Genomic DNA, 1,142,089 nt, shown 5'->3' with positions numbered 1-1,142,089 from the left:
TTTGAGCAAATTTGAGCAGAGAAAGTCACATTTGTTGGTTATTGCATGATGCTGCATGAGGAATCTGATGGTGACATTTTATGCATTCTTAGAGCTGTAAAGAGACTTCTAATAACTTTAACTGTATTTTTGCAGAATCTTGAAGTTTTGTAGTGAGGCCCAGTGTCAAAATCTACTTTTAATGCATAAAAATCAAATATTATTACACATCTAATTAATAAAGTATATGATAAATAATCTGGGAGGTCTCTAACTGACTATATGTTCATCATGTTGTTGTTGGCATCTTTTCCTCTGCTGTACACACTGTGTGAAAAGCTTCTTTGTATTTTCACAAGTTTTAATCAGTTTTATGTTGATTTTATGCTAATATGGTGGAGACACTTAAATAAATGAACATTGAATCAACTTAAAGGTTGGGGAACAGTATGAGGGGGGATTGGGGCCAATATTGGACATTTTTGCACTGGGTCTCACTAGAAGTTTAATCCTGCCCTGTTCCAGTCCACTTTGGTAGGCAGTGACCAAGAATACACAGTCAACAACATTCCCCATGACCTTTGACCCCTAAAATCGAACGTGCATCCTTAGACAGAAAGAAAGCAGATTCTGCCAATAAATCTTCATTCTCTGTTGAGACCAAATCTACATAATCTATCTTGTTCCAGCATCTACTGTCTTTAATTCATATCTGAATACAACACAAAGAGTAGAATTACAATATGTCTCAACTGACATCAACAGCACATGCTCGGGACGGCAATTTTCTCTTTTAACCACAAGATTACACTTCCCATCATGCTTTTGGGAGCCTTATTCAGCAACATGGTCAGGCAGATTTTCCATGGCAAAATTATTGGTATTCCAAACATGTTCTCCCCTCAACCTCTCCATGTTTAATGCATGGACCCCACTGACATAGAGCCCGCTCTGTGAAGAGGATGTGCATTAGCATGGATTCACATGAGAGGTGTTTGTGGTTAAACAGACCGCAAAGTAGTATTGCTTTAGTCCCCAAAGTAATTTAACTGGCAGAACAAGCTGTGCTGGAGCAACTACCCTTGGGTGGTCGATATGACATGCTGCAATTGTTGCAACGCATGTTGACTGTTTTTGCATGATTTGCATAATGAGTTTTAAAGAGTTCTTCAGCAGACTTTAGCATCATTACGCCACATAGGCTGTTATTATCAGGCAGAAATATAAACATCCACTGTAGATATTACTGTACTAAGATGCCTAAATGTCACATAAATACTCGGAATATTTTATTATAATCAGGTTTTGTATTGATTGGAAATTAGGTCATATGCTGCTCTGAACACAACACTGACATATTATCAGCCTATAAAGTTGATATGGCTAATAAGTTAGCAAACAATTGTTTGTTTATACATCCAGTAGACACACAGCAACAATAGCATTCATTTGGAGTTATGTCTCTGTCTACCTGATGAATGTCAGTCCAATATTCATTCTCCTTTTTGCTCTATTTTGGTCTCCACACACTCCTGCTAGAAACATCTGGCTCACTAAATGCTCCACTATGTCCACCAGCTAGTCACTTACTTTGTATGCTGTTGCGGTGCTGCTGTGTTAGCAAACAGATGCTTATTTACACATCCAGAGTTGCATTTCTGGCCAAATGGCAAATGTTAAGAATGCCCCCTTTTTTTCTCTTTTGGTCTCCCTGAACTCCTGAAAAGATTATTTGGCTCTTCAGCTGCTAAATACTCCACTATGTTCCCCAGCCAGTGACTAACTTTGTCTGTCTGCCGTTTGGTGCTGGTCGGCAGGTAGTGTACAGTAGGTTTATCAGAGCTTTTTCACTGAAAACACACATACTACTATATTACACATACTACATACTACTAATACTGCTGAAACTAAGTTGATGAGAGCAGTCAGAATGAAAATTATGGGCTGTAAATCCAGAACAACGAGCTGAAAAACGCTAAAATGCTCTGTGGGGCTGAGGGGAACTGTAGAGCTGATAGTTTGTGAGTATGTCACTGCAGGTGACCCTTCTTACACTACAAATAGCCATTTGATCTGTTGTTGATATAAATATATTGATGTGATATTGAAGTGCAGCTTTAATTTACAGATGTTTGGTTTGAAATAAGTGTCGCTAATACAAACCTGGGAACATTTTGGAAAAAATTTGCAGCAGATGTGTTGATATAGGTTGGAATTCTCATTACTATCAGTAAAAACATTAATCTTTGCAGCTGGTAATCACTGCTAGTCCTGTAGCTTGATTATTGGTTGGCCCGAAGAGGAATGTTGCGAAAATGCTCCAGAGTTTGAACAGTGACTGAAGAATAATTGTACAAACCACAGCATTTGAACCACAGCTTAGACCATCTTTCTGAAATATAAAGTGAAATGAAAACACAAGCAAATTTCCTTTTGACATTTCAAGTAGTGAGTGTGTGTTGGCTTCTTTTTGGGGAAAACTAGCAGAGAGGTAGGTGAGTTTGCTGTCTATTTCCTGTATACCAGTTACAGTCCACATGCTCCTTTAGCCCAACTAAATGTTGCACTGGCAAGGGTTTAATACCCCTACACATACACATACACTGTATGTCATTCTGCTATTAGGTGGTTAACGTAAAAGCATATCTCAAATAACCCATTGGAGGGAAACACTCAGCTGGAAGATGTATGGAGGTTAATGGCACACGAGATTAACTCCTCCTGTGTATCATCATGTTGTCATTCATAAACTTTTTGGCCCCAGACAGTCAGCCTTCCATATTTTTATACGACTTCCATATTTACAACTTGGCACAGAGGGCCCAAGTGTGGCACTGTTGCTATGGTGACTGGTCTGTCTGTTGACCCGGCTGCCCAGCAGACTCGTAGTTGGCATGCAAACACACACACACACACACACACACACACACACACACACACAGACACACACAGCATCTCTAACACAAATGGCACATTCTGTCACCACGTTGGCAAGGTCGCCAGTGTTTTCCTTGTTTGTCTGTCTGGCTGTCTTTCCCTCACACTCTCTCACACACTTACTCACACATGTGTGAACACAAATAAACACAGAATGGGTTTCTCAATAAACAAACAGGCAGCTCTTTGGGATGTATGTACATTTTTCTAGATCGATCGATCGATCGATAGATAGATAGATAGATAAATAGATAGATAGATAAAGATGCATCTCTTTTTCTCTTTTTCATTACCTCCATCTTTCAGCTCAGTCTTAAGGACAAGTGGTCACAGGTGGAAGTGACTGATGCTCAAATGAAGACCCTCCCCCCCGCTCTATTTGCCTCTGTCACGTGGAGAGATATGTGTCATTGTAACCCGCTTTTTCATGCCTGTGGATATAATGACCCAGATGAGAGCCACACATTTTATTCACTCACACACACACATGTGCTGACACGCCGTGTCCCCTCCTCTTCAGTGGTAATGAATGCTGATGAGGTTGTCAAGGGAATCACTGTAGTCCGACACAAAGCCGTGCAGCTAAGTAATGAAGCCCAAGCTGAAGAAAGAACTCCTACCTTGGACAAGTTGTCCACAAATTCAGTTAAAAAAGACAGAAACATCATTCCTGCCATGGGAGTGATGTTTCTTTCTTTTTTACTGAATTTGTTACATTCAGTGGAGACCAGAGAAAGATATATGTTGTAGAATGGAAAACACAGTTGTTGTGTCTTGAGTGGTGACCAACATATTTAGCTTGAGCTGTTGTTCACTTTTAGAGAGCCTAAGTGACCTTGTAACATCCGCAGGTTTTTATTTAATAATTTGACATCCATCTACTGTTAGAATTAAAGAAATAGTTTCAGAGAGAAATATTGTACTTTCTACTCCACTACATTTGTTTGATAGCTTTAGTTACTTTTCAGATGATTTGACACAATTGATAATATAACAAGCATTTACAATACAACACATTGTTAAAGATGAAACCAGTGGTTTCCAACCTTTTTGGCTTTTGATGTCTTACAAAAAGCAGTGTGTAGTCGGGGTCACATTTCACATGTCTATGAGTTGTTAACAGCTCCACTAAATAGTGATTTTTCCCTCTAAACTTCTCACATGGTTCCATTTCAATAAATGTTCAAATGATCAAAAAGGTTTGTGTATCAGAACTTTATTTTTTTTCCTCTTTCATCTCCCATTAATCATCTCACAACCCCTCAGATTTATCTGGTGACCCTTTGAAGGATCCCAACCCATAGTTTGGGAAGCACTGGACTAACTATATGAAGTACAGTACCAGTAACATGCTGCTTACACACTGATGCTTCAGTATTAATAATCTTATGATGTCATATATAATAATATATCAGTCAGAGGGACCAAACCACTACTTAATATGTTTAAATAATACTTATACTTGCAGTTTTACTTAAGTAGGATTTTTCATGCAGGACTTTTACTTGTAATGGAGTATTTGTACATTGATGTATTGATACTTTTATTTAAGTAAAGGATCTGAATACTTCTTCCACCTCTGCAAACAACCACTGGACAGATGAATAAATTGTCCATCAAGAAACAGCTACACCATGCAACAGTTCCTGCTAAAACCACAAATTGTTGTGTTTACATTTCTGTATGCAAATATATTAAACCAAATAGATACAACATGTTAATTCGTGAGCTTTTTTTGGAAGTGTTGTTTGTGTCTTTGTATAGAGCCAAGCCAGCTGTTTCCTCTGCTTGCCGTCTTTATGCTAAGCTTCATGCAATAACATCAGAGTGGTATTGATCTTCTTATCTAGGACAGAAAGTAATAAATGTTGAAATATTCCTTTAAGTGCAGCAGCGCAGGTGAAAATCATCTTGTAAAAAAAGCTATTTCTCTCCACTCTGTCTAAATATCTCTGCTATCTCTTATTACTCGTTAAGCTAAAACTTGTTTACTTTCTATAAACATTGCATGAGCATCTCTTATCTCTCCTGCAAAACAGGATAAAGAAATTATTTACTCAATTTTTCATGAGAAACAACTTCTTAAATGTTGCCATGGGAGGTTTGGCTCATGATCAGTGAAACCAGCTTGTAGAGATTCTGAAGAATCTCATCTGCTCATCTTCAGCAGTCAATCTGCACACACACACACACACACACACACACACACACACACACACACACACACACATGCATGTCAATTTAATATCAAATATCAGAGACACACACACGCTCTTACACTCTAAAGCACATTCTGCTGTGAAGTCCTCTGATCAGAATCAAAGACCCACACCATGTGCACGCACATATTGCAACGTGTGTGTGTGTGTTGTATGTGTGCCTGCAGTGCCTCCTGCCTGTGTGTGTGCACCCCATCTGTCTCACAGAGCTCCCTGTTGTTTGGCCTGCCGTGGCAGACGGAGCCGGCGCTGTAAACTCTGCGGATCGATGCTCGTTTAGAGGATTTCTCCCTTTAATTCCACCTCAGTCAGCAGCACTGCATCCTCTTCTAAGTGTGTGTGTATGTGTGCGCACACACTCGGGTGCATGTATATGCGTCTTTGTGGGTGCACAGTTGCATCTCTATCTTCATATTGAGTTGTACGTGTGAGCATGTGCAGAGGAATGCTGCAGGAGGTCTTGGTGTGTGTGAACACTAAAATACTTGTGTGCACTTCTGTCGCCCACACACACACACACACACACACACACAAAGACAAAAAGACACACACCATCAGTCTGTCTAGCACCTCCCCCTTGCTTTGATTACACTCACAATGTTATTACTTGAGCACACCAACATCAGCATATTGATTTATATTCCCCACTATCTGCTTTCATTTAATATGCTAACACACGCACATACACACACATTTCATGCCAGCACACCACACACACACACACACACACATGCACGCACACACACACACACACACACGTCAGTGCATGCATGATAGCACACATACATATACATACTCTGACACCACAGCCACACACACATTAACACACTTATGTGCACCATCACAGCAGACCACCCACCCCAACAAACCAAAATGCAAGCTGTTAGCTTTTCTCCTCACCAGTTACCTCCCCCCTTCCCTCCCTCCCTCCCTCCTATTGTCACATCAGGGACTTCCAGTGTTCCCAACACGTTGCCGCCATCACGGCCCTGCAGATGTCACTTAGCTGCAGACACACCTCTTCATCTCTCCATCCATCCCTCAGCCTCTCGTGGGACACAGAGGAGGGACAGAGCAGGGAGCATTGAGTGCATGTGGGTGTGTGTGTGTCTGTGTATGTGTGTGTGGCTGCGGGAGGGGGAAGGGAGCCCGGCAGGTTAATGAATTAGTAATTAGGATTGACATTGCGTCTGCAGCGGGTTTCCCCCAAACTATTTTCACCACTCTCTCTTTCTCTGTCTCTCTCTGGTCATCTATGCATCGTCTTTGTCATCTTCAGCCACCCCCCCGCCCCTCCTCTCCATCTCTCTCCTTGCATAACCCCCTCTCTCCCTCCCTCCATCCCTCCCTCTCCTCCCCCCGCTGCCCCCTACCTGTCTCGCTGTGGGCCTCGCCTCTCTAACCTTCTCCTCCCCTTGTCTTCAAACACACACCAGGTTCTTTTGTTCTGTCCACGTCCTCACTATTGCTTTATACATCTCTCTCTTCTTCTTAATCCTATCTTTTTCAGCCACTCCCCTCTTCTTCTGTGTCCTTCTAATGTGCTATTGATCACTGGAGATCACTGGATTGGTAGGCTGAGGTTCTCAATCCATGCAGACGTTACATTAAGGCTTGGCACTGCTCTGCATTTGAAGGGCTATGTTCAAGATCCCAGAAGAAAACACTGTAAAATTTTGGCAGCAGACAACGCCGTGTGTTTGATTGTATACTGCTGCTGTGCTTCTGTTTATGACCTTGAGTTGCCCCTACAAGAAGATACTGTCAAAACACTGAATGTTATAAAGACAATGCAAATGGTTTGAGCTGGCTCTGGGGTTAATTTAACCATGCAGTTTTACATGTGGGAGATAAAGGAGAGTAAAAAGAGCAGGTTGAAAGGGGGTGAAATATGTGTGGTGGGCATATGTGGGTACAGTGGATGAAATGTCCTCTATGCTTTGTCAAGGGCAAAGTGGACAGAAGATCATTTACAATATGCGCCGGCTGTGAGTAAAGCCAAGAATTTTAACATTTTTGTTATGCCTCTAATGTCCGACAGACAGAATACGGCCACATCATCACAGGCTCAGAGCAGAAATCATTTGCCTGTTGACAGCACAATCTCACAGACTTCAAACACAGACTTCTATCATTTTCTCTAATGCATGGGTGAAAATCAGACACCCAATCAAGTCCTCAGCTTGACAGAGGCAAGTGGGCACAAACACATATACTGCATATAGAGAAGGACAAAAACATGTAGTCTATTAATAATAAATCAACATTTTTCCTGAAAGTGTCAGCTGGCACTGAAAGCTTATTCATCTTTGTTCTCCAGCCCACATAACCGATTGTCTTCTTTTGCAATGGTTTAATTAGTAGCATTTCTCTTTTGGGTAGGCTGTAATTACAGTCCCACCACAAAAGAAGGAGTTTTGACAGTCTTCAACAGAATAACTTGCACCTTTAGAAAACTTACAAAGATCAGCAGAAAATCCTGTAAATACCACAGGTAATGAGTGTCTTCTGTGGTCAGAGCAGCTGTATAGGGTATGTTTAAATGGCAAGAATTTCATTAAGAAGAATGTATTTTTTCAGTATGTGAAACCCTGCCAAGGGTGTATCCTCCCTCTTGTCCAATGTGTGCTGGAAAAGGCTCCCACCCTGCATGACCCTGCGGACAACTAGCATGTATAGATAATAGATAGATAGATGGATGGAGGAAAACTATATTGTAGATATATTGCTAATGAGGCTATTCTGACTGAATTGCTGTAGAGCATTTAATTCCTAGCAACATTGCAGGCTTCTATAGAAGGTCAAAGTAATAAAACATAGGATGACAAAATGCAAACGCAAACATTCTAAACTTTATAGGCACTTTCATCATGCCAAGTAGATGCCAAGTTTGTCACGTCAGGGATTATGTTGCTTATTCAGGGTGTAAATCTCAGTTTAAATTATAAATGAGTTGTTTTATTGAGTACCATAGTGAAATGAAAATCTATAAAAGCAGGCTATTGACTGTTTCATAGGTCATGTTTTTCCTTGCAGACAACAAATTCCTATCTAAACCAAACTACTCCATGACCAATATCCTGGATATGACAGCTGCAGGACTTTAGACCTTGGACAGCATTATTTGACCGTCTGTAAATCATCTGCATGCTATGTTTTTCTGGTCAGTTCCCAAACTTTTCCCCCAGTCGAGACTCTGCTCATGCTAATTTCCCATGAAATAAATACATGTACCGTTGAACAACTCATCCTTCAAAGGACATACTGGAACCCTCCCAATGTCCTGTGGGCGTCCCTGGACCTCAGTATTGGATCCATTTGCCCTCCCTACATCCAGTTCTTCTAATAAAATTAAAGTCCCCTTTCACTCAAAACATTTTTTTTTCTTCTTCTTCCTTCAGTTGCATGTTTGAACTTCATTATGCAGAATGATATATGTGCAGAGTTTGACACTAGAAGGCTGTTTTTACATTCCTCTGCTGTAAGTGAAAGTTTCTCTGTGCTCACTGAAAATTACAAGTTAAAGGGGTGGGCCCACCAACATGATTTGTTATATCACAACTAGTTTCGAAGCCAGTCCTGGTCCAATATTCAACTGACACAAGGGTGATGTGGAAACTTGAAGCCTCCAGTGCACAAACACTGAGAATGGACTTTACATTAAAGCAGGAGACATCTTGTGTCCAGCAGTTAAACTTCTGAAATGGAACATATTTTAATATTCATAGACTCTGGACTTTTTAATGAGGGAGAAGGAGTGGATGTAATTTTAAGGTTTTTAACAAGATAACTTTTTTTAATGGAAAAAACTATATCAGACACACATCATTATTCTAAGTAGAGTATATACATCTTAAAGCTTGTCTAGAGGGGATCTTTAATCTGATTTTAATGATATTTTATTACATTTCAGGTGTGAACCGTTATATCAGCAGTGGTCAGAGAGAAGGACTTGTGTCAATACGTGCTAATCTTCACTGCAGGCTACTGTGTCTGATATCAACAGGCCCTCGAGACACGTCCCGTTCACACCGCGCGCTACCTCGGGCAGTCGGAGGAGCGGAATTATTTCTCAGCTGCCATTCAAACACTCTGAGGCTCCACAGAGAGGAGGAGGAGACGGGGAGGACGCCTCCGTTCATCCGTCCATTCATCAGTCCGCTCAGTGATCGCTCTCCGCCGCTACCAGCCTGCGCGGAGGCGCGAGACTACACCTCGAGCTGCGGTCGGTCGGTCGGTGGCGGCAGTGAACGACGGTCTCGCGCACATACCGGTGAGAGGGGGGCAGCTGGGAAGGACGTGGAGAGAAAAAAAGAGCCCGTCTGTCAGTGTTATTCCCCGGTGTGGATGTACACAGACACGAGGGGGAGAGAGGACCACCGCCGCCGCTAAACTCTCCCTTTCAGGCTGTGACTGGACGCGTTTCTGCCGGTGAGTGAAGACATTATTCTGTAGGACACACGTTTAAAGTGTTTTCATTTTAAAGCTAGTCTGGCTGTGTTAGCGCTAAATGTCTCACACATATAACGGAGTCCGTGCTACATATCATGTATTTTAGTTCACTGAAGCATTTCTCATGGAGGCTGTAGATTTTTCTGGGTAATGTGTGACCAAAAAAAAAAAAAAAAAAAAAAAAAAATGCACACAGAGCCCATCGGCAGGCTTTCAGGACAGCAGTGTTTGTTGGGCTAATGTAGGCTGAAAGATATGCACCGTGCGGGCCGTGGGATCGTACAGAGGTGTGTTTTTATCCCCCCCCCCCCCTCTCTCTCTCTCTGTCCCCTGAGAAGAGGAAGAGAAAAGCGTTTCCTTTCCGCTTTTAAGAGGACAAGTCGGTCTTGAAACGCGACCAAGGTCTATTTTGGAGGAAAAGAAAGACACCGGCCTCAATTGAGCTTGAACCGTGTCTCCCAGCCATCCTGTTGTCATGGTTACTGGCTCGAGGAGGCTGGGAGAACATGGCTGTCTCTCTCTCTCTCTCTCTCTCTCTCTCTCTCTCTCTCTCCCTCACACACACACACACACACACACACACACACACACACACACACTGGGAGAGGGAGACAATAAGGCCTGTCTATCTGGTGTTTGTTTATGTCTTTTTAAGTGTATCTGGAGACACTTTGGATAAAGGAGCAGGCTCACAGTAACCATATTATATATATTTTAGGGGTATCCAATGCACATTTGAAGGCAAAACTATACTAAGCTCTAGTAGGAATACTATACTGATAACATATGAGATAAAAATACCACAAATAACATTAAGTGCACTATAAACTCACCATAGATTAGCATAGACAAAGCCGAAGCACGTACATAGAGGAGAAATAAAGAGATTTTTGGCAGTGTACGTCAGAGCTGCTGGCCTAGGACTATCTTTGCTCCTTCAGGATGTGGGTGGCTTCTTTAAAACAGGTGTTTGATAGCAGCTTATTCCTCATACCGAAAGCAAAGTCGCTATTATCTTAATTATAGACATTTACATGTCTAGTCTAAATCCATTGTAATTCATTCCCCTCCGACAAAACTGTTCGCTCTCTCAAGCAAGTGCAGCTTTCTCTCCAATGTATTCATCTTGAACTCAAGGTGTCAGACATCCAGACGCGCCAGCAGCAGCTCCAGACCAAACTGTTTATCTCTTCCTTTTCTATGGTCTCTCTCCTGTTGTCTCTTTTAATCCCTCCAGTGACTTTATTGACACGAGTGATGATCAGGATCGATACCAAAATCACCGCAACCAGGATGCAAAATCATTTCACACTTTCAAACCACACTGATAAAATATATCATTTGAACTGCAAGATTGTGAAATATATTATTTATTTTTTATTAACATGGAAATGACAAAATTGAGAACGTATGCACTTTTGCAAATCATTCAGAAACCAGTAATGTCATGTTGCCTGGTCTGCATGTATAAAAGAGAGGATTAGCATGACAAAATGGAAGTGCCTGGGGAATTAGCCCAAAAGAAGATAAATCACCACATTACTCTGAGTGTGTATTTAGATGTAAGCGTTTAGAGTGACAAAATGCGAGCGGACGGTTGACCTTGACGACACAGAAGTGACATATTGGGGTGATTTGGCGGAGCTGGCTGACTGTCACGCTCTACTGGGCTGGTGTGGCTAGTTGGAGGCTCTGTGGTCATGCTGGTGTGACTTGTAGGCAGGCAGGCAGGCGAGGAAACACCCCTGGACCACTTCCAACTCCGTATTTTCCTGCTTTCCTGTCCCAGGCTAACAACCAGGAAATGTTTTTTTTCCCTGTCTGTCTGCATCTGTGCATGTAACACAACAGCATTTTTAAAAGGTGACTGTATATCTCTGCACCTTGTGTGTGTGTGTGTGTGTGTGTGTGTGTGTGTGTGTGTGTGTGTGTGTGTGTGTGTGTGTGTGTGTGCTGCAGTGCCAGTGCTGCATCCAGCCTGCATATTATGATCAGGGTCAGTGGGTCACTTATACTATGAGACTGCAGCGTTTTTTCTGAGCATGTCTCTTTGAGAGGCGGAGGAAGAGAGGAAGAGAGGATGAGGAGAGGATATACTGTGTTTGGAAGGTTTCCCATCTGCATCCTCGCATTCAGATGTGATTATCATCCACTCAGCTGATAGCTTCATAAATTAATTCTGAATGCTAATTAGCATTTTATGGATGTATTTATGAGGATGTCCTGTAGGTCTAGTTTTCAAACAATGATCTCTGTTGTGTTTTATCTCTCTCTCTCTCTCTCTCTTCTGTCTTCCTCTGCTGTAAATTGCCTAATGAAAAGCTAAAATGATTATTTTCGAATTAGAAGCAGTCACTTGTAGTAGTTGGGTAACTCCATTACAGTAATGCTCTGCACTGTTTTCATATCTTTATATGGACTATTTTTCATCTTATAATATACAGTGTAGAAGATGATATAATTAACTCGATAACAGTGACTGCAGTGAAGCACCAACATTGTGTCCTTGACACCACTTGTCAATATTGTGGTGCTGCCCCTCAGTAAGAAACCCTCATGGTGACGCACAGCTCAAACAAAAGAGCTGCGCAAATGTTTTTGTGTAAAATGAATGCAGGCAGCGCTACAAAGGTAATGAGGTCAGACAAGTAAAAAATGGTCAATTGGCTGCTTGTTCCACCACTTAAACTCAGTAAAAAGTGCTGCAGTGATGCCCAACAGGAGAGTCTGCAGACAATCTACTGCTTAGTAATGCCGAGCTATAGATGGATAGATAGATAGATAGATAGATAGATAGATAGATAGATAGATAGATAGAGATTCGGGATTAAGGAGATTAAGGCTTTATAAAGCAGAATGTGAGTTCCTATAATATAATGTTATGGCTGCGATTTAATCAGTTCATATTGCAATACTGCAAGCTGAATCATGCACCTCCCTGCCATTTGTTAAACTCTCAGAGAATCCTGGGTATTCCTCTCCATTTCGCTCTGTTACATTCAGTCACTTGTCAGTAACATCTGCTCATGGTCCATTTGAGGAGCGGGTCGATAAGTGCCCTGCTTAAAGGCAGTTGTGATATTTTTATTAAATGTGTAAAGTGAAACCCCGCTGATTTTACACATAATGTTTACAAGTCGTGGGGAGGATTAGTCAGCCTGTGAAAACAGCTGGATAATGTCTTCTGTGATTCTGGAGGAGCTCTGTCTGAGAAAATAACCCTGATGATGTCATCATACACATGTTTAACAGAAAGCTCATGTTATAAACTGGAGGCATGGAGTTTGAAAGGCATTGGCAGGTAGGTAAAGTCTAATTCTGCATTCACGTAATGTTGGCAGACATCCTGTTATTCCGACTTGTGTTCTGACTAGCGCTCACGCATTATTCCAAGATGACTGCCTCCACTGATAACCTTGCAGTCACACAGTCTGAACAGCCTCGCTACCTCTGCTGTTGTTTATTCGGAGCAGTTGGCTAACAATTTGAACCAGATACAAACAAACTGTGTCTCCTTTCAAATGAGCTGAACTCGATTGTCGTGTTAATGTTGGATTTTATTTAAATGTTATTGCCAGGAATGGTGAATTTGCAGCTGTCTTGCCACTGGTTTGTTGACACTTCTGTGTAAACGATATCATCGCTGTCAGAAATTCCAAATTACAACCAGGAGTCTGACGTTAACGGCCTCAGCGACTTGGCTGCATTTAATTATAGTCTGACTGATAATGAATAGACACTACTGATTGCATTATTGGAAATGTAGGAGGAAGCCTTTTTTGAAGCTAACCAGAGACAAAAAGTCAGGATATCTCAGTCTATGTTGCTTTGATTTTGGTCATTCCTGTTTAAACCTGTCTCCCCAAACTCTGGCGTAGCAAAGTTACTTGTTTAGCTGCAGTTGATAGTTCAAACTAAGTCAAGAGTTCAACAGTATTTTTCATAAACACTCAAATAACTAAATCTGAAGTTGAATCATATTGAACTTGAGGATGTAAAGCAGCAGCAGCTTCAGCACCACCTCTGGCCGGAGCTCTTACTCCAGTAAGATCCACTCGCTGTAGAGAAGTGTGTCCCTTTAATTTCAAAGCCTCTAGTCTGATTACCTCAGTTGTGTTTTTTTGGCTTCTCTTTGCCTATAGAGACCAGTCATGCTTATCGCTGGAGACTCCCAGTGGACTGCGGCTCAGAGACTCTGTCTCAGTGATCAATAAATTACGCCATGGTCTGTGTCAACTGCGTACTTTGTTGCGTGTGTTTGTGTGTGCATCAGAGTGTGTGCGTCTGTGTCTGAGTGAGACAGAAAGACAGGCAGACAGATAGAGAGAGAGAGAGAGAGAGAGAGATAAATAAAAGACACAAGAGACAGCCTTTTATCTATCTATCGTCATCCTCACTGGAGTGGTGGCTGTTTGGTGTGTGTGTGTGTGTTTGTGTGTCGTTCACATGATTGGCAGATGGTCAGATCGCAATTAAAGGAAATTGATAAGGCTTAAGACTCCCAGTGTTCTGCTGACAAAAGTGGAATGCAATAAGTCTCTCCTGATAGCTATTGTATACGTAGAGACACAAAGACTCACACGCACACACACACACACACATAGACCCTTCCTCTATCATCGGCTGTGTTCTCTCCATCCATCCATGTTGGGTGTCTGAGCACATCTACTCTCTCTCCCTCTCCTCAGCAGCAGAATACATAGTGCTGCTCACTTCCACAGTCCTCTTTTTCTGCTGGCTAAGACCCATTTACCTCAATTACTGCAAAATGAGAGGCTGAGACAGAGAAAAAAGAGAGAGAGAGAGAGAGAGAGAGACTGAGAGTTAGACTGTGAGATAGCAGAAAACATAATGTGGAACAGATGAAGAGGAGAGAGTGGGAGAGAAACAGGACACTGGAGACGGAGAGAGAGAGAGAGAGCAAGAGAGAGAGAGAGGGAATTCACACTTTCCATGTCTGGTTTCATAACTGTTCACTGTTTCCATTTATGGAGATGTGTCACTGTTTTGGTGCGTGTGTGTGTGTGTGTGCGCATTTGACTGAGTGTTAATGTGTGCAAATGCATGTAATGTGTAATCGCATAAATGGATGCAAATCGTGCTTGTTTGCATATGGCTAGTACATGTGCATGAATATGAGCTCCGGTAGACTGAGTAGGAAATGTGTTTTAAATATTCGGTATCTGGCTTTTGGATTATTTGAGCTCATTCTAATAACCAGCAGTTACTAATGCATGAATGAGTCAGTCATGAAAATATTTCAGATTTATTACAGTTTTTTTATGTGCACCTTTCTCAGACATAATGCAGTTAATAAATCATATGTGATGCATGTTTTCTGCAGATTTAATACACTGAAACAGCTTGGTGACTAATGGATAATGCCAGTGATTCCCATGCTCCTTCTCGCCAAAAAAAATAAAGAACGAGTTGGCCAATCGCTGATCACGTATTCAGAAAGAATTTGTTGAGGGATCAGTCAGAGCGTCCTCTGAGATCATTGCGCACAGCAGTCAAGCGTGAGAAGAATTAGAAGACGCCAGCAGAGACACACAGCACAAATAAAAAACACATAAGCACCGAATGTGCATTTTCAAAACTTTTCCTGTGTTTCTCCGTGTGACAGATGTTTTCAGTTAATCAGACTGTAAAGTGATGAGGATGACAATCTAATAAAACCAAGGTGGTGGCTTATTCTTGGCTGAGTGTTTCCCACAGGGATTGGGGATTGAGAATTTGGCCGTTTAGGTGACAAGGTGAAGTTGAAAGAAGGAAACAGTCTGCTGTAATTAGGAGAGAAGGTTGAAATAAGGGAGAAATTTGCATGATTTTTTTTTGTGTTCTGCATAATTTGCATCATACTTTTGCAGCTTTGATGAAACATTTAGTGGGCCTGTGGTGTCCCCGTACTCAGGGGCTAAGCCAAAGCACTTGCAACATCACAGATACAAATTTGGCTCACATCCTAGCCTGCCACAAATCTTTCCTCTCTACCATGATTCCTGTATTTTTTTTTTTCAACACAGTTTGATATCAAAATAAAGCAGAAATGCTTGAAATTTCCTCCTGAGAAACCACAGAGGTTTGTTGGCAGGATTCAATATGTTCATTTCAGCCTAACTAGCTCTTTACCTGCATCTGCAAGCCATCAGAAATAGTTGAATCCCAGTAAATATTTTACTGCAGTTGTGCTGTAAGTCTCCTGCTGCGGATGATTCAGCAGAGCATCTAGTGTGTCTAAGGACTGTGTTTATGTCAGGCAGACAGAGCTGCTTCCTGGCTGCACTCTGCAACAAAATCACAATCCAAACGCTCAGCCAACGCAGGTTTGTGCTTAATAAAATGTGCGTCATTCGTTTTGGTAATCGCATTTAAGCTTGATTGATGCCGTAATAAAATGAACTGCAATAATAACTCATACACAGATTATTTACATGACTGTTGCATTATGGAAGACAGAAGTTTATTGTTTTTTTTTTTATTATTATCAAGGGGTAAAATAGCCTCTTACATCGTACCGTTATCCTGCACAGTTATGTCACACAAAAGCCAGTTGTGAAAAAGGAAACATGTAACAATAGAGCTGGGAAGTAATTCAAAACGGACTTCCAGTTAAATGTTATCATGATGATGTTATTGTTTATTGTTTTTCAGAATTCTGTTGTCCATACTGATACTTGCACAATCCACTGCGATCAACATCAACTTGAGATGTCAAAACAATCTTACTACAAGGTCCATTATTAGTGGTTCTGGAGCTTTCTCATCCCTTCTCATCTAATTTTAGACTGAGAGTTCATTATTGAATTTAAAGATCATATGATGTGATAGAAAGCTCCAGAATAGATACTAGTGGACCTCGTGTTGACATTGTTGCCAACTGCTGTTTTCAAGGTCAAGAATGAACTTTCAGTCTCAATCAGCTGAAATATTTTCTATTTGATTTTACATTTGCTATATTGTGCTATGTATCAATATCATAAAGCTATTCTTATCATATCATTAATAACATTGATTTAAATCATATCACCCAGTCCATGAAATGTAGGGCTGCAACTAACAATATTTTCAATGTCAACTTTTTTTATTCATTATTTTTTTGATAATTTGATTAAAAGTGTTGATCACAATTCACAAAGTCTCCAAATAGCTTTCCCTGTATCAACAGTCCAAAACCCAAATTTTTTTCACCGTACAATGATATAAAACAGAGAAAAGCAGTGAATCCTCATATTTGATAAGCTGGGAGAAGAACATGTTTTGTGGTTTTGCTCAACCATTAATCAGTAATCAAAATCAGTGATGATTCATTTTCAGTCAGTTTATTAATCGGCTGGCTAATCGTTTCATCACTAATACAGTTCCTTACACAATTCACAAGTATATCTAAAAAAAAAAAAAAAGACTGATTTCATTTTTTTTACACTCACAAATAAATCAATTATTTTTCAGCAAAAGAATAATATATCAAAAGCAGCATTAAGTCCCACATAACAAGCTCTGCACAGCTGTAATTAGTAGCTGCTCATTAGCATTTGCCCTTGAGCTTCAGTAATGATAGAAGAAGACCTACAGAGGTCTCGGCTGCTCAGCCAACAGTGCGAGCGAGAGTAACAGTAGACCATTAGGATACATGTTCAAATCTCAGGTTACTATCATGCATTTACACAGTGCACAGGCAAAGCAGAGATAGAAACAGATAGTCATTCAGCTGTGAAATCTCCACATAGACGGAGAGCGGATGAGCTTGCGGGATCATTTTGACAGGAATCAGCTGGGCTTTATTAAACAAATCTCTCTCTGTGCCAGGCTGCATGTCTGTCTGTATCCTTCTGCCTTCTACTTTTTCTACCTTTTCCTGCCCTCCTTTCAGAGCTGTTTTGGGATCATCTGGTGCAGAGGACAAAGTGTTCCAGACATATGCATCTCTCTCTCTAACACACACATACACACCTAAACACACACTGTAATACACGTATATACACAGCTGTTCCTTTTTTTGAAGGTGACCTCTGTGGTTAGCAATTAGGACTAGAAATAATCGAATGCCTGTAGATACTGTATTCATTTTCTGACACTGCCTTCTCCTCCTCCTCCTCATTTTCACTTGCTATTTCTGATTTTCTTCTTTCCTCTGTTCTCCTTTCTGTCTCTCTTTCTCTTCAGAGGGTCCTCCCTGGTTGCTGATCTGAAGCTCTGGTCCTCATCTCTGGCCTGAGTGGACAAACGCCCCCCTCAGTGAGGAGCACCATGACCCAGGAGGGGCAGGCTCTGCCCTCTCCCACCCCACCAGAGAGCCCAGTGGAGCCTAATGCAACCACCGCCTCCACCACTGACCCGCCCACAGAGAATCATAACCAGGCAGAGCAGGACAAACCGGGGGCCGGGACGAAGGACGAGATAGAGGAGGGGAAACAACAAGCAGAGATCAGAGAGGGCGAGGAGGAGGCGCAGGGGGAGACACATGGCGACATAGAGGGGAGGGCAGAAATAAAGGATGAGGGAGGAGAGAGTGAGTTGAAAGAGGAGAAGGTAGATAGCAGAGGCGATGAGGATCAACAGACAGACGGAGGGGCGGAGGGAGAGAGGGAGGGGAGAAGAGAGGAGGGATGTAGAGGTGTAGAGGTAAGCTCAACAGGGGAGGAGGAAGCACATGCAGCGGAGGAGATGAAAGAAGAAGAGGAGGGGAAACAGAATGAAGGGATGCAACCATGTACGGAGGAGGAGGCAACTCATCCTCAACCAGCTGGGCGGTTAGTTCACTAATTCATCACTCTGTTAGGATACAGTGTATACTTTCACTTCATCCTGTTTTATTGTGTGAATATTACACAATAATCATCAAAACTGGATCTGTTTTGGGAGAGCATCCAGTATCACATAAGCTGTTTATCAACTTTTTATCGGCTTTCGTGTCGATAAACAGACTGACTCAGTTAGGCTTACTTTTTATAGAAACCAAAGACTGTTTTTGTGGTTGGGCAGACCGTGTTTGTGTTTTCCAATATCACGATAGAGAACCACTGCAATGCTGAATATTTGTAATGGCAGATTGTTTTCTCAGTGTGGTTCTCTGGTACATAATTAGCCTAATGTGCTCCCCTTGCATTTTACGAAATGAATAAGCAAAAAGCCTCAACTAAATGAGCTGAAAGGAAAACAAGCAGAGAGTGAAAATTGTTTAATTTTCAAAGAGCAAGAGGACACATTTAACTAATTTTCTGTCTCTAAAAAATAGAAGAAAGTGGAGGGCGGTAGGTGAAAAGTTCAAAATGTGGCTGGTATTGAATATGGTGAAAAACACGTCTCTAATTAGTGTTTTTCTATTTGAGAAAAAGTGAAGAAAATAAATTTGATTAAAATGCTGAATTTTAGGAAAACTTTATGAACTGTGGCGTAGTGTGGTTCATTTAAATAAACCTAAATGCATCAAAAAAAGAAATAAAAGATTAAAATAGTGACCCATTGGTGGTTCTTATGTTATCAAATACACAGAAATACATAAAGGCACCAATACAAAAAATTCAGTTTATATACTTAAATGAAGCTGCTTTACATCAATCTGTGATGAAACTAATGAATGGCTTATTTCTGTCTATCAGCAGCAAACACAAAGCACTACAATAGATTTGTATTCTTTTAAATAAAAGGAATGAAATAGTGGAAGTTTGACAGCTGAGGGGAGATGTGCTTCCAGCTATTCACAAAGTAACAAATTGGATCTTTCATTTTGCTTCAATTGTCAGTGTGGCTATTCAAGCTGAAATATTTGCCCATTGAGTGTACTTCTCCTGAATGAAGAATGATTTCAACAATGAATATGAATGATCTGCTTTGTGTGTGTGTGCCAAACTCAACAAAGAAACTGCCATATGTTAAAGTCATATGCTAAAGATATTTTCACACTTTTCTGTCTTTTCTCCATATTGATACAGACTGGCGAACGGTATAGGTGGGAACGAAGACGATGATGAAGCCGGCGAGGAGGATGAGGGAGGGGATGAAGGGGGAACTCAAACACACTTGGACACTTTCAGCTCTAACTTTGAGACCACTGTAGAACAGGCCGACACAGAAGTGGAGGAAGAGGAGGAAGAAGTCCAGAAAGAGGGAGACGGGAGAGAAAACCAGGACAGTTTCAGCTCGGTGTTCGAACAGATTGTCGAGCAGGTTGACGTGCAGGAGGACGAAGATGAAGAAGAGGAGAGGGAGTTGGAGGAGGAGAGAGAGAAAGGTAGGGTCGACAACAAAGACGGCTTCAGCTCCACGTTTGAGCGCATCGTAGAGTCCGCCCTGCTGAGAGGCGGGACCTGCTACAGCAGCCTGGACTCTCTGGACGTGCTGTCACTCACAGATGAGACAGACAGCTGCGTCAGCTTTGAGGCACCACTGACGCCGCTCATCCAACAGAGGGCGCTGTTACAGGGCCCTGAACCTCTGGAGCTGGAGCTGGCAACTGTTGAGGAGCAAGAAGGGGCAGAGGCTGGACCAGACGCCCCAGGTGGTGATCTGGAGCGTGGAGCTGGAGCTGTGGCTGGAGTAGGAGGAAGCCCGCTGAGGACCACCATCCCAGGTAGCAGGTCAGAGTTTGTGCTGAGCCAGCCTGGACGCTGGGCCATCCCTAATGGATACCATACAGACTCCCAAGGAGCCATGGAGGGTTGTGGAGCCTTGCTCAACTCCGTCAGGTAAGGGAGAGGCCTGGTTTAGATTTTTTAATCCATTATGTTTGGATTCTTATGTAATTATATCAGTCTGGTGAAAACTGGTGCAGTTTATGTCTTTCCTTTCAGCCCTTTATTCTTTATCTCCCGGTCGGCTCTAACGGGGGAGAGCCTTTTTTAATATTACTACTAGCAAAGTCCAAAAACCTTTACACAGGGTCTTTAAATTATGCCTCCAAACATTTTGCAACTAGTGTTGAGATTGAAATAACATCAGTTGTTCTCGGTCACGTTGTGAAGCAACTGACAGGAGTTTGGGTTTGAATAAAAGTGATTAATAGTAGGATTGGGCAATGTAACCTATCACATCATCTGTTATTATGTTTTATTTTTTATACATATATTGTGAATCATGTTAGAGCTGAGAGCGATTAGCAAGACAGTTTGAACGGTGATTTTTTTAATAGTCCAAAGCAGAAAGAACTCATCAACATCAGTAACAGTCTAGGGGCATTTACATGTAATAACAATAATGTGGAAACAATGTGGAACACAAGGCTGTTGCCGTGGTGCATGCTAAACACATTTGGATGAAAACTTATCTCAGTGATGACAGATTCCAGCGTGCGTCCAGTAGCAGCCAGTCAGTGGGAGCTTTGTGTAGATATCCCACTGTAATCCTGAAATGTAATGAATACACTGTGACCTTGGCTTAACCAGCAGGTGGCGTGAGCCTGGTGAGACCCAGCTGTGAGCCCTTGAGAGGGGGCAGGGTGGTTGATTGGGGTGTGGATGGAGTAACTGGTTGGTCTAAAGGAAGTATTTTGTCCGTACACACACACACAGTTGATAAACAAATGCTTGTCAGTCTACCCTACCAACAAGCCAACCAACTAGCGTAAAGCACATGTAACAAATCTAGGTTTGTCTTCATATCTCTTGAAACGGAGAGAATGGAAACTATTGTGCACGGTTGGATAGATTTGTGCACTTCAGCGTGAATGCTACATTTCTCACAACAGAATTAAACAGCAACAAGCAAACAAAAAGGCAGTATTTTAAAAATCAAAGTTGCAGTAGGAGAGCTTTTACATTTTTATAGAGTCAGTGGGACTGTTTAAGCAGAAATTGTTGCATTTAAAATGAAATACCCCTTTTCCCTGTTGGTAGTGACTGAGAGCATGGCAAATCCAGACAGCAAGCGTGTGAAGCAGACCTGGAGCTTAATGTATGACAGTACTCAGAATTTGTAGGACTTGTGTCGTGGTTTCATATGGGAGATTAACACTTGAGATGTATGCAACAGTATGGAAATAAGGTATAAGGTGCTTGTCAGTATAATTACACACTTAGATGAACTGAATAGCAGTAGTGTAGCTCAGGAAAGCCAGATGATATTTATGACGATGCAGAGATTTACATTATTATCACTAATTCATCCACTCTTGCCATCATCTTCACAGACCACAACAGCTGACACTACTTTCTTACTTTTAATTACCTTAATAGCACTAAAGAGGGTTGAGGAAGACAGATGAGAGCCACTGAAGGGGGAGGTGGTAACAGGAACCATATGGGAAAAGCCATGTAACCTGAACTATGGCTATAGGCATGTTTGGTTTGCCAGTATACAATCCCAGTGACTTGTTCTCCAGCACCGCCCCCCCTCCACAGTTTCTACAGTTACAAACCGACTGGAATGCCAAATAGATGCACAGACCTCCGACATGATCTGCTCAGCTAACTGCTGGGATTTGTTCTCAGACTCTCCTGGTGCTTCCACAGCTCAGTATGAGTTATAGGATGAACTGAGGATTTTGGATGTCGGCTCTAGTTCTCTTTCCCTCTCTCTCTCTCTCTCTCTCTCTCCCACCCGTCTACAGATGTTGTCCTTCAAGCACGGACTCGCTTCCTGACCACCAGCGCCAAGCTGAATGAGCTATTGTTTATGTCATGACATCATCGTCTTCAGCTTTCCTCTACCCAGCAGGGTCTTAGCGTGTGTGTTTGTGTGGGTGTGTGTGCGTGTGGGTGTGTGTGTGTGTGTGTGTGTGGGTGTGTGTGTAAGTGAGTGATTATTGCTCTTCTATGCTAGCCAGCTTGCCAGACATTTGAGCACTTAAATCTAGAGTGGATACATCTGCTGCTAGGTTTTAAAGGGATAGTTTACATTTTAAAGACACTCACAGTATCTTATTTATCATCTACAAGTCCTTGATGTCCATTCAACTTTAGCTTTTGAAATATTAAAGGGAGGTGTCGCAAGCATTAGCAATTCTAAGTCAATGGAGGTAAATGCATTATTGTGACAAAATCACGGTTATAGCGCAGCCAAAGTTTGATTTGCTGTAACATTCTCTAAGGGAACATGCATAATTTTAAAAGTAGTGCTTTTCAGCTAAGTTGAGGTTGTAGTAGCTTGTAGCAAAATGGCTTAAAATGCTATCAATTATATTATTTGACCATGCCTGACAAAGATCTTTATTAGATGGAAATGTCAAATTGAAATGTCAAATTGTACTACACACACTACATTGTGTTGATCTTTTGTCTAACTTTTGCCTAAAACTACTATTAATGAAAGAATTTACCACTGGTGGAAGGTTTTTTTGTGTGTGAATGGACTCTTAAAGCTGATGATGAATAGGAGAACAGGCTTTTATGATTTGAAATTCTCATCTTAAAAGCTTTTTTTGATTCACAGCATCTTTAAAACAGGTGTGGGTCAAAGGAAAATAATATTAAGTTATAAACTGTCTACTGGGCTTTTATTCATCCAAATGTCTGCTATTAACATCCATTATCTCATTCATTTTACTGTTTCTCCCTTTTTCATCTCTTTTTCTTACTGTTACTCCATCTCTTTGTTTGCTCCATCTCCTGCCTCTCTATTCATTTCTCCACTTTATCCATCTTATCTCACTTTATCTCATCTCCTGTCGCCCCCCGCTGTGCTCCTCATTTCTTCTTTGCATCACCTCCTCTTCCATTTCCCCTGCAGTGCTGTCTTGCTGCTGCTTCTTATCTTCCATTCCTTTCCTCTCCTCTTCCTCCCTCCATTCTTCCCGGTGGGTAGCCACAGAATTGGCACAGTTATGCATTTTGGCACCCCGGGCGTCATGGACAACTAGTCTTTTTCACTGCAGGACAGAGCAGCTGCAAAGAAATGGATAAACATGGCAGTCAGTCAGTCAACTTGGCTGACATTTAATTGTTTTATGGGTCAGTCAGTCCATGAGATTTCCTGTCATCCAGAATTTAAAAATAATGGGGTTTTTTTGTTTTTTTTTGCTTCTATCTTTACTGCTATGCAATCATTTCTACGCTGCATTTCTTATGTATCACTTGTTGGCTTTGGTTGGCTATTACCTTTGCAAGCCATTCCTTTACTGGATATACTGATAAATGACAGTCGGTAGTTTACCTGCAAGACAGTGTTTGTAAGTGGTGATGGTACAGAGTACACATACAGTGAAGAGACAGAAAGTTTCTTTTCAAGTAAAAATTGGAAAGTGGTGTGAAGGAGTTGGATCACTATATGTGCCTAAAAATGCTGCAGAAATGTAGTTTTAGTGAGTCATGAACCAGTTGTACAGCACACATGTCTAACATGCCCTTCATGTATGCAAAATGAATCATAATGATTTACATCGATTCATAATTTTCAAATCAATTCAGATGGCTTTGACGACTTGCATCAGTGTCTTTTTACAGTCCTAGTGCACACATTGTCCAAAATTCGGGCTTCAACTCTCATAACCGGCAGAGCTTTGATAACGCCCCGGGCGGAGAGAAGAAACCTAATCTTACCTCAGCCAAACTCTCCCTGTAGATCGTCTTCCTGCTACTACTGATTACTCTGACATCATACATGAAGGAAATAAAGTAGACAGCTGGCTACAGGGATACACAAAACACTGGCAAGTATTGCAGATGTTGTAGACAGGCCATCCAACACGTGGAAATAAGAAGTGAAGGGTTCCTTTGAAACAGTCAGTGATGCTCTAGTGCCAGCGTTTTAGTCAGCAAAGCGGCTCGTTAGTTTTCAGGCATTTCAGTCAGTTCATCACATAGTTTATTTGTCAGTCAGTTGGCAGCTAGTGTTTTAGATTAGACTGTCAATCACATTGTCACATGCTTAGTTAGTCAGTCAGTGTGTTAATTTACATGAGTTGTGGCCCTTTGTGCCCTCCGGGAATCGTCACTGAGGTTGAAGCTTAACCTTAATCCACAGATGCTGCTAAAACAACTAGGAAAACACATTCTATCTGTCTGTCTAGCAGCTTACTACTACACAGCTAGATCTACACGATGGAGCCAACCAGTTGAATGCTTATGTGATAATGTGACTTGTGTAGTTTCTGTCCATGCACACAAACAAGTACACACACATACACACACACACACAGAGAGTGAAACGCTTAAGAGAAAGGAAACACGTGGTCATGGATACACCACTATAAACCATTATGCACAGAAACACATCAAAGCACAAACTAATATACAAATGTCATGGCATTGGAAGTATGTGTGTCTGTACTTTCATGCATGCATGCAGTATCTGTTTCTGCACATTTGCATGCATGTACCCGTGTGTGTGTACCCGTGTTAGGAAACATGCTGTGAGAGTGTCGCCCCCCCCCCCCCGCAGCTCGCGAGCCTACCAGATCTAAACCCAAGCAGAGCAGATAAAAGCCGGCGCAGTTGTTTCCATATCAGAGAAGCAGCTCTGCCTTGTGGTCTAATCTCTTTCATATACACTGTCAAACGCAGAAACCCACACATACATAAAAGGGACAGGGGCCAGCAGCATGCATGCGTAAACAAAAATGTGCACAATGCTCGTACATCCTAATGCTCACTCGGTGACACAGATATGGGAGCTCATCATATCTATCATTCACATTCTGAATCTACCTCTCTCTCTGTGTTTCTCTCTTACACACACACACACGCATCTTTCAGGATGTCACTTTGGGAATAAAACCCTTAGCGTAGTTCTATAGCGCTGCTGAAACATCCTGCAGATTATCCTTTCCTGGCTCTCAGTCAGCCAGTGATATGGACACACACACACACACAAATTCTCTTTTTCACCCTCTCACCACACTAACTGAATCATTTCAGCACCGACAGATTTATCCCCCGTCTATTTATAGCCCGACTCTATGTTTTATGACACATCTCACAGTCTTACTGTACCAATGACTGTTTTGGCGGAAGGAGGTTCTTCTCAGCACAGGCTTCTCTCCTCTGAGGCGTCTGTCAACACTTCCTATATGTGTTGAGTGGAAGTCGAGCCAGACTCTACAAAACATTTGTGACTGTTTTTTGGCATTTTCCGTTCCCCTGTTTGAATCTGTAGCTGATTTTAAGGCAGACGTTATTCTGTAGCTCAGTCTTTTACCAAACACAATCCCACACCTGACCACAATTAGTCTCACCCAGCCGAAAGAGGTCACCATTGTCCATTGTCTGCCACAAAGTATGTGTCTTGTGTTGGTGTGTGTGTGTGCGTGTGTGTGTGAGTGTGAGTGTGTGTGTGTGTGTGAGAGAGAGAGAAAGAAACCAAATTACAATATTGTTGCCAGTGCGGTGAAGTAAGAGATAACATTTAATGAGATTATTGTTATCTGGTTGAAAGTTATAGCCTTTAATAATACATAATAAAGTAATTAATAACAATGATGGCTGAATTCCATCTAGTGTCTTCAGTTTCAGGGTTCTCATATCATGCATGCTGGCTTACTGTCACATTGTCTGAATATAACGGACTATAATAGAATATAACATTATTCATGTTATTAGTAACACTTGTGCTTTTCCTGCTATGACAAGTCAAAATGTCTGCTGTGAAAAAGGCCTGTTGAGTATTTATTTTGGGGTTCGTGAGCTAAGTGATACTGGGTTTAGTAAGATTTTCTACATGTTATATGTTTCTTGTCTTAACATCTCAGGGTCATGTGGGAAATATGTTTGCTCATTTTAACATATAATCTCTTGGAATCTTCTTTCTTTCTTTAATGTTAAAGGGAAAAATTCAAGGTACAATAATTTGGTTAGCATTATGTAATCAAATTCACATTAAGTCTGTAGATTCTACAATAGACTCTATTGTACATTTAAAAATATGTTATAATGTAACATGTTTTACGTTTGTAGACATTCATTTTTGTCATCACTAGTGGATGGTAGTGGCTATAGATATTGCAGTAACAAGATTGCAATAATAAAATCACAAAACCAAACAATTTGAAATTTGAAGTTAATTCACTCCTTTCCTAAATTAGTTGAATTAATCATTAAAGAACCCCTCCCTCAATATCTCAATCAATTGCTCAATAACTTGTTAAAATCCTCAGACATCTCCTCCTTCTTCCTCATTTAAAAATACTAGTTGTGATGTCACAAATTGCGCTCGTAGGTTCACGCCTTAAACTCAGACTTTTTCACACATTCATCATTCTGCACATTGAGGCTCAAACACCCAAATGAATTAAGAAGAAGAAAAACACATTTTTGAGTAGAGGGGGACTTTAAGTTACTGGGTTTGAGTCTTCCGGTGGGTTAAACTACTGATCAAGCTCTAAAGAGGGACATTTTTTAACAGACTGCCTCTTGAAAACAACTTTACATTGATTAAGAAGAAACTAATGAACAGTCTGTCAACTTTTCCACTTTCACTCAATAAAAAGTAAGCTCAGCAATCATCTATCATATAGATTAGAAACATTTGGACTTAAAGGTGTAGTTGATTACATAATCACTATCAAGCACTTTTAACCTTTCCATTATGGATTGATGTAAATATGGTTGATGCTGTAATTAATTGTCTTGTTCGGCCTTTGGCCTTCTGTGATGAGTTTATTGGTGTCCAGGACACACCTAGATGAATCATATCTGTACAATGTCCTCTTCTGCTTTTTGACTTTAACTTTGGCGGCATGTCCTGTCTACGGGAAGGACTCATTCTAATAGGCTGCATATGTTACTGAGGGGCACTTACATCCTGCTCCTTCAAAGGCTGACTGTTCAAAACTCAGAATCAGTTGTTCCTCTGTGTTCGCTGCCATGAGAAGATCACATCTGTGTTGCAACAGGTTTATATAAACTGCTGTCTGTGAAAACTCCATGATGTGCAAATGACAAAGGATATCCATGAGTCACGGTAGTACGCTGCTCACAAACTGACGTGTGACCAGTGTTCAGCGGCGTCTGCTTGGTCCAAAAAAAGTATTCTTTTCCCAGAGCTGACTGAATTTCTGAGTAGTTGTCGTCTGCTGACCTCGGTTTAAACCAGGTAGCAGTGAATCTGTTCATGCTGGTCTGTGCAAATACCAGTCAAACTTCCACCAGGGTTTTGTCTCTATTCTCATCTTCCATCTCATCCCACAAATGTTGTACTTTTGACCTTACAGCTGCCTGTCTGTCATCTGCCTTTTCTATTGTTCTTTTTCCCCACCAAATTAGAAAGAGGAAGGAGGGATTTAGATGCTGAGGTTAACATGCAGGGATGTGTCAGCTTCATAAAAATCAATATATGTGTGTGTACTCTTAACTTACTGTACATTATTTACATAAGTACATAATAACCTCTAATCTAGTAGTCCTTAATAAGGAAATACTGTACATTTATACCTCTTTACATCTTTCTCTATCACACAACATCCTCATTTTACATTAAAAATAGATTATTTTTCCAAATCAGTGGTAAGCTCTTGCGAAATAGGGTTCACCACTTTAAAAAAAAAAGTTAAGTGGCTTTACTCTGCCTTGCATCTGTGGTTCTTGAGCCATATTGAAGCAATACACTGGAGGAATGTACAGAAATAACCACATGCAATGACTACACGCTGGAAAGCAGCCTGCTGAGTGAACTTTGAGAGTCCAAATACAGGACGTCCCGCTGGTATTGAACTGATCTGCTGGCTCACAGCCCTTCACTTTAATGCAGAGGAAGTTGTGTTGGCTGGGACACATAGAGCCATTGTAAAGCCACCACTAGGAACAGCCAATTCATCAGGAAAAGTCTCTCCAGTCAGTTTGCTCCGCCCCCAACATCCTCTCCTCTGTGGTGCGCTCAGACAGCCAAGAAACTTCAAGGAAAAACTCTAAACACGTTCACTGCCTGTTGACACCGCTGGAATAACGCAACAGGCTAATTGATCTTCTCAGAGCAGGCTATAATTAGAATATATGAGCTGACTTCCGCTGAGGTACACGAAGAATCTGATTTGGCTTGGAGTTAAATAACAAACCGGGCCGATGCAGATTTTACCGACTACTGGATGATGAGGCGGACGGACCGTAGCGCGCCTTTAACCGCTGATTACCAAGATCCGAGAGACGATGTGGAAAGAGGAATATGATGTTCACTTCGACTTTTTGCTGCAGCTCCTGTAAGTTTAATATTTTCCTCAGACCTGTGAGGTTTGGAGGGTTTTTTTTACGTGCGAATGGGTGGGAACATTAACATTATGCTGCGTGGCAAATGGAAATAGTGAGGTAGCTGTAGTGTAAGTTTACTGACGAAAAATCACTGTGGTACTAATATATTAATCCTTTAGGGATCAAACTATGGCTCTACAGTTGGAGAGAGGTTAACGGTATTTTTCAATCTCATGTTCATGTTGTACTGCTATAGGGGATCCAAGTGTCTGCCAATCAATAGAATGAGCTTATAGAGAATGAACAAAACATCTTTAACAATATTTCTACTTAAAATAAATAATAAAATAGATTACTCTAGTTATTTTTCATTGGTCTACCATCAGATAATAATATATTAAATGAGAACTTTTAGTTGTAGTGTATTTTATTGATGCCTAATTTCTCTAAACTGAATGACTTGTACTTTGAACTGTGACCAGCATTTTTGCAAAATGAATATGAGCCGACTCTTTACCCATCATGGCCTCAGCTGATGACCCACTGCTGTCAATAATGCTCAGAAAAACAAAATGTGTAGTAATGGCTGTAGGTGCTTTTGTTTCACATTCATACAGTGAGTCGAATATTGCAAGAGTCTGGTTTTTTTGCAGAGATTGTATCTACAAGCCCCGGCAGATGACCTGGCTGACACACAAACACACATAAAGAGCTTTTCTATGTGTCTTTCTCCTGTTTGTGTACGTCAGCTAACCATCGATGAATGTAAACAAAAATGAAAGAAAACTCACAGAATTTTATAATCCCATAATTGTTGATTACCTGCATAGAAGATGCCACTTAGACCCTTACCTGCCCCCCCCCCTCACACACACACATCCCCACCCACACACACAACTTGCATGCAGACACACCTTATAGGTGTGGGTACGGGAGCACAACCAAAGAGATTAACGTGAGTCACTGGCATGCACCATCATGCTTTTTTATCTCTCTCTGGCTGACACACACACATATACATACACACACACACACACACACACACACACACACACACACACGCCCAGAGTGGTGGTTACAGTGACTATGTGTGGCCTGAGGATACAGAACTGTGCCTTTTAGATAGACAAATAGGTTTACTGTGTGCCACTTGGCCCAGAGTAGCGCCAAATATCTTGGCACAAAGGGCCTGCACTAGATATCTGACACTTCGTATTGTCTCTCTCTCACTCTTATTCTGTGTTTGTGTGTGTATTGGTTCTATTATTGCCAGACGGCATTGCATCAGGGTAGCCCGGCATCATTTTAGCCCTATGACTGATATGAGCTGTGAATGATTTATGAGGTCTCTCTGAGTCGAGTGAAATAATATGGTCAGACAAGCGAAAGCAATTTCACTGCAAACACACAGCTAGATATTGTATTGATGGTTTACCACAGACGCATTTTATTGTGAGAGTCCATTTGTGTATGTGTGTGTGTGTCTGTCTGTCTATATGTGTGTATGTGTGTGTGTGTGTGTGTGTCTGTGTCTGTGTCTGTGTCTGTCTGTCTGTGTGTGTGTGTGTGTGGACATGTGTTTGCAGGCATTTGCATAATATGTATATACCCATCCATCCATTTTTCAATTTTAAAGCACTTGTCTGGGTCTCAAGGGAGATCTCAAGGTGATCCCAGGTTTTGGCGGGATATATAAGCGGGGTCTGCTGAGGGGTGTTGTCCCTATTGAACATGTTCAGAGTACCTCCAGAGAGAGCTGTACAGGAAGCATCTCAATCAGATCCCCAAACCACCTCAACTAGCTCCCTCTTAACACAACAACAGCGTTCCATTGGTTTCACTCCTCCCGGATATACAGGCTACCCACCCTGTCCCCGAGGACAAGCCCAGACACCCTGCAAACGAAACGAATTTCAGCCGATAGCATCTGCGATCTAATTCTGGGTGGTGATTCTCTGCCACAATTAGTTGGAGGACTTTGCTTGTCTCACCCCCTTGTGGTGGATGGGTTCATGTGTCCCCATGACCCTGGGAGCTGTGTTGTTGAAGGCAATAGCTCCTTGTAGGGTCTCCCAGTGCAAATTGGTCGAAGGTCAGGGGCATGATAAGGAGTAATCTAAAGAGCCTAATGAGTCAGTCAAGACAGGGAAGTGTAACCTTGCCTGTAGCAGGGAAATCAAGGCCATTTGTAGGGGTCATCTGACAGGGTGTAGTGTGTAGTCAGCTACTGTTGGCAGCATGTGATGGCAGGGGTTTGACCCCTGGCTATGGAAATTGTTTGTTGTGTCTGTATTTATCTGTACTTATATTGTATCAGCAATAGTCTGTACTTTATGATGGCAGTTTGTGCCTCACAGCAAAATTGTGATAGGCAGCCTCTACTACTTCTTCTTCTTCTAGCACAGGACACTTGGCTTCCGCTGTATCCATGGTAACCAGCAAATCCCTTACGACAACAGTGCGTAATGTATTGAATTTGTGAGGCTAATGCAATTGGGCTGATCAGATTATGCAAAAAAACTGAATCATCTGGCAAATGCTGACGGTGCCACACAGATGCGCACACAGACAGGAAATGAGGAAATGCCATTTAGCCTGATGGAGGTGAATGTGAACTCTATCTCGAGAAATGGCACGGAGACAGTATGGTGTTTAGGTTTGATTTGTTAATAAATACCACAACAATGTGCAGTTCATGTGTGTGTTCCTTTCTATTAAATGTTGTGCTATTTTGTATGCATGTTAGATGATTTATGTCCAGTGGTTTGGTGGGATGAATGTGTTACAGACATTGTAAATAAGATGTGCAGGATGATCTTTCATTAGAAATGTCAATAAAGTTTTAAAAAGAGGCATCACTAGTTGAAGTAACAAATCCAGTCTGAAACAATCCATCTGCACTGAGTATTTAAAGTCCAATAAAAAGGCTAATTAACTTGTCATTGATTAACTGTGCAGCAGTTTGCCATGTATACAGTGCAATACAGCTCAATATCTTACCTCAGTAAGTCATAAATAAATAAAGCAGGGCATTAATTAATACACTGCAATGATTTTTTTTCCATTGTCCTGATGACACTTGAACAGTTTTGGGAAGTGAAAGGCCTCGGCTTGATTAGACAGTTCATCAAATCCTTCAACCCTGTTGTTCAGCGACACACTGCAATTGTAGTCAGCAGTGTTGGCCTTATTCCTCTTTGTTAAGTCTCCATGTATTCTTTTCTTCTTAGTTTGAACTGAGATTTAAGCAGTTGTGTAAGCTGTTATTGATTCTGCAAACATTATTCTTACTCAAGAGCATTGCAAGTGGTTTGAAAATTCTTTCCGCTGGTGTTAAAAGAGGCTTGTAAATAACAATAGAGGGCAGTTAGTTGAAATCTAATGAAGAAGAAAAGAGCCTGGTTGGATGTTTGTTTCATAATGATCACCATAATTTATAAAGCAGTGTAGTTGAACAACTTTTCAAGACACTTCAGTTTGAGACAATGCATCAAATGTGTCAAAGTGAGAGATTATAACTTTAAAAAAGGGAATGTTGTGTTTGGGAACATCTGTCATTAATATGACAGTAATGACTATGCAAGTCATTACTGAGCAATGGAAGCTTGTGCGTGTTTGCTCTCGTGTCTTCAACTGCTTGGCAGCTGATTTGATGTTTTTCTTAACCTTAACTACTCCTGCAGGGGTATATGAGTACATTCAGTCCTCAGAAGAAACACCCTGCGTAATAGTCACGCAGTTACACCCATTCACAGCTGGGGTAGACAGCTCAGTGATAGACAAGTATGAGATAGACAGTTTACTGGTTGAGTTGCAGGTTGGCTGTTTTTTGCTTGAGGGCAGGTTGATGGGAGTTATTGAGGCCAAAGAGAACATTACTTGTTCACTACTACTTCAAGGACCTTTACAAAATGAAACTTTCCTAACTTTTATTTGCCTGAAATGGAAGAGGTGAAGAATAAACCTGAGGTATTAGTTTTTATATTACAGTACTTGAATTCAAATTATGTTAGTGGTCTGAGATTAGTGGAGCTTTTTGGAAGAGATTGGGGCAGGTGAAATCTGCTTCAGCTTTATAATCAGCCTTCAGAGCCACTGCATTAAAGTAGGACATTAAGTGACAGAGAAACTGGGTCAGTGTCAAAACAAGTCATTTAAACATCATTTGACTTTTGTTTGTGTGTATGTGAACATATGTTTATGTAATTGAGTTTTATGCTCAGCAGCTCATTTTCCCCCTGTCTTGTTTTAAGTGAGTGGGCATGTAGCGATGGACATGTGTTCCATTCATTAACCTGGGCACCTGCCTGTTTGTGTGTGTGTGTGTGTGTGTGTGTCTGTTTTTGTGTGTATGTTCTCCTCCCCAGCGATGCAAACCTCACAGACGTGCTGTCTGACTCAGAGGAGTGCGATTTGGGCAGTCTGGAGCGTTTGGAGCGCGGCAGCACCGACACTTTGGCCAATGGCTGTCGAGCCGACTGTGAGGCCGCCAAGAGGCTGGCCAAACGCCTCTATCACCTCGAGGGCTTCAAGCGCTGTGATGTAGCCAGACACCTGGGCAAGAAGTGAGCACGCAGACACACAGTCACACAGTCACACGCACTGGCTGATGGACTGATAAATCACCAGAAACCGAGGAAAACATGTTGACACAGCTACTTCATATTCTAACATGTACACTATTAAGATATAATGTACACACTGATCCACATAACACATAATCAGTCACATCAGCTCAAGATTACTTAAAGCTACAAAAAATATTATACAGTTGTCTAGAGGAGGCTTCTCTAATACAGTGGCATGAAGACAACATTTATATAACACATTCATTCCTCTTCAGTGCCACGTTGATGTGCTGATGCTCCGTCTTTCTGTCTCTCTGCAGTAATGAATTCAGCCAGTTGGTGGCATCAGAGTACCTGAGTTTTTTTGATTTCTCCGGCCTGTCGCTGGATCGAGCCCTGAGGTAATGCACAGTCAGCACTTTGAAGAGATGAGTGTGTGATGGTAGATGTTAGAACACGTGTGTGTGTGTGTGTGTGTGTGTGTGTGTGTGTGTGTGTATGTATATTCCTCACATTGCCTCTTCACAAGACATTAGCTTTGAGCTAATGAAGCTGTCATGTTGAGTACAGTTAGCCGGTGTAGCTGTCATGTTGCTGCCTTCAGCCCCTGGTCTTCAGCTAAGAGGCCTCATGAGTGCATTTCAGACTGGTGCTCGATTTGCATACTGTTGTTAAAAAGTAACATGTCACATATGTAAGGTCCTGTGTTACTTTGGATATTGTTTGGATCTTGGTGATTTAGATTGGATTACTGTATGTCAGTTCAATTTCTCACCAGGTCTTACTAAAGTCAGCCATGGTAGTAGTCCATGTCTGGAAGAAAGTGTTTCAACATAGTGTATAAATCTAAATTATTTAGTCACTGTAGTTGAAGTTGGAACAAGTGGATATTTAGTGCCTTTGCTGTAAAAAAAATGACTAAACTGATTAATTGATTATCAAAATATTTGCGTGTTATTTTTGTTGATTAATTAATGGATTCATAAACTAATTGTTTCAGCTGTACAACATAGTTTCACTGAAAATATACAGTATTAAAAGTAGAATGAAGCCTGTTGATTCTTCTTTCAGTTTGAAAATAAAATCCATTTATCTGCAGTTTAAAAATGTTCTCCACGTCAGAACATACACACCGAGACAGAAAGATGACACAGTCAGTCCTTATTGAGCTATACTACAGTATGCATCAATGCTTGGCCAAATTTTAAAAATCAAACTGTTCTATGTTTCACAAATATTTCAGAGTGTTTCCATGAAAGCTGTCAGCTGCATTCCCACGCAAATTCTATTTACTGCTGGGAGTGATGAAATCTCTGATGAAATTTTGCAGAGATGCATCACAAGGAAACATGTGACCTCCCGTTGACCTTGTCATTTATGTGTGACAGGAACTTTTTAAAGGCCTTTCCGCTTATGGGGGAAACTCAAGAGAGAGAAAGGGTGCTTGTACATTTCTCAAGACGCTTCTGCCACTGCAACCCACAAACGCCCACCTCTGAAGGTCAGAGCCATGACGATGATGATGCTGAAAAAGATGGTAAAGAGGAACCGAATTGTACAAAATAACTCACCGCAAAATATCTGAATAAACTATTGCTGATTTTCATATAGAGCCCAGTTGATCAAACATATCTACAGTAGTGCTAAAGCTGGAGCTATTTGCATAAACCTTAAAATATGAGCGTCATAAATGTAAATACAGGAGCAGCTAAGATTATTTTAGCATGTAGGCTTTCAGTGATAACAAGGACTTTGGATTGATTTTGGATTTGTGTCTATGTTTACAATAAGGAAACACAGAGGAGTGATATGACATTTAGCTGACCTCAGCCTTGTGTATTGTCCCGTTGCAGATGGAGCCCACACATTAACCTGCGCCCTTATGCTGCTCAACACTGATCTACATGGACATGTATGTACTCTCTATGACACCAGTACTGCTGGAGTCCCAGTCCTCTAATCTTCCTGCATAGTTGGAAAACAAACCATAAACACAGGCCTTTGCTAGGAATGGCACGTCTCCATTTTCATCCTATTTTCAATCTACAGTATTTCTTTTTCCTTTCTTTGTCTCTCTCTCCTCCCCAGCCTACTTTCTGACCTGTTTCTGTCTCGCCTCTCCTCGAATAGTCTCATCTGTTCACTTTTAAACTGGAGCACTGTGGTCTGGGTCACATAACACAATCAGTATCCTAGGCCCTGTGCTTTTGCCTTTTCCTTGACCCCGCTGCTCAACTCCACTCAGTCCCTGCTAAAAACACTTGTAGTGAATATCCCTCCTGTGACTAATATTCTTTCTCTCTTTTCAATTCCTTTTCCTCCCTTTCAAATCCTTCCCCCGCTAACCACATCTGGTCCTCTGGTCTCTCTCTGCCCCTGCAGGTGGTAAGTATACTTATAGGACTAAGATGAGAGCCCTGTTCCTCATTAACATCTGTTTCTTCTTTTGTCAACATAATTTCGGTCAGACTTTCAGAATTTATGTCATTTTAGACTCCTAATAAAGGATGCACCCACAGTGATATACTCATTTTTAATCATTGTTATTCAGTGACACAAAATTTGGCTGCTATATAATAATATTGTTTACTAAGAAGTGGTTGGTACATTATTTTGACTAGTATTTATTCTACTTCAAATAAGATGCAGTATTGGTTTTAGCAGTGAGAAAAAAATCTGCTCTTTTTTTTCCTGTGCAGTAATTTAGTGTATCTAAATTACAGTTCCAATTGAAACAAAGTGAACATCATATTCATTTTAGGGTAGGCTATACAATTCCTTCTTTAAAGAACTTTAACTTAATAACTGTCTGGCATTGCATAAAAGTGTAAATTAATTTGTTATCTAAATAGTGAATAACACCATGTTATGTTTTCATGATGACAAACTGGAAACTATCGATTTTTTTGTAACAGTGTTGAGTCAAATTAGTTATAGTTCCACATCTCAGGTTACAAGCTTCAATCAGGCAGAAATTGACACCATCACACCAATGTTTTCCTCCTCCAATGATGCTCAGGAGGTTAAACAGTGGGAAAGGTTCTGTAAGATGATACTTGATCAGCTCATATATGGAGACCCAGTATCTCTACCACTACCTGCACATCTTCAGCAGCATTACATTGCCACCCAGTGGACAGTTACACAAGGTTGGAGCTGATGAAAAGGGTCTGAAATCATCAGCTATTTTAGAGGTGTCAACTTGTATTGATACTGAGCTAAGCAAGACTCACAAATTTGGCTTCACACAAATACAGAAAAATAAATACAAAATATTTTAGAATGGTGAAATTTTCTGTTAAACTTGAGCTGATTGTTTTGTTGTTTTTTCCTGTGTGTGTCGGTTTGTTCTCCTCTCCTCAGAACATTGGAAAGAAGATGTCATGCCAACAGTTTATCAGTAATCTAGATGGCCTCAACAATGGCAAAGACTTCCCCAAAGACTTATTAAAGGTACAGATCTGCTCCTGAGAGAGTACAGCTACCACAAAATTCCTACTATTTTGCCGTTGTGCTCTTTATTTTGTCTTAATGTCAGAATGGAGTTTTGTCTTCACATTTCAACCCTATAGTCAAATGAAAATACCTTAAAAAAGATCTTTACAATTTCTTTTTTACTGCCCTGCCAACACAGGTCCTGTATAACTCAATCAAGAATGAGAAGCTCGAGTGGGCAGTGTGAGTATGCATTTTGTGTTGATCAATAGGAAAAGTATTTGGGGTATGCAAGTTTTTTAGAAGTAAGTACACTTGAATACGTGCTGCTCAGGTTAATCTGAATGTGTGTGTGTGTTTGTGTGTGCAGTGAGGAGGAGGAGCTGAGGAAGAGTCTGTCAGAGCTAGTGGAGGAGCAGTGTGAGGGCGGGAGTAAACGTGTTGCCAGGGTAACGGACGGCAGTAACCCTTTCATCGCCATCCCCATCCTCCTCAATGCCGTCACCTACAAACACGGAGTGCTGACCCGCAAGAGCCACGCCGACATGGACGGCAAACGCAGTGAGTGACACGTACACAAACTCACACGCAGGTTTATGTTTGACTGAAGTTACCAAAATCTTTATCAGTTATTGTTAATAAAAATGTGAAAGAAAAGTTTGTTTGTTTTTCTCTCTCTCTTCCAGCACCGAGGGGTCGCCGTGGTTGGAAGAAGTTCTATGCGGTTCTGAAGGGGATGATCTTGTATCTCCAGAAGGTACCGCATCTCGCCCTCTGCTCTGTTGCCATAGAAACACACATCCACCACGGCTGTCACTGCGGTGGTGGTGGTTGCTGCTAGCTGCTCTGCTCTGCTCTGCATGCGTGTGTGTGTGTGCTTGTGTGTATGTGTGTGCTTGAGACAGAGTGAGATAGAGAGAGCATTAAGAGAGGAAATGAGGCATTGCTGCTGTGGTGCATGTTTGTCTCCCCCTGCTGGGAGGAAGGCTGCACTGACCACATGTAAGGTTAATGTGTAATCTTAATGAAATGAATTAGCTTGTACTTCTGTCGTAAGCTATGTAATATTTTCACCTGATGATGTTAGTATTGATATTTGTATAAAAGAGTTATCTTTTTTTAATCTTTATATATCATTAAATCAGGACTGTACCTCAGGGTGAAGTTGCCCTTGAGTGTCCACCTTAATTTAGACATTTTCGAAATCATTAAACTGACTGAAACACGACAACTTCCAAACACATGACCTGCAATTCCTTTGTGCTTTTTCTTTCGTTACTCACCCAGGATGAGTACAAGCCTGACGCCGACATTTCAGAGGTGGACCTGAAGAACGCAGTGCGGATCCACCACGCTTTAGCCACTCGTGCCACCGACTACAGCAAGAGAGCCAATGTACTGAAGCTCAAAACCTCAGATTGGAGAGTCTTTCTGCTGCAGGCCCCGTGAGTCACCCTAGTCAATTTTCCATTACATTAGAAAAAAATTACACTCAAAAGTACAGAAATTAAGACTAATACAGTGGATTTTTTTCCCTTAATACAGATATGTTTTTAAATTTTATCACCCTTTTTCCTTTGTGGCATTTGTCAGCAGACGGTCTTGTAATATGTCCTGAACAAGATATGCAGGTGTTAAAACAGATACTGATGATAAATTGTTTCTATATTATGTGTCTCTTAACGTTAATAAAGTACTTTGTAATTTGGAAATAAATTTCGTTTAATGCAAAAAGTTAGCTAAATACTTTCCCCTAGACACTGATAATTAGACAATTAAATGGGCATTCGTGATTGTGATGCCTCATTTTAATTCTCACACAATTTATTTTGCATCAACAGGATAAATCTATCCTTGTGTTGATATCAAAAATGTTTCAGCGATGTGTAAAAGATTTGTCATTTTTGTATAAACTAACTTGTAAGTTGCAGAGTACGAGTCAAACTCCCTTTGAAGGTCATGCAACCTCCTCTCATCTGTTTGGAGGGTTCGTCATATTGAAGCAGTACTGTACTGCTGTGAACAGGCAACAACCAAAATAATAGTTTAAAAAACAGATTCTTCGCTAAAAAACCATGTAGATTTAAAACAATTAGACTGTCGCTCACAATGTCAAATGAATGGTTGATATGAGTCAGAAATTCTTAAATTAGCTTCTGTGAATTGGAACCATTTTCTATTGTTTTGCTATAATTTTCTGCAGCTAACTGAATGTATCCGGCCTTTTCGTTAAGACGAACCTGCGTGACTGTTGCTAAACTAGAATATACAACAAAATAAAGATAAATCAAGTAATTGTCATTCTCTGCACTCACCTGCTCTCCGTCTTTCTCTTCAGGAGTGAGGAAGAGATGATGTCTTGGATCTTCCGGATAAACCTGGTAGCAGCGCTGTTCTCCGCCCCGGCCTTCCCTGCTGCCATTGGCTCCATGAAGAAATTCTGTCGGCCCATCCTACCGTCCTCATCCACCAGACTCAAGCAGGTGAACACACACTGTTAGAAAACAGTGCAAATAAATGTCTATTTATGATTGAAATTCTAGCAGTAAGCATTTTCCCAGTACACCGTATAGTACAGCAGCACCCACAATTCTTCCTGGTTAAAAACCTTTACACAAAGTTTACATCTCACTACATTACATTTTTATATATTCTATTTGTGTCCGCTTGCATCTGATTGGTTGTCTTGGGGGTCTTCCGGTGTCTGTCTGGGCTGTGATTGGTGCAGGAGGAGCAGCTGCTGAGTCATGAGAGCAAGCTGAAGCAGATGAGCCTGGAGCTGGAGGAGCACCGGAAAAACCTGCCTTCATCCGACCCCAAAAGCCGCGACTGGGAGGAGTACCGCCTCAAAGAGCACTACCTCACGTATGAGGTACAGTCTTTGTGATCAAGAATATGACGAATGGCCAGTTTGTAATTATAAGATTTTTTATTAGAAGCATATAAAACTCAGAGGTGATCAGTTTGTTCTCTAAAATTGAAATACTGAAAATGATAATAATTTGCAGCCTCAAAATACATATTTTTAATGTTTTTTAAGGGTCTTAAACTGTCAATCTTTACATTAATGTGTCAGTAAAGTAAGTAAAACCTGCTGTGTGGTGACACTGTATCTAACATATCGGGCCATTACTCTTGATTCCTCTCCTTTTGGTCTCCTTGCCTTAACACACCCATCTCTCCCTCTTCCTCCTCCTCCTCCTCCTCCTCCCTTCTCTGTGAGCAGAAGACTCGTTATGAGACGTATATCAGCCTCCTGCAGGCCAAAATCCGTGCAGAGACGGACGATCTCGAGAAGATTGAGGCCAGCGTGATGGGTGGCCTGATCATGGAGGGAGGCCTGGCCGGCCGTGAGTGCCTCCTCCGCAAGACGCAGTCCTCCCCGTCCATCAGTCAGGCTCAAAGTGGGTTAAACGGGAGGGCCGCTGGAAGCACTGCCCCGGGACAGAGGAGCTGAGTGGGGGAAGGAGGACCAGAGACCACAGCCCACAGAACAACATCCCTCCAAGCCAAACTAGCGTAACCCTTCAACGTGTTTCCAAGTTTTTAGTTTGTTTTTGTGTTTTGGGCTCCTCCGTTCCTCCCGTTGTACTCACAATAAGAGAGTGTGCAGCAACAGAAGAAATGTGCATCTCTATATCCTTCCTAGAATTTATCAGCCCTGGTGATAAGTTTCTGTCCTTGAGCAATAGATGACGAAGATGAAGAGCCCGCCTTTGATACCTAGCAACTGACTGACCCTGCCAAACCTCAGTTCTTTGAACTTTTATTATTGCACATTAAAAATGATCATAACTGTGATCACTATTTATAACAACATCATCAGTATTATTTTGCAGATGTCTTTAGTTGAATTGTGTTTTTAGTTTCGAGAAGAATAATTTATAATGTGTTCGTTTAAGGCCGGACAGAGAACAAAGAAAGAGAGACAAAGAGACCTGACATGAGTGAGCGTTCAACAGCCGTCACCGCTCACATTCAACAGGTCTGGTTTCCTCTCTGTCCTGTCCTCATCAGGCAGGGATGGAGATGGAGATGGTGGACATGGTACTACTGTAGCATTTTGGCCTGTTTTTACCGCTCACTTTTACACACCCAGCCACTCACAGGTGTGTGTATGGACCTACAGTGTGAGTGGAGTGGGGAGATATCAACATATCTGTCCCAGGGTTACAAAAAACTCTCACAACTACAAACTCAAAAGAACTTCTCAGAAGGATCAAGTCCTTCCCATGTATAGCATATTTATTTATTTATTTGACTCTCCAACCTTTATTCACAGCAGGAAGGGTTTACACAAAGTGAGCTTGCTCGTTTTCAGTAATTACCTTCTTGACGTTCATACAGTTACATTCAAACGTGGATCCGCCCGGAGGAAACATGGTTTTAATTGTTCACCAGAGGAACTGCAGGTTGAGTGCCTTACTCAAGGGCACCTCAACACGAGCGAGTGTTAGTTGTCACTTGTCAGATTTTCCCCCAACAGGTGAAAGAAGGACTTGGATCAGAAAGATCACAAGTCTCTTTCTGTGATTTTTTTAAGATGCCGCTACCCTAAATACTGACATGTATTTAATAATTCTGTTTGTTTTTAACATTTCAAAGAAGATAACAGTATGTGACTGAATGAAAGCACTGTGCCATGTTCTGTTTTATCCTCCTTACTGCTCCTCTTATGTCATGACAGAGTGCACTGAGCTGATATATAACAATATACTGTATGGTTTGGTGTGAAGTTTCTGAAAACTGAAATGAAGGGAAGAACAGGAAAGTGTAGGTGGGTGGCATAAGAATGGGTCAGATAGTGTGTGTGTGTGTGTGTCTGTGTGTGTGTGTGCGTGCGTGTATGTGCATTGGCATGCTTTTTTAAGCAGTTCCAGTTGAGATGTTGGAAGCTGTACGCAACAGGAAGAATATAGCAGGGTCATGTTTTGTATGAAGATTTTCAAAGTGCTATTGGGCATGTTTGATGCTGAGAGACAATCCAATGGCCTTCTGCTGAATGAGACTGCCATCGCAATCAGGCCTGGATCTGTCAAAAGCATCTTCTGCACAAAGGCAGCCACCATCCTTGTGACAAAAGATGTACGTTTACCTCTTGAAAACAGAAAATGTAACCAATCTTTACTCTTTTTAACATGTTACATGGACCTATCATAGCTTGTTTGTTGTATTGGTGTATTCCTACCACTGCCATCATTCCCAACAGATGAAGATGTTTTTGGGAAAGCAGGTCCCTGGCTTATTTTAGACAGAGACTGGCTGATTGGAGAGTGTAGCAGCAGGACTGCTCCAGCTTAGCGTGCTAAAGTCAAGAAAACTGTCAGCAGCATACTGGAAACAGAGAGGGGAACAGCAGCAAAACAACTCCACCAGCAGAGTAGCCATCAAAACATCCTCCATGTGGGTGAGGACGAGCAGGAGGAAAGACTTGTTTTCTAAGAAGAGGCTGGTTTGGTCTTCTAAGTAAGACCGTCTCTGCCCGCCAAGAACAAGGCAAAACGGACACCCAGCACACATTTTTCAAAAACAACACATTAGCCTGTTTCTCTTGGAAGGATGACTTGTGTAATGGGGATGTAGTGCGAGGGGTAGCGGTACTGCTGTTTGTGAGCACCTTAATTGATCCCAACCCACCCAAACACACACACACCTTTCCTCTTTCTATGTAATTCGCTTATGACACAACTGTAGATCAGTGAGCGTAGTGCCCCCTCACTTAGCCTCAGCGTGGCACAGAAGCATGTTGACATCACCAGAGCTGTGGATATCTACAGTATGAACAATCATATCTGTGGCTCTGGACACAGCGCTTCTGCTGCTTCATATATCATATGAATTGTGACTGATGGGATCTGAGATCCTTTCGGGACTTGGCTGGAAACCTGGAATTACAGCTGGAATCCTGGACCCGGATCCTTGTACAGACCAAAATGAAATGAAATGGAGCTGAGTTTTCAGAGAGGAAGTACCATTTTATAAAGCTGTATTGTTAGGATAAATAACTGCTTTCTTACAGGGAGACTTCCCCTTATAGTCACTTTGGCTGTTGTGCTAACCATTGTTTCCCAATGTGCTAGGGTAGGCCTGTGCTGTAATATAGGATTGTGACAAAACATATTTGTTGATTGTTATGTTTTATTTAAAAAAAAATGACAACTTCGGCACTTTGATGTCAGCATTGGATCTGTCTTTTTGTTTGTTTTGTTTGTATATCTGAACTGTTTTTGACAGGATGCTCATACTATGTAAAGGACATATTTACTGAATATTTAGTCTGTGCTTCATAAAGTAAGCTTTTATACAGATGCTTGTAGTTGTGATTTATTAATATTTTTAATTATGCACCAAACAGATGTGCAGTAGTTTGCTAATTTGGGTGCCATTGACATCACTGATATCATGTAGATATCACTGTATAATATTTTGAACATGTTTTGTTTAGAGCCATAAAACTAGTAAAGACGCGCTGTATCAAATATCTTAAATCTGTAGGCAGTCTGAGTAAGGAAGCAAAATGGAAATATAATTATTATACAGTAAATATATTTCACAAGGGGATCGCAAGAGGCCTCAAACAGGCCTGGCATGATAGTTGACATGTTATGGCATATAATGTTTACAATGCTAGTTTGCACTATAGTAGCCTCTGGAAGCTCTGCAGTGACATCATACCACCAAACACACCTGGTGCATGAGCATCAAGCAGCATCCATTCACTTTTTAACTACAGCTAAGGCATCAAATCTAAACTTTTAACAGCACCACTATGTCAGCCACTTAAATCCTTCCCTCAGGTGTCTTGCAGTATTTCTCCTGCATCAGCAAATATTTTGGAGGAGCTGCAGAATCTGAGAAATTATGACTACATTTGTAAACTTCTGTCATGATGGGTAGACTGACTAGTGAAAATTGTCAGACAGATTGTGAGCCTGTTTTGACTGTAAAATGATGGATCATTTATGTATCCGTTCAAGTAGTGACCTACAATTACGTTAGCAACAAAACCAAAACCTGAAACACCTTTGGTTACAAAAAAACTGAGCTAAATGACTTCTCAGCTTATAGTTTTTTGAGTTGGTGCACAAGATAAACAAATTCCATTTCATTTTTAGCATGATGCCACTGTGGATCCACACTCATGTCTCCCCTCTCTCCTTGTGGCTCAGTTGTATTTTTAGCAACGTTTGTGTATATCTGCTGTGGTTAGAGCTTTCTGACAGACCTGCAAATCCTCCATTCAGAAAATAACACTGTAGCATGTTAATAAGATATAATGTTAGAATATACAGTCTTTTAACATTTTATCAAATGACTAGCATGTTCAACTGTTAGAAAAAAAATATCGGTATATCCCAAAACATAATAACTCAATACCCTTTTACATCTTCTGTTCTGAGGAAAAAAGAAAATCAATAGAATTTGTGCACATTAAAAAAATATATTTTTCTTTTTCAATCCTTTCCCTTTGTTAAAAGCACTATTAGTGTACTATTAAATACTGTTCAGCCTGACATTATTCACCCTGGACTTCTACTTTAATGTGACTTTCAGATAGAGTGGGTTTAATAATGAGCATTCTTTGAATTAGCATTGGTCACTATAATCATCACTATAATGAGATGACAATAATGTAGCTACTCGTGTGTGTGTGTGTGTGTGTAAAGAAAATATTTAAAAAAAAAAAAAAAACAAAAAAAAAAAAACCAAGAGTAGCATTCTATCACACTGGCCAGAATATAGCTGTAATGTTGTTTGGCTAGTGAGCTTCTACTTGTGTGAATGCTAAAGTATTTTAGCCTCAAAAATGACGCTCACTTTAACCCACAAAAGTGTTTAGCTCGCTTTTGTTATGAGTTTTGCTCTTATGGAGACATTTATAATGACTCTTCTAAAGTCCTTACCGAAACAAGCAGTTGCGTCGTCAAACAGCAACAAAATATGGTGTCACTGAATGTTATGGTAGAAGATGGCGAGCTCAAAAAGAAGGCCTGAAAGATGCTAACAGTCTGTGCTCCTGAAACTGCTGGCAGAGCTGTGAGTATGTGACTGAACCACAGGGATGCCACTCGAAGGTAAGGTTTATGTTTTATTCTATGCTTAACTTTGACAAAAAAAACTGAAGAGTTTGACAAGTGTATCTTGGGGTAAACTTCCCTAAACTCTGGAAAAGAGCAGGACAAAGTAGCAAGTTGTGAGGAAGGTAACGGAAGGCCTTTTCCACAGCAAACATTTACATTTTTCATGGCAGGAAAAGCACAGGTTTGACTAATAACACTAACAACGGTGCGGTTATATTTAAGTGTCCCAGTAAGCCCTGTGACATGTCAAAATGTCCGCCATGAAAAAGGCCTTAGGAGAGCTGTTATTCAACTTTAACAGATGCATCACATGGTTCCCGCCGGTCCTTTCACATGGCAAAAAGTGAAATAATTTTTAAAACACAATTGTTTTTGTTGAGTGTTTTGTTTTTATTTGAGCTATTCAGGTATTTTTAGCTAACGTATTTTGATTTAAATGTGATACACAATATGTTTAAACAGCCTAGCTTGTTTTACGTAAAGTCTATCCTCAAAAACTCTTTATCCAACAACAGGCATTGCAAAAGTGGTTTTGTGTTATAATTGGGGTTGTCATATATTCTTTTCGAATATATGACAACCCCTTAATTCACTGTAAACTAGTTTGCTAGCTTGCTAGTTTTACAGGATTATCAGTAAAGTTATGGAGTTACTCTGAACAAATAGCTGAAAGGAGGCCTACAGATTGTGTATTCAGCCACAGTAACGACACAAAAATGTGTTCTTAAAAGTTTGTAGTTGAAAAGCAAAGGTGAGTATTGTATGAATCTGCTCCTTCAAAATGTCTTCTGCTGGTTTATAACTTAAAAGCCAAACACTAAAACCAACACGTCTTAGACTGCACAAGAACTGCACTGAGTTGACATGGCATGGCCGCACATTTCAAAAAGGACGGACCATGTGTATCAAATTAAATAAATATCATCTGAGAAAGATTGAGCATTAAAGCTGCTGTATATTACTACTAAGCTATTGCCATATTAACGTAAGGGTCCAATTCAAATCAGTTGGTCAGGGTTAATGCCTCCATGTTTAAAATGATTCAGAAATAGATTCCTACAAGACACCTCTGTTCATTATTGAGCAGGGAGGTATCGTTAATAAAAGGAATAAAAAATAAAATTAAAATTTCACTGTATCTTCCTAAAAACCAAATTTGTTCCTTACATCACTGCCACAAAATTTTCTGGTTACAAGGTTTGGTTCGTATTAGCTGAGGATATAATGTGAGGTGCCTTCAGTTTCAGTGTTATTGCTTTTCTGTTCACTGACTTGTTGCCTATAGCAGTCTGAAAAATCCTCACCTGGCTGATGGTAGTTAATACTGTTCTGTCAACAGCGCGTCATCTTTCATACCGTGGCAGCAGTCTGGCTCTCAACCTTTCATTTCCATGTGGAAGTCAAAAGCAGATGTCTGGAGCACTGTATAAAATCTTTTTATGACTCCATTGTAGTTTCCTCCTCTTATGTTTGTGCATTATTTATTTATTAATGCATAAAAAAACCTTCCAAGGACAGCCAACAGAGGTACCTCCTCTACAGCTTTATATGAATCCACAGAGTTAGCAGTGCTCATAAATGAACCTTTATGTTAACATCCCATTTATACATATTGTCTTTCATTTATATATATGTATTGTGTTTATGTGTATCAGAATATGGTCAATATGCACTAAAACAGGAATAGCAGTTGCAACAGTATGTCACAGAGTCTCCATATAATGAAAATTTTAATGTTTTCCTTTCGTCTTTTTTAAATTTTTACCTACGGAGCCAGAGACAGGGACATGTGGAATGATTTTTTATTGCGCGATTAGTCATTTTTCAGACAACAAGGCTCCCCCCCCCCTCAACATTAAAACCAACAGCAATGTACAAAACAGCACACCTTTTTTTTTGCCATCAACGGAAATTTAATAAGGTAGTGAGAGTACATAACAGAAAGTAATGAAGTGTAAGGACGCGAGTTATGATGATGTTGAGATGTATAGGATGAGCTTGATGTCAAAGCCAAAGTAAGCACCATCGTCATGTGGTCAGGAAAGGCCATATTTCAGTAAGAAATAGTCTAGAAGGGGTGAGGAGAGGTTAAACATGATACAAGAGGGTTGTTATCACAGTTTTCAGACATTTTTACCAACTAAAAAAAAAGAAGAACAATATCGGTGTAGCACTACTTTATCATGCAATTTACTTTAGTAAACCTTCTGACACACAGACAAAATATACTTCAATAAGTAGAACTCAGTACATCTCTGTCCAGCAATAGTCACAAAGCCTGTAATTTATACTCTTTGAATGTGAGATCCCTATCAAAAATAATATGCAGATTTTTATCTTTCTTAATATATCTAAAGTGCAAGTATTTATCCATTTTTATTCAATGCTTTCTGTAAGTATAAAATACAAAGGAAAAAAAAACAGCAATGTGTTTTTCCTGTTTACATGTTATATTTTTCTGAAAGGAGGAGCATCATATATAACAAACCATATATATATATATATATATATATATATATATATATATATATATATATATATTTATATATTTATATATATATACACACACACGCCACAGATAAAATATTTTTGAAAGATACAACATATTATCTCATATGGGGATGGTAAAGGGATTTAGACCAAACGGTGACATGGGATATGTTCATTGTGCATTGACCCCACCCCTTAAAATCCAGGATCCATTTCCCAACATCTTCAAAACATTTGAAAGAATGTCTTTATAACTATACACAACAGTAGCCTATACAGTCTGCAAACATGATGGACCCTACTACTTGGTGCGTGTGCAAACAGAAGACGTGCTGAATGAGCTCCTCTGTCAGTGGTTTGTGGTGAGTCATTTAGTGCTTGGCTTTGACCAGAGGCTGCGATTGGCTGTGTGATTAACCAGGAACTCTGAATGGCCAATGAAAGACTACAACACTGAAACCAGATGCGGAGCAGATTTGGTTGTCTGGAACACCTTGTGGAAGTTCAGTCTGTTTTTATGTCAGTATTTGTACAGGTTGGTAGAGATGTGTAGCCTCCACCCACATTTCATCTGTGGAAGTTTGCTGTTTTAAGTCATGTACATGTGGCTGTTTGTATGCAGTCAGAAACATGAACAGTCTCCCTGTTCAAAACGGGAGGAATAAGCAGACGGAGCCACCTACAGCTGTAGCCATCATAGCAATCCCACTCTGAGTTACATGCAAGTAGCTACTGCTGCACTTTTATATTACATATACAAATATTTTTTTTCTATTTCCATCAGTTAAAATGTGTAAGGAATGATCCGGTCACCTGTTAGAGCAACAAATATAATTAAAATAGAGCTCTTTGAAACAAAATGTGACAAAATGAACACTGCGGTAATAACAGACAAAAGGCAGGATAATAATATGATCAGGGATTGCTACAATGGCTACCGCTGTATAATAAGCCAAAATATCGTCTCGTCAGCTTCAGTGCACCCTCGCCTCTGCACACTGAATGTAGCCAGAGCCACTGAGGACAGCACACAGCTTGACCACCGACACTTTACAGAAAACAAGACAAAAAACATCTTTATACCGTTTTGCAATTGAGTCCCAGAAATGGATGACCGTGTAATGTGGGCACAACATGGCTGCAAGGTCACTCCAGGTTTTGCTGTGACACTGGGTGAGCTCTCAGATTTGATCACACTGTTTTCAGTAAAATCACCAGTGCCTCCTTTCTCTCTAACTGCCATTGAGCTTGCACTAAAGACACAACTGACCCAGTAGCATTTGGAGATTACAGTCTGTAACAAAACAAGACAACGCGTCTTTTTAAAATAATGTGTGCGTTTCAAAGAGTGAGAGGTGTTCACAAAGAAGTGAACTCTATGAGCAGGTTCGAGCTCTCCTTATATTTGGCCATTAGAGAAAGAGAAAGAGAGAAAGGAAGTGTTATATTTCCAGTCTTCATGTAGCATGAGCCTCCTGGAGGCCTAAATTCAATCAAACTAAAGCTAGAACACTTTGGGGAATAAGTGCTGTATCACAACAGAGTCCGTACTCATGTTGAACTCACGTTGACCTCACATGTGCTTTGTTAGGCACATAGTCATAGGTGGCTTTTAAATATGTGGCTTGAGGAAATATGGTCATCTCTTCAAGAGGGGAAAGAGATTTCCTGTTCTTTTTCCAAAAGAGAGAGAAAAGTCCTAACTGGATCTGTCTGACAGCCGGGTCAGTAGGTCATGGTAGGCTGCTGCTGGTAAGCTCCTACAGTGCAGTGCCAGGCTTCATCGGGCCTTTCACCAACACTCGGAGACAAACTTGGGCCAAAACGTCCTGCGTGGAACAGATGGGATTTTTTGGAAAAACTTTTTCTTGGCTCTATTGCAACAGGCATGACCAATCAAACACAGATCAACATTTTAAAGCGAGGATTCAACAGGACTTCTGATACCTTTTCAGCCCAGGTGTGCTGTGGGGAATTCTGCTTCAGTCTAGCCGCAGCTATCCCACATGTCTGACAGGCCCGGGCTGTAACTACATTAGCAGCTTTTTATCCAGCTGAGGCCTGTAAAGCTGCAATCCATGCAGTCTGTGTTTCCCCTTCATGCCAGCTAGGTGGCACGCCGCACTGACAGGGCCTGTGACCAGGCTCAGTCATGTAAGCTCTTGAAGGCCGACCTGCTTTAAATAAAGCTGATGGGTGAACACTCGGAGCATATTGATTGTTAACTAGCACTTCAGTGTAAGCCTAGAGGTCGATCGGATCCAAAAGAAGGAATGGACTGTGAGTCTGAAAGAGCAGGTTTGGGCATTTGGACAATTTCGCTCCATGGACAATAAGCTGGGGCCTTTTTTATGCTTTGAATCCCGAGCAGGGAAAGAGGAGCAGACCTGAGATCAGTCTGCTCACATCAGAGAGGATTGTGATCCTCGCTGTAAAAACAACAACAAACTCCTCTGTCCTTTGGGTCTGCTGCGGCCGATCACTATCACCTAGCTCAAGTGAAACCGCAGACACGTCGAATCGTGGTTCACCTGTCCTGCGAACGGCAGTCCCAGGTGAGAGAGGGGACGCGCTCAGGCTCCAAACACACAGTTTCCTGGCTTCTAATGACAGGAGGCCTTGTGCAGTTCTAGACACCATTCAAAATACTTTAGAGGCCTCCCAACACTCAGAGGCCTCAACAGGGGGAGACTGTGTATGTGTGTGTGTGTGTGTGTGTGTGTGTGTGTGTGTGTGTGTGTGTGTGTGTGTGTGTGTGAGTGTGTTAGCCACCCCTGGACCAAAGCCCCAAGATACTATTCAACTTGAGTGTAGGACACTGCAGAGGGGCTGACATGGAGACAGTCAGAGGTTGTTGACTGTCTGTGTTGTGTGTGCGGAGAGGAACAAGCAGGGAAAGGGTTTTCTCTGGGGTGACTCTGTGGGGGGACGTAAAACACCTGGACTAGTCTACGCGCACTGATAGACGGACAAGGCAGCCTACTGGTTTACAGAACGTGACAGAAAAAATAGCTCACTACGAGTCTGACTTTTTTTTCACTTTGAGCAAGTGCTTGAGAAGAAAGACTTCACATTTTGGAAATATAATGCAGATTCAGTAACCTCATCATCATGCTTTCAAATATCTACTGATCACATAGCCTATACATTTTTTCGTCTTTTTATAGTCTATACACGTGATACAATGCCGCGATTGGCACGTACACAATATTGCACACTAATATGAAATGTCCTACACTAGTCAGTGGTTTCCTCTCTGTCTGGGAGGGAGAAACCTGACACGTTTTGGACAACATAGATGTGAAGAAAAGAACTTTGAAGAAAAAAAAAGAGCATCAGAATAACAATAATGCAAAAGTGACATATTCTGAGCGGCGAGGCTCCTAAGGAGCGATCAAGGGGCTGTAGCACCATAAAGAGATAGATACTGCCTTGGCCCTGCACTGATAGGCCTCTACATCCACTGGACTGCACTCAGAATGACTGCATGGGACCGGCCGGCTGGCCTGCCTGGCTGGCTGACTGCCTGGCTCTTTAACACCATCCACCTCAGCTCTGACGAATAGCCTTATCCAGCCGCTCCTGATTTTGTTTTTTGTTGCTGCTGTTTTTTTGTTTTTTTTTTAAACATCATGGTGCATATGGTGTGCAAAGCCACCCGTAACATCTCCAGATGAATCTCCATGCTGACACCCAGTGCTGCCACAGGCGGTACATCCTGGATCGTTTCCCTGTTCTAGGGAGACACATCTCTACTCTGTGAGAAGCCGCCCAGCCAGGGGTGCTGCTATGGACTCTGGGCTCCACGGTGCCGTGAGGCACTGAGGCCTCCCCTGTTTCCAACTCGTAAGCACGGCAGCACCTCATCTTTCTGAAGGGCCCGCTCCAGTTTCTGCCCACTATCACAGTTGGCCCCTCAGCTCCAAGTAGCCATTCAGCCTTCTTTTGGTGTTGCCACCCATGCTCCATGCACCGCAGGGGTGTGAATCCAGCAGTCCTGATGAGTATATATTTCTGCCTACATAACAGCACTCGTAAATGAAAACGTACAGCGGTCGAGGTCACAGACCATCCACGTGAGAACACGTAAACGAGTGGAGTGTATAAGGCACGGGTTGTAATGACGTCAGAGAGGATGTGTTGCCTCGCCGCGCGCTGGCGCGTCTTTTTTGTTTTATTTTTTTTGCGCCTTGCGCTCCCACAAGTGGACCTCATCCTTTTGCATCCCCCACCCCCCCCCCCCCAGAGGAAAAAACAACAAAGTAACAAAGAAAATTAACCCACAGAAAACGTGGGTATCTTAATAAGGATTTTTTTTTTTTACAGCTGATTCACAAAATCATAATTAGTACATCTAAGTTAGCACTTTTTTTTCATTTAAGTTTATATGGACATGGTGCAAGAGGGTTGATATTCAATATAGTAGCTTTGAGATAGATTTATCCCATTTGTTTGAGTCGCACAAAATAGGCTTTTATTTATTTTCGAGTCTCAACCTTTCCATAATGGCATGATAGAAATGCTTTCATTAGCCTACTACGTTTTAGGTCAAATTAAAGACTATAGCCTACTTTGCCAAACTTCTTTTCGAAACATGAGCCTACACGCATGCTGACAGGTGTTTACAGGCCTGTAGTGCTGCGTTCTGCAATTCATACACTTTTAGAGCGCTTTCATATTTATTCTGCGTACCTTTATAATAAACTATACATCTGGTATCAGATTTTGGTTTCATAAAGTCCATAATATATTCTCTTTGTGCTGATGTCAAATATTCGTTCTACATGAAGACTGTCATTTTATATAATAGACCTCAGGTTTTTATTTTTGATTAAATCTTAGTATATTACCAGTTTGAAAACATTTAAACATTTTTTTCGAAATAGCTTTGATGTGTGCAAAATCTGTCGTTTGATAGAGATATAAACACTCTGTTCATTGTCATTTAAATCAAGTAGGAAACAGTTCATATCTTACAGTTCAATCCTTGATAGCAGCGGCTTACTGTTACATGGGTGGTAAGTGGGGTGACATCCAGTAAAATGAGCGAGGAGACAGCAGAGGTGCTGCCATGTCTGTGGAGGTTGTGTGTGTGGGGTGATTCCCTTGGAAATTATCTTTCTATTTTACAGTTAAGTCTCGTTTTCTCTCAGAGTTCAGTCTTGTCTTGGTTGTTTCATTTCTGCTCTCCAAAAATCCGCGTCAGTCATCGTCGCCGTCATCTCCGCCGTGCGGGCCCTCAGGTAGCAGTTCGGAGGCCCGTTTCTCTCTACTCCTCTCCTGGATCTTCCTCATCTCCTCCGCGTATTTACAGAAGGTGTTGCCGAATTTGGACCACACTTTGCACGGAACCGTAATGGAGTTTCGGTAAGTGGGCTTCACCTCGCTGACCCGCATGAAGACCCCGTACTTATTGGAGCCCACGTCGAAGAAGAAGCGCTTGTTGTCGACCGTGAGCGAGGTGCCCTCCGGGAGCTCTGCCGGCTCCTCGTCCACGCCGTAGTCGTCGATGAGTTTGGCCAAAGCGTCGCGGAACTCGATGAGACCCTGCGCCGGCAGAGCGATGGTCTGGCCTTGCGCGCTTCCCAATCCGGGCCCCCGATTAACGGTCTGTCGGATCCTCAGGAACCGCCCCCTCTGGTTCTCTTTCAGATCCATGTAATATTTCCGATTCTCCCGCACTAGGAATTCGCTCTTGAGCGCCCGCCGGGGCTCATCCTGCACCATGTCCGGGTTGCTCGGGCCCAGCTGGGCGTAATGTTCGATAAAGTCCCCGAGATAATCGCGGAACTCCACGGCAACCGACATAGAGAGAGTGAGGCGGCTCTTGTTTCCCCCAGCTCCGACCTCGGCTATCTTTAGGAAGCGGCCTTTAACATTCTGCTTCACGTCAAGGTAGAAGCGCTTGTTCTGGATGTCGACGCGCTTGGAGGCGAGTTCCTCGGTGTCGTGCTGCAGCCGGGACATGGCGCCCATCGCACCCGGGGGCAGCGAGCCGGGGCCTGCGGTGGGCCCTCCGTGGTCACTGCCACTGTCTCTGTCCGCCATGATGCTGCCTCCCTGCTTTACCTTCCACCGTCTCCCTCTGCCTGCTGCAACCTCGACTGCCCGTCAAACCACTCCGCCGCTCTATCGCGAGACGAGAGAGGAGAAGAGGATGAAAAAATGAAAGTAACTGTAGTTTGGTTATACTGTAGTACTCCGAGCGGGCTGCGTTCAAGACACTCACAGTGTTTTTGCAACGTTTCACAGAAATTTCACTTCAGCCTTTAGTATAGCCCTATGTTGCAACAACTTGAAGTTAACCCCCACCCATGTGATCCTATAAAACATTGCAGTACTAAAATCAACCTAGATAGATAGATAGATAGATAGATAGATAGATAGATAGATAGATAGATAATCACACGTTTCTGCACACAGTCTAAAACCAATAACAGACAGAAGTGGAACAAAAGTCATACCAGAAGGGTATTTGGTTTTGGTGTTTCAGCACCACGGACAGTTGTTTGGGTTTTTCAGCACCACGGACAGTTGTTTGGGTTTTTCAGCACCACGGACAGCGAACCCGGACAGTCCCTCTGTAGGGAGAGAGACAGGGAGAACAGGGTTAGAGAAAAATTTCTGAATGAACTGTAGATGATGGCTGTGTGGGAGGCTGAAGGAGGGGGCTGACACACTGTGAAGCATCATGAATCATTACCCTGTGATTGGATTTACTTGTGTCACTGTTTCTCAATAAAAATGTTTCACTTCACATACACCTGTGTTAATCTTAGGACTTGTGGGTTAGGGCCATTGAATGTCCACAGGCAGTAGAAAATCATGCAAATTGTGATTTCAACTTTAGAAAGAAACTGTAATGTATTTGTAGTGTAATTATACAATTTACAATACCTGTGATATCAGTTTATATTGTGTATTACCTACTATGTATCGTCATGTCAGTTAAGATTTTTGTCATCGTTTTAGTACTTGATCATCCTGTTGACAGATTTTTTTGAACCCCACTGTTAAAGGTACAACAAATGTCCCTGGTGAAGTTATGAGGTTTTAGCAGCAGTGGCATTCATGGTCCCGGAGGGGCGGAGCAGACCTCACGAAGAGGAATGATGTGGGAGACTTGATGGATGCTGGATAGGATAAGGGCTTAATGGGATTGGACAGCTGCAGAATACTATTGATATCAAAAGACCAAATCTGGAAAATGCACACAGTGCCACCTATGCTTTAAGTGTAAACTTTAAACAATAAGCTTTTTAAGGAAATGTCCAATCCAAAGGCTGCAAAACAATAAAGTACAACAAACAGATGGGATTTGACTTTGCTCATGAGTATTGCCAATGATGTAGTAAAATAAGGGAAATAGGACTGTAAAATAATAAATCTGGGAGAGATTAACAGACACATTCTGTATAGTAACTTAAACAAAAAAGGACCACTTTGCCACGGAGACAAGGAAGAGAGCACTGCTCCGACATTGGAGCAGACTGGGCAGTAAGTGTATCATGAGAAGCCAGTTCAAGTGACCTCATCAACACCCTGCTGCCATGCCGATACTTTACCAAATACAGCCACTCTGACAATTCCCACTGGTTCAGCACGAGTGTCAGGGCAATCAGGGAGGTAATTGGTGGCAGTCCTCCTCGGGTCAGTCAGCAGGAATAGGTTTTTACTCCCCTTCATGATCTCAACAAATCATTTACTTTCAAGGCTAATTTGGAAATTCTTAAAGTCCCCCTCCACTCAAAAATCTGTTTTTCTTCTTACTCTTACATTTGAATGTTTGAGCTTCACTGTGCAGAATGATGTATGTGCAGAATTTAACACTAGAAGGCTGTTTTCACATTTATCTGCTGAAAGTGGAAAGTTTCTCTGAGCTTATTGAAAATCCAATTTTAAGGGGTGGGCCTATGAACATGATTTGTGACATCACAACTAGTTTGAAAGCCAATCCTGGTCCAATATTCAACTCAAGATAATTGAACTTTTTTATAGAAAAATTATATCAGACACAAATTATTATTCAAAGTAGAGTATTTTATATACATCTTAAAACAGGCCTGGGGGGATCTTTAAATTGTGTGTCAGGTCTCTGAGTGGGGGTTCTAATGAATGCATTAGTGGTTGAATGAATGAAGGAGAGCCAAATTGCTGAATGGGTGGGCAGTTGGGGGAAAGGGACAGGGGTGGGGGTGGGTCACTGGATGGATCACAGACTCTAGAGGTCTGTATCTTCCACTTGAAATGCAGGGATGATTACCCGGATTGGAGCAGCAATCAAAATAATGTGGAACTATCAGCATTTAACTTAAAAAGATAAAAACCTACACATCTGATAGCAATTAGGACCAAGGACAGCACTCAGGACTGAAACAAAACTTAAAGTGATTTACTATTTTGATCTTAGATTAATATGTTACAGTGAGGAAAGATGTACACAGAGTGAAGAGACAGACATTCATTGCACCAATCTTGCTGTGGCCTTCAGTCCTTTCGAAGCAGCATGTGATTGGCCTGTTGGGACAGAGCACTAAACCTGTCAAGCCTTTTCAGCACCATGGACAGAGACTGGTCCCTGATTTGACCCTGCTGATGGTGAAACAGGTGGATGAGGCAATGATGTGGGTGAACACTGATGAAATGGCCTCTCATACATTTTCTTTATCATGTCCCCTATATGACATTATATTTTATCCCTTTCTCAGGATGGACAATGAAAGGCTTTCTGACCTCTACCGAAGGGCGCACAGCTCCTGACAGAGAGGGAAAGGCAAATCTTATGAATGGCTTGATTGATGGATATAGAGATGGAGGCAGGGACTGGTGTGCTGGTGGAGGGAGGAGGGGATGCTTGTGGACACCATAAAAAGCCTGAACATATTGTGCAAAGCTCTTGCTTCATTGGTGGAGATGTATTCAGTGAAAATTTTATTAGCTGTAGCTGAGCAGGATTGGCAAGTATTTGGGTAGAATGTCTGTCCACCATAATACCAGCAGATTAGGGTAACTGATGCTTCCACGTCTTGCCATAGAGTCATTAAACTGTACAGCATCCCAAGATAATATTAGTAAACTGCAATGACTCGAATAATAGTTTGGAAAAAGTCAGCTTTTGGGGTGTGCTCTCCTATAGCGTGCATAGCGTGCATAGCGAGCGTATACAGCATATATGGGTGAAAAATTCAAGGAAAAACCAACATAAAGTGTCTTAGTAAGGTGTTGGGCCACCATGTGCCACCAGAACAGCTTCAATGCACCTTGACATTGATTCTACAAGTCTCTGAACTCTACTGGAAGGATGAACATCATTCTTCCAAAAGATATTCCCTCATTTGGTGTTTTGATGATGGTGGTGGAGAGCGATGTCTAACACGTCAGTCCAAAATCTCCCATAGGTGTTCAGTTGGGTTGAGATCTGGTGACTGTGAAGGTCATAGCATATCATTCACATCATTTTCATACTCATCAAACCATTCAGTGACCCCTCGTGTCCTGTGAATTGGGGAATTGTCATCCTGGAAGAGACCACTCCCATCAGGATAGAAATGTTTCATCATAGTATAAAGGTGATCACTCAGAACAACTGTATTGATTTGCAGTGACTCTTTCCTCTAAAGGGACAAGTGGAGCCAAACCATGCCAGCAAAATGTCCCCCAAAGCATAACAGAGCCACCAGATCCCCTCACTGTAGGGGTCAAGCATTCAGACCTGTACCGTTCTCTTGGTGAATGCCACACATGCCCACTTTTCAAGAATATGGTGAAGGATGAGTCGTATCGTATGACCATATCACTTTTTTCCACATCTCTGTAGACCAGGGCCTTTGGTTTTTGCACCACTGAACTCTCAAATGTGCATTCATCTTTGTAATGAGGGGTTTATGCACTGCAACCCTACTATAATATCCCTCAATATCTAATTGTTGATCACGTGCTGCATTGACATTCTCAGTCACCTGAGGAAGAGTTGTTCTTCTGTTTTTCCTTACATATCACATGCATGACCCTCACGGTCATCAAATGTGCACTGTGACCACAATACAATTTCTGACCCTTTTTACTGATGTCTTTCCCATAGATCTAAATGCAGATGTCACTTTAGTCACTGTTCCTATTGAAACACCAACCAGTTGAGCAGTCTTTGTGACTGAAGCTCCTGCCATTGGTGCCCCAACAATGAACCCTCTCTCAAAGTCATTTAGATCTTTTCCTCTTGCCATCAACTGGGCCTGCTCAGCATTGTTATACATGTACACAGAGCATGACTGGATGATAATTGCTTAATTGTACCATGCAGTGCACCTGTGTGGAAGCATCTGCATTCGTTATGTTTCTCCACTCATTTATTCAGGTTTTTCCTTTAATTTGTCACCCGTCTGTATGTCTGAGGGCATTAAAGCTGAAAGTCTCTAAACTCCCTGCTCGCCTCGCCATGCTGAGGAATCCATTGAGAGAATTTCGCAGCGTTAGTCATCGCAACAACTATCCGCAGTGTGTGTAGTAGTCGCCTATAGTCTCTCTTGCACCTCTTGCACTGGAGATCCACAGTGGGCGCCGTGCAGGGCTTGGCTACAGACGCACTCTGTGCTGTGTGTCTGTACACTGCGTGCGTGATTTCTATTGCACCCACCCGCAGAGGTTTAACACAGTCGACCGGCATGGTCACATGCGGTTGGGTCGGTGGCGGTGTGCTGGTGGTTGCCCGGGTCATTAGGGTGTTTGCGCAGGACGTGGCGAGCCGACGCCAGTGACCGGGCAGGTGATGTTTGCTCACGTAAGCCGCTCGCGTTTGATGAGGGGCGCAGGGGACGCGGCTGGAGGGTGCGCGCTACTGTTGCATCGCCTCACCGGATAACCGCTGCTATCTCATCCTGTCCGTCTGTTCGTCCCTGGTTTTCTTCACTCTTTTTTAAAATATTTTGCTTACAGACAAACGGATTTGCAGGAGTGGAACTCTTTTCACGATCGAAATAAGTGGATAAAGGACCCGACCTTGCGTGTGCGTGTGCGTGGAGTGCGTATCGTTTCTTGTGATTCCCCTTGTACGCGCAAGCTGCTTTTTTCCTACCAGAGAGGCAATGCGCCCACCCATGCGATGCTAGCCTATTAGCTGGAGAGAGAGAGAGAGAGAGAGAGAGAGAGAGAGAGAGAGAGAGAGAGAGAGAGAGAGAGAGAGAGAGAGAGAGGTTTCAGCCCTGGATTCGAGAGGAGGCTAATTTACGAGTCTTGTTTTGCCTTTCAGGAAAAGGGGAGATAAGAGGGGGAGGGTGGTTGGTGAAGGAGAATGCAGCAATCACATTTTTAAGCATGCAGAAACGGGCCGTTTCCGGTTCCTAGGCTGGTGTGTCCCCCCATCCGAGGCCAGCAGCCGTATGGGGAAAGCAGCGGCAGACACAGATGGCATGGACACTTCCACAAGGTCTGCCGCTCTGCCCTGCCTGCTCTGCCGGAGCCCGTTCGCCGCCGTCTCTCTCTTCCAGCTCGCTCCGCCGCCCAGCAGCACTGCAGCACAGCACAGGCTGACGGCATGAGGCTTGATCCAGTGCATTTCTCCATGCTGGTCATCGGGGTCTCCTTCGCCTGTTACGCCCCGAGTCTCAACTCCCTCCAGGACCAGGCGTACCGATCAGCCGTGGTCATCGAGGGCGAGGTGCGCTCCTCCCCGGAGAACGTCTCCTCCCGGGAGCCCTACAGTGTGAATGTCAAAGTGCTGGACGTGTGGCCCGTCAACAGCGGCGGCCTCGAGAGGGAGCAGCTCGTGACCGTCGGGGACTTCGGTTCCGAGGCCCCGTGCACCACGGTGGAGAAGGACCACAGATATATCTTTTTCATGGACCCGACCGCCGAGCCCTTGGTATTCAAGGCATCGTACGCCCCTGTGGACGCTAGCGAGCCGGAGCTGAAGAAGGATGTGGAGAGAGTGTTGTGCGAGGACTGCGGTAAGTTTAAGGCTTTTCCGTCATACCTGCCATACACTCACACCGCACTATAAGGGCCACTGGAGCTGCCATGGTGATGTAAGGAGACAGTCACCGCTCTCTGGCTGCGCGTGCACGTGTGTAGTCTATACAGTGTGTCAGCGTGCATACACATATGCATGCGCGCATTGGTGCGCGATCCGATTGACACTTCAATCCACCATAACCCGGTCACCCATAATGAAATGAGAAGCATGGCAGGAAATGTGTGTGTGTGTGTGTGTGTGTGTGTGTGTGTGTGTGTGTGTGTGTGTGTGTGTGTGTGTGTGCGTGTGTGTGCGCGCGCGCGCGTGTATGTGTGTATGTGTATGTGTGTGTGCATGTCATGTGGATCGGTGTGTGTGAGATAGTTGAATCTCTTAGTTAAACCTGGTGTTAAACCCACACAGCAGGATCCTCAGTGGATCTGACACTTCAGCACAGCCTGGATCTGCATCATCACATCATTTCAGTGAAGTTGCCTGCATGTGGAGTCTTAAGGTGGAACACAGGCAAGGAGCAAAGCCAGTGGCTGCAGCTCCTCTTTGTGTGTGTGTGTGTGTGTGTGTGTATGTGTGTGTGTGTGTGTCTCAGAGAGAAAGACACAGTTAGGCAGAGCATGTGATGGGAGTCAGGGACACCAACCTTGTCTTGAGGTAACCTCTTTTCCAAACTTTGTATCGTTGCTTACAGCTAGTATAAGATGTCAAATCTGATCCCGTCTTACATCAGCAACTGTGGCAAAATCCTAACAATGACAGTTTGTGGCTAGTGGTAATAATTCAAATCTCTCAACCTGTTGCTAGTTTTCACCATGGATATCTGACATTATGCTTTTGGTCTTGTAGTCCACCAAACAGAAACTCCTGTATCACTTCCTGGTTCTCAAATTAGAAATGTCTCTGAGAAGGAGCTAAAACTGTGTGTGTATGTTCAGCAGCAGCAGCAGCTGAGCAGCCCCGTTAGAAACTCTATTTAACATATGGCCACTAGAATGACTTTCACTTAAATGTAACAAACATGACACCAGAAAAAAAGACTATAGTACTAAAATGAGGATCGACACAATCTATTAACAAGTTGTGCACAGTTTTTTTCTCTCTCACACATCCTCCTATCATTTCTCTTAGACATTAAGAGAGAAAGAATCAGGGTCAACTCCTCAGCTCAGAAAACCCCATGAACTGACCTCTTAGTGTGACTTATGCACAGTACCACTCAAAAGTTTGGATGCACTTTCTCATTCAAGAGAAGGGTTTGACTGGTACTGTATATTATTCAATCTGCTAGTTGCAAATGCTCTCACTTTTAACCGTAATCTTTTTCTCTAGAAGACAACACTGACTGATCTCTCTGATCCCCTCCACCTGTGATTTCAGTATTTAAAGCGCTACACTGCTTTTGGGATGATGCTACTATGGTTTTTACCTTCTACTACTGTGTTAAAGCTTTCTGTAGTAAACCTGAGTGGGGGAGCGTACACAGGCAGGAAGTAGCAATCCCCCTACTGCACAAAAGAGAGAGGAAGTGTCACACATTTCTCTAATATAAGCTATAAGAGCACCACTTGAAAGCCTTCAGGGGTTCATCATCTTTGTTATGTGAATGTGAGGACAAAAACCTTTGAAACAACGTGATAAGGAAATAAAGAAACTCTTCATCCGTATAAAATCAAGAATCAACATCATTTCCGTGAATACGAGCCAGCAAGCGTTGTGTTAAGAAAGCGTTAAATCCTAATAGGAAGTAACTCAGATGTCTTAACAAAGGGTTCATCCAGCAGTTGAGCTAACAACGTGATGTTCTATTTTTTACCTCCGTGACATGCTAAAATTATCAAGTTCTTTATTGATGAAGGTGCTGTTATAATCAGGCTTTGGTCTAAAACACATTTTCCAGGCAGGGATAAGCTCAGGGGAGGACATACCCACTTATGAGCTGATTCACCCCCCAACAAACACACACACACACACACACTCTAAAAGCCAGAGATGCATGGAGAAACACAACCTACACAACCATTAGATACTCCAAAGTGTCAGGTGACACTATATAGAATGCACTATGGCAACCAGTAGCCTCTTTATGTCCGCAGCATCATAACATCAGCACTGTTTGTTACTTAAACGCAGCTTCTGTTTCTCTTTCGGGATTGATTGGATTCATCTGCTAAAACTAACGACCGAAGTGCAAAATCCATGTCCAGAAATAGCCATGAGAGCGCTTTATGGAAATGTTTGTGCTCCCTCTCTTCAGTCAGCCCTCCTATTTTGAAGTTGAGTGGGGATCCGGTTCAAAAATATCAACTTCAGGTGTCCACTTGTATTCTTAGTACATCCCAAACACATGTTTGTTAAAGTATTACAAAATAACCCCCCTTTTGTAAAATCCTCTTGTGCCTGTTTACAACAGTTTGTTGTTGTTTGTTGGCCAGGACTCCCGCTGAGTTGTAGCTCCCTCACTGGCTACACCGACGCTCACTCATTTGCAACACTTCTTCATTAGGTTGATGCAGTAATGTCAGTGAATGAGCTACGACTGAGCAGGGATCCTGGCCGGTGTTCAGGCTGGAGATGTGCATGAGAGGATAATGTAGAAGGGTTTCATTTCAGACAGAAGTAGCTCAACAGTGTGTTAGGGTGAGGGGTGTATCAGCAGACACACACCCTGAGCCTAACCAATCCAAAACCGTGTCTAAACCCAGCCAGCCAATCACATCCGACTTGATGGGACGCCCACTTCTGTCCACACCCGCCACTTTCTGTCAACTTGCTTATATTCCAGTTGTGCCTTTGGCCTCAGGTACAAATATCTGGTGCATTTTTCAATATTATAAAAAGATGCATTTGGAGCATACGAGTTTATAGCTGAGACTAGTATAGATTTTTACAAACAATTGTGTACTCTTTTTTGATGTTAAAAATATAATCTATAATTCAGAGGGATGGCAAACTCTATGTTGCTTTATGTTGTCGAGCTAAGGACCTTATTGTTGGAGTCACACTTGTCGCCTCCCTCCCAGTTTGATAACGGAGCACAAGAGGGAGCTTGGTGATGAATGGAGAGAGAGTCCACAAGACAGCATTTACATTTACTATATGTTCATTCTGGTCAAACATCAACACTGCATTACTGCCATGTTTCCAAATTGACAATTTTACCCTTTTCATAAAATTGTTCGCAAGCAACCGTTTAAATCAGTAAAACAATATTGAACCTCATTAGCTAGATTGCTTGCTATATTTCTGGACTCCTTTTGCTTTATTTGAGGGCTTGTTTTACCAAATTTGCAACATGCAAGTTTCAATTTGCAACATGAGATCATTTTCTCACCCATGTTTCACATAAGCGTGCAAGAGATGTGTAGGACCTGCCAGTATATCTGGTATCTGCCAGTCGCAAGTAGCAGTAATTTGTGCAACCTGATGCTGCCACCATTTTCAATCTGTGTGTAAGCAGTGCTCGTAAATTGCTTTTGTGAAACAGGCCCCTGTTCTTGATATTACCGGGCTCCTGAATACGTGGGAGCCATGATACCAGCATTAACAGATACACAGACAATGATATAAATGCTAAGCTAATATCTACTTTAGACAACCAGTTATTAGGTAATTGTCTGGAGGTTTTATTCCGACTTTCTGCCAATGAATGTTGACATTTACAGAAAGCTACAGTTGTGCAAAGTGAGAGGCACAGACCCCTCGCTGTGAGAGAAATTATGAGACAGTAAATCTTTTTTGCGCTATAAAAGACAGCAGAGCCATCTTCCAAAAGCAGAGCCAATGTTGATTAAATGGCGAGAGCGGGCAGGTTCTCTTTCACTGTTTATGTTATTGAGTCTGTCATAGCTACTCCAATAACCTCTCTCCATGCCAGCCCACACGTCTGACCAACACACAAAACACAGCTCTGGTGGGGCTGATTTACATGGAAGTCGCTGTATCCCAAAATTACAGATCAGACTTATAGAAACGGCTGCAATTGTTAGGAACAACATTTTCTGTTAGAAAATCGAGAACAAAGTTTGTTCTATCCAGCATTCAAGGCTACAAGAGTTGAGTAGTTGATAGAAATCGTGTCCTGAACAACTGAAACCTCATGTGTGTCTCCACTGTGAGCTCAACTGGCCTTCACTGCGCCCCCCCTGTTTTACTCTGTGAAAATAACTAGTGTGGACTGCTCGCACTCCCCTTTTAAAAAGTACAAAACCCATCCTATCTTACATCCCAGGCAGTCTAAAACGCAATGTAGGTCTTCTCTGATCATCGCTGTTGGCATGCCTTTTGAGATACATTGACAGTTTCCTCCTAAAATAGCTTTATCTGATGCCCAAACATGCTCCTGTCACTGATTCTCTGTCTAGTGCTGCACCCCCCTCCCCCCCCCTCTTCTTGCTGTAGCTGACTGTAGCTGGAGTGTGTGGTTCAGTTTATGCCTGCCCTCCTGTCAGTCAGCCTCACTGAGGAGGAGAGAAACAGAGAGAGAGGGGGGAGGGAAAGAGAGGGAGACATCTTTAGCTTTGACATTACAAATAGATGCCGCAATAATGCATACTGTAAAACTACTAATAATAGCCAGCGCCTCATGGAGAGTGAGCACACTAGGTCTGGAGATAGTTTTATTGTGCCTAGAATATCTAAAAATGAATTTACTGCTGTTCTATCATGCATTAGGGTTATCTCATATTAGCCTAAAATCATCTTGCTTTTAGTGCAGGTTTGTTTTACAGCATTAAAGGAATAGTTCAACATTTTGGGAAATACATTTCTTTGCTTTTTTCACAGATTCAATATCAGTCTTATGCATTTATTGTAGAGCCTAGCCTAGCTTAGCATGAAGACAGAGTGAGTGAAACAGCTAGCCTGGATCCAAAGTTGAAAAATAAGCCTACGGACACTTGTAAACCTGTATTTTGCTTGTTCAACCTCTACACAAACATGCTGGAGCAGTGACTGTGCAGCTTGCTGAAGTTTTGTCTTCACAGTGAGGTTGTGGTTGAGCTGTGGTACCATTGTGCCTTTACAGAGACCAAAACCGAAACCTGTGCTCACTGACGCTGTACAGAAGCACCGGGCAGAGTGGAATCAATCTTCTCGTCTCATTCTTGGAAAGAACGCAAATACGCGTAATTCCCCAAATGTTGAACTACTCCTTTAAAATCACCATTGCGACCATGCAGTCTATGATATAGATCTCAGAAACCGGGTATCAGTGTATCAAATGTGCGTACAGAGTGTAATTGTGGATAGTGCTCATGCATGTGAGACTATGTTGACTGCCTGACCTGCGCATGTAGGACTGTGTTTTTCCATATTAGCATCAGTGTAATTTCTTTGGGCTAACATGCGGCGCTGTCTCTCAGCTCAGGTTCACATCAGCGTGCACAGCAGCTGGAGGGCAGAACCACTCTGGCATTGATCTCCAAATCCCAGAATTAGGAGGTTTTTGCTCTGGGGCAGCACGTCAAAACAATCCTTGCAACAGGAAACATATCCAAGGCCGCACCCTTGAACAAGTCGTTAAACAAATCCCAGTGAATTTCAGCTTTCATTATGGCTTTCTTTGGTGCTAACACATTTAGGTGAACAATTGTCTCCAGTCAGCGGTGAGAGAAAGGTGTTGGTGGAGATTTTCTGGCTCCTTAGTGCATGAATCTCATGTTGACACTGCTCTTTGTACTGTTCAGGACAATGGGAACGATTCTTTATGAATTATTTAATTAAGAGGTGTTCCTCTTTAAGACAGTGTAAAGGTGGCGCTCAGACTGACGTACGTACATACTGTACATTTATGTGAATGCGCATCCAGGAAGATTCACTGGTTGAATCAGTGACTTGACAAGACTCTCTGTGTGTGTGTGTGTGTGTGTGTGTGTGTTGCAAGAGGTCTCTCACTTGTCTGTCTCATCCTTTTCCCCTCTTTGTTGCGTTATCTGTGTCTATTTCAGACACCCTCTGTGTGTCTCTTTCTCTTCTGTTTCTCTCTCCTTCTGTCTCTCTCACTGTCCTTGTCTCAACAGAGCATTATACCTCTGCACACACACACACACACACACACACACACATACACACACACACATACACACACACACACACACACACACAGAGCCATGCCAGTTAGCTGTTGCTGTTGCTGCTGTGCTGCAGATGCCCCAGTGTGCTGTCATTAGCAGGGAGATCTGGGGCTGCTATAAATTATGCACACTGAATAACAGAAGGCTGAGGATTTCTCCTCTCTGCTGCCTGCATGTATGTGTGTGTGTGTGTGTGCGCGTGCGAGCGACAGGATGTATAGACCACATCTTTGCTTACTTATGTTCTGCTGACATTATACTGATCAACTTTGCTCGTCGATGTGCTCGTCCGTATTAGCGCACTTCTCTGTAGCTCAGCTCACTCATGACCGCCTAACTCTTGTACATGTCCTTGGTTGTGTAGCGTGTGTGAGTGAATGTGTGTGTATACGTGTGTGTCCTTGCTTGTGAATAATGTATCAGCACTCATCTTTTCCAGCAGTCAGCCTTAGTAGAAAACTCTGACACATGCCTCTTAAAGGGACCAGCCCAGCGCCACATGGCTCAGTTTGTGAATGAGAGAGGTCTTTGTGTAAACCCCACTCACACACACACACACACATACACACACGCACACACACACACCTACACACACGCACACCTACGCACACACACACACACACACACACACACACTTAGAAACACACAAGCACACACATGCAGATTTACTGCACACACCACCCACACACTCATGCGGCTGGTGCTGCACACACCCTCCTCACTGCATCAGCAAAGTGCCTGTTTCAGACAGGATGGATTTGGCTGATGCTCTCTGCTTCTCAGTTAAGATTATTTTCCCACAGAATTAGATTAGACACCGAATTCAAAATGGTATAAATAGAAATGTATATGCAAAGGACTTGTCAGCTGGTATTCCAGATTAAACATTAAAAAAATTGCAAGTTCGCTACTGTTTCGATACATCTAAGGCGTCCTACTCTTTTCTTGGAAAGCCATTGTAATCTTTGGCATTCCTCTCCATAAGTAGCCCTGCTGTGCCAGACTGTAAGGGGTTGGCATGCAGTCAGTGAACGCCTGATATTCATGAAGTTGTAAAGTGGCATTTTCACCTGTCACTTTGGGTAACACTTCATGAGAAAAAAAACTGCTCTGTGTTACACCCGAGGTGCTCTTGAGCAAGGCGTTTAGCTCATGAAATCTGTTTGAGAGGTGATGCTCAGTGGCTGTTCTGGTCAGCTTTCATATGAACGTGAGGCGCAGCATCACTGAAACACAGAGTGCAAACAATTCTTGGAAAAGAAAAGGATTAAAACATCCCTTTCATGCTGTATCAGGCTATCTTTGGCTCAGAAAGGTGGGCTATCTTTATCTCTCTTTGTTGTGGTGATCTTTGATTGTGACAGGTAGAGTATCTTCATCTGTCTTCCAGATGTCGTCCTCTATCTCTCTAGATGTTATCTTGGACTATAGTAAGTTTGTGGTGGATTCTTTGTATACTATATGTTTGATCTGTTTATGCCTTATGTGAGCATGTCTTTGACCATACAGAAATAGTTGTATTTATCACTGAGAAGGAGTGGATCCTTATTTTCTTATGAAGGAACATTCTGCACATTAATTGAAAGGATGTTGGCAATACATCGCCTAATTCCAAGTTATGAAACGATATTTCAGCTTCTCTTGCCAGCTTGCTTCAGGATATTGAGTCTTTTTATTCTTGATTTGGTCAATTATGCTACAATTCCAACAACTCCCAAGATTGATTTTAGCTCATTTCTATCTGCACCAAGGTGAAAATAAATACTGTAGATTTGGTGCAGCGCATGAGGTGTATCACCATCATCTGCATCAGGAGCACTGAATCAAAAATAATTTGACCAAATAGTGACATAAGAGGAAGTTATGATAATATCTCTTAGCTAAGACACATTTGTGTATTATTTTAATCAAATCATATTATGTATGTAGATCTTGTTGAGTGTTTTGCTTTGTAGTAAAAGCAACTAGTATACAGTAAGACATAAAGAGACTGATTCCTCCATTATTAGATTTTTGTATTTCAATCCAGCAAGTGTTTTTTGGCTGATTAAATTAATATTTTTGCAAAATGTTTAAATATGTAAAGGTGCCCCTGTAATTCTTAACATTTGAACATGTATGATTAGAGAAAAAATAGCACAGACTGCATGTGATATTTATTCTGCTGTTTTCAGGGTTGTGGTCCTTCCCGGTGATCTAGGGTGTCAATACCATTATTAACCTCATTCACTAAGGTCTATTGTCTGTCTTCATTAGTGTCATTCATTTATCTACCATGTGTCACCTGGGTACCGGTGCATACATTTCAGCTTTGAAAATAGACGTGTGCAGATGCAGTTTGACTTTATGGATCATTTGTATTTATATTATCTGTAAGAATAATCATGTTGTAAAATAAGCCCGAGGTGTCTAAGATAGGCTGTGTTTGACTGTCCGTGTTCTTAAATAAGAAGACTGAGGCAAAGATAGCAGTCGTCCTCTCTCTTGTTCTGACTTTCATACGTTATTACTGAAAACTGATATGATTGAATTAATTTTACAGTGGCTAACAATTGAAAAACCCCCACCTTCTTCTCACCAGGGCAGAGAGGAGGTCAAAAGTCAAATAACTCCTTTTCCTCTGAGCTTTAAACACATTTTAAACCACAACCAGGCAAGATATTTAAGTGGAAATACAACATCTTATAATCCTAAATCCCATCCCTCTTTTTTTGATTTTTTATACATTGTATTCGTGGGGGGAAAAAAAACAACTTATTTTAAGAGTGAAATACAAACTGTTCCTTTAACAGCAGTAAATGAGTGCTCCTTCCAGAGAAAGTTGGACTCACCCACAATGAATCTTTAGTCTCTCTCGTCTCTTTGGTATAAAACATCACAGGCTGACCGGCTGATAAAGGAGCATGCTGTGATCAATTTACTGAGGTTACATTACAGGATTTCTGGGAATTGAACTTCAAACATTAAAAACTGGTTCCTCTCGGTGCTATTTGGAGCAGCCAACATGCAAAGTTGCCAAGTGCAGATTTAATCCTCAATAAACGTTTGTCAGTGCAGTGCAGTGCATTCATCTAAGTGGATATGGACATGCCAATGGGACTTCAATGGACAGTAGTGCCAGTCAAACGTTTTTGGGTTTTTTTCAGATTAGTTGGAGACATTTCTTTTCCATCAAACAAGGAAGAAAACTAGAAAAATTTCAAATACACTTGCTGTACATGAAGCATTTACACTGAGGTGAGCTTCTGAAACAACAGCTTGTTCTCTTTATTATTATTATTATCTATGTAGTGAACAGTCTGCACCCCAAAGGCTTTTAGGGTAACTTTTATAGATGTAAAATTGGCATATACAGTATGTAACTTAAATTATTGTTTTACTAATTTCCTACAGGAGCTTCTTATGAAGCACTTTGTATTTGTTCCAAAATGTCACAGATCATGGCGTGGAAAGCACACATCAACACATCAATTTAGATATTAGAGGACGTCTCATATGTGCATCTATATACTCTTTTCAAAGGTACCACACCAGCATGATTGATAACTTTTTCTAATTGTGGAATGTTGGATAGAAAAATGGAAACGTGAAACATAGAAAATCAGAGAGGTTTTATTTCTATTTGTATTATTTCTCTTGGGCTGCCTGAGAAGGCGGGATCTATATGCCCGACTCAACTTATGTCTGATTGGCTGGTAGGGGTATGGTGTTTAATTCGTCTCAAAACCCGTGCAGATAAAAACCAGGTGTGCACACGCGATACAAGCACACAGAACAGTATCCACAAGCGTAAAAACATCCTGTGAGAATGGGGCTGTGACAAACAATCTGTGTGCAGATTTGTGAAACCTTTATTCTATTTGTGAAAACTGAAAATACTGATTTCACTGCTTTTTTCCCATCCAGCCCATGTTAGACATATTATAAAATTTAGTCCATAAAGATATTGTATGACTGTATTTCAAAAAGATTAAAAAAAACCTTTTAAGTGAGAAAGAGGAGCCCTACATGGCCATAACCAATGAAATGGAATCGTGTTGTGAATTTCTAGCCGCAAGATCAGTGAAATCACCCTTTTTTCACAAATAGAATAAAGGTTTACAAATCTGAAATTGTGTTTTACGAGTCTCTGGAGTCTCCTTGTTAATCTTGTCCAGATTTGACAGGTCTAGTGGTTTTTGATCTGGACCTGGTCTATTGTGGTCTGAATGGAGAAATATCAGTGAAATCGCCCTTCTTTCTGTGCAGCGATAAGGTTTTTGCTATGATGTCAAACACTTTTTCATAAGTGTAAGTGGTAAAAAAACAGAGAATTAGTCACTAAATATCATTATGTTTCCCTTTGTTCTCTGATTGTCTTCAACTGTGTCAGTGATCAAATCAAACAGCCTATCAAACGTCATGGTCAGTATTCAAAGTAACCGATCAAATGGACGAACTGTCTATTCCATCCCCACCAAGTCTCAAAAGTCAACTTGACGAGCGACCTTTCCACTGTAAGGAAGGTCGAGTTAGCGCTCATCACAGTCCCTCGCTTGTGGGACCGCATTTGAGCAGAAATGCTTCCTCGCAAGGATGGTTTTCTGCTTGCGGATACTGTTCTGTGAGCTCGTATCATGTGCACGTGCCTGTTTTTTATGAGCGTGGGTTTTAAGACTAATTAAACGCCATAAAGGGGCAGCTTGTCTCACCTATTGTCACGCCTGCATTCAAGGATTACATCCGGTCATAGCCACGTGCAGATCCCGAGTCCCAGACCCCAAGCTGTTGCAGTTACTTGAATATGGTATTGAACGTACTGTTGAGTGTATTGTGTGGAAGCATATGTTGAGATGTTTAAGAGGATTATTGCCTCAGATTGTTTAGAATTAAACAAGTTTACTGCCCTTTGTTTGTGATACAAAATTATTTGCAACATTAATCCCCTCTAGACTGGGCTTCATTTCCCAAAATCATTTTCAGGCTAAAATGAACTTAGTCCAAGGAGTTACAATGGGACTAAGATTGTCTCAGCCTGGAGATGCTTTTAGGAAATGGGGTTTTAGTCTGCAACCACACTCTGAACCTTGCTAGTTACATTTACCAAGAAAGTAGGAATATCAGTCATACACGTTAGTGTAAACTGAATGTTATTAAAGGTGCAGTGTGTAGAATTTAGTGGCATCTAGTGGAACAGACTTGGCAGAACTGGAATATAATATTCATAAGTATGTTTTCATTTGTGTATAATCCCCTGAAAATAAGAACTGTTGTGTTTTCGTTGGCTTAGAATGAGCCCTTTATATCCTCATGGGGAGCAGATTCTCTTGAGGCTGCCATGTTGCACTGCCATGTTTCTACAGTAGCCCAGACTGGACAAACCAAACACCGGCTCTAGAGAGGGCCTTCAGAGAGTTTCACGGCCACCATAGGTTCTTCTACACACTTAGAAGGGGAGGGGTATTCAGTTGGTTGCAATCCGCAACCACTAGATGCTTAGTTTTTCTAATTTAACTTGTTACAATATGGATAAAAAACAGCAGCTTTTGAACTAGGCTCAGAACAGGATGAAAGAAAAGGCATGAGACTGGAGGCATCATTCCATTTGTTTTTTTTATTGGGCAAAAACCTGAACAAAATCAAAGACTGTGTCTGCCTAACACTGACAAAATTCAGACAAATCAAACATTTGGTCCGAAGTGTCTTACAGAGGCTGTAGCAACTATTTTCAGTCACTGCCTCATTAAAAGAAGTATAAAGAACAAAGGATGGGTCACCGTTGCAGCTATGTGTTACTACAAGACATCGGTTACCAGCTAAATGATGGACTAACATGTACTGAAACATATTTATAAAGAAAGATGAAGGAATGTCCTGAGTTGAGATGAGATGATCTGCAGGCAGCAGGATGACCACAGCATCACTACAGGACACATGTGAGGGAAAAGGAGAAAAGAGGGATTTTAATTCACAGCTCAGATCATACATCACTAAGCTGCTGGAGCATCTATACAGAAACATTTATAGCACCAGTTCCTCCTGACTCACAGTATGCATTTACCTGGGCTGAGGAGAGGACTTCTCAAATAATCAACTTTATAGTGATAGTCTAACTTCTACAATCTGACTTTGTTTCTTATTTCAATCTGTGGCAACAGCTGCATCTACTGCCACAGTGTTTATGAAGCATGGACACACTGCCTTACAAGGCTAACATTAGTTACATAGGCTAGCATATTTAGCTTTTTCGTCCTGGGCAATATGGTAAAATCAATATATATATATATATATATGGCTCTCAAGCTGTATGCTGTATATTTACATAAATATAGTCTTCCTCATGAGTTGGTGCCTCCGCCAAATGTGCATTTACAGGGAAAAACTGATGAGACTCACCTACAACAGTGGGATCTGTGCGCGGCCATAACCGGAAATAATCCTTGAATTCAGGTGTGATGATAGGAGAGACAAGAAGCCCCCGCCAGCCAATCAGACATAAGTTGAGTCAGGTGCTTAGACCCGACCTTCTCAGGCAGCTCAAGACATCAATAGAGGTTCTGTTTTTCAATTTTCCATTTTTCCATTTTTTTATCCAACATTCCACAAATAGACCATTGGAGAAACAAAACAAAATCTTAATTATACATTGATCTGATGAACAAAAAATACAACTTTATAAAATTTAATTCAATTTTCCAAATTTCTATTTTTCATTTTCTGTATGGAAAATGTAACTGATAAGTGTTACACTGACCTATTAACATATTATCATGAAAATAAACACCAAGCCAGAAAAATCAAAAGACAGTAGCTAGCACCAGAGAGGATTACAATTTAACATGCGAAATACTAGCAAATGAGTCAAATTAACTATAAAACACAAGGAACATGGGGCTCAAGAAAATGTACCCTCTGTTGGCAACAGAATGGATCAGGACACTGAAGTACCGAGTGAAACATAGGTAGAGGGTTTTATATTTCCAGGATCTGTAGATATTTTACACTTTCAATCACCTTCAAAACCTTCAAAGTTGTAAAAAGGGTGCACTCGCTCTAATCTACATGGAGGTTGTCACAAAGTCTTGGGTTGTATGAACTAAATGCAGAATCACTGTGGGCTTTAGTCCTGGAGCGAGGAACAGTGAGCTGTCACGCCCAACAGTGTACTGTATGTCTCTAGCAGCCGTAGTAACCTTAACCACATGGTTATTATTGTAACCATGACAAAGTTGTATATTAACAACATTTCTTAATGATAAAACCTAATGGCAGCACATACAGACAGAAAAGAATGGGACCAAGGACTGAACCCTGGGGCACACCACAAGAATTAAATCTCAGCATCTTTGTTTTGTCTTTCAAAGCTGCAGTAGGGCATCTTCTTCCATCAGCGTCTTTGTTTGGCCTCTCAAAGGGGCAGTGGGACATCTTTCTTCTATAGAATCTTTAGCTCCTCATGAAGGACGGATGTGATCAATGCTTCAATCCCCTTATCAGGAGAATTGTGTCTGTTAGTCTGCTTTATAAGCCTGCAGTTAATGGTGTGTGTGCGCATGTTGGGGGGAGGGGGGTGGTGATGGGTGAGATGAGAGGTGAGAAATGGTGGGGTGAGAGGTGGATAAGAGATGGAGGAGAGGGAGGCGAGAGAGCAGGATGGATGAAAACAGGAAAGGAGGCAGAGCTGAGAGAGAGGAGGGAAAATGGATGGATGAGAGGAGGGAAAATAGAATAGAAAGTGTATGGAGGGGGGTGGGGGGGCAGGAAGAGAGAGGGGATGAGAAAAGATAAATGGAAGACAGGTGGGGAGCAGGATGACTTGCACACGACTCCCAGCCCCGAGAAAGAAGAGGAGAAGGGAGAGACAGAGAGAATAGCTTTTCCCCACCGTTCTGCCCGCAAGCCCTTCATTAACTATTCATTACCAACTCTGCACATCCTCTCTATCTATCTATCTATCTATCTATCTATCTATCTATCTATCTATCTATCTATCTATCTATCTATCTATCTATCTATCACTATAACTTACTCTTTCTCTGTCCATATTTCCATACATGCCTAGTTTTCACTCTTTTTCTGTCCTTCCTCCATTTCTTCACTTCTCTCAGTCAAACCTTCCCCCTGAATCCTCCTCTCTCTCTCCCTGGCTTTCTCACACCCACTCCCTTCTCTCTCTCTCTCTCTCTCTCTCTCTCTCTCTCTCTCTCTCTCTCTCTCTCTCTCGCTCTCTCTCTCTATCTATCTATCTAGCTATCTATCTATCTCTACCTCTTACAAAAGGCTTGACTGTACATCTAAAGCACAAGACAGCCTCTGTGTGTGTCTTTGGAAAAAACCTGATTTCTGTTGAATCTGAAGGGGTGTATTTATACTTAAATAGATCTCACTGCAGCCAATAGAACAATGCACAACACCAGCGATGAGAGACAAGGTCAAGTCAGTGTGCGTGTGTTTGTGTGTGTCGATGTGTGTGTGTGTTTGTGTGGCTACGAAAAAACCGAGAGGGGAGGAAGGGAATGATTTATTGACAATCACTCTCGCAACTACGTACACACATCCACTCACGTTCACTTACACACACACACAAGTAGAATGATTGTCCTCATCAAATGTGGATGTGACAGGCAGACACACAAACATACATTGCTAAATATTCTCTGTTTACTAGACACACACACACACACAAGGAGGGTTGCCCTGGGCTTGTATTGCTGCTGTGCAGAGGTTAGCTGGGTGATACTGCATGCAGGCCTGTTGTGGCTGCTATCATTCAACAACCAATGCTCATCTCTCCCCCTCTTTCTCTCTCTCTCTCTCTCTCTCTCTCTCTCTCTCTCTCTCTCTCTCGCTCTCTCTCTCTCTCTCTCTCTCTCTCTCCTGCTCTTTCTCAATCTTATTTTCCCCTTTCTTTCTGCCTTACATCCTCTCTCTTTCTCTATCTCCTGCTCCCTCCCTGGTTTCCATGGTGACAGCTGTGCGCTGCAGAAATCACACTGATCGGAGAATGAGATAGAAGGAGCTTCTCTCTTTATATACATGAACACACACACACACACACACACAGGCACACTCACACACACAAACACACAGTATGTTTGCAGATTCTTCTATTATGGTTATACAGAGACACTGACACACACACACACACACATACAAACACACATCAGTTTCCTCTCCACGTCTTTGTACATTTTATGAATGTACTGTGCTTTTTCTCTCACTATCTCACTATTCTGTCAGCTGACTCACACACACATACACACATTCAGCCCATGTGTGCAGGCATGTTGCCGGCCATGCCTTCCCGGGGTGCCATACCTGTCTGTGAACACACCTAATTGGTTTGGCTTCCATATCACTCTCTGTTATTGGATCATGCTTAGCAAGAAATTAGATCAATTTTGTTGATGCCTGCCTCGCTGGGCAGAGAGAGAGTGAGAGAGAGAGAGAGAGAGGGAGAGAGAGAGAGAGAGAGGAGAGGAGAGGAGAGGAGGGAGGGAGCATCAGCTGACCTTGAAAGGAGAGGACCTCTTGATGGACGGCTGATGGGAGCGCTGGTCACGTGTGATTGGTTAGTGGAGCAGGCCGGTCACAGGCTATTGGCCAGACGCTGCTGTCCATTTGTGCCCCCCCCCCCACACACCCACCCCCACCCCCCACCCCTCCACCCATCTGTGCTCTCACTGAGGAATTCTCCCATCACTCAGTGATACAGAAGGCTTGGATCAGCAACTTACAGTGCACACACACACACACACACACATGCACACGCATGCACATTCAATGCACGTTGACACACACAGACAATCACACATATCCATCAGTGCAGACAATAAAATGCACACGTGCACATCTGTGCTTCACACATGTTCTCATGTGTGCACTCTTTCTCTCACACACACACGGTTTCCACAGCGCTGTGAATGTGTGTGTGTGTTTGTGTGAATCTACTCTAATTGTGTTCATGCACATGTATTTCAGAGTCTCTCTCACTCTGTCTTTTTAGAGATAACTGAAAACTGTTGTGCAGGCTTTGCGTTTTTAAATGTATTATCATGCTAAACCTCAACCTCACACACATTTCCCTCCATCTAAAAATTATTTCAGTTTTATCCACAATATTTTTTCTGTACTTGTTAGGAAGCAGCGGCACCAAGACAAGACGGTTTTGCAAGTCCTTAGAAGAGGTTCACAGGATTTATTAGCTTACTTTGAGGTTCTCCAGTCTATTTACTAATAATCTTACTAGTAAATATAGTTTCCCTTTTGGATTTCACAACCATTCAAAGGTTGACATCAGACAGTAATGAAAAATGACATTATTGTAGCAAAATGCTGCAATATAACAATATGGGCTCAGGTTAAATGGTCTCTTAAAGGATCGTGCTGGTTCTAATGTATTTTTACTGAAGTTGCTGATGTCTCTAAATGTCTATATTTCCATCTTACAAAGGTGTTTAGTGCTTCACCCTATAAATCCCTAAAAAAGTCTCACTGTTGGCCCACTCAGTCAATTTGATTTGTCAGTAGTTTCTTTTGTGCCTGTCTGTTTTTAAAGAATACCATTTTTAATATACAGCACCAGTCAAAAATTTGGACACACTCTCTCGTTCAAAGGAATGGGAAGGTGTGTCCAAACTTTTGACTGGTACTGTAAATCTAGTATGTGGAATAAAACTTGTATATTTCTATGTGTTCATTAAAGAAGGAGACACTCTGATGTTTATAACATTTATGCACAGTCAGAATCCAATTTTTTTGTCTTGTAGTGGGATCCTTGTGCTTTCTTACATGTGTTTTTGGTAGTTAATGCAGTAAAAATGAGGCTATGATGTCATATAGAAAGATCAATTGAACTACTTATTTAAAACATCATCTGTTCCAGATCCTAATGTACCCTATAGGTGCTAACAAGTTTCTGGCATTGACAGAGTGGTTTTAAGACCTTTACAATAAATTCCTCCTCAGCTTTTGTGATTTGGTTTTTGGAACATCCAGCAGTAGAAGCAGTGCATGCTGAAAGGTTGCAAATGTGTTGTACAGCTTTTTAAACCTAAGAGGATCTGTGATTAAAGATTCAACCATTAAGAATAAACCCATTTAAGAATTGTCATTTCTAAATTAATCATCACATCTAAAATTAGGTCAGTGAAAGTCTGCAATTGATCAATCATCTTTAAATATAATTTGGAATTAATACACTGGGATATTAGAGTAAAAGGTGTTTGATGATGATGAGTAGTCATTTTGATGTAAAATAACAATGCAATAACACACATATATGCACACAGGGGCAGCTACATTCTCCCCATTACTGCATTACTCATTTTGGAAGGACAAACTCATGAGGATGTTTGTACCCAAAGTCACATGAAAAATAAGGTCAGATGTTAAAAATGGGTTAAAAGCGGAGAGAGAATTTGTAGTGATTCAATCAATCTGACACTGTCACATCCATGAAATTTGGATGTCCTATCCATGAAGGGTAATTTCCTTCTGGTTCTCAGCTAACACTCCCAGGCCGACAAAACCTCCGTGTTGCCTGAGTAGAACGTCCCAGAGAGGAATGAGCTCATCGGGAACCTGGTTCACCACTCACAGCTGCTTCAGGCTGACTTTCACCACTCATTTCAACACTCACCACCATAAAAGCCCAACAGTCTCACCTCAGACTCACCAGGTGATCAGTCTCATCTGGATGATTGTTAAGTGGAGCTGCTGTGGTATCGGCCACAACGCAACATAGCCATCTTAAAAATATAATATAGAGCCTATGACTCACGTTCCTCTCAAGTTGTTAAAGGACAGTTCCACCCAAAAAGCTATTTTGGTTGGTGTAATTTGCCAATCCTAGATATCATGTTTATGGACTACTCATACGTGTTTAACAAGTGTTAGAGGAAAGGTAATTGGTACATTATGTTCACAGGCAACATTTTTTCCAGTCATGATGTGTCCTGTACATTCTTGTACCTCACAGAGGTCGTGGGGAGGTGCTGTGGTGGATGATGGCTGTACAGTGCACATGACTTTCACACCTGAGGCCGTGATGTCCCACATGTGGTTGGGTTTAAGTAACTGGCTGCTGTCTGTAGCCATATATTTAATGGACAGATAAAAGAGTGATATAGATTGTCTCGTCTAACTCTCAAGCTATTATTAGGGAGAGACAACTTAAATATAGACAAAGTGAACACACTCTTGTTATCATGCTTTTGTTGCTCTGAGTGGACATTAACAAGAAATAAAATACATTTGCATACAACAGCATTTGCAGATATGGTGGGTATGAACATTTAAGGATTTTGCAGATATGTTCATTAATAATGCTACTTTATGTTGATAAAAACTCTGGGCAACATTGCGTTTCTCTCAAAATGTATTTGCTGTTGCAGATTATTAGTGTATAAAGATAGTTTCTAGGAGAAATTTGCTGCATAATTAAAGCCACCTTCATGTAAAAATAGCAACTCAGTACGAGAAGTTTGGCAGTTTGTCTGGGAAGGAACTTAAAATGTTTGAAATCAGCTGAATCCATAGTACTGAAGGGCATTTAATCACATTTGAACACATAGAAAATGTGCTGATAATCACAGACTGGTGATTCATAAAGTTGAAGAAGATCTGAGGGAGGATTTTTTTCATTTAGGGTGGCCATCTTGCTCTGGCTACACGGTTAGAACAGCGCTGAGAGAAAAGCTGTGTCCTGACCACTAATCGCAAATGTGATTAAATTGACCACTTCAGGTAGTTTGGAGGGAATGATTAATAGAGTGACAGAAGGATTGCCTGTTATTTAACACTGGATGTATGGACAAACTGGCTGTCCTCTCCTTTTCCTCCCGTGTGTCTTAACCTCCTACTCGTGTGTGTGTTTTGCCAAGCTTTAGAAAAATATTCCAATCTGCAGAGACCTAAATTTCGTTTTAACACCTCACTCCCTTTCTCCCACACATTTTAAATGAACTCCTTGGTTTCGGAGAAGTCACAGCTATCATTCCTGTCTGGTTTTAACATCAGTTGTGCTTCATGTTTCGTGTGCTGCCTCGCCACAGTGACATGATATAAATATGTTAACAACTGCTTGTGTGTTTGTAGAGTAACACCTTGACTCATTCAGACTTTGAAAGGGAAGCAGAATCTCTATATTTGCAACACTTTCTATGTACATATTTGATTCCACTGTGTTGTTTGTTTCTCCTTGCTATATTTTCTTTCTTTTGTTTGCTGGCATTTCTAGGTTATTTACTGTTGATTATTTCTAATGTATTTACTGACTGTGAAGCACTCTGTAACTTGCTTTTGAAAAGTGCAATACAAACAAAGACAAAAGAAGATTATTCTCTGAGGTATTTTGTCATTGTGAGTCTAAATGTCAAGTCCATACTGCTGGAATTGGCCTAAAGTCGCCCCTCCCACAATGAAATCTCATCTCTTCTCCACATATGGTACATTGTTATTAGATTACAGTTCCCATGATTTCCTCGTTGTCTCCTGCAAAATATCCAAAGCAAAATGCAAGACGAGAAAAGCAGGCAGGCTGCTTATTGTCCTCTGAAAAACTATTTGTCACGACTGGAGTAAAGAGAGTAATCTCGGCAGAATAATAAAGATTCCCAGTAACTCATCCTTGTTTTATATGAGTTATACACACATTCTTTATTGGAATTACTTCCAGCGAGCACTATCCTGACGTAGGGCCTAGAAAAAGGTTAGCCTTATAGGGTTGTTGCTGCATTTATTTCATCTCAGAGTAGCTATATGGCCTACTGTATGTGATTAAAGATAAAATATGTAATTTTTTATTTGCATCTTGTGTAGCTTAAATCTAGTGATGCAGATTACATGTGTTTAACAGCAACAGGCATAGAAGACACAATCAACTCCACTCGCTGTAGAAAAACTCCACAATAGCTGCTCCAGTTTTTTATTTTAATTTTAAAGTGGCATTCATGTACTTTTTTGGCCACTTGGGGGCGGAAGAACAAGCTGTCCACACAACATTGACATATTATCACTGCATGAAGTTGATATGGTGAACATGTTTGCAAACACTTGCCTGTTTACTCATCCAACAGACACGGAGCAACATTAGCATTCTTTTCGAGTCGTGGCTACCTGATGAATATTCACTCTCCTAGCAGCTCCTTTTTGGTCTCCACTGACCCCTGAGAAAAATATCTGGCTCTTTAGCTGCTAAATGCATCACTATGTTCACCAGCTAGTTACTAACTTTGTCTGACTGTTGTTTGGGTACTGAACAGGTAGCGACAAGAGCTTTTCTGCTTAACACAGCTCACGACTGCTACTGGAATCAAGGCTGATGAAAGCAGTGAACAGTAAAGTAATGGGCCGTAAAACCAAAACAACAAGCTTAAAGACACTGAAACGCTGTGTGAAGCTTATTTGATTCTTTGTTAATATAAAAATATTGATTAGTGCAGCTTTAAAGTCATGAATGCAATTATTTTGTATGTGTGTACCAGCAAGTGAAACATGAATGTCTCAGAGAGATGTTATCTTGTTCTCAACTCAGCCCTCAGAAAAGAAGTGGTCTCATACTTTTTATTTGTTGGGTTTCATCAGTCAACAGTAGCACAAACCAAACCAGTCTAGTTGAGTTGAGTCAAGATTGGGAATCAAACAGTGGATCCAGTCCTAACTGAGACTGTAGCATCTGGAGCCTCATCTAAGAAAATACTAAAATAGCAGGTAAATTATTCCAAAAAAGATATGATGACAGTGACACTTAGTGCTATTCTTCAGTGTAACTCAGCACTAGCCAGGAGCCATGGAGAGAGAGACAGCATCTGGTGATGTTGAGATGATTTACTCTGGTGTGAGGTGGAATTATATATCAACAGTGTTTGTCGAGTCAGTGACAAGACTAAATCTCACAAAATGTGAGAACTGGATTTAAGGATGTGTTGTGCGTCTAAAAATCATACTTAAATCCTACTTACGTAACTGCAAGCTGCTTGGATGGTACTTCATGGAGGATCTATTTTTTTAGCTCCATTGAGAGTTTGTATTTTTTCCCCACATCGACTTCCACTTCTGTAATGTTCTGACTTTTCTGCACCGTTTGTGGCAACTCCAAGCCCATTGGCTCCTACTGAAGGTGTAAAACTTGTCACCAAACATAGTTTCACTTTTAAAAAAGGGTAACTAATGTTTTGAAAAAGCTGGTCACTGTAGTTTTTAGCAAATGTTACTCATACAGGAATAAAAAAAGCATTTTGTAGGGACTGTTTTCAGCAGCAGATTAATTCATATTTGGTGCTTTAGTGAGTATTTACGGCAGCCGGACGGTGTGTGTGTGTGTGATTCACTCAAAATAAACTACAGTGTGTGTGCTCAGGGTAATGAGGGAACATGTAACCCAGTGCAATGGTGTGGCTCACTGATGTGTTTCTAACATCAATGAAACTCTACGACACAGAGAAATAAGATACATCAGGCTGTGGATACAGAGGCAATACTTGTTACGAAGAATAATTCATTGTTGGTTTTGGTCTTTATTTTTGGATTTGTTGAAAATAAGTTTGTGCAAAATATAGAATATCAACATATCCTTAAACAAAACCCTGGGTTGTGTGGTGGCCCAGTAGCTTGATAACCAGACTGAATTGCCATTTAGTTTTTGCACTAACCAATAGTGAGTGACATATTGTCGTTTTCTGTCGTTATCATGGAAGAAGCAGTGTTTTTTCTTTTTGGCGGGGGGGGCAAGAGCAGTTACAGCAACATTTGTCCTGTCAATCAAAGACATATGTTGAATGCAGAGCTGTTATTCTATATATTATTAAGTTGACTTACAACAACATGTATAAATACATTAGGTGTATCAATCTCATTCATATTTTTCTGGTGCCATTTCTCTGGCTGTGTGTATACAGTACATATACATGTCATTCCCTTCTCTCACTTCAAATGTTTTCTGTTACTGTCTGCTGTCCAAAATATCCAATGAAAACAAAATGCCATAATAAGTTAATATAATATACTTAATTAATATAATTACTTGTTATGATAATATAACTTTAAAAAATTATGACACTTTTGCAAAAGCCAAACAACCTGGGATAGACTTTCATCATTAACACTTCTAGCTGTAAAATCACTATATCTTGTACGTTCTGTATGAGAGACAGACAGGACATCCTTCAACTTCAATTAAAATGTTTAGATTACACAGGATATTCAACATGAGATATGTATGTTGTATATAAATAAGAAGATTTACGAGACATACACAGACATACAGATCTACCTACAGAACATCTGCAGTGTCTACTGTATGTACAGTACAGTATATGAGGAGTAAGTGTTAGGATGCAGCAGTGCTGTGAGGAGCTGTGGACCTACAGTACATAACAGTTGCCTTGCAGCTGATCAAGCGTGTGGGTGTGTGTGTGTGTGTGTGTACGCCCTCGTGTGTTAGACCCATGTTTGTGCACACGGACGTGTATAAAATTGTGCACCATGTTCCGTATTGGCTGTGTGTTACCATATGGTGCTCAGTTGTCTCTGTGCTTTAGCTCCTTGTGCTTTTGTTGCCTGTGCTGGTGTCAGTGATGCAGTCTGTTGTAGTTTTTAGGGAGAGAAGAGAGAGAGTGAAACTCTCCTGAGACCGATGAAGCACACATGCGCACACACACACACACACACATACATAAACACACACACATTGCTCTATAGTGAAATTCTACCGCAGAGAGTTTCTGTAGAAAGATTTTTTCTCTATAAGCTTTCAGTTTGTGTTTGCTTTTCAGGATTCAGATCTTACTTAAGTGCTTTTACAGGGTGTGTGTGTGTGTGTGTGTGTGTGTATGTGTCAAATACCATTGATTTTCCTCTGTTCTTTAGCCGTCTCTCCTGTGACCTCTGACCTGCTGCCTTAGGTTTTGACCCTGACATCTGAACCCTCACTAACAGATTTTCATCGGCCACACACATAACCACACACGCAGATACACACTCACACAATTAAATAGATAGATTAATTGAATGTCTGTAGTTAATTTCAATAATGCAAGCTTTGGTTTTCTCTCGCTGCTTCCCCCTCCCTCCCTCTCTCTCTGTCTCTGTCCAGCCTCTGCTCCTAAGCTGCGGCCGATGCAAGACCAGTCTCTGATGGAAGGGGAAAAGCTGTACTTGAAGTGCGAGGCGTCGGGGAATCCCAGCCCTTCCTTCCGGTGGTACAAAGATGGACATGAGCTTCAGAAAAGCAGAGACCTCAAAATAAAGACCAACAAGTAAGTCTGTCAAATTGATATTTTCCTCAATTTTCCACTCCACACTCCTTTCCTGACCTCCATAAATATATAGTCAGTAAACAAGGCTGCAGCAACCATTCAAGACACCAAGGTCATGTCCATACTGTATTTTTTTTGGAATTTAAAGGTGCAGTATGTAGAATTTTGTGGCATCTAGCGGAACGGACTTGGCAGAAATTGAATATAATATTTATAAGTACGTTTTAATTAGTGTATAATCACCTGACAATAAGAACCGTTGTGTTTTCATTTCCTTAGAATGAGCCCTTTAAATCTACAGTAGCCCAGAACGGACAAACTTAACACTGGCTCGAGAGAGAGCCTTTTATGTTTTTGGAGTTTATATTCTACACATCTACATATTAGACATGTGGGGTTCCTAAAGGGGAACACTTCAAAGTCTTGAGGAGTACTACTGCATATGTGAATTAAATTGTAAAAAGCCTTTTGTATCTCCGGAAGCAGCTGTACAAAATCTGATCAGTTTCCTCAAGTGATGTCACACCGAAACATGTCAGCAGTTGATTCTGATTTTTTCAGACTTATTGTCTTCAAATTGGACTGTTTTGGGGCAAAATTATAATTCCACCACAATTACATGGAGTAAGCTTTTAAACAGTATTTAGACCATATTATTTGGAGATAACATTTACATAATTCTAAAGTTAAATGGGTAAATACAATGTGAAACTTTGAATTTTTTATTAAATTCTCTGAAAGTTTTTAAATGTAAAAATATGAGGTTTTTAAACTCTCAAGTTGTTTTGGTGGCTAGTAAAAAAATCCTGTTTAGTTAGGTTGAGTTTCTAGAATAACTGAACATTATTAGTTAGCTGATGCAATTTTAAATTGAAAAAAGTAGATTTCACCGCTATAAAGATGCAGTTTTCAAAAATTTACTTTGGTATTAAATATAGTAAGTTTAGATATTCACATATTTACATAAATACAGTCGAGTGATGAAATGATTAATTAATTAGTTGATCAAGATAAAATTGCACAACAGCAATTCTGACAATTAATTGTGAAGTAATTGATGAAGCAAATTCATGACACAAAATTGCTGGTTCTGACTACTGCTATTTTTTCTCTTATTTATTTAATTTGTGCAGTGCCTGTTCAAGACGTGCCTCTCTGGAATGGGCCGATTGCTTGGCCTCAAGCCACTGCTTCAATTAATGGTTGATGTGAGGTGTTATGGTGTTCATAAGTTAATAATAGTTAATAAGTACTCTAACAGTAAATACATGTTTTTTCTCATTTCAAGTAAAAAAAGAGCTGCATTTAAAAATAAAATAATGTGAATCCTAAAATAAAGTGGATCAATCATATTGGGCTCTTAGATCATTCCTATTTTCTGTGCCCTCAGTCAAGATTTGAATGTGTATGTTTGCTCCAAAGATTTATGCTTTGTCTGTAGTGGCTTCACAATCGCTATGTCTCGGAACATATGAGACAAACTGGTTTTAGAAGTATTTGCTCCATTTTACATGCATAACTACAGTCATTGTGTACTGGGCTCTGAGTGCTTCCAAAATGCGGGTGACCTATGCTCAACAATGTACCTGAACGCCTCCCATGTAGTCGCTTACTGTTGCTCCTGATCTGCTAAATGTGCTGCTAATGCTACGCTTTCTGTCTAGACATGGGGTAAGAGTGTCCATCCTTGATTAAAAGCTCTATTTTGCTGTCTATTTTTCTTTCTTTTTTTCTCTGACTTTTGTCACATCTCGTCTCTGGTCCCTCCCTGACATGCTGGAGTCATTTGGCAGAGCTCTTAAGCTCCGCCCTGCCCCTGCACAGAGCGGAGAGGCTCACTAATCGCTGGATTATTCAAAGTTTATTAATATTAAATGTATCGCATGTCCAAATTGCACCAAATTCGACACTGCACTCCTTTGGGTCCCCAGCCATACAACCACCAAGTGTGGAGTCAATCAGATGAACGGTTGAAGAGATACGTGAAGGACATTCATACAGACAGACAGAGATTCCTTACTTTAGTAGATAGATTGAAATTTGATTACCTTTGGTTTTCAGACTGCTGGTCGGACAAAACAGGAATAGGGATTTCCAGCACAACTTCACCTACATCCAGGTGCACAGGGAAGGAAAGAAATCTGAAGAAGTCAAAATTTCAGCATCATTTCTAGTTAACAACTTTATTATGAGACGAATGCATCTGACAAATGACAGTATGAGGGGCATTAGTGACTATTGTGACATGTTACACTATTAAACAGTTAATTAAAAAAATAATTGATAAAATAAGAGATATTGGAAATAATCATTAGTTTAAAATCAGCCTGACTACAGACACATTAAGAGCACAAAGTTAAAGATATGAGTGACGTCCTCTTATTTATTGTTGTATAGCAATATTAGGTTTGGGTTTCATTTTATGTTCTGATCAAATATAATTTTCCCCTAAAACAGATTTTTTGGTTACCTCCTACTTTAAAGTATCTGTTCTTTGGTTTGTGTTTTATCAGTTACTGCATTGTATTGTTTCTAACTGATTTCTGTAATCCTGTAAAGAGTAAGTCTAGTCTGTCTCTGGTTTTAATAAGTACTCTCCATTAGCTTTGCTGGTCTACCACTTACATTACATTTCTCATCCAGTTAGAGATGAGTCTGCTCCTTTTTTGAAACAACTGACACTGTCTTTTTATCTGCTCTGTATCACTCTGTCTCTTGCCCTCCTCTTCCTCTGCCTCTCTGCTCTTCACTGAAGAAAAAACTCTAAGGTGCAGATCAGTCGTGTCCGTGTGGAAGACTCTGGAAACTACACCTGCGTGGCTGAAAACTCACTAGGACAAGAAAACGTCACGAGTATAATCAGCGTGCAGATCTGTGAGCAACGACACATCCCTATCTATAACTGTATATATCTGTACAAATGTCATACTGTTCTGACAAGTAAAATCGGATTACCACATTATTATAATAAAGATTTTAGAGCTTTTTGTTAACATTCAGCAGTTACACCTGTCTGCAAAGATTTGACAGCACACCTATAGTATGTCTACACTCAATAGAGGTTTTTACTCACCAAAGAATAGAATCAAATGTGTTTATTATAAAGGCTATTTAATATCAAAGATGGAGAAATCTTAATTATGTTATCACAAATGTAAACTGAAAAGTAATCAGTGTAATGCAATGTAGTCTCTTGTTCTCAGTTGTACTCTTTTTTTCAACAGAGTATCAGACTATTTTAAAAAATGGAAATAAGAAGTCAGACAAGAGGAAGCAGTCATAGTTGTTACAAAACAAAAATAAGGAAAAACAGGATAATGGATAATAAACAGGACAATTATATGCAAATATACCCCAAAAAGTCATTGCAGTTTTTAAAAGAAGAAGACAAGAGTATGTTGGTGTATCTGACTGAACCTGGTTCTCTTTACTCACAAAACCAGCGGCTATGAGCCCAGAAGGTAGATTTGTCACACTGGTTTCTTTCAAAATTAATTTACTGAAGCAGACTGAAAGGTCTGTGGAAAGGTGTGGCATAGTATCCACAGTAGTACAAAACCTGCCAGTAAAATGTGAACACCTTGTAATGTTACAGTAGCAAAGAGATGACAGCATATTTTGCCGATCTATTTCTTGTCTGTCTGGCCTTTTCGTAGTGACCACCACCACCCCGTCTCCAGGTGTGAGTCACGCGAGGCGCTGCAATGATTCGGAAAAGGCCCACTGTGTCAACGGAGGAGACTGTTACTTCATACATGGTATTAACCAGCTGTCCTGCAAGTAAGTTGGTAGTTTAGTCGGCCCCCGTTCCCTCGATCATCACTGTGTAGTCGCTCCCCTGGTCTCTCCTCCCTCCCTCTCTCCCTCTCTCTTTCCGTCTGCCTCTCTTTGTCTCTCTCAGGTCTCAGACACTGTGTTTGTGTAGCTAGTCACTGCACTGCCTTGTCTTCAGTTCCCTGGTTACACCCTCCCCACATACACACACTTACAGCCACCTAGCCACAGGCTTGTTGTTTTCAGTTTTTACCAATAGTCATAAAAAAAGGACTTGTGCAAGGAGCTAAAATAGATTTTCACCTAGACATTATGTCCACATGCATTCAAAAATGTGTTGTATCTTACTCCAAAAAGATCAATTTACTGTGAGTGAGGTTAGCTTGTGACAAGCGCAGCACTGAAAATGCCTCTGGTAACATATATTCATGAAAATTTATTTTAAATTTTATTTATATACAGTACCAGTCAAAAGTCTGGACACACCTCTACATTCCCTTGAGTGAGAAAGTGTGTCTAAACTTTTGACTGTTACTGTATGTAGATCATATGCGTAGTATATGTCTTTTGTGGTAGTTATATTTTTCTCTTACTTTGTATAAGTATTTGTGTAGGGTGAAGATATAGTAGTAGCAGTGCACACACCTCCAAATCTTGAACACTGTATCACAGTTGTGGTAAGGAACACCGGCACTCTCAGATTTATAGTCTTTTAATTTATTGTAGCCAAAAACAAACGTATTTCAGTGTCACTTCATGACACTGATGATGGCTTCTAGGTGTAATGCATTTGTTTTTGCCTACAATATATAAGACTATTGATTTACTTGTGTAGGTTGATCATATTTTCAAACCCTCTAACCATGATCCTTAAGTGTACCGCACATTAATCCACACACACATATATGCACTTATGCACGCACCACAGGTGTTTTCAATTATTTCAGCACTTAGCACACTTACCGAGCGCACCTTTCAACACCATGGACAGCACCTCAGCAGACGAAAAATTTTATTTTCTTTCCCAAAATCCACCAAGGTATTTGTCAGTTTGCACAAGTGCAGGCTGCCGGCTAAATGGCCGACTGTGACACATTTTCTGCCAGCTTTTTTTTTTTTTTAAACAAAACAAGGTAAAAATCTTTTTGTGACCTATAAATAACTTTATAGGCTATAACATAAAAATAACTTCAATTTACATCTTCACAATGCTTATGCCACAAGCTGGTCGCGAGTTTAAGATTAAAACGTCAAGACATTAAACCATAATTCGACCTGGTTAATAACAAAAACCGAGGAAGAGCCTTTAAGGAAAGTTGCCTTTGCAGTCTTTCTTCTTCTCAGCACGTAAAGCACCGCTTATGTTTGGCCATCTTGAGATGATCTTTTATATCGGCATTTCCACCGTGTGCAACCAAAAATGTACTCTTGAAGTATGTGCAGAACACAGCATTTTCATTTCATTTCATTTCATTTCTTGTATTTATAAGGACAACACATATTAATCAACATTTCTGTAAATGTGCCAGTGTTTGCCAGCTGGCTAATTTTCAACGGTAGTCCTTTGGTGAAAAGTTTTGAAACCTATAAAATGATAAAATTTACAGAACGACAAGACAACAAGACGCCGTAAAGACAGTAACAGCACCAAAACAAACTCTCAAGACAACACAAGCCATGCAGGGCAACAAGGAACAACAAAACATCAATACTGCAATAACAAACACCATTTCGGCATATATAGCTATAAAAGGAACACAAAGCAGCAAAACACAGCCAATACTGACCACAACCATTAACAGTAGACAAATAAAATACAATGATCATTATGTTGATCTTGATAAAATGTTAAAAGATACAGTTATGGGTTAGTAAAATGGTAATATACACCTTACACACAAGCCATGTAACACAGGGATGTAAGACACAACTATAGAGGAACATACCACATTGATAATAAAATACTAGAAGATATTCCATACATACCCAAGATATGCAAAACTGGCTGCCTGGCAACGGGCACAGGACATGTGACAAATAAGCAGCAGGTTAGAAAGTGATAACAACAACAATAATAAAATGAGTACTATGTACTATGTAGATTGGAAAAGTTCATGTCTGACTTTTCAAAAGCCAGGCCTTGAGTCTTTGTGTGAAGGTGTGGTAGGTCATGCAGTTTCTTATTTCATTTGGTAGGTTGTTCTACGATTGAGGAGCTCTTACAGAAAAGCCTGATAGGCTGAAGGATCTGGACCTGAAAGGAATTACAGTCCCCTCTCAGAGGAGACTCTCATCTTGTAGATCTGTTTGAATTTTTCTGCTTAATAAAAGTACTAAGTGGTGGAGGAGGCTTGCCATTTAGGATCTTAAACATCAGGCAGGCATCAGTGTATTTCATTAGATTTTCCCAGCTAAGGATGTCATATTTTTCAAGAATATTGCAGTGATGGTAAGTATTGGGTTCTCTGTCTAACACTTTGAGAGCCTGCTTGTACAGAGAGAGGGAATGGGCTTCAGTGTTTTACCTTTTGCTTGAGTCCAGCTTGTCATGCAGTATGTTAAAGTGGGGGATGATCATTGCATTCATATATAGTTTTGCTGCTGTAGTTCTTCGGCAGTTTTTATATATGTTAGATAAGCGAGGTTGTACTTCATTATTTGCTTTACTTTCTTCAATTGTTTTTTGAAGGATAAGGTAGAGTCAAGGGTAATACCAAGATATTTAACATGAGAGACTACTTGTATGATCTCTCCAGACACATAGACTTTGGGATCAGTTAGATGCAGAGTGTGGGGCAGCAGTGGCTCAGAGGTAGAGGGGTCGTCCACTATTCAGAAGATTGGCGGTTTGATCCACACCTCCTCCAGTCCACATGTTGAAGTGTCCTTGGGCAAGATACTGAACCCCAAACTGCTCCCGAAGGCTATGCCATCGGTGTGTGAGTGTGTGTGAATGCATTAGATACTCCTCCTGATGAGCAGGTTGGCACCTTGCATGGTAGCCCCTGCCATCAGTGTATGAATATGTGTGTGAATGAGTGAATGTTGGCATGCAGTGTAAAGCGCTTGAGTGGTTGGAAGACAAAAAAGGCGCTTTATAAATGCAGTCCATTTACCTTACACACTGAACTCTGCCTGCAAGATAGGACTTCATCCAATTCAGTGTGTTTCAGGAGAAATTAACATTTAAAATGAGTTTACAGATTAGTATTGATGGTTGACAGTATCAAATGCCTTCTTTAAGTATAAAAATATGGCTCCAACAACACCTCCTTTGTCCAATTTTAGTTTGATGTTCTCCAAAAGGTTTGCTGTCTGAATGGTTGGAGTGGAACGGTTGGTGCAGTGTGTAAGGGCTACAGTTGAGATTAGTGGTCAACTGTTCAGCAACACATTTCTCTGCGATTTTGGAGATGACGGGTAAGATGCTGATAGGCCTGTAATTGCTCACATCAGTCGGGTCACGATGGCTGACTCCAGTACATCAGAAACTTCCCTTCTTTAATAGAGGTATTCTTTTTTTTTGTTGCTGGGCACTTTACGAAGGAAGGAGTAAACCTCCTGGAGCTCTTTAGAAAAGACTCTTTGGCATGATAGCTAACTGGTAGCATACTGACGGTTCTGTGAGAAAGAGCTGCAAGTGTCATAGGCTAGCAACAGCCTTGACAACGACACATTGATTGATTGACACACACAGAGACAAATCAGTGTTGAATTCAGATGCGTGGTGCTTTGTTAATGTTTTTATATTGGATTAGGTAATTATGAGTGGGACAGAGTTTTTAAATGTCATGTTGGGAGGTACATTCCTGCGCTGAGTGTTTGAATGCGCACCCAGAGACTTCCACCGACTGAGCTGGCTAACTTCCAGTTAGCTCTCTACTAACTTGAACGGGGATAAAAGAATTGAATTGTGCGGCTCTTCTAGACTTTCCGAATTTTATCAGACGTAATGGATTCAATTCTGATAGTGAAAGGAGTAATTTCGTGGGGGTTGTGTGGTGCGCAAAACAGTTTATCCACAGTTTTACAGCCACGGCAGTAGCGACGGAGTAGGCTACAACATAGCCTATGACGTAAGCATGTGTCAACAGTGTTTTCATAATTGCTCTCACTGCCAGAAGGGGGAGACAAAAGTCCCACACTCCAGATTTGATAGTTATGCCCCACAACACCAAGGCAAAATCCTTGTACGTGCAAACCTATTTGGCAATAAACCTGTTTCTGACTCTGGTGACTGTTGTTGGTCAGTCTGTTGGTACGTAACCATGAGACGCTTTGAATACTGAGGGCAGCCAGTAAAGCAAAGAGGACAGAGGAGTTCTAGAGGAGGTGAAGAGAGGCTTAAATAGTTCAAAAATGTACTGTGATATGATTGGTTATTATTTTTATTATTATTTTTATGTACACTTTAATGCTTTATTTGGAAGGTCCCAAGTTAATATTCATCTTGGTATCAACATCCATCCATTACATCAATGTTAGCATATCTTTAATACACTTGTTTACTGTGATGTTAAAGTAATATTCAACCGTATGCTCGTTACCTCACCACAGCATTGCCAACCCTTAACACCCAACATTACCTATCTGTAACACTCAGTTGATGATACTATGTTGAATATTACCTTTAGTGTAATGTTAATACAACTTGCATACATTAATGATAGAATGCCTTCAAAGTATACATAGGATTGTGCAAATTTAGCCTTTATTTGTAAAGAGAGACTTTTCTAGCTGGTTCAAGGAATTGAACCACCAACAAAGAACCTAATACTGGACATAAAGAACATAATGTTGCATTATATTGCATTTTTTCGAGATAGAATTTGTATCGAAACACTTCAAACCATTATCTGTTGACAAATAAGCACATAGCATTTTTTTTACTGAGGCACAATCACAAGTGAATATGATATTTGCATATTTAGTGCATTTTGCATCTGTTCTGAAGTAGTCTCCCCCTGATGCTGCTAAACACTGGAGTACAGAGCTGTAATTTTGTCATTCCTTCTTCATCACTTCTCCTGCAACAATTACAACATACTGATGTCAGGGAATCATACTTATCCTGCTCTTTACCTTTGGTATAAAAGTGTCTGTGATTGTGCAGCTGACACTTGATGTTGATGTGCTTTCAGTCCAAACATGTTTAGCAAGTGCTCAGTAAGACATAGACAGCCTGGCCCTGACAGCATATATCTTCTTCCCCTTTCATCCAAATATATTTTTCTTCTCTTTCTCCTCCTCCTTTTCTGTGTGACTGTTTGTGTCACCATGTTTTTTGTTGTCCCAGTAGAGGAGGAGACAGGATAAGCTGCTTGACAAACTAATGGTCACATTCATGGCAATTTGAATCTGAAATGTAGAAGCAGTGATGTGGTAACTATTTCTGCATTGATGCAGGCCAGGAGCGGCTAAAAGAGTTTGTTGCTCATGCTAACTATCCAGTTCTTCTTCTTATGTTGATTGAAATAATCTGTAAATATAAAATGCATCACTTCCTGTGAGTGGGAGGATTTTTGCCCAGGAAGGAACTACCAGACTGGTAGGTGTTTAGAACAACAACTGCAAAACCTCTTCATGATCTGGATATCGGATGAATCACTGTTGTTTTATACCAACTAATTACAGAGAAAAACAGAACATGTCACAAATTACAATTAAAGCAAAAAACAATTAGCATCATTACCACCATACCACAGCTGGAAGAAAATAAATGCAGATTTTAATAATAGGTCGATATTGCCAAACATATTGTAATAGACTCATCTTACACTAGCGTAGTAGAGGTGAAAAATAACATCAAAAACAGCTGTAAGCTCAGTGCAGTTTTTAAATTTGAACTGCATTTGCCACCAAGCTTTGTATTAACCTAAACTGTTGTTTTCAACTTATTGAAATGTATGCTTTCCTGCTTGGAGGTTTTAATCCTTCAGTTCCAACTTGCCATACATGCTGGGTCATTTTGTAGAGGTGTATCAAACGCTTCCCCTGACAGTGTGGATTACAGATGGCGTGTATAGTCGTGCATGTTCAAGAGCTTTGTTGTTATGCTTCCTGTACGATTGGTTGTATCTGCTAGAAATCCATGCTTAGATCCTTTGGTGTCTGTTCCAGATTTCTTTGTTTCTTCATTTCCCTCTGTCTCTCTCTGTCTCTCTCTCTCTTTCAGTATATCTATCCTTTGCTTCCCCCTTTCACTCACGCTCTCTCTCTGCCTTTCTCTCTATCTCTCATCTGATAAACCTTCCGGTCATTGCTGAAGGATAAATCAGGAATTTTTTTTTTTTACATGGTGCTGACAAGCAGAAAACTTTGTTCGAGAGGGTGCATATAGACATTACGAGCTGCGTATAGAGCAATTTCGGGGTACAAAATGTGCAAAGTGCAGGACTGCACAACCGTCTGTGTATGATTGTGCTACATACGATCATACTGCATATTTAAAGAGGCTACAGCGAGCTAGCAAGGAACCAGCAGACTAGCCAGCAGTTTCCAGAGAGTTACTGTAGCTTCTTCTCGCTTTGTCATCCTTTGTTGGCCTGTCTGTTTGAGCCAGTGGATAACAGGATGTAAATAAGACTGCTGTCTGTCGACTGTCTGTGCTGTCTGTTCACTTCAGAGATATATGGACCCCCACTCATACCCATGACACAACTCTGCACAACGGCTGCAAACCAGTGCACTGCACAGTACTGGCAGGCACTGATAATTGTTAATATCCTTAAATTTGAGGTGATACTTGCTAAACTCTTTTGTGCCAACCATGGAAACATATAATCTCCTCCTCCCTGAAGGGGAAAGTAATGCTGTGCTGCAAAATGGAGTCTGTAGGTGAAAGTGGAGGACAGCACATACAGAAAGGCACCCTGCTAAAACGTGGAGGTTAAATTGGACATACGAGCTGTTGGCAGGTTAGCGCTTGCTGTGTCTTGCTTACTGAATGTACCTTTCAGTCTATGTTGTAGTTTTCACTGTAGCATTTGAGATAGTTCTTATTAATCTGTGGTTTAGATATCATGTAAACTTTGTTGGTAAACTACAGTCTGTCAGCCACCAGAGCACATTAGCCCCTGTATTCCCAGCTATAGATTGAAAATGCCAAATTTCCCCTCATGGATCAATAAAGTTCATTTAATCTAATCTAATCTACAAATACCACGAGTTCAGGCTAGTATTGATGTCAGAACATAATGTCCATGGCTGCTGGCTGCTGTTTTTTTTTCTTTTAAATTTGATGACCCTTTGTATAATGAATGTAACAAAATGAATCACAGGCTTTGCTTTCATTCAGACGATTGGAACAAAAGGTGTGCTGGCTTTTTTCCCCTGTGCTCGTTCTCATGGCTGAAAGAACAGTGCAGTCGGGAAAAAAAGGGAAAGCAAGCATGGGCAGATAAAGGGTGGAGAGAGGAGGGGAAATGAGAAGCAAAAGAGAGAGAGAGAGAGAAAAAAAGATATACAGTAAAAGCTCTGTCGGCATAGGGCTGCTTCTGCTCCGAGTGTCTCCCACCTCTCTCTCTCTCTCTGCTCTATTTATAACTCTATGGGAAATTGCTGAGTGGGCTCTTCCGAGGGTTTTTGCTGTAATTGATTCAAAATGCAAGTTGTCTCTTTAGTGGTGAGAAAGAGGAGAAAAGGATACCCAGTCAGTTTTATGGACAGTATATGCATGAGGGTAAGATGAAGGTCTTTGCATTTTAAACTGGATGTATGTTGACCAGATTCTAAATCACTGTAATAAATACAGTGCGGTTATTACTCTGGGTGGCTGAAATTGCCATAGAGCTGCTGTTATGCTATAATGACTGTAATGAGGCCACACCCTTAATATCATAAAACTGTGGTTTATCAGTTGTAGTGATTTGTGTACAATGTGCATTACACTTTAATCAGATTTACTATAACATACATACTTTTCATTTGACTGCAGAAAAATGTGATTTACTATCAATTATAGCAATAAAAAGATGATATCAATTATGGCTGGGTAAAAGCCATGACACCCATTATAACACACTATTCAAGACATCTGAGGATCTTAAGCACTCTTTCAGAAAGATTACTTTTCTCAAGGACATCATTTGAAATGAGGTCATGTGTTGTCTTGATAAGAATGAATAGACTAGAAAAGAATGGAAGTATCAATACTTTGCATCAAAAATACCAATATTGTGGACTATGTATGTGTTATGTATATCAATTTTCTAGTTACTGTGATGCAGTGAAGAACCTGCTTGTTAGTTACAGTGTTGTGAGTTTGATGGCTGATGCCAGAATATGAATCATATTCAGCCCGTGGTATCGCTGACAGCTCACCACCCATCCAGAAACAAAACTCCACATTGCGCAGCTGCATGTAAACTGTTGCTGTTATTTATGCCCAAGAAATACCAAAACCTATTCCAAACATTTTCATACTCACACATTGTGGAGGGCTTTCTGTGTGTGCGTGTGTGTGAGCGTACGTGCGCTCTTGTATATCTGTCCTTGTGAAAACAAGTTAAATATGAGAGTTTTCCATTTTTGCATTTGTCAGAAGGTTGTTTTGGCAGGTCCTCATGTTTAAAAGCTTAGTATAGGGGGTTTGGGGTATATTTTGTGATGGGTTACCAGGTTTTCATATGAAACACACACACACACACAGCATTACACAGAGCCAGAATATTGTTTTCCATGGAGAATGCAGCTGCAGTCTGCTAAACTGCTGCATGTCTAAACAGGGCATACTGCATATACTGTATATCCTGCTGGGTTTTGCATCCCACATTTCTGCTTCATTAAAATTTGACCTCAAAATACAGTGACCTCTGTAAAGCACATCCAGCAACGTTCTGAATACCTGTGTGTTGTTAAAGCAATAACCGCAGCTATACCTCTACACTGCAACATGTTGGTAAAGTCAAAACTATAGCAGGAAATGTCCAGATGGTCAGTTATACAGCATTGTTGTTCACATATTCAACATATTCTGACTCAAAAGAAACCTGACAGCAGCATCTAGTTGAGTGATGCTGTTTGCACGTTAATAATAATAATAATAATTTAGTACATTGCTCATGTCAAGTATTTTAAAGCTGCAATAAAGCTGCTCTAATCAATATTTCCATATTAACAATGGATCAGTGTGATGTGAAAAGGGGTCGCTCATAGTGATGAACACACAGAGAATGATCACCTGACTGCAGCTCCCCTCCGATCTATGGACTGTTTTAGTGTCTTTCAGCTCATTGTTTTAGTTTTCGAGCACACACACAGCTGTTTCCAGTGAAAAAGCTCTGATAAACCAACTGTAAGCTACATGACCATCACCAAACAACAGAGAGATAAAGTTAGCAACTAGCTGGTGAACGTAGTGGAACATTTAGCAGCTAAGAAAACAAAACAGAGCTCAAAGGAGAGCGAATATTTGCCAGGTGGCCAGAATCATGACTCCTAATGAATGCTGTTTTGCTTCTTCTCTGTTGGATGTGTAAATAGGCAACAACTAGCTAGCATGTGAGCCATATTAACTTAATAAGTTGATATTATATTGATGTTGTGTTTAGAGCTTGTTCAGCTGCTCCCAAGTGACCAAAATGAATCAATTGATGCAGGTTGAAACATTTTTTTAACTCACAGAAACACAATCCTACCGATCTTTGTACATGGCTTAACAAATCCAGGCTAACATGTTAACCAGTTAAAATGATCTTGTTAACTGTCATTCAACTCAGTTGGATTGACTTGTATCTTGGGTAATGCATTTGCAGTATTAACAAGAACTAAATACGCTCATTCAAATGTAAACTGCTCACCCAGCATATACCAAAAATATAAGCAAAAAGTGCTCTAAAAGGTTTTTTAGAGATATTAAATCTTTATAGTTTTAACATTTTTAGTACAAAGAGTAATAATTGGCCTACAGTTTTATAATGAACATCAAAATACTGGATGTCAATTATAAATCAGTGTTCTTCAGTGTTTTGGGGAGGGGTTAAGAGATGTATGCAGTAAATGAGAGTCTTACCATCTAAAATAAGGCAATTGTTGGTGTGTATGTTTGTGCGTCTGTGCTTGTGCACATCTGTGTTTGCGTGTGTAAGGGGTTGGAGGCTTTATGAGTGCAAGTTTGACCCCCTCCTACTTCCTGCACCACCATCACATGACCTCCATGACTGTGATGATGTCTTAACTGTAGCAGTGATGTCATATTGATGGCGGTGATGTCACGGTATGCGGGTCATCTCTCTCTCTCTGTACTTGGTGGATTGTGCTGTTTCTAATCCCTCATTCTCTCTGCTCTCTTATGTCTCCTTCCTTCCCTTCCTCTCTCGTCCCCTCTTTTCTATCTCTGTCTTTGTGTATTTCTCCTCCTCTCTTTCCTCCTGTTTTATTCCCTCTCTTCCCTCTGTGTCCTTAACCCCACCCCCCATCCCCCCTTTCCCCCCCTCTGTGTCTTGTTTTCCCTCCATCAGGTGTCCCAATGACTATACGGGGGACCGCTGTCAAAACTCCGTCATGGCCGGTTTCTACAGTATGTCCATTTGCTCTTGTCTGTCTCCTTCCCACTGAGATGCTGCATGCTACATCGGAGGGGTTGGATGGAGGGAGCGCTGTGTGTGTGTGTGTGTGAATGTGTGTTTGAAAACCTGCTGTTATGTTTCATGTAAGATAATGTGTGTGTATGCGAGTGTGTGTTTGCATGTGTCCACCCCTTCCTCTCCCTGTCTCCCCTGGTTCCTCTGTGGTGCTCCTCTGGTCAAAAGAAACAACCAATCTATTTATTTTTTTACACATAAGATATTTTTCACACTAATTGATCTACTTGAAATTATTTTACAGTGCATTACATACTGGATACTTGACCCAGAAACCAGAATTAACAACAATAAGCACCAATGTTTTCCATTGTGTCTGACATTTTAGACGTCTAGGAAATTTCTCACATTATATTTTTGTCACAGCTTGATCCAGAGAAGTGCCCATACAGAAACAGAGGAGACAGAGAATGAACACAATAAGCAATACAGGAAGTTGAAGTTGTTTGCTTTTATTGGAACACTGTCACTTTTCTCTGTAGATGGTCCATTGGTGCTGCTTAGTTTAAACATCTGAAAGCGAACAAGGCAAAACTACCTGTGTAGAAAACATTAAATATGAGGCTGTATGTCCTTAGTCTTTGCTGTGCCCTTTCAAACAAAGAGAAAAATGTTTTATTGATTTAAATCACCAGTTTGTGGAGTAGGAGCAGGACTGACAATTGAACTCTTTAGATGGAGAACAATATAAGTCCTTCTGACATTATTTTGAACAGCCGCCAGTCATTACTGGAAGCTACATTATGTCCAAAATCCAAATAATTTGACAAGTGAATGAGAGTAAGATTGAGAATTAGAATATGTTCAACACATCAAAATAAAGTCAGGTAATGAGATTTGAAAATATCGCCCATAGTTATTTACCTGAGGGCCAGTTCCTTTGTGATACTGATGCCCGTATAAGTTGAATTTATATTTTGAATTTAGATTTGAGTCACTTTTAAACTGAGGGATCAGGGTAAAGCCTAATGTTGGGAATGTGATAACGTGTTGTTTTCACTCTGAGCATCCATGGGTCATCTGATGAATTATCTCATTATGGCATGTGGCTAAAAATGCTGCTTGAAATGTTTTAGGGTTGACTTCTTTATGTTGAGAAATGGTGTCACATGTTTTGCTTCTCATCACAGTGGTATTGAATTAAAGAAATAGTTTGATCTTTTGGGAATATTCACTTTCTTGATGAGAGAAGATCGATACCACCCTCATGTCTGCGCTCCAAATATGAAGCTGGAGTCAGGAGATGGTTAGCTTTGCATAAACAAGGAGAAACAGTTTCTTAGTGTTTCCACATCACACTTGTTTAAGTTGCATACTGGACCGTGATTGGGTCCAAACTAGTTGTGATGTCACAAATCATGCTTGTATGTAAACACCTTAAATTCCAATTTTTGGTGAACACAGAGACATTTTCTGTCTTTAGCAGATGAATTTGAAAACAGCCTTCTAGTTACATCATTCTGCACAGTGAAGCTCAAACATTGCAGTCAGATAACAATAAGAAAACACATTTATGAGTGGAGAGGGACTTTAAGTGTAAAAAGCAGACTTTTTCAAAACTTTGGACAGAGCCAGGCTAGCTGTTCCCCCTTGTCTTTGTGCTAAGCTAAGCTAACCATCATCTGACTCTGGCTTCATATTTAGCGCGCAGACATGAGTGGTATCGGCTAGAGAGGAAATAATTAAATTTCCCGAAATGTCAAACTATTCCTTTAAATCATTGGGATACAAAGGGGTCATGTTTTGTGGCTCTCCTGTGATTGCATGATCAGTGACACTGGATCACATGTGTATTGGAACCAATGCATCACATGACACGTACATAAAAATTAAGAACCATACAGGAGAGTCAATGAGTCCTGTAGATTTGGCCTTGCTACTTTTATCTCCATCTGACATGTGTGTTACTTTCCCAGCAATCACAGGGAGATACATTAGCAAATACAACACCCTCTTCTTCTTGTTTCCAGGGGTTAAATATTGTTGCAATGTTGTCTTGCTTTGCTGTTTCTCTGTTGTGAAAGTTTTGACACTGAATAATGTGATTTTTTTTAAAAACTGAGAGCAGGTTTACATCATGAAATATCATTACTAAATGGAATGTCTTGCTTATTTTTTGACCCCATCATCAAGCCTTGTCTACATGCTGAAATCTGTCTGTGTGACATTGTGCTTTTATTTTGCATTGTGGTGCTCTTTCAGTCAGTCGAAGGAAACACCTTCTTCTGCTTTAAGTCCGTGTTGATTTGTTACTGCCTGCTTTTCTAGTGCTGCGAACATAAAGCACTGTCAAAAATGTAGAGCAGTTAAGGTTAGGGTGGACAGGAGATTGGCTGACTTTTTGTATGAGCGTCTCTCTTTACGGCCAGTAATGCATGCAAAGCTGAGATGATTTCTCTGTAAATCATATGAAAGGTTATAATAGCTTCACGCAGCAGTAGTGGGATAAAGTGCTATACAAGAGGTACGCTGTAATCAATACAAAGGCACACAATTGACATTAGTCAAACGAGTTACAGCACCCACCCCCATTTGCTGTGCCAGCCTCATCGACTGTACTGTGTTTTTATGTTGGAGAGTAACTCACTGCTTTTTATCTTTTGTTTTTCTTGTTTTTTTTCCCTTTTGTCTTGTTTTTGTTTTGTTTTTGTATTTCTGTCCGATGTTGTTTACTCCAGAAATGAGGTCTAGTAAATATAGCAGTAAGTGATGTGGCTTCTTGTCTTGCTGTCTTTGTCCGTCTGTCTCTGTCTCTGCATGCCTTTTCCTGCCTGCTGGCTTCTCTTTCCTTCTGCCTTTGGTTCATTTTCTCCCTTCACTTTTGATTTCCGTTTGGTTAAGTTCTTTTTTTTTTTTCTTTTTTTTTCTGTCATTTCTGGGGGTCACAGAGCTGAGGCTGTCTGAGTTGTCTGTCTGTTACTGGACTGTACACATGTCAATCGCTATGACTGACAGAGATTCAACAGCATTAATTAACTTACATCCTGGTTCAAGCATATGCAGGACATGAAAATAATATACAGCAGATCTGCTCCAAAGTGGACATTACACCTGACCCTATCTGTCTCTTTCCTTTTACCACGACAACTTTCTGTGCTGGCAGAGCTTCTCAGAATTGAATTTATGGGTATGGAACATTATTATTCATTTTGCTGTGCTTAAAGGGTTTGCCAAGATCCTCTCACAGTCACACATTATTGTGCCATCTTCTTTCTAAAACCAACAACTGGGTCTCTCTCAACCTGTCCCTCTTTTTTTTTCCTGCCCACTAACCTGGTTTGAAGACATGTAACCTTCCCTTCTCTGCATGCACTCTTCTCACAATCTGCCAAATTTGGAAAAGTAGACATTAGAGAAAGAGACAAATTAATTGGAAAGGATACATTAAAGGAAAAAATAAAGTACAGAGGTGAATTAAAACACAATGTAATAGGCCTTGATACAAATCTGAGTTGTGTTTATCTGGACACCATATCAGAGTAAAAGCTACCTCCTTGTCCAAAAATCAGAGAATATTTCACATCAACAGTAAATACAAGTATCAGGCTCGTCCTCTGGGCTTTGGCAATGTGCATATTGGCTTCAGCAGCCTGTCGAATAAAAACATGCAAGCTGCAAGTACTTTTGCAAAGCGTTGCCAAAAGCCAGCAAAAGGCCTGACCACATAGTCTGTCCTTATTATTCTGCCCTTGATTGACTCAGTGACAGAGTCGAGAGCTCACCTGTCCTAAATCAGGATTGCTGTTGGCTCCACTGTGCCAGCGAGCTCGCCTTCCCATTTCCCTTCGCCTCTCTGTATCAGTACCCTGTGACACACACACAATGCCGGGCCAAGGCTCTCGTAGGCTTGTCAATCCCTACAGAGGCCCTTTATTTAGAAACTCTCCCCCTCCCTCGCCCCCCCCCCTTCCCTCCCCTTCAGTGGCGTGTCTAGAGCTTTTTGAGGGAGGGGAGAGGGGGAAAGCTGAGGTGATGAATTAGGTAAAAGGGACAATTTCTGATTCACCTGCTCCTATTCCCAACCAATCAGATTGCAGAAATCTTATCAATAAATTCAGCTTTCTGATGTGTTCTATCATATTTTCAACCAAGTTTAGCCCATAAGAACCACAGCTAGATACATAGAAAGATAGTTTAAAGATAGATAGGTGCCACTGCGGACAGTTTTGGCTCAAACTGAAAGGAAACATTGAAACATTTGTGTTTCAGACAGGAAATGACATTGAAAAGCTATTATTATCCTGCAGGGACTTCAATTTGGCTGTGACTAACAATCCAAGGGCTTTTATAATCCAGTTTTTGTTGATGGGAGGGGGGGACAAAGTGAGGCCAGTTTTTAGTTTCTGGGGACCAGTGTGTCCCGGGCCTGTGTCCTGGACACGCCCCTGCCCCCCCCCCCCCCAGCCCCTTCTACATGTCTACATGTTTCCCCTTGCTACTCCTTCCTCACCACTTTGCTTTTTCGCCTTTTAATCTCTCCCTCTTCCCCTCATGTTCTGTTGTGTTTGTCGCTCCCTCTGTCATTGTGTCGTTGCGCTTGCCGTTCTGACACAGAGTGTTATGCCACAGCAGGCCCAGAAATATGAATAAACCTAGATATACCAAGATTGGGTAGTATTCACTGTACCATCACCACAAACCTGTGAGAGCTTAATGTACTGAAGTGTAATGTGATCCAAATTTGTCAGAGATGTACTCAACAGGAAGTCCTTGCTATGACATAAGAGGGCTGTAACCAGCTCGACCCTGTCACCAACAAAGGCTTTAAAGTTGCGTCACAAATTTCCCAGAAATGTTGTGTGGAGAATTTAATGTGAGCAAACAGCAAAATGTTAAACAAAGGATAAAGGCTACTCAAAAATTATATCATGATGTAATTATAGGTTAGCTGTGTAACAAGGAAAAGTTTATTGTTTTTGATGGTCAATGATACAGTAGCTAATCTGTAGCCAAACAGACATTTTTTATTACATAAGATTAATGGTGAATTCTGGAACAACAGTTACACGTTATGGTCATTTTATGACAACTATCTCCAACAACACAAAAATAATGAATACCATGATACCATGGATACTAAAACACTGTTTCCACTTGTTTTTCAAGCAAATAACTTAGCTAATGGTTACATTCGTACAGGTGTAACAACTTTGATTTCAGTTAAAGTTCAAGGACAGGAAACTTCAGTAACATTAGGATTAGATTGTGATTTCTCAAATATTATTTAACTACTCAACAAACAAGAGGTCAGGATTAATGATGGGGTTGCACTGATTAGAGCAATGCTTCATTTTACAAAGAAGTAAAACTTTAATTTTATTTATACATCCCAAAATCATGAATCCCAAATTTGCCTTAAAGTGCTTTACAATCTGTGCAGCCAACAACACTGTCTACCCTGAGACAAACTCCACAAAAAACTTCTTTTAGCTGAGAATGAAAGGAAAAAACTTTAAGAAGAGGGATCCCTCTTCCAGTAGAAGTTAACCGGTTAAATCCTGTTAATAAAAAAAGCCAAGTCCCACCATTAAAAATGTAGCTGTTTGTACTGTAGTCCTTGTTACCAAAATCAGTGGACCTCCAGGCCTGAGAGCCGTATATAGGATTATATATATTGAACTTGTTAGCATGGCAAAAAAAATTCCAGATTTTAGATAAAATTTACTTTAAATGATTGCAGAAATGTATAAAAAGTAAAATATAGATAGTTGCAGCATATTTATTCCTCTAAGAATAATATCAAAACTACACCCTTTTATTCTGTTTTTTCTTTAATGTTATAACACAGTTAAGGAGAGCTTTGTGGATACCAAACGTTTAATCTTACCCCTCGGCCATTGTGGTGTTAACACTTTGAACAAACAATGCTTTTTTTTGTTTTTCATTGTGAGGACAATTTTTGTTTTTATTCCATTCATACAGGCATGCATTCAGATCCCCTCCAGTACCATCTGTGGCATTACATCCCCATGGCCATTGTAATACACTTGTATAGGGACAGCAGGAAGATTATGTCAGGCTGTAGACATTGTTTGCTTTTCATCATAATATTTACGATATTGTAGATTTACTCCTCTGTTGTAGTAGCACTGTTTGACTGTAGTACAGTTAAAACTGAAAGTCATGTGACATGATAGAGTTGTTTTACAGACAGCACAGGGGATAGGATGGCAGCAGATAATACTGATAAAACAGTTTCTGTAGTTATCATCAATGGAGTAGCGCTCATGCTGTGTGTGTGTGTGTGTGTCTGTGTGTGTGTGTGTATGTCTTGTGTGTCTGATTTGTATTTGTCTGTCTGCGATGCATGAATGTGTGTGTGCACGTGACCATGTGTGCATCTGTATGTGCATGTGTTTCCATCCACAGAGGCTGAGGAGCTCTACCAGAGGCGTGTGCTGACGATCACAGGCATCTGCGTGGCGTTGTTGGTGGTTGGCATCGTTTGTGTGGTGGCCTACTGCAAAACCAAGTATGTGTCTTTAAAGGAAAGATAAACGACTCCTCATTTATGAAAGGCTCTAAACATTCAAAGTAACCCACTGTAAGAAAAAAATAGTAATGAGCTGCTTATTCTCATGCTGTAGAGCAGTGGTGGTAGAAGGTGTCAGATCCTTTTCTTCAGGAAAAAACTAAAAATACTCCACGTTTCCACATCACACTTGTGTAAGTTGAATATTGGACTATGATTGGCTTCCTAACCAGTTGTGATGTCAGAAATCATGCTCGTAGGCTCGCCCCTTAAAATTGGACTTTCAATAAGCACTTTCAGCAGATGATTGTGAAAACATCCTTTTAGTGTCAAACTCTGCACATACATCATTCTGCACAGTGAAGCTCAGACATCCAACTGAAGGAACAAGAAGAAAGACACATTTTTGAGTGGAGGAGGACTTTAAGTAAAAGTACAGAAGTATTATGAGTGAAATGTACTAGTACTAGTATCAGAAGAAAAATACTCCCTGTGTCTGATATATTATTGTATATGACTTTATTATATGATTATTAGATTGTAAAAGATGAACCAGTGTGTACGTAGCATTTTACTATCGAGGTGAAGCTAGTTTTAACTATTTCATGCACAGTTAGGTAATTAAGTCCAGTGGTTCCCAACCTAGGGGTCATACCCCCTCCAAAGAGTCACCAGATAAATCTGAGGGGTCATGAGATGATTAATGGGGTAGGGAAAGAAGAAAAGACTACATTCTGTGACAAAAATGTATGTTCATTTTTTTGGACCACATTTTAATCTTTGCTTTTTTGTAAAATATTTGATAATTTGACCTCTTTGGTTTTGAACAGTAATGTAAAATGAGAAGTTTAGAGGAGAAATGTCTCTGGCACATAACTACACAGTTTTTTTGTAAGTGTTCACAAGCCAACAAGGTTTGAAACCACCACTAGAATAAAATGTAAATACTCATGTAAAGTACATGTACCTCATTATACTTAGTACAGTACTAAGTTACTATCTACTACTCATGTAGAGTGAAAAAACACTACCCCACATTCTCTTAGCTAAAAGACGTTTGTTTGTTCGTTGGTTGGTTTGTTGGCTTGCCACATTGGCAGCATAAATTCATGCCAAATTCCCAATCACAAAATGTTAATCAAGGCCTTCTCTTATTAATTAAACCCAGCTGCTGATCATGGTGTAAGTTTTTATAATCAGAAACTTTGCTGTAGCTCCAATAAAGAGGCCAGCAGTGCCTTAATAGCATTGCTGCAACTGTAAAACGATCATATGATGAATAGAGTGCTAGCAAAAGAAGTAATGAAAGCTATGGACAGAGATAGACTGGATTTGTTAAAGAGCAATAGTAGCAAAAGGATATTAGTCACTCTCTCTTAGGGTTTGAGTTCAGATCACTTATTGTTTCTTCATCATCACCAACTCTCCAGGAAGCAGAGGAAGAAGATGCAGAGTCACCTACACCAGAACCAAAATCAGTGTGTGGAGCAACCCAACCGCATGCTGGCAAATGGGCCCAACCACCCCGGTCCTGGTCCCGAGGAGATTCCCATGGTTGACGTGAGTCCAAACAGTAGAAACACACAGCAGAGGCAGGTACAGATAATCCTGATGTCAGTATGAACTAAGAGACATGTTGAGGTCACCTCCAGACAACCTTGCACCTCATGTTGCAAGAAGTTTCTGAGAGGCAGAGCTGCTCTCGAGGCAGAAATAAATAAGTAACCACAGTTTTTTTTTTTGAAATTTCAACAGTTAAGTGGCCTGACTGAATGTCAAAGCAGGTGAAAGTTATAGTTAATGGCAAGAGGGATATGTTTTATGATATTTCATAATATTAGCTTTTTAATTTTTTTTACTTTAGAAATAAATGAGGGAAATTAAGCATAAGCCATAAAGTCAAAAGCAGAAAGTTCTTAAGTTGGTGCCAAAGTGGGTGTGGTTGCCAATCTGTACCAGAGTCTCTAGGCATCAATGATTTTGTTTTAGCTCCTGATAGCCAACAAAAAAGTACAAGTCACATTATGAAACCTCCAGGCTGACTCCGCTTCCTGATCGAAGTGCACAGCCTCTGCTGAAATATAGCCTGATATATCAGAGCTTTAATTAAATATAACTGTCCTATAAATAGGATTTCGGTGTCAAAATGTTCAGAATACCCTCAGATATTCATTAATGCTAAAGTAGGGACAGAAAAAGAAAAAGACAGTAGAACTGGATGTCAACTTCACCAGAGCAAACCGCACAGGATGCCCGCAGAGCCTCTGTTGGTTCATGTGTCTTTATGTGAGGTGGCGTTACCCTGATGAAATCTGTTTATCTTTGGCACTCAGATTTAACTCCACCAAGGAGGTTCCTTTAGCCTCCCAAGAGTCTCTATGTAAATAAAACTCTGATCCAGCAACAACACAGGGGAATATGGTGGCACATAACTGACAGACCTGAAAAAGAGGGCAGAATACACCTACCATCCTCTTTGAAACACAATGGGCATGAGTCAGCACAATATTGGCTGTGAAAACTGTGAAAAGAGAGAAGTGATAAGGAGTTATAACACATATGTACAGAGGAATATCCTCAAAGCCGTTGTATATTAATGTAAAATGTATAATTTTGTTATGAAAGCATAGTAAAAGTATTAAAACGTGTGTGTGTATGTATGTATGTGTGTGTGTTTTGCAGTACATCTCCAAGAGTGTCCCTACGACAGAGTGTGTGATCAGCCACGGAGCTGAGGGTGCAGGCAACTACGCAGGCAGCCGAATGTCTACCCGCTCCCACCACTCTACCACTGCCTCACATGCTTCCAGGTAGAACTGACACACACATATCCCTGCAAATGGGCATGTACACATATGCTAACATTGGAAGTATAGTTCTATAGTTCTTATTATTCTTTATACAATATCTTACAGGTTTGGTTGTCAGCAGTTTTCACGGGGAGCAATACTTTGGTAGAAAGTAGTTCCAATAAATAACAGAGACAATGTTTCTGGAACAAAAATGAATTGTCAATTTCAGTCTTTTAAATGTAATTTTTCAATGCTTTCACACCACATACGACATTCTGTTTAATCCAATGGAAGCAGAGACGATCATATAAAATGAAAACTATCTGCGTGACTAAGTACCACTAGAGCTAAGTAAGAAAATGGGTTTTTGTTATTTGGGTAAACTAATCCTTTAAATACAAGTTTTCAAAATCTTCCAATTAGGTGAGGTGAGGTAGGTTAACGTAGTCCAACTTGTTTCAAAAATGTTCTCAATTTACAGAAGTGCATCATTCCACAAATATAAAGATAATATCAAATGAGTCAAGAAGAGAAAACGTCTGGCAATCACATCAGAAACTCACCACAGTGGCAGATTTGTCAGTCACATTACAAAATATAACATTTTAAAGATGTGTTACCAAAATTTTCACAACTGGAGGGCAGAATATTGACTTTACAAACTTACTGCAGTGAGCTTATCGGGTTTCAATAGCTGACATGTTAGCCAAACAGTTGCCCAACTTTAACACATTTAACACACACAGAACAACATGACCATTTCAAGTCCAATTGGGATGTCTAACTTCTACAGTTTGTCTTTGATTTTCTTCACTTTGTCTCCTCACCATTTACTGCTGGACAGGTAGTGTAGCAGAGTTGGTTGTTGATTGTGAGTGTGATTGGTAGTACTAACAGCTCTGACACATTACGTAGAGTAACTTGATTCAGTGGTTTATCAAAATGTAGTGATGTTATTGAGTTGCAATTGTGTTGTGCTCTTTTTACCACAAATTAAAAATCTGTATACCTCAGTGCTTGGAACTCACTGGGATCATTTTTATGTAAGGTAACATGAGGACAGGTATTGCTGTGGCACTAAATACATTGTTGATGGCCCACTGCGACTGAATGGTAGCGGAAACACTGAACTTTATAATGACATCGATGAAACTGTATTTAATGTGGATTGTGACATAATGGCTGGTACCCCAACCGGTTAGTATCAGTGCCAATACTGATCCAGCATATTGGATCAGTGTATCCCTATTAAAAGCAGTTGATTGTGCTTTAAGTACTTTAATATGTGTGCTTTAATAGACATTGACATAAAAGTGTTTTTGGCATTTTATTCTCTTTAGCCAGCCTCTGAATCCTCCTGCCTCCTCAGTGCTGTTGTAACCTTTTAAACTTGTTCTGCTAACACCCACACCTGCAGACACGAGGAGCAGACGTGGAGCATGGAGCGAACAGAGAGTATGAACTCAGACTGCCAGTCAGGTGGGCTGTCCAGCTCTGTGGGAACCAGTAAGTGCAGCAGCCCGGCATGTATGGCAAGGAGGGCTGCCCACTGGGGCTGTACGGACATGTCCGGACCGGGAATGCAGTACGGGGATTCCTACGACTCGCTAAGAGACTCACCTCACAGTGACAGGTAGGAAAGGTGGTAATGTGTGTCTGTGTGTGTGTGGTGATGCTGATGGTTTTGAGAGTTAACTCTCTGTCTTTATTCTTGACTCTACAACACTTTTGCTTTTTTTGTGTTTTTTGATGTTCTCTTTGGCGACCCCAAGTGGCAGAAAAAGTTTACTGTTACAAATTTTCTGAATGTTTGAAGGACTTCATTACCCAGATACCGTATATTATAATGTGACGTTATACAGTAAATCAGTGTTATCTAGGTACCTAAACTTATTCTTCACGTTTAGTGGTAGTGCAGGTAATAAAAAGATTTAAACATGATTTTTCTCTGTCTGAACAGTGCTCACTCATTTATATTGATATTTTGGATCTTGTTAGCAAAAGAAAATTCCACTCTTTGATACATATTTTGATAAAAATCAATCTGTGAAGGTCAGTAAGTAAACAAGAGAGTCTACAGCCATGCTAGGGGCTCTTTGAGGCTGACGCAGCTGTGCTTTGAGCTAATGGCTAATGAGATCTTAGCATGCTCACAATGACAAAACTAACATGCTGCTATTAAGCAGGTATAATGTTGAGCATCTTTGTTTAGCATGTTAACATTCTTACACTTTCTAATTAGCACAAAACACAAAGCACAGCTGAGGCTGATGGGCACATTAGTTTTGCAGGAATTTGGTCATAAATTAACATATTGGACAAATTGAAATTTTGACCTGAGGGTGGTACTAGGTAAAAAGTTGAGGGATCACCAACAGACGACAGACTTACATTGCCATCCCCTGAGCAATGCTGCTAGCATGGCTAAACAGTCATCTTTGAGTGTTGTAGATAGACCATTTTATTTAGAAAATGGACTAGAGTGGTCAGCTGCTTTGTGTCTCCCCACTCTGCTATTTACCTAGTTTCAAACAAATTTAGTTGCTAAAAGTAAGATAATTTGCCAAAAAAAAAAAAAAAAAGGTTTCGATAGAAAAGATTTTAATGCATCCAAGATGTAATTCATGATAAGCTACAAATATTTTGGTGCTAAGTAAATTCTATCAGGATTAGAATCTGGGATCTCTGCTGTGGCGAACCTGTGTTTTACCAACTTAGCTGGAGTGTGGTGCAGCAGTCGGACTCATACACTCTTCGTAGCAGTGGTGGCACATGTGCAGTGATGTGTTTTTGAAATTCTTGGGACCGACTGAGTGGGTGGTCGAGGTCGCTCAGCAGTTAGCCCTGTCAGCTCTTTTCAAAAAGGTCCTGCATGCCAACTCGAGACAACAGGCTTCAGTGTCTCTGTTTGGAGTTTGTTCTCTCTGTGGGGGCGGCTGTGGCTCAGGAGGTGGAGCGGGTCGTCCACTAATCAGAAGATCGGCGGGTTGATTCTGGGCTCCTCCAGTCCACATGTGGAAGAGTCCTTGGGAAGATACTGAACCCCAAATTACTCCCGATGGCTTTGCCATCGGTGTGTGAGTGTGTGTGTGAATGATTAGATCCTCCTGATGAGCAGGTTGGCACCTTGCATGGCAGCCTCTGCCATCAGCATATGAATGTGTGTGAATGGGTGAATGTGGCTTGTAGTGTAAAAGCGCTTTGAGTGGTCGGAAGACTAGAGAGGCACTATGCAAGTGCAGTCCATTTATCATTTACCATTCTCTGTGTTTGTGTGGTTTTCATTTGGGTGCCCTGGTTTCCTCCCACAGCTCATGCAGGTTTACCTTGCGAGGCAGCTGGATTCACATGATCACGACATCACAAGATCACACCAGACTCCATCTTGTCAGGCTTCAAGTTATGTGCTTGTGTCCGAACCACTGGTGGTTCAGACCAATCAGCATCCTATGAGGATTCTCGCGTGATCTCATGAATCCAGCTGCCTGGTAAGATGGTGATAGACGGTGATAGACAGATGGTTCATCCAATCACCTGCCAAGTATTTTTTGAAAGTGCCTGCCTTTTTCAGTTTCCAAGCATGACTTCTCAGATGGTTCTGTGTAACAAACCATCAGGTTACATGCAGGTCAGATGGACTGGAAACACTTAACTGACTGCAGATGTAAGTGTGGTTGTTAATGTGTATGTGTTACTCCTGTGATTGAATGGCGACCTGTCCAGGGTGTACCCTTCCTCTTTCCCAGTGCATGCTGGGATAGGCTTACGTAAGAGGATAGGTTGCTTAGAAAATGGATTGATGGGATTGATACTGACCAGCTACTGCTATCAGTCCAAATCACAAAGCATCAGAGAGGTGTGTCTCCACTTTTCTACCCCGCTGATTCATCTTGTCTACGTTTGATGATGTGTATCGTAAGGTCACTGGCAATAAAACTACTGTACCTTAGTGCCAAATCAAAATACATATGAAATGTAGTTGTCATTAAACAGTGACAAGTGAAATTTTCATCCAGAGAGCTTGTTGCTGCACTTGTAAAGTTAGTGTATTCTATCAACCAGATGTGATTCTCTGTTACATATGTGGGATAGCGTTGGTGGACTTTCTTACTTCAGTACATTTGTATGTCTTAAGTTTTGATTCATACAGTGTGATAATCTACTGTTATTTTTTCCATCCAGATATGTGTCTGCGCTGACCACGCCAGCGCGCCTGTCTCCGGTGGAGTTCCACTACCCCCCGCTGCCACCCCAGGTGCCCACCTTCCAGATCACTTCGCCCAACACAAGCCACGCCCTCTCCCTGCCCCCCGCCGCTGCCGCCTACCACAGAGATGACGACCAGCCACTGCTACGTTGCCCTGATGTACGTACACAAATTTAGTACATACATACCAGGAACTGTCATGTGATTAGAGCAGCATTGGGACAACATGACAACAGTTAAAGGATAAGGCTGGTGATGTTCTGTATTTTTTTTCACTGTCAACAAATCCCACCAAGGACATAAATCTTTCAAAGCTGGTTGTGAATATATACCAGTAAATAGTATATTTTTGGGAACTAATTTCAGCTGTGGATTTGGTGCTTTAGTAAATATTTTCTGAAGGGTGTGGGATTGAATCAAAATAAACTACAGTACCCATGTTCATGGTAATGAAGGAACATGTCACCCAGTGCAACAACATGGCACATTTTTGATTTGTTTTTGGACAACAGTGGAGGTCAATGGCACAGAGGAATAAGCTGTGTATATTTGGCTACACAGACAATACTATTAAGAAGGATCAGTTGATTGTTTGTTTTGGTCTTTTCATGGGATTTGTCACAATAAGAAAAGTATAGAATGTCACCAGACATATCCTTTAAACCTGATGGTCTACGTCCATGTATTGGCATCCACCCTGCTGACGAAACCCACTGACAAACACACACTTTCATCCAGTTTAGTGGAGTGATGTAGATTCTAAAAAATCCTGCTCTCTGTTTTACGTTTTTAGGATGGAAGTTTATACAGGCAGCCCCGGCGTCCGCGGCGACCCTACCTGACAGAGAGCACAGGAAGTCTACCATCCAGCCCCTACCGTCTCCCTGATGACGAGGCCTACGAGACCACCCAGGAGTACGCCTCTTCACGGGAACCCATCCGGAGTCGGCGCCGCCCGCGACGCAACCGCCTCAACGGACACATCTCTCAGCGGTCAGTGGGCCTACGGGACTACAGCTCGCAGAGCTTCAGCCAGTCAGAGGAGGAAGAGGAAGAGGAGGAGGAAGAGGACACTCACGGGGAGAGCACACCTTTCCTTAGTATGCAGAACATGAACGTGGACCTGCCCTTAACCGTCCCGGGTTTCCGTTCGTCATCGGGTGCGGACACACGGACTCACCGCGGGCTGAGTCGGCCGGGGACGCGCAGCAACGGGCAGAGTCGCGGCTCCCAGTCGCAACGCTCCAAGGCTGACAACATGCCCCTTTAAGACTTAAGACCTCCCCCCTACACCCACCCATACACCCCTGCCACCCCCCACCCCCTCCACCTCACATACTCCCCTTCCTCCTACACACAACCAGTGGACTAGAGACCTGCACCTAGGAGAAATATTTTTATTTTGTATAACAGACAGATATTCTAAACAAATGAAATATTTATTTTCATTTCAGCAAAAATTGTCTACTAGCTAACAGCAAAGACTTTTTTTATAACGGGGGGGAAATATTTATATGTAAAGTTTTTTGATTTACAGCATTATGAGAGATGAAAAAATAAGAGAATTACGTGCCAATTTTTTCACGAGTTAGATAAATAGAATAATATTGTGGTGCCTTTTGCTGTATGCTGAAGTCGGAGGTCCCATTGAGTTTTTGTAGCCTTTCTTATAAAGACTCCTCGTTTTTATAGAGACCAACCCTCTTCCTTCCTTTTGCTTTGGTTTTTTCTCTGATTTGGGATCTTCCTCTTTTTGAACTGTGATCTGATTATGTCATCATGCAATATTGATTCCTCCTGTGTAAAAGGTGTCTGTTTACATGAGTATGATCCACGCGATGCGCTCGTTTCACAGGGACATTTAGTCACTGACGCAACCGGATGTGTAGGGTAGTTTTCTTGGATGATTTTTGGATGAATCTTTCCAGATGAACACACATCGTTCATTTATGTCCTCGTACGCTGCCTGTCAGTCATTTGTTGTTATTTCTGTGAAGACAAGAGTGTTAGGGAGCTGTTGAGGGAAAGTGACCTCAGATTCCTGTGTAGGTGTTCAGGGTGCTGCCATGTGACTGGTGGTGTTTGCAATGTGTGTGTGTGTGTGTGTGTGTGTGTGTGTATGTATGTGTGTGCCTGTATGCAGTCTGTACACCTCATGAAGCCTCATTTGGTTGGCGCCTCCGTTCACCTTCGAGGGTGTGGTCTCTTGTTTGACTGACATGCTCCTCCCACCAATCCTCACGCTGCCAGAAGCTCCATTGCACTGTAAGAACCTCCCTCCGTGAGCAGTCATTGGCCAGGGAGCTGCCGATCCAAACCGACCTAACCAATCCAGTTGTAATCCAGCCTGACTCTGGCCTCCCGTGGACTGCCCAGCCCGCCCGTTTCCTATGCCAGCAGCTTAGAGCCGCACTGTGTCTCAGGACTTCCCCATCACATCACAGCCAAAAGACTCAAGCAGAGAGAGCACGTCATCTCAGTCACAGTTCAGTCCGCAGGCCAGATCCACATCCCCTCACTCTCCTTCCTGTCCGTCCGTCAGCTTTGTTGCGTTCACTCGTGGCCATGATTAAGGGAGTGTTGGTAAAAACTCTTGAAATCAGAAGGGAGATTCAGTTACTTTCTTTTTTTTACTTCAAAAGGTTGTGTGTACGTGTGTAAGTGGGCATGTGTGTAGTGTGTGGGTCACAATGATGACGATGATGATGATGATGATGATGATGATGACGAAAAAATGATGTTGAGACCACATCTGTTCGCTCTGATGCAGGGGCGTAGCTAGGAAATCTGGGCCCCCTGAGAGGAAAATGATCTGGGTTCCCCCCTTTCTTTTTTGTACTAATATAATCCTACTGGAAACTTTACGGGCCCTCTCCAGCTGTGGGGCCCTAGAATTGTCACCACCTTTCACCCCACTAGCGACGGCACTGCTCTGATGGGGGGGAAAAAAGTGCTTGCATTGAGGGTGCAGGTTCCCACTGCTAGAGAGTGAGTTGTTGAGTCTGATTCTACTTTTTATTTAGCTCACAGCCAAACAGTGGTATATGATAATACTGATTACTGCATCCTTGATTTGCATTCCTATACTTTTATTGATTGAACTTACTTTGCTTGGTCATATTGACTGAATGATCTGTTACATGTCTGTCTCTGTCTGCCCCCTTCACCTCGCATCGCCTCGTCCCCTCACCTTCATGTCTTTCTTACCCCCTTACCGACCTTCAGAAGCAACTAGCGTTGGATGAATCGAGGCCCCATCTCCTGACGAGTACATATTACTGAACAGCACACTAACAGTAGGCTGATCATGTCAGAAACTCTTCCACTTCAGATATATACATCGGGTTTAGAGACCCTTTCAAGTTCACTGAGGAAAATGTGTCAGATACAATATATGTCCCTGTTAGAGTTAATTTTCAATACGTAGAGTTGTTTTCGGTTTGTTTCCTTTTGTTCACACAGGAGATGCATGGATCACAGATGTAGAGAGTATCTTAAAAATGACGAGGAACCCCTCAGATTCAGGGGAATCATACTAGAATTATATAAAAACATTATTTGGGTTCATGGCCCAAAGGTCTGGTTAGTTTTGTCTTACTATCACTGTAATCAATCTGGGATTTGCAATGTGGAAATACTGCAAGTGAGGGTAGTGTGCTTCTAGAGCTAGTTGAATTGTTAACACCCCCCGCCCTCTTTCTCCTCACCCTGCACTCCCCCCTGCCCTGTACATACACATACATACTTATATTATACACACCCCATACATAATGAAGCACACACACATACACACACACACACACGCACACACACACACACACACACACACCAAGCCCTTCCATGTTTGTGTTTGTCAAGCAGTTTGCCTTTGTCTTTTTTACCTCCCGACTCCCTCTCTCCTCTTTCCCTCCCCCTCCCTTCCTTCCCCCCTTTTCCTCTTCCTCGTCCTCGTCCTCCTCCTCCTCCTCCTCCTCCTCCTCCTCCTCCTCCTCCTCCTCTCCTCTCCTCTCACTCCCAAACCCCCACCCCCTGCATGTCCTAGTGGTACTGGTAGTTGGGTGCATGGAAAAAGCAGCAAGCAAATCGTTTTTCCACTCGGTGAAAAAAATAAAAATGTGTCTTCATTTTAACATTCAGCAATAAATCCCCTTCTCTTCATGTCCATCATTCTTGGAATATGCTAGAAGATTTTTTGCAAGTTTTATCAAAAACATACTACTTGTAAAAGAAGAAAAATCCCAAACCACCCCTTCATATGAAAAATAAAACTTTATTCCTACCATTTTGAAACAGTCCTGTCATCTTTGTAGCAAATAAAACAGTTGTTTCTTGTTTTGTTTTTTGTTTTTTTCTGAGAGCTCCGACTCATTATCGGTGCCTTTTTTTTGGAAAGAAGTCGTGAAAATCAAGAAGGAAGTGCACCAGCTATACGGTAGGAGTCAGAGTTGCACAGATAGGAACACTAGATGGCAGCATTGACTTTATCTATAGTTTGATGTGTCTATAATTTGAATGATGGTAACTTGTGTGTGTGTGTTAGTTATGGAAAAGAAATTATGTTACACATAGAATATTACTTTTAATATTTCATGCTGCTTCAAAATGTTTTTTTTTATTTTATTATTATATGTTTTACAAAATGTTAAATAATGGCTAATTGTAGAGTATGATACCTTTGTTCAAACAGACCTATTTCACAACAGACATTTTGTCATAGCAGGAACAGCACAGGTGTGAATGATAATGTTAATTAAGGCTGCATTTTATTCAGCTTTACCACTTCCAGGGCACATCTGTGCTTTTCCTGCCCTGACAAGTCAAAATGTCTATACCTTTAATCAGTCTGTAGTCTGTGATAGTTTGTTTAAATCAATATTTTATAGATGTAAACGGAAAATGTTCAATCTAATGGATTATGTTGTGGGTTATTTTTCTTAAAAAGATACAAAGTGGTATGTGACGAAGTACATTTTTAAAGCTACTTTCACACACTAGCTGATGACAAACTTGGATGAGAACAACTGAGGAGTGTTTTAGTTCTCCACTGCTCTTTACCTCTCAACACCTCCTCCCCCCCACACACTATAATGCATTACCCCTTCAGACTGTAACGGCATCTGATATATCATACTCAAGTCACAGTTCGACATTTTTCAAGCATTTTTGCCTTTATTAGGTGGTAGACAGCTGGCTGGAAATGACTTGAAGAGAGACATGTAGGATGACATGCAACAAAAGTCTCTGGCCAGACTCAAACCAGGGATGTTACAATAATGTGGTCAACGTCTTAAACCGTTAGGCCACCAGGATTTTTCATTGTAATGTCCCCATCAGACCACTCAGAATCATTTTGAATGAAAAACACTGTAGCAGTATTGAGATGCATCATCCCTTTGGTTGGTCAAAACAAGAACAAAGATGTCTGAAACGAGTTTTTCTAAAAAGCACTTTTAAAGACACTGGAATTATTATGTCCACAGGAAGACATATTTGTTTACTTTTGTCCATCTTCACATAATCAAAGTGACCAAATCACAGTAATATAGCTAATCCACCATGTAAACGATATAAACCCAAATAGCTACAACCTGAGTTCAAATTATTTATAAAGTCTGCATATAGGTACAGACTTTCCCCCTCATATTTAATATACAGTACTGTGCAAAAGTTTTAGGCACCAAAATTAAAGTGAGGATGCTTTAAAAAATAATGCTATGTATAGTTTTTATTTATCACTTAGCTTCGAACAAAGTTCAGTAAAGAGAAAATAACTAAATCAAATCAGTATTTGGTGTGATCACACTTTGCCTTTAAAAATGGCACCAGTTCTCCTCGGTACGCTTGTGCACAATATTTCAAGTTTCTTGGCAGGTTGGTTGTTCCAAGCATCTTGGAGAACAAGTTTCTGTTCCTCTGTGGATTTAGGTTATTCAGTTGGTTCTATCTTTATGTAATCCCAGACTGACTCCATGATGTTGAGATCATGCCTCTGTAGGGGGGGGGACCCTAAAACTTTTGCACAGTGTATATATCATAGATGAGATTCAAAACAGTAGATATATGGAGCGAATTACACACTCATGATGAAAAAAAGGAACAAGAACACACACACACACACACACACACACACACACACACACACACACTATAGCTGTAACACAAATACCAAAGAAACTTGTACGACCAGTTGTCACCTCAAAGCCTGCTCATTTCTACAGTGGATTCCAAATAAAACGTCACCAACCTTTGTGCATGCACAGTTCACTATTGTGACTCACAGACTGGGACCTCCAACAAACTATACTATATATGATTATATATACTATATACAATAATTATATATAACTATACTATAGATGAGGTGGGATTGATGATTTGTGTGTGTGTGTTCTTGTGTGAGAGAGAATTTCACAATGGAATGAAACCAAATGGATTTAATAATGCATCCACCTGGTAGTTATGAAGAAATAATCAATAAAAACAGATCATATTTGTGTCACACTAACTCAACTACATGGCAAAGGTTATTGTTTGAAGAGTTCCTAAATGAAGAGTTGAATTTGAAAGTTTGCTCTTTGAATTCTGGGTTTACAGCTCTTTCCAGGTTTTTAACTGCATCAACCAGTTTAAAGCTTTGAACAGGCTTAAACCTCTAGAAAAAGCTAGTAACTGGACCTTGAGTTAAGGTTATTTTTCAGTATAAACATCAATAACCCTGGTTTAACATCAAGCTTTTTCAGGCACTTAACCCTCAGAGTGTTATGTGTCAGTATAATAACCCCCTGTCCAAAACTAACTATTCTAGCAATCAACAACTGATTTGTAATGTTTAGCAGTTCAGATACCCAGCACCAAAGACATTAATTAGTCACTCTATATTGCTGATTTTATTTGACTGTTTTTCTTTGTTCTGTCAAAAGTGAGCAGGAGGACAGAAAACACGCAGCGACACTAGAAGCTGCTGCTGCTGTTACTTTTCTTGCTGATCGTTTGCAGCAGATTGGACTGAAACTGCTGGCATCAAATGACAACTGGATGGTATAGATCACCAACGTCAGAAGTCTTACAACATCAAGGTTTCATGCACCAGACACACCCCAGGAATTTCATGCAGCCCCTCCTCACAAATCCAGTTTAACCTGACGACTGGAGGGCTTTGGGGTGACGAGTCTCTGTGATAACGTCACTTTGAATGTCTCTGGGGAGAGATCTATGCTCATCACCTCGGGCACCTCTTTATGTTTTAAAATGTGAGAGTAAACTTGGAAAGATACATAATTGGCAGGGAGATCTGGGGGGTAATTTAAGTAATTTTAAACAAATTTCCTACATTTCTACACAATCTAACCTCTTGGATTAAGTCAAGAAACAGCTACCTGCACTAGTCTAGATTAGTTAGATTGAGGATGCTATGAAAACCAGGAATGCATCTAGAACAGTTTATAATTGGGTGGATCAGGACATTAAATGATAATAAGAAGAACGGCTATTTCATATTTGAAATTATATTTATGAAAACATTATGTAGCCTAAAATGGTGGCAGGTTGCAGGCTACTAGGCCATCTTCAAGGTCAAACAAGGACAAACAATTTATATAAATGAAATAGTCTTACAACTCATCACAATATGATTTGGACAATTAAACCTGGTTAAACAATGTTAAATCTGAGGGTTGCTATTCTCAATACTTCTTTGGCCATCCTCAAAGTTTAACAATTGCAATTTGGATGAATGAAATGACCTTACAACTAACCTAAAAACCATTTATTGGGAATCATAAGACAGTTTCAGAGCGACAGAGACACACAGCGTCCCTGCAACCATAGTAACTCACTCTCTCTCCTGCCTGCCTGTGTGTGGCGTGAGAGGAGGGGGAGAAATGCTGACTGAAATTACTCTGAGCGGCATTCATGGGAATAAATTACAATATAATAGATTTGTAATAATACCACTTTGTACAGGAGGAAGCTGCTCACCTGCAGTTAATCTGTGTTTGAAAGATACAGGTGTTCATCAGCTGCTAGACCTCTTCTGTAGGGGTTTCACACAACTATTGTGTATAAGATGGGAGATGGATGTAATACAATAGGTTGACACTATAGAGTAACAGATGTATGACGAGAGAATCCTATTTCACTAAATGTGCAGCCACTAAGCTCACATTCATTGCAGAAAAAGCAGCGAGACTATCAAGAGTCGGTAACATATAGTTAAAGGTTGAGTGATAGGATCAGTTTGCTTTAGATTAGATCTCCCATTTGTGGCTGATTCTGCAGCCACTGATTACTAATGAAACGGCAACATATCCTTCCTATTTGCTCTCTTTCTGCAGTGGGAGTATCCCTTGTGCACACACACGCCTGTCTGAGTCTTCTATGTAAAGCTTCTCTGATGAACCTTTGTCGTTGTACGAGCAAATCCCCAGGAGCATCAACAGCCCAAGTAGTTTAAGCTCGGAAAAAAAAGAGCAGTGACTGACTTTCTGGACTATGTTTGGTTCTTGTTGAGGAGAGAACTTTCTTTTCTTTAATTCTTACTGAGAAATGAGGCAATAATGGAGATTACTAGCATGGGCCACCAACCTTGCTTTTCAATGCGTTTGAGTATTCAGTGAATGAAGAAACCTTCAATTAAACCAGGTGAGTCACGAAAATTGCTGAGTGTTTTTATATTTCATTTATATTTCAGCTCATAAAAAGAGGAGGATGTCATCTCGTTAAATGACTAAGCTGTAATAAACTGTATAATGACTATAATTATCAATATGATACAGTGAGGTTATTATTAACCTATGGTTACATCTGCTGATATAACTGTATTTGACTCATAGGCCAAACTCTCTGAAACTCTCTTCTCATCCTTTTAGACGTAGTTCTGGACCTTTTAGTTGTATTTCATGATATGTCTAAACCCAGTTGTCACTGAAGTCCTTAAAGTGCTCAGAAAACTTGAAATTTCAATATTTACAATTCCATTACAACTCAATCTGCTGATGAAGAATATGTGATACAATTGAAAGCTCCAGAACAGCTACTAAATGGATGTTTTGGTGACATTTTGTTATCTAGCCTTTTTCTCTGTCATTGCTTTCTTTTACCCTCTCGTCTCTTCCTCCCTCTCTGTCATGGCTTCTCTTGACTGTTTTTTCTGTCCGCATACAAACCAACGGAGCTTTCAGAAGATATGATAGATTTGATGTTTATATTACATATTTTATGTTTTGATATTCAAAAAACATCTCTGTTTAGACAGATTTAAGGTTTGTCAAAACTAACATAGTGTTTGTGCTTTTGCAGTTGAATGGCGCGGTGTTACTGTCGCTGGCGTAACCTGTTAATCTGTGTATGCGGTCCATGCATCTGCCTGGCCCTGCTGTTCATCTATGTCGCTGTCATGTTGTGTTTGAGCTTGAACAGCACAGGAATGCCAACAGTCTTGAATCCTCTTCACTTTGTGGCCTCAGGAACTTTTAGTAATGGGAGCTTTGCCCCACTGCCTAAAACTTTCTGGGAGTTCCACCTGCATGGAAATGCCTTTTGGAACCGACTACAGCTGGCCATCGACCGCCATTTCAACCCCATCCTGCGTTCCAAAAACACCAAAAAGGGATTTGAAAGCAGCATCGTTAATGATTCCCTACTGAGGCAAAGTTTCTCTGAAGTTACTAACTTGGACAGCACGAGGAGAGACTTTTACAAGCTGCCAGAGCTGATGCGAGACTTTGTGGTACACATGAACAGGAGGGACTACCCAGTCCTCCTTCACCCAGATGCAGTATGTGGAGCTGGGGCAAAAGATGAGAGGGAGCCCCCACTGCTTCTTCTAGCCATCAAGACAACAGAGCTGAACTTCAAGAACCGACAAGCCATCCGAAGGACCTGGGGTCAGGAGGGTTGGGTGGCAGGACAGAGGAGGAACAGCAGCAGAGGAAAAGCAGACGGAGGATACGTCCGCAGGGTGTTCCTGCTAGGAAAAGAGAACCCTCAGGAGCTGGGCGTGGATGTGTCTCATCTACTGCAGTTGGAGAGTAAGCGTTATGGAGACATTCTGCAGTGGGATTTCAGTGACACATTTTTCAACCTCACCTTGAAGGATGTGCTCTTCTGGAGCTGGTTCTCAGATGTTTGCGACCAGACTCGCTTCGTCTTTAAGGGGGATGACGACGTCTTCGTCAACACACCGAGAATGATATCCTTCCTCCAGGACCAGCTGAGGAAACCACAAGCTGACAAGGCTATGAACGACTTCATGGTCGGAGATGTCATAGGAGCGGCATTACCCAATCGAGTCGACAAGTCCAAGTACTTCGTCCCAGACAGCTTCTACAAGGGCATCTATCCTACATATGCAGGCGGGGGAGGGGTGGTGTACTCAGGCCTGCTGGCCAAACGCCTACACAACGTATCTAAAAGAATTCACCTGTTCCCCATTGACGATGTTTTTGTAGGGATGTGTATGGTTCGGCTTAACACACACCCCATCCACCACCCTGCCTTCCTTACGTTTGACTTTCCTGACAAGGATGAGGAGAAGCTGTGTGCGTACCACAGAATCTTACTGGTCCACAAACGAAGCCCCACCCAGATGGTTAAACTGTGGGCAGACATGAAAAAGAGACAGATACGGTGTTGGGGTGTGCCCCTGAGGGCGGCAAACAAGAAGGAAAACAAAAAAAAACTGTAGGAATATCTAACGTGATAGAAAAGTTTTTCTATTGTAGATTTATTGCCACGATAATGTGATGAACATCTCAATGAGCTTCTGTCAGATGTGAAAAGGTGTCAACTCGTGTATGTATTTATTTACTTAAGGTATCCATGTTCTGGGGTTCAATAAAAGAGCCTCAGCAATATTTAATTTTTTAAAGGATTACAGTGTAATTTTGCTTGTCCATTAATTACAAAGTCACACAATGATAACATCAGTAGCTATGACTATGATTTATTGTTTATTGTTTCTTTATTCTTATTTGTTATTTAGTTTTATATTAATTTATTTTGCTATTTTAAGTCTGTTCAGCACTTTGGTCAACTAGGGTTGTTTAAATGTGCTAAACAAATAAATATTGACTTGACTTGGCTTAACTTGACTATGACATGCTGCAGTGTATTCCCAAACTCATTAAGTTTCAAATCTGCAAGTTCCTTGTCATATAGGACTGAAATGAATGGAAATATGTGGAGGGAGAACAATATATTTAAAAAAATCTAAATTTGCTGTGTAACTGAAAAAGGTCAGCCGGAAAGTAAAATATACAGGATTGTAATTAAAACATCACTGTGTAACTTTTGCTTAACAACATGAGATAATGCTAAATGCTAACTACTGTTTAGTTAAACTGCCATTTAACATTTAGCTATTGTAATAGTAGCACAAGTGGAGAAGAGTCATAAAGTCAGCGAACTGACTCAGTAACGTGCGTTTTACAATATTTTTTTTTACCTAAAGTAGAGTGAGAATTGTTAAAGTGGGACACTTTCTGAAAATTTGCACTCTGGAACAATTTACTGAAACATCCCAAAGCCTTAACTCCCAACTTGATACAGTTCTATAAACATTAAACCGTTTATTACAATATACAGAAGAAAAAATAAAGAATAATCAAACACATAATCAATGACTCCATCTAGAGCACAATATGTCCTGAGACCACTTTTTTACAGGCACTACTGGCAAAGTGGGCCACCTTATATTACATGATATAAAGAAAAAACAACAGAGAAATTAAAGAAGTAATTTCAACATTTTAACGTCTTCAAATAACTGACTCTATGTACAGAAAGTATAGCTATATGATCAATGAAACTGCTAAACAAAGTCATTGTTGAGATGAGTTTGAATCTACACTGGTTGAACCAGTTTACAGTGTTGAAACTGGAAAGGTCACTGCTCCATATGTTTACATCATCTTGGTTAGATGAGCTGCTGTTTTCCAGCCAATCAGCTTCCAGTGTTTTTTTTTAAAGTGAGAAGTCTGGCTCCACTCCAGTTACGTTTGTTATGTAAAACTGTGAAAACCAGTTGTAAAATCTATGATTGTACATTGCTGTCAAGTATTCCTGGTTCTTTCATATGGCATTAAGATATCAGTATATCAGTACACTGTTTTATTTCTGTGAAAATAACTTTGTAATGACCTGCCTTTCCCTGACATGAGCCCGTTGGACTTTTCTGCATCCTGCTTTGCTTAAGCAACTATTAAAGACTCCCCAGTGACATGCTAGTGTGAAAACAAATGCAGAACCTTTAAACACATTTGTTTCTTCATAACTAATTTGTCATCACGAGGAAAAAATACTATGGGAATATGTTTCCTACATCCTTTCTGTTCCGTACATACTGTTTTTGTGGCAGACAAACAGCAAAAGAGAAACCTGCTCCACAAAGGCGTGTGGTCGGGAAGGGTGATGTGGTCTTCAGTATGTATTGACAGACAGAGGGTAGGATATTCAGCTTTAATGTGCGTCAGAAATGATGACTTCATAACTTGATAATTCAAACACTGGCTGGTGCCAAGCAGCAGCAGATGGAGTTTGCAGCTTTCTGAATCTCTGACAGATACTGATGTGGTTTCACCTGAGCCAGGAGAAAATGCCCTCTGGGAAGCAGAATGGGCTGTTGTTGTTCAAGAGCTTTTAACTACGAACAGTCTATTAACTCCATGAGCTGACTTAACTGTAAATGTTTTGCAAATGTTATTTTATATGAATATTTTTATGTAGAGCTTCTTGTTTTGAGTGTTTTAACTAAAATGTCCTACAGGTAGACTTTTTAAATATTAAAATACATCAATACAACCTCTATGTGCAATAGTTATGTTTTAAAGGAAGAATCTAATGTTATATACTGTATATGTTGGCTAAAAATATTAGTATGGAGAAATGAAAATATTTTCAAGACAGAACATCCCGTTCACATTGATATTCTTGGAAGACAGGAGGATTTAATGTCCAAATGATGACTTCACAGTTCAAAAATGTGCATAAGCATCAGCAACTGAGTATGGAATGTCACTAAATTATGAGGCATTTGAGAAATTTGAAAAGACCTTCACTTACTTATGACAAACTAAATCATCAATGGTGTCGGCAGCATTCATTTGAAAATAAAATCAATACAATCAGCAATACAAGGCATTGTGTGAAAGGGTGGTGCCAACTCACCAATTTGCAGCTCTGTTTATCAGAAGACTGGTAAAACTGGTACGGTGTTTAAATTCCAGCCACTCCCTGGACTACTATCTCAATACCAGAAACAACAATCAGATACAAACCTGTATTTTGTCAGTGTTGATAACAATTATTTAGTGATATATTTTATCTGACTTTAAAACATTTAGTTTGTTTTATAAAGGAGGAGGAATTGATCAATATTACCCAGCAAATGTTCTCTACTCTGTGATGTATATGCAAGGAAAATTGAGAGTTTGATTGTTATCAACTATGTTACATAGATAAGAAATGTTTGGTTATATAGTCATGGCTCCACTGAAGGTCAATATATAAACATGCTTTAGTTTGTCGTAGAAAATGGGGGAAAAAAAGTGGAAATTTTGCAGCAGAATTTAAATTTGACATGAAAATCACTAGTTACTTCTTCAATGTCAGTCAACATTACAGATTTTTGGAATCACTTTTACAAGAACGACTTATTTATTTCCATTAAGTTCAAGTCTGGTGTGGGAGTCACACACGCCCCCCTCCTTTTTAAAAAAACATCAAGAATGAGCTCGTTCAATGAGCCCAGTCGTTTCATGTCCCCGACTGGCTGCCATATAAGAACTTCAGAGGAAGCTGTTACATCACAGTGAACGTCTGTGAACATCATCACATCAGTCAGTGATAACAGCAGCTCAGACGAGCAAACTGTCAGATGATTTTCACAACTCTCTCTCTCTCTCTCTCTCTCTCTCTCTCTCTCTCTCGATTGTCTGTGCCTTCACAATCCCTCTATGAACCATTTTCTGTCCTTTCCTCTTCGTCCTCATCTTCACTGTCCTCCTCCTCGCTCTCGCTGTACTGGTAGTTACAGCGGTTGGTGTTCACAAACAGATCACTCTCATCGTCCTCAGAGTCGCTAACGTCCTCTGCCTCGTCTTTCTCCTCGTCTTGCTGTTTGTTTGTTTTGTCTTGCGCTGGCGGCTCCTCATTAAAACCTTCTGGCCTGAAGGGAGACAAGAGACAAAATCACAACAGGCTCAGTTACACTTCTCAAAAAAGATGCTGGCTGTATCATGTATTTTGGGTCCCTACTCACCAGAGCTGCTGTTTTTGCAGGTACTGAATGTGATCTTTATAGAGAATGAAGTTGATCTCTGCCTTCACCTTCTCACCTTCTTCAATAGGATCCACAATCACATAGTCACCTTGAGATGAGACAACAAATAATTTAAATGTGAATCAAAGAGAAGCTGGCTGAAGAGAAGCCTCACCAAATTTATCATCACACCACTGACTGATCTTGACCTCTCATACGGATATCATAATGATGTCTTACCTGCACCAAATGCTAAACTCTCAAAACAGCATTTTTTTTTAACAGATTAGTTTAACACTGAGTCAAAATCCCACATGTATATAAAACTGGCAAATGTTTTGTGCCCATGCTTGTAGTAGCGTACTGTACGTAAGCACATTGAATTTGGGGAAATACTTTTCTGGAGAAGATATCAGTAGGTCCATTAAAAAATATCCAACTAATTATACTTTTGCAGTGCATTTTAGCGCCTGTGTGAAATAAAAGAGCGCAACCTCAAGCTTCACACATCACTACAGAGAATGTTTCAGGGTTATATCATGATAAATATTGACTAAGTTTCTAATTGTAACAAAAACTAATATTGCAAATTCACATGGCATTTCTCTGAGTGAAATGCTGCCACTTGTTTCCTAATTCTCAGTCAGTTTTTAAGTCCTGTCTGCAGTATCTAAATGGTGCCATCTTGTGTGCAGCATAAATGTTGCAATTCCCCTGTGAAATCAAAGCAGTTCTCACTGCAACACCATACTGAGGCCATTGCTACTACAACCAGCTTGAGAAACAGGATTAGAACAAAAAACAGCGATTTATGCAAATGTTTAGACATACGAATTTCCATTTAATCAAGTCACCATCTATATTATTGTGCCATAAACAACTTTAATTAAGGTAAAAGTTATGAATTGTAGTTCTACACCTTATTACCATCATTCAGATCATGGTAGGAGTGATGGAAAGACACTGATAACTATGATGAAATGACTTGTTCTATGTATATGCAGTGTTTAAATTTTTAAGATGGTTGATTGATTCTGACTGCTCTCTGTAATGTTAACATCCACCACTTACCTCTCTTGATCCAGATGTTCTTGCGAAACTTGGTGGGCATGCTCACAAGGAAGGTCTCACCCTGAGCCGTGACAGTCTCATGGAGGTTGTTACCACGGCTACTGATAACCTACAAGCGCAGTGTTAGAGGATGGAGAGTAAGAAAAATATCTTGCTGGGTATTGCGATGTCACTAAGTAAGTAAGTAAGTGTGAGTAGCTGTTTGCTGTAAATATGTTAAATCCAGTGCAGTGTATTCATGGCTAACCTTCACAATCTGCTGGTTCTCTGTGGGCGTGACAAAGTCTCCAAGAACCTCCTTGACAACATGTTTGCGTTTGGTGGCCTGTGACATTATAAATGGTGAGCTTCAGTTTCCCTCGCCAGCTGAGGAAAGAAGAGGAGAGAAGAGGGGAGAAGGGGAATAGAGAAGAGGACAAGAGGACAAGAGGACAAGAGGAGGATAGATGATGTGTGAGGTGCTGTTGAACTGAAAATGTCAGGCTGTGGTCAACAAACGATACAACGAGGAGATAATAAAACAAAACAAGAGATTCATCAAACTACAAAAGTCGTGACAAACATGTTGAACTCATATAAGTTTTCAGATATGGCAACTTTTACAAAACCTTTGCTACTTGGCTGATTTCAGTCGTGGTAATTCACAACCGCTTCGCTTAGTTAGCTAGAAATGTTAGCAAATAGCAGTTTTCCTTCTATTTAACGCTAACACAGTAGTCCAATAATTTAGCTGACTTAGCTAACGTTAGCTATCTAAAAACGTATCTCTACGATCAGCCAGATTAGTAACGTATATAACTACCTTGAAGTAAAGAAGATAATTATTGTCTCTTCGATGTTTTAGTTTAAAGAAGCGTTGAGTTATATTATCAGTGAAGTGGAACCACATGCGCTCCTGTTTTCTGACAACAGCAACTGCTAGGTTACACTTCCTGTGTGACGTCATTTACCTTTTCTTTTTAAATCTGAGGGTTTAATAGACGGTGCGAGGGTTTAGCATCACACTTAACAATTCATATCATCCGCTACTTCAACATCTATTGCTATTTGTTGTCTGACAATATCAGTATCTCAATACTGTATAAAACAGATTTTTGTTGGTCTAGTTCTTCCGCTACAGCGCCTTGCATTATGGGATATAGAGTTTCTTTTCACTCAATCTGAGCGGCATTCAAGATCACTAGCATGACATGCAGTGCCTTTTCTGACGTACTACACCAGGTTACACAGATATATGAGGTAAATATGCTTCTTTATTCATGACAGTTTTAAATTTTCATTATTTATTTCTGAATTTCTGACTTATCAGGAAACTACCAATTGAAGGCCCAACCACCATAATAATGCATGTTCATTAAGTTAAATTTTTCAACTCACCTTTCATATAGGTCACTATGGAATTGTAGTTGTCCGCAGTGGTGGAAGGTAACTAAGTGCATTCACTGAAGTACTGGACTTAAGTGGTGGTGAGGTACTTGTACTTTACCTCAGTGTTTCCATTTGATGCTACTTTATACTTCCACACAACCACATTTCAGAGGGAAATATCGTACCTTCTACTCCACATTTATCTGTAGATGCAGAGTGAGGGTCTCTGGCACAACTTCACCTACTTCCAAGGTGCACGGAGAAGGTAAATAAGTCTAGAAAGATGAGAACTCCCGGAACACTTGAAGTATGAGGAACAACTTTATTAGTTGACCGATGCATTTCGGCTTGTGACCAGGATGACCCTGATGAAGGCCACAAGCCGAGATGACCCTGATGAAGGCCACAAGCCGAGATGAACCTGATGAAGGCCACAAGCTGAAACATGTGGGTCAACTAATAAAGTTTATGTATGTTGGCATTTAGTTACCTTGTTTACTTTTGCCACTACCAGCTGGCGGCTGCTTTGTAACATTATCCCGTACATACATAGGCTGTAGATGTTAACTTACCCATATCACACAAACGCAGCAAAAAAAAGCTGAAGTTAAACTGTTTTCACAGGGTCCAAAAGCTGAAGACACAACCTCAAAACCAAGGTCCAGCAAAAATAGCTGACAATACACGCTTGTTTTATACAAAACACAGCTGTTAATTGATAGCATCGTTTTCTACAGACAGAGAGCAGAAAATGAGTCAGCACGAGCAGCCAGTTACTCTCCAGGCTCTAAGTGCTGACAACGCAGCCTTGCTCAGAGACAACAGGGACCTCTGGAGAAGGAACAAGGTTCTCCAAAGAGAAAATGATTCCTTCCTTACATACATCAACAGCCAATCAAATTGGCACTCTAGGAACAAGAAAAAAAGGCCCTCCAAATAGAGAATGAGGTGTTTTATGCAGAGAACGAGGCTCTCCACAACAACATTGACACCCTGGGCAGTGAAAATGAGGCCATGTGCAAAGAAATTGAGGGTCTTAAAAAACAGAACAGTGAGGTGCAGATTAAATTAAATGACTTTGAAATTGAGAGGACGACCTTGCACCAAAAAATTGAGGAGCTGAACATAAATGTGGCAGAGAAAGAGACCATGAGGCAGCAAAATGACACTCTGCAAAAAGAAGTTCTGCAGCTAAAAGACTCACTATGGAACTATAATGTATTGAAACAAGAAAACTTGCTTTTGAGACAAGGACATGACATGCAGCACACCCTTCGGAAACTGAACACAACGTTCCAAACTGAAAAAAACAGCATGATACGGCAAATTTTCAGCCTACAAGAGGAAACGCAACAGCAGAAGAAAAAGTTTCTAAATGAGAATGATGCCATGAAAAAAAAAAAGTTTCTGCAACAACAGGTTCTGAAGGCAAACAAAATCCTGCAAGAGTTTAAAGTATTTGAGCATAATTATTACATAATGAAGCAGGAAAGTGAGTCTATGAGCGAACAAAACAAGGCCCTGGAACAGGAACTTCAAGAGGTCAAGACAAGGTTGTGTAATGGAGACCAAGCAATGAGACAAAAAAATGAGGCTCTTCGAGAAAAAGCTCAGGAGCTGAAAAATGTTCTGGTGGAAGAGCTCAGAGGCTTCGAACACAACTACAATGAAATGAGTCAAAAAAACACGTCTATGCGACAAAAAAATACAACCCTGGAACAAGAACTTCAGGAGGTCAAAAAAACTCTGCAAAAACTAAAAGTCTTTGAAGATCACTGTGATATAGTGAAGACAGAAAATGAGTCCCTGCAGCAACAAGTCCAGGAACTCACCAAAAACTTGCGTGATGCCCAAGAGGCCATGAGACAAAAAGACGGGGCCTTGCAACAACAAGTTCAGGAACTCACCAAAAACTTGCGTGATGCCCAAGAGGCCATGTGACAAAAAGCCGAGTTCTTGCAACAACAAGTCCAGGAACTCAAAAGTATTCTGCAACAACTCAAAGCCTTTGAATGCAACTGTAATGCAATGAAGCAAGAGAATGAGTCATTGAGTCAGGTAAATAAGGCCCGACAAGAAGAAGTTGATAACAGAAAAGGGCCCGTTTGCAGATGATCAGCCTAAAGCTGATCTACAGGAGGAAGAGCTCCAGCATAAAGTGAATGTACTCACCATTCAAGTGCGTCACGGGATGAAGATAATCAAGCTTTTCACCAAAGATATCAATGAACTCGATCCTGTGGCCAACCAGGTCACTCCAGCGCAGGACAACACCAACATGGGATACATGTGGGTGACACGTTGGCTTCGTCGCTGGTTTTCTTAACTGGACCCCTGCTGACTTCCGCCAGAGACCATGATGCTCTGCTCTTCATGAATATACCATGCTCTCCATAATCCTCCCCCCTGCTGTTTTTGATGGCCCAGAATGGGATACCTTTACCTTAAAAGACAAAAACATCAATACCACAGGAGTGTGATTCACACTATAGTCGACTGCCATGTTTACTTCAGATATGATATATATAGCCCAAACCCCATAACAAAGCTATGTAATTATTACAAAAATTGAATTAAACTATTAACTATCATGACAATTAAATATTTCAAACATGAATATATAGTACTGTGTAAAAGTCTTAGGCACTTTAGATGTTTAGATTCATATCCATAACACAATACCAGAGGTGTCTGAACAGTTCCAAATTTATTCTGCAGCATGAAAATGACCCCAAACATACAGCCAGAGACATAAAGAACTATTTTCAGTGATTCGAAGAACAAGGAATCCTGCAACAGATGGCTTGGCCCTCACAGAGCCCTGATCTCAACATCATGGAGTCAGTCTGGGATCACATTGAGAGAAAGAAGAAATGAGACAGCTTAAATTCACAGAAGAACTGTGGCAAATTCTCCAGAATGCTTGGAACAACCCACCTGCCAAAAAGCTTGGTCACAGCAAATATTGATTTAATTAAGGTTTTTTTTTTCTGTACTGAACTTTGTATGAATTTAATTGATAAAGAAAAACAATTTACAGCATTATTTTTGTGAGCATATTCACTTTACTTTTAGTGCCTAAAACTTTTGCACAGTACTGTAGATAATGACATTTTTTCATTTTCAAGTAAATTCCCCACAATGTGAGGTGGCAACCAAGTCTCACGGCAGTTTGTGAAATAGTCACAAAATGTAATCTATAGACTTGTGTACATGGACACGAAATTTACATTTTTTTCGTGACACTCAGCACGACTTTCGAACTAATGTATTTCATCTGGAAGTATCTTTCATGCCTACACCACATTTTTTTTCTGTCAGTAAGGACTCGGGAACACAGAAACTGTATTGTTTTTTCTCATTTGATATTCATTTTTTAATCATAATCACTAAATTACTCAACATTTATTCACAAGATTTTGTCCTTATTTTTATTTCTTTATTTTAATTTTATCAGTACAGTCAATGGTATGTGTTACTCTGGTGGGTGGACAGGAAGACCCGCTAACTTCTTGTGTGCAGAATCCAATTCTTGAAAAAAATGCTGAGATTTAATACTGCTGTCCTTTTCTGAAAGTGGACTGCTCACATAAAACACAATAAAACCTGACAGTTTGACTGACCCACTGAATGTGACAGTTTTTATGAACTGTTGAGTGTTGAGTGAATCGGGCTAGCTAACGTTAACAGCTTTATTTCCAGCCTGTCTACCATGATGCATCAGCAGGTTTTGTTCCATTTCTTAGAGAAGATCCATGATTAACTTTCACACAGCTCCATAGATACAGATTTAATAAGCTTATGAGCTTTTTTATGTATTTTTCATTGGCGTTAGCAGGTGCTAACAGGCTATGCTAACAGTGTGTTAGTGGTTTGCGTTAGCAGCATTCTGGACGCGAATTTACGCCCTACTCTTCCTCTAAATGGCTTGGCCTGACTTTTCTCACATAGCCCTCGCCTTGTGAAAGAACAGGAAGTTTTTGCTGTTCTGCTGTCTCCGGCAAATTCACTTGAAATTGTTAAGCTTTAATAATTTCTTCTAAATGCAGTCCAGTTGTTCACAGTATAGGTAACAACCTAGTTGCAAAGGATGAGAAAAAACAGTGATGTTAAGTTTTTTATTTGCTCAAAATTGTTAACCGTAACAAGATCTAGTGAAAGTGCCGGCCACTGAGATGTGCCAGCCACATTGGTGGATGAAAGAGATGCTAGCGCAGCTAGCAATAGTAGCTAGAAATAGTAGTAAGCCATGACTCCACATAACAATTACACCAGATCTCCTCCGTCAATGATCAATAGGGAGACTGTCATTGATTCATCAGACCTGTTCAGTCAAATGATGGATGCTGATGGTTATAAACACACAAAAATATTTATTCATGAATGAATGAGTGAGTGCACAGCATGAGCCATAGACCCTACAATAATGCATATAAGTTAAAAATATACAAAATGTACATTGGACCGTTGGGCCCTGGCACTTTCGTGCTCGGACCCTCATCAGGAAATCAATAGGACTGTACATTAGTGAGCTAGACAGCTTTTTCAAGTCACTCAGGTGAGGATTCATGATATCACGATAATGGAAATTTATCACGATTAAATTATCATGAGGGTTTTCATTTCCATACACAATAAAATCGTATATCTCCCATCCCTAATATACAAACACAGTATAATCTAATTACAGTATAATCAATCCAATATTGTGTTTGAGTTAAATTTTTACGTGATACTCCAGTGCCTGGAAAAAAGGACACAAAAAACAAAGAATGGGATTCCACACTTTTTTATTGAACCTTGATTTATTTCTCACTGTCTCACTGCTGTTATTACAGTTGCATTGTAGTTATGTAGTAATGTGCAGACCAATAAGGTAAAACCCCCATCTGTCAAAAGCCCCATCTCAAATACTACATAACATAACCACAAACACTGGTAACTAAACATTCAAGAGAACTAACAAGACAGCAGTTAAACTACTATTAGTGCATCCTTTTTATCAGACATGGGCTCAGTTACTGTGAGGAAAGATGAGCAAACTTAAAACCAATACCATCTAAAAAAAAAGGAATTCATTATGACCTGCAGGACTAACGGAATGAAATGCAAACACAAAATCTTTAAAATGACTAAAATTTCAGTAGTTTAGCAAAACTAGCTTTATAAGAGCTGGCAAGTTTTTGGTAAATTGTCATGAGGTGTGAGGTATGGAAGGTGAAACACTAGTCTGGCTGAATGGGAAAGTCAAGAGGACCTATGTTTGTGTCTGACTTTGATCTTCATGCATTCTGGATCAAATGTGTATGTAAGTAGTGTAAAAGTGTGGTCAGCTGTTGCATGTTGTGTGTGTGTGTGTGTGTGTGTGTGTGTGTGTGTGTGTGTGTGTGTGTGTGTGTGTGTGTGTGTAAATATGTGGTGTTAGTGGTTTAGTTGACTACAGCAGATGAGCACATCTTGTTGATCCCACATGCATTGGACCCCCTGTATAGGTAGTAGTAACCCTGCATGAGAAAGAGAGAGAGATAGTCAAAACACATACAGTGGCTTCACACTGTGGAACATTACAAATAAGTCTAGGACACACCTGAAGCTTTGAAGGGCTGTGATAGTGGATTAATTTAGACTGTATGGGTGTTATTTTCCAAACTCTCAAGGCATTGTTTCATCTTTCTCTAATCCACAAACTTTGAAGGATTTTTACACTCTGTGCGAAGTTAGTAGGTGGGGCTCTCTTACCTGCTCTCCATAATCCTCCCCCCAGCTGTTTTTGATGGCCCAGAATGGGATACCTTTACCTGAAAAGACAGAAACATCAATACCACAGCAGTGTGACTCACACTATAGTCTACTGCCATATTTATGTAAAATATGACATTCATATACAGTGAGAGATTCACAGTAAATAACTTTAATAAGCACTGCATCATATCACATGATGCATCTAGGCAATAGCCATCTGCAGTGAAGTACTCTTCTCAACACTTTGGTTTCTATATTTGTATGATCACACTGTACAAAGAAAATCACATTTTCCTGAGGTGCAGAGCGTTTTTTTCTCTCTTGCTTGCAACTGTTTAGTATTTTAGAGAAATGCTGGTATGGTGCACTAGGAGGATGGGCACTGTGAGGGCTGGTAATGATGCATGTAAGATGGATATTATGTATAAGAATGTATTCTTACTAATTCCACCCAATTTCAATACATAAAAGATGATTGTTTTTGTGAATCGAGAAGGACTTCTTGATTCACATAAACAATAATCTTTTATGTTGATATGCTACATATTTTGACGCATGACCACAAACAGGATAAACAAATCTATCTTTCTGTTGGCTTTGGTTCTCAGGTGTAAAAAAAGAACTCCAACAAGGGATAAAAATCACTTACGTTCTCCATATCCCACCATCAGCACAGCGTGGTCGATCATCCAGGGGTTGCAGAAGATCTTCATAGGATGAGACACACCCTTCCTGTAAAACTACAGAGAGGCAAAGCAAAATTAATTGAATGTGGTAATTAATATATGGTTATTTGCTAATAATTAAATTATAGTGAAAAATGAGTTGCACTGTGACAAAAAACTGTTATTTCTTGATGTATAAAGATGATGACAGGGATCAACTACTTACCTGCATGGCAAAGGCATTCAGAGCAACAGAGATTGGTCCGTTCTCAGCCAGCCAAGCTGCAATTTCTGAGGGAAAGGAAATTAAAATCAGTCACAGCCACTAGTTTCAAACTGACACACACAAAATTGGATTTTCTAATAGAAGTCCAAATGCTAGGAACACCAAGTGGATGCATGCATATGAGTAAGTGCATGTTCAGTATGTATACATCTCTAAAATTGAAACAAATATACTCATGACATCAACACCTATTAGCGTACTTATTTGTCTTTGAAATGGAAAAAGACACTTTGTTGGAGTTGTGTCATTGCTCTTTGTTCACAGGATCTAATTAGTGTCATGTCATTTTCAGATTTAAAAAAAACCTTGTATTTATTTTTGACATATTTATCAGCATTTTGTCTTTCTTTCTTCTTCATCTCCTCCTTGTTCACTGGGTCCACTCACCTCTCTCATCTTTAGAAAGCTCCACAGAGCTGTTGATGTAGGCGGCCACCTTCCCGCTGGTGAAGTCACACCTCTGCTTGTGCCCGGTGTACGAGTAGTCACTCTCTGACTCCAGACCACCTTAACCACACACGGAGGATGAAGATTAAAAGGTTACAACTTGCACTAAGCGCCATTTCCACCCCTTTTCTCAGCATAAATCACTGTAATAAATGCACATATATCATCCTCTCAGCACAGAGAAGCAAAACGGTTGCACACATCACTTGTCCTCCATCCATTTCTTTCTTACCCAGCTTCTCAATGGCTTCGTAAGCATTTGATGGCAGCCCGCCTCTGCACGCCTGGTCCAGCCCATCACAGTCAACCAGCTCTGCGAGGGACAAATCAATGGACCAATCACATCACTGCTTTTATCTTTAACTATCAACAATACAATTTCTTCTGAAGGAGAAAGTTACTGAATTATTGTATTACATGTGATAGTGTGTATGTTACCTTGTTCAGACAATGACAGTAATGTTCCATTTTTCAGAAACCACTGGCCTTCAATGTTGCCTGTGACAGAAAATGCCCAGCAAGATCCACACATACCCTGAAAGAAAGACACACACACACACACACACACACACACACACAGTGTAATCAGCATGAAGTAGGCAGAAGGTATCACTTATTCATTAGTGGCATGCTATTTAGGGTGACTGCCCTAAAATTAACTCTGCTTGTTGGCACCTGGTTCTTAACAGAACTGACAGCTCCATGTTCTCGCCAATCCCAGCTGTCAGGGGCGGGGCCTCGTGCAGGAGAGGCCGGTTTCATTGGCTGGTGAAGAGTCCACTGGCTCAGTAGTTGGTTCAGGTAAGTAGAGCGAAACTCTTCCTCTGGAGAAAAGCAGAAGGAGAAAGCAGTCATGCTGTTTGTGTTACTCAAGAAGATCTTTTTTGAAGAAACGCTGATGAAACACATGGAAAGCACAAGATGCATTTCCTCATGGGGGAAATATATACACACCGGTTAGGTCGCTGAACTTGGTGACACCATACTCTGCTGAGCCCTGATCCAAAGACTGGATCTTCTCTGCAGTCTTCAGGTTCTCATGGAAGATACGCAAACGACGGTCTGCCTCTACAGAGTCAAATCAACACATTTTTAAAAATTTAAAAATCGACACTTCACAATCAAAGACAAATTTAATTGCTCTGTTTATATTTTTTTACATTTTAGGTGACAGAACAAATTACAGTGAGTAAGTTGCTATTTCTTGTAGTTTTTTGCTCAAAAAGCTGAATGTAAACTAACCAGTGACGACCTCTCTTGTAGTGATATTTGGAATATATTAAACTCATTTTCTCTGTGATAAGAACAATGTTTTATTCCAATAGGCAATAAATCACTCAATTATTAAAGCTAGAAAGTCAGTATCACTCCAGCCTTCTGTTAATTAACCAGTCAGTCCTTATCTGATATTTTACTGATGATATATTCTTTCTGGCTGAAACATGAACAGTTTCTCTGTCTATGTCTGTTTATCTTTTAATTTTGATCTCTCAAATTGCATTCATTGCCGTGCTGAGATGTAGCGTAAACTGATTGCATTTTTATCAACAAATACTGGAGAAAACTAGTTAGACACTGAACCTAGTTTATTTATTGATTGATTTAAAAACAATCATGTCTATTTTCACGCATGTTTCTAATTAGTTCAAATATTTAAATGTAATTTTGCACAAACAAGCAAAGCTTTAAGAAACAAAATACTCTCCGGCTACATTGACAATGAACTTGAAAGAAAGAGAGAAGTCTTTTAGATTTGATGTTTAGTTGATGGGCATTGCCTGTTTTCCATCTGTTATGTCCCCAGTTTAGGGGAAACGTGGACACAACATGCTTAGAGCCCCCACTCTTCCCAATCCCAAGAATAGTCAGCCCAACAACCACCAAAGTTCACACTGTAGCAGTTAATTTTCAGAAGCTTCAGAGTTGAGCAATGCCCAAAACAACAAACAAAAATTAACAAGCCCCACCCTAAACTTCCCTAACGAAACATTGAGTAGAAACAGACAGATTAGAGGACTCTTGTTTCTTTAGTTGTTCCCAAATAAATCAGATTTATAGACTTTTTTTCAGTAGATATTTTGACTAATATCAGGAAAGGCACAGGTGCAGCTGGTAACATTAATTACGGCTTGCCTCCACTAATTATATCAATGCAATGCAGCAATTAGTGATGTAATTAGTTGCACCTGTGTTTGACAAGTAAAAATGCAGTGAAAATGTTGGTTTCTCTACACCCCCCCTCCCCTCCAGACAGCAGTATTTTGACATTAAACCACTAAACTAATCTAGAGTTAGTCATTTTCAGAATAACACAATGATTAGCTTTGAAGGCTACTTAGTCTTGTGTTTAGGATTTCATTTAGGATGAAGGGCTTTTATTGTTGCTGTGAGTAGTAGGTTTGACGGAAGCAGGCAGGAATGTGACACACAATGTAACTGCTATGTTTGGTATGTGCTGTATATACTGTACGTGTCAGACACTCACCCTCCTGGCTGCTGTAGACCTTATTGTATTTTACCATGAACTCTTTGAACTGGCCCAGCAGCTTGACAGACTCCTAACAGATAAAGAGCAGACAGACACACAGAATCAACAACACGAGCCTCATCCTCGGTTGATTATTGATGTTTGCTGTTTACTTAACAAATGGACTGTTGGAGTAAGAAAGAGGCAGTAAGATGAAAGTTAACATCAACATGTTTGTTGTCTGTACTGTTATTGATTTGAACATGACATTATTTTCACCTCCAGAGGCTCGCTGGTGGATGGATCCTCGACCTTGTTGGTCTCTTCGACTTGAGGTTCGGCTGATAAGAAAGAAATCCAGGAAAGTGTGTACTGTAAGCGTCAATGTAAAGAGGACTTATATTTATTTGTTCAAATGACCAGTGATGCCTCTCATATTAGAGAGAAATAAATAGAAACGTGTGTATATCACAAAGCAGGGCTACAACAGAGAGGTGCCTCAAATAAGCTGTCAGTTTTGGCAAAATTTACATGCATAGAGAGCAAAAAATATATATTTTTAGGATTTTCAGGTTAAACAGTGGACTGGGAGAGCTCTGTCCAGAGAAAGTTGAACTCACCAGTATTCAACCTTTCAACTTTTTTTTCCTTTTTGGTATAAAGCATCACTTATTGACCAGGTCGGTAAACATTAGCATTACATAATAACTGGGTAATGAAGGTCAAATCAAGCTGTTTTTTTTTCTGGAAACATGTAAATTTACTTGGTGTAACGTGATTCAAACCAAGGTTAAAACTGAAGGGAACATGAGCATCAAGTATGTTTTTACCTCCTGAGCTGTGTGTTCTCACGCTGCTTGGATGGATCAGTGCCAATGACTACTAACAAATCAATTATTCATTTTATTATCTGTGTGTTCGTCTTTATAATAATGATGTAAAATAGCATTTTAAAGACTATTTTCTGTATGGTCATTGTTTCAACTAGTTTTATAGGGCCAACGTGATCATGTAAGATAGTGCCACCGTTACAGAGAAAGCAAAGCATCATAGGATAACAATGAAAACACACAAACACTAAATTGAATACATTGAATACAATTATCCAATGGTCTATATTTTGACCAGAGGAAAAGCCGTGAACCTTAGATGTTGAATGATTGATCTATTTGTCTGCTGACAAGCTGCTGACTGACCTTTAGGTTGGCACTTTTGTTTAAGCAGAGTTGAAGTGCCCTGCCAGGGAACGTCCCACACTTCGAACAGACACACCTCCGTCTAACAAACAAACACACAGAGATCAGAGATATTTTATATCATTAACAGTGTATTACAATACATATTCAGTGTTGGAAATTGATTTAAAAGGAGGAATCATGTGTTTTAACACACTGCAGCCAGAGCAAACAACATCAGACACAAGTTATTTCTGTCTAAATGGAGCTGTAGGGGTCAAGCAGCTCCATTTAGAGCTTTTCCTTCTAGGATTAGGGTTAAGATGTTTTTAAAACCAGGAATAGGTTTCCACTATAAAGACTAAAAACAGGAAGACAACGAAACACAAAAAACACTCGTGCATGTGTCAGTACTGTGTATGCGTGACTGTGTTTGTGAGTGTGCTTAGGGTTGCTACAAGTCAGACTCAAGTCACAAGATCAGATGACTGGTGACATCCTGCTGAACAAACAGAACTATTTTGCTGCGATAATAAATCAATACAGTTAGATGCACACGCACGCACATTCCCATTTTGGTACATTGCATACTTCTTAGTGAACTCTGCAAACCATGACAATGACCTACTTTCTCTCTTTTACTTAATCTCTCTCTCTCTCTCTTACACACACACACACACAACCTACCTTGAGTTTGTGTGCTTCGGGATAGAAGTCACATGTCCTGAGCATGGTGCTTTTCTTACATTGAGTGTTACTCAGTTCCACTGTTATAGTGTAGCGGATCCCTTTAACCAGCTGCAAAACAGACAAACACACACACATGCATTGGTGAATTTCAATTGACAAACCAGAAATCTTGCTTTTACAAAGCATTCATTGTCTGCTGTTCTGCTGCAGTCTAGTACACAAGTGGCTATTTAATACGACTAAGAGTGTATTTGAATGACATTCAGCCAATCTAAGCTTTCAGAGAGTGTATATTGTCTGTGCTGTAGTATCTGGATGCTTCTTTTTGCTAGTGGCAGCAGGCCATATTGCACAGAAGGATGCGCTGATAAATGACAACAATGCAGTACAACTCTGACGAGGCCAGCTGGAAGCGGTGTCAAGTCAGTTAGAGTCAGTGAATTGACTTCCGTTCAGGATGAAACTATGAACATATCGAGAAAAATTTTACTGTGTAGGCTTTTTTCCACGTACCAAAAATAAATCACGTATTTAATAATGGATATGTGAAGAGTTTCATTTTATGCGCACGCGTGGATAATTACTGCAGAGAGCAATTTGTGCTATTAATCTGAAGGTAAATCGCTGTGTTTCCGGTGTGTGAGGCTAACTGTCGTGAACTTGACGCACTGTTTACAAAGAACTGAGCGCCTACTGCTCTATAACAACGTATTAAATCTACTAACCAGTGCTAACCATCACAAACCGTGTGTTACGACAACATAGTAAATAAATGAACATGACGTACGAAGCCACCGTCTTCATTAACTGTACCTGTTTGCTGGCGGAGACGATCCGGCTCACTCTGCGGAGGTGCATGGCGTTGGAGCCCCGGTTGTAGCGCTCCTCGGCGAACTGCAGAGCCTTCTGCAGGCCTGGGTCGGACTCTTGCAGTCGGATAGGAGAGCCGGGAGGCCCGAACAGAGGCCGGTCCAGGTCCTCACCTAGCCCCAGCACAGAGCTCAGACAGGCGGCCAAGGCCAGCAGCCCCAGGATTACCGGACGATATCTGAGCACCATGTTGTGCTTCACAAAGAAAAAGGGACCGGTGTCCTGTCTGCGCTCAGTTAAAAAGAGGGATGTTTGTTTTTCTCCCAGAAAAATCGATATCAAGTTACCTCTGCAATGGTTATACAAGAGGTAAACAGTGTTGTTGCCAAACAAAACTGGGATGAGCCTGTGGGAGGAGACTAATAATAAAGAGGGGTGTGTTCAAGAAGCATAGACAACACCCACACACTGTTGCACACACCCACATTCCCCATATTTAAACAATGCCCGTAATAACTGGTTAATAGATCATTATAATTATCAATATCAAGTTGGTGGCTGCTGAGCAACAACTAGAAAACCAAATATTTTTTTAAAAACTTTATTTGTATTGGTTGTACTGAGCAAAACAGAGGATATAATGTGTTTTACAGAAAGAAGACGGGAATAAGGGAGAGATACACTATAAACTACCCACACATTCAAGATGATCAGAGGCTTGATGGAACTTCTTGAGCTAAATAATTGAGACCCTATTCCTAGTGTGACACTGTCCCCCTGGCTATTCTGTTTTCTGAAGAGATATGGGAACCCTCTCATAGATGGCTGATAGGGAGAGAATAATCCCCAGATCAATATAATGCAATATATTAAAACTGTTTGTGGTTGTCACACCAGCAAGAACAAAATATAGACCACCGCACACAATAATAATGTATATTCCTCTGTAGGTATGCATTTGAAATACTGTAATACAGGCGTGTAGACAGTAGTCATTTTTAGCCTACTGTTTCACAAGACATGGGATCAACAAACTATTGAGTAACAAGCCAGAAGTTACTCTGGTTGGTGAGTTGATCAGTCAGTTCTCACAGGAACTGTAAATGACCAGTTTAGTGTGGGAGACGAGTATGTAGTTGTTATTAATTCTGCCATACAAAAGAATGTCTGATCACTAATCAATTTTCAAATACTAAATAGTTTTTTTAAAACTGTATTTCAACACTTATAAATCAATTGTCCCCTCTAAAGCTACACAGAAGTGTAATTAAAGCCAGTAACTGTATAATGTGGGTTGTTCTTGCTGACAAATGTCGATTGATGCAATGAACTGATGTGCGAGTGTCAATAGTATATTTATACTATGTATATAATCATTGCGTCATGGATAATAACAAGTTTTTATTATATAATATTTATATAATTACTGCACAATGTATAATAACAAACTTTTCTATTTTTCTATTTAACTATTTATTTTATTCTACTGCTGTGTGTGTATATCTTACTCTTAATTATAACCATATGAGGGAGACACATACTGTCTGTCCTGTGATCTTATATTTTGTACACACAGCTGAGTTTGACCTTCTGAGAGTCTGAATTATCTTTATTGGCCAAGTGTGTTTACACATACAAGGAATTTGACTGTGGTTTAGTGGCTCTCAGTGTAATTACACAAATATACCAACACAGCAGTCTACAGAAATATACACAAGGAATGACTATATACAGGTTAAACTGTTTCTGTGAACTGTAAACAGGATACAAATAGTGCAAAGAAGTGAAGAGTGCTGAAATAAATATTAAACGGCAAAAAAGTGACACGTTACTTTATATACACAGTCTCTAGTCAAAAATTCACTTACATGTTTCGACACAGAGTCTTCTTCAGAGCATTTGAAATATACAGGATCAATTCAGTCATATATACAAGGGCAGAGTTAATACACAGCTGGGAGTTGGACCCAATTATTCAGGAACTAATCACTTTTCATATTCCATGGTTCTAGATACAGGGACCAATCTCAAGCATATAGTTAAATCTGATTTAAACCTCATTACATACAATATGAAACTTCACAAAACACTGTTTCTGGCCATCATTGATTCACTGTTAAGAACCTACACTAGATGGCAATAAAGGGACACATAGATTACAAACAGTCCTAACTTACAAAGCATTTTAAACTGAAATCATCATTAAGTCCATTTGGTGTGATGGTGTTGAATGTGTATATCCAAAACATTTCTGTCTCTAGTGGGCATCACGACTTTCTCAGTCCCACAGAATTTTAATGAAGAAGGTGAACCGTGATTTGCCTCAGCATAATGTTTTGCAATTGCGTAATCCATATCGCCTGTATGGATTGCAGTTTTGTGCTCCGATATTCGTTGTTTAAGAGGTCATTTGGCTTGTCCAATGTAAGCTAGACCACAGGGACATAATAACATGTAAATCACATGAGTTGACTTACAGTTTATAAATTCCTGAACAGGAATTTTCGTCCCAGTATGGGGATGATTGAACCATTTTATATTTCTTGTATTGCTGAACCAGTGGTTTCCAACCTTTTTGGCTTTTGATGGCTTACAAAAAGCAGTATGTAGTCAGGGTCACATTTTTGTTTGGGTCACAACTTTGTTTTTTCTTCTTCCCTCTCCCATTAATCAGCTAATGACTCCTCAGATTTCGGAGGAACCTGGCCCCTAGGTTGGGAACCACTAGACTAAACTAGTTAACTGTATCTTAAGTAGTTGAAACTAGCTCCACCTCCAGCAGCTACAACAGTAACATGCTGCTCTAACACTGATGCTTCAGTATTAATAATCTAATGATGTCATATATAATAATATATCAGTCAGAAGGACCAAACCACTACTTTTACCGCAATACTTTAACTACATCAAGCTCACAGTACTTATGTACTTTTACAGTAGTAAGATTTTTCATGCAGGACTTTTGCTTGTAATTAAGCATTTTTACATTGCTGTATTAGTACTTTTACTTAAGTAAAGGATCTGAGTACTTCCTCCACCACTGCAGTATTATATAGTTTTCAGGGAGGAGGAAACTGTGCCTGTGCCTGGTGGTTTTGGTGTACAGTGTTCAGATGACAAAGAAAGCATGAGGATAGCGCACAGGTTATGGTCTGTATTCAGACTTGCAGCGTGAGCATGTTGAGCAGAGTTCAGCTCAGCTTCCAGTCAGTGAAGACTTTGTAGAGGTGTCAGTTTTAATCTGAAAGATCGGGTCCGGAAGTGTTGTTGCCCCTAGCAGCTCTAGCAGAACGGAACATTGTCCGCCAGCAAAACCAAAGAAGAAGAAAAAAAGAAGAAGAACGGAACATTTGTTGACAACTGCTAAGCTAACATTGTGAACTTGCTGCTAGATTGTCGAAACCGGCTTTTTTTGTCAATCTTGCCAGCTCCTCGGGGAAACAGTAACCTAACGCTAACCTTAGCTGCCAGTTTACCCACCGAATGACACAATTGTCGTCGTGAAACGTTATGACTAGTTTATTTTTAGGGAGTAGGTTGTTGTTGCAGTCATAGCACCGGCTGGCGGACATGGAGACTCGGGGGGTTGAAGACATGTTTGACTTTCGTCGGTAAGTCAGCTAACGGTGGCTAGATAATGTAAGCTACCCAGTTAACCTTTAGCCAACGCTCAGTAGCCACAGTTTTGTCCTGCAACGTTAGTTAGGTTCAGTAAACACAGTGAATAATATCAGTAGCATTTAACGTTAGCTAACCTCGCTAACAGGTTTCCGGACGAATAAGTGTTATTGGCTAAACGGCTTTAACGTTTCTGCTAACGTTCATTATGCAACCTTATGTAATGCTAATTTCAATGGACACGTCGCACTGTTATCAGATTTTAAAAAATGCTTCAACAGGCTCACCTGAGGTGGCTTTTGAACTTGACATCATACAATTTCAACATTGAAGTTTTCTAAAAGACTTTAGCTTCTGAAAACCATGCCTCCATTACTGCATCAATCACTTTCACAACAGTCAAATGTCTTGTGGCAGAAACTCATTGCTCTACCTCATGTTTAACTTTGCCGATATTACAAGACTTTTATACTTGTGTGTTTTTATATAATTCCTTTATGTTTCTGAAACGTTCTTACAATGTATTTTTTAGCAATCTTATACTTTTAGTAGTTAAGTTTGTTTAAGTCGTTTATTCTGCAAGTGCACAGATTTTGGTCTTTGATTTCAATGTAAGCGAGTTCTGAGAAATGATAATGAAGTGATCTTGAATCTTCTGCAATGTAGATACACTAGGCTGATATAGGGTAACATATGCACCTCTGTGTATGTGGTGTGAATAACTTCATCAAATAACGTCAGAAATAAATACGTGTCAGTACAGGTGGGACATAAAGCCTGTAGGTGCAGCAGTATTGATTATGTTGTTGGATTTTTGGACACAACACACACACACACAAAAAATCCCGAGTATCTCTAGCATGTAATTGCCGAGTTAATCACGTAGAGACACGTGTAATAAAGTGTCGAAAATGAAAGGAGGACACAGTGGTTGAATGTGAAACCTAAAATCACAGTAATGCTCAATCTATAATGAAGTAGATAGGTGATGTTTTCTTCATCAGCAGTGATGAATTATGATACTCATACTAATATATATTACATATTACACTAATGCATAGTGGCCAAGTGTGGAGATTTTATTGAATAAAAATAAATTGAATCCTGAGCTCTTGAGTGTGACAGATTTCATCTTATATCACTGGTCTTTTAAAAAGATAATCATTACTGTGGCATACTGTAGATTTTTTTTTTTTTTTTTGGCTAGCTAAGTTTGCAAAGTCTCAGTGTGATTCATGTGATTTGTCAAAATCTCACTAGCAATGAATTTGTCGTTTTCTTGCTGGATCCACTTCTATAATTTCCATGTGTATAACTTTTGACCCTTTTTATTGGCACAGGTTTCCCAAAGATGCACTTGTTCTCCTGCTGTTGCTGATTTACTTTCCAGTTGGCATTTGTTTGATGTTAATACGGATTTTTATCGGTGTTCACGTGTTCCTGGTCAGCTGTGCACTTCCAGAAAGTTTTGTTAGAAGGTAAGTTTATGCAGTATACTTTTTTTAATCTTTTACTTATCACATGAATCAAAAATCACTCTTTTAATCTACCCTGTGGAGCGATACAGTCCAACAGCACCACAAACTACAGCCTCCATAATAACCATAAAGTTGAATGGACACCTGTCTAAAACAGTTTCAACAGAAACTGAACTCCATTATTAAGATAGAGTTTGTTGCAGGACTGGTTAAGTGTTCCTAATAAACTGAGTGCATATGTTTTAGTAACAATTAGCCAAAACAGTATATTCATTTATGTCCAATGATGTAAAAATATACTCATTCTTCTACAAAGAAGAGTAAGGATAATCAAAGAAGTAAAAAGAAGGGAAATGGAGAGCATATTTATGTTTTAACACTTTCCTATCTGTAGGAAAAATAGAGACTGAAGGCTGCTTTTAAACACAGATCAGAGAGAAGGTTGAATATCTTCAATACTGAATTATAAACGATTACACATTTTATAAATTGTTCACTGATGTTAGCTTGAACAGCATTGACGACACTTTTTACATTAGCTGCAGTAAAAATAATTGCAGCATGGCTGCCTTTCAAAACTATAATGACTGCATTAAATCCAGCCACCCCATTAACTACCATAAAGGCAAATGGGTGCTCAATATGTTTGATATGGTATGTGTCTGTTACACTGTGGCCTCCTGTAAATAAGACCTTGTTCACAGTAATCTCCATGTTCAAATAAAGGGAATGACTGTTGCTGTAGTGCAGTGAGAGTATAAAGTCACTGTGGTCATCCTTCAAAGCTGTAAATCATTGAAAAGTCACTTGTCACTTCTCTTTCTCTCTTCTTCTGTTAGATTTATTGTGAGGGTGATGTGCTCAGTCCTGGGGATGCATGTGAGACAGAAAAACCCTCGCTCCAGAGACAAAAACACCAAGCTGTACATATGCAATCATGTGACAGAGTTTGATCACAACATAATCAACCTCCTGACCCCCTGCAATACAGTGAGTGTCCTACATTATTTTTTTCCTTGGTTAAAACATGTTATGCAGTGTATTTTGAACATTTTGAGCATTTGTCTATTGTAAGTCCTACATGCTTTCTGCACCAGTTAGCACTTGTCAGCATGCACCAACTATCATGTCTTCAATGATGTTACTGTGAACGTTGTATGTACATCTAAAACATTTAAACATATTTGCTGAAAACTGCAAATAAACTGTATTCATTTATTACGGTTTTCTTATTCATCGTTTAGCCCTACAAAAAACTTAGTTAATTTCTGTAGTTTTCTTTTTGCTTATAACCTGTGTTAATAAATGCACTCTCACACATAAATGCACCAACATTAAAAGAAAGGATCCTCATACCTTCATGTCAGTGTTACTTTTAAAGGAACTGTGACTGATCTCCCTCTGAAACAGCAGGGATGAAAGTGCATCTAGTTTTGTAGTTAAGCATCAAAGGCTGCAGATGGCACATGGACGTTTGCAGAGGAGACGGTGTGCACTGGTGCATGAAAGCATGTCAAAGTTTTACCTGCTCACTGTCTAGGCCATCTTGCTATCTCTCAGAGGTGAAAAGTGTTCTCATGTATGTCAGTTACTTTTGCCTTTTTTCTTCTTTCGTCAGTTCAACATGCAACTTCCTCTTAAATATGGTAAATGCAGTGTTCGGTGAACTTGCTCTGTCTTTCTGCTCATTAGCCTCAGTTAGAGGGCTCCACAGGCTTTGTGTGTTGGGCCAGAGGTTTCATGGAAATCCATTCAGCGTCTGGCCAGGGAGCGATAGGAGAGTCTCTTCAGAGGTACTGCTCCACTGAAGGCACCCCACCTTTGCTCCTGTTTCCTGAAGAGGACACCACAAACGGCCGTGCTGGCCTGCTCAAGTTCAGGTATGTCCAAACATGTGTTGTTGCAGGTTGTAACCAATCACTGTAAGAACTCTTTTTTGATCCCCGTCACTGAGGACAGCACAGTTATTATTTTTGAGCAGAGATGATCCATGCAACACTGGCAGAAAGTGTAACCCATTGAAGTCCACATTGAAAACATCAGATGAATACAAATGCCAATTTTCTTTAGCTTGTTTCTGGTTTTAGTCATCCACATGCACTTCCAATCATCATACCAGTCCTCCAGCACAGTTGTAACTAATTGGGATCAATTTATCTATCTTAGGACAAAGAAATGGTATTTTGGCTTTATACTCATGACTTAAGTTGTAAAAAGAAACAGTGATTTAATCAAGCCAGCCATAGATAATGATCCATCTTCCACAGCACTTTGAGATAGAGATGAATTATGTTGCCAGTTGATTCCCTTTACTAATTTCCCTCCAGAATTCTACGGGGAAATCAGTGTAGGCAAGTGAAAACAGCTGCAAAATGGAGTCATTTTTATTGTTAATTTGAGTATCTCAGAACCAAGAGCAGGTTATCTTCAGCTCAATTCTCCCGGAGATGCACTGAAACCTAAAAGACTGGAAGGTCTTCACAGATCTCCATAATGAGATCAAGAATACTGCAATGCTTTTGTTTGCAGAGTTTTGATATTCTGTTTATAATAGTTTTCACTGCACACTAAACATGACTAAATCATACCAAAACATCACAGAATGTTTTCTTCATGACTTGCAGTGTTTAATTAATAAATGTTTTCAAAGGACAGAAACCTGGCATGTGCACAGAATTTTATTTGTCTTCAGGAAACAAAGTTTTGAATGTCCAACATTATTTCTTCACAGCACACAGACTCACTAACTAATGAACTATATATATTTTTTTTCCCTCTCAGTTCCTGGCCTTTCTCTCTGACAGAGTCCATTCAACCTGTGGCCTTACGGGTGACCAGACCATTGATTGCTTTGGTAATGTCATTTGAATTTGCTTTTTAAGACAAAACAGAGTTTATTCTGTATTTACATCATTCTCTGTTTGCATCTTGTATTCTGTTTGGAATATTTGAGTGTTATGCAAGGAGAAGAGATTTCTAGGTACAAGAATTTCATCGTATACCTTCCTGTGGTTCCATTACAGATGACAATAAACAACTTGCTTAGTAATGACATTCAAACCATGTAACTATTGATCCCCAGCTATGAAAAATCATTACAAAATGAGTGAAGTTTCCTGGAAGCAGCAGGAAGCAGATTAGTGTTGGCTGCGTAAATCTGATTCAGCCATTTCAGTACTCGGATCAAAGAATAATGCAGTCTTGTGTTTGTGTGCAGCAGTGGATAATGTTGGGCTTTTACAATCAGAGAGGATATTTTTTAATTGTTGTGTGATTGTTTGGGTGACCAGGACAACCCACCAAAGCTAATATTGTCCATATCCCTGAGTACATACATGTAATATAACACTATCTTTGACTGTAATTGTGTTTTTGACATCCACAGAGCACACCAGATTCCAGTTGGCTGATGGAGCTTTTGTGGACATTTTTTGCTCCATGTACAGTGTATCATGTAAGGTACTAAATAATTTGTATCATTATTTCTATCAGCAACAGTTTTGTAAAGTCGAATCATGATATTCCACAGAGCTTCTCTTGTGAACTGAGGTGGTTTTGTGGGGATGACAGTTACATAAACTAGATTCTCAAAACTACCGAATGCTCCTGGAGCAGAAGAAAGAAAGCAAAGGCTGATAAAAATACTTTGCTTTTGAATCCCAAACAACGTCTGGCTCATCTTCTATATCTCTATCCAGTAATATTGATTTATCAGCATGACTTTGACCTCTTTCACTCATAAATAAGTAATTTTTTAATACTCTTGAGGCACAAATTCAGTCTCTGAAAAGTCTCCTGGTGATTTTAAACATTTCTCCTGCCATAATTGCTGTCAGAATTATTTCCTAACATCGCTTTTTTGTTTTTCCGTTTCACCCCAGTTGGCTCCCAACAGTATCCAGACAAGATGGAGAGTCCACGCAGGAGTTTGCCAACAAAGTCCAGGAGGTAAAATAATGTTTGCCAGTAGAGTAAAAGAGTATAAAGGCCAAATGCTTAAAGGTTAAACAAATATGAAGGAGTACATGTCATACAGTATTCACAATTCATGCAATTATCTGAGCTTGAAAACTGTATCTGTTTAGTAAACTTAAAAGATCTGACTGTAATTCCCAAAAAGCACATAATTAGATGTATAATCTCCCCCTATATTAAATCCACCCGTATCTCTTTTACTCCATTTGTGCTGCAGATTGTGATTATTGTGTGTTCTTGTTTTCAGCTGCTAGCCTGTGAACTTGGCTTGGTGTCTACAAAGATCACTAAAGCTGATAAAGCAGAGCACATCAAAAGGAAAAGACACATCGTACCACAAACAGCTACAAGTAAGAAAATCATATAATCACCCAACACATCTGATTCTGTGCCTGTAGAAGATTCAGCAGATTGTATTTGAGTTTTGTTCAGATTTCAGCTGTTGTATTTTTCACCTTAGGTGTCAGACCGGGCTCTATTGGCCTTGGCTTCATGGTCCAGAGTCTGGGAGCAGATGACCACAGGATTGCTAAGATGGCCCAACAGGTGAAGGACGTGCTGCCTCATGTCCCACTCAATGTCATCACAAAGGACTTAGGTAAGGCACAATGTCAGTGCAAGTTTACATGTCAGTGCAGCCTACTGAAGTATACTGTCGTCGTTGTTGTTTACTCTGCTCCACCATCTGTCCTGTTCATTCTTCCTGAAACGGGTCACTCCCTCCTTATTTGTAACACATCCATAACAACTTGAATATGGTCTTAATTGCTGTGCACTTAAGAGTTTCGTCTTGATTTTGTACAGCAAAAACCAATTGTGTTGACACCACCATAACAAATCTGCTGGAGAACAAGGAGGAAACACCAATGGAAGCAACTGGGACGTCAACATTTGGGCCTTCGAAGAACAGCTCCTATTCCTCTGGTTCTGCTCCTACCATAAAGGTTTCACTCTTTGATTATACAGTCTGAGCTCTCCAATTGGAGAATTTATGATTTAGGAGCCATTTGAGCATCCGTGAACACATGAGATTCATATTCTCTATTTGACTGCTGGGGAATTAAAAGTTGTATATAAGCATTTAAATGTTGGGAATTTTAGTACAGCTGCTGCATGAAGTCACACATTGACTGTTCATTCGTGTCCAAATGCTGAATCTATCAAGCTTTTTGTTTTTTATGAAATTTATGATTCCCTTTTCTGTCATCCACAGCCTGCTGCCAAATCTTTTGGGAGATCACCAGCTGACAGACATTTGTCTCTCCAAGAGAGAAAAGAAGCGCTGTATAATTTTGCAAGACGGTGAGATTTTCTTACCATTAGCAATATTGTGTCACAAAGAGATTGCTTGATCATTTATGTAGAAATAGCAAAAGGTTCAGCTACAGAATGGTGAAATTAACTTTTCCGTAAGTCTCTGCAATTTTTTTTTTATCAAATATTTCTGCACTAATTGAAAAGACTCCATGTCTGTTCAGTTCATGTTAATAAGACACCTCAAAGAAAAGCCAACTTTTACTTCATTTTGCACATTTTAGAATTGTGCAATATTCATTTGGATTGAGATTTACTTTGAATTCATTCCTAGTGTCGTGTCTGTCACTCAGTACTGATTCTACATACTGTTAAAGCTGCAGAAGGCACAAGTCTCATGAAAAATACACCTGTCTTCACTAATTTAGACCCTACAGATTTGTTCTGAAATCCAGGCTGTCTCTAAAACAGCAGTGAAAGAACAGTTCACTCAAAGAAAAGGGGGTTGACGAACATGAGATTTTTTAACTGTCTCAACTTGACTTTGGCAGAAAGCGTTGTGAACCAGGAAGACCGATGTCATCTGACAATACTGCACAGACGGGTGACAGATCTGAGTGACAGGTCTGAATGCTTGACCCCTACAGTGAGGGGATCTGGTGGCTCTGTTATGCTTTGGGGGGCATTTTGCTGGTATGGTTTGGGTCCACTTGTCCCCTTAGAGGGAAGGGTCTAAGTGTCTAAGAATGGTGTTAATCCCTCCAGTAGAGTTCAGAGACATGTAGAATCAATGCCAAGTCTGAGGAACACCATTCTTCCAAAAGATATTCCCTCATTTGGTGTTTTGATGATGGTGGTGGAGAGCGATGTCTAACACGTTAGTCCAAAATCTCCCATAGGTGTTCAGTTGGGTTGAGATCTGGTGACTGTGAAGGTCATAGCATATCATTCACATCATTTTCATACTCAACAAACCATTCAGTGACCCCTCGTGTCCTGTGAATTGGGGCATTGTCATCCTGGAAGAGACCACTCCCATCAGGATAGAAATATTTCATCATGGGATAAAGGTGATCACTCAGAACAACTTTGTATTGATTTGCAGTGACCCTTCCCTCTAAGGGGACAAGTGGACCCAAACCATGCCAGCAAAATGCCCCACAAAACATAACAGAGTCACCAGATCCCCTCACTGTAGGGGTCAAGCATTCAGACCTGGACCAGTTTTTCCTTTAAGTTGTCACCCGTCTGTCGTTCATGAAGGTTTTTGATCAGATACCTCATCACATCGGAGGCGACACAGCACACAAATACCCAGTGTAACTTTAAAGTTACACTGATCCAAATTTTTATACTAACAATGGTTTAACTGTTTAATGTGAAAGGACTTGTTTGTAGTGATAAAGAAAGGCACTGACATGACCATGTGGATTTCAACCACAATGAGGCCAGAAGCAGTTAGAAAGTTGTTACATACCCAGTCTGTAATGAAGTAGTGTTTGTCTCACATTAACCATCTATACAAGGTCAGTCTTTATAGATTAAAATAAATACTAAACTCTTCTTAAAATCTAGTTAACACTTGACTGTTGGTTTTATCTTTTTTTCTCTTCCAGGCGCTACATTGAAAAACACGGATTGGATCAAGAAGACAGTCAGTGAACATACTTTGGGTCAAGCCATCATCGAACACTTGTCAGAAAGAAGCATATTCAACTTGCATAGCTGTCTAATTTGAATGGTGATTTTATATTCTGTCAACAGGTTCTGTTGGAAAAACAGATTTTGTTAATTGCAAATAATGGAGACAAGTACTCTGAAAATGTACAGGTTGATGGAATGGTGATTATGCATGTGTTTAATTCTTCATTCTGGCTGATACATCATTTTGATAACAATTTGTATTACGATCCACTGACTGTGAATCATCTATTTATTTTTATAATGTCCAGAGTCGTTGATGAAAATAAAGTTCAGCTTGACCTTGCTTTCAGGAAATTATTCCAAATAAGAAATGTGTTGTCATTTTTGCTCTTTTGTTATTAAACTTTGATTTAGATATCCCAAGGATAACATATTAAGTCAGAATGTAAATTTTATATGATGTGTTTTTATATGTCATTTCATACTGTTACATTTCCAGTTTCTATTCTGGATAGATAGCACCAATAACCAAGATAGCAAAATCATGCCATAAGAGGGAGCCAAAGAGTAAATCTACTAGTGCTGCTGAACCTCTGTGGTCCCACAGCGGTGCTCAAGACAAGTATTGTGGAAGATTCCTGAGATTGTCCCCTCCAATTTGTGGAGAGATGTACACAAACACACAAAAAGAACCTAAAAGTGTGCGATATTGGTGAGAAATGCTTATTCGTGCACTGTTGGTGTATTAAATGGTGTGAATGTGAGATTACACAGTTGGTTCTTGAAACTCATAGGCAAGCTAAAAATCAAATGGATTTTGATTTTCATCTGGATGGATCAGATCCTATTGAAACCGATCGAAGTGTCAAGAAGCTGAGATCGGATTGAATTAGAATTAATATTTATATTTGCGGAGAAACCCTGAAAGAAAGCCCTCTCAATTATGGATGTCACTGTAAAAATGATTTGAAAAAGTTTAATAGTGACGTGTGTACTGTATATATAAGTCATGTCTCAAGGTACAGCTCGGCAGCTGCCGCGTTCACGTCATACGGGATAAACGGTAGAGGAAGATTAACATGTCGTGTGATGATTATAATACTGTGTATTCAAGATGTAACACAATATCCATTAAATTTAGTTACACCGAACAGTCTTTGGTTGGTGTGAGACATCCACATTCGTCTTTTGATTTCAGTACAATTAGGTGAAAAATTACGGTGACACTCATAATTACGATAACTTCGATATCACATGAACGTGGCGTCAGGTTTCAGCGAAAACGTCACTAGGAGGTGTCGGAAACCCTCGAAATGTAGACAAATGTGTTAAACACGGACACCTGTCGAGCCTCTGCGGATCTGTTCTGCGACCAGATTATATTTTTAATGATTCTCAAATACTGCTGTAGGTTGTAAGTGCAAAACTTCCCGCCGTACGTAAAGGAAACCTTTTCCGCCTCACCGGAAGTGACGTTCCCTTCTTTCCTCACGAAACACAGACGCGATTAAGCAGCTAGCAAGTTAGAGCAATGTCAGGTGTCGAGGATATTTCAAATCAATATGTAGACGTCAAAGAGGACACAGAATTTAATGTAGAGGCAGAGGACCACCTCGAGGATGACTTTGTTGTGGACCCGACTCGATATAAGTTTTACAGGTAACTTAGGGTTTGTTAACGTTTCTAGAAAGGTTTGGGTGGCTAGCTCGGATAGCTGCTTCCTAACGGTAACTTAACTACTATTTCTTTTATTAACACGTTAACGGAAGGTTTTTAAGTTTAATGTCAAAGATTAATTAACGTCTGCCATAATTACATTACCACATGTGTCACTGGAAGTAATAGAAAACGTCAAACAGACATTTATGGAAATAGTCTTGTGCTAATTGAATGGCTGAGTTTTGCAAGTCCGTCCCCACCCCTGCCAAGAATAATAATATCAGACATTAACTAAGATTTAAAATAAAATGTGTCAATGTAACGTCCTCAACAACGTTTATTCATTATTTTACTATCAATTGTCTTATTACATTTGATAAACTAAAGCAGCTGGAAGCGTAAAGAGCAGTAGCTACTACCTACATTAGCTGCCTTCAGGCGGTACTGTAGGTCAGCAGCCAGTAATCCGCCCCCGTGTTTGTGTGTTTCAGAGACAGAAAGGAGTGGGCAGACCTGGAGCCTGTTCCTCAGGATGATGGACCAAATCCTGTAGTGAAGATCGCCTACTCTGAAAAGTGTAAGATTGTTACAAAGAGACACATACAGTACTATGAGTCTCAGAGGGTGAAAGTGGGAAGCCGCTTGCAGATTCAATCAACATACTGTAGCTTGCAACATGACAAAAGAAATAACTGACATGTTTCAGCATGTTTTTCTGAGCATTACAGTGCTTCTTTTCAGATGGGGCAATTCAAACGAGTCAATACTATTTTTACTTTCACTCTCATTCTATGAAACTACAAGTAGAATATGCAGCACTGCATTACAATGTAGTATAAATAATGCAGGCTGTTCCTGATCTTTCTGAATTGATAGATGCAAACTTTTTTCTGCAAGCTGCACATCTAAACAACCAACCACTAGAAGCTAGAAGCCGCAGACAGTAGACAAAACAAATAATTAGTAGTAAAACCCTGTCAGTGACATTCACAGTTTAAAACTAATGTATATTCACTTCTTCCAACAGTCTCTGATGTTTATGACTATTTCCGTGCACTCCTGAAGAATGATGAAAGAAGCGAGCGAGCTTTCGCCTTGACAGCAGATGCCATTGAGCTAAATGCGGCAAATTACACAGTGTGGTGAGCATGCTGCATGTTTGGAATATGGAAAAAAAAAAGTTTACTTTTTAGCAATGTCTCATTTCACCTCAACATGGTGGGGAACAGAAACAACCAAAGAGATGATTTTCTTTTAAAAGTCTTAGTTTATAGATTTCTTTTCAAAAGATTTTGAGAATATTTGAACAAATTGGAAAGAGCCATTTCTCCTTTAGATGCTGGGCTGTGACTCATAAAAGCTGCACCTCCACAGCTAAGGTGTTTATTTTATCTTTGGCTCTCTGAGTATGTGATGCGTAGGGCTGTTAATGAACAACTTTTCAAATAGTTACTTCATTTACATATGATTTACTGTGTTTCAAAAAGACAATGGCGTCTGTGTGGCATAAATATAAACAGATCTTTCATTTGTGAAAATGTGCAGGCACTACAGGCGAGTATTACTGCAAGCGCTGACAAAAGACCTGAGGGAGGAGATGAGGTACATTACTGCCATCATTGAGGAGCAACCGAAAAACTACCAAGTCTGGTAAGTGCCGGCAGAGTAATCAGGTGTTGAATTATGTGACATTATTGGACAAAACATTTGTACTCATAAAGTGTTTGTTTGCAAAAGCTTATATGAGGAAATAGGTTTGAAAATAACTGGAGTTTTTCCTCAAAAATATTATTTCTAAAATTATTCGGTTGAATGAAAACATTTGAAAATAAGTTATCTGGACTCCTCTTCCAGGCATCACAGACGTATGGTAGTAGAGTGGTTGAACGACCCCTCAGAGGAGCTGGAGTTCATTGCGGACATTCTCAGCCAAGATGCAAAGAACTACCACGCCTGGCAGCACAGACAATGGGTCATCCAGGTAGGTGTTGGGAGCTCTGAGCAGAATTTGGCTTTATATCTGAGGGCTGAGATCCAGTTTTCTGCCCACAGCCAGCGTACTCTGCCAGACTAAATCCTCTACATATTTGTTTGTTTTTTGGTGTGTTGTTTGAGTCCTTCTTTGGTCAGTAATTGTTTCAGGCATTGCAGGGCCACCACTAAAAGCACTACATGATTACACAAACAAGTGCGCTGCCAACATTTGTCCTGTTCAATCCTCAGGAGTACAAACTGTGGGACAATGAGCTAGAGTTTGTGGAGAACCTCTTGGAAGAAGACGTGAGGAATAACTCCTCGTGGAACCAGAGGCATTTTGTAATTTCTCACACTACAGGCTTCTCTGATCCAGCCATACTGGAGAGGGAGATTCAGTAAGCACTTTTCTTAAAAATCTACAAGATTTGGTCACATGGTTAATTTGCACCTTTGAAGTTGGATGAAAGTTGATTATTTTTTCTGCATACAATTGACTAATTCCTTTTCCCCTTCTGTATTCCAGGTATTGTCTGACCCAGATCAAGAAAGCTCCCCACAATGAAAGCGCATGGAACTATTTGAAAGGGTAAGATGTAAAACGCATTTTGTATACCATATATCAAATTACCGAGGAAATCTGCATGGAGAAAAACATTGGTATATTTGTTTTATTATGAATTTATGCATCTGTTTCACCAGCTGAAATATTTCTTCAAATTAAACCTCAGATATATCAGAGAGCCATCCCCATTCAGACATTGACAATATATACACGCTACAGGGGTAAAAATCAAGTGGAGAATCAGTTATTAAAAACAGAAAAGCTCACTGACAGTATCCCCCTTTTTTTCATTTTTTTTTTTTTAAGGATGCTGCCAGACAGAGGTCTGTCGTCCCAGCCAGGCCTGCTGGAGAAAGTCCTAGAGCTGAAGGAGACGCATTGTTCACCTTACCTTCTAGCGTTTCTCTTCGATTGCTATGAGGACGCCTTGGAGAACGGCGATCAAAAAGAAAATGCGGAGGAACGAAAGGAAACCTTAAGAAGGGCTCTAGAAGTAAGAGATTTGTTAACAAAAAGATTTTTTTTATCACAGATAATCTCTGAGGCTGTTTTTGTAATCAGAATTTATAAAAACAGCCTTAGAAACTATTGCAACTTGGTAATTATGACTGTTGATTTCTGACATCTAGCACGTGTTTAATCTTTGCCATAAAGACTCCTGTTGCTTGCTGATAACTGTCTGTGGGAGATCAGCATTTTCTTGTTTTAGAAATAAAATTGAGCCCTAAAATGATGCCGTTCTTGTTGTTTTCTGACCCTTCCTGTGTTTGTTCTATCTATTCAAGATTTGTGAACTCCTGGCGCAGGAGAAGGACACGGTCCGTAAGGAGTACTGGCTGTTTTTGGGACGTTCATTAAAGAGCAAATATGGAACCCGTGAGCCTCTGGCAGATGACCCTGAACCTTCAGCCCCGACATCTGGGCAGTAGGACATGAACTAGACCCCTGGGAGACTTAACACCATTTCCACTCCTGTCATGCTTCGTTAATACCCTCAGCAGAGCCAACTGGCAGAGTCTTATATTACTGTAAATTGCTATAATGTACATCGCTGAAGAAGTTTCTTCAAGTAACCACTAACAAAAGGTCATTTAGGGAAGACAAGGAGACTGACATCAAACAGTTACAATGCAAATCATACATGGAAGTCCTTCTCTCACTAAAATCTTATTTACAAATGTTGCATAGAAAACTCAGTGTTGTCGATTATTTTTTACCTTTGCACACCCTAATCTAAAGTAAGAACAGGAACCATGAAACTACACATTAAGCTGTCGTACATCATGAATTGGAAATGATTCAGCCAGTTTATCATCACCTTTTGCATTTTTGTTTAATCTGGATATACCAGTCTGTCTTCTGAAGTTATGGGTCTGTTTGACAGCAGCCTCTGTGAGTGTGTTTGCATGCACACTTCATTCAATTTATAGTCTTTGTGAGTGATTGTAGGTTCACATCTGAAGTTATATATCTGATTAGAGAAAGAAATTCTATCAGTAGGAGAATATGACATGTATCTTATTCCGCAGTGGTATTTTTAAATGTAATTTATTAGTTGTTTGGTAACCTAAGACAGTTATACAGCAATATTTTGGAACAGACACACAGTAGTGACTAAACTCCAAATAAGACTTTAAATGGAGTATTGTGTGCATGTAAACCCACTCTTCACATCTGCTACATTTTTTGTTTGTTCAATGGTGTTGGTTGGAGAATACATGTAACTGTGTTTTAACGGAGGGAAAAAAGTATCATGAAACACAAGAATAAAACTGTTTGTAGTAATACTGAGAGTGGTTTGTGTTAGTATTTATCGGTAATGATAAAGCAGCTGAGAGATGAGATGCAGTGGTACGCTGCTGCATTCTGATCAATGACTCACATAACGTCACAGCTCTTCCTTTGTCCAAATCCATATCTTTAAATGAGCCACTTTCTTGCTCTTGGGCAGAGTTTAGTCCTCTGAGCTGTGCTGCCAGGAGAAAACTGAGCTAACCAAGGACACATACAGCACATGTATTGACACACAACCTCATGTCCTGGACTCCCTCGGAGCCAGGAAATGGATTAACTCCACTACATGCAGCTGTTTCTACTTCTGCTGACACTACAACACAATCCATCCCCTCCAGTTTCTAACCAAGCAGCCAGAGCGCCAGCAGTGTGTAATTACAGCTTCTCTAGATTCTTGATATTAGAGTTGCACTGCTTGCTTTTCTCTGCTTTTCCTCAGTGTGAGCGACACTGTGATGTGTTGTTCACAAGATCTTAAGCGAGTACACGTCATCAGCAGTTGTAACATGACAGAACATAAAGCTAGACGACATGGTGTCATCACAGAGTAAAAACTATATAGGTTATCTGCTGACATGCAATAAAACTACAGGTTAATGAATATGAGATTTCATAAATATTATATTCCAGCCAACCTGACAGATTTCTCCCCTTGTCCTTGGATAAAAATGTTGTAGTTATATGTGTTATTTGTGTCAGTCTAAATGAGTGTGAGGCAGCCACTTTGTTTAATAAGAGCTCATTAAACAAAACAGATCAGGTACCCTCTGCATCACTTCAAAAGCATTGTTTGGAGGACAGTGCTCCCTAGTGGTTAAAGCCAGAAAGAGAAAACAAAAAGGGGCCCAGACAGTCTGTAATTAAAATACTAATTAAACCCAGCACAAGTCAAAACAAACCACTCAGCTTTCCTTGCATCTGCAGGCTACGGAAGTTATTAGATACAGGTGAAGATGAGAGACTGCAGCCAAAAATCTGTCTCCTGTTCTGGTGTCCGTATGCGATGCCCGCTACAGCAGTTATTATGAGAGCTTGTGGTGCCACTGGCTACTTTTTTTTATAAAATGCATGCACAAACACAGTGGATCAACAGGAGACCAGTACAGACCTGGATGAGATCCGGCTTGCCTCTGAGGAATCTGTTTCTTATAAACGGTAGAAAAGGCTGCTTATCCTGTGTGGGATTCTGCAGCCTCCTGACAGCACATGTATGATTTTTGAGGGGGCACATATTTGCATAAATACTGTATTTCCACATTGTGATTCAATAAAGAAAACAGACAGTAGAAGCTCAGATGAAAGGAACCTGCTACCTCGGCAAAAACTTGTGACTCCATGTGACATGCCCATCACCTGTCTCGCTGTTTAATACCTTCAGACACTTGGAGGAGATGAGAGGATTCAGTGGGCTGATTATCTTCTCTGGCTGTTTCATCATCTAAAAGCTGTGTAAGATTAAAATCCTTTAATGTGACCAAACAATAACCAAATACACAAGACCCGAAAACAAAGGTTTTATTTATAATGAATTGAAATTTTAATAAATCCTCTTGGGAACACCAAAAAAAATGCTCAGTGGAAACACTGAAATTCAGGCCAAAAAATGGGTGCAGTAAACAATTACAATGAATAGGTGAATAAATTAATAACAGGAGGCAAGTTAATCAATGCAAATACACAAATTTAAAAGATCCTATTAAATTAAACGACCATTTCACACCTCAGCTGCTGTCTGTCAGGTGTCTTACAATACAGGAAGAAGGTCCAGGTGGGTTCAGCTTTTATAGACAGTTTTTATAGACTCTGCACTCTGTCTAAATGGGTCATAGACTCCCCACTACCTTCTCCTCCACTTTCTGGCAAATACTTAAACCAGATCACCAAGTTTTACCTGATCACCACATATTTAACTCCCTTGAAGGTGTGTCCAGGTGGGCAGGTGGTTTAGCCACATATCAACGCCCCATGTTTGATTCTGGGGATGTTTGTTGTTTGTCGTACCCCTCTCTGACTCCTCATGTTCTCTCCACTGTCACTATCTAATAAAAAGAAAAAATATTACTCAGAAAACTCCTTTGTAGACTGTTGGGATCATGCGATCATCATCATTAACCACCACGCTATTCTCTCTGATCTTCACCTCTTCTTTCTTACTAATGAACTGCTGTAATAGTCTGATCATCATCATTACCATCATCATCATCATCCCAGCACTGCTCTGGAGTGGAGAAGGGGGGAAAAAAATCTCATAATAAAAACTACATGGATATTCATTAAACAAATACTGCTATTAATCTTCTTTAAGGCGTAGCGGAGCAGCCACAGCGAGCTGAATGTGAAAAAAAAGGACTTTTAGGTATTACATAATCTAGTTTCATCTGTATCTGCTGCCTCCAGTCCAACCAGTGAGTGTCTGATTTATTGAAGATGATTTATTTTTTTTAAGCATAACAAAATGAAATGAGTGGGATGTTGAATGATCAGACTTTGCTCCAGCAGCATCTTTATGATTTAAACTGATTTCTTCAATTGAGTTAGTTGTAGAAACTGTCACTCTCCATTGATTGTTTGTTCCCTTTACTCTTACTTCCTTAAAAAAAATACCCACAAGTTCTTTTATTAAAAGTCGCTCCATGGAAACCAATTAAACATATTTATAGTTGGGTGATGTGAGTCTATTATTACATCAAGTAGTGCAAATTTAAATGAACAAGAACATAAGTATTAAATTGACTGATTTTGATTATGTGAAGGATTCATTTACTTTTAGACAATGGCTGATAATAGTGATGATAACACTTGTAAAAGTATTGATAATACAATAATGGTGGTTAGCTTCAGACTATTTAAGTGGCCACTATTGTTTTTTTTAAACCCAATACTATATTCCAGTATTCTGTCTTTTTTTCTGCTCTAAAGCTAGAAAGATTTAGTGTTTCATAGAGATTGTTATTCTCCTCAGGGTGGGACAGCTTTCAAAAAGGCTTTAAATATTAGTACACAAACAGTCCATCCAACTGAGTCTAATGAGCTTCTTTTCATTTTTTTTAAAGGCAGTTGTTTACAAGGAACTTCCATATGAAGCCATTAAATGAAGAAGTAGCCTAAAAAAACAATGTTATACCGCAATATTATCACCATGTCCCAATTAAAGCTGCATTAATTGATTTTTCAGATTCCACTTAGGTCAAGCAGATGAAAAGTTAATATGGCTAATGGGCTGGCAAACAGTTGTGTCTGTTTACACATCCAACAGACACAGAAGCATTCAGTTTGAGTTGTGTTTCTGGTGAATGTGAGTCCAATATTCATTCTTGTTTTAACTCTGTTTTGGTCTCCACCAACTCCTGGCAAAACTATCTGGCTAAATGTTCCATCGTGTTCACCAGCTAGTTTCTAACTTTGTTTGCCTGCTGTTTGGTGCTGGCAGGTAGTGTGCAGGTGATTTATTGGCGCTTTTTCGCTGACACAGCTCCCGGCTGTAGCTGAAAATGAGGTTGATGATAGTGGAGTTCGTGGTCCATAAAACCAAAATAACAAGCTAAAAGAGCCGTAAAATCTCTCTTGAGCTGAGGGGAACTGACGCTGGGTGATAATTCTCTGTGAGTCTTTCATTACCAGCAACACCTTTCACCTTACACATAACCATTTGATTCATTGTTGATATAAAAATATTGATTAGTGCAGCTTTAAATAATAGTGTATATAGTCATTTGACAGGCCCTGCTCCTTGTCTTAACCTGGCCAGGTGTAATCCTCTTCCTCCTCCATATCCACTCTACAATGTTTTGAGTGACTTCCTCTTTGGGGCAAACACTGTTTGAGTCCCTCCCACTTCCAGGCATCAACAGTGGAGACACTGCTTTAGACTCATTAATATTTATAGGCTAACACAGGATTTTACAGGCTGACCTGTCACTGCTCTTGTAACTGCTGCTGTAAAACTGCATCTCAGATGCCGAAGCGGTCCCCTCACAGCTGACTCTTGGCACAGCTGAAGGGGCACACAAACACACACTCACACACTGATTTAAGCTAAAAAGCTGCAGTGGTGGACAGTAACTAAGCACATTTACTCAGGTACTGTACTTAAGTACAATTTTTAGGTACATGGTACAGGACATGATGAGGTCTTTGAAATGATCCAATATTTCACCAAAAATCAGATCAATCAGATTTGTGTATCAGAACTTTGTTTTTTCTTCTTTCCCCTCCCATTAATCACCTCAGGACCCCTCAGATTTATCTGGTGACCCATTGGAGGGGCCTGACCCCTAGGTTGGGAACCACTGGACTAAACTATCTAACTGTATATAAAGCAGTACAAATATATGAACAGTTAAAAGCTGCTTAGACTTATTATTATTAAGTACTTATTTATTATTACTTAATAAGATTATTTCATGCAGGACTTTTACTTGTTATGGAGTATTTTTACATTGCTGCATTAGTGCTTTTACTTAAGTAAAGGATCTGAATACTTCTTCCACCACTGAAACACTGCTCTTTTAGGGGAAAGATGATTTTACCACAATGTGAATGATCTATCTGCTTTGTTCTGTGTTGCTAAATGACACTGAAGTCCATGTTTCAACTGGTCCTAATACTGCTGGGGTAAAGACAATGTAGTGTTAATGTTCTGATCCAAAGAATCTTCTCCACTTTGACATTAAAGCAAGATTTTAGTTCATTCTACAGAAGTATGCAGCCTTCTGCCTCATGCAGCCTTGTGTGCAGGCTGATCTCACTGATTAGGACGAGAATTACTTTTTCTCTTCAGTAACAGCATCTTCCAGGTTTGTGACCATGACTGGGAAATTATCTGTGTGATGGAGGTGAGCAGGACTCTTCTTGTGCCCTGAAGAAAGACATGCTGTTAACAACTTCTGCTTCATCAAATTTGTCGGACAATTGAATTCAGTAGCTTTCCCTGACATTAAAATGCGTGCTGCGTACCTGTGACTGCTCCTACTGTGAGTTAACTGAAGCCATTTTCTAAGCTGGCCTGGTCCAAGTTTATTTGTATAGCTCTTAATCACAGTTACAGTCTCTAAAGGTTTCACAACGCCCACATTATGGAACAACAAATGTGAAAATTGGTTTGAATCTGCTGATCAGCAGAGCGTGGACATTATACAATACTGGAACTGAAGGGTTGTGGATTTTCTTGCTGAAGCCTCGTCTACTCAGGTTAGAGATTGTGTGGTGATGTGTCCAGTCAGTCTCACTGTTGCTGTTGATGGTGTTGACATCCACAGCACTGCCAACAGACTGACCCACACTGGCAGAGACACCCACTGCCAGCAAGCAGGAATGCCAATCAATCAACCAATCAGCAGATCATCAACTCATCATTCACAGCACTCAAAGCACCTTCTCTTATCTGCAGATCTATGCAAAGTAATAATGACCTAATTAGACTCACACTCACACACACACTTACTGGCAGCTGTACTGGTACAGTCAATGAGGTGGCTCATTGTGATGAATGGATGGGCGAGGGTTTCCCCCAGTGTAATTCTCTCACCTGCACCCATCAAACGTTTGGTTCATTAAGTCAAAAACTCATGCTTGTCCTCTGAAAGTTTTCATATTCAGGGTAAATGAATTGGAAACAAATCCAACAATCTGCAACAGTCTGCCAGCAGGTCACATCACAGGATCATTTCACATATCCTTGAACTTCTCTCAGATGGTTGACTCTTAAGTTTGGGAACTAATTTTGTCATTTTTCTAATGTTTTTAGCTCTGGATTCCATGACATGTCTTTGTTTTTTGCCATGTTAGTTAGGTTCTGTAGGGATGACAGTATCAGTCTGTTGGTGTGGAGGTTCACATTTGTGGTTTTGAGTGACACAACTAGCCTTTTGAATGTTATGATATTTGGTGCAGACATTAATGTCACCCTCAGGATAAGTTGTAATCACTTTGGTTTAGACTAACTCATAATGTCATCACCAGGTCAAAATGATCATTTGTCCAATAGTCTGATAAATTTCCATCAGCCCACTTTGTGTCTAACGCTAATTAGCACTAAACTTCCACATGAAGTCAAAGCTGAAGACCAAATATGAACTTTGTAACAATATAAAATCTCTGTATGTCTGAAATGTTTTTTAAGAGGCTCTAATTACAGTGATTTATGGAATATCCCCTTCATCTGCCTGTATTTGTCTTTTAACAGGGAACATATTGGACTTCACACTCAAACATTTACTTTTAGACTGTGGGCTGTATGAGCTTCTGTTAGGCATTACAGCATTTTGATGACTCACTCGGCATGTCCTACATTGATTTTGGAACTAAAAAGAATTTCTCTGAACAATAATGAGCCTTTTGTGATACTTTTATTTCTTTTGTTTTCTCTCTAATTGCCTGTTGCCCCCAGAATCTTCATCATATCAAGGTCATTTTAATATTGAGCAAAAAAAAACGAAACCCCAAACAAAAACAAACAGACACCACTTATGTCTCCACCTACACAACAGGTTATTGATTCTGTGCTAAATAAAACGTGAGAAGTATAGTTTCTCCTGCAGTCATAAACACTCGATGTATTTTGGGGGGTTTTACTGAAAGGGAAGATGTTGAGGAGTCCAATCAGCTGCCATCTGGCCCGGGCTGGAGGTTTCAGCACCACGGACAGCGCACAGCCTCCACACACTCAACGCTACTGTTTCCTCCTCTATTATATGCTTTTGTTTATGGTTTCCAGAAAGATCCACCTGACAAACAACAACCCTTATGAGAAAATTATGCAAGGATGACGCAGACATATCATGGCAACTCATATCATATCTTCGTGTTATCGAAATTTGATTCCACCAAAACACAGGTTATCCACCTTTTTTATTGGCAGGAATGTTTACCACCAGTACAAATGACATGAGCTGCCTCACAGTCACTGGTACCAAAGTCACTGGTACCTGGGACGGCTAATGTCTTTAAGGGTGTGTGAAGAAATGAATGTTCCTGAAAGCCAATGAATTCTGTTTCTGTTGGCGGCTCTTTTCTTGATCACCAACCAGAAGTCGTTTCCCCACCTTTCCGTTTAACATAACATAAAGTTACAGCGGGGCGCATTAGAGACATTTAAAGTCCCTGTAGGAGTGCAGCAGTGATTTGAAGGCCTGTGGGTCATTGGTCATTGGTCCACAGGACCCTCAAGAATCTCGGGCTCTAGCAGCCGCCTCCTTCCCCTGCCACAAAACGCCACACACTATTCAATCTGGCGACTTGGCGGACTGCAAACGAGACTCTCTCTTCAGGAGGAGAGAGAGAGAAAAAAGGGGGAAAAAAAAAACTTTTGGTGCTTTTTGAGAGTGCTTCACGAGTCTGATGCTGCTGATGGGCAGTTAGGTGATCTGGGGGTAAAGTGATCATTGGTTGTGTATGGATTATCGATAAGTGCAAACAGGAACGCGTTCCAGGCATTAATTATTTATATATTCCTGGTAAAGCGGCGGGGATGCGAGAGAGACGCCACAGCGGCGCGGATCGCCCGCTCTGAACCGGAGGAGTCACCGGCAGATGATGTCCCAATGTGAGAGTGCTTCCAGAGGAGACGGAGGAGAGGACGAAGGAGGATGAAGAAGGGGGGAGAGGGATCGAGAGCGGCAGAGGTGGAATATAATGAAGTTGAGTGGGAAAGGACTGTGCACCGTCTTCTCCAGCACCCTCCTCTTCGTGTGCGCCCTGAGCGAAGTTGTCGTTGGATTAAGATGCGTCTCGCTGGGATCTACGGTGAAAGCGCATTTCCACCTCGGCGCCGCGGCCGGGGCTTTCTACTCCGGGCTATTTGTGGGAATCGGGCAGGTCCTGCTGGGCACCGCGCTGCTCTGTTGCATGGAGAAACCCGGCTGCAGGAATTTCTTTCTCCTCGGTGTTGTGGTCTTCTTGTTGGGAGTCCTCACCGCCTTCTCCGGCGCGGTAGTGGACGGGGACACGGCTTCTCTGGTGGAGAGGAAATATTCCCATTACTGCTTCCACTCTGTGGTTGTGAACCCTGCCTGCGAGCAGCTGAGGGATTACCAGCGGAGTCTGGTCATCTCCACTGTTCTCAGCACCTTGGAGTGCCTCCTCGGGCTCATCAACCTGGTGATCATCAAAAGGTACAAAACAGCGCAGTTTTCTAGGAGCAGACAGTCTCAGAGGCAGAGCACCGGGGCGATCATCTTCAGAGAGGAGCGGGACTGCTCCTTGGCGGATTTCCAGCCGGTGTCTTACATCAATTTGGGTGTTTTTAATATGTTTGACGAGACAGGTGCAGAAGTGCAGTGCGGGGGACACCCGTCAATCGAGCTGCCGGGATACTCGCCCACGGACCCGGAGCTCAATCATTGCTTCCCTTTCTCCTACCCGCTCCCCAGTGAACTGCCGCCTGCATACGAAGACATTTTCCCCGCTGAGGCATGCAACACATAGCCGCTCTGGAGCCCCAGCAGCGCTTTCCTCTGCTGTGACAATCAATGACTTTGTGCTTAAACAGTCCCCCCCTCCTCTTCTTCCTCCAACACCCCCAACAGAAACCAGTAAGTTACACAGGAGGACAGCAGCAGTGGATTTTAATTGACCTGATTGCTTTTCATTCTGATATTTTCTTACATCTGCCCGGTAGCTTATATATTGTACATCACCAGTCAGACTGATGTAGATGATCAACAGGCCCAGACAGCGCAGGCCCATAAACGCAACAGCTTGCTAGTATAACAAATGCAGAGTTTGTGTTTTGAATGTTTGCTGTTAATATTTTTACTTGTGAATAAAAAGTGTATTTAACCTCATCTGAAGTCATGAAGCTGCTGCCAGTATAGCTTTTGGAAATCCTGGTCATCGTGTGTTCAGTCTAAACTTAATTTCCACGGGTTCAACCAGCTTCTCCTGATTACTGAGTGTGATTGGTGCTGTGCATTTCACCAATTTACCATTTTTATTTTTTACAATATTCAAGAGCCATCCCTAGTCTGCTATATAAGCACTTATTCTCTAATCTATACCTGGAGCACATCACCGTCATGCCAGAATGTTGACTGCGTGTGGTGTCCACTTTAAAGGGGTACTCATTTCCCATGATGCAACTTAATAGCATCTTTCATTAGACCCTCTTCGCCTGGTAAACACCCATGTCTTTTAAACTCCACACCCTCAGTTTGTTATGCATGCTTTCTGTTATAGAATTTTATTTTTTTGTTGTAAGATTTTAAAAATCTCCAAACCAAAGCTGAGATAACCCCGATGACATCACCGGGGTTGTTTTCTCACACTTTGGAGCACTCAGTCCAGGGACACAGAAGACATTATACATCTGTTTTCCCAGGCTGTGCCCAGTACTTCTTGTGATGAATAAACTGAACTCAATGTGAAAAATTGGTGAAGTGCCCCTTTAAAGTTAGTTGGGTAATATCTTACAAAAGATCAAGCTGGTACAACCGGTCCTTTAAATTGGCATTTGCCTCTATTAATCATAATGGATGTTGGGGGTACTGGAGGAGCAGAGGGACAGTCTGAGCCTGTCTGAACATGTAACTTATTTGCTGTAAAGAAGTAGGTGGGGGATGATCCAAAACCCCCAATTTACGAGATCCTTTAATGCACCCCCAGATGGGCCAGGCTGTTCGGATATGATACTGACTGAAGGTGGTCCTGCACTGTTTCCAATTTAAAAGATTCAAACTGTGCGGCGCTGCTTCCCATATTGTTCCATTTGATGTGACCTGAAATAATTTATTAATGTCACCACACACTACTAACCACATTATCTCCCAGCCAGGATCCTCCTTATGTTTCCCCGGACTATCAAAATCTTGTCAACATCACTGTTACTAATTTCACTGAACAGTTAGAACAGTGACAGAAAAAAATATAGGTTTGGCTTCATCATTATCTGCCCACCTTAAGACATCACTGCTCTGCAGTAAATTAATTGAAATGGTCCTTTTCCCTCAAATTAAAGCCCTCAAATGAGCATCCGTGGCCAAATGTCTCTCTAAGGGCACTTTGACAGAAAAACTTTAAGAAGTGCTTTACTGGCTCAATGTAATAATCCTCCTTTTATCCTTTCCAAACCGTGTGATGATGCTTTCCACTTGCTCACTCTACTTAGGTAGAGGTTGGGCTTTGCGTGCCAGAGCTGAATACAGGATAAGGCAAAAAAAAAGACAAGAAAAAAACCCCTGTTCTCTTCCTCTAAAGGTTTGCTGCTTGTAAAAACACACAGCTACAACCTAAGATTAACTCAGCAGCCGACCAGAGAACAAAAGCGGTCTTTGGGGAGCTGCCGTCCTAAAAGTTTCACGGAGGGGTGTCCAAAGACACGTGCAAACAAAGCTAATAGTAAGAGCTCTGTAAAAGTCACCTGCTGAGGTGGTGCACCAGCAGTGTCCACTGAAAGAAACCAGAGCAGAAAACGTCAGGTTCAGACCCTTTCGGGAATGAAAGACCAAGATCCAAGAGCACAAATAAGGTGTGTGCACACGCCAGCAGCAACTCTTTAACCTGGAGCACAGACGCCTGGTCAGCAGTATCACATCGGGCTTAATGAGTTAGCTGGACTGGATATGTTTCAGGTGGTCTGTTGTGTCTGTTTTTATTTTTAATCTGCTTAAAAAGCCAATGTTTTTTTTTTTAGATTTTAAAGACCCCCTAGATTTATCCTGTGACCCACTGGAGGGGCCCTCCTGTATATAAAGTAAATAAATTAGCTCCACATTGACTGTCTACAACAGTAAAATGCTGCTTATACATGGATGCATAAGTGTTAAAAGCCTAATAATATGTGACAATATATCAGTTAGAGGGGCAATTTTGCTGCAGAACGAGTGCTTTTACTTTTGATACTTTAAGTATATGTTGCTGATAATACTTCTGTACTTGATATACTTAAGTAGGGATCTGAATGAAGGACGTCTACATGTAATGGAGTATTGCATTGTTTCACCAGTACTTTTACTTAAGTAAAGGATCTGAATACTTCTTTCACCACTGCTCCCTTTAGACCAAGCTCCTTGCACAAATGCTTGTGGCTCTACTTGGCCTCAGCAGACATCATGTACATGATTTTAAGGTCTATGATGGTCCAACTTTAAACTGTTGGGTAAAACCAAATGGGGCCAATTTGCCTTTAGAGAAAGTAGCTGAGAGTGTTTTCTGCCTTCTCGGTAAATGTCATGTTTTCAAAGATCAGTGCTCAGGGAGCTGGTCCAATGAAGCAATGCTGCTTTTATTAAATATTTTTATTATGCATGGTGCTTGTTACTTAGGGAGAAGTGGTCTGACATTCAATAACTGAAGTCAAAATGAGATCAAAATGGCTCAGGTGAATCAACATCATTCACTTTTACTTGACTGCTTTTAAATGGGATCTATACAAGACTTAATGTAATATAAATAAACCCATAACCCAGACGGTGAAATAGATGAAACTCCAATAAGGGGATGGTGCTATGATCCCTCCAATTAAACCACTGGAACTTCAGCACTGGCTTTGTTTGCACTGGGAGTTATTGGACTGAAGATATTCTCAAATTCCATTTTCCAGTTGGGTGTCTGGTTAAGCTCAGCATGGAGTTTTATATATTTTCAGGAAAGTCTCCTTACATATGAAATATTTGAAAAATCATCAAATACCCTCAGAATATTTTTTAGCTGCAAGTCAAACTCTGCATAAACATCAGCAAATGTAAAACGTCGATAAATTGCTGATTATATCTTCAAACTTAGGAGGCCTGTAGAGAAGACACAAACATGCAGATTCCTAGAATAACATTTTCTGACATCTACGGCAAAAAATCTATTACATTGATAACTTGGGAGTGTTATTCATTTATTTATGTATTTATTTAGCTGAATTGCCTCCAGAAGGCATGATTGTGAGGTGAAGCTTAAGAAAGTATTTTAGTTGGAATACTGAGTGACTCGGTGAAGGCTGAGCAGTGTTCATGCTGTTAGGATCACTGCTCACAGCACTATAAAATCAGCTCGTTGTATCAGCCCCAATTATAGATCTTTGCAACAACATACTGCAGTTATTGCCACGCGGATGTTATCTTGATAGTCTGTATCATGACAGACTGGGTCACACTGTCTGGAATTTGTCAATCTAAAAATAATCAAGCTTTCTATTGCGTTATATTTGTGCCTCAATCCTGAGTGTGCAATGGAGAAATGATTATCACAGTTTAATTTGAGCAAACAAAAATCTATTGTCTATTGTGCTCAACAATAATATCTTATTTTGTTGACATTTTGACAGTGTGTCCTAAAGCTTATTTTAAAAGGCAGTTAATAGTAATTAGTGGTGGAAAGTAACCAAGTACATTTACTTACATATCCAAGTAAAATTACTTTACTTGAGTATTTCTATTATATGTCACTTTATCCACTACAATTCAGAGGGAAATACTTGACTTTTTACTCCACTACATTGATTTAAATTAAATTCAATTTATTTATGTGGCGCCAAATCACAACAGAAGTCATCTCAGGGCACCTTTCACATAGAGCAGGTCTAAACTGTACTCTTTAATTTACAGAGACCAAACATTCCCCCCATGAGCAAGCATATGGCGACAGCGGTTAGAAAAAACTCCCCTTTAACAGGAAGAAACCTCAAGTAGAACCGGGTTCTAGGTGGGCGGCCATCTGCCTTGACCGGTTGGGTTGAGAGAGAAAGAAGCACAATAAGAACAATAAGAACAATAATAATAAGAAGGACAATAATGATGATTTGACAACTATAGTATCTGCTCCGTGGTGGTTAACAAATGTCACCTGTCTGTTCACTGGAAAGAAGATTATACAATAAATCTGATCTGTATTTATCCTGGGAGGTTGACTGAGCCTGGGTGCTGTTTTGTAGCAGCATCCTGCTTCACATTCATAACATTCACACTGAACCGTCCAGCGCAGCAATTGATCGAGTCGCTACATGGTAGGAGATGGGGGTTAAGTGCCTTGCTTAGTGGCACCTTTTCATAGGATTTGACCTGCTTCTATAAACCAAAATCTAACTTCAAACATCACAATTCTTCACAAGTGGATTCTAACAGAGCTGGGATTGCTGTTAAAAAAAAAGAAGACATTTCTAGTCTTAATCACTAATGCAATCCCAAAACTGCTGCAAAATGTAATCGACAAAGTGTATCTGCAAGTGATTCCTTTCCATTAATGTATGAACTGCGCCTTTGAAGATAGCTCATGATATCCTCTCCACCACATAAAAAAAAAAATCTGCTGTTTCAGGGGTATAATGATGAGTAATTGCATATTTTAAAAAAAGCAAATGCATGTCAGGTTGTAATGTAGGGCAGTCTATTATCCTAAGTTCTGTGTTCTTTGTGGTCTGGAGGATTTTTTTTTCCTGGTGGCAGATCCTTTGTTGGATAGCAGTGCTGCATTAGTGTAATGACAGCCTCCGGCTCTGGTCACACAAAATAAAAACCGCTGACTTGCACCTCAAAGTTCCTCACTCTGTGGAATATAAGGGAGGGTTTCTGCACAAGTGATTACACTGCAGATATTTGGATGAATGATGTACATGGACAGCTGCGTACAGCCGGGGCGAGCCCTGAGGCGAGGAAGTGAGATCAAAAGTCTTTGGCGTTACTTGAGACATGGTTAGACAAATAGCTCATTTACATGTGTAATAACTTTTTAAATGTTGTAATGCCACTTTTGTAAATTTTGAAAATAATAGCTGTGCCGCTGAGAGAAAGGCAGCACAAAGAATTCACATACATATATCTCACATTACATATTTCCTCCACCTACATACTTTTCTGAATGTATGTCAAGGACAAAACTTCCGGCCATACTTAAAGAAAAAAAAACAAAAAAACAATACCCCCTAAAAGCCTTTCATTAGACACATATCCATTTGTCTGTGTGCAGCTGCCAGAGAAAGTTTTGTTTGGAAAAGCTCCAGTGGCTTTTAAAAGCCAAGCTGGTCCGTTCCTGACAAAAATGTGGTTCATTACGTATGTGTGAGCTTCCAAGACATTAGACTCGCTTGTGCCAATTTCTCAAATGCTTGATACTTCTTTATAATCTCTTTGACGAATTTTGAAGTTTCATTTTCCCTCTCCAGGAGCAACGGTATTAGAGCTCTCATTATGACTGAATGCACAATGAGCAAAACAGCAAACACAGAAAGGCATTGCAGGGGCTTCAAAACATTTTATCAGCAGAACTACTGTATGTGTGTTCACATTATTTACAGATAATAATCTATTTATAGCTTAGAGCTTAATGTGCTGTAATCAAATTAAAGTGGCATCTATTGATCACACTGATCAATGTATTCGCAGAAGCTGGCCATTAGCATTTGTTATATTATTCCCTGCAATGCTGCATATGACAAATATTTAAACCGAATGATTGATGGAAATCAGCAGCATTAGAAAACTGACAACTGAAAATACAAACATTTATATTAAAATGTCAGAGATGTTAAAAACGTTTGACAAAACAATTCCAACTCAAGGTTCACTTACTTGCTTTGTTTGGAGCTTTCAGTCCTCATCAATGGAGATGGGATTGTTGACATCTGAGCTCAGTAGCTGATAGGATTTCAACCACAGCACTTTTAGAGCTTCTCATTCTTGTTCACTTAATGTGAAGCATAAATTATCACTCTTGCCCTTGGTAATAGTTTGACAAAAGAAGCTTGAATCTACAAAACCTGCTGCTTTTTTACATTTTGGGATGAGTGGAAAGCAGTTGTAAATACAACACTGACATTATTATCACCAATTAAGTTGATATGGCAACTTGTTTGCAAACTGCTAAAAAAAAAAAAAAAAAAAAAAATATATATATATATATATATATATATATATATATATATATATATATATATACACATATACATATGGCCAGCAGACACTATTATTGATCTGGGGTCGTGTTTCTGTCCAACTGGAAACCTAAGTTCAATATTCACTCTCCTTTTAGCTCTATTTTGGTCTCCATCAACTCCTGAGGGAAGTCTAGTTAGAGTTTTGGTTTGCTGTTTTGTGCTGGACAAGTAGCATAAAGTGGATTTTCAGTTTTTTCATTGAAAACAGCTGCATGCTATGAATGAAATTCGACTGTGAACCAAAACAGTAAAGTTGTGGGCCATACAACCAAAACAACAATTTTAAAGACATTAAAAAGCTCCATAAAACTGAGGGGAACTGCAGATAATAGCTGTTGTTGGGTGATGATTCTCTGTGGCTTCCTCACTATGAGCGACCCACTTTAGATGAAAGCTCCAGAAAAAGCTAATAAGGACATTGAGTGGGACTGTTTCAAATGATTATCTCCGAGGTCAAGAATGAACATGCCTCATGCTTATGTCAAAGATGGTTTCCCAGACTTGGACTTAGAGTTAAAGGGGCAGTTAGTGCAGTTTTACAACTTCAGTGTATAAATTGATACTGCAGGAGTTTGATCAGGTGATTAAATGTTAGCTTTGCCAGGTGCTGAGATTTCTGGCTATTTTGAATCCGGTAGTTTGTGTTGGAACAAAATCTCCCCATCTACAGAAATATCCTCTGTTTTAAAAATCGTGACTTCATGTTTTTTGTCAGTTACAGGCTGCTATAATTCAAGAGGATGGAAAGTCTTTGTTCAGTAGGAGAAACTGTTTTATTGACTTCATGCTGTAGCCCTAAAGAGGTCGATAAAGGTCATGGATGACTTAACAACTCTTTAATGGCCAGCGCCAACCTGCAACTGGATTTTGTGGATTCAAATTGACTCATCTCACATGGCGGCCTGCTGAACTAATACTTAGTGAATGCTTTTCCTCCTCATCTTTTGTACTCAATATAAACCAAACTTTTTGCACCAGATGTCTGTTTGTTCCATTTGTCTGCCAACTAATCAGCCCCATTTGCCGGCAAGGTATTTTATATTATAGCTAACTCCTGGCTGGTTTGTTCATCTGCGTTGTCATACTGACAAGATTATGCTGTTATTAGATTTGCGGAGTGCCACATTTCTCACCTAAAACTTTTCCAGGAGTGCCACTGTTATATTATTCAGAATATGGAGTTATTATACAAGCCCCAGAGAATATTCTCAACACATCTTGACATTTAAGGAGGAGGAAAAACACTTTAACTTTTCAGTTTTCAGTCAGAGTCGCTTCCATATTTTTTACTTGACTTCTGCACATGGTGAAAAAAACTGATTTCTTGTATTTATCAATGAAAAGATCTCAAAGGTTCATGAGAGGTTAGCAAGCAGCTTTTCCACTGCTATGTTAGAGAAGCCAGTAGTAATTTTATGCAAACAGCAAGTGTTTCCCTCCAGGCGTCTTTAACAACCGAGCAGAGTTTTAGTGAGCTGGATTCCTCTCAGTTGCTTGGAATGGAAAGTGTGGCAGAGATGCAGTGAAGGGAGAAGGGGAATCCTGGCAGAGTCAGCAGCCACAGAGTGAGTCGTGTGTCAATCAATAGCTCCTGCAGTGGCTGTGTTTTCAGAGGGAGCCAGCTCTAAAGTTCCAATAACCTCTTTGGCTCACTGCCATCTGCCACTTAGCAGACAACTCCTGGAGCATCAAAAGAGCGGTGCGGTACAGCTGAGGTAAGGTCGGTTTCACAGGGAAAGCTCAAACTCAAAGGCACAACTTCAATTTAGTTCTCCAGCTGCGCTGTTCCTGTAATTAGCTCTGTATTTTCTTCTGGACGGCCAGACATGCTTAGTAGTCCTTACTTCACATAAAAGAAAGATGAGGACCACACACAAATCAACATGCTAACAACTCCTATTCCAACAATATACATGCTGAAAAGGTGCTTACTGATTTATGACACGATTTACACCCTTTCACATGCACACAAACACAGGCACCAACTATAAGAAACAGTCATTTCAAAGTTTTTTTTCACAAGAACAAAAATTTATCACTTTTATATATTTTAATATTGTTAAAGATTTATATCAATTGCTTAGCTATTACTGAAACTCGCATAAACTGATTTTTAGGCAGCTAGCTGGTAGCTGAAAAACCAAAACAATGAGCTGAAGGATGCTAAAATGCTCCATAGGGCTGAAGCAGCTTTAAACCAAGTTTACCTGTAGATACTGTAATATTAACAAAGCAGTTTTAACATAGGGATCTGGAAACTTTAAAGTGGAGTAAGCAGTGGAGATTTGACAACAATTTACTATTTAAGGAGAGAGTGGATTTGATGGATAACACTGTAAGAGCTCTGTTGTGAAACCAACCAAAACATCTGCTAGCCTTTGTTTGTCTCACATCAGCTCTTCCAAATGTAATGGGATGTTAAGAAAAGACAGAATCTAAGAAACAGTTTTATAGACAAAGGGGCACAATGATTATTTACCATTAACCAACTGCCAAAAACACACAGCACCAAACCAAACCAGATAGGGACTAGACATTTTCCTTTCCAGAGTTGCCTGGGGAAGTCAGATGTGGGGATACTCATGAGCTTGTGTGTTGGAGTTTGTCCCAGAAAACAAGAGGGTAACCTCAATATGACTGAAGGACTCACAGAGGAAGGATCTGAATGCTGTTAGCAGATCAGAGTATCAGGCCTTCTTGGGGTCCAGGAGAGGGCACTGCCTGGGGACTCCATATTCTGTTCGGGGACTTCTGTTGTGACTTCTGCAGCTGTGAGCAGCTGTATTGGACCTCTGTGACAGCCTTGGACTGTGCATAACAAACAGTATGTTTCAGCAGCAAGTGATTCATTGGTATTCCTGGACCAGATCACCTTAGGCCAAAAAGAATCAGAGTGGGCCATGTTTAAAGCTTCCATTGCTGAGGCAGCTGCTAAGAGCTGTGGCCAAAAGGTCATCTGTGCCAGTTGTAATGGAAACCCAAAACCCCTCTGGTGTAGGAGGCTGTCAAGCTGAAGGAATAGGTCTTTTGGACATAGTTAGTCCATTAAACTCCCTTATTTGCTGACAGGTATTGGCAGGCCAAAAGGACTGCAGCCTAAACAGAAGCATAAACTCTAGAAGATTTTGGTGTGTACACGGAGACAGTTCTGGCATGTTTATACAAATTCATACTCTTTACGTTTATTTTTTACAATATTAGTTGTACTTGTTGTGAATAATGTTGGACAATGGTGACATATGACTATGAGAACTACAAGACTACAGGAAAAAAGTGGAACTACAATTCCAAGAGGGCAATCTCAGAAGTATGTGGCAAGGTCTAAGAACTAGGGGTGTGCCCGAATACAAATACGTTATTCAGCAAAGCACAAATAGTGTTTTTTTTTATGAACATTTGTTTCATACAAATAAGAAAAATTATTTGTTTTTCGAGAAATAAAAACCCAAAACAATTACCAGTGCGCATGTCAGTTACATCGCTATTTCAGTCTCTGTCCTCCGCTGTTACGTCTATCAGCAGGTCTCAACGAGGGGAGTCACATCCATCTGCTACATGATGCACATTTCCTAATATGGACATCACCCCTGGAGTTGGGGGTGTTCCCCAGAGATAAAGCTGAGCTACTGACACAAGCAAAGTGCTCCCAAGGGACTCTCCATAACCTGTTATTCCCTTTCTCCTTTCCACAAAGTTAGGTTGTAAAAAATAGGCAATAAATGAAAAGTGCAAAGCAAAAATCGCCTTTGAAGTTCTTCCCTACACATTACACAGTGTGCTGTCTCTGTGTTATGGGTGTATAAATAGGTAGAGGTCTGTCTGCAATGAGTGAAGCTTTAGCTCAGTAGTCAGCGCAGTCATCTATGATCTAGGAGACTCCAGTTTGAGACCTGGTGTGGGGGCCTCCTTCATAAGGTAGTTTATTCATGAACACTTATTGTAACACTTAAATTTTCTAAAATTAAAAGTGTAATAAAAACAAAAACAGGATTTTTAAGCCTCTTTCCACTTTTTATTTGAATACAAATACAAATAATTTTGCTGCCTAAACAAACATACAAATACAAATACTGGGCTCTCCACACATCCCTACTAAGAACTATGACAGAGTATATTATTATTATCTAGCAAATGAGCTAAACAACTTTTATGCTTGCTTTGAGGCCATCGGCAGCCAGCAAGCAAAAACAGCTGAAGCAGAGGTTAATGGATGGGTGGGTGCACCTTTCACACCTATCACCCTTTCTGAGCATGATGTCAGCGGGGCTTTCAAACATGTGAACACCAAGAAAGCAGCAGGACTTGGTGGTATCAGTGGGCAGGTCCTCAAACTATGTGCTGACCAACTAGCGCCAGTGTTCACAATGATATTCAACCTGTCCCTGCCTCAGTCTCTCATACCAACATGCTTCAAGAAGTCCACCATCATTCCTGTGCCCAAGAAAACAAGACCAGCCTGCCCGAATAACTACCACCCAGTGGCACAAACCTCTGTAGCGATGAAGTGATTTGAATGGCTGGTCATGGATTACATCTGCTCCTCACTACCCAGCACACCGGACCCACTACAGTTTGCCTACCGTCCCAACTGATCAACCGAAGACACCATAGCACACATCCTCCACACCACCCTATCTCACCTAGACAAGAAAGGGAGCTATGTGAGATCACTGTTCATTGACTACAGTTCAGTGTTCAACACCATTGATCCCACCAGGCTCGTCATCAAGCTCAAGGATCTGGGATTAAACACCTCACTGTGCATGTGGATCCTTGACTTCCTGACAGGCAGACCCCAGGTGGTGAGGGTAGGTGGATACATCTCTTCTTCCCTCATCCTTAACACTGGAGCACCACAGGGCTGTGTTTTGAGCCCACTGCTGTTCTCTCTGTACACACGACTGTGTAGTCACTTTCAACTCCAACACAATCATCAAGTTTTCTGACGACACAGCTGTGGTGGGCCTGATCACAGATAACAATGAAAAGGCCTACCTGAAGGACGTAGAGGACCTGACCTGCTGGTGTCAGGACAACAATCTACTCCTGAACGTCAGCAAGACTAACTGGGAACCCCTCAAACACCGAGGAATTTCTACTCCTGCAGCATTGAGTACGTCCTGACGGGGAACATCATTGCCTGGTGTGGAAATAGCTCTGAACAGGACTGCAAGGCCCTGCAAAGTGTGGTTTGTTCAGCTGAACATACACCAGGTGCTGCAAGAATAAGGCCAGGAGAATCATTAAGGATCCCAACCACCCGGAGAACAGCCTTTTCTCCCTGCTACGGGAAGAAGGTACCGGATACACCAAGCCAGCATTGAGAGGCTCAGGAAGAGCTTCTACCCTCAGGCCACCAGGGTCCAAACTTTTGACTGGTACTGTAAATGTAGATGTGTGGAACTGAATCAATATGGGAGGTTCATTCATTCATTCAACCTTTATTTATACTTGTGAGAATCATTAGGGGAGACCCTCATTTACAATGAATTCGAGTCAAATTACATAAACAAATAAAAGGAAAACAACAGCAAGGAGATAAAGCAAGAGAGAAAAGGCAATACCACAATTAACTAAAAAGAAGCCATTAAAATGTGCTGATTAGGAAAGATAGATAGATTAAGATAATTAAAATAAAATTAAGTTATGTAAAAAAAAAAAAACAACTCTAAAAAAACATTCAAAATAGATTAAAATAATTTAAAATGTAAAATGAAACACAATTGCAAATAGAGGTTGGGAGGTTTAAGATCAAGTTTCTTAAGTGTCCAGAAGGTATAAGTGTATTGATTTTGAGAAGGTGCTGTTATTTGTTCCAGTAATCAGGAGCACTAAAATTAAAAGCAGTCTTATCAAGTTCAGACGTGACTCGTGGAACATGAAGCAGGAGCCGGTCAGCGGAGCAGGTCTGACAGAGCTCATCTGAATAACAAAGTCATTCTGAAAGGTAAGATGATAGTTTTCCAATAAGGGCTTTATAAATAAAAAGATACCGGTAAGTATCACCTTTCTCCTGAAGAGAAGACCACCCATCCCTATCATAAAAAATACAATGATGTGTGCCATAAGCATCATCAGTAATAAATCTCCAGGCAGAGTGATAGACAGAGTCCAGAGGTTTAAGAGTGGAGGAGGATGTGTGTCTATAAATCACATCTCTGTAGTCCGAGACTGACATAGAAACTGCCTCTAAGTGGAAACATACACACCCCTGTCTGGTTTTGGGTGCTGGCTAATATCTGTCTGACGTTATTGGTTTTGAAAAAACATTTTCCATTAAAACTAATTGAATTCAGCTCTTTGTGCGTTAGCATTTCTGATATCAGGGCAATAATACATCTTCAGTGCATCATCACTTTTCCTGAGTGGGAGTTTTAAGAAAGACTCCCACTCAGAAGTGAGCACAGCATAAAATGTGTGGTTCCTTTAATGATGGCATTGAAGTCCAGCTCCTGAAGGCATAAAATAATCATTTAGTGGGTGGATAGCAGATAGGAGGATGATTACTAAATTATCATCCTCCTACTACTACACTGTATGTGAAGATACGCTAGGTGCACTTTCACAGATGGTTTCTTGTCCAGTTTTACTAAGTCAGTAGGAAACTTTGACAGGAGAAACTCCAGTGAAAGTGCATCATATGTCATCCATCCTCCAGAGCAGACTGGGCCTGTAGACAGATGGCCTCCACCCAGGCTGTAAGGAGCTGAAAGACAATTTAATGGGCAGCTAATCACTAATATTGCAGGGAGGCTGTTCATGAATTCTTATTAAAATGTCTGTTTTAAAGATGTAAATGATCAACCAATTTTTTCCTTAAGTTGTCACAGCCAAAAATAAAAATTAAAAAAAAAATCACAGAGAAACTAAACTAAGTATAGTAAATAATTTATTTCAGTATTAAGAACACAAATAATGAAAGTAGTCTTGATTTAAAAGAGTTTTGTCATCTGTCACTTTTCATCATTTCACATCCGTTTCAACTCCGCAACAAAAACAAAGAAGCCAAAAACCCCAAATCGGTCACAAAATACAGAAATAAGAAGTTGTTAAATTAACTTTTGGGATGTTTTCATCACATTCAACACTTCATAAAACAAAAGGGATCACAAACAAAGAGACACATACACATTAACAGGATGAATTGCATAGTTACCTTTAACTAAATAACCAGAATAAGCTGATATGCAAGTTTTAACCATGAAAAGGAAGCACAAATTTGAGATATTTGTGCTTTTTCTTACGATCCAAATTTTTCAACATGAAGAAATAAAGATAAAAAAAAAAACCCCATTGTCCTAAATGTTACCTTGAGTGAAATATTGAATCTCTCTATTGAAATAACAGGTGGAGTATATGAGCAACACTTGGAAAAGCCTGTAGTCAATGCAAATGTGGAGTATGTAAATTCAACATACATATAAAAGAAATACAAGATTAATTTCTACAAAGATGGAGTTGCAACAGTATACACAAAAAAGAAGTCCACTTTTATGTGAGAGCCCTGTATTGCTGACACGTACTGAAAGGCTTTCAACCATGTGCTTAGTACAATTATTCTGATCCATTTCATGGGTTGGTGGTTATTTGGATACAGGAGAATGCTTTCACACGGAAAATGTTGTCCCATCAGATTCGTGAGAAGCTGCTTTGAGGTCTCTTCTTGCACCGGTGCAGAAATGTTTTACAGAAAAGCCGTGAGGTTTTGGAAAAAAATAACATAAATAAACCTCTAGTATAAACATAACTATGCGACAGGATTTCCTTTTCTCTCTGAGCTGAACACTTTGTGAAGTGATGCTTTTTATCTGTTTGCGTTGTTTAGAATAAACAGACTAAGAAGTAGATGAATGAACAAAGAATAGGGGAAAAAAAAGGGAAGAACGCCCAATAAAGAAACCCAAACTTTATCCACAGAAAATGCAAGAAAAACTAATCACAGCGTTGGCTGCTGGTGGCAGATCTGCTGCCAACATCAAGAAAAACCATCACTTTAATGATATTATCAAACCTGGTGTCCCAAAGTACAACAAGAGTTTCTCATATTCCACAGAGCTGGCCGGAATAATGAAGTAGTCACAGGTTTTCATTTTAGTGCTGATGAGATGCAGAAGGATGCTGCCCAATCAAACATTATTCATCCTCAGCACTGTAGAAACACACACAGCAGTCAGCAACATTCATTTCTATCTCTCAGATAAGTATTATGGAAGTTTCTTCTATGCAACACATAGAAAAAAACATATATAGCACTGACAAAAAAAGCTGGACATAATCAGTCATACATGGTAGACAACTGCAACACTGTCGCTTATATCATGTGTTTTGCATCATCTTATATATCTTCCTACTTTACAGAGACATTAGAACAGCTGCTAGACAAGCACAGTGATGGTAAACATACCAAACACTGAATGAATAATTATGAGTGATAAAGATTATCTGGTTCATAAATTATTTCCATCAGGACTTTGTTTGGAGTCTGAAAAAGAGGAGGGGCACTTGACAGCAGCACACTGTCAATTTAAAAAGGGTCAATTCAGGTTTGAGCCCGACAAGCTCACAGCTAAATGTGTCCTTCTTCTGATGCAAACCACCCAACCCGCAGTGATACATATGCAGCGTGTGTCTGTCAGTGACCCTGTGTATTCAAATGTAAATCCTCTTGTTTGTCTGACTTTTCAATGATGTTCGGGACATTTAAATTCTGTTCTCTGCAGGTGTAGTCGGAGTCGAGGTTGTCCCTGTGAAGGTGAGGCTTAAAAGGAAGTCTCAGGAACAACCACGACGGCAGCAAAACAAAAGAATGAAGCTCGTCTTGCATCAGATATACTCAGACACAGCATTTGCTTTTTTCGCCCCCCTTTCTTGGTTTGGCGGTGCTTGGCATCTGCTTCTCCGACGCCTGTGGCGGCTTGGGGGATGTCAGTGATCTTAGCCTCGGGCGAGGTGCTGTTTCAAGGCAGACAGCTCATCAGGGTGAGTGACAAGTGTTGGGGCGGGAACTTAGGATTCACTTTTCTGCCTGGGGGTGAAAAATTGCACACTGTAGCTTTAACACAAAATCTTTCAACTGGCTTTTTCTGGACAAATCTCAAAGGGTAATGATGTAACAACTGCCAGGTTATAATCAGCAAGGAGCTTTGAAGCAGTCACAGCTGTTCATTGACAACACAGATGTCCATAATTCGACAAAATAACTGCTGGAATAAAACTTTTTGCATTTACTTTGTAATACGCTGTGACAATAAAAGACTCCTGTGTATTGGAAGTGTGAACATTTTTCTATGATACAAACTACATGAACAAAGATGATGAACCGATGGAGTTTATGAAAGACAGACTTCCTGACGAGACTTGGACACCAGAACTCACTGTGACTGCTGCTTAGATATTTACATTTTTCTTATTTTACTTTCAAAATGGAGTCCAAGCAGTCAGCGAGATACTGTAATAAGACAGTGTGCTCCATAAGAAGTTGGACAGCAACACATTGTTTGCTCCTTTGGCTCCATACTATTATTGCTTTGGATGATAGCCAGCCTACTTGCCAGCCTGACTTTGGTGGTATTTTCAGTGAGAGTGGGGGAACAGTTAGACAAGTCTATACAGTAAGTCTGCAGTGCACACACACCGCCAGACTCTGGAAGCTATACGACTTGTAATTTCCAAATGTTAATGTTTATATAGGAGGATTTAACTGGATGAACGAGAACAAGTAAAAGGGGGATTTATGTTTCTGCAATAGAACTTAAAGGTCACCCAGCAGGAATGATTTTAGCCATTTTTCCTTACAGTGTCTCCTATTGAACGATGTGGGAAACAAGAGGAGAGAAAACAGAGGGATGAGTGGTTCAATGGTTCACAACTCTCTTGAAGCTGTGTAGTAGATGAATGATGACGGTTTATGACACTGAGCTGAGCATTTGCATTTTGTGTGTATTTGCATTTTTCACCAATTGCCTCTCATATCCTGCTTCAACAGGATTAAGTAGAAAATGTAATGAGGAGAAATATATCCACGAAATGTATTTTTGGCTATGACCTGGCAAACCGATAACTGATTCTTGTGTATTTTTGCCAATTCGTGTTGCCAAGTGTTTCCTACATGCTGCCTTAGACTAATTTGGTGCCTAATTGAGCTACAGCTAAATCCTCATAGAGATACACTGAAATAAAACAAGTTGAATGTAAAAAATTTATAATATTCTTAATGGGCTGTAGTCCTCTAAACGTTTCTGTGCAGTACAAATGTTTACCTCCACACTAAACTGGCTACTGAATTAATGACTTTGTCTTAATTGGGACAAAATTCAGTAGCACAATAAATTCACCCTAACAATGAAACATCATGATAAAATTTTTTTATAACATAACAGTGTATATGCTATTTAATTTATCCTATTATCTCATTTCCCATATTTTTGTTCTGATTAATTACAGTCTGACCAGTTACAGATTCTGGACGATGGACTGTGTACTGGCTGTTTTTTAATCGCTATTTTTAGTTTAATGACATTGGATTTATACAATTTATTTATTGTAATATGATAAACTGTAATATCATGAAATGTAGGTCTGTGTTTCATAATGTTAGCAATTTTTATTTGAATCTCTAACCTCAGCGTATCTAAATAGGCACCTTAAAATGGGCAGATGATGATGAACATGACCCATACAGTTATTCTGAGTACTCGAGTCTCAAATGAAAGCCTTTAGTCTGCACTTTAAAGGAATAGCACACACAAACATGAAACTACTCATCTTCCTGTCAGCAGAAACACTGGTGAAGCTTAGAAATCCACTGACATAGCCTTTCATCTAGCACAGCTCTGTGTCAACCTTTACCAAAGTGTGAACAGAGGCTTAATTCTTTTGAGAATGAAAAAAGAGACAATATGAAATTTCTCCCAATGACATTGGCTTGTGCAGCATAATGGAAATGTTCTGAAGCCAATTGCACTTACAATTGCACTGAAGAAAAAAAAAACAATCCCCATACAGGTGTTTTCACTTATGTTGCCTGGTTAGATCTGTTTTCAGGACTGTGTGTGTGTGTATGTGTGTGTGTGTGTGTGTGTGTGTGTGTGTGTCCCTCACTGTGTTGGTTATGTTGCACCTTTTAGGCTGAGACAACATAAATGTGTCTGATTAGTCAACAGGCCGTTTTCACAGCAGACATTTTGACTTGTCACACCAGGAAAAGCAGAGGTGTTACTAATAACATTAACGACGGCGCCGCTCTGTTCAAGTGTCACAGTAAACCACAACGGTGTGACAGTGAGCCAGCGTGCGTGATACCACGACCCTGAAACTGAAGCAGCTAAATGGGATTCAGCGATAGTTCATCATTTTATTATTTAACTTCTAATCAGCCAGAATATCTGAAAACTTCTACTGAGCTCAAGTCTTCACTAAAACTACACCACACAGCGAGCATCCGAACATCACACTCTGTAAACACAAATAAAAACACAACGTTCGCCCTCTGTAACACCCAAGTCTTTAAATCATGTATGGAACCAAAACATCACACCGCGTATTGTTACCCTCGTACCTCTGCAGCTCATTGCACAACAGTCCCTGAGATCATTTACAGTATATGCAAAAGTTAAGTAAAAGTTATCCCTTTTCAAAAATCATCTTTACAGCATGTCACTTTTATTTCTCCTCAAACATTTTCCCCTGTGAAAGAATGGGATATTTAAATAGACTGCTCGAAAATACATTATAGGAGCATCCGCAAAGTATTTTTTGCAAACAAAATGTACAGACTTCAGAGGATGTACTTTTTCTGAAGCATCTATTCACATATTGTGAACAAGTAAGTATACTACATGAGACAGGGAGAGCATATTGTAGTGTACATTAGTCTGACAGAGCGTTGTCTGGTCTGATTTAAATAAACACCTTAAGGGAAGATCCTCAGTCTTTGGCTCGTCAAGACAAACTGGAACTGCGGCTCTGCTCCATCGTGTTGAAGAAGAGACAGACTCCAGCAGTCAGCAGCAGGTGCATGGACTCATACAGCAATTTGGGTGAAAAGACGCTCCAAATGAAGAGATGGTAACGCAGAACAGTTACCAGCACAATGTAGGCTGCAGCTGGCACAGACCTCAGCAGGGCCAAACAGTAGCAACCATGGCTGACTGCAACCGGGCTCCTGCAGAGAGGAAAAGGATTCATCAGAGAGGACGAACAACACTGCGGAGAGCAAAGTAGACGATTCTGTGCTGCGGATAATAGGCAAACTTCCTGTGAAGAAAACTTTATATGTGATCCGAGGGCTAATAGAGAGACAATAAAATTAGACAGTAAAAAGACAGCAGATGATAAAATATATAAGTGAAAGTAAAAACAGAGACCAGTAAGAATTATTAAAAATGAGAGAACTGGTAAAAAATTAATAAGAATGACATTAATTAAAAGCCAAATTAAATAAATAGGTTCACAGCTGTCGTTTTAAAAATGTTCACAGAGCCTGCATCTCTCAACATAGTTAAAAAAAGCTGCACTTCTTATTTTCTTGTGCGTATAATTGTGTGTAGTTAAAAACCCAGCAGTAGAAGATCTAAGAGCTTGTGAGGGTTTACTATCATACGTGATGATGTCAAACCAGTAAAGCTGCAGATTGTTTGATTCGTAGCAAAAGGCCACATTCTCACATTTTTACCGTCCGCATGCACCCAGAAGAAGAGTCTGATCCAATTATCTTCTCACAATAATACGGATTGCTGGCAAATTCTGATAAAGAAGTTAATGACTTTAAAACCTGCATGATGGGAGGAGGGATGCGGTGAGGAGATTAGGAGATGATGATGTAAAACTAAACACACACAGACACACAAAGACTTGTGTGTGTAGATTAAGACTTCATCTCCTGCCTTAGTCTCTGACGCATTGAAACACACGTAAATGAGTATAGAGATGTTGTTCATTCAAACAGGCAAAGTCCCAGCTGAGGGGGAGGAACTTCAAGCTTTTTTTCCCAAGAGAAGAGAAGGCACGCTGATGAAGTAGGAGACATGGGAAGTCGTCCAGTTTGGAGGTGGAAATTCAATCAGGGGGCCAGTAAACACACACACACACACACACACACAAGCAGAACAATGTTAATATCTATGGAAGACACACATACGCACAAATGTTGGTGAAGTATGTGTCAAACACTGACCAATAATCAATAATGAGTTTTTTTGAATACAACTATTCAATACTGTAAATGGACTGCATTTAACTGTATGGCGCCTTTCTATTTTCTGACCACTCAAAGCGCTTTACACTGCACGCCAACATTCACCCATTCACACACTCATTCACACACTCATTCACACACTGATGGCACAGCCTTCAGGAGCAATTTGGGGTTCGGTATCTTGCCCAAGGACACTTTGACATGCAGACTGGAGGAGCCGGGGATCGAAGTGCAGATTTTCCGATTAGTGGATGACCTGCTCTACCTCTACTGTGGCTCAAACAGTAGGTAACGGGAAAAATATACATTTGTTGCTATGCTGTCTTCAGTCTGGGAGGCAGAAGTGAGTCAGAGGCTCCCTATTAAAGGAAAATTCCACATTTTATAAACTTGTAGTGGTGGACATCATTCGTGTTGGTTATGATTACATTTTACCCACCGTTTGCATTGCTGAGATGTGGGGCAGTCCGTCAGAATGAGACAAGTGGTGAGATGATCAGACAGATTTAAAGTGACGCTCCAGTGATGAAATATTTCCATATAGTTGGGGGATTCGTAAGAGACAGATTTTTTTTTAAATGCTCAAAATTGACTCAGCAGAGGCCGAGATATCCTGAATTTTAGTCCCTGACCGATTCAAGCTCCACAAACTGTGCCCTACAATTCCCATAATGCATTTCAACAGGGTGTTTCATTGTTAATTCATCTGACTTTGGAGTGCAGCTTCCAGAAGCACAGAAGACATTAAAAACTGTGTTTACAGACTGAGTAGTATTTTCACATGAAGCCCAGACATCTAAACTACCTTTTTTTTCTAAGTGCAAACAATGGTGAACACATTTGAAATGCCCAAATATTTTCACATATGACTAAACTAAGAGCAGTACTGCAGCTCTGCAAGTTCTAATCGATGCTTCCAACACATTATGAATGTTAACATCCACCATTTTTTTTTTTTTTTTTTTTTACATCCAAAAAGGATGTTTAAGACGGGCACTTCTCTGGTCGCTTGTGTTGCTCTAATGGACTCATCTGTAAAATTGCGACAAATAGTGGAAAAGTTACCATGTCCTCAGATTTCACGAAGACAGATGAGTTTATGATGTCATAGTTACTGAGAGAAGAGACAATTTTAACTACATAAAATAATACCAAGCCAGATTGTATATAAACATTTAATCCCACTACATTGAGAATAAACATAAAGACTACTAATAGTTGCTTCCAAAGAATTCCCGGCTTCCAAGAGCTGTTTTTAAAAGAGCTGAAGTTTATTTCTGTGTTCTACCTCAAAGAGCTACTAAAACATTAATGTCCAACCTCTCAGGTCGGTTACCAGAGTAAACACTCAGTCTGTGTAAAATCCTGCCAGCAACTTACTGTCTCAGTGGAGAAAACATGAGACATCTACAACATCTCTAATTCACATTTTTATAAACTAATGAGTTGATAAAGTGTCTCAGCTCAACTTTAACTTGATGTCATTTATCTGAGGTATATTAGTACATCTCTGAGAAAAGTGAAAATCAAAACAAAATGACCGAGCTGAAGAAAAAAAAGAGACGGCCCGCACACATAATTCAAAGAAAAAAAACAAGAAGAGAAAAAAAGAAAATCTCTTTTTTGGTCTTAATAAATCCATGTTCTTCTAATAATGATAAAGAATAAAAAGCGTCACAATGAGTTTGAAGGAAGGCAACTTCTCTTTCAATACCTTTCACAAAGCGGCAGGCTGCACAAAAGATCAACTGTCTGTCACCATCACCACTTGTGCCCCCCCCACCCTCGTCTCTACAAAAGGTAATTTCAAAGAGCCGATGCAGCTGCTTGGAAATCAACCACACATTGAAAATAGTGCGACCTGAATATGCTTTTTGCTACTTGTATTTATGTCAGAATATCAGACTTAGTAGAGACAGTTCATGATGAAAGTAAAGCCGTGTTAATGCGTCTCTCTCTCTGCTTGAAGGCCTAACAGTGATTAAATGGACTAAAACAATGAAAACATTTCTCTTCAAATTATGGTGTTGCTTTCAGGAGAGTTTGACCGTGTCAGGGGAGACCTGATGAATAGCTATTGATCACAGTCCATTTCCAGTATTTGCCTTGTGGTTGAGCTGCTGATGGTGCAGAGTCAATACTAAATGAGCGACGCTGTATGAGACTATTTTAAAGTTTAATTTGTCGTAATGTCTCTGAGTGAATATTACAGTTCGGGTTTCTGTGGAAAGTTTAGTGGGGAAATCACTGCGTTATGAGTAATGACAACAAGGACAGATGGTCATGTGTTCTGCACTGCTGGACTTAATTGGATATTAGCTGAAAGGGGGTATTAAAACAAGACTAAAGTAACAGCAGTGGCCTCTAGAGGCTGCAGTGTTCATCACAATCAACAATATGAAGCTACATTAGACTACAAAGACCAAACAGCATTCTGGTGATTTGGCTATTCAGACCGTAAAACCACAGGGAATGTGGCGAGGCTGCCGGGCTCTGCCAACATCATAATCAGCTGTTTATGGGCAGATCAATTGTGCTGTCAGACTAAATGCAGTTTAATTTCTGCTTGCATTGTTGTTGCAGTTCAGGCTAACAAGTGAAAAAGACCAATGCAGGAGCCGCATCTGAATTTAGATTTTTCAGGAGTAACATTTAAGGCAGCAATTTGAATTTATATACATTAAATAATGCGGCGTATCCCCTTCTAGTTCACTTGAACTTTGCCCTCTGTGCTGTGTGAGAAAGTGTTTCTCACTAGTAATGTGTTAACTTCTTGTAGAAAATAAATGCTACGCTGCAGCGAGGTAGTAGCTTTAATCTCTGCGTGACTGCTTTTCATGTTTAACCCCTCTGCTCTCTAGTGGGGTTAAAAATTAAACGTTTTCCCTGAGTGAGATGCAACACCAAAAGATGGTGGGTTTTGCTAAAATCAAGAAGGACGTATCACCTTGGAAGCATGAATGCTAATTAAATTTTGATGTGGTCAGTGGAAACGTGGAAAATTTCATGATGGTGTTGAATATTTCATAGAAATCTGACCAGTGGTTTTTGTGATATCTTGTCATGGATCAAAGTTTTGGTCACAGGGGCATTTTTACCTGATGGGAGCGCTAAATGAAAGGTCATCATGATCATCACAGATCAGTCTCTGAGGACCTTTAATGTCCACATCAAATTTCATAGCATGCAGCCGCTCTGGACCAAAGTGGATAGAAGGGCGGACAAACTTCGTCATCCTTAGACTGGTTACACTGCTAGCAGCACAAAAATTTTAAGATGAGTAGAACTGTTTTAATCGGAGACCGTCTGGACTACTGAAATGTTAAACACATCATATTCAAGTGCGGGATCAAAGATGATAGAGGATATAAATCATGCATGAGCATATACACTCTCTGCAGTCTAATTTCTGTGGGACCTTTGTGCTAACAAAATCAAAACTTTTTCCACACGTAGAAGTGACTTTTTTATCACAGGACTGCAGCTTTAGAGGTTATCCTCACATTTCTGTTACTGGCTTTATGCGCATTTAAACAACAAAGGCAGGTTAAACTAACTGCTTTCGTACAAAAACCATCCTTTACATTGGTCTAAATTAAAAGTACATTTTAGTTTTGGCTCTATCTGCGGGGCAGCTGCTACCAGTCACAGACCTCATCACTCACCTCTGTGGCGAGGCCTCATGCTGAGGCGAAGCTCTAGTTATTGGCTGCATTCTTACACATACAACAACCTAGCTATTGGCCCCTCACCAGTTAAGGTCTTATGCAGGTTAAGCTGTTTACATGCATTTTTGATACCCTGCAAGTGGCTTCTCCCTGTTGCCATGAGTAAACCAATTAACAGAATATTTCTGTGCATCTGTACTGTCCCACCCACAGAGAGGATTCAGAACAAGAAAGTATAACACAGATGGTAAAAACTAAAGTAAAAGAAAGTAGTATATTTGAATGAAACTACACCGCAGAGCAGGTTCACTACCTTTTGTCTGATGTGTCCCCACAGTGCTATTAGATGAGCTCAAGTAATACTTTTAGCCATAGCCAGACAAACAAAAGCACATACAGCCTCTTACAACTTACTGGTTATTGTAAATATAGTAGTAAAGATCAGCATCACACCAATTTGAAACATTTTTTGGCTGCTGACACTTTAAAACTGCCACTTACCTTTCTCTCTCTGAGCTGAGGTAGCAGACGAGGTGACACGCCCAGAGTATGGGCCCTGCATAAGTGCTGAGCGCCGTTAAGAAGATGGCAGGTGCTTCTACGTAACTTTCCAGCCCAACGAAGCCGACTGAAATGTCAATGGTGGCAATGTTGTTGGAATTGCCCTGCGGGAGCACAAAGAGTACTTATTTTAGCACCGCCAAGAGCACAGGAATATCTTACCCTGTGTACAGACAAAAGCGGGAACACAAAGATCTGTGGGTGAAGCTTTGTAAGCATTTCACTGCTTTAAAGAACTGGTTGTTTGCTTTATCATCATTACTCTGAGCTTCTGGCGACTTCCCAGCGGCCTAGTTGTTTGTATTTTCAATCCTCAGACCACACCAGCTTAAACTGCATTCAGTCTGGAGCTGGACTCTGGTTAGAGCCACTCAGGCTTCTGTGTATCTGTGCATGTGCATACTGTATGTGCCTGTACAAACAGTTTGTTTTCTTTAAACACAGGCATACGTCTGGCTTATTCAGCTGTGTAACCAATTTCCAAATATGCCTGCAGTAAACTGAAAATATTAAACTTTTCTAACCTTGTTTTATTTTATTTTTTCTTGCTCTGAAATTTCATCTTCAAGCTTCAGAGGATTTTATCACTGCAATGCAATTAAGATTTATAGCTTCAGTCTAAAATGTTTTTTGGCTGTGTACGTTTTAGACATATTCACACAAGTGTTGAAATGTAATATCTAATACAGTGCAATGCAAAAGAAAGGCTAACAAACTGTACTAAAATCCAAACATTTCACAGCCTAAAATATGTGTGAAACATTTTTTCAGTCATTTCACCACAAGCTCAACAAGCATGTGAGAGAATTGTCATATTTTAAGAAAACAGAATATACATAAAGTTGTCTGCACTTGTGCTTACTTCATTTTTAAGCCAATGCATATCATAATTTTTTGGACCAGATAGGCTCCTTCAGTAAATTCCAACACATTAATGAACCCAAATACAATAGTTGCTTTGTACATGGACAGTATTTTTAACATTCATTTATTATTTAAAACTATTAAAATATATTTACTATTAAAAACTAACTTTGAAAAATAAAAGGAATTGAAAAAAAATCTATTCATCTCATTAAAGGTACCATGTGGAGTTTTTGCCTATTAGTAGCACTCAATGTTCTCATGAAGGTCCCTGTTTTGTCTGTATCATGCTCGCGCAGCAGGAAGCACACACACCCTCACAAGCATGTGGTGATGTCATACATTTTCCTGCCAATGCTTTCAAGCTATTCCACTGATCTTAAGGTGGCAGTAATACATCAAGAAATGCAGCAAAAGCAGTGAAGAAGAATACCGATAGCAAGTAAACATGAATGTAAACAATGCATGTAAACAATTCAAACTTTTAAGAAAAATTGGCTTTCCAAATGTTTGATGAGGAATGAAATGCATTCATCACATTTGTCAGAACTCAAGGATTCACACACTGAGTTCTGCACAGAAACACTGAATGTAAACAGACTTCTTTTGGTTTACAAAAAAACTACACAGGGTACCTTTAAGTTTGAGGGTTAAGTCAAAACACACAGGCAAAGAAATCTGTATTCAGACTTGTGCTGCACAGGTATCTAATCTGATTTCTGGGCAGCACATTTAGATGATTGAAATCATCTGCGTTCTGTTCACATCTCTGAGTCGCCGCCTCCAGAAAAATCAATCAACCTTTCACGTATGCTAACGTATGCTGGGTCATTTACGGTAGTGTGTTTTAGTTAACAAATTTCCTTGTGCATAAGAAGTGATAATTAAATTTGAAATTCATTGTGACTCTTAGGCTGTTGCATGTATCCCCCTATCCGACACACACACGCACACACACGGAAAAGCAGCAGCATAAGCAGCAACACGTCGAGTAAAGGTTTATTTCCCTTCTGCACACACATCTCTGATCACTGAGGGAGAGACATCAACAGCCGACTACAGTTTAAACAGAAGTCTGCATATATGAACATTTTCTACTTGCTTATAAACTACAATCCTGCTGTGATCTTGCAAATGTAGGGAGTGTCACTCTGCAACAACAATTACAGTCACTTAGGAATAAACAGAATTACAAGAAACGTTTTATGAATGAATTTTGGAGAAAACTGATTGTCATAACAACTGTCTAGAGAGTGCTGCTGGTTTAATACAGCTCATTCTTGGAGTGAATACTGTACAAGCAAGAAAGTCTGAATAACATATGACCCCAAACCTGCCTCTAGTTTGGGGAAAATCTGAATACTGATGTCTGCAATTTTGGTATGAACTCCTCATTGCACCCTCTTAGGTAACCCTCACGCTCTGATGGCCCACGAAGTGATGCTTATCAACCAGAATAGTGTTATGAGCCTCAAAGTGTAATACTAAACAGAATTTTTCTACTGTGACTTGCATGCTTATTCTAAGTCACTTTTGTCAAACTGTGCCCACCTTCTACTTCTGAGCTCTAACAACATCAGTGTGATGATTAATATTTTCTACAGAAGGTTGCTAAGTTGCATCTGAATTCATACCCATAGGGTGACTCGTCCCTACTCATGTTGCAACATTTGCACAAACTGGCTCATTTCTGAAGAATAAACACCTCCTTGCTGTCTTACTGACCATCTGGTTTTGGGACAGCGATAAATCCACAGAAAATCCACAGCAAAGTCTAACTCGTCCATCACTGCAAATGATAAAGACGGCTAAACGCAGACAGCCAAATATTCTCCTGTGAGACAGTTAATTCATCATGCAATGCGAATTTAACTTTTTTTGTGACACTAACGGTGTCTGCAGCTGAGGTTACCTGGAATATTTCCCATAACCCTCTTGTATTTTTGTGTGTTTTGGCTGCCAAACACAGAGGATGTTTGAAAAAAACAAGGACACTTTGAAAACCAGAGCTTTCTGCCAATATTTATAATAAAGCCTCTGAAAAAACAACAGACACAACAGCTATGTTTCTCTCTACAGCTTGTACAATTTTCACCCAGAGCTCACTGATCAACTAACTGCACTCGCTGATTAGATTTTAATTTGACATTATTTTGATTGTTCTGTGCAACATCGTTTTTTGTTTCAGAGCAGCAAGTTTGAATCACATATGTTGCTGCTTTACAGATCCATTATGGTTACAGCTTCGTTGAGAACGTTATTACTCAAAGCTCTGTAATTACATGCCTGGGCGACTAGACTGAAAATTGTCTAGTGGCGGTCTATTCCCGAGCCCATCACAGTATTAATGACCCTAGGGTGATGACGGTTATTAAATTGTTAGTGATGTGGAAGATCAGAGTTGTCAACAACACACAGTTGCTAACCAAATATCTGTCCAAGGTGGAGGTTCAATCAAATGCCAGGTATGATTTCTGCCTTTGAGGAACATTCAGAGCTCATAACACCATAACACATCTGAAGGAAACAACTTGTCCAGTTGGCCTTCATGCTGGTGCTGGATGGAAGTAATACAATTTATAACCAAACACTCCCTCTGCCCAGAACTGCACCTATTACAGTACATTCACTTTATCATTGGTGATAGCTTTCCTAAATGTTGCTACACTCTGTGTCAGAGCGTTAAATTAGATGTCTCATACAATCAGACAAGAAAAACATGGTTACTGTTCGGTTGTTCTCTGCACTTCATTCTGTAGATATGAGAGGTGGTGATTCTGGTTCACACAGCTTTATACATCTATCCTTTCGGCATTAGCTTCACTCGGTGTTTGTAAAAAATTGTAAACTGGTATTTGTTTGATAATTGTTTTTTGACTGCAAAACATATTTTCTAGATTTAGTCCAGTTGCAGTTTTTTGAAGTGTCAAAAATATACAGGTTCATTTTTTTTTTTTTTTTTAAAAGGCTGAATCATTTCCATAAAAAGCTGAGCGCTTTGGTTTTTATTGATCCTAACTTAACAGGAATAAATAGTGCATTTGAAGGGGACTATTTTTAGCCGCACATTAGAACACTTAAAGCGCACTAGTGAGTATTTCCGGCAGCAGGACGGTATATATAGAGTTGACTCATAAATAAACCACGGTGCCCATGTTCATGGTAATGAAGGTCACACAGTGCAACAGTAACAGTGAATGTCTACGGCACAAAGGAAGTAGCTATATAAGGCTTTGGCTACACAGGCAATACTTATTAGTAGGATCAGTTAATCACTGGTTGGCATTCATCATTTTCAATGGATTTGTTGATAATAAGAAAAATAGAGAATATTAACAGATTTATCCTTTAATTTGGGGATTTGGGTAGAGGGGTACTACTTTTACGACTGCACTCACAAACAAGCTTTTTGGGACCCACCGACTACGTTCACAGAAACAGGTGTTGTTCAGCCAGTGAACATAACATGAATCATGATGAGCCTGACGTTCCTGCTATAATACATTTTTTACCTTTATTCATTCATGTTTTATTTGTTCAGCCCTCTTTTTCAGGAATGCCTTATTCAATTATGCACATTCACACCTGGAGGTTGCCCAATATAACCACTGTCTCAGCTACTGGCCATTGAGTAGCTCCACCGGAGTAGTTGGGGGTTAAAGGCCTTGGAACCCCTTCCCTCCATTTCTGTTGAACTGACGATTCAACATTCACACCAACTTCACACTGTGTGGAAGTGAGAATGAGGCAAAGTTTGAACTTCTCCCTCTAGCTCTTTTTTATTCTTGACACAACTATTTCTGTCATTTTTCATGTGAACAACTGGGTGCAACACTATGATTGCCTTCCAAGAGAGACAATCTGAAAATATGCGCCATTCTTCCCGTGTTTGAACCAGATCATGTTTCCTCCTCTCTACGATGACTGACTTTTTAACTCTGTCTTTGAGTGCAGCTGTTATGAGCAACTATAAACACTTTTTGATTTCCGATGTGGTGCGACAACACGTTGTACAAACCAGGTCACACCAAAAAGTGGCACAGGAAATTAAATATGAGTATCTTTGTGAAATATGTGGTTTCTAGAAGATTGGTGACATAGGGACCATGTCACAGAGCTAGTAGGTGAACTACTGTAGCTGGAAAGCTAACTGCTAACAGGCTAGCAAGAACACGCTAGCATTAATCAGTCACAATAACTCCCTGAGAATCTTTCTATTTTCTCTGTACTGTGCAATTTACTCCCACCTGGCCTCCGGATCGTTCATCATTTCATTCAAAGTTGACAAACTTTTTGTGCAAACAGTCACAGCTCTTATCAATCAGATTTGTCTTTTTAATATCTTAATCTCTTAGTTACTGTGGAAAAAAGATCTCTGTGCTAACAAGGTTGCTAACTGCAAGTTAACACAATAGATTTCTCCATTTTCGACTCTCCCTCTCAGTTCCTCCAAAGGTGACCCTTGTCAAGACTATTGCTGTTGGTCAATGTCGCAAATTCATGTGTCAAAGTTCACCAAAATTGAACTTGAAAAATTCTATCATATTTACTGTGTCCTCATGGGTGAAACCCCTGGAATTAGTTGATATTTCTTTGAAATTTCAATTAGTTTTAAATGCTGATGGGAGGCGGCTTTTAAATTAGGGAGGGGCAAGCGTAGCTCGATCACGTTCCCCACTGAGGTTTATCCTGCCAGTGCAGGGATCATACTAGAAAACCAGCAACTTTCTGATCACAAGTCCACTTTACTGACATTTAGCTCTCCACTGACCCATATACAATAATTACTTATTCTGAATATATACAATAATTGGTAATATTCATTAGTAACATTTCTGGGAAATGTTACTTTGTGGTTTTGGTGTTTGGCAAATATCAAGAATGAATGAATGAAGATTTTGAGGATGTTATCACAATTCAAATACAGTCCATAAATTACTTAATACAAATTCCAATGCACAACAAGGTGGCTTTTAAAACTTGCCATCATCAACATCATTCTTGTTGCTTACCTGAAAGTAAAAGAAGGCCTGACCAAACCAGTAGTGCATGATAGTGGTTTGGGCTGCGTCGTAGTGGAGTTTCTTCCAGATAAACTGAGCCATGAGTGTCTGGATCAATAGGCAGCAGCAGAGCACTGGCAGGTTGTGAGCTCGAAACAAAAGGGAAACCAACAAAACCAAGCCGCTGTAAATCTCCCATAACCCCCTGCTCTTCAACTTGGCATCTGCTGTGATGATCTGGGATCTCAACAAGTCCTTGGTGCCCGTGAAGAGGATGCCCAAAACAAAGACGTAAACAAAGCGTGCCTCCACTGTGCCCCTGAAACAGAGAAAGATTACAGTCTGTGTCATTTTTGCATTTTGCAGTAAGCCAGTATTGATTTTTGTCCACAAAACGTCTCGGTCAATATTCAAGTAATTGTGGTAACAGACTCTGGGATGTGGATCCTAGCAGTCCTCTTGTACCTTTCCATGCATTGAACAATTAAATATCCAGAGACAGGTTTTGTGACATCAGGAAAATGACTTACTTCAGACTTTATATATTGAATAGTAAAAGAAAAAAATCACTTTCGTCAAATAAAGGCAACAGCAAAAGCTGTAAAACGATGGACAAGAGTAAAATCAAACTGCTTAACAGAACCCAAACAACAATGGAGCATAAAGCCCTCATTAAATTAAAGTCTGCACTAAAACTCTGATGTATAAGTATTTTTTGTAGATATTAAAAATTTTGTTAAATGAGATATCTTCAGATAAACTGGAATTATACCACAGCATCAGTAACAGCAGATATAGACAGTTCATATTTAATTAAAAAAAAATAAATAAAAAATTCTACTATGTCTGACAACACAGACGATGATCTACAGTCTAACTGTGGTTCCTGCATAATCAGACCCTTTGTTATAAGGTTTTCAAAGTTCACTGCTTTAATTAATTTCATATCCTGATCTCTTGTTACACAGGATTCCTTATATTTCTGTATTTCTGTAACTCATAACCCTTCTTTCATTCGGTGTAACATTAATAATTAAACGTATGAGACTAGAAGACAGAATGAATTGCCTGAGGAAAACAGACTTTCTCACAGCCATCACTCTGACTGTTGTGCTTTCTGCAGCGATAGAATTTGAGAAACACAGTATTAACATATTTTTAGTACATTTTAAGGTCATATGACATTTCACAGCTGCTGCTGATAAAAAATTCATTCTTTCTTGAATGGATCACCGCAGATTGTAAATAGTACGGCAGAGATGGTGACAGGAAAACAACACAAACTACAACATTACTTCTAAATTACAGCAGTCTTTTAGAGGTCACAGGTGTCATTTTCCTTCTACTGCCATTAATGACTTTAAACTGAAGTCTAAAGTCTAGTACGCATAGACTTAACTGTATGAGTACTGCATATTCCTCTGCAGGTTAGCTTTACATCGACATCCTGGAGATATACTACTGCATCAATAAAGATACAGTTTTACAACATGCTGATCATAAATCTCATTTTCTCACATAATATAACCTCATCAGGTCCTGTACAGAAGGTCACACAGGACTGCGCGGCTTGGAGAGAGATAGAACATGTACACTGCATTTAAGGTATTTCAGGGGATTATCTGCCTAAAAGGTTTGTTTACATCAGTGATGTCTGTGACTGCTAAAGTAAGGTGGGAAAAACATAAAATGCTTGTTTTTCACTAAAAACACTTGAGTTATTTATGTGCCAATTTATTAGGTACAACTAAAACTAAATCTGTATAATACTGAACATTATAATCTTCATGAAGGCAGGATTTATTACAGGGCTGTTATATTAGACTGCATTAGTTTTAGCTGGGTCTACCTAATAAACTGGAAATTGAGTGTACTTCCACTGTATTTGGTTTAAAAGGACTGGGCCTTTAATGCTGACTTCTTACAAAAAGATATTAATAATTAACAGTTTTTTTTCAGAAAGGCTGAAATGTTTATCATCAGCAAGGCAAAATTAAACTGCCAAGTTTTTAAGTTTTGCGATTTTCTGTCTGTACAACAAAGGGTTATTGTTTACTGGAGTTAAAAGTACATGAGTTATGAAGTTAATAAAACTCACTAAACTGGGGCCTGTTTGCCTTCTTTAGAGGATGTAACCCAAATCATAATCAAAACCATTTCAAAACAAATCAGTAATTAGACTGTACTGACAACCTGTATTCCTATTTTAACCTGCCAACTTTGAATCTCTCTGCGATGGTTTGTTCTGTTCAACACAGTTGATCACACAAAATATTCAAGGTGTCCTCAGTTTCTGTTGTCAGACGACTGTGCCCCCTCACTTTTGCCCTGATTGGTAAGATCCAATACTACGGTGGAGTTGACCCTCTCACAACTACATCCTAACAACTCCTCACAACAGACATTTGTCAAAGCAGGAAAAGCACAAGTGGAATTAATAACGTTAATGATGGCTGCATTGCATTTAGGTGAGGTAGTTTCAGGGCTCGGGTACTGTGCGTGCTCACTAACTGACATGACTTACTGGGACAATTAATGGAATGGAGCCATCGTTAATGTTATTAATTACACCTGTGCTTTTCCTGCTTTTACAAATCTAAATGTCTGCCGTGAAAAGAGTCCATTAACGTAACAGGTTTACAAAACAAGTCCTGCGGAGACCCAGTGCTTTCAATATAAATTCAGTAAATTAGACCTTATATAAAAAATGACAAAATATGTAATATGACCAAAAGAATTGTGAAATAATCTAATACTTACTTAGATAACTCAAAATGAATATATAAAATAACTACATGGTCAATTCAAACAAGTTATATCCAAACAATATTCCATATACAACATAATCCTGTCAACACATTATTAAAAAAATTACCCAACCACATGGCCACGTTTTAATGTTTCCAGTCAAGTACGCTACATAAAGTCTTCGTCTGTCAATCAAGACAAACAGGGCAGAACCACGAATATGATTGGTCTGTTGCTTCAATCTGAATGAACGGACAGCCAGTCACATAAATGGCCTGTTAGCTGTAACTAACATACTTTGGAAAAAACACAGCCTGCTGTAATTAAACAAAAATGACCCGCAAATAATAAGTTGAGTTTTAAAACTATTGAATTATTTCAGAGTTTCATAGTTATATCATGGTTCTATTTGTATTTTGCCTGTACTTTTATGATTTATTTATTAAATATTGAACACTATAAGTTTCCATAGGTTCCATCTTTAATGGGTCTTAGTACTTTCCCCTTGAATTAATGTCAGCAAGTTTTAATACAGCTTTAAAGAGGAACAGACCCCATACTGTTATGTCCTGTGGTGCACAACAGTAGGTGTGAGTCTAAAGTCTGAAGCTACTCCAAGGTGAATAAAAAGTTTCCATAGGCTCTTCTCCTTCTAAAAGGCTTACTCCACAAAAATCCTTTCTCATCTATCAATAATTTATATGCTCAAAAAGTCCCAAATTGAAGCTTTAAAGGAAAAGTGCTTTCGATTATGAAGGCAATTACATTTAGTCTAATTTCCATTTCAGACATTAAGCGTATGATCTTATCCTGAGCAACTTATATGAGAAGAACATTTCCCCACAAATCTGCTCTTTAATTAACTTACATTGATTTATATTTGTCAAAAAAGAAGTAAATTAGCCTTAATAAAAAAACAGACAACAAAACAGCTGAGACAATGATAAGTTGTTGTATTCTATTTCATAATGGATAGAGGCAACATATAGAGCATTTAGAGGTAATGAAGTTCAGGGAACCATTGAATTTATGAGGAGTTATTGCCTGAAGAAACTAAAGCTTTCAGTTGTATTCTCTGCAAACACGTGGACATTAACCCAGTCATTAAGATTACACTGCTTTTTATATGCTCATCTATTGACCATTGTACCCAAGATGTATAATTTAACGTTTTTATGGTAACATTTATTTTTTATGGTCACATTTACAAACCGTGAAAGCTCAAATGCTTTTTATACATTTAGAAATCTACCGCTCCTGAGCATGACATTAGAAACATGTCTGTTTCCAGTTGACGGCTATCACACAGTAAAAGGACATTTCTTCTCCAGCAGGATGCAGTCAAAGCTGCATGAAGTACTACAGGATAATAGCTGACCCTGAAGGAGTTGAGCAAGTATTGGACATGTATTATTAATCAGTGTGTTTTATGGAAACCTGTTCCAACAGTGGAAAGGAGCAGAGTAATATGCGCCATACAGCACTATTCTTTATTATTCACAACTCCCCTAACAATATGGTAGGGATTGTATTCATCATTATTTTATGCAAAGGAAAAGAGGAAAATCCTGGCCTGGATTTGATTTTATGTGAGGACAGTGATGGGTTTTAGCTGGCGGGCTTACTTGTTAACTAGTGTGCAGGGTGGAAAAATTGAGAGAATTACAAATTAATCTTCATCTGTCATACATGTTTGTGTTAACCAGTAGCGTACTGCGCACATAATCAGATCGTTATCTTTTTACCACACAGAGGAGGCAGGGTGGAAAAAACATGAAGTTTACCCTTTGTAACGTTCCCCTCTGAAATCTGCAGCTTTAACAAGCTCTCCTCCTCATCTGAGCGATAAAGGCTATTTGCTGTTTATGTCATTTCCCCAATTGCAGCTCCAAAAAAAGTGTCTGCAGTTACTTCCAGTGTCTCCTGATTACAGCGTATCACAGAGAACTTTCTCTACAGGTGTAAATGAGACGGCTTTGCAGTTCTCAGATTCCCCAACTTTTCCCAAACTTAAATTATACAAGTCATGTAGCTAAAGCAGCATCAAGTCATATGACTTCCTTCCAACACAACAAGAAACCCCGACACCACTAACAAGTCTCCTGCAAACCCAGCTCTCTCATCCCTCCTCTTTAAGTATGGTGGCCTGTAACAGACAAAAAAGTAATGTTTGTTTAGAGAGAAGTAAGCAAGCTAACTTTAAGATAGAAAACACTATCATGGTAAATGCTGTGTTAATAATGCTGGATTTTTATTTACTTCTGAAGTGTGTGTGTGGTGCCGGTATGTAAAGCATCTTGCAACTCCCGTCTACAGGGAGGTTTTGCTCTAATCAGACTGCAGCCTGTATAATTGTTAAGTCATTAGTATTGAACCAACCCTCCTCTGATAAACCGCATCATGTCATGTTGTCATTTCGAGGGGTTAGCAGCAGTCCTCCACTCGCCTCTTGTCAGGCTGTAGTTACTTAAGTGTGAAGGTGAGGAGGGTCCAAGTGAAGATCAAGGTCACAGCAGGTCCAGTCTTATTCCACAAAAATAACACTTTATTTACTGTGATAATGGTGTTCAGCTGTGCCGTGCAGAGGAGCACATTCATCATAAAGAACAATGCTATGAATGCATTTTTTCATCTTTGGCATCATTTGTTGAGATTGTTTGTGGATTTGAGAACTGCACTTTAAAACAGGAGAAATCTAAATCTTCCCAGAGATCAGATTAATAAAACAAGGCAGGTCTTTAAACACTGATTAAAGCAGCAGATACAGTGATACTGTAGCTTTAATGTATTAATTAATCATTGGATTAAAGTTTATTACCTTAAAATATGTCCAAACAGCATTACTCACACACTGATTGCCCTATGGGGTCACTTTCATGCCATTATCTCATCTTTATTAAAGGAATTATCAATATTTTTAAAGACACTCAACATATTTTCTCAATCAGCCTCTTTATATGAGTGACAAGACCCAACATGAACACACAATTTTCTGCCAAAGTTCGAACAGGTTGGAAAAAGATGATGATGATGTTGATCACAAGGGATATCAAAGGTCATTAATATTCTTTTATATACTTTTTATAGACACTCAGTGGGTTACTCTATAGTGAACAGTAATTTGAGATTTCAGACACTAATGAATAACAACTATTTTGGATCATCACTAACAGGTGTAATGATGCACGTGCAAGTGTAATTTCTGCATCTATAAAATGTAACTCGTTACATTGTGGGATATTAGCAGAGAGTATTGTTCATGCCGTAGACACAGACTTGTATTTCTGTGCACTAGTCACGATTTAGTGGGGTTGTTGCTTATATTGCCAGTCTACTGTCAGTCAAATCCAATCAAACCAAGAAGAGTTTTTGAATCTTTAAATCTTAATAAATACTACCTAAGGATGTTTTATCAAAACCTTTAACTTAGATCACTGCTTCTTTATTCATGAATATTTATTGTTATTGAGAAAAACTAAGTTAGAAACTAAGTTTTCAGGGACTTTAACGCCGTGAGGAATCCTCCACATTCCTCGGTGAGGACACTCAACCTGTCGAATCAATCTGATCTTATTTTCTGCATTTTGTAATGTTAATATTAGTAACAGTGGATAGAAAATAGTAGCCTGTCAAGCTGTGGAGCAGAAGAGCTGCCTGGATTTCATGTTACCTTGGAAACAAGCACTGGTGTTCCAGCAAGCGAGAAAGAAAGGTAAGACGGTGCCCAATCCCCTCAACATGTTTGGTATATCCCCTTCATCAATCACCTGCATCAAGCTAACACTTTCAGTAAATCAGCCAAAACAAGTGATTCACTGCCAGAGGAGAGCTTTAAAGCAGACGCCGGAGAATGAGGAGGGCCTGCCCACTTTGTCTGAGCCCTGGTCTTTCTGTGGGATAAAGCTGAACACGTTGAAGTCGCAACTATTGAAATGCCACTGGGACTAAGTGGCAGACTTTAAAACAGACAAAACATCTAATTATACAACAAACCACTAGATCAATAGCTGCTTTGCTGGCAGCGTGTATTGATGTTTTTTCCCCTCAGCTTTATGTTAAAAAAAAAATCTTTTTCCTGAAATAGTAGCATCATTTTGAAAGATGAAGTACAGACAAAAGCACTTTTATGAACAATGCTTTGAAGTCAGTGGAGGATAATAATTTTTAAAATGTTACCACTGATGTATTGTACCGATACAGAATTGCCTTTGAAACAGGGTTATAAAATGGTTTACCTCTTGGGTAATAAAATTGAAAACCGAATTCTGTGTGTGTGTGAGCCTGTCTGTGTGTGTGAGCGTATGTGTGTGTGGCAGGGGTTCACAGGTGTTTTGAGACGAGTTTGAATACATTTCCATTTTTAAGCGGGATCGGTATGCATGAATATTTTTAAATTGGGAACCAGCACAACAGCCCTGTCTAGATAAAGCAGTACATGATAAAATGGGTCACATTTTGTGCAGGTGTGAAGTGCGCACATACACACACAAACACACACACGCGCGCACGCATGCACACACACACACACACACACACACACACACACACACACACACAGATGAAGACATAAACATTGTAAATGCTTCTTATAGTTTTGTGTTTGGTAGGAAATGTGCCATTCCATGGTAATTTCTGAGAAGGAAGACGGAGAATGCAACAAACTTTGGCTATGATCTATACAGGCTTAGACAGGTTTGGCCCTGAGCCGGCTGCTTTGATGTTGAGCTACTTCCTATTGGAACATTTTTAATTTGCCTCATCTTTTATGTCTCCATGATAGTATACATTTCTTTATGTTGTTAATGCTCTGGCAATACTTAGTGATCTCTCAATATCCAGTTAAACAAAAATAAAAAAAATGCACAATCTTTCAAAGTAGTCTGGTTCAAAAGTAGACTGGTTGTCTATTTTTAGGTTCATTTGTGATGATGCCATAAGGAAGGGTGTGTGCCGGAGAGAGGAAAAGAAAAAGAGAGAGACAAACTGTATCCACAGTGACATCAATCCAAGTAATTCTTTGAACCGTTTAAAGTGAGCTGCGTTGGCTGTTCTCAACCCCATTAGACATTTTGAAAGATGCAACAGTGCAATTAGGCAGTTGGCACAAAGGGAAGGCGAGGAGGGAACCGGGGAGTTGTCAGGGGGCTTTACTTTGATAAAACATACAGAAAATGTAACCTAGGAAGAGCAGACTTAAAAAAGGGTCATTATACGAAGTCATTCCTTTTTACAGTCACATTATGGCATGGAGGCAAAAACACAGAGGAAAAAAATGTATTTTGTGTTGTTTTTTTCATTCAAGATAAACAGAAACTCTTTTATTTTATCTACGATAATCATAAACTGGACTACATGGTTGTTCAAAAAAACAAACCAAAAAAATCAGACCCGTGGGAAACTTTTCACACTATTGGATTCCAACAACTCAGCAGTTGGAAGCTGCACGATACTAAAATAGAAGCACTATTCTAGTTTATTTGTACTAATATGGCTTATCCTTGGCATTCAGATAAAATACCTGAAATGGACTGCATGTTATTGTCAAAAACCCCCAAAACAAAGTTTGCCTTAGCTATAAAGAGCTTTGGAACCACAGTCTTGACTAAATCTAAAACCAATCCTTGGGGCGGAGCACCATAATGATCCTCTTGTCAAGGTCTGATGAAAAAGCTGGAGGACTGGGTCGACCGTCAACCTTGTCAGTCATACAGTTCGTCAAAAGGAGCTGGGGTCCCTGCATGACTTTAGTCAGGTGTCTGTACAGGTAAGGGTGAAAGGTTGAGTTTTTAATTAGGTGAGCAAGTAGGAGAGACTGCCAAGGAGAACAGGAAAGGTTAGGGAAGGCCAGGTACTGGTGGTAGATGAAGGCAGGTCAGGAAAACTAGACAGGGGAACTGTGTGCAGCCCTGCACACTCATTATTTTCTGACAGGGGTTAGTAGATGATAACTCTGTGTCAGGCTACAGTCTGCAGAATGAAAAATTACCACACTTAGGAGCTGCAAGATTGTCGATATTCTCTCTTTTTGGACAATGCTAACAACAGCTATTACATATAAATTGTGCTAAAGGATTATAAGTATACAGCATAAAGTGGCATCAATCCATCAATCCTCTTGAATACCAATGTGTCTTTTTCATTGTTCAGTTTGAGTTAGAGGAAGCACAGGTGGTCCAAACACAATTGACACTGAAATGTTATGCATCAGATGAACTGTTTTCATGTGTATATACACACGAAGTAACATGAAGTAAATATAAACCTCTTGAGGTTTTAAGGTCAAGTAGAAGAGACCTACCTTCAGGAATAATACAGTACCACAAAGGTTTCAATGTATCTGCAGGTTTAAGAAATCCAAGCTCTTTTCATGATTTATCTTAAAACGATAGCAGGAGGGACTCAAGTGCAATTTAAGAATAGAGATAAGAAAACCAACAAGCTGAAAAAGCTGCCTCCTTATCATTAAGGAGTACAATATCTGGTCAATTTTCTTAATGTTGAAGCTTTAAATCTTGTATTATTCCTATTGGGCTCTGCAGCCACTTACCTTTCAGTACATATCTCCAAAAACACATCTAATCTCTCCAAGACCTCTAATACCAATATACAAAAGGTGCAAAAATGGCTGCTGTTAAGTCTAACAGGTGCTGAGATTTTCTGTCCTGTACTGCATTTTGCACATGTTGAGAGTTTCTACATCTACTCCCCCGACCTACTTGCAATTTTAACTGCACAACAATAGAGAACAATGCATGCTGTTGCATTCAAGTCATGAAAGCTAAAAACACCTCATTTTCAAGCCAAATGAAAAGCAAATTTACAAAACAGCATTATTATTCCAGTAGTCGGCACGGTGATATATTACCTCTTCACTCTCTGTTCAATCTCTGCTCTAATTAGCAAGCTTACTGCTCTCTGTTGTGAAAATGTGACTTTACTTTCATCAGTTACAGAGGATAAGAGGGGTGGGAGGGGTTGTGGCTGTGCCAGAGAATTGTGTTGGAGGAGAAAAGACCTGTCAAAGCTACTGCAACTCTTACTGGATGTCAGTTTAAGCCAACAGTTTGTTTGATGCAGCTTTGATGCAGTCAGGCTTTTTTAAGACTTAAAGGTGCACTGGGCTGGGGAGATTTACTGTAGGTTGATGTAAAGCTAAATAAATAAATAAATAAATAAAAATTGCACAGCAGTTCATCATCACAGTTAAAGTGATGTGGGTCTGAATCTTTGTCCCATACGACACATGCAGTACCGCAGACTGCACGCTCAGCTGCATCACAGCACAACTTGGCACTCCTGCACTTTAAATCAACTCACTAACAGGGGACAGCAATTTGTCAACCATTATGGTCAATGAGGACATGGTCACAGGGGGATCGCAAAAACTTACTTGGACATATTTCGACCGGAGTGATGCCAGGGAAACGAGACGTTGCCGACAGCTGCCCGGTAGTTGTAGACGCCCAAAAGTCCAAGGGCGAGGGCCACCTTGGACACCCATGAGCACCGTCTTTGAACCAGGAAGTAGATAAGAACCAAACAGAAAGCAGCCAGCAAGGAGAGTACCGTCTTGTGTTCGGAGCTGGACAGAGACAACAGACAGACCAACAGTCATGGGGTGAAGAAAACAATGCACTCTTAACATGAACGGGTTCCTTTGACTTTTCGGATTGAAATTCATCCATATTTAAAATGTTTGTGTGAAGAATTTTCAATATATTTCCTTATTTTAGCCTAAAATATAGGATGAGTAAAAATGCATTCAGTAACTTCAATTTAATTAATCAAAAAAAAAGAAAGTTGTAACTTTGAAGTAGACTATTTACTGAGCAACACAGAACATTTTGATGAGATCAAACACTGTCAGTCATATCCTCCAGCACAGATTTAAACTTTAAAAAGGCACGGATCTTCAATTGTTCACTGGATTTAAGGCTATACAGTTTGAAATTACAACGCCTGAGCACAGACAGGAAATAAGACCTCAAAGGACATATCAAAGTTGAGGAGAAGCCTTGTATTTAGCCGTTAGCTGGATCAGACAGCAGAGGAGTTGGGTACTTTGAGACAAGATGAGGCGGAACACTACCTAGATCTCATTATCCAAGCAACAGGCAGTGCAGGTAGGAGGAAAGGGCAACGTTGGACAGGGAAAAGGTCAGAATCCACATCTCTATTCCACAATGTGATGCATGTTAAAGAACGAACCATAATCCCCTGCCCTGTGCTGTTGACAGAATATTAATGGCTCTGAAACAGTCACAGCTTCACTGAGAAATCACCATTTTTCTACAGTCTGAGCAGAAGGCTATTTTCCTTTTTTGAATCTTTTTAAAAAATGCTAAGTGGAGGGTCCAGACAATTTCTCAGCCAGAAAAACACACTTAAAAATGTGTCAGGAAAGGAACCTTGTATACCTTCCCTTCAGTGTCTGTTATCACCCAGTAGGTAATTTCCTACATTTCCCATAATGGTTTTCAATAATTCCCAGAGAGCAGGAATGAACTTGTTACATTGATCTGTTACACTTATGTGTAGGTGGAGAGACAAATGGAGGTCGAACATCTTGTCACTGCATTGTAGTCCACCGAGGCTACCGTCTTAGCTATCTCTGCCTTTTTATAATGAATTTATTCCTGTGTGACTGCTGAGCATCAGTATCAAACAGTGAGAGTCGCCTATTCATTTTAATTCTGTCAAACTCACGGTGAAACCTCAAGATGTTTAGGATAACTGAGATTTTCCCCCTCTCAGCCTCGACTGTAGCTGTGCTGTAAATGACTTGATGTAATGTCCTGTCACCCACATGTTCCCGCATAAAAAAGAAAAATATCCAATACACTATAACACAAGACTAATAGCCCTCAGCTCTGCTAGCAGTCCCAGTGTTCATTACAGCCCACAATACAATACTGTTTGTCAGAACAAACAACATCCTGAAGAGTTTACAGTTATATTCAGTCTATGGGGGAGCCTTACCACTAGTGGAGTTTAAGTCAAAAAAAGTTTGTCTTGAGTAACAACAGAAAAAGGCATGCAGACACTCCCCTAAAACTGATTTATGCATGCATTTAACAGATTTCCTATCAAATTCTACTTCAGATTAACTTCTGAACTTCAATATAATCACTTCATATGTCCAACTCTCGTGTACTATAGGGAACGCCAAAATATTTAGAGAAATTTCCTTTTGCTTTTCAGAGTGGTCTGTCTCTTCCCTGGGGAACATCTTAGGAAATGTATGTGTAATTGACCAAATGATGATGTGTAATGTGAAAGGTATCACTTGTAGTGACAAACACAGATAAATATCACCCGATCATACAGTTCCTCTCAGCTCTACATAGCATATTTGTATCTTTAAGCTTATTTTTTTGCTTTTATGGCTGCACTCTTACCACTCTTATCCATCCCATTTCTAAGCAGGCAGGTTGTTTTCAGTGAAAAAGCAGTGATAAACACCTTCCCAGCACCTAGACAAAGTTAGCAACTAGCTGATGAACATACTAGAGTCTGGTATTCCAGGACTTGGTGGAATCAAAATAAAAAAGCTAAACAAGAGTAGTTATTGGACTTAAATTCCTCAGGTGGCAAGAAACAATATATTATAAAACGTGAAATATGTCAATTTAACATTGACATAGTTATTTATCTAATGTTGGTTGTCTCAGAGTTCCATAGTTTAAGAACTTTTTATGTTTGTTGGATTTAGCTCTGTTTACCACTTTATATCATATTTAAATTTAGAATATTGGTCAACCCAACCTGTTAAGCCAATGTCCCACATCAGGAAGATGAGCCCACTGGACGCCAGTCTGGTTGAGGGAGCGTAGCAGCCGGCAGCAGACCAGAGTGAAGGGCGGCGTGGCTAAAGCTAGCCACTTCTCTGAGCAAATCTCTGCCTTGGGGTAGGCAGGGGGATGGCAGTCTTTGGAAAGGAGGATATGCTCTTCTTCATCTCCAGACCCACTCTGCTCTCTGAAGTATTTGCGACAGACATCTTGGAAGACGGCGAGGCAGAGGGTATTGAGCAGAAAGTACCAGGTTTGATGCTCTTCCTCTACAAAGCTGCTGGCCGCCAAGCTGAGAGTGTGTCCGACCGTGCCAGCCAACAGCAAAACATCCAGCTCTGACAGCGACCACTCACTGCCACTGCTCCTCAATGGAGACTATGAAAGAGAACAGGAGTACATTAAAACAGGAACATTTACAGCAATGAGTATAATACACCCCAATGAGAGCTGCTTTAGCAACAGTCAATGAAGATCCAAATATATTTTTTGTGGCCCACATAGTTTTATTTAAATCATTATTTATTATCATTATATTTTATTTTAGCACAACTCTGTTTTTTTGTATCTTTACTTTTGGTTCCAAATTCTTGGCCAGCTTAATAATGACCAACCACACACTAGACACTAAACCTACTTTCACTTTGCTCAACTCTGTGGTGTGAATCCATCAACAGTTATTATTTCATTGTTCATCTCTGTAGGATAATTAGTTGGATCAGACTACAATTTTAGTGATTCATATCAGTCTACTTAAATATTGAAACCCTATTAGGGATGGGTATCAAGAACCGGTACTAAATTGGTTCCTAACTGGTAAGTACCGAATTATTGATAAGCTCCTGGACAAATGGTGCTGCTATCGGTATTTATGCAACATTAATTCATTCTAACATAGGTGGCAATTTCAAATTCCTAACCATCCCCTAATGATGACGAAGCTGCCGGTGTCAGGCAATTATGTTTGACATTGCGTAACTTCATGTTTACATTCTGTGCTCTCCAATAATGGCTGACAGGACAAAACGTTCAAAACTGTGGGCTCACTTTGCCCACAGTCTCTCATCTACTATCAGTAAGTTTTACACAACCACGGCATTCTGGTTACGCGAATAGTGAAGGGTTATGAACAAGCTAAAGCGAAAGTTTAGCTTAGTTTGTAACGTATATTACAACTAGTCAAATTCTTGTAAACTTAGCTGCTGGCTGAGACGGTGGCCCCCCTTCCACTCTCTGACAGCTGTACTTTTTATTTTATTTATTTTTTTATTTAACCTTCATCTAAACAGGCAAGTCATTTAGAACAAATTCTTATTCACAATGGCAGCCTGGCAAAAGGCAAAGCCTCGTAAGGGGTAGGGGCTGAAAGGAAATGTCAAAAGTTAAAAGGACAGAAGCACACATCCAAACATTTCCAACACATCCGCTACTTACACTTACATACAATCACAACAAGCATTACATAAATGACATGCAGTCTAGCACACAAGCATTGGGCAGGTAGCTAGTAGACAAAAGCATCAGGCAATACAACAACAGAACAAAAGCAGCACACAGAAGCAATAAGACAAACAGGCAAAGCACAACAGGAGTAGCAAGAGAGAAAGAATATGCATGGGACAACAATAAGCAGCAGACAGATAAGGGTTAGGGAATATTAGTGGGTTGGTAAACAGCTGCATGTATTGGTGAGGATGTCCATAGTAGAGTCCTTGAAAGGTGACTTGGGGATCAAATTTTCCAGTTTTAGTGTTTTTTGCAGATTGTTCTAGTCTTCGGATGCTGAAATGACAACAGACCTAATACGGTGTTTGTTTTGGAAACTTTCGACAGAATATGGTGAGCAGAACGGGTGTTGTAGGCAGCAGTTGTAGTTTGCAACAAGTGACACAGGTAGGGGGGGCAGATCAAGGAGGGTTTGTAGATAAGCATGAACCAATGAATATTACAACAGGTGTGTAAGGATGCCAGATGACAGAGGAATAAAGAGTGCAGAGGTGTGTTTTGAAAGGGGCATTTGTAGCAAACTGGATAGCAGAATGATAGAGAACATCAAGCTTCTGGAGTGCGCCCTTGCATGCCAACCCATATATAACGTCACCATAGTCTAACATGGGAAGGATGTTCATTTGAACGAGAGTTAGTTTAGCAGAGAGAGTGAAGGTTGAGCGCATTCTGTACAAGAGCTCAATGTTAGACTTGATCTTAGACTGTAACCTGCTGATATGGTGTGAGAAGGACAGAGTGCTGTCTAACCAGATACCAAAGTATTTGTATTCAGTGACCTGGTCTTAGATAGCCCCGTCAAGGGTGGAAGGGGCACAGAACCCTTCCTACCCTTTTGGTGGTGTTTAGCAGGAGGTTTAGGGTGGAGAAGGCCTGTTGGACCCTAAGGAAGCTATCCTGAAGTGATCTAAGTACATCATCTGAGAAAAAAAAGAAAAACACAAAGAAAAAAAGCAGTTTGGGGGTAGCCATGGTTAGTCCTAAAAAAAGAGATGGACCTACACAGTCATTGCTAGCTAGCAAGCTAGCAGGTAGAAGTGAGTGGGGGGGGGGGGGGGGGGGGGGGGGTATGTCAGACAAGACACCTTGCGCGGCAGAAAGAAAATGCCCCACCAGTCAGGGTTTAGATAGATAGCCAAAACATCCACAGAAGGCCGCTGTATGTGGAGGAGAACGCGGTCCAGACTGGGAGCACCAACATAACTGGAACAGCAGGAGCAGCGGGAGAAATCACTGGGAGCAGACACGGGACAGCCGTGTTCATTGTATTCACCTGCTCGTTATTTCAGCGGCTTATTCTTATAATATTTTTATTACTGAAAGGGAGGGCAAAAAATCTTTGGATAGACATCAGAGATGCTCCAATGGCCTTCAAGCCTCTCAGTGCTGTCTGTCTGTTATTCAGAGCCTACCTGCAGGCAGTGAATCACATCAGCAGCAGAGGGAGGAGGACAGAGGACAGGATGAATGACTGATACTGACTGATGTCTGTGTTCTTCATTCTTTCTAAACTTCACTCAGTATTTTGATGTCAGAAATATAATTTATTTTATTGACGTTAGACTTGTTTCCAGTGAGATATTATTGAGTTTATATAGTGACTTTCTGAGGTAAACATTACTGTTCCTGCTCTAAAAACAATATTTAATTATAAGTAAAATATAAATATTTTCTAACCATGTACTGAAGTTATTCTTCTTTAAAATAATATATTTTTTAAAAAGCAATTCTTGAGTAATGAAGGAGAACTGATAAAGAATTAGACCGATAAGGAATATCAATACAAGTTGTAGTATTGATAAAAAACGATACCCATCCCTAAACCCTATCCGCTCATTAAATGACCCATGTACAGTAGCTCACAATGAAAAAATTCAATTTACAACCACTTGTACCTACTCTATTATCTCACGCAGATCATTTCAAACTCAGAAATGTTTCAAAGAGAGAAAATATGCCTTTTACACTAAAATCTACTCAATGAAACAATATCCAGACTGTTGTTTACAGTATGAGGTATAGAACGATTTTTTGTTAATATGAGATTCAGTCATTATGTTATACTACTTTATGTATTGAGGCCATTGTTTGCCATGGCGCAGCAGATAGTGGCCATTGTAGTCAGTCACTGATGAATGCTTGACTTCTGTGCTTTAGTTTGGCGTTTGTCCAATCAAATACGTTTGTGCAAATTATTTTGTTAAGTGGTGACAGCATGTTGTCAACTTACGCTATAATGCAAAGCAAGTTTAAATGAGGTTCAGCCAACCTCTTTGTTGAGAAGCAATATTTTAGTCAGACGAACAACCACCAAATACAGTCATGCATCTTAGCCTGTGTTCACCTTGATGACAAAGGGAAGCTAAGCTTGCACATAAAGTACCTGCAGGCTACAGTATCAGTACACTGTGAGACTGTGGGACTGGGATGTTTCATACTTGTTTTCTCTCACAAAAGTACAGTCTATTACTGTGGCCAGCTTTTTACGCATATACTTTATAAAACATGCCGTTACATTAAATATTCTATTCTGTTGGTTCTGTTCCAAGAAAGAAGAAAGAGAAAAAATATCACTCAAGTGTGGCAAATTTAGGATAGACAGCTTCTAGGTTGCATATATTTTCATACATTATCAGTGTCTGGGTTGTTTTTATGAAACTCTCCTACAATCATAATTTTTTTCCCCAAGCTTTTATGAATGTCTCTCAGATAAAATATGCCGTGAATGGCTAAATATAGTTGTCTATTCTAAACACATTTCAGAGCTGAATCTGGTATTTGGTTGAGGAGGGACTCCTCGTTCATTCTATGCACAAAAATCAGAGTCACTCGTGCATTACTAAGAAGATGAATGTTGTCCTTTATGACCTAAACTTCTTTGTTATCGAGATAAAATGTCATGGCCCAAAGTGTGATTCTTCCAGCTCCATTAATTCCCACTTGAGTCTCTCCTACAGTGGACAGTGGTTGGCCATTTGTGAAATCTCAAAAGCAACAATTCCTCATGTTTTCATTCACTGAATACATTTTCTGCATCCTCAAATATGTTTGTTATCTTGTTTTAAAGCAGATGGAGCTGTATTACTGAAATAATTTAGGAAGCATTTGCATTTATACAGACTTAATGTCACCCATCTATTTTCAAACTTAGAATTTGCACGTCTTATAAATATACCACCGATATCTAATTTAAGTTGGCATTTATTGAATTAAAGAGAATAACCACCGCAAAAGACCTGAGAGCAACTTAAACTTAACTATATTTTATGAACAAGAAGTAACAAAGAAAAGTATCATCACGTAAACATTGACTCCCTCCCTCACTCACCTCTTATGGAGGTCCTAAATGACATTGTAATAAACGCTGACTCAGGCAAAATTTCTGGGATTATTAGATGTCACTGCTTGTGGCATAGTTGATCACACCCTTCTATTGGACAGGTTTGAAAACTTGGATGGGCCCCCTGGTACTGTTCTGAACTGGTTCAGGTCTTACGTTCAAGATAGGAATGATTTTCTTCACTGGCAATCTTACTTCCAAGCGTGACAGCATGACCTATGGAGTACCACAAGGATCAATACTCGGTCCCCTTTTTATTCAATCCATACATGCTGCCGTTAAGACACCAACTACATCAGGTACCATATGCTGATGATATTCAAATATTAATTTCTCTTTTGCCTGATGACTATGGCAACTAACCGGCTTCTCATCTGTAAAAACTATGAGTCATGGCACAAATCTTGGGGATGTCTTGGACTCAGATCTAAATATTAGCAGTAAGTTAAATCATTGAAGTTGTCACAACTCTACACATACTGGAACAACCTCCCCGATTATCTAAGGTAATGTCCAAATCTGACCCATGTTCAAATCTGAACTTAAAACCTACCTTCATTGCTGCCCATAATTGAACTTTTGTCCCCATTTTGGTTTTATCATTTGCTATTTATTGATCAACTCATTTTAATGATTTAATTGTTTTTTCCTGTCTTATTTTTTTTTATTATCCAATTTGTAAAGCACATTGAGCTGCCACTGTATATGAAATGGCCTATGTAATAAATAGCCTTGCCTTCTCTGTACTCAAATTCCAATTCTGATGATCAGAAATTCATTTTACCACTGAGACAGGATGCACTCTTGTGTCTGATTTGAAGAGCAAAAAAAGGGAGGAATATTCTCTAAGCTGCCCCAGGGCCATCATATACAGTAGATCATCAATCAATCAAAACCTGAAGCCTAATATGCTGAAAATTGTTAAAGTATGTTGCTCTTCTGTCCTGTCAAAGGCTTTCTCTACATCATGACAAAACACGGTGAAATGACAAAATGATGACCTCTCAATCTGAAATGCAATATTTTGCTTAAAATTATTGATGGCACTGTGTCTTTGCATTTATGCCAACTTCAATTATTTTAGGCAAAAGTACTATGAAACTGGCAAATCTGTTGCAATACCTCTGGAAATACTTCAGCCATTCTTGGGTCTAGTGCATGATTTATCTTATTCTACTGGCAGGCCACCGAACCTGACTTTCCATCATTGTAGTTCACCCCTCTGTAATGGGACTCTCCAGCTTTTGCTTTTGAAATATAGATATTTTCACTCAGGAAAAAAAAGAAAGCTTATTAAACTCTCGTGCTGTTCTCAGGCTTAAGTAGACTCCTTACAAGAGTCATGAGAGACATCTGTTAAGGGGGTCTTATTCTGCTTTTAATATTAGTGGTATTTTACATTTGGCATTTCTGTTTTCTTCAATTACTCTTTTTTAATATTTCCCTACTTGTCAACTTCTCCGTAGAAGCTACTTCAAATAAAGTATACTCACCTTTAGGTTATTAAAATTCATTCAACTGGAATTCTAATCACACTTTCATTCGAGTGGCAAGTTAGTAAGTGTGCTTAATCTTCCAGTTTTTTAACCTCAATCTAACACACTCGAAACTAATCAGGATACCTCTAATAAAAGTTTTGGATGCCTCCTATAATGCAGTAATTTGTCAAGGTAAACCAGGCGCAGTTTTGCACTCGGATCCAAACTGATTCAAGTGATTATATAATATAACAACACTGAACCTCTGACTCGAGATTTCCTTCTTCCATTTCAAAACCTTGTTGTGCAGTATTTTCCAAATTCCCCTTAACAGTAATTCAAATTATATATTTTGAAGCTTTTTAGTAGATTGAAATGTATCTAAAAATGTCCAGTAACATAACAAAAATAAAAACAAATCTGCTTTTGCCAATTTGGCAAATTGGCAAAAGCAGATTTGTTTTTTTTATCAAAAAAAAATCAAAAATGTCATGGGCAAATTCATTGGCAATACTAATATAGCATAACAACATCACAGGTTCATTATCTAATCTTGAGATCAAAATGAGTTTGTCAGTCATGACTTAGAGGATGCAGAGTCGACTAATTGTATTTCCTCTCACAGGTTATTACAGAGATAAAGATTTTGGCCATGATTGTAAATGCTTTATCACAATTTCTGGAAGTCATAAGATATAAATAAAACATGACATGCTATAACAGAACAAGGAGTTATGAGTCTAATAATGGCACAGGGGAAAAATCAATATATTGCTTTTAAAGTAATCAATATGATTTTAATAAAATTGATTTAAACTAGTAAGTAAGGAAGTAGAAAAGCCAGTTTTATATATGGTGCCTTCAAGTCTAGTTAAAGGTTTTAGTTAAAAATATATCTGCTGCTGCATTCTGAACTAAATGAACACAAGTTACAGCTTTTATAAGACAGACTACAGCAACAGAGTTTATTATCCATAACTATATACTGTTATGGGTTTTTATGGCATCTGTGTAAAAATCTAGCCTGTTCATGGCATTGTACAGAAAGAAACAGCATTTAATTCAAGCACTTTCTGCAAGTAAATGCTGAACATTTCTGTGATTACTTGAATTTTTGGGGGGCTGGAGCTGTCTGCCAATTATTATCGTTATTATTATTGTTATTATTATTATAATTATTGTTGTTGTTGTTGTTGTTGTTGTTGTTATTTACCTGCACTTAATCAATCAGGGGCCTGTACTATGAAGCAAGTTCAAACTACACAGGATATCTTTTCATCAGCTGGCTTCACTGAACCTAACACTGGCCGTCCAGATAACCAGTACTACGAAGCTGATTATCAACTAGCTCAGTCAACTCTATGTTTTCCAGCTACGAGTGCGTTCATGTGAAAGAGGCTAGGTTGTTAATTATGAGCGACATCATCAGAACCATGAATTAAGTATTTCATATGATATAAGATGAAACGTTTTAGGGACACCAAAAAGTCATATTCAACGACATGAAATGTAAACAAGCCTGTAATCATACAACAGAATAAGATGCAGAAACACTACAAATAATTTCCAAATATTAAAAGTAGACTAAGGCTTAAAATATATGTAGGTATTATTATATATGACTTAAGTATAGAGTGAGTATTTTTTGCTGTTTAGTTGGATGATGAAGAAACTAGTCTGAATATGTCACATAACAAACTTAGAAGTAATGCCAGACTGTTTCTGCTACCAAAGCAAAGAGTGTAAAAGTAGTTAATAGTTAAGTTGATGAGGTCTATCTGACAGAAATGTTGCATTTATAATCATGGGAGCTAATTAACAGTGTGTAGATTATTTTATAACAAAAGACAATCTTTCATTTTTATTTCCAGTTATCATCACACAGTTGTCTCACGTTATTCTGAGCAGCAGTGATGGAATCAGAGTGTAAAATCATCCACACTGTCAGCTGTCACTCTGGAGATAAAATTAACTTTGCACAATTAAAGTGCAGCTAAAATAATCTGTTTAGTGTCATAAATGATCTCTCCGTTTGTTAGAAGCTCTGTTTTAAACTAGAGTGGAAATAGAAAGCCTGAATCAATAAAATGTTTCCACTGACTTATAAAATATATATATTGTTTTACTTGTCACTCTATTGTAAACTCAGGACTGTTGTCCATGTCGGGATCCTGTAGGAATGATGACTCCTTTTTACAGTGATTTGATTGGTCAGTGGTCGGAGTGTTGACAGGTTGTGATCCAATCATCTGAAGTTAACCTGCTCCGGAGCAGGTTAGCTGTTCAACAAAAGTTACCATGGTGATGTATACCGGTAAGAAGTGAACCACTGCTGTAACCCTGAAAACTCAGAGTTGAACCTGAAGTTACCTCGTTAACCCCAAATCCTGCTTCATAGTACAGGCCTCTGGTTACTCAGAGAAACCAGGTTACACAGGTAATTAGACAACACGTTTGCATGCACTGTAACCTGTTTATTGTGAATCTACATTTACTGTAAATGCAGCAGGTCACTAATCAGTTTCTCTCCATACCGCTGACTTTACTTTATACTGTGTTCGTCCTGAGGTCCTGACTTTGTTTTGTTGGTGTGTGTGTGTGTGTGTGTGTGTGTGTGTGTTGGAGCAGACAGCGCACTGAGTTGAGGACAGCATGAATGTGTCTGAATTTCACAAATAGTCAGATGTTAAGCTGTGGACACAAACTTGGTTAGACCTCTAGAGGCTACTATGTGTTAGTTTCACTTTTTGTTTGGAATCATCTTAAGTACAAGTATGCATCGCTTTGTGTAATTATGTCTTCTTTCATCCACCTGGTCCGCTGTTACTTTCCCTGTTTGTAGTCTTTTGTTATGCAAATGTGTACTTACCCCAATTACCTGTATACATGGCAGCCAAACCAGGTTTCTCTAATCCCCTACCCCAATTACAGAAACCAGGTTTCTCATTTATATGACATTCATGCAATCAGCTACAGCCAACTGTAACCCGGTTACTTAAGTACATGAAACACTAACATGAAACTAATTGTGTCATTTTTGTCCAGACAAAAAAGCCAAACACCAACTGGTGTAGGCTAATTCTCTCTAAATACTTTGAGTTTATTGCACATATGTGTTCAATGTATTTATTTGTTAATTTTGTTTGTTTGCCATCATGCGTTGAGCCACAACTTTCTGGATGTTTTGGACTCTTTCAGTCAAAGTCTGGTTATGTTTCACAATGTACAACTGGATGAGGAGATACACTTTAGGTTACAACTCTGCCCATCACATGCAAAGTGAACTTTGTGCACATTTTTCTGACGCTTGTGTGACATTTAAACTCAATGAAAAAAATTCCAGGTTCTTTCAAGGAAGCCTGAGTCACAGAAACATCTACAGTATATTTCCTCCACCAACTCCAGTATGAAGATTTTAAAGTTTATTTCTTCACACAACCTTATGACCTAACTGGATTTTCTTCAGACTTTTTGCTATATCAGCACTTTCTCAAGTTCCAAGAAGAGAAATGAGATGTAACCTTTACAGATAAATTATAATGAGCAAAGAGGTGAAGCAGTAAAGAGGAGTCATCTTTTAGACCAATTTAAACTAAAGACGGAAGGCTTGCACCTTCAGAATAACTAGTCAACTGGATTGACTGGTCACATTTAGAGAAGAAACCTATATACTGGTGGCAATTACTCTTATGTCTTTTATGTGTTTTATGTGTTCTGTTCAGGTTGGTTGTATTTCTAGAGGTCATTAAGTCCCACTTTTTTCAAATCTACAGCTGGCAGAGTCTTGATGCTGCACTTGCACATGTAAAACTTCATGTTTTACAACATATTTATTACATTTCTTATTTTTTTTCCTAATACCACTTCATATTGAGGGTGATAGTCAACTATTTATATATATTACGACTATTTTAACTTTTTCCTTCAAGCCACAAGGTCGTAAAGCAATAAAGAGGTAAAACAAAACTTTTTATATTGCAGAGTTGAAAGCATCATCCAGCTCAAGACACATAATGATCTCTACAGATTCAATTCTGGTGAGATGGAAATGTTTTGGATATGAGTGCAATGATTGCAGGGTTATAAAGCCTAAAAAATAATTCAATACATATGCTATTTAAAATGATGAATCATATTCATCAATGTAGCATAGTGGTGCAGAAAAGTGAAAATCATGGCAGCCATTGACTTCTAGAGTAAACCTGCAGCAGAACAGACTGCAGTAGCTTCTGTGACAAAGTTTCCTTTGTTGTGCTGCTGGCATTAACAGTTCAGCTGTTTTAGATATATTGTCTGAGTTGCTTGACTATAACTCTCACTGTCATTGCACTGATTAACCAAAAACTCTATATCATATAAGTTACATAAACAATATCATTTTTAATGTTTTGATTTCTATAGTTTTATCACTGCATTAATAATGCAAAACTTTCCTGTGTGTTACTGTAATTAAGGGGTAATTAATGAGGCTTTTTGCAATCTTCTATTAAAAACAAATGACAAGGTGTGCATACAGCCAAGCACTGTTTGATTAATATAAATGATGCCCAAAGTCTCTTGCTGAAAAACTGACTTTCCAACTCTCACAGATCCAAGAAAATCTACTTAAACTTTTTCTCAGGCCTTTGTTCCACCGTACAGGAAGTGATTTAAAGCTGCATTGGTAAATATTTTGCTAACTTTGCTAAATCACAAAGTGGGTTTACAATAGAGAAGAGTGTGCCATCCCATCCTGAGCCTCAGTAGATTTAGTAGATGTTCTCTAAAATAAATTCTCATGTCTCATAGGTTCATTTCTCTACCTGCAGGAAGAGAACACTTAAAACGTAAGAGCGAAAATCTATCTTCTAAACTGCAGTGACTTAGTTTTCTATCTAAGCTGGATTCACAAACATTAATCATTTTCCTCTCTCGTACCTTTAATATTCTTTTGTATGAATCAATCAAGGATCAGCTGAACTATTGAACAAGTTAGGTTAAATATTTGGGCAATGTGAGGATAAACATCTGTTACAGTCTCTACCTGTGTTTGGGTGCACAACTAACAAAGTGCAAAACTCACCTTCCCATGAACCTTTGGTCCCAGGGGGAGTCGTCTTGTTGCCATAGAGACCAGAATACAAAACATCGCTGAGGAGAAGGCAACAGCAGCAAACACGAGACCCCAGGAGAGGCTGCAGAAGTAACAGGAGCTCTCAGCAGATGTGCACACCAAAACATGCACTGAGGCGAGCAGCAGGCACAAGAGGTAGAAAGGCAGGGAGAGCAGAGCTGAGAAGACTGGAAGATCCACTAGTGCTGCACCGCTGAGAGCTTCTGGCATCGCCAGCAGTAAGACCAACAGCAGCTTAAAGGACAACCAAGGGGGGGGGGGGGGGGGGGGGGGGAGAATGGAGAGACGAGACAAAAAGGTTTTTATTTAACTTTGATCAACTTTTTGTTCTGATACAACCACACATACCCAGCAGTATATGGACACAACAGAGGACGAGTTTGAAGTTATGCTGAAAGTTTGTGGTTTTAGTAAAAACTATATTTTACTTTTAGAGGTATTTACTCCATCAAAAAACAACATTTTCAAATGAGGACACTGCTCTTTCTGAGAGTATTTTTTATTTTGTCCCTACACAGCAGTGTCACTAATCTACCAACATTCAGAGTGTTTAGAATGAATTAAATTCCTCTACACTCACCTGAAACACGAACACCATGCCTGCGATCATGGAGTACATGTCGTACTTGCCCAGCTGTTTGCTGAGGGCTGAGCTCATGGCGGCCAGGGCATCCAGGTACTGCTTCAGGACCTTTTTGCCCATATTGCTCAGCACTTCTGAGGTGTTTCCCTCCAGATAGAGCTTCATCCAGCTCCCATGAGCCTTCTCTGCCACACGGTACTGCTCAAAGCCGGCCTCTGGATCAGAGAAAAGACATGAGGTATGTTTTATCGGGGTATGCTATTGATTTGGTGTTGTACATCCATAAAGTTGGGGAATTTGTGTGAGAAAGATTTTTTTTTAAAGGTAAAATCGAAGCAGCAGTGGCCAAAATATCCTAACTTTCAGCCACTAGTATTGGGTCACCACTTCCAACAATGCAATCTTTCACTAGTCCCTTCCTGCCCACATCTGTCACACTCCACATGCCCAGTTTGTAACACAGACTGTCTGATGTATATTTGAAGTCTCCAACACCAAGCTGAGTTGACCCTGATGACATCTGGGTTATTTTCTCACACTTTCAAAAGCTCCTCCAGAGCTACAGAAGACATTTTTCAACCCTTTTTACAGACTGAGAAGCACCATGAGTGGTCTTGTATAAAATTGGTGTACTGTTGTTTAGAGTGACAATTGTGAGAGAAAATTGAATAATAGTTATCGTTTTATGAATCTTTTGTATATATTTTTTACAAATGTTTTCAAACTAAGGGGTCAATATTTGTTTTCAACTGAATGTGATGTAATGACATTGTCATTCTAGTACACACGGTAGTGAAGAAATCCTATTCCTTGGCTAGTTGAACTCTTGAACTTGTTTCTGTCCGAGGGTTGTCTGCTGACCTCTGGGGTTAGGTAGAGGTATCTTTGTCTGAAGCCTACTGTTTTAGAGACTGTGTGGATAATGCAGTACCTTGACAAGCTGAAGTTGAAGGATGTCCATGTTTGAAGTTATTGATTGACCATGAGGTCTCTGTAAGATCGTATGACTACTTGTTAGTAAGAGGGACCAGGCTGTTTTTAGCTCTGCTTCTGGAGAGGTATAAAGCTGTCTGGTTTGTGTTCATAATCTTTAGAGGAAGGGCCAGCTGAACAACATGCTTTCCCTCAAAAAATACAAGATGATTGTATTTTTGTTTGTGTTTGGACATTTGTATAATTGTTACTGATGATGTGATGGATTGTACAGTGTCTACAACTGTTTCAACAAGTAATGTTTAATGCTTTCTTTATGTCTCTGTGTGGTTCTTGACCAACGATGAAAAATTTCCACGACACAATTAATCAAGATTTACTTGACATTAATGCTTTTTTGCCTATTATTCAAAGACTTGATGTTACTGTGATATAACCTTATTGGAACTGTGGCAGTAATCATATAGATTTGTCAAAATGAGGAGGACATTTCAGCATCTCATTTATTCAAGCCTTACAGGTTTCCTGATGCGGCATCACATCAATTTTGCACTATTTGTTTATCACACATTCTCTGCAGCCATTTGATACACCAGGACAATTTAACTTATTTATGAAACCACACAATCTGAGCTTTCCAATTATGTAACTTCAACCTCTGCTTCCAAAATGAATTAAATATTTCCAGTATAAAAAGAAAGCACGATTGTTAATTGGCAACATTATTTCCTTGCAGATCTCAACAATCTGTCACCATATCGTGACATATTTAAGAATCATTTTTAGATGCTAAAACAGACTTGCAGCCGTTGGAACAACTGCCAGAGATGCACTTTTTTGCTATCAGTTTATTCAAATACAAACTGAACCATCAGAAAATAAAGTAGGGAAAAGAGATGCCCATCTGGAGTGTTTGATCTCTTGCTTTTTAGACTGCTGCTGCAGCCTATACTACTATATTTCATCATATAGAAAATATAGATATTGCATAATAATTTGTTTCCTTATGAATGAGCATTCAGTAATTCTATTTATGACTCCATCAATCACTCTGCTGGTGTATGTTTGATGTTTTAAACTGGAAATCTATTAAATCTTATAATTTGCTTCATTTGTTTTCTGTGTCAAAATTGTTTCTTAAATTGAAAAGATAATATGCCTGTGGTAGAAAAAAACAAAACATTTAGTTCTGAAAAAAGCAAAGTATAATTTGTCAGGATCCTAACTATGACAAGCTATGACTCACTCGCATGTTTACTCAAAGCAAATGATGCCTGTTTTCATTTTACTTCAATGCTTTAGGAGCCTGTTCAAGGACAAAGCAATGTGGAGGTTTGATTTGTGGTATACTTCGGTGAAACACACACACACACACACAAAGCAATATTTTGCAGTATAACACCTATCTCAGCAGCATAGGCATAGAGATGATAAATAGTGACTATGGCTTTGCCAGACAGAGGGGTTGGTAGAAATATTAGAACCTTAAGCCACAGGCATGAATCATACAATATCGATGGCCCTGGCCTTGTTTCATCTGTCTAAAAGTACAGGGATTGGTTAATGGCCCTCCAAAATGCCTGAGGTTAGAAGCACAAGAAAAACACAATATGAAGATGGAAACATGGGAGACAGACGGAGATTGTGGCAGAGAGATGCGGAGAGAGAGAGTAAGGTTACCTAAATAGGAATAGTTGAAGAGTTGAACTTTAACAATGTTATTTTCATGTTTTGCAGGTTATTCTTACCCTGGGACAAAAACAAGTCATTGTCACTACTTTACAGAGATTGCACAACAAAGACAGAATCATAAAATATCCAATTTGGGCATCACACTCACACTCAGAGTGTCTCAGCATTACAAATCTTTACTTAGTGATTTTTTGACTGAAGAACTTTTTTGTAGAATATCATGTGAATACTGAAATCAAGAACATTTCTTTACAGTGACTTCTTTTAAGCAACTTCTTTCACACCCAGTCAGCGCTGACCCCAACAGGTGTCCAACTGTCATGCTATTTAAAATATCATCCTAGGCGTATTTCCCAGCAGTGAAAACTATTGCATTCTACTCCATAACAGCTTCATGATTACCCAAGTGGACAGATTCAAAAAAAAATCAACACATCCAAATGTAGGTCTGCTGAAATCATTTCCATTTCATCTCATCACTATGGAAACCAGAGACCAAAATAGAGAGGAAAATGTGCTGCCAGAGTGGTAAGTTTTTCATGTGAAAGGAAGTTGTTTGTTTCAAATCAAGTTTTGAGAATGCATTATTTGCATCTTACCAGACTCTTACACTCAACACATCTGGGTGTTCTTCAAGAAAACATGTTGCACATTTGTCTTTCACTGTCATACACTGATTTAATGTAATCAGTACCTTGTGTTAAAATTGGGACAAAATACAAATGAGTATGGGCACCAAAGATGTACTTAAAATGATGATGCTATAAGTAACATCTTATATTTAAGTGAGAAATCAAAGTTTTACTTTTAATCCTATTTGTAAACTTTTGAATTAAAACTATTAACCTAATTTCTTAAAAATACTCAATAGTGAAGTTTGAGAGGACTCAGGATGTCTCAGAGGTTGGTTCAGAGTAGATCTTGGATGACTGCAGCACAGAAACAGAGGTGAGCACACACCTTCTGAGACATGTTGTGTAACATCACTGGTCATGAATGAACAATATGTTCTCTGAAGCAATATGTACAGTATATTTCAGAAAAGTCTAGTTTTCTGTTGTTTTTTTGTTTGTTTGCATTTAACAGGAGTGAAAGTCAATATGATTCTAAATTCTCCTTAAGTGATTTTTCTGATGTACCTCATCTACCAGCAGCAGAATTTATTTCCCCCGGCTTTCTTTTTGTTTTGATTTCAATTTCTTATTACTTCCCAAATTATATATCATGAATATATTATTGTTTTTTTTTTATTGTTGTTAATTTCACATGTTAATTGCTACTGGAAAGATTAAGAATTTAACAACAATTTAATTAATTTAATAAAAAAATGCATACATTTTTGCAGAATAACATATTACTAAGTAAAATCTAACAACCTTTTCAAAGGATGAACAATAGGGCAGCTGTAGGTTAAATCCTTGTGTCTGATTGGCTATTCCTGCTCTCCACGTACATGTGATTAATCACATTGATCAGCTGAGAGTTGCCCTTAAAAGTTCTTCACAGTGAATAGGAGTAAGCTGCTTGATAAATGTGTCTTATTGCTCACACATGGCAAAGAACTTATTTTACTCCTCAGTTGACTCTTGGGAGCATTCTTAAGTTTAATTTTCATACGTCTGATAAATATGGGCCTAGATCAGTTTTCTTTTATATTGAAATACTGCTCAGTAATTGAAAAAACTACATTTTACATTTTTAACTACAGTATATTTAATTAATATCTAGTACATTCTTGTAAGAGGACTACTTCATACTAACCTTTTCATCCATCCAGTCTAATTACCATTTGAAAAACAAACAGTACCTTTTTCTTGGTTCAGAAAATTCTCATCAGGTAGGGTGGCACCAGGCCTGTAAACGTTCTTGGCACTACTAATTATTTCCTTGGTCATCATTTCAAAAGCAAAACTATTCCATTCCGATAAAAGAGATTCAGTGAAAAAGTAAATACATTTTCAGATTCAGATTCAGAAAAAGTGATCTGAAAGATTATGAAATCTTAAAGATCCCCTCCTGATGTTTTAAGATGTATATAAAATACTCTACTTTGAATTATAATTTGTGTCTGATATGGTTTTTCCACAAAAAAAGTTCTATTACAGTTCTATTATCTTGTTAAAATCCTTAAAATCACATCTCCTTCTTCTCCCTCATTAAAAAAATCCAAAGTCTATGAATATGCAAATATTTCTCAATTCAGAAGTTTAACTGTTGGACACAAGATGTCTCCTCCTTCACTATAAAGTCTATTCTCAGTGTTTGTGCACTGGAGGCTTCAAATTTCCACATTACACTTATATATGTATGTATGTTATGTATAAATTGAATATTGGACCAGGACTGGCTTCCAAACTAGTTGTGATGTCACAAATCCTGCTCATAGACCCGCCACTTATAATCTAATTTTCCAATGAGTATATGATTCAGCAGATGAATGTGAAAACAGCCTTCTAATGTCAAACTCTGCACATATATCATTCTGTACAGTGAAGCTCAAACATCCAACTGTAGGAACAAGAAGAAAAGCACATTTTTGAGTGGAGGGGAACTTTAAATTAAATGCCACATGTCTAACATATCTGCAAAACCAACCACTTTTCAAAGAGTTTTCCCTCAGCCTTCCCTTCCTTCTGTCTTGTTTAAAACGATAAGATAAATTACTGCAGACCGATCAAACATTAGCAATGGTAATTGCTGCCACTGGTGTATCAAATGTTTGTGAAAGTGAAGGACAGCAACAGAGAGACAGACGGAGAGGGAGACAGATAAGAGGCGTGAGGGAGAGGCTGCAAGATGGATAACTCTGACAAATAGTGTGACCCCGAGATATAAGCAGGGAGCAAAACACTGTGAGGATATGTGCATGCATTTGCACAAAGAGTGGGTAGCATTAATGTTCAAGAACAAACCAGAGTGTTTGTGAGTCTCCCATGTGGAGGTTTCACAGTTGTAAGGTCATTCATACAGGGACTTACAGAAATCAGTATACAGATTTGTAATACAGAGTTGACACTTAAACCCTGATGGAAGCAGAGTCTGCAGAGCAGCTTTGTTGAACTCATTCAGTTTCTGATGGTGCTGGTTTCAGTGAATTCCCCACTTCCTGTAAATGCATACTTAATTCATCTGCAACAACCCAAAACTACAAACATAATGCAAGCTGAAACATTTGGAAGGTTACTTACCGCAAGCAGATAAATACTTCTGTTTAGTCACCATGAGATAAAATATAACCTTGTGTTTGAATGGATTTATTCTCATCTGAGACAAGTTGAAATCTACATTTCTAAAATCCATATTTTTGCAAAGGACTGCTGTGTTAATGAGTGTATGATGAATCTTTCGAACTTGTAAGATGATTCTACCCTCATCTTAATAAGACTGCTGTAGGTTAAACGTTCCTAGAAGCTGCTTTGATGAAGCTGACAACATGGTGTGAATAATGAGGAGACTGACTTACTCTACTTACAGCACACCATCCTTAAGTCAACTTAAGCTTGTTCCATCTGTGCTTCTCCAATCACAACACTTACAGGTACAAATATGTCTTATTTATGTTATTGTTTTATTTGTATTACACTCACAGTGATCCTGTTAGTTTGACTTAGCATAATAAAGACCTGCCAGAGCATGTTTATACCTGTATTTTATTTCTTTAAGTATTAACTGATGTTTAGCCACTTTGACCAGAAGCTTTGAACACAATAGTGACATATGTTGTGTACCTTGTCAAATTTAACTCCTTTTAGCTCTGGTTTGGTCTCCACCAACTCCTAAGGGAAATATCTGGCTTTTAGGTGTTAAATGTTAAAAAATGTTCACTAGCAAGTCGCCAATTTTGCCTGTGTGTTACTGGACAGGTTTATCAAAGCTTTTTCTGTGAAAACAGCTGCTGTCAACAGTCTGAAACCAACATGGATGAGAGCACTAAGACTGAGCTGTATGGTATAGATTGCAGACGATAAAAAAAACAAAACAATAAGCTGAAAGACACTAAAATGCTCTGCAGTTCTGAGGGGATCTGGAGAGTCAGGTAATAATTCTCTGTACATTTGACACTTTGAGCAACCCCCTTTCACATTAGACATACTCATCTGATCTATTGCTAATAGAAAAATATTGATTAGTGCAGCTTTAAGAGTGATTAAGTTGAATGTGAGTATCAAGTGACAGACTTCTTGTTGCTCTGTTACAGTGCCAAGTACTGAGTAATAACCCTCTGTCACACATAGAACAAATTATTAGTGTCAGCTAATTAAATTTTGAAGCAAGGTGTGAAGGAAAAACATTTGGATTATGGAGCATGTGCTGGACATTATGTGTTAGTTTTGGCAGTTACAATTAGATGGCCCCATTAACTTCAATAGAGAAAAGGCTGGGGTTGAGTAATGTGGGCTGGCTCGCTTTGTATTGGGTGATCCTTCCAACTTCAATAGAGTTTGGACAGTCATTAGCCTGGGAATCGGATGAATCTGCTGAGCTCATGTTTTATTTGCTCTGGCAGATGCCTCTGGCCCCCCTCCCGTTTCCACCTGGCCTGGAACCGGACGGGCCAATCACAACCATTTACCTAATATGGGGCAGGTTTGATATGATGACTGACAGTCTGCAGGTCCAGGAGCTGTCTGTTGTTTGAGTTTGGCTGTTGTCAATAAAGGTAAGAAAAAAAAGTCTACAGAGCACAACGCACCAGACTCACAAGATCAAACTGTCAAACTAGGCAGTTCTGATCCAATATAAATCAAGATTCTGTTACTGCATTGCCTATTTCCCGCCTCAAATGTTTTCAGAAACATATTTTAGTGTACTGTTTAGCGGTAATTTGCTCTGATTGGTTGTAGGTGCGGTCTGGATTTGAAAAGTCACACGTCACACATTTTGTGGCTCTGATTGGTTGTAGGTCTATCCAATTGCATCCAGAGGCATTTTTCTCTGTGTCCGTTGATAACGCCCCTTAGAAATTGAAAATTAACTGAGAGGTTCAAGACTAATACGCATTTGTGAATTAGTCTGGCGATGCTAGGCTAGATGGTCGTAGGGACGAAGAGAAAATTGCAGATTTTCTTGTTAGGATGAATTATTCCTTAATCTGCACTCTTTTCTTACTTTTTCTTTCAACAGTCACATTTCTGTGTGCATGAAAATAAGTAGCCACTGATAATATCATCAGCCAGGAAACTATAAAGCATAATGATGATATCCCTGTCAGAGAAGGTCCTGGCTTTCTGGGCTTCTAACGAGTCCAGAGGTTTGACACAGTGAATTTGTAACCTACCTCTCTTGTAGTCCGGCATGCTGTCTTTGAGCAGGCAGCTGAGCTGGTGGCCATTGAGATGCAGAAAGCGCAGCTGGTCTCGCAGTGAGGTTTCCTCCAGGACACCCGGGATGACGCGGCCCACGTTGTTTTGAGATATGGGCAGGCCGAGTCCCAGGGCCAGGGTCGGAGTGAGGTCGACTTGCTCCACTACTCCAGGTTTCTCCATTCCCACTGACAGGGAAAACAAACACACATGAATAACAGTGAGGATGTGATGCACCTGCAATACAAGATGGTGAATCAATTAAGTGCATTTCTCTTATTTTGGCAGTATATTTGTTTTGCTGTGTGGTTTTCTAACCAGGGATCACTTGTCAATCAGTGTATCTAGTACTGTGTACATATTTTCTGTTTATTACTGTAAAGGAATCAGTTTATCCTCACTGTATCGACTATCAGGTTCTTCTGTTTGCTTCAAAATACTGCAAAGTTAAAATGCACCATGATTTTTCCCTTATAAAAAAAAGAAATAAATAAAAATAAAAAAAAAAATCCAGCAGTGTCAAGACACAGAAAATGAAAAAGCTTTCAAGATCTGGCCAAATGCTGAATCACGATTGTGTCACATCAATCAGTGATAGCAGGTAGCAAAAAAAGTCACATTTTATTACTTCAAACTCTAAAGTAATTCACAGACAAAACGATTTACATGATGGACACAAGGAAATAGATCAATTCTCATACTATCTGTTGTGGAAGATATCTCCTCTCACACAATAAGAGGTTGTCTCAAAGAATTTCGCCACACTCATCAAGACAAATTTGGAAAAGGACATCTTCCTCCTAGAGTCATAAACCTGACAACAGTGAAAAATCCCACGTCTTTCTGCCATTTGGAAGTCAGTGATTATGTCGAGTGTATTTTACTGGGGCATAGCACTCTAATCACAGCAGCTACAGCATCTCATTGCTCCCCTCTTTCTCTTTTCCCTCGGGACAGTCAAACTGCGGTCACAGGAACATTACAAGAGCGTGTGGAGGATCGTCACAACGTTTTAACAGAGTCTACAGCCTCTCTCTACATTTGACTCTTACTAGGGCAAAGTGGCTTTATTGACATCTTGTTTGTTGATTAGAATCCGTGCAATATTTATTCTGAATTCTAACATACAAAGCCTGAATCTCAGCAAAAAGCATCACAAATAACCCTCATAATTACTCTTGTATTAATGCCTGTGGGTATGACTGTGGGGAGGGCTGTCACAACATGCAAAACAACCAAAACTAACACAAAAAATGAATGAAATCATTATCATAAGAAATGTGGTTTTCATTTTTCAAAGCTTGCCTCTTGTCAAAAGTGAGCAGACATTTTTTATGTTAACGCTTGGCTTCCCGTAGAGAGCGTTCACAAACACAAACACAGTGTGGGAGTCATTTCCCAAATTGCCTGTCTGTGAGTGAATTTTTCAGGTTGCAATAATGAACTATACTAGTGTATAATATATCCCAAAATGAGTTGAAATGTGTCTTTTATCTGTTACAGATCAATACATGTGTGGGGAAGTGAGACAGCTGCAGACTAAAGGCTGGGACAAACCCCTGAGCTATGAGCTAATTTGGTAATTGGACACAATGAAATAAGCCGGGGAATTATCCATTTTATATTAAAAGGAGACGGATTTGCAACAAGACAAGAAGCTTTATGTATTAAGCCCATAGCTATTCAGGATAATGCCATAAATCTACAAAGTATATCAAGCTTGTTTAAATCTGTTACTCAGCAATAAATGTCTAAAAATGTTTACGTTGTGATTTTTGTTGCAGCAATTACACTAATAAGTAAAGTTGATGGAGCCTTCTTTTTAAAGTGGAATATTTTCACACCACCCTGGAGACAATCTGTGAGTTTTATCAAACATGAATCCCATATTAACTGTGTGTAAAATCACACATTATTATTTTATGATGTTGTTCCCTACAAGCCAAGAAGTGTCTTGCTTGCTAAACCACTGACCACATGCCTACACTGTTATATCCATCCAAACCTGTTTAGAACAACTAAATCTACTTTGTATCGTTTGGCTTACACAGAACAGAGCGACTCACATTCTGGGAGAACAGATGTGTCATAACTCAGTTAAAAGGTTACACACGCTGAATGCTGATTCATAGATGAGAGGGCTGCGCATTACAGTATCTAGCTCCCTAATGTTATCTCTGAACCATAAACAAGACTGATCGCTTTCACAGCCATTTTTAAACTCCTATAATGACTGTACAGAGTCACGTATTTTCAGCTTGGAGATTACGCTGGAGAGAAGCTGGCACAACAGAAATCTGCTAACATGTTCTCAACAGAAAATAGCACAGTTACCCCCGGTGTTTGTTGGGATGAGCTTTAAATTGATGCTGGCACATGAATGAAATGTATATAAGGTGCTTTACCTTGCTTCATTAATAACTCTCTCACGTCAGGAGGCCAAAATTGTGTCCATCAATGTATCAAAAACATTCTTGCATCAGTCACTGATATGGTTGCACCAGTGTTGCAGTGGTTTCTGAGGCTGGGAAGTTATCACCTTATCTATTCTCTGTTATTGGCTTTCCTTTGTTTTAACTGCAGCGCCTTATATCATGGGCTCTTAAATAAACCAAGAAAAGGAAAGGATATATAGTGAGGAAAACAACCACTGTATTGCTTCTTATGTCTTCACTGCCTAATTAAAGTGGCATTTCCTCTCAAGGTCCTCCCAGCAATGTCGACAAAATGTTGTGCCAATTTGCAGTAAGAGGGCTTTGAATGCATCGCTCTCCCAATGATGCATTCAGATTAAAGAGTAAAGCTCAGGTAGTGAGCCAGTAATGAACTCTGATCCAATTCACCTCAGCACTGCAGCACGTTCTAATGAAAACAACAGGCAGTGGAGCTTTCTAATGACCCGCCATTCTCACTATGTTAAAAATAACCAGTTATGCAGATGAGGCCACTGATTACACTCAGAATTGGATTCTGAGAGTGTGGTGTAAGGATGAAGTTTTTGTCATGTATTGTTGTTGTATGTGGACAAAATAAAACCTGGTGTTGGACTTAAAGACCTTTCATACACACTCTTTCAACTGGCTTCTTAACATGAGTCATCCAACATAAACACACAAATTAGAAGTTAGTTTTGGTTGAATCACATTCAAATTTTCTGTTTATCTTTTTTTCTCCGTGCTTTTGTCACTGCATTGAATTGGGCGGGGCTCAGTTGCAAAAAGGTGATGTCATGTACTGCCATGCACCAATTAGGATGTAGCAATATAGGTGGAGATTGCAGGCCGCTGTTCAATCAAACCTGATCAAACCATGACTACATAATCCTGATGAAGCACATGACCTGAGTTTTTGATTTGATTGTTGCTTATTTTGTCATTGATATTTATTCCAGGCAAATGTTAAGAGTTGAAACATGATTTTTAGGGGCTTTAATAATGGCCTAGTGTTCCTAATATTTTGCCCTCCTCATGTATGTTAATGGAGTGGACAAAACATTAGGAACACCACTCAATATAATGCACTCCAGTACACCACAACCACCACCCACTATGACCTCAATAATAAACATAAAGTGGAATTATCACCTTTCTGAAAATGTCAGCAAAGACTGAAAATGTATGAGCTTCGTAAATGTAGAATTTATGGCAGAGCTGTTGTATTGGATTGCACAGAGAGTATATTTCATTGAGGAGAACACAAAATTTTGCATGTATCTCCTCCTTCTTCTGTGATCTCTCAAACTTTAGAAGTTAAGAGGATAAAGTCCAACTGGTAGGCAAGTCATCCAAGCTGTTGTAACCACAGGAGGCACAGAGTGCTAGCAAAACCATGAATTCTGTAGCAACAACTCAACTGAACTGTAAATGATTAATTAACATGAATGGTCTATAAATAAAAAATCTATGCAAGAAAAGATCTCAAAAATAGACTTGGCTGAGAAAGAAGCAATTATCACGATCACACTTTCGCACTCCACCACATTCATCACTGCAATATAAAGTTCTGCTCAGGAGTTTCTATTTGCACTCTTTGAAGATGAAACTGTTCGTCACACTGAAACTAATATATACATGTATGAGCATGGAAGAAAATGTCTATTTACAAGTTTAGTTTGTCTGATTCATAATTTTTAGTCATGAACAAACCACATCCTCTGTAGCAGGGTGGGTAACCGGAAGGTCTAATAAAAATACAACATGACTACACACTTGTTTGTTGGTCCATATGTGAACAGAGTGCAGTTGTGAAGGCCCTAAGCCTCCTTAAACAACAGCAACGACTAAGTAATCAGTTTACCTTTCCTCTTAAAGGCCGGGCTTATGAGCACCAGGGGTGTATTGACTTCTGGCTCTGAGGAGCCTCCGTGGCTGCCGGTCTCTGACATGCCGTGGTCTCCACACAGCACCAGCAGGTAGGGCAAGGATCCCTCTGCCTCCTGAGAGATGCAAACACCAAGGTTAATGGACTCCCACTGTATGTGCTGATCCAAGAGGGCGAACCTCAAAGCTCTGAGCTGTGAATAATTCAAGCCTTGCACCAAATGCTCCCCGTGTCAGCAGCCATAATGAAGAAAAAACACAAACAAATCCAGTTTGGAGAAACAGACTAATAGCATAAAGTGACAGCTGCTGCGGGTAATAGATTCCTTCACCAGATATTTTTGATGTTATTATGCAGAAGACATTTTAATAGATGCAGAAAAGGAAGGTATTGAATTATTACTTTTGAAAAGGAAGTCATGACAAACACTTCCTGGCATAGTTTCACTCCTAGACTTGAAAAAAAGTAGTGTAAAGGCAGCAAACAAACACAGGATGAATCGTTTGTTGACAGACTTTGATCAAGCTCGGTCTCTTCTCTAAGTGATTCCCTTTCAACTAGACTCACGAGAACCTGCCACTGATGGTAAATTCGACAGGGATGCCTTTTGAGTAATGGCAGTGTGCTGATCTAAATACACGAATACAGATGTTAACAAAACAAAAGCCAAATCATACCGCACATTATAATACTCTCAAAAGACTCTTCAGTTTCAGAGTTGTACGTAAAGCAAAAAAAAAAAAATCAAAGACCAAAGACTAAGTCATTCATTCATTTATTATTAAAGATTGAAAATTGTACTCAATCAGATTAATAGAAAGCCTGAAAGACAGAAAAGGCGACGATTGCTGAACTGCTGAGATAAATTCTGTCTTTGTGTTTGAGAAGTCAGATAAAATATTTCATTTAAGATGACTTTATCCAAACAGACATGTGGAAAAGGCCACTGTCAGCGTAAATGTTTATTTTTCAGCTGGAGCTACAGTAATGCATCAGACTTCTTTTCAAAACTGTGTCATTGTGCTCAGCTGACCCATTATATTTGTCACTCACTCGGCACAGAAGGAGCAAAAGACTACTACTCTGTCCCAGATTTTACCTCTTGGATGCTTGTTATAAATGGCACTGGACACAAGGGACCCAGAAAACACCTCGAGACCAATACTAAAAACCAATGAGCCCCACACTGAGTGAGCCTCTTTTCTGTTTAGGATGAGTCAGAGTTTACTCATGTTCGTCAGGATGAAAGCACTGAGCGAGCCTCTTCTGACAGATTTTTTTTCCACACTTCATAAGAAGCCTTTTTTTTTTTTTTTTTCAAATGAATACACAAGGTACCATGTTGAATCAGATGGTAGTTCATGTTCTCCATGAGCAAGCCAGAAAAAACCCCCCCAAAAAAACAGCTAAATGGAGTATTTTTACTCTGCAACCGCTATTCTATAAATCAGAGTCTCTCACCCCGGGGTACAGTACTTCTGTGGTTGCCAGGGGATTTAGGTTTATTGACAACACTCTGACATATTATAAAATACAACATATCAGACTTTGTCGGGGATAGAACAATAAAGTCCTGGACTTATTTCCCGTGTTGTCTCTGGTCTTTTCACAGTGGAATGTGGAAAGTTCAACTAATTAACTCTAAACTCAACAATAACTATACACATTTTAATTTGAGAAAAACACAATCCACATATTTGTGTTAAGGAGGAAAATAAACAGCCAAATAGGATTACAAATTGGTGTGATGTTAATCTTTAAAGTTAGAATAACCATAAACTGCCCATCAACCTAATTCCACCTGACTTAGTATGAATCCTCCATTCAATGGAAAGACACTGCATAAACATTTTACAGTGGTACAATCCTCTAACCCAGGTCCTAGAGGTTGCAAAACAAGCCCATTCAATGGAGCGCATCTGCCAAAGCTTGCCAAAGAGAAATCAGCCTTAAAAAATGGCTGACATTCCTTTCATTCTCAGTGGAAAATACAATATTTTAAGACAGTTTCGGCATTAAAATGCATTTTGATAACAATTCTAGCGAGAAATGTGCATTTAACTTTCATCGTTCAGCGAATGTATATGATGATTTAGTTCATCAGTTATTATGAAGATATTTTCAGGCCTTCTATCGTTGCTATGGTGGTTGCTATGAATGCTGCTATTGCTGAAACCACGTATTTGCATATTGATTGAATCATTGTCTTTGTGTTGTGTAGTTATCTGAGTTGTTATGGTATTTGTGTTATTTTATGTAACTGTTTGATGATATGAACAAAAAAAAAAATGTAGATTTTAGAGCATCGCAGGGATGAATTGAATTTGAAATCCAGAATTTGAAGCTTTGTGATTGGCTGACCAGAGGACCTGTCGGGAAGAATTTTCCTCACTGTCACTGTGTTAACGTTTTCTTTTAATGATATCTTTAACATTTCTCCACACAAAGACATGAAAGTGTCCCTGATAACTCAACGATACGATAGGTTAATGTTAAAGCCAACAGTTTTAATTATTTCTACTTCGATTCTGAGAAATAAACTTTCTTGGCAGTGGGGGCACGTCAAGACAACAAAGGTAGGGAACATTAAGGTAACATAACAACATAAGTACTTTCAGCTCTTCTGTTAGAACAGAATAATATATGAAAGAAGCAAAAATGAAAATTGAAATAGAGATATAACAATACAAACATATGCAACAATGAATCTCCATTCCATTTCACTCTTTTATGAAATAAACGGCTCAGATTATACGTTTGCTCTGCAGGTCAAGTTTAAGAAGTTTTGCACTTCAAACAGTGAAAGCAGTGGCCCAACCTTCAAATCTGAAATATCCAGAAGAGAAGATTGAGGCCATGCACTCTGCATTAACATAAAGGTCTGACAGAGGTCTTAATGACCAAGAGGTCCTGCTTTCCAATCATGTTTTAATGGAGAGTGTTGCGTCTGTCCGTTCCGCAGGTAGAGCATGTCTCTGCCCCTAATATCAGCTTGCTGAAATAAGCTACTCGCATCACATTACAAAGAGAACTTTGAAGGCTGTCATTTGGATGCTACCCTGCTTTTCTCCTCTGCCGTGCTTCAGAAGGAGCCGTCATTCCTTTTAGTACTCCGAGATGCAGCGGCGAACAACAGCCAGCTTACGCGAGCAGTCAAACACCCCTGAAATGATGAGATTACACCCCGACATGTTAAGAGAACGTGCTGATCAGAGAAAACACGGTTGTTTTTGTGGAAGCTTCTAAGATATCCTGCGGGACCTCTCCAGGCTGTGTCTATATTTAGGTCACACCGCTGACGTCGAAAAGAACAGCCGAAGCTTTCATTAATGTGACTGAAGTGAGACTTTCAAACACATTTCATTCAAAGAACTCACTGACGCCGCCACTGCCCACAACACACAGATGTCGCCATGAGCCTGGAGAGACGGGATGTAACAAGACAGGATTAACAAGTTTGGGGATGTGGTGAAATGTTGCATCAACATTTCCAGAAATGCCCTTTACTCTATCTTTTGCAAAGAGCGTGTCAAGTTTACAAGGATACGCGCACGTGGCTTCTGTTCTCTCTCGGCCATTTCAGAGATGCAGAGGGATGAGGAGGAAGGGGATTGTGGGCTCGTGTAGACATGACTTGACAATCTAAATGCGAGCTATACAGCTGAATAACAGCGAGACATTGCCCATTAACAACACACACACGGCGCAAAGACAATATGCATGCACAGCTGTCAGAGAGCAGAGAGAAAACAAGGCCACGAGACCCGCACACTGATCACAGACAAAATTAAAGATAACAGAAAAGCTTAACAGTTTATTAAATCTCTGGGGCTGCTGCAACAGATAACATAATAACTGCTGGAAACTAACAGTTTATCTGTGTAATTAAATGACCGCCCAAAAACCTGCTAATGCTAAATAATTCCCAGATAACATCACATTACTATATTAACCATTGATCATTACTTCATAAGGGACATGGCCCATTTCATTCATGTTGTTACTATGGTATATAATGACATTTACAGCTATTATAGTACCCTTTAAGACCCTTAAAAATGAAAAAAAAAAAGATGTTTAAATACAGCTATTCAAAATCCAAAGTGTAATGCTGGGCTTAATGAATTTCAATAAAGAGAAACAGATGTTGACAAGCAACAATTAAATCACGCAGCTGCCCAGCTACTGAGAGCAAATCAGTCCAATTAACCTGAATTGAAAATCAGAAGCCAAGACAGTATCTCCAAATACTGTGAAAGCTGTATGTGTTTCATTTGAATTTCATGTATTTCCAATGGAGACAATTCAGGAATTATTTTGAGTAGACACCAACTTTTGAGAATATCTGCCTGTTGTATTTTGTAAATATTATGTTAATGATATTAACATAATATTACATACATACATAATAATTAATAAAACATGTTAATGTGATGTTAAAGCTGCATTTACCGTTTTTTGGTAACTTGGGGACTCAAGAATCTGAACATCTCACATATTTCAGATATTACAACCATATAATGTTGATATGTAGAGTTGCAACTACTAATTGACAATTACACATTATTAGTTAATGTGCTCATTTACTTCTTCATTAATTTTCATCATTTGGTCAATTAAATGTCAGGAAATAGTGTAAGACAAAGAAAGCAATAAACACTCACATTTAAGAAGCTGGGACTAAAAAACATTTGGCATTTTGCTTGAAATATGACTCAGTACGATTATTCAGTTATCAAAATAGTTGCCATGATTTTTCTGTCAATCAAATAAGAGATTAAGCTGTTGATGTGGCTAACATAACATGTTAGCAAACAGTTGCCTATTTACACATCCAGCAGACACAGAATAACATTAACATTCATTTAGACTCGTGTTTCTGGCTACTTGACGACTCTAAGTCCAATATTTACTGTCCTTCAAGCTCTCTTTTGATCTTCACCAACTCTGCAGGGAAATATCTGGCTCTTTAGCTGCTAAATGCTCCATGATAATAACAGCTAGTTGCCAACTTTGTCTGTCTGCTGCTTGATGCTGGGAAGGTAGTGTACAGTGGGATTATTAAGAGCTTTTTTGCTCTCTTTCAAAAAAAAAACTGTCTGCAACTGCTGATGACGAGGTTAGTGAGAATAGTGAGAACACTGAAAATGAAACAAAACAGTTATGTTGCAGTGTGTAAAACCAAAACAATGAGCTGAAAGACACTAAAATGCTTCACATAGCTGAGGAGAAAAGCAGAGTCGGGTGATAATCTGTGGGTTTGTCACTACAAGAAACCTCTTTCCTTGCCACTTTTGCAAGATAAACTTTCGCAAAAGATTTCACACCATAAAAAAAAATCTAAGAAAATAAATGATGAAATTCTATAATAAATAAATATGCAGATGATGTGAGTTTTTAAGCAACATCATGTGTACGAACAGATTAAGAAATTACCTTTGGAATAAGGGCACTGTGGATCTTCTTCAGGATGTCGTCCATCTCCAGCAGTTTGGGCTGGATGAGTGAACTGTGGGGTCCACTGATATGACCGATGTGGTCGAGGCCCAGGTAGTGGAGGATCAGAATGTCCCAGTCATCTCTCTTAAGGGTGCTGTCCAAGTGACGGGTCACGTTGTTGTCAACCTGGATGAGACAGGATGCATTCAAGTTACACATTTAAGTGATGTACAGGATTTCAACTGGCAATCAGTTCAGATTAGGACTGATGTGAAATAAACTTTACCCAAAGCTGAGTCGACTGATTGACTGATTATCATCAAGCAAATGTATTTGGCAGATATTTACCTTCATCTCACATTTCAGGTAAACAGCTTTGAGATCAGTACCAGCAATAGTCTAGTGTACAGAGGAACAGATTGCAAAGTGTCCCACAGTGTATTTGTAGCTACGGCATACAGAGCTAATTGATGAGCATTTTTTCTGTGATCTCAGTTCTGTGCCTTCCTGGTTAATCAGCCGCCTTCATTTCTTAAATTGCAGATGGCCTTGTAGATAATGCAGCAACTGAATCATTTCCAGACATGCATGTATAGCATATTACACAGAGTAGAGACATATAACCACTCCTATATTAATAATTACTACATTATGTTCAGTATTTTCCTCTCTTTTCAACACTTCATACCTGTACAATGTCCAGAAATTACTTATTCAGTTTTTATATATATGTATATTTATTTATAGAGCTCTCTTTTTTATATATACTGTTTTTTATCTGTGTTTTTAACGGTACCATGTTCGTAATTTCGTTCTGCTTTACATCACTGATGTTTTTGCTGAATGACAATAAAAGGATCTTGAATCTTGTATTTGCTGTATGTGTTTGGTTAGTTTACTACACTTTAATGCATAACAACAGCAGTCTACACAAACTTGAGGAACCTGAATGCTTTAATCCTTCAGGCTTTTAGACTCATACATACCTCAGTGTAGTCAGATACGAAGAAGGAGGTTGTACCATCGTACTCCATGAAATGTTTGGGGAATAGGCGAACCCAGGTATCATCTCCGTAGAAGACTATCTTCTTCCCTGCTGTTTTGGCCTGCCAAATGAGGTTGTCTTCCAGCAGTGCAGGAGAATTTAGGTTCATTACCACATCAATGAAGCCTGGGATACTGCCAGTGGTAAGAGCCTGGGGAGGGATATGTTTCTGTCATTGTCCTTTGAACAATAATTGTCTTTTAATGGTGTTATACAACCTTACAGTTTCATCATATTAATCCAGCTAATTAAGACTTGTCCTACAGTGCAGCTTCTAAAAGAAACTGTTTTTATGTATCATGTATTGTGGAAAAACAAAAAGATAGAAAATTCATCAATGGCTTTTTCATCAGATGAGGCGCTTCACTGATCTTGCATCGGAAACCGAACTAATTCCCACGTCCCTAAATCATTCTTCCTGCTACAAATGAAAACCGAGAGCTAAATCAGGTAGATAGATGATATTTATGAAGTACAGTTTCTACTGATTTCATCATGGAATCCGAAATAAAAACAACACTGGCCTCCATTTGACTGACAAGGAAAACACAGCCTATTTTGGCAGTCAGGAGAGAGTCTGGTGCATCGTCGAGGGGGAAGTACAAAGGCCTTGTCTTCATGCACTGAAGGAGACATGAGATTGCAGATGCTGGCAGGAAACACTGTTATTTAAACCCACTATGAGCTGCCTGGAGCACAGCCTGAGATCCTTTGGGATGTTCAGAAATCCAAGCTAACATCAAAAGTGACCAGCCTTTCTGGTCTGAGGGTCCAGGTGTTGGAGAAACCTGCCCAGGGAGCTGAGCTGGCAAATTCAAAGTAATCTTTTAAACCACTTGTTAAAACACTGTAATATTTATGTTACTGTTGATATACCTGTCCTCAAAGAATCCTGTTTTTCAGTTCACATTCGGGTGTTTTGTTCATTTTATTGGTTTTTATATATTAAGTGTTCTTTGTGTTTGTAAAGCACTTTGTGGCAGTCTGTGCGTGGTTACTGTGTGAGCAGCACTTGAGCTGTTCTATAGTGACTCTCTGGCTACTTCCACAGACACAAGAGAAAAACAGCAATAAACTTAAGATGCCATACACCCACAAAGAAGGTAGAAAAGCTTCAAGAACTGTCACAAGGCACAAACATTTCATTATTCGCTATCACATCTTCAATATACCTAGACCCATTATGTTTTTATCAACTTGATACACGGGAACAAAGCTCTCTTCTGCCGCTTTGATATTTGTGTCTCCCAGTTAACAATGACAATCTAATAAAAATACTCTCCGACAGAATAAAGTCTGAAGCGTTTCAGTTTTGTCAATTGATTCGCAGGTACTGAAATATTTAAAAAAAAAAAATGCTCCAACTAGAATGTGAAGTTGAAATTTTGAGCTCCATCTTGTGAGCTTTGTTCCTGAGCTCAATTATTTACCACTTCCTTCCTTGCAATTGTTTTGCTCCTGCCGCTGCAGATGCCTGTTTTCAGGAAGAGATGGATAGTTCTGCATCAAAAGCAGTCGTCTCTTTCTGCCAGATCAGTCTCACTGAGGTCTCCAGTCTATTAATAGAGAAAATCTGACTAATGAAATCAACTGGTTCAAAGGGAAATGAGAGAAAATTTTAAAGATACGGACTAAAATAAACTGAAAGATAAAGAGGTGATGATAAAAATTACTGTAAAGGAAAACATCAGCTCTCTGAGAAAAAAGTTCACAAAAAAGGAAAATCTTAAAATCTCTCCAGATGCCCAAAAAAAAAAAAAAACAAAAAAAAAACTATTGAGATGCTGCCCGAATGAATCAGTGACTCATCAACATACTAATTACTGGCCCACAGTATGTGTCTAGGCTCGCAATGTGCCACTGCTTAAATGTCAAATACAATATCAGTGGGGTACACAGACACTCTCTGGCTCAGTGATGAAAACTTGTAAAGGTGCCAAAACCCAGACGGAAGAGGCTGTGAATTGGAGCCTGGCAAAAGATTCCCCAGCTTCCTTTTCAGTACTTATTTTGGATGACTATTGAATTAAAAAAAAAAAGACTTTTAAATCTGCTCCGGCTTCATTACCAGATAATACCTATGGAGGAAAAACAGTGGACCAATTATGCACGTGGTTTACGTCACATGACCTGGGTAGATACTCGTCTTTCAGACACCCACAGTGTGTTGCTGCTGCTGCTATGATGAACTGAATTCATTGTCCGAATCCAGCACCTCAGTAATGTCTCCTGACTGCTGCGCCAGTCCGACAGTGAGGCTCAACTGCCCACATGTGAATACAGGACTGGGGAGGAAAATCAACTACTTTTCTCATCCTGACGTGTTTAGAAAGACCAGCTAAATTGTAGCCATTAACTTTAGAGGGGGGAGACTCTGGGGTAGCATTTCTGGTATAACAACTGTTTGCTGCTTGGCGCACAATAATGAAAAATAATACACACAGGTGCGATACTAAAACCTGACTACCGGCATGCATGTATCTAATAAGATATCCAGCTGTGCTGCATACTTGTAACTTTATTAGATTCAGTGGAAGGAGTGCTGGGTCTAATGTGTGTGTAAATGAATGGCCGTGCCACTGAGAGATTATGATTTAGGTTAGTTGGCTGTGTCATACCAGTTAATTGGGTGCAATGCAGTGATAGTGGGCAGTAAATGGCAATTGGTGTATACTGCCACCTACTGGCGTATCACCAAATCCCAATGCTGTGATAAAACACTTTAACCTCAATACCTCTGATATTGTTAAAGCTCTGTGGATAACACAATGTCACAACAACTTCACACAAGAACTTAATAACTTATGTATGGTTACCTCAGGTGAAACAACGCGTCGTCTCAAAGCCACGATGGTACTGTATGCTTGTTTTTGTGATGCACCAGCTGCAGTGTGACAGTGTGCCAAAAACTGAGAGGATGTCTTGGGATTTCATTACAGTGAGCTCTCATGTGCAGTCTCTAAAAAAATAATTCTCTACAGTACTTCAAAAAATAATTACCACTCATCCAATATTTTATTTTGAGGTTTGTCAACAGATGAGGAAAAATAGAAAGCAGTGTGGTCACGACATCAGGGCTGAATCTACTGGAAGTGCTCGGCCCTCTCAAATGTGATTAACTGTCCTTTTTGAAGGGCTTACAGATGTACTTGTATGTTCCCATCAGCTCTGTAAATCCAACATATACATTTCTGGACAGTTGAGGAAGTGTCATTTTCAATTTCTCCTCTACTCCTTTTTGTCCTTATACTGTACTGTTCATGTCTGCTGCAACATAAACTCTCTGCTCCTGTGCCTCTAAATTATAAGATTTAATTTTGATTCTCTTCTCTTATCAATTTCATTCTGCACACTCCTGCCTTCTCTGCTCCCATCAGCAAATCTTTCACATCCAGGGCTGTTTTTTTTTTTTCTCCCCCCAAGATGCCTTGAAGCCTTTTCTCTCCACTCACTGCATCCTTCTCTAAACCCTCGGATTATAACGGAACATCTGTCTCCCTGCAAGTCCACCTCAATCCCTCTCAGCTCATCCCTCCTCCAGATCACTGATGTGCTCTGTTTCATGACAACCAACATCAACTTTTCACTGACGTGACAGTTCATTCTGTTCAGGAAAGATTTCCTCCGTCCATTTACAGCTACAACAAGTTTGTTTCTTATGACTTTTAATGTACACACATCTACAGTAATTCTCATTATGCACCACATTTTATATTACAGTCATTTGGATGCTTTTGTCCAAAGTGTATTCAAACTCTGTAGGAGCAAAGGCTAGAAAAAAGTGTTTTTTTGTAAAATAATTATTTGTAGAAAATCAACTTGATGAGTTGATCAACAGTAAATCAATCATTAGATGTTAGTTGTATATTGTGCAGAAACAATTTGTCAATTAATTGATTTGTCAGTGGGCTTCAAATTACTTGGCAACTATTTATTATTTTAATAATTTTTCAGGCAAAAATGCCAAACATTTGTTTGTTCCAGCTCCATCAAAAGTGAGGATTGATGCTTTTCTTTGTCATATATGATGGTAAACAGAATATATTTGTCTTTTGGATAGTTGGTTGGATTAAAAAAAAACAATTTAATACATCATCATATTAGCATTTGTCAATATTTTCTGATATTTTATAGACCAAACAATTAATTGAGAAAATAATCTGCAGATTAAAACATAGTGAAGATAATCATTAACTGAAGCCGTAGTTGTGGTCTGATAATGGGAATTTGTCATTACTGTTGACATTTTATAGGTTAAATCATTAACACATTAATTTTAGAAAATCAATACACTTCACACCAACACAGTTTCCTCACCACTCATCCTGTCCACTGTCTTTGACACCATCAACCAACTCATGCTCTTTGCTGCCCTCGCTGACCTGAGCACTGCTGAGTTTGCAGTCTCACAGCTGCTACACTCCTACACTACCTGTCTGAGCACATTTATCAGACATCACTGAGCAGGATTCTGTCCACACTGTCTATCCTCAGCAGCTGGGTTCTCCAGAGCTGAGTTTTGGCTCTAGTCTTCTTCCGTCTTTACAGTGTCAGCACATCCCTGTTCCTCCCACCACTGCTAAAGCATAAATGCTGGCTTTTGTTCTGCTCTCTGACACTCAGACTCCATATTCTGCTTTACCTGACAACTTCAGTTAGATGCCCTCCAACTGCCTCAGCACTGCACAGCACCCACATGGCCAAGACTGAGCTGCTCTTTGTTCTGGAAGATCATTAACTTTGCAAAATCTCTCCAACACCATTGACAACAGCGTGCTGATTCTTTCCTGGTCTGCCCACAAACTTTCTGTGTTTCAGCACAACCAACTGTCATGCAATGCGCACATGACATGACTGCAGTTCTCTGCTGGCTCTGCTCCCAAAATACTCTCATAAGCACGTCACACCATCCAAATGTGACAACTCACCGTGTTTTCACCCTTTCCTAATTCTGCCATGACACCCTATTTTCACTTACAAGCTGATAACTTAGCAGCTATTTCATATAGGGATGGACCGTTCCGACTTTTTCAGTCTCGATACTGATACCTGGGCTTTGGGTATTGGCCGATACCGAGCACTGATCACATACCATTGTTTAATTAATAAGCTGTTTGCCTCACTGTGAGGAAGAGACTGGGATCATTCTTTTAGGTGTAAAGCAACATCAGGCTTGACTTAAACATTGCTCTCCTATCTTTGTAAAACAAAATGTAACAAATAAATACACAGATGTGACAATATGTGTCATATTAATGACTAAAATATACACTAAAAGTGTGAATGATAAAATAAGAAACACAATAAATATGGATCTGTTTGACATATGGCTGCAACTAACTAATATTAACATTATTGATTTACAGTATCTGTCATATATTTTTCTGATTTTAGAAAATAGTTTAAAATGTCCTTCAAAGCTTCCCATACACAGAGGAGAGGAATGTGGGAAAGCTATTGCTGGTTTTGTCTGACTAACAGTGTAAAACTCAAAGATATTCAATTTGCAGTAACAGAGAAAAGCAGCAAATCTTCACTTTTGAGAAGCTGAAAGCAGTGAATGTTTAGCATTTTTGCTTTATAATTAACTTAATGATTGATGGATAATTTTGTCAATTAATTTTCTGTCGATTGACTAAAGAATTAACTGAACAATCGTTTTAGCAGTAGTTCCAAATACCAATAATTGCTGAAAAACACATTTTTTAGGGTAATAATACCATCTAGGTTTTTAGTTGAGTATGAATCTGTATATTTAGATTTGTTCACATGTTAATCTAGAGTTTATTCCAGTCCAGTTAAATAAATCAGTTCAATTTGAATTTTTATTACCCAAAAGGTGAAATTTGTCTTGCAGCCAGGCACTGAACACCACTAGCAGTGGTTTCAGCCCTGAGAGTGCTTTGAATTAAACAACACATCAGCAGTCGATGTCTTCAACCTTCAGTTTGATAGAGGTTCCTCCCTGACCAAAGCAAGGTTTCAAAGTTAATCGTTCAATTAAGGATGAAATATATATCAAGGTTCCCCAAACCCTAACCATTCACAGTTTGAGACGATCAGTTTACCTTCCCTTAGAGAGCTGCAAACTCCCCCTAAAAAGTTAAATAGCATTGTGTCCATTTTAATCTACAGAGCTGATTCAGATGTGTGTGTAACATTTAATCAGTGTATTTTAGGCATTAAAATTATATTTAAAGATACTTATTAGAACAAAATACTGGTCATTCACATCTTTTTTAATCTAAAAACAATAACTGGTACAATGTTGTTTATTTGGATCTTAAGTGGTTGGCTCACTGAAAGGGTTTATCCAGCTCACCAGCCCAAAACAAGGACTTCTGGTGGACTGATGCTATGAGTCGGATGATACATTACACATTATATTAATGTAAAATCTATAATTTTATATTTGCACATCTGTGATCTTTGATCTAACAAGGTGTGTTACATTAACACAAATTTTACTATTATTTTTATTAATTGCACACTGCATATAGGAAAGTTTAATCTAAATAAACTCTGTGTTTAAACCACTGTGAAGAGTGTGTGTATTTCAATCTGTGGGGTGAATTTGTGGAATGGTCTGGATGTGGAGCTAAAGCAAAGTACGAACATAAATCAGTTCAAGAACATATTCAAAAAATATATTTTTAAGAGGTAAACGGATGAGGAAGGTTTGTGTTGACTGTTTAAGTTTTATTTTATTGACACCAGGTGGATATTTGACTATTTTATGATGCTTTTATGCACCACAACATCACCAAGGCAAATTCCTGGTTTATGGAAACCTATTTGGCAATAAACCTGATTCTGACTCTGATACATGGTGGGACAGGCTTGACAGCTCAGGTCATCTCACCTTGATCCGGGGCATGGTGACTGTGGGAGCTCTTGCCTTTGCCACAAAGCTCAGCGATGAGCTTCTTTCCACCAGATGTCTGGTGTAGGGCATATACATGCGACCATTGGGTCCAAACACAAAGTCCTCCCGCAGGGCATCCACTAACATGATCACCACTCTTTTAAAGAGGGGCTGGGGGAGGCGCGAGGAGTTGTGGGAGCCCCCTGTAACATAAGCAAGTATTTAATGAGCTGTAATAGATGTCAGTAAACAGATACTCGCACAGAAACGCAGGTGAGAGCCGGGTGATGCTGTGAACTCACCTGTCAGAGGCTCCGCTGGCAGGTCGGACAGCTTGCTCTGGGATGACAGAGAAGACTTGACAGGAACAGGGAAAAATCCCCGCAGGAAGAGGCTTATCCCAATAACTTCAAATATTAAAATAAACGAGGCAAACACAGACGAGCGTACTTTCATTTTGCTGGTTGACGGACACTTTAAGGAGCGAATAACTTAGTAATATAACTTGCTACCGTAGCTAGCGACAGACACAACGCTTCCTACATAGTTTACCCAAATACAGGAGAATATAGAAAACCAAAACATCCCATTTCAGATGGGAGCACTGCCAGATAACACATTACAAAGCCCCATGTCACAGTGTTTCATTTGCTGCCTTTATGATATGAATTCGTAGCCGCAATTAAGAATAAAAACACTAATACTAGTTAGCGATGTAACCGCTTCCGCATTAAGAACACTGAACTACGGGTATAACGTAGAATCAAACATAACCAAAACGCGTTTCCCCCCCACAATGTTGTGTTATAAGATCCCCTCCAGACATGTTTTAAAACGTAAATATGGAATACTCTACCATGAATATAATGTGTCTGATATGGTTATTCCAGGAAAAAACAAAACAGTTATGTTGTTAAAATCATCAAAATGGCATCTCCTCCTTCTCAATTCAATTCAATGGACTTTATTGCCAAATATTTTGACAATCAAATAATCATTTTAGTCATTTTTAAAGCAAAAAATGTAAAATATTTACTGGTTGTAGCTTCTCATATGTGAGGATATGAAGCTTTTCTGGGTCATACATGATAGTAAACAGAACATCTTTGGATTCTGGACTGTTGATCAGACTAAACAAGACATTTGAATACATCGCAATTAGTTTTTACTGTTTTCTCACATTTCATAGACAAAATGATTAATTTATTAATCGATAAAATAAGCTTACTTGATAATAAAAAATAATCGTTACTAGTAGCAGGTAATCCAAAGACAGCTGATTAACTCTGTGTGCAGGGGTCTTGAAGTGAGGGGAAGAGTGGAACTAAGTACCCAGGGCTCCAACTTAGGGGTTCCCGAAGTTCTCTCCCCCAACCTGAATAAACCTTTGCAGAGTAAACCTTCAGCATCATCAACTCAAGTCAAACTTTATCATAGCCCAATATCACAAAGTGTGCCTCAAAGAGCTGTACATATAATAAAACAGTAATGGGCAACATTAGCAAAATATATAAAAATGTATAAAAGTGAGATAAACTACAAAATAAAACACTTTATAAACAGAATATCTGATAAAAATGTGAAGTAAAAAGACAAACATAAAAAGAACAATTCACAATATGCACAAAAGACTCCTGAACATTCATACCTGGATACAGATGAAAACACACACATATATATAAATACAAAAATGTGTAACATACAGTACATATATGTAACCACGTGCACATAGACTGAGTATAAGCTGGATAACTGTAGTTGTAGTACTTAGGGCAGACTAAGTGAGGTTGAAGGCTGATGTGAAAAGATGCATTTTGAGTTTGCTTTTAAATGAGTCAACTCAGCTAACCTCTCGAATTTGGATAGGACAATTCCAGAGAAGAGGGGCTTGATAAGAGAAGACCCTACTGATGCTTTATGTATTTTTTGGAATAGTCAGGAGATCAGCATTTTGTGATCATAGAGTCCTTACAGGTATATGAGGAGTGACTAGAGGTGATAAGTAGGATGGTACAAGTCCATGTAATATTCTATAGGTTAAAAGTAGAATCTTGAAGTCAGATCTAACATGTGCAGGGAGCCAATGTAATGAAATAAGAACAGGGGTAATATGATTCAATTTTCTAGTCTTGGTTAATATCCTAGCAACAGTATTTTGTACAAGTTGTAATTTGCTAATAGTTGATTTTGGCAAGCAGCCAGAGAAAAGTGTATTACAGTAGTCAAGCCTGGATGAGACAAATGCATGAACAAGTGTTTCAGCATCAGCCATAGAAAGAATGGGATGAATCTTGGCAATATTTCATAAGTTGAAATATGCAGTCTTTGTAATATTGTTGATATGTTCTTCATCAGAAAAGTGATAAAACATTGAGACCAGTCAATCAGTTTGACGGGGACAGCAGGTTCCCGTGTTTTCAGTTTTAATACTGGGGATACCTTTTATTGTACATATTTGGATTGAGCCTCTTAGTTTCTAATGTTTCATTGTGGTACTTCTATGTTGCAAAAGACTGGGCTAGAGCTTGTTGAAAACTAATTTGCAGTTTTATTTGAAAAATCATATTTTATGCTGCAAATAAAACATGATTCCAGTAAAGTCTTACTCAGTTGTCTTTTATCATGAAATACTGTCATACAGTAATCCTTGTTCAGTGTAGGGGCCACAATAAGATGGCTTTTGTCCAGGCTGTAAAAACCTCATAGTGAAAGCTCCACACAGTTATTACAGTGCGCTGAGAAAACAGGGCTGAAATATGTTGAGATTTTAAATTGTGCAGACTCTCTTAAACGTGTTATAAACACTTACAAACTCATTACGGATTACCCTACAATAACCTCTGATGACTCTAATAACCACTATGTTTTTACACTGCATGTTTTTACTTGCTGATTCAGTTATTTGTACAGACATGTTTTACAGGCTCCACAAGGGTTTTGCAAGTCTTTAGACAGAGAAAGCCTTCCTAAACTCCTTTACAATTGAGTCCTAAAGCTGTAACCTGTTGTGAATCTCAGAAAGTTGGTATATAATGCAGTGTAGAGCTCCTTGACGTGTAATTTGAAAGTAGGTTTATCATCTACCCTCCAAGGCCCGACGATAACAACTGTCAAAGAGAGACCCTGACATATACACAATTATCTACTTATTGTTTGTTTGGGGGGTTTTTTGCATTTAGGTCAATGAGAGCCAGTTGTAGAACCTGAATTTTTACTTGCTGATACTAAACATTGCCAGGGATTGAGAGGAGGAAACACTATGTTTCACCAATGGAAAAACATTATTAATATTTACAGAGAACAAACAATGGAAACCCCTGTCATCAAATATAACTTAGTTTAAAAAGGTAAGTACTCACCCAGGACAGGACACAGCATTGTTATTAGTATGAGGACTTTCATTGGTCAGAGCAAAAAATGTTTCACTATGAAATTATCTGCTCAAAACAATCTCAGTCTAACAGTACAAATGACTAAAATCTTATTTATTCCCCTGATAGAAAAAACAAGTCTTGTTAAAGCTCAGACAGTTTGACATGAAGCAGGCAAAGCACAGGTGTAATTAATTACATTAATAATGTCTCACTGGAATGATTACTGGGACTGAGCAATCATCAGTGTTAATAGTTAGACCTGTGCTTTTCCTGCTGTGACGGGTCAAAATATCTGCTGTGAAAAATGATCCTAAACGTGTAGCTGACAGTTTATGCATGTACACCGAACTAAATACTGAGATGTTCTGAACAGTAAAGTACAACTTGTCAGATTGTGTCCTACTCTCCTCCCTTTCAGCTAAATAGCAATTAGTCCCTAAATTAGACTTGCTTTCATTGAGCAACTACCACTACTACACAAAAGATAAGTGGACTGTCTAGAGTTTTACATGATTTAAAGTTGACATTTATGAGGCCTGAGGCTGATTGGAAATTATCTCAGGATGGAATTATCTTGCTTTCAGGTCTGTTGTGGGTTTGAGCCGCTGCTGCCATCTACTGGGAACATAAAAGACAATGTTGGAGTAATTTTCCTACACACAGGACAGAGTGTGTATTTTAATAATAAGGTGATACTTCTCTGCATGAGATCAAGAACTGGCAGGGATTTAGTGTCCCATTTAAGGCCAGAAAATGTTTGGTATTTTCACTTGAGAAATGATTTAAATGTCTAGACATGTCTCCAATCTCTTGTCCATTTAAAATACTGTCTTCTCATTCATATCATCATTTTCTGCACATGAAATGAAGCTCAAATCTCTTTTAACAACTTTTAACTGTTTGTGAAGACTGCCAGAAAATCAGATGATACATGGACCACCATGAGCAGACGTGTTAATAAAGCATCAGAATCACTGTAGATAAACAGATAACAAACATTGATTTTTAACAATACAGAACCTTTTAACTCCTTTCCTGACAAATTATCTGTTAACTGTCAGAGACAAATGAAGCACTGACGCATATTATTAAAATTAGCACAATTAGTGCAGCACTAACGACCACTTTATTCAGAGAGCCTTTCAATAAGAAAGACCTGTTGAATACAATAATAATAATATCTAATAATATATTAACAGTATTGCATTTATTTGTCTTTCCTCTTCAGAACATTAATGAAGGCATCTTTGGGGACGTCCACATTGCCGATACGCCTCATCTTCTTTTTGCCCTCTGCCTGTTTCTTCAGTAACTTCATCTTCCGTGTTATGTCACCTCCGTACTATCAAGAGAGAAATAAATAATTCATTTAGGCTTCAGTGGGAATTCAGAGGGTCTGTGGTATATTTTTAGATTTAAAACATTTGAGAGGAAAAAGAAAATTACTTACACATTTTGCAAGAACATTTTTTCTGTACGCCTTGATCCTGTAAAAGCCACACATGTCACTTATTTACACTGAACTGTATTTATTTAGCACATTTCACACATAAAGACAATACTAAGTGCTTTATGTATTCATTGTGTTTTTCATCTCATCACATTCTAACAAAGCCTTTAGCTCGGTGAAGATCTTGTACTTACGTCTCTCTTGCGATGACTTTACTTCCAATAGCTGCCTGTACGGCAATCTCAAACATCTGCCTTGGTATGGAATCTTTGAGTCGTTCACACATGGCTTTCCCTGAACTGTATGCACGGTCTCTGCAATGAAAACACGCCTATCAGAACCAAACACAACTTTTAAACCACCACTGACTGAGTGGTGGGCACAAACTGCTCTTCTGTACCGTGAAGGAAAAAGACTGTTATCCATTAAATTACAGTACTCACATCACCTCAAAATACAGAAGTTAATGACATGTATATGTTTCATCCCCAAAAGATGCAGGTACCAATTCAGACAGTCAGTAACGAATACAAGTTTCCTCAAAGTGAGGTTGGAGGTGGAGTAAATATTGCTTTTTAAAGTAGTGTTAATTGATTTTTCGCTACTTGCGGACAGCACAACAAGCTGTAAACGCAACACTGTATTATAAACTTTATCAGGTGATGATATATCAAACATATTAGCAAACAGTTTGTATTTACACATTATTCATTTGGAGTCATGTTTCTGGCCCTCTGTCAAATCTAAGTCCCATATCCACTATCAGCTCTGTTTTGGTCTCCACTAACTCCTGAAAGCTAGTCGCTAACTTTGTCTGTTGTTTGGTGCCAGTCAGGTAGCTAACAGTGGTTTTTTTCAGAGTTTTTTGGCTAAAAACAACTGCCTGCTGCAGCTGGAAATGAGCTTGGTGAGAACAGTAAGGTTGTGGGCCGTAAAACCATAACAATGAGCTTAAAGATGCTAAAACGCTCCATAGAGCTGAGGGGAAATGCAGAGTGTGATGATAATTTCTCTGTGTGTTCATCAATCTTGATGACACCTTTCACATTACACATTGTTTATGTACATTGACCATGGTAGGTTCATGTTTGAAGGTCAGTAGAGGGCCACATTTTCCACTGAAGAAGACCTTTGCATGTTAACCAGTAGAACAACACACTAACACCAGATTTCTGGTCTCATTTCCTGCTGTGGACACCCACCACACGCACTGTAAGCCACTCTGGGTAAAATCCTTCATATCAACCAGGTGTAAGTGGCTTCTCTGCTTGACATGACATCCTTGTTTCATTTACCTCCGGTCACATACCATCAATTTCTGTCGCTCTGTATTGTATCTCTCGTTCAAGATATTCTGCTCTGTGATTGGCGTGTTGCCTTTAAAGAATAGCAGACTAAAGCCACACTCGACTCAGCTCCAAGGCGTACAGTATGAATGGTCAGAGAGTGGCCATCGTTGGTGAAGCGTAGCGCCCTTCAATTACCAAGGCCTGTACTGACTCCTACACCGGCTTTGGTAAGTACATTAAACACATATCCGCCGTCCGTCATCACTTTTGGCCTGCGAAGTTAATCTATTGTCCTTGTCACAACTGAAATGAAGTCCTTGACCGGTGTGTAAAGTCATCGTAATAGATAATGTTAACACTGGCTGTCAAGAAGCCATTTTTTAATATTATCCTGGATGTTGAATATATTTCATGCTCCATAGGCTCAGAAGAATGACGCTGAGTAATAAAGGACCATGTAACCTTGAAATTATGTAAACTCATAAAAATCTGCAAATTCTTTTCAGTAACAGTCATCATTTAGCTGTGGGAGACTGTAGTGACAAATAAGAAGCCTCTTAATTTCTTATCCAAAAAAAAAAAAGGAAAATTAAAAATCAATTACTTTTACTTTACAGCATCTAAACTCAGCTATTATTTGAAACATACCTGTGCACAATTGTGGTGAGTTCTTCCACAGGGCGTCCATTCAGGAGAATGTCCATCTTTATCAAATCAGCAGCCTGGTAGCCCGCATTCTCATAATCAAAACTATGGAAGTGAAGCAGTGAAAAGTGACAGAGTGTTTCATTTAAGACATTTCTCCAATACTGTTAAATGTAAGAGAAGGTGGATGTTTTCATTTACTAGATTCATTGACATTTTTTTCCTAAGAATGTCTTTCATCCATTGACGGAGTAAACAAATACATCTAACAACGAAAGTCAGTAGTTTCAAATCTACTTTAAAGCTGTGAGAATTCCCCTTTTGGCATTTTCAATGTAGTTCATGTAACTTTATTTTAATATGCTGCATATAAAGCTGCAAGGAGATCATTTCCACCAAAGTAATTAAGTATTTATGACTGACAGTGGACTATGATCTCACATGGTACCTGCTTAATTTTACCTGGCGTATCCAGAAGACAGCGATTTGAGGAGGTCGTAGAAATCCACAACAATTTCATTTAGAGGGAAGAGATACTTCATCATGACTCGCTGGTCATCTATGTACACCATGTTCTTCTGGATGGCTCTGCGATTCTTTAAGAACACAAACAGCATGATATTATTTCTGCTTCCACCAGTTTTGCATGTATTAACTATACTAACTATTGAAGAAGGGCTCCTTTGGTTAGCTTCAGTTAATCAATGAATTGAAACTGAGGGGGACTTCTTGGAGATCTTGAGAAACATTTGGATGCCAAGGCACACTTCTGTTGTGTGAAAAAAGCCTGAACATGTAAAGTAGCTTTAGAAAAATAAAGACATTTACCAAACAAAAAAGATAATTTTCCAAGTTTTTTTTTAAATGTTTTGGCTCCAGACCAGTTTAGAAAAGGATGGATGGATGCACTCTAGTATCTCCTGTCAAACTCCATTTGCTGATAGGCTTGAGAATAAGGCCAACTCAAGTATTCAGAGACAGCGTCCCTCTCCGACGTACAAAAAAACTTTTTAAACACAATGTTTCAAAGCCAGATATACACGTCAAATGTATACAAGCAAATGAAAATAAAGTGCATATGGTGCAGAAAGTACAAATGCAATATAGACAAGATATACCAAGAAATTCTGTCCCTTCGTTTCCATTTTCCTCAGCTGTCAAAAACGTTGCTGAAACGAATCAATCAATCTTGTGATATAAGAGACAGTCTTACCAAGCAGAGACTCATAATCTTGCCAATGTAAGTGTCTGGGGCAAGAATGGTCCCCAGCACCATAGGCTCCAAATACTCTGACACAACTGATCTGTCAGGGAACTGAGCCGGGTTCACGATGGTTATCTCTTCACTGCCGTGCGCCTGTAAGAAGAACCGGTGAGATTTCAATCTGCACATGAAAAGTTAAGACTTTTATGAATTTAAAGGGATTCTCAGTTCTAGTCTTAACTGAGAAATAATGTACATCTTAATGATCCATCATAAAATAAATCACCTAAAATCTTCACGTACAGATAGTCGCTGCCAGGAGTTGGGATGAGAAAGTGTTGTTTCCAAGAGAAACTCAACTTACGTCCATCATGCACTCAAATTGGCTGTGATTTTGCCTTTGCAACAGAACATTCTGATTGTCATTTCACAGGGAAGCACGCCAGCGATACCAGAGAGCCTCCATTTATCTTCAATTTCAGAGTCAGAAATTTGCTTTTTTTTTTGCTGAAATTACAGTGTGAGCACGGCTCTACTGTAAGAACAGGACAATATATGAGCAGAAAAATGGCTCTTACTTTGATGAGTTTGGCTGAAGACAGAACAGCCTTGTAGGGCACGGTGGGCGCTGTTACAATAACAGAGGCATTATACTCCTGCTCCAGCCTCTGATTGAACACCTCCATATGAAGAAGTCCCAGGAAGCCAAGTCTGCAGAGGGGGGGGGGGGGGGGGGGGGGGGGTCAAGAAGGTTCACTTAAGTCTCACAATTGCTACTCAAGCTTCTAATTACAAAGAGCCTGTTTGGAAAGAGTTCAACAGTGAGTGAAACTCATTTATATTCCAGTGTCATCTCATACATCCATTTGATATGAGTAACTGCCACTAATAAAATAAAATTTACATCCGCTGGACTCATAATATGACCTGCAACTCTTACTTGGCTCCCGATTTTGGCGCCATACATTATTGTCAAGAGAGTTGTTTATTCACCTATCAATCATAAAATATGATGTCGAACGAGAGAACATGCACCTTGGAAAAAGAGGGTAACCGATCAACAACAGAAAATTAGTTGAAAAATGTCCAAACATTTTAAACTCCTGAAGGGGGTCTAAGTTTTGAGGTTGCACTGCTCAGTATCTTTAAAATCTTTAGTTTTTATTCGTTGCTACAGTGTTTGCAATGACGCCCTCCTCTGTTGGGGATTGTAAAGCCAGTTTTTTTATTCTAATTTAAAGCAGTTTCCTGACCTCCAGCCTGCTCCCAGGGCCAGACTGCTGTCTCTCTGCACTGTGACACTTGAGTCATTCAGGGTCAGCCTCTCAATGGCGCTGCGAAGGCCTGGGTATTCTGACTGGTCCATTGGATACATGCCTGGGGGACGGAAACAAACAAACCAAAAAAAGCCAGAGTGCACATCAACAATCAGCAAACAGGATTCTTGAGCACTGACTGCAACTGACTGAGATTCAGCACACTGCGCTTACTGTACCAGTGAGTGGAACAAGGCATACACTGTAGGGCTTTTATGTTCGACTACATGTCCAGTAATGCTGGAATATTCAAGGTCGGTGCTCTGTTATGTGCTGAGTAATTTATGTATGTATGTATTTATTGGGACCATGTACAGTGTTAAACATAAATGTCAGCATTTGATGTACTGCACCAGACTTTCATCTGCAGTCCCTTCAGCACGTCACAATTAAAACATATAACAGCATAACAACAAACAGCACAAAGCAAAAAACAAAGTTTTGAATTAAGAGCAAGATAATAAACAATAAGTGACAGCAGAGGAGGGTAGTTCTTACCAGCAAAGACCATGGCTTTGGCAGGTTTAAACCCTGGGAGAGCCTCCACCGGCTGCTCCAGGAGGTGAAGTGTGTCACCGATCTGGGCCTCCTTCACATCCTTCATGCCGGCTATGACGTAGCCCACCTGGCCTGCAAACCTACACAAACAGTCCATCTCAGAGAGTCACACTAATATAATGTAAACAAGCATCTCAATGGACAGTTGGACAAATGTTGACAGGATTCTGGTATTTATCTACTGTGTGGACCAGCGCTTATTAAAAGGAGGCCACACAACAACACTTACAGACAAACAGAAGGCAGCTTATTGTGCAAACATGGCTGATGTCAGAATCTGATTGTTAATATATTTTACAAGTTCATTATAGTGCTGAAAATATCTATTATTGTCATTATCAAAGACAACCCAATTTTCAATAAATCAATTATTAAATTAAATGTTCAGTCTAGAAAATGTCTGAAAATGGTGAAAAATGTCATCATCACTTGCTAAAGCCCGAGGTGGCTTCTTCAAAAAGCAGCAAATCTTCATGTTTGGCATTTTGCTTTAAAGATAAACTATTAAGTTATTATTACTATTAAGATCAAATTAAGTGACTACTAATTTTTGGTCAGTTAAAAAATGTATTTTAATTTGTATGATTCTTGTTCATACACCTGATTAAGATTGCATAAAATAAACCAGAATGCAAGAAAGCAAGACAGCTTTTTCTCAAAAAACAGTAAACGTAAAATTTCGTAGAACACTTTCGGTGTGTCCAAACTTTTGACTGGTACTATATATGTATATATGTATATATGTATATATATATATATATATATATATATATATATATATATATGTATATATGTGTGTGTGTATATATATATATATATATATATATATATATATAGGCTATTATTAGGCCTCAACTAATTTTCATATAAAGCTGATGATTTTTCTCTATTTATCTAATTAAATTGCCAGTCCAATTTTCCAAAAGCCAAAGGTGATGTCATTAAATGGCTTGTTTGTCTGACAAACTTAAACAAACCTAAAGATATTCAGTTTATTATTACATAATATATTTGCCATTTTTGCTTAAAAAAACAATTAATTAGTTGCAGAAAATGTATCTGTGGATTTACAAATTAATTGATTGACTAATTGTTTCATATAATATTAAGTGGACAAGATACCAAATAGGAGAAATGACATGAGATGATGACGAGTGCAGCGTACAGTTTCTGTGTTGGATGCTCATCTGGCCGCAGGAGCCCCAGCTCGTTGACCTCGTAGGTTTTGCCGAGATGCGCTGACACGATCTTGTCCCCCTTTTTGACCTGACCTCCAAACACAGCGATGTTGGCCACCACTCCTCTGTAGTGGTCGAAATTGGAGTCAAACACCAGGGCTTTAAATGGGTCGTCTACACTTGCCGCAGGCCTGAAAATACAAGTACGGAAAAAAACAGCTTCAGTTTTGTGCCTCAAACATTGTCTCGTGTGAGAAATGAGACCAAATGTGCCTTCTTACGATGGAATTCTGTTCACAACAGCTTGGAGAACACTTTCAACATTTGTTCCAAGTTTAGCCGAAATCTGAAAAAGATGAGATCAGAAAATAAGACACATCTCTCAGAAATACAGAGCTTCTGTGGATCACAAGATACAGCTCACAAACGCTCCAACTCACCTTGATGCATTCCTCGCGTGGAATATCAAACACCTTTTCAATCTGTAGCTCCACTCTCTCTGGATCAGCATTTTTCAAATCGATCTGAGGGAGGAAATGTCAGAATAGAATTACCTGCCACGTCGCAGTCAAGTGGAAAAATAATGCATATGATTAAACCAAACACTGGCAGGTCTGAGTGTACCTTGTTGATGACAGGGATGATTGTCAGCTGAGCTTCAAAAGCCAGGTAGAAGTTAGCAACCGTCTGCGCCTGAACCCCCTTCACATGTCAAGAAAATATTAACGGTTGCAGTGCATGCTGCATCTGCAGCCACATTCACAAAGAACAGCAAGAATTCTGGTTTTCTACCTGGTTGGCATCGACAATCAACAGTACACCTTGGCATGCAGAGATCGATCGAGACACCTCATAACTGAAGTCAACATGACCCTGAGAGACAGATGAAACAAAAGGTTAAAAAAGGTTGAGACACATGAGTAATGCAACATGTAAACAAATGCAAGTATTTAAAAAAAAAAACAACCTAAAAAGCATATTTAATTTTTCCCTTCACATAACAAGTCAGCTATTTTTTGCTTTGAAGATTTTGGTCTGATTTTTATTGCAATTATGAATTTAGACAAGAGAGCTGATGCTGTGCTAGAATCAGCACATATTTCACATTATCAGTCTGTGTTTAAAGGATTCCTTCACATTTTTTCAAGTATGTCTTGAAACAATCCTCTCATGTTCAAGTGTTCTTATGCTCCTTCTGTCCGTCCCTGATACAAAAAGATTACGTCTTAAAGCAGTTACTAATAACACATGTACATACGAGCATGTGGGTGTTGCTTTAAGACAGATTTTAGGCCTGAATTAATTAATCTGCTTGCATTAGACTGTGTAAATAATCTAATGGAAGTAGTAGTGACAACCAGGAGATGAGAAAACAAATGAGAACAGAAGAGGGCAGGATTAACTTACCTCATCATCAAGTCAGATACACTTTACAAGGCACATGCTTCCACCTAGTGATCCAGAAGCACGTTGCACCAAACTAAAGTAGTACCTTTTCATAATTCATGTTTAAAAACAAAACATTGGATGCCTCTCCTTTCAGACATCTCACCCAGCTGAGGACTTACTGGTGTGTCGATGAGGTTCAGGAGGTACTGCTGGCCCTGGTGGTTGTAAAACAATGAGGCTGTCTGGGCCTTCACTGTTATCCCTCTCTCTCGCTCCACCTGGAGTTTGTCCAGCACCTGTTTGTTCTTCTCCGTCTTTGCTATGGCACCTGTTTGTTAAGCAACACCTCGTGTCAGGCATTTTATCAACAGCTGATTCAGGTATAATACAGTTTACTCAGTCAGGACTATGTCTGAACTTCAGTTGTGACCCAATCGTTGACATTATACGTGTATGTGTGTGTGAAAGGCAGAGAAAGATGTACTCATTTTGGTAGTAACAATGCTCCTGATTAATGCAGGAAGCATACAATCCAACTGCAGTGTTTCCCCTATAATTGTACAGACCTGGTGGGTCACCAGGCCAACAAGGAGCCCCACTGCGCCAAAAAAATCTTTTCTTTAATGCCAAAAATATCGCCAAATATCCATTCATTTAGAAATCAATAATCATTTGCGTTTGGGAGCCTCTGTGCGGCGCTGTTCTGAAACATGAATCAACCTCTGTGTTGTTGCCTGGGAAACTCTTGGCACGATGTGAGTGCCACAGCTGTCAGAGAGCCTTTAAATTACTGCAGAGTAAGAGCGCGAGTGTATGGGATGCAGGTTAGCTGATGGCGCCACCTAAAGAGAAAAAGCTCTAACACAGGGGACAAATATAACCAAATATATTAAAGTTTTTCTCCAAAACTCTGGAGCCGAGCAAAAATACTAATACTAATGAAGGGAAAGTGACAGAAGGGGGAGAAGTGAGAGGGGCAGATGGTGGGGGGGGAGCTCAAGCTTATTTTTATGCAATGAATGCAGCTTATTAAGTGATCCTCTCTTTGTGATCTGACCGCACGAATACGCCATCCTGCACACCTCGTCTTTTGTTTTGGTGCGTACCACCAGGCCTGAAAAAAATTCTAAGGGAAACACTGAACTGTATTTCATTATCAGTCCTTAACAGCAAAAGAAAGACTAGGACAGCACTCCAAATGGACTTTTTTAATTGACACATGGACGTTTCAGGCAAGATATCCTTCTTCAGCGTGTGTACTGGCAGTTTCACAATCAATAGACACAGGTGCGGTTAATTATAGATGTCAACAACTGACACAACAGGTCTGTCACAGCAGGGGGAGCCACAATCATATGATGTAGGTTACTAACATAAAACAATTGATAGAAAATAATGAATTAAAGATAAAGAACAAACAAAAAACAACACAAATTGCATTCACTTTATAAGAAACATGCAAATGAAATCTCCTCATTCAACCTATAGGGAATGAGATTATCAAGAGAGTGTACCCAACACGCCTCCCTCAGATTATCTTTTGTTTTTTTTTATCTTTAATTAATTATTTTCTATCAATTGTTTTATGTTAGTAACCTACATCATATGATTGTGGCTCCCCCTGCTGTGACAGACCTGTTGTGTCAGTTGTTGACATCTATAATTAACCGCACCTGTGTCTATTGATTGTGAAATTGCCAGTACACACGCTGAAGAAGGGCGTCTTGCCCGAAACGACCATATGGCAATTAAAACAGTCAGTTTGTGGATCTGTCCTAGTCATTCTTTTTCTATTTAGGCCTGATAATGAAATACAACTGGTTTGTATGCTTCCTGAATTAATCCAGAGCATTGTTACTGTGTCTTATTTTTCAGGCCTAATTGGAACCATTAAAATCAAACAACTTTTTTTTTTTCACACACAAATACACATATGGAAAAAGAACACTGATATAAACGAATTGTTACAAATAAAAGCAAAGTAAAATAAAATAAAATATACATAGAAAAGCTGGAGAGATAAAACAAAAATTAAACAGACAATACAGAGGGTTCGCCGCCACCAAATTGGATCTCTGGGTACGTTTACACGCACACTAATATAACATTCCGCTTGGATATTCTGAAATAGGCCTTACTCCGAATGTAGCATTTTCCAATTAAGATGTGGGACATGCTGATATTATTCTGGTTTTAGGAGCATTCTTTGAACGTGTATACAGCACGTTCAGAATATGTGTCTCAGTTGGGGTTTTTACTGCAGTTTGCACACAGCCCTCTTGCCTGTTTACCCCTATGCAGCCAAAATGACATGTGCAAGAGCAGGAAGGCAGACATAGGAGAGGAACGAGAGGAGAGTGGAGAGCTGTTCAGGGCGGGCTGGAAAAGCAGAGCACTTCTTCTCCACGATGGGGACGGAGCAGATCTGTTATTATCCTGGCTGATGGTGACGACTCAATGTGATGCACCAAAAACACTCAGAAGTGTAGTAAACATCATGGGACAACCTTGGTACTGGATGTGCCTGGAACCTTAAATTTATAATATCAGTCATATCAATATAACTTATAAATATCAGGCAGCTGCTCACTAATGTTTACTTCACTGCCTGCAGAGATCTTGTGATTCTCGTTCCCACTGGAGCAGAAGGAAACCCTGTAAACCCTCTGCTTGTAAACGGAAATATTAGTGCAATATTCATTTTCATTAGCCATGTAAACAGCTTGGTAGGAATGTTGTCTTTTTCGGAATAAAGAAGGACGAAAACAATATTTTGTGCATGTCAACGTAGTCATTGAGCTACGGAGCAGTGGGACTCCATGAAGACAGAAACACCAAAGCAATACACCAAAAACAAACAGATCAATTAACATTCACAAGATACAGTTCTGGCATGACTCTGTAAACCTGTTTAAGATTATGAAAATTCTATATAAATACATGTAAACCATAAAAAAGGAAAAATCCAGCATGAGGAACAAATATACCTGTCATCTCCAGCAGCCTGTCAGCCAAAGTGCTTTTTCCATGGTCAATGTGAGCAATGATGCAAAAATTCCTGATTCTGTCCACAGGAAACTTGGCCAGGTCGATGGCGTCCTAAGAAAAGGAAAGGAGTTGTTATGTCTGTTTCTGAAGTACAGGACCAGAATTTTGAGCTTAATGAACTTGACATCTCATCCCTTTAATTGACAGTTTAGCTTTCAGGCTCCCAATCACAACAAATCAAGTGCATTCAGCCTTTACTTGTATCTGTTTTTGACTGAATCAAGCACTTTGACAATTGAAGGAAATATTACAGAGTTATGAACGAGGAGCAGCACACACAGTGACAATAACTTGTCCTGACAGTGCAGCTAACATACCTTTCTGTTTTCAAACATGTTTCCTACCTTGTCTGTTTGTGTGCTCATCATGTTGACGCTGCAGGACAGAGCAGGCAGCCTCTTCATCCAGTGGTGTCTCAACATTGAGTAAGTCATGTTATAGTTTTGGATTTTCCTTCTGTGCATTTTGAACTGCAAAACATGCCTTAACCAAGGCGTTTCACAACACCGTCTGACTAAAGAAAACCACATGTTTTCGCAGGTAACCTCACAGCATGGTGGGAAGAGGATGAATCGCTAATATAGTGCAGGCTATTGTCACATTGGCAGACTATTGGTGGACTGTCAGGACGATCAAAAACTCACGAATCTTTAGAGTAAATGGTCTTAACCCCCGGTAACTGAGTTCCTAGGGTGCAGACATTTTGGGTGACAGGTCATTGGCAATGACTTCTGGGAAATGTGGTTGATTTTTTTTTTTCGAAGCAGAGGTGATGTAAAAAAAAACAAAACAAACAAGATAAGTCCCTGTAATGACTTCCGTTTTCGTTTACGCCAGCAGGCGAAAAACATGCATGTATAATAAGAGCATACCATGGATGTATTATAAGAGCATACATGGCGAAAAAGCGATAATAATGGACGTAGCCACCGTGACGTCACCCATTGCTGGGAGACGGTGGAGCTAACTCTAGCACTAGCGTTAGCTGCTAGCTTGGTTAGGACGGTGCATTTACACTCTATGGTTAACTGTGATATTGCTAATGCTAATGCTAATTTTGGCTAGCGAAAAACAGGCTAAAAAAAAAAGTACTCACTTTTACTTTTAATGCTAATGAGATATGCAAAGCTAAATGCATTACTGTACGCAGCCTAATTTATTTCCAGGGATTTTAAACTGAGAGTCATTGCAGCACAGGAGCCTCATGTCTACTGATAGTGTAGAAGGTAATTCAGTAAAGGACCAGCCAAATAGCACATAAGGGACAACAATTAGATTAATAGAATAATATACAGAATTTAAAAAATCAAAAAACATGAAAGGGAGATAACTATCTTGTCAATAGTCATCTTTGGAAATACAGCCGGAAGTCCCGCCTACTCAAGCTGTCAGATCAATGATAAAAATGGATATCAGTTGCTATGACAACGAAGCTGCCTCCTGCACAAGAATAGATGACTGCTTCTCCTCTTTGTACAACCAGAGATAATAAGCCTCTATTAGCCCCGGTTTCTGCCTGTCATGTAATCATCTGTTTTTTTCATTTGAGACTTTTTGCACTGAGGATTACAATCGAGTCACAGAGCTGCCATCTGTTTTCTTACAGATAATACACCCCTCACAGGTCTGTCTATTTAGGATTATTAATCAGTATATAAGCGTTTATAAATGGTTTATAACACACTATAATGTACTGTAGCTGACATATGCGTCTGTTAATGCATTTGTCAACAGCTATAACTCCTCCTGCATGTGGGCAGCCACAGGTGGATGCTGGTGTGTAAACATTATGTATGACAGTTATAATAATATAAAATATGTCTTTGTAGGAGAATGTATAATTGCTGACAAATAGGCTACTAATAATAAACACTTACAAGGTTGTTATATATGCTTACAATTACATTATAGTGTGTTATAAACCATTTATTAAATATGTGTACTGCTTGTAAATGCTAAATAGGGGGACTTAAAGTGTTACCAACATTTTTACTAAATTTTCCAAGTCGTAATTTATTTTTTAAACCAAAGATGGCAGCTGGACATCTGTTTGTTTTATTCTATGCATAAAAATATGACTGTATTATAGTATACCTTGAGAAAATATTAAATAGTGAAAATTATCATTAATATAGATTAATGCTTCTAATCATGAAACTATGGATTTGGGAGATTCTGGTGTACAACATGAGCAAGAAGATGATCTGTCACTTCTGCATCTCTGTTCAGCTGAAAAAAAGAAATGAGAAACTTCAGAAATAGGTTAAAAAGTCAGGAAGTCTGGAGGAATCAGGAAATGTCTTAAAAATCCGGCTTATGTTTCAGAAAAATACGTGCTCAGCCCTGTGACAACAAAAGTCTTGATTGTAAAACAGTGAGAGGCACAAACTGTGCGTATGCCTCTATTATCTCAAGTAGCTATTAAAATGATTCATTTTCACCTAAGAAACAGTGATTTATATTTGAATCCTTTAAACTTGCAGGGAACTCAAGATTTCTTTGCACTTCTTGCCATCAGGTCCTAGAAATGTCATCAACTGTTTATTACATCACTGTTTCAACACCAGTTTTGTAAAATCTTGATTTACTAGTTCAAAAGCTGAAGTCTGAATAATTGTAAATAGTTTCGTCACATAAAGCTTCCAAATATGCTCTTTCCTTGGCACCTTCTTCACATATTTACTTGTCATTGCAGGAACAGCATAGGTGTAAATAACAACAAGGGCTCTGCTACATTAACAGTCTCAGTTAGCCAAAAGCAGCTATCAGTTAATGTTATTAATTACACCTGTGCTGTTCCTGCTACTGTATGCTAAAGGTCTAGTCATTAGACTTGATAGGATGGCCCTTGTCAACCTGAACATCAGACTAGTCATTGAACAGTTACCATGCTGAACACTGTTTGTTAGTTTTTTACTGTATTGCAAGTGACAGTGAAGGGGGTATTTTTTATGTATTGAACATTTCATGCAGGAATCAATACAAAACCAACTTGTCTTGACAGTGCACAGGCATTTCCTGCATTACTGCAAATAAATCTCATTTAGACAAAGACCTTTAAGTCACTGTCCAATTTAAACCAGTATAGCTTGAAGCATCGCAGATTAGATTTAAGGAAATTCTTGTAGTTTTGTTTAAAAGTTGTCTGTGGTCACAGTTTTGAGTGCTGCAGTCTGACATTCTGAATAATTTTTAAATGATCCTCAATTATGACGATTTCTTGACATGTAAGCAGCTCTGCTGTGATGCTGCCAGGCCATCTACTGTAGATCCCTCACATCCATCAGTATTGATTTCTGTCAGCCGGGAGTGTTTGAGCGCATGAACGGGGTCGGCTGTGGATGGAGGAGATAGGGCTCAACGAGGAGAGGAGACCTCACACTGCACTGTATAGCGTGTGAGTGCTGGAGAGATCAGGCCAGAAAATGAAACTTCAGCGAGCTGTGCATCATAGCTCAGTGCCACAGGGCTTTTTGTGGGTTTAACCAACACGCTCATAAAGATAGTCCCTGGCAGCACTGGAGCATTGGTTGATAGCATCCTCCTTCGCTGAAGAAAACTATTGAGCTGCCTCAGTTATAGTCTGTACAGTAGTTCTGTTAACAGGTCTTGGAGTCAAAGATGTCCTTGAAAAAGTAATATTATTGTTTTAGCTGGCAAGCTAACTATCTTATTTGATGGAAATATAAAACAGAGCCAAAAACCTGCCCGACTTGCTGGATAGCTTCGTTTCCACCAGCTTCTCCATCCTCCATGTAAACTGACAGTAGCTCCCATGTGTCCAATGTCATGGAAGCTCTTACTTCTGCAAATGTTAAAGTAATCATTTTATCCTGGCTTTATGACGTGTAACTGTGCAGTAGAGATACCAATTTAACTCCAGTGTCTTGTTTCAGATTTTTAAAAAGACAGAAGGGAAATCCTTCATGGTGATAAACACTCACAGAGCGCTTTATTAGGAACACCTGTGCAGTCTAATACAATCCAATACAACAACTCTGCTATAAATTCTACTTTTACGAAGCTTATACATTTTCAGTTTTTGTTGACATTGTCAGAAAGGTGATAATTTTACTTTATGTAGAATGTTTTGAAAAGTGTTCCTAATGTTTTGCCCACCTCGTGCACATTATTGGGGTGGACAAAATATTAGGAACACTTTTCGACGTAATGCCTTCCAGTACACCACCACCACCTACTATGACATCAATAATAAACATAAACTGGATTGGATTGCATTAGATTGCACAAGTGTTACTAATGGAGATCTATTACTTATGATTAAATAATAAAGTTGAGTTGTTTATGTATCTGCTGTGGCAGCTAGATGAACAGTTGATGAAACAAGCCTGGAAACAGTGTACTTTTTTATCTTAAAGCCTAAATAGCTGATTAAACAAACAGCAGTTGTCAGAACCACCAACACACAGATTAGAGGTGGTGAAATAACTTCTTGTTAGGTGTCTGATTATTTGTATTTCAAGAGAGAAGTTGGGACTTTTTGAACAGTGAATACAGTCATGTTTTCAGTACAGCATTTTCTTGGGTCTTTGCTATACAACTGATAACTCTAAACAAGAGCCTGACCATTACACCACCACCTGATAATACTGGCTGATTTAAGTTTATAACAGATTAATAGATGTTGGCATATATGCCAGCTGATAGGTAACAAGGAACTGCTATACAGAAATGTTTATGTGAAAGAGAGAATATCTCCTAATATATCATTATATGATTTTTAAAACTCACAACTATCGATATCAGTGTCAGCTTCAATACTTCCGGGTCAGTTGGTCTCTACTTCAAAAACATGGCACAAACTAGATATAAAGAATTGAGATGATATGTGTTTTATTAGAAACTGTGCACTGAACCTCGTGAACAATCATTTTATCTGGAATGTTTAAGATCATGATGTCGGAGAAAAACTGAATGAAAAATTATAGTATATTTGACAACATAATTTGTAAAAAATAAATTAATAAATAAAAAAAAATGCTAGATTTCTACTTCATGCAAAGTTTGATTGAACAATCTAAATCAAAGTTTAAAATGTTGATGTAAAGAAAAAAAACATATCAAAATTAACATGTGGCTACTGATATGGGGCTGATTTGTCTCCTCAACATACAGCATCCATGGCAGAGATTGTGATATAACAACTTTATCTCGTATAAATAAGTTTACATACCAATAATTTGCTTTTCTAAATGTGTTTCATAAAAGAAGCTACTACATTCCTGTACTGATGTTTGTTGTTTTACCACAATATCGCATGCTCATAAAGTATAATCATTGGTTGTCCCTGTTGTTTAACTGAGCAATGTATATGGCTTTTGAGTTAGTCCAAAGTTTTAGTGGATACAACAAAATTCCAAAAATCTGTGATCACATGACACAATAAGTAAGCCTATGACAAAAAATACACTGTATGCTAGCAAAACAATAACGTCCACATCCGATTCATGTAATTCATATCAGCACAATACAGATCTATGTTTACAATCCTATGGCTTTTATATCTGTAATTATAAAAAAAAAAAAAAGCTTTTGGGACGTTGGCTATACTGTTTATAATCAGCTAAGATTGTAATGACAGACATGCTGATTGGTGCCACAGTGCTTCACACTAATGAATTATTACCACTGTTGGTAAGGCAATAAAAAGCTGTGATATACACATTTTAAACAAGTTTAGACCTGTTGTCACATTAAAGACTGGATTTTGTGAGCATTTAAACCACAGCATTTATAGCAGTTAGGACAAAGTTAAACCTTGACAAAAAAAATAAATAAATACAGATATACAAAATAGCTCATTAGTGTGCAGCTTTCCTTTGCTTCTTCCTACATTACTTTTTCTTTCTGTAATTCTTCTGTTAAAGCCGTATTGATCCGTTTTTTTAGTTAACACTGAATCAAATGACTGTGTTAATGTAAAAAGTGTAATGCTAGCTGGTAATGACAAACCCAGAGAGCATTAACACCCAACTCTACAGCTTTTCATAGCTTTTTAGCCTCTCTTAGCTCATTGTTTTAATATTATGAACATATATTTAGTCTCTAGTCTTTAGCACTCATGAAATTGTTTTCAGTGAAAAACCACTGACAAAAAGACTGTACACTATATGCTCAGCACCAAATAGCAGGCAGAAAAAGTTGAGAAAACTGAGGAAGGTCGAACAGCTAACAGCTAAAGTCCCAGATATATTTGTCAGGAGTAGTTATAACTCAAATCAGAGCTAAAAGGAGAATGAATATTGGATTTATATTTGTAAGGTGGCCTGAAACACGACTCCAAAGGCATGATAATGTTTCTTGGTGTCTACTGGACGTGTACATAGGTCTACTGTTTGCTAATAAAAAATGTATATCAAGCATTGACTAAACCTAATTGCTTGAGTTTTAGCTTTTAACACTTTTGAGTTTCTGTCTTTCTCAATATAATGTGTTCTTGTTAATTTTTGGGAGCCCCATACCAATAGTCACATATAATAAAACAACTGCTGCACCGTAACAATATTATACAAGTGTGTTTTTGCATTGGCTTGGACAGAAAAAAAAATCAGGCCACTTTTAGATGGCAAAAAGAATATTTGATATGGTGTAATCTTTCACTCAAAAGAAAAAGATATATTGTAATATTAAGAGAGTGGGCATTACCAGCAAAATTTAACACATTTAGAAGTAACTCTTAAATCAAACGTATGTGTTCATGTTCATGTGTTTACTCTTCATTTGAATTGTATGTACAGTGGCCACATACTGTAACTGGAAACATACTTTCAAGGAAATATGCACTCTAATTGAAGTAATCACACAATATGTCACCATGAAACCATGAATATAAATATACATACACATTTACAAAAGCCGGGATTTTCAAAAGTGCTGCAGACGGTGTAGAAAACAGGCGGAGATAGAGGATCACACTGCAATCCAGGACTTCACTCTGCAAAGGTATGTATACACAGTTGCTGGAGGTATTTGGTTCGTCTCTTAGTCCCCAGACTAGAACCCATTAAAACTGGCCTCTAAGTAGAGGGGACCATGTCCTTTATAACAGGTTCTCTGTTTAAGTAGGTGGCCCAGTAGACAAGGTTGAAGCTGCCAAAGAGAACCGGAAACAAAATCCGTGACATCCTGTCAATTTTGCTGACGCTGTTGAATGTCTTCTTGCTGTCTTGGGCTTTGCCGTCTCCTTTGGGCTTGTTGGGATCTGATGCTCCACCTTTGGCAATAGTTGGAAGTGTGCTGGAGTCCTTGGTAATATTAGGCGCATAGTTGGCCACTGCTACAGCATAGGCGTTATTCTTCTTGACGACAGACGCCCTCTCTTTTTTCTGTTGAAAGACCCAAAAGATTAGGTGCGGCAGAGACAACCCTGAGACATGTCACTTGTCATCTATCCATGAATTTCAAATACATGTAAATGATGATGTGCTGTGGCAATGAATAGCTTCTGGTGATGGATCAGGAACATTTTGCAATGTCAGAATGAGGGCCAGCATAGCCCTAATATATATAAGGATGCACTGTAAATTTACAAAGTTTTGTTTTTTAAACGTTCCAACACTTTCAAGGATGTCAGAAACTTACAGCATAAGTAGACTGATACTCATACACCTCCACTGACCAGGAGGAGGAAATACAGTCAGTCAAATAGCACATAATATTTGTGAGAACATTTAATAAAACACCATACTGGTGTGTTTAAATTAAGTGTAGTATTTCTCTCAGTGTGGAGATCCCTTTTTGGCTTGTCAAAGATAATCTGTCTGCATCTGTGATTTATACATAGATTCTGCTTGGTTTCTACAGTATAAATATGTCTGACAGCTACATTATTAGACACAGAGTCACTCCACTGGAGCAGTTAAAGGGTTTTAAATAGTTAAAGTGCATTGATGTCACTTCCTCAGCTACTTTTAGGTTTGAAACAATTTTTTTTTATGACAAATAACACAGAAACACTGTTGGACAAATTGAAGTTAAAGCTGAAAACATTTCTTCTATTGTGGAGCCGGAAAATCTCATTTGTCAAGTTAAACCTCCGTTGTCTGACATGTGACATGTTCTATCTCGGTAAGCTAGATATTATTTCTGCTGCCTTATCAACGCTATGAACGATGGGATGAAAAATGAAGTCACTGATAGTTTGACCAGAGTTTGTCATATACATTTGCCAGTTTGCTAACAAGTTCAAAAATAGTTGTAGCGCTTTGGCTCCACCTGTGGAGAAGTAAACATTATCACTGCTTCAACAACCTTCTGCCTCCAACAAATGTTTTTAGCTCTGAACAGCGAGCGCTGCCTTCTTCAACATTATAGCACAGCACTAATGAGTTCTCTTTGAAAATGGATCTTATCAAAGGACATATTCTTCTCCTCATTACCTTGTCAGTCACAACACTCTTCCCATCCCAAGCCCAGCCGCGCTTTGTGAAGTAATTGACAGTGGCAAACTCAATCAGAGCGGAGAAGACGAAGGCATAGCAGACGGCGATGAACCAGTCCATGGCAGTGGCGTAGGCCACCTTGGGAAGGGAGTTCCGCGCACTTATGCTCAGTGTTGTCATCGTGAGAACAGTCGTCACACCTGGAAACACACAAAAAGATAATAACATTTAATTTGACAGTCAGTTCTTATGAGATTCATAAGGAAAGGGTTGTTTTATTACACACACATATTACATATAATATACATAATACTGCAGAGAAGCAGGCAGAAGTGTTTTATGAATGATAATCAAATAAAAGCCATATAATAATTCAGTTTTAGTCATTTTACAAACTGTGTCTTGTTACTTTTGTTCTTATGAAAGAATGTGACCTGCTGTTTTGCCCATTAGGAATAAGTGTAAGTCATTACTGTCCTTTGTGTCTTTAAAGTCTAAGGTTACTGTTACTACACAACTGCTGACCTCCAGTAATGCTTTAACTGTTAAGCAGAGTTGTTTGCCCAGTGGACACAGTTTATTCTTGACTTCTGTGCCTGTTTTTTTTCCCTTGAGCTAACCACTCTTAGGCCACTCTTATTAGTTCCACTTGGCTTACAAACAAGTCCAACTGGATTGAAAAAGCACTGAAGCATCTAAGACATGTCTCCTCTTTTCTCTTTATCCTCTCTCCGGCGCTGCCCATTTGTCATCAACTTTCAGCCATTTGTTGTGTTCCTCCTCCCACGCTGTCAGAGGTGATTTTGAGTGAGTCCCACATGCGTGTTGAGATCCAACATTCATAACACTGGACCCAAATTACATCAGTTCCGTTGGGAATTTCAATAAGATACAATTTTGTTGCCTATTTGAAATTTAGTTTTGTATGAAAGAATGAGAATCAGAAGAAGGTTGTCCGTAACAAAGGCAGACACTCACCAAATACAGTCCTAGCTGGCACTGATTCTCTATTCAACCAGAAAGACACTTGGGAAAGAATGACTGTCATGATACACGGGAGGTACGTCTGGATGACAAAATAGCCAATCTTCCTCTTCAGATGGAAATGAGCTGTCATCACCGTGTATTCACCTGTGGAGACAAGAATCAGGGTCAGTTTAAAGCCTCACGACTGCTGCTACTCCTGGTACCATTAATAATTTGACATTTAACTATTTTAAATGAACTAATGCATTTATTTTAATGCACGGATATATAATCTCTGTACATAAAGTTAATAGTTTACATCATATCACTCAGATCTCTCTTATATAACCTTTACTTGAAATCTAATTTGTAACCAATTCATAATGCTTGAAGAGGACATGATCAACAAACATTTAAAATGGACTTCTATTTCTTCTCATCTTTCTGTCATGAATTAATGCAAATCTACTTTTAGAGTTCTACTTAAAAGGTCATGACTGTGGTTTAATTTGAATGAAAATAAAATATTTTTTTCTACATTTGTCACCCCAGTTTAGTACAGCCAATAACTCTGTACTGTGGTCCATGTCACTCCTACACTACTACATTATAAAAAATGTGCAGTCAATATTTGAACAAGCCATTAAGCCATTTTCCTCATCTACACTACACACACACACACACATATTTACTGCTCCACTGCTGTCACAAATTATATTTTATCACAGGAAGAGTACAAATTGGTTTTCTTGGTTTAGTATTCATAAAATCAATGAGTTGTTGCTAATTTAAGTCTTTTATAAGCCTGAATTACTCATATTTTACTTAAAATGAATGGCAACACTGTTGTCGTTAGTGGAAACTCTACTTCCCTCAAACTTGCTTGTACTAAAAACAACCTAAAACAGGCTGAATACACAAGTATGTGTTTACTCTGCATTTCTGATTTCAACATGTACATATGATTCATGATTTATTTAAAATGATCAAGAACAAATGTGATGGCTGTGTGCTGCGTCCTTCTGTCTACCAGTCCTAGCTAACTATGCTAGTGTGACGTCACTCCTCCCTTTGTGCTGCTCACTTATGCGATTGCCACCAGTAGAACATTATAATTTTATATGAGGAGAGAATGTAGCTTTACGATGCCAAAGCAGTCTTAGACATATATTAGACAGCCTACATCGGCTGTTGAGAGAGCACATTTGATATAATAATCCATCCATACATAGAAAAGTAGGCTGTATGATTTCCTAGCCACCGAGCAAAGCCCTAATAGCTGACAAGGCCGTGAAACACTGCCAATGCTGCAGTAGCAGGCAGGCCTTCCAAATGGAAGATATCTCAAAGAGAAGCCAAGATTAGACATGAGAAGAAAAAGATGTGTTACCCATGGCAACAGAACAGAGAAACATAGCTCATTTGCTGCGATTCTGAAATGAAGGCCTTGATACACACTGCCACTTGGCAAGAGGAAAGTCCTTTTCAGCAGTGGGAAGGGGGGAGGGGGTGTCAATTCCAAGGACTAATCCCAAAAGATTTTTTATTCTCTCTCTCTTTTTTTTTTTATAGGACTGTTGTTGTATTGCCTGCGTTTCTAGCAGTTATGTGAGGACTAATTCTCTCTCTGTCACCATACACACAAACACACAAACACACACACACACACACACACACACACACACACACTCAGACACTGGAATTTAGAGGAGCTGAGTGTACTCTCAGTACCCTATGGAGCTCTATATCTTCTGTAATTTAATTTGCATGCCAGCCCCGATGCCTGTGTTGTGGTTGGGGGAGGAGGGTGTACATGCAAGGAATCCACTGGATGTGGCAGAATGTTTCTCTCCAGAGAAGCCTGTGATTGCTTCACTGAGAGGGAAGACAGTAATTATAGCATGAAGATGATAATCGCGTCATGTTTCCAACAGATGACAGAAACAAGGTCCCCTGCAAACACCACTGGAAGACCTCACTCATACAGAACACACTGTCGGACAGAGGGCACAGACCACCAGACACCAGACAACAAGCTGACAATGAGACTTCATGTGGATTATCTCTCAGAGATGCCACCAACAATGGCTGCTTAATCCTGTTCTATGTTTTTACATGTGTTTTTGACATAAACTGCTGTAATTGTCTATATCATATGAGGAACAGAGTGAACCCTGTGGGTTGACTTTCAAATACATATATTTGAAAGGTTACGAGTCCCAACTATTGGTAAATATCCCAAAACTCTTCAACTTAATAGTATCTTTTGTTAGACCATCCCTGCCTGGAAAAAACAACTATGTCTTTCAAAGTCAGCGCCCCCAGTTTGTAACTCAGACTTTCTGTTAAAAATCTGAAGTCTCAAGCCCAAGCAGCAACAACCCTGATGACATCATCAAGGGTTTTTTTCTCAAACCTGACAAAGCTCCTCCAGACCCACAGAAGACATTAAACATCTGTTTTCACTGGTTGAGTATTGCTCAGTATTGTGTAAAATTGGTGGCGCTTCCCTTTAACAGACCATTATTTAAAGCTGCATGTATAAATTTTTGGCCACTAGGGGGCCAAAACACCAACAAAACAACCTGACATTGCTAGCTTATAATGTTGGTGTGGCTAACATGTTAGCAAACAATTGCCTATTTGCACATGTAGCAGATACAAAGCAACATAATCCATTATCCAAAGACCTGATGCCGGCCACACCAGCTGTTCATAAGTTCAAACTTAAACTAATTATAACATCAGTGTACTAACCAGAGATTTATGCATCATTAAGTTCAAATCGGTTGTACCACACAAACTAGTTCTTACATAGAGATTATTTATTTACTCCTACTTTAGATCAACTGACAAAGCTAATGTTAGCATGCTAATATCTGACCTGACACTTTAAATATCTCAGAAAAAACACACTAAACCTCAAATTACAAAATTTATGCCAATTTACACTAAATATCAGTTAGCTTAGCATAATCAGATATTTGCCTCTCACTGTAAACAGCATGAATATTACTAATTATATAACACGCATATTTCTGCAGATAGAAATAAAACGTCAGACCTACATTCATAAAGGGTTGGCAGTTAAGTTTATTTTATCTTTTGGCTCCAATAACTTATTTTTGGAAGTTATGTTACAGCTTGTGATTCTCAGTTTTTAATGCTGCAACCTCATTTAGTAAATCACTAGTTTGACAACTTAGGAAGGACTTTACGCACAAACTTAGACAGATTTAGCAAGAGCTGGTGCAACCCAGTCCAACTCCTTGTAATTCCAGCACAGTAATTTGATTCAATACTGATAAAAACAACATTGGTTAATACAGGTTAAACTTGTAATGTAGACCTTTATAGAACATTCTTAGCCTCCAAAAAACAATTTCTGTCAAAAAATGATGTTTAAATGTAAAATTATCTGAGTTTAACTACTTAATGTGTAAATTGATATGTAAATACTACATCACCTTTTTCACAGCAGACATTTGGACTTGTCATAGTAGGAAACACACAGGTGTTACTAATAACATTAATGATTGCTTTCAAGTGCCCCAGTAAGCCAGCATGTGCAATACCAGGACTCTGAGACAGAAGCAGCTAAATGGAATTCAGCCATCATTAATTTTATTATTTTCACCAGGGCTGCAACTAATAATTATTCTCATTGTTGATTAAGCCTGTTATTTTTAATTGTTTAGTTTATGAAATATTAAAAAATAGTGACCCCGTTTCTCAGAGGCCATACTGATGTCTTCAGTTTTCTTGTTTTGTCTGACTAACAGTCTCAAATGTTAAGATATCAAATTAATTGTCATATATGAAAAGGAAAAACAGCAAATATTAACATTTAAGAAGCTCAACTATTTGGTATTTTTGCTAAAAAAAAATTACTAAAATAATAAAACGATTAATTTTCTGACAAATGACTCATCGATTAATCAAGTTATCATTGCAGCTCTAATTTACACCTGTGTTTTTCCCACTGAGGCTTATGTTACAAAAAAGCTGCATGAACCAGTAAAGATGCAGTGACGTTACTAGATTCATACATACATACATACACATAGACACATACATTAGTTCTGTTCAGATGCAGATTTTTGCGTGTAATATATGCTGCTGCACAAAAACAAACGACATGTAACTGCTTTAAAGTAACAAGCCCAACATGACTGTGTGACAAACAAATGTATGGCTGAATTGGGGGATTTTTGTAGCAGTGTGTTGATATGTTCATGGGCTTATGCAAGATGTCCGTCCCAGTGAAGCCTGAGAGCACATTCATTCGTGCCAAATGACCTAGTTTGCAAGTACGCTACACCAAACACTGACACACTAGTAATGAATGATTAATCTAAAGTCAGCCAATCAGATAATGTGGAGTGACTAGTTAAACAAGAGAAACAGTCACTGGCAGGCATTCTGCCTCCTATTGAAGCATCATACACCACTTAACCTAGATAGGAGCATTTAGTGCATGAAAGGATATTCTTGCTCAATGAAACTGAAGCAGAGATTCCCTTGATAGTGGCATGCAGTCACTGGGGAAATACTCTATACTGGTAACTGATACCTATAGGGAGTAGTGGTGGAGCACTTGGCTCAGGGACACAGTTATAAAGTCTGTTTTTTTCTGTGTTAGATGCATTTTCAATCTGTAACACAAAGTTGCTGTTATAATTTCAACCTATTTACATGGTATAGAGATTTCAGATCTAATGGTTAAAATTCTGGTGAATGTTATTATCAGGATAAGGATCCTATTTATGCTACTTGGCAGTCACACATGATTTAACTGGTAATTGTCTTTGATTGTGATATAAGAAAACAACTCTAGATTTGACACATAGTGTTTCACACCATGTTTTATGCTTTCACCCACACTACCCTGAAATACCTTGCAAAAAAAGTTCCAAGAATGAAAATTGGAGCAGCTTGTGAGAAAAACTGGACTCACTGTACATGCTCAGGCACATAGGGAAGGCAGCTAACTCCACAGCGATGCTTTGCAAACCACCCACTCCTCCCTCTACTTTACAGTCAAAGTCTGGAGGCAACATAACCCCGAGGTCAATATCCTCCACCAGGAACAAACTTCTCAAACTCTTTCACGATCATCAAATGCGACTCATTCTTTGGAGCCTCATAAACCGTGATGCTCTTAATTCACATTTCCACCCTGGATCTGCCCCTCTTAAAGGTCTTAAAGGCCCAAAGCAAGTTTCTAAAAGTTGATTTTCATACTGTACTAACTGACAAATCTTCCTGCCGCATTTATCAATCTAAAAAGATGGAGTGAGCGTTGAAGATGGTTTTGCCATTTAGACAAAATAGACTAAAACATGCAAAATCACTGGTCTCCCACTAATTACACATTTCTCACCATTATCATCATCACTGTTATCATAGTCCTGCAAGAATTGTATTTCAAAAGCTCCTTCCATCATGTTTTCCTCAACTAAGTAGTATTGCTAAAATTAGATCAGTGCTGTCTCTCAGTGACACAGAAAATCGTACATGCTTTCAGATCTCTCACCTGCCACAACACCAACAATAGCATTGTTGCAGGCAGTGTAAGATGCTGAAAGAAGGAGTTTTGCCATTATTGTTATTCGTTTTTTTGGGTGTTCTTTGAATCAGAGGTTCCCAAACAGTTAAAATGGAGCAGTGCCTTGCTACCCCTCGTCACAAGTCACGTATGTCCATGTGCTGTTTGTTTCGGCTCTGTTTGTACACACCCTGGAGGGCGTTTATTTCTAAGTTAATGACCATTGGGGGATTATTTGCAATGCTCCCTGCATGTTATTTATTACTGTGCTGTGTATTTGATTCTGCTATGCCATATTGCCTCAGCAGGGAGCCTTACAGCGAGGAGAACCATACTGCTGCATCAATTTGTACATCCGTTTTTAATTGCTACGTGACATGGTTGTTCCTGACAAAATTAAACTTAGTGACAAAAGACAAGGTGGATTTGAAATACAGTACGGTGTCTCCTCACTGTAAGTTTTGTGTGTATCACCTCAATAAATAGTCCCGAAATCAGGTATTTCCTTTCCTTCCCTGTCCTCACATGTGCATCATTCTATAGTCTGGTCTGACTCCCTCTCCAGTGGCAAAAGTATGTATTGATTACAATGACTGATTTCTAACTTACAACATACTATACATATTGCAAACATCAGTGATTTGCCTACTGCCATTATATAGTTTCCAGTCACTGGGTGTAAGTGTACTTGTCAGTCCCAGCATGTGAAAGAAAACAGCTGTCAACCCTCTCTTGCCCTACTAGAAGATGCCTGCTGGCCTCCCAGCTTCTCAGTATTCAAATCTAGACTCAAGGCTCATTTCTGTGCTGCAGCTCAGTTTTTCCTTTTATCTCAAATCATTCCAGCTATTTCTCTGCACTCTCTACTTCCTGGACAGTAATCATGTCTCTCAGCCTTCTCATCTTCACACGCACAGAAACACTTATAAATTTGTGTATGCACACTCAAGTTCTGGCCCCGTTTCTTGTCGTCTGTGTTATCATGTTTGCATGAAATGTAAAAGTTCTATTTTTAGTCCTCATTATCTCCATCTTTTATACTATAGCCTATTTTTCTATGTATTTGTGCTCTTTGTTTTCTCCATGTTGGTAAACAATACGCTTGTTTAAAGTGTTTTATAAATAACTTAAACTTGACAACTGATTGTCTTAGATAGAGCATATTTCTATTTCTGTACAGGCCCCTGACAGGGCAGGCATCACGCCGGTCCTATGGAATTTGTGTCTGCAACATTTCTCACAGCTTTAAAAACAAGCCTAAATATCTTCCACTCACATGATTTCTAATAATTATAAGAACAATTTGACATTTCTGGAAATACACTTTCTTTCTGGTGCTTAGTTGAGAAGATCAATACCACACTCTTCTCTGTATATTAAAAATTATGAAGCTTTAATCAGGAGATACGTAGCTTAGCATAAAGGCTAAAAGACTGAAAGCGTGGCTCTGTTCAGGGGTTAAAGCTCACTAATTAACATGTTAGAGGATCTGGTAGGCAGATTTGCTTTATCTTTGGACAGAGACAGGCTAGTTGTTTGTCCCTTTATGCTATGCTAAGCTAACCATCTCATGGCAGCAGCTTCTCATTTAAAGGACCAGTGTGTAAGATTTAGGAGGATATATTGGCAGAAATGGAATATAATATTCATAAGTATGTTTTAATTAGTGTATAATCACCTGAAAATAAGAATTGTTGTGTTTCTGTGACCTTAGAACGAGCCCTTTATATCTAGAGAGGGAGAGGGTCCTCTTCCACGGAGCCCACCATGTTGCACCGCCATGTTCCTACAGTAGCCCAGAACAGACAAACCAAACACTGGCTCTAGAGAGGGCCTTTCATGTTTTTCGTGAGTTTTGCGACCACCATAGGTTCTTCTACACACTTGGAAGGTTGGTTGCAATCTGCTAGATGCCACTAAATCTTACACACTGATCCTTTAACAGACAGATGTGAGAGGTGTATTAACCATTTAATTTAACTCTTGGCAAGAAAGTGAATAAGCACATTGCTCAAAATGTTGGATTTTTTTAATGAGGGAGAAAGAAAATTTAATTTTAAGAACTTTTAACAAGGTGATTTTTGTGGAAAAAACATATCAGACACAAATTATTATTCAAAGTAGTATATTTTTATATGTTTTAAAACATGTCAGGAGGGGGTCTTTATACTAGGAAAAATTTAAGTAAATTTAAGAAAAATCTGACTTCAAAATATTTTTGACTAGCTTCATTTTATGTACTTTGTATTTCCTCCTTTTTGCTTTATTTTTTTTTTAAACTCTGGACTTAACCTGACTTAATTATCCTGTCCACTAATGAGTTTTTCACTGTTGGATTCACTTGCTAATGTCCCCTGCAGCCCTATTTGAGTGAAATGCCCCATTTTATATGCACACCGAGTTATTCACTTTCTGGGCCCAGAACATAGATTTTCTTTGTCATTTCATGCATGGTTGCACTTTTGTGAGACATCCTTGTGTCTTTGGGCACCGACATAAGACACTAAAATCACTGAAGTACACAGCAGCCGTTCTTTTCTCCCAGAGCAACCTCTGTTAGTGTCCCGACAGCTACAACAGACAGATGTGCTCCCCTTTTTGTCCAGTTCTGCATCAGCATCTCTCATCTGTTTTTACTGACATCCAAAAAAAACTTAACTGCATCTAAATGTCTGCCCCCATTGTTCCAAAGGGAGCTTTATTAAGAGAAAAGGTTTGTCGCAGCAGCAGCTCACCTGTCATGCTGCTTTTGGGTCTCCAGGCCATGCTAAATGCAGATTAACAAAATACAGAACAAAGTAGGGAATTCAAGATGCATGAATTCCAAATCCCTGTTTTGTCCAATCTTTGTCATGCAGAGGATGCCAGAACAAATGTTTCTCTACATTTTTAAAGCCAAATAAAGTGAGTACCAAAAAGACAAAACTTAGTAAGCGTTTCACAGCAAGCTACGGCCGCCTCCTGCAACATGTAGGAGGTGGACAAGTTCAACATCCACCCAAACAAGCACAAAATCTTCACAGTTAGATATTCACACTGAAACTGTTTGGAACTGATATAATAAAGATATTTAGATTCCTTTTGCCACAAAACAAAGTAGGTGGAAGTGATAGGTCATCACAGCTTTCAGTTTAATGCTGCGTTTGCAGGTTTTGTCACCAAAAGGTTTATTAGAAACAGCTACTACTGTAAGAATCCACATTTTACTGCACAAAAGCTGAAAAAAGACACAAGAGCTGCATCATTTTGCAGGCATTCTTTCCTTTTCTCTGAGGCAGTTTTAAGGTGGGGGAACATTCACTGCAGAGGACAGCGGTCAGTAGGAGGTGAGGGAGTCATGAGGTGGATTTAATTCCCTCTAGACTTCGCCTCATCTCCGCAACAGCTCACCTGTACTTGATTTGATAGTTTCTTGTCCGACTGTTTGCCCAAGCAGGTCATACTGGTTCAGGCGGGAGCTTTCTCCTTCCACCACCACAGAGTCTGAGGCGTTCCGAGTCCAAGCGTAAGTCACTTCTGAGATTGTGTAGGCATCTGAAAAAAAAACGAGAGGATAAACCCACAGGGAATAAATCTGGGGCAGCCCTGGCTATTGATGATTTTCGAGAAATAATTTCAGTGACCCAAATGAAAAACCCCACTATAAATTGTGTTTGATGCAGGAAAAATGTCAACAGTAGAGAGAGAAAAAAAAAACCTCATTGGTTGAAGATGTCATTTGTAAAACACCAACAAGCAATCGATGCACGGTGACATTTGCCCTTTTCAATCAGTCACAGCATACATTGACTATGGAATTTGAAAGCTCATCTACTAACCCAGGAATGAAATAGAAAAACAGTTTTTTCTTCATGTTTCCCTCAATATATGCAATAAATGAAATATTTTCTGCCTATTGTTATAACAGTATGGCAAATGAGCAAACAAGATTAATTTGAAATACTCTAAACCATCACATGAATGCATTTAAAGTAAGTGGGACATTAGTTTAGTGAGAAGTCAAGGCATTTCAGACATGACCATCATGACCTGATGCTCTGATACTTAATCCCTTGTTTTTAAACCAATATCTTAAAAGCAGCAAAAAGCAAAACATCTTCATCCAAATATAAAGAAGCCATGGCAATAAAATAGCAATTAAAACTGATTTTAATTCAGAAAATAAAATATTTGGATGAGTTTATTTTCCCCATATTTCCTAGTGACATTCCCACTCAGTCATATATCTACATGTCATTCTGTATCTGTTTAATTGCTGATACATATTTCTGTTAAAATTTGTAGGTCCACTGCCAGAAAACTAAGCCATGCATTCCAACTTCACTCGGTTCTTTAGATTGCTCTCTTGCCAAAGAACCAGTGAGGAGAAAAAAAAAAGAAAAAGAAAATAGCATTTAACTTAAAGTTCCCTCAGGCGCTATCATCATCAGAGTTACTCACAGCTGCCAAATTTTAGCGGACAGGAATGAAAGTCCATGGGGAAATCCTCCAGATGCATTGGGCACTCTGCATGCACAGTTAACCTGCATCCAATTCACAGAAAATTAAGAAGACTTTGCAAATGCAGGAAAAGTAAACAGCACAGATTAGGCATAGTCTCAAAAAAAACCCAAAACAAAACCAAAACAACTCACAAGCCTCATGCACTATTCAAGACACTTCCCATCTGTAATGCCTTGAAACAAAAATAATTCATCTTCACTGTAATCAGCAGAGCAAAGTAAACAAGGTAGTGCAGAGACCAGCAGAAATCAAAAGGCTGTATTATGAGTGAGACTGTAGGTTAGTTATTTGATAAGGAACTGCATTGTATGCAACTGTACTATTATAAAACGTTCTTGCAATATTTTATCATATAAATTGATTTTCTTGAAATGCATGGTGACAAAAGGATATTAAGTTGCATAAAATACGATGCATGAAGGAAACCTTTTGGACAGATGAGATTCTGTGTCACCACTGGATGTATTTCTGTAAGGTTATCACATGCTTTAGCAAGGTGTTACATTCAAGTCAATCCTCTTAAAGGAATGGCTCTACATTTTGAAAAATCTATTGGCTTTCTTGCCAAGCATTAGTTGAGAAGATTGATATCAGTTTAGCTCAGCACAAAGACTGGAAACAGGGAGAAAAAGGTCACCTGGCTCTGTTAGCAGTCCAAAGTTAGCAAAGAAAAATGATTTAACATGTTAGCTATGAAGATCGACACTGTTGTCATGTCTGTATAGTAAATATGATGAATACTTAATGTAAAACCACAACGTGTCATTTTTACACCTGATAGGTGGATTTTGTAACCGTTGGACAGTGGCAGGCCTGCTGTTTCCCCGTTTCCAGTCTTTATGCTACGATAAGCTGCTAAACTGGCCATCATATTTATAGACATGAAAGTGTTATTAAAGCAAATAAGTGTATTTTCCAAAATGTTCATCTATCTCAGGACATTAAGCGTAAATACAACTTTGTGCCTTTTTCTTTAGACGTGTTTCCGCGACTTGAATTACCTCATGGTGTACAGCAATGTCCCGTCATCTTTGATCCTCAACAGTTTATTAGGCATGGTCATATTATGAGCCACAGATTTTTTCCCGTTGTGGAAGAAGGTGTCCGGGGTCCAGATTTTACTTGCCATCAGGTTGTTGAGTGGCAGAATATTCATTGGTCCATGAAATTTCAACCTCTCGTCCTTCCAGCTTTGCCGGAAGAAAACATCTATGGTGTATTCCTGAGGGCAGAGAAGATGGATCAAACTTTACAGTCAAACTGTTTTTATTTATGACTCTTTTTAAGTTGTAATGTACGAAACTGACTCCCATTTTTGGTCAAAAAATGTCAAATAAAACACTGCAATTTCAACTGCTGTGTTTTATTGGAGCATACAAGCAGCAGTTCTTCACTGACTTCACCTGCCACTTTAAAACCTGGACACTGTATGTCCACTGTATGGCTTTTTCTATTTGTCAAAGCTCCATCAAGGTGAGGCTCACACTCTCCGTGTTCCTCGTAGCTCTCTAAGCCGGTGTTTTCCTAAGCTGGCTCTGGGGCAAAGACAACCCCTTGACCTACAATCCTCTGTTGTCAAAAGAAACCACACACAAGAAAGGATTTAGGGCAGAAAGCGCTGCACTGTGAAATGTGTGTTTGTGTGTGTGTGTGTGTGTGTGTGTTTGTGTGTGTGTGTGTGTATGTGTGTGATTCACACACAGGGAGTAAGAGATAATATCCTCCAGAGCTTTTTTTTCCCTTGTTACAGTTGAAAAGCCTTTGACATTTAGATCTTGGGACCCTGAAACTGTCCACTGAAACCAAGACTCATTAAATTATTTTAGGGTATAGCAGCTATTTAAAGGATCATTTCAGATTATTAAAAATGTGGTCTTGTTATTGTGGTTTTGGCTGTCATTTCTACTGATTATGATAAAATTGTAATCGCTGGGATCTGGGAACGCAGCAACATCACCACGACAACGTCTGCCGGGGCAAGAAACACGAGCAGTCAGAGGATGAGTTTTGTCAAGACGATGTAAATCACTTCATTTTGAGATAAAAAGATGAAAATGAGAACTGTGCACACACAACTATGGCAAGCACAATAGGTCAATGTTGAACCTAGAAACTGGCCTGTAACCTATGATAAATGTGTAAAATAGACAGTCTGGATTATAACTTTACCAATTTCCTTTGGTTTCTCTTCCAAACTAATTTGGCTAACCTGGAGCTTTGTTTAAAGGATGAAGCTGCCAATATTCTATATTTTTCTTACTGACAACAAATGGCATGAAAATACAAAACAGAAAACCAATAAAAATCATCCTACTAAAACATATTGTCTGTGTTTCTTGTTGTTACCAACCAAAACTACAAAAAAAAAAGAAAAAAAAGACCCAAGTTGTGATAATACCAGAATGATCTTTGAAGGCATGATGTCGCCACACACACCACAACTGGGCCCATTCATAAAACTGCAGCCAAACTGAGTGAACCTTTCTGGGTTTAAATATACCTCTGGCCTCTTTGTTAATGACTAATACTTTGGCTAATTCTCTTTCAAAGGTAAATATGTTTGCACATTATGTGTTTTTCCTTCTTCTTCTTCTCCTAATTATTTTCTTTCATTGGCCAGCTTTGGCTCTCAGTAGACCTCCCATAAATCTTAGAAAGCAGCCACCTCAGTAATCAGTCGAATTGCTTTACAGTATCTGAATAAATCAATCAGGTCAGAGGAGAATATTCCAGGCTGTTGCTCATTTTTATGAGACATCGGTCCATGCAGGAGCAGCTCCTGAAATAAATCATATATTTTCATTCCAGTGCCAGATTTTGCTATACCATATGCTCATTTTACTCATGAGTAAATTATAATTTTCTAAACCTGATTTATACATTGAGATGATTTTACCCTATGGGTATTCTGACATATTGGAGGCTTACTTCTCAGGTTGTACACTCTACTGCCTCTTGCTGAACTACTCAGTGATGACCTCTGATGTTTTCATCCCTGTCAGCTGTTTGTCTGTGTGTCCATCTGTTTATTTGCAAAATATTTTGAAAAAGGAACATCAGGAATGATTTGGCTGAAATTTAGTGGACAGATCTCCCTCGGGCTAGTTAGTTGATCAGATGTGGGCGGTGATCTGAATCTTGGATTTCTGCCATAAAGCGCTTTTTATTTTTGAACCTTAGCGATTTATCATCTCAGTGTCTGAGATGTGTTCCCCATATGTGGCGGTTTATGTTCCATTGAGTGCTTTCTAGTTTACATATCATTCAGAGGCCACTGCATTGAACTCCAGCGTCATAGCTGTTATATCAATGGATCAATCACTTGGAAAATGGGTCTTCAACAATAGAAGGGACGCTGATGATATGATGTGAAGGTGGGCGCATGTTTCAGAATGATAAACAGGAAAGCCCAGGATAAACAAAGGAGTGACTTGAATAACAAGAGGACTTTCAATAATTTATAAGATGAAAATTGTCAGATGAATAGACATCGTGTTGTAGTGAGGAACACTCGTCCCACTTCAGTATGTGTGTGAAGAGAGAGAGATGATTATAAAAGGAAGGGAAGCCGGTAAAAAAAAAAAAACTAAAAATAAAGCAGAAAAAAAAAAAAGCATTTCTTCCTTAAAGTATGAGCAGTGAGTACAAGGCCGACCTCTGGAGTGTTCATACAACAGCAAAGATCTGGGTGAATAATGAAGCACAACGAATAAATGTCTAATATCTCACCATGTCTGTGTCTGAAACTGGTCCAAAGCTGGTGACATAGATGTTTGTCTTCACCTCAGTTACCCTGTCTGAATAAGAGACAACAATTAGCGGCTTCAAATGACAGCAAAAAGTGTAAAACAAAGTGAAATTGCTGTAAAAAGAAGAGAGTTAAAAAGTCTTCAATATGGGATTCTTCCATATTATTTTTCTCTGAACTGTCATCAATTTTTATTACTCAAACTTAGTACAGGCCAGTTAAAGGAATAGTTTGACAATTTTGGAAATGCACTTATTAGCTTTCTTGCCAAGAATTAGAAAAGAAAATCTGTATCACTCTCATATCTGTCTATTTAATATAACACTGGAGCAAGTGAGCTTAGCTTAGCACCAACAGGAAACAGGAGAAAAAAGCTAGCTTGGCCCTGTCTGACATACCTGCCAACACTCCTGATTTTCGCGGGAGTCTCCCTATTTTTAACCCTTTCTCTCACTGTGCTCCCGATTGGTAATTTCTCCTGTTAATCTCCCAATTTCAAATTGATACAAATCAAATGAGTGTTTCTCAGTTTCTGTTCGGGGTATGTGTTGTGGTACGGCTGTGGTTGTATAAAAAATAGCAGTGGTGGATGAGACACTACGGGCAAAGCAGTTGAAAATATCGCTTTTCTACATGTTTATGCTTGTTGAACAGGTGGTTTGATGAAGTATTTATTGGCTTTTTACTTGCAACAGTTTTGTTGCTCTTGCTGAGTGTAATTGTCATCAACTCAAGTAAAATGTTATCTTTCACTTCATCAACCACCCCCAACCCCCGCCGAAAAAACCTCCAACATTTTGAAACCTAAATGGTGGCAGGTATGATTTCAAGATAACAAAATCCACCTCCCAGCTCCTCTTAGACTCAATAATTATCACTTTATATCTCATTTGTTTTTCTGCACAAAAATCGTAGTGTAAAAACAACAAGTTGTGGTTTTTCAAGGTTGTTTTTATGCTGGACCTTTTCTTAGCAGTGACTTCCTGGAACGTCTGCTGGTTTGCAGTGGCAACAAGACTCTTTGTTTTTTTGTGCAGATTAAACAAAAAGATGTGAATGATTTTAATTAGTAAGCTTTAGAGGTGCTGGTAGGCAGATTTTGTCACCTTTGAATAGAGTCAGGCTAGCTGCTTCCGCCTGTTTCCAGTCTTTATGCTAAGCTAAGGTAACTAGCTAACTGGCTTCAACCTCATACTAAACAGACAGATATGAGAGTGGTAACAATCCTCTCATCTAACTCTCATCAAGAAAACGAAAAAAATGTATTTCCCAAAAAGTAGACTTACTCCTTTAAGCTGCCAGGACATGTAGTGTGAAAAAGCTTTATTTTTATTGTTTAATTTAGAGAGAAAACAAAGGCATTCGGGGTCTGCTAATGCTATGGGTTGTAATGGACTTAAACAAAATGCCCCTGTAAATTCCCCTGTAAATTCAATGGAATTGATAAATGTACATTAATACATGTTGTGCTTTGAATATCCACCTAGCCTTTAAACATATTCAAAGATGTCATATTTTATTAAAACTAATCACTTTCCAATACAATGATACATAAAGATCCAATTCAACTGTTGCTGACCTCATAAATCCATGTTATTGTTTCCACTACTCAGATGAAGCTAAATTGTGTACAAACTCGGTTCACCTGTATGTGACCCCTACAAACCAATTTAAAAAGCGACTCTAACAGGACTAAATTTAGTGAGCCGGCGACATGCAAGCTATGATTTTAAGCGTACAAAATTTGTCCTAAATGTTCACACTGATGTGACAGATAGGAAGAGCAAAGCCTCATATGCTTCCTATTCAAGTGATAATGTGCTACTGCATCTGCGCCGCTGCATCAGGTCCATTTGCTTTCTCTACACTCTGTCTCTTTCAATAATTACTGAAGCTCGATCTCTCATGCTCGGTCAATTCAAAAAGCTTTCACTTTTTACTCTACACTCAGCAAACAGCATCTCACGTACAATCTAACAAGATCATTACTCCTGAGTAAAGTGCTCTCATGCATGGCAAGGCAAGCCGCCATCCATGTCCCTCTAACAAGACATATTATGGAAATGCTTTCTTATTTATAAGGTAATGTAAATCAAGAGGAATTGGCAGGTTGCAGAGTAATAGGTGCGATCCATTTAGCAAGACATACGATGGGGCGCATTTATTTATGTAAAGCAGGCTTTTGTGTGTAAATCAGGCTGATTTAAAATGATCAGATTTTTACTGCGGCTCACAGAGGCCTCCATTAGTTGGATTTATTTAAAGAGAAATCTGCTTTATGGAGACACACATGAAACACCATCTCAGTAAAATCCATGTTTGAAGCATTAAACGCAGCTGTATTGCACTACTTCCTCTTGTAAAAAGACACAATGTGGTGCATTTAATTATTGGGGTGTACTGTACCTTAATGCTCTGAACGTCTCAGTGGCTGTGTCTGAAGTCGTTCAGAGTCAAGTCTGCCATTTTGTTGTATTGTCCGAATGTTTTGTCATAATTATCTAAAATAATGAACTCAAATTATCCCACAATATAATCTAAAAAGTAGTGTACAATCGATGGTCACCAACCAAGAGCTAACTATCACCGTTCATCGCAAAGACAGATAAAACCTGAGTACTGTGTGAAATCTGTTTACCACTGACATATATGACTCTATGTAGACATATACATATATATCCATATATTCCCTATATACTGAGTGACTACTTGCACAATTTCAGACATGGCCAAAGATTTATGCCTTGACACAGGAATGAAAAGATCAGCTATTGTTTTTGCACTTTTTCTCTTCATGATCAATGTTGTATTAAACCACAACATACAGAAAACGTCCTTTGCACACTTGTCACTCTATTGATCGTTAGTATTTGCTAGAAGTCTGGTTATCGTGAGCTTTTTGTGTAAATTTTTGTTGGGGGCATTTTATGGCCTTTTTAGATAGCATCAGTGGAGAGATGACAGGAAATGAGGGAGACAGATCCAATAAAGGTCCCCAGCTGGACTTGGGGGGGATGTTAACCCCTAAGCCACAGGGGCAAAAAATAATGATGATAATAATAATATGATAATTTAAAAATATATTATTTAGTGCCTTGTGGTTTGCTTTGTCAGATCCAGACAGATTTTCTTTTTTCTTCACTGGATTATTGACCTACTTATTATCATTATGAGAATTAAGGTTTTCTATATTGTGTTGTTTCCAGTGCATTACTTCACTTTTTTAAAATACATTTTTGATGTTATTCTTGTGCTGTTTTCTATTTATTCTGCTTATTTAAACCCCATTCACTTGTATGAGGTGTCTTTTGCTGTTTTTGGATGTTTACTGTTAGGGTTGTTGATCATATTTTGTTCTTGTTTGGGGTTTGTTGACATTACCTACGGATAATTATCTCTAAAATTCTCTTGGGTATGTTATAGGGAATAAACCTGTATAGGCCTCAGGGTCTGTTGTATTCTGTGCAGATTGTAAAGACCCCTGAGGCAAATTTGTGATTGTGATATTGAGCTATATAAATAAAGATAGACTTATATTGCTCAAGACTTGCTCCCTGCTCCTTCCCAGGTGTTATTTTTTTATGGTTGGCTGATTTACCATCAGTTCTCACAGTGTGCAAGAGTTGATTTTTGTTAGTATTATATTACATCATTAAAAAACTAAATCTCAACTCTATACCAATATAGAGAGAAACCAAATCCACCACCAAATGACAACTCTAGTGTATTTACATTGCATGAGTGGAGCAAATTCACAAGCAAAACTAATCATATTTGTACAAACGACGCTTCCTTGCAGTAGCAAACCTAGTAGAGCACAGCCCTTGGGGAAAATACGAGTTTACTATTTAAAAATATCCAGAGTGCATTTAATGCCTGAGGACGTCAGGACACTTATTTATAGGAACAAGGACAATACCTAAAGTCGATTCATTCAGAACAGTCATAAACACGTATAATTTGAGTCATTTGGTACAGATGGGGCTGATGAACCATGTTTAACTGGTCAGACAAAACCTGCCTGTGTTAAGGGACTGTGCATCCTGCTGTGCAACTATCCAAATGTCAACTTAACTCTTGCCAGTTGAATTAAAGAGCATCAGCAAAAACCCAATATTGCTCTTTATGATGGGTCAGAGGAGGGAGTAACATCAGCTCAGGAAGATGCCATCTTCATAAGTCAAGCCCGATTTGATTGTATTGATCAAATTGCCATAGATTTTGATTGAAACACTTAAATTAACAATCAGTAAAACTGCCGCCTTGTTCTCTGTACTGCTGATTAATCCAACACAACAGTGATTAAAGAAAGTTCAGTACAGCTTTTCAATTCATTGTTTTTAACACCTGATGTCTGGTACTATAATTAAAGTGGTTTGTTTAATGTTTCTAGTTAACATCAGCAGCTACTCAAGCTAAGAAGACATTATTGCTTTTGCAGTTAGCATGAGCAGCAATATTCACCTTGGCACTAAGATCACCAGTTACAGAATCAACTAGAATCCAACCAGAAGACGTCATAGTATCACCCCACAGTGCAAGCAGGGCACAAATGTTCAACAATATCCATTTCAAAAAGGGAAATATGTCTTTTTAGCTGGAGGTCAGATCAGAGCGCCATGGTGAATATTAGAGGTGCTTTCAACACTTCCATGAAAACAGCGTAGTTTTAAAGCTGCATTAATCAATTTTCAGGTCACTTTGGGGCAGACCTTTACAATAAACTACACATCATGTTCTTAACGTATTATGGCCGTCAAAAGTTAATAACGTTAGCCATTTGGATTTAGACCCTTTTCACATTACACATATACATGTGACCCATTGTTCTATTACTATTACTACTATTAAATAGTACAGCTGTGGGCATGGAGTCGTAGTTAGATGACTAATTTTGGGTGGAAAACAAATTAGTAGCAGAAGTGTGAATATGAACAGAAGTGAGCTGCCTCGCAGTCACACTAATGATGATGTGGGAGCAACTGTGCTTTCTGCATTCACTCTCTGCAGCCTGGCTTGATTTCAGTGAAAGAAACCAATTGCTGCATTTTAAAAGAGCTTGGTATTGCTTCAACACTTGAAACAGATGGCAAGTATGGAAAATAAATTCAGGATTTAAGCAGTTAGGATTACAATTTAGTCCACAGTAGTTACACTATATGCTATATATTAGAGAAAAAATAGCTGTTTTCGCTTCTGAAAGCAATAGTCTCGTTTAGCCATCAAACAGCTGTGGTTATATTGCATTAGCTATAAATAAATTCAAGAGAAATGTGTGCAGCCTAAACCCACAATTCAGTCATTGTTGAAACGATTACAGTTGGGTTTTTTTTCTCTCCCCTGAAACCCTCTAGTAGCCCCAAGGGGACATGTGGGTTCATCTTGAAAACCTCTGTCCTAGATTCCTCTTTTCCATCTTTATCGTTTGATTATCAGTGGAAACTGTAAAATGTTTCAATTCACATCTCCTGTTCACCGCAATAAGACACAGGAGAGCGTTTATTGGGATAGATTTAACTGCTCCACAGTTTAGTAAAAACATCTGAACAATAACTCTGAGAGTGCCGTTCTTAACTCATGTTGTCCATGAAGGGATTTGAAAAATATTTTAAACCTATTGATATTGAAGAGTAAAATACAGTAAAATACAGACACATGGGACAGGAAATCTAGCAGGGAAAGTAATATGTCATGTATGTATGTGATGATGCTGTAAATAAATGATTGATTGATGATTGAGAAAGAGAGCACACACACACACACACACAGACATATGTATATATATATATATATATATATATATATACATATATATATGCATACTGCATGTATGAATGAACACACTCATGCAGCTGTGATGAGGCTCTTGTTAAGACATTATAAATGTGTTATAAACCAAAGTCCATTGAAGTGTTAACATATTTTTCCCACAGATGAGACATACAGATTTAATGTGTCTACAATGTGGAAAATTCCATCTGATGTCATTTTTCTCCTTTCAGACTGAATCCTGCTTCATGATGTCAGCTCTGTGTACATTACTGGCTACAGTACTCTACTACACTTTAAGCATTGGGGGTTTGGCTCCCAAATGGGCCGAAACTGATAAAAATGTATGTGCTCAGGGTGCTGTGAGACACTTCGGATGAAAGCATCTAAATTAAGTGTGAATGTTTTGTTGAAATGTTTTATCACAGATCAAGTTTGTCTTTAACAGGATCAATTCTTCATCATGATGTAATATCAGTCAGATTAGGTTTCTTTGCACTTATTAATTGGTAGTTAATGTAATTTTTCAGTCAAAATCAATATAGTGATATATGAGTCAAACCCAATGTCAAGAAATGTAGCGTTTACATCTTTCTATTTTCTAGGGAGCATAAAGTAGAAATGTTGGTGCATAAATCATATACTATATAACAGAACATGTCATGAAATATGATCATTAAGATTATATAAGTAATATACATGTGGTAATAGGCCATACATTTGTTCTCCTCATAAACAATAAATAAGCTCGCAGCACTATTACTGTAGGTCCAGTTGTACAGGCTGAGCGCTGCCTAGCTAAAGGAGGTCTGTTCCCCATATGGCAGCTCCTGGGCTGGGCTGATGGCCCCAGGAATTTGAATTTCAAATGGCACCAAATCCTGAGGGAGGAGCTCAGCTTTGGGGTGAGGGGCCAGCTGGAAATGAGATGCCAGACATGGAGGATGATGGGAGAGGTGAGGATAGAGAGAGAAGCACTGTAGCACACTGAGGCTACAGGAGAACTAACAAAATGTATTGTCTTTTGCTTCCTCTGCGGATTGGGAGGTGAAAAATAATATTGAAGCCTGTCATGAAGTTCAAGAAATTCTCTTTTTAAAGGCAGATAGAAAAAAAAAATCTTTATACTATATATGATTGTATCATATTATGAATACTTCATGGTAAAGCATAAACAATGCATTATTTAAGAAGAAATGTATCAATCAATGAAAACATCACTGAGTACAATATAGACTTTCCGAGTCACAAGCCATATTACTTTGTGTCACATCTGTCAACACAGTGTACTTTTGTGCACTGTACAGTCCTTCATTATCTGATGAATTCAGCAGGCAATTTCAAGAGAAACTCTAGTGAGAATAAAGCCCTCTGCAAGGTTAAATGTGGCCAGTTTGGCTGCTGTTACTTTCCAGGAAGTGGAGTGTTATATAACCTAAAAGTTGTGTGCACAGAGAGTGTTTGTCAGTTTATTCTTGAGGGGACTGCTGCCAAAGGTTATCGGTACTACAAAAGCTGATGTTAAATGAAGTGTTTTCACTCCAAATGAGCCATCAACCGCTTAAAGAAAGAGAGCCGTGCTGTTTTATAACAAACGGGAGCACGAAACATTTAAACGAGTTACTAATATTGTATCATCTCAAATATACAGATACATCCAATGATAGTACATTATTTTCTTACCCCCAAGACCAGGCCGTAGACGGTTATCATATCCATCCAGCAGTCTGTCAAGGATCCGTGTGAAAAGGGTGATGTTGGTTTTAAAGGCATCAGATGTGGCGTCAGCATTCACTGATCTGGTCAACACACACACACACAATAACAACATGACCAGCTGAGGGGACACTTCAAAAACAAGAATCTGATGAAATTAGAAATGTATTTACACTCTGTTTTCCTCAGAGGCCTGATTTTTGAAAAGAAAAGGGGTCATTATTATCTGGCAGAGACTCCATACATGCCCACACAGACACACGCACACATATACACATTGTTCCTCATCCACATGGATGACCCAGTTCAAGGCAGAACATTTGTGAGCCATCTGATCTTGGAGCCAAAACACAACTGAATATGCAAATGTAATCAGAGCCAGAGATTCATGGTAAATAAATTCAGATAAGGTCCTACATTAAAGCTCAACATAATCACCACTGTCAGCAGCTTTGGTGTAACAGCCTCAGGTTATGGGCATATTTTACTTTATGCAGGCAATGAGAATGTATACAATATTAATCATTTTCACATCTGGGTATTTTCTGTTTGGACCACATTCCTCTAATTACCATCAGAACGTGTTGGATTAATGTAGCCTAGTTACTGACGTTATAACCTAATAGACTGGGAATATTCTGTCTCTTGTTTCTGGTCTTCTCCATTATAGCAACAACATTTTGCCACATTTTAAATCACACCTGCATTAGATCAGCATTAAATCGTCAACAAACCTGTATTATGGTATTAACAGTAACTTAAACTTAGAAACATAAATTAATTAACATCTATTCATTTAACTAGGCCTACATTTTTAATGTTTTATTTGCTTGTTAACTAACTAGCTAGCTAGTTTTCAAGGGTTGCTAGGTAACTAGACAGCTAGTATGTAGCTAAAAAATGTATTGTTTTTATGGTTTTCTGACACCAAAAGCAATATGAGATATTTTCACATTAATATCAACTTGTTTAAAATGATTGCAGATATGAAATGCAGTTTAAAGTCTAAAGTCTACTGTAAAGTGTTCACACTGCCATCTAAACTATTCACGCTACTCCCTTAGCTGTAATGTTAGCTAACTCAAGTTAGAGATATCATGAATTTCTGACAACTACAATTTACAATTTATAGTTTTACAATTTACAATATCATTTAGCAGATGCTTTTATCCAAAGTAATGTACATCTGAGAGCTCATACAACACAACACAATGTTTCCCATTTGGTGAAAAGAACTGTGGAGGAGTCAAAAGGGGTGAAAAGCCACCATAGCTGGTGGTTACAGCTTAATAAAATCCAATTTTAATACTGATACAGTCAATTCAGCCAATTAAAAAATAGCAATACACTGTTTAAATCTGGTGTCACTACAAATATGTAATACTATAAAATGGCTGCTTTTAGTTTACATGTATCTGTTGTGGCTAGAGCTTGATAGGTAACCATCTTGGAATAATGCTCTCAAGTCGGAATAACAGGCGGTTTTCCAGTTCTTCCCATTCTGCCAACATGCCACAAATACAGGCACTCAGTAGATGATGGTACGGACAATTTGGTCTTCCAAGACAAGCTTTCACAATCTGTATGTCACTGGCATCATAATGGAGCCTGGAGAGGAATTCAATGGCCTTATTTAAATGGCCTCTTGTGCTTCTGATACTGGTTGTTTTTTTTCTTTTGTCAGCTGTCCTCCAGTGTGAGCAGTCAAATGACCTGAACTGTCATTCTATCCGATATCAAAAAGCACCTTCACACATGATAATATGAGATGTCTAGTGGTCGCCTTGCCTTAGTAAAAATGAAAGTGTAAAACAGGTTAGACGTGTCAGACATTAATTTAAAGTAATAAGGCTTAGTTGTTTGCTGCATTCTTCTTGAAAAAAGAACAGTTTCACCACAATTTTGCTTTTCAAAGTATTGACACAATAATACTGGCTGTATTATTCTAAATTTAAAAAGGCTATTAAAACACCAACTAATGGCTTGATGTTGTGGAATAATGCAAATAGGTATTTTTATTGTGTTTTTCTATCACAGATGGAAAAATTAATTGCATTTCTGAGTAGTTAAAACCACTATAATTAGTCTTTGAATTTTTATAACACCAAATAACCTTGGAAACAAGAATTATGTAGGCCTTCAACTACAATACATTTTCCACAAGGCATCACTACCTCCCAGCTGGCTAATTACCAGCATGCCCTCCAGGTTATTTTTATGGTCAGACTGAGGATGCTGAAGGCGGTAAACTGTCTCTCCTCCTGCGCATTGTGTGTGTGTGTGTGTGTGTGTGTGTGTGTGTGTGTGTGTGTGTGTGTGTGTGTGTGTGTGTCCGGTGTGATAAAGAGAAGATAAATAGAGAGCCTGCGGTCCGTCCCCAGAGACACAGTGAGTGATCCTCGGCCCCACAGCTCATATCATCGCTTCAATGCGTCTCCCATTCAAAAGACTCACCTGGTTTTCCAGAGAGCTGTGAGCGCCAGGCAGATGAGAAGTAGAGAAGCGCTCTCCCTGCTCCACATGGCTGCTTCAACACCTACACACAGACAACAGGACAGCCACTGTAATGAATGGAGGGCTGCCTTTAACCGGCTTGACATGCCACTGGATTTATATGTGACCTATACAGTCATTATATCCATCACTTATTTCTGGGGATTCCCTTTAGGGAGCGAAAAAAAGACGAAGAAGCAACTGACAGTAATTAGTATTCACTGACACGTCCCACGCCTCCACTCACTGAACATTACTGTTGCCAAAAATATAAGATCAAGTCAATCCATCGAGCCCAATATAGACGATAAAAAAACATGAACATCCAATATTAACAGAAAATGTGGAAGAGAGGCTTCTCTCCCACGCTTTCCAGCATCTCCTTAAATAATAATAATACATAATATTGAAATGTCCATTGTGTCTGAAAGTGGGCTGAAAAACAGACTCACCTCAAGTGCAGAAAGTACCTGCTGCAGCTGGAATCGTCGAAGATGCAAGAAAGTTAAGGACAATTCACGGCTCTGTCCTGTTTTGATGAGACTGGATGAGTGCAAGTCTGTCATGAGAACAAAGCTGCGAGCATTGATAAATCATAGTCCCAGCCAGCAGGAATGCACCCGGAATGCATTGGCTTTCATTGTGTCCCCAAAATAAAAAAATAAAAAATAAAATAAAAATAAAAACAATGAAATTAAATTTTAAAAACAAAAAAAATTAAAAACAAGCAGTTTGTGGGGCTGCTCCTGGCTTCAAATTGCCCTGTTCAGCATCCTCCTCAGCTGGTAGAAGCTCGATGTGAATCGTGATAAGCAAGAAGCACATCTCAGTCTCCCTCATCTCCACACAAAAACTACAAAGGCTGAGGAGGAGACGCACTGGGTCCTAGAGGTAGTTTGGTATTCACTTCCTGCAGCCTGCAGCCGAGACCTTGGAATGTGAAGGTGTTAATGAAAGATGTTTCCACTCCCAGTCAATATATGGTGACATATTGATTATGCAGAACAGTCCAGCTTGGTTGCACTGGTGTGACATGTTGGGAAATAGAGTATATGGGTTTAACCAGTGTGGATAATTTAGATAGTACTCACAAAGTCTTGGTTTTCTTTGAATTTTACAGGCTAACACACTAAAAACGAAGTATTTAAGCTGGACCTGTATACTTACTGGAATGGAAAAGCCTTCAACACAGCAATTAGACAAAGGGAAAAATCTGCCCACTGAAAGGCTGATTAATGACTTTGTTTACATGGATAAGCAGCTCTTGAAAGCAGGGTGAGCCATCACTTCTTGTCAATAGTAAGGAGTACATGACTTTATGTTAAGGATTTATTAATTGATTGATTAAGAACATCACTGATTCTTTATGTATATTCATGGTTACTCCGGACGCTGCTTTACCAATATATAACATTTAAAGAAATGACCAATATTGAACTGTATCACAAAACAAAGATATCGGTCTAACCATAAATTGGATTTCTTTGTTGTGTGCGTATGTGTGTGTGTGTGTGTGCATGTGTGTGTGTGTGTGTGTGTGTGTGTGTGGGAGACAGAGAGAATGAATGGCCCTCTTGACACTTTGTTGTTGCTAGGACTGAGTATTGTGGTAGAAATTATTGCCAACCTTTTCACAGCATCTATTGTAGTTCCAATGCTTTTTCCCCCCTCTGGTTTACCTCAAATCAGAAACCTACTGCTAAAATAAATAAATAAATAATATTGAATAAATAAAACAAAATAAAAAACATTTAGAAGAGCAAAAATAATATTTGTGCAATTTGAGTCCTTAATACTGTTTTGAATTGTGCCACACAGTCTATCGGGCTTTGGGAGCTGTTCTTTCAGCACCACACTGTACACAGATGAGCATGTTTCTACTGACCAAATGTAACTGTTCAGTGTCTGTACTCACTTATCTTTCACAGGGTCACAGGGGGCTGGAGCCTCTCTCAGCTGGAACTGGGTGAGAACATGTAAGTACATACTTCTGAAGCCAGTGTCCAAGTCATTTTGCTGCACTCAAGTGTGTTTGAAATGATGTGTAATTTGTATTTTCGTGTACATTGATGAAAGGAGGAAATCTGAGGAAATCAGAAACATGTTTATTGCCAAGTAGTAAAGTAAATACAACTACCAGAAAAGACAGGTGAACATAAATAATATGAATAAAAATGTACAATAAAAAATAAGTAAACAATATATTCTAAGTGAAAAGAACTGTTAAGTGTTTTAAACCTGTTTAACCTGTTGTTTTCTCAGAATTACTGTAATAAAGAGTTACATTTAAGACAAGTTCAAGTTGACTGTTCATTTCAGCAATATTATGCTTATTATGACAGAATCATCTTTGTTGCTTAATGAATCAGTAGCTTTTAGCAGTGGAGGACCTCTCACTGGTGACTGAAAACATCGCTGTCAGCTCAACTGTTTTCCTGGTTAAAAGTTTAATGAAAGACTGAAAAAGTCACAGAAACAATCATGATGAGATAATTCTGTTGCAAATAGTCGTCTGCTGAGCTTTTATCCTTATGAACAGTACTTATTGGCCTTGTTTTGTACTGAAGTTGAACCAGGAACAGAGTGAACGTGCAACTGAAGTGAAGACACAATGATGCGTTCACTCACTGATGTTCGTATTGGAGTCTATTTGAATGGTGATGTCATTGCTTTGAAAAAAACAGAACAAACTACTCAGTATCTGAATGTGAATCTTTGAACTGAATTGAACAAAATGATTCAAATCAGCAAAGTGATTGGTAATAACTCACCTCTAGTTTCAGGCCTGGTTTGAAGTCGTTATAAGTAATGAAATAATCTGTTGTAAATCAAATAACTGTGGCTGATACCTGCACAGGTTGACAATGAAAACAGCACAAAGGAGCATTAAGGAGACCTGGTGATTGATAACCCAGCACATACCCTGCTTCAAGAAGCAGCACAGAAACTGAGCACTCATACTCTCACATGGATCAAAACAAACCGCTGGACCTCAGGGGTCGGACAATTATCAAGCACAGTCGCTGCCTCCCTTTGCTATACTTCAGACTAGAGGGCTGTTCCATTGATCTTTGCTCTAATCCATACCTGTGACAGGTGATCGATGAGGCAGGTCATCTCAATAAAGGTGACCCTCTGGCCTGTCATCCGTCCAACAAAGCAGGTAGGAAGGAAGCAGCCAGCCGAGAGAAAAAGCAAAAGCATTTAGAAAAGAAACAAACCTTCATTCAGAACGTATTAAACCGTGTTTGCGTGTGTTTCTTTTTTCTCTAAACTTGAGTTTTATTTGCGCTGGTAGCCTCTGGGTTACATACTCTTACAGCACATTATTTATTGCAAGATGTTGCATCATACTCAGCCTACTGCCAGGCTTGAGTGTGTCCTAGTTGGGCACAATGAGTGACAATGCATATTGATCAAGTCTATGTTTGGAAGAAGGTGAGCAAATCTTTTCAGGTTGAAAGGTAGCCGCAGATGTTTTATTAAAACAATCATTTACATTCACATGACTGTCATGCACAGTTTCAGGTGTCTCAGGAGCAGCTGTGTTGTTGGCGTCTGGAGAATCCTTACATATGATGAGATGGGAAATGGCAGATGGTAAATGTTAAAACACACATTTGTCCTGACAATACTGTGGTTTATGTCACTATGATTAAAGTCACATACTAAATATGAATGATGCAATCAAAATATGCAAAGTTATTTGTTATCAGTATGATTAACGGAGAGCAGAGTAACTTCAATCTGTCTTTCTGCTCATAACCCAGGCTTGTCCATTAACCCTTTGTTACATGTTACAGCTTCTAGTTTCCAATAGAAGGATTACCTATAAACAGCAGTAACACCAAGGGAGCAATACAAATGCAGATTCAGACAGGCAGAGCATTGACTGATGTGCTTTCAGTCTGTGGGGCAGCAGCTCAATAATGATCTGGTCAATCAGAAGAAAAAAAACAGATAATTGAATTATTTTCCTTATCAAATGACTATGAAACAAATAGATGCATCTAAAAATAGTCACTAATTCTTGTTTACACACACACATACACACATGCACACACACACTGTCCTCTGCTGGAGAAACACAGTTACTCACTCCACAGAGATTTGGAAAGAGATGTAAAAAAAAAAGTGTGGCAGCATACAAGAGCATTTCCATCACCAGGGTTGATTTTCTGCTCCGACAGCTCAAAGCAGTGCTGTCACACACAGCTCAGTTTGCTGCGTTCGTCATCATGACGAGCAGCTTAACATAATATCAAGTATGCTACCTTTGATATGATCCCCGCATGAGAGTATAGCACCAGGTGGTTCTAGGTTTGTATGACATTTTTGGGGAAGAAAATACCTGAGCCAGACATACAGTGTGTTGTTGTCAGTTGCATGTCAGCGTGAGTTGATTCACCAGGCAATGCTGGAAATGCTAAACCATTCTCAGGCCTGTTACCTCGGCAACAAGCCATGCATGGCAGAAGAAAGATGTTGTGAGAGAAAAAAAGATGAGGAGCCCATCGAGGGGCTCTGACACTCTTAAAGTGATATGTCACCCTCAAAAATCCTTTGTTGAACTGCGCTGGCTTCATACACGTTACACACTCAGAGCTACATGGTAATATAGAACCAGCTGCTCTCCTGCACAGCTGACATGAAGCACTGTGTTCACGCTGCGTTCATGATGGCAAATATATGTTCATAAACCACCATCAGGTCACTGAGATGCTGCTGTGCTCCATTTAAGGTTCAACATGCCAAATAAATATTAATATTTTGAGTGTAACGGTACTGCGCCTGTGCCTGAAACAGGAAATCATTTACTAATACGCCTCTCTCAGTGTCTTCAAATTTTATTAGACTGGGTGGATCAAACTCTGAAAACACAATGATTTACTTCAGGCATTTACACTCAGAATTTTTTTATTAATTTTTTAAAATATACAGCATCACATGATCTTGCAGTACCTATTGTGGCCACTACACCAAAATTGCCTCACAAAACCAGAAGTGAAACAACTAAATGGTATGCAGCCATTATTGATGTGATTAGTTACACCTGTGTGTGACAAGTCAGAATGACATATATTCATTTATAAATGGTTAAGGAGGTTTTTATATAACATTGTCTATATAGCTGGCACTATAGAGTGTAATGTTTTCCTTTGGAATACAGCTTTTACAGTAAGTTATACATGTTTACTGTACTTCTGTGTTTAGAGTAAAGATTTCTTGCTATAGACCCTCTTCACAGCAGACGTTTGACTTGTGAGAGCAGAAAAAGACACAGGTGGAATTAATAACATTCATGATGGCTGTGTTGCATTTAGATGAGCCAGTTCCACTCACTGACATGTCTTACTAAGACAATTAATTGACTGATTAACACCTGTGTTTTTCCTGCTTTGATAAGTCAAATTGTTGAAGGAAAAGTACATCACATTCAGTTAAAGACACAAATAGAAATGGAGTGCATATTTTGAGTGTGAAAACTCTTTTTGAAGAATATATTGAGGAATCGGCAAGAAAAACATTGTGTAGCTGAATCAGTTTATGGAGAAACTCCATCACAGAATAATCTGTGTAAGCATCAAATGAGTATTAAAACAAATGTGCAGTAAAAATAAGTTTGTAGGTTAGATAAAGACTGTAAAACTTGGAAAAACAAAAACAAGTTATATTCATTTGTCATAACAACGATAAAAAACCTTTCAGAACCAGGGTGTAAAATTAACAAAATGTGAGACAGAATATAAAAACAGCAAGACAAAAAACAAAACACCTAAAGTGTAATGAGTTCTGCATCTAGCAGAGAAAAAGAATAAAACAAATGTGAGATAACTGGCTTTATATGTGTGTCCTTACATGAACTAGCTGTGTGTTGAATGCTGTGTGAGAAGCTGTTGTTCATTCTGTGAGTGTCGGACTTTTGCTTTTACTTTAAATGACAACAGCCAAGAGGACATTTAATTTCAAATCCATAATCACAGCTGATATAACAATGAAATCAAAATTAATTTTGTTGCGTGTACCTATAATTAGGATTTTGTTCTAACCCAAACATTCCCAGCACATTAAAGGAAACGATGTATTTTCCATTTTGTTCCATTTTGAACATGATAAAAGGAGGACTGGGGTCACAGCCACAGCTACCGTGCATCAGCAGACCACAACAGTGCCACCTACAGAAACTTCATCAGCAGAAATGTGAGCACGCTTCAGTGTTTGATTGACAGGTGCGGTGCAGAAACACCTCTGAGCCCCAAGCAACACAGATGGAGACAAATAAGTTCATGTGGAGTTCATGTTATCGGCTGCCAGATGATCTCACAGATAAAAAATGCTACGGCTATATTCTCTGCATCCTATTGTTTCTGCCTCTTCTTGTATCTTATATAACTTAATAGATGAATCACAGGCACACTATCTTATAAAAATTAAAAAGGTCACTTTCATGACCTTGCCAATGCTATTTATGTATCAGGAGTTTTCTGCACTCACTGTTGCTAATTTCCCTCAGGTTACCAAGGAAACTAAAACGAGTGCAGTTCAACAGTCCTCCGTGTTTTGCTGGTCATACTGCATCTGCCATCTTCAGCTCCAGAGTTTCTACAATAATTCCCTTTTTATCCATGGCTAAATTTAACCGCTGAGTGTGTGTACAAACAGCAGAGAGATAAACCAAGAGCTCTACAGCCTGCTGGGAAACATCTCAGTATCACATAAAAACAGGAATAATTCCTTTATAAGGAAAACTGATGTTTTAGATTTGGGACCAATATGTAGGAGGGCAGTTTTATATTTGTCATCAGTCATTAAATAATACAAAGCTGATAGAGCAGTATTGTTTGGTTTGAATGAAAGAATAATGTGTGTACTGCACTTTACTTGATGAATAGTATGAAAATAGAGGGTGGCCCGTATGTCTTGTAGTCTATATCACAGTACAGTACAGAGAAACTGATTGACATAAAGTATACTGAAGAAAAAATCCTGAAATTCATGAATTAATTTCTGAAAATGGTTCAATTTCTCTTCCTCTGATTTTAACATCCTGATTCAGAAGCTTTCAGTAAATTTTACTAACTTAATTTTTACTAAATCTAGGACTAACATCACTAACACTGAGGACACTGAAGTCATCTCCTGTATTTTTTTCTGTGAATGTTGTTGTTTGTTGTGGAATTTATATTCCACAGTAATAATCTCAGACATGGTGAGTATTTTACAGGTTGATCCCAGTTTTTTTTTCTTTATATATATATATACTCAATATACTTAACCATACCTATATAAAATAAGAAAGATTATTTGTGTCTTATATGTCATTATTGTTGTTGTTGTTTTGTTTTGTTTTTACAAAAAAAAGTTCAAATCCTGCTACTATGTACACGACTTAAATATGTTTTGAGGTGAGCACAGAGAAACTTTCCACTTTCAGCAGATAAATGTGAAAACAGCCTTCTAGTGTCAAACTGCACAGACATCATTCTGCATAGTGAAGCTCAAACATCCAACTGAAGGAACAAGAAGAAAAACACATGTTTTGAGTGGAGGAGGACTTTAATTTTGATTACTTAACAGAAAATAAATCAGAAAAGAACTACAGGCCTTGGTATTGGTGCCTATATGATGTCTTATTTTAGGGGAATATAAACATGTTTTCACTCTTTTCATCATTTACCAAAATAAATCAAACTGCCCGATGGACTGAACAGAGTGTAATGTGCTGTTTACTGTTACTGCTGTACATTACAAACAGCCACTAGGTGGCACTGAAAGTTTAAATAATTTGTTATCTGCTCCTGTGTCAGTGAGTACAGAGAGTTCCTTGAGATATATTTTGTGAGCATCTTAAAGATCCCCTCCAGACATGTTTTAAGATGCATATAAAATATTCTACTTTGAATAATAATTTGTGTCAGATATAGTTTGTCCACAAAAAAGTTAAAATCCTTAAAATGACATTGCCTCCTTCTTCCTCATTAAAAAGTCCAGAATCTATAAATATGCAAATAGGTTTCATTTCAGAAGTTTAACAGCTGGACAAGACGTCTCCTACTTTAATGTAAAGAAGAACATATTTTTGAGTGGAGGAGGACTTTAAATGTTTTCTTTAAACTCTTCCTCTCACCTCTGACCAAATGGTCACAAGGATTCTTGTTGGATGAGATTGATGTTTCACCAGATGCCACTAATATAATTTATAATTCACTCATATGTTTTTTCTTACAGAAATGGAGCAGTGATTAAACTTCTGACATGTTATATAATCCAGATGGACCGATGACATCCTGTTATTTACATTTTTTCCTCCTCTGTGTAACTTTTCACAGCGCTCTCTGTGTGCTGTATTATTGTTTTACTCTCACTGGTACAATGAAAACAATTATTACTGCCTTGTAAATGTAAATGTGCATTTGTTGTTCCTTCATCATAATAAAATATTCAAGCAAAACAGTATAAAATGGAAGCATTTGTTATATTTTATATATATTTTAGACTTTACTGTATAATGCAGATTTACTGTCTTTTTAGAATAGTAAAAGAAAACAATAACCATGAATATTTTTAATTAAAGTCTGTTTTTTGACAGTGAGTGATATCTCCATTATTTCACAATTGCATCTTAGGGGGCTTAATCAGTTATTGTCTTTATGAGCAGCATCAGTTCCTCTCAACTGCAAACACATGTGTATCTGCATAAAGACTTTTTGTTATTGTTTAGTTAACGGTGTTAAAGTTAGTCACATGAGGAAAGTTTAGTTTCTATCAGTTTAGTTTCTATACGTGTGATGGAGGAGACAACAGCTGCATATTTTATTATGTATATGTGCTCCGATTAAAATCACTTGACTTACAAACTACAAACAAAAAACACTTAATAAATCAAAACCAAAATTGTCTATTTGGTTTTCTCATGTAGATAAAATTTAAAACTGCAGAAGTTATAGACCCTCTGGTATTTGAGATGGACAGATGAGGACTTTAAATTGAATCTAATAATTAAAATGATCACAGGAGGCATATATTAAAGCTAGGAAGGATTCATTTCTCGACATTTTTTTCTTTTTTTTTGTTAGCAGATTGCCAACAGTAGTCACCAGCCATGGCCTGTGACACAAAACTGGCAACCTAACTTTTTCCAGCCTTTACATGGGGGAAAGGGTAAGTGGAGCGTTAAGTTTAATATACATAATGTCTTTCCATATTTACATGTTGTTCAGTCCTGCTGATATTGTTTGCTGAGCTCATATGTTATCTGTGTCGTAGTGATTAGCTGTCAGTTGATTTAGAAGTTATTAGAAGGTTATGCTTTCAATGATGCTGAAGTTGGCTTGTATTCAGAAGTTACAGCGGAAATTAGTTGAAGTAAATGACTCTGAATCTCTGTCATTGTAATAGTAGTAGCAGTTTAGAGGGAAAAATCACTATTTGGTGGAGCTGTTAACAACTCAAAGACATCTGAAATGTGACCCTGACTACACACTGCTTTTTGTAAGATGTCAGAAAGGTTGGAAACCACTGGTTTCATCTTGCTTGTTGTTGCTTGTAAAGCATGCACATTATCCATTGTGTCAAATCTTCATCTGAAAAGTAACTAAAGCTGTCAAATAAATGTGGTGGAGTAGAAAGTACAATATTTCCCTCTGAAATGTAGTGGAGTGGAAGTATAAAGTAGCATCAAATGGAAATACTCAAGTAAACTACAAGTACCTCAAAATTGTACTAGTACTTGAGTAACTGTACTTAGTTACTTTTCATCACTGATGCCTTTCACACTAAGACCACTTGAGTCAGGCAATCATTTTAAAAAAATGTTTCTTCCTGTCAACTCAGTCAACATCTGCACTTGTTGCTCCCTATGTGAGCTTATCAGATTAGTTCTCTATCTAGCCAGTAATGCTTTTAGCTAAATGCAGCAAGCATCTTATGTGACGGTTGTTCTTGGCAAGCGAATAGTTTAATGTAATCATTATATCATGACATGGAGCTTCCAGCAGTCAACCCACCATCACCAGCACATTTACAGACATTAGAGCTAAGACAGTTCTGCTGAGACAGTTTTGAATAATGGAGGTTGAAGATTTATATTGTTGAAATTCACCTGCTTCATTTTTGTCAGGCCAATTCATTTCTTCAGTTTTCAATTTTGATGTGATATTATCTAAGGTGTCAACTTCAAAGCTGCATTAATTAATATCTTATATAAACAATGAGTCAAATGACTGTGCGTAATGTGACCAAGGTCACTTGTAGTGATAAACTTACAGAAAATTATTACTCGACTTGATAGTTCGCCTCAGCTCTATGGATTGTTTTTTCAGCTCATTGTCTTGGTTTGGCAGCTTTACTGTTTTGGTTCAGTCTCACTGCTCTCATCAGTCTCATTTCATACAGGAGGTAATTGTTTTAATCACTGAAAGCTCTGATAATCTCACCCTGATAATCAGACTGAATTGCCATTTTGTTTCACTTAATTCATTATTCCAATTTGAATTGCTGAATATGAATGCTAATGTTATTCTCTGTCTGCTGGATGTGTAAATAGGAGACTGTTTGCTAACATGTTTCTTTATAAGGTGATGGTATCTCAATGCTGTATTTACAGGTTGTTCCACTGCCCTCCAGTGGCACAAAATAATAATAAACTGGTTAGTCTTTAAGAGCAAATAAGCTTGTTGCTCACCTGGTAAATGTCCACCAGTATAACTGTGCTCTTGGCTAATTACCAACTTTAATACAAGTGGAAACCTTTCTCATCTTGCTTGTGTCACATGTATCTCACACAGTACTTTTGTTGCCAGTTTACTAAACAAAGTCATGTACACCAAGCAGCAGGAATGTGTCTAACATGTTTAATGTTGTTTCTTCAAAACAGTGCATTGGGTAAGGACTAACAAAGGAAACATTAGTTCAAAAAATATGTTTTTTTATCAGCATAGTGACTGTAACAACTTGAGATGACAAACAAGTTAAAGTTGGGATAATATACAGTACCATAGTTTGTCACTGCGGCATCAATACTAAGTACACAAGTCCATTTCATTCAGGCAATGCTGCAGAAAATCATCTGCAAACTGGTGCATTTAAAGGAGCAAAATGGTTCCTTCCTTTTGTTAAAATATTACAACTGGAGGGTGTGTTACTTTTTGATTATGAGTTGAATTAATTAAAATATTTATCTTAAGCTCTTACATAATGGAAAAGCACTGTAATGAGTCCTTTGGTGCAGCATTAGTTTATGTAAAGAAGCAATTTAAAGTTGTGTACACATGTCATGTTCTATGCTTTCATTAACATTATTGCTGTCTGTGTGTGGCTTATCTAATAGTCTAAATATTGCTTCAAGTGGTGCTCCTACTATTGAGTATTATTGTTATTATCATAGAGGGTTTCATCAAGATCATGTCTGTAGAAATCATTGTTCCATATCATCGGTGCACAAAAGGTGACGACTTTTAGGCTCTTCAGTTTCTGTAAATGTTGTGACACAACAAACAGTGGGTGGCATCCCTTCCTTCTTCACCAGGAAGATTAATAACCCCCAAAATGACTTGCACTTGTGCTAGAAAGTATAATACAAATTAGAATGTATTATCCTCTTAACTACCAAGGGCCTACACACTAATTATCTTGGCCTATGGCATTCCAAAAACTGGGTTAAGTGAGGTCTTATTACACATGAAACCACTCGCATACACAGGCTGCATGAGAAATGTGCTATTGAAAAAAGACTGTGGTGAATTTAAATCTTTTCACATGTGACAAATAGTGTCAGACAAAAATGAGCATTGATAAAACAATGGGAAAATATCAGTCATTACACAATCTGTAAGCAAAATGTATGATCAAGATATACCCGAGCTGCCATGGAGATACTCCTAGCAGGTTTTCAGACACCAGCGATGGGAGCTCAGGGTTCAGTGTCTAGCAAGCAATAACCAAATTCCAGAAATAAAGTTGAGGCCCATTTATGTGAGTTTTTGTTGCTAAAGCATCCCTATAATCCCTGAAGGAAACCCATCTATGAAGATAGATGAGTGATAATAATACCTACGTTGTCACTGTGCTAACCTCTAGAGAGTGACATGCTCATAAAATTAAACTGTTCCTCATTTTGCTGGACCCTGGATCCCCCACTCTCAGAGCATGAACATTTTTTAACACACAAAAAAGCCATTGATACATATTTTAATGTAGAATCAAAAAAATATAACATAAAATTAGCAGCAGAACCATGTCTGAAGAAAATAACACAAGTTTACTCCCTCTAGTGGTTCATCTAACCCAAGATGTAATAAATCAAAAATCAAAAGACCTGAATTTATTGGTAGCTGCATAAATTTCGTCTCTCAGGTTGTTACATTCTTCTGTGGTCATGAAAAAAGCTTATTTTATTTGCAGGTAGTTAATGTTTTCTAATTCTACTGGATTAGTACTATTACTATTGGGCTACTAATTAACCCAGTTTATATTACAGCTCGCCACTATGTTAATTGTACTGAACAGTTATCACTTACAGTGCAGGATTTCAGGATATATGCCACTGTATATAAAATACACGTTTCAAAGTCACCCTGTTATAAGGGTGAGGTTTTATTCTTTGCTTGTGAAACAAGATGATTCAGAACACTTTTCTTTCTTGTCCTTAAATCCCATATAAAGATAATTTAAATTGGCTTTGCTTTGTCAGCAGGAAAACAAGCCTTTGAATCTCCATTAAATGTCGTTTCAGTGGTCTGTTTTGAAATGTTGTAATTTAGTTCATACAAAGCAAAGGAGGTCAGGTCTCCTACTGGCAGTTAGAATCCTCAAATTTTATGTTTCATTTCTTTTTTCACTGTTATATATATTTGTTTGCTTTCCAGTGGACTCAACCATATGCAAAAGTGTCTTGAGTTTACACTCTACATTGTACATATTAATCTTGTAATTACTGTAAATCTAATTTCTAACTCCGACCTGACTTTAATAGTTCTGGTAGCCAGTCAACTTTACAAGAAAAGCAGATGCAAAGTGAAATTCACATCATTCTGTTAAATAATAAACCTGAATGGCTACCAGCAGGAAGCTGTCCTTGCTCCAACATTCAACTCCTGCCAGTTCAAAATGAATGGAAGAACACATCCTCATGATAAAAAGAGCGGTCAGTTGAGCCACTAGAGGGAGCATTACGCCATGTTTTACATCAAAAGTGCTCTAAACCCACAATGAATGCCCCATTTTACCCAGCCATCTGCACTTTCTGGTGTTTGAAAAAGCTATTTTGATGCTGCTTGAACTATTTAAACAGCTGAAGTGACAATGATTAATGAGCGCTTGATCTCAGGATGCTGGTGAACTTTCCACAAACCTGCACTGTGTCAGCTTTCAAAATGGCAAAGTGAGCGTGTGGAGCATCTTTAACTATCTGTCTGTCATCTAGAACAACATGTTTGGAAAAAAAAAAGAAAAAGAAAACCCACAACCTGGCGTTGGCAGCTCCATCAATCATGCACACATTTAGAGCAGGAAAAGCATCACATAAACACTGAACATCAATCTGTTGTTGACAAGGTTCTCATTAGTACATGGATGTTCTGTGTTTTTATGATGAGATCTATTTTGTACAATGTTGTGAGAGACAGACAGAGCAGGAGAAAGTGAGAGAGGAGAGACCAACAGGGAGGTAATAAGGGCAAAATCAATTTCACACATGACTGCGTTTAGGAGAGGTGAGTGGCGGCGGGCATCTTGATCTGTCCATCAGCCTGCGTGCCTCTTGCTGCTGTGGCAGCATCATAACTCCTGTTAGACTAACCGATCAACAAGGGCCATAAGTACATGGATGATATGGCTATTAGACCGAGAAACTAGGCACCCACTACATCATGAATCTCCACCGTATCCGTATGACATCTCTGTCTGCAGAGGCACACAGAGGGGCTGAACTCATCCACTGACTGTTTAACCTTCAACTTCTAAACAGTCTCCACTGGATAAAGCAGATGGAAATAAGACCATGAGGAAATATATTCTATTAGTCGAGCATGATTAAATGAGTCCACTATCAAAATATAGTCTTGTATATATCTTGTAAATTAGGAGTCTAAATATTTGCAAAAACTGTAATTTTGTGATGGTCCTCTTTGTACTTACATACAGCAAGTAATTACTGAAAATCTTACTCTGTCCAGATAAAGCTTGACTCAATGACAACCGTTTAACATCTACAGGCAGTAAGAAGACAGAACAGTAAGAGAGCAACAAGAGACAGTACATTATGTCGTATGATATCTTGGCAATGACATTCTTCACAGATTCACAGATTAAAAGTTACTACAAGGAACATTCATTTTGTGTTTTTTGACAGCCCCTGTGGACAAAAGTGGTACTTTCCCGGCATGAAGACTGCATTTCCCATGAGCACCACTGCCGTGTGTAGTAAAGATCTTGATCTGGCTAGTGCGTTTTGGAAGTGAATGAAAGAAAAACGCAACTTATTTTTAATACTATTTTTATTTTTAAACACAGCTGTTTGCAGGATGTATAGCAATGAGGTAATGTGTCTATTTGTGGCTATGTAAGATTAATAATTGTAATATGACGATAATGAAACAACGTAAACTTTGTGTTAGTACCGTTCATACACCCTGGTTACATGTAAGGCTTAAAATCTGGCAATGCATTACCTTCCTGCAGGGTTGTGCGGAGGTGTGGGCGTCTTTATTTGTGTATTAGAATGTAACTGCTGTGAAACAATCAGAAAATAACGTCTTATTTCTCTGATTCACTGCTTTGTTCTCACTACACCACCGCTCGCTCACTTCGTTCACTCTCTAGCTTGCTCGACCACCACCGCTCTCTCTCTCATGCTCTCAGCTCACTCGTACTCTCTCTCTTTTTCTCTCGTCTTTTTTTAAATGAATTGGGAAACCGACAAAGTCTAACTTTACTGTTAACGTTATCAAACAAAGAGAAATGTCCTCCCTTGTCCAAACTTTATACTCCCTCATTTACAGTGCTACATGTAATGTAAATGTAAGCTTGTCTGGTCTGTGTGCCGTAGATCGTTTCGTCTGATTTCGCAGGGAATCTGATCCAGCAGCAGGCATTTAGAATAACTATATAGAAATAGCCAGTCTTCTTGCTGATGGTCTTGTTTGTTTATGTCGGTCAAATAGAGGCATCAGTATTAAATTGAGACTGTTTCAAAACCAGTTAAAAGTTCCTTGTAGTTGCTTTAAATGATCAGATATGTCTTTCTCTCTGGGGGTCACCAGAGTGCGAAAACACACAAGATCCTGATCCTGATCATCAGTGTTGTGACTGAAATCTTTTCTGGGCTGTTTTTGCATTAGTATGAAGAAAAAACTGAAAGTTGGACTCACAGCAGAAAGGCGTCTGACTATATGTTACGGTTGATATTTATTTGTTTTTTGTGGCCACGGACATCACGGGATTTCAATCAAGGAATAGTTTGACATTTTGGGTAAAACAGTTATTCACTTTCAAGCCAAGAGTTAGCTAGGAAGACTGATACCACTCTCATGTTTGTATGCTAAATTTAAAGCTACAGACAGCAGCTGGTTAGCGTAGCTTAGCATAAAGACCGGAAACAAAGAAATAGCTTGCTATACCATAACCGTCACCGTTAAACAAATAATATATAACTTGTTAATGAGTGAGCTTTACAGGAACTGGTGCACTGATTTTGTTACCTTCGGACAGAGCCAGGCTAGCTGTTTCCCCATGTTTACTGTCTTTATGCTAAGCTTGCTAAGGTAAGCTTACAGTCTCCTTGCTGTAGCTTATCGTACAGACATGAGAGTAACATTGATTTTCTTATCTAACTCTTGGCAAATAAGTAAATACATGTATTTCCCAACATGTTGAATTATCAATTTAACATGACCTAAACAGAAGCAGGGCTGGACACAGTGCTGCACTCAGGAAGTTTTCTTGCTGGTAACACGGTGTAGCTACAATAAATCACATTAATTATAGCTGCTGATTGAGTGACTGACAGCTGAGTATAAGCTAACTCTGGGGTTACCTGACAAAAGAAAGAAAACAGTTGGCGGGGTGTTCTACTTTCTTCTTTCTTAGGCTTTGACAAAACTTTTCTTCGTTCAACCTTCATATGTGTCCAGTGTGATCGGGCTCTCTGCAGCTTTAAAGGTATACTATGCAGGATTTGTTGGTTGGTTTTTGTAAATACGCAGTATTCAAAGTTGGCCCCTCCTCCCCAGCTCAACGAGTGAGAGAGAGAGACAGAGAAAGAGAGAGAGTGCAGAGGTGGTCAACGGAGCCAGAGAGTGAATGAAGAGAGTGAGCAGTGCTGGCGAGAACAAAACCATGAATCAGAGAATTAAAACATTATTTTCTGATTGTTTCATGGTGGTTACATTCTAATGCACAAATAAATACGCCTGCACCTCCTTACAACCCTGCAGGAAGGTGTCACATTGTCGGATTTTGTGTGAATGAAGCTTCATCCTGTCTGCTGTGGCCTCTCTGCTCTGCGTGTGTGTAGCTCAGCCTTCGGTCAAGCAGACACACAGACCTGCAGCTCTTTATACATCCATGACACAGAGACAGAGAGCAGAGTGGAGCAGAGGAGAGAGACGGCGACAGCGATGTAACCTGGTCACTACGCTACGAGTCCCAACCTCACACCCTGCACACTATTATTGGTTGGGGGCTACACACCCACTGCACAAAGGTTGACGCCCAGAAGCATCCCAAACATAGCAAAATAATAAGAAAAGAAAATACAGGCAGAGGGCAGAGTGTCTGTAGATACATACACCACCACACACTTCTAGTGGGTCATAAGTGATGATTGAGAAGGATTACTTTTGTATGAGACTATACATTGTTTTTTTTTTTAGGAAAATCCTGCATAGTACATCTTTAATATACAACTTTGTTCAGGCTCTGCTCCATAAACCTCACCCAGTCACACATGAGAGATGATTTCCCAGGTCCATCACCATGAAATGCTGTGAAATAATGTATAATGTGTTAAAACTGAAATGGTAGAGAAACACCTAAAGCAGGTTTATTCTCAGTCACATCTGCTAGAGAGACATAGACATAAAAAGGTGGATGACAGCCGTTCGCTTCTTTCATTGTACATGCCACAATGTCCCTAAACAAACAACCAAGTCACTATTGTATTGCTGCAGTGGTCTACTGACAAATAGCTTTCTTGCTGTTGCCTCTATTTGTTCATGCTATGACTGTGTTTTAATCACTTTTACAATCTTTGTCTACTATTTGGCAACCCATTATGTCAGGAAAGAAGCTTAAATCCTACTGTTACATGAATTAATAACTTGTCTTTACTACTTTCTGCCCGACTGATCCCCAAATTTTATCTTCAGTGTTAGTATTTCCAGATTTAGTTAATCCATCCAAAGAAAGATGCTTTGCTAGTAGGTACTGTACATGAGAGGCTTTTCAGCGCTGATCAAGTCCTGGCCAAAGCTCCACTCAGCCCGATTTGGGGACTTTCATTCTAATCAAAATTTATCTATTCCATTTTAATTTGACCATCTTTTGGCCAGTATTCAGGGTTATTTGAAACAAATGGCTGTTTCTAAACTGAAAGTCCCTGGAAACCATAACCAGAGTCCCTTTTTATTATCAGATAATTTAACTTTGCATCATCTAGCCTTCGTGGAGCCCAGCAGGCACCAAAGCAACAAGTCTGGATATTAAAATGGAAGTACACTGTAATCATTAAATATAAATCTGTTAATCCTAATAAATGTATATATTTACATAGCGTTAATACAGTTCATTTCAGGATGGTGGTACACACATCCGAACATCTTGCCAGGTGCTGGGTACAAAAATAGGAAAATGAAAAAATCTCATGCTTCATCTTGACTGTAGGCCAAAAGGGACCATGAGGCAGTTGAAGCCAATGAAGACCTTTACAGTCTGTCGTAGCATGATAGAAAGAGGACAGTAGCATATTCCAGTGTGCAGGTGTTTTCTTTCTTATGTTGAGTCAGATATTTCTAATTTGGTTGATTGGTTCCCATGCTTGTTGTTCGAGGACCTCAAGAAAAAAATAAATGTATTCTGAGTGTGTTCTCCGGGATATGGAAGTGCTTTGCAGTCACAGTTTGTTTATTTGCTTGGCAAGAACAGTTTCCTTATATTGTTTGCAAAGTCCCATAATCCTCGTTTGCTTCCCATCTGTTAAAAGAAATGATTCATCCCTCTTGTTGTCAATGCAAAGTCTAGCCACCTTTAGCCACCATTGTGTCCTTTGATAAGTAAACTACCCAGTAGACCATGTTAAATGCCCCGAAGGACACTGGGAACAGGATCCGTGCGTATTTGTCAATTTTACTGGTTCCACCCATACCAGCAGTGGTGGGCTGGGAGCACGGCGTCTGCTTTAGCTCCAGTTTGTTCCCCATCATCTGGATGCGCTCCAGCTTGGGCCCCAGCAGATGCTGCAGAGACGAGGAGTTGGTGTTCTGCTTGCACGGCGTCCCTGCCATCACGTCTGGCGTGGAAGCTGCAGCCTGGGGCGTGCTTTTCACCAGCTGCGCAGAGGAAGAGGCCACGCTGAGCAGGCTCTCAGACTTGGGGCTGGAGCGTGAGAGTGTGGAGGAGCTGCCGTTGGCTCCGCTGGCTAAAGGTCGCAGCGGTCTCGCTCTTCCTACTCCTGAAATGTTGGTGGTGGACTGGGCTCTCTGGTGACTACTCGACTCTTGGTGGGGAATATAATTCATCCGTTTTCTCAGGTTGCCATTGCTATCAGGATTTTGCTATGAAACAGAAAAAAACAATAATGACATATCTATAAGAGCTGCACTGATATAGAAGTTAACCAATATTGGTATTTTCTGAAAAACATTAAGGAGGTGCTTTAGCTCAGCATGAATGTTGTATAGTATAGCGTGATCAATAAAGGGACCAACACATATTATTGGCCATGTTAGCAACTCAAAGTCATATTGGTTGTTGGCTCCAGGGTCTGACGATAGAGGTATCCTGTAGCTTGTAAGAACCCTTTGAGGGAAATTTGTGATTTTGACTGAATAAATTTGACTTAATTTGACTATGTGGGCTGATAAGTAACAAGAAACTGACCATTTGCTGTTGGGGATAGAAGTTTGTACAAAGAGTTTGGAGGGTCAAGTCTGTTTTTAGCCTTTCCAAAATGTCAAATGTGAAAAATAAAAAGACAAGAGTGAAAGTGTATGGAATGGATTATAATGTTGTGCTTGTCTGCTCCAACATAAGCTGGAAATGTTAACTGCGTAATTAGCTAACTACGTAAGTATTAACCTGACCCAGCATTACCCTCAAGGCCAAGTAATAGCATATCATTGGCTAACAACATTTTGTGAGGTTATAAGTCAAGTCACGTTTTTTTGAAAAATTCTTGTTCAGTAGGAGTATTTCCCAGCGGTGTGGAAGCTGGTCCTAGATGCTATACCATATTAGAATTTAAGCTAACGTTTGTGGCTCTCTCGTGCTTTTTCTTGGACCCATCAAGGACCCGTTGTTCCAAAAAAATTACAAATTACAAAAGGTAAAGCTGCCACCATTATCATTGTAAATGTGCTGTTTGAGAATGTAAAGGTTGACAGGTGTATCAACAGTAAGTAAGGCGGGCGGGGGGTTAGAAAACTGTCAGTTGCAGTACAGGAATGCCAAATATATGTTTCAGGTCATTTAGAAACTGTGTCACCATTACATAGTTACTGTAATCCACCAGAGAGCACTGACAAGGTTATTCAATGTGAAATCCGATGCAGTATATCTTCACAACTCTTTAATGACCAAATCTGAAGAATTCTTATCATAAATAGTTGGTTTTTATTATGTGTTTAGGTTTTTTAAATGGTCTATATCAGATTTTCAAACTCTAAAATATTGATATTGATATCAGCCTCAAATCTCCAATATCACACTGGCTCTATTTTATAATGATGCCATTTTACTCTGTCATAATGAGCTGCCGACCGGACTGAGAAAGTTTAATTACTACATGTTTCAGTGGAGGGTTTAAGGGTCACTGTTTTGTTAAATATGTGTCTCAAAAAACCCACATTTGGGAAAAAACAATATGGGAATCTACAGATGAGTGGTGTGAATATAAAGTTCTTATTCCTCCTGTGTGCTCCCTTTTCAAGCCATTTGCAGGCGAGGTAGAGCTCACTTGCTTTTCCTCTCTGAGAAGCGGGCCGGGCAACATAAACCTTGTCATATTGATCTGATTACAGTCCCCCTGACACAGATGGCCTTCATCTGGAAGCAGACGATAGAGTGTGTGCAATACAGATGTCACTTACCAAGGATTTCACTCATTGCACACAAGCTTAAGACAGAAAGTAGGTAGCACTGCATCGGGGCGGTAATGCAGTGTAGCGTCAAAGGAGCTTATCCTTTGAGAGTTGATGTTTTCAAGCAGGGAGAGTGTGATGCTGGTACTAAGGCATTTGCAGGAATAATCCACCCCCCCTGAAACTGAAAGGATCCAGTGTTATTGTGTCCCATGTGCAGCAGAGGAGGTGTGTGCATGCGTGTGTGTGGATAGCGGAGTTTGTTTTTTATCATGGAAGAGGTAAAAGGCAAGAAGTTGGAACCATCAACACACCCTGACCCTCGTGCCAAAGCCCTTTGGTAGCGCCAACAGGACCTGCTCTCGAGGAAAAGAGTATTAATTTTTTCCCCCAGTACCAGAGCCTTTCTGAAACCTATACAGATGTACCCGGGCTGCGTTGCCTTGGCAACCTACTAATCCACTGAAGTGCCGTTGTCACCATACTGCATTCAGGCATGATTACGCCACACTGGGATTTGGACTGGAGGGGACAACTTAAAGTAGTTAGTGTAAAACTGACATATGCATTGCTGGGTTATGTCAGCTTCAATGATGAGTTAACAGTAGACCTATCTATTTAATTTGATGTCCTTAGAAGAAGATATAGTTGGGGAAATATGCACGTCTCCCATTTTATCACAGCCATCCCGTGAGAAGTGTTTATACAGTTCCATAAATACCTCCATATTCCTTCAATCACATGAGCAGCGGCTTGTAACACATTCATCTTATCTGACTAAGAGCTCTAAAATAGCTTCATGGCATATTCATGAATACTGATTCAATCCATATGTCAGCTTCCATGGTGTTAATGTAATTTGTTTCAACTGCTGATACAGAAATAGGAGATCATTTTAAAACAGTTTCCACAGCAAACACCACAACTGAGAAAAACACCTCGTGATGAGCTCTATGTGTAGTGAAGCTGGTTTTAAACCTTTTTTTGTCTCACTTTCACATTTTCTTTTACTTCTGTGAACCAGAGTCAATGAATTTGCTGAACAAACGTAGATTTTGTCTGGGCTAATCCGGTGGTAACATGTACGGAATATTTTAAGTGTCTAAATTTATTCGCCACTTCATTTACCACATTTAACAAGTAGTTGTTTCAACATGCCAAACTGTGGTTGACGGAGCAATCATCTGTGTAATCAGGTGAAAGCAAGAGTTAGATTCCTTGTTATAAACTTTCATACAGGTAGTGGCTGAACCAGTACAATTGACAGATGACAAGCTAAATACATTATATGTGGGTAAAATAAAAAAGCTAAAACATTCTGAATGATCATAAGCATTTGACTATATCACTGTATCATTTATTATAGTCTGATGCCTTGTTGGTGTGGAACCACCTAAGCTACGTATTCTGATTTAAGTCTGGGCTTTATGTGTAACAATATAGTATTTCCTGATCAGGAAGCATTTGTTGTGCTAAAAATTATTTAATTTTAATTATTATTATTTTATAATGTCAACATGTTCATGTCAGACATAAGCAGGTTCTAGTATAATATGGGAGTCCAAACTCACATCCTGGGATCAGATTACTCCTGTTTTCCCTACATTTCAGGTCCTCTCAGCTCTTATGAACAAGAACACAGCTGACAATCCTCAGGCAGGCGCACTCCTGGTCCTGGACATTCAAAAGTTTAGGCTAAAGGCCAGATACAGTAAGCACATAATAAGGGACATGCTGTGTAAGTCCTTGAAGTAAGGTACTATCAGATTATTTGCCACGGCCACTTTGAGGGAAAGAAAAATCACCTGCAGCACTTCTTCAGCGTCCTTGACCTTGACAGGTGTAGTTTGGGGCACAGGGGGACATTTGGCTGGCTTCTTTTTGGCCCGCTCGATCTGTGCGTTAGTGAAGTAGTTAACAGCAGCGAACTCGATGAGGGCGGAGAAGACGAAGGCGAAGCAGACAGCAATGAACCAGTCCATCGCAGTGGCATATGAGACCTTGGGAAGGGAGTGGCGAGCACTGATACTGAGTGTTGTCATGGTCAGGACAGTGGTGATGCCTTCAATGGATAAAAAAAGAACAATATTAACCAAAGTGAGAGCAAAGACAAGATTTTTCATATCTGTGTTAGAGGTCAATGGAGTTCTCCTTGAGTCAAAATTCTAATGAGATGATTTACAATTAAGACAGAGTCATCATTTCTAAAACTGAACTCACCTGGATTTGACTGACAGTAAATCTGCTCTATAAATATTTTGTCTGTCTGTGGAAACTGCAGTTTTCCCCAGAGATCTGCAGTTATTGCATCTATCATCATCTCATTGTAGATGAGAATAAAAAATCATGAACAGGATTTTCTTCATGTCATTGCTAAACAAATGGTGATGAAGATCATTTGCACAGTGTTCAATAGTCCATGTACATTATGTTGCTCTCGTCAGCATATTTCATTAACTGAATGCAGAGGAATAATGATCCAGATATATTTGGCTCTCTGAAACTGAAACACCTGATTTAATTGATTTTTTTGGGCCACGTGGGACAGTGCAACAAGCTGTCAAGTCCAACAGTTGGATAACAGTTAGTTGGATTTCCATCCACATGTTTTTTATGTGCATTTTCAATATGCACATAAAAAACCTGGGTGGAAAAAAGTTTTTATGCTTGACTGAGGTGGAAAAGTTAGGGTAATGATAAAAGCAAAATCTGACAAAGTGCAATGGAAATAGACTTGGCGAATAAATCATGACGTGCATGAAGGATGTGACTTCAACGACCACTGAAGTTTCCACTCCTCTGAAGAGACTAAAAATAGTGGCAGAGGAAAACATCAGATCTGTGTGGAGCGATGAGGAGACTGTAATACTCTGCAAATTAACACATGAAACAAACATAGATGCCATTTTTTCATCATTTTTTCTACACTGTCTTTAAGAACTTGAGGTTTGACTGGCACCAGTAGGTGATTTGAGGGGGATGAGGGTCGATGCCATCCCCCTTGTTAGCAAAATGACCAAAAAGCACCCCCCTTAACCTGCCATCCCCCCTCTCCATCCTCTAGTAGCAGAGAGAGTGCAGGGGCAGAGGGGTTGTTTAGTTGAATATTAGTCTGGTCTGCCTGACTCATTGATCCTTTATCTGACTGAGGTTTGTGCAAGTTAGAATCTATGGCTCCAACCATGGCTCTGAAATATCAGTAGCTTAACTGTGCTGTGTACTGATAAATCCATGGCACTGTCCGTAGTGCTGAAGTAGCAGACACATTGGTAATTGCCTTTTTGTCTCAGTCCTGCCCTTGTGTCAGTTTCATCTTGGATTTATAATATTCTCTAAACTATGTACTATAAATACTCAATTCTATACTATATTATAGACAGGTGAAAAATTCAAGGAAAAACCAACATAAAGTGTCTTAGTAAGGTGTTGGGCCACCATGTGCCACCAGAACAGCTTCAGTGCACCTTGACATTGATTCTACAAGTCTCTGAACTCTACTGGAAGGATGAACACCATTCTTCCAAAAGATATTCCCTCATTAGGTGTTTTGATGATGGTGGTGGAGTGCGCTGTGTAACAAATTGGTCCAAAATCTCCCATAGGTGTTCAGTTGGGTTGAGAGCTGGTGATTGCAAAGGTCATAACCTATGATTCACATCATTTTCATACTCGTCAAACCATTGTGACCCCTTGTCATCCTGGAAGAGACCACTCCCATCAGGATAGAAATGATTCATCATAGGATAAAGGTGATCACTCAGAACAGCTTTGTATTGATTTGCTGTGATGCTGTGATGCTTCCCTCTAAGGGGACAAGTGGACCCAAACTATGCCAGCAAAATGCTCCCCACAGTATAACAGAGCCACCAGGTCCCCTCACTGTAGGGGTCAAGCATTCAGAACTGTACTGGTTTTCCTTTAATTTATCACCCCTCTGTAGCTTATATACTCTATATAATAGTGTCACCTTCATAATTAAAGTGACAAGTAGCTACATGTAGTCACGGAGGAGCGAGGGGATCATAGAGACACACTGCTGTCTGTAGCATTCCTATAATATTCCTATAACATATCTTTGATCATTCAGTAGCATTTGTGCTGCTGAAAAAACACCCCCAGACCAAGCAACCTTGTAACAAATTATTTCAGGGGAGACATGACAACAGATATAGTTTTTACTATAGATGTTTGGTGTAACCTGGGAGTGGAGCAGGTAATGTGACTGAGGAAATTAACCTGCACTGACCGCACCGCACTCAGCTGCACAGTTATATAATTCAAAGTAAAGTTTATACTGTCAAAATTACGGTGTGTTTTGAAAAATAAGCATTATTAAAATGCTTAATGTCCTCCAGTAAAAAAATAGGCCTACACAAAATATGTATTTAGCCTAATGGCATTTTAATTGAAATTATAATCGCAATTATAATATCAAGAATTAAACTAGGCCTATATGATAACTCTGGAGTCCTAGGGTTAGGGTAACCTCAAAACTAAGCCTCCCCCCGTTAAAAATTATCAAATCATCTACTGACTGGCACTCTTTAAATTACATCATCTTGTTGCACCTACTTCTTCTGCAATAGTTTAATGGCACAAGACAAGATTAGCGCCACAAGCTGTTCGACAAACCAACTCCTATAACAGTAGTGGATTGAAACACGTATTAATTTGCATTTTCTTTTGCTGATTTTCTGGAAATGTGGTTAAATTTTGTTCTACATTTGGATGGACACTTGGCTATTGTCATGTTATCCCTTTATAAAATTGTTATGGCTAATGTGGTAGCAAACAGTCACCTATTTACACATCCAGAAGTGATGGATTAACATTAGAATTTATTTGGAGTTGGGCTTTTTGCCACTTGGCAAATATAAGTCAAATATTCACTCTCCTTTTGGTCTCCACCAACACAGTAGACAAATATCTGGTTCTTAAGCAACTAAATGTTCCACTATGTTCATCAGCTAGTAACTTTGTCTGTCACTGTTTGGTTCTGGGCATGTAGTTTACAGAAAAATAGCTGCTGGGTGCAGCTGGTACAAGATCTTGATGAGAGCAGTGAGAGTCAATCAAAACAGTAAAGCTGCAGACCGTAAAACCAAAACAGTGAGCTGAAAGATGCTATAAAGCTCTGTGGTGCTGCGGGTAACTCAATTTTTGATGATAATCACTATGAGGTAACCTTTCACATCATACATCATGTCTATGTAATTTTTCCAATTGTTGATACAAAATATGAATTGGTGCAGCTTCAAATCATTCTATCCGTCTGTCTATGAACAAAAATCTTCCTCATGATAAAAAAATAAGGGTCAACTAGGCTAATTAGCTAACTTGTACCAGTCATTGTTATATTTACTTTTTATGCAGTGCAAGATTGTTAGGTTCATAACATTACTGCAGCTACCTTCCATTTTTCTTCTTGCCTTTTCTACTGGGATTCACTCAAGCATACTTTAGTGAGGAAAAAATACTCCTCCCATTTAGTTTTATGTGTTTAATTCAACCAATGGGATTATTTCTGCCTGCAGGCAAACTCTACCTCCAAATAATGTTTGTATAACTAAAAGTCTGATCTGTATCAAAAGATGTTATGCCACTCAGAGCATACAGTAGCCAACAGTATATGTCCTGCTCCACAGCAGCAACAAAAGAGACTGTGTAACACAAACCTAAAGGACACAATGAATGGGTCTATCCCTGGACTGAATGTCACATGTTCCTCCTTCACTCTCACTGCACCAAGAGAGCTACCATAAAAATAAAACAAGACACCAATGTGGCCTGTACGCAAGGTGATGCATGGCTCCTACAATAACAGAAGGTTACATTATAAGCCTGTAGCTTTTGTCCTTGGTATTATTAACCAATAGCAATAATGTGATTTGGAGAAAATCCCCTTTACGTTGGAGATCTGGAACAATGTGTCCTGCAGAGTCCTTGCCCAACATAAATTTATCCCCTGCGCCTGGACGTGACCGCCATATAATTACCTGTCAATCAAAAGCCACTGGGTGACATTGATAGGTGAAGTGTGGCTTGAGGCCACAGACTGAGGATATTAACCTCTAATATCAGGCCGTTCTGAAAATAAGCAGAAACCGAAATGGTTGATGGATATACTGCATATGTGAAAGCTTTTGTTTTGTTTTTCCAACTATCTGTAACTAGTGGTGGTGTATGTGTTTAAAGAGTGCTGTGCAATACATATCAATATCAATCAATCAGAGAAATACCAGAATAATAAATAATTAAATACTAAAATAATTGAATACCAGAATTTTTAACCAGACATGAACATGAACCAGACAACATTTCTCCTAATGTTTGTTGGTTAAAGGACCAGTGTAGAATTTGGCATCTAGCGGTGAGGTTGCAGATTGCAACAAACTGAATACCCCTCCCCTCATCCTCCTCTTCCAAGCGTATAGGAGAACCTACAGTGGCTGCTAAACTCACAAAAAACATGAAAAGCCCTCTCTAGAGCCAGTGGGTGGTTTGTCCATTCTGGGCTACTGTAGAAACATGGTGGTACAACATGGCGGCCTCTGTGGAAGGAGACCCGCTCCCTATGTAGATATAAAGGGCTCATTCTAAGGTAACAAAAACACAACAATACTTATTTTAAGGTGATTATACACTAATGAAAAAATATACTTATGAATATCATAGTCAATTTCTGCCATGTCTGTTCTGTTAGATGCCATTAAATTCTACAAACTGCACCTTTAAGTATGGCGATGCAGCCAGAAGGCGATAAGCCAAGCTTAGCATAAAGACAGGAAGTAGGGGGTAGAAGCTAGTTTGTCTCTCTCAAAAATGAGAAAATATACCTATCAGCACCTCAAGACAACAGTTTATTAGCATGCTTACTCTGTTCAGAGTGTATCAGGCTACAGTGCTAGCTGCTTGGCAACATCACTGTGATGACAAGACTCCAGGAAGTCACTGGGTTTAGCTCATTGGTGTATTGTTTCAGTCACAGGTTGTCATTTCTAATTTTCGATTGGTTGCTAAGTTTCAAGAAGGTGGGTCTTATCTAATTTTAGCCGGTCAGGGTCTATTCGTTGTTGATTTAAATGAAGAGGACACTGGGCCCGGCCACAACCACCCAGTCGAGTAAGTGACACTGCCAGGGATGAGTGGAGTAATTGGCAAAAGGCTAGTTGAGCTCACTGGGGTTCCTACATCCTTTCTTGTTATTGGCAATCAAGGTATTCAGTATATGTTGTGGTGTGTTAGCAGCTGGTACAGCCGAAAGGCTTAATGGTAATTAAATTCCCTAGACCTAACAACAAAATATGCTCACCGGCCACTTTAGGAACACCTGTGCAATATAATGCAATCCAATACAACAGTTCTGCCATAAATTCTACTTCTATGAAGCTTAAACGTTTTTGTTACCATTGTCAGAAAGGTGATAATTCTACTTTATGTTCATTATTGAGGTTGTAGTGGGTGGTGGTGGTGTGCTTGAGTGCATTATATTGAAAAGTGATGCTAATATTTTACCCCCCTCAGGTATGTTAATGGAGTGGACAAAATATTAGGAACACCATTCAATATAATGCACTCCAGTACACCACCCCCACCCACTAGAACCCCAATAATGAACATAAAGCAGAATTATCACCTTTCTGACAATGGTAACAAAAACTGAAAATGTATAAACTTCGTAAATGTACAATGGCAGAGCTGTTGTATTGGATTAATTAGATTGCACAGGTGAGTGTATTTTGCTAATACTACCTGTGCTGAGACAGCACTGCCACTCAGCCTTGCTGCCAATTGCCAAAGCTATTCTTATGAGTGTGATGTCATCGCAATGTAAAGTCTGTGGGTAAGTGTTAGTAGTAAGAAGTGTACATGCTGTGGACATTACTTTTTCATTCCTTTGTAAGAATTTTTTTGGAGACTATTTAGTCCAGTATCCACTTCTTGTAACATATCCATGACCCAGCTGTGCGTTAACGTCATGTAAAACCACACACTGCCGTTTTCGTATGAATTAAACAAACAGAAACAGCATGTTAATAAGTGAGCTTCAAATGTGGATTTATTTATAGTCTTTATGCTAAACTCAGCTTATCACCTCCTGGCTCTAGCACTGTAGAGGTATTGATCTTCTAATCTCACTCTCGGAAGACTGCAAATGAGAGGATTTCCCAAAATGTCAAACTATTCCTTTAAAGTGCTGTCATGCGTCTGTTCTACGGGCAACCCATGTGGGAATCAAACCCCCAACCCTCTCTCACTCCAGTCAAGTAAACAACAATTGTGTTAAATGTTACAGGCATAATGAATCACTCACACTTAAAAGTGGACTTTTTACTCTGACCCTTCTTTCTGAAGCCAAGCCAAGCTCCAACTCCTGATCCTCCCTACGCTCCTGTTTGTCTTCCTGACAAACTGCGTCTTCCACGCTCATAACAGGAAGCTGTGGTTGAGTCACCGAGGCAGGAAGTCAAAACAGAGTGTAGTTGCAGGGCAGAAGAGGAGAAATCTAAACGCCAACCACCCCATCCTCACCCACCACAGCCACGCACGCACATTGAAACGCGGCGGATTCAAACAGCAGAAATTCTCTGCCTCAGAGGACTGGTACAACAATAGTTGTGCTGCTGTGACGCCTGTGCCGTGCTGGACAGGTCGGGGCAGGGAGGCGAGGGCAGTGCAGCTGGCCTGTCATTGCAGAAGAGCAGCAATGATCCTCAGATGCTTTATTACATGTGCAGCATGGAGCAGCATTTCTACTGAGGGTCAAACTGTGTTTTTCAGCTCAGCGAAGAGTCAACACTCAGGCATGCAGCCTGTGTCATCAACAGCAAAACCACAAGATACATTAGTTGTTTGGTCACCATTACATGATTCAGTATGTTGTCCCAGTTTGACTGAAAGCTACTGCCAGACAACAACATGACTGTTATTATAATCAAGCACCATCATGAAAAAAGTCAACTTATTTTGTCATCGCTGATACTTATATTATTTTGAATATTCTTCAAGGTACCACTTTTTAATAAGGACAAGTTCATAAACAGTTTATAAGTTGTAACTAATAATTTTTGAATGTTTAATAAATTATTTACTATGATTTATAGATCAGTTATAGGCCATCAGTAAGAACACATTTTGGGTTGCTTTATTGTGAAAATAACCCTCTGGCTGGTGTTTATCCTTTCTTTTTGTAAAATGCTGTTATAAATGTTAGTAAGCTATAGTTAAATGTTTAATAAGTTGTTAATAGAGTTGTATTTTGATCCTCTGCAGCCTTTTTCCAGAAAGTACAGTAAGTGATTATATCCAATGAGTCAAAGATATTTTTCACAGCCTGGCAACCCAAAAGTTCTTATTGGCTTATTACTCTTTTATAAAGTATAAGTACATAATCATTAACCATTAAAAAGCCACAAGTTACAATTTATAAACGCTTTATAAAGGATGCTTTATAAAAAGTGGTACATTTTCACTAAACTAAGTATGTCAGAAGATAAATGTTCTATGATGCAGCGATAGTGAGCCCGAGAAGAATTTCCTTAAGGGGACAATAAAGTATATCTTATCTTATCTGATCTTAACCAGAAACTAATTTAAAAGCTACAAGCAAAACTAATAATATTAAATAAATGATACTTTCATTTTGCAACACAACAGAATTCTGGCATCATGAGTGGTCAAAATGTCACTTTAGCTGTTATTGGACTCATTAATCACTGCTGACACTTGTGTTTTTGTGTTCACTCTCATCACTCATGGCGATAAGGGAGAATTACCTCTTGAAAATGATGCTCCACAATAACATAATCAGAACTACTTTCAAAATGGAGGACAAGTATCAGTGCCATTACCAGTGAATGACTTTCCACCAACACAAGTGGAGGCATCTGGCTGACAAACCACCAGAGTGAGACTTCATGTTTCATAATAAAACAACAAAGCCCAGCGACTGGTCTAGTTTTAGCAGCTGTCTGTCTCATATCGACAGACACTAATAAGTTTATTTTAAGACCCCAAACATCGTACCAGGAGAGGCGAGAGCGCAAGTGGGTCACAGGCCAAAAACTAAAAGTAACTGTAAAGTAGAATTATGAATAATGGAACAATTTGTCAAAATGTGATAAAATGGCACCAAAAAAACATACAGTGACAGAAAAAAATCCACATCCTTCATAAGTGATGTAACATTTGCTGCTGATTTTAACTGTAATTAACAATGTAACAACTACACATAAAGATGGATATTTTGGATTTTTGAAGCAAAAATAAAGAAGTAATGGAATAATATTAAAAGGTATTTATTACATTTTCAACCCATGTAAAGAGACAATTGTATTTTTTTGAGATTTTGTATCATTTAACAGTGAAAAACAGTTGTGGAGCAAAATTTATGGACTTTGCTTTAGTCAAATCTGCTCAGGAGATGCATCACAATGACTTTTACCATTGCTGTCCAGTCTTGCCTTTCAAACCAAACAAATGCTGTAACAGTGAATTTTCATTTTATGTAGAAATATTAAAGTTAAAAAAAACAGCAGCTTTATACATCACCAACTACTGTGACATCACCTCGTTGTATAGAGAGGGGAACACTGCAGCTCTGATTACTCTGTTGGCATGCAGGCATCAAATAAATTAACAAAGAGCAGAAAGGCTGTACATGATGAGGGATGTGTGAGGTCTACATACCAAAGACTGTGCGTGCCGGAACTGATTCTTTATTTATCCAGAAGGACACTTGGGAGAGGATTACTGTCATTATGCAGGGGATATAAGTCTGAATCATGAAGTAGCCCATTTTACGTTTCAAGTGGAAGTAGACCGTCATCACCACATATTCACCTGCAGGATCAACAGAAATGAATTAGTTTGATTAACAAAGAATTTTAAGTTGCATGCTGACAGATTGCAGTTAATACAGCTTCAGACAGATGTCACATTTGATTTTATTTGGTCTCTTTTACGTACGCAACATCCATTTTCACCCAAGAGGACATATGCCACCATCCCAACTTTCTGCTGCTAAAATCTTTCTTTTTTTTTTTGAATCTTTCAATATATATGTGAACAGAAAAGCCCTCTGAAATGCCTCAACTCATGATGTTTATAATGTTTGATTTCTAGAGGCTGGTACTGTCGTGTCTGTGCTCCTGATCCACTCAATATAAACCACCAAAGCTACATTTTTACAATATTTGTCTCATCACTCATGTCACATGTGGAATATACAGTGTAGATCTCACAAAACTACCAGGTTTGACGTAACATGACACAGCTTAACATGTTTTCTTTAAATAAGAGAGCAGATTTTACATTATACAAAAGAAAGAAATAAACAAGTGAGATGGTCACATCAACCCTGCAGCCATTTTGCTTGGCAGCATTCAGTATAATTTAGCTGCTAACTAAACTAAAATGGTGCAAGGACGAGCAGCAAGTCTCACCTGTGATTGATTTGATCGTTTCACTGGAGACCGTCTGGCCGATGAGATCATACTGAACCAGGCTGGAGGACTCAGGAGGGACCTCCACCGAATGCTGAGGTCCTTTGGTCCAAGTATAGATCATCTCTGTTTTAGGATAGGCATCTGTGGGCAGACAGCAAAGCCACACCACTGTGAGTCATTACTGTAAGTTGTTAACAGCGCAGAATAAAAGAAATACGATTTTCAGTATAGATTCTGTGTGTGTATAATCTGTTTACTTTCCAGAAAGGAAGATTTTAGACTGTAAACTTTTAGATAGACAGGTGTGTACATGTGTTGCCTAAATATTCATTCAGATACATTCTTTACCTAACCCAACTAATGGATATCACCTCCTACCTTTTACCACCTTGCTCCTGATTGGCCATTACAGTTTGTCTGATAGTCTGTTTAAGTCTCTATAACTGTATGTCTATCAGTTGTGATGATGATGGTCCTGTGACTGAAATATTCATTTTTATTTTGCATTTTTTCATTTCATTACATTTTGTATATGAAATAAATTCATCACTTTTTGCATCAGAACAGCCTCATTTAGTTATATTAGACAGTTCTAAGATGGACAGATTCATTTATGTTCATCAAGTCAAATCAAGCATTTAAATGCTGACTGTTAATATACTTGGTATGAATGTTGAATGAAAGTATTTTAAGTATATTAACTAAAGTACTGTGCTTTTTACAGTTTTCAGGTACTTTTATGTTTTTCCATTTATGATAATCATGATACTTTATACTTCAACTTCACTGGATTTCAGAGGAAAATATTGCACTTTTTCTACAATTATTTGGCAGCTTTAGTTACTAGCTACTTTGCTGATCAATATTTAACATATTAAATATGCCACTGGTGTATAATATATATATATATATATATGTATGTATGTATGTATGTATGATGCATTCTTATTTAATTAAATACCCAACACTATATAAAATAGTTCAAAACAGCTACACCCAGACCACCTGCAACATTAAAACACTGCTTACATTACTGCATTAGTAACAATAATATAATATATGATAATATAACACTCACAGCAGCTGTTTCCCAGCATTAAAAGTAGTTTTAGTTTTGATACTTTAAGTACATTTTACTGATAAAACTTCAAGATCCCCTCCAGACATGTATTAAGACGTATAAAAATACTCTGCTTGGAACAATAATGTGTGTCTGATATGGTTTTTCCACAAATGAAGTATAATTATCACGTTAAAATCTTTAAAATGACATCTTCTCCCTCATTAAAAAAATCAGAATCATTCTGTGAATGTGCAAATATTCAGAGGTCATTTCAGAAGTTTAACTGTTAAACACAAGACATTTCCTACTTCACTGTAAAGTGTTTGTGCACTGGAGGCTTCAAGCATCCACATCACATTTGTGGAAGGTCAATATTGGATTGTCATTGGCTCCAAACCAGTTGTGATCATGACAAATCATGCTTGTAGACCCCTTAAAATCAGATTTTTTTATGAGCACAGAGAAACTTTCCACTTTGAACAGTTGAATGTGAATACAGGGGGACTTTAAATTTTTTACTTGTAATAGAATATTTTTACACTGTGTGTTGATAATTTTACTTAAGTAAAGGATCTGAATGTATGCTTACAAGTCAAAATGATATCTGTTAAGTGTTTCTCAGAGAATGATATTCTTGACAGGGTGAAAAGCCTCTGAAGCAACATCATGGGACACTAAAACTCTCCACTGACTAATATTTTAAGGCTTCCAGCTTTTTGAGGCAGCTTGACCCATCACCTCTATTCAAACAGATAGAAACTTAAGTAGTTGATTTACTTTTCTACAAGAAGACTAAAATTGCAGCGCAGGTTTATAGAGTTTTTGTTGTCATCATATGGCATTGGATTGGCGTTTCCTGGCTAATATCTGATATTTTTCAGATTTAAATCCCCTGAAACCAACACAATGTGGCAGAGTCAAAGTTCACAGAGCTCCATGCTGTTATACTTCACTCCCTGATGTGTCATGTCGACATCTCCATCAAAAGTTGCAATATTCCGACGCACTCTCCATTGTTTCTGACTTGGGGATACTTTCAGCTAAAATCGTAAGAAGTCATTTTATTTCCTGCTGTTGCTTCCTCGGAGTGTTTTGCTGTGCGTATGCTGACGAGGTTGGCCACTCGGAGGATGCACAACAAAATGCCAGTTGTCTTTGCCTGCCACTCCCTATGGGACTCCACATCGGCAGGATACCAACTGTGCTGCCAAAATGAAATGACTCCGGTGTGTCATGGAGTGGAACGCAATGCCTGCGCACACAAGTCCAGATGGAGAAACAGAAAAAGAGAGAGAGACAGAGACAGAGACAGAGACAGAGAGAGAGAGAGAGAGAAAGGGTGATGGAGGAAGAATCAAGGCAGAGCAGACAGAGAGAAAATTAGCACACACACACACACACACACACACACACCAGCTATGGAAAATAGCTGCATAGGTCTGTGCTATCCTGAGGCAGAGGAAGGGATTCTGACCTTTCCTTCGCTTCAGGCCACATCAGATCCATGGTCGCTTCCTCCTGACTGGAGGCGAGCAGCAGCAGAGCAGGATGGTAAAAAAAAAAAAGAGGAGGACGAGGAGGGGGGCGGGGGGCGGGGGGGATGACAATGACTGAGAAATGTGAATTTGTCCTCCGCAATGTCACCATGCTGGGTAATTGACGGCAGATTGGGCGGGTGTAAAGACAAACTCGTTGTCTTTTCCTCTCCTTTCTCTCGCAGATGTAATCTTCAAATCGCTGCTCTTCTCTGATAAGACGGAGCAGCTCCGTTTGAGAAACTCCTTTATTTCTAGATAAGTCATTTCTGCTGACCAGTAGGATCACTTATAAACACTGATGCTGAGTTAGGGCTTCATTGTTCACTGCAGAGTGCAAGAATGAAATACTTCATTATTTAGTATTAGCATTCAGTCACTTTGTGTCTCTCCTCAGCAGTCCTTTTCAGCAAAGAATCCATTTCAGTGCCAAGCAGAGAAGAGTCATGTGACCAAGCTTTTTTTTTCTTTTTTTTTTTTGATTTTTCAGACCAAGCAGGGACAAACTTGTAATTTGTGACTTTCCTAAACCCTTAAAAACTTTTTGAAAGGCAATACGTGTAGCATTTGTGAATATGTTTTTTCCAAATTAGTCATAAAACTTTGCTTAGCTTCATATTTACCACACAGACATGAAAGTTGTATCAATCTTCTCATCTAACTCACGGCAAGTAAGCAAAGAAGCATATTTCCCAAAATAACAAACTATTCCTTTAAGACTCCTGGATGGACAAGAGCTGATTAACTAAACAAAATGAATAATAAATATGTAATGACACAACTTTAAAGATTCAATATGATAATGATTCATACATGTAGCACCTTTAAAAAGCTTCCTACAACAAGATCATTCATATTATTTTACACTTACTAAATGATATCTTGTGCATGTTTCTCCTGTATATGAATGACTATGGCTACGTGATTCTGGAGAGAGGTCAGAGGTCAGGCTACGACAAAATCATGTGGTCTTGGAGCAATTCAGGCTTCACTTCCTTCTTCAGAGGCATTGTAGCAGCACTGGAGCTCAACACAGACCTATAATTAACAACCAGCTAGTTGCAAACGAATGGTTGTCAAAGCAAATCAGCAAATATCTGGTTGTTGGTTACCTTCTTCACCTGCAGTCTAACGAGCCAGTGCACAATAAAAGGAAACTGACTCTTTACTTTCTGCCATGATACTATTTATCTGTCTATCTCACTCACGCACACACTTAAAACTTACAGCTTCCAAACTTGAGGGGGCATGCATGTCCATCCATGGGGAAGTCCACAAGCTTCATGGGACATTCAGCACTAATAGTCAACCTGTTGCAGTACAGAAAAGAGGAGCTCAGTAAAGGACCAAATAAATACACACACACACACACGGGTTATTGATTTCCTCATACCAAACCCTTTTCATAAAAAAGGCAAACACACAGTTATTTGACTTCTATATTGAATTTAAGATTTGAAAGTTTGGCAGCTTCGGCGCTGTCTCAACACAGCTCGACACTGTTTACACTGGAAGCTTGGTTTGATATCACAAGAAATCTGCTCCATTGCCTTATATACAACAAAGTCTGTCTTCTCCCGTTGTTTGAAACAAGCACAAACACTGAAATATATGATAATAGCAGGAATTACACAGATAATTTCCAAAACAAAACTATTTAATCAAAGTTAGGCTACAGTTTAGGCTTTCTTCATCAGGTGTTTAATGTAAACGTATTGTATAGAGGGATGGAGGTAAGTGCAGTACCTCATGGTGTAGAGAATGGTGCCATTCTTCATGATGCGGAAGAGTTTGTTGGGGGCCGTCATGTTGTGAGCCACTGACTTCTTGCCATTCCTGAAGAAAGTGTCTGGTGTCCAAACTTTAGTCACCATCAAGTTGTTCAGCCTCAAAATCTCTATCGGACCCTCGTACATCAACCTCCGGTCCACCCATGTCTGTCGAAAGAACACGTCCATTGTGTACTCCTAAGAGAGGAAAAGTAACAGAAAATACAGAGGTGATAAGATACTACTAGTCTTTTAAATGTCTGATAAGCAAAACATCTTGTTTTCCACACACAAATATAAAGTAGCAAGAGTGAGCTTCAGTCGATTTAGCTTCTTCTGCATTGATGAAATTTGGTACAAAGTTGTGTAAACTTAGCTGACATGTAAGTAACAGTATCAATACAACAACTGTATAAATTTAACTACATTCAGAGTGTTAATGGTTTGGGTACATACCATTTCAACATCTGAGACTGGCCCAAAACTTGTCACATAAATGTCTGTCTTGACCTCAGTCACAGGACCTGATGAGTCAATGAAACAGATAACAAGTGTCACATTTAATGGCTGCTTCCTGTTTCAAATCCCTCAGTGTCACACAGTCCAGCCTCAGAGACACCAGTCTTACTCACACTTGATGTTTCACAGAGTGTAAACACTCTCTCTGCAGGCCTACAGCCCATCCGGATCAACCCCAAAACACATGCAATAGCTTATCTCATGCAGAGCTCTACTGCCTTTGCATAATGGAAGTAGAAAATAGCTTAAAAGATGTAAAACATAATCCTGTTTGATTTTTCCCCCCTCTCAGTGAATGAATGTCGAGGCAAACTGCAAAGGCGTTGTTTATAAGAGCAAGGGTAAGCACTGCTATGGTATGTCTGCCTGCATGGCTATCTGGACATTTCTGTTGACAGGCTGCTTTGCACTGAGGCATCTCTTTTGGTTTCAGACATGTAGACTTTGAAAAACCAAATCCGCACTTTTAGCACTTGAACTGTGCATTAAGCGTTTTGTCCCGCAACATACACACGGTTATATAACTACATTCGCTTAAACATGCGAGCTTAGAGGCCCCTCTTCGCACAGGCAAAACTACCAGGCTTACAGGATAAAGTCTGAAACACGATGTAACATCGCGTGTGTGCTGAAAACACTGAAGCAACATGTTCCGTATCATGCGAGTCGCTCACACACACACACAGCTCAAGAAATATCATGAAGATGTTGCAATAATGTTGCCACTTGTCAAACGTGAAAGAATGATCCCTCTTCTGCTGAGCTTTCTTCCTTTTTCCCCCTCTCTGTTAACGGTGTTTTTGGAGAGTTTTCCTTCCACGAACAAAGGATGTAAGGATGTGATTTGTGATTTTGATTTATAGGGTGTATTTGGTGCTAAATAACTCAGTTACTGTATTGCACATTATGGCATGTTTTGACCTTCTAAGCCATAAAAAAAAGAAAATTTTAAAATGACGTTTGCTCTTCCCTCTTTTTATTTTCGGACATTTAAAGTGTTTCAGAGGTGCCTTATTATAACTATAAGTAAAATTGACTTTACTTGACTGACAAGTTGTGTTCAATGAGTTCACAGCTGCCTTATTGTACTTTATGGTATGTTTAAACCTCCTACGGCATTAAAAAGTTGCATTTAAGACAAAGTTGCCTCTTCCCTCTTTTCATTTTTATATGGGAAAAAGCTTCATACTGCTCATAAACACTCTTAAATCGCAGGTATCTACTGTACATACCCCCGAATCCAGGTCGCAGCCTGTTGTCATAACCGTCCAGAAGTCGGTCTAAAATGCGAGTGAAATTCTCCGGATAGATCCTTTCATCCTTCCTTGTCTGTCCAGTGGTTTTCTTTAAACTAGAAAGAAAAAAAAGGAATCAGGATACCTTAACTTCAGTGCTAAAAAAAAAAGATGCTCATTAGTGGAGAACTGATCCGAGCAGGAGGTTTCAGCACCATGGACAGAGACACTGTGGGACTCACCAAGTCGCCAAACAGAAAAAGTAGAAGAGGATCCGAATGTAAGCGGGGCGCATCGCTGTCACCATCTCCTTCTTCTTGGCAGAAACCATCTTTGCATGCCATACTTCAAGCCTCTTCACATCTCACCACGCCAGATGTCTTGTCCCGGGGAAAGGAGGAGAGGGACGCCGCGGCACAGAGGACAGAGCGGCGCAGAGAGGGGAGCAAGTTGAGCCTTTCTCTCTTCTCCCGCAGTCTCTCCGCCAGACGCGCAACACACACATACACCTTCACCCCCCAAACCCCGGTCACCTCTCGTCCGGATCCGAGCCGCTGTTGCTGCTGCTGCTGCTGCTGCTGTTGCTGCTGCTGGCATCCAGAGAAAGAAGCAATCCTCCCTGTCCTTCACTCTATCTGTCTCTGTTTGCTTCCCTGTCTCACCCTCTTTCTCACCCTCCCTCTCTCTGTGTTTTCTCCCCTCCTCTCTCCCTCTGTCTCTGTTTGCTTCTCTTTCTCCTTCTCCCTCCCTCTCTCTCATACACACACACCTGCCTTGGTCAGGATACAGATTAAACGTGCACTGCTTTGAAATGACTCAAACAGAGTCACATCTCTGGCTTTCACCGTTTCACCCTCTGTCAAAACAGGAAAAGGACGCAGCAGCAGCAGCTAAGTTGAGCAGAATTTGTAGGCCTGTTCCTCAACACCCATCTCAGCATTTCGGTGCTGCCTGACAGCATGACCTCCCAACAACACTTTTTTTATTTTCTCATCTCAAAAGCACAAAACTAGATGTGCTCCCAGCATGCCCTTTGACCCCAGCATCCGTCACCTCAGAGCAGTCGCTCACACTGCTTTGTGACAAAACGCAGCCTACAGCCTACATGTTGAACTAGTTTCAGGAATGCATTGGTGCCTGTATTAAGATTCAAATGGGTCAGTCTTGTCGCAATATGCAATCACACACACACACACACACACACACACACACACAGGTACTGTAGAGGAACTGGGACAAGCCACATGCTGCTTCACAGATTTCTCTGCACCTGGGACAAGCACAAGACCTTCACTCTGTGCGTGTGTGTGTGTGTGTGTGTGTGCGCGCGTGTGTGTGTACAGTAAGTGTGTGTGTGTGGCTCTGAAGGTGAAGTGCGGGTAAATCTCGCAGGATAAACAAGATGTCTGGGTTCCACCACACTGGCTTTCCTGATTAGTTTTGAAGTGCATACAGTACACACACACACACACACACTGGGCTGAAACAGGAGCCACTTAGTGTGAAGGGAAGGTGAGGAAACATTATGTAGATACGTTACATGTGAGCTGAAATCATGTAGTGTAGAGAGCATCTCCCAATCCCCTGCACAGCCGCCCACCCTGGTCCACCCACAATACACTAGAGCAAGGCGGCTCTGTGGGGGATGAGTAATACGCGTGCTCTTTGTGGAGGCAGGCTTTCGTCCAAGTGATTTTTTTTTTTCTCTTTTCTTTTTTAGACATTTGATTACAATTTGCTCTTTTAATGGAAGCACTTTAGGCATACTGTACAAAAAGGTTGTAATAATATTCATTCAACAGCAGTCAAATGACTTGAAATGTCAGAAGTACAGTTTTAGGAAAAAGTCACGTCGGCCTAATTATGCCACATTGACCTTTCCCTGTTAGTCTGTCCTGTGTTTAAATTACAGTACATAATGTATCAGTGTGTTAACATTGGTGGCCTAAAGATACATGCTGTGCATTTAGCAGGAAGTCAGATTCATTGTTAAAGGTTTCTAATTTCATTTCTGTTTCTTTTTAGGTTTTTTTTTTTCTTTTTTGTTTGTTTTTCTGTGGCTTTGGTGTTTTTCTCAGATACAGTTTGTCCTGAGGTTCCTTGAAACAAGTTCTTCTTGCTTTGTAAGCTATATGCCCTGCAGCAGAAATAACTGCTATGATAACCTAGTTTTTTATCAGTGTGAGCGCATGTGTGTGTGTGTGTGTGTGTGTGTGTGTGAAGGAGGACGGCAGAAGAGGTGAGGCATGGCTCTGTGATGGCAGGTGTGTGTGTGTGTGTGTGTGATGTAAGGGGTGGAGGGGCATGGCAGAAGAGGGTCATTACATTACCTCCTGTAGGATCGACGCGGGGCCCTGATGACAGCCTTCAGAGAGCCCCAACCTGATGACACACACACCTACAGCTGCTGCAGCACAGCTTGTTAGCCGGAGCTCAACACACATGAAACACTGCTGTCTTTACAGCGTGGCAGTTACAGCGAGGGCTCATTAACATCGCAGGAGCTGATTTTTGGACTGACAGTTAAATGAACCTTGTTGTCAGGCTTTTTTAGCAGTAAACAGAAGTGGAAAGTGACATTTACTCAAGTATTCTACTTCAGTTGAAGCTCTCTATGTATTTGATTCATCTTTAATGTAGTATTTATTTATTTCTATATTAACTTCAGTTAAAAAACTGTAATTACCAGTTATTTTACACCTAAAGGTTTTGCATTCAAAACATGTAATGACACAAAATATGATCAATTTCTTCATTTTTGTAACTATTCAACATTATATGCAGTTACTGTAGATGTACAGTAGCACCACCTGTACCAGCTGCTGTGGTAAAATATCATGCATATTTATGCATCAATAAACGTTCTGCTGAAAAGTGACATTTTTAGAATAAAAATGTCCTTTTGTTTAACTCTTAATACATTTTCCATTTTCAGTATTTTGGATGCAAGTACTAGTGGTATTACTGACACTTTTTGAGCAAGTATTTGGCATTTTTCACTTCTGTAATTAAGTAAAGTTAATTAAACTACACTCAAGAATGTGTTTTGTTTATTGTTCTTTCAGTCAACTGTGCAGAATGATGCATGTGCAAAGTTTGACAAACAAATGCTTTTTTTACAAGAAGGAAAATTAAAGGCGTGAACATACGAGCATCATTTGGGACATCACAACTAGTTTGGAGCTAATTGTTATACAACTTACACAAGTGTGATGTGGGAACTTGAAGCCTCCAGTGCACAAACACTGAGAATGGACTTTACAATGAAGTATGAGCGATGTTGTGTCCAACAGTTAAAGGGACAGTTCACCCCAAAATAAAAACTACATATTTTTCCTCTTACCCATCTAGATCTCTCAAATACAATGGAACTATATGGCCTGCCAACCATGAGTAGATACATGCTTCCTTCTGTGCAGTGAAATAATCTATATGGATAAATAGCACTACAGGTAAGAGGAAAAATATGTATTTTGGATTTTGGGGTGAACTGTCCCTTTAAACTTCTGAAATGAGCAGTATTTGCATATCCATGCATTCTGGATTTTTTTAATGAGGGAGAAGTAATAGATTTCATTTTAACCATTTTTAACAAGGTCTTTTTTTTTTTGAAAAACCATATCAGATACAAATTATTATTCAAACCAAAGTAATGTCATGTCTTAAAACATGTATGGGTGAGATCTTTAAGTTAGGTTAAAGCTGCATTGATTGTTTTTTGGCCACTTGGGAACAGCAGAACAAGCTGTAAACACAATATTAACACATTGTCACCCCCTAAAGTTGTCAGGTTGAGCATGTTAGCAAACAGCTGAGCATTTACTAGCAGGCACAGAGCAACATCAGCATCCATTTTGAGTGACAAATGTATATAAGTCCAACATTCTTCATTTATCTCTATTTTGGTCTCCAGCAACTCATGTAGGAAATATCTGGCTGCTTAGCTGCTAAGTGATCAACTATGTTCATCAGTGGGTCGATAACTTTGTCTTTCTGATGTTTGGTACTGTTTCTTTAAAAAAATGAATATATTTCATACAATCAAATCCATGTCCTTCCTGCTGGAGGTATTGTTACTATGACTATAAGTTAGAACAGGCCCATTTCCTACTTGTTCAGTATCACAATAAAAGCCCGTAGCCATTGCTCAGCTGATCAATGCATCTCATGTGTTGGATCTTTTACACCTGCAAACCACACAGTATATGGTCCAATGCAACATGTGCCCCGTAAAACTAAATGACATAGCAAAATGTGTTTTCCATTTCATTACAGCCTGAATGACATAAATGCATGAATCACTGTCAGAATGCTCTCTGTTTTGACAGCATTAGGAAAAATGTTTGTGAGTGTTATTTATTTCCCTGCAGCGAGCAATGCCACGCTGTTTCTAGGTTGCGTTACTGAGCAAAGAGAGCCACAATGGCCAGGTAGGGGGAAGGCAGCTTTTTTGCACTGGGGGTTACGATTGATGAGGCTCATTGTGGCAGTGCAAGAAGCTAATGAGTCAGAACCACAAGTCAAGCTGTCGGGAAATCACACCGCCCCCCCCAAAAAACACCCAACATGACATCTTCAACTCCAAACAAATGCAGAGGGAGAGACACACAGACTAACTGAAAATGAGACACCAGAGAGCAGAGCTTATGCCACTGCTTTACTCCAACATTAATTCATTTCTTGAACATGCATTTCAGCTTAACCACACACAAATTACAGTGTCAGCACATATACACATTTACAATAGGAATATGTAGCTTGTAAAAACAGAACGGTTGCATCAGGAATGAAAATATAATTGTAAACAAAAGCACAAAAATATTCAAATGTTTCCTAATGTGCTTTACAGATTAAGGTAGAAAGATTTCTCCTCATTTTTAACAGTACCTGTGAATAGCACATCAGGTGCCAGACTAATGGACCTCCCCTTTCAATGCCACATTAGACCACATTTTGCCCTGATAATAGCTACCACACAACATGGCACTGACTCAAAAATTGATTTATACATTAGTGCTTCATGCAAACTCCCAAGGCTGAGTGGTAGATGCTCCAAGTTTAAAGCAGCATTAATTTTTTGGGAGGCGGGGGAGGAAGAGATGGTTTTCAAGGTCAATGAGAGTGGTGAGATCGAACCAAAACAACTAAGCTGCATAAGCTAAAACAATAAGCCGAAAGATGCTTAAACGCTCTTAGTCACTAACAGGAACTGCAGAGTCAGGCATTGATTCTCAGTGGGTTTGATAATATACACATCCTCTTCCACATCGTTATGTGACTGACTGTAAAGAGAAAATATTGATAAGTGCAGCTTTATCCCACATTTCTTATGTTTCCTTGAATTATTCCTGGTTGATTCTTGCACTGTTGACAGGCAACATGATCTTCATTACAATAATGACTCACTTGGGGATACATTAATGAATTTAGTCTGATTTGTAGCTGCTGTAAACTCATGTGGTTATTTATTACTTACCCTAATTTTACCCTTCGGGTGATGATGTGGTGAACATTTTCCAGTCATCAGAAGTCCAGTACAAATGTTAATAGCCCACTGCAAATGACTTTGGTGGTTTACCATGAAAAGGAAAGGTACCCTACATAGCTGTCTGCTCTTCTACCCCTAACAAAGTTTCTGACTTGCCAGTAATAAAGCTAATAACATTTTCAGGTTATTCATTTTTTCACATTTCATTAATTCATTGAACTATTCAATGACATATTTTTGTAAAATCTCTCCTACTGTAAATGTAATATATCTAAATGCTGTTTCAAAGATTTCCCTTACAGGTACAACTAGTACAGTATAGTATACAGTATATTCATACAGGGTTTCAATAATACTAATGCTGTATTGTGGAATGGCACGTATAATGCTTTTTCTCTGCCCACTGCAGTTTCACTCAACCAATAAGATAATTTCTGCCACCAAAGGAGCCTCATAGAAATATTTGTCAGACTGAACCTCCAAACTGCTAGTTAATCCTTTTCCCCTCATTTTAAACTTTGGCTCACATTCATCAAGGGTGCATTTCTCCACCGAGGCTGCACTTTCATGCCTCCCTCAGCACTCGGAATAGACTTTGATTTTATACAGAAAGTCGAACATGAGCAGGAAGTCTGTCCTTCAACTGGAAGACAGGGATGATGTTTTGTAGCTGACCATGACCTCTGATCTCCCTGTAGAGGCGGAGGTGGAACTAAAAGGAGATTTTCCCCTCAGGGTTCAAACAGCAATATGAAAAACACCTTTACTGATCCACCAGTCTATAAAAATAACAATAAATTCCACTCATCTATGTTCAGAAGAAAAAATATTGACATAAATCCTTTCCTTCAGGGTTGTAGTTACCACCTTGCAGCCCACATTGCTGTTGGCCAATTCCTACCTTTATTAAGACTTTATGGAAACAACTGGGAATCTGTGACCACAACAGAGGAAAGCTTTGACACAGAGGCTGTAACCAGAGCTCTTATTACAAAACTGTCCCCTGTCTGAAAGGCTCCCCATTTCCCCAACAGGAATAAAGTGTGATCCCTAGGCACCGAAGAGTCCTCCAAGAACATGATATCATTCAGAGAAGCATTCATAAAACAGTGGCTTAATTTGTCGCATGAAGCACCTTTTTGTCATTGCTATTGCTGTCCATGATCATGGAAACAAAGTCATCCATGCAAAGGCAAAGGGAGCTTCATCCTGAACCATTAACCACTTTTGAACCACTTGTGAATCTGAGTGATTGGGAGTCATTTATGCGCCACTGTGGCCTAGTGCCCTCTCATCTACTTCAGTAAGCCGGCCCACCCATTACATGCAAGTACTCGACAACACTTGAGTGCCCTATGAGGTGGCAGATGGCGAATTTCCCTCTTGCGAGACAATTTTCGCTCTGTCACACCTTCATGAAGTTTAGGTCTGGGCTATTGAGCCAACCAATGAGGTGGGCGCTGAGCTAATCTTCATTTTCAAGTGTGCTGCATTGATCACTTCAGAACGGCCTCATGAAAAGCAGGATTTGGATTTATACACTTTCTATGGTCTCTTTCTGTCTTCACTTTGTTCCATCAGCCTGAAACTCAGACGCAGACCCACTATACCACACAAACATTGAGTTATTCCATTGAGTATATTATTTCCCACAAAGTTGTCACCTCATTGCTATAAAGGACAAATCAAATTATTACAAAGGATGCAACAAGGATAACTATGGATGCTTTTCAAAGTTTTGTTTTTGCTTGGAATCAGTAAAGTGTCCATAATAAGAGGTGTCCACTTGATTACCCTGATGTCTCACAGCTCTGTTTTGTCTGACATCCGGGCTTCTAAGTATAGATGTTTGCCCTCATTTAGAGGGATAGTTTGGTTTTGGGGGAATTGTGCTATTTTTTTCTACTTTCCTGGTGTGAGACAAACTCACGGATGTCTCTTTGATGTTTCTGTGAAGGTATGCTGAAGAGTACAGTTAGCCCATCTCAGCTCAGTTACTGGATGTCTATGGGATCTTTTCTCACTAATCTCACAATTCTCAAGGTAGAGCAATTGTATTCACTACTGCTATAACAGTAGTATTATCATATGTAAACAGAATATTTGTAGATAGATATATTTAGATTTTATTGTTAATGGTGAAACTAACAGCTCCATAAATATTCAAATGAACACATGTACTGTTAGTTAGTTCAACCAGCTGTACATTTCTCAAAAGTAAAATAAGTGTGTTTGAGTGATGCTGCTAATAATCCCATAAAGAGATCACAAGATTACATGAGAATCCATCTTGTCAGGCTTCAAATTATGCGCTTATGTCAGAACCACAGATGCTTCGGACCAATCAGCGTCCTATGAAGATTCTTGCGTGATCTTGTGAATCCAGCTGCCTCACAAGGTTAGACAGTGATAAACAGATGGTTCATCCAATCGCCTGCCAGGTATTTTTTGAAAGTGCCTGCCCTTTTCCAAACAGTTTCCAAAGACGACTTCTCAGATGGTTCTGTTTAACAAACCATCTGACGTGTCAGGTTATAATAGTTCAACATTTGGGAAAAAATTTTATTGGCTTATTGGAGTGAGATGAGAAGATTCATACCACTCTCATGTCTGGGTGTTGAGTACAAAGCTGGAGCCAGGAGGCAACAGTAACAGCATGATAATAATATCTGCTTATCCACTTTAGCTTTCTCTTTATGTCCAATTTAAAAAAAAAAAAAAAAAAGATATCTGACTATATTGTGTATCAGTGTGGAGATTCTACAAATCAACATAAACTTTAAAGAGATCTAATTTCTCATAGACAACTGTTTAGATGAAAGTGAAGTAAAATACTCATGAAACCATCATATGTTTTCTAATCAATCTTTTTTTTCTGAATTAACTTGTAATTTTAAGAAAATTATTCATTTAATCTTTGCACATGAGCATACAGTTTCCAGCATGCAGAGGAGCCCAGCTGTTGTGGGCGGTAGCCTTGTTTTTTTTCATAAACACAGGCGGAAATGAGGCGTTCACACATTTATAGATCATTTCTGGTGATGATTTTGAATCCGTCTGTAGGGGACGTGGCCTGTGGGAGATGCAAGAGGAGGCGTAAATGTTGGTGGGAGAATGTTTCCCCTGCAGCAAATGGTGTGTGAGTGTGTTTCTGTGCACGTGTGCACATATGCAAGTGTGGTTTTCATGAATAAATTATTTGTACCACATAGAAAACCATCTTTGCTTCAAGTTTTTAAAACACAAAGCTAAAAGTAAAGGTTATAACAACTATGATCAGATGTGAGGAGGAAAAATATTCTAAACTTAATTATCACCCACTTTGAATCCATGTAAATCTGTGCAGATAATAGTGAGTCAACTCAGAGTAAACTAACTATACTGTTGAAATCACCTGAATATATAATTTTTGACAGGAGGATAAAACTCAAATTACTACATCTGTGACTGTTCCATGGATCTGTTGTTGTTTTATGCCAAAAACCACCTAATTACTGGTTTGAATCCCCTTAATGACATTTTATTCTCTGTGCAGCCAAAAATGAACAAATCCCAGTCCTTCAGATGGGGCACTCAGTGTTTCCTGGCGGAGGACATGATGGAAACAATCCCAGTTTGTTCCTGCTCCGCTTCCTCAGTCTTCTCCACAGCAGCCCGGACCCCCCAACAGTCGCAGCAGATGTAGCCACAACACTTTACTGAGCCGTTTTGCTGAGCCATGACAATTGCAACAGAATCAGGGTGTCACCAGATAACCTTGGCATCATTGACACACAAAAGGCACACACACCCGCGCACACAAGGACAAACCTGGGATGTCACTATGGCAACTGTGTCATCATTTTTATCTCTGCAGGCAACATGAAGACATTGAGTCGAGTTTCGATGCCAATTTTGGGGTCTATTTTCATGAGCTTGATTATGGGCTCTTACAAAAGTTAAAAAAAAACACACAGTACATACTGTAAGCAGGTCAGATTTTAAACAATTGTAGCAAATGACGTTTTGGTGTGAATGATGTATGCAATAAATAGTATTGTTCACCCTTACACATTACAAATATATAATTACACAATTTGGTATGCTCTTGCAGAGAGTCCCTGTTAAAGGACATTTATACCTTAGTAGATCTTGTGAATAGAAACACAAAGCAGGCTGTTCCAGCACCCTCGTGGCATTTTACTATCAGTAGCTTGGAGCAGACATATCATCCAACCATTAGAGACTTCAGCAGGGGGAAAAAACACTGTATCCAACCCAGAAGATTGGGCTAATGAATTCGGTTGCTATGAAAGGATCCTTCCTCTAATGTGCAAGCCAGCACCTGTTTCTTAAGTCATGTAAGTACATGACTTAAGTCATTTACTTACACCTGAGCAACTTCCATTCACTGAAGAAGGCTGTGGGATATTGAAAGCTCTGGAGAAACTAATAAGTGAACCTTGAGTTTCGCACATTTTATCACAGATAATAAAGTCATTTATTTAATATTTGGATTTTCTTTGGCCTTTAACAAACAACATTTCCCACAAGTCCAAGACTGTCGCAGGCCAAGTGTCACTAGTCTGACTGGGTGGCAGTGAGGACCAAATGGCGAGACAGCAGAGATTACAGCTAAATTGAAAAGAAGAAATTGTTGTGATGTTTTGATGTGAAAGTTACGATGACATATGATGTGCAGTGTAGGGCAGCAACACATTACTGTATCGTGTTACAGTAATATGTCATTACTTTTTTCTGTAACAAGTAGTGTAAGATATTACAGTTTGAAATTCAGTAATTACATTACAGTTACAAATCCCACTAATGCTCTGTTACTTCAACAATATGAAGGCAGTCTTAGTGGTAGTTTGATGGAGGATTGATATCAGTTTGTGCATTCAGTGTACCAACAATGTACGTGCTTGATGCGCGGGCTGAAGGTGTGGGGACACGGTTAGCCACCACCAAAAGACGAGATATGTAACTCCAGGTAACTCCAAAGTCGTCTTATTCATATGTTGTGGCTTCTTAGTGGCTGGGTAACGTTAGCCACTGGTAAGGCTACATCCAGGAATCAGCTGGTTTAGTTCAGAGATGGAGGCTGTGAGAACAATCCAGCTTCACTGAGAGGGCCGGATTTAATGCAGTCACTGAAGGTAACATTCACTACCTCTAAACCACAATGTCTCCTTTTTGTTGTTTTTTTTAAAACATAGGTGTGCCGTAGATACTCATTCATCTTGTGAGAGTGACATGTTTAATTTTTTCAGAAAGGGAGATGAAAGAAACTTTCAATAAAAGATTGCAGTGAGTTACAGAAGCTTGTGGAACAGCAGCGAGTCCAAGAGGGACGCCAGGACAACAGCTCTTATATGGGACACTTCTGTGCTTTATTGTTGCCCTAATGTTCCACCAGAGGGGTACTTAAGCAGCGCAAGTGCTGCTCTGGTGAAGTTTTAGGGTAAAAATGAACCTTTATAACATAGAATAATCAGGATATTATTAAATGTTCTTGCTCAGGAGAAATGACTTATGATCTGATTTCTCAAAACATTTATCCTGGTTATAATGAACAATCTTTAAAATTAACCTTTACCAGATAAAATATGGAATACCTGAGGATCCCTACTATTACCATGGTGTGCATGTTAATAAGTGTAGTTACTGTAGGAAGAATCATTAACAATAATACCACTCGTGACCAGATGTTAAGCCTGGGTTTTAATAGAAACAATATTTCCTCCACTGCACACTTCCTTGGAAATCATGTTTCATTGATTGTATTGATTTTGTGAACTGTTGCAATGCTGGGGTAAGTTCACGTCTAACATTAAAAATGAGATTTTGATCCATCAAAGTCCTCAGTTTCCTGGCCTGATTGCTGGGAAGATCTTGCTTCATTTCGCCTCTCTATTGAGGCAGGCGCTGTATAAATAGGCACACTGGAAATAGCCTTTCACTCTCAGAGGAGCCTCTCAGGAGAGAGCCTGGACCAATGGCCAGGTTTCCAACACTGAGATGTAGGCCAGAACATTACAGACATCTGGACTGTAATGAGGGTTTTGTGGAATCCCTTCACATTTTGAAAAGAGGTAGTCATAAGGAGTAGGAAAAAAATCTTTTGAATCAGCATGTCTGCCACATTTTACTGTAGTCTCTCATACAGGAAACTTTTTTACTGTTAAATTTAATGCACTGAATTTGTTTCAAAATGACTTTTTCCTCCTGCAGCCAAAACATTTATTCATTTACTATCCATTTACTCCTTTATGCCTCATTTACTGTGTGCCATGACATCCAGAGCAATTACCCTCAACTGTCTGAGCAGGTCTGTTTACTTGTTCTTCTCCATCCCTGCTCTGAATAACGTCACAATTATGTTGTACATGAACAGACATGTTTTCCCCAAAGACTTTCATGTTCCTTACAAGGCACTAATGAATCATGATCCATCCCACAATATCTTTCCATATCCGTCAGATATGTGATGACAGTGCAACTTGTTAAAAATGAAACTTGACACTTATTTTTGATGGCTTTAACCCTTAGAGACCCACCATAAACCCATTTCTGTCTTTTTTAGGGGGGGGACAGGGTATCTTTAGGGGGAGCTAGCTGGTCAACATTTTATGCTACATAGAAGTGGTCATCTGAAAGCTGGGCACCTTAATTTGAGATGCAGCTCAGCACTGTGTGTCATTTTTTTCTAGTTATAAATCTGTACTAAGCATTGTGTTTTGGTTAGGCACCTATTCAAATTTTAAAGTTTAGAGCGTATGAGGGCTTGGAACATTATGATGGAAATATATGATGGCCATTCATATGCTCAATTATGTATCATATGTTGTTGCAGCATATCTACAATATAGTGTTTGATTCAGAGTTATTGGGGAACTACCTGTTGTTGCTGTTCATTTATTAGCAAGTAGTGTAGTAGAGAAACAACGTCACCCAACCAACCGAAGTCCAATACTCTTCTGATAGTTCTGCTTTGGTGTCCACCAACTCCAGAGGTAAATATTTGTCTCTTTAGCTGCTACATGCTCCACTATGGTTGATAGCTAGTTGCTAACATTGTCTGCTGTTTGCTGGGCAGGTAGTGTACAGCGGGTTTATCAGCATTTTTTCACAGAAAACAGCTGCCTTCTGCAACTGGCAACAATGCTTTGAGAGTAGTAAGAGTAATCCAGGACAGTAAAGTTGGGGGCCGCAAAACCAAAACAATGAGAGAAGCTAACACTACATAGAGCCGAGGAGAACTGCATTTCAATCAGGGAAGACACAAGTTGACATGAATTCAAAAGCTTTATTTAGTAGTCTTTGGTGTTGACCCTCTGTTGATTAAATGGATATATAGGGATGGAGCCCTATAAATAGCAACCAACCGGAGATCCCCCAGAAGAGCCATAGATGAGGCCTTGAGGCTAGTGGTTGTGGAGGGATGAAGCAGTGATGAAACTGGCACTTTGGCAACATCACATATTTTATGGATCTAGAGGAAAAATGCTGGCCCAAATTAGATCCCCAATAGTCACAACAAGATATCTTCTTCACTGTGAGGTCTGTGATTATTTTTGGTTAATCATGTTCTTCTTGGGGCTTATTAATATTTTGAATTCAACAATGAATTGGAAGATTGGATTAGAACTAGTTAAATATGGTCATGTTTCCAGTAGTTCACAATAAAGGTCCCTATTTGTGTCCAACACCTAATGAGTCTGAGAGGTAATCAAGCAGTGACAGTGTGTGACCACATGTATTATGTCATTTACTCCAGTATCTTTGCCACCGTGAGCTCATGGCATCAGAGATGATAACTAAGTCAAATTCATTTACAATGGGCCACTAACATTGCCCACACAAAGAAGCGTCACCTTCCCAAGAACTGATACTGGTGCCGATACTGGTTCACCTAACAGAGTGCCTTTGACTTTTTTTGTCTGATTGGTGGGCAGTTGCATTTAAGTAATGAAATTGTTAAACAATGAATGGGGTAGTTTTCAGCAGTGAATGGAGTGGCTATGTTGTAATGCTTGCAGAGAGAGAGAGAGAGAAAAAAACCAGGGAAATCTCAGAGGAGTAAAATGGCTGCCGAAAGGAATCTAACCCAAATCTCCTTCATTTTCAGTCCCTTGAGTGGCACAGCACTTCAAGGGAAACTGATTTGCATGCAATTGTCTTCTGATTAAATCCTAATCTATTTTTACACCTCCATGATGAGACAGTCTTTGTTATAGGTCCTTTTTTAAATAGAGGACTTTCAGCACCAGTCCATACAGCTGGGGGAAGACAGCCAGCAGAATGCCATTTGATGCAACCTTAGACGCTGGTGTACCAGTCAAGATATTACAAACTGGACAAGTTCTTTGATGCATTGATAGGGTCGGTGGTTTGATCCCCAGTTCCTGTCTATGTCCTGTACATTCTCAAAGTCATTCAGGTCATGTTATATCCAAAAGACTTGAGTCAAGAGCAACTGGACTTGTAGATTCTTGAAGATGTTTCGCTTCTCATCCATCATTGTCTTCTTCAGAAATCAAAAAGCCTTTTGACAAACTTTTGACTCTTGTCCACAAGTTAAAGTGTCCTTGATCTGCACTCCACTGAACCCCAAATTGCTCCCCAAATGTAAGTTACATGGACTATTACTCTGCTTTCCTGTTTTTGTCCTGTAGCAACCACATGTGACTCCGGACACATAAGGAATGGAGACAGTGGGTGGTAAATTAAGTGAAATGTCCTGATGACCACAATTTACAACACCACATTATCAAAATCAATCACATTTTTCTTTTAATCCCACTGGAAGAAAAACAAATATAAAGTGTTGATGGAAGCATTAAAGACTATTATTATCCTTGCAGAGTAAATCATTCCAGATTTGGGGTGATTACTGGGTTTAAATTAAGTAAATTTGTGGGCCAAGGTGAAAGAGCTCATTATCCTTTGTCATTAGTGGTTTAGTGCAAGAGGTGGATCCCATAATTCTCAGCAGTCTCAATGGCAATTAACTTTCATCGGGTAGAGCACTAAACTATCCATGTACTCATGTGCAACCTTTATAGTTAAGGTTCTTCCATATACTTTTACTCATGCCTCAGGAATAGTTCCCACAATACTGCTAGATGACATACAAAAACTTTCAGGCCTACCAGTCTTCACCAGTTAAGCTTTTCCCTTTAAGATGTCCTTTTGCTGCCAAATTGTCACCAGAGTATCCAGATACAGACAGCATTTTCTCCAGACAAGACCAGGCGTCTGTCTGCTAACGAGTTTTTAATTATATGAGGATTAATTCTGCTGGGATCAAAGCCGTCAGGCATGGACGGATCCCCCAAATATTCAGAAGTACAGTTCCACTGACAGATGAAGACATCATTCACAAGTTCCTAAATTTGCAAATGGGAATGTAAACAAAAAAGTATTAATTCATTATGGTTTGGAGTGCTAACAAGAAATCCATTCATAGATAGACTGAAATAAGCTGAGGGCATAGTATGTGTTTCTCAGGTCTCCTCAGCAGCAAGAGATAATCTGTGAGGTTATGATCAACTAACAGCCAGTTTATGAAAGTTTTGCCTTTGCTACATATCTCTGGAATGACTTCCTGGCACTCAGGAAACAATTTGATTTTTGGTGTTTTTTAAGGCCACATTTATCGTTTTTTGCCACTAGGGGGCAACAAACTGACAGAGACACAGTTCTGACCTTATATAGCTGTTATTGCTAATGTGTGAACAAACAGTTGTCCATTTACCCAACCAACAGACATGGAGCTACATTAGTGTTCATTTGGTGTCGTGATTCTGACAAACTGACAAAGTTAAATCTAATGATCAGTCTTATTTTAGCCCTATGTTTGGTCTCCACCTACTGCTAAGAAAGATGTCTGGGTCTTTAGCTTCTACATGCTCACCTTTCTTCACCAGCTAGTCACTAACTTTGGTTCTTGGTCATTTGTTTCAGAGGAAGTAACATACTGTTGGTTTATCCGAACTTTTGCTGAACACATGTGTCTGCTGCTGCTAGAAATGAGGTTGATGTAAGACTGAATGAAAGACTGAATCATATCATAAATGTTGGGGCGTTAAAAACCAAAACAATGAGCTAAAAGAGGCTAAAAAGCTTTTGAAGACCCACATGGCTGATAATTCTCTGTGGGTTTGTTACTGTGAGTGACCTCTTTGACATACAGATTTTCATTCATTCAGATTAATTTTAATGTGAAAATATTGATTAATGGAGCTTTAGTAAACACAAGAACATCTGGCTAATAAGGATGAGCTATAATGGCCACCATGGCTGAACAGAGATGCTGTAGGTGGTTAAACAAACTTTAAATCCACTGACAGAATTCAAAGAAAAAGGTGTCGCCTAAGTGGCCACACAGTTGAATGGACACACGATCAAGTTCATCAAAGAAATGAAGACCTACTGCAAAGTAGGATTTCAAACAAGGATTTCGAATGCTGTAAAAATGGCCTGACTGGAGGCAACTGTTGTCTTGGCAAGATTTCAATTTAATTCCCCTTCCAGATTTGTTGCACTGAGTATGTGTGTAAAAATGAATGTTGCTCACATTAATCTATATTTGGACCATGTCTCCTTTAAAGACCGCTAATCAATTTTTTTATGAGTACAGGAAAATTAAAATGTTAATTCTCTCAGACCTTTCATAGGACCTTCTTTGCATGAAAAACAAAAATAAACTGAGCTGGCTCTGTTGATAGACAGATATTTGGGGGATTTGAATAATGTCTCAATTTCTGTCAAGCTGAAGATTCACTCATTTCCCAGTAAATAATTATTCAGTGTAAACTGGCATTAGACATGCTTCTGAGTGTGCTATATTTAGAAAATGTCTTTCCAAATTCCCAATTCACAGTGCAATAATTCATTCAATTAAGTAGATTGTCTGTGAGCACAGGAAAGGATAATCATAATACCAAATATAATCAATTGAGCATATTCATTACATTTTGAGGCTTTGACAATCACGCCCCTCCAGCATTTATTAAATATGTATAAGTGATGTGATGATTATTTGACATACTTACAAAAATACATGGACAAGTGAAAAAGTGAAGAGACAGACTTGTACTTAGACGTCAGAAACCTTTTTTTACCAATGAAATAATTTTTTCAGTTGGGAAAAGGCGATGAAACAAATGCAGAGGTCAGAGTTGGAAATGCACTTGTCAAACTGAGGTCTTGAGTTTTTGTTGACATGTTGATGGTGGCATTGGTGCTATGCCAAACACTGGTCAAACAGGGTAGTAATGTACTGTAAGTGGCTGTTACATGTTATTAGAGTTGTGATATGGCTGACAAAATCAAATGAGAGCCGTGGAATAGATGTGCCTTTACTGGCTGCTGGAGAAATAGCAGGTTGTCAGAAGACACGGGGCAAATCATTTCAACAATATTTTATAGATCAGTTATTATTTAATATGAGGACATCTTGGCACTCATAACCACAGAGCAAGACACGTCTTCATATCTACATTTAGTAGCTACATTCTCATTACATGATTCTGAGCTTATGTCTGGGTTTATGTTTGACCCTTTGACACTTATTAGACCTACAATAATTCAACTACAGTACAACGGGACATATTACGGTGTGTCCCAAAATCCAACCTGATCCCTTTCTCTGCCTCCCTCTTATCACCTCCCACGGAGGCGATTTCTAAAGCCACTGCAAAAACTATCAAGTACAACACAAAGAGCTGCAGTGAGGTCAGTAAAGCCTTCCATGTGGTCACAAAATGAAAAACTGAAGGAGAACTGACTGCTTGTCTACAGCTGGTGCTCAATGAGGAGAGAAATTTGCTTGATTAAAAGTGTTTTAATATAATAGGGGTGAACATGGCATAGTTCACTTTTAGCTGTCAGATTTTCTGTTTGCCAAGTTTGTCATTTAGAAACTGTCATTACACCAATAAAAGGACAAACAAAGCCAAAAGTACACCTTTATACCTTTAGTACCCTTAATCCTGTGGGAGAAAATAGAGCTTTTCTGCTTCATTATTCATGTATGAGCATGTGTCGTTGTTTATCTGTGGAACTCCTATTACTGTGAGTTTTATTTGATATTTGAACTGATATCATGTCATAGCCCTTTGTGCTTAGTGAAGTTATCATGGTCAGATTTACTAAGGCTAAGCTTACAATAATACATGTTTGGTTGACAATCTGTGTTAAAATATTCTGAACTCAAAGTTCACTAACAATGTTTTCTTTCCCAGAACTTTCAACTGTATCCCTTGGCCTCCTTCAGCCAATAGAAATTGCTTGGGTGTCATCACTTAACCTAATGTACTGTAAGTGGTCGCATACTGTTATAACCTGACTGAAGGTCCGTACATAGGTCATATGATGACATCTGAGCAAGCTCTCAGAAGAATGTCATATGATATGGCCAAAAGTTCTGGGGGAAAAGCTAGGAGGTGAACCTTGAGATTATAATATTTTAACACATATACTGTATGTGTTTCCAAATTTGAGAATAAATCCCCAAAAACTGTCAATTATCAATCTAATATAATTAACATATTTGCATTTGCAGGTCCTCATCACATCGACAACATGCATATAATCACTTCTTCAATAGATCTTTAATAGAACAAAGTAAAGTAGTAGCGTCACTTAATAATTAGAAAGCGATTGAAATTGAATTAGAATTTATAATTTAGGAAGATTCTTTAAATGTGTATATCTCATCAATTAATAACAAATACATATTCATCCTTCGTGCTTGCATATGCTATTTTGCAAACTTCTGTGACTGTTGCTTATTGACTCTGGACAGAAATTATGACTTTTTTGTTTAATTATACAGTTGATGACTTTTAGTATGTGGTTTGGTGAACTTTAGTGAAGTTCCAGCAGCTGTGTGAAACAGCAAATGCTGTCTCAGTTTGGAGCCCTGCAGCTCAGTCTGCATCTCACAGCCGCCTCAACAGCTGCCTGACAGTGTGGCAGCTCCCACTCTGCTCTAATGTTAGTTTCATGACAGGAGGTCAGTGCTGTTTTTTGACTCAGCCACCTAAAGTCACTGCAAGACACGAGGGAGAGAATTTACTCTTAAGAACCTGTCTATCTTATATTTATTCTTAGACAGACTTTAAATCAAAATGTTGCTCACTAACCGAGAAATGCTTTCTTTTCTGACTTTTTTTCTATGTATTTTCAATTGTCTGGTAATAGGCTATGTGTGCACTTATGTCCTTATTTAAAATGCATTTGTGTTTATTGAAGGTGTCGATGTTAATTATGTTTAAAGAAAAGCTGCTGATCTCATTATGCACAGTGGGCTGAATGTTCACCTCTTATATAATACCAAATATCCACTGTCTTTGGGCTACAAAAAGGAGGAGGTGGAGGCAATCTGTAATGTTCAAAAAACCCATGCAAAGCTGGAAGAAACCTTCACAGCATCTTCATACTACAGCAACCACTACTATCCACGGTGAAAGGCAGCAACATGCAGGAGGTGTAAACTATACTTTTTGCTTGTTCACATGACACATTATGTTAAATTCTTAGTCTAAAAACACTCTATAACAGTTCCTTCAAATGCGAATAAAACACAGTTCCTCTCTCCTTACACAGCGTGCCCTTTTCTGTTGTGAGAGCCAACACTCCCCCATGTGTTTGCATTACTTTAACCTGACACTGGGATTTCCTACAAGCGAGTGTAGTGTGTGGGCTGCTTTGTTGAAGCTGAGATGTGCAGGGTCATGTGTGGATGCGTGGGAGGGATTGTACAGTATCGGCTTCTAAGTATATTCACTTGCACACTCAATGAACTAAAAGAAGCGTCGGCAATCAAGTCAACTTAACTTCAGGAGAAATCATCACTAAAAGATGCACCAGTCAACTTGTAAAATACAAACAGCAGGATCCCTTATAGTCTTGAAATCTGGGTTTCTCCTTTCAAAAAGATAATCCAAGACAGTAAGGACATACAGAGGTCTGCCTGCAACAGAAGTGATCTGTCTGTGCCATCTAGTGGAGGATGAATCGGATTGACCCACAGAATCGATGAGCAAGCTCAATCTCTTCCTGTATCTCTGCCAAATGTTAGCTGGGTAGCCATGAAATGAAAAGTAACATTTATTTTTAATCATTTATTTTTTCAGTCATCAAATAACCAATAAAACTCTTACAATATACAAGACGTAAAATCTCTCAGCAAAAACACAAGACACCTTCAGATGGTATCAAAGACAATAGTGACAGCAGTGTCAGATGTTATATATTATAGTAAACATAATACAAAGACTAAATAAATACATACAGACATTTAGGCTGGAGGCCCACAGTGTATACAAGCCATGACAACCAAAGGGGATTACTAGAAGACCGTGAAGGCAACAGTTACCATGACAACAGTACACAGAGGAGCAGCCCAGCTTGAAGATCAGTGTTGGGAGCTGATTTGCTCAAGTTTTTATGTGTATTAACTGCATTATCAGACGGTAGGTTGATTTTATTCTTAACATAAAATTGAAGAAGTGTTTAATAGTTTGTTGTGTGCTAACTTGTAGCGAGGCCCAAAGTGTTTATCACCAGAGGCACTAAAAGGGCTTCCTGTACCTGCAGCTTTATTGTGGCAGCCAACAGTACAGCCTACTGCAATTCTAAGGAGTGATTCACTCTTATCTTAAAGTACACAAAGTTCATTTGAAAATGAAGAAAACATTCAACTGCTCTATCCAGATCTTATCATAACTAGCCTACCTATCTTTTCTCAACAACAAAACTTTGTACTTTTCAAAACAAACTAGTTTAGCTACTTCAAAGGAGCTATAAAAACTACTATAGAGGTAAGCAAGCTAATTCCCTCTGACTGAAATATACTGCTGACTGCTGTTCCCTCCCCTTAAACTACATGCAAACTAAACTAAAAACAAAACTGAAGAAACTTAAACACTTGTGTGAGTGTGCAGGGCCTTTAATAATAATAATAATGAATATAATTTAAACAAGAAAATGCCAGTCTGCATATAACAAATTGAGAGTTGTTAACAATATGACATGCTCTCTGTAAAAATATGTCTGAAGAGGGAACTTAAAAATTGGCACTGAAGTAGAAAGTCTAAAGTTTCTCTGGCAGGCAGGTGAGATGCCTTAACATCAAGAATCAGTCCCTGGTGTGAGGAATAGCTAGGTGGCCTCTGCTAGACATCCTCAGGCTGCGATCTGGCTCATATGGGGGTAAACGTTCAGAAATGCAGTTGTGTGTCAAACCCAGTTTTCCCAGTTTAATAACCACACAACTTTTAAAATTGATTCTACAGGCTCTGTTTTGAATCCTACAGGGCAGTCAGTCTAACTAGTCTTTCCTATTTGGGTGAATAGAGAGATACAGCAGCATATCAACCACAGGTAGGCTTACATGTGTATTCTCTGTGCAACCAGCAGCCAAATTAAACACTGAACCAGTGCAGCGCCAAATGTCATAAGCAACCTCAGAGATGTCTTCACCACAACCAAGTAAGCATCTGTTATAATGCCATGCTTCACACATAAAAAGCAATAATATACAGTAAATACAATCAATTTGAATACTTCATCTGTACCATTATTAACAAATGTTTCATTACAGAAGGACCAGAGATTTCTTCAGGCAGCCTTGTTGTTTCAGAGAATGATAGTGCTGCCAAATCACATAAACCAGGTACAGCAGACAAGTCTGTAAAGAGAGGAAACTGTAAAACTATAGAAAAATTGTATGTGGTGTTTTTTCAAACACATTTTCTGCTCTCTATTCTGTGTAGACATGAGAAGGAGGAGGGAGACACGACAGAGTCCATTCAAAGTGCCAGATGATAATAGCATCTTTCTACTGAGCGTAAATGAAAAAGGGGACCGAAAAGAGGTTTGTGTGTTTATTTGAACTCAATCATGTCTGCAAAAAAGGGGAAAAAAATCATCTTTGTTATGTTCAAGTCATGCTGCTGTTCTCCTCTATGTTCAGGAGATGCGTAAATTCCTGGCTCTGCCAATTGATCAGAAGACAGCCAACAATGTTCGAATGATGGCCAAGCTGAGGAAAGAGCTTTCAGGACAGCCAGAGGCGGAGGAGGAGGAAAAGGAGAAGATGAAGAGTCTAAAACAAACCAAGAGTAAGACAGCTCTCCCTAAACAAACACCCGGGAGACATGAGCTGAAGATGGCCATGATGAAACGAGGTAAGTGGAGAGATAGTACAGAGTCAAAGCACTTCAAATTTTGTAAAATCCTACTTACTATAGATTCTAGACACTGGAGACACTAAGACTAGACTGAGACACTAGGAGGCAGGCCATGCACCCTGTAGCTAATTTAAATGTCAACTATTGTCTGTCCTCTGTCCTCAGAAAACATTATCAAAGACAGCAAACATGACTTAATCTCTATGGAACGACAGAAGGCAGTGTTGGAGGTAAATGACTTCAGATCTTAATAAAGGTGGAGTCATGTCAAAAACCTGGATTGTTCTCAGTTTCTCAGTCAGCTGTGACAGATTCTTTTTGAATGTTTGCTGTGGTGAACTGTTGGTCGGGATAAAAGAAGACATTTGAGGATGGCACTTTGGGCTCTTTCATTATTTTCTTACATTTTATAGACCAAACAACTAATTGAGAAAATAATCAGTTGTTGCAGCCCTAATAAAGACAATTAGTTGAAAGATTAAAGATGCCCTGTGGAGTGTTCTTTTTAACCAATAAAAGTCAAATTGTGTTTATCCTTGATGTCTAACAAACATGTTGAATGCATTTCCTTCCTTGTAAAACATTTGCAAAGCCAAACTTTTACCAGCTCTGTTTTCTCGTGTTACAACTGAAGTGATTTTGTTGACCTTGTGTAGCTCAAACAGTGGATAACACCTAAAGAAATAGGGAGAGTAGAGCAGCATCGTCATGTGGAGTCAAAAGGCTCCAAGTGGTGAGAATCAGGTACGATACATTTTTATTTACCAAAACAAAACAAATGGGAGTTAAAAAAAAAAAAAAAAAGATTGGCAATGAATGAAGCAAATTAAAGGATTTATATTCTTTAAAATAAAATCACTCTAGGGTCGTTAAAAAGGAGACTAACTGAACTTGATAACTCAGTATCTTCTTTTTCTACTACCGGTAGTTACTCGTTTGACTGACTTTGCCCTCCTCTCCAGTCATCTCCAATGCTCATCCTCTCTTCCTCAGTTATCTCTCATGACAAAGAGGTCCGAGATTTTGAAGATGGACAAGGCCATGGCAAAAGAGGAGAGACAGCTGAAACAGCTCGAAAAGATCATTGACAGAGACAACCTTCACTTCGAACAATTCCTCAAGGAGAACGAAAAGAAATCTGTGGAGGCCAGAACATTGTAAGAAGAATCTAGATATAAGGTGTTGTCTTGCCTTATCATTGTGACTAAAGATAGAAGTATGGTTCTTAAGATTGTGTTTTCCTGTTAAATGACTATTGAAGGTAGGCTGTGTATTCATACGCAGCTTGAAAATGCACAGTAAACATGGTTGTCTCTGTTGTCAGTTTTGAACAGGAGGCCAAGTCCAAACAGGAGAAGAATGCTGAGATCAAGAAACTGACAGCCGAAATAGGAATAATAGAAAGGTAGCACTTTGATAATGTTTTACAATTAATATACTGGTACTGTATAGTTACAAAGTTACAAAGAGAAGAATTATAGTAAAAATGAATCATTTGGAATTATGAATTTGCAGTGACTACTTGGTTACTGAATGCGGTGGCACATTATGTGGATCTAAATCTACTCTTTCATCTCCACAGTGAGCTCGCCAATTTTGAAGAAATCCTACAAGACTACAAGAGATACAAGGAGCTTCTGTTCAAGTTGTCTCCTCCAGAGTGGCAGGAGGCCCAGAGGGACAAGGCTTGGCAAGCTAACGTCCTGTCTGATGGAAATGCTCCGAATGAGCAGAGCATGGAGCCTGAGGAGTCAGCACTGAGGCAGGGCAAGTACTTTAGAATAATGATGAGGTAGATTGTTAGGAACAATACTGGTGACACAATACCTTGATATTGTTTTTTAAATCAATTAACATGCACACAGATTTGGAGAGCAAGGCATCCAGTCCAGGTCGAGAGCTGCCTTCTATCAGAGAGTCCAGGCTGTCCTCTGCACAGAGCAGCAGGTCCTCAGCCCACACGGACACACAGTAAACACCGGCACACCTCAGTCACAACACTGGTGGCCGCTATGCACCACATTGAGTATTTGCCTTTGAAATTCATACACACTGATGCAGTAACATATATGGTGGCTCATTTGTGACTTATTTTTTGTGTTCAGGGCAATAGAAATAAAAAGATTATTTTTTGCATATATACAGTATCTTTATATATTGATTTGAGCATACATTTTCATGTCATTTTTTATGTTCTAGTATCATTTCTTGCAGAAAATTCGAAATCCTGTATTTGTAGCTGCCTTAAAGCAGTGCATAAAAACATTTGGTACATGCTTCTTAAAAACTCTCTCCTGATCTTAAACTCTTTTTTTGGCATTTCAGGGTCATACATTCCAAACTGGACAGTGACTCCGAATATGAGGTCAGTTTTTCTGAGCTGAAAATCTTAAATTCACTGCAGCTACAGTATATCTTTTATTTGCGCTGCTCACAGTGGCCTATATCTTTCTCGCCTTGTGTTGTCACCTCTGTGCAGGATGAGCCAGAGCTGTACTTCACTGATCCCCAGCAGCTTCTAGATCTGGTGACGGAGCTGACGGAGCAGAACTTGTCCCTGATTCAGAACTCCACAAGGGTGGAAGAGAAACTGGAGGAGCTCCGACAGTCCATGGAGATAACCAAGAAGAAGATGTAAGTATCATGATTTTGGCGGCTTGCCTTCATTTTAAAAATATACTACTACCTGCCATCTGCCATAAAGACAAGACAGCCCAGTCCTCTCTGCATCTTGCTATTGGTTATTTGAATGTTTTGCATTCCTTCTGGGTCACTGGGTCGCAGCATTCCTTGCACTACCCTTGCACATTTGCACATCTGCACTCTTGCACATTTGTATTTATGTACTACTGTATTTATAAATTTCCATTTCCCTGCACTAGTTCTGTGATTCATTGTGTTGATGTTGATGATGATTTGTATTCTGTCTTCATGTGAACCCTGGCTGCAAAACAAACTTCCCCTAGTGGGACAATAAAGATAACTTAACTTAACTTAACTTAACTTAACTTAACTTAACTTAACTTAACCTAGTCTAACTGTGGATGAGAGCTTCAGCTAAATAATTATGCATGACAGCGACGTCCATCAGGTCCATTTTTTCTGCTTGCTGAAACTTTTTTGCTCTGAATTTCAGACCCACAGTATATTTCAGTGTTTTATATTTAATTTTTTTCCCATACACTATTCATTTCTTCAACCTCTCCTTTGTCGAACATTAAATGAATGCTTGCCCCTCTCTGTCTGAAGTGAAAAGGATGAAGAGCAGCTAACACTGCAGATAAACGACGTGATCCAGAGAATTGACAAGGAGAAGGCAAGAGCTGCAAAGCTGGAGCAGAGAGTTCAGCTCCATGTTTCGTTGAACATAGAAGACCAGGTACAGAAGCAGCATTTTAATGCAAGATCTGTGTAGTAACAACACTCAGAAATCATGTAAGGTGGCTTTAGTAGATCTGAGCTGCAGAGATCTGGCTCTTATTTTCTCCTCCCCTCTCATCTCCTCCTCTTGCTTGCAGGACGTAATGTTGGATGCTCTTGGGGAGAAGGTGGCCGAGGTGCATCGCTGCTGCGTGGATGACAGGGTGACCAACCTCAGCACATTAGAAAAGCTGGCCAGTATTGAGAACCATATGTCTTTGCTGCTGCAGAGCCTTGACAGCATCCCTGAAGAAAGCTTGGAGATGATGAAGAAGGTCAAGGACAGCGAGAGGAGGAGCAGGTACGTCTCAGTGACTAGGCTTTGCTTACTTTCTTTTGACTATAAAAAAGACAGAGATGTTTACCCAAAGAGCTTGTTACTGTATGAAAAACCCTCTCTCTTCATGTTGCAGGCAGCGTGAAGAGAAGCTGAAAGAGCAGAGAGAGAAACAGAAAGAAAGGATGAAGAGATACTTGGAGAGATCCATGGCTGATTCCAAGAAAACAGTAAGTCATCTACTAAATCATTTCTTTATAGCATTTCATACTATTCTCTGTTTTTTTGTATTAGCACTGTTGGACAGTATATCAAAATGTAATAACAGTAAGTCATTATCACATTTATTTAGATGATATCCTCCACTGTGCTGTGTTCTTTCACAGTAGTCAGCATTAAAGCCTTCAACAGTGGAAAACTGCATTTTTTTTGTTCCTTTTTGAAAGGGGATGTATGAAACAGGGTTTATGGGCTGTGTAGTGCTAATTTGGAGAAACACTAACTATATAACAAAGGAACCAAACATCCCCTTTGTGATCTTATGATATAATTTCCCTCATGAGATCACAAATGTTCCCCTTTAATGAATAAAACATTAACAGAATCTCACAGTGTTTTGTGATGGAACTACAAAAAACAAATACATGGGCGAGGCTAAAAAACTCCAGTCATTTCTCTTTCAGAGTGGAAAAAAGCTGATGCCCAGATGCATCCCTGTCGCCCAGAAGGTCAGAGTCAGCAATGTGGACAACATTCCTGCTGAGGATGAGATCCATGCCTACCTCTTCACCTCTGAGGACATAGATTAAAGAAAATAGCGGAGAGAAAAAAATAATAAATCATGCAATCATGCCATGTGAAAATGAATCAACATTGTGCATCTGGTACATCACACTCATGACAAAACATGACATCAGACAGATTTATTGTACAATAAAGTAGATTGATTGAATAACTGAGTCCCTGATTGGATTACTGTTGAATATTAGAACTTTAAATAGTGTGTTTAAAGCCCCCCTCCACTCAAAAATGTGTTTTTCTTCTTGTTAATTCAGTTGGATGTTTGAGCTTCACTTAGCAGAATGATGTATCTGCAGAGTTTGACACTAGAAGACTGTTTTCACATTCATCTGACAGTGGAATGTTTCTCTGTGCTCATTGAAAATCTGATCTGGTATCCAGCTCTTATAATAATAATAATAATAATAATAATAATAATAATAATAATAATAATAATAATAATAATAATAATAACAATAACAATAACAATAATAATGTTCCTACAGCTGTGCAAAAGTGAGGCCAAAATATCTCCTTTCCTTGGAGCTGCCATCTTGCTTATGTGACGTCATTTGGAGCCGGCGTCTGCTCAGTAGATTTCTCAGTGTCCGCGGGACACACCCATGGACGCGCCCCCTCAGCCGTCCCGCCGGCAGACGGGGGTTTGAGAGCGGCTGTGACAGCTGTCGATCATGACGTCATATCCCCTTTTTATATCGTCAAATAATTAATTAAAAACAAACTTATCAGAACAATGAGCACTTGAACATACATCAGAGTGACAAGAACTACCTAAAACGACAGAAATCATCTCTAGGAAAAATGTATTTGACGTGTACTTTTATTTTTTAGTTTGGCTCATGTCCCATCCGCTAACATGGAGGGGGCGGGACTTATGAGCTATTTTGTAGCTAGCCACCAGGGGGCGATCGAGATGTTTTGGTTTCACGTTTAAGGAGCTGTCAGTCCATATTTATATACAGTCATAGTCAGAACCTGGTCACATTTGTCAGAAACTACTAGAAAAAGACAGCAGGTGGTGGTGTTGAACATTTCTGTCCGGTGTGTCACCGTCACCGGGAGCGGAAGGAGGATGAGGAAGTGGCTGGTGAAGGGAAGAGGAAGAGGAGGACTGGAGATGTAGCTGCCCACACCAATGCACCAGCATCTGGCAGGAGACTACTAGCGACGCAGCTAGATTATAGCAATATTTGACAATGCGATGGGTAACTGCTGTGCATACTGTGTCGGGCTCTTCAGGAGGGAAGCCAACAGGATCCAGAGAGGAGGCGGGTGAGTGAAACATGGCTTTAGCTCGGTGAGCTAACTAGCATGAAGGCATCATCTGAACTGAACCAGCTTATCTGGTTACTGTTGATGTCTGATACCACAGTGAGCCTGTTCAGACTGTCTGATAGCTGCGTGTGTTAACTGGTACACAGAGGCCTGTCAGTAGACTGCTGACCGTCTGTGGGGTCTGAACCAACCTGCAGTCAGCCAGCAACAGACACCAAGACCCCACCCCTATTGTCAACAGGCTGAGGACACCAGCATTGTCCGTTTCTGGCATCATTTACTGGTCATTACGTCACTAAATTGGAGGTTAATTGAGGGTTAGTTAACTTTACATGTGAAGCTTCAGTCCTGGAGCTGACAGATGTTCATCTGTCATGTCAGTGATTGGCAAATTGGAAACCTCACTTTAATCTTGTACATGGTCATGTTTTTATACATAATATTTCCTAATAGCAGCTGTTTTTATTATAATGCTCTGGGCTTTGTGTCATGCTCAATAAAGAGATATAATAATACATTTTATTTGTACAGCACTTTTCATTCATCGTTAAACTATAAGTGCTACAGTATTAATAAAGTAGAACATACAACATGAAGATAATAATGAGCCTTAAGATGTAAAGTCTTCCTGAATAGAAAGGTTTTTAGGCCAGGAAGTTTACCACGAGGCAGCATATCTCTAACAGTTATCAAAGCAATAACCATAATCAGCAATGACAAGTTAATTATTCAATGATGTCATAAAAAGTGTTTCCCCATCACCTCATTTTCCCTCCTCCAACTTTATTGGCCAAATATTGAAATACACAATACACACAAATAATACACAAATACAGGAAAACCATCATAAAAAAACAAACAGACAAATCCAACAAGGACGTAGAACAACATAAAAGGCACCAGACCCAAATTTTTTTTTTAAAAAGAATCATATATTTTTTTAAAAACATAGAAATAAGAGAACTGAGGAAAATAAATAACAGATACAGAAAGATTACAGGTTTACATAAGTGAGTTCTAAGTATGGAGACAGCAGTAAGGCAGTAAGACTTTGAATTTCTGATAGGAAGGGAAGCAAACCAGACGGGGATTTAGAACATTTGCGTTAGTGTTTCCCATCACCTGTCAAAGGCCAGACACCTGCTGTGACGGCACTTATTTGGATGTAGCTAAAGCGCAACATGCTTTAAAGTTTCAGCCAAAAGAGAGCAACAGATCCTTTTCACAGCAGTCATTTTGACATGTCATAGCAGGAACATCACAGGTGTAATCAATATCATTAATTATAGATCTATTAGATTCAGCGGAGCCTGTTCTAAGGTGCTGATATTGTCACACTGGCATCACTTAATGAGCCGTCGTTAATGTTATTAGTTACACCTGTGCTTCTCCTAATGTAACGTGTCTATTCAGCCACAGTTTTCTGCAGTATACGATTCAATATTGATGAACTTTTTAAGGAACAAACCGTGTTTTGATAGAATGACACATGTGTAAACTTGAGTTGTCACATGTCAGTAATGTGACGTAGACAGACTGCTAGAACTAAACATTTCCTTTGTCATATAAAACACATCATACATAGTCAACCAGGTTTGATAACTCAAACATCTGCAGCAGCGTGATTGGTGAACGCACCATTTCTTCCTAAAGTTGCTCATCCACTATCATCTCTACTAGAGCTATGCTAAAGAAGGAAACGTATTTCAGCCCGTCAGAAAAGCATTTCCAAGAGTTTGTATTTGAATTCAAAGTTCAGAGCCAATGAAACGACTGCTTCTGTTCGTTTTAATCCTCCGACATTTTCTGAACTCCAGTCCCCATGATCTTGAGACACTTAACACTGTTTAAACACTTAAACATACGTCGCAGAAAGACTCTTGAATTATTTACAGCAAGAAGATCATTGTAAACAAAATTGTTTGGTTTCTGGAAGTGAGACACAACCAGAGCCGATGATCTACCGGGAACACGCTGCTGATTTTAATGTCCTTGTCCTCATCACAGCTGCTACATTTTGACCAGCATGTCTTTCTCTCAAACACTGTCTGTCTTCCTTCACCAGTAGCTGCTTAATGAATCCCTTCCCTTAGACTTCCTCTCCTGTCATAAGTCTATTTCTGTTATCATCTTGATGTCTGTCATTGACTGAAATGAACATGGCTTTAACATGTTTTTAGAGTATTGTGTGTTCATTTTCTCTTAATTATTCATACAGGTCAAAATATTTCCGCAGCAGTACCACAGGGGAGCATTATACAATCGAGGTATGAGTCATACGTTTACTGGTATTGCTCTCTTCTTGTGAAGATGATTTGATCATGATGATATCATTATATCTGTCTAATTGTGACTTTTAACTTTGCAGTTTGAAAACCTGGTAGAAAGCGATGAGGTGAGTGTGATCGTCCTTCTGATCATGTTTTGATTATTTATATTAAAGAGCATTCAGTTGCTAATGAAGGTTAAAGGAAAATACCAGTGTTAGAGGGTTTCCCTCTCTTGTCTGTTATTGCTCTACTACTTAGGACCCAGTTGCATTGTATAAGTCTGAGTAAAGTGTTTCGTGAGGCGTACATCCTAATTAAAAGCCACATTATACTGGTACTCCCAGGATACTTTTTACTTTGAGACTCTCAGACTTCCCTCTGATAGCCGTCCTCCTCCCATGATGGATAGAAAATGATGGGTGCACCCGCTACACACCCATCTCTGCGATATGGCAGTCTTCCATTTTTCCTTGCGGGGAGTAACTTGATTACTGTCTGCAGAGTCCCAGACGAGTAGCACTTGAAACAGTGCAGTAGTGGAGATGCATCTCACGCTGGAATTCAGTGCTGTCTGGTAAAATGTGTTTTGTTTCATTGCAGGCTGAGAGTCCGCAGCCCTGCCCGAGGTACGTTGACGTTTGAGTGGACTGTAAATAAATAATTATTAACTTACAATTGAAAAAAAATCTTCTGTTTTAAGTAATTTTTTTTTGCCGTTATTTTTTCAGGCCCATCAGTGAAGATGAGCTCAAGAACCTCAGAGAACACCGCTACGCTGCTATCTCAGACACGCAGATCCTAATAGACCAGAAGCTACAAGCGGAGGTAAGACGCAGTTTAAAAGAGCATCTTTAGAGCGATCTGTCTTTGTTAGATGAACATGTTGTCATCGGGTATCAGCCCCCCCCTCCCCATTATTTTTGTTTTATGTTTAAACCTATTTTTGCTTATCTTTAATTTGCTGCATTGTTTTTTCTGTTCTTGTAATTTTCTGTTCTGTGTTTTTGTTTCATTTTTGTTATTTCTGCTCAGTTAGAGGCACAAGAGGAGAAGTTGAGGCTAGAAGAGGAGGCTAGAAATGCCGCCCAGCGTGAGGCCGCCAGGCTGGCACGTGAACGCAAATTGAAGGAGGTGAGGCGGCACTGAGCGCTCCCTTCTGCCAGTTTACCTTACTGCTTGACTAAACAACTTCTCCTCTAACCCGCTGAGCCTGTGCAGAGGCTACCCAGCAAGTCCTCTGTATCCTCTGTGTCTTACAGGGACATGGATATTTTTCTGTTCGGTCTTCCTTTTGTTCTCATTAACTTGTTATCCAGTAAGGAAAATTGTTGCTGTCTCAGTGCTTCAGACCACCATAGCTGTAATTTAATGTAATTTATTTGCCAAGTAGCCTTCTGTAAACAGGGAGGATTCTTTTTTTTTTTTGGTTTAACTCATATAGTGATGTAAGTAATGTAAGATATGTAAAGTATATACTAGCACACATGGTAGAGAGTTAAAACAATGTCATTCATTTGAGGTGGGCAGTTCAGGATGTAATAATAGCTAATAGATGATGCATAATATACAGTAAGCTAATATGTGGAGGAATTAACTGCCAGTTGATATAAAACTGAGCTTTTTTTCTAAGCACAAGCAGCGAAATAAAAACTACAAGTCCCATTTGAAGAAAAAAAGAGTGCAGCTGTATAATAAAATGCTGCCGTCCCCACAAGTCACATCAGCTATAATAAATAGAGATATCTGGACTATTAGAATCTAATAACATTGTAGCAGAGGTTTTTGGTCAATATCATGGTTTCATACTTCCTGTAAAGTTTCAAGGAAAAGCCAGATGCAGGAAAAATGACTTCTTATTTGATCAAATGAAAATGGGAGTGGTATAAAAATAAAAAAATCTAGTATTGAGATTTCCTTATTGGTTTTCATGCCACATTCCACTGCTTCTCTGGTGTTGCTTTGTTTGTTAGAGTTATTTGCTCACATGTTTCCTATATAGCACCAGAAAGTGCTTATTTTATTAATATAGTCTATTATTTTTTATGCTCCAAAATTCTTGACTGTCTTTGTACTTGATCTGTGGTGCTTTTGTTAGCAGCTGTCTGCCCAGAGGACACGGGGGAAAGCAGATGGCTCCGGCGGTGAAACTCAACAAAGAAAGTGAGTCACTTAAGTTCATTAGACAACAGGATAATTGTGGAGCTGAGGTCATGAGGTTTTGCACTTTTTTTTTTCTTTTTTTTTTTTTTTTATAGTAATATGTTTGATCCACATCACTCGGTGGCAGTCGTAAAGAGAGATTCGCAAATCATTACTTTATTTCAACAACTCTATCAGGCCCTCAGAGATGTATTATAACTGCCATTAGACGATATGTTCCCAACAGAAACATTAATTCAGTAATTTGTGCTTTAAAGAGCTCCCTGTTTGACCGTGCAGTGTGTAGGCTGCAGAACAGATATGAAAGCACTGCGAGGTATCCAGTCTCAAAATTCAATGCTTAACTAATTTTCACTGTGCCAGAAGGGATCTGTAAGCTCATAAATGCTCAGACTTTGCAGCGGTAATGAAAGGAAGCGGCTTTAAACAAAGCTGAGCACAGTATCAGCTTTCATCTTTTCCAAATGTAAAGAAGCGACTCAGGATGACTGAGTTTTTGTCCTGATGATTTTTGTACAACCAGTATTGTTATTTATGCGTCTTCAGTGCAGTTAGTGAACGGTCTTATAGTTGATTGTCATCCTGACCTGTTTCAGGCAAACCTCTGGGGAAAGTTTCGACGTCTACCTCCAGCATGTAAAAGCCCAGTCTGAGGCTTTCAGGAGCAACAGTGAGTGAACCGTCTAGCCTTAATCACATTACCTCTAACAAAGTGCAGGTGCATAACATCTAATAATAAACCATAGCTTTATGGTTTGACAGTTAAGAGCAGTGTTTTTCAATCCTGGTCCTGGGGCACCCCTGTTCCAACACACTGGATCCAAATGAACGGGTCGTTATCAGGCGCTTGCAGAGCTTGGTGACGAGCTGATGAAGCATCTTAAACATGCAGGGCAGGGGTGCCCCGGGACCAGGATTGAAAAACACTGGTTAAGAGTATTTTTAAAGTGTCGGAGTGACATATATTCTGTTTTAATGATTTTATATTCGTCTCCAGGACTTCCCTCTGACACAAACGTGGTGACTCCCAACACGGAGTACAGCTGGGATTTCACCACAAAGACCCGCTCCACCAATGACGACGGGACCTCGCTGGATCTAGAGTGGGAGGATGAGGAAGGTAAGGGTCTCCAGTCGATAACTTAAAACAATAATTGGCTGGTCACAAATCATTGATCCGTCAAACATTCATGTAACAGGCTTTTTGTGAACAAAGCAAACACTGCGCTGCATATGAAATATCTAAGTTTGGTGCTCTGAAAGGCATAAACACAGTTAAATGTGAGCCACCACAATAGTCCCTGTGGCAGTTTTTGACTCCAGTGACTTTGCTAGCGCTCTGCTGTCAGAACTAAAGCTTGCACACTTGCGTCGTAGGGATCAACCGAGCGCTTCCAGCCTGGGAGAGGTCTCGGACAGAGGAGGACATCCTACGCGCGGCCCTGAGGCCCGGCGGCAAGCAGACGACCAGCGGCCCGACCTCTGCCTCCGAGGACTCCAACGCACTGGAGTGGGAGAATGATTTTGTGAGTACCCACCCAGAGGACAATGCAGACACTGAATTTGAAGGGTTTGTCAATCCTGTCCTCGACACTCCCTCTGAGGACGCCTCGGACTGTGGCCTCAGGTTGGACAGCCAGGACAGATAGTGTCCAGCACCAAAGGAGACGTTTCTTGTGCCCTCTTCATGTCAAAGCTCACCAGCTTTTTTTTTTGCCTCATGAAATGGAAATTTACTCACTTGCTCTTCATATTCTGTAATCTGAGACTGTGGGAATGTGTGTTGTGGATCTCTACACTTCAGTACAGTGTAGTGATGTTTTTAACAAATACTCATTTTTTCAGTGCCTTCATTTGCTAAATTTGCTGACCATTTTATGCATCATAACTGACCAGTTACCATCCACTACCACTCGACACAATGCTCAGTAAGTGCTTATGTTCAGTGCACAGCGTCCAGGTGATCATACAGAAACTTTATTGCAAAAGTCTGAGGAAGCTTCAGACAAAACAATGTTCTGTATTAAATGATAAACCCTAGAAAGGAAAGTCGTCCTCAGTGTTTGATCCATCAGAGGCCAGTGCCTTGCTCAGTGGCAATGGCAGGATTGTTCCTGCATCTGTTTAGAGGTCAGAAGAAAACACGCGAACCCTTTCAACCCTCCCTTCAATGTTGCTGCATGATGGAAAAGAAGGAACTAAATGCCATGTAAAGGTTGCTGATACATTAGAGCAGACTGTTTAGGTGAATTAGCACAAGGATAGGGTCACTAGTGATACACAATGGTTATGGGACACATATGAAAAACACTAGTAACTATAATGTAACTATAATCTGTGATTCTCTGATATTAATAGATTGACAAATATGAAATGAACCCCATCCAGACTCAAAGTAGCTTTCATGGTTAATTAAATGTATCATGAACAGTCCAAGCATGAAAACACCTTCACTGCTCTGTTTTCCTCAGTAGTATCTTATTAATATTCACATTTCCATCTGACAACAAAAAACCTTTTACAAAACAACATAATTAAGCACATATGGTGTCTCAGGCCACGTCCTTCATTTAACCATCAACCTGTTGTAGGACGTCTGAGTTCTCAACTGGCCTTTTTCGTAGATCTAATCTGCATATGTTGAAAAATCACATCATATGCATATATGTTGAAATATCAGTCATTTCTTCATCTGATTCTCTGGTTCATCATAATTGTGAGTCAGGGTTTTCACAACAGCCTGGAAAGTACGGAATGATATGGAAAAAAATGAAAATAGTCACATTTGCAATCTTTTGTTGTTTTTTTTTATCTTGATCATCAATTATGTTTTATCATTAATTAACTGATAATTATTGTTAATATCTAATTGAATACTAATCTTTTCAACACAAATTCTTGCCATGCAGAGGCGAACTGAATGTATTGGCCACTAATCTGGATGTAAGTTTCTGCTGTGTCACCAGTTCAAACAACCAGTGTGAAGCAAAATTAGCAAGCAGTCAATATGAGTAGCTGCATTGCAGTCCAGTGGAATAACGGTAGAATATCTGACATAGGTGGAAATGTAACAGGAGACAATCTTCACCTAAACTATAACATATGTTTACCACCTTTAAACGGTACGTGTGTGTGTGTGTTGACACTTTTTTGTTTGTTTGGCATTTTTGCCTTTTATTGGACAGTAGAGCTAGACAGGAAATCAACTTCACATTATTATTAGGTTACCGTGACACCCTGACACAACTCATTTTGATTGGTTGCTAGCACTTGGTGGTACTTCAAGAGACAAATCTTTTCGTATGTGTGTTTATGAAATCCAAACCAGATAGTATGAACTAAAAACATTCATAAGTTTGAAAATCACTGCTGATTTCTGTGTACTGCAAATACTGAAAGCAATGTTTGTGGAAATTATGTGAGATCGGCTTGAATCAGACCCTTTGGTTTCTACTTTGTCATGTTCCTATGTTTGATCGAATGCTGCTCTCCGAAGGAATCTGCTGTTCACACTTTGCTTGTGCATTGATTTTTTTTTTTGTTTTTTTAAATCCTGATATTTGACACATCTGACATGGTTGAGCATGAGTCAGTTATATAATCTCTGAATCAAAAGTAGCTTGCTGGTTGCACTCCCAACGTGTGGATTTTGAATTTAGATGAATGAATTAGAGTGTTATCATTCACTGAGATATGTTTCCTTCATTACTTGTGAGAAGGAAACAGATGTGCACTGTTGTTGAAGTATGTAGACGAGACACAGGTTCACTCGCAGAGATTCAACATCACTGTTTAATAGCTTCTTAATATTTGAGTGTGTAATTTTTTTAAAAAAGAGAATCAATCGAACACATTTCAATATCATGTTTTGCTGTGATGACATGATGTCTTGATTAATCACTGGAATTTTCTGTAAAAACAAAAAACAAACTGTATCTTAACATTCCTTGTCACAATGAGCCTAAGGAAAAAAAAATAAAATACAGAAAAATGTTTTTGGCATCACATAGATTCACTTTAGTGAACATAGTGTACATGAGGTGTTAAGTACAGCTGGGACTGGTACATTTACAAGTGTCATTATTCAACAGAAGCATCATCGCCTTCATTTTTAACAGTCTTGTTAGCTGTTGCCAAAAGTGAATAGTTTCTGTGCATCTTGTCATTTGTAATGTGATATTTTACGCTGGCAGAATGTTTGATTTTTCTTTTTCTGTGTATATATTGAAAGTACAAGACGCTAAGAGAGACAAACCAAAGTAAATCATCATTTCACAGTCATACTTAGACCACGATACAAATTGAAAAGTAATTAAGAGATTGGGAAAAGTCTGAAAGACATTTTTGCCTTTTCATGAGTAAAAATGTTCTACCGAGTTGAAATATCACTTTAAGCAGATGTAAGGCCTTTGTGATTGTGATCTGTCTTCGCTCAGTTTGTAGACCACTACACCAGTCCGTTTACAGGTATCCATACTCATAATGGACAAATTGTCAGCTTATCCACCAAAGTGATGTATTTACATTGTACAGCTTTTTGTGAAAGATGGTACATGTAACTCATTTATGTCTGCTCATTCATGTGATTTCTAAATTAATCGAGGACAAACAACCACTGAAACCTCCTTAAATCATGTTGAATGTATAAATCTCCTTAAAGGCAAACTGCACAATTGAATTTCAGCTTTAGAGAACATGCATGATGTTTATTGCTGTCAAGAAAGTTAAAAAAAGGAAACTGATAAAATGATGCAAAAGGTCTCACCAGCATTACACATACAGTACAGTTCAAAAATTCAAGAGTTGGTTGAAGAAACTGACTAATTGATTTAAAATATCTCAACAACACACAGGAGCGCAGACACATTTAAAAGCTGAAGCAGGATTTTTTTTTGTGTGTGTGTGTGCTTAAACCAGAAACACAAGCCAGCAGCAGGCAGCATTAAAACAGGCTTTTCTTCTTAAAACACTTTTCGCTCCCAGAATGTCATCCATAATGGCCCTCTGTCTGACGTGAGTGGATTTTTCTAGTTTCTTTGAGGAAAGGGTTGTTATTAATCGTGACATTTCATGAAAGTGTCCCTTTAGCAGCCTTGTTTAAAATACAGTAGTGACTCAACCTCAAGCCAGTTCATAAAAGTGTTACTCATTTGTTCTCAGTGAACAGGAAGTGATAAATTTCATATTTCTGTTTTTTGAAGTGAATAGAAACAGAAAAGACGATACTGAAGATATTTTTAGCACTTGATTAATGCTAGCGACACTAGCATGAACGTGATTGACTGGAATGTGCAGTGAGTAAATGTCACACTGATTATGACACGACGTAGCACCAAAAATGGAGACAAAGTTTAATATAGTCAAACCTTTCAAATTGATCCTATATTGGATAATCCAGTAACATCACATAATTAATTATCAAAGGGTTGCAAATCCAGATGTTTAATGCATAAGTTAAATGTCTCAGCCCTTCTGAAGTAGCAATGACCAATAAATAGAACAATGTAATGTAGTTTAATACTAAACCCTTACATTACATTTTTAATCATATTCACACTACATTATTATACCAACAGTTCCTACAAGCTTCATTTAATTCATTAGATAAGAACAAAATGAATCCATTAAAGTGTTACCACTGCACTGTCCCTTGATGATGGTTTCCATCTTAAAAAGAGAGTTAACGGGACATTTGAATTACATAAACATGGTGGGTGGACTGTGTGTGAAATGTTTTGGAAGGTTGATCTGTCTTTTAAAAGTTTGCGACTATAGACAGTGAATAGCTTTACAAGATGATGTGTCTCATTTGCAGCTTGGACTTCTCTGTAAATAAAAGTTGTCTTTGCATATTTGCATCGTCATGGCATATTTTCCTGTTACAAGAGGGAATGTTGTAGGAATTATCATTTATTTTTGTACATCAGAGGACAAAACATTTGATTTCTTGATACCAGGGTTTGAGTTTATATGATTTTGACATGAGTGTGTATATATATATATACATACATATACACGAGTGCAATTTCCAGATTTGGCTATGAGTCACTACGTCTGTTCATTGTGAATATTTAATCAAGGTCAGTGTAAACCGTAAACTGCACTGCAGTAATTGTGGCACTGGGGTTGTCACAACCTCTTGTGTTGTATTTCTTTAGCATCTAATCAATTCCTCTGCTGGCTATTATATTTGAAAACATGATTTCTGTCTTCATTCAGATTTTTTTTGATGGAGACAGTAAAGAAAACCTGAAAGAAAATAGAGCACAAAATGTAAACATTTTCTTTTCCTCATGTCAAGGACCAAATCCTGACCTGCTATAATTGTGATTATAGGGTAAATACAACAGGATGTAATGTTTTTCAGCATGCAGCACTGTGGGTTTTGTTTGATGGCAATGAATCCAACCTCAAAATAAACTGGTACTTATGTCATGTTGTGTAATCTTTCCTGTAATTTTTATAGTGCATATTATATAGTCAACCTAGGAAAGGTCCCACACACTCAGTATGTATAATTATGATCAATTCCATAAAGTTCTTCCCATTAAATCTCAGACTAAACAGTAAATCCACCTCATCATGAACTAAGGGTAGGTTTTACTGGTAATGTTTATCCACTGTTTAACAATGAGAGGTTCCTACACAAGGAAAGTTGTGAGAATAAAATTTCAGTTCTTTAAAGTTTGGAAATTGCTCAGAAAATTCTTGAAAGGTATCTAGAAAATGTTCACTGTTGTATTAAACAGGAATACATTCATGTGTGGTTTTATGGGCATCTTACATGTAACAAGCAATCATTTGTTCTATAGTGATTAAAAATCAACAATACTTTTTTACTGTTAACTAAGAGTGACTCTCAAGACAGGAAACACACTACCTTGCTGAAAATTGAGTTACTTTTCTTAATGATGAGCTTGTCATCTATAAATAAATATGTGGTTTAGTCACTTTACCACCAATGTTGCAAGCAAACACTTCAAGGAAGGAACGAAAGAATACAGTTTTATCAACCTTAAAGATCCCCTCCAGACATGTTTTAAGATCTTGTTATTTCCTTAAAATGACGTCTACTCCTCCCTCATTAAAAATACAGAATCTATGAATATGTAAATATTGATCATTTCAGAGGCTCACCTGCTGGGCTCAAGATGTCTCCTACTTCACTGTAAAGTCTATTCTCAGTGTTTGTGCACTGGAGGGTTCAAGTTTCCACATCACAATGATATAAGTTGAATATTGGACCGGGATTGGCTTCAAACCAGGTGTGATGTCACAAATCCTGCTCATAGACCCGCCCTTTAAAATCAGATTTTCAATGAGCTCAGAGAAATTTTCCACTAACAGCATATAAATGTGGAAACAGGCTTCTAGTTTCAAATTGCACAGACATCATTCTGCACAGTGAAGCTCAAACATTCAACTGAAGGAACAAAAAGAGAAAGATTTTTTTTGAATGAAGAGAGGGACTTTAACTAGCCCTAACCCCACCAGTGAAATTATGATGTGCCATTAAAAGCCATTAAAAAGATAAAACATGTAAATTTACACAGTCCTCCACTGAGTGCAGGTTGCCCACTAGCGGCTGAACATGGACCCTGCTGTATGTGGACTCTGAGGACTGAATGAAGAATCCGCTCTCCGGCCACTATCTGCGGGAGAGTAGCGGCTCGTCCACGGAAATGGGTGTGGAATAGCGATTAGCAGATTAATTAATTAAAGTTAAATGAATTAACAACGCGGGCACTGTGGGAGCACCGAACAACGGACGACAAAGGACAACAATACAGAACAAACCGCAGAGCTCCAGACTGAGTGGAGCCAGCAACTAGTGAGACGTCCCAGAGCCGCAGCACGACCACCGTAAGAATTCAAACTTCACACACGGAAACATCACACACTTTAAAAACACACCAGCAGTGATGCTTACTTTGATACATGCTGCTTTTAGATGTGGCGTTAATGATTGTGATAATCTAGATGTAACTGATAAAGATAGAAAAAAGTTTGTTCACTCGGAGCTGTGCGCAAGGAAAGTGCATAACTGTTCTGGAGAATTTGGATTTTTTAAGCATATAGCTTATTTTTGAACTGCATATAAAAACATATATTATATTTAGCGTGATGGAAGTATTTTGGGGCATCGTGTCATAAAATCCTCCCCAGCTGCAACGCCAAAGCGAGCACTAGTTTGTCAGTACAGCGGAGTGATATGCACTCCGCCTCTCCAGTGTACTTGTCTCCGGGATCTGTAGGACATGGCATGGGGAGAAGCGGCGGAAAACCGAGAGAAAATCCTTAAGAAAGTGGGAAGTAAATCTTTGACGGCCTCAAGAAAAACTGACTGCAATGTCTTATGACTATTGCTAAAAAGGTATGTGACTTAACGATGGCTTATTCGACAGAAGGGAGGCTGTTTTAAAAGCGTAGAGTTGTGAACTACAGCGAGCTTCATCCGCAGGATCCTGGGCTGGGGCTAACGGCTAGCTTAGCTTAGCTTCAGTTGTGAGAAGTTCAAAAAGTTTCGGGAATGGAGGAAGAAGAGGAGGAGGAAGAAGGGTGAAGTAGCTGAGACTAGCTGTTCAGAGGTAGAACACTTGTAAGTTATATTTAAAAGAGGAATTGTCGTGTTAAAACGTTAGACTGTGTGGTGGAAGTTGTTATGAGGCGTCCGACAGTTAAGTTTTAAGCTGAGCAAGTTGTGTTCTGGTAGCTACGCTAGTTAGCAAAATCTCGAGGTTACTTACATGAGCTTACATACCGACGTTAGCCAAACCACTGACATGATGTATTATATTATGACAGCGCGTATTGTCACGGTGTATTTAAGTATTTTTTTACAGCTGTTTGGGGATTTGTGTAATGTTAGACGCGTCTTTCTTGAATCCCTGACTCTTTCTCTGGGTGGGGGGTGCTTACTAGTCACCGACTCGTTCTTCCATATTGTCTGTTCCCTGTACTTCACATTTGTCAAGCATTTCAGACAGATTTCACACACAGTAAAGTAAATGCTATTCTTGTGTTTTCCGGTGTTACTTCTTAGAGCAAGAACGTCGGTAACGTTATTAGACTAGTTAGTTTATCTCAGGAGCCAAACTGGCATAAACTGATGTCTGTGAAGGCCAATGTGAAAGTGATTTTGAGATGATTTTCATTGTTTATAATTTGAAGTTTCCCTTTCCTTTACATTTGTGTAACAGCTAGGCTTTAGAACGAGTGTCAAAGTGTTACATCTTAAGGGCTGCGAAACTGTTTTTTAGTATGTTATCATCTGTTGGATGTATCCTGTGACTTTAACTGTTTAAATATATCAAATCTGTGCATGAGAAATGCAACAAATGGTCTCTCTGTTGGATAAGAGCCATGTGTTAGTAGCAAGACTGTGATCATACAATATGTTAATTTGAAGAATGCATTTTACTCTGTTTTGTACAAAATATGTTGGTCATCCTCACACTCAGGAATTCAGAGGATGTCACTGGTAATTGTTGTAAGACAGACCACAGATCTTCTTTAATCACGGCTAAGGTTAATTTTCTTATTGATCTGTAAGTGGGGTACCTCAGGTCCCCCCCTCCCAACCCCCATTCAAAGGAGACTTTGTAAAATGTAAATTCGGTGAAGATTTATTTGAGTGGTAGCCTTTGATGGTGAAAACACAAAGAGCTATCAGTGTGAAGTGTTATCAGTTTGTAGAGATGATCGGCTTTATCTGAAGGGTTAGTCATCCAGATGCAAATCAGCTTTTGTAGTCGTCCATTCAGGCAAGTTATATCTAAAACATGTTCATCAAACAATATGTTTCTGCTTGTCTCAGCCGGATTGGAAATGTCCTGATGTTGAAATCTGTTACTTGTCGTTGCTCACCCTGTACAATAAACTGATGAATCACTGCTGATCTAGTCTAAAAGAGGCCTAGCAGTGTCTGGGTCTCTGACTGATCAGGCTTTGTGGAAACAAATGCTGAAACAGTCTGGTGAATGTCAGAAAAACTCTTTTCAAAACTCATTTATTGGCTGATAATGTCATGTATATATGTCTACATGTCCTACTTTTGGAGGTTTCCCTCCGCTTTCATGTGCATGTAGAACAATGAACCATGGAAGTGGGTGCAGTGCTGTTGGACAGCTGTGTGCTGGAAGGGAGGGATCGGGCCAGAGATGGGATGAGGGAGGAAGCAGCTCTTTGTGGTCACATCCTTTTCTACTAGGGCCGGTTTCACAAGCCCCCAAACAGCTGCTGCTGCTTCAGGCTACATATGTTTGACTGTCTGGTTGTTGGAGCTGCATGATATGGATAAAGTCTCATATGCTGCTGTTTGGTCCAGTTCATAAGTGTAGTTGTATGTCAGGAAGACTGGAAGTGTCTCCACACTAGTAAGTTAAAACAGGAGCATGTAGGGACAGAAATAATTGGAAACATACTTTAATATTAATTTTTAAGGTGACAAGCTGGACAATTCTGAAATGGTTGAAAGTAAGAAATAAAAGAAGCAGACCACCCACTTTTATTTAACAATTTTTTCTGATTAATTTTATTTGCCTGTGTGGCAGCAGGTTAACCAATATGTCACCTTGTTCGTTCTTAATCGCTGTGTACCTACAGATGGTGTCAAGCCAGATGTTCCTTCGTGTTTGTATCTTATACATCCTATGATGCATATTCTTAATAGAAGTAAGCCTTAATTTTTTTTAAAAGGGTTAGGTGCTGCTCACATATCTGCTGGCATCCTCACTTTTTTTACTATTTTCCCCCCAGTGCACATGCTCAAACAAAGGAAGTGAATATGTTGTTTCAGCCCAGACTTAAGCATCATTTTGCCCGCTTTAAGCATACCCTGAATATGCAGACTGAAAATATGGTTTCTGGAATCATTATGAAAATAGTCACAGTTTATGAATTGATGGATGCTTTCTTTACTAGGAGCTCGAGGAAAGGTATTTTGCTTCTTACTTAATTTTACTACTTAGTGGCATTTTAACTATGTTTAAAGTATCAATTCCACAGTTTGATACTGATGAACATATGTTTGCATGTTGGTCAGGCCACACGGCTGATGCTCTTTGTGGAAATTAAGTGTGAGTAAAGGGACAACTAGTTTTTTAATCATCCTGTTCAATAATAAAAGTGTTTGTCACATATGGTGCTAAGGTTCAGGATTGTAAATATTTGAATTGTGATATTATTTATGAATGTTTTTGATTGATATAAATATCAGAAAAAAAATGTGTTGCTGATCTTAACATCGCTCTGCTCTCTTTTCTGTGTTGCAGAAGGCTGGTGGACTAAAACACAGATTGCACCAGTTAGTTGGAGATCCAAGTCAAGGCGGAGAGGAGCTGGGAGTTATTGAGGAGAAGAGGTCACTTCTTGATTTCTTAGCCTGTCAGCTTGCTCCAGTGAGATCTGCTACAGACTGTCTGTTGGACAGAAGTCCTGATCTCAGCTCCTGCAGACTGCACCCCCTCCCTCCATCAGTGGTGGTGACCCTACTCCGGACAGCTTGCTGCAGGGCCCTTCCTGAGCAGCAGCAGCTGCGTCCTGCTTGCTGACTCCCCTCCCTCCCCTGCTTCCTGTCCTTGGTCAGACAAGGCCAAAGCCTCCTCTCCTCTCCCCTACCCCACCCCTGATCTCCCACACACACTTGCATTCACACACTCAAGTGGTTTCTCTTGTTGACCACACGCTCGCACACCTTTTTAAGCTACTAACGCTAGTTGGAAATCATCAGTAAGGGACTTGCAGACCTCCTGATCCCTCTGGAGTGACCAGCAACCACAGAGTTTGTCTGTTTGTTTTAACCTATACTACAGCCTCCAGCATGACCTCCATGTCCAGTCTCTTCTCCTTCACAAGCCCGGCAGTCAAACGCCTGCTCGGCTGGAAGCAGGGAGATGAGGAGGAGAAATGGGCAGAAAAGGCAGTGGATGCTCTTGTGAAAAAGCTGAAGAAGAAGAAAGGTGCCATGGAGGACCTGGAGAAAGCCCTGAGCTGCCCCGGGCAGCCCAGCAAGTGTGTTACCATTCCAAGATCACTGGACGGCCGGCTACAGGTTTCCCACAGGAAAGGTCTTCCTCATGTAATCTACTGCAGAGTGTGGCGCTGGCCAGACCTCCAGTCCCACCACGAGCTCAAGCCCCTGGAGGTGTGCGAATATCCATTTGGCTCCAAACAGAAGGAGGTCTGCATCAACCCATATCACTACAAGCGAGTGGAGAGTCCTGGTAGGTACTCATGCTGTCTTCAAACAGGGTTGTAAAGAATAGTGACTATACCACATGTGTTTTTTTCGTGCTGTAAGCTTGACATTTGACAGATACTCTTAGCTACATTATAGCTCTTTGAAATATGGAACAGGTAGCTATTTAAACAAATTATATTTAAATGAAGATCTCCAGATAAGTGGAACAGTTTCTCATTCATGCTACCTTTCCAATTTTGCTTCCAAACTCTAAAAGCATCTCCTGAAAGATGCACTCATTACAAAATCTGTTAATTTGAAATGTATGTAACACACAGAATTGAAAAACTGTGACAGTGTTTGTTTTTATTACTGGATAGCAACATGGGACTGATTAGACCACTGTAGAGCTGTATACATCCCTAAGCTAGAGCTCTGAGTAAACTGTGGAGCTGGTAAACAAATCCACAAAGGTCAGGAGGCTGTCATCACACAGGCCTGTTCCACCCGCCCCCTCCATTTCACAGAAAATCAATATCACTAGCTCTTTTGGAGTCTTATTAGATTATATGCCTCAGGCACTCCAGATGGGGTGTGGCATCAGAGAGTGGCTTACTAAATGCATAAACCACTCAGACTAAACTCCCAGCACTTTCTCATCACCACCCTCTCTGACTCTCTCTTTCTGTCACTCTCATCCACATCCCATACACTCATGGATGACCCTGAAGGGACAGTCTCTCTGACACTAGGCCAGTTTGGGATTGCAAGCTCTGTATTGACCGGCTCAAGGATGTGGATCACATGTCGGTCAGGAGAGAGGGCACGTTATATCGTTTAAAGCAAAGCTCGCTGGGTAGTTTTGGAAGGACAGCCTTGGAGCCATGATGGTTAACATCAGTTAGTGGAAGAAAATCAAGGCTGGGGAAAAGCGCTCTATCCTTTTGACAATGTTGAAAATAAAAATAAATAAAGATGACCTCTGTGGCTTTATCTTAATCAAGGTCTGAAGAGGCTTTTGAGGAATGCTGGATTCTTGGTGTTGGACAGTGCTTTGTATTTTATGTTTAACTGTTCCAAGACATACATTGCAGTGGTATTTTTTTGTTTAAACAGTTTACAGTCCTTTGTTAAAGATATTGGCTGTATATAAAAATCGATTTGAAATTGGATAATTGTAAACATTCCGTGAAAGAAACAACATGTCACCGCTATCTAATTGGTGACAAGATAGCCATCATATTAAATTTATTTTTATTTATAAAATTAATAAAAATAAATCTAATTGGTTCAGGAAAGCCATCACATTAAATAAGCTTCAAAAATAAACAAGTCAGATTTTTCAAATAAATATGTTGGCCCTTCAGTGATTTCTTTGTGCACATATTCTTGTGTTCAGTGCACCAAAGTGAGCTTTCAAAGAGTGAGCTCATCTAAGGCTTCTCTTTCTGACATTGGCTGCATTTCCTTGTTAATAATGGAAAGAATAAATTATTAACAGGAAAAGCATTTAAGCCATTGAAGGCTATACAGGATTTCTGCAGAAAGGTGTGAGCTGAACATGTGTCACATATAATGGATTGGTTAGTGTTCTGAACAACAAATTTTCTTTGTCTTTTTTAAATGGTTCATGTTGATTCATTTTCCTCTCCTTCCTTGATTGTTCTGCCGTCCAGTGCTCCCTCCTGTCCTGGTACCACGGCACAGCGAGTTCAACCCACAGCACAGCTTGCTGGTACAGTTCCGCAACCTCACCCACAACGAGCCGCACATGCCCCTGAACGCCACCTTTCCAGAGTCCTTCCAGCAGCCACACAGTGGGGGCAGCTGCACTGGTGGAGGTGGAGGAGGTGGCTCTTTTCCAATTTCTCCCAACTCTCCTTATCCTCCCTCTCCAGCCAGCAGTGGTACTTATCCAAACTCTCCTGCCAGCTCGGGGCCCTCCAGTCCATTCCAGCTCCCAGGTACGCCATACACTCATGTACCTGACCCTGGGCAGGAAGCCAAACTATTGTGTTTCTCTGGATTGTCGCTGTCATGTTGCCAACAAGAAGCGTACTGACAGTTAATGAGCAGTGGTCTCTGGTGATTTGTGTTTTTCAAGTTGTGTAATATAAGGAAATGTGTTTTTAAAATGCTGTTTACAAATAAGGAACAATGGTCTTTAGCCAAAGTCCTAGGGGAATCCACTTTCATTGGTATTATTTACAACACTGTCAGTCAAGGGACATTTTGAGTGCAATAAATTGAAGCCTTAGTGAATTTTCTACTAAAATACTATCATAAAATTTCATCTTGAAACCCAGTTGTGGTTGAAACTCATGCAAGTGCCTTGTGGCATCTGATGAAAACTGTTTTCAAGCTTCTTAACAGTACTTTAACCAGGTCAACTTATTATATTCATCCAAATCAAGCTACACCCCTAAATGAGAACAAAGGAAATGCCAGCTAAGCAGTGTCCACCAGAGCCAGGGCTGCTGGCTGCTGTCAAGGCACTAACTCAGTGCACCAGACAGCCTCCCTCCCTCACTGGTACTAACAGGACACAGAACAGATACATCTAACATGAATAAATATCAATTAATAGAGACAGTGCTTTCTGTCCTGTTCAACAGTCTGTGGTGAAATACCTTTGACCATCCAGATCATGCCTGTGTTTGAATGTGTGAGGATGTGACTGCTGCTGTGTGTGTGTGTTTGTGTGTGTGTGTGTGTCTAATGCTCTGTTCTGCTCCAGTCTAGATCTGCTGACACATCCGGTGGCTGTAGGCAGTCAGGCAGAAATAGTTTTTAATGGCAATTTAGGATTTTAGGATTTGCGCATTTGTGCAGAAAAGCCCTGATCGCCATTGTCTAACCTCAAAGGCATCATAATCGTCAACATTGTCCCGCTGCCACCTAAGTGTGCATTTTCTGCATTGTTTTTTCCCGTGTGCCACAATACAGACTTGAAAAGCTCATATTGCATCTCTGTCGGGAATGGGTCAGCATGTGGCTCAGCATGCATGTGAAATCTGACACCGTTTCAGTGGTACAGATCCTCTGATGATTGCTCAAATCTAGAGAGACTTGCGTATGTGTGTGCGTGCAAGACCATTTACCAGCAGCAACAACTGGTCTCATCCTCACTAACTGCTCTCTTAATGTCTCAGCTGACACCCCACCCCCAGCCTACATGCCCCCTGATGAGCAGCTGGGCCAGGAGAGCCAGTCAATGGAAACGAGCAGCAGCCTGGTGCCGCAGAACGTGGCCAGAGGAGGTGAGGAGTGCATGGGTGTGGGTGTGATAATATAAACACTGATGAAAGGATGAAACACCAGCCAATAGTCCAGTTTAAAGGTTTATCAAAAGTCAACACTCTGAACAGCAGTTAAACTCATTATATCATTAAATCCTAACTCATTCGAGGTAGGATTTTACTGATATAGAAAGTTCATGCAGCAATAATGATGCTTATTTGGGTGTGCGAGCCAATGCTGTTCACTGCCGGATGGTTGCCACAAAAGTAGAGCCAAAACCAGCTTATTGACTGGCCTGCACTAGTTTGTTCTTTAGACGCAGCCCTCTGTGGACGCACTCCTGCTGCCCCAACACAGTGGTTTCATTGAAATGAATGAGAAAGCAGCATTTTTTTATGATACATATCCCATTGTTGTTGTTGTAAACATTGTCTAATGGTTGAAAAAATGCACAAAATTGGAAAATTGTAGAATTTCATTACATAGTTACCTTTTTTTTTAAATTTGTCACTTCAGATGCTGTCATGTGTTTTTCTGTTAGTTGAGAAGTATTTTGTGTATAGAAATAATGAGCATAGTTTGTAGGAACGGCACAGATACAATGTTTACTGTATTTTAGTTGTTTTTGTTTTTTTCTACATAATATAGCTGCACAGTGCTTGCACATGTAGCCCACAATAGGTCTACACACTAAAATCAGCAAAGCTATCTATGTGTTTGACAGCTAAAAGGCACTGCAGTAATAACATAACGTGTATAATAGCTTTCTATGAATTGTTTTCTACATTATTTTCTATTGGCATGATATCTGTTGAGCGAGGATGTCATTGTCGAGTACAGTGACTGTATAAAGATGGTAATTAATCATAAAATAGATCAATAAAAGGGACAAAAATGACTACCTGATAGGAATCCATCAACACCAACACGTTGTCCTTATTGGAAGTCTTTATGTATAAAGAGAAGGGACTGAAAAGGTATTTGGAGGTGCAGACTGTTGTAATGTGAGATAGTAGATTTCTGTCCACCGGGCCGCCTGCATATATCTGATGATTTGTAACAACCTGGGAAATGTGTTGTTAATTAGAATCAACTGCTATCATATTTCACTGTATAAGGAACATCTGTAATGATGAGTGATGTTAGAGACCACGGCTCTCGTTAACTATAGGTTGACTCTTTCAGGCTTTCCATACGGTTCTGCATCAGTCACATTGTTTGTCTACTAACTCTTAACTATATGAATGAATTTAACATGTAATGTTCAGTTTTATCGTTAGATGTATTTCTGTTTAGTTGATTTGGAGCTGTAGATGTGTGTAGTATGATAGTAACATACAGCTGTATGTTCACAGGTCTACTCTGCCTAAAATATTCTCTGAAGCTAAAACCATATTAACCTATAAGACACATCTTAAACAGTGTCTTCTGACCTCAGAGGAGTTTTTGTAAATGTCATGGCAAACTCTTCTGTTCTTGTCTGACCTGTTTCCCAGATGTGCAACCAGTGGAGTATGAGGAGCCAAGCCACTGGTGCTCTATTGTCTACTATGAACTCAACAATCGCGTAGGTGAGGCTTACCATGCTTCGTCAACCAGTGTGCTTGTGGATGGCTTCACTGACCCTTCAAACAACAAGAACCGCTTCTGCCTCGGACTGCTGTCCAACGTCAACCGCAACTCCACAATTGAGAACACCCGCCGACACATTGGCAAAGGTATGACTAACAGTCACACAGCAGGAGTGGTGAATTGATGAAGTCTACTTTTTTTTTGTGCTTTCACAAGTCAGTAACTGAGGTTTGAATATGCTGACTGTCCGTTGTCTGTGTTTACCAGGAGTGCACCTGTACTACGTGGGAGGGGAGGTGTACGCAGAGTGCCTCAGTGACACCAGCATTTTTGTCCAGAGCCGTAACTGTAATTACCACCACGGCTTCCACCCCACCACTGTCTGCAAGATCCCCAGCGGCTGTAGCCTCAAGATATTCAACAACCAGGAGTTTGCTCAGCTTCTGGCCCAGTCAGTCAACCACGGCTTTGAGGCCGTTTATGAGCTCACTAAGATGTGCACCATCAGAATGAGTTTTGTCAAGGTAAGAGCCTCGTGGTGTAATAAACTAGAGAGTGGACAGAGGAAGCCTGAACAGTTCAACATGTAATAGGCAAATATCATCATTATTAATGTCATTGTTCTGTAACTTGCTCTGCCTCTTTACAGGGCTGGGGAGCCGAGTACCACCGACAGGACGTCACGAGCACCCCCTGCTGGATCGAGGTGCACCTGCACGGGCCCCTCCAGTGGCTGGACAAGGTGCTAACACAAATGGGTTCGCCTCTCAACCCAATCTCCTCTGTGTCCTAATGATGGACTTGTGGGAGCTTGGGAGATCCTTTTTTTCTTTCTTTTTTCTTTTTTTTTTTTTTTTTTTCCATTTTTTCCCCCCTCAGTGATTTTATAATTTAAGGTGGTCTTAATGGCTGAACTGTTTACACTTACTTTGGGAAGGGATATTGAAATCTGGCCGGAAATGCAACAGCTGCAGCCAGAATCCAGTAACAGTAACGTTACAAGCGAATACCTGGAGAAAGAGAGGAAACAGGAACGCCCAAGTAGCAGTAACGACACGGACACACTACTGCTTGACAATACTACAACACCTGCAACTAGAGAGGGCTCCATTGTCAAGCTTGAATCTGTCAAATGTTAATTTTTTGCATCAAATTTTATTGTTTTCTCAAATGATTTTATTTCTCTATATGTGTAGTTTTTAATGAAGCAGAACTGTCACTACTCTGCCTTATGTCTGACAGATAAATTGGAATTTTACTGAACACTTTTCTTACAATGTTGTCTCAATGTCAGATATTTACAATTATGATATAGACACGATTATGTTTACCATTAGGCTCAGATATAACAAATGCTTTTTTATAGTCTCTACTGCTAGAAATGAACACTGAGCTACTGCCTTTTTGATAAAGTTATGTATGCCGACCTGATAGTTTTTGATATGGGAGATCAATCACTGAACAAGTTTAACACGCCATAAGCTAACAACATTGTGAATGTTACATCTATTGCAATAGAAGTAGTCATTTATGATATAATCAGACAATGGACATCATCATTATTGATTCTTGTTTGTACTCTCGAGTTCAAGTAAGAATGACTGTATTTTCCATACTCACTGTATTAACAATATTGTGCACTCATGGATTTTGTGGAGGCATATTAAATTTTGGCGTGGGTACCAAGGCATTATGTTGATAGATAATTGACTTCATTAGCTCAGTGAAATAAACAAGTTATTTGGTAACAATGATTGTTTATTCTCTGCATCTGTCGGTGCTTTCACCTGGCAAGATGCAAACAAGCAGAAAACGTATTTTATTATACGTGAATGGTGTATACATCTGTTGAATTTACTTAAAGGTTTTCCGAGTCTTCATAATTCCTTCTACTTGAGATTTCACGGTTCTTCCAGTCAGCTCTGCTTCTGTTTTTTTCTTGACTGTGATGCGGAACAATATTTTTGTTGTATTTCAGGCTTTCTTAAACCATCATGGTGTGTCACTGATACATGGCTCTCTTTTAACACCTTGATGTTTCCTGAATAGATTTTCTAATCAACATAATGCTATTAACTCATGGTTATGTGCTAGTCTAATGTCAAACTTTATATTCCAGTTAAAAATGCCCTGGCCGACTCATAAAAACACACACAGACAAGTATAACAATAATGAATTTTAATAACTTAAAGATTGAGGACATGAAGCCTACAGCTTGCTTAATTAAAGCTTAGAGAATCACTAAATATACTGTGGCTCACAAAATTGATGCTTATGATACTCAAATGAGCATTTAATTCAAAACACTGATCAATTGCATTAGAAAATTAATCTTTTAGTCAAATGAGTCAAACTATTTCAGGTGCAAAAGGCAAATATTAAAGGTAAAATGTCTGTTTACATTATTCTGTAAACAAAGGCATAAAAATCATACAGGTACAACACATGATACAGTTGAGTACTTTTTTATATAGTGTTATGAGTTTGGGTTTATTACACATTGATGTCTATACACTTTAGTGAATTTCACAGCAGATGCATTGTTTTGTTTCTGTCTTGATGTCTGAAACTCTTCAACACTGTTTTTCATATTCACTAAACTGTATTTTGAATTATTTATTTTTCTGCTTCTATTGATTTGTTGGATAAGTTTAAATTGTAAATACATTTTAACCTCCAAGCCTAAGAGGTGAATAATCCAAATATAGTACAGAATGTTTCTAAAAGCCACATCTGGAGCAAGGATGAACTATGCCAGACCCAGGCTTACTCATGGTCTATTAATATAAATATCTAAATAAACAATCTTGAAACTTTATTTACATTATTGATGACAAACTGCTCCCAGACCCTTACCAAATAGATATTAAATTAAAAACTCATTCCAGTATTTAGCAGCAGTAGAAACAGATCTCATATCTCCATCCTTCAAACATTTCATTGATTTTACTTATTCTGAATTTTGTCTTTGGATAAAAGAATTTTTTCAAACAATATTTTCTTAACCTACTTTTGTAAACTGATTTGCGGCCATATTTGCCAAATGCATATTTTAATATATTCCACTTTCTACTGCCATTATTATTTTATCTGAAAATTGTTCCCAAAGTCTCTATTGCAGTCACTTTATTTATAGAAAGTGTCACTTACAGCATGTGCGACATTAAGACAGTAACAGAAAACAATTAGACATCATAATGAAATAAAGATAACATAAAGGACATGACTTCACTTTCAGTTTGTTGATACAGTCAACATGGTAACAGGACAAAGGGTCAAAGTAATAATGAACAAATAAATAGAAACATAATTTAGCAGAGGTAAGGTAGGCAATAAAACCAGGTTTCTTTCAAAAAAATCTTGCAGCATATTAACTGTATTTGCGCGTCTTATTGTGTATAAGTTGTATAGATCTAAGCAGCATTAGAATCAGCCTGACTGCTTCCTATTGGTCCACGTTGGTGTTTACCGTAAACATCGTAAAATGTGGGCAACAAATACAATACATCAACACACACTTACAAATACAACACAGAAAATTGCTCTGTAAAAATTAAATATTTAGTAATGATGCGTATATCTTAATAAAAGTAACCCTCTGACTGTTTTTTTTACACCAAACCAAATGACAGGTAAAACAGATAACATGTCACATGATGCGTGAAATTGCTCTTGCGTAAAAATTACCTTAAGAGCCGGAAGTGATGTGGCTCCCCACATAGCAAGCCAAAGATAAACACGTAGCCAGACGAGCAGGGGCGAGGATAAGAAGATATCTCAGAAAGTGCTGCTTTAAACGGCCCAAATGGAGTAGCTGGTAAGAATACAAAGATTTTAGCACGCAAGGAAACACCCGTGAAATCAACCAAGGAGCGAGTCTTCCAGCGGACATCGAGTCGGTAAGTTGACAGCTGTAACGATAGCTAACACAAGCTAACACAAGCTAACTAACCTAATTAGCTACCTGTTTTAATGCAGGGAGGTCGTCCCTGGACTATATATTTTAGTTATTTAGTAATGTGTTGCTAGCTTATATTTGCAGTGCTGGCTTCGTGGAAAGCTGTCACGGTTAGTTGCTTATCTTGAACTTAATTTGAACAGATTAGCTTTAAGGTTAGCGAGCTAAGGGAGCTAAAAGAGCTGCATCTTCACCAGGGAAGCAAGTGTTGGTATTTACTCAGATTTAAACGTTAGATAATTTATTATATTGCTTAGGAGGCAATGATGGGGTAGCTGCAGTAGTAGGGTTGCACTTTACTGCTTAGCATCTATGCAGGAGGGAAGTAAAGTCAAGCAAGAAACAGTCACATCTTGAACATTTTAGGTACATTGATGCGTTGTAACAAGATTATATTGCTCATTGTATATAGATACATTTTATTTCAATGTGTGTTGCCTAACAAACGATAGATAGCCATATGCATTGAAATGTAATAGTGTATCAGCTGTAGCATTTCATACATGAGTACAACATTATATCTTGCCTTGAAAACAAGGCCACAGACCCATTCAAAGGTGCTGATCAGTATGTCATTCATAAAAGCTCAAACTCAACACTTCGGATCACCTGGCAGCTTGACGGCTCAGTGTTTTTTTTCTCACCAGATCTTACTCAAACAGTCCCAAAGGCTTTCTGTTAGCAAACCAGTGTGCAGTTGACACTGGAGAACAAGTGTGGATAATGTATAACCCTGGAGGAAATCTTCACTCTCTTATTTATCTGAAACACAAGTTAACCTTAAACATGTTGATTCCCACCAGTGATGCTGTCCCGCTCACCGCCAGTATCACTTTGTTTAGACCTATGATTGTAGTGCCTCCACGTGGGCCAATCAGAGTCTTGAAAATGCTGCTTTGCACTTGAGAGATTACCACAAGTCAAATCAAAATGACATCAGTCTGTGTTGTCTGAGACATGGGACATTATAAATAGACTAAATGTAAATCTAATCTAAATGTAGAGCTGATGAGTGTAATCTTTGAAAGTGCCAAATGAGATTGGTGAGATGCTTCATTTCCCTAAAATCCAACATTTAGTGTCTGAAACATCTTCTGATTAAGTAAAATATGAAGAGACCTATCATTTGTCTTCACCTGGATTTTATTCTGAGGGACAAATGGCACAATATAAAGGATTGTTCTAATAATTAATATTTAACCATTTTAGTTTCTAGTTTATTGTGCTAATGTGTGCAAAAAGACCTGTAGCTGCTTCTTATTTATTAAAAAAAAATGAAATGCTGGTAATTTACATCTGTATATCTGTAAATAATTTTGTACTTGTATAATCTTGAGTGTTGCTGTTTGTCCTGGTTGGATGCCTTTATCACAGTTCACACATAACCTACCATTCAGAACAGAGCAACACGGACAGCAAGATAAAGAAACTTTCAGCCGTTGCGCTGCGGCTGAAACCTATTTTTCAGTTCCTTAAAGGATGGACTTTCTACTCTTTTCACCCAAATCTGAGGGAGACACAAGTGCTGTCATGCCTGCAGCAAACAGACACTCCTCATTGAAAAACAAGTAAAACAAACATAGAGGCTCAGATACAACAGATCAGCGTTACTGCATCCTAATGCTCCTGAAATCCCAAACTATCTTATAATTTAATGCTTCATGGTTGTAGGAAGGGAGGTGGACGGTTTGGTGATTTCCCTGGCTGTTGGTGAGCTCAGTGTGGTATTTTCCTGCCATGGAAAAGCTTGTATATGTTGGTAGATAAATTAAAAATATAAACCTGTTTGACTGCACATGTCTAAATGATACATAGTAGAGAGATGTCTGACCAAAATGATCACATTCCAACAAAGTGTTACCCTTTTATTTGCATGTTGTTCTGCTTGATTTGTCAGCTTTCACACTCCACAACCTGTTGTTCTTTTTCCCCCTCTATCATCTGTTTCCTCTCCACAGTATCTGTAGCTGAGTCCAAGATGGTGCGAGCAGCCTTGGTGACCGCCACCAGTCTGGCACTGACTGGAGCCGTGGTGGCACACGCTTACTTCCTCAAACACCAGTTCTACCCGACTGTGGTCTACCTCACCAAGAGCAGCCCCAGCATGGCGGTAAACATCAAAGCTTTAGTTTGGTTTAAATGATTGTACCAATATTAAAATCTTCCAACTTTCAAATCTGCTTTTCCAATTCTGCTTTCAGGTGTTGTACATTCAAGCCTTTGTGTTGGTGTTTCTGCTGGGAAAGTTCATGAGGAAGGTCTTTTTTGGACAGTTAAGGGCTGCAGAAATGGAGGTATTTTCCATTTTTATTTTTCACATTGTAACACTTAATATTCGATGCATGGCCTCAGCTGTAAATGACAACAGTGTATCTGATCAGCCTTTTGTCATATGTGTGCATTAACACGTCACCTGCCTCTACCATCAGCACCTCATCGAGCGCTCCTGGTACGCGGTGACCGAGACGTGCCTGGCATTCACTGTGTTCAGGGATGATTTCTCCCCCCGCTTCGTCGCCCTCTTCACTCTTCTGCTCTTCCTTAAGTGCTTCCATTGGCTGGCTGAGGATCGGGTGGACTTTGTGAGTGATGACGCATTATCCTTTCTCCACTGTATCCGTGTACAGGATGTTGTTTAAAGGTAGAGAGGGAACTTTGGACAAAGGATGAGACAGATGGCGTGTGACTAAAGGTTGCAGAGTTGAACGTTGTTATTAGACATTTTGCAACCGATAATTCCAGTTTTAAATCGGGTATAAAGATCCTGTAACGGTGTTGTAGGGTTGTGTAGTGCTTGAATACACTTATGTGATTGTCCATGCTTCTGTTTACATGTTAACAATGTTTATTTCTGTCAGATGGAACGAAGTCCAAACATATCCTGGATTTTTCACTTCAGAGTATTATGTAAGTGCACGCTATCAGCCAAGACACAAATCATTCTTACCACAATTCTGCGTTGGCATTTTTTTCTTTATCTTTCACTTCTCTTGGTCTCCCTCATCTCTCTTCTACTTCTCTTTCTTATCCATTGATTGTATCTTTTTGAAAGTAAGTCTTTTGGTTAAATGAAACTGTATGCAAATCATAGTCTGTGCTTATGGGGCCAGGTGCTCCACACTTAAATGGAGCCCCATAACAGACTAAAAGACTACTAAAAGACTAATTCAGCCTTTTCTTTCCTTACTTCCTCCAGCTCTCATGGCTCTGCTGGGTGTCTTGGACTTTCTGTTCGTCAACCATGCCTGTCACAGCATCATTACCAGAGGAGCCTCAGTCCAGCTTGTTTTTGGATTTGAGGTTTGTCATACCCAATTAAAGCTGAATATGAGCAGGGTGTTTTAACTGTAAACAAAAGGCTTATTTGACACGTCTGTGGTCATTTCAACAGTCTAATTTCTGTTTGTTGTCATTCTTTTATAGTCATTTTTGCTGTATTGTAGTTTGAAATGTTTGTTGTTTGGCCAAGACTAATTGGCCGTCAGTATCAGTTAATGTCTGTCGTGTTTTGATGTTTTTGTTGTGATTATTATGATAAGGTGTCAGTGGGATGTCGTACTACATCAGGAATAAACTAAAGAGGACAACTGTAAAAAGGGAGGGATTTTTCTTCTTAGGGTTGAGCACATTTTTTTATACCACACTTGATTCCTTTTAATTCACAATTAAGTACATTTTTGTGTAAAATGTCAAGAAACACATTAATCAGTTCCACTCCCGTTTTCCTTTCATGGGTTCCAAATTTCTTTTTCTTTTCCAGCCTTTGATAAGAGTTGTTAACATTTTATAGTTCACAGGTGAATATTCACTTAACTGAGGCCACAAGAATAATAAACTGACCAATGAAACATCAATCTGACTATCATTCACATTAAAATTTTCAAGACCGCAGAAATAACAAACCTGCCTTAAATCTACATCCATTATAGAGATAAAAGACAAATTAGGAGATGATTAAGTGGGTGTTTAACAGTAGAACAGCGCTGTCTACCTAAATAATTGGTGAACTATTTTGCATCCCCAGACTGCTTCACCTATTTCATACTTTTTTTTTTTAATGTCCCTACATGGTCTCACTTTCTAATCCTCTTGATATACCGCTTCAGTACGCCATCCTGCTGACCATGGTGCTGACAACCTTCATCAAGTACGTCCTGCACACTATTGACCTGCAGAGTGAAAACCCCTGGGACAACAAGGCTGTCTACATGCTCTATACTGAGCTCTTCACAGGTACTGTAGTCAGCTCCAGCTGAACATGTGGAAAGAGGAAATACTTCTTTTTCCTGCTGTTTTCCTCAAGACGACCATGTGTACAACATGTGTGTGTAGCATATTCAAACAATGAGTGTTGTTTTTATTCCAGGTTTCATCAAAGTGCTCCTGTACATTGCTTTTATGACGATCATGATAAAGGTCCACACCTTCCCCTTGTTTGCTATCCGCCCCATGTATCTGGCTATGAGGTGAGCATGTTGAGTTAACATGTTACTCTACTTTCTGTCAAGGTCTAAATAGTCTTACAACTTATGGAATAGCAGTTTGGGTATTTAGTTTCATATTTCAAGCTATATTTCAGTACTTGATAAGTTTTACACAAAGATTGAATTCATATATAAGGTTTGTTTTGAGTGTTGTATTGCTTGTCTTTCCTCTCAGGCAGTTTAAGAAAGCTGTAACAGATGCTATAATGTCTCGAAGAGCCATCCGCAACATGAATACACTGTGAGTAATTTTAACAATTTCCTGATTCCTGATTTTGTATTTGTAAAGATTTGACATCACATTCTATATTCACTCATTCATTTCATTCATTTATATCTAGATTCATATCTCTAGATTTATAGATTATATGCAAACTGATGCCATTTTCGAATTTGTTGTTGTTGGGAATTGAAGTAACTTTAACAAGTCTTTATTCTGGTTAATAAGAAAACATTTGTCTGACATAAACTAACATATCTGAGGTGTTAAGCTGTGTGCAAACATTTAGTTTAGTTAGTTTTTACTGTCTGTAAGCTGAGAATAAACTAGTGCTGTGCTAGTCTTTATTCAGGGATGTTGGCAGGCAGATAATACATGTATAGTAAAACAAGCCTGAATAAAAGCTTAGCTGGTAAGTTCTCTGGCTGGAGTCGCTGTTTATTTGTTGTGTCAATGTTGTGCTCAGATACCCCGATGCTACTCCTGAAGATCTGCAGGCCTCTGACAACGTCTGCATCATCTGTCGGGAGGAAATGGTCACAGGAGCCAAGAAACTACCTTGTAATCACATTTTCCACTCCAGGTAAACAAACAGTGCATTACGTCATTAGTTGCTCTATTTCAAATCTACAAAGGTGACTTGTGATTGTGGTGTGTTTGAAATGCTCTTTAGTGTCTCAGCTAATGTTGCGTTGCCCTCCACCTCCCGACAGTTGCTTGCGCTCCTGGTTCCAGAGGCAGCAGACCTGTCCCACCTGTCGCATGGACGTCCTCCGGGCGTCTAATAATAACAATCAGACTCCAGCCCCAGCACAGGCTCCGCCCCCTGCTCCAGCAGCCCCCGCCAACGCTCCAGCAGCCCCGCCTGCCAACGGTGAGAGTCAAAACCAGTCAAAACCAGTGCACATGTTCATGTTCCTGCTTCTGTCAGCACCACATGAAGACACTTAAATTAAAAGCAAAGAGGAAAATTTTCAGTCATTATGAACTAATCCAGAAATCTTTCATACGATCAAAAAAATAAAATGAAGTTAGTCTGCTTTTTCTTGCTTTCTTGCATGTATTAATTCATGTTTTGAAGCGCCTGCTGGTAAATGCATAGTTTGAACCGTTTCCAGTGTTGGTAAGGATCTGTTTTGCTCTGTCTCCTGTCCAGTGGCTCCAGGCATGTTACCTGGCTTTCCTCCTGGTATTTTCCCCTTCTGGGGTCCCTTTCCCGCAGTGCCTCCTCCTGCTGCAGCAGTCGCAGCTCCTGGTGCTACTGACGCTCCACAAAGCAGCACAGAGGCTACACAGGCAGCTGGTAAAGATACCTCTCACTATTCTGCTGCCAGCTGTGTCGTCTGCACTCTGGAAGTGTATCCAGGTAGTCAAAATGTTGTGTGTTTCTTCCCATCAGGTACCAGCCAGCCCACCTCGTCTACTGCAGACACCGCTGCTGCAGCAGCTGCTGCTCCAGGGTCAACAATCCCAGGATTCCCCTTCTCCTTCCCCCCTCCTCCCTTCCCCACTGCACCATGGCTGCCCATGCCGCCACCTCCTCCCTTTGGTAAGCACTAGTGGTATTTCTGTTCACACTAAATTTTAATTCACAATTGTCTCTTGAGAAAAGATGACCTTTTACAATTCACCACACATTCTTATCTTAGCAGCTATAAGTATAAAAACAATAATAAAGCGAAGTTATCATCCAGTCAACCTCCTCCATCCTGCCTAAGAGTAAATGAATAAAATAAAATAACACAAGCAAGATTTCCAACTCCATTGCTTTACTCTTAATAGCTTGTTATACATAAATTCCTCATCCTCATTCTCTACTGAGTATGTAATGTCTCATTCTTGTCACCTAGTCTATACAAGAGTGACAAGGCTCAGCAAGCATTTACACAAACCCATTTGTTGAGTCAACATGTCAGCCGAGTTTATTTTATCTGGACCGGTCAGTGTGAACTCCTCTCTCCTCTCCTTCAGTGTCATCGATGCCTCCTCCTCCTCCGTCTCTGTCCCGTCTGTCAGAGGAGGAGCTGAGGGAGCTGGAGGCAGAGGGCCGACGGGGCCTCGAGGCCAGACTCCAGTGTCTCCAAAACATCCACACCCTGCTGGACGCCGCCATGCTCAACATCCACCACTACCTCAGCACCGTCGCCACACTCACGTAACTGAACCTTCTCTAAGACCCCCACACTGTTGCACTATTATCAAATGTTTTCTATGACATAAGCCTTTTCATATATATTTTTCCCTCCATAAATTGTCACGTTCAGTTGAATACTCTTTTGTCTCTCTGCTGCTGTTTTCTCCACAGTCCTCCGCGGGCTGAGGGCGGCGCTGGAGAAGCCAGCGGGACGACCCACTCTGCTTCATCCCCCTCAGCTGATAGTAGCACAGAGAGTCCCAGACAGGAGAAGGACTCTACCAGCTGTAAGTAACTGTCGAGTCACATGAACTGAAACACGTGAAATGAAATTTTCTCACCCAAAAACAGACAATTTCAGTCCTATTTATGTACAAATGTTTAAAATGATGTAAACATGTCAAACAGAAAGCCAAATTAAAACACATTTATTTGTCTTAACTAACCAAGACGATCATTTTTTGTTTCCAGCTGATCAAGTGAGTGAAGCTACAGTCTCTCAGCCTGCCGACTCGACTTCCGCCGGCTCGGACAATGACAGAAAAGAAACGATGGAGGAGGGAGCGGAGGACGAGGACGGAGAGCCGAACGCCGCTGAGCTGAGGCGTCGTCGCCTTCGTAAGCTAGAGACATCGTCGTCGTCGTCGTCACCCCCTCCTGACAATTGATCCATGACTCGGACATATCGCTCTGGACCAACAGGAACTGTGGACATGGATCATCTGTTGCTTTGGTTCGTCGTTGCCTCTCTTATTTGTGGCTCTTGCCTTCCACAGGCTCAGGTTTCTGACTGCGTCCAGTTGGACTCTGGTTGCCGGGAGACGCGGTGGTCTTTACAGCTTATCTGGACTGTTTCTGTGTCAGAAAGCAATAGCACAACTTTTTTTTTCTCCCACTGCTTATTCCCCCCCACCCTACCCCCCCACAGAATGACTACTGCAATAAGTGTACTGCAGATGTTTGTAAGTTGAATCAGGTGGAAGAGGAAGTCTCGTTTCATTTATCTGGTCAGCGTGAGAGAAAGAGAGAGAGAGACGTGTCTGGGTTTATGTTTGGTAGTTTTACTGTCGTTGAGGTCCTTGCCTGCACTGTGATTTTTGTTTAATTCAGCTGTCTCCAGTATAAAGGTGGTCACACTCGCTACATCAACGTTGTTACACAGCACACGGATCACTGTCCGACCCGGTGAATTCAAATCGAGGGAGGTTGATCAACTACTTTTGGCTTTCGCTTCATTTTGTTTTTCTTTACCATTCATCTTCTGTTTCTTTGTTTCTCAACATGTTGCCACTGCAGATGTTGTAACATACTGATTTATTTGAATGTGTACATACTGTATAAAGAGTTTTAATAGGATGATCTGTACATAATGCAGAATAAACCGTTTGACTGAAAAGGCAGTGGAACAACAAAGATAATGGTTTGTATGTTTAACAAAACCGATGCCACAAACACTTTCCTGACACCAATTTCACGCTGTTCTGCTGATCAGTTGGTGGAGGAAACACACCAACAAAGGCAGTGAAAAGGAAGCTGTTTAGCAAGCAAACATGGATGAAAACAGTGAAAGATTTTTAATATTTTCAAAATCTGCTTTGCAAATGCTTTGCATGGAAAGAAATGCACTCAACACATTTTAGACCTCAGGGATACACACCATGAGTTTCAGTGAGAAACACTGAATGTTAACAAAAATTTTGTTAACAGGAAAACTCCACAGAGCAGCTTTTAAGTTGTTCTGTTGCCAGGAAAACTAAGAAACTATCCAAGTCAGCAGCCAGACTCTAAATCCAACATGACTGGATAGTGCTCAGATTTTGTTGTAGCGGACTTTTTATGACTTTGACCTAATTAAATGGTGGTTTCCAACCTGCAGGCAGGCAGGAGTATCATGAATCGTAGTGGTCACTAGATTATAAGGGGAAAGAAAGACAAAGTAACAAATCTGTTACTAAATCATGTTTATTTTTCCTCTTTTTGTCATTGTAAGTTTTTATTCATTTTAACATTTTTACTGTGTACAACATTCACAAGTACACATTTATATTATATAATTTTACCTCTTTAGTCCTCTAAAAGTCTTTCACATAAAACAATCTGAGAGGGTAAAGTCCCTCATTGGTTGAACTGCTCACAGCTCAGGTTCACACTGAGGCCTCAACCTGTGATGAAGGTTCACAAGTCGACACTCACGAGCCAAAAAGTTGGAAACCACTGCCTAACAGCAGGATGTAGTTAACACCTATTTGACCCCGTGAACAAGTTACAGCAACAGATCAAATCGTACAATGTGCAGTACAGTGGAATGCAAACATCTGGACACCCCTGGACAAACTGTGTTTTGTTGAATTCCTGTGAGAAGAGTTATCAAAAGCCCTACAGAGAACAAATCTTCAAACTCTTGTAAAATTACAACCAAGCACCAAATTACACGCTTCTTTCCAGGAAATTTACCAGGAATTTTTAGGAAAAGAGTAAACAGATTTTAAAAAATTTGCATAGAAGTTCATACAATAACATAAAAAACAAAAATAAAAGCAGACATGATGTTCACCAACGTATTACCTATCTGTCTGTTGATTGGACACGCAGGTATAACTTTAATCTGGTTGACTGGAAGGTTGTAAAAATATAATCCGAACCACTCTGGCATGCTTTGGAAAACATTTGGCTCTAATGAAGTAAACATGGTTTGTGGTAAACGTGTAAAAACAGTTGTAGTGTTTTAACTGTAGTTTAACATTGAAAATCAACAAAACATTCAAATTATCCAGGGTTGCTGTATCGAGTTCTACAACCGCAGCAGCTTGTTTGATCCATACGTCTTCTGCTTAGCAACAGGCTGAACAAGCTCATTTTTGTTTTTATAGGTTTGCTCTTTACACAGTAAATGTCAGTCACGCGGTAAAGTCAAACCCACAGGTTAGTGACTCACTATGAGGAAGCCTCATTCCAATAAAGACATAAAGCAGAAAAACATTTGATTTTTAGCTACAGTTAAGCGCAGAACCGTAATTATAAAATAAATTAAACTTCCATCAAAATATAATTACACAGGAAGGGAGTAATAAGAATCAAAATCAACTCGGAAAAAATTAAAATGAAACAAATGGGATGTACAAATCAAAAGAATAGACACTGGTCCAAAAGAAAACTTACAACAAAAAAAAACATTGCAGCAATGCGAATACCTACAGCGACTGATGGATCTGTGATTAGACTAAAGAGAAGCTGCTGGAATTATTTATTAGAGATGTTCAAACATTTTAGGAACTATCCTGTTCTGTAAATACCAAATGTCACTTGATCATTTGGATTTGAGTGTTTTCTATACACTTGTAACAGTGTAAGAAAAGTTACCCTCCTTGGATGTGGATGTTTGTTACCAGGGGTTATCACATGCTGCGAGCTTATCAACTTATTTATTCAATAAGGAATGCTAATGAAGCTAAATGTGCCGTTTTAAGGAATAATAAGAGGTATTATCTTGTTTATCCACATTCTTGGGACAATAACTATTTTTGAATCTCAGCTTAACCTTTATAAGGAGATCACTGAGCACAATATTTGGCCATTCATATCTGGCAGGGATTGTCCCGCCGAGTTTGTTCCCTTTGAGCTACAAAACGTCAGCTCATTTTATTTTAAATATAGTATTCTCTCTTTGAAAACTAGAAGGTGCATATCTGCTGTTTGGTGAGGATTTCCTGAGGTTTTCAGTGCAAACAACTGCTCGCAGATGGAGGTGCCATACTACTGGCTGGTTGCTGTGTTTAGTTTGTCCTTGAGATCATCAAGGACGTCGCGAGCTTGATTGCTTGGGTCAGTTCTGGGGGGTGGAGTAGAAAGAGTGGTGCTGGTGGCTCTGGTCTGGAGGATTGCTGGCGAACAGGAGAGGAGCGGTCTCTGATCCGTACCAGCTGAAACAGAGCGAGAACAAGAGGAAGCGACAGATGACAGCTGTACCTTCTGGTGATGATTTGATTTTAAGACATACATGTTGCAGACACCGAGCAACAAAGGGAGATCAAATGTGTGTCTGAGGTGTTGGCTGTGACAGTACCTCGAGGGTGGGTGTGAACCACGTGCCCAGGGAACAGGTACATCCTCATCCCCGGCTTGAGGGTCATCAAAGAAATATGGATGAGGTAGGGCCCTGTTGTTGATGCTGCTGACCTGCAGGGATCAGAGACAACATGGAATCTGTGCCGATCATTCATTTCTAAATAGGGTTTCTACAGACCTTTTTAATACAACATAGAATGCAATTATATACCCTTTTTCACAGTCATACCAATCAAAGGATGACAGAACACCAGTAGGGACAACATGGGTACAACTTCCCAGCTGTATATGAAAATAATGCTTAATATGATGAATTCATTAACGTGACCTGGGCCCAGATAAGTGGCAGAAAAAATGGATGGCTGGAAAAACCAATTACAAAATATTTAATGAATTTGATTTAATTGAAGTTTTTGCTAAAATCAACACTTGCTTATTGTGAATTGATGAGCTTCCTAACTACTGTAGCTAGCAGTGGTGACAATGTTTGCTACATGACTGATGGTGACTCAAACTCCACAAAGCAGAATTAAACAGCACAATCCTACGTCGCACCAGTCTCAATTGTAGTTTATAGATGTAGAACATCTCCCGAGAGACCGCGACAACGTACAAAACAAGGTTAGAACTGCTCTATTTAGTTGACATTCACTCCAGCGCCTGTCTGACAGTCTCTTGAGTACCTCCTGGGTAGGCTGGCGAACTCTTAAGATGAGGATGAGCAGACTGGTTGGTAGCAGCTCCCATATGAAGAGGATGGCACCGAAGGCCAAGTAGCCCCTGTCGCCCAGTTCATTACGCAGGTCAGCCTGTAAACAAACAAACAAAAAGGGGTTATCGAGTAGGTTATTGGTATTTTCACTGGTCACTGCTAGTAATACTTGTACCCAAGAACAACTCATAATTAGCATTACAACCACCAACTTGAACAGTTCTTTAAATGTGGTTTAACTAATCCAGGCTTGAATAACAGTTCGCTTGTACTTTGAGAGAAAGGCAACATGAGTAGAGAGTCAAAACCACAATCAGCACTCATATCATTGGCTGACTAAATTTGGATTGGTGAAAGTGTGAAAATGAAATTCTAATAATTACACCAACATATAATGATTTCTCAATAACCTGCAACTTCTAAAATTATGATTATATCCACAATTAGTATCAGAAATGGGCTTCACTCAAACCGTTACAGACACATTTTAAACCAGCTCAGAAGAACAAAAAATACAGACTTCTGTCAAAACATTCTACTCTGGATAACTTGGTTACCCACAGATGAAGAATGGGGCCCAAAACACTGGATGATTACCTGGTCAGATACGTTGTACCAGTCGAAGTCGAACGACTCCACGTGGTAGTTCTGGGACAGCATGAGGACGGTCAGGTTGTAGCAGGCTCGGCTGGCATATAAAAAGATAACTGCTGCTCCGAGCGCTGCTGTGCGGCACACTGTGGTCCCCTGCTCAGGTACAAAGAACACTGTTAGCCTGGACTGTCATAAGGAAGTACTGAGGATGGTAACAAGTGTCTGAGCTATGATTTCTCTGTTGATCTGACACTGAAATGCTTATTGCTGCATTTTAATATTTTAAAATCATTGCATCATCAGGACATATTCATGTCACATTAGCTCACCTTGCTGATCAGGTAAGGGCTGGTGGAGCGAGAGTGTCGTGTCAGGAGCAACAGCACGGCGGCCAGTAAGATTGCATCCAGGATGAAGAGCAAGTCGTTGACTAGAACTCGAAACAAGACCAGATCCCAGGTTCGCTCCCCCAAACTCCCGCCGCCGCCTCGGTCCCCGAGAGCTGCGCAAACCACGTTGACGCAGAGGAAGATGGCACTCAACACACCGTACATGCACCGTGCCCGCCAGCTTAGGAACACATGCAAGCCAGAGTGATGAATGGATTAGCAATAATACGTTATATGTAAGAGGTATCAAGGTACAAATAAGGGAAACATTATTCCACACTACACATTACAATTCCATATAATTGCACTGAAGTTTGATACAGTGTGAAACTTACAGTCCTCTGTCCACTTCTGAGCTGTAAGTCTCTCTCACTTTGAGTAACACCTGTGATACAAGAGACAAATAAACAACAGAACATTAAAAATGAAAGTGAAAGGAACAGTGCGTCCTTAGATAAGTGTTTGATATTGATTTCAACCCTTCCAGCTTTCTGTTTGGCAGCCAGCTATGAAGAGGAATTCCCCTGCTCACAGACTAAGACCAGGATTTCCTGTCAGCTGATTATGATACGCATTGATTTTGTCATTGGTTGTGTCAGATAAATACTTTTTAGAATTATTCTGTCTGTCCTCCTCTTTTCCCTTTTAAGCAATCTTACCTGAGTAAAATACAGGTTAATAAGGCTGAGAGTGAAGAACTGCAGACAGACGGGGAAGCAGTAGAGCAGCCAGTAGACTACCACAGGTAGGTGGTTGGCTTCCAGAGCATTACGGAAGTAAAAGGAGAAAAGGGTGGTGCGGAGGGCAGCCCACAGCAGGCAGAGGAACAAAAACACGCTCTGGTAGCTCCATCGTTTGTGTTTGTAGAGGTAGAGAAGCCAGAGCTGGGTGTACACCACCAGGAATAGTCCAGCATACAGAGTGGTGTAGAGGATAGTGAAGCCAAGCTGGACAGTGGGGGCAACAGCCGGATGCAGGGGGACCAGGGGTGACAGGGTGGAGGAGTTGGGAGGAGGGGAAGCGGTGACTGGAGCTTCCATCGGGGTGCTGACAAGACTAACTGTCCATCATCACAGAGAAACAGCCTGACCTTCTCCTTGGAAAGGTTTACATAAGAGACCTGAGGGCAGAGACAGATAAACAAGTCAGTAGGTCATGAACAGAACCTGCTGAGCTGGAGCTGGGCTTTATGGGGAAAATAACACAACAACTAGAGCTGAAATCATTAGTTTAGTGCTGTAACAATTAAATGATTGATAGAAAATCAATCACAAGCTATTTTGATAATCAATTAATCATTCATGAAATAAACATGGCATATAACAGTCACTGGTTGCAGCTTCTCAGATGTGAGGATTTGCAGATTTTCTCTATTTTACATATTTAAAAATTGAATATATTTGGGCTTTGGATTGTTCAGCAGACAAAACAAGATATTTGCAGAAGTCACCAGGGGAAACTGTGACAGGCATTCATTACTGTTTTCTGAGCTCTAAGATTAGCCATTCAGCAGGAAATTAATCACCAACAATTTTGATAACAGATCAGAATAAGTCATCTATTATTTTAAGCATAAATACCAAAAATGAACTGTTTTGAGCTTCTCAAATGTAAATATTTGCTATTGTTCTAGTTGTCTATGATAGTAAACTGAATATCTTTAGGTTTTGGACTATCAAGACATCAACTCAGGCTTTGAGTAATAGCGATGGGTTTTTTCTCTATTTTCTGACATTTTATAGACCAAACAACTGATAATCTGCAGATTGCAGAAATGCATAATAATAAAGATGAACATTAACTGCAGCCCTAAAAACAACCTTAGGTATCATCCTCTTGTGTTTTAATTGCTTCTGAGATCACCAGGAGTCATTGTAAAAACACTGTTGTGTCACAAATCATAAATATCAAAATCAGGCGACATGGTCAAAAATATCTGATTTTGCCAATATTGCCCAACTCAGCAATAACTAGAGGACCTTCCTCCAGTATCACATGAAGCTGTCAGGCTATTTTTTGAAGGGAAGTCAAATTAAAACTGTCATTCTCAATGTACTCCTGAGTATTTAAGAGAATATGCAGAAGAAATGCGAGTCTGGAAGTAGTTTACCGTTAATGACAATGTAACTACAATATCACCTTATTAATAACAAAGTCAGATGATACACATACATTGCCCAGCTGTGTTTACATAGATTTAAAGTAAACAATCACATTATGGTGGTTAGCTTATAGGACTGGATACAACAATTCAATACAACAGCACACACATTTTCAGTCATTCACAGCACAAAAATAACATTTTAAACTTCATTAACATATTGTTCGACGGACTATTTTATTGTATTATTTTAACTGTAGCTACAGGCGTTTGTTTTGGTATTCTTAGCGGCCTTTTAAGCTTCTGACGATTAGCCTGGATGTCTTCACTGCGCTCTTTGGAACATAAACAGCCGGTGTTGCGTTCAAGCTAATTTACAACAGCTAACATTAAGCTAGCCGTTACCAACTCTGTTAATTAACCTGAACGTCAATTATTTCTTACTGTCCCAAGAAACCTCTGACGTTGAAGCTGTCAGTGATTATTTGACGATAATAACAGACCTTCTTTTAGGTGGACAACAAGCTTCGGGATACGCAGCAGACGACTGTATAATCCGTGTGTTTCCGTGTGTGTGACCTAACGTCTGCAAGGCGGAGCTACTGATTTGATTCCAACCGCCAATCAGAAATGACAGGAAATCGCGGTTTCTTCAATTTGTTGTTTACTTATCCTGAGACGCAAGGCGCTTTTATAAACAGATTAAACACGCAGTTTGAATGCAGGTTAATGGAAGAGGTGTTTTGATAACTCTAGCAGCTGTTCAATGCGAGTTTTGTTGGCCACAGCAGTAGCGTTAGCCGTTTGCCCCAGTAGACACACTTCAGCATTGCAGACGCTCCGGGTCGTCCGTTAATCTCGCGTCACGAAGCTGCCGCATTGTTAATTTAAAGCGGACGAAGATGCCGATGGTCCTGCGCTCCAGGAAATCCTACCACCACGGTCAGGCGAGTGAGGAGGAGTTACGGGATACCGCACCGGCTACACCGCGCCGGTCGACCCGCCTGGTCGACAGACTTACGTACGAGGTGGGTCTTTTTTTATTACTCAGCTTTTCCGCCTCCTCTTCCTCCACCACCGCGGAAAACTTCACAGTTGGCCACGTAGCTTGCTCGCTAACGGTAGCAACGTTAGCCGACTAACCCGAGAAAAACGACTCAAGAAAAAGGTTATATAGGAACCAACGTGCTTTAAATTGCAGTATATTTACAGCTATAACCAATTTAACTTGTATATAATTCGCATAGCTGGTTAGCTTAACCACTAAGAGCTAAAATTGCATCAGTCGTGAGTGTGAATCCCTGCTTCCAGCCAAAACTTATTACCGAGCAAGTTAACTGAACTTGCTGCATCATGGTAAGTTTTGCTTAACACTGACTGTGCTTTTTATGTGAACAAGTGACAAATTGTATGCCTTTTTAATATTATTTTTGCTTTACTTCTGCCGTTCAACCAACACTGTCCTGACGCCCCACATTGCACTGTACAATTCAATGTTATATTACAATGCTTGTTGGGCGACGATGTAACCGTGTAACGTGATGTTGTCAGGACACTGATGAGTCAGACTCTGAGTCTGTCCAGAGCCGAGTGATGGAGATACACCAGAGTGCCCCGTTTGAGCTGGAGGAGGAAGCTGCTGAGGAGGCAGATGTAACGGTAAGCTAAAATTCACCTTCCAGAAAACACACACACGCCTCCTCGCTGTTAGATGTTATTTTGTAAAGGTAGTTAAAGTATAGCCACAGAAGATGCCTGGGTGTGGTAGAGCTCTTGTTTACAGAGCCCTGTGGTGAAAGAAATAATGCTTTGTGTCTGTGCAGCACCATGTAATCATGAGCAGGAAATATTGGCAAGCTACTGCGGAAGTGTCCTGATCTCCTTTATCCTGTCTGCAGAGAAGTAAAGTTGACTCCTATATTAAGATACAGAGAAATGAGTTTAGTTATTTACCTATAAATAATAGAGTTTAACTGATACTGGAGTACTGTGGCCAATGTGGATATCAGTATATGTGAGTCTATTGACTGATAAACCATTTTAACATAAACAAACATTTTTTTTGGCAAGATTCCTCAAATTTGGTCATTTTGATTGACCAAAAAATGATACGCAACCAATTTGACATGCTTGTCATGCACCCAGCCAAAACTTACTTTTGAGCAAGTTAACTGAACATGCTGCATCATGATAAGTTTTATTTCACACTTTCACAAGTGACTAATTGTATGCTTCTTTATATTATTTTTGCTTTACTTCACTGTACAACCAACACTGTGTCCTGACGCCCCACATCACATACAGTATATGTGTATTATTTATATATATATATATATTCTGCAGTACACAACTTTTGTCTCCCCCTTCTGGCAGTGAGAGTCATTACACAAACACTGTTGACGTCATCACCGCAGGCCCTTGGCACTTTTTATGTGAGCCAGTCCCCACCCTGGCAACGCAACATAGTTGGGGCGCACTGTGGACAGTCCGCCCCGGTTGACAGTTGCAAACCAATCATTGCTAGTTGACGTAAAACACATCACTACCGGTGCACCAGGGCGGGAATGTCGCCACAGACACAGGATTTAAAAACTTTGGTATACTGCGAAATACAGAGAGATTTACCTGGCGGTGATAGGCTTAATTAGCATTGTGTGAAGTTGTTTGGCAAGAGCTTGAATGTAACAGACATTCATTTATATGTAAAAGTCCCACATTCCAGCTTAAAGTCATATGTCAAGCAAGAAAACAGGCAAACTCAAATTTGAGTTGCTTTTCTCTGCTTAGTTTAACTTAACTATCATCTTTGGGCTCTGGACTGTTGGTCAGACAAAACAAGCAATTTTTAGACAACATCTTGGGCTATGAGAAACTTTAAAGGGCATTTTTCACTTTTTTTGATATTTTATAGACTAATCCATTAAAAAGTTAATTCAAAAAAATGTTAATAGATTAATCAATGATGAAAATAATAATCATTAAAGATGACAGTAACAGTAGAAACAGAGACTCAGAGACAAACTCAAAATACATGTATTTTAAAAACATACAATAAAAAAGATATCATGATTAAAAGTAACATAAAATAAGTGTCATATGGATAAAAATTCAAAAAATTAATGTAATGCAATTTACATTTTGCATATCTGCACACATACATTCAGCACTGATACATCTGTGATAATATCAGCATGTGAAAATATTAGTTACAAGTAAGTTTATATATACATGTAGCCACTTTCAAAAGCTTACAAGTGTGTCACAATTATAAAATGTGAAATCATTCACAAAAATTAGGGAAACAGTGATGCACTAAAAACCGACATAAACTACAGACATAATACAAACATGGGAGAGAAAAAAGCTAGGAAAGAAGCTTTAAACAACACAATTTGAAAGTGGAGTTTTGGCCAAACAACATGTTTGTAGGAAGATTCATGCAGCATTGAGAGAAATACAATCTGTGGAGAGACCACGCCCTGATCTCATACTCATCTTGAGTATTTGCTTAGGAAAAATTACAGATGGTTGCTATGGAATACATGGCAACCATCATTATGTAGTTATGGAAATTAGAATTGTGGACAGAGCTTGAAGCAGAGCAAGTTGAACTTTGACTGCCATCAAAATATTAAGTTAAATGATGCGGTAGCCATGGCAACACCAATGTCATGTCCATAAACAAATACTGACATCCACACCAGTCTGCAGTGGCCACTCTGAGGTGTACCAGTCAGGAGTGCTTATTTGAATAGGTGTGGCTATTTTAGCCATTGCAGTGCTACGGAAGCCTCTCGAGGTAATGGACAGTGTTATAGTATTCATCATACACATGTGAGATGCATGTTTGTTTTCTAATAAAGTTCTGTCTTCTGCAGGATCTGAAGCATTGTAGTGTGGTGCTGGACCGTCTCAGAGTTGACGACAAGGCTGCAAAAAAAGAGCTTGAGGAGAGAGAAGACATGAACCGCAAAGGTGGGAAACCTGTGTCTCGAATCCCTACTTTTCATAATCGGCGCAGCAATGCAAGCCAGAACAACGAGCTGCCCATCTCCAAAAAAGATACTCCATCCACCCATGTTGTTCAGCCTCCTGAGAAAGCTGGAAGCGTGGAAGCTACAAAGTCCAAACTACCCGATGTCAGAGAAAAAGCACTTCCCCAGCCAACGGTCCGCGTCCCCAAAATCGGCTTTGAAGCCCCCACTTTGTTCAGCAGCACAGAACAAGCCGCTGCGACAGCTCCTAGCTCCCAAATTACTACACCTAAGAGCTGGAGTTTGTCTGAGTCTGTACAGCAACCTCATATGACTGTAAGCCCCAGGCCTGCCCTCAGATCAGAGCATGGGTCGGAGCAACATCTACCAGAGCAAGACAAGAGCAAAAACTCTGAAAAAGAAGCCGACATGTTCGATGCCCCCATAAGACACCTTCCATGTGAGGACTTTCTCAGCCAGAAACCACAGGAAGATGCAGCAGAGAGATACAACGTTGAGGTTAAAAGCAAGATTGACTTCACTGCCTCTGGAGACACTGTAGAGTTGGAGTCTGCAGAGGTCGCTCACACAGCTGTGGTTGGCCGAGTGGAGGCTATCATGGACGAAGAACCACCCTGGGAGACAGAACCGACGAACACACTTGAATTTAAGGACAGTAGATCCTCATCAGACGTTGAATGTGAAGAGGATATAGCAGTTGAACCGTCCAAGGGCCATGATTCAGGGGAGGTGAAGGAACATTATGAGCCACATGTAAGCCAGTCTGAGCTCAAAGATGCTGCAGGGATACAAGCCAACATTCATGAATCAACTTCTGCAGCTAAAGAGGAGCCTGCTAAAGCTAGATCAACCAAGTCAACAAAGGTGAGTTTAGCTGTCTGTCATACTAGTTTCTATGATGGTCTCACCTGAGTCACTCATATATATATAGAGAGAGAGAGAGTAATTTGACCACACCTTGCAGTAATGGCTTTAGAGCACAGCACAATCCTAAGCTGTCTCCCACTTTCTGAAGTCCTTTTTTACACTTGTCATTATGCAGAGCTCAGGATGCTCCAGTTTTTCCCTCTTCTGCTTCCTGCCTACCGCCTTGCTGCTTCTCGGGGGGTTTGGTCAGCATGTTTGGCACTATGGGCTGCCTATGTCTGTGGTCCAGCTCACTGCTCAGCTGGAGCTGCACTGGCTGGAAGGCTTTGGCTTAACACCAGAGCCTTGTAGCGTTGATTGTCGGTAAGAAAATCTATCCAATCGAGTTTGTTCTCAGCAAAGATGAGAATTTGTGAAATTCACCTCATTGTATTTTTAATAAAATCATCATCAAAAATCATATGCAAATTATTTCTAATATTTCAATTATCAGGTAGGAAGGTGACATATGAGAGACTAAAAGTGTCATGCAAGCTCTACTAAATCATTATAAACCGATCAAACTTGAGAGTTTAACAAACGATTTTTCATTTGAAATGCTGTCTGTCTGGATTGAATGTGGTGTGTAAGTGGTTGTAGTTTGAGTCTCATTGTCCCTGTTCAGAGTGCATCTGGTGGAGAGCATCCCCGTGGGTCTCTACACATCTAACCCCTCATCCCGACGGAGCATCGCAGACAGCTGGCTCAGTCTTCTGGACAAGGCCAACAACTCAGTCCACATCGCTGCTTTCTACTTGACACTACGGGGCAACGATGTGGAGTTTGCAGATCCTACAGACTCTCAGGTAGTGGCACACCTCAGTCTCACCGTGTAGAGTGTTTAGTAATTCTAACTAAATCTTTTCACTTGTGATGTGTGTGATATCATTACTCCATGTTATGTAGGGAAGAAAGGTCTTTGAGCAGTTGAAGCAGCTTGAATCCAAAGGTGTGAATCTTGAGGTCGCCGTTAACGCCCCCCAGACCTCAACTCAAGACACGGCTGAACTGGCTGCAGCAGGTACAACATCATCTGACAATATGGAGCACATTGTGTTGTGCATTTTTGTAAAATATTTTTAAAGAGCGATATTTTTGATCAAACAACTGTACTTAAACACAGTATATTAGTATACAAACTATGATACAGAGAAGTAAATTTTGCTGGTGGTTGAAACAGTCTGGATGGATGTCTCCTGTTTTTAGGTGCAGAGGTCAGAGAGGTGGACCTGAAGGCTCTGACTGGAGGCATCGTCCACACCAAGCTGTGGGTGGTTGATCAAAAGCACCTCTACTTGGGTAGCGCTAACATGGACTGGCGTTCTTTGAGTCAGGTAAAATGGAAAGAAAGGAAAAATGTGCATTTTCAAATGTATCTGCGTGAGTGTGGACGTGGCATAAGGCTGCAGTCATGTAGATTTAAGGCTCAAAGAAACTGAGCAGTAACACACTTTTATTTGGAATGACTAAACTTTCAAACATGTTTCAAGACACATAAAACTAACTGGGCTGCAACGAGAAAGCATTTTTGAGATGAGCTTTAGACTGAAACAAACTTTCAAGGAGAGCTGCACAATTGATCCTTGAATTGATTCAACTTTATGAGCTGTGATATTGATGTTTAGACTATACAGTGCTGCCTATTATTGATGTGTATATTTAGAGCAAGTTATGCTGTAGACTACATCTTCTGCTTTGTTGATCCAAGGTGAAGGAGGTCGGCCTGTCAGTGGAGGACTGCAGCTGCTTGGCTCAGGACGCCTTTCGGATCTTTGGGGTGTACTGGAGCATCAGTGGCGCAAACAACGGTTCCCTGCCTCTGTACTGGCCTGCTCGCCTCTCTGCCCTGTCCAGCTCCCAGAATCCTCTGCATCTTAAGTTCAACGGAGTTCCCGCCAAAGTCTACCTGTCTGTAAGTTCTGCAGACTCTATGAGCTTCCGTCAAGCTTAAAAAATCTGATTCTCTGCTTTTTTTTATGAGTGTAATTCTTTCTGAACAATATGGGTTGTAAAGGCTGATGCTGATATTTTTAGACAGCAGGTGTTGTCAATAACAGCCTTTTTGTGTTTTTAATTAAACCATTTAGTGTTTAAACTGGAATCGCACCTCCGTTAGAGTGGAAGAGATTAAAGAAAACTATTTAGATAATCAATTACGAGTAAATCCTGATTAATTTAATTAAGTTAATTTAATTAACTAATTTGAAGGGAAATCATACTCTCCCTGGTTGCTCCCATGATCCTCATTGCCTGTGTATTATCTGTCTCCTGCAGAGTGCCCCTCCACAGATCTCAGCCCGCGGCCGCTCGGACGATCTTACCACCATCCTGTCAGTTATCGACGACGCCCAGAAATTCATTTACATCTCTGTCATGGACTATCTTCCTCTGTCTGAGTTCACCAAGCCCCTCAGGTGCCAAACCACACTCAACTCACACAGAAGCACCACTATTTAAATCAATCAAATTCCTCAGACGCAATATATTAAAGTTTTATGTGATGACTTATATTAGTCAAGTCATTTACCATATACAGGCTACTGTGTTAATGTAAGTACCAATGTAATATTGATTAATTAAATGGTATGTATTGAATTAACAGTCACAATACTGGATCCTGATTGGCTGATAAAGCAGTTTCTTTAATTAAGATAATGTATATCTGCTGACTGCAGGCTTTCTAATTCAAATGCTGGAAACTTGCCTGACTGGATGAAAGCCAATCAGGTTCAAGTCCAGTTGTGATGTCATTTACTGATATCCAAAGAAATGACTTTTGATAATGCCTTCATAAAGTGTAGATAACACTCTACACTGAAATACAAATGAAGGAAAATGTTCTGTTATCTTTTTCCATCAGTAGCAGATACATCTTTTTCTTTGCCTTTCTGTGTCACAGTCATTCAGCTACTGACTGTATCAATGTGTGTTCTGGAGAGAGTTTCTGTGTTAAAACTGTGTGTTGGTCTCCTGCTCTCAGGTTCTGGCCCGCCATCGACTCGGCCCTGCGTGGCGCTGCCTGTACCAGAGGGGTGCAGGTCAGACTGCTGGTCAGCTGCTGGGAGCACTCCCCCGCCCCCATGTTCACCTTCCTGCAGTCCCTGCTGGTGCTCAACAGACCTCCAATGAAATGTGACATTGAAGTGGTATGTTTTGAGATTTTATTCGTGATTGGCTGAGACATACGGTAGTGTCCCTAACTGAATAGTGATGGATCCTAAACTCTTTTTTGTTTCTGTTCAGAATATCTTTACTGTGCCTTCAACACCGGAGCAGATGAAGATCCCCTTTGCACGAGTCAATCATGCCAAGTACATGGTTACAGACAGAGTGCTCTATATCGGTATGCTATCACTGTTTTTACTGCAACCCTCCAAACATTAATATCCACTATCACAGGCTCAGAGCTTGAATACAACTAAGTATATCTACTTAAATACTATACCTAAGTGCAGTTTCGATGTACTTAGTTTGCGTTCCAGTTTATTACAAACATACAGTATAATCAACTTCTAAAATATGATTTGTTCAGGGATGAAAAAAATCTTCCTCTTATCAAGTCATTTTAGTCTGAGTTTGAGTCCTTAAAGTTTTATTCTCATAAAAAGTCAAAAGAATTGCCAGTGTTGTGCGAATATTTCAGTTTACTCTGTCACATTTTTTTGATTTAAATTACAAAATGGTTAAAATATTTTTAATAGACTGCAAAACAAAGTTTATATGACTTAATTACAGACATAAATGACTTTATAAGATGGTGGTTTGTGCATATTAACTGCTCAGCAGTTTATTACACAGTTAAAGTCAGCTGCACCTCGGTTAACTACAACAAATGCATCAGTGCAAATAATCCTTTAATAGACATAACACTGTAAAAGGTAGCATTTATAGACCTTAATACTTCTGTTCTTTTACCCAAATAAGACTTCATGCAAGACTTTTGTACAAATTGGAGTAAAAGAGTAATATAAAGGATCTGAACAGGCTGTAACAATGTTTTGCTTTTGACAAACAAACTTTAGCTGCAGATAATACCAAAATGTTATTCGTCATATCAGTTCCTGTTTCTGTGTCCACAGGGACGTCCAACTGGTCAGAGAACTACTTCACCCAGACTGCTGGAGTGGGCCTGGTGGTGAACCAGACGGGCTCTGTGGTTGGACAAGGCCAGCAGACTCTGCAGAGTCAAGCAGAGGAGCTCTTCCTCAGAGACTGGAGGTCCAGTTACGCCAAAGCACTCACCATCAACGACGTGGATATCTGCCCTCGTGGCCCACACTGAGGTTGTTTAATAAAGCATTTGCATTGTAGATGAGCATCTTGCTTGCTCTTGCCATTTTAACTTAATTTCACTTATGCAAAATCTGCTTGCTGTACTGTGTGAACGAACACATCTTATTTTATTGCGGTTTCCTGACTGCTGCTGCAAATCTTCTGTATATAATTGCGTTTTTATATTTAGTTTCAAAACATGTTATTTTTTATACTCTGTATTGTTCAACTTTCTTACATGAAGGTTGAAGCGCAAGGGAACTCGCTTTGTACAATTAATTTTATGCCTGGAGCATTTTGTATATTTTCCCTTAAAACGTTGGTGCTGAGCTTTACCTATCTCATGCAGGAAATTCAATATTTCCAAAGAGGTGTTTACACCATGGCCATGTTTACACTGCTGAAGCTATCAGCTCTTAATGTTCATGTGTAATGAAGCCATTTAATGTAATGTCAGTCCATCAGCACTAGATTCTTGTAAATACTCTGAATTTTCCGTTCATAATTGATGGCTGACTGATAAATCAAATTTGAGTGTGTACCACTTAATACAAAAAAAGAACTCATTGTGTCCTCGCTCAGTTGATAGTGTGAGCGTGCTTTGTTTTGTTGATTGAAGTGGTTATTCTTTTCCCAGTGTGGCATCTCTTACTGTTTCACTGTTCTGATAATTACTGAATGTGCCTGTGGTGTCGCCTCAATCATTCCATTACCAGGGTTATCTATTGTATGCTTGATATTTCTGTTTAAACTGTTGGACTGTTGAACGAAGGGACCTCCTGGCTCTGGATGAAACAGGGAATATTTCGGTTTATCTCTGATAAACAGAACGGTTTACTGTATGTTTCACCATGAATAAAATCTGCTCCCCAGTTTGTGATATTTGTGCTTCATGAGTACTATGAAAGGAGTGAGGAGGAGTAATGGTTATAAGAGTCGTTTAAAGGGATGGTTCACACAAAGTTTTCACACTAAACACTAAGCTTTTTCTTACTTTCTTGCTTGGGGGTGAATGGGATTTAGTTTGCAGTACTCAAAACTTTTTAACATGACTAAGAGTCTACAGTGCAGCGATGCTTTAAGCTAAACACTCAAATCATCATGCTAATATATTCACAATGATAATGTGAACATGCTCATGTTAAGTAAGTAAAATGTTTACCATGTTCACCATCTTAGTTTATTGTTAATATGTTTACACTTGCTAATTAGCACTAAATACAAAGTTCTTTTTTTGTTTGTTTGTAAAGTCGGGATCACCAAAGCGATTATTACAATTTATCCTAAGTGAGGCATTCATATCGGTACCAAATTTAATGAAAATTCACCCAATAGTTGAGAATGAATGTCAGCCTCATGGTAGTGCCACTGGAAATGTCAGGGGATCACCAAAGTCATTAGGGTTCATCCTCTGGGAACCATGAATGTCTGAACAAAATTTCCCTAGAATCCATCCAAAAGTTGTTGAGATATTTCAGTCTGGACCAGAGTGGCGGACAGACTGACAGACACGGCCATCTCTAGAGTCACACCGCTAGCGTGGCTTCGACAGCTACATCACTTTTTCACCAGAACTAAACCTATCTGCACAGCTGGGTACCACTAGAAGTAAGTGAGAAAATGTTTTTTTGTAATTTGGGTTAACTGACCCTTTAAAGTTTCTGAACTTTATTTCTAAGGAACATGGGATGAAACTGATTTGACACACAGCCAAATAAAACCCAGATGAAGCGTCATTATGGTGAACTCAGGTCATCAAATCATCCACTGACTCAGTTGCTCTAGTTTGTGTGCCTTTATTTTCACATTTAAGACATTTAATTTTACTACTTAAAACATATCTAACAGACAAGTAAAAAACATCTGGTTTGATTTGAAAGGTACTCTTTGTGGTGGACTTTTTCCCCCCACATGTCACTGAAAAAACCTCAGTGATCTGCTGCAGTTACAGGTTTATAATACCTCTCACAAAGTTCATGTCGCTGCTGTGCGTCACACAGCGAACCTGTAAGATGCCAGACTCCCCCGAGCCTTCCTGGCTTCTCCATCGGTCCAGCTGTATCTGGTCCATGAGTACAGACGAAGAAGAGACAAACAGAAGTTTAACAGCAACAACCAGTACAGGAGTAGCCTCTTTCTCTGGGCTCTAGTCAGTCTCGACAGCCATCCCATGTGGCTTCCTATCTGTGTGCAGAGGGGGCTTGAAGATGAGGGAGTGTTGACTCAGACAGAAAGGGATGAACGCCCTTGTGCTCTCATTCCATGGAGAGCTGCACACTGTCCGTCTGGCCCTGTTGCTGCTGCTGTTCAAACTTCCTGGCTAGAAGACAAGATGGTAGACATTTACCTCGAGATCATCCAGAATAGCAATATAGATACAGTTGCTACAGATACATTAGTCTGAACTGTGAGGAAAGATGGATTTAGGAAATATAAACAACTTTTGGTGAATAAAATATCACATACATATTTAAAACTGTCAGTATTATGAAGTATGTATGAAGTATCAGTGATACTCACCCAGAGAGTACATCTCCAGCTGCTGTCGCAGGCGGACCTTCTGCAGGCTGTCGTAGAAGTTGGGCTCCGGGTTGCTTCCAGCGGTTGGAGGCAAAGTGAAGATACGCATGATCTTCCTCTTGTTTCTAAATTATACGTGGATATTAAGAGATTCGACGTGAGACAAAGATACCGTATAGGCCCCAGTGGGTTTTAACCATATCCTACAGAGAGAACATCACCATTTATTTCTGACAGTAGTTGAGAGACTATTATTAAAATTGACTTATAATACGGTATGGGGAATTATATGAATGCCGAATTACTTAGAAAACCCTGACGAATCTGTTAATAAATAAAGTAATGCCTCATGAGATACGCCCATTTCCCTGTGACCAAGTAAACATTCAAATGGGCGATTTAATAATGGAGTATGAAGTGAATTTGTATATGTTGAGAGAAGGCGAGAAGGGTCTGCGACTGCACCACACCTGTATGGTATCTCTGTATTGTATAAACCAAGCGGTGCAGTGAATGGTTGACTATAAATGCAGACTGTGCTTACTTTCTGGCGTACATCAGCAGGCCGAAGCTGACCAGGATAACCAGCAGGTAGACATTGGTGGCCTCATTCCAGGCTTCGTGCACCGAGTAGTCTATAGACTCGGGCTCGTTGCCCAAAACCCCGTGTGCACCCATTGAAATACGATAACGGCGACCAAACTCAGCGGATAAATATGTGAACACAAAGAGATATTCTGTGAAATCGCTCAGCTGCGTGATGTAAACACCACTGCGTCACTTCCATCTATCGATGTACGGTCACTTCCTGATCTTCTTCCGCTCCTTCTTCTTCTTTTTCTTCGTCTTTTCTGTTTCCGTGTTGGCAGCCTGCACACTGGCGCCTCCCACAGTCTGAGCTTAACGTCCCAAAATAATCGTGTCTATAGTGGTTCTCAAATTATTTCACATCAAGGACTTCTAAACTGACAGAAATTAGACCACGGACCCCCATTTGATAAGATTTTGTCCAGGATCCCCCATCTGCTTTTAGAATTTTTATCACAGAAACATGACCAAATAATCACACACTCTGTTATTTGTGTACTTATAAATGGAATTATAGTGAAAATAAATTATTCTCCGTTTTGCCAGGGACCCCCTGAACCTCCCTCAAGGACCCCTGGAGGTCCCCAGACCCCACTTAAAATAGGGGAAAGAGGAGATAACCAGATGTTAAACACATATATTTTAACAATGCGTTTATCTCTCTTGCATATTTTTACACGTCAACAATAAATGGAATACTGTTAAAACCAGAGTCACACTACCATCAGGTTGTTTTCCTCTCAGTTTCAGTCTATTATCAGTTACAACACAGTATAAAATAGTGTATTACGTTTGGATACCATAAAGTAATCATAGTATAACATTTTCCCAAAGCCTCTTTTGTTATCTCAACTGTGAAATACACTTTACCATAATTAATTTATAGGCTCCACAGAATATCATTGTTCACACTGTTTTTCCCAAACTTCAGTTTTGTTTCCCAGTAATGTCTCCCTGAGATACCCATTATTTACAACAAAATACTTGAATACAGACTTACCTACCTACTTAACACACTGTAAATAAGACAGTGAACATTTTGGTTTGTGTAAACAGACTATTCACAGTAATTACTGCAGAGTCTAACTTAAGGCTGCAACCAACAATTACTCTGGAAATAATTGTCTTGATTCATCTATTAATCATTTTGGCTATAAAATGTCAGAAAATATTGAAAAATGTCCATCACAACTTTCCAAGACCCAAGTTGATGTTTACAAATTGCTTCTTTTGTCTGATCAATGCTTCAAAACTCAGATATATTTACTATAAAGTACTGAGAAACACAGACTATTCACCTTTGAGATGATTTTTGTTGTGACATTTTGTGATTGATTAATCAACAAATGGCTTCACTTCTAGTCAAATTATCAAGGAAAGTATAGCAGTCCGTATTCCGCTCCAATAGTCCTAAAGAAGCGTCTGTACATAGACTACAGACAATTCAATGTAGGACAAGAACAAACTTTTTTCTTTATTTCTTTATTGACAATTACTAGTTTTTCTTCCATAAAATGATCATATAAAAAATATTCATCTCACAGTTTGCAGATGAAAAGTTAAAACAAAAATGTTAAATCAATATTTCGAGTGATAAAGTTACTCCAAAGGAGTCTCACAGAACAAACTTATGTGGTTTCCAGTGGTTTCAACTTTACACCTAACCGTGGCTTCATGGTCAGAAATGGCTAAAAGTAAAACAAAAACAGACTCTGACAGGACTGTTAATGAGAAACTGTCGTTCCTTTTTTGTCTTTAGTTGGATCACTAATAGACTTTGAGGGGAAATGATGTTACACATGACTTTTCTCACAGAAGATGCTGGATTCATTCTTGAACGAGAGGGAGTCTGTAGTGTTTGTAGGTTTAGGACTGGGGTCAGCAATTAGGTTCAACCAAGGGCCAGTTTGTTCAGGATTTTTCATTGCAGGGCCGTTAACTGGTGCAGTGGAAATGCTGGCTTGTATGTTTTGTTTATTTCTATTAATTTCATTTAAGAATAATGAGAAGAACTCCTGCATACTGTGTTGTTTACTGCTTGAATATTTATTAGATCACAACTTTCAGTCCATCTGACCTTCATTAGGTTATACAGGCAGCATCACAATACAATATATAGTATCAATCATCCAATCAGACTACAGAGATTATTAGTTTGACTGATGAGCACCTTGAACTAACACAGAGCATGTGTCACCAGTCAGAAAAAAGCATTAAAAAGATTAGAAAGATACAAAATGACTCAATATAAAAATGTCAATAAATCTTAAGCAGCATACATAAACCCCAAAACTCTCCAAAGGTCAAAAATAGAAAACAACAAGTGCAAAATACTGATATATCATAAATCTTACAGTTATCAGACATATTAAACCCATTCTCTCAAAAAGTCAAAAAGGAAAGGTAAATTAAGGACAAAAGTCTCAATTTGTCAGAAAACTTTTGCAATATTATCATACATTAAACATTATATCTACCTCTAAATGACACTAAATTGTCACAGGTCAATGATGTACAATGGCATAAACATATAGCATAAATAAATAGCATTAATAAATGAATAAATGCCAATTCACTAGTAATCTACAAAGTAACATCCATATAATTTAAATAGTAAAATAAATATTATAGAGGCTATCAATGAGGAGTCAATGCATATATGTTTTGCAAAAAACACTGTAAGGAATACGTTTGTTTTGTTTTGTTTTTTTCAAAAACAATTTTCCGGGCCGCTGTTTGCCCTCCATTGGAGTTGATTGCGTCACGAATGTACATAAATTCGAACGGATGCGTTCCATTCATGACGCATGAAAGTCTTGAGTGGTTATGACGTGTTGCAGAAAGCTGGGAGTTAGACAGTTGATTCATTTCACCTGTGAGAAAGCAGCTGATTGAAATCAGTGCAGAAATACATTCAGAGAGAGTTACTGACGGCGAGATTAACCTCTACAGCCCCGAACTGAACACTGAGACAACGACCAAGGTACACCTGAGCTCTATAGCTAGCTAAACAATACCAATTACATTATTATTAACAGTAGTTTTTAGAGTAACCTTTAATTTATTAAAGTAATTTTGTATAAAACAGAAAAATAACTCAACTTCATGTTAAGTTTAGCTAGAATAGCAACACATGTTCTCACAACACAAGTTTTTGGTTGTTTTACGTTATTTCAACGTTAAGGGAGTTCAGCTAGAGTCACTTACAGCATGTGTGACATTAAGACAATAACAGACAACAATCATGTATCTTAATGAAGTAAAGATAACAGGACAAAGGGTAGAAGTAATAACAAATAAATAGAAAAATAACAGAAAAAGTACGCAATAGAGTCAGATTTCTTTCAAAAAAATTCTTGGAGCTTACTAACTGTATGTGCACATTTTGTATTGTTTTTAAGTTGTATATACTCAAAATACTTTCTAAATATAAATCTAAAAAATAATCATGAAAAGTTGAAACGATGGGCAAGACCTGGAAAACTTGGATTTATGGATGTGAAATTTTCCCAGTAAAATTAATAAATGGATAGTATGTGGAACTTTCTGGTTTTTGTTTTCATAGTATAGTATTAAATCATTGGCTTCCAGCTTAACTGAATGGTTGGTTTGTATGTAAAAATAATCCTAATTTTTTCCAGAATCCTGATGTGTACTGACATTCATGAAATAAATGTTGTGTCTTCTTCATTTTTGTAAAAATCACATTTGTTATCGATATCCACAAATCTTGAGACAAATTGGTTGGTGGGATATATATTACACACAATTTTGTAATGTAGGAAGTTGAGCTTGTTGGGTTAATACATGAGCACTCATGACCACTAATCTGCAGAGCCCTGATGTCCTAAAGGATAATTAGTTTTTTCACATGTACAAAAGATTAAAACAATATATCGTCATTTTTTACATTATGGAGCTCCGTCCTACACTATTTATCTATAATTTAGTGTTAGTGAGTCATATTTGTGAGCAGAGTTGTAAACAGCTTCCTTTGAAAGTGTCTCAAAACCAGTTTCCCGTCAATCTGTGTCACAGGAACTCAGTGATAGACCCATCAGACCTTGACCCAGTTACAGTAGATCCAGGTCCAGCAGATCGTTCCTCATCAGTCCGGTCACATAAAGCGCCATGGAGATAATGCCTGATGCACTGGATACAATATTGTCTATTCAAAACTGGGAATATCAGGACTCCAGTCTTGAGACACTAATGCTGGAGTTGTTTCCTGACATTTTCATTCCCAGCAACAGTGATGAGAATCAAACTGTGCCGACCCCTCAACCTGTGGTAAAGCAGCAGGTAAGACAGCAGAGATTTGACCACAGGAGTATCTTGATTTGACCAGATTTGCCAAAAACAGACATGTTTATGTAATCTATCAATAGTTTTAGTGTGTATATTACTATACTGTATATCACCAGCACTGTATAAGATGACATACATGATTATTTCCCTCACCTACATGTATGGATCAGTGTGTGTTCACTTTTAATGATTACCAGACGGAGACACAGCAGCCTCCTCTACCTCGAACACCTCCTCCACTTCCATTATCTCCTCCACCTTCAACACCTTCTCCACCTCCACTTCCATTATCTCCTCCGCCTCCAACACCTTCTCCACCTCCGCCTCCATTATCTCCTCTGCCTCCAACACCTTCTCCACTTCCACTTCCATTATCTCCTCTGCCTCCAACACCTTCTCCACCTCCTCCACTTCCAATACCTTCTCCACCTCCAACACCTCTTCTACCTGCCGAGCATGACATCCCTAGCCAAACTGAGCCAGAGGCAGGTCTTAGTATGTCCGCCCCAGGGGGTGCATATTCTCAAACCTGTGAGCTGCCTGGAGAACCTGTGATGCCGTATCAACTGATGCCAGCTAATGGACTCACTGGTGCTGCTGCTTACAACATAAATCCTGCTCCACAGGTTCCTCTTTGTCAGGACTTTGTTCAGCCAACACAGCTGCACACCAATGCAGGTGCTTATGTCCAGGGCCAGGTAAGTGTGTCCTAACTTGAGCTCGATGAGACTTGATCAGAGTTGATACCATTTATTAAAACTCAGAGGTCACTGCATGTATACTTTACAATATTACAAATCAAATTTGCACTGAAATTAAGACTTGGAAGCTGCTTCTTCCAGTCAAACAACTGTGCCAGAGTAAAAATTAGAATAAAAATTGTGTGGTTACATAAGCGTTGGCTTTTGAAATGATAAATGGAGTGTGTGTAATATGGCTGACTAACCCTCCCTCTCTCTCTCCACAGTACCTGGCGAATCAGCAGCCTGTGTATAATGTCCCAAGGATAGCAGCCAGCACTCTGCCTGCTGCTCCTCCACAAATGGTAAGACCCTGATTCACTTTCTGGTTGTGGATGTAGTTCAGTTAGATAGTATCTGTAGGGCTCATTGCAGTGGTAGAATGAGATCATTGATAGAGCAGTCAAAACTTACCTGCCTGGGTCGTATCTAGATGGTAAACCTAAATTTGCAAAACTGTCGTGAGATTCTTACTTGTTTTTGCTTCATTGTGCACGTTGTTTGTCATTGTAAAAAATAATGATGTTTTATGATTTGACAATGCTGTGGTTAATATCTGGTTAGGTTTAGACACAAAAAAACATTTGGTATGGGTTAGGGAAAGATCATGGTTTGGGTTAAAACGATCACTGTCGCAAGAGCTTTTGCAAATCTAGGATTACCATCTAGACACGCCTGTATGTGCATCATAGGGTCTCCCTAGATGTCACAGGGTTAGGGTTAGGGTTAGGTTATTGAGGCACTTATTATGACAAAAAAGAGAGGGGATTATCTGCCACCTGCTGGGTAAATGACATCTTTGCAGCTTCTGTAATCAATTTGTGTTTTTGTTTGTGTCTGCAGTATAACGTGCCAGCAAACCAGTTCCCTGGAGTGTTTCCGCAGAACCTACGTCCTGTTGGATATGTGTAAGTAACACAAATGTGACTTTGTACACAACTTTAAGCTGTTCAGCAATGTTCACACACACTTTCTGTTATCTAATGTGTGTTTTGCTTTCTCTCTTTATCTGTGTAGGAATGGAGAGATTGTGTATGAGCTTCCTAACTACTTAAGTCCTCATATCATAAACGTGCCTGTTGTCACCAAGCACGAGAAAGAGGATAAGTCCTACGTCAAGAAGCCGCCCAACGCCTTTATGCTCTATAGGCGGGAGCAAAGGTTTAATGTTGTGACACAATATAACATAACTGACAGTGCGATGATCAACAAAATCCTGGGAGAGAAGGTAAGTATGTTTACTCCTCTCTTTACATCTTCATGGTAATTTTATTTAGGTGTGTGTGCTAACTGATTGTGTGTCATCGTCTGTCCACAGTGGAAGTCTCTGTCGAAGGAGGAGCAGAGCAAATATTACAATGAGGCAGAAATAGAGAAACAGCAACACCTCCTGCAGCACCCTGAGTGGTCAGCCAAGGACAACTATGTAAGTACACCCTGCTCACACACAACATCATACACACATGTTTACATCACAATATCAGAGCTCCAGGAAATCAGTCACTGCCAAGAATCTAGTTTGTTTTTATAAACTGATGTAAGAAGAGTAGAAAAGTCTAATGTGTTTGTTTTTGTGCAGGGCAAAAAGAAGAAGAGGAATACGGCTTTCAATGAGGTGCAAGTGGAAGTGAGTGCAGAGGAACCAGCAGCAGACTCATGTGCTGTCCACATGTCAGAACATAGCAACTGCTGTCGTGCCACAGTCTTACATGACACAGTCTTATATGACACAGTCTATTCCACAGACTGGAATGACACAGTCTTACATGGCACAGTTTTACATGACACAGTCTATTCCACAGACTGGCAGGACACAGTCTTACATGACACAGCCTATTCCACAGACTGGCACAGCACGGTCTTACATGAACCAGTCTACATCATCATACACACATGTTTACATCACAATATCAGAGCTCCTGGCACTCAGTCACGGCCAAGAATCTTGTTTTTTTATAAACTGATGTAAGATAGAAAGTCTAATGTGTTTGTTTTTGTGCAGGGCAAAAAGAGGAAGAGGAATACGGCTTTCAATGAGGTGCAAGTGGCAGTGAGTGCAGAAGAACCAGCAGCAGACTCACAGCAAGCCAGGGAGCCCTATGTGCTGTCCACATGTCAGAACATAGCAACTGCTGTCGCGCCACGGTGTTACATGACACAGCCTTACATGACACAGTCTAACGGGATGCAGTCTATTCCACAGACTGGCATGACACAGTCTTACATGACACAGTCTAACAGGATGCAGTCTATTCCACAGACTGGCATGACACAGTCTTACATGACACAGTCTAACAGGATGCAGTCTATTCCACAGACTGGAATGACACAGTCTTACATGGCACAGTTGATTCCACAGACTGGCATAACACAGTCTAACATGACACAGTCTAACAGGATGCAGTCTATTCCACAGTCTTACATGACACAGTGTATTCCACAGACTGGCATGGCACAGTCTTACATGACACAGTGTATTCCACAGACTGGCACGACACAGTCTTACATGAACCAGTCTATTCCACAGACTGGCACGACACAGTCCTACATGAACCAGTCTATTCCACAGATTGACATGACACAGCTTCAATGGTGCTCCAGCCCCACCCGGCCTACAACGGTTGACTTGGTGCAGTATTTCTGAATGCAGTACACACCCTAAATATTGATGTCACAACCTTCACTACGTAATGAATTCACCCTTACTTGTAGCTTTTTAACAGTGTAAACACTTGTTCTCTTTAAAAAACACTTTATAGATGATATATTTTTTATATTACCATAAACAGGATAAAAAAGAGAAAAAGAAAAATCATAAATCATTGACTCAATAATAGACTTTTAAAGGTTTGTGTTTCACCCAAATTACAACCTCTGCATCTCTACTGCTTCAAGTGTTCTCTCCTCCATCCTCTCCAGGTCTCCATGGCACAGGGGAGGTTTTGTGGTTGATGTCCTGCCAGCTCTTGCTCCACTTCCTCTCATTGATCCACAGTCTTCACTTTAAACCCTTTTACACTCTACCGGAAACTTGTTAATTAAGTAAAATGTATAATGTTAAGTACATTATACATTATACAAGTAAAATGTATAATGTAAGTACATTATACATTTTACTTAATTTCCTTAATATTGTAATTCATCTACTGCTATTTCTGTCCACTCTGTACATATGACATCCATTGCACATCTGTCCATCCTGGAAGAGGGATCCCTCCTCTGTTGCTCTTCCTGAGGTTTCTTCCTTTTTGTCCCATTAAAGGGATTCTGAGGGAGTTTTTCCTCATCCGAGTTGAGGGTCTAAGGATAGAGGGTGTCCTATGTTCAGATTTTAAACCTCTCTAAGGAAATGTTTGCACATTTGCACAAGTGACAGTATGTCAAATCAAGTCAATTTTATTCATAAAGCTCAAAATCCCAAAGTATAGCCGGCTGAGTGATTGGGTTCCATAAACAACATCAGTTAGAAATTTTAATATCAGAAAAAAAAACATGAATAAACATCCAGAAGCAACTCTGCTGTCCCAAATATGATGTTCCTTCTTCTCTACTTCTGTTCATTTCCAGTTCATTATATGAACAAACCAGAAAGAAATACACCCAGACACTTTTATGTTTAGGTATTTTAATTTATTTAAATACGACCAAAGGTATTCAGCTCCTTTTTCTGATCAGTATGTTGAAAATCTGATCAAATTATCTTCAGCCCTTCCTGAGATATTGATGGTTTTGCGTCTGTACAGCCGAATATCAAACTGAGAATTCAGCACAGAGCAGAAACGGGTGATGACATCACTTCATGGGCACTTCTCAAAGCACGACAATACCAGTACTCACGTTTATGATACATCAGAGTCAAATACTATTGATTTAGACCTTTCCTATTGCCTTTCTGCATTTGGCTTTGAATAGAGTGAATCAGAAGGTCCTCTGGATGTCAGATCCACCAGTTTGAGTTGTATTTGTCCTCTGACAACGAGGTTTCTTCAAAAACCATGACAACAAACAAGTTAGTCTGTTAGCTCACAAGTTAACAGGCTGCGAATACAGAATGGCATTAGTAAGTAACGCTTTTTCAATAGATTTAATTATATTTAGATTTCAGTGTTTTGGTATAATTTTGACAATAGTTTTTACATAGGGCAAGAAATGTATGGATTCATTTAGGCTTTGGTAACATGGTAACACTAACTCCATGAGTGCTATTTAAATTGTATTTATTTTTTTGTGTATGTTAACATAATTTCTCAATACCTAGAGAGAATTGTGCCCGTCCCTTAAACGCCTATCATGCAGACTATCGGTAGACGCTACATTTTACCACTGTTCCCTCAACGCCTCACATGCAGCCTATCGGTAGATGGTACAATATACTGATACTCCCTAAATGCCTCAAATGCAGAATATCCGGAGACTACAATTTTGAGTTTGAAGTTGATCGGATGAACTGTAGTGCCCATTCAAAAGTTCCAAAGACATCCCTCACTATGTCTTTAACCCTTAGGAGTCTTGGGCTATTTTGGCCGTTTTTGCATATGTTTGAATTTGCCTTTATATATCACTTTAAAAAATGTTAAACAAGCCAATGTTTGGTATCTTTTTTTTCAGCACAACATCACCTATCTGACCAGACAATTATTTTTTCACTTTGACATACTATATCATCATATTGGACCAAAAAACACACAAAATACATAAAATCTGATCAGGAAAATTGTAGTATTTTCACTATAAGAAACACAAACATGTTCAACAAAGCATTTTAAAGGTTGCAAATGTAAACACAGGTTGCAAATGTGAACATATAATGGTAACACTGAGATAAAATCAATCTATATACATCTATTTACAACAAAAAGCAGATGTAACAATAGGCGTTTTTTACTTTTTAGTTATGCCACTCTTCAAAAAAGTTGATGTAAACTATTAGACACAGAACTATATTACAGGCCTTGCATTCCCAGAGTTTAGTGAGGTTCCCAAATAGTGCAAATATAATATGTAAAGGTAACACTGAGATAAAATCAAACTATAGAGAGCTATTTACAACAAAAAGCAGGTGTAGCCATAGGCGTTTTTTTCTTTTTCAGCTGTGCCACTCTTCAAAACAGTTGTGGGTGTCCTGCCTTGACACCTTCTCTGGTTACTATTGCTATTATTATTATTATTATTATTATTATTATTATTATTATTATTATATCATATATCTATTATTATTATCACTGTTATTGTTATTATTGTTGTTATTATGCTTCTCTGTGTCTCTCTCCTAACTCCCCCCTCTCTCAAACGGTTGGGTTGAAAAAGCTCAACCCAACTGGTCGTTGCTCTCTGATTCCGACAATGAGCTGTCATCAGCGTCTTCCTCTTGAAAAAACAACTTTAAGGCTTGGCTTACGTTAAGCGTTCACTTCATTTTTCCGACTCAAAAACTTTAAATCTTCCGAAAATTATCTCAATATCTCCTCACGTGTCTCTGTTGTTCTCTCTCTCTCCCGCTTCTCTCTCTCTCTCCCGCTTCTCTCTCCCGCTTCTTTCTCTCTCTCCCGCTTCTCTCGCCCGCTTCCCTCTCTCGCCCGCATTTCTCCTCCGTAGGTGCTCTTCACAGTTGGCAATCCTCTATTCCTGAAATGTCGAATCTGTGGAGCACGATCAGCAGATTCGAGCATTTTTTTTCCGTTTCGTCACATGACAAAAAATGACGAAGATATAAAATAAATGCGACGTCTGCCCCGTCCCATCTCGCACGCTTTTACACTTGAGTAAACATGATTTTTATATCAACGTATCTCCGTTTTTACTTGGTTTATCAACACCAAACAAAAACTGGCATAGAGTTTCAAGCCAGCGCTTTTGACAGAAGTTGACAGCAACACTTAATTTGACTTTGTTTTTATGCTACGATGTCCTGAAACAGACACGTCATTTGATCACGCCGGCATGATCGGCGACTCCTAAGGGTTACGGGAATAGAGCTTGACTCTCTAAACTTTTTAAATTTATTCTCTATGGTAGTTCTTGATGTGGGTTGTAATGGCAGGGTGGCGCTGTCTGTATTTCCGCTTGTTGAATCCACGTGCAGAAGAAGCAGAAGCAACGTTGTTTATGAGGTATTTTTAATATATATCCGAACGTGCCTGAGACATCCAGCACTAAGTCTTGAATGTTCATGCCAAGTCTCGTTCACAGTAACCTTACACAGTTCAATAGTAGAGCTTTTCAAGTCATTAACACTATGGATGTAATCCCACCTCCGACCACAGTGTGGGTTACAATGGCACGGCACAGTCTTACATGAACCAGTCTATTCCACAGACTGGCATGACACAGTCTTACATGACACAGTTGATTCCACAGACCGGCATAACAGTCTTACATGACACAGTCTAACAGGATGCACTCTATTCCACAGACTGGCACGGCACAGTCTTACATGACACAGTGTATTCCACAGACTGGCACGACACAGTCTTACATGAACCAGTCTATTCCACAGATTGGCACGACACAGTCTTACATGAACCAGTCTATTCCACAGACTGGCACGGCACAGTCTTACATGACACAGTGTATTCCACAGACTGGCACGGCACAGTCTTACATGGCACAGTTGATTCCACAGACCGGCATAACACAGTCTTACATGACACAGTCTAACAGGATGCAGTCTATTCCACAGACTGGCACGGCACAGTCTTACATGACACAGTGTATTCCACAGATTGGCACGACACAGTCTTACATGAACCAGTGTATTCCACAGACTGGCACGACACAGTCTTACATGAACCAGTCTATTCCAAAGACTGGCACGGTACAGTCTTACATGACACAGTGTATTCCACAGACTGGCACGGCACAGTCTTACATGACGCAGTGTATTCCACAGACTGGCACGGCACAGTCTTACATGACACAGTGTATTCCAGACTGGCACGGCACAGTCTTACATGACACAGTGTATTCCACAGATTGGCACGACACAGTCTTACATGAACCAGTCTATTCCACAGACTGGCATGACACAGTCTTACATGACACAGTTGATTCCACAGACCGGCATAACAGTCTTACATGACACAGTCTAACAGGATGCAGTCTATTCCACAGACTGGCAAGGCACAGTCTTACATGACACAGTGTATTCCACAGACTGGCACGACACAGTCTTACATGAACCAGTCTATTCCACAGATTGGCACGACACAGTCTTACATGAACCAGTCTATTCCACAGACTGGCACGGCACAGTCTTACATGACACAGTGTATTCCACAGACTGGCACGGCACAGTCTTACATGGCACAGTTGATTCCACAGACCGGCATAACACAGTCTTACATGACACAGTCTAACAGGATGCAGTCTATTCCACAGACTGGCACGGCACAGTCTTACATGACACAGTGTATTCCACAGATTGGCTAGACACAGTCTTACATGAACCAGTGTATTCCACAGACTGGCACGACACAGTCTTACATGAACCAGTCTATTCCACAGACTGGCACGGTACAGTCTTACATGACACAGTGTATTCCACAGACTGGCACGGCACAGTCTTACATGACGCAGTGTATTCCACAGACTGGCACGGCACAGTCTTACATGACACAGTGTATTCCAGACTGGCACGGCACAGTCTTACATGACACAGTGTATTCCACAGACTGGCACGACACAGTCTTACATGAACCAGTCTATTCCACAGACTGGCACGGCACAGTCTTACATGGACCAGTCTACATCATCATACACACATGTTTACATCACAATATCAGAGCTCCTGGCACTCAGTCACGGCCAAGAATCTTGTTTTTTTATAAACTGATGTAAGATAAAAAGTCTATATCTCCTCACGTGTCTCTGTTGTTCTCTCTCTCTCCCGCTTCTCTCTCTCTCTCCCGCTTCTCTCTCTCTCTCCCGCTTCTTTCTCTCTCTCCCGCTTCTCTCTCCCGCTTCTCTCGCCCGCTTCCCTCTCTCGCCCGCATTTCTCCTCCGTAGGTGCTCTTCACAGTTGGCAATCTATTCCTGAAATGTCGAATCTGTGGAGCACGATCAGCAGATTCGAGCATTTTTTTTCCGTTTCGTCATATGACAAAAAATGACGAAGATATAAAATAAATGCGACGTCTGCCCCGTCCCATCTCGCACGCTTTTACACTTGAGTAAACATGATTTTTATATCAACGTATCTCCGTTTTTACTTGGTTTATCAACACCAAACAAAAACTGGCATAGAGTTTCAAGCCAGCGCTTTTGACAGAAGTTGACAGCAACACTTAATTAGGGCCTGAGCCCAAAGGGCGAAGACCCTATTGTTTTTCGTGTGTTTCTTTCTTTCTTGCTACGCCACTTTAACTCTAAATTTGACCCCCTAAACATGCTCAAAAACTCACCAAATCTGGCATGCACATCAGGTCTGGTGAAAAATTTGATAAAATGTAAAAATTAACCCCTGAAGTGCCAAAATGTGCTTGAGAGCGCCACCTATGTATCTAAAATGGCCGCCACGGCCCATAGGAATGTCGTAGAGAGATCGAACCAAAACTCAATTATTCGTCTCATCAAGCCCTACAAATCATACGCTGACACCCCTGACCTAAATCCAACAGGAAGTCTGCAATCTCAATTTCAAAATACGATTTTGTGCCAATTTTGGACCTTGAATAAACGCTATCTCCTCCTAGGGCGTTAATGGTATCGGCTTCAAACTTTAATACATGACTTATCACACTGTGCTGAGCAAAAGTTATTAAAAACTTTGTAATAACTCGATTACGCCAATCGCACCAAAATTAATGTTGAGTCGGTGTGTACATTTGCAAAAACAATGTCGGACTCCGTAATTTTCTCTGGACCGCTGCCTAATCTGACCAGTGATGACATGTATAGCCGCATGTCACAATTCAACCGCTGGTTGTCGAGGTGGTGTCCAGCAAACGATGTGGGCTTCATAGATAATTGGCAGACTTTCTGGGAAAGACCTGGTCTGATTAGAAGAGACGGCATACATCCCACTTTGGATGGGGCTGCTCTCATATCCAGAAATATGGCCAAGTTTATTAGTAGACCAAAACCATGACAACCCAGAGTTGAGACCAGGAGGCAGAGCTGCAGTCCTACACGCTTCTCTGCGCTTCCATTAGAACAGATACCCACCCAAAACTACATAGAGACTGTGTCTGTCCCCCGACCACATAAATCAATTAAATCCAAAGTAAACAAAAGAAGAGTCCTTCATGAAAATCTAGTAAAAATTAAAACCACTACTGCAATAGTACAACAAAATAAGATAATTAAATGTGGACTCTTGAACATTAGATCTCTATCATCTAAAGCTGTTTTAGTAAACGATTTAATTTCAGATCATCATATTGATTTATTTTTTCTCACTGAAACCTGGCTGTGTCAGGAAGAATATGTCAGCCTAAATGAATCCACTCCCCCCAGTCATATTAATACTCATATTCCTCGAGACACTGGCCGAGGATGAGGAGTTGCAGCCATTTTCAACTCAAGCCTAATCATCAACCCTAGACCTAAATTTAATTATAACTCATTCGAAAGCCTTGTTCTTAGTCTCTCTCAGCCAACCTGGAAAACTTTACAGCCAGTTCTATTTGTTATAGTGTATCGTCCTCCTGGCCCGTACTCTGAATTCCTATCTGAATTCTCAGAGTTTTTGTCCTATTTAGTCCTTAGTACAGATAAAGTAATTATAGTAGGTGACTTTAATATTCATGTGGACGTTGATAGTGACAGTCTCAGCACCGCATTTATCTCATTATTAGACTCAATTGGCTTCTCTCAGTGTGTAAATAATCCCACTCACTGTTTTAACCACACCCTAGACCTTGTTCTGATTTATGGGATTGAAATTGAACATTTAATAATTTTTCCACAAAATCCTATTTTATCAGATCATTTTTTAATAACTTTTGAATTCCTATTACTGGATTACACACCATTAGACAAAAATGTCCTCACTAGATGTCTCTCTGATAGTGTTGTAGATAAATTTAAGGAAGCAATTCCATCAGTACTGAATTCACTGCCATGTCTCAATACTACAGAGGACTCGTATGTTAACTTTAGTCCCTCCCAAATTGATAATCTTGTTGATAGTGCTGCAGGCTCACTAAGACAAACACTCGACTCCATCGCCCCCTTAAAAAAGAAGATAATAAAACATAAGAGGTTAGCTCCATGGTATAACTCCCAAACCCACAAATTAAAGCAAACATCGCGAAAATTGGAAAGGATTTGGCGTTCCACCAAAGTAGAAGAGTCTCGCTTAGTCTGGCAAGATAGCCGTAAAACATATAGGAAGGCCCTCTGTAATGCCAGAGCCGCCTATTACTCAGCATTAATAGAAGAGAATAAAAACTGCCCTAGGTTCCTTTTCAGCACTTTGGCCAGGCTGACAAAGAGTCATAACTCTATTGATCCATGTATTCCTATAGCTCTCAGTAGTAATGACTTTATGAGCTTCTTTAATGATAAAATTCTAACTATTACAGACAAAATTAACCACCCCCTGCCCTCAACAGGCACAGTTCTCTCCCCAAACACAGGCACCTTAGAAACAGCAGTAAATCCTGACATATATTTGGACTGTTTTTCTCCAGTAGACTTGTCTGAACTAATTTCAATGATTTGTTCAGCTAAACCATCAACCTGTCTCTTAGATCCCATCCCAACTAGGCTGCTTAAGGAAGCCTTACCCTTAGTGAGCACTTCTTTACTAGATATGATCAATCTGTCTTTAGTAACAGGCTATGTACCACAGCCCTTTAAAGTAGCTGTAATTAAACCTCTTCTTAAGAAGCCTACTCTTAATTCAGGTGTTTTAGCCAATTATAGACCTATATCTAACCTTCCATTTCTATCTAAGATCCTTGAGAAAGCAGTCTCTAATCAGTTATGTGACTTTCTACATAATAATAGTTTATTTGAGGATTTTCAGTCAGGATTTAGAGCGCATCATAGCACAGAGACAGCACTGGTGAAAGTCACAAATGACCTCCTAACTGCATCGGACAAAGGATTTGTCTCTATACTTGTCCTGTTAGATCTTAGTGCTGCATTCGACACAATTGACCATCAAATCCTTTTGCAGAGACTGGAACATTTAATTGGCATTAAAGGAACTGCATTAAGCTGGTTTAAGTCCTATTTATCAGACCGATTTCAGTTTGTACATGTTAATGATGAATCCTCCGTGAAGGCAAAAGTTAGACATGGAGTTCCACAAGGTTCTGTACTTGGACCAATTCTATTCACCTTATATATGCTTCCTTTAGGTAATATTATTAGGAAACACTCCATAAATTTTCATTGTTACGCAGATGACACCCAATTATATTTATCAATGAAGCCAGATGAACCCAATCAGTTAAACAAACTCCAAGCATGCCTTAACGACATAAAGACCTGGATGACCTGCAATTTTCTACTACTAAATTCAGATAAAACTGAAGTTATTGTGCTTGGCCCTAAACACCTTAGAAACACATTATCTAATGATATAGCTACTCTGGATGGCATTACCCTGGCCTCCAGCACCACTGTAAGGAATCTGGGAGTTATCTTTGATCAGGATATGTCCTTTAACTCCCACATAAATCAAATCTCAAGGACTGCCTTTTTTCACTTACGTAATATCACAAAAATCAGGCACATCCTGTCCCTAAAAGATGCAGAAAAGCTAGTTCACGCATTTGTTACTTCTAGGCTGGATTATTGCAATTCCTTATTATCAGGCTGCCCTAACAAGTCTCTAAAAACTCTCCAGCTAGTCCAGAATGCAGCTGCACGTGTTCTGACTAAAGCTAGAAAAAGAGACCACATTTCTCCCATTTTAGCTTCGCTACATTGGCTTCCTGTAAAATCTAGAATAGAATTTAAAATCCTTCTCCTAACTTACATACCCCTTAATGGTCAGGCACCATCATATCTTGAAGAGCTCATAATACCGTATTATCCCACTAGAACACTGCGCTCCCAGTATGCAGGCTTACTGGTGGTCCCTACAGTCTTTAAAAGTAGAATGGGAGGCAGAGCCTTCAGCTATCAGGCTCCTCTTCTATGGAACCATCTACCAGATTCAGTCCGGGGTGCAGACACCCTCTCTATGTTTAAGAGTAGGCTTAAAACTTTCCTTTTTGATAAAGCTTATAGTTAGGGCTGGCCAGGCTCACCTTGGATCAGCCCTTAGTTATGCTGCTATAGGCCTAGACTGCTGGGGGACTTCCCATGATGCACTGAGCTCCTCTCTCCTCCTCCTCCTCTCCATCTGTATGCATTCATGTAACATCAATGCATGTCACTAACTTTGCTTCTTCCCCGGAGTTTTTTGTGCTTTCTCATCTCACAGGAAAACCTGAGTCCCGGGCCGAGCCTTCGCAGTCCTTCACAGTCCTGATGGCATCCTTCCCTGTCTATTGATGCTTATGCTTGTTGTTGTTGTTGTGATTGTTGCTCTCCTGTCCCCCCCTCCCCCTTTCCCTCTCTCTTTCTCTCTCTCAACCCAACCGGTCAAAGCAGATGGCCGCCCACCAAGAGCTGGGGTCTATCCGTTAAAGGGGAGTTTTTCCTTACCGCTGTCGCCAAGTGCTTGCTCATGGGGGAATTGTTGGGTCTCTGTAAATTAAAGAGTACGGTCTTGACCTGCTCTATGTGAAAAGTGCCTTGAGATGACTTCTGTTGTGATATGGCGCTATATAAATAAAAATTGATTGATTGATTGATTGAACGGTTTAGATTTAGTAAGCCCTGAAAGTTGGAGTGCGACATCACACCTTACAATGTAAACCAATGGGGAGGCAATCTCTGGGCATGGACTTTGTGCCAAACTGGGTCGTCTTACGTCTAAACTATAAGTCCGACCACTTTCAAACCTGTATCAATGGATTCGCAACGAAAATTCCTACAAAAAATGTGATTTTTATGTAGGATTTGGCCCAAGTTATGGGATTTATGAGGATATTTCACAAGAAGATCACTCTGAAATCCTTCCTTCCAGCTGAGAGGGAGAGAGAGAATGGGGGGGGATGGGTAAAGTTAACATCTACTGCCTGTGACAGAAGCCCTTGGACTGGCTACACTCCAGTTACTTAGTGTTTCTACACATCTGACAGCAGTGTTCAATCCTTACTCTTTTTCAAGTAGTACATGTGCTCCTAAATGAAAGAATTTAGGAGCATACATATAACTTTAGGAGCACACTGAAAAATGTTCAAGTAACAGTTTCTTAAAGAAAACAATTCATTACATACATATTCACAATTTATCTCATACATATTTAAACTCTGTGTGTGTGTGTGTGTATGTAAATCACAATTTGTGTTTTTAGGGGTGCTCAATTATGGCAAAAATCATAATCACAATTATCTCGTTCAATATTGGATCACAATTATTTAACATGATCACTTTTTAACTGTCATTTTTGCCAGTTGCCGATGATGATATATGCACATATTTTTTCCACTTGGCTGAGGAGACTATTATACATGCAATCATATATTGCACTAATGATCAAGAAAGACTATAGCCAATATGAGGGAAGAACTTTAATGCTGAGCTACTGAGCTCCAGTCTTCCTAAATTCTTCCTTCATATATTGTCTTTCTTGATCATAGTATAATCTATGCTTGCATGCACAATAGCCTCCTCAGCCAGCTGGTAAAAATATGTGCATATATCTGCATCGGCAATCGGCCACAATGAGTTGGAAATATCAGCATATCGGATATCGGCAAAAATTTAATGTCGTGCATTCCATGTTAAAAGTGTTTACATTACTAAAAATAGACTTGACGAAAATTAGGAAATTAATTTGTTTTACACACAAACTCATCAAGGGTTTTCAGTTTACTAATTGAAATTCAAGTGAATGGGCACAAAACTTGCATGATTCTTATGACACAGGTGTGAGCAAGGCAGCCATGTCTCACCCTGCAGAAAATTCTCATCCTCACACAATTGAGATTTGATGTTTCGCCATGACAGAGGAAGTTGCTATAACTTTATTGTAAATGCTCCAATCTGCACCAAACTTTACATGGTTGATAAGACTCCCGGCCTGAATGTGTGTACATGACAATATTCCATCAGTGATGCAAACTGGCTGAATAGCACCCCTGCGAAATTTCAGTAAAGCAGCCCCAGCAGCGGGCAAAATAGTGGACAAAGGAAGTGATGTTTATCTCCTTCTTGCACTGTCTGAAAACAGCCCGGGTCTGAAGACATCTACATGCCCGTCACGGAAGCCCTTCGATTGCGCCGCGGCCTGACGTGTGCAAGGGTGCGAAGGCCCGTTCAACGCTGCTTGCAGCTTTAATTTGACTTTGTTTTTATGCTACGACGTCCTGAAACAGACACGTCATTTGATCACGCCGGCGTGATCGGCGACTCCTAAGGGTTATCTTACCGTACATACAAAGTTCTCACGTGTGAGGAACGGGAATAGAGCTTGACTCTCTAAACTTTTTTAATTTATTCTCTATGGTAGTTCTTGATGTGGGTTGTAATGGCAGGGTGGCGCTGTCTGTATTTCCGCTTGTTGAATCCGCGTGCAGAAGAAGCAGAAGCAACGTTGTTTATGAGGTATTTTTAATATATTTCCGAACGTGCCTGAGACATCCAGCACTAAGTCTTGAATGTATATGCCAAGTCTCGTTCACAGTAACCTTACACAGTTCAATAGTAGAGCTTTTCAAGTCATTAACACTATGGATGTAATCCCACCTCTGACTACAGTGTGGGTTACAATGGCAGAGTGGCGCTGTCCGTATTTCTGTTTGTTGACTCCACAGGCAGAAGAAGACGCAAATCAACGTTGTTTATGAGGTATTTGTATATATTTCTCGAGAACCACTCATCCGAACAACTTTACACATTGACATTGCACTTCCTCATTTCCCCAGCAATCCACCTGCCAGGTATGAAGTAGATCGGATGAACGGTTCTCGAGATATGCGAAGGACAAACTTACATACATACAGATTCCTTGCTTTACATAGAGAGATGTATGCCTTTTGAGAAAGCACATTGACTTTACTTGTAATAAAGTTAAGCTTGTTAGCTAGACCAAATACATCAATGTTGCCAGGTTCTGAAATACTTGCTGAGGATAGCGATAACAGGAAACGTGTGACACTTTCATAGTAACAAACAGAAAATCCGGAACATGTTCTAAGGGCCTCAATCAGTAATACAATATTGTCTAAATATAATTTTCTCAGATTATTGGTGCTGGTTTGGAGGAGCTGCACACACACATTTCTTTCCAGTTGGGCTGACACCCGCACCTTTGTTCACTATGGTTTATATGCTGTTGTTTTGTCATGTGAGAAAATAACACATTCACACTTGAAGAATTCAAAAGACAACAACAATAGGATGCAACAATGTAAGTTTATTTGTCAAGTTTTCAATGTCTCAGAACCACTGAGTGGACTATACACAGTCCTTCCTGCAGCACTAACATGGCATCTGTGGTATTCAATGTTTCAGCCAGTGATAAGACAATCAACATTTACACTGGTCAGGCAACACCAGCTGCAACAACTGTGTGAATTGCACCTGGGACTACAAATACAGATTCCACAGGGGTTTATATGTTTGAACTAATACATGGAGAAACAGTGTTGGTTATTGTTGCTGAGGGTAAAAATGTTTTTACCTCAACAGGTGACTTGCGTAAATTAATTCTAACAATGACACTGAGGGAAGTAAAGTAAATTTACCCAAACAAAATTAATTTAATTAAACTTCTTTAAAACCATGTTTTATCAGTTCAATGCCTTTAATTTTCAGCAAATACATGGTACCTTATTTACACAAATAACTTTGTGTTGCATCACACTGTGGCTTGTTTTTAATTTTTTTTTTTTCAAAATTATCTTATTTTTCAAAATAGAGTTTTACTACTTATTACTACATAATACATAAAGCTGCTTTCAACACAATTGCTGTAATTAATAACTTTATACAGGAGACAGAGACAAGAGTCAAAGCTCAGTACATAAAGTATTTAAAAGGATTGCAAGTGGTTCATCATGTTACAGCTGAGAAGCTGTGGAAAAGTGTTTCTTACAAGGTAGACAGAAAAAAAAAGGAAAACAATATCTCAGGTTGCTACTTCTAGCAAATCTGAAAACGACATGGTAGCTACAACTCCACAAAAGGCTGTTTTCGGGGTGTTAGTGCTTCATCAACACTTAGATGCAGATTTTAAAACAGAGCAAAATGAACACACATCTGAAAGTTAATGGCTCAACCCCTAACCCTACCCGTGCAAGTTTAGCACCAAAACCAAACCAGCCATACAGTACATGGACAGACACAATATGATCTGTAAAAACCTCTAATAAGACTTAATGCTTGAATGCTTAAAACTGGCGGTCATTTCACTCAGAAACTTCCTCAGAAGTGAATGACAGAGATCTGTCATTTAAAATGACAGTGTGATTATTTGAGTCGTCTCAAGCAGAAATGCAGTCGGAGTGCTATCAGAGAAAAACAAAGACTTGACAAAGGATCATGGTCGATATCGAGACGTTCAAAAGATGTCTGACACGACGACCAAACTCAAAGTACATGTAACAAAAAAACAACTAAATGCGTCAAAAAGACTCAAAAGAACAGTGGCAATTTACAGCATTTAAGCTTTGATGACCAATTAATTCACTACCTTGTCATAATATATAAACACATAAAGGGAAAAAAAAACCTTTAAATTAAACCTTTATCACCAAGGAAAACTTGAAAGCAAGCAGTAAATATGCTGTTATTTATCATGTATTTACAACACAGATAAGCTATTTTAACAGGTGGATGCAAATAATGATGCAAGTTGTTAGTTATTGAACCACACAGAGACTCAGTGTGGGTGACAGTTTAAACATGCAGTGTTTCAGTGCTCCCTCTAAGCCTTGAGAGTGAAATGGGACCACAACACTCAGCAGATAGAAAGACAGACCAGCTCACTTCAGCTTCCGCTTCAGAAATGTTTTAACTGTGCATTATTTGTTACCACATTTTGTGCGATTTGTCGCATTTCTCTGCATAGACAAAGAAACCAGCATCTGCACCTGGAATGGTTATCAGATCAAGCTTAAATCATTCACCATTTGAAGAAATTGCTTATCATTCAAGTTCAGAATTTTGTATGTTTTCCCCATATTTTGTCATGTTAAAACTGCTGATACTGATACTTTAAACTCTAGCCACGTTGTCTGTTAGCCTTGAGGTATCTGCTCCCGTCTGTAGTAACCTAACCTGCAGCAGTTTAAAGTAGAGCTACAGATGAGCAGAGTTTGGCCAGTGCAGATGCAGCCCTGCAGAGGATGCATGTATTTGGAGGCAGATGGGTGAAAACTACTACCGAGCTAAAAAAAAACTAAGCTTACTTTGAAACAACAGATACAGGAAGTGGCGACCAAGCCTCCAGGAAGTACGTCAGGATTTAACTGAATTTGACAGTATGCCAAGTTCAGACTTGCGTACTTGCTAGTTTGGATTTAGCAAGTTTGACTCAGGAGGACGCAGTATGATGATTCTGCCTGCTGACAGCAGCAGCTCAGCTTCAACATAACTACCTGACTGTAATGTGACAAAATAATCTCAACTCAAAGCTCCACTCACACTTTTTTTCCTCACAAAAAAATAACCTGATTGACAGAGAGATGCAGTAAATTATATTATTCAGTCTGTAGTGTATGTTAAGACTGATCTGTTCATTTTAATACATTTATATTTATGTAAATGTGGTGATATCTGTACATATACAGCCCCTCAGCGCTGTTGTTCTCACCAGTAAAAACATGATGCTTCACTTTACATTCAGACAAACTAATGTGGCAGCTACAATTATTAAGATTTCATCTGTGAGACCAACAAGGAATTACTGTATATCTTCCTCACATCTCTGAAAGCAAATTTCCAAATAGGCTGACCACATATTGGGAAATGTAAATGGTTACTTTCTCGCCTGAAAAAATATTAAAACTTAATAAAGTGACATTAACAGTGAGCAGTGAAAATTACAACAGCTTTTAGCCTGGCTCAAAATCTCCACCATCGCTGCCGATGCTGCCCTGTGATGGTATGAAGAAATACACTTTTTGCTATTTGCAGCTGTATAATTTGGCCAAACTCTGCTTTCTGATGCCTGATCTGTCTCTCTGCCAGTGGTGGCTGTATTAGTAGCAGTGGATATATGCTGTTACAGCATCTATAAGCAATCCTCATGTTGATTATATTCAGCTGAAATAACTGTAAGTGGTTTATAATTATGTGCATCTGCAGGCTTCTAGGCTGTTGCAGCAGCAGGTTAGACAGAGGTCAGGATCTATCAAAGCGTTAGCAGTATTTTAGCACTATTACTGTCGGTAGCTTAGCAGTGATTCATTTTTAGCACTAGCAGTGTTACACTAGTATTAGCAAGCAATATGTCGAGCTATGTTAGAAGCTACTACTGTACTGCCTATCAGACTTTTGTCTTACAAAATGCATTATGAGCTTGTTAGCCAAAGCTAAAGCATACAGTGGTCTGTTTTGGCCTATGGATTAACGCGATCTATAAGCTCTATGGTAGCGCCTGGGTGGTGAGAGAGCAGACGTAGAGGGAGCACTGATTGATTCACTGGTGTCACATCAGTATGTCCAGGTCGTCACCGTGGTCGTCTTCCTCCGTCACCCGCAGTGACAGCACCTCCTCGTTCAGAAACAGACCACTCAGACGCTCCTTGCGGGCCTGACGCTGCTCTTTCAGCTGCCGTTTCCGGAGAGCTTTCTGCTGAAGCTTACGCTGCTTCGAACGTTTCTGAAAAGAGATATGGTAATAATAAAAATACACAGGTATTAGTTACTTTTTTCCAGACAAAACAACAAAAAAGGTTGTCATGTGACATCAGAAAATTGGCCCTGTTGTTTTTTTTCCCCCACCAAAATTCCTGCATTGTACAGTAAAGAAAAAATGCAAGAGTGTAACAGCTTTTTCATGTTTACAAACATACTTATGCAATTAGAAGTTATGTTAGTCACATTTCTGAACATACAGCATATAAGAACATAGTTGCAAATCTATAAGTTTAAACACATACACACAGTTAAGTGTTGCTTACTTTAGAGTCTCGTATACGCTCTGCAGCACTGGAAAGGTTGCCATCACTGTGAGCTCTGCTAATGTTGGCAACACTGCTTCCACTACAGGCTGAAGCTGTACCACCTGGAATACAAGATAATAGAAACAGTTACAACCAAGAGGAGCTAAAATACTTTACATTGAACTGAAGCGTAACACCATACTTCAATATTACTTTTCTCCGTCTGTCACTGCTCTGTCAAGTAAACTGAGCTGTAAATGCTCAAAGCACTGCGGCTGCTCTGGTGGTTGGACTACTGGCTGTAACCTAACTGCTAGTCAACTACGTGGCATTCTTACCTGCTACAGAGTTGGAGGCTGTAGAGCCAGTGGAGGAGCTAGCAGAGCTAACCATGCTGGCGTTACTGCTGCTGGCTCCACTGACACCACCAGTGCTGGCACTGCTGTGGCTGCTCCTCTTCCAGCCTTCTCTGGTGCTGCTGGCTCGCTGCCTGGGGCTGTGCTCTCTGATGTAGTTACGCACCTGGTGACAGTGCACAAGACAAAACATGAACGTTTTCACATGCTGTACTACTCTGGGTTACTATCTTTGTCACCCTGGTTTACTGATGCAATAGCAGGGAGCGCTCCTGTCCAATACACAGCCAATACTGAGAAAGCACAGATCCGAGTAATTTTATACCCGGAAGTTGAACTGTTTTTACTTCATGGCCACTGAGCAACTTTCATAGGATTGAACATCCATGTATTGGACATGTTATTTTAACTAACACAAACTAATTACCAAGTGGACCTGCTGTAATCACATAAAAAGTGCATTTATTATGTTTACCTAAAGCATTTAAGGCATCAAATGGGCTTATGGTCAATACCTATGATGTACAATATTTAAGTTTAAATACCTTAAAATTAAATCAGACTTTGACTGGTGATCTGTTAAAACTTCACAGGAAGCGAAATTACTTCATACATTTTTAGGACTCCTCAGGTGGTGGCAAACAAGCAGCTATTTTAAAATCAGGTTCTCACACCTATTTTGTGTCGGGCTGTTCACAGTTTGGTAAAGGTGTGAGGTTCTGTGCAAAAGAAAATTAGACTTGTTTACTGGTGTATCGGTCCTGTAATGTGAAAGTGATGTGTTTCAGAGTTACTACCCACCTGTTTGAGTTTCTCATCGGTGAGACAGTTGAGCTCTATGATGAACTCGCTGTCGGTGGGAGAGATCTGAGCACACGGGTCGATGATCTTAATGATGTCCAGCTGCTCTCTCAGACCCATCTCTGTGCTGACCTTCCGACTCAAGTACTCGATGTACTCCACCTGGAAGAGGAAACACACACAAGGAGATTTGAGTTTTGTTCCTTTTGTCCAAGTGTCTTTACTTGCCTAATGATGCATAGCAGGTAAATATCTGGCAAAAACAATACTAGCAGTTTGACAGTTTTTCAGCTTTATTGATGCTAATTCTGAGCACCCTAACAGCACAGAAAGGTGTGTTTGGCTTTGTTTACTTGTTCATCGTTGGTCATGGCACTCCAAGGCAGCTCATCTAGGTTGCGATGAGGGTGGGGCTTGGGCTTCCTCTTGGAAAACAAACAGGGTGAACTTGGCACACTCGGGATGATGTCAGACAGGACATCGCTGCCACTGGCAATGTCACTTCCCGGCAACTGGAAAACAAACCAACAATGTGATGTGTGGGGAGTTTGATTGAATCAGAATCTCATGACAGAAACAGAAAGTACTTAAGCTGGAAAAAATCAGTCTTTAAAAATATAACTTGGCTAACTGACCAGCTAACAACCAACCTGCCACTCAAACTCGCTGTCAGACCAGTCCCAGTAGGTGCTGATAGAAGAGGAGACGTCACTGCAAACACTGCCCTCTGGAAACAGGTCCAGAGATGTTAGTTCTTGGTCATCTAGGAGGGAGTAACAGTCGTCCTGATCACCCACGGACACAGAGGAGAAGAGCTCCTCGCTGCACTCCGAACTGGCAACACTGGTCCCACAGGAAGTAAGGTTCCATCTGAGGAGAACAATGAGTGGGCATCAAAGTATATGATGAGTCATTTTCTTTACTTTTGCTGAAATTGTTCAGAAGTACTGTCCATGCAAAATACAGATGTATGTTTCAGTTGTGTGTAAAAGCCTTTTATACAAGTGAATCTCTGAAAACAATAGTTTGTCTTAAGAAGAGGACATATATTGAATATATAGATAAAAACATTGGGGATATTGTTCTACGTAGCACTTTAAATTAAGAGAACAATATGCTGCTCTTTCACACATTTGAAAGGCAACAATTTCCAGTGACAGAGCTATGAATAATTATGTGCGGCTTCAGGTTGTAATGTGTAGCTTTCTGCATACTGTTGCCTCTCTTTCAGTGCCAAGAGATAATTGAAATGTCAGAACAGCAGAAAAGATGGTTTTATCAGAGTATATGTGGAAGCCTTTGTTTTTAGTTAATTTTATTTCATCAGCAACTCCATAACTTGTAAATTACACCGACTTGTTAAGTGCGTTACAGTGGGCTTGACAATGCAAGCATATAAACATGGTGTGAGATGTAGAGATGATATAGCTTTAGGTTTTGGACTTTTGGTCAGACAAAACCTGCCAAGCCTATGAACATTTCTCAATGGCAGAGTACAGTGAGTGCCTCCAACTGCAGGATCTGTCAGCTTTGTGCTAAAGATACTCCACAATACAGATGGATATATTAAATATATGATACTTCCTATCAAATATATGATACAATCATAGCAATATCTTACTTTCAAAGTATCTTTTGAAATTCAGTTTACCTCACAGACAGATGACACACAGTAGGGTCCAAAAGTCAGACTTTTGGACCCTACTGTGTATATACTGCATGTGTGAACCCACATTTTACTTGCCTGTTACTGTGGAAGCGGTGTAGAGGATCTGTCCTGTGACAAGAGGAGAGTTGACAGCCAAAGTCACTGACGTCCAGAGTTCCCACATCACTGAGGTTGGCCCTCTGGGAGAGGAGAGGGAAAGGCTCCTCTGGGGCCAAAAACTTCTCATATAGAGAATCAGACATGGCTATATGTACCTGCAACAGAAACAACATATTACAATACAACTACAACAGCCTGAATTATTACCACTGTGTTGAATACACACAGCGGTCACAGTCTTAACAAGGGCTTCAAAATAGTTAGTATGTATTGTTAGATAGATAACATGAGACTGTGATGGGTTGCACAGGTGTTTGTCCACACACTCAGTTATTATCTTTCACACAGTTTGTTTGTGGCAAAATTACTGATGCTACGTCTACTGAAACACTGCTTATATTTTGACTTTTCAGCTAATACCCCAATGGCGACTAACATTAGCTAACTAGCTACTGTAGTTTTAATTTATTGTTGTATTTGGACACATTACAATATTAATGATAATGTATAATGTGTAGGGCTGCTGTTAACGATTATTTTTTTTTCTCAGATAATTAATTAGCTGTTTGGTCTATAAACTGTCAGAAAACAGTGAAAAATGTTGGGCAATGTTTTCCAAAGCCCAAGATGACGTCCTCAAATGTCTTGTTTTGTCCCGACCAACAGTCCACAACCCAAAGATACTCAGTTTGTGGTCATAGAGGACTAAAGGAACCACAAAGTATTCACATTTGAGAAGCTGATACAAGAGAATTTTGACATTTTTTGTTTTAAAAAATGACTCAAACGATTAAGTGATTATCAAAATAGCAATGGCAATTGATCAATTAATAGACTAATTGTTGCAGCTCTAATAATGTGCAGATTGATGTATTTGATGTTGTATGTTGTATCTTAAGTGTTATTCTACATATTCCACTTGCTGATAACTTTTTGGCACATTTCACACCTAGAAATCAAAACGGACTCAAAGCTCTGCCTTCAACGCTACTGATGTAACCACTGTCATTAATCCTTGTATATTTAAACTCTTTCAAACATTGTCATGTTTGTAATGTTTTTCTTTTTTATAGGTGTTAATGAATTGTATATGTGTACTTGTTTGCAAACTAGCTTGCCTCAAATTGCCACTTGAGGGACGAATAAAGTCTTTTTGAATTGAATATAATTATGTTATCAAACTCCCAACGGTATAACACCTTCATTAAAGATGCGAAGAACCAAAAAAGCAAAGACAACTTTCTATAATTTAGAGGAATTTGCTTGCTTGTAAAAGGATTTCACTGTATTTTTTTAGAGAGGCTGTCGTTATGCCTCTTTGTGCTAAACAATGACAGAAAAAAAATACTACAAAAATATCACACAGTCACTGACCAAAGCAAAACTTTCATTCAAGCAATAACATGACCTGAGCTATAGAAATATAATAAGAATAAGAATATGAAATAAGCTATAAGGATAAGAAATACTTCATTGATCCCGAGAGACATTGAAGTGTCACAACAGCACACATCGCACACAATAGAATACAACAAATTGTTATTTTACATTGTGCAGTAATTATATACCTAGTATATAATAAAATGAGAGTAGTGATACAGATCAAATTTGCATTTAAGGCTAATTTTGTTTTTGGTAGTATAGTGAAGTTAGTGGGCAAAACTAGCTTAGTTAGTTACCCACTAATTATACAGTATCTATATGTTTTATACTAATTATACTGTATCTATGTTTTATATTAATTATACTGTATATATGCTTTATATTTATTATAATGTATCTATGTTTTATACTAATTATACTGTATCTACACATTTTATACTAATTATACGGTATCTATATTATACTAATGCTGTGTCTATACGTTTTATATGAATTATTCTGTGTGTATGTGTATTAATCATACTGTATCTATGTTTTATACTAATTGTACTGTATCTATATATTTTCACTTGCTAAGTTAATGCTCTCTAAGAGACTACTGTAGTTAACGTTAATTACTCGCACTAAGGTTAACTGTTAGATGTCTCCTATTCTAAACACACACTTGTTGTTTTTCTTAACAATTGTCACTAAAGCTACGCTACAATCCTGTCATCGTACAAAAAATGCTATACATTAATCTAGCTTAAAACGAGATATAACAGATTGGATATACTTTATGTAAGTTACAACGTTTGGTAAACAGATTATGTTTTTGTAACACAGCGCTAGCTAATATCGTTAGCTGCGTGCTAATGCTCCAAGTGTCCACGTAGCGTTTACAAAACCACATAACAACACAGAAATAAAATTTTTCTTCCCCACAATACTGACTCTGGACACATCAGACACCTTTTAAGTGTTATATATGAGAGCTGTCCAAACAGAAACACCCACCTTTTGTCGTTCAAAGACTAACCGTTTCTGCCACCTCCATTTGCAAATCCTTTCTTTTCCACACCAATGATCTTAGTTGTCATCGCGAGACTATCGGGGACGAGACCAGTGTCACGTGACGTGAGGCGGAAGCTGTCACATAAACAGAAAACGAACATTAAAAAAACCTCAAAGTCCCGTACTTCCATTTACAGTTTCTCTATCTTTTTATTCGTGCATATCGCATATTATTGAATGATAAGTCATGTCTTCGAGCCACGCAAAAGACTCCAGCTTTTTGGGAAGCAGGATACCACCAGAAGTCGAATCGATGTCGAAAAACCTCAAGGATGTGGACCAAGAGATGTTCAGGAAAATACTGAAAGGTACATGAAAGGTGTTACTGTGTCTCTAAAACAGATAGCATAAGATTTAAATGTTTCTAATATCACTTATTACGGACCTGTGCCGTCTAAATGCATCTTATAACAAGACGCAGAAGTTAGCTTCAAATCTTCTGACCTGTCAAATCTTAATAATAATAATGTAGTCCAGATTGGACAAGTCTAAGTACAGTGGTTTTCGATCTAGATCTAGTCTAATGTGGACTGGATAGAAAAAAGCAGTGGAATCGCCCTTTTTCATGAGCAAAATAAATATTTCACAAATCTGAAACTGTGTTTTAATGAGTCTCTGGAGTCTCCTTGATAATCTAGTCCAGATTTGATGAGTCTAAGAATAGTGGTTTTTGATCTGGACCTAGTCTAATGTGGTCTGGATGAGGAAAAAAGTGGTGAAATCACCCTTTTTTCAGTTTTCATAAGCAAAAGGCATTTGCTATGATGTCTGACACTTTTTCACAAGTGTAAGTGGTGAAAAAACTGAGAATCAGCCGCTAAATATTATTATTTATGTTTCCCATAACTTTCCCCTCAACTTTTCTCTTAACCCTGAATCAGAGGATAACTTCACGTCATTGTTACAACCCAACAATATATGAAAGAAATAAAAAATAAAATACTCAATAACTAATATTGTCCTTCTGACAACCAGACTTGTGATCTGCCCAGTGTCCTTGTCTCTGTCCAGTGCATGCTGTGATAAGATCCAGCTCCTGTGACTTTGAACAAGGATAAGCAAGTGAAGACATTCTATAAGTTCATAAATGTGCCTGTGAATTATTCTCTCTACAGCTGTAGTCAGCGCCCTGGAGGGGAAGGACTGCAGAGAGGTGATGAAGTCAATAGCAGAGAGCAGTGTCATCCCTCAGGAGAGGCTCAGTCACATCGTAGCTGGGATGTACAGAGTGCTGTCTGAGGCCATCCGCATCCCCATGTCATCACTTAAACAGGAGGTGAGCTGCTGTTAATCACTGGATGTTATAAGCTGGAACATGTTTACACAAAATTCATATTTTTCACTTTTCTTTTGGAAGATTTCAGCCTTTGTCAGTAACTCAGCAGCTGAATTGTCCATATCTGGCGCCCTTATGCGGCTTACAGACCAACAACCTATTCCACAACAGAAACTTTGATGTCTCAGCAGGATAATCACTAGTGTGATCAATAACAGTATTAATTGGGGCATTTCATTCAGGTTTTTCATTCCCAGGACTCACTGTCATGGGACCTCTAAATGGAAAGCAAAGTTATCATTTAGCTATGTTATTAGTTTCACTTGTGCTTTTTTTTGTTACTACAACATGACATGAGTTGCGTCCCAACAACACAAATTCTAACCAGGTCTGAGCGAGTACAGTAGTGTGTTCACAATGGAAAAGTGATAAAAGATATACTCAAAAACTCAGTGTGTAATAAAAAAACACTTTAGTGACTTTTTTATTTATTTGCTTAATTTCACAGAAGTTGTTTTTACATTTCACAGTAGGAAAAGCACAAGTGTAAATAATGAAAAATAATGATGACTGATTTCCATTTAGCAGCTTCAGTCTCAGGATCCTGGCATTGTGCATGTTGGCTCACTGTCACAGGCTGTGTTTGAAATCATTCCCTAATTACTTTTCCAGAGTTATGCATCTCCATACCTGTCAACGATGATGCAAAATAATGACTCATAAATGTCCAAAATTTAAATTTACTGCTCACAACAGAGTAAACTACTGAGTGTCTATTATATAGGGAGTAGTGTGTGAGCGAGTGAACAAGTTAATGATTTTGGACACAGCCACAAAGTCATGTCTTACTGGGATACTTGAGTAGAACAGAGACAATGTTAATGTTATTAGTAACAAGTGTGTATTTCCTACTATGACATGTTAAAATGTCTGCTGTGAAAAAGACTTTTTGTTCACTGATGCTGTTCACAGCTGGAAAAAGTTTTAAAAATTGCAGGATGTGGTGAGACAGCTACAGAAAAACATAAAAGTCCATCTGTTTTATCATTTTTCATCATGTTAGTACAAAACAGTTAGTATGTTTATTTTTGGGGGAGGATAATAACAAAAAACAGTATATTATAGCAGAAGTATATAGTACATATTATAAGTATTCACTATGGATATGGAAAACCTCTTAAACATGTAGTAACAAAGGTCTATTAAAGGTCTATTATTTTTAACATCATTTTTAATGGTGTGTTGTGTTTTAAGACCTCACGCAAATCACAGAATTCTCTGCCCAACTTCAACATGAGCATATTGATTGTTTGCTCTTCATAAACATGAAATTAAACATTTTGAAATATAGAAAAAATCAAAATCTTAAGTAAAATTATATCTAATAACGTTTTGTTTGTGTTTCTGTTTAGGCCTTCAAAGAAGATCTTAGAGAACTGAGGTAAAGGTTTTCATCTTATCACACTCCTTACTGTGTTGATTAATACTTCAACAACGTCAGCCCCTCCAATATTACATTTGTGGTTTCTGTTTTTTCTTTAGGATACCAGAAGACTTTATCACAGATTTCTCCAGTGTGGTTTTTGGAAATCGGTACGTTGAATTCTTTAGAACCTGTTTAGTCTCAGTGGCATGTCTTTTATTACATTCCTGTGTTGCATCTCTTTGTATTTGCAGTCGTGCAGTTCTAGACGCAGCGACATCCCAGAATGATCCCCACCTGCCCACGATAGACGATCTGAAATGGAGAGTGGATGTTGCCATTTCTACAAGGTAAGATATGTAGGGAGAGAAAAAGTGTTTTTGTTTTTTCAACTGCTCACCACTTCACCGAAGCTGTTCTGTTTGTTGTTGGTTTGTTGTCTGCTAGGTGCAGAGATGCCAAAGAACTGAGGATTAAGCATCAAAGATTTTTGTTTTTAAAAGCAAGAATCACACAACTCACCTCTGAAGAATCTAGTGCTTTCTTCTCTAAAGAATGTTAAGCACATAAGATTAAGAAATCTCTAACTGGATGGTAATATAATGAAACCAGCATGTGTGTTTCCCCTGTCTCCTCAGCTCTTTAGCCAGGGCCCTGCAGCCTTCTGTGCTGATGCAGATGAAACTATCAGATGGAAGTTTTCACCGGTTTGAGGTATTTAAACAATTTACTTGTTTCTGGTTGTACACGCAGTTTTACATTCTAATCCAAAGAAGCTGTTTTCAGAGTAAAATTATTTACCCAATTCATAGCAGTATGTCCAAAGCTTCCACTCTCACATCAGTACTGACGGCTCGCAAATGAATGAGCCAAACGCCTTAAGTCTTAATCATCATCAACAATCGTGAGTGTCACAGTTCACGTAAGACTCTCAGTATCTGACGTAATCTTCCAGCTAGTGGCTTAATTGTCTTGGAGTAAAGTGACTTGTTGAAAGCACATCTACTCCAGCGGAGGTTGACAGAGAGGAGGTGTTTTCTTTCCCGCTCCTCACCCAGAGACAGGTGTGAGAGAATACTTATAAGTCTCATACTGTCTATATTTATGGCATTTATTAAAATAATTAAAATGACTTCTATACTGTACTTACAAGTTTCTTCATACTGCATATCTACGTAAAACTACTCCAACACATTTGTGTATATATTTATCAAACACTTGGATTTCATCTCTTTTCTTAAACTGTTCAATTAAAGTTTGAGAACTTTATCAACTACAGTACATTCAGGCTTTGCAAGCTTTGGCTGTTCTGGGTTCATGTTTATAAGAAATGGGATTTAATTTACTCCCAGTAGTATTATATAACTTAAAAAGCACTGTGGTGTATATATTCTCAGTTTATGATCAGTCTGTGAGCCTGAAAGAACTTGGCTGTCTGCCAGTAGGCTAATGTAGGTTTGTTTTAGTTGTTACGTAATAGCATTACAGTGAAATCAAGTAACATTTATTAATTACAACCTGACCTACATTCAGTTCTGAACTGAGTTACACGTACGTTTGGATAGTATATTTCTCATTGTCCATATGGTATCTGCATGGTGAGTTGTAACACACGTTGTATATGAGAATATTGTTTACAATACAAAAAATAAAAGCTAACCGAAAAAAATAGATAGTGTAGAACTGTTTCACTGCTAAAATGATGACTTCCCTTTTACCCTTTTAGTTGATATTGCACTAGATTTTTCTTTTAAATGAGCAAAATACAAAGTCATGTCAGTTTGAATAAAACATAAGATTGTAGTTTAACTGTACCAACAATAAAGCAACATTGCTGGCTGCACAACATAGAAACAACAATTACAATATTATTATAACATTTATAACTTAAAGGTTACGATGCAGGATTGTTGGCCCCTCTTCCCTTGCTCAATGAGCGAGTGTGAGAGAGAGAGAGAGAGCGGTGGTGGAGCGAGCTAGAGAGTTAATGAAGAGAGCGAGTGGTACTGGCGAGAACAAAGCTGTGAATCAGATCAATTAAACATAATTTCTGATCGTTTCACTGCCATTCTGTTCTAAAGGACAAATAAACATGCCCACACCTCCACACAACTCTGTGAGAAGGTTCTGCATTACTGGATTTTGTGTGAATGCAGAGCTTCATCCTGTCTGCTGTGGCCTCTCTGCTCTGCGTGTGTGTAGCTCAGCCCCGCCCTTCGTCAAGCAGACACACAGACCTGCTGCTCTTTATCCATCCATGATGCAGAGACAGAGAGCAGAGCGGAGCAAACACAGCAAAATAATGAGAAAATACAGGCAGAAGGCAGAATCTCTGCAGATAAATACACCAGCACACAGTGTGGATAATAGTGTAGGTAATAGGTGATGATTGAGAGGGATTACTTTTTTATGAGTCTATACATTGTTTTTTAGGAAAAACCTGCATAGTATACCTTTTAATAATACAAATGTACCCATAAGGAATAAAAGCAGTTATTGATAAATGATCAAGAAAGTTCTTGATAGAAAGAGAAAGAAAGAAAGATATGACCAAATAATGGAAACTGAATACTAAATTACAGTAGTAAGATGTTTTACTCAACAGGGGGCGCCATACTCCACACCTGCCTGATCATTTCAGGATGGGTGCTGCACTTCAAAGTAGCCTACTAATGTGGAGCGAAGCATGATGGTCTACTATGGCTGCACCTAGCCCAGTGGTTACATAAACAGCTTACAGCAGAATTACAGGATTAGTAGCAACAACATCCGATGTGCAGATTCTATTGACGAGTGTACCTTATCTCTACCTGATAGGTGCTTCTCGGGGTTTATCTCACGAGTGCGACTGAAGGATATCTGCTGCTGTAAACACCAAAAAAACATTAGATGATAGCACAAGAGAGTCACATAAATTATAGGAGCTATAAAAGAAACCCGTACGTATGTGCATTAGAGGGGGCAGAGGTCTCAGCTGTGAATCATTCACAGTGAAATTCAAAGCCTTTCAGACCTTCAGGAACCACCTTTCAGTGACCATTTAAACATCAGATACACACCCAGTAGACTGTCAGCACTAAGTTTATTGAAAATGCAACATTTCTGCTTCAAAGTGATGCTAACAATGTAATTATTTTACAGTTTTTAACAATTTTCTAAATACCCGTTCCTTTTTTTTTTAAACAAACATCTGTCTCAGCCATGATCCTATATTATATCACTATAATGTTTTGTGCGTCATCATTGTGATGTTATTCTGTATCAACACTGAAGCTGCACAATGGCTCTGCAGCTGATTTCAGACTTAATAATCCATCTTCATCGTCAGTGAATTGTTGTTGTTTCCCTGTTCAGGTGCCCGTGTCCAAATTCCAGGAGCTGCGCTACAACGTGGCTCTGATCCTAAAAGAGATGAACGATCTGGAGAAGAGGAGCATTCTCAAGATCCAAGACTGATGCACCATGCAGGGCTGTTAGTGAATTCAACTGTCCCCTCTGCTTAGTTTGTGACATCCGGTGGAGTTTGTAAATTTATACAACAAACAGAAAACCACGAAATTTAAGAACTTCAAATATGATGTTATATAAATGATGATGCTAATAATCAAAATGTCATGATGTTATGCTTTGATGGTGTTGGCATCCAACATACTCGACTGCTAACAGAGTGTGAAATGATAAGACGAGTACAACCAGAGTACCTGAATGCTGAAAATAGTTTCCTGTGTCACAGCCTTTATTTAAAAACAAATCTTAATATCAGACTGTTGTTCTTTACCCTGTAATACTGTATATATTAGCATTATTCAATTCAATGGTTGCCAGGAGCTTTGAGACCGGTGCAAAGTCTCTATTGTGCCAAAATACACATGCAGTCAGGTGAGCTCTCAGAAACTCTCTGGCTAAGCGGCCACTTTAACTGGTGTCATGTGATCCAGTCTGTTGTTGAGACTGAACAATGTCTGAACATGAAAATATGTTAGTCAATGAATGAACAGGGTGATTTCCTTTTCTATTCATGTGTTAATGGACTGAATTCAAACCAGTGATAAATAAATGTGATAAAACAATGTTTTTGTTTGTTGTTGTAAAAACAGTAAAAAATAGTTTTTTTTCTGTTATTTTGTATGTTTTTCTTTTCACAATACTGAATTACTAATAAAATCTGTTGATCACTACATGTGCCAAAAATAGATGATTTCTTCATATTTTAACAAAAGAGGTAGGATAAGTAAGATATTTTACACTAAATGACAAGAAAAATAGAAAACTGATGATTTGTATGGATGTTTTAGGTGCTGTAGTTTTTATATTTCATTATAGTGTAAGTAATATTTCTGCTTTCAGTGTAATGCAGTCCTGCAACAACACAAAGTACAGCCTCAAGATGTACCATAGTCGTCCTTGTACCTAAAGGTTTAAGGTTCTGACCATGTGCTTGCAATGTCCTTAGTTCCTCTTAGGAACTGAACATTTTGAGTTAGGTAAATGGTGTCTTGCATTGCATAACATTGTGCAGGTGTTTCCATTTATCAGGTAGGGACACTTAAAGCACAGCTGATTATATAATGTCAAATAATGTCACTATTTTACAGCCTTAGAATACATGACAAACCTGATGCTTAGATGCCACACAACACCACAGAGCTTGTATCCAAAGCACTGTGAATGAACGGCGTCTTCGATCATAAAGTGTAACTGGATTACATATATGGGAGTCATGCGTCCTGATTGAGCATCTCAAGGAGCAGCCCAGCAAGATCCAGGTTTAAAGACAGAAGTTCAATAGTTCTCCATGAGTCAATTGTACCAAAAGAAGCAGGATTCAGAGGCTTTCACAGAGACTGACACATAACTTACTTTGTTAACGAAAAATGTATATATTTTTATTAAACTTCATTAACTCAATTGATTAAACTTATGGTAACTTTTAAAAACGGTTACATATTAAATATATTCTGGTTCCCCAAAATTGGGAAAGACAGGATGCTCACAAAAACTGAATTTAATACAGCATCTGGTTATTTGTGTGTTGACAGTGAATTGAGGCTTAGTTATAAAATCCTGACTTCTAACATTAAAATATAATATTCTAATAAGTAAAAGCTGTTGCCAACATTTGCTCCTTAATGATCAACATTGATCAAATTTGATTAACCTCCATAAGCTATTATCTATTGTTATATCAATACAAGGCTTTATTTTACACCAAACATCTGTTCTTCACATTGATCATTAACAGAACTGATCCTGCTCTTACTTTTCCAAACAGAGACCAACATAAATCAGTTTAGAAAAACTCATCTGTGCCATGAAGTGATGAAAATATAATTGTCATGCTCACACAAGTTGTCAGGCACACATAGTGAAATCTGATTTCAGAGCTTTGTCACGTTACCTCGATTCTCTCACACTTTTCATTCCTGTATGTTTATGTGTTTTTGAAGGAACGCACTTAAAATATGAGAACACAACACAAAAAAACAAAGCACAAGTGCAGCCTTGGCATCGGTCACATGAATATCCAGAGCATTGTTTTTTCCGGCTAAGTACCACCTTGTATAATAGTCTGTTAGGTGACATTGAGGATAACTGCTGGTCTCAACCCAGTATACAATGTCCAGACAATCTGCACTAGAAGAGCTGGCTAGACTGCCTTACTGGCCTATTTAGACACACAAACAAGCATATTCAAGGTGTAAAGCTAGACAATCTCATTGTGTGTGTGAGTGTGTATCTGACTGGCCACATGTGTGGTCAATCTGTTTGTTTGCATAATGCTCCTCTAGTGTCCTCATTTGCATACACTGTATGTCAGTCAGTCTGTACATATGTGTCAGTCTGTCTGTGTCTGCTGCGGTGTACATGTCAAGCAGCGATTGTGTCTGTGTGTGGGATTGAGTTCACAGGCTAGACTGGCCGACCTATATTACCAGCACTACTACAACTGACATGGACACTGATCGACTGACCAGCCTATAATCCCCGCTTACACACACACACACACACACACTCACCCGTGTAGCAAACAGGTTTTATTGTGAGCCAGCAGGAAATGCTATTCACGGGCTTCAGGTGATGCTAATAATACCATGTGATCTATCAGAGCAAATTTGGAGGACAATCTCTTTGCCAGTCATTAAACTCTGACCACAACCTACTTCTAATTCTAGCTTCAACTGTGAACTTAGTTAATGCACTTTTAAAATGCATACAGTAACATGTAATGACACTAGAACTGCAACAACCAGTCGATTAATCGATTAGTCAACTGGAAGATAATTAATCTACAGCTATTTTGATAATCAATTTATCGTTTCAGTCATTTTTCAGAATAAAAATACCAAACATTCTCTGGTTCCAGCTTCTTAAATGTGAGTGTTTGCTGTTTTTCTTCTACATATATAACAGTCAATTGAATATATTTAGGTTCTGGACAGAAAAAGCTAACTGAAGACATAAATTATCAATAAAAACATTAATAAAAATGGAAAATAAATGACAAAAATAATACTAAAAGAAAATAATGAAAATAATAGTTAGTTGCAGCTCTAGGTGACATTAATATCGTTATAACACATTCTCCCTTTAACAATAGTCTTGATGATTTTTTTGTCATTATGCAAACACATTTATACAACAATGTCTGGTTAAACTTCAGAGTTCGGGTGAGTGACTGTTGCCTGCCACAGTTATCAAACACACATGCGGTGTCACAGTTTGATAAAGTTATATATATATATATATCTGGCCCGGCTTTGTCTCGTCTGACACCCTGGAAAATGATCTGAAGGGCAGTGATGGAGGGGTGACATCCTCTGTTGTCGGCACAAATGATTAAATGCTCAGTTTGTGTAAGAGCTGAACTGGTTTACCTGCCTCATAACACTCAAACTGCTGCCTGTGTGTCGTAACAACAAGCTTTGTAAAATTAAGTGCATAAAAAATTCAACTTGATCCATAAAAGAAGGAATGATTTCATTTCCTGATAAATAGTAACTTGCAAATGTTTTTCATAGCATCTTTTCACAACTATTTGCAGATCGTATATTTTTATTGTGTAAGTAAATAAACTGACACAGAAAGGGAGTTCCTCCATAGACCTGCACCCATGAGTTAATTATTCTGTCATATAACTTTCAAACAGTTGCCCCAGATCAGTTTTATGACTGAACCAGCAACAGTTTAATCTGTGACTCTACACCAGAAATATCGTCCCTCAAAAAAAAAAAACATTCACCACTTGAAAACTGTCTGTGAAGATGATGGAAAATTCACTTAGTAAATCTACTTTGTAACTCATGGGACTGACTTAACATGTTTTACCTGATGAAAACCTTGATGGGGTTGGATGTGCACACTATTGACCTTTTTAACTGCCCTAAAATATACCTCAAAACACTCTGAATAGTTCTAACAGCTGTTTATGGTGTTTATTATAAGGGATCCTAAATGAAACAGATCACTGATGGACTACACCCAAAGAAACCTTATTTAAGTTTTTCTTTTGGAATATATAAGTTGTTTCATAAATGAAACTGATCTGTCTCATCTCTAGATAAGAGATACTACAGACCAGACTATAAACTGTAGAAACTCATGATGTAAGAGGACTTTATTACACATTTATTACTGTGAATAAGGTAACACCAGTAAAAGTCATTGTTTGGTGGTGACCTCGGGACCACATGGGGTCCCGCACTGACCCGCCAGTGTTTACTGGTGTCTTGCTTGCAGGTCAGACACCCCCCACACCCCCCACACTCCAAGTGTTACATGGCAGATTGTTTTGTAACAGTTTTTCTACGCTCGCCCAATCAGAACAGCTGGTCTGCATCACATGACACAACTTTTACATAACTGTTTTTTTTTTTTCCTTGGCTGCTCCATTGAGAATAATATGGGTGCTTCCTGGACTGGAGCATGAAGGTGCAGTGTGGTCAGTCCTTCCCGGCAGACACAAACATGAATGGCAGAGGTGCTGTTCAGCAGACACGCAGCACATACAGCAGGTGAGGGGAAAGACTTCACACAAGCTGCTGGACATGGGGACAGAGAGTGAGAGCATGCTGCAGCTCGCAGCGGAGGCTTTCCAGTCGAAAAACTTTGACCTGGCTGCGGATATCTACGAGTGCCAGCTAGCGGGTCTCGGAGATCCAGGGAGCCGGCAGGAGCTGATGGTGAAACGGGCTGACGCGCTCGCCTTCGGGGGCAAATTCACGGACGCTTTCGACTTGTACCGGCAAGCCTCGGAGATAGACAGACTGCGACCTAGTCACCTGGCCAACCTCATAGAGTACCTGACGGGTAGTATCAAGAGGCAAGACGGGGGGGAGAGTCAACACAGCATCCCGAGAAAGGGAGAGGAGGCAGGGGCGGCAGCGGGATGCCCCGGTACGGGTGCCACAGGTTGCGGCTACGGAGATTTCTCGTGCCGGATCTGTCTGAGCTCCCTGTTCGAGCCTGTGACTTTGCCGTGCGGACACTGCTTCTGTAAGAAGTGTCTGGAGAGGGAGAGGAAGGAGAAGGAGCGGTCGGTGGTGTGTAAGGAGTGCGGGGACACATCCAGGGTGGCTGACGGCCAGAGTTACAGGGTCAATGTGGTCCTCAGCAACCTGCTGGCCAAGTGGTTCCCGGCCCTACACCAGGCCGGCCGGCTGAGGCGAGAGGGCAACGGGCTCTACGCAGAGAAGAAGATGCAAGCTGCGCTGGAGAAATACAACCAAGCCATACTGATAGGTAGGACACTAAACTTACTGGTGTTTTTATGAGAAACTTTAGTGGTTTCTGGAGCTGCTATGTGTGTTTGTTACATGACCAGCCTACATATGTCTGCTGCTTTAACTTCATGTTTTCTGTTTCTTACTCTTCAGTGTAATAAGAGTGTTGGTACCAGATGACTTATCATGATGCCATAATAAAATAACGCACTTATATGACTTGTTTCATAAGTGTGAGGCAGCTGCGGCATTCTGCAGTAGATGCCTTTCTGCTGGCATCTGAGAGTCTCAGCAGCATGTGTTGGATAACAGGGTTATGTAGGCTGGGCCAGTGGACCAAACATTGCGTAAGCACGTAACCCGCCTCCCTCAGCTCCCTCATTGTATAACGTCAAACAATGATTCAGGCAAATGTGGGTCAAGGGTATTATTGCAGGTCACCACTAGGCTCACAAGTGCTCAAAACAGTTTTATGTAGGCAGGCAGAGGTGCTGTGGTGGTGAAACAGGTGAACTGTGACCTCTAGACAGGGATTATGAGGGGTGAAATAACCCCCAGTATATGCACAGTTAAACTATGCTTTCAGGCAGTTGTTAATTAGGATCATCAGTGGTATGGAATAAAGTTTACTTACATTTCTATACTGCTTTTTATGATCAATGCAGTGTATGTTAGTGATGATAAAGTGGTTGAATTCTATTTGGGAAAAAAAGTAGTGTAAAGTGAATTTAAGTGAATTTTGGGCGTGTGTGTGTGTAACAAACTGTGTGGCACTGGATCACACAAGGCCCTACTTTGATAATTTAGTTTGCTACTGAAATAGAGAATGTCCTCTGACACAGTCAGAAGTCTTTTATGACCGGGACACTTTGACTTTACTGTGTCATACTGGTTACAGCTCAGCCATTTTACAAGCTGCTTATATAAGTTTAAAGTTGTTTCATCTTCCGAGAAGCAGACCATAGTTTCAATGGCTGATCAGTCGACCGCTGACAGAAGCACCACTTTGAATGAATTGCTCAAGGACCGATCAACAACACCGACATTACTGTACAATAAGGCGTCCTTCAGTAGAGCATCTATCTCCCTGCTACTGCAGTGGAGCCACTCAGAGGTCAACACTTGACTGTTGTTGTGCTCCGTCAGTATAGATCAGGATGGTCCTGGACTGTTTCCAGGCCTGAGTGTGTATCAGGATGTTGTTCTCAGTAATGTTACACGTCCAGCAAAGGTCTTTTATAAAAAATGATGAAAGAATATCATAACAGTCGTATTTTGGAGGGGCTAGTGTCAAACTATTGCACAATGATCTGCAGAAAAAATGTTGATCTTTGGCCAAAGTAGAGAGGAGAATGATACTGTTTGTATTATATTGATACCTTTAGAGCTGTAACGATTAGTCGATCAATTGATTGGTCGATTGATCGACCATTTTGAGTAACTTTTAAGAAAAAGATGCTTAAGTTTTTTCAGTAAAGTGAATAATTTTAGCAGTAAGGTTCTTTAGTGAGCTGCATATCTTTGGGTTGTGGACAAAAGGAGACATTTTAAGTTGCGTCTTGGTCTTTGGGAAACACTGATCAACATTTTTCACTATTTGTTGACATTTTCATGAGTGAGAAAATACTTGAAAGACCAGTAATGAAAATAATCGCTAGTTGCAGCCTTAGATACATTTTTGGTTATTAAGTAATGACACAAAATCCCATATGGAGCACTTACTTAACTAAAGAATGTGTGTAAATTAGTTTGTGGTCTGGATCTCTAGAAGAACTAAAAGAATCTTTTGTGCGTTTATTTAGGGCAATGCAGTCAATGTTTCTGCATTTAGTGAAGCATTTTATGGAAATATGTTTCTGGCCTCAGACATGCGGACTTGCCTCAAGAATGAAAAACAGGGTTGACCACTTGTTTTGGGGTTAAGACTAAGTTTAAGAGTTGGATCTAGGTCAATAGTTGGATAAGGGTTCTGTTGGGTCATGTAGCTGTTATGGATAAAATTGGGGTAAGCCTCCATTGAGTTAATGCAAGTCAGTCTTATAATTAGCACAGGTCTATGTGTGTGAGTGTGTTTGTGTGTATGCATGTGCGTGTGTAACAAGGCAGCTTAGTTGTGCTGTGCAGTATGTGTGTCAAACAATGGCACTTGTGTTTTATTTATATAAATATAGTGCGAGACATTTACATCCGCAACCTGCGGGTCAGCTTAGATTTCTTCCATCTCTTTTCGCTTGTCGTCTCTTCTTTACTGCTGCTTCTGTTTTTATTTCTCTCAGTGATTTACTACCTATGTCTGTACAAAATCCAGAGAAAGGTTTCCCTCTGATTCCCATATGTCTAACTGCGACATTTGCATAAGTTCTTATAGTTATGAAACCTGGTATGTGGGTGACCTTGATAGTGCTGCATGGTTTTATAAGGCTGCATTTTTTTTTCATAGCACGTTTTGTAATGTGGAAACGGATGCATGTTAAATAGTTCTCCGTTCATGTAACTCGAGACCTTATATCACCAATAAATTCAGCTTTTTAGGACATAAGAAAAACAGTATTATTTTCACATTAATGGCGCCATGTTTTTTTAACAGTCTGCAGTAGGTTGTGAAACAGCTGCTGTGGTTTAGGGGTCATGAATCCTAGTGAGCATGTAAACTGAGCAGGTTTCAAGCTGAAGGAAATAAATTTCAAACAGGTGGTCAAATAATCGACAGAATACTAATTAACAACTATTAATAACATTAATATCTATTAATACTAAGCAAAAATGCCAAACATTTGCTGGTTCCAGCTTCTCAAATTAGAGAATTTGCTGCTTTTCTCTATTTATGGGCTGAAATGAGCTGTAGATAATCTGCAGACTATTTTCTCAATTAATTGATGATAATTAGTTTTTTTTAAATGTCAGTATAATTTGCCAGAGCACAAGGGGACATCATCAAATGTCTTGTTTTGTCTGATCAACAGTCCGAAATACAAAGATGTTTAGTTTACAATTACATTAAACAGAGGAAGGTGGCAAATCTTCACATTTGAAGAGCTGAAATCAGAGTGTTTGCCTTTTTTGCTTAAAAAATGATTGATTATCAAACAGGTTACCAATAAATTGTCTGCCTAATGACTAATTGACTAATTGTTTCAGCTCTACTCTGTTTTATATCAGTATGAATTCAATATTGTTGGGTTTTGGACTTTTGGTCTGGGAAATTGTGAGAGATTTTTTAAAACTTTTTTCTGATTCATCGATTCATCGAAGAAAAAAAAAAGACAGATTAATTTATAATGAAAAAAAATGCAGGGCTGTTCTAATCTAACACTAATTAACTAACAAACTGTCTTCTTAATCATCCCTCCTGTTCTCCTCAGCACCCACGGACCACATACTGTTCAGCAACCGCTCCCAGATCCACTCTAGTCTGAAACACTATGAAAAGGCTCTGAGAGACGCTGAGATGGCCTGCAGACTCATGCCTCTCTGGTCGAAGGTAAGGCAGAGTGACAGATTTATTTGTTCGGCATTATAATAAACCGATAGCTCCCACGTGGATGTTGGATGTATATGAGGTCATATGTCTTCTGAATGCCAACAGGGTCATGTTCGAAAGGCTCAGGCCCTGGTGTCGCTGGGCAGGACTGAGGAGGCACTGAGAGAGTACCTGGTGTGTCTGTCCATAGAGCCTGACTGTAGACTGGCTAAGACTGAGGCTCATAAGGTACCCAGAGTTAGTTTAATATATATTTTTAATATATTTATGAAGTCAAAGATCTCTATTGCTATTTACAGAAAGTAATCACATCCTTGTTTTCTGTCCTCTCTCAGCTCCTTAGTGATCTCCTGGCCCCAGTCACAGATCAGGTCCCTGAACACATCTCAGACTACTCCAACATACTGTCTTCTAGAGCACACATCAAAAACAGCATCATCGCTCCCTCCCAGGTAAGAGATGGTCTCACTTCTTATTATCATCACTGTCTAAAAACAGAATAACATGTAGGGAACATGAGGTTTTATTATCCTTCTCTCAGACCCTCAGTCCTGCCCAGTGGTCATCAGAGTCCAGTCTTGCGTCTGCCCCTCCTGCGCCTGAGAGGTCAGACAGCAGTGAGGTCAGAGGTCAGGGACGCCTAGAAGCCAGGAAGCTGGACCACTGTTTCCTCCTCAAACGAAAACAAAGGAGCACAGAGGACGAGACGGACGAGGGAGGACTGGAGAGGAGGGGCGATCACAAGAGATTCAAGTCTGGTGAGCTTTTGGAGGGTGACACACACACACAAACACACACGCATACATGGTTTAATGATTTTAAAGATATAAAAAGTGTTCATGCTATTATCTCCTATCACACTTCAATTGCAACATATGTGAGGTTCATCAAATTTTGCACTTAAAAAAGAAGCTTTTTAAACTAACTACACTTTCATTTATTTTTATCAGATTGTATGCAATAAGTTAGAATAGAAATGATTAAACTAGATTTGTTTTGAGAGTTCCAAACCACATATATGAGGGCCGTCTCTTTGTAAACCAAAACCTCTGATATGATTCACAGGACTAGTCAGTACAATGCTTTTCTTTGTTCCTCATCAGGAAAATAACAAGAAAACTCAAACTGAAGCTGATTCTGTGTCTCATGTTTCTGATAATCTCTCCACATGTAGAGCCAGCAGAGGGGACTGATTCATTGGGGTGTGTCGCTGGTGGCCTCTTGGACCCGACTGATCTGGAATGTTCTCTTTGTATGAGGTGAGATTTGCCTTTCAGCTTAATGTAGAGCTAAAACCGATCACTCAACCTGACTCTGTACTGTCTAACACCCAAACCAGTTAAAAGAAAGACTATCCAGTCTGATTTAAGTAAAAAATATGTATATTTTAATAAAAAAAAATCAATCAGTAATAATGTAATGTGAAGTAAATTGCTGTATATAGTTATATAGCCCATAATGATAACTGGGATTTTAGAAAAACGTACAAACATATATACAGACATACATAAATATAATGAATTTATATAAATTTGAAAATACCAGTGTCTAACAATGAATAAATTGGTGAAATCTTACATCACAAGCCCTCTGTGTAATTGATCGTGTGTATCTTGCACTCTTGTGTCGCTGGTTTTGCAATGTTTGTGTGTTTCTCACCCAGACTGTTCTATGAGCCAGTGACGATGCCGTGCGGACACACCTTCTGTCTGCGGTGTCTGGAGAGATGTCTGGACCACAACCCAAAGTGTCCACTCTGTAAAGAAGAGCTGTCTGAGGTATGTGCAGTAATACTCCTACTATTCTGTGATCTAGGAAGAATAATAATCCGTTTTTAATTAGGGGAAGATATATGTCAGGTTTATGTGGCCATCACTGAAAACTGCAAGAGTCAAAGTCAGCACGCTCATGCTTCTGTTACTTTACTATTAAAGTATCCTTATACATATCTCTTATCTCTTTGCAGTACCTAGTCCAGAGGCAGTACTGCAAGACAGTATTAATGGAGAACCTGATATCTAAGTATCTTCCCTCCGAGCTCATGGAAAGACAGAAAATCCACCAGGACGAGATGGCTGAGTTTTCCAAGTAAGTTTCTCCTCTCCGCCTCTCTTCTTCGCTATCTTATTTTCGGGTTTTACTGTTTTTTTTTCGCTCTGTTTCGTTTGTTGTTCCCTCATCTTCTGCTGTCAAACCTTATCTTCTCATAGATTATGGCTTGTGTTTAAGTATCTTTGTGACTGATAAAACACGTGATTATCCCCTTCTGCTGTTTGACCTACTGACCTACAGTCGATAACGCACACTTCTGTCTAACTGACACACTGACCTCTATTAGACTGCGTCATGTCGGGTATCAAGTTTCACTTTCCTGCAGGCTGGAGCAAACAAGTTTACGCAATAAATAACTTTGCTTTAACTGGAACAAAACTGATCCACTTCCACAGTATCCAATGTTTTTTTGGCCTTTGGCCCAAACTGTAGGTCAGTTGTAGGAAAAAACGTCACAGGAGTCACACAGACATATATAGAACCATAAGTGGCCAAATATTAATATCATAATTATAATATTAATAAATGATAATAATCTTTTTTGCATATAATTTAAATTTCATTTCATTAATTCAGGCTATACAATTATTTTCATTATCAAATAATCTGCTGATAATTTAATAATGATAATTAGTCGATTAATCATTTAGTATATGAAATGTTAAAAAATAGTGACACAATTTCTAGGAAACATATCTTCACAATAAAGAAGCTGGACCCATCAAATGTTTGGCATTTTTGCCTGAAAATGACTCAAAGAATTCATCAATAATCAAAATATTTGTAGATTAATTTTCTGACAATCAACTAATCGTTAAATTGTTGCAGTGCCAACAGTGATACTACAGGCTACAAGTAATACATGCATCACTGCAAAAATGTTGTCTGCCATTATTTTTGTCATGTTTGTTCCTCCATATTTCTCAGAAGTCACATAGTTGAAGTCTTGGCAGGAACAATATCTCCTTGTATTATGATCATTCTGCTCTTTACATTCAACATGTTCCTCTCTCTTGTTGTTTCTCTTCAGTCTTAACAAGAATGTGCCTATATTCGTGTGCACCATGGCCTTCCCCACTGTGCCGTGTCCTCTCCATATCTTCGAGCCCTGCTACAGACTGATGATTCGCCGGTGCATGGAGACAGGAACCAACTGCTTCGGCATGTGTCTGGGAGACAACCTCAAAGGGTTTGTATCTGTGCATCACTATCTTTTGTATAAATCATGTGATTGTTATTGAGTATGTGTCCAGGAAGTATAATATTTGTGTCCTCCTCCTCCTCCACCTCTTCCCGTCTTTAGGTTTGCAGACTATGGGTGCTTGTTGGAGATTCGCGATGTGAAGTTCTTCTCTGACGGCCGCTCAGTTGTGGACACCATTGGCAGACGGAGGTTTAAAGTCATTCAGCACAGCGAGAGGGATGGATACAATACAGCTGATATAGAGTACCTGGAGGACATTAAGGTATGACGGGGTGGAGGTGTGTGGGTGGACAGGCGGAGATGGACAGCTTGGAGAAGCAGAGTTTAGCCAGAGAGGGAGGGTCGGCTAGTTCAAGGGTTGGCTGAATGAACTGTGGTTGATAAGATTTTATAGCTCACATGTGTGTGTGTTTAGGTGGAGGGCGTGGCGGAGCGTGAGCTGCAGTCCCTGCATGATGCAGTGTATGACCAAGCCCTGGTATGGGTCAACTCCCTGAAGGCAGAGCAGAAGGAACGTATTGAAGGACACTTTGGACCCATGCCTGAGAAAGACTCTGTACTTCAGGTACACACACACACACACACACACACACACACAGAACTTACAAAATCAGTTTGTTTTTTTTGCTTTAATTTATAATTATGTTTTTCTTTAAAATCTCTCTAATATTTATCTGTAGGTTGCATTATGTTATGGGAAATTTTTCAGAAGAAAATTATGATCTTATTAGTTGAAATATTAGTAAATACTCACTGGTGTATCTGCTGTTGTGATGCAATATCCACTTAAACATGGCTTTTTTTTTACATGTGTTTTTCAGTATAAATCCATCAGAACATTAAGAATACATCATTTTAAAGGAAAATTATGGTATTTTTTATCCTGGGTTTTGTTCTCTTAATTGTGTCCATTCTTACCGGGGTTCGCGGTAACTTTGCTTTTGCTACCCCCGTAACAGAGATTCAAGAAACACAACTGAGGCAAAACAACACAACCTCCTAAATCTTTCCAAATAAACTTCGGTTTTACACAAATCATTTAGAAACTTCTCTCTCTCTGAATTTAATCAAAAGTAAATATGGAAATTGTTGTTACGTGCATAGGGATCTACTTCTGGAACATCCTGCAAGTTAACCAAACTCGCTGTGTTAGAAATGATAAAACTGAAGTTTATTTGGAGAGCTTCTCCAAATAAGAGAAGAGAGGTTCCTCAATCTCTTTAATGGAGGTGGTGAGTGCAAAGTTACTGTAGCATGACCCACAGTCAAAATAGTCACAACTGTGATACTAAGACCCAAGCTTGGAAAAAAAGTTGTTTCCTCTTGATTTTGTCTTTAAACCCTCTTCCCTTCACTTTCTTTCTCCAGGCCAGTCCTAACGGCCCGTCATGGTGTTGGTGGTTACTAGCCGTTCTTCCATTAGAGGGCCGAGCTCAGCTACCATTCCTGGCCATCACCTCTCTGAAAGATCGCCTCAGTGGGATCCGCAAAGTGCTGCTCTTCATGGCCCACAGCCGACACCGGTGACATGCTCTCAGCAAGCGTTCACCCACCTTGAAAATGCAGTAACCACCTGCCCCACAGCACCCTCCCCTCCTCCAGGCAGCAGTTGACCTGCTGTTCTTCCTTTTGATGCACAAAGAACTGATGTTGATGTGGTTGCACCTTCCCTGTTGTAGCTCCGTCCATCTACACATCAACGACGAACTTGAACTGAAAAAACAAAGATAGTATAGATCTGAATAAATAGATAACTTCCATGAACAATAGTCTTTTGACACCATGCAGAGCAACATGTCCCTCTTACTTCAACTAGCACCTTCAGCTACCTTTGAACAGGAGGGACTGTCTCAATACGATTTACATTAGTCTAGATGTGTGTTTTAACAGGATCATCATCTTCCTTTGCAACATCTGGTGTTATTGTAACTATGCTATGCTAACGCGCACACGCTGTTTGTCCGACAACTCCTCGACTGCAGAAGTTGTTCTGCTGAAATGTCTTCATCTTTCCACCGTTGCCTCTCTGGCATGCCTCCATTTTTGTAGTTCTCTGTTCTTCCTGTTGCATTGCGTGTAATGTCAAGTACATGTCGTGTGTGGAATGACACACCAAAAAAAACAAAAACAAAACAGTACTGTGCAGTCTGACCTGAATGGTGAGACTGCATTCTCAAAAACTACAGTAATTTACAACTCCCCAAAACAAGTGAGCTGCTTGTCTGAATCTTTAAAGCAAAGACGAAGCAGATTTTTCACTTTAGAAACAAGTTAATCTACTGCAAGTGGCAACTGCCATCAACCCATCACTGTCCACTTACTGTATGTCTTTTGATGACTTTTTGTGTAACTGCACTCATTACAATTGAGTGACTGATAATAATATTGATTAGAAGTTTACTCACTGACTCACTGAAATCCCAGTAAATGGTTTACTCATTACTGAGTTTAGACTTTTACAGATGAACATGTGTGTTTACTATTTTACCACCTTCACCGTAACTTTACCAGTAATCATTTTTGACAGCTACTTTGTCTTCCTACCTTCCTTCATGCTTCCTTTCATTTCTGTCTCCGTGTGATCCTGCAGCTGAATAACAATGGACTGAACCTTTTACATTGCTGTGCTTTAAGGCTCTTGTTCTTGTGTTTTATTCATTCATTTTTTTAAAAATTGTTTTATTTATTGTTTTCATTATTTATGCATGCAGTGACATTGTTTACATTTCACAGAAAGAGATGCTGAGCTGCTCACTTTCCAAAGGCATATTTTTTTTAATTTGATATTTGACCCCCAAACATCAGCAATGATACCCTGGTCAGAATTAGCCAATCGATAAGGAGCAACAGCTTGGAGCTCTCATGGATGCTGCGGAGGGCAAACTCTGGAAACTCAAGTTGAGGGCAGATTCCCTCCCAGAACACCTATTTTTAGTCCACTGGTGACCCAAATCTGTGTAGTATTTTTTATTGGCCCGTCATAATCTGAGCTATGTTGACTTCAACATATTTGGAGATATTTGTAATGCTTACAGGCTTAAAGCGAGCCTGTCAACAATGTGGCAAGCAGTCACATCATTCCAGCCAATATCTGGATTTCTGATACCATTATCTCCTAAGTGTATTTATTTCAGTATTTATTCTGACTTATTTTGCACTTTCACTTTAAGTAAGGGAAAGTAACGACGCAGACAGGCCTCAGGATATTTAAGTCCGACAACCACAGAATAAAGTTAAATCCTCTGGTGGATTGAATTAACATGTTAAAGATATTCCCAAAGTGTTAGGAGGGACATTGCATCTCCTAGCAGGCCGACACAACTGCTAAAATATCCTTTAATTAGAGTTGATTGCTATTAGTAAAGGCCAGTGCCTTGTATGTATCCACAGAAAAATATGATGTGGAACTATTTTACACTTAAATTATCAGCATACCGGGTTCATTTTTCACTTTTTGATGAAAATGTGTTCATTCAAAACATAATTTTCACAGAAAGGAAATAAGCACAAATTGAAATAAAACAGTACTATTTGAGAATACCTACAAACATATTTTTAAGAACAATTTCAGACTATCTGAGGCCTTGCTGATGTCTGTGACTGTTTTTTGTGACTGGGCAAAAGCGAATCTCTGGCTTCTGCAAGACATTGTTGAGCTTTGCCTTCAAATTATTTTATATATGTGTGTTTGATTTTACATGTTTCTGTGTCAATTGGGTTCTTTGTATTTTATAATTCTCTTCACTCACTGGTGTATTTGTCTCTCCGTATTTCATGTGTAAAGGTACAGGGAGTGTCATGTCAAATCATTACATTTATTATTTTGTATTTGAAGGGCCAAAGCCATTTAATGTTGTGAAAATGGAGAAACTGAGAGTGTAAAACCAGAGTAAAATTTTTTACTTTTGATATTTTCCCCACAATAATTTGTTGATATTGTACTGATGCATTATTTCTACTTTTCACCACAGTCAGATGGTCGCAATATGACAGAATGAAACAGCAATACTGTACAAAGTACTGTATGCATGCATTTTTAAATTTATCATGTAGTAGCCCAAGTGTTGAATTACATTGGAAGATGTTTGTCTAAAGAGGCATTTAAAGTACTGAAAGTTAATGTTAGGATTTGAGGAAGCCAGGGGGAAACCAAAATAACTAGTTTCAACTATCTCTCCACTATGTATAAAATAATTGATCCTGTAATGTTTGCTAATGTTAGAAATGGTAACTACTAAAAAGATATAATTAGTTAGCTCAAACTGGGCAGGAAAGGGAAAAGCCATCAGTCAAATGTAATCACAACAACAGTGTAAAAGCATATCAAGAAGATATTTCAGATTCAGAGACAAATCTTGCTCCAGACAGATGTAGAGAGATAAAGGTAAAGGGAACTTTACTATTAAACTACTTTTTTTTACAATTTGTAGCAGTGAGTAAAGTGACAGAGGAGCCAGTCTTTTTCTTTTTACTTAATCTGGAAGAGTTGAAACAAAAGTTGAATCATGACGCTAACATGGATTTTGGCTCAAAACTGATATGTGTGCATTATTGTTCATCTGTGACAGCAGTCCTAGTGCCTTAAGTTGGACTTCTTCCATTTTCATGTTGATGTATAAACTGCAGTAGCTACTAATTTAGTGTGAGTCAACCTGGGGTTTCCTAAATAACATCTTAAGATAGTGATTCAAGATTTGTTTGTCACGTTCATTTGAAATAGATCCTACTCTACCCACTAGATACCACTAAAGTGATACTCCATCCTAATGTTCTGTAGCAGCAGCTGTTGTCCGCTTGAATCCATGTTATCCACTGTAACTTTGATTTTCTTCCCATCTTACCATATAGAATACATTGTTCTGTTTGAAAGGTGAAACTACAAACCTTTTAACAGCCACCGCTCAAACTTAAAAGTGTAACCCAAAACCCCTTTTTATTAGCACTTGAATTTGTGTTATACAGTTGTCAAAATCCTGTAAAGTCAGTCAGTCAAAAAAAAATCCAGCAAAAGATCCTTACTCCTTACTATTCATGGAATAGTTTGACATTTTCGTAAATATACTAGCTTGTTTTTTTGCCGAGTTAGACAAGAAGATCGATACCAATCTGTCTGTACAGTAAATATGAGGCCACAGCCGGTTAGCTCAGCTTAGGAAGTCACTGCACCCCGGCAAGAACTAATCCAGTACATGACCCCTTGTAAAACCAAAATGTATTGTTTTTGCACTTTGTTTTTTATATGGATTAAACAAATAAGATATGACATATTAACTAGTGAGATGTTTAGGTGTTGGTGAGTGGATTTTCCTTACAGAGCCAGGCTAGCTGCTTTCTCACGTTTTCAGTTTTTATGCTAAGCTAAGCTAATCGGCTGCTGGCTGTAACCTTATATTTAACAGACAGAGATGAGAGTTTATTAATCAAAAAAATCACAGCAACTCTAATTGCTACACATTTTGTTCTTTCCAACATATGAGAAGGTTGAATATTTTTGACACCAATGAGTTTCCGTATATTGGATTAACACAAATACAACTACAGAAGAGAAGGTGTTACTTAGGAAACAGCACAGGTAATAAGCTATGACCCAGTTGGAATATGAATATAGTGGTATTTGTCTTGGTGTGAAGTATTGAATCCTTAAAGGTCAGGATGGATTTAAGCTGCTTTTTAAGCCTGATGGTATCATTTTGATATTCTGTAGCACTCCAAACTCATAACTGTGATCATCCTTACCCACAAACACTTCCTGTGAGCTGCAGGTTTGTGCTCGGTAAAGGCTGAAGATTTCAAAGCTTCCAGTTTGTTAAGCACAGTCCTTTGCAAACAACAATGACACAAATATAGAAGTTGGATCTTTTTGATTTTTTGTCATCCAGCTATGCAAAAACAGTAGGATCATTGACATCTTGACCTTTCAGGATTCAACTACTGACCTTTTAAAGAAGTGTAACTACCTCTGGCATCCTGCTCCAGCACTTCCACAAAGAGACAGAAAGACAAATAATGCTTCCCAATTTTGTTGTTTCTCTGTTACTGTTGTTTTGTCTGTGTTTAAAGTGGAATTTGAGTTTAAACAAATATTTAATATCATCAGTGTCCCGTCAGTGCTCTAAAATGTTTTTTTTTCTTACTTGTGCCCATTTAAAAATGCATCATATTAATCAACATTTCACACTTATGAGAGATTATGTGACTTTTCAACTAAAACTGCAAAGCTGTAAAACCAGTGGTTTCTGTGTGATATATTCAACACTCATCCCAAATATTTGAACTCTTTGAAGGAGTGCTTGATTTATCCTCCCTGGTAAATTGAACACCTTCTTGGGAACAAAGTGTACGATCTTTTGAAGCTTCTGTTTAAGTTATTTAACTAACTCTGATTCACAGCACCGGTTTGTGGGAATGACTGCAGAAACAATGAGCATCACCCTCACACTTACATATATCTATTCACATCTGGAACAGCTTGTGCTCTGTGCTGTGTTCAAGAACGCTAATTAGTTGTTAGAAGAAACAATTTCTTGTTCTCTCGCTGTGTGTAAATTTCCCCACTCACAGCTCTGGGACTTGAACTGGCAACTCTTACATAACATTCCTGCTCTGCTAACTATTTGGCCTTTAAATATCCTCACATATGACAACAGGCTACACCAAGCGCTCCTCACATTTTCAAATATTTGAGTTGACTTAAGTTAGTACATTGCCTGCTTCTTTCAAAGGCTCCATGGCCTCTAAATGTGTCCAGGTGCATTCGCACAAGATGAATGTATGCCTTGACATCTCTCTGATGTTTTCTGTATATGTCTGTTTTTGATAGTAAAACTTTAGTATGCATTCTGTTTGCAACAGTTCAGTCTGAAGCTCCAGCTTGTTAATAAACCAAAAGGTTTGTGTTCTTTCTCCTGCGAGGGATAAAGACCACACTGGACTGGACTCGAGTCTGACTTCTCCTTTGTTTGTGTTCTGTGGGGTTGGCTGGTCTTCTTAGAAAGTAACAGTTCAGATTACAGGTTACATCATTGGGTTTGAATCAATTATTCACAAGATGAATCAAATCCTTCATTGTGATCTGATTACTTTCAAAACACAACAACCTATGCAGTGAGTGAAGTAGGTCGAATCAGCATTTCCAATGACAATTTTGTTGTTAAAACCGGAAGAAGATGCAATTGTGGTGATTTTCATGTAAAATCCATATTTTTCAATACCAAATCTAATTTTAAGACCTGAATTATTTGAGTCTATGTTGAGCTCATTTGTTGTAAAGTTCAAATCAAAATGCACAAACAAAATTGAGGGCATGTTAATATTATTCTGGGAGTGTGGGAGGACTGTAAGACTGCTACCAACAGCTATGTTCATGATCAATAGGTCTGACAATTATTTTCTTTAATAATCGATAAATTGTACAGTGTATAAAATGTCAGAAAATCGAGAAAAAGGCCCATCACGATTCGCGAAAGCCTAAGATAACATATTCAGAATACTTGTTTCATCTGACCAACAGTCAAAAACCCAAACATGTTTAATTTACTATCATGGAAAACAGGAAAATTAGTAAATATCCACTTCTGAGAAGCTGGTAGTGAATTTTGGGCATTTTTGCAAATGATGATGAAAAATCATTCAGTTATTAAAATTGATACCAATGAATTTTCCACCAGCCGACTAATGATTGATCATATAATCATTTCAGTATTACCATGTATAGTGAGGGTCAATTGAAGCTCCATAGATGGTTAATCTGACCAGGTGGAAACAGCAAGTCTGAAGGTAACAAGATCTGCCCACCAGCAAATCCCCAAAACCCACTTACTAACATGCTGTATTTTATCTGTTTCATCCACACAAAAAGCAGCCTCTATGCTAAACTAAATTAACCGTATGCTGGCATTAACTTCACATTTAGCGAATCAATCTTCTCATCTGTATTGTTAATATTATTTTCTCATTTGTTTAAATTGACAACTGATTTGAAGTTTTTACTGCTAACTGTGGCTATTTAGGCAAATATATTAGTCTGATCTCTTAAATTTCATTCTCTTACTCTTGGCCAATTTTCAGAGATATGTTAACTTGGTTAGTTTAGTTTTTTGGAAAAATAATCTTATTGTGCTCTTTCATGACATCATCATGTTTCAGCCCCTCATTGAAGCTGTATAAAACAGAGTGAAATACTTTTTTATGGTTTCATTGAATGTTTTTTATCAAATGTGCTTTGTTATACACACTGTTCCATAAAACATTAGCCTGCTGTATTAAAAACTGTATCTTCACTTTAATTTAAAATAAAGATTTGTGTGTTTCAACAATGAAGAATGAGGTCTGAAGAGGTTAAAAAACAAGGAAAGAGGAATGAAGTAGGGTAACATTTCATGTTGAGTGAGGTTAAGTGTCGACAATGTGACCAGAGTTGTTGCATTATATAATACGTCATTCCTATAACAGTATAAAACAGTTAGCTGGAAGGGAATGACTCTTCAACAACATTTAGTACAGATTATGTCAGCAGTCAGTGGAAGCTGAATAAAACTCTATTGCTTGAACCTATGGTTGATACAGTAACTGCACTACTGCCAGTAAATCTATTTAGGTCACGAAAAACTTTCTTCTGAGGAAATCTCTGGAGAAAAGTCTGAAAATCACGATGGACACAGATTCAAGCAGAGCAATTTGACAAAGAGGAAGAAGAGGGTGGTGGCTTGTGTGTGGGTGTGTGTGTGTGTTAGTGTGTAGGGGGATAAACAAGGAAGAATAAACAAGTATGAAAAGCCAAGAAAAGACTGTTGAAGAAAACAAAACTGATACTTTGGAGGAGAGAACAAGTTTATTATAGAGAAAGAGAGAATGTGTGAGAGAAATGTTGCATGTGGATGAAGAGAGAGAGAATATAACATTTTTAGAGTCAGAGCTTTTTAAATTTGGCATCAACACCAGATAAAGTGACACACATACATATGTCTCCGATATGGTGGAGCCTACAAACTCACAGGAAAAATACACAGACTGTTAAAGTGCAGCTGACTGACAGAAATATACAGAGAGAGAGAGAGGGGAAGCCGCACAGACAGGAAGACAGACAGTTTATGCAAGCAATGCAAATGTAGGTCGGTCAGTCAGTGAGGGTTAGAAACTGAGAAAGAGACAGAAAACATGACAAAAAATATTAGCTAAAGAGACACGGAGGGCAAATGTGACAGTCTAGTTTCGCTCTTTATTTGTTGCTCTTCACTATAATTACTCGGCAGATTATCAAGTTTGGTTGCTGCAGTCACATAAGGGCTGTCAGAGGTTTGAAGGCCTACTTATGCAGATCCCAGTGCTTCTAAATATAGAGGCGTAGAGGCGTTAATGAGACCAGCATATTGCATACTGTAGATGTTTAGGTCTTTAGGTTCTGTCGTGTTTATGCAAATGAGTGTTAAAATGAGTCAGCGACAAAGCAGTTAGATGTTTGTTACATTTAAAGCATCATAGGACAGAAACAACTCCCTTTGGATTATTTTATTCCAGATTTCTCCATGAAGCGCAGATTTAAGTCCACAATCTGTTATTTTTTACAGCAGTAATAATAAAAGGTAAGTTGTAACTTATTAAAGGTTAATAAATCATTTAGTAACACTTTATAGATCAGTTATATGACATTTTGAAGAGCAATGTTATCAACCAGGTTCCTACTGGTGTTATTCATCCTTTTTACTTGATAATAAAGCAGTCATAAATGTTTGTAATATATTAACAGATAGGAATAGGGTTTCAGCTTGCAATAAATTCAACAAGTGTGTATTATTGTATTGTTGTTGGATTTTGGTCCAGATGTGCTGCTCTTTTGATGCTATGCTCTTTTCCAGATGGTCAGAGATCAAACAGTTAATGGGAGGGTGTTCCTGATTAAACAGCTGAAACAAAGGATTTTTTTACAACCTGCCAACTCAAATGTTGCCAGGTCAGGTTGATCTGTAAATGATTAGTAAATGCTTTATTTAACATTAATAAATCCATTAGTTATAGCTTAAAACATGCCTCATTAGAAAGTGGTGCCCAGTTTGTGAGTGGTGATAAGCTTCTAACACAATAGCTTTGACTTTAAGGGTATGAATATGCAGAAATGTTATTCCCTTTTAATATAAAAATATTATATGATATATATTTGATCATTCTGACTAAACTAGAGGATTACAATTCTAAGATGACAGTAAAGCAGGTTACTTGTTTAAACAATAACTTCTGAACACAAATCACATTATGGTCTGTCTGCAGGGAACCCTGAGACTCATGTTTCATCCTTGAGGTTATTTTCAGTTACAGCTAATTGTTTCCTGCTAATTAGCAGCACAGAAGATTTGAAATCATTCCAACATCTTCAATAAACTATCTTTATTCATCTAACAATTTTACTTTCCCACTTTTAGCCTGTAAAATGTATATTTCTGTGAAACAACCACCTCTGATGAAAACAACACAGAAGAAGCACATACAAAGATATAAATTGTGTCTGATGTAAAATCATATTGGTCATATAAGCTATGATTATTACTTATTATTTATCTCAAGATAATCAATGTATGTATGTGTCAAACTGTGTATGCAGCTTACCTCTCGTAAGAGACTTTCTGAAACAGTTTGAGCACTTTTAGTGGAAATGAATAACACATCAGTTCCATTTCTATAGCAGAGCCAAGTCCCTCATAATCTTTAACAAGTGTTGTCTGTTTCCAATATCAGCCTTCAGCCCCAATTAAGAGCAACTGCTAACAAACAGAAGACACAACATGAGAATGTTTTTTTACCTTCTTACTGATAAAGTAAACAGCCTTAACAAGACATTAAGACTGTCATTACTTCATATATAAACTATTTATCACAGTCAGTCATTCAGAATATGTGGCAGGGTGTCTGTTATAGTTTCATGTGTGTGATGAAATGAGGAGGAAAAACGATGACGTGTAAATTAGAGAACGGGAAGATTGAATCAGGACTTGTCATCTGTCTTTCTGCAGATGACATGCAGACCCCTGTTTAAACATGCCAGTGTTGTCATTGTTGTGTTAATTGATATTTAGCATTGCAGTGCTGGCTCCTTTGGATGAGATGGTCAGCTGTGATGTCTTTGGAAACAATGACAGTGGGAGACTCAGACCTCACCAGTTCAGAGTCACTCCAGTTCATACACGACGGTCAGTGAGGTCAGGTCAGTCTGACTAAACCTCACAGCCAGCATAAGCCCAGGAAGTCCAGCTTGTTCTCTGCTGCCTGAGGGAGATGTTATCTTGTCTCATGTCTAAAAAACACAAGGATAGCACCCTGAATGTTTACCACACATCCTACATAACAGCAAAGTCCCTGGTTTGACTCCAGCTAGGGATCCTTGCTGCACGTCATGCTCCCTCTCTTGTTTCCTGTCTGCTCATCTACTGTCAGCTGTCCAGTAAAGGCATCTTATATCACAGTTTTATCATCATTATTCAACATTATTACAGAGCTTTGCCAAATTTCAGACATGGGACTAGTGTAAAATTTGAATATCTTCAACATATATTTATGGGAATTGTTATGAGTTTAGTATCGTGTTTTTGGTGTGTGAAAGTCTGTCTCATAAGTTTCTGTGATAACTTACTTATTGAGATGCCTTAAAAGTCGACATCAATACCCCCCCTCTTACCCCCTCCTTTCTCCATCTCCTCACCTCTGTGATTCTTGCCAAGTTGGTTGGTTATATAACCTGTAAATGAGAAGGTCAGCACCCAGCAGTCATCGCTATGGATACTTGGCACGGACACACACACATTGTACATCTTGGCTGGTCCACTTTGTAGCGGCATGTGTGTGTGATAGTGTGTGTATCAGAAGTAGGGCAACAGCAACGTTACCTAACTCACCCAGAAAAGACATCTGGGGAGTTCAAGCAGCCCTCTCACTGATTACAGCTTCCTGTACGCACACACACACACACACACACACACACACACACACTGTAGACCATCAATCATAGACATGCAAACATTCTCTCATGTTGTACACACACTGGAGCACACAGGCAAACATTTTGCTCAAATTCTGGCCACACACAGGCAGATAGTAACATACAGACACACACACACACACACACAGACACACACACACACACACACACACACACACACACACACACACACACACACACACACACACACACACGTGTGTGCAGGAATGTGTGATGACAGGATGGTATCAGTATTTGATGATGTTCAGAGAAGTATGGGGGCCCAAAAGTGACAAGAAATAGATAAATAAACAGATGGCTACGATTAAATTAAAATATATATAAATAAATCTTAAAATTTGCCATCCACATAATTAAATATCTGTGATTGGTATATGTTTTTAATAAGTTAGTATCATATATTGCATTTTAAAAGAAGCTTTAGCAGGAGTGCTCAGTATCAGAAATTCTAAACAGAAAAATTAAAAATGAAATTGAAACACTAGTTAAAATTCAAAAAAAGTCAAACTCAGAAGGTTAGTTAGATTATGATCAACATATTGGTTTGAAACTGGAGTGGCAAAATTTTAAACCAGTTTTACTTGAACTCATTCTGTTTGTTCAGTGATTTTTCCATCCCACATACAATCTGATCACAGCCTCGTCTTGATGTTGGAGCTTCTAGTTACACAGCGAAACCTACTATCGTCACAAAAACATCATTATCTCTTTATGGTGAGACATAATGTATCCAAGTGTAATAATACTGTCACACACCTCATCAGTTTGCCTTTTTGTTTGGACGTCAAAAGAATAGTTTGACATTTTGGGAAATATGCTTATTCATTTTCTTGCTGAGGGTTAGATGAGAAGATCAAACCAGTCTTTTGTCTGTCTGTTAAATATGAAGCTGTAGGAAACTGTTAGCTTAGCTAGCTCAGAATGTGTTAATTAATCACCTTAAGAGGTGCTGTTTGGCATTTCTTAAAAACTTTTTACAAGCCAGGCTAGCTGTTTCCTGCTACTTCCTGTCTTCCTTCCAAGATCAGTTCCTAAACTTCCAGCTCTGTAGTCAATGCCCAGACATGAAAGCAGTATCAATCTTCTTACCTAACTCTCCACAAGAAAGCAAACAAAGTCTATATCCAAAATGTTGACCTATTTCTTTGATATAGTGGTAAAGCTGTGAGAAACTGTTGCTCCACTTAAATACAACTAATTTATTCACCGATGTTTTGTGTAGATAGAGGAGCTGGTTTTTTTCTGGTTTTCTGGGGCTTCCTCAGACTCATTCCTGTCTAACCGTTCATTTGCATTTTAGACATGTAGGTCAAACTTCACTGACTGTATATAAAGATTATATAATATACAGTCTAAGGTCAGGCTTCATTGAAAGTAACTTTAAATGAGCACTTTAATAGGAATTTAGTATGTTGCTTAAAGGGAAACTACACAGATTTCTACTCATCACTGGGGGTACAGCTCAGCCTGTGAAAACAGTTGTATAACAGTTGTATAATGAAAACTGTTGTATAATGTCTTCTGTGACTCATTAGGCTGCTTCTGGGATTGAAACAGAGACCCTCTATCTACATGACAGCCTCTCAGGTTCCCCTGCCGCCCTTTCTTCACTACTGATTTTGTTATGAACACATTTCATTAAAAAAAATCCATTTATTATTCTAGGAATAAAAGCCTTGTGTTGTGATGTGGATGTTTTCTGCTTCAGGTATACTCTACAGTTTTGAGTCCTTTCAGGAACAAAGAAATTCGAAGCTAATCAAGTATTCTCACCCTGACACAGATGCTCCAAAAAGGCCAAAAACCTTTCTGGTGGCATAAAAAAATCAGGCCCTCTGGGTTAAAAATGAATTAAATTTTATTAATAAAATGCTTTATACAAGAATATGCATGCTGAGTTTTCATCTGAGCACTTTCATTTTCAAATCCAAATGGCTTCTTGTTTTCTGCAACATGAATATGAATATTATATTTTTATGATTCCTCTGCCAAAACTGTGAATGGATGCACAGTGAGATGAGAAATAAAAACACGGAAGAAGTGATTTCATTTGTTATTTACTGCACATTTTATGTACAAGACAAATTCTCAAAAGGCAATACAAAATAAAACAAATGCATAAAACATATATAGTTACTGTGAGATAGATAAGATTTAATTGATACAAAGACAACTTTCAACTGTGAAACTCATTTTCCTTTAGTGATGCTTTGCATCCTGCAGCAAACCAATCTCCAAATGACTGATTACTGTAGCTGTATATTGATTTCTGTCTCCTTTACATGTTTGGTTGTAACTGGAAAATGTTTCATAACAACCAGGACCAGGCTGCCAACATGATGATGCAGTAAAAAAAATATTAAAAAGAGACTAACGTCGGTGTGATGATAGTTTGGAGATCATAGATTTCTGTAGGACGCTGGCAGATAATCTGTTATGTATTCAAAATATCAAGAGAAAATTAAAAATGTAATTTACATTGACAACCTGAAAGATGCTCGATACACTCAGCACTCGCAAACACATTAAACATCATTAGTTTAGTGTCTGTGGATCATGTAACAAGAAATATATTTGTCTAAAGAACTTGATACACAGACAGCACTTTGAAGAAAAGTGGATCAGCAAATTTTCAGCAAAACTCCAGCACATTTCTCTTCAGCTTAACTTGGATGTTGTCCCATTTTACTCTCCAGTCATGGAGAGACAATATTTTCCTCATACCTCAAATTGTGAGCGTGCGTCACTGCCATAAAATAAACACACATACACACTGAGACTGACTGACAGACAACGCTCATTCTTAAGACAAAACAAAGAATCTCTAACCCCAAGATTTACTTTGCATCTGTATCCTCATTCTTAACCAATTTACTGTGAATAAAGTATCTTTATAAAATAATGTCTCCTTCCTTTTACTGTGTGAAATGTTAAGTGATATCACATGTGTTACTTAAACCTTTTCAGGCACCTCATACTAAAACTGTAGAAATGTGTGGATCCACCTTCAAGTAAGACATTAAGTTTTGGGGTCCTGATCTGTTGATTAGAAAACATGACAAACTTTTCAACATAAGGACATAAAGAAGGAGGGGGTTAAACTGGGCCTGACTTTGGCTGTTTGATTGGTGAGTTTGCACCAATCTGACGCCTGAAGCCAGAATAGAAACCAGGAAGTAAGAAAACAACAAAAACAACATCTCTTTGTGTGCAAATGCATTCTGGTCCATCCAGACTTTTGGCCCACTTGGGCATCACTCCAACCTCTTTTCAGATCTGACCCCATTGGGCCTTTTTTGAGCCACCTTGGGCCAGTGTACTAGACCTTCCTCAACACTTTGCGCCCATCACTGGACTATCTGAGGCATCTCACTCCAGGCTTTGGCCTTCTTCTTGGCCAGAGCCATCCAGGGTGGCTCATCCTGGGGTGAATCTGGGGGAGGTAGGCCTCGCTGGGTGGACGGTGTCTGGCCCGAAAGCGCTGGAGCTCTTGAACCAGACTGTGGCGAGGCGGTTCTCGATGAGAAAGGAGGGGAGGTGAGTGTTGTGCTCTGGGCCTGTGGTGTCTTGGATGAGGTGGCAGTTTTGGCGAGAGATGTTGGACTTGTGCAAGACGGAGGTTTTTGGGGAACAGGAACAGGAGTAGGAGGGGAGAGGGATCGTTGGGCTGGGGTAGGTGGGGGTGGGTGTTTTGCAGGGGCAGGTGGAAGCTGAGGTTTTGGAGCGACAGGGCAGGGGAGAGACTGGGATTTTGGAGGTTGGGGTGGCACTGGAGTTGGAGGTGAGAGAGCCCTCCTGGTCTCCTTTTCTACAGACACTGAAGGTTTACTGATCTCCAGCGGACTCACTAGAGGAAAAAAATAGAAACATACACACATACACACGACTTTTAGAGGACTTAATAATCATATGAAAACTCACTGATCTTACTGTATTGGAGTTTTTACTGTGTAATAATAATAGTAATAGTAATAATAAACTGCACAGGTAATGAGCTCATACACAGTTAATCAGTGTGCAATACTGGGCATTTTGAAATATGAGGGGAATTTGTACTTTGTATTTACTGATATTGTGGTCTGTTGTCTAGAATAGTTGGTTTGTTTTCCTCTTTTAAGATCCATCATTTACATTTTTGTCTAATTACCTTTGCCATCTTTCTCATCCATTAAAATAACTCACAATTGTATTTCTTACAACTAGTCACACTGATCAGTCATGTTTTTGAGCCAGTTGTCGTGTGTAACTAATGTAAACATCAGCTACCTGAAAGAACCTGCAGTTTGGTAGTTAAAACATGAGGTGAACATTGTTGGGTCAGTTGTAGTAGCAGATTTATTCCACACGAGGTCAGCATTACATCAGTCAAAATCATCTTCTATGCAACAAGTTAACACGCTCAACAAATAGCAGGCAGGAAGAGTTAACTTTTAAAAGGTATTTTGTGTATTAAGCTCAAAGATCATCGTGGTTATGCAGCATGTCAAATATGAAACACATTTTTAAATCAAATAGAAGAAACATTAAATTTTATGAAATGTTCCCATGCTGATGTCTTTTGAACAAGAAGAAAAAAAAGAAAATAAATAAAATATATATTTTTTAAATGTTCTATTTCAAACGACCTGTGCGTGTGTTTATATGTGTGTATGTGTTCTGACCTTTGCTGGTGGATTCAGGAGTTTTGTTGCTCTGCTCCCTACTTGCAGCTGAGCTGACATACATTGGCAGCGACGACTTCCTCTCTTGTTCCTCCTGATGACAGAGAGCAGCACGCACCATTAAAATACAGATTCTTGACACAGCCTTCAAATGTGTGGTGATGTGCTGTACGCATATATAGTCCTCTCACAGGAAGTGGGCATCTAAGTTTTTGTGTTTCTTGACTTCAGAGGTGACTTCATTACGGTCCATGTCACATTTAATATTGCGCACAGTCATTTAAGGCTTTATTCAATGTCACCTCACAGTTTTGTGGGAAATGTGTTTTACACAAAAGACATTCATGACAGCACAGACAGACAGACAGACACACACACACACACACACACACACACAGATTACCTTCTTAACAGTAATCTCCTCCAGCGAGTTTTCTTTATAGATCTTCTGTTTCTGTTTGGCCACAGAGATCCAGCTGGGAGAACCAGATCCACCAGAAACACCACGAACTGCAGCTGAGTCTGAATCAACAACACAGCATGAGAAACTCTCTAAGCCTCGTACAATTTGTAACAAACCTCTCCAACAGTCAGTATTTGAGTGTGTATGTGTGCGTGAGAGAATGTGTATACACACCTGAGACATGTTTGGGTTTCACTCCACTGTCTCCATGTACCTCTGGTTTCTTAGGGAGGGCAGGCTTGTTGCTGATTGGCTGACTTATGGAGGGCTTAACACTGACTGGCTGCGGTGACTCAACTTTACAGCTGGTTGGCTGAGCTGGTGGCTCGACGGGAGGCTGAATGAGAGTAAATCAGATGATGAATACAAAATTGAAAGTTCCTTAAACCTGCATTTACTGATGTTTTTTGCCACATGTGGGCAGCAGATACAAACTGTAAACAAAACAAATTTACACATCCAGCACACACAAAGCAACATAACTGATTTGAAGTCTTTTGCCACCAGATGAACGTAAGTCCAATATTAACTCTACTTTATCTCTCTTTTGGTGTCCACCAACTCCTGAGGAAAATATCTGGCTCTTTAGCTGCTAAATGTTGCACTAACTTTTTTATCTGTCTGCTGTTTGGTGCTAAGCAGGTAGTGCAGAGTTGATATTTAGAGCTTTTTTGTGGAAAACATCTGCTTGCTGCATCTGGAAACAATGAGAGCAGTGAGACTGAACCAAAACAGTAAAATTGTGGGCCCTAAAACCAAAACAATGAGTTTAAAGATGCTAAAACGCTCAATAGGGGTGAGAGGGCTACAGTGTTTGGTGATAATTCTTTGTGTGTTCGACACTATGAGCTACTCCTTTCACATACACAATCATTTGATCCACTGTTAATATAAAATATTGATAATAGCAGCTTTAATGAGTTTCATTTCTATTCCAAAGGAAGGAGAACTTCAGATTCTGCAAGAACAGTAAAACATGAAACATTCACACAACACATTACCAACAGTAAGAGTCAGTATTATCACCTCTGTGTTTTCCTCCTCAGAGCTGAAGCGGTGCAGAGCCACTGTCTTCCTCAGCCGAACTCCAAACGGGCTGTCGGGGTTTCCCTCCACTACCACAGAGCTCTCTGTAGGTGAGAGGGTGAATAAAAGTTGGTCTGTGGTTGAACTTTAGTTTAAGTCAGACAGCCTGTTCACCTCATGTGACTTAGATTAGAAAACTTTCATTGCATGTGGAAAATGTGAGTCAGACTGAAAAATATGTGTACAATCAAAGCTCAGGAACTCCGAAACAGGCCGAGACACAGACAACGAGACACAATCAAAGCACTGATTGTGTTTACTCACCTTCTGTGGCTGCAGCAGCTGAGGCTGGAGGTTTGACGGGGGCCTGTGATGCAGTGCTCTGTGGTTTGGCAGTGGTGCTTCCTGCATTCCTCGCTCTACCGGGGCTCAACACCAATTCAACCTTAGCCGAACTCGCTGGCTCTGTTTCCACTTGTGGGTCTTTCTTGGCTGTAGCCACCACATCCACACCTCCAGCTCCTGCGATGGTAGATGATGAAGAGGAGACGCAGGCGGTTGGGGAGGAGGTAGGGGCCACATTGTCTTCAGCATCTTCGATAGAGAGTGATCTCTGCCAGGCGGAGTTGATGGTAAAGCGGACTTTGCTTTGATCTGAACCGCCAGATGACTGGTTGACCGTTTCCTCCACAGATGTAGGAGGTGTAGCGTCTTCTTCAGACTGTTCTTCTTCGTCTTCCACTTTGTTAGCTGATTCTTCATCTGCGGATGCTGTGATTTGCTCTGTTGCTGCTGCAGCATGAGAAGGTGATTCAGCGACTTCGGGATCAGCAGCAGTTGGGGACTGCTGAAAGGAAAACGCGGCTTTCTCTGAGCTGGGAGAGACCAGGTTTATGTGGATGGTGGTGGTAGCGGTGTTGGGGCTGGTCATACTCTCCTCTGACTGAGTTTCAAAATGTGACTCCTGAAGAGACAAAGAAGAAGGCTTTGAGGAAACTTGTTCTGGGGCTGACTGGTTCACTTCACTTTGATCTTTCTCCACATGCTTCGAGTCTGGTTCTTCTACACTTTCCTGCTCTAGATCTGGTTCAGTTTCATTGACATCAGCTTGGTTTGCTTCCACATCTTCCTCTTGGTCTGATTTTTGTTCCATGTGGTCGATCTCTACGCCCTCCTCTGCTCTCTCTTCATCATTCCTCTCATCTTCAGAGTTTTGGTTGGAAGCTGCTTGGCTCTCATGCACTGTGGCAGACTCCTGATCATCCAGCTCTGCAGGGATTTCATCATCGTCTGTGTGTTGCACGACACAGACAGCATCATCTCCAACAGCAACATCCGCACCTTCATCTGCCTCCTGCGATGGTGCAACACTGTGAACCTCTCCGCCTGCTGCATCAGGAAACATCTCCATCATCTCTTCTGCGTCATCCCTCTCCTCTTCTTCTGCCTCTTCAACTCTCTCCTTCTCTTCCTCCACCTCCACCTTTGCCTCCTCCTCCTCCTCCACCACCACCGCATCATCCTCTTCTCTCTTCTCCAGCCCCTCCTCCTCCACCTCTGGCTCTTTCTCCAGCTCCATTGTTTCCTCCTCTCCCTCACTCTGGTCTTCTTCTTCTACCTCCACCTGTTGGTCCATTTTTCTCTGAAGCAAGTCATTTTCTTCCTCAGGTTTGACTTCCTCAGCCTCCTCTTTTTCTCCTTTGTCCTCCTGCTGGAGGAAAAATAAGTGAGGGGAAAAAAGAGGAAAAGTGAATTTTTTTTAAACAGCACACACATTGTCTTCTATACAAAATACATGCCAGAGGTTACAAAATACAGATGATTGTACTGGTTGTTAACGCTTTGAATCTTAGTTTTTGTTTTTTTTGCTTGGTTTTTATTAAATTTATTCACAGGCTTTTGGCAAAGCAACTACACATCTCAGCTTGGAATGACATACAAGGTTATTTTCAGAAAAGTGTGGCTGCTCAGAAATACTATCATCCTGCATGTGAGTAATACCATACATGTTCTAGTTTTTATGATGTTTTAATGCTATTCAAATTATAGTGTTTTCCCTGTATGTCCACAGGTTCTCAACACAGGTCAAATATTTCTATCCATTCATGTCAGTATATGAATGATATTTGGAGCTTTAGTAATGGCAAAAAACATAATATAGCTAACATTAATGGATTTTGTCACTCTTTTTGTTATTCATTTTCTTGCTTACATGTACTTGGGTGATAATCATGTTCTAAATTTTGGAGCTGCAGCTCATATCATGCTTTACAGGATGCAAGCAGGAAGTATAATGTTGCCACGGAGACAGCAGCACCTCTGCTCCCACTGATAAAACTGGAAAGTGTTGAGGGCTCTCTGGTTGACTTTTTGAGCCCTTTCTGCACACTTTTCCTAAGTAGGTCTGCAACTCTACACACTTTACTTATAGGAATAACCCATAATGCACAGTGCTGTGACGTTTAAACAGCAATGACAGTCGAATTGTGCATTATAAAAAAACAAAAACACAACATGGAAGGAGATGACAAGATATTTTCCTTTGAGGTATAAACAAACATGTTGTTAACCAGCTCTATGTACAGTATGTGTGGTTGTTTAACTTATGATGGCATGATAGGGACTTCCTATAAGTTGAGCAACAAATAATCCAGTTCATTAACTACAAACAGTCTGAAATATAAGACTCACACTCTGTTGTCCACAGAAATGTCTCTGTCAAGGTAGAATGATTTCACAGTGCTGTCCCACATCAGTGATGTCACAGAAGACATTGAAACTGAACCAGTGATTTAGCTACATATTGAGCCCTGTGTTTTCTCTTTTGGCTTATATCTGTTCACATTTTGGTTCATTTGGATCACGGGAAGGGCGATCCTGTTTTCATTGTAACCATGGATTTACATGTGATGATTATCAGGAAAGTTCTGAAGTTATAAGTAGTGATATTATAAAATGATTCAAAAATACATACACTGTGTTTAATGAACCGTTCCACTTCTTGTTGTTCTTCCTCTGCCTCCAATTCTTCCTCATCTTTATTCTCTTCTTCATCATCTTGACAGGAAGTAGTGGCAGCCTCCTCCTCCTCTTCCTCGGTGCTCTGACCCAACAGGAGTGAGCCAGAGGGAGCCGCTTGATAACCGACAGGCTCTTCCACCTCTGTGTCCTCTTCCTTCACCTCTTCTCTTTCTTCTCCCTCCGCTTCTTCTTTGTCCTTCTCCTCCTTGATCTCCAGGACAGCCTCGGTCTCTGCGCCTAATGAGCAAGGTGCAAGGGGCGTCTTCAAGGAGCTCAGTACCTCCTGTAAGAAGGAGCCCCCCTCCTCCCCAGTCTCCTGGACGACTTCTCCTCCTTTTTCCAGTGTTGGGTTTTCATCATCCCTGGTCTCCTCTGTTTCATAGGTAATACCCGGAGGGTCTTGCAGGTACTCTCTCTGATCAGCAGGGGGCTCTGGCGTGGCTCTAGAGGCAGAGATCATGGGGTTAGATTGATAGGAGGAGAAAACTGAAACATAGAGTGTGAGAAGGAGAAAACAAGGAGGAAATGATGTCTAATCACCTGGGACTGTCCAGAGAGGAGGCTCTTGAGCCGAGCTTGGAGGAGAGCTGGGCGTCTGCGGCTTCCTCCTCTGAGGGACACGGCTCTGGAGGAGAGGAAGTGTCCGGGCCATGAGAAACATCCTGTTCAGCTTCCGACTCATCCTCTCCCTCCTCCCTCTCCTCCTTATCTCTCAACAGGGTTTCTCGGGAATGCTGTGGTTGCTCTTTCTCCTCCTCCTCTTCTTGTTTTTCTACTTCTTCTTCTTCCTTCTCCACCTTCAGTTTCAGCTCATCCCCACTTGCATCTGGATCACAGGCAGAAACAGATATCAGAGATTATAGTGGGGAAAATGCAGAATCACAGTTTAGAAGTGGGAAAACAAAGAGCAGCCTAACCTCTTGTCTTCTGTTCCTCTCGCTCCTCCAAAGAGTCTGGAAAGGAGGTGTTGAGAATCTCCTTCACCACAGAGTCTCTCTCTGCTTTGAGCTCCAGCCTCTGCATGAACAGGAGACATTAGCAGTGACATCAGTGTTATCACACTTTGGTCTCTAGTTTCACAGTGATAAATTATTGGTAACGGTGCAGAGGTGTGTGCTCTCCTGTTTGCGCCGCCGCCCACTGCCTGGCGGGGTGTGTTGATTCTGACGTTGGTGTGATATGAATATTCCTGCTGCAGTTTCAAATGTGACAAATCTCTTCCCCATCATCTGGAGAGACTGTGGACTAACAGTTCCAACAATACTTATGTCATCTACCAGAGAGGTATTCATTATTCCTGTTTCAATTCAATTCACTGTTAAATATATACAAAATGAATTCAGTTTTACATACTACATATATTGACACTAATGCAGAGTTGGATAAAGTCACAAATATAATACTCATAACGTTACTTTAGGAATATTTCAGAAATATTCTATTGATGTTAAAAATCATATATAGTTTCTATGTAGGTATACAGGAATATTATGAATGGTTAAATAAGTGAATAAGAATAAGCTTGTCGATAGCATTTTCCCGCCCGCATACTCTCATGTTTTCATGCAGTCCTGCTGAACAATACAACAAATCTCCTGCTGTCTTAATGAAATACATTTGGCATTAACCAATAACAAATTTCACTTTAAATCTAGTTTTTTATGCACATGGAACTAGGTTAAATAAACCGCTTAATGAAATTAGACACTAAGATGGTGTAGTGCACTAATCATATTTATTTTAAGATGATGGAGCGAGTGCTTCTCATCAGATTTCTGTCAACAGCTGGAGGTAAATATTACTTTTTCTGGAGGTTGATGCATCTTAGTGGTAAACCCACATAGCTCATTTATTTTAATCTGCTCCACCTTTTCAAACTTGTTATCATCTACTCTGCACATATCACTGATGGACTTTCCACCAGCTGATACTGTTGTAAAATCAGGGACGTTTGTCTCAGGGCAAATCAAATCTTTGACCCCAGTGTTTCTAATTATAAGAAAGCTTTAAATTTAAATGAAAATGTTATGACCTTTGAGGGGAAATTAACCTGTTGCAGCAGTTATTACTAACACGGCAATGACAGGACATGTAAAATACCAACAGTATCATTGTAGCAGCAACTTGCAGAGGGGATATGAATCTGAGAAAAAGGCTATTTGAATAATATTACAGCATAAATTTGGGGTGCAGGAGCTTATGTGCTCATTTTGTATGTGTTTTTGTATGTGCCTTACATTTGCAGGTTTCCTCTTGTTGCAGGCTTTCTGTCTCAGGCCCATCTTGTGTTTGGCGGCCGAGTTGTCCAGACAGCCAAAGGGACTGGCCGGCTGACTGAAGTCCCCTGGAACCACCACCAGAGGGCTCACTGCTCTGCTGGAGGCAGCACAGGACAGCTGGGAAGAGAAGGAGACAGAGGGGGTCACTAAAAAGTTACACAAATAACGTCTTAACAGAGTAAATATTCGTCATGCATTGTAAATACAGGTAACGCCCTGCACTCAATGCTGTGATGTCATCTGGAGACACCTCTGGAGGAGGTCCACTGACAAACACTGGGATTTGTCCACCCATGTCCAGGGGAAATTGTATCCACATGCCACTGTATCCACAAACTCTGTCTCCCATTGTTTCCCAGTGCATCAGCTCCAGACAGAGCTGCTCACGTCACAGATTTGAGTCATCGCTCACCGTCTTGTTCCCAGCTTTAAGAAACTAAACAGCCCGACATAGAGGCTGGAAAGAATAAAGTGTGTTGATTATGATAAAAGGTGGATTTTCACTTTAGATGATGAAGGCAGCAGATAAGGAAACCAACGGAAACAGAGCAAGAACAGCAGAGAAGGGGCAAAAGAGAAAGAAAGAGAGGTAGTCCAGCTGTATAAATATTAGCCGTCCTTATCTGCAAGACCAACACTTACTCTGTCATCACAGCAGAAGTGTCTCTCTTCACTAGGACAAATTCACATTTTTGACTTTTTTCAGCATAAAATCACAGAGATGTTGTCTGTCCAACCAGGACTTTGTTTATAGAAGGGTATGCTGCTTTTGAGTTTTTCAAATATTATTGTTTGACACATTGAGCAACTCCTTTTTAGTTAAATCAGTTCTGTTGTGTTGGGGTTGGTGGCAGAAGTCTCTAATTAAAATAAATAAACCTCTGCAAGTAAAACCAAAACTATTTACATGACTAGATACCACTCGAGGTCAACGAGTGGATATTAAATGTTCATTTAAATGTTTTTGTGATTTGGATGAACTGACCCTTTAAGACTTGTTGTCTCATGCCTGGACTGTGAGTTCATGTAACAGTTAGGGGAATATGATCAGAGTTCTTGTCTGTTGATATCTAGATTTATTTATTTATGTTTTTGGGTCTCTAAAAGCTATAACTACAAGTAGACACACTGACTGATAGTGTAACCACTGGAATGCACAATGAACACACACACACACACACACACACACGCGCACACACACACACAGTAGGTCAGTGTAATAACATGTACGCTACTGTGACCAGACTGACCAAAAAACAGAGACAAGGAATGAGAGAAAGTCGCATAAAGAGGAAGAAGAGGTCAAGCAGCAGACTTCCATTTAAGGTTTGAAGAGCAGCTTGAGGGTTGGTTATGACCACACCCACCAACACACACACACACACACACACACACACACACACACACACAGCCCGCGGTTCATCTTTAAGCATCACACACGAGGCACATGACCGCTATTTACTGTGCTACAGATACAGAACAGTATGTATTTGTGTTTGTGAATTTACTGTATGGATCAGAGCTGAAGATCTTCTGAGTTAAGAGGCCTCTAAATTACACTATTCTTATCCAGACATAGTAATAAAAAAAATATACCAAAATATACCAAAAGAAAACTTAAGCTTCATTCCCACAGGAAGAAATGAAGTTAATGGTAGTAATGTTGTGTGTGACTGCTTCTTTCTGATACTCAGTTTTTTTCACAAATTGACTCTAAACCTCTAAAACCTGCAGTGTGGAACTTTTACATATAAATGAATGTCCGTTACAGTCAAGCCCTTGCCAAATGAGTTCACACAACGCTGATTAAGCCTATCACTGACAGATAAATCTCTCTGTATTTCACAGTATATGGAGTTTTTAGATCTCATGTTGGGCGCAACATTCTTGTGCTGGCTGTTTGGCTGTTAATTGTGCGGCTCTTCTAGACTTTCCAAATGTTATCGGACTGAATGGATCAAATTCTGATAGTGAAATGAGTCATTTTGTGGGGGTTGTGTGACACCCAAAACTATTTATCCACCCTTTTACAGCAGCAACAGCAGGTTATAGCCAGTACTTGCTATCGGGCATACTGGGACAAATCCCGATGGGCCAGTGGGCCGTCAAAAAATATGTTTCTGGGCCGGTGGGTGGTCAAAACATATCCGTTTTTACTAGCTCTCTCTGTGTGTCTCTCATTTGGGGTGCACATGAGAGCGTGCTGCATGCCTGTGTCAGGCAATCAGAGCTGAGCGGCCCCCTTTACTTTCACTGCCAGAAGGGGGAGACAAAAGTCCTGCACTCCAGCTTTAATTGCCTCCTTAAACCTCTTAAACTTGCATGAGTTGATTATTTTGGCCTCTTGGGGGCAGCACAACAAGCTGAAACACACAACATTAACATATTATCACCTTCTAAAGTCTCTATTGCTAACTTGTTAGTGAACAGTTGTTTCTTTACACATCTGACAGACACAGAGCTACATTAGCATTCATATAACATCATGTTTCTGGCCATCTGGTGAAAGTAACACCACATTCACTCTCTTTTATCTCTGTTTTGTTCTCCACCAGCTCCTGAAGGAAATATCTGGCTTTTTATCTGCTAAATTCTCCACTATGATTACTAGCTAATCGCTGACTTTGTCTGTTTGTCATTTGATGCTGGGCAGGTAGTGTTAATCAGATCCTTCTGCGGCTGGAAACAAGGTTGATGAGAGAAAATCAACACAGTGGTGTTGGGGGCTGTAAAACCAAAACTAAATATTGATTAGTTCAGCTTTAACCCGATAAATATCTTTTGTGGAGAAAACCCAGAGTCAAAATGTTATTCTCAAAGCCACAAACTGAGGAGCCAAGCTCTAAACTACATGTAGACAAATGACAAAGCCTGCATTCTTTCTTATTCACAGTAAATATAAAGACAGACTGACTCCGACCCAAGTATCCAGAGTGTTTTTACACTGATATGGACACATAGTGGAGCTCAGAACTACTACATTAGTCCTGAGATTAAATCTAGGCATACAATTAAAAAAAACATTCTATGTCTCCATGAAGTCTGTCCTCTGTTCTCAGTGGATGGAAAAGCTCCAGAAAGTGCCATTGCCACTCCAGTTCATGCCACTGCAGTCCTCCTTGATGGCATTCCTGTGTGTGGAATGCACTTTAAAATGGATATTTTCAAGTTTTTGTGTGCATTTCTTTGTAGCTGGCCATTTGTGGTTTTTCTCAGTGGGAAAATGACTGGCCAAAACCGGCTAAAATTGCTAAAACTGCTCTATCATTAAATGCTCATTTGTCATACTTTGCTGACTGTGCGTTTAGCCCACATTATAGCCAGTGAGGCTAAATGGATAGCTGGAGTTTTTAGGACAACTGTCTTATCACGAATTGGCACTCCTTTCTGTCCATCTGAAAAGTAGTTATTTCAGTGAATTGTTTTAACTGACAGCCTCGTTAGGGAGCATATGGGACATTTAAGTCACATGGGCTGAACAACAAACACTCCTACAGTAGGTCAGGAGGCCGACAATCAGAGGATACAGAGGGAGAAAGACAGTAAGAAAGAATGGGCATTAAGAGATAAAAGGTGGAGAGAGGAGGAAGAATAGAGTAGGAGGTCAATCAGCATGAAGGGAGCTTTTATTTAGAGCCAAGAGTAGTGTTTCAGTGATTAGATTGGATCATGAGATGTTTTTACCATCGTAGTCACATGAGGAGAAATGTCACAATCACACAAAGCGACACACTCACACAGCCAGAAGGTTCCTCCTGGCCTTCAAAAGTCACATATCTTGACTTTACTTTAGTGGCTGTTTGGCCGGTGATGGGGGATCCACACACATCACACACTACGTGATGTTACTGATTTTATAATCGCATCACATTTTTTGTGTTTCTAATCCTAATGCATTGTGTGTATCCTTGAGGCCTCACAAACTTGGTGAATGAATTCTCTCCCTCATAGAAGAAAAACTGATTTTTTAAAAATAGTTTGAAATAATCCTTCACTGCTCACATCCGTGTTTGCTTGCTGACATGCTAACAGTCGTCTTCCTCCCTGCCTCTTGTTGCTGCAGTGCTACTCTTCTTGGCACTTTACTGCCACAAACTGTAAATCTGTGAAATAGCATGAAACCATCGGAGTGCGTTGCCACCTGTTTCTCAGCATACGTGTGTCAAACGGGGCTCCATAGCTGTACTAGTGGTCAAAAACTCCACAGGGCACTTTTAATAAGGCGATAATATGTCAAGCTTTAAGTGTTTACCTGGTCTTCTTCACTGTCTGTTCCCTCCAGACTGATGGAGCTGTTCCTCTGAGCCTGATTATAAGAGACAGAGATGGAGAGAGAAGAAATAATACTGTAAGTAAAGTGTTTGCGAGTGTGTTAGCAGTGCTGTTTGTAGCAAATAATTCTCAGGTGGTCCAGATGGTGGGACATTATTTAGTACTGTATGTGGGGTTACCAGCGTTGTGTTAGGCGTTGTGTATTCAGGTGGACTGCAAGGTAGACCATCATCCTCTGACATGGTTCCAGCATCATCTGTCTTCTTCACACACATCAGGGATGGAGGAGACCCCAGTCTGATGGCCTGCTTCAGCTGGAGCTGAAAAATAAAAAAAAAATAGAAATGCCAAACAAAATTAGGTACTTAGTGTTTCTGTCAGTGTGTTGGTTCTCACCCATTTCGGGGGATCAAAACATGTGAATAACATATAAAACTTGTAAACGTAGCCACACTTACAGTAGGAAGTTTTTACAGTAGGAAGTGAAGTTGTTTTTAAGGTTTTGTGTGAGTACTCAGAGATGAAGAGGAACCAAATCTGACAGGCTGTTTAATAAACTACAGCTTTGTAAAAAGGTAACAAAGGTGTATTTGAGTAAGCATTTCTATGTTCAGCAAGTTTAAATGCTTTTACAGTCCACAAATTCCCACTAGTGTAGAGTATGATTAACAGAGAAAGATTGTGAGGACAGTCAGTTGGCACTCGAGAGAGAGAGTGTTTATTTTAGGCCTTGTGTGTGTGTGTATATGACTGTATGAGTAGGGGTTAGGTATCACAGAAACTCAAACTAACAGACTTGTTATCTTCCTGTTACGTGTTACCCGGTGACAGTCTCTCAAGGACTCATTTACTGGTGTAAAGTAAACACAGGACAATACAGCTTTTCTTTAGCCAGGCTTGAAACACACCTGACAAAAAGTCCTTGATTAAAAATACACAAGCTGCTGCAGTTTTTAGTGTTAAAATTTCAATATTATTGCTCATCTCATGTTCTAGCTCTCTGTTAGGAAGCTCAGAATCAAGATGCAATTACATGAAATTCAGTTTATTGCAAACTTTGAGTTTAAATGATAACAGCACATAGAATATAACATGTGCCATAAAAAGATTTATGTTTCTCTTGTGAAATAACTGCACATGAATATAACTTGATTTAAGAGTTTAAAAATGCTACTAAGCAGGTGAAGTTAGCATCCAGTCATATTCAGCTCCTTTAAATCATTTTTCCATATGAGCTAGCATTTCCTGTTTCATTTTTTCTTTTCCAATGTTTAACTACTGTTTAAATACAATATATTATGTGAAATGTTTTTTAGGGAATATTTCAACTGTGATTCGAGTCAACATTCTTAAATGAGACTGTTTTTAAAGCCAACAAAATAATTTCTTCATCAGAATTATAACCTGGCTCTGTGGAGAGGACTTTGAAACAACATTTAGACCGTTGTGTAGATAAGACTGACAAAAGACAATTTAACGGTTAAATCTATGTTTAAAAGGTGAAGACATGAAAATTAATTAATTAGATGTTTTTGGTAGCAAGTCAAACATTTCTTATTCTTGTGTTGGTGTGTTTTGACTTGTGACCTCTATGATCAGGGCTACGGCCCTTTATGCATTATAACACATGATCTGTAGTGACAGTGTTGCACTGTGCATTATATTTTAATAAGTATGCACCTTGTAAGACATTGATCCTTACATAATGTGTTTATATTTGGCTCTGGAACAACCTCATACTGCGTATCAAACAGGCAGGCCAGCTCAGAGTGAGGATTAAGGTCAGGAAATCTCCATCAGATTGTTTTCCTGAGTGAATTCAGTTCATGCAAATCAATGTGTTAAAGTTTAATTTCTGTTGAGTTTACATATTTGTGCAGTTTTTCTTGTCAAACCATGTTATATTTGCTCTGATTATTAATAAATGTCACTGTCTCTTACACACTATATGCTTGTTCTCTTATCCGCAAACAGGCCCATAACTAAACACTTTCTCTGTATTTTAACTACAGGAGAAAGTTTTCCTTTTTAGCAAATCTCCTTAAGATGTTTAACTCTCACTCCCTGTAGGTAGCTTAGTTGAGCAGTTCAGCTGGAGGTCAGTTCATCTGTCTGAGTCTCATGTCTTCCCGTTTTAGCCTGCTGTTGTGACAGACATTTGTTCTGTCTGTCTGCTTTTCTTATCGTCATCAAGTACTTTCATTTTGCTTTGATAGACGCTTCCGTTTTAACCTCTCTGTGCTACACATCAGCTCTATCAGAACCGTCTTCACCACGTTAAATGACTTAAATAATTAAGTATGTTTCTGCATACATCCCTGAGGCATAATCACACTAACTAAATATACAAAAAAAATCAGCTGGTACTGCTCTGGCCGCTCATATATTGATAAATACTGATTATGACAGCTGAGAGCCGCACAGCGTCACACATTCTCACTCGCTAACACACTAAAAATAGTGTCAGATTCTGATTCTTCATTTGTTTGTTAATCCCTGAGGTGAAATCCTCTTTTCTCTTTCCTGCGTCCACAGACGTGTCAGAGGTCAGGGTCACTATGGTAACTTGGACCTGGAGGAGATTAAGCATCATTCTTGAGGACAGACACTTAGATAGTTAGATACTTGTTGACACAGGAGATTAACCTTGGCTGCTCTGGTCGAAGAGTACCATATGTATGTACCTGAAGTGATTTCACTTTCCCATGAATGCTGTCCTGAGACGCCCCCAGAGCCTCGTTGGCCTCCGATGAGTCAGAAACAAAGACAGAGTCATGTGACAAGGCCTTGCTGCCCAGGCTGATCTTTGACCTGCAGGAAATAGGAAAAGGAAAAAATAAACACAGCACAAAGTGAGGTTTCACAGCTTCTAAAACAAAATAAACAAAATAAAGAGTAATGGATTGTCGGAATGCCAAATAAATACCGTAAACTAACGATGGTGAGGGTTTGAAATGTGTTCATCATCCTGTGTCTTTCTTTCTTTCTTTCTTTCTTTTTTTAATCTTTATTCATCCAACAAAAGTATATTATCTCTTAGTACAATTGTAAAAGAGAAGAGTGAAATTGGAGTAAATACATCTGTGACAGCAACGATGAGGAAGGAGTAGACCACAGGAAGTGGCACAGCTTAGAAAAACAAAAGGAAATCAGGACTGTCCACAGGAAGAGACCCTCCAGTACTTGAAACAAAAACAGGAAGCCACAAGCCTCCACTGAGGTGAGATTGGAAGATCAGGAGATGGATGTTAAAACATGATTCTTCCTTTCTCAAATTATCTCTGTCCTTTTCACACAAGAGCAGATGTTTATCCTGGCCTGCCGCAAAATGAAAAGTCTGTCCAAAACTCTGCCGTCAGTGGTCATGTTATGTTGACTAACCCCTTAAAGACTCTTAGTACTCACAGCAGCTCAATAGTTTGTGCTGCAAAGGCATTGTTTTTTGCTGTATTGCAGTTTTTGCACTTATGCTAACACCACTTTCTAATTTTCTTGTACTTGTATAAGCACTTCAGGTTGGTTGTGTATAGTATTGTGTGCTGCTTATTGCTGAATTATTATTCTTTCTGCCTGTGTTGTATGTTAGCATGTATATTGTGACTGGTATTGGGTGTCTGTCATGTTTATGTCTGAATGTTTTTACTGTGTATATTCAATTTTGTGTCCACACTGCAACCTGATTTCCCTCTGGGATGATAAAGTTAATCACATTATTGATATCAGTATTTCCAACCCACCTGGGTTTCAGTTTTAGTGTCGCATGATGGACTAATTGTCATTTTAGGTGCTTTTACACCCAGACAGGAATACAGTTATGAAGAAAAGACTAACATATGTGCACAGAGGCCAAAAGACTGCAAGAATCTTTGAAAATGTTGAATTTAAGATGATGTATGGACAATTAAACTAACTGAAAAGTGCAATGTCATGGAAGTCAATCAAATCCATTAAAATGAGTTGTTTGGAGAAAATGTGACGGCTTTGGTTCAGTTTGGATGAGTCATTCTGTAAAACCTTTTTCATAAATATAATGTGGATGTGAAGAAAGATGGTTGAGATTGCTGAAAAAAATAATATATAATGAAATGAACTTTTCAGCTCATCCAAAGTGCATTCACTGTGGTGTTTAGCTTATGAGATGCAGAGTACATCAATTTCCCTAATAAACCACATAAAAGTACTTGAAGCTTTTTTACAAAAAGTCAACTGGCACTTATGTTTCTGCAACTGCGTGAAAATTTGAATAAGAGTGACGCAGTCATAGTTTACCTGTATGGATTTGTATATGCGTGTGCGTCTGATCTTACCCAGAGCCCTTATCCTTCTCCGATCGAGTGAGTGTGTTATTTTCTGATGTTTTGCTGACATTGTCGCTTGATTGGCTTGCTTTGAGACCCGCATCAGCTCCGGAGGATGATGGTTCCTTTCTCTTCTTCCTGGCGAAGAATTTTTTAAACGTCTGGAACTTGGACTTCTTCTTTCCTGGTAGGACAAATGAGAAAAGAAGAAAATATAATTGAAACTGTTGTGTTCTCCTGCCAGTGCTATGGTAAATCATAACAACTAACAGTACAAGGATATACTAATGAGAAAATTACACACACAGCATCTTTACACACTGCCCTCATATGAACTGCAGTTTGAGCAATAAGTCCTGTGTTGGCTGTAAAGGCCCAGGTAGGCACCTCAGGAGAAACCACACACATAGAGTGATATGTGTACACATAAACACAAATACACACACACACACTCATGCTTGTAAAGCCTCCCTCCCAGAGAGTGCACATCCATTAGCACCGCAGTGGAAAAACTCAACAGCTCTTTTATAACTCCTTAAACAGCTACAAACTGCTTTCACTGCTTTCAGTCAGCACAGCACTTATCCAGAACTTGAAATGCCCACTGCTCCTCTATCTGTGTCCCACATTCACCAGCTGTGAGCTGTCTCAACCATCATATAATGCATACTGTAGGTTTCTGTTAAAATCAAATACTCAGTAAAGAAAAGTCTGTTTTCGCGCGTCTTAAAAAGACATGACTGGTGATTTTCTTTCCTACTGTCAGCAAATCTCATGTGTAGAGCTAAATGAAATCATCCTACCTACATGTATTGTATGTGTGTCCAAAGCACGTGTTCCCGCACATGTGCAGTGGCGTCTGCCTTACACAGAACTATTCTCCAGGAGACTGAAAACGTGATCACTGTTATCAGTCTGTGGAACTATTTCTAAAGAAACTACTGTGGCCATAATCTTTGCGGTGAAGGAACTTGTCAACCAGCACAACTGTGTGGCTCACTGATGTGTTTTTAATAGTTTTGGGGAAATATTGGGTTAAACAAACAATACTAGTAAGTGGGATGAGTTCATTGTTGGTCTGTCTCTGCACAGCAGATTTGTTGAATAAGTAAAATATAGAAAATCACCAGCCTTATCCTTTGATGAAAACATGCCACAACTGGTCTTTGGTGCTTATGGATGGTTATAGACTACTCTGAATGCTCGGCATCTGCATTGATCTGATAGTGTGTGTATTAAGTGGATCAGGTATGGGCCATGAGATGAGCAAACCCCATTAAATACTGTTTCTTTGTCAATGTCATTATAAAATCAATTGTTTCCGCTATCAATTAGATCCGTTCAGTCAAGGGGGCCATGGACTCACTTTCTATTGCCGCATCAATCCCTGGTCACATGTTACTTTGCATTAAAACTATTCTAATGAGCTCCACACAATGAAGTATACAGATTTAAGAATTTGGGGGGAAAGGAGCAGTGGACAGACCTAGACAGTGTTAAAACACAAAACAGATCACTGATGACTAGTTTGAAAAAACGTTTTGATCTGTTAGTAGTTATTTTTTATATTACTGTTGGATTATCTATTCAAACTAATAATACCCCATGGTTGCAAACTGTTTTCTATCTGTAATCTACTCTAGCTGTTTCAAACTCACATGCTACTATTTGTTATCGATTACTGTTAATAATAAGTGTATCTTTTGCAGTTTTTAATGTCATATGGACATCATCTTGTACAACTAACAATACGTTTGTGACAGTTTTAAAATAAAACTTGAGCTTGTTGAGTCAAACACTGGCTCAAAATAACCATATTTTAGTTTAAGTACATAATGTGTAGGAATAAAAGAATAGCGTGTAGGAAAAATGAAATGTGACCAAAATATTAGCTAGGAGAAAAACAAAACAAGAGTGATCCATAACTATTTGGAGAATTCACTTCCCTGGGCCATGAAATGCTTTAGAAGAGGGTTTTAAAACAGACACATTCTTTTTATACTGGCTTTGTCATGTCTGTCCTTCTCCCTGTGGGGAATCCTTCAGCATTCCCTCCTTTCTCTAAAAATATGCTTTCTGGTTGGAGCTAAATCACAGCTGAAAAATGTCTGGAATCTAAACCCAGTACTGGAGCCAAGATGCTTAACATTTCTGGGTCACTTGCTGGAGAACACATAAAAGATGATTAAGGTAATTCATTTGGTTATTTTATAATATTTAAAATATTATATTTCATACATACATGTAAACAGTTTGTTAACTTTGATCTATTGTGTGTTTAAAAAAAAAAAATCATAAAATTATCTGCAAGTCACAACTTTTCTGCATGGAGTGGTAAATATAGCACCTGCTACACTATTTTAATGAGCTGCCATCAGTCCACACATGGAAGACAATGTCAGTTTTCCTCCAATTTTTATGTAGAAATGTTGGCTACAAATGTACCTGTCCTTTGTTTGGCACCACAAAGCGAACAACATTACTGCTGTATTTACTTGAGGAGCTTCCAATGTGCTTCTGATGATGCATCAGAGGAATCTGTGCGCTGCCAAGATGAAAATCAGGGGGAAACACCAGCCGACAGTGCCATTTATTGTGCTATTTTAGGTACAATACACCATTAAGCTAAAGGTCTACACTCATAAAGAGTTGAATAAGGCCACTGCTTCAATGGAAGGTCAGTGTACGTCTATAGGCATTGTAGGCCTAACATTAGAAATCCACTTAATAATTTCCCAAAGTATAGTCTTTAAATCACAATCACGACTCTGTGCACATACTCAAAATAGCATCATGGCAATTTCAAGGCAGTCTAAGGTCAATATTAACTTACACAATGAGAAAATGGTGGCCTTTGACAGGGAGACAATGTTGTTGTGAAATAGAAGATGAGAAGAAGAGGCGAAGGGACCTGAAACAGTTTCTACACTGTAGGTAGATCAGCACATGGAGTGAAGCTCACTGTGGTACTTGTGATATTTGTGAGGTGTTTGCCCATGAACACAAACTCTAAGAGTGACATCTGTCGTTTGGCAAGTTCAGAAAGTCGCTAAAGGTGATGCATCTAATTATCTTTTCTCTGCAGGGGGAGGAGGATTATGGAGGAGTAGAAGAAAAAGATGAGGAGCAAGCACAAGGATGAAGAGATATTTTAACTCTCAACTCTGATTATTTATTTGTGATTTATGAGTTCTGACAACTTTAGTGGCCATAGCTATTATAGTGTCCCTTTAAAGACCCTGAAAACCTATTTTTTCCAGTCAGCCTCCTGCTATTAGGTATGAAGTTCTCCATAAACACACTTTTTTCCTCAAAGTTTGAAAAGTTTTGGTTATTTCAAAAGAGATATTTCTTGTGTTTTTCTCTGCACTTTTTTACTGGTTTGATATGGGTGGAGCTCAGTCGCAAAAAGGTGATGTCATGTACCTCTGAGCAACAATCAAAATTTAGCATCAAAATCTGATGACAGTAGTGGGGTTGTATGTCCATGCTGACAGGCCACTGTCAGTCAAATCTAACCAAACCACATCCACAGTCCTGATGAAGATTGGCAGAGTTTTTGACTGATAAAATGTTTAAGTCAATGAGCAATTTGAAATTATCTTTACTTTTTGTGTTCAGCTATTGCACTGATTTTCAAAAGAGGATAAAACAGTTTTTGGACATACAGTATATGTGGCAGAGCATGGAGTATTTGAGAGGACATTTCCAATGACGTGCAGACTGATAACTGGGAGCTGGCTTTGCTGGAGACACATTGTCAATATCTGTGGTGCACTGCTGACTGCAGAAACATCATACTGATTTTTTCCTTCTTTTTAAGTCTAAGAAGTCTCATCTACCATTAGTGATTTAAGCTGTCTGTCTCACAAAAACATTATATCAACATTTGGCAGGACATGTCATATTGTTAAGTCAAGCTAGGTAGCTTGCTATCTTGCTAACGTTAGCACTGATTCCCACTAAACGTTACTTTTTGTTCATGTTATTTCAACACCTGCAGAATGCTACTAACAGGCTCCTGCATACTTCTTTCTGTACTTTCCCTGCATTACAGAAAGAACAGGGGGGCCTATATTGTTAGCTCAAACTCAAGTCAAAAGTCAAATTGATTTTTTTTTTTTAGCAAAAGATTGTTTTTATTTCAGTTTGATTTTAATCAATAATACCTACGGATGTGTTTTTCTTTAACTTTAGTATTTGCTCATTTGTATGACATATTAATGTCAATATTTAATGTCAATGAGAAATACTACACGTTTTCAGCGGCTCTAAAATAACAATGACTTAAAGAAAGAAGAAAACAGGCTCAAACTTGCATACTTTCTATTTAAAGACTCCAATCGCTCTCATGCTGCAGATCCAATTAACACATAGCACATTCTACCAAGCTCCAATCAGAGATAAGCTGTCTTTCTGGCACCGTCACTGGGTTAATGCCAGCAGATTGAGATGTACATGACTGGCAGACACCATGATCTGTGGAGTCATGCCTTCAACTCCATCATGTGAGGTCTGTTTCCTGCGACAAACTACACACAATCAGTTTTCACTAGTTTATGACTAAAGCTCAGACATGAAAGGCTTTTTTCATTTTGTTTTAGATCTTGTGCTCAAACTGTGTTTACAATAAGCCCAGCAGCACTTCAGCTGATATTCCCACTGTGGCCTCACCCACACAGGCATCTGTCTGACCTCCTGACGCACTTCTTCCTTGTTCCCATCATATCAGCAGCGTATGTGCTATCCATCTGTATAGACGGTGTGCGTGTTTGTGTGTATGAGAGGAAGATGATGATGATAATTTTCTCTTTCTTCATTTCCTGCCAGCGCCAGTAAGGAGATCTCAATTGTTAAAGTCGGACTGATCTTCTCTGCTGTCACCCTCTACTGATGCTGATATTGTTTGTTATTTTCATCCTTGGCAGAAATTGCAATTCCTGAGACACCATTCTGTGGGTCCTCAACAAAAAAGACCATCTCATTCCCACTAAGAGAGCCAAGACATTTGCAGAACTGACACCAATTATGACCTGGTATGGGTATGGAGAAAGTGACCCATCAAAACCTTTGGAAAAAATGATAAGTGTCTGCAGTCTGTGCAGAGTGCTTCTCAATTTCTCAACACAGAGGATTTCTGCTTACTGAAGTTTAAGGTTTCAAGTTTCTTGCTGCTCTTTGGAGCTGCCAGAATAAAACCAAAAATACACAGTAGATACATACACTTGTATGTTGTGTTTTTGAATGCAAAACACTTCCAAATGACTTATACTAATATACTGTGGCTATATGATACTGAAAAAAATATTTCCCTTTTTAAATGAATACACAATAAGCAGATCTGTCCATGTCATTGGAGATACTAGTTAATAAGTTACTGTCAAAGGATTTTAGTCTTTGAAATGTTCTAAGCTGTCCCACCTTCAAAAGTATGAATAAACTACTGAATTTACACTTCATGTGTGGTCACATTGGAATATCATAATCAACAGATGGGAAGTGTAAATGTGACTGATGTTCTAACCCACATCCAAGGTTTCAGCATTGCAGAATAATACAATTTATTAAATATGGAAACTGAAATTAGAAGAAAACTACAGTATATACACTTAGCGATGGCATTTTCACTTTCAGCGCACACTAGATGACTTTAAAGTTTTGATTTGAACAAAAAGGAAAAAGGCAAAAAACTTCAAATTGCAGACAAAAACTTTGCATGCAATGTCAGTAAAGAAAGACACCTTGGACGTATAATAATGAGTAAATACGAATCATTATTATTACACCATCCACTCTAAATGTTACCTGAGCACTCTTCCCCCACCTCAGCAGGCTCCATCACATCTGGGGGTCCTGATGCCATGGCAGCACTGTCACTGCTGTGATGGAGAGACAGAGACTGATGAGCATGATGTTCTTCAAAAAAGTGCAATAATTAAATGATAAAATAGTCAACACATGACTAGTTGGATTGATTTATGTTGTTTGTACAGAACAGCAGTAAACTGATAAATGCCAGAAAAGGTCAAAGCAAAGCAGGATAAGCATGAACTTCCAACAATGACACAGATAATTAATTTTCCTATAAAAATGTTTTTATAAACTTAAAATTCCCAACCCTACAGTTATCTTGGATGAATATGGAAAACAAATTTGGGTATAACAATAACACAATATTATCTCATAACAACATGACACTGCAACTGATAATACTTAATTAATGGCCTGTTTTATGTGTTGAAAATGTCTATTTTGTGTCTCCTGTGGCTGTATTTATCTTAATCTGTCTCTATCTCCTTATATCGCTCATATGCCAGCCTGACCACTTGCAATGTGATCAGGCTCGCCGGATTACAATGTGATTAAAGTCCCATTTGGGAGTGTCGTGACTGCTAGTAGAAGTGGCTTGGCAGAGGACATAAAATGAAATCACAAAGGGCTGCCCAGAGAGCTTCATCTGAAGGATGAGACAATAGTCTGCAACAAACCAGCACCTCATAAAATCATTTCCAAATCTGTTAATCTGAATGTGTTAAAATGGGTCTGTTTCTTGTGTCCTTAAAAGCTGATCATGGGTAGTGTGTTTTAAATTGTTGTGATGAACTTCAATTTTCTATTTAAACTCATGTTCCAACTCAAGCTGTTATGTTACACTTCAGTCTGATCCCAAGCCAGTCTCCAGTCCAATCCTTCACTCTAATCCAAACAATCTCAACAGAGGCATCTCAGCTATGTTTCCACTGTTCTGCTCTGCTCTGCTCTGCCATCCACTCCTGTCAGCTGAAATGGTAGCACCACCGGCGAATGCCCTGCAACCTCTACAAACTACAGGAATTCACATGTCAAACTGATAACTTGTTATTGCTCTCATCCTGCAGCAACATGGAGTTCAATATATTCTGACTGCTGAGTGAGCCTTGACTATATAGACAACATGTTAACTTCAGATATATACATTTAAAAAATATTAGAAATATGTAAATGATCATCTGCAACCCCCTTGTACATTTTTGAATTTGTAATCACTCACTTCACTTTATTTTACAGGACTATCATTGAGCCCTCTCCAGCAGCCAGAGCAGACAGGAAGTTTGAGGCCATGTGAGAGTTCAGCTCCAGCATGCAGAACCAGTTAGCTGCTCTCTCATACAGAGGGACCATTAATCCACCAAGTTTTACATGAATCCCTATTCTAGTCTCAAATCTAATTAGCTATGCACTGGATTTCCTGTGCAATTTGGCAGTAAGCTGAGGCATTATTGATATGTTTGTCAGTAAATTGACATCTCAGAATAATTATAGCAATGTGCTACCTGGCTGTACTACCCGGGTAAGGCCTGGAAACATCATTTCATTTCCCATTTCTTTTCTAAGAGGAAAAAAACTTTGGATCAAATACTGTCCGTTATGTATATAAAGCCATCAGTTGCCTTTCCTTTCATTTTTTTATGGTAACAAAGTGACATGTCCAGTTGATGGAAATCATACACTGTATATAACAAGGTAGACACTGGTAAAGATTTGTGGAAATCTATGTAATAAAACACAATTTTTGACAACAAAATTAAAAACATATTTGATTTCAAGGTTAAACTGATGTTTAAAAATCTGCTAGGCCATGGTGAATCTATATCTATATCTATATCATTAAAACACTATGATCAGTAATTAAATATACTATGGGGAAAATGAATACATGTAATGGTTTACATGTTTTGTAGGTGAGTTATCGGATGATGTCTTATATTGTATATTTTTGATGTTTGATATGTAGCGGTATCTTGTAATCACACGTGTGGACCAAATATTTGGAATACAAGGAGATAAAAATGAACTAACATCCAGAATCTCTTGAATCACTTCTACCGTATGTGCAAAACCTCAGATTGATTCACAATACATTTAATTAAATGCAACCATTTAATGAAAATTAATAGATAACCTTCAACAGAAACGTGAAATTAACCTCTCATAAAATGTGAGAAATTAAATGTGGCTAATACAAGATTTAAGAATGTATAAAGGATAAAATGATTACATCATATGTATATAACTGATAACACTGGGATCAAGTCAAACCACTACTTGACTTATTAGTCAAGACGGACTAAAGGTCCTAAAATGCAATGAAGCTTCTGAGCTTGCACATCAACAGATGACAACTAAGCATACTGTACATTGATGACTGTTGAAAGCTCTGGGAAAAGCTACTAAGTTGAGATTGTTTTTGCAAAACACTACAATGTGTTTTAATATGGAAGAAAAATGATTGTCTGCTCTTCAATTCCTTTTTAGAAGGTTTATGGACAGCCATGATTTCCATGTTTGCCGTTATTGTGAACAGGCTTGTTTCTTTCCATTAGGGAAGTGGCTGGAGAGCTTCTTGTCAACTGTGTTTACAATAAGTTTGTATTATAGAAACAGATGGAACATTCCACAACGTTTGTTTACATGCTGAGGGCTTTTCATCAGTATTACCATTACCTAATCATTAGCTATTAATCATCATATAAACCATCGTTAAATACTATGCTCATTTACAGCTCTATTTTTTTTAATGTTGACCCCACTAGAGTAGCTTTGCATGATTAACAGTTAAAAAAACTCCTTATTTATCTTATATTGGCCCTTTATGCAGCCTCTCAGTTCAACCTCTGTCTCTTAACAGGCAGTTTTAGCTCCTGTCTCTTTAAGGCCCCCCTCCCAATGAGCCCACTCTGTTGGCCACACTTCTGGAAGTGGCCGAGGGGCAGCTGTACCAGGGTTGTGTTAAGTTGCTGCTAATGAAAACCCAACATTTCCTGCTTTACAGTAAAAGCTTTTAGATGACTAAATAATGGGACTTTTATTTTTGAAGAATTTACAGGAAGTGACATGTGTTCCTCACCAAATTAGCAGAGCTTCATTAGTGGTGCTAAAAACTGGTCGAAACAACAACATATTGAGATATTTGGAGCTATTTGTTCAGTTAGAAATAATGCAGGGAGTAATAGTACAAGCAGAAACAGCCACAGTGATGATGATGTTTGATGAAGAGCTGCAGACGACCAGCACACCTCCTACAGGTAAACAACTTATTTTACTCTGCCTTGCTGTGTAATGGAAAAACATTCACAGCGTGCCAGCTCAACTTGAGTCATGGCTCAGCGTGACTACCCCCAGAACAATGGAAAAATGCCATAATGTTAGCAGAGCAGAGCAGTGAACTCATGTGCTGTGTGTGGAGCAGATGACCATATAAAGAAATCTGTCACAAGCCAACGTCAGCTTGAGCTGAAAGTAGAAAAAAAACCTCAGAAACTGAGCATTCAGAGCAGTCTGAAGCAAGTGCTTTTTGTCACACGGATAACTTCTACATACATTTACCTCATTATTTGACACTCTAGCCATGTTTAATATGAACATCTGACAGTGTAACATTATATATATGACTGAAAACAAGGAAAAGCATAATAGGTCCCCTTTAAAGTTATAATTATCACTATCTTTGTCACGTGCCATAGCCTTTCCCATCATCCCTCATCATTATCTTCTACAGCAGAGACAAAAATCTTATAACACCATGTTTTTACACTTCTTCAAAAAATTGTAATTTATGATATTTACATTATTTTAATATTGGCACAATTAGATACATGCCTATAAACACAGACACATGCTGCTAGTGTTGTTGTTCTTGATGTTGTTTCTGTTATGAGCTGATGGCTCAACTGATCCATTTCCTGTGTCTGATGCCACAGGAAGACACTACAGCCAACAGTTCACCACATACACACACACTGGTTCAAGAGTCTTAATATCATCTATAGGAAGCAGATACAGATACACAGACAGAAACAAACCACCACAGACACTCATACAGGAAACAATGAAGCACTAGGGAGGGAAGGGAAACTGGTCTGAACACCCAACAACACACACTGGTTGGGAAAAATGAACATATAGACTAGCAATAGGTGAAGTTGAAAATATTTTAAAATGTAGGGAGCTAAATAAATTCAATGTGTACTGTACACAAATGTATAATAATGAAATGTTTGTTGAGATGTGTTTTGGTGAAACACTACAATATTACTGCCTGGTAAAGAAAGTTTTTGAAATTGGAAACATTAGGCTAGCTGATACATACAGTGTACAAAATGTACTACACAGCAAAAGTAGACTAACTACTTTAAAAAGAATCATGTATAATAATTGTATATCCCAATAACTGTGCGTTAAGTATGGTGCTGGTTAACTTAACTTTATTAGCATAAAGACTTAAGGTGGGGGAAAACAGCTAGCCTGGCTGTGTCCAAAGTTAAAAAATATGCCCACCAGCACCTCTATAGCTCATTAATTAACACATTCTACCACATTTATTTATTCTACACATAAACAGAAATGTAAAAATATATGAGTTATGCATTGTACCCATTTAGTTAAACTAAGCTAATCTACTCTAGCTGCACACTTAATACACAGATATGAATGTGGTATCTATCGTCTCACCTAACTCGCAACAAGAAAGTACATTAGCATATTTCCTAAAATTATTCCTTTGAGTCAAGCTGAAGGACAGTTTGTACGTTATTTCATAGAGAGTGCAACTAAGTCTCAGAGGCTACTTGGTGCAGTCAATGGTTCAAGGTCAAGGGGTCAGGGGTCAAAATGACTGACCTTCGCCCACTTCCAAAGCTGGCTCCCCATGGTGACATCCTCCGCTTCATCTATGAGAAGGATGGAGGGATGACAGGGGAAGACAGGGATGAAGAGGGACAGAGGAGGAGTAAAAACAGAAAGACAGGAAGAAATATAGATGTGCAAAGAGAAGAGAAACAGCAGAACAGAAGAAGAGGATTGTAGACGAGAGGATGAGTAAGGGGCATGTAAGTAAAGAGCAAGGGGGAGTGAGAGAAAGTAAAGGGAGATAGTGAGAAAACAGAAGAACGAGGGACAAATAAGACAGAGGGAGGACAGGGGTCAGAGACAGGGGTTGTGGGAAAGAGCAGCATGAAAAGAAAGAAGAGTCAGTTAGATAAACAGACGAATATTAGGAAGAGGAGAGAGACAGGAGGGAAACAGACTTACAGTAAACACAGAAGCCTTTCAGTGTAGAGCAGTGGTGTGGTTTTATACCAAAGATGGTCAGAAGCCCTTTGTAAAATGATTTTCTCCCTCAGACACAAAGGCTACCAAAAACAAACAACCAAATGGCTTGAAAAAAGGCTCAGCAACAGCAAACTGATAAAAAATAAATCCAGTAAAGCTTGATTCTTACTAATGAGATTACCTTCATATTTTCCAACCTAATTCTGCATAATTTGGGGTATTTTTTCCCCAACCACATTTAAATATCGAGAGACAAACTGTGCTCGCAGCAGGGCTGATTAGGTAGTTCTGCTACAGTAGCTCATACATGATTTCAGATTTTGCAATCAGTCAATTTAATCATCAAAACATTAAAACACAGATGTGCAATGGTAAACAGTTTCTGACACATCAAGCCTATTTATGTGTTGTTCATGTAACCGTCATCAGGTTTGTTTTTTTTATAATGGTTGATTAGCAATTTAGCTTACATACATCTGTTAAACTATTATTGGACAGGCTGTTTATTAGACCACATTATATTGAGGGCAGCGTTTCCAGGTAGTGAAAACAAAATAATCATATGAAGACTCCAGTATCATTTTCAGTGCAAACTATTGTTTATTAAAATCAAAGATGTAGCACATCTAGAACTGAGCTCCAGCTACAGGCCAGTGCTAATTATGCAGCTACAGGACGCTCTGTGCATCCATAGCATGGAAGCATATGGAAGCATTTTTGTGCCATAAACTATACTCAACAAAACTGTTTAAAAGCTAAACCACACCAAAACGTAAGTTGTGAAATACAGTCACAAAAAGTCTATAAATGATTTGTGAATGGTGTTGGCGGCTCACAGTCTCACAAGACCTCAGTTTGTGATGTGACCTGGGTCAGTTTTCCATCATAAATTTAGACAACATGCAACGAACTTTGAGGCTGGTTCCAAATCAGCTCATTACTATTTCACAAATATGGTGAAAAAAATATTTACATGTAAAAATTATGATGTATTTGGATTTTTTTTTTATAATTATTGATTATGCATCTTACAAAGAGCTAAACTATCTTGCAAATACAATATTTAATGTACACCTAAAAATGCTGAAAGAGAGATGTTTCTAATACTCTGCCATCCTCATAAATGTAAATGAGGGTTACAACATATAAAAACACCCTTTTAGGCAAAACATAACATTTAACAAGCTGCAGCTCCATCTTTACTTTGTATTCTCATATACAAAATAGAAGTTACATCATTTTGTAGATCTGATCTTGTTATTCTATAAAAATGCAAAACCACAACAGCCGTTCTGGGGCCGTAATTGCTTATTTTCACCTTGCAATGTTACGGTTGTTTTCTTTCAGACCACTTTTACATTTTGGACTTGCATTGTTCCATGACAGCTTTTTAGCTGCTGTTTATTAACTTTGTGTTATTTAAGACACTAATCCTTCTGCATTACATGCAGTGTAAACACTCTCATGCACATCATTAGCTTTATTGGGAAGCTACGAATTGTGTGTGTGTGTGTGTGTGTGCGTGTGTGTGTGTGTGTCAACCTCATTACATAACAACGGATTAGTGTACGAAGAGGTAATCAGACCAGGAGGGGGTCTGCTTTTATTAGACAGATGAAATAACCTCATTAACACCCACATACATCAGCCACACACACACACACACACACACACACACACACACACACCTCAGTACCATGACATCTGCTGTAAGTTAAAGGACCAGTGTGTAAACTTTAGTGGCATCTAGTGGAATGGGCTTGGAAGAAATGGAATATAATATTCATAATTATGTTTTCATTAATGTATAATCACCTGAAAATAAGAATCGTGTTTTCGTTACCTTAGAATGAGCCCTTTATATCTACAACATGGCGGGTCCTCCTCCACGGAACCCGCCATGTTGCACAGCCATGTTTCTACAGTAGCCCAGAACGGACGAACTAAACACTGGCTCTAGAGAGGGCCTTTTGCATTTTTTGGGTGTTTCATGGCCACCGTAGGTTCTCCTACATGCTTAAAAGGGGAGGGGAAGGGGTACTTAGTTGGTTGCAATCTGCAACCTCACCACTAGATGCCACTAAATCCTACACACTGGTCCTTTAAGTCTCGTCCAGCTGATGTAGACAGAACACTGTCCAAATACAGACTCCACAAATCCATCATGACTGGACTGAACAGTGACATTGTCACCTACAGTATATGTGCATGTGTGTGTATATATATATATATATATATATATATATATATATATATATATATATATATACACACACACATATATACACACACACACATACATAAAGGAGGTGAAGGACAGCTATAAACAAAGACTGAGCTCTTCTGTCATAGATAACTATAACTTGACTTTGTGCACGGGGCTCCTGGCTCCTGTCCTTCTGACGTAAAACAAATCCAATCTAGTTGAGCCTTAATCTCTGAATGGAGCCAGCATTACCAGACCCTTTGCACCACAGGCTTATGGTACTGACTAATTATCTACTGTCAACACTGACAGGCAGATGTCTGACATAATGTCTGACTGTGACGACTCAAGATTCCCCAATAAAAGAAATTCTCAAATCAAAAATAAAATAAGCTTTTAATAACCCATTCAGGATTTTAAAATAATTTCCCTCTATACAGAAGTGTGTGTCTTCTAATCTAATCTAGTAACATAAAGGCTTCAATGGTAGGTCCCATTGGACCCACCAATTACAACACAAATCCACTCCACTCCAGTACTAATCCTTCTGTACCAGCAGCACTAAACTAGGCTAATATGGACCTGATTACATTACTACAGCAATTAGGGACCACAGAGTAAAGAAGGACTTACAATAAATCAGCGGCAGACACAGAAGCTAAGAGCCTAGCAAAGGACAAATGAACTGTGTACAGCTGCTTTTAACTGACATATTTTGCTTTTGTTAAAAGAGTTCTCCACACAGTCCTATAACATTGTCGGACTCACAATGGACAGTTTTTAAAAAAGGATGAAAATCGATACAACAGAACTAGAGATATTGTCTTTTTTTTAATCCCATGCATTCTTCTTCCTTGTCAAAACCTGGTGCCTGCATTACCCACAATGCAGCTCAACCACAGACTTCTTTCTAACTCCACAGGTCCAGATTTCTATCATTTTCAAACTTGCAGTCTTCAACCACAGCCAACATTGTGACATCACTAAAGGCAATTGATCAGATTTCGCACAGCTCCCTCTGGAGCCACAAAACTTTTTTCTTTACAACTTTTCACAAATACAGTAGCACTCCCCAAAACCTGTAAACAGACTTTGATATATACAATTGATGGAGTTCCCCTTTAAAATATCAAAGATACTGTACATATATTTCGCTAAAAAGTAGAGCCAGGAAGGTAAATGTGTCCCCAGTTCCCATACTATATGTGTACATTCATAATGGGTGGAGCTCCCTTTCAAGTAAAACACCATCCTTTTTCCATTGCTGCAGATTTTCTGAAAGCTTTCTCCCTTAGATAATATGATTAAATTGCAGTAAAGATTTTCCAACAGGCTCACACAGAACAAACCCCTGAGCTGTGTGGTAGTACACAGTAAAAGCAGTGCTTAACCCAAGTCATGTGAGAGCTGTTAGTACAAAATGAGCCAACACAGTTTATGAATGAAATTCTGTTTTCTAAGGTACACAGTCCGTCCCCTGAAGTAGGTTTACTCAGTCACAGACTATTAGTGTGAGTTTTAGATGCTCTGCAGAATTTAACTTCTCAGAGTATTTGCCATCATACTTGGGGAACACCACAAACAAAATGATAACTGCGATTGTTCTTCAGTGTTTTCATACATAGGATGGACTGATAGCAACTATTAAAAATAAAGTCTCTTATTTCGGCAGCAAGGCTCACAATCAACATATCAACACAGAGTCCATGTGGGAAACCTAAAAGTCAAAGATCTATTTTTAGGTGCTTGGCCATGAAAACAAACTTGGGTCTCTGCATAGTGAGAGGAGATGAGAGGCCGATGAGAGGAAGTGCAGATGAATTGGCCTCGGTAATGTGATGTTACTGGGTCTATGACGAGCCGCAGGCCTTCAATTTCCAGAGAGAGAGGGAGAGAGAGATGCCAAAATGAATCAAGAAAGAATAGCGAGGCAGGAGAAGGATTTTTCCAGGCAGCTTAAATGATAAACTTGGCTGACTGGTATGAACCACTGAGTACAGTTATAGACATTGGCATGTTGTATATACAGACATAAGCAGCACGCATGTCAACTTCAAACTGTGTGCATAACATAGTGTACATCCAGTTTGAGGAGGTCTATATTTACACACTTTTGGCACATTTTTATCACAAAACAACCTGATATTCTGTTGATTTGGTATAATAACAGATAAATTGATACATTACAATTATGATATTTCAGGTTCAAATCAAGCTAACCTTTGCTGAATCTCATATCTTATCTCTGCTTGTCACTCTCTTCTTTATCCTTCATTTTTCTCCACTGTGCACTAGGGTTACCATACTGACCGCATCCACTTCAAGTAATATATTCAAGTTCAAGTAAATGAAGCACAGTTATCGGTTCACATCAGAGATGGACCAAAGCGTTCTTTTTAAATGTTGTTAGCTGGTAGTTAAAATATTTTATGCAAACAGAGCACACTCTCCAGTGAGCTGAAAATATATTTTAGCTTGTGGGAAGAAATATGACAGCGAGAGAAAATGTGGAGAAAATGCATTTGTTTTACATAAAAGTAGGGACTCATAATCAAAAGATGATGGTTTGTTAGTTATGGTTTGGTTAGAACATTTTGTAATCTGATATCGACGTTGGGCGAGTCACCAACCAAGCACACAAAATAAAAGAGTTTAACTCTGTTTTCGAAGAAAAAACATCGACTTCCAGAAGACGTCAAATTCAACGAAGAGGGGGAAATAAATACCGACCCTAAAGGGAAATGCTGCCTATTTTCTACAGTAAAATATGTCTTTTTTTGGTCATAAGCAAAGACGTTGAATCAGATCAAGAACTGTCATACTGAGATCAGGTAACATGAGTTATTGTGCACCTCAGATGCTAATTTGGCATCTTTGTTTAACGCAAATATGGATTTTGAACTGTGAAAATCTAATATCAAATTTTATTCAAGTGTATCCACCTGGATCAGACACACACTTTTGAAAAAAGTGATTAGAAAAAGCAAAGTGTTCACAAAGACCAATCAGCCTTACGTACAGCAGGTAACACTGCTGGAATTTTCACTTAAGAAGAGAACAGTTTGACGTTTTGGAAAATATTTTTATTTGCTTTCTTGCCCAGAATTAGACAAGAAGATGTGAGAAATTAGATTGAGAGAAGAGTCATCTTACTTGTATTCTCAAATATGCAGTATTTCTTTACGGACCAGACATATCAGGACTTCAGACTTGGTCATTGATTTACACCACTGATCAAAGAAAAAGAAGCGTTTCCTGGATCTGGTTCAGTTTGTGGTGGATTATTGAATACTGCACAAGGTCCAGTCTGCCATCTTGTCACATGTCTCTCTGCATGTTATCTAATAAAACATTAATGGGGAACGGCATGTAAAAAAGGCAGAGTCCTTCCAGGATAAACATCTTTCTCTCTCCCCCCAGATGTTAAAAAGCTTTTACACAAGCTGTGTTATTGTCAAACCCATCTCCATTACTTGAAGGAGCTCAGTTTGAGCCATACAGCCATAAAAGGATATGAGAAATATATGAAGAATGTGTCCAGATAACACAGCTCCACACCAACATTTCTTTATTCCTTCCCCTGTTCATCTTTTCATTCTTTTTATTCCTCGTCTCATTATCTCACCATCCCTCCTCTGTCTTTGCTTGCTCCTCTGTCTCTCATCCAAGTCACACATACCTAACTGGGAACATGGCCATTAGGACCACAGTACTTCCTCTTGAGCCATTCAACCCCTGCATGGTCAGCAGGAGACGGTGACTAAGAGGGAAATTATTCATTCAATTTCACTCCTGAACTCTGAAGAATTCCACTGTTACTTTGACCTACCCAGAGCTTTCAATGCAAAATAAGGTTTGAGAAAGTAGCAAAACTAATTGGTATTAGTTGGTTTTCTCTCAGAGTGCGGCACTGTGGGAGGGATCATTTGTAATGAGCTATGCAGTTGTCATTTTTTTCTTTTTCTTTTTTTTTTACATCCTCTTTTTTTTAAAAACTTTATTTGGAAAGTTAAACTGGAGAGCTGACAGGAAATGAGGTGAGAAAAAGAGCAGGGATGATATGCAACAAAGGTCCCCAGCTGGAAAAGTTGTGATTTCAAGGGCAGCGTCCTAAACCCCAAGGTCACCACAATGTCCCAAGTGTGTTATTTTTAATAACTGCATGGATCAGACAGATTATACTACCACTTAACAAAGATCAAAATTCAACATATATTTATTGATATTTTGGGTATGCACACTTCTAATGAAAATTTGTGCATTTTAACACCACCTTTGTCAACCCTGGAATAAAAGTTCCTATAACAACTGACTTCCATGAATAAATGTTTTCTGCAACACACAATAAATGCATTGTTACTTTCTTATCTGTAATGTCGTCTTTACAAATTCCCATAAAATCTCACTATTTCAACAACTTGCCAACAGGCAAAACATCCAAGTAAAATTACCCTGACACTTGAACCTTGAGAATACCAGCATTGTGTGCAGAGTTCAAACATGATTTCATCCCATCAAGCATTTTAACGTGCCAGTGAACTACAATGACCTCTAACATACTGTATGATGCAGTACACCAGTGCTTGTTCACAACACAGTGCGTAGTTACCGACCAAAACCTTGCCTTGATAATCACAGGCAGGAGTAGCCTCCTACTATTACAACACCTTTAGTTTACATTTTACTTCATATCATTGATGATATCTCATCCCACTGCAGGTAAAGTAAACTGTAGACGCTGAGATAAGAAACTGTTGTAAAGAACTTAAGAGTCTCCAGATAAGCTAAAAAAGGGAGCTTAGTGTTTTAGTCCAGCATGCCTGGCTGTATTAATCTGGACTGGTACTGTAGTAATCCAGTAGGAAGAAGGTAAAACAACAGTGTGAAATTGGCTACAAGCAGAGACTTATAACTAAAAGGGTTGTGACACAGTCAGAGTAAAGTAGTCGAGGCCTGACTAATGTGGAGGGAAATAACAAAGGAATTAACCTTGTCATGCCTTAAATTTTCATTTCCTGCTGAAACAGCTGTATGTGCTTGATTGGTAGATGTATATCTAGAGTGTTTCCCAGTCAGTATTTTCTCAAATGCATTTTGCGTCAGTGTCCCTCAAATCACATCTCTGATACTTAATCAATTTCATTAAGAGCCTGAATGAAAATGTGTTAGACTTGTCCAGCTGTAATTCCCTCCTTGTTGCCTGAGCTCAATCAGGTTCAAATTTTAAATTTTTGTTGTAAATACCATTACTGTCCAAATGGACAGTAATGGTATTTGAAAAAAGCTTTTTATCCCTGAGGTTTGGTCACAATTTTGAAACCATTCTTTTAGGTTTGGGGTTTCTCTCGTCTTCCAGCTCTCCTTCTGCCACATTATCTCCTCCATCCCTCCTGTTTGAAATGGGGCTGTGCTCTTAGCAACAAGCCTTACATGGACTCAAGACAGAAACTGACCAAACACTCTCATCAGTCACTCTGCAGTCTACATTCATTTACAGCTGCATCACCATTCCTGCTGAACAAATGCAAACTACCAAGGTTACATAATGACTGCTAGACCAGGGAAACACAGGAATTGATGGGGCCTGATGGGAAGGAGAACACATCCTCCACTACAAGTTTCCCATCTACTTAGACCATAAAATTCAGGTGGGCTCAAACTGAACCTGCCTGATTTGTGCTAAACCAAGACTGAGATAGGAAAGGGTAACAACTGTTTCTTCTCCAAGGATTTTAGCTGATTTTGTCAGCTATTTTTATCAGCTAGGTTATTGAGCTAACATTAACTGAAAAGTCTCTGTCTCAAGCTGACTGTGTTGCTTATAGGTTTCTCATTTTAAATCCAAAGGTCAGCATTTAATTTAGGCTTTCTTGTCCATTCAAATACTACATTTCACTTATGTATTTTACTTAGGTAACTTTACAAAAGAAAAAGCTTTCAGGATGTGTTGTGTTTAGCACATCACATAACAAAGACAAGGACAAAACTGCTAATGTTACCCTACATTTTGATAGAGTTGTGGGGAAATACTACACAGTATTTATCATGTCACCTGTAACACTACAAATAAACTGTTAGCTAATGACATCCACTTTGGTCTTAGTAGTGTTACAAACACTAACACAACAGTAGTGTTACTGTAACTAGGTAGTTAAGCTAGTTAGCGAGGCATGCTGACATTTGCAGCTTACGTTAGGACAAATAACCACAACATTTAATCCATTCTTTACATTTTTGCTCTCATATTTTTGGTTTTGGAAAGGCTAATAAAAGACACCACCCTCCAAGCTTTTTGTATACCATGTATACAATGTGCTCTTTGTGCCCTGTGAGATTCCTTAAACGACTTGAATGCAAAGTATATCAAGAACTTGACTTCACTGTAGAAAATACGACCTTATGATTTGAATTTAAAGGCAGTATCAGTCTTAATTTTGCCTGTTTGTAGTAACAAGTCCTAGTTTCTATGAGTCAGTTCTGAGATAACACAATAGTGGTTCTTTAAATGTATCTGTGTGTAACTTTCTTACAGCTCATCCCCATCTCCTTCGTATTCACTTTCTCTCTGTGTGTCACATACACAAACAAAATGTTTGTCTAAGTCAACTCTGCTGAGTGGGCCATAAAAGCTTGTATTGTTGTCACGTCGTGAGACTGAAAAGACAAAGACAAAGTAAGTGGAAGGGGGTATCAGTGCACCCTACACCACATCTACACAGCTCTGCTACAGAAAAAGATACTTTACTGTAGTTAAAAAGCTAAAGGCCCTCATTATCCTAACCCTCTGTGGTCCAATCACACTGCCAAGCGCAGTGTGCTATATATAGCCAATTCAAAGGATTAAAATCACTGACGACTTCTATCAACAAGAACAGAAAGCATGCACTCAAATGCAAATCTGAAAAAAATCCATTTATCCACACCTGTCAAGTATAACAATATGACTTGATCCTGAGTCAGAGAGAATTACAGGAAATAATGTTCATCCACCTGATTTCTCTGCATAAAAACCAAAACATAAGCTAGTTTAGTTCTGGGATTTTCTAAATAATCATTCTCTCCCAGTGTAAAAAAACACATCTTCAGTCAATCAGCTCTGAGTCATACAGTTTACTGTTAGTGCCAACCACAAGCCATCAATTGTCTCAGTAAACAAAGAGAAACAATAGTTCGATTAAACAGCTGAAACAAAAGAGTGTCGACTCTGGGAAAAATCCCAACGTACCAAATAAAATCACTGCTCTCTAAGAAAAGATAAATAATTTCTCTTGTTGTGGTCAACATGTTTTATGTTGCTTTTAAGTACACAACATGACAAACTGTGAAATAAGTAGTTCCAGTATCAGAGTGTATCACTGTTGACACATTTATACCACATACAGTGTTGTAAAGTATTATGAGTAATCCATTTCCTCTATTAAGATAGTTATGCGTTGAAAATGACAAATCCCTTCAAAAAGCCATAAAACGTCTGCATCCTGTGACACAGATCTGATAATCTTGTACCGGCTGATATGAGGGAAGATTGATGAAGCAATATTGATGAGCAATATTACGTTGTTAGGTGTGACACTGAAACAAGATGTTGAAATCTTCAGGGAATATTCTTTGTGAGACATTGTGAGTAGATTGTGAAAGCGTTCAATTCAGTATCACAACATCAGTTAATAAATGTAATTCAAATTCAATGGCATTACAAAAGAAACTTACTTCCTGCCCTTGAAGCATCCCAACCCAGCCATGGTGTAACGCTAAAGTGAAGCAGTTTTTCTCCCTCTTTGTTCAATTAAAGATGGTTTCTCCTGGTCTGTCCAACAGCAGAATATGAAACCCTCAAATCCAACACCTGGTGGTTTTGCTCCACATCAGACTCCTCTTTACTCCAGAAAACCGATGACTTCTCTCTTTCCAACAGAGAAGATGCCGCTCCACAAGAGAAGATCGCTCTGTCTTCCAAGTCAAACCATCCTCTGAGATTCCTCCCACTTTTGAGCTCCACTAAAGTCAAATTTCATACAGAACTCCCTTTTCAAAAAATTTGGCAACAGGGGCAGGAGAGCAAGCCAATGTTGACCGCTCCAGTATTCACATGCAGCCAAAGTGGGATTATAACAGGAGCAGTATATCACACAAGCACAAAATTATAGGAAGAAAGTTTAAAAAAAGAAAAACTTTGGGATTTCTTGCGTCTTCAAAAACAGGAAGAAAGGCTTTTCCTGAAGAAACAGAGAAGAAGTGTCCTGGGAGAGCTACAATACATCTAGAGGGAAAACAATGGACTAAATGACTGACTGACTGGCTGCTGCATGCCTCGCTCCTCTCCTTCTGGTCACCATGACTGGTAATGCTGTGAGGGGAGGGCTGGAGGAGGGAAGGAGATAAAGAGGGAGGAGTGAGGGAGGAGGCGAGTGTGAACAAGAGACTGCCCCCCATGACCTTATCCTCCACTCTTCTCGCCTGTTTTCTCTCACTCTCCACTGTTAAAGCTGTGTATAATGGCAAGTTTTTATTTCCAGGATGAATACTTGGGTTTAAAAAGATGTGTCAATTATTCTACAGCTGCTTTTAAGTTGTGTAACTCTATAACCATCCTGGAGGAACACAACTCTTTATTGTTTCCTACTGGGAGATGATTATTTTGACTGATGCAATAGGTCTTCAGCAACTTGTAGCAACCACTGTCTTGCCAAGCAGCAAATATGATGTGCCCATGAATGTTAACATGTTAACATTAGCTTCAGTCAGTGTGACAATTTAAAGCAGCTTTGATCAATATTTTATATTACAATGGATTACATGACCACATGTGATCTACCTGCCTAGCATCTAACATTACACAGTCAAAGTTAGCGGCTAACTGGTGAACACAGTGGAGCATTTAGCAGCTAAAGAGCCAGATATTTTCTTCATTGGTGGAGACCAAAAGAGAGCTAAAAGGAGAGTGAATACTGGACTTGCATTTGTCACGCGGACACAAACATAACTGCAAATTAATTCCTGCTTGACATGTACATAAGCTAACAGGATATTGACTTTATGAGATGATAATATAAGTACATAATACAATATAAAACAAAAGCAACTGAACCACAAACTGCTACGGTCTACAGTCTAATGCCACGGCAGGCTGCCAAATCCACTTTATCAGTCAGGTTATTAGTGGACCTTCACCTACACCAGGACCTTTCTTTTAATGTTTTGCTAACTTGGCTGATATAATGTATATTTACACATCTGGTAAACTAATTTACTAGAGCACTGAAGCAGGATTTAAACAGCATTCACCTTGTATACAGTATGTCGGGTTCTATTGTTTTGTTAGCAAGTATGCTATGCTAAGCTAAACTAATCGTCTCCAGGCTCTAGCTTTGTATTTAAAGCATTGACATGAGAATGGCATCAATCGTCTCATTTAACCCCTTGCAAGAAAGCAACTAAGCGTATTTCCCAAAATGACAAACTATTCATTTAAATGGCTTCCATACAGGCAAACTGTATATTGGTTTTGATGTGCAGTGTACTTCCCTGGTGCACTGTCGTGTTCTACTTTCATAAAAATGGGATAAATTAATCAATATAGAGCACTTAGTGATGACAGGCTGCTTGTGATGGGACCTCCATGATGGAAATGGTTATTTGATTTCTAATGCAATCACAGAGCATGTATGTGTCACCACTACCAGCAAATATTGACATTGAATAAAAGTGGAAATTATGTATATCAATATCTCTCCGACATCAGCTCTGGCCATGGCATACTAAAAATGTCTAGCTTGTTTGAGTTAACAATGAACAAGCCTGCATGTCACTGTCTATCTAATATGCACAAAAACAGAGAGCCTCATGTTAATCATTCAGTCTATCTCAGGAGGGGGCCTGGCGGTCGTGAAACAGCCTGTCGCAGCTAATCACCATAAGGAGGGAGCTTAACTACCTACAGCAACTACAGCTCCGGGTACTTATGTGTGTGTGAGGCTGTGAGGGGACATAAGGGTTGATCCTGAGATTCCCTGCTGCTAGATCCTCTCAGAAACACCATCAAGAGATAAAGACTATTTTAGCTAAAAGGCTAGTTCATTGAAATGATCAATGTAGTATCATTACACTTAAGAACAACCAGATATTTTACATGATCGTCTATGACAGGACACAAGCTTACATGTTTCAATAGTCCAAGAGTAGTGAGATTTCAAGTGAAAGTTTGAAAATTTACTTGAAAAAATGCTTTGTCTCCCAATAGCACCTCTGACCTCAACCTTAATACACAAATACAGAGCTGCATGGGAATTATACTAGGAAAGTAACAAAAAACACCCGAATCACATCAATCATCTAACCGTTCACACAAGAGTTGTGTTTACTGTAGTGAATTTCTCAATCTCAACATGCCCAGACTGAATGTAGTCTGTGTGATTCATTTTTTATTGCAAACATGCTGAAATTCATCTAAGCTATCCAAGTCACTAGAGCGTGTGTGTGTGTATGTGTGTGTGTGTATAAACAGAGTCAGTCTGTATCAGTTCCAGAGCTCAGCAGCTCCATTTCAACAGCATAATACACAAACACGGTCACTAAAATGAGTTTTGGCACGCTGGGATTGAGAAATTTCTATACAAACACACCTTCAGACACACACACACACACACACACACACACACACACAAACAGTCCATACACGAGTCCTTATGACAGAGGCGTCCACATGACATTGCCAATAATCCTTCAGGAAGGACCCTCTCAGACTGAAGTAGACCTGACAGAGGGTTTCCTCCATTTTAATGTATGTGTGAATCAGTGTTTCCACCAATATGTTCAGTGTTGGCTCAGCTTTCCGTGAGATTAATACCAGGAACCAGGATCTTGGGATCTCCCATCCTGATTCTCTGCTCCAGGAGGGATGTCGGACATTCAGGAAATTTAATAAATCAGTCACATAAATCTAAATTGTGTACATGTTGTCTTTTTTCATTTCAGAGTGAAACAAGTTTCATTTGTTATGATACTGTCTCTTGATGCTTCAATAGGGAGGATTTTTATGTGTATTGAATTTTATTTATTTATTAATTTTATTATTTCTGCTCTAAGCTAGATAATTTATGATTAAATTACTATGACTATTCCTTACTTTGTTGAATTCCCTCTACAGGAGACCCTAGGGCTCCTGGATGATTTATTTTTACAGACGCTAATATATTTAAATGCTTTTCTGAAAAAGAAAAAAAAACAAAGAAATGTAAAACATATACAGTCTGGTTCCTCTCACATGAAACTAGGTCAAACCAATTAGATAGGTTAAGTTGGTGCTCTGCTGCCAGACAGCGTAGACGGCAGTGACGCACAGGTTAGACTGAGCAATACACCTCAGACTGATGTTCACGTGGACTAGTTTTACTGTGATAATGAGAAGTAATAATGAAAGTTTTGCATTCTGTGTTTAACTCCAGAAAACCACTTGGATGAGGAATGTGTGACGCTCTCAAATTATAGCATGTAGGTGTAAAACATCAGCATCTGAGCTTTCTCTTATATTAAAAATAGTAACAATCTGATGTTACTATAATCAGAAACCAAAACCTAAAAGTATCTTGCCACATTTTTTAACCAGACAGATACTAAACTGCTAATCTTCACAACACACTGAGATTACTGATGCAAGTATATTGAATAATAATCATCCCTTCCAAATAAAGCAGACAACTATTGCTAGAACGATTTGCGGATTAATTTATCGGGAAACTGACAGAAACATAGCCAATGATTTAAATGAGGAAAAATCCAAAACATTCTTGGGTTTCAGTTTTTCAAATGAGAGGATTTTCTTTTTTCCCTCTTTTTATATGACTGTGAATTTAACACCTTTGGGATTTGGACTGTTGGTTGGACAGAACTACGATTTTACAAAAGTTTTAGATTAAATGAAAACTTGATTAGATAAAGACAAGAATCATTAGCTGCAGAGCTATAGACACGTGTTTGAAATGAGTAACGAGTAACAATGACGTAACAATATGCATGCATCATTTGTCCATGTTTATATAGAAAAGTTCAATATTTTGACCTCTACGTTGCCTCCATTAGAACAATCAATACAATGCTTTCAGCACCAGACAACAATGCCATCATGCATCATGCTATCAAGTCTCATCAAGCAGCATTAATACATTTTTGGCCACTGGGAGGCAGCGCAACAAGCAGTAAAAACAATACTCTCATCATGCCAAAGCTATTATTATTATTATGGTGAACATAGCAAACAGTTGCCTATTAACAAATCCAGAAGACACAGGGAAATTGATGGATTAAAGGCCAATGTTCACTTCTTTTAACTCAGTTTTTGATCTCCACCAACTCCTGAGACAAATATCTGGTTCTTTAGTAGCTTAACGATCCACCACATTCACCAGATAGTTGCTAACTTTGTCTGTCAGTAGGTTGCGTTTATCAGTTGTATTTTTTTACTGAAAACAGCTGCCAGAAATCCAAAACGCTGAGCTGAAAGATGCTAAAACAGAGTTGAAGCTGACCTGAAAGGAAATGCAGAATTGGGTAATAATTGTGCGTTCGTCACTACGAGTCACTCCTTTCACATTACACACAGTCATTTGATTTATTGTTACTAGGAAAATATTGGTGAGAGCAGCTTTAATTATGCAATTGGAATTAGTCTTTCAAGTATCATTCACAGTGCACCCAACCTCCGCTCTGTGGGAAAATGAACTCGGCTCCAAGTCTTTTGCAAAGGAATCTAAATACACCCCTGTGGATGGCGATTTATGACCTCTATTTCAGTATATGAAACACCTGGCCCCTGACTCACTTTACCTCCCAAAAAAACAACAGCAGGAGTTTTTCAAAACACAGCTATCCAATGTCTCCACATGTGCGTATTAGTATGAATTTCTCAACACTGACATGTCAAAACGAATCCAAAAGCGTGGCGCAATCCTCCATAACATATGTAAATGTGCATGAGTGTGTGTGTATATGTATTTATCAATCATACGTCTTTCTGTTTATAGAGCCAAGAGGAATGTCGGTCAGTTTCCCTTCGAGGAAAAAAAAAAAGTGGATGTTGGTATTTCCTGAAACGGGCTCGAGTCTGGAATCACTGAAAACTAGAGAGAGAGTGAGAGAGCGGGAGAGAGAGAGGAAACTGATTGTGAGTACAGAAGATCAAGAGGTTGACAGTTTCTAACTCTGAGAACACACACATAGCAAGGTGCACTGTGGTCCACCAAGATTTAATGCATCACCATTCCTTTTCAAAACACCACATCTGAACATTTTTGGCTATCTTGCCTTCACCAGGGTGGTATCTAAGGTTGTTTCTGGCTTTTTAAAAAGGGTCAAATACAACATTTAATCTAAAACCATCAGTGGGTACTAACATAGTAAATTCTAGATTCACTTAACCTCTTTTTCAAAACACAGTAAATGAAAATCTACAGGGGCACCTCCGTGGCTTACAAGTTGAGATGCCGTAGCCATTACCGATTAATCTGTTGATTATTTGCGCGATTTATCGATTAGTTGTTTGGTCTATAAAATGTCAGAAAATGGTGGAAAATGTCAATCACTGTTTCTCAAAGCCCAAGATCACCTTCTCAAATGTCTTCTTTTGTCACGACCAACAATCCACAACCCAAAGATATTCAGTTTACTGTCATAGAAGGCTTAAGAAACGAAGAACAAAGAAATCAGAAAGAATGATTCAAAACGATCCATCGATTACCAAAATAGTTGGCGATTAATTAAATAGTTGACAAATATTCAATTAACTGTACTATACATAATATTGACACCAGATCACAACCTCAGAGAAGACCCTGATGAAAGCAACATTGATAAAAAATGTTCAGAGAATAAAGCATGCTATAGTGGAAAAGAGTTCTGCAAAGTTATTAATTTTGGTGGATTTGTTGCTAAAAAAAAATAATAAACCAGCTTCCACCGAGCTGAATTTCTCTCAGTTACAATCTCTGGAATTGTGGTTGACGAAGAGGCCCTGCTTTTCTTCCCTCTCTCTCTCTCTCTCTCTTTCTCCTTTTCTCTTTGTTCTTTCCATCCCCTTCCTCATCTCCATCACTTCTTTCCCCCTCTGCCGGCTCACGTTCCTCTCACTCATTCCTGCAGTACAACGCCTTCTCCTTCTCCTCTGTTTTGTGGTTTCCCTGTCTCCTATTCTCTCCATTAACAACACACACAGGAGGAGGGGAGTCGCTCTGTAGCGCTCTGAATTCCACCTCACATCTGGAAACCATCTTCTCTCTCTCTCTCCCTCTCTCTCTTTCTGGCAATCTCTCACCCCCTTTCTCTGTCGCTCTACGTTGTAATGTAAATAGCCCTGTAATCATACTCCTGCCTAAGCCTGCCGCACTGGGTGGTGTATGTGTGTATCTGTGTGTGTGTGTGTGTGTGTGTGTGTGTGTGTGTGTGTGTGTGTGTGTGTATATGAGAGAGATCTTACACAAAACACACTCCTTCAACAAGCTGCCATCTCTTTTTTTTCTCTCCAGCTCAGGTCCCAGCTGAGGTTTATGGGCCGATAAAAACAAAACAGCCTTCTTCAACTCTACTTGTTGCATTACACCTATTGTGTGTGTGTGTGTGTGTGTGTGTGTGCATGTTTGTGTGTGTTTGTGTTGAAGCAACAGGAGGCACTAGAGCAATTGATTCAAAAGGTTTAAGTGAATCACAACCTAATAACCTGAAACAGAGGCTTTTATAGAGCGTCAATCCCTTAAATTATGCATCCCATTGCTCCATTCTCGCTTTTCCAAGATTGCACTAAATGTCTTAAGGGAAATGCTACAACATTTCTTTTTTCATTGCATCATAAGTTCAGTATTTCTGCTATCAATTACATTCATTCAGTTAAAGCAGTTAAGTCAGTTTTTAGTGCCGTAGCAGTCCATGGCCTCATTTTTGCCCAACATAAAAATGATTCCAACGAGTTGCACGAAGTACAAAGAATTTTAATTGCTGGTGCATATTTCTTGGTACATTCCTATCTTGTGACATCATGTTCACTGTTTCCTTGTTTTGTATTGATGTGAGCGAACAGGTAAATTTGGCTCATTTACGGATGGTCATTGAGCCTGTCGTCAGGTTGAATTTTCACAGTGAGGTAAGTTCAACCTGGAAAATTCATCAAGAAACAGTATTTTGTTTGGAAAGGTGCAGGATTTCCAATTGCAGCATGTTGTATGGTCAATTACTGGATCACCTGTTCCTCTTGCACCACTGCACTCTGCCTATTCTGTATTGTACAGCATAAGCCATATATATATATATATATATATATATATATACACACACACATATTACACATACACATATACATATTTCAGATATTGTACGTAAAAGGATACAGAGACTGACAGGGTGATATGGAAGAAGACAGATTTGTGTTTCGCCTCCTCTGGGATCCCACTGATCCTCGGTCAGGCTGCTCTGATGTGTTTGGGCAGAAAAGCTGCATCTTATTCTCACTTCTAAACAAGTGAACTACAGCAACCTTCATCTGTTGAGTCACAGTATCCTCTATTCCTTACACTTGACTAGGTCTGCAAATAATGATTATTTTCATCATTTTGGCAGTTATTTTCTTGATTAATCAATCAGTTGTTTTGTATTTAAAATGTCAGACATGAAAAACACCAGTTATAATTTCAAACAACCCAAGGCTTCATTTTCAAATTGTTTTCTTTTATTCAAACAACCACACAAAAACCCAAAGAAGTTCAGTTTACTGTCACATATGACAAAGAAAAGCATCAAATCATCACATTTTTATCCTGGTGTTTCATCATCTTGTTTAGTACGACATTACACCATCACACTACAAACTGTGGCATCACTCTTTCACAATGTTTACAGTTTGTGATCACTCTGATCAATATTCATTATTCCCTCATCATCCTGTTTTGTGCCTGAATGCAAAGAAACTTTGTTGAATTGGGGACTAATGTGATTATATGACTTTACAAGATTCCCAGTTAGTGAAGTCATCCAAAACCACTGACTCTCATAGCTCTGCTGGACCACCAATGCCTAAATTGGCATGTGCAGCACAGCTTTTGTTTACAAACACAGTTATTATTAAAGTGGTATTCAAGAAATTCAGAATAAAGTTGAGGAACTCACAAGAGACCAAAAAAAAAAAAAAGAGAAAAAAATCAAAGCAGCAGTGGCCAAGATATCCTGACTGTTAGTCTCTAGTTTGTGTTATGCTCCAAAAACACTGGATCCTACATTTCCCATAATGCAACCATTTCTGTTGACATTTCTATTGGGATATGCCCTCCAGAGCCAGCGATTATGCGACTGTTTTCACATGCTGAGTAGGACTAACCATGATGAGTATATTGACCTTTGAGAGATGAAACAGTTGATCAATTAACTGATTAGTCGATTGACAAAAGTCATCTGCAACTATTTGGATAATTGGATAATTTTTCCAAAAATGCCAAAATTTCACTGATTTCAGCTCTTTAAATATGACCATTTGCTGCTTTTGTTTGTCATATATGGCAATAAATGGAATATTTTGGGGATTTAGACTTTTGGTCAAATAATAATAAACACTTTTGAATATTTTAACTTAGGTTTTGAGGAAGTTACAGACAATTTCCACTTTTTTGTGACATTTTAAGAACAAAATGATTAATCCAAGAAAATCATCGTTAGTTGCAGCCCAACTGATCTTTAGATGTAAAGTCAGTGGAGTCCTCCTTTAATAATGCAGCTCTAAGTACAGGACTGAATAACCAGCGGCAACAATCATAGTTTCAAGTTTGTGGCAGGCGAGAGTCTCAATCTCAGGAGAATCTACTGATGTGAGTTTGTAGAAATTGGTTTCTGATGCATTTTGATTTGTGAAAAATCGGCAAACTCAAACAAAGCAAAGTGAATCAGCAGGTGGCTGCTTCACCGTCTCCCACTCAGGTTAATCAATGACAAGATGCAATTTTCCATCTGGGTCCCATTGGATGCAAGAAACAAGGAATGTCACATTCATGTAGCCGAGGCCGTCCCCTGAGCAGGACGCATTAATAGCAACATGTCTAATTGTGTATTATGAATGATCATGATAGGATTTCCTCACAGCGAGGAACAGTAAACAGGACATCACTGTAAAACCTCAGAGGATTTGTCTAATGAGCCAGTGACATATGAACTGATCAGCCCTCTAATCAGGATGGCTGTGACAGTTGACACACACACACACACACACACACACACACAAAAGCATTATTATCAAGCTTCTCAGTCAGATTACCAGCATTGATGCCCTTAAGCTCATGTATCCTCATCCACTGTGATAAAGCTAACTCCATTTAGTGCCAGTGACTGGTCCAACATCATGATTTATCAGGGTTTTGAGGGCTTGTTAGTCCACGCTCCGTTATCAGCACTAAGAAACACTGCAATCAGACGTCTACATTGTTTTACAGCGCTTCGTCATGAGGATCAGATCAGCAGAGTCTGGATCAATAGCGTCTTTCATCCTCGCACGCTGACAGACAACATGAGTGTATCTGAATCAGTCAGTGTCTGTGTTCAGGATTACAGAGGTTCCCACACAAAAGATAGATAACTGTTTAATCTGGACTGTCCTTGACCCGCCTCTGCCAAACACACACACACACACACGTGTGCACACACACACACACACACACACACACACACACACACACACACGTTGTGTTCATAATGTTCTTATGAGCTCACAGATCTGACAGCAGTACAGTGCAGTGGAGAGCAATTGATCCTAAAGGAAAAGGTGGAATACAGCTTCAAATTTAGGTTCATGATTAAAAAGTATAAATATGGAAGACCTGAATGAAAGCAGGAACACAGAATACACTTTTTTATCAGGGAATAACAGTAACATAACAGTGAGCTTTGACTGGGGAACATGATACATTTAAGAGCAGCTATGGATTACAACTAGAGTCCTGTTTGCCAATTAAGACAATCCCCCCCCCAAACCCTACTTGTGGGTAGATTTTTACACAGAAATGCAGCTTAATGACCCAAACTCATACACAATGAATCATAATAAGTAAAAACCTCTAAACTGATCTAAAAAGAAATTATGTTGGGGTTGAGTCATGTCATGGAAAAATCAATGTTTGTGTAAGAGTAGAGTGGATTATTTTGCTGCCAAACTTTTGTCTGATGACCAAAATGAGACTTCCAGTTTACCAAAGATTTTAACACATACAAATATAGAAAATGCATTTTCAGGTTGAAAATCATCATCAAAACCCTTAAAAAACTCACAACTGGACTTCAATGACACTTAAGAATAATTAGAGCCAAGAAACAGCCCACCTACATCGCCCCAACATGTTGCCAGTGAGTCATAATCCAAACTGAAAAGACACTTTTCCTCCCTCAACTGCTTCACTCGATGCACAAACAAAAAGCAAAAGCAGCGCAGGGCACTGTATCGACCACATGTATCGATCACCAATCAAACATCATAAATCCCCCGCAGCCCAATAAGTCATCTCTCCGCGCATAACAAAGCCACAGTTGCCCCTGACACAGATGAAGTGCAGTCGGTGTGTAAAGCTCGTAAACACGGCGGGGACAGTTTACTTACTGTGTCTGTTCAGTCTCAAACGGCCTCAGAGTGAAGTCATCCCTCAGAGACTGGAACCAAGACATCAGCGCTGTTAGTGGACTAATGATTGGATTATTTGTCTCAGTCCTGCCCTGGCTGGCGTCCTCAGCTCTCTGGTGCTGCGTTTAAGCGCAGCTCGGAAACGTCCATATCCTCAACTGAAGCTGAAGTTATCCCACCACATAGCAGAAAAAAACCCATTTTACATTCAGAAAAGAGACTTTTCTTCACACTCTTGCAACTTTCAGAAATTTGATGCCACTTAGTTTGATAGATTCATTCATACTGACATACACAGAGCAAACATACAAATAAACGAAAAAATCATACTCCACATCCATATTCCTAACACAACTTTCTGTGAACTACATACTTAGTAAGTATAAGATTTTGTGACGTGATTGCACCACATAGTATGTATGTATCATCAGGTTTGTCTTAAGTAATATTATTTGGCTGAATGAGCTTTTAAGGCAGGTTTATTAAATATTGATTACATTTTTTATGATTTCTTTTTACTCAAAAATGATCTTGTTTCTTGTGCAACTTGTAAAATCATAATGTTTTATATCTTATTGTTAAGTAATTTACAAGATGTAACGTCTTAAGGTTCAAAAGAGGTACAAGAATATAGTGATTAATAGGATACAGTTTATTAATCTTATGCCTTTAAAGGAGAGGTTCACAGTTTTTCAAGTCAGTCTTGAAACAGCAGTCAGGTGTCCATATAAACAGTGAAAGATGTTTTCCCTGCTGTAATCATTCCTCCTGTTCATACTGGCTGTTTAAAGATCCCCTTCAGATGTGCTTTCAATGTAAGTGATGGGGGTCAAAACATACAGTGTGTCCACACAGTCACTTTGTGCAAAAATGCATTTAAAGTTGATCTGAGGTTTGTATGAGGCTTCATCAGTCTGAGTTAGTCATATCAAGTGGATATCTGCCACATTTACAGTCTTTTTAGCATCAAATTCCCTCTTTGTGTTTCCTCGGGCAGTGTTTCTCTGTTGAGCTGCGGTGGAAGTATAGTAACAAAGAGGGACTTTGGCACTAAAAAGACTGTAATGTTGAAAGATATCTACTTGATTTGACTCATTTGGATGACTGAAGCTTTATATTAGCTTCAGATAAACTTTAAAATACATTTTTGCACAGGAAGAGGACTGTGGATTTTGTCCCCCATCACTTATATTGAAAGTGCATTGTGAAGGAATCTTCTCTTGGTCAGTATGAACAAGAGGAACGATTACAGCAAGAAAAAGATGCTTCAATGTTCATTTGAGGACCTGACAGTTGTTTTAAGACAGACTTGAAAAAATTGTGAACCCATCATTTAAAGGTCCGTGTCCTGTTCAGGCGATTAGTTTCCATTTTTACGAGAAACACCTGAAGGCACCGTATGCACAAAGCAGAGCACCGCCCAGCTGCATTTAGCAAGAAAATGATGTCCGCTGTGAGAAATGTCCCTCATAACAAACAATTTAATCACGTACCAACTGTTAGCATCTCAAGCAGTGACGTCACATCTCCTCTGTTTCTCAGACTGTGTGTCAACTTTACTGCAGCACTGTCCAGGCATATATCTGTAAACCTCTGGCACTGAAGGCATCAATCTAACTAAACATGGTACTTGAGCACCAGAGGCATGTAAACTGAGTCGGGTGAACTATGGTTTAGTGGACATTTATAGCTTTGTGTTTACATGACCTGCAAAACTTCAGCATGCAACATACTATTTGCTCTTTTTGTAAATAAAAGAGACTGACAGAAACCCGGCATATTATCTAAAGAGTTTTTGTTTTTTTCATTAAAGGAGTTTCACAGTTAAAGAAGTTTAGGATGAACACTGCCATCTAGTGTTGAGGCTGAGTTAATGTGAGAAACTTGGTAGTTAAGTCATGAATTTACTTCACCACCATCTCCTGATGTAACATTGGCTTATAAGGTCAAAGGTGCCTCCACATTGTCTACTTTAGAAACTACACCAACACAGTAAAGGTTTCATCTTGTCCTGCGCATTTTCCTTGTTTTGGCAACATCCTCCCCTCCAAGATATTAACATATCACTTAATTCAGCAATATTCTTTGAACAAGCTGATTTGAATATGAGAAAAAAGTGAAATTATGTCACACCACACAAACCTAATATCAGGAGATTTGGAGACTTGATGACATGTTAAACATGATATATGTTAGAGCTTTAACTGGTTTACCAAGATTTAGAAATCATTTCTATCTATGAGTTTTCAGATGTTTTAATTTTCCCTTCAAACCAGAGAGACTCATTAGAAAAAAATGACTCTTTAATTTAGTCAACGTTTAGAAAACACATTAAAAACAGATTAAACAGAGAATTCATTTATCCACTTGTGTCACATCCACTCCTAATTATAATGAAAACTGAAGTATACAAAATGATTATTAAAACACCTTGGTGAGGAACCAGACTGAAAAATGTGCAATTGATACATCCAAACATGTATAAAATAAGCAGAGGAATTTGCTGATTACTTATCAGTTACAGTGTGAAACAGCATTTAATGAAATTGTTTGTTCTGGATTATTATAATTTAAGTTATGAATCGACACCAATAGAAAAATCTCTTGCAGAGAGATAATGTTTGTAGCTAAACCAGAGGAAACTAAAACCCAAAAAAAGATGCTTGGATTGAGTCTCAGTTTCCACAGTTTGGACGGGAGTCTACAAACGGGGAACGAGTGTGAACTGCACAGTACGTCACAGCCTCCCCGCCTCCTTGAACTTGCTGAGCAATCCGTCGTCCGCCCTCAGGGGGAAGTAGAGGGTTCTGGTTTTGTAGTACTGCGGGTCAGCCTGGAGGTTTTGGATAACGTCTGCGAGGAGATGGGCACGCTCCACGCCGCAGCCCGGCGCCTCGTAGCCCAGCTTGGTGAAGTGGATGTGGAGGTGGTAGTAAGAGGGCTGGTAGTGCAGGTAGACTCTCAGCTTACTGGCTGGCAGGTTGAAGCGCTGCAGGATGGTCTCCTACGTCATAGTGAGACAGATATTATCATTCAGTCTGTATTATTTAACGTTATTGATGCGTCCAGGGCCCTTTCTACTTTTAAACAGTTGTAAAATGCTTCTGTAACAGTAGCTGCAGAAAAGAGGGGACATTTCTGTCATTTTTATTCTTCAACAAAAATGACACCTTCAACAAAACCAGTGTAACCTCACCTTTCCTTTCTGGAAGATGTTTTGAAGCAGTGGCAGATGCTCTGACGTCAGATCTCTGAGACTCTTGATGTTCCTCTGATGTACTATGGCAATCAGGTATAAATCATCCACCTAAAAGAGAAGACACATCATTAAACACTTTACACTTGAAGCTAAGTTCTGTGCTTTTTTCTCTTAGTGTGCATAGAAAATCAATCAATGAATCAATTTTTCATCTCAGGGCACTTTTCACATAGAGCAGGTCATTGTTTTGGACATGAGCTGTAAATGTTACTCAGCAAGTTCAAGCATTTTTACACTTTTAACATGCTGTGAAATCTTTTAACTAGATCTGAAAGATCGAATAATTGAGTGACAGAAAATTAACCAGTAACACTTCAGGCGATTGATAAAATCACTGAAGTCAATTATCCGGCAAAATGCCAAAGATTCTCTTGTTTCAGTTTCTCTGTAAATTGAATATTTTGGGGTTTTTAACTGTTGGTTGCACACAACGAGCATCCTGAAGACGTCACCTTGGCTCTGGGAAAGTGAGATATATTTTTTTACCATTTCCCATAACAAAATCATCAATTAAATGAAAAAGAAAGAGTTGACAGATTGATCAATAAATAAAATAATAAAGTGCAACAGCTGAGTTTGCAGGTCCTATCTCCATTTTTAAACAGATGGTGTCTGTGGGCTGCCAGGCCGAGTGAGTGTGTGTTACAGGAAGTCTGTCATCTCAGATATACCAATAGCATGATATTGGGTCCCCCTAAGAGATTTTTTTTTCTACAGAAAAATGGCACATGGCATCAAGTTTTATGACAGCAAAAACACACTTTAGCAGCTGTAATATCCAGCTGTGCTACCAGTTAGTTTGCTTTAGACTGTACCAGAAGCTGGCTGCACAAAGGCATTACCTCTGATTAGGGAATGGCACAGCTGTTTAATAAAGGAAAGTGAAGAAATGTTGCCCAGAGAAAACCTGCACAAAACAGTAAAAACTTGACTTTATTAAAATCATGCATGTGCCAAACTTGTTAGTGGTCCCTTACAACACTTATAAAGTCATGTTCTGTTCACTCATTAATAAGGAAACAGTTACTTGGTTGAATTCAAAGTTGAGTCTGTTGTCGTCCTCAGAGTATAAAAGTCTGAAATAACAAGGCTAAAGTGAAGTAATGCATACTTTGTGTTGAACTGCGTCTTTCCTGTCTCCCCTCAGTTTCTACCGTGTTGTATATCCCGTCTCTCACCTGTTTCTGGTCCCATTTGAAATCCGGCAGGAGGACAAAGCCAACCTTCTGATCTGGATCTTCAAAAACTATCCGATCAGCCTCTGCTTTCTTCTCCAGGATGTTGTGTACCCACTGGGGGGGGTGAAAGTGATGTCAAAAACACATTTAATGTTGATCATTCACACATTCACATACGCATGAGTTAATATTGTATTAGAGGAGGTGAACTGACCTGCACGCTAAAACTCTGCTTCTGAATGTAGGGCAGAGTGATGGCCTGATAGTCCTCGCCCGTCTCCTCCACCAGGAAACTCTCCTGACGCTGGTATTTCTTTATATGCTTCTCTGTGGCCGGACACACCACTGTAGTCTTGACCTCTGCAAATCAAAAAAAACACACACAGGCTAGCCAACTTTCCACTGCTGCCTACTGTAACCAGTCAGTTTTGTTTTGCCTGGCTGTACCATTGAGATGAGTGGGAGGCTGGAGGCGGTATGTGCTGTAGATGTCGTTCTTCATCTCCAGCTTCAGCCTGGAGCCACTGAAGATCTCAGCCAGGCTGTCCTCTCTGATGGGAGTCTTCTCCAGGATAACCACAGCATCCTGATCAGCAAGCTGGTAATGAGACATTCAACAGTTTCATTCAAGCAATCCAAATGGCTCAGGGTATATTAATAATGAAATTACTAACTAATCATCCCGTGGCCAATGCAATACCAGCAGATTTATAATTACTCAGCTCTAATTACGAGCAAAAAGTACACTGCAGCATCTGCCTTCACAGAAATGCAGAAAAAGACATTGTGGGTAAATTTCTGGGCTACTTAATATGTTCTGGATTGTTTTTATCCAACTATAACATGAAGACAGAACCGCACAGCTGCTCTCAGCTACATAACTTAAGCCTATGTTAGTTAAATACCTCCTAGCACAAAGGCTAGGTTAGCTAACTGTACACTAGCCGTTAGTTAGCTACCTTTCCCCGGATAAAGATGTTTTTCTCCCGGGCAGAGTCACTCAGCACGGCGGAGGTTTGGAAGCCAGACAGAACATTTGTTTCAGATTCCTCTCCAACTTCTCCTCCTCCGTTCTCGGAGTCCGTTTTCGCCCTCTTTACTTTGAGAGTTAAGTCATCAGGTCCAACACCGTCAGGTTCACGTTTAGTTGTTGTGTCTGCCATGTTTAATGTCGCAAAGATCGTCTATGTTTGAAATGAGCGCTTACTCTGTCAGGAAGTACTCCCCACCCCCCCGCTAAACTGTAAATTGATTTTCTTTTAATGTTAATCTTTTTCCTTTTTTATTGACTCACAAAATACAAACAGAAAAACAAAAATACAACATTCTGAAAATGAATCAATAAACAAATGAGACTATTTCTGACCTCCTCCAAACCTATTTACAAATCTGAACCGACCCTTTATCTATGCACCCGTCGAACAACATCAGTCATAAACATTATCAATATCCTTCAATTCTCACTGTACTTTCATTTTACAGCACAGGTAACATGTGATTTGAATACTAGAAAGAGAAAACAACAATTATTAACTTATATCAGAAAAGGGAAACAATAAAATAAAATAAGAATGATGGTCTTGGATTTTTTGGATTTTTATAGTGACATTAAATACTTTTCCACTGGCGTCCATGCTTCAGTGTAGTCTGTCTCATTATTTTGCGGTCTAAAAGCTACCTTTTCCAACTTAATCATTTTTATTGCTTCAGTGAGCCATTCTTTCTGAGTTGGTGCATTTAAAGCAGTCCAGATGTTCATGATTTCTTCTTTGTGACCATACATAATGAGAAAAAGATATTTTTATTCTTTGAAGATGCTCTGCTGAAGTTATGCAAATCTCCCAGTATACATGGCTGTGGTGTGAGTGGTATGGCTATATTAGTGTGGATCATTGTTTGTGTTGTTATGCCAAACCAAAGATCTTTAATTTTATTAAAGATCCCACAAAAGATAGAGTGGAGTTCCTTCAGCAGCACCACATTTTATACATTTACTGTCATCCCTTAAGCCCATTTTATATAGCTGTGATAAGGTGTAATATATCTGTTAAGTACCAAAAATAAACCATTCAATCTCCATTCAGAAAAAAGCTATAAATCAGAACCAGAAACAGGTTTTCACATACAAGGAATTTGCTTTGGTCTGGTGATGCATAACAATGAACAAAGTGCGAAGACAAAAACAGGCAAGTAGTGTGAAAAAAAAGAAACATAAGTGACAAGTTAACAATAGAAGATATGAAAAAGTGTTATAAGAATAAGCATATGACTGTTTTTTAAAATAAAAGAGCTGTGTAGTTTTGTACAGGGATGTGCACAATATTGTCAGGGAATGTGCAAGTTCAGAGTGTGAAGTATAAGGACGTGCAGCACAGAATATGTGCAAGATGTACGTTAATGTAATGCATAAATCAGATGTGGACACATGCGTTAATGTACGTGTGTTGTCAGTGTATCATGCTCATACGTTTACACCTTAAACTGTGATTTAAACCTGCACTGTGGGTTTGCTGATTAAGCCTATCACCGCAAGATAAACCTCACAGTATATGGAGTTTTTAAATCTCATGTTGAGGGTGATATTCCCATGCTCACCGTTTGGCCGTTACCTGTTTAGCTTCTCTAGACTTTGCAAATGTTATAGGACCAAATGAATCAAATTCTGATTTTGAAATGAGTCAATTCGCGGGGGTTGTGTGACGCTCAAAAAAATGTATCCACCATTTTACATCCACAAAAGTAGGTTATATTAGAATGAAAGAAAAGTTGATCCAGCCACTGTGCAAATTTGTGGAAATACAAAAGGCTTTGCTAACCCGGCCAGTTGCATGGGGTACCTGAAGCTGTTTTCCCTGCTAGTCACAAAGGGTTAAAAAAGGTCAATCTAATGACCTGCCAACATGAGGAAATAGTGGAGATTAGCCCCAGTACAAGACGCTACCCCACCAGACGTAAAGTCTACTTTAGGAATGACTGGTCCTACCAGATGCAAAGGCCAGTTGTCAGTGGAAAAAGGGTCACTGCAGTCATTGTAGAGCATTGTAGAGTCAATCTGAGTCGCTCTCATCGTCAGACCACCTCGGCCTCTTAGCAGCAGCCTGCTCCTCTTTGTGGAGAAGCTGAGGCCTGAAGTTGAGGGATATACGGGGGCGTCTTCCAAGCATCTGTCACAGCTACAACAACTGAGTTGGTCAAAAGAGTCTTCTGAGGAGAGTGGCCCAATGTTTTCAACTAACTCAAGTTCAGGGATCCTATCCCCGTCATCTACACCAACAGCATCAATTTCAGGGTCTTCATCCTGTTGTGGTGGCTCTTGTTGGTGCCTGGGAATCGGCTGCTCAGGAACACCACAAGGATCAGCATTAGGAAAAGCCTGGGGGGAAGTGAAAGGATCAGTGAAAGGAAAAGCAAAAGGTTCAGAAAGAGGAAAAGCAAAAGGATCAGCTGGGGGAAAAGCAGGAGCAGCTCCTAAGAGGTCAGAAGTGTTCATGTTTGGTCTGTCAAGACAGTCTCGACCACCATCCCTCTCACAGTCTCTATTACCTCCATAAGGCCCAGCCTCCTGAATTCCATCCTCATCATCCACACCAGCGACATCAATCTCTTCCTCCTCTTCCTGGTCATCTGGGGGGACTGGCAGATGGTAGGTGATCCTGTTCTCCTCAGAAGGCCTCTGAGCATCAGGGCGCTCAGTGAAACCGTTGTTGAAAGGTCAAAAAAACCCACTGGAAAAGTATAAAAAGTCATATTCTGTACTTTCATTAAACAGGCTTAAACAGGAGGCTTTAAGGCCTAATTAATTTTTTTGCTATTTAAATTTCAGGTATATTCCCAAACACCTACATTAACTGTTAATACAATACAGCACCGTATGTATCACAAGCACCTTGAAGAAAAGCCACCAACACACATGGTGCAACCACCTTTAAAAGTAATATCATAATATTTGTACTTCTACAAATATTGATATTAAAAGCCCTTTAATACAAAAATGCAAGCAATGAGAAAACTGGACATCCATGACACCATTTGTGAAAATGGGAAGACGGACACTGTGTTCTCATGGTGGAGACACAGTGCTTGAGAAAATGTGATTGGTCATTATATTACTTTTGTGTACTGTATGTGCACTGGACAAAGGCTTCTCTCCCATGTCAACATTGAAAAGACTTAAATCCTTATGTTCTTCCTTAAGTTAGATGAAACAGGTCAGCAGGGTCTTGACTAGTTATTTTGGATATAATCCATATATGAGGATATCTGGACTGCAGCAGCAGAAAGAGTTAACAACATTATTCAGAAAGTGTTGCATTCTTTGTGCGTAATAATAATACAGACATGCAAGTAATGTACCTTTCATTGCTCTTCTCTGGCATACGATATGGAAAACGTAACTCACAAGCACTGGAATATAATCAGTTGAGAAAACGTGCTCAAAACTATTTCTCTCTCCTTCATAGTTTACATGATGTACACGATCGGTTCAATTTTACAGAAAAATCCGTTCTGATATCATATCATCAACATGAACTGTGCAGACATTTAGACATAGGTATTATCTACAGCACTTGTTAAATTGTAATGAAATTGATCCAAACCATATTAATGTGTATCTTACTCTTGTTTTTAACACGGTGTGTCAGTAATGCTGGACTGAAAACTAAAATGATTAAGGTTGTATTCAGTCAGATTTAGTTTTGTGATATTCAATACTACTGTCTCTGCTGCCAAAAGTGAGGAAGGAATTGGCTCTTTAAGCCATGTTTTCATAACACAGTTCCACATAACATCCCTGCTCACATTCCTGTTTCTGCAAATATATTTTTTTCTTGACTAACCACAATAAAATTTTGTCAAAACAACAAGTCATAAATCCAGCTGAAATTACAATAAATTGCATTAGAATAGACCGGGAACAGTCGGTTCTGAAGCATTCAGTGATGTAGAGAACTGATGAAATCTCGTGTGAGAACTGTGTATTTCATCGTCTCCATGTGCGCAGCACTGCGTGCGCCATTACACACGATTATTAAATTTGATTCCCAAAAACCAAAATAACAGTGTTTTCAAATCTTTACACCGTTGTTTATGTATTCCACACCTGTCCCGGAGCATTTAGTACATTACCGTGTAATAATTATTTTACACAGAGAAAACATCGTGTGTGGTTGTTTCAACCAAAACTGTGTATTCCAAACTTTCTGACTGAAGTTGTGTTAATTGTTCCTCTTTTAATGTATTAATTCAGTGCAAGTTTTGGTTTGAAAACTGTTTTAAACGTTTTCAATAAGATTGCTTGATAAATTAGTGATGGAGTGATATTGAAAGGTGTTTTACCTGCATAGTAATTGAGCCACCGTCTGACTGTGGCCAGCAGATGCTGCTCCACGGGGGACCATTCATGTAGCTTAGATCAGGTTAACATAACCTTTTTTTCCCTCTCGGTTTTCTTTTTGTTGAGTCATCTAACGATCCGTTACTCAACAGTAGTTTTCAGACAGGTCAACTCGTGTCAAGCCCAAGTGCAAATGACAGTCTGGGACCTGCAGCTGTAACATCACCTCTGTTCACGTTACATTTCTGTTACCATGACTTTTACGCACGCGTGTGCACGATGCACGAGCAAGTGTGTGAAAGAGGATACATGTAAACAGGGTGCGAACTAAGCCATGACATAACTGTATGCTGACTACAAAACAGAGAAATGAGTAATTGCGATTAAGAGAAATGTGGAGTAATGCGCAGACTGAATGGAGCTAAGAAAGTTTGTTTTTTTCTGATCTTTGAGTTAAAGTGAGTTAAGTTTATGATATTGCACCGCTTTCTTTATTGTCTTTATTAAAGTGAATTAGTGATGAACCACCCTCATGCATGAATCATACATCAATAATAGCCTAATTTTACGCATGATCCTTGATGATGAAGATACAGAAAAATAGAAATGCATGGCAAAAATGGCATATTGTCAATATTTTACAGACCCCCCAAAATTTCACAAATCATGTTTTCAGAGGAGCTCATGTCTTATTAAGAGGAGCCAAGCCCAGCCTGGCTCTCCTATAGTTCACACCCTGTATGTAAATGGTCGATATAAATTGTTGGACACTGTGTACACTAGGTATTGTCATAGATTAAGGATGCATATGATTATTTTTCTCCAAACTGTCAAAAACCAGCACCTCTTGACATGTATAAAGATGAACACACTCACAGCCAGGCTGCTGCAGTTCACATCATGTTGACTCAGAGGACAATTAGGCTACAAGTTTAAACTTAAAATAAACCATGTCACCCAGTGGCTCTCTCTCTGATGTCCATCACCCATGGCAAGTCTGAACCACTTTTCTCCTGTTATCTCTCCCTTAAACTCTTAAAAACTGTTGAAACACGAGTGTCCTCTTAATGTAAAAGACTGTATGAAAATTATTTGGAGGGAGGGATATGTAGGTTTTTTTTTTAGCTGACAGGAGTGTCAGGGGGCCTGTTGGTCCCCTGTATGTAGATCTGTGAATATTAATTATGTACTGAGGTATTTAAAAGTTGTAATTTATTTGAAGCCCCAATCACATAAACCAGGAAAAATGGAAATGAACAGAGGGAAGAAGGAACATCATATTTGAGGCAGCACTGTTGCTACTGGTTGTTTATTCATCCTTCTGTATCATCATGTTTTTTTTTTCTAATAGAGACTGAAAGTTAACTGGCATTTGTTATTTGTGCAACCCTGTCTCTCAATCTAACTATACACATTTGCACAAACTCTTCTGGTAAATTTGTGCAACACAAGCAGCATGGCAGACCTCAGAAAACTAACAGTACATCCACTCAAGTCAATTTTATTTATAAAGCCAAAAATCTTTCTTTTTTTCCAGAGAGCTTTATAATATGAACATATTCTATCCTACTCTATCCTTAGACCCCTGACTCGGATAAGGAAAAACTCTGGTTTCATCAAAAAATGATGAAACCGCAGGAAGAGCAACAGAGGAGGAACAGGCATGTAGTAAGTAAAGGGCAGCTGAACTAGACTTGTTTTAGATTCTTGAAGACACTTTGCCTCTCATCCAAAAGGCTTCTTCAGGTCTGGAAGTCTACTCTGCTTCCCCTGTGGACATAATTTCCCTAATCATGTTGATAAAACAGAAGAGAGGCAGTGTTAAGACCAATATAAATACAAAACTTAGATGGAAATTAAAAGTTGTGCTACTTTTACGATGATTGGTTGGGTTCTAGCCTTTCATTCAGCTACTTTCTGTCAGTCCCATCTGGCAACACTGTCTGGTGATTGCTATGGTCAACCTATGCAGCCATTTGAGTGACAGTGTGTGTCTTCGTTTTGACCTGTTGTACTAATTAAGCTCAAAATACAACAACAATAAGATACAGAATGATATAACATTAACACAGCTGTTTCAGGTGCTTTCTGCTTTCCTTTATAACCAGACAGAGTTTCCCCAGGACCACCAGCAGTAATTAGACTAGACCCTGGTACTGACTGTGCTATTAAAATGATTGACACATCATTTAGCTAATATGATTAACGCTTTGGGGCGGGGCGACTGCTGAGTGGACCAATGAAAACGTAGCAGTCTGGTGACGCGCTAATCAGGAAGTTATTTAACAGCGACAACAGCACGCTGAGTTGTTTTGACTGTGTGAAGACAGCTGAGACTGGAAGGAGATGCGAGCTGCACTTTTACATTAACTTTAGTTGGGGGTTATCGTGTCTCTTTTATTTTGCGCCCAACCAAAATGTACATATCTGCCCAGATATGTCTTCTGCTGCTGGTTCTTCACACACTGACACTTGCTGCTGCGAGAAGAGGTGAGTTAGAGTTTGTACTAATTGTAGGAAATGTTGAACAAATAGGAAGCGAAACTTGTGAAAACGTCATTATATGTGGAGTCTTTAGCGTTTTAATACATTTCTTACAGGTTGTCTTATCATACTTTTGACTTTTAGATGTATTACACCGGTTTGTGTTGACAGATTGAACCGTTAATCTAATAAATTAGCTCGCATTAGTAGCTAATGAGTGCTCGTTACTCAGTTTATTTAGTGGCTGTCGCTAGTATTTGCTAATTTTGAGATGTTGTTTTGTTATAGTTCAATTCACTCCGTTAATGGTGCCTGTCCATACGTTTTATTTGTAGCACAACTATGTTGAAACTGGAAAAAGTTGGAAGTGAAACCTGCTAGTTTCTGTTGACCTCTTATGTCCAGTGTTACTCTACTGTCACCCAACCTTACATTTAGTATGCACTGTGTTTATTCAATCCGTGTGTTTAACAGAGCCTATTGTTTGTGTTGTGCTGATACCCCCACTTTCTTTCAATCTTTTTCTTAGCAGCTATCTGAAAACGATCGTTGAACTAATTTCTCTTCATGCAGTGAGAATCATGAATTACCCCGCTGTGATTATCTTTGCTTTCAGAGAGAAGAAATGTGCTTTTGATCATGGCAGATGATCTGCGGACATCGTTGGGCTGCTATGGGGACTCAATGGTCAAATCACCAAACATTGATCAACTGGCGTCCAAAAGCCAAGTTTTTCTCAATGCATATGCGCAGGTCAGTCAGTGTTTTGAGTGTTTTTAATGTGTGAAATTCTGAAAGCAGTTCTCAGACTGTGTGTGGTAATTGGATTATGAAAACTCAGCTACATCTTTGTATGCGTTTTTTCCTTCTTTCTGTTTCAGCAAGCTGTGTGTGCTCCCAGTCGTATATCCATGTTAACTAGCCGCAGACCTGACACGACCAGGCTCTATGATTTCAACTCCTACTGGAGAGTTCACTCTGGAAACTACACGACTCTGCCACAGTACTTTAAATCTAGAGGGTACTTCACCATGTCTGTGGGCAAGGTGTTTCACCCGGGTAAGATTATTAATATGACATTTAAATAAAAATGTAGAGCATACTTTTTACAAACAGGTGCAAATTTAGGAAGTGATACTGAAAGTGGAATTAAACTGCAGCAAGAACCACAGATTCACTGCTGGTGAAGGATTAGACTTATTATGTGAAAGTTATTCTCAAGTGCAGCATTTTTTGAAGACAGCCCAATCTGCAGGAATGTGCTGTGTCTACTTAGAAAATGTCTTGACATGTTTGCGTCAGTCAAATTGTTTCTTGGTAACAATGGTTGTACTGTTTTTGTCTTTAGGCATCGCCTCTAACCACACTGATGACTACCCTTACAGCTGGTCCATCCCTGCCTACCACCCTGCTTCATTCAGATTTGAGAAACAAAAGGTACAAGATAGAAATGCCTCTTCTTATCCACTTCTCTTAATAAAATAGCACTAGATGTGTTTGACTTCAAATACCCAAAAAAAGCAGATTTTTCCATCAATGGTGATACTCCACACCCCCAACCCACCCCGCTCTGCCAGTAGTGACTGTAAGATCTTTTGGTACTAATCACTTCCCCAGTTTGCCAGCATGTGCCAGCAACTGTTCTCATTCCTCTCAACTTCCCAGTACAGAAAATCCTCTCGTCAATTAGCAGTTTTGTCACTGTGCCTCTTAAGTCTAATGCTGTAGCGGCACATCTTGCCTTACTGTATTTATATAAAAAAATGTTTTAAAAAGTAAAAAAAGAAAACTACTGCAAGATTACAACCTTTCTCCAACCCAAACCACAACATTTTTTTAAACAAAATAAGTAAATGTATGTTTTGTAAATCTTTTCTTTTTTTTTTCTCTGTCTTCATTTAAACCTTAATGGCTTTTTATGTCTTGGCCATTGAGGACTGTAAACTGGTCAAGAAATTGTAGCTTTGTAATGCCAACAGGAATCCAGAGACACTAATGGAAATTAAAGCCAGTTAGCAAAACTCTGCAAGTGCCAGGGTATATATCTACTTTGCTTCAGGTAGCTTTGTTTCTGCATATTTTGTTAGTGAAAGTAAGAGACAGTGACCATTAACTCAATAAAATAGTGATAGTCTCCACTAGAAACCTTGAAGTGTGGAACACTCCAGAAACTGTGCATAAACTACTAAACACAACTGTTTTGATTTTATTTGTATAAAAACTTTGTTTCCAGATGTGTAAAGGAGAGGACGGTAAACTGCACGCCAACTTACTGTGTGCGGTGAACGTAACTGAGCAGCCTGGGGGAACCCTCCCTGACATGGAGAGTACAGACGAAGCAGTGAGCTTAATGAAGAGTCGCGCCAACGATGACACTCCTTTCTTTCTTGCTGTTGGCTTTCACAAACCACACATACCCTTCAGGATACCACAGGTACATGACTTAATGTACATGCATGTGACCCCTTGAGATGTAATGTACATAATGGTTAGATATAGGTAAAGGTGCAGTAAATGACACTGAGCCTCACTGGATGTCAGCAAACGACTATTTGCTATGTAAAGATATAGTGGAGTAATGGCGACCTGAGCAGTGAATGAAGTCACACTTCCTCCGTGTGTGTTGTTATCTGAGCTTCTCTGTTCTTTGTTTTGTTAGCCGCACTGACTATGTGCATTTTAGTTCATGTGAGCATGCAGAAACGGACCCGGAGGGACTCACATGCACTAAGCATGTGAGTCCCTCCGGGTCCGTTTCAAAAACTCTCAAATTACAGCTTAACAGTACATTAAAATATGTTTCTGAAAACATTTGAGAAATAGACAATGCACTAACAGAATCTTGATCCATATTTGATCAGCACTGCCTAGTTTGACAGTTTGATCTGAGTTTCGTGAATTGTCAGCTTTTTTTTTTCCAACTTTTTTTCAACTTGAGTAAACGACACATTTGTTTTGGTCTGAGATATTGGTGCTATAGTGTGAGATCTAGTGGCTGAATGTTGTGTATTGCAACTTTAAATCAACGAAGTTAGGTTGTGAAAACCTGCAAGTGGCTGTCTCAGGCTTCAGTCCAGGCACAAACTTAAAACAGGCAGGCCTCAGGAGGTTCAGGAGGTTTTGATTTGCACAGTAGGTGTCATACTGACTACTTAATCTACAGACAACATATGGCTTGATTACATCACCCATTCATGCTACTGTGTAAAATAAGTGTCAATTTGACAGATTTGACAGATTTTTTTTTTTTGATTGGTGTGTTTAAATGTGTGAAAGGTATAGATTATTATGTTATAATCTAACAAAAAGCAACATTCATGACACAAGGTTATGTTTGGCAGTACTTGGCCCATAAGCTTTTGGATTAAATCTCATTCAAACTGATTCAGAGATGTTAACTGAATTGATTTGTTCCCTCCTCAAATGCACTAGTTCCAACACATTTGCTTGCTGTTATGTAATATTCATTTTGATTATGTTTTAGTGTTTGGAGAAACCTTTGTTCTTATTATAGACTGATTCCTGCCTCAGCCCAGTGTTCATGTCTGAGCCATAGTGCTGAACAGAAGTCATTTGCACAGCTCTTTACAATGCAGTATAAAAGAGAAATGCATGGCGAACCATAGTCCTGTGAGATGATCACATGCTGCATATGTGTAAACAGCTATCTGCATGCTTTCTGTGCATAGACAGCCCACCTCAGTGCATTTAGAAGACAATCTGTTCACTGTCTCTTAGATGCCCACACTGTATGTTACACTTCAGTTCACTTACAGTAATGTTACCTTTCTGTGTCTCTGACACTGACTTGATGACTTGGTGCTGTGAAATGCACTTGTGTGACTGATGGGTTGCAGAGCCTTGGATTGAACATCTTAGCTATACAAACTCTAAACTCATTGGCTTGCACTTAACAAGACATAACTTGTGGAACTTGTGGAATTTCAGTAATGCTCATTCATGTAGACAGACGGGAAGACTTTGTTGTTCTCTCACTGGTATACATCGAACTCTCAAGTCCCTAAATGAGTTGTTACTTACAGGCATTGATATGGCTGAGTATGTAGGGCAGAAAAGAGAAGGTCACAACGCAAGAGGCAGTTCTGCTATAACAGTGTTGTTGTAGACAAAGAGCCAGAAATCTTGGACAAAAACAGAACCATCATTTTCAGAAGACCAAGGACTGCACAAATAATGCCCCAGAATGAGATGAGTGATTGTCCCCACACTGTAGCTCCCTTAGATGCAGTTTATAGAGACATCCACCAGTGACGTTTCGAGCTACATGCTCTTCAGGCTCTTTTGGATGAGTGATGGTGTTAACATGGAGGGGGGAGAGAGAGTATGTGGAGACCAGAACAGAAGAGATAGCTCCCTTAGAATTCACTAGCCTCTCAGTAAGTAGATACTGGTAGTGTTGAATTTTTTTTAATGAAGGAGAAGCCCAAAGTTGCACCCATCAAGGAACTAGTTGTAGTGATGTAAGGCTGCATGTGTGAAAACCTGGGAATATTATAAAGAAAGGGAACCTCTGGAAGCCAGTATCGGGAGGTACATACTTTATGTGAAGTGAATTTAATGCGGACTGATCTAGATGTATTGGGAAGTCAAATTGGCATGGAGGAGGAGAGCATGATGAAGTGGAAACTGAATGAGAGCAGAAGGTGATGAAGCAGAGACGAACGTCTGAGGTTTTCCACAAAGTATAAGTTGAGAGATGAAAAGAGGGAAAAGGTCAAGCCAGCTCTCTTCTGTCAGCATGTGATGTATGCAACACACGATTTCCCCATATCATGTGGACACATACAGAGAGAGAACAGAGCCAAATTAAATACCAAAGTGAAAAAAGATTTCAGAAATGATGAAGGTACACTGATCTGAAAACATCTAAGGACATCTGCAGGGGGCCAGAGGACTCGTCTCCTTTGAAAAGCCATCAATTTACCATTTTGTTGGTCAAAAGAAGGTGATTCCTGTGTACTGTTTCTTAATTCTTAATAATCATTATTTACTAAATTGTACCTGGCAGACACAATTTGGTATTAACCAGGTAATGTCTTAGTAATAAAAATAAGTATATCTTTGCAATTACAGAGTAATCCTTGAGGAATATGCTAGAATAATATTTTGACAAAAGAAGGTAATAATGTGGTAATAGGCGAATATGCTTGCAATAATGAAGTAATGTTTTCACAGTATTGATATGAGGGTAATACTGTTGTAATCTCAACAAAATTGCAGAAACTGTCATCTGGAGTTATGGAAAATAAATTCCTGAAATTCCTCTAACTTTATCAAAATTCCTTCCAAACTAAATCTTTGTTTTAATGTATTATCTTAAAAATTGTATTTCAAATGCATGGTAATTTCAGTATAATCTAAATTGCAATGTCATAATAATAATATTGCACTCTTCAAAATAGAAGTTACAAGGTGCTTTACAGAGAAAAGAACAGGGGAAAGAGAGAGATGAAAAAGACAGAAGATAAGACATAAAGGAGAATCAACTGTTTCCAACAAAATAAAGAGTTTAAAATCCAGAGAAAACAGGTTTTGAGATGTTGAGGCTGTTTCTAGAGGTCAGAGGGCACAACTGCATTTTGAAGTCCTGTAGAATCTGACCAAATAATTATCAGTCCTGAAAGCGATGAAGCTATTGGAGAGAAACCTAAACAGTTTTTTGTTAGAAGCCTCCAGTTCTGGAGTCGAGCTAGAGAAGATTTGCAGGGGCAAGGGGTAACAATAGTCAAGCTCAAAATTTAGGTTGGATCAAAGATAATCTCCATGATTTTCTTTACATTAGGTTTAACATTTTGAGCAAGCAGGCCAAAAAAATATGCATTAAGTTAATAGAAACAATCTATTCAGTCATAATTCAAATCCACCTGTTATTTATATTGTGTAATTGCTTTGTTTAACATCTATTTAAAACATATTGTTTTTATATTACAGGAGTACCTGAGCCTATATCCTATAGATCAAATGACTCTGGCCCCTGATCCCGATGTTCCCAAACTCCTTCCTCCTGTCGCCTACAACCCCTGGGCAGATGTGAGGAGGAGAGACGATGTCCAAAAACTCAACATTAGCTTCCCCTATGGGCCAATCCCTAAAGACTTCCAAGTATGAAGTGGCTGCTCATCATTTATAATTTGGTCACCATGTTGCTACTCCTTGAAACAAATACTAATAGTACTGTGTGTCATCTTCCAGCTGCGTATCCGTCAGCACTACTACGCTGCTGTGTCTTATATGGACGCTCAGGTTGGACGGCTGCTCAGTGCTCTTGATGAGCTGGGGCTGGCTGACAGCACCATGGTGGTGTTCGCCTCAGATCACGGTTAGTAGTCACATGCTTTGAAAAAACTGGAAATGGCTCTTGACTTTATTCTGCTGGTGCCTGATTTTCTAGTTGAAACACTGACATAATTATTTTTCTTTACAGTATTTAGTAAAATAAAAAGCTCAACTGTCAGTGATCATCTTTTTAATACACATAGTTTAGGAAGTTGAGTGTTAATGAAGGAATCTTGAGTAGATATTACAGACATGTGGTTGTTTTGCCTGTGTTTGTGGTTCACCACCAGATGGCAGTGTTGTAACAGCGTAATATGATACAAACTTCCTCCACAATTTTGCTCCAGTCTTAAAAACCCAGCTCTTTTTCTGCACTTCCTCCTTTTTTAAACTTTGTGACTTGGAAACTCAATTTCCTTTAATGTCTCCTTCAGTAGAGGATGATTGAGTAAATCCTTTTCACGATATATATACTCAGTAAAGCTCAATCAAACACCATCATTTTCAAATTTAAGATGGCTGGTAAAACATCAAGAAAACGCATTGGCTCTGCATCTACAACATCATCTTGGTAATGTTCATTCTGTCTTTTGTCTCATCTGGCTCAGTCAATGGAGTACATACTCTCCAACACAGTGACTGACATCCTCGTTAATCTCTCTTTCTCTGTCTCGGTGTATGTTGCAGGTTGGTCGTTGGGTGAGCACGGCGAATGGGCAAAATATTCAAATTTTGATGTGACTACACGGGTCCCTCTTATCTTCTACGTTCCTGGTGTCACTGCAGTCCGTGGTTGGATGGAAGGGTCTACCTTTCCCTTTATTGATGTCTTAAGTCAATCAGAACTCAACTTTAAGAGTAAGGCCCCCACCACTGACAACATTTCATCTCTAGTGATAACATGAAATGTGCAATTCTTTTCTCCATATAAAAACACAATGTTTATCAAGCCACAAAGGGGAATTCAAGTTTGATTTAAATTTTTTTGGTCATAATTGCTCATATGAACCTTGTTAAAACATTTATTAATATGCCATCTTGACTTTAATGAAGTCTTTGATATACACTTCAGCTTCAAAAGTGTTTAGACAGGGATACACTTTGATTTTTTGCCTCTGGACAGTTTTTACTTCAAATGCAAATGGTGCAATGATGATGAAATGTAAGTGCAGGGTGTCTAGTCATATTTAGTAGATATCTTGACTGTTTTGCTCTGTGTCTGTGTAAGAATTAGTCTAACTGGCTGACCGCTCTCTTTCTTTTCTTTCTTTTTTTTTTTTTTCTTTTTAGATGAAAAAGTAATAAGAAACGTGGTGGAACTGGTGGATGTTTTTCCCACCATCTCCTACATGGCTGGCCTGAGAGCACCTGAACCATGTCCTGATGTTTCTTTCCAGGTATCATGGGATAATAATTAAGCCATTTTTTGAATCTTAGTAGTTTTCAGGGAAAATCAATTCATAAGTGATGGTTCTACTTAATACTTGATTTTTGTCTCAACCATGGTGGCAAAGTTTACTCTGTTGCATTTTTTGTTAGCCACACTAGCAGCATGGCTCTAAGGATGGCAGCGTAGGTTGGTCCAATACTTTGGCCTAAACTAAAATATCTTCAACTATTGGGTGGATTGCCATTAAACTTTGAACAGAGATGCATGTTCCCCAGAGGATAAATCCTATTGACTTTGATCCTTTGACTTTTCATCTGGCACCACCAGCAGGTTGACGTTTGTGGTTTTGAGTGAAATGCCTCCACAACTATTGGATGAATTGCCATGAACTTTTCTACAGACATTAGTGTTCCCCTCAAATTGTAATAACTTTTATAATCACTTAACTTTTCATGCAGCACCATCATCAAATCAAAATCTGAATTTGTCTAATACTTAGTTTTTTGAACAAATACCTCGCTAATTAGCAAAAACATGCTAACAGGCTAAACTATGATAGCAAACATTGTAAACATTATACAGTAGCTGCTAAACATCAGCATGTCAGCATTGTCGTTGTAGGCATGTTAGCATGCTGATGTTAGCATTAAGTGCTAAGCCTCACAGTGCTGCTAGCATGCCTGTAGACTTAGTCTTGCATTTAGTTCAGCCAGTGTAGGTAATAAACAACTGCACCAGATGTTAATAAAAACACTGGATTCAAAACCAAGCTCAAACTTGAATGAATCGAGAAGTAAACACTCGATAAACTGGTCCAAACATGCCTGACGTGAATGTGATCTAATTGACTCTGACATTTATTTCCTTTGTTTCTTTCCTGTCTTTTCTTGCTTTCAGGAGGAGTTGTGTACAGAAGGAGACAACCTGGCCTACACCTTCAGACACAGAGAAAGAGGAGAGAACGAGGAGGCCATATCCTTTAGCCAGTACCCTCGACCTGCTGATACACCACAGGTACTAGAGTGTTCAGTGTTTGGAAAAGCAAAGTAAAAAGCTTTCATGAGCTGGCTAAAGGTTAAATCATTATGTTGTATCAATCAGCAAGCAGGCATATTTTCTAATACAAACATGTCACACTGTTACTTTTTTTTTTTTTTTGAAGATTTTGAAGTTGCATTTTAATTGTCTAAATTAGTGAAGGTCATGAAAACTGAGCTCATGTTGAACGATTAACACATCCGTCGTTACACTGTCGCTCTTTGACCCTTCTGCATTGAGCGCTTCCTTCCAGAGCTGCCAGCTATAAGATCTTTGAATTAAAATATCCCGATGAGCGCTGCACCCGCTGTAGGTTAATCTCTGTACGGAACCGCTTGGCAGCCTGACATTAGCGCATCGGCTGGCTCGCAGGATGAGTTGGCAGATGCAGATTTGACAGCACTGCAGAAAGGTTTTCAAAGTGTTTAAGATGTTAAAGCTTAATGTCCTTCTATTAGGTGAACTCTGACCTCCCTGACCTTAAAGACATAAAGGTCATGGGTTACTCTCTACGCTCCTGGGACTATAGATACACTCTGTGGCTGGGCTTCAACCCCAAAACATTCCAGGTACGAATTCACCCTGTAAACATACAATATCACCTACACAGCATGAAAATCATCTCTTTTATCTGTCTCTTTTTATTATACTCGTCTCTCTGAATGTATCTGGTTCGGGCTGGGGAGTTGTGTATGATGGATCCATCCATCTTGTCTGGTACAATATGTTGGAGACATTTGCAGTGACAGTAACAGATTATGTTTGTCTATCATCCATCTGTCTCTTCATATAGGTGAATGTAACCGATGTCCATGCTGGAGAGTTATACATGTTAGCAGATGATCCGGGTCAGGACAAGAATGTCTATGATGACTCTGACCACAGTGTGATAATGAGGAAAATGACCAACTTGCCCCATGTAAGTAGAAACATAACCTAACCATTTAAGTTGTGGTTATTTTATTATCTGCTAATGTGGATTCATAATTTTCTATTTTCCACTCATTCATTCTGTTACTTGTTTACTTCTCGTGTGATTGTGGATGCTGTCCAGACTGTGAGTGTGCAGATGAGAATGAAGCTGCAGCTCCTCTACCTCACAGCAGGGATGAAAAGCAGTCGAAAGAAGGCGTGATGATGAGAATGAAACACAACAGATGGACGGAAAGGGACAAGCACAAAGGGAAGATGGATGGATTAAACACATCTCCCACAGAAAGGGAGAAAAAAAATTCTTTTAATATAATCTATACTTGATTCAGGAAGATGTGGTATCACTATTAATCTTTGAGGCTCAGTTCTTCAGGTTATGGTTCTTGTTAAGAAGTAATTGGCAGGCAGACGAGGGGTTGCAACAAGTAAAGTGAATTTAAAAAAAAAACACTCATACAGTTTCTTACAAAATATTTCACCCATGAGGTGAGTTCATGTTTGGGCTGCTGGGAAACATTTATATCAGTGTAGAAATTAGTGATTGGTTTCCTTTTTTTCAGGGACTGGCCTCTTCACACCTGCCATTTACCTTCATGTAATCATTGAGTGGAGGACGTTTCGTTCTAGTTTGGAATGACTCCAATTATAGCTGTCAGACAGATTTCTCATTATCTACAGTAGTGAAAAGAAATAGTTTGACATTTTGGGAAATGTTTTGTTTATTCACTTTATTTCCAAGAGTTACATGAGAAGATTGAGTCCACGCTGATGTCTGTACACAAAATATGAAGCTAGAGCGAGCAGGCAATTAGCTTAACAAAGACTGTAAGCAGGGGGAAACAGCTAGCCTTGCTCTGTCCAAAGTTTAAAATATGTGCCTGCCAGCACCTCTTAATTCAACTAATTAACATGTTTTATCTTGTTTGCCTAATGTGTACAAAAGCAAAAATGTAAAATGACATGTTGAGTTTCTAGAAAATCGCCTCGTCTAGTCAAGAAATGGATTCAGCACGCGTCTCCCTGTGGAGCCACAACATGTAGTTTTTACTTTTCTCCTTGTGAAGTTTTATCAGTTGTGACAAAATGTGTTAAGTAAAATTTTGAGATGCTGGTAGATGGATCTTTTTTCAAATTTGCCTAGCTGTTTCTCCCTGCTTCCCCTCCTTATGCTAAGCTAATCACCAGCTAGCTCATATCGTATTTAGTGCACAGACATGAGAGTGGCATATTTTTGAATCTTTCTCACAGCAAAGAAATATCAAATTGTTTTTTTTCCCATAAACATTTAATTGCCACACAGATGTCTGGCCAGCTGAACCAAGTAACCTTTATTTCGGCATGAACTCCTGAAGGACAGCTCTGATTAGCTGTGACTTTACTGCTGTCTCAGTAAAAAATATTACATCATATTTTACAAGCTGTTATTTCCCAAAAAGGCTTTTCATCTGAAGGAATATTGAAAAAAACCTGAAGAATGCCTCACTTGATTAATAGCGACACAAATTTCTCTTTTTGGAACAAGAGCTCTTCAGTGTACTATTGATCATCCAGTCTGCTTTAGGGAGCGTTTCCAGGTGTAGTCTCCACTTTGAAGTCAGACAGCTAAAAGGGACTTGCATATTTTTGTACTGTAGCGCTAAACAATATGACATTTCTATTTGCACTTGATGTCACTTGCAGCTATTTGTCTCCCTCATTGTAAACAGTTCAGTTCAGATCAATTTGTGGACCCAAAATGAAGTGAGTAAAAGCCCACCCATAATAATTCAATGCAAATGAAACAGAGTGCAGCTACGTTTTACTGCTTGTTCCAATGCGTGAACATTTTGTACTGTGGTAATTTAGAAGAAAGCAATTTCAGCTTGAATTTCAGGTCCAACAGTAAATTGAGGGATTTGGTCTGTCGACTTTTATTGTAGGCCGCACTGGCTTCATGTTAATGGGAGGCAGCTGAATCATGTAATCAGCGGGGTGCTATCATACGCCAGTATGTTGAAGCATTCTTGAGAAATTGAATCTGCTCGTTTTTGCCAAGTTCAAAATAGGAAAACTGACCAACCACATCATCACCTTAAAAGGTATTCAGAGAACTGTACGTCTTCCCCTGTTGACCTCATTGCATTTGTGACAGTTGATTTTGTTTTTCCAGTGGTTTGCTGATGTCCTGGGGTCCTGTAATATATTTAATATCTCTGGAACAGTGGATGTAATCAGTAATAAAGTGTCCATACAGACACTGACAGTGGAAAATAAGCTCAGTTGCATCAGAGCAGTTTTCAAGCCTGAGCTCCAAATTTCTGAAGGGAAAATAAAAAATAAATGCTGTAGAAATAATTCAAATCTCAAGCTTGGCAAGGACACACTGTTAATATATTTATGTCTTGGTTTCGATTGGTTTGTAAAAAAAAAAATAAACATTTTTTGTGGAATGTTCAGCAGCAGAAGTTGACTTTGTGCTTTTTAGTAACTTAAGATCACAACCTCCTCCAGTGTTTGTGTGTATTCCTGTGTGTCCTGCAGAAACGGTGCACACTTTGCTGTCTGTTCACACAGACACACACACACAACCCACCGTTCTGTTGTAATGCATTTTGTGCTCACCCACAGCAGAAGTGTTAAGCTGCAGTGTGGTGAGGGGGCTGGTGGGCTCCTCAGGGACCTCGCCAGTCTATTTGGTGTTTTCTCTCTTCCTTCTCCTCTGGAGCAGAGAATGCAGACACTTGCTCTCTGTCACTGGAAGAATTTGGACCGACCTGAACACTTGCTAATTTGTGCATGATTCCAGAGTCTGTTTGTCTGGGCAACACAAACCGTTAAAAGCCTTGTAATTGCATTTTGAAATATAGTATGAATTCAGTCTCACGCCTTTTGAGTTTTTTACCATTTTCAATTCCCAAGCAATCATGCAGAACCATGTGTAGAACTAGGCTTGGAGTGAAGTCTGTATGCTATAAATGAAAAGTCAAAAATCGTCCAAAGACCAGGGAAGCACTTGACATGTCTCCCCTGCCAATTTCACCTCTTTCAATAATTTCTTCTCCGCTTTTTATTCCATTTAGCTCTCCTTCTCTGAACACATCAATATTCAGTTTGAACTCAGTGGGCTCAGTTGTACATTTCCTTATGATCTGTTTGTGACTGCATCAGTATGACAGATCGTTTTATGATAAATACATATTTGCAAAACATGAAGACAAGCAGCATTTGATTTTGTTGGCCAACTTAAACCTGCAGTAATTGATTTCTTTTTTGGTCTTTGGGGACAGTGGAAACAAACTGAACACAACACTAACAAATAATCACCTTTTTAAAGGTATCCTGAATAGTTATTGAACACAAGTAGTACAATGGAGTAATGTTGTTAGGAATTGGTCCCTGATTTGTTTGTATGATGAAGATGCACATGGACAACACAACATATTCCTGCCTCTGGGATCTGACAACAAGGTTCACTAGCTTGTGCTACATATCCTCTTGACTTTCTACTAAAGTTCTTTGAGAAATTTACGATGTATAAAGTCAAGAGGCTGTGATATGTAGCACAAGCTGGTGAAGCTCCGTCGTAAACAGAAATGAATTCCTGCACAAGTGCGATGGCATCTGCAAACTACATGTATGTGACCGTCATCAGGCGAAGGAACATGTCACCCAGTTCAACAGTGTGGCTCACTGACGTGTTTTCAATAGTTTTGGTATTCAGTGGTTTTGATGTATCAGGCATTGGGTGCACACTCAATATTTGTAAGTAGAATGAGTTCATTGTTGGTTTGGCTCTGCACATGAGATTTGAAAATCGCCCGTCTTATTCTCTAAGATCTGATTAGGTTTAGGCACAAAACAGACTTGGTTAGGTTTAGTGAAAGATCATGGTTTAGGTTAAAATTATAGCCCAAGGCTGATATCAATATTGATATTTGAGGGTTTAAAAAAATCTGCCAATGATATATCAGCCAATATTAACTTTCTTTTCACAACACAATAACAAATATATAATATAATATATAATATAGAAAAATAAACTCGTCACTACTCTCTAGTGAACAAACTATAGAATGATAACACTGTCAAAACGTATCTTTGGCATTTCTGTACTTCAATGTCATTTACCAGCTAACTGATACCAATAGTGAGCTAATATTGCCTGATACATCAGCCTGGCTGATTTAGTGGTCGGGCTCCAGTTATAACCACTTCGTCAAGGTTAGGGGACACTTTGTTTTCATGGTTACAATAATAACCACTTGGTTAAAATTGGGGAACAATTGTGGTCATTGTCAAAAGAAACCAATGTAAACAGAGGAGCTTTTTGGGCATTTGCTTCAACGACTTACAATGTCATTAGCTGAACGCTCCACTATGTCCACCTGCTAGGTGTTAACTCTGCCTTCAGCTTGTAGAGTGAGGTTTTAGGGGTTTTTTTCACTGAACTGCTGCGACCAAAAACCTCACTTTGAGAGCTGTGAGAGTCAACCACACTAGTAAAGTTTGGGCAGTAAAACCAAGACAATAAGTAAAAACATTACAAAGCTTTGTGGAGTTGTGTGATAATTCTTTGTAGGTTCATCACGACAAGCAACCCCTTTTAGGCTAAACATTATTATTTCATTCATTGTTAATATAAAAATATTGATTATAGCTGCTTTAAGTAAAATAGCTCAGTTTAGTTTCAGCACTCCTGGAGCATTTTGTGGGTTGGTGTTCTCACTGGCAGCTCACCAGACGCCCTTCAGCCTGAGTTTCATGTTCATGTTTTGAAATGGAAGTAAAAGTCTGAGTCAGTGCAGCTGTAACCGCACTCCTCTACTCTGCCTGTATTCATGTCAGCCCATATATCTGCCTCAGTGGTTTTATCCGATCAATATTTATTATTGCAAGCAGTGATCTCTGACCACGATCAAATTGATCTAATGGCAATTACATTACTGTTTACCTGCTGGTTTTTTTCCTCTGTTCCTCTGTTACTACCTTCTCTTTTTTTTCCCTCACTCCATCTCACCTGCTCTTTCTCGCCAATCCACTCAGTCTTTGTCTCACTCTCATCGTCTATCATTATGTTTCATACAGTGGTAATCGCATTACTGCTATGGGTTCATATTCTGGCAGGTCACACTGCCTTTCTGTTAACGCTGGCGACATACACAATTACATTAGAGACAGAGAGTGTGTGTATGTGTGTAAAAACAGCTTAGCTCAGCTGCATCATGACTGAGGTTCATCTCAAGGGTGTGTGTGAGAGTGTGTGTGTGTTTACTGTGTGTGAATGAATCCAGGAATAGTAAACAAACTGTACTGCACTCTGCCCCCCAAAGACTTGAAGAAGTGGTTTCAGAGCCTTTTCTCAGAGGAGCTGTTTTTCACCAGAACGCTTCTTTAACACCCAAATTAATTCTCTACACGTGGTCGTCTTCTAATTTTGAGGCTACTTGGCTGCTTACAGTATTTTCTTCAGCCATTTTAGCTTGTAGAGAGACACACGGAGGGGAAGTTATAGTATGCTATAACAGGAAGCTTCACCAGAAATTTTACAGTCAAGAAGCTTTTTTTCCACAGTAATGGACTGAGGTCAAAGAATAAATCATGGTTTGCATGTTAATGTGAATGTAATGTACTAATTGGAACATGAATATCCATTGAGACCATAATGTCACAGCTGATACAGAAGTCTTTCAATAAGCATAAAGTAGCCACTGCATTTTTGACATGATGTCTGATGGAATAATTAATGACATAAAACCTACGTTTCCTTTAACATGATTTTAGCCGTATGCAAAATCTGAGCTTTAAAAACGGATCTGCTTTAATTAGCTATCATGTTAGCTTGACATTTTCATTGATAAATGTATTCTCATCAGTGCTGCTCTAAATGGACACGATGGACCTTTGGCATGTTTATTTTGTTGCATGTAAAAGGTGGAGGCTATAGACCATGTGACTTGTCATATAAGCACAGGTGTAACCAGTGACATTAATTATGGTTACATTCCATACAGGTGTGTCAGTAAACCATGTTAGTGAACCAGGATGCACAACAGCAAGGCCCTGACACCCCAACACCTAATGAAGCTATAATTAATGTTATTAGTTACACCTGTGATTGACAAGACAACACGCCTGCTGTTGGTAAAACTCTTTAACAGCAGCTGTAATTATGAAGACTGTCCAGTAACTGAATAAACTTCTGCTGTTTTTCTTTGAGTGAACAAATGTGAAAACACCAACACAAGCTAAACTTTGACTTTTGCAACAAATATGCAGTGAGAAAAAAATAATCAGTTTACTTAAACTGATTATCTTGATTCTTTCTGGTAAACCTTTCAAGATGAAGGAGAACGGACCAAATGTATGTTACAAATCTCACTATTAATTATTATTTTAATGAGAGATTAGCCAAAGATTAAAAGTATAACATCAAGTATGTTTATTTTCTTTCTTTCTGAGTTACATGAGAAGCTGGTCAACTAGCCTACATTATTATAAAGACTGGAAGCAGCTAGAAAGAGCTGGCCTGACTCTCTCCAAAGTTAAAAAAGAAAAAGTGCAGACAAATGTTCTGCAAAACACTTGGCAGGTTGACTAGAGGCAGATACGTCATATATTCATGGTGATGTTTTATATCACAAAAATAAGGAAAGACAGAAGAACAGTAAAACTGAACTGAACACACCCATGTTACACCCATATGTTGCCTGATTAGACTTAGAACACTGTGTGCATTTGCAGACCGTGCTTTATTGACATTACCCCGACTCTCCCTCCATTCTACATGGAGTCTGCTTACCTTATATAAACTTACCCAGCAATCACCACCCAGCGTCAACCTGAGTAGTGGTCTAATCAGTCAGAGTTATTACAAACACCTGTGTGGGTGCACAGCACCTTTAACTCAACTTATATAATTACTGACACTTGACAGGGGAAAATGTCCACAGAATACAAGATGTCATCACCTTTATTAGCAGGATAATGTGTGTTTTAATCCTCTAATGAAAACCAATGTGTTTCCATCTCTTCAAACACGCCTTTGTCTCTATGCTCCACCGTCTCTTCTGACCCAGAATGTAGATGTCTGTATCTCCAGAGCACGTGAAGCACCAAGGAAGCAGCCAATTAGAAGTAAGACAAGATGTGATATGTTGGCTGCCAGTGTGAAACCAGTTTAATCAGGAGTCATTCAATTAGAGCTGACGAGCTCTTCCCTCGTTAGCGCCTCTGGAGCTGTGAACCGCAGAGTGGAATAGAAAACTCTGTTTTAACAAAATCACGTTTAAACACATTTTAAAGAATGAGGGGAGGGGCAGTCTATTAATATTGCCTCTCTGTACGTTGAGACGGAAGGAATGGATTGTTCTGAGTGGGTTTCTTTTAATGAAGTTGAATGGTTGTAATCAGCTCTTTGGTGGTTACTGGTGAGGGAGACCTGTGGTGTTGAAAATTAGGTAAAATGCAGTTTCTGTGAAATGTCAATTATAGCAATAGCAAGTGACTGTTTGGAGAATGAGATGAAAAAAATATAATCCAAAAAAAAAAAAGACATTGAATAGAGAAATTATCCCCCTCCCGCATGTTAAGAATTTAATGTTAAAATGTTTCCTCCATTGTGATTTTGCACCAGTTTTCTATATCATATAATCATGTACAATTTAAGCTGCAAAATTAGAACATAAAAATAAAAATTTGCTTTTTTTTCACATCTAACATTTAGCAAGTTGAACCTAAAGGCGCCTATACTGTTGTGTGATAAAAACAATCTCACCAGGTCTTAGTTACAATATGTGTCAGACTGTACAATACCAATTTTAAACCAGATGGTGTGACGAACGTCTGGTGAATCATCACCCTATGGTGTAAAACAAACAAACAAACAAAGTAATATACTTTAACTCATTAGTTAATAAATAACAATAAACAACCTTTGGCCAATGCACTGACACTTCTATGAATCAAAAAACCTTAAAGATCCCCTCCACACATGTTTTATGATATATGAAAAATATAAAATGCTTTGAATAATAATAACAGCTGGACACAAGATGTCTCCTCCTTCACTGTAAAGTCCATTCTCAGTGTTTGTGCACTGGAGGCTTCAAGTTTCCACATTACACTTGTGTAAGTTGAATATTAGACCAGGATTGGCTCCAAAGTAGTTGTGATGTCACAAATCATGATCGTAGGTTCACGCCTTAAACTCAGATTTAAGGAAGAAGAGAAACTTTTCCACTTCCAGCAGATGAATGTAAAAACAGCCTTCTAGTGTCAAACTCTACACATACATCATTCCGCACAGCGAAGCTCAAACATCCAACTGAAGGAACAAAAAGAAAATCACATTTTTGAGTGGACAGAGACTCTAAAAGAGGAGCAGAGTGTGCACCATGGTGTGATCAGGGAAAAAAGGGTTAAGATGAAATGGCATTTCTGCAAAGTGAGTTTGAGGTAAACATGCATGTTAGCAATAGCATTAGGCTAGCTCACCAGTGTATCCCTGCGTCATTTCATGTCATATTTTGACATGGCCTGACTTTGGTTGCCAAAGCTCAAAATCTCAAAATCGGCAGTTAGTGGACTTGTCTCACAGTGTGATCTAAGACCAGCGTTTCTGATTGACAACCAAAGATTTCCCGTTTCTCTCACAATTGTCAACTTTGGTCTTTGGCAGCTCAAAATCAGTCACCACGGTGTTCTCATGACCTGAGTGTTTCTAATTTACTGTGGAGCACCTGGACGACAGACAACTACAAGACAGGTGGACAATTGATTGATTGATTGGGAGTTTAAAATGCACCTGATTCTAATCCGCAAGAAGAAAGCTGCCTTTCCCCAGGAGTACAATCTCACAGATTACTGTTGTATGCAGGGCTGTATGACAACAGAGAGCTCGACTTCAGTCCAGTGTAGGATTGAAATGTATTATTGATAAAAATAAAGTCTTTAGTTTTCTTGCAGAATGTTGAGGCGGCTCCTCTGAGAGAGAACAGCTTGAAAATGAAGCTTATCTCAAGAGTCAGCAGGTCCTGAGTTAATATAAGGTCAGAGCTATACTGCTAACATAGCTACATTGTGGCTTTGCAGGACATCACTAACCAATGGCAACTTTCAATTAATTACGGTATATTAATATGTTTTCATTTTAATCTTAAAATGTTGTTGTCATTGATCTGTTTCTGTTTATAATGAATTTATTTGAAGCCCCTCAGGCTCCTGACATCTTCGGGGAAAAGCTGTTTAAGTAGGTTTATTTGATATAAATAGACTTTGTGTAACTCAGTATTTTGATTTATTCTGTGTGTAAAGTTAATATACTGTTAAAGTAGATTCATCTTTGCTTGCATTTGATAAAATGTATGTAGCCAGGTTGAATAAAAAAACCCCTGCCTGTTCACATTCACAGTCAGCCTATTTATTTTAAAAACTGATAGCTTTGGTTTACTTATCCGCCTCCTCTCATTAGTCCGTGTTATACTTCCAAAGAGCTGCAGCCACAATTCTGACTCCACACTATCTAAAAAAACCTCCTTTTGATTTAAATATATATCCATTTAAAATCAACTCTCTGCTTCTAAATCAAAGCACAAGATGTTTTTTTTATGGAAGAGACCAAAGCAGAAGTTTTTTATTCAGATAGTCTGTAAGAATATAACATGGGGCTGAATAATGAGCTTTTTACAACTTTAAAAATGTGTCGGCGTGGTGGGACCGCTCAGCCGGAGTCTCGCAGGGGAACTCTCTCTCACACATCGCTCGTCTTGATCACAGTGCCAGTCCACATGTAAAAGTCAATACCAGCAGTATGCATGAGGCTCTGGTCCGCATGCTACATTAGCTGTGTTTCCATCCAGCTGTCTAAACACACTTTTGAAACGTCACAAAGGATAAATGGTGGTGTGTTTTAGCTGAGCTGTTGAGTGGATACTTACTTACAGCAATTTAAATAATGGACAATAGTAATATGTTAAAGTCATCATGATCTTCATCTATAATTGCGTGTGTGTGTGTATGTGTGTGTATTCATGGAGTCAGGTCAGATTTCCCATTGGGGCTAATGGACACTTATTGCTGCAATGTATATGTGTGTGTGTCCACATTTTGGGCTCTTTGCATGTGTACATGTGTGTTTTTGTGTGTGTGTGTGTGTGTGTGTGATGCTGAACCATATCTCTGAGAGCTTATTTGACTGCATGGTTACCTATGGCAATTAAACCTATAAATCTAAGCTGTCAGTGTGTTGGCTCTACACCAAGGACACACACACACACACACACACACACACACACACACACAGCCTAATATGTCTCAGGGTCTGCAAATAGGCTTTCCACCTCCTTACTCATTTAGGGAAATAATTAGAGGGGATTTATGTCTCCCAGAAAATGCACACTTCAGTTTCAACTTCAACACAAAACGTCTCATCTGTCCTCTGTCTTCATTCTTCTCTCACACACTCTGATGTCCAACTCTGTCTCTCTCATAGTCTTCTTCTTCTTCTCTCTTGAATTCTAATGTGCGGCCATATTCAATGAATTAATCATGCATGGTGAAGTAGGCTAATAGTTGCTATGATGTAGAAATAAGAGTCCATTAGCGCTAATAAGAAGACTTGCTTGCCTGTTATAATGTAATACATCAAGGCCACTCAAAGGCGAGGGTTTTATTTATAAAAGAATCTTGTTGATTGTATTCATTAAAGAAATCATGCTCTAATTCTTAGAGTGCATATTATGGTGTTTATATTATGATTTTAATACACTGCTTTTTTCTTTTTGCTCTACGAAACTCCATAATACAATATGAGCAGAGGGTTTAATGTGTCTAATGAACATTAAAAGATGTCAGGCTTGCAAAGCCATATTGTGGGTGCAAATTTATAAAAAGGGGGAAAAAACATGCATTACTGTGGATACTATATAATACTATATATATATACTCCTATATGAACCTGCTGCTTGCAACCTGTCAGATATTTAATTGTGTATGAAGTATATGACAAGATGTCTGTCTTCCCAAGAAAAAGCAAGATTCAACATAATTAACAATTAAAAATTAGCAACATTTTGCTTATTTTCACATTATGGCAAAACTTACTGAAGCACAATGCTGTTTGATAGGAGAATAATGGAATAATGCTGTACAATGCTGTGTAATGTACAATTGCAGGGATTGGACCAAAATATAATCTTGCCCACTTTTATGTAAAAATATGATGCATTCTGAAAAATAGAAGTTAATCCAACACCTACACAGATTTTTTTCCCTTTAAACCTGAATTAACTTTATTGGCCACTTGTGGGCAGCTGTAAAACCAACACTGACATATTATCACCATTTAAACAGATATAGTTTATGTTTTAGCAAAAAGTTGCACATCAACACAACTGCAGTTACGGAGAAGCATAAACATTAACTTGGAGTCTTGTGTCTGGAGAACTGATAAATTTAAGTCCAACATTCACTCTAATAGCTCTACTCCACTGACCCCTGAGGGTAATATCTAACTATATGCTCCACTTTGTTCACCAGCTAGTTACCAACTTTCTCTGTCTGGGCAGGTAATCTACTGTCAGTTTTTTTAGCCTCTTCACCGCAAACAGCCGCCTGACGTGTTTGGACACAACACAGATGAGAGCAGTGAGGCTGAATCAAAACTGTAAAGCTGCATACTGTGAAACCAAAACAATTAGCTGAAAGATGCTAAAATGCTGCATAGGGCTGAAGGGAGCTAAAGAGTCGCCCTACTGTCTCTGTGGGTTTGTCACTATGAGCAGCTCCTCTCCCATACACATAGTCATCTGATCTATTATTAATGTAAAAATATTAATTAAAACCACTTTAATGCCATAAAATTCCCAGTAAAATACTGTATCTTGTATTTTAAGTTGATATAAATAAAACCATGAGAACAGCAGGACCACTGGTTCAAACAGATTTTAATCCATATCTTTAGAGACATTAAATATTTAAAAACAATGGAACTGCATCACAACTTCTGATCATCACATAGAACAACTTCATTATAAAAAGAACCATATAAAAGGCCAAAAGATAGCACTGATAGAAACAGAAAAAAAACAGCTGAAATTGTGCAACACATTTAAAAATACAATGCAATCCATGTTGGACAGATATGTTCTCAGATGTCATTTTGTATAAATCTTTACAATGTTTATGTTAAGCCAGTGATGTACATCAGAGCCATAGACAGAGATCTGTCAGGCTGAATCAGAGGCACCGTGTTGCTGCTCTCTAAATATATGAATTACACTATTGTGGGATGCCAAACACTTTAAAGTTGCTGTGTAGCTTTTAATATCAGTGGATGCTTTAACATCAATAAATGCCACATTCTCATTTTCATTCTGTTGAAGCTTCCTGCTTTATGGGCTGGTTTCACTTGGGCCATTTTAATCCCCACATGAAATAACACTGTTGTGTCCCAAGAGGGATGCAAAATAGCAATTACAAAATTGCTGCACATGAGGGAATGAAACCATTAACGTAACCTTGGTTAAGGTGAACATGGTGTCTAAGGGAATATTACTGGCGGACTGGTTGAAATTATAATCCTGTTTCCTGAGTGTTCTGGTTTACTGTAACATTAATAAGGAACAGGTTGTGTTATGAATACACAGTGACCTGACAAATAAACTTTCTGATCAACTTACTGAGGCTACTGGTTAACTATTAGTAATGTCACTTCTGGAGGCTGTTTTATGTTTATGACTACAGCATCCTAATACATAAACTGTAAATCATCTATAATACAAAGTGTCATTTTAAAGGACTAGTTCAATATTTTGAGAAAATTCTCATTTGCTTTCTTTCCAAGAGTGAAATGAGATACCACTCAGGAACTAAGAAATAACATGTTCATTCTTTTACAAATTTAGTTTAATTCAAAAACAAGTTAAATTCATAAGCGATGAAACACTTCCTGTTCAGCTCAACACACTTGTTGGTTTTGTTGCCACAGCCTTACTTAGTTTTGTATAACAAGTAGTTTATTGTGGCTAATATTAGTTTTACAGCTGTGTATCTGATATTACTGTGTCAGTCTGCTGGCTTCATCACATTTACCATTTCTAATAATAATGGCCAATGGTACTAAAAAATCCCACTTACTCAAAAAGGGTACATGTGCTCATTTTAAGTATGGAGCTCCACGTCAGAAATCCACCTACTAACACCTCTAAAATTTACTAATTAACACATTGTATCTGTTTTGTTTAATCTGTACTCTAACAGGGAGTAATGTGCTTATATATCGACAACAGCTGAGTGCTTGGACTTCATTGTTTTTATCATAGTGAGTTTAACAGAAAACCAGCAGAGACCCTGCACAGAAGCACTGGGCAGATGGATAAGAGTGGACATGAGAGTGGTATCAAGGTTCTCATCTAACTCTCGGAAATAAAGCAAATACGTGTATTTCCCAAAATTTCAAACTATACTAAATAATAAAGAAACGCAGACATATACTGTACAGTAAGTTGGTTGCAAAGCTTACTTGTCAAAGTTGTGTACTCTGTTAAAGCTGAAGACATAAATTCTCCCACAACAGCACTAGTTGTGTTAGTCATGTGTCTAATGTGATGCTGATATCTATCTATGTTTGATGTTATTGACACCGTTGAATTGAGCTCACCCTCCATGCTGTGCTGAAAGCAAATTCCACTGACTTGTGTGGTCATTAATAAATGACTGATTGATTGTTTTACTAAGAAATCATTTGTAGGGACTTACATAATGGTTTGAGAGAGCTTATTTATATATCAGTGACTTCAACAAATGATCATTGATGGGACTTATTGAGACTTTAATCCTTTTAAATACTTGTTTCTGACACTGTTGCATGACTCTGACAGCACAACTGAGGACAATCAACTGAAACAAATGTAAGAAAAGAGCAGCTCTCTGGTAGATTACAGGGAGTTGTGAAGAAAAACCCTCTCTTACCCTTATTAATACTGCTAGTTCATTTAGTGCATGAGGCAGTTTTGGCAATTTCCTAAGCTGTCAAAGTGTATCTGTGATTTTGTGAAATGCAAAAAAATACTACAGACACTCATCACTGCTGGAAAGATTATCTATGTATTATCGGCTTGTAACCATCTGTTGTCAAAAAATAAATCAGTCTGGTTAGCTCTGTATTGTAATCACAGCAGGAGCGACGTTTCTCTGTCACCGCTGCCTTTGATAAACAAGATGACTACTGTAATAATGTAACAGGAGCTAATGGTATATTTAATAAGATGTCATCAGAATAAGAGGCCATGCGTCTCAGCTGAGGCAGACTGTCTCCAAAATGTTTCAGAATATACTGACATACTGACATTGCATATAGTCAAAAATGAACTGTTGCATGAATTCAACATTTACCATAGCCATCATGTGACATGTAGCATAGTGGGATGAAAACAATGTTTCCCATGATGTCACCAATGCAATGTTTCGACATTTTACAGCATATTATTGTATAAGTATATTGTACCGCTGCATATAATCAAAATAAGGACTATTGTGTGAAATTAACGATAACCATATAATAACATCACTGTTTCACCATAAAACAAAACAACATCGAACATCATTGAATTGGACTGAGCAACACTGTGGTTCAACTATTGACTTGGAACGACTGAGGTCTAACAGAAACAGTTTTGTTGGCTGTTGTAGTTGTTCATTGGCTCATTGTGGCACTCTAAAACGCCTCATTTGGCGTCATGACCTCAAATCATTAAGAAAAAACAACTTTAAAAGGCATTTTTGTTAAACAACAGGAATTGAAGTTTGGACTGTTGTCTATAATGTTTAATAGTAAACATTTTTAGGCTTTCAGATGAAGAACCATTAGTCCATTTTAAAGGAATAGTTTTGCATTTTGGGAAATATTTTTGGAAAATAATATATTATCTCTTTCTTGCTGAGAGTTAGTTGAGAAGATTGATACCATGCTCATGTTTTTACTGTAAATATGTACAATAGCTAACATCAGCAGCTGGTTAGCTTAGCATAAAGACTAGGAACAAGGGGAAACAGCTAGCTTAACTTTGTCCAACAGTAACAAAATCAGCTGACCAGCACTTCAAAATTCCACTAATTAACACATTATACATCATTTGTTTAATTTAAAAACTGAAATCATTGCACCAAGTAGAAATAATGTAGCACATAACCTCCTGTATAATCATAGCATGTTGCTTTAACACTGTTTTTGTATGGATTAAACACATGAGACACAACGTGTTAATTAATGAACTTTAGAGATGCTGGTAGGTGGATTTTGTTACCTTTGCATAGAGCCAGGCTAGCTGTTTCCCCTTGTTTCAAGTATTTATGCTAAGCTAAGCTAACTGGCTGCTGGTTCTAGCTTCATATTTAGCGTACGGACATACAGGTGGTATCGATCCTGTTGTTCAGCTCTTGGCGAGAAAGTGAATAATTGTATTTCCAAAAATGGTGCACTATTACTTTAATGTTTTAAGTTACTTGCTGTTAGCCCCTTCAGACTGTAAGCTTTAGTGTTGTGCATTCAAAGTGGCTCTGTATTTTCAGGTGATGTAGAACATTCACACTGCAAATGATTATGCGACAAGAAATACATTGACTGTTTTTTTTTTTCTTTTTCAAAATGGACACAAGTAGTTCTTGGTCTGAAGCTATCATTTATTGCATGCGATGGTTAAAAGTTTTCAGGTCATATCAGACATTTCAGACAAAACTCAAACTTGCTCAAATCATCAAGAAAAAAAACAACCAACAACTGATGCAAATTTGACATGTTAAATCACTCATTTTTCTTAAAGCCAAACCCTGGTGTCGTCATAAACGCCAGTAAAAAGCTTATGGAAACATTTGATTTTACGAAAAACAATCTCATATTTATACCAATATGGTATGGAAAATCATTTAGATTCATTCTTTGTTCTTAAATAAATAGAGCAATTCCCACTGGACACGAATAGAGGCACTTGAGTTTTCTTTTTTTGTCAAAGTGAAAATTACTTTTCACATACGCATTGTCTTCCCATACACATTCAGCGATGGTCAAATGATCCAAAACTTAAAAACTCACGCTTGATAAGCTGGATTTACAGAGACCATGAAAAAAAACAACTCTAAATTTAAGACTTTATAGCACAGGAAGAAACCTTTTGTTTCCATGTGCCATAAAGGGTTAAAAATCTGATGATGTTTGGTGCTGTGTAAATGCAGCCATAGCCTGTGCATGGACACACACACACACACACACACACACACACACACACACACACACACACACACACGCACACGCACACACACACACACCCTCTTTTAACTTGTTTCACTTCATCATTCATTCACATTGAATCATTCACAAGACACAAACATACAAACAAAAAAACACTGTTTCAGGAGTCACAGTCTCTACATTATGGTACACAAACATCATTATTGTCCAGTCAGGTAATGATTTAAATAGACTTGACAATCATCTGTACACATATACACACAATAACACAACACAACAAATGCTGGGAAATGACTACAAGATATCCTGCAGATGATTTGATCTCATTAAGTGCTGTACAAAGTCGCCGTTGTTGCACAGATTTTGACATCAGGGCAGAAAAGCAGACGTGAGATTTTCACCCTGTTTACTTGATCTGCACATGGGTGGGGGCTTAATTAGAGCCAAATCATACTGAATCTTGTAGTTTTTTCCCCCCGTAAGTGTTTGACACTTTATTGGGTGGGTTACTGTGGGAATTAGAACTGAGGGAAAGTTCACAAAAGCCTGTAACCAGTAAGAGAAGAACCAGACAATTGCTTTACTTGATGGAAGAAAGCCCTCATTTGTAGGACTAGTAGAATTGAGTGCTTGTTCTGCTGAGCTGTTAACTCCCTGCACTGCTACTTGACCAGGTCTTGTAATCCTCACTCTTGTTGAACACATCTTAAAGTTAAGGTTATCTTGAGCCAATTTTACTGAGAGGCTCCACATCAGAGATCTGTTTAAACAAACTATTGATCCAGGGAACATATGAATTGCTTGATAGCAAGGGGATAAACTGAAGAGATCCTGACTCAGAGATCTCTAAACTGAACCTCAATATGTCTTTGGATGGAAATATCTCTGCATTGAAAACTGGCATCGAATGTCTGGTTAAACACACACACATATATATATATATATAGTACCAGTCGAAAGTTTGGATGCATTTTCCTATTCACTTGAATGAGAAAGTGTGTCCAAACTTTTGACTGGTATTGTATATATTGTCATATATTGTTTTAATATTGGTACCAAAACTCAAATATCATATTGTATGATTTCTTGTGGTAAACCAGAAAAAAATCCATTGTTAAAAAGCAAATCCAGATTTAAAATGGTAATACTTAAAATTTCCATCCTGGTTCATTTACTGGTGGTTTGGTTAAGTTGAATTCTGGTGTGTTTGCCCAGTTAATGCGGTTCATTCATTGTGGTTTGAAAGTTGTCTATCAAACTCTGGTGTGGATCAAACGACCAGACTGAAACCTCAGCTTCAGACTATCTTGGTTCATTTCCAAGTGGACTCTGGTTCAGTTTGTTTGTGGTATGAAAGCAAAGCAGACCAACCACAGAATTTCGTGATAGTAGATATGTGATTTTCACATTAATTCAAAAGCTAGACTATTATTAAATTCATCTGCTTTGAGCAGCTACTCTGTCGGAAATACACAGAAGTCAAGCAACTTGTGTGTCTGTTCACATTGCAAATGTGATGTCTTCTTTATAAATCACTGTAGGTGTATATGTCCTGACAGACACATGCTTCCTCTTCAGAATACCCAGGACCAGTCTACTCTTCTGGGTTGAGTTGTTAGATGCTCATGTGCACATATTACATGAAATATCAGCTTTTGCCTTCCAAATTTTGTCCAAATGTCCAATGTATCATTGTTTCCTGTGAATCTCTTGTGCATATGCACGCTATTTTAATCCTGCAAGGGAATGGCAGACTCCGCCACTGACTAATGACTAATGACTAATGAGTGTAAATACATTTAATAGCTATAGATAAATGAATGTCACCCATTAATGGCATAAAGATTGTTTGATATGATGAAAATCTTAAGGATTATAACTTTAAATTTGACTGACTTGTCAGCTACAAAGGATGGCGTTTCAGCAGGCATTCTTCAGATGCTATTTTGCATCCGTGTGACTAATTATGTTATGAAATATTACGTTGTGGAAAGGGATGCACAACACAGGCAGGTTCTAGGTTCTGTTTGCCAGAGTTTGTCTTGGAGGATTCATCTCTAAAGATGGGCTGAAAGACAAGCAGAGGACTAGCTTCAGCCTCCATTAATTCAGCTCTGGTGATTGTAGCTAAGCCTCTTTCCTTTACCAGCATGGTCCTTATCTAATGGATTGGACCAGTACTTTTCCACTTGGATCAATATCAGCCTGAGGCATTAATTCGAGTCCCAATCACAGACACGTTTCTAGGCCACTGCTGGAGCAGATGAGCCTCTGTTGGGCTCCTTTCCTGCCTTAATCACATCAGCCTCTCACATATCTTTTTGAAAATTATCCTATCTTAGTAAAAACACATTTGCCGTTCCTCTCTAATTCTTATTTCTATTCGGGGAAACAGGGAGGATTGCAGCCAGCTATTGTCCTTTTAGGAATTTAAGCTACCTGTACTGATTGTAGTCTCTCCAAACAGCAGCATCAGCCAAATTTATAATATGCTAATTTGTACTCCGTGAATCACAGTTGAAATTCCCAAACTTAGTTACTGTTCATTCCTAATTGCAGATGAATTTCAGCCCAATTAATCCACCCAGTCTGTGCCATTATTTTACCGTGGGTGGTGTCGGGTCATTTGAAGGATCCCAGTGGGAACTGAAGCATCGTCCTGAGTCTCATCTCACTTGTTATCTTGTTATCCCAGTTCTAGCTCCCAGGCCCATTTCTTTCTTGTTTTTTTTATTTTTTTTTTAAGTTTGGCTCTGGTCCAGTCCCTACAGCAGGTGAGCCTCTATGCGGAGCCAGTGCAGTCCCTGCCTGATGTATCGGACCAGCTCGGTCATGCTGCTCTGCTGACTCAACGCCTCCATCACTGAGTCCAGCTCCTGGAAGAACTCTACAGGAGGGTGAGGGAGAGACACAGTTACTAACAGCTGCTGCTTGTGCTGAAATCAAACACACAACAACAGTTTAGATGCTTCTCTGATGGTGCTGTGGGAGGCAAAGTCAAGTCAGTCATCCATACCTCCACAACATCAACCCTTCATTTACAGCACTTCACAAACTATGTTAATGTCTGAAAAGTAATAAAATGTAGTAAAACTTATTATACTGTGGAAATCCAACTTTAACCATGGATCTTTAGCTTTATTTACTTTTTTTTTAACCACATTCCCCTTATAATATGTATTAAGAGCTAAGTACTGTCTGACTCTTGTCAACTGTTTCTTGTATTTTTTTTCTTACTTGGTGGTATAAGTTTCATTTTTATAGACATAAATATTCCTCTGGCTACTCAATGTCACTGGGCTAGTAACCAATTCATAAAAGATTTTACATTTGCTTTTCTAAGAGCCTACTGTCAGGTGGGTGTTAAAAAACCTCTGGAGCACAGGTTTTTACCATTACTGAAGAAGAAGCAGCAGTATACTGGGGATTACATTGAAAACTGACAGGGGTTAGCATGAGCAGAGACTCTATGACTAAATGGACAAAGAACACAGCACCACTTCCTGAACCTTATATTTCATCCACAGATGTCTGGGGAGTGTAGTGTAAAAACACCACAGCACTGAAAATGTACTAAAATTTAAAAAGATCAACACATGGGTTTTTACTTGAAGTAATATTTCATGGTCAGTAGAGTATACTGAAGGCATAGTTTCATTTTTTTGGCCCAAACATAATTGTTTTGTAGTCCTACCTTGGCTATCAGTGGCCAGTCTGTCGGCCGTCTCCCAGTGCTCATAGCTCCGCAGGATGTTGTTGGTGATGTTAACGTGACTGGCAGCCATGTGGTGAATCCGCTGGGGAATAGCCACACTGCCCGACGAGCCCGGGGCACCTCCGGATCCTCCTCCTGCTCCTCCTCCACCTCCGCTGCTGGCTGGGGAGGGGCTGAGTGAGAGGGGAGATGGAGTCCCGTTGACCCTGGAACACACAAGAGAGTCCCTGTAACTCCATATGAAAATAAACAGGAACTTACTGTATGCTGGGAGGGCTGGGAGTTACTTGATAACATCCAAAGTGGAAGGTGTGCACCTAAAGTCTGTCAACAAAGTGCCAAGTGGGAACAGATTTTCCAAACAGACTCACTGGTGTCAAATGTGTTTCTGCTAAATACTGTCTTCAATAGTTTGTTATTTTTAAAGCTGCTCCAATCTTTTTTGAAATAATAAAAATAGTTGGAATGACTGTGTGTAATGTGAAAGTGGTCACTCATGGTGATGAACCCACAGAGAATTATCACTCGCCTCTTTAGCGCAACACTATGGAGTCTTTTAGCATTTTTCAGCTCATTATTTTGGTCTAAATCTCATGTCTTTACTGTTTTGGTTCACTCTCACTGCTGACTGCTGCAGCTGGTTTCAAAAATACTCTAATAAACCCATTGCTACCTGCCCAGCACCAAGCAGACAGACAAATTTAGTGACTAGCTGGTGAAAAATAGTAGAGGATTGAGCAGCAAAAGAGCCAGAGTTATTAGAGACCAAAACAGAGATAGAAGAACAGTGAATATCGGATAGAAACACTCTGAATGAATTCTCATGTTGCCTGTTCATGTTGTCTGCTTGATGCATAATAAGCAACTGTTTGCTTTAAACACACAATGCTATAAAAAGGTTTGCAGATTCTCCCTGACTCTAAATTACATTTCAAATTATGCATCACAAGTTGGATCAGTTGAGAAAACTATTGATTGGAAGACACAGTGCTCTAAGTATGAGCAAGAGATAAGCTGTTAAAGGGAAAAAAACACATATTAATCCTCTTCAGGAGAGTAAAAGTTGCCATAAAAGGAGAAAAGGGATGAGAAGCAACATATTTGTGACAGAAACAACATGATTCATGGAACATGTGATCCTAAAGCTGGTTTAATATGTTTTTTTGAACATTATAAAAAAATACTACTATGAGAAACAAAAAATATGAACATTATACTGACATATTGTCACGTAATAAAGTTGTTATAGCATGTTAGCAAACTGTTGCCTATTTACACATCCAGTAGACACAAACAAACATTAGCTTTCATTTGGAGTTGTGTTTCTGTTCACCTGTAAGTCAAATACTCACTCTCCTTTTAGCTCTGCTTTGGTCTCCACCAACTCCTGAGAAAAACACCTGGCTCTTTAGCTGCTAGTTGCTAATTTTGTCTGTTGTTTGTTTGGTGCTGGGCAGGTAGTGTACAGTGAGTTTATCAGAGCTTTTTCACTGGCAACAGCTGCCTTATGTGGCTGAAAAAGAAACACTTAGGAGTGTGGTTACAGTGAGCCAAAACTGCAGACCCCAAAAAGAAAACAATAAGACACTAAAAGGCTCCGTAGAGCTGAGGGGAACCACAGAGTGGGGTGATAAAATAGTAGGAGAAACTAATAGTCTTTGATTTGAAAAGTGTTGAATGTGAGAGGGTGTGTAGCCTTTCTGGTGTTCACTGTGTGGTAACATTAGTCATGCTAGTACAAACTACTCCCCCTGCCTTGCACAGCTGGGTGTGTGGCTCTGGCAGTGATGTAATGTCTGTGATGTGGCCTTGACCCTCGCTGACCCAACGACTTGTGCCTTATTCAGTGCGGCTCTCACACACCACACACACACAGAGCTCCAGTCCTGCTGTTGTGCAGCGTCAGAGCTGTCCAAACTCATTAGCTTCACATCCACAGCTCCTCCACGCCTCTCCTCCTCCATCTATCATCACTCCCTCCATCACTCCTTCTCACCCGGCACTCAGCAGCCCCTCCAGTCTTCTCCTGCTCACATCTACAACAAATCAATCCCTTTATTTGCTTCCTGAGGGGTTTGTTTGAGCAAGTGGCTGTCAGGGACGGCATGGTATTTTGCAGCAGAGCTCCGGTGAATTATAAATTCTCAATTATCTGCAGTATGTGAATGAAGGGGGTGATACTGTGTGTGTGTGTGTGTGTGTGTGTGTATGTACTCACTTCCCATTGGTCCTCCAAGGAGAAGGTGCTTGGTGGGAACTCTTGGCTGAATTCTGGCCCACAAAAAGACACATTTATTAAAACATGTTTTTTTTAAAGTCTTATAGTATTATAAAGGTCAGATACTTTTAGAGAGACAACAGAATGAAGAAAGGGAAGAGAAGAGTGTTTTGTGCTGTTTTGTACATATTTTCTTGCTGAGTTTAGTGTATTTGTATAAAGGCCCATCTAGGGATGGACATGACATATTAGCTTAAGCTATACATGCTGTGGTATGTGGCATCGGTCCATGCTACATACTTGACCCTATCAAAAATACACGTTAAATTAAAGAAAAACATACACCAGAAGTCTTACTTTACATTGATTCATTCATTTTCAGGCTTTCAGCTATGTTATATAACAAGGTACAAAATGTCATAAAAATTATTTTGAAGCGATCATGTATTTGCTTTAAATTACATTCAAAATGAATGGTGATTAATATCTTTTTTCTTTTTTCATTAAATACTGTATAGTTGTATATGCCATCAGTAAGAATAACTTTTTGGTTGCCAGGTTTTCAAAAATTCCTTTTGCTGGTGTTTATGTTGCTCCAGCAGGACATTTGATGCATCTTTTTAGATAGTTATTATAGTTAACTATAATTAATAAGGATAATAATTACTACTTATAAACCCTTTATAAAGGATGCCTTGTTATAAAGTGCTACCAACTCATATATTCAACTGAAACCCTTCATTTAGTCATCAGTGTTATGACAAACCATGAAACGCAAGAGCATCAGCTAAATGGTTAAAATATTAGTTTATATAATGTGAGCTTTAGCCTACTGAGCCACAAAGTTGCCCTTTGTGTGTAACTTCACTAAACATTATAAAGGATGAAATGTTATTCAGTGACATGCACTTAAAATGCACATTAATGTGTCATGTGGATAAGTATGTTACAGAACTGGTTAGACTGTTGTTGTTGTTTTTGGTGCTTCTCTTTTAAAATGAACTGCTCCGACTGATTTCAGTGATTTCTTTTCTTCCTGTCAACACTTGCTGTATGTACACAGCCTGCACACACATACACAGCTAAACCCCCCACTCAGCCACTTCCCAGAAATCCAATCCCATCAATGCAAATGCTGCACTGTGATAATGACATCCTCAGTAATTAATTAAACTAAACATAATTAATCAAAACAAGCACATTAAACCCTAACAATCCACTGTGATGATTGATGGAGCTAATTAATACATTAATATTAAAAGAGAAAGAGTGGATTTTAATAACGCCATGCAAAATTAATGCACAGGCACCATGAAAATGAATATGAAATGTATTTGAGGGATTGTAATTGGCTTTGTGTGTTTTTCAACCATAGAGAGAGCAAATGAGAGAGGAAGGAAATAAAGTCCATGTGTGCGTAATGTGTGTGTGTGTGTGTGTGTGTGTGTGTGTGTGTGCGTTACCTTGAAGTACTCCATGAGCGACCGTGAGTACTTGACAGCGTGGTCTTTCTTCAGATGGAACATCCTCAGATACAGCAGAGACAGACAGCGGTTACTATGGAAACAAAACAATTAAAAGACAGATGAAGCCTCTGTACAAATTCCCTGTAAAGCTCCATCCTCAATATTATTTTCATGTCATCCACACAAAATGTGCCCGGACTTCAAACATGCCCCACAAGTCCTGGTGGATTAAGGAGAACTTCAGTGAAGTAAAGAATGTGGGAAATCTATAACACTATTATGTGAACATATAAAAACCCACATCTTCACACAGAGGTATATAAAAAACTGGTGGAGTTAAGAAAGAAATTCGCTCACTTATTATTGATTGTAAAGTCAAACAAATACAGTCATGAGAGACAAATTTTGCTGTGATGTCACATCATAAACAGCAGGAAGGAACAGCAGGAAGAAGCAGAGGAAAATTAAAAGAAACGAGAAAATGATGTGTTAATTTTGCTCATGTTGTTTCATGTGCTGCCTCTTTTATTTTTACAGTTTTGTATCCCACCTACTCAGGGCCGTAACTAACATTAAAGACAGTGAGGTTATGTCCTCTGTCATGTTTTTTGGAATTGACTGTTCATTAAAAGTTTTCCCTTACAGCGTGTCTAATCATAACTAGCAACCGTACGGGATGACAGACCTGTCAAGTTTTTGTTCCTGCTGTGTGCACAGGGCCATAGTAAGAGCGTTAGCCAACATTTAGAGAGATTGAAGGAGGGTGACCTTTTTCCTAGCACTTCCAAAACCACAACAACAAGAGCCAAAGTATGAAGAACGGATTAAACAGCGTGTTTAGTCCTAACACTGTAAACTGTATATGTGCTGTGCAAAAACGAAAAACTAAACAGGCATTGTAGCAACGGGTTGACGGGGTTTAGCTAACAGTCATTTGGGGGTGTTGGCAGCCCTGAGGGGAAGCGTTACTTTCTGCAATTTAAAACTTGCACAAGATGAATATTTTGCTCATTAGCTTAATAGCTTTATTTCTGTATTTTCAGGTTCAATATGTATCAATTTGACTACTTTTAGTAAATAAAGGATTTCTCCACCAGAATGTGGCTGGTAGTGTGGAGGCAGCACTAATATACTGTAGGGAAAAGACACAGTATATTAAATTATACAGTATTTTTGCCTTTTTTTAATATTTAAAAGTTGCCAGAATTACTAAAGGACCGCCAAGGACACTGGCACGCTCCACCAAAATGTGATTCAAGAGATACTAATTAGTAATAGGTAATTTTTAAATTAAACACATGAGATCTTTTTTGACGAAAACAAACACAGCACAGTACAACATCGGTGACAGGCATGATGATATCCACAACATCCAAATAACAAACATTATATATTATGGATTATGGACAGGGGTTCTTTAAACAGCACTACATAATTTGCATGTAAGTTTCCTTGATTGGCGTGCAGCAGAAGGAAGGTAAATGACATTTTAAGCAGTGAGGATGACGGGGGGGAAAAGCCATCAACCACGTTCCTTATTCCAACAGATGTATCGTCCATTTTGTCCATCTTGCGGTGTAGTCAGAAAAAATTTGGCATTCAGTCAAAATTTTCACAGAGGGGTATGGGGGATACGGCCTTGCACATATTGTATTTTGTACACACACACACACACACACACACACACATGTATGCACATAAAAAGAGAATCGTACCACAGCACAGCTAGTTTCTTCTCAGCGATGGTGGCTGAATGGCTGGTGAAGTTCTTCAACCTCATGGCATACCTGGAGAGGAGAGATGCTCATCACTCATCTTCTGACATTTCCAGCCAAGTGTAAACACACCTGATTTTTCACGGTGGTGAATACATGTATACTGACAGTTCTTTTTAATTATAAAATCAAGGTTAAAATTATTCTGCGCTACTCTTTCTGAACATAGAGACTATAAATCAGTGACATAGCAGTTGGCAATTAATTCCTTCAGCTCAGTGACAGCGAGCATTCACCATGCTGAAGTGCCCTTAGGCAAGACAAGCTACAGATTAGCTTAATCTGACACTGTGAAGGATGAATGTCTCCTTTGGTTATTGATTAGGTATTTAAAAAATGCTGTAGGGGGTCAGCTGTTGCCTCCTGCCCCCAGTGACCTAATCAGCCCTGTCTGATTGCTTAGCGAGGTGGTTAATCAGTCAAAATGAAATTCAGCAGTGACAGGTGAATCAAGGGAGAGGAGTTACACCTTTATACTTTATTGATCTCTGTAGGAAAAATTCTTGTCCTTCCTCCTGCTCCCTCCACAGGGAGGTCAAAGGCCAGAGCTCAGGATCAGCAGCCCTGCAGCTGGTAAAGATTCAGTGTCTTGCTCGAGGACACCTCAGCAGGATTGATGACTGCAAACAAGTAGAGCTTGAACCTGAGTCCTTCAGTTAAAAGACTCTCTCCCACTACACCACCCTGCTGTCAACCTGTCTGCTTTCAGAGGTAGCAGTCATTTGTTATTCTCGGTTTGCTCTCTTAAAGTTGCACTTAACTACTTCACACATTGGCAGCTTTGAAAAGGCTGAAACACAGCAGCAATCCTGTAATGCGACACTACTAAACTGTGCTTATTAGAAACCTGTGGGTCTGTAAGGAGCCGTACTATCATTTAAGCTTCAGGTGACAATGTCACTCTTATATATCCATCCATACCTGATTAGCTCGACAGTTTCAGAGTACATTGTATATGGTGATTTGGCCTCGAGTGGATCTCGCTCCATAGCATTTCCACACTCTATGAAGGAGAGGGCGCCGTCTGCGTAGTTCACTGCTTTACCAAATTTATCCATCTGCAGACGGAGAGGAAGAAAAGACAGACAAATCAGAGGCAAAGAGAAGAGAAGAAATGCAATATTGAAGAAAATGAAAAGAAATGTAACAGAAGAAAGAAGATGAGAGAAGACATGAATAAGACAGAGATGGAATAAGCAGCATTGTGGCAGACGCACAGTCTTCTCTTTGAATAATCTCCTGCTAAGATGCAAATTCCCAGATAAATCGGAGGAAACAACACGTAAACATAAGACAAATAACAAGTTAAATAAATCTCATTTCATTGTTCGGGAGGGGATCAGATAATTCTTTTGATATTGTGTAATCTTGCAGACATCCTCAGTCCTTGAATGTAATGTTCCCTTGGAGACAAATGGTGCAATAAATAACACAAATTATACAGTACAGTCCTTGATATGAAATAGAATTTCATTCTACCGAGACTCACAGTGCACGCACACACACACACACACACACACACACACAAGCAATGACACACATCTAAACAAGTACACACATAATTACAGTCTGGACTGTAGATGTTAATATTGTGTGTTTTCAAATGATTTCCTTGCTATCTTTGTGCATCTAACTGTCTGCCATCTCTTTGCTTCCTACATGTGTTTCAGCGTGGAGGTAAAAATGTGTGTGTGTAACCTGTGTCTTACAGTAATAGCAGGAAAACGTACCAATGCATCAGCCTTGTGCTTCAGTCTCTTGGCCTCCTGCATGTAGTAGTCTGCACTGTGGACTCTGGAAACAGCACAGACACACAAACAAACTTAAACAGCATGTTTGCACAGACACAAAATCTAAAAAAAAACAATATCCTGCATGTGAGAGTGATTTACATAATCACTGGTTACACGAATCTTGCGGTGAGTTATATACTGTAGCCTACTTAGGTATACATACAGTACCTCAGGCTTAGTGTAACCTTAGTATAACAACAAAACATGTTGTTTCATGAATAATGCAGAAACCCTTTGGGACAAATAAGTAACAACATGCATCATCTTTCCAGGTTTCAACAAAACTGGACCGGTGGTGATGTAGTACCACCAAAATACAGCGAGAAGAGGTATTATCGCTCAAATTAGATGAGGTGTGTAAAAATAAGACAAACTGTGTTAAGACAGACAGATGAGATTGCATTAGGGGTCTTCGTGGGGGCACTCAGTTCCCAGTATTCCAGGAAATAGTGGGCTGGGTCCAAATTATATTCAGTAGTAGGTGGGTCCCGCATCATAATCATTGCAGATAACAGAGTGTGATCTGTGATTCATAAAGTTAATGGAAAATGAATGTACTGCTTCTCTTTTTTTGACTGCAGCTGCTCATATTTTGACCATTTATTAAACCCCGCCCCCGAACAGTTATTGTCCAATCATAGCTTAATCTGCTAAGTAGCGACAGCTGATAAAATCTCTTACTGTTGGCAGCAAAATTGATGGTTGTCAGCTGTTTCAAATATTACTATGAATTTAGGGTGGTAAATCTGCCTCTGTTATCATTGTAGATTGCATATGTTTCTTATAAGAATGGACAGTTTGACAGTCGTAGCAACAGTATCTAAGGTTTGGCGCATCATGCTGCTACCAGTGTTTATGTTCTCTTTTTTATTTGTGTCTGTCTGGTTCGGACGACTATCTTCATGTCTGTTTTTGGATGTTTGTGTACATTATTCTAAACATAAGATCATGGAGAATATATTTATTTATTAGTGACATCATTAGTGATCTCATGTTATCGGTGGCGCTACAGCTGTCATGCCTTTCACTCACCTCACCATCTGCCACAAACTCTGCAAATGTTAAGTGTATAAACTGGAAAGCAGTGCACTCCTCCTATTTTGTACCATAAAACAATTTCCCTTTGTTCCATTTGCCAAATTCAATGTAATGTAATATTAATGAACTGCAATGTAGAAACTGAGTTTACAGTAATTATACTCATGTTGAATAAAGAAATCACCACTCTGTCTTACATGACTCTATTGGGGAGAAGACTCATGCAGTGTAATTAAATAAATCTATAAATGAATCATCTCATCATCACATGTATGCAGTGGAATGAACAAAACACACTCCAATGTAAAGAAGAGACAACTGCTGTCTTCTAACAATGGAAATGGAGAAAATCAAGGGAGTTATGTACAATCTTATGAATAACAATGATGGTTAAGGATGAAAACATATCTATAAATCATGTTGCTGAACACACTTCATGAGGAGATCAGGCATTAAGATGAACCCATTGCAGTAAATATCCACCACAAATAACGTGTAATGATTTATCAGTGTTATGATGCTGTTATAACCTTTAAAATGAATGTATGATAAACTTGGAGCGCATGTTTATTACTGTATCTCTACATACGTGTCGCTGAATGACAGTCGCGGCCTGCGAGGTTCCGCAGGTTCCATCAGCGGTTCTGACCACACCTCCGAGTCTGACTGTCCGTTGGCATGGTAACTGTCTCCGCAGGGCTTCTCGCCATGAGGATCCATTTCCTGTAGAAGGGACGCCATTGAAATCCATGGTTTTAATCATGTTAATTAGTATTACAATGTATTGGTTTCATTAACGGCTTCCTGCAGAAAACATGTAGCTGATATTAGTGTGCTGGTGCCACTGTGCAAAACTTTATTGGCGGCTTCTTATTGACACTCATGACGGTTTCCCAGCTGAATTAGTGTCATTGTTTTGAATGGACTGTGAAGTGGTTTGAACCATGTGTAGATATGATGTAGATCCATATGATAAATGTACATTTTTTGCTGTTTACACTTTCCTTGAAAGGAAGCAAAAACATAAAGTAATCCATGCATTAATATTTTTATAATATTTTATATATTCAATAATTACTGCTACATTTTGTAAGTTACCAGAGCTTTATGTATCTGCTCTGTTATTTTTAATGTTTTACTTTGTGTTGTACTACAAAACACTATTTTAGTGACTTCTGCTCCTGAAACTCAAACTGCAGGTAAGGAAGCATGACTCACATCATTGGAGATCTGTCATGCTGTAAATTCATACATTTTAAGAATGGCATGTCATTAACTTGAGAGTTATTTTTGGAACAGTGTCAGGCGAGAAACTCAATTTTGCACTGAGAAGATAATGCCACTAGCCAGCTATCACTCAAACATAGTGTATATTAAAGTGTGGACAGTGAGACATCAAAGCTAATGATCTACCTGGGAGACATGCATTATTTTTAGGTCCAAGCAGGCCTATCGTGTGAATACTTCATTTATTATATGAAAAAGAAAAAATCTGCACGTTAATGGTGAGATGCAAAAGGCACTTACGCTGCCATTTCTTGTGTGTGATGACGCCTTGCTTTCACCTCTCCTGTGTCTGTGTGAGGAAGAGGAGGAGGAGGAGGAGGTGGAAGTGGAGGAGGTGGAGCAGGGCAGCATCCCGGCGGCGCCACCCTCCTGGCTGAGAGAGGAACCGCTGTCGCAGGTCCGCTTCCGAGGGGGGTCGTCAGAGAGGGGGGACAGGAGGGGAGGGAGCAGCTTCTCATCGCGCCGTCGAGACTGCTTCCTGTTCAGAGAGCTGCTGAACACACACACAGGCACAAAAATAACAGCAGTGATTATTTAGCATAACGGTACTGGATATTACCTTTGTTCTTCAGGTTTATTGAGAATCTTTGCTCTAATTATGTGAATTATTTGTGCCGATTGCTGAAGTGTGATTTACTTTCTTTCATTTCAATTATCACCTCCCATACATAGCCTAGTAGCACAGTTGGGGTGAGAGGGGTGAGGCAGGGTGTTTGTTCCATCAACACTGCTGCAGCTCACTTTGGTTGCTAATAGTGGTTGTTTTACAGCTCATTCATGTATATTAATTAAATCCCTTTTAATGAACAATATGATTTATCTGACAGCTGTGATATTAAAAATTGTTATGTTTTAAGATAAAACATTTTCAAGATAAACACTTTGCAAAACAAAAGATCAAGGATCATTTTGAAAATAAGAAGCAACGATGATACAACAAACGGTAACTGAAGTTACTGTGACGTATCTTAACATACACACAGAAGACTGCTACGTCTTAAATTACAAAAAATCCGCCAAAGCTGTTGCAACCTCAAAGTGTGTATCTTAGCACAGACAGGTGAATACATTATAAATAAAAACAAAACAAAAACAAAACGTAGATCTCTCTTAGTAAACAGAAAAACATGTACTTTGGGAAATCTGTTGTTATATTTTACATGCTGTCAGTCTCTAAAAGGTTCTACAGCTTAAGTGGTTTTTAAATTTTGTGCAAGGTCACTTCTGTATTACAGGATCCATTGAGCACATGTAGAAAATGTTTCATGACAACAAATGACTCTATGTGTACCACTGCTACACACTGTACACACTGGTGTTAAAGGTTAGAGGCTTTAGTAGAATCCTGATCATATGATTGGTACAGTATGGTATTCTTTACATGTGTTTTACCTCTTCTTGAGATACCGATATACTGGTCCCCTCTCCCCTTTCTCATGCAAGAGTCCTGATGTCCGACCAATCGCCCTGCTGCTCTTGCTGTCCACATGGACTCTTTTGAAGAGATGGCCCTTCTCTATCTCTCAAGCTCTCCTCAAGCTGCATGCTACTCCAAAACACATCTTGAAGCTGTTCTTCCGCTTGCCCTATTTTTGCCTATTATTGCCCAACTGCTTTAACAGCCCGTTTCCTGAGACTTATAATGGTCCCATTGGACTATTATTGTTGTTCTTACTTTGTGTTCATTTCATTCCACCTATAAAACCCCAGCCATCTGAGGATGGAGGCTTGCTTTTTAAAATGTCTCCCTCAATGTGTTTCCCAAACTTTTTTGGCTTTATATGCTATTTGTGGGGTGTAGTGGGTCAGGAACATGTGTTAATGTTTGCGTGTAAAACGTAATGAGATTTTCTGGACTGATTTTGGGTAATATATAAATAAACTGGCTTGATTTGACATTTTCTAACTTTGTCATCACTATATTTTATCAAAAAATATACATAGAAAATAATCTAAACGGATACCCTAACAACACAACTCCCTGGAAACTCTGGGGGTTTGATGCAGCGGGAAAGTTGCTGAGCTCGCAGAACAACGCCCCAGGCCCCCGACATTAGTAATAATATACAAAACCAGGGAGACAAAGACTAATTAGTTGCTGCAGAGTGCGTGTGTGTGCATGAGTGTGTGTGTGTGTGTGTGTGTGTGTGCTTTCGGTGTCTGTGTACAGCATAATTGATGTGTGCAAGTGTGTATGACTATGCTAATTTGCGTGCATTTGTGTGTGTCTATCCTTAAGTGGATGCCGGTGTGTGTGCAGGGGAGCATGTGAGAGCTCTCATACTTCTTTTAAAGGGATAATAAGTTAAGAATTTTACAGCCCTGTAGCACAAAATGACCACAGTATATCTGCCAGATATTCTTCTGTAATACATTTACAATGACTAAACAGTTGCTTGTCCCAGTGGGAAGATTTCTGCTTTTCAAAGAGGACACCACGGATATAAAACCTGGGGTAAAACTGTTGTCAAATGAGACATAACTGATTAAAACAACATGATAATATCTGTCAAAAGTCACAGGTTAGAAATTGCTGAATGCTACTGAGGAGGGTGATCACATCATCCAGTTTACAGCTTCCATAAAAAGCCTCTCGGGTGATAAACAGACACTCTGCAGACTGAGGCGTCTGCTGTACAATGTCAGTGGTTCATCTCCAGGTCAAACCTCTTTCCTTTCCACCTTTCCCTCTTTGATAATGCCGCGATGCTATAAAAATATTCCCTCTGTAGCTGTCACTTTGAGGCTTATTTATGAAGACAGCCAGCTTAGTCTGTTTTTAATAATCCACACGGAAAGCTTAAATTCACGGTTTGTCATTCCTGTGTCACAGTGTGAATTGCACTCGCCTCTCCAGTGACTTCATCACCACATCAAAATTTGGAAGAAAATTCTAAAAATATGCTTTCACTCCAGTAAAGTTGCCTGATTACCTCTACCAGTGTCTGTACCAGTCACATGAGGTTGTGGTGTTCAGTAAGTGAAAGAGGGGAAGAATGGAGAAGGCAAAGCTGACCGTTTGCTAGAGCCGGTTAGTTCTCACATTGTGTCATTTTTCTTAGAAGGTAAGGGGACTTTGAAATCTTGATTCACATTGACCATCCATACCTGTCCTCTCTATTTCCTAACATATTTGGACATAGTATCACTGACATTCTCCATGTCCCCTTGTAGGGAAAGACAGCAAGGAAGCAATGAGAGAACTTTGAGATTGCAAAGAATGAGCTGATGCCAAAAGTAAAATGAAAGTAAAATTCCAGCCATTGTGATCTTCAGTGGATTCCAGGAGTCTTTGTGTGTGAAGTGTTGGAAGAAACATCAACTGAGAACTGAATTGGGCTTGTTTCGTTTGGCTGCTGATAATATTCTCATACTCATATTGTCATTTTGACTTCGAACAACATAGATCGTCATGCGTTTGTTTAGCTCTAGAATAAAATACTACTCATCCAAAGCTTTCCCAAAGAGCTGATGTTTGCCATAGAAGGATACATCTATCTGATCATGTCTAAGATTTATTTGTACACTTTATAGGTTATTAATACATATTGATTAACATGTTGATTGGCCATTTTATGCTTTTATTGATAGTAGACAGTAGAGAGATGGAGACTGACATGTCTCAATGGACCATTTTCACAACAGGCAATGTGACTTGTAAAAGCAGGAAAAGTACAGGTGGAATTAATAACATTAATGAAGGCTGCATTCTATTTAGTTGAGCCACTATCAGTATCTGGTTTTGTGCATGCTCGCTCACATGACTTACTGGGACAATTGATGGATTAATATCTACAGCTGTGCTTCTCCTGCTTTGACAAGTCAAAGTCTGAACTTATGATTCTTGAGCTTGGACACAACAGGAATAAAATGCAATGCAGACTGTCTTTACATCCTTCAAAACAAGCATTACTTGAATTTCTGACAGCCGATAGACATTTTCCAGATGAATTAAAATGTAGTGCAGCATATGTACATACAGTGCTGCATTGCATTCTGGTCTGTTGAGTCTGCTGTTAGTGAATTAGTATTGATACAGTATCTGCCTCCTCTGATAGATTTTCTCCTGTAAGTCTGAATCGGGTTTGTTAATTCTGACGGACTGACATCAAACCTGGGTGCGTCGTGCACACTGTTAATACTTACTCTGTGGAGCTGTTCTTGTGGTTGTGTATTGGAGAGATGCAGGGTGGGAGGAGCTGACAGTCTTTGTCCAATCGCAGCTTCTTGTTGCCGTTGACTGATGGCTCGCTGTGGTCCAACTGGGAATACAGAAGACAGAACACACACTTGAGTCAGACAGGGAGAAAACTAGTAAAAGCAGATGACAGGGATTTATTTAAATTATAGTTACTGAGTAAATAAAATGAATAGAGACTTAAAAATACAGCATATGAAGAGATTTTCAGGAAAAATGTTATAAAATTGTAAGCAACAATCACACCTTGTGTTTCCTCTTGCTCTTGCTGGTGTGTTTCTCTGTTGGGACCACTATGCTGCCAGCTGCTTGCCTCCTGTGTTTGCCTCCACTCTCTCCTCTCTCCGTCCTCCCTGGCAGCCTGGGATTACTCTGCTCTTGGACAGGAGGGTTGTCCAGGACCCCCAGACCTTGGCATACCTTCTCTCTTCTCTCCGTCGTCCTTTCTCTCTCCCCGAGCCCGAACCTCTCTCTGTCTTCTCTATCCGCCTGCTTCTCTCTCTCTGTTAATCTGTCTCTGTCACCTTGCCTCTCTCTGTCCTGCGCTAATCGCTCATTTTCTTCTTCCTGTCTCTCCCCTTTCGGTAACTTCTGTCTTTCTCTCAGCCCGGGCCACTCTCTGTCTTCCTGCTTCTGTCTTTCTCTCTCTGCCGCCCCTACCCTCTCCCTCTCCCCCTGTCTCTCCCTGTCTCTGCCTTCACTCCCGTCCCTTTCTACCATTCCCACCCGGGATCTTTCCCCTAAACCTTGCCCGGGCACCCTGCTGAGCAAACTCAGGTCAATTTTCACCCACAGACTCTGGATCTCTGGGTACTCCCTCAGGGGGGAAAGAGGCACATCATGCCCCATGTTGGAAGGTGGTGACATGGACTCAAGGTCCTTGCACTGACCTCCTAACCCTCCAGGATCGGGAACAGAAGTACCAAATGAAGCGGTAATGTTGCTAATGCTTAGGGAGTTACAGCTGCTACCGCTGCCATTAGTGCCGCTGCTGATGCTACTATTACTACTGCTGCTACCATTAGTGGTCACACTGCTACCATCTTTGACACGCAGTCCCTTCCCTCCGAATGTTCCAAGATTTCCCAGACTGTTAGCAGAGCCGAGGCATGGGAGTAGAGGGGTGTGTACGTGCGTGTTGGACAGAGTCTGTGTGTTAATCACAGAGCGTGTCGTCTGAGGTGGCAGAGCGGGGATTTTGATGGCTTCCTCTGAATCCGAGTGGCATTCTGAGGAGGAGGAGGAGGAATCTGTTTCGATGAATTCTCGGGACTTGGGTGTGATTTTGCTGTTCGGACCACGATGCTTCCTCTTATCCTGTTTTATACGAAAGACAAATGGGAGAGCTGTTTAAATAATCTACTGACAATTACTGACAAAATATTCTATTCATATGCATGAAAAACTAAATGTAAACTAAAGTCGTCTGCTAGTGACATTTTTCAGCCCCACAAAAAACGCCAGCAGTTGACAGAAAGTATAATCAGTAAAGCCACATATATACGTTACTGCGTTTGATAATATCATGCAAATTAGGCAGCACAAGTTGTCGGCATGTTCTGCTAATCTGTGAAGTGAAATGAAACATGTTCGACTCTCCAATTTTCTAATGTCAGTAATAATTCACTGCACACAAGTCACACAATTGAGCACAGGCAGTCTGATGTCTGTCACATGCAAATTAAAAGATGTGATTTTTACACAGGATAACTTGAGTGCTGGTTTTGATCTTTTCATGGAATTTCTTGACAATAAGAATAATACAGGATATCGCCAGCTTCATCATTCCGGTGAGAAACCTGTCTTATAGCTGTTTGTGCATTATCACTAATCCTACATCCTGACACTTATTCTGCTTGTGTGAAGAATGTGAGAAAGCGTGCAGGACCAGCCTCAGCCTGCTGAGTTTATTTTCTTGGTTTCTCTGCAGATACACCTGTAAGTCTGTCCCTCTCTTGTTTTTTTTTTCAATCACAATTGTCTCTAAGATGTCGAATGATGGATTTTAGAAGTGAAATAACCAGTGATTCTTGTTTGAAACAAAAGCAAGCGAGGAACAGTGATGTGTGTGTGTGTTACACCAACATGAGAAAACAACAACAGAGGCAGACATAGCAAAGAAAACATTGCAAAATGTTCCCAGTCCTGAGCAAAACCCACCCACTTGACAGACGTTGGGTCACAGTTTTCTTAAACATCTAAGAATTGTTCCAATGCATGTTGCCATCTGCAAAATCCATTCTCAATAAATGCCATGTTGTGTATTGTTGATCTACTGTTCTGCTGTGTTTTCTGGAAAGTTCTTTTAGCTTCCCTGCCAGCTGTTCTGCGCAGCTAAAGCTGGCAGCACATCAAGTGTTCTGACAGCAACCACAGCAGAGGTTGCTGATGTTAGCACTGATCTTAATTTCCCGGTTATTCAGGTTAATTTTATGTCGGGAAAAAAGGAGAATTTTTCAGATGTTGCAAGTGTGGCCTTAGGTTTTGTTATGTAACGCATTTAGATGATGTAGAATGATAGAAATGTGTTAAATGTGGGTGTAATATGACAGTCAACAGCTAATTTTAGAACCATTCAGATTAAATTCTACATTACACCTCGTCTTATTATTACAACGGTTAATACTATATCTTATCTGCTTTCTAACCTCAAATAACGTACATTTAAAGCTATGCTCATTGGTTAGAGTCAAGCCTTTAATGGAAGTAAAATGAACTTTTGTCTTGTGTTTTGTTCCCCTGAAGTTATTACAGTTATTGCTGGAAAGAAAAAGAAAACATAAAGAAGACATGACATAATGAAACAGTATGTACAGTTGGAATGAATTCAAGTTTGAACTTCTGACTGACTGTCAAGCTGACTGAACCTCAAACTGCTGTTGGAGACGTGGCAGATGTCAGGGTCAGGTACGTCAGTCTCACGTCAGATTTGTAAGTCTTGTCTTATGGTTTGATGGATTAGCTGCTGTTTGCTGGTTGTTGATCTCCAAATGCAGTCTTTGATGTTTGAGTAATGCTGACGACTGCCGTTGTTTACCTTTTCTTCATAAAAAGTTGAGATATTTTTGGGTTTTTTTTTTTCTTTGCCATCAAGTATAATTATGAGACACTGGTGCTATAAAGATCAACAGAGCTCAAAACATGTACTTACTTTGTAAGTCTGTATTCTTTTAAGGATGATGTACATTCATCTTTCACGTGTCAAACTCACTTCAGTGGTTTTACAAGATTTACAGGCTGCTGTTGAATGTCATGTTGATTTTGATATCAAACAATCGTGACAATGATATTCAGACCTTTTGATGTTTTGATATAAATTTGGATAATAAATAAAGAAGATGGATAGTATCATACTCTGTAGTCATTTTATGGGTATAATTGTAATATGATATTCCTTCCTGTCCTTCTCTATGCATGTCTTTGTTACATAAAGCTGGTTTCTTCCATTCTTTCTTCTCTCCTTGAAACTACCTAATCTTCATAAAACCACAGAGTGTAGGATTATAGGTTAAGACGATGGACGATGATTACAGTTCTACCTATTTGTCGGTTTGACTCTCTCTCACATTTTCCATCTTTCGATAAAAGCAGTCAGTGTTGAGCCAGAGTAGTCGTGTAATAATACATTTTTTATGCTGAAGAGTTTTATGACTTTGACAAATCATCCAGATACTGTGAGGATGAAGTGATTATTACGGGATACATGGGACATGTTACATGTGTCTTCACACATTCCAGATGTGGGTAAGTGGGGGGGGGGACTGTTCTAAGGTGCTTGAGTCATGTACTCCAATTGTATAAAATATAATTTCTCCCTTTAGAAAGTAATTTGCATGAATAGGGGATTCTTGAAAAACTGTGTGTTCTCTCTCATTTAACCTGCCTCTTATCTCAGTCAGATGTAAACTGTAGACTGGAAGCTGTTGGAAAATCACCCTACCCTTGTTATCTTGCCGTTTTTGATGATCGCCCCCCCCCCCCCCCCTAAGAAACACACACATGTACCCCACTCCTAAAAACTGACCTGGTTTACACTGACAGCAGGTATTGGCACAGGGGTTTGCTGTAGCGCTGCTGGTGGTACAACTGTGTTGTTGTTTGAGTTGGTAGCGCTGCGAGGTTCTTTCCTGGGGGCTGTTTTCCCACTGGGAGGTTTGTTTCGTGGCCTGGGGGGGTTCTGATGCTCCAGGGAGGGGGGTGGCAACAGGTCCTTTTCCCTCACTGCAGGGCTGGCGGGAGAAAACACGAGAAGAGGAAGAATTACAATCAGAATTAGGATCGCCCACTGCTGTTCCAGCTACTGTTGTGCAGTTTTACACTGGCAAACAGTGGAAGATAATATTTGCCATGGCCAGCTCCAGGGGGCGAATGTGTGTTAAAATGAAAAACTATAAGACAGCATGAAATAATTGGAAACAGCATGCATTCAGCTGAACTTGTTTGGATGTGGAAAGCTTAAAAAATAGAAAGAGGGAAGGGAAGAAATGATTGAGGGAGAAAAGAATAGAGAAAGGAAGCTAGAAGTCAATTATTTTTCTAATTAGCCTAATGTCAAGCTGAGTACTCAGTTTGGCATGGCTTCTAGTCAGTCTGGGCATTTTTATAACAGATGAGGGAGTGACAGCGTTCAGTGACTAGCTGCCAAGAAGCTCAGTGATCCACCGTTAGCCCTCAAGTGACAGGTAGTGTTGGGTAGTATAGTGTTAACTGTAATTGTAATAATTGTAGCAATATCAAGTAACATGTCAGTTATAATATACAGTTACCCATCATTAAGTAATCTAAATGTTAGACTGAAGTTGAAACAATGAGTTTGCACTGTCTGCATTGTCCAGGTGGAAATATTCCCTCCACTGTACATCAACATTACTTGATTTGTCTGCTAATTCACTCACATGAATGCAAGCACAACAGAGATCTTCCAAGATTTTGCTGCATACATTAAGAGCCACTAGTGTTTGTGAAGCAACTATCCAAAGTTCATAATTTAATATTCTGGGCCCATTATTCTTTTTATTATATATTATAAATTCATGATTTGAAGTTTTTCTTTATTATTTATACACAGTTCTGCGTGGACAATGTCACACAAAGATAAAACTATATTAGACTTTATCTTGAGCGTTGCAGAATATTTGGCTCTCTGGTGATAAACTTTTCCTTTGTTTAGAGAAAGCTGAGGTCATTCTTACAGGATCAAATCGAATCAAACTGAGAAAATACAATTTTTGGGATGGTCAGATAATAACTGCAGCAAAAACCCCATAATTATAGGTTGAATTAAAGTAATCAGGTCTAAGAAGAGGCCTCAGTGCTAAAACCCCATTTGCTGAAAGACTAGTGCAACATAAACAAGTCTTGTTGGGGCTTTAGTTCAGTGCTTTTTAACTATACTGATAATTCCTGGTCAAAACCAAGCATCGGATGGCTTTAAACAAGCTTATTATGGTTATGTTATTGTTGTTGTTATTAGTCAAATTAGCTAATTTGGTCAATTATTCAATTTAAGGATAATAAATACTGGCATTCACCAGTTTTGTGGACCAACAATTAATACTGCAAGAAACTCCAAAACAGCAATCACTAATAATTTTACATTTGAAATAAAATAAGTGAGTCATACTTTTGGGAAGCAAATATGAACTGATGGCAAAAACATGCAGCTTTGCCAGAATGGTCTTGTCCTTTCTTCCTTACCTTTGCTGGTTTGCTCTGCTCCATGTCTGGCTCTGATTATCCTCCACGCTGTTCGACCTCTCTGTCCGTCTGGGCTGTTTCTTCCCTGTGGTGTTCCTCCTCGGGGTCGTGACCTCTGGCCCTGACAACAGGCCCGGCGACAGCCTCATCTTTGACCTCTGACCTTCCCCTGAGGCCTTCTGGCTGAGCTTGGCCTTGGCCTTCTCTCTGCTCGGGCTGCGGGCAGCAGAGGAATACAGCCACATTTTTTTGTCAGCTGTTCACTTCATGTATTTCATCCATGAATTATTGGGTCTCATACAAGAACCACTCCTATGAACAGATTAGTTTTTAAGAGGCACGTACAAGTTTATGGCATTCCTCAGTTCCAATTGCACAGTAACATTCCTTAACCGCCTCCCATCATGAGCGCTTTGCTTTAGAGAGATGTTTTTTTTGCCTCTAACTTCACGTCGAAGCATTCCCTCTTTATTTCTGTCACAGCAGGCTACAATGCTGCTCTACGTCTTTGTGTTAAATTTTTTTAATATGTTTTTTCTTTGCTGATTTCTAAAAATAGGACATGAAACTACTTGGTGTGAAATTTGAAATTTACACTTTGGTAACATTTTTGTGAATAAAACTTGCCCACTAATAATGAGCAGATCTCACAAACGTGCTCCTCCTCATGAACAGGTGACATTCATCAGGCTGAAACAAGTGATTTATGACATGTTTGGGCAGTTAAGAGAGTCTGCTGAATCTGACTTGAAACACTTGTATGAGTAAACCTCTCAGAAAAAGGTCTGAGAGTTTTAGGATAAGAATATAAAAATGTTCTTGCATGAGGCCCATTGATCCATAATCAATTTGTTGATTCACTCTCTCATCCATTTATCACTGAAGATGTAATTTAAGGGTATTGCTCAAAATGCCAACCTCTCCCTCTGAATTTCTGTCTTTAAGTCTTGTAAAACTGATAAAATCGTACACTAACTTTTCAAACGATAATTTCCATTAAATGTACAGTACATATTGAGTAAGTAAGTAACTTAAAATCTAAATATTTGGTGTTGTAGATTTTGAAACAAATATACATGTGGTTCGTACCAGAAGGCTCCCCTAGTATCTTTGTGTTCCACTGTTGGTGCAGCTGGAACGGGGGTGCTGTTGGATCCGCAGGGCTTGGTCTTGGCAGCTGCACCCGCTGCTGGTGCATCATTCCCTGGAGAGAAAGTTTCCCGACCCTGGGTGATGGAGCCTGGGCAGTGGACCATTAAACCAGAATAAGTTTTCTTTCTTTTACTCTTTAGCTGCTTTACCTCACACACTGTCTCTACCAACCTGTGCCATGATGTTCTTGCTGTGGGGGAACCAGGGGTTTGGTTTGAGCTTGGACCTTGTTCAACCAGCTGTCCAGCTGCCACTTGTTGGTGGAGGGGGGCTCAGGCTAGAGGGGAAAAAAACAGCTTTTAGATTATCAAATATTTCAGGTATTAATACACTGTGTGACACCACTCTGTGACAGTTATAAACCACTGAAAAACACAGGGGAAGTTAGATGTGATTTCCTTTGATGCTTTAAAAGCGGATTTCGTCTTGAAATCATTTAAATGTTTATTTTCTGCAGACAGAAATGAAAACCTTTTTCATTGAGATCTGAAAATAGCTCACTTTAGTCTGTTTTTATTCTGCGCTGTGAGTTGTTTTAACACAGCTGCGTATTTGTTGGTGATACTCTTTGCATGTTTGGACTGAAGCTGGTCCACCACTTCATTTTCATTCTCTTTCTGTGCATTTTACTCTCTTTTTCTCAGCGTGTATGTCTGCATAAGCCCATGAAACCAGGCAGCGTTGAGCCATTAAAATAATGTGATAAATAATGTTATAATTCAGTTTTCTGCAGTTGGAGTTTTATGACTTTCAGTGCAGCACCCAGAGACTGTGGGAAGAGACCATTTAATATACAGGCAGTCAGAGACACACACACACACACACACACACACACACACACACACACACACACACACACACACACACACACACACACACACAGAGGTGAATAGCGCTGAATCAGGGAGAATAAAAAAGGCTCTTTAGGAAATATAAACAAAATTGGAGACACTTGTCACAGCAGAGACATCCATGTCATTATCAGTATTTTTTATTGCTGAATTGTTGAAAGATTGCTTTAACAAGGATTTCTATAACAAAACTACTGCTACTGTAGCTCTGCCTTTCATAAAACAGGGAACCAGAAAAAAATATATTTTGACAGTTGGCATAAATAAAACTTTCCATGACTCTTGTAATGATTGGTTGTCTTTAAACTGAATTTAGAAATATGCATGAGAAAATCAACTAAATGTCTCTATTGAACAAGAGAATAATTCATAAATTAAGGTTAATAATAATAAAATATCACTTTCTGATTCATATTGTGATTGCATTACACTTACTGTGAGTCCCTATGGCCAAAAATGTTATACTTAATGAAATATAATGTAACACTGAGGCACTCCATATATTACAGAATTATTCATCATCATCTTCAGAACTTATTTTTCAGTTTTTCCCAAGTACATGCAATATAATATTCAAACTTGTAACAAAGTAACAAGTTGTAGTATCACCCCTCAACAGTTTTAATTAGCTTGTTTGTTCATATGAAAATTACATTATCATTATTATTAATTAAATTATGCTTATTTAAACTATACATACATTTTACCCTCACATTCATGTTATACACACACATGCACACACACTTGTCATCCTACCTCTGGAGTATTGGTGCGGGAGGCCCGGTTATACTCGCTGTCACTGGAGCTGCTCTCTGATTCATCTGTGTCCGACTCTGAGCTGCTCTCTGATTCACTGCTGCTCCCTGATGCCCCGCTACAGAGGAAAGAAAGAAAGGGGAAAAAAAGACTTTGGATTTAATCGACATGTCACAATGTACCAAAACAAAGACGGTAATAGTTTCACTAGATGCTGACAAAGCACATCCGTGGCCACTAACAGGGTTACATCACACTTCACAGGGGGACCAACAGGGATGCCCACTCTCTCCCTTGCTTTTTGCTGTTTTCAATGAACCACTTGCTAGCTGTGTCTACAGTTAACCCCAGTCATAACACCAGTTCAATCTGTATGCAGATGATGTTTTACATTATCTTTGTCAAGTCAAATACCTTCTGTGTTGATTGCACACATTCTACAGCCAAGTGGACTAATTTCAATCATTTATCTTTGTAGTGGAACAAGAAAAGTGTCTGCAACAGCCATGCTAGCTGCTCTGTGAGGCTGTACTTTGACACAGCAATGCTTTGAAGTAAATGCTAATGTCAACATGCTAACATCAGCATGTAGCTTTAGTATAAGTACAGTCAGGAAGACTATCTTTTGCATGCTTAGGCCTGTAGTTTTATTACTCATACCATCATGCCATTCACATCTCTCACACATGCTCACTCATAATTTCCTTGCTGTCATTGCCTGGCTGTCAACTGAGATATCAGCTGTTCACATCAGCTGGTCACATCTGTCCAATAGCACAGCAACACACCTCCATTGTTAGCCTATCATCTTGCTGCCGTCTTTTTAAATATGTTTCTCTCTCTCTGTTTTAGTGTGTTTATGCTGGTGTTATGCATGCCCCTCCACCTACCCATCACCACCCTGTCTTCACAGATTCATTAGCTTCATCACTTCGTCAGCCTCATCAGCCTATCATACTCAGCAGAGTCACAGCCACCGTGACCATCAGTGTCTGGACTCTACAGGGGGATTTATCTTGCTGCTGTTCAGGGATGCCCCTCGATTACAAAATCTCCCTGTAGAGTCTAGGAGCCAAAAACCTTCTTGACAAGACTTAATTATCACTATATCATTTGTTATAATAAACAAATATCTTTACTTCATTCACTTCGTCTCTCCTGATTGAAATGATAACGTACTCACAATGACAATACTAGCATGTTGATGTTTAGCAGATATGATGTTTACCAAATTCACCATCTTAGTTCAGTAAATTAATATGCTAAAATTTGCTAATTAGCACTAAATACAAAGTACAGCTGAGGCTGGCAGGAATGCTTTGTTGCATTTGTTTTGTAGGTCTTTGGTCATAAACCAAAGTATTGGACATACTTTGATCTAATGATGGCTGTAGATGAAAGGATAGGGGATCAAAGTTACTACAGTTCATCCACTGGGGACCAAGTTTCACGGCAATCCATCCAATAGTTAACAAGATATATTTCACTCTGAACCACAAATGTCAACAGCATGCAGGAAAAGTCAGGGCATCACCAAAGTTGTTGGGATCCATGCTCTGGGAACATCAACCTCTGTCGTGGTTGACCGTCCGACCCACATTGCCATGCTGATAGCATGGCTAAAAAACATAAACCCCAAACCAGTCTGTCCACTCTACACTCCACAGCTTTCTCCACAATTAATTCAGGAAACCAGATACAGAATCTCAGAGCTACACTTCATACATGCGTGTAAAATATGAAATACCACAACTGCTTTAAAACCCTTCTGATTTCCTCAACAGCCTGATAGTTAGCTCTCAGAATTAACAATTTACAAATGACTTTGGCAACATGCTCACCATGTGCGGTAGGGAACACACTTTCTTCCTACACTTACATGAAGCCCTGCTGTCTTTACTGAGTCATCCTGCCAGTTAGTCTCAATCAGTGTCAGGATTATTTTAGGCACCTGCTGAGACTTGAATTTCTTTTTTTGCTCTTGCTTGGTCCTGTGACTTTGGTTTACATGTGAGCTTTTTGAGGCAGGTAGTGTTCTTACACTACACTTCTCTACCTGTCTACTTTAAGTGAGCTGACCTTGTTGTTTGCCATTCCCATCTGAAGGTGGTAAGAAGGGTGGTGGACAACATTTATTGACTTTTTCACAGTGTATGCTAATACAGCACAGCAGGTGTCCACCTGCTGCTGTTCTGCTGGTTAAGTTTTACAATAATATATCTTGCTATATTTTGTGTAGCAGTCTCAAGTTGTTTTCCAAAGTTGCTTTTTTTTCATAGCTTCATCAATTTGTACCAACTGGTTGAGAAGCTGAGTGCCTGCCTGTTGGGGAGGCTAGTCATCCAGGGTGAGGTACCTTCACTGCATGCTTTGTTATTTTTATAATAGACGATTTATTTACTGCCCCAAATATACAGTAACTTCACTAGACTGACTTTCAACTACTTACCAATTTGCTTTTCCCGTAGCAGCTATATCCAGTTAATTTCTAATAAAACCTGAAGCTATTGAGTGTTCATGATATGTAGAATCTCATTCTTTACTGTTAAGCAATGGTCCTGACATTCACTCCTCCACGCGCAATACAATAGGCAAGGCCGGAAGCTTGTTGACATAGTGACTACAAGGCTAGTTGGTGGACAGCTGTAGTTGGTGAACTGCTGTAGCCTGCGAGCTAACCGCTAACTCACTAGCTAGCCCAGCTAAGCTGGTGCTAGTCAGTCAAAATAGCTCCCATTCTCTCTGTTTTCTCTCAACTGTTCTGTTTACTTCCCCCTGGCACTTTGTTAACCTTTGAACACTATTATGTTCAATAAAAAGTTATTGAAAAGGGAAAATAAATCTCTTGGAGCTAACAAGCTTGCTAACGGTCAATTAGAAAACTTGTTAGCTCATTAACATAACTGGATTGCTGAAGGGACAATAACAGTTTATACAGAAGATGTACTTGTGCCATGGACTCCTGTCTGATAACTGTCTGCACACCACTGTTTTTGTAGAACAGTTTTTACTGCAACAGAGGAGGTTAATTAAAAGTGAATGGTGCAACACTACTAATGAGCTATGATCTTCCTCCCTTTTGGACTCTTGGCTGTATGTCAGCTTGCTATTGGTCAAAAATTCACAGGCCAAAGTTAACCATAGTCAAACTTGACGCACAAAATACACACAGATTTACTTTGCCCCCTGAATGAATCCACTGATCATGCCAATTCCGTTGGACTGAATAGAATTGGCCACAAAATTTGGTTGTTTTAAATCCTGGTGTGACCAGGCCTCTACTTCCTTGGGTGATATGCCCCAGGTGAAGTAGTTGGATGATCTCATTATTCCAAATCCTTGCCACACATCTAGTTATGCTTGTTGGTACAACCCTCAACTTTCAATCCAATAAATCTCATCCTCCCTTAAGCGTATAGCAATAAAAACACACATCTTCACCACCTCTTTCAACACATTCATCTCATTTAACAACTTGACTCAGAGGATGGCAAGTTATCCCCATTATGCATCTTAGTGAAACACATAATCAAACTCTTAAGTAAAACAGATATCATAAACTATGAATTCATATTTCTTTATACATTCTGTTTTCTAATGTCACCAATTTAAAAAGAAAAAGGTAATGAGAAGCCAGCCACCTTGTAACTTATTAAGTAACAATGAAGCATCTAACACAGAATATAATAAATGGCTATTAATAAATACATAAACACAGCATTTTGAACCACTTCAATTGCCCTCTCATCCTCTCTGGTGCTTTGGTTGGCCTTGTGTTCATCCATCCTTCCACAAAGCTTTGAAATGGCCTCCTAGAGGCAACATACATCGTCACAACTTAAGTACACACACAAACACACTTGCACACAGAAATCGCAATTATGTGTAGTTCTCTTTGGATGTGTGTGTGTGTGTGTGTGTGTGTGTGTGTGTGTGTGTGTGTGTGTGTGAGTGTGCACGTAATTTCAGTTCAAGGCTGCCATCACAGCAGGCACCAATCTGTGTGAGCAGTCAAGCAGCAAATCCATCAACTGTTCCTCAGGCAACACACACACACACACATACACACACACACAGTGACAGATACTGTATGAATACGGTCTGTGCCCTGTTTTTCTTCTTCTATCATTACTCATCTCTTCTCTTTGTCTCTCCCTCCCTGTCTCTTTCAATTTCAATTAAATTTTCACCTCAGTTTGCTCTATTAGCATCACAGTTGAAACAATATTTGCAAACGTCGAGTCGAGCTCCATACATACATGTTTATGTGTGTGTGTTTTCAGTTTTCTCTGTGCAGACCCTCCGCCATGCAATCAGTGATAGTACTTGGGTGTTTGGAAGATATATTAAAGCAGTTTTTGAAAGAATTTTGAACCAGAATAAGGATGATAGGTGGGTTGGGGTTTCACTAAGCGCAGGTAGTTACAGAGAATGGCAAGAAGTCATCTCAACTTTCATTTTGGTTTTCACTGCTTGTGCCAGCTGTTAAATCGGCATTGCAATAAAACAGGAAATATAACCAGAGATGTGATTTTTCTCATTACATTCATTTACTTTTTCTCTTAGCAAGATAATTTCTTTCATCCATATAATTTAAATAACCCTAGTGTGGTGACAGTTTATTCATAGTGTTGGTCTGACATCTAGTAGATAACTTTTATTATGCCCTGGGGAAATTATTGATTAGGCCAAGTGCGTACAAACAAAAATTGGCAGTATATCACTTTAGGCAGGAGGAGGAAATACAACAGGAGTGCTAAAGACAAGGCTGTATGAGTAACTTCTACTACAATAAGTACAGATTGTAAAACAGTTTAAAATATCTATACAGTTTCAAAACAGCCAACTATGTCTAGGAATTTCACTAATATTGGAAGAGACTGCACGAAACAATTTCCATTTATTGCCAGCAGTGTTAATGCAGGAAGGAGTATGCCCTTCAAGTAGCAAATCAAACAGTGGATGGTGTGTAGATGGACATGCAGTGTGTCCAAGGTCAGCGCTGGAGACTTGAGTTTGTGTCCTGTTAAAGACCTGCGCTTAATGTTCACATCTTTCCCAAACCTTACACCTGCATTAATTGATGTTTTAGTCCACAAGATGTAAATACAAAACATATTATTGACATATTATCACCTTATAAAGTTGATATGGCTAAAGTCTTACAGACCAGTTGCTTATTTACTCACCCAGGACATACTATGCAACATTAGCACTCATTTGAAGTGTTTCTGTCCACCCAACAGATGTATGTTGAATATTCACTCTCTTTTTAGCTCTGTTTTGGTCTCCACCATCTCCTGAGAAAAATATTTGGCTATATAGCTTCTAAATGCTCCACTAAGTTCAGCAGCTAGTATCTCATTTTGTCTGTGTGCTGCTTGGTGCTGGGCAGGTAGCTTACAGTGGGTTTAGTAGAGCCTGTTTTTCTGAAAACAGCTTCCTGCTGCAGCTGGAAACAAGGCTGATGAGAGCAGTGGGAGTGAACCAAAATGAACTGAATGATTCTTTTGCACTTTGTCTCGATGCTTTTAATGTTTTATGCAAAGCACTTTGAATTGCCTTGTTGCTGAAATGTGCTATATAAATAAACTTGACTTGCTAACACTGTGGGAAACTTCAGAGTTGGGTGATAATTCTCTCCAGGGTAGTCACTACGAGCAGCAACATTCACATTACACATTCACTTAATCTAATATAAAAACACTGAGCAGAGCTACTTTAAACAGATATTGTAGAAGGGAAGAATTTTCAAAATTTTGGCACTGAACTTAATCTGGGGGAATGATCCAATATGAAGTTTCTTGTCTGGTGATAGGATTGTTGTAAAAATATAAAATATATTTATATTGGACTGTCATCTACTGTATGTGTTGTGTCTATCAACTCCTATCACTGCCTGATGAGACGATGGGAATTTGGCAAATTATGTGTTAAAGTCACTGAGATGTTTTCTTGGATCAGGCTTGTCAAACACTGTTTCGGTTTTTCATAGTGAACAGCCTGTTCATACGTGGATTACTGGAGGACTGAGACAGAGATGCCAGACAGATGGTGATAACAGACATATCCTGGACTTTTTTCTGGGTCTGTTAAGTTCCCTTACTGCCTTTAAAGAATTAGAGAACCAAGAGTCCTGTGTATCAGCAGCAGCTCTCTGTTGCAGGGGAGACTAATTACTCTTCTTGATTCAAACCCAAAAGAAGATACTGACCAGACTGTGGTACAACTACAATATGTTACATTTTTATTCTGTTGTCAAAACAGCAGCAACCAGTGTTTCATCAGGATGCCACCTACTGTGCCTTCAAATGGCTTCATTTTGACCTAAAAAGGGCAGATTTTTAGGAAAACTGTGGTCATAACATATCTCAGGAAACTTCCTCAGTCATTATTTGAAAATTAGGTACCCAGCTGCAGAATAAAACAGTACAGTCGAAGGTCCAACTGCTGTTTTAAATCCTTCTCCATGCCATCAGGAAAGAGAACTACTGAATCCTGGTTATAAAAAACCTCTTAAAACCAAAAAATGTCCATGTTTTTAACATTAGAAAATCCCACAAGGTTTGCTAAAACATCCAAAGTCTTGGAAAAAAGACAAAGAACATGACTTCAGTGTCCACAATGGTAGCTATGGCCCTGCACAGAAACATTCAACTGTAAGACTGAAGACTTATTTTTGAGACAAAAGCATGTTATATAACAATAACTTGCACTTACTTTTACTGAGAATAATGATTTTCTAGGACTCCCCTGCACTAAATCCAGATTGATTGGGGATGGATGTGCAGCCATCTAGACAGTGTTTCACAGATATAGTCCAACTGCGTCTCATTGTGCCACAGAAGTAATACCATTTGGTGGATGCTTTCATCCAAAGCACCTTGTTGTTTGATGAGCTCTTACATTTTAACTCTGGGAAACAAATAACCGCCCCTGGTGGGCTAGCCCACATTGTCGATCAGACATTTGGCAAGAAATCAAGGTGAGAAAAAACATCAACCGAGTGTCTGCCTTTTAAAGCTGTGCTGTTCTCACTTGTCATTAGTGCTGGAAATTCTGGATATGATCCTGGGAATTCTGGGCTCACTTAAGTCTCTCTGAAGCCTGAAGCCCTGAGCCTGGAGCAAACATAGGAGAACACATGATTTAAGCCTGCCTGAATCCATTTCTTTATTCACTGTCTCATTACTGGATGTTTGCGACACAGAATGCCTCTTTTACTCCACGAGTGAAACTCTCCAATGCATTGTAAACAACATACAAAATTGTGCAAGGCACATTTAATAAATGTGGCGGTAGTCTTTTTCTTATAGTTTTTCATATAATTCCTTAATTTGCCAAAAGATAAAATTGACTCAAAGCGTGAGACCAGTCTATATTTACACCACTGATATATTTGTGTTTTTGTATTGTGTGAAGTTAAAGGAAAGCAGGAGTGTCTTTTCCCCTCAATGGGATTTTCAGTTGAGTGCTCTAGCCTATTTTATTCTGGCAACATAAACAGTATGTGTCGGAGGAACAAGATGAAAGGAGATGAGTACGTGTGTGAAAGCATTACATCTGGCTCGCTTTCCTCCTCTTTTCTCAGGAATCAGCCATCAGCCGTCGGAAATAATTTAATGCCGTGGTCGGTGCCAAATTAAAATGTGACGCCAGCTGGTGCAGACTGACAGACGAGCATTTTGCTGGACATTTTAGATACATTTCTATGAAGTTTTGTTGAAGTTAAGGCACATTAACTTCATCCAGGAGGGAATTTGTTCACACTTTAGCATAAAATCATATCTGATCTGACGAATGACTCATTTGATGGACATCCAATTACCACTTTCATCTCTATGTGAAATAGTTCTTCATCCATTTGTTAAAAGGTATCGTTGTATCTTTTATTCATGTGTATTTCTGTAAAGTCTTGTTTCCACTTCAGCTCTAATTACCAACTAGATACTCTTATCTTTTGTTTCCCATAATATCTGATGTTTCCTCTTTCATACATTTATAATCTTTTTCAGCTCTTTGTAACAATACGGAGCATGAAGAGAACATAGAAAATAACATGGCATAAACAGTATAAACACCAAATTAAAGACAATTCCATCTTCAATGTCTCAAACATGTGTCTTTCTGGTCTCAATACAAGAGCTTTCATTTTCTCTAGGTTTTTTTGTGTATGCCTGTGTCGATGTTGCATAACACAGATAAGACTAAAAAAATAGCTTGTGTCAGAGTTTCAGGCTCCAGCGGAGGCTTTGGTGTCTGTTTATTTGTGTGATAAAATCACAAGCACATCAGGGGAAATGAAAGCCTTACAGCCTTGACAAAATGATCTGTTGGTTTGATATGTCCAGTGGGCCTCACAAGATCCACATGACACCCACATACTTAAAGGCTGCAGCAGCTAAGCTAGAAGATACACTGGCTTTCAGGTTGACTTACAAATCTGCCAGTATTCATGGTTGGCACCATCGACAAAGTCAAGAGGAGAACTGGCTGTAAGCAAATCATGTCTTTTTATATTACACCGGAGAGATACCAGAAAAAGACTGTTGAATGCAGTTCAGCTCAGTCATGTAAGCAGTAAAAGGCAATGGCCTGAAAGTAAAGTAGATTGCTTCCAACTCTGGGTCACTGAAACACTTTAGACTGTATTGTTTTTAGCATTTGCCACTTTGGTCTTTAAGGTCGCTGATTTAAAGTTGTGTTCAGACAGACGGCACTGCGTTAAAAAATGCAGAAAGCAAAAAACTTGCACCAACAATACATTTGATTTAGATGTATTCTAGACTTAGTCTGTATGTCTGTGTCAGTCCATTTGGTACAGGAGTCATAGCAGGTTCCAATAGTGAAAAAGTTCAGTGGTAGGGTGACCTTTTTGTTGTACCTTTACCTGTATCTTTACTTTAATGTCAATTTGATTTGAGGTGTTGTTTTCTGTCAGGTTGAAGTCCAAACATGACGTGAGAGCTCCAGTATTACAGTATGCTCATGGCCTGCCGCTGGTTTATCAGGATACTGGATGTGGTAGCAGATCATGGTTGGAGTTTACCATCCTCTCTGCTCCTCTCGCCCCAGACTTCAGGCTACTGTTTAGTCACGTGAGTGGGCATCTGAGGAGAATTTTCTGTCTTTCGACTGAGACTTTTCATGTTTAACCTTGACTTGAGTGAGTAGCTTATCTACCACCTGTTTGTATTGATTGCACCCTGAAGGCTCTTGCCTCCTTCATGAACTCCTCAACCTCCACTGGGCTTCAAGAGAGTATCTCTTGAAGAACAAGAGGGCTCTGATTTAATATTTCATTTTAGGTTTTTGGAAATATATTAAGAGGGTAGTGAAAATCTGTACATTTTACACATGGGTGGATTTTATATTTTATATTACACTGACTTGACCCAAACAACAACAGTAATACAACCAAACAGAGAAAAGGAAATTGCACTAAGATTACAGAAAACAACAACTTATGTCTTCAATGTTGTCTGTGTTTTTTCAGAGCATTTTAAATATAGAACTTTTAATATAAAGGCTGTAGCAACCACTGAAGACTCACTAATGTCATGTCCTCAGCTATGTTCCTGTTTCTTTCTGTTTACATTCTACAATTACAGAAATATACATAACACATGTTGTTTTTTTAAGGTTGACTGATGTTTTTAAGACTAAATATTTTTTTTTAATTTTTTTTTTTTGCAGTTTTAGGCATAAACTAAACCAGAATAACATACAGTACCTGACTGTGGGGAGATACATTTTGCAGATAATATACTAGAACAGTTAATTAAAAAAACAAAGTAGGAAATGTTGCACTGGGGGAATTCATGACCTCAGTGTTTCTAAAATCCTGGCTACAGCCCTGCATATATAAATGTTTGATTAAAGTCTTCTGTCAGAGCAGTCAGTGATAATTATGTTTGCTGGTTATGTAGTTAAAACATATTGACTTGTATTGTGTTAAAGTGTTATAAAATATTGGCCACATATTGATTACCTGGATCTATTATTATTTATATATAAAGTTCTGTCTCATTCTTCATGATTTCAGAGGAATCTGATATTAACATCCCGTATAATCATTATGCTTTTCACCATGTGGTCTCTTAAAGCCTTCAGGGTCCATCTGTGTTACACTGTACTGCTCAGTTTGGATTGTGTCACCATGAATTAACCAGCACGAATTGAACACAAGGAGGACAATCAACAAACAATAGACAGTTAAAGCTTTTTTTTTTTTTTTTCCTCCTCTTCCAATCGCCTCTGCTGGAAAACTGAATTGATCAGCCTCTGAAGACAATGGAGCGGGTGGCTTTGAGCCAGACAGGCTCAGATAAACAGCAGCCAGTTGAGACAAGATGTAACTGAGTTTGAGGCAGGAGGATCCTGCTGAAAAACAGCAGTTGCAGTCAAGCTTCCATAGGTATATATGACCAAAGAGCGCAGTGAAAATATGCAGAATTATAACGGTATTGACTGTGAAGTGAAGATGTGGAGGCCATCTGGGCTCAGTTCATCTGTCATCTTATCATCTGCCTTCAGCTCGCTGGTTCTGCCCTCCACTTGGCAGGGCTTCCCACCGCACAGCTGGCTTTACAATCTCTCTCTCTCTCTGCCTCTCTCTCAATCACTCACACTCTTTTCCGTGTGTGTGGACACTCCAGCATGTGTGTGCGTGTGCATACTTGTATGTGTGCTTGTTTATCTCACTTAGCAGTGTGTGTAAACCTATGATATGTAGATATTTATGACATTATTGTAGTTATTCTATTCCAGTCTACACATATACACAACAATTTGACCCACTAACAAGGCATTAGTACATAATTGTACCAGAAGTGGAGGAATAGCATTCATACGTACATCGATAAACAGCGTGATAGTGTAATTAATCCGGCTAAAAATACAGTATTGACAAACACACACAGCACATTTATTGTAGAAAGCTGTGTGTGTGTTTGTGTGTGTGTGTTTATGAATTGTGAATTTCAAGTCTGGAAAATAAAAAAACTTTTTCACCTTTTGACAAGCACAGTGGTAGATGGATTCCAGTGTTCAGCAAAATGTGTGTGTGTGTGTGTGTGTGTGTGTGTTTGCCCGGGGCAGTACTGTGGGGAAGGCTATAATAGGTTTCCATTCCTACATATGTAGTGTAATGCTCCCCGGCAGCAGTAGGAGTGACAGTGTTTGAAGAAGTGTTTCACATTAGAACTCATGTCACACTTGATGCACCTGACTGGCATGTACACACACACACACTGCTTAACCTGTGTTTTTAACCTGCCGACATGTTTGTATTATTGATCATGAATGTGAGCGTATTCATCTCCGATGTGTTACATTAAAGAAAAGCTGAAGTGAGACTATTGATTTCTCTTTCAGTAGGTTTGCATTCCAGCAGTTTAATCATTGTGGCTAAATAACTAATTAACAAATTATTCTCTGGTGTTTATACCAGGTAAGCTTGAAGTACTAAGAACTGAAAACCACAATTCGTTGACATTTTATCTGTAAACCCTTGTCACCAGCACCTCAGAGGTCTCTGTGCTGCTGATTTGGTGCTATGAGACTTCAAAAGCTCCAATCTGACCTGGCAAAACAAACTGAATTACAGATGTTAACAACCCAGTGTTCAGATATACTGCTCCAAACATGCTACAAGTAAATTTAAGCTTAAAAGCCGGCGTGCAACAACAAATCATCGTGATGCACATTCTGGTGGATCTGATAATGTATTACTTCTATTTGGATAGACCTGAGAGACTAAAGTGGGGAGTGTCGGATGATGGGAGTGACTCGGTGAGGAGCATAGATCTTTCTTATCCTGAGTTTTGAAGAAAAATATGTATAACATCTGGAGTGTAGTGGGTCAATTTACCACAAATAATTCTCATTATATTATGAACAAAAGTAAGCACTACTAAAATACATGGCAGGAACCGATGGTATAAATACGTCTCCAGAATAACTTGGAAATTTTAGTGGCTGAACTAACTAGCTAGCTTGGTGAGCTGTTATGTCTGACTAACATGTTCCCAGACAGTGTATTAGTGGTTAGCAGTGGTGGAAGTGGTGAAACAGTGAAACTTGAGTGTTTCTATTTTATGCTACTTTATACCTCTGCTCACCACATTCAGTGGGAATGTTTGTACATTTTATTCCACTGCATTTATTTAAAAAATATTACTTTTTTAAATAAATGCAAATAAATGTTACTTGTTACTTTACAAATTAAATGAATATGACCCATAGTAAAAGGTCTTAAAACTATGACGGTAAAATGCTACAGTACTTAAACATTAATGCCTCAGTAATAATAACACAGCATCGATGCATCTGCATTTTAAGGTGTTTTATTTTAAGTTTTGATATCCATAAGAGGATATTTTTGTGGTTTTAAGTACCAAAAATCATCTCAATATAGTTTTACATCTCTTCTCTTAAGCTTCTCTCTGGAGCTCTAGAAAGAACAAGTTGTTTTGTGTCTGTCTCATGACCCTTTCTTCTGATTGGCTGACTGTTTTCTGAGTGACACACACCCAGGCCAACAGGAAGCAGATCATAGCCTACTGTAGCTATTGTAGGTAAAACTCATCGGGGAGGATTATGGCAATGACAAATTTGCTTCCTGACATCAAACAACTGTACATTGTTTCCTCCACTGTCTATCCCTCCTCTGTTCCGCTCTGTGTGTGTCGAGGGGTTAAGCCCCGCCCCCAGTGAAACACAGACAGCCGATGAGAGGAGAGAAACCAGTGCGACTATAAACGACAGCAAAACGCAGTAGAGATTCTCACACTGAGATGAAATGAAACTAGTGCATATAAATGAGGTAAATAACATCAATAAACATATTTTGTGTCTTTCAGGATACAAACGCTGAGCATATGGTTGTGACATCACAACCTTACGGAAGTCCAAACGACTCATTTAAAGGCACAGTTTCTGATTATGGGCTGTGTGCATTTCTCTGTGGACTGAGTGTTTTGATTAACTTAATGTTGTGACCAGACTTCAGGTAGTTCAGACTGAATGTCATCTGTGTGACTTCAACTGCTGAAGTGTTTCTACAGTCTGTGTTTATATCAGCCAATTTACCTTAATTTATAGACATTAGCTGTAAAAAGTGTAATTTTTTCTCAAGATGAGCACGACGAGTTACTCTGAACACACTTGTCAGAGTGCTACAGAGCTGAGAACGATGGTAAAGCAGCTACTGGTGGAGTTATCCAAAAACATTTCAGTATGTTTACTCCAAAAACGTTCTATTAAGCCTCCAGACTGCACTGACTTGGCAACATACAGTATATAAGAAAAAAGTTATATTATTGACCATGAATACAAGCACATTCATCTCTTTTGAGTTATACTGTATTGTTGGAGTCGGTCTATTGATTTCAGACTTTCATGTCACATACCGAATTTTTGAAATTTGAAGCCAGTGCTCATCCCAGTCATGAATATAATGAACCTGTAAATCAAGTGGAACTTATTCAAAAATCATCTGTATTCAACAGTAACGACGGCACTAACTAAATTTACATTATTATTAGTGCTCCAGTACCACTCCTACTTACCACTCCTACTTTAATCAGTGAGTACCTCCCTTACTAGTGCTAGTACTACTAAAATAATTAGAATGAAAAGACAAATCCATATAACTCCAGGCAGTGTTCTTCACCAGGGTATAGCCCACATGATGAAATATGCACGTAGGACATAATGAAGAAAACACAGGGAGGCAGATAGTGCAAAGATTTTAAAGATTAGAGAGCAGAAATGTTATAAAAATGAATGTACACTGTGGTGGGGTGCATCGGGTGGGTGGCTGTATGTGTGTGTGGTAGCAGAATAACGATTGGCATGTGGGTGAGGTTGTTAGAGCAAGATTTTTTTTTTTTTAAACGTGTGTGTGTGTCTGTATGGATGGTGTGAGGAGTGTGGGTGAGAGAGAGACAGTGTGTGTGTGAATGTGTGTGTTGCTTTCCATGGGGGATATAGCCAGTGGAGCGCTTGCAGCATCTCTAGTCCCAGCGTCCCTGCGGATATGCGCGTGTATGTGTGTGTGTGTGTGTGTGTATATGTGTGTGTGGTGTTCAGTAGATTGGGCTGCAGAGTGAATGGGCTCATTAGCGGTAGCAGAGTAACACATGGCCTGGGGCACACACAGACACACGGCACACTCTCTCTCTCTCTCTTGCTGTCTGTCTCTCTCTCTCTCTCTCACACACACACACATACACACAGTCACACTCCAGACTTGCATACTAATGCCCTCAGACTGTGAACACAACGAGCCTCATTTATAAAAGATTTTTATATTCTTATGCTCCAGTCTGGGCTTTACAACGAATTCCAAGCAAAAGATGAACTTATGAAAATTTGATCTTGGTGCCAAAAATCAGCTGTTTACATGAATTCTCTCCAATGTTCTGTGATGTTACAAATGCAACTAACATTTTTCTAATGATTAATTAGGCGACATGTTTCTCTAAGATGTTACAAGAAGACAATAATATATCAAAGTGTGTAGGCCACACATCGTGTAACTGTGCGGAAAACCGGAGACATAATCACCTTCAGAAGTGACAGAGATGAGAAATGTTATTATTAACAGTTCATCTACATTGTCTCCTGCCTGTAAGATTTACTTTTGATTTATATTTTAAAACAAGGGCAGCAAGAGAGGATAATGTCTCGCTCCATAAAAGATGTTGAAGATTAAACCTATCTGCTTAAATCTGGTGTCATATGGACAATAATATGGAGTAAAACACAAGACTCTTAACAAACAAGCACTAATTTATTTTTTAGAAACGGTTGAACAATCTCTAAAAATCTTTTCTATCATGCCCAAAGCCTGTATTGAGATGAAATCTAATTACAATTGTACTGAGATCTTGCTGTATATGTTCTAGTTAAAGAAGTCGATTCAGATGTTGCAACATTCAGAGTGCTATCCTTCACTACTTCTCTGGGTTTCTTAATTTTCCAGAAACTGACACTAATACAATCAAAGAAACTCTTCCAGCAGTAGATCCGGCCCCCTGCTGCATGATGATTGACAAGGACAGTCTTCCGCCTCACATTCACTCACTTTGAAATGAGAAAAGCAGAGGAACGTTGCTTCCACTGATCCTGCAACCACTGAAATACTTTTTTTTCTTCTCTGTCACTGACCTCCAGATTTTTGTGATTTATTTTAATTTCCTCTAAATAAAGTTGAGCAGCTGGACAACAGCAGTTTCTTAAAAGTTTGCCATCAAATTTGGCGTGGATAATGGCATATTGATTTTAATTTTCAGAAATAATACACCACAGATGTGCCTCTTTTATCTTTCTCTCTGCTTTTGCTGAGGACAGTCAAACTTTAAGAAACAGCAGTTTGTTATTGACCCTGATTTAGACCTTGTGAATCGAACTGCAAACAAAACATAATGAGTGTTGAGGAGTCAGATCCTTTACTTCAGTAAACATACTGATGCCTCAGTTTTAAAATACTGCTTTCACATTTCACTGAAGTAAAAGTCTAGCTGTATCATCAGCAAAATGTACTTAAAGTACTGCATGTACACTGGCTTCTTTCAGAGTATTATTATATATTATATTATTGCTGATACACTGACATATAGTGTGAGCATAATTGTATTTATTTTTAATTAATTTATTGCTGTTAATAGTTTTATTATTTATCATTTTGTGTTTCTACATGTTATTTTAACTTTATATACTATTCTATAACAATGCATCATATTCTATGAAATAATAATATGCATGTTAAAGTCCCCCTCAAAAAACTGTGTTTTTCTTATTGTTACCTGACCGTGATGTTTGAGCTTCACTGTGCAGAATGATGTCTGTGCAGTTTGACACTAGAAGGCTGTTTTCATATTCATCAGCTGAAAGTTCCTCTGTGCTCTGAAAATCTGATTTTAAGGCGTGTACGAGCAGGATTTGTGACATCACAGCTAGTTTGGAGCCAACTGTGGTTCAGTATACAACTTACACAAGTGTGATGTGGAAACTTGAAGCCTCCAGCGCACAAACACTGAGAATAGACTTTACAGTGAAGCAGGAGACGTCTTGTCCATAATTGTCCATAATTTATGGAGTAGATCTTTAAGTATTAATCTGTAAGATAACTATTGACTACAGTTGTCAAATTAATGTAATGGAGCAAAAAGTACAATACTTTTCACTGAAATGTAGTGCAGCAGTAGTATAAAGTAGCATAGAATGGAAACACTCAAGTAAAAGTACTTTAATAGCATACTTAAGTACTCTGTTTTTTCCAATTGTGAATTAAAGTCTTAAAACTATACAAATCTACTTACAGTATGTCCATAAACCAAGATATAAACAATGATTAAGGAAAACAAACAACATTTAGTGCAAAATGTTTGAAATATCTTCAAGCAATATTGAGGAAGAAGTATTTGCTCACTTCCAAGTGAGTTTAATAAAAAGCCAATATTACAGCCAGAGCAGAGCTTTTAATTTCAACGACATTTCAACAGCCTCCTTGATATTCACCCATATGTTCACCATATGCTCTCTGTTTTTGAACTAACCTCAAAATATTATATTTGTGTAAAGCCATAATGAGACTTCAATTAGTAAAAAAAGAGGCTTATGAAAATCTTAGTCAGTGATCTTTACGCATGTATTTACAGTGTGATCATGTTTTTATGTTTCATCCTTTGAGCTCAGTGAAGCTCAAGGTGATCAGGCACTGTTTCATTTGGATGTGAAAAGGTTTAACCTTACAATAGTAAGTATGGGGGACATCTGCTGCCTATTTTTAAATGTTACAGAGTTGAATGTTGTGTGTGTGAGTGCAGGCTGGTGACTGAGGTCAAGTGGGCACCTGCCATCACAGATGTTTCAGTGAATTAGAGCCACTACACCAACCAGAAGGCTTAATAGCGACTGTATTTGCAATAACCTTCAAACAAAACAAAAAAATCTTTGATGTACACAGAAACATTTCAACAGCACACAGTAACTTTAGTCTTTTCACCTTTTCAATTTTAGCTGATTTAGTCCAAAGATTGCACCCTACTGATACGGTAAAATAATACATCTGGATACTAGAGAGTTTGTCACTGGCTCTGGACTTCAACAGTCGCAGTGAGGTCTCTGACCTTTCAACAACAACAACAACAAGAGGAAAAGAGCAGAGAACCATCCAACGCTGACCACAACCGCCTCAAGTGTATGTTTCAGGGCAAAGAACATTTATTTATAGCTTGTCGTTGGGTTGAGATTGAAAGTCACATGCTGTGTTGACTTTATATACTCTGCAAAAGACATATTATCCACCAGGTAATATAGAAGGATGATGCTTTAGCTAATGGTCCTAATGTAGACTTATAACATTTCTCTAAGCCAAAACAACAAGTAACAAACCACATCTTACAAGACAACAGATGACATAAAACACAAACAGCATGGCTATTTGTCTTACCTTAGAGCTGTGCCTCTGGCTTTGGGCTTGTCAGACACCTGTCGATACACATACACACAGACACCCCGTGAGTTATGTTAACATATTCACTTTCAATATTGAGTACAGTTTTACTATTGCTTTTTGTAATGTCATTCATTTGTCTGTGACACAAGAGCATGTGTGAGCGACGTACGATGAGTGTCAGCGGGTGCGCTTCTTGTCTGACATGTTGAGTTGCAAATGTGAGGCTGTTTGATAAATTCATGATCTGGAAAGATGAAGGACGAAACACGGCTTTTATTAATCCTATATAATCAATTTATTATCTCTCTTGACAGATTAGAGTATTAAGTAATTGATACATTTATTAATAATGTTCATTAAATAACCAATGTGGCAAATGTGGGTAATATTAAAACCTATTCTCTGTCAATACCTAATCATCATATACTAATTATGAAAATATGTAAAAAATGTATAGATTCAGCTGTACAAACACACAGCAGGATGAGTGTGAAGAACATTAGAACTTGTGAAAAGGTGCTGCATTAATAAATATTCATGCTCTATGTGCACTATTTTCTACTGTAGATATTTAATCACATTGCAGATGAGACACATATTACTAATTCTGTATGTTCATAAGTTTGCACCATTTTTGGCCAAGAGTGCTGATATGGGATGTGAACACTGAAAAGATCTTTAACTGGGACATTTTGCACGGACGTCTTTAAATTAGTGATGTGAAATTTTTTATTTTGTACGATTGATTTATTTTTTATTTTTCAAAACAGATTACAGAGTAATATTCATGATTCTCAGGGCAAATTATTCCTCAGAGGAGAAAATGTTTGGCCTGTTGATGTTTCGTACAAACCCAAACTATGAACGTGTTGTCTGATGAAAAACAACTACAGACTACAAAAGATCTCAGGTGTATGACAAGTATCTATATTTAGGATTTAGGTGTACTTGAAGATGAAGTAAATTTCATGTTTTATAACTCATTATATGGTGATTTTAGGGCTACACTTTTTAATAAAACATCCTACATTTCTGATGATGTCTTCTAAACAAACAAATAATAATAGTAATATACTATATTCTTTATTTATATAACCTTTTCTTAATAAGGTTAGTTAAGTGCTTTACAGGGAAGAAAAACTACATGGAAAATGACAATTTTAACTGTAAATCGATACAACTTGAAGACACTATCTACTTCTTTCCTCTTAAAAATCCACTCCTCTGACCCTCACTTTTCTTCCCTCTGTCATCTCTCTTCCTCTCTCCCTCCTCTATGAGAGGGACCGGGGTGATTAAAATGACAAAAAACCTCTCTATTTTCTCTTTATCTTCTTCCTTTATCCCCTCCCTCCCTTGTTTCCTCCCTGCCCTCTCTCCTCACCTCAGCCTCTGTTCACTCCTTTTTCTTTCTATTCATACTTTCCCTCCCTTTCAGTAAAAGAATGAGGTGATTAAGTGTTTCAGTGAAGCTTTTCCTCCGCCCCCCCACTCTCCCTTCTTCTCCTCTCATCCTCTTTTCCTCCCTCTGTCAACTATGAGTCAATTTTGTGCATGACTACATCAATTACAATAACAAAACAAAAACAGCAAACTCAATTCTGCAAAAATCATCCATTAATTCATCTTCAAGCACTGAAACGCGACAATTAAAATGAATTACTCCAACAAAAACAAAAAAAAAATAAAAAAACGCTATCTTTCTGGCCTCTGGCTTGTTGTTTCGCCCTCTCTCTCTATCTCTCTAGGAATAAGGTGATTAACTGGACCAGTGAAGTTTCTGATAGATCGATGAGTAGCTGCAGGCTACAACAACAAACTTCTTTAGATCTTTGGCTTTGGGAGACTTGCGAGGCTCATGGAGAGGATCTATGTGTGAATATATTTAGCTAGCTGGTGGCTTTACTCGGATTTAAATGAAGAACAACCCAAGCAGTATTTATTCACACAATCTCCTCTGGTACAGCGCGGCTGTAACACGGACCATTGTTCCTGACAAAGACGACGAGCTGTTTTACCAAAAGCAAGACAATCTCGATCTTAAAGCATGTGAGACATAAAGCGCTCAGTATATGATTTATGTTTATTTGTCAAATCTCCATATCCTCTTCTCTCGTCTTTTCCACTTACTCGTGGGTGCAAGACATCACAGTGTTTCATATCAGGCCTGGCGATACAGTTTTAACAAGGCTTTAAACACCCCCACACCATCTTGAACAGTCACTGAACAATGAATTCTTCGCTTGTCTGTACGGTGTCGCTTTACTTTGCGTGAGAGACTTTATAAAGCATTTCTAACACCTGAACGCCGAGGTTCAAAATCCTCAATTTCTGATGCAATTCTTGCGCACAGCTTGCATTGCTGAAAATGCAGCAGGATTTTTAACTAGTGCAAAAAAATAAAGAGACTCTATATCCCAAATGTTAGCATTTTTCCATCAGCTGCCAGTTGGATTTAACACAACTAGTCCGCAAAAGACTTTTATATTTGACATCTGACGGCACATATCTTTTAGAGCCAAATGATATTTTCATGCAACATTGATTATTTCCCGAATTAGTCGAGCAGTAGGGGAACAGACAAATGAACAAATGTTTTGCTTTCCCTCATGTTTACCAAGATATGAGATTTCTCTGTTTACTCACCTGCCTTTAAGCCCATGCAGTCACTTTCACTCCCTCCATTTACTCGCTAACCCTAAGAACTTATTGATCGAGGCCTTTCCATACCTCGCGCACGCTTGTTTGCTGTAGTTTGTGCTGACCGCCCAGTTTGCTTTGACCATCTGTTACAAGTTATCTCTGTTTCAAGGTCGATTAGTGAGGCGCTGCTCACTGCTTGTGTCTCTGGATGCATCCTGCTGCAGAAGACTGTCTACAAGCTTCTGTACTCTGAGCTACAGTATGCCCTGATATGCAAGAGCTAAACCTCAACAATAGTCAAATAAACGTGATATTTTAAGATGCATTTACTGCATCATAGCAGCTACCTATCAAAGCTGGTGATTATACAGACAATAAAGCACATGTGAAATAGGAGACATAAGTATAATTATCTCCAAATCCCAGCTTTGAGCTTCTTTAATTAAAGTTGTGCTTCATGCAGTGTTTTGACCATTTTCCTAGTATCCCTGTCTTCTTTGTCTCTGTTCCTTGTCTGTGCACATTTAAACCAACCCAAGCTGTCATTTGAGGTCACACGATAACTACATGCTTCATAAACTAGTGGTAAGAAGTGTTGAAAAGTAAGACTTGCTCACTTTATGAGCTTCTCAGTAGATGCACATTCTTCATGCTTAATGAGATTGTTAGATTTTTTGAACCCACACTGAGAAAACAGATGCTACTATATGTATTTCTTCTTTATCCATAAATTTGTCTCAAAGGATCAGTCTGGCGATATTTTTTATTTTTCTTACTGTCAACAAATCCCATGAAGAGATCAAAACCATCATTGAATTAATCCTACTAACATGCAATGTCTGTGTAGTCAAAGCCTGATGTAGATTATTCCCATTGCTGTCTCAAAACTATTAAACACACATCAACGCCTCACTGTTACACTGGGTGACATGTTCCTTACCTACAATGAACATGAGCACTGTAGTTTGTTTTGTATTGATCCCACACACACCATCATGCCGCTGTAAATACTCACCAGTGCACCATTGTATATTGATCTGCAGCCCAAAAAATGCACTGCTGTTTAAGTAACATCTGCTAAACACTACAGTGAAATTATGGTATTTAAACATGTATCACCAGTGTTAACAAGCTTTAAACACCACACCTACACAGAGTGTTGATATGGCAACTAGCTCATTATTTTCATATCCAGGAGACACAGAGAAACATTGACATTCATTTGGAGTCGTGTGTCTGTTGACCTTATAAACAAAAGTCCGAAATTCACTCTCCTTTTAGCTCTGTTTTGGTCTCTACCAACTCCTGAGATAAACATCTGGCTCTTTAGCTGCTAAATACTCCAGTATGTTCACCAGCTAGTCGCTAACATTGTCTGTTTGCTGTTTGGTGCCAGACAGGAAGTGTACAGTACGTTCTTTGAAAGTTTTTTTTTTGAAAACTGCTTTTGGAAAAAGGTTTGTGAGAGCAGTGAGATTGAACTAAAATATTCAAATTGCGTGTCGCACAAGCAAAACAAGTAACTAAAAGATGCTAAAAACACTCCTTATGCTTCTTCCTTTTGTGACCCCTTTAACATCAAACACAGTCATTTCATCCTTTGTTAATATAAACATATTGATTATAGCAGCTTTAACAGTTTTCCAAAAATGAAACTATACATTTATACATTGTTGATTCTGGTCTTTTCATGGAAGTTGTTGAAAATAAGACACATATAGAACACTGCAGTACCAGCCTCATGCTTTAAAGCATTACAGCTAAAACAGACCTCCTGTAACAGTGTCTCATGTTTAACGTATTACATATGTCTCACACTGTAAACACCACATATACCGTACTTGTGTGGAAAAGCTGTCTAAATATTTTTGCAGCGAGCCCAGCTGTAGTAGACATGACCGTATTCCCCAGAGTGCTGGACGTTTTTACCAGCTGCAACTGTACTTTTATAAAAAGACAAAGCTTTTAAAGCCTGACTTTGCTCTGACCAAGGTGATCTGTCATCACAAGCTTCCAGAGAGAAATGCAGGGAGATAGAGAGACAAAGGAAAGTCCTGCAGTGGTAATTGGGTTGCTGTTTTTCTGTCAGTTTCTAAAGTCATTAGGAACATCTCTCTCTTTCTCTCGCTTCCTCTCCTCTTTTTTCCCCTCTCATCCATCCCTCTTTTCTCTGCTCTTTTCTTTCAATTCCCTCCTCTCCTTCGTCTCTTTGCTCTGTGCCAAAAACATATTCATCATACTCTTCTGCTGCCCTCACAGCGCAGTGCCACAGCATACTAATGACAGTGTGTGTCTGTGTGTGTCTGGTGTGTGTGTGTGTGAGACACTGTCAGCATGTGTTTATATTTATGTGTTTGTTGGCGTAAATGCTTGTGAGCATAAGTCTGCATGACTACACTGTATGTGCTTGTATGTGTGTAATACATGCACGTCTGTGTATTTGATTATGAATGTATGTGTGTGTGTTGTGTTTTACTTCAGGCTATAAAAGCTTGATAATACACCGTGCACTCATTTGCTATAAGCCTGTTAACAGCGTGCACAGAAAAATGCCACTGGATTCATCTCAGCCTCTCTCTCTCCAACTCTCTCCCTCTCTCTCTCTCTTTGTCTCTCGCCTGCTCTTCTCATTTTTCGTTCCATCTCTCCCTCTCTTTATCCTCTCCTCTTGTCTGCGTTGTTATCAGTCTGTCTCGTCTGTCTTTGTCTTTCTTATACATTTCTTTCTCCTTCTCTGTCCCACTAACTTATTCACTTGTTTTCCTCTTTCTCGCTTTCTTCTCTGTTCATTTCAATCACTCTACATATCCGTCTGGCACAGTCATCCAAGGAGAACGAGACTGATAATAACACAGAAAGAATGTATGGTGGAGACTTAAAGGAATAGTTCGACATCTTGGGAAATACTTGTGTTTGCTTTATTTCTATGAAATCTCATGTGTGTGTGTGTGTGAAGTATAGAGTTGCGAAGTGAAAGATGCTCCTTTCAACGGCAGAGATTTTCAACTTTCAAAGCAGGAAAAGCACAGTTGTAAATAATAACATTAACGATGGCTCCATCCTATCAATTGTCCCAGTAAGTCATGTCAGTGAGTAAGCACGCATGATACCGGAGCCTGGAACTGGCTCACTTAAATGTAATGCAGCCATCATTAATGTTATTATTTCCACCTGTGCTTTTCCTGCTTTGACAAGTCAAACTGTCTGCTGTGGAAAGGGTCTGTTCCAGACACCCCTGATTCTGAATGTAAAAATCCCATTCATTTTTCCCATAAACAATGTTAGCTAACTCACAGTTGAAGCACTTCTATGGATTGCATCAACCTGAAACTCTCCTGACTGAACCAGTAAAAACACTAATTTGAGGTTTTAGACAGAGTAATGTGCTCTGTTTCTATTTCTTCAGCCAACCGACCAGACACCAGACAGTTACTACACAGTTACGCACAGCACGAGTTAATAAGTGGAGTGATAAACTGTTCTGAGACTCTGCTTGAAACCACACATTGTCATTTTTACATTTCTGTCCGTATACCGGTTAAACAAATGAGATACGATGTGTAAATGAGTAAGTTTTAGAGGTGTTATTAGGCATGTTATTGATCTTTGAACAGAGCAGGCTCAAGGCCAGGTTATGCTAGAAAAGTGCTGGTTCGTACAAAGTCTTATCTGACCACATCAGAAGAGAAAAGTATTAATATTTGTTCTGAACAGCCACACTGGAAGGCAGTGTGAAAAGCTGGCTGCCATAGAGGGGAGTAGGATGGAATAATTTTTTTAAATACAAGGATAATAATACTTTCAGAAGGTCTCTCCTGGAAGACATTCACAGCGCTGCGCTCTGTTGTACACACAAAAAGTGAGTAATAATTCTGCATATGAAATCAAGAGCTGGAGAGAGGAGTTGAAACTCTGTGTACTTTCTCACCTCCACACACTTGGCCAATTGTTGTGTGAAGTGGGCGTGAATGTCAGATAGTCGCTTTCAGAAAGTTGCAGACATCGTCGGTTATAGCCCCCATTTCCATGAGAAATAAAACGAAGGGAAATGAAGTAAGACAGACAAAGAAGAAGAATAAATTGTATCCCATTTCAACCTGCCTACTCATGCTAATATTAAGAGTAATCATATATAAACCCTATGATTAAGGAAGCCACTTGCCACAATTCTGAATGCACACTAACTATCTGTAATTATCAGATCTACTTTCAGCATAATTATAATAACTAAAACCACTATAAATGACCTGCCATCATTTATAATTATAATATCTACCATCATGGTAATTATACAATCAGAAGACCAGTTAAAAGGGGGGATGAGAGGAATTGGTACCTTTTCATTAACAGAAAATATCTCATGGACTCTTTGATGAGCACTGATATGAGTCTGCGCAGTGGGGGAGGGGGCAGCAGCACGACCCCCACTGACTGCTTTGAACTCATCTCTGGCATCATTAGTGCATGATGATAGTGATTAGAGGCGAGGGGGCCACCGTGCCAATTTTCATACTAAAAAACAAGGAAAGAAGAGCAGGATAACTGCATCACTCGTATGCCAAGTGACCCAGCGTGACAAACCCGATCTCTTCAGTTAATGGACACTGAAGTGAAGTTGTTGAGACACCCTTTGGATAAAGTCAACAGGATGCATCATCCCTCCAAGGTCTGTCAATATCAGACCTGAGATAGAGCAAGTATGGTCTTTAAAGGGTTGAAATTGTGACTTTAGTTAAAATTATTGGCATTTTTAGCCATAAATTATGGACCCCAGAGTTATTCATGGATAAATCAATTCATTTGTAAAATCTTTTGTTAAATCCAGTTTTTGTTGTTAATTAGATATCAATTCATGGAATGATCTGTGAACATTTTCATGGTAGTCGACCACAGGAGCGTGCCAACAGAGTAATTACAGACATGTCCAGTGTTATATTATAATCAATTAATACCTTTATCAGTTTCAAAAAGCTATTATAACTTGATGAATTTAATTTGTATTTAAGTTATGCATTGTAAAACTAAAAGTGACAAAATAAGAATGAAAAAGATAATTAACTGAGCCAGTTAGAAAATGTATTTCCTCATTCTGCCTTTAAACGATTCATTAATAATTGAGTAATAAAATGAAATTACAAACTTACTTTAAAAACTTTTTGTGGTTCTATTCACTAAGGAGTCTCACATCCCATCTCGTTTTCTGCTTTAACATTAACAGGTTTCATTTTGTGGTTGCTTTACCTGGCAAATTCACTGAAGTGATCTTTTGAATTGAAAAAACAATCTCACCATGAGGTCCATTTAGTAGCTGTTGTGGAGCTTTTGATCATATCACATGATCTTAATCACCTTATCGAGTTAACTCAGATTTTAAGCAAGAAGTCTTTGAACTTCTCAGATAAAATGTGAATTTGAACATCTATAATTCCCTATCTGGACACCTCCATCTACTGAGGATGACCATGTGATATGATCAAACGCTCCAAAACAGATACTAAATGGATCTTGTGGTGAGATTGTTGTCTGGGCTGCTAAGGTCAAGAACCTCATCATGCTCAGAGGTCCGCTTCCCTTACAAGTATAACATGTATAAGAATAATCTGCTCTTTTCAACACCAACGACACTATTTTTTAAAACTCACAACTGGAAGTCCTGTTTTCATTACCTGAAGCTTGTGTGACAGTTGTCATTGGTATACTGAAGGAACGTAAACAGGACAAAAACACTTCTACAGCCCAGCTAAGTTTATAAGGTTAAGTTTATAGAACTCTTTCCAAGTGGGTACAGTCATGTACAATTATTGTGTAAGAAAAGCTAATTTATGGGAATGCATTACAAAGTTTACAATTCAACCTGCTGGTGTAAACTCCCAGCCATTCAAGGCAGTTCCTTGAACTTATGGGTAGTAGGAGAGGTATTTGTGTAGCAATTTATCCTTTTTTAGCCAGAATTTCAAGGTAGTTTTAAGCTACATTCTTAGCCGCTTTTGATATACCTAGTTAGTAACTATAATGATTTGGTAACTTGCTATTTATCACAAAAAAAAAAGACAGCACTCGCACACTATCTTGTTCCTAATCCTATCATTAGACATGACATGTAGTTGGCATGACAACGACAACAACACGTCCCTGTAAATGACCCGAGAGAGACCAGCTGTGGATGAAATGTTGTCATTGCCATGTGGAATAAAAATACTTTGGAACTAAATAACAGTGAGTGTGTATTTTTTCACCTTTTTGGGCAGGTCACTTGCTATTCTCTCCATACTGTATATTTACCTATTAAACACCTAAATAAAAGCTACTTGAGGGTGGTGAATGCATTAATCAACTGGTGAAATAATAAATGAGAAGAGGGGTGAATTGTGAATGGTTGTTTTCAGAGACATGGATTAAACTGATTTCTGGACTGATGAATGAATCAGGTAATGTCCCATACTGTACACAAACAAGGATTCTGTGCGACGCATTTGAATTAATCATTGAAGGACAGATGGGGGGGTAAAAGCCTGAGCGATGGATGATTACACATAGATAAATGAATGGATGGACTGCAGAGGGAGCTCACCTGTTGTTCGGCCTCTTCCTCATCGCTGCTGATCTTCAGGTCATCCTCCAACATTCTGCACAGAGACAAAAGGGACGCGTGTTATTGCAGCCGTGACCTCCCGTCTGCTTGCATTAGGTTGAATGTGGCACGTTGTGATCTGCAATTCTCTTTGAAGAACCTTTCTGGCAAACTGATTAATTACACAGCAAAAGCAGCACCGGCTCATGTTGGGGAATGAGGAAGTGGACAGTGGATGCTAAAAACCTACCAGATGTTCAGCTTTGAGAGCTCAGAGAAGAAAGCCAGATTGTTTTTTCACCTGGAAACTTTCTGTCTGACAACTGCTGACCTACAGCCAAGAATTCCTTGGAAACAAAGAGGACGTGCTCAGCCGAGATCGGTCCCTCAGTCAGGATTGTACATGGATATTTTGGGGGTCTTCCAATTAGAAAAATGACCTGCTTGTTGCTCCATTTGCTCTATTAGTTGTGTTCGGTTTGTTCTCCCAATGCGAGAGGCAGAATTCCAACATATAGACATATGCAGGCTATGAGAAAACAAAGAAATCTCTCAAGCCACATTCAATGATGTTTGAGTGCAAATGTACCTGTACTTGTGTGAGCTTGCATAACCAGATATACAAGACACAGTCAATAACATGACCTGTCTCATAGCATCCCCTGCTCCTAACCACACAAATTATTCAGTATTTATGTGCTATGCATTGGCAAGTTCCCGTGTTTTATTGCTTCATATAAACCCTCCACACAAACTACTGTTATTTTAAGCTGGCACTGCTATTGTTATGACAGGAGAATCCCCTAAAGGGATTTTTACTGCCTCACGAACCACTCTTGTCAGTGCTTGCACCGCTAAAAAACACTCCCCAGTGTTGTGGTGTTTTCAGATGGGACCGTGCGAGTCGTGAATAACTGAAGCACAATAAGGAAAGCTTTGCAGATAAGGGCACAGTGCGGCACGCGGCGATGATAGATATGTTTGAATGAATGAATAATGGATTCATATTTTATTTCATAAGAAGGGACAGATGGAGTAAGGGAGATAGTGAGCGAGATGGAGGTGATAATGACGCGGGAGAGAAGGGGGAATGACAGTGGAGGAGATGGAGACTGAATAGAGAGACAGAGAGAGGAAAGAGAGGCGAAATGTAAGAGAGAATAAGCATCTATGAGGACAGACGCAGTCGGATATAAATGAGTTATGTACTAAAACGTCCATGACATGCAGAGCTTAGAAAGCAGGCCGTCACATTTCTACAAGGTGCAGATGCTCTTAAATTGCCTTTATAAAATGGGATCTTTTTATTTCTGCTTGTAAAGCACAGCTCCATTACTTGCAGAAGTTTGTTTGAGAGGATGTTAATATTTTTTAAAAGCCAAATCAAAGCTAAGCTCAGCTAATGACTTATTACTCCACTGTAGAGAATTTTAGATACACACAAACTCATACATAAATCTGTCTCTCAGTTGGCTGGCTTTCATGACAAACTCATGCTGAACAACTTTCCTGCCAGTGTGTGTGTATCCTTGTCCACAATCAAGACTCATTTAAATCTGCTTAGAGTTTAATTGTGCCCATTCCTGCATTCTTTCCTGATGTGCTTAACATGCTCTAAAGTATCCTCATTTTTCATCTTCAGGGTTAAGCACTCACTGCACTTTCTATTGAAGACATACGAGTTTCTGTAGGTGGTCATAGCGTCTATCACTGCTCATGCAAACTGCCCAGCTCCTTCTCTGCTTATTCCAAACAATACTTCGCCTTGCTGTGTACAACAGAGTGTTTCTGAGAATAAAGGCACCATACAAATGCAAATGCTTAAAGGAACTGGATAGAGGTTGGATGCTACTACTGATACTCACACTTTATTATCATCACAGATGAAGATGATTTTTATATTGTAAAAAAGAAAAAATTATCCTTAGTTGCACCTGAATGAATGACAATATGAAAATGCACATAGTCCATCAGATGTGTTAATTGAGTAATTGATTCACTGATTTATGTATTTCACTTAAAGATGTCTGATTTTAAAGCTGCACTAATTAATATTTTTATGTTGACTATGGATTATATGGCATGGTGTGATGTGAAAGATACCACTTGTAGTGACAAACCTACAAATAATTATCATCCAACGCTGCAGTTCTTCTTAGCACTACACAGCGTTTTAGCATTTTTCAGCTCATTGTTTCGGTTTTACAGCCCCCAATTTTACCATTTCGTTTAGTCTCGCTGCTCTCATCAAACTCATCTCAAAACAATTGTAAATAGGCAACTGTTTGCTAACATATTCACCATATCAACTTTTCAAGTCAATCATGAGTTTACAGCTTGTTGTGCTGTCCCTGTGGCCAAAAAATGGGGTTAGTAATACAATACAAAACAGTACTTTGGCTTCCAATCTACAGTTTTCTTCTGAACTGTTATCTCTCTCTTGGTACAGTCACAAGTCATTAGAGTTGGCTTCAGTATATGCTTTAAAAGTATTTCTTACACAACACAGGGAACTTAACCCATAACCCTGGCAGTTTTAGTCTATTGCTTTATCTTTAGTGTTAAACCAGGCCCTGTTTCTAAAGTGTTTCTACACAGTGTGATAATATCTGCAGCTACAGTCTGACCAACATGTGAACTAAGTCCAGTGCTACTATTGAGACACCTCAGTGATAATAAAAGGAAGAACTCAGGAGTTCTCTGGGTTTCTGCTCCTACAAGCAGGTCAGACAAACACACTGCAGAGTGAGCACACTCAAAAGCTGGCTTCACTGGAAGATAATACTTACTCACTTCTTCCGCTCTGTTACATACATGCTGTTGTCTGAACATCATGCGATTGGATTAGAGCATAATGAATCTCCTCAAGCAGGAAGGTACAGTGCAGTATGCTCTCTATTCTCTAAATTTAAATGCCACAAATTCTCACTTTTCTTCCTAATGCACCATTACAGAGTCTATCTGAGAGGGATTACTGTTGGATGAGTTTTCTGTAATGCTCTGACATTGTAAACATTCAGCAAAGAATATAGCAATTAGCCTCAACAGCACAATTACTCTTGAATAAGACGAGGTAGTCCTATTCATTATCCTGAGTATTTTACGCCGTTGAGCATCACAGTAAAAAAGAATAGGCTAATAGCTGCAGTAAACCAGGCGTTGTTTTTAACCAATAACAATTATTTCACCCCAATAAAAAAAGCAGCGTTTATGCTTGAATACAAGATGGGAAAAATTACACCTCAGGGCATACAATAGTAATCAAAAGAAATAGGCTTATCGGCTTTGGAAGCAAAATACTGTAATAAGCCACTACAGCTCCAGCACACATCATCCTAATGGAGATATAATTAACTATTTAACTACATACCCAAAGGAAGAGTTTACATGCTGACCTGGAACTTTAATTCAACCATCAAGCTGAATTACTGCTAACTAAAGATTGCCTTGACTTTTTCTTAACTTGCAGGATTTTTGCATCATCTTTTGGTCAAGTCTTTCATTTTCAAAAGCTTGTTTTTGACACCGTGCTTGCCACATTTTCTTCCCTTGTTTTAATTAGCTTTCATCAAATGTATAAATAATGCTGGTAACACAGGAGGTGTCACATTGAACACATTTTTAAGAGACAATATGAACAGAGCAGAAATGCTCTTCTCCAAATGCAGAAAGAAATGCATTTGAGAAATCCTGAAATCCTATAACGTTAATTCAAAATGCATAACTGACAGTTCACTAAACCCTGCCAACCTAAGCAGCTGCTAGTAGGCCTGTCAAACTTTCCATTCTTGCACAACATGTATGAAGTTGACAGTGGTGGATTTACCAATCAAAGTTTTTAATAATCTTTGAAACAAAGGGTCCTTGACTCAGATAGAGGGAGATAAAAAACAGGGTTCTTGTTTCAGACAATTTTGCAGGCTGAAAAGACAAATTTTATCAGCTGTACCTAGCTAGCTGATAAGCTAAAGAGCTAGTTAGCTAAAAAGTTAACATTACTGCCTCCTGCTGACTTTGCAATGTTTCCTGCTGACTCAGTCCAAAATGACAAACCTGTAAAAGGTTCTTAAATATGTACTTGAGAGCTACAAACATGATATTGTGCTTATAGACTGAGGCTAGCTGCATATATACATATAGAAGACATGGAGATAAAGAAACAGGCTTCTTGTATTGCAGTATACAGCTAGTTAGTTATATGTATGAAAAGGAGAAATGTAAGATCATTGTTTATTGATGTACATTACTACTGTAGGTAGTAAGCTAGGTAGCAGGACATGCTAAGGTTTGCACTCACATTAGAGCAGATAAATACATAGTTTAATCCATTCCTTACACTATTGCTCTTGTGTTTTTGATTTTAGAAAGGCCGAAGAAAAGACACCACCCTCCAAACTATATCCAAACAATAGAGTATCTCTCTTACTACAGCCCCATGAACGCCGCTCCAACATGTGGACAAATCCAAAGTTTGACAGGCTCGCCATGCTTAGTTACAGTTGCAGAGCTATGATTGGACAGTTGCTGTTTGGTGGAGAGGTTTAGCAAACGGTCAATTTGTAAAACAAAATCATTAGGCTTGTTATGGTCAAACACAGAATAAGTCAGTGTTGCGAGGTGCATTCACAAGCCAAGATTTCTGCCTTTCCAATCTCCCCCTGCCATGAATCCTGCTGTACAGCTCTGTGAGTGAAGTGGAGTGGGCTGCAGCCAGAGATGTTGCAATACGCTCCTGGCTCACGTTAAATTAATGTAGCTGCACTTTCCCGCTCTGATCCACACAATCTTTTTTCCTCCTACCAGCAGTGAATTTCATCCAAGAGTCAAGCTTAATTTTACCTTGAGGCTAACGCAGCAGCAGCAGCCGGTCAGAGATTCTCTGTTTGTGTGTGTGTGTGTGTATATGTGTGTGTGTGTATGTGTGTGTGTGTGTGTGTGTGTGTGTCAGAGAGACAGAGATACTCACGACTTCTGCGGTGCAGTTGGTGGTTTAGCAGCAGGCTTGTTAGCTGACACAGTACATCGCTCTGCAACACAACAGAGGACATTTAAACATGACTGTTTTGAATGAGTGTGTATGTGTGTTGATTAGTGTTTGACAAGGAGCCAGACTCATATCACTGTAGATGCTTATTACTATCGTCACACTCGAAAACATGTCACTCCTCTCTAGTGCTATTAAATTAGTGTGTGTGTGCTTGCTTTGCTTTGGTATCAGGATTTTGGATAAAAACACAAAGCAAATTTCAGTTTACAATAAAATTCAAAGTGAAATGTACTGCCTGACTATAACATGAGGTGACGATTTTGTTTCCAAGACAAATATACAGATATTCAAATATTTTTTCCCTCCACTTCAGAACAGAACACTTTTCAGTCTGTTATATTATTCTGGTTCTTCTTTTAAAGCCAGAGAGAAAAACCTGCCAGCGGGGAAATATTTGAGCTTTATATACATCACAAACATTTCACAACACTACAAGATGATGATCAACAGTAGAGCAACATCTTCAGAGGAGGTTTTGATGATCTGACAGTAACACTGGTAGTCACAAATATGTACTGAATGCTCTATATATAGGGAGATATGATGACATATACCATGAGAGGATAGAAATTTATCAACCTTTAGATATAGTGAGTGTGTGTAATCCTGTACATACTGCAAATAAGCATTTTTGCATCTGTGTAGTGAATTATCTTAATTTGCCAGGTATTTAAAGCGGCACTTCATGAACTTTACACATGAAGATCAGTTTACTGTCAATGGGGAGAAATACTCAACCTGTGAAAACAGTCGTATTATGTCTTCAGTGGCTCTGAACGAGCTTTGTCATGTCTGAGAAAATGACCCTGATGATGTCATCTGTGGTTATTTGGATTTATAACAGAAAGCGTATGTTATAAATCTGGGCTGAGTGGCTTTTTACCAACCAAGGAGGGTCTAACAGTTAGAAGTTATGGATTCAAACACTAGATGACTCAAGAGTGAAACGTCGCCCAGCGGTGCAATCTGGAAAATTGAGAAAAGTTCAACTTTATGGAGATGTCCTCTGGCACACCAGAGTGTCACTCTGAAGACAATCAATCACGCTCATTTTGATTCACTGAGGTAATGGAAGCACATGGTTCTCTACTCCAACTCAACTACATAAAAGTACTTAGTCCAAAATTGAATCAGTAAAACAATGCATTGAAACACAGCTCAGTAAAGTGACTACTTTGCTGTGTGCTGGTACAGTGGCAACGTGAGACAAAACCCCCCCCCAAAAAACTGCCCAGTTGGAGATGACTATGTAAATTACATATTCAATGCTAAACCTGCCTGCTTGTTTAAGCTTGTGTGAACAGGGGGTAACATTCTTGATATATAGGCCTCTGCTACATTTGACCATTTTTCACAAATCTCCAAACTTTATGTAAGTGCAATACCAACTGTAAAAACCATATTTTGTTAAATGATGTAATCAGACTGCGCCAAAGGCTTAATTTGATCAACACAGGTGTGTGCATGGGTCCATTTGGTATTGAAAAAAAAGAAAGGAAAAGGAAAAGGACATGTTATTAAACTACTGACTGCAGGTTAATTTTGTTCCGATACTGATACTGATACTGATGCGGCCATTTGTATCGAATAGACTGCACACAAACCATTCCAAGCCTTTTTGAGCATTCATTAGTATTTCGCCAGTTGTAGAACATGTGTTTTTTTTGTACCAAGTAGGTAGATGTAACTAACGAGACAGCATGTTGTAAAGTTTGTTCCAATCTGTTGTTTGGACTTAACGCTAACTGTTTCTCATTGAATTTTCAGAAAATCTACTATGTCATGATAAATATATTGATATTGTTGTGTAAAATCACATGTACTATGATGGAAGACTTTATCCATATCGACAGCTTCTGATAAACGGTCTGTACTCCACTCACGTCTTCAGTGTGAGCTTGGTAATACATGATCTAAATGTGCAATTGTCCACAAATTCTTGTTGTTTTTGATAATCAAAAACATGGAGTCCACAATCAATCGGACCAACAGCTGCGTGTGTAAAATCATGTTTGTGTGATTACTTGCTCAGATGAACACAAAGATAAAAGCAGAGGTTTTCTGACTATTTGTTCATTTGAAATTCATTTGAAATTCATTTGAACATCAGCTGCTTTCTTGTGGGTGGTACTGCCTTTCTGGCCTCACCAGTGTTAATTACCCGAGAGCTTGCATGTGAGTGTTGATGCTGGGAAACTTACTCTGGGTGTTGTAGCCTGAGGTCACATGCTGTGGCTCCTAGAGAGAGAGAGAGAGGGAGAGAGAAAGCGAGAGCGAGATGTGTTGAATGAATAAACCAACAGATGTCATTATTGATTTCACAGCAGTACAACGATGCCATTACACAGAATTCAGATCTTCTCATCTCCCCGCGTAGACGCTCCACCTCATTCTTAAAACTCACTGGCAGGATTAGTGTGAAGCTGGGGGCTGAAAGCACCGCAGCACTCTTTCCTAATTCATTAACTAGTGGGTCAGATTCACTGCCTGTGTGTTTACATTACTTTTTCATTTGACACACCACCAATAAGGTGTTTTGCATATTAAAGTTGATTTATGAAAGTACTCCGCAGCGTAAAAAATACCACCTGCTGTTTCAATCAGAATATTACTACAATTTCTAAGATAAATGTTGAATATAACATTTATGTGACACACATTCTCACATTACAAGGTGTCATAAAGCATTTTTTGTCGGAGCAGATGAAACTTTTCCACCATCTCTCTACTAAACCGGCAGTTCTTGAGTCCCTGCTTTTATTACAGTTGCTTACTGTATCATGCCGATGAACTTCACTTTTCAGAGATCACGTGTCCATCAAACCGAGAGGCTGGTAATACAATGTCATTGCCATGAATTTATCTTGATGAAGTTTGACTTTCTGTAAGTGACATTCTTTCTTTGAGTGTTTAGCCATGGTTGTTCATGTTCATGATTAATACCCACTTACTCTTCTGTTTGCTGGGAAATCATTTGTTGCATGCCATGGGTCTTTTCTCAGGAAGCATACCAAGTGTTTAATACAGAAAATGGAAACACACGCTTTCATGAACTCGAAGTAGGTTGATAATGTTTTTTTGTAATGATACAGAGGAGGCAAACAAACATTGGTACAACTTTGTGTGGGCCTAGTCACACGAGCATTTACAATGGTGAAATATTGCCTCAAAAACAATTTGTTCCAATCCAATCACAGCTATCAGTGGATTTGTATAAATAAATCTAAGCAAATGTTTTGCTTTAATTTTGGTAAACTTTGGCGCGCGTATTTGCTGTTGACCAATAGCAATCCATCTTGACAGTACTGATCTTTGAGAGAACACCGGAGTTCAAACTGGAGGAAGCCACCATAGTTTATTAGCTGTGTTACACCAGTCACCTTTATTTAACCCTCCTCTGTCAGCTCCACAAAAGAGTAATGACAATTATTCCACAGGAGTCAATGGTACAGCTACCTTTTTTGAATATACTGTGAACATATGGTCCTGTTAGCTAACTGTCAGTTAGCAAACTTGTTAGCTTGGGGAGTTTTTTTTCTCTCATTAATAAAACTTATTATTGAATGAAATGAGGTATAAAATGCCACAAATGAATGAACAAAATGCCAGAGAGGAGTAAATGATACACTACAAAGAAAATAGAAAGATGCCTGGAGAGCATGACTAACTAGCGCTAGCATGTTCACGTTGGTTAGCGTGTTTGCTGTTAGCTCACCAGCTAGTTCATCAACAGCCTAGCATATTTTGTGAAGGATGGATGAATTTCACTGTGCCACTTTCTGGTCTGCCTTATAAAAGGTTTTTTAAGTTGTAACTAATGCTTTATTAATGATCAGTAAATCATTTTCACTGGCTTTACTTGCATTTGCTTTATAGATCACTTAAACCATTCATTAGAACAATGTTTGCATTGCCAGGTTATGAGAAATCCCTCTGGCTGTTGAATCATTAATAGTATAGTCATTAACAAGTGTATACATTTGTAATAAACCATCAGATCTGCAGTTATTCATGTTAATAAGTCATTAATAATAAGAGAAATGTGTTCCTTACTATGCAATGTGTAGTTTTTACAATACAATTTAAATAGTTAAATGTTAATAAGTTATTAATAAATGGATTATGGAGCAGTCTATAGTACCTAAAGAACCAAAAAGACAAAAATCTACACAAAAAGTGTCCTGATGGAAAAGAGGAGATTTTTCACAACTTAGCACCCAAAAGTTTTTTCTTAATAATGTCTTATAACTGATCTATAAGGAATTAGTAAATTCATTATTAATCATTAATAAAGTCATTATTTAAAACTTTAAAGCATTTATAAAATGTGCCTAGATAGAAAGTGGTACCCAATCATTTAGTTTTGGGTACTAAAGTTAAAGGTTGTTAGTCTTGGTTCCCAATGATGGTACAAATGATGGTACAAATGATGGTACAAATGATGAGTACAGCTGCTGACAAAAAGTGTCTTTCTTCAACAGGATGTCCACCTCCACACAGCTCTGGACAATCATTAGTGGAGTGAATTAAACATGCAATACTTAATTAAAATTGTAATTTCATTTGCTGTCACTTGCGCCACTGAGCAGAATAAAGCAGCAGTAATCTGATTCTATCACAGCTGCAGTGAATTTATGAATCAGATCTAATTAGCAGACTCAAGATTTCCAGTGACAGAAAGCAGTCACTACCAATAAGTGTAGGAGTTTAAGTGACGGTTTCTGAACTGTGTCACATCTTTTTCTACCACTCACTGACTCTTGCACAAATAGATGAAAAGGATAGATCACTACTAGAGAACATGATGACAACATTTAAGACAGCATGTACTTTACCAGACGTGTAATCAAAAATACATTTGCTCCATTGAGCCTTAATGTGACTGGATTCTCAGCTGTTACTTTGGTGAAGTAAAGGTGAGAAAAAGTAGCCATACTAACCTTGTTTGGGATGGGGAACTTGGTCTGATCAGCCTTTCCAGGAGTGTGTATGGCTGTGAGAGGAGGAGGCCAGGAATGGGTCATCTCCTAAATACACACACACATATGACATTAATACAAATAATTAATAATACATTCATATTCACGTCACAGTTTTGGCATGAGCCCAAGCTAAAAAAGTGTATAGCTCACAATCTGTGTAAGTTTGTCCTCATGTTGAAACTACCTAGTGAATAACAATGATGACTTAAGTTGAGCAAATTTGAGAAAAGAGATTGCTTATACAACAACTTTGATGCAGAGGACTGGAGTCAGCATTCAATCAAGGTTGTGCTGAACCGTCCCCATCAGACTGGACTTTAAAATAACTTATAGTATACACTGAGAGGTGCACTGGGAGTTGGTGGCACACCAGGGATCAGTGAACTAAGCGTGAACTAAGTGCAGAGTTGTTGAATTACCATAATAAAAGCTGACTCCAGTTGGTTGCATTAGAGCTAAGCGGCGGTACAGCAGCAACATCCCGTTTCAATTATTCTAATCACACAGTCTTCTCAGTTGAATTCCAGTCTCAATATGTAGGAGCTTCAATTAGTTAACAAGATAAACATGTGGTGTTTGTGTGTGTGTTCCACAGCTATATAATCTATGAGGTATTGGCTGTTTGTACTGCACATTCTGAAAAATCTGCTCACAAAGCAAAGTGAGGCCACCAGCTAATTGCTCATACAAACACATACTCAGTTTTTTCTGTCACACGCAAACACACACACACACACACACACACATTGTCCTAGGTCACTTTTGGAGACATTACATAGACTTGCATTCATTTCCTGGAGACTTGCCCTAACCCTAACCATAACCCTAACCCTAACCATAACCACTGACCCAAAAATCAGCTTTTTCCCAAATGGGGACACAGCTTTTATCCCCAATTGGACAAGCTGTCCCCAATTAACAGGTCTTTAGTCTGAAATTTGTCCCCAAAGGTAGCCTATGACAGACCCACACACACACACACCCTTGGTCACTGTCTTCACTATAGTCAAGTCAAATTCTTTGTCATTGTTATTAAAATTCTGATATCTTATTTACCTACAACAAAATTCCAACAAACAGCAATATTAGCAGGCTCAGGGAGTAACGGAATACATGGAAGGACGTTACATAATTAGGATACCGAAAAAGGTAACTGTATTCCGTTAAAGTTACAGAAAAAAAAGAGAGATTACGGATACATTTAGTGAAAATGCACTGTAAAAGTCCCAAACGTAAGCACTAATTCACAATGGTGTGAGTAGAGTATGATACCACATGGTGCGTGCAGGTGCACACAGCGGGCACACGTACACACACTTCGTACACAGTGAACTTATGTTGGGAGAGTAGGCAGGGACAGTCATTATGCATTGTGGCAGTCCCAAAGATTTGTACAAATAAGTTAAAAGAGAGCTTGAGTATATGACAGCTTGTAGCGCACATAACGGCTCTCCACCGAGATGACTGTGTGCGTGTAACGTGCCCAGAGCTGACAGTGTGTCACTGGTTGCCATGCATGTTTAATACTAAATGAGTTCAACTCAGATGTATCACATAGATAGAACCAAATAAAGGGACACGGTGAAGCCCATGATGCTGATGCACATATGTCTGCCACTGCCATTCCTCTGAGAAGAGCTGTGGAGGAGGACAAAGCTCTTGTAGAGTGGACACGAATACCCGGCAGGGGGTCTTCCCCCGCTGTGACATACAGTATGCCTGTGTGACAGCTTCACACAGCCAGTGGGCCAATGCTTTCCCTGAGAATGTTCTCCGTAATGCACATCATGTGTTGTGCACTTTCATTGTAGGTCTATAGGCTACTGCCTGAATTGGCTAAATGAAAAGCAAGTTTTTCTTGAAAATACACAGAGGAAACATTTTTGATGCTAAAAATCTTGGTTTCCCCATTTTCTTTTCTAAGGTTACATTGTTCTGTTGTCTTACAGAATACACTTAAAAGTCATCTTACTGATATTTCTTTCTTTTCTCTTGACTTTATCTGCATATTTGGTATTGAGGTAATCTAAAAGTAACAGAAAGTAATCAAGTTCTGTTACTTTAATATTGTGATACTTGGATTATGTTTTTAACATAATTAGTAACTGTATCAGAATACATTTTTAAAGTACCTGTCCCAACCCTGAATATTAGTCATTAGTGCGTCATTTAATAAATTACACACACACACATACTTTCTCCCTTACACAACTGCCACATAGCAGGTCACCAGGTCAAAGGGCTGGAAAGGTCACTCACATCACAATTTCCCATCATGCGTCTCTTCACCCCCTCTGGAGTGGATGACTCATAGTCATCAGATGACTCATGTTTTGGTGTGTGGGTGAGTGTGTATATGAGCTGTGTAGCTCAACATTGTAGAAGACTCCTGAGTATGACTCTAGTCTACGTGTGTGTGTTTTCCCTCTCTGCAATGGTAAAGTACTTGCCCTGACGACATACGGTGCGTTGCTAGGCAACACTTCTTTGACATCATCACATCCCTCTTAGAAGAGTTCCTGTGTTTTGACAGACGGCACTCCTGATGGACTGTGTGTATCTGTGTATATATTTAAATATATATGTGTGTTACTACTATCTTTAAGCATTGGGTCTATTTTTGTAGGAGCAGCTTACATCTCTGAGGGGGGAAATTTACTTGTTTGTATAAAAATGTATTCAGAAGTGCTAACTTAAGTGCAGCTGGACTTGGTTTAGGTCCTGTTTACACCTGGCATTAACATGTGTCTCCCCGCTCTATATGTAAATAAACATGTACATCATTTCCGTTTGCGAAGACCAAATTGTTTTTAACCATTTAACCGGCGGGAAGACTGGGGCTCCGCTCTGTCCAAAGCTGTGTTCAACTTGTTTGATAACAGGATAAACAAATATGTGTGCCCCTTCACAAAAATCAAATATATATAACAAATAAAGAGTTATAAGCAGTGATCTCCCTGCAGCTGTGTCTCCCCATTGAAAGATGCTGTGCGCTTTTACGCTTGAGGCACAGCAGCGTAACTCCATTGATTATTTAAATCTCCCCACATACAGACAGGATAGGTCAGGATCTGATGTTAATTAATGTTCTGTGTTCTTACACACATCCAATAGATCAGCTGTTACACACACGGTCCAGGTTCATGCTGTTTGGAGTAAAGCAGCCGTCCTCCTGATAAATCCTGAGCTCATCATGTCCAGCAGCACAGCGAAACTAAAAACTGTGGTTATCAACTTCACAGGACAGAGGAAACTATCCAAGGGACACAGAATTAAACATTTAAATATATTTTTTAAACGGACAAGCGAAAAACAAGTTATTTTCTGGTTTTGGTTTAATTTCTATTCAAATTGCCCATTTGAAGACAAAAAAGGGTTAGGGGAACAGGAAAAAACGAAAGACGTGGATTTGTTTTTTTTAAATCACATGCATTTCTTTATCCTGCTATCAAACAAGTTGAACACAGCTTTGGACGGAGGGTTGAGTAGGTGGTTCTTCAGTGTGGCTGAGGACACATTGCGTTCACATTGCTAAAAGAATGTGGCCACATGCAGCCCAGACCAGCCCCCGATATGGTCTGAGCGATCAGAGCTCAATGTGTCCTCAATGCGTCTTGGGTGCGTTCACACCTATACTTAGAGCCGCTGTCCACTTGTGATCGGATCACCCAAGACGTATTTTAATGCCAGGTGTAAACAGGGCCTTAAATTATTGAATTCTTCACGTTGCTCCGCTCATCCAAATGGTTTCTTCAGTTCTCATTGACTCAAGTGGAGTCCCAGACATTTAGGGATCATTTACACCTTGGGAGTCTTTTAGGTGACATCTTGGCTGTTAGTCCACCTGGATGTGAGAGTTGTTAAGAGTCACATGAGTCCAGGTGTGAATATGTGTTAAACTGCCTTGTAAGGGATGTCAGGACCACATTGTAAGTGGCTGATAAGAGGTGTTATACACCACCTCCTCTGTTAAGTGATGGTCGTTCCAGTTTGACATAGGCAGCCTCCTTCTCTCTTCCTTCAGGATGTTTTCAAACCAAATAGTTTGTTTGCTCTGGTCCACTACATTGCTTTGCTTATGTTTGGGGTCTGTGGTCTTTTGGGCAGACTGTGTGTTGCTGAGCTTGAAAAACACAAATGCTGTGTTTGTTAAAGATCCTCCTGAGTTTCTCAGACACTCCAGCCATGTATGGAATGACAGTGTTGTTGCATTTGTTCTTTTCATTTCCGCCTGTCATTGTGGTGGCGTAAACAGATCTGGTTGCTGTTTTGATGAAGGCCCAGATGGATGGTCAAATAGCTTCAGAAACTCCCACACGTTTCCAATGTCTGATTGGGAAGGCTGTGTCTGACAATTTCTGGAACTTTCTGTAACCGACAATTTGACATTCACACTCACTTTTCATGCCATGATTGGTCAGGCGTGCAGAGGTGGGAAAGGAGCCAGGGTCTGAACTTCTCTCAAGCTCTCTTTTTTCTTTCTTGACACAACTATTTCTTTAGTTGCAACACTCTGAATACCTTCCAGGAGAGACAGTCTGAAAATGTGCAGCATTATCCCTTGCATGTATCGCGTCTTCCCTCTCTATGATGGTCGCTTTTAACTTCACCTTTGAATGTGGGCATTTGGAACAATTATAAACACATTTGGTTTCAGACGAGGTTGGATAACATGTCATATAAGTATAACCTGGCCCTTACAATGTGGTCCTGAAAGCCTTCCTAGAAAGTCTCACTGCCATTCACACCTGGACGCATGTGACTCTAATGGCTCTCACATGACAGCCAGGTGGACTAAAAACCCACATGTGACATCAGTGACTCCAAAGGTGTTAATGACCCTATGGAGGTTAAATGCTAGGGACTCCCCACCAAACTGAGGAAGCCTTTTGGATGAGAGGCAAAACTCTGATGGAATTGTGACTGAGCCACGGCACAACTGGAATGTGGTGCATCCTGTGGACATCGGGGGTAATGTGGGAAAAAATGGATCTGTAGATCTAACATATCTAAGGTCATTATATATTTAGCTTTTTCTTGGTGCTGCTGTTTTTAGGCATTATTAACAAGGATTGCCATCAGTAAGAGAAAATCTCACAAAATCATTAAATAAAATGTAATCATGAGATTTGCAAAGACATGACATAGTCTAAGACATTTTCTAAGAGAAGTCTAAAGGCTATGGAGTAAAGACTTTTACACCTTACAGTAGTTATAAATACTAATTTCTGATTGGCTGGAGGGTGTGTTAAAATACTTAAAGCTCAAATATAGTTACATTAACAGTTTGTTTTTCAAAATCACCGTGCAAAGTTAATGAAACAGTAGGTAGCCATAACAGCAATAATACAATGACCACGAGTAAACCTTAAACATTTAAAGGTTTGCTTAACCCAAACGACAAAAAACCAAAACCAAGAGAGAAACAAAAATTATTATTTTCTGATTTACCTCTACTATCTATGTAGATAGTTTTGGTTGTCGTGCCTCCAGGCTTTGAGAAAACTGTCTCTTACATTTCTGTTTGCCACCCCAGTAAAATTGATGTAAATGGAACTTAATTTGTGATGCTCACAGCATTGAAAAATGACATTTAAAAATTTAAAAGCATTGTATCTTTCCAGAAATATTGTCCTGGTTACTCAGAATAATCCACAGACCTCGATGTAAATTGTCTACAACAAGGCCTGTGATCACCCAGAGTAACTGGGACACTTCAGTGCTGTCTCTGGTGTTGTGTGAAAACCATTCACCTTTACTGTATCAGGCTGCAGGCAGAAGTCTCAAAAGCCCCTTTTACACATGCAATACAACCCTGAAATTTTCCGGACATTACCCATAGGAGCTGTATGTGTGAACGCAAATGTCCGAAGCAGTTGGACCAGACATTAACCAGACTTTAGCCTGCCAGTGCCCAAAGTCTGTGTAATGTCCGATTGAGCCCATGTATCAATACAGCAGTGGATTCTCCGGAGAATTCACAGCGAGCGAGTGGGCTACAACCACAGACTGTAAAAAATATGGACGTACTGCCGTGACATCACCCATTGGTTTCTGAAGAGCGGTTTTGAAGCTCAAAGTGGGTGGCTCTGGCCACCTTGGCAGTGCCTGACTCAGCCTAACACCCGGCTAATAAACATAAAAAACGAAACTGCCTTCATGATTAGATACCACTAGAGGTAAGTCAGACATTATGTCTTTGAGCTGGTGAGCTGACCCTTTGAACAAAGAATTGTTTTTTGTCTCCTGACCTGTCAAAATGTAGAAAATAATAGACTACAGGGAGGCAAAAGGGGAAGGTGTTTCACTGATTTCATCTTTGTATTTATGAATATATTTTTGTAGATTTGGATAATGCTATACATCCCATAGGCTAAAATATAAATGTATATATGGGAGTCAGAGAGATGGCTTCTTTTATCACATCAGAGGGTGGTCCAAACACTGTAAGAAAATTAGACTAGTCTTTTGAAGCTTTGAAGTCAGTTTGAGCAGCTCTCCCTCTGTACACAATATCTCTGATACACACTGTTACCTATAATTGTGAAAACATCCAAAACAACAATGTTTCTGTGACAACCAACTTGTAGCTGTGCCGTCACAGAAAGGGAAAAATGAGCCACAGGCCTCCGCTCCGATTCACCTCACCTCACATTTTGAACGCCCTGATCTTTCCACTTGACACGGCTAAAAACCACAGACTGAATTCAATAGCGCACCAATATTATTGACAAAGGCTTTTCATGCAGCTCACAGCACACTATCTGTCACACAGCCTGTTGGCCAGCATATTGATTTGTGAAAGGGAGAGAGAGAGAGGGGAATGACAGAGGGCACAGAGGGATGAAGAGAGGAAGACAGACAGAGAAAGAGAGAGATAGCACTGTGAGTGATACAACAAAGGAGAAAGAGGAGATAGAGACAAATACAGCGAAGAAGACAGAGAGTGAGGAAGGAGAGAGATAACTTGACATAAAGCACTCGGAGAAGGTCCTCGTCTTTATAGCGGCAAATCTTCTGACTGGCGAGAAGATTAGTGGGAAAACATTTCTTTTTGACATCACTGTGAAGAAACACAGTAACAAAACAAAAAGACAAGAAAGGAAAAAGAGGGGGAATTGTGGAAAAAATGTGTTGCTTGATGTAATTTTGATGACATGCAGATAGGAAAAGAGTGAGATAGAAAGAGAGAGATGAAAGGAGGGCAGAGGAGAGGAGAACATTGTGGAAAAGATTTCTGCATGATGTCATTCTACAAAAACAAAAACTTGTTTAATCATTGACCAAGCCAACAGATCTCCCTCTTTCTCTCCCTCTGCCTTTCATTCCCTCTGCATCTCTTTTTCTCTCTCCCCTGTCTTTCCTTCCTAAAATCAGACTGTCTCAAAGGTCTTTGTGAGCAAACAGAAAACAGCTGATAATCAGTGCAACGTGTGTGTGTGTGTGTGTACCCATTACCCAAGCAACATACCCGCAGAATCTCTTCAACACAGCTGGAGTCGTTTGGTAGGCTGACCTGAGAAAACAAAGAAGAGACAGAGAGACTTGACTTCAATCCTATTTAAAGCACCATTACATTACATGTGAAGCAGGAACAGAGAGTTATAAGCAATGAAAAAGTGAAACAGACTCATCCACACCACAATCATAATTGACCATTTGTGAAGCCCCATTCCCCGCCTGTCAAGCTTTCCATCCTCGCACGGTACATATGCAGTTTCCAACAATACCCGTGACAGATTCACTCGAAATTCTTAGTAATTTTTTGAAACAATGGGTCCTGATTTCAGACAGAGGTAGACAAAAGCAGATTTCTCATTTCTAGCTGAAGACCATCGATTTATAGCGTGAAATGACAACTGTTGCTAGCAAATTTTACCAGCTGTAGCTAGCTAGCTCTTTAAGCTAACGTTAGCTCCATGAGTTGGTTGAAAACTCCTTCTTAGGCTTAATTTTTAAAGTTTCCAACGAGAGCGTCATAAAAGTCCCTTTTTACGGCACTTTTTAAAGGGTTTTAAAAAAGGAATCATAGGGTTGCCAACTCTCACACTTCTAGCGTTTGATGCACGCTTTCACCTTCAGTCTCACACTCTCACACTGCCCAAACAATTCTCACGCCAAAACACTGCGACAGCAACAGAGACGAACAGGAAAATGTATTATGGTCGAAGTCTTTCTGGCATTTGAAAACCGGCTGTTTCATCTGGGTGTTACCATGGAGCTGCATCTTAAATTACTGATTGATGCGTGATATTTATCTCTGTGTTGATTGGACAGTTGCTTAAATTCACAGCCAGGAGCCCAGAGGGTGTTCAAGCAAATCAACCACACTCCAACTAACCTGGTATGAACCGAGGTAAATGACTAGGACAGCTATAAATCATGCATTATTTAATTAACAATCCCAGAGTGTTTGTTATAAAGACTCGCACTAGATGGGACACTGTCGTACATTAAGGGCATTGTACCATGCTGCTACAAACATGAACCGCGGTAGAAATGATAATCAAGTGTAAGTCTGCTGCCTATGGTAGTACTAGGCCAAAATAGGCCCCTGTGTGTGTGTTAATGTGTATGTGTGTGTGTAAGTAAACTTGGCCGGATTATCCATATATCGCATCAGGTGAGTGCCGGAGGGCACCAGCCAATTGGCTGTGCTGGGAGGCACCAATGTGGAAAAAAAAGAAAAACATAAATAGTTTTTGTGGTCTGAAAAAGTAGATACAACATTTATAAAGCATTCGATTTAGTTATTACTCATTATCATCCTTATTAATAAGTATATGAATAATAAGAATTTGAAAACAGTTGAAAATAGCCGCTGCGCATCTTTCAGCACCACGGAGGCGTGGAGAGCAGCGAGGAGAGAGAGAAACGCTGTTTATTTCAGTAATAACAGTGGTACACTTTATTGCTGATAGACAATATCTTCAAATACTATTTTACTAAGTACACCTTCATATTCCTGAGTGCTACTGTTCAAACATTAGTTTTATTTTCTGTTTTACAGAGAAAGAAAATCAAGTCTTTTATAAATGTTGTATCTGCTGTTTCTGACCAGGAAAATGAAAAATGTCTCTTTGTTTATGGGTTTTGAAATGAAAATCAAATCAATATTCTGTTTTCATTCCTTTAATTTCTGTCTCTGAAAACAACAGATCAACAAAACAAACATAATTTCTAATAGACAACGCAATGTGATACATTGTCTCTATGTGCTATTCCTGATACCTTCACATCACCTCACATGGCGCTCTATGATCATTCAACTGTTGAAATGGTTGCTTGCCTTATTTGGTATATGTGTGTGATGATTTTTTTAGACACTACTCATGTCACTTCTCTGGGAAAGATTGGCGTATCACTTGCATGCAAAATTTGCCTTTGACGTATGCACTACACGCAATTTGAAAGTGTAAATGTTATTTGTACACAGATTGACGAGACCGGGCTGGTAGAAGATATGGAAATACAAGGGAACATTACCCTCGTATTGCAGTGTAGATCTAGTTAATCCAAGTATTGTAATTATGATAAATAAGGGCAGACTGTTATTTGACTGTTAAGTGTTTAGCAAAAGTAACAATATCTTGGGTAATGTTGACCAGATTTGTTGAAGTATAAATTTCCCCAAATCCAATAACAAGTAGACATAGCCGCTAACTAAACTCTCACAACTTCCTAGAATGGCTTCCTGACAGCGCGTGAATGAGGCTTTTTGTAATGTAACCTGTAAACATACATAACAGCAGGCTACACCTGTAGGTCATAAGCTAGTTAGCCAGGCATCCTAACAATTGTATCTTAAACATACTACGTGATCCATTCCTTACACTTTTCTCATTTGGTTTTGGAAAGGTTAAAAAATAGACACCACCATCCAAATCTTAGATGCCAAAAACCTCAGTGCAATCACCGTTAGGAGCAGGGGTCAACTCCAAAACATTCATTTAAAGTAGTCTATTTGTTGCTCATGTTGTAAATCTATTTTTACAATTTTTACAAGGAAGAAACAAGATGTGCATTTTGGGTGTCTAAGACAATGTAATATAGTAAGAATTATATTTACCCTCCTCCTATATATTTGTGTGATTTAAGAATACTGGTTTGTACATGTGGGCAGGGGAAAGTATTGGAGGAACATTTTGAAAGCTCAGTTTTAAAATTCAAAAAAGCCATAAAATGCCTGTGGTTTGGCCTGTGCTGCGTTAACCGCTGGGCCATTTCAGCTCAACAATTCATGGGACTGACTGGAGTTTCATTTAAAGAGGAAGAAAGAGGCAGTTGGAGTTAAGTCATATGGAACTACTCAGATTGAATTTAACAGTTCAATGGCTGCACACTGCAAATCTGTGTTAACATGCACCCTTGTCAATAAAGTTGTTCTTATTAAACTGATCAAAGTGATCTGGACTGACGTGGCATTACACCAGGTGACTGGCTTGTCGATTCAGAAAGGGGTGGAACTCCAACAAAAAAGGTAAAACATAAAAATACTGCAAAATATCATGGCAAACAATGAAAACTCAACCATTAAACAACAAATTTAAAACACAAGCCAAATAATGAAGTTTCTGGAGCTGCAACTCTTTGTTTTGCCAGTTCAGCCAAAGTGTGTATTGCTGTTCATGCAAACAACAGAGTAGTTCTTCTATTTATTCCAAACAAACCATTACTGCTGCTGCTGGAAACACATGAGTTTGTTAGCTAAAACCTACAAGACACAAGAATAACTATCCATTGCCGGATTATCGCTTCCAAAAAGTAATTGAAAACAAAATAAAGCAGTTCCCTGGGCTAGTTCTTGGCGTGGATCATTCCAACAAACAGGCTCATTAAAGAAGGACAAAGAGATGGAGGAACAGCTGCAGGAAGAGAGAAAGGCTGAAAGACTGAGAGCAATTCACAGTAGAACTCATGTCTGACATATTACAGCACCATAACCTCTGTCACACACCATTACTAATAGCACCAACATGAACAGAGGAACAATTTAGTAACCACGATGAGGAGGATGACATCATCTTCAGCCTTAAAGCACTGACCGTTAAAACAACAAAACAATAAAAGTGATCCGAGCTGGTGTGTGTGTGTGTGTGTGTGTGTGGTAGAATGTGGAGTAAAAACTGCTTGAGCTCACCAACGAGACATGAGTTGTGCTTCCACAATTGCATGTTACTCTACATCAGCATTAGATTAATTGGACGGTGAGTCAACAGGAAACCAGAGTGGGCGAACGAAGACGTGTGCTTTCCAACAAAACAAAGATCTGAGGCTACCTTCACCCTTAGGTTATAACAATATCAAACAGACATGCTACATTTGTATTGTGTAATAGTGAACCAACATGTGGTTCGATATTACTTGATAACGATATTCTTTCATGAACCACATGTTTCATTATTATTATACACTCAATACATGAGGCGTACTTTAATTTAGTATAATTTAAGACAGCTTCTTCAAATTTTAGTCTGATGGTAAATGTCCACAACTTCTCTGTTGTCACTCTGTTAATCCAGTTGAGAGCATGTGTGTTAGAGACAGCTAAACCAGCTGACTTCCCTTTGGGTCCCCACACACATCGATGGCATCAAATAATTTACTGATACAGATCCACCAGACTGCAAATTTTACTGGACCTAATGGATCAAATTCTGACAATACAGAGTCATTTCAGGGTATTTGTGATGCTGAGAAAAAGCTGTTTTATGGCTGTTTTTGTAATGATTGTTTAAGTCTTTTTGGTCAAGTGTTTAACATATGATCCTGCAGTACCGATTGTGGCCACCGCACCAAAATCACCTCACTGTCCAGCGCTGCTCCAGGGGGTAAATGTGCACAAGCTACAAGTCTTTGTCAGTTTTTTTGGAAAATTCCAAAGCCAAATTTTCCCCTCATTTTTCATAAAGTTAAACATTTTCTACTTTGAGTATTCCCTTTTTCTGCATCGTTGTTTGCTTCTCATTGCACCATATTCAATGGGTCTACAACGTAAGACTATTTTAATTGTGGCATTTGAATCAAAAATGTTACAATAATATTATGTAATAGTCACACAGTTTGGTTAGAAATCTGTTTTATGGCACAACAACAAATTGTTTTACAGCTTAAAACAGGAAGTTGGCAGTGTTCTTCCAGAAGAAAGAAGGAAAGCTTTGAATTTTTCTAATACTTAATATGTGTAGATGGTGGAAAGAAAGGAAAGGAGCAATACATCTGATATGTTAATAATCTTAAGGAAAATACAAAGAAAGCTAACTTGATGACAGCCAACTAACTTGATGACAGCCTTACTATATGTTTTGGGTTCAAACCCCAAAGCGGTAGAACCCAGTTGTTTTTGTTCCGATTCTTATTTTTCTCTGCTAAAATTGTCTGAAGCTCAGCAACCATAAGTCTAAAACCAACCAAATTTGGTAGATGGGCTCTTATGACTCCCACCACTGATTATCACCCATGTCAGCCATATGGTGGTGTTTTAACAAATAACTTTACGTTTTGGACTATAACTTTTGAACCATAAGCCTCATAAACAAAATTTACTTTCTGTTTTTTCCTGGATTCTGTGGGTCCAGGTGAATTTATCCATATAAGACGCGCCCATTTGTGCCTAAATAGATTTTCCGCCACTGGGAATTTTGTCCATATCTGTTTTTTTGTTACTCCTTCTACAATTTTTGAGCAATCACCAAATTTAGCATACGGCCTTGAGGGACTGCACAACATTTCCTTTTTGCTCAGTGTTGGAACAGACGGTACCAAAATCTTTGACAATACACCTGATCAGCAGAATGTTGTGAGATTTTTCAGACCAACATTTTGACTTGTAAGCACTTTAAGTTTTTCTGTATGTTAGTTCTCATCACTACAGGTGTAAAACCCCCTCCTTCCAACCACAATGTGGGTTACAATGGCAGAGTGGTGCTGTCCGTATTTCTGCTTGTTGACTCCACAGGAAGTGAAGACTGCAGAAGCAGCAATTCAAAGACTAACTTTGCTGAAACTTAAGCCAAAATATGAGATCGTGTCTTTTTATGTTTGTAATGAATGAAACTCACAGGACTTTTCTTTGTTCAAGCTTATATTAATCTGCTGGCCTTCAGTAAGTTTGTTCCTGATATTTATTCAACTGTTTCTCTACTGCGGAACCGGATGAACAGTAAGAGACAATGTTGTTTTTATCTCTGAATTTATTCAGATTCATAACGTAATGTCATTGATAATCTCTCCACATGATAACATTTATAATATGAATTGGTAATAACAACAATGAATAACAACAAATGACTGTACTGCGCTGTCTCCTGTATTTGTGACTGGCAGTAAACCATTGTAGCGTTATTGTCTCTGATGTAGTCAGACTGATGACTGATTCAGATAAACAAAGCCACGCCAGCCTTTGTCAGATAAACAGGAGATACAGTTGTGCACGATGTAACTAAATAAATGATAATGTGACTCAGTAATATTTGAAGTGTGAGTTATAAAAATGACTTGTGTGGGAATTCTCCCTCTTGTTGTCTGAGCTGTCAGAAACTGATCTGGACTCTTTCCAGACTGATACTGACACGAGACAGAAGAGTTAGTTTGTATTTCCTTTTTTGGAATACACATGCACACTTTGATTTCATTAAGTTATTGACCTTTTACATTGAAATGTGTTATTTTCATTTGATTTCTCTCACGAAATAGATTTTTTTCATCAATGAGCTCCCCAATGCATTTAATAAGCGGTAGACACGATAAGATGTTATTTACTATCTGGACATCTTTGTTGAATTTAGAATGTTTTTCCTGCATACATTGTACTGATGAAACACATGTGTGATTGGTCTCACTTCTTCTTTACACAGAATCAAACTAGCTGAAGTGACTTTGCTCGGCTTTGTGAAGCCTGAAACCCACTCCTTGCTGCTCGCGGCTATAATTCTGGCCGATTGAGCTGCTTCCTTCTGTTGAGCGCAAAAATGTTTGAACCCGCAAATTGCCGCTTGCGGCTATATTTATAATTGATGTTGTAGCACTTGCTTTGATAGCATCTAAATTACATGGATGCATATCCTGCTAATGCTTACACACAGAAAATTCTAAATTGAAAATTGTATTTTAAAATAAAACAATGTTCTCTAGGTTATCAAGGTATCATCCATTAATCTGACAGTGATATATTCAAATAAAGACACTGCATATGACACTTTCAGTATAATAAAGACACTTTTGTCCCAAACTGACAAGAAGTGGGCAAAATAAGACACTTCCTGTGTCATTATCATCATTGTTTCACACCATAAGGTGCCATATTTGATGGATGTAAAAATGAACATTTAAATGTGATTTCCCGCCTCAGTATAAAACACGGCTGACAGACAAAAATGGAAACACTCATATGATTTCAGGCTCACAGAGTCTGTCTATTTCTGTCTCTATCCATCCGTCTATACATCTGTCTCTCCCTGCCTCACTTTAACCATCCCTGTCCATCACACTTGTGTTTAGTTCACTGGAGCGTGGCGCTGACACTACCAGTGTTTGGTGTTTGTTTCCTATTTGCAGTATGGACCTCTAAACCAGATGGCACACTGTATGTATTATAATAAACATCACATCACTTAGTCATTTAAAAGATAGACGTCTATTCTTAGCGCAGTGACTAGAAACTGGCTTTAATGGATTTTAATGGACATGTGTGTGCATGTGTGAGTGTGTTTCCCTAATTGATCTTATTGTGAGATCACGGTTAATGTCAAGGACTAAGAGATGAAGTGAATATAAAAGAGAAATGAAAGATGAGCGAGAGCCAGAGAGGAAGTCTGCAGGAAGAGAAAGGACAAAATTCAGAGAGAAAATAGATACCAAAGAAAAATGAGAGACAGAGAGAGAGAGAGGGAGGGAGAGAGATTCGGGGGGAAAATATAGCCGAGGCAATTACTGAGGCAGAAATCCTTTCTGTCTGAAATAGCTGCTCAGATAGATAGACGTCTACACACACGAACACACCGATTCTCTCTCTCACACTCACACACACACACACACACAACCACCAACCCAAAGGCAGACTCACTCATAGACAGGTACATAAGGATACAAAAGCTTACATTCATATACAGTCACAGCCACCAACAATTAATTTCATTATTGATTTATTTGCTGATTATTTTCTCAATTAACTGTTCGGTCTATAAAATGTCAGAATATAGTAAATAAATGCAACAAATCCTCATAAATGCCATTTTGCTTGAAATGTATTTTTGCACATTTTTCGTTAAATATATTTTCATCATCATCATCATCATCATTTGGAAAAAAAACAATTTAATTCGACCAATACTTTGGTTCATGACTAAATACCTGCAAAACTATTGACATTCCCATCAGCCTCAGCTGTACTTTGTTTTGTGGTCATTAGCAAACGTTAGCATGCAAACATGCTAATCTACAGTGAACATTGTACCTGCTTAACATCAGGACGTTAGCATGAACTGCTAATAGCAGAATTCTTTCAGTCCTTGGTTTATGAACATTCATGTACAGTGAAGAGCAGACAGCAGCACTGCGACACTGAAGTAAATCTGAATGATTAATCATTTACAATGTAATCTCTGTATTAAATGTTATAACCGTCAACAGACTGGGTGATATTAATGAATGCAACGGTTGAATATATTGATGGAAACATATTCATTTGTCAGTCTCTATAAATAGCTCGGTTTATTCTTTAATTTGGATTGTTTCTCAGTTGAAACACGTACACATATAACATGAATTATGGCCTGACACTCCATTCTGATTGGCTTAAAGGTGCTCATTACATTAATTTGTAATATTAGCGAGGAGCCAGTTTACACTCCACAAGCAGTTACCTATAAAACTGCATAACTAACACATTTAATGTGATTCCACTCAAATGATTTCTTTTTATATTTTTATATGCCTGTGTCTTTTCATGTTTCAAATCCACCAGAGTGTCTTGTTTCTTTTGTACTGGAATTAAAAATCATTAAGAGGTAATTATAGTAATTGGTTTAAGACTGAAGAAACAGGCTCCCCTCTCTCTGTGTGTGTCTGTGCGAGAGAGAAATGAATGACTCAGTGAAAGCATGTGGAATGACAAAATATGAATTAATAAAAAACACCCCAAAAGACATTGTCTATTCATATCTAATAACAGAGAGAGAGAGAGAGAGTCAAATTTGACTTGGAGATTGGCAGACAGAGAAGATGAAGGAGAGAAAAGAGAAACAAAGAGAAATGAAAAGGGATGAGGATTAAAGAAACGGAAAGATTTAAAGACAAAGTCAAACAGAATCAAATCTGGAGCTTGATGAATGTAAACACTTTCTGCAGAGCTGTCCTCCGAGAGCCGTTAACTCATCTTCTCCAATTTCTGTTTTATTTTCAAACTGTTTTCTCAGGATATTCTCTCAGAAGCCGACTAGGAAGAGGCTTAGATTGTCGGCTGAATTACACAAAGTAAGTGAACTTCATCTTTTAACGTGGTCCTCTTCAACACCAGAGAGGCCCAAATGTGCCACAGAGAAAAACTGTTGCTTTGCTGTCATAAAAAATGTCAAAGTCAAATGAAAACTGTCAATCATCCAGTTGGTGTGATTGAAGTTTTGAGTCGTATACGGTTCAGTCTGAGGTCCAACAGGGTTTGGAAAATCTTCAAGGATTTTTTTGTCCACAGGCTTCTCGTTTATTCAGTTTCATCTTCTCCTTTTATCATCCATATTTCAGCTGTTTACAGAGCTGGAGTGACCGCCATCACTGGGATTACCAGCATGCTAGATAGATCACAAGCATTGCCCTCAGAGGAAACTCTGCATGTGTGAGTGTGTGTAAACAGTTGTGTGTGTGTGTGTGTGTGTGCGCGGGAGAGAGCATGTCTGTGTGATTCAGTGTGTACACTGATATGTGTGCATGTTTGTGCATGAGTCAGCCTGCCTAATAATCTACAGATTGTTTGTTTCAGACATAAAAAGAGAGAGTATCGCCTCATGTGTTCTCCGACTTAAACTCTTAAAAATTAAAGTGATGTTATATGCATATTTTAATTAACTGCAAAAAAAATAGGTTTCACTAAAGTAGTTTTCATCCTATAGCTATCATTGAAATGTTGATGATATGAGGCAAAACTACAATGGTTTGGAACATACTGAGCAAATAGATGAACAGTGGGAAAGTCTATTGTGCTGCAGGATTGGTTAGAGACGTTTCTATACATTTAAGATGAACACAGTCATGTTTCTTTATAAAGGAGAAAACAACAAACTTATTGCAGCCACTCCTTAAGCCTGCAGGTGTGAGTGTTTGATATTGAATGATACTGGATTTTTGGAGGTAATACCAATATTGATATTTCAGAGTATAAAAATCTGATAGTGATGTATCAGCTGATATTTGGTTGTAGCGACAAACTGAGAACTTAATTCACAATCTGTCCAAAGAGTTGTGTCAAATATAAGGGATATTTTACAATTGAACAATGAAGTTAAAGATCCCCTCCAGACATGTTTTAAGATATATATATATATATATATATATATATATATATAAGAAAACCCTGCTTGGAATAATAATTTGTGTCTGATATGGTTTTTCCACCAAAAAAGTTTAATTATCTTGTTAAAAACTAAAATGACATCTTCTTCTTCTCCCTCATTAAAAAGCCCAGAAACCGTGAATATGCAAATACTGTTCATCTAAAAAGTTTTAACTGCTGGACACAAGACACTTCACTGTGAAGTCCACTCTGAGTGTATGTTCACTGTAGGCTTCATATTTTCACATCACACCTTGTTAATTTGCATACTGGACTGTGATTGGCTCCAAACTAGATGCAATGTCACAAATCACGCTCGTAGGTACACGCCTTAAACGTTTCGACTAGCGCAGAGAAACTTCAGCAGATGAGTGTGAAAACAGCCTTCTAGTGTCAAACTCTGCCAAACAAATTATTAAAGATAACTGATGCTGGAATTTCTTTTTGGATATTTCTGGAATATATGAGAATATATCACCAGTAAAATGATGTGTCACAGGTGATAAATGTTAGATATTGACAGATATATTGGTGGTAAGCCAAAGTAAACCTTTTTTCGTGACAGCAAGAAACATGCAGGTGTAATAAATAACATTCATAATAGTTGCATTCCGTTTAGGTGAACATGTTACAGGATCCTGCTGTTGTGCATACTTGCCTTCTGGCACGGTTTTATGGGACACTTAAATAGAACTGAGCCATCATTATTTTAATTAGTTACACCTGTGATAGGCTGCTGAAAGTGTATGAGAAAACTGACTTCTTCTTTTAGTATTTATTCTGGTTTCCATGACGTAGATCCATCATTGTGTCATGGTAGTCTTCCTCTGTTGTTGTCTTCTGCTCTAATGCTTCCTATCACTATAAAGTTCCACAGCTGCCACTCTGGCGTTACAGCCAGGTAAGGTTATATTATACTACTGTACACACAAACACATTAACATGCACCACTTTTCCCTCTTCCTCTCTACACCTCTCTCTCATCTCATTTCATTTGTTTCTGTCTTGCTCTCTCTCTGTCCCCCTCTTCCTCACAATCCCCCTTTTTTCTTCACCCCTTCTCTCTCTTTCCCTCTCCTTCTTCATCTCGTTCTCCCCACACCAAGCTGCTGAGAAGCAGATAAGGAGTTGATTTACCATCCAATTAAATGTCGTCATTTAAGCATTGCTTCAAATAAGCCTGTCGTTTTCACCCAGCGCTAATTGGCCTTCCACTAGCATGTGCATGTGTTAGGATGTGTGTCTGTGCTCGTGTGCGGGTTAGTCTCTTTGTGTATCTAATGCTTTACTTATGACCAGAAGATTCAGATTGTGGTTGTTCCCGCACTATAAAAGAGGGTCATTTTAAGTTCAAAATAAGTTGTACGAGCGAGTCTCTTTCCCCTATTCTGGCACAGTATGGTGCTTTAGTTTTCTCTCTGATGACTCAACCAGCCACCTTATGAATTTTGATTTTAAAAAATTCTCAAAGCTCCACTGATGAATATTTTTTATAATAACATTGAATCAAATGACTACTTGTAATGTGAAAGGGGTCGCCCCATGGATGTATTAAGAAGAACTGGATACCGGGTTCAAAGATGGCGTCCCATTCATTCCTATGAAAGTTGCTCAGTGGCACATGAAGCCAAAAAATCAATCAGCTTTCTGCTTTACCCAGATGTTGCTCACACTTCCTGATTTTTGGGCCAATAGATCATGCACACTAGAGACTTCTGCTGGACTAGCCGGCTAACTTCTGGTTGGCTCTCTGCTCACTTGAATGGGGATAAGATAATTTAATCATGCAGCTCTTCCAGACTTTCCAAATGTTATCGGACCAAATGGATCAAAGTCTGATAATAAAACTTGCAATGTCGAGGGAGTTGTGATGCTCAAAAAAATTTACTATTCACCGTTTTACAGCCACTGCTTTTCCAATGATTGTGTGTGGGAAAAATGCTTTTTGGGCTGGTGTGCATCATGTGCACCTGAAAGTTGTAATTACACGGTTTGGCCACTATGTCAAATTGGCTTCACAGCCCGGCACACTTCCTGGGAGCTTTGATCGCCTGCAGTCACAAACTCACAGAGAACTGTCACCCAATGCTGCAGCTAAAAGCTCTTGCTAAAAGCACATATAATACTCAGTCTTACTCCTACTTCACTCTTACCTCTCACATAAGACTTTGTTTCAAGCAGCAGCAGCTATTTTCAGCCAAAAATCTCTGATTAACTCACTGTACGCTGTTTAGCACCAAATGGCACCCTTTCTTCAGCCTTCCTCACGAGCTAGCAAGACAAACACCTAGCTTAACAGCTTAACAGCCAGATAAAGGCTATTTCCAAGGAGTTAGTGCAGACCAAAATAGACCTAAAAGGAGAGAGAATATTGAACTAACATTTGTCACATGTCTATGAACGCTTTAAGTGAATGCTAATGTTGTTCTGAGACTGCTGAATTTGTAAATCATGGACGTATAAAGAGAACTGGATACCAAGATGCAGGAGTTGTAATTACACGGTTTGACCACTATGTTCAATTGGCTTTAAAGCCTGGCGCTGTTCCTGGGGGCTTGGTGTAAATAGGCAAGTGTTCGTTAGCGCATTAGCAATACAACAGTGAAGTGTCAGGGCTGTGTGCCTTTTTCTGGCGTTCTTCTGACTCCAAGTGGCCGAAAAAAGAAAAAAAAAACTGATGCAGCCAAGTCTATTCACAAATCAGAGTAAATGATATCCACAAACACACACACGCACACACACACACACACAGTATAATACTCCACCTTTCTTTGTCACTTTCCCTCTCTCTAGCACACATGCACACCCACTCAAGAGAGGATTTTTATAGAATTTTAATAAATCCATGGGAAGCGGTCTCAAAACTCATTTATCAAACATTTAACACTGACTTAGCCATTAAAGGGGGGCGAGAGAGGGAGCGAGGAGGATAGATTGAAGAAGAGGAGCTATGATCAATGCCAGTGGACCATATAATTGCACCAGGAGTGGGTTAGCTGAAAACATTAGCCTTGTTTTCTGATGGATCACATCCTGGAGCCAGCTAGCCAAGCTAAACGCTTCAATCTGTATTATGACCCAGAGTCATCCATCTGAAGGAGCTGTGCCACTAAAATTAGTAAGAGTTTTCTACACAATTGATAAGTTGATAGCTAAAATGCAGTGTTCCATTTTAAGAGAGAATGGTTATTATTAACTTTTCAAAGTAGTGAAAAGCTTGTCTTTGCTTTGTTCTTTTGTTAAGTCTTTTCCTGGCTAGATTCCACACATTGCTTGCAGAGAGAGGCTTTTTTTTCCACTTACAGTCTGTACAAAGGCACACATACAGGCACATATGAAAAGAAGTACAGCACATGATCTTCTGAGCAGTAACAATCACTGGCACTGACCTTCCATTGAATCTCTTTTTTCACCTAGTACACCATCAAGCATGCCAAGACGAGAAATTCCTGCTCACTTTCACCCCATGACAGTATCTTTTCTAGTTGCTCTTCAGGTCTGTGACAAGCGAAACTTCCGACTTCAAGAATCATTTCCCTGCGGTTATGTGGCTATTCCACAAAAATGTCATGAAACAACTGGCTGTCTCCAAGTTCAAAATATACCACGTTCAACGTATTGTACTTCACTGTTACACTTAGTCTGTGTTGTGTCTCTATTTATTGGATTCAGTTTGCATTGCATGCTTATCCTTTACTGTTACAAATATTTCTAAGATACAGAGCTGCTGTGTTCATGCAACCTGCGGTTACCCATAACACCCCTCTCTATGTATGTTCGCAGAGATCTTTATGTGTATTTGGGGAGCTATAATTCCAGTTTAAGGTGTTACAAAATTAACAGGAAAGTGGGGGGGAATGTCTGTCAAGAACACACACACAGTCCTAAGAGGTGGTGTAATCAAGCAACAAATTGAAAACACCTGAGTGGGTGGAGAAAAAGAACCAAAGATTTACAAATGTTGACAAACTGTGTCCAAAAAATAATGAAAAGATAGCAGAAATGTCCATGTTTACTGGTTAATTAGCTTATTTTTTGGCTGGACCGGCCACAGACCAGCCTTGTAACCCCGAATGTGTGTCCGGCACTGACTGACTGACTCACTCATTGACTCACTGAGTAATGAAGTTCACTATTGGTGGACTGGCCCAGTGTTGGAGTTTCCCCATTAGCTGTTGCACTTTCAAAATGAATCAACACAGTTTCTATTACGTCTTCAGAGGGTGTTTACAATGGAGCCCCATGAGTGCAGTCCCAAAATAAGTCTTAAAAACACACATTTACCAACCAAAGCTTCTCACACGGAGGCTCCGGCACAGACAGGATAGCATGGCTAGCATCTTTAGCATAGCCAGTGCTGTGCTGTGTGTAGCCCATAGACTGTATACAAATAAGGCATAGCAGTGGTGTTTCTGGTTTAACAGCACTGTGCTGGGCTGGTGACAGATGTGTTAATGGTGTTTGTCTCTGAAAGACGTTACGGCGCGGATATAAAGTCACACAGCTTACGTACTGTTAGCCTAGCATGTTAATCCTACGTAAACATATGGATGAGACCATATGTTTACAGACATCCGCAGATAAAAAAAGATGAAAGAGCAGGAGGAATTAGCAGATAATTAGAATAGTTATAATTAAAATTACAATAAATTCTCTTTTAAATCAAACATCCCAAGATATGAGTGGAAAGTATTGTTCTTACAACTGTGTTTACATCCTTTTTTTTTTTTTTGACTCAAACATTGCTTCATCATGTCATGTGACGTCCTACTTCAGTACACTTTAACAATAAATATTACAGGGGCCACTAATGAAAATTGCGGATGAACATTTACTATCCAGGAATTCATATTATATTAGACACTACCACTGACTATCCCATCCACAGTCCAGCCATATATTAGGTTTTGACACAGTCTTGTTTAACCTCTTACCAGGCACCCCATTTTCATGCATGAGCCTGAAAATAACGTACCCAAAATAAGAAGGCTACTGTTCCTCAACCCTTTTGATTACAGTAACAACCCTGGACTTATTTAAAAGGTACATTTACATTTACATTTTACAACCAGAAAGTCAGAATGAGTATGAGTGATCCTGAAAATAATGCCATCAAGGCTGAAGTGTCCCACAGTGGGACAGTACCACTTAACAGGTTAAGCTAATATAGGATATATGCAGTGAAAAAAACAGGAGATTGAGGAGGAGTTGACAAATGATGATTAAGAGTGAGGCAGGCTTTGAATAGTCAAGGGTAGGAGTTCATACTCCACATGAGATTGGCACTATGTTAATATTAGCTTTGTGAGGCTTATGGGCTAGAATCTAATTGTTAGTGCTGCAATCCTGTGTGGCTGAGACATAAAAAGACAAATCGCTAGACTTGCTGCAGTTCCACTAGCGTCTGTAACACAGTGCAAGTATTAAGTACTAATAGCGTCTACTAAATCCATTAGAAGTTGAAACCTTTGTGATTTTAACAAGTTAGAATACAAAAAAGGAAAATCAAACTTTACCAATACATATGTAAGTTATCATAACTTGGTTTCTTCCATATCCATGATATCCACCAACAATCTCCTCTAATGTCGTTTTCCCAACTTTTTAGCTGTAATCTCTGCTGTCGGTAAACTTCTACATCTTTCGTCCCTCTCTGTTCTGATATAATTACAGCCATGTCTGAACAGCTGTGGCCACTCAAATCACCCATGGACTTGCCGCTTCTATCTATCTGATGTTGTTATGCTGCATTCATGTCATATCTCAGTAAAAACAGAAATATCAAATAAACAACAATTCCAGATCTCTATGCAACCTAAGTGTTCAAATGTATTATAGTATACTACAATGATATAATAGCAACCTTTAACAAATGTAATTAAATGCTATTAAGATAAACAATAATGCTCGAACCTCATATGTAGCAGCAGCCTAGTAACAGCACTGTGGATTTACTGCTGTGGATGACATCTATATTATATGACAAAGGGAGGGAGATTCACTACTGTGATTAATTGCGAACAGAACACCTCCTACATACACCCACACACAGACTCCATCTCTTTCTCTCTCATATACACACATTCAGTGGCAAAGAAAACCCCTTTTATAAATATACACAACACATGCACACACAGCAATATTAATGGAACGAAAAAGGCTTTATATAGTTTCACACGCATCTCTGTTTTAATTAGTATAAAAGAGAAACACACACACACACATGCACTTCTATGCCTACTGCAGCGTAGTTCACTGAGCAGGGAAAAGAGGATGATTGACAGGTGTGTGCGTGTGAGTGTGTGTGTGTGTGCAGAGGCAAAATTCAAGCTGAGTATATTTGATTTGTTCTGTTGGCAGGATGTGTTTGAGTGTGTGTGTTTGTGCTCGCTGTGTGTGTGGTCTGTCTGTGTGTGGTTCTCAGCATGACGCCTGTGTACCAACTAAATAAGTGCCTCTTGAGAGGGGGGGATGATGGGTGGGAGGTGGAGGGGTTCTCAGCAGTACAATAGGGCATCAATTGTGTGTGTGTGTGTGTGTGTGTGTGTGTGTGTGTGTGTGTGTGTGTGTGTGTGTGTGTGTGTGTGTATGTGTGTATCCTTCTATATATTTGTATGTTTATTCACGCACACACATACTCCCAGAGGACTAAATAAATCCCCTGTATCCACAAAATCAATGGCATCATTTCAACCAAATGTTTTTTTCTTACTTTGATGGGACATTTCATGTAGATTACATGTAGCTTACACACACATTTCTAATTAAATATTATGAAGCAGAGTTTAGGGGAATTGGTCTGTAATGGAAACAGTTTCCTTGAGCAACACACAATACCAATACCAATTATGGTCAAACAACATTGTCTTTGATGATGTTAATTCATATTGTATTTTATTTGAGTTCCACTAGCATTTTACTAATGTGGTACTTTTGCAACCAGTATTGCTGGAAGTTCTGTCTTTTCAAACATAATGCATGTGATACAGCAGTAAAAGACAAATAATTCCAGTTAAAGTAGTAATTCATCCTCTTTCTGAAATTATACTCCTCGTTAACAAGTGGCTAACGAGCAGCCAGTCAACAGCTGGCTCGTTAGTCTTACCCAACTAAACTAACAAGCCACTTGCTCAACTTGTCAGCATTCAACTGCAATATTTCTGTGCAACAAGCATGAATTGAAATTAACAGTGCTTACAGAATAACGATATACATCTGTAATAAAAATGCCAGCAAGAAAATGTATTAAATACAACATTCTTTACGATTTATATATCTTTAGGTGAGACTATGACCAATGTTGACACAAGTGGAAAGGCAAAATGTCTCAAATGACACATTGAACTTCTCTTCATTTCTTACAGCTTTCTTAAGTCAGACGCTTAAAAAACATATTTATAAGACAACTTGAAATATGACCACAAGCAACATTTCTCCCGGGGCCTGGGCCATTAAGCAAGATATCTTTGTGCTCAACTTGAGTAGATCACTGTGGTAACCTACGCTGAATAGCTAACCAGGATAACCCAAAGAGAGCTAGACTGTTTTGCTTTTGTGATAAAATCATCAAAATTTTTATCTGTGACATGCTAAAACATAGTGTAACAGTGGCACAAGTAAAGATGAGTTATAAAGTTAGCAAACTCGCTCAGTAATGTACACTTTAAGCTAAGCTAACATTAGCAAACATTAGCCACCGTAAGCTACTGGTCATACCAGACTAACTAAGTAGGCTTTGCACTGTAGAAGCGAAACTTTTCAGTGTATTGGAATAAGGAAATATGTTTTATTGCTTATCAGTTCAACTTTTTATTTGTAAGGGGAAGAATGTGTTATTTTGTCTTTCAAAAGTTATGTGGTCTCAGTTTACGGAGCAACACTTGAACATGCACAATGTTGAGTAATAGGCATAGACTGTAAAAAAAAGTAATGGACGTAGCCACTGTGACGTCATCTATTGGTTTGTGGACTCTCATTTTGAAGCCTTGAGTTTAGTATTTTGACCAAGTCGCCATCTTGGTTTTTTGAAGCCAGAAGTGACCATATTTGGACAAGAGGGTGGAGCTGACCCTAATCCTAGCTGCTAGCTGCTAGCAGCTGCAAAATGAACACCATGCTGTATTGTAGAAGACTTGAAACTAGTGATTGAGACCGTAAATAAATCAGGAAAATGTTTACTGAGGTAGTAAATCAAGTGAGAAGTAGAGTCATTTTCTCATAGGCTTCTATATAATCGATGGCCATTAGACAGAATGCAGGTTTAAGCTATGCTAACATAGAAGACCAGCAGCTTTACTTTAATTAATTTAATTAGGAAAATGAGAATCTAACTGTACAACAGTTGTGGCCTACTATCACTCACCATGGTAGTTTGTAGTGTTAATGTATTAGAGCATTAAAAACAGTGGAACACATGGAGGGTTTTGGAAGATGTTCTCATGTCATTTAAAAGATACTTTGACAAGGGGGACAATCTGCAAATCAGCTGAATTGCTTTTGAAATATGCATAATGCTGATTTAAAGTACACATGATTGAAAGTTATGAGCTGCTTGTTCATCAGTCTTTAATTCCATTTTAAAACTTCAAGGTGGGGTTATCCAGTGTCTTCTGATTACCACTTGAAAAAATATATGTCAACTGTTTAATATTCTGGGTGTCTTTGTCACACTGTAATCTCTCTCTCCGCTGTCTGGTAGAAATACAGTAAAATGTTTTGAAGAATAAGCTACATCTGTGCAGGTTACCCTGCAGAGACGTCTCAGCAATGGTCCCCAGCCTGGACGCTGACAACCACAGAGCTGTAAAATGAGGTGAGACATATGTGACTTCACAGGTAAAGCTGTGTGTTTACACCACAGCCAAAAGCAGTGCTGCAGTATTTCACACCACAGTGGCACAGACACACTCACAGGATGACAAGCAAGCCTGTGACACACAAACACACGACACACTTTTGTCACTCTGAGACCTTAGCTATTTCCTTAATCAGTGGGAAATAGCACCTAGAAGTCTGGTATATTTATCTGCTACTCAATTTGTGAACATCCCTCTTTCACCTATTTGTGTAGTTACACTTTTTCTTTGCATATTTCTTTTGTTTATTCCAAACAACAACAAAATAAACATTTTTCCTACGCACTAACAAATGTGTGATTAGTTAAACAGTGTAAACTGTAAATTAACATCTCGTTCTCTTAATCTCCCCTCTTGACTCGTCATCTGTTATTCTTTCCTTCCTTCTCCTCACCTCTTTTTCATCTCTCTTGTCTTGCTCTCTCCCACCTTCTTTTCTTTTCTCTCTCTTCCTCATCCTCCCTTTTCTCCACTCCTCCCTCTCTATGCACTTTAAGTCTAAATCAGGGGATTTGGGGTGTTAAGAGCTGAGGTGTAAAACACCGACTGGTTCTCTGTAAGCTCCTAAGAGGAGAAAATAATCCAACACAAAGTCTTTTTCTCAACAGCAGCTCTCCTCCCCCCTAATCACCCTATTAGCCGCCTCTCCTCTCCTCTCCTCTCTTCTCCTCTCCTCTCCTCCAAACATCTTGCAAATGTGAATTAAGTGTCCGAGACCAAACTGAGTCCTGATATTTCACAAATATGACCACTGTGTTTTTCTAAGTGGATGATGCGGTGCCTGGCGTCTACTAATTTCTCACGCCATCCACCAAATGACACTGTCTTGTTAGTCATCAGCCATGGTTGTAATTGTTTGGAAACATGACTGAGTTTGGAAGAGTCTGTTTCTTTCTATATTAATGTTCATTTAGATCATCTGGCTGCACAGAGTAAAGAGCTGACATTTATTCTGATTGCTGAATGCCTTTTGTTCAATCAACCAATCACGGTTCATGTTTATTGATACTGAGCATTTCCATAAATCTCAGGCTTTGTGCTGAATGTCTCATCATCTCTCACCACCAGACTCCTCTGCAAGCCAGCGGTAGTTATAATATCTAGGAACAATATACAAAGCATCATGGCAGAGAGGGAAAGAAGGAGCCATTTAATCGACTATCTTCTATGTAATCTCTCGGATGCATTCTTGTGTTCAGTCTCCCCTAGAACTAAATAATAAACTGTTGCATACAGCACAGAAAAGAACAGAAAATGTTGTCTCCTCTCACTTTCCTACCCGGTTATATTGCTCTCTTTCTCCGATGCTCTCTCGCCCATCTCTCTCATCTTCCTCCTCTCACTTCCATCCTTCTCCCTCGCTCTCTTTTTTATATTCATAGGATTTTAAAATGTCTGTAATGGCCCTGGTAGATCAAAACACTCCTTCTCACACTGTGTGTGTGCGCCCGTGCTTCTGTGTGTGTGTTTATGTCGGTGTGTATGTGTGTGTGTGTGTGCGTGTGTGCATGTGTGATTTGCATATCGTGGCTATGCTCTGATTGGCAAACTGGCAACGCAGAGCCCAGCGGGGCATTTTTTATTAAAAGGCCCTACCACACACCCACTCACACATACACACACACACACAAACACATGCACAAAGTTAGAAACAGCCACTGGCCTGTATCAGAACCTAATGAATAATACTAAAGAGCTAGCAGCAGGGCTTCTCCCTGTATTGTTCTGTAAAGCCAAGAGTAATAAAGATTTTTATAACCATATTTTTATGGGCACCAGACATAAGCTGTTATGGAATAGTTGGATATTTTATTGGCTGTTCGGTCCAGTTTTTTATTGTGTAAAATGAAGTTGCCTTGTAATCTATCATATTTTACCAGTCAAGATGTATAAGTATTAACTAGGATGTTTTACTACTGTAACATCCTGGGGAATTAATATTTTTGCATTAAAACAGTGGAGCGTGCCATTATCAATCACTTATCAGCAATGTGTTCAACACAACATAAAATACATTCTAATTTAAAAATCAGGAAGAAGGATGATCCTAAAAAATTATAACCCTCTTTTATTAAATGGGATAAAGACTTCCACTTATATATTACCTAAGACTAAGGTCAGTAATGTATTACAGCATCCTGAGGCAACACATTCTCACTCCCAACTCATCACATATGGACCCTTGGTCAGGACCCCTTGGCGTCACGTTTTAATGCACTGGATACCCCTCTAGTGCCATTTTTCAATCTGCAGTGTCACAGAAGTCACTGTTAAAAAACTAATTATGTTTTCTAGTGTGGCAACGCTGTGGTTAAGGTCTGGTTAGGTTTAGCAAAGTCTACTCTTTGTTAACTATTTATCTACTCATCCACCCAACCCACCACCTCCGAATATGGACATTTTTCACCTCGTATAGATGTCATGGGTCTCAAGGTGTCTATTTCAGACGTTGTAGGAGTTCTGTAGAAGTTCTGTAGACTACCCTACATGTTGAAAAATGATGCTAAAGGGGTATCCAGTGCATTAAAAAGTAACACCAAGGAGTCCTGACCAAGCGTCCCTATGTGACGACTTGAGAATGAGAATAGGTTGCCTGAGGGCATGATACATGGACTAGTACTGGTACAATATAAAATAGCTACTGTATTTTTTTTAAAGGAGAATGGGTCATCCACTTCATTTGGCACCATGGTGGGAACTTAAAAGGAATAAATGTACCTCCAGAACTGGCAGCTACAGCTACATGAGAAGAGATAATATCAAGGGATATGATAAATACAAAGTAAGGAAAAAAATACTGAAAATGTGGATTTACATTTCCTCAAAGCCCAACTGTGTATCATGAGTGTAAGTCATATAAAACCATCTTCTCTGGCCATAATGAAACACATCAATAATAACAATAATAACAATAATAATAATGTTACATTTAATTTGTACCACACCTTTCATTCGTAGTGAAACTCAAAGCGCTATAGTATTAATAACCCAGAACACACAGCATAAAGACAATAGTAATAAAAGTTAAGATGAAAAAGCCTTCCTGGATAGAAAGGTTTTTAGGCCTTTTTTAAAAGAGACTAGTGTCTGTGCTGCCCTCAGATGGTTAGGAAGGCTGTTCCAACAGCATGGTGCAGCAGAGCAGAGCAATCCCCCATGGTGTGGAGCTTAGTACTGGGGGCCCGGAGGAGCAAGCTGGCAGATCTGAGGGTGCGGATAGAGGTTTGTGGTATGATCAATTCCTGTAAGTAGGGAGGTGCATGTCTGTTGATGGATTTGAATGTGAGAAGCAGGACTTTTTAGTCAACCCTGAAGGAGACAGGGAGCCAATGAATGAATGCAATGAAAACAGAATCGGTGTTATATGTTCATGTTTTTGCGCTCTCATCAGGATCCTGGCAGTGCTGTTCTGAATGTGCTGGAGCTTCTGGATGCTCCTGACATGGATCCCTGTAAAAAGCACATTGTAGTCCAGTCTTGAGGAGATAAAGGCATGAACAAGTTTGCATGTGACAGGATTAGAGACGGGCACAGTTTAGAGATGTTTTTGAGATGGTAGAAAGAGGTTTTGCACAGATGTTTTATATGGTCATCAAAAGTCAGCTGAGGGTCAAACCTAACACCCAGATTAGTGACTGAGGAGTAAAAGGGGATGTCCTGGCTGTCAAAGGTGAAATGAGGTATGTGGGTTGACTGAATCTAGTGTGGAGTGCCAAGAAGGAGAGCTTCAGTTTTGCTGCTGTTTAACTGGAAGAAATGTGTGCTCATCCAGTCCTTTATCTCCTTAAGACAGGGGTTGAGGTGTGACATGGCTGCAGAAGGGCTTAGGGCAGTTTTGATGTACAGCTGGGTATCATCAGCATATCAATGAGCAGACATCCCAAGTCTGTTGATAACACGTCAAAAAGTGAGCATGTAGAGGGTAAACAGGATGGGGCCAAGATTCGATCCTTGAGGAACAACACAGGTGACAGGGAGCGATCTAGACCTGCATCCTCCAAGTGAGATACACACAGTCCTACTGGAAAGGTATGACTGAAACCACTTAATCTGCACTTAAGTCTGACAGTCCAGTGGAGGTGTGGAGGTGCTCTAAGAGGATAGTGTGATCCATGATGTCAAATGCAATGCTCAGGTCAAGGAGAATCAGGAGAGAAGGGGACCCTGCATAAGCTGCCATCAGCAGGTCATTCACAACTCTAAGCAAAGCTTTTTCAGTGCTGTGTGCTGAAAGAAAACCTAACTGAAATTTTTCAAATAGGTTGTTGTCTTTAAGGTGGTCCTGAAGCTCAGAAGCAACCACCTTCTCCAACACCTTGAACAGGAAAGGGAGGTTGGAGATAGGTCTGTAGCTGGCAAGAATTTCTGGGTCCAGGGGGTGCTTCTTGAGGAGGGGGCAGATGACTGCAATCTTGATGGTAGATGGAACGTGATCAGGGGGTCTGAGAGTCGGGATGTATGATTTGAGCAGAGCTGTGGAAATGGGGTTCAGGGCACAAGTAAAGAGTTTCATCTTCCTGAGGATTTCCTCAATGTGGCTCTGACTGACACCAGTAAAATGGAGTAGAGATGGTGAGCTCCCAGACAGAAGGTCAATGACAGGAGGAGGCAGAGAGGAAGAGCTGGACATCAGAGAGCGAATGTTGTTGACCTTGGCTCTGAAAAAGTTAATGAAGCTGTTACATCGCTCTTCTGTAGCCTCAATTGGGAAAGATGATTGTGGCTTCAGGAGATGATTTATGGTGGAAAAAAGATGCTTAGGGTTGCCAGAATTGTTATTAATTAGGTTGGAGTAGAACTGTGACCGAACATCTTTAAGGGACTTTGAGTAAGTCCTTTGATGTTCACAGAAGGCCATCAGTGCTGTAGCAGATACAGCTGCTCTCTTAAAGCCTCAGCCAACTATTTACCCACAATCAGTGGTGGAAAGTAACTGAGTATGATTACTCAAGTACTATACTTAGGTTTTGAGGTACTTTTACTTCACTGGAATATTTATATTTGATGCTTGATGTATGCCTTTATTCCACAACATTTCAAGGCAGAGACTTTTTACCCTAGACTACATTTATTTGACAGCTATAGTTACAGATGTTTTTGTCATACAACACATATCATCATCTTCAAGGCTGGATTACAAACTGGGAAATGTGAGGAACTGCCTCAGGACTCAAGACCCCAAGAGGCCCCCAAAAGCCTCATGTTCACTGCATGTCAATTGATTTTGGTGATTAGATTCATTGCAAATTTATGCTGGAATTAGCCCCACTAAACTACAATATTAACTATGATGGGTCCTACATTATGACTCAATTTTGTGGCCCTGTCTTGTAGAGGGAGCTTTATTAATTTAGTTTTTTCTGTCTCTGTTATAAATGAATTAAGCTCAACGATTAAAATGCTGCTTACATGTTCATGTGTATATACTAATAATCCAGTAATATAATATATACAATAATTCTAATCCGTGAAATATTTCTGCACTTTTGAATGCAAGACTTTTACTTGTAATGGTGTATTTTTACATTAAGGTATTGCTACTTTTACTTAAGTAAAGGATTCCTCTTCTTCCTTTGCTGCCCATAATTCTTTTATTAAAATGTCACAGACTCAGGCTTTTAACTATAAATTAAAGTCTTGACTGTGTGAACCCATGGCATCGGGAACATGGTACTGCTAGCACACTAAGCCCCCAAAATCACTCCAGTAGATGATTTGGAAGCTGCAGTGAAAGTGCAGAGATTGACTGCTGCAACCCCTGGTCAGTGATAACTGGGCGTTGAGCGCTCTGCCCTGCCCCGACTTGAACCACCAACCTCAGACACACCAGCATGCCATGGCCAGAAATTTTTAAATAACAGCAGTTTTATCTGACCAGCCTCTTGAAAAATGTCCAAATCAGATGATGTGAAGGGGGCGATTTACTTAGGCATGAGATGACAGCACTCTGAGGAGCAATAATACACACTATCAGCCTCTTATAGTGACAGCAGAGATCAATGCTGATCATTACAGCTAATCCAGTAAACTGTTCTGTAATGTTAATCCCCAGTGTAAACAGTTCATCTGAAATCACATTCTGTCTGTTATAAACAGCATTGCTAAATAACTAACTGTGCTCTATGTCAACTGCATTCATAAAATCACCCTTATGTGTGTGTATGCTCTCTTAGGAAAAAAAGCAATCTGTAAGATGTAAAGAGAAATGTATCCATGTACATTTGACTTTGTCAGCAATGTCTCAGCTGCTGACATGCTATTTGCTTTCTTGCTGCTTGTCTATCACCACAGTACATGACATAACATCACTGCATTGTTATCTAACAGCGCATCATCCACATGAGCTCATTACTACAGAGCAGAGCCCTCTCTAGATGATCTTTTAACAAACCTGAAAATGATCTGAGCTGTTAAAATACTGAACTTCAAACCCCACAGAGACTGGCCCAGTCTGTTGCCCTCTCTCCTCTGTGATCTCTCTTATCAGGGGCAGCTATTGCTGTGATAACACCCCAGCAGCACCTGATGGGTGATGGAAAACCTCCCCTATGCTCTTTGGCTAAAGTATATTTCTCTCCAAGCACCCTCTTCTCTGCCTTACTACAGCCACTCAAGGGTAGGTTGATTCATTGGAGTGAATTCTTTGTTTCTAGAGGATGATTTTATGATCATTTTATTATCAGCATAAAAGCTGAAACATTTCATCCCCCTCTCTCTGCAGAGGCAATTAGTCAGCTTTATGAAAATCAAATAAGTAAATAATTCGATTACAAAAGAGCCGATACAGCATCACTAATCAAAGTTACTTGAGGATGCACAGACGTGGTGCCTATATAAGCATATAGGAACTGATGTAGTGAACGGTGGTGTCATTTATTCGTGTATGTGTGTATGCCTTGGTCGTGAGTTGACAGGCAGCCTGAGGGAAAGAGAGACCTGATGGGTATTATGCAAATGAAGCCAGCTGTTTGCTGCATTGGCAGACTCCTCATAACTCTCTTCTAGTTCTGCTAGAAGTGAGAAAATATTTTATCCCCATTTTCCCTCGTTGCCTCAATCTCTCGCCTCTTCTTTATTTCCTCAGAGAAGGTATTTCTATACACTGTAATTTTATACACACCCTTCTCTCCACATTTTACTGTTACTCCCCCATGTCTGCCTGACTATCCATCTGCACTGTTACGGTAATGAATGTACAAACAGGGAAAGCTTCCTTAAGCATTTGTTGACTTCTGCAGTGTGGAGTAAATCATACTGAGGCTCTGAATCCATAATTTACTGAAAAACAAACAAACAATGAACAGTTTTCCATGGATGGGTCTCATGTTAATTCAGATATTTTACCACTGCAGCCACTGGGGACTTATTTGCAGTCAGATTGCGGAAACCATCTTTCCTCAAAGTAGCATCTCCTATCTTTGGTTCCCTTTTCACTTAAATATCTCCCTCCCCTCTTCAGTTTGTTCTCTCCACTCACTTCAAATCAAAGAGGCTTCACTGGCACGGTAAAATAAATTTACATTCAACTCTCTGTCCTTTTCTCACTACTTCTGATGCTCCCTCATCCCTGTCCTCCCTTAAACTGACTAAACATGACCATTTCACTGTGGTTGTAGACATTGATGCCAGTGTGCCTTCCCTTGTTAAGTTAAAGGGGCAAGCAGCCAATGAGTTTCTTTTTTCAAGCTATTTGTATATATTTTGTGTTTCAGCATTGCGTTTATTTGATCTTTTGGACACTGGGACACACTGTTAACTCAACATTGACATGTTAAACCTGGTTGATAGTTGATATGCTGTTTGTGTTAGCAAGCAGTTGCCTATTCATACTGTATATCTAGCAGACATGGAGCAACATTAGCAGTCATTTGTGTTTCTAGCTACCTGGCATACACTGAAAAAGATATGTGCCTCACTCCTTCATCAGCTAGTCACCAACTTTGTCTGTCTACTGTTTGGTACTGGGAAGGTAGTGTACAATGAGTTTACAGTGAGTTCTGAGTTTTTTCGCCAAAAGCAGCTGCCTACTGCTGCTGACAGCAAGGTTGATGAGAACAGTGAGAGTCACCCAAAACAGTGAAGTTGCAGGCCACGAATTAGTCATTTGAAAGGGGAACTTTAGAGTCGAATAATTCTCGATGGGTTTGCTACTACAAGCAGCGTCTTTCCCATTACACATAGTCATTTGATCCATTGTTAATATAAAAATATCAATTGGTGCAGTTTTAAAATTACAGTGGGCAAAGCGCTATTTGGGTAGGTAAGAAGGTTGTAAACTGTTATGTCCATAGCTCACCGTTTATCTAACCATAGCGAGCGGAAACATCATTACTCCGTAAACATTTGCACTGGCTTATCTAACTCAAAAATGATTGGCATAGTAAATTAAAGGGTACCTATTATACTTTTTGTGGATTTCTGTTACTTACATACTGTTATGATGTCAGATATCTCTGTTAAACATTGTCAATGTTCCAAAACTTGAGAAGTTTTTCCATGTGTCGTTTGTGTTTTTCACACGCATATTTTGGATCATATTCAGGCTCAAACATGTACAGATCTATTTGAGAAGTTGACCTTTTGAGTAAAGAACGAGAAAAAGAAGAATTCCCAATACTGTAGTTAGTTTCATGTTTTGTTTACGGAGCCTCCCGGGCGGCTGGAAGTCGGCTGTGACATGGCCTCTGGAAGATAACCAATCAGAACAGAATGGGCTCATCAGAGGGAGGGGTCTTAAACCCTAACCCAGATGCTTTGCTGTTGTTCTTGCTCTGCTTGCTCTCGCATCTGCTTGCATGTTTCTGCTGATATTCTTGTTTTTCTTCTGTGAGAAACTATGAGCAGTGGCTCCTGGATACTTGTAAATCACTGGGACTGTAATTTTTTGTAGATATAGTGGGCTATTGCCATATTTCAATATTTTTATGACCTCCTGAGTACAAACTGAGCGTGGCCCACCAACAGCACAAGCCTGCACTGCAGTGGCTGGAAACATGGTACTTAGCTAAAGCTAATTAGCTGCAAGATGCCCCCCTTTTCCACTGACGACTACCACAAACTCCTACAAAAGATTGAAGCGCTGGAAACCAAAATTCACTGGTTTGAAATGAACATGGTAGTGAATGGACTATGTGGGAACAACACCACTTTACCATGGACTCAAAACAGTGGACAAGAGCATGTTAAACACGGCTAATTAGCACCAACGAGAATACCAAGAAACAGGAGGGCTGTGTACTGGCTAATAAATCTACAATTGGTAGTCCTCCTTGGAATTCTCTTGGTGCAAAGCCTAAGAGTAAATATTTTCGCCGGGAAATGGGAGGACAGATAACATGCAGAGCCCAGTGTCCTGAGATTTGTGATGCAACTGGCTGGCCTGCATTATCACCCAGGCAGAGCGCTTCTTCAACCCCTGTTCTTAGTGGGACACAGCCGTGGACAGCTGTGAAAGGGAGAATTAGCAACAAACCTCCCTAACGACCAAGTGTTGCAGGGCCCTGGATCTCCGTCTGATGACCTGGATAACCTCTCATCTTCACACAGCAGGGTAAGGACTGAGAGTAACTCAGAAAGTAAAAGGCTACAGGGAAAGCTAACGACTGGGCTTGAAACTCTGATTGTGGGCGACTTTGCTGTAAAAGATGTAAAAGGCATGTGCAGTAAGACCGCCAAAATACTCTGCTTTCCCAAGGATATGGTCTCTGACTTGGCAGAAAGAATCCTGCATATCGTGGCTGCACATTCAACTGTGAAAACCATCTTAGTGCACATAGGGACCAATGATGTTGTGAAACAACAGTCTGAAGTACTGAAACAAGACTTTATTGATCTGTTGAACACAGTCAGCTCTTTGGATGCTGAGGTGTTTATCAGTGGCCCCCTGCTGCCAGTCAGAAGAGGAGTTGAGAGATTCAGCAGATTGTTGGCTCTGAACACATTACTTTCATCTGCATTTTATTTACAATTTCAACTTTTTCTGGGACTGCAGACATATTTTTAAGGCAGAGGGACTTTGCCATAACAACTCAGGAGTAAAATTGTTCACCTCTAACCTATTATACTTCCTGCGTCACCCATCTGCTCCCTCTGCCAAGGACAAGAGACAACAGGAATCAAAACAGGAGGAAGACATATGAGCCACCTCAACCCCCGCCTGAGGAAAGCTTTGGTCATGGAAGACATCCGAGCTGAGAGGAGGAGTCTCCACCCCCCTCACCGACAACTGCCTCTGAGGATCCACCTCCTTCACCCCCCCAGGCCCCATCCAGGTCACCCTCCTCTCCAGTCACCCTTTCTCCTTTCTCCCCCCACTTGGAGTTCACTGTCTAGATGAAAGAGCTGGTCACTGCTGGGACCAAACTTACCCCCCACCCAACTCCCATTTTCTCTCCCCTAAATCCCCCTCGGCATCCACCTCCACCAGAATCATCCTGTCTCCCCAGCCTGATAAAAGCACAGCACGTCCAGCTGTCTGTGTGCAAAATACAGCAAGCTCTAATTGATATCTGCTGGGTCCAGGCTACAACGCTGATGGCACTCATGAATATTCCCAGGACAAGATGGGGCCCGGTGTTCCAGTAGCTTCCTCCATTCCTGTGTTGATAGCTAATAGAAAAAGAATGGTGAATCTGCTAAGAAACAAGAACACCCAACCGATTCTGAAAATGTATCAAATTTAGCATCCATTCTTCGTCAGCCACATCCTGTCCCAAAAAACTGGGCAGATAATGCTTTTAACACACTAAATTTAGCTTTATTAAACGTCAGGTCTCTGGCAGGAAAACATTTTAAATCAATGATTTTATTGTCAAGCACGATCTTGATTTTTTGTTTTTCACTGAAACTTGGTTAGACCTAGATAACAGTGCAGCTGTTCTTACCGAGTCAACTCCTCACAACTTCAGTTTTATGAGTGAAGCAAGAGTGCATAAGAAGGGAGGTGGAGTTGCCATTTTGTTTGATGAGTCCCTCAAATGCAAGCACATATCTTATGGAAATTTTGCCTCTTTTGAACATGTGGCTTTTCAGCTGAATTACTGCTCTCGAGCTATGTTCCTAAATATCTAACTGTGCAATCTTTTTTGATGACTTTGCTGAACTGCTGTCTATAATCTGTATTGACTTTGACAGTGTAGTTATTAGTAGTTACAGAGGGACTAAAGAACTGTACTGTGTTCTTGATAACTATGGACTGACTATGGACATTTCTATGGTTGTGGTGACTGATGTTGCTCTCTCTGATCATTCCTCTGTTTTCTTTGAGAGTGCACACAAATGTTCAAACAGAAGTAATCACAAAATGGTATATCACTGAAAACACTAGTGAAATATTTATTCAGGTTTTCTCTTCCACACCCGCCCTCGCTTGGGTCTCAGTCAATGGACTTGTAGATCATTTCAATTCTAAAATTACAACTGTTATTGATGCAATTGCACCCACTAAGGTCAAGGTTGTCTCTGGTAAGAAAAGATCTCCAAGGAGAAATGCAACACTGGTCAGAATAGAAAAAAAGAGAGTGTCGAAAAGCTGAACTGAGGTGGCAAAAAAAAAAATCTCCAGCTTCATTATGACATCTATAAAAAGAGACTTCACATTTATAATTTGGAACCGAGAAATGCAAGGCAGTCCTTCTTCTCTGACAAATAATAGACAAAAATAATAATAATAATAATACTAATGCACATGCCTTGTTTGCTACTGTTGAGAGACTAACAAACCCTCCTGTGTCAGTAGCCTCTGAATCTTCTATCCACCAGGGCCTGCAATGATTTTGCCTCCTTCTTTACTGACAAAATTCAGAAAATTAGACAAGTAGTCAGTGCCTCCGTATCAGACACAGGGTATGTGTTGTCCCTGTGTCCACTTAAAATCAATTCAAATACCATGACACAATTTTATCCGATCAACCATAAAAACCTGGAGGACATTTTACAACATCTGAAATCCTCCTCCTGCTGACTTGATATTCTGGCCACAGGCTTTTTCAAAAATATTTCAAATTGCAGGGCCTCAGATCTTCTACAAATTGTAAACACGTCTCTTCTCTCAGGTTTCTTCCCACAGGCCCTGAAAACTGCTGTCATCAAGCAACTCTTAAAAAACACAATCTAGACACTTCACTAATGAACAATTAGAGGCCCATGTCAAACCTCCTGTTTTAGTTTAGTTAAATCATTGAAAAAGTTGTTTTTCAACAGCTGAACTTCTGGGCACTAAACAACTGTTTTGATGTCTTCCAGTCAGGATTTCGACCACACCACAGCACTGAGACTGCTCTTGTTAAGGTCTTCAATGACATACACCTTAACACTGACAGTGGCAAAATTACAGTCTTAGTATTACTGGATCTCAGTGCTGCATTTGGCACGGTCAACCACAACATATTGCTAGACCGATTGGAAGACTGGGTGAGACTCTCTGGCACAGTACTAGTTGGTTTGAATCCTACTTAAAGGACAGGGACTTCTTTGTGTCTGTAGGTAATTACACATCTGAGTAGACAAGAATGACCTGTGGAGTTCCCCAAGGCTCCATTCTGGGGCCTCTTCTGTTCAACATCTACATGTTTCCACTGGCTAAGATTATGGAAAACAACAAAATATGTTACCATAATTATGCAGACGACACACAAATTTACATAACCTTATCACATGGGGACTATGGTCCAATACAAGCACTGAGTAAGCGCATTGAACAAATCAATGATTGGATGTTCCAGAATTTACTTCAATTAAACAAAGACAAAACTGAAGTAATTGTTTTTGGAGCCCAGGAAGAACAATTAAAAGTCAGCACTCAGCTTCAGTCAGTAATGTTAAAAACCACAAACCAAGCCAGAAATCTTGGTGTAGTCATGGGCTCAGACCTGAATTTCAACAGCCACATATAATTACAGATAATTACAAAGACAACCTAGTATCACCTTTAGAGTATATCAAGGATTAAAGGACTTATGTCTCAGCAATATTTAGAAAACTTGTTCCTTGGATTTATCTTCAGTAGACTTGACTACTGTAACAGTGTCTTTACAGGTCTCTCTAAAAAATCAATCAGACAGCTGCAGCTGATTCAGAACGCTGCTGCTCGAGTCCTCACTAAGACTAAGAAAGTGGATCATATCGTTCTAGTTCTCAGATCTTTACACTAGCTTCCGATCTGTCAAAGAATTGATTTTAAAATACTGCTGTTGGCTTACAAAGCACTGAATGGTTTAGGACCAAAATACATTTCTGATCTGCTGTTACGTTGTAAAACATCCAGACCTGACAGGTTGTCTGGGAAAGTTTTCTGTTCCCAGTCAAATCTAAACATTGAGAAGTAGCATTCAGTTTTTATGCACCATATATCTGAACAAACACCCAGAAAACTGCTGGTCTGCTGCAACTCTCAGTTCTTTTAAATCAAGGCTGAAAACTTTTCTGTTTGCTGCTACCTTTTATTAAGTCAAATAATTATTCATGTCTTACAAAGAACTCTAACTTTTACTCTTGTATTTTATACCTGTCTTAGCTTGTTTTGTTTTCTATTCTCTTCGCTCTTTAATAACTATTTTTAATTGTATTTAAATATCCTTATATAGTGTGTTTCTTTTGCACTTTGTCTCGATGCTTTTAATGTTTTATGTCGAGCACTTTGAATTGCCTTGTTGCTGAAATGTGCTGTATGAATAAACTTGCCTTGCCTTAAAGAGACAGGAGCTAAAACGGCCTATTTCAGACAGAGGCTGAACTTGGGGGCTGCATAAAGAGCCAGTATAAGATAAATACGGATTTTTTTGAACTGTGAATCATGCAAAGCTACTCTAGTGGAGTCCCAGAACAAAAATATAGAGTCGAAATAAGCATAATAAGTCCCCTTTAATATGCAAATTAGCATACAGTATGACATCATCTGGTGCCTTACAGCAACAGTATTGCTGCTTCCAATGTCAGCCGCACAGATGTCAGCATTACTTGTTTAATCTACCAGAACTAAAGTCAGTGGCTAAAACATTCCAGGCTACCTCAGGTGACATCTGCATGATTTGAACTTTTCTGAATGTCTCATTTTGTTCAAGATGTTTTAAAGCTGAAAGCGATGCAGATTGATTTGTTATTTCCTGGCACATATCCACGTCTTTAATATAAAAGGTACATTTTAGAATATGCATTTTGTCTAAATGTGATGGGCTTTTGTGCTTGACATTTGTGATTTTTTAGCACAATTTTATGTTTGGTGTGCATCACAACCTCAATCACTGAGATGTTTCAAACTGTGCCTCCTAAATGAATGTCCAGCTGTCCCAACATAACCTGTTCAGCAGTATATCCCTGCTAACTGCTGACTGCTGCTTAGAAACAGAAACCAGCTTCTGCTGAATCATAAAGAACTTTGACAGACCACAGGATAGAGGGCATAAAGCAAGGATGTAGTGAAGAGTCTGTCTAAATTCATTCCAGCTTTTAAGACTGCTGTCAATGTATATTCCTATGGTCACTTTTACCAGACCAGTGTGTTATATAAAGGCAGGATCTTTTCATGTAAAAAGGCATAAATGAATGCTCTCTGAGAGCAGAATTGATTTTGTTGGTGTTAGCCTCATGGTGATAGCTGACTGGAGGTCTTAGTCTACCCTGCTTCTTATTTACCGCTACATTAGTGGTGAGGCGCTGTGTGCACCTCTACCACACACCTGACGGAAACACCACAGCAGGCCTCCAAATCAGTGTGAAATTACATCAGCTCTATACTTTGAACTACATGTAAATTAAACTTGTCACAGTACTGTTGGAAATGTCACCTGTCACCTCCATGTTTACCTTCATGCAGCCTCACAAATATACTTGTATATCCACTTGACATGAGTGTTGTTTACCAGAATGACAGTGTAGTGGAAACAGTAAGCAATCAAGTGTCACTAAAAGCATAGTGACAGCTTGACCTCATTTGAAGTATAAATGCTTCTCTGAAGTGTCTTCTGCTTCTTTTTCAGTTTAAGATAAGAAATGTCTTTTTTCTTTTTAGAAAAACATTTCTGAAATGGCCTATTTAATTAATTAAAAGGAGTTAGTGAATCATATGAGGATTTTTTTTGTGTTTTTTACGCAATGCTATGTAAATGGTCTCATTCATTTTTAATCAACTTAGTACAATATAAATTAAAAGAATGTTTTCTTAAGAAGAATGTCTGATCTATTAGTTAAGTTGCAAATTAAAGCCACACTAATTAATATTTATATCATAACAATAAGTCAGATGTAATGTGAAAGGCATTGCTCATAGTGAAGAACCCACAGAGAACTAACACTTGATATTTCCTCTCAGCTTTACAGAGTTGTTTAGCATCTTTCAGCTCGTTGTTTTGGTTTTACAGCCTACAACCTTACTGTTTTGTTTCAGTCTCACTGTTCTCAGCAGATTAGCTTCGGGTAGCAGGCAGCAGTTTTTAAGTGAAAAAGCTCTAAATCCAGTGTGCATTACCTGCCCAACACCGAACAGCAGACAAAGTTAGTTACTAGCTTGTAATGGAAGTTAGCTGCTGAAGAGTCAGATATTTCCCTCAGGAGTTCAGGAGCTGGTGGAAAGCAAAACAGCTAAAAGGAGAGTGATAATTGGATCCACATTCACCAGGTAGACAGAAACATAACTTCATATGAGTACTATTTTGCTCTATGTCCACTGGATGTGTAAATAAGCAACTGTTTGCTGAAACATTTGCTTTATGTGTACAGCTTGTTCTGCTCCCCCCCAAGTGGCCAAAAAATAAATTAATACTGCTTTAACGGCCATGCGAGTGTATTTTCTGAATCAGCTTCTTATTATGAGCACTTGGACCAGACACTTTCCTTTTTTTAATTATTTTTGTGGCATTTTATGCCTTCATTAGATAGTGTCAATACAGGGTTGACAAGAACTGGGATACAACAGAGATCCCCAGCCTGACTTAACCAGGGGACATTGCAGTCCATGGTCTAAATGTCTTAACCCCTGAGCCACCATGAACATAATTTTCTGCCCAAGTTCACATTTAAGATTTATCCTCTTTTCTGTGATTTTCTCAGTGGTTTGATGTGGGCAAGACTCAGTTGGAAAAAGGATGACGCAACATACTTCAGTGCACCAATCGGGATTTAGAAACATTTAAAACAGAATCTGATCTGATGAGAGTTGGTAGATTTTTGGTCAGTTTCAATCAAATTTGATCAAACCAAACCCACAAAGTGCCAATGAAACAGATTAGTTGAGTTCTTGAGCGCTAAACCCAAAATAAATAATTCCTTAGGCAGTTTCGATTTTCCTTTACTTTGACTGTTGTTTATTTAGTAATGTGATATTTAATGCTACAGATAATTACTTAGGATTTGAAGCAAAGTTTTCAGGGGGTTTTAGTGTTTAACATGTATACTGAATTTAATCTTTTGTTTTTGTTCTTTTTTCTACAACACTAAATGTTTGAGTGTGTGTGTTTGTGTCCATAAATAGATTTAAGTCTACTGTAACTGTGAGGAAAAGATCAATAGTGTTAAGACTCTCTCTCTCTCTCTCTCTCTCTCTCTCTCTCTCTCACACACACACACACACTTGGGAATAAAGGGTTCTAATCAATAATTCTATAGTGCTAACAGAAGGCTTCCACAGCAGTTTAAAGGCTTATTGCACACACACACAAACACACACACACACATACACACACATACACACACACACACACAGACACACACACATACACACACACACCCTCACCCATACCAACTGAGCAATCAACAACAGCACTGTAAGCCAAATATTGAGTATTTTGAACACATTCATGGCACCTGAACTAATTTGAAAACAGTTACATGGAAATTCAATCATGTTGATTCACTCCTTAGGGATTCTTTTATTGGTTTTGCATTCATGTGACACATTAGGATTACCACTGCTGCTATGTTGCTTAACTCTCAGTTCACAGAGCCATTAATCGAAGGGTAAAAGGTGGCCATTTTACCCTTGTTTTGCCTGCATAAAATGAGCAACAGGATTCGCAAAGTCTTTCATTTGCTGTCTGGTTCAATCCTCTGATTTGCTGCTGCTTGCTGTTTAAGCTGCAGAACACATCCAATAACTCATCTAACCAGAACAAATACAGCGATGATAAGGTGCTGTAATCAGTCAGTCATTGTCTTCCTCTATCCCTCCTTCCCTTCCCTGCCCGGTCTTCTCCACCTCCCCACTTAGTTTTTTTTCATCATCAATCTCCCCCTTTCCTCTTATATCCATCTCTTCCTCCCCCTCATCCATGTTGAGTTTACATTTTCCTTTCAGTGAACTCTCGCTGGAATAAAATTGAGAAGAGTGAAAACTAAATGGTGAGCAGGCGATAACAGAGTATCGATGGATGTGTGGGTGAAACAAAGTGAAAGAAACCACTCATGGCCATGAATGTACTTGCTCTCTTTCTTACCCTCCATAAGAAAGTGTTGAAAGTAAAATATATTTTAATTCCCTCCCTCTCCCCCGTCTCTCTTGCTTTTCTCCTTCTCAGTGCCATATGCTCAAAGCTCCATCTCAGGCTCATTTGGAGTGCAACACACACACACACACACACACACACTGACACACACACGAGCTCTATCAAAGCAAGGGAACAGCTGGCTTGCTCGATATGGATGACTACTCGCCTGTCAACTTGTTTCACACACAGACACACACACACACACACACACAAACACACACATCATCATCATCATCAAGTCTGGTGTTTCTTGCTTGTTTGAAAAGGAAAGTGAGTGAGAGACAGAGCGAGCAGGTTGGAGATTTAAGTGAGTGAGTCAAAGGGAGCAAGTGAGAGACTTGTGTCAGATTAATTTGACATTACAATTACTCAAATGTGTCAGTATTCACCGTGATATTACTCAAACAAAGTAATGCAGAGTACTTGATTCGAACAAGAGAGAGAGTTGCTGTTATCCGAAGATGCAAACATGCACTCAAAGCCACAAAATCAGAAGCACACCGTCAGTATGTATCATTGCTCACCACCACAACCACATGCTCTTGAATACATTTTGAATTCTATTTTAAGGTGTGATATATACCTTTAGAATAATGGTAGATGCCTCTAAGTTTTAAGAGGGGTCTATTTCAGCGTAAATTTCTCCAGCATAGGTAAGTACTAATAATAGTTTAAGTTAAATTGAAATTATACATTTAAAGAACAACTGTAGTCACATGTGGTCGTCCCTTTTTGCAGTCAAAAGTAGTTTTTTATTGATTGTTAAAAGTTTTTTTATTATTACTTTAAAAGGAAGAAAAAGTTATTTGGGGAAATATCAGAAATGCTCGGCGTGTCGGTGTCTGTGTTTGATTGACAGCAGCTGGCAGACTGAGTGAAAACAAGAGACAGAGTAGACAAACTTACAGGTCCTGGGCAGACTGGTTGTTAGCAGTGGTACTGAACAGCAATGACCACATTAGCATCTAACACGTCCGAAGTGACATTTTCAGGTATGCTTACATGCATTAATGTGCTGCAGCTGAGCACTTAATTAGCTATCTCGCCTGCTAACTGACAATAGCGGTGCACTTTTCCCTGGTGACTGTTTGGTGGCTCATTCAACAAGCTAAGGTGCAGGACAAGACGTGTGTATATGTTTGTAAGTCAGTTAAGAAGGAGACTTTAGCAGGAAAGCTAATGTGGGTTATTGTTCAGAGTCTGTAGCTTGTGTGTCGTGTAACAGGATACTAACAGGTTCAGTGTGACCGTCTGCTCTGCCTGTGATATCATGCCATGTTATCAATTTATTCAAGATTTGATTTGTTGTATCGAAATACTTACTTCATTTTGGTTTCTGATTTTTTTCTCAAAGGAGAACACAGGACAAGTGATTTACAGAGCAGATATTTATGTAGCAGAACAAAAACAACATGCAGTTTAATTTCAGTTGGACTTTCAATTATTCATGATTAAATGCAACTATTTAAATGTAATTTTATCAAAATAATGATTCATCTTATATCTAGTAACCCTGGCTAGTTACTAACCTAAGCATTATTACTAATAGCAAAGGTTTTGTAAAATATTTGTGGATTATAAAACAATAATTAACACTTGGGTGATAATGAAAACTTTTTTAAAAAGTATTATATGAAATACATCAAAATTATTGAGTATTACTTTGCAAAAATACTTTACATTATTACTTACTACATTATTTGGGTCAAGGTTGTAAATAATATGTGATCTGTTACTATTGCTATTTTGACTGCTTTTGAGTTAGTGTTAAATGTTAATTTGAGAGAAATCAGTGCACCAGTCAGTACTCAACAGTTTCATATGGATAATGAGTCACAGTGGTTGTTCTCTTACCTCCCCTGTGTGGCTTAGACTCAGTTTTGGCAGTTTATTCTTCACGTTCCCAGAGTTTCCTCCAAAAGCTTGACTATTGTTGAATCCCTCTGTGGCCACCAACGGGGGTTTTAGCTGGGGAGAGTCACTGGGTGCCTGGTCCTGGCCGTCCATTGGTCGAACATACGCTGTGGGCTTCTGCTGCACTGCGACTGGCTTCCCTGATAGGCTACCAGGTGGGAATGTGGGCGTGGTCAGTCCTGATGTGGGAGTGGTTAGACCAGGAGTAGGCGTCGTCAAAACTGACGTAGAAGCAAGCGGGGAAGAGGATGTAGAGAGGTGAGAGCTTTCATTTTCAAATGGGGAGGATTTAAAATGTCCACCATTTTCTGTGTTAGTGGAAGACTTAAAATGGCCACCGTCTATGGTAGAAGATCTAAAATTGCCACCATCTGTGAACGAGAAGGAAAAAACCAAAACAAAAAAGTGAGTTGTCTCTGTACAAAAAAATCACCAAAGCAACACCTGTTTTTGTAGAATATTGCTGTGCTCTATTCTGTCAAAATCTAATGAAGTTCGAACACCAAAAATTCACTCTCCCAGATGGATGGAGCCAATCACAATCAAAGCAAATTATGTGTTGCCTGGTGGTTTAGAAATCATCCGGAAGACAGGGTTACCATCAGATGCAGATGTTAATTTTCATAAATCCCAACCAAAAGGTAATACAGTCTGTTTTTCACTGAAATTATTCATCAGCACATGGGGCTCCAGGAAATACAAAGAAAGTGATTGTTCATGAATATCAAAATGTGTTCATATACACATGTCGTGTGAATGACTTTAAACCAACCACATTCATCATTCAGATGTTGCCCACTATTTTTCAAGGCATAATTCAATTTAGTATGTATTTGCTTTCTTATTTAGAGTTAGATGAGACGATACTAATCTCATATCTGTCCGCTAAATATGAAGCTAAAGCCAGCAGTTTAATAGCTTAGCTTAGCATAAAAACTGGAAGCCAGGGGAAACAGCGAGCCTGGCTCTGTTAGCACCATTTTGAGATATAATATGTTAATCAGTAATATCAAGTGGTGCTGTCAAGGTTTGTTTTTTATTTAAATTTTGGACAGAGCTAAGCTAGCTGTTTCCCCCTGTTTCCAGTCTTTATGCTAAGCTAAGCTATTCATCTCTAGCTTCATATTTAGTGTCCAAACATGAGAGTGATATCGATCTTCTCATCTAACTTCCAGAAAAAAAGTGAATACGAATATTTCCTAAAATGTCAACGTATTCTTTTAAGGCCTTTTCATATAGGACTCACCTGGGAGAGGAAGGGTTTTGGAGGGATGGGTAGAATGTCTCCTCCCAGAAGAGGAGGATGAAGAAGAGGATGAAGAGGAGGAGGAAGGACTTGAGTCTCCCTTTAGACCTAGTTCATCTTTCAGTGAGCTGAACAGCTCCTCATGCCTTTGCATTTGCTGTTCCTCTAATAAAGACATTTTCCCTCTTCCACTTGTTGTTCCTGCAGCCTGCCCCTGCCCTTGTCCTAACCCCAGAACAAGGCCTGTTCCCTGGGCGCTCTGTCCATGGCCTCCCCTTGACCAATCCATGGAGCTCCGGGACTTTTTTGAATTCTGATGTGGCACTGATTGGGCGCTTGATGAGGATGCTGTTGAAGCAGGGGGTTGCATGGAAGTCGAAGATGAGGAGGGTGCATTTCCCATCCTCTTCTCCCCACCTCCCTCCACGCCTCCTCCTCCACCTCCTCCTCCTCCTCCCGTTCCTCCTCTAAGGGTTTCGTTGAAAAGCTGGGACTCCATGGCGGATCTCTCTGTAGCTGAAGTGGTTGGGGTTTGCAGGTTGTTGTTGGCACTGCTGCCTTTGGGGATTCCTACTAAGTGGCTCTGGTTTGAATGGCTGGTTAACAGGTCTTTCATCTCTTCGTAGGAGCCCAGTGTGTTCTGGACGCGATTGGCCAACGCATCACCTTTATTAGTCTGAAAGGAGAAAAGAAAGAAGAAAAAGACAGGAGGGAGGAAGAGAAGGAGTATTAATTAAGTCTTCCATTTTTCCATTTCTCCAGACTTGATGAAAAGCCCTCTTTACTCATCCAGAGAGTAACAGTGAGAGATGAATTGGGTGACCACTGACCAGACATCAGGATGAGATGATTAATTAAACACATGCCACCCTTAAGAGGGTCCAGTCCAGGCTGGAGCAGTAAAATTAATGGGGCAGGAATCATTATTAGCCTGACCCCAGATTCTCAGGCAATCAGCGCTTGGAGGACAGTGCGGGTTATACTGATATATGATGGTATGGCACCTTCAGCTGCTATGTGGTAATGCTGAGATGTTCCTCAGAATGGCTCAAGAGTACCTTTTGTGTCAGTCATTGATGGTTCCTTTAATGATGAAACTACATGATTTGATCATCTGGCATTTTTTGAAAGGACAAGGGCAATCAGCAGGTCTATATTAGGCTTCAGATTCTTGTAAAAAAGCCACAGAAGAGGAGGAAAAAGTGAAGACCAGTAGATTTTTATCCCATCCTCTGACATTTCTTTTCTACCTTGTGTAGCAAATATTAATCATGAGCAAAGTGTGAATTATGCAAGATCTACAGCCTATAATTTAATCGTGACATTTCATCACGAGTTACAGACAAATGATGAACACTGAAAACAGAGAATGAGATCAATGTGAAATGTGGTTCTGTCATTTTATTGGACATCAGTTTTGTGGTTTGGTCAATAGATTTTCTCAGTCATATGAGGTGAATGCTTCACTCTGCTAATCGCCCCTGTGCTGACATGGAGTGATGTGAAATGAAGAAGGTTTAAAGGTTGAAATGCATAAGAAGGAGTGAATAAAAACCCTTTATCTAATTTTCAAGACAAGGTGAAACTGCCTGCATTTAGAGAGGTTAATGAAATCATGAATAACGAATTTATGTTCAGGGAGTTAGCAGCTTAACTAATATAGGTCATTTTTCTTGAAGGAGCATCAAGTTACTTGTAATAATGATGTAGATCTACATGAGACTTTGAGCATCAATTTTCAAAGTACTGCACATTCATTTTTTCAGTGACCAGCGAGGAAAGAAATCAGGCATCTTTCACACCACAAAAAATGTACAAACATTAAAAAAAAACATGATTTTTATGTTTCATTTTTTTATTATGATTGACTTGAATCATGAATCTTCTTTGTTTGTGTGTGTGTGTAGATTTGTTTTTCCTATGCAAACAGCTTCAGTCAATAACCAAATAATACTGTAATAACAGGCAATGATCTATGCAGAGGTCTTATTGCTGAGGAGGGAATTCTGCGTGTGTGTGTGTGTGCTAGACACCTCACAACCTTACAAATGAGTATAACACCACCCTTGTATTTGCTCTAATAGAGGGCAATGTAAGCATCATTTGATGATAATTGCTATATTGCAATACCCATTTTCATAATCAGACTGGTGTGACAGCAGTTTAAGAAGCAGGTAAAAATGAAATGGATGGTTTGGTTTCTGGTAAAAGTCACACAACCATCAGGAACATTAAAGCACCAGTAATCTCACAATTATTTCATTAGTCTTCCAATTATTTTCTTGATTAATTGATTGATTGAAATTTTATTTCACAGAGGTCAAGGTGAAGTCTTCAAATTGCTTATTTTGTCCAACCAACAGTCTTAAACCCCAATGGTTTAATTTACTATCATATAACACAAAGAAAAGCTGCAACTTGTAGTTTTTCTTGAAAAAATACTGATACAATTAATCGATTATCAAAATAGTTTCCAGTTGATTGATGAATTGACTAATCATTTCATTTTAAAATTAGAGCCTTCCTTGCAGATCTCATGTCAGCTACAGTAAGTGATCTATGTGTTATGTTCAGTGCATTTCATGCAAGATAAGTGCAAGAAAGTTGTGTTTCACTCAAATGTACAGACATTTGAGTGAAATCAATGCCAATAAAGAGTATAAGTATAAAATAGAATTTAAAAATCAATAAGCAGATGAACCTCCTAAATTTGCAACTTAAATGCCTTCAGAGCTAATTCCAATATTTTCTGATGCAACCTTAATGGAAGAGGAAGAAAGTAAATGTGAAAATATCTCAAATTACTGAGATGCCTATTCAGGGCGGATCAATGTCATCATGTTCAACAGAATTAAGTATGGTACGTAATTTGTGGTGCAATTTTTACGTTATCGTTTAGGGACAGGAATGCACAGGAATAAGAACACAGACTTAAGACGACAGATTCTTGTGGTTGTGCGGTCCACAAAAAACCTCAGCTCAAATCTAAGTGACTGGAAGCAGCATTCATCTCTTGTATCACGTCTCTCTGCACTTCACTGTATCCTTCATTTTAACACTCTAATAAAGCAGGAAAACCATGAAAATACCAAAAGTGAGACATGCAGGGCAAAAACTCAAGCCTTATTTACAAAAGAATCATACAAGAAAGGAGAGGACTGCATTCAAATAATCTTAACAGATGTAATTTCTGTGTGTATACACACACACACACACACAAACACTACACACCATAGCGAGCCAAAGTTAGCTGTGAATAAATTAGCCCATCTCTTCTCCATCTCCAGCTCATGAATAAAAGATCTGGTGGCTGAAGAGGAACAGAAAACACATTTACAGAGAGGCAAAATGGAAAACAGAGAAGGAGAGGATGAATACCTGTGTATGTGTGTGTGTGTGTGCGTGTGCATGTATGTGTGTATGTGTATATAGATCATCCCAAGTAGCTGCTAACAGCATAACACTCTTTAACAGGATTAGAAGAGGGATTAGCTAATAGCTGACAGAGAGAATGAACACTGGAGAACGAGAGTGAGAAAGACAGACAGAAAGTGACGGACACGCGACAGATATACAGGTAGAGAGAGAGGAAGACAGAGAGTGACGGTGAAATAAATGAAAAAGTGGCGAAGAAGAGAGAGACCGGGAATGATGGAAGTTCTATAAATCCTATGTGATAATGAAAAAGGGCTGATATAGATCTCTAAAGGAGCAGTTCAGTAAATTCAGTCAGCACTTAAACACAGAGAGAGTGCAGTGAGGTTGTGGTGGTCTTGGTAAATCCACTGAATTCTATGAAGTAAAGCAACACTCTCAGAAAAAAAAAAAAACAACTGAAATTGTTAGTGTGGCAAATAAATCAGCAGAAGAAAGCAGCAAGGTGTGCCAGAGCCGTTTTTCAAGTTTAGCAGCAGCGAGAGATAAAGTGGGGAAGTGTATGGAGGGAAAAGATTAGTGGGAAGGAGCTGGAATATGAAACAAGTAAACATGTTATCCCCTGAATGATGCAGTCACCCCTTTGGGCCCGTCACTTACAAGATGCATCATCGCTCCAAGTTTTATCTGAATTATAGTTACCTCCAATGATGTTTTCTCTGTTAAGCCAATCACTGTAATTAATGAGAAATCCTCGGCACAGCAGCGGCGTTCAGTCAGGTGCTGGTGTGTGAAAGAATCCGAAATGAGGAATACATAAACTCACTCTCTCAATTGATTTTTTCTTTTTTTTTTTTTCATTTATTTCAGCATTTTTGAAAGCTCTGGTAGTTAATTGTTGTCAGTGATCATTTATTATATGTGATTATGTGAATCTAAATTGTATACTTATTGTAACTCAAGATAAACTATCTTAAAGCTGCTCTAATCAATATTTTTATGTTAACAACGGATCAAATGCAAGTATGTGATGTATAAGGTGTTGCTCGTAGCTATGCGGTGTGGTCCAAGTGTTTTAGCATCACAGCTCATTGTGTTCTAGTTTTGTAGCTTGAAACTTTATATAAGTTCAGTTTCCAGATGCAGCAGGAAACTGTTTTTGAGCAAAAAAAAAAAGCTTTTCAATTAGCTGGTGAAAATAGTGGAGCAATTAACAGATTAAGAGCCAGATACTGTATTTCATTCAGCAGTTGTTGGAGGCCAGAAACACGACTCCAAATGAATGATAATGGTGCTCCGTGTCTGCTGGGTGTGTAAATGAGCAACTGTTTGCTAACACATTCACAGTATCGACTTTATAAGGAGAAATTATAGAAATTATATTTGGGTATTAACTGAGGTGGAGATGAGCATTAAACCTTAATATTTCCATAGCATCAAGTACTGAAAAGTGTCAGTGTTGAACAGTTTGGATTAAATATTTAACAGATTCTTTGGCTTGTTTATTTCATCTTTGATCAGAAACTTTAGGTTATAATTTATTTAGGTTAAGTTTGTTATTTCTTTATCTAACAACTGATGCATTGAGCAGCAAAAACTAAGAAGTTCCAGTACTTGTAAAAATGCAAAAAAAAGTAGGTCCAATGCAAGCAAACCAATTTCTTATTTTGATCCAATTACTTTCAATTTTTAAGGCACTTAACATAGTTTCAAATTTAATCAAAATAGCAGTCGAGGCTTCTGAGATATCCTCGCTCTCCTCTCACACACATACACTCACACACACACATACGCATCCTGACCTCACCTCAGCACCATTAATTAGTTGAAAACAATTAGTTGGAGTATGGAGGCATTCAGGATTAGATTCATTATCAGAACAACCTCTTGCGTGCTGCCTTCACCCCCTGAACCCTTGACCAGCGTCTTAGTGAGAAGCCCTCGTGTCCTCTGTGTTCAGACACAGCAGCAGTTAAACACATTCTGTCAAGATTCAAAGCCAGTCTGTCCCAAGGTCGATACACTTGGCAGCATAACCAAGTGTTGAAGTGTCTGGCGGTGGCAAATGAGAGTTAACAGTCCAAAAACAATTTTATACACAAGGGCAGGAGAATGGCCATGAACTTCATGCATGGCTAGTGCACTTTCTGCTAAAGACAAACCCAAATCATGGCGCCTCAAGTATCTTAGAACAGAACAAACTAAAAGCATATGCTCGAGGGTATTGCAGCATTGGCCTCAGGGGGAGAACATGAGGAAAAAAATGAAGAGAATAGCCTATAATGATCTCCTGTATAGGCCATCATTGGCTTTATCCTCCATGAAAGTAGCATTAAAGTGCATTGTGGTGAAAAAATATGTTAGGATAATTGTTGTTTAACAATAACAATTCCTTTCAGTTGATTGCTGTGAATCTGCACAAGGCGAAATTGTTTCATATGAGCCTAAATCACAGAGCGGGGCTGCTTTTTAGAAGAGAGAGGCTCATCCTCACTGATTAAGATGTTGTAAATTCACCCCATTTCCCCAAATGAAATTCTGGCGTCAGGTGCGTCCACTTCTCTTCCTGCGGATATCAATCAAAACTTAACAGCGAAACATAAAACTGTCTCCTAAACAGCGATGAGAGAGCACACTGTGTAGAGAGAGTGTAAAGAATCACCGCCCAGCCAGGTTGTAAAGATGAGAGTGTGCTATGTACAGCTGACGTTAGCTTACAGCATTTTTTTGTGTTTCAGCCCTTTTTTCAAACAGTTACCTTTTGCTTGACATTGTGAAATTGGTTGTTTCAGATTTAAAGTGTCGAAAAAAAAGTTTTTGGGAAATAAACACTTTCTTTCTGAGAGTTAAATGAGAAGATTGATACCAATTTCATGCCGTTATGTACGGAGCTGGAGCTAAGAGGCAAATAGACAACGTTAGCATGGAAGCAGGAGGCACCTCAAAGCTGACTAATTAACATGTTATACATAATATGTTATATTGTCATACAAAAATGACAATTTGTGGCTTTAGGTGGAGTTACATGCTGTAACTATTTATTGACAAACTTGACAAACTTCCTTTATTCTATGCTAGGCTAATCACCAACTAGCTCCAGCTCGGTACTTCATGCACAGGTATGAAGTACTTACTCTCAGAAAGAAAGAAAATAAGCCTATTTCCCCAATATACTGAATTATGTTTAAATCGCATAATGGTTGGGTTATATTTTATCTATATTACTAAAAATTAGGAACATTTTTAGAGATGGATAGATAATCAATTGTTCCTACTTTATAAGGTTCTCCAAACAGGTTGAATCCAGTAGAGAACAGGTCTTCATCCTGTTGGACCTCCTGGTTCCTCCTCTCCCACTCTCTCCTCTTCAGGGCGCTGCGCTCCGACTCCAGATGACTGAAAGGGCACAAAGAGAAAAAAGCTTGTTAGCATCCCCCACTGAGGCCGACACATACTCTGCCACCAAAGAGAGCCACCAGTTTTTAATGAGATTCACTAACAAGTCATTTTTGGATCTGCAAAGAGCACTGAATAAAATTCTTTTCCTGCAGTGTGATTAGAGTAGCTGGGTCGCTGGTAAAGGAAAATAACAGGGTAAATTATGTCAATCCGCTGTCTGAAAATTACTTAAATTCTACAGCAACACAAAGACATAAACCAGAAAGGGAAAAGTGAGAGAAAAACAGAATTCTGGTTTAAGCAAGAAAGAGAGGAGGCTTTCTATAAAATAAGAAGTCAAGAGAGGGATAAGTAATGACAAAAATATCCAACCTGATTAATGAAGCTGAATGGTTTTAGGTTACTAATAATATTTAGACATGCCTACTAAATAAACCTGACTCTATTTACATCACTATTTATCTGACTTCCAACACAGGCCTGCTGTCTTCCGCTGAAGCTAATATCCTGATAATAACTTCTCTACTGAACACACAAACCATGAGCGAAGTGTGTGTACTGACATTTACAAAGAATATATGTAATGTTTTCTATCACTTTGAATTCCTTTACACAATGTCTCTGACTGAGTTTAAGTATTTGTTTCACTCAGGTCTTGAATAAATTCCAGCAGCCTTAAGTTTGCTTTGCAAAGGGTGCTTGATCTTCACACACCAATAAAATACTTATCTCATGCTATTACTGACCTTTATCATCCAGAACTTTTTTGAAAGCTCCTATATAGTTCTGCTATGTGTATCTGTATCTGCAGGAAACAGAATATTTTTGTCTACAGCTGAAAGTAAATAAACCTAAAAATTCATGAGGAATATTACTGAGAAGGTTGTTTCTCTTTGAGTCTTCTTGTTTTGCAAAAAATGTGACTTGTGTGATTTGTCCACATACTATTTTCAAAAAAATGTATTTATGCTGAATTTATTGATTCTTTTGGCTACTTGGGGCAGTGTAAAAAACTATAAACACAACAATGACATATTAGCATGTTACAAATCTGGTATGTTAAATGTATTAGCAAACAATTACCTAGCTCAGTTACCTAGCACTGTTTTGGTCTCCATCAACTCCTGAAGGAAATATCTGCTTCTTCTATCTGCTGAATGCTCCACTATGTTCACCGGATAGTCACTAACTTTGTCTGTCTGTTGTTTTCTGCTCTTTAGGTAGTGGTAGTGTTTTTTTCTAAACCAGAAAACCCTGCCTACTGTGTCTGGAAACAAAATTGATGAAAGCAGTAAGACTGAATCAGAACAGTAAAGCTGCAGGCCGTAAAACTAAAACAATGAGCTGGAAGACGCTAAAATGCTCCGTAGAGCTAAGAGGAGCTGCAAAGCTAGGTGATAATTATCTTGGGTTCATCACTGCATGCCACACCTTTTAAATTATACAGTCACATGATCCATTGTTAATATATAAATACTGATTAGTGCAGCTTTGGTGGGTGTTCCAGTACAGGCGGTGTTGTGAAAGGATTTAAGAACAACAATCATTCAAACTTTATTTGTATGGCACCTTTCATACAGGTTAGTGCCATTCAAAGTGCCTCACAGATGACTGACGAGCCAATAATAAGACAGAGCAAATGTAACAGTAAAACAATGTGAGACGAGAAATAAAAAATATGAAAATGTAATAGAATAAAAATAGATTTAAAAACTATAATAAGAAAATAGAATGAAATTTGATTAAAAACTAGATAAAATAGATAAAACAAAGACAAATAAATTGCTAAGAAAAAAAATAAAATAAAACATAGTAATAAAAAATTTACAACATGAACACTATAGAATTTATTAATAAAATGAGGTAAATAATGTCTATAAATCATTCTTAATCAAAAGCCAGTCTGAAGAAGTTTTAACGTTTAAAGATTTCAACACTTCCAGCTGCTCTCAGATCCTCATCAGACTGTTCCGGCGGCTTGGAGCATAAAAGCTAAAAGCTGCCTCACCAAAGGATTTAGTCCTGCACTTTGGAACAACTAAAAGACTCCAGAGGGCTTGAGGGGCCACACTGGTTCATACATTGTAAGCATATGAGACATGAGGGCTGGCACAAGACCATGAAGAGCTTTAAAAACAAGTAAAAGATTTTTGAAATCAATAGGGAACCAATGTAAGGACTTTAAAACAGGTGTAATGTCTTCTCTCCTTCTGCTCCCGGTCAGCACTCAGGCTGCAGTTGTAGCTGATTTATAACTATATTGGGTAGACCAGATAGAAGAGCATTACAGCAGTCCAGCCTGTTTGATATAAAAGCATGCATTAGTCTCTCTGTATCACTCAGAGAGAGAAGTGGTTGCTCTTTGGCAATATTTTTTAGATGATAAAAAGCAGATTTGGTGACAAGCCCCATATGAGCCATAAAGTTCAGCTCTGAGTCAAAGACCACACCAAGGTTTCTTGCTTGTTGGCTCGCTGTCAAAGTCAAAGGGAATCTAATTTTGTGAGCAGTTTCTCTCTCTGAGCTTTAGAACCTAAACCTGAAATTCAGTTTTATCCTTTTTATCCTTGAGCTGAAAAAAAGCTTTGTGACATCCAGACATTAATATCTAAAATCAATTAGCCCTGTGTCATCAGGAGGCACGGCCACATAAAGCTGTGTGTCATCGTCATAACTATGGAAAGAGATGCTGTGTCTCCCGATGACATCACCAACAGAGGCAAACATGCCAACCAGTCAGTAATAAAATGAAATATAATAACGAATGAACATATTTATGGTCAATCTGAACCAACTCAATAAAGTTGAACAGAAGGAACAAAGTGTCTGTTCCAATTACATTATTAGCCAGAGCTCCCAAGGCCAACCCAGTTTAAGTTTTCTATTTATAGTAAGGTTAATATGATGCAACATATGCCATTAGCTGGGTACTTTCATTCATGAGTGCATTCATTTTTAACGTAGGTGGGCCCAGTGGGAATTGAACTCCTAATCCAGGCACTGTTTATGACATGCTGTACCCACCGAACCACACACACACACTGCAAAGGACAGATGCATTTATGTCCTGTCACAGTGTCATTGGATGGGTCCCAATAAAATGTGCTTTTAATCTTTCAACATTCCTACACTCCTGCTATAAACTATGATTTCCAGGCCTGAAAGCCAGAAATGATTGCTTGTGGATATGATTCATGATTGTTTCTTGTGGCGTTTAAAATACGAGACAGCTGACAGTAAACAATCATCGGAATGATCGGAAGCAAAGGAGACTGGTCTGTGGGGAATAAAGAGTGTGGTGAACCCCAGGTTTTTAGAGCATTTACCTTACATAACTGTATATTTTTAGCAAAAACCCCTTTTACTGCACAGTTACCGAGCCTCCGCTGAGAAATCTACAAGCTGCCAGCCAAACTCGCATCTCAGAAGTACAAAGTAGTGTGTGTGCGCCAATGTGTGAGTGTGTGTGAGTACAAGTTATGCATGAGGCTGTGGCCTGCTGACCCAGGAAAGGGCATCCTGTTTTACCACATCCACTGCAGAGAGATGAGACAGGCCGGCTAATTAGCGATCAACACAATTAAAAGAGACTTTCTCTTTTTCTCTACCAGACCTCGCCTTCAACATTTAATCTATCAGCAAGATGTGAGTGGGAGGGAGAAAGAAGAGGAGAGGCAATGAGAGGGAAGGAGGAGGGTGAGGGGGGGGGGTTGGGAGGGGGTGATCACAGAGACCCATGGGAGGGAAAAAAAAGACCCAGTTTCAGGGCAACAGACAGTTTCTTAAAAAGGAAAGAAAAATAAGAGAATGATGAAAGACGGAGTGGAGGGATGGGGAGAGGAAGGTAGAATGAGAAGAAGGGAGGAGCAAAAGGCGAGAGAGAGAGAGAGAGCGAGCAGTGGGAATTCTAGGCAAGATGATTGACAGGTTAGGTGTTTGTGTGTGTATGTTACAGCTGTACATGTAGATGTGATCACCGTGCACGCTGGAACTACTGGCTGACATGTGCATTGTCTGTCAGTGCAGAAAGATAAGTGACAGAGCTGTCACTACGACAAACACACATATACAGTACACACACACACACACACACACACACATGTACACAGTGCTGCAGTCCCCTGCCACAGATCACTGTCTCTGTCTCCGTCTGTCACACACCAGACATTCACACAGAGGGAATCAGGTCAGACGAGGTAATTAACACATCCAGGATTTATTTCCCAGCGTGAGGTAGGAACAGAGTGCAGCGCTACCTGTCACATACAGGTTAGCCTGCTGCCACTAGATCTTTTTTCACTTCACTGAAATTAAATCTTTTTCACAGGTTTTTGAACCATAGTGCTGCTGTCAGCCAGGTCAGTGAGAAACTTTACTGCTATGTGCTGTGAAATGGACTAAAGTCACTTTGTCCAAATCAAAGTTTTTGAAATGTACAAAACTGAAGCACAAAGTCAAAGTTTTATTATGGTGAATTTGCAAAGGAATCTAAATGTATATCCTAGGTGGTTTTTTTTGACTTGTGCATTTTTTTGATTTAAATTGTCCTCACTAAAAACAAGAAACTTAATGTCCCCCTACACTCAAAAATATGTTTTGCTTCTTGTTTCTTCAGTTGGATATTTGAGCTTCTCTGGAAAGTGGAAAGTTTCTCTGTGCTCATTGAAAATGTGAGTTTAAGGGGCCTACAAGCATTATTTGTGACATCACAACTAGTTTGGAAGGTAATTCTATGCAACTTACACAAGTGTGATATGGAAACCTGAAGCCTCCAGTGCACAAACACTGAGAATGGACTCTATAGTGAAGTAGGAGACATCTATCCGACAGTTCAACTTTTGAAATTAGTATCTTTATGAGCAGGTAAATAACAATAGCTCAAAATATCACTTTAGTTACAACAGCCAAACAGGCAGTTAAACAGCTCTTAACTGGCGTCGTTAGCCGTAGCTGTACTGTAGTCCCAACTACCGAAACTAACCTATGTCAGTCAGTAACACCATTGCTGAATGTGACACTGTGCAGGAGCAGGTGCAGGTGTTGATATAACATGACCAAATCAGTGCTAACATCAACATTAGGCATCCGCTGCCTGAGTGGACGCTAGTTTGCCGAGCTTGCAAGCTTCCACTTTCCGAATGAAATGGTACATTAGCAACACAACGTGTGCTTGTTGAAAAAAGGAGGAAACACAACCTGTATCAACATTCATAGGCTACACAGGGCTATGACATAGAGTTGCAACGATTAGTCAATTAATAATCAAGAGGAAATTAACTATTTTGATCATTTATTCATCATTTTGAGCACTTTTCTTAAGAAAAAATGCCACATTCCTCTGGTTCCAGCTTCTTAAATGTGAATATTTTCTTGTTTGTTTAGTCTTCTATGACAGTAAACTTACAATCTTTAGGTTGTGGACTGTTGGTCAGGACAAAACAAGACATTTTAGGTTGCATTTTGGGCTTTGGGAAAAGGTGATCAACATATTTCACTATTTTCTGACATTTTATAAACCAAATCACAAATTGATTAATTGTTAAAATAATCAACAGATTAATTGATAAAGAAAATAACTGTTAGTTGCAGCCTGAATAAATATTTAAATTTTAGCTGGGTTTGAATCTCCATCTTCCAGATTTGTGATGATATCACATGTTGAAAGAACAGAGATGGCAGCTGGGTGTGTTAGTTTTTCTGCACTGCTGCCATGGAGTAATGTGATAGATAGACAGTAAAACACTCTATTTTAAAGAAAAAAAGAAAGAGAGAAAGAAAGAAAGAAAGAAAGAGGCGAGAAAAGAGGCAGATGATGGACAGACGGATGGACAGATGGATGGATTGCTGGGGATTAATAGCAGTGGTGATATCAGCAGTGGGCATACTGTCGATGCTGATATTTTCTGTGAATGAAAATGTAGCGATGGCAGCTTTCTTTCCTACCACTCTGCTTTCCTTCTGTGTGTGTTAATGTGTGTGTGCGTGTGTGTGTGTGTGTGTGTGCGGGTGCGTGTGTGTGTGTCCTGAAGTAATGCTGATAGCCAGAGTAAGCTCTGGGAATTTAATCTCAGCAGAGCTATGCTGTGCTCCCCTGATAACTAAACGCACACACACACACAAACACACACTCGTAAATGTTTCTAACACAGACTCATCACCCTCTCATTCACTTTCACTGCAGAGTTTCAGTAACACTCTCTTCCCCTCCTCAGCTACTGCTACTGAGGTACCCTTCAGCAAGGCACTGAACCACCAGACACCAGCTCAGTGAATAACCACAGGGGTTATAACAAAGAATATATAATAAATTAAACAGTTTATAATATGTTCTTATGGTAAAAATGTGCACGGATAAACACGCAGTATTTTGTTTTATTTCTTCTTATATTTATTCATATTATATAACTACATTTGATGCCAGTAAAAAGGAAAACCGGAGCCGCACAGCAGCCAGATGTTGAAGCCGGTCAGTGGATTGAGTTGAACATGTTGAAGTTTCTGTGTTCTGTCGTCAGTGGGAAGAAAGGCTGCGTATGTCATCAAGAGAGTTTCTGGAGTTGCTTCATTGAAAATCAACTGGAGCCTGACTTTGTGGACTCATGCTGCATTTGTGTCTTATGGGAATAACTGTCAGAACCGTTCAAGGCAACCACGTGGAAATATATTTTAACTCATTTGAAGCCATTTTGAGCAAAAGCTTTTTGAACGTTTTGGTCATTTACAATCAGCTTTTACACACTAAATACACACGCGACTGTGGCATTTTACAGATCATATTCTTCCTCAGGAGATGAAAAGCATTTGTTTTAACTGAAGTGAATGCGTCATTCATCATTTATCTCATATCCAAAATGAGGTTTTATAAATGGCACAGTGTGTAGCTAAAAGAGCACAATTATTGGATTAATTTGGAGCATAACAGTCACAATACTGGACACTGATTGGCTGACAGCATGCACATACACATGCACATTAGAAAACATGCTAAATGGAGGCTTTTATGTTTAAATGCTGCAAACTGTCCAGATAAGCCCTTTTCACAGCAGATATTTTAGCTTGTCATAGTAGGAAAGGCACAGGTGTTACTAATAACATTAACGATGCCTCTGCTCTATTCAAGTGTCCCAGTAAGCCATGACAGTATGACAAGTGAGCCAGCATGCTCAGTACCAGGACCCTGTTTTCACAGCAAATATACATCTTTTTTTTATATGAAATCAAGCCGGTACAGTAGTTAAATCCTTCTGTTTCTTCTGGAATTACACTTTCTGAAATGAGCATCAGACCAATAAAATCGATGACAGCTTAATAGGAGATTGATGGCTGGGAAATAGCTTGAGTTTGGCAGTATTTCTCAACCTTCAGCCCACGTTGTGTTTTGTAGACTCGTGGCCCTGTAAACAAATAAATGCCAATCCTATCATCGGGCAAGAATATCAATATCAGATTATTATGCAAATTCTGAATTATGTTCCATTTTTTTTTAAACTTTCAATGTCAACATTTTGAAAATTCTGGCTCATATGTCCGCATGGCAACCTCAGCGGGTTAGAGAAAGATGGCGGTTAGGCTAGGCAACTTCAAACACTTGCTTAAATCGTGATAACAGTTAATAAAAAGCAGAACACTATTTACAGATCTGAATTCAGACGCCAACTCCCGCCTCCTGCATGAAAATCAGACAAACCCATCCACCACTCCGACCTCCACACCCTCACTTTCCACTTCACTACATGAAGAGTACACTTCTTCCCTGCACTGCCATTGATGACTGGAATCATCCATTATGAACGTAATTCCAACAGAAGGACACTGAGCTGATAAAACATTATGATCCTTCATCAAAACTCTGTGCAAGTCAGTGAAACTCATTCTAGTACAAAATAGAACAATAAGAAGTTTACAATTTCATCCCAAATGCAGATAATTTTGTCACGTTATTGCTTTGGAATATCTGACACTGTTAGGAAAAACTAAGGACTACTTAATGTAAAAAAAAAAAACCTTTAAATGAAGCCAATCAGTGTAAATAATGTGTTTATTAAACAGATCTTGTGTTAAATAAGGTCTGTTTGAATTCTACAACGGGACCCCTTTAATTGCTGGAGTTTTTATTCCAGAAAGTGTGAAACTTCCTGTCAGTGAACACGACGGAGCTCTGTTCACATTCCCAAAACGGTCCATGAAGGCAAAAACGACGAGAGGTTCTGTTTTTATTTTACTTCAAAGTTTCACCCACGCTTTTATTAGTGACACCTCCGCCAGTAATGAAGTCATTATGACAATTTGCTTTAAAATAAATCTTATTAATCTATTGCTTCTAGAAATGAATCACCGCTGATTATTATACCTCTGGCTCAAGTGGTGTTATAACAAGCCCTTCATATTTTCAATCTTTGTGTTTTATTTAACCTGCATTTAACCAGGCAGCTCAATTAGGAATAAACCCTTGAATGCATTCGTAGCGTGCATGTGTGTGTGTGTGTGTGTGAAAGAGAGAGAGAGAAAGAGCGTGGGGGTGAGGGGGTAGAACGAGTGTTTTGGAATGACAGGGAGATGTGAGGGGGATAATGAGAGGAGGAGGAGAGGGGGAAGGAGAGAGGAATAGCTGTCAGGCAGCAGACAAAAGCTTTGTTTGAAGTGTCAGTTCAACGACGCATTTTGTGTGTGTGCGCACGTGTGTGTGTGTGTGTGTATGTGTTTTCAGGTTTGTGTGCTCATTCAGACAGCATTAGACATCAGAGACATATCAGCAGGCATTCCTGGATAGACAGAGAAGAAGAAGAAGAAGAAGATCCAGAATGCCGCCAGTATGAAAATATACAGCTTTTAGGTTTCTGTATGCTACTGTAAGACGGAGGATATCAGAAATCACTGCTTTGTGTCTTTGTGTGTGTTTGACATGAGAGCAGGTATTATAATGAGACACAGGCTTCAAACACATTGTTACCTTCCGGCTTTGTTTTCATGCACATCACACAAGCCCATGTGTTTGACACTGATGGATAGATAAATAGGCCGAGAGCGAGGACAGAGCAGGAATGAGAGAGGACTCTGCTGCTTTGTGTTTTTTATGTTTGTGTCACATCACAGAGGAGATAGCAGTGATGCACAGACATACTGTAGAAATCACTGTATGTAAAGGAGTCCTCTCATTTACATATGTACATATTTTCTTAGTGTTTATTTCTTGTCTTTTGTTTGCACGTAGAAAACAATGATCGCAATATCAAAAATGTTGTAATCCTTTTGTTTATTTCAGAAATCGCACAAAAACCATCAGAGGTTTAGAGAAAGTACTACTACAACTAATACTGTGTACAGTTCTTAAAGGAGCATGCGAGGTTCAGTATTTACTGCAAACCATGTGCACTAACAATTCAACAAACACTGTTGAGTTTTAGATTTTCTGTCTCATTGATTTCCATTTCTTTCCAAACAATATGAAAATCAAACAGCAAACTATGAAAACTTGCTGGAGTTTAGTAAAGATAATGCAACAAAACAACTGAAGCTAATTGATTTTCATACTTATATCATCATACATATTGATATTCACTAAAATGAATGGAAACCAATGGTTGCTTGGAACACCAAGAAACACACATTCAAATGTCTAAAACATCTGAAAATGTTTGTCAAGAATATAAACATGATTTGTAGTTAAGAAGCTAAAACATGCAAAAACTCTGTACTTTGAGTCCTTGTGCTTTATTTGCTTTTTTAGCAACTCTAATTACTTCGTGGGGTTTTTTTTTTCTTTATTGCAAAACAAGACAAAACACAGAACACCACAAAAAAAGACAAGAACAATGGATACAGGACAAATAAACACATACAAATTTTGTATGGGAACAAGGAGAACAACGTGATGTTAGTTGTTGCTTGTGTTGATATGATGTCGGTGTATGCGCATGAGTATGTGTGTGTGTGTGTTCCACACTGGTCAGTATGGGATGAAGTCTGTAGGGTAGATGGGTGAAAGAGGGGCGAAATGGCGTACTGAGTGAAAGTATAGGGGAGAAGAAAAAAAACCCTAATAAATATATGTATACTAATGCTAATCCTAACCGCCATAACAATAATAACAACCAAGTCAGGGGAGTGCTGCAGTACGTCCGTCCTGGCCACTGGCAGTGAGGTGGGATCGGAGCACCGTCAGGGAGGTCCAGAGAGGGTCAGCAGGGTCAGGCTGGCAGGGTCAACAAGATGATTGTTTCCTTTTGTAATTATCGGTATGAATTTAAACATTTTTGCCATTACTACCATATTTTTAATATTATTTCCTTGGTGATTTGTGTTTTACTTGTGTTTATTTTGACTGATGTTAGTCCAACTTTGGATCACCGCCAGACCCTTGCAGGAAGGAGCTGACCCATTATGGTTTTGATCCCTTACCAAGGAGGAGGGGGCCTGTTTGTTAAGGACTGACAGTCACATTTAGTTGTGGTACTGGTTGAGAGGAGGAATAAGGTGACCCAGTGTTCCTTCCCCATGCTGCCCATACGCTCTAGAGACAACCGCCAGCATGCTCCGGATACTTTGCAGGTTTTCCATGCAGTACAAAATGAGCTCATAAAATATGATACACTGTTACAGTGTCAGGGATGGTCTCAAAGAAAATGTTAAAACTAATATTTCTATAATTCCAGTAACTGTAGCAGTAACTAATTCCAAGACTTATGAGGCCAATACCAATATTTGAGAGTTAAAAAGAAGCTGATAATGATGTACCTGCTGATGGACCAGTTGACACTGACATCTGATCACCTCATTACATTGTTATGAAGAACATGTTAGCAAACATTACATTACTGTTATTTTGGAGTGGTGTTTTTGGCCAACTGAGGAAGTAAGGTAAGTAGAGTCGGTGCATTGGAGTAATTATAGTTTCTTTTAAAAGTTTAAAGCTGAGGCAACTTTTTATAATCACTAATCCCCTTAGTTAATGTCTGATCATCACATTTCAAAACAGCTGGCCACAACTGGTGATATCAGAAGGATTATTAGTCAGAAAAACACTAGAAATAAACATGTGTACATAGACGAGTAAATGACAGTGAAAGCTGACTCAGACACTCCTCATTGCCCCCCTTCCTCTCATCGATTGTCTTATTTCTGCTGCAGTGTTTACTCTCAGTCACTGTGGTTCACTCTATCATTAAAGATGGCATGTATGCAATATGTTGACATAAACAGTAGTTGGAAAATACTTTCCTACATTGTATAGACAGAAATAGAAAAAAGCACTGGTAAATGGATCAACTGGATAAATTAATGCAGGAATATGAAATAGTCATTGGAGACACTGAAAATTCATTTAGATGAATACCTGTCTTTATAATTTGTGTATCTATAGAGGAACCTTTGCTTACTTGCCACTAATTAATAATAATAATTCCAGTTAAAGTTGTATTTGCTGTTAAAGTTCTTCAATAGCAAAATGTATGTTGATGTTATGCGTCTCTGTTAAGAAATTAACTTCCTTGATATTATGTTTTCAGATTTTTGTTTTTTTTTGGAACCGTCAGATATCGAAATCAGCCTTTAAAATCTAGTATCTGTCCGGCTCGACTAAAAAGGTGTGTGAGTGTTTAAGTACAGTATGTGTGCATGTATTAAATGATGTGCCTCTGTCGTTGTAGGTACTCCAACATAATGGCTTTTAGAGCTTGGTGAAACAAAGGATTAAAGAGAGAGAGAGACTGTAACAATAGGAGAGACTGAGCGAGAGACCAGGAGAGAGCGAGATGTTGAAGTGCGTCTGATACAATGAAAACAGGCCACTCAGGCACATTTCAGAGTGCAAACACTTTTGAGCAGAGTCATTGTCAGAGCAAACACGGACCCTAGTGACTCTAGAGACCCTTCTCACGCCACGTCTCTGAATTCATTGTGAATGCCTCTCAGCGCTTTTTATACGATTCATGATAACACGGCTTTTATAAAATGTATCAGCTGTTTCAGTCATTTGTAGTCAAAACCAAATTTAGAGGCTTTGATATGTTCATGGTTGCAGGTAATCCAGTTTGACAGATATTTTTTATAGTGATAGTAGCAGAAAGTAATATTTTTTTAAAACTTTTGATTCTCTCTGAAGAGTCTTTTCAGCTCCGTCCAATTGCACATCAGTGATGGTGACCTATTCCTCTTCCAGAATAGAAGAAGAGGATTGTGAAAGATGTGTGATGATTCACAGCTAAGGTGTGAAGAGTCATACTGTTTTCATTAATAATGGAACATGTACTTCCTTTTATTAATTATACAAGGTACTGCTGAATAATGACCAGATGAAATGAAGAAAAGGATTTTCACACATTTTGCAAAAATGCAGTAAATTGAGGTGGAGTGAAGCATCTTTCAGCATGATTGACTAACCTGAGTTTATCTCTGGATGATTGTGGTACTGATGATAAAATACAACATGTGGGAAGGCTGAGAACCACTTCTAGTTATCATCAGTCACTCAGGAAAACAGAGTGAACTTGTCAAAGTTTTATTCAGGTAACAAAAATGAACTAACAGGCATAATTTTGGATTTGAACACCATTTTCAAACATTACAGTTCAGTGGATGAACATAATTATCACCCTTTTCGATGTCCATGCTTTTGCAGCTACAAATTCTTAAGTCGTCTCTGGAGAATATACCTGTGACCATCTGTGTGTTTGTCCTTGAAAGCTCTAGTGAGATTATTGGGTTTTAAACAGGCTTGTGCAGTTTGTGCAGCAGATCAGTATTAAATATGTTCACATCTTGTACTTCGATTACACTACTGATCCACTATCTCCTCAAAGCAATATTCTGTTCAGTTGCTAACTCAAGCAGAAACTAAACGGCTCTGTTTTTGATTAAGGACTTTTATGACGATCGTAGGACCTATCACTGAAACGATTACGTAATCAACAACTATGTTGATGATTTTGATCATTTAAGCCATTTATCAAACAACAAATGCTATGGGACTGTATAAAAATGATTTGGGTGGGGAGATGGGCTGAACCTTTGGATCTCTTTGGGTGTTTGGACTTTGGATGTCAGAATAATATAGCAGAATTTAGTTGGTACAGTTCATCACATTAATGACAAAACAGCTACAGCAATCATTAGAATTTCAAGGTAATGTGTGGAGTTTTCTTGTAAACAAACTAAATTTATGTTTACACTGAGCGTTTCTCAAACAAATCACATTGTCTGTATCCTTGAGGTCTAACAAATGTGTTTGCATGAATGCATTTCCTCCTTTATAAAGCATTTGCAAAGCAATTCGAAAAAAAACAAACATTTAAAACTTTCATTATTTACATCCATGTTTGTTAACTTGCAGTCTTCTTCTTCACTGTCTTTGCAGGCCCACTGTTATGTTCTTGGCAGCTGAATAGCATAAAACCTGTATAACGTGTTGCTTGCAACCTTGTGCATGTGCACAATACAAACAAAACAGGAACTCATTCTTAAAAACATTGCTCCATATGGCTATTAGTGGTTAATATTTAAAGTAAGTGTACCTGAATTTAAACATATCTCCCCTGATTCTCTCCTGCTTCCTGTAAAAAAAAAAAAAAAAAAAAAACACATGCAAAGAGAAATAGACATACTCTCCTCTTCCTCTGCTCCCTCTTGCCCCACTAATAATTTTCATACAGTCCCCAAAGATTCACTGGTTCCAGCTTCTCGATTGTGAGGTTTGTTGCTCATCTTGTTTTCATTAATTATAAATGTAATGTATTTAGGGTTTGGACTATTACTTTGATATTTTGCTGACTAAATAATTACTCTGGAGATTAATTGATAATAAATATAATTGTTAGTTGCAGCCCCAACAGCTACAAATTAAATTGTGGTTAGTGGGGTTTTAAATCTGACGCTGCTGTGTTTTTTGGATTCATGATCAGTGTGCAGAACACATATTTTTAGACATCATAAACAGATGTTTTACTTATTTATTTAATGAAATTACTAATAGTTATCAGTAAATTACCATCATTGCTAAAATGTTCTGTGGACTCCTTCTATTCTGCCTTCACCCTGATTTCCTCATAGGCTCTCAATGAACTCTGATTACACCCAGCAGTGCTAATGTTTTAACTCTACAGAGGGCTGCTCCCCATCATCTGATTTCAAGATAGCTTTCCGCTCTGCCTTTGATGTGTAACTCCCGAGTCAGTCAGAAGGGCGTTTTCATGTGGCAGCAGGCCCAGTGACATCCAAACTGCACCGAAAAATAAAAGCACAACGTGAATCACTGGGGAAAATGAGTGCGCAGTGGCAACAATGACACTATTCCTAACATGAAAATGTGTCATTGCAATTATTTCACAGGAATACGTTGACGCTGAAAGGCTACAGGTCGTTTCTCCAGCTGCCAGCACAACAAATACTACATAATCATGAATGATGGTGCTAAGAAAATCCTGATTGCTCACTGTTGCTTTTTGAAAAGAAAACTGATTATTCCCTGATTAGCCAGATCAGTGATAAGGGCTTTCTTTATTTCCTGACTTTCACCTGATAATGAGGGGTTAATAATTTAACACACACTCAAAAAGCAACACCCCCTCCTCCTCAAGACACACATACATACACACACGTCCATACTTAATCTGCAGACTATTAGCTGATGAGGAAGAATTAGTGCTTGGTAAATTAGTTAATTAGATAATGAATGAACACACTTAACTACATCCTGTATTCTGTGAAATCAGAGCGGGAGAGAGAGAGAGAGAGAGACACAGCAAATTATCAGATAACAGGTTAGAGAGAGAAGGACAAAAGATGGAGAGAGAGTGGGTGAGGAGGGGGAGAGAGAAAAGGAAAAAACAGAGAGAGAGTCAGAGCGAGGCATCTGGTGACGTTAATGTTTGCCTCAGAATGCTCAGAGAGCCGAGCTCTGGAGACGTAGTCTGGCTAAAACAAATACACACACGCGCACACACACACACACACACACACACACACACACACACACACACAGAGTATCCCTCACTCTCCCTCTCAAAAACACTCATTAGGAGGTGTTCATGCACTTACACACACTTGGCGCACAGTTGCACAAAACCACACGCACCCATGCTACAAGTCCCAATGCGTAGACACACGCGCGCATGCACACACACACACACACACACACAGCGATAAGAAAACAATGTTAGACAGGCAGTTTATCATAAGGGCAGGAAGAGACAGAGAAAGATTAGAGACCATCCCCATATTCACAGGAACATAAACACTGTGTGTGTGTGTGTATGTGTGTGTGTGTGTGTGTCTGCACAATTTCCAGAAAATGACTCAGAGGGAAAAAGGGTAGTTTTGGGAGAATTAAATTTAGTTTTAGATTAGGTTAACATGAACTTTCTGTGTGTGTGTGTGCGTGTGTGTGTACATGTGCAGTATTATACTACATGTGTGTTGCTTTTTACTGTGTCCACATCTAATGACATTATGTTTGTTAATATCTGTATCATATAATCCTTGTGGTTTAATCTCCTTCACTTATATCCCAGCATGTATACATTTTTGCCTGTGTGTGTGTGTGTGTGTGTGTGGGCCTGTTAATTTCCACGGTGAATGCAGTGTTTAAGGCTGTTTATATGTTAATGAGATCTGTCATCTAGAACATAATAGCTTTACTAATGTAATCACAGCCATTATCACGCTTATGATCTCTGTCTCAGACATTATCGCTGATGTCACATGCTTGTCAATGCTGCTGGCATCCGAGGACAGTGTCCCTGTCATTTCTATAATGCACCAGCCGTTCGCGCGCCGTTGACATTTCCTGTGCTTCCTGTGCTGTTCACAGTCAAGGAATTATGTGATTCTGAAAACGTAATTGAAAAGACAGCCATGTAATCCTCACGCTTTAATCTCGCTCATTTACATGTGTGTACATGGCCACATGCGTTTGTGTGTGCTTGCTTGATGGATGTGTGATATTGCTTGTGGCTTGGGCTAACTGTAGGTAGGTAGGTTCATCCAAAAGTTTTGTTTGTGGGTCAAAGAAAAACATGGTGCGCTACAAAATTCAACGGTGTACCCCACAGCAGAGATGGAACCAGAAATTTCGTTATTTACCCTTTATTGATGATCTACAAGCCCGAAAAATTAACTAAAGGAGTCGCTCTTAGTGATGAACCCGCAGATGTCACTTGACTTTGTAGTTCTCCTCAGTTCTATGAAGTATTTTAGCATCTTTCAGCTCACTGTTTTGGTTTTACGTCCTGCAACTTTACTGTTTTGGTTCACTCTCGCTGCTCTCATCAACCTTCTGTTCCAGTCGCAGCAGTCAGCTGTTTTCAGTGAAAAAGTTCAGAAAACCCACAGAACACTACCTGCCCCATACGAAACAGCACACTCACAAAGTTAGCAGCTATCTGGTGAACACAGTTGAGCATTTAGCAGCTATAGAGCCACATATTTACCCTCAGGAGTTGGAGGAGACCAAAACAGAGCTAAAAGTAGAGGGAAATTGCCAGGTGGACATAAACATAACTCCAATGCCAATGTTGCTATGTGTCTGCTAGTTGCATAAATAGGCTACATTTTGCTGACACATTAGCCAAAACGACTTTATAAGGAGATAATATATCATTATTGCATTTACAGCTTCTTCCGCTGAAAAAAAAGGATGAAGGTGCATTGAAGTTTTGAGTCATATCATCGCTCTTCTTCATAGTTTGCTGAGGGGTTCAACACATAATTTCACAATCAATAAATTATCAGTGAACTTTTTTAACTCTTAAAGTAGCTCAGAGTCAATATTTGCACTCTCATGTCTTTGCGTTAAGTATGGAGCTGGAGCCGGGGGTACAGCTAGCCTCAATCTGTCCATAATTAAAAATGACTGCCTAACAAAACAATACAAGTGAGCTTGCCTTGTAACTTATTAAAATAACATAAATAAAACTGAAAGCTGTGACTACTATCACTTCAAATTCCTTTGGATATCTTTCAGTTTTAGAGCTAGAAATCTGAGTAAAAAGTGCAAAACTGTAAACCAACCATTATGCTACATCTTTTTTTTTGTTGTTATTTTCTGTGCTTAGTTCACATATCATTAGATTCACTAGTTTTCTTTATGAAACGACACTAGTCTTAATGTGTAGCCTTTCCTTGCTAGTCTGTTTACCTAGCTTAGTGCTTCGCCTACTCACTGGTAGCTCAAACAATGCTTTGTGGTAGGAAATGGTCATGTACTTTGATGTGCAAGCCAAAAACTGCAGACTGACTGGCTGTTGCCATGTTTATTTCTGCTGTGCAGTGTGATAGGCTGTTAGATCTATCCATATCAAGTTAAAATTGTCCAAACTTTATCATCGTTATCGTCATCACTTTTATTGTGATCCTGCCTAAAGATCGTTTTATCGCCCAGCCCTAGCACCACATCATGTACTACTACAAAACAAAGTACTCCAAAGTAAAGCCACAGAGTGCTTTGTGGTAGTTTATGGTACTCTCTGCAGCTGTTGTAAGCCAGCTAACCATGCTTTATGGCACCTTGCTGAGCCAAAACAACCTGTTGTACGATAGGGTGACAACTATAGAAAACAGAAGAAATAATGAATGAGCAAAAGCAAATTATCCTCCTTCAGTGGCATAAATAAACTATCCTGCTGTTCTTACATGACCTTGTCTACTCTGCTGCAACGCTCCGCCTGTCCTGCTTTTCCTTCAACCGATCTCTCTCTCTCTGTGTGCATGTGTCTGTGCGTGTGTCTGTATGCTTTTGCCTGCCAGCATGAACAAGCTGTACTGGGCACACACAGATAAACACGCGCACGCACACACACACACTACTGCCTGCCAGTTTGTATATGTGCAAGATAGACGAAGGAGCAGCATGTGTGTGAGCTTGTGTGTGTGTGTGTGTGTGTGTGTGTGTGTGTGTGTGTGTGTGTGTGTCTGAAAAAGATAATACAATTTTTGGGACTCCGGCAGCATTACCTCTTCTTCTATGTTGCTATGGTAACAAGCTCCGGACCAGAGAGTGAGAGCGAGAAAAGATGGATAGAGAGACCCCCAAGGACACACACACACACACACATACGCACACTGCAAACATGCCTCCACACCACCTTCTCTCTCTCTCTCTCTCTCTCTCTCTCTCTCTCTCTCTCTCTCTCTCTCTCCCTCTCTCTCTCTCTCTCCCTCTCTCTCTCAGACAAAGGCTTTTCCAGCCAATTATCCGGCCCCGGCACATGAAGGGTTAACAGCTGCTTGGTGTCTGTACCACAGAGATTTTACCTCGAGCCATTTGGTCTTGGCTGTAATTGCTGCACACTATTCTGTAGCGTTACATGTATGCCAACTATGTGAAATAGCATTCTCTCATTGTGGGAAATTGCTATACCACCACACCACACACACACACACACACACACACACACATGCACACACGCACACATTACGTGCCAGCAGTGTGACATATTCTGACTAACCACGTACCGGCTGTGGCTTTGTTCTGTGGTTCTTACTGTCATTGGACTTACTGTGACTCTAAATCGATAGCTGTGTGTCTGCTAATATCATTTCATTAACTTAATTTGTGTATCTTTGGTAAGCCAGAATCAATATACCAGTGTGTGTTATATTCCAGCGTCGCAAAATAAATTAATGTACATTTATTTATGCTACTAAAATTAAGCACAATCAATATTTTTTTCATCTATTGATCATTACAGTAAATCTGAATCAATTAACCTCTAAGTTTCCTCTGTAATCATACAAAATTAATCAAATATATACTGGTCTTTGAAGATAAACAGAGGTGGAGGAAGTACTAGTGTTATTTTTTACTAGTACTAGTACTAGTAATGATACCAACACAACAATCTAAACATACTCCCATTATAAGTAAAAGTCCTGAAGTCAAAGTCCCACTTACGGTAAGGGGAAGTCAAAAGGAGTCATTCTGTAAAAGATTGTCCTCTGTGACTGATATAATATTGTACATTACAATATTATATTCTTAGTGATGTTCCACTATTTTCACTAGTTGCTAACTGTCTACAGGTAGCATACAGTGGGTTTATCAGATATTTTTTGGCTGAAAGCAGCTGCCCGCTGGGGCTAGAAAAGTAGCTGCTGAGAGCAGTGAGAGTTAACCGAATGAGTAAAGTTGCGGGGCGTAAAACCAAAACAATGAGCTGAAAGATGCTAAAAAAAGAAGCATCGTGGGGAAGGGAACTGCAGAGTCAGGTGATAATTCTCTGGGTTCATCAGTACAAGCCATACCTTTCACAGCTTGTTTTATTTTTAGCTGTCACTGTCCTTTGAATGTGGTCTCACTTTTGGTAATTGCTATTTCCAGCCATAGAAAGTAGTTGGTTGTATCATTAATTGCATATTTATATTTAATAATAATATAAATGCATATTATACTATATGTTTAGTAGTATCTCAACAGTATATACTAAAAACTAAACAGCAGGACACAATCAATGCTTTTTCGCTGTTATCTAAGACCTTTATGTCTAATTTTGTCAACCCAAGAGACAATGCAGCATCCTGTTTCCAGGTGAGTAAACTTTATGCAAAATAGCATGTATGATAGCTTTGGGAAAAGGTAGAGCGGCTCTTTCAAAGTGGCAGCTCTCCTTTCGATCAGACAAATAGAAAGAAATGACCTTTTCTGTGAACTTTTAGCTTTGTGATCCACAACTACACCTACTGTCATTCATACTGAGACTGTGCAGAGACTTTTAAAACACGTAAACCTCAATAAAGCAGCCACACAACATACAGTGCATTGACCAGCCGGCTGTTGAAAACCTTTTACAGACAGCTGTCAGGGATCTTCTGTGAGCAATTTAATCGCTCACTGCAGGTGTATGGAAATCCTCAGTCCTTTATCTTATCCCTGAGAAGAGCAATCTGGCCTGATGGCGTTAACATTGGCAGTGATGAACTTCTTCAAGAGGCTGCAACACAAAGCCAGAGGCTTTGTGAACTCACTTCAGCATACTTGCAGGTAAGACAGGTGTGGGTGATATAGGTATATCACCCTGCTTACTCACACAAATAACAGCTCGGTCAGGCTTTTATTTGTTGACTCCTGAAGTGCACTCAGAATGTGGTAGTCCATTTTATGGGCCACAAGCTGCTTAGGCTGAATGTAAACCCTCAGCTGATCCAGTGGATTCTCTTTTCCCTAACAGCAGGTCAGATTCAATGGACACTACACACTGTATCACTATCAGATCTATCTCTACAGAAAAGCCCTCAGGGCTCTGTATTATCACCAGAGTTGTTTACTTTGCATACAGATGACTGCAGGAGTACAGACTCTGATATGTTCTCTCTGAAATACTCTGATGACAGTGTAATCCTGGATGCATTTAAGAGGCTCCTGAGTGCTGCCGGTGCTTTTGCTTCCTGGAGGAAAAGCAATCACCTAGATCTGAAAGCATCCAAAACAAAAGAAATGGTTATAGACCTCCTGTGTAACTTAACACCCGAATCAAATTTGACAGTGGATAGCCAGACCACTGAGCAGGTGGATGAGTGTAAGCACTTGAGCATTATAACTGGCCATGGGCTTCACTTTTAAGAACAACGCTGAACAGATACACTCAAAATGCCAGAGGCCTCTCTTGAGAAAATGCAGTTGTCTAGCTATGCAAACGTCTGTGCCACAGACCTTTTACAGATGTTTTACTGAATTAATTTTCAGGTTTGACATCTCAGCCTGGTTTGGATCTCTGTCTGAGCCCCAAACAAGAGTGTTGGTGGAAAATTCATTGGCCAAGATGTGTCCGACCTCACAGCAAGTTACAAAAATGGGGCATAGGAAACACTGAATACCTGTGGACTAAACCCATACTTCACACTGAATATAAACTACTGCCATTGGGGCATAGACTCAGCTCCATGGCTTTTACTACTAATGATGGGAACTACTACTAGACTACTTTATATTTTAGTGTGTATTTTCTTCTCATGATTTGGCCAAGACACACAGCAGACAACATAATGGGCCCTGACCACCTGGCAACACCAACAAAATCAGTATTCTTTCAGAAGATCTGTGATTTGTCTACATCACAGAACACATGGTGTCAAACTAAGCAGGAGGTAAGGCTGTCACTTCTCAAAAAATCACGATTGAACACTTTTAACTAACACGTAATTGTAGACAGATGATGTAGACAGCCTTATGCTAAACTTTTAGAAGTAATGTTCCAATCGTGGCTCCCTTCAGAAACAAGCAAACGTCAGCAAACAGCCTTACCTTCACCCAACATATTTCCATCTATGGTGTCTAATCCAAAATGTTTCCACACATTACTTCTGAGGTGGGATTATCCACTCAGCACTACTCGCTAGTTTTCTCCATTAGCGTTAGCGAAGAGATCAACAATAGCCTAATTTATTGCTGGAACAAGATGGCATGCAGAGGGTCAGACAGGAAGTGCATTTCAGAATGGCCCTAAAAGTATGCCTGGTGCACTTACACTATTTTAAATTCACACAAATTACAGATTGCGTGTTGAAATGTTTTCTGACATTCAAATGTTATTTCAGATAAAATTGACAGCACATAAAGCTCGTCTTTTTGTCAGGATGTCTTGAGGTATCCCAGATTCTGTGTTGGTTGTCTTCCACTATGGCACCCGGCACGCATTTTTGTTCCAGGTGCCCGACGTCTGTTGAAATATCCAATATCAGGCTGTTATTGTGTAGTCTGATCCCACCATACTGGAGGAGAGCTACTCTGTATCCGCCTTTGTCCTCACATCCTTAAGACTATCACGGCTCCATCGATGAGCCCATAGGAGCAAAACACATTACATAAAGATGAGCAGTTAAGTCTATAGAGCTCTCTTAGAGATCTAGTGCTATAATAAAGGACTACTACAATCTCTTCAATCAATTACCTCTACAACTTAAGATATAAGGAGTACAAATAAAGTAGCAATCCCGCATGTGTGCAACATTATGTGGGAAAATAACTATAACAATAAAACTATTGTACAAGAGGATCTTTCTGCATTTAGACTTTCCCACGCAATCGAGGTTTAGCAGAAAAGCACCTCAGAGCACCGCTCAAAATGTTTATTTTAGTGGCATGAAGAAAAAGACTTCAATGGGAATGAAATAAGCCGAGGTGAAAACATTAAATTGACGAGTCTCAGAGGAGTAAACATCTATTCTTTTCTTTTTCTTTCATGCTTTTCATTTCTTTCTTGGTCTGTGTGTCTGTCTGTCTTGGAGGAGCTGTACCTGGGGGCTCCTGGAAAGGGCCTGACAGGACAGCCGTTGATTTCTAGGTCAGTTCTTCCTGCATGGCAGACCATCAAGGCCACCCACGTACCCGGTCGCCACACCGGGGATATGATGTTTTGAGAAGCCTCGTTCTTCAGCAGATTCAGACAGACAAGGACTTGGTGTCCTGTCAGTGCGAAAATGTCAGACGGGACCTGGAATCTGTTTTCTGTTGTTATCCCTTCACAGGCACAGACTGGCTCATGGCGATGTGGCGATACACACTGACACAGGCAGCTCCAGGAGGAAGTAACCCCACTAGTATAGAGTCAGACTGAAGGATCAGTTTGTCAATACACCGGGCGGACACTGGCCTCCTATTACAAGTGGGATATCTCCCAGTCAGTGTGTACTGACAAGAGGGAATCTGTCAAATTGATCCGTACTAATACAGGAGGCCCTTTAACTATCTTTAAGGAATAGTTCAACATTTTGGGAAACACGGTTTCTATCTGAGAGTCAGGTGAGAAGATTGATATCGCTCTCATGTTTCTAAGCTAAATACCAAGCTAGAGCCAGGAGATTGTTAGCTTAGCTTAGCATAAAGACTGGGGGAAACAGCAAGCCTGCCTCTGTCCAAAGGTTAAGAGAGCTGCCTACCAGCGCCTCCAAAGCTCACTAATTAACACTTAGTATCTTGGCCAAGAAATAGCGGGGTTTTGAGCCATCCAACAAATGAGATATATAAAGTGTTAATTAGTAAGATTTCAAGGTCAGATTTTGTTACTTCGCCAATAAGCCAGGCTTTCCATCCCATGTCTCTAGCTTCATATTGAGCATAGAGATGTGACAGTGGTATCAATCAAAATGTTAAAGAAATCAATTTTCATTTCACAATCATTTCTTAAACTGATTCTCAAATATCACTGGATTCCAAACGAGCATGAATAAATAGATACTGTATTTCTTATGATTTTATTTCTATGATCCTGGAAACATTTAGTATATCTTGGTCTAATTGCAGCTTCAGAAGCTGATGAATTGCTTGAAATTTCTGAGCATGAAAACATGTAAAGATATTGAACATTGCCACAAATTATTATTTATCTACAACTTCGCACCTGAGATTATCAGTGTAAAAATCACCCAAACTCGACAAGCCACTCAACAAGTGAGGATGCAAGTAGGAAAATATTGCACACATCCCAAAGGTTACTGAAAGGCTACAAAGCGGCAGTGAATCAGGCAGCTGCTAAATAACAGCCCTGGCCTTTTCAACAGACCAGCCACGGGTCACGGTTTCTCTCAGTGATGGAGTGTAAAAGGAACCGGAGAAGACAAAATGGGACTGATGGCATTCTCAATTCAGATTTTTTCAGATACAAACACAAGGAAGACTGAAACATTATGATTTATTAGTTACAATCCAAACATGACAAATAAAGCACCCATTGCACAAAATCTCCCTTAGTCGACCATTTGTGTGAAAGTGAGTTAATCTGAAAAAACCATATGTGTAACAACATCTAAAAAAGGGTTCTTTGACTTTGACTGAAAATTCACTAAGATGAGGAAAAAAAATCATCAGAAAGTAATTACAGCTGGAGTCTCGGCACAGCGCTGTGTAACATTATATAGATCTCCTCTTAGTCTCTAGAAAAAGGAAAGTCGAACATTATCTCTAACTAAAATAACTAAAGCATGATATTATAAAATAAATTAGGAAAATATTACAAATCCCAATGAAGCCAAAAGACTTCAGTTTGAAGGATTTACTCTGATAACATGGTGATTATCCTGAGAGAACAAGAAAGATAGAAGAAGAAACCTAAGAGAAAAAGCATGATGCAGAGAAATAAAGGGTGAAGAGAGGAGCAGAGGATGGAGAGGAGGAGGAAGGACTGAATTAACAGCACATGGAGAGACGGTGGGAATTATGTGTTTACGTGTGAGCTTGTGGGGGGCGGTATATATATGTATGTTCAGCTTTGTGTTAATGCATTGTCAGTAGCATTAACAATTTGACCTGGTTTCCTTCTTTCTTTCTTTTGAGGTTCAAGCCCTGCAGTGTCTGAGACTCGATTGTTTTTACTCAGGTTTATTATCCTTATTATTTTCCTCCTGCTGTTCGACAATTTTCCCCTGAGAGCCTGGAGACTACTGTGTAGTTACATATCTAATGATGTGCAAAGGCTTCAAAACAAATGCTACTCATATATGTATGTGTGTGTATATATATATGTGTATATATATATATAATTTTTGTGTGATTATTTTTTGTAATTTATTCAGTATATTCACAGGTAGATGCATAACAGCCAACTTCAGTATACCCTATAAGTATATGTTTAGTGTGTGGCATGGAACTGGGTTACATTTTGTTAGAAATGTAACAGCAGATCACCGCTTCCTCCTAAACATGTATGTGTGCATGTACACCTGGAGCCTTGGAAGAAAGGAAAAACAACAGTGGATTATTATTCTAATGTTTTCTTACAAAATACATTTTACCATTTAACTTGGAGTTTAGTACATTATGATATGCACTACAATGAAAATTCAAACCTATTAGGCTAATTTTTGACCTGTGTGTCCAATTAGATTGACGTATTGGGTTGATATTGATAGGTTAACAAAAACATTCTAGTTAGAGAATTAAATCAATCAGCCCCAAACGCATCTCCGTCATCTCCAGAGACTGAGTCAGACATCATGGATAACAGAGCTCAGTTATTAAGAGGAGCCTGGACATGAGTGCAAAAGAATAATAACAAAAAATCATTACATAAAAAATATATTTATATTTTTTTCTTTCTTCTTGAATACATGCTACATGAGAGGGAAATAATGATGAGAACACATCAAAGAGATGATTTGAAAGAAATAATAAGAAAAACCAGTGAAAAGATGTGGGATTATGGACAACAGTAAACACAAAAGGCAGGACCAACTCAGCACACAAATATGTGTGTGTGTGTTTAGAGTGTGTGTGTGTGTGTGTCCTCGAGGATAAAGCAATCGAATCTCTGTTGAATGCGAGCCTCTCAGTGCATGTACTTGTATTGACACAGACCCATCTCTGTCTGTCTCTCATCTCTTGCCGTCCTGTTGCGTGAGTACTTAAAGCTCAGAGAAGACTCAAAGTGGGGATCAGGAGTTGTCCACACACTACCCAAAATGCATCAGGTGTACAGTAATTCCCGACAGCTGAAAAATGTCCCGAGACACCTTTTAAAAATCACGCTGATGAATCACGCTTCAGTTGACTTCATCTGTCATCATTTGTGTACGCGAGCCAAACTTAATGAAACTAAAACACAGCAGACCATCAGATACACAAAACAACACCTCAAGATCGATACACATCTAGACAGACTCTGCATGGTTACACACACATGCAAAGACACACATAACGCAAATGCACACTTGCAGTCGAACAAGAGCCGCACTCACACACACACACACACACACACACACTTAGCGTATTGATTGAGCTCCCTGTTAGCCATTTTCTCCACTAGCTGTATGGGCAGAGTGAAGGCTGTCCTCACCAAACCACTGCCATCTATTTACAGGTTAATGAGGCTCAACTACGGTTTTTTTAAAACTGTGCTTGGCAGTTGTGTGGCCAAGATTACAATTATAAAGAATATATATAGTGTGTAATATATCAATCAATCAATATCAATCACTAAACAACAGAAAATGGAGGAATAAGCAGATATAAAAAGAGATTGTTCAGCATTAACATGTTTTAGATGATTTTAAAAATAATGTTCAAATGCAACAATTTTACCACAACAAAAGAATATGTAAAGGGTTCAGTGGTTGTGAAAAAACAAGGTCTCATGTCTCATCTGACTAGCAAAAGTGTACACCTATTCTGAATGGTCACAATCAAAGGCGGGTTAAATGAAACAAAACGTTATGGCCATCTCTCAAAAACTGTCCTATTCGTATCTTGGAGGTCTCAATGCAATAAATCGTATAAATGGAGATAAGGGTGCACACTTTTGGATAGTCTCCTCTAAAAGGCATTTGTGACATTGCACTGTTCACAGTTAAAGTGATGAATGTGCTGCAGTTATATGACAATTTTTTAAAAAAGGGCTGACTTTCATACTTCTGAACACCTGACCAGTTGCTGTTACTGTGGGAGTAATTGTTGAACTGTCTGTTTCAGAAAGTTATGTGAATTGTCGGCTGCTGACCCCTCTGTGCCCTTGGCAATGGTTGGGGTCTGACGAGCACTTAGGTTAGAGCATACTGAGGCCTTAATGCTGCCCAGAATGTCATCATATCAGATGGAATTATGCTCACTTTCAATGACTCTGCAGTGCAAAAGTAATGGTCAGGGCCAACATCCACCGTCAGTGCAAGTACTGTGCTTCTTACGTAGCGAGTGACGTGTTCTAGTTGCCCAATCTTAACCAAACCCTAGTTGTCTTGCAAGGAAATTATAGAAATATATTGTTTCAAAAAATGTATGTCCAAAAACTTTACATACAAATTTATGTTGTGGTTAATGCAACATTAAGGCTTCTCAGTGATATTGGAGTATGAACCTGGTACACCAAAACTGAAGGAATACGCTTCCTGTTCACCATCCTGACCTTCACACCCTTACTTTACTATATCATATACTACTTTCTGCAGTGGCAGTAAACACTGACACTGAATATAAACTGCTACTGCAGATAAGTCTGTGCTATTACTACCTTGATCTATTGTCTACAACATTTATTTACTTTATTTAGCTTTGTAAATTTAACTGACCTGACCGACTTATGCTGACACAGTACAAAAGAGTTGTACATTGCAGTAGCAGCAAGTCCAGAGCAGAGCATGACAGCAGTACACACTCAAGTCTGCACTCACAGCTGAACTATAGCTCCATTGTAACAGTACTTGCATTGGAAGAAATGTCAAGGCTGAAACCTGTGTAAATGACAGATTCAAACATGTCTTAGGTGATATACTGATTAAATTGTATTTACAGTACACCTACAATTCCCCTGCTTATCCAGTAGGAATTTTCTCTTGAGGGCATGTGTGTGTTTGTATGTGCGGCTGTGGGCATGTTTGGTGTAGACTGGATCAAGGGAGTTTTGGGGGATGGAGAGCAAAAAATCATAGCATTGTTAGCAATAGTGGTACAACTAAAAGGTTGTATGAAATAATTCCTCTACATGAAATGCTACATGTAATACGCTGCAAGCTGTTTCCTAGTGTCAAGTGTACAACACAAATGAGGTTTTCATTTCTTTTTGAGGGTAGATACAAGACCTGAAGTGCAATTCCACTGAGGGGGAGATGTTACAGGGCATTATTTAAAGCGAATAATAATGGCTATCATACATATGCTCTATAAACCCAGCATGGGAGCCTGCCAAGGACTACTAGACAAAGACCACAGCTTGGTAACCACTAGGTTGTTATACACACAATAACGCAGCACAGACATACCGAGACACTGCAAAGCATGCACATTAACACAGAAAATGGATCTCGGTGTCCTGGTAGCTTTCAGACAGACAAATTGTCTGTCTGTAGATAATAGAGCCTCAAAAGTGAGGATGAGGAGTCGTCCTGAAATTCATAAAAATGAGAAGGACAGAAAGAGAAGATGCAAAAGGAGGAAAAAGTCAGGAGAGAGTGAAGAAGACATCTAAACAGAGTATTAGAGATAGGAGGAACTCAGACAGAGAGCTGGGGGCATGTTAATTAGGGAGCAGGTTGATAACAAATGTATTAGCAGGCCTCTGAAAGAAGGCAGGGGAGAGGAAGAGGGGTGAGAGCGATAGGAAAAGGTTAACAGAAAGAGGAAAGGGAGGGGAGACACTGAAGAACAATGCAGAGAGAGACACAGGATAATTATGAATTAGTTGATAAAGAGGTAATAAATGTCCTGAAGGGGAGCAGCAGTGACAGAGACAGAGGACACAGAGGAGCACTGGAGGAGAAAATGAGGATCCTTTTGATAATAAACTTTGAGTGTCATAGTAAATAGTTATTACCACTTTTACTTATTAACTGTCAGCTGGGGAAAAAGCCCTTTTAAAACAGAGGTTAACATTAACAAGATGCTGCTATGTAGCATTACATCAACATTTCTAACGTTACATACACAGGTAAGAGACTATTATTGTATCTTAATTTTATCTTTACTTGAGCTGAAATGTATTAAATTAACTACTGCAACATGTACATTTGAAAAGTCGCGTTTAAAGTGAGCAAGCTAAGCTTTAAGCTAACTAGCCAGCTATTATAGTTAAAAGCTAGCTGTTGCCTTTGGACAAAAACCAACCAGCCTCAGCTTCATGAGGGTCTCTTTCTCCTCAATTTTTTCCCCAAACTGAGCACGGTAAAATGATTTCTCCATGTAAACTGTGACTACAACCTACCAGCTGGATTTTTTACATTTTAACTACAAATGTAACAAAGATTTGGAGGTATGGGATTGTTACATAACAGAGGTTAAGTTTCCTTTTTTGTCTGTTGGAGAACACTAACACTGTGAGGGCCTTCATTTTGTCACAATTTTTTTTTCCATTTTGATATCCATCAGTGTTTAAAATTTTACAATTCATTGTCAATACTCAACTGTCTGCTAGGAGATATTATTATTATTACAATGTTAGTTTATATACCACAACAACTGTGAGTTTGACAATATTATTTTACGATTTCTTATTAAAATAGGAAAATTATTAATAATAAAGGTATTGTTGTATTTTTTTAGTACTATAGCAGTAAGCTGTGACCTCTTCCTTATCTGATATTTCTCCAGACAGACATGAACAGAGCTGGTGGAAGTCTATGTGTGTAATACAGAGACAGAAATTGTTAAGTAACTTATACTGAGGGAACTTTTTACCATTAAAAAGTTACTCGAGCACAGTGGTAATGTGGCAGGTTGGTTAACAAGTTTCATCACATTTTGTCCCTTTGCTGCAGGGAAGATAAAAAATGTTTGTATGCTTCTCCAGTGACTGAAGAGTTGCCTGCTATTGCCTCCAGCTCTTTCAAGAAAGAGCAAGGGGCTGAGCTGAAAGATACTAACATGCTCCATAGAGCCGAGGACGGCTGCAGAGTTCGGTTCATCACTATTTTTTTCCTTTGTTAATATAAATATATTGATTGGTGCATCTTTAAAGGCCAGAAGAAAGGTGCTGAATCTGCATCAAAATAAGGAGTTAAATACACCTTCTAATGCATTTTTAACATACAATGTAGAAAATAGAAAATATAGTCGTTACTCTACTTTTTTGAGGTACACAATTGAAATGAGTGGGAACTCCAAGCATTACAAAACATTTTTCACCAATAAAAGACACTATGTATTGCCATATATAATGACTGATACAAGATTGATATAAAAAGTTTCTTTTAAAAGTACATTTTACATTCATTTTTTGTGCGAGGAACCGACAAGAGAATGTTAATAAAATAATATACTTTATTCATTTAAGACATTTCCTTTAAGACATTAAATCTAAATATTAATATTTCTGTTCATTCTCAAATCCCAAACCATTTAACTACTAATCCCTTTGGCTCTTCCCTTCTCTGGATAGCCCAAGGGACACACAGACACACGCACACACTAAGTCGGTCTTTGGGGAGCCAGGTCCTCTCCTTCAGGGGAAATGAAATGTCTCTATTTTACGTCTTAGTGGTTGAACTTTAACCAAAGCTGTGTAATGTTGTGAAAATAATAAGCCAAAATAAGTTATCATTTTGCAATGCAAGATAATATATTACCTCATCATCTTGCACCACATAATGATACAATAAAACACACAAACATCACGGCATCTTGCAAATTTGTGGGTTTACAGTGGTAACCATCTTTTGGCTGTTCTCACCTGTCAGTCAAACCGTCGCTGCACTGCACTTTCCAGAGATCATGTGTCAATCAAACGGTGTGTGTGACGTCTTTTTATTTATTTTTTCTGTACGTAGAGTTTGAGTTTCTGGGGGATGGCACTCTTTTCTTTATCTGTCCAGCCATGCTGCTCATGCTAATAACACACTTCTTCTTCTTCTTTTCTCTAATCCAAATTAATGGGAAACATCAAACACTCCACTTCCACAGCTTCACATTGGTTTTCACTGAAAAGACTTACCTGCATGACACCCCAAGTGTTTAAAGCAGTAAATAAAACACCTTAATAAACTGGCAGCTAGTTCTGTCATAGAAATCAGTGAGAAAGAATAGCAAACAGATACATGATTATGCAGAAATGTTGCAGATTATAACAAGAATAAATCATTTCCCTTTTTAAAATGAGTATTTTAATGCCCCACACAGCAGCCAGTTGATTGGCTGACAGTGCAGTGCTGAGCCTTGTATACAGTCCTTCCTGCACTCAAAAATTAAAACATCAAATTGTTGCAGTGAAACATCTTTATGGCATGTAGTACATAGCAGTCCCATGTCAAAAATGCAGGTGTTGTACTTTGATAACAGCATCATTAGGGGAGGTGTTAGCAAATGTCTTCAGGGTTCTTGTGTAGTGTCGCCCAATTACAGTCAAACACACTCTCTCTCTGCTCCCTCTCTCTTCTTTTACTCTCTGTCTTTCTCTGGGTCTCGCTGCCTCTTTCTACCCGGTGTAAATAATGTAATTTGTCACAGACAGGCCTCCATGTAGGAGATGACCTTTCGAAACCTCACAGTAAATTGGCCTCGGCTAGAAAAGCTACGTCATTAGCCCTCTCTGTCTCTGTCTCGCTCTCGCTTCTTCTATGTCTCCCTGCTTTCAAATTCACTTTTATTATTTCTGTTTAATTTTATATTCAGTGTTTAGTCTACTGTCCTTTGAGGCTAACTAGCTCTCTGTCTGTCTCTGTCTTTCTCTCAAATGTACCGCAGTCAAACACGCATTACAAAACCAAATCGTAAAACCCAGCTGGTAGTGATTGAAAGTTTTTTTTTTGATTAGCTGATGTGTCTGATGCATTTTCACTGACACACTCTTAACTGCTTTGTGGTCCTTGTTATGTCTTAATATGTTTGATCCCTCTCTTGTTTTGTATGTATTGTAAGTCCAGTTAGTAGTGAAACATATCATGTATCGTATTGTTACAAACGTATCTCTATTGTATTTGTATCGGCTCATTGAATGTTTATATACTGTAGATACATATCAAATTGTCCGAGAAGCAGAGATACAATCTCCTAGCTAAAATCCTGCTATGTAGCATCACATCGACATGCCTACACACACACACACACACACACACACACACACACACACAGGTAACTTACTTTAAAGAGAATATTATCTTTAATACAGTTGTTATTAGCTCTATATTGGTTGGAATTTACTTGAGTTGGTCCAGAAAGCAGCCAGCCTCTGCATCTGTTTTTTTCCAGACTGAACTTGGTAAAATTTAATTCTTTGTGCAAATTGTAACTACAAACTATCAGAAGTATTTTTAACCATTAACCTAAAGTAACAAATGTCTCTATGAAAGAACACTGACCTCTTTTGACATTTCAAAAGGGACTTTATTTAGTTGCTAATCAAATATTTTAGATTTTTATCTGTACCCACAATATGGAATTTGCAGCAGCCTTTTTATTTTCATCTTTACCAACGTTAATTTCCTCGATCTTAATAGTCAGTAAGAAAAGCTATTGTGTTTGGCTTGAAATAAAAGTGTCACTCTTTTCTAAATCATCTCATTGTGTAAACTTGGAGTTTTACCAGTGTATTAAAAACAGCAACAGGAGGTTAATTACCATTAGACTGTCATGTCAAGTCAGAAGCTGTAAACAAGAGCCGATGCCAAGATTTTTCAAAATCCTGAGGCCATGAATTCAAGTTTCCCCCCACGTGCCTGATCCTGTGCCTCAGAAAAACCTGACCACACACAAAGAGGAAAGTCTCTCAACTGTTTTACTTATTGGATTTTTTTCTTTAAGTATTTATTTTATTTGTTTGTTTTTTTTGTTTTGTTTTTTTTGATAGTGGATATTAAGAGATAAAAACAGAAGAAGGGGAGAGAGAGGAGGGATGGTATGTAACATGGCATGATGTTCAGTCATCATCTTTAACTTCTAGACCATATTCTTCTAATAAAGTATCTTTCATATTTTATTTAGTCTACTGTTAGTTTATAGTTTTGTGTGACTTTTATTTCCTAACATGTCAGTCTAAATTCAGTTTTGTAACCTTCTCTCCAGGGCCAGAAACACACTTATGCTGCTGAAATTGTGAATGCCTTATTAATTTTGTTGGAGGCGGCTTTTTTCCCCTCTGCAATCTGCATTTATTCATTTAGAAATGATATAATAATGACTGCAGATGCAGGAAACATCACAACATCTTGGTGTCTTCACCATAATGATGTTGAACAGAATGAACCTGCTAAAACATTTAAGTTCAGAGGGCCAAATCCCACCAACAGACAACTACACGGGTTAGAGCAAGAATCAAATACTCTCATACACACAGATACATACACAAACGGATACACAGTCACAAAGTATCAGCAATATCACAAGTGCCAACACTACAGCAGAGAAGAGAGAACTACTAGAGCACTGGGTTCAAGGCAGGATGTTTGTGTGCGTGCGTGTTTTTGTGTGCATGCGTTATCATTCCTCAGCACCATGCTCCTCTTGGCAGATGGCTCTGCCAACCTCGGGACCTAGGGTGTGTGTGTGTATGAATGTGTGTGTGTGTGTGTATTGTCTTGGTATCTTGGGGGCACAAGGGCAGAAGCTACCTGGTGTTGACTGCCAAGTCTCTCGCTCTCTTGTGCTCTCTTTCTCTAAACCCCTCCAACACACACACACACACACACACACAAACTGCTTTGCCCAGTCACGACTTTTATTGTGTAAGCGATTGAATTTAGCTTTTTAACAACGCACCGCATTGAAAACAGCTTTGGACAGATACTGTAGTGAAGACGATCACTATTCTTATTGTTCTTTGGATTACAGAGATGATTATATTTACTAGTAGCAGCTGTAAGAGTAACAGAAGTATGTGTGTGTCGATCAGTGTGCATCTCCCACAGCTAGAAACTGAACTTCAGTTAGATCATCAGAAGGTTTAAGATGTCATTTGCTCCCGGTTACAGCTAATCAATAACTCAGCGTTATCATACAGAATCAGAACATAATGAAATAACATCATCATGACACAAACACTGCAACTAATTACTAATTAAAATTTCACAACAAATTAGGGAGCACTACTTAAAGCAAATACTTAATTAACTAATTCAAGTAATTCTTAATTAGTTCTAACAACAAATTAGGGAATGTAATTTCAAGCAAGCTCTCCATTAACTAATTTGACCCTTTTCTAATTTAATTCTCACAGCATAATGAATGAATATTATTTGAAGCAGATAGTTTGCTAATTAAATAAATCTATTACTAAATAACCAAAATATTTCATATTAGCAAGGACTTCAGAATCAATTTAGTCAGTATTTTTCAGATACTTTATGTTGGCAGACATCTTGTGGGTGTTGAATTTTGTCCTTCTGCCCCTGTGGTGGGTTTGAATGTGGTTTCTTAAAAACTCTCTCACCCTCCCCTTATCTCTCCTCTGTGTATTCTCTGATAAAGAAAACCACTTCAAACATAATCTTTAAAAAAGACAGAAAGCTGGAGCAATAAGTACACAGATAAACATGAGTATTAAAAGGTGGGAAACCTCTGAAGACAATGACCCTGCCAACATTAGAACAGCAGCTACAACAGGAGCTTGGTGATCCGGTCTCATGGGGAGGATCTGGTACAGTTATGTATTCAGCTTTATGGTCTAATTAATAGTTACAAGGCTTTTAGTCACATCTATCGACAAGGCAGTTGCATTTTCTGCATAACATTCATAATAAATATCTCAGCACAGAGATACTTTTTGGTTATTTTGCTAACAATAAAGCTGCAGCAGCTTCCATGTGAAACAGTAAGTGTTTTAAACCACTTTTGATCCGAGGAACATTCAAGTCTTTTTTAATAAAGGTATTGCAGCTCAGAGAGACAAACCTCAGTATAGACGCTGCAGCTGCACTGATGACTGACTTTTTACTGCACCTCATTGAGCCACTGAGTGCCTGAGGGGGCTTATCATCTGAGGTTTGTCTATGACAGCTATTAGAGTGATTTGTTGTGTATGAATTCATGTATCTTTGCCTAACTTTAGCTTCCTAATGTACACATTTAACTGTTAAATGTTACACTTAACTTTAAATGGATGAAGACGGTTTTAATAGATAACAACGCAAGCAACATCTTGTGTGGTGCTCAAGCCAGAGATTTAATGTTTTTAGTTGACAACAATAACATGATAACTAGATTTATGTTATAATTTAATGTCAATTCTTATCCAAGTCAATAAATAAAGTAAAAGCTTGTCTTCCTGGGATTAAGGCATCAAGCGCCTTGTCACTAATTGTTCCTGACATGATCCAACGAACAAAACGTATTGTTCAACAATTATTATGAGTCTTGAAATTTATGTTGGAAAAGCAACATCATCAAGAAAGATAATGAAACATGATCACTGCATATAAGGAAGAAGTAAAGGGTAGGATACCTTCAGTTCATTGCCAGCGTGAATGTGCTAGCATGAAAATTTGGGGGAGCTTTTTGAAACTTTGAATATCTGCAGTCTTAATAACTGCACTACTGGGATTCCTGAAGGGGCAGTGAGTGCCCTTGGCCAGTAATTTCATAATTTTTCTAACAAACAGCATGTAACGTTTGACAAGGTGAAGTCAAAGCTCTGGGAACACGACATATAACAAGAACATATGCGATACTGTTTCCTGCTGAGGTGCAAATTATGGCTGATGAAGCCTCCCAAGACCTTTAACACCCTTGAAGAAACCGCAGCACTCAACCTACTCTGGACTAGACAGATGGCAGACTGCATGTTCAGATATTGTGGAAATTTGATAAATCTTCAGTCATTTATTCCTTCATACTTGAACCTTACAGACTAAGGTCTAATATTGTAATGGTGAATGTTTGTGTTAGAAGGATGAGTCTAATTAAATTTTAGTTATAATTATGGTTTTTAATTAAGTCCAATTCATTCTAAAACATGTTTGTTTGGATGAGATTGATGCTGCTGTTGGTTGATGTTTTCTTAAAGCTTTAATTTTATATTATTTCTATGTTGTCAGGTTGGGTTTTTTTTTGGTTGCTTACCTTTAAAATTACATTGATTGTCCATGACTGCTATTCATGTTAATATTTATGTCATAATATAGTAACACCTGAGGACAAGAACATTACTTAAATGTATCACCTCAGGAAACATGATGTCTACAAGGTGAGTCTACTGTACATCTGTTGAGGAAACACAGAGAGTCTATGAACATGACAATAAATCAGGGAATTATATGGTATATATATATATCAGCTTCTCAAAGCGTTGTATCAGTTGTAAATGCATCAGGTAACACTTATTTGAAATTAAGATATTAGTGATTTTTTTTTTTATTTCCTTTCTACCTCTTTTACCTCCTTAATTTTCCTTTTGAACAAAGGAATAATGCCTCTGAGTTAATGGTGAGCTTGTCTGCTGGGATATCTTCCATCCCTCTTTAAAGACCAATTTTCTGTTTTAAATGGCAAAATTACTGCTGATGAAGTTTAAGGAAAGTTGAATTTCTTCCCATCTTTAAGTTAGGCCAATTTTTCATTTTCCTCCTTTTTCCAACTGTCAAAAATGATGTTCTTTTTCAGGCCAACTGCATGAGCATATGTGAACTGAAATTTCATGGATAAAGATAAATGTTCTGCTGAGGATTTTATATCCCATCCAGATGGTTAGTATTTTATTTTCTTATAATACACTTAAGAAAATGAACAGATGGTGTAGCTCTTTATATGGAGCAAATGCAAACCTTAAAATGTTCGGACTCCAACTTGCACCCAGAGATAGAGGACTTACCTGCTGATAAACCTGGTAAACAGCTGATCTCTATACCAGTGCACTGGTATAGAGATCAGCTGTTTACCAGGTACCTGATACCTGATACCTGAACTATCAAACAATTACAGATAGTACGGTAAAGATATTGGGAATTTGAGTGATCTGATTATATAAGTGGATTATCTCATAACACACTTTACATTTGAACAATGAGTTCAGAGGATCCATCTCCTTAACTATAATAACACTCCTCCAATTGAGGCATTTTATAACATCTTCCACTACTTTGATGACTGACAGCTCTGCTTCATATATTTTACTTTTAGTGAAAATGTTCCCATAGATAGATTCTGCAATTTTCTGAGAGCTCGATCTAAATGAAAAAGCTTATGATACTAAAAAGATTTGGGGAAAGGACGTGTCAGCAGTAAGTGATGATGGCATGAGAGAAAGAAATCTAAGAATGTAGAAACTGTAGGTAATCCTGCTGTAGCAGTACAGTTGAGAAAAGTTCACCCCTGTACACCTTCCCTTCATATGTAGTAGACACATTTTTGATCCTAATATCTCACAGATGTGGTACTTTGATTGTCAATGTTCTTAAGTCGTATTTCAGTGGTCTTGGACTTGAATCCAAAAAGAAACTGGAGAAATACTTTAATTGATTTGAAGATTCTTGAAAATCCCTCTAACAGCTGGAAATACACATCTGTATGTTACATCAATTGCAGCTAAGGAGAGATTAATTGTACTTCTGCAGTGGATGAGTGACCCCAGAACTACGGGACTACTTGGCACAGAATAAATACTACAGGATGCATATTAATTACTCTGGTGATCCCTTAACTTTTCATCTAGTGTCACCATCAAGTCACAATTTTAATTCAATTCAATACATTAGTTTATGAAATGCAAATTAGCTAGCGTGGCTGTCAGCTCGCTGATTTTCTTCTTAAAAGTGGCCCCAACATTGCATTGTATTTTTTATCCTTTCTTGTCAAATTAATCAATGAAATTTCAAAAGGTTTCAACTATTTTGTGTCTTCCTGTAATTTTGTGAGTCTTTATCTCCATTTTTCATGTCATGGACTGGTTTTTATTGTGAATATTATATTTTTGCACAACAATACATCAAAAGTCAAATATGGATTTGATGGCTGCATTGTGTTTTTTTTGTTATTTCCTCATGAAAGAACCACGGACAGTGACTGTTTCCTCCCAGATGGACTCCAGGTGATCTGACCAGTTCAACCAGCTTCTTCATTCTGGTTCGCACCTGCTGACAGACCCCCACTCTCCAGCGCAACCAGTATAGGATATGTTTGATTTCTTCCTTCAGTGTGATCTGCAGTTAGTTTTCATTTTTGGGCATTTGCTTGTGAATTTTTGGCAGTTTTGGACAAGACACAGCTTCTTTTCGCAGCCTCTGAGTCGCTGACGATGTTGGTGTGAAGTATCATCAAGTGGTGCTGGTTTGGCAAGCCGAACCCCATCACATAGCAAGAGTGGAAATTTCAGTGTGATGAATGATTTTGTACGTATTGAGCTTGCACGTGTGACTGAGCTGATTGAGAGCTTGGGAGGATTGACGGGCAGATTGAATATTGGACTGTGAGACTGAACATTGAACGCATTGACTATAAATTGACTCTGTCACCACTTCTCCCTGTTGATCCCATCTATTGCAAGCTTATTCCCAGATTCATTTTTACTCTGGTCTGGAAACTGCATTAGATCTTTTTTCACTGCAACTCTGAACTTAGTTTTTTAGAGGTTAAAGCAGCTTAAGCACAGAAATCTTTCAGACTATTTAGGCTCCATCAAGATCCAGTAATAACAACAATAATAATCAGATTCCCTTCCTGCAGAACTTTTTAGATCCAAAACGCGCAGCTAGGATCTTATAATTCCATGCTGACATTATGTGTAATCAATTCCCTAATTAACTACTTAAATTGTTCAACCAATCACCATCAGTGTCAATTAACATTCAAAGCGATCTCCCCCAGATTCCACTGCCATGATTAACCAGCTACATGATGGGCAATTACAGTGCGGAGTATGCAACATTCAATGCAAGCCCTATTACAATCATACAAAGCCTTCAGATCTCCGTGCAAGAGAATGAAACAAGGAGCGAGATGGGAGGAGGAGGAGGAGGAGGAGGAGGGAGAAAAAGCAACAAAGAAGAGAAGAGATGAAAGGGTATTTCTTCAGGAGGAGGAGGAGGAGGGGACCTACAGTGTTGGTGGGTTCGTTCAGATTTAACAAAGGCGTGGGGAGCTTCAAGATTGTTTTCTCTCTCATTTTTTTTTTTTTTCCCTTAAAGGGAAAATCCACTGTCAAACACGAGCCGCACATCAATGGCAAGTGACAGACTTTTAACTCCAATCTGAGTGATTTCCATGGTTTCTACTGAGAGGTGTGCGTCATTTTTTATGCCAGTGAAATGCATTGTAAAATTTGAGAAAAATGGGTCCATTTGAAAATAACTCTTTCTCTCTGTTCTGGTTTTCATCCTCCAGTGGTGGCGTTATCCTCCTTATAATCTTGGACAGTTCAGTCCATTTCAACATGTATTAGCACTGAGTCACCAGCTACATCAAAGGTGTAGGAGCCTCCAGCTTTTGGTAAAAGACACTGGTTAAGAGCAGACTGTCAGCATTATGGACTGCACTGTCTCCATTTCCAATTAAATACATTTAATCATGTTTTATGTGGCCTGGATCATGGTCAAAAAGTTAATTTTGTTGAATTGTTTGTATTTGGTTGTTTTACTTTAAAGGTGACATACTATACTCCTTTCCCACAAGTTAACACAGTTCACTGGGGTCTTAATAAAATGTCTCTGACATGCTTTGGTCATAATACCTCAAAGATAAAGCACCACAGCAGCCTTCTCATCCTATCTAATCAGCCCTGTTCAGAATGACCGGTTTGAGTGCCTGTTCCTTTAAATGACAATGAGCTGCTGCTCACCTCACCCCCCTCTTCTGCGGGGTGTGCCAACACAAGTATGGCTTCACACTACCATGGCAACTGTTGAGCGTGAACCCTGGAAGAAACATGGCTGCCAAAGAAAACAGCGCTGCCGCCATATATGCTTGAACCAGAGTCAGACCCTGAGCAAGAAGAGGCTCCCGAACAAGTTTGAGCATCAAAGATAAAACAGGATGTTTCTGAATGGTTAGTTATTAACTTTATGTCACTTGGACGTTTCTTTTTGTATGTGGTTACGTTAGCTAAAGTCATACAGTGTTGCTGGCTGCGGTGGCCGATATTAGATATAAAAAGACGGTGTGTTTAAAATGTGGAAAAATGAAAATAAGGCCATAAACACTATCGATAATTTATCTTCATTTATCAAAAGTTAGGTTTCTGGCATGTAAATAAATATAAGTAACGTAAACAACATTAAGCTATTCCCATTACACCAGTAAAGTTCAAGCTCAAACGTTGCAGCCATGTTTTCTCAACAGCAGTACCTGCCAAATTTCCAAGCAAGGGATGTAGGATTGTCTGCCAATTCCTCATAACTCATAGTAATATATGTTTACCAATTATTACAGCATTTAAACATTATGTACTTATTAACATTAACAACCTTATTAGATTGTTGCATTTGGTCACTTACTGTATGTCCTTATTAGTAACAAGACATTCAAAGAAACTACACCTGCAACGTTGTCACTTTTTTAATCTCTTTCCTGGCACAAGTGTATTTGTGGGAATTGTGCAACAAAGCCTACAGAGGCTGAGAATGTCTGCTGCAGGGAGATACCGCAGGCAGTATGAATGCTTGATGAATGAAACTGTAATAATGCAGTCATTATCTTTTCTACATTGCATGTCACTTACTCTTTCAAATTTACCAGGTTACAAGAAGACTACAGAAGCTTCAAAACCAACCATCATGCATGATGGATCATTGTGGCCTCAAACTGTGTGTTTGAATGTGTTCTCACTACAGAATATATTCAACATTTATAGAGTGGACTATGAGCCTTTACGTCTTAAGGGGAATAGAGCTTTAAGTATTTTTTATGCATATAAATTGCCAATTATTATTGTGATATAAATATGAGTAAGGAAGAAAATAGAATACATATTGTTTCCTCTATCTTACATTGATTACTGTTCATCTTTCATGTTTGTCACTTGTTAACACTTAATATATCAAACACTGCAAGCACACAAAACAGTTTATATAGACTTAGCTTTTATTGTCATAAAGATCATTACAGCAAATACCACACAACTTTTGAAACAAAGTTATTCAATGTACCACCTTGTACAGCAGTCCTGAGTGTTTAAAAATAGGGAAAAATGCTAATAAAAAGTATTGTTTACAAAAACAACCAAATTTGTTTTATCAGTCAGGTTTCACATAAGCCATAGTAGGATGGACACACTATAAATGGGTGTCACCATTTACTGTTGACTAAATATCACGTAACCTTTGCTCAGCCATTACAGATACTCGGCCTACAGAAGCTTTGTAAGCTGGTGTTGGGGCTTTCTGGGCTGGAGAATCCGAGCTGCCTGCCTTCCTGGTGCTACGGATATGGACTGAATTCCCTGACGCTCAAGGAAGGTATGCGTCATTCAGACCTGAACCTCTACATGTAGCTGGCTATTGCTTCCTGCCTCTCTGGTCTTTCAAACTGGGCAGAGAGATCCTCAGGGATGGGGATCTTCAGCACCTCAACCATATGGGGCAGAGTCCTGGAAAAACAGTTCATCCACGTAATCTGTAATACAAAAAAAGAAAAAGATTATTTATACTTTGGGAAATTCTCCAATAACCCAGTAGCCCTGTTGCAGGGTTGCACATTTATTTTTTTTAGGTTTATTAATCATGAAGGTCATTTGAAGACGATTACTTTATATGTAATTCATTTTTCACTTGTTGTATAGTGGCTGTTTGCCCATTTTTTGACTTTGTGGGATTTTCAATAAAAGCTTGTAAAACTTACAGAAGGTTGGCTCTGCTTTCACTGGCTTTTCTGTGCATTCTTCCTTCTTGGACTTTGGGAAATTGACTTTAAATAGCTGCTCGCCAGCTGATGTTGCTGCTTGGGGACACCCAGTATTTTCATTAACGTGCAGGGCTGCCAGGTAGAGTCCTGGAAGGAGAAATAATAGATGGTGGAGAGCACATGTAAATATACACTGTACACATTCCCTTAGGTATTAAGAAATACAGATGGTCGTAAAACACATTTTACCCTAGCACAACATGCTAACGTCGCTAACCCCTGGCTACCTGAGTGGAACACATCTGTAACTTAATCTGCAGACCGTCTACATGTGGGACGGGGCCGGAGGTGAAATGGCCTCCATGATTCACAGCAAGTCATAAACTTCTTGTGAATCTCTATAAAATCAGCAGCAAGAAACAAAGTGGACATCACCATCCATTCTCTCATTTTACTCTCTTGTTATTATGAGTGTTGATAAGACAGTTCATCTTATAGACATTTAACTAACAAACTAATATCAATAATGTTATTGTGGATCCTGCAAGTAACGTCAGTAACTTTCAAGAAAATTACATCTATTACCTCAGCGTTAGCGTTAGCTAGTGCTTAACACAAATATTTTTTAAATACTTACATTTTCCTCGTTGGCAGTTCTGTCACGGATAGTTGGTATTGATCCCTCTTCCAGAAAAGTTTCGTGGCCAGTCCTGCGTTGTACTGACCCAGGTCGGTAAAGCAGTCAGACACAAAGTGGTTAACACACACATACAGGTTTTTACCAGCTGTAACTGGAACGTTGCCATAAAAAATAAACTTTATCCACTCAGTTCTTCTGTCCGCTGTGGGTAGAGATACTCAGATGGGGGGGCGATACAATTCCAATGAGCCCCTACTTGATGTATGAGGAGGCAAATCTGAATGGCTCACAGTCACACATTTTGGGACCTAGCTAGCCCACAAAAAACTGACTGGGTTGTCTAATATCACAGTTTGTGTTGGTAAGCACATCAGAGACCCAAACGTATGTGCCCAAACACTGACAAAGTGAGTTTTTCATGATATGTGACGTTTAACACTGTCCAATTAAAAGGCGAATCACAACTTTCAAACAAAAGTCACATATACTCCCAGCTGCTCATTTACTGTACAGAAATTTGGCAGCAGATCCTCCAAACTAAACAACAAATAGGGGCATTTTCTGTTCTGTGGTGGCTTTCATCAGGATAATATCGTTTGTCATTGTTTAGCCAAGAGTTACAGTTATAGTTCTCAAGATTTCATTCCTGGTTGATTTGGTGACACCTGTGGTTAATTTGTCAGAAACACAACAGAAGAGCAACTACTCTGTCTGTTTACAGCCCAACTAAACAAAATCATGCTGTTTTATTACGGAAGTCAGTCAAATATAAAGAAACAGTGATTTCATGCTGTACACGGCACGAGTAGTTTTCCACACAACAGCGGGGCAAAGTGGAATTGTTACCTTGCTGACAGGGGTTAAATTGGGATTTGTTATGTGGGAGGGGGGACTTTGTGGTTTTCAGGGTTGCTATGGGTGCACATGGGTGTGTGCATGGACTACAAGATCTGATTGATATCATTTGACAAACTGTAAATAAAATATAACAAGGTGAGACAACCCTCTGCTCTGAGCACTAAAACACTAAACAAAGTCATTCTAGATAAAAACAAACCAGAGCTGTGCCCATTTTAAGCTAATTGTATTGTATTGTTTTTTATTTTTTCTTTTAAACTGTAAATCACAATCAATGTATTTGAGTGTGTGTTTTATTGTTCTTCCATATCTGTAGTGTACAGTGGTTTTATGATAATGAAAGCTGTATGTTTTAATTGCACAGTACATGTAAAGCCCAACTAGGGACAAGAGTTGAAAATTAGCAATAGCTATAAACTCTCTGTGCAGCACATCAGTTTCATGCTCTGTACTGGAACTATGTTAAATTGCATCGTCCCTATCAAATAAAATAAAAATTTAAATTCATACTTTCTTTAATACCAAAGTCAAGTTTGGACGAATACAACAGACAGTTCTGGTTGTACGATTAAAATAATAGCTTTGACTTTTAAAGAGATGTATGTACCAAAGCAAAAATACACACATATTACATTACATAAGAGAAAAACACCATATAATCAAGTAAAAAACAATATATAGACATTAAATTATGTTTTGAATATGTATTTTTGCTTATATAATACCGTTTTATTTTGAATACAAAATCTAATTTTTGGTTTTCTTCTTGCTTCACACCTTCTTTTTTTCCCCACCCGCATTTTGTGAAGACCCGCCCTACTCTGCCTCTGATTGGCTTGAACTTGTTGCCCTTGTTGGTTCAGTTGGTTAGGTTTGGGCAGGAAAAGTGAGATGTTTGGGTAAGAGTAGAATATCAGAGACAGAGCCAATCAGAGGCAGAGTAGGAAATAATGCTTGTTTCATCGCTAACATGAAGCTGTTAGCTAGCTTAAACTGAAACTGAGCTGTGTTGCGTTCAGAGAAACAGACTTATTAACTGAGCACAACCGGGTAGGTCCATGTTTTATTTCTGTCCTTGTTTGTAAAACTAAACATTTATTAACAGATATTCTCAGTAAATGAGACAGTCTGCTGCATTTGACTGAGCCATGTTTAGCCGTTTTTTTTGTTTGCTAGCTTGATGCACCTCAACATTGTGCAAAGAACACGTTTGTTTTGTTTTATTTTGTATGTCAGTGTGCACATTGTGTATGTACATACATGTGCATATATACATGCAGATATATATATATATATATAGCTAAGAAGAAAATGTGTTTTAGACATTGTTTGAATTATAAAGACTGAGAAAAGTATGAAAATATATACATTGTTGAAGAAAGTGTCCCCTGATGACAGAACAGCGTAGTGCTGGCCAGTGCCGCGGCTGAGCCCTGGCCAGCCCCGGCACAATTTAACCCCTGCTTGCTGAGAAGTTGGAGCTGTGCAGCCTGTCACCTGCAGCTCACTGTTGGCTGTTCCTTCTTGTTTCATTCCTCTCTGCACTATTTAAAATTAATCCACAGTCAAAAATGCCAAAAATGACCGTGTCTCGTTTAGTTCACTTTTGATGAACAGTCGCTGTCAGCACTAATCGTGGTCACAAATACACTGTTTCCTGAGGCTGCTTCACGATAAAAGCCACCTCGTGTAGGAGGAGTAGTTCACTGATGTTTCCCACTGCAGCAGCAGTAGGAAACATTCACATTAGCAGTAACTTAATACAGCTCTGACATGCGTAGGGAATGGCGGACTCCACCACTGATAATTGATTTGCTTAGGGTTATGCACAAAAACTACACGGTCAAGGTTAGGGGACTACTGTGATCATGATTAAAAGAAACAAATCTCGTCTCTGTCTGCCACGCTGCGATGAACTTGTTGGAATTATTTTTATGTAAGGCAACATGAGACGAGTGATTGCTCTGGTAGCCTGCCATGACTTAATCAATGTAACTGATAGAGGAGACACTGAATGCCAAAGTATTTTCCTTTAATCTGAAGTGGTCACATCTTGCCAATACCTGATCCACTTAGGTCAGTATCAGCTCCTGATACTGATCCAGCGGATCAGTTCGGTGTAATCCCTAATCGTGGTGGGAAATGGGAAACAAAATTCAGGCTCCCATGTTAAGATCACAAGCTTATGAGGATCTGGATGTCTTTTTTTTTTCTTTACTTAGTTAAGGCTGGGAATGATCATGGTCATGGTTAAAAGAATCCAGCATTGGAAACGACAAATGAAAAGTGGTCACCTATAACAACGTCACACTCTTTGTTGACCCAATCATCCACCTTTCCTAATTCCTCCCTAAGACATCCACCTGTACTTCTGATAGACAACAATAGCTCCTTGTCAGCTAACCCTTAACATTTGATAAATTGTCCTCCCTTCATCTTATTACACCAGACCATGAACATACAATCACACAGTGTCAAGAAGAGTCTTCTAGGGACTGGCACACCTTCACCTACAAGACCTAATCAAGGTTCATCATACAACCTGGTCAACTGATCGGCAGCTCTGCTAATTGTTCTTCATTTTAATCTACAGTTTCTTCGTTTCTGTATTTTTTTCCCCTCTAATAAAGCCTGTTTCTGTGCAAGCCCAGTTTCCCATCAGGACCAAGTGACAGCAGCGGCGTGATGGACTGGTGGCACGGGGAGGGTTACACGTTTAGACACCCTGAGCTTGTTGTTCAGCCCTGAGCAGCTCCTCTCCAGCAGCGGGGGGTTAAGTACCTTGCTCCAGGGCCCATCCGTGGTGGCTGCTGGGGGACAGCACTGTGTGTCACTTTAACAGCTCAGTTTTCCAGCTGGAATAAGAAGGATTCAAAACAGCAACGTGGTTGCCAAGTTATTGTGCTCCCACTACGATACATGGTTGACCTGGAGAGGCTGTTATACAGTATATGATCAACCTCCTAACATCCTCCTGACTATTTTAGCACTATGTGAGACAGATACATATTTGGACAGCACAACACTGCATGGACCACAGCATACATAAAAATATATCCAGTAAAATATTTATCCAGCATGTAAAAGCTGTAGTGAAACATGTCTGATACTGTTTCTCATCATGCAGCTTGTTTGTAGTTACAGGTTTCTGGAACATGCACATCAACTTCAATCACATTCATACAAACTGAAGCCTAAACTGGGAGCTACCCAGTACCTGTAAAGCTGAACTGAATTGTAGAATTATTCTTTAATTACTTTTCTTTTGTCTAATTTCTGCAAAAACCAACGTTGCAATATTTTCAAAAATAATTCAGAGTAACAGTATTCCTTGTTATATTTAACCCTTTCTTGGGATTTTTGGATGACAGGCTAATTTGATATCAGAGAACCTATTTCATTCTCAGGGACTGATATTTTAAGCATCCTTTAGTTGGACTGACACAGTTGTAAAGCAATTGCAAGACACAGCACAGACAAGTCCAGCACAATTTTTATCCCACATGTAAAAACTGTAATGACACACGTCTGATAACATCTTTGATTTTCACGCATGGGTTTATTTTATTCCTCAAATTTTCCTGAGCATGCACGGAGTTTCTCCACATCACCTCATCTTGCATTCATCATACACCGAAGCCAAAACTGTGAGCTGCCCAATCCAAGCTGGCAGACAGACTGTTACTTTCCTTATGTTCAATTTTTGTATAAACCAGTGTGCTGTAATGTTTTCCAAAGCAGACAGCCTCATGGCGTTCTTTTACACCACCAACATCTTTTGGCCTCTCTGGTGATGACACTGCGGGTCTTTGTTCTTACAGTATGTCCTCTGTTGCATCTAAAAAAATCCTCGCTGAGGAATGTATGTAAAGGCAATGCAATATTGCACAGTATGGATTAGGGCTGCAACAAATATTTTCTATATTGATTAATCATCGCTTAATTTAATCTATAAAATATCAGAAAAAAAGTGAAAAATGCTGATCACATGTTCCCAGAGCCCAAGGCGACATCTTCAAATGTCTTATTTAGTCTGACTGACAGTCTGAAACCTGAAGATATTCTTATACAATCACATAAAACAGAGAAAAAGGTGCAAATCACACAAGAGAAGCTGGAACCAGAGAATATTTTGTGTTTTCTGCTCTTTTTTTTTGCAGAAAACACACATTACAATTGGTTATGAAAATAGCTGCAGATTAATTTTCGGTCATCCAGCTATTTGATTAATTAACAAGACAGCAGCATGAAAGACTAAAGTACAAACCACAAGCCCGGTGCTGTTGATTCTTTCCATGAAATGATCATTGTGTGCACAAGAGGAAGAAAATCTAGTTTTAGCAGCTATGAACTGTGAACTGCTTGACTCACAGTGATCAGTGCATGAAGGACTTGATCTGTCTTGCAGCACTTCCTAAAATCACCACAACCCAACTTCACTCCTTCATTATGTGCCCATGACTGTGTGTGTGTGTGTGTGTGTGTGTGTGTGAGACTGTGGATGTCACCTGTACTGACAGCAGGCAGACAAAGGTGGAGGGTGAACTCACCTAAACTCTGTTTACCAACCTTTTTTTTTTTTTTAGCCAAAAAAAAGATGAGATTTTCAGGACTGAACTGAAATAAATAATGTAGTATCAAACTTATGTGTTACCTGTGTCACATCCACCTTTCTCTCATGTCACCGCTCTGTCACATCACCCGGTGCGGTCTCACATTCAAATCAAACATTCCTTAATATATCACAATGAGACAGTAAAAGCCGGCGTTGTGCTGTGTGTGTCTGTGTGTGTGTGTGTGTGTGTGTGTGTGTGTGTGTGTGTGTGTGTGTGTGTGTGTGTGCAGGCTACGTATGCATGCTGAGCCTCCCGGTTCGTCTCAAGCAACAACGGCAGCTTACGGTGACAAAGAAACACGGTTTGCACGATTTCTCCGGGACTCACTTTGGCTTCCTCTCCATCCCCCCCAAAAACGCAACGCAAGCCTTGATTTTGCCTCAAAAAGCGGGGATGTCATGTCCGCTCATCCCCCTAAATCCTGCACATATATTTAGTTACAAAAAATAAAAATAAAAATAAAAAAAAACATACAGAAAATAACAAACCTGTGTGCGCAGGACTTACCATGGTTGTTCAAGCTCCCAGTCTCTGAAAAAGTCGAATTCAAAGAGATCCATGGCCGCTTCGGCTGGTGCTGTTGGTGGTTAAAATCCAAAGCTGGTGCTACGTGGTTCTACATAGGCTACTGATACTGAGTGTGTGTGTGTGTGTGTGTGTGTGTGTGTGAGTGTGTGTGTCAGAGAGGGAGAGAGAGAGAGAGAGTAGACACAAGCGGCTGCCTGCCAGGAAGCTGCTACGTGGTCAAGGCAAGCTGACAGCCAGGCAGAGGTGGAGGGAGGGAGAGAGAGCACACACACACACACACATACACACACACACACTGAAGAAGGCTGTACAAGACAAGTAACAGTGAGATATTCACTGCAAAAATTTCCCTTCATAACAAGTAGAGCTATTTTTGTTGCACGGATCTCACAAAAATAAACCTTGCATCCCAAGAAATGTGAAACATTGACTGCAACAGCTGGAAAATGATTTGAATGCTTTAAAAAAAAAAAAAAAAAAAAAAAAAAAAAAAAGCTGCACTTGTATTTGTGCTTCATGTTACAGATGATACATGTTATCGGTTTAATCTTCATCTTGCAGGAAACCACAAGACAAGTCATTTCAGTTCTGATCTGTGTGTTCTCATGAGTCCGGTTAAAACTTAAGAATCTCACGGTTGATTTTTGTTATCTCATCATACTCTGTGAAATGGGAAATGGCATTAGATTCAAAGGTGTGACAGTAAAGTATAATGAGTGCACCAGCTCACTCAGCGAGCCATGAGGAGTCTTTGTTCAGCTACAGGGTGTGTATTAATGCATGGTGCGTGGCAGGGCTGTAGCCAACATTTTAAATAGACTACCGAGGCCCAGATTCCAAAATACAACCCCACAAAGACAGCTTTGACTCTAGCCACCATAAACAGTCTGAAACATGTTCAACTTTCTTTTCTTTCTTTTTTGGAAAACACATTTTAATAATTCACTTATCTATTCACATAGATTTTTTTCTGTCAATTTTATCTCGCTACCTGATTTTTTCCCCACAGATATCAGCGTATAATACTAAAATACTAAAGATCTTTATCATAATTTAAATTAATGTAATGATCTTTTTCAAATTTAAAGATATTTAGTCTAAAAAATCCATCATGTATAAATGTGTAAATGTGTCAAATTTCCAGTAATACAGAGGACATGGCCTCCGTGTTCTCCTGGTGTAGGGGGTGTAGTATGACCTCTGTTGTTTTTTGAGGTCAATCTGAATGCAAAGTGTAGGGCTTTAATCATGAAATTTAGCAGTATTGGAAAGTTTTTTTTTGCAAAAATACACCACAAAGTAGGGCTACAGTACAGAGAAAGTACCAATTCTCAAGATCTGACGTCCTGCTCAGACGCACTTGTGGACAGAAATGGAAGAAAGCAGAGTATCCACACACTGGATTATAGCTCATAAACCGTACTGAACTGAACCGGATCAGCATTTTCATGTGATTTTGATGTGGCTGGTCATTCTGTAACTGTAATTTCAGGGTTACTCATTTCTTTCCTTTGCCATTATTTTCTCGTCTGTGGGGTCTATTGAGTCTTGTGCATAGTAGCCACATTATGCTGTATTTCACTTTCAAAATATTTTAAATATAAAAATAAAAGTAGCTTTTTTTCTTCTTCGACAACCAGACAAACTCCATCTGCTGAGAACCATGCAATGCAATTTAAAGCTCTAAAGCGATCTATCACGCACCTGTCCTAAATACAGGATTGGATGTACACACCATTACCCTTCTGTATCACCCAAACTTTATCCCAAAATCCAAATTATCACCTGAAAATAGCAAATAGTCAGGTGAAGTGTGTTCATGAGCCTGGTGTCTACACTGATTGGTTACAGGATTCCAGACGGTCGCTGCTGCAATTAGGATGGAAAGTTGTCTTGTTCAGCTTCAGTGAAGTAACTTGGGTGCAGAGAGGTGGCAAAGCAGCAAGCTAGTAGTGACAAATGTACTCAAAAGTACTGCACTGTCTTTGAACCTCACAAGCTGTCACCTGCTTTTATGTCTTCATCCGACCACTTCACCTTTGTTTCCGATCAGTCGTGCTACAAGCGTGTTAATAACAGTTTAGCAGCCCACCATCCTCGCTCTCCATCACGCAACACATGCCCAGCAGCACGTTTTTACTGTTTACGCCTTGCTATGAATAATGATCGAGCAGATGGTTGAAACTTCTCACTCAGCATGTGTTGTAGCAATGGTTCCTTTGTGACATCACTGTCCTCTCCTTTTAAAAAAAATAAAAAAACAAAAAAAAAAAGCCCTCCTACGCAAAAGCTTGCATGTTTTTTCACCCGTGATCGCAGCAGAGGGAACACGAGGAGTCGAACTGTATCGGAAATAACATTTGAAGATATACTGTGAACTGTGTGTGTGTGTGTGTGTGTGTGTGTGTGTGTTGTTTTGGATAGCGTGTCACAGAGTTTGTGTGCGTGAGTATTTTGGTCTGGTCCGGGGCAACATGCCAGCACTACTCTGCATCACGCTCTGCAAGTACAAACAGCAGCCACAGAGAGAAGAGAAAAAACTCACGATACTTGTCCTCGGCTCTTCAGTGGAAGTGTGTGAGTTAACCATAGAGCATGATGGGAATAAAATACTGCTGGCTGCTGTCTGAAAGTGCTGTTTCACGACCTTGATCAATTCCAGCCATTTCAACCCCACAAATCAAAATTCCAGACATCTCCGGACGTTAAAAACACCACATCAAAATTCAACAAATATTCAAGGATTTTAAGCACCTGCGGGAACATTGGGTGCATTCGGGGTGCGTGTGTGTGTGTGTGTGTGTGTGTGTGTGTGTGTGTGTGTGTGTGTGTGTGTGGAAGAAAGGCTGTCCAAAACTAGGTCAGACACTGAGAGACAGAGAGTGACTGAAGAGAGAGAGAGGAACGGATACAAAGATATAGCAGAAATGAAAAAGAAATTGCAGGATGAGTTAGTGGAGAATTAAATGACAAAAAGAGATAGACAGACATTCAGAAAAAATGTGATTATAGCGAGAAGGGCAAATATACATAGAGCTACACACATAAATTCATGATTACTCTCCTCAATTCAATTTGAAGTCATTACACAGTCTTTACTACGACCAGAGTGGCTGTTTGTTTAGAGGTTTCCTTTTTTTTGGCAGTGTTGTTAAGGCCACAGCTGTGCCAGTAATTTATATTTAAATGGTGATATGGAGAGTTAGAGTCTCACTCACAGACACACTGAGCTGAAAAGAAAAATACAAACTGATAAAATAGTCAAGAAGGACCAAGTTCTCAGCTTTGAGCTCATTATACTTGCTGTGTATCCTGCAGAAGTTGAGAAGTGCATGTCATGAATTTTCAATATGTTCATCTCTCTCTCTCCCTCTGTCTCTCTCCCTCTCTCTCGCTCTCTCTCTCTCTGGTGCATGTATTAGCAGTAGTGAATCAACACAGCACCACACCTCCACCATGTGGTTCATCATAAGTATTACACTATGAAGAAAATGGATGAACATTGAGTTAAATGTTGCACTGAATCATATTTTTCATCACACAATTACAAAAATCTTCCTCTGCCTTTATTCTTACCTGCAGTTTATCTTTTGTGCTGTAAGAAACTTGCTGAAAACCACCAGTGTGACTCTGATGAACTCCACAGTTCATTCCACAGCAAAACGCTTGTTTGCAGAAATAAGTGATAAGCTGATTAGTTGCATACTTTCCACCACAGATTCTTGAGCACAAAGACTTTATTCTTTAAATCAAATGCTATTACAAGAAAAATAAGCTATACAGTATATCAAAAGGAGTATACCTCATTCAAATCTGTCCTGACTCTAAATATACACATTAGTTTACATGTCTTCTTATTAAGGTAGATATTGTTTGTGGTGCACACAGTACTTCATTTGTATTCTACATCCCACAGCATGCCTTCTATAAGATCACAGTTTTCTATTTGATTTGACTGTAAAAATGAGTCTGTGTGTCTTTTTAAGTATCACCACACAAGTTTACTCAAAGAAATACATGTTCATAGGATAAAGATGTTGTTATTCTATTTTTTTCTCCTTCATTTCGTCAACAAATTCCATGAAAAAAAAACAGCAGTGTGTTAGTCCATTTCTGAAATACATTTTGATTTACTGACAAGTAAGAAAAAATAGAGAATATCACCAGATTCATCCAGCCAGCTAGCGGAGGGATTGAATCCTGGTGTGTGTAACTAGGTTCAGCAGCTTGTTATCAGCTACACTTCAAGCTTCCACCATGTTAGCAATCTATCAGGGGATAAGAGAGAGTAGAGAATGGTTATTACATGTTGAAGTCTGGATGGAAGTAAAATAGCTTCCCTATTTTATTCTTCAAAGCAAAGTGCACACTATTATAAAAAAAATACAACTATATAGTATTACTGTGTCTAAAAAAATTAAACATTAATAAATATTTCTTATTGGCCCAAAAGGCATAACTACGGAATCTTACCTGTGTGAAAAATAGTGATCACCTCGTCACTTCTCAAAGACAAAAAATAAAAAAGTAAAAGTAGTTTAATTCGGTTCTATGAACTTATAATGTTAAATCTCCATCTGCTACTGGGTGTTCACTAGTGTGACTGTAGATTTGTTGTATGTTGATTAACTGTGCATGGTGTGTTAACTTGTTAGATATTTATAATGAACTATATATTTATAACACCTTAATAAACAGCAGAGAACTGTCTGTACCTCTTTATACATGTATAATCATCATCTGTACCAATATATCAGCAGTATAAAGCAGCAGCTGAGTTTTTTTCTTATTTCTTTTCAATGGACTGTAATTTGAAAACATTTATTCATAAAAGGACTGAGGTAGTCCTTGATATTTCTCAAGTTCCTTTTTTACTTGATTTTTCAATATCAAGTCATTTAGGACATTTACTATACTTTCCACTAGAGTTGTGTTGAAATGATTTTCAAGAGTTTTCCACATTTAGAGGCAGTGCTACTGGGAGGCAGGATGGTTTGGCCTTGGTACTTGACTGTCACTGTGCTCAATAGCCCCACAAGGGAGCCTTGTATAATAATCTTCTTTCATCGCGAGTGTTCTCATGTGGTCATTTCACTAATGGACCAAACATACTGATCCTGTTCAAGGCTACAATGTTTTATCAAACAGTTGTGATGTATGGTACAGGGGTGTATCCTTGCAATTACCATGGAAGACAAGGGCCTCTGAGGTCCAACTAGCCGCCCCCCGTAGCACAAGAAAATCTTTAGTTGGCCTATGGCAAACGATGACATCACTTTTTGTCTTCCTTGCAGTGTTGAAGAGAAATTAGGGCTCTTTTAATCTGATTGACAATTAGTCAGTGAAGTGAATAAATGACAGTGATAAAACCAGCACACGATGCACATATTGAAGCTGCACTAATACATATTTTTATATTAACAATGGATCAATTAACATGTAACGTGAAAGGTGTCGCTTGTATTGATAAACTCACAGAAAATGATAACAGTTCTCCTCAGCTCTAAAGAGCATTTTAGTGTCTTTCAGCTCAATGTTTTGGTCATATGGCTCTCAACTTTAATGTTTTGGTTCACTCTCACTAACTTCCTATTAGCTAATTTTCAGCCAAAAAAAAAGAAAGAAAATTTGCTTGAAGCACTGTTCAATAACTGCTCGGCACCAAACAGCAGACAGACATAATGATGAGCAAGTGAAAGGATCATTTAGCAGCTAATGAGCCAGACATCTTTTCCAGGAGTCTGTGGAGACCAAAATAGAGCTAAAAGGAGAGTGAATACTTGACATTTGTCAGGTGGCAAGAAACACGACTCAGAATGAATGCTAATGTTGTCCCTTGTCTGCTGGTTGAGTAAATATGCAACTGTTTGTTAGTCTAAACAACTTAATAAGGTGAATAGTTGTCAGTGTTGTATTTTCAGCTTGTTCAGCTGCCTGCAAGTTACATTAAAAAAATGCTGCTTCAAATTCTTGTAATAATATACAAGACTTCTGTTTTTTCTTTATAAGTAATTGCATGGCCACGTGATTAAACTAATACTTAATATATTAGCACAACGGGCTATTTAAATGTTAACTTCTTTTGATATCTTTCTCAACCTTGGAATTGATGTTGCTTTAAAACACCAAATTTAAAAGCAATCCTTTAATTACTTTACAGTACATTTGACATTTTCACAAAGCAAGATCCTGAAACTCATAAAATTCAAAGACCAGCCGGAGCTAACAGAGGAAGATCAACCTTTATTTATTGAAACTGCTTGCATACAAAATATATTGCACTATAACCAGACATGTAAACCCAAACATCTTAAATGCTATTATTAGTATGTACAAAAAGAAAAAATGCCCAAAAGTGCACACAAGGTTTACAGCTTTTTTTGACTACCCTGGTTTAAGTATCAACAGATTCTCTGTGTGTCTTCACTTTCTGGGACTCTACTGTTGAACAGCCCACAATGTGTCTACTTAGTGTTTGTTGCTATTTACATTCTGCAAAGCAATGATGAGGACACATCTGCTGCAGATTGGTGAGTGATGAACAAGACTTTTTGCGACCTGAACCATGTTGTAACCCCAGCTAGAGCACATGCTTAGTGAGGGATGCCAAATGGTCATATTTGACTGAGTCGTATTATAGTCAGAAAGACTGAGAGTGTCTGAACTGAATTGTGACTCCCAAATTCAGATTCTTGTGCTCTCTGTATTATCTCATCACTTTGTGATGTAAAGTCAAAATCAAGGTTTGTGGATGAGGTCAGGTTTATTCTTTAGTCACATGACCATATCTGAGGCAACACAACAGTGTTGTAGCTCTAAGAGTAAGGATCTGTTTAATTAGTCCAAAGCCTCTTTTAAATTTGAACAAACAATTGGACTGATGAAGACAGGAAGTTAACATTCACCTTGCAACCCAATGGATCATCGGTAAAAAAATACCTACTCTGTACACCCAGAGCATTAGAACAGCACTCTCTCAAAGACAAACATGACTGTTCAGCTACCACTTCCAAATAGACTTCACTACTTTTGTGACAGTTTGCAGGAAAACACTATCAACATACATACATTATAACTCACTTCTTAAAAGGTGACTATCTGTATTGTTATCAACTGTGGTGATAATATTTCATGTTAACATTTCATTTCATGATGGAAACAGCTGCCAAAACTTTTAAAGCAGAGATTCCAAATTGAAATGGATCTTTTTCTCACATACAGTTATTTCAACAGTCGATTGTCACTTTACAAAATGTCCATCATCTGTTGGTCTGGACTGCAGATGGCCACAACAGACTTCTAATCCAGTCCTTCTGGCTGGCAAATTTAGCTGGAAGAAGACCCATTTTGGAACTAAATGAGAAAAAACACAGCATGTGTTCAAGAAATAAGTTAACAGACTATACCAGCCATCAATTTTTAATATGAAAAGTTTTATGAGAGTTAACAGTGATTCTCAATTTTTTATAAAACGTTCAAAATCCATCTTTAAGGTTCATACAGTTTTGGTAGCGCCATTCTCCTCGCATGTTCTAGTACTGTTCTCATGTACTGGGGACAGAAGATTGCATTGAGGACAGTGTCATGCCAAAACAGCAAACAAAGAGTACAAGTGAGTTGAACCTTAAGGATGAACATCAGTATATCTGCAAAACCTGGATGTTCTCACTAGTGTTCCTCATTGCTGCCATTTGGGATCCTCTCTCAGTTGTTTCTAGTAGGTATCCCCTATGACATCTTACACAATTATGAGTCCCAGGATGAATCAAAATGAATGTACACAGCTTGATCCTGGGAAGAAAAAGTACGCATGCTGTTCAGTGTCATAATTATTGGTTTGGGATCCCAAATGGTTCACTCTTTTTTTCCACATTATTTTTTCTGCAGTTCACCATGATCTCAACTGTACTCATGTTAAGCTATTTGTTTCCATTGCAGGCGACTAGAAAACAGCAGGATTGGAAAATGATGTCATCAGTCGGTTATAGGACACTTATCAGTAAAATCTCCATTGTAGAAATTTTTCCTTAGCACCAATTCTTCGGTGACCACAACTGGTCAACATACAACAGTTCTCCCACATCTTTTTTCATTCACATTTCCCACTATAGTGCAAGCCTTGGTTTTAGCACTACTATTTGTTAGTAATACCCCTAAAATCAAACCAAAGCATGAAAAAGCCATTAAACCACTTTTGTCGGTTCAATTCCAAATTTCGTTCCAGCAGTTAAAAAGTCTAACGTACATATACTGTGAACCTGGTGTTTGGAGGCACAATAAAATACACCAACAAGCAGTTTGAAGCACAGCCACAGATGCAAAGAATTTCATTGCCCCCCAATTGTCTCTGGGGTGACACAAAAGAGCTGATGTGAAGGTTGGACCTTTGTAGGCTCAGTAGCCCCAAGGTCTGCAACATCTTCAATATGCATCAAACTTGCATGTGATTCTTTCCATCAGATCAACAGGAACCTGCCTTTGGGAGATAAGTCTCTTCACCAGCATCTTGCTGTCTTAATGTTATGAGAACTGTACACTGGTCAAAAAGAAAAGCATATTACAAAGTTAAGGGAATATAAACTAAACACTTGGCATTATCCATTGCTGTGGTATGACTGGAAAAAAAGTCACAATTCCAAAATTATTTGGGTTTCCACACATGAAAGTCCATTTAGGGAATGACTCATATACACGATGCTTTTATCAATTTAACATTAAAAGGAAAATCCACCATAAAACATTATTCTCATTGGTTACTTCAGTTACCTCGAAAACCTCTCCCAAAGCTACACTACAGTACATGCTACAAAGTAAACCAATATGTGCTTTCTTGACAAAGTTAATGAAATAGTTTAACATTTTGGGAAATAAACTTAAACTCTTAAGACTGATACCACTCTCATGTTGGTGCACTAAGTATTGAGCTGGAGGCGATTAGCTCAGCCTAGCATAAACACTGGAGGCAGGAGGAAACTGCTAGCCTGGCGCTGTCCAAAGCTCAAACATATACCTTCCAACATCCCTAGTGTACAAATTGACATGTATCTTATTCATTGAAGCTGTACTCAAATGTAAAAAAGTTGTGGGTATATGGGGAGTTATGTGCTAGGATTACCAGAATTTGTCATTTTACTTACTAGCTTTTTCCAGAGGTTTCACATCTTCCTCATTGAGTGGAGTTTGCTCAGTTGTTATGGAGGTAGCTCAGTCATTATGTTTACTAAATACGTCAGTCATGTGACAACAGGTGGTCATTTTCAGTGTGACACCTGAGCAAACTCCACGAACTCCAGAAAAAGCGAGTCAATGGATTTTTTGATAATTCTTGTTTTTTTTTTTCTTTGGTGAAACTGCAGTTTTCAAGGTCAAGAATGAAATTAACTGCTCACTCACCCAAAATCTTTTCAGCATCAAATACTCACCCACTGTAGGCTTTGGATGGATGGATTCAAATATTAATGTTTTCACAGAGGGAATGAAAGTACCCAAATATATTTAGAAATTGCTCTAACCACTACTGCCACATAATCCACCTCTCCGCTGTTCATCTGTATGCTAACAGTCATACTTTCACCCAAATATGGCTAAATGACAGGTTCTCTTTGTAGCTAGTAAATGGGGGTATTTAAGTTTGGCACAACATATACAAATGTTTGTAACATACTGAGCCTTTGTTTGGTCAGCAGAGAAGTGGATTATGCTGCAAGAGTGAGTTGAAAAGTTAGCATGGACGTTGCTGGAAAACCCTTACAACCAACTTCACAAACTTGAATCCAAGCTGGTTACAGCCACTATGACAGCAAACACGACCAATTTTAAACCGCCACTAAGCCTACAGGTGTGGATGGAGTATTACTTTAAGCTTTGATGCACATCTGATACATTTCATTTTTAGAGAAAACTAAATAAACCCAAACCTTCCCTAAAAATACTGTTGCCATGCCAGCTAAACCTGTCTCATATGCAGTGCCAATGAATCAATATTACATTTTAAAGGATAATTAATCTAGAAGTAATAATCAGTCATTATATCAGTGTCATAATTTCTTGTGTGCCTTCCACCATGAATTCTGTTTTAGGGTGGATTTCTCCTCTCAGGTCAAAAACTCCTCATCTTTCTCTGATGTAACACTAGTTTTCAACTTCTGCAGCACTATGGACATTTCATTATTAAAGACAGCTGGGTGTGACTCAACCCTGCTATGGAGGATACTATTTTTTCACACATCATTAAGTTTATTATCAAGAGCTCTAGCATTTAACTGATATTAAACAGCAAAAAAAGAAAATATCAGGATAAGTGCACATTTGAAACAATAGTACAAATCTTTTCTCAGACAAATAATGACATCATTATATACAGTATGTCACCCTCCCTTCTTTTTTCTCCCAACTTTTTTTTTTTTTTTTTTTTTTTTTACAATACAAAGCAACTCCATACTGTTGATGCTCTATTGACAATATAGAGGTCACTTTCACTTGAGCCATTTTTTGATGCAGTGCAGAGAATGTTTCCAGGAAAAATGCAACATGGCTGCAGTGTGAACGACAGCGTAAAGTGAAAGCAAAGGTCCTAACAGATTAGTGATAGAGAAATTGACACCAATAATACTTTTGAAAAAGAAAAATGAACTCTGGAATAAAAGCCTGTTTCATGATTCATTACTCATAGCCATTTCTTGTGACATTTCCTAAAGGTGAAAGTTCCCCATGTGTCGTTGACTCTAAGTTGATGGTTGTCACATCAAATGTTACTCATCACTGGCTATCCAGCCGGACTCAGGTCAAGGAAAAATGAGACAAAGTAACACTGACTGAAAAACTTTTTTTAACATGTGTCCAAACCTACTGAATGTCTCCAAAATATCATAATAAAGATGTACATGCATTGCAAGACTAGAAAGGTACACTGATGTCTGGTGAAAAAAAGACCTGGCTCAACCTATGAAACTTTTTCATTTCCTTTCAGTTCCTTTCCTACATAGAGAGATAAGGATTGAACTATGGGTTACAGAGTCACCATTTTCATCTCTGATAAAATGAAAGAAAGAGGGTTTGTATTGAGAAATGGCTGCCACTTTGGCACAGAACCGAAAGCGCCAAAGAACTTGTCTACAAAAGTAACTGAATCCATTTCATAGGTTAACTGAACCAGGTCATATGCTACAGGATTACATCTGTACGACTGTACAAGCATACAACACCTTCAGTATTAAAAATGGATCAGGTGGTTAAAGCAGTTTCCTGCGATTCCAAAGTCACCCTTTCATAAAACTTTACACAAACACCTGCCCTTTGAGTTTAGAGGAAGCTCAGAAATGCTCAGTGTTGCCAGTGATGACCCAGGGTGAGTCAATGATGTCACAACAGGAAGTTGCCTTCTTTACACACCTGGTCCATTGTCAACATCTAATCATCCCTGATTTACATGTCTAGGTTGTGATACTAGCCACAATTAAAGGCACATGTCACACAAAAATTATGGTGGGGTTTCCCTGAGCATTCGCAGCTTTCTACGTATGTCTTTCGACTGTTTTTGAGTCCGGCAGCTGGAAATGGGACCAATAGCTTAACTATGGGTTGACATTAAGATGATGAATGATAAATTTGAACTGTGTACTGTAACAGTTTTGAGTCTAACAGGCTAAAAGTTGATACCTACTGTAAAATAATTTAATGCTCACTGATGATGCTCTTAATGAAAACTTTTTTTTTTTAAAGAATAATTTAATATTTTGGGAAATATGCTTATTCGCTTTCTTGTTTAGTTTTAAACGAGAAGATTGACACCACTATCAAGTCTGTCTGTAAAGTACAACGCTAGAGTCAGCAGGCACTTAGCTTAGATTAGCATAAAAACTAGAGGCGGTGGGAAACAGCTAGCATGGAAGTCCCTGTGCCAAGTAAGAAATGGTTTTTGCACAGACTTCCCCCCAAAATAATAAACACAGACAGAATTAACAAACAAGATATAACATGTTCATTAGTGAGCTTCTAGCTTCTGAACTAGCTGTTTCCTCCTTGCTTCCTACCTGCTTCTAGTCTTTATGCTAAGCTAACCGTTTGCTGGCTTCACATTTACCGCACAGACATGAGAGTGGTATCGATCTACTCATCAAGCTCTTGGCAAAAAAACCCTCTGAAGCTTACTAATTGACAAATAACAATAATTATAAACAAATATGCATATTTCCCAAAACTATTTTAAGAGTGCCACAAAAAGGAATGCAAAAAATTTTGGGAAATATGCTTATTGTTATTTAGAGTTTTTTTTTTTGCACATAGCAACACTATAACTGAAGCTGTCTGCTAGTCTACCCCTGATATACTGATAGGTATTGCGTTTGTTGAGAAATATTATATATACAGTATTTTGATGCATTACTACACTTTCACACAAGGTTGTTACGACTACGAATGCTCAGAGAAACCCTGAGAAACATTGTTTTTGCTTTGCTTTTTTATTTTACACTATCTTACTTACATTTGAAGTTTTTTTTATTCAAACAAATGCTAATATTAATCTCCTTTTCAATCATAAATCCACAGATACTCTCTACACTAGCCCATCTAAGTTACTGCGGTCTGTTTAAGTTTAGGACAATTTGGAACAGCTGAGGATGTACATGATCTGTAAGAATCATCATGTACGTTATTTATTTTGATGATGATGACACTGACGATCTTTCCATGCAGAATATGTATGAAGTCAGTAACTCACTAAGGTGTCAAATGAACAGCAGGGTGGAACACACAAGTGGCTCAAGGTGGAAGCTTGAAGTCAGCTTATGTTGTTTGTTCCCCTGATGTCTGACAACCTACCCTGGTTAGAAAAAATAGTCTCTTTCAGCTACTTGATGACGATTGTCTAGTCCTCTTTTTGTTTAAGTCCTTATCAGTGTGTCACACAGCTTTAGAGGCAGACAAGTTTAGAGCGAGGCCAGAAGACTGGACCCGTTCTGTCAACAGAATCTGTTTAGTCACCATTTTGCCTATCCAAAAGAATGAAACCAAACGCACACAGGGTCACATAATCACCAGCTATGATGCAGTTATGAGGAATGACATCAAGTTATAGTAAAGGAGAGACTGAATCTGGTGTTTTTAACTATAAGGTTGGATCTAGAAAAGGACACGGAAATGCAAAGAAATGTGACATGCTGGCTCAGGAAACCAGCTTTTTAAGTATTTGAAAGTACATTTTGTTATGTAACAAAACACAAACATATATCCCAAACAAGTAGGTAAAGCAACAGAAAAGAGCGGTGCATGGGCCAAAAGGTTTTAACCAACAGTATTAAAAGCAGTCAGGTGCTCTTAAGAATGGGCCACATTTACAGCAATGGAGAAGCTTAAATCCAAGGCACAGATATAAATGTGACCTGTTAAAAAGCCTCTTTAAGGAGCGGCAGAGGACTCACAGGCTGCAGCTCCATGACTGTGGTGAACACAGGGGAGATCAAAATCTTGCTCCATTAAACTTGATTTTATATTCTGGTTTAGAGCAGTTTCACTACACTTAACTGTGACTTAGTCAAGTGATAAACGCACTACAAAAAAATTTATTGCACCCTTCATGGTCACAGAACAGGACCTGATACTGTGGTATTAACATGTGATGAAATGTTAGAAAGCCAGGGAGGTAGTATTGCAGCCAACTTCAATGATGCAGAAGTATGACAATCAACTTAAGAGTACTGAAATTGTTGTAACTGAAAGAAAATCTGTTTGGATTTGTTACAAGCCAGACTCCTTCATCCACCCTACTACCATTTACAATATGAAACTGACAAAATTAACTAAATAGAGTAAGATTACAAAAAACGTTGAAGAGGGACAGGCCAGGAATACGCTGGAAATCCAAGAACAATGAAATTTACACCAATATTTTATTTTATCAAGGTATAACTCAATGAATTTGTTACTTCTACTGTAATATAACAAAACAAAATATACTTATCAGGTGTTCTAAATACAGACAAAAAGGTTTTTTTTAATCACTCTCTTGAACGTTTATTCATTCACTATTCTCTTTTTTTTTTCAGAAATTCAAGAAAAACTCATGTGACTCATCAGGCTGGTTGTAGATTCGAGATGTTGTGCTGCAGTAACAGTAATCAGTTGTGGTCAGCCATCGTAAACTGGCCCTTCATCAGGTTTGACTGGAAGCTGAGATACTGTATGAATTTAACTGACCGATTTGGTAAATTGAACTAATTCAAAAAGGAGTCTAGCTTACAGTCTCCTATTGGTCTAGTACAAGATGTTTTACACCTGTTGACTGGTATTTACCAATGAGATCAATGAGTATTGAGATAATGGTACCTCACTGTAAAAAAACCAAGAAGATCCACTGCTGCTGACTGCACCACTGAAAATGAAACTCCATGAAACTGTTACAGTGCTGAATGTGTCTGGATAGGTTGGATTCTGTGACGCAGAACTTTGATTCATCACTGTATTACAGTATGGGCTTTGGTTATGTGACTTCACAGGTTTTACCTGTGTTTCTGGCCCTTGTATTTATAATCCTTTGACCACTGCCACATTTTTATAGGTTTTATGGTTTACTGCAGGTACTGTGGCTTTAGAGGTTTTGTGTGATTTCCTGAAGTGTCAGTGTTTGCCACTGGACAGCAGTTCATGACATTTTGTACCCTGATGAAGACTTATTGTAATTTATACTTTGTTCAACCTTGTGCTAGTAAAAGCGTTTTAACAGTTTATTTGCATCAGAGTGCCTTGGATTTATGTTTCTCCTACACATTGTTGAATTCATGTGTGGTCTGACAGTCAGAGACTAAAGGAATTTAACATTACGTAGGCAACAGGAAAGAAAACACAGATGACTTCAATTAGATAAGTGTGTGTAGGCTCATGTGGACTGCCACAGGAAAAAAAAACAAACAAAAAAAAACACCCATGCATACTTGTTCATATTTCATCCTGAAACATGGACACTGTGAAATCCTCTCCACTTCGCTGACACCAAAAGCAGGTTTGATTTGCTCAAGTGTCTACATGGTGATCAGGGCTCAAATTAAACAAAAGAAAAAAATCATGAGTGCCCTCTACAAACTTCCAGTCTGAATTCCCAAAGCTACACGGTTCTCATATGTAGAAGTTACTTGGGTGCCCCTTCTAAAAAAAAGATTTTGTATTCTGCAATTTATTTATTCTGAAGTTCATACATCTCTGGAAATGCAGATGAAAGATGCAAAAGGACTTGTCTACCCTGTTGTTAACTTGTGAAAACAATGCAGTTTTGCAGCTCACTCTCATGAGCTGGATTTAGACCACCACAAACAAATTCTCCACTTATGGGAAACACTGACGCTACTTAAACTGTGTGCTGTCAGATCTTCTCCACATTTCCCCATTTTCAGTAAAAATAAGGTTACGGTGTGCAGCAAGGAGAACAGGGAAGGAACATGTTTTCCTGCCTTCTGGAATTCCTTGTTTCCTCTGTTCTGCTTGTCAAGAAATTATTTCCTTGATTTATTTGACTTGTTTCTTTTTTCTCATGTCAGCTTGCCCAAACAGGATAGTGGAATAAAAAAAAAATCTTCCAATTGAGTTGATTTTTTAAAAAAAAAGCTAATATTTGCATTTGATGGGGAGAGAGTATGTTTGGGGTTAATGCCTCTGTAAGAGATCAGCTTTTGTCAAAACCCCTCCTCTTCCTGTCCATTTGTCCAAAAAGTGCGGTTTCTTTTACTCCAGACAGGACCAGGAGATGCCAGACCAGACCAGTACACTGAAACCAGAGCGGACCTCAGCAGAGCAGACCAGCAGATTCCAGATCACCTCTGGTCTGCTTCACTACGGCAAACTCTTCCATGCTGATGGAAATATGTGTATTGTGTATGTGTCTGACAAAGACAGAGAAAGAAAAAGCGAGAGAGACTCTACGATGTTTTATGACGAGTTGCCTGTGTATGTATGTATGTGTGTGTGTGTGTATTTTTGAATGTGTGTGTGTCTAAGTGAGCAGGTCCTCCAGTGGTGTATCTACGACACTCCGTTCACCAGCGGAGGAGCGTCCTGTTTGTCCTTCTTCATCCCTCGTTCTCTGATGGGTCGGTGATGATGGCGGGATGGGCCCTCACCGCCGGCACTGATGCCACCCTGGGATGAAGAAGGCCCTCCTCCTCCTCCTCCTCCTCCTCGCCCCGAGGAGTGCTGCACGCTACGCTCGTTGTTCCCGTCCACACGGATCTGTGGGAAAGAGGAAACAAGTCCCACAGCTTTAAATAAAAGTTAAAAAAAAAAAAAAAAAAGATCAAAGCTACACCTGTTAAGCTTTCTCTCTTTCACATGGCTCATAACGCAGTTTACAGTTTGAAACAACAGGTTTGTGATTTCAGAGGTCGACATAGACAACTTCTCATTTCTAGCCAGAAATGTAAAATAAGATTGTTAATTTATCCCAGCATAATACTGTTCAACTGAAAGCATGTTTCACTTTTAATGGAACAAGAGAAAACGTCTTTAGGATGAGGACTAACAGATGTGTTTGGTGAAGGCATCGTCATTTCAGGTAACGTAGTTGCTTGAGTATAAACATTCCCAAATCCAGCAAAAAGCAGGGCAGAGATCTAACGTTAGCCTAAACTCTTTATATAATAACATCCAGGACTAGTTAATTATGGGGTTCTTGGCCTTTGATGTAACACACTGTTACTACTGCAGTGTTTCCCTGGCAGGCTGCCAGGCTAACAAGAGCCCCCGCCAGACCAAAAAAAATATTTTTTTAATGCCAGAAATAACACCAAATATCTATTAATTCGGAAATCAATAGCATTTGGGAGCCTCTGCGCAGCGCTGTTCCAAAACGTGAGTCAACCTGTGTCGTTGCCTGGGAAACTCTTGGTAGCGTAGCTCCTTTAAGGAACAGGACAGCGTGTAATGTGTGTGCGTAGCGATTGTGTGGTTGAGTGAGTGCGAGCGGCAGAAAAGTGAGGTAAATGCGAGCGGAGCAGAGGAAAAGGTTAGCAGAACGTTAAGTTAAGTTAAAAACCAACATTCGGCTTGGGAAAAAGGGGTCATGGCTTTGCAGATATCCTTTATTAGCATTAAGCAGGTGACTTTCAGGGGAACGTGACTGTATTCAAATAAAAGTTTTATTCAGTTCTCATTATGCACTGTTGAGTCGTGTGTAACATCTGAGGCACTGTGATCTCCTCTGAATCCTGCACACAGTTAATAGTCTCTCCTCACACGGATCGTGTCTGTCTGAACACTTTTCCCTTGTTGACTCCTAACAGGTTAGGACCCCTCTGGAGCTCTCCTTAATATCAAGTGAAATAGAGCTAATTTCCTTGGTTAATAAGTTAATAAAATGCTTTTACTCCTAGTCCTGAAAGTAGGACCAAATATGCATCACAGTTAGGATTAAGACACTTAAACCAGGACCTGATCAGACAAAAAGCTTTTTATCCCATTTTTGGTTTCCAACAGGTTCATTGTAGAATAGGAAGCTCCTGATAATTGGTGAATTTTCAAGATAATTTTAGGAATAAAACCCGACAGAAATGTTTTTTTTTGTTTTTAAAGAACGAATGTGTGTGTTACCTGTAGTGTGTCTTCCTGCCCTCTCGTCTTGGGGTCTCTGATATGACGAGGTCTTGGCTCGCTCCACTGCAAGTCATCACCTAAACCAGGACAGACAAAGCCCACGTCTCAACTTATAAGTATCACAACTGTTCCAAAAGCACCACGGGAAAATAAAACTATGTACTGAACTTGTTCTGGGACAAAGTGGAATCAAAAAACACTGACTACCAAAACCTTCACAAGTCGCTGCAACGTTAAGGTGAGCAGATTGTTTGCAGCTAGTAGGTTAAAAATGGGGTTAAATTTATGTGCGTCATAATTAGATTCATGTCAAGGGTAAGCTCTTTTTCAATATAAATGTGGATCTCCTTGAAAAGCAAACACTCATAATGAGAATGTATTAGGGGAGGGGAGTCTGCAGAGATCTCATTATATGATTCATTTCTATTCTTCAGGCTATAATTTGATGAAAAGCATCGCAAACTGTTATTTATTTCGATTCACTACACACTAATTTCTTTCTCTTTCTTCTCCTACCACTTGAATAAAAATAATCTCCATTCATTATCTTCAAAGTTAACTTCATCACCAGTTAAGTGGTAGAAAAATAATGGGAAAAAAGTTGTGTAACTTATTGAGAAAATGTTTTTTCGCTGCTAATATTGACTCTCCAACAACACCCATTGATCCTGACTGACATGAGATCTCTGCAAAAAAGAACAATGATAGTTACTATCCACCTTTATATCCTCCCCCTCCTCTTCCTCTCCCCCCTCGTCCTCGCAGTCCTCCGCCGCCTGCTCTCTTCCTCCCATCTGTCCGTCTGGGCAGGGTCCCGCCTCCTGTCATCAGCTCCTCGGTGGGGGCCAGCGACCAATCGCTGAGCTCGTCTTTGTGGTCTGACTCTGTCTCTGAAGCGTTGGACGCCTCGGAGTTGGTGCCTGAGGAACGGAGTACACAAGTCAAACCTTGTTTAAACTACTGAGGAAAAGCAACGTAGAATTAACCTCTGAATAATTGTTTTTTTTATTTTTATGATAGGAAGAGGCTCTCTCATCAGATATGGCTGAAAATAACCTCAAATTATGCCAAACCATCCAAACCAATGAGAGCACTTACACAGAGCTTACAGTAGCTGGCAAACACTTAAGAGTATTTTATATTAAACCTTCATATAATTTAATTTGTATGTGTACAAGCACAGTTTTTAATAAAGGAGATTTAATTATTACAGTGATCTAAAAGCTCTCTAAAGGAATTCACTTGATGTTTATTAAGAAGTAGTAATTTTATCGTACCTGAAGCAAAAGCTGCGCTGCCTCCTCTTCGCCCTCTGCCACCTCTTCCTCCACCTCCTGCGTAGGGCTTCCCTCCTCCTCCTCCTCTCCCCATGCCCAGCCCCGTGCCGTTATCGAACACGTAGGTTTTGTCTTTGGGGTTCCGAGGGCCCGTCCCTCCTCCGCCGCCTCCCCCTCCTATCTGTCTCAGCTGCTCGTCAATCTGAAGACGCTCCAGACGAAGCTGATCCACCTCCTGCGGACAGGAAGAAAAAAAGCGAGACTGAGTATGTTTACATGCAGGCTAGTATCCTGGTTTTAACTATATTCGGGCTACATTGATGCAGAACATTTAGGGAACCTGGCATGTTTTCTGATTGCAGCTGTGTGGGTGTGTATTTGACTCTTAAACATCCAGCTACTCTGTCATTTCTCTACCAAATGAGTTTCCTCAGCAGTTGAGGATGAACACAATTTGGTTTCTGGCTGCTTCAGCACTGCTGCATTTATTGCCATGCTGGACATGGCTTCTCCATCTGATTACCAGTGCAGCAAAAGTTGGAAGTATTACTGTGGATTACTGCTCTCAAGACTTTTACTTTGGAATCTTTTTTTTTTTTTGCTTTACTGACCAACTGCTACAAATTCGAGTGGAGTAGGGATTATCTGGGTTTCTGTCACCAGGATATGATGTTTACACCCACAAACAAGGAACCAGGAAGATCACAAAAACACAATGATTTACATGTTAATGCAAACATGAATTTGTTCACATTATGATCTTAAGAACTGTTTAAAATGTTTTAGTTTTCTAATGCTTTTGAAATAATATCATAATTATAAAAATATGTTAAAGCTCCATGAATGGATTTTTTTGCCACTTGGGCACAAAACACAACAGGTTGTAAACACAACACTGACACAGGAGACTGAACTTGAAGTTCTGGTCTGTAAAAAACCAAAACAATGAACTGAAAGACACGAATACTGTGATCAAATTATTCATCTCAACTGCCCAAATAATTCAATATATTTGATTTGATATTTTGTATTTCTGCATTAAGTTAAACGTCACTTCTGGCAAATGGTATTAAAAATTAAATAGTTGGTTAGATTTTTTACTGCTTTACTCATCTCAGCTGCTCTATTTAAGCTTCATGTTATGGAATTTATTACCTTAATTAAACCTTTTTTTCTTTGCAGCAGGGATCAGTGTAAAATTAAAACAGCTGATACATAATGTTATTAATGCTGTTATTATACATACCTTCAGGTAGTTGAGGTGGTAGTCCAGCAGTACTGTAGCATTGGAGATGCTTTCCTTGGTCCCCACAAATACAAATGGCACCATTCCCTGTGAGTGAGATTCAGACAAGAAGAGAGAGAAAGAATTCAGAGATCTTGCGTCTACTCTCTGTTTATTTGAACTTTATTTATTATTGGAATCAGGTTCAATCTCAGTTATAATTCTTTGGGTGTGAGAATTCAGTCTGACTTATCCAGTTAAAAAATCGCTTTTAGCTCTGTGTAATATGGTAAGTAAGCAGAGGTGTTCATATTAAACCGAACTTTATTTCCCCACTGACCTCGTCTGCTGCTGCCGCTGCTGCTGCCGAGGGCTTTTTGTCATTCTCTGGCTCGATACGAACCCGCACCACGCCAGACTTATCAACCACCTCCTGGATCAGTTTGCCGTTCTTTCCGATCACCTTCCCTATAAAGGGACATAAACATCAATTATAGTCTTCTATGAGTTTAATAATCAGATTAATCATTCAATAAACTCAAGTTACCACATGAATAATCTCACCCATATAAAATGAGTGATTTTCTTACCTACTAAGTTCCGGGGAACTTTAATGACATCTTCAGAAAACTCCAGGAAACTCCTGGCTATACGGACAGCATCCTGGTCCTGAGACAAACAATGACCACATAACAGACATACTGTAACTTCTGCTTCTCCTTCTTGGGATACAATCAATTATTTAATAAAGAAAATCAGCTGCTGATTCAGTTCATTTGTTATGTATCATAAGTTACTTCCTCACTTTGCTCAAGTTTAGCTTTCACATAAAAAATAGCAAGAAAAAGGAGCTTTGAAACCTTTTTCCAAAGCATTCAGTCTATGAGGAAGGTAAAAATGTCTCTACACCCTCTGCTGGTAAGTCCAGAGACAATACAAGCCTGTGTGCATATCTATTAATGTGTCTGTTTGACTGTGAATCAGCTGATTCATCCTACCTCTCCGTATATGTGGAAGGTGCATGTCTCTTCGTCCAGGTCTATGTTAGTGACTCCAGGGACTTTACGCGCTTGTTGAATGTTGGCCCCGTGTGTCCCGATAGCCAGACCCATTAAATCATCCCGAACAGCAAACTGTTCATGGAACCGCGATGCAAGCTGTCTGGAGCTCTTTAGCAACACAATGAGACAGACAAGACACAGAAAAACATCAACAGGAAGCAGGAAGTACGTAACCTTTATTAGATCTATAATTACTCTGAATCACACACAAGAACGCTCTCATACATTTGAAGTGGTAGTTTCTGCAAGGCTGATTTTTTGTGTGTGTGTGTGTGTGTGTGTGTGTGTGTGTGTGTGTGTGTGTGTACCTCCAGTTGTCTGCTGGCCTCTTCATTCCTCAGCATGAGAGAGAGTTTGGTGCGGAGGCTCCTGAAGTGCATGTCGCTCATCATATTGGCCCGCTTTGTTGTCACCTCATTCACCGACTGTAAGAACAATCAAAGCCCGTTTCACTGTTGGATGTGGTAATGATGGGTTATGTCTACAAAATGATGTGTTATTGTTTAAAGTCATCCTAGTTGTGTTATATCTAAGTAGCTCAAAAAAGAATGGGATTATATCAGTAAAATGTAGTAAGAGGGACTGACACAAGACTTTTGTCACATGTTGTTAAAAGTACCCAGCGGCGTTATTGATCACATGATGCAATATACATTACTGCCAACAGTTTCACACTATTTCACTGATCTATAGGTGGTAACGCAACAAGGAAACATAGCAATGTGCCAGCAGAGTCAGGTAAGAAGAAGAGTGCTATAACTCCACGGGACACCTTTAAAAAAAACACACACACGCAAAGAAAAACATGTTTGACGAACCAAGATGACCAGCTGCTTTTTCTCTGAGTCATAGATGACGCTGAACGCTCCCACGGCCTTTTTGAAGTCTTTGTGTGCTGATTCCTTGGAGCACCTGCGAGCACAGAGTTATACATGGAGATAAGATCAGATGTCATTACTGATCAATTTGTTGTCTCATGCACACATCCGCAGTTCATCACAGATTTATTCTGAGCTGAGACGCTATACTAGTCTTCTAAAGAGGACTTATTTATTTGTGTCAAACTTACATCTGCCGTAGATCCTCAGGTACGTCCAGTCTGATCTTGATGAAGGTGTTTTTGGTGGCTGGTTTATTCGGGTTGACCGGCCGTAACCGCTCCAGCGTCACTATCTCATTTAGCGTAGCGTCACATGCTGCATATTCTATTACATAAAACTACACACACACACACAGACAGACAAAGATAGTGTCAGAGTGCATGTGCAGATATGCAGGATGTCCAAAGCAAAAAAAGTACAGAAGAATTATAAAATTATACTGTAAATATCAACTCTGTATCAATACATAAAATATAAATATACATTTTTAAATCAATTGAAATTTTCTGAATTTATTCTGCTTTCTTCTTAGTGGTGTCGTGTTTTAATCCGTCCACACTGAGCCACACACTGAGTCATTTTCATCAGTATTTTATAGTTTTAATGGGTACTCTCAAACTCTTGGTAGGCCAGCTAAATTTAGCATTGCAGGACTCAAAGAAAGTAGGTGTGACACTAATGCATCCAAACAGAGCAAATGTTTAGGCTGAATTTGAAAGAAATGTAAGTCCATATTGCAGTATGGTATGAATGAATCTGAAAACAAACCAACCCAAATATTAACATTGAAACAATGCAAAGTAATATTTTCATTTGACTGATATCTTGATGCTCAGATCTACATTGTACATTCATAGTGTTGCTAAACCTTAGTAATGAAGTGAACTGAGTCTCACCTCTCCTTTGACCATGCGAACCTTGGCCAGCCACCATCCACATGGCTCCTTGTCATTGGCCCTGGAATATACCTGGAAAAACACACACACACACACACACACACACACACACACACACACACACACACACACACAAAGAGTCAATTTCACAAATCTTTACACTCATAACATGAAGCTGAAAAGATCATAATAAAGGGATCAGATGAGTAAACAGATAGATTTAATGAGGTCGGCACACCGTCAGGAAACCAAAGCCTCATTAAAACACTGATACAGCAACGTATCCATATTCATTTTGAATCATAAAAAACATGCTGAATGTAAAAATTGGGGAAACGCAAATGAAACAAAAAAAAGGAATTATATTTGGAAATTGTGGATGATAATCTGATTATAAAAATACTAAATGCAGCACCAACAGTTTCAGCGGTTGTTATTTTCTTTGTGGGAATCTGGCTAATTAGCAGCATAATCAGGAATGCTTCTGCACGTCTTTCAAGTTTCTCTTCACTTCCGACTACTGACAGTTTAACTCTGATTAGTGTTTACTGGGACCTACAGTGAACAATTTCAACTGCAGGAAATAGAACAACCTGATGTGTGGGAACATTAAATTCACAGAAAAATCACTGCTGATCCTCCTTTTTTCCAGTTCCAAGTATCCTTTGGTGAAAATCAGTAAAAAATGGAGAATAAACAGCCATTAGGATCCCTTGTGGTCCACACACCCTCATTTAAATCTTTCCAAGGAAAGCAGCGTAGCAGAAGAAGAAGCATAAATCGATGATGTCTGGTGGTAACATACATTTTCTGAGACAATTCTGACATTATTGAATCAGTCCCACCTCGACGTCATCGCTCTCATTAATCTCCTTGCAGAACCCTGTTGGAGGAGGAAATCGCACATCCTGGAATGGGATCTGACGCTCCGGCTGCCAACTGGGACAGAGGAACACATGTATATACAAAGATAAGTGTGAATATGATCTTTGTCGAATGGCAGCATTTTACACCATGTTATATTTTTGTTGTGTGTTTGTGCATTACTCACTTGTTTTCAAATGCCACAGTGACTGATCCTTCATGAACATCCTTCACAAAAGCCTACAGGAAGCACAGAGGTGAACACAAGCGATAGTCAGCAGTATTTGACATACGTGTCTGAATAGTCAACACAGCCTTAGAGACTCCTGCTGCTCGACCCGAGTCCACAGCTGTTCCCGGCGAAATTGCCTGAACCAAACACACTATTTTGTCGGGATACGCCGGGTTCAGACCTTTTTTTTTTTTTTCGGGGTACTGGGTCAGATTTGGCTCTTTCTGCTGTTGTACACACAAGTCTGTGTCTGTGTATGTCATGTGTTGCAAGTAGGACATGCAATGCCTTGAAGGAAGTAAGAGAGAAACAGAGTGCATTGCGTATGGCTTGCATTAGCCTGGCAAGCTAACAGTCAGTAATGGATGAAATGAAGCAAAAACTTCCTGAAGGGAGCTTCTCAAATTCCCTGATGATTCAATGAGAGGCTTTTTAACTGTGCCAACATTATGACCTACTTGACCTGTGTTCACCTTTCTCTGTAGTGATTAGGACTGTTTGAACTGCAAGTTCACGAGACAACTCACAGTTTATTCACCATCATCTGGCCTATATTGGGACAAAGTTTAAAAAAGAAAAAATATTTTTTTGATCTGATCATCTAACAGGTGAGCAGGATGGTTTATACACAACACTATAGAATAAGATGCTGGTAAGGTGCTGGTAATTGTGTGTAGTGTTATCACCACTACAAACACAAGAGAAATGGCTCATAGGCGATTATAAGCTTCTATTCAATAACAGTTGAGTTGTAGTGCAAACACTTTTTGTTTACTAAGTTTAACAAGAAGTTTAACAATTTATAGTTTTTTATTATCATTTTTGAAGGATTCTGACATTATCAGCTTGACTTTCTATTTCCGGGTGGAAATAGTGAGTTTTCTCATCTCAGGAGGACCTCATATACAGTACACTGTGGTGTCTTCTTGGAGAAGGAAACATGATGTTCTTTTAAATGTATGAAAGAAATCAAATCTGAGTAAAAATCAATTCACACTGTTCTACTCAGATTATAATGAGTCTCATTTATGATGTTCTGAGTCTTCTCTAGAAACTACCACCATGATGAAGTGAACGTCCTCCCTCAACACCTGTCTGACTTAACTAAACAAATGATTAGACAACTAATAATTACTAATAATCTTTAACTGGTTTGCTAGATGTATTAGTTGAATATGTTAGAGAATTGGTTTATATTTTATTCATCAGTAAAGGATCATAAAAAGCAACTTAAGAACAAATTTCATAGTTGACCAATAACCTTACAATCAACCAAAGGCAGCAGAGTAAAGAACTGCTCTCAGGTTCAAACACTTTCCTTCAATGAACATACATTTTATATATATTTTTAAACATTAAAATGTTTGTTCAAACTCTTGTTTAGAGTCGTTTCTGCATTTGATCTGCAATAACCTGCCACCTATTTGGCTCTATTAAACCCAATACAAGAGCCTAATTTACCAAGTCTGGGATTAGCATCCTGGACCCCAGCATCAAAGTCCGCTTTAGGCTACTGTACAGCATCAGTGTGGCTGCATGACATACACACATCTCTGTATCATACAGCTCTATAGATAAAGTGGGAATTTTATTACATTTTGGAACCACAGATTAACTGACTTACACAAGTAAATAGTCACACCCCGTAAAACTAATCAAATCTCCATTTGTAATAATTTGTAAATCTGGCATTAAGATATAAACCAGAGTCCAACATAGTAATCTAGCTAATGACATGTGCTGTAGTAACACCCCAATGTACAAACTGATACTGACTTAGTTTTTAAAAAATAAAAACCAGGAGTTTTTTTAAAAAAAAAACTCCTTTTTTTAAAAAAACAAAAACAAGTTGCACTACAGAAACCGTCTGAATTACCACGCACATCTCAGATTTTTCAGCAATTCACATTGTATCAAGTGAAATCAAAAAGGCAATTCAGTCTGATTATTAAACAAGCTCTACAGCAACAAGCAGCAACATTCATCAGTCTAAATGATAATTAAAAACCTGCATTTTTGTGGATATCAATAAAATAATCTACTCCTGGTTGGCTAATCTGCTTTTTGTGCTAAAGTTTGCTGATAACAACTGGCAAATAATAAAACAGTATTCAAACTGCACACCAACAAACACTGTGATTTGTTTGGCCGGTGCCACACCCAACTAACAAACAAAAGTACATCCACTGCTGACGTTGCCACCTTTCACTTGTCTCGAAGCAAAGCACAAACCGAAAGAAAAAACTCTTTTTCGCCAAACGGGACTGAACTTGTGTTCATTTTCAATTATGAAATATGCTTTAGTCAAGTACTTGAAATGATTCAGCTGGCATTGGCAGCAGAATGAGGAGTCTAAAGTGAAGTGCAGCTTGAGTCTGCAGTAAAGTTTCTGATGGCTGTGATGTACATTCATTACATTCATATTCATCACATTAGATCAGTCACTGCAAAACTTATACTTCTAGAAAGATGAAAACACTTGACAGCAGTTACAATTCCCCCTTCCCCTCTGCATCTGTCCTGAAAGTATGACAGTCTCCCATAATGAGAAATACAAGGTTTTCACAGCACAGCAAAACTTTTACTTTGAATACTTCACTGTTCACTTCACCAGTCTGTTCCAAATACTTGTTTACTTTTAATTAAGCAACTTTTGAATGTAGCATTTAACTTTTCCCATTGTTGCTTATGGTGCTTCTTCCACCACTGACAAACAGATCATACCTGTATATCAACACATGTCTAAGTGACCATGAACAACACACTCACCTCCTGCCTTGCAAAAGCCCAGAGTTTATCTCTATCTATGCTCAGTCTTTGTGGTATAATGTGATTACAAATAGGAATGTTAACCTACCCAAAATGTCATTTTATCTTACTTATCAACTCTTGTCTCCATATGAATATATACTAGACTAAACCCAAACAGCTCAACAGCCTTGATAAAACAAAAAACACCTGTCCACCAGGGCTGAGGGGCAAAACAACACACATCCTGCTGCTGTTATCTTGAATTAAGTTAGTTTGGACACAGTTGTGAATTTGCAATCAACCGCTGCTAATAATCACTCATTCACTCCAACACCATCACATCACGTCAACATTACTAACCTTTCGACAACACTGCCATTTTTTTCTTTTATTTAGCAACGACATTATCACCAATAACACAGTAGTTCATCTGGCAGCCGCTCAGTTAGCTTTGTTTACAGGTTTACGGAGGCTGGACAGAAGCACCGAGGCCCGCAGACACCAGCAGGTATCATAGCTAGTCCGGCAATTTCATGTCAGTTAGCCTCGCGTCTGTGCACTGTGTGTTGAATGAAAAGAAAAAGGCTCAACAAAAGTCATCAGCTTACCTTATAGAAGGCCCCACTTGTCCCCCGCACTTCCACGACTAGTTCATCCATGACGCAAGTTACTACAGCTCGCTAGCTAGCTAACTACCGCTAGCGATCTGAGTAGCTAGCTAGCTAGCGGGCTAGCCTGACGCTAGCCAAGGCAATTTATCCTGCCAGCTGAGTGCAAGAAGAGGCCACGATAACTGTGTGTGACCGTAATGTTGTTTCCCGTTTTTTTGTTTTTTTTTCTTTTTGCACTGTCGTTGAATCTAACGTTGTGCAGACGTACGATAAATCAAAGGCGAAGCATGTATCCAGGCTAGGTTAGCTGGTAGTAACAGTTAGCTGGTTCTGTTAATGTTGTGTGATTAGTGGTGAAGCAGCTACTGCTGGCAGCATCTCTCCATGTGACGTCTCCGCTTTCTTCCTCTGCTCACATCTGAGGCTGCTTACTCTCATCCGAGCCTATTGCTGCTCTCCACAGGTAAAACATAGGAATGGCTATGTGCAATTCATCTCAATAAAAATGACCTTTGTCTTTATCCTGCACTGACCTTTATCTAAAACAAGTAATATTATATAGCTTTAGTTCAGCCTGGGTCGGTGTTACACCGTATTTGGTGACCCATCAGATTCTGTGACCGGCAGTGTTGGAGGAAGTACCCCTTTACTTAAGTAAAAGTATCAATACCACAATGTAAAAATGCTTTATTACAAGTAAAATCCAACATTTAAAATCCTACTTAAAGTAGGATCGGATTTTCTGCAAAATTAGTACTTTCACTTTAGTACTTTAAGTAAATTTAGCTGGTAATACTTTTGCACTTTTAAAGTAGGATTTCAAATGCGGTATTTTTTACTTGTAATAACGTATTTTTCCATAGTGGTATTAATACTTTTACATAGGTAAAGGAACTGAGTACTTCTTCCAACACAGCAGGTCACAGAATCGGATGTGTCACCAAATACGGTGTAACACCTGAGTATCCGTATATCGCATCGGGCGAGTGCTGAGGGGCACCAACGTGAAAAAATGAAAAACCTAAATAGTTTTCGTTGTCAGAAACGGCAGATACAACATTTATAAAGCATTTGATATAGTTGTTATTCATCATCATACTGGATACTTCATACATAAGAAAATGAATAATAAGAATAAGAAAACAGTTAAATAGTCTCCGCTGTGTGTCTTTCAGGACCACGGAGGCGAGGAAAAAGAGACGCTGTTTATTTTAGAAATAACAGTTGTACACTTTATTGCTGATAGAAAATATGTTCAAAGACCATTTTATTAATCCACTCTCCCTTGTGGAATAAGTACACCTGAGCCTGACACCTGAGGAACAAGTATTCCTGAGTGCTACTCTTCAAACATTAGTTTTATTTTCTGGTTTACAAAGGCGAGAAGGAAAATCAAGTCTTTTATGAATGTTGTATCTGCTGTTTCTGACCAGGAAAACTAAAAATGTCTCTTCGTTTGTGGGTTTTGAAATGAAAATCAGATCAATATTCTGTTTTCATTCCTTTAATTTCTGTTCTCTGAAAACAACAGAAAAAAACAACCATAATTTCTAATAGACGATGCAATGCGATACATTGTCTCAATACTATTCCTTATACCTTCACATTACCTCACCTGGCTCTCTATGATCATTCAGCTGTTGAAAAGGTTGCTTGCAACAGTCATTTTGCCTTATTTGGTAAATGTGTGTAATGATGGTCTTTGGTCTTTATACCCATAGTAAATTTCACTTTTTAAAGTGTAAAGTGGAAGGGGGGTCACACTAGGGCACCACACTGTGTTAATACGGGCCTGAGCTCAAACATCTTCTTTATCCAAGTTATCAGTGCTTAGTCTGTCCTTTTTCTTCTCTCCCCAGTTTCACAGTATGTATTTACTGCAATGTTTGCAAGACATTTTTACTTTTTCCTGACAAATATGGACATGCTACTGTACATTGTACAAAAATGTTCTCTTGGTGTGAAATGTCCTTCACACCACCACCACCCACTGTGGGAAGCAGAATGGTACCAAAGCCCTCCACTGGCAGTTCAGCACCTAGGATAGCGACCATTTTCTCTACTTAAGATGATATCACTTACCTGGATTTTCCTGTCACTGCAGAGCTCTTTTTTTATGCACGACTCTGGCTCATACATAATAGTATTAATATATTCATCTTGGAATAATTTGACTTCCCTACTCAGATTTTACCACCCCCTTTTTTCCCAGCAATTTTCTTGTAACTTTTTCGAGTATTAAAATCACCGGTGGTCTGTTTCCAATCAGCTCCGTGTGTCTTGATAGCTGACTTGCCAAACCACATCATCCACTCCAAGAAATGTTCCCCACAAAAAAAGTCCAGGCCTTCTGGAATATTTCAACATAACTACATTTATGACATACCTCAAACCCCCAAATTGTGAATGTTTAGTCATATCCTATAAGATGTCATGGCACATCTTGGGGATGCTTATAATGACTGATATGAAAGCAAAAGGTGGTGAAATCAAAAATATGAAAGATATTTTGATTTGTTCAACACTTACCACATATGCGTTATTTCATAATTTTGATTCAGTTTTGTTCTACAATGTAGAAATAAAGAAAAACCCTTGAATGAGTAGGTGTTCCAAACTTTTGACTGATACTGTAGATGCAGCTTGTCCCCAAAATTGTAAAGTAATCAGGTAAGACGAGCCATGAATAGCTGTTTACATTAACACTGACTTAAATATTTTAATGTTCCCATCTTAAGTTTTACTTCTCCGATCTTCTCACAACTCTCAGTAGTCAGTGCCACTCATCTGCTACATCCATTAACGAACACATGATCTCCTTGAGAATTTAATTTCCTAGCCAAAGACAAGCAGCAGCAACAAGCCACATGTTAGGAGAAAGAAAAGAAACTGATGCAGACAGAGTGAGATATGGAGGGCAGAGAAAGAGAAAAAAAATTGAAAGCCACTGAAGCAGCGCTGACAGTGAGATATGAGACAGACATAGAAAGTCTTAAAGGGATAAAGTATAAAGAGATTAAGACAGAAGTAGAAAGAGAGCGCAGTAAAAACAGGGTGACACATGAAGGGTGAAAGAAGATACAAGGCAGAGAGAAAGAGAGAGAGTGAGAGAACAGAAAAAGACATGAAATCCTGTGTGTGTGTGTGTGTGTGTGTGTGTGGGAGAGAAACAGCAACAGTAAAAAGTCAAAATTTAGTACATGGCCAAAACAGACATGTTTCTGTTAACTACATCAGGTTAATGCTTGGTGGGGGGGTCTCTGAGTAATCTCAAAAGCTTTCTCAGAGAAACATTTAGTGTAGAATGACTGAACTGGTTGAGCGTACAGTATTTTTCTCCAAATAGGTTAATACACCTGACAGACCTTTTAGTAGCAAAGTTATATTACAAAAAAAGAGGCTCTGAGTCGAATGAAGCTTCTTCAGCAGTTTTATCAGAAGTCCCTTTGTGAGATTGTAACAACGACAATGTTACATATGAAACATATAGAAGAAGACGGCCTGATACAGTCGAAAACAATAGTAAACTCACAGCAAAAACGACATTGTCATTTCAGATTCAACAAGTATAATAAAATTATGACAATATCATAAAATCAAGTAACACCACTCTTAAGGCTTTTGTTAAAGGAGTAACTTGGTATTTTGACTTGTAATCTGACATTTTTTGTTATGTTGGAGCAGGATAAACGTTAACCGCCGGAGAATGTACTTCATTCTGAGGATGAGGGTAATAATGTCAGCCGTACTGCTGAAGTGTCTAACCTAAGTGGCTAACCCAACCCAGATTTCTTACCTTTGTGGTGTCACATTAAACTCAATGGAGTGTAAATGGAAACATATTTTAATTCCATGTTAAACTGATTAACTGTGAAACATAATCTACACTTTTAAAATGGCAGAATATACTGTATGCTTGGTGTACAGTTCTTCACTATCTCCATGTATCTTGTTGGTGTGACAACTCTGAAGGTCTGAATGTGAAACCATTGATCTCAGTTTCTCTGATAACAAATATTATGTTTTTATGATTTTTAAACCTGTATTGACTGATTTTCTAGCCACTTGCGGGCAGTGGAAACAAGTTGTGAACACTGACATATCATCACCTTTAAAGTTGACATGTTGAACTTGTAGGCAAAGTTGCTTATTTCCACATCCAGCAGTTACAGAACAACATTATCATTCATTTGGACGCATGTGTCTGTCCACCTGGTGAATTTAAGTCACATATTCACTCCATTTTTGTTCTCTACCAACTCCTGAGGGAAATATCTGGCTCTTTTGCTGCTAAATGCTTCACTATGTTCACCAGCTAGTTGCTATCTGTGTCTGTTTGCTGTTTGGTGCTGAGCAGTTAGTGTACAGTGGGTTTTTAGAGCTTTTTCTCTGAAAACCATTGCCTGCTGCGAATCAAAACAACACTATGAGAGCGCTGAGATTGAACCAAAACAATAAATGCAGCCGGATAGCTAAACAATGAGCTGAAATTTGCTATTTCTGTAAAGCTGAGGGGAGCTGCAGAGTCAGGTGATGATTCTCTGTAAGTTCATCATTATGAGCAACGCCGCTGACATTACACAATTATTTGATGCATTGTTAATATGAAAAAAAATCAATTATAGCTGCTTTAAGGGAAAAACGCTTTGAAATGTCTTGAAATCCTTTCATATTAACATAATTTAATTGAAAGATGTAAATATGAAACTAATAATGCTAACAAGCTATCTCAGAACTGCAAATACTGTACCTCTTTGATTTAAATTAAGCAAGCTGTGTTGCATATACATACTGTAAGTTCCACATACAGAATCCATACGACTTTTTGCAGATAAAAAAAAGGTAAATTTCAAAATGTCAAGGTATCCCTTTAAGACCAAACATGAGTTGACCAAATCAATAGGCAAAACATCATAACAAATAAAACATACTGTATGTACAGGGGAAAGGGAAGGCAAGCATACATACTGTACAATGGTATTCTTAACTTTTGGACCTGGATAAAATATACATTTGTGATGATTTCAAATGTTTGAAAAAGAAAATGGAGAGCTTTAAGTCATATGTAAATTCTGGAACTGCAATGAATTATATATGATAATTTACCTGGTCATTTTATTATAAATCACACTTCTAAACTTTAATAAAGAAAAGTAGTACAAGTGGTACAAGTGAAAACAAAGTTACAATTATTACATGTTAAAGTTTTTTTGTTTTTTTTTAATCATTTGAAACCAAGTCAAATTTCATTTTATTCAGATCTGGTAAGTTTATGAAGGAAATGCAGGCACATTCTTCTTTTTCCACAATACTGTTTTCTTCCAAATTAGGCTAGTGCTGTTGTCTCTGTTGTATTGGAGCTATTAAAGGACCAATGTGTAGGATTTAGTGGCATCTAGTGGTGAGGTTGCAGATTGCAGCCAACTGAATTCCCCTCCCCTTACCCTCCCCTTCCACACGTGTAGAAGAACCTACAGTGGCCACGAAAAACGCTAAAGGCCCTCTCTAGAGCCAGTATTTGGTTTGTCCATTATGGGCTACTGTAGAAACATGGTGGCCTCCATAGAAGAGGACCCGCTCTCTATGTAGATATACAGGGCTCATTCTAAGCTAATGAAAACACAACGATTCTTATTTAACGGTTTAGCTGAGTCCCATGGCAGGTTATGGGACTATTTACTAATTAAAACATACTTATGAATATTATATTCCATTTCTGCTAAGTCCGTTCGCTAGATGCAACTAAATTCTACACACTGGACCTTTAAATTAGCCATTATACCAACCTAACTGTTGACAGAGCCACAGTATTTGTCTTAAACAGATGAAAAGTTGTAGCCTCATGATAGGGTGTGCCCTTCCTCTTGCCCAGTGTATGCTGGGATACGTTCCAGTCCCCCCTCAACCCTGAACAGCATAACCAGTTTAGAAAATGAATAAATGGAACATCATCCTTGTTGGTTTTTTGCCCAGCTCTTTTTGAAACTATGGCTCTAGGTTTCATGTATGGAGGTTAAATCTCCCTTTCAAGTCCTGTACAATGAGAATGAATAAAGCTCTTCCTGGGATTTTACAGTAATCTCATTTTATTTGCGTGTAACGGCTGCTTGATCCTGCTGCTATTGATACAAATATGTTTGAAATTGACGAAGAGCAGTGAAGGAGAAATTCTGAATAACGAAGAACAAAACCTGATACGGTGCATACAATGACTCTCTATATTTCACTTGGATTTGCACAGATTTATTTGGTCAATGTGATGAATTAATTAGGTCATCAGACTGTCAGCTTGGAGGGAGCTCTGGTCTTAAATGCTCACTGATCTGAATTACTTTACATATGGCGTTTAAATATATTAATAGCACTGCTCGAAAGTGGGCTACAGTATTTAATTTGGACTTTATTAGGGTAAGATATCAAGATTGTGCTGCTATATCAAATAGCCTTGTTACAAAAAGGCCTCATAGCTCCAACACTGACTTGTGTAAAGTGTGTTTCTTTAACCACAGCCCACTCTGGGAACTATCTCAGTGTCAAACATACTGTATTACTGTGTACAGTAAATAATGGATATGGCTTTCTACAGTGTTTCATGCAGCCTGTATTATCCATGGACTCATTCTTTTTTAAACAGACGCCGGACATAAAAGTCCACTCATACATTACATCCTGGCTCAAGCTGTGTAGCAGTATGAAGATATCTCCATTATCTCTACAGGGGTCACAGTTTTCTATCATCTCTTGCCCTCTGGGGACCTGGGGGCAGTGATATTGATGTAGAGAGCAAATGGTCTAAGACAGACAAAAGGCCTTTACCTTGAAAAATGTTCATTATAGAATATGGAATTGCTGTGGGTGACTGGCTGTCTCAAAGTCCTTCTGCATTTGCACACAAAGGGAAAGCTGGATAAGCCACTCTGCCATAGAAAAAGCATGGAGAGGATATGTTTACATCAGGATTAGATGAGATAGAGGAGCCTTGCCATGACAGCCTGTCTTTGCAGGAGAGTGCATTTCTCCTGCATAAGGGTAAAAGGATCTTAAAGCCTCTAAATCAATATGTGACATGCTGCCTGACAACCTCTAGATGTTCTGGTTTTCAGGAAACCTAGTTGTCAAGGTCTACTTGTAGGTCCTTTCAGCTGAAAGCTGAAACTTCTCTGAGTTAAGGGTTTGACATCCAGGCAGCAATTTGAGTCTTTTGTTTACTATTAGCATCTATCAGGATGTTTTAATTTTTAATTGCCCTCCATGTTATCCACATTGACTAAGATGTGAATTCATGTCTTTCCAAAGGTTTCCCATGTATTAGTGATCTCACAGTGATTTTAAGTCAGCTGTCGCACTCATGAAGGATTGACCCAAAAAGATAACAGGTTGTATAAACCAAGATCATCTAAAGTGGTTTAAGTACTTTAAGCCCCGATGCTACTGGGTCATTAAAACCATGATAGAGGCAGCTTTTTAAGGCAATAGTAATAATAACATGGGAAATACTGCTTTCTAAGCTAGTGTTAAGGTCAAAATCAATGACAATAAAGCAGCAAGACTTGTGGAGGAAAAAAGTGAGATTGTAATTTAAAAGTTCCAATATTTTGCCTCAGTATGTTGCTGTTAATGACTGTGATAAAGACCAGAAATACCAGCCTTAAATCACTTTAGCCTGTTTGTTGTGGATCCCCAGATGACTACTATGCTTCTAGTGTGAGCCCACAGAAAGTATATTTACTCAGTCTGTGTCTACGTTTGAATTAAATGAAGAACTATTTCAGTCTAAAAGGCAACATCATCTCATTCCAGTATTGTTAATAAATATGTCACTCCTCCGTCCCTTTTTTCTCTTTCCTTCTCTCTATCCTCCCCATCTTCTTTCCTCCCTCCTAATCCTCAAGAATGTTGATGATGTTTCAGTCCAATGAACGAGCTTTACCACCTTCACGCTCTATCCTCCTCTTCCTTAAAATACATTGCTCTTAGTGTTAATCTCAACCCCGCTATCCTCCTCCTAAACTCATCATCCCTCTCCTCCTCTCCCTGGACATGTACAGTTACTTTTCTCTCTTCCCTTCCATTATGCCTCCCACTCCTCCTTTTCCTCAACAAGGACAACTACTCTTTGTTTCAGTCTCTTGTGTGAGGCGCACTCTCCCGTCCTCTCTCTCCACGTCTCTGTAGAGCAGGGATTTCTGGGCCTTCAGGCGGCAGGCCAGGGACATGAAGATGGAGTCCACGTTCTGACTCTCCCTTGGGTCCTTTGCAGACGTCTCAAACAGCAGCATGTTGTGGGAGTCAGCAAACTTCAATGCCATGTTGGAGGGCACCTGGGAAAGTGCCGGTGTTTGGTTGTAAGCTCTAATTTAATTTAAATGGTAAATTATTCATTATGTTCTTTTGTGGATGTTGGTTAGGTATACTGACCTGTATTTGGTCTACAAGGTCACACTTGTTTCCCACCAGGACTCGAGGTACTGACGCTGAGACCCGATGGCCATTACACTCCTGCAAAAGAACAGAATATACTATAGCTATAAAAACTATGACCAAGTTCACGTGACGTTGTACAGACTGTAAATACAGGCAGCTGAGTGGAAGAAATGTTACAGTCAGCTTCCTAGTTGCAATTACTAAGAAGTGAGTTATTTCTGACAGCTACGATATTTCCCACTTGGTGAAAAGAACTGCAATGTGACGAAAGCGGTGCCAAAATGGCTGCAAACACAGTTCGGAAGTTCGGTAAATAAAATCCAACAGAATCAATTCAGCCAATTAAAATTAGCTTTATATCCTACACAGTGTGTATCAGGGTTAACAAACTGCTACAAATATTTCACATTATCTAAAAAAGCTAATTCAAGCTACATTTACATTAATATGGTGTGACTACAGGCATATCAGTGGGGGTAACCATCTTGGTTACTCCAAGTATAATCCTTAAAAACCCATTTTTTCCATTCTGCTGACATGGCATCAATGCAGTAAACACAATTTTACTACTACTATGACTAGCACTACTTATGCAAGTACTGTGGTAGAATTAGGCCTAGCATGTGCTTTAGGGCTGTCGCTTTTATTTGAAATTTGAACAACTGTTCAAATGTAGGAATAAATTAAATACATGATCTATAAGTATCTGCAGTGTAAAACCTAACAAGGCCTTGTACTCTAGTACTGTTCAAAAACTGCACAATCACAGTGTTAGCACTAGCAAGCTCTGCTGAACAGATACATCTGGGAAGTAATGTGTGGAAGTATTTTGGATTCAACAAAGTATATGGTAAAATAGTGGATAAAGGCTGTTTGTTGACCTTTAAAAATGCAACTGCCAACCTGTAGTCATATTACTACAACAACAATGGAAGTCATCTGTTAGCTTGTTGCTTAAGTAGCAAGGAACTGTAAACGAACATAACCATGTCAATTTTACAATTTACTGTCAGTTTAGGAGGCTACATACAGTAGGTTTGCTTTCAAATTTATTTGAGCAAATTACATGTTAATGTTGAAAAAAAAGTGTATAACTGCTACTACTTGATCCAGTAGCACTACAGCTAGTTGTTACCACAACACTTTCACTATTATTATTACTCCTACAATTACCACTACAGACCTCTGAGCAGACAATTTGAATCCTGGAACTGACAAAAATAAATGAAATGCAGTTGTTAATCAGTGTTATTAATTACACATGCTTTTCCTCTGACAGGTCAAAATGGCTGCCATTAAACTACGTTAATATTGCTGCTGGTATTAATTTCCCTACAACTACTATTGCTGTCACTATTTCTACTGTAGTAGCTGAGATCGTTGCTTCCATTTCCACTACTGCTACACCACTTTCTACTACTAGCTACTACTATTACTGTGACTGCCAATTACTATTAGCACAACTAGTAGTAAATTTACCACCGTCACTAGTTACCACTGCTGATGCAGTGGTAAATAGTGACCACTATTTCCAAGGAGTAGTAGTCACAATGCCAATGTTGTAATTGAAACAGTAGAAGTTGTTTAGGTAGTAGCAGACTTTAGCACACATTGGAATGATCTGGCCATTTGAAAAGCGCCTCCTACACTCACATTTACTCAAACCATTATGCATAATTCATTTTATACAAGAAACCAAGCCACAGTGCACCTCTGGATGAGATGGAGCTTTGTTGGCTTACTCACAGCAGTGGTTAGAATTGTAGCATTCAAGGTAGTAAACCATGTTTTGTGACGGAAACATCATAGTCAACCAACGTGTAATAAATAGTCTTGGGGAAGGAGAGAATACTGGAAACTGGAGATGATGATGGTGCCAAAAAGAAAAGAAAATTAAATAGTAGTTATGAGGAAAACTTGTGCTCAGTCAACCCTTTCTACACTAATAAATGGTATTTAGTTGTTTTACAACATTTTGAGCCAGTTACCAACCTCTATCCATGTCTGTAGGTTGCGGAAGGAAGCCATCTTTGTGACATCATACACAAAGACCACTGCGTGGACATTGCGGTAGTAGTGTTCCACCATGGATTTACGAAATCGCTCCTGTCCTGCTGTGTCCCATACCTGCACCTGTCAACATAAACAAGACAAGTCCGTGGTTTAATATGACTGAGGGAGAGTGAATATACAGTATGTGTATTCAGTGTATGTGGTTCTCATAATATCCTCGCTGGTCATAATCCCTGAGCAGTGGGGGAAATAACAACATCCAGAGTGACAGAATCCAGACACCTTTGCTTAGTGCGCAACAATAACATTTTTTTAATTGTTAGCAATTGCTTTAGATTAATCTCAATAAATGACAACTACAAATATGAATCTGGCTATACTGAGATGTCTAAGCCTATAAGGGCTTACAAGAACCAGTGCATTGCACTATTCCATGTCAACAGGAAACAGTGCTAAGATATTTCTGGCAAGACGGTCTCAGGAAAGCTCTGCTCTATAATACAATGAGCTTCTCTGCATGATCATTAACAAAGGCCTTCATGCAGGTCTACTCTTTACATACATGTGTCTACATTTGATTTTGAGGGCAAAATCAAATGTAGGGACACAGACACAATTGTGGGTTTAAAATCTATCACCACAATGTGTGCTGATTAGCTAGCCAAGTTTATAAAATGTTTCAAGTCTCCTTCACTGCCTAGAAGTGTCATCTGCAATTGGTCAACGATGTCAAATAATTTATTGCATTTCTTCACTGCCTGTTCTCAGTTTACTTATTATTTTGAGGGACTTGTGAGTCCTGTCAGGTCAAGCCACGACCTGCAAGCTAATTCATGTGGTTAATATACTGGTGTTTGCTTCCAGCACTGTATTCTACAGCTGTCTGGCAGATTAATTCAATTGTTTGGAGTAAACTGCCAGATTCAGTTTTATTCATCAGCCAGTACACCTGTGGAGCATGTGGAGCTGATTGACTGCAGTATAATTCCTTAAATGCAACATGTGATGGTTCAGATTTAACCAGAGGGACTACAGAGGAAGTGAGCTTTACGTGGCCCTCTACACAAGACAAGCACTGATATTGATTTCACTTAAAAATACATTTAAGTCATGTCCAAATGGACACAAGGTAAAAATGATTGATGGCTCATGCTCAGTCACATATACTGTGTAGTCAGCTTGCTGTTTGTCCCCTCAGGCTGTGTAATCAGTAGCACTTTGTATGTCAACAGGGATATCTCCCAACACTCAACATGGCCTGTAGAATAAAAGGACCAATGAATTACCTGCTATTACCATTTGAAAGGACAAACCCAGTGATTTAATTAATGCATTAATGCCGCTCAGAACATCAAAGCCATATCTGTGTTGGGCAATGTGTGCCCCATAATTTAACAGGAAGTTGAAAAAATTGCACAAAAGATACAAAATAAGTCTTACAAAAAAAATCTCTTACATCTTAAATATCTCTTTTAAACAATGTCCCATTTTGTAAGAATGCATGTGGAGAGAATTCTGCCTGTCAGCAGCCATCAAACACTGTCACTGTTTATATTATAGGATATCTTGGCTACTTATCACATGAACTTGAGAATCACTCCCGTTATTCTGACAGCCAAACCTGTACATCTATACTTAGTGCTCTGCTCTGCTATTTATAGTCCCCTTTCAGCTTCTCGCATTGTTTGCTTCCAGTCTGTGTACTACATTTATTCACCTGCCATGGGACTCAGCTAAATCTATGAACAGTTCATATGAGTTTTAAGTGAATGTTGATCTTGTTACAGTAAACTATAAGAGACATTTTGACTTCTGCTGCAGTTCGTTCTTAACCTTCTTTAAAGTCCTGGTATACCAGTGAGTGTAGCCTGGAGTTCTCTTCAGCAATGAGTCCACAGGCCTAATGTTCACCCCTGAGACTAAGGCTGCAGCTAACCATTATTTTCATTATCAATTAATCTGCCGCTTGTTTTTTAATCCAAAAACCAACAATATTTGTATCCTCTATGACAAAGAAATAGCAATAAAACCTCACATTTAAAGAGCTGAAACCAATGCTTTGCTTTTTTGCCTTAAAAGTGACTGAAATGACTATCAAAAGAGTTGCTGATTAATTTTCTCCAGATTGACTAAGATTGACTTACTGTTGAAAGTTTGGGGCAAAAGATTTGGATAAAGCTTTAAACAATTCTAGACACCCAAGCTAAAAGTGTGAACTTTGTCGTGAGAATGGTGCCACAGGTGAGCCCATGGGACCATTCAAATTAAAAGATTATATTCCCTTGGGAGCAGGAATGTGACAATTTCATGGCAAAACGTCCATTAGATCCTTATCATTCTTGTGCACAAGTGGAAATTGTGTCTTTAATGAAGGCAACAGAATAAAGTCAGGACGTCACCAAAAACATTAGGAATCATCCTCCAGGGACCATAAACACATATAATTACAATAACAAAAAAAATGCATATATAATTGCTATACGACCAGTAGTCATCATGATTTTTTGCTTTTCCTGGACCAGATGGACAGGCGGACCAAGCAGTGTTGGCATCCTTGGTCACACTTTTAGCATATCAAAAAAATATACTTCCAATAATAAGACAATGGAGTAAACCTTTTTGGATTGATTCTTACAATATTACCTTACCATTACCTTCAAGAAGAGGAACATGATGCCTGCACTTGGATCAGCTACATCACAAGAGTTTAATAGCTGAAAATATTTTTGAGATATCTTCATTTATTGCTCCATCCTGATTTGCTCCACCAGCATTACATAACTATGGGCTTTGAAAGCAGCAACAAAATGGCTGGCTACCAGTGAAGAAAACAAGAGAAAGTCATAGAGTTAACGAGACATTATTTCAGTCAAATTTACAGTGACACACTTTCTCACAATGCTTATTTAACTGTATGTGTATGACATGCATTTTGAATGATTCAGACAAGCTGACCTAGTGGGTGTAGTGACTGTGTGTGTGTGTGTGTTTGTGTGAGTCAGCATTAAGGGGGCATCTGGTCTACTGAGACAGAAACAAGGGAAGGGAGCATGTGTGACATTGTTGCATGCACTCTCACTGCCCAATTTAGGAGAGGGAGGCTGTGTACAATATACAGCAGAAAGATCTCAATAATCTTATTTTCTCATCCAAATGAATGAATAAGGATGTTATTCTTCATACTGTTTAAGCAACACTACAAATCCTGACCCACATTATTTGTCATGATACTTCAACTAGCCTGTTATCATTCTGTTGTTCTGACATTGATTTTGCACATTGAGCTGACAATATGCATTCCCGCTAAGGATCTTGAAATCATTAAATTTTAATCCAGCTATCACCAGGATGCCATTACCGAATTATGGCCAACATTTGTACTGTTGTTGGTTTTTCAGGATTAGTTGTGACTGATAGGATATATGATACACACATACATACATCTCAGCAGTGGATGGCTGATTGTTTATGACAGGTTTGAAGAAGTACATTGTCATCAACTTTAAGAAAATTAAATGTTGTTACTTTATAACTCCGCCCTTTATAGCTGTACCTTTCCACTTTGATTCTCAGAAATGTAGGAATGATTTAGGGGTGCCAGAGGCAAAGGGCTGCAACTATTGATTATTTTCAGTGTTGATTAATCTTTCATAATGAATTGATTAATATTTCAGTCCAGAAAATGTCACAGTCTACCAGAGTCCAAGGTGGCATCAACAGCCCAAAGACAAACAATATTCAGTTTACTGTCATATTAGACAAAGAAAAGCAGCAAGTCCTCACAGTTGAGAAACTATAAATAGGTGATGGTCTAGATTTCACTTGAAAGGGGGATCATAGATTATATTTGGTCATCTCTTTATATATATTCTTGTTATATGTTTTATTTTCAGGGGCAACAATTTATAGCAGTATCTAACATAAGTTTCTTATTGATTCCCAAGTAAAAGGTTGAGAGGTTTCAGCTGAGAAATAATTCAAACATGAAATACATGCATTTTTTGTTGAACGTGTAAACATATTTTTGCATTGAAATAATAACTAACAAAAAAAAAACGCCCATTTGGCCATTCACAGACACCCTTTGTTGTTTTCTTCCTTTGTGTTACTGTTGACAGCATACTATGACTACATGACATCGCCAAAACGTGTCAAATTTCTCCCTCATTACATAAAATTACACTTTCTATTATAAAATATCCCCTGAAATATTGTGTTAAATGTTGAGTTGTTTCTGATTGTGAGGGTAAAATAAAAGAATAGGCCCTATGTGATCCACTGGCAGACTTTGAGCTGCAGCTGATCAACAAAAAGAAGGAGGAGGAGGAGGAGGAGGAGGAGGAAGAGGAGGAGGGGGAGGGAGCGAGGAAACACCACTAGTCAACATCCAGCCCCTCTGTTGCTTTTACCTTGATAGTCTCCCCTTCAATCTCCACCGCCTTCTCCCTGAAGTCCACGCCGATGGTGGCCTCGGTCTTATCGGGGAAGCTCCCGCCGGTGAAGCGGAAGGTGAGGCAGGTCTTCCCCACATTGGAGTCCCCGATGACGATAATCTTAAAGATCCGCGTCTGGATGCTGAGCTCCAGGGAGGAGGTGCTCAGATCCACGGAGGATGTGAAGCTCGGGGCGGCATCGTTGCTGCTGCTGGCTCGGCTCCGGCTGGCTCTGTGTAAATCCATGGAGGATGTCAGGATGGTGACATTGTCGTCCGCTCGGTTTCTTCGGGTGATTACTCTTCCTCCTCCTACTCCTCCTCCGCCGCCGCCGCCGCCGCTGCCGCCCGGAGCTCGGGTCTCCTCCTCCGGGGAATCGTTGGTCATTATGCCGGAGGAGGCGATGCGCAAATCGGGATGCGTGTGTGGAGAGGAGAGGGGGTGGACGGATGGAAGGAGGAGTGAGTGAAGGGAGGGGACAGGAGGAGGAAGGAAGGAGGAGACCAGAGATGAACAATACCAACGATGCTCTCTTTCAGCAGCTGATTGTGGCCTTAAAGGGAGAAGCATTTGAGAAAATAGGATAATAATGGAAAAGTGATGCTAGTAGGGGCAATAAATTACCCATAAAATTTTGATTAAAATATTACAGTCATACAGTGGGAGACCCACATGTAACAGAAAGTGCCTCAAGATTACTGTAAAGTCAACAGTGACTCAAACAGATACTTACACCTCCCTATATAAATAACCTATTATAGCAAATATATGATGCCATAAAAACCCATCAAGTATAATAAGATTGCTACATGAACACACTACTGAGTCCCAGAGACACACAGTGGTGGAAAGTTACATTTACTCAAGTACTTAAGTATTTCAACTTTGTGCAAGTTTATACTTCTACTACACTTCATTTTACAGTGAACGATTATACTTTTTACTCCACTTTCAGGTAAAGATTTTACAATAAAAACATAATACATGATAAGCTTGTAAAATACAATGCAGTATTACAGATTAAAACTCGTATTAGGAACTCATTAACAATAGAAGCATCAAAAACAGTTTTGCATGCTATGATTTTTTCACATCTTCATTATTATATATCCTGCTGGTCCCAGGCCAGTAAGACTGTGCTGAAACCAATTGAGATTCTTTTTAAACAAGCTTTAAGAGTTTTTGATAGGAAATCATTAAATCACCATCATTGTAACGTATTGTCCAAATACAGCCTCTTAAGTTTTGAAAATCTCATTCTGTTTTCTGAAGTTTGATTGGTATTCAAGATAATACACACTGCTGCTGCTCCTCCACCACTGAAGAACTTTTTTTAGCTCCACTCTGAGCAAATGAGCAGAACCTCTTTATCTGCTCTAAACTCAGACTTACACATCCCACTGCGGCGGACTGCCTTTGCACAATCTGCTTTTTCATTTACGGCCATCAAACATTAGAATATGCCTCCAGCTGAGCTTAAAACTTGCACAGATGTTAATGCTTTTTTCCATAGTGCAAAAAAAAAAAGGTTTTGAGCAACCAGTCATGTCAACATTAATTTCACCATGATACAGATTTTACATTGTAATGAATTGTAATTCTATAGTTGTACTAGATGAAGGTGCTGGTATTTATATGTTGATGTGTGTTATTAGATTTGTCTATATAATTGTTAGCGTGATAGAGACTATGCAATGGAGTTGTATGTAAATTAATGTTTTTAGTATCTGGTGACTGTTCTGTGTACCTGCCTAGGGACCACAGATGGAAATGAGCTACTAGCTAAATCTGGCATAAATCATCTCTTCTCATTTTGAGATGAATGTTTTTTGTGCATGGTTCTTTTTTAATAAAGACAAAAAAAAAAAAAGGTACAACCTTTTGGGCTTGTGACCCCTCACAAAAAAGCAGTTGGGGCTCGTTATCACATATCAGGTGTCTGTGAGTTGTTCACAGTTCCATCAAAGAGTGATTTCTCTTCCAGACTTCTTAGATGGTTTTATTAAAATAATCAAATCCAATAAAAGCAAAATTTAGAGTCAAAAAATGAATACAAATTGGTATAGCAGAACTTTTTCTTCCTCCCAACCTCATTAATCATCTCATGACCATTCAGATTTATCTTATGACCCTTTTTAAGGGGACCACACCCCTCAGATGGGAACTACTGGACTAAACTACCAAACTAGTAAACTAACCTTAACTGTAAAGTAGTTAAAATGAGCTAAATCTTAACCAGTTACAACAGTAAAATACTGCATATACTTTAATATTAATGTATATGCATTAATATAAACAATCCAATAATGTAATATATTTATAACAGTACATCAGTCACAAGGACCATTTTCTGCAACATGTTTTTACTTTTGTTCCTTTAAATACATTTGACTATTGATATTAAAGTAGTAGAGGTCGTAAGTGAAGCATTTGAGTACTTCTTCCACTATGCACTTCAGTGTTCCCTATTGCACCATTATAGTGATGCAAGATGATTAAAATACACCATATGTCACTACAAGCACTATTAAGAGTCTCAGACAAAGTAACTGCACTATAGCACTATTCTATTATTTTTATGGTGATAATGTAGGAGGTAAAATTGTAAATTTTAAAGGTTAGTATTGAGCACAACAAACAGCTTTCTTACAGTTATTAAGTCACCCAGATGAAATATTGATAATGAATCAGTGAGACTTTAGCTATCAGTGAAACATTTCTTCTTGGGTTTTAGCAGAGAGAGAAAGTGAAACAGATTTTCTCACACTATCTGGTCATGTGATCTGATCAGCTGGTCATATTATCACATTCCATAAACCAACATGGCCTTAATCCAAAAGGATTGCAGTATTGCCAGATTCCAGACCTGATTAAGGTAACCATATACAGCAAGGATACCAGCAATAAAGACAATTTCCTTTAAAACCAATATTAATATATATATATATATATATATATATATATATATGAATTTATCATTATGTACTTATCACCTTAAAACAGTTTTGATACTCAGTTTACTCCTTCAAGTCAGCAGAAAAGACACAATGCTTGTTTTTATATATAGTCACAGCTTATTTCTTCTAGGATTATGATTGATAGATGATTGTGTAGTTTGTTATTGTCCATTCTCACACTGTCAGACCAAGGGGGTGTTGTGATTCAGAATCAATACCAGCCTGCCTGGTTGACAGAGTGGGCTGCTGGGTATAAGCTAACAAACAGCACAGGGCTAACACAAAATCTTCAAAACATCTTCATTAGTTTGTGATGTGCATGTATCAAGCAGGGAGAAAAAATGCAGGTTAATGTGGACAGATTGACTTCCCAATAGAGGATAATAAAAGGTAATGTCATTCAACATCTGACAGTGTATCTGCTGAAATACTTTTTACCTTGTGGTTTAGCAGAAAATGAATTTTCGGTTAAAGTTTAATAACACCAGCCTTGAATGTGGTCATCAAACCTGAACCCCTCTGGTTGAAACTCATTAATGACTACCACTCATAGACATTCATAGACCTTTACATGCAGATTTTGAAGTTTTGAATTGGAAATTTCTGGCATGTTGGCAAATGTTTGGAGTCAAAAATCTGAATTTGAGTTATTATTGGTTAAAACGCAATAAAAAGTATGTTCTCTGTGACTGTGCTTATGGCACAACAGTGCTTTGAGCTACATACTAATCTCAACACATTAACATGCTCATAATGACATTGTTGCTAATGTTTGCGTATGATGTTCACTGTCTTCACCATTTTAGTTTGACATGTTTGCATGTTACCATTTGCTAATTAGCACTAAACACAATGTATAGCTGAGGCTGATGAGAATATCATTAGTTTTGCAAGTATTTGTTCAAAAACCACGTCACCCTCATGACTAAAGGAAAAGTCAGGGGATCACCAGTGGGCTGGCCATTGCAATCCATCTAATAGTTGTTGTGATAAATTTCAGTCTGGACCAAAGTGGGGGATCAGCAGACCAACACTGATATCTCTATAGATCCACACAGCTTCCATGGCTAAAATAATATTACAACTGCTGCAAAAGAAAGCTTCTTTCCTTCAATTTTTCTTCCTAATCTCACTATTACCCTGTTTCTCATTGTGATCAGCATCTAAATGATCTTCCAGTCTTTAAATAGTGCAGATTACATAATGTTTAATTTAGATTAAGGGCGATATCTGGAATCACTCTGCATTTTCATAATGTTCGAAAAATGGATGTTTTGGATGTATACAAAGAAATCTTTAAAAAAAAGAAGAGAAATCTGTGTCACTCACCGTACGCGATGCTGCCGGGTGTTAGAGCTGCTTTGCTTCCATTTTGACTCACGCTAACAGAAACAACCACACACACTTGTGCACAAATACAGAATGCACATGTACACACACTCCCTGTGGATATCAGACAGAAATGCAAACAGAAATACCAAATACTTGTCCTGTTTTTGTTCTTGCACACACGCTGTAAAACACACACACACACAGGCTGTCACACACACACACACACACACAGGCACACCACTCACTGTGTTGAACAATCCCTCACACACAGACACAATCTCTTCCTCACAGACATACTGTCTTTCTCAAAGAGACACACATAATCTCTTTCTCACATACACACACACACACACACACACACACACACACACACACAGCAAACACACACACATATGCGATGTGTTGAACAATCCTAACGCTTGTGTCTGACAAAGCTCCCTTCTTCCCCAGTCAAAGGCCTGTTTGTCTGGAGGCGAGTCTTAGTGGGACATTCACATTCTGGTGAACACAAACCAACAGTGAAATATAGCATAGCATATGTATACACATACACATCTGGAGACATGCACACACACAAAAACAATATCCTGATTTCACACACAAGTGTTTGTGATGTTACATATTTGTGTCTAACATCTATTTCTTATCTCTCACTGTGAATCAACAATTGACAATTTTTGGTTCTAATTTGGCATCCCCTAATTGATGTGAACAAATAATGGTCACAGATGTTTGTTGCCCTCCTCAGAATCAGAACCAGGTTTATTGCCAAGTAGGTTTGCACTTACAAGGAAATGTCACCTGATAACTGACAGCAGCTGCCACTCAAGCTTTAAGAGGAATATGAAAGGATAAAATAAGAGATCAAGTCTGTCTGTGTTATACTTCAGTAAGAGTGAAGATCAAAATCAATATGCCGTATCCATGGATTTTTTTGTCAAATCTCATCTAAAATCTCACTTACATAGCACCAAACAGCCCAGCAACCGATATCACTTTGATTTGATGTTTGCTAGTATGGGAACGTCCTGTAAGGAAATGGTAGAAAATTATCACCGGTGTATTAATAAAGCGCCAGAGAGTGGTGCACACTATCATAAATCACACATTCCTGTAAACACAAAATTTACTTGAATATTCTTTTTGACACGTTCCTTATGACATTAACATGACCTCTAGACTGAACACCAAACATAAGACAGAAAATGACTTTACCTCTAAAAACCCCACACAGACTCCAGTTTATAACATAGTAACACCTACGCATATCTTCAAAGAAGATTTGGGGAACATTTGTGAATACTCATAATATTAATCTGCATTAGGCTTTATTTACTTTAACATTTAACTTTTACTTTTACTGTACCAAATTTTGTCATCCACTAAATCAAATCAGTAAAGCTATTCCACTATACAATACTATACATGATACAATAAGTGAAAAATTACTGCTAGTGGCACTAAAAGAAAGACCAGAGGATCACCAAAGTGAATTTGATTCATCCTCTGGGGACAATTTAATGGTAATCCATTCAAAAGCTGTTGAGATATTTCAGGCTGGACAAAAGTGGTGGACTGACCAACCGAGACTGCCATTCCTTGAGCCATGCCACTAGCAAGGCTGAAAAACAACAATATATACCTGTATATTTTATTTCTTTACTTATAAATTATAAACTTACATATTCATTATGTGCACCTTTGTTTTGTATTGGTGCTTCTCAATTTTTAATAGTTAGTGTTGTCTGACAATGTAGCTATTACAATCTATTGTTTTCCCACCATTATGAGCATGAATAAATGACATTGATACATACAGTAAACAAATTGCTGGTACACACTGTAAATCGGCAATAGGGGGTATTTGTATTCTCACAGGAAAGAGTCATTGCTCACTAAAAGAAATATGGCACTTTATGAGCATATATTACAGACCCACATGAGACTTGACATGCCACTCTTCTTTACTGTCAAAATTGTGAGGTTGTAAAATTTCAACTGTGTTGTAAACTCCAAAATAAAATGTCTGTGGGACTGCAAGGTGTCTGCAAAGGTAATTTTTCTGTAACATGAACATTTGTTAATTTATCACGTACAGTATATTTGAAATCACCGTCTAAATTGTAATTCACCAGCAGACGGATGATTCTACATCCAAGGGGTACATATCATATTTAAATATAGCAATCCCTAGAGAGCAGAGTCCTCACATATTTTGTTTGCAGAACAAACAACATCATGTTAAAGTAAAATTGTACTGTTAAGTATAATTTGTACTGTAAAGTACAACTTTATGGAATGTGAAGTTACTGCATGAGAGGCACATCTGAGAGGGCACTGATCAGGTCAACTCTAGTTTTAAAAGACTTCTGTAATATTTGCACCACAACTTGACAAAACTGCAGTCACACAAAGCACTCCAGGTGACAATTTGCTGTAAAGTCCAAATATAAAACTTCATTGTTCATACCTCAAGCTGCCTACAGTTGGACAGATGTAAAGCTGTCTCCATCCTCATTGTAGCAGTTATACAGATACTTAAATCCTGATGGACAAATCCTCATCCAGTCTTAATTCTGCTGTGAGAGTTTCTTAATTCAAAATAAACTTGGTAACTGTCACTCAGACCACTTGTAGGTATGTAGATTTAAAATCTGTTCCAAGGGCGTTTTTAGCATTGCATTTGTAAATACCAGAGTTCATGAGCACGGGGTTCTGTATGACCAGACTGCCCTCCTCTGTCATGTGGATCCCTCCCTGCACTGTGAACCGGTTATGTGGAACCAGCGTGGTGCGTCCAGGCAACGTCCACGAAATATCTGGCTTGGGAATACCGGTCGCAACACAATTCAATGTCACTGGTGACCCTCGGTTGACTCTGGTGATGGAGGCCAGCGTATTGGTGATGTGTGGTGGAAAAACCATGACTGCAATTGGGTAGGATAGTGTTGACAAGCCAAAAGAGTTGGAGGCTTTACAGATGTATGTCCCCTTGTCAAAGGTGGCAACTTGTCTGAGCTGGAGGGTCCCATTGGCGAGGAAGGATATTCGACCAATGGTTTGAGGCTTGTCCAAAACAAGGCCGTTGGGTAGGGTCCACACAATTGATGCCTGTGGCCAGCCATCCACAGTGCAAGGCAAATTGAGGTTGTGGCCATAGGTGATCTTCATCCCACCTGGAAAAGTAAAATACAATGGTACTGTAAGTGGATTTCATGCAAAAATGATAGATACAACTAAAGATACAACACAATTAAGAAAACATGGCAATTTTGCCGATTGATTCTCAATATGATTTTTGTCTCATCATTGTCCAAACTGAAGAGATTGATGCTTCATCAATGTAAGATACAAGACATACCTGTAGATCCTCTGATCACTGGCTTCCTGCCCGCCTCCAGTGCATAACGTTTCTCTGCTTGTCCTGCTACATTCTTTGCTAGACACCGGTATACTCCCTTATCACTTGCAACTGGTTGAGAGATCTGTAGAGTCCCATTACCCAGATGATGGGTGAAGCGTTGGAGTCTAACACCAGGCATTAACATTGTCCCATTGGGTAGCACCCATACAAACTCGGGGTTTGGCTTGCCACGAGCAGGGCACTCCAGGATCAGTTCCCCACCGTCTTGCTTTATTGGTAAGATTTCAATATTGGGAACAGCAAAACTTGGTTTCTCAGCTAGTGATGCAACATCTAATTCAACTAAAAGTGAGGCTTCACCCAGATGGTTTTTGGCCAGACACATGTATCTCCCTTCATCTGTTTTCCTCACCCCTCTCACCTCCAAGCTCCCATTTTGGTGGACTTGGAAACGACCACCGAGGTAGGGTGTATGGAGCGAGTGGCCATAAGGAGTAACCCACCAGACTCTTGGTTCAGGTTTCCCTTCCACCCTGCAATCCAAAAGAGCTGTTTGGTAGGAAACCCCCCAAACCTTTGTGGTGCTCTTCCCTTTTATGCCATTGATAAAGGGTTGCTGAGGTTCAACCTCAAGTTTCATGTTTTTAACATCATCACCAGCAGAATTTTGTGCCACACATGCATATTTCCCTTCATCAGCAAGCGTCACTTTCTTCACCACTAACATCCCATTGTCCATAATCTGAAATTTGTCTGATGACATCGGTATCACATCATTTCGTGGTGAGATCCACATGATTCTTGGTGTAGGCTCCCCTGTTGCTTGACAATTCAATTTACCTGACTCTCCCAACTTCACTGTCACCAGTGATTGTGATTTTAATCGAATTTGTGGAGCATTCGGTCCCACTGTGACGCTCACTTTTCTTTCATCTTTGCCCAGTTTATTTTTGGCATAACAAGTGTAGTCGCCCTCGTCTTTTTTGCCCATCTGCTGGAGAAGTAAAGTGCCATTGCCAAAAATAACATAGCGGCGGTTGCGAAGGCCGCTGTCATCCGACTGAAGGGCGTTGTTGATTAAGGTTCCATCTGGAAGACTCCAGGAAACTTCCGGATCTGGGAGGCCTGTTGCAACACAGTCCACCTAGAAAGAAGACAAAGGAGTGAGAGAGCGATTGGGTGAGGTTCAAAAATAAGTGGACAAATGAATAAAGGCCATCATTTTTTACCCTCATCTTAATGACACTGTCTGTGGTGCTAAGGTCTGTAAAATGTTTTTAAAATAGCTTATTTTAAAGTTGTTATTTGCATTAACAATGAAACAAACCGACACAATTGAATCATTTACAGGATTATGTGTTTATTCATTTGTTTATTGTGTATTTGTATTATCAATGTTTTTACATTTTAGTTTTTACACAACAACTGGTCAAATGTCGATATGTTGAAGGAGTTGCTTGTATTATCTCTTGACTCTAGTTCCCCTGAGTTTACAGAGAATTTGACCATCTTTCAAATTACTGTTTTGATTGCAAACTTTACTGCTTTAGTTCACTCTCACAGTTCTCATCACCCACATTTCCAGCTGCAGGAGGCAGCTGTTTTCAGCAAAAAAAAGCTAGCAAAATCCACTGTGTGCTACAGCACCAAACAGCAGACAGACACAACTGGAACAACTGGAACTTGTGGAACTTTTAGCAGCTTAAGAGCCAGATATCTTTCTCGGAATTTGGTTTAGGCCAAAACAGAGCTAAAAGGAGGAGAGTTATATCACACTTAAATTTGTCAGGTGGACAGAACTGCAAATGAATGCTAATACTGGTCAGTGTTGGCTACGGTAGATATATGAATAGAAAACATGTTTGCCATATCAACTTTATAAGGTGTCAACATATCAATGTTGTGTTTACAGCTTGTTAGTGAGCAACTGTTAGTCAAAAAAATCAACTAATACTGCTTTAAAGCATTAAAAATGTCTAAAAACAACTAGACCTATGTTATATTTTTTGTTGAGTTGTGTACTTACATGTTTCCAACAATTTTCAAACCCAGAGAAATCCATAATTTAATTAAGGTCTGATTCATTTGGTTGGCTACCAAAGCGTATACCCGCACAAGATGCATGCGTCGGCATTGTGGTTGTCTGCCACAGTGGCGTCTACCAAAGAGTATACACCAGTCATAAACTGACTCAGTTTTAAGCCACATTTGTTACAATAAACTTTTTAGATCTTGGTTGTTTTAAACTATATCTTTTGACTGGATAAAGGATTTTAGTCATTGGACATTTGGATCTGAAGTTATCAGAGAAACAAGCTGAGCAAACGTTAGCAGCAGCTCAGCTAGCAGCCCATCCCACACGTCCAGTTCCCACCGAACAGCATCAGAGAAACACTGATTTTTTTACATGAAACTGCTTTATTCAGTGTTTTTACTAGTTTTAATCAGGGAGTCAAGTTTGTTCTGGAGAGGAAGAGACCTCTGTGGATAAAAACATCCTGAACAATGAACACTGAAGTAATCCTAACCTAGAGAAGCTGGTTGTTTAACAATGAAGACAACAACTCCCATGATCCCACGCTACATCACAACATCATCAAACTGCGTCTTTTGTTATTGTTTTGATTGAGAAACCCCATAGAAATAACATATTGTGCGTTTAGGAAATGAGACCCTGATGGCCCTCATAAATGTATTTGTATGTATAAAATCATAAAATGGCAAAAACAAAAATTTGAAACACTTTAAATACTTTTAGCAAGCTCTCCATAGCTACCTGAAAATTTTCTCCAAAGGTGACCCTGGTCTGTGCAGTCCTCACATGTTCAATTCTGGGAGGTGTCATTAAGACCTCCACCTGATAAAGCAAATATGCAAAGAATGTTAGTAAGGAAATACTATGAATAGCAAACTTTGTTTCACATTTATCACTACCACCACTGTATTATCAAATCAGCTGTATACTTTGTGTTAAAAAAGGTTTCAGTAAAGACACAGAAAAGACGGAGACAGACTTTAGTCAAGTATTGATCACTGAATATTCATCAATCTTTTGCCAGCCCATATATGGGAAAAATGAAAATCCTGTTGTTAACTGTGAGGACAGACCACATCTTTGATTCTTAAAGGAAGGTGTAATGACACATAAGACTTGTTTACAACATTGACTTTGATTGTCATTAAAAAGACAGGAATTCCTAATGAACAAAAAATGTTCTCAGCCAGAAATTAAACAGAAACTAATGGAAAACAATTGTCAGAAAAATCGACCTGCCTGAAGTCATTATTTGTCTTGTTCATACCTGGAAAAGCTCCATGTCCTCCCCATTGGGCCGCTGAAAGACACACAGATAATTTCCACCATCCAACTCTGTTAGCTGAAGTATCCTCAGAGTCCCATTATGGAAAACTTTAATTGGTCTCTCTGGACTGGAGGTAGATGGGGGGTTAAAATGAGGTTGAGATTAAAGCAGTCAGCAGTCAGTTTAATGGTGTCTGTATGGGCTTAATATATTTATAGTTTTATCATTATTGAATTGATTCATAAAGTTAAAAAATGAGGCATTTCAGTTACCTGTATCTATGTTCCATGATGGTCTTGGAGGGTAGCTGCCAAATGGTCCCTCTTGTGGATCCAGTAGACTCTGGGCAGTGGAGGTAGACAGCAGAACCGTACATAGCTGAGACAGAATGCTGGCGGGATGGCACAGTATGGCGGTGGTTTGGAGGGATGGGAAGAGGAGGAGGCTGGCGGGTGAAGGAGGGGGAATCTGCCCTCACCTCCAGCTGGACGGTTCTTTTGGCAATGCCTACAGTGTTAGCGGCTACACACTCGTACCTGTGGAAAAATCAATTTTAAACAGACTTATTTTAAACTCCCAGTTTAAGATCTCACATGACAGACAAAGATGTTGATTTTAAACAGTATAGTCTTCCTACTTTCACTTGTTGGTACACAACTTCTGACTTTGGAGGATATGGCTGGTTCCTGTTGTCAACAAATCTCATGTGCAGAGCCAAACCCACAATTAACTGATGCTACTTAGAAAAATTGTGTATCTATCTAGAGCCTGATATATTTTATTCCTCTGCACCATGGATCTCCATTGTTGTCCAGAGACACATCAATGAGCCACACCGTTGCACTGGGTGACATGTTCCTTGGCCCCAAAGAGTATGGCTACATTTGTTTGTTTCGAAACAGTTCCAAAGGCTAATAACAGCAATCACGTTTTCAGTCTCTGGAGAGTGGACTGTTATTAGCCTAAATGTCTGTACCAATTTTTTGCCAATCCATCCAACTCCTGGTGATAGGTGATAAAGGTAAAGACAGGGCCAAAGTCATCAGGATACATCATTTAGGAACTATAAATGTATGTGCCAAATATTAAGCCAAGCCTTCCAATAGATGTTCAAACTTTCAACTGAATTTTTCCCCCATACCTCTATCTAATTAATGGGTAATAACAACAACAAACAACAAATGAACGTATTGCTCTGTCTCCTCTGTTGGTAATGCAAAAGTACTGTAACGTAACAAGTTACTTTTTAATGGCAGTAATGTTGTAATGTAACAAGTTACTTTTAAAAGTGACACTGCCTGAGAGTTTACACTTTCACCATATTTTCAAAATGAAGGTCAGAGAAAAGGACTATTGCCGTTTAATCAGCATTACTGGGTAAACACTCGATATCGTAGGCTAAGTGATAGGCATATGTTAAATTATTAAAACTGTTCTGGCCAAATTTAGGGCTAATTGATGGGCTTATGTTCAAAAAGACATGTAATCAGAAAAATGTCTGAAGATTTGGAAATAAACAATTTATTGATTTTTAATGCCATCTTTAGATATTTCTATTCAGTGCTTTACGCATGTGCCACAATAATGTAATAGTTTTGAATTAAAATATCTTCATTTGGGGGCTTTTCCAAGCAAATATTGATATGTGTGATTGTTGATTAAATCAGCATATATATAATTCTGCCACCCTTAAATCTCCATGCCACCCTCTTTCCACCCCATGAATATTACTTTAGATCCACCCCCTGAATGTAGGAGGAATCAGTGGGATTAATTCTCTGGAGACGTTGAATATCTTGTACCAGATTTTATGGCAATCCATTCACTAGTTGTTTTGACAAGAAATGTCACTAAAAAAAGAGTCAGCCTTATGGTGACACTTAAAGCAAAGTCAGAGGATCCCCACAGAAAGTAGACATCATCATCTGGAGCCTATACAAAATTTCATTGTAATCCATCCATTAGTTGATAGATTATTTCTGTCTAGACCAAATTGATGGACTGACATATATTGCCATCCCTAGAGCCACGCTGTTAGCAGGGCTAAAAAGCTAATTTTATATCAGTGATACTCGACGTTATAGGAAGCTATTGTCATAAATGTATGATCATGTGTCGCTGAACATTAGTTCACAAATGTTGAAAGTAATGTTGTATAGCATTTGCAATATATATCTCATTAAACTTGAGGTTAAGAAAAATTGTATAAAACTTATACTGTCAATTTCTCTGGCTTTAGAAATACATTTAAAAACTTTAAAAAACACAAACCTTAATTTGTCTGACATAAAGGTCTAGATCGAAATCACATTTAAATTGACAGTATTCATTAACTATGTAAAGTGATTAAGAATATAAACCAATTAAACATCTGAAATCAGATTCTTGGCTTAGAGTAACTGCACATATTCAACTAATTTAATCAGTGTGTAGACAGACAGGCAGAATCATATAAAGATAGACTGAAAGAAATATACATCTCATACCCCCCTGCATCAGCTGGTGAAACACTCTTCAAATAAAGTGTCCCGTTAGGGAAGACAAAGAGCCTGCGTCCCAGAAACTGTGATGGCTTCACATGGACACCTGCTGGGAGTATCCATTTCAGAGCAGGCACTGGTTCACCCTTTGCAGAGCAATGGACATATACGTTCCTGCCTGGTTGGATATGATTTTATTAGTTTAGAGTACTCCAATAGGATATAAACATTTTATTGTCAGCCATATCACAAGGACAACTTTCTGTATGGGAAGATTAGGTTATTTTCTTGTTTTATGACTTGACATTTCTGTACTATACCTGGCTGGATGATGACAGTATCCATTGCTCCTTCATTGATGCTTGGAGGCAAAGCTGCCACATGGAGATGATAAGTAATTGTATCAGCACCTGCTGCATTGCTTGCGATACATTTATAGTCCCCTTTACTAGAGAAATTGGCAGAACGCATTTGCAGGGTTCCATTTTGAAGCAGAGATATTGGAGAAAGGAGGGTGCGAACAGTCCCGATTTCACGAACAAATGTTCTGTCTGGAAGAATCCATGAAATTTGGGCTGGTGGTTTTCCAGAAGCAAGGCAGTCAAGAGTCACACTTTTTCCTAAGTAGATTGCTATCTCTGTGGACTTGGGAGGTTGGATCTTAGGTGCCTCAGTCTGGACTGCTAAGGTGACCACCACACGATCCGATCCAAACCCATTCTGGGCCGTGCAGAGGTACTGGCCTCTATCCTGAAGCTGGACTTTTTTGATAACAAAAGTTCCATTTTTGAAGACTTCAAAACGGGGACCATGCTTGCTGTTGGCTGGGATGGTGGCACCTGAGGGCGGAACATCAAAAACAACAAGACAATGAGGAGAGAAAGATTTAAATTCTCTTCCTCTTTCTTTCTCCTTCCATCTGTCTCTCTTACCTGTGGAGACTTTGGTCCATGCGATGTTGGGTTCGGGATTCCCTGTTGCTTTGCAGGGCAGAACCACATCACTCTCCGCCAGCACTGACACACTAGCTGTGGTTACCGTGGTTATGCGGGGCTTCACCCCACCAGCCCCAGCTCCCAATACCCATGGGAAAGGAGGTGCAGCTGTGGGACCCCGAGAGCTGATTCGTCCTGCTACGCACACATTTAAACAGCAAAAGTAATAACACTATTATTAATTAAAACTTTTAAAACTAAACTATTGTTTTCCATTATAAACCCATAACCTATATCTCTGCAATTATGTACCTACCTCCAACAGGCCACTGACCTCCATACCCTGGAGTGGTGGGGTGCTGAGAGCGAGGGGTTGGGATGAAACCAGAGAATGAGGATGATGAATGTTTAGCAGGGTTTGGAGGTTGCAGGGTGAAGGACACAGGGGGTGCTAGTAGTCTGGGGTTGTGGGGTCTGTGTGGGGATGGAGGGCTGGGTTTCTGTGTGATGGGGGATGGGGGATTGTGGTAGCTAGTGCGAGGTTTGGGTGTTACCCTCCTCCCTAGCTGAGCGATGCGATCGAGCTGTGCCTGGAAAAATCCAAATCAAAGTTCTAAATCAAAATGATCAATTATTATAGTGCTAACATACAGTATTTCTACCTAGAGGTAAATCCCATCTCCCAGAGCTGATTCATCATCATTGCCATCATTAGCAATTGTGTTGCTAGAGAAAACAAGTTGAAATAAAAAACAACAACCAGCAAAAACATTTCTTGTCAGCATAGAAAAGCCACTGCATTTATAAACACACATATATGAACACTTGTAGGAGATAATATATAATAATAATAATAATATATTTAGATTAGATACACAGATTAGAAACTGCAGTTGCCACGCTATGCCTACTCTAACAGAACCCTTTAACTGATAGGCTGACCTGAAAATGAGGTAAGTTGGTTTAACATATAATGGACTTGCTGATGGTGTGTGCAACTTTGATGGGTTTTTTTTAGTAAGGCATAGATTTGTGGTCCAAAAATTATACCTACTGCTTCTCTGTAGGGCTAGATTTACTTATTTCATTCTGATATAAATTATTTAATGCTGCATTAATTGATTTATGGCCAAAGGGGGATAGAAGCACTTTTAAATAAGCTAATATGCTTTATATAATATTGCCTTATACATTGCTCTGGCAAATGTGTTAGCAAACAACAACCTTCAATCATCCAGTAAATAGGGAGGAACATTATCAACCCATTGGAGTCAATTTTGCCATATGATAAATATAAGTTCAATATTCACTTTCCTTTTAGTGGTGTCAATTTCTACCAACTACCACGAAAAACACCTGTGTCTTTAGCTACTAGCTGCATTTTTTCAAATGGCTAGTCATTTTTTTCTGCAATGCTTGACATTTTTACTCAAGTCTCACTAGGATCAGATTCTAGAGTTACATAACTGATGGAATAAAACAGATGCAAAAAATGTACTTTTCCACTGTTCTTATCTAGAGTAAAATTATTGCCATCATAATGTCTGCCTGAACTTTTGCCACTAAACCTGGCGGAAAATGAGCATAGTGCCCAAGAGAGCACAGCTGTTCCCTCCATTGGAATTAATGTCCTTTCTCTGCGCAATTTCAAATTTGCACTGTTGGTGTGAAAACCCTGTAGTCCAGCTCCTTTAATAGCTGTGTTGTATGTATTACCAAATAACTGTTGGGCACACCCAAGTGTACTGACACTGACACTGTGGATGCCAGTGCTTACACTTGCCCCTAAAATGAGTTTATAATCTTACATGCTATATGTATGGAATATATTAATCAATTTTCTCTCTCATATGTGTATACTTTAATAATATTTAAATAACTAACTAAATGACTAGAGACTAGGGAACTATGCACAACCACAAACCCACTGGGCATCATACCTGTCTGTATCTGTTCCTCAGCCTTGATAGAAACAGTTGATCTCTGGTTTGGGTCCTGCTATCAACATGATGATTTTGATGAAAATTATGCCTCAGGTGGGGACTGGAGATTGTGAAGCTAGAGTTTCCAGATGATCCAGAAACTGTAGGTGTGGGCTTCACTGTTTCAGCTGTGATCTCTGGTCTGTTGGTGACAACCGGGCTTTGAACCCAGGGGTGGGGCAAAGGCCACGGTTGATGCGTGGGCACAGGGTGTGACCCAGTACCTAGGAACAGGAAGCAAGCCTTTGATCAGCGGTGGAAGAAGTACTCAGATCCTTTACTTTAGTAAAAGTATCAACACAGTTATGTAAAAACACACCATTACAAGCAAAAGTCCTGCTTGAAAAATCCTACTTCAGTACATAAGTTTTAGCAGCAAAATGTACTGATATATATGACATCATTAGATTATTAATACTGAATCAGTGTTAGAGCAGCATGTTACTGTTGTAGCTGCAGGAGCTGGAGCTAGTTTGAACTACTTTATATACAGTTATCTAGTTTAGTCCAGTGGTTCCCAACCTAGGAGTTGGGCCCCTTCAAATGGTCACCAGGTAAATCTGAGGGGTTGTGAGATGATTAATGAAAGAGGAAAAAACTAAGAACAAAGTTCTGATACACAATTCTGTTTTCAGTTTTTGGACTTTTTCTCTAATCTTTGATTTTTGGTGAAATATTAGATCATTTGAAGATTTACTGAAATTAAACCATGTGAGAAGTTTAGAGGGAAAAATCACTATTTGGTGGAGCTGTTAACAACTTAAAGACATCTGAAATGTGACCCCGACTACACATTGCTTTTTGTAAGACATCAGAAAGGTTGGAAACCACTGGTTTCATCTTGCTTGTTGTTGCTTGTAAAGTATGCATATTATCCATCGTGTCAATTCTTCATATGAAAAGTAACTAAAGCTGTCAAATAAATGTGGTGGAGTATAAAGTACAGTATTTCCCTCTGAAATGTACTGAAGTGGAAGTACAACATAACATAAAATGGAAATGCAAGTAGAAGTACAAGTAGATCAGAATTGTACTTAAGTGCAGTACTTGAGTAAATGTATTTAGTTACATCACATTACACATCCTTTGATCAAATTCATTTCCCTGCATGCCAACCAGGGTTACTGGGACATATCATAACATAACACAAAGCCAACATAATTTTCTTTTTTTTTTAGTATATTAGCTGGTCATAGTAATAATAATCATTTACCATGCCTGGGATGAGGAAATGACCTTTGACCTGGCCAGGAAGGGTAAAGGGGGTTGTGATGATGATGATGATGTGAAGGCCAGCGGGAGGTCGGGGGTATGCTGGGAAACTGGGAATGCCGGTCTGGATTCACTTCATCCTGTTTTCCAGTGTTTCTTTCTTGGTCTGTTTGTGATGTCTGGGAAGAGGTGGTTTGCCCCTTTCCCTGGTTGTACTGGTGCAGCCAGGGGTGAACTGGCTCTATAATGGGAAAACTGTGGATCTCAGGCTTTGCTTTTGGCTTATCCACTTCTGTATTTTCCTTCTGGGTAATGTCTTGTCCTGTTCTGCCTCTTGTTGAATGTGAAGTAATGACTTTGGAAGATGAGGTTTTTTCTCGGCTTGGTGTATTTTGTTCCAGTGAAGGTCGAGTGTGAGGTCGTAGTCTATTTTGGGTCGTTAACCGGATGCTATCCCACGTATTGTAGTTCTGTGTAACCCACTCCTTTTTAGGTTTTTCTGCATCTCTTTCACTGCCCTCTGTGTCTATTTTGTGGTTTTCTTGCCCTTCCATTGCTGTTATAACCTCCCTCTCACTCTCTCTTCCAAGATTTTTATTATCTCTGCCCTTTTCTTCAGTTTGTTTTCTAATCTCCACCCTCTGTCTCTCCAATTGGTTTAGGTTTACAGTGTCTGTCTCCTTTTCCTGAACGGTCCGTTCAGTTGGATGAGGGGTACTTTCTAGCTTTGGAATAACAATTGTATTCGGATTAGGTAAATTATGTCTATCTGCAGAGCTACCTACATGGGTATCTTTTTCTCTGTCAAGATCATGAATGGTATCAGGGGTTTCAGTGTTTGATTTTTCTGTTTCATCCACACTGTCACTATCTTTGTAATTATATTCTTCATAAAATTCACCTTCATCTTCCTCTGTCTCATACTCAGCAGTTGTGACTGTGGTTGGAGCAGGTGTTGTAGTAGTAGTAGTGGTAGTAGTTGTAGTAGTAGTAGTAGTAGTTGTAGTTGTGGTCGTTGTTGGTATGGTAGTTGTTGGTGGGGGTACAGTTGTTTGGGGCTTGTTTGATGAGTGGTAGAATGGGTTTAGGTGCGGATGGACTCTTCTCATTGGTGGTTTTCTTCGTCTATAAGGTGGCCTTCTCCTGTTTGGCCGACTGGGAAGAAAGTTGGAATTTCTTCTCCCCTCTCCGAAGTGCTTATTTTCTGCCTGTTCGACTGGCTGAGGCATTTCAGCAACAGGAGAGTCTGTGATAGCTTTTGATTTTTCTGTGATCGCACCAACACGGTGTATGGATGATTCTGTGCTTCTGGGAGGCGGAGGCGGAGGCTGTAAAACCTTTGGTTGTGTTTTCAATGTTTCAGACTCCTTACCTTTCTCCCCTTTCTTCTCTGTTGAATGAGTTTCAGTCTTAGTTCTTGTGGTAAAGGAAAATTCTGTTGGCTGTATCCTAATATTAGGAATAGTAGCATATGGGAAAGTGCTAGCAGTAGTAGGGGTGGTAGTTGTAGGGGCAGGTTTAGACGGACTTGATTGGACAGTGCTGGGCTCTGGTAGTGACTGCTCTGTAGGCAGAGCAACACTTGGTTTAGCATTAGCTTTAGCCAAAATCTCTGCCCAGCGATTTGGATCTATTTCCTTTACAGATTTATTAGGTTTTCTCTTTGAATCTTTCATTCTTATCCTTTTTGAAAACCCATTAGGATTCTTTTGTTGTGTTCCTACCCTCTTAGGGAACTGTGTAGCAAAAGGACGTATAATTTCTTGGTAATCTCCCCCTGAACCCTCTCCTTCTTCTGCACTAACCGGTAAGATTGGCTGCTCTCTCTCTGTCTGTACTTTGGATTTTTCAGAGGCCTTTTCCCCTGTGACTTCCACCATGTGTGATAGCATGTCAACTCCATACAGATTTGAGGCCAAACAGCTGTATTCCCCTGCATCATCTTGTGTCATCTTCCTTACCACCAAAGTCCCATTTTCTGTTACTTCTGCCCTTCTTGTCTGTTGTGTGGGAAGAAGCATTTGGTTTTTGGGCAGGTACCACATAGTTTGACTGGGCTGGACTGCGGTCACCTCACAAGGGAGAGACAATGAGTGTCCTCTTTCTACAACAATTTTCTGACCATTGAAAGCAGTGGGGCTGAGTGAGCGTTCTTTGATGGTGAGCCTCAAGGGCATTAAATCCACACCAGCTTTGGTTCTGATCATACAGTGGTAGAGGCCTGAGTCAGACTGTGTGGCATTCCTAATTATAAGTGCCCCTGTCTCCGAAATCTCTATTTTATCAGTTGCTTCTTCCACAATTGACAAATCAGGAAATATCCACTCCACTTTCACCTCCTGATCTGAAGTCACAATACTGCATTCTAAGTTAACCTTTGAACCCTCAAGAGCAGTCTGAACTCGCCCTGCTGTCCCACGGCGAATCAGTGCCCAGGAAGAAGTAAGGTCATTGTCTTCCTGCCCTCCATGGCTGTTGATGTGCTTGGTAATTACTGTGGTGAAATCCATCACCAGTTTCTTGGTTGTTGTCTGCTTTCTATTGAGCCTTAAAGTGACTCTGGGTTGAAGCAGCCATGAGGGTTCTCCTACCAAATAACCTTTTAATTCTGTGAAATATGGCGAATTTTCATTCACAGCTTGGGAATATTGATAAGTTGCTCTGCTGTTGTTACCTCTTTGTTGACCTCTCTCCAAGATAGCAGGGCTTTCGTAGTAATATGCAACCAATTGCCACAGATTTTGCAACGTCTCCCGATCAATCTCACACTCAAGGACAGTCACTAGTGATACATTGACAGATAACTCCCCAGGTGAACGTGGATTTACTGTCCAAGTCATAGGTGAACTGTCTCCAGGGTGGCGCACATCACATGCCACATGAGCACTGTTTCCATGGCTGTCAGAGAGAACGATGGTCAGGTAGCCTAAAGGCTTTTCAAAGTCACGGGTGTATGGGAGGTCAGGGTCTGCTTCAGATTCAGCCCACAAAGGATTGTCCCACTGTTTGAGGGTGGAGCGAAGAGCTGGCCGTTCACAGGTAAGCTTGTCTGGAGTCAATCCTAGCAAGAGGGTCCCGTTCAGGGGTTGAGGAGAGAAGCACTGGGGGCAAGTCTCACTGGAGCCTGACTCCCGTTCCTTCTTACACTTTATTACACCTGGGAAAAGAGGAGGAGAGAGAAAGATGTGAGAGAAGAGGGAAGGATTGAAAAAATAAGAGGAATTAGATGGAAAGAGGAAGGAGGGAAGAGGGGATGGGGTAAGAGGGAAGGGGCAGTTGGGGGGGATGTATATGTATGTATGTATGTGAGATGTGGTAAAGTAAGGAATTAGAATGAGATGTAAGAAAAGAAGAGGGGATATATAAAAGATGAAACAAATCTGAGATTATAAGGGTTTGGAAAATGCAAATAGAGTTGTATCTATTTCTGAGTTTGAGTTCAGTGAAGGTTCATGCATAATCATATTTCAGTCAAAGACTGTTTTGTGTGTTAGACAAACAGCTAATATATTGGGACTGGTTAAGATGATTAGAGACAGCATAACAAAACAATGACAAATGAGAGAGAGCACACATGTATGTTAAGCTCTGTATGAGAAAGTATGGTGAAAGAAAAGTAATACATTTATTTATTTTTTTTAGATATCATATGGAACAAAAGTAGTCAATTCATTGAGAGTAGCTGTGTCCTTCATATGCTGTACAGAAGCTGGCATATGAAGATATGCAACATTTTCTGCCAGTGCTGTGTTCTGCCTGTGGTCAAAGCAATTGTCTGAGGCCCAGAGATACACCAAAACCAGTTATTAAATGTTCTGTCTTGCCATCTAAATGATTAATTTACAGTAGTGTTTATTTAGATGATTAAATTGTTTGACATGGAGTTTTTGACAGAAGTTAATCAATCATATAATTAGTGTTTCTTTGCTCTTCATCTTCACTTATAATGTATGATATTTTTCCTTAAAACTGCACTAATCAATATTTTTATATATATCAAATGTAATCTGAAAGCTTACCATCAGCCCTCTGGCCTTCGGTGCTGTTTTGGTCATCTGGCTTCCAAATAAGGAGGTGAGGAAAATGTGACATTTCCTAAAGTTGGAATATTCATTCTTGTGTCTTTACCTTCATGTGTGGAGCCCCACTCTATCAGCCAGTGGAGTTGACAGTCACAGGTCCAAGGGTTACCATGCAGAGAGAGGAGCTCGAGCCTGGGAGCTGTATTCAGTGCTGCGGCAGGAAGCTGCTCCAACAGATTGTCCGACAGGTATAAGTGTCTGAGACAAAAACATTATATCATTTCCTTCACTTATTGGACTACTGGGTGACAGGGATGGTGTCTATCCTGACATGTATTGTGCTGAAGGCAGAGAAATAAATATAGTACTTATGAAGTATGACGCAAAGGTATAGTAACTGAAAAAGCATAAGCTTTTTAGTAAGCATTTTGGAATCTACAGCATGTGTCTTTAAACAGGAGGGAATTGTTGTTAAGAACATGTAAACTCCACACACAAAACTTCTCAAATATATGCTTAATATATTAGTTGGTTCATCAAATGACCAACGCTCAACCATAAAATCCATTCTTTTTGGATTTCTTACTTGAGTCCAGAGGTCCAAAAGCTTCCTAGTATTGACACTGTAATGAAGGTATGAGGGTGGATCTCTTTGAGAAGGTTCCCCTCCAGCTGCAGGAGTTTTAGGGAGGTCAGACCTGAGAAGGTGTATGGCTCTATAAAGTTGATGAGGTTGTGGTCCAGATGGAGACGGATCAAACTAACAAGACCCTCGAACAGACCAGGGTTCACTGATGTTAGTTTGTTGTAACTCAGTTTCAAGATCTGGAAAACGCAGAATTAGTATTAAAATTACATTTACTGAACATTAAAACTGTCAAACTCAGACACAGTCCTGATATACCATTGGTTTAGGAAGGTGTTTAGGATGAAGAGTTACAGAACAGTTGAATAGCAGACCGCGCAAAATTTGCATCCCATTTCAGTAGTCTTTCTGGTCACCTGACAACTGTAAATCCAATATTGTATTCTTCTCCATCCACTCCATCAACTAGTGACAAAAAATGGATGTCTTAATCTTGCTAGATCCTTGACTTTCTTCTGCTTCTTGTTTATTTTGTATTCTTGCTTTTATATGCCAGACAGGTAGTGTAATGCCCACATTTTAATCTGAGGGGAATTTAGTGACACTAAACCATACAGTCTATGTGTGAACTGAAAACAGTGAGCTAAAAGTAATTAACAGTGGCTAAAATATGTGAACAGCTGCAGAGAAGGGAGCAATATCTCAATGGGTTTAGCACCATGAACAACCTTACATTATACAAGGTAATTTAGTGGATTCTAATTCAATCTTAATTCAGGTTTAATAGTGTGACAGTAGCATCCCATCCTCACTTTTAGAGATTAGAGGTCTTTAGGGATAACTATTCCACCAAAAACTCAAGGACCCAATGCAACTCAAATTGAGTGCTGGGTCCAGACTTTGTAGTCTGCCTCAGTTCCAGGTCCAATGTATTGGCCCGGTTCTTTTGGTCTGTTTAAATGCCAATTTTCTAAGGTTGTGATTGGACCCAACTGGACCCAACAAGCAACTTACAGTATTACTGGCCTAAATGTAGTTTACTATAGGTAGGATGAGTTTTTATTTGGCTCTATGTGTACGTACATTGTGTGGTCTCCAGGTGTTAACTGCCCAAGTGTGATTCACTACTCTTATATGCTTTTCCATCATGTCCTCTTTGTTGCGTATCTCTTCCACAGAAGACAATAAATGTCATATTTGAAAGAGAGAAACATAGTTTGATTCATGTAATCCTGAAGTGAACTTGGCCATGGAACTTGATAACAGTTTCCATTAAAAGCCCAATCATGTCAGTTTTTAACCAGATTTACTCCAGCCATGATTCAGAGCCAGATCCGGAAAAGGTAACAGATGCAAACACTCTATAAGGGTTTGACATAAATTAGAGGGAGCACATCAAGTGTTTAACCACTTTCCCTTGACTTGGATCTGTTGGAACCATTTGACCTAAGTATGTCCAAGAAACCACAACTTCTTGCAGGATTAAGTCCCATAATTTATGGAGCCACATAATTCAATCCCAGGTGCAGGTTCAGTTGCTCTCAGGTCAATGTGGAATGCAAAAATCAATTGAGTGCCCCATCAGCAGAAAGCTGAACCCTGTATGTTCGAAGTTGCTCCAGTTTTTTTCATCACCTTCATCCACACAGACTCAAACAAAGAATTACAAGCTTGCAGAGTGTAAAGCTGACTCATGTCATATTACAGAATTTTTGGATAATGATGGCATGCAAACTTTACTGGACTAAACAACGTTGCTCTTATGGTCATGGATAGTTTATTACAATGCAAAAAGAATAAACAACTCAAAGAGACTGATTTAGAAGACACATTCAGAGTGGTTAAGTGATAGTACTGTAGTTAAGGTACCAGGACAAACACATGCTCACACATACCTGTAGTGATCTCAAGCTGTAAAACGCCCCAGCGTGGACTGTGCTAATGTCATTGCCATGCAACATGAGCATTTCCAGTTGCCGTAGTGACCTGAATTCTGACCCCTCCACCTCCGTCAGGCTGTTGTAACTGTTAGAGAGAAAGTAAAGCAGTCAGTGCTTGTATGTGTATCTGGGGCAAGGTGACCTTTTAATTGAAGAACAAAAGATAGCTGGAAGGAATGAGGGATGGAAAGAAAGAAAGAGGGGTGAGAGATACGTCAGTCAACCTTTGACCCCTAATGATTTCCTCATTTTTAAAACTTCACCATGTGCAAGGCAGAGGAAACACACACACGAACACAGATTCTGAGTTACTGTGATGCATTTTTTTCTCAACCCTCTAAGATCCAATGTACAGTAGACATTCAGTATAGACAGGGGTTTCTGGTATTTGTTTTGCCTCCTTGTCAACAGCATCAAAGTAACACTTTAAAGCAGCAGTGGTCTGTGTGAATAGGGCTCAGGTACATAATCACACCAGCAATCAAAATACAAAGAGCTATTAAAAACCTCTCTTGGAGTCTTTAGGTTTCAGCACATTACAACAGATGTCCTTCCAAGAGTCAAACCGATTGCCAAGTACAGTATAGAACAGCAGATGCTAAAGTCAAATGCGTTATTCATCAAAGGAACACAACAGAACACACTGTCTATTGACAGTGCTGGACTGATTTCAGCGTGAGAGTTAGTCAGACCTTCCAACTAAGGGATCAGAATAGTATTGTCTGACAGTCTACTATCCTGTTGTGAGTTCCTAAGCTGTAAAAAACTCTACATTCCCAGGGTGCAGTTATCCCTACCCAATTGAACACATATGGGAGATTCTGGAGTTTTTTTTCCACTGCCATCAATAAAACAGACAGCTCGCAATATATCATTTAGTGGTCACTTTCATCCGGAGTGTCTTTCAGTGCCATGAATGCACATATTTCTAGTGTAGGTTTCCCCATTGGGAACTGAACTTGGAGCCCTAGCAGTATTGGTGCTTTGCTCATATACCATAACAGAACCTATTGCATTCCTCCAGTATACAGTAGTCCCAAACTTTCACATAACTAATTTCACATTGAAGCACATTGACGTCTAAAGCCTGACAATTATCTTATTAAGAAAAGTTTGATTGATGTTCAGTCAAATAAATGAAACCATCTTTGAAAATGAAGCAAACACTTTCGATACTCCCCTGACACCAATAAGATCGCTGTGTGAAGTACTGCTGGATTGACAGCTTCAGAAATACAGTTGCATAGTTGAACGCAGCCACCCCAATTTGAATGTCAGAAAGGTGTAGGGGAAAGGGTTTCAGACACTGTGCGACAATCCTAACAAGCACTTTGTTTGAAGAATAATAGAGCCCTAAGGGTACCATCGCATGTAAACTTCATTGTAAACTATGTAAACTACATTGTCCAATTTTCTTTGTTGCTCTTATATATGTAGATTGCAAGGCTCAACAGTGCCCAAATACAAGTGAACCAGACACAACGTAAAATACCATTCACTCCCAAATTGACAGTATTGGTAACTAGTCATGTCTTGCAATTAGAGGTGACTAGAGCTAAGGAAACTGTTCAATTCTTCATCATCACCATATCATGTTTGAGGCAACAGATCCTCATAATGAAATGACCATATAGGTCGATTGTACCTGCACTCCAGAACAACTCATAGGAGTGTTTTCTAATATCCCACCTCTATCGGCAGTAATCTTAAAAAATAATGATGTTTTATGGTGTGACAATGCTGCGTGGTTAAGGTCTGGTTAGGTTTAGGCACAAAACCATTTGGTTAGGGTTAGGGAAAGATCATGGTTTGGGTTAAAATGATCACGCAATGAAACACTGTGTGGGCTAATGTTACTTTAAAGTTACGAAACCCTCGTCATCATGGCAACAGTAAACACCACAACAATCAAAGTTATGGTTTTTAAAAAACTGTCCCGACTCATAGTTGAAACGTGACACTCGCAGTTTGAAGCAGGAAGTGAACAGCAGTCTCCTGCAGCAAAGTCCACTTTTTGCCATCCATCTATCTATCTTGGCATCCAGCCAACCCGCCTCCACTGAATATGAAAACTTGTCACCTTATATTGACGTCATCTGAACTGCGTCACTACCCCAGGTCATAATTACCACGGTCGTTGGATTTTTAATTTTTAACCCATACTGTCGTTTTTCTTGTGAGAACGGGCTGGTTTGAGCACATGGAGAAATTGTTGAATCCCAAGCCCGACTGTCACTATGCCAGACATTCTAAGTATGACGAACTGCTGGAATCAGATCTCAACACCCATTTTTTCACGACATGAGACATGACATCATTCTTCTGATTTGGGGTTGTTTCATGTGGGTGGTCCATTCCATTTTCCATGTCACTCTCTGAGTAATCAACATAACATTTCCTTTGAAAGAAGATGAAGACTTGCATTTATTAGTGCTGTTTCCACTTGAATTCAAACAACATTGCTCTGAACCTAAACTAAAAGTGTACAGGCCCCAGAGTGTAAATAAAACAGTCCAAACATGCCTGGTATGAACATATACCAAAAGCCTTGCATTTGAAGCTAAAGGAAGTAGGGTGGTCCAGTGTCTGTCAGCTCCCTGAAGGTTCGGTCCCCCTCAAATGTCTGCTCTGCTGAGGCATCCTTGAGAAATTCCCTTTATTCCCATTAGAACAGACATTGCCTCTGCCCCAGACAAAGACACAACCCTCAGGAATCAATAGGGAACCAGAACAAGAGTATACAATAGCCAACATTGAACTGTTCTCTGCAGAGAAACCATATTAGCATAAGAGGTGAACTGACAGCAGTGTGAAGGGAAAAATAAAACAGACTGCAGCATCAATACATTCAGTTTTGAAATAACAACATACTATAGAATTAGCCTCCCATGTATTGTTGCTGCCATGTGGAAATCATGTCCATTTTCTAAATTTTGGATTGTTATGTCGTGCATCCGCAACAATATATTATATTCTATGTATCTGTTTATGTGTGCTGTAAGAGTTTTTGGGGTGTTTATACCCTGCAGTATCTTTTTTGCAGCAGTTAAAGACAGATCCATTAACCAAAGACCAAAATGCTCTATAGTTGTAGGTATCTGTTACTTTATTCAATTTGACCTGAAGGGGGTGGTGTAATTTAATATTAATATGACATTTGCTGTTGCCAAACCCTTCCCAACATAGTCCCTACAGTGTATTGCTGGCTATATAACTGTATATGCATTTTGTCTTGGTTTAAGAGATTATCTGGAACTGATAGCTGTTCCCACAGTACAGGAGCACATATGGAGACAGTTTTCCTCCTGTGGAGTGAAGCTTGGCACAGAATACGTAAAGTATCTTTTGTGACCATTTACCTATTGAAATACTTCATCACATCAAAGCATTAGATCCAGTAGTGAAGGGCTGGTGAGCTACTCTGAGCATAAACATAATACACCTGAAATGCAGCGATAGCCTTTTCCCACAATAGAGCCTCACATGCAAATAGCAAGCTGCCTGTTAACAATAGTGTAGCTCCAGCTGCTGCTTGCCAAGTAGTTTGCCATGTAAATATGTATTGTTTAGAGCCAATTATTAGACAAGGCAATTTGTTGCATACAAAACAGTGGCTGGGCTATTTCTCTGCTGTGCTGGAAGGCAGTGAAAGCTCTGTCCACAATACAAAGACCCACATGGAAGTGATTAGAAGATTTATTCCCTCTGGAGTTAGTTTAGTACCACATACTGGTGCTAAGCCCTTATCTTCTGGGTTTAAAGCAGATGTTGTCAAGTGAAATGCACCATGGGCTATATGCTGATTATTCAACTGATTAGACTGCTCTCTTTGGTGTAAAACTGGCCTCTTTTGCTCTTAAGGCAGATGGACAAAAAACAAAAGGGATGGCAAGCAGCAGTATGTTTTCATGATCCCACCTCCTTAGGCAAGACAGTAATTTCTTTTGGAACCATGGCATAAAAAAGTGATCTGAAAAGAATAATTCAGGCTTTAAGACACTATCTGACCAACCAAACAGCACTTGCCTCAGCATTTTTTTAAAAAAAATTTTGTGAGTTACTGGAGGTGGTGTTGATCATTTGTTAACTAAAGAAAACATTTCTCTGACAAATCACCTATGCCACATTCCAAACTATTTCCTGCAGGGTGTTTGGTTTTCTCCCCCTTGGAGTAGCATCGATAACAGTGTCTGAATGCTTCTGTGTGCATGTGTGCACAGAGTGGAAATGTGATTGTGTCTTACCCCAGGTTGAGCCTCTCTGTGTCTTTAGGAAAGGTTTTTGGTATGGTTGTGAGGTGTCTGAACGTACAGTGGACCTCTTTAACGCCTGGACAGGTACAACTCCGTGGGCAGGACGGGATGGCATGGACAGGGGAGATCTACAGGGCAGGAGGTATGTGAGGAGAAAGCGAAGATAGGATGAGAGGCAAGAGTAAATAAAAGAAAGCATTCAGAGAGGATGTTATGAATAAAAAAGATGTGGCAGAGAAAGATTGGTTGGCAGTATGAGAAAGCAGTAAGGACAGGCAAATTCAGAAAAGATGAGATAAGAGAAGGAGAAGCATACAGAATAACAGAATACGTTCAGACCTGTGTAGGCACTGACAGTTTGGAAAGAAATCAGCTCTGCAGTGCATACTCAGAGCTAGTATAAAAAAAGACCAGGTGCATTAACATGGTGCCCTCATATGCCCGTTTACATGAATCATGTTGTTTCTTAGTTTTAAGATGATTCTTGCATCTTTGAGCAAATATTTTTTCCTAAAATTCAAGATTTCCCCAGAAAAACTGTATTTTTAGGAAATACAGTAAATCTACATTGCATACGATATAATAGCGATCATCCTTATCAGAGAAACATTCATCTCACTGCTGGCCACTTTTGACTTTAAACTCAATGGTAAGCCAATGATTCAACAAACACACAACACATAACATGTTCTTTACAGACAGTTAAATTCTGATAGACTGTCTTTTTTCTGAGTGACTCTTATCAGTCAAGCTATGATGATTTGTACATCCAACCACTGTCCTCTAGATGAAGTTGAGGGAGTCTGCAATGAAGAAGTTTACCGTTAGCCATAGCAGTGATGAGAGGAGCAGGGGAAGCCACGCTGCAGCCAACCCACAGAAGATCTTGGCACACCACCACAGCGCCATGACTGGATGGCTGTCTGACGGCTCACGCCATTAATACACCTACAGGAAAAGATGAATTGATTTAGATGCACAGATCTGTGTTGATAATAACTCAACATTGTAAGCTTCTTCAAGATAGGGTTTATTTGTATTGGACTGTACCAGGCTGTAAATATGACTAAGTAGAACAGAAGAACACAGATCTTTGAAATTCTTTAGACTCTTCAGGCTTGATTAGAGACAATATAGATTATATATTAAATAAATAAAATTATAGTGCGTCTGCATCAACAGACTTTTTTGGCCACTTTGGGGCAGTGGAAACAAGCTGTAAACACATTTCACTTTATCAAGTTACCAAAGCAAACTTGTTAGCAAACAGTTGACCATTAAACATCCAGCACATGCATTTAACATTAGCATTTGGACTCGTCTGTATCCACCTGATGAATATAACTCAAATATTCACTCTCATATTCATAAACATATGGGTCTTTAGCTGCTAAATGTTCCGCTATCCTCACCAGCTAGTTGCTAACATTGTCTATTTGGTGCTGGGACTTTTATCAAATGGTCAGTTTTTCAGAGCATTTTTGCTGAAAACAGCTACCTGCTGTTGCAGGCTGTAAAACCAAAATGATGAAGTGAAAGATGTCAAAAATCACTGTAGAACCGAGAGGAGCTGAAGAGTCAGAATCTTGAGTAGAGCGACTTTAAGATGGTTGTTTTTCTCATCATTCACACATAATGTTAATTTTCATCTGTTTCTGATACTGTTTTAAAAATCATCATCATGTGTGGACATAATGTGTATGTTTATACGTACACACGCGCATCCATACATATTTATCTGATGTGTCATCTTTTGACTTTTGACACCTAATGAGTTCCTGGAACAGGAATAAACTAACTCAGATTTCATTTTAAGCTTCAGCTTGACATGATGAAAGAGAAAATTACCATTATGTCTTGCAAAATACATTGCAGTAATAATTATTTTTTGCAAGTCCAAGCTGGCACAACCACAAATCAACTGAGGAGAGAATGAGTGAAAGAGGGAAGAAGAAAGAAAAAAGAACGGAAAGAAAGAAATTTGGAGAGGTAGAATAGATACAGTGAGAGCTGTGAGAAAAATCTGTCAACTGTAGCAGCTATGCTGATACCAAACTATTTGCCCTGAAGGATGATAAAACACATCAGAGAATTTTGAACATTCGTTTAAATCCTGCCTGTCTTCATTACACCTTTACCTAGGGAGTGCAAATCCTCTTTTAGCCAAGATAATCATTTTTAAAACTAGGAATTCGTTATTTGTACACATAATAGACACATCATCTGTCAACAATGGCGTTTTTGAAAGTCAGACTCTGGTAGCTGAAACAAACACTGGAACAGAATAGAATGCAATAGACTGTAGAGTGGAAAATAACCACTTAACAGTTGTGGTTTGCTGCATTGCCAGGTGGTTTGGCAATGATTATGTTGGCTTAAACATTAACGTGCTCCATGCTCCCACACACACACTCACACAAACCTGATAGACAAGACAACAAACTCAGATGAGAGAAAGAACAAGTGGAGAAAGAGAAGCATTCACAGGTAGAACTAAACAACACACGCACACACATATTTGGAGTCATCAGAGGCCAGTTTGGGGTTTCTAGTTTCCTCTTCTATCTCTGTGTCTGCTCGTAAGGAGGCTAATTCACATAACAGCTGTGTGTGTGTGTGTGTGTGTGTGTGTGTGTGTGTGTTACCTGCTATTATCATTCCAATGACAGATTGATTATCATGTTTTCTATCCCCTCCCCACCCCACTACCCTCTCTCTGTCACATGCACGCACACGCACGCACACACACACACACACACACACACACACACACAGGTTTCACTTTCCTGATCTGACAAATACATTGACCTACACAGAGGTCAGTCAGGCTCACCATTGGTGACAGTATATATCAAATGACTATTTTCCAACAGAGCAATGAACAGGGACATGTTGCTGTAACCATGAGGCCTCAGGTTGGGAAAGTGGAAGTCAAGGAAATGTTGCCTTTTCCCAAATTGAATTTGGGAATGGGAATTCTATTCATAGCCTTAATTTGACTGTTTGATTTGATATTAGAAAAAAAAGTCCTTGTTGATTCGAAATGAACAGTGGTAACCACCATGACAATCATCATTTACTGATCCACAGAGGGACATCCTCTCCTATTGCTCCCTCCACTGTGAGGTCAGAGGTCGGGGTACAGAACTACAGAACAGAGGCCCTGCATCTGGGAGGGAGTCAGTGTCGTGCTCAAGGACGCTTTAGCAGAAGGCATGCTTTTTGACACAAGAGCTTGAACCTGTGTCCTGAGGTCTCTAATGACTTTGCCATCTTGTGCCCAAGATCATAGAAATTCACCCTTAATATTTTTTAAAAAGCCAGTATCTGATATTGGTCATAGGTTATATTATATGAATGCCCCATATTGTCTGTGTGGTCATCATTCTATAATTTAAATGACATGTTGAAATGACATTGGATGCATTTTATTAGGTGTTACACACAGCTGTTCAGCAACCCTCACTCACTTCTACCTTGATTTTACAGAGCAGTAAATATGTCCATTCAATGTCAAGTCTCCAGTATCAAGGTATTATGATCACAGGTGAAAGCTAGTTCTCTGCTCCTGCACTTCCTCTCTGATGACTTTACCAGCTCTCTGTGTTAGTACATTGGAGACACACAGAGAGAGTACAGGCAAGGAAATGACAGGAGACAGTAAAAACAGAGAAGAGAGAAGGTAAGTGGTTGCAAGAGTGAGGAAAGGAAAGGAAACATGATTAAAAGAGGAGAGGACAGCCGAAGAAAAAAGAGAAAGATAGGGAGATAAGAAAAGGGTTTCCCTACACTATGGAATCACTTAGTACCCCTCCCAGACTCTCACCTGACAGAGATAAACTACTGTACTTCCAGTAAAAGAGCCAGAGAACTAAACCGTTCAACCCCCTTCTTATCAAAATCATATGCTCACTGGTTTGTAGTGTATTTCTCTCAGTACTGCCAAAATACATCCTTCATTCCATCTTGCTTTCTTTCCATCTTATAATCATCCAGCTCTTCTGTGATGTAGTTTTAAACAATATGTCATAAGTCAAAGTCATGCTGTCACAAAGACAAAGGAAAGGAAGAGGAAAATAATGAACAAAGGAAGGATGATCAGAAACACTGAGGACTGGCATATTTTAAAAGGAATAGTAGCAGTTTTTGATAGAATGGTTGACCTACTTGAAAAGTGTACAGAACAAGCAAACCCTCATTTGCTGGTTATTTTAGACTTTAGCATACAATATGTGGAGTGACAATAAGATTATCCAAAAAGAAAACACTGATATAACAATAAGGTTGTGTATTTATTAAATGGTCTCTAGATTTGTACATTTTAAGATGAAATATTCTGAGTTCAAAAAACTCAGTCAATACTGCCACAAGTTAATCTTGTTTGTATTTCCATGGCCTCATTGTACTCTCAACTATGTCTACAATGATGATGGTCAGTAGGATGTCATGCTAACTTGTGGTTATATTAGCTAAAAGACTTAAAGCTTAAAATACTAGAGGTTTCCTTTAATAGCCATACATTTCTACTTTTACATGCACATTAACATTGTGACATCATTTGGTAACTTAAACTGGGTTTTTAAACAATCAAAAGCTGTTTAATTCAGTGATATAGCTATAGCCTATACCATATTGTTATGGAATCGGAAAGTTGCTTAAACTCTTGGGTGTGGTTAGGGTTAACCTTAAGGTTAGAGTTAGGGTTAAAGTTAGGGTTAGGTAAAGCAAGTTATGGTTAGGGTTAGGTTAATGTTAGCGTACAAATCTTGTAAGAGTTTCGCAAATCATCCCTCTAGCCCATCCAATCCAGCACCATATCATTGAACATATATGGCTAGGCTGTAATGTATGCTAGTACAGGACTAGCTTAGGTTGGCGTTATTGGACTCTGTTGTGAAGCTGAGTGATGGTGGTGAGTACAGTGTTAGTATATTTGAGCTAAAACTATAAAGAATACTTTTTTTGTTTGTTTTTTTAAAGACAAATAGCCAGTTAAATATTCTTTGCCATTGTCAAATGTTTTGCTAGCTAAGGAAATGTTTTAAGCAGCAGAAGGCGCCTTTTTTGAATTGTTATTGTGCTGTGTATACGCTCTAAGCAGTGCACCTTCCATTTTATTCACCAACAGTGTCCCTGACAGTGTCAGAGGAGCGATCTTCTCAAGTTGTAATGTTACATGTTGAAAAAATACTCTAGTATACTATATACCATGTGATCACAGCTTTTTTTTCTCTGCTGTCCTTTTTGACTTTTTTTAACAGTTTCATTTGTCGTACTGTGGCACAGAAAGCACAGGTGTAATTAATGGCATTAACCATGGCTCTGTTCCATTAAGCGTCCCAGTAAGCCATTCCAGTGAGCTAGCATGCGCAATACCAGGACCCTGGAACTGGCTTGCATGAGTACTGTGCTCTTTTTGCTATACGTCAAAATGTCTGTCATGCAAATGGTATTTGGGGGTCATAGTCATTGGTGAGGGGTGTGGGTAATATTACAACACATCTAGTTTTTAATGTGTCCTGTCTTAACAGGTAACTTGTTAGCATGTAGCACCACGACTGAATTATCAATTCTCTAGACTCTTGGCTGATTTGATGTCTACAGTATCACTTAAAATTGATCAAGAGCCAGACCAGTCTACTTAATACCTGGTGTATTACTTTAAGAATGCCTGAGTGAGGCCAATGCTTCTTTATGTCAAAAGCATTACACAGACTGCCAGCCAAGTCACAGCTGCTGTATTCAAGATAACACATGTTAAGAGAGGACTACAATATGATTCCCACATGTTTTCCATGCAAGTCTGCAATATCATATGTTGCCCATATATCCTCATTCAGAAATCTCTTTCAACATAATGTGTGGAGTGTTGCTATCAGATACCAACCCTGTTTCCAAAAGGTCATTTAGCAAAGTAAACAGTTACATTTTATGTTTGGCCGACATATATTTGAATATTTTATAAAATATTCAGTGGAGTTATGCGAGATGATCATTATCTTGAGGCTTATACTCCCTTCACAAACATCTGGCTTATGGTAATTTATTTTAAATTATTACAAAAAGACATACGCTTTTCATCATTTTTAAAGAGTTCTGAGAATAGAGTCAACTTTGGTTTTAGAGGACTATTTCATTCTAGATGTACAAAGGGTAAAAATATGAAACAAATGGGTTCAGCAAATATTTTTTTTTGTGCTTTTTGTATCATGAATCTGAGCTTTTAATTTACATTTAGTATACTGAAAGAGAAACAAAATCCATGGACTGGATATTAATTGATCGCTTTAACTATTTTCATGCTCAGATTCCTTTCAGATTTCTTTTCCAAGTGTTGGCTTGTTGCAGTTGCATGGATAGAAGATCAGGTGTGTGCATGGACTTTGTGCAGCCAAAGTCTGAAAGCAACAAAGCTGTGTGGGGCTAAAAACAACCCCTCCTCAAAAGAAAAACGACAGTTTAAGTTGAAAATTGGCAAAACTGACCTAAATAGTTACGTTTGAGTGACAGACGCCATCTAGCGGCCGTTGTAATTATGACCCAGAGAAGTGACGCAGTTCAGATGACGTATATATAGGTGACAAATTTCCATAATAGAAGGAGGTGTGTTGGGTGGATGTCTGGATAGATAGATGACAAAAAGTGGACTTTTTTTCAACGGTGAGTGTCACGTTTCTACCGAATCGGAACAGTTTTTTAAAAACTGTAACTTTGTCGTGGTGGTTACTGGTGCCATGAAGACAAAGGTTACCTAACTTTAAGGAAGTAGTAGCTTTAACCCACTCCATGTTTCAAGTGATCATTTTAACCCAAACCTTGCCCTAACCAGGTGGTTTTTCTACCTTAACCTAACCAGACCTTAACCACAGCGTTGTCACACCATAAAACATCATTATTTTTAACAGTGATTTGTAACAGTTTTGGAAAGCACCGATAGAGGCAGCATATCAGAAAACGCTCCTATGGGTCATTCTGGAGGGCAAGTACAATCGACCTATGTGGTCGTTTCATTATGAGGATTTGTTGGCTAATAAATACTTAAGAGTGTATTTATACTGATCGTCTGTTTGCCTCAAGTGCTCATTACTACTAATATGATTGAAATGCACTTTGCCGAAGGACCTGGTTATGGTAAACAAACTTTGACAACAGGCTGTGTTTGACAGAAATCTCTGTCTTGCACACAATATATCAAGCATAAATATTTGCAATTCCAGATGCTCTTTGCACACATATGGGAATTGTATGCTACAGTTCGGCTTTTATGGTGGGTGGTGGGCAAAAAAATGTAGGTCAGAAAAGTGCAAAACCTTTTGAAGGCGAGCTCTATTTTTAGTTTTCCTAATAGTTATGGACAAAGTGTTGCACAGTAGGCAAACCTGTAGTTGGTAAGCATGCACATAAATAAACAGCACACAACTGTTGTCTGCTGCTAATTTCACTTAACACAAGTGAGTCAACAGATGAATTACAGTGACACCAACCACATCTGTCACTACTTGACAGAGAGTATGAAATCACATTTCAGAGTGAGACGGCATTCTTTGATGTTACAAAGACAAACATGTCTCTCAAACTGTCACTTTTGCAGCCTTTTGACACTCATTAGACAACTTCCACCTATTTAACTGGCGGTTTTAAATAAAGACAATTAGTCATTAGCCATGATTCTAACTTCTGTCAGTTAAATCTGAAGTCCCAGAAGAAAATTACAATTCATGCAAACGTTCAGGTTATTGCATCAACATGTAAAGAAAATTTTCAAATAAATAAATCTGCATAGAAAACTAATAAACCTGAACACAAACAACAGCCTCTGTTAAAGTTGGTTTTACATCTGGGAGAGTTTAACAAGTTCTCATTATAAAAACCACAAGAGACTCACCTGGAAATTCCTCCAGAAGGAAACAAAAACAGTTTGAGTACAAAATAAACCCCCAAAACAAGTCCTTCAGTTTTGAATACAGGCTGGAAAGTAAGAGTTTTACAAGAAAACAGGCAGTAAAAAAGTATCCAGTTGATGTTTTAGTCCTGTTGATGTTTGCTGACTTGTAAAGCCACCGAGGTCTGTGAGAGAGAGAGCGAGAGAAGGGATGGAGCGCTCTGTATGTGTGTGTGTGGATTAGTTTGACCCTCTGTTGGTCCTGAAGGCATCTGGATTTCAGATTAACTTCTTTCTCGTACTGTTGTAACTGTTTAGTCAGGAATGCTGCTTACCACTTCTCCATCCCCTCCTACACCTAAGCTCCTTCCTTCATTCATCTCCTCTCCCTCTCTCTTTCTGCTTTACCTCTGCCTCACCCTCCCTCCTTTACCTCATTTCATACAACTAATCCTGCTGGAAACATTATCAACCCCCTCTGTCTTTCACTGTTTCCTTTCTTTTCACTCCTCTGTGTCTTTCTCTTTGCCTCCTTTCTCGATCTCTGCTTTCTGTCTCATAAACATCTTTTCCCCCTCTATGCCTGTTTTTCTCCTTACACGCTTTCACCTTTCGAGTCCCTCTACCTCCCTCTTCCTCTCTTTTCTGCCTCTTGAGGTTCATTACAGTTTATGAATACAGATTAGCCAATTATAATAACCCGTCTATTGATGTGGAGTCTGTGCCGGCAGCTACACACTCTGACACGTACTTTGCAAAAGTTGGCAGGCATTCAGTGTTATTCATGTGATCTGCCCGGATAAAATTTACAGTGAATCAAACAGGATGGGAAGGTTTTAGCAATTAATTTGTCCCTTAAGCCCTGGCACTGTACATAGTATCTATCTGCAGTGTTGAAACTGTGGCACCATGCCTTGGCTGTGTTGACATAGCAATTTGCAGGATTTAGGACAGTTTTTTTCATGTAGAAATGTAAAGTCTGGGCTTTTCAGAACATGACTTGTGGCATGTGTCGGCTAAGTAGGCTACGAGTCTTAAAAGAGTGTGCATGTTGACTGTGTAATAGGTTTGATCTTGTTTGTACCATTTGGAAACACTTAAGTCACTGACCTGTTCATTTGTTGCCATAGTCAAACTCCAAACAAATGTATATGAATAGGCTCTTTGTAACATAGCCTTTTTGTTCATGTGCTCCACCTCTTGTTTCACGTTTATTTAGTTTACTTCAGTTGGGGAAGAAAGAGATGAAGCCATTTATTTGTGTTAAAAGCTTGTAAAACATTTAGAAAAAGTTGGAGCAGTTGAAGAGTTTTGTTAAGAAATGAGTTTTTCACTCAGAATAAAGTGACACTCACAAAATGATAAATTTAGCTTAGAGAGACACAAAGAGATTCTTGATCACCATCTGGTTTTAGTTATCTCACCTTCTTTAAAAAATGGTCATCTTTGCTAAAATTATGCCACATATAGTGGACAAAATCTCTTCTCAAGGTCTATTTAGTAGTTGTTGGGGCTTTCAATCATATCACATGCTCTTCATCATCAGATGGAGTTTGGGGTTTTCATGTTTTCACTTAAAGGACTTTTTTTCCGTGGTTCATGTTGGACGAGAAGTACTTAGAGTCCCGCTATCTGCTGATGAAGATCATGTGATATATTTGAGAGATCCAGAATATAAATGGATTTTGACCTCGAAAACAGCAATTTTGTCAACAGCTGTTTTGTCTAAAGTGGAAATTAGGGATTTGCAGAGGGTCCAGTATTTGTATTTGTATCTGTATTTGTTGAGACAGCAAAATTATTTGTATTTGTATTTGAATAAAAGTGGAAAGAGGCTTAAAAATCCTGTTTTTGTTTTTATTACGCTTTTAATTTTAGAAAATTAAAGTGTTAAAATAAGTGTTCACGAATAAACTACCTTACGAAGGAGGTCCCCAGGTTATGGAGAATCCCTTGGGAGAACTTCACGTGTCTGTAGCTCAGCTTTATCTCTGGTGAACACCCCCAACTCTGGGAGTGATGTCCATATAGGACATGTGCGTCATGTAGCAGATCATCATCAGCATGGAAAACCTGCTGATAGACATGACAGTGGAGCAGAGGAGAGAGACTGAAATAGCGATGTAACCAACCTGCATGCTGGTATTGGGCATGGACAGTTTTTTTTTCCTCAAAAACAAATATTCATAAAAAAGCCACTATTTGTTCTTTGCCGAATAACATATTTGTATTCAGGCACACCAGTAGTGGAAATAATAGTAAATAGTCTGAACTATAATGCTTTACCTTAACGGACAAATCGCTTTCCAATTTGTCTCTTATTCAGACATTCATTATTATGAAGCCATTCAGCTATTGCTCAAGGACACTTTGACATGAGGAAAGGAAGAGGCGAGGATTGAGCCGCCAACCATGTGATTAGTAGACAACCCGCGCTACCTCCTACAACAGTCTTGTTATCATTGTTACAAACTTCCAGAATACAGGGGCCATTCAAACCAAAAGAAGGCTCATTGTAATTACATGAAAAAAACGATGTGTGCCAGAAATGTTATATGGGTTCATTCATTCTTTTCTGACAACTGTACTTGTACATCATTCAGCACTTTCTCTCTGCACTTTTCTTGTATCCAGCACCATTATACACAAACATGCACATAAACATCAGTCATCAACTTATCATAGTGATGATGGTGCCTGGTGCCAGTTCCATGGGCCAAAACTCTCTCTGGTGTTCAATCCCTGGAATTCTTGTGCCACTTTCTTTTTGTAACACCCACGTACACACACAATGAGAATCTTCCAGCAGACCAGCAGAGAGAATCCAGTCAGTTATCTTGTGACATTCACAGTAAAACAGAATCTGTTTAATTACCTGCAGAGTGAGAAGTAAAGCGAATCTGAAGTTGGATATTATTTTTATTAGAGGAGAAAGCGCCTTCATTTAAGGTACAGAATATATTCTCTTCAGCCTCTCACTACTTGGTCATGGACTTTAATGTACAAGGACATAAATAAAGATCCACAAAGAGAGCAGCGATCATGCATTGAAATGAGAACTGGACATGCTCAAGGCCATCAGGACTCTTGATCCAGAAAAGAAAAACTTGAGGTTTGTGGATAAGTTCAAGTTCCAAGACCTTTCTTGCCTTTCTTTTGAGATGCTGGACAAGAGCCTTTGGGACCTGATGAAGGAGAGCGAGAGAGATGCCATTGACTTTCAATGAAATTCACCCTGTCACGCATCAATTATTTGTGGCATTCGAAGCCCTGATGGGTATTGGCATCCTTCATACAGACACTACACTGCACAACATTATGCTTGTCAGGCAAAAAGACGAGCCCTCTAGGGTGAAGTTGATTGACTTTGGTTTGGCCCTTCCTGTGTCCAAAGTAAAGGTTTGAATGACCATGCAAGCTTGTGCATACAAGGCTCTGAAGGTGACCTTGGGCCTCCCCATATCTGAAGCCATCAATATGTGGGGACTGGGGTGTGTCATCGCATTCCTATTGTTTATTTTGTTATTTCTGTTGAGAATTTGGAAGAAAATTAAGAATTAAGAAACACCAGCACACTTTGGGTTTGCAATTTAGAAACAAGATTGCCATGGACTTGACTCTTTTATCATGTCTATTAACAAAGCAGTCGCCAGAATAAAATGTTGGCATTGTACATTTCTGCAAACCACAGATACGTTGAATCTCAACATTGAAAGACACTACATGAAGATTGTGAACAATGTAGGCCCTAAAAGTCAAACTGAAACTTTTATTCTCCTCACATTTTCTAAAAAGAAATTCAACCATGGCAGAGGTTGGAGACGTGCTGTCAACTACTGCATAGCACTGATTGTGTTCTGACATTTAAACATCTTGATATTCGGCCGTGAAACAGCAACCTTTTACGTTTTAGAGGCTACCAAATTCATATTCATCTCTATACTCCATACATATTTATTTCAGCATGGTGATAGAAAGTTTACAAAGACAAATCTCATGTCCAGGTTCACTCACCCAGGTCATGCACTGTACCTGTGATGACATCACTGAACAAGGATGAAAAGCAGTCTGTGTTCTGCTTCATATCTTGTAACATAAAGACATAGTATTATACTACTCCACTCTAACACTGGGTTTCCATTAAATGATATTTAACAGTGTCAGAGGAAGTTGTCAGATCATTTAATCCCTTACTTACATGAAAGCAGTAATAGTACCATAAAAATACTCATCTACAACTAAAAGTGCTGCCTTCAAAATTGTACTTGTGCAGTACAAGTATAGTAAAGTCTCTTTCACACTGGACAAAAGACCCACTAACACCCACTAACATCTGGCTTCTGTCTTCAATGTGAAGGGACAATCAGCATTCATTCATTTGTAAATGAATGTGCAGTAGTCACAGGTATTTATCGACTTTAGCTCTGATTGGCAGTGATTGGCATGACACCCGGGTGGACACACTAATTTTCGCCTCTTTGCTGGCTGCTCTTTCATCTGTTTCTATCTGCTGGTGTCTGTAAACATATGGTCACATCCATATGTTTATGTAGTAGTAGCATGCTAGACTAACAGTCTGTCAGCTTTGTGACTATATCAGAGTACACAAACACTGTAAACACACCTTTCACCTGCCCAGCACAGTGCTATTAAACCAGAAACACTGTGGCTACATTTCATTTTTATACAGTCTATGGGCTACACACAGCACGGCACAGCTATGCTAACGATGCTAGCCATGATAACTAGCTGCTAGCCATGATGTCAAACATAAAAAAGAAAAAAAACAGAAAGGCAAACTTGTCAACTGGCATTGTGAAAAGAGTCAACCGCCTATTTTTAGTGGGTTTACCTGCATTTAAAAAACCTGTGTATACATGCTGATTTGATGTAAAAAGGGTATAAGTATCACGAGGAAAACTGACTAATCATTATGCATGGGTAGTTCAACCTATAACCATGCATCAGATTTTATTGATCATATGTTTTATTTGTAACATCTTAAATGCACAATATCTGATTTCAGCTGCTAGGGGTCTCTCAATCAAAACAATAATAAAGGACGAAAGGACGGAGTGTGATAATGGTGTGAAGTAGCGTGGGATCATGGTAGTTCTTGTCTTCATTGTTAAACAACCAGCTTCTTCGGGTTAGGATTTCTCCAGTGTTCATTGTGCAGGATGTTTTTACCGGGAGCTGAATTATTCCCCAGAGGCCTCCTCCTCTCCAAAACAAACAGAACTGGTAATTATAACAGGTAAAAACACTGAATAAAGCAGTTTCACATAAAAAAATCTATGTTTCTCTGATGCTGTTTGGCTGGCACCAGACGTCCAGTAGGGGCTGTTAGCTGCTGCTAACGTTTGCTCAGTTTGTTTCTCTGATAACGTGACATCCAGACGTTCAGAAGGTCTCTACCAGGAACCGAATTATCTGCAGAGGTCTCCTCCTCTTCAAAAAAGAAATGTATATGGGGATTAAAACTGTAAAAATACTGACAAAGCTATTTCATGTAAAAAAATCAATGTTTCTCCGATGATGTTCGGTGAGCACCGGACTTCCAGGAGGGGTTGCTAGCCAAGTTGCTGCTAACGTTTGCTAAGCTTGTTTCTCTGATAACTTAAGGTCAAGACGTCCAATGACTAACTTTCACTTTCAGCTTCCTCTCCCGAGCCTTATGTGGCAGAGTTTAAGCAGCACATAACATGAATAGGGGTGTGTATCTCTCCCTTGTAGACAGTTCGATACGCATCTAGATACATGGTCCACAATACAATAACGATTTGTAACGATATGATACACTATGATACAAAGCTGATTCGATTCAGCTGTGATTAAGAATTGATGTTTTTTACTTTTTGATTAATAAGTGTGACTAAAATAAACAATAAATTATTTCTTCATGTCTTATTTCAAATTCTAAATCACAAATGCTCCAGAAAAATATGCTGCTGACTGTGTATTGTTTACCTCAGTCTCTGGGTCACTTTCATCCCTCTGAATTCGGTATTTTCAATCACTCTATATGTCCCTTTAAATAAAACAGGTTGTGGCTTCTGTAACAGTTTTGCTTTCAACTGGGAGGAAATAGGGGTCAGTTGCGAGTAGCGTTAGATGCTAACGCTCACATTACTAACCTTGTGTTTCTGTCAGCACACACATCGCTTCTATAAATTATTAGCAAGATGTGTGGTTCCTGGCATATGTTATGATACCAATGCACATTTACCACTGCCTCACGTTTAAACTTGCAGTCTTTGAAACACCGTAGTACCGACATTTCTTTCACTGTGGGAATTTCATTGATGGTTTGAAGCAGGTGTGTGATTGGGAAATGAGGCCAGCACACACACACACACACACACACACACAAATGTAAAAATATGGTTATGTACATACCCACACGCAATGTAACTGGGTCATTTTATGTAATAACAAACTTTGCATCCTGTTTTGACAGGCTTGTGTGTGTGTGTTTGCATTTTGGAGCAGTATCATTCTGCATCAAACTGGAAATCCACAATCTCACACTCAAACTGTTAAAAATCACTCATTGGTTTTATTTGATGCATTCCGTTAATAATTTTTTTTTTTTTTGGGAACCACTTTTTTCTTTACTTGCCTTGTCTACTTCTTCAGTTAGTGATTTCCTGAGTTTCCCAAACATATCTTTTGACATCTCCGACAGAGTTTGCCTGGAACTTAATTTAGTCAGTGATGAGACAATGATAATAACAATAAGAAGCTGTTTTTTTTTTTTATAATTGACATAAAAGTCAGAGTCATACCCCTTTTACATTGTGGTCTGCCACAGTCTTTCATCTATGCATAGAACAATGTCAAAGAAAGAAAGAAGGACCTTTTTATATTACATAATCATGTCCTCAGTCCTGGCTGGGTTATCTGCCATATTGCAACTTTGAATTTACTTCCTTTGTTTATAGTAACCATTAGCTGAAAGTTCAGGGTACAGTCATGTTATTCTGTCTTAACCTGTTTCTGATGTTAAGGGGATCTCCTCTGTTCTCAGTCGTTCCTTTGAAATTTCTCACTATTGGCCTCTTAATCTCACAAGCTCTGAAGTTCTTTATTATAGACCCTTTCTCTGCGCTCCATTTCAGCTCCATATTTCTATAATCTGCCCGCTCTCTCTCCCTCTGTGTTTCTTTACCCTATATTATAGTCTTGTAGGCTGAAAAAAAGATTTCAAAGCATATCTCCTCTGAAAGGAACTCCACAGTTTATTTGTAGTGGCTTTAGTGCAGGAGAGGCTCCATTTCAAATATTAGCCAGTGGATTAGACACATGTTGACTATAGCTCCACTGATGTCTTGATTCATCTGCTACTCAGTGCCAAGCCAATTCTATTTTATTTATTTTATTTGTTTATTCACTCACGAAAATGCTCCTTTACCAACAGTATAAAGAACGAGATTTCCTGAGAAAGCTGCTAATTTCACTTTAAAACCACCACTAAGAATGTGTCAGTCCTCAGATTACAGAGTGATACATGACTGTGTGTTTGTGTTCTTAGGAGTTTCCGTGTCGTCTTTTTCTCTGTTATTATTTTTTTATGGTACATCTTATGTTCAATTTCTTGCCAGAACTTTCCCTGTAGATTATCCGGCCCAGCTGTGTTGATTTGTCAGCAGTGATGGGAACAGGGACCGAAGGAACTGAAGCACCTGTATGTCTCTCATCTATTTCACTCCAACTCTTGTCACGCACTTTCTGTCTTCTCTCCTTCACTCACTCCTTCACAGAGCCAAGATTCCATCAACGGATGGACCGTAAAACATTAATGCTATCCATTTGCAGTGTGTTGTGCTATTTTATGGGTTTTCACCAACTGAAGTTTCTACTTATTAAGAAAAAATATAACTATATTTTAAAAGAGGAATGATAATAAGCAGCATCTTCTATTAAGTTTAACATAAAATGCACCTTAAGGTCAATGTACAGAGGAAAATGTGTTTGTGTGTGTGTGTGTGTGTGTCCTCTCTGCAGGTGAAACCCATTGAAGAACAACAGCCAAAATTTCCCCTCTACCATGTCCTCCTTCATCCTCCATAGGATGGAGATCTGCAGGAATACCACAATTGATTTCTTTTTGACAGACATGATATGATACTTAAAAACCTGTTACAGAAACCAGAAGAACATAAATATAATTTCCATGATAGAAAGGTGTATCAGTCTAAATTTACCTCTATTTTACTGGATAATCTTTAAACAGACAGAGTTCCTTCAGCACAAACTAGTGGCCAAATTATGTCAAATGAAAAAAAAACAAAACAAAGAGATGCTGTTTTCTGATTTTACGCTGATAAGGTGTGGTTAGGTTTAGATATTTGGTGGGGAGCGGGACTGAATCTTACATTTCTTTTGACAAAAATGCACATCTCTCCCCAGTGTTCGTAATATATTTGTTGGACCCTCCACCTGACTTTGAAAAACAAACTGCAATACCTTCCCCCAGCATCTCAAAACAAGATATTTATGGCAAACATAACAAAATGGAGAAAATATAACCATGCTCTAATTCTGAATAAAGGACAGGTAATAAATGGTTATTAAAGCCACTGAGTAAGGAAACCAGACACAGGTGACAGCTGCATGCTGATGGACTTGAGCCCTGCGATATTTCACCCTTGGATTCCACATGATAATAAAAAAAAATGAGTTAGATTAGTTTTACATGCAAGACAACATACATATAGTTTTTACAACTGTAGCTGAATATACCACTGTAGCAAAGAAGGCACGCACCAGCTCTGAGGCTGCCGTCGCCCACTCCAGATACCAAATGATAAAAATAAATATGAATTGGATTGGACGATGTAAATTTGACATGAGATCAGATGTCTGACTGTCAATCACATCCAAACCATTTAAACTAAAATTATATGAAGCCTGACTCACATAAACAGGCCTGTTGGAGACTCGTAGAGGATTGTTACGTCTATAATGTTCCAGCACTAGTAACTACATATCCATGTCTATTCTGTTTCTCTAAACTGACATACAACTACTAGTTTATTTTGAGAAAACAAAGCCCTTAAACAGGGACAAGATTGTTGTTTACTACATAGAGTTTGGCTAAACACACCTTTATGACGTCTTTTTTATTTAACTACTTGATGTTTTATTCATTCGAGACCTGACCATGCTCTCTTAAAAAAATCTGCAAAAAATTTTCTCTCTTAAAATTTTTTAAAAATTACATAACCCTTTTCCTTTCCTGACCCCTCCCTCCCAAGGCAAGGCAAGGCAAATTTATTTATATAGCACCTTATCCTGCACAAAGCAACCCAAAGTGCTCCTGACAAATCATTTTTATACAGTCCCTTAGTGTTGAAGCGGCCTTCTGCTGTTTGATTCCATAAAACTGATATCTTTATTCACTAGGAGACTGAAATATACATGCTGTCCCAGTTGCTTGAATTAAATGCTAAGAATTTTATATTCTATTCAGATTGGTAAGGATCAGGTTGTGGCTTGTGTCCTTGAAAAGGGCAAGAAAATAGGCCCATCCTTATTAATTGCAACGTCAAATTACATGAGTCAGCTGTACAATTAACCCACCCACATGCCTAAAGCCAACTTTATCACTGGATCAAACAAACTCTTCATTTGTGACAACTGAAAAACAATCTATCACTGTCTGATTGTTAAAAGATAGTAATGGCATGAAACATCTAGTCCATCACTTTGTGTGATATTACTGTAACACACAGAGCTAAGCATCCATCATCATCAGAAGATCTCTTTTATCAAAAACTGTTATTTGGCATTTTATCAACATATGTGTTGCATGAAATGCGCACATAATTATATCCATTCATAAGCAATTTAATAAAGGCTGGTGTCTTGCGATCATTATATTTTTTCATTAAAATCTCCTGAGGGAAATGAGTTTCTCTAGGTTTGCGAGCACTTCCAAACACCATTCAGCCCTGCTTGCTACAACAAGTTTCTCTTTGTTTCCAGATGAAACCTGATATTACTCATGCTTGTGGTATTCCTATAAGTATCAGGAGTTTGCATTGGGTACACGTTAAAGCTTATTTTAGTGTCTAGAGTTCAATTTAGGGTGCATCATCTCTCAGTGCTGAGAAATGTGACTAGGTGTTGCTGCTTATTTGTCACTTCCTGTCCTCAGTGAACTTTTCATTTTCATTTGGTCAGACAGGACAAATCTACAGCCCTCTCTCTTCTAACCTCTCAGGATCTCGCTTGATAAGACAGGTGTATTCTTTATACGAGTCTTGCATAGTAACGCCTCAATGTAAGGCCAACCTGTCAGATTTTATAGATCTTAGCTTCTGCACCGCTACAGGCAATAGAGTCTAAGAATATGGTTTGATTTTATCATCCAAACATCCATCAGAGTGGATCAAGAAAAACATTTGCACGCCTCAAAAGACAGAAGATTGTTACCATTGCAGACAGATGCACACATTTTGAAACAAGCAATAAGATTATATCCAGATGAAGGTAAAAAGACACAAGAAAATTAAATTTTAGTCTTAGGGTTTAATATTGATCCCAAAACCCCCTTGCTATCCGCCTGGTATTTAAAAACCTCATATCACTGATCCTTTAAAGAACAAAAATCTCTTGTTAAAGTTCTCTTATAACACAAGCTGTCTCCAGTGTCAACATCAGAGTTTGTCAGAGCTTCCAGCCAATCAACCACTTTATTAAATGGCTCTAAATCATTTCTGTCTTGCTCTACATCTCGAGCGAAGCCAGATTACTTCATACAAAGCCACACACAGCCACACAGCTGTAAAACACCTCTGTACACATCTGCACTGTCATATTTTTCCGCATTTGTTTGGATGGCAACTGTTGTTAGGATTTCACAGCTCATTTATCTATCACTAAATACATTACTTAGTGTGTTTTACTGACTCTTACAGCATGATGTACTGTAGGGTTTTTATTGCCGCTGTCCACTGAGTGATTTATCACTGGGATGACTTGGCTGTATACTGGGTATCAGCCTCTGATAATGTGTAATGTTTCTTACATTTTTTTGGTCAAGCAAATAAAATATGGGTGCTTACTGGGAAAACAAATGGATGATGCAAAAGATAATGATTTGTAATCTTGTGGTAATCAGCGTAATATAATATATAACAGACAAAATCAATCACTGCCTTTTCAAAGTGGATTTTTTTTCCCCAAGAAAGATGTGTTAAACAGAAAATCTAAAAAACACTTATTGTGTCCCCAAATCAAATCAGTATTGTGTATAATGTTGGACCCCCAAAGTTTTGAGGGCAATGCATGCCATTTATATGTTGTAGTAAACTGCATGAAATGGAGAATGCATGACGAATGACAGAAAGGCAATAACCATATACAATATATTCTAAGGCGGGCTTGGCTTATTGACAAGAAGACCTTGTGGAACTGGTTAGCATTGGGAGTGGACTCATTGTGAACTTTGTGAGGAGAGAAGGGACAACAAAAAAGATCTACTATCATATAATAGTCATGAATCATATTCCTCATTGTGCCTTTATAAGTCCTAATGGAGCAGAACAATGTTTTTTCACTGCGGTCAGTGGAACTTGTCCTCACTATGGTGAAACAGACTCTGACTTCACTGCACATTAAAGCTACACAATCTCTTTTTTATTGTTTTTACTGAAACTAACTGCCTGATCTTAACATTGGCACCACATTCACAACAGTGAAGCTGAATACCAAACTTTCATGTAGGAATGAATATTTATAAAACTTAACCTTAGTTTGTAAGGCTGGGACAGGGCAGCCCTCCTTGCCTGGTAAGACATGTTGCATTACTTCTACTATGTATTTCAGTAGTGGTTGGAGAAGCCATTGTTGACTTGCCGTCCAGAGGAATCTCCATCACCATGTTAAGCAATGTTCCAGTACCCAGAAAACTCAACTACACCTCTGTCAGATTGAGTGAACAATGATGGAAACTGAAGGGGCACATCTAACCCACAATGCATTGTGGTGTTTCTTTATTTCCTCTGCACTATGGTGGTTGGATCAACTGACCAACTTATATAATATTGTTGTTGTAATAATCTTTCTCGGTTAAGCCTTCTAAAGGGCAATTGTGATTTATGAGTGTGTATTTAATCCTCTCAAACATTCTCTCTCCAAGTGCCCACTTAGGCCTACATGGAAATTATTGACATGCAGTACTGGTAGCAGAGAAATAGGCAAATCACTGATAAGGTTGAGGTATAAAACACATCTCCTGGATCTTGACTGTGGTTATTGCTACAATGTGGGGTCTGAGCTGCTCAGAAAATTGCTTCAAGACACTGGAGTCAGTTAATCATTATTGGAATGATTATATTGATCCCTGCTGGGAAGCGTTTTGTCTTCTTGCTCCTCTCTACAGCTGGCTCAGACGTCAGGGTTAACTGCTGAACAGCATCTCTGGAGCAGGTAGGGATTTAGGATGTGCTTTCACATCTGGAAAGGTTTAAGTGAATTCTGGATTGGCAGCAGGGAGAGTGCAGACAAGTTCATTAAGGCGTGATAAAGTTATAGGCGCTGCAATCTGATTTATTTGAACTATAATCACTGCCGTTTTGAGTTCTCTATCTGATACATATTGTACTATCAGTCCATGTGACTTGTACAAGGCCATGACTGCTTGTGGCAATGACAGATCTGGAATATTTTTCATGTGACATGGGAAGCTGGTTGGTGGGCTCCCCAAATAACACTACTTCTAAAGGTAAATAACAACAGAAGATTACTGAATGAAAGGATATGTTACTGCTGGACCTCACATGAACTAAGAACAAACACATCATGAGGTCCAGCTGGATTTGTGACAGACACTGGGTCATGTGTCTGATCTGTTTCTGTTTCAATTCTTCACCCCTCACTTTCAGTTCTACTCCATCTCCCTCTTCTCTTTCTCATTTCCATTTCTCCATTTCTGTGAGTTTGTCATCCTCTGTCCATCTTGTCTCTCACTCTGCAACCTTGGTTGATTGGTCAGTTGATCCAACCACCACTTTGGACCAGACTGAAAAACCTCAACAACTCCAGGATGGATTGACAAGAAATGTTGTACAGACATTAATTGTTCCCAGATAATATGTTCCTCTCACTTTTCCTCTAGTCAACTATCTCCTGACTGTTCCTCTAACACCACCATGGGGTTTACCTTCATGTAGATGGATTAATTATATTTTCATTGATTAAAGAATATGACAAAATATTAGAAACCTCTCAGTATAACCCAATATAGTTCAACAGCACAACAAACTACAGCCTCCAAAATGACACTAAACTAAACATTACAACCTTCATTGAGGTAGGCTTTATTGCAGGGCTCTTGTATTAGAATGCATTAGTTTTATCTAGATGTACCATTGGTAAATGCATGTATATTTACTGTCTGCTGAGGAATAAATTATTCTAGGTCACCAGAACCTGTTGTTGACCCTTCTGGAAGTCTAGATTTATCTCAGTGCACATGCAAGTTTGAGGATGCCAAAATATTTGTCCCAATACACACCCGGTTTTCCTGACATCCAAGCCAGACTTTGCTATAACAAAACTGTGAGTGAAACGGTGAGTAAGTAAGTGACCCCTGTGGACCTGATTATACAATATATCTACATTATGTACAATATATAACCAAGACTGTGATAAATCACATTCAGAGTACCTAAATATGCACAAATGGAGTTAGCACTTGTTGGCACACTGTCTGCATTTTTGTATAGAAAGCTGAAGGTGGATGGACAGCTCCTGAAGACAGTACTGCCTGCTGAACATATCATCTAATGCACACCACTGGACATGGTGATGAAGCATGGTTGCAATTGGTATGTGATTTACTGTGCTGTAGCCCTGTGACTCAGCTTCCCGGACCAAATCATTCATCATCCACTGACAGCAGCAGCAGCACTGAACAGCACTGGGCAAAGCTCTGCACACTTGGCCGCCCATGAGGCATTCAGTAACAGTTCATGGGTGTCATATTGGGATTAAAGCAAACACAAACACACACACCTGAGGCATTCAGGAACAATTTATAGGTGTCACATTGGGATTGAAGCAAACACAAACAAACACACCTCATGCACAAGCACTTCTTTCTATTCTGTATAATTAAAATCTCTTCTTTCTCTGTTTCCACCCACTTTACAACGGGGGATGGTGGCTACACCTGCCTGCACACATCCATCAATAGGCTCACCCCTTTCCAAGCCTGTGCTGAACTGCATCCTGTAGTCAGTGGAGACTGATCTTTTCTTTATGTCATCTGTAATCACATGAGCTACGATTCTCCACATCTGTCATGCAGCAGGTGATGTCATGGACGATGAGGACTCCAGAGTAGAGACTGCTCCTACGCTGAAGCCAAATTCTGGACAGCACTGCTAGGGCTGCTGGGAGTTCAGTACCTGTGTACCCTTGGGAGAATTGCTGGACTAGAAGCTTGTGGAAGGCCAGAATAAACTCTTGTGATGATTTTGCCTTCACTGCCTCTGTGTTGATTATGCTGTCTTAATATGTGAAACTTTTGGCAAACTGAAAGGGTCTGAGATGTCACAGAAAGGGAAAAGGCAGTGGGGCAGATGTGCACTTTTTAACACAACTTGACGTGGCCCAACTTGCATTTGTGTAATATTTCCCAATGCAGGATCCTTCTGCTATGCCATGGTGGCAGCAAGCAGCAGTTAGTTTTATTTCACAAAGCAATTGAGGAAAAAGTACACCTTATAACAAATAATTCTAAAACTTTGAAAATCTGGACTCTGAAGGTCTGAAATTTTTAAAATAAGTTCTGTGTTATAGTGAACCGGGTTTGTGCAGAAAATGCAGAAACCAGTTGCTGACAGCTGCAGTGGACACAGTTCTTTGTCAATATTTTCAGGTATCCTGGTGACCTTGCACAGTACCGGATTTTGAAATTCGTCATGCTGACATCATGCATTTTCTTTCCCTCATTGAATAGAGGAAAAACAAAGGAAAGAACAGGGATACATACAGACTGAAAATCTGATTGTGTGGTAGCCATTTTCACCCAGGCTTTTTTGTCAGTCTGCCCATTTTTTCTTGACATCAAGTGGCTGTTACCACTTTTAAAATACTTGTATGTGTGTAGTTGTGTGTCACTGATAATACCTTAGACCTCTGTATATTGTATACATCACCATGGCAATGACAAAGAGGAATGAGTTAGAGAGGGCACATGTCTGTGTGTGTGTGTTTCAATAAACAGGCAGAGACAGATGCTTGAAAGAACAGATTTGGACCCTGGGGCCAAAACAAGCCAAATAAGGATGAAGCCCACACACACACACACACACACATATACATGCATGCATGCACACACACACACATAGACTGATTTCATAGCTGTGCAAACGTAGAGCTTGACAGGCCTCTAACAGGGCTCCTCATCAAGTTTGCTACACTGTTAATAAAGGAGCAAAGTGAATATCTGAAAGTCTGCTGTCTCAGGAATGGATTAGGTTATAAATTTGCTCTTCAAATGTATTTTTGCAGTAATTAATTTACCAATATGAGTAACAGAAGCAGAGTTATGCACAAATTGATATTCATTTGTCACTGCAAAGGCCATAATACTGTGATGCAGAGACACTCTTTACTGATGTCTGAAGTGTTGTCAGTAACTAATATCACCTACCAATGTCTAACTGATGGGTCGAACATGTAATAAGAAGCAAAACTATAGTATTACATATTGGGCATTTTCCCCTATAGATCACCTTTCTCCAGTATAGATTTATTCTAGGGAAAGGTGACCTTCTTCTACCACAGTGTGCACATTATAAGCTGAAGTGGATCAATATTCCTGAAATATTTTTTAAAAAAACCAAACAAAAAAAAAACCTAATTCTTGATCTGTCTTCATTTCAAATTTGAATTTAGGTATGTTTTGTACAACTGATTTTGAAGCCATTCATGGTCCAATATTCAACTTACACAAGTGTGATGTGGAAACTTGAAGCCACCAGTGCGCAAACACTGAGAGTGGACTTTACAGTGAAGTAGACATCTCTTGTTTCCAGCAGTTTAAACCTGCAGTGTGGAACTTATATAAATGACCATCCATTACATTCGAGCCCTTGCTTAACAAGTTCACGCAATGCTGATTAAGCCTATTACCACCAGATAAATCGCTCTGTATTTCAAGGTATACTGGAGTTTTTAAATCTGGTGTCGGATTTGACATTCCTGCACTGGCCGGGTGAATGCATGCTGCGCACTGGAGACTTCCTCTGGCTGAGCCGGCTAACTTCTGGTTAGCCTTCTGCTAACTCGACTGGGGATAAAATAATTTAGTCATGCAGCTCTTCTAGACTTTCCAAACGTTATTGGACATGGTTGTGTGATGCTCAAAACAATTTATCCACTGTTTTACAGCCGCAACAGTAGCGACGGAGTAAGCTACAGCAGAGCCTATGACATAAGCATTTGTCGACAGTATTTTTGTAATTACTCTCACTGCCAGAAGGGGGAGACAAAAGTCCCACACTGCAGCTTTAACATCTGAAATGAAATATATTTGCATATTCATAGATCCTAGAATATGTAATGGCGGAGAAGGAGTAGACGGCATTTTAAGGATTTTAAAGTGGTAATTATACTTTTCTTGTGGAAAAAAAATTAGATACACATTATTGTTCCAAACAGAGTATTTATATGTTTTAATACTTGTCTGGAGGGATCTTTAAAAATAGCTGAAAATCTGAAGAAACCTTGCTCCATTTTTTCTGTGCTACTCTCTAGCAAGAAGACCTTGTTCACTGTCGTCTTCTCACAGCAGGAAAACAACTTTTGTGTACACAGGGACATGTTTTAGGACATAAAATCCCCTGCTTAGAATAATAAATTGTGTCTGACATGTTTTTCCACAAAGAATGTTCAGTTACCATGTAAAAAAAATAAATCCTAACATTTTCCCTCTACTCTTTTAAAAGTCCAGAATCTATAAATATGCAAATGTGTTTCATTTTTAACTGCTGGGCACAAGATGTCTCCTACTTCACTGTAAAGTCTATTCTCAGTGTTTATGCACTGGAGGCTTCAAGTTTCCACATCACACTTGTGTAAATTGCATACTGTCCCTTGGTTTGCTCCAAACTCAACTGTGAATCAAATCATGCTTGTAGGTACATGCCTTAAACTCAGATTTAAGGAAGAAGAGAAACTTTCCTTCGTCAGCAGATGAATGTAAAAACATCCTTTTAGTGTCAAACTGCACATACATCATTTTGCACAGTGAAGCTCAAACATCCGACTGAATGAATAAAAAGCGAAACACATTTGACTGGAGGGGGGCTTTAAATGAAAATTGGCTTGGTTTTGGCGTGTGCTGTATGAAAGTAAAAGTGATCTGGGAATACCTCAAAAGGGCAGGTACACCCAGGTGAGTGTGACTAAAAGGGAACATGACCTGATGGCCACAGCATCACCTCCAAAGAATGAATATATCAAATACAGCAAGCCCGTATAATATATAAGGGCTATGCCAGGTTCAAATCTGGTTTGTAACGTCAGGAATTCATAACACATGAATCATTCAACCCAGGGAAGTGCTGCCATTTAGCTGCAGGCAGAGAAAGATGGAGAGAGAGAGAGGGGAAGTAAAAAGCAGGGGAGAGAAAGTGAAATTTACATCCTGACATTCCAACGCAAAACAGCCAACAAGCCAACACACATTCTGCAGAGTGAAGGCGAGGCAGTGCTGCTCTCATGCCAGCCTCTCTCCATCAAACACTTCAAAAGCCTTGTATCTTGACAGTGTCTGCCTCAACCGTCACTCTGAAGCAGACTTTTTCCATGTAGACTTTCCACCTTGTCAACCTGAATGTGTAAACTAGTAATCTACAATGTTATACAACACCCCCTAGTCTTTGAATATGGAACAGATTTTTATCTCAGATACCAGTATGATAACTAAGAGCTTAATGTAACCAAAACCTCAAATCCCTTATCAAATCTTATTAGGTTGCCTTTCAACATCTGCAAATAACTGCAGGCTAACTACTCAAAGATGTCTAACTTTGTTGATTGATAAGGAAAAAACAGTACAGTTTTTAGTGGCAGCCTGATTAATGTTCCTTGAAAATGAGATGAGCAGCATAATAAATGAAATGTTAATTATCTGACACATTCAGTTAACAGCTATAGCCTGTAGCTATAGTTCACAAATTACTTCCAAATACTAAAAAGGTCCTGATTCTGAATGAAAATGTTGCTATGATACGAATCAAAGTTTAAGTGGGAGTCATTTTAACCAGCTACCTTTGTTTTCCATTGCTCTTCACTAATAAAAAAAATAAGGAGTTACAAGAGATGAAAGGTTTGAGTGATCACTGGCGCTTAACATATCCAGGTATTTTGACGAATGGGAACCAAATCCAAAATGGAAGAGGCTATTGGAATCTATTCCTAATAACTACATGATACGAGGTTTTGAGAGCCTGATCACACCAGCATTTTGTGAAATTGCAGAGCAAAATCAGTTCATTTTAAAAGGAATTTCCACCATCAGAAGATTTGCTCTCTGGGTGAAGTAAAACTGGGAAAATCGTTTGCGTCACTTGGAACACACCTCACTATGTCCATCTGTATATAGAGTCTGTAAAGCCCACAAACACTAAAAAGGTTACAACCTTTGGGTGCAGTAACACTTGAGTAGGACATCATTTGTCACCAATGAGGTTGGGATAGACTGGACCCAAATGCAGACTGGCAGGTGAAATGAGAAGGTAATTTAAAGCAAAAGCAAAAACTCAGGCTTACAGGTAGCAACGGGAGCTAGTCCAAAACAGATAAGCAGTTCAAAGAGGCAAGGCAGATAGGCAGGAGAAAAACAGGCAAAAAGATTCAAACCACAGGAACAGCAGGAACAGATAAAGTCCAGGATCAGATAGGATCAGGATGGAAGTGTCCCATAAAGCAACTTTGATGAACTGGCAAAGAACAAAGGAAAAGGACTGGTACAAATAGTGAGGAGCTGATGAGGGAATGGGCAGCAGGTGCAGACAATTATTGGATGGATTCAGGTGTGTAGATGGAGAAAGGAGGGAAAGTCTATAATATACTGTAGTTTTTATTTTTTTGGCACTTTATAGACCGAACAATAATTTAATTAATCCAAAAAATAAATTGAAAAACTGATGAGATGAGGCTGAAATAATCATTAGTTGCAGACCTTGTGGAAGCAGCTCACTCATCACTAAATCATTCACTCCTACGCTCCTCCTGTTATTGGTTCATGTGAGTGCATGTCATTGTGTGTGTGCATGTGTGCACAGGAATGGCAGATAGCAGTGTTTATTAGGGTGTACCAATAAATCACACTAAATTTCTCTCAAGGGTTTAGCTGTCACACACACATCAGACACACACACACACACACACACACACACACACACAGACACAGACACTGCAGGCAGACATGACCCTGTCTGTGTAGTTGTGCTGGTAGACCTCTCCGGCACATCTGGTCTGGCCATCTCACACACATGAAAACACACACACACACACACACACACACACACACACACACACACACACACAGAATTCTTTACTGTGATGAAGAGATGAAGAAGAAATTTTAGCTGGTGTATCTTTAAACCCCAATATTACACTAAAAAAAATAACGTGCATGTGGTATGTTTGCTTTGCTTTTACTGCATGTGTGTGTAATCCAGTGGATGCAGAGTAACGTGTCTGCTTTGTGTTATAACTCGTGCACCTTCCTTTCACTGCCACGTGTGTAAAACCTGGTTTCTATCCCTTTATGATCTGGAAAAGTTCCTGCATGCTCTCATTCAGAAGTTTTCTTAATCAACAGGTGTCCAACATAAACAGTGTCACAGTTAGCTCTTTGGTACTGTTTTGAATGCAAGTTATTTTAACTAAACCTGCAGAGACGTGTTATTCTGCTTAATACCGTCAAAATCTACTGATTCACACAGTAGTCCTTTGATATTCCTATTTGACAGTCGTCAGATATTTTTTTAATGGCACATTATTTTTATAGCTGTCAAGCACATACCATCGCAGGAAATGTGTTTTCCCAACATTTGGATAGCAATGAAAAGATTCAGGCTAGGGTTCAAAAAAGCATTTTCCAATAAAATCATTTGGGGTATTTTGTGCAGAGTTTGCCAACAGAGTGAAATTTTGTCTTGGGGGTATTTTAGAAAACTCAAGGTCAAATGATTCACTTTTCTGTTTTTATTATCCCAGAAAGTAATGGGGCTTTTGTGTATAAGAAACAAACTTGACTTTTGAAAGTAATTCAAAATGAATACATAACAAATAAGCAAATCATTCATGAGGAATGACATATTTGTAAATGTATTTATAATTTATTTTGGCCTACTTATATACAAACTCATCATAAATTGTTCTCTTTATATATCCATTTAATTGTACATTAGATTTTTTTCACAAATTTGTCTCCAATTGCTTCAGATTTTGTCCCACAGTAGGCGCTTCCACCATATTTTACCCTGACAGGCCACATACATTTTATGGTAAAGTATCATGACGTGTATGATAGCAAACAAGCTACTGTATGTTTTTATCACTCACACACAGTCTGTGATATCACAGAAAGTACTTTGCCTTTGACAAATAAATTTGTTTTTTAGACATTTTGGATATTTCTTAAACACGTTTCTTTTGTTAGAGGACGGACTTAGAACAGTCAGGAGCCCAAATGAACATTGAAACATGTTTTTCTTGCTGTAATCATTCCTCTTGTTCATACTGACCATTAGAAGATCCCTCCATAATGCACTTACAATGTAAGTGATGGGGGCCAAAATCCACCTTCTGTGTAGAAATGTATTTAAAAGTTTATCTGAAGCTAATATACAGCTTCAGTCATCCAAATGAGTCAAATCAAGTAGAGTTTTTTCAATGTTAGTCTTTTTAGTGCCAAAGTTCCTCTTTTTGTTACTATACTTCCACCGCAGCTCAACAGGGAAACACTCTCCAAGGAAACAAAGAGGGAATTTGATGCTAAAAAGACTGTAAATGTGGCAGATACCCACTTGATATGACTAACTCAGACTACTGAAGCCTCATATAAGCTTCACATCAACTTTAAATGCATTTTTGCAAAAAATGACTGTGTGGACACACTGGATTTTGATTTTGGCCCACATTTGAAGGGGATCTTTTAATAGCCAGTATGAACAGGAGGAATACTACAGCGAGGAAAACCTCTTTCACTGTTCACATGGGTACCTGACTGTTGTTTTAATACAGACTCGAAAAACTCTGAACATATCCTTTAAATTGGGATCAATGACAACCACAAACAGATGAAATTCATTTAATTGTCATATCTCGCTTATCTTCCTTTTTTCCCACCCGCATTCCACGGAGACCCGCCCTACTCTGCCTCTGATTGGCTAGTACTCGTTGCCTTCGTTGTTTAGATTGGTTAGGTTTAGGCAAGGGAAGTGAGATGATTGGGTTAGGGTTAGCGTTCAGAGTTAGAGCCAATCAGAGGTAGAGTAGGGCGGGTCTTCGCAGAATGCGGGTAAAAAAAAAAATGTAACGCCGCTATCTTTCTCCCCCCGCCCCTCTCCACCATTACTGACCCGTCTTGATGACGAAGTACAATCTGTGTTTACCATGGCGGCTATCTGCTAATTGAAAGGAAAATGCGGGTTGTATAGTTGCAAGAACGGCCACACATTTAGGGAAAAAGTAGAAAGATATTTGTTTAAGAATGTCCAACAGAACATCGTATTTTTACGACCCCGACGTGGGCAACTTTCATTACGGTGAGTTCGGTTATCGCAATGAGCCGGCCTGCAGAAGGAAATGGATGCTAATGTAAGCTAGCGACATGCTATGTAGGGATGTGTTTTATTCTTTTAGCATTTCACGCTCTCACAGTGCTTTTTGGGATTTGCTGAGGCAGGTTATCATCATATTACTGTCTCGTATTCATACCTACATGTTGATACAATTTCACAGTTTCCGTGTGTCTCCGTCTGTGCTGTGTGTTAGTTTTAGTTAACGCTTTATTCATCGCTTTGAAGCAACCGCAGTATGTCATACAACCCTCGTACTTTGACAGTTGAAATGAAATAATATTTCAGCACAGTATATGTTCATATAGTAGGATAATGCACCTTAAATCTGATGTTACCGGTGTTTCGGATCCACTATTGACCGTGTTAGCTGGTGACTCTCAGCTGAATGTGTCGTGGGCAATTGGCTCCAAAAAGCCTTATCAATATTACTTTAATCAATACTCATCTGTGTTTATTATCTACACTAAACATTTACGTAACTTAAAATGTGCTCAACAAAAAGCATTAACCTCTTCTATCGTTTTTTTTACAATGTGGGAAACAAACCGCAGCCTGTTGTAGCCTATCTGGGGATTTTATACAGTTATCCTCAATAGCAAAGCGGCTCTGTAGTGCCGCCGCCCCTAAAATATAATATTAAAAAAATAAAATATTAACGATACAGAGGTAAAAATGAGCCCCGGAAAATTCATCTAAATAACTTACGCCATAGTAACAAACATATTAAATGTGCAGCCTCACAGTGAGCTGCCAGCTGCTCTGTTCCTACTGACCACTGACTGGTATTTTAGCTTCTCCTCCGCACCTAATTGGAACATACCACCTGCTCAGGTAAGTATGGGGGTAAGCTACACAGATACTAGGCTTTCAAAGCATACAGAATACCACACAATTATAAACAATGGGTTTTTCTGTTACTTCTGACAATCACAATCTTCCATAAGCATACCAATTGTTCATAAGTGCACAAAGTTCAACCAAATGTCATTTACTACACAAGAGTGTCACCCATCTCCCCACATCCTAACAATGCCCAATCCCTCACTGCCAAGAGGACCCAATGATGCAAACCTGCTTCCACTCTTCCTGATTGAGCAGCTGATCAAACAAAGATAAACCACACTTTACAACCAATGTATTCACTGATTTAAAAACCATGACAAATTAATGGAAACATTTGACTGAAAATAATGATGATATAACAAGCAAAACAATGATGATATTGGGAATAAGGCCTGGTGAATATTCATATTTAAAGAATTAACCTGTTTGTCATTGTGTACGCACAATATGTTCAGTTTGTGGCTAGATATTGTTTACAGACTGTTTGGCCAGTAGCCACCCAGTTTGACCAGTCAAACTTGTGATCCATCAGTGTGGATACTTCAGCGAGATTCAGCATTTCCTCTCAAACAGGCTAACATCTAAAAAGATTCATTTCAGAAAAATGAGTGAAGAAATGTGAATGCTTCTTGTTGCTGAAACCATTTAATTTATAAGGTAAGATAAAAAGGATCCGATGAATATACACTGCACTGAACATTCAATTTAAGATCATTTAAGGCTTTTACGAGGACACCGCCATGTTTGTGTTTTCAACAGCTGCTGTCACCCTAGCAACCACAGACACATTCGGCTGAGAGTCACCAGTTAACACTCGTTAAACCGAAATACCGGCTGTGGAACTTAAAACTTAAATGCTCACAAAAATAATCAAACGATTAAGGCCGTACTATCCATACTATTTGTACTATCTTCTGCAAACTTTCTCTCTTTTTATTTCTCTTATGATGATGGTGTCTTGACACGTGATTAGATGTCTGTGAAGTCATCTGACTGTATATATGCCTCATTTCCTTCCTGTGGGTATTCACCAGAGAAGACCTGTAGTTGTTTTTTTGTATCAAGCACCTGAACCCACTGTGGTTTTGTGGATGTGCACAAGACTGCTCTGTTTCATATAACTTTCCGTCTCTGCCAGGTGCTGGCCATCCCATGAAGCCTCACCGTCTGTCTCTGACTCACAGTCTGGTGTTGCACTATGGACTCTACAAGAAAATGATGGTGAGCAGAAAAGAGCCGTAGTGTCACAGATCCAGACCCTGCTGATGCTTCCAGTTCTGAAATAACACATGCTCAACTAAAATCAGGAGTGAACAGTAAAACTAAAATGTTGTACTGTACATTATGTGTATTTAAAAAAAGCATGTTTGTCTTTTTAGGTGTTTAAGCCATACAAAGCATCACAGCATGACATGTGTCGGTTCCACTCTGAAGACTACATAGACTTCCTACAGAAGGTCAGCCCCAATAACATGCAGGGCTTCACAAAGAGCCTCAACACATTCAACGTCGGGGACGACTGGTGAGAAATAACTGTTTAAAAATATTTTTGACGTTTATTGAAATTCATTGCACAGTAGTAGTGTTTTTTTTTAATGCTGGTTGAAGCAAATAGAGAATAAAACAGATATATAATTAACATTGTTAACTCTGGCCTGTTAAAGAGTCTCATCAGTAATCAGTCTGCAGCTTGAATGCCAGAATTCTCCACCATTTCTCTTTTCAGATGAACACACATAATATTCTGTGTCTTTGTGTTTCAGTCCTGTATTTCCGGGTCTTTTTGAGTTCTGCTCAAGATACACTGGAGCCTCTTTACAGGGCGCTACACAGCTCAACCACAAGGTAACACGCATGAAGACACACACACACACACCTACACGCACACACACAATTCAGTGTCAGCGTCACCACAGTGAACGTCAGGAGCATCGTAAGCACTGATTTAGTAGATTTAGTTTTTATTGATGCAGGCATGTTGTTGATAAAAGATGAACATATGTGAGCCAGATGGTAACTAAATCACTGGACGTCTCATCCTTAAACACTTTTAACTCTTCTTTGTTGTCCTTTCTGACACGGCAGAAACACGGTCGTAGCACTGCTGGTAGACTGGTCACTAGGGATGCTATCGTTATGATTTTATCAATACTACTGCTCTTATCAATATTCTATTTCTTCATTCTTCTTTCTTTATTACAAAATAACTTTTTAAAAATGTATTATTTAAAAAAAGAAACAAATCAGAACATGATTAGAATTGATTCATATTTTAAATATAACTAAATGTTGTTTCTAGAGCAGCAACAGAGAGCAGAGGAGTAATTTTAGAACTGGTTTCAATTCAGAACCGGGTTTCGGGGGGCATCCCTGGTCAGGACTACAGAGTCTTGGTGATTTAATGACCTTTAAATGATTCTACTTTATTTTCCAGATCTGTGACATTGCCATCAACTGGGCTGGAGGACTGCATCATGCCAAAAAATTTGAGGTCAGAGTGAAGTCTTTATGTTGTTTAGTCACATTGTGCTGCGGATGCTTCTTTGCTTATTAAAGGACTAAAATGTTTTTTTCTGTATTTGCAGGCGTCTGGGTTTTGCTACGTCAATGACATCGTCATCAGTATACTGGAGCTACTCAAGTAAGAGTCCCGACACTCATCTAAATAACCTTCATCAGTGTTTCCTGTGTTTGTTTCTCTCTTTACAACTGTGTGTGTGTGTGTGTGTGTGTGTGTGTGTGTGTGTGTGTGTGTGTGTGTTACAGATACCACCCTAGGGTTCTGTACATCGACATTGACATTCACCACGGTGACGGTGTCCAGGAGGCCTTTTACTTGACTGACCGTGTCATGACTGTGTCCTTCCATAAATATGGGAACTACTTTTTTCCAGGAACAGGTGAGTGCTGCTTTAAACATCTTAAGAAATGTTTTGTTGTACAGTTTTTTAGAGCACCACCACGAGCCTTTACATTCATTTATTTGAATGCATTTTTTTAGTTGTTTTTTCTATAAAATGTCAGAAAATGGTTTTAAAAAATGCCCTTTATAATTTGCCAAAGCCCAAGTTGATGTCTCCAGATGTCTTGTTTTGTCTGACCAACAGTCCAAAGACCAAACACATTCACTTCACCATCACAGAAGACAAAGAAAACCATGAAATCCTCACGTTTGAGTAGTTGGAGCCAGTTAATATTTGGTTAAAAATAGACCAAAAAAGGAATGAATTGATTATCAAAATGGTTTCCAATTAATTTTCTCTCAGTCGACTAATCATTGCAGCTCTACTTATAAGCAGAACAAAAAATTCATTAATGTTCTTTAAATATAATACATGTACAGCTAAGTACCTGCTCGTTAAATAGATGAACTCCAACATTTCTTTATTCCATCTTCAGGTGCTGCTGTAGGAAGTGTGATGGTGACAAATAACCAACCTGAAACATTTATGATTTAGTGTTCTAAACATTTTTACACTTGTGGAAAAAGGGAACTGTTTTAATACAGTATGTTGTTAATGTGTTGTCTCTGTACAGGTGTGTATTAATACAGTGTGTGTGTGTGTTTGCTGCAGGTGACATGTATGAGGTCGGGGCAGAGAGCGGCCGGTACTACTGCCTCAATGTTCCTCTCAGAGACGGCATTGATGACCAGAGTGAGTTCACCTCCTGCAAACATCACATTATATCAGAGTACATACGCAACATAACAAAACACATAAAACTGCATTATTATTATTATGTTGACTGTGTCAGTAGCTCAGTCAGCTGGTCATAGTATGAGCCACAGCCAACCTGTGTGTGTGTGTGTGTCAGGCTACAGACAGCTGTTCCAGCCGGTTATTAAGCAGGTGGTGGATTTCTACCAGCCGACCTGCATCGTTCTACAGGTCAGTGTGTGATTCATAATCTCTGATGCGTTCTTCGTCTGTTTCGTTAACTGTTGTCATGTGAGCTAACGGATCATTTACTCTACATATGTGAGGAAATCACAGATGCTCCAGGATACAGTTTATTTAGACTTTGAGTAAAACGTCCTGGGATGATTGTTGACACGTTTTTTTAGTCAGCATGCTTTGTCCTTCCAGTGTGGAGCAGACTCTCTGGGCTGTGACAGACTGGGATGCTTTAACCTCAGTATACGAGGACACGGGTGAGACTGGCTTATCATCTGTTTCCTAATGATAGGCAATAACTTCTTTTAATTCTCTTTTGCTTGTGTATTAAAGCGTGTTTGCTTTGTTCTCTGTGGTGCAGCGAGTGTGTGGAGTTTGTAAAGAGTTTTAAGATTCCGCTGCTGGTCCTGGGAGGAGGAGGATACACCGTCAGGAACGTGGCTCGCTGCTGGTGAGTCTGATTCACACTCAGTGAGAAACACAGAACCTATAAAATCTATTCACCTCCCTTGGAAGTTTTCATGTTATTGTTTTACAGCGAGGGTGTGAATACTTTTTACAGGCACTACAATCTTTCTACACATAATTTGGCATTTTGATCAAGAGCTGAGAGAGGTGATATGTTGTCACTGGTTGAATATGGGTGTAATTACATGAGTAAAGAAATAAACGTGACATTAACAACCCATAAATTCACTTTGAGGCGAGTCAGGACATGGACAACTGCTTTAATTTCTGTTGTGTTGCGTTCTGTTGCAGGACCTTCGAGACGTCTCTGTTACTGGATGAATCCATCAGTGATGAGCTGCCTTACAGCGGTGAGTTGTACTTTAATACACTGCATATAAACAGCTCTGATTTGCAGCTTTGCACCTCAAATTTGTCTTTTTATTGCTGCCTCCAGTATCAGATTACTCATGTTAATGAGAAAATGCACTCTGCACACATGCCGTCATATTGAACATCTAAAATTTTGGCGCCATCTGTTGGAAGATCAGTGTAACTTGTAGAAGTGGTATTTCTAATGCAGCTCACACAATGACTTGACCTTTTAAATTTACATCTCACTACATCATTCTTGGTTCTTTGATTGTTGATATTGTTGCTGTAATGTAAATGTGACAGAAAAAGATGTACTTATCTTCTCTGAAATCTTGCCATCATCATCATCATCCTCTTCTTTTTCTGTCCTTCACAGAGTATTTTGAGTACTTTGCTCCAGACTTCACGCTGCATCCTGACGTCAGCACCAGGATAGAAAACCAGAACTCCAGACAGGTAAAACATCAATCCACACTAAGCAGGTCTGCAGGACCAAAGGAAAAATATTGAGGTGGATTACTTTCAGTCAAGGCTTCAAAAAGCGCTTTAACGACGCTTAAACACAGTCTGTCGTTCTTCCTTCCTGTCTTGCATCTGTTGAATTGTTGAGGTTACTGGTTACATGAATCTAGTGTGCAGTTTATCTGACTGTGTGCATGTGTGTGCAGTACTTGGAGCAGATCCGTCAGACGGTGTTCGAGAACTTGAAGATGCTGAACCACGCGCCCAGCGTCCAGATCCACGACGTTCCCTCTGACATGCTGAGCTACGAACGCACCGACGAACCCGACCCAGATGAGAGGGGCGGCGAGGAAAACTACACCAGGTTAGCTCACTCATTAAACACTAAATAAATAAAAAAATATATTAAAGCATGACAAAATACAAAACAAAAACATGTCAAATTGGTGAGTTAACTTCCTGTACCTAACTTCCACAGGCCAGAGGCAGCCAACGAGTTCTACGACGGCGACCACGACAACGATAAAGAGAGCGATGTGGAAATTTGACCCGCCTGAACACATGTGGAGGAACTTTCCTTCACAGCTTTCTGTTTCCATCGCCCGCGGTCTCCAAACCTCACGTCACCACTGCAGATTTACCAGAAACTCTGAAACTAACGTGCCAGTTCTGGATGGACTGAAAAGACTCTTTGGGCGATCCTTCTCTCGTAGGTTCTGTTTCTAGTCTTGTGTATAACGTCACAGAGTTCACTGAGGATGAGCCCGAATTACATTTACAAGTGGGATAAACGTTTATTATGATGGATCCAGAAACATCAGGTGTTAAATCTCTGTTTGTGTGAAAAGAAAACAGGATGGATGCTCCTTTTTGTTTTAATTTTCAAACAATATCAGGGCTCAAAACAGGGTTTTTTTTCCTTTCTGTATATGTCAAATGTCTATATTTTGGTAATAGCAATTTTTAAAACATTTTTCTGCTTGTTATATTGTCCATGTTATCCCAGTAATAAGATGTATTTGACTGTTGAAAGAGGAAAAATTCACCTGTAACTCATTTTAAAAGTCTGTTCAATCAATCAACTCATCATTTGTAAATCTATTTGGATTCAGGAAACAGCCACAGTAATGTGTTTTTCACCACACATCACTCCTCACATAGAACAAATATCATCATCTAAAATAGAAGATAATCCAGCGACGGTTTCCATCAGAAAAGTCGTGAGGAGTTGTTGATTTATTTCATCGTACAAGTGGCATGCATGAGTTAAAAGCTGTTCAAGGACACATTACTCACATATTTATCAGGTCAGATGTTTAAAACATCACTTTTGTTTTTAGACAGAATCTCAGTAGTACAAACTATTCCAAGTCTCTTTATACTCATTATTTGGAAACTGTAAACAAAGCAGCCTCATGTGCCTTAAAGCTCTGAGAAGCTGAGCACTGGTGTAGAGCTGGACACATGTTCACATCAACTTCAACTTTTAACTTGACACCAATTTGGATTTCTACAAGTAAACATCCGTAGCTTGTTCTGTAAATGAGGCCACTGGACTGGAACTACTCTCCTGTCTTTTCATTCCTTTTCTCTTTTTCCTCTGCTCTTTACTGTATATACATATAAATGTATGAGCCGTGAATGTGTTTCTAATGTAGAAGAGGACACCGTGATGATGATGCTGGTAGTTTGTTAGTGCAGCATTTGGGATAAAAGCAAGAAGTTGACACGGTGATCAGATGTCAGAGTGCTGGTCCCTCACTGTGTTACAGATGTACATGAGTGGCAACTGAGGTGTGAAGCCACAGTAGAAACACTTAATGCCGTCTATTACTCTGGTCCTCTTTTAGCCAGAAACAGGTTTTATGTGATTTTTGATATATTGTTGTCAGCAACTTTTGTTTTTAATAAAATAAAGAAATTGAACCACACATGAGCATTTGAAAGTATTTTAAAGTCAGATCGCCACTAGGGGGCGACCTGGTGACTTCCTTTCACACACGCACTTCAACCCTGAGGTTATCCAGACATTACCTGGAGGAGCTGTATGTGTGAACGCAAGTGTCTGAATCAGGTGGGCTGTACATTAAACAGACTTTACCCTGCCAGCTCACTAGTACAATGTCTGTGTAATGTCTGATTGAACCACCATGGCAAATGTAAAAAAAAAACACACCGAGAGGAAAAGCCAAGGTCACATAGACTTTATTCCTCATTCATCCAGTGATATGTAGAACATCTGACACAACAAACAGTACTTAAGGAGAATACACACTACTACCTGCAGTTTAAAATCTCGACAGAAAGGGCCTAACTTACCAAAACTACTCTGGTGCTTTAAGCAAATCCAATCTTTAACCCTGTTTCATTCAAACTTTATCGTGACAAACTGTAGAAATATTGTATCTAGAAACATTACGTTTCAGTGAAATCAGTTTACATTGTAATGGGCTGCATTTGAACTATAGTTTTCATCAGGTTGTTATTATATATGTTATTATATATCTATATGGGCATCTTCAAAGGGATTCCTGCCACTGATCTGTGGCCACACAGGGTTAAACACCAGCTTTTCAGTTTGCATGCAGATCCAGCCAAAAATACAACATTTTTTGTGAAATTAGCTCCTGGCTGGCACTAACAAGCAGTTCCATGGTAAGCAGGCAACTCAAGCCTCTTTTTGATAGACTGTATTATATAAGGCTGTGGTCAGAAATTTGAGAGTTTGGCAAATCTGGGCCCAGGATGACATACTGATACCCATATTCAACTGAACATGAAGAATTACATGCATTCAAGGAGAAAAACACATTTCTGCCTCTTGAATAAAGTGAATAAACTTCGTATCTGCACTGCAGATGTGATAAAATGTAAACTTTTCAAATAAGTAAGGTCTGAATGTTCTTTTAAGTGCAGAGCAGGTTTTGTGTTCAGTTGTAGAGGCTGGGTATCAAAATGAAAGCCTGTTGTTTGTCCAACTCATCAATACACCTCTGGTTTCAGCCTTCTGCAGGCAAGAGAAGGGCAACTTAACAGTCCCAACACTGATAACTAATAACTTCAAATAAATATTCATTCACAGACACTGTATATTAGAAACCAACTTTAAAACAATTAGACTGAATTTACACCACAGCAGAGAATCTGAGAAGTGATCGACTGTGATATCTGAGATTTCTTTCAACATCAAAACTTTAAAAATCTGATTTTCTATTGCAGTAAATGTAGCTTTACAGACACACGGCATGAGAGGCAGCAGCAGCTGAAATTCAGAGACAAACATATACATTCTGAGGCTCAAACACAAAACCATCTTTACTCAACTACGAGTTAGAGGAAGAGCGACAAGGAGACAGTTGTCAGGGTTTAAAGTGCAGCATCTGATCGATGTTGGCCGTGCTGGATTGTGAGTCTGCTGTCTATGTTCTAACTCTAGACTATGGAGGAGAGCCGGAAACTGTGTTTCAAGATGGCGCACATTCATTTAAAGTGTTTACTAGTACATTTTCTCTCTTTCTGGTTTGCCACTGTGTTCTGCATTAGAGTCCAGTGTCCCTGGCCCTGCCTGCTTGTAATAAACACATTACATTAAGAGAACAAATAGCTTTTGTAGGCTCAGGTCCAGTTTTACAAATGTTAGACCTTCATAATTTAAATATTTTACACAAATAGTGATGAGTGACATCATATCCTGTCATCAGTTTTACAAATACGTCCTTTAAATTAGGGAGATGTTTCCTGGCTGCAGGGGATTTTTTGTTGTATTGTGCTTGGCCGCTGGGATAAAACAGGCATCAGGGCTGACTCTGCCACACCGTATCCAGGTCTATTAATACATCCACATGACCTCGACACACCATTTTGCTGAGAGCAGACAGGACAAGACAGACGGGCAGAGTAGAGAGGCGTACAGACGTGTATCAAACATGAACTCTGCAGTTGTACACAATAAACAGAGGAAGAAGGATGGGCACAGCGCTAACAAACTGCAGCAGATGGACAACATGATGAGTTTAAGTCAGAAGGAACTTGACCGCACTAACTATGGAAACATTTTTCTCAAATTAGCCACCAAGTGTTTCCTCTCAGCTTAAAACATATTCTTTAAAAAGACCTGTTTGAAATATCTCAAAACTTCTGACGGATGGAAGAAGGGTTGTCATGAACGTGTGAAATTCTTAAAAACTGCATCACAGTGTTTTGCAGATGTTCACATATTAGACTCGGGCCCAGTTGTGAGATGAGTGATTGTGAATGCAGGATGAGACTGACTGGGGGGGGATTAGTTAGGATCTACAGCTCTTCGCTCTCATACAGCGGGGCGGTGTGCTGGGCGGGGCGCTCCACGGTCAGAGCGGGCACGTGGCTCAGAGACGACAGCAGCTTCAACGTCTTCGAGCCAGGGGGCGCCGTTTTCATGGGTTGGGTTGCGCGAGCTGGGAGGGACAGAGAGAGAGGGGTGAGGCGAAACATTGTAGAACAACAGTTTTACATTTGTTATACAGATTCAAAGGGCACCATCATTTTTATTGTAGTGCGAATATACCCAAAAGAACCGACATACACTATACTCTTATAGCCAGAAAGGTCAGATCATCTGATGACAGATTATTCTATAAATTGTGACTATTAATAATATCAAAGAGACCACAGGAATCATGTAATAACCTCCCACTGCAGGATAAAAAACACATTTTTAAAATCACTTTATAAACAGATGTTTTGTTTATTCATAGAATAATATGAGTAACACTGTTGGTGTCACCGACAGCAGCAACAGTTTTTATTGGTTGGACAGACTAAACATTCCTTTCATGCCAGGTGTCTGAAAATAACTCTTCTACCCCGCAGCACAGCAAAGCACAGCACAGCATGGCATGGCTCAGTGCCTGATATGTAACTTACACACATTTGTAGAAACAACGGCTCCTCATGTTTCACATTTTTAAACATGCAAAATGATTTATTAGCGATATGAGTTTCATGCATCTGACTGAGCGATCATATGTAATATGTGCCAGTAAGTTTGTGACGTGTGTCCTCTGGGATTTGTGAGTGTTCTTAGTTCATGTAATCAATATCACTAACTTTTACACTTCGTTAAGACTCAAAATAAACACCGAAGTAAACATTTTATAATAAAAACAGCTCCAAGTAAACCCCCTCTACTGCTCTCACTCAGGTCTAAATACTGACACACAGTCGCATGCTGATCTCAATACACCCGTCAGTTCTTATTCATGTAAATATTAACCAATGACACAGATCAAGAGGATCTATTGGAAGTATTGCTTGTAATAATTAATTAACTGGGATAGACACCAACTGATGTGGTTGTAAGAGGCAACAGAAGTGAGCAGACATATCCAGGTGATATAGAAATGTAGAACTGAATCCACAGCTGGTACATTAAAAGTATCAAAGGGATATTGTATTGCAGTTCCCACACAATTAACATCAATGTATGTAGTGTACCTTTGCCACTTATAAGAGTTTTTAATTGTGATATTTTATGTATATTTTCTGTTCAAAACTGTATATTTTTGTCTCTGTACCTATAGTCTGAAATTAAAGTGAAACTAAACTGAATTATAATACCATCTATATACAGTAGGTATGGTACTGTCTATTTTAGGTGTGGCAATAAAGCAATTCATTGTAAAACACTGCATGATGAGCTATATAGTGTCACACAAAATCGGAACTTAGGTAAACAAGCACAGTAATGTATTAAAATGTATTTCATTAGCAGAGCAATAAAAACACATTTTAAACAAAACTGTCTGAGAATTATTTAATGGTGATGTTTGCCGAGCAAGTAAACACACACAATAATGTGGCACTTTCTGTTTTCATTCATTTTAAATTGTATGGTTGTGGAAAGTATGTTAGTAACTGTACGTCTTTAATTACATATACTTATTACCTGATAGAAAACACTGTCAGACTTTCACTTTCAGCTCATGTGAAACAGAGGAACAGGTAGTTTTGTGTGCAGTCTTTGTTGGTCCTCTCTGTCTCCACAGAGCAGATGGTGTGTTATGTGATCAAGCAGAAACCTAATAGCTGTGTTGTATTTTCCTGTACTGTGATCTCTCTCAGCAGTGGTTGGAGCTTCCACTCATCGCTGTGGCTTGGTGATTAAGCAGTATTCTTTAGGTAAGCTGAACAGCTCCATGCCTCACATCTTCATCAAGTTTCCACTTGATCACGTAACACAGCATTTGTTTGACGTGTTCCAGGCTATAGAGCTGGATTCAGTCTAGCGTTGAGTGCCGGACATTCTCCATCTGCTGTTTGATTTTACAGCCCGGGCTGCTATGGTAACCATCAGGTTATCTCATACAACAGGTAGCTCAGATATTCTCTTTAAAAAGATCATTTGCATGGAAGGAAGAACACACAGAGGACTTACAGCCGACATCCAGCCTGGCGTTGCATGTGGACATGCCAGCTTCATTGATGGCAGAGAGAGTGTACCAACCAGCATCAGACTTCATCACCCTCTCTATCAACAAGCACTGCCTGCCTGACCCGTCCTGGTACAGACTGTGGAGAAACAGACAGATTCAAATGTTAATTTATCTCCAACACTGTCCAAATGATCTGGCAAACAAAAATGCATGCACAATTTAAAAATAATAGTAAATATACTGAGGTATAGTGTGTGATTTATATATTTTTAAAAAAATTTGGTCCATTTTGCTTATTGTGATTATTGTTCAGTGGTGCAGTCATTAAGGGAAATATTGAGTAATACCTCTCTCAGATAAAGGTGAATATGATTCAACAACAGGATTGAGGCAGTAAACAAAATGTACTTTATAAAATAATTAGATAGATTTATAAAAGAGTGTATAACATTTGATGTACAGTACTGCTTGAGGAGGGATTTGGGTGTAACAAAGTGCTTTCAATTAACTCACCTCATTCTGTTGGGGTCAATGCGCAGCATGTCTTTATCTTTCTTCCAGAAAAGCTGTGGAGGAGGAGAGGCGTCCACTTTACACTCTAACCTGACAGTGTCGCCCTCTAGAGCTCTGGAGTTCGACATCTTCTGGACGAAGGTGGGAGGACGGAGAGCCTCCTGGGCTGCAGAGAGGGAAAAGAAATTGTCAAAACTTTAAGAGCACAGCTGACGTCCTTAACTGTGCAAAATTCAGTGCCAAGCTGAAGACAGAACTTTACGAAGTACAAATTTCCATTTAAAATCTATGACTTTATTACCAGGCTGAATTTTATGTGACAGCCTAAAAACGTGATGTATCGACAGGAGGTAATTACATTTTACCTATTACATCAAGCTTCATGGTAAATCTGCTCTCTCCCGCACGATTCTTGGCGACACACTCATACACGCCAGCATGGTGCACTGTGACGATCTCTATGATGAATGAGTGCATTCCTTTCTCACACACCAACATCTTATGGTAATCATCTGGACGTATGGCTTTACCGTCCAGGTACCAGCAGACATCTGGGGTGGGGAGGCCTCCAACCTGAATGTAGGGAAAAGAGAATGTTATTCACTCTTTATTTATTGTTGCATGATCGCACCATTAGTGCATAGACTGACTTGTATAAGTAATAGTGAGTCCCCTAACCCTACAGTAATACAGACTTTACTGACTGTAAAGGTGAAGACATCAGAGTTAATCTGTGTGTGTGAGTGAATGCTTCACCTTGAAGTCAATCCTACAGAAGCGTCCCTCCTCCACAGTGAGGTCTGGAGGGATCTGTAGGAAGCGAGGAGCGTAACATTTCTCCTGGATGGCTGATCCCTCATTTCCCCTCTCATCTGTCCCTGAGTGGTGCCTCCCCCTGCAGCGAGAGAGAGATTATTTATTCATAACGCAATGATACCTCACTTTCAATGACTGAATTTTACAGTCCACTAGTTACAACACACACACAAACATAAGCGACCATAGTAACACTAAATCCTGTGCCATTTCTGTCCTCTGACAGCATGGCTACTATATGAGGGACTGGAGTCATTTGTACCGCTCCTGACATGAATCAAAAGTTTCCTGGACAGTTGGAAACCCTTGGGGATAAAATCTTTCTCCCAGTTCTCCCTGGAATCCCATAAAAAGACGTAAAGTTGCAAAATGATCCTTATTTGGGTTTTATTTCAGCCTTTGGTCCCTTCTACTCTGCAAAATGGGTACTCTGGGTAATTTATCTTGGCTTTAAATCTTGTTTTATACAATTCAGTTTTATCAGTTTCCAGAACTCTAGAGAAACTGGTGACAAATGTTTTGACTTAAGAAAGTGGTCAGGTTGAAAAATACAAACTATTTCAATGGATGCTCCAATGACGTAATCTGCAAAGTATCATGCATGACTGCACAGAGCAGCTTGAGGCTTGGTTACCACACTCAAATGGACAGAAACAAAAAGTGTCATGAGCGGGAGATATCTGAAAAACAAATGGCCACTATAAATTTACAACTGCATGGATAGAGTATTTCTACACTGGATGGCAATCTCAGGGGAGTTCCTCTGCCACAGGGTGCAATGTTGACTGGAAACTTGGGTTAATAATTATAAGCACTATTGATGGGTGAGGCGTATTTACCATAGTCCACCTGTGTGTCTTCCCTCTGGTGAATCTGGCTGTAACAGAAAACAGATCAATATAAAAGCAGAGGTAATGGCAGGTTTGCACTTTGAACACCAACAATACTGGTTGACAGGTTGACAAAATGCCAGGAGGGTAACTCTGTGTGTGTGTGTGTGTGTGTGTGTGTGTGTGTGTGTGTGTGTGTGTGTGTGTGTGTGTGTGTGTGTGTGTGTGTGTGTGTGTGTGCGTGCGTTTGTGTGTGTATATATTTTGACACAATAGTCCTGTTGTCACCAATGAAAGAGGCTCGTTCTCAGAAAGCGGGCTGGAAATAGCAGCTGACAAACCTTGTTGGCTTGAGAGGACATGTGTGTCTGTGTGTGTGTATTCGCTTGTTGTGTTGGTGTTGAGTGTGAAAGAGGCAGAGAATAGATGGTGCAAAGCCCTGTGAGCGGCAGAGGCTTTTTGACAGAACAACCTCCCCCTCCCCACCCACCCCCACACACAGTTGAACTGGTCAAAATGACAGCATGAGACAGTTCACTGGGGCTGCTGATTATACTGCCTGGCCTTTTCAGCTTTGGACTCGGGAGCCCATTGGGAGGCCCTGAGAGGGAAACTGGCTCCCTGTGCAGCCATTCAGAGCCAAATGCCTGTAATAATGTGTGGTCCTCACTTAATAGCAAAATGAAAGCTCATGGGTTTTGGACCAGAGCCAACATAAATGTTCATCAAGGTCGACACTGCAACACACACACTACAATGTGAAGACACACTGTTGGGAACTCTGAGATTGAAGGTTGTTAACTCGTACCTGGTCTATCTGCGAGTCTGAAAGATTGTCTTGGTCGAACACGTAGGTGGCGTTGTCTGGACCCAGCAGCCTGCGAGCCATACGCTCCTCATAGGACAGTTTCTGTTGCAGACAAAGCATGTGTATTGTTAATTTTATTGAAATGATTCTTTTGACTTCTTACATGGTTTGCATGGGGCACACACACACACACACACACACACACACACACAAACACACACACACACACACACGACCAGGCACCTGGCTGTTTCTCCTTCTGGCCTCCTTTGAGCGCAGCTTCTTTTCCAAATCCTGGATGAGGGCGTCTTTGGAGCCCTGGATGTCTTCATCTGTGGAGCGAGAGGAGGAAGGCCGAGGAGCCACAGTCTTCTTCAGGATGGGCTTAGGAAGACTGGGAAAGAAAAACACAGAAAAAGAGAAGTGTTTATTATAATTATATGAAGAAAGAATGGAGGAACAGAGGTTAGAGAGAGAGAGAGATGAGGAAGTGAGGCACTATTGAGCTTTAATCCTGCAAAAAACCCTTATTCAACGTTTCTTTTAATGAGCTTTTGTCCTTAACTGCCTGGTTGAAAAGTGCTGTGACCAATATACAAGTTGTTGTACTTCATTTATGAAACAAAACACTAACATATGTGTGGAAATACCAAACAGAAATACCACAAATTGTCCATACCTCTACTTTAAGGCACTTGTATGATCTTTATTATTTCTAGGTCTTTTAAACATTTTCAATCATCACTGTATCTGTGAAGGATAGTGTATGGCAATCATCCAGTTGGTACAATGTCTGGGAAAACTGGGCTAAATTCAAATACTGAACTAGAGTTTTGCTGATACTAATACTGGTATTATCCCCATGGGGTGGTCACATCCACAGTTGGGGTCCACTCACTGTTAAATGAGGATGTAACTGAAGAGAGGGAGTCACTGATGGAAGTGTAGCACCATCAGGGTTGAGAAATAGAGTCTAAACCTCCTACCCTCTTGACTATGTACATTTTGCTTGTTGAAACTGTGTTTTTTTGGTATGCAGTTATGAGAAATGTGTGTAATAATATGCATGATGTACACTTTGACTCACATGTTAGGTGTCCCCTTATAGTTGGCAGGAAGGGAGACCACAGCAGGTGGTACTCTGTTCTGACTGTTGGGAGAGGTGGGCTGTGGGAGAGAGGAGGAGGAAGAAGGAGAGACGGGGGATTGAGGGAGGGAAGGGGACACTGGGAGAGGCTGCTGAGGGAGGGAGGAAGGAGAGGAGACGGCCCTCATAGGGAGGAGAGGGCTGGAAGGAGCGAGTGGGGAGCGGGACGGAGAAATGGAGGGGTTGGGCAGGTTGGAGTTGGGAGACAGTTTGGAGGGGGAGTAAGGGGAGAAGGAGGACTGGGAGGGCAGCACAGAGCAGAGGTAAGCAGCGGGAGCTGACATGCTGTCCTGGTTGGCTGGCAGAGTGGCGCTGCCGAGGCCGGTGGCACTGGGGATGCTGGGGGTGAGGGTGATGGTGGAGCGCATGGTGGTGCGGGGGGCCGAGGATGAGGAGGCTGGGAAAGGGGAGGAGGAGGGACTGAGCAAGGGGGCAGGGAAGGAAGGAGGAGGCGCAGCAGAGGAAGCCGGGGTAGAAACGGGAGAGCTGAGACTGGATGAGGATGGTGAGGACTTCCCCATTCCGTTGGCCTGGCTCTGGATTTGTGACTGGGAAGCAGATTGGTTTTGGTTTTGATTGAGGCTTAGTGACTGAAATTGTGACTGAGTCTGAGACAACGACTTTGACACTGACTGACTTTGAGAAAATGACTGACTTTGTGTGGACATAATTTTAGATTGACTTTGTGCCTCCTGAACATTTGAACTATTCTGGGAGCTGTTCAGGTTCTGTTGGGAGTTATTCTGGTTCTCCTGGGCCTCCCGCAGCACGCTTTCATAGCTGGGTGCCTGGAAGGCCGGCTGCGACTGAATAAAATGTCTCGGTCGCTCATAGTTGAAGGCGCTGGGAGGGAAGGCGCTAGGAGTGAAGGTAGGCAGGTCCGACAGGTTCATGTTGTTGCCTCCTGACTGGGAGGACTGGAGGAGAAAAGACACATCATTGTAAAAAAAATAAACAAGGTGGAAACTGCATCTATTACCAACTGTAGCATAAATCTTCCCCAACAGAAAAGACAAGTTCTTACAGTGAAACTGAGCTTGCTTGGAGTGAACAGCTTGGGTGCTGGGGCTTTCTCCTTGACTTGAGCTAGTGGTGGTGGTGAGGGTGAGGGTGGAGGAGGAGGGCTGGGCGTACAGGCTCGGACAGTGACCTCTGGTGACCTTTGGTCCTCTGAGCTCAGAGCATACTCCTCCTCGCTGCGACCAAAGGGTTCTTCAGAGGAGTGGTTTAATGGCTGAGGCTCTGGGAAACTGACAGACACACACAAACATGTCAGGATGGGAAGCAAGAAAGCTTAAAGCCAGGGAGGCAGACATGTGAGGTACAGACACAGTTGTGATGACAATCACCAAGTTCCTCAAGATGCAGAGCTTTTATTAACAACTGTTGCATTATGTCCAGGCAGTTGTGATCTAATGTCAGCTCTAACAAGAAATAGTACCATGATCAATTATCCTCCAAGATCAATCAATCCTCCAGGATGTATTCAAAACCTATTAGATCTGTGTAATTACATAAGATCTCCATGACTCAAAATCACAAATGTTTTACAGTGACACACAATTTAAAAAAATGTACCCAAAATGTAAATGTCCTTTATTAACTTACTGTATCTTTGTATCCAACAAAACACTGATTAAATTTTATTTCTCGATAATGCAGTAGAAGTTTGCTTGCTAATTTGCTGGCTACATTTTAGCCTTATCCAAAACAGTTGAAATGTCAAGGATTTGGTTTTGCACTTCTAAAAAGGGGAGAAATTTAAGAAATGATTACTCAGTCCAACTGGGGATAAATCCAGTGTTTACATCTAGTTAAAAAAGAAGTGATGCATGGGTGCACACAGGCATGAATGCCTTTGAAAATAGTGAAGGTGAAGTGAAAGTTTAGCTTCATTTTCGAGGAGGCTGACATGAGGCTGCACTTGCTAACTCTCACTGATGCTGAACCAGCTAATGTTTTTCTGTTGGACCCATCACCATAATGTGATGTACAATAATACAGATAACACAGATCTATAGTTCTGCTCCCACTTCAGCCCACTCAGTAATTTACTTCCTCTAATACCAAGACTGGCTGGTCCTCTACTTTTCTACTAGGAAAGAATGTTGTTCCCATGACTACCATGTAGTCGTGGCTAGGCAGGAGCATAATGACAATAGCAGTCTCTCTCTTCCCGCTCTCACTTACTTACACCCACTTGCTCAGTTTTTCAAGACAAGACACTTTTTGGCTTTTGATCAAAGCCAGCATCAGCTGACCAAGAATCTGAATCTGTAATCTTGGATTTGGATCAAAATACAGTGATGCTTTTTATTCTAAATCTTAATTCTTAGAATAATAAAACATTGTAGAAGGATGAACTGTGCAAAATGCCAAATGAGTCAGACACATGACCGCTGAGTTATGGTTATTTCTCAGGATCACTCAGAGCCGATATAAGCTTACAAGCATTTGGCAACCCTACCAAGGCGATGGGATATCAAAGACCAAGTGAATAACTTTTTTCTGAGTCATCCACTTATATCATGTCATTTAGTGAAGACTGGATGTACTGTAAGTAGTAGGAATAGTGATCAAAAAACTGTTTTGCAAAACATTCTAAATGGTAGACAAACTTTTAATGTGGAAACGGCCACAATCTAACAGGCAAACAGAGCCCGCAACCTCTTCCTCTTGCAACCTGACAGATGCAGACTTGAGCCTCATGGATATTGCAGTTTCCAGGCTGATACTTTTGTTAAGAGTTAAACAAATCTGATAACAATATATCAGCATTTTTTTAGCATAAATACATAACATAAGCAAACATTTTTGATGAGAGCCCCTTAAATTAGGTTATTAAAAAATTGTGACCAAGATAGGACTGCGTGATAATTCAATATTACTGTTTATTAAATATAGGTGAAATCATATTGTGATGATATGATTTTGTCTTATAATTTTTCTGCATCCATCCATCCATTTTCTGCTGCTTATCTGGGACCGGGTCGCAGTGGCATCAGACTGAGTGAGGAAACCCAGATATCCTTCACCCTGGCAATGCCCTACAGCTCCTCCTTGGTGAATCCCAGGCCAGGAGAGATAATGTAGTCCCTCCAGCAAGATCTGGGTCTGCCCCGGGGTCTCCTACCAGTTGGACGTGCCCGGAACACCTCCAGAAGGAGGCGTCCAGGAGGCATCCTAACCAGGTGTCAAAACCACCTTAGCTGGCTCCTTTCAATGCGAATGAATAGCGGCTCTACTTCGGGCTCCCCCCCGAATGTCCGAGCTCCTCACCCAATCTCTAAGGCTGAGCCCAGACACTCTCCAGAGGAAACTCATTTCCACCGCTTGTATCCACAATCTCATTCTTTTAGTCACTACCCAAAGCTTGGGACATATACCGACTAGTAAATTGAGAACTTTGCCCTCTGGCTCAGCTCTTTACCACAACGGTCCGGTACAAAGCTTACATTACTGCTGATGCTGCGCCAATCCGCCTATCAATCTCACACTCCACCTTACTCTCACTCATGGACAAGACCCCGAGATACTTGAGGCACTTGAGGCAGCAACTCACTCCCAACCCAGAGGGAGCAGTCCACCTTTTTCTGGCAGAGCACCATGGCCTCTGATTTGGAGGTGCTGACTCTCATTCCGAGAGCTTCACATTCGGCTGCAAACTGTCCCAGTGCCTGCTGGAGGTCATGATGTGTTGAAACCAACAGAACCACATCATCTGCAAAAAGCAGAGAAGCAATCCTGAGGTCCCCAAACCAGACACTCTCCTCCCCCTGACTGCGCCTTGAGATTCTGTCCATGAAAATAACAAACAGAATCTGTGACAAGGGACAACCCTGGTGGAGAACAACACCCACTGAAAACGAGTCTGACTCACTGCCAAGAATGCGGACACAGCTCTTACTGCGGTTATATAAGGACCGAATGGCTTGCAGCAATGGCCCCAGTACCCCATAATCCTGCAGCACCGCCCACAAGGTGCCCCGAGAGACACGGTTGTAAACCTTCTCCAAGTCCACAAAGCACATGTAGACTGGATGTGCAAACTCCCTTGATTCCTCAAGTATCCTTGCAAGGGTGAAGAACTGGTCCACTGTGCCACGGCCAGGACGGAATCCACATTGTTCCTCTTGAAGCGGAGGTTTGACAATTGGCCAGAGCCTCCTCTACAGCACCCTGGCATAACTTTTCCCGGGAGGCTGAGTAGTGTGATCCCAGGATAGTTGGAGCACACCCTTTGATCCTCTTTTTTGAAAATGGGAACCACCACCCTGGTCTGCCAGTCCACAGGCTCCATGCAACACTGTAGAGGTTTGCCATGACAGCCCAACAATGTCCACAGCCTTCAGCATCTCAGGATGAATCTCATCCATACCCGGCACCTTGCCACTGTCAAAGTAGACAAAGTAATGATTCGGAGCAAGGTGTGATTAAAAACTGACAGAATTAGTTGGTTAAACTTTTTGTTTGACACATATGAACATACTGGTTTAACAAACATAAATATATATGAACATACACTGCTTTAACATCAGTTTGATTATTTTATGTATGATTATACATACATTCTCCATATATCGATTTCTGAAAATCTCCATATTAACATCACAATAATGATTCCAACCATAGCACCGAGCCTTTGACCAAGATATGTACTAAGTGGGACATTTTACAGTTAAAAGTCAGTCTCTGACAAACTACAGTATACTAACAACTGTTTCAAAATTACCAAAAACATTTTTATCCTTGTTATTTATTAGCATTTCTTATAGGTGAATACTAGTTTATCTGTGACAAGCTCATATTGGTCGATAATATTGGGCCAGAAAAATATCAGTCAGGCTCTAATGCAAGACATTTAGACTTGTCATAGCAGGAAAAGCACAGGTGGAACTGATAACATTAACAATGGCTCTGTTCCACTGAACCATCACAGTAAGACATGACAGTGTCACACCTGAATGTAATAAACAACGATTTCATTTATATAATTTAATACTTGTTCATTGTTTTAACAAAGACCTGGATAATTCATACAGCAATTCAAGTTTCCAAAACTCAAAACATGAACGTCACAGAGCTTCTACCTCTGCAGATGACTACATGATCATATTCTGTAGTGTACCTGTTTGTGTGTGTATCAGTTAATGTTTATGTTCAGTTAATGTATGTTTAAGTACATGGTGACCTATTTGTATTTAGTAAGTTAGTAAGTAATTCAGTAAGAGTGTGTTATTTCAATATGTGTTGTACTTTCTGTGCTTTAGAGACAATGTATGTGTGTGTGTGTCTGTGTGTGAGTGTGCAATAACGGTAGTGTGACGGCATGTGTGTGTGTTTGTGTGATTAAGTAGGCAAAGCTATATTGGTCGAGGAATTCGGACATCAGCTGGCAGGTGCAGACACTCTGCTGGTTGTGACCCAACCTTTTTAACACACACGCAAGCACACACTCACACAATCCTGCATGGCATTGTGGGTAGGAGCCTGCTATTCTGTAAGTCCTCTGTGTGACCGATAACAACAGAAGGAACAAAACCGATACCAAAACAGAATCTTATAAACTTTCAGAAAGTCTACCAGTCATTCTGAAAAAGCTGCAACACTGTGGTGAGATACATGACTCATACCGAGGGATTCAATGCATCACCACCATCATTTTCTTCAATTATTCATTTGTCCATCTTCATATCTACCTGATCATCACAGACAAACTCAATTCATTCTGATCAAAGATGGAGAAATGATGCATGTTACCACCAATCAACCCAACACGATGATATAAATGGACTGTAGAATATTACCTTCACTTCAGCCAATAAACTGATTCATCAATTTATACATGAACAGTATCTCCCACCTTGCATGTTGTGCCATCCTGCCTTGATACTGTAGTTTGGTGATAAATAGCAGAAGAATTTCCAACAATCTAAAATGTGAACAAAAATTGTCATGTTTTGGTGATAGCACAGAAGAAGAGCTGGGCAGTATAACCAAAATCTCATATCCTGATATGGGTCAATTCATATCCTGATAACAATACCTATCCCGATATAGCACATTTTAATTCAATTAATAAATAGTTTGTCTGTGGGTTACTAAACTCATTATGTTACTCTAAGTGCAATGAACGCCAAGAGTAAAGAGCCAAGAAGAGTGATTTATTAACGTAACCCACACAAAAGATGGACAGACTCCAAATGATGAAAAATATTGACGTAAAGAGTGTGATTTGCGTCACAACGAAATAAACGATGGAGCAAAATATGAAATGATAGACGTTTTTCTCTCACCACACCTATATCGTCATATCGCACAGCCCTACACAGAAGTATCAAAGACAGTGATGCTGTGGGTTGCAGAGATGCACTCTGGGTATCTAACTTTTTACATTAATGGAACAAATTGAAGGAAGGTGAGCACATCAAAAAGTACACAAAAACACTGAAGAAATACCAAACCAAAATGTCTCAAAGAAAAGCCACAACTTTTTTTTTTTTACTGCTGAAAGTGATCTTTATCCAGCTATAATAACTACTCCCTCAAGTCATTTATCTGAGGCTGTTATTTTTACTGAAGGAAAAAGTCCAAACCCACACGAACACCTCACATTACAGATAGTCCAGCTTACCATGAAATGATCAAATCAATAAAATAATCAAACCTACATACAGTGAACTTCAAGTTGGCCAAAGAACCTCAACGTGACCTTAAAAACCAGACTGTTGCTGCCAACAGATCCTGAACAACTGTTGTGGTGTGCAGCGCAGAGGAAGGGGGGTTTCTGAAGGACACAGACGCCATGTCTGCACTTCACATTATAGATGAGATCATACCCCATGGCCACTAATATAGAGTGGACACATTGCACTCAGACCAACATACTTCACACCATGAAACACTCACTGAATTTCAATATGAACCAAAGTACCAAGTAAACGTTAGTTGAAAAACAAACTGCATGGTTGAAACACTATATAGCATCTGTGGTGCTACTCACCTGTGGTATTTTCATCTGTTGTGGTATTATGAAAATTTTGTGGTATACATGTATGAATATCTTGTGCAATATTTCTCTCAGGTTGAGAATTTTGCATTTCTGTTTCATAAACAAAGCACTGTATTCATAAGTTGATGTCCTGTTATGGAAGTAATTTTCTCCATTATATATGACTGCATGTGAATGCACCAATTTGCCACTCACTTAAATTGTATTTCCACCCACTTTTAATCTATAATCAATACAAATATACCAGATAAATCTATTTGGTGGAGGAAAATCTATTTTGGAGCTCCAAAACCTCTTGAAATGGGGAACACTGCTATGAAGTGTTAATAAATGTTATTATGTAAGATCTTTAGTATGCCTGCTGATAATGGGTTAAGTCTGAAGGACACAGTCCATATTACCACTTTACAGATGAGCTCATAAGCCATTCTAAGGCACCACTTGACTAAAGTACGGGCTGTCTGGCCTGCAGCAAACACTACTTAACAGCACAATAAACACATAGGTATGGTGATTCCCTGAGTGAATCCTGGGAGCAGCTCCAGAGGATCCCCAGAAAAGTCAGGGAGAAGATAATATCATATCATAATATCACATTTCAATCCAGTTTAGAAAAGTTAGATGTGTGTGGAGATGTAGAAGTAGACAGTGTTACCTCACCTCCTGCAGTACAAACAGAAGTGGAGTTTACTGCTATGTCATATCAAACAACCCTGTTTCCAATCATAAAATAACATTATTATTATTATTATTATTATTATTAGCTACATGTTTGTGAAACTTTAAATACAACAGGGTGTTGACAAAAACTACACGTGTGGAAAGCTAGAACCAGGAGTCATTATTTTCCACTTAATTTACTAATAAAGTGATAATGTCGCATTTAAATTAGCCTGTTTCCTCCTAACAAGTTTGAAAGATCACCAGCTGGATGACATAAAACCCCAGAATAGACTAAAGTCCACTTTCCAAAGATAGTTTGACCTTTTAAGGAGGACATAGCATATTAAGTTTCCATGATATAAACAAGGAAGGAAAATTATCCAGTTTAAACATTAAGTAAACTTACATTAAAGAGATTAAAGTTGCGCCTCCGAGTAGCGAAAAGTTGCCGCAGGTTAAACTGCTGCCTGCATAAAAACAAACTGGATCAGTTCTTACCTCGGACACCGTTTCTACACCACCGTCCGTAAACTTCAGCACCGGCTGAATGAAAGCGGTCTTCCCCTGTGAGACGGGGAGTCCAAGCCCCCGGTGAGAGGCGCGAGGCCGGGCTGCAACAGGTGAACCCCCGAGCGCGCGCTCACGAGGAGAGACGGGACCGCGCGAGGCCCAGCTGATTGGTTTGAGCTTCTAAAAGCTGCAACTGCAAATCAGCCTCAATGGTTCAACACAGCCCCTCCATATATACAGACCACACGCACATATTCAATAGATCCTTTATTTGATTCATCCATATTTTCGCGCCAATTGTTTTTAAAGCTAAATGTTGAACTTGAAATTAATAATTTATTAATAATATATCAACCTCACTCGTGAAAATGAGGTTGATTTGCCCACTTTACAATTTCAGAATGAGACAACAGCGACCTCCTCTGAACTTAAAGAGGAACTACAACACAGTGGTAGCACAAAATTGTTGACAAGCAATTTGAACTCAAGGTCCATTTATACGCTTGTCCTGGACCTTTCACACGATCTTCATCAGCCCCATCAGCAGATGACTGATGAACTTTTAAGCCAACATGGACAAGAAGCCCCAAAAGTGCTCAGAATGACAGAAAGTTTGCACGTCTATGTTACACAACTGAGCAAACTCTTTCTGCCGATGAAGACGTTATATGGTTGAAAGCTCCAGAGGGACCTTGAGTTAGGATTATTTTCTCTGCTGCTGCTCCCATTTCAAAGAATGAACAAGAATATAAAGCTCAAAGTTTTAATTGCTTTGAAATGTTTCCTCCTGAACAGTTTACTTAAAGGAAATACCCACTAGACTGATGATAATAAAAAATGAGTGAATGAAAGAATGAGTAGATAAATAAATAAATAAATACACCACTAAGCTTCCTCCATAAACTATAAAAAATAACAGGTCTATTATTTTAAGTTAAATAATTAAATTACTAATTAAATCAAAATAGTTATTGAACATTTTAGTCATTGATAATGACTTGTGAGAACAACAGAGGGAGAAGTTTAAACTGCAGATCACTAGTGTGACAAGTATAGCTAAAAATAATGAGGTCAAAGGTCACAGTAGCCAGATGATATTTGAAGAAATAAGTTGTGCTTGTCTTGTGAATTGTCTCAGACTTGAAAATAAGAACATTTTAAGAGGAAATATAGGAGGATGTTGCAGTTGTACAACCTAGAATACAACTTGTATGAAATGTGACAAATGTGTGAAAGCTTTGTGAGCATATGGTTCAACACATATGCTCTCATCATTTACACAGTGAAAAGCAGCATAAAAGAATAAGTTCATCACTGGTTCACAATAATAGAGCTTGTATAAACACTGCTTAGGGGCAGGTTATGTATAATGTATTTAGATACTCATTTACTGAGACTGACATTCACTAATTTACAAACATATTTAACAAGTCACTGATCCATGTTGCACAAAACCTGTTAAACCTGATATTTTTAAGCCTCGTTCAGTTGCATCAATGGAGTTTGGACTACAGTATGTACAGTATTTCTGTGTTGTGTATCATCTACTCACTCTGCAACAGTGGGGGTGTTATCTTCCATGGGGCTGTCAGGCCACTCAGGAGGGGGCAGGGTCATGGAGTCGGGCAGCAAAGGGGGAAAGTCCTGGCTGCTCTTTGTGGAGGAGGAAGTCTGGACAGACACATTCTCCTGCTGGAACAACAACTTGTCTTCCTGTGTGAGAGTGGCTGCTTCCTGCTGGCGAATTGCCTCGATCTCCAGCTGCTCCTCCAGGTCTACATGGGGAGTTCACAGCATGAGATGAGATGAGATATGAAGACTGTTAGTATAAACTGACTGGTCATTTCCACTGAATTACTTTGTGACGGGTAAACTGATGTATAATGGACATCATACCATTGTAAACCTCCAGGATGGCTGAGCAGGAGACTGTGCCGAAGGGGTTGAGAGCCATGCATTTAAACAGGCCTGAGTCTTCTGGAAAGGCTTCAGTGATCACTAGTGTACAGAGCTCCTCTGCAGGGGGCAACACAAGAACATCAACGCTCAAACTGTATCATACTGTTTTTCATTCAGTTAAAATGTCAGTGGCTGAATTTCAGGTTCAAAGCTGCACTATTATACATACATTATAGAAATGCAGCCGTATTATCAAACCGAGTGGAGGTCTTATCTCCACTAACTGATGTTCTGTGTTTGAATGAATGGATGAATGTTTGCTTCTTGTGTCATAAAGGCTATGGATAGTTAGTGGCCCACAAGAGGTGACAAATGTAGGAGCAAAACTCTCTCTTAAAAGTAAGAAAGTATCAGTGAACAGAGGTATGTTGGAGTCACTATGATGCTTATTTGGTCTCTTATTTCTTCAAACACTTTGATAACAAGCTGTTTGAGGATTTAATATGATGTCTAGTTATTGAAGTGCCGTGCAGTTCCCTCTCACTTCCACAGGGAGCCGCTAGTGTGCTAACTTTCAGAATCTTCAATATTACTGATATCATATTGTATTGCAAAAAACATGCTTTAAAAATATATTTTAACAATCCAGTTATGAAAGATGTTTTCAGAAGTATGATCACTAGTATAAAGTGTTTGTATGGGAATCAATGTACTGCGTAACTTGTAAGATGATGTGACTGCATAAAACCACCAGTTAGTCAGCTACTTTTTACCATCCACTGACAGCACCTCTGAGAATTAAACCTGAAGTATGACGTGAAATATGAAACCAACAGCTCAGATTTATCTTGGGACCTGTTGGAGGTTGCCGAGCCCCACGTTGGGAACCGCTGCTTTAACCCATTATCATTCAATCAATATTCTGTACTCACCTGGCACTGATGCAGAACTGGCCTCTGAGAAAATAAGGAGAGATAAGTGTTATTTCCTCTGGAGCTGCAATAATTTTGCCAGATATGGAGAGATCTCTAATACAAAATGAGCTTGTTCTTTGTTCACAACAGTTTATTTGGGCAGTTTAATGTTAATATTCAGCATCTATCAGGTGAGAAAAAGTCTATGAAACCAGTACATTATATTAGCTCACAGTAGATTCTTCTGCTGTGAGCTTCAGGAAGGTATTTCAAGCCATGAAGATCAAGTTATTGCATAAATGATGGTGAAGTCAAATTGCAAGACTGAAGTCAAGTTCATTACTCAGGTGCAGGTGACTCCAATCCACACATACACACACTCACTCTTGCGTAGTATCCTAAAGTCATCAGAGTCCAGTATTTGATCGTCCTCTCTGTACCAGATGACCTGCAGGGGAGGAGTCCCCCTCAGTCTGCACTCCAGGACCACCAGCTGGCCCTTCACTGTGGACACATCATGGAGACACTGGGAGACGTGACGATGATGATGTTAGATGCAGAGACAGGAAGATGGAAAGAAGAGAAAAGAAGATACAGATCAATATCAGAGGTGATTACTTTAATACAGTAGTGCAATCTTCAATGTAAATCATACACATTTTCCTTATTTTTTTATAATTCTGCTGTGTACAAATTTAAGTATTTCATATGTAAGTGTGTTTTACCTTAACAAATGTAGGGGCCACTCCATGCCCTGAATACTGCTGAGTGTAGATTGGACTCTGGGTCTGCAAAAGAAAAATAATACATTCGTTAAGGTCTATACAAACAGATGTTGTTACAGGTAGTTGAAAACAGATGCCTCTGCATCATTAGAAGGTATACAAGATTTCTAATAATTAGATGTGATCACCCTCTGAGGGCTGACAGACAGCGGCTGCACCAGGCTGGAGTGTCTCTGAGCAAGGATGGCGGAGGAGGCAGAGGAGCTGGAGGAGCAGGAAGAGAGCTCCCGAGAGGAAGAGGAGGAGGAGGAGGAGATGGTCAGAGACATAGTGCTGGTCTTCTTCTGCACCCTCTGGACGCTACATGGTGTCACACACACACATACACACACACACACACACACACACAGCGGTACACGTCTTTAAAAATGTGGCTTGATGATTTTTCTATTCTTAAGTTCACTGGAAATGAAAAATTATGGAATCATAAAAATTAGCAACTTGCAAGTGTGTGAGATTTTCTTTATCATACAAAATTATAAACTGTTGTTCTGAAGATTTGCCACAAAACTTTTTATACACTCAATTTGAAGTGTGTTTCATGTGTGTGTAGGTTTAACTTACTGTGCCATGTTTCAGGCGTTCCAGGAGGCAGCGACAAAGGTTGATTTATACTCTGCAAAGACAAAAGAATGTCAGACACAGTGTTAGAAACCTGCATGTATGAGTTGCATGTTTAACTACATGAATAATAAGTAGGGCTGTGAAAGGATGCATGGTCAGCAATATCTCTCCGTAGTTACATAAAGTTCTTGAGAAACAGAAGCACAGATATTAGCTGTGCTGGGATATACTGCAGCAGTTGGATGAGTTATTAGTGCACTAGCACAGTGAGGAGAGACAGAAAGACGCCCATAATACAGTTTGAAACCTGTCAAAAAGCTTTGTAGGAGGAGAGGTTGTGACTGTGCAGACTGTAATGAACAAATAAATAAAGACATAGAATTTACATCAGAGGAAAAACTTACTAAATCCAGTCCTAAAGATGATCCATTGTCAAACTGTCAAAATTGGACTTACAAGGTTTTAAAGTGACAGCAACAAAATATATGACTAATCTCATCTACCCTGCAACATGAAACCATTAACCTGACTGTATTTGGATATTTATCTGGCCTGTAGAGTTAAAGTGGATGCCAGGTATGATTACATGCATTTATATTGATAATGATTTATATTGATATGGATTTGTCTGAGTCAGTCTGCAGTCCAGGAAAATCTTGAAGAAGTTAAATGCTCTCTTCAGCTTAAATATAAACTGCACAGGTGCCCTTAAATCCCAATTTCTTTCCAGTGGATGACACTACTGATGTCGTCCTGAACAGCAACTGCAGCTGCTGTTGTTTGTTGGGTTGAATGCTGTTTATGAACAGGTGAGCAGCAGGTACAGTCAATCCTGACAAGCAAACATGATCTGCAAACCCTCGATGAGAAAATAAAGGTTACAAAAACATTCTGGGAAGAAATCTGTGGTGTGTCTTCAGTTTCAATAGGAGGCAGTCCAGTACAACATCGTCAAAACATCACAGCCTTAAAAATTACCATCAGCGTCTCTCTGGCACACCATCAGCAAGAAGTAAACAAAAGTTTCATAAAGTTTCATTGATCTCTCAAAGGTCTGATTCATTGCTGGACTGTTCTTTCAGGTTCCTTAGCATATACGATGTGTATCTCTATAGAATTATATTTAATTATGTTAGAGGAATTATCATGCAAAGAATAATTCAAATTGCGTAAATGTATTCTGTGCTCAATAATGATAATAATTTCTTAACAAAAAATAACTGACGCGCATGCAAAAAAAAATCTGAGCTGAAAACGTCCAATTGCACACTCAGAAATTAGACACAAATACAACGCCATAGACTAAACTATCCTTACTGAGATGCAACATCTGGTGATACTACTGGCAGGAGATCCATTGCTAGCACAAAACTGTGTGGTTCATGTTCATAACACATGTTTTCAGCAAACTAAAACATCTAAGAAACACTATAGCATGGCTGTATAGAGTCTGCCTTTGTTTCCCCTGTAGCAGCCATTAACATGAATCAGCTGTTGCTGACATAATAATGTACATATACTGTACTGCATGTGGATGAATATACTGTATATTCAGCAGCATGCAGCCTCAGTCTTGCTCATTCATATTTTCCAGTGGGAATCTTGACTACCAAATGGCACAAATCCAACAAATCCTATCTTTGAAGCCTACAAAATTATAGTATAGTGCTTTCCTTTACTTGTCCATCATTAAAATGGGTGCAGCACTAAAAATAATGACCACATACATGAGCAGCTGTGGTAAACCCAAAGATCCTGCTGTCACCACAGTCTATTCCTTCTTAAACCTTACAAAGCTCTGAGCTGAATGTGCATATTCTGACAGTCTGTGTGTCTGTTGCTGGGAAATTCCTGTAAGAGCAAAAACATTCAAACATTTTGCTGGTTAAATGGGAATACCAGATTGTTGATTTCATTTAATTCTTTCATAAACCACATGCATGTAAAACATTTATCCAAATGTTAAAAACAATGAAAAAAAGAAAACAAACAAACAAACAAAAAAGAACACTAAGTTAATATTTCTGTAGTGATCCAGACTTTACATCTCACCACAAGTCTGAGATCTACAAATAAACCAGGTGTTAAAAAAGGAAGCTGAGGCATGCGTTATGTATTAAGACATACCACAGCTTTCCTGTTGCAGGTTTATTTAAAGGAAAAACTAAAGGATTAAAAATTTGTTCTACACCAAAGCAACATGACTGCCTTGAAATCAAAATCCATTTAAAAAAGTTTCTCTTTCTATTCTTGCAACAATGAATCCAGACCTCTTCATAACACGTTCAGTCATATCTTTGTCATGTCTGACGTCGTAACATGTGACACACCGTCAACTCCCCTTCCCTGTTCTCCCACCTCCTCATATGACAGAATTACACACACATAAATAAACACACACACACAAATGAACACAGATGTGCACATAAACAAACACACACACCATGACTATATCTAGCTTCAGGTCAAGTATGAACCATTAAAATCTGGATCGGACACTGTATTGTCTGGTCAGTGTTGTGTGCTCTTTCACCTGCAAGCCTCATGATGATTCACTTGGCCTGCAAACCCCGAGCTCAAACATGAATCTCTGTGCATGCAGATGAAGCTTAACTATTATATTTTCTCTTCAGACACACACTAAATACCCAGTTCTTCTTTCTCCAATTTAGCCCAAACAAACCAACAAATGCATGACTTCCTTTGGGTCAGGTTACTAAGCGTCTCCATCATGGAATCACAGCTAATTGAAGGTATATGCCGTCTTTCATCGTTCCACACTTGAAAGACCTTCACAAAAATCTTAGCCTGCTGCGCTGTGTGTCTCTGTCCTGGACCCAGAGAAGGAGCTGACAGAGGAGGCTGAGGTTCAGGTTTCCAGGCTAAATTAAACTCTGCTGCCTCCTGAGCACAGCAGAGACTCTCTGACCTGAGATAAATCTCTTTTTCACTCCAGATTTCTATGTCTCCTCTACTTTAACCTCCTTTCTTTGAGTTTTTCTCTCTCTGTCTCTCTGTCTGTCTGCCTGTCTTTCAAAGGCCCATATGGGGATCTCAACAGTCTAAACACTGTCTAAATCACAGGATCACAGTTTAAGCAAAAACAGCTGCAGCATGTACAACATCCATGTGTACATCCAGTTTCCCCTCAGATAATCACTCCTAACAGGTGTGTTTGTGTGTGCCTGTACGTTGGTGGGATCCCGTTGTTGATACAACAACAGCTGCTGCTGAACCCCTCGTATCAATTGTCTCTGTCTTACATAACCAGATGATTAAAAGCAACAATCTGCAGCACTACTAAGCTGTTCCTTGGCTAGCGATAGATGGATGGAGACGTGAAGGAAGAGGCTGCACAGTCCGAAGATGACCACGATATTTTCACAATATCATATTATGGTGCAGTAAATGTTCAAATTAAAGGGGCGCTACATAGTTTAGTATTGCACTTTCATAAAGTTAGGTATGTCACAAGAGATAGATTTCAAAAAGAATGGTTGAAATCGAAGCGGCAGAATATGAGATATCCACATATATTTAGTTTCTTGTATGGGTCCAGCTCCAAAAACACTGCATCCTACAATTACCATGATGCAACATGATTACGTCTTTCATTAGACCCTCCCTCCATGGTAAACACCCTTATCTGCCCTATGGGTTTCACAACTGTGGAATAATCTTCTACTGGGAATCAGACAAGCAACCACAGTGTCCTCTTAAAACTCTTTTAAAGTATCATTTTTATAAACTGGCTTTCAATTAAAGACTTTTATTCATTGTCTTTCTATTTCTTGATTGCATTGGACTTATTCTAATATGTAATATGTGATTCTAATATGCAGTGTATTTTCTGTTTTTATGTCTGCAAACCACTTATTTTTGAAAAGCATATATAAATACTATACTATACTATATAAATGAAGGTTATTATTATTATTATTATTATTATTATTATTATTATTATTATTATTATTATCATCATCTTTCAAATCCCACACCCCCAGTTTGTGGTGCAGGCTTTTTGTTAAAAAAAATGTACGTCTCAAACTCAAGCCAAGATAAAGCTGAAGACATCATCAGGTTTCGTTTGTTTGTTTGTTTGTTTGTTTGTTTGTTTGAAAGGTCTCTCCAGAACCACAGAACACATCACAACTGTATTTGATATTTAAAATCTGTGGAGTGTTGCTGTAAAGCAGCTTTTAAAACACTTGTATTGGATTTGATTGCATTCAATGATTGGCAGCAGCTACTGCACAGGCAACTACAGGTGTCTCCAAACTCATCTCAGTGCTGTATTTACAATATCCAAGATTTTCTAGGATTTCAAGGTCTGATCCTGTCTTATAATATGTTCGTATTGGTTGGACTAACGCAATTAATTGAGTATGATTGTTGTTAAACATACTAGATTCTAGCAACACCATTCTGTATGAACAAGTATGTAAAAAATGACTGTAGGGCTCATTGCTCATACTGTACACTGCAACATCCTCACACTACTGCTACTATATGGTGTCATGCATGTGTGGCATAATTTTAACATTAAGTTTAAAGTGTACTTATTTACAACAAATGTGTCAAATCAGAGGTGGATCATACATACTGAGCCACAGCTGATATTTAAAGGCCAGTGTTGCTGTTATTATTATATCAGCATTAATGCACCAGTCTGCTCCTGTACTGTAGTCCCAGACTGACCCACTAAACCACGCTGGTGACCTTGAGTCATGTGTGAATCTGCAGGCTGCTTTTGGATCCTCATAATTTAAGAAACACATTGTACTACAAGATTTATACTTATAAATAGCTCACAACACAGCAGTTTGCAGTTTATATTTATGTTTTATTTATATATGTGGTTTGCTGCTTTACTACAATAAGTTCTATATATAAAGTAACCAATTTAAGACCTGTTTTTGAATTAGTAGGATCTCTATGATGTTGTTTGTGTGTTACACATGTGATTAAAGTGACAAAAATTGATTCAGATTTAATTGATCTTTTGGACATAGAAAATATCAGTTTACAACAGCAAACAGATCACTTATCAAACTGAGCCTCAGCCAAATAAACAAAATAACACACAGCACACAGATGTTCTGCTAATGCAGTCAAGTATTTCGACCTATGGCACACATCTCCAGAGTTTATGTGTCAATGAGGAATATTGGCTGGTATTTTTAACACTGCGTGTCCTCCTGGGACGATGTTCAGCCCACCTGTTCACTTGCACAGGAAAGAGCGATGATGTCTGCACTCTCACTAACACTGTAACTGTGTTTTCAACGGCAGAGCAGCAGTCCACCTGTTCTCACCAGAAGACGTTCAAAATGAGTCATGGTGGGCAACTTGGTCATCTGCAGCTTTCTGTAATGTGCAATAAAGTGTTCAGAGTCTGGCAGGGATGGAGGTTTTCAGAAAGAAAACTGCAGAATGATCCAACTTTCACATATCTACTGTTTGAAGCAGATATACACATTGCAACACAAAACATGTAAAGCGCGTGGGTGGCTGTATCATTATTGATCATTAACTTAGAATAGAAATATCTGTGCCCGAATTCGCAGGACAATTTCTGACATGCATCCTGCATGGTGAGAAAACCAACACCTACCCACAGTCCACCTTGTTAAATATAAAGAAACCACCCACTGTGTAATCCCAGCCCTGCATACAACACCATGAAGCCTCCAACCCCCAGCAGCTCTCAACTGTGGACAGATTTAGCTCCACAGCGGCACATTCTGGATGTGTGGACTGTGTTGAAATCTACAGCTAAGCAATCATAACATAAGTCTGTGTGCTCCTCTTTGATTGACAGCAGGCATCAACATCTGTGAGCCAATAAAATCATCTCAAATCAGGACTTTGGCTTGAATCCAGTGGCCAAACAACAGTCAAAAGCACAAGAATAATTCATACACGTGTACAGTGTGAAACTTAGTTTTTCTGTATAGTCAGCATACTCTCCATGCATGCATATTCATCACTATGACGCAAAACAGATACACTATTGATAGCAGACCCACAACAATACAGATGGTATGAGGGTATGAGAGCAAGAAGGGAGAAAAAATATCAATTCTTCTAAAAATGCATGTTCTGGATTAAAGTCAGCACAAACTATTGCTGTTGTTGACAGTGCATCAATTGAAAAATCTCTATTTTCCCTATAATTAATTCCAAATCTCATGGTTCTGTCCAGGAAACTTCCTGGAATATATTTAGAAATGACAGGCACGTTAAATAAAGTATTACCCAAATCTTTTACACACTCAGAGGCTATATAATGTCTCATGGCAAGTACTATATAAGCACCATAAATTGCACTATATTGGCAGCGTTACACTTTGGTGCTCCCAAGAGGCAGTGAGAGATAACTGCTTGAATACTTCAATACCTAGAAGTGACCTCAATGCTAAACTGTATACCTCTGTGTAAAGAACTATACAGAGTGGGGGTTACTGAAACATCAGAATGGAGAACTCACACACTCACTTGTGGACTCGTTTCAAGTGGTCACTTCCTGCTGAATTTTCTCTCCATACCAACACAGAATTTCATCTATGCAAACAAAGTCGGTTGATGAGGACGAAACACTCTTCCCTGATTAAGATTTCTATATTATTACATGAGACTTTTGCCTTGTACAGCTTTAATTTTCTGTTTGGTTTTAAATGTGACTTTAGAGGGACACTGGGATGTAAAAGGAGCATCAGTAGAAAAAGAGGAATTCCTCTAGTCGCTGTGTTGAAGTCTGTTTTGAATTTTCTCAGTTGCATCACTCTGAAATCCTCTAAACCCTCCACCTCCACCTCCACCTCCAATTCTCCAATTCTCCTAACTCCTCAACTTGTCTGCTTTGGGGACCGATTTAGCCCGCACTGGGTCACCTGATCCCACCAACCACGGCTCAGCGGCTGAACACAGCGTCATACAGGCATGTCAGGCTTACACTGTGAAACCCCCCCCCAACTCTGCCACCCACTCCGCTTTGGCTGGTATGTCTTGTGTTGCCTCACCCCGCAGGCTATATAACTGACACACTTTTTTTTTTTTTCCACTTCCACCCTTTAAACCCCCAAACGGATGTAACAGATTTTCCTCCACTGCAAGAGTTTGGAGCTCTGATGGTGGACGGTTTGCATCCTGGATGACACACACACACTTTGACTTACTTACACAGTTACATCACATCCTTATACATTTAAAACATACAGAGGAATAGACAGAAAGACACTTTTAGATAGTGATATATCAAGAGAGATAGAGAGACATATATGGGACAGAAATGTAGATAGATAGATAGATAGATAGATAGATAGATAGATAGATAGATAGATAGATAGATAGATAACAGCATACAAATTTAGCGCAAAACTGATCCTCCCAGCTGTCCTCGTTTTTCTGACTGCAAACTCATTCACCACATTCGCTCCAACACCTGCCTGCAGTATCAATAACCATATGGCCCTTGACCAAGTGAATTACAGCATTTGATTATCTGACTACTTCACTTTTGCTTTCTCATCTCAGAGCAAGGAGCTGTATCACAAACCTACATAAATCCTGAAAAGTTCCTCTGTTGAATTCCCATTCTTGCTAAACTTTTTTGGTTGTGAAAAGTTCACAGAGTGAGCGTGTTTTATAGTTACGTTTCAATTCAAGTGTTGATCCAGTCACACACATGTGAAACAGGCCGAGGCTGCAGCTTCAACATGCAGCTTTACCCCAGCTGTAAGAAACTTTAACCAAAATGTGCCCCTCCTTACCTGTCTGGTCTTTTCCCAGCAGGATAAAAAAAACCCAACAACAACAACAACAACAGAAGTATTGATCCAACAGGAAGTGTGAATGATCCAAATGCTAAATGCTGCTACTGCTATGTGACTGTGTGGCTGCCAGTCATGGCTTGGTGGCTGGGCGCTCCCTGCTCCTGAGCTGACACACACATTTACACACAAACACACAGGCAGGGGTGTGTGTGTGTTGAGGGGGTAGGGGGGGTTGTGGTGGTGGAATGGGGTTAGGAGGGAATCTGAGGCTGGTGAGGGGGGTGAGAGGAGGGCAGGGGGAGGAGGGGGGGACCGGTCAGAGGTGTCCTGAAGGGGCAAATTTAGAGCGGAGTAGTGAAAAGAGTCATCATCACACAGTTCCAAGTCAAAGGTGAGTGAAGCTCAAATCTGTGCTGCTCAAACGAGTGCTTCACCTGTCTCTGTGGAAGCTAACGAGCAACCAGAGGTAAGAGAGAGATCGTCTGTTGCACTTTGCAATTTATGATCTATTAAAGATCATAAAAAACAATCTGTTCAGATCATTTCAAATGACGAGAAGGTGGCTACCGTGGCGCAGCTGATGACCTAACTTCATCCAAGAGTGTGAGGCAGGGGCCAGGAAACCTGCAACTGGTGCCAGTGAGTCTTCAGGGGATATACGACACCCTTGGAAGTGAGACAGACAGAGACATAGACGTTCATGTTCCTTTAAACACAAGCTTAAAAACAGAGAATCGCTTACTTTACGCAGATAACAGGAATGTAGTGGAAGGTGGTAGTGTTTAGCTAAGATGAGGATTTACCCAGAAATGTATTTTTCAGTCTGAATATAACTGATGCATGCCAAACTCTAACCTTAACCTAACCCAGGGAAATCAAAAGATCCCCAGTTGGACAAGCTGTGATGAAGTGTGTAATCCAAAATTTGTCCACAAATGTGTCTTGACCTCCACTTGACTGTTTGCTGGTTCAACTCTGTTCAGTTCTGTATATGTGAAGTTATATTTAAAGGAACAGGTGAACATTTTGGGGACTCACTTATTCACTTTCTTTCTGAGATTTGGAGTCATTATGAAATGTGACATTGTGAAATCAAACCTGACTTGACAAAAAGTGTTCTTGAGAAAAATGTCATTATGAAATACAAAACTTTTGAAAAGGGGTGTTACAAAAATGAATGATCTAACATTGATAATGATGAGTTGAGTTTCAATCATTTTTTCAATTATTTCATAAAATGTTTGTTCATTTATTTATTTTACAGTTTATGATGATGTATTATTCCTAATATATTCTTATTATATTATTGTTCATAATGTCTATTTTATTTATTTAATATTGAAGACTTTAGGGTTCCACAGATGTCAGTTTTTTTCCCTACATAGTGGTCTAGAGCAGTGGTTCTTAAAGTGGGGGGTCCCACAGGGGTCCTTGAGGGGGTTCTAGGGGCTCCCAGCAAAAGGGGGAATCATTTATTTTCACTATAATTTCATCCATAAGTATCACAATGACAGAATGTATGACTATTTTGGTCATGGGTTTCATACATTTTCTGTATTAAAACACTAAAAGTGATGGGGGACCCTAGACAAAATCTTATCAGGTGGGAGTCCTTGGTCTAATTTGTGTCAGTTTAGGGGTCCTTGATGTGAAAAAGTTGGAGAACTACTGGTCTAGATCAAAAACCACTTTACTTAGACTTGCCAAACCCAGAATAGATGAACAAGTAGACTCCAGATATGGTTTAAAACACAGTTTCAGATTTGTGAATTTATTCTATTTGTGGAACCAGAGCGAATGTTATGACTGGGAGGAACAATAGACAATGTGGCGAATGAGTAGGCTGCTGGGCAGGTATACAGTATAGACTCTGGTGGCCTATCAAGTGACTGTCAAAGGCAGGAACACAATGAGGACAACTGGTGGGCAGCTGCTTAAAAAAACATGTAAACTCAGCCTTCAGACATGGTCAGCTGTCTTGAACAGATGATTTGATTTTAAAAGACATGTTGTCATCATAAGAAGATCAGATAAGTAAATGCTCCAGCTGACAGTTATGTACCGACAAGGACAAGAGTCAGTGCTTTGGTTACAATGACAGATGTGGTGTGTTCAACAGACAAAACTATGTGTCGGAGTTTTAGAAGCATAAAAGAAGACTAGATTAAAGGTTTCTGGTGAATCAGTGTGTTGAAATAAAGTCGTGGGTAGATCAAAAATCATACCAATATAGAAGCAACCCAAAAATACAACACACCACTCATTTCAACATATTTATTGTTGTCTCACTGTCTTCTGCCTCTTTACATGGAAACACAAGTTAGTGTGTGTTTATCTCAAAGCGGGAGGCATAAAACATTATGTAGGTCCAGTGCAAAAATTAAACAGAAACAAAACCAGAATTTTCAAAAAGGTACAGAAACAAAATGGTTAAGGGAAATATATATTCTTAGACATATATCTATATAATATTTGGTCTTTTATAATCTCAACTACTTTTAAGATTTCACAATGTATAGAAACACAGCTGTCCTGCGTGTCTACAAATAACTTCAATGCCTCTTGCTTTTTCTCGAGGTTGGGTAACATCATAGGTCAGTCTACAGCTCTTACAGTAGCTGTGACTTGTTGGATTAATCTCAGTTTTTTGGGAAATATCACTCGTAAGCAGACAATTCTAGTTGTACAGTTGGTGCTATAAAGCAGGAAAATTAATTCAATGTTATTCATCATATTCACTGTCCCTCGCATTCACATCCTCTTTCTTTTTCTCCTCATCATGACCATCATCATCTATAAATTCTCAATCCATAAACACAGTTTGGCACCCTCTGTTGAGATACGGGTCCCTTCACTAGCTCTGTTTTTGCAATTTGAATAAATTGCTTCAATCTCAAACCAACTTTTCCACTGTTTTCCAAAATGAAGTTGGTGAGCAAATAATAAGTTTAATTTTCTACTCAGAGCCTATTTCATGTATTTTGAAAATTGTGGATTTGGGTTTTACAGCAACATTCAAGGTCCTTCTATTAACTAACACCTTACTCAAGCCACCAACCACCTCCTCCATCTTTCCTTACTTTGCACACTGAACACCTGTTTAACATCTACATCACACACTCCCACACATAAACTCTCCTGAGAACTGCGAAGTTCATCCACAGACTTCTGCTCATAAACAGGCTGGAAAATAACAGTTGCAACACTTAAAATGAAACTATGTAACTTATAAAAGAAGAAATTACACATTCTTCCTCTTACAAATTTCAAGTCTGTGTTTTAGCATTCAGTATTAACTGCCAACAAAAGTTACATAGTCTCGCTTTAACTGAACATTGCTAACATTTTTCACAGCAACTAATTTGAATTGCTTTGTATTAGCTTTTATCTGCATCATCCTTCATCCCTGTTCACCAATCAGCAAAAACCAGGATTGGACCAATTCTGTGGTCTGTTTTCAAGGCTCTTGATTTGTTCATCATGCTAAAGTGTCTGATGCAATAAACAGTAGATGGCTAATGCTATGATAATTTCCTGTATCCGTGTGGGCTACTTTGCATCTTTCAACCACGCTCTCTTATCTAATGATGTGATTGAATAAAATAAAATAAAAAATAATTTCCCACTCTTGCCTGACAACCCCCAGCCAATCTGATGACTACTAAAGAAATAAAACTCTTCCTGAATTGGCTGAAGGGTACTTCAGTAGAGCTGGGGGTGGATGGGGAGACTTGACGAGACAGAGGAAAGCTACAGAGAGAATAAGACGTGGGAACAAAAAGCTGGAGAATGGTGAGAGATGCTCTTGAGAGATAAAGATGGGTGGAGGAGAGAGTTGAGCAGAGGGAATGAAAGGCAAGAAGAGCTGTGTTGACAAAGTGAGAGAGAGAGAGTTGGAGATGTGAGTCACAGTGAGCCTGAAACAGAATCTAGCAGTGGAAGGTGTAGGCGGAAGTGCGCTGATCTCTCTCTCTCGTTAGTGATACAGCTCCCGTCAAATGTTCAGCACATGGAGATGAAGTGCAGGAGCAGACAGAGGAGTTTGTTTCTAATAATCTGCAAAAATATCCTCATTGTGTCTCAAAACTGTAGGTTTATATGACAAATACATTAACCTAAGTATAAATCACATCGTTAGGTGTGACACAGGGGCTAGTCAGCTTGTAGCAGAACTCCTGTCTGTGCTGTTTCTTGAAGAAAGATGAAGAATAATGCAGACAAAACATTGATAATGAGTTGTCAAATATACAAGATAGGTATTGGGCACATTTCGAATGATGATTTAGAGAGAAAAAACCTTTTCTTTCCAATACAAACAACATAATCTTTGCAGTGAGCTCCAACGGACAGCAATCTTATTTCATAAACTCCCATCTGTCAATCATCACAAGACTGATTTCATAAAATGGCCAAAATCCAAAAATCCATCTCTTTTGATAACATCTGTCTCTACTGCATAACAATAAAAAGCAGAGAAATAAAACCAAACCTTCATACACATTCTGACTTTGTAATGCAATCAGGTGTCAACTGGAAAACTAACAAGGATTAAATCAAATGGACCATCCCAAAAGAGAAACAGAGCTAATTTGTTAACAGGAATTAAGTATTTGTGTTAACTAGTGAGTTGAATAGAGTGCAGCAAATAGTGACTAGTAACTGTGCACTGTTACTGTACATTATCCTTGCTAATGCGTGGTAGAGCTGAGCAGATGCTGGAACCACTGTGGTAGCAAGGACTATCTCGGTCTGGTCTCTTGTTCTATCTGGACTATAATGGCCAGGGGTCTTGCCCAGGATCCCAGCCAAACCTGCTAGTGCTTTGTCAGCAACTGCTCAATAGCAGACTGAACCTGACCAAAGCTAACCACAAGCTAAAACAGTGCCTGGGTCTAAATATGACATGTCCTGTCCTAGACAGGAGATACAATTCACATACTTCTAAGTACCTTTAAGCAATGGGTTCAAATTAAAAGAATGAAAATGTATACGTCAATTTTGACCAAACCTTTTTACTAGCAGTTGCTATCAGCTGCTCATGGGTCCAAAATATGTTTTGAATTAATGTATTTTACATTTTTGACCAATTTAATATATTTTGAATCATATCTCAAAATTCATATCTAAATAGTACAGTATGTGAAATGTAGTTCTGTGCTATATGGCTTCTTTTGTGTCAGAAGTCTGTCCAGCTAAGCAACTGTGTATTAAGAGTAAAGGTGACACATTTTGGTGCTGCTAGCTAAACTTTTCTGTCAGCTTAGCTACATGTTAGCAAGAAACTCGTGGTTCTAAAATGTTAGCATGTGTTAGGTAACACGCAACTCTGCGTCTGTTAGCCTGTCAGCATTAGTTTACAATGCACTGAAGCAATGTTAACTAGCTAACTGGTCCGGCATTTCAGTGAGAAATACTGTCTAACCAACTGAAACTAATTTGGTAACAACTTAGCAGTAAGACAGTTATCAGAAAGATCTGTTTCCAGTTTAAAATATTCTCACAGAACCAGCTGTAATATTTCTATGTCCATAATAAAAACAAAAAAACAGTAACACTGAATATAAAACATTTGGCGCAATTTTTGATAGCCACAAAATTCAAGAGTAAATACAATATATAGAATGTAACATAAAACATAATAAATTTAGCAGTTTGAGCAAAATATGATGAAGAAAAAATGGATCTTAAAATAAATTGAAAATTCACATTTCAAGGTAAAAAACAAATACTTCGTCACTTTTACCAAACCTACAGTAACACTGTCTAAAGCATGTGGGCTATTAAATATCTGAAAGCTAGCAACAGTAAATTACATATATTTTGTAGCTATTTAGCAACAAACATCAGACCTGAGAGCTTTTTCAGATCCTCAGTGTGTCTGATGTGTTGGGTTTGTTGTCGTCTATCAAAAAGTGAATCATAATATACATTGAACTCTGTAAGGTTAGCGAATTTAGATGATTAAATAAAGAAAAATCTTTACAAATGGTCAGTTGTGATTTGTGAAATATCTCAAGAAAGCCAATATATCAAAGCCTTGATCTTTGGTTTCTTGCTTTGAAGCCCATTGTGTCAATTGCAGAAATATCAGGAAAGAAACAGAGTAAGTATTATACAACAGGGCCTTTTCACTTTTTTTCAACCCAGCACACCATTTCACCAAGAATATCAATCAAAAACCCATGTTGGGTAGTGTAAGAAATACTGATCTAAAGCTAAAGGCTTGCAGTAATCTCTTCAATACTGACTACAGAATGGCTTTAAATGTTTCCCAAAGCATAAAAATGATCTCAAAGTCGGATATATTACAGAAACATGTACAAGGTGGCCATTGTGCAAAGAGATTGACTTATACATGTTAAGGGAAAATCAACCACACAGCAGAATTAACACGATACATCACTTGACCTTGAACATTTCAGCCAGGTCCGTAAAACTGAACAGGAATCCAAATTCACCATCCATGTTCACAAAGACTGAACTTTCCAAGATCATTTATATCACATGTATGAACTCTGTTTTGGGATGGACTTTCACATTCATAAGCCTATAATTCTGTACACATACATAAAGATGGCTTGTCAATTATAAAATTTTTAGAAAACAGTGCATTTTACAAGATTATATACATCCTTAGCTGTACAAAAAAAGCATTCATAGCCTGTTACTGTGGAGTTTGGTATCTCTACTTGTATACACCATTTTTACTGTGCATTACAATTGCAATTCCTACAGTAAAGTAGAAGGTTATTAAGGTCCTTGTCATGGATCAATACAATTTAAATTACATGATGCAGATCTGGAGTGGAGTGGATACTCAAACTGGGACCTAAGAGCACTGGGGTGGGTATAGTATTAATACTGTGTTAATAAAACCTACTCAACTCATTTTAATACAAACTGTGCAATGAAGCAAATATCCCAACAGATAACTTTTCCTAATTGGCAACTGATTTCAGGCTAAACAGAGAGAAAGGTTGACTTGCTGCTCATGATTAGGGATAGAATTATCTAATAAATAGTCTAGAGATAAGTGAACTATATCTTCACGATGATCTTGCATGTCTTAAGAAATTCAATTCTGACCATTGGTCATATTATAAGATTTGCAGGGATGGGTTATTTACAGTAAAATATAACTGATTAAACCTACGAAGTGTTTAACTGACTCACTTTCACCCTGAAAAAAAGGAAACACTTCTTCCAATAACAACATTTGATAGTGCATAATATAATAATATATCTAATAATGCTTTACGTAAATGAACAACATAAGGATTCAGTACAGTAATATAATCATTTGAATGGGTCCTTCAATTCCGATTATAGCAGTAATGAGGAAAACTAAACACAACTAAACACTTCTGAGGTATTGGAGACAGACAACAGACATTTTTGGATCTTGAAGTTGATTAAAGAAAATCATGAGGGGTAAAATTAAGAAGGTTTGGACCACATTTCCACCAAAAACCAGTATCTGAAATGCCCAGATGATGTCCATGGAGTCAGCCAGGATGACGAAGCACTTCTGTTCGTCCACTTTTTTGCTCCTTTTCACACAGATGCAGCTTGTATGAAGACACACTAGAGATTACTCCCCTTGTCTGTGCTGGGAGAGTAATGATCCAGATATAATGACTTGGACGCGGTTGATCCAGTAATAAACCACTGACAACACAGCTGAGAGCCAGGCATTGTTATAGCGAATACGAGTGAGCAATCGATCAAAACAAAGCTGAGTGACTGATAAAAGGTAGAGTCACTGAGGTCCTTTAAAAAAAGGAAAAAAGACAAGAATAATTGATCCAGGCAAGATGAACAGTGCTGACAGATGAAGAGAAACAGATCCGGTTTAAGTGTAGGGCAGACTCAGAGATGTTGAACAACAACCTGGTGGTTATTAGAAATCACCACATAATCTACCAGGTAAGTAGGGAGTTCAGATGTGTGAAAATGCTTGAAGATGCTGACACTGCTCGTTGTAGCTTTTAATACTTCCACAGACAGGTGAACTAAAGCTCCTTCTAGCTGAATTTCCAGATGTTTGTGACGCTGTGGCTGAAGGGGTGGTGATGTAGGCTTCAGTAGTCAAGGAAGGAGGGATGGATTCAAGCTCTGCATCCGCATTTCTGATCATCTCCACTGTGGATCCATCTACATTTACATTTACAAACTGATTGACTGAATTAGACGAGAGGCTAGAGTAATGGATCCAGGAGTATGTGTGTGGTGTCAACTATCTACGGAGCTAAATGGCAGAACATCAGTCAAAACAAATATGAAAAGGCATCACCACGCAAACCCCGAATAACGAAGGCAGACATCAGCTGTTGATCCCAGAGTAACAGGTCCACTCATTACCAGTTGAACAGTGAGTTCTGTCCGAGAGTCATGAAGTAAATCTGACTGCTGCCTCCTGACTGCACTGAGGCAAAGAAGACCTACAACAAGAGAGACGAAGGTTTAGAAACTGTTAAATATTCACAATATTCCCATGAATATAGCTCACTGCAGCTGTGTGTCTGTAAGGTTAGACTATGACACAGAGCAGTAGTGTGGGTGACATTAATCTGACCAGGTCCAGTTACAAGATTTGTTCCAGAGCTTTCAACCACATATCAGGGCCTTCCTCAGCGGATGGAGTTCTCTCTTGGAGATGGTTCAATTGTCAGCACATGACCTGAACTTTGGTCACATGATAACAGACAACTCCATCCTCTGAGGAAGAGCACAAGATGTGGCTAAAAGTTCAGGAAGAATTCTAGCACTGCAAATGGTTCATGAATTTTTCAAGGTCAAGAAATGATTAAAAGAAAAAGATATAATTTTCAGTGTAACTACCTAATGCATTAAAAAGAGCTTCAGTATTACACACAGTGTAAAAATACATTATCTACAGGCTTCTGAAGGAAATATCAATGACTTTCCAAACATCTGGATGGATTTCAAAAAAAGAAAGTTTTGTTAATTTCTAACTGAACAAGCTACTGCATTGTTTGAAAGTATATGGTTTATATCAACTATAAACATATATGTTTATTAATGTTATGTTAAAAAGCATGAGAGTAAATGACAATCATGACAACCAATCTGCAGTTTTGAAAACTCAGTTGATGCAAATAAAATATATACAGTTCTTAGATTATGTTCTGTATACATCAAACCTTCTGTGAGCACCTGGATGTAGGTGAATTTAAACAGTGGGAAACTGATAATAATACTGGAAGTTGCAAAAGAAGACATAATTTATACCATAACATAAAGAACTAAATAATAATATTCATAACACTTTTTACTGAACATTGCATTTTAATACATTATATTGCAGTTTTAGGTTGTAGGTGCAGTGTAACCTACCTTGTCATTCCTTTCACACAGGAACTTGAGTTTCTGGGCCTTTTTGTGCATGAAAACGCCCTCCAGGTTCCCTGTGTTGGCAGACCTCAGTTCAATGGCCTTTTCTCCCCAACCCATCACCTGGTTAGACTGGAGGTAGGCTGGAGAGAGAGAGAGGGAACATGTAGATGGGGAAATAGAATTCAATAAGAGATGTGTGTGTGTGTGTGTGTGTGTGTGTGTATGAGTAAATATATTCCCCACAGACACAGACAGACCTTGCCAGAATAATGACCCATCTACTGGACCCAACACACACACACACACACACACACACACACACACACACACACACACAGAATCACTACCATGTTATTTTTAGTCGACCGTGTCCCAAATCTGTCTGCTGATCTAGAATCAGTAAGTTAAATTGCAGGTCAATGATAGCAGTGACTTTGAGTGAGTAAGATCCAGTTGCTCAAATGGTTAACACTGTATATAATATGCGACTTGACTTTTTGAGAATGTGTTATTGTTATGTGAATAAGTGAACACACATTTCATAAGACACACAGTGTACAAGCAACATACAGACTCTGAAAAGTTTGCTCATACTACACCTGAAATGACCATTTATACATCAATGTCTGTGTATGCATTTGTTTTTTAGTGTGGTTGTGCTAGTTTTTTTTATTGGTTAACCTAATTAGTATTTGGTTTTGTTAGTGTTGTGATTGCATGTGTATGTAGCATGTAATGTTTGTGTTCCTTGTGTCCCTGTGTGTATGGATGAAACTTACCGACCGATGCAGGCATCTCCCCCCACTGCAGCACTGTATCCTTGGTGATTCGGCCATAGGTGTCGATGTAGACACCCTCGTCTTCGTAGCAAACCAGAACCTCTGTTCCGGCGCTGTTTGGCAAAATAATGATGGCATGGGGACGGATGGAACCCTGGATCTATGAAACAAACACACACATTAGAAACAGATTAACTAAAGTGTACTTATTCAAAACATAAAGTGAAAAAATAAGGCAATGTTAATCAACAATTGTAAAATGAAACTGTTAAATGCGTTTAAATGTTCCTCGTACATAAGGGTACATAAATTATTTACCAGAAATAATACACAAACTCTGAGATGCATCAACACAATACAATCTCTTTCAACATATTCAGATGTTAGCTAACAATGTACAATTAATGTACTTTCAATTAGTGAAACCAAAAGAGGTTCAATTCTTAGGGCGCCACTGTTACAACCTCTCAAATTTAAGGAAGTTGAGGATATAAGGGTGCTGAGAATAATCACAAAATAGAGAAGCGTTACGAAATGTAAGAGAATAAGAGGTAAGGGGGGAGACGAGATGAGATGAGATTTCCCTGAAATTCATTAAGAAGGAAGTATGACTCTCCAGGCAGAAAGAAAGAGATAGCAAGTATTTCATTCAATGATGAGACTTCATCCAAAAGAATGAAGTTTGGGGCCAGTTTTTCCTGATCTTACTGATGCAGGAAGTTCATTGGAACACACATTTCAGTGACATCTTGCAGGAAGTGACCAAAATCAAAGAACAGTCAAATACTAAGCCTCTCCTACTGCTAATTATTATTAGGAAAATGTTCTTGACAACACAACAGTCTTTTGCATGAAAAACAGTTCTGCAACACTAAATATTTCACCCAGCAACCACTATCTAAACAGGAACTAATGAAGCAGCACTTTTCTGCTGGGGAACCAGCTCAGCAACATATACATAAAGAAATCTATTCAGATGTTTAACAACAACTACCATACCACAGGAATTTCACAAATGTATCTGACCTGTTTAGAGACATTCATCAACCCAGTTAAAGACACATTTCTCTAACCAGTTAAGAAACATTTATCTAACTACATCAGACACAATTATCTAACCATATCAAAAATACTCTAATCAGCTCAGAAATGTAACAATAAATCAAACATGGAACCTGGTCAACGACATGTTTAACAGTAAAGCAAACCAAAAACACGTATCTAAGAGAAAAAAGAACACAACTGTTGTGTGTAATTACTGTTAACAATTACATGTACCTAGTGAAAATTAAGTCTTCAAAACACAAAGCAAATCTACAGTAACAGAAAAACAGCACTTCAACGTCTGTCCACTAAGAAACCATCAACATATTTCAGAAAAAACAACTAGCAGGAACAACACTCTGCAACAGCTCACATCTAACCGACCGGGAACCCCTTCTGCAACAAAGTTTATCCAGGAGAAAGAAAGGTTAGGCAGTTTCAGTGCTGTATTACAATAAAATAGCTTATGTGAGCGTGTTTCATACATTACCAGAGTGTGAGCCACCACAATCCTGAGCATTAGAACAGGCATCCACAGACGCAAAGCAATCTTAATCCTCTGCCTCGGAATCAGCATTGTTACATCGTTTGCAGGCAACAACGGGAGATGCTTGTGTGTGTGTGTGTGTGAGTGTTTGTATGTGTTTCTTCAAGTGGGCGAGTGGTGCATTTTGAGTGTGATGGTGAGTGCGTGTTTGTGAAGAGATAAATCTAATCAGTGTTGTGAATGAAGGTGTTTTAGTGGTGATGCAGGTGGGTGTGTGTTAGAAGATGCGCACGAGAGGGTGTGTATGTAAATGAGTGTGTATCAGAGTACAGGAAGAAAGCCCGAGAGTGTGAAATGTCCTCAAGAGTGCTCATAGATAGTGAACTATGAGCATGTCTAAGTGTAAGTGAGTAGTTTTAAAAGCACTCTGCAACTGTGTCTGTCTGTGTGTGTGTGTGTGTGTGTGAGAGAGAGCGTAGAAAGCTTGGGAGTATGAATAAGAGAGAGAAAAGGAACGACAAGGGAGAGAGCGAGGCTGGAGAGCTGATATGATATTGCAGCAGCAGCAGCAGCAGCAGCAGCAGTATAAGGCACCAGTGTAGTAGGCAGCTGTGTGCAGACTCGCTTAATATACTAGAGGAACAGTGAGGGGAAAAAAAAAAAAGAACAGCAAGAGCAGGAGCAAGAACGGGTCAGGACACACACGCACACACAGTGAGTTAATGATCGCGAGAGAAGGAGGACAGGATGGATGTATTTTTAGAGCTTATTTCTCTCTTCGCATGCTTGTCTCTTCATCTCTCTCACTCCGAATCCACCTTACTTATAGAAAGTAGCACACAGTAGAGGTAGCTGGGACAGTGTGTGTGTTTGTGTGTGTTTGTGTGTGTGTGAGAGAGAAAGGCGCTGAGAACATGAATGAGAGACAAAAAGCAAGCAAAGTCTGAACATTTAGGATACACTTTTCTACAGGCTGTAGAAAATCTACAGGCTGTATGGTCTCCTCACTCCCATCTATCAACCTTCCAGTCACAAAAGTTAACCTGCTTGAGACATTGGTTTGATACTGGACAGTGGGAACAGCACATCTGAGCTGAGCAACAGTATCACAAATTGATAATACTGTACATATTTCAGCTGTGTGCTTTATATATATCCTTTAAACCACAGAAACTAAAGGAACCATGTTCCTTGATCCAGCCTCCCACTTAACACCATATGTATGCACAGTATAGTCCACACAGAGCGTATGAACCTACAAAACAAATAACGTTAGAAATGTTTTAGATAGTGGAGGCAAAAGAAAATGTTTCAAATCTTTAGTTTGAAATACTTTGTCATATCCTGAGCCTCAAAGCTCTCTAGCTCTTGCTAAAAACATTGTGTCAGAATCTGAATGTGAATATGACTCACCAGAGGCTGCAGCAAGCTTTACATGCCCACATACAGCAGTGGAGAAAAAAAAAAAGATCTGATCTATCTCTAATTGTACCAGCAGTGGGTGATTTATTCACATTTGAAGATACAATTTATTTGCACAAACCTCCTTGGAAATGTAAAAAGATAAAGATTTACAAACTTCTATAAGTCATTTTAACTCAAAGAAGTCTACATCGTACAAATAAACTCCACAAATATTACTAACATCCATATTTCATTTCATTTCATCTTGAATGAATGAATTGAAACAGTAATTTACAATAAGTACAAGAGGTATAGGATATTGGGTCCAACTGGAAACATACCAGTACATAATAATATAATTGTAGATTGATTGGGCAGCTCTGCTACATCTCTGCTCCAGATACCGTAGCTATTGTTATGGATCAGGGATCTCAAATTAGTAGAAGCCAGTTAGTCGACAGGTCCTACTTTTGTGCCCCAATTCATATTCATTTATGCAGCAGCCTAAAACTGTTGGTGTATCACAGCAGAGAGGACAGTGCTTTCAGATGAAGTTAGGAGGAGCTGATTTGATTTCCCTACACTGATAACATGCCCTACCACAAAAGCTTGGCCATGCACAAGTGATTAACAAATGCCTTCGAGTCTGAAAATGAAAAATATAAAATAGCCTGATTGTGTCTTTATTTGTGTAATTGTTGAGTTAAGTTTCATATGGCTGTTCATTGAGAAGCATAAAAAGGTAAGAACATGTTGTTACTCTCTGGATTAATGAGTGCTCCAGTAATTTAGTATTGTGATTCTATAAAAATGTTGGAGAAACCTCTAAGCCCAAACTGAGATAACCCTAATGACATCACTATGACATCATCAGTGTTTACTCACTTGACAAAGCTCCTCCAGAGTGACTGAGGACATTATACAACTGTTTAAAACTGTGAAATATCCCTTTAAGCATTTTCCAAAACAACAAGACACCTACAAACAAGTAAATATTCAACTAAAATAAAAATAAACTCAACCTAAAGCTGTCTTAACACCATTAACTATATTTACTGAAGATCAGAATGTACACAAAAGTGTCTTCTGACCGAGGCATCACTGGATCAATTTCTACAATTTTAACGCAACTTCAAACACCATATGAGGAATAAAACAAACAATGTCTGAATAGGTCTGTACATGAGTCACCGCATTCTGCCGTCATCCCTACCTGCCCACGGACTGAACAGAGAGAGAGAGAAAGAGAGAAATGAAAGTTTTGTAAATGTAGCAGAGGAGAGGATAAAAATGAGGAGAAAATGAACAAATTAACAATGCCACCATGGATGACAGAGTGGGAGGAGGAAAAGAAGAAAGGGATGAAAGAGGAATAGAGAAGTGTTTGACAGCTATAGACTGAGTGGGAGGAGAGTGGAGAGAGGTGGAGAGAGGAAAACAGGAGAAATAAAGGAGAGCAATGACTGACATTGTAGACTGTGAGTGGGAGGAGGAGGAGGTGGAGGAGGAGAAGTGTGAGAGAGTGAGGTGATATGGTTGAACAGAGCGATAACAGATGATGGACAGAGAGGCAGAATCAAAGTCAAATATATCAGAGAGCTCCAGATAGCAAATACAGCTACAGTGAGAATAATATATAATAAATGATAATATATCATGTACAACATCAGAGATCTGTTTACTCAAAGATCTCTAAATATCTACTTTATTTTCACTGAGAGATCTATATGGCCTTTACATATACAGTTGATATAGATAAAATCTTGCCCTGTTGATTTTGGCATATATCATGATGGTGAAAATTTATTTTGAAATATATTAATTTGAAGTTATAAAATCATAAAAGCTCTAGTCTGATAAAAGTCCAGCAATCTAGTTAAAAATATCATCAGTCTCATCAACTACATTGTCTCACTGGCAAGAAAACCTGTTACAATACAAACTGTTCAGTATTAAATAAATAAATAGGATCAATATGAAATAAATAATCACAAGTATAGATAAAAATATAAATGCATCAATAAACAGAAATAATTTGACTATAAAACTCAACTCATCATCAAAATCATTATGAAATGTTATTTCACAATTCTTATTTCCATAATAACAGAGCTTTACTGGAGGTTTTTTTTATAAATTATGGAAAAATATCCTTTTTCCAAAGCTCTTTCAATTTCATCATGGAATTTTTCCCAATGACGCTTTCATTTCATAATGTCACTTTTCATGACAGTGGAACTCAGCCAATCTCCTGCCTCCAGCCTTCCAGCAGGGTCATTGACTGCCAGCTCGCTATCTGGCTCCTGATGGCTACAACCAAAGAGAAAGACTGTGTGTGTTTTTGTTCTTCTCAGGGTTGTGTGTCTTTCTCTGTCACAACACCACCATGGTAACTCTGCGACTGTAACACTGTGAGGAGGAGCCTCAATGCAATTTAAACTTACAACTAACTAACAACCAGAGATATAAATATATAGAGCATATAAAATATATGTGGAGAAGATTCTTACATGCGTAGGCAGGTACAGGTCATAGGGTGTTCCAGAGTCTACATCGATGGCGTGGAAACCAGACAAGGAGCCATAGATGACCTTTAACCTTTGACCTTCCTCCACCGTCAGGTCAACAGACAGAGGTCTTTGAGGCAGAGACCTGAATGACTGAGTAGACATGTGCACAAAGAAAGAAACACACGCATCACCAAAACAAGTAAGAAGAAATTGTTTTAAAACTTTGATATTTCGATCATTACCTTTAATGATACATGTTCAAAATAAACCGTGACACAAGTGCTCTGTCAATAATAACTGGACAATTGCCATCCTAAGATTGTCATGCTATTACTTCCAAACAAGGTAGTATATTTTTGGCCTTTTCTGAGGAGAGAGAGAGTTAAACTATGTAGTGTGGAAGGAAAAGTAGCTCAGGCCACGGAGGACGTAAAGAAATGGGACACAGCTCTGCTGAGGATCTGTGTGTATGACTCTCATAGCCTGATTGTGTCATGTCTGCGTGTACGTGCAAGTGTTTGGCTGTGGAAGTGACCCTATTAGATTTTTTTGTCTATGTATATAAATGTTTTGTCCTAGATACACAAAGATGTGGTGAGGACAGAAAATTACATGGAGAACAGTGTTATTAACCTGATGGTAGTAATTTAACCGTTTCAGAGATCACAGTCAAGCATGACACTGGAAGAACTGGGATACAAGCTGCGCAGGGTTATTTGCTATCTTCAAAGTCCCATCAAAGACAGACTAACTATCTATTTATAATACTAATTATACAATATAAGATTCAGATCTTTGTATTTAACTCAATATATTCACATTGTCTATTAGGTGTGTGATAAGATATAGAATAAATGTTACCCACCTTGAAGGCCATGAACTTATGGTATGGTTTTGGGGCCCAGGCGTACACCTCTACAGCATTCTTCAAAGCAATAACTAAGAACTTTATCTTCTCATAACGCACTGAAAAAACAAGACGGACACAATCACAAGTCCATACCTGATTACTCTGAGGTGCACGTAGCTAACATCTACTAAAACAAACTGTGTGGTTTTTTCCTTAGTTTGTAGTGTGAAGAAAATACTGCCATTCAACGTGCCCTTCACAGTGTGTACTTACCCACTTTATAGTGTACACATCCCTCCAGATCACCTACTGAGGTCCAACCCTGTCTCTTCTCCACCTCTGGGTCATTATGGAGGATTTTATTCCTTAACCAGGACAAGTAGTAGAGACGGAGCTTGTTCTTTTTACCTACACAGAGAGAGAGAGATGTAAAGAAGGTGAATCCTGCTTATTATGAAATCAACAATCAATCAATCTGAGTGTTCTTGGTGTTTCTAGAGACTGTACAATCTGCATGCATCTTTGTCTGTGTGTGTTGACTCATATACCTTGTAAGCTTCAGTACATGTACCTGATATAGTGATGAGAACATTGAGTCCTTCCAGTACATCCATCTGCTGAAACCTTCGTCTGCTGATGAGGGAGTACACCTTCCCCTGACCACTTCGGTCCAGCAGCCACAGACCACTCTCTGTCCCCACCAACAGATTCACACCTACATAGCAAAAGACAAAGAAACCTTACACCCCACAAAAACACACCCGATGTGTCACTTCTCCAATTAAACATTTGAACTCAAACAAACGAAAGTACAAACCCCATAGTCCAGCACAGAGAACCTCAGCGTTGAATTTCTTCTTGTACTTTCGGATTTCTGGAGTGTCGCTCTGTGGTCGAATGTTGGTTGGGTTCACATTCACCACAGAGCCCTTCCTGTGGTTCTCTCTCTTGATTGGCTCACCCTTACTGCCTGCCACATGGAAACAAAACAGAAATAAACATTGTAACAATGGTAACAATGACTGGTGTAGTTAAGCACAGTATCTGATAATGGCAGGATCCCATTTCTTCTAGCAGCACTAACAGTAAAACTTTCTTCTCTCATGACTTTATATTGTGTAAATGTTTTATACAAAAACATCTAGAGAATATTCCTAGATATACTACTATAGATAAAGTGAAACAAAGTTAAATAATTCTGTCTTTTCAGTAATTTTATGCAAGAGAAGTGTCTTTTTTTATTTATTAATAGTATGCATGCAGTACTGTATGTTAGTGTATCTTTTGTGTGAGAATGTAAACTGTCTGTGTGTGTGAATGTACTCACTAGGGCTCTGTGGTGGCGATGATATGGGGATCAATCTTGGATCGATGAAGGACAGGAAGGAGGAAGAGGAAGATGTGGAGGTGTTTTTACCAGTTGGACTGCCGACAGCCTGATTAATACAACAACAAGACAGACGGTTAACATACCTTTTTTTATTGTTTTGGCTCCATGCACAGTGTTACAAATAATATCCATGGCTTTATAGTAAATGTTAAGACACTGGGTGAAAAGCAGGCATTTTCTCTATTTATTCATGGCCGACCTTTTTAACATTTAAAAATATGTGTGGGTCAGTGACCGCATCTTTGCAACTGTATAACATCACCAACAACTCTCAGATTCTCTTTCAACACTTACTGTATTTCACCCTCGAAAATAATTACAACACAAATGCATTATTGGTTCTACATTTCTGTGAGGTTATATGAAACACATGGTTGGCAAGTAAGTACAGTTAAATGAAGATCAACATTACCACTATTCAGACACATTGTATCACTACTTATGAGTAATACAACTAAACTGTGCCACCACCTCTGGTAGACTAATGTGACTATTGCAACTAGTCACATTTTTATTTCAACAAGTAAAACAATGTGTATAAACAGTGATTTTGTTGATAACATAAATTATTTCTATTTGGATTTAATTCTGCATCAGTGTTAACTTAATAACTAGGAGGAATAAGGTCTGAAATAAATCACTAAAAATCTGTATGGTGTGTGTGTGTGTGTGTGTGTATGTGTGTGTGTTCCTACAAGTCTGTCTACCTGCGTCTGTCCGACTTTACATAACTCTTATCATACTCACGTGTAGTTCCTGGTGTGTGGGGGATCGAGGTGCTGTGGGCGATTGTGAGTAACTGAGTTCATGTGTTCGCTGCTGCTGGTCCAGTGCATTATGGGTAGGACTGGATGAGGAGGTTTTCTGCAGCAGGTCTGGCAGTAGATAGGTGTCATCTGAACTAATCTGAGAAATCTGTAGAACAAACACACAGACAATGAGCCAAGTAAAGGAGACCGTTTTGAATATATATCATTTTAATCCTGTCACATGTGAACGGCAGGTCTACACACATCATTCTCCACTTTGACTTGTTGCTGACATCAAGATGAGAATGACCTACACAGGTTTAAATGCTTATGTCTCTTCCAGTCAGAAGGACAAAGTACATTCCACCATCTACATCAGTCATTTCCATCTATTAGTATAGACATTGCACCCTCTAGCTGTTACACAAGCAAATTCAATCAAAGTGAAAATGAGGAGTGTGGAGGAGAAACGTATGTGTGTGTGTGTGTGTGTGTGTGTGTGTGTGTGTGTGCGCGCAGGGGACCTGGTTAAGATTGTGGTGAGGTTGCAGCACGATGCCATCAGGTATTCCTCTGAAGTATTTCCCCTTTCCATTTGACAGGCCAGACCTTGAAACACACAGACAGGTCAAGATTTTGACCACAGCCTGACTGTAGGCACTGCATTTATTAGTTAGAAACAAGATCGATACATCCTCAAGATCGATGGCAGTGAAAACGAGGCTGATTAACATCCCAGGATCGTTTTACTCTCTCAATAAGCAGACTCAAGTGTATTATATCAAGAGTAATACAATAGAAATCAAAATAAATCATGGCGTGTTTGCAGGACAGTAAACCATTAACAAGTTTGAACCCTTGCCCAAGCTTAATATTCAAAATACAGATGGTTCAATAAATCCCAAATTAAACCATTAGATTTTAACCCTCCATTTTAATGTGTGCAGTATTTTAAATCTGTCAAAGTGTAGTTGGTTTACTTTAACTGTGGTAGTCAGCAGAAACATTTCAACACACATGCTTTCTCAGTCCATGCCGCAGAATTCTAAGTAAGAATCGTGACTCCAATTCCCAGTTTGTTCTTAATATTGGTTTCACAATAGCTACATCCTCAGCGTGCAACAGGTCATGTTTCATAATTCTGTCATTTGGAAAGACTGAAAGAATTGCTTAATACTTTAGCGTGCAGTGGGACATAACTGTTGAAAAGTCCCTGCCATTCTGATATCATAACAATATCATAATCCCAATGTGATTATTATACTGATGATAGAGATCTCACCTGCTCCTCTCTTCATCATCACTGCTGCCGACTTCATCACTGGAGGAGGAGTATTCTGTGGCTTTGTTGAGCCGGCTGAGAGCAGATTTTACACCCTGAATGATTGGGAGCAAGGAACAATATGAATAAATGAGGTCAGGTGAGTCAGAAGATATAAGAACGACTGGAAGGAGAAGAAAACGAAAACAGACATTTGTTTAATCTGATACAGATGAAAATGATTAAAAAAAGCCACACTAACGCCCACTTCTTAAAATGACACTTGGAATATAGAAGGGAAATTTTGGTAACATTTTTTGATGATATTTCTGCTCATTGTGGCTCATTTCATAACCAACATCCAATGTGGCCAGACAGATTCTTCTGATAATTACGTTACCAACACAACTTCCTAATGAGATGAGTTTAGACCTTTGCTTGGATATGTCAGAGTACGCAGGTCCACAAAGACTTCAGTCATATCTGTAAAAATGTATAAGGAAAACAATTCTATATTTACTTGTGTGTGTCCACTTGTGATGCTCTCTTGTGTCCTCCTGTGCGGCTGCACACGGTGCTGTAAAAGTGGGCTCTCCAGCTTGAAGTAACCTAGAGTACACACACACACACAAACACACACACATACGGTGGCAGAAACACCGTGTAAATAGAGTCGCAGCGTGATATCATGCAAAACACTAAACCTCTACTGGATTAACATTAGTGCTGACAAGTATAATTATCATGGACAAATGAGGCCATTGTCAAAAAATGGCAGCCTTTGCTGGCCTCTATGTTGGATTGCTTTACAGCCATAAACTGTGATAGTGGAGCCATGGTGGAGCAGGTGCACTCTGAGCAGAGCCCAAAGCGGAGCTCGACCTGCTAATTACTGAGCAAACACCTGCAAACCCGTGTTATGTTCCCTAAATTGTCAAACCACAACACATAAAAACAAGATTTGGAGTCTATACCAATGGTAGTGGCTCTGTGAGGCTAAATGCAAACATCAGCATGCTAACATGTTCAGATATTTCAGTCTGAGCCAAAGAGGTGGCTGCCCAATTGACATTACCATCCCAAAAGCCAAGCTTCTGGCATGGCTAAAAAGAGAAATTAGCTGATGATACGGGGGCTGCATTAATGGACTTGAGTTCAGTATCAAGTTGTTCCAAAGCCAGCCACTAAAATATTATTGTCTCTGCTGCCGTACAGGATTCAAAACTCTGCTATGGTTTTGAGCACAAAAATAGTTATGTTATGGCACATAACAGAAAAAAAGTGCACTCGTTCTTCCAGCACAAACCAAGTGAACGTTTCTGGCAACAGCAGAGTGTGAGAAGTCGAGTAAATCCTTGGAGAGAAGCAAAATCCTCTTTGTTTACAGGAATCAAAGTGATTTATGGGAAAAACAGTCTTAATTTTTAGAAACACTAGCACCACCAAATTGTGACAAATAGACGCTGCCAATTCCTTATCCCCCTACCGACTGCGTTATCATTATTTTTTTTACAGCAAGCCAAGGTATCATAATCAAATTGAGAATTATATTTATCAATGACACAAATACCCTTTCCAACAACAATAGACTTCAAGAGGAAAGCAACTTTTACTCAGTTACATCATGAGTAGATAAAAGGCTTTAACTGCAGTAAAGCTGTATGAGTCTCTGGCAGAAACTCTGATTTGTGGCTCCAAACAAAGCCAGCCTAGGCCAGCAGCCAAACTGAGTGGGAGGCATCAAAAGTAGTTTCCTCCCAACTACACACAGAGGGCAACTTTGAAATACTAAACATATTCTCCAACATCTTCCTCTCTTCTTTCTATCTCATCCAGTATAGCTATAGTACAAGAGCACCTTCCTTACTGCCATGTACAGAGGGCACAGAGAGCAGAGCTTTGAAATAGATGAGCTGCTTCTTTCTTTCTCTCTAGACACACAGGCAGAGAGGGCAAACTTTGAACAAATTACTCACTCTTTGTTTTATAGTAAGTGTCTGTACTGTATGTGTAATCTGTAGTGGGCTTGGTGAGGCTGCATGGATCTGGTGTGTGGCTGTGAGCTGGTGTAGTGGCTTGAAATATGTGTCTGGGCTGCGTAGGCTCAGCACTGTAGCAGACAAAACTGTAGCAGACAACGGTGATCATATCAGTCAAAACCAGAGGGAAATTAAACAGCCTATCAACAGCATTAATCCCAACCTCTATGGGGTTAGGGTTAATCTCTTATGGTTTATTAAGCAGATAACAGAATGTGTGAGGAGCTGTGTGAGGAACTGACCTAAGTGGTTACTGTTGACAGGGGACACTCCATGAGACACAGACCTTCCGCTTTTATCTGCTACAGACACTGGGCAGCCACTAGATGGAGAGAGAGACACACAGACAGACACAGATGTAGAGTAAAAAACAGGAGCTCAATTGTTATCGACATTATACACTTCTATATGTTCTAATTTTAGTCATATCCTTCACGCTGCCACTGCAATGACCCAATTTCCTCATCATTAGTTTCATCTCATGGAAAGTAATCATCTGATCTAAACTAATCTGATCTAACCGTGACCGATTGTTCTCTAATGATATATGCCAGTATGCTGAAATGTAGCCTGATATAAACCCTCACAATAAATAAGGTTCACTTTATCAGTAAAGAACTGCCTGACTACCCTGCTCATAGCACGGTTACTGTTCCACAAATTACAATTAAGCAACGCATATTCTCCTTCTATTTAAAGGACCAGTGTGTCGAATTTAGTGGCATCTAGTGGAACGGACTTGGGACAAATGGAATATAATATTCATGAGTATGTTTTAATTAGTGTACAATGCCATGAAAATAAGAATTATTGTGTTTTCGTTACCTTAGAATGAGCCCTTCATAACTACATACGGAGCGGGTCCTCTTCCACAGAGGCTGCCATGTTGCACTACCATGTTTCTACAGTAGCCCAGAATGGACAAACCAAACACTGGCTCGAGAGAGAGAGGGCCTTTAGTGGTTTTCACGATTTTCATGACCACCGTAGGTTCTCCTACACGCTCAGAAGGGGAGGGGGAGGGGGTTGGGTATTCATTTGGTTGCAATCTGCAACCTCATGGCTAGATGCCACTAAATCTTACACACTGGTCTTTTATGACTAATGTTATTTGGGCTTTGCTGGTTTCAAATTTGATGACAAAAAGGAATAGGAATTAAACAATGCCTACTGCTGTTAAAGGCTACCAGCTTAGCAGATGCTTTTATCTAACTAGCTTGTGGGTATTACCAAGAAACACAAAACTTGTTTTAACACTTTATAGGTTAGTTTATAAAACCTGAACAATATGTGATGTGTCTGAGGTGTCTATTTGTACATAGTGCTATGAAAAAACAATGATTAGCTAAATGCTGTAGTTAAAAACAAAACTATAGCATTTAAATAATAACTGCTTTTTTGACTACATGGAGTCAACAGAACAACCCATAAACACAACATTGATATATCACTGTAAAAAAATGTTACGGCTAATGTGTTTGCAAAAATTTGGCTGTTTACACATGCAGCAGACACGGAGCGTGCAATTAGTGTTGTTTTATATGTCCACCAGACGAATGTAAGCAAAATATTTACTCTTCTTTTTGGCCTCCACTAACTCTTAAGGGATATAACTGATTCTTTAGCGGCTAAATGCTCTGCTGTGTTCACCTGCTAGTGGCTAACTCTGTCTGTCTGTCATTTAGTGTTGGGTAGGTAGCATACAGTGGCTTTATCAGAGCACTTTCACTGAAAACAGCTGCCCTTTACAACAAGGTTGGAAACACAATTGATAAGAACAGTGAGTTGGAATTAAACTGTTAAGTTGCAGACTGTAAAATCAAAACAATAAGCTTAAAGATGCTAAAATGCTGTGTAGAGCTTAAGGGACTATAGAGTCTGGTGATAATTCATCTCCAGGAGCAACTCCTTTCACATTACACATAGTTGTTTAATACATTATTAATATATAATTAGTGCAGCTTTAAGGAAACAAATTCAAACTATTTTTTTTCCAACTTCATGACATAAAGTGACATCAAATCAGAGGTATATGTACAGACAAAACATAGGCCATATTTCATAAAATACATGTCTCGGTGTATTGTTTGTGTGTACAGTGTGAATACAGTGTACAATTAGTACAGTAGTATTCTACCTTGAAGCAGCCCTCTTGTGTCCCATCACCAGCTCTCTACAGTAGAACTTAGATGTAGTGCGTTCTGGGACCTGGAAGATAACATTAACACAGCACAGAGGAAAGAAGCACAATCAGTTTAACAGACTGGATAGAAAACACATGGACAGAGTAGACATATACAAAGACTGTGGTCTCCTGGTGGTCCTCACTTCTTGTTTCACTTGTCATAATTTTGAAGGGGCTTTTTACAATGGCCTCATGTCTTGCCAATGCAGGGTTTCAGCTAATTATCAGAAGGTTTCTGCAGTTTCTAAACCTTTCAGTAAAACAACTTCTACAAGGGTGAAGAACAGAGTACAATGAAATTTTTAAAAGCACACAGGGAGATATTTATTACTGAGAATCTAATGAGACCATTTGGCTTTGCTATTTCTCAACATTTCAATGTTGCAATTTTAAACTCCTCAAAGCCATGTCCAAATCTTACATATGCTGCAGAAATATTATCTGAATGAGTTTTTTTCAAAAATGTTCAATTCATGATATGACAAGAAAGGTATTGTGAAATACAGTAAATACCAGATCAATAATGTAAGTGTTGTAAACTGGATTTTTGAACATTTCTTTCTTCTCAAACTCTCTGCCCTACCAACCAGCTGGTGACCTTTTGACCTCACACCTCCTGTGTCACATGACCTAGTTACAGAGAGGAAGACACACCCGGCAGCGCAGGAAGTGAGCAGTGGGAATACCTATCATCTTCCTGACAAGTTGCCCACATCCTGCATCTGGCTCCCGTGAACACAGACACGCAGCGAGTTTGGTGTCTGTTGTTTTGTCTCTACACACATGAAGCTCACGGTGACGTTTTTAAAATCAGAGCATTGAGAGCATTGCAAAAACCTTCAGTCTACATAGCAGGGATTTTAATTGTCAAACAGCCTTCAGACTATTCAGTCGGTAAATTATTTGAATTCAGACAGTTAAAATTAAAAAATGCATGGCTTTGCCGAAGCACATTAGTGTCATATTATATAGTGTTGTGGGTCCCTAAAGTTAACAGTTTCAAAGCAAACTCCAGTCTTTTAAAACACCTCCACTCACCACACTGCAATCACAGGAGAGAGATGTGAGTTATTAACTGCTCTATCGACTCCATATGGCCTCCTGTTAGTTCAACAACATAACATAGCAAACAGACAGCTTTATTGGGCTCCCCACCTCTCTGTGTAGTAGTTATTACTTGTTCTATCAAGTCCATATGGTGTTCTGTTAGTAAATACACCCAACAGCATATTTTGTTCGGAAAACACCTAGCGGGGGAGCAGTGGTATTAGACAGAGAGTCCGCGGAGAGAGAAATTGAATGATGTGTTTTAATAAGAATAAGAATAAGAAATACTTCATTTATCCCGAGGGAAATATAAGTGTCACAACCTCACCGTCCAGCACGTATCATACACAACAATAGAAAGAAATACAATAAATAGTAAAATAGTAAAATAGAAACAGTTGTTATTATACATTATGCAGTAATTATATACATAGTATATAATAAAATGAGTATTGAGTTAGATAAAAAAAATACTATTCATTGTGCAATGATCATATACATAACATATGATAAAAAAATAAAATAAGAGTGGAATCATTATTATTATACGGTGTGCGACGTGCAAAAGAAACATTGTTATTATTATACATTGTGCAGAATGATAATAATTAGTATATAGTGCCATTCTTAACCAGTAATCAAGTATTTGTGAGAAGGGGAAAGCACAGGTTAGAAAGCGTCAGCCTAATCCCATGTTGCAGCAGAGAGGGGAGGAATTGTAAAGTTTGATGGCTACCAGCAGAAAGGACCTTATGTGTCACTGGGTGGAACATTAAGGAAGTTCTGAGTAAGCAAGGTGTGTTTATCACAGAGAAGCTGGAGGCACTTCATAACAAGCCTTGGGGTAAAACACAACCTCTCTCCTTCCTCCCAAGCACACACACTCAGTATGCCAACCTCATGCTGTGGGCACCACTTCCTTAGCTTGATATGACCAGAGCACAGGAAGCTGCACAAACACATTACTGCCAACCTCATGTGATGCGAGCTACATCCTGCGCCTGGCATGACAATAACAACAACTTCCCCTTTCGATGACAACCTATCACATTTACAGGAAAGCAAAAACAATATAAATTCAACATATGCCTTATTTATGGCATCTAAAATGCTCACCTGTAACCTAATGTATCATTCAGGAGCAAAAAGGAGAGTTGCTACCTACCTTAGGTGGTGTCTCAGCAGAGTCCCAGAAAACATCATCAGTTGAGGACAGGGGGGGAAAGGGGGACAGAGGGGAGATGGCCATATCTGACATAGAGCTGCTGTGAGGGGTGTCTCGACTAGAGCGCAGATTGGCATTCTGGGAAAACAAAAATGTTCACCCATGGTCATTAGTGACTGTAAATGAACGCTAACACTTGTAGCATCATCACCCAAATTACTACAATCTCAGGAAAGATACAGATGTAACCTATAGTACAGAGCAAGCATGAAAAAAAAGACTAAGATTATGAGCAGTGCTTAAAGTAAAAAACAAAAATAAAATAAGAGAACAGGATATAATAGACTGTATGCAAATAGTTTGGATGTGTGTGTGATGCAACTGTGTATACCTGGTTGAAGTGAGCTCTCTGCATGGCTGGGGTACAAGGACTAGAGCTGCTCCCAGAGCCCAGCCTCGAGTGCATCTGGCTGGGCAGACCACTAGCCAAAAGCAGCCTGGCTAAATTTGATTCCTGGAAATCCATCTAAAACATAAAACATATGCAAGACTGATTTCTGTGTGTGTGTATGTTTGTGTGTGTGTGTGTGTGTGCATGCAACCATATAAAAATTGAGTCCTCTGTTTAATCAGGTGGTCTCACTCAAAAGACAAGTCAGGCAGTGACATGAGAAGAGTGCCACTGATCAGTCAGTGTCATTCTAACTCAAACATCACAGCTCAGTTTTTCTTAGAAGTTTCCAATGCCAGATATACTGTAGCATTGCTGCTGAGTCAGGCATTAACACTCCATCAATAGAAAAACTGATGTTTAAACAATTCTAAACATTTAGATGCTGATCATGTAGCCGCTTTAAGCAGTTTTAGTATATGAAAGAAGACATATATGTCATGTCAAATTTAGCAGTGTTGTTCAACTGACTAAAAATTTCTTCTGGAAATGGCACCTTCGGTCTATTTCCTGTTGAAAGACCTTGTGCGGTTTAAGCTGGGCTCAGACTACAGGAGATTTTAAATCCTAACCAATTTTGAAATCGGGTTGCACCACGCACATAATGTGAAACTTCACAGATGTTCTTCTCTCTAATCTCAAGCATGCACACACTACAAGAGCTGAAAATAATGGCGCATCACACACTACAGGATATTATTCAGATTATTGTGCCAGAGGGAGCAGTGCATCGCCTCATGTGATCTCATGTGATCTCATGGGGAAGCAGATGTAAACAAAACACTTTGCAGTGAGAAAAGCAGAAGGTTAAATGAGTCTGGATGGAAAAATGTTTGGGGAGACACAGTCAACACGGGTTCTCTGTTCTCCAGAGAGAACGGGAGGTCAGTTTTAATATTTGCCAACAGTGGTATGCTTGCTAACGTTAGCCACAAGGGCTAGAATGTTTACCATTGCTTGGCAACACCATCGACTCTCTCTTATTGGCTATTGCGGTCCTGCTCGGAAAGTAGAGACGTAATCATCCAGATTTTAACTCCTAAATATCAAACATGTTTTAAATTATCGGGGAGGCCCGGATAAGTCTGTGAGCAGTTCTGGAGGTTTAAGATTGGATCTGTAAACCCATCATATTACCAGATAACTGGGCTGAACATTGGTACCGACCAACGTCCCAAACCAGATTTCTCCTCGTACTGTCCGGAGGTGTGAATCGGGGATATATCAGTCCGAAACTGCTGTAGAGTGAGCCCGGCTTTAGCTTTTCTAAGAATAGAAGGTATGAACCACATGTTGTCACTGCATGCAAACATGACATCATGCATTTACATGAAAAAATGACAAATTTTAAAAATCCACAAAGATAAAGTTAAAGCTTCATTTCCAAAACGGAATGCTGTGCCATCACTTCCTGCTTGAGTTTTAAGCATGACAGGCCACTGTCAACCTTCTATCCTACATTAGTCTTACTTTACACCATTGTGACCTTTAGGAGTCAGGTCTGTCAACATGAGATAAGGATGAATGGACAAACTAAGTAGGCAAGAGGGATGAGGAGGAGGAAGAACACAATAAGATTGACTAAGAAAAAAGAAAACCTGAGAAAAAAAAAAACAAACCCAATGAAAGTAGGGAGGAATGAGGATTCTGGAAAGACAGACAGACTGACAGATGTGGGATGTAGAAGTGATAACAGGTGCTAGATGGCTGAGGAAGGCACGGTTTTACCGCTGAGCGCTGGCTGTTTGCAGGGCGACTGGGCGAGGAAGCGGCAGCAGCAGCTGTGTTCCCAGTATTAGCTGTTAGCTTCTGGACAGCTGCCATAGGCTTTTCTCTCTGCCTCTGCCTCTCTCGCTCCCTCTCTCTCTCCCTGTGTCTGTGGTCGTGCTGCAGTGACAGGAGCTGGGTTTGGTCCTTGGGCAGGGTGCGGTGGGATCTCCTGCCCGCTGAGGGCTGCTGATGCTGGGCCAGAGGCTGGGGCTTGGCTTGCGGCTGCAGCTGAGGCTGCGAGTGCTGGGCCTTATGCTGAAGCAGCTGGTTTGGAGCCACGGCTCTCTATGTAGCAAACATGGAAAGCACACATAGAAACTGACGGAGCCTGGAAGTGACCGTATGAATTTATGTATATTATGAGGTAATCATTTTAACACTTTTTAAAGCTGCCTAGATTTTGATTTGAAGTCACACAAACAAAATAAGAAATCACTTCTAATAAATCTGCCTATTCCTGACTGGACATCGTTAACAACAATACTGTAACTATTGAACTACTGTTGAACTGGACAGTCTAGTTTTGTTCAATAAAGCAAATAAGTTGCATATTATAGTATATTACTAACCAATTTGTGTGTCCATAGAATAGGGCACACAAAAAATAAGGCCTCTTACAACTGTTAGGGCTAAAACAATAAAATTAATTGTCAAAATTCTGATATGCAATTAATTATTTAAGTCATTTATCAAGGTAAAATACTAAACATTTGCTGTTTTTACTTCTCAAAATGTGAAGATCAGCTGTTTTTCTCTATGACTGTAAATCAAATATGTTTTAGGGTTTGTATGAATGTTGAGAAAACATGTTGACTCAAGATGTTACTTTGGGCTCTGGGAAATTCCAATGAGCATTTTTCACCTTTTTTCTGACATTTTTAAGACTAAATGATTAATTAAATAACAGTAACAAATAATCAATAATGAAAATAATTGTTAGTTGCACTCCAATTATTGTATTAAAACACAGAGCCAATGTTGGATCTTTTTTTTCTTCATTTTTTCAGAATTGTTCCTTCACAGAATATCTACCAAATCTTTTGTTGTATTACAATTTTCTGATGAAGTACACTGCAGAATCATATCATCTTTTCTTTATATTAGAATGGACTCATATTTACTAATCAACTATGACTTGAGAAGGAAATAACTCATCAGATAAAAATCACATTAGCTTTCAATGAGTCAAGATGCTCTTGATTAAGTAAGACAGAAAGCAATAGTAAGAGCTAACAGTTTTAATGTTCAGTGGTGAATATGCAGAGAGTTCAGGAGTTTATGTAAATACGACTCCATATATTAACTTATTACACCTACGCTAACCTAGCTGCAAGTGTTCAATGCAAATCAAGTGATAAAGTCAGTTGTTCATGTGTTGATGCTAGCTGCTAACAAAATGGTCACTCCCAGGCTCTACAGAAATTGACAAGAGGCAAGCCATCGCTGTTGCCTCTAAACCTTGTAAAGCAAACACTGGATCATCAAGCTTGTTGTGACAAACATTCAAAAAAGCACACAGGTAGGAAGCTGATTTGATTCACGTCTTTGGTATAAAGCACAGACCAACATGTGAAAACAGTCATAAAATAGCGATCAGCCTGGCTCTGGCGATGGGGCTTGGACTGGGGACAGAAACTGGAACTGGCTGTCTGGCTTAAGAATCTGATTTGCAAGCAAAGCTTTCTCCAAAGGAAATGCAATAAAAGCACAAATATAGAGCAGCTAGTGTCATTTACAGATCTCACACGGGATTTTCTTAGGCTTACAGCTGTCCTAACATCTATTCCTGCAAGTGAATTTATAGATATTTTATATTTGCCGGAGGGTGAACGCAAAAAAAGGAAAACTGATTTCCCATAGATGTTGCATGTGTGCACATTTGGCGTACGATTATTTTAAGTTCATGTGTATCAGCAGCAAGACAAAGCTCCAGCTGTGCTTTAACAGCCCAGAGAAGATGAATTAAGCTACGAGTAGTCTTTTAAAACAAACTACATATATCATTATATGAAAGTGTATTGAAGTGTATTTATACAGAGGAGCAGCAGAGAACAAACTGTGTGAAGGCTGAGGCCTCCACTGAAATATACTGAAATACACTGCAATGCATACACTTCTGCTATTCTAACATACTTTTACTATTAGGGTCATAAACATGGCTGCCATATGCCAACTGGATAAAACAGGATTTGTGCTGCTATAGATGGGAACTACCAGAGATGTAATGGTATTCTCTTGAGAATGTGAGGACAACACAGGAGACAGAAATACTCAGCATACTTTCCAAACCGTGTTCAACAATGACACTATAGTCAAGGTAACACATCGGCTTTCTTAATCCCTGAATATTACGAAACACTCCATGGCAACCAACTGCATTGTGCCATCCAAGTCATCCCTGAAGACTGGTGACTTGAGTAAGAGTGCTTACTCAAATACGCTGACAAAAACGGAAAAGTTAAGTAGCACCCCAATAAATCCATCTGATATTTGATATTTAAGATTTAATTATGTAATTTTCATCTTATATGACACACACTGATATTTAAGATGCACCAGACACAATTTTCACACATAAAAATGGATCTATGTTGCTGTTTAAAACTGAAACGTAGAGCCAGTGGTGGAGGCAAATGAAGAATAATGTTTCTACTAACAATGTTGAAGAATAACTTCTTAACATTTTACAGTGTTTTGACGACCGAAAAAACAAAATTAAGAAAAATCCCTATTATTGCAAATCAGAGATGTAAATTCTACAGCAAAACAAAGTGTAATGCTAAAATAAATGTTTGAAATATTATTTGTGATAGTGAGAATTACACAAAATCTATCCATCTGTGCATGGTCGCCATGGGCTGGAGTGATAAAAATCACTTAAGTTCCAAAAATAAATCTGGCTACGCCGCTTTTACAGAGTTAATGAGATTCAATTTCTTTAATTATACAAATCTACAGTCTCTGGAGTTACAATCAAGACCGACTCTCATTACAACACAGAATCATAACCACATCATAACCAGAAAAGAACAGAGAAATGGGGAACTTGGGGAGACTGTTAAGAGAAAAGGAGAAAGCGTTCAAGAAATAGTGAAGTGGAAGCAAAACAGAGTCACGTTTGGTCAATTTATATGTCTGAAAACCTTACTGAGATTAGATACTAGCATTTTGGAAGAAAAACTGAGACACAAGATGAGAGAGAGAGAGAGAGAGAGAGAGAGAGAGAGAGTGTGGCTACGAATGAAGGCGAATACATGCTGTGAACGACGGAGGGAGGGAAGAAGAGAGGAAACAAGTGAGGAGAGGAAAGAGAAGGCATGCTGCGATCGGCAGAGACAGACGGAGAGAGAGATGAACAGGCAAGGCTTTAAAACAAAAGTGAAGGCATGCTGTGATAAACAGTGGCTTAAAAGCTTGTCAAGATCTGACACTCCTGGTACAGTACAGCGTATGTCACTGCTGTCTCTCTGAATCCTGATGGGAGTCCCTGACAAATACAGAATTAAAAGCTCTGATCCTTTTCTCTCTCCTTGATTGAGAACTTCAAAATGATGAACTCCCTCTGTCCTGCCTGGGGTCTAAAACATCCACACTGTGCCTGAATTACACTCCGTCTTTCTCTATCATTTTGATACATATTGTATGTATTATAGATCACGGACGGCATCAATCTGTTTTACTCTCGTTTTCTTGCTCTTTTACCCTTTTAATCTCTGTGTCTTAAAATCTGTTTTTCTTCTCCTGCCTCCTGCCGTCACTCTTTCTATTCCTTTTATCTTACCATGGCTCAGACACATAGACAACATCAGTAAACTCCCTCCCTCGCTCTCTCTCTCTCTCCGTCTCTCTCACACACAAACAACTGCTATTAGATTTTAGTCATTGCATCAAAGCATATTCTCTCTTTTTCAGCTTTACCAAATGATCTTCTCATCTCCTCCAAGTGGGATCGTCAGTACTTCAGAGGTCGCTACGTAATTTTCTCTAGCACGTTACTGTAACACTAAGCAATCACAGAAGAATACACACTGCTCCTTGTTAAGTTAGTGGTAACAGATAAAGCAGGAAATCAAGGAAAACCCCAAGCCTTAAAAGACAGAAATTATGAAAAAGAGAAAGAAAGAAACAAACAAAACTAAACCTCATGAAAAGAAAGAAAGAAAGAAAAGGGAAAAAAGAAAGAAAGAAAGACAGAAAATGAAAGAAGAACTTCTCTTGAAAGGTCAGCACACACGAGCACACTAAACACAGTGCGTCATCGCTGACTTAAAACCATCGTTCGGAATCCTTCCAAATAAACCTCACAGGCATGAAAAATGGAAAAATGAGTGACAAGTAACTACAGAAATATGGCGTGAAGAAAAACGTGTTCGTTACCTGCTCTGCTGGAGAGTCCAGAGGCCTTACTGACACATCGGCACTCAGCTGTCTGCCTGTCTGGTCCTGCTCAAGACACACACACACACACATACACACATACACACACACACACACACACACACACACACACACACACACGGTGCCTTTCTTTAATTAGGGTACACTAGGTCTTGAGCTGAATTCTGAGAGGTGGGAACTAAAATATTCAGAGTCTGCAAGATGGCATGGAGCTTTTAGCCAAAGCACTCGTCTCTAAATATTTCATTACGACCTCTCTTTTAATTTCTCCTGGAAAATTCTCGTCTGTCCAAATACTTCAAACTGGACTTTTTTTTTTTTACATTTACGATGTTTAATTGAATCTACGATATTTAAATATTTGCAGTGGTTGCACCAGTGCCTTTGAATTGTGTTTATTCAGTCTGGGTGAAGGGTCACATTGAACAGAGCTAAAGTTTAAACTGAAGCTTAACCGGATCACAGAGCTTCCATGATGAAGTTTGATAATGAATGTAAGTGCCCTTTTACCTGCAAGCCAAGGTCAGCATTCAACACATAATGACAAAAGTGATGGTGAGTGATGATACTACCTACAGAAAATGTTGCAAGGTTTACCCAGAAACTATTAATCTCAGCGGTTCTATAAATCACTAGTTGGCATGCAACAAACACGCACTAATGATCAGACATGTCACAAACAGGAAAGTCAAGTTGTTTGTGGGAAATGTGGCTTGACAGTAATGCAGGTGTGAGATATGTAGATGTCTCATATCCACCACAGACTCATTTGTAACTGCAAAAACGAAAGAAAATCACCTTATTTATTATTTATATGAATGTCATGTAAACGTTGTACATGTAACTCATTTGCAGTAACTGTATGTTGTCAGAAATGTTTGTAGGAATGCATGTATTTAACTGAACTTCTGATTGCTTATCTATTATTAATAACAATCTTCACACACAACTGCATACAAGCAAATCTCATGTGATAAGAGTGATACATTGACACTATTTATCATTATTACAAATAATTTCTTATTTACTTCTCCAGATGAAAGGCACCATTTATCCCTGTTCTATCACATTACACTTACTGCCTACACTGCTGCTTTAGAAAGAAGAACAGAAATCTATAATGAAAACATCTTTATGACAACAAATTCATTTGAGAGAAAATGGCTAGAGTTCAGTGTTTATTGTTGTCCTTTTAACTTGTAGCTCTGTTTTATCCAGGAAAGAGTCATGCTGAGCGTGCTGGTTTCTTAGATCCACCCTGCCTAAATTTAAGCATTTACATAAACTCCCACCTGGGAGCTGCCCATTACGATCAAAGAATGCTACTCTTTGCCTCGGGCCGGAGCTAGGATTTTGTAGACATAACATTTTATATACTGTTCAGTTATATTATCTGTAAATTATATCTCCCTCCACTATGGTCTACATGTTCTTTCAAAGTCGTCTCTGTCCTGCCAGGTGTGTAATTCTAATTGATATTAAAACCCTTATATTTGAATTTCTTACATTTTTTGCCTTAAAACAGTTAAATTAAGACATTTATTCTGAAAAATATCAGAATCTGCCCTTAAAACCTCAACTTCTATAATTTATGTCTGACCCTTGAATGTAAACTTCTTTTCATGACATCAAACCTTCCAAATTCTGAAAGATATTAGCAAAGGCCATGACTCTGGTGTCCTCGAGTAGCTGCAGTAAATGTTTGGTAGCAATCTACTGTTAAATAAAAGCCTGATAAACAATGTAAACCAGGCAAAACACCATTTATTCTAGTTCAAGCAGTGTGACTAATGGCAGTTAGTATGAGATTGCAAGTTACACTCCCATTCATCTCTTTTCTATACCTGCTGCTCAGGGACACAAAGTCTCTCCCAGCATGCACTGGGAAGGAGGCATGGTAGCTAGGTTGCCAGTATGACAAAGGGAAGTCAATCTACTCACTCTTTGAAATTACAACAAAGCGGTTAAGAGAGTGTTGTTATTTTTGTCAACACAGTGGAGTTGTGTAATTACACTCTGTGTTATTCACTTTCACTGTGCAGTGTGCACATTCAAACCCCACAGTCACTTCTGTAAACTTTAAACCACAACACACCACTGAAACACATGTGTGATGCTTGCCTAATCAATCAACGTGTGAAGTGATTGAAAGTGCTGCATGCAGACGAGTTCTTCATGTGGCAAAAGACAAGACAACACATCACACACTCACTGAACCTGTCATATAATTAAATGCACATGCATTAAAACGTAATGAAGCATAAGATAGATCCATTAAGCATGCTGAACTTAACGACTTAGAGTCTATCTGCATAATCAGGATCTAATACAGACAGATAGCTCTGTGCCACACACACACTTAAGCACATCAAATAGACCTATAATATAATAGACAGATATTAATAGCTCTGAAATACAGTGTCTTCTACATGAAGAAATCACAGTCACTAGTTTGTGCTGCGGTGTTAATATACACCTATTGAAACCCACTGGTGTGTGTGATAGATTCATTAAGCATGTGTTAAAATTAATGACTAAAAATGAATCTCTGAAATAGTAAAAAGAGCTATGTGTCTTTGTGTAAAGTGACTGGAATTAGCAGAGACACTTCCCCCTACATCAGCACACTTTGCAACAAAGTGCACACACGCGCACACACACGAGTTTGCGTAACTATCCTTGTCAGGACACTGCACTGACCTCCGTTCATTGTGGACAGCCTAACCATAACCCTAAGTCTAACCTTAGCTATGAAAGTGAAAGACCTTCTTCTAAAAGGAAGCAGCAGAACAGAAGCAAAACAAATGGTTATCCACTTTCCAAATAATTTACAAAACTTTTCGAAAGTGTTGTGAAATGGTCATTTCTTTTATATATACATTTATGGACCTCTTCTGTTACATGTATTCAGTTTTGCAGGATGTCATACAAACTGCACCCGTAAACTTAGAGTAACGTTTGATGTAAAGTTTTATATTATAAAATAAGAAGACATAAAAAAGCTCCTTTCTCTTGTGTGTCTGAAAGGTCACTTTCCATGTCATAAACTTTAAGTCTTCCACAGTTCTTAATTATAAAATTTACAAATCTACCCTTAAAAAACCTCTCTTCTGGCCTGCCAAGTTGGGGAGAGAATGTTACAATCACCTGGGTGGCAAAGGCTGACAGGTGCAACCACTACATTAGCGAAGCGTGCATTACACACACGTTGAGCTTTCAGACTTTCTGAAGAAAACAAGTTTATGTGTTAACTCACTGTAACATAAAATATGGATTGAACCTAACACACATTCACAGATACACAGGCCAAGCCTTGCACACCCTCTCACCTGCCACAATGTATTCTTTCTGACAGGTAACTTGAGTTTTTGGTAAATACAGACATTATGTAACTTTGGTGACGCACATACCCCATCCAATCTAAAAAGTTGACAGATTTTGTTAATTTGCATTCGGGGTCTGACTGGTTGAGGCAGTTTTGGTGCAAAAGTCAGATTATAATGCATTTATACAGGCTTCCCATAACTAACAATTTAGCTGTTTATTTAATTTAATCTAATAAACAACAACTGTGGGGCGCACCACCCAAGGTAGAGTCAGACATGCTTGCTTATACTGAGAACAAGGTAACGATTACTACACTTCTAAATCATCACACTGCAGGATCTAGCAACCGTCACTTCAAAACTAAGAGCTAATCTTTACCGGTCTCCTGTCACTCCTCCGGTTCCTGTCATCAAGCTGGATTCTGTTGTCATGGAGATCAGACTCCTCCCCGAGCAAGATCTCTTGAAGCTCCGCCCACTGAAAGGCACAGTCTGTCAGCTGCCGTCTCTGTTGCTGCAAACAGCAAAGCACCGGCAATCAAAAAAAAAATACACAAAACTATGTACACACACAGCTGGAACCCGTTGCAGGTCATTGTGGGGTCACATAGCATTCGTACAAATAAACATTTCCGACGTTAGAGGTGTTGCCAGAGCAGTTAGCGTGACCAGAGTAAGGATGTGACTCAGCAGGTGGAAAGTGACAATGTAGTGCCTCTTAAGACTGAAAGTTTCTCTTCCTCTGAAAGCTGTTAATTTCAGCTGCTCTCTTACACACTACTAATGCTGAGTGAATACAGATGAAAGATGAGAAGAAACAGTACTTACATCCTCTAACTTTTGCCGTTGCTCGTGCTGTTGTTGGATCCTCTTCTGTCTGTCAGCCAGTAACTGCTGCTTGTATCTTTCCTGCTCTGCTAACTGCTGCCTGTGCTGCTGTAACGCCTAGACATGAATTAATATCTGATTATATTTATGATAAAATTATGCAAGTCATACAGCTGGCTTTTAATACTCTGAAGACTTTGATTTACAGTTTAAATAAATTGGTTTAACTCATTTCTTAGACAACGTGGGTGTAGAGTACGCACATCAAAAAAAAACTATCACAGGGCCTGGATCAGAAATCACACTTAAAGGCAAAAATCAGAAAATCGGATTTGACAATGTCTGACGTAAATCTCTGGTAGATCGAAACGTTGCTTAATTGAAATTGCTGGGAGCTACTAGTACAGTGTGCGGATCTTTTTTCAGATTTTTAACTAATTTCTTAACTGCACCAGTAAAATCCAAAGTGAGTTACCACCCTGATATGAGGCAGATGTCCCCTGAACTCTGACAAGAATGAAAGTTCATTTCTAGGTGTGAAATGGGATTAGTAATATTGATTTCACTCCTATTCTACTGTTCACGTGTTCATTTTTCTGCAGCTAAAATTAAGATTTGGGAAGTCAAATTCGGGAAGTGACAAGGCTGCAGCTCAGTTATAATAAAACCAGGAGCATGTTGGCCTTAAAAGGTACATTTACTGTGGCCATCACTAGTCTACAATTACCCAAATAAAAACAATTACAGATACATTCATTTCAACAACTGATGATCATTTTGATTTAAAGCGAGTGCTGAAAGGATCACTGTTATCAACTAAAAATGACTATAAATAAGAAAGTGAGGTATGGCTATGAATATGTACAAGGCTGAAAATGAGCTCAAGACATACCTGTTGTCTTTGTTGACCGCCACCTCCTCCGTGGACTCCCTCTCTGGCCCCTTCACGGTCCTCTGTCTGTAAACGAAGAAACTCCCGTCTTAACGTCCACTCACCAGGAACATTTACTATGGAGCTGAAAGAGAAAGATAGAGACAGAAAGAGAGAGACAGAGGAACAGTGTGAATCATATTTACAAAGTCTGTTAAGTACAAAAGTACACTTGAGGATCAACAGAGAAAAACTAAATCACTGTTCATTCACCATAAAGATGGTCATGGGCACAGTCACACACACATACACACACTTTTAAGCTCATCCAAGGGGAAAGTGCTCAGTTCGTAGTGCCATCTGCTGTTTGACGTCCAGGGACGATAACAGAGTGGCCAGTGCATCTGTGCACGCATGCACAGACTCACATGCCCTGTAGTAATTCATTAGCACTATAATGAGCACTTTAAATAGAGGGAAAGTGGCTTTGAATTTTTAAAAATAACAATTAGCAAAGCACCAATAATGATAGTGATGATAGTAGATGATTGCATGTTTACTTTACATGTTGCTGACTGTGTCTATCTTTCCATTTTATTAAGTCAACATTTCTTTCCACATACTGAAATCTCCAGCAACAACTGTGGTTGTGAATTATTTTTCTGCTGCACGGGCATGGATCCTTTCATTACACACTTCATACAGATATCTGTGCCTGGTGTGAATGAGCTTTTACCTGGGTTCTCCTTCCTCCTCTGCCACCTCATCTTCTTCTTCTTCACTGCCGCTATATTCGTACTCTGGACCCTCTGAGAGAGACGAAGAGGAAAATAATTTTTGGGTTATTATTACTGCATATAATTACTTGTGAGATAAAACATTAATTATAAAACCAAAAAACTCAATATCTCATCACAGGGACAGCAAATGAAAACTTACTGGGTATTTTACTTTACTTTATTTGATAAAATAGTGAGATACCAACAGCACCAGTCAAAAGTTTGGACACACTTTCCCATTCAAGTGAATGGAAGTGGATCAGAGTGGATCAAAATATCTAAACATATAACAACAGACAACCTGACACACCAGATGTAGAGCATTTGTGGAATGTGTCCCACTTCACATCAGTGTCTATGTTGACCACAGCTACAAGTCTGTCTTTGAACCCAGCAGTTTATCTGTTGTAAAATTCTGCCTCCAGTGTTGGTTAGAAGTGGGGCATGGGAATGGGCGGTGCCTGGAGTGAACGCTTTTGATGGGAACGCACTGGTGTGGGCATTCTCCTCCTCCTCTGTACAGTACTTTTCTGTGTCATCTGGCTTTCCCACAAGCCACTGTTTCATTAAAAATTCCTCCATGCCTGCCGTCTCGCTCCTGCGTCGTCTACCGCCAGTAGCAATTTTGTCATTATCAAAGCCACACGAAAGTGTAGTGCGGGCAAACTTGGGCAACAAAAAAGTAAATGAGAGTCTTGTTTAGTGGAGGACATATGGGGTAGAGTTGTTCTACCATGACTTCAGAACAGAGATGCTGAATCATCTTAATCCTCCTGACCTTGTGCACAAGCTGAGAAAACTTCTCACCCCTCCACATGGAGCTCCTACCATGGGACATATACAGTAACACATGTGTAATGTTGGGTCACAGGACATCACATGACCCATGCTTGCAACTTTGGCCACTACTCCAGCACAGTTACAGGGGGCTTATTATCCACAGGCTGGGAAGATGGGCCCAGCCAGCTTAGCATAACAACATTTGGCCAACATATGGTGTAAAAGTATCTCAGGACAACTCAAACATTTAGGTGACACGCCATATGTTGCCATTAACATCCTGAAAGGTAACACAATACAGGTGTGTTTGTTCAAACCGGAGAAAAGGAAGACACATTCTACTTGTGCAATCGACAGAGGAAATCTCTCCTCTGTTGCTGTGATGTCATCTTTGAAAGTTTGAAAACTATCTCTGACTGAGCCAAAGCTGCAGGAGAGAAGAGCATTGTGAGCGTAACAGCCTACTTTTCATGACCGAGATGGGGGTCTTTTTTTGTTTTTTCTTCCAAACATTGATAATCTTTGTCTTAACTGCACTCTTGGGCATACTGAAATGACACATCCTTTTTGCATCATTTCCGCATTGATTTTTTTTTTTTCTTTTCTTCTGTAGCACTGACTTTTTCCCACACGCACTAACACTACCAGGATTTCATAGCTGTGGAGGGGCACACATACACACACAAATCTGGTCTTACACAACACACTGCATGCACACTCTCACACACACACACACAACACGTACAGCATGCAGAAAGTCTACCAGTCATTAGTGTGTTTTTATAAGCTAACAGAAGATTAGAACCAGATGGCCATTCTGTTTCCTCCTTCCTTCCCCTCTCAGCTTCTCTTACTCTCTCTCTGCTCTGTTTCTGTCTCTCTTTCTCTCTCTGTTATCACTGTCTCTTTCTGTCTTTCCTCTGCCCCGTCTGTCTCGTAGTTTTCCAAATGAAAATACATAAACCTAATGAACAAGACCACTGCTGGAATATCAACCTGTGAGAACAAAAAAACAAGAGCAAAGGCATAAATATCTTCTCTTCCCCTTCCCCTAACTCTTTCGCTCACTGACTGCACATGTTGCCATCACATATTGAGCACACGCAATTTATCCCAAGTATAATGAATCTCAAGAACAGGAAAATAAAATATTCTCATACTAAAAGTCTCTCTGCCTTTCTCCCTCCCTCTCCATATTCCTAATTTGTCTTCTTTGTCTCAACATCCCTCCCTCTCTCTCTCTCTCTCGCTCTCTCTCTCTCTTCTTCCCGCTTCTCCATTTCTGTGTCTGTCTCTTGTGTAGAACACTGTCCCAACTGAACGCTGTAGAAAAGGAAAGGAAAGGTCAGCCATGTGCAGCCTTTTGGCTCAACCCAGCATTCTCTCTTTTTCACTCTCGTTCATTTCGTCTGGCCGTCTCACTGTCGCCCTTCCCTCATTTCTCTCTGTATCCAAGCCAATTAAAAATATTTGGAATAACTTTTTCACAGATGTTAAAATAGGAATGAAAAATATATATCAAAACCCCGGAGTTTTCCATAACATTTGATAACTAAACTGGTGCTTCCTTACCTAAAAACAGTGATGGGTATCAATCTGAGCAGTCAATGCTGATATCACTACTACATCATTCACTTTAGTTCATTGTAACATAGCTAGTAGGCATTTTTAAACTGCCGCCACACTGTTTTTCCCAGTGTTTCAATTATGTTAACTTGAGCACATCGGTTAATTACATTTGACCTTCTGTTTGGGTTCTGTGTACTACAGTAATGGTGGACAGATTGGGTTTACTAGCAAGATGAATAAAGATGCATCAAAGTGCGATATATGCAAAATAAGTTGTTGGGCACATTGCGAAACACTAGAATACCTAATGATACATTCCCATAAACAGCATGCTATAAATTAGCGAAACTGCAGTGATTTTGACAGTCTGAGCAAAACAGCTGCTGGGTGCTCACTGCAGCTGGTGGACTGTCTCCTCAAGTGTTTTGGTAGTTTTACTTCCACCACATTTGGGCTAAAAACCAGATAATGTAGTGAATGTGTGATTCACAATATAAAATGTGAAGACGTCTATTTGTATAACTTGTTGAAATTCCATTAGCTACCAAAAATAACTTATCAAATTGCCCTTGTCCCTGGGAATCACATCCCAAACAAATAAACCATTCAAACAATGTCGGGCAGCGATGATGATTCAGTCTAGGGGAAATAAAAATGTGGTGAATCAGGACAGGTTTTCAACACTTTCTCCTTTTCTTTTAGGGTTAGGGTTAGTGTTTAGTTTAGTGCTTCAAAGAGTCAAGCTGTGCTCCTTTTGGGTTTTGGTTGTCCATTTTGTGTTTGTGTGTGTTGGAGTCAGGACACTATTTCATGGCAAAAGTCACAAGGCTCTCTTCCTGTACTGTTAATCATTCTACATAAGTGTGTCATTTGAAAAATGTTACTGTAAATTCAGCGAAGGATAGTTCAATCACAGTGAGTCAGATATATAAATTCTATTCAGCTGCCGTGAAATTTGAATAAAAGAAGTCATGAAATTCCTGAGAAAAGAATTCTTGTCCCAGCTCAGGGTTAATAAATGATATTAAAACAAAAACAGCAACTAAAAGAGCGGACTACAGTTAATCTTCTGTGCATTCAAACATCTACTGTAAATATATCTCCTTTCCTCTAACCCCTTCACACATCTAATACTGGTATATTTGCTGCATCATCCATTATCCTTCCACCATTCATTTCTCCTCACCTTTCTCTCTCTTCTTCCTGGTTCTGTCCAGGTGATCTTTGAGCATGATGCGGACTTGTCTTTCATTAGCCAGATCCCTGATGAAAGCGTGTCTCAGCAGGGCATCAGTTGTGGGTCGGTGCAGATGGTTCTTGACAAGACAGCTATCGACGAACGTCAAGAACCGCTTGGACCTGTGAAAGTCAGGAAGGGGGAGAAGAGAGACGAAAATAAAATAAAATGTTAGCATGAAGAGAGGTTCAGAATGTGGGTAAAAACCTATAGAGTTCAATAATATAGCTTCCTTTCAACACTGACAACCCGTTAACTGACGGAGGTTTCAGGTTAGATCATAAGCAGCTAGTTAGTCCTTGCCTGACACAGTCCTGCTCACTCACTGAGGCATTCAAATCGGTGAATATAATTTATGTATTTATTCAAAACTGCAAAAGCCTTCTTAACTCTCAGCTGCAGCATGCATTTCACTTTATTTACTTGTTTTTTTCTTTTCATGTTTATCACTGTTTGCCACTTAAAACATTAAATCATGGTCATATAACAAGATTGGACCCTTCAATTTAAGTTAAGAATGACTTTTTTAAGGGAATGCTAGAATATAGGCAGTATAATTAAAAACATAGAAATTGGATGCCAAACACATACAACAATGTATAAATATGAATACAGTCCAAAAACATTAACATTAAACAGTAATAGAACAATGGTCAGAGGTATTTAAACCAATGAAAGCCACTTTAAACTGTCACAAAATTCTTAAATGTTTGTTAAAACTCACCTAAAGAATGCAAACTAGTAATCACTTTTTGCAGTGCTACCAAGGAAAATCCAGTCAAAAATGTTGAGTTGAATGTTTGAAGCTTTAATCAAGTAATATCGAATGGTTAAAAAAAACCACTACCAACATTTGAGAGGCATGTTGTCTGTGCTGTGAAGTCATAGAAAACAAGGAAGGAATATGTGTTGCTGCTTTATTTTTGGTGTGCCTGGAGCCATAGAGAGGCCCTGAGGTAGAAGGACTGGAGAGTTCTGCATATCCCAGTCTGTTGGAGCTATTAAAAGCTGTCCTATGAACTCGTGTTTCTCATGACATTAATAGTGAATGAAAGACAGCATGAGTTCAACCTCCAGTTCAATCTGAAGAGCTTATCCATTATATATGGAAGAGAAGAAGATAAGATGACAGTGAGGGCAAGGGGAGGAGTTCTTCATCAGGCATTTGTTAACTTGGAAAGTTAACAAGCTAAACTCTATTGTCGGACTGTCAAAATTGTTGCTAATTAACCATTTTAATGGAGGCCAAATGTATTACAGTCTATCAAAGTTCATCTTGTTGACTGGTGAACATGCCTGGACATGCAAGTGACTTGAACTCTCAGTTTCTTCGTGGGAGGAGAGTGTTATGTATCTCTCCTCTGACTGTCTGATGCGTAAAACCCACAACAAAGACTACTTTCAAGCCCAGTTTTCAGAGGAAAAACCTTAACACTGCCCTCTACATCCTGTGTATGTAAGGGTGTGTGCCCACAGGCTTACCATTTCTTTGATTTAAGTTTGGGTGGAGCGTTGCGTGGAATCAGAAACAGCGCTCTCATTGGATGCATGTCGCACAGAGCTACAAACAGAGATACAGAGTCAGAGAGTGAACAGAGAGAGAGAGAGAGAGAGAGAGAGAGAGAGGAACAGATGGGAACAGGGAGGGGAAGTTAGAGGAAAAATAAATCCTGAGTGAAAAACTATTCAACAATATCAATAAACAATGTGTGTATGTGTAGGTGTATTTCTAACTCACGAGGGGCTCCTTCAGCCATCTCTAAAGCAGTGATGCCTAAAGACCAGAGGTCACTCTGAGAACAAGAGAGACAGGAAAAAGTTGAGACTGATGCAGAGACAAAGCTGAGCTTGAGCTCTATTCATTTCCTTTAAACTTTGGATGTCCTCTGTATATTCAAACAGTAAATCAGTCTGTACGTGATGTTGTTAGTGTTTCACAGACTTCACGCCAAACGTCTGGCATTTTAGAAAAACAAAAAGAAAAAATTAAAGGACCTGTAGATTCCTTTCACTAATGTAGCAGATTTCTAAAGTCTATATTTAATAACTTCCAGAGAAGTATACAATTAGAACTATGATATATCTAATCAGCAATTTGATAAAAAATTTAAATAAAGTTTGCTCAGCATCACGAAAGACTCTCTCAAAAGATGTTCTGTCAGTGATTAAATTCTGTTGAATAGAAAGTGATGTAGGTTAAGTACTCATTTACACCTACACCTCATGCACCAGATAACTATCCTTTCTTTAAAAAAGCTTAAGTGTAAATGCATCCAAAGACATTGGAAATGAAATGAAATCCCATCAAGTTCTAGCCAACAAGTTGTAAATGCATCAGTTTCTCCAAGATGCAGATGTAATCTTCACTCCTCCCGAGTGTAACTACGCGCTCTGTGGAAACAGCTGCTACATGGTCTGTCCCCAGTGATAATGAAGCTGAAGTCACACTGATATTACACTGAGTTCAGCCGTCATCCTCCCTTGATTTTTAAAGCAACAGGAGAAAGCAGCTCCAGCGATTTCAACACATAAAATCATACAGACGGCATAACATGCTGTTAAGGCGTTCATTTGATCCCTGATCAGTTCCAACACTAAATGATGTGTGGGGGCGAGGGACAGCATGAATGAGAGACAGTGAAGACGGTAATACTTTTGTCTTGCCTGCAGTCCATCGATGCTGAACTAGATTGATAGTTGTTAGCTTGGTCCTTGCTTTTGTTGTTTGTAACTAAACTTTTTAAGTGAGGAAGTTCTTCTTCTGACATGTTTGGCAGTTACCAAACAGCTTCAGATGAATTACCACCGCCCTCCGGACTGGAGTAGGGCCAATTTGCATATATATACAGTAGATGGCTGTGTGTACACAAAAGTCTTAAATCACCTCTGGATTTTATCCCAATATAAGACACTTGAAATGATAAGTGTAAACGGAGCCTTGATTCAGTCCATCTGCACAACAATTCATTCCAATCTCTGCTTTTCTGTCTGAATGTGTCGTTGTATGTGGCTGATGAGTTCTTCGTTCTTGCCTTCAGACAGCATCACATCTGGCCTGCATTAGCTACTCCTAAAGAACAAGACCTTTCACAGCACTGTTTAATATTTGAAGTGCTTTCAATTTTCCTGGCGGATGCCTCACTAATATATTCATAAAAATAATGAAGTCATCCCAGCTGATGGGAACTAACCTAATTCTCAAGTGTATTGTTTGCAACATCTCAAACGGTCAACAAAAAAGTAGCTTGAGGTTTGGCTGTAACCATGACTATTTCTGTGTAATTAAGTACCCTATAGTCATATGTGGCCTCGGGATTCTCGTCACAGGCGATGACCTCAGGAGCCATCCAGTAAGGAGTGCCGATGAAAGTGTTCCTTCGGCCGATCGTCTTGTCCAGCTGAGCCGACACTCCAAAGTCAACTGGAACATCAAAAATGAAAATGAAAACAACCAAAATGTTGACTTCATTATGAGGTGTTTGTGATTTACGTCTGTATGTATGACTGTGGAATTGTTCTGAAGTTTTGCCCGGAGGTTTGTGTGTGTACTTGAGAAAAACCACAGTGCTTGTGTCGATGTGTCATACCCAGTTTGACTTCAGCATTCTCTGTGAGCAAAACATTTTGTCCCTTAATATCTCTGTGAATCACATGATGGGAGTGAAGATGGGAAAGACCCTGGAAGACAAACATACACAAAACACACACACACAGATACACACAGTCAGATGATCACTATCTATAAATATGAGGTCGCAAAGAGTAGTAGCATTTCAAGCTTGTTGCACTGCTTTTCTTTTCCATGAAACACTTCAGGTGGCAGAGTGACCTTGTAGCCTTGGCTACCAATCGTTGGTGCAGATTGAATGTATGTGTAATTTTGTCTGTGTTTGTGTGTGTGTGTGTGTGTTTGTACTCTCGCTTCTTCAAAGGAGGTTAAATAAACAGAGGAAGCGAGTCTTATTTCAGACAATGACTTCACCATGCTATGCTGAGTGTGTGTGTTTGTGTGTGTATGTTAAAACAAAGAGGAGACAGCATGGCTGATAGCAGCAGAGAAACCCCTGGCATCAATCCAGAGGCCTTTGTCTCATGTATCGTGCTGCTAAAAATCATCTCTGTGTCATTTTGTCCTTCAAAATGACAGCAAGGTCAGACATGTTGGAACTAAGTTGATATGAGTTGATATAGCGTGTGTGCATATGCAGGTTTGTTAGTTGAGCCACAAACACAAGCACAAACACAGAAAGCAGTGCAAATATCCCGGGGTCTTTCTCAGGACCTTGTGATCTCATAACGATAACCATAACATCTTACAGACATGTGTTCAAAACAGGCCTTTTAAGTATATACATAAAAAAATAAATCCATTATTCCCTCATAGTCACAGTGGGAAAACTTGAGAGGGATACTGATCCCTGAACATAAAGAAGTATCACTGTCATCTCGGTTCTTCTCTTTGATGCTTTGGCAAGAGTTACAAAGCTAAAAGTAGCATCATGTTTCTCATCTGGCCTTTTGTTTGCATCCGCACGCAATTTATGGCCTCTGTTTTTAACAGCTCAAAAAACTGCCTTTATCGTAACACCATCTAAGGAAGAAGTTCCCTTGTGATTCTTTGTATACATCATTCAGGCAAAATGTTTGGGTTATTTGAAGACTGAGGGTTTAGAGGTTTGTTCATTAGCGAAACTGACACCACAAAATCCCTAGTTGTTCTGCTCTGTTTGTGGGCAAGTTTCATTCACAAAAATGTCACCCTAGAGTAAAAAAAAAATAGCTTCAAGTCCTGTCACTAGACATACTAAATGAGCAGTGTCAGTAGACGTGTTAGAACAAACAGGAAGTGAATACAGCTGCCAACGACGTGTCATCAGTGCAGTGCCATATTATTACTGACATAAAGAGGGGGTGGTTTGACATGAAATTAGCTGCTGAAAAGCATCTTTCTAAAGCAAAGCAGGTCATGATGGGAGGCAGTCAAGGAGATGTGACAGTCACGGAGATGGACGATACAATATTATACAGTAGGTGATGTTAAACTGTTGGCTGCAACAGAGGATGTTGCCTGAGACAGAGACCTGCAGAAAGACCCTGAGGCAGCTGTCAGAGTGAGAGAAGCTTCCAAGCAACTACTGAAATGTATAAGTTGCAATGCCAATATATCCTACTAAAATCATTAAAAAAAACATGTCAAACCTCTCAGTAAATTGGATTTAGTTTTAGCTGATTTCAGTAACCTATTTAAACTCCAACTTCATTCAGATTAAGGCATTATGATTCTTAAGTCAAACAAAGTCTCCCCCTGTGGAGAGACTGTAGACTATCTGAACATGACTCATATAAGAGGTCTGGACCACTCATAAATTTTGTTGCTTGCTAGGAGAAAACTGAGAAAGAAATATGAGAAAATTGTTGCATGCAATCACTCATACATGCCACCAAGAATGAATCTGTTCCTAAGAGCGGTTGCTGCATGAAACGCAATGTTACTTATTGGAGACTGGACCAAAACATTTATGGGTGTATGGTGTGTATGCATGCTGTGTAGTGTGCTTGTGTGGTGCTTTGACATTACCCTGAGCACCTCTCGGCAGATATAAGCAATCCAGTCCTCTTTCAGAGAGTTCCCCTTCGTCTTCTTCACCAAGTCTGTCACCGAGCCGGCTCCACAGTACTCCATCACCAACTACATGGACAGATAGAGAGATGCCAATCAGACACACGAGCAAAAATAACAACAACCATTTATGTTATGATCTTAAAATTAAAACACATAATATGATACATATGATAATGTCATATAGGATAAGCCCAGGAGGGTAGCAGCTATTTAATAAAAAATTAGTAATTGCAGTAACAGTAACAAATAAAAACACAGAGACTAGTTTACAAACCCAGAGTTGGTGGTCCTGTCCAGCAGGACCTTTCTTAATAAAAGCTCCATAATAGGTAGCGATGTTTCTATGGTGGGAATAACTCTTCAACATGTTGATCTCCAGCTTTATCTCCTCTTCTTCCTCCTGAACATAACAGAAAGAAATGATACTACATGCATATTAGGTTTTTAAAATATCAGTGTCACAGTGATTGAATGGCATTAAATGGTTGAACTGTTGTAGAAATGCAAAGCTTCGCGGAGAGGAGTGATGTGTCTCTTTTGGCATAACTTTTCAACCGTACTCTTTCTCAGAGAAAGTTTAAACATAACTCACGACAGAGCTCGTTCCGATCTACACCACATACGTCATTAGCACATAGTACTGAGTATTACACCTCAGAACTCTATCCTCACTTCCTGCTTGTTCTTCCCTTTAAATATACATGATTCAACTATACATCAGAAATATGAGATATATATATATATACATATATATATATATATATATATATATACATATATATATATATAATAATGACACATGTTTAATTCTGCTTGTGTGGTGAAGGCTGAAAGGTGGCCATTTGTAAAACTTTTTTTTAAATTTTCATTTCAAGAGCCCACACAACACAGTGGGTACACATCCAGACATTAGACTTTTGTGTGACCTCCAGATGACCTTTCATCCAGCTACTGGACCTTTATTCAGCTAATCCCATTTCTCCACAAAGCAACTCAGGTTGGTCAGTGTTATGAGACGCATGCAGTGAAAGAGAGAGCAGGCGAAACAGAGTGCGGCAACTTTTGTGCTCTCTTTATAGATTGAGGAAATGACTTGTGACTTCTCAGAATCACCAAACCCCTATATAGACAGTGGACTGCGGGAGAAAGAGGAGAGGTGGAGGAGAAGAGGAGTGGAGGAAGGAGAGTGGAGGTGGAGGGGCTGGATGCGGCTGTTAATCAGAAGAGAGAAACAACAGAGAGCTTCTCCCAGTCACTGACCTCCTTTAAATCTCCACAGGACAGGAGGGGAGAAAATGACAAGGCAGAGTTTGAACTTTCACCTCCATCTGAAACACAAAGCCCCCTGCCTGTGTCTGCAGTTGGTGTGTGTGTGTGTGTGTGTATATGTGTGTGTGTGTGTGTGTGTGTCTGTGTGTGTGTGTCTGTGTGTGAGAGAAGGGAGATAATAGCCAAGCATTTCCTGCGAAAGAGTTTGTCTGCAACACAGAAGTCCCAGAAACTACTTGAGCCAGTTTAGATTCTGGGCAATTTACTAGGGCTGTAACTAATGATTATCTCTGTCAATGAATCTGCTGCTTATTTTTTCAATTATTCAAGAGTCCAAAAGTCAAAGATATTCAGTTTACTATAACAAAAAAGCAGCAAATCCTAAAAACTGAGAAGCTGGAATTATGCAATTTTTGCTTGAAGGGGACATATCATGCTCTTTGTGATTTTCTGTGATTTATATACTGTTATGATGTCAGATGTCTATGTTAAACGTGGTCAAAGTCAAAAGCCAGGGCTTCAGCCTGCACTGAACACTTCGTTTGCAATGTTATCTCTACTCCCTGATTGTGAGGACATCAGATTGTTCACGCCCACAAACAGCCATCCTTTCCGTAGTCTTTGTTGCTAAGATTGTTGTTAAGGTTGTTCTGCGAATGTTTACGATGTCCATTCACATATTTCAGATCGGATTCTGGCTCAAACATGTACGGATGTATTTAAGAAGTTTCCACATCGAGTAAAGAACAAGAAAAAGAAATATAATCCGACTACTACTGTTTGTTTACAGAGTCTGTCAAAGGACAGCTTCCAAAAGTTGGCCAATCGGAACAGAGTGGGCTCATTGGGAGGAGGGCCTTAAAGAGACAGGAGCTAAAACAGCCTGTTTCAGACGGAGGCTGAACTGAGTGGCTGCATAAAGAACCGGTATAAAATAAATAAGGAGTTCTCTTTACTGTAAATCATGCAAAGATATTCCAGTAGAGCCCCAGAATTTAAAAAAAACATAATATATAATATAAATATAGACCTGGAAATGTGCGTTATTTGTCCCCTTTAAACAAGACTTACAGTGTACAGCCATGCTAGCAGCTCTTGTACATAGGCACAGCAGTACTTTGAGCTAAATGCTAATGTCAGCTAGTCGACATGCTCGCAATGATAATGCTAACATGCTGATGTTTAGCAGGTTGAATGTTTACTATGTTCATCTTAGTTTACAATGTTAGCATGCTAACGTGCTAATTAGCAATAAACACAAAATACAGGGGTGACAGGACATGTCATTTTGGCAGTTATTTGGTCATAAACCAAAGTATTGGACAAACTGAAATTCTGTCCAAAACATCTGTCCAAATTTCATGGTACTTCATCCATGTTTAGATATTTCAGTGTGGACCGAATAGTTGAACCGACCAACACACCCTCATTACCATCCCTAGAGCGATGGTGCTAGCATGTCCAAAATTACTTAAATAATCAATCAATTATCAAAACAGTAGCAATTGATTTTCAGCTGTGCAATTTACACAAACGGTCTAGAATTCACAATGTCTATTCACATATCCCTCGACAGATCTTCCTGAGAGTGCAAGGAAGGGGTCAACCTGACCACGTTAGAAACACCGCAGTCAAAACCTGCTTTGCTACTTTATGGCCAGCCTGCTTCACACAACCTGCTGCAACATGCTATTATTAGCCCACAAATAACACCAATATGCTCCCACTACTGCTCTACATGTGTAAACCACAAGCAATATACAATAAAACCTCCACACCTCACCTGTTTGTCCCCTTGTACAGCTGTAAGATCACAGGGCGGAACACACATAGTCAAATCATCTCCTTGCATAGACCCAAACTAAGTGTTAAAGGTGTAATCCGTAATCCATATATAACTGCAAGGCTATCCCCACCACTGAGGTTCAAAATATAGCATTAGAGATATTTTTCATCCTCATATTGATTCACAGAATAAGTCTTATTAACATTTTATATCACCAAAGCTATCCAAGATTGTGGCTTTAAAACTGTGACAGTGAATAGAAGTTTAATATCAAAGAAATTTGCCTGGAATCTAATAAAAAACTACTTCTGGGTCAAAACAGAAATATTGATAGGACTGTGAGAAAGAGGAGAGTATTTCTTGTGATTTAATTTTGTGAGGCTGGAGATATATTTCAGTAGAATTGTGATTGATCCTCACTTTGCGTCTATGCTTTGGGTGAGGGAGAGTTAAGAGGGGTTGTCAAATGTGTTGTAAAAGTTCCATCGCTTCAATTACCTGCGTGAGGGTGAGGGAGAACTGAATTTGAAAAGGAAAGAAGAGAGACACGCTGCAACAGGAAATCATTTAGTCTAATAATGAGTTTCAAAACCTTTTCGCAAGTGCAAACATCTACAAATGTTGTATATCATTTTACTTTTATCCAAAGCAACTTGTTTAAAGGAAGTACGTCCATTTATTAAAATCTTATGTGCTGTCTTTTTTTTTAGGGATAATGTCATGGAAAGCTGCAATACTAGAGATGAAGGAATCAAATAATTCTGTAATTACCTTTTGGTGTCTAAAATCTAACTCACTATAATAATCATACTTTGTGGATCATCATGTTGATTTATAACATTGCTTCTCTCTCTCTCTCTTCCCCTCCCTCACTTTTCATCTGCTGTTTTATGGCTCTATTGACTCCCCTCTCTGTTTCTCTGAATGCTGGCCATCCACAACAGTTTCTCTTCTCTCATCATCTTTTCAAGTTTAAATAACACCAAAGTGAAGTACTGATCCAACAGAACCCATAAAATAATCTTAGTAATCATTTATATGGTGAATTCTTATTGGCTGGTAGGTGTCAATTAACTTTTCGTAAACCAGACAGTATAACTGAACACCCATTTCTTTTTTCGTTCCATTTAAATATTTGACAGGAAGTTAAAACACCTCGCCCAACCTTGTGAAACATACTCCTTACTGTTTAGCTGGGTTGCCAAGCAATGCGCTCAGCACAAATTGTAAGGTATGGGAACTATATTTTATGAAATTTAAACCGAAAAGCGAAAAAATTAGCAATATCGGTGAAGAAACACCCAACACAAAGCATAATCCTTGCTTTAAACTTCTCAAATTGTTCCATCTTTTTGAACCAGCATGATGCACTTCTCCAGTGCCCACTCAAATGACTTCAGTGAGTGCATTTTCATTATGTGTCTTCTAAGATAACAGGCAGATAACGACCATGCCCACTGGCAAATACACAGACAGCAGGCGCCTGCTGAGACCAAAAAATATTAAATCCAAATTTCTTCCTTTTGGGTGCTTAATTTTCCTCAAATGAGAGCACAAGACAACTAATGTACCAGGAAATAAAAATATAATTATATTATTACAATTGCACTATAAATTCACATTTAAACCGATCGTAAAATTCCTTATGCAAGGATCCGCGTGCCTCAAACATGAGAAGGAACCAGATCGGCTTGCTGTAATGTCTTTATGAATGGGTCATGTGTGTAAAAAAAAAAAAAAAAGAAAAGAAAAAAAAGATATGTCATGTACAGTATAATTTACATTGACAGCATGATTATCTTTTACTTCTGGCAAGTTTGAAATTAATTTGACTTGATGTTTCACATTTAATATTCTATCTTTTTTTTTAACCAAAGATGGGAGTGAGGAGAGGAAGGGTGAAACTGAGAGTAGATGTAGAGAGAAGAGTTTGTGATTTAATGTAATGCTTTTACCTCTGTGACTTCCATGACTTTGATAGCTGCCAGTTGGCCTGTCTTGACATGGCGACCCTGGTGGGATACATAAAGAGTGAGTTTAGTTCACAAGATAGGCCTACTAAAAACTAGTATGCAGATTTTTTTTTTTTAGTCTTGACATAGAAAGAAACATACTGTATAATGAACAACATGGTAAAGTACAGTGGGCAAGATGCTGAACAACAGGAAGATTATAATCATTATAGATTTGGTAGGAAAAACTCCCAAATCCCACAAGGACACAAGTTCTCACATATGACCAAAACAGAAAATAGACATCCATTAAAAGTTTATGCTGCAAATTTGTGCAAGGCAAAAACAGTAAGGACAAAAAGCCAAATCTGCGTGAAATTGTGGATGACGAGAAGACTGGAAACTCTCTGCGCTGAAACTTGGATGAACTACATTATGAAAAAATACTCCCACCTTCCTATTCCAGATGACTCTTCATAAGTTTATATTTACTAAATCACAGGTGCAACTGTGCAAACAAGGACGGCTTGAAATGTAAAAAAATAACTAATAACCACTAAATATTATATGATTTTATCTCCAGTTTGCAACAATTGGCCCAGATCATACAGATTCAGTCCAACTTGATCTGATTAGTGTTGATGTTTAAGTATCCTTTAGTAACGCACAGACAAATTACAACAAATCCTTTGAGTGAATACTGAGGGTGTGATATCATTTTCAATACTTGTGGGAACGTCTACATAATTTCATTTTCTGGTGAGAGCCGCAGTCAGAAAGAACAAGACAGGACGCGAGATGAGAGCGAGCGAGAGAAAGAGGGAGCAAGTGAGCACAGAGGGCCGTGGCTGTAAAGTGCAGTCAGGTGAAAAAAGGGAAAATTGAAAACCTTGTCATGAGTCAGAAAGCTGACCAGATAATAGAGTAACTACTCTATAAGCCTTTAAGCTGTGATGTATGACAGGGTTTGGAGTGTGTGTATGTGTGTGTATGTATAAAAAAGACCGGAGGGCATGACAAATCCCACTATACTCAATCAGTTAGCTAATATTCAGGTATGGACACAGACCTAGAGAAAAAACTGTGAGATAAAAATGGATGGAGAGCTTCACACATTTTCAATATTTTCCTATTTATGTTTTATTCTCTCTGCAGCTAAATCTTAGAGACACTGTCTATCCCTTTTCAGAGAAATATTGCTCACGTGATGATTTCCTCACTAGAGACAGAGTAGTCCACGGAGGACAGCGGGGTGTTGAAACCGATGTGTCTAAATCAACTATTTCCACATCAGAGGAGTTACACTCATCAGCCAGCTGAATGGATGCTGAATATTATTATCTTGGTTTATTTTGTAACAATGTGTGATGTGGTTTACATTCACATGAAGCTACTGTTGTTCTTCTCAATAAACTTTTTTTTTTTTTTTTAGTTTCATTAACCCATTTACTACCATATCAACCATACTACCAATATCATCCACTGCGGGTGAAGCTGTATCATGATTCTCCAACTAGGTTTTGCTTATGTCAGTTCACCAAGTCAACGGTTACTGCAGGGAGATCGGGGGGGGAAAATTGGGAACATGGGAAATAGGCTGGACATCTGTGGCAAATATGTAAAGGAAGTGAGAGGAAAGTTAACAGAATGTAAGATATGTCACAGATATTATCATACTATATGTGCCTTAGTTGGAGCATTCTGGGTCAAAGTTATGAAAGTCCAAAGTGGATGGTTTGGTTCAGCAGTCACTATGACTTCAGACTTATGTTTACTGGATGACTCAAGTACAAAATATATTAAAATGTGCATTTTCAATTATCATGGTGGGTATGATTAGCCTCCAAAATTATTGTAAAGATGCTGGAGCATTCTGTAGCTTGACCGGGTCTCTCAACTTTGTATGTGCTGTTTATTTTCATTAATCCATTATGTTCTACAACATGTTTTGTAATAATGACTACTCCAGAGAAGCTGAAATGATGTAAGGATCTACTTGCTGTCCTGTACCAACCCTTTCTTTTAAACCAATAAAAACTGACCACTACTGGCTCTGGGTCTCTGTTTGTTTATTTGTACTGTGCACACACAAGCATGCAGGTGATGTGATACACAGTCCTGTTAATGGTTTCACACTTTTTCACTGATCAAGAATCAGCGGTGATGATGTGCAAAGAACCGCAGTAATGTGCTAAAAATAAAAGGAGGTCTGCAAGCTAGCAAACAAGAATGTAAACAACACATAACTTAAAATTTTGCAAATGTCTGCAATGAGGACAAAATATTTGTCAGACCTCAAGGACACACACAATTTGTTTTATTAACACCGAATGTAAACGAAACTTTGTTGACCAGAAACCCCCACAGGGAACATTTTAAATGCCAAAACAATAAAAACAATAACTGGACTAGTCATATGAGGACATGAAACCAAATGCAGGGTTTCCCCTGTCTGATCAAAGCCACTGATGATGCAAATCCAGCTGGGTCAATATGAACTTTAAACTAACTTGTTTTTGATGCAGACTCTTGGGTAAAACGTGTGTCCAACGGGTGATTATGAAACTTGACTTCACCCACAGTGCAGTGCTTAGTTGGGTTTTTTTTTCACACCTGATTGAAAAAAAAGTCTCGACTTTTTCCAACTTGTAAAAACTCAACTCAATCAACTGCTGAGCTCAGACAGATCCTGACACATCTCATATCGTTATTAATGTAGCTACTAAACAAAGGTACAAATCATCTCACTTTGTAAAAATGTGGCCTTTGCTGTGTGATGTGTAGAAAACCACCACTACTCTTTCTCTTCTGAAATTAGTAGAGGTGGCCTTTATTTCAGGGGAAGCTGAGAGCCTCCGCTGTAAAACCCTGCAGGAAACCATGAAATGTATCCATGACACTATGAAGAGAAGAGTGTTGGTGGATGTAAGTAATAGTGCATCCTCAGTTGAGACTACTGTATTTATAAATGGGTGTGCAATGTTTGAAGTCTTACCCGGAATTAATGTGAATAAATGCCCCTAGAATTAAAGGGTAGAGAAATTCATAAAACCTGTGGCATGTCTTGACAGGCTTAACAATAAAGTTTATTGAAAATGTTGCTGAACCAGCAGCCATGAAACAGACTCCTTGACAGATAACAACCTGGCTGATGTTCCTCTCATACAATATATATTAGCCTACACTTTTATATTGGATGTGAGTTACACTGTGTCAGGCTCACTGACCCTTATTCATTCTGGCTATGATTTCTGTCCCCATGTAGAGGACATCGTCTCCATAATTGCAAAGAATTGTGGCACACAGGCAGCCACTGGCCTGACTGTGATAAATAAGGAAATGGCTTTCCTGTCCCTTCAGACTCAATGGTGTCTGCTAACTGTGCTGCCAACACAACTTACAAACGCCCAATATTCGACTCTCAGCTGGGCTACTTATTAACAATATGCAGCCCTGACAGACACACACACACACATACACACACACACAAAGGGCTCTCTGCTCTCCACCAGAATTAATTGGAGGAAGCTTGTGCACTTTTTGACATTGAAGTCCAATGCATCTCACACACAGACTCATGCATGTTATGACGCTGTAAAGTGCTAGGAATCAAACGTGTACACAAATAAATCCAGATACAAACGGTTTTTCCATTCATGTTGGTCACATGTTTGTCTGACACACACACACACACACACACACACAGGGAGAGAGTGGCAGAATAAGGAAACACACAAATATTGTGTCAGTGAAAAGGTTACAATAATATATTCATACATATGCTAATTAAATTCAATAGAGACATTTATAATGCAGACAGCAAGTGGACAAATGAGAGAAACACTCTTAATGTAACTCTCTGCTAGTCTCCGAGTTTCTGTCTCACCCCTCTCTCCCTGTCTCACTCTCATCTCCCTCTTGTGTCTATCTATTCGTCCCCTACAGAACAGCATGTACAGAAAGTTACATATGTGTGCTTCGTGCTCGGATGGACTGCATCACCCATCAAGTCACCGCAACAAACTCAAAGGACGAATGGTGCTATTTTAAGGCTGTGTGTATGAATCTGTTGTTGTCAGATCGTACACATCTAAAACAAGCCATTTCTATTTTTTTATATCCTGTTTACATGTGCCCTTCACTGACTGGCACTACAGCGTCAAAAAGGCTTGACTGGTTTCCATTCTATCAAGTATAATGCTGCAAATAGCTCAGTGGTAACTCACTCACTCTACCCCACTGTCATGTGAGGAGAGCTGAGAAAATGAAGTGGCTCCTACCATGTCTGTATGTGTGCTAGTCAGTCAACAAAGACGTGCTGATGACTCGGAGAAGACCGATCTTGTTTTGTGTCAGTGTGATTTGAATTCATTGTTTGAGGTGGGTTCATTTAGCACACGATATAGATTACAACAATTTAAAACAAACACAATTCACTCATTATCACGGTGAATCTTCATAATCTGATGATTAACAACACTGATAAATCCACTGATATCAGCTTATCACACTCAATATATCATCAATGGCTGATAAACAACAAGAAACTGCAGTGCAGGAATGCCAAAATATGTTTGAGGTAATTTAGAAACAGTGTCACTATTATTGTCATATTGAGGTCACAGTTTAAATTAAACCTGCATTAATTGATTTTCTTCGCCACATCTGGGCAGCAGAACAGGCAATCAACAACGACAGCTGCAACAATTAGTTGATTAATTGATCAACAGAAAATTAATCGGCTTCTCAAATGTGAGGATTTTGTGGTTTTGTCTTCTGTGATGGTTAACTGAGCATCTTTGGGTTTTGGCTTGTTGGTCGGACAAAACAAGACATCTGAAGACGTCACCTTGAGCTGTGTGAAATTACAATGGGCAATTTTCACTAGTTTCTTACATTTTATAGACAAAACAACTAATTAGTTCATCAGAAAAATATTTAGCAGATTAATCAATGCATCCAACAGACACATAGTTCCATTAGCATTTATTTGGACTAAGTCCAGTGTTCACTCTCCTTCAAGCTCCGTTATGGATTCTACCAACTCTGACGGGAAATATCTAGTTCTTTTCGCAATACCAGCTTGTCTGCTGCTGGGCAGATAACATAAAGTCAGTTTTTAGAGCTTATTCACCTAAAAAAAAAAACTCTTCAACTTCCTTTCCAGATGAAGCTGTAAAGGAAGTTGAAGAGTGCAGTGAGGCTGAACCAAAAGCAGCTAAAATGCTGTATAGAGCTAAGAGGAACAGCTAGGAAGGGTGGTAATTCTCTGTGGGTTCGTCACTACACATGACACCTGTCACATTACACACATTTAATGGGTTGTTAATAATCGATTGTTAATAGCAAAATATTAACTGGTGCAGCTTTAAAAAAACTAATAGGGGAACTCCACCAATTTTACACAATGAGATCAGTTTATTTATCTTGAGGAGAATTATTCAACACGAGAAAAGAGTTGTATGTCTTCTTTGGCTCTGGAGGAGGTTTCTAAAGTTTGAGGAAAACTTCCCTGATGATGCCATCATGGTTACAGTATCTCAGTATCTGGGTGATGTAGGGTGCAGCAATTTTGCAGCTTAAACACATTTATGTACTACTGGAAATTGCTCGAGTGCTATTTTAATTGTAGTTTGAGCAGGTACAATAAGGAGGTCAGTCACATCTGAGGTTATTTTAACACACACACACACACACACACACACGAGTAATCAAACCAGAGCTCCAAGCCTCATGGGGGGCTGCTTTCCCCTTTTCTCTCTAGCTTTCATCCATCTCTTTCCCTCTTCCTTCCTCCCCTCCTCTCTGTCTTTCACCTCTGCCTTCCTTCCTTTGCCCTCACTCGCTCTCTGTCACTTTCCTCTCTCTCCTTTGTCTTTCTCTCACTCTCTTTCTCTTACATCTCCAACAAACACAAACACAACAACTCTGCAACATGTTGGAGGACGTTTCCTGTTTGTCTCTGTGTCTCTTTCTGTCTTTTCTCAGTTCAGCCCCCCGCCCACCCTTGCTTAACTTCGGAACAAAGACCGTTATTTCAAAATTATATATCCTACCATGTCGATCATCCAAATTTGAATAATGTGTTAGAGTGTAATATGGGAATACTTTGCACAGCTGAGCAGTCAATTTCTCAGTATGAAGCAGAAACTTAATATTTTTAATACAGCCCAATACTCAGTGGAAGACAGTTCGACAAAACGGATAAGACAGACCAAAAACACACAAAGAAGCCCTCTGAGTTGGTCTAAATCTACATTTGGAGACATTTTTAACATTTTGGTCAGCAGATCAGTTAACATGAGTAATGTACGAAGTATGATATGTGGGTCACAGAAAGGGAAGTGACGCTACTGAAACCAGAAAAAATTGAGGAAGTGTAAGTGATTCACTCTGGGAATTGCATTACAGCCAGCTGTTTTATGGCTGTGCAAAGTCCATGATGTTTCGCCATGGTGTCACAGTAGAGATGTGTTAACTGTGGTTAACTGTGGCATGACTAGGAAGATCAAATACAAGCGCTGTGATGGAGAAAACATAGTGTGCTTTGACCCTTTTATTTGCTTTATATTAGTTGTATTAGTTAACCATGCAAGTCAATAAATAGACAAATATAGAGAAGCACAAATATTCAAAGTAGTTTAATTCTTTCACAGTAACTGTCAGTAACAATTTAGTCCTGAAGTTAGTCGTTCTTATTAGTCGTTTTTAACTTTACTCAAATGAGCAAAGAGTTGCATCAGCAGTGCCCATAGCGCTCAGCTTTAGTGTAGTTTGACATTTTCACATCCTAACAAACACACACACACACACACACACACACACACACACACACACACACACACACACACACACAGGGCGTTTCCCTGTTTGCAAAAGGAACTTCCCTTCCCTGCAAGCCACTGCTGTAGAGTCATCTGTGCGTGTGTGCGTGTGTGCGTGTGTGCGAGTGATGACTAGATGACTAGATTGTGGTTGAGCATGCAGTGTATTCTTCATGGTGATCTAGAACTAAGTATGTACAATAAAGCAACTCACAATGTGTTTATTTGAAAAGTTTATCAGTTGAAGTGACTACTGTGTGTCACCTATTGTGCTGCAGTTGTTCAGGATCCAAAGCCACTTTCCTCTTAGGCAGAAATATGCATGTGCCTTGTACAGTTTATATATTATAATACACCTTTTGTGCCCTTAAGACAGAGAAATCTGTCAATAACAATGGCAAAATTCCAAGATATTCCTGTTAAGTTGTTTACTCACATTTTCTAAGAAGCCAACTCTTTCAGATTGTCTGGGTTGTTCTGTCCTGAGGCAACAAAACTACTGCAGGCATACAACTACCATGTGACTACTACTGCACATAATACATCCTTTAATACTAATGTGCATGTGTGTGTGTGTGTTCTGCATCTGTTGGACATGGATGATTGTGTCCCTGTGTGCACGTGTTTTGGACACTAAAGAGAAGAAGCAAGTTAGCTATGTTGAACGAATGAGGAGAGCAGAGGAGTTGAGTTCAGGGTTTTGACGGGATAGGAGTGGAAATCATGAGAAATTAGAGGAGAAAAGCTTGGTTGAGATTATCTTGTCAAGGCTGAACCACTTTTCCCTTTTTCCAGGCACTTTTTTTTTTTCTTACCTACATTTATAGCACATGAAGCTATGCCAAATTTTAATTGGTATTCTCAAAATCTCCCAGCTCCCAAGGTACAGCCTTCCATTTTTCCCAGAACTATATGGGTGGAGTTTGCAGAGCATTTATTTAGACTGCAAGCATACACTGAACACCGCTAGTAATAATATTATTACTGGGGTTGGGAATTTATTCAATATTAACAACAAAATACACTTATAGACAACTTTCAGAAATCCGACAAAGAGAGTGCGATTGTTTTTGTTATTTGATATGTACTATAGCAGACAAATACCAAGGAAAAAAAAAACGTATCCTCTCTGCTTTGGAAGTGGGTGTCTTGCCTTTCTCGTTTCATTATGATGTCTCAATCTATACAGTGGCTTTTTAGGGTGTTTTCAAACCTGCGTCGTTTAGTCTGTTTGAATTGGACTCTTGTTGGTTTTCCCCCTTAGTACGACTTATTTGGGCAGATCTACACACAGCAATCATACTCAAGTGCTGACCAAAACAACTGCAGCAAGACCTGTTACAGGAAGTGCTCTCCGTCTGGTTACAAATTCTGGAGCAGTTCATTTGTGCTCAATCTGACCCAACTACAAGGCGTCCTCTGAAAGTTTCAGCTGAGCTGCTCCTGTAACAGGGTGTGCTTTGCATACTGGGGTACAGCTAGAAGCTGCAATGACTAGCAACCTGGACTAGCAACAAAGTGTGTTGCCTTGATTGATATTTGTGCAGAGGACCTTCTTCCTGGGTTTACGTTCTTGCTCTCACCCCAGACACATCTGACCAATGAGTGCAGTGAACATTCTCAAGTGGCTTTTAGGTTCACTTGACATTTTTCCTGTATGAAAAGAAAGCAAGCCAAGGGGAAAATGTAGCAAGTTTACCAGCTCATCCACTGATTTGGACCAGAGCAAACTAACTTAATGTGCTATTGCTCTCATTTCTATAATTATCACAGTTCTTAGGATGTGTGGAAATGCAACAACATATGCACTGAGGATTCTCTGGAGTTCCTGAGTAGTTCCTGACTTTTCAGCTCCCGAGGCAATTTGGATGAAGAGGCCTAATTGTTTTCTCCAGCCCTCTATACTCTAAATCTTCTCTAACTGTGTCTGTTTTTGCATGTCAGAAAATCATGGCTGCTGACCAGGAGTCCATTCCATTGCATTAAAATGAGGCTAACAGGGCTCACTTTCCTCTAGTGTCAGTTCTCTGCCAGGGAACTAACAACACAACAATGCTTCACTGACACTGTGGTCTGATTGCCATGATATCAGAAAACTGACTGACGATTAGTTGATCAAAAAATCTGCCACCAGTTCCAATGCATCATGAGTCATGGTAAAATTTGACAATCGCAAAATCAACTCCTGATGTTAAACACAGGTCAGCGGCTTTAACTTTGAGCAGAACTAATTGGCAACATAACCCAAGTTGGACTACAAATAATTTCCACAAACAACAGACAGCGGATCACAGTGGTTTACAGCAGGGACTACACCAAACTGCATTACTGTACGCATATAAACATTGTTATCCATCTCCCTCCTCTGCCCTTTCTTCCTCGACTCAACTCTTTCTTTTTCAAAGTTCCACCGTATGAGCTTGAATTTGCAAGATCCTGTCATGCCTCACCTGCCCTCTGTCCTCACTGAGTTTCCCTCCTCTAAGGATCACCCCATTTGTGTGATTTGACTGTCCTATGTCTAACCCTGCTTAATCCTACCGTAACCGTAAGCCTGTTAATTAACTGCCTTTCAAAAAAACAGCCATTTGTCCTGCTTTTGTTTACCTGCTGCTAGCATATTTACAAAAATAACTTAACATGACCAAACTATTCGTAACCACCAAAAATAAGGAAATAAAAAATTAAAAATATGTTTTGCTGTTCTACAGAGTTAGTTGGAAACACATTTAAACAGTGAGCTCAGCAGTTCTGTAAGTGTGAAACCAACTTCAAAAGGGACTTCCTATCCCCATGGCAGCATGCTGTACGTGCAGTGTGTTCACACTTAATAATTCCCAGAGTCCTCTCACAATGCTGGGACTTAGGAACCTGTAATCCCCTGACATTTAGGCATGGTATACGTCAATCATCTTCTGACCTGTTTCTGTGATAGTGACACGTCATAGGAGTGTTCATAACTTCCCTCTGTCGTTCTATCTTGTTTTGTAACTTGCATTTCATTAATATAATGACGCTTTAGGATTACAAGTAAGATCCCATCAGCTGGCTTTCCAGCTAATTTTAAATGTGTAAATGCTTGAAATGTGGTGTAATGAAAACGCAACACATATATAAATAAACAGAGGAAGATCCCAGATGCTTTGTCAGCATCTCCTGCATTCACGTCAATCTACAACCAAGTGTTTTTTTAAGGGATTGTGTGTGTGTGTGTGTGTGTGTGTGTGTGTGTGCGTGTGTGCGTGTGTGCGTGTGTGCGCAGCACAAGTCATTGTTCTATAGGCCCTGTTCCTGTCCTGGTTTCCCATGATAGGAGCAACTGTATGTCTGAAATACACACAAAGACAATCACTCTTAGAAAGTGTCTTTCAAGTGTACATGTGGAAACAGATCAACCCAGTCCTGATTGAGGTCCAGGTCATTCTCCTGTTAGAATTACACACTATCATCACAACTTTGCCTATAGCAAGTCTCAAAAGGCTGTGAATGCATTGTAAATATTATACCAACATGTAGAATGCCTAACCCATAACCCATAAGTATTAATTGATTAGTTAGGACACTTAGGTCTTCAAGGGCAACACAACCAGCACTTGTTATTAACTGCTTTTTAATCATTCCAATGCAGCACTTTAAATCAGTGATGCTTCAGGTAGGCCTGCGGGGTGATTTGAGAAGGCAGTACCCAGCAAGGAGGAGTGTTTTTATGTCTGTCATTTCATTCTCTCTGATCCTCAAATTCTCTGTAAGCTGCATTATCTCGTTTATGGACGCTTCACATGACAAACATCAGAATCATCACTGTAAATGACCCTGAATAAGACCGCCTACCATTCATCCACAACTGGAGGTCCTGGCTTGTTAAAACATCAATGAATGTGAGTCACAGGATGAAATTTGTAAATCTCTACCCTTGTGTAAAAGCAGCCTGTGTCAGGGCAAACACAGGCCTCACTGTCCTGTACCATCTTTTGCAACATTTCCTCTTTCAGGAAATCAAGTGGCAATCGAGGCACACACCCACCTTCTGCCTCACACACATTTCTGAGGGCCACACATGGACTTATTCACTCTTTAACCTCCACCTCAATTCTACCCTAGCCTTAAAGCAATGCAAGCACGTAAAAGTCGCTTATTCTGACAAATTAGCATGAATTAGCTACGAAGCACAAGCGGACCAAAACAGTGACTGTGGGAACACATCAAAGACAGCTATCAGACTACATGATCAACTAAGAGGCCTGAATTTACACCTGCTGGAGACGTCTTGTGCTGCAAGAAAAACAACTCTCGTCCTTTACAAGTTTGCAACTCCTCTTCCATTATTCATTTTGGATTGAAGCAATTTCTAATTATTGACTGTATAAACATGTCTTTTTGTCTTCTCTTAAACATATTTGTTATGTTATTGGTACCATTGTAAAACTTAATAAGGCAGCAAAACGATGATGTCGGGAGGTCTCAGAGTTTGATGATACTACTAAAAAAATAAAAAAGACAGTCGTGTCATTTTAAATCGAACTGTTAAACAAAATCTAAAACTGATTGAGGGCCTGTTTTATTCATGCACAGAAATGAAACTAGTCCATATACTGTAGATATAGTAACATGCAGGTTGTGGTGTAGAGAAGGCATGTGAACATGTTTTGCACTGAGGGCTCAACCAGCTGCACCATTCTAAATAAGACTAAACACCTCCGGTAACCACAAACCACTTATACACAAACAGATATTGCGATAAGGAAGTGAGCCCCACCCAGGGCATTTAAAAGATGCTGCAGATGCTGTAGATGCTGTGTGTGTGTGTGTGTGCTCTGTCTGTAAGAGGTACAGGATATTTCAGTCAACATCAAGTTTCTTCTTAACTGGAAGTAGCTCTAGTAAATAAGCCAGAAGTGACGCATCAGATATTGCAAACTGCTGTGTGTCTACATGTGTCATGACAGCTGGTGGCTCTTGGCTCGTGATGTGCACGGGCAACTTTTAGTATCTAACTTACTGCCAGCGATAATCTATGCAAAGAGTGTTTAGATGGAAATATGACAATACAGGTCAGTGTGTTTGTATCAGTATCACAGTGGGCAAGTGTGTTTACATTCTGCAGGTTTGCAGCAGTGTTGGAAATGGAAAATAGGGGGAGAAAAGCAACATGGGAGTCGACCTGCTTACCTTGTACACCTGACCGTAGGTTCCATTGCCTACAACTTCCACCAACTCAAAGATACCTGCTGGATCCTGGAGAAAAACATAACATGGTCAAGAAAAAGAAACAAGAAGAGAGAAGTATTGGACTAGAGTGATGTGAAAGGAGAGTTGGGTCAAATGAAAAGCAGATTTTAACTCAGTCAGAGGTACTAAGGGTCAGTGGTGGAAAGTTACTAAGTACATTACCTCAACTACTGTATTTAAATACAATGATCCAATATTTCACCAAATAAAAGATTAGAGGAAAAGTCCAAAAACTGAAAACGGATTTGTGTATCAGAGCTTTGTTTTTTCTTCTTTCCTCTCCCATTAATCATCTCACGACCCCTCAGATCTATCTGGTGACCCTTTGGAGGGGCCCAACGCCTAGGTTGGGAAGTGTATATAAAGTAGTTGAAACTAGCTCCACCTCCAGCAGCTACAACAGTAACATGCTGCTCTAACACTGATGCTTCAGTATTAATAATCTAATGATGTCATATATAATAATATATTAGTTGGAGGCACCAAACCACTACTTTTACTGCAATACTTTGACTACATTTTGCTGCTAATACTTTGGTACTTTTACTTAAGATTTGCCATGCACAACTTTTACTTGTAATTGAGCATTTTTACATTGCTGTATTGGTACTTTTACTTAAGTAAAGGATCTGAGTACTTCTTCCACCACTGCTAAAGGCAAATGGAGAAGAACAATGCAGTGTTATGCTAGGATGGGGACTGAGGAAATGGGACTGCAGATGTGAATAACATAATGAGCTACAAGGAATTAAAATTCGGTTTGAAAATCATTTAAAAGTCACTGTATATTTCCTTTTATAAGGCATGACATTAGTGACTAATAGGAATATAATCATTTTAAGAGATAAGTGCTACTTGTTAACCATAAACACTCTTGCGTCACACTTATAGAAATATTGCAATGACCAAGAAAGAGGGAAAATGCCATACATTTGCATAAGACACACTGTAAGAGTTAGAATAGTGTGAATTAGGTTAAAACAACACTGTGCCACTCAGTAAAAATGTCTTTTTTCTGTCAATAAATACACTCAGTTTATGTTAGTGGCCTTTCTTAATGTCCACTACTTGTTGCATGTCAGCTTTTCAGTAAGTCAGCCAAAGAAAAGTCCTGTGTGTAAACACTGTAGCTTGTAAACTTCCACCAAACAGGATACAGTGCGGACAGAAAGCATTATGTTACAGGACAGTCTGTAAGACACTCACATACCAAGTTAGCACACAATAAAGTTTCTTTAACAGTATATAAAATCAGTGCCGACCGCTAGACAAAATAAAACAAACCCCTGACTGCTTAAATTACCGTTAAGTTTCAAGCGACACCCACCACATCCTACAATGTTTACTCAAACATTTCATTAAACAGGCAGACAGCATTTCACTACTTACTCGTAATGCAGCAAGGTCTATGCTGTCCAAACTTCGAGTGGTGTTTTCTCTCGACATTGCTGTCAATAATGTTGTCAGCGGGTTAATATTTGTAGTCAAGACATGGACGGTCAGATTTCCTCCTCTACTAGCGTTGACTAACTAACGGCTCTCTCTCTGCTCTGTTCCATTCTGAAGTTTTAGCTAGCAGCGTCAAGCTAGCATACGCCACTCACTTCACTTCCGGGGACACCTTTCAGAATAATTATCAGCAGCGGCTATAGCAGGGGTTCTCAAAGTCGGGTCAGGGATCCCTGAGGGAGTTCCAGGGGGTCCCCATCAAAAAGGGGAATAATTTATTTTCACTATAATTCCATCCATTAATAACACAATGACAGAATTACTATTTGGGTCATGAGTTTCATACACCTCTTGTAATAAAACATCTAAAAGCAAAAATCTTATCAGAAGGGGGTCCGTGGTCTAATTTGTGTCAGTTTAGGATTCCTTGAATGACTGCTCCATACATTTTTTTCTATTTCATTGAGGATGCAAAATTATTGAGGACACAGAAATATAATAGAAAGTAATCATATCAGAGCAGGTTTACATTTATGTATATTAAATGAGCATATAAGCGTGTAAATTCTCTAGTCCGTATACACACGTGTGTTTGAAAGTTGGCCCTTTGTGAATTTCAATTTCTTGGTTGTTTTTTTTTTTTTTTTAATTGTCTCAGGCCCAAGTCTCACTCTGACCACTTCTAAGCTTTAATCGTGAAATATCCGCTGCTTCCGCTCCGTTTGACTTGACACTCCTGAGTTTTGCTTCTGAGAAGTGACTTTTTTTCGTTGAGTGACTCAGAAAATTTGACAACCAAAGAGGCAAGGATGAACCTTTGTCTTCACGATATTTGCTTGCAAATGCAGCTTATTGAAAATGACTAAATGCAGCCTGCACAACAGTCTTTCCACGTGTGTACATGTGCGTGCGTGTGCGAGTGTTATTGTGAGGCACAGTCCTCAAGTTATTCTCAGGGAACTTCTCAGTCATCACTGTTCACGTTGCTAACACCACCTTAATGTTTCACAACCAAGCATATTACTTTAGTTTTCATTCTGTAGGAGAGACATTTTTTCTTATGATTGACGTTTTTATCATAAAAAGTTAAAAACAAACACCAGTGTTCACATATTAAAGATGACAGCAATGGTTTTAAAGGTGCAGTGTGCAGAATTTAGTGGCCTCTAGCTGAACGGGCTCGGCAGAAATGGAAAATAATATTCATTAATATGTTTTAATTGGTGTATAATCACCTGTAAATAAGAATTGTTGTGTTTTTGTTAGCTTAGAATGAGCCCTTTATATCTACACGGGGGCAGGTCCTCTTCAAGCCCCTAGGCTGTGAAGCCAATTTGACATAGTGGCCAAACTGTGTAATTACAACGTCACGTGATGTTATTTAGCCCAAAAAGACTTTTTCCCATAGACTTACATTGTGAAAGAGACGTCTGTAAATCAGTGGATAATTTTTTTGAGCATCACACTCCCCATGAAATGATTCGCCTTACTATCAGTTTGATCTGCTCAGTCCGATCACATTTCGAAAGTTTAGAAGAGCCGTATGATTTAATTGTTTTATCCCCATTCAAGTTAGCTGGAGGGCTAAACCGAAAGTTAGCCATCTCAGCCAGCGGAAGTCTCTAGTGAGCATGCTCTATGGGCCCAACAGATGCGGAAGCAATGCAGAAGAAGTTTAACTTTTTTGGCTTTATTCACCATTAAGCCATTTCATAGGAATTTCATAGGCTTTTGTAGGAATGAATAGGGCCCCGCCTCCCATGCTGTATCCAGTTCTCTTTCTACATCCATGGTCCTCTTCTACGGATCCAGCCATGTTGCACTGTCATGTTTTTACAGTGGCCCAGAATGAACAAACCAAACACTGGCTCTAGAGAGGGCCCTCTGCACTTTTCACAAGTTTCGTGGACACCATAGGTTCTCCTACACGCTTGGAAGGGGAGGGTGAGGGGTATTCAGTTGGTTGCAATCTGCAACCTCACCGCTAGATATCACTAAATCTTATACACTGCACCTTTAAACTGTGACATTCCCTTTAACAGTAGATATTTTGACATGTCACAGTAGGAAAAGCACAGGTGTAATTAATAACATTAATAATGGCTGAATTCCATTTAGCAGTCCTCGTTTCAGGGCCATGGTGTTGAACATGCTGGCTCACTGCCTTATGGCACACATAAAAAGGAACTGAGCCATGATTAATGTTATTAGTTACATCTGCTCTTTCCCTGCTTTGACACATCAAAATATTTGCTAGTCCACTGCGTAAAATCCAGCTCCAATAACCATTAATGAACTCAGCCATTTTCACAGCAGATATTTTGACTTGCCATGGCATGAAAAGGATAGGTGTTACTAATAACATCAGTGATGGCTGATTCAAGTGTGTCTCAGTAAGCCACGACAATGTGACAGTATGACAGTGAGCCAGCATGCACAATAACAGGACCCTGAAACAGAAGTAGCTAAATGAAATTCAGCCATTATTAATGTTATTATTTACGCCTGTGCTTTTCTTACTGTGAAATGTCAAAATGTCTTTTGTTACAAAGACTTTTCTACTTGCACCTCCACTATACACCTTTTCTCAACAGACTTGTTTGACTTGTCATACACAGGTTTAACATTTAAATGTACCGGTTGTACCAGAGACTTGATATATTGTGAATGCTGGTATGGCAATAGCACATCTAATTGGAATGAATCATTAATCCTATTAGTTGCACCTGTGCTTTTGCTGCTATAACAAGTCAAAATGTCCACTGCAAGAAAGGTCTATTAAGTATTGTAACCTGCATGACAGCCTGGCAACCAAAAATGGTTGCAAACGAAATGAAACAACAATGCACTATGACAAAAAATGCACTCAAGTGTCTACCTCTAGACATAACCCAATTCTGCCATTATGTTTTACCAATTTTAAATATAATTGTTTTATATGTAATTCTGTGAAATATACTGGAGAGACGGAGCTTGACATTCCAGTCTCCTGACTGAACCAGTGAGTCACAGTCAGCATGGTGAAATAAGGGTCATTATGTGGTGGGACACTGTGTGTGTGTGTGTGTGTTGGGCAGAAACAGAAAGAGCAAGACTATGCTAGAGTTGTGTGTGTTAGTGTGAGTGTAGGAGAATGAGAGACGATGGCAAGTGACTCTCTTGCACCCTCTGTATGTGTGTTTGTGTGTGTGTTAGTGAATGTGACAAATTAGAGAGTGAGAGAGGGGAGGGAAAGGGAGGGTGGCTGTGAGCGTGTAGTGTGTGTGAGTGCAGTTTGTGTCGCAGTGAAGAATGGTCTCTCTGTGGTCTCACACAGTGGCCCTGTTCACACCAGGGTCAGCTGCCTACACACACACACACACACACACACACACACACACACACACACACACACACACACACACACACACATTTCTGGACTCTTATCCAACCTAAACAAGACAACATTCTCAGAAACAATTGAATAAGAAAATTCCAGAGTGATAGAGGCTGTTTGTCTGTCTGTCTTTTTGTCCATATCGTCATAATTTCTTTCTTTCCATGTGTGTGCGTGTGTGTGTGAGAGAGAGAGAGTGTATATGCAGACAGGCAACATATAAGGTAGTTGACATTCCACTTATCTAAACCATTTCCTGAGGACACTTGCACACTCATAAATGCGCAAGCAAACATGTAGGCCTACACAGCAGTGATAAAAATATCAGATATCAGTGTTAGTACCTCGGAATAGAAGAGTAGGAGGTTCTTATTTTACTAGGAGAGGCAAAGCAATCGTTACTTTATTCTTCATTCAAACTTGACTCTAACTTAGAAAATAGTTTGCGTACAAGGGAAAAAATAAAAATAAATGTTATATTCAAGTGTCAGTGAAAGGCAATAGTGAAAAGAAAAGTTTGAAAAACAAGAGTCTGACAAAAGACTGAACAGGAAGGCTGGTCTTGCAGTTGGAACATTAAGACCTAAAAGCAGCCACCCCAGTCTTTGAGTTGATGATCGTACAGTACCAACACCAGTCTCAGATCATATGAGAGGTCAAGGACAGGCATCAGTTCAAGCAGACTGTACAGTAGATGACACAGTAGCTGACAAGTGATAAGTCTTCATATCAGTGTGAACCTTTTCTACCTACACCTGTTTGGACAAACAAAAACAGTCCCAAATATGTCCATGAGTAAGTAATTTCATCATTTATAAGGACTGCTTATTTATTCAGTACACTTAATAATAAGTGTATTGAATCATATTTTGAGAAGATCACTGTAAGACACCCCATATTGTTGTAAATCAGTAGAGATTGAAACTCATTGACTCTGATTCAAGTGCCTTTGACCAAGGCTTTTAACCCCCAACTGCTCCAATGTGGCTGCTCAGTAACGCAGAGATAATACTGTGTGTGCGCTGGACAGCTGCCAAGTGTGAATGTGCGGTAACTGTGAGTGTGAAGCAAGGTATTGCTGAATAAGAGCATTCATTCAGTTCACTCAGCAGGTAAAAAAGTTACTTTGTTTAGGCTAATTATATTTACATGTACAGATGCGTGACCAACTTAAGAAAAACCAACATAATGTGATTTGTTAAGGTGTTAAGGCCACAATGAGCCTTCAGAACAGCCTCAGTGCTCCTTAGAATAGCTTCTCTAAGTCTCTCAAAGTCTACTGGAGGGATGAAAAGCATTTCTCCAAACTATATTGATGGTGTTATGGAGCACTGTTTGACATGTTGGTCCAAAATATCACATACATGTTCAATTAAGTTGACATGTGGTGAAAGTGAAAGCCATAACAGCTCATTGAACCATTTAGTGACCCCTTGTGCCCTACGGATGGAATGTCAACCTGGAAATTTGCCACCTGTTGGATGCCAATACTGATATAAACCACACTACACCCTTTTCACTTGTCAAAAGACTGTGTGAAATCATAGCCTGATGCACACGTTGAAGGGGGGTGGAGTAAACCATGGCATCAATAATGACTGAAAATTAGGCTGAGGGAGAGAGACATTGAGATTGGAGAAACTCTTTGACACCAGGTAGTCAAAATGGCTCAACAGTGACCTAGTTCCGGCATGCCGGCATTCCAAACTTGTGACGGATGACGTACCCAAACCAGGACAAGTACCCAGGTTCAGAGAGCTGACATTGAGCCAAACATAATCTGAGTGTAGCTACTTGTAGGTGATTCTCAGCCCAAATTGACCCCACCTACCCAAAACTTGTAGCTTGTAACTTGTAACTTGGAGCTGTCTCAAGTTTGAGTCCTCCCATGCCAGACACTCAGTTAACTCTGACCCTTCAACCCAGCTGTCTTGGAGGGGATTTTTGCAGGGGGAGGTTGTAAAAGACACAAATAGTCAGAGGCATGGGGTTACAGAGTAGCTGGAAGTGGAGCAGCAGAACAGGCCCCATAGATGTATTGTGTGTTGTGTATAACACTATGATTTTTTTTATCTATATTTGTCAAGAAATCTATCCAAGAGATCCTTTAGAACCATCTACACATTGAAAATATAGTCCTCAAATGCTGTTAAAATAAAGTATTTAATCATCTAAAAACTTAATCTGTTCAAGAAATTTAGTTAAGTTAGTATTTAGTATTAGTAATTTAGTAAAGTAACACCTGTTGTTATCCACAGCAATGCTCTAATCAGGAAGTAAAACCCACAAGCCTCTGCTCCATGAAATCAGTTTTACTTCTAAATCTCCATTGAATCCTCATGCTTTGATTGCATTCAGAGTGGCATGCCAACCAGGGACAGTTAAATAGCAAGTGGTCTGCCTGCATGGGCCAATGGTGAGCCGCCACCAGAGATATTTCTTGCTAGCTTGGTACTCTTATGTTTCCTGGCCAGCATTCCACTTTTACATTATTAAATGATGTATTTATTCTGATTCCAATGCAAGGAATCATGAAGTAATGGAGTAATCATAAGCTAGCGAGTAATTGCTGGTGTAATTCGTCCACAGCACTTTTACATGCAGACCATGGTGGTCAGACAGAAGCAATATTTTAATGTTATTTTTTCCCTACAGGCTATGTCATAATTAATTTCAGGCTGGTGTTTTGAGACTGAATAGCTTTCACATTCACATAGACCACCTTCATATAGGAGGGGCGACTGCCAACCGTGAACACCAGAGCTTTCACAGTGCTGAATGCACTCAGTTTGATTCTGGCACTGTAGTGATGGTAGTGGTGCCTGAGAAAGCAACACATGGGTCACTTAAGAACCATAACAGTTTAACCTTATTTACAGTAGCAGTTACTGTATAGCAACATTCCCTCACATTAGGTGACATTCCTATGTTTTTATCCATCCAAGGACATTTGGTACTTAGTACAATAATACAAGAACAAGTACAACACACACACACACACAAACCACTCATCAGAAACCTGGCAGCTCAAACAGTTTTGGCTGGGAAAAAAAACCCATCATAGATCCTGCAGAGCTATACTGAAGTGATTCTGACAGGCTGGGTGAACACATCTCTTTATCTGTCTCTGTCTCCCTCAGTGTCTCTTTATCTCCTCTCTCTTCTCATGGAAGAGCCTCAGACAGAGGTTTACACTTTTATAGACACACAAATGCACTGACATTGAAAAAGAACATCATGTGACAGCGGTGACAGGATTTTTATTCTAAATGTAGCATAGTAGTACATGTCTACAATGGAGGCTGGATGATGAAGGAGCCTTGGAGGTTAGGAGGTCATGAACTGAACCTTTGGCCATCAATTTTTGACCAAATGAGGTTGCAAAGTTGTCATGTCATTTACATGGACCACTAAGACTCATACTGTGAAAACAGCCAAACATTTGGTAGTTCATGAGGCAACATGTGATTTCAGGATTTTCCCCACAATTAAAAGAGGGTCAAAACTAGAGAGTGATAGGCTTGAATCCTTCTACATGTAACTGTCATTCCATTGTTAAACATGATCTTTACTGGCAACTGCTACTGACTTTATTGATATGCATTGTAATGTTTCCCTCATAATCTATTGTTTCCCACCACACTGCTTTCCCTCTCATGCACCTGCTCACCACAAGAGAGCGCTGTTGCTTATGTTTGTATGTCACTCATGTCAAGGCTGACGTTACACTTCATCGTTCACTTTGAGGTCAGTCATATCAGAAAGGGGCTTTTATACAAATGTATGTTTGGGTGTCCAGTGATTTGTTTCTTTCCTTTTCATGCATCTGTCTAATTGTATGTTTTTCCAAACATGGAATAGCTTTTATAACCATAAAACAATTTTATTTTGAATCTTGCAACTCTTCAAACTCCATATCTCCATATTTCATCTTCTCCTGGCAGTCTGACCTTGAAACAAAGGCTTTCATGTTATTTCTGCCTGTTCAGCTGTTCTCAAGAAGAGCAAAAAGTTTTACATCGGACGTATAAACCATGTGTAGGTTATTATTGATAGGACTGATAAAGGACACGGGGCGAGGAAGAGGAAGCCAAAGGTTTAACAAATAGATATCAGGAAATCAGTTGGAGGTTGTATAACTTGTCTCACTCACAAGACAGAAAAAACTATTACTGACAGCAGTAAAATAAAATCATTTATATAATGTCTCACTTAAAAAATATATTTATATACAGTATGCATGTAAAATTCAAATCGTACATAGATAGACACAGACAATTCAATTGTATCATGAAATTATTTATCTGTTTATTTATTACAGTGTAGCAAGGTGGGGCACATAAAATGAAATATTCATCTAACAGAGTGTAGCAGCTCCACCACTGATTGAGTTTTATAGAAAGGTCTTCGGTGGCTGTTGGCTCAGCTGATTTCTGTGAAGTGAATAAATCTATCATTTTGCAGCTACTAAGTAATTATAAATTAATGGCTTTCAGAGGTTTTCCTGAGTTTGAGTACTTTGGGAAATGGCTAACTTGATACAAGAGGCTATTTCCTGCATTTTCAACAGCTACACGTGCACACACGATGCTCGGTGACTCAGCAGTGCTAATGAGGGCTGTCTAGGATAAGTACAACTGATGTTACTACTGTTAAGGAGCCTGTCAAACAACCTAATTCACCAACATTCACCAAAATCACCAGGTTCCTCCAGGTTTTATGCACAGCATCATTAGAAGTCAGAGATGGTCAATATTTAAAATTGTTGTTTCTGATACAGAAGTCCAGATATCCAATCTAGATACAAATACCACTGCACTACTAGTTAGAGGAATGTCAAGTTTCTGCCATTTTGTCAATGATTGAGAACATCTCTTTAGATAAAGATTTTACTGCAGGTTGTGGCATTTTTAAAATATATACAGTATAATATTCTAATTCTCTCAGTCTCACCTCAACTATTATTCAAAGAACACACTGGATACCACTGCCTATGCCTCCTGCCTATGCTTTCAACCACTGACTGAGGGGTATTTAAACCATTTTACCTTTCATAACTTAATTCTAATATATCCTCCTTATTTATTTATTTAATTTACAATTTTGAACAGATTAAAACTTTTACCTGATGATGGTGCTAGATGAATTCTCAAAGGATCACCAAAGCTTTTACAATTTATCTTATAAATGTATATTCCCTACACAGGAATATATATGTGTGTACCAAAATTTCATAGTAATTCATCCAGTGGTAGAGTGAAACAAAAAATGTCAACCTGCTGGTGACGCAATAGGAAAGGTCAGGGTATCACCAATGTCATTAAGGTATGTAGTCTGGAAACCGTGAATGTCTCTTCCAAGTTTTATGCTAACCCATTGAATAGATGTTGGCGTATTTGACTGGATGATTGAAATTTTTGACCTGCTGGTGGTGCTGGTGAAAACTTGAGGGGACCACTACAGTCATTAGGATTCATCCTCTAAGAACCATGAATGTCTTGTCAGGCTTTGTGACTTGCATGCAGGCCTTTCTTTGTGTGACCCTATGGTTGAGGCCCAACACCTGCATCTGTGAGGAGTACTTTAAAGTTTAATCTGTGAAGGAATTTAACGTTATTTCATTATTTCCATTTCATTTCCATTTTCATTCTGAAATAGATTTAACATGAGCTATAGAGTCATTCCAGGAAATGCTATCAGTGATAGAAGCCACATCTCATGCAGTACATGGTTCAGGCCATGCATACATTTTTCAATTCTGATTCAAGTACTTTCCATTGTTCAGGAAATCAACAATACCACACTTTATTATCAGCGAAGTGTGCAACACAAAAATGTTTTTAGTTGAAATTTTTTTCATTAACCAAAGCAATTTATTGCACATCACATATGGTGTTCTTATGTCTACAAGGGTTCTTTGTATGGCAAAAGCTATTTTGTTGGTGAATATTTTGGTTACAACTAGTCAGGCCAGCTAACATAAAAATCTAGTTTAGTTGTAGTATCTGTTTGGTCATCCCTGATAGAATATTGAATTCATGTTGTGGATATCCAGATTATTCCTGGACTGCAGTCACTACAACTACAGTCTTGCTGCACACTGTGTGAACTGTGTAACGTTGTGCGCCTTTACACACACATGCAGCAGAACTGCGTGGGTGGGCCTCTTCATCTGCAAGGATGTTGCTGTGGTCTCAGTGATTATGTGCAAATCACACCCCTGTGGACCGATCATACTGTTTCTTCATGCCACTAAAATGAATTTGAAAATAGAACATTAAGGTTAATATTCTTCTTGTAGGGGCTAAAGTGCAAACAACTACATTACCTCACAGTGTGGTACTTACTTGGCCTGCTAACTTCATGTGATTACTCAGGTTAATCACACACTTCCTACAACTGTGAGCTGCATGGCCACCAAGAGCAATTTTAAAACTTGATCTCTACTGAAATAAATATTTAATTATTGAAATCTTAATAATGATTTGTGCAATCTTTGCAAATACCTAAAATATGAACATTTTTTTCTTAGCCTCTAAATGTGTGTAGAAAAAGATATGTCTCACAATATCTGTCTTAGTATCAAAAATACAAACCGAACTTTGCACTCACAGATATCATTGAGGCAGAAACTTATGATGTAAAAAGAGTGGTGTAACTGCTGTACTGCACAACAGAGGGCTATGTAGGTCGAGGATGTCCCTTAATGTTAAAAGGATGTGCCACACAGAGGTGTTCAACAGCCCCCTTGTACTTGAGTCTGATATGCTCCCCATACATCTAAAAGCTGCTTAGGGCTGCCCAGTATTGTTGTAATGACAGATGTCCAGTAACAGCGCGTCTCCTTTTGCATTATTGCCTTGAAGAGACCACCATTAGGAGGATTTGTTAGTGCAATATTTAGATGTCTCATACACAGTCCCACATACACATCTTCAATGTAAATAGCTTTTACATGTGCAGATGCCTCTACTATCTTTTTAGGTAAATCCAGTGAGAACACATAGCCCAGTCCCAGGGCATAAGGAGGGTACGTGGACTCAGGAAAGGCAGAATAAGGCAGAAACCACTTTGAGTTATGGTCTCGAAGAACAAGAGCACCCTGTGCCAACATTCCTGTCATGTACAGATGTTGGGGGGCTTTCAAAAGCATGTCAACGAGTTTGTGGACATTAAGGAACATGTCAGAGTCAATCTTCATGGCATACAAGGTGTTGGGGCAGTGGTTGCTGAGCCATTCAAACATGACCATGGTTTTAATAGTGAGGTTGTTGTAGGTGTCCAAGAAGTCACTCTGGAGAATGTCATGATTTTCCTGGCTTTCTTGTAACACCTAAAGACAGGGAGATAGGAGACCAGACTTTACTGTCAAATATTTTTAGTTGCTTGGAATCAGAAAACTGACATATTATCACCTATTGGTATTGTCAGTGTATGAGGAAACAATGGCCTATTTTCACATCCAGTAGCTATGGAGCAACATTACCATGTGAATGTACGTCAAATATTCACTCTGCTTTTAGCTACGTTTTGCTCTCAACTAACTTTTTGCTGAAAATAGCTGCCTGTTGGTACTGCTAGAAAAGTGGTTGATTAGGGCTTTGAAGGAACCAAAACAGTAAAATTGCGAGCCATAAAACCAGAGCAAAAATCTGAAAGATGCTGGAGCACTGTGTAGAACTCTAATAATTCTCTTTGAGTTTGTCATTGTGACTGACCCCTTTCACATTAAACATTGGCAACTAATCCATTGCTGATATAAAAATATTGATTAGTGCAGCTTTAACGTTTTAGTTCCTTAAGATTAAATGCAAAAAGCAGTCTAACAAATTCTTCAATTTTTTTCTTCCAAGCCACAGTATATACAAAAACACTAGACATAAACCAATCTAACCAAATAATCTGATAGTACTCTGTAGCGCATTTTGTTTGGCTGCAACTATAACTGGCATCTCAACCTTCTATCCTCTCCCTGAGCTGTTAAGCTTGTGAGTTTCATATTCTCTGAAGCATCTGCTGTTGCTCATTCATGTTGGTCTATTTATTTTGCACACAGCAAGAATAGAAATGTGCTTGGATTTTCCCTCAATTAACCGCTAAAATGTTTTCCCCTCTCTTGTTTAAACTGTTCTTTAATGATTGAAAGGGATAGTGAAAGAGAACCCAGTCATTTCAAAAATGAATCAACTTACTTGCTTCTCTAACCCATGTCCCTCTTTAGACCGTCCCAGCAGGAAATAGTGGCTGATCACTCGACCCAGCACTCTGGTTTCTCTGCACCACGTTTTGCGGATAACATCACGTGCCTCTCTGTTGTGAGGTGCGACTGGGATCATAAGAACCAAGAATGGGCTTTCCTGCTGACATCTATCTGGTTCGTCCAATATGAAATGGTACTGGTGTGGGTATGCCACAAAGTACTCTGATGTTGAAGGCTGGGCTGGTGAGGTCTGTGCAAGCAGAGAGGGTTGGTGTTTACTGTGTGTTGAAACTCATTAGTTCAGTACAGTATCTTTTTTTCTCTTGTTAACTTGTCTACAATGTAATATTATCTTCAAATAAAAAGATAAAAAAAAATATGTATCTATTAAGATGTATTCAGACAAATGACAATGGGAATTTTGACTCTGATTTAATTGCACAAGTTTGTGCAGTCTGTTTTTATTCACCCAAAACAGCTAATGTACCAACTGCACAGATGTTAGGTTTAGCTAGTCAGCAACGTACGTGTGGAGTGTCTGTGTGTGTCACCACAATTTTCCTCTCATCTCTGTACATATATGAAGTAGATTTATTAAAGTCCAGGGATGAGTGTTGGGCAGTAAATTAATAACAAGTTCTTTATTCAGTAAAGACCAGAGTAAGGAAATACAATTTGAAATTCAGTACATACATTGCAGTTACTAATCCTGCGTATCGCTCCATTACTCTTACAATTTGGGGATTTGCTTACTCGCTGTTTTGCAATATGTTTGGTGGACTTCAAAGTCTTACCATGAGGATAGTACTTCTGGACTGCCGTCCACATTCACCGGGGCTAACGGTATGCTATCTGGTGATGTTCATTAAATACAGCCAAAGTTGCTGCTGCTTCAACCACTATGTATGTTTGATTTTCTGTCTACAATTTAAGTACAGAATATGTTGCGTGTCAGGATTTGAAGTTGTTTAAAGGCACCTTTGACAGAGCTGTGCTGAGTAACGAAAGTAAATTATCAAGTGATGTAGTTATTTACATGTGCTGTTAAGTGATTAGCAAAGTAACTACTTTTATCAATGACTGACATGTAAAAAGTAACTGTAGTTTGTCAGTTGCCATGTTGTAACATTTTCAAATTGCGCAGAAGCAACTTTGCCTCAATTCACACAGCCTAGAGCGAATTTGAGACTATTTGCACCCATGTGCATCTTTCCATTGACTCCTTCGCAATTGTTTCTCATCTAAAATTCACTTTGCTTTGAATTTCGACACCTGAATGTTAAACACTATCTCCAATGCATGAGGTGGTAAAAAAGAGAACAGTGATGTGTTACTGCTGACTCATCTCAAGTGTGTGAAATTTCTTATTATAAGATAAACAGTAGATCAGATATTTTTCCTTTGTCATTTTGACAGCTGCATTTGTTTCAATGTGATTTAACACTGACATCAGTAAATATACTTACACTGCCATTTGTAGTCATATGTTGTTGAGTGTTGTAAGATTTGGTTGACCAAATCTTATAAATCCAAATGTGCAAAGGCTCGAGGCTTGAACCGTAGCAAAGTAACACTAAAGTTACGATCACGAGGAACAGCGTCAAAAAGCACAACCATCGTCTAGTTCTTGTCCATGGAGTCTTTTCACTGCCAAGACAAAAGTGAAAATAGACATCTTTAATGCCCCTTAACTGCACATCAGAAGCACCTCACTATCCATTACTGGATTAGAATCAGGAAGCACTTTGCTTATATTGCCTCTCCCTTGACCAGAAATGTAGGCATTCCTCATTAGCTGTGATTTATGTGTAACTGTTTAGAGCAAAGGAAGGAGTCTCCATTAAAATCTGCATCCATCAGAAATCACCACAACCACAAACTGCTCTGGGCTTACTGCAAGCACTAAAACGTTTGTAGACAAATGTGTGATGCATGTTAACCCATTGTACATATTGATGTGTAGCATAGTATATATGCTTGAGATGGTGAACACATATGATTTACTTTGTAGCCCTCATGGCACATATATAGCAATCAATCAACATAATTAAGAAGCTCCAAAACCACATTACAGTCAAAGTGTCTGTGAAACCTTAAAGGTGCAGTGTGTAGAATTTAGTGGCATCTAGAGGAATGGACTTGGCAGAAATGGAATACAATATTCATAAATATGTTTTAATTAGTTACTAACTATAATCACCTGAAAATAAGGATCGTTGTATTTTCCTTACCTGAGAATGAGTCCTTTATATCTACATAGGGAGCAGGTCCTCTTCCATGGAGCCCACCATGTTTCTACAGTAGCCCAGAACGGACAAACCAAACACTGGCTCTAAAGAGGGCCATTCGCGTTTCTCCTACACGCTTGAAAGAGGAGGGTGAGGGGGAGGGGTATTCAGTTTGCTGCAGTCTGCAACCTCACCACTAGATGCCACTAAATCCTACACACTGGTCCTTGAACAACCCTAAGCATTTAGCTCCAGGTAAAAACAGCTCTATTAACTTTTGAAAAGGCTGCATCATCTCGTTTAAACAGTAGGACACCTATTACAAGAATAACTCAATGGTTCCTCGCAGTTCTATGAGCTGTGTTAAGTTAATGTTTTTTCTTTTTTACTAATGTTTTAATATTCATATTTGAGTAAGTGCTGATGCTCATTTTCATCACATGACTCTAGCTACTGTGTTGACAGTGGTATGCTGAGTGTGTGGTGAACGGAGGTGCTATAGATAAAACAGTTAATAGGCTAGTTTTCTTTGTAGGGTTGTGTTCATGTTAGAATTAATCTCTATAAACAGATATCTGCATATGAATGCAGAATCTGTAGGCAACAAGACAAGATTCTGGTACTGGAAGCTTTCTGGTTTCCGTTTGTAGTCCAAGTAGTATTGACTAATCACGTTTGAGTGAGCTTTGGTTGCATGCAGGTAAACAGTGCATGTAGAGAGCAAAATAGCTGGAACGCATTGGCTGAAATGCAATCTTGGAACCCATTGGCTGTTGTCTGACAACAATTTAGCTTTTTAAAAATGTATCTGCATTCATATGCATATATCTGTTCATAGAGATTAACCCAAATGTCATCTGGACCATCTCAAGTTGCTAATCGGACTGTAAACAACAACTGGCGCATGAAAGCGAAGTCTTGGCCCAGATATCTGTTATCCATTATCTGGATATCTGCTGGCTACACCAGAGCCCCTGAAATATTGACTGTTGCCCCCAGGGGCTATATCATCATCAGACAGATAGCCTTTGGGTTCCGAGATTGTGTTAGAATTCATCTTATGATAATAATAATAATAACAATAATAATAATAATAATAATAATAACAATGATGATAATATTAATAATAATATTAATAATAATAATAATAATAATAATAATAATAATAATAATAATAATAATAATAAATCGTTTATTTAGTATAGCACCTTTCACAGAAATGAAATTCACAAAGTGCTTCACAGGAATAAGAGTGGAAAATAAGACCATAAAATCATACATAGAGTAAAAACATATGCCACAAGTTAAAATTAGAACAAACAAACAAACAAACAAAAAAAAGGTACCACAAGTAGATACACATGAACAAATGATCATTACACATCACACACACCAATCAGACAACTCAAGAAGACACAAAAGCCAATTTAAAAAGATGTGTCTTCAATAGGTTTTTAAAAACTTCAATAAAGACTGCTGACCGTATATGTACAGGAAGAGAGTTCCAAAGGCAAAGGCACAATCACCTTTAGTTTTCAGCTGCGAGCGAGGGACAGCCAGTAGGTCCTGGTTTGATGACCTAAGTGACCTAGTGGCGACGTAGGGATGGATAAGGTCCATGATGTACTCAGAAGCCTGTCCCTGCAGGGCTCTATATGTAATAGCAAGAACCTTAAAATGAATCCTAAAATGAATGGGCAGCCAGTGCAAAGAACTTAAAATAGGAGAGATGTGAGTCATCCTGCTGGACCTGGTTAACAGCCTTGCAGCCGTATTTTGGACCATTTGTAGCTGGTTCAGAGATGCTTTGCTGAGACAAGTGAAAATGGAATTACAATAGTCCAAATGGGATGATATGAATGCATGGATGATCATTTCTAGTTCCGGTTGTGATACGATGGACTTGAGTTTAACAATATTTCATAGATGGAAAAAACATGTACGGGTCAATGATTTAACATGCTGATCAAAATGCATAGCCTGGTCAAATGTGACACCAAGATTTCTTAAGTTTGACCTAACAGCTGATGAAAGGGACCCATTACTCTTAGCTACCTTGGGAGCTATACTGCCAGAAGCAATAATGAGAACCTCTGTCTTGTCAGTATTAAGCTGTAGGAAGTTGTTTGACATCCAGTCCTTGATAGCAGTCAGACAGTTGTGCAGCACAGACAGTTTATTGGGGTTATCAGGCTTAAAAGATACATAAAGCTGAATATCGTCAGCGTAACAATGATAGGAAACATCACTAAATTTGCTGATAACCTGACCTAGGGGGAGCATATATAAAGCAAAGAGAATAGGACCCAAAACGGAGCCTTGCGGCACACCACAGGAAAGAGAAGCACTTTTGGATGCGTAAGGACCAAGATACACAGAAAAACTCCTATCTGTGAGGTAGGAGGAGAACCAGTCCAGAGCGCTCCCTGAGACACCCACACATTGCCTGAGCCTTTCAGTCATTATTCTGTGATCCACAGTGTCAAAAGCTGCGCTAAGATCCAGCAGCACTAGAATGGAGCATTCACCCACATCTGAGGACATCAATAAGTCATTGGAAACTCTGAGAAGAGCATTTTCGGTGGAACACTTCTGACGGAAAACAAGGTCCAGGGTATGCCCCCTAATGTGTGTGGGCCAAGACACATGTTGAATAAAATGGAAAGACTCAGTGACGTTAAGGAAATCAGCAGCAAAGCTGCAAGTGACATCATCCACATGAATATTCAAATCACCAACCATAAGAACTTACTCCAACCTTATGATAGAGGATAAAAAATCAGAGTTCAGATATAAAAGAACTGTTAAAACGAGGGGGTCGGTAAACATACAATAAAACAGGTTAGAAAGACCAACTTTGGTTAACTGCAGTTCAAAAGAGGTGAAGATTGCAGTCTTCACTGATTGACTCTGAAAGCATTTCTTCAGGACCACAGCAAGACCTCCACCCCGGCTGTGGATCTCATGGTGCAGATAAAAGTGCAATCAGATGGGCACAGTTCAATAAAAGGGCTGTAATCCGTACATTTCTGCCAATTCTCAGTCAGAAACAGAAAGTCCAATCCTTTTGAGATGAAAAAGTCGTTCAATAAAAAGGATTTATTTTAAATGGAGCGAACCTTCAACAGTGCTAATCTGAGGGGCACAGAGTCATTGTTAGCAGCAGCCCGGGCCAAGGGGCGCAGGTACAGAGGATCTGCACAGAGGAGCGTGGACGGGATGCCCTGTTCCTGACAACTGGAATCAGTGAGCCAGGACCTGAAGTGAGGAGATGGACGGGTCAAAGAGTTACTGCTGCTGGTGGATGATAGGGGGTGCTGGCGCATGAGACGATGGGATGGGATGAGACAGGAGAGGGAGAGGGGGGTTTCGGAGTGGGTGTATGTTGTGTACACAGTCATGCACGTGGAGCAGACTGGATTGCATGCTGAAAGTTTGACGACAGCATTTGAGTACCTTGCCTGTTGAGATGAATCCCATCTCCTTTAGAGAGTGATGCACGATCCCAGAACAAGTTAAAATTGTCAATAAAAACCAAGTTTTGAGCACTACATGCGGAGTGGAGCCAGGTGTTCAGGCTGAGAATGTGGCTAAAGCGCTAAGCTCCACATCCAAAGGAGGGAATAGGCCTGCTGATAAAAAATACTTTCCAGTGTCCTTTAAAACGCTAAAAAGGAGGTTAAAGTCATTTTTGGTGCACTCAGACTCCCGACAGGAAGTGTCGTTCGTCCTTACATGCAGCACTATATGTGTGATGGAGGCTGGGAGTGAGGGCAGCAAACAGAGGAATTTATCCATAATCACGGGTACTGTGGCACCAGAGAAACAGCGAGTGATAGCATTTATGAAACGGATGTCCCTGGTTATGGAGTCACCGATAATTAATGTAGTGGGTGGAATGAGAGGACGAGGAGGTGAAGTGTGCAAGCTACCTGGACTGGGCAGCAGGCGCTCCATCTGCAATGACAGCTGTTCAGGTCGGAGAGTCTGCGGAGGTGGGCAAGAGCAAGGAGGCTCAGCCCGAGGAAGATCTCCCGAGTGTCTGATGACTGCTTCCTGCCGCATCCTACGGCGCCTATTCTCGTTCATGGAGCAGCGAGCCGCCCGTTCTGCACTTGCCACAAGTGGAGGAGACGCAGTGGTGACGGGAGGGGCCAGAGCCGGAGTGGAATCCGCTGGCTCGGGCGCCGGCGGGACTGCAGGGGCTTCACCCGGATGGACTGGAGCGTCATCCATCAATGAAATAAAGTGGTTAGATAGAGTGAAAGGAGGTGGTGGAGAGACTCTCCTTTTAACCAGATCCCTCTTTTGGCCACGATGAACCACCTCAGCCCAGGATGGCTGGGATGGCATCAGAGTGAAGCTGTGGACCGAGGCCATTCCAATTCCGACCTCCAGATCAGCTGGTGGCTCCAGAGCAGCGGCGGAGGTGGTGGTATCCGGTGCCCCTACAACCAACTCTCGTTCGGAGGAATGGCCATCCGCTTCGGCTTCAGGACTCTCCGGGCGGGCAGTGCCGGTGTGCATTGAAGGCAGCCAAGGAAGGGTGGCAGCAGAGGTGGAGATCAATTGTGACATCAGGGAGGAGAGCGACCGGGCCGCCGGGGCAACAAGGCTGGAGGATTGCATATGGGTGAGTACTGACTATTGCAGTCCGATAAAGAGACAATTTCTGACAGCTTCTGGCAGGTACTCACAGACGCCAATGCATGCGTAATGTGCGCATGCTGCCCCACCCATTTTTTCTCTTCTGGTTCGAACCATGGATGTATAATAAGAGCTGGATAGGGCGCCGCCACTCAGCCTTGCAGCCAATTTTTCCCAGTGGCCACTCGCGGTATTGCAGCGAAAAATCCCCCTGAGGCCCAAAAAGGATTTTCCCCATAGACCACCATTGTAAAACAGACATCTATAAAACTGTTGACAGGACCCCTGCAAACAACGTCAATTGTTGTCAACCTCAATGACTCTTTCTGTTATGAACTTTTGATCCATGGAGGTTTTATATTTGTAAAACTTTCCTCGAGTCGAGAAAAGCGATTTAAAAATCTGTGATGTCGTCACAATGTAAAGTCTATGGGCCGAGCGGGAGCTCGCGGGCGTGGCCAGCAGGGGAAACACTACTGCGCATATTCAGTGGGCAGCACAACGCGAAAGCAAACCCGGAAGCTAGAAACTTTTTTTTGCGTATGTGCCAGGTGAGCAATTCCTATAGGACTGAATGGGCGCCATTTTTAGTCTGGTATCCAGCTCTTATAATACATCCATGGATCGAACGCAATTGCATTCATTCTTCCAGTTTAGCAATAGCATAGTTTGCTAGCAAATGAAGAAGAACACAGTTGTGTGTGGGCTTATTTTAGACAGGAGTGTTGTGTTATTTGCAATATGATGGCGCTGTGGCGGAAGTCAGTTGAAGCAGGAGTTTGTGCGAAGTTTTGAAATTGGTTGCCATTTATTGTTATGCTGGTTTGAGTCAATTTGGGTAGATTAATTGACTTTTACATTGGATTAGGTCAAGTAGGGAGTAGAGTGTGAGAGTATCAGCCGATGGTCTGTATATTCCCGGTGGCGGTTCTCTCATGCTACTTCTCATTGACTGTTGTATCATATTGGGGAAGGAGCTACAACAGCATGGAGTTGAGTGAGGAGGAGGGGTATTAGAGTGATAGAGGAGGAAATGAATGGGAACAGGTGGGGAAGGGAGCCAGGCATCAGAAGGCTAGTGTGGAAGGCAAACATTTGCTCAGCTTGTTTCTCTGACATTTTAAGATCCAGACATTCAGGAGGTTTATATCAGGAGCTGAATTATCTGCAGAGATCTCCTCCTCTCAAAAAAAAAAAAGTACACGGTGATAAAAAACAGGTGAGAACACTGAATAAAGCAGTTTCGTGTTAAAAATCAGTGTTTATCTGACACTGTATGGTGCATAGAGGACACTGGAGGGGCTGCGAGCCGAGCTGCTGCTAACGTTTGCTCAGTTTGTTTCTCTAGGCCTATAGGCCTATAATATAATAACTTAAAATGCTTTTGTTTTTTATTGATATTAAAAAAGTGAATAATTTATGTTTTTCATGTCATTCCTGTTTTTTTCTTATTGGAAAGTTAAGTCATCTATTTGTAGGCCCAAAATCCTCTTATTTCACTCAATGGTCTTTGTGCTCTAAAAAATTTTGTGACACCAAAGACCGAATGGCCTTACCCCTAGAATGATGAAATCACAAGCCTGGTGTAGGATTTAGTGGCATCTAGCAGTGAGGTTGCAGATTGCAACCAAATGAATACACCTCCCCTCACCCTCCCTTCCAAGCATGTAGGAGAGCCCATTGTGGCCGCGAAACTTGCAAAAACAAACTTGCAAAACGCAAAAGATCCTCTTTAGAGCCAGTGTTTGGTTTGTCTGTTCTGGACTACTGTAGAAACATGGCGATGCAACATGGCAGGCTCTGTGGAAGAGGACCCACTTCCTATGTAGATATAAAAGGCTCATTCTAAGGTAATGAAAACACAATGATTCTTATTTTCATGGTATTATACAGATGCTACTAAAATCTACACACTGCACCTTTAAAAATGCTAAAAAAAATGACAAGAGGAGCTGAGAGAAAAGAGAAAGAAACAGTGCCGTTTGAGTTTGATGCCTAAGATATCCCTAAAGAACTTTATTTTGGATTTATAAAATACAATGTGAGGGAATTCGTCCCAAAGCCAATGAGATATTTCAATTGCAAGGAGTTTGGGCACATAGATAAGATGTGCAAGGGCAAGAGAAGACGTGCAAGGTGGTGATCATGAATATGGAAAGTGTAGACCTGGTATAAAATGGAAATGTTGTAACTGTGGAGATCAACACAGTATTGTGTACAGGGGATATGAAGTGAGAGGCGGCTGTACAGCAGATAAGAGGAAAGGAGAAAGCATCTAATGCAATGGCAGTTAAACTGGCTGGACAGGAGAAAGTGACTGATAAGTAGGGGGTGTGGGATAGAACAAACATTGACAAGTATTCTGAAAGAATTTGACAGGAAGATAATGGCAGAGAAAAAGAAACTGTTAACGTTCATAGCAGGAGTTATAAATGCAACTGCAGATGCAAAATCTAAAATAGAAAGAATTCAGATTACTGTCAAAGCAGCTGTTCATAACGGTATATGAGAGGTGTAAGATGGGAGGAAGTCACGGATGAGTTAAGTATTCAGGCAAGTCAAGAAACACAATGAATTGGTTAATAGTAATAACAATTTTAGTCCTCCATTGAGATGCAAGAGGTTTGACTGCTAATGGCCAGGATTTCAAACAGTTCATCCAAAGTTGAAAGAAAAACCAGACCTATTCTGTATTCAGGAAATGTGTTTAAAACCAAGCTTAGAGTTCTTAATAAATGTGTCAATCAGGCAGGACAGGAAAGATGTGTCAGGAGGGGGTTGTGTCACATTTGTGAAAGAGGGCGTCTCCTATAGAACTATTGAATTATTGTGTGGTTATAAATTTCTATGATCCATGCAGAAAATTAGAACTCAGCAGACTTGAGGAAAAAGAAGGGATACATAGAGGAAACACTGTGTGGTGTGGAGACTTCAGTTCACATAATACATTATGGGGGAGTGATATAACTGATTACAATGGCTAGGTAGTGGAAGAGTTGCTGGATGAGAAACACCTTGTATTATTATGGATCATCCATCATTATCTATTAATGATGGAAGAAACACAAGGATAGATGATCTGTGCTAGATCTGACATTAGTAACCAATATCTTAGCGCCATTGTTTGACTGGCATGTGTATCAGGAAGGGACCATTGGAAGTGATGATTATCCAATATACGGTAAAATAAATACAGCAACGGTACAGACCACTGAGAGCACAGGTGGAAAATGGACTTTTGGAAAAGCTAATTGTGGAAATTTCATGAGTGAATGTGATGTGAACAATTACATCAGATTAGTAACTATGAATACAGAAATGTTTAACTGTAAAATAATGCAGGGTATAATATTGGCTGCAATAAGATCTATCAAAGAAGTTCTAAAAGAAGAAATTAGTTCCATGGTGGGATGATGAGTGCAAACAAGCAGGAAAGAATAGAAACAAAGCATTCAAACTGGTCAAAAGATCCCATCATTTTCAGCACTTGCTTCAGTACAAACAAGCCCAAGCAATGGTTACAAAACAGTAAGACAGGCAAAGAGGACATATTGAAGGAGGTTCTGTGGGTCAATTGGGAACACCACTCAGATGGTGGAAGTCTGGGGAATGATAAAAAAAAAAGGGGGGAGGCGATAGGGGGAAATGGGACTACCCTGTTAAGTATCACAAATGAAGTGGTGATAACCAATAAAGAAATGGCTGAACCAGTAAATACCTTTGATGAATAGCAGTGGTAATGAACTAGATATCCCATTTATTGTTGGAGAGTTGAAGAGGCCATGATTAAACATCTAAGTCAAGTCAAGTCATTTTTATTTATATAGTGCACAATTGCAAGAAGTTATCTCAGGGCACTTTTCACATAGAGCAGGTCTAGATTGTACTCTTTAATTTACAGAGACCCAACGCCCCCATGAGCAAGCACTTGGTGACAGCGGCAAGGAAAAACTCCCCTTTAACGGGAAGAAATGTCAGATAGAACTGGGCTCTCGGTGGACGGCCATCTGCCTTGACTGGTTGGGTTGCGAGAGAAAGTGGGAGGGGGAGAGGGGAGAGAGACACACAGAGAAGCACAGCAACAACAGTAATAACAATAACAACAATAATAATGAAAGCAATATGTCTAATAATAATACCAGTACCAGAAAGCAGAAGTAGTAGCAGGGCAAAAATCGCTAATAAAGAAAAAGCACATAATACAAGGATGAATAATGAAGGAGGATTAAATAAATTGCTGATGTTATACAGTAAAGTTTGGGAGGAGGGGTGAGTCCCTATGAGCTGGAAGGAAGTAATTATAATTCCATTCAGAAACCCTGGGAAAGATCCTAGTAAACCAGATCTATAAACTAATGGAGCGAATGGTTAATGGGAGGCTCATGCACTTAGGAAAGGCAGGAGCACAATGAACCCAGTTCTGTGTTTAGAGGATGAGGTCAGAAAAGCCCAGGTTAAAAAGGAGACAGTGGCTGCAGTGTTTTTGTGGAAAAGGCATATGATATGTTATGGAGAGAAAGTTTGTTGATCAAGCTTCATCAAATGGGAAGTGGGGGAAACATCTTCAGGTGGATTATGGATTTTCTAAGTGGAAGGATGATTCAGGTTAAAATAGGGTCAGACCTCTCAGAACAAAACATGTTGTAGAAAATGGTATGCCCCAGGGGAGTGCTGTAAGTCCTGTGTTATTCTCAGTTATGATAAATGATGATTTGAAAGTATACCTTTAGGCATGGGAAGGTCTCTGTTTGTAGATGATGGGGATTTGTGGAAGAGGGGAGGGAATCTAGAACATCTAGTTAAGAAACCACAGGAAAGGATATATCAAGTGGAAAGATGGGGAACAAAATGGGGTTTTAAATTCTCTGTTAGTTATGTTCTTCACAAGTAAGAAAACCAGGGAATTAAGAAATCTGAAGTTATAACACAGAGAGAGTAGAATGCTTTTGTTTTTGGGGAGTACATTTTGAGGTGTCTTGCTGGGCTAGAATGGGGAGCTGATATTGTGTCATTGAAATATATCTATGTATCACTAATTCAGGCAAGAATAGATTATGGTAGTGTGGTGTATGATTCAACAGCCATAGGATTTGCTTAGGGGCAATAAAAAATGGCACTAGTTCTCCTCTTCAAGTTGAGGCAGGAGAAATGCCACTGTGGCTCTGTAGGAGAGCTCTAATGGCAAACTATTGGGTAAATCTGAGGGGGCACAAAGATAGTCATCCAATTAAAATGGTCTTTAAGGCTTGGTGGGAGAAGGAAAAATACAAAAAGTTTTGGATGGGTAGGTAACGACATAGCAGAACAAATGCAAGTTCATAAAATTAAATTTTGTCCAACTGTGTTGTGGCCTGCGAGACCAGTCTGGATGCAAAATGCTTACATGGACATGGAACTACTGAATATTAAGCACAGAAATTAAACAGCAGATCTAGTTCAGGAATATTACAGATGTAGAGACAGAAATAACTGATTATATATAGCTTTTTACAAATGGGTCAAAGGATCAAATAACAGAGGCAACAGGAACTCAGGAATCCTGGGAAATGAGAAAGCAGACAAATTAGCACAGGAGGCGGTCAGGAGAGAATATGTGGATATTAATATTAAATGTTCAAAATCAGAAGGGAAAGCATAGTTTGGAGGGAAATAATCAAACAATGGCAGCAGCATTGGAATAGCACAACACAAGGAAGACACTTAAATGAAATACAAAATAAAGTAAGAGTGGTAAGAAATAGTGGAATCAACAGGAAAGAGCAAGTAATTATAAGCAGATTAAGAATTGGTCTCAACAATCTTAATAGTACACTTTTTATCACAGGAAAACACCCAACTGGCCTTTATGATCAGTGTCAGGAAAAAGAGACAGTTGAGCACATCCTGATTTCATGCAGGAAATGTGAAGAGGAAAGAAGGGCAATGCTAAGAGGGCTACAGAGGCTAGGACAAGTGGAGGTCAGGGTTAAAGATCTGCTGGAGTGTGGGACATGGTGAAAGGGAAAAAACTGATATCTAGATTTTTGAGAGTAGTTTGACTAATGATAAGACTGTAATAGTTCTGGACAACAGTGGATGTTTAAATCCAAAGGGAGGCATTAATGCAACTTAAAGGATGCCAACTGCTGTAAAAAGCCAAAGAAGAAGATTTGCGATATGATGAAGTTCAGGATGGGATTTCAGAACCAGGACCATGTGAGGCTGATAGCTGACAGCTGATGATGGATAATGCTAACGTTAGTTAGCTAATACTATTAGCATCCTATTTTGTAAATGTAGACACCGTTTGACACGGCATGACATATGTTATTAACTTATCTAAAGCAGGATCCTGCTATCTAGTTACATAGCTTGGTTACTTTCTGTTTGCTCAGCAAAAACATTTGTAATTTTTACTTTCAAGTGGTTTTATGTTGCTGTGATATAAGGTTTTGGAAGATACTGCAGGTAATGAAGAGGTGGTGTCTCTGAGGTTCTCTCATACCTTAGCTACATTTGTTCTATATCACAGTTATTAATGATTGACCTTCACCATATTCTCCAGCAGAATAGTGTATATATGATGTTGCACAAATAAAAGTTACTCTCAAAAAGGACAAACGCATATTTGCAGTTTTATACCTCAACTTCAATCAGCATATTAAGAGTCTCATTCAATCCTGCTATTCACAAATCAGAAATATTGCCAAAGGCAAACCAAAAACCTGGTTGAGCAACTCATCCACACCCTCATTTCCTCCTGCCCTCAGTCACACGCACGCCACTGAAATTTGCATATATGTAGCTGGCCAATCAGGACGCATCTACCAATTCTGTGTGTCCCACACAGCATAAAAGGCAGTGTCTTGCTGCAGCTCGCATCCCAAAATCACTTCAATGGATGGCGTAGGAGCGGCAGGGTCCATAGGTGGAGGGCTCTGCCTGTGCTTATAGAACTAGGGTTACAATATCGTAACCTTTGTTCTATCTCACACAGGCTCCGCCCTCTACTGGACTCTATGGGTACAGTAGGTGGAGCCGGTGAATGTTTGCCCTGCTGCAACATGTCATCAGACTGCCTCACTGAGCCTGACCAACTATAGATTAGTCGCCATGGCCCTTCTACTATTTTATTATACCAGCCGCTTAAGTGGAGCAGAAGGGGGCCCACCAGCCCAATAACATGAACATGAACTGGGTGAAATCATGGCCTAACCTCAGTCCTCAGGAGGACAAAATACCTCTAACTGAACAGCTCTTGACGTAAATGATCTCCTTATGGTATTAGGAACAAAAGAGGAGTTTGGTCTGAGACCACCACTGTGGTCACCACAAAGCAGCAAACAGCTGGGATGAACTGATAGGTCGCACAATTCACTTACTCTCTTAGCTGAGGTCAGTGCAAGCTGCAAAGCTGTCTTGAACGACAACACCTTCAGAGAAGAGCGCTTCAGAGGGTCATAAGGATCACTTGCTAGGGCCTTGAGCACCAAAGGCAGTTCCCACCGGTGGGCAGAGACACGCATCACTGGCAGTTGTCTCCTAACCCCCTGGAAGAAAAGTTTCACAAGAGGGTGGGGAAAGACAGGTCTGTTGCCAAAGCCCTCATGACAGGAGGAATCAGCTGCTGAATACACTTTGATAGTGGCATGAGACCGCCCCTTTCCGACCAGATATTCCACAAAGGAGAGAACCTCTCCCACGGCACATGTCCCGGGGTCCAGTCTGCTTACCCCACACCAGCATTGGAATCCCAACCAGGCAATGTTGGATCCTGCTCTCCCCGCTTGGATGGTCTGCACCAGCTGCACAGACAGGAGGTGTTCTGAGGCCACACCAACAGGTTCTCTGCCATCTTCAACAGGGCTGCGGATTGGACTCCGCCTTGCCTGTAGATGCACACGACCATGGTGCCCTTGTCTGTTCTCACCAACACTGGAGTGAATAACCCAGTCTCAGTGTTTTGTCCATCCACTCCAATAACCCACAGCTGTGACACCATTCATTGTAAAACTGTGTCAGAGGATGGCTGGTCAGCTGGGGAGCAGCAGAGGAAGCTGTGATATTCCAATTTGGCCCTCTCCGCCGCCAAACCATATACGGAAGATTGGCCCATGGGGGGGTGGTAACGAAAGGGCCTTGTCAACAGACAAGAGGTTGACATCATCATCCATCGGTGAAACTGCTTGGAGAGTCTCAGCCAAGGTGTCCGGTGGGTGAACTCATCTTTGCCGCAGAGATCAATCTTGAGGTCCGGTTCGCTCTTGTCACAGCTGAGTGAGACGTCACACCAGACAATAAGGGTCCAGCTGTTGCTGGCATCCATGGAGAAGTAAGATCAGTGAGCTGATTTCACCATTGCTGAAGTGAAAAGGATGGGAAATGCAGCAGACACTGCCCTTTATACTATAGGGGACACACAGAATCGGTAGGCACATCCTGATTGGCCCCCTACATGCAAATTTCAGTGGGTTACTACGTGCATATGATTGGGGGAGGGTATTACCCAAAGAGTCCAGTAGAGGGTGGAGCCTGTGTGAGATAGAACACCACATAATGTGCCACCAGTGGCACACCTACCTGGCTCTCCGCTGGTTCTCTCGCCATCGGTCTTATAAAATCAACTCTAGATGTCACTTTAGTGTATATATAGATATATGTTTTTGAAAATCCTGTTTCTATATCATTAGTTCACTGGGGTGGCCAATCTGCAAGTTGTTGATGAACATTTTGGCAAGTAAAGAGTACGAAGCTGACAACACTAAATAAAGTAATCACACTTCCGTTCTAAAACACAAGTAGAATTATAAAAAGACAGGAAAAGAATTAGGTGAATAGTTTTTGGTTTGGGTTTATGGTCTGAAGAGTATGCAAATAGCCAGGAAACACATTGTTGAACACTCACAGACAGAAGCACCTGTCTACTTCACATTTGTTCAAATGTACAGTATCAACTGGTTTCTGAGGCATGAGCATTACTCATATGAGCTAAATTTGTCAAAAGAAATATAAATATAAGTATATTTTGGTCAAATAATCAAAAACATTCATGAATTTTCACCCCAACCTAAGACACATCAACAAAGCCTCATTCACTGTCACTTTATATCTATAAAAGTAGTATATAAAGTATATAAAAACAACAAACACCAACCACAGCAAAAAGACAGAAAAGAAATTAAACAGCAACACATAGCTAAATTAATGAATTAACTAAACTAACTATTAGAATTACAATTTCCATTACATTCCAAGAAATTGTAATGAGAGTTGAGGTTTAGAGTGAGGCTTTGAGGAGAGATAGCAGTTGACGCATTTGATGGAGAGGTTTATCCAGAGATCTTTGAACATGTTGTGGGCTTTAATGTTCAAAGCAATGTCCTAACAAGGACACGTAGAGACAAAGTTTCCACTTTCACCGCTTGTGATACAACAGTACACACGAGTAGCTGCACAATAAGTTCAGTATGTATTTACATGTATGCGTTAACCCAACTTTGTAATATTTGCTAAAAACTAAATATAACTGTAAAGATTCAACTGTACGGTAAATTCAGATATTCTACTGTCATTAGTAGTACTGACATTACTGTTATCTACTGTAACCAGAAAAAATGAAGATTTTGCTCGTGTCATAGCATTATTAGCTGCAAAATAATATTTGCTTTTCTTGTTGAACACCCAATTAAATGTTATAGCAACATAGTCAGAAATGATACATTTGCAAACTGGTAATCAAGATATTAGCTCTAATGATTATGAGGAGTGCAGTCTCTACAGCAATCAGTCTAACGGATCCATGTTAATAACTGCCCAACAAGATCTATAATAAAAGCTTTCACATTTAAGAACCACATTTGCTGTATGTAAGAAGTTTCCCTCAATACATTTTGAATAAACTTAAAATTAAAACTGTAGACTTACCTTTTGGATATGGAGTTTTCTGTCATTTTTGCAAAGCAGGAAAATGATTTCAGAGCTGACTGTTGTAACTCTTACAGCTACTAGTCTGACAGCAGGTGAAATGAGGATGTTGCTGTCTGTGTTGAGTGTTATGGTTTGCGGTTGTGTGTGTCAGGCAGGCATATCAGGCCTCCTTCCGTGCAGACACAGACACCACACTGCTCTATAAACATACATAAGAAATGAGAAAATACATGGCAATCAGCTGAACAAAACTCAAATATCAACTCTATTGGATCTACATTAATGTGCTTTAAGCAGGAGTACAGTCAACATTACTCTACATACTTTTGAGTCATTATTACAACATCATTATATTTACCAGATAGCGCACTGACACTCCCTCAGTGGGAGTACAGTCTTTTTAGTTTTTGCAGTTGACAGGCACAACATAAACTTAAATGTAATTTTCCAAACTTGGTTATATCTCAAACTTACTAGAGGCATCATACATTTAGAAGCTTCAAAGAGCCTCAAAGGCATAAATTCTTTCATCACTGAAATTACAATTACCAAAAATGTAAACTGTAAATAAAAGTCAATAGAGCTTGAATTATGAGTGACATGGTAACATTTTCACATTCATAATCTCAGCAACCTTAATTTAGTCAAATAAAGTTAATAAGTCAGTACAATAATACGCCATACTTGCCATCCTGCTGTTCTGAGTTTCTTTTTTAACAGACACACTTGTGCTCTTCTACAAGCAGAATACTGTGGGCTGTTTATCATAGTGTATCATCAGGCCTGGCACTAATAGATTTTCGTGCGAGCTTCACCCCAGGCACCCTCCCCTAACCCTCCCCCATGAAAAATGAAATAGATAAAAATATAGAGAATTAAATATATATATAAATACATGTACAGCAATGGTTATAAAGACACAAATATGCCTTTTGTTAATCAAAATATTTACTAAAACAATTATTATGAATATAATTTAAATAGAACTTTAAATAGAACAGAAAGTACACACAAAAGATACATGAATAATATCCAATTTAAATATAAATACAGCCTCAAACTGTGTACATTCTTCTGAAACAAATACAAGTAAAATGTTTCACATGATGTAATTTAAAACCAAAACCAAAACATAGCAGTGCCCTGGGCAGGCACTATGAAGGTCGCCAGACTGGGTACTGGGAGTATGTTAACCACAGCTCGTTACATTGCATATTGAAATTGAAGTGAAAGGAACGGGCCTGTGTATCACGTCACTGTCTGCTGCTAATGAAACCTGACACCTGATGCAAATGTGTCACAATAAACGCCTTCCAGTAAGGGCAAGAAATGTATGCACACCACGCCAGTAGAATGCCTGAGAAGGAAAACTCTGATATGATACCTGACACAGGAAATTCTGACATTGTGTCAACAGTAGACAAGAGCATATGAACACATCGACACAGCCAATGAAAGCAAGATAGCGAGCTCTGAACAAACTTCTTCATTATTGTGGTTTATGAGTAATATATTAATCATTCAGCGTTTTCTTAAGTTTTTCAACATCCAACCAACCTCTAGCATATCAGGGACTTTTTATTTAATTCTGTCATCTTCCGTTCTGGGATGGTCGGTGACTTTTCTTCCATAGGCTCATATGAAATAAGCACTTCATGAATTAGGCAAGGTTAATTGTTTGTATGAAATACTGGATGAAGTGGCAGTTGAGCCATTTTGCCCCTAAAGTCCCCCTCCACACAAAAATGTGTTTTTCTTATTGTTACTTCACTGTGATGTTTGAGCTTCACTGTGCAGAATGATGTATGTGCAGAGTTTGACACTAAAAGGCTGTTTTCACATTAATCTGTTGAAGAGGGAAAGTTTCTCTCTGCTCACTGAAAATATGTACCAAGCAGGATTTGTAACATCACAACTACTTTGGGAGCCAATTGTGGTTCAATATTCAACTTACACAAGTGTGAATAAAATCTTATAATAGCATAAAAGATATTTTGTTATGTGAAAAGTTTCTCTCTCTCTCTCTCTCTCTCTCTCTCTCTCTCTCTCTCTCTCTCTCTCTATATATATATATATATATATATATATAAGAAAGTGAGCAAATATTTTTTGTCTTGGTGGCAGCAATAAGTTGCTGTACTATAACAGACTGCACAGATTGTCCTAATTAGTTCAGACTGATGGCATGCCTTTATGATTTCCATTTTACAGTCTATAAATATGACCTGAAACTGCCAGTAGCTTTGAAAATTTTGAGAAATGGAAACCAATCAACCGCAACAATAATTTCGTTATGTGTGTGTGAGCCCTTGACTGTGTGTAAAATCACATCTGTGAGACGTGCAGCCATGGACATTTCAACTCTGGCACAACTGGTTTTGCTTCCTTCAGTGTTATTATTGTACTCAGTGACTGTCAGTGCAGAAATACACACACTGCCGGAAATTTGCTTGTGTTTCATATGCTTAGTGAATAGATTTATATTGGTACTACTTGATTGTTACATAATATGTTTTTACAGTATAGTAAAACCTCCTGTGCATGCTAAGATTTGATTCAAATGTTTCAGACAACTTCATGTGTAACATAAAAATGTAGCAGAAGTACTCAGAGGTTTGCACAATGCCTGCAGCAAGCCTCTACAAACCAAACTGCCTTATCAGTTTCAACATCCACTGTGACTCAGGCTGTAACCAAACAGTGTCATAGCAAGGGGGATGTTTAATTCACAGTCATTTCATTTCATTTCATTTCATTTCATGTCATCTTTTCTAATCATTCTAACACTTCAGTTGATGTTGTTTTTGAAAAATAGCAGTTGATCTCTTGTTAATTTTGTTCAGGAATTATTTTCATTAGCAGTGATAAAGTTGTGTCAGAAGGATCAGACATCTTTTTTGTCACAGGTTTTCCTTTTAATTGTAGTGCCCCATTTTGTCCAATCAGCACGTTCATCACATTATGACATTGTTATAGGTGAGCTACTTTGGATTAGGCAGTGTCCGTTGTGTATGTGGAACATGATATGTAGTGATATCATAATCCAGTGGTCTGATATTTACAAAGCTTGGAGGGGTGATGCATTATTACTGTATTCTGGCATTTAATGGAGGCACTTTGACTGGAGGACAACATTTCAAATCTGATTGGCAAAATAAGTATGTAGTATTGGATTGTAGTAAAATATGCAAAACATTGACTAGGTCCTTTAACCTTTCAAATGATGCAAAGCATTTTGAGGCATGAGAATGCAACAACAGGGTGTCTACAGGGTGCAGAAATAGGCTTCCTGAAGTATTTACACCTGAAAAACATACTGATAAGAAGAGGGAGTTTTTAATGCTGGTGTTGGCCAAACTCGAGGCCAAGATAAAAAGAAGAGAATGTTATCAACAATATTCTAGTGCACTAAACTCATGTTCATGCAACCAAGAATCTAATAATGCTGCACAGAAAAGTTCAGTTGTGTATGAAAAATATAACTCTAAATTGTCCTTCTAATTATTGCCTTTGGTTCCTGAGTTGTTGTTCATTTGGTAGATAAATGGTGTTGTTGAATAATTATTCCAGTCTTTGGGCTCTAGCTTCCTCAAACAGGGCACAAATGCAAATGTGATCAAACCCTCCAGGCGCAAAGTTTGGGTTGAGCTTCAGTGAGGACCAATCGCATGAGCTCCTCCGTTAAAAGCAGCCACAGATGAAAAGTGGGGAGAGAGACTGAGCTCTCAGAGAGAGAGAGAGAGAGTTCACCTTAATGAAGCACCTGAAGTTCCAAAATACAAATACACAACATCCAAAATATTAATATACATCACCCCAAATGCTGTTAGTTAAACTAACATCATTCATGAGAAATTTGAAAGATCAATTCATTCATTGTTTCAGCTGCTGTGTTTGAAGCACTGTATTGCAATAACATGCAATAACCTTTACAGTTTGCTGATATCACATGACTGTGAGAGAAGAGAAAGAGGAAATAGGCAGGAGTACTTGTTAAAGAGATGGAGTAGGAGGAGGGGAGCGGGAACCATACATGAGGATGCGCAGAGAGCTTAGCTAAGCAAGAAAACCAACGATGAAAACATCCAAGGGGGAAGTAGGGAAGAAGTAGAAAAAAGAGAAAAAAGCAGTTGAATGCGATAAGCAACCAATATGTATAAAACAACTCATTGAATTTTTATTTGCTCTTAGTTAAATTATTTCAACCAATATATCCAAAGAATAGTCAAAGAAATGAGCAGAAATCAAAAGACAACCACTATACTGTATATTGCCATTGAATATAACAACTCAAATAATTAATTATTGTATCAAACAATCTCAAATATCCATTGTTCTAATAAGACAATGACAGTACCTTTGTGTAAATTCAAAACATTATTCACTTTGCTTAAATATTACGGTAATAATCTTGGTTTCTTAAAGCTCACAAAGAAGAATGTGGTCTGGTTCAGCTGGAGTCCGGCTTTTAATGCAGTGGAGCCCCCTTTAGGCTGATTGGTAGTGGTCTCGATTCCAGAGTGACAGGTTCAAAACATCAGTCCATTAGTAGGGTTGTACTGCCATGAGAAATGTCCATCTACTCATCCATCCATCCATCCATCCCTTCACTCATCCATCCATCCATGAACAGAGGAACAGAATGAAAGCAAACACACTTCTGTGGGTGTGAACAGAAATTGCAGGGTACAAATCACTGTCATGTATAGATCTATGCATACGTTATGGAAGCTGTACAGAGATTATTGTAACAAACAAACATTAAAAACAAAGCCTGGTAAAAATTCCCACCGAACTTCTAAAAGGATAAAACTCTTTAAATAAAACAAAACAAAATAAATAATAATAAAAAAAAATTCTGAATGTTTTTGGAGGGACACCTCCTTTTTTCCCTTTATCAGTTTTTATCATTACTTCATGGCCTGACAGAAAACAAATATACTGTATCAACATAAGACGTTTATTCTCCTCCATATTAACAGAGGCTGCAACAAATGATTGTGTCATTTACTCTTTTATCTATGTTTCTTTGATTATTTTTTATCTAAATGGGTGGTCATGCAAATAGAAAAAGCCAAGTCCTTTGAGCCTTTAGCTTGGTGGTAAAGGCTGGATAGTTCACCTCTTGACGAGTTGAGTCGTACCAGCCGGACACTGTTTACTGGGTTACAAGGTGATGAGCTGGCTGGTTTCCAGTTTCCGGCTCCATTTTCCATTCTCCTACCTAGTTCAAGACATAACTAGCCTTTTGGTCAACTAGTTTATGTTTCCATTTACACCAGCTAACTGTGCTTTCTTAGTTATTAAAGTTAGCAGTTCTAGCTGTTGCTTTGCGTATCACTTCGCATCTTGATATTCTTGCTGGAATCCATTTTTTAAGTCAACCATTTCAGCTTCTGATGGACAAATCAGGTAGCTAGCAGTAGAGTGGTATTTCAAGAGGTTGGCTTGTTGTTTTAAGGTGGGCTGGTATTCCGAAATCATTGCTTGAAGTCTGCCTCGTTTAACGACAAGCCACCTAGTCGACAGGTAGATCGATATTCTGAGAACTCAGCTTGAAGCAGATGATCATCTGGCTTTCCAACAATATGCTACTTCTGTTTTACAGTAGACCAATATTTCCGAGTAGTTAAGCAGCTGACAAATCAACTGGTTTTTCAGGTATTCAGCTGGTGTGCGAGGAAATTGCAATTTTTTGTGCTCCAAGGTTCTGCTTTGTAGCCTGTGTCCGGTATCGTGGACCTTTTCATTGACTCTTCCAGTTCATTACATCAACATGACCATACCTGTCTACAGACTCTCTGCACCAGTCAAGTCAGTGACTCATCTAACAGTATAACCAGGACGCATGTTGTATGAATCCTTTCCAGTAGTCATGGCTACACATCTTACATACCAGTTTGTATTAGTCTGTACTCAGTTGGTAGGTGCAAAACCAGTGTACAATCAGTTTTATAATCTGAATCTGTTTGTCTGTAAGCAGTCTTCAGCCAGTAAACCCAACCACCGTTGGGCCTTATGCAGTCTTTAAGATGTCTTTTGTTCACAGCGCAAGATGAAGTGGCCCAAAATCAGTCTTTCCGGAAAACCAGTCTGACACCAAGTCTGTACACAGCCCAAAAACTCAATGAAAACCAGTCGACCAACCAGTCTACCTCATGTCCAAAGCCAGTGAAAAGCAGTCTGTAAAATGGTCTGTAATCCAGCACCAGTTGAGCAGTCCTTTTACCAGATGTCAGAGCTTAGTTCTCTGCTGGTGAGGGGTACGAAGGTGCTGTTCAGGTGGAGCTCTGGCTTCTTCCCAAGTGTACTGCTCTGAGGCACCTGGGAAAAACACAGCACAGAAGTGATTAGCATTAATCTCCCCCACAACACAGCTATTAGAAAGAAGCTACAACTTAAAAGAGAAAAGCAGGTGCTGCATTTTACAGTATACAATACTATTGCATGCCAATGGTGCACCATGTCTCCTACATGACAACTATACTGTATATCTCTATTTCCCAGTCTGTCAGAATTATAAGAATATTTAAGGTTGGATGATATGGAGATACTATTTTCTGTCTACATTTCTTTTATCCAAACAGACCTCTTCTTCCCCAGTCAACTGCTCTGAACCCCTGGGGAGAAAAGAGGGGTTTTATTTTAAATGTGTTTAAACTCTGTGTACATGCACACAATCAACAGCACGGACATTTAAGAAAAGGATACACATGTTGGATGCTAGAGACTAAGTAGGAACTGCAAAAAAAAAAAAAGTGGCACTGCCTTTCCCCCCACCTGTCCATTCAGCAGTGTCATAGGGATGTTGCAATAGACGTGACGCCCCCCAGGGCCCAGAGTGGAGAACTGCACGGTGGAGGGAGGTGGAAGGGGAGGCGACAGGGAGGAGGGCTGTGAGGGAAGCTGGAACTCGTAGCTGCGGCAGAAATGCCTCATTTGGCTTGCTGTAGCCGTGTGACCCCCTCCCAGTGGCAAGGTCATCTGGTTGTAGTCAGGGATCTCTGTCGCCAAGGCAACCTGTGGTTAAGAAAAAACAATATAACTTTCTGTCATCTTTTATCACCAAAAGCATTATTCCAAATGGCAATTAAATGGACCTTGTGGTGAGATGGTTTTATTAAGTACTGTTTTCAAGGTCAAGAATAAACTTTCAATCTGAACTCTTAAAGCAACATGAACAAAAAGTTCTTAAAATGATCAGAAAGATGGAAATGCACAATTCCATGACAACTGTGCAAACTGTCTAATGAGAAAGACCATGATTTATGTAAGAAAACTGCAGAACAGATACTACATGGACCTTGTGTTTTGTCAAAAATTATTTCCAAGAAGAATGAACTTTCAGTCACATCTTTCAAGCTCCTGATGTGGCTATTCTGAAGAGATTTTCAGACTTTATTTTAATTCCTGGCAGAACAATGAAAACAAGAAACAACTCTACTTCGCACGTGGTTAAAATAAATGAAGCTGGGACCCAAAAACGAGTCAAAACAGTTCCACCTTTGGGCCCCGGCAGATAAAATAATGAAACTAGCTCTTTTGAAATGCCACTGACAGGAAACAAACTCCACAGTCCAATTAGTATCTATAAAATGTATTTTTCAGAAACAAGAGGCCTGAGTAACAACATAACTTTGAAGTATTACACATGCAGCTGCTGACCTGATGATGTCCGTGGCGACTCTCACTAGGGGGTGCCAGGGAGGCGGAGGTGGTCGTCATGGCAATGGTGGAGACGGTGGTCTGTAGGTCACCAAAGAGGCCCTGTTCGCCAGAGTCCATCACCTGTTACCATGGAGACAGTTATCACTGCGGAGACTGCTTGAGTAGTCAAGGTGATTTCATAGTGTTGGAATTGCCGCAAGTAAAAAATATTGTATTAAACATCTTAAAATGAAGTGGATTAAGTTAATTTGGGTTAAATATAAAATCCCTGAGCAAGAGTTAGTTGTTGGTTTGTAATTAATTGTCAAACACATTTCACTTAAAATGCAGCAGTTGCTTTATGTCTTATGTCACCTGCCGTATCAGTATAGCTTATAGTATGTGTATTGAAAATGTTAAATGACAGTTGAGAATGATATGACTGAAACCACTATTGCTAACTTAAGCTAAGCCAGACTATGAGGTTTAGTTTCCTTTGCTCTGAACCTTTTTGCTAAAGTTCACTTTGTTGCATTTATGTATTTGGTTCATTAAAGCTGTCCAATTGCAAGTGAACTAGGGCAGGTAAAGAAACATCATGTGTGACTCAGGCAGTCCATTAAATGTCATCCTCCAAGGTTGGAAAGTTTGGCGGTGGTGAGGGGTCAAAACACACCTGATTATCATTCAGTGTACAGTATGCTGCTGAACATGATGGATGGTTTGCATTCTTCAGCATTCTTGTGCAATCTTTCAAGAAGTTAGGCAGTGTGTTCCTTGGCCCATAAATTGAAGAGGTACTTCACCTCTTCTTTGTGTTAAACCAGGCTTTTGAAGCATGCAGACTATCAGATATCAAGGTCTGTTCACTTAAACTGGTACTGGTAATGGTGCTGTTCTCAGTCTGCCTGGTAAACCAAACTAAAGGAGTTAATATTACAAAGTTTGACTGAGCTGCTCTACACATAAAAACTATAAACATGCTTCAATTGTAATTCTTTTACTGTATAAAAATCGCAAAATTTGTGTTTATAAGCATCATAATAAGAGCAATGGTGCAGTACGTGAACACCCAGAATACTGTATATTTACACTTTTCAAGTATCATTGTCCAAATTCTATGACAATCATTATAATGGTACTAAAAGACATTACAATTATACTATCCTCCTCTGCATGATTGCCGATGATTATTCTAAAGTACCATTAAGTAAACATCTCTTTGCTTATCAGAGCATCCACCTCCTGAGGTGTTAACACATGGTAAACATGGACACATTTTCTTCTCCATTGTGATTCAAATTTTCATACATTACCTGTAGTTAGCAGGCATTTCAAAGGCCATCTGTTTGTTGTGAATGTCTGTACCCCAGGGAAGCACAAGTACATTTGCAAACTAAATTTTATTTTTTTCTAGGCCCCTGAACATGCCATGGAGATAATGTCTTTCTGTGGTTACACCTGTAGCTTAGTGTATTTTACTGCAGTGCCTACAAGCACTACTGCATTTAGTAGCCATGTTATACACTATACAGTATGGTGCATGAGTACATGAGTAGAAGGTGGCAGCATTAGTGTATATGGGTTGAGTAAAAAAAGTAATATTGTGTTTTTGGTAAACACAATAAATGTTTGTGGCTCTGTTAAAAAAGCAGTGCCAGTGTGTACATTATTTTAAAAGGCAGTAAAATATATGGAGAGCCGTATACCTGGCGTCTGGACAACGTCTCTCTGCGTTTAGCAGGCATCTCATAGACCACCTGTTTCCAAAACTTAGAGGATAGCTCATTGCTCTTAGGACCCCTCCACTTGATGATGGATAAAACCTGAAGAGAAGAGATTGTTAATGTCTAATAGCATGTTTGATGGTGTTTGATGACACACTTTAGATCAACCTTTTCATCCCTCCCTCCCTCCATTCATCCCTCTCTCTGGATACCTTGATCGTATGTTTAAGTGCCTCCACCTCTTGGTAGTTGATGACACTCTTCAGGTCTGCACACTCTATCATGATCACCTGGGAACACAAACGTAGAGGCATTTGACAGGGAGGAATATTACAAACTGTAAGCAGAGCAACTCTTGAAGCAAGTTTGTAGAGTCTTCATACTGGATTGAAGCCATAAAAGCTCTCAAGTTGATGACACTTGCTGACTAGTCTCTGAAGCTGTTTTATTTCCTGTTTTTGTCTTGATTTGTACCTTGATCTCCCCGGTAACCAACATGGAGTGGAGGCGAGTCTCTATCTGGAAGATGCTCCACCCTCTTTTGGCGACAAACTCTGGAGTCAAAACAATGATCAAACGTCTGCTCTGCTCCACGCTACGGGCCAAGTCCTCGATGTAGGCTGGGGGGTGGGGTGGGGGGTGGTGGCGGAGGCAAAGTGAAAGGTAAAAAGAACAAGAGTAGAGTTAGAGACATTCGTCATTCAGAATGATGAAAAAAAAAATTGGTTAGTGTGTTTCAACTTTGAACTGTGCTTAACTTGTTGAGGATAAATAAAAGATAAAAGAAACACTTGCAACCAGAATCTATGGAAACTGAAAGTGTTCTTGTTATCGTCAATGCTGTTTTTGATGAAAAGCTTATCAATGCTAATTTTCAAGGAAACTTTCCCTTCACATCAACATAGCTGTAAAAAATTACTGGGACAAAAAGGAAAGTAAGAAACTAACAGTAGCACTCGATCTTAATATTCCCACTTAAAGGAATGGGTCTCAATCTCATGTCTTTGTGTTGAGTACAGAGCTGAAGTCCAGACTTAGTTAGCCTAGCTTAGCATCAAATAGGCCAATTAATATCTCTAAAGCTGACTAATTAACACCCTGTGTCTTGTTTAATCTGCACATGAACAGAAATGTAAAAATGATAATTTGTGGTTTTAGACAAAGTTACGTGCTGTACCTATTTCTTGGTGAATAGCAGGTAGGTCCAGTGACTGTGCTGAGTATTCTGGAGTCTCGTCATCAACTAGTCAGATAGATAAACTGTTCTCCCCCTAATCACAAATTTGCTTTTTTATAAATGTTTCTTATAAAGTATGGTTTGAACAACCAAATTACTTTGTGTAAATAAGAAAACTTTAGGGTTGGTAGGCGCATTTATTGTTTAAACTTTGTGCAGAACTAAGCTAACTGTTACCCTCTGCTTCCAGTATTAATGCTACATGCTAAGCTAGGCAAAACACATCCTGACATTAGTTCTGTAGTTAATGCACAGACATGACTGATATCAATCTTTTCATTTCACTCTGGGATAAAAAGCAGAGAGGCATATTCTTCAAAATATTGAACTATTCCTTCAACATTTACTTAGTCCAAAAAATACTGTGCAACTTTCTGTAATACTGCTATACAATATACTACAATACACTAAAAGAAATTAAAAGATCTAAAAAACATTTCTACGTGGTATATTTGAGCTTTGGTTGGTAAATTCACTTAAAGGGGACAAATTATGCTTTTATGATTTTCTGTCATTTATATACTGTTAAGATGTCTATGTTAAACATGGTCAAACTTAACGTAAAGACAAAGCAGCTAAAACAGTCTGTTACAGACAGAGGCTGAACTGAGCGGCTGTGTAAAGGGCCAGTATAAGATAAATAAGGAGTTTTCTGAACTGGAAATCATGCAAAGATATTCCAGTAGAGCCCCTGAATATAAATGTTTAATAAAGTTAATTAGACAGCTTTAGTTTTTGGTAGCCATGTTTTTGAACTTTGGATAGAGCCAGACTAGCTTTTATCTTCCTTCTTCCAGTCTTTATGCTAAGCTAGGTAATTGTCTACTTGAAAGTTGTATCAATATTCCTATCTCAACCGTGGAAAGAAAGCGAATAAACAGAATTTCCAAAATGTTAAACTATTTCCTTTAAATAGGTTCTCAAAAATAACAAGAACATATAAGAGACAGAGATGTTTTATTTATAGTAATTACAGGAAAAGGTACAACAGCTTCAAAAGGAAGAAGCACAAAAAATTTAGTCTAACAGTAAGGAAATCCTCCCCATAATAGTATCTGCCTTCCCCTTGCTGACTGCATCCTTCAAGACATTTTGTTCATAAATGACTGGAATGACTGACAGGAGTATATAGCAGAGTGACAGAAGTGCTTGTGCAAGATATTTGGCTCTGACACAGTGCAGTGAAGTCAGCTCTTAAATGGAGATCAGAGTTGTGCTGATACACCACCATCAGCTCTTACTAATAACCTCAAGGGGTGAATGGGCAGGTGATGAGATGTGAAAAGTGAGCAAACCTGAGATGGAGTTTGCTCTCAATGTTTGTTGGATGAAATTGCTCATTACTTCTCGAATTTGTACTTACTGCAAATGTCTGAAAAGTGTGTGTTCTGTGAACAACAGATTCTCTCCCTCTGTACGTCTCTCTCCTTCACCATCTCTCCACTCGCTAACTAAATTAATGACATAGACTCTCCAACAACACATTGCAATTTCACGCTCAATTTGAGGGGCACAAATAGTACAGAACATCCCAAAATTCAAGTCTCTTTCTTTCTCTTCTCTGGTTTCCATCTCTCCCTTCATGTTTCTCTTTTCCTCCCACTTAACCTCTCCTCTCCTCTATTGCCCTTCACTTCCTTTCCCGCTCTCTATTTCTGAGGATTATGTAAATCAATTAATGAAATAACACAAACCAATGACCCTGTCACCACCTCTCTCTGTTCCCGTTGTTTGTTTCTCGCTCTCTTGTTCATTTCAGAGAGCTAATGGAGTGGATAATTGAATGGTGTATTTTAGGTTGCATTGCTGTGTTGCTCAGTCAACGGCTTTGGTAAGCAAAGAAAAGGGACCTCTCTGTGTGTCTAAGTCACTCATTCAGTGTGTCTTCCACAGTACGCAACCTTTAGTTCATGTGCATGTTATGTGTGTCACCATGCACAGTGGACATTTGTTTTTAGGATGTTTCCAGGGCACACAGAGGAAGCCTCATTTTGGGTGGAAATATGACTTTTTCGCTCATGTTGTGTGTGCTAGTTTTGAGTATGAGTTGGGAAGAGGAATAATTCTGGCTAAGGGCAGACTATGTAGAGCATGCCAATTCATTATGAACCATATTTAAGTAAATTTATTTATGTATTTTATAAGAAAATGCTAAATAATGCAAAAAAACATTAGTTTTTACTTTCTAGCCACATTATAAAGTTATTGTAGCGACCACATTCTTTTTAAGGAAGTTTTTATGGCAAGCAGAAATGTGCTTTTGGTAACAAAATGCTAATACTCCAGGGATAATGGCTCAATATTTTATTTAATCCATTAGTTTGACAGTTCATTTGAATTAACCCAGAACCTCACAGACCACTGAATGTGTTTTACAATCTTTTTAAAGTAGGTATATTATGTTTTATTACACATTCAGTCCCCTGAAGCCTCATAAATAGTAAAGGACCATCAAAGTAAACACAGACTGCTTTGTGGTCCATGTGTAACCAATACAAAATCCATTTTGTTGCAATAAATGGTTGATGTGAGTGCCCTGATGAAAGTGCACAAATGGTAATGAAAAATGTGCTGCTGATTAGGTTTTGATGAAACTTCAGAAAATGATCTGGCTTAATCAGACTCTTAATAATTTCTCTCTTTTTGGTGCTAAAAGCCATTACTAGTGATCACCTATCAATCAAACCATGTGACCAGTTCTGTGGCGTCATTTTCTCTTGATGAAGTTGGAGTTTCTTAAGTTGAAGCTATTTCCTATAGTTTTTCAGCCATAGTTACCATGACTACTCATGCTAGTAGCTACCTTGTTCTTTTTGTTTAACTCAAACAAACTAGAAGCACAACACGCATCACATCCTTTACAGTATTACTTATTGCAATTGATAATAGAAAATAAAAATGTATGTATTTCTATTCATTTAAATTCATGCATCACTTCAAAGTAATATTTCTTCGCCATCACATCATTTCGTGTCGGGCTGATTGATGTAAATTTAATGTTGTTACATTACAACATAACATTAATTCCTTCAAATTTGCTGGTAAAATTGTACTGAAACTTACAGTTCATTTAGTTTTGATCAGACATGATTGTATTCCATCTCTTACAGCACATATTTTTGACATAATGATTGTAAGGACTGTTGGAATTCATGTGATCATACAGGTAAATCATGAGGTAAACGTTTAAGATAGGAGAGGGAATTTGAATAGAACTTTATAGAAAGAAATGTTCCTGTTTACTAGGTGTGTCATATGAAATGCAAAATTAGTTGTCAAAGGGAATCTTGATTTTTATTTTTCATGTTATTGTGACTTTAATAGTTGCCTAACATCAGGACATGTAAGAATGTGTGTGTGTGTGTGTGTGTGTGTGTGTGCGTGTGTTTATTTCATAAACAGCTGTATGAAACAGATGAACCCCACTACATTCCAATCTAAATGCTCCAGTCACTGCTCCTGCAGCAAGCAAGACCAGAGATGAGCCTAAAAATGATGGATGTGTGTGAGTGTGTGTGTGCTGAGAATATTGACAAATCTGTATATTACAGCGTATTTTTTTCATATTCTTTTTATTGTATGTGTCCACATTGCCCTGCACACTAACGTTTTTCATTATTAAACAATTTCATAGTGTTCAGTCTACATATTGAGAGTTTATACATTTGTGATTGTGAGCAACTGTAGGCAACAGCTGCAATACATTAATCCACATGCTGTCACTGTCCAGTGGAAACAATCTATCCTCAAACTGTCAACCAATGAACTGAGAGAAACTGCCATGTTTTCAGCCTGACCAGGAAGGATGACTTGTCAGACCACAGACATGTAATCATTCACCCAATTTTAGAGAACACATGAAAAGCAACAAAACTGGAATTATATAGTTATAGAGTACAAATAACAAGTAAACACCATTTACTGTCATTAAACATATGTTTTTAGGATTGGCAGAACAAGGGTAGATAGACAGAAGGTGTGTGCCTACATGTTTATGGCAGTAAGAGTTATGTCTTCCCCTGAATCTGTGAATCTGTGAGTATGTGTGAGAGGTCAGAGCATTGACAGATAGAGCAATAAAAGTCATATTTCCCCCTCCAGTTGGACAGAGAGTGACACATAACCCCAGAAATGATGACAAACGGTGTGTGTGTGTGTGTGTGTGTGCACGTAAAAGTGAGGTCTAGACAATAAGCAAGATGTCCAGATTGCGGAAACTGTGTACGTGTGTATGTTTTAGTTGATTACAAAAATGAGAACATTAGTGTGTGAGAAACTGTGTACAAGTGTGTGTTTGTGTAGGTTGAGAGCACGTATGACATACACCTGTGGTTTCACACATATGTTTGTGTATCTATAAGTGTGTTATGATGAAGATTCGCACTTATTTATTCTGACAGAGTGATGAATTCAGGGTATTGGGGGCTACAGCGGCCCAGAGAGGTAAGGTAGATAGATAGATGGATACTTACTACTGCTGGGTATTAGATCTCTGTCTGGTAGAAACAGCTTGTATCCATAATGTTTCTCCAAAACGTCTGGCAAGATCTCCAGAGCAAAAGTTTCCTCATCGCTGCTCGTCCTGCCAGATATAAAGTAACAAACATGGCTCCAGATTCAAAATAAAATGAAAACCCATCAGTTAAATGAGTACCTGTAAGTGGCTGTTAATGCATTTATAGCATCGGCAGTTAAAAAAAATAAACTTCAATTCTCAAAAGTCATGTATTGTGACATTATTAAGCCTGATATGATATACTGTTCTTATCATGGTGACTATGCTTCACTTAACATCATTTAACAAAGAAGTAAGTTACATTGTGGCTTTTACTGTGAAGAAGTAAAACAAGTCAGTGCGGTTTCCTTTTCTTGATTTAGTGTGGTTTTGAAAGAACAGGTTTATCTTTCAACAAAATTCACCCCCACACCTTCCTCATCCAGGCCAAGCTAACCATTTCATGACTTGAGCCTTAAATGTCAAACACACATAACCAAGGTTAGAAAGTCCTTCTTTTGTGCTGCTGTCACTGACAATTGTGTGTTTAAGAACCAATGTTGTTAACATCATAAGAAAGCAGTGTTGAACACATATACAGTACATGTGCACCGCAGTAGCTGACCTGCCCAAACAGTCCAGGTCCACTTTAGTGTAAGAGAGATAGGCATCATACTCCTTATTATCTGTGGTGAAAGAGACAGCAGGAGACATAGAGACAGAGTGATAAAGAAATAAATAGATAATACGTTAACTCATTAGTAGTACAAGGCATGCAGACATCACAATATTCTGGAAGGCAAAGATGATGATTGAAAAACGGATTTTCAATGATTCAAACTAAAGAAGTTACATCAACCAGCCAATACCTGCATCACTGGCTACATCAATGTTTCAGAAATGACTAACTGACTACATCCTGACTGATGATGCTTTCTGATCATTTCTACATCATGGACTTGTTGAGACCAAGTGGGTAGTTCTGGGTCTGTAAAAAGAAGCTAATGTGAAAGTAACTTAAACCTGCATTCTCTCTAATGGCCATCAGGCTCCAAAAAGAAGTCTGATTGTGTAGAAGCCATGGATGTATAAAGAGAACTGGATACAGCGTTGGAGGCAGGGCCCCATTCATTCCTATGAAAGTTGCTCAGTGGTGCATGAAGCAAAAAAAAAAATGACTTCTGGGTATGAAAGTACCTGGATCTTCCGCATTGTGCGACCCATAGAGCATGCGCACTAGTGACTTTCGCTGGCCGAGTCGGCTACTTTTGGTTCAGCCCTCTGACAAACTTGAATGGGGATAAAACAATTCAATCATGCGGCTCTTCTAAGCTTTTGAAATGTGATAGAACCGAATAGATTTAAATCTGATAGTGAGACAAGTCATTTCGCAGGGGTTGTGATGCTCAAAAAAACGTATCCGCTGATTTACAGACGTCTCTTTCACAATGTAAGTCTATGGGAGAAGTCAGTGTGCATCACGTGACGTTGTAATTACACGGTTTGGCCGCTATGTCAAATTTGCTTCAAAGCCTGGTGCTCTTCCTGTATCCAGTTCTCTTTATACAACCATGATAGAAGCTTATGAGAAAATTACCCTACTTCTCACTTGATTTATTACCTCAGTAAACACTTTCCTATTGAGTTTATGATCTTAATCGCTAGTATCAAGTCTTCTTCAATATATCATAATGTCCACTGTGTAAATTATGGTCCCATTTAGAGTAAAACAGAACGATAAAGCAGGGTATGCTTTAGGTTGTGGCTACATTTTGATTGACAAGTTGCTACCACAGTGACAATGTGGTTAGGTAACGTAACCATGGTGTAACCCCAGATTGACAGAGTCTAAGTGTAGCTGTCGCTATTTCAGTGTGTTTTCAGTTCATGAAAGTTAATTGTAACATTTCGGTGGCCTAAAAAAGTCTCGTTCAGCGTTCATTTGTACTAAAAGACCCTCTAAGGATTCAGATGTTCAGTCTTTCCGGTAAGTACATTTTGTTTTAGCATTAGCATTATCACAGTTAACCATAGACATAGCTAGCAGCTAGCGTTAGGGTCAGCTCCACCCTCTCATCTAAATATGGTCACTTCTGGCTCCAAAAAATTCAGATGGGGATGGTGAAAATGCAAACTGAGGCTTCAAAACCGGAAAAGAAACAGGAAAAGAAACAGGAAAAGAAACAAAGACACAAACAAATCAGTGGGTGACGTCACGGTGGCTGCGTCCATTTTTTACAGTCTATGGCTAAAGGAAATCAGAAACACTTGGAAATACCCTGGAGAGAAAACCTGGCTAACTTAGACCTTTATTTTTTAAAATCAATTCTTTCAGTCAATACTACAAACCTACGTCTTTGTAATTTTCTTTTGTAATTTTCTTTAATTTAGTTTTTGAAAAACCCTATCAATTGAAGAAGCTGTTGTTCATTCATTCTAGTTTCTGTTTTTGAATTGATTTCTTTCTTTGACATAAATGTAGACTTGATTAAGGGTAACTGTTGTATATTTTTTTGTGCTTTTTACTGCTTCACTAATATGTTTCTATTGTAAGTAACTTATGTCCTTCTTTGTTTAGTTCATTCTGGTAACCTGTCTGACTTTGGTCTGTAGAAATGTGTGTTGTGCAGCCATCCCTTAAAGAGGAACGACGCACTTTTTTTTTTTTTTGCACTGTACATCATCACATAGATTCTCGCGTTAATACAGGTGATTTCCCAACAACAAATATATTGTGTGTAATACAATGCATTATGCAAATGTGATGTGGAAACTTGAAGCCTCTTGTGCACGAACACTGAGAAAGGACTTTTCAGTGAAGTAGGAGACATCTTGTGTTCATTAGTTAAACTTCTGAGATGAAATATATTTACATATGTATAGATTCTGGATTTTTAATGAGAGAGAAGAAGTAGATGTCATTTTTGGATTTTAACTTGGTAATTTGAACTTTTTTGTGGAAAAACCATATTAGACACACATTATTGTTCCAAGTAATGTTTTTGTATGTCTTAATACATCTATGTAAAAATAGAAATACCACAATGTAAAGATACTCCATTACGAGTAAAAGGCCTGCATTTAAAATCCTACTTAAATAAAGGTACAGAAGTACCTTACTTAAAAGTACTTAAAGTATTAAAAGTAAAAGTACTTGTTTTGCTGAAAATTGGCCTGTGACTATATTAAATATGTTTGATAAAGTAAGTTACAAATACTGATGAATCAGTGCATAAGCAGCATTTTATAGTAATTATTTCAGGACCTTATAAGAGTCACAAGATAAATCCAGGACTGTGAGAGGATAATTTGTGTAAGAAAGAAGAAAAAACTAATATCTTCAACATTAATTTGGATTAATTTCCCAGAACTTTTCTCAGTACAATATTTCCCTCTGAACTGCAGTGGAGTAGAACTATAAAGTAGAAGAACATTTAAATACTCAAGTAAAGTACAAGTACCTCAAAATTGTACCAAAGTACAGTACTTGAGTAAATGTACTTAGTTACTTTTCACCGCTGTAACTGTGCTGTATTCAGTGCTTAACAAGATATTTATGGTATGGCTACAGCTATGTCCTGGCACTTCCCAAAGATGCACACATTGGGAGAGCCTCTCATAGCAGAGCCCATAGTCTAGCTACAACCATAGACTGTGAGAAATATGGATGTAGCCTCCGAGACGTCACCCACTGGTTTCTGAAGAACAGTTTTGTGTGGTTTTTGTGTGTCTTGTCTGCAACAGCACTGCTCAACTTCCTGTCTTACTAGTAGGTCGGACAGTAGCTGCTCATGGCTGGGTAGTGACTACCAGCACAGTGCGAACGCATGCTGCTATCTATGCTACACTGTTTGGTAGTCAGACAGTGTCCCCACATCCCTCAGGTCATCACACACTATGTAGCCACAATGCCACACAACTCCCATTCTTCTGTTGTAATTTTAAAAATGCTGGGAGGGAGGGTTCTAGCAAAACTTAATTAAATGTGTGTGTGTTGTTTGTATGCATTACAATTACACCCATCATCAGGTTGGTGACTGTCATAGTGTCACTAGGATAATCACCTTCTTACTTTACAATCGGTTGCCATGCTAACTAAACTAGTGTGCACAAGCCACTGCAACAGCACTCTATCTCCAACAACTGTTGAGTGGAATGACAAGTTGGCAACACGGATGTTTTGTAGAAACCGCTTCAACTGTACACCCTTCCCTGCTCTCTTGGTGCTGTCCTCCATGTTTGTAGTTCTTTGTTGTTGTTTGTTGTTGCAGTAGACCCTTTTCACGGCAGACAGGTAATAAATAACATTAATGATGGCTCCATTCCATTAGTCATCCCAGTAAGTCATGTCAGTGAGTGAACATGCACAACACCAGAGCGCTGCAATTGGCTCACCTAAATGGAATGCAGCCATCGTTTATGTAATTAACACCACCCGTGCTTTTCCTGTTTTGACAAGTCATGGAAATGGTTTATCCACGGTATGTCGATATAAGCTCTGATTCTGTTGTGAGCTGCCCGTCTTGAGGTAAAACTGAGAGTAAAAAAAAAGCTCACCATCTTCAGTTTCATCACTCCCAAAGTGCCTCCTGTAGCAGAGCATGATCTCCAGGTTGTAGCATTTATAAAGTGCTGTTAGGACTCCCAGCAGCAGCAATATGACCCCCAGACCACCAGCCAACTCCAAGCGATACATATCTACAGTCAGGGAGAAACAGCAAGGGGAGGAGAAAAGGAATTGATGAGGTTTATATTGCATATTGATGGTGAGGTAAAAACACAATACTGACATATTTTCACACGTCAGTTTGTAACACTGCAGTTGAAGCTCAGTTTTTTCTTGTTGATTTTCTTTTTTACTTCAGGTTTGCTCACGTCTGAGTTTACAAAGCCAAACTACAATTTGACTTCATGAAACAGTAACAGGAAACCTTAAAAGACCTTTAACTTGTTACGTTTGATGAGTAAAACTGAAACTCCCTCACAGACACAAACGCACGTCTGCACACACAGAGCTGATGTTAGCTGATACTGGCTTTTCATTTGATGTGGTTTTTTTTATTTTGATGAAGTACAGGTGCATTTAGACACTTTGTTAACAGTCTGCCTAACACACCCGCCAATAAAGCACACTGAACTAAACATAACCACATGAATGAGGCTTTAACACACACACAGACACAGACACACATACATACACACACATTTACCCTAACCCTAACCCTAACCCATAACCTAACCCTAATCTAAACCTAACCCTAATCCTAACCACTGACCCAAAAATCAGCATTTTACCCATTGGGGACGTGGCCGTCCCCAGTGAGTTAAGGCACACACACACAAACACACACACTGAACCAGATGTGTGAGATGTGTTAAAATAACTTCGAAACCACAGAAACCAGCTGACTGTCAAGAGCTAACTAATTAGGAGCTAATTATTAATATTTATTTGCTGATAGAGAAATTCTCTTTGGATTTCCCCTTCAGCAAGGAGGTGAGAGGTCAGAGGCTGAATGAATATAACAGTTACACATTTAATTAAAGCTCCATCAGGCAGCATTTTCAATATCAACACTGAATGAAAAGACTTCTTTTAAGGTGAAGGGGCTGCTAGTAGTGCCAATTCAGCCAGAGAATAAAAGTCCACTGTGGCGCTCCGTGCAGTCTCAGCACCTCGTTCATTGCTTCGGTTCATCAATATGGTTGAGTTGAAGTCAAAGTCGAACATTTAGCAAAGCCGAAGAGAGCCAGATATTTTTGTTCTGTAGTTGGCAGACCAGTTGAGCTTGGATTTATATTCAGTAGCTGGCAAAGACTCGCGGGACGTCTGGATACATGAGTGAAGCTAAGTGCTTTGCTGACATGTTAGCCATTAGAATTAATAGTGTATTTAGAACAGGAAAGCTTATAAGCTTGTTGCTATGAATTTGTTTATCTGTTTTTCTGTGCTCATGTCTCTTCTCTATCCAATGTACAGTATATTAATCAATTAATTATTAATTTAGTTAATTTAGCTTTTAACCCTCGGTAGAAGACAGGATTATCTGCTTGGAAGGAAGATTCACCAGTGAAAGTTATGTATGCATGTTGCTAATCTAGTTTTGGACTACTCTTTATTGGAGGTGGTGGAATGAAACCAACCTACATTTGCCAAATCAGTCAGTTACACCTCATCCTTTAAACTTTTTCCCTTTTAAAAGTGAAGCATACTGTTTGAGAACACTTTCAACTGTGCATAAATATCACCTTTGTGTGGTTTGGCCAAGCATGTTTTGAGTGCCTTCTTTGCTGTTTCATGCAGTGTGTTTTCCTTCCTTCAACCGCAGGAAGTAACAGTGAGCCCAGTCTGGTTACACACAAAAACATACTTGAACAAGACACACAAAAGTGAGATTTTGTGTGTTTTGTGAAGTGTTTTCAAATTGTGTGTAGGCAAATGATCCCAACTCTCAAATGTTATAGTTTGCATTCATGTTGGCTTGTGTGGTCCATGTTCAGACTGTGAGAGCCTATGTTTAGATTAACAATGGTTTTGATACAAGACTTACTGAAACTACAGTGTAAATGGTGCTCGATGAATAACAGCGGAATGGACAGAAACAGATGAACCACTTATGCAATTCTGTCTTTTACAGATCTGCAGATTATGAGTTGACAGACAACAGAAAGTCAGCTTCCCTAAGTGAGAGAGACAAATTACTTCACTCCAGCATGTTACCCACATACAGGATACACACACATGATCTGAGAGGTTTGAATTGTGTGCGTGTGTGCGTGTGGATGAATGATAGTGCTATCAGTGTGTTTTCCTTCCTTAAACTGCAGGAAGTAACAGTGAGCCCAATCTGGTTACGCTCGAAAACATACTTGGACAAGACACACAAAAGTGAGATTTTGTGTGTTTTGTGAAGTGTTTTCAAATTGTGTGTAGGCAAATGATCCCACCTCTCAAATGTTATAGTTTGCATTCATGTTGGCTTGTGTGGTCCATGTTGAGACTGTGAGAGCCTATGTTTAGATTAACAATGGTTTTGATACAAGACTTACTGAAACTACAGTGTAAATGGTGCTCGATGAATAACAGCGGAATGGACAGAAACAGAGGAACCACTTATGCAATTCTGTCTTTTACAGATCTGCAGATTATGAGTTGACAAACAGCAGAGAGTCAGTTTACCTGAGTGAGAGAGACAAATGACTTCACTCCAGCATGTTACCCACATACAGCATACACACACATGATCTGAGAGGTTTGAATTGTGTGCGTGTGTGTGCGTGTGTGTGTGTGTGTGTGTGTGTGTGTGTGTGTGTGTGTGTGGATGAATGATAGTGCTATCATAGGCAATATGAGTGTGTGGGAGATTAATGGAACATGGCTGGTGAATGACAGCAAGGGAAATATGATCTATTACTCTCTCACTCTCTCCCTCTCTCTCTCTCACACACACACACGTAGTTGTAGCACATAAACCTACGGCATGTGATGGATTTAAAAAATATATATACATGTTGTCAGATTAGCAATACAGTAGAAATGGAATACAACAAATTCATAACTGGAAAACAACCACTCACAGTATTAACATTTTACTAGTGTAAATGCCTGAGTCTGCTGCCGGTGTAACACTGCAGTCTTTGCATTGCCTAATATTAAAAGTATAGAAACCAGTAATGTCACAACATGTTTTATCATTCCTTTTACTCAAGGTTTGTTTTATAGCTTATAGTTTATTATTTTGTATGTGACCCTGATGTCAGATCACCGGTGCTTCATCTATAAAAACTATAAAACTATGAAACTCAACTATAAAACAGCAGTCAGCAGGTTTCCTTTAACACCAAAGAAGTACAATGCCACCTATTGGTGTGGTCTACTGTCAGATGTGATGATCTAAGAGGAGGAGACCTGATCCTATTATTGTTCCTCTCCAGTTAGACATAAAGAGTCAGGGCTGTCAGGCAGTTTATAGTATGAAGATTTTAAGAACTGTTACAAAGGTTAAATAGAAAAGATACAAAATTGTGAAACAAAATGTCATAGCAACACTGGATGAATTACTGTGATCAGAATCTAAAAAATGTTGCTGGTATGAGGCTTGAAGTGCCTTGTTTGATAAGTACAGTGGGGTCAGGTAGTTTTTTTTTATTGTCTTGTCATTTTTAAGCATGAGGACTGATGTGTAATTACAGCCTTCAGTCTGCTCCAATAGTGTCTGTGTGTCACAGATTTAACACTCCCCCCTGTGTTACTTCCTATGTGATATTTTATAGAACTGTTAGTCTGTTGTTTAACTGTGAAGTGAAACTATGAGCTCACATTTGTGAACTGAATCTTGATGTGGTAAATATTATAGTAACAACAATATAAATAAAGAAGTTCTACTTCGTCATAACAAGAAATAGTTCATCTGAGAAAAAATGCTTTGTAGGTGGTGGTGGACGAAATATTGAGCAATACCATAATGTATTAATACTCCATTACAAGTAAAAGTCTTCTATTCAAATTGTTACAGTTTTAGTAAGTACAAGTGTTATCAGCAAAATGTATCAAGAGTAAAATGCAGTATTATTACAGTATATAGTATTCAGTCATTATTGATGTGTTAGCATGTAAGCAGTATTTTAATTTAACTTTAACTACTTTATAAACTGTTGGGTAGTTTAATCTATAACAACGCAACATAATTTATGAACAGAGCATACATTTTATTTGCAAAATCTTAATCTGTAAAATAACCATATCTGTCAAATGAATGTAGTGGAGTTAAAAGTACTATATTTCCATCTCAAATGTAATATGAGGTAGTCAAGTTCAGTAGACCTCAAAACTGTAAAGTGTACTCACTTCCCACCACTGTCTTTCTATAGGCTCTTTATGGGAAAAAATTCTAATAAAATACTTATATACTTAAATTTTCCCCAAACCAGCGGTTGATGGAGATTTTTTTTTTTTAAAGAAGATATTCTTATTATTTTTAACAACCCACATGGTTCTTTGATTCAAAGGCAAAGGATAACTGGAAACAGAAAATAGATGGTTGGATAGTTCTTTGAGTTACAACCCAGCATGACGGTACTCCAGTTAGTACAAAAGCTTCAACTAACATTAAAAACTCCACCAAAATGTGAATTGAAAAGACATCTGTAGTTTTCTAGCTGCTGTCTAAATTATTCAGTAATATCAGTAATATTTAAAGCACTTTTCAACATGAATTTTCACCAAATACCTGCAGGCTACTGAGAATACCTTTTTATCGGATTGTAGAATAAAACTATGTGACAAAAAACAAAATATAAAATTTGAGGCATTCTTAAAGATATAGTTGATTTGGTTAAATATTGGGAGTGTTTTTCTATGAAGTGATCACCCAGACTGAACCCATCCTTTTATTTATCACTACAGTATAAAATCTGTCTGAAGTTACCACATTTCACCAGTAGACGTCTCTCCAGCTCTACTCTGTGATCCCACACTGCCTCCACTTAAATACACAGATTCACTATATGGCAGGATGAGGTGGGACAGCAGCAGAGCGGGGGATAGAGTGGGAGAGAGAGGGTGAGGGCGGGGGAGGGAGAGACGGAATGGCGGTCCAAAGAGGGAAGAAAAATAGCGAAATTTAACTAATTGCCAAATATTTGCTCTACAGTGAAGTGAACTCAGACTGCTTCCATTAGTAATGAGACACATTTAGAACGCTCCGCTTCCCCCCCCCCCCCCCCCCGCCCCACCTCCATCCATCCCTCTCTCCTTCCCCTGTGTTCCCCTCTTCCTCTCTCTGTTCCCCCCCATCACTCTATCACCACTCCCCCCTTTCATCTGTCTTTCTCAGATATTTTCCATTAGTAATGAGTCACTTGCTTCTGTCTCCCAATATCAGTGCAGAGGAAAATGTGTGCAGAATTTTGACATTGAATTTTAAGTATGCTTTTTAGTATAAAAAGAGTAGTCAGTGATGATGATGGTGGTGGTGGTGGTGTGTGCCTCTGATGGAAGGCATATGATAAAAGATCTTTCAGTTGGAATTTTTACATAACCACTCTCTCTGTAATGCTCTTTGTCTCTCTTCACACAACACAATGTGACACTGACGCCATCTTGCTGAATTCCACCGCCTTTACTATGTTTCTCTCTATCTTTTCCATTTTATTGCACCAGCAGTTATTAAAAGTGCATTGAGCATGTGCTGCCATTTTTCCATTTGTAGCCACCATGATATGCTGATATTCATTAAGTTGTAGTTTCTCTAAAGGCCACTAGACGCTAGGAAACAAACAAACAAACCACTACTACTGTTTAAGTAAATGGAAATCAGTTTCTTAACGTGTCTACAGTATCTAGTCAATCTAGATTCTATTCTGATCATGATCTTCTTTTAAGCCAATAATGACGGAAAGTCCTTAAAGGGCTCAGGAAAAAATGTAAATATGGACATCTATTCCATGACAACTGAGCAAACTCCATCTGATGGTGAAGATCATTTGATAAGATTGAAAGCTTTTAAATAGACTATGTGGCGACATAGTTTTCACAATGGTCAAATATTTTCCACAAGAAGTTAAAGTCAAGATTGTTTATTATACTTTTTTTGAAAGTGGGTGTTGTTAGTGGTAATGCAACATGAGGTAGTGTAGATATTGTCACTCAAAGGCCCCATTTACATTCCAGAGGGGGGGTGGTAATGCACCTGAGGCTGTTTAGCTAGCTAGCTGACAACTATGAGCGAGACAAAAGTTTGATCGTCTTCACCCATACTGTCACCCAAACAGATCAGTGGCTTCTATTTGATTTTAGGCTATGTACTGAAATCCCGGAGCCACTTTTTCATCGTAATGTCAGCGGATCTTCAGCTGCCATTATCACAGGGGACTGACACTGTCCACTGTTTGCACTGAGTGCTAACTGACTCTGTTACACTTGGGAGGAGTAAAGATTACATCCTGAAGAAACGGATGCATTTACACCTTTTCAGCATCTGACTAGAATGCGTCTAAAAGCACCTCCTGAACTGGATTGAACAGGGATTACAATCTGTGTGTAATGCTTCTCGGATGCATTTACACTTAGCTTTTTTGATATATAGCTATCTGATCTGCCCATGACACATGAAGTGAGTGTAAAAGGGAACATTTGGGGCCTAAATCCAAATTTTTGCTCAGGTTAATCTTAAAAAGGCGGCAGCTAACAATAGCTCAAAAACTCAAAGCGTCAGAAACCTTTGAGTGACGTCAGAGAAACCATGTTCACGTCTTTGTTTAGTCCCCGTCTGTCCTTCAGTTTGTCATTCTCTCTCAATCCCTCTTCTCCCCCTTGTCGGCTCTTTCAGTCTGTCTCACAGCCCTCCATTTTTCTTTCTAGTAAGACTCTTGTCATGGTGGCTGATGGCAGCTCTTTCTGCTCTGTCAGTTACAATAAGTGAACGTGTACTGTAGGTGTGTGTGTCTGTGTGAGTGCATGCATGCAACACAGATGCATCAATCCATTACCTTGGGTCATTGCAGGGTGAGAGCACACCCTAATTCAATCACACACACTCAGTGCATGAAATCAAGCTTTGATAACTTGTGCTAACTTAGTATAACTTGTGCTTTGTTTAAGGCTGTCATGTTGTATTCAGGCACCCTAATGTGACCCTATTAGCTTTAGGCCCGGAGGCTAGTTAGCCTGGTTAGTGAACTTATAAAAAAGTCGCCTATACACAAGAGGTGGAAATTACAAATCACTCTGCTGATTGGAAGTGTTTTGTTCAGTTCAGTTGAAAGGTGGTCACTGATTAAGCAGTTGGTTCCCTTTTTTATGCTTAAGTGATCGCATTAGAACGCAGTAAGGCAACTGCTTCTGACAGTCTCTTAAACTTTAAGTTTAGTGTGTCGCTAGTTTGAACTCTTTTGGTCAGTTCAGTATAACACTGGGCTCATCAAAGCAAGTTTATATGCTTAAAAGCTCAGGTGGCTCCTACAGCAGAAACACCACATCATGGTTGACAATGGTGACTGAACACCAGAGAGGGGAGCTCCAATGTTAAAAGTATATTCAGTTCAGCTTGAGGATTTGATGTTCCCCAGCACATCAATGGTCCTTTTATGCTCCTTTCAAACACTTATGAGAATGGGCTACTAGCCAAAAACTAAGAAAGAATACTAAATAAGAAAGAACCTTGAGCTATAACACATTAGTTTTCATGCAAGCAATGTCATGTACAGTATTTTGGAGGTTCATAAATTTTAGATATTAGCCAAGCATAAGTCATACACAAGGAATTATTTTAGAATTACTTCAGGTGAGTAACTGCGTATTCATCTGGTGTGCAGCGATCTTTAGCCGGAGACCGTCTCCAATTCAAGCTGTTATCTCTTGCTCATTTCCCTTAAATCTATACTGATCACAGAGAAGGACGTGCAGATAAAGAGAAGCAGATGAGTCATAGACTATTTTAATCTTTGGGACAATTAAAGTGTGGATTGTGCATCCTGTATATAAAACTGAGTAATGCTAGAACCAGTAAGAGATACAGGAATTGAGAAAGGGAGAAATAAATGGGAGGGAAAGAGGAAAGCAAGCAAACGACAGGGATGAGAGAAAGACATGAGTGTGTTTAAGGATGCTGGTCGAAGCAGCCCATTTCATTTAGAATCAAGGACAAACGGTTATGAGATGCACATAAACACACTGATACACACAAATCATACAGAACATGGACTGTGCTCCATTTCCATAATCCAAAAGAAGCCCAACACACAGAGCAGCTACACACAGAAAACACTCAGCTAACAGCAATGCTTTCAGTGTGTACTGATACCTGCTTCAAGTTCCAACTGCTGCACTGTATTGTATGTGTGTGTGTGTGTGTGTGTGTGTCTTTATATGTGTGTATGGTGAAGTGCAAATACAGGAGCATGCTTTCTTAACAATCCCATCATACTTAATGCCTCCCATGAGGGGAGTATATGAGTTTATGTGTATATGCATCAGCTCTGATCACACACTCACATATACGCACACACATATAACGCACAATATGCTGTAACCCATGGCAGTGTGTCTTATTGTTTCAATGGAAAGCTTTGTGCACAAACACACACACACACACACACACACACACCCCATTTCCTTTATTCATCCAGGTAATTACAGTGTTAAGTAATCAAGACCCCACAATTCCCATCCCGACCCTCTCTGGAGGAGTTTGTCTGTGTGATCCCATGTGTGTGTGCTTGTGCCTGTGTGTGAGAGTCCCTAGGGTGCTAGTTAAGTATAGTAAGATAGATTTGACACCCAAGGCATTCAGCAGGAGTCAGATGGGGAGAGAGTAAGACCTGTTTTTAGTCTTCCACCCCCTCCCTCTCCCGCTGTCTCTTCTTTTCTCCTTTTCTCTTCCCTTCTCTCCCAATTCTCCCACACACCCCTCACCTTCCTCCATATCTCTTAATCTGCATCTATTATTTCTCCCTTGTTCTCCATTTTATTGCCTCTTTCTGTCTCCTACCATTCCTGGGCCTGTTTATCTCTGTCCACATTCCCCAATTCTCCCAGTCCCTGGTCCTCTGCGTTACATACATATATTTCATGAGGTGGGCATTCATGCGGCCCTCTTTTCCACTGAGATTCAAGGCAACAGACAATTAATCTCCTCCGCTGGTGCTGCTTCACTATTCTCTGTTTCTCTTTGTCTCTCCAGGTTTCTGTCTTTTTCTCTGGGTCGTGGCCTCTGACTCAAACAGGCCTGTTCCCTCTGCTCATCAGATGGAAAGCAAGATACTGCAGGACTGCTGCAAATGTTTTACAAAGGGAGCTGTGCCCTTATGCATTTTTCAGCGGAATATTTTTTTTATTTTGTCTCCATCTGTGGTGCTCAGCACTCATTGCTGTGATGTTTTCTTCACAGCTCTCTCTGGATATCACCTGTCAGTAAAAAAAAGACTATCCACCGCTGTCTATAGTGACATCTTTTTCTTTAAAGAAGGGCCGCTATTTTCTTTGGTTCAGCTGTTCAGCAGCTGACTGCCTAAATGTTTGAAATTGAGCTTCAGATAAGTTCTTATATCTCACACATTTCTTAATGACAGCACACAGTTGAAGTCTTAATTATCTTCAAAGTTGTTTACATCCACAAATATTTACTGAGCTATAAAAGTAGCACCAGCTCCTGAGCTGGCGGGGTATTCCTTGTTAACAGAATCATAAAGAAAGATGGAATATATCCCAGGTGGAGCAGATATGGTTTTATATTTAGCAAGCCAGAGTAAAAAATAAAGCATTGCTTTTGGGAGAATACACTGTGCAGGCTTTGAATCCAGAAACTGACTACTTGTTTATGACTGCCTGTCTGCGTGCCAGTAAAATATCTGTATATCAAGCTGTGAATCACTTTAGCTAAAATTTAATTCCCTTAATGGAACAGTTTGACATTTTGGGAAAACACACTTATTTCCTTTCTTGCCTATAGTTAGATAATATGATCGATACCACTGTCATGTCCGCACGCTAATCACGGAGCTGGAGTCAGGAGGGGTTAGTTTAGATTAGCATAAAGACAGGAACACCTCTAAAGCTCACTAACTAAAATGTTTCTTGTTTGTTTAATGCATACTAAAATGTATATGTAAAAATGAGCTGTGCGCTATCTATTTCTTGGCAGCTGGGCACAATGACTTGTCATTTTTTTGTGTACAGATTAAACAAACAAGATACAATGTGCTTATTAGTGATCTTTAGAGGTTTTGGTAGGCAGATTATTTACTGTTTACTATTTGTTTAAGAATTAATTTCTCAAGTACATCATTAAGCTTTATGGCTGATCTTTGAGAGGCAACACTTTTCGGATTTAAGACGCTACTGGTCCTTTCACTCCCCAGCTGTGGATGACTTACTTGCTGGCTGTTAGAATTAGGCATATAAGTCATTAACATCACTATAATGGTTTGGCAAATAATGTTTTCATTCCAGGGTTAACATGGCTTTAAAGGGTATGACATAGGCTACATACAGTAGATTATAATAACTGCCAACCTTACTGAAGTAACTTTGATCTTCCCAATATAATTTGCTTATATAATTTGTACTTGCACATTAATTTCCTTAATGTGCAAGTTCATCATCTTTCGCAACAGAAAGTAGCTCTGGGGTGCCACAGGGATCAGTTCTGGGCCCCTATTTAATACTTCCTGTCCGTCCTTGTGAAGCATATTTTTGTAAGCGGCTTATATAATTATATGTTTGGGCAATGATGCTGTTCTCAAATAGTACAGACAAAATAACACATTTGAACCAAATGCTGCTGGTTGCTTTAATGAGCAATTTATCTTCAAGCTGTTTGTGATTATTTGTCATTTTATGTGTCACACACCCACATTTACTGTTTGAAGAAAAGTGACAATAATGAGATGTTAAAATGATGGTTGGCTGTGTCTACATTTGATGCACTTCTTTGATTTTTCCAATTAATGGAACAAGCAAGGGGGGAATTGGGAGTGAGGGAGGGAAAGAGAAAGAGAGAGAAATCTACCTTTCTTCTGCAGTATAGCACTCCCGCTGCGCTTCCCGATGTGGTTCTCCACATAACAGGTGTAGTTAGCCAGGTCGGTCTCCTCCACAGCATCAAAGGTTAAGGATAGCTGTACCTCCTTCTCCCCCAAATGCTCCCTTAAAATCCTGGACAAACAGACAAAGAGACACAGATAATTGTCACAGATAGCAGGGCATCTTAAATGTACTCCTTTAACAACCATTTAAGGCAGAAGAGGAAAACATAAACATGTACAGTATGAGACATTAGAGGCAGCTGGGATTTTCTGTCTTACAGATTACCCTTTAAAAAACCCAAAGGGGGGAAATGGGAAGCGACAAGACAATGAGGAAGAGTGATGGGAACAGGGAGAGAAATAAATATGTGTAAATCTTAGAGACAGGGGGAGCTCCATGTCTTCCAAACTACTCCTCTAAAAGCTGTGCAGGAAGGAAGAGGATAACAGAAGAGAAGGAACAACAGAAAGGAGAGGACATACGAAGGAGAGGAAAAGAGGATAGAGAGGAGAACAGACAGGGTAAGAGAAAAAGAGAAAAGGAGGGAATGTGAGGCATACAGAGATGAGGAGTCAAGTGTAGATGAAAAAGCAGGACAGAGGGAGTGAGGAGGCATGTGTACAAAACATTGGCGACAGCTGGAAAAAGCATCTCTCCTTATGGTGAGGTCATACTACTGTAAAAGCCTGCAAGAAGGAGGAGGACAGGAGGCAGAGGAGGAAGAGACTGAACTGATGTTTGGGTCACGAAGTGCCACTTTAAGCCTGGTTTAAGGTCAGATTCAGCCATAACCACTGAAATCTGAGATCAGACTGACTGTGCTGAGACAGCACATTCAGTGCATGCAGCACATACGGTCCGGCAGCATCAGACAGAAATTTCTCTCATCCCTCTTTATGTGGTTGTAAACCGAAAACCTAAATAATTGAATCGATTTTAGTGTAGTTACTGTTGCTACGCCTGTCAAGCCTTCTGTTCTAGCACTACATGTATGCACTATACAATGATAATGGTGGCAGATATACCACTTGTAATTTGTGGTAATTTAGGAAACAATGCATCCTTCAATTCAGTCACAAGTAAACAAAGGCAGGTTTCTCATTTTTAGGCAGTAAACTTGATTTCACAGGCTGAAATGAAACTGGAAGGTTTTCTTAGCTGCCTTTTAATGTTTCTGGCTGACTCCAATGAAAATGAGCATGCATGTAGAAAACATGGATCAGTTATTGGACAAACAACACATTGGCTAGATTTATGCTTTTGAAATTATTTGAGAATGAGTCCAAATTGGTTAGTTTAGCAAAGTCATCTTAGGTAAACTTCCCCAAATCCAAAAACGAGCAGAACAAAACCACTAACATTACCCTAAACTACATGTTACTGACATGGCGGTTAGTAACATTAGCATCCAGGACTGGTGTCACACAGACCCCCACACAGTGAATGTGTCAGTCCTTAATGGGACCTTTTCTAACATAACCACTGTAGGTACCTAGTTAGCCAGACATGCTCATGTAAGCAGTTTACATCAAAGTAGACAAACACTATTCAATTCAGCCCTCACACATTTGCTCTTTTTTGGAAAGGCAATAAGAAAAAACACAAGCCCTCAAACTCTTTAGATACTGAGTGTCACTCTTACTAGCACCCCATGCACTCCACTTTCACATGTTGAAAAACCCAAACTTGACAGGCCTGCCATCCCTAGTTACAGTTGCTCAGCAATGACTGAACAATTGCTGTATTGGGGGGTTTAGCAAATGCTCAATTACAATGTGAATGTCACAGTTGACTATTTCATTTACCCCATACCCACCGCTTTTAACAGAATATCTCCAGTTGTTCATAGGGGAAGATTCATAAAGGGAGATTCTTTTAAAAGCTAATGTCTTTGTGAAGAGTCACATCCTAATGCTCGAGTAATCGCAGCTTGAACCGCAGAGCAAATTTTCTTACACTGGGACAGAACCAGAGAAAATGAGTGAGAGAACGTGTGACCTAGGACATATCTGGACAGGCTTGTGCTACATGGCAGTGGTTGAAATATAGGAAACATGGCATAGACGGGGTATAAAACCAATCCCAAGCAAAAATTGCAGTTAACACACCACATGCCAAATATGAGAATTGAATTTACTGTATATGTTTCAACAGGTATTGTTGCATAAGCTCTTGTAAAGAATGGCTTTCAAATAAGCCTGTTCCACAAAGACCATGTAACTTTAAGCATGGAAAACTTATCTAATAAAACCTAGCACAAGGATTACATTTTCAATTTGCATGATGAAGTGGCTGAATTAAAAGTGAATGAAAACCCTGAGCAGTTTAAATTGCCTTGCTCACACAAATCCATTTTTTTTTCAATATCATGGTAAAGCAGCCCGTAGAGAAACCTGCTCAGTGAATGTGCATGGTGAAGTCAGAGCAATAGCCTCTGGAAGTCTGAATATATTTGGTCAAAGAAACTTACAATTTATTTAAAAAAAATAAAAAGCTAAACTGAAACAAAAGAAGGGAGGTAGAAGTACTCCTGGTCTCCATTAGCTGAGTTCAGTGTGGCTGAGGTCAGCTGTGTTATGGTGTGGTTTGGTGTGAATCCCCAGTGATTGGCCCGACCAAAACCAGCAGACAGCAGGATTCTGGAAATAATGAGCACATCCTGGGCAGATTCAACTTAAGTGTCAGAAACCACACAGACCAAAGAGTTCAATAGTTGTTTTCCTCTTTACAGAATGTTCTGATTTGACTCAGCTCTGGCTTAACAGTAGTCCACACTTCCTTGGCTCTAAAGACAGGAATTGAACCAGACCAGAGGTGGCTCAGTCCAACCATGGCAAGAGGAGGCATTTCCTACAGTATCTGTCACTTAAGGCTTTTAGCAATGGTGATCCCTATGGGAACTTAACCCCAAACCTCTCAATATTAATGCTTTTCTCTATTGTATCAGCAGAAAAGCAGAAAACAGCATGGTAATTTGAATGAATTCAACAGGATTATTATGATGATTGTTAATATTACAGAAAGTTAAAAATGTCGACAATTTCTAAAGAAATGCATCAAATGCCAGAGATCACTATACTGTATGTGTGTTTCCTGCCCTTTATGGCTCTGGTCTTTGTGTCAGTGTGTGTTTTTGTGTGTGTGTTTGTGTGTGAATCACTCCAATGTCTACCAGGACAGAGCATTAGAGGTCCCCGTCAAAAGCAGTGACTTGCTAAAATCCTCAATTAAAAACATATCACTTCCTCCCTTCTTTTTTCTCACCTTCCTACAAATAAACTCTCTCCATAGACCCCCCTCCACCTCCACCCCTTTTAGACCTCTTTCTTTCTCCTCTTACCTCCCTCCATCTTTCGCCTGCATTTTTAACTTGACATCTGCAGGAGACCATTCACTTCCTGTTTCCAACCACAAGTTGGGTCATTCAAAACATAACATTGTGGTGTTTATTGTTGTCACACCGACAAAGGCTGCATAACTTTAAGGAAGAATAAACCACATTTCAAGTGATCATTTTAACCCAAACCATGATCTTTCCCTGATCCTAAACATGTGGTTTTTGTGCCCAAACCTAACCAGACCGAAACCACAGTGTTGTCACTTCATGATTATTTTTTAACAGTGATTTGTAACAGTTTTGGAAAGCGGCATATTACAGTCCTATGGGTCGTTTCGGAGTGCATCACTATGGCCATAGATGGCGTAAATGTAACTATAGGCTGATTTTTGCCAGCTGAAATTTTAGACCTATGCTGTTGTTTAATTATGAGGATGTGTTGGATATTAAACAGATGCTTTCCAACTCAGGGTCACACCTAACTAACTAATGTGATTAAAGAACACAACTAAAAAGGGAGTCTGTTTTGAGATGTTACATTATAAAATAAAAGTCACACTTGTTAATTATTTTAAATATGGCTTTGGATCGGTTTAGATTCTTGCCAATGACCGCCTCCTCCTCCTCTGCTCCGACTCTGGTAATCCTAATATCCTCATTGCCCCTAAATCCACTGCTGCTTTTGACACTGCTCCCTTCTTCTCTCCTGCCAGGAAAACTGACTTCAGCATCACAGACGGGACAACAGTTCATCAGCAGTAACAACTGCACCTGTGCCACTTTTCCTCTGCCCCGAGGTGTCCCTCAGGGTTCAGTGCTTGGTCCTCTTCTGTTCTGTAACAAAACTGCCTTTTTCCTTTTGAAAAACATCCTGCTCTGTACATCCATGCCTTCATCACATCCAGATTTGACGACTGCAATCATATTTTTTACGGTATATCCTACAAAGCCTCCAATAAACTTCAAAGTATCCAGGAGTCGGGTGCTCCCATGCTCACTCACTCCTGCTCATGTATCACTCCTGCCCTAAAATACCTCGACTGGCTCCCTGTCCCACAACAGATTTAATTCATTCACCCTCTCATCACACAGACAGCGCTCCCTAACCAGGCCTCCTCCTACCTCACAACCTTCTTCACAGCCTCCTTTCCTCTGATGCCAACCTCCTGTCCTGAGCACCTGACCTACAGTGATAGGGCCTTCCCTATAACACCCCTTCCCTCTGGAGATACCTTCCCAAACACACTTCTGCCCCGATCGTGCTATGTTTAAAAAATCTCTTAAAGCTCACCTTTTAAAGTCTCAGTGAAACGGAAATTAGAGCGTCTTTAGCTTCAGTTATGAAACAGAATATGTGGGCAGGGTTTAGTTATGAGAGGGATTTAAATCAAGTCCTACAGATGCAATCGTACTGCCCAAAAGGAGGCCTATAAATAAGAAATATATATAATTAATGTGAATTTGACCATACAGTACCAGTCAAAAGTTTGGACACACCTTCCCATCCCCTGTGAGAGTGTATCCAAACATTTGACTGGTACTGTCTGTATTCATGCAAAAAGTATCTTTTCTCTTCTGTTTAAACAGCCCTTTGATGTAACATTTAAGCAAGTACAACCCTAGAGAAAACTAACACTGATAATATTTCAAAAAGAGGAGACATTAGCAACTAATAATCTTCATTGATATTGACTTAACTTCTGGTTTTAAAAAATCATTAAAACAGTGAGGCTGTGACAGCAGTTGGATCAGACAGCTGACGTGAATTTCAAGCAGGTGAGGAAGCCTCTCCACACTGTTAGACATATGGGCCAGAGCTGCTTTTAAGTGAAAATATGAAGGAAGCAGTGGCCCAAGTGGAAATATTGTAATTACGAATTCATTGCACATGAACGAACCATGAACCATGAGAGCTGAGTTGCAGAAATATTGAGTAATTGGACAGCACTGCAGTTGTGCTAGCAACTAACAGTAAAAGTGCTGACACTACTCATACTCTACTTACACATACTCATTTTGACCAAAGACACTTGCATTTATGACAAGTTGCATTTACATCTTCCAAAGACAGATGTAGTGTTTCAAGAGGAGAGACCTCAGAGGTTAAGTGTGGAGAAACTTTACGTCTGTCACATATAATCACAGGTGGTTGCTCTCTCTAGGTACTGTAGTAATAATGAGGTGAGAGTGTCAACAGTTCTCTCACATACTTCAAGGGAACAAGCCTGGCTAATAACATATAGTCACATTATCATGGAGGCCGTGAGATAGTATTGGACACTATGCAAACAGACAAGGACACACAGTCCACTTGCCAGTGCTGTAGCAGTAAGGATGGTGGCAGCTGAACGTGGACAGATTAATGTGCACCACAGCAGGAGTCTGTCTCCGCTAGCGTGATTGTTGAATTTAGAACAGCAGTGTGATTGGATCAGAGGTGGCCAGAGGACTGGACTGAAAGATGGAGAACTCATCAGGCAAAGGTTAATTTATTACCGGGGGACATGATTAATTTCAAGTTTAAGTACTCACACTAATGCAAACTACTGCTCTCTTTATCTACAACAGTGTTTTCCCGGGAGTGAACATTTTCTGAGGCCACTAAGGGGCTTAGCAGTTTCAGACACCATCCTTAAAGTAAAGAACCCAGGTCAGTGAGCAGCCCTCCTGCTTAAGCGTCCTTGAGCAAGACACTCAAGCCCTCTCAGCATCAGAGCTACTGTTGTGTAGCTGACCCTGACCTCTCACCTTCCTGTGGAGGGAGGAGAGGAGAAGCAAAAGATTTTCCCTTCAGGGTGGAATAAACATTCTCCACCAACATTATTATTGGTGGAGTGAGTTGATGACATAAAATGTGACAGAGAGAACATTTTGTCCAGAGTTTAATTTAAAGATGTTTAACAATATCAAGGGCTGGGATTATTTGCTGGTTGGGGGGAAGGAGTTAGTGCTGAGGGTAAAAATCACAAGACAACAGCATGCAGCTGTATCTTTTAATGCTGTAATGCTATTATTTATACTTTTTGTTTGTTTGGACAGGATTCTGTTTCAAGAATGAATGGAGGAATTTTTGTTCAAAAGTGAGTCAGACAATAACATGGAAAGAGAAAAGTGAAAAAGCAGAATGTAGATGGGGCATCCATTGACTTCAAATTCTGTCCAGACTCCAAACTCCAGCTGTGAATTTGAAAACTAAACTGGGCTTTTCACTTTAATACCATGAAGTCACTCATAATAAGTAGTCACTTTAAAAGTAATGATGAAATTACGACATGAAGTTAAACAAACTTTTGATTTAGTAATACTTTGTGATTTAATCTTTAAATATACTATTTGTTGTTTTCAGGGATGACATTTACAAAGCCCAGGAGGTGAAGCATTAGATTTTTTAAATCTTTCCCTTGAATTAATCTCTCTTACCCTCATATGAACAACTTCTGAACTCCAATGCGGTTGCTAAGAAAGGTGTAAAAGTGCAGTAAAACTTATATACACAGGAAGCACTCCTTCATGTGGTTGAGTCTCTGCTGTCTTAGCTCTGATAAAGATAAACTATGGTTTATTACAATTTAGGTAGAATTGCTAAGAATAGGTCCAAAGGGGCAACAACGACCGATCAGAAAAAACAAATCCACAGGTTAGTCACATTTATTTGGAGGACAAAAAGAAGGCCGACTGTGAAATCACAACCCAAACTGTTGTGCAACCTCTTGATAAGTACAATGTTATAATACAATAATTAAATAAAACCCAGGTTGTAATAAACCATAGTTCTTTAAGGTGTAATGCTAGCATATGTTGCTTTCTGATTTAGCAGCTGTAGTGGTTGAGACAGTGCATGAATGCACAGTGCATTTTGTTCAGTGATTCTGCAGCATTTAAAGTCAGATAGATTCATGTGCTCTAATCTTATATACATACATATATATCTACATACATCTTTACCACCCCACACAGAATCACTAGTACACTCATTACAGAACCGACTGCCACCAAATGTGTTGCATGTTCTTTATGGTTGTTTTGTCCAGGAAAGCCTTGCTGTGCATCCTGTGATACATCTGCTGATAAGATATCATCTAAGATTTTAAACATATCCAAATTTTATAAAGTCCTGCAAAGCATCTTTGTAGGCAGAGTAAAAAAAAAGAGTGGACAGTCTGACAACAGCAGAATTATACGAGCGTGTGTGTGAGCGCATTTGTGTTTGATAGTGTGAGATTGTGAGTGTTCTGATGGTTTCCATGGTGATATGGCAGGTTGTTCTAATGATATTTGATGCCCCGCAGACAATCAGGCTTTTCCCAATAGAGCCCCGTGTAATTGGTCCCAATAGGGGAGAAAATGAATTCAATTTAACTTTATTATTAGTATTCATAATTTTTTAGGAAAGTTGAGAGGAAATCTGTCAGGGAACCCTCAATGAGTCATAAATCATAAGAGGGCAAATTAGATACTGACAGTGTGAGGAGTGCAGCTGGAGTCTTCTCAGAAATTAATTAACAATAGAATCCTGTAAACTTCAAAAGGTTTCATTACAGTGTGTTACAGAAGTGGTGCATCTCAGAAAATGCAATGAGACAATAATAACACTCTGATACAATGGGTGTAAAATTACTATAAATGTATGGGTATTTGAGATCCACAGTCAACTTTGTTATATTTTCAATTACCTGCAATTATTATTTTTTGCATGTACTTACCTGACTTCACTTTCTTTAATGTGTCCTGCAAGTTCTTCAACAAACTTCTCTCCTTTCATCCAGTAGATGATTGGTCTTCTGTTTTCTCCGCTGTAGCCAAAAAACGCCTTGCAGTCCAGACTGAGTGGCATACCTGTAACACACAACACAACACTCTTACAATACAGACAAAACTATACAGACTATACAGACAGAAAAAGCAACTGAAACATGACTGCAGTCCAGCTGAGGGGAAAACACTCAATAAAGACAACAACATGGTTTTACTGAAACTGGCACACTATGAAACACTGTGTTATTCCACTTTGAGCAAAAGAAGAGGGACAAAAAGCATTATGGTGAAACTAATATCTCATTTCTGCTTAGAGGCTTGAAGGTGATGGCGGGAAGTCTACGTTTCCACTGTAGGTGTGCAGCAGGGTGCCTGCTTGGAGACCATTGAATTGGAAAACTGAAGTGATTAAATGGTTCAACAGACAATCCTCCTGGTGGCAGATATACCAGTTTAAAGAGGGGAGATGAAAGGGTTTGAGAGCTCATGACTGAAAAAATTGCCCTGTGTCCAAAACTGCTATTTATCATGTAAGAGTCATCTAATTAAATTGGTGTGCAACTGTAACAGTCAGATCACCCCCCAATGTGACAAATGAAATACCATTCACCCTCATTGGATTGGGATAGCAATAGAAATCTCAGCAACAATCTCTGCAAATAAAACCAAAACTTTATGGCTATGGTGATAATTTACATATCTACTAATGTGGCGATGTCATATAAAATGGGTGGCTTTAGGGGTGATTCAAGTTTGAATGGGTTTTTACCATGTTTCAACTCTGCTGACACCTCAGACAGTGAGGTCAACACAGGTGTGTTTCATCAGCTGTCAAAGCAAAAGACCAGTGGCATCACTGACTGGGGTGTGGCCAGAAGTAGGCTACAACATGACAAATGTTTCAATACCAAGGCGCATGTTTGATGTGTCGCGGTTGTGTGGAAGCATATTTATTTTAGGTATTGTGAACAGAGGCGAAGACACGTTTGCGCAAGCTGAAAATGTTTCAACTTGAGCAAACAATTGGTGCTTATCCCAAGGCTTTATGCATCTACTTGATCAACTTAGACAAGAGGAAAAAACACAGAAACTGAAATAAAATTCAGAGCTCTGAAATCAGTCAAAGGCTGAGCAACTACGCAAACACACAGACTCTCACACATAAAGTATGTACATACATCGCTAGTTAACTACAGCCAACATCTGTACAGCCCGTACATTAGCTTTCTGGAACAAATAAGCACTGAACGGTCCAGTGGTCAAATTTAGATGAGTACCTTAAGGCACAAATTCACTGCATACACATTCAATAGTGCTGCTGTAGAGAGAGTCAAAAATACTAGTCACACACAAATAAACTTGAACATACACATGGGTGTGCATAGTGTCTCCACACTCCTTCTCACACACACTTTTGTAAGACCTTGAAACCACCACTCTGTGATTACAGCTATCAATGGTGATGATGGAGTATTAATGAGCATTTTTAATGAGCACTACCTCGTTAGGCAGTCAATTAGCAGATAATTATGATAGGCCTCAGTATTATCATAATGATAGCTCTATCAGCACAGTCAAGAACCAACATTGAATGCTAACGTTGTGTGTGTGTGTGTGTGTGTGTGTCTATGTCTGTATGTTTGCTGTCAGACAAACACTTGACTGAATGTTAACGTTACATTTGAGGTATTTATAGTAGCAGGGTGTAGGAAATACAGGTTGTTCTGTAAAAGTTTTGTGCTTTTGGATAAACCTACCAAATGTTTAGAACAACAAAGGTAAAAACTTTCACAAACTGACTATAGGGTGAATAAATATTGTGTTTAATCAATTGGTCATGGCAAAATGAAAGCGTTTTCATATGAAAATGTCAGATGATTGCTTTATGTTTGCATCAGTCATCCTGATTGATGGAAAAAAAGGGAGAAGAGAGAGAAGACTATGAACTGTCTGTCTCTCAAAATGAGCCGAGTGATGAAGTGTTGTGTGTGTGTGTGTGTGTGTGTGTGTGTGTTGGTGTGCTCTCGTGGTGTGTTTGCATGACTTTGTGCTGAGACATGCAGCATCCTGTAAAACACACACATAAACACACACCGCAGGAACTGGTTAAAAATAAAAATCTGGATGAGAGTGAAATTAGTTTAGCTTGATTGTGTGTGTATCCCTGTGTGTGTGTGTGTGTGTGTGGGTGTGTGTGGATGAAGGTGTGTGTATGTGTGCTCTGCAGTAATTGATTAGCACCCTGAGGGCCTGTTTGTGTTCTCAGCATGTTGTGGTGTTTAAAATCATCAACTTTATTTGCACTTGTGTGGCATGAGAGTGTGTGCAGGTTGTGCATGGTGTGGGTGTGGGTGTGTTTGTGTATGTGTCTGTGTGTGTGTGTGTGTGTGTAGTAGCAATCAGAACTACGAGCCCTAAAATCCAGTCTGCATTTAATACAGCCAAGTCGAGTCATCATTGGTTTTTGTGGCTAAAGCAGCAGGGTGTATATAAGAACTTGAATGAAAGGTCGGTGTTGTGTTGTCATTAGAATCACAGAGAGACTTTGTAAAAAAAAAGATTGATGGGAACTTTATCAAGTTGGTGCGTCGTCAGTTCACACTGCTGCTCACTGTGATCACACCTAGACGTTAATTCCTTTGGTGTGAAGTCATACTAGAAGAACTCTCTCTGCCCAGTCACAAGTGACTTTGTAAACAAAAGTCACATGACTTACGATTCAAAACCTTTGTAACTTCAGTTCAGCCCGACACACTTGTCCGTGCTCTTTAAAGTAGCTTCTCTGGTGTTCCTAACACGTAGATGCACATAAAGAAGCCGCTGAACGTGAGCATCAGCACAGACTGTGGTTTGCCCTTGGTTCATTTTTTAATGCTGCTATCCGAGCATGAGGAACTTCTGGTTATCAGACATCAACATCTGTTTCTTTCTGCCTGTAAAAAGCCTTGTGTTTTGAGGTCATTTTCTGTCACTGGCAGACTACTTTCTCTCTGCAGAAAATCTCACTGAATTTTTCTATGTTTGATTTTTACTCACCAGATAAAATTAATCAAATGAAAATGAAACAATTCTTCATATTTCAAATAAAGCACTTCAATCAATCTATTTCGAGTAGTGCATCTATTGTGACGTTTCTTCGTGTTGAAATCCAATTCAGTTTGTTAAAACACTGCTGATTTAGGTAAATCTTCCTCAAAACCACACGTACATAAACATACACCTATATTTTAATATTAACAGAAGATTCAATTTCATGTATGATGTGAAAAGGTTGCTCAGAGTGATGAACCCACAGAGAATTATCTGATTTTGCAGTCTAAACAACAGTGATATAGTTAAAGTGACTGCAGTGTTCATACTGGTTGGGGGGCAAGAAGTGAGTTTGAGGGAAGTTTGAGGCCAGAGAAGTGTTACAGGGGAAACCAGTGAGAGGCGGAGTTTATCAATCTCACAGGCTCAGGGAAAAAACTGTTCCTGAGCCTGGTGGTTCTGGTCTTGATGCTGCTTAGTCTCCTTCCTGATAGGAGGTGGACAAACAGTCCATGTGCAGGGTGGGTGGAGTCCTTCATAATACAGGAAGCCTTTTTCCTGCACCTGCTGGTCTAAATGTCACTGATGGCGGGTAGACTGTTTCTGATGAACTTCTATGAAGTCTTTACCATCCACTGCAGTCTACTGGCAGCAGATCAGTTGCCACACAGTGATGCAGGATCTGAGGATGCTCACCTCCACACATCTTTAGAAGGAAGCGAGGAGCGGAGTGCCAAGTCCAGCCCTCTCCAGCCTGCTCAGAAGTAGAGGTGTTGGTGGGCCTTCTTCACTGTACTGGCTGTATTAATGCTCCAGGTGAGATGTGTTGTCTGAGATGTGCACCCCCAGGAATTTAAAACTGGTGACCATCTCTACAGATGCTCCTCCAATGAGGCAGTGTGTACAGTAGGGGGCTCAGGACACATCCCTGGGGGGCACCAGTGTTGAGAATGAAGAGGGAGGATGTGAAATTGTGAATTCTGACAGACCAGAGCCTCTTTGTTAGAGACCAGCACCCAGTTGCACAGAGATGAACTGAGTCCAAGAAGTGACAGTTTGTTTATCAGGGTATGTGGTGTGATGGTATTGAATGCAGAACTGAAGTCCAGGAAGAACAACCTGGCATAAGAGTCCTTGCTCTCCAGGTGAGTGAAAGCCAGGTGAATCACATCTGCAGTGGAGGGATTCTGTATGTATGCATACTGGTGGGAGTAAAGTGTGACAAGTATAGTCTTCTTCATATGTGACATGACCAGCCTTCAAAACACTTCATGACTATAAGGTTAAGTGCTACTGGACAATAGTCATTCAAGCATGACACTGTGGAGCTCTTTGGTATGGTGGCAGTCTTCAGAAATGTTGGGACAATGGCCTGGGAAAGTGATGCACACAGCTCTTTTCAGCATAAAACCTCTGATAAACCCACTGTATGCTACCTGCCCAGCACCAAATGGCAGATGGACAAAGTTAGTGACTAGTTTGTGAACATAGTGGAGCATTTAGCAGCTAATGAGCTAAATATTTCTCTGTTTTTTCTTAAAAACCCAGAAACTAAAACTAGGACATCCATGTAACACATTTTCTTCCAAGTGTATAAAAACAAAAACCATGTGTGTAAAATCAACTTGCAACTCAAATGGTAAAGACAGTTGGCAGTTGACATGTAAAGAACAAAAAAACAAGCCCCTATCCAACAATGTAAGTACCTGAGCACAATCATTTCCATCAACTCTTGCGATGGCAAGATTGCAAATTCCTGAAGGAAGTGATCAGCGGTGGCTGTGATGTTTCACATACATGAACAGTGAGAGGAGGGGACAGAGAAAGTTAGGGAATTCACACAGAAAGTCTTCCTTACTTCTTCTGTTCAACTTCTGTAGCTACCATCATTAGTCTTTTTCACTTGTCACTCTTTGGGTTTCCCTGTTCTCTCCTTGCTTTTCACTTTTCAACACTAAAATAGATTCTTTCTCACCTCTCCATGTCTACCTGTCTTCTCTCTATCTCCATGCCACCTTTTCTCTCTTTTTTTGTGTGTCAGAATTTTTTTCCCTTGCTATTATTCCCTCTCCTAAGTCTGTTTCTCCTTGTTTCCCATTCGCCTATCACTCTCTTTTTTCTTTTTTTTTCTGCCTTGCTCCTATCTCTGTCTGTAAAGAAACCTTTCACTGGGAGTGTTTCAATATGGAAACATGTCTGTCTCTGGACATATGGATATGTAAGCTAAGTTTTTAATGGGACCAGTAAACCCAGGTCATAGCAATAGTGGGTGAGTGTTTTTCTTCTTGTCCATCTTAAAATGACATATTGAAAAGTGTCATCAAGGGGGTAGAAAGTAAAATAATAAAATGACTTTTGATATGGCAACAGGTAATGAGGAACAAATTCAACACTTCCTGTATGTGTCACCCCTTTATTGTCAAAGAAAGGAAAGAAAAAAAGAAAAGAGCAGATGACAGTCAGGTTGATGATTGTAGGAGAGAATCAGGACAACCCTAACTGAGGGAAACGAATCACTAAAACTGTTTTTTACACACACACACATACACGCAGAGAATCCTACATCAGCTGACTTGACAGCTGTGAAAAGAAGGACCAAGTTAATAAGCCTTGGAATTATAGACTATATATATATATATATATATATATACTATATAGACCGTGATAATTTTTATATTTCATGTCATCTTTGATTCCGCCCCTTCATTAAACCTTGGCCTACTTATCAGCAAGATTAACGTTAAATAAAGGTTATTGAATTGAATTGAATTGAATTGTCTCTTTTCCCCAGAAATCCAGCGGTGTCAGGGGAGCAGCGGAACCATGCAGTGTGTTCTAGTAGAGATGGATAAGTTTTAATTAGCTTGTTGGATCAAACCCTATGAAGCCTTTTACATACCGATTCCATTCAGAGTAGTTAAAAGACAGACAAGAGTTATTAATTTAGCAGTGAGTACAATGTGAGGTTTTTGACTTGCTTTGGGGAGGACAGCGGAGTTCATGGAAGAGGTGCACAAGGCTTGACGATAGAAGGACAAGAGCGTGAAATTATAAAAAGTAAGACCTAAAAGGAGGATAAGCCTCCATTTCCTTGCTGAGAGATGGTTGATTTTGGAGGCCAACTGAGTGAGCCAATGCAGTATAGCATGGGGAATCAGAGTGTAACATGATTAGGGCCAGCTGACATTGTTTATTTGGCGATTAGCAAACAGTATTAGTAGCCTTTCTGCAAATCTGTTGTTTCCAAAAGGCTAAGTTACACAACTGCCAACTGTCAATCAACCTCAGTATGTCTATTCATTGTTTTTTGTTTTGCCGTAGGGGTGCAGACATGATTCCAGTAGTGATTGTATTCTGATCATTGACTCAATATAGTTTCTGTGAGAAAAGTGATTTCCTTACAAAATACATCTTTGCATATCAACATCACTGACAGGAATGTTGGTCGGTCCTCCACTTTGGTCCAGATTTAAAAATCTCAACAACTATTGGATGGAATTGTCATGAAAACGTACAATCATTCATGACTTCAGATGAAGAATTTGAATGACTTTGTGATCCTCTGACTTTTCCTCTAGCGCCACCGTGAGGTTCACATTTATGACTTTGAGTGAAATGTCTCAACAACTGTTGGATGTATAACCATGAGATTTGGTACAAATATTCAAGTCTCTCTCAGGAGATGCTAAATCATCATGATAGCATTGACTTTGTTAGTATGTTAGCATGCTGATGTTAGCATTTAGCTCAAAGCACCGCTGTGCCTAAATGCAGCCTCACAGAGCTGTTACCTTGGCTGTAGACTGTTCAATAAAATAGCAATAAGCCCCCATGAATAATTCTAGTGGTTGGTTCAGCTTATTTTTTCCTTCCTAAAAACAGCATCTGTACTCTTTGAAGAGGAGTGGCTTTTCTGTTAAAACAAACAAACAAACAAAAAAAAAACAAACAAACACAAAAACGTCCAAAACAGTATCATCAGACTTGGTGGATGTTGGTGAAGCTGTAGTTACAGCCTCAGTGTTTGGGTATCTGACACAGTATTGGTGGAACAGGATATGTTCTCATCACATAACAGGCAGGCAGCTGACATGCAGAAAGCTGAATGTTGTGGTATATGAGGCCTCTGCCTCTCTGTCCACCCTCTGTATGCTGCTCTTTTCATGCCCATCTGTTGTTGCAGCAAATAACGTAGCCACTTTTGACAGCTAGCTGCAGACAAGGCTTGCATAAACACATTGTTTTTAATTCTGGCAGCAGCATGCTCCAGTGACATGAACTTAAGCAACGCACTGATCCTTTCCACTTAAATCTTGCTTGTCTGCTGCAGAGTTAAAAAACCTTCTACAAGAACTGCTCACGGCTGGAAAAGCACTATTGGTCCTAATCAGTGCAGACAGCTCCTCTAGAGCCTGAGTGTATTCAGACTTTAATTGAGGGGCACCAATTATCAAATCTTGCTTAAAGCTCTTGTCACATACCAGCAGTTTCAGCCTGAAGGTCTGGACCTTCAGGGGCTCACTAGATACATTTGGGAGGTACAGTAGTAAAATGATTTTATAACAGGAAGAACATGTTTGTTAGACAAGTTGTTTATTTGTCAATGCATATTACATGTAGGTAAAAGCTGATTCTCATCTCAAGTCACAGGAAGGTTGTTGCCAGCAATCTGCGGTATAAAATTACATCAAATAATCTAGATTACAATTATGAATAAGTGATAATAATAAACATTCAGGCTCATACCATCATCATCAATAGAAGTAGAAAGTTGTGAAGCTGGTGGTCTGGAAGCTTGTTTTCTTTTAATTATATCTTCAATGTTTCTCAACATAGAAACACAAGAGTCTCCTGGATAGTTCAACTATATAATATGCACCTGATGTGACCATTAGACTGAATGATTTCAACAGTGTCTGAAAAATCATGTTTGTCTCTGTCTCAGCTCATATCATTAACACACTTGTCCATTTTTTGTATTAAAGATTCAGGTTATGAGCTAAATACATGTAAATACAACTAATACAACATGGATTAGAAAAATATGAAAGTTAGGGTGGTAGTGGTACATTATTTTTATTGCTTAGAAATCTTTTTTTGTACATTTAAAGATAAACAGTTTTGTCATGTTGAAAATGTTGAAGCTATTTTCAGCATGACTTCTATTCTCCCCCAACTATGGCACATCATATTATACACCATCTCCAGGTGATGCGTTTGGCCAAAGAGCTACAAACAGGCGTGTTTATCCTGAGCCTGAGCACAGCAGGTGACCTGACCAACAAAACAGTCTGCCACAAAATACGTGTGTCTGAGTTAACGATAGAAAGCAGTGAAGAAGGAGGTCTACTAAATCTATATTTCAGTAGAGATCATTTCCATATCATACACACATGCTGAAGCAGAGGGGAAAGTCATCTCAAACTGAACATTGAGTGTCCATCTGCTTGTCTCTCCCTGTTTCTGTCTCCCTCATACACACACACACACACACACACACACACACACACACACACACACACACACAGACACACACACACAGACACGCAAACACACACACACACACACACACACACACACACACACACACAGACACACACACCACTCATCAGAAACCTCTGATACATCTCTGTCCATCTGCTCATTTAAAAGTACACACAGTGTAAGACCTCTAGGTGGTTTGAACGCTCCTTGTGTGTGTGTGTGTGTGTGTGTGTGTGTGTGTGTGTGTGTGGACCAGGTATGGAGTGTGTGGGGGTTGTCTTGGTAACAGCTGAGTTTTGGGTCTTGGGCTCCAAGGGAGCGCAGCTGCACATGGCAACACAGATGGTGCCTCACACACGTGCATGCGTACACACATGCACTTACACTGAGGCCACATACAGACGTACACGTTCACACTCTCAGGCCAAACACACACACACACACACACGCACACACACACACACACACACACACACACACACACACACACACACACACACACACACACACACACACACACACACGTGTCAGTGAGTGGGCAGCTCAGCTGTAACCTGGAAGGCTGTTCACTCTTTCATTTTGTCTATTTAGAGACATCCTGCCTCAAACAAATTATTCCATTTTAATTTTGAATCTTTTCTATTTTTAGAGAAGCTGTACATCTCATCCTTTGTGCCGACCACAGCTTTTGAAATGATTTTCTCTCTATTTTTGTGCTGCTTTTCACTTCATTTTATCATTCATAATGTGTCCATTTTCCTTAGTAAGTGAACTTTCAATTTCTGTTGATGGTGCTGTTATTCTGTCTGTTCAGTAACAAATGCTTTACTGCCTGTGTTATAAAAAGATTTGGGTGTGTATGTATGTGTATGCTGCATGTAGACAGATTAACTGTATTAAGAAGTTTTAATGCAGGTAGTCAAATGATAACGGTTCGTGTGCTCTGTAGAGGGAACTGATACGGTTTCACTTTGTCAGTTCCTCTAAAAATTCTGGAAGTTAAAATTGAGTGTAATTAAATTTGATTTGAAAATTGGGAATAAAGTGAACTGCGTGTTTGAAATGCTGCAATTCTCAACATGTGGTACTCTGTTAAGGCTTTCCCTGCTGCTGATGCTTTTTTTGAAGAGCTACACTCAGGCTGTGAGGGAACACACAGCGTGAGGCTGAAACAGACACTGTCACAGTTATTGAGCTCTTTGTAATGGTTGAGGATACAAAAGCTTACAGAAAATTATAATTGTTTTATTTCACATAAAAACACCACAAACATTACAAAAAGTAAAGTATTACAATATTAAATATATGTGCTTGTTGATTGTTTATAAGAACTTATCAACTTAAGAAATTATGAACTTACACAATATTCACTATGATTTTAAACTTTTATTTACTACCAAAGACGAGGCACAAGGCACATTAACATGCATGAAAACACTCAATGCTGTGTTTTTGATGGTATGTACCTTACAGTGTTTGTGAACAGAGGGGCGTTTTCATCACTTTCGCTGTGAAATACTTTTTTAAAAATCAATTTTACAGAAATTTGGCCACACATTGCTGCTGCATCTGGGAGTACTGTATCTTTTAAAAGACACGGCAACCTTGCAGTGACACTGCATTTTGAAAGGGTCACTTTCTGCTCGTCCCTAGATACCTCAGGTGATTATTTTACTTCCCAACATCTTTTAGAATAGAGTCCTTCAATTTATAATTTGAATTATGTAAAGTTCTCAACAAATGGTATGAGTCTATTAAAGGGGAACTCCACTGATTTTACCCATCTCAGTTTGTCTACAGGGTTTGGGGAGTACTACTGAACATCTGTTGAGACTGAAGACCACAAATTTTAAAGTGAAAAATCTGTGTGCAGTTAGAGAGAAGCGAGGTTACCAGACCTCTGTAGTCCACCTCCCGTCAGACTACGGAGGCTACATTAGCTGATACTAGCATAACAAAACCTAATCTGTACAATGGAGTGAATCCAGCTGAGTCACATTGTGGGTAATAGGCACCAGGAGAGGAGAAGAATGCATGGAATATGAGACAATATCTCTGTTTCTGCCACATTGATTTTGATTGAATTTTTGTCCATAGTGAGTCTAACAAAGTTATATGAGTGCAATGCTAAAGTAGTGGAGTGTTCTTTTAATAGAGACCTAACCCAGAGGGCTTTGAATCCACCAACCACTCACAAGCATACATCAGTAAGCTTCTATGGTGTGTCTTTTCACAGGTCAGTTCTGATGGGATTTGAGTCTGTTAATTCCCCTTTACACATTGTAATATTCACACACACACACGCACACACACAAACACAGCGTCACATACAGCAGCTGTCCAGTACTAACACAATCTGTTTTGCTTCATATCATAATTGCCACTGAATATTTTGACTATTTATTGAAACTCGCAGCATAAATAAAAAAAGAAGTTAATATAAAAGTTTAAAAGTTAAGGAAAGGATTGAAATAGCTTTCAAATCAATCTTTTTTTTTTTCATTTTCGTTGATTCAAAACCATATTTAACATGTTTGCAGTGATATGAATTCCATCAGAGAGCGCTGTTCGGATTTCCAATATAATCTGACATTACAATCCTGCAGAAGAGACAGAATATTATTTGATAAATATGAGATGGAGAATCACTTCTGGAAATGCTAAGGCTCAATTTCCTGTATAACAGGAAATGAAGCTGCCACAAAGTTGGAAAAAGACATATTTGATTATTCTGAATAAAGTCAATATTATTTATATATATATTATATATAGACCGGTGACAAATTAAAGGAAAAACCAGTACAGGTCTAAATGCTTGACCCCTACAGTGAGGGGATCTGATGGCTCTGTTATGTTTTGGGAGGCATTTTGCTGGCATGGTTTGGATCCACTTGTCCCCTTAGAGGGAAGGGTCACTGTTTATCCTATGATGAAACATTTCTATCCTGATGGGAGTGGTCTCTTCCAGGATGACAATGCCCCAATTCACAGGGCATGGGGGGTCACTGAATGGTTTTTATGAGTATGAAAATGATGTGAATGATATGCTATGACCTTCACAGTCACCAGATCTCAACCCAACTGAACAGCTATGGGAGATTTTGGACTGATGTGTTAGACATCGCTCTCCACCACCATCATCAAAACATCAACTGAGGGAATATCTTTTGGAAGAATGATGTTCATCCCTCCAGTAGAGTTGAGAGTTCAAGGTGCATTGAAGCTGTTCTGGCAGCATGTGGTGGCCCAATACCTTACTAAGACACTTAGTTTTTCCTTTAATTTGTCACCTGTCTGCATATATTTATATATATTTATATATGTATAGGTTTATATATATATATATATTTCTTTCTCTTTTCCTTTCCTACTGTCTCTCTTTGTTTCTTGCTTCATATCTGACTTCATTGCTCTTCTCTGCCTTCAGTCCCCTGCCTCCAAATACACACACACACACACACACACACACACACACAGAGAGAGAGAGTCATACCACCTGAGGTGATTCCCACAGAATTAATAACTCTCCCAGGAAAGTAATAAAAGGAAATCCAGCCTCCTTCTTTGTCCATATTTGGCCATTTCCTGACAGCTCTAATTAACCAAGTCCTTTATGCTTCTATACCTGACATTTGATTGGCTGGGGGGCTGGCCTCGTTAAGAACAGTTTTAAATTAACAGATGAAATTAGATTGGAGATTACTGGAGATATGCTTGACGAGGTTAATTAAATGACCAGTCATGAGGGGCTTGTTTGAGTTCCAGCGTCACTGACAGATTCAGAGCTGATAGAGTTTCTGTCTGTTCCCAGCATGGAAAGATACTGTATATTCTCATAGAGCAGCTACAAGTAGTTCTTTAACACAAGTAAATCATTCCCATGTTAATGTTAATATATTAGGTCATTTGTTTACCATAAACATATGAGACCATCTTTGAGAGGTCACTAGCCGCTACCAGATTGAAACAGAAAAAGGAACATCTTCCAGAGCATCCTTTGGACTTCAGAGGGCATACTGGCTGCCCTACAATTAACTCCTCCTCCATACATCACCCTTAACATGTTTTACCAAGCAAATTCTTGAGGGGTGAGGCAGGAACAAGCTTTAAACATTAACATGTTATCAGTTGCATATTTACACATTCAGCAGACACATTATTAGAATTCATTCGCATTTCTGCCCACTTGGCAAGCGTGAGTCCAAAGTTCACTCTTGTTTTGGCTTTTAAACTGTTCGATGCTCCTCTATGTTCACCAGCTACTTGCTAACTTGGTCTGTCTTCAGTTGGATGATGGGCAAGTAGCGTACAGTGGGTTTATCACAGCTTTTCATTCATGTGTTGATGAGAGCCATGAGACTAAACCAAAAACATTAAAGTTGTGGGCCATAACACCAAAACAATGACTTAGTAGAGGCTAAAATGCATCGTGGACCTGGGGGGAACTGCAAAGCCAGGTGATAATTCTCTGTGGGTTCGTCACCGTGAACGATCCCTTTCGCATTACGCAGTTAGTACAATTAGTGTATAGCATAGTCATTTGCTCCATTGTTATGGTGCAGATTTAAGTTTAGGGTTAGGAAGAGGTTTTGCTGGTTGCGATGAAGCTGGCAAGATTTCTACAAAGCCTGAGTGAAAGGTCTGACTGGAAGAGGATAAGTGGCGACATCCTGAGGGGTTTCTGATAGTCCATCACCCTTATGTATACAAACAGGGGTGGCTAAATAATGTAGTCAAATACAATCTGAGAAATACAGCCACAAAAATAACCATTTAGTTCAATTAACCCCTCTCTGACAGTGTCAACAAAAGCAAATCTTCACAAAGACAAGCCAGGAAGAGACATTACAAACATTACAGACCTGTAGTCCAACCCAAGTAAATAATCACCAGCCACTACTGGAAATAAGGACAAAAAAAGATGAATAAAAGTGATAATACGAATGAGCAGATGGTTGTGGTCTTGGAGGTAGTTGGCTGTGAGCTGAATAAAGAAACAAAAATTAGAGGGAGAAGTAAAATAAAAGACATGGGAAAGAAAAAAGCAAGTGAGCCCACAAGAGGTTAGGAGTGCTAATAGTCCTGGTCTCAGTGGTGATAGTGTGTATGTGTGTGTGTGTGTGTGTGTGTGTGTGTGTGTGTGTGTGTGTGTGTGTTGGGGGGTTTCTATGACAGAACTGGGTGGCAGGTGATGGCTGACTGACAGCTGTTACCCGAGGGTCCCAAAACATCCACAAGTGTTCTACTTTTCCAGCTTGAGGCCAACGGGTAACAAAGTAGACTAAAAGGAGGACTGCATGGTAAATTAGATTTGGACCCTGAATCATCAGAGTCATCTGCGGTTTGAAGAGCTGCAGGCCCACAAGTGACTGGACAGTTTTAATTTTGTATGTGGTTTCAGGCTGTACGTGTTATTGTATCGTTTCCGGTTGGGCAGCTGCAGGTAGACTGGAGAGAAATACTTGTTGAAAGGTTTGGTAATTGGTTTTATATTTTCCTTCTCCTTTTACAGTTTCAGTTTGATTTACTCACTATTATCTTTTTCTTAACCATGTGTTTTCACTATCCAGCTGCCTTAATCCAGATGATAGAGTTGATAAAAATGTTGATACGCTCATCTGGGTCGCCTTCCGTTGTTATTGTGTGAGCTCTTGGTGGACTTTTTTTGCCCTCAGTGTTGTCTTTGAGGGTGCTTTCAAGCATAACTTGTTCAGTTCAGTTCAAACGAATTCTTGTGTGTTTATCCAGTTACTGCGGGCTGTTTACGTTGGTGTGAAAGGTGTCAAACTTTGGTGCAGAGAACATCTGAAAAGGAGGGTCTGCGATTTGTTTGTGGTGTGAAACCAAAGCAAACCGACCACAGAATTTCATAATTGTAAATATGTGATTTTAGCAAGAATTCATTCAGTTATTTCTTCATGAGCTCTTTGAGCCACTAGAGAAGATAAGTGAACCCTTAAGGTTCACTATAGTGAAACATCACCTGCTGTCACCAGAATTTGTTTTCCCTGCGCTGATGATGCATGATGACATCACCAAAACTGCACTAATAACCTGCCAGTCCATTGATCTCACGCTTAAAGCTCTTGATTCATTTGTAATAAGTCAGTAACTGGACTAAAACTAAAAGGCAGCAATGCATCGTTTTGACCTTACCTTGGTTACAGACCCAAATGAACCAACCTACAGGTGTGAAAGTGCCCTAACCCTCTGATTGGTGGAGCGTACTCGGGTATTTTTTTGATTTAAATCTCAGTACAGTATATATACAGTATATTTTTATATTTTTAAAATTCTGATAAACACTGGAATTGACCAACAATCAAAGCTACAGTTGTCCTGAGACAAGAACTGATTTCTAGTGACTATAAAACCATATTTCAGTCTTATAGACTTTACATGCAGTGTTTAATAACTTTATTGTGGTTTGTGGTAGGCCACATTCTAGGCCTAATTCTTCTATTAGACTTTTGAAGAGCAGGAAGACCAATTAATTGCCAGCAAATATAAACATTTACATACTTCTTCTTCTTCTTCTTTTTCTTTGTCTGGTTGCTGAACTCTAGACTTCATTGTGTGCCCACTTCTGAAACCAAACCTTCATGTGTTTCATCTTAAGATAATCAGGTATTGTTATAATTATGTTCCCCACATCCACTTTCCTGCTGTAACGACCAACCTCCCTAAAATGGACCATTAGAGCAAACAGTGTTGAGGCAACTCTATGACTATTGCTGCCCTTCAAAAAGTTGAACAACCTCGTATCACTATCTACATCTTCAAGTCAACTAAGATGAGTAGCGTTGTCTATTGTAGCAGGAGAGTATGAGACCTCTTAACCTCCATTACACATCTAAAAGTGATAGATAGAAACAAACTATTCCACTTAAGATCCCTCTTTGGATTCTCCCTCTGTGCTCCTGCTCCCACAGCTGTTAAAAGTGTAAAAATGTTAAGAGGGGTAAAAAAGTGCTGCCCTTAGAGACCGAACACTTACATGGCAGCGCAAATGCAGAGTCATACGCATATAATGATTAAATACACAGGCATAAAAAGAGAGAGGAAGATGTGTGTGAAAATACAACTTATGAGAAAATGTGCATGTGTAAGGAGGGTAAACGAGGACTGCTTCATCTGCTCATTTTATCCTCTGTTACACAAACCACTAACCCGAACTGAGTTCTATGAACACACACACTTTTTATTTGTTAAATGAACTATAGGCAGGCATACATCTTCTGAGCTAAATGCATAATCCACGACAAGAAAGAAGTATTAAACTAATTTAATTAGACAAATAAAGGGGTTCTGTTAATATATTAATATTCATCTGGTAAATGAATATTTCTGTAAATGAAATCATCATCATGGCGTCTAAGTTGGTGCCTCACGACGATCTCGAGCTGGAGGCTTGAATTTACATACAACTACAGTATAAAGGAAGTTACTAAATGTGAAAAACTCTCTGGGGAAGTCGAAGATTATCAGGGGATTATGCAAATGAGAAGCTGCACACAAATATATCGGAATATGTTATTAAGTTTGGTTTATACTTTCACTGCATTAAATGGTGGTTTTCAGTTGTTCTTCTCTGCAGCAGGCAAACCAGAGAAGCTTCTCAGCTTTAAAGGGGAACTCCACTGATTTTACACATCAAAGTCTGTTTACAGGTCTTGGGGAGTGCTACTGCATATGTGAGGGGGAAAAAAAAACATGTATAAAGTCTTTTGTGGCTCCAGAGAGAGCTGGGCGAGGTTTGATAAATTGACAGCTATTTTGCATATAAATGTAATTTTTCATCAGCGTATGAGACAGAATGGTCATATCAAATGTATCTGCCGTAAGTCTACAGGTGACAAATAACTGTGTATGGCATGTAAAGCATTGCAGTGTGTAAAAAGTGTGAGTTGTGTCCCTTTACTGAATACTTTTACATAAATACCTCTCCCAAATGGCCATGTGGTCACAGTCCTGGGTGCAACAGAGAATATCCAGATGCTTACAAAACTAGTATATGCCCTACGGGTTGTTACAAGAGTCGTTGGACTCTGTAAGAGTGAAAAAAGAAAACCTTATAAAGATGCTATTATCTGCAGACAACAACCATTTGTCTTGGTAGTCAAATATCAAATATCAGGCAGAGCGAGTTTTATCCTCTGTGGATAAAAAGAAGGCTGCACTTGAGTCAGGTCGAGTTAGAAGATGACTTAAAGATCAACGATGAGACTAATTCACTCCCGTCCAGCCTCTAGAGCCAAGAGGAAGTTAGCTTAGTTTAGCGGAAAGACAGTGTCGATGTAAAAAGTAGTGGGTTTAGGGGGAGTTTCTCAAGTCTTGTCATCACAGTGAGGTTGCCAGGCAACCAGCGGACACTCCAGTAAGTCACTGCCGAGCCAAGAAATTGTTCCAGCATGTAACTCCCCTTGAAAGACTGTTACATTTCTGGTTGTGTGTTGATTAAATGTGTTAATTAGTAAGCTTTAGAGGTGCTGGCAGTTGGATTTTGTTAGTTTTGGACAGACAAAGGCCAGCTGTTTCCCCCCTTTCTAGCCTTTATGCTAAGCTAAGATAACCTGCTGGCTCCAGCTTCATATTTAGTGTGCGGACATGAGAGGGATATCAATCATCTTAACTAACTCTCAGCATTTCCCAAAATGATGGTGCATCCATGACATCAACTGAGACCCCAATGAACTAATGATGGTGTTATTCTTATATGATGGATTTCCAATCGCAGCGATCTTATGGGAAATTAGGCACAAGTATTGAAAAGGAGAACACAGAGGGGAAAAAGAGGGAAGCAATATGGGCTACACTCAGCATTCAATCAGATTAAAAAAAAAAAATCACTAACATCTTTTGATATTTTCTGACATGTAAGCTATAACATGTGTCAAGCTTAATGCAGAGACACTCCAGGTGCTGTGGGCGCTGCATGGTGGATATCCAATCTCACACAGCCTCGCTCACACTCAAGTCATTAATCCTTTCAGCCTCATACACACACGCACACACACTACACACGCACACAGAGTGGTCCTGGTTAGGTAGATTTTCAAAGGGGATTACTACTTAATAAAAATCCAATTCTGGCTCCACAGGATCCTTATCCCACAGAGAGGAAGAGAGCTTGAAGAAGAGAGAGCGAGAGAGGAAAGACAGCAGGAGAAATAATTAGACAGTGATGGAGACACAGAGATCACAGTGTACCAAACAGCGAGGACTCCCTTTTTTCAGGACGGCAGCTTCTGAACTCATTTCTGGGAGAAAAAACAAAAAAAACACAGATTCTGAGAAGCACTTTCATTAGAAAATGTTTGTGTCTTCAAGCATTAGAGTCACAGGTTGATTCAAAATTATGCTGAATTCATTATAAAATAACCCTGACACAACTGCGGTACTTTTTTAGGTCAAGTGACTTCCTGAAGCATATCTGGATATTTTTCCCATTGACGACCATTTTTATAACCTTGAGTCATACTAACATTTTCTATATCACTTGTGAATCCCAGTGTAAAACAAACTAATTAAACATGGCACGGGGACATGGGGACATGGTTTAAAGAGAATCCTGGTAACGATGGTGCCGTCGCAAGTTGTTTGGTCCTATCTTTTGACTGAAGCCATGAAGATGAGAATTTAATGATGGCTGAGTGGAGTTGCATCATTGCAGCCTAATTTAAATTTAAAAAAAAAACACCAAATCAGAGGATAATCTTAATGCTAAACAGAGAAACAGAGGCTAGTGGTCAGGTTTACAGACAAGTGTGCATAAACCCTTTTTCAGACATTCTACGGTCTTTCATTAAAGATTCAATAGCAAAATACGTTTTAAAATCCACCAGTAATCCAATCTGAGAGAGAACAGAGACACTCTTCTTCCTTCATATTAATACTAAACCACTGCTGCTATTCCTCACAAGTGCCACTGTAAAAAAAAATTCCGTAATGTTCTGTCATGTCTGAATAAAGCCCTGAGAAAACGTCAAAAAGCCACCACTTTCTTTTTGACACACCTGGCTGAAAAAAACAGAGAGGAGTCAAACGTCACCTTCTTCAAAGTCCTTGGCAGATGTAAATATGCCACGTTTATACAGATTATATTACATCATTTGGTGAAATCTTGTGCAGCCTCAAGTCTTCAAATACTATTCAAGTAATCCAACAACTAATCAGAAAAACTAGCATGAAAGAGACTCCTGATTTTATACAAACCAATGTTGTTCTGAATGAATATTTAAGGTGTATGCAGTAATTTATCAGTTAAAAAAGACAAGTACAACATCTCCAGTTAATGTGACATCTTCACTTCTCTGTGTAATGATGGGAACATAGCAGCCTACTTAGATCTTTTATCACACGATGGGAAACCATTTCTTGTCAGAGGTCAGAGTTGGAAAGACAGTAGCAGCTCCAGGACTGACTGAGAGCTTTGAGGTAGATGCTTTCCAAAATGTGGCTTTGAAGTCACATCTTCTGACTGAAGGACTGCCTTGAGCCAAGGTGCCACCCCAACATTAAATGAATACTCCACCAAGAATCTTTTGACTATCAAATAGACGACCTTGAAGCGTGAAAAACTCTAAAAACTTTGTCAGCTTAGATTCAGAGCAGGTACAATGAAGTCAAGTTCTGACAGAGTCACAGACAAAAAAGTATTTTTTTTTATTTTCAAACCTCTCCTGCAGTATAATCTACTTCTCCCTCACAGTCTGTTCCAAAAACTAATCGTTTTTCTACATTGCTAAATACACAAATTCATGTTATGCTGTATTGTGCTGTAACTTTTGTGTAGCTTCAAAGCTCCTGGAAGTAGAGTCATTCGTTGGCAAAGCAACAAACCTCTCAGAGACACCTGCATTTTATACTTAAACCCCCCCGTCCACAAAAAAAACTATTAATGCTGCTTTAAAGTTGAGAGTAATCACCTCGAATAGCTTATTTTGGGAAATTTTGAATAATCCAAGCAATCACTGACAAGTTATATATCTATCTGCACTGTTCAACACCTGTTTGTCACCTTTTATTACCTCATATACATCAGTGGCGTAGGCAGAAATTGTATTTTGGGTGGGTAATAGAAAAGTGTCCGTCTTTTCCCAGAAAAACTGACTTATGAAAAGTTTGAAGAGGAAAAAAGAACAAATATAGAAAAACTGAAAAATGAGTGACCAAATTACTTTGCAACGTACTGCATCACAAAGGCAATAACAGCAAAACACTGTCTATCTAACATGCTCATCCAACAGAGCATCAGACTGTAGAGTCTGTACACAACAGTACAGACAAAAGCCTGTCCAGTCTAAAATACCACAGTATATTTGCACTGGTAAGACTGGCTGCTAATCAGCTCTATCAGAGTTTATTAAATACTTGCAGCCATCCCACCAGCAGAAACAAACAGTGCGTCTCCCCATTGAGAGAGACGCTGTGCACATTTTATGCACAAGACCCAGCAGCCTCACATTGATTATTTAAATCTCTCAACATGCCGAAAGCATCAGTCAGGATATAATGTTAGTTAATGTTCTGTGTTCTTCTACAAATCCAAAAGGTTACACACACAGTCCAGGTTCATACAGTGAAACTGTTTGGAGGAAAGCAGCCCTCCTCCTGATAAATCCTGAGCTCCATCAGCTCATATTTCAGAAGCTAAAAGCTAATTCTGCTTCCTCTGGAGAGTTTGCTCTGTCCTGTCAAGTTGATAACTACAGTTTTTAGTAGTCGGGCTGCCGGAGACAATTATAACCGGCATGTGTCTACCAGGTCCGTGAGCTGCACGTCTCATGCTCAGTTCTTTTCCCTACTCCACTATCTTTATGCACAGCGTCTATTTTTGCTGGACTGGCTCGCACATGATAGAAAAAAAATAATTACTGCAACAACCCAAATGGGCCTACAGGCTGCCAGCCACCTGGAGGCAGCAGCACCTCCAGCACCCCTACTTCCTGCGGCTATTGGTGAACTTGCATCAGACTGACTGGCAGAAAGCTCTATACCACCATGGAGCAAGCAGCAGAGCTGACCTGTGGACTGATGAGTCTGGTGGACTCAGAGGTGAGGGAGTTTCTTTTTTCAAATGACACATTAAAAAATGTGTGTAGCCATTGATGTAGCGTTAACCAATTGCAAGTGCGTCGTCTGAGTCACATCACAGTGATCACTTCAGCATCACGGCTGCTGTGATTATGCTTTAGATGGCACTACCCCTGGCTATGTGGGTGATATACATACAGTATTTATATGTATTTCTCTTGAACCATATTACAATGCAATCACTGAGGGTTAAAAGCAGGTGGAAAATGGGCTCTCTTGGAGGAATGGAAATCATTCTTAAGGGGCACAAAGCAAAGAAGTTTGAACCTCCTCTCTCTGTGCACGTTTGTAAGCTTTATACAAAAGCACACACACACACATACCCAGAGCTTATGCAGTACTTGACCTGGGACAACAACACGAATGGTTCAATTTCCTTGCTAATATCTTCCTGGCCTCAGCGGAGACTTAAACCGGTGACCTTGCAATCTTGAAGTCCATTTCTCCAAACTTTTCCTGCTGTGGTTATTTTTGAAATCCCAGTGAAACAGAAGTTTAGGGGACTGTTTCCCCTCTGTCAAATACTTCCCTCACCTCTCTCCCCCCATTTGTCTTTCTCTCTGTCAGTCCCTCCTTCTCCATCAAGGTTGCAAACAAAAGCTGATTACCATATTCATGAGTCCGCCACATGACAAATGAAAGCGAGAGCAAAAGAAAGAACAAAATCCATTCTTTAACATGCTGTCATCTCATATCGATCATCCTTTCACCTGCAATTATTTTCTCAATCCCTTCAACGCTCTTTCTCCTCCCTCACAACTTTCAGCATCCCTCTATTCTCTCACTCTGCTTCTTGTCTGTCAACAGCCTGTTTATAACAAGGCGCCAAGAGAGATGTGTGTGTATGTGTGTCTGCACATTATGACACTGATGGAAAGGCTAAACACCTTGTATTATATAATGTAGTCTGATGCTTTGTGTCTGTGTATTGTGAGTGAGTGGACAGAAAGATGAAGACAGAAACAGCGTGTATGTGTGTTTACAGTGATAGAGAGGTAATTCAGATACTCCCACAGTGCAATAGTCTTATTGGCTGGTGTGTGTGTGTGTGTGTATCCTTACTATCTCCCCTCCCAATTCAGCCCTTTGTTACTTTTTCTTTGTTGCTTCTTCTCACCCATTGCCTACTAATTCACCATTCTCTAAACCTCCCGAAAACGATTGTCCAATCATAATTTAGCAACCGTAACTAGGCACAGCAAGTCTGTCAAGCTTTGGATTTCTCAACGTGTTGAAGCAGTGTGCATGGGACTAGTAAGAGTGATACTTGTTTTGTTTGCGGTTTTTTGCCTCCAAATAAACTGATGCACAGTGCAAGAAATGGATTAAAATGTAGGTAATACTTTGTTTCAATTAAGCATTTATAAGCAGTGTACAAACATTTAATAAATGGCTTATAACACACTGTAATGTAGTTGCAAGCAGATATAAGGACATTTTATAATATAAAATAATATACATATTTATATCATAACTGTGATATACTGTCATTCATTATCTGTTTATACACCAGCCTCCACTTAGGGGTGCCCACAGAAGGAGTAATGCACTCAGGCTATGTCTGCTAATAACTACATTATCCTGTGTGATAAACCATTTATTAAATGTTTGTATGCTGCTCATAAATTCTGAATGGGGACTTCAAGTAAAGTGTTTACAACCTGCAGTACTAATGGGGTTAGTTTCAAAGCCAAGGAGCACATCATTAATTATATTTAATTAGTTTTTGGTGTTCTAGGCTATGTTAAAAAAGCCCTGTTCGTGTGTAGCACATCCACCATGGCTAGCACTATCCCCACTACATAGAAGCCTGGTCCTGGATGGTATCAGAATTTAGGCTAACGTTAGCAGCTCTGTCCTGCTTCAACACCCCTTGTTAACTTTCCCCAGAGATATCGTTACGTTAGCTTGAGTCATCTGTTGACTAGTCCTCATCCTAAAAGCATTTTCTCTTGAAATGTTAAAAATGTAAACATAGGACTGAAAATAGTAAGTAAATATATAAAATAGTAAGTAGTAAAGTAAGCTAGGCACATGTAAGCCAAGTTAGCTGGAAACATTAGAACATTTAGCAGTAGAAGTGTTTTCAATCAGCTCATAAAGCTAAATTTAGCTAAATTAGCTAGCTAGCAACAGTTGTCATTTCAGCCCCAATAAGGAAGTAAAAACCTGCTTTTGTCTCTGTCTTTCCTCAAGTCCTGTTTCTACTGTGCCGCTCCTTCCTCTCTCTTCCTCTTTGTTTTATCATTTTCTTATTACTTACTCCACTTATTACTTTTTTGCCTCTTTCTGACCTCTTCTTTTAACCTTTATTTCCTTCATTGCTCCTTTCTTTATACTTCCTCCCCTGTAAATGACCCTGATAAAGGCTCTGTTCTGAATAAAAAACATTCTTCTATGTGTTGCAGAGTTGTTGTTTTTTTATTTGATTGTTTTTCCTCCCTAGTATACTGTCTCTCTTTCACCCTTAATCCATCTTTGGCCTTCTCACTTTTCCATTTATTTTCTGAGCACCAATTTTTCAGGTTTTATTATAGAGACATGCTTTTTATCACCTTTAACTAGACACACAAAAATAAATGAATAAATTGTGTGTTATTGTTGCAGATAACCTGACACTTTGTGGAGCCTTTGTGCTGCATTATTCTGCTCTGAATTACATGGCTGAGGATGACTAACAACTGCAAACACAAAGACTCTCTCACATGGTTGGAAATCTGAAATATAAAGACCTTTTCTTGCGTTTATTTCATCCCGCATCCCCTCCCACCCCACGTTATCTCTCTCTGACACTTTGAAAGGGAATAATGACATGACGCATCACCATTTTAAAGCACATGAATGAAAGGACTGAATGAGCTGAAAGAGAAAGACAAAGGGACAGTTAGAGATATGGAGAGCGGAGGATGGAAGACAGACAGATGGAAGGAAAGTGAGATAGAGGCAGACACCTCGCAGGGACAGAGGAAGACAGACAGACAGAGATAAACGCGATGGGGGAAGAAGAAGACAGAGACAGACGGAGAAAAAAGAGACAAGAGGGGAGGAAGAAAAAAAAAGACAGAAAGCCTGCCTCCTTATCTTCCCCTGCCTTTCAGCCAACCTCACACTGGCACCTTATACCGTGTGTGTGTGTGTGTGTGTGTGTGTGTGTGTGAGGATGTTTTCCTGTTTGTGTGCATGTTTGGTCTAAACTAGGCCTGCAACTAATAACTATTTCCATTATCAATTAATCAACCTATTATGTCTTCCATTAACTGATTAATCCTTTAGTTACATGTCATAAAACAGTAAAATATCCTCAACAGTGCGAGGTAATGTCTTCTAAAACATATTAAACTCACTTTAATATAAAACAGAGAAATACAAAAACAAATCTTACATTTTAGAGGCTGAAAACAACAAAGGTTTTGCGTTTTTTCTTCATAAATGACTTAAAGATTAATCAAATTTTAAAAAATGTTCTGTCAGTTGATTAATTGATTAGTCGATAAATAGCTTCAGTCCTAGTCTAGAGGTAATGTTAGCATCTGTGTGTCAACTGTATGTATAAATGTGTTTACTATTTCAGATATATGTGTTTGTGTGTGTATTTGCATGAAGCTATTTCATCTGTTTAATGCTCATATGTTCAGTATGTTGCCCCATAAACCTGCATGTGTGATTTCCATCAAGGCTATTTAATCTCCAAGACTAGTAAGTGTGTCACCAGCAAATTAACTTAAAACACACGAAGAGAGAAACTGTGCAGTTTAGTAAATTGATGTGTGCTGGAAAAAGGTGTGCAGATGGTTAGCTTAGCTTAGCTAGCTAAGCTAACAAAGACAAAGACTGGAAACAAGGAAAACAGTGAGCCAGACTCTGTCAAAAGGTAACAAAATCTGACTACTAGCACCTCTAAAGCTAAACCAAAAACCCAGGTTTATGTGCTTGCGTGTTTCTCAGCAGGAGGCAGTGACTTTCTGGAGTCTTCGCTGGTCGGCCTAGCCACCTCACGGTGATGAGATTAAAAAAAAAGGTATGTCCTAATATCCACACTACCTTTATAACATGAACTGCTATCTATATCAATTATAAAAAAGTGAAATAATTATTACATTGGGTGAACTGTGAAAAACAGGTGATTTGAGGAAATGCTTCATTGTAAGGCTTATTTATTTATTTATGTATTTATTTGGATCCCAATTAGCCACTACCAAGATAGCAAGTACTCTTCCTGGGGTCAACTCAACCCCTTAATACTCAGTTATTTGAGTAACATACAAGCATTGTCTAGGACCTCCATGGATGGTTATCACTTATGATGGTTACTGAATACATATTGAACCCATTTAAAACTTTTGTAAATAATATCAATCATAGCAGATCTTCTGTAGGGGACATATCTTCCATAAGCTTTCTTCTTTTAGTATACTGAAGCATCTATAATGTTGGACACAATGGATGATCAAGACAAAGTGTGTATGAAACTGTGATGATTGATGTGACATATAAGCTTTGGAGACTTGCTACTGGCTGACTCAGTTTTTGAGGGAGGACATTGAGATTGTAGTGCTTATTTTACAGCAGTGAGGAGTCCCATAAGTCAGTGATTAGAATCACACTTCAACTTTCCAAAAGTTACTTTTAGCTTCTTCACACAAAGTCCTACTTTTTTTCTTTTTTTTTTTTACTAACCTCCCAAAGTCAAAGCTTAGATTATTTTTAAGATTATTTCTTAGAAGTTTTATACATAGTGGTTCAGGATGTGTTAATAACCACATCACCACATTCACCTGTAAGTGAACCATGTGGAAGTGATAGAGAGAGGGAGGAGTGGAGGGATCCAACTTTGGAAGAGTTTTCAGATGGGGACAGAGATCGAGGGACAGATGAGAGAAACAGTTTCAATTAGCAATTATCTCAGCCTCACTGACTTTAAATACGACTGACATTTAGGTCTGAGAGCAGTGGTATGACAAATTACTTAAATGATTAACAATTTGTTGAGCTTGTGATGAATAAAAGGAACATACATTACCAGTCATTAAATCGAATTGTGTTTAATTTATCATGTCATCACAATTCATCACGGTCCAGTTACTGTGCATTTTCATATTCACATTAACTTTCACTTACATGAATCAGTTTGTCAATTTCTTTTCATGTGGCTCACTGTACCAGAGGGAAAAAAAAAGACATCATTGTTTAAGTTATGACTAATGTATTGAATAAACTTTAATGTTTTTCTGTGGATTCATCAAATAACTGTACTGGTTATCACTCCTGCTTTTAATCAACACACATATTTCATCATGTTTTAATTTTTACTTTATAGATCCTTGATTGAGCACATTAATCAATATTAATAAGAAACAAAAATGACTGGAAATCTATCATGAGATATGAATCCAAACTGCCTTCATAATGGCAGGATGAATATCATACTCCTATTAATCCAAGAGTGGACCTGTGCTATTTCTTAGTTAAAAATACAGCAAGTCTTAAATGCATTTGACATTCAGATGATGCATTTATTCTGAGCAATTTTCAGACTCTGTAAGGTGCTAATAGTATTGATGGTATTACACCTACAAACTTCTGACAGCGCAGGGTTTTATTTAACAGGAGATATAACAAATGCAAATAACTCATCAAGCATCATTATTCTTTTTTTCTTTATTTATGTGATTGTTTGTGAAAGTCCTGAATACTTATATCATGAATCAATCTTTAATTATGAGGTTTTTTTTTATCTGTCTGTTGCCTGTAGCCCACATTAGTATAATAACAATGAGCGTAATGAATTGTGTTTATAACCCATAGCATTATGGAATAATGAGAAAAGCGGAGGAGAGGGAGGAAGGATGTGTGGTGGCAAAGAGGAAAAGAAAAAAATAAGGATAAAACCTAAAAAAAAGGAAAGAAAAGGGGAGGTAAGGGAGAGAAACCAACAGTCAGCTGAGAGGAAAGAATAAAGGGATGAAGAAGAGAACAAATGAATGAGTGAAGGGAGAGAAGAGAAGAAGAGAGGAGGAAGAGAAGAGGGGTGGGGGGGGGGGGAGAGGAAAATGAACAACATCACTGTGGTTGCTGATGTAAATCTCCCCCAGGTTAAAACAAGATGATAATTAAAAATGTACCGCAGGGTCACACTGTGAGTGAGTGAGTGAGTGTGTGTGTTTGCGTGTGTGTGCGTCTTGCTGTGCCTTTATTGCTGTAAGTGGGTTTGTGTGTGTGTGGTGGTGGGGGTGGGAGTGTTGGGAGGTGAGATTGCAGTGCCCATTAAAAGGTGTCCCTGCTGCAATCAGTGTACAGAGGCCTTAGGGCCTATTTGTTACTACATCAATCTGGAGTTAATGGAAACACAACACACACACGCACTCGTACACACATCCAAACACATTTCTGCCTACAGTGCTAACATTGTCAGAGAGACCGCTGAACAGCAGGACACACACATCCATGCACGCACGCACTGAAACACACAAACACACACACACACACAAACACACACAGCTGGCAAGGAAGCCAGCCAACCGGGTCCACAGCAGAACACAACACACACAGTTACACAAGCAAATCCTAAAGAGATTTAATGAGAACCTTTCTGTCTGTTTCTTTCTTTCTATGATTTATAAGACAGGTCTTGTTGTTTTTTGTCCACATTTCTTACAGAAACCTGATTTCCTCTTGTCGTCAGACTACTGCTAACGGTGTGAAAATGACATTTTTTTTAAGGTTAAGTTGCCAATCCAAACATCCAGGGTGCAATTTGTGAAAAAAATCAGTACTATGGATAGCATCACTCGGCCAAACGTGCCAATACACTCAATGTCATTCTTGCAAGTCACTGTTTAATTCAGCTCTATGCGCAGCAAACTTCAATACCGAATATAAAATAATCACAACATGCAATAGCACAACATGCTGTCATCATAAAAATAAACAGGCTGCAGTGCGTGCCTACTTGTCAGACTAAGAAAACAGTCTGCTTTGATGATGGACTCTGTCTTCTTTTTCTGCTTTCCTGTGGAGGGTCATCTGCAGCGTGTCGCCCCTCTTTTACCCACATCTCTGCAAATCTCCCAGCAGGAAAAGAAGCAATCCCTGGTCCATTTACTGAGTCATCATGTAGCCTAGACGCTGTGTCATCTCTACTGTCATGCGAGCGCTGACAGTGAAAGTCCATTTCTGATTTTAATACTGTTTGAACCAATGACTGTTCTTATGTTGCAGCGCTTTGCTTAGATTTTTTAAAAAATAGCCTATTTTTATTTGAGATTTTTTATATGGTCTGTGGGTGAAGCAGCATGAATCACCATGAGGGGGATATCTCAGCAGAGGCAGGGATATATAGACCAGAGGGGGGAAATCCCCACCATCCCCCCAGGCAGATCGCACCCTGCAAACATCCTTTACTCTCGATCTGAAAATCACCAAGTGAAGACGAATTGAAGTGAAAAGATTAAATTTGAAAATGTCACGGTTTTGACTGTCTGCCAGTTCTCATCAGTAGATAAGCAGCGCCGTAGCGAGTCCTGTGCGGGCTCTGTAAACGTTTTAGCACAAAGTAAATTGGATTGAGTAAATATCTGCTCATAAGTCACCGCTAATTGCTGAGTAGAGGAGATAAAGGAACAAAAACGCAGCAGGGCAGGAATGGGTAGAGTGCAGAGACACCATCTTTCAATTGTATGACACTGAATACCCTGCAGCTCCAGGGCTGCTGTTCAGTGGCTGAACTTGACCTCTGATGTCCCTACTGAGGGAGGCGATTTCCCTGCAGGGTTCAGTAAAGTATCTCTTTATCATAACTGCAAGGACAATGCTGTGTTGTGAGGTGATTTTGGAGTATTGGTCATATGGCGCTTACTGGCTTGAAAACTGTTTTTAACATCAGCAGGCTCAGTCAAAAGACTCTAATGCCAGCCCTGTATCCCTTTAGAATCACATTCATATTAAATGATTCAGCACATCTTGATTTACATCCAATGCCAATATTCAGTGCCAATGCAGGAAGTAGTGTGTGTGTAATGTAGCAAAGCGGAAAGTAAGGTTGTGGAGGTCAGGACGGTGGATGGGGGTGTAGTGAGTCTGACTCAATCATGCGGGAGACTGGAGTTCCTGTCCTATCACAGACCTGCAATTAATGTTGACTTTCATATCAGCCATAACCACATTCTATGCCTAACCTTAACCATACAGTAGTTGCCATGTGGAGATGTTGCAGAAAGAAAGATTTGTTGGCACTGGACGCTAAAAAACATTGAATGTAATTCGGGGGTTTTGCAGACATTTAATAAACTAATATCAATGTTCTTGTCTGGTAGTAGGATTGCTAATGCTCGCTGTCTGTGGGCCCAAAAATAAAGATCAAAGAACTTTTTCGGGAAATGTGCCAGGTGAGCAACTTTCACTGGAAATAATAGGGCACCATCTGTATCCAGTCCTCTTGATACTGTATATCCATGCACTTTGTATTCAAATTATAACCTATTACAGTTTCACATAAACTGTCCAATTATGTGTAGTTTACAACAATAATTAAGTCCATAGCTAGTTCACATAGGGTTTGACATTTTCTGTTCTAAAAACTTGGTTTCTACTTGGTGCCAATCTGTCAATTCTGAAAACATCTTCTCCAGAGCCAATAATGCATTTGACATCAGTCAGTTCGCCATAAACAGAGGAGGACCTGGGTAGTTAGCCTGAAGAATGATTGCACCAATGCTGAAGAGACAAAGAAAGTTGAAACCTACATTGCAAGGACTCCCATTAGCCACTGCCATCAAGTGAAATTCCAGCTTTAGGTTCATTTATGCCTGAAGGTCACACTGTAGTGGCACTTGAGCTGACCACCACTTTTATGACTTGGCAAAAAAAATACTATTGAAGTGTCCCAATAGGCCACGGACATGCCATGCCATGAAGAAGTACCACAGAAATAAGCACTTTGCACCAAAGATGGAGATATTTTAAAAATGAGGACCTGAAGGATTACCACTCGAACTGAAGAATAAAAAAACAGAGAAGTGCTGTTGGTCCTTACCAGGCATGATTTCTATCACTGTGTCTTGCCTCTCCGGGGGAAAAAGGACCTTGGGAGGCTGAGTGGTCTGGAGAGCTGAGAGGGAGAAAGAGATACAGAGTGACTATCAGGAGTGTGAGCGTTTTGCTTGAGGACATATATCATCATATTATGAGTTCATCATTCCCACATAACAAATTCTAAATCAGAGAATCACAAAGATAAAAGAGAAAAAAGCACTTTCTTTCTCAATTCACACATTCATTATATTCATCAAACTATTAAAAATGCCAGTTGGGCATTTTTAATAGTTATTATTTTTATTAGTTATTGAACAGATTAAATCAAAAATAATTTTCAGAAGAATTTCAGAAAAGTTAGAGCATCATAGCAAGCACCACCTCTAAATGTCAGTCAAAACAAAACAAATGAAGTGAACAGCTCTACTTAAATGCACCAGCACTTCTGTCAATTGGATAAAAGCCCCTGAAGAGTTAGTGCGAGGACAGAAAGAGCGAGAGGGAAACACAAGAAGGGTCAGAGCTGGAAAGTGACAAATAAAGTGCGTATAGATCAGACAACATATAATAATGTAGGTCTGAGATTAGGATGATTAGCTTGTCAATTTTCAGAGCCAGGAATAAGCTCCTGGCATAATGTTCAGACTGTGGAAAAAAGGTGTTCATTATTTCAGAGATACCTGAAAACTGCAGTTGCAATGTGGTTGTATAGCTATAAACAGTCAATTATTTTGTGAGGAAAAACCCATGGAGAGAACGTTTGCTCTACCAATTATTCCGTAACATCACAAATATGAAGAGACTGGACCTCATTGACTGTCACGCCTGTGAGATGCTGCCTCAGCCGTAGAGGCGGTTCAGTGTTCAGCAGTGATTTCTTTCTGTCTCTTTGCAGACAAACAAGTTGTCCGTCTGACCGCCTTTGTACTCTGATGACCCGCGGACACGCTCTGCTTCCACCTGAAGCACCTTTCAATTTCACCTCACTGTACACTGAACGCCGATGCTCTCTGTCCAACACCTTTCCACCTCGTTACCTCCAAGCGTCTAATAATTCTGTGATGTCTTTCAGTAGTCTCCATTATTTTTTAAAGGCTGCCATGCCTGTGTTATTTATTCACTGACTAAAACAGAGAAGTTACACCTGTTTGGTTCGCTTCAAACAAACTCAAGGGAGGACTAAACTACTGGACCCAAAGGAGGGTCACTGTCCACTTCCATGTCGACTCTGATATGATTTGTTTATGGTCTGAAAGCTCAGTGGAACGACAACAGGATTTTATAACAGCAGATATGTGATGTTTCTACAGCAACTAAGACAAACTGTCTTATAATCTTATAGTATGCTGGATCAGTTGGTAACCATGGTATGTAGCAGCTCCTCATTAAAAACCAACTACTCCCCTATAATATTGTAGTACAAGATTCCTCTTTTTTATCCAGTTTATACCTGGTGGTCATTATTCATTACATACAGTATAAGGTCATGTTACAGTTTCGACTACTAATGTCCATGAATTATTTTTTTATGAGCTCTTGGTGATACCAGAAAAGATAAATACATAAGGAGTTGTAAAATGCAGCATGAAGTGGGTCCATGAAGCAATGATGATGCACGATAACCATCCTTATAACTGTCCAATGACTGAATTAACTGTTAGTCCTTATGATTTCATCTTTAATCCTCTTGGTTCATTTGTAATGATTGAACATGAAACAGACCAGAACTAAAAGGCAACAGTGTATAATCTTTGGACTGGATCAAATGAACCAAATGCAGGTGTAAAAGCAACATTAGAAAACAGATACTAAGGTGAGACACTGCAGCTCTATCTCAATATCAAAAAACAGGTCTCTATGTTCTGATAATGATGGTCTATTATCCTTTTAATGTTCTCTGCTCATATAGCTTTTGGTGACATTTCTTGTATCGATCATACACTCCAAAGCACAGCAACTTACACACTGCTCAGAGTTCATATCAGAGGTAAGTGCGTACAGTGTCCGGAGGTGTTTCCACACCTAAAACTGTTTCATTACTCTGACTTTCAGTTTTGCTTAAAATCAGAATATGCTGTGACTTCTTCTGTGACAAGAAAACCCCTAATTTCTTTTCTTTTCCACCTTTAACTGCGTCATCTCAGCTTTTCCTTTTTATCCCAATAACCCTGTCAATCCCTCCATCACTCCATCCTTCCCTCTGTTTCTCTGATAAGACTGATAGTTTAATTTGCATTCTGGAAACTCTGCTGTGCCCCTTTTAAGATTAATGAGACAACCCTTCACCTAGACCTACTCCTCTCCTGTTCTGTCCTCTATTCCCACCCTTTAATCTTCTCTGTTTCCTTTTCCTTTTCCCTCATCATTCTCATGTACAGACCTTTAGTTGCTTCAGAAAACTGAAACAACTGTCTCACTCTTCATATGTATAAAATATATACAGTAGCTCACCATCAGACTAAGGTAACTGTGTTCAAAAATGTGCTTTTAAGCTTTCATTTAATGACCAAACATGCTGCATGGTTTTTGGTGTTTTCAGGTGTATTCACCAGCATCTGCCTGATATTACTCACTGTGAACTTGACTCAAAGTGGAAAGGAGGCACAGTAGGGGCTGTGTCAGTGGTGATTAAGTAGTGGTGCAGTGTGCCTCTCTAAATACATTTGTGTCTTTACCAACACCTAAGACATCCTACTCCAAAAGCCTGCGATATCTTTTTGTGGATATGTCGGTCGGGGACATTTTCCCTTTCAATAGAAAGTCTTCAAGCAGACTTGGACCCTACAGGACCCTGGTTCCAACTGTCTGTTGCAGTTACACAGCACTATTGGCCACAAAATTACAAAAAGTCTTGCTGGATGCACTGCTATTAATTCACAAAAGCCCACTATGTCTCGAAAAGAAGATTGCGTGTGTGAGTGTTTGGGGTGTGTATTAACTGGAATAGAAATTTGAATATCAAAAGGTATGTGGTGAATAGATGATAATGATGGGGTTGCTGTTTACTTTTAGCACACGGCTTCATAGAGAGAGACACACACACACATACATACACAAGCATACATTTGAGATCTTTGAACTTTTCATTTGTCTGTGTCTGCATGTGTGTTGGGGAAAGTGCCATTAGGTTGTTGTTGGATTTACAATTCAACCTTGATTTACCAGAGCTGAAGTAAGGAACAAAGAATCTGTTCTTATTCTGTTTTTCTTTTGCATTTTGCCTATTTCGTGTTTCACTGTGTTTATATTGTTTGATTAAAGTAATTAGATAAGACAATTCATGTTTAGTTTAAATAGTATCAAAGAAATGTTAAGAACTTACTATTAACAGTATTTACAGTTACAGTATTTGCAGAAAATGTGAGAATTTATGGGAAACCTAGCAATGCTAATTATTCAATATTACTATGGACCATATATTAAAAATACCTCCCTTTGTGCTACAGATAAAGATGCTTCTATTTTGAAGTAACTAGCTTCAGTGATGAAAGAAGTGTGTGCAAGATGTTGCGTGCAAAGTCTGTTGTTTATTTTCCTTTCTGTAAAACTGCAGCATATTGCTGAGTAAAATGTTAAGTTCGAACAACGTCTGTTCTGGAAGCTTCCACTACACGAACAGATTACACTGTTAAAACATGCTGTCATTTTTGGTTTCACTGAAACTGCAAGTTTTTACATTTTGGCTTTTGTAGGGTTTAAACAAAAGAGTTATAACATGTTCCATAGTGACAGAGAGATTCCTGAGCTTTGCACAGAGCTAGGCTAGCTGTTTCCAGCCTTTATGCTAAGCTAGGCTAACCATCTCCTGGCTCAAGCTTCATATTTAATAGACGGATATTAGAGTGGTGTTGGTCTAATTCTCAGCAGAAAAACAAATGAGTGTATTTTCTAAAATGTCAAACTATTCCTTAAATGTGGATTGGTGCAGCTTTAAGTTCCTTTCTTGCTAGCCAAATATCTAATTTTGTTATTTTTAAGACTACTTGGGAAGTTAGCTAACTTTGTTTAAATGTGGTTAAATAACAAGAAATACTCCTACCAAGTCATGATATTGATACAGGTGATGATTGTTGCTAGTGTGAGTTCTGGAGCCATTAGAACATCTACCACGTACACACAGAAACCAACACAGCAGTCGAAATGTAGCTAAAGTTTCTGACTAGGTTTCTGGAGAAGTTCCTGTATTTGTGTTAGCACCAAAATGTAAAAAGAACAGCAGACATCACTTATGCATAGATTTTAAATTTACATTTTGATAGTCAGGTGTTGCCACTTCCCATAACAAATGCCCTGTATGTGTCAGTGCAAAGGACTAAGTACTCAGACCTTGCAGTACGTGATCTACACCCTAATTGTGTACATTGACCAGACAAATGGATTACCCAGATTACAAAGACTGAGGCTGCAGCTGCCTCAGTGCAGCTCTGCTTCATATGCACTTTGGGTTTCAAATAAAATTTGACCTTTTCCAGTTAGGTAGTGCAGTATATTAGGTCAGAGAGATAATTTTAGGTAGAGAAATAATCACTAGATAGACTTATCTCCAGCTGCAATCATTACAGGGAGCATAAATCTGGCATTTCTTGAACTTAAAGTGTGTGTGTGTGTGTGTGTGTGTGTGTGTGTGTGTGTGTGCCATCAGATATGAACAAAAGTGCTTCACAAATAAGATAAAATACACACATACAAATACAAGTATACATTCATACACACATACATATGCATGATACACTGACGAGAATTAAAGCACACGACCTAAATAAACAAAACTAAAGTCAAACAGAGTGTGTTTATAAAAAGTCTAACCTATAGAAAGGAGTTTTCAGCAGCTGCTTAAAACAAACCTCAGATTCAGCAGATCTGATGTAGTGGGGGAGGCTGTTCCAAAGTTAAGAAACTACAATCGCAAAAGTCACCTCTAGATTTAAAACAGGAACAGGGAACAAATAAAAGGCCTTGATCAGATGATCAGAGCGGCTGACAGCTAGAATAGGGGCTCAACAACTCTGCTGTATATGCAGGGGCCAGGCCATGCAAGGCCTCGTATGTAATTAGAAAAATTTTGAAGTCAATTCTCTGTTTTATTGGAAGCCAATAAAGGGAGGCAAGAATTGGGGTGATGTGGGACTGGCGGCTAGTTTTTGTTAACAGCCTAGCTGCTGCATTTTACGCCAATTGAAGATGAGTTAGAGAGGACTGAGTGATGCAAGTGGAGACGGAGTTATAGTAAGCGAGAAAAGAGTGAGGTACACACTAGAAGCTCCATGTTTCTGGCTGATAGTAAAGGTTTGATTCATGCAATATTTCTCAACTGAAAGAAACAAGACTGAAAGAGCTTGGTAATAGGTTCAAAATTCACATGTTGGTCAAAAATGATACCAAGATTCTTAGTGGTGGTGTTGATACTAGTGAGGAGGCCAACATAGTGACAGACCTCCTAAGTAAAACAATCATGATGACAATACACAATATGTGAGTGCCAGAAAGTTTCAAATGTTTCAAAGTCATTTGAGTAACTTTTCTGTGATTTATGACTTTAAGGCTATCTGAATTGTTTTGATCTGATCATCTCAGCTCACCAGGTGCTCCAGGTAGATTAAAGTAACGCTGTCTTATTGCAGTCTTTATCTCTACAGACGGAATGAATACACAGATGTGTCGAACAAAATGTGACCTTTTTTCTATTTTCTTTTTGAAATCTCAAGACAGCAAGATTCACAACATGGGAAACTTTCCTTTTACAACAGATCACAAGATGAGATTAGTTAACATTTGAAACAATATTCACAATTATCTCACCATTTTCTCAGGGTGATGTTAATTATAACTGCTAGGTGGCTTATAAGGTTTTCTGACTTCAGCATTTTCAGGATCACTTCATTTTGAACTTTTGCTGCTTGATGTTCAGTCAAGCAAAAAAAAAAAAAGATCTTGTTCACCCAACATCTCATCTGACCTTTGACACATCAGTCTTTTCTTTTGTTACTGGGAGAGACTTTGCTTCATTTGAGACACATTTTGTAAAACTATAGACTCATAAAGGCTGTCACAGATAGCTGTGCGCTCAAGTGAGAAATATGTAAGGACTGTGGCTCTTTATTCATATTCTCATAACTGATTAATAGGCTGGAGAACCCATTTATCAAAACTGCTCATATTGCTACTAGTAGCCAACAGGGTATCTTTAACAAAACTGAGGTTGACTGTTGATAGGGGACAGGAAGTCTGGTGTTGTGGGACTCTCAACTACGCACCTGGACCTCCTCCAAGAGTTCTCTCGTGGCATTCATGCTACTTCCATCTCATCTTCTCAGAGAGGACAGTCAATTTCTGCATGACTGCAGGAGGTAATTTGTCAGGAAAATGAGAAATGATGGAGGGTGGAGGTGGGGGTGTTTATTTTAACCCTTGTATCAGTTTAAGGACGGTCTTTTGCATTGGATGTGAAGGGTTGGAGCAGACAACATCAGATGTCTGTGAACAGGGCGTGAGGCCAAAGGCACAAGGAGTCAGCGGACGGCTGGACATTAAAATCCAACGTCAAAGTTCATTTTTGAACACAGTTAAATTGAAATTATTATGTTTTTTTATTGAGTTTTGATATTACTGATGCACTAATGCTTAGCAGAATTTAAATGTCATAACCAGAGGAGGAGGGGCACATGAGGATTATTATAATAGACATTTCGGGTAAGAGTTACTTAACATATCAAGTATTATTTTATAATAGTGCATCATATTTATCCTTTTCTGAAAAGTCAGAATAGGATCAGCTGTTCTGTTCCCTAAAACAACAGTGAGAAATGTGTAGATTTTGTGCTGTTCACTGAGCATAATCAGACACTATATTCTGTGTATGAAATTTATTTGACCTTTTGGAGAATTATGAAATGTCTGGCGATGCAGAGAAGCGGGAGACATTTATGTTTAGTCCTGATACATTCAGACTTGTATGTCATGCCGTATTCACAGTAAGACTCATTTATTCCTGTCAGATTCCACTCTAATTTGACTTTTTTCTTTTGGGTGCAAATCGGTCACTCTGATTGTGGAAGCCATTATTATTCCTCACATACTGTTCATATTCTGACAGTATCTCCCCATTATTAGCTTCTATACCAAACGTTGGAACCATAAATGTAATTTTAACTCATGAATGCATTATCAGTCATTAATAAACGGGTGATTCATCCTTAATGAAGCTTTCAGAGAGCAGAGAGTGTAATCTTTAGGTTTTACGCTATTTGTGTTTGTGTAGAAAAAAAAATATTCACAATCACATTATATTATAAAGCAAGAGAACATGATCTTAATGACCTTTTTTGAATGTGAAGAATGCAACAACAGTTTTGAATGGTGAGTTTTGATTTTTTTTAAATAAATATGGGTCAAATGTAACCTGGAACAGCTTCTATGTACAAAAATGTAAATCAGTTGCACAACAATCTAAAAAGATGAAATATTCCCATTTTGCATATTCTGGGTCACTTTAGGAAAAGTCATCAAATGTCAGACTAAAAGAAAGACGTTTAGGGTGTTTTTACTGCTTTCAGATGTAAACATGTGTCACATCTGACCTGAAGAGTACGTAAGGGCTACGGGAAAAATAAAATGTAAATATCTTGTTAGCAAAAGTGTCCCAAAAGTGAATCTTTGACATGAAACAGAGATAAATGAACGAATGATTCTATCAACCAGCCAACAAATCAGCTGCTTACTTTCCTTTTTTATCAGTCTTTTATCTTGTATCAACCACCTTGACATCAACTAGCTCTCCATTACTTCATCTCCTTTTCTTTCTGGCTCCATTTTTCCCTCCATTCAACTCATCCATTCTTGCTTTTATGGTCTAAAAAAAAGAGGAATCTTAAAAGCAACAGAGCAGAGTAACAGTGTCAAAATATTTGGCAGTTTTGTGCCTATTTAAGATCTTACAAATAATATCCCGCTAATTGTAGCTAGTTAGCGCTCTGTCACCACTGCTACAACGTTTTCACAGAGTCTGCCTGTATGTATGAGTGTGTGTTTTTGTAGATCTGTGTGCCTGCGCATACATCTTTTGTGCAAGTGTGAGTGTGTGTGTGTGTGTGTGTGTGTGTGAATCATTCATGCCCTCTATGCAGAGTCAACGTGTCATTAAAAACTAACACTTTCAGAGGAGTGTGTGTATTTGTTTGTGTGTGTGTATGCTGAGTGGGCCTGTACATGTGCTCAGAGTTAGAAAATGAATACAAGCCGACTGAATGTACCCACTGATATGCAAATGTGCTGGTGTGGGTGTGTGAACATGTGTATATACGTCAGTGTGCATTTGTCTGCATGCCTGCCTTTATCTTTGAGCTTGTGTGTGTGTGCATGAGCGAGTGTGTCATGCATGCATATTAATCTTTATGCTGTGATTGTTTCTGTTTGAGTTGTGAGTCAGTCGTGGTCAGCTGTCTCACTTTATGAATGACAGGCATTTATGTCAGTAATGTTTTTGAGTTTGTTTAGTTGACAGTTTGTCTTTTACATAATGAGAATATTAAAGTGATGTATTTAGGGAGATCATTGGCTGCGGTGTTTCATTTTGAATAGCTGACATCAGTGACAACATGACAACAGAGGGCAATAATTTGTTTTATAATCTGTAGTCCAGTCAGAGACACTTCCGTAAAGAAATGACCATTAATGGCGAATGGTTATACAGTTAGATTTGGTGGATAAAGGCTCTGCTGTTTGAGGAAGCTCTCAAAGAATCCAAATTGCACTGAGGATTCTGCTTAGAGCTAATCCCCCTAATAAACATGCATGAACAGTAAATCTTAGTTAAAATCAACAGCAGGATATACCACAGGAGGAGGTGATTGGGGTGGTGGAAGAAGGTGCAGCAGCAAACTGCGTTGGCAAGAGCGCAATCAGCTGAGTGAACTGTGACAGTGTCAGGTATAATGTTTCAAATGTACACCTGCGTGAATGTGATTGGATGTTAGCAGCCACACAGCTGCAGCTCCATTATATGAAGAAATGTATTAAAATGCACTGCATGGAAACTGTGTTAAATTTGTTTTACATGTAATAGCAGACCTGGTGGCTCTGACTGAACAAGCCAGTTACATTTATGGGTGCTAGTGTGTTGCCTGCAGATGCAATGGTTTTCTCCACTGATTTACTGTGATCTTTAAAGATTACAGTAAGTTCACACATGTTCTAAGATATATAAAAATACTCTGCTTGGAATAGGAATTTGTGTCTGATATGGTTTATCCACACCAACATTTACCTCATTAAAATCCTTAAATAACATTTCATCCATCTCTCCTTCTTCTCCTAAAAAGCCATAAGGCCCTCTCTAGAGCCAGTGTTTGGTTTGTCCATTCTGGGCTACTGTAGAAACACGGCGGTGCAACATGGCGGGCTCCATGGAAGAGGACCTGTTCCCTATGTAGATATGTCAGGCTCATTCTAAGGTAATGAAAACACGATTCTTATTTTCAGGTGATTACACACTCATTAAAACATACTTATGAATGTTATATTCTGCTAGATGCCACTAAATCTTCCACACCAGTCCTTTAAGATGTATAAAAATACTCTGCTTGGAACAATAATGTGTGTGATATGTTTTTTGCACAAAAAAATATGATTACCACGTTAAAATTTTTAAAATGGCATCTATACCATTACATTTTCCATAATCTATGAATATGCAAATACATTTCATTACTGAGGTTTAACTGCTGGACACAAGATGTCTCTTACTTCACTGTAAAGTCCATTCTCAGTGTTTGTGCTCTGGAGATTTCAAGTTTTCATATCAGACTTATAGGTTGCACATTGCACGAGGACTAGTTAGTTATGATGTCACAAATCCTGCCTTTAGGTTCACATAATAAACTCAGTTTTCTCAGAGAAACTTTCTCCCTTCAACAGGTGAATGTGAGAACAGCCTTCTAGTGTCAAACTCTGCACATACATCATTCTGCACAATGAAGAGAACAACATCCAACTGTAGGAACAAAAAAAAGAAAAAGTGGAGGGGGCATTCTATGATTATGTTTAGGCACTGGCGGCACTCGGTTAAGGTTAGAGAAAGATCAAGGTCTTGGTTTGATTCAGAACAATTCCACAGTGATGTGAAGCACAAGACATGTGCTTATTAACATTTAACCAACACTACAATCTCTGACTGACTCTAACCAAAGTACTTTGTTGCCTAAACCTAAACACACACAGGAATCCAGATGCAAAGCCGTGTCTCCCGTGCCAAGATCCGCCTGCACTTTGTCCACTCACTGTCCACTTCAATCACCTCATTCGACTGAAAACAGCCTGTGCTCATTTTCTTAATAGATGGTATACTCCTTTAAATGCCATTATGAAGCAGACTTGACACAAACAGTCTTGGATGTAATTTCAACATCTATCAAGAAGATCTGAAGGGTGAATCATTCTGAGCTGCTAAAAAGCCTCTGATAAATAGAAAGCTGAATCATAGTAGAGATGATGCGAGTTCAGCTCTCTGGCGATGTCATTATGATGATCTGGTGTTGTGTGAAATATACATTTCTGATGCAACTCTTTAGAGAGAGCCAGAGCCCCGAGGACGGAGCACACTGTATGAAGCAAGTACTTGTGTGAGATCGATGGGCTTTGATGTGACCCTGGTGCAAGTGCTGAGGTGGGGGAAACATTTAAACCGAAGTACACCTCCTTCTTATCACACACGCACGCACACACAAACACACACACATTCAGGCATATGCATTGTAGATCATTATCACAGATACCATCTGCTCCAGAGTAGTGGCACGCTGGAGGGACACCCTGATGGAGGAAACAAGCGCTATCCCTTAACTCCACACATTGAGCTGGATGATTAAACGCATAAATTAAAAATGAAGTGCTCTGAAAGGAGGGGAGGAGGTTGCAGAGGAAAAAAAAGAACCAACACGTGATGAGTTTGGATGTGACAGGTACCAGGTGAACTAATTTAACTGTCTAAAGCCTTCAAGATTAGGATGTAACATCATATTACTTCGCTGGATTCATTTCTGTGTCTCTGGTATGTCTTCAGTGCATTTTTAAAGGTTAAAAACAGTGAGGTTGCAGCTCTAGGGCTCATTGATTTATCATTTTTAATGACTTTTCTTAGAATGGATTGGACTACTTTAAGTGGAAGAAAAATCCTCTTCTTGCAAGACTTCACAGGTGTCGTAGCTTGTCTTTCATTTTTATCAGCACACAAATATAAATGTAAAACCATGGCAATGGAAAGGTCTTGCATCAGAAATGAGTCCTCTTATTTAAAATCACTTTTCATCAGACAGAAACACACTTAATGCAATAAGTGAAATCTAAAGCGTAAGAGCCAGACTGCTGATGAGTTTCAATAGAAGATAAAATGCTCTTCAGAGCCTAACAATAAAAAATCCATTTGGCTGTGACCCCGTGAGATCTCTCTCCCCGCTGCCCGCTGAAATCCCCCCACAGGCAGATGTACAATGATACCAGAAAACTGAGAGAGCAGGAACAAGAAAATGAGATGAATTAAAAAAAAAAAGAATCCAAGTAAGAAAAGTAGGAAATGAATACTAGGAGAGATTATGATTGTAGTATAGATACATACAGTGTGGACCACATCCTTGAGAAGCGCAGCAGGCATTGCTACAACTCTGTCTTTAAGCCTCCCACCACATCAGCCTCTGTGTGTGTGTGTGTGTGAGAGAGAGAGAGTGTATAGTAAGTGACTCTAATTAGTTGATTTAAATCAGTTAAGGGACTCTCACCTAACTGCTGCTGGTCCCACCGACAGCATGGATGGGAACACGCACTATTTCCAGCGTAGGGGCTGGGGGCGGCTCAACCACCCATGGAGATTTAGCTAATTATCTTTCTGCTATCTGTAGGCTATAGAGCTCCCTCTTTCCCTTCCTCTTACATTGAGCAGGTGGGAAAACTGTCAAGACGCTGAAGTATCTAGCAACGCATCAACTTTTAAGTGTTGATGTCTCTCTTGAATATCTATCAGACACCAGCTAAAGCTATTATAGCTGCTACTGCTGTTGTAAGCTTTTTTTTTTGTAGTTACGCTGCTTGTAAAATGTCTATTCACTGCATACACTTTATCTAATTAAAGGATATTGACTGTTTATTACAACTTGGGTCTTTGCTGAGATCTCGGAACAGTGTCTGGAAAGCAGGTCTGAAGGGGGAAGATGTATTAGCAGTCAGATGATGTTTTTAACAAAGCCCACGGTTAGCAAAACTTACTTGGAAGGGAAAATGAAGATCAAGTCGTTACCCAAGAGCCCTATCATACACATCAATCACACTTAGCAGACTGACTACCTACCCAAGTTGTGCACACACACAAATGTTTGGTGCAATAAGGCATTAGTAGTGACTGTTGTTCCTCCAAATGAAGTGGTTTAGATAAACTGGTTAAACTGTTGGCTTGTTTACAACCTTTCTGATTTATTGCAATTCTCCAAATCAAATCAAATTGACATCATTGGAGATTTATTGGTTGAAAGTAAAAAAAATACAAAAATAGGCAATATAAAAATACATAAAGTAATAAATAAAAGGAATAATACCAATAAAAAAAGCATCATCTCAGGGTGCTGTGTGTCGGATTTTCTCTCTCTGACTAACCATCCTCCCTAAATACACCCTTCAATTGACTTACACACACACACACAACCACACACACATGCACGCACACACACACACACACACACACACTGTACTGCAGTAATGACCCTGAACTGAACATAAATTACCTGCTTACTGCATCAGCTGTTAAAATATTAAAATGCAACCACTACTGGTGCTTTTTACTGTCACAACTAATAGTATTAATACTACTAATACCACTGTGTAATGAAGATCCTCTTTCATTACTAGTACTTTGTAGCACATTGCATAGATTGGCAACGAATCAATTTGTATACATTACTAGTACAGGAAATGAGGCACAAACTTGTGGGGGTTGAATGCATTTTATTGATTTTATAACATGCATTAATGATGTGTGTTTTGTGGACATTGTAGCTGCTTCTCAGCTGGAACTGACTGAAGGTCGGCCCTAAGAAGGAAAAGATAGTAGAAAGTCAGTTTGGCTAGTTTGGTTACTTCAACATGGAATAATGTTTTCATTGTTGTATAACTAAAGCCCAAATGATTTAAATCAATTAAATCAATGAACTGTTGCTTGTTTGTGCATTAATATAATGTGCAATGTCACTCACCTCTGTTACTGCATCTTCTCTCCAGGGTGTTTGGGTGAAAAGAGTCCCCAGGGTATCTGAACACCAGTTTAAAGGTTCCAGGAGATACCATGTTGTAATTAGTGTAGGTGTGTTAGTGTACTTTAATCTGTTGTTGACATTAGTGCAGTATAAATGTATGTTTATGTATTTGTTGTTTTGTGTAGTTTGATGACAGGTGGGAGGCAGATTTCTCTATACTGTGGTAGGAGTCGAGGTCGTTGCTAGTTGCAGGCTATATAAGGCTGCCAGTTTCCATTGAGTGAAGCTGCTGTCAGGACCACATGCTGCCTGTGGTCCACAGTATTTTGTGTGGAGAGTTGACTGTCATTGATGTATGTGTTCATTGTGGGTGAAATAAACACCTGGTTGGTCTCCCTTGAGCCTCCTGCTTTTAAAGTCCAGCCGCCACACGGCCATCCTAACGCACCGATATTACCACTGACACTTCTACTGTGACTATTATCTACATAGGTAACACTTACACTGCTATCACTACTGGACCACTACCACTTATGTTACTCTTAAGACCAGGCTATGCTTGAGGTGAACTAATTCATACAAATTGTTGTCCAACCATGTCTAAAGTACTAGTAATTATTCTGAATGGTCACACTTGAAGGTGGGGTGAAGGGTGTTTATGGTGTTATGTTGTTGTCAAATTGTCAGTTTCAGAAAGTTTGAAAAACTGTCAGATGCAGCATCCTCCAATGCCAACACTGGCAATCTGACAACTACTTTGTTTGAAGCATACATACAATCATCTTTATCATTGTGTCAACACAAACTAGCAATTAGTACAACATCTACTGTACCACCATGACAAATGATGTTTCAAATGTTCTGCACATCTGTTTATATCTGTTCAAAGGAACAGTACAGTGTGTGAGTTTTTGGAACATCAGGTAACCTTGACCTACAAAGGTCTTTGTACAACTTTTCAAAAAGGTGAGCTGGGGCCAAACTGTTGATTATGAAGATAAATGCATAAATGACATTGAGCAAGAAGCAGCGACTGTGTGTGTGTAATGTGTGTGTAACTACGTCTGCTGAGAGGTGATAAGACCTTTAATAATGAGCTTGTTCGTTCCGTCATCAGTCAATGCACTGTCACTGTCTCCGCCATATTCAATCATTAATACATTTTTCATTCACACACATAGACATTAACAGGGAGAGAGAGGGAGAGAGGGGATGAACATTGCAAATGGTTGAGCTGGGTCTAGACAGTGACAAAGTCTTTCCTTCACTTTGACACACACACACACACACACACACACACACACACTCACTTTCTATCAGTACCGAGGTCATACTCATTAAACTGAACATTTACATACCTCAGCCATCATGTGCACACACACCTCCATCTTCCATCATTAGTCTGGGAATTTTCTAAATTAAATTTTACTTCATTTCCTGAGAGGGGAGCTTGTCACTGGGTGAATTATAGGAAACATATTTCTCTCTTTCCCACACCTCTCAATTAATTTTAATTTTTTACATTTATCTTTCAAGTGAACGCAAATTCGATGCTCAGTTAAATGCTCACTCTTGGTGGTTTATGAAGCATGTTGTCACAATCTGCTGCAATTTGTGGCTTTAACCTCTTCCTGAAGTTTGTTTCACGATTTTTCATTGTTTCCAGTGACTGAATGAAACAAGCAGCTTGGTAAATTGGGAGATAATAACAGAATCCATATTCTTTCAATCTAACACACACACACACACACACACACACACGGAAACCTAATGAGGATAGAGGTGGCTGCCAAAGAACAAGGTAAGCATATCACCCACATATCACACACCCACACAAACATGCATATACAGTGACATGTACAGAAAAACACACACACACACATTCTGATCGATGGTTTCTGTCCCCTGGCCCTGTATCAACCTTGCTGTGATGCATGATGGGTAATTATTCAAACCTTTACGTTTTAACGAGAAACATGTCTCCGACATCCATTCCATTAAATACTCTTGCTGGTCAATGTTGTATTCATCTGTCATCATGAAATATGTGTTTGACATACACACACACACACAAATAAAGGAAAGTGATGTCATACATATTCATGAAAATCAATAACAGGGATGAAGATGCATTGATTTGAATGTAAAAGTTGAATTTTGTTAATCAATACTGAAGCCACCTGGTCATAAATAGACAATAAACACTAATAGATATGACAATCAATGTTTGTGATGCGTACAGGCTTTATCTAAAATGTTAACCTTTTAATTTGTCATAAATTTTACAGTATTAGTGGTATCAGTAGCCCATAACAGACTTGTTGGATTTTTTTTTTATATGCTGTTGTACAGCTGAGCCATGTAGCTTATATTACAGTAAATGAAAAAAAATCCTACAAATCAGGTTTTGGTGCCATGAAATCCCCAAGATAAACATTTTTAAACAGCAAGAAAACTTTAAAAAATTATTATTGACTTAAAATGATGACTTAGAGTGTAAGTATATAAACTTAGCACTGGCACTTCAGGTTAGTGGCAATTAGAGGGTGGCATTCCTCGCATCCCATTTTCATGCAAGCTAATGTTTTAATAGACCTTTTTCATGGAAAACATGTTGACTTGTCAGAGCAGGAAAAGCACAGGTGTAAATAATAACATTAACGATGGCTCCAATCCATTAATTGTCCCGGTGAGCTATGTCAGTGAGTGTGCACACATAATACCAGAGCCTGAAACTGTCTCACCGAAATGCAATGCAGCCATCGTTAATGTTATTATTTCCACCTGTGCTTCTCCTGCTTTGACAAGTCAAAATGTCTGCTATTATTTATCTATATATCTATATATTAGGGAAACTGAGTGGAACAAAGAAAATTAAATAGAACTTTCTTTACCCTGCATTAACTGATTTTGGGGGCACTTGGGGGTCAGCACAACAAGTTGTAAACTTGATATATTATAAACTTTGTGGTGAACATGCTAGCAAATCATTGCCTGTTTACACCTCAGACACAAAGCAACATTAGCATTCATCTAAAGTTGTGTTTTTGGTGACCTGATGAACATAAATCTAATATTATATATACTTTTAATATATTCTCTTTTTGCTCCATCCTGCTGCAGCTGGAAAGAAAGTTAATCAAGACAGTTAAACCAAAAACAATGCAGTGAAAGACGCTAACTGTGTCTACATGGGAGGCATAGCTTGAACAGCATGTTAGCATAGCAGCTTTTGTGCTCCATCTGTGTGCGTTCAGGCACAGTATTGAATGTAGGTCACCTGCGTTTGGGCAGCACTCAGAGTCGAACACACAATCAGTTATGAGTTATGAGCGTAACATGGAGGAAAATAGACTGCAGGTGTAAAAATACCCTTTGGGTTGCGGTTGCACATGTATAGTGCGTACTGTGTTGATTGAAAATGAAGTGTATCTGCTCCATCAGGCGTGTGAGACAGACGGCAGAAAAACGCAGCTGAAACGCTTTCTGTAAAGACCTGCTGTAACGTTGCATAAGACAGTAATCTTCCTGTTATAAATATAAAAAATATTCATAAGTGCAGCTTTAAAAACTAATACTGATTAAAACTTTTGATCATGAATTCTTAAAGTCTCCTCCACTCAAAAATATGTTTTTCTTCTTGTTGCTTCAGTTGGATGTTTGAGCTTCACTGTGCAGAATGATGAATGTCCAGAAATTGAGGCTGGCCTATCAGCATGATTTGTGACATCACAACTAGTTTGGAGCCAATTGTGGTCCTGTATACAACTTACACAAGTGTGATGTGGAAACCTGAAGCCTACAGTGCACAAATACTAATAATGGACTTTACAGTGAAGTAGGAGACATCTTGTGCCCAGCAGTTAAACTTTAGAAATTAAATGTATTTGCATATTAATAGATTATGGAAATTTTAATTAGGAGAGGGAATAGATGTCATTTTAAGGATTTTAACGTGGTAATAATAATTGTTTTGTGCAAAAAACATATCACACACACATTATTGTTCCAAGAGTAGAGCAGAGTATTTTTACACATTTCAAAGGTGCAGTGTGTAGAATTTAGTGGCATCTGCCAATGGACTTGGCAGAAATGGAATATAATATTCATAATTATGTTTTAATTAGTGTATAATCACCTGAAAATAAGAATCGTTGTGTTTTTGTTACCTTAGAATGAGCCCTTTATATCTACAGAGGGAGCGGGTCCTCTGTCATGGAGCCCGCCATGTTGCACCACCATGTTTCTACAGTAGCCCATAACAGACAAACCAAACACTGGATCTAGAGAGGGCCTTATAGTTTTTTTTACAAGTTTCACGGCCACCTTAGGTTCTTCTACACACTTGGAAGGGGAGTAGGAGGGGTATTCAGTTGGTTGCAATCTGCAACCTCACCACTAGATGCTACTAAATCTTACACACTGGTCCTTTAAGACATGTCTGGAGGGGATCTTTAGCTGCTCTCTGATTGAACACAGTGTTTGTGTGTAACAGATCAAAACTTACCAGGAACTACAGCTCTTTGATTGTTCTAGAAATATTAGCTGTCACCTCCATGTTTAGATGCCATTTTGAGTTTCTGTATTAGAATATCATAATGTACATTTATTTGTATTTACCTTTAGACAACACAGGAACTGTCAGTTGTGTTTTCAATCAATGTTTCATCTAGCTGATGTATTATTTTTTTTCTTGGTCAGTGTACTTGACTGCAGCTACATTGACTAGCTTTAAAAGTTTTCAAAAGTACTTTGAATGCTCTCTGTAGGTGCAAAACCAGAGTGTGTTTTCCCCAGTGATACATTAAAGCTCAGACTGGGTTTAGGAGTGATACCATAATGTATGTATAGAGGGCTGTTAGGCTGGCCAGGCTCCAAAATGTCTGTACCCCAAACACCTGAGGTCATTTTGTGAAGAGCACAGAGGGACCCCAGAAACTTCCACACACATGTATACACATACGCACACACATACACACACAACATGCTGCTGTCTCCATCTGCTGAAGAGACACACACAGTCTATACAGAGGGGGTTTGAACTCTGTCCAAGTGCCTCTAGTTGTGTGTTTACTGCCGGTGATGTCTGGGTACGTTTCATTAAAGGTGTATGTTGTCTAATTGTCTGATGTCTAAATGAGTGAATCTTAAATGATCCAGTGATTAAAATGAGCAGGGAAAAAAGTGCTTTTTACAACAAACTATCTTGTCACATAAAGTAACTCTAACCCCCAACTGCAAAACATTCATGTCCAGTTAATCTCATACTGAATTCAGAATGACTGTTAGCAGGCTGGAGGTCTGAGGCAAAGTTTCATCAGTCACAATGCCACCGTCCTCCTAACTGCAGACTTCTTCAAATGATGCAAAGCCTTTACTGTTGCACTGTTGTGTTTTTGACACCGCCATGGGCCTTCCTGCACTGGCTTTGGTTGTATTCAATAATACTGAATCTATATAGAACAAATTTAAGAAGCTTGTCAGATGTTGCACATCCCTCTGGATTGCATGACTTTGGATTTCTGTTGGTGTGAGGTTGTGTGTGTGTGTGCTAGTTTATTTTTTCTTAGTTTTTGGGAACACTGTGATTGTGAGTGACACATAAATTCTCTATTGCTATCCAACCTTTCAGTAAAATACACTTTTATTGGACTTTATTTTCTATCATGTTTCCAATTGTTTGGCTAAGTCCCAGAATATAGAACATCTTACAAATACAAATGGAAAACAGTGTCAGCTGTCAAAGAGTGAAGACTGGTCCTCTTGGTTTTCATCATATCATATAGCAGATGAGTCAAACATTCACAAAGACAGGGCTTCAGGAGTGCTTACACAGGTATAAGAAGTGGTGTATGAAATATTGAGGGCGATGTCGTGCATAGACTCTAAAAAGGGTGGACACATGAAAGAGTCACTTCATGGGTTTTGACCTGGAGGCTTTACTGCTTGTTACAGTGCATCATTTTTGTGTTTCTTCAGACTTTTTATAAAACAAAAGCTCAATAGCTTCTTCTCACCACTTTCTGGTATTTCTCAAAGTGTTGGCAGCTTAAACATTTTCTGGAGTGGTTAAAAATGCCCATGTGGTCTGAAACACTCCCTGTTGGCCACTGCTAACACCACATAAGTGTGTGTACTGCGAGTCCTCTTGTTTGTTTATATTCCTCAAGTTAATTGGTCCTCACATGCTTATGAATATGAGTTAAATTGATAAGAATAAGTCAGTTAATAGATATTGGAGTGGGAGACTCATTTGTATAGCCAGAGGCATCATGGTTGTTTCATCAATATGATTCACCTCTTTGGTTTGCCCTTGCTCATCCATTTTAAATCACATAAAATACTGCCAGCATTTTTGTCAATTCCAACCCACAATGTACTTCATTTGTTTTCCTACAATATTCAGTCTTCCAATACAACATCTGCTCATAGGAACTAAAGCATGATCAAACTTTGTTTTGGTTACTTTTAGTCAGCGATATGGCTCTAGGGATCGCAATGTTGTTCTGTTAGCTGTATTTTGTGCTAAATGGTCAAAGTTAGCATGCTAACATGCTTAAAAAAGAATATAACTGTTTAATATGAGCATGTTAGCACTGTTACTGTGAGCATGTTAGCATGCCAAGCATTTAGCTCAAAGTCCAGCCTCACAGAGCCTCTAGAAAGGCTGTAGACTCTTGTTTAGCAGTCACAGCATCTCTAAAGTTAGGGAAAAATTATGGCCTTGGTCCCTTTCCACTCAAAAATATGTTTTTCTTCTTGTTTCTACAGTTGGATGTTTGAGTTTCACTGTGCAGAATGATGTATGTGCAGAGTTTGACACTAGAAGGCTGTTTTTACATTTATCTGCTGAAAGTTTTGCAATGTGCAACTGTAAGAAAAACATGCCGGCAAGGATAAAAGGAATTGATAAGCTTGGATGCATATGATTCTGATGGATCAGACACTTTGGAACTGTTTCTCGATTCCAATCCCTATTTGGAAGCCAATCTTGGTCCAATATGCAACTTATACAAGTGCGATGTGGAAACTTGAAGCCTCCAGAGCACAAACACTGAGAATAGACTTTACGGTGAAGTAGGAGACATCTCATGTCCAACAGTTAACCTTCTGAACTTCTGAGGGGATCTTTAAATATTTAAAATTATGTGTTAAATTGATTTTGTTGAAAATTAAATACTGTGACAAGACAGTATGCTGCTTTGCTTTATTATATTTATTGCTTTGCTTTATTTCTAGCTTTAGCAAAAGTTTTTATGTTGCCTAAACATAAGCACACGTGTGACTCGAGACTCGTGAGGATGAAAAACCCTGTCTCCAATGTTAATGTTCTACTGTTGACTTAAGTTCAGTACAAAAACATAGCACTGACAGGCAGCAATTACTTTTCCCTTAAAACGTATTCAGTAAAACAAATTAGCGGTATGCCAATGCAATTTCTAGGAGACAAAGGACCCAAAGAGTAAAACTAACCAGACTAAGTCAAATATAAGAGTGGAATAAAGGGAGAGGCACCTGTTCATTTGTCTGGCAGACAACAAAGACTCTAATCTGTGAAGTCAGTGATCATTATGTTCCTAAGCCTCTCTGCTGATAATAAATAGAAGATTGACTTGATGGTTTCAGATAGTTACTGAAAGTGTTTTATGTTATAAATTCAAAGAAAAACACCTTATAACATTGTTGGAGGAGATTGAGCATTATGTTATGTTTCAGGGTATGGGTGGTGCTGTGGCATGGTCTGGAAACCATATTTGTATGCCTTTAAAGGGGACATATTGTATTATGCACATTTCCAGGTCCATATTTTTTAATCTGGGGCTCTGGAACATCTTTGCATGATTTATGGTTCAAAAAACTCTTCGTTTTTACTCAAATACATTGGTACATGTTCAAGCTGAAATCTGATTAGAATTATGCGAGTGGACAATGCAAACAACACATGGAAAAACCTTAGTAACAACGTTAGCAACAAAGGCTACAGACTGGACGGCCTGCGCAACAAGCTGGCATCAGCTCGTCGGCAAGGTAGAAAAAAAACATTGCAAACAAAGTGTTCAGAGCAGGCTGAAACCCTCACTTTTGACTTGCAGGGATCATTTCTACATACGTTAACCTTGAGTTTTGGAACTTTGACCATGATTAGCATAGATATGCAACATCTTAACACTACATAAATAACAGAAAACCACAAAATGCATAATATGGCCCCTTTAAGAAATTGGTGTGCAGACCTGCAGCTCACCGATGATGATCAAAATGTGGGGGAAGAAACGTATATATGTCATGGGAATTGTCTCCAATTTCAAAACAGAAGTCTATAAAATACAAAGCCTTTGTAAGAAACCTTTCAGACAAAGAAACTACACTTTTCATCCAAAATGCAGCTCTGAGAAACTCGCTTGCTCAAAAGGAGGTCATGACCCATAGTTAGTTTACAGGAATCCTAAATAAATATCTCCAAATAATTGGCATGTAAAATCATTAGACATGCTAGCGTATGCTGCCTCTGCTACCCCTAATGTAAATCAGCTTGAATTAAGTACAACAGCCTCCAAAACCTGTGTAACCTTTGTGTCATTACATGAAACTCCCTCACACCTCAGGCTAGCAAAGAAAGAGATGTGGGTGTTTCTGAAGAGAGAGTCTCAGACAGCAAGAGTTTTATTTTTGAAAAAAGTGCTGAGACGACTGAAAGAGAAGTTGTAGTTTTATGAAAATGTAAAAAGAAAATGTAAATACAGCTCTAAAACAATATGGAGTGAGAAACTGGTGACTATGCTAAGATTACTCTTGGTAATGGATGTCTGTGTGTGTGCGGTATGAATTTTTCATGCCTGCAGTGTGTGTGTGAGTCCTCGCATGGGGGGAGTGTAAAACACGCTGAGAAAATATTCATTGCTTAGCTGAGGGGTGTTGAATTTGTGTTTGTAAAAGACTGGAAAACATAATGATGTCTGTTTCATTCACTTATCTCTATGCTCAGTCAAAGAAATACAGGGAGAGAAAAGAGCTAAAGGTTATATGACAAAGAGACAGAGGCAAGACGGAGAAAAAATGTAAAACTATTATTTGCAGACAGAAATTATGAAAGTATTTTAATAAAAGGCTCTAAGGTGATGTAACATACACTCTGGCAGCCATATTGGAGCTCCTTAGCTCCAGCTGAGTAAAAATAATCCATTTTTTTTGAATGACTTGGATGTCTGAACATAAGCATAGCCATATTTTTACAGTTTGGCAGGAGATGCCAGGGAAGAGACAGGGAGGTATTACTGTGATGTTTAAGTAAGAAAATCCCATTTTCCTGTTCAGAGTCAAACTCAAACTGTCAACCCTTCTTACAATAGCACTGGGTTCCAACCCCCAACATTATGCTCACCTACACTGTAGGCATGCTAATGTTGTGTGATGAGGACTGAACAGTTGCTGGCCTAACCATGCAGCCACCAGCAGCTGCTGTATGAGGGTGTGGGGAAGACTGAATTGAACTCCAGTCCCTGATGTGGGAACCAGCAGTGGTATTTAGTTTGTCAACCACCAGGGTGACGTTATTGAGAGCCAACTGACACCATGCTGTGGTGGTTTCTGGAGAGACAGAGATGCTGCAGGAAATGATGCCTGGAGATTTCCATGATGTCTAATGGTGCGTTCACACAGATACAGAAAGGCAGTCTCTGGTCTTTCATGAGTGTGTGGGTGTGTTGAGCATATACATACTCTGCTCTGACTGGACAGTTGTTCTCTGACATTGCCGTTCCATTAATCATTCTTCATTTTAATGTCCCAGTAGCTCGTTAAAAACACATCATAGAGAATTGGGAAGTTGAGAATGGCAGCGATTAGCTTTCCTTCCATTTTATTTAAAGGTTTTTCACATAGTAGAGTGTAGTGTAGTGTAGTTTAGTGCAGCTGGGTGCCTTTTGAGTCTCTATAGCTAAGCGAGGGCACTGGGCTGTAAAGCCAGATCCCATTCACAGTGAAGGTAGTCTCAGTCACAGTTCCAGCTTTTGAGACCCTGTGTGTGAATGGACAGTAACAGTGGAGACCCACTGGAAGCCAAAAAAAAATCGCCCAACACCACCTTCACCACCTCGCTGTCGCTGTAGCCATGTTAGCACTTGCAAACTAGCATTGCTTGTAGGCAAGCACTGTATTGGCCATTGACAATTATCACCACATTGAAATCACTATCTCATTTACCAATTAATGTCAATGACCCAATGCCATTTTCAGTGAATGAGATTAGTGTGCTATATGTGATATTTAGATGAGTCAACAATGATGATAAAAAAAATAAACTGCATTTATTTATTATTTATTTATTTCCCACTCAAAACACAATAACAAAAACACATGAAATATGTTTGTTATGCTGGTTTATGCATCCAAACAATGCATGCTGGATAGTATGTAAAGCTCAATTATACATCATTGTTCACTTGCTGCCTCTCTCACAACTTGAGTTTTCAAAGTATGGGAATGTTACGTGACATGGTAACGGGGATTCCTCTGAAGGTAAGTATTGTGGGGAAGTGACAGAGGGTTTCTTAAATGACTATTAAAACTCCATGTGTGCTTTATGAAACGCACCATCCAGTGCCCTTCAGGTACCAGCTCTCATCAAGACGTGGTAGTCTCCAGGAAGAGACCCCCAGAGACTTCAATGACTTCATCTTTTTTTTGCCAGTTTTCGCCATGCTCCAGTGAACAGTGATGATGATGATGATGTTAAAGGAGCAGTGTGTAGGATTTAGTGGCATCTAGTGGTGAGGTTGCAGATTGCAAGCAACTAGATACCCTTCCCCTCACCCTCCCCTTCCAAGTGTGCAGGAGAAACTATGGTGTCCACGAAACTCATGAAAAATGTGCAAGGCCCTCTCTAGAGCCACTGTTTGATTTGTCCATTCTGGGCTACTGTAGAAACATGGCGGTGCAACATGGTGGGCTCTGTGGGAGAGGACCGGCTCCCTATGTAGATATAAAGGGCTCATTCTAAGGTAATGAAAACACAAATACAGTAATTAAAACATAATTATGAATACTATATTGCATTTCTGCCAATAGATCCCCCTAAATCCAACACACTGGTCCTTTAAGGGAATGAGATGACAGCTGTATGTTGAACATTTCAGCATCCTAGCAGCACCAGCAACCTCCCCATTGGCTCTTTTCACAGTGGATCAGCTCCAAACTCATGCAGCCTCACTTCCATGGCTCAGTCCCACTGCTGCTCTGAGCTCCAGACAGAGACGTCTTACTGTTACCAGCAAGAGAAGTAAAATGTGTGTTCAGGCTTTGTGTCTCCTGCCTTCAAGGCTGCTGCAGTGAGTTCACCAGGCCTTACAATGGATTATTTCCACAAAAAGCTAACTCCAAATTCATTTTACTGTTTACGTATTAAATATCTCAATATAAATTATAAATACAAGACAAGATACGATGTATGTTAAAAGCAGGGTTGTAATATGTAAAATACTTCCTTTAATGCTAATCCCAGTACTTCCTGTTGGCCAATTGCTAGTGATTGTGAGCTTAAAATGCATTTATTATGCCTTTTTAATGTCTGAACAAATTCATTCAGGTTTTTGATGACTTTTGGGACTCTAATTTGGGCTCTGTCTGAATACATCAGCAAGACCAAGCTGTGCTGTGCTGTGGGAGCAGAGAGAAACCAGACTCACAACAACCACCTCTTTTACAACCCCTCAGTATCAAAGGCCAGTTGGTAGAACAAGTATAATCATTTAAACAGCTTGGGACGGAGATAGACACCTCCCTGTCGATTTCCCAGCACACTGTCTCTGTGTACAAGAAAGTCCAGCAGCGCCTCCACCTGCTGAGGGAGCTCAGGACTTTTATTGTCAGCAAAGACATTTTAACCCTGGTTTACAGAACGCCAATTCAATCTATACTCACCTTCAGCATTTCGTCCTGGTACAAGGTCCTCATCACCGAACACAAAATAAAACTCTCCCGCTTAACTAATCAGACCAGCAAAATAATTGGTTCACCCCAAACTGCCCTATCTGAACTCTACACCTGATCAGTAATCAAGCAGGACCCCTCTCACCCCCTCCTCCAATCCTTCCAGTTATTGCCATCAAGTCGACACTACAAAGTTCCACTGGCCCAGAAAAAAATATTTTATTCTCTCTGCAATCATCACCCTGAACAAATTAAAATACTGTAGGCACTGTACTCTGACCTGTTTAACACTGTTCTTGTCAGTTGTAGTTTTAAAAGTTTTGGTCCTATTCCACATGTGTGTGTGTTGTGTGTTTTTAAATGTTCATTATTTATTTGTTAATGAGCCATCATCAAAGAAGAAGTTATTTTATCTTAAAGACAGATATGAGAGCTATGGTTACAGGCCATTAAAAGTTATGCTCCTTTAATCACCTCAAGCTGAACTCATCTTTCAAGTTATGGCAACAATTTAACATGGACAACATAATATACTATATACAGTATATTATATAAACAGTGCATCATAGACATTTCCATCAAAGGTCACCAAATACAGGAAATATATGTAATATCATACATGTACTGTTGTTTGTACCCTGATGATGATGATGATGACTTTTACTGTAGTCCAAAAGGTGGTGATACATGTCTGTGTGTGTTTGTGCATGTGTGAGGCAGATGCTGTTGTTTTATTAAAAGTAGTGTGTGGCTATGATAGATATGATACAGCTTGATTGATGGCATGTTGTAAAACTGATCAATATTATACTAGTTTCAATAAGAAGACCTTTGCCTCAATGTGATGATTGTTGTAAATAACACTGGAAGGCCAGATTATTAGTTTTTATTGGCTGTGTTGTTTAAGTAAAAAAACATTTCGGGATGAAAACATTCAAATAGAAAAAATACTGAACACTAGAACAACTTATTTAGTATTTTCAGCTACAGTGCAAAAATACTTACCTCTAAAATCCCACATTGCTTATCTTATCATATACTCTATTTCTACATCCAATACTGAAGCTCTCACCTATTTCCAAAAATACTTTCACTGTTTTGTGGGATTCAGGCTTCAAGTTGTGTCCCTCCTCTGCCTCTCGTCTTTGACATAGTTGAGTTTGCTTGTAAATGTGCCACACAAAGTTTGACTTGACTTTACTGGCTGGAAGAGCAGCCATGGCCTAATATACCAGTGGCACAGGGACACGGTCTTTCAAGCTACTGGCCCACAACCAGTTTCTCTATTGTCTTTACAGCCAGGCCAAACCTGGCTGTGTGACAGAGCCAAACTCATTCATAACCTGGCTAACCACTGCTTCATCATATAATGGTTATTCTCTATTGTTCTCTTTATGAGTATAAAAAATGATTTGACCTTTATATCAAATAGAGCTGCCACTAACAGTTATCTTCTTTATCAATTAATGCTGATATTTTCCTGATTAATCGTTTAGTCAATGAGATGATAAAAATTTGTGAAAAAAGGCCCAAGTAATGTTTTCAATTTGCTTGTTTTATCTGACCAACAGTCTAAAACCATAATATATTCCATTTAATGACATACAGCATATAACAAAGAAAAGTAGCAAATTGTCAAAATTTGAGAGGCTGAAACCAGAAATTTAAGGCACTTTTACTTGAAAAGGTACAAAAATGATGAATTGATTATTAAAATTAATTTTCAATCGACTAATTGTTGCAGCTCTGATATCATATCTGTATTTTTGTCCTCATCAGACTGACCAAACATTACCAGAGTTTTCTTATCAGTGTTTACCAAAATGACATGAGCTGTGGACATCTTGCAGGTTTTTTAAAGTATGATTTTATCATGTTTACATCACAAATTTGTGTTACGAAAAACTAAATGCTGGGGAAATAATGACAAACTGTTTATGAGCAGTCTGGCTGGTGTCGGCTGCTGCTGTGCAAAATATGCTCATTATTTCAAGATTCTGCTGTTGGCTGGTTGAGTTTGGCCAATCAATGGAGATCCAAACCAAACCGGACCATAACACAGCTAACCTCCACCATGGCTGAAGTCAGTCAATGGAGAGCAGGCAAGTTCCTGTCAAACACATAAATGCAGTTTAGCATTTTATTGCCTTCTGATAAGAGTAATATCATTTGAGTTGTTTTGATAATAAATATTGTTGAAGTATGCGTGCTGAATTCATTTCAAGTTTGTTGAAATGTGATGATGTGCATGCATGTCTGGTCGAGACACAGCAAGTACTGATGTGTGTGTTCAGACATGCTGACTCAGTACTGAAAGACCACTTTATAGATCCTGTCACTGAACCACTACAACACACACACACACACACTTAAAAATCTGTCCCTCCCTTGCTTCTCATATATGCAATCTCTCTCTGTCCGACTCAATCTGTCTCTCTCTTTCAATCTGTTGAAAACAGAAAAAAAACGTCTTTCTTCTTTGAACTGTGTGATGCAGTAGAAAATTCTCCAGATACACGGCGCGCTGAGAAACGATCTGATATAAATAATGAGCGAGTGAAATGACAGTGTGAGGGACGCAGCTTTTCAGCCTGCAACAGTGAGACTCGATAACCTACCTGGATACCATAATGAGACCACGAGAGGACTGACCTTTTAACCAAGTCAACATATGGTATACTACACCTGTCTGTCTGTCTGGCTCGCACACACGGCAGACTGCCAATATGTGTATGTGTGTGTGTGTGTGTGATCTTCTCTTTCATCAATATAGGCCAAATGTCCTCAAAAAGATAGAAAGAATGAGTCAAATTCTGTATAATATATTTATTTGGCCAGTGTTTCCTGTAGGGGACTGAACTTCAGCCTTCTAGTAGAATCAAGTTGGTGAAGTCTAATGATTTTGACAGTTGACTTTTTAGGAGTCAGCGTTATTTTATGAATGAAATGCACGAAGATCCTCATAAGCGTGATCATGCAAATGCATGTGTTTGTTCACAAGTGGACACGAACAAAAGGTACCAATCTGAGGCAATCTGCCAAATGATAGCATATTGCAAGTGTGTGTGTGTGTGTGTGTGTGTGTGTGTGTGTGTGTGTGTGTCTTTGAGGTGCCCCAAAGGTATCAAATATTAGCAAACATGCCAAATTGAACATATTGCAGATTAGGGAGGTGGAGGGGGGGCCTGAGCGATCACTTGGCAACAATGTGTCTCCATCACCACCAGAGGAATAGATTACAAAGATGTTCAGCTCACAAGGAAAGAAAAAAACTCACACACACACACACACACACACATGCACACACACACACACACACACACACACACACACACACACACACACACACACACACACACACACACACACACATGCACACATCTTGTACCTGTCTTCCTGGAGTGTGACTTGGTCTACTTTTGTTTTTATTGTACTTTTTTTTTTTTTTTTTTATTACCAGGCTTAGTGTCCCACATTCTCTGTTCACTCTCTGTGACAAACCTGAATGTTGCAAGCACTTTCTAAAAAATAAATGTGCCTCAGCTTTCTGCTAAACTCTTTGAACTTTTTATGCGTCCTAATTATAATTTCAGGAACGAAAAATTCATTGTATATTTCTCTTTTTTTCTTAATCTTTAGCCAAACTTAAGTTTTAAAATTTCTTCTTTAGTTGCTGAACAAACCCTGAAGCAGAAGTGACATAGTTACACATATTTAATAAAGGTGTCTCCAGTGAGAAAACAGCCTCTAACCTTTGCATATTTGGGACACTGGAACATACTATAGATCCATTGATTTTATTCCACATCATGTAACTGTAATAATGACAGTTGATTCCATTGAAGGGCAACAAGTATTATTTATAGGATATCAAAGTGCACAACAGGAGGAAGAAAGATCTACCTGCTCCCCCACTGCAAGATGCTGTGGTTAAATACCAACATAGAACTTTAAGCTGCTTGTCATTCAGATGAAAGGGTCCATTTCCAAGTTTGTGAAGCTGAAATCAAAGTGTGACTTGTTTTGATGCAAAAACTGATATAAGCAATGCAAATTGTGGAAATAGACTTTCTGATGAGGTAAAAAATGTACTCATCTGACAGATTAGGTGGTAACAGCATAAACAAAAACACTTTATCTGGGTGAGGATTAGAGAGCAAATAAATGATGAAACAAAGATGTATCGACTTTTGAATCCAAATACCCTTCTTACAGAGATAAATGCTGTTATATTCATTGAGATTGTCCACAGTTACCAGCACCATGTCAACACATTCCTCTGTCCCGACACTGCAAAGGCAATGAAGAGAGGTGAATGTTCATCTCTCCTGTGTACATTCTGATTATTCAAGCTGCAGGCAAAAAATAAGCTTGACACCATAAAATGAGTCACTATCAAAGACTTAATGCAGGCAGCTGTACATTTCTCTCTAGAATGAACTCCAAGCTTAATGCTGTGTAGTTTCCTTTAGTTTAACACATGACAAAATTCATTTAACCCTTTGAACAATAGGCAGTTCTTGTTTGGTTTTCACTCCCTTTCTTTACAGGCTTATGGTATACAACATGTTTTACACGTGTATTGTTATTTTCAGGAGAAGTTACTTAAATGCAATAAGCTACTGTTGTACCTGTCAGTGGTACTACGCCTCTTGTAGGGCAGGTTTTATAAAAATTTTAAAAAATTGTATTTTTTGTCTCAATGTCTATAGTGTAAATTAGTGAAAACTACTGTTAATTACAACTTGGGTGTCATTTTTGTAGCTCTGGCCATCAGTTCTATAAATTGTGACAATATTATACTCACAAAGTTAATTGTAATGTCAGAATGCAGTAACATTACTAAAATAAGGTCCAAAAGGCCAACAAAACAAGAACAGTCAGATGATCATACAGGCTTTTAAAAAACTCAGGTTAGCCAAACTTATTTGAAAGAGAAAACAAAGGCAAATGTTGAAAATATTATTCAAACTGTCCATTATAAACACGCAGCACAGTTTACAGACCAACTTCCTGGTTCAACTGTGACATACTGCACTTGCTGTTGTTCTAGACTCATGGTATTTCTGTGCAGTGAGGGATTATTGCCTACAGTTATTAATGGTCCCTCCACTTCTCCTTTTGTACCTGACTGTGAGCCGTCCCAAAAATTTCTCGCTCATTTCGTTAGTAAGTCGAGAGTATCAGGTCTCGCATCCAGCCTGACCCTTGCATTGTTTCTATTTCCCATGTTAGTTCTGCCTCTTTTTCCTAGTTTCAACCCATAACAATCTCAATGTTAGAGGATACAGTCTCGCATATGAACTCCTCCTGCATCTCAGACATCCCCACTAGACTGCTCAAGGAGATATTTTCTGCTGTTGGCCCTGTTATTTTGCAAATTCAAAATAACAACTCTCTGGCTTGTAGTACTTTTCCAAACAGTTTTAAGCATGCTATTATTTACCCACTATTTGGAGCCCCTTTCCTTAAGTAAGTAAGACCAATCTCCAAATTGTCTTTTTTATCTACGGTTCTGAAAGAGAAAGCAAGAAAAAGAGAAAGTAATGTCATCCCAACTGATATCTTTTATGAATAATAATACTGTTTTCAACTGTTCTCAGTATAGTTTTAGAGCACTTCATAGTACTGAGACACCTCTTGTTAAGGTTACTAATGACTTACTGCTGACAGAGGTGACTACTTGATTTTAGCTCTTTTAGATTTAAGTGCTGCATGTGATACAGTTGATCATGGCTTCCTCTTACATCGCTTAGAAACTTGGGTAGACCTCAGGGGTGCAGCTCTCAGCTTATTACATTCATACCTCTCCAGTAGAATTTTTCCATTGCTCTGGGTAACTCTACTTCTTCGATAGCTCAGTTGAATTTTGGTGTCCCTCAGGGTTCTGTTTTTGGCCCCCCTCTGTTCTCAATATACATGTTGCCTCTTGGCCATGCTATTCAGAAGCATGATGTGCTTTATCATTTTTATATCAACGGCAGTTATATCTGCCATTAAAACCCACAGATCCTAGCAGCCTAGTGAATCTAAGAACTTGCCTCTCTGATATTAAATCCTGGATGTCCCAAAACTTCCTTAAGTTTAATGATGTTAAGTCTGAGGTTATTTGGTCCCCCAAATTTCATCAGCCCTTTTGCTGCTAATTTGGGTGATCTGTGAAATAATATTAAACAGGCTGCTTGGAATCTAGGAGTAAAATTTGAACCTAACCCCTGTTTTGATGATCAGGTCAAAAATATTGTCAAGTCATGTTTCTTCCAGCTCAAGATGATATATATAATTAGGTCATTTTTATCAGTTGCTGATCTTTAAAAAGTTGTACATGCTTTTATCTATTCTTGGCTTGATTACTGCAACACACTTTACTCTGAAATCAGCCAGGGCTCCCTCCACTGTCTGCAATTGGTAAAAAAACACTGCTGCTCAACTTATTACTGGAACTGGAAGAGGCATACTCACATTACCCCATGCTTGCTTCCCTACATTGGCTTCCTGTTAAATTTCACATTGATTTTAAAATTTTATAGCTCACTTTATTGCACCTAAATACATCTCTGACATATTGACCTGGTATGTGCCCTCTAAGCCATTAAGATCTGTGGATGGAACCCTGCTGATTACTCCCAGGTCACGGTCGGTGACTAAGGGTGATTGGGAATTTGCTATTAGGGCTTCCACACTATATAACTCTCTGCCTGCTGAACTCAGACACACTAATTCACTGGCTTCTTTTAAATTTCTTCTTAAAACTTTTCTCTTTGGAAAAGCTTTTGGAAATATCTGATATAGTATTTTTTTATTATTATTATCTGATCTTATCCATTTTATTGTACTCTACTTTCTTTTTATTTGCTTTGTCTGGTTTTATTTTCTTTTTGTACAGCACTTTGTATCATTTTAAGAAATGTGTTATATAAATAAAATTATTATTATTATTATTATTATTACTACATTTCAGGTGTGCTCATTTTGGTTTTACCTCAAAATAAAGTGTTGGTTGGTTTGTTTACAACCTGTGTGATTGTCTAACCGCTTGTTGCCCTATTTTTTTCTTTTTTAGCAATGTTGCTGCTGAAGTACATGAATATTTTAATTAGGTCTCCCAAAGTTTTCCCCCAAAAAATATACACTGCATTTTGGGATGAAACTTTCCACTCATTACTCCCTGTGTGCCATACACATTAGCGACATTAGATTCTCATTTGGATAAAGAAGGTCGTTCTATGTTTTCTTTATTAGTAGATGCAGCTAGTTTCTCCTGTGACCCTAAATGAAGAAAGAAAGATGTCTGCCAAATCCATTAATCCTAATATCTGTGACTATCACCCAGGCTGCTCTCTGTTGTGTCAAGTGATAACATCAAACATATTTGCATTATGTTCCACCAATTTAGCTGCTTAGTTTTCCAATCAGATGATCAAAGTCAGCAATAAAGCCAGACTTTTTTGGCTGAAAATCACTCTGTCTGAATATTTTGTCAGAGTGATGCAGCTGATGAATATCCCAAAGGTTCTCAGTGCCTGGCTTATTAGGACAAATTAGCCTGGAGCTACGCAGTGATTCAGGGCAGTGCACTGACTCCAACCCTTTAACCCTTTAGTAATTAGTTACCAAGTAACTAATAACATTTAATTAAGCACTGTACTATACTCAAATGCAATTTTCAGGTACTTGTACTTTAGTAAAGCCCATTTTCTACTATGTTATATTAATATAATAGTATACTTTTTACTACTTTACATTTATCTGACAGCTATAGTTGTCAGATAAATGTAAAGTATTAGTTATTAGTTACTTTGTAGATGAAGAATTTAAAGATAAAACACACAATCCATTTGTAAAATATGATGATTGGTTATCACTTTAATTGTCCAGCAGTACATTGCATACTTAAAATTAGCTCCAAATTGACAAACAACAATGCCAAAATTGTAATATGATTATAAAATATAATTATAATATACCAAATTCTGTATGATGAATGCTTTTAATTAAGATAATTTAAATATATTTTGTTAATATTACTCCTGCTTTACTAAAGTAAAATTTTAATGTATTTTTTTCAATTAAGTTTTGCCAATTTTTCTTTAGTAAAGGATTTGATTACTTCCATCACTACGTTAGGAAACTAAATAACTTGTAATATTACAAGAAAGTTAACCATTTTACATTTTAGAATAAGCTACAAATAATACAGTAAAGTCCAGTTAACAAGATATTACATATTTTCTATACAGTCAACACAAAATGTGTCAGACATACACCCTGACTGCCGATTACCTCAGGACACTGAACAGGACGTTTTGCACTGTGTGAGTCCGCTTTTGACACATCTGTGATTTGTAAGCCTGTAAGTAACATAATGAACCTGTCCAGAACTGCCAAATACTGGAGGTGTTGGGCATGTTTTTTTAAGATGATGGATCTGAAGTTCAGGCTGATACGGAGTCTGTTTGTCTTGTGAGGTAAAATGGAAAATCCAACTCACAGGTTCACTCACTGCCTGTAGCATTTTAACAGTACCAGATGAGCCGGCGGTGACATTAAACAGGGTATGATGCATTGATTCACAAGATACAACGAAGCCATGTTGGACTCAGGAAGTAATACTGAGAACAGCATTATAATGCAGGTAATGTGAAAGAAAATGATCAGCAATTTCTGGACAAGAAAATCTCCATTTCAGCCTCAAGCTAGCCCAGATAACCCTGTTGTGCGGACAAACACACACACACACACACACACAGTCTTAATAGAGTATTATCTTGGCTGTAAGCTCTTAGATTTCCATGCTGAACATATAGCTTGCCTATTAATACACTTTAATAGGGGTCAATGCTACTGTGTCGCGGGAAATGCACACATAGAGGTGCAAACGCTCAGAGTTTCTGCTCTCATATCCAATAAGATGCAGGCACACACACACATCAATACTCTGTGGTTAATTCTGCCTTCAGTAGAGACCGAATCAGGTTGAAGAAAGTAATTAACTCATAATAGCCCCAAACACACTGCCAATTAACTTGATGTGTGTGTGATTGTATGCACATTGGTTAATGTGCTTTCCTAAGTGGCTCTGGACATTAATGAAAGCACATATACTGTATGTTTGTGTACCACTGTTGTGTGTGTGTGTGTGGCCGCACCCCCGTGACTATGTCCTTATATGTGTATGTGAGTGTGTATTCCTCCTGGTGTGTGTGTAAATTAATAGATTTTTTTTTTTCTTAGTCTGGTCGTATTGGGAAATTAGAGTTACAAAATTAAGTGTGATTGCCCTAAAGGCCTTTTCCATTATTACTTAACACTGTTCAGAGTATAGACAGCCTGATAGTTTTTTATACGGGGCAATAAGGCTAAAATGTGACGAAGAAAGAAAGACGGAACACAAGAAAGAAGTAAAAGAAAGAAAAAGAAAGATAAGAAAGTTAAACGGTCATTCAGTCAGGCAATCTGTCAAGCAGTCCTTCAGCCAGTCAGTAAAGCTGACAGTGTGGAACAGAGCACATTACAGCAGCAGAGGCAAAGTTTGTTGATCTCACTGAATCAGATCTCAGCTGCCGTCTGGCTGTTTGCTGCCTGCTGTCACTCACTTTCACCAAACACAACAGCTTATTTTTCGGTGCGCCGCGGTGATGGCAGACGTGGAGACAGGAAAAAGAGGCAGGCTAACACACACTGTCCAGAGTTCATCAATCAAACAGCAGTGCTTTGCATTACTGGCTGAATCACAAGTCAGTGTGAAGGCCATATGAAGATATAGTTCTGAAATGAATTTCAAAAAGGTATTGATGCGCTGATGAATAATTTCACCAGAAAATAAACCACTGCCTCGCCTTAAAATCAGACTGTATGAACTTGGAAAATACTAAAATCTAGTAAGTATGAAGCCTAAACACTGCATGTTCAAATGTGACCCCTTTGACTGTTTGAATCCAGTCAAGTGGCCATTTTGGAAAAGACCTGAAAGTTTCAGATGACAAACTAATCTGATTTGCAAATTTGGCTAATTTATGCTTATGTTGTTGTTGTTATACATACAAATGTGCATATGTCCAATAGAAGCAGTGCTTAATCTGTAACCTAAATCTTACTGTTCTAGTCTGCAAAATATTAAGCCACCAAACCATAATTCCAGCTCCCAAAGGCTTCCTTATTCATTGGAGTCATTATTATCACCGACATTACATTCCTTATTGTTATTATAATTACAATTGCTCCCCTTGTCATCCTCAATAATCATTAACACCACACAGAAGGGAATGATAATAAGAAATGTGTACTTACTTTTTTATCTAAAACACAGATTCTGATCTACTCCGCTATCTATCTTTTTCATCACTCCCTCTCTGAGTACAAAGAATGATCAAAACCGATGCAACAAAAACAAAGATATCATACATTTTTTTTTCATTCCTTGTCAAAATCTGACACCTACATTACTCATAATCCAACTCAATCACCGAGAGTTCAGCGTGTGTTATGCTAGTAGCGGCTAATGTAGCCTGGAGCTGTTAGCCTCCAGCAGAGCTGTGGAGCAGCTACAGAGGTCTGATAACCTCACTTCTCTCTAACTCCACACCCCCGGATTTCTTTCATTTTCAAACTTGTAGTCTTCAGCCCCAACCCATGCTGACTCAAGTGACATCACTTGAAGCAATTTATTGTATTTCACACAGCTCCCTCTGGAGACACAAAAATGCTTTATACAACTTTATTCACACAAGCAGTAGTACTCCCTAAGATCTGTAAAAAAAAAAAAGTATTGACAGTTTGTGCTGGATCACACAAAAATACGTCTTTGTCTCAACCTGGGAGGTTTGGATCTTTCCTGCAGGATCTAGATCTTAAAAGGTTGGCAATATTCTATATTTGTGTTGATGTAAACAAATGCTATAAAAAGAACAAAGTCAACAAAGCTTTAATCCATCTTTCAACTCTCTCTGACTTTCTCAGCCTGTGCCTGTGGCCTGTCTCAGCCCCGAGCCCATTTTTTCCTTCTGAAGATTTTAATCTTCAAAATCAGCTCATGAATATACACTATAGTTTCATTTTTAAAAGGGCTAAATGATTTCCTAAACAGCTGGGCTCTGTATTTTTTTTTTTTTTAGCAAACACTACTCAAACAGGAGTAAATAGTGCATTTGATAAGGACTATTTTCAGGTGCGGATGTGAACTGCTAGTGAGTATTTATGGCAGCAAGACAGTGTGTGAGGGATTGACTCAAGGTAAACTACAGTGACAGTGTTCATGGTAGTTAAGGAACATGTCACCCAGTGCAACCATGTGGCTCACTGGTGTGTTTTGAATAGTTTTTGGAGCTCTATGGCACAGAAGAGTAAGATATATCAGGGTATGACTACACAGACAATTAGTAGCTGACTGTAAAGAAAATAACACGAAATCAAGCCTCAGCCAGAGTCAGCTCAGTGTTCTTGGATACCAACTCACAGTCAGCAAGTCAACAAACAGTTGGCCAGTGACTCAGTGATTTAGCAGTTCAGTAAATTAGTCAGTCTCTCATTGTCTCAGCTAGTCAGTCATTGACTGAGCCAGCCAGTCCACTTACTGAATCCATTTTCATTATTCTACATGAATGTTTCCTTCTCAGCAGTGTTAATCGTGTTAATGTGCTGAACATGGGATGGTTAAAATGATGAAAAGGTTAATAACTGACCGAGTCTGAAAACACACACCAGCACAAAGCTGGGAGAGAAACAGACAGAGGTCTCTCTCTGCTTTTTCTATCTGATTGTTGTTCTTATTTTCTGTGCTGGTGTTTGTCACCATCGACTATCATTTTATAGATGTACAGTAGTTAATACCATCATATCAGCATCATGAAATTTGCTGTAGACAGATGGTAATGCATGTTTTACTCTGAGCATCACACTGCTAAAAACTAACAAGAAAACAGCCTCTAAATGACACACACACACACACACACACACACACACACACACACACACACACACACACACACACACACACACACACACACACACACACACACATACACACAGCTGGCAGGGGGCATGTATTGGAAACAACTTGAGGCATTTTTTTTTTTTATTTAGTTGTAGCTACCCAAGGCGACACACGCACAGAGGCAAATATACACACTCTTATTTAGTTAAGCCACCCAGGGCGAGACTTCTACATAACATCTGTCCAACATTTATCTGCCCTGACGCAGCCTCTCAGCGAGAGATGGATGAGATAGAGGAGGAGAAAGAGGGTGTAAGGGGAGGAGAGAGAATAAGGGAAAGGATGAGAATGTAGAAGGGGAAGGGTAAGAGGGCAGAGAAAAGGTGTGGAGAGGAAGGAAGTAAGAAAACGAGGAGGAGAAAGGTGACAAGAGGAGTAATGGAAGATTGAGGGAGAAAGATGGAAGGAAATACAGAATATACTGTATACAGAAAGAAGAAAGGATGAAATGGAAGAGAAGAGGAAAAGAGAATGTGAGCAGTGGGGTTATCTAGGAACAAGGAGATGAAGATGAAAGTCAGAAAAGGAAGAAAGGAAGACAGTGGAGGTTTTGCCAACAAACAGTCTTCGCTGCCAATAAGGATTAAGTTCTTTTTTACTCCAATAATAAATTTCCTGCTCTACTAGTTTGGACAGCAGCTTTTTATTTTATTTTATTCTCCCAGACAAATTTGTTCCAAGAGACTTATTCTTTGGGTTTGTTGTTTAAGTTTTGCCTGATTTATCTCATTATCTCCATAGTTTTGATCGGAGAGTTCTCAATAATTCTACCTTGAAGGCTTAAGGAAAAAATATGTGAAGGGCAGAGCTAATTACAGTCTAGTTTTCATGTTTGGGGTGCAGACACAGACTCAGCCACAACATTAAATCTCCCACTGACTAAAACCATTTTGCGCATTTTGTTTGGACAGAAGGATTGTAGGAGTGTTGGTACACTGCCTCGGAGGAGAAGACAGCTGTACTCCAAAAGTCTGAAAGACCAAAATAAATGAAAATGAGTTTTCATGACCAAATCATCACTAATATGTCTGCATGTGAATTCGTTTTTCTACACAATGTGTTTAGCGGATTACTCTCTGAAGGCTGGAGAGTGGCTTGTGTGAGGACTTTGACTGACTTTTATGGGATCATAAATAGTCAGAAAACAACATTATAAAAAAAACTGTTGTGTGATCGAACAGCTCTTCAAATATACTTGCAAGGGCAGGTCACAGGTTACGATGATATAAACCTGCTCATGAACCAAATTGGGTGATTATGCAAAATCCAGTATTACATTCACTAACAATGTTTTTGAGCATTCAATGCAATTTTTAAAATGACTTAATACTACAAAATATGTGGGTTACAACTACATTGTGCTTAAGGTTAGCCAGCTAAAACTATATGATCATGATTTAATATTTTAAGCTGCATTGATTGTTTTTGTTGTTGTTGTTGTTTTCTGGCTACTTGGGGGGCATCTCATCACCTTACAAGGTTATCATGATGAACATATTAGCAAACACTTGCTTTTTTATATATCTAGCAAACATGGAATAACATCAGAAATCATTTGAAAACTTGTTTCTGTCCACTTGATAATGTAAGTCTTCACTCTCCTTTTATCTCTGTTTTGGTCTCCACCTGCTCCCGAGAGAAATATTTGGCTCTTTAGCTGCTAAATGTTCCACTTTGTTCACCAGCTAGTCACTAACTTTGTTTGTCATCTGATGCTTGGCAAATAGCGCGCAGTTGTTCTGATTTGTGCTTGAGTTTGACACCAAAACAATAATCCAATATAGACAAAAAGCTCCATCTAGCAGAGGCGGACTGAAGACTTGGGTGAAAATTCTTTGGTGGTTCATCAGTATGGATGACCTCTTTAACATGGAACATAGTTATTTGATCCAATGTTAATATAAAAATATTGATTAGTGCATCTTTAAAAATGCTCATGTTTACTGTTGGCCTGAGATAGAACCAAAACCCTTGTGTCTTGCTGCAAAGTGGCAACCAAAGTAAGAAACTATGTACTGACTTGGCTCTGAACCTTATCACTGGACATCATTTGTGGCCTAGATAATTGTCTAATTGTAACATTTTAAATACAAAAGCTGGACAGCACATACCTGACAAGGACTTGTGGTTAACCACTGGCGAGATTGCAGACTCTACAGTACTGTAATCACATTCAAAAGTTGTTTTTTGTTGTGATTTATAAGAGTACTGTAAGGCTGGGCGATATGGACAAAATCAAGTATCACAATATTTTTGACCAAACACTTCAATATCGATATTGCCACAATATTGTAGGGATGACTATTGGGGTTTTCACAAAATATTTACACATTGAGATTTTTGATAAATAATCATCAGTAATGTGGATATAATGACTAAGTCGGTAAAGGCAAACAATATAACAGCTACAACAGTCTGGTAAGTTACATCACTTTACTGTAATGCAGCCTTTAAAACCAAGAAAAGACAATACTTATGCCATATCACAATTACAATATCCAAAATCTAAGACAATATCTAGTCTCATATCATGATATCAATACAATACCGATGCGTTACCTAGCACTAGTGTTCTTTACTAGATGCAAAGGTGAAAAAGGTTAATTTTGTAGAGATCTGCTCATGCTTTTTTGCCTAAAGCCATGAAAAATGCTGTGTGCTGTGTTTGACTCAGTCTGAGCAATTGAACTGACTTTGTGTGAGTGCGTTTCAGTGTGACAATAAAAAGATGAGAATGTGAGATGCTGCCCACTCACAATCATAGAAACAAAAAGTAATTAATGTGGCTGGAAATGTTCAATAAAAATGATATGACTTCTCTGTCTGACCGTAACCTTTGAATACTAATTTCTCATTCAGAATGAATATTAAAACCAAGCCAGAGGCTCAGATAGCTCTTTACACTGACACTTATTAATACAGTATATTACAACTCTGAATTTAGCACACTCTTAAACACGCATGACACTTTGTATATTCACACACAATCTGAAAGGCCAGTTTCTGAAATGTCAGATGTCTTACATTGCACGAATGTGAGTTTGTCTACAGTTACATTTAACACTTTTCTCTCATGTCTATTTTACATTTTATGTGATTCTTTTGTGATGAATATACAGTAATTAAACAATAAATCTTGTTTTGTCAATTAGATATGTGACCAGCTGGTATTTAACAGTCTTCCCACTCAGTGTCATTGACGTTTGTTAAATGAACATATTGCAGAGCATTCATATTCAGAGCTGTCTGAGTGTCTATCTTGAACTTTAAGAAGCATTACATTTTATCATCAGTTTGTCTAGTAGCAATACATCAAGCAGAATGAGGCGGTGGTTCATTAAAGTCTGATTTTATATACTGCAGTATTCTACTGACAACACAGAATACTAGTGAGCATGTAACACATTCATTTTATATTAATAAATGCACTGCCACAGCAAGTACTTAACTCTGATTGGTCAGTGGACCCAGTTTTCTTTCTTTCTTCAGTTTTCTTTCTGTTTAAGCCCACTTAACTGCAGCAAATCACTCAAAAAAACCACCTGAAGGGTTTTTCTACTATTGCTTTGAATTTAACGTTTTTAACTTAATAAATGCCTTCGGTAAGTAGCCATATAATATTGTAAATGGGGTATTTTTGCAGCCAGCTGCTCATTATCTCTAATTAATAGCCAGCAAATTATGACCTTGCACACATATTGTACACTAAGTCATTTTCGCTTCCCCTGGAAAAATGAATACATTCAGTGCAGGCCAACTGTTTCTAAAGAATTTAATGCAATGATGGTTTCAAATGGACATTTATGAGTTATAGTTTTTAATTTGAGTTTTTGAGTTTGACTTTTTTAACTTAGTAAATTATATGTGCACTCACTTTATTAGACTGTTAAGTGATTCTGGTCCCAGTAAGTGGTCACTGCAGAGTCAACAGCAGTTCTTTGTGTTTGTCCAGAGAAAACTTTTTTTGGCCTTGTACTTCATGACCCCAAAGTACAAGGTATTCATCTGTCTATGAGAATATATAAAAGCAGAAATCATCTCTCAATGATGTGAATAGTTCCATTTAATTCTTGCTCACGTTCAAGAGAAAGTGGAAATCCAGGTATTGCATCTGGTGGTCATCGAACATTAAGAGAACAGCAGTTACATACATAACTCTATCTCTTGGAGATTTAATTTGAAAAGAGATTGAGAGTGTGTGACTGGCAGTAGTTGGGTTGCTTTAGGAAATTTGAAAGGTGGCTAAAACATCGTAGAGTGGCAGGATGACACCGGAGCAATACACTCTGCCAAATGTGGGACTTTTTTCATACACATGAAGGGAGTGTTCAAGCTAAACTAACATGATAAGTTGTTCTTTTTTTCAAATGATGTCAGTGGCCCCCGCTGTGCTGGAGCCTTTCCGAAGGCATACAGGGACATGCCAAATTTCTAAATTTGCACTCTGTAACATTTTCACCCCAGCTGAAATAATGAGATTACTCAGATTGTCCACTGGGAGAAGGGATTCAGTCCCAGGATGGCTCAAATGTATTTTGGCTTCCTTTCACTTGTGCTCTGTGTTTTTTATAGAAACTGTCCATTTGAATTTAGAAATGTATGAGACTGGTAATGTGGTGTTTGTGTCTGTCTTGCAGAACTCACTGTTGGGACCATAAATGCTCCGGTCTGCAGCTCATCATATCAGTCACACCAGTGCAGTTCCATTAGCAAGTGACTAGCAGTGACTTAATTCACTGTTAATGTTTATATCTTTCAAATGGAAGTCATTAAATCAACCAGAGTGTTAGAGTAAGACCGCAATGATGATAAAAATCAGCACAAGTTTTTTAATGTTCAACAATATAGTGACATTTCTGTATAAATACACAAGGGAGTGAAATAGAAGAAATTTGATGAGTCTTGGGACAGTCAAACCCTGTACATTGACAGAAACCGTGCAGCCACTTCCACACACTCAACACTGACTTGTGCTTGACTGCACGTGAATATTTCAGCAGTCGAGTCAAATAAACAGCTGCTTCTGTCTCTACTGCGTTTGTTGTGTTGCTCGTCCAAGTCCTAACATATTGATGTTGAATGCGCTGACAGTTTATTGAATAGATGTCAGAATTCCTTTTGGAAAACAACATGTGAATAAGTGCTGGTGGAGGAACAATCACACACACACTTATAGTCACACACTCTCGCTCTCTTTTTGTCTGTTCCTCTTTATCTGGGTCTTTTGTTCTTCTTCGCTCTTATTGCTCTCTCTCTGTCTCTTGAATTTGAGCAGCTTAGATCAATACATGTGAGGACAAACATTCAGTGTAGTGGTTCAAATCAGCTCATAAGTTGCGTCATGTGTCTGTAGTCACTCATGCTATTTAACATCGAGGATTTTTCCTGTATTCATTTGAATTAATCGCATTTAGCCTTCTTACACCTGGTTAGAAGCTCAACAGGTTCCACAAAGAAAACAGATGAGGAAGAACCCACTTTATGTCAGGCACCAAATCACCCTGACAGGCTGCTTGTATGTTATTACTGTATATAATTTAGTGACAACAGTATGAGCAGAAAGCAGAGACCGTGAGATTCATTTTAAAGGGCTTTTCAGCCGGTGTATGACATACATACTTACAACTAAATTCAACTCATGTTGAATGGATTGGACACTGAATGGATGTAATGTAGTGGATACTCAAACCCTCTTCACTGACTGCTTTGTGAACAATGCTTATGGTCACCAGCAGGAGTTCTTTTTGTTTAAAGCACCAATGTATGTAAGTGCTTATATGGATGCTGATTTTGATTATAATCAGCTGAAAACAATACTGTCATTATTAAAACTGGATGATAAACATCTTAACCTTTATGCTTATTCAACTCTCTCTCATCCTCCAACTCAGGTGATTCCTGAATGTAGGCTCACAAGTAGGTAATGTTAACAAGTGAACACACATGTAATTTAGGCAACTTCCAAGTTACTGCAAGGCACATTTCTCCACTGAACCCACAGAGATGAAATCAGCATCAATCCTCCATGAAATGCCTGGTAACAAGCCAACCCTCAAATTGTCAAAGTAATGGAGCATTACTGGGATGAGTAAATGTAATCACACTGCTGAAAAATCACATTACTGTAACACATTACTAAGTAACACGTTACTGACCAACACTTGCAATTGTAGAAGAGGACAAAAAAGACTAAGGAGGCTTTCACATCAGGCCCAGATCTAAGTACACTTAAAGTTCCCATATTTTACATTATTACAGCATCTTATTTGGAGTCTTGATATCCATAAGAAGATATTTTTGTGGTTTTAAGTACCAAAAACCATGTCAGTATAGTTTTGCATCTCCTCTCTTGAGCTCTAGCAATGACAAATTTGCTTCCTGACATCCAACGACTGTGCAGCGTTTCCACCATTGTCTGTCTCTCCTCTGCTCCGCTATGTGTGTGTGTGGAGGGGTTAAGCCCCGCCCCCAGTGAAACACAGAGCGCAGATGAGAGGAGAGAAACTGGCGCAACCATAAATGACAGCAAAACACAGAAGAGACTCTTATACTGAACTGAAATGAAACGAGTGCATATAAATGAGGTAAATAACATCAATAAACATATTTTGTTTCTTTCAGGAGGGACAGACTGCCCTTCCAAGGTAAATGCTGACATCACAACCTTACGGAAGTCCAAACAAGTCATTTAAAGGCACAGTTTCTGAATATGTGCTGTGCGCATATCTCTGTGGCGTTTTGATACTTTCACAGTATTTAGATAGCACCTAGACCTGCTTTATAATCAAAAAAGAAATGGAAATCTCCCTTTCTACAATATGGAACCTTTAACCTCAAAGTACCGTTCATTTGATTAGTGTGAACACTGTGTACCATACCAAGATATGGATCAACAGCCTGTGCCTGGATCCTTGAGTACCATTCATGTGTACTTGGGTACGGTTCGCATCAAGTGTGAAAACTACTGTACCAAAACACAGACAGACCAGGGGAGGTGGGCCCTTGTAGGGGATCCTGAAAGTCAGGATGTTTGTTGAGTGTGGGGGCGGGGCTGTGGGGTGACATTATTTTCTGATTTGTTGAGTGAGTATCTCAATGGCATCAGCTGGAAGAAACGCTGCACATGAAAAATGAACTCGCTTGTATGAAACTGCCAATCAGATTTATTTACTTATTAATCAAAGGTGCCAGAATGCTGTTCCTGATCGTTCCAGCCCACTTTAACCCCTGTGTAGGAGCATTAACCTGCTTATTTACAGTATTTGGGTCACAGTGTGCATGTAAACCGACATATGTAGCTGGATTAAGTACAGAGACAGTCATTTATGTGGAGCATCTTGTAGATGTGTGTAACCTGAAGATTTTTCAGTGTCTTATTTTCAGCATTGTCACTGTGTATTTCAATGTGTTTTAGTGATACTTCAACTATGACTATCCTTACAAAGAACTGATTGTTGAATGTAATATTAACTTTTTTTAATACTGTTGGAAAGTGCATCAAAGGGCCTTCCTTTGTGTGATATTTGTATGTACTGTTGCTGAAAATAACCTCAACATAACGATCTGTGCTTAAGCCTTTCTCTAAAAATTATATGTATTTTATTCTATTGTACATCCCCTTGTGTCTGTCTACTCTTCATTTAACTCAGTCTAGACTAGTGAGAGTGATGGAGGGATGAACGAAAAGGAAGGAAAAGATGAATGGAAGCAGTGAGCAGAGAGAAGAAGAGAGAGGAGGAGATATTGTCTGTGTCTCTGCATCGTGGGTGAAAGATTTATATGGGTGAAGAACCTCATCCTGGTCAAAAATAGCACCAACCTCGTTTTAACAATGTGCTCTGAGTCATGCAACAGCCTGTTAAGTAACAAGCGCTGGAGAGGCGGGAAGGTAGAAATACAGAAAATACAGAGCGAAGGAGAGAGAGAGCAATCTTACTTAAACAACATGGTCATTAATCAACCAAATAACACTACAAGATGCTCTAATACTTGTACAATTTATAAGTGCTGACTGTAAATCTTTGAGTAATTATTGGTGATATTAAATAAATCTATATTATTGAATGATGCAACTCATTCAATCTATATTCAGTTTGGGATCACAATACACAAAATTCAGAGTTTGATACATTCAGTTTAAGAGTTTTGTTCCCCTATCAAAAAAAAAAAAAAAAAAGAGAAAAAGTATTTGCCATACTTCTCGCTGTAAATAAAGGAAGAAAAAACATGGTAATTTGCCTGTATTGCCCAAATTTGCATTTGCATATTTGAAAAACAGTAGCTTTTTTGTTATACACTGGTGAATCACAATGCTCATACTTTGGGTTTCTGCTTTAGTAGCACTTTACATTCCAGCTGCGTAATAACAAGGTAATAGTGGATTAATATTCTGATCAAATATATTCTACTTTTCATGTTGTGATTAACTTGGGAACACTTCTGTGTAACCATGAATCAGTGCTGGAAAAATGCAAGACTAACTGTTTTAACAATTTACACTACTATCTTAAAACAAACGGTTATGTTTGGAACATAGGTGAAGAGGAATTTCAGCATTATAATCTAGTAATTACCAATTTTGACTTTACAAGAATTTTCATGTGATTTTGAGGGTATACTGATAGTAGCCCATAATATTAATTAATTATTATCAGATTATTACTCCATTAATGTCACCATATTACAATTTTTAATTAAAATATGTCACTGAAATAACCATATTATTGTTAACAGGTTGCCATATTGTTACTAAAATGTTAATATGCCATTACTCAATGGTTCTGCCTCACTACTATCTTTAGATGTGTTCCCCCATTATCAACCCTTTGTGTCTTATGATGTTGTTATGGGTTAGATATACTCATTGTTAAGCTATTACCTGCTTATTACATTAGTAATTACCAAGACATTACTTTATTATTACCTCTTTATTATCAAAATATCACCCCAATATTACCTTGTTATTAGCAAGCTGGAATGTAAAGTGCTACTTCTTTTTTCTTACCATTTGAATACACAGTAGTCTGCTAAATAAAAGATAAACACCTTACCACATTTGAAATTAATTTTAAGTTATGTTAAGTTATGTCATTCCACTGAGAAGACTTTCTCCTGCATGGCTCTTCCTTTCTTTATACAGAGAAAAACAATGAGAGAGACTTGAGAGAGAGAGACAGAGAGAGAGAGGGGGGGGGGGAAAGAATGAGACAAAGGTAGTGAGAGGTACTTGTAATTGTCTATAATTAATTGGCGTCTCATTAATCACATTCTCATCTAACCTAATGTCTCACTCCATGGTCCCAGACAATAGGCAGAGGGGGTGGGAGGGGGGGTGTGTGTGCGTGTGTGTCACAAGCAAACAGGGTGTTGTGCAGCAGCAGTTAATGAAATGGGTGGTTATCAAGGCAAACAGGCTTCATTAAGTCCAGTGTAATGACCTGTATCACATTTCATCTCATCCTCTCTCCCTCGCCGTCTTCTCTCTGCCTCTCCTCTTTCTGTCCCTTTCACTCATCACAGCACACTTAAAGGGAAATTCAGTGAAATTAATTTTTAACTCTTTTCAAAAACAAACAAATAAACCTCTAACAAACACGCTGCATTAATACCATTCAACCTCTGCCTCATCTTTTCCATAATGCTGTTCTCAACCTTTTAAAATTTTGGGACCTCACTTGCCAGAAATCATGTTCTCATGTCAGTGGACTAATGCTGCTTTCATATTATGTTGATTCATTACTATTATGCATATACTGGAAGAAAACAAAGGTTGTTGACAGCCTGCTAGAGCTGATTACAGGTGAGACTTTTCATGGTCTCCATCAGGTGTGTCAGCATGTACAAATGTGTGTGAAGTGTGTCGACACAGGCATCAAATGCTGCAGGTAATCCTGCTGCTGGCTGTCCAACAGGTTTGTTGACATTGGTGTAACTTCCTCATAATTTGGGGTCCCACAGACTCTGCTACTCTAAAAAATAATTCCTTTAAATATGTTTTTGCTTTTCTTCTGACCTTCTTAAAACCCAATATAGTATTTAAGTGATAACCCTTCCCTTTGCTACAAAGTGGGCTTACACATTTGATGAAGGTGACAAAATACAAAAACACACTGTTAACATTGTTATTACACCAAATAAGGAAAATTTCCTCTTGTAAATGTTGTGTGAACTATGAATGAACAAATTCTATAGCAAATTCTATATACTATATAAATATATTCTTTGTGTTTTCTAAAAAGTCATTTACAGACAAAAAATGTACAGCATGTTATCCTACATAGTGACGTTACTAATGTTTGGGGTCAACTGGACCCTAGAGGAGTCTAAGTCCCTGTTTGAAGTCTAAATAGGCTTGTTTAGGATTTTGGAGGGGTGGAGGTGTTGTGGAAAAAAGTCAACACCAATAATAGATATAAAGCAGTGAAAATTGGTTGTACTGAAGCATGTTTTACAGCTCGGCTCTCTAAGACCCTAAACAGAAGTAAGGTTAGTGTTTACTTGTTAAGGCCCAGAGTGTCAAGGATCCCACACGGAAAATTAAGGTTTAAGTCTAAAATCCCTCCTTGGCACACCACAAAATACCTCGGCCAGTCCTTTGTGCCAGTAGCCATCAGGCTCCACAACCAAGGCTGACCCCTTTATGAGAACTTTAACATCTGCACTGTCTACTTACTTTAGACTTTTAACTGAATCCTGCATAAACACTGCATAGACATGACTTGTATACTCATTATATACGAGTCCATGTCCATATGAGTCTCATTATTATTTTATTGATAGACTACGCATATGTACATATTTATGTTCACTGACAGAATGTAAAATCAGTACTAATAATATTCACTCACTCAGAGATCCAGTGCATCTACTTTATCTTTATTCTTATTCATATTTTTAATCTGTATTCTTATGATCTTGGTTTGCCTCTGGACTCTTACCTGAACCTCTCCTGTGTTTCATTCTCATTGTTGTTGCTGCTGTGACACCTCAATTTCCCTCCAGGCATTAATAAAGGTTTATCTTATTTTATCTTATCTTATCTTAAAAAGACTAACAGACTAAAAAGACTAGTTCTCTAGAGGCCGCGGGGTTCATTTTGTCTTCACACTCTTTTCCTTGCAGCTTGTTGCCAGAATTTCCTTTATTCAAATGGGAAGTAATCTTCTTTTGTAGCATTAACAGCATTGAAAACAAGCAACATTATCCTATTAGCAGATACACACAAAGAAAAAGAAAAAACAATGCCTGTGGTCCTTTAAGCACAGGTGAAATATTTCAATGAATCACACGAGGAGGGGTGAGGCAGATGGATTAGTAGGGAAGGGGATGACATTAAAATTCAAAGCAAAGGCATAGAGGAGTGAAATCAGTGTAGGTCAGCCTGTCTGGCCAAATCAGGCGTGATGCACACAGTACACACACAAAGATATACTATAAGACACACGTACTGTGGAGATGCAACAAATACACTGTGACACACACACACTCAAGAAAGTGATGAATTTGTCTGGCTGAAGTGGAAATAACCTTCTCACAAAGATTCCTCTGTCCTCTCTCCATTGTTACAAAGATACAAATTATTCTCAGTTAGATTATGTGCTGCACAAAAGATACTCAGGTCACTAAAATGTTACACTGACATGCTATATAATACGTTTTGTTTCAGTTTTGTTGCTCTCATCCCCTCTCTCTTCTTTCCTCATCTGCATTTATCTGATCTACATTTCGCTTCTCTCTTTAACTTTACCGTCACACTCCTCCTCCTCCTCCTCTCTGCTGTTTTCACATGAAGTGCAAGTTAACAAAGTGATGCCAGACACTGATCCTGAGTCACCAACTTCTGTTTCAGCGCTCTTTAAAAGCACTGAACCTTTATTTGTTCAATTGCTGCAGTGATGCAGGTTGGCGTTTAAAACAAACAAGTGCACTCAACAAACCATCTGTGGAAATAAAGGTAAGCAAATACTTCAACAGTCAGATAACTGAATTAATATCCGCTCACTGACTTGTAATTATTGTGATGAAAATAAATGAGTGTATGTGGGTGGATGTTATGAGAAGGAGAGGAGAGACACATGTGTATGTGTAGATAGCAACACTGAACCATGAGGCATGACATGACAAAATGACAAAACACACACACACACACATAGGCACTGACCAATATGATACATGTGTACAGTTGAGATGCTTCTGTGAGCAGAGCACTTACCATTAAAATAAGCACTTACCTTATTTTAATGCTCATTTTAGAGTTAATAAAGAAATGAATCTGATCACAAACAAGACCTAGTGTATGACTTGACTGTGTATGGCTGTGCAAAATTGTGGCTATTGTGTCACAGGGATAGTCAGTGTTAGTGTCTATAATGTGAAATCCTGGATATTAAATGTTCATCTGGAGGCTGCGGTGGAAATTATAAAAGAAAGTTTGACAGAATTGGGTGTAAATTCAGTTGGCTCATCTCCGCCCAGTTACTGCAGCTACACACCTACACTAAACTGATATAACAGCTACACCAGTCTCATGTTTTACCTGCAAGACTCCTATTTTAATGCTGTTGTTCGTCGTTTGTGATGTGAAAATGTCAAAAGAAATAAAAAGTTTACATCATGGTATTTAGTTCAGTTATAAAATCCTAACGCGCGGTGCAGCGTCTCCCCTGCCTCTCTCCTGACAGCGCTGCCAGCCGGAGAGTCCATCACGCTGGCAGTAGAGGAGGAGACGCAGAGACGCTGGTATGTGTCTGTTTTAACAGGAGTTTAGCCGACTTCTCTGCATTTAACACCAGAGCTGAGAGCTCGGAGCAGGAAACACAGTGGCTGCATTGCGCTGTTTCCTTTACTGTTATGTATTTAGGTCATTTAGAGACGAGACTGTAAAAGTTTGCAGCCTGTCATGTTGTCATGCATATCCAAGGGGATAATGTCAGTAAATTCAAGTAAGATACAGACTTTGCTTATCCCGTGTGAAAGCACAGCACGAAACACAGACACGAGGGGAGAGGGGGGTAATTTCTAAGTCACATGAGGTGCCCAGCTAATATTAGGCCCATGCAAGTAGGGCTATGAGTGGTTGTGCCCTGATGACATAATAGAAGACTCTTTGTGCCAATTCATTTTGAAGGAGCAACGGCCAATGGGGAAACTCCAACAGTCAGCCGGCCGACCAATGATGTAATTTCACTACTCAGTCACTCATAACCTCATGTATAGGGCTTACCCCACTGTTATGGTCCATCCAAAAACATACCAGCCTGTACTGACACTACCTGTAACAACCCAAATGTTTAGGGGGCTTAGAGATAAAGAGAGTGAACTGGATTGTTCCTGAACACACAAACACACACACACAAAAGAGAAAAAAGATATTGTTTTTAAACCCCCCAAAGGGAGACAGAAATTGCTCTGGCTGTGAGGAGAGGAGGAGAGAGAACTCACATGGAGTCAAATGACAAGGACAAAAAAGAAAGGAGAGGAGAACTGTGCTTGAAAGAAAGAAAGAAAGAAAGAAAGCAACAGGAGAAAAGAGATGGAGAGGAGTTGAGAGGACAAGCATTCCACTACTTAAAGATCCTTTTAAAACATGCTCTAGTTAAGTAGTAAAAGATCTTTAGTCTTTGGTATTTAGGAGAAAAAAGCAGTTTAATCCTCCTCCACTCTTCTTTACCATAAACTATTGTCTCTGTGTTCATAATTCTGTTTGATTATACTGAATGATTAATTCTGGACAGAATATTTGCTGCAACGGTAAGAAGAAGCAGCACTTGACTGGAGAATCTTGCTCCAACAAACCTGGAGAAGAGGCAGACAACAACCTTTCACAGTAGACTTTTTGACTTTTCATAGCAGGAAAAGCACAGGTGTTACTAATAAGATTAATGACGGCTCCATTCTATTTAGGCGTCCCAGAACGCCACCACAGTGATTCAGTATTAACAATTCCAAGGCCCTGGAACTGGAGCATCTGAATGTAAGGCAGCAATCACTGATGTTATTCATTACACCTGTGCTTTTCTTGCACTGATATCTCAAAGTATGTGCTGCAGAAGGCCCACATGCTGCTGCTTTCTCACTAGGTCACTCTAATTAGGCTCAGTTCAGTTTGACCTCTGGTCATGAATAGCATTCACACTTATTATTGTAATGTGACACTCAAGACTGTGTGAACTACTGTATATTATGTAGATTATAAGATACAATTATGATTTTTGAGTTTTAGTGTGAGAAAACTGCAGAAATGAAGCTGCTGACCTGGTTAGTTTATAGTATTGTTGTAAATAGTTATGTATTTGATATTACATAGCCATGCTGATATACAGCAGAGTACTGTAAGAGCACACTATTTTTTTAAAGGCTGGTACTGTGGAAAACAAGAAAAATGAGCTTTGAGATGGGTTAAGGTGATGTCAGGATCCCTCCTGTGCTGTAAAATTACTCAATTCTATCTCCTTGGTCTTTTAAACCATTAGTACATCACACCAGGGAGTCAAATCAAATATGCAGGAAGCTTTAGCATGAGCCCACCACTTTGACTTTGTTAGGGAACTTAGATACAATCTTATTGTTCTTAAACATCCTTTTGAAATCTCGACTGTGCAACAGCAGGTTCCTTCCCTTCCTATTCATGATCAGACTGCGCTTCACAGGCTGCTACATACTGTCGTCTTACGTCTCCAGCTGCTGCCATTGCTCAAGGTCAACATGTGGTATAAAGGAACTTAAATTATTCATTGTGTCTTATTCCGATTGGCTGCCAATTGGAGTAGGTGGTCAATAATAATGCTGATTTTATGTAAATAGCTTCTGAATCAGCCTGATGGAGGACAGAGGGGAATCTGGGATGTAAGGAAAGATGGATTTAGAGAAATCTAAACAACTTTTGGTGAATAAAATGTCACATATACATTTTAAATGACTCAGTATTCTTAAAATGAGTCACAAAAGGCCATAATAAAAAATCTTTAAAGTTACATACTTTACCCTCATCACAAACCTGTCAAAACCTCCTGTTTTCATTATATATGCTTCCACTGGGGTGTGTTTTTAGGAAGTTCAACATCCCTTATCGCCGCTACGCTGACGACACCCAACTATACCTGCACTGAAACCAAGCCACACTCACAATATTCTGTCTTCTTCTCAAGTTGTCTTGATGTTTTTTCAGGTCGCTGACAAAAAATAAAACCCTTCTGGAGACGGTTTTACATGCTTTTATTACCTCATGTCTCGGCTACTGCAACTCCCTTTATGTGGGAGTCACTCAGTCTTCCCTGTCATGCCTGCAGGTAGTTCAAAATGCAGAGGTGAGACTCCTCACTGGTACCAAAACGAAGAAAAAAAAAAAGACTACATCACCCCCGTACTGGCCTCCCTCCACTGGTTACCAGTGAAATATAGAACTGATTTTAAAGTTCTCTTGATTTTAAAGCTCTGAATGGTTTGAAACCAGCATTTCATTTCATTTGAATACATTTCAAGACTTATTTAAAGATAATTCCTCAAACTTTTTTACATATGGTAGAGTATGTGAGTGAGCTTTCTGCCTGGCAAACTCATTTCATTCTCTGCATATTGGTTTTCTGTGTGAGATGAAAGAACTAGATGATGAAATGTTCAACTTTCTGCAGGCCATAGATAATAATGCAATGGATAAAGTTTGTCAAAGTCCACCCAGAGCAAACAAAGTTGTTGACGTTCTAGTGTGGCTAACCTGGCGTAAATCTATCTGCATTATCGCTCCGCTTTTTTCACTTTTTTCTCCCTTCTCAACTTGTTTTTATCAGTCTTTTCTTCCTGTTTTGTCCTTTTTTCGTTGTTTTTCTTTGCTCGCCTCTCGGTCAGAGGTATCGATGTGTGAGAGACAGAAGGGTCTGCATCTTAGGGGTGTCTAATGCAATTAACTTGATCACTGGGTTTTCAGTGCGTGTGTGTCTGTGTGTGTTTGTGTGTGTGTGTTTGTGTGTGTGTGAAAGAGAGAGAGAGAGAAAGACAGACAAAAGAAGAGAAAGTTAACACCGATGGTCTTTTGAGTCTCATTCTAATCAAGTGTGTGTGTGTGTAGGGTGAAAAACATGTGTTTGTATCTGTCCTAAGCATCGACGGACAAATTAAACTGTGTGCGCGCACATGTGTGTGTGTGTGTGTGTGAGTGAGTGTGTGTACATAATGAACCTCTACACTCCCTTATTTTCCAGACCAGTGGCTGAATCATGTTGAATCATGTTTCAAGTGGAAAAAACAAAGGGTATCAAGACACCTCAACCAAACACACATACACACGCGTAACATTATGACACAAGTTTGTCCATACAACAAAAACAAAAGCCACTGACATTAAATTTAAAAGACTGTTGTGTCTCCTAGGTCCTGTCTGGGTCATGTCTGTTTACGCTGACATTACACAAGAACACATAAGTTAAAATATTCAACATTACATTTAATATTTCAGCATCAGTGTTTAATTTTTTTGAAGGGGATGTCATAGTACAGATGGGAAACTTATCCTGTTGTTACTCAAGTTTTTCTTTGTATCTTTTCCCTGTTTGTGTGTCTGTGTGTGCGCACATTAAGTTCTTAATGCTCAGTGTTCATGTGCTGGTGAATAATTCAAACTCTGGTAATCTTTAAGACATAACTAGGTTGTTCTATATAAGTATATTTGTTAATTAGTGTATTTGATGCAATAGTCTACTTTAGTTATTCCATTTGGAGTAAAATTTGTAATCTGAAATATCTTATACTCACGTTCAATCTGACCTTACACATGCACCTCCTTCACATAGAGGTAAAAGGTCAGAGTCAGGTACAACAGAGGCTCAGTGTGTTACTGATGGATAATACACCATGGTGGGTTGTTCGTTTGCCAAAGAGACTGTCCTTCCAAGAAAAACGACACAATAGGCTGAAATGTCAGTCGCCGCAAAATGACATTTAGTTTAGTCTGAGGAAAAGAAAACGAAGGTGTGCCAGCCTGATTCTTTGCTTCACCACCCTGTTTGACCATGTTGTATTACTTTACTTTGTATTACTTTACTTTACTTTTGTGTGTAAACAGATGGACTGAATTAAATTAAAACTAAAGCATGGGAATGTGTGATAAGGGAGTAGACGACCCAAATGTCATTGCCATAATTTATCGGTTCAAGGACATGAGTTGAAACTCTGCGTACTATCTGTACTGTCATCCTTCTTCTTAGTCTAGCATTGCCTGTTTTTTTTTTCTCTGTATTATACGATAAAAAAAAAATCCAAATAGTCCTAAACACAGCACTGCCAAATGTCTCATTGCAGCTTGTTTGAATGTTGTTTACAGTTTCAGCAGCAAAATGGCTTTATCAAAGAGAGGAACATTATGGTTTTGCAGTTGGAAGCATAAATTTGCATTATTATGGAGGTATTATCAAGGTTATTTTGAGGACGTTTGTCAAAAACACATTCCCATTAATCATCAAATGCATGTGACAATGAGTTATTGCTTTTTCAGCAAGGATTGTTTGTGAAAAACATTTCTTGGAATAATTCACATAGGTAGTTGACAACACCACTGCTGTTCTTTATGTATGTTTTGAAAGTAAGACCTTTAAGATGAGCATTTCAACAATAGGATACTCAGGTTTTGTGGAGGCAGGTCAGGCTAATGTCCCCTAACCATGACAAAGTTTAATAGTGGGTGATTTTGTTCCTCCTCTTGTTTTAGAGTGGTGTAACAGACAAAATACTACATGTTACAATGTAGCCTCAGCTCTACTTTTTTGTACATTTGCCCCTCTCAGCGTGCAAATCACTTTTATTCTATCAGACAAACATTTGAGGAGTACAATCACTGGTGCTGACACAGGGACCATCCAGGTATTCGTATATGTACCAGTATATGGACCTGACCTTCTTTACCTTACCTTACCTACCTTACCTTTACCTTCTAATACTTATCAAAAATGGGATGTGCCATCACCAGTGACGTAAAATACAGATATAACAACAAGTCCTAGGGCCAAATCCACAAAGAGTAGATTGTACCCACTAATAGCACTGTGCACCATTTGCACCCACAATCTGCCCTGTTTTAAGCTCCTATTCACAAAAGATTTTGCGCTTATGATATGCTGGCGCAAACATGCCCATAAAGTTTTGCAGCTGAGTGCAATTTGCCCTTGTTTTGCGTCTGATTGAGTGAGCAGAGCGGTTTCCAGTGGTTCAGGCTTTTCTCCACATTTCAGCACAGAGATTAGTCCATAATGAAAACTGCAGAGAGCACAAAAGCCTCAAATTGTGTGTCTTTCATTAGCAGAGGTAAGCACACACAGAGCTCTCCACAATCACAAACCAACTTTCATGTATTTTGCTTCTTTTACTTCTCTAGTATTTCGCATCTGATCTACTGAATCTACTGAAATGTCCATCAAAATAGGCTACCACTATCAATGTGACTCAGGCAGGTCTGAAACGTGTTAGATTAATGTCTGAATCTTACAATGATGTCGCTCAGGTGTCACTGAATGTATCTGGGATTTCATCGAAACATAAGTGCGTCTCCAAACTGAGCAAGAGGCTGTGTGCGTTTACGCACACGGCATAGCAGAGGTGACTTCACTGACACGTAATTAATGTTCTGTGTTCTGATACACATCCATACAGATCAGCTGTTACACACAGATTCCAGGTTTATACAGTGGAATTGTTTGTATTAAAGCAGCCTTTATGGATGAATCCTGAGCTCCATCAGAGCTGTCAGGTCATTTTTATTTTTAAGTAGCTGAAAGTCCAAGATAAGCCTCCCACCCCATACCCACTTGATCCCCCCAATGTCTGACTGAAGATTTCATCATTCAATATCAATTCTATATCATTCAAGCCTCATAAACTTGAAGACTTGAAGAGAGAGAGAGAGACAGAAAGAGAGAGAGAGAGAGAGAGAGAGAGAGTGAGGAGTGAGTGTGTGCAGTTAACACCAACTATCTGAAGATGTTAATAACTCCACCTTAACTGCATGCGGCTATCAGCGCTGGTCTTTTTGAATTAGACTGTTTTTGCAATGAGGCTTATTCGCACAGAAAGGGGTTGATTCTGCATCTAATGTATGAATATTATCTAATTTACATACATGCAAATGGAACAGGTGCACCATGATACAATTTGCTTGGCAGCGCAGTTTGCGGTGCATTTCACCCTTTGCGGGTGCTTTGTGAATTACACTCTGTTGTCATTGGTTAAGATTTGGGGAAGATCGTGGTCATGGTTCAATGGATGACTGTTGGGTAGGAGAAGGAATGTGAAGCGCTGACTCAAGTCATCACAGTAAGACACTAAAGCTCGATTTATGGTTGATCAGTACTGGTTCTTCTGACGAGATGTCAGACCACGTTGAAAATCAAATGTGTTTATAGTTGTTCCGAATAGCCACACTCAAAAGCAGAGTAAAATACTGACTGTCATAAAGGGGAGGGCGATGAGATATCATTTAAATACAAGGATAGTGGCACATATATTCAGACAGTCTCTCCTGGTGTTGTACTTAGTTGTTCACATGAAAAATTACAGAAATAGTTTGTGTCATGAATGAAAAAGGAGAGCTAGTGAAAGGAGTTCAAACTCTGGCTCCTCTCATATCTGCTCCGCTGGCCAATCACTGCAAGAAGTGGATGTGAATGTCGGCTGGTTGGTGTTGGAAAGTTAGAGAAATGTCCCTGCATAGCCATCTCTAATCCGCTGTAGGAAAGGTGTGGTGGGATTTCTGAAGCTATATGACCATCTGTCAGGCACATCTGAAGGAGTATATTGCCCCTTTAGTATGCTCAACCATCTACTCCACCTTCTACTTAAGGTTTGCAGCACTATGTTTTCCTACTTTTGCCTTTTTTTCTGAGAGAGAATAGTTATTTTCACAGCCACAAGAGGTCACTTTCTAGGAAAATCTAATCACACAAAGCAGACATTTTGACCGAAAACGGTTAAATTAACTAAATGTGAAAGGTTGTGTTGGTGTGGGTGTGTTGCTTCAGGTACCAATGAGATGAAATACGAGTTTGAAAGTTTATCCGATGCCAAAACATGGCAGAGTAGTTTAGAACATTATGAAGAAGGATTTTTATTCTACTTACAACTGGAAAGTTACCATGGCAGCAATCATTTTTGTTGCAACAATCACAAGGGAATCAGAAGAAATAAGAAATTCACATTACAAATAAATTACCAGGAATGTCAGGAGTGATTCCACATATTTCATTGGCCAATGCAATGACTTACCATGTTCTGTCCAACGTTAAGCCAAATTCAACTTTATTGCTTGAAGACGCTGTGTTTTCTTGCTGGATCTCTCTGCTTTGGAACCCCTGGTGTATCAATGTTTTTTCATGCAGTGCTTTTCTCTGTCGGACAGGGGCCAAAGAGTTTGAACAAACAACCAATGATGTGGTTTTTCTGCTGAAGACAAAGTCTCAGGTATAAATGTCTTTGTACCATTTAAAGAGGAGAAAGTGGGGTAAGAAAAATAATGAAATTGCATAGGAAATGTTGGCAGATGAGCAGATGAGAGTGTTCATGCACCATCAGTCTGTATTAGTCTCTGAGAGATACTGACTGTTGTGGTCCTACCTCAGTTATTGAAGCACTAAAATATGCAAGAAATTAGATAGCCACTATTTGACTACATGGGTACAATGACACCTACAATCCCACAAACATGACTATAATTTTAGTTCTAAAATATTGCATGAATGCATCTGACTCGATATCTTTCATACAACTGGAATGACTGAGAAAACACAGAACAGGATCCTAAAACATATTTAAGTGATACCTTACAAGTGGTGATGGTGACTGACATAGTTTATTTCCACCATTAATCACCAGTTATTCGGTATTTATGCCTCTCTACCTGTTGACTGTCAAACTTCATCAAGGTGTACAGCATTTGAGAAAACCACTTTCTCTCTAAAACTGAACTTTAATCATCCTCGCACTGTTAGGTGTCAATTTTCACACAACCGTCTCAGTTGTCTTCATATTTAGATACAGTTTTACATTGTCACCACAAATGTGCATCTGGACTCTACTTCCCGTGGCAAACATCCAATAATTCCATGTCAATTTATAAAATTCACAAGCATAATATTAATGAAAAGTCCTTTCCTGTGATAACTTACATTACTGAAGAGTTTTCTATTACACATTTTTATGTTAAATTATTTTTTCTAATGAAGAAATGTTTAAATTCTCTGTTTTCTTATGAAAGGAAGAAAAGGAAATAGAAGAATCTCTTTAAACAGTTAATGCAGAATGATCTGAATGAATGCTGGGATTCAACAAGCCTGAAAGGCATTTCAATTGTATTTAAGAAACAATAATAGCTGTTGGACAGCTATTAAAACATCATCTTTTAGTTTGAGCAAAGAGATTTGTTGGTCATCTGCATCTCAGCTCAGGAAACCTTCTGGCACTTCGATGGCATGACCTTTTTAGAAATACAACTGTGCCCGGAGCCCAAGTACCACGAACTGGTTTGGGGATGCAAACCCAGATGATGAATGCTAATATGGGCATCATGCATCTTGAATGACCCCTGAGCTCTTACTTTTAAATAAATTAATACTCCCTCACAAACACCCCAAATATAAACACCGCAATATTCTGCACTTAGTGTTGTTTGTCTCTTACCCTCTGTCTCTCACCATCTCTGTCTCACTTACTATTTAAGTTGCAAAGTCATGTTAATGGGAAGTGTATTTGTGTGTGTGTGTGTGTGTGTGTGTGTGTGTGTGTGTGTGTGTTGGGAGGGGGGGTTAACCTCATCGAGCCCCTCTGTCTTTGGAGAACAGAGCCAATTTCACAATGAATTAAGAGGTGAGTCTCTAACTAGGTCATGGGCCCTTAACGCACGCAAACACACACACACACACACACACACACACACACACTCACACATACACACACACTCACACAATTCACAGTGTGTCGAATCGAGAAAGAGCGTGAGATAGATGGATGGAATGGGAGGAAGAGCGAGTAAAAGCGTTAAAGAAGAACAACGCAACGCTGAGAGACAGAAAAGAGGGAGAGAGAGAGAGAAAAGGAAAGAAAGCAGACAATAAGAGAGACGGAGAGAAAGTAAAAGATGTACAGTAGATGGAGCAGGTTGGAAGAGAAATGCACCCTGTGCCCTACAGAGAGCGTGTGAGTGTGTTTGGGAGGGGGAAACTGTCACGCAGGGGAAGTACTGTAATGTTGCATTAGGCTGAACATTATTCCAATGAGGTTACAAACATTTTACACTATAATAAATTGCCTCTCTTTGTCTGTCTGTCTCTCTCATCCTGTCTCTCTCTCTCTATCTCTCACACACACACACACACACACACACACACACACACAAATATGTACCTCAACACAGAAATTCTTTGCAGTGTTAAATTTAGCCTGAATGCTGTGTACTTTGCTAACACACATTTTACTTTGAAATGCTTATGAAATATGGATGAGACTTTTTTTTTTCAAATGGCTACGGGTGGAGAGTGAAGAAAAAAAGGAAAGAAAGAGAAAGAGAGAGAGAGAGAGAGAGAGAGAGAGAGAGAGAGAGAGAGAGAGAGAGAGAGAGAGAGAGAGAGAGCTAGATTTATGATGAAGAGTTGCTTCAGACAAAGTCTAGAAAAAAAAAAAGATTTGATGATAATGTCCCCTAAATCTGGACATTAGCGCTGATTGGATTAGCTCAGAGATTTAGCACAGAGCAGATAGGAATTACTTACTGTACAGAGCAGGATGTAACAATGAAGACTGAATGCAAAGAGAAATTTGGACTGCATACAAAGCCTATGTCAAGATGAACTAGGAGGTGAACAGGCGCAAATTTACTCTTGATGGATGAGGCAAAAATGCATCCAGGCAAGTTGAAAATGTTGAAGTTGAGAGCTGGGGGAAAGATGTCAACAGTCATCTTACACCTTAGTAATAAACAACAAATGCTGCAGAAGTGTATTGGATAAATACTCTTTAAATAATTACATAATGTGGTGATATTAAATAGAGTAAGCAAAATATCTGCGTCAGTATGTTAGCTCGTTTACACAACATAGCATAAACTGTAGATATCTTTCTTTCTGTTAGAATCAAACTCACTTTCTCTTCCATATTACCTCATGCTGAACAAACTGAATGAAGTGTGAACTAGTTACAGCGTCACAGTCAGTGTTGACTGAACACTTAACACGGATCGAACTGCTGTTCAGCTGGTTCAACAGGTGACCTTTATGATGTGGACTGTCAGGTCAGTCTCTGAGTTGTGCTGTTGTCAATAATAACACACAGTCTCTCTTGTGTTGAGATGCACGTCTCAATGCACTGCAGAGAACGCTTCAATGATGTCAGGCCAAGAGTTGCTGGTGGAGGACAGTTTATCTGACACCGTTACAGGATGCGGCTGCAACTATGTGGCACATATTGACAGTTTCTATGATGGATGTCGATCATTCACCTCACATCACAGCCACAGGTGTATGTTGTCAGTGACTTCATGACTTTGTAGAGCTCAAAACACGGTACAGAACACATCTGCGTCATGTGCAGCCTTTCTGATCAGGTGGGTGGGAGGAGACAAACACTAGAAATCCTTGATGTTAAATTTGCACTGTCTTACATGGTTGTTATACTCTCAACTCCTGCTGCGACTCCTCTCCCACTTCGGTGCAGTCAAGCTCGGTGCAAGTCAGGAGAATACCAATGCAGCTGTGTTGAGCCATGTACTGATTACATTTACTCTCATTACTGTAACAAAGTAAATAATTTTGTACTTACGCTTTTTGAGTATGTTTAAAAATCATTAATTTTACTTTTGAGTGTGCTTTACATAAGATACTGTACTTTACTACATTTCAAACTGCATCAATTAAAGAGTAAGAACAAAAGTCACATGAAAAAGTGATAAACCGTTTGAGAAGACGACTAAAGAAGAGAAAGCTGCTGGTGTGTCTGCAGCCACAAATCACATATTGAAGGCTGTAGATTATTTTTTTTGAATGCTCCAGTCAAAACAGATGACATGTTTTCTTTGATTTGCTTTTACCGTCCTTTTCATACAACAGCAGACCACAAATTTAGATTTCCTCTCTGTATTATACACATATAAAGACATAAGCGCACAGCGTCAGATACATCTTAATACACCTATTCTTGTTTGTAAGTGCAGGCTTGCGGGCAAACACACACGCGCGCACACACACATACACACACACACACACTCTCTCTCACACACACACACACACACACACACACACACACACACACACACACACACACACACACACACACAGAGCTGTGGTGCGGTAAGTAGCAGATTGCTCCTAAAGGCAGCTCAGGGCTGATGGAGCTCTTCATTGTAGGACATGACGGATATAAAAACAAGGCTAGATAGTTCAGTCCTCCTGCTTCTCTCTCTCTCTCTCTCTGTCTTGGACTGTCTGCAGACATTTCCTTTAATAAAGAAGCTCTTTAAACTTCCAACCAGAATCAGACATTTGATTATTTCAGTGAATATCATTATTTTATCAGATAATGATGGAAATCAGGGTTGCGATGCAAAGAACAGCCCTGGCTTATTTTTTCGGTTCTATAAAACCTTAATTTTTCACTTCTATGTTTCATTTGTTTCACAGATTGAATTGTCAGTCTTCACTTTGACCGAGTATTTTCAAATTTGCACTTAATCATTTCCATTTATTATGATTTTTAATATTCCTGATTTCTATTTGATTTGCTTTCACCTGCACTTACAGAGGGACTGTCAAAAAGACATTTAACATTATTATATGTAAATTTCAACCTTAATTACCCTCGACAAGTCTGGAGCATCAAAATGTAGGTTTCAAAACTGCATTTCTGGCTTGAAATAAGTAATATCTTAATAGTTATAACTTAATTTCTCTGATTCTTTACGCTTTATGTTTTTTACACCCATTTTTATCTGAATTATTTAGTTTGTCTCTTCTTCCAGCTCAGTTTTGAAACTTGAGATATTAAAAACAACACTTCAGGCTATAATGTTTTGCTATTTCTACAGTTTTTTACTGCATCCATTTCATTCTTTCGGTGTCTGTCCTTGTTGCTTCTCCTGCATAATGTGAAATGTACACAAACTACTAATGCAACTTGGGTTTTTATCTCTATTCTCCTCCTAGAAAGAGTTCTACCACCTCTTCTCTGCTGATCCTGAGTGATCTGACCCCATCAGATCTGTTCTATCCAGACAACCTTGTATGTGCTTCATCTGTCTGTGTGTGTGTGTGTATTTGCACTCATATTTGTGTGTGTCTTGCTGTGTAATCTATCTAGACTTGCTGACCCTTAGCTGAGGGTCACTTTAGCTGACTGTTAGCGCAGTTGGCCACGGTCCAGACGACCAGGGTTTGAGTCCCGGTTTGGGAACCCTCCCTCGCTACAATATCAATATGACTAAAATGAGGTTGGTTAAAGAGTCATTAATTGCCCGGTCCTGCTGCGGCTTCTTCATGTGGCAGCTCTCAGCACTTCCGCGAACTTGTTAGGGTGAGGAGAGTTTCCTTGGGCAAACAAACACGACTGATGACGTCCTCACTGCTGTATAGTTCCAACAGGTCGCTGCAGTCTCTAAAAACTGCACTTCCATTCTCATCGCTCGTTCCACAGCGCTGTGAGCAAACCACAAATTATGAACCACGCTTTGCTCTTTAATTGTCATCCGGTGCCACTGGTCAGCAGGTGTCACTGAGTGTTACCATGAAAACATGACTCTTAGTTCTGAGTTAGCCTGGAAGTAGAGTGTTTTTGTTCTTAAAATAAGTCATTTATTTTTGTGAAATGTCCTACTTTGCATTCATCTAAAAGCAAAGTAAGGACTGGTGTAATGCTGCAGACTTCTAAAATATCTTTGTGAAACCAACCCCCATGTTGCACAAGTCTAGACCCAAGAATATCCCAGGAAAACGACACTATGAACAGCATTGTAAACACAAGAGATTACCCCAACTTTACAAAGTGTACACTTCCCTCGGGTGCAGCAGTTAATTAAAAGCTGCGAATGTTTAAAAAGTTATAGTAGGAAGCTTTGAAGGAAGCACACTGAGAGTGTGACGTTTAGAACGTATCCTGCTTTTCCCTCAGACTCTCTCAGACAACTTTGGGTCTATTTTCAGCTCTTCTTTTCAGCTAAGTGTGTTTCGTAGGAATCAAGATCATAGCCAACAGCTGATCTGCAAGCTCTGCCTGTGTCTTTACTTTAATCTCCATTTAATGTTGAAAGCACGGCGATAAAACCTGCTGCCAAGACACACAGACCTAACTACAGGATCAAGGACAGAGATGTTTAGCCAAGGCCTGGCACACACTGACAGATATCTTAGGGGCTGGTTTCACTGAAAATCATTTTCAGCGTGAGCGTTCAGTCTGAGGTACTGAGCTGAAGTTGAAGAAATCCCTGACTTCGCCATGTGAGATAGAGGGATCCTTCACAACGGCTAACGTTGCTGCAAAAATGCTGAAGGACCATGACACAGTAAATCTTCTCTTCTTCTGCAGCTAGCCAGCTGTCAAAGATGCACACACACACACACACATACTTATGCATGCAAACACACATACACACACATATCTTGCCGTTGGTCATGAGCATTGGCCTGGAATGGCCAGAGAATTGGCCCTGAGCTGTGTGTGTGTGTGTGTGTGTGTGTGTATGTGTGTAGACATGGAGAGAAAAGAGGCAGACAGAAACAGTCAAAGATCTAAATGTGGAGCAATATAGAGAGGAAGGAGAGAGAAGCTGAAAGAGTAAAGAAAATAATAAGAGTCAGAGAGATATTCTGGCTTCCTATACAGGATGAGATAAATTGGCCTCCCAGCAGTTGGCGTGTGCAGCATCCTGCAGACACACATACACACAAACACACACACACAAATGCAGAGCTCAGTTCATTCATGCTCATATTGTGTCACTGAGTTAGTTGATCCCCATATGTTAGCTTGCTTCCCTGCTCATTTTTGTAACCTGCCTGATGACAAAACACAACACATGAAATAGCAGAAGGTAAAAACTGAGTGGCATGTGAGGTTTAGCTGCTTTTTTTTTTTTTTTTTAGGTAGACATAAACGTCATGAAATGAATTCATAATGTATAAGAACAGCCTGATGTGGGATATTTCAGTGTGGAGTTGTTGTTTTTTTGTTTGTTTTTTTTTACATCAATTTTTACTGTCACAATTACAGAACCTGATATTTGATATGTAAATTTGGACTGATGACATCTCTCATGAGCATATTTGCATATTTTCTTGTTCTCCCTGGAGGACGTCATGCACCCACATATTATCTTTAAAAATCAGTTTCTGTTGTCTATTTTTATCTTTTTCAACATGATCCCCTTTCTTACTTCAAGTACCTGAAATTGTATCCCAATTGAAAATATGATTGGGCTCAATGCTGAAAATAAGTGATGTATTCAACTGATACCCACAAGTGACATTTTGTTTCAGGGGTTAATATCATCTTTGTACATTTTGCTCTTTAATTTGGCTACTTCTGCTGCAAGGATGAGGATTACAGCAGCACTGACACACAATTTCCCTTTACATCTCATTTACATGCTTTTATTTCCAGTTTTTTTGACTACTGTTATAATATATTCTTAAAGTCTATACATATATATGGATAGCATTTGCTAGCAATAGTCAATGTAAACAAGCCACTGGAGGATTTCAACATGGGAGCCTGCTCCTTTAACAGTACATACACAATGCATGTTTGGGGAGACATGTATAATAATGGCTGTGATTTCACTTGCATCACACACTCTCCATCCACAAGAGAGTAGATGAGGGGAACCTAGGAAATGTTGTACTGAATAATTCCCTGACAAATGAAGCAATGCCTGTTCAAATCAACTCCACTGAACAAGAGGCAGCTGTACATCTGAACCAGAACACAAAATGTGAGATAAAGGCGGCCCTGACTTTGGTTCTGGGTATCAGAAGGCAAGAGATGTGGAGCACTAAATGTAACACCGTATCCTCTTTCAACCCCGTGCTGCTTATCACTGCACATCACATTATATCAGACTGGAAAATCACTCATTGTGTGCGTTTTCATGTATGTGAATGTGAATGTGCGTAAGCCAAACACTGTCCGAATGTGTGAAACAAAGGCAGGATGCATGTTAAAGTGTGTATATGTGTGTGTGTGTGTGTGTGTGTCAAAGAAAATAAGCACAGTATGTTTTCATTGCTCTCAGATACCAACATGCATATTGCACATGACACAACAACAAAATGCAAGCAGGCGTGTGCACTCAATCAAAGAGACTGCAACCCTTCCCCACACACACAACACAAATGTGCAGATGGAAGTCAGCTTATATTCAAACAGCAAAGTGCAGATGTTACTGCCAAGTCAGGGTTAAGTCAAAAGCCACTGAAGCTTGAACTGTGTATGTTTAATCTGGGAATAAGACAAAAGCCCCAATTACAAATAAACACAATGAAGCCAGGAATGTAAATGTACTAAATTGTTTTATGGTAGGTTTATACTGTGCATTGAGGGAAACTTTGAAAGTGCTGTAGTAATGATGAATGATATATTGCTGAGTCTAGGCATCTGTCAAAAAATAATGGATGCTCCAGAGTCGCTGAGTGATCTAGTGTATATTAAAAGCAGGAAGAGTACATAATCCTTGTTGAAGGAGAGGAATTATACGCACATCACGTAGGTGCAAGGCTATTATAAAGCAGTATCAGTGAAAAAAGGTAACGCCTGCACACTTACTCCAAGCCACAAAATTTAATCTGGACAACATTTCAGTCAAGTCAGAAAGAACATTCTGACATATCCAGATTCAATTTTGTGGCTTGGAGTTAGAGTACATTACCTGCCACGGTTGAAGTCCACTTCATTTCTTTGATGGCAGTCAGATAAAAAACTATCTGAGTGGTGCAACACATGTGCAATTCATCAATGCTACAATTCTGTACAATTAGAAGGACTAAATAGATACCCAGGTTACTGTTTGCATACTGTCTGTTGGCGCCTCACCCAATGGATCCAGCACCTTTCCAAATGACTTGTTTGTGCTGTCTTATGCCAGGTTCAGACTACACAATATTTTTGTCTGATAAAATGTCACTGTGTCAATTTAGGGGATTATAGAGTCATACATTCTTGATGTGACTTGGCCGAGAGACATGACAGACACATTGGTACGTGACCAATCATGGATTGTCATCTTTTATGATCTGCATGATGTATTGGAAGAAGTTTCTAGGCACAAGAATGTAAACAAAACATGGCATCCGAAGCACTGTGTATGATACTGGCTGTCTGGTTGCCATAGCGCCATGAAACTTCCCTCTGTTTCACAGTTCCACCTAGCAGCATGAGCAGCACCAACAACATCGTCCCAGATGCAGCATCGGTTGTCGTCCACTGTGATACTCTACACAAGATAAAACGATCGATTGTCTCACCTGATGCAAATTTGCGGTCCTGATGCCCTATGTCTGTCAGGTCGGCCTGTTATCGAGCCGATATCGTGTATTCTGAATCTGACATTACATGTCCTATCCTATGGCATCATTTCTCTATACCATCCCATCACAACCCATCCTATCCCATGATTTTCCTATCCTTTTCGTATCTTATCCCATCTTATCCAATCCCATCCCATTTTACCCTATCCTTTTCCTATCCTATCGTAGCCTATCCTATCTTATCCAGTCCCATCCCAACATATCCTGTCATTTGCAATAATCATCAATACCACTCTATCTGGTCATACTGCCTATTGTATATTGTCCTATCCCAACCCATCCAATCCCATTAAATCCTATCGTTCATTATCTTTAATAATATAATCTCTCTAATTGTCATGGATCCATCCATCCATCAATGTGTACAGTACAGGTAGACAGCATACAGTATTTCTGGCATTAGGGATACGTGCTTCTCTCAGAATAGTCAGCATATAGTCAAAATACATTTTGACTTCTGAATTGCATACTTCCAATAAATGTTGTTTTCTTTTCAAGGTTTTGTAATTTCTCAAACCACAATAATGAAGTAAATATGATGTATATTTTTCTTTATAGGACCATCCATCCATCCATCCATCCATCCATCCATCCATGCACTGTGTCCTACCTGTGACTTTGAGTTGTGTGGTCCGCCGCACCAGTCTGGATCCATACTGTAACTCACAGGTGTAATTTCCCCCGTCGCCCTCCTCCACCTCAGGAATCCAGATGTGTGTTGTGTTCACAATGATAGAGCTTCTCCATTCAACCCGTTCACACTCCTGACAGGAGACACAAGCAGACTGATTGAACTACAACACTCTACAACAGACTTCGGTATAGTTACTCTCATATTTCTTTATGTGTGCATCGTACCTTGTACCAGGTCATCTGTGGTTGTTTGTATGGAGCCAAGTAGTCTTCTATATCCCTACAGGTGATCATCTTGCTGTGGGTAATCTCAGCTTTCTCCAGATAGCGGATTTTGCTGCTGAAGCATTTCCCCTCGTCACTCTCCTCCACCGTCATCGACATGGACACTTTCATGCAGTATGTTGAGTTCCTTAAGAGATTACACACACAACATTGGGAAATGTTACAATCACGTTCCTCTACTTACATTAGCAGATGTTTGTACTCTGAGACAAGAGATACATAAAAAGTGAATAAGCAGCATAAAACTTGAAGTTCCAATAACAAATGTAAACTCCTCCCCACACGAATGTCCCACATACACAAGCCCAGCACCCTAAAATGAATCTGAGTGGATTGTATTGAGCACATTTGTTCATCCACTGATGTACTGTGCTCATTGTGTCAAAGGGAGTTAACTACAGCAGTGACATGAGTCATTCTTTGTCCAACACTGGAACTCTGCGTGAAACGGTGTAGGAGCTGTTTTCATGGTGACAGTATTGGGTAGACCGTTTGGCACTGCTGTGGGTATTTTGGTAAAATTATAAGCCCTCAGTGTTTCATTGACACCAGTGAAGGAATAGATATCCAGAAGAAATTATTTAACACTCACAAAGAAAACATAATTTCATAAGAAAGTAATCTACTGTATGAAAAGGCACAGCCTCAGGCAATATATTAATGCAATAGTGTATTTCTCTTATCCTTTGAACCTTTTTGTCCACAATAGCTTGTGTTGAAGGATCCGTCTTCATCCCTGTTGAAATTTAAAAAGTCAGGATTTGTCCATCATGACAAAGACTAAATGTTACTCATCATTTCTACAATCTGGTAGAGTGAAGACTTTTCTGATAGAATCTTAACAGAAGTGAGAGTTTCGTCCATTAGCCACCGTATGTAAACTTTGGCCACTGACCTGGACTACGTATCTGTAATTATCTCTATGTTCCCTGTAGATAACCATTACACTTAAGCCTAATACACAGTAAAGGGTCTGTATGAGAGTTTCCATTAAACGGCCTGTAGATGAACAACTTTTACAAACCAAATATCAATCTTTAGAGGTCTATTATCAAACAAAACTGCCAAATCAGCTAAATGTGACAGACAAGTCACAAGGATGACTGATTGAACTTGTGCTGTCTGTTCAATTTCATATCCATTTATGTTCCACAAAAAAGGTTTAGACAAGTTATTAAAATCAATGAATCAGATGCCTTAGAGCTGCTGTAAGAGCTCATTTTCTCACTTTTAGGATGATGGAATGATTTTATTGCTAATCCTGACATGATATATTACATGACTAATGGACCAAATGTCTACGACAGTGTAACATTTGAACACAATATTATCTCAATTTCATACTATATGGTAATACTAACTACATTTTGTGCAAATTAATAAATGTTTGCAAGAGGGTAGAACAGAGTTGGTGGTTTGTACTATTTTCTACTATAAGGGAATGACACATGGTGTGAGAAAACAGACACAAATCACATCAACCACTACTTCTAAACTTCACAGCCAACTGACTGCAGCTGTTATTGGTGAACACCTACCTGCCCAGGACCCAGCAGACAGACAAGTTAGCGACTAACTGATGAACAAAGTAGAATGTTTAGCAGCTAAAGAGCCAGATATTTCTCTCTGGAAACCAAAGCAGATGTAAAAGGAGGGTGAACATTTGACTTACATTCATTAAGAACCCAGAAACACTACTCCGAATGAATTCTAACATTGCTCCATGTCTCATGGATGCATTCCTAACATGTTCACCATAATAGTTTTATGAGGTTATGATATGTAAATGCTCTGTTTACAGCTTGTTGATATAACCTAAGTGGCCAAATAATTAATAATTAATAATAATAATAATAATAATGTCTGTTCCGCAAGGTTTATCCTGCCTTGTTTTTGCACAAGGATCCAATTAAGGTGTAGCTCTTAATGGGAGCAGCTGTGCAACAACTGAGCTGAAGCAATAACTTGTAGGATTTAAGGACTTTGGATAAATGTGTCTGTCAGATGAATAAATGTACATGTATATTAAGAAAAGGTGAGTTGTTGTTTGTTATTGATGCTGGAGGCAAGAGCTCCCGGTGTCAACAGGATATCATACTAAATCCTGTTGTTCTGCTGTTGCATGTGTGACACTATGTCCTTGAGATGAATCATATAATGCAATAAAAAACAAACAAACTTTGAAGTCTGTTATGATGTTTATGATGCAATGTGTTTTCAACAACATCTTGGATTTGAGGACTTATCTGCTCAAGGTGATTGTAATTATATTGTGTGTGTGTGTGTGTGTGTGTGTGTGTGTGTGTGTGTGTGGAAGCTCCAGTGTGTGTGTGTTCTCCCAAGTTCACCTCCAGACACAAAGGACCACATTGATCTCTCTTTCTTTCTCTCTCTCTCTCTCTCTCTCTCTCTCACACACACACACACACACACACACACACGACTCATCCATTGTCCCCTAACCACAACCTCTCATCTAAGTGGATCTAAACCACTTATCCCATCAATGCTGACTGTGTGTGTGTGTGTGTGTGTGTGTGTGTGTGTGTGTGTGTGTGTGTGTGTGTGTGTGTGTGTGTTTGTGTGTGTGTGTGTGTGTGTGTGTGTGTGTGTGTGTGTGTGTGTGTGTGTTTCTTACAGGGGACACAGGGATTTTTTTTTTTCAGTCATTGACCTAACCAAGACCACTGAGCATTGAACTAGAGTCCTGGAAAGCTGTTTATCCATCCACCCCTCAGTTTCTCTCCTGATCAATCCATCTCCAGCCTGCAGCCTCTTGTTTTCTCCTCCAGTGATTCAGTTACCTTTTCCTGCATGCTCCTGTGGCTCTCTCTCCCTCTCTCTCTCACACACACACACACATACATCAACCAGCCTTCTAGAAACTCTTTACATTTATCTAGACTTTTTTGTGCTTCAAATCACAGCATTTAACTTCACCGCATGCACTACCGTCATCATTACAGTCACTGTTTGCTACGTATCTTTTTTAGAATCATTTTAAAAAGTACAGTTTTATACTATAAAGCTCCTAGTTTACGGTTGTACTGAAACTCTACTCTTGATTATCAATGATCAAAAGTGAAAAGTGAAAGCTCAGGTAAAAACAGACATGTATTCCTTATTCCAGAGAAACATATTTTCCATGCAAAACCAGACCTCAAATAAATGTGAAACCAAATAAGACAATTTCCGACAACCCAGCTTACATGGAAAAATGACAAAATGTTTCATGCAAGCAATTTAGCACAACCAAGTAAATTTTTTGTCACTACCTTCCAAAACAACCCATTTGAACATTTTCTGATATCATTTGTCAGTGCAGTTAGAACTGATGGATGTTGGATATAAAGACTGCTTTAGTGAGAAAAACAAAACAAAATAAAAGGATAGCATCATGCAAAATTGTCAGCTCAAAAATTGCAAAAATGATGGAAAAACATACCGAGCCACACCTGATCAGTTTGCTTTTAAATATAATAAAGTTTGTTTAAAGCAAAAAACGCACATTGAAAGACAAGGTTTAGGACTTGGACTTGACTCGGGACTTCATAGCCAAGTCTTGAGACCTTACTTGTGTATTACAAAAGAGTGACTTTCCCCTTTTTTTGTAACCATGACACACATGGATCAAGGATCATGTTTTAAACCAGATCCTCCCTTGCAAAGGCGCTGACACAAACGCACTCCCATCCAAGAGTGGAAAGAGATGATATTGTTCTATATGTGTACGCCAGTGATGCACACTGAACTGAGATGAACTGAAAAGTGGAGAACGGCAACAGCTTTCTTTTGTCTCTCTCTCAACTGTGTCCTTCTAAACTTTCCTTTCTTTTCCATTGTTATATCACCCATTGTCGTACTTTTCCCCCCCCTCTGCCTGTCCAACCCAGAAATCAGAAGCCAAACACTAAACGGTAAAAACAGCATCTATGTAAAGAAGAATGTATTATGCATATCTCACTATAAACATGATGATTCAATTAGACTGCGATGCAAACGTGGTGTCAGAAGCATTTAGCGCATGCTGTGCACCTCTTACGGATGCAAATTGTGTGTCTGTGTGGGTGTGTGTATTCATATCTGGCGCTGTGTGGAATACATTTAAATGCTTCAGTTGGTAAAATGGCCCTAAAGTAAAAGACACGGAGTGTTTAATGTGCTAGATGCTACAGCTGCACATACTGTTGCTGAGCTGTACATTTTAGTGACAAAAAGGACGTTGCACCTGGAATAATGGAGTTATATTGATGCTAGAAATAAGATATTCAGTGTATAGACATTTTTTTCTGCGCCAATTACCTGAAGCAAACAAGTAATATCTGAATGTATTTGGGATTTCTAAATGAACACGGTTCAAACCAACGTTAGTCTGATTATATTACCTCCTACACCTAATTACAATATGTTCATGCCATTTGTTTGTGAAATTCTTGGAAATACAGGAAATGACTAATTGAAGCAGAGGCAGATGGAGCAGAATGAAAGAAAGCGGATATACCAAATAAAATTGCCTAATTTCATCACAAATATCTTGAGGATGTGTTGAATATCACAGCAGTTTCAGTGTATTTTCACAGACTATCTGAGATTGGGACTTTGCTTTGGAAACTGTTTGACATCAGTTCATTAGTTGTATTGCCAACAGATGTATTTTCAGCACTTCAGAAATGCAGGAAATGTGTTTTAATTCAAATTTATTTATTTATTTTCTGGGGGAGGACCCCCAGACAACCCCGCCAATTATGTATCTTTCCGACTTTGCTCCCCCATTTTAAAACATAACCAGACGTTCATGATTACACCGAATCTAAAATTCACACAGGCTACATCCAGCCAAGCTAAGCTAAACTACAGTAACTAGTTTAACTAAGCTAAGCTAAGCTAACTGGCTTAAAGAAAATGGAAACAGGGAAACATATAGCCTGGCTCTAACGAACGGCAAAAAAAATGCACCTACCAGCACCTCTAAAACTTACAGATGAACACGGAGGTTGTGTACTAGACTATTTCTTGGCCAGGAGCATCAATTTCTTGGAGTCTCTGTTTCCTGGCAACCTCATGGTGATGACAAGACTCCAAGAAGTTACTAAAGCCAGCTGCCATTTTCCAGTTTTTATGCTGCTGGCTGTTGCCATATATTTACAGTACAGACATGCGAGTGGTCTTGTGACCGATCTTCTCATCTAACGCGGCGTACATACAGCACAGAAAGTTTGTCCTAAACCTCGCCCTGTTCACAGAGTTTATAATGAGTTGGTTTCTGGGGTGAAATTCTAAGAAAAATCTTAGAATGATGTTTTTTACACATTTCCATACAAAAATAATATGAGCTCCCCTTGAGGATAAAAGCTGTTGAGGGAACATTTCAGCCCTGAAGACAGCTGCTAATGTGAATATCTGTCAAGAGGAAAGAAAAGGACATGTATGTGGCACAGGACCTCATTAACCAGACAAGACAATGGCTGCAAGAAGCAGAGGAAGGAGTACAGATCATGAAACACTGAATAATAGAGTTAATGCAGTGCTACAGATTAGAATGTGCCGGGATGGTGTCTAAGGTTCATCTTGATCTTATTAGAGATGTGTTAGCATTTCAAGCCTCGGGTTATTCCATTCTCACTCATCGTGCACACTCTGCCAGCCGACAGCAGCATGAACAGCGCTGGTGTTTATTCAGATCATTGATGGGACACATGTCCACGTTATTGGCAGTGTAATCTTTTTTCAACAACCCTATTTGCTGTACATGGGCTTTCCACTATCAGTCGGAAATACTCACTGTGTAATTGAGAGATAAGTCGTGATAATAGGATTATTCCAAACACACAAATAAAGCCATTACATGTCAGCCTGTAAGAACGGCACAAATATTAAAAGGTCAGTTCACTCAATTAACAGAAAAGCTACAGTTTGTTAGGAACCTTATGGCTGAGAGCCCTGATATCACAAGAGGTAACGGAGTCAGTTCTTTTGTCATGATTTCCATTGTGCATAAATGTGTCATTGTTAAAGGTATACTGCACGAGATTTACCTAAAAAAACAATGTATAGACTTGTACAAAATAACCCTCTGCCTGTATTTTCTCATTTTCTTATCATGTTGCTATGTTTGGGACGCTTCTGGGCGTCAACCTTTGTGCAGTGGGTGTGTAGCCCCCAGCCAATAACAATGTGCAGGGTGTGAGGTCTGGACTCGTAGCGTAGCAACCAGGTTACATCTACTGTCTCCGTCTCTCTCCTGTGCTTTGCTTCGCTCTGTGTCATGGATGTGTAAAGAGCTGCAGGTCCGTGTGTCTGCTTGACCGAGGGCAGGGCTGAGCTACACACACGCAGAGCAGAGAGACCACAGCGGACAGGATGAAGCTCTGCATTCACACAAAATCCAGCAATGCAACACCTTCCTGCAGGGTTGTGCGGAGGAGTGGGCATGTTTATTTGTGCTTTAGAACATAACTGCACTGAAACAATCAGAAAATGAGGTTTAAGTTTGAAAGCTGTTTGTCAAATCCTGCAGACTACACCTTTAAATGTATTTGTATATTTATATATGAGCTTTATTCATATACTGTATGGTATATAAGTCAAAGTAATATACTATGGATGTGTGGATGCTAGAGGCTCCAATGGCAATGAAGGTTGCTCTGTTAGTCCACCACTTTGGTTCAAACTAAAATACCTCAATAACTACTGGATGGATTTCAATGGGATTTTGCACAGACACTCGTGGACACCAGAGGATGAATTGCAATAACTTTGGTAATCCCTTGACTTTTCACCTTTTCACCAATCTTCTCCACTGCAACACTCCTTCCTGCTGCCCACATTCATCTGTTGCCCACCTGTTATCTCCACCATCCAGGACCAAGCACCAGACTTGGGGTAACAGGACTTTCTCCATTGCTGCCCCAATCCTCTGGACCTCTCTCCTAAAACACATCTGGGAGTGAACCAACCTGTCCGCATTCAAAAACTACTCAAAACTCAGTGCTTAATTCAATGTCCCCTGCTACCTAATGTGTTTTTATTGTGTTTTATATAGACACTTTTTCTTTTTCTGTGCAAAGCTACTTTGAGTTGAAAAGCAAAGAAATTATTATGATTATTATTATCATTATTATCATTATTATAGCACAACCAGCAGGTCAAAGTTTATACTCACTGAGTGACGTATCTTAATGGATTGGCACAACATTTTGTGCAGACGTTAATGGTTTGCAGATGATGTATGTGAATAACTTTGGTGATCTCTTGACTTTCCCTCTAGCGCCACACGCAGGTCAAACTTCTGATTTGTCTGATACTTTGGTTTTTGACCAGATAACCTGCAAAACTAATGACATTCCCATCAACCTCAGCTGTACTTTGTGTTTAGTGCTAAATAGTAAATGTTAGCCTGTTAACACAAAATACTGAAAAACATTATACTTGCTAAACCAGCATTTTAACGTTGTCTTTATGAGCCTATTAGCATGCTGGATTTAGCATTAAGCTTAAAGCATCTCTGTGCATAAGTACTGTACAGCCTCATAGAGCCTCTAGCATGGCTGCAGACTCTCAGTTTTGTTATAGGATACATGCCTAAACACCACATTCATTATAGTGGAATTAACTCCACTGACACATCCTCTAGCATGGTTTTCTAAATGTATGTCCGTTGCTGCTCTGTGTGGGGCTTTGGTAACAAACCTGTTTTGGCAAACATGCCTTACAAATAAATTTGGCCAGACTTGACAATTTAATGCCAGTAAAATCTGTCCAGTGAAGCTGCATCCTGTCCTGCTGGAGATGAATGGGGAGAAAAAAGAGATTTAAAAAGGTGAAAGGAAAGATTTGTGGCTGCCATCCTGTGTTTGATGTGAGTGTTTGACATCCATAACCTTTTGTTATCAGCACGTTTCTACGTTAGGCCCAGGCGTAGTATACACACACACACACACACACACACACAGACCTTTTGTGTGTGTGTGTGTGTGCACGTGTATGTGTGTGTGGTCTGTGGCGTGTGGCTTGTTATTTTGTAACATGGCTAAGAAAGGGTACAGTTGGTCGCCTTTATTTGCATTTGAAGACAGCTATGAATAAAACATGGTATCTCACTCTCACACTTACTGCTGTGAATGTGTGTGTGTCTGTGTGAACGTGTGTGTGTGTGTCTGTGTGAATGTGTGTGTGTGTGTTCATGAGTCCCTACTGTATGTGCATCTATTAAGACAAATGAGGAATGTGCTGCCATGCTGGAACAGATGTCAGGTATGAGGAAGAACTTCTTTCAATGCAACTAGCGACACCACTGACAAATCGACTGAGAACGCAGCGAATAACATAACTTAAAATGACATACGTTCATGTTGGAGTTCAAAGCAGTGTTTGAGGCTATCATACTGGCACAGCGACAGCATATGTATTGAGGCTATAATGATTTTTTCATCATTACACTCTGATCCTAATTTGATGGGATCGCTGTACATCTGTTGTAGTGTGCACAGTCGCTTCCAAAGTGCCCTCAAGCAAGGCATTGATATCCCTACTTCTCCAGGCGCTCTGTTCTTTCGCTGACCGCTGATATTTCATAATTGTGTAATATCTGTGTGTGTGTGTGTGTGTGTTTGTGGCAGATCAAAAAAACACAAATTCCAATTACCTAAAATGCAAAATGACCCATAAATTAATCTCCAAACCAACTTGTAATCCAACGTATCCTCCCCGTCAATAAATCAAGCACTCTCCCTGCAATTACCCTCCTATGATCAGGGCAGTCTGCTGGAGGGTGCGTTGAATTATGGCGCTAATAGAGGGGGATGTATCCTGGCCAGCAGGCAGCGTGTTTATACCTGGACGGAGCTGCAGATTAATTTGACTATCAATCTAACTAACAGGCAGAGAGACGGAGCACAGACACCTGCGCACGCTGAGACATTCACACACACACACACAGGCGCACACACATTTCCGTGCGTGTACGTACAGTATTGGAGCACAAATGCTTATACATATGGTGCACGTATTAGCAAACAACAGGCTGTATTATGTTAAATTTTGCTTGTGCAGAGCTTTTTTCAATGTTTAATTTAGATATTTTCCACCAAATGGCCACCATGCATATGCCTCATTTAATAATACTCTACATGAACTGAGTTTTAAAAGGATTGCATTTACTATTTTTATGTCACAGCTACTCGAGAAGTGCTACTGTGAGTCATTTTACAGAAGCATGTCCTTTTGAGTAATTTGACTATTAGAAAATACAGTTAAACAGCATCAGAATACACTGAAACTGCATGAAAATACCATTTCCCATAATAACGGTTACTCAGCAGCACACACACACACAAGACTGTGTCAACTCACTGACACATGAAAATTGTTCAAAGCAGGAGTCACCCTCCTGAGTGTTGTTCCATGTTGTGTCAGTGTGTGCACCGTGGGTGCTGCATGTGTCTATGTGCATGTGTGCTTGTCAGGTATTGTGTGTGTGTTGTGTGTAGGTGAAATTCATGCTCTGTTCCATTTCAGGTCAAATGTCAATGCATTGTGTAAAAGCACAGATCTATGCATGCCTGTGTGTGTGTTTGTGTGTGTATTTTCCACCAGACTGCTCATATTCCTTCATGTGTAAGGTCAGCAACCTCAACCTGTGAAATACAGATCAAAACGTGTCATTACTGATAAGCAACAACCTTAGCTCCATCCAGGTATGAACACGCTGCCTGATAGCCAGGATACATCCTCTATTAGCGCCATAATTCAACGCACCCTCTAGCAGCCTGCCCTGATCTTAGGAGGGTAATTGTAGGGAGGGTGTGCTTGATTTATTGACAAGGAGGATACGGTGGATTACAAATTGATTTGGAGATTAATTTTGCATTTTAGGTCATTGGAATTTGTGTTTTTTAGAGAGCTAATGTCACCTACCATTCAGTATTAGAGCTATATCTAAAAACAATATGTAAGAATTGACAGTCTTCATGCTGTATATTACTGTAAAATGAAATGCTGTTTGATAAAAAAGGTTTTTGTCAAGCAGTGCCCATTTTACTCACTATGGGGCCCCGGGGCAAAAATGAGCTTTGCGTAGACGTACTTGAGGAAAACCGTCTGCCTCAGGGTAAACAGAAATATTTGACAGAGTATGATGAGATTATTGATGTCAAATGGACAACTTCTTTTATTCATCTTTGCATTTTCTGCAGGATATGATTGAGTGAAGATGTAAAAAACATATTGTGTGAGGTTTAGATTTGGTTATACCCCTAGGCCTGTATTTAAAGTTAAGTTGTTGTGCAAGCTTGATTTTCTGTAAATTTATTCCTCTGATGGACTGCACCGGTTTATGTACTTTTTTGTGTATGTATGTGGACTAGAAATGTGTCTTTATGTGTCTATGTGTTTGTACGGTAACTTCACTGCACTTCAACAGGTTATGGAAGTAAAAAGAGGTCAAAAGAGGTTGAAAATATTTTTGTCACTTAATAAATATTTGATTCATTATGTGTCTCATATAAAGGCACTTTCACAAAATCAATCATTTCACTCATATGAATTCAATTCATTAAATGCAACAATATCAATCTCAGGCACTGAATTAAAGTCTAAATAAAAGCTTAGTGAAATGTCAAGGTAGGTAAAAGAGCATTTTTATTTGTCCTATATGTCAACAAGCAGTCTGACAAACTAGGTCAGAATATTGGGCTTTGTAATGGGAAATTTTCTTGTGCCTGCTTTTCAATCCCAGTCTTAGGAAACCCAGAGTACTTCTGGATTTCACACCCTTTGCCAATGATTTCACACTCACAGATATCCTGAGTATCCCGAAATAATGTAGCAAAAGTGCAGTAAAACAGCCCAGTATCCCTAAAGATTACCAGCATATCAGTCAAATCTGCACCTCGATTGACGACCAACTCCAACAATCAGACAATAAGGTGGAAAGTAAGGATGTGGAGGTCAGGATGGTGAATGGGCGTGTACACATTGGACTTTCATGCAGGAGACCAGAGTTTCAGTCCTGTGACAGACCTGCAGTCAGTATTTATCTTTTTATTAACCACAAGCACAGTCTTACCCAAACCTTAACCATTGCCTGCTGTAGCTGCTATGCACAGATACTGAAGTAAGTGAGACTTCAAAATGTTGGCATTGGACATATAAAGAATAAAAAAAAAGTCATTGAACATAATCCAGGGTTTCAGAAAATCGTCCAATTTCGCCATTGTATCTGGCAATGTGATTGGAAGAACAGTTATATCAACAGCTTGCTGAGCACAGAGGCTCTTTGGCTTCAGCTTTGCTTTTGGAGTGAGTCTTGCCTTTTCTTTGCCTTACAACTATTGAATACACTACACTGAACAATTTTGGCACGCCGAAGGTTGCCATTTTCAGTGAATCAAACCCAAATTGCAAGCAGTGACAGCCGTGGTTGCAGGCTCGGACTCCTTTCATAAAAAGGTTGATGCCCAGAGATGTCCTGAGCATTCAGACATAATAATATAAAAATTGCACAATAAAAAAATACAAAATAGTGGCAAAAGGTCTCTGTGGACAAAGAATACTGCTCTGTTATATTGTGCCAAAATCAATGACTGATGTGCTTCTTCAAGGGGCAAAATGCTCTCTGTGCCTGTCTTCTTTAAGGACACATACAGTAGACATGAACTGTGAATGTTGTAAGGATCAAACTACCTTTGCTTTACATAGCAGTATTTCTAACACTAGATCGCTCTGACACACAGGTTGCCTGGTATTCACACTTCCTCCTCTGCCCTCCTTTCTCCTCTGTCTTCTGCCTTCCTCCATATCTCTCCCAAGTCAGATCGAATTTCAGAGCACCTTAAAACCCCTTGAAGATCAAAGTGTCAAAACCAAGCCCTACTTTTTCCCCTTCTTCTTCTTTTTTTTTTTTATTTCAAAAGACTGGCTGGGCCGGCAGGCACTGGCTCAAGCTGGCATGCACTGGCACATGTTGGCCCACACTGGCAAGAGAGTGGTACCGACTCAATGGCTGCCAAGTCATAGAGGACTGCCAAAGAAACTTCAAATGACCGCTCTCTCCTTCTCTGCTCCTATTCCGCTCTCCCTTTTACTCTCCTACTGTCATTGTCTGCTTCTCTCCCACTCTGTCTCTCTCTCTCTCTCTCTCTCTCTCTCTCTCATGCTCTTCATCTCTCCACTCACTGTCTTTATCTCCTGCTCCGAGTCTGTTAATCTGATGAAGAGAAAGGTTAAACATTTGGCTGGCATTAGAAAACACCCTTGTGACAACTATGTGTGCGTTTCTTGTGTGCGAGTGTCCACAGAGAGTAGCTTTATCCTCTAATGCAAAGAGAGACAGGTGGTTCAGCTTACTAGAAATACCACCTGGGAATATCTGAAAGAGAGGGAGGGAGAGGCGTGCATGTCTACAGGAGAAAAAATGGGAAATGGAAATGACCCTTTTATCTGATTTCATCAACAACTGCTCAATGCAATGTGAGAATTATTTTGTCTAGTCAACCACCCATTAGCCATGCAGCTAGTCATAACCGTCTAATTATTCCTCATAACTAAAAGACAAAGTTGGTTTGTTTGTCAGTGCCTTCTAAAATGACCCATATGAGCATTTTCTGATGTGCTAGCTCTATAGTTAATGTTTGATTGAGTGTAGGCAACTCAAACTACTTGGTTATGGTTTGGAAAAGAAAGAAACCAACATGAACAGGTTGCTAAGCGAGGTAAGAGGAAGCAAACCTTGGTCTCCAGGGTGAAAGTCAGACACTTTGTATGCCCAACCATCCATCCCAAACTCCTTTCTAAGAGGATTTGCAGAGGTATTACAATGTCCCGCTACTTCTGCTTTTGCTCATGAGTGAGGACAGTTATTATTCACACAACCATGACAACAAGTAACCCGTCAGGAAAATATAAGCCCCTTTTTGCAAACCAAAGAGTTTTTTATGGAGCCACATGAGCAAAAAAGAAATTAAGCCAATAACAGATTTTAAAATGGCAGTGGCGTTTAAGATGCAATTTTCACATACAAGAAAACAACAGCAACAGAGTCATTGGGTGCTTTTTGCTCTGTGCCTCTGTCCTCCAGCCTGTAACTCTGAAATTGATACAGGTCTGCCAACACAGGAGATATCCCAATCCTTTAAATGTGTCTCTGAGGAGATGATGAGAGAGGAGGCTGCTGGAGGAGCTTGGAGCAAGAAACCCCAGGTGTATCCTATGCTGAAGTTATGCAACACCTACACCTTTGATCAGAATGTCTTCATCGATTGGTCAGCTGATCTGATGGGAAACTAGGAAAACTACCTGTGGAAACAGGAGTCACAGCACCAATCATGGTTCTATAGCTATTCATATTTATTCATAAAATAAAAAGGATGTATAGGATCATGAATAAAGGTGTGAAAACATTGTTGTTACTGTTTCTTTACTTCATGAGCAGTGAGGGGTCTTTTTTCTTCCTTTCTTCTTATTCTTATGTTTCAAGTGAATCTTGGCTCATCTAGGCTACAGCTTTACAGTCCTATGCAGTTGCTCAGTCTCGGTTATCATTACTACTCCTATAATACCAGTCTGAGCCTTAAAGGACGTCAGACTTGCCTAAGCTCTTTCACAAACCAATTAGACTATATTTTATTCTAAACATGTATAGCTGTTTCTTATTGGTCCCTTGAGTCTGTTCCGTCATTTCCATAACAAACATTGTAACTGTCTATTTGTGTCATTTCAATCAGTCACATTTTATAATGGCCAAATACTGCAATAGATTCATATTCATTATTGGAGCAGCTTCAGGTTTTATCCTTTTAAACAGTTACTTAATTATTTCTACACATTTGACAGTTGAGATGTTGCTGTCATATTGATGCTGGAGTGAGCAAGGATGTCCCGTTTTGGTGAATTAAATTCTTCCATCCTTGCTCTTTTTACTCACATCTCTCTGTCCCTTGTTTCCCTGCTGGGATCAGCTAAGACACGAGGAAGAGACATAAGTGAGGGAAGCATTAGCCAAATGTTAAGCACCCACTGTGCTCTTCTTTGTATTCATTATGACGCGATTCTGCTGTTTGAGTGGATGTAATGGATGCAAAGGAGAACACTCCAGTGTACCTGTCTCCAAAACAGCAACAATGTATTAAGTGTCTTTTATGGTTATTGATTTCTGCTTTAGAGCATAACTGCCAATTAAGCTTGTTTTATCTCACTCTCTTTAGAGTAATCAGGAATCTGACTATATAACTTTGTTTTTAACATCATAAGAAATGTCCACCCCTCGTCCTAGTAGGCAGCCAGTGCTTGCTTCCTGTGTGAATGGACACAAGTTATAGTATCTGCAAGGTTTGTCTTTGAACAATAAGCAACATTAAGCACTGCAAACCTTGATCATCGAAAAGTACTGCCCCCAGAGCAGGAACCAGGAACTATGGCGGGGGAACTAAATTAAGACCTTAATTACCCTGGTTAAAATGCAGGTAGGCAGGTTCCCAAATTCCTAAAAAGGTTCCTTGGCTCTTGTAAAAGGGAGGAAGGAAATGTGTGACAAGACCATTGTGAGTATTTGAACAAATAATCAATGGCATTGTTTTACTGGCGAGTATTGCCACTAACCAAATCATATCATCATTATACAGATAGCCAGCAAACCAGCCAAATTGTAAACCTCTCAAAGACGAGCCAATACAACAGCCAATCAAATAGTCAACCATCAAACATCCAGGAAACCAGCTACCTTTTCAGTCTTTCTACCAACAAGTCAGCTGGTCAGTCTGCCAGCTACCCTGCCCAAAACAAACCAACCAACCAGCCACCCCACCAAGCCAATCATCCTGCCAAAATGTCACTGAATGAAACAACCACACACTCATCCAATCAACTGCCAGCCAACCAATTCACAGGCTCACTATCCCAGAAACCAGCCAGCGTTTCAGGCAGCTAGTCAGTCATTTTCCAACACAGAGAACATGTTGCATTTCCATCTAATGTGGCATGTTGAAGTGAAGTACAGGCAAAGCCAGAGGCATGAAATCTCTCATCTAACCCTACCTTGTTCACTATCTAACACTCATTACTTTGTTCTTCCCCAGAGTCCTTCTTTGTCCTCTGTCATTTCTCGTTCGGTGTGCTCTTCTGTTCGTTCCGTGCTTGCGTTTATCCATCTACTTTTTGATTTTCTTTCTGCCTGACACCCAGAGACGGTCGAGTGTTGCACTATACAGGTTTGGTGCAAAGTCAGTCTCACAGCATTGCAGCCTCAAAAGAAAACTAAGACCTCTCACTGTGTGTATCAATTTCTAACTAAGTGATATATGTGTGTATGTACTCTGGTGTCCTAATCATAGTGGGAGTATAGAGGGTCTTGGGCAGTCACAGCATGCCCTCTCCCCCTACTGAGGTCCTTATACCTGCAGAGAAAATGGATTTTTGCTTCTCTTTTCTCTTCTACTCATTCCCCCATTTTGCCCATCGCTTTCTCTCTATACACTCCCCTCTGCCTCTCTGTACAATTCAACCTCTATCAGCTTCCCCCTGTTTTTCTCTATTTACCCTTTCTCCCCATCCCTCCAATTTAACTACTTTCTCCTTGACTCTCTCTTTACCCTCTCCTCTTTCTCTCTCTTTCCCACCCACATGCTTTCATTTCTTTCTCCTACTCCCTTGTGCATGTCTCTCTTTCTCTGCAGCTCATGGCTCAGACAATGTTATTTTCCAGTTATTGTCTCCTGAGAGGGAATGTCACTCCACCTTTAATGCTTGTTCACCTTTGGTTTTATAACAGTGTCTTCAGGTTGCCCCTTCTTTCTAGCTCATACAAACACTACAATAGACACTAGGGATTTGCAGTGTTTTGAAAATCAATAGGTTAAAGGCATGCCTATCTGTTGGCTCTGCGAAAAATGCATTATTTACCATGTATACTATTCAAATGTTTTGAAGTAGCTGCTCTAGCATGACATTACAACATGTTAGAACAAAATATTAGTGTTTAAAGGGGTTATATTAAAAACTTTTTCAGTGCTTGTGCGTATGTATTTGGGTCTCTAATGAGCCTAACAACACACAAACTGTGAAATAAAACCACCCAGTCAGTTTGGTGTGGGATGGCTTGCTCTGTACTCTTGTGATTCAACAAGCCATTCAGATTTGACGCCCCTTCTTACGTCACATGGGGCGAAGCTAGGCTAAGCTAAGGGCGGAAATTTCACGTGTATTGCGGGGCTGGACCGGGGACAGAGCCGCTGCTGAGCCCCGGCGAGTTCTGCGGGAGAGAGCCGGACTGGGAGCAGAGCCGCAGAGTCCTGCGTCACTGCTGCTGCTGCTGCTGTTTTGTCTTCTGGAGGAATAAACACACGATTCTGCTCTGATCTGAGCAGTTTACCAGCGGGAGGAGTTTGTTTTTTAAACTTTTGGGATTATGTGGATTTATCTTCAATATCGCTCCTCAATGTAGCCGGAGCTAACACCAGAGTCACACACCACCTCAGCTGCTGTCATCAATAATAATCATCTTAAATACCGGTGAGTTTGTATAATTTTAAAGCTACACAGTATGTATAAACAATAATGTTGTTGCTGTATTTATGCCTCGTGTGGACAGACGTGACAAAGGATGAATTCAGGTTTTTTACAAATTGACATCATGATGTAGTTATTTTGGCATCCTTTTGATCTGTTTATTGCAATTAAATCACAGCAAAATCTAAGATTATTTACAGTCAGACCAGCTGTTCTGAACAGGGCTGTTTAGACAGGATGAGAAGGCTGCTGTGGTGCTTGATCCTTGTGGTATTTTGACCAAAGCATGTCAGATACATTTTAATAAGACTCTAGGGACTTGTGGAAAAGGGGTATAATATGGCCCCTTTCATCTTTGACATGGTGAATTTGCTATGTTTGACGTGCCTGGTGGTCACATCACATGTCTTTTTACATTCAGATCCCCACATTCCATATGAAATGCAGCATGTAGGATAAACTGTGGTGGTGGGGGGTTTAGCAATGCCCTGCAGCATTTTATCTCATCTGAAATCATTACAAGAAGATGCAAAACTGATTTTTACAGCTACAACCAGGGGTTAAAGTAGGCTAGAACGATCTGGAACAGCGTCCTGGCATCTTTGATTAATAAGTAAATAAATATGATTGGCAGTTTCATAATAATGTCAAGCGAGTTCATTTTTCATGGAGAAGGATCCGGTTGTGGGCTGTAGACCAGGGGGAGCGACATGAGCCTCCAGGTCCCTCTGATTGATATATTATCATATATGACATCATTAGATTATTAATAGTGAAGCATCAGTGTTAGAGCAACATGTTACTGTTGTAGCTGCTGGAGGTGGAGCTAGTTTGAACTACTTTATATACAGTTAGACCATAAATTATCATAACACAGCTGTCGGCAGGTGTCCTGATTCCTTGCAAGAAAAAAAGGTTGTTTTCTTTTTCCACTGCAGCAAAACTAAACTGTTTCAGTAATAGTTACAACCAATGAGCTGTTGTTGGATATTTACATTTTTCAAAATGAAAAACCAAAATGTTATTTTTTACCTTTCTTTTTTCTTTCCTGCTGTACCGAAATTGACCCCAAAACTAAGGTACATACCGAACCATGAACTTGGTGTACCATTTCACCTCTAGTTTCAGTGAATGAAACTCATAAGACTTTTGTTTGTTCGAGCTTATATTCATCTGCTGGCCTTCAGTAAGTTTGTTCCTGACATTCAAACAGTTGTTTCTCCACTGTGGAACCCGATTAACGATAAGATACAATACAGTTTTATATCTGAAGTTCCGTCATATTCATCACATAACATTATTGATAATCTCTCCACGTGATAACATTGATATTAATTGGTAATAACAACAACAAACAACAACAAATGAACATTTTACTGTCTATTGACTGGTAGTAAACAGCTGTAGCATTATTGTCTCTGATGTAGTCAGACTGATAAACTGATAAATTTTGGCAAAAATAAAATAAATTTTGGCATTGAAAACAAAACCTGAACTGAAAAAGGAAACATTGGCATTGAAATACTTGTATTGGAAAAAGTTGCGTATTAACAGTCCTAGAGCGAAAATTACAACAGTCTGGCTCAAAATCTCCACCATGATGCCATCGCCCTTGGATATCCAATCTTTGTCAGCCGCAAGGCATACTGGGTAATGTACGCCCAGCAAGGGCCCTCCTCTCTATGCCAAAACACTGACAGAAAGTTGAGATTGAAAAACAAAAAGCTGAAAATGAAAACCAGTGACACTGAAAAAAAACTGACAGCATAAAAAAATGTCACTGAAAAAAGACATTAAGAAAAAATGTGAAGATTGACAAAATAAGAAGATTGTAATTTTTTTTAACGTCTGTGTTTTATTTTTCAGTGGAACTTTTTGTCAGTGCCAATACTTGTTTCAGTGCCAATACAACTTTTTTCAATACAAGTGTTTCAATGCCAGTGTTTCCTTTTTCAGTTCAGGTTTGGTTTCAATGCCAAATTTTATTTTCGATGCCAAAATGTAACTGTTGCTGTTCTGGCCCCATAAACTGAGAGGTTCTCTGTGATCACAGCGAATGGATCAGCTATAACTCTGTGACATCATCAGGAGATCTGGATCAATGGACCTGATGCTGCTTGTCAAGTAATTATGCACTTGTGTTTATTTCATAGTGCAATGTTATTTTTTGTAAGTTGTTTTTAGTTAAGTAATGTTTATTTTGCTTGTCTGGGTTTCTGCAGCGCTGACTGTGAAAGAAGATTCTCTGTAATAAACAATATAATAACGCCACTACAGACTCAACTACAAATCAACAAGGTTGCAGCACTGATGTTCATTTCTTTGGTTGGGCCTCCTTTGGACCAGTGGGATCCAGAAAAATATGTCAAGAAATGGGTGCTTAAAAGAAGGTCAGTTGATCACATAGCCTGTCAACAAAGAAAACAAGTCCACTGGAGCTCACAGCACAAATCAATTTAAGAGTTATTTTGAGGTGAGTCATCTCTCCGCTGCACCGCTACATCTGATCTTAGGGTTCCCCCACCTGCCAAATCCCACTTTAACCCCTGACTACAACAGTAAACAAGCCAGAACAGTTTAACCAGGAGTCATCACATGTTTTCCCATAGGATGATTATGTTTGAGAAAAAAGACAAGCTGTTAATGGAACCTGCTTTATTATCATCTTTCCTCCTCTACACACTTCTGTAAGTTTTTGCATATTGGGCAGGAATTGCAAATCCTATCAATTTGAATTATCTTGAAATTGTCGTATAAGAGCTCTAGTATAGCAACAATAAAAGGAATGATTGTTACTACAAAAATGCTAGTGAGTTAGTTTGATCATGCACATTAATGCACTGTGAAATGTAAAGCACTGAGATGGGGCAAGACCCAAATGCACATCATGACAAGCCAGTTAGTGAAGTGTGTAGGATTTAAAATGTCCAAATTTGTTGTCCCTTTTGGAGGCATCGAAAGAGACAGCAAAACATACCAATTGGTATACCAAGTGAATGGGCTGAAAGCAACACATAATGTGACGCATTTGTCCAGAATTCATTCTTCTATAAACAAAACCTAATGCCATTAGAACAATTTGTGCTGGATGCTACAATGATATTAAAATTTCCAAACACTTTCCAACGTCATTCTCCGTCGACACAAAGGCAGGGGTCATGGTTTCTAGGAGCAAGAAAAGATACGCAGATTGACGTTCTTACTTCTGTTCAGCCACTTCTTCCACACTTTTGTGGCCATTTTTCTGTCTCTTATGTTCATGGGTGTAGCTAGCTAGCGAGTTAGTTATGCAGGTATATGATGCCCCCGTTCTTAATCCCACCTGACCGGTCAACTGTTTCTCCAACCGGGGAAAACAGCCATCAATACTGATAAGCATCAAATTGGGAACATGGGCAGTGACTCACAGGTCTGAAATCAGGCTACAATGTTTACCACAAAACTAGCAATCTATTGAATGCATCAAATGAGTTGATGTTTTTAGCCATCGCTCAGCAACAGCTGAATAAGAAGCTTGTATTTTTCTTCATTCAGACTGATATCCTTGGTTACAACAAAGTGTAGGCAGGATGTCTGAGTGCTTCAGGGGCTTGTTGGTGACCTCAGAGAGAATAAGACATACAGTATCTTTTGCCAGCAGCTACAAGGCTGAAGGCAGACCCAGGGCATACTGCATGAATTAAAGAAGCCTCAACTCTTTGTAGAGGTCATGCAAAGGATCGATGCTGAATGTGAATGGCAATCATTTTGCCTCAGGCCAATGGAGTTCTCTCTTATATATAAGAATTCAACTTTGATTTTTCACCCTAAAAACAAGATGAGACAACAAGTACTTCCTATGATATTTGCTCTGTGCCTCACATTGGATATGACTCCAGTGTGAACTCATCCAAAGATTATACCACTCTGTGCCAGCGAGCATTGTCTAAACACATTGGCAAAGAGAGAAGACATCCTACTTCACCATCTGTCTTTCAAAAGCCTCTTTTTCACTACCTCACCCTGCAACTGTGTCTCTGGGATCTTGCTAAGTCACACTCTTGGAGCTGCGATGCTCATAACATTTACAAGTTTTTTGAAATATACAGAATAAGAACTGGGTAGTTTGCATGGCCAGTAATGATGGCTGAGACAAAGTAAAAAGCATCAAACTGCACAAAAGAATCATAGAGAAGAGTAGAGATCTGTAAAGTGTAGTGTAAAACACCAACTGCTCATAGATGGAGGTAGAAACAAAACCTACAGTAATGGAACTTGTGGACACCTCTTAAATATGAAAACTAATGAGGGAAGCAAGTGGCTGCTGCAGTGGAGCGCAAGGTAATAGAAGAAGACTAAAGTAAAACTAGAAGGTATAGAAGAGAGAAAATTAAAAAAAAAAAAAAAAAAAAGCTTGTCATTTTCCCCTTGACCCTCTCTGTCATGGCTTGTTAATTCACTAGAGATGATATAGACATCTCGTCACACACAGATCTATCACCACTGACAAGCATAAGGCATGGACAGATGAATGGATGGATGGATTGATGACTGTAGGGAGGGCTATAGATGAATGGATGGATGGACAAAGTAACGGGGTGAGTAAAAGAACAACGGGGGATGGAGACCAACATAGAGACATTGACAGAATATGAACAGATTTACAACACAACAGCCTCCTCTGCCATCCTGATGTTGTAGTTACACTGTCCAACATATTGTTTCTATTTTTTGTCTTTTTAGCCACGCTAGCAGTGGGTCCCTAAGGATGGCAATGTCAGTCGGTTCGCCACTTTGGTTCAGACTGAAATAAATAAATGGACAGTATTTACAGCATAAAGTGCCTTTATCCAAAGCCTCTCATTCAGCCACGCACCTGCACACACCGAGGACAGCGAGCTACCATGCAAGGTGTTGGGAGCACCATGGGGTTCAGTATCTTGCCCGAGGACACCTCAACATGTGCACAGGAGGAGCTGAGGATCAAACTGCCAACCTTGTGATCAATGGATGACCCATGCTACCTGAGACACAACTGCCCCATTTGGTGAAATGGATTGCCAGGAAATTTTGTGCAGATATTCATGGTCCCCTGTGGATGAAGACTTTGGGGATCCTCTGACTTTTCCTCTACTTTTCCTGCAACACTAGCAGGTTGACATTTTTGGCTTTAAGTGAAATATCTTGACTAATATTAGATGGAATGCCATGACATTTTGTGCACACATTCATGCCCCTCAAAGGATGAATTGTAATAACTTTGTTGATCCATTAATGTTTCATCTATCATCATCATCAGGTCAAAATTTTAATTCGCCCAATACTTTGGTTCATGACATTCCCATCAGCCTCAGCTTTACTTTGTGTTTATTTAGCAAACGTCTGCATGCTAACACGCTAAACTAAGATTCTAAACATGGTAAACACTTCTGTGTTAGTTTTGTCTTTCTGACCTTGTTAGCAGGCTGATGTGAGCTTTTAGCTCAAAGAACAGCTGTGCCTAAATGAAGGCTCACTCGTGTGGCTCTAGGCTCTTAGTTTGTCTCTCTTGCAGTTCAGTGGATGACTGGCACCAAGGCAAACCATTTATAGTCATTTGCAAAACGAGTAAGCAGCATGGTTGTCGAAGTGAAACATCACACCAATTCCTGGAAAGCTGACATCTTTGGAGAGAAGACGTATTGTGAAACCTTGGCAGCATATGGAGATGAATGAAGTTTCAAACTCCACTTGCAAAGATGAACCTCTACAACTGAGATTAATCTACTGTTTTTATTGTACTTGCATAAACTTGACTTCATCTTATGTCAGATCTGAGTGCAGGTGGCAATCTCAGAAATAATTCTGAAAAAAGTGACTTTTATTTCAAAAGCGATGGTAGTAGGCGTACAACATAATATACATAAGATCAAGGGCAATAAATACAATTGAAGTACATTTTCCCTGTTGCTTGTGCATAGTAACACATTCTAGACACAACCTCCTAGTAATATAATATGATCCACTTGGTAGCTCCCCACCAGGAGAGGAGGTGCTGTGCCTGTGCCTGTGTGTGTGTGTGTGTGTGTGTGTGTGTGTGTGTGTGTGTGTGTGTGTGTGTGTGTGTGTGTGTTAATAAGAGACCCTGAGACAATGACAGACACCAAGCCCTAATTAGGTTGTCATGCTGAGAGAGCGAGGGAGAGACAGAAAGAGAGAGAGAGAGGGAGAGAGAGCTTATTAAGGAGGATAGGTGTCAAGTTCTGGCAGGAAAAGGAGGTGGGCGGAGAGCAGAGGAGGGGAGGAAGAGGAGGAGGGTGATGATGGGGAGAAAGGGAATCGGGTGCGTACCGGGAGAAACAGGAGGAGTGGGAGAGAGAGAGACTGGGAGGAAGATGGAAGAGGAGGCAGGATGCAGAGGAAGAACAACAGGAGGAGGAAGAGGTGTAGATGATGGAGGCAGCTGGTGAGATGAAGGGAGAGCAGATTAGGTGTGGAAGTACGAGGGAGAAGGTGAAGGGGTGAAAAGGTGAAGAGGGAAAGAAACGGGAGACGGTGGAGGTGGTGAAGGTATTAGATGCCTCCTATTAGATAGGAGGAAGATGAACAGGATCAAGTGGAGAGGTGAGATGGTGATTTATGGCACAAAGCAAGAGGAAGGCTGTTCTTCTACTGTAGTGTCAGGCAGATTATTTGAAGGAGTGAAAACATCACATATGTTATGTTCCTCTTTGGTTAAAGAATAATTCTGCTTTATTACAACTTGGATCTTATTTTTATAGTTTTGGCCATCATTCCTATTAGGTATGATAATGTACTCGGCACAATAAGCGCTAAGATCTGTGAAAATGGCAACACTGCTACAAGGAAGTTCGACAGGTTTTAAACAAGTCAGTAATTTAGTCAGATTATCTAAACGACTTTATTTGGAGCTAAAAGTAAGAACACCAAATTAGATTTGAATCCCTTAAACAGGAAAACTGAGCTCTCACAGAACTACAGAAAGTAGAGTGAGTCCAAGTTATGATGGATGGATGTTTATATGGATGTTGTATAAAGGGCAGTTTAAGACTTATGACTGTCAGACTGCTTGTGTTTCTTGCCCTTTAGGACTTCTTTTAAACAATGTTGCCATGTTCACAGATCTCAGCAACAGTACTGTGTTATTTTATAACATGGCCATGGTAAATGTTTGATTCTTATTGGCAGGTGTGTATTTATACCTCTAGTAACTTGACAGCATAATCAGACACTTATGGAGATGAAGCACAGAGGGCCTCAGCTTCATCCATTGCAGTATTGGAATTTACAACTTTTCAGGCAGCCTATTATCCCTTACACATCAGATGGCTATATAAGATATATTGGACACATATATATGACATTTTTCAGGGCTTTCAACCACATCTCATGGCTCTCATCAGCAGATGTGGTTTAGTCAGTTGTTGTGGAGATAGTTCAATGAGCTACTGTGACATATAGGATATTTATGTGTATCTGCCCACTCACTCGTGACATTATTCTATACATATGATATCGATTTTGTATCTTTACAGATACCATACAGATACCCCCCATTCAATTCAATGCATAACTGATTTGAGTAAAGGCACAAGAGTAAATCTGGGTATATAAACGGTTGGTTTGTGCTGCGTTCTTCAGTTGGCAGTTACACCTCGAGTAAAGCTACTGAAGACCAGCAAAATCACTGTTTGTTTTCATTTATTCTTTCAGAATAAAACCATCCCTCTTTTTTTTAAAAATATGTTCATCCTGAGTCCAGTGTGATTCGTGGGTGCAACACTACCACCATGAAAATTGAGGAAACTCCATCCACCGATGAAGGCTGTGAGATGTGGTTGAAAGTTCCAGAAAAAATCTGGACCTCAACGTATTTTTGTTTTTTTTCTTCTGTCAAAAGATCTGAGTTGTAATTAACAGAAATGATCCTTTGAGTCAAGGACATCAACTCTGACAACAGCTGGGTAACCTTTTTCTTCAACTGGAAGTGAAAGGGTTTGTGGGAAATGTGGTCCTGATTTTGCAAAATATTAGTCCTGCCAATGGCATTGGTAGAGGCTAACAGTGTTTTCCACTGTGGTCTAAGTTTAGCTTATTTTCCAAAAATGGACAAAATTAAAGGACAGTATCTGTATTTTTGTAGAGATGAGATTTTTTCCTCATAATTTTGTCCATTCTTATTATAGCTCATGCTAACTTTGACTCACCTTGGTTGTTGAGATTCTGGAAAACACACTATGGCAAAACAATGTATATCAGGGCAAGCAGCAAGCCTACTAAAGCTTTCCAAATATTAAATCAGTCATTTCAAAAACTTGTCTTTAAGTCGCACCAAAAATAAAGTAAACACATAAATTAGCCTGGCTGAATAATGCTAGAATTTTCCTTTAAGTTCATTCATTAAAATAACATTAACCTTGATACGGGGTAAAACTATAAAAGTAAGAGGGATGAAGGATGACTTGTTCACTATGTTGGCAGACTACAAGCCAAATATTTTTTTTTACTGATTTACAAGAGAACATATTTTAATTCAGTTCATTATGCACACACACACACACCATCCTCTCACAGGTAAACAAGCTGTATGCCTTGTTGTAGTCTACAAAGCCAACTAGTACACACAGGTTGGTACCCCACCACCATAATATCAAACAAACACACACACACACACACACACGCTTGTATCCCTAAAGGACCACACAGGACTCAGGCCAAATTTTGCTGTGGTACAAAACAGCCATATTGTAAATATTCAATTTATTAAACTGGCAGCATTCCACATCACTGGCACACACATATACACACCTGCAATACCTGAACACAAGAGAAATGTTTGATATTCTGAACAGACCTTAGCAAACATAATGAAGTAATGACAAAATGGCTTTTTGAAAATAAACTCTTAGTGTGTAACTGACTGACTCAACTACATACCGGATATATTCTATTTTGATGCTAAAATAGTAATATTTTTGAAATGTCATTTGTTTGTATAACATATTGATTACTGAGAGCAGGAGGCATTTTTCTCAAAAAGGACACTGAGCAGTTTTAAATAAAACTCTACATTCTTTTTATTCAAACAACAAAAACAGTGCTGTTTTCTCCCCCATGCAATGCAAATGGGCCATCTGGGTAGAGACAGAACATACCGAGTCAGAAATCTATTCCAAGGTTGTTCCCATGTGGTGAAATCAACAATATAGAGGCAACTCCAAGAGCACTGCTGCAGGTCAGACTCAGGCCAAAAATATTTTTGTTTGCATGCTGGTAAAATCTTTACCGTGTTTATTTACTATTGAAGAAAATCTGCTGTGCCTGGAAGAGTAACTTCCAAATAAAGTCTGTGTTTTGTTCACTGTACTTTGACCTAGCTCCCAGCTGGGGAGAGGATCAGTATCTGGTCTATTTGATTTTCACTAAGAATATGAGCAATTCGTCCAGCTGGAGCAGAAAAAAACCCAAAATTCTGCTTCCTTGTAAAACGATGGGTTGTACCCTAAATGTATTTTGTTGTTATTTACCGTAGTTTCAAGTTAGTGGTCAAAATGAACCCAGAACTACCCTATGTATGCGTAACGGCACACTCACATACAAACACAAATATGTTACCTTAGTACACAAGTGTAGAATCCATTGTCTTCCATTTCAGCAGATCTGAACCAGATGGAGTCGTCTTCTTTACTCAGCCTGTGGCCTGAGAAGATGATTGGCTCCTACAGGATACAGTGCAAAGAACATTATTGAGCTGAATATAAACTATTGAAACTAAAATAATGACAGATAGATATTTAGATATGATAAAGACATGAATTAATGACCCTCCTCTCTGGCACTGACAAAGGTAATGGAATTATAATACAGCAGAAAGGACTACAATTGAATGTAAATGCATCTGAGATACATTAAAAATGCTTTTTACTGTATAGGACTCAGGTTTCAATGTATATACAGAAGATGCATATTATTGTCAGTTGTAAATGCAAAAATGCTGTTTTACAATCCACATGTATAATCCACATTGCTGGGAAAGGAGGGCGATGTTTCTTGCAATACACAGGACCACAGTGTGATTTATCAGTCCCTCTCCTTTCTGTGTATTGGCTATTACTCAGCCACACACACACACACACACACACACACACACACACACACACACACACACACACACACACACACACAAACACACACACACACAGAAGCAAGCCCAAAGAAAGTTAAGACAGTTAAGAGACGAGCACAAACTTTCACCCGACCACTCTAGCTTTATTTTAAGTGACTCTCTTGGACAACAGACCCAAAGTGTGTTTGGCAAAGTTGGCCAGAAACCTGGCAAATGGAATTTTGATCAAAAGCAACCAATCAGACGGTACCCTGCCCATTGGCTGTGATGGATGATGCTGGTCCTGGGAAAATCCTGCCATCTATGAAAATGCAACCGCATATCTTTTAATGCTCTAATGTCCCTTGAGCCTGGTTACACTGCTCCTAGACTTACCTGTGGACATCAAGGCAACATCTTTTAATCTTTTAAAAACTGACTTGTACAAATGTGCTTCTATCTTTTTACTAGGTAAACTTATCTTATTTTACCTGATGATGCTCTTATGTTTTATTCTTTTATGTTGTGCTTTAACTGGTTTATTCGTAAAGCACTTTGTAACCTTGTTTTGCAGCCATGTATAATTTTGATTCAAATACAAGCTCAGTATATTCAAATGCGAAGGCAAGAACTGGAAGATCAGCAGTTCGATCTCTGGCTCTTCCAGTCCGCCAGCAGTGTGAGTGTGTGTGTGTGTTAATGTGCATTAGATTAGAGCCTGATGAGCAGATTGGCTCCTTGCATGGCAGCCTCTGCCATCACTGTATGAATGTGTGTGTGAATGGGTGAATGTTGACATGTATTGTAAAGCGCTTTGAGTGGTCGGAAGACTAGAAAGGCACTATATATGTGCAATCCATATTGTTTCTGGTCACTAGTGGCAGCACTGATCACACCGCTACTGAGCAACACTCCCAACTGGTAAGTGATGAAGAAATCCCACTGCATCTTTTATTTTACATTTGTATTGACTTTCATGGAAGAGACCTTTCTCAATCAGTGTTAAGTTTTCTGTTTGTTTCAACCTGCCTGAAGTCATTTTTCCCACTTCCCAAGTCAGTAAGGCTGTTTTCAAACCTGAGTTGTTTAGTCTGGTTGAATTGCAATCTGGTTCTTTTTCACCCCTGGTGTGTTTCACTTTAGCAGGTCTGAACACAGCAATCGCACTCTGGTTGGACCAAAACAACCGTATAAGTGTGCTTTGCATACTGGAATGAGGATGAGCAAAATTAGTTGCTAACAGCTAGAGAATGACTCAAGATCCAACTTGATCTAGGGAAACAAAGTAGGCTAGCTAGAGGACCTTCTTCAGGACCTTCTCTCTGTGTTTTCGTTCTTGTTCCCACCTCACCAATGAGCTGAGTGAACGTTCTCATGTGGCTTGTAGTGATGCATTTTGGTTTGCTTTCATTTTTTTTTTTTTTTTAAAAGAAACTGAACCGAGGGGAAAACATACCAAGTTTACCAACTCATCAACTGATTCAGACCAGAGCAAATGAACTACTGGTTTGAAAACCAGTGAGTTCAAATTCAACATTCATCCTGAAACAATGTCTATGAACCCTGGAATGAATTACATGTCTGACGGCTACTGGCTCATTGACTTTTATTAAATATGGCAGGGTTTTGAGTATAAAAATTAATAAGTAAAGTTTTATCTTAAAAGTAATTTTAGTATTGGGAATGCAATGTCAAACAAGAAAAGGAAAATTAGATTGAATTTAAATTTAAATTTATGAATTTGATTGATTCATTTCGCTGTATCTTTGTCTTTCCTGGACTACCATACCAGCTAACATCCTCATTTTCCTTCCTGATCAACCTTCATTCTAGGTACGCTTACCTCTGCATCTCCTTTGTTCTTGTACCAGATGAGGCGCAGCTTGGCGTTGGTGGCCATGGTGTAGTTGGTTCGGATGTAGCTGTAGAACAAGGCACATTTCACCCGTACCGGCTCACCGGCCAGAACATGGTACTCTTTCAGATCCACCGACCAGTCAATGCATCCATCCACTGTGAGGAGGAAAGGAAAAGAGAGAGTGGTGATACATACTGTATACAGTGCACAGGTCATTATACAGCAGGCAGACTCCAAATACTCTGCTTTCTATTACAGGGGGGAGAAAAATGATGGAAACAGAGCACAGGGTTAGAAACCGAAATAGGTTAGGAAGCTAGACATGGACAGTCATCAAATACACTTATATAAGACTTTATATAAGATATGAAACTTTTCTTTATATAGGAGACACACTTGATAGAGAGAAACTCTGTGTGTGAGAGAGAGAGTGAGTGACGGGGAGAGTGTTTTATCTTAGGCAATATTGTTCTATACCTTCAAGGCGATAAAAGACTGAGGATAAATTTGAGAAACTGCAACAGAGCAGGAGATTAGGATAGATACATAGAGAAAATCCTATAGTTCATTTTTTAAGACAGCCTGAGTGACAGAAATAAAAAGAAAAAAAGACAAGCATTTTTCCTTTATTTATATATCGGTTGTCCTTACATACTGCTTGAAATTGAAAAGAAAAAGAGCAATAATTGCAGAAAAGCAGGAGAGACAGTAAAGATTCAGAGATATAAAGGAAGAGGAGGAGGTCGACACTAAATGAAAAGAGAGAAATGAGGAGAGAGGAAGTGTGCGGCGATGTCGGGGTGAAGGCAGGTCAACTGGAACGAACAGAAAACAAGTTGAAGATGGAAGACAAGTACAGAGCTGGTGAGACGTAGAGGTCAGGAAAATGACAAGGAGCTTTCCCAAATGGACTTCTCTCCCTTCCTTCCACCTCCTCCATACACTCATCCTCTCCCACTGCCCTCTTTTTTTTTTTGTCTGTTTCCCATCCCTCTGACTTCTTCTTTCTTTTTTCCTTGGGGGTCTGAGGCTCAGATAGATGTTTTCTGTTTTAACTCTCGCCCTCAGGCACTTGCCACAAGGCCTCCCCTCTGAATTACAGCCTCTACCCTGCAGCAATAAAGCCTCTGGATCTGTCATCTGTCACCCAAAAATACCTCCTCAGCCTCCTATCCTTATTGTAATCCTCTTATTTGTTTGTTTAGCCACACCCAGTGTGTATACAATAGGTATGTAATGCAAAGCCACTATCTATATCTGTATTTGTGTTTGTTTATGTCACAAATATATCAGATTTATACCAAAATTAATTAGGCAAAGCCTAGACCGGAAGGTGTTTTTCATTTTCTGGGTTATGTTTATACTCCTCATACATATTGTATATGTGTATACTGTAGCTGCAGACAAAATATACAGACACTTTACAGAGAGGGTGGTAAAAATTCATTATTTTTATTATTTATAATTATTTTATTATTATTATAGTATTATGTTAAGTTGGTTTAGTTGGTAAGTGCCCACTCGTTATATTTGGGTTCATACATAGTTTGTAATTTGGAAAAAAATCTTAATAAATTACACTCTTAAACAATTCTTTAACTGACAGAAAATACTTAGTTTTCAGTGTGTAGTTTTGTTCATATTAGCATATTAGAATGTTCCTTAAAAACTTTATAATGAGCACATTTTCCAAATACTACCAAATAAAATTACACGTTTAAAGAAATGTCCTAAAGATTAACAGTTACACAGCAGCTACTGTTAGGAAGTTACTGAAAAAATTCCTCAATTTTTTTAGTAGGAAAGTAAGAGATCCGTTTGTTGATAGATGCTCACTCTTTATAATGATTTTAAGAAACAACTTAATATGCTAATATATTGTTTGACACATGAAACTACACACTGAAAAGTAAGTATTTTTTGTCTATTGAAGAATTGTTAACTCTAAGTTATGAAGAATATTTGCAAAATAACAAGTACATATGAACCCAAATATAATGTAAAATGTCCTTAAAATTAACTATTAAATACCTGCATATTACTTTGATATACAGGAAATTAGTATAAAATTGAGGAACCCGTAAAATGGGGGATATTACTGCAAAAATTTGTTTGTATCTGTTCATATCTGAATAATGTATTTATTTACATATAGCACACACTCCTATGTGGCTGTTGAATTATCTTTAGGTTACTGATGAAGTGTACGTTCAAAGGCAGAAGTCAGACATTTGATGCAAGATGTGGATTGTTACCGTGGCTACTGCTGTAAGTCAATGTAAACATGTTTTAGCACTCTGTAAAATGTGTCGGGTGTAATTTGTGTTCACTTAAGTCACCACCAAAGATTTAAAGACTTCATTTGCGGCGCAAATTTACGGCTGCACACTTAATTGGTTACATTTATAGATTTAGCAATATGCATTAAGTCATACAGAGGCAGGAGAGATTTAGCATTGCTGCACACACACAAACACACACATGCACACCCACACACACACACAAACACACACATGCACACACACACACAAGCAAATTTATTGTACACACAATCACTCTTTCACCCTCACAAATGATTTAGGTCTCATCCACGTGTCTCTTTCTCTCTCTCTAGCTCTCTCTCTCACACACACACACACACACACACACACACATACACACACACGGTATTTAACAGCAGTTACTTAATCATTGAAAAGGTTGCCAGATAGTCAGAAGACGATACTCATAAAAAATTATTGTGTGTGTGTTATAGCACATGCGAATGCACACACACACACAAACACACACACACACACACACACACACACACCCAGGGCATCACATTAATAGAAAATCACATTAGTTTGGTCTACTGGACTAATGCCTTTTGTTTTAGACAGTTTTTAACACAGGTCAGACACACACACATACACACTTGCACATTAATAAACACACTCAAACACATTGGAATGACTTGGCTGTATTTGGCTGCAGGTCATAACTAAAGTGAACTCCAATAATTCATTCATCGCTGCTCTTACATGAGCTTGTGCATGTGTTAATCTGTGTGTGTGTGTGTGTGTGTGTGTGTGTGTGTGTGTGTGTGTGTGTATATAAGCGTACGGAGGAGTGCAGCTGCGTGTGTCTGTGGACATATTAAATGTGTGGGCGAGGTGTTAGCATGGGCAGATATATCATTCCCGTCAGCTCCATCTGCATATGGATGCTCCCAAACGGCGGAATGAAAATAACCCTGGATAAATAGCAAAGTTTTAGAGTTTGGGAAAGTGCAGAGAGTTTAGGACAAAACACACACACAGTCACAAACCCAAATAGTGGGTTATACTTGTTTTCTTTTCTTTTTACCTTTTACCTATCAAGGTGCTCCAAAAAAAAACAACAAATTACATTAAGTGAAACTGTATTGAAATAAAGAAAATTCTGAGAATGACATTATCTTTTCCTTCTCTGTTCATGTGATTGTGATTTTTGAAGGAGCAAACATATGAATGTAAAAATAAAAAGCTTTGTGATGAATTATGTAAATGACTGATGACTCACAAAAAACAAAGCTCAAAGCCTTAATTAAAAATTGAACCTTTTTTTTTTTTTGTCTGAAGCAAACCAAACTGCTTCAAACATTTTCTTGGATCAAATGACAGTTCTTTGCTATGGGTGACTAATCTGCTTATTCTTCCTTGTTTCAGCATGTTGAACAGTAACACTGGATAAAAAAAGATTTTTTAAATTAAAATTCCATACTTTAAAGCCTCACCTTAATTACAAAGGAGCTGTAGCAGCACTGTAGTTAAAAGTCAGATGGTTACTGGGATGTTCATTGACTCAAATGTGCAGCTACAGTATCTGCTTCTCTTGATTTCAATTGGAAATGGTAACAAGCTATTATAAGGGAAACTGAGAACAAACTGAGAGATGTTTTCCACAGTGTGATCAGTATTTGATTTTTATGAGCATTCCCTATTGTGATGGTAAGTTTTTAAATTGATTTCAATTAGCCAAAATCTTGTGACATGTTGTCTTTAAAGTTGCCATTTTCTTGGCATGTAGTGAATCGGTGAAGTGAAGTGCTGTTTAAGTGGCAGTTTTCTGGTGATGTGTCTGTTGTAACTTCTTGTAAATGGAGAAGCCTATAAATGGCACAAGAATTTAATTTGAAGAAAAAAGCAGAATGCATGCATACAGAGGCTTCTCTTTAATTTAAATATTTACTGTGCAAAACAAAAGTTAACTTCTGTGTTCCCAACACAAAAAGCAGCTCTCAATTTGAACCATCTTGTCATCTGGAGGTCGCTGTCCATGGTGCTGAAATTCTAAGGTATACTGTATGTTCTGCTATAGTGAATGGAAACTGCAGGCTTGATTATTTTTGATTAAAGTTCCTTTAAAAAAACACTAGGGTACGATGTTATACACAGGGGAACATGTTGTGACTATGATCGGCTTGTCTTCCACTTTGTGATTAGCACAGACTAATTGATAAGACAATGTCAACAGAGGTTTAACGGTGAAACATTTTGAAGTGGGGAAGCTGCTGGTTCCAGAAGCAATTTTCCTACTCTACATTCATGTTTCAAAGTCTTTTTTTACTGATATCTTCAATGTTCCCTGAACACAGAAATAGAAAAGTCTCTTGGACAATGATTCAAATGTAAAATCTGTTATAATTATTCAAGACAATAATAACAGGCAGACAAAAGCTCCTAAGTGGCAAGGCACAGGGTGTGGATGAGATTTTCCCTGAGATGCTGAAGGCTCTGGACATTGTTGGGCTGTCATGGATGGCATGCCTGTTCAGCATGAGATGGTAAATGGACTGCACTTATATAGCGCCTTTCTAGTCTTCCAACTCCCAACAAATACATGTCAATTTTACAATACATGTCAACTTTCCCCCATTCACACACACATTCATACACCAATGGCAGAGGCTTCCATGCAAGATGCCAACCTGCTCATCAGGATGTAATCTAATGCACATTCACACACCACTGGTGCAGCCATTTAGAACAATTTGGATTTCAGTATCTTGCCCAGGGACACTTCAACATGCAGACTGGAGGAGCTGGGGATCAAACCGCCGATCTTCTGATTAGTGGACGACCCGCTCTACCTCTGAGCCACAGCCGCCCCTGTGGACTAGCAGACCAGGTTGGTGGTTCCAAGAAAAGGGACCAGAGGACGTGCTCCAACTATTGTTGGATCACACTACTCAGATTCAGTAGGAACAATGCAGATTCTTTCCTGGCCATGGAACAGTGGACCAGCTCTTCACCCTTGTGAGAATACTTGAGGAGTCATGGGACTTTGCATATCCAGTCATGTGCTTTATGGACTTGGAAAAGGTTCATGATCGTGTCCCTTGGGGCACCTTGTGGCCGGTGCTGCAGGAGTATGGGGTACTGGGGCTGCTGCTGCAAGCCATTCAGTCCGTATATAACTGCAGTGAGAGCTGTGTTCGTATTCTCAGCAGTAAGTCAGACTCGTTCTCAGTGGGTGTTGTTCTCCACCAGGGTTGTCCCTTGTCACAGATTCTGTTTGTGATTTTCATGGACAGAATCTCAAGGCACAGTCAGGGGGAGGAGAGTGTCCGGTTTGGGAACCTCAAGATTGCCTCCCTGCTTTTTGCAGATGATGTGGTTCTGTTGGCTTCAACACACCATGACCTCCGGCAGGCACTGGGACAGTTTGCAGCCGAATGTGAAGTGATTGGGAGTTGATTAAGAGTCATCACCTCCAAATTGGAGGTCATGGTGCTCTGCCAGAAAAAGGTGGACTGCTCCCTCTGGGACAGAGTTGCTGCTCTAAGTGGAGGAGTTTTTTGGTCTTGTTAATGAGCATGACAAGCGGATTGGTGCAGCATCAGCAGTAATGCGAGCTTTGTACCAGACCATTGTGGTGGAGAAAGAGTTGAGCAGGTCGGTTTATGTCCCAACCCTCACCTATAGTCACAAACTTTGGGTAGTGACTGAGAATGAGATTGCGGATACAATGGCCAAAATGAGTTTCCTACGGAAAGTGTCTGAGCTCAGCCTTAGAGATAGGGACAGGAGCTCCAGGTAGAGCCGCTACTCCTTCGATCGTTAGGAGCCAGCTGAGGTGGTTTGGGCACCTGGTTAGGATGCCTCCTGGATGCCTCCCTCTGGAGGTGTTCCAGGCACATTCAACTGGTAGGAGACCCCAGGGTAGACCCAGAACTCGCTGGAGGGACTACATTATCTCTCCTGGCCTGGGAACACCTTGGGATCCCCCAGGAGGAACTGGAGCGTTGCCAGGGTGAAGGATGTCTCGGTATCCTCACTCAGTCTGATGCCACTGTGACCAGTCCCAAAAAAGCAGCAGAAAATTGATGGATGGATTATTTCAACTTTCTATATGAGAAATTATGTTTTTCAGTTTGGCATGCTGGAGGCCTTTAAATACTCCTCTGAGCCTCGACTTCTGTTGCTATGGAGAAGAAGCCAGACAGAGACGTTGCAGTTAAGAACAAAACACTGTGCCATAATTACAGAATTCATCCAAAACTGACCCAGAATGAGAAAGTCTAAGCTGCAGATTGTGTCATTAATTTTCTAAAAAAAAGGTGATCTTTAGCTTCCACTGGTTGTTAATGGCACACATGACAGAATTTTAAGTTCAGTGTTTGGATGTTTCACACCAAATTGCACCTTTGTACTTGTACTTAACTAGTCTTTTAACATTTGCCAAATTGTACATTTTTTAAAACGAAGAACTAGACAATTTCTGACAAAGTTTCTAATTTTTATGTTGTTAAATTAGTGTGTTTCATGACCATAAGCCTTGGAAATGCACTAACAACACTGTCCAGTAACAACATCTATGCAGAGAATTAACTGACTTCTAAAGCCCCGGACACCTGAATCAACTCCTCCTACTTAATAGCTCTATAGAATGTGACTAAAACTAACTTTCAATTGACCACTGATGGTCTTTATCACTGCTCATTCGCATAGAAGGCAAACATGACAAACTTTCTCACGCTGACAAGTTAAAATGTCTATTTGACTTGGGAAGACATTTCATTCCAGTGGAGGAAGGTATTTTGTGTGTTTTACGGAGGATTTTTAGTCTATCATAGATTAAACTGCTCAGCCCTTGTAGCTGTGGTGCTGCATATGTCTCAGTGTTGTCTCAATGATGTCTTTTTCCTTTGATTTTCTATTAATGAAATTTTACCTTCTGTTGATGACACAACTCACAGTAGTTATTCATATTAATGTTTGTTCATTTCAAACGGCATAGAAACAAACTTTATTTGACCTTTTCACAGGAAAGACCCACCAGACACCAAATGATTTATTAACTACTTAAAGACTGAATCATTATTGAATTATATAAAGTAGCAAAATTCATATTTTTATATATGAGATGGATTCTTACTTTAAGGCTACACATGATATGAATATAGTGAAGCTGTGATATTGAAATAAACATTATGTGTAGTAGCTGGAGGTATCCGAGTTATTTAGTTTGTGCAGAGTGCAGCATATTTAGTTCAGGCCTGTCACTCAAACATAAAGCCCTTCAGAGCCTCCAGCCTGTCTGTACGCCTCCCACAATCCCCTGCAATACCACTACAGCTGCTGCCATAATAATAGCTTGACCTGACCCCCACACACACACACACACAAACACACACACACACACACAGGTAATGATCCCAACATTCACACACACCAAAAAGGGGCACACAGTCCAAAACAGACACGAGTACACACACACACACACAAGTCTATCACTACTGCAGGGCAATTTACACCCAGGGTGAGAGGGGAAGGAACAGAGTGAAAGAAAAGGAGAAACAACAGAGGAGAGAGAGAAGGTGAGAGAATGAAATGAGAATGAGAGAGAGAAAGAGAACATTCCCGCTGTTTGGCACAGTGGTTTGCACTGATGTTCAATTTCACTACACAGCTGACTTGATGGTTACTTCTTTTGTCTGAACACATTTTATGAGAATGGGCTTTAGTCTAGATTGAGCTTTATATATACACATAGATACTGTAAGTGTGTGTGTGTGTGTGTGTGTGTTTAAGGGGAGATATGTGAAAAAGAGAGAGACAGAGTGTATTTGCCATTTTTAAAATGACTCCTAGAATGAGTTGCACTCTTGCACAAACCAGTGGGAACTGTCTTACACACGCGCACACACACCAAAGCAATCTATTTTGTCAGTTGTATGAATATGATAATGTGTGTGTGGGTTATGGCCTTCATTCAGTTCTATGGAGTTACAACAGCATCTATCAGCATACAAGGTTTGTAGCACCACAGCACACACACACACACACACACACAAAAACACACACGTACAGTACAACCATCACCCATACCAAAACGCTCAACCTCATATTAACACAGACACGTTCACACACAAGCGTCGGCACTGAATAAATGGAGTTGACCACAATCTGCCCTCTGTCTGAAATTTATTCACTCTCTCACAAGCAAACACACAAACACACACACACACACACACACACACACACACACACACACGTTCAGGGACCGTTCTTTTAAACAACTCGCATAGTTGAACAAAAGAAAGAATCGTGACATTTATCCAAAACAAAACTACTGCTGCTGCGGAAGCATCATTTAATCTGTGTATTGCAGTGATGATGTGTGTTTGGTTTTATTGGAATATGACAAAATTAGTAACATGCTCTTTTTCCTCTCTCTCTCTCGTAAATAAGACCCTGGAGACTCATGACTGGTGACCGGCAGCCTGGCAATGTCAGACAAAGTTTTCTTTCTTTGTACAAAATCACCTTGTAAGCTGGAAGTAATGTATCTCATTTCAAATTAAAGAATATATAAGCAAGTAAAGCACACACAGGTTTGGTATATGATAAAGTGGAACTCTAACCTGTAGATCATCATAAGGGAAATAACTGCTCATTTCATTAAAATCCAATAATCTAATAATAATCTAATTATCTGATTGATTTGACCCATTTTGGAAAATCAAATGTCTTGTTAACAGACTAAAAAAGAATCAAAATCGATCAGCAGAACCAGAGATAAAATATTCCATGAATTCTTCTTCCTTGTCAAAATCTGGCGCTTTCATTACCCACATGGCAACTCAAGATGCTATCCTCAAGGAGAGATGAGGAGTGGGCCACAAAGTTCTGGTAACCTCACTTCTTTCTAACTTCACAACTCCAAATTTTTTCCTTTAAACTTGTAGTTTTCTGAGGCCAAACTGACATTTTCACCTTGGCAATTAATCAGATTAATCGTTGCAGCTCCCTCTGAAGCCACAAAAGGCTTTATACAACTTTTTTCACACATGCAGTAGTACTCCCCAACACCTGGAAACAGAAAGGTGTTACTGATATTTTGAAATCTAAAAATTGACTGTATTCACAAGCAATAATACATGCAATCATGTAGAGGCTGCAATGCGTTGAGTCACCCAAACAATTTACAGAACTTATTAGTTTCATTTAATTTGAATTTTCCAATTCAGTGGGGGTTCTTATTTCATAAATCAGTGTGCCTGGGTGCAAAGCAGTCATCTGTACAAACAGGAATTCTGCGGAAACTTGGTGAACAAGGTGAAACGGGGTTGGATTAAGAGGAACAGTAAATTGGTGTGGACAGCTTTGGTTGTGAAATAACAAATCCAATTTTCACTTCAATTTCCAAGGAGTCCTTTCTGCCAGGCTGCTCTGCAAATTTGATCTTTTGGCGGACCATAAACAGGTCAACACCACAAGGTTCACGTGTGTTTTGTGCTATTTTTATGACTTCAGGTGGTAGTGGCCAACTCAGCTAGACCTCTCCAAAATCACATATACCCAGTTTGTGTATAAATTACACCTTTGCATCCAAGTCAAACAGCTCATTCTATTTTTTACTAAACTGTAAACCGTTTTCTCTCAGAAGAAGCTTTTCTGGCGGAGCTGCTTTGTACTTTTCTATCAACACATGGTCAGAGTGCGCTGGAAGAGAGTGCGCTATTTTAGAAAATGAAAAGTGTCATTTGACTGGAGGCCAGGCTCACCACACTTACAGTACCATTTCCAACTGTGTTATAGTCCTGCTGTGTGCCTCTTGACACAGTCACTGTACTTGTGCCATGTGCAGTTCATGAAAGTAAAGCACAGCTTATCGGCCGAGTCTGAAATTTCTTTTTTAAAATGTGGTTGGTTGGTTTTGTAAATCAGGTCATGAAACAGACAGACAGACGGACAGACAGAAGAGGGCAGGTCTATGAGCAAAGAGACAAATGATAAGTGAAGCAGAAGAAAAAGAAAGGGTAGGAAAACAGAAGGAATGTAGAGAATGAGGGAGTAGTTTTGTCAAGAAGTATTTAATGAAAAGTAATGAGTCCCATTTCCTTGAGAAGCAGAACACATTGGCCTTCTTATTAACCATAATAACTACTGAAGAGGTATGGATGGATAAATGGAAAGATGAAAGGAGGTCCAGAAGGAAGATTAAGGAGGCGCATACTGTTTGGATGAGTAAAGGAGGGCTGTATCGGGAAAGATAATAAGAAAGTAGGTGGTGTTTCCTTATCGAGTTACTTCTCATTGAATAATGATAGGAGAAACAAAAGATAAAAAGAGGAAGATGAGAGAAGGAAGATAGGAAAAATTTGTTTCTCGCATTTACAAACATAAATAAATCAACGTCAAATTAAATGTGGTACCTTGGTATAATTAAACTAATAAATGAGATCACGACGGAGGTGATTGATTATATCTCACAACACAGGTAATGTTAATGTTTCTGAAAATTAAGACCGCGTTTCCCATAAAACCCCAATGTTTCCTCGTGCAATCAAGCACTTCTCTTTTCTTAACTTGATAAAAATGTCAGAGTGAAATTAGAAACTATGTATAGAAATTTACACATTTACAATCCACATTCTTCCTGTTCAGCTTCTAAATGTGCCATAATGCAGCATACTGGATTGCTTTATGGCACATTTAGAAGCTATATGGGAGAAAAAGGAATAACTAAAATGAGAAAGAAAAACAAGGAAGTTGGAAAAAATAAAATAAAATGCAAAAAAGTGCTGCTACCAAAGCATTAGACAGAAAGGAGAAACAAAGAGAAAGAGAAATTGGAAATAAGACTCAGAAATGTCAGCTGGAATGGGAATAGACTTAACCAATCAGACAACATGTGGGAGGACAGAAATACAACCAGATCAATAGAGAAAGACCAAAAGAGAATCTTTAAAAAAGACTGATGAATAGATGAAAAATGGCGAACTGGGAACCAAGATGCAGGAGGAGATGAAAGAAAAAAAAAAAGACAAAAGCAATGAGAGTAACACATCAATTACCTCCATCCAAGCTGGAATTTATACATGCCCATTATTTCCACTGGTCTGTATGTGTAGCAAACATTTACTCATTTATGTTATTTATAATATATTTCTCTTGGCTTTATCCTGGTGTTGCAACAGCCCTCCTTCCCCCTGTTGACCATTAAACTGGAATCTTATCTCGGCTTACTGGGCACATTTATACGCAGAAAATATGATGAGGTTTTTTTTATGTTTATTCAGATAATGACTCATTTTATTACATGTTGAACTCAGGATCAACTCACTGTCTGCTGTAACTCAGAGCAATGAAATGGTCCCTGCGTCTTTATCGTGATTATGATCTTTTGCAGGCAGCGGGCTGTAACTAATTAATGTTAATTGGCTGTTGACTGGCGCTCTCCTCAAGCCAGTGTCTCCACTCAGCCAAAGACTGCTTATGAGGTAAGAAGCGTCATTTGGTAACGTTACCCTACAACGTTTTAATGTGTTTTTATAATTCAACAAGGTCAACAGAGAGGCAGGTGGTCCCTTACCTTTTTTGTCTGACATACCTGTATCTCAAACATCTCCTCATTAACACTGCCTGCTTCTCTTTAAATGTCTTCTTCTGAATGGATTTTAAAATCAAGGTCATTTAACACTTAAATTTTACATTTTTTCATTTGGCAGATGCTTTTATCTAAAGTGACTTACAAGCGAGGCATGATAATCAACCATTAGAGGACGGAGACTGCTACAAATTTTCAAGTAGCTGACAAGTGCAATGAGAAAGAGCACTAGACAGAAGTTTGTTTTTGTCTTTTTTTTAATTATTGACATCCTCCTCCACTCAAAAATATGTTTTTCTTCTTGTTCCTTCAGTTGGATGTTTGAGCTTCGCTGTGCAGAATGATGGATGTGCAGAGTTTGACACTAGAAGCTGTTTTCACTTTCATCTGTTGAAAGTGGAAAGTTTCTCTGAGCTCATTGAAAGTCTGATTTTAAGGGGCGGGCCTATGAGCAGGATTTGTGACATCACAACTAGTTTGGAGCCAATCCTGGTTCAATACTCAACTTTCACAAGTGAGATTAGGAAACTTGAACCCTCCAGTGCACAAACACTGAGAATAGACTGAAGAAGAAGACATCTTGTGTCCAGCAGTTAAACTTCTGAAATGAATGAATATTTGTTTATTCATAGATTCTGGAATTTTTAATGAGGGAGAAGAAGTAGAGGTGATTATATTTCTCCTTGTAGAGAAACCATATCAGACACACATTGTTATTCCAAGCAGAGTATTTTCATATGTTTTAATACATGTCTGGAGGGGACCCTTAAAGTAAGAGACAACTGGACTTCACATACTAAGCTGTGTCACGTTAGTGTCAGGTGTCCCAAACTTTCATATCATATCATTAATTTAAGCTTATCAATATTCAGTTCATCTCATTTTCTGGTTGTAACTACAGTATGTGTTATAATTAGGCTGCCACTCAGCCTAATTATAACATTTTTAATGATGATATTTGTAAGAAATGTTAAAAGCCGAACCTGAAGGATGAATTTTTAATCACAGATGTTCTTCCACCCACACAGGTCAGGAGACATTCACTTATAAATACAAAGCTCCACAGGGAAAACATTATTTAATCAAACAGAGTTTAAAGAAAACAAGATTTTAAGATTTACTACTTGATTAAACAACTTGCCAGAGTGGAAATGTTTGCAATGTTCCACCAAAACAACAGACGGAAGGAAAAAATTAACTTTGAATTAATGTCAGAAATTCTCCTCTAAGCAGAGCCAAACAACTTTTTAGCTTTAAAAACGTTGTCCTCTATCAGACTGCTTCTCTGCGTCACTGTGTGTGTGTGTGTGTGTGTGTATATTTATGTATACATGTCTCCTGCCCACCCCATTTGTCACTCTGTCGATGGAGCGTGTGGCACAGCCACTCTCACATTTGTCAGTTCTCTAGTGTGTTACACACACACAGACACAAACACACACACACAGACACAGGGTCCCCTTTGCTTTCCTCCTGCCCGTCATTAATAAAGAGAAGTAGCTGCACACCTGTTCACTGACAGCGCCCCACAGAGAGAGAGAGAGAGAGAGAGAGAGAGAGAGAGAGAGAGAGAGAGAGAGAGAGAGAGTGAATGAAATAGTATTTACATTACTTAACTAATTACAGCAGAAGTTACTGTATTTGGCCCTTCCTGCTAAACATTCTATGAACATATAGAAATAGAAAACAAGTCAGACAGTGTGGATGCATTAACTGACTATCAACATCCAGCTTAACCCCAGTGACTCCACACAGCAACCCAAAAGTCCTTAAGTCATGATGATCCCTGAATGTAGGCTTACTAGCTCACTAGCTACATAACCAGCCAAGAAGACACAACATGTAAATAAGAGAACTTCTCCTAACATGTCCTGAACAAGTCTGTTCACGTTCAACGTGCAGGGGCCAGTTTCCCCCAGGAAATAGTGTCAATAGTAACGCCTGTTGTTTTCTTGATATGATGTAAATGTCTGCTGTGAAAGCTTCATGACTTTGATCTGGCAGCTCTAAAAGGATAAATGACATGTTAATTACAATGACAGACTTTTGACGTTTAGCGACAGAGCTTTGTGTCTTTTATGTGGGGAAAAAAAAACATTTCACGTCAAATTCAACTTGAACTTTGACCTGCAAATTTAACAGCAAGTCATCTTGACAGTACTGACCTTTGAGGGGACGGACAGCTAGAAAGTCCAAAATGGAGAAAGCTATAAAGCTAATTAGCTGTGTTGCATCCTTCTTTTATTCAACCTCCTCTGTCGCAGTAAAAGCTGCAATGGTTCTCAGACAGTTATGAGGTCGTCCTGTTGGTGTCCAAGCTAGGCTGACGAGTTAAAGGGTTACACTACTTTACCTTACATTACTGAAAAAGGCAGTCAGAGGTTACTATAAGGTGTTACTCACTATCATACCTCACTACCAAGAAACTGAGTGCACAAAAAAAAGAAACAGCAGAGAGAATGAAGACCTTTTTCTAACAAACTTCTCTAACACACTCCATACACATATGCCAGTAGAGGAGGGAGAGAGAATGAGAGAGAGACATTAAATGAGAGAGACAGACATAGCCTGTGAGTGGTAGACTCTGTATGTAAAGCCAGAGGTATAATGAACTCCTACACCTGTCACATGCTGCTGACAGACTCCTGGCAGCTTCCCTTTCCTTCTCTCTCTATCTCCAAATCTGTATCTCTATATCTTCCACTCACTCACTCCTCCTACTATACCTCCAGCTCGTTCTCCATCATCACGTTGCATCCCCGTCGTCCCCGTCTCCTTCTCTCTCTGTCTCTCTACCTGTCTATCTATTGAAGATTTTAAATGAACCACAGGAGAATTTGCACGGTTTTGATGGTAAAACTGCTGAGCAGACTGCAGAAACAGTCCTGGAATATGTCTTCATCTGCTGCAAAAAATACAGTACATGTCAATGTGTCGCTCTGTGTATGTGAGCTGTCAATGCCTTTGCAGGAATAATAAATGCATATCTATATATTATTACAGAAGTTTATATTCCAAATTATGTTTGATGACATTTTATTCAAAATACATGAAATACAAAATCTCCCATGACCCCATCTCAGGTTGCGACCGCAGGGTTGGTCTAATCCTTTAACAGAGCAATAATAGACTGAGAAATCACCTCCAAGGAAACTGTATTCTCCCCAAAAAGGTCAGAGCGAAGGCCAAAGGATGTATTTTCAGGAGTAAAAGAGGTGAAGATTGTATGAGAGAGAAATGACAGGAATATTGAAAGAAAGAAAGACAGAAAGAGAGGAAGAGAGGTTAGCTGAGCAAGGCCGACAAACATTAAGGTCTTTTGAGCGTCTTTTGAGTTGGAAAATGCAATCGGTGCCCTTGTGACTGCGTCTATGTGCTTCCACTATACATGACCGTCCTCACAAGAGGCGGCGATATGAGAGTATTTCGGCTGTCTGCACTTGAACATGTTTGCTAAGGTTTAGAATTTCAGGGTTTAGGTAAGGTATCAGATGAAAATCAATGTATCAGTTTTTAACAGAAGTGAAGAAGACAGTGTGTGTTTAGAATTTAGTGCGCCTGAAAAACTGAATTTGGCAGGAGCCAGTCGACTGTGGGTTCCCCTTCTGAAGTCTGGATGTACAGGAGGGGGATACTGTGCCATCAAACCTGGCAACATCACTCTAGTCCGGTCACCTTGATTACCCGCTGCTATCCCCACAGTCACCCCTAACACACAAACACACACACACACATACCTGTAAGACTTGGCTGTTGGGTAGTGCCTTGACATCTCTGACGTGGTTACATCGTCCTGATAGCTTTGCATCGTCACAGATGGAAAACTCACCGGCTAATTAATCGTGTGTTTACTTTGATAAAATCATCGCTTGATGTTTCTCTCCCATAAATAGCACTTAACACTGTCGCAAGCGTTTTGTTTAGTGAAGTGCCGCACAAAGGATCATTGTTATTTAATGAGATGCACGTAATTGACAGTACAAATGTTTAATAACTCACACGCTCATTACGGACCGTGTTTGTTTGCCTGCATACGTCCTTGATGTAATTAATGCGACAAGTGATCCAATTAGAGACCCCGTGTGAGGAAAAAAAGAGAGCTCAGCGAACAATCTGTTGTCTGATATGAAGGAGATACAGGTTAGAGAGGAGAGGAGTATCCGAGCGGTAATTGTGGAAGCAACATAAACTCTTCTTTGACACTCTTAGACGCAGTTTATCACAGTAATTAGGCCTCAGATCTTTTAAGAAACAAATCTCAATGAGACGACCTGATTATCTGCAGGATAAGTCAGCCAGTATTTGTGTTTAATGTGGCAAAAAATGAAAGCATCTGACATATAAATGTTGATTAATTTACTTACTCAAGCTTTCTGGCCTCTTCCTAATGTTTGAGTTTGACATTTGCTCGAGGCAAACTTTAAATTCCCCTTGAGAACGGCGCCCTTAGCATATCATTTAAAGCTGGCTAGAAGACAGTGTACCTCACAACTTGTTTGTTGATTCACACTTAAAGAGAAGAAAACTTTGCTTTGGGAAAGTTTCCAGTGTATTTTCTTCTTGAGAGCACCATGTCTGACAAGTTGTTGCCTTTTCTCATCCTTGAGGCGCTTCGCTATTAAACATGTAGTTGATACTATTTGATTTCACTTGTTTCACTCGGTGCTGGACCCCGAAGTTCAATGAGGAAAAACATCTTCAGATTAAATCTCGTATAGAGAGAAAGCATTGTTGCACTGTGGTGTTGTGCATCAAAGGGCAGGCGGGTGCAGCACAATTCATATCCAATTCCAATGTTCAGTGCAAATGTAAATTGTAATGTGCCCTTTATCCAGGGTAGCAGAAAGTGACACAATGTCCATACAGGTTGTTTGGTGAAAGTAGCAAATGAGATGCGTTCAGACACAAATTGAGTGTAGGTCAGCTGTGTTTTGGCAGCGGTCAGAGCCAAATACACAATCGCTGTAACTACGGGTTGAAAACAAAAGCGCAAGTGAATCCCTTCCATGAGACAGATCACTGAGAAACTCTCTGTGTAGAGAAGCTTTAAGGGAGCAGAGGTCAAGGTGGTGGATGAATCCCATTATAATCAAAGAGTTAATGCTGTTTTGTTTTTGTAGCCAAAACTACAATCATTCTCTGACCATAAACTGTTTTACAAATGGCCGAACCCTACAACCTTATGCCAAGTTGAATTTGACAAGTCATTCCTGACCTTGTTGAAACAGCAGTTGATTAAAAAAAAAAAAAGTCAAAAGTTCCAGAAGAAACATGAGTTATTGCAAACAAGGGGATATTGAAGAACAAAGGTCATTTTTAAATAGTTGGCATTAGACATGCATTTTTAATTAGTGGTTTTGGAGACGTGTTCATTATGAGGATTCTCTTCTGGTCAAAGTGTCGGGTGCAGACAGGTGTGATGTTTTCTACTTGACTGTGCTGCTCCATCTTAAACAAGCAGGATCAATAACATCAGGATTAATCATTATTTTTAATGAGTAAAAATGTCTAGGAAATAATCTCAAGAATTGTATTGAATGAGGTCTTTTTTTTGAAAAACTTTGTTATAATAATATAATAATAACTTTATTTATATAGCACAATTAAAAATAGAGTTTACAAAGTGTTTTGGCAGACAAAACTAAAGCAGGATACTCAGAGAGCTGATCAGTAAAAAACAAAAGAAAAGCAAGACAAAATGAAGATGGAAGTTTAGTAGTTACATAAAAAGACAAAAGATGCAAAAACACAGTAGAGAGAAGACAAAAAGCGATGAAAGATAAAAAGATGGTAAAAAGACAACATCACATAAAAGCAATGTTGTCTTTAAAGTCTTTAAAAATGGTTTTTAAGAAGTGATTTAAAAGAAGTCATTGATTCTGCTTCTGTCATTAAGCCCCTCAGTCCTGATGACAAAAACACGGTTACCTTTAGATTTAGAAGGGCTCCGACTGAGGATTTTAAGCTGTGCACTGGCTCATATGGGGTCGGCTCATGGGGCTAAGCAAAACTGGGTAGAGACTAAGCAGTCATATATTTCTCCACTCTCTGTTTAGGAACAGCTGAGACTGTCGCTACAATGAGAATAGCTGGTCCACCTTAAGTCAGTCCACCTTAAGTGAACGGGTCAGGTTAGGCTAACCTATTGCTGCTAGCTTCGGGGCTAACCCCCTTCACTTTAATCAGCAGATGGCGAGCAGGACATGGGAACTTGGCTTGAGTCTTGAGGAGTTGTAGCAATTATTCACTGACAAACAGCCTAAACTGCACACACTGCACTGCTACATACACACTTCATCCTCTCTGTCACACACACACACACTCTCTCTCTACCGTCACGTCACCTAATGTTACCCCCATTTGAGGCAAACATGCACAGAAAGCAGATATTTCTCCAACCAGAGAGAAATGATGGTTATTCGGTGCTAATATCTTCCTATTGAACGGATTATCAAAAGGTTTACACCACCTCTCTCAACCCAACTGAAAATTCCTTCCGATGGGGCCGGATCAGGCCAGTCTCTACTGATTGAGGCATTTTTATTCTGATTGGACTATTATTCAGATTATTAGTGGAATAATAGGGTCCATGTAAACACAGCCAGTGACTTCTGGTTTATGCCAGAAAGAAGAGAGTGAAAGTGTTGAGAAGATTAGTGTGTGAATGACTTTCTCCAGGTCACTGTGTGAGAACATTGCTTTAATTCTGGAGATGGTTCTCATTTGAAGGGAGCAGGACTTGGACAACTTCTTTTATCTGCGGTTTAAAAGTAGTTAGATCTGAGTAAATAACTTCTCTCAAATTTCTGGCAGCGTGCTTCACATTGGCAGACAACAATCTACAACAGCTGCTGGGCTATTTGTGTTTTTAAAGTCTTGAAACTTCTGCTGCACTAGTAGTAAAAAAAAAAAGCTAATATTTGAACAGAGTAGTCTACATACATGAGTCACATGGTGTTCAGCCTGAACTTCATTGGGAAAGAGACTAATTCTCTCTCTTGCAGTAATTTTACACTTTTAAATTTTTCAAAGTTAAATTAAATCATGCATCCATCTTCACTTTCTCTGTGTGTGTGTGTGTGTGTGTGTGTGTGTGTGTGTGTGTGTGTGGCTGCATATGCACCTGTTTCTCCTCCTCGGCGTCTCAAAGAGGAAGTTCTGCCCTAATTACTCAATATTCCCGGTGGATGTTCAGACCAGTTTACACTCATCACAATAAATTACATTCACCTACCTCTCTACTGCCACGCTAAGTCCTTCTCTCCGTCTGTCTCGGAGTGTTCACATGCTTCACTACTGTACGGTTTATTACATTTCATCATTCGTTCCTCAAAGAGACACAGTCAGTCTGCTTACAGACAGTCAACACACACAAACACACTTGAGTGAATGGATTTTGGATGCATGTAGCACCTGGACGTACATCATTAGGGACACTCTTGATAAGAACACAGCTACGTGTATGTTGGTGTTCTTCAACAAATAAAGACAATCTACATATCATACTGGAAATTTAGACAGACAGATCCTTTAATCCTTTGTGCCCAATTGCATAAAATCACAATCATACATCTGCAATTGATCTTTAGTCAATAAAAGTCAATTCAAGTCTTTCAGGAGATGCTCAGGTTCTGAATGACAACACTCACCTTCCCATTGATGCTGTTCTGGATCTAATATCAACACATCATACCACAAACCACAGAGTACTACAGCTTTATGTAGGAGGACATACATTGACATTAATATTACTAAAACATTCTGACTGAGAGATGACTGACTGTAAACATCGTCAGAAAGCAGAGGTGTGATGATACACATAAACACTTCAGCATATTGCACCTATACAAACTTCTGTTTGTGCGTGTTTCGCTTTGGCAGCTGTCATTTACCTGAACATTAAATTGTGTGACAGTCTGTGTGCTGATGTGAGTTTTGCTTCCTGTAAACAGAAGATGGGGATGAGAAAAGTGACAGAAATGTCATTTCTGGGACGGCACTCAGAGTGATAATTTTATTTGCTTCACACAAAAAGCAAATATCCTCTGATTTGTTGATGGGAAGCTTTGCCACGAGAATGGCCCTTGCTAGTAGAAAAGTAAATATAATAGAGACAGGCGGCGTGTACAGAAGGAGCCTCATTACCCATCGAAGCAGCAGAATACAGTAACACATGCGCTATGGGTCACGTCACGTTTTCATCTACAGTGCAAAAAACTCATAACCAGGATATTTACAAGCTATGTAAACCAGAATAGATTCTTATCTGAGAT

At 39.3% G+C, this 1,142,089-nt stretch overlaps 37 protein-coding genes and 4 long non-coding RNA genes across 69 annotated transcripts; 18 read left to right on the top strand and 23 right to left on the bottom strand.

Moving 5' to 3' along the window:
* Positions 1-9,056: 9,056 nt before the first annotated feature.
* Positions 9,057-42,948, top strand: psd2 (pleckstrin and Sec7 domain containing 2). Of its 2 annotated transcripts, none has more exons than XM_042419340.1 (15): positions 9,057-9,566; positions 17,754-18,340; positions 19,523-20,275; positions 33,007-33,204; positions 33,528-33,608; positions 34,596-34,708; positions 35,061-35,119; positions 36,571-36,660; positions 36,842-36,885; positions 37,013-37,203; positions 37,329-37,399; positions 37,930-38,087; positions 38,981-39,125; positions 39,371-39,514; positions 39,869-42,948. In XM_042419340.1, the coding sequence occupies exons 2-15, from the start codon at positions 17,838-17,840 to the stop codon at positions 40,097-40,099; spliced, it is 2,781 nt and encodes a 926-aa protein (XP_042275274.1). In that variant the 5' UTR covers positions 9,057-9,566; positions 17,754-17,837; the 3' UTR covers positions 40,100-42,948. The 2 variants fall into 2 exon arrangements, with proteins under 2 accessions (XP_042275274.1, XP_042275273.1); XM_042419339.1 differs by having other exon boundaries at positions 34,596-34,744.
* A 1,627-nt stretch (positions 42,949-44,575) lies between these two features.
* nrg2b (neuregulin 2b) lies at positions 44,576-114,643 on the top strand. Of its 2 annotated transcripts, none has more exons than XM_042419342.1 (11): positions 44,576-44,717; positions 82,321-82,483; positions 85,239-85,357; positions 86,140-86,263; positions 96,718-96,776; positions 103,210-103,312; positions 104,743-104,872; positions 105,995-106,122; positions 107,522-107,737; positions 110,287-110,470; positions 111,105-114,643. In XM_042419342.1, the coding sequence occupies exons 1-11, from the start codon at positions 44,705-44,707 to the stop codon at positions 111,579-111,581; spliced, it is 1,716 nt and encodes a 571-aa protein (XP_042275276.1). In that variant the 5' UTR covers positions 44,576-44,704; the 3' UTR covers positions 111,582-114,643. The 2 variants fall into 2 exon arrangements, with proteins under 2 accessions (XP_042275276.1, XP_042275275.1); XM_042419341.1 differs by lacking the exon at positions 44,576-44,717 and adding an exon at positions 57,742-59,155.
* Positions 50,843-54,078, bottom strand: purab (purine-rich element binding protein Ab). Its single transcript, XM_042419343.1, has one exon. It carries the CDS (start codon positions 53,259-53,261, stop codon positions 52,416-52,418), a length of 846 nt encoding a protein of 281 aa, XP_042275277.1. The 5' UTR covers positions 53,262-54,078; the 3' UTR covers positions 50,843-52,415.
* A 4,250-nt stretch (positions 114,644-118,893) lies between the features above and the next one.
* LOC121902282 (N-acetyllactosaminide beta-1,3-N-acetylglucosaminyltransferase 2) lies at positions 118,894-120,995 on the top strand. Its single transcript, XM_042419544.1, has 2 exons — positions 118,894-118,951; positions 119,609-120,995. Exon 2 carries the CDS (start codon positions 119,613-119,615, stop codon positions 120,993-120,995), a length of 1,383 nt encoding a protein of 460 aa, XP_042275478.1. The 5' UTR covers positions 118,894-118,951; positions 119,609-119,612.
* Positions 120,996-121,761: 766 nt separating this feature from the next.
* Positions 121,762-130,399, bottom strand: eif1ad (eukaryotic translation initiation factor 1A domain containing). 4 transcript variants are annotated; one of them, XM_042418575.1, is made up of 5 exons: positions 129,180-130,399; positions 125,887-126,005; positions 125,640-125,748; positions 124,569-124,677; positions 121,762-124,475 (listed from the first exon to the last, which is right to left on the bottom strand). In XM_042418575.1, the coding sequence occupies exons 2-5, from the start codon at positions 125,971-125,973 to the stop codon at positions 124,262-124,264; spliced, it is 519 nt and encodes a 172-aa protein (XP_042274509.1). In that variant the 5' UTR covers positions 125,974-126,005; positions 129,180-130,399; the 3' UTR covers positions 121,762-124,261. The 4 variants fall into 4 exon arrangements, with proteins under 4 accessions (XP_042274509.1, XP_042274511.1, XP_042274510.1 ...); XM_042418577.1 differs by lacking the exon at positions 129,180-130,399 and adding an exon at positions 127,017-127,554; XM_042418576.1 differs by lacking the exon at positions 129,180-130,399 and adding an exon at positions 126,590-126,976.
* On the top strand, positions 127,580-129,172 carry LOC121901671 (girdin-like). 3 transcript variants are annotated; one of them, XM_042418571.1, is made up of 2 exons: positions 127,580-128,906; positions 128,982-129,172. In XM_042418571.1, the coding sequence occupies exons 1-2, from the start codon at positions 128,022-128,024 to the stop codon at positions 129,120-129,122; spliced, it is 1,026 nt and encodes a 341-aa protein (XP_042274505.1). In that variant the 5' UTR covers positions 127,580-128,021; the 3' UTR covers positions 129,123-129,172. The 3 variants fall into 3 exon arrangements, with proteins under 3 accessions (XP_042274505.1, XP_042274506.1, XP_042274507.1); XM_042418572.1 differs by having other exon boundaries at positions 127,580-128,909; positions 128,985-129,172; XM_042418573.1 differs by having other exon boundaries at positions 127,580-129,074.
* A 1,381-nt stretch (positions 130,400-131,780) lies between the features above and the next one.
* Positions 131,781-139,721, bottom strand: ctsf (cathepsin F). Its single transcript, XM_042418570.1, has 14 exons — positions 139,293-139,721; positions 138,477-138,587; positions 137,811-137,892; positions 136,894-136,955; positions 136,633-136,705; positions 135,102-135,215; positions 134,823-134,971; positions 134,586-134,682; positions 134,380-134,460; positions 134,088-134,207; positions 133,641-133,705; positions 133,399-133,489; positions 132,747-132,805; positions 131,781-132,511 (listed from the first exon to the last, which is right to left on the bottom strand). Exons 1-14 carry the CDS (start codon positions 139,536-139,538, stop codon positions 132,437-132,439), a joined length of 1,425 nt encoding a protein of 474 aa, XP_042274504.1. The 5' UTR covers positions 139,539-139,721; the 3' UTR covers positions 131,781-132,436.
* A 2,798-nt stretch (positions 139,722-142,519) lies between these two features.
* Positions 142,520-151,601, top strand: aup1 (AUP1 lipid droplet regulating VLDL assembly factor). The gene is made up of 12 exons (XM_042419014.1): positions 142,520-142,900; positions 144,248-144,385; positions 145,225-145,375; positions 146,078-146,265; positions 147,167-147,239; positions 147,771-147,844; positions 148,267-148,333; positions 148,608-148,710; positions 148,821-148,958; positions 149,165-149,304; positions 149,574-149,662; positions 151,231-151,601. The coding sequence occupies exons 1-12, from the start codon at positions 142,860-142,862 to the stop codon at positions 151,274-151,276; spliced, it is 1,248 nt and encodes a 415-aa protein (XP_042274948.1). The 5' UTR covers positions 142,520-142,859; the 3' UTR covers positions 151,277-151,601.
* A 986-nt stretch (positions 151,602-152,587) lies between these two features.
* fnta (farnesyltransferase, CAAX box, alpha) lies at positions 152,588-157,243 on the top strand. The gene is made up of 9 exons (XM_042419015.1): positions 152,588-152,917; positions 153,409-153,494; positions 153,945-154,059; positions 154,463-154,567; positions 154,772-154,898; positions 155,141-155,289; positions 155,418-155,480; positions 155,763-155,949; positions 156,242-157,243. Exons 1-9 carry the CDS (start codon positions 152,790-152,792, stop codon positions 156,383-156,385), a joined length of 1,104 nt encoding a protein of 367 aa, XP_042274949.1. The 5' UTR covers positions 152,588-152,789; the 3' UTR covers positions 156,386-157,243.
* A 6,980-nt stretch (positions 157,244-164,223) lies between these two features.
* Positions 164,224-165,945, top strand: LOC121902268 (transmembrane protein 271-like). The gene has a single exon (XM_042419524.1). The coding sequence runs from the start codon at positions 164,883-164,885 to the stop codon at positions 165,672-165,674; it is 792 nt and encodes a 263-aa protein (XP_042275458.1). The 5' UTR covers positions 164,224-164,882; the 3' UTR covers positions 165,675-165,945.
* A 13,030-nt stretch (positions 165,946-178,975) lies between these two features.
* On the bottom strand, positions 178,976-246,278 carry pigg (phosphatidylinositol glycan anchor biosynthesis class G). The gene is made up of 14 exons (XM_042418814.1): positions 245,854-246,278; positions 245,549-245,754; positions 238,628-238,837; positions 237,639-237,827; positions 232,179-232,317; positions 227,858-228,070; positions 219,952-220,169; positions 219,321-219,605; positions 207,909-208,312; positions 205,534-205,725; positions 195,405-195,714; positions 189,469-189,632; positions 184,015-184,267; positions 178,976-181,129 (listed from the first exon to the last, which is right to left on the bottom strand). The coding sequence occupies exons 1-13, from the start codon at positions 246,005-246,007 to the stop codon at positions 184,045-184,047; spliced, it is 2,907 nt and encodes a 968-aa protein (XP_042274748.1). The 5' UTR covers positions 246,008-246,278; the 3' UTR covers positions 178,976-181,129; positions 184,015-184,044.
* A 3,735-nt stretch (positions 246,279-250,013) lies between these two features.
* On the bottom strand, positions 250,014-261,960 carry guf1 (GTP binding elongation factor GUF1). The gene is made up of 17 exons (XM_042419860.1): positions 261,347-261,960; positions 260,942-261,053; positions 258,134-258,282; positions 257,358-257,438; positions 257,190-257,267; positions 257,006-257,089; positions 256,847-256,911; positions 256,553-256,756; positions 255,328-255,467; positions 254,767-254,890; positions 254,092-254,224; positions 253,523-253,666; positions 252,772-252,905; positions 252,313-252,414; positions 250,570-250,689; positions 250,376-250,412; positions 250,014-250,267 (listed from the first exon to the last, which is right to left on the bottom strand). The coding sequence occupies exons 1-17, from the start codon at positions 261,530-261,532 to the stop codon at positions 250,133-250,135; spliced, it is 2,028 nt and encodes a 675-aa protein (XP_042275794.1). The 5' UTR covers positions 261,533-261,960; the 3' UTR covers positions 250,014-250,132.
* Positions 261,961-266,012: 4,052 nt separating this feature from the next.
* On the bottom strand, positions 266,013-294,760 carry LOC121902539 (gamma-aminobutyric acid receptor subunit alpha-2). Its single transcript, XM_042419882.1, has 10 exons — positions 294,600-294,760; positions 294,109-294,190; positions 291,622-291,737; positions 284,151-284,218; positions 281,423-281,643; positions 280,359-280,441; positions 279,309-279,452; positions 270,383-270,535; positions 269,402-269,604; positions 266,013-268,348 (listed from the first exon to the last, which is right to left on the bottom strand). The coding sequence occupies exons 2-10, from the start codon at positions 294,174-294,176 to the stop codon at positions 268,040-268,042; spliced, it is 1,365 nt and encodes a 454-aa protein (XP_042275816.1). The 5' UTR covers positions 294,177-294,190; positions 294,600-294,760; the 3' UTR covers positions 266,013-268,039.
* A 16,418-nt stretch (positions 294,761-311,178) lies between these two features.
* On the bottom strand, positions 311,179-332,340 carry gabra4 (gamma-aminobutyric acid type A receptor subunit alpha4). Its single transcript, XM_042419924.1, has 9 exons — positions 332,252-332,340; positions 332,007-332,125; positions 330,712-330,779; positions 330,233-330,453; positions 329,714-329,796; positions 325,886-326,029; positions 325,131-325,283; positions 316,247-316,503; positions 311,179-312,917 (listed from the first exon to the last, which is right to left on the bottom strand). The coding sequence occupies exons 1-9, from the start codon at positions 332,338-332,340 to the stop codon at positions 312,381-312,383; spliced, it is 1,671 nt and encodes a 556-aa protein (XP_042275858.1). The 3' UTR covers positions 311,179-312,380.
* Positions 332,341-351,723: 19,383 nt separating this feature from the next.
* Positions 351,724-358,314, top strand: cfap100 (cilia and flagella associated protein 100). Of its 3 annotated transcripts, none has more exons than XM_042418959.1 (16): positions 351,724-351,962; positions 352,909-352,980; positions 353,093-353,164; positions 353,265-353,365; positions 353,465-353,678; positions 353,847-353,911; positions 354,675-354,838; positions 355,006-355,086; positions 355,264-355,448; positions 355,547-355,652; positions 356,007-356,046; positions 356,161-356,315; positions 356,931-357,060; positions 357,200-357,402; positions 357,515-357,608; positions 358,062-358,314. In XM_042418959.1, exons 2-16 carry the CDS (start codon positions 352,962-352,964, stop codon positions 358,185-358,187), a joined length of 1,755 nt encoding a protein of 584 aa, XP_042274893.1. In that variant the 5' UTR covers positions 351,724-351,962; positions 352,909-352,961; the 3' UTR covers positions 358,188-358,314. The 3 variants fall into 3 exon arrangements, with proteins under 3 accessions (XP_042274893.1, XP_042274892.1, XP_042274894.1); XM_042418958.1 differs by having other exon boundaries at positions 352,906-352,980; XM_042418960.1 differs by having other exon boundaries at positions 351,726-351,962; positions 352,906-352,980; positions 355,547-355,628.
* Positions 357,080-358,741, bottom strand: LOC121901889. Its single transcript, XR_006097413.1, has 4 exons — positions 358,663-358,741; positions 357,989-358,170; positions 357,467-357,530; positions 357,080-357,357 (listed from the first exon to the last, which is right to left on the bottom strand). It is a non-coding gene; the product is annotated as an uncharacterized LOC121901889 (long non-coding RNA).
* A 357-nt stretch (positions 358,742-359,098) lies between these two features.
* On the top strand, positions 359,099-367,879 carry ap1ar (adaptor related protein complex 1 associated regulatory protein). Of its 3 annotated transcripts, none has more exons than XM_042418962.1 (10): positions 359,099-359,451; positions 361,673-361,721; positions 361,823-361,849; positions 362,325-362,350; positions 362,453-362,549; positions 362,757-362,855; positions 363,823-363,884; positions 364,481-364,554; positions 364,882-365,004; positions 365,262-367,879. In XM_042418962.1, the coding sequence occupies exons 1-10, from the start codon at positions 359,381-359,383 to the stop codon at positions 365,531-365,533; spliced, it is 900 nt and encodes a 299-aa protein (XP_042274896.1). In that variant the 5' UTR covers positions 359,099-359,380; the 3' UTR covers positions 365,534-367,879. The 3 variants fall into 3 exon arrangements, with proteins under 3 accessions (XP_042274896.1, XP_042274895.1, XP_042274897.1); XM_042418961.1 differs by having other exon boundaries at positions 363,820-363,884; XM_042418963.1 differs by lacking the exon at positions 362,757-362,855.
* A 3,593-nt stretch (positions 367,880-371,472) lies between these two features.
* Positions 371,473-382,567, top strand: smad5 (SMAD family member 5). Of its 2 annotated transcripts, none has more exons than XM_042419130.1 (7): positions 371,473-371,747; positions 375,158-376,108; positions 377,742-378,029; positions 379,218-379,325; positions 380,802-381,023; positions 381,145-381,401; positions 381,527-382,567. In XM_042419130.1, exons 2-7 carry the CDS (start codon positions 375,706-375,708, stop codon positions 381,668-381,670), a joined length of 1,422 nt encoding a protein of 473 aa, XP_042275064.1. In that variant the 5' UTR covers positions 371,473-371,747; positions 375,158-375,705; the 3' UTR covers positions 381,671-382,567. The 2 variants fall into 2 exon arrangements, with proteins under 2 accessions (XP_042275064.1, XP_042275063.1); XM_042419129.1 differs by lacking the exon at positions 371,473-371,747 and adding an exon at positions 372,102-372,258.
* A 2,007-nt stretch (positions 382,568-384,574) lies between these two features.
* On the top strand, positions 384,575-393,074 carry syvn1 (synovial apoptosis inhibitor 1, synoviolin). The gene is made up of 16 exons (XM_042418324.1): positions 384,575-384,777; positions 386,795-386,946; positions 387,038-387,130; positions 387,266-387,418; positions 387,695-387,743; positions 388,033-388,136; positions 388,943-389,069; positions 389,203-389,302; positions 389,496-389,561; positions 390,007-390,123; positions 390,254-390,414; positions 390,697-390,843; positions 390,940-391,089; positions 391,512-391,695; positions 391,846-391,961; positions 392,146-393,074. The coding sequence occupies exons 2-16, from the start codon at positions 386,815-386,817 to the stop codon at positions 392,340-392,342; spliced, it is 1,896 nt and encodes a 631-aa protein (XP_042274258.1). The 5' UTR covers positions 384,575-384,777; positions 386,795-386,814; the 3' UTR covers positions 392,343-393,074.
* On the bottom strand, positions 392,915-400,120 carry gpr137 (G protein-coupled receptor 137). Its single transcript, XM_042418325.1, has 8 exons — positions 400,039-400,120; positions 398,094-398,554; positions 397,770-397,819; positions 397,375-397,615; positions 397,049-397,198; positions 396,423-396,548; positions 395,738-395,850; positions 392,915-395,594 (listed from the first exon to the last, which is right to left on the bottom strand). The coding sequence occupies exons 2-8, from the start codon at positions 398,472-398,474 to the stop codon at positions 395,498-395,500; spliced, it is 1,158 nt and encodes a 385-aa protein (XP_042274259.1). The 5' UTR covers positions 398,475-398,554; positions 400,039-400,120; the 3' UTR covers positions 392,915-395,497.
* Positions 400,121-400,426: 306 nt separating this feature from the next.
* pld7 (phospholipase D family, member 7) lies at positions 400,427-409,590 on the top strand. 3 transcript variants are annotated; one of them, XM_042418321.1, is made up of 12 exons: positions 400,427-400,563; positions 401,087-401,194; positions 403,414-404,394; positions 404,573-404,760; positions 405,062-405,242; positions 405,343-405,457; positions 405,643-405,770; positions 406,145-406,348; positions 406,711-406,850; positions 407,417-407,582; positions 407,680-407,779; positions 408,516-409,590. In XM_042418321.1, exons 1-12 carry the CDS (start codon positions 400,438-400,440, stop codon positions 408,716-408,718), a joined length of 2,640 nt encoding a protein of 879 aa, XP_042274255.1. In that variant the 5' UTR covers positions 400,427-400,437; the 3' UTR covers positions 408,719-409,590. The 3 variants fall into 3 exon arrangements, with proteins under 3 accessions (XP_042274255.1, XP_042274256.1, XP_042274257.1); XM_042418322.1 differs by lacking the exon at positions 400,427-400,563 and adding an exon at positions 400,605-400,891; XM_042418323.1 differs by lacking the exons at positions 400,427-400,563; positions 401,087-401,194 and adding an exon at positions 403,199-403,334.
* Positions 409,591-410,488: 898 nt separating this feature from the next.
* Positions 410,489-412,066, bottom strand: smim19 (small integral membrane protein 19). The gene is made up of 3 exons (XM_042419136.1): positions 411,773-412,066; positions 411,229-411,353; positions 410,489-411,028 (listed from the first exon to the last, which is right to left on the bottom strand). Exons 1-3 carry the CDS (start codon positions 411,904-411,906, stop codon positions 410,964-410,966), a joined length of 324 nt encoding a protein of 107 aa, XP_042275070.1. The 5' UTR covers positions 411,907-412,066; the 3' UTR covers positions 410,489-410,963.
* A 1,793-nt stretch (positions 412,067-413,859) lies between these two features.
* Positions 413,860-424,280, top strand: LOC121902480 (vegetative cell wall protein gp1-like). 6 transcript variants are annotated; one of them, XM_042419788.1, is made up of 11 exons: positions 413,860-414,799; positions 415,855-415,889; positions 415,929-416,118; positions 416,322-416,822; positions 417,092-417,169; positions 417,708-417,772; positions 417,882-418,092; positions 418,183-418,290; positions 418,444-418,491; positions 418,867-419,328; positions 423,298-424,280. In XM_042419788.1, the coding sequence occupies exons 3-11, from the start codon at positions 415,948-415,950 to the stop codon at positions 423,940-423,942; spliced, it is 2,289 nt and encodes a 762-aa protein (XP_042275722.1). In that variant the 5' UTR covers positions 413,860-414,799; positions 415,855-415,889; positions 415,929-415,947; the 3' UTR covers positions 423,943-424,280. The 6 variants fall into 6 exon arrangements, with proteins under 6 accessions (XP_042275722.1, XP_042275723.1, XP_042275725.1 ...); XM_042419789.1 differs by having other exon boundaries at positions 415,855-416,118; positions 418,867-419,048; positions 419,106-419,328; XM_042419791.1 differs by having other exon boundaries at positions 415,855-416,118; positions 416,751-416,822.
* A 10,592-nt stretch (positions 424,281-434,872) lies between these two features.
* On the bottom strand, positions 434,873-441,373 carry fam199x (family with sequence similarity 199, X-linked). The gene is made up of 8 exons (XM_042418878.1): positions 441,284-441,373; positions 438,881-439,059; positions 437,787-438,006; positions 437,490-437,648; positions 437,137-437,298; positions 436,318-436,501; positions 435,998-436,101; positions 434,873-435,696 (listed from the first exon to the last, which is right to left on the bottom strand). Exons 2-8 carry the CDS (start codon positions 439,045-439,047, stop codon positions 435,523-435,525), a joined length of 1,170 nt encoding a protein of 389 aa, XP_042274812.1. The 5' UTR covers positions 439,048-439,059; positions 441,284-441,373; the 3' UTR covers positions 434,873-435,522.
* A 46-nt stretch (positions 441,374-441,419) lies between these two features.
* Positions 441,420-448,217, top strand: commd5 (COMM domain containing 5). The gene is made up of 7 exons (XM_042418879.1): positions 441,420-441,648; positions 442,456-442,616; positions 444,029-444,057; positions 444,159-444,209; positions 444,294-444,389; positions 444,678-444,753; positions 447,394-448,217. Exons 1-7 carry the CDS (start codon positions 441,528-441,530, stop codon positions 447,493-447,495), a joined length of 636 nt encoding a protein of 211 aa, XP_042274813.1. The 5' UTR covers positions 441,420-441,527; the 3' UTR covers positions 447,496-448,217.
* Positions 448,218-451,845: 3,628 nt separating this feature from the next.
* Positions 451,846-462,718, top strand: LOC121902435 (LON peptidase N-terminal domain and RING finger protein 3-like). The gene is made up of 12 exons (XM_042419748.1): positions 451,846-452,778; positions 456,122-456,240; positions 456,346-456,468; positions 456,576-456,692; positions 456,782-456,998; positions 457,415-457,499; positions 457,904-458,018; positions 458,207-458,328; positions 459,323-459,481; positions 459,596-459,758; positions 459,912-460,061; positions 460,865-462,718. The coding sequence occupies exons 1-12, from the start codon at positions 452,085-452,087 to the stop codon at positions 461,021-461,023; spliced, it is 2,223 nt and encodes a 740-aa protein (XP_042275682.1). The 5' UTR covers positions 451,846-452,084; the 3' UTR covers positions 461,024-462,718.
* Positions 462,719-473,523: 10,805 nt separating this feature from the next.
* On the bottom strand, positions 473,524-523,566 carry zgc:66433 (uncharacterized protein LOC321250 homolog). The gene is made up of 17 exons (XM_042419543.1): positions 523,413-523,566; positions 497,308-497,381; positions 491,512-491,686; positions 489,889-490,015; positions 487,384-487,524; positions 487,185-487,244; positions 482,891-483,049; positions 481,571-481,670; positions 481,194-481,479; positions 480,607-481,096; positions 479,173-479,343; positions 477,957-479,109; positions 477,633-477,736; positions 476,781-476,943; positions 476,547-476,665; positions 476,144-476,237; positions 473,524-475,329 (listed from the first exon to the last, which is right to left on the bottom strand). Exons 1-17 carry the CDS (start codon positions 523,475-523,477, stop codon positions 474,830-474,832), a joined length of 3,981 nt encoding a protein of 1,326 aa, XP_042275477.1. The 5' UTR covers positions 523,478-523,566; the 3' UTR covers positions 473,524-474,829.
* Positions 523,567-525,718: 2,152 nt separating this feature from the next.
* On the bottom strand, positions 525,719-529,070 carry dcps (decapping enzyme, scavenger). The gene is made up of 6 exons (XM_042418219.1): positions 528,830-529,070; positions 528,318-528,468; positions 528,085-528,230; positions 527,871-527,984; positions 526,630-526,740; positions 525,719-526,437 (listed from the first exon to the last, which is right to left on the bottom strand). Exons 1-6 carry the CDS (start codon positions 529,031-529,033, stop codon positions 526,171-526,173), a joined length of 993 nt encoding a protein of 330 aa, XP_042274153.1. The 5' UTR covers positions 529,034-529,070; the 3' UTR covers positions 525,719-526,170.
* Positions 529,071-535,487: 6,417 nt separating this feature from the next.
* On the top strand, positions 535,488-547,782 carry ids (iduronate 2-sulfatase). Its single transcript, XM_042418218.1, has 13 exons — positions 535,488-535,695; positions 536,306-536,442; positions 536,571-536,748; positions 537,038-537,126; positions 537,923-538,123; positions 541,642-541,812; positions 541,903-542,029; positions 542,674-542,844; positions 543,277-543,383; positions 544,274-544,390; positions 544,873-544,983; positions 545,208-545,333; positions 545,469-547,782. The coding sequence occupies exons 1-13, from the start codon at positions 535,623-535,625 to the stop codon at positions 545,547-545,549; spliced, it is 1,689 nt and encodes a 562-aa protein (XP_042274152.1). The 5' UTR covers positions 535,488-535,622; the 3' UTR covers positions 545,550-547,782.
* Positions 547,783-561,655: 13,873 nt separating this feature from the next.
* aff2 (AF4/FMR2 family, member 2) lies at positions 561,656-726,127 on the bottom strand. The gene is made up of 27 exons (XM_042418617.1): positions 725,756-726,127; positions 677,913-678,033; positions 671,263-671,938; positions 669,957-670,387; positions 631,697-631,741; positions 624,184-624,270; positions 621,445-621,481; positions 619,163-619,223; positions 614,197-614,251; positions 604,977-605,014; positions 587,516-587,633; positions 586,080-586,185; positions 585,846-585,996; positions 584,757-584,972; positions 583,084-583,288; positions 579,720-580,376; positions 579,306-579,650; positions 579,008-579,123; positions 575,102-575,351; positions 574,164-574,297; positions 572,474-572,537; positions 571,665-571,801; positions 570,684-570,755; positions 568,966-569,059; positions 567,503-567,555; positions 565,264-565,490; positions 561,656-564,456 (listed from the first exon to the last, which is right to left on the bottom strand). The coding sequence occupies exons 1-27, from the start codon at positions 725,806-725,808 to the stop codon at positions 564,335-564,337; spliced, it is 4,671 nt and encodes a 1,556-aa protein (XP_042274551.1). The 5' UTR covers positions 725,809-726,127; the 3' UTR covers positions 561,656-564,334.
* LOC121901715 lies at positions 716,469-718,698 on the top strand. Of its 2 annotated transcripts, XR_006097388.1 has the most exons (4): positions 716,469-716,577; positions 716,681-716,785; positions 717,073-717,341; positions 718,623-718,698. It is a non-coding gene; the product is annotated as an uncharacterized LOC121901715 (long non-coding RNA). The 2 variants fall into 2 exon arrangements; XR_006097387.1 differs by having other exon boundaries at positions 716,472-716,785.
* LOC121901714 lies at positions 718,362-721,298 on the bottom strand. 3 transcript variants are annotated; one of them, XR_006097386.1, is made up of 3 exons: positions 719,772-721,298; positions 719,132-719,532; positions 718,362-718,906 (listed from the first exon to the last, which is right to left on the bottom strand). It is a non-coding gene; the product is annotated as an uncharacterized LOC121901714 (long non-coding RNA). The 3 variants fall into 3 exon arrangements; XR_006097385.1 differs by having other exon boundaries at positions 719,132-719,281; XR_006097384.1 differs by having other exon boundaries at positions 719,132-721,298.
* Positions 726,128-731,999: 5,872 nt separating the features above from the next.
* On the bottom strand, positions 732,000-735,193 carry LOC121901983. The gene is made up of 2 exons (XR_006097429.1): positions 733,446-735,193; positions 732,000-733,129 (listed from the first exon to the last, which is right to left on the bottom strand). It is a non-coding gene; the product is annotated as an uncharacterized LOC121901983 (long non-coding RNA).
* A 3,731-nt stretch (positions 735,194-738,924) lies between these two features.
* Positions 738,925-753,729, bottom strand: fmr1 (FMRP translational regulator 1). Its single transcript, XM_042418578.1, has 15 exons — positions 753,149-753,729; positions 749,745-749,797; positions 749,539-749,632; positions 748,694-748,765; positions 747,986-748,134; positions 747,735-747,828; positions 747,225-747,341; positions 746,854-747,024; positions 746,446-746,524; positions 746,196-746,323; positions 745,877-745,963; positions 744,631-744,865; positions 744,073-744,273; positions 743,351-743,430; positions 738,925-741,994 (listed from the first exon to the last, which is right to left on the bottom strand). The coding sequence occupies exons 1-15, from the start codon at positions 753,197-753,199 to the stop codon at positions 741,788-741,790; spliced, it is 1,818 nt and encodes a 605-aa protein (XP_042274512.1). The 5' UTR covers positions 753,200-753,729; the 3' UTR covers positions 738,925-741,787.
* A 4,986-nt stretch (positions 753,730-758,715) lies between these two features.
* Positions 758,716-769,049, bottom strand: rab33a (RAB33A, member RAS oncogene family). Its single transcript, XM_042418007.1, has 4 exons — positions 767,998-769,049; positions 763,568-763,708; positions 761,570-761,650; positions 758,716-761,472 (listed from the first exon to the last, which is right to left on the bottom strand). Exons 1-4 carry the CDS (start codon positions 768,589-768,591, stop codon positions 761,248-761,250), a joined length of 1,041 nt encoding a protein of 346 aa, XP_042273941.1. The 5' UTR covers positions 768,592-769,049; the 3' UTR covers positions 758,716-761,247.
* A 4,267-nt stretch (positions 769,050-773,316) lies between these two features.
* On the bottom strand, positions 773,317-806,231 carry si:ch211-159i8.4 (matrix-remodeling-associated protein 5). Its single transcript, XM_042418000.1, has 17 exons — positions 806,187-806,231; positions 797,209-797,334; positions 796,378-796,514; positions 792,089-792,218; positions 790,194-790,432; positions 789,714-789,865; positions 785,587-788,742; positions 784,332-784,597; positions 782,708-782,981; positions 782,389-782,589; positions 781,777-782,295; positions 781,463-781,634; positions 779,249-779,512; positions 778,977-779,103; positions 778,451-778,531; positions 775,672-776,818; positions 773,317-775,486 (listed from the first exon to the last, which is right to left on the bottom strand). Exons 2-17 carry the CDS (start codon positions 797,293-797,295, stop codon positions 774,933-774,935), a joined length of 7,506 nt encoding a protein of 2,501 aa, XP_042273934.1. The 5' UTR covers positions 797,296-797,334; positions 806,187-806,231; the 3' UTR covers positions 773,317-774,932.
* A 19,636-nt stretch (positions 806,232-825,867) lies between these two features.
* hdac3 (histone deacetylase 3) lies at positions 825,868-834,061 on the top strand. 3 transcript variants are annotated; one of them, XM_042418698.1, is made up of 16 exons: positions 827,196-827,345; positions 827,483-827,607; positions 828,089-828,171; positions 828,330-828,472; positions 828,714-828,795; positions 829,385-829,441; positions 829,536-829,591; positions 829,717-829,850; positions 830,526-830,606; positions 830,767-830,840; positions 831,039-831,103; positions 831,208-831,297; positions 831,606-831,664; positions 832,045-832,124; positions 832,337-832,494; positions 832,609-834,061. In XM_042418698.1, exons 3-16 carry the CDS (start codon positions 828,103-828,105, stop codon positions 832,676-832,678), a joined length of 1,218 nt encoding a protein of 405 aa, XP_042274632.1. In that variant the 5' UTR covers positions 827,196-827,345; positions 827,483-827,607; positions 828,089-828,102; the 3' UTR covers positions 832,679-834,061. The 3 variants fall into 3 exon arrangements, with proteins under 3 accessions (XP_042274630.1, XP_042274632.1, XP_042274631.1); XM_042418696.1 differs by lacking the exons at positions 827,196-827,345; positions 827,483-827,607 and adding an exon at positions 825,868-826,071; XM_042418697.1 differs by having other exon boundaries at positions 827,196-827,607.
* Positions 834,062-834,318: 257 nt separating this feature from the next.
* Positions 834,319-862,908, bottom strand: myot (myotilin). Its single transcript, XM_042418695.1, has 18 exons — positions 862,777-862,908; positions 855,005-855,056; positions 854,569-854,740; positions 854,381-854,443; positions 854,040-854,181; positions 853,674-853,697; positions 852,739-852,858; positions 852,395-852,617; positions 843,682-843,907; positions 842,598-843,574; positions 841,754-841,904; positions 841,511-841,612; positions 840,712-840,749; positions 839,813-839,951; positions 839,422-839,629; positions 839,057-839,222; positions 838,546-838,679; positions 834,319-836,566 (listed from the first exon to the last, which is right to left on the bottom strand). The coding sequence occupies exons 2-18, from the start codon at positions 855,010-855,012 to the stop codon at positions 836,424-836,426; spliced, it is 3,036 nt and encodes a 1,011-aa protein (XP_042274629.1). The 5' UTR covers positions 855,013-855,056; positions 862,777-862,908; the 3' UTR covers positions 834,319-836,423.
* A 2,131-nt stretch (positions 862,909-865,039) lies between these two features.
* Positions 865,040-929,358, bottom strand: si:zfos-2326c3.2 (misshapen-like kinase 1). 2 transcript variants are annotated; one of them, XM_042418446.1, is made up of 33 exons: positions 929,128-929,358; positions 927,679-927,744; positions 915,689-915,745; positions 910,953-911,078; positions 910,634-910,744; positions 908,643-908,733; positions 908,346-908,476; positions 906,794-906,848; positions 906,538-906,616; positions 905,005-905,177; positions 901,427-901,499; positions 900,712-900,835; positions 899,820-899,936; positions 899,371-899,505; positions 895,645-895,710; positions 891,226-891,552; positions 889,438-889,572; positions 889,047-889,184; positions 886,787-886,857; positions 884,892-884,971; positions 883,131-883,219; positions 882,632-882,726; positions 881,874-881,958; positions 881,348-881,515; positions 880,538-880,646; positions 880,028-880,180; positions 879,782-879,925; positions 879,484-879,618; positions 879,226-879,326; positions 878,361-878,510; positions 872,916-873,075; positions 872,137-872,276; positions 865,040-871,220 (listed from the first exon to the last, which is right to left on the bottom strand). In XM_042418446.1, the coding sequence occupies exons 1-33, from the start codon at positions 929,182-929,184 to the stop codon at positions 871,137-871,139; spliced, it is 3,825 nt and encodes a 1,274-aa protein (XP_042274380.1). In that variant the 5' UTR covers positions 929,185-929,358; the 3' UTR covers positions 865,040-871,136. The 2 variants fall into 2 exon arrangements, with proteins under 2 accessions (XP_042274380.1, XP_042274382.1); XM_042418448.1 differs by lacking the exon at positions 891,226-891,552.
* Positions 929,359-936,811: 7,453 nt separating this feature from the next.
* Positions 936,812-957,711, bottom strand: LOC121901296 (beta-1,3-galactosyltransferase 2-like). 3 transcript variants are annotated; one of them, XR_006097230.1, is made up of 5 exons: positions 957,542-957,711; positions 942,230-942,410; positions 940,756-941,013; positions 938,911-939,896; positions 936,812-938,815 (listed from the first exon to the last, which is right to left on the bottom strand). XR_006097230.1 is itself a non-coding variant. In XM_042418004.1 (4 exons), the coding sequence occupies exons 1-4, from the start codon at positions 957,565-957,567 to the stop codon at positions 939,300-939,302; spliced, it is 1,062 nt and encodes a 353-aa protein (XP_042273938.1). In that variant the 5' UTR covers positions 957,568-957,711; the 3' UTR covers positions 936,812-939,299. The 3 variants fall into 3 exon arrangements, 1 of the variants encoding a protein (XP_042273938.1); XR_006097231.1 differs by having other exon boundaries at positions 939,176-939,896; XM_042418004.1 differs by having other exon boundaries at positions 936,812-939,896.
* Positions 957,712-962,419: 4,708 nt separating this feature from the next.
* Positions 962,420-1,122,279, bottom strand: il1rapl2 (interleukin 1 receptor accessory protein-like 2). Of its 2 annotated transcripts, XM_042419146.1 has the most exons (17): positions 1,121,943-1,122,279; positions 1,119,610-1,119,713; positions 1,093,456-1,093,642; positions 1,093,208-1,093,361; positions 1,025,910-1,025,984; positions 996,217-996,349; positions 988,160-988,305; positions 977,208-977,348; positions 973,276-973,336; positions 972,628-972,737; positions 967,393-967,538; positions 967,131-967,208; positions 966,901-967,017; positions 965,210-965,332; positions 964,325-964,564; positions 964,134-964,164; positions 962,420-963,868 (listed from the first exon to the last, which is right to left on the bottom strand). In XM_042419146.1, the coding sequence occupies exons 1-17, from the start codon at positions 1,122,171-1,122,173 to the stop codon at positions 963,780-963,782; spliced, it is 2,166 nt and encodes a 721-aa protein (XP_042275080.1). In that variant the 5' UTR covers positions 1,122,174-1,122,279; the 3' UTR covers positions 962,420-963,779. The 2 variants fall into 2 exon arrangements, with proteins under 2 accessions (XP_042275080.1, XP_042275081.1); XM_042419147.1 differs by lacking the exon at positions 964,134-964,164 and having other exon boundaries at positions 1,121,943-1,122,278.
* Between the last annotated feature and the right edge of the window lie 19,810 nt (positions 1,122,280-1,142,089).

Source organism: Thunnus maccoyii, chromosome 8 (genome assembly GCF_910596095.1).
Source record: "Thunnus maccoyii chromosome 8, fThuMac1.1, whole genome shotgun sequence".
Lineage (NCBI taxonomy): Eukaryota > Metazoa > Chordata > Actinopteri > Scombriformes > Scombridae > Thunnus > Thunnus maccoyii.
This window is presented reverse-complemented; position numbering and strand designations above follow the sequence as displayed.

What these genes read in the sequence shown, in the direction of transcription:
- psd2 (XM_042419339.1), top strand. Translation starts at nt 17,838, where the DNA reads ATGACCCAGGAGGGGCAGGCTCTGCCCTCTCCCACCCCACCAGAGAGC. An exon ending in CGACATGGACGGCAAACGCA is followed by an intron (nt 37,204 to 37,328) that starts GTGAGTGACACG and finishes TCTCTCTTCCAG; the next exon opens with CACCGAGGGGTCGCCGTGGT. An exon ending in CATCCACCAGACTCAAGCAG is followed by an intron (nt 39,126 to 39,370) that starts GTGAACACACAC and finishes TGATTGGTGCAG; the next exon opens with GAGGAGCAGCTGCTGAGTCA.
- purab (XM_042419343.1), bottom strand. Translation starts at nt 53,261, where the DNA reads ATGGCGGACAGAGACAGTGGCAGTGACCACGGAGGGCCCACCGCAGGC.
- nrg2b (XM_042419341.1), top strand. Translation starts at nt 58,744, where the DNA reads ATGAGGCTTGATCCAGTGCATTTCTCCATGCTGGTCATCGGGGTCTCC. An exon ending in AGTGTTGTGCGAGGACTGCG is followed by an intron (nt 59,156 to 82,320) that starts GTAAGTTTAAGG and finishes GTCTCTGTCCAG; the next exon opens with CCTCTGCTCCTAAGCTGCGG. An exon ending in ACTGCCTCACATGCTTCCAG is followed by an intron (nt 106,123 to 107,521) that starts GTAGAACTGACA and finishes CCACACCTGCAG; the next exon opens with ACACGAGGAGCAGACGTGGA.
- LOC121902282 (XM_042419544.1), top strand. Translation starts at nt 119,613, where the DNA reads ATGGCGCGGTGTTACTGTCGCTGGCGTAACCTGTTAATCTGTGTATGC.
- eif1ad (XM_042418575.1), bottom strand. Translation starts at nt 125,973, where the DNA reads ATGTCACAGGCCACCAAACGCAAACATGTTGTCAAGGAGGTTCTTGGA. An exon ending in GAACATCTGGATCAAGAGAG is followed by an intron (nt 124,678 to 125,639) that starts GTAAGTGGTGGA and finishes TCTCATCTCAAG; the next exon opens with GTGACTATGTGATTGTGGAT. An exon ending in CTGCAAAAACAGCAGCTCTG is followed by an intron (nt 124,476 to 124,568) that starts GTGAGTAGGGAC and finishes GTCTCCCTTCAG; the next exon opens with GCCAGAAGGTTTTAATGAGG.
- LOC121901671 (XM_042418571.1), top strand. Translation starts at nt 128,022, where the DNA reads ATGTGCAAAGAAATTGAGGGTCTTAAAAAACAGAACAGTGAGGTGCAG. An exon ending in CCTTGCAACAACAAGTTCAG is followed by an intron (nt 128,907 to 128,981) that starts GAACTCACCAAA and finishes CAACAAGTCCAG; the next exon opens with GAACTCAAAAGTATTCTGCA.
- ctsf (XM_042418570.1), bottom strand. Translation starts at nt 139,538, where the DNA reads ATGGTGCTCAGATATCGTCCGGTAATCCTGGGGCTGCTGGCCTTGGCC. An exon ending in CCACCAGCGAGCCTCTGGAG is followed by an intron (nt 136,706 to 136,893) that starts GTGAAAATAATG and finishes TTTATCTGTTAG; the next exon opens with GAGTCTGTCAAGCTGCTGGG. An exon ending in GGGAGGATTATGGAGAGCAG is followed by an intron (nt 132,512 to 132,746) that starts GTAAGAGAGCCC and finishes TTTCTCATGCAG; the next exon opens with GGTTACTACTACCTATACAG.
- aup1 (XM_042419014.1), top strand. Translation starts at nt 142,860, where the DNA reads ATGGAGACTCGGGGGGTTGAAGACATGTTTGACTTTCGTCG. An exon ending in GCTGGCCTGCTCAAGTTCAG is followed by an intron (nt 146,266 to 147,166) that starts GTATGTCCAAAC and finishes TTTCCCTCTCAG; the next exon opens with TTCCTGGCCTTTCTCTCTGA. An exon ending in GTTCTGCTCCTACCATAAAG is followed by an intron (nt 149,305 to 149,573) that starts GTTTCACTCTTT and finishes TGTCATCCACAG; the next exon opens with CCTGCTGCCAAATCTTTTGG.
- fnta (XM_042419015.1), top strand. Translation starts at nt 152,790, where the DNA reads ATGTCAGGTGTCGAGGATATTTCAAATCAATATGTAGACGTCAAAGAG. An exon ending in ACAGACAATGGGTCATCCAG is followed by an intron (nt 154,899 to 155,140) that starts GTAGGTGTTGGG and finishes TTCAATCCTCAG; the next exon opens with GAGTACAAACTGTGGGACAA. An exon ending in CCTTAAGAAGGGCTCTAGAA is followed by an intron (nt 155,950 to 156,241) that starts GTAAGAGATTTG and finishes TATCTATTCAAG; the next exon opens with ATTTGTGAACTCCTGGCGCA.
- LOC121902268 (XM_042419524.1), top strand. Translation starts at nt 164,883, where the DNA reads ATGAAGTTGAGTGGGAAAGGACTGTGCACCGTCTTCTCCAGCACCCTC.
- pigg (XM_042418814.1), bottom strand. Translation starts at nt 246,007, where the DNA reads ATGAAAGTACGCTCGTCTGTGTTTGCCTCGTTTATTTTAATATTTGAA. An exon ending in GACCAAAGGTTCATGGGAAG is followed by an intron (nt 208,313 to 219,320) that starts GTGAGTTTTGCA and finishes TCTCTTTCATAG; the next exon opens with TCTCCATTGAGGAGCAGTGG. An exon ending in CTCAGCTCAGAGAGAGAAAG is followed by an intron (nt 184,268 to 189,468) that starts GTAAGTGGCAGT and finishes TCCTCTCTGCAG; the next exon opens with GAGCCCGGTTGCAGTCAGCC.
- guf1 (XM_042419860.1), bottom strand. Translation starts at nt 261,532, where the DNA reads ATGTGGTTTTCTTTAGTCAGACGGTGTTGTGAAACGCCTTGGTTAAGG. An exon ending in AAAGTCATCGCAAGAGAGAC is followed by an intron (nt 250,413 to 250,569) that starts GTAAGTACAAGA and finishes TGGCTTTTACAG; the next exon opens with GATCAAGGCGTACAGAAAAA. An exon ending in AAAATGTTCTTGCAAAATGT is followed by an intron (nt 250,268 to 250,375) that starts GTAAGTAATTTT and finishes CTCTCTTGATAG; the next exon opens with TACGGAGGTGACATAACACG.
- LOC121902539 (XM_042419882.1), bottom strand. Translation starts at nt 294,176, where the DNA reads ATGTGGAGCAGGGAGAGCGCTTCTCTACTTCTCATCTGCCTGGCGCTC. An exon ending in AACTATCAAATCAAGTACAG is followed by an intron (nt 270,536 to 279,308) that starts GTGAGCTGTTGC and finishes TTGTCTCCACAG; the next exon opens with GTGAATACACGGTGATGACA. An exon ending in GCCAGCTAGGACTGTATTTG is followed by an intron (nt 269,605 to 270,382) that starts GTGAGTGTCTGC and finishes GTGTGTTTCCAG; the next exon opens with GTGTGACGACTGTTCTCACG.
- gabra4 (XM_042419924.1), bottom strand. Translation starts at nt 332,340, where the DNA reads ATGGTTTCTGCCAAGAAGAAGGAGATGGTGACAGCGATGCGCCCCGCT. An exon ending in CAGTCTCAGATGTTGAAATG is followed by an intron (nt 330,454 to 330,711) that starts GTATGTACCCAA and finishes TTCCTCTCTTAG; the next exon opens with GAGTACACAATGGACGTGTT. An exon ending in CCCCCTCAAGTTTGGAAGCT is followed by an intron (nt 326,030 to 329,713) that starts GTAAGTTTTAAG and finishes GTCTGCCCACAG; the next exon opens with ATGCCTATCCTAAAACAGAG.
- cfap100 (XM_042418959.1), top strand. An exon ending in GATGGCCATGATGAAACGAG is followed by an intron (nt 353,679 to 353,846) that starts GTAAGTGGAGAG and finishes CTCTGTCCTCAG; the next exon opens with AAAACATTATCAAAGACAGC. An exon ending in CGTTGAACATAGAAGACCAG is followed by an intron (nt 357,061 to 357,199) that starts GTACAGAAGCAG and finishes TCTTGCTTGCAG; the next exon opens with GACGTAATGTTGGATGCTCT.
- ap1ar (XM_042418961.1), top strand. Translation starts at nt 359,381, where the DNA reads ATGGGTAACTGCTGTGCATACTGTGTCGGGCTCTTCAGGAGGGAAGCC. An exon ending in GGGAGCATTATACAATCGAG is followed by an intron (nt 361,722 to 361,822) that starts GTATGAGTCATA and finishes TTAACTTTGCAG; the next exon opens with TTTGAAAACCTGGTAGAAAG. An exon ending in GTGAACGCAAATTGAAGGAG is followed by an intron (nt 362,856 to 363,819) that starts GTGAGGCGGCAC and finishes TGCTTTTGTTAG; the next exon opens with CAGCTGTCTGCCCAGAGGAC.
- smad5 (XM_042419130.1), top strand. Translation starts at nt 375,706, where the DNA reads ATGACCTCCATGTCCAGTCTCTTCTCCTTCACAAGCCCGGCAGTCAAA. An exon ending in CCGCCGACACATTGGCAAAG is followed by an intron (nt 381,024 to 381,144) that starts GTATGACTAACA and finishes TGTGTTTACCAG; the next exon opens with GAGTGCACCTGTACTACGTG. An exon ending in TCAGAATGAGTTTTGTCAAG is followed by an intron (nt 381,402 to 381,526) that starts GTAAGAGCCTCG and finishes GCCTCTTTACAG; the next exon opens with GGCTGGGGAGCCGAGTACCA.
- syvn1 (XM_042418324.1), top strand. Translation starts at nt 386,815, where the DNA reads ATGGTGCGAGCAGCCTTGGTGACCGCCACCAGTCTGGCACTGACTGGA. An exon ending in AATCACATTTTCCACTCCAG is followed by an intron (nt 390,124 to 390,253) that starts GTAAACAAACAG and finishes ACCTCCCGACAG; the next exon opens with TTGCTTGCGCTCCTGGTTCC. An exon ending in AGCACCGTCGCCACACTCAC is followed by an intron (nt 391,696 to 391,845) that starts GTAACTGAACCT and finishes TTTTCTCCACAG; the next exon opens with TCCTCCGCGGGCTGAGGGCG.
- gpr137 (XM_042418325.1), bottom strand. Translation starts at nt 398,474, where the DNA reads ATGGAAGCTCCAGTCACCGCTTCCCCTCCTCCCAACTCCTCCACCCTG. An exon ending in TCAGAAGTGGACAGAGGACT is followed by an intron (nt 397,616 to 397,769) that starts GTAAGTTTCACA and finishes TGTGTTCCTAAG; the next exon opens with CTGGCGGGCACGGTGCATGT. An exon ending in TTCGCCAGCCTACCCAGGAG is followed by an intron (nt 395,851 to 396,422) that starts GTACTCAAGAGA and finishes TGATCCCTGCAG; the next exon opens with GTCAGCAGCATCAACAACAG.
- pld7 (XM_042418321.1), top strand. Translation starts at nt 400,438, where the DNA reads ATGCCGATGGTCCTGCGCTCCAGGAAATCCTACCACCACGGTCAGGCG. An exon ending in ACTGGCGTTCTTTGAGTCAG is followed by an intron (nt 405,771 to 406,144) that starts GTAAAATGGAAA and finishes TGTTGATCCAAG; the next exon opens with GTGAAGGAGGTCGGCCTGTC. An exon ending in TGAAATGTGACATTGAAGTG is followed by an intron (nt 407,583 to 407,679) that starts GTATGTTTTGAG and finishes GTTTCTGTTCAG; the next exon opens with AATATCTTTACTGTGCCTTC.
- smim19 (XM_042419136.1), bottom strand. Translation starts at nt 411,906, where the DNA reads ATGGGTGCACACGGGGTTTTGGGCAACGAGCCCGAGTCTATAGACTAC. An exon ending in CTGCTGATGTACGCCAGAAA is followed by an intron (nt 411,354 to 411,772) that starts GTAAGCACAGTC and finishes CGTATAATTTAG; the next exon opens with AAACAAGAGGAAGATCATGC. An exon ending in GCTGGAGATGTACTCTCTGG is followed by an intron (nt 411,029 to 411,228) that starts GTGAGTATCACT and finishes CTTGTCTTCTAG; the next exon opens with CCAGGAAGTTTGAACAGCAG.
- LOC121902480 (XM_042419788.1), top strand. Translation starts at nt 415,948, where the DNA reads ATGGAGATAATGCCTGATGCACTGGATACAATATTGTCTATTCAAAAC. An exon ending in AACCTGTGGTAAAGCAGCAG is followed by an intron (nt 416,119 to 416,321) that starts GTAAGACAGCAG and finishes AATGATTACCAG; the next exon opens with ACGGAGACACAGCAGCCTCC. An exon ending in CTGGCATGGCACAGTCTTAC is followed by an intron (nt 419,329 to 423,297) that starts ATGACACAGTGT and finishes GCACAGTCTTAC; the next exon opens with ATGACACAGTGTATTCCACA.
- fam199x (XM_042418878.1), bottom strand. Translation starts at nt 439,047, where the DNA reads ATGTCTGATTCTCTATATGAGAAGTTTTTGGCCCCAGAGGAGCCTTTC. An exon ending in CACCGCTTCCACAGTAACAG is followed by an intron (nt 438,007 to 438,880) that starts GCAAGTAAAATG and finishes TGTTCTCCTCAG; the next exon opens with ATGGAACCTTACTTCCTGTG. An exon ending in CCGATGAGAAACTCAAACAG is followed by an intron (nt 436,502 to 437,136) that starts GTGGGTAGTAAC and finishes CACTGTCACCAG; the next exon opens with GTGCGTAACTACATCAGAGA.
- commd5 (XM_042418879.1), top strand. Translation starts at nt 441,528, where the DNA reads ATGTCTTCGAGCCACGCAAAAGACTCCAGCTTTTTGGGAAGCAGGATA. An exon ending in TGTCATCACTTAAACAGGAG is followed by an intron (nt 442,617 to 444,028) that starts GTGAGCTGCTGT and finishes GTTTCTGTTTAG; the next exon opens with GCCTTCAAAGAAGATCTTAG. An exon ending in GAAGATCTTAGAGAACTGAG is followed by an intron (nt 444,058 to 444,158) that starts GTAAAGGTTTTC and finishes TTTTTTCTTTAG; the next exon opens with GATACCAGAAGACTTTATCA.
- LOC121902435 (XM_042419748.1), top strand. Translation starts at nt 452,085, where the DNA reads ATGGGGACAGAGAGTGAGAGCATGCTGCAGCTCGCAGCGGAGGCTTTC. An exon ending in TCACAAGAGATTCAAGTCTG is followed by an intron (nt 456,999 to 457,414) that starts GTGAGCTTTTGG and finishes CTCCACATGTAG; the next exon opens with AGCCAGCAGAGGGGACTGAT. An exon ending in GTAAAGAAGAGCTGTCTGAG is followed by an intron (nt 458,019 to 458,206) that starts GTATGTGCAGTA and finishes ATCTCTTTGCAG; the next exon opens with TACCTAGTCCAGAGGCAGTA.
- zgc:66433 (XM_042419543.1), bottom strand. Translation starts at nt 523,477, where the DNA reads ATGTCTTGGTTCCAGTCTCTGAGGGATGACTTCACTCTGAGGCCGTTT. An exon ending in TCCTCTCTGGACAGTCCCAG is followed by an intron (nt 481,097 to 481,193) that starts GTGATTAGACAT and finishes CTCTGCCTCTAG; the next exon opens with AGCCACGCCAGAGCCCCCTG. An exon ending in AACGGTTCATTAAACACAGT is followed by an intron (nt 479,344 to 480,606) that starts GTATGTATTTTT and finishes TTTTTCCTCCAG; the next exon opens with CAGGAGGACAAAGGAGAAAA.
- dcps (XM_042418219.1), bottom strand. Translation starts at nt 529,033, where the DNA reads ATGGCAGACACAACAACTAAACGTGAACCTGACGGTGTTGGACCTGAT. An exon ending in TCAAATGGGACCAGAAACAG is followed by an intron (nt 526,741 to 527,870) that starts GTGAGAGACGGG and finishes CTTCTCTTTTAG; the next exon opens with GTGGATGATTTATACCTGAT. An exon ending in ACATCTTCCAGAAAGGAAAG is followed by an intron (nt 526,438 to 526,629) that starts GTGAGGTTACAC and finishes ACTATGACGTAG; the next exon opens with GAGACCATCCTGCAGCGCTT.
- ids (XM_042418218.1), top strand. Translation starts at nt 535,623, where the DNA reads ATGTACATATCTGCCCAGATATGTCTTCTGCTGCTGGTTCTTCACACA. An exon ending in ATCAGAACTCAACTTTAAGA is followed by an intron (nt 542,845 to 543,276) that starts GTAAGGCCCCCA and finishes TTTTCTTTTTAG; the next exon opens with ATGAAAAAGTAATAAGAAAC. An exon ending in TCAACCCCAAAACATTCCAG is followed by an intron (nt 544,984 to 545,207) that starts GTACGAATTCAC and finishes CTCTTCATATAG; the next exon opens with GTGAATGTAACCGATGTCCA.
- aff2 (XM_042418617.1), bottom strand. Translation starts at nt 725,808, where the DNA reads ATGGATCTCTTTGAATTCGACTTTTTCAGAGACTGGGAGCTTGAACAA. An exon ending in GCCAGAGGCACAGCTCTAAG is followed by an intron (nt 587,634 to 604,976) that starts GTAAGACAAATA and finishes TTTCCTCTGTAG; the next exon opens with CGGGGCATCAGGGAGCAGCA. An exon ending in CGCTCATGGAGTACTTCAAG is followed by an intron (nt 567,556 to 568,965) that starts GTAACGCACACA and finishes TTTGTGGGCCAG; the next exon opens with AATTCAGCCAAGAGTTCCCA.
- fmr1 (XM_042418578.1), bottom strand. Translation starts at nt 753,199, where the DNA reads ATGGATGAACTAGTCGTGGAAGTGCGGGGGACAAGTGGGGCCTTCTAT. An exon ending in CAAGTGGGGCCTTCTATAAG is followed by an intron (nt 749,798 to 753,148) that starts GTAAGCTGATGA and finishes TGCTTCCTGTAG; the next exon opens with GCTTTTGTGAAGGATGTTCA. An exon ending in ACTGTGGCATTTGAAAACAA is followed by an intron (nt 749,633 to 749,744) that starts GTGAGTAATGCA and finishes CCTCTGTCCCAG; the next exon opens with TTGGCAGCCGGAGCGTCAGA.
- rab33a (XM_042418007.1), bottom strand. Translation starts at nt 768,591, where the DNA reads ATGCTTCTCCCTTTAAGGCCACAATCAGCTGCTGAAAGAGAGCATCGT. An exon ending in TTGAAGGGGAGACTATCAAG is followed by an intron (nt 763,709 to 767,997) that starts GTAAAAGCAACA and finishes TTATGTTGACAG; the next exon opens with GTGCAGGTATGGGACACAGC. An exon ending in ACCTACAGACATGGATAGAG is followed by an intron (nt 761,651 to 763,567) that starts GTTGGTAACTGG and finishes GTTCTTTTGCAG; the next exon opens with GAGTGTAATGGCCATCGGGT.
- si:ch211-159i8.4 (XM_042418000.1), bottom strand. Translation starts at nt 797,295, where the DNA reads ATGGCGCTGTGGTGGTGTGCCAAGATCTTCTGTGGGTTGGCTGCAGCG. An exon ending in ATGGACCAAAGTCTCCACAG is followed by an intron (nt 782,296 to 782,388) that starts GTAAGAGAGACA and finishes TTCCGCCCTCAG; the next exon opens with GTGCCACCATCCCAGCCAAC. An exon ending in AGTGATCAGAGGATCTACAG is followed by an intron (nt 775,487 to 775,671) that starts GTATGTCTTGTA and finishes TTACTTTTCCAG; the next exon opens with GTGGGATGAAGATCACCTAT.
- hdac3 (XM_042418696.1), top strand. Translation starts at nt 826,017, where the DNA reads ATGTCCAACAGAACATCGTATTTTTACGACCCCGACGTGGGCAACTTT. An exon ending in AGACGGCATTGATGACCAGA is followed by an intron (nt 830,607 to 830,766) that starts GTGAGTTCACCT and finishes TGTGTGTGTCAG; the next exon opens with GCTACAGACAGCTGTTCCAG. An exon ending in TGATGAGCTGCCTTACAGCG is followed by an intron (nt 831,665 to 832,044) that starts GTGAGTTGTACT and finishes TGTCCTTCACAG; the next exon opens with AGTATTTTGAGTACTTTGCT.
- myot (XM_042418695.1), bottom strand. An exon ending in CAAGCAAGCTCAGTTTCACT is followed by an intron (nt 843,575 to 843,681) that starts GTAAGAACTTGT and finishes TTTCTCCTCCAG; the next exon opens with TCCTCCCAGTCAGGAGGCAA. An exon ending in ATTGACCCCAACAGAATGAG is followed by an intron (nt 838,680 to 839,056) that starts GTGAGTTAATTG and finishes GTTTCTCCACAG; the next exon opens with TCTGTACCAGGACGGGTCAG.
- si:zfos-2326c3.2 (XM_042418446.1), bottom strand. Translation starts at nt 929,184, where the DNA reads ATGTCGAGAGAAAACACCACTCGAAGTTTGGACAGCATAGACCTTGCT. An exon ending in CAAACAGCCAGCGCTCAGCG is followed by an intron (nt 889,573 to 891,225) that starts GTAAAACCGTGC and finishes TTTATGTTTTAG; the next exon opens with ATGGATTTCCAGGAATCAAA. An exon ending in AGAGAGCTCACTTCAACCAG is followed by an intron (nt 889,185 to 889,437) that starts GTATACACAGTT and finishes TTGTTTTCCCAG; the next exon opens with AATGCCAATCTGCGCTCTAG.
- LOC121901296 (XM_042418004.1), bottom strand. Translation starts at nt 957,567, where the DNA reads ATGACAGAAAACTCCATATCCAAAAG. An exon ending in GAAAACTCCATATCCAAAAG is followed by an intron (nt 942,411 to 957,541) that starts GTAAGTCTACAG and finishes TTGTCTTGGCAG; the next exon opens with TGAAAAGACTCCATGGACAA. An exon ending in ATATGACTACAAATGGCAGT is followed by an intron (nt 941,014 to 942,229) that starts GTAAGTATATTT and finishes CTGCTTGCACAG; the next exon opens with ACCTCACCAGCCCAGCCTTC.
- il1rapl2 (XM_042419146.1), bottom strand. Translation starts at nt 1,122,173, where the DNA reads ATGACCTGTGCACTGTATACAGTATGTATCACCACTCTCTCTTTTCCT. An exon ending in CACACAACTCAAAGTCACAG is followed by an intron (nt 1,025,985 to 1,093,207) that starts GTAGGACACAGT and finishes TCTCCCTCTCAG; the next exon opens with CTCTCCAGACCACTCAGCCT. An exon ending in CACTTAAACATACGATCAAG is followed by an intron (nt 967,018 to 967,130) that starts GTATCCAGAGAG and finishes TCTTCTCTTCAG; the next exon opens with GTTTTATCCATCATCAAGTG.